The sequence below is a fragment of the Anabrus simplex genome, chromosome 2, assembly GCF_040414725.1.
Source record: "Anabrus simplex isolate iqAnaSimp1 chromosome 2, ASM4041472v1, whole genome shotgun sequence".
Taxonomy (NCBI): Eukaryota; Metazoa; Arthropoda; class Insecta; order Orthoptera; family Tettigoniidae; genus Anabrus; species Anabrus simplex.
In genome coordinates, this window is record NC_090266.1 from 653,656,679 (window position 1) to 654,810,111 (window position 1,153,433).

A 1,153,433-nucleotide genomic window follows, 5' to 3' on the forward strand; every position below is an offset into this window, starting at 1 on the left:
GTAAGGTTTTGTAATATTGCCTTAAGCGGACAGTTAAAATTGGATGTATGTTGGAGAGCCTGTAAGCTCTTTTCTAAGTTTACTGTAATATTGAGGAGTGCCTCTGGAAGGCTGTAAATTTGTTGGAGCAAAGTGCTCTTGAATTGGGGAATTTCTGCCCTTGCCTAAATTATACCACTTTGAAATTGTAAATTTGTAAACTAGGGGCTTGAAGCCCAGAATCTGTAAAATTCACTCATCTTTGATTTTCCTAGTCTTTTTTCAAGATTGCTATTTTGTACCTGAGATTTCATTGTTATTTTACCTAGTGAAAATTTGTTAAGTTTGTTTGTTTAGCAAGAAATATAACCTTTATTTAAAGTTTTAATTCAAATTTCTGATATCATAGATAGACCCATTCAACACCCGCACTTTCTTTCACCCCTTTCTGCGATCCACCAAAACACGGTAACAAGTGGTAGCAGAGTGTGGTTGAATGGGTATAAATTAAGCCCCTTTTGACAGCTAAACATAGAATCCGCTCCGAACTCTAAGAATTTCCTCAGTCGCTGGGATTTTTTTTCTAAATTGTAGTTTACTATTATCATGTCTGGCCCTCGCCAAGTCCTCACTCCGGGGTACTTGCGCAAGGAGGAATTGATCTATGAGTTACTCATTAGGAAGGTCCAGTCTGGAGGCACGGTTGTGGCAGATAAAGAATCCCTAGAATTGCCTATTTGTATCCCAGTCTTTGGGGAAAAGGAAATTGATGAGGCTCTATCCACCATCACTGACACCACCACCAAGCTAGCATCTGTAGTGAGTTTTTTTGAAGTCAGTGATCCATCTGCTAACCAACTTAAAAGAGTACAGGCTAGACTGTTTCATTTTTATAACAGGGCTAGGGACCTATTGTCTCTAAAATTAAAAGATCAAGCTAAGGAGGCTAGTAATCTTGTTGAACATCTTTCAGAAATGTCAAATAGAGTTAATCAATTGTTGACTGGGGCAGCTGCTCCCAAAACCGACCAAGCCCCTGTGATAAACATAGCAAGTGAGGAGGATTGTTCCAAAATGGTAGAAAGCAGAAAACTGTGGCAACTCTACAAACATCAGTCCCATTGGAAACGGAGTCTGGTCATCCGAGACAAATTCCACCTTTTGTTTTGAACAATGCTGCGTTTGAGACCTCTCAACCCTCTATGCCGTCGCCTATTATGTCACTTGGGTTCAGTAGTTTGCCCCATCCATTGGCTATGTTGCTGAAGGGAATTTCAAAATTTTCAGTAAACTACACTTAATGACGTAATTTCTTTTCTAAGGTTCTTAGTTGAATTTCAAGATCACGCACTAGTGTTTTCCCTCTCTCACTCTCAAATTCTTCAAATTATGTACCCATATTCTGTTGGCATCCTATTGAACAAGATAGTCAAGGCTAGAGCTGATAGATCATCCATAGAAGATTTCCACGCCCACCTGTTGGCAAATTTCATTCCGGCTAGAGCAATGTCATCATTGATCCAAAAGTTCTATTTCAGGGTACAACGTCTGGACGAAAATCTTGCGGACTTCGTCTAAGATATCAAGTTTTATACCCGAGTGTTCGCTCTGCATTTTTCTGAAGACCAAATAGTGTAAACTATTGTGGAAGGTATCTCTCCACCTTATAGGTCTTATGTTTTGCGTTTCGTCTCCTAACCTTTTCAGAGTTAGAGGCTATGGCTGTTTCAGCCGAAGGAGTTAGGTATGCCGACACCTTACGAGTCGCTAAGGAGCACCCTCCGTCTTCTAATAGCCCTCGGCCTCCACCTCGCCGAACCTTCACCATTACATGTAATAAATATCATTTTTGGTCCGTATTGATGATATTAGATTGAAATAATAACATTAAGTTATTTATTAGACCACCTAATCAATACAAAATCGTCTTGGATGATTTACATAAATTTGTTAGCTAATAAATAACTTAATGTTATTATTTCAATTGAACCTTCACCACCCGTAAATGCTATGCTTGTGGGTCTATGGAACATTTGCGCAACAGGTGCCCATTGATAAAATCGAGTGGGACAAAGAATGGAGCAGGGTCATCTCAAGGATGTTTCAAATGTGGCTCGTTCACTCACCTCACCAAGAATTGCATTAATACCAATAGCACCCCCTCCTGCTCAACTTCTGGTGCAACCTCCGTGAATACCAATATTAGGAAGTGACTAGTGTCATCGGCTGAGTCTGTATGTTCATCTTCCCAAGGCTCAGCCCCTGTTGAACCTAGCGAAAGCTCAGGTGAGCGTAAAGGTTCCTCTAATCTATCGTTTGAAGGTCCTAAAGAATGCCTCAGAATTGCAGTGGAGACCCCCGCACTTGTACCATTTCTTAAAATTGAAGTGAATAGTGAACCTGTCACTGCTCTTTTAGACTCAAGGAGCGTGTGTTCCAAAATTTCGGTTGAATGGTATTCTAAATTAAAGACTGTTTGCAAGTTTCCTGACTATTGTTCGTCTTCTGTCCAATGCATTTCGGCTAACTCTTCTCCTTTAGAAATTTTGGGTTTCATCTTTGCTAAAATTTGTATTTCTAAATTCACCTGGAAAATAAAAATTGCTTGTGGCTAAACACATGTCTTGCCCTGTAATTTTGGGGGCTGATTTCATGTCTTTTACGGGTCTCGTGCTCGACATTCAGAGTAAGTCGTGCACCTTCAAATTTGCTAATAATTGCAAAATTCCTTTGTTAAAGTGTAACTTTGTTTCATGTTCATCTGTTTTTCCTACCCAGGATGAGATGTTGTTAGACCTTTGACATCTACCTGAGGAGCAGGTCGAAAGTATTCGTAAATTATGTCAGTCGTTTCCAGATGTATTTTCCGATACTCTTGGTGTTACTGACCTTATCGAATACAAGATTGAGGTTACGGATTCGATCCCAGTTAGGTTTCCACCTAAAATGAAGGCTTTTAAAGAGATCATTGACCAGATGTTAAAAGATGGTATTATTTGACCTTCTAAGTCGGCGTATTCATCACCCATTTTTCTTGTGCTGAAACCCCAAGGTGGCTTCAGGCCTGTGATTGATTACAGGGCTTTGAACCGTAAGGTGCTGTTACAATCTGTGCCCTTCCTGATCTTCACTCTTGTTTTTCATGGTTTCGGAAAGCCAAGTTCTTTACCATCTTAGACCTTAATCAGGCATACAACCAGATCCCTCTAGCTGAGGAATCGAAACATCTAACAGCTTTTGCCACGGATTGGAACTTGTATGAGTACAACCGCGTACCTTTCGGGCTCCCACGGGGGCAGCTGTTCTCACTAGACTGCTAGATAGGGTCTCCTCGGACATTAATTTGAATACCTGTATCACTATCTTGATGACGTTGTATTTTCTGAGACCTTTGAAGAGCACCTAAATCATCTAAAGGAGGTACTCAATCGCCTTCGTAAAGCTGGGTTGACTGTCAAATTATCCAAGGTAGCCTTTGCTAAACCTTCCATGTCATTTCTACGGCATGTTGTGTCGCCGATGGTGTTTCCATTGATCATTCCAGAACACAGGCCATCCGTGATTTTAAACCTCCTAAGGACATCAAAGGTATTGCCAGGTTAATAGGTATGGTGAATTTCTTCATGAAATTTATTCCTAACTTCGCCAACAGAGTGGCGCCCTTGAACTTACTCCGTAGGAAAGGTGTCAAATTTGAATGGGGGCCATCTCAACAAGTCGCTTTTGAAGATCTGAAATTAGCTCTTTGTAACGCCCCTGTCCTTGCAATGCCAGATGTTTCAAAGACATTCATTGTCCAAACTGACGTCTCATCATCGGCGGTGGCTGCTGTCCTTCAGGAAACGGAACTCAGAAGGCGACCCATAGCTTATGCTTCTAGGTCATTATTGGCTCAAGAGGCCAAATATTCTGTCTATGAACTTGAGGGTTTGGCAGTTTTATTTGCATCAGAGAAGTTCCGACTCTATCTGGAACATGTCAAGTTTGACCTAGAAACAGATAACCAAGGTTTAAGTTGGGTATTAGCTAGTCCTCGTCGTACTGGTCGTATAGCCCGCTGGGCAATCAGGCTTTCTGCTTTCCAATTTGATGTGAGGCATATCAGAGGATCTGAAAATGTTGTTGCGGATGGACTAAGCCGCATGTTTTCTCATGACGTGGAGACCACCGAAAAGAAAGATAGTTCTTCTCTTCCCACGCCCATACCTTCGGGCGTTAATGCCATTCTAACTGATGCCCCCATGTTGTTTCGGAATATTGAAAAATACCAATATAAAGATCCCGTGCTGGCTCCTATAATGGAAACCCTCTCTTCTAGGGAACATGTAGTCCCTTATGTGTTAAGAAACGGGGTTTTGTGTTGCCCGTCGAGGCATGATCAAATAATGAAAGTAGTGGTTCCAGCTGTGGTTGTGCCTATGATCTTCAAATACTATCATGAGACCCCATTAGGGGGGCATTTCGGCATCTTCAAAACTCGGGAAAAGATCCGAGAGATGTTCATTTGGAAAGGTATGGACGGCGAAATTTGAGAATTGGTAAAGGCTTGTAAATCCTGCTTGCTTAGTAAGCCCACCTTGTCTACTAAGCTAGGTTTATTGTCATCTCATCAAGCATCGCACCCCATGGAACGTCTATATATAGATTACGTCGGACCTTTCCCACAATCAAAGGGGAACACAAATAAATTTATTCTGGTGTGTGTAGATGGTGTCACTAGATTTTCCTGGTTAATCCCAACTAAGCTGGCTACCGCTCAGTCTACTATTTCTTGTAGCAATTGAGACTTTCACGACTGGCGTTACAAATCATGTCAGGATTTTCCGGGCTTGGTCCAGGAGCGAGTGAATGTCCCGACGTTTCACCGAAGACTGCGTTCAGCATTGTCAAGGGTTCCGACTGACTTCGATAGCAGCGAAGCTCTCAGCGGAATGAAGTGCTGTTGTAATTCCACCTACTTATATAGTGCAGGATACGGTACGCTGCTCGCCTATTGGCCGCTATGGTGGGGTGGCGGTCGCTGATTGGCTGTTCTTCGGCCAATGGTTGAAGCTTTAGGGAGCCCGATGTACACTGACCTGCCTTGGCGGAGACAGGCAGCTGATCACCCGTTGCTTTCTACTGGTCTGCCGCGGCTATCGTGTCCTTCAGGGTTAGAGCTTTCAAGACTGGAAACCAGGCTTTGTTTACCCGTTCAGATCCCTCCTTATGGTTGAAGCTGTTGGTGTGCTTTAGGATTTCAGTGGCTTCCCTCTGTAGCCGGGCGTGATAAGACACAGTAGTTGACAGTACTTCAGTGTTGCTGTACTGTATGTCATGGCCTGCTAGCAGCGAGTGTTCAGCGACTGATGATCTATCGGTCTGTCCCAGCCGGCTATGTCTGTTATGCACCTTCAGTCGTGTGGCGATGCTGCGTTTGGTAGTCCCTATGTATACCTGGCCGCAGCTGCACGGGATCTTGTAGAAACCTCCTGTGGAGAGAGGATGGCGCTTGTCTTTGGCAGACCTAAGCAGTTCCTGGAATTTTCTTCGTCGGCCTGTATATGGTTTTAACCCCATGGGACTCCAGTAGCCTCCCTATTCTGTCAGTTACTTTCTCGATATACGGCAGAAAGGCTTTAGCTGCCGTCCGCTCCTCTTCTTTTTTCTTGGATATTGGACGTCTGGGATGGAGTGCTTGCTGAATATCTTTGGAGCTGTACCCGTTAGTGAGTAGGGCCCTGTATCTGCTCTAATTGCGTTTCATCACGAAGATCATTCCAGGTGGGATACTTCCCTGCATTGGTTGGCTTTCGCTCTAAATTCGGCAGTTCATGAGTCACACAAGTTCACACCAGCATCTCTCATGTTTAAATTTGTTCCTAACACGCCGCTCTCTAATCCTTGGTCACTTAATGATATCTTACCAGAGACAATAGATCCCGATAAAATTAGAGATCTATGGAAGAAGGCTAAACATAATCTTAGGGTTTCCCATGAAAAGGTTAGGGAAAGATATGATCGTGGACGGAGGCCCACCAATTTAAAAGTCGAAGATCAGGTCATGGTAAAAAAAAAATTGTTCCTGCGGGCAAGCTTGCCCCCAGATTCCATGGGCCATGCATCATTCTTGATTTCTTAACGCCGGTTACATTATTAGTCAGTACCCAGCCTCAGAGAGGATCTTTAGGGTTCACCTCTCTCAGGTGAAACCTGTGTAATTTCGTTGCTGCTTACTTTAGCCATTTAAACTTGGCAGAAGTTGAATATTATGTTTCTTTGAATGTTGTTATTAATTGATTAGAGGCCTTCTGCCCCGCTTTGATGAATTTTGTATATTACCTGAAATGTACGATCTTCCCCTCTGATTATTTCTGCGGTCAATTCCCTGGTGGCCATTACCAAGCCCCCGTCTCCTGTATCTCCGCACTTTCGACACACACACTCCTTCTATATCACCCGCCCGTGTGCCTCACAACTAAAGATCGTACACTCAAGGCTGCAACAACACTTCTCTGTTGCCTAGATCTTACTGTTTCAGTACACCCTCAGCCGTCATGCTGCAACATCGGGCGAGAGATACCAGAGTGGAGAATGGGCCCACTTCGCTCTAGTGACGTCTCCTTCTCGACGGCGCGCTGGAGTCCGTCTTCCTGGCAAGGGCTGAAGTGCGGTATCTATACCGCCAACCCATCTGGGGACTGCACATATACGTCTAATCTGCGGCGACCTTCACCACGACTACCCCTCTCATAGTAGCAGGAGAGGTGTATCTGAGGGTATTGGGGGGGTCCGGGCGACCTCACCTGGGTATCGGCAGCGGCGGCAGGTCTTGCCGTCAATCTTAATCAGCATGTTATTAACTTCTATGATCACAAGGAGACTTTTAAGTCTGAATTTCAAATTTTCTAACAATCAACTTTCGGAAAAGACATTAAAAAAAAGAAAATTCTCTCAAGTTTCTTCTGTGTCACCCCAAGGAGGGACCTTTGGCGGGGGGGAGGTCTGTACCAGGAGATACACCTCAACTCCGCACATTCAAAAGATGCGCCTTAACAAACTCTATCTATCTAAACCAAGCGTGAAACTGCTAGTACATGAAGTTGGAACTTTAATCAGAAGATGTCACTACTGAAGTATTAAGTAATTGTGTTAATGTGAAGTTGCCTAAACTGACTGGATTTATTTGCTTGGTGTTTGTTTACTTCAAGAAGTTTAAACTTTCCTCCAATAAATGTTTTTTCAAGAACTCTGGTGCAAGCTTGAAGAACTTATAATTTAAAGAAGTTTGGTGCTTCTAGGTTTTCATAACTGAATCTATGTTCATTTATTTTCAGGTTGTCAACACTTCCCTTTCTTTCTGCCAGTTTTTTTAATGTGACCAATCACTAATTTTCTGTACTTAATTTTCAGCCTATCACAGGCTGCTTCTTGCTTTTTTGGGTGTAACTTTTGAATTAACCAATAAAATTGAGAGGGTGTGTCCGGATTAGTCCAGAATCCTATCGAACCTTCCCTTCGTGTATATTAACTGTGGTTTCTCTGGCTACCTTGTCATTTGATTTCCAAATTTCTAAGAGTGTGTGTTAAGACAGGAGGTGGGGCGCCTCATTCTTCACCAGGCAGTTCATCAGCCCAGGTAATGGCCATCAGTTTTATCTCTCTGTAGCCACCTCCACCGACTTAAGCGAGGGGAAGGTCCGAATTTCTAACTATGTAACCGTTCAATGTAAAGTTCTCCTTTTTCATGTAAAATTTCATAAGTTCTTAAAACTGTAAATCGGGGATAGAGAGTGCGTTACCCTCTCGAGTTCCCCTTCAACTTGGTTTGAGGTGATTACAACTTTGTAATTGTTTTTCTTTTCCGTAATGCATTAAATTAACCTTTACTCATGTCACCTCAGTAGCTTGGGATTAGCCCCTGGTCTCTGGGCCAAGAGCCCCGTTAGGATTTTATTCTTCATGATCTAGAAGTGCAAGTGTACGCCAATTAATTTTGTGTTTGGGCCAGTAATCTAACCTGTTCTTTTTCCATGAAGGCCCAGTAGGTTGGGTAATAAATACCCCTGTAAAAGTAATTTCAATTGTAAATTGGGCCTAGAGAGGCCAGATAGTGTAAGGTTTTTGTAATGTTGCCTTAAGCGGGCAGTTAAAATTGGATGTATGTTGGAGAGCCTGTAAGCTCTTTTCTAAGTTTACTGTAATATTGAGGAGTGCCTCTGGAAGGCTGTAAATTTGTTGGAGCAAAGTGCTCTTGAATTGGGGAATTTCTGCCCTTGCCTAAATTATACCACTTTGAAATTGTAAATTTGTAAACTAGGGGCTTGAAGCCCAGAATCTGTAAAATTCACTAATCTTTGATTTTCCTAGTCTTCTTTCAAGATTGCTATTTTGTACCTGAGATTTCATTGTTATTTTACCTAGTGAAAATTTGTTAAGTTTATTTTTTAGCAAGAAATATAACCTTTATTTAAAGTTTTAATTCAAATTTCTGATATCGTAGTTAGACCCATTCAACACCCGCACCTTCTTTCACCTCTTTCTGCGATCCACGAAAACACGGTAGCAATCACCAACATCATTTTTACTTCTAATTTCTCTTGTAAATTTAAGGATGAGAATGGAGATTTCACAAGACTATTCATAATAAAAGACAAGTTAATAATAATTTCCCTACGTACTATTCACTACGTTAAACACTACATACTAATCACTGTAAAACAAAAACTATCTAGAACTTATGCACTCCACTCCACAACTGCTAAAAGTGAACTCTAAACTAAAATTTGAAACGTGTTGAAAGCTTCATTCTGTGAATGGTCACAATAACATGTTACATGAGGTTTGAAGAATATAAGTGAGTTTGCAATAATATCGCCATAACACCCGCCGGTACAGCTTCGTCTATATTGTTCTTTTTTATTGCGGGCATGTCAAAGCTATCTCTTTGCTAGATATTTTCAAATGCATTGAAACTTTCCCTCCCTCAAAGGTGCACTAACCTTCAGAACAGTTACCAATACTCACTGTGGAGGACTGAGAGCGATTTAGCCCCTGTGTCAGGATAAACGTATGGAACATGTAATTCAATCATACTACCATTTTCTCATATCATTAATTACTACAGGACCGTGGTACTCGGATATAAATTTGGTCTCATTAAATTAATTATCTAAAATATGAAAAAGTGTAACATTTCTAAAACCTTATGTGCAAAAACCTGGTGGGGTTAAGCCCCTTTAGCCCTTACTGATGCACCGCCCCTGACAAATAGGTATAGTATACCCAGGTCAAAAGTGTTGAATTGACTCCTTAAAACCTTCATCTTTGGCAATGGTTTACGGCTTATCTTTGCATATCGTGTATGCTATGTTCCTGATAATTAGTTTTGATGTATTATCTCCTGGTTTAAATGTGGATTTACTGTCCAGAAAAGATGTAAGTGTTGGTTGACTCATGTTGGAATAGTATGATGATATTGACGACGATAACAAGGACAATGACTTTGAAATTGAGTGAATTGGCTCAGGTTCTGCTGCTGCTGCTGCTGATGATAATTCTTCTTCTTCTTCTCTTGTTACAGTTTAATCATCTGTTTTTTTTGTTTTTTTGTTTTTTTTGTTTTGTTTTTTTCTTGGAATGTGCAATAAAGAGGGTTTTATGAACTAAGATGACATGTTTTTCGAGTTTGTTCAAGTTGTGAGATTTTCCACCTCGTGATAAATTCTTTTTTATAAATGCAGTAAATGGCACAGTTATCACTCATTGGATCCAACTGAAAATACTTATAAACTTCTCTGATATCTGAAAAAAGGTAGACTGCGAAACGCACCAAGATTTTATATATGGAACTTGTTTTTTCCACATCCACAATAAGTGAAACAAAATAATGCTAAAAATTAGTGCAATATAATTTTCAAAAATATTGTCTTCAGTTTCTAATTCAACAGTATTTTATTGTCCTGGTACATATTACTTTTAAAGAAATTTGTAGTTGTGACTTACTGACACCAGACCATCGACGGAGATATCAGCAAGCAAAGTCTCTTTTACTCTGGGGGTTGGTGTTCTGGCTAAAAAACGCACCTAATTTCTTGCTACCTGCTATTTTAGTTGCTTATGAATGAACATGTGCTACTTGTGAAATAAACATTGTCTTAACAAAGCATCGAGTTCACAAACAGTAGTATTGTTCATTATCAATACCTCCCGGGTGTTGAGTATCGAAATTATCAAGAAACCGTCTCTACACACAATCTACCTATAAATTATTTTCAAAAATGTATACCTTGTTCAAAATATCCTATATTAACACAAAGTTATATAAGATTCCTTTGACATTTTTGATAATATGTCCCTTACACGTGATATCCACAAGAAATACGCAGTTCGCTTGCACAGGTATCTTTCATAATATTGAGTCACCAATATGGCTTACAAGTTTCAACGCAACATAGAATGTTCTGATTCTTTCTTTAAAATATTCTTTCTGTCATTCCCATTATTATTATTATTATTATTATTATTATTATTATTATTATTATTATTATTATTATTATTATTAATTATACTGACTCTCCTGTAATTTCCCTTCATATTTACATGTGTTCATATACTTGTTACTCCTATCACAGGCTTTATGCCCTGGAGGTCACGAATTCGAATCCTGTTCAAGCCCGTTCGCTCACTCCTTGATACTTTCAACATTAAAATCTTCATAACTGGTCCGTATTGAAAGGAGATAACATACAATAGAAGGACTGTGTTGGCCGAAGGCCCTGTCCTCCACGGACTGATGGTTAGACGGCCAGGGAGAATTGTTAATGGTGCTGGTAGACTTTGAGTAGAGCCACAAGTGTGTTAGCTGAAAGTGTTAGCAATTTCGGGTAATATTAGGCTCTCAGACAAAGTGTGATTCGTTAGTGAACGATCGCAGGCTTTTCCACACCAGTAGTCAATTCGGTGTTGGAACTTAATCAATATAAACCAGCTATTATTATTATTTATCGGGGAAGTTTTGCCTTGCCGTCGAAGTAATGGGTTCCAGAGTCCCCAGCGCACAAGAAAGAAGAAAAGAAGAGAGAAAGCCTCAGCTAGACGGAGATCGGATTCATCTCGTAGTTAATCATTCAACCAGTGAATATAAATATTCTTGTATAATATAAAGACTTGAAAGACGTACAGAAAGAGCTGAAGTTTGAAAAGAGATTTGAGATTTAAATGGTGTCAGAACTGTATATGATTGTATATGTAATTGTATATATTTATGTATAATCAAGGGTCTTAGAGTATAAGTGAAATTCAGTCTTTTCCAATCTGATTTTACGCTCCAAGTCCCCAGCCTGCCCTATCCGTAGGGTATGACAGGTGGAATTAAAAAATTTGGTTTCAGCTTGTTGCGTAATAATTCGCGATAAATCACTAAAAATCTGGTGTTCATGTGGTGTGCAGATATATAAGTTTAATTACGATCACCCTAAGCATTGCTTAGTGATTGAAAATATCATTGAATTGAATTGTAATTGTGCATGATTGCTGTTTCAGGTACATTGTGAGGAAGGCAACAGGAAAGGAAGGAGATGGAGTCACTTGGAGACGGAATTGGCAAAAGAAAGCAGTTATCGGGAGTAGTCAATCCAGCTCAAGGCCAGAGCCAATTTATAACGGAAGGGTCAAATAGGAGTGTAATGCATGAAACAAGCGGAGTGCTGCTTGGCCACTTTTTATCAATAACAGACGCTTTAAAACACTTAGGGGCTGAGTCTGATGGGTTAAACCCAGAGAGGTTACAGGAATATTGTGGAAACGTTGAAACGGTGATAGGGCTAGTTAGGCCGGAAGAGCACGAATTATTTTACAAATTAATACTCACATGAGTTGCTAGGGACGTGTGTAGTAAATTGTTGGTACGGGCCGATATAGAAACATGGGACAATATTAAAGAAGCATTAGAGGAATATTACTCCGAGAAACAAACAGTAGATTTTTATGCGTGCCAATTGTTTGCCGCAAGACAGGGCAAGGGCAAGAACATATCACAGTGGGCGCTCAGAATTGACCGTATGGGAACCAAACTGCAAAATGTAATGGTCCAAGGCGAGCCACTACTTGCCAGGGAACACCAGGCATGAGTGGTACGAAAGTTAGTAAAGGCCAGCTTCGTGCAAGGTATCAGAGATGAACGAATACAAGCTCTTATCAAGAGCCGGGACATGCAAATGTTAGAACATTCCGTCAATATCGCAAAAGAGGAAGAAATAGCAATAGTTTCGGCGCAAGCTAAACTGCAACTCGTGCCTCAAGATGCGAAGCCTACAGAAATTAGAATAAAGACGTACCCAAACAGACAGTTACCGCAAATAACCGGGCAAGCATGCAGTAAAGTATCAGGTAAAAGGGTGAACGTTAGAGTGGTCTGCTACAGTTGCAACTGTGAGGGGCATATAGCCAGGGATTTTTGAAAACAAGAATACCCCAAGTGATGTCCACCTACTTGCCAATATTGTCAGAAGGTGGGCCACGTAGAGAAAGACTGTAGAAAGAAATCTAGGAAGAAAATAGGTCTCGTGAAATTCATGTCTGTGCAATAATCTGATGCTATAACTGTGGCAGAATGGGGCACAAGCAATCCCACTGCTGCAAAAGACCGAAGCAATTAAGGGAAAGAAAATGCTTCATTTGCAGACGTAAGGGGCACTTACAGAGAACCTGTTGGTTCATAAAGGTCAAAGAAAGTAGTGCGACTGAAAATGGAAAATCTAAACCCCGGGAGTACAAGAAGAGGGACATGAAAGGGATAAACAATATGTAGATGGACCGAAACGATGTGCGAAGGGAAAAGGATCCCGTGATAAAGATTTAAACTAAGCAGGGACTGCCATAACGGGCCTAAGGGCGAGTCCCAGCGAAGAGAAGGCCCATGGAGGAGCGCAACCCAGGAAAGCACGGGAAAGTCGTGTAGTCCTTCGCAACATTAATAGAGACCAGTCGGTCAGAGAACGGGAACAATCACAAAGAGAACACGACAGAACGGGTTCAATATTGGTATAGGCTAAGGAGCGAGAAAAGCCCTTCAGATTTCTGGTAGATACAGGGGCTGACATTAGCTTAATTTGGGAGAAATGTGTACCGAAAAGAGATTCACTATCGTAAACCATTAGTAGAGCTCTCGGGTGTGACAGGAAGAACTTCACACACTAAGGGATGCATTGTATTACACATAGGGGATTCCTTCGCTGAATTTCATGTTTTCGGAGATGAATTTCGGCTTACATCAGATGGCCTCATAAGAAAAGACCTTATGTAAGAGAGCATAATTAATTACCGAGATGGGTACATAGAGATTTTCAATCGAAAGTACCTAATGGGCTTAAGTGTATGGGAGATATGTCAGATAAATGTGACTAATAGGGATAATTTGAGTGCATTAGAAGGCACCGTAGAAGTCGGAATACGAGGTCAGGAGAACATGCTTCAATTTCTACTAGATACCAGGAGTGAGTCCGACTCGTTGGCTGAATGGTCAGCGTACTGGCCTTCGGTTCAGAGGGTCCCGGGTTCGATTCCCGGTCGGGTCGGTGATTTTAACCTTCATTGGTTAATTCCAATGGCCCGGGGAATGGGTGTTTGTGCTGTCCCCAACATCCCTGCAACTCACACACCACACATAACACTATCCTCCACCCTCATCGGAGGGTCTGCCTTACAAGGGCTGCACTCGGCTAGAAATAGCCACACGAAATCATTATTATTATTATTATTATTATTATTATTATTATTATTATTATTATTATTATTATTATTATTATTATTATTACCAGGAGTGAAGCATCCCTCATAAAGAGGCAGGTGGTGCCAAGGGAAGCCATGATCATTAGGGAACATGCCCTCAAATTAAAGGACATAGGTTTGGAGAAAATCAGAACTAAGGGCACCGTAAGACTTCCAATAGGAGAGTCGAATGCAGATTTTCGCATAGTGGTGACGATGTAGAGCTCAAGTATGACAGAATTATAGGCAGAAATATACTCAAGGATAGTATAATAAACTTCAAAGAGGGATATGTCATACTAAAGGGCGAGCAACACCACATAACAATGAAAACCGCGTATGTCCATACAATCTGTCTCAAACTAGAACAGAGACGATTGTCGAGATGAGAACGGACAAAAGAGTGGATGAAGGTGTAATTGAAAAGAAAAAAATTCTGCCAGAATTATACATAGCGAGTTGTTTAACGAAGGCACGTGATTGCAAGGCAGTAGTGAGCGTGCTTAATACAAGAGATACCAAAGTAAATTTTGAAAGCCCCGTACTCCCTATAAAAGAGATCGAACCTGTGATGACATCAAAGCGAACTGAATGAAAGAAAGTGAACCAGATAACCCAAGTAAAACTTGAGAACAGAAAGTCTCGAGAACTAAGGGTGATAGACCAGTTAAGGGTTGACCATTTGGCACCCAAAGACCGAGAAGAGTTGTATGCTATTTGTGCGGCACATAATGACATTTTTCATCTAGAAGAGGATAAATTAACCTACACCGATGTGTTACAACACGAGATCCGAGTCGGGGAAAATCAACCTCCAATTAATGAGATACCTTACAGAATACCTCAGGCGCAAATGGAGGAGGTTCAGAGCCAACTTGACAAGATGTTAGAAGACGAAATAATCGAGCCTAGTACCAGTGCATGGTCTGCACCGTTATTAATAGTCCCCAAGAAAATGGATGCTTCAGGGAGGCAAAAATATCGCATTTGCATTGATTTTCAAAAACTCAATAAGGTGACGATAGGGACAGTATTCCCAATACCTCTCAAATTAGAGCTCTTATATACTTTAGGGAAAGCACAATACTTTTCTACTATGGACCTAGCATCAGGGTATCATCAAGTGTTAATAAGGCCAGAGGACCTGAAAAGACGGCATTCTCAGCCTTAGGGCGGCATTACGAGTATTTACGCATGCCCATGGGATTTTTTTTTTTTTGCTAGTTGTTTTACGTCGCACTGACACAGATTGGTTTTATGGCGACGATGGGATAGGAAAGGGCGAGGAGTGGGAAGGAAGCGGCCATTGCCTTAATTAAGGTACAACCCCAGCATTTGCCTGGTGTGAAAATGGGAAACCACGGAAAACCATCTTCAGGGCTGCCGACAGTGGGGTTCGAACCTACTATCTCCCGAATACTGGATACTGGCCGCACTTAAGCGACTGCAGCTATCGAGCTCGGTCCCATGGGATTTAAGGACGCGCCTAGTACGTTCATGAGGCTGATGACAACAGCAATGTCAGGCCTAAACGGTGTGATATGCCTGATCTACATGGATGATATTTTAACATTTGGAAGCTCCATTGAAGACCATAATCAGAAATTGCAGGAAGTTTTCCAGAGGCTCAGGGAACACCGGCTAAAATTACAGCTAGACAAGTGTGAATTTCTGTGAACAGAGGTGGCATTCCTAGGCCACATAATTACCGAGCACCGAGTGCAGCCATATGAGCGAAAGGTTGAGGCAGTAAGGAATTTTCCTGGGCCTACAACTATGAAACAATTGAAAGGATTTTTAGGCTTAAACGTGTATTATCGAGATTCATACTTGAGTAGAGTAAGATCGCGAAACCTCTGTATGAACTCCGGAAGAACAATGTCCCTTATGTATGGACAGGCAAGCAGGAGATGGCTTTCAACATATTGAAGCAGAAATTGACCGAAAAAAGCCATATTACAATACCCAGACTTCGAAAAGCCATTCATCCTAACTATGGATGCGAGTGGCAAGGCTCTTGGAACAGTGTTATCGTAGGGTGAGCTAGGGAAAGATTTACTAGTGGCATATGCGAGTAGGACTCTGAATAAAGCAGATAAAAAAACTACTTGGTGACGGAGAAAGAATTACAATCATATGGGGTGTGAAGTATTTTAGACCGTACTTATTCGGGCGGCACTTCACAGTAGTTATGGACCACAATCCACTGAAATGGGTATTTAATGTCTAAGACCCGTCATCCAGGCTGATCAAGTTCAGGCTAAAGTTAATTGAGTACGATTTTATGATCATAAATAAAATGGGTAAGACAAATAAGAATGCCGAGGCATTGAGCAGAATTCCCGCTGTGCCTACAGGAGCAGTGCAAATGGTGAGTTCAAATGGAATAAAAACCCAAGGGACAGCTGAGACAGGTGAAACCGAAAGAGTAAATAATGAGCGGAATGATCTTGTGGACGCAGAAGCAGAGTGGTCATGAAGGGAGGTACGAACCAAAGACTCTTAACTCCGAGGATGCAATAGCAGAGGAGAATGAGTCTGAGGAAGAAGAAAGTTCACCTGTTAATGAGTAAAAAGACCTAACTGAGGAAGAAAAGTTGGCAATACTACGTGATGCCCATACGTCCCTTGTAGGAGGACATCAAGGGATTACGAGAACACTAGCACGAATTAAAGATATAATACAGTGGCCAAATATGAAGAACGATGTAGAAGCGTTTACCCGCTCTTGTCCTTCGTGCAAGAAAAATAAAATTACGGGTCCAGAGGTTAGAGCACCGATGGTTGTAATGGACACACCCAGTACGGTATTTGAAAAGGTACCAATCAATGTCGTGAGTCCACTACCAGTCACGGCAGAGAAGGGAAACAGGTATATACTTACCTGCCAGGACCAATTTTCGAAATATTTAATTGCCAGTCCGATGGTCAATCAAGAAGCTGATACCGTGGCAAAAACATTGGTGATGAATGTAATCAGCATATTCGGGATTCCTAGTACGATTTTGACAGATATGGGGAGTAATTTCATGAGACAAACCTTTAAGAGTTTATGTAAAATTTTGAGAACAAAAAAGTCCATACAACGGTATTTAGGCCGCAATCCAATGGGAGTATAGAGCGATTACACCGCGTGATCATAGAATACTTGCGCCATTACATGTGTAAAGATCAGAATGATTGGGACGAATACTTACCAACAGCTACTTTTGTGTACAACACTTCGAAACATAGTAACACAGGGTTCACGCCATATGAATTAATATTGGGGTGAAAGGCTAATATACCGGGAATTTTACAGCCATTAAATGTGTAAAGATCAGAATGATTGGGACGAATACTTACCAACAGCTACTTTTGTGTACAACACTTCAAAACATAGTAACACAGGGTTCACGCCATATGAATTAATATTGGGGTGAAAGGCTAATATACCGGGAATTTTACAGAGAAAACCAAAAGCAACTTATAATGAGTACCAGGGTGTAATCGAAGGCCTGGCCCATAGATTACAGGAAAACCATGAAATCGCACAAAAGACTCTAAAGAGTAAAGAGAAAGAGAAACAGAGGTATGATAAGACACAACATGAGATAACCTTTCAGGTTGGCGACAAGATATTATTAAGAATTGAAACCTTGAGGTGAGGTAGATCAAAGAAGCTCAAAAAACCCTACAGAGGACCATACGAGATATAACGAATTGATGGTGTAAACTGTCTGCTCAAAATTAACAAGAAAGGCAAATTAAATCAAGGTGCATAAGAACAGGTTAAAGCTGTACATGTAAGGGGTTGAAGTATGAATCCAAGGGTTGGGAATTTGCTCCAATTTAGGCTGCGGTAGGTTACACTTCTCACTACTCCAACTGCGCTTCGGAAATAGCGATGACTGCTGGTAGGGTTAAATTGAAATACCCCGCCACGTCGCCTTCTATATTTCATGAGAAGGTTTTAGAGATTCAAACCTGGTTAACCAAGGGGCCAAGAAACAGTTGGTGGAGCGGAGCATGGTGTGTGCTATCGTAACACCTGTCAGAAAGGTTGTAGTTAGTGAGAGCCCCAACCTAGATGTCAATCTCACATATAGGGAAACAAACCAAGCGTGCGATCCCATAGAATAGAAGTGAATGGAGATATGTAATAATTTAACGTGTGCGTATACTGTATGTCCAGAGAAGCTCCAGCCTAATTAAAAGTGAAAAGTATAGTAATAATATGATGTGAGAGTAGGTTTACTGAATAAGGAACTACAATATTGAAAGGGTAAGTGAGTGACTGATTATTACCAGTCAAGACTAACATAACTGTACTTCAGTAGATAACGGGAGACCGTAGCCTGTGACAGGAGTTGTAAACACGGCAAGGCCTGCTGCTGATAAGAAAGTGAGTGGAACGAACTTGACCGCAACAGTTGCGCATATGGGAGTGAAATGACACGACGACCCAGCAGGGGTGTACTAGTTAGAACAGCGATATGAAATATCGCAAAACCACGTGCGGGATACAAACCCCGACATGGGAATCGTTTATTAGGGTATTACCATGTGCGTACCATATGACATGGTGAACATAACCCCCAGTAGAAGTGAGTTACTATTATAATGTTTGAAGTTCAGTGAAACATTTGTAATTGCAAATTATGCATAAATATAGTGCTCCTATAGGACAATACAATGGAAACTTTTCTTTACAGGTCATCCGTAAGGAAACAAGAAGTCATAAACTCCATTCAAGACCGAGCTCGATAGCTGCAGTCGCTTAAGTGCAGCCAGTATCCAGTATTCGGGGGATAGTAGGTTCGAACCCCACTATCGGCAGCCCTGAAGATGGTTTTCCATGGTTTCCCATTTTCATACCAGGCAAATGCTGAGGCTGTACCTCAATTAAGGCCATGGCCGCTTCCTTCCCACTCCTAGCCCTTTCCTGTCCCATAGTCGCCATAAGACCTATTTGTGTCGGTGCGATGTAAAGCAACTAGCAAAAAAAAAAAAAAAAAAACCTCCATTCAAGATGTATTGGATAATTTATGTAGTAATTATGGTGCATTGTTTGGGAAAAATAGTTGGGGAAGGATTGGATTTTTAGGTAACTCCTTACGAGAAAACTCCAGGGATATATTTCAAAGCTGAGGGAAATGTACAGTTGTCTACTACAGAGTGGAGATTGGTCACTTATGTTAACTTAAGTAAATTAGCAGAGGCATACACAGTAATTAGGAAGAATGTACAAAAGACTTAGGTGTTATCAACTACAGAGTGAGCTAAATTTTACCTGCCAACATGAAGTGCAGATGGAAGTTAATCATTTACAGAGGGTACAGGAATTACGAGATACTTTAAAACAGTTTACTAAATATACCGTAAAGAGAGGTCTATTTAATTTTATTGGCGCATTATCGAAAACGCTATTTGGGACGTTAGATAGTGATGATGTCAAGATGTATCAGAGTAAAATTTCGGAATTAGAGAGAGAACAGCTTTCAACACTTGAGCTTGCGAAGGAACAAATTATTGTCGTAAAATCCACAGTACAATCAATGAATAATACCTTGTATGATGTAACGGCAAACAAATTAAAACTAAATAAAAACTTAGAGCAAATAAAAGGATTTTTGGGAAACAAAACGAATCAGTAGAGACATGAGTTCACTCAATTAGATATCTAGAGTGCCATTAATCAACATTTAACTGAAATAGAGGATCTCATTTCGCAAGTATATGACCAGTATTAAGTGATATCATCTGGGATAATGTATGTACAGTTAGGGATAATTCATATGCAAATTATCAGCCCTTCTGAGATTTGGAAGCTTATAGGAAATCACAATATTAGTTGCCACAAGGGATGACCCTCCCATTAGAATTGGATATGGTTCGAGATTATTTCATTTACAAGATTGCAACTGTAAATGCATTCATAAACAAAAACATGCTGGTATGTGTAGTGATTATGCCTCTGAGCGACAAGAGAAACTTTCAATTGTATGAAATACTTCCTTTCCCCATGCTGACCAAAGGCAGTAATAATAATGTAAATAATGTAAAAGAATATGTTCATATCAGGGTAGAAAAAGACTTCATTATTATTGACTCAGAAAAGCAGTTGTATGCATATTTAACCAAAGAACACGTGAGAGACCGTAAACAGGTGGATGACATTCACAGAGTGTGTAAATCTATGTATGTGTTAAAACTGATGCACGGAGGAAAAGATTGTGTTTTAACTTTGCTAAAAGGGACAACAACAATACCAAAAGAATTAAAGTTAACCAGCTTGTATGGTTGCCTGTAAGTGACAATAAATATCTATATTTGACACCGGAACTTACAGAGGTAACCGTAGTTTGTGACGAAACACATAATGTAAACTTAGTAAATATAGGGATAATTACAGTGTATCAACCTTGCACCATTCACGGACCAAATAGTAAGATACGGTCCACAGGTAGTGTTAACACAACTTATAAAAAAAGATGTAATCCCAGATGTTTTATTAGAATATGAATGTTGTGAACTTCTTAATAGTGATATAAAATTGCAAGACTTACCTGAATTGAAAGAGGTGTCATTGCACAGTCTACTTACACATCTAGATGATGTTAAAGACGCAGGTGTCAGAATAGAGGATGTGGAAAATTTGGTGTTAGAAAAGGAAAATAAATTATATGGAAAACGGTTACATGCTGATGTAAATGTGTATAAAATCATAGTGTGGACAAGAGTTGCTTTAATAATTTTGTTGACATGTTGTAAATGCTGTCCATATTTTTTGGAAATATTTAAGAAAAAGAATTGCGATCATGCTCCTGGTTGTTGCACGAAAACTTACTATAAGCAGAAAATAATCAATTAGAATAGGGTTAGAGAAAAGTCATCAGATGATGACTTAGTGGTCCATTTTGAGAGACCAAGATTATCGGGTAGTCCACCTAGTATACGGGAATCAGAAGAAGCTAGTGTAGTTGAGATTGAAGTTACAGCAACAGTGCAAACACCCAGTAGCCTAAGATATAAAGAGAAGGGTAGAGTTTAAATGCCACTCAGGGGAGAAAATCCACATTCAATGAAGGTATGAGAAATAGAAGTGTCTGACAGAAGTGTTTGCATCAAGAGGACGCAAAGCACTTCTTCTCAGGCGGGGGAGGTGTCATGAACAGGGTTCGCGACACGCCTCTCGCGTATCAAAGAGTGAGCGAACGGACTCGAACACGATTCGAATCCACGACCTCCAGGGTATAAAGTCTGTGATATGAGGAGTAACAGGTATGTGAACACACGTAAATATGAAGGGAAATTACAGGCGAGTCTGTATAATTAATAATAATAATAATAATAATAATAATAATAATAATAATAATGGGAATGATAGAAAGAATATTTCAAAGAAACGATAAGAACATTCTATGTTGCATTGAAACTTGTAAGCCATAGTGGTGACTCAATATTACGAAAGATACTTGTGCAGCGAACTGCGTATTTCTTGTGGATATCACGTGTAAGGGACATACTGAAAGCCTCCAAAATATTCAAGAACGTCGTGTGTAATTGCAACGTGACAGGGAGGTCCCGTGCTAAGGAACCAATCAAAGAACAGTGAGACTGTGACGTGTACGAGTGACTAATGGTGGTGATGTATTGTTCAGTGGAGTGTTCTCGAAGGAATTGGAGAAGGTATATAAACTGATATCTCATAAACAACAAGGCTTTTTGGACTCTCAGCTTTACGACTGTGTTGGCCGAAGGCCCTGTCGCTCCACGGACTGATAGTTAGACAGCCAGGGAGAACTGTTAATGGTGCTGGTAGACTTTGAGTAGAGCCGCAAGTGTGGTAGCTAAAAGGTTAGGAATTTTGGGTAATATTAGGCTCTCAGACAAAGTGTGATTTGTTAGTGAACAATCACAGCATTTCCACACCAGTAGTCAATTAGGTGTTGGAACTTAATCAATATAAACCAGCTATTATTCTTATTTGGGTAAGTTTCGCCTTGCCGTCGAAGTAACGGGCTCCAGAGACCCCAGCGCACAAGAAAGAAGAGAGAAGACCTCAGCTAGACGGAGATCGGCTTAATCTCGTAGTTAAGTATTCAACCAGTGAATATAAATATTTTTGTATAATATGAAGACTTGAAAGACTTACAGAAAGATCTGAAGTTTGAAAAGAGATTTGAGATTTAAATGGTGTCAGAGTACATGGTGACAAGTGTATATCATTGTATATGTAATTGTATATATTTATGTATAATCAAGGGTCTTAGGGTATAAGTGAAATTCAATCTTTACCAATCTGATTATACGCTCCCAAGTCCCCAGCCTGCCCCCTCCGTAGGATATGACATCCTTGCCTATGATTAGTACCCACTATGTGAAGTTATTTAAATCTAAGAATTTCATTTTTGTCCGTATTGAACTGAGAATGGAAGATAGGAAAACTTAAAAGGGTCCACCTTTTCAATACAAAAATGTTATAGATTATTTATAACATATATTTGCACTTGGAACTAATTTCGACGCTGTTTGGCGTCATCATCAGCCAAAATGTGGGAAATAGGCTAGCATGTAGACATTTATATTACACAAGGCGTTACATTAAACAATACACATCTTACAAGGAGATAAAAACAGGGACGAATATAGAAACAAATGAATCGTTGAGAAAGCAAAAGTTATACATATTAAAAATAACGTTAACCACACATCTTGCAGTGCTGGCTCTTCAGAAGTGTGTGTGCGTGCGTTTTGTATTCAGGAATCATTCAAGGCAAATATTTTCGCACTGCAAGATGTGTGGTTAAGGTTATTTTTAATATGTATAACTTTTGCTTTCTCAACAATGAATTTGTTTCTACATTCGTCCCTGTTTTTATCTCCTCGTAAGATGTGTATTGTTTAATGTAACACCTTGTGTAAAAAATTGGGTTAAATGAAGAAGTTATATCATGTTCAAGATCATGCTTTCACGTCTCTGCACAATATTTAAAATGAAATTTACCGTTGGTCTTTATAGCTATTGTTGAGAGTGAAGGAGAATTTCCTGTTGTGTATATTTATCAGGAACTCGAGGGAGACTTCATTAGTTAGTCGGAACATAGAAAAAATGATGAACTCTTCTCAGAAGAACTCTTAAGATTTCACTTTACTTTTTCCTGCCTGCTGGCTCTTCAGAAATGTGTGCGCGTGTGTTTTGTATTCAGGAATCATTCAAGGCGAATATTTTCGCACTGCAAGATGTGTGGTTAAGGTTATTTTTAATATGTATAACTTTTGCTTTCTCAACGATTCATTTGTTTCTATATTCGTCCCTATTTTTATCTCCTTGTAAGATGTGTATTGTTTAATGTAACGCCTTGTGTAATATAAATGTCTACATGCTAGCCTATTTCCCACATTTTGGCTGATGATGACGCCAAACAGCGTCGAAACTAGTTCCAAGTGCAAATATATGTTATAAATAATCTATAACATTTTTGTATTGAAAAGGTGGACCCTTTTAAGTTTTCCTATCTTCCACTATGTGAAGAACGCCACGGGATAGTACGAGTCCCTGTGGTTAGTACACTTATGTGAGGAACACCATAGGTTTGCATTGCCTGTAAATGGCACTGCAATGTGAGAAACACCATAGGTCTGTGTTACATGTGCGTATTACATTACCTGTGAGTAGTACCATAATGTGTTGAATACCGCGAGTCTACACTACTTTTGATTAGTACCGCAACATGACAAATACCATGGTTCTACTTTCTTAGCGATAAGTACCGTTGTGAGGGGTCAATGACTTGGATTTTGGACCCTTGTAGACTACAAGCATCATCGATTCAGTATTGTGCTTTAAAGCAGTCCCTTGGTCAGTAATACTATTGTTTAACGCTAGTTTCTGTGAATGTGGGGCGCAGCAGGTCGGATCCATTGATTGTTTTACATTCATATCCATCCATTCATTCTTCGTCCTCACATTTTGAATTCTGGTCAGTGGAGGATTTTGGACTTTTAAATTGTCATTACATTTCATCTCATTTCATACCATTAGCGGCCTGTGACCTAGATTTTTTTTGTATTGGCTTTACGTCGCCCTGACACATATAGGTCGTATGGCGATGATGGGATAGGAAAGCCCTAGGAGTTGGAAGGAAGCGGCCATGGCCTTAATTAAGGTACAGCCCCAGCATTTGCCAGGTGTGAAAATGAGAAACTACAGAAAACCATCTTCAGGGCTGCCGACAGTGGGATTCGAACCCACTATCTCCCGGATGCAAGCTCACTGCCGTGCACCTCTAACCGCACGGCCAACTCTCCCAGTGACCTAGATTTTAGGCCCTTTTAAACAACAAGCATCATCATCATCATCATCATCATCATCTGCAAATCACTTGGTCACTTGCTCACTCTCTCCCTACCGGAGCTAACGCTTGCTACTCATGAACTGTCAGTGATATGCTGTACCCTTGTATACATGTGGTTGCCTCGGCTGGTGAGCTGAATACTTGTGGTAGGGTACAAGAGAATTATCTTTCTTATTCTACAAATAAAAGTGATGTGGCCTGCCTTACTACAATAATGTATTCAAAATGTTTGAAAGATTGATCAAATCTTGAAATTACAAGTTGAATTTGTACAGTGAAGTTGTAAGAATAACATTTATGTTGCAAGGGATTCCATCTGATATATTCTAACTTATAGTTTTTTCCTGTCGAATCATGGGATTCATGAGCTGTTAACAACCGAGTTTGAATTACGAATGTAATCCACAGGTAAGGAAAATAGCATACAACAACCTTAATAATCCCCCTTCTGAGTAAATGAACACTTTTTAGTTGTTGAATTTTTCTCTGAAAATATAATTCTGAATGAGAATAGCTGTTACGTTAATTCTACTTTGGCATTGTGTCCTAATAACATGACTAGTAACTCATAAGTGGATTTAATGACACAAGAACCAAAAATATGCTTAACCAATGAGAAAGAAACAGCAACAAACAATACAGATATGAACAAAATTAACCCACAATGGCCTCAAGAGACACAAATTTAAAAATATAATATAAGCAATAAACTGTATTCTTGATTAAGGTTACATGTGGTTAGATCATTATTTTACATCTCACTAGTTTTCTGACCTTTATTCCTCATTATTAATTTTACTATCCCTACTGGGCCCCAAAGTGAAAATAATCTAGCAGAACCTATCCAAGCATCATTGCTGCAGTAAACAGTAATATAACTCAACTCCTCTCAAACAATGTAACACTTGTTAACTGCTTCAATCAACACCCTATATAACCAGGTGAACACATATTTTTTTAAAATTCAAAAACCTCTAGCTTCTTTTAACCTTAATGAATCACTCCTCTTTTAAAAATAAAGCCAAAAACATTCTATCGTAACCAAGAAAAATACTAACACCAGAAATGCAAAAATATAAAATTACATAACTAGCTTATACATCTACCGTATTTGCCCAAGTAATTTTTTCACTTTCTTGACCAAACATTTTGTTCTAAGATAGAGCTGCGTAAATGACGCAGACTTTTTCTCAAAGGTTTGAAGTTATACTGAAATTGCAGATAAAATCAAAATCATCACGATAGCTGTGAAAATACAATTTTGTATGAATGGAACATTTATTTACAGATTAGACAAATATGAACAAAAAAACATTTTTATCAAAACATCACATGCCGTACGTATTTATGTTAGGCTGTCCGTTTCCCATCACTGCAATATTATATACACCAAAAATAACAAAAAGAAAGTTCTCAAATTGATATGCTTTTAGTTTACTGGTAGGTGTACAGCTTTATAGCACTTGTTTCAAATAGGTGACCGGCGAAAAAAATAGGCCTAGTGTGGATTCCTTCGCAGTGCATCTTACACTCCTATGGAACAGCCTACACATCTGTAATGATATGATAGTACATACTTTAAAATTATGAACACCGCAAAAAAAATGCAAGTCACATGATGATAATAAGGTTTGCTGAACAAACATACCCTTATACATTTCATCGTTGCTCTGTGATGATGAGTTGTCACATTCAGAATAGTGGGAATTTTTGTCCTTCCCTAAGTCATCATCTTCAAAACCATCCAACGAGTTGGATATTTCCATTTTTATGAAGCTCTTCATAACCATTTCTCACAAAATTAAATTCCACCTTCCTACTATCCACTGGCACATCTATTTCTAAAGAAAGTCGCTGAATCTTGCCACTTGGAGTGAATGTGTGATCGTCTGCTGCCATCCATTCCATACAGAAACGGTGAATATGATCCTTATACTGTTTCTTAACACACTACTACACAGAACAACAAATTGCAGTATTCACCTGCGGTAACTGCCCGCAAGCTTGTTCTGTATAAGCGCAGGCACTGAGATCAGAATGCAGGTTCACTCAAGGTCGGACCAGACTACAGCTGGTTGTAACGACAGGGGGTGACATCATTGCCTGCAGAACTCGGGCTAAGACGTGGAATATTACTTCAGGCAGCAATAATGAAGCTGGCAAAATAAAACTCCTAATAATTACTAATCAAACCGGGGGGGGGGGGGGGGGGGGGGGCGAAAATTATGTGATTGTGAAAATGATGAAGGCAAATTTGGGATACCAGGGGGTGGTTCATGAAGACTTTACAACAACAGCTGTTCAGGGATGACTTATGCCTAATGGGGCCTATCATTGAAGTAGATGGGTTCTCATACCTCAAATGCATTTCACAAATGGTCTTCAACATTATTACTCTTCCTTGTTAAGAACATTTTTATCAATGTTGTCCTTATTCGAAAGCTATCATCAACCCTAACTTCACTGGGGTGGCGTTACTACGGTACATGGATAACATTATAATAATAATGGCGTATGGCTTTTAGTGCCGGGAATGTCTGAGGACAAGTTTGGCTCGCCAAGTGCAGGTCTTTTGATTTGACACCCGTAGGCGACCTGCACGCTGTGATGAGGATGAAATGATGATGAAGACGACGACATACACCCAGCCCCAGTGCCAGCGAAATTAACCAATTTAGGTTAAAATTCCCGACCCTGCCGGGAATCGAACCCGGGCCCCTGTGACCAAAGGCCAGCATACTAACCATTTAGCCATGGAGCCGGACATCGATAACATTACTACCTCTGGTATCAAACTCTATCCTGTTTCAGCTTCTGTTATGGTCATGGGATATAACTGATAACATAAATGTAGGCATTATTTTATTGCATTAGTATACAGTACATCATGACCATAAATTTCAACACTTTGATTGGGAATTACTACTCGCACAACTTTTAATGATAGATGGACACCCTAGTGCTGAATCGGTAGACCTTGGCAATCTTCGAGATTCGTATTGGTAACCTTTAAACATAAACTATGAATCGATTATGCATCACCGTGAGACATCTTGTGTACACTTTACATACTGTTGTTGTTTACACAACAAAGCCAACATATAGGTTAGGAGTGAACATGAGTGCGGAAAATCCAAGTACATCACAGGAACCACCTGGAAGCCAGAAGTACCCAAGGCGATTACCATGGGCAAATGAATTCCCATAATTTTGAGGAATGGTTCAAAAAATCTGTGCTCCCTAATTTACCTCCTGCATCTGTGGTAGTGTTGGATAATGCACCATATCATTCTCGACAGGTGGATAAAATACCACCGAGGTATGATACACAAGTGACAGTGGCCCAGTGGCTACAGGGGAGAGGCATTTTCTGTGACGCAAATCAAAGGAAAGAGGCCCTGTATAGATTAGGTCAGGAAAAGAGGCTTCCTGATACAATTTATGCTGTTGACGTCATGGCTGCTGAAAAAGGTCACATCGTCCTTTGTCTTCCCCCATACAACATTGATCTGAATGCCATTGAATTAGCATGGGCAAAAGTAAAACGCGAATTCAAAGGACGCAGTATTGCGGGAGTCATGTCAGCAGTTAACCTACGATGACTGACCATCGAGGCATTCCACTCAGTATCTGCCACAGATTAGGAAGGGTACTGCAGAAAAGAGAAAGAACTGGAAGAAGACTACTGGAGGCACGACGGTGTCATGGAAATAACAATGGATGAGATTATAATTAATAGCACTACAGAGAGTAATGCCGATTTTGAAAGTGATTTGTCTTGAGAATTCATGTCAATAAAGTTGTAGCAAATACATATCGATCGATCATACTATCGACTCAATTCAGATTTCATTTCCATTCAGTTGGCAGTATCCTGGATCCGGGCTAGCTCCCTCCTTACTCCTCACCCTCCTACAAAGAACTATCACTAAATGTTGCGTGAGTAGTACTTAATCAAATCTCACCTGAATTCAGTCTACAGTAAACACATGCCCCTACTTCACACATTACAGGTCAGAACACTATTCAACTCTAAAAGTCGGACACAAGTTCCTCCAGAACTGGGAAATATCCTGTTTCACTCACAATTCCTATCTCACAAATAATCAGCAACTAATATATCTTACCCAGGCTGACTTAACATTGGGAGGGTTGCACTCCCACAACACACATCTCCAAAAATACTGGGACAACTACTCTTTTGCACACATTTCTTCCAACATCAGAAATCATGCTGTTTCATTCAGCTTAAATAAAACTTCATATCACAAGTAGGGAGCATCAATACCAAAGTTTATGAATCGCCATCAGTGAAAAGAATGGAACTTTTAATAATATTCCAGAAAGATAATAAGAATCGATTACTCACAATTTATGTGGGCAAATATGGGCTAGTCAGTTAAGCAACATATCATATCCTATCATAATAAATAAGTGCCCAACCCAGAAAAGGTCAGTAACATACAACATAAAGAAGAAATCCCACATACAGGGTGGTCGGAAACAATATTAATTTATTAATTAATACATCCATAACAGGGTATATCCCCAATTACAATGGATGGTACAAAATACATTCAATATATAAATGTTACCTATATGTACAAAATAATATATAACAATTAAAAAACCAAGATTGCCTTGACTAAATTAAGAATAATTTTAACATATTTTCAATAAAACATACAAACATATAAAGTATTAAAGTTAAGGAAGATAAAACAAATAAGCAGAGAAAAAAAATATTCAAAAGAACGGCAAATACACGAACACATATACATTTGAAAAATAATAGTGGCATTACATACATCATATTTCAGTGCTGAATTTTCTCCAATATGAACAATATGAACGAGGCATATGCGCAGTAGAGGATTGGTCATGCTGATAAATTATTTGAAAGAAATAATTTGATATCTCGCACTGTTGTAATTTTATCAGCTGCTCAATTTAGCCTAACAGGTCACTTCTCGGGTTAACTCAAATGAGCTTTGTGTGGCGGTGTTGCTAAATCTGTTCGTTACTTAAGAAGCCAATATAAATCAACACCGTTGGTTTCAGCCAGTGTCATCGTAGCGTAATTGCGTTGGCACAATCCTGTCAGCTCGGAGGTCTATATTCCAACCCCTCCCCTGGCAAAGTTTAATTCTTCGACTTGTGCTCTCATGCCTTTGTTAAGTTACGTCACTACCTTGCAAGAACATTAATATTTTGGAGTTATGAAACAGCATCAATTACAAACTTTTACCATACGCCCATAACCATAAAATAGGCCCTATAACCAGTTTTGTAACAAATAGCATGAATTACAAACTTTCATGAGGTGCCCTTAACCTTAAACTAGGGCTAATGATGAGATTAATGACAACAACTGCTGTCACAAATTTGGATCCATCAGATCAGTCAAAATAGATTTCAGAAGAATTAACCTGTTAGAATTCAGGATCAACAAAGCTAAACATACAAAATGAATAGAATAGAAACATTAATTTTCACAAACACAAACAGTTCTTTGTGCTCGACAACATAGACTACAAAATGAAGGGTTAGTCCCCAAAATACACACTATAAGTATGAGGTACCAATGAAATTCACAACTTCAAAAATTTAAATACAATTGGCCCATGAATAGAGGTTAGTGATGGGCAACGCTCTCGCTTGAGACTCTCGAGGCTGACTACACAGATCTCGAGACTCTCACAAGAACCTCGAGACCGATTCTCCTGTGCTGCGACTTGTGCTACTTTCCAGTAACTATGAGTGTATGCTTGATAGTACACTGAGTGGCCAAAAGTCACAGAAGGGGTGTCCCATTAGAAAATGTGCCGTGTGTGACCCCTCAGCGTTACGGCTAGCTGCGGCGTAGCTGAGCAGTCTGTCACAGACACCATTGTCGTGAAGATGGCAACAAGTCATGAGTTAACCGACTTTGAACGTGGGACAATGATTGGCACACGGTGCATGGGTCATAACATTGCAGATATTACAGGTGAATTCAGGTTTCCGAGGTCAACAGTGTCGAGGATGGATCTTCAATATTGAAGAGAGAATGTTACCACCTGCATAAACCCCAGCACGGGAAGACCAGAGGTGTTTAACAAACTGACATCATGTCGTCTCTGCAGAACCATACTGGGCGCTCAACAGGTTACTGTGAGTCAGATCACCTCCCAGTTGAATGTTGGGAGTCAGGAACCCATTTGTACCAGAACTGCAAGGAGGCAACTGTACTGCATAGGCTTCACCAGCCGACGACCATCTTGTGTCCCTTTGCTGACATGTCGACACATAGCTCAACGACGTGCATGGGCCCGCGAACATCAGCAATCCACCATAGAACAGTGGCGGCATGTGGTATGATCCAATGAATCCCGGTTCCAGTTGTGTTGAGCTGATGGGCCCATGAGAGTGTGGCATATGCCCCATGAAGGTTATATCCAGGCGGGAGCTGGCTCAGGTCTGGGCAGCGTTCTCATGGTCGCAATTAGGTTCCATTGTCCAGCTGCAGGGAACGCTGACAGGTGCACTTTATGTGAACATTCTTTCAGACCATTTGCATCCCTTTCTTGCCCTAGAGTACCGTGATGGAGATGCCATGTTTCAACAAGACAATGCGCCGCTCTGTGGTGGCATGCAGGTGGTTGGAGGAGCACTCCAGTGAAGTTACGACCATGGATTGGCCTTCCAGATCCCCCGATCTTAATCCAGTCGCTCATTTATAGGATGCTGTCGATGCTGATGAACGCTCCATGAACCCCGCACCAACTACACAAAACCAACTGTGGGTAGCAGTGCAAGATGCGTGGTTCCAGATCCCTCCAGAAGGATTCCAACACCTTGTAGAGTTGATGCCTCGCCGTATTGCTGCCGTTTTGAGGGCTCGCAGAGGAGCAACTAGTTATTGACATCACATTCAGTATCTTCCCACGACTTTTGGCCATTCAGTGTATATCAGTAGTTATTGCGTGAAATAACGTTCAGAAGCCTGGAAAAGTACTGCATGTTCAACTATGAACACCTTAATACCATCAACGAAAGTGAAAACAGAATGTCATTATCTTAAACTGTTCGTGACTTATTTGAGGTGGACATCTTAGATGAATAACCCTGCATAATTTGTGAATAACTGTCGATACGAGGTACACCTACCTGGATACTAAGAGTCGTGCATTATTCGAACGTGAGACGTGACAAGATGCACTTTGCTGCATATGCAACCACCATTACACATGAGTGGAATGGGTAATCTAAAATGCCTGAGTTTGCTCCATTTCTTTCGGCAATGCTCTCAGGACCGATTCTCCAGTGCTGCGATCTGTGTGACGTCCCAGTAATTATTAGTGTAAGCTTCATAGTATACCATCAGCATTCTCATAATGGAAATGTATGTGCTGATAAATTTTGTCAAAAGCCTAGAAAAGTACTGCATAATCAATTATGAACCCCTTAACACCATTAACAAAAATGAAAACACATTTGTCAGTGTCTTAAACAGTTCACGAGTTATTTGAGGTTGGACATCTTAGCTGAATAACCCTGTATAATTTGTGAATAACTTTAGATATGTTGTATACCTACCTGGATACCTCGCAATTGTTGTCGACAGGATAGCTTCTTGTGATCAAGGCCGGGCCAGAGGTGTTTTCTATGATGATTCCCCTTCAGCAATATTATGTATATTATGTATTTCTGCTGATGTATTTTACTTCTTTTGAATAAACCACAGCAGGCTGTGCTATGTTTCATCTCTTCAAAATAATTTACATCCACGACTTACGTTGGATTTCGGATATCGTCTAACAGTTGTCACGTACAATTAGACACAATTACACATTGCACCGACATATACCAAAGTACCTAATTATGATGCAAATACTCTATAACATTGTGAGGAATTATTTCCTTCATGACCAAAATATTGGTAAACACAGTAGTTATATGATATTTAATGTGGGATCTGATAACGATGTATACCTACCTGTCAAAAGAATTGGAGCAAACTCAGGTGTTTTTGATTACACACTCCACTCAGGCAGGCATCAATTTTTGGAAATTAGACAAAGTCTCTCATAGTGCATTGGCACTGCAGGTGGGTCCAAGTAGCCTGCATAGTGGCCTCCACGGTATGCACTAGCCATGCGCCTTGGTAGGTGTGCTTTTTACCAACTGATGAGCCCAACTTAGCACACTGGGGCAAAACACTGGTAACCAGGAATGAGTTAGCTGGGAAATTTACAATGTCCAATAACGGACCAACTATATTGGTACTAGTCGCTTGTTGACACATATTTTGTGGAATGGAGAAGGCCAGTGGTTGGCTATTCGCATACTCGGAATAAACAACATTCAACTCCATCTACCTGTAGGCCTACGACACGCTGGGACAACGTTCTTGAGATCTCTCGAAATTTCTCGCAAGAAACAGTTCCTGCACTAGTCTCAGGAAATCTCAAGTCCCCGTCTCAGACTGACCATCATTAATAGAGGCATAATTTTCCTTTGTTGAATTGAATATACAAGAGAGTATTAAGAAAACAACTTTTGTCGCCATAAGACGTCTGTGAGACGTAAAGCAAATTGTAAAAAACAAAATAAAATACCATACTTGAAAGGACAGCACATCATATAGAACTGGCAAATGTGCCAAAAACAGTAGATGCAATCATTATTAATGAAAATGAAAAAAACCAGTAAACAGAACTGTCCACATCAGAACCATGACAGATGTTACATCTAGTTGAACAAACCTAACAAATTTCAATAAATAGTCCCGTAATGCAAAAATATGAAGAAGTACATTACAGATTCAAGACACTAGTTGGCGATTCAGAACACGCGCAATAATACAACAGTTCGAAAGGCATTGAAAAGCAAAATAAAGGAAGAGTATGAAAATGTAAGAATAGAAATTCAAAGATGTACCGTTTGGTCCCGGAGCATATGTTCCTCTCATATGAAGTGAAAGCAGATAGAAAATGTGGTGAAGCAACGAGACTCAAAAATAGCCTAAAGTTGAAGTACCACCTTCAAAACGCTAATGTAAAATAAAGAAAAGTCTCTCCCCCTACCTTTGAATATTCATACAGCATAGAAGTCATGGTGGTGCAGGATATTTCTGGAAAAGACCAACATGATGAAGGCTAAAGCACTATAGCTCTCTCCTCTCGAAGCATAACGGTATCAGAGACTATGAGCAGGAGAAGGAAACTGGTATGTTTACAATTTCCCCAAAGAGGAAATATGACGTCTCAGTTGGGGCAAGAGCGGGGGAGAGAGCATTCTGGAAACCAGTAGAATGAAGATGATGATGCAATAGCGTCCATCAATGGGGATTGATGTGTGCTAGTAGAGTCTAGGCCGTGATGCAGAAAGTATGAAGAAATTTCCAGAAACAAAATTTATAGAAGAATAGTGGCGGAAGGTAAGGATAATGTTACAAGACCTATCTGTGTCCGTGCAACATAAAGTAAATTTAATAAAATAAAAAACCTCCATCTGGAGATATGAGTTTAGGCCTAATGAATGGATTTTTCCAGGTATTGAAAACTGATGTTCACTATCTAGAGGGCTATTTAAGGAACATAACCTTAGGCGGTCAAGTGCTTGAACCTTTTTAAGCAACTTCAATTCCATTTCCAGCAACTGCACGGTTCTACACTACTCGTCTCTTCCAACTAGGCAGCGTTCCATCATACATCAATGTAATTTTTTCAAAAATATGAGAGTTCTAAAATGGTATTTTTGCTTTGAATTAAACAATATAAATATTCTAATTAAATACAAATTTTTAACATTGTGTGGTATGGGAATGTCAGGAGATTGTGCAAAATGTTTGAATATTTCACAAATTCAGATTCAAAATGTTTGAATTAACCAAGTTCCACTATATATAAAATTTGATAATTTGTTTTTCAGTAATGGAAATTGTGCAAAATTGGCTGAGGTTTCAGTGGCCAACCCTTCATTTTTAAGTGTACAATCTGAAGTTCCCTGGAAAAATAACAGTTTTTATAGAACTGATGATTTCTTTGTCATTATCTAATTTTCTACAAGTGGTTCCAAAACCCTCTGCTACATATTGTGTAGCATCTGGTTTCATCACTACTTGTGCAATAGTGGAAAAATCGTCAGTTTCAAGTTATACCCTTTCAACATGCTGTTAAGTTGGAAGCATGATGTTACTACAAGCTTTGTTGTTACGAACTTACCTTTGCTATATAAAACTTAATATACAAATCAATATATTACCATGTCTGCTAGGGGACGTCCCCACAGATGTGCGGCACTTCCTATTCACAATCCACCGCTCTCAGTCCACTTGCTGCAGCGTATTCTAACACACTCAACTTAAAGGATGCCAGAAGCTTGAAGGCAGAAGGCATTGAGAGAAGTAGGATAGGGGAGGAGAGGGAGTAGCACAGGTGGTGCTGAAGCGTGAGTAAATAGGAAGTGCAGCCGTCATTATTGATGTAATCAGAGAGACATTGATGTAACCGGAGAGACAAATTATTGGGAGCAAAGAAAATTCTAATTACTTTTGCAGTGTGAAGAATGGAAAATACAAAAATGTTCTGGAGTGGGTTAGGGAAGTTAGGGACAATAGCAATGCTGTAAATCGTGAAATGATGCAGTTTAAACCACTTGAAATTGCACAAAGTCTTGGTATAGTGCAGAAAGATTTTAAAGCAAGTAGAGCTTTGTCAGAATGCTTTATGCAGAGCAATGGACTAAGTTTGCGGAGAAGGATATCACTGTGGCAGCGGCTTCTATCTGATGATACCAACAAAATGATTTAATTTCACTGCTTTATCATAATTTTTTTATTTTCCTGTTCCATGTTGATGATTTCCTCATTTCAATGAAGTTCCATTAAAGCAGGCATCGTCAATCGAGAGCAAAATGCCTTCGGAGCCAGCTTGCTCCCCGCTCTCGAAGAACGAGAGCAGCTTAGCAAGCAAGTAGGGGAAGTGCATGATGTAGTATGTAGTGCAGGCCAGTGGCACAAAGGTATAACACATCTTTCTGGGCAGGTTAGATTACGACACGAAACGCGTGAACTCAATGTGAGGTGACGGTAGTGTGTTTCCGTCTTTATCCTCATACCACACGACGTTTAATTCTAGTTGGTTAATGTTGCATTTACTATGGAAGATAGTTCAGCACAGTGTAGGCCATCGACGCCAACAAGTTTTAAACCTTCGTGGGAAGAAGAGTAGGTATTTAATTGTTCAGAAAAATAACATAGCAAAATGTTTAACATGTAATAAAATATTGAATCACATTAAAAAACATTAGAAGGATATAAAGAGGTTTTAATGTCACTACGTGACGATTTTGAGAGTAGGTTTCACGATATTCAGTCATTAGAAAAGTATCTGCAGGTGTTCACTATCCCCTTCTCACTGCATGTCCAAACTGTTAGACCAGAACTGCAGCTAGAGCTGATTGACTTACAATGCGATACTCAATTGAAAGATAGGTTTGCAAACACAAACGGTTTGAATGAATTGTATGTTCGTTTTCCACGGGAGAAATTTCTGAGATTGTACACATTTAATGCTCATATTGTAAGTTTATTCGGATCAACTTATTTATGTGAACATGTGTTTTCATTAATGAAGATTTGTATGTTAATGAGAGTGCAAAGAATATGTACAAATCACATAAATTGTATTTTCTTTCGGTAAATGTACGTGTCCCAAAGCCTCAGTTAATCGTGAAAATGTATTTATTCAGGAAATATTGCACACTGCTGCATATTTCCTTTGTCAATGAATAATTTTCTAGTCCTGTTATACTCTGTAATCTGTGTCCTGTTCGTCTCACATGATCCATGCCCAAATTATTATTATTATTATTATTATTATTATTATTATTATTATTATTATTATTATTATTAAAGCTGTTGTTCATATGGTAACTTTTCCAAGCGGCAAGAGCAGTACGACCATGGTATGCAACCCGCCTGTCCGCTGCTCTCTTGTCACGTGACAGACAGCTGTCCCGAACAGAGCAAGTAACACCGGCTCCCTGGAGCAACTACGTGATGACGTCTGCCTTAAAGGATGTTCCTCCTAATCAACACTATGTAAGTTGTATTAAATAGCCTATTTCAACACCCAACACCCACCCTGTTTCAACAGACTATTTAATACAACTGATGTAGTGTTGATTAGGAGGAACATCCATTAAGGGACCTTCATTGAAATTTCACTGCTTTGTCGCAAGACTTCCAACATCGCAATGTCGAGCAGCCTTGAACTCCGTGCTGTGCTGTGCGGCTGTGGCGCATTGTTCAGTTGTATGACCAGTCAGCTGTGATATTGAAGGAAGGAGCTGATATAAAACCGTTTAAAGGTGCTGATACCACTTTTTGTGCTGTGCTGTGCTGTGCTGTGCTGTGCGGCTGTGGCGCAGTGTTCAGTTGTATGACCAGTCAGCTGTGATACTGAAGGAAGGAGCTGATATAAAACCGTTTAAAGGTGCTGATACCACTTTTTGCATAAATAAATTATAGATTTAAGTAACTGTTTGGTGTGTTGATTTAAAGATGTTCCTTTTTCTGCTTCTAAACAATGCCAACCTAACCTATATTATTTTAAATTTTCATCTATTATACTTCACCAATTTTTGAAGTTAAAAATTAGGAAGAGGAGTGTTACAGGTGAGTAAATATGGTAATTATCGATTATGTTTGCATTCATCCAAGACTTCATCCATTGAATTTTCTTTTTTACGTGGAACTTCCAATGATTAATCCTATATTTGTTCTTCCTGCTGAAGGAACTGCTGATCAAGCTACTTATTAAAGGCTGTGTTATCTAGGAATTCATTTACTGTATCTTCAATGTGTGTACATTAATTCAACAATTGCCTTTGAGTGCCTGCCTTCAGCATTTTGTTTTTGGGTTTCCAGTTCCTTTGGCTTAAAATTGTCATTCAACAATCCCCTTTACCTAACTCCATAATGTTTCAGATGGATGAATTACTTAATTTTGCACTAAATGTATTTTCCCTTGCATTGTTATCTTTGAAAAACACGTAAGAAATAATTGGCTTATTATGCTATTCTCTGCTTCTCAATTCATGCCAGTTTACATTTTGAGTTAACATGTGTTAGAATTATAACCTGAGGTTTTTAGTAAGTCAGCACTTGATAAAGTTCCATATTATATTGAACATTCAGTAACATAAAACTAATATGAGAATTCTTATTAGATGGAAATCAGTCTTAAAATAAATTAAGGCAATTTTTAAGACCTGACAAGGAACTAAAATGATTGACTCAAAAGAATGTAAGAGATCAAATTATAAGCACTTCAATGAGAAGGGCATCTAATATAGGATGTGAACTACAGTTTCACATTAAGGGTGGGTTACATCTTTTGATAGGTTCCGAGAAGTTAATTCAAATATTAGTTATAAAATAATTTGTTTGATTTTATTATTTAATAATATTTACAGTATCATTAGAATGGGATAATCTGTTGTTTAAATTGAAAACGCTTTCAATTGTCAAAATAACTTAAAACTGTAGAGATGTGTCAAAACCAAATGTTCTTGATACCTTCATATTTTTCAAGCAATTTACAATTTGTTATTGTGAGAGTATCCATTCTACAGCTTTAATACTAGTGTTTGTTAGGGCAGTAGCCCCAGTTTATTCAGAATCTGTCACAGAGCATCAGCCTCCAGATCTCAGGATAGCAGGTTTGAACCCAACAGAAGTAGTAGGATTCTGGAACAAACCTTCATTTTATACTAAAATTGGGGGGGGGGGGGGGGGGGGTCAGTACGCAGAGAATTTTTCAAGTGACCAGACAGCAAGTGCAACATTTTAGTTAATGGTAAAACCCACATTTCGGCACCACCTTTGCCTTGGCCTTTGCTACTCTCTCCCCCCCATCCTACTTCTCTCAATGCCCTTCCATCTTCCGGCATCCTTTAAGTTGAGTTTGTTAGAATATGCTTCACCAAGTGGACTGAGAGCAGCGTATGATGCCATATAATGTTGGCATGTAAAAGATCTCTGGTCACACATTTGTTGTGTACCCAACAAAATTCATTAAAAACTTAGCCATGGACACACAAGAGAGATTAGGTTTAGTCTGCCATCTAGTAGGCCTAGAGTTAAATGGAACATCGAAATTGACAAGCAGGCAGCCAGAAAGCAACAAATTAAAAGAATGCCTGCACCCCACCCAGCGGCCCCGGGTTCGATTCCCGGTCGGGTTACTGGTTTTAAATTTTAAATGATTGATATCCCTGGCCTGGGGACTGGGTGTTTGTGTCATCCTTAACATTCCTTTCCTCACATTCAACACTCGACACTTCCGCAATTCCACTTACACGCAGGTTCCTAACCTATGGTGAAAATAGCTGCAAAAGATCTACAGAGGTCGACGCCACGAACAAATATCATTTAAAAAGAAAATGCCTGCACACACTGTAGCTGAGGCCATATTATTATTATTATTATTATTATTATTATTATTATTATTATTTAATGAAGTGTGAAACCAGTTTATTAAGACTTATTCTTCAATAAAGTCAGCCGAGCAGTCTAGGCAGTTGTATCATTCTCTAGAAGTACCGTATTTCTATGTTTGCGATGTTGTGTATACCATATCACCATTTTGGCTTTGCTTACTCATTTTGTTAACGACTACCTGCCTCCACTCAGCCTTTGAATTGAAAATTAGAAGCTGCTTTAACATAGTATATACAACACAGAATCTGAATTTTTAATGCTTTCAAAATGATATTAAAACACAAGGTTTTCATTCAAGGCATCAAACATGGAAATCAGTTCAGTGGTTATTGCACAATTTATATTTATTTAATGAAACTAAGAATGAGCATTCTCCCAAGGCAGTACAATGTACTAAACACCCACAGTCTTGTATTTCTTACAGAATTATATGTAAGGTTTGACAATGCAATGTAATTTTTAAATTAAGCTACTAAATAAAACTTTGTTACCTGTTGGCTACATTAAAATAAATTGTGCAATTATGTATTTTGTTTACCACTATCTTTCCACAAGGTGCAAAATATTTCACATATTTAAATCCTAATTTAACTGACTTTTATAAGTTTTGTCCATTCTCACTCTTACGGGTTAAGTGTACTTCTGTTTCCGTCACATGCAAGTCCTGCTGTGTTAATCAGACTCTCATAGAAGACTGTTGCTGGTGGTACACAAATATTTCACAGCTTATTTTCCCAGAAGAGGAAGTTAATTGCTTTGGAAATATTGTATTTGTTTTCACTAATCAAAACCACTTGAAAGAGGAGGTAACAAATCATCCTAGAGGTAAGTAGCCATTTTTTAATGGGATGTGTTAACTGACTATGAATTTGATAAGCCCTTATTTACTTGCATAATGTTGCTGTAACTTTTAACGGGTAGTTTTTGTGGGTCCCTTGAATGGGTCATCTAAAATAAAATAAATTATTTACTAAACAATTTTTCTTAGCAAGTACATACTGAACCCATGACCTTTGTGCCCTAAGAACATTATGCATAAATTAACAATCATTTAAAAGTTGGATTCTTGATAGCATGGATTTGACACGTGACGAGGGGGTGATTACCTTCGGTCCCACGCTCTGGGGTACATGACGTCAGCTACACGTGTCGACGGCGGAAGAATCTCAAGTCATTTTTGTGAACTATTTCAAAGCGCGTGTACATGGCGTGATCCAAGCCAAGTCAAAAAAATATAGTGCCTATCAAAGGAGGTCAATCATCTCACAAATCGAACCCGTATACATTTTAAATGTCCATGAACACTACCGCCAGAAATGTAGCAAGCATGTAGTCACTTTCAAAACTCTTGAAATTACAGTTTAGGTAAGTCAGAAAATTTATAGAAATTTTCTTGGCGGCAAAGGGAGATATCCGAAGAGAGGGGGTAACTGCTATAAATATGAAGGGACACCATGACGAAGTCTCCTTCTCCGGCATTTGTGATACAAAGCGGACGAAAAATTGTTGAGCTGCTCTGCGAAATCAAACAACGAAAGTAGACTGAGTTCAACTGCAGATTTCAGCCAGTGTGGCTAGGTCTTGAGTCCATGAGGAGATAGTTTTCTTGAGTGAAATAATTGTACCAGATAGGACGGTCAAAGTACTGAATAAATTCTAATGTGATTAAGTAATTCGTGTGCGGAAATAATTATAGTCCATCGTGTGCGCTCAGCAAACAAGTGAAGGGTATTTTCTTTTTTTTTTATGCTTTATTCCAGGAAACCTGAAGAAACATAATGGTTTGTAAAGCCATGAATGTAAGAATGGCTAAATAAAATGCCAGGGTTGCAGGTGAGCCCTATGACGAACACTGGTGTGACTACATGAGGTAGGTGACTTTCCATCTTACTACCTCTTATATCTTGTCTCATGATCTCTAAAAGTGTATTTGAATGGGGATATACGACGCAGTGGTCACCCCTACTAAGTTTTGTAAATGTGAGAGTACGACTAAAAGAGTCATTTGTTTTATTTTCCACTTGGATAAAAATTTGAAGTCTTGCGAGTGCCGTATAATGTTGTAAAAGTTATTGAATAGGGTTTCGAAGTGATATCACGTCCAATGTAGATCGTCATCCGTGTGAGTGTACTGCCTATATTTTGTGATGCCAAATTAAGATGTTCAGTCGACGTAAATTTTTCCTGTCTGCAATTTGAGTTAATAATGTAGAAATCCATGGTCACTCATTTTCAATCAAGTGGAAGCGCGCTGTCGGGTGAGAACCTAGGGTGATGAATTTGGTCACGGAGAGAAACGTTTTTCTAGGCCCATTTTAAACTGTGTCTGACTGACAATAAAAGATCTAGTAGAATGTTTCAGTCATTTTCTCGTAAAAATCAAGTTATTAAATACGATATCCTTTATGCGAAGTTATTCATGATTAATGCATTGTGCGATATTAGACGTCGAGATTTGTAGTGAGGATTTTATTCCAGTTCTTTGTCGATGATAATTGTGGAGCTGGGAAACAGAGGTTAGTTTTGTTGATATGAGATTTGTGAATCAGGTTGGACCTGTCATTGAAGCCGGGACATGGAAGCCCGAGGAATGTTTTGAGTTGAGATGAGATGTGCGAATCAGGTTAGAGTCCTGTCAATGAAGCCGGGACACGATAGCCCGAGGTACATTTTATAATGTTGGGAATGGAAAGAAATACATAGAAATCCATAGCGGTATTAATTGGCGACACGTATAATTAGTGTGGGCATCTTGAAGCATAATCTGTGCATTTTGTTGGTTAGAATATCGTATTTGTTTAATTATGTCGGTGGAGTTTAAAAGGGAGCAGTTTGAGAAGTCAGTCAGGTAGAACGAACCGGGTGTTTCACATCACTGACAAGCGAACTTGGGGGTGAGAGGCCTCAGCTGATAGGGGGAAAACAGCGGGGATATAACGGGACATGCGTGGAATTGAGATTGTACTGTATTCTCGGCCGGGGAAAACGTTAAAATGCTGGATTTAGTTGAAATTCATAGCCGGTAATGATCTGAGTATTGTGAAATACTGTAAAATTTGTTTAATTGGGGACATAATGAACATTTGAAACCATGAACTTCGAGTATAAGGAACAGAGTAACCAAATTCAGGGTTGTCCAAAATATAGAGCGATGGTCGTGATGATTGGTTTGTCTGTGAGGGGTGTGCAAAATTCATAAATGGTAATGACGAGATATGACATCGTAATTATATGGCGAGTTGTTTGGTTTGTACGTAGATTATTAGGATATCCAAGTGTTAATAACGGTTAGGACTAGATTAGATTTTAAAGTGTGAAATCATGAGACAAGATATATAACTGGACATGAATTATGTAACAATTCTTTTCCAGCCAGACAAACATCACAAGATTGAATTCACATCACAGCTGCGTAGGAATTTGTGAAGAAACCAGAGTCCGCGGAGATAAAATTTACTGTTCTTTAACATTTCGTTAAATCATTTAAATTTATTTAATTATTAAATTCAGTGAAACCGCATTTGAAATAACGTTAATCAAGCGAATAACTTGGAGATGCATTCTGGAAATTTTAGTTTGTTTTTCTGGGGGAATATTTAAATATAAAGTAACGATTAAAGGGACATATCCGAAGGAAATGGATTTTACTGCCACAAAGTTTGTGAGCATTGCTATTGTTGTAATTATTGAACTTTGATTGATTGTAAAGTGGAAACTTTGGTCATCAACCGATGTAACTTAATTGTGTTTAGCCTTCAGCCTAGAAACTTGGATGGTCAGGGGGTCATCAACCTCAGTGACTTGGATTAGGGCCATATGCCATTGTAGCATCATTTCTTTGCGGTCATCATCCACAATGACTTTAAAGTAACTTAGAAGATTAGATGTCAGTCCATGACATAGACGCAGGTCACATCGATTCAATTAAGGGTCCATGTCGTAGAACCACTGTGTGGCACACACCGATTGGGCGGCCTTAATTATACCCAGAGTCCAGAGTTCGTGTTACGAGGGCTGGACCATAACAAATCACTATGATGGTACATGTGGTCTCACATGGAAGCCGAATTTAAGGATTTCCAGACTTTCCTTTCTTAAATGATTAATAATTGAGACAATGGTTTCTAGTAAGAATGCCCATCAGGCAGTTATGTTAAAGTCTCACACCAGTGTTTTGTCCCTTATGTAAATGATTGTGGTGTCCAGTGGACACAATTGACTTCTATGACACCGTTGACATATCAGATTGCTTCAGAATTTTCCCGAATAAATAGGAATCTTTTAAATAGACCTTTCATTCCAGTAGATAGATTAGAATTACTGAACCCTACCTTTACCTCAGCAAGTGACGAAGAACCCGATACAACCCAAGAGACAGATCTCATGAACTTTGCTGATAGGTAAGAAAGGTAGGTATCCCTCTATATGGACCTAAAGGGTTCAATACATACATACATACATACATACATACATACATACATACATACATACATACATACATTACATACATATCCCACGTCGTTCCATCTTAAGCGATGGGTCGGCAAACGAGGCTTCTCCACCAGTTGCGGTCCCTGAACTTCTCTCCTTCTTCAATGCTTTCCAGAGTATGTCCTCTCTGTTGAATGTCAATCTTCACCATGTCCTTGTACCCGAGTCTTGGTCGCCCTCTTGGTCTTTTGTCTTCAAGTTTTAGATCGTATGTAATCGTAAGTATGTAATTGTAATCTATATTTTTCCTGAAGATCTGAAAACCTAATGTTAAAAATGTTACCTCATGATTTATAGATGTAGGACCTTCCTATTGATTAGCAATTTCCAGCAATCTGTTTTCAGGATCATTGAGAGTACTCAGACTGCAAAAAACTTGTCTTTTTAAATGGGGATCCAGCACGTTGTAATCTTTTCTTACACTTGCCTAAAGCCATTTGACTAACTGTTAGAATACTTTATTGTCAAATCTAAGACCAGTACATTGTTCAGTGAATCTCTGGACTCTCAATAGTTATTCACTCCTTTCAAATCTTCCAATGTGCACGCTTTCCAAAATAGCTGCTACACTATGTCAGCATCTTTCCTTGTTCATTCCTGTTGCCTCCATTCCAGTGTGTCTCTAACCTCATATCACTACTTGATAGTTCATTGAATTCTCTTTTCATGTCTCACTTCATGGACTGACTAAATCCCTTCTAACATTATACTCAAGAAATTATTATGTCCAGAGAGTTTGGGATTCTTGTTTATTTCATCGTGTACATAGCATATACTGAAGGGTATGCTCAGTTTTATGCAACTTAACAAAATGAGAAAGGAAGCGGTGGTCCAGCAGTCCAAATTTGAATTAAGAGAATATGTTTTTTACTTTTACTTCTCACCGGGTGTAATCTGAAAATTGGTCAATACCGACAACTAATGTCAGACTTTGCTGAAAGCCTGCAATCTAATATTTTGCAACTTGAAAAGGGGTGCAGCAAATGTGGTTTGAAAATGAACATTTCCAAGACTTAAGTGATGTCAGTTGGGAAGAAAACTAAGAGAACTGAATGTCAGGTCAGGAATGCCAAACTCGAACAGGTGGATCATTTCAAGTATTTAGGATTTATATACTTGCAGGATTGTAGTATAGTAAGCGAGAATGAATCAAGGTGCAGCAATGCTAATGCAGTAAGCTCACAGTTGAGATCTGTTAGAATGTTGTGATTTTCTCATAAAAATAAATATCTCGTATTAGTTATAAGAAAAAAACATTGAGGTTATGTGTCAGTAACTCAGGTAAATTGAGTCGAGTGGTTTATCTTGGTTTGCTTTGTTCTTTGAACGTTTAAGCTGCTTGGTGTGTGTGATGCTCAGTGGTAGTCAATAGCTCGTAATAAAAGGATGTGTGTGAGGAAACTAGTGTTTCTATGGTAACATTTGCTTACCTAATCCGGTGTAACAAGCAGAAATGAAGATATATCAGCAGGTTATGGGCCCAGAGCTCCAGAGCACCAAAACGCTGCAGTACATTCCAGACAATATAAGTTGAAATGGAGTAACGAGAATTAACGGACGAAGCAAGTTGTGACATTATTGGCAGGAAAAATGGCAACCTCGTGGACCGGTGAAGAAACACTGAATAGGAATGTAGCTAAGCTTACAGTGGAGAACTATTTTTCTTGGGCATTGAAGGTGAAACAAGAGCTGCTGTTGAAAGATGTATGGGAATCAGTAATAGGATATGAGGATACGCCAGGGGGTCAACTGTCTCAGAAACAAGACGGTGTGCGCAAAACAATGTGATTGCGTCAGCGGTTATTTTCAAATATGTCGGAGAAAATTTTGAAAGTGACATTGCAGATATTGAATCAGCGAAAAAGGCATGGGAAAAACTGGACGAGTTGTGCAATGACGGAGGGCTAGTGAATGGTGCTATGACCCTGAAACAGTGATCTCATTTTGTGAAGCCCAAGGAGATGAGTGTTCAAGAATACTTTGCAAAAATAAATCAACTGTGGAGGGGAACAAATAAAGCCGGATATGATTTCACAGATCAACAAGTTGGAGGAATGATCATTAGAAATCTTACAGAGGAATATGCAGTTTGTATACAAATCTTGGAAGCTGATTTGACGAAACTGACCATCTCGAAGGTGAAGGCGAGATTACTCATTGAGGAAAGCAGAAGGAAACTTCAGCAAAATGGAGGAAAGCTTACGACACTGGAAAACGTGAGGAGGATGAATCTCAAGCCATGGTTGTTCACAGAAGCGATACATCAAGAAAAAAGATGTGGGACAAGGAAAACAGTATAGTTGCTACAATTGTGGTAAACAGGGACATGTATCTACATATTGTCACAATAGTACCCAAAAGTGCTTCAATTGTGGTAAGTCAGGACATTATTCTAAAGTATGTCCAACAATGAAGAGTGATGAATCATTACAGGAGAGCAAATCGGTGAATGTGAGTGGAAAAGTGGTAAGCTCAGAAATTATACATGTAGTAGATAAAGCAATGAGCATGGTGGTTTCTGTAGGAACTAAGAAAATTAGAGATTGGTTGTTCTCCAACAGAGGAGATGTTTATAGACATATCAACAAATGTAATTGGAAATGTAGAAATAGGAGGTAACAGTAAGCTGGAATGTAAAAATGTCAACAGGATGGACAGTTACATTTACAGACGTGTTGTATGTGCCAAACTTAGGTGCAAATTTAATATATGTTGGTAAGTTAACCAGCAAAGGTTTCAAAGTAGGATTTGCAGGTGAGAAATCAGTGGTTGTAAATAAGAATGGAGATGAAACATTGTTTGTTGCAAACAGGAGGAATGATGTGTATGTAGTACAGATAGAGGAGAGAAATGATATTGTAGCTGTGAGTGATTGTGACCAAATAATACATCAAGAATGTAATAACAATGTAGCATTTAAATGTGTTGGAGAGGGTAGGTTGTGGCGTGAGAGATACGGACATGCACATTCTGAAGCTTTGTTTAAATTGCCTATGTTAGATTTGAAAAGAAGTAATGATATTAATACTTGTTCTGTATCCATTCAGGGGAAACTAAGTAACAAGGGAGTACCTAAGTCTTGTGAGCGTAAGAGGGAAAAACCACTTGATGTTGTGCACACTGATATAATTGGAAAAATTAGTTCACCATCACTTGGGAAAGTTTAATATGTTGTAACTATGATTGATGAATACTCCAGATATAATGTGGCTGTATGTGTGAAAAATAAGGATGAAGTGTTGGAGGTGTTTAATAGGTATCAGACAAAGGCAGAAATGTTACATGGTGTAGAAATTAATGTAGTGCAATCTGACAACGGTACAGAGTATACATGTAGCGTGTTTCAAGCACAATTGCAAAAATGTGGTATTACTCATAGGAGGTCTGTACCACACACTCCACAACAAAATGGATTAGCAGAGAGGCAGAATAGAACGATGTGTGATACTGTTAGATGTCTATTGATCCAGTCTGGGTTACCAAAAGAATCTTGTGGAGAAGAAGTAATGACTGCTGCGTTTTTAAGAAATATGTACCCATCCTCAGCAATAAATGTTCAGATACCGTATGAACTGTGGTTTAATAGGAAGTTGCATGAGGAAGTATTTGGATGTCAGGCGTGGGCTGTGAGAGCAGACAGCAGGAAGTTAGACCCCAGATCAGTGTCATGCGTTATGATAAGGTACGAGGCAGGTACTAAAGATGGATATAGATTATGGAGGCTTGAAAGGAAAAAAGCAATAGTGAGGAGAATTGTGGTATTTGAGGAGCAGATATTTCTCTTTAAGGGGAAAAGTCCTGGAATTGGTATCAACGAAAAGCTGAATGTACCAAAGGCAGAGGGTAGTGAAACATATTTTGACATACTGTGCACTGAAGATCCAGAGATAAAATTAGGGACTGAGTTAGACACAGGGGAGGATGGAGTGGAAACATTGGCTGTTGAGTCAACAACCAGGGAGGAACAACTAGAGGTTGAGTCTATAGCAATACAAGAGCCAGGGAATAGTCTGAGAAGGTCAATAAGACAGAAGAAAGGTAAGACTTGTGCAGATTGTAAGGCAGTAATGGAAGTTAGACATGGGAGTGTAGTGGAACCTAGAACAGTTGAGGAGGCTATGTCAAGCCAAGAGTCTGACAACTGGATGGAAGCCATGAAAGTGGAGATCAATGAGATGAGAAAGAAGGATGTTTGGGAAATTGTAAAACGACCAGAAAAAGATAATTACTTCTAAGTGGGTGTTTTCATTGAAATATGACAGTGAGGGTAACATTCAGAAATAAAAGGCCAGGTTGGTTGCCCAAGGTTTTAAGAGACAGATGAACCTTAGTTATGATGAAACATTTAGTCCTGTTATAAAGAGGAAAACAATGAGACTGTTAATAGGTATTGCAGTACGTAAAGGTTGGACGGTAGAACATCTATATGTAACTAGTGCTTACTTAAATAGTGAAATCAGTTGTACTGTATACATGGAACAACCAGAATTGTTCGTAGAAAAAGATATCCAAAATTATGTATGTAAATTGGAGAATAGCATCTATGGACTACCTAATTCGATTAAAGACTGGAATGCTTGTGTTGATGTTATAATTAGAAGACTAGATTTTAAGAGATGTGTCAAAGAACCATGTGTGTATGTAAAGGAGTGTTGTATTATTGGCTTGTATGTTGACGATATAATAGTAATAGGTGACAAAGAGGTTGTTAAGTTGGTTAAAATAAGGTTGGCAGATGAGTGAGAGGTTAAAGATTTAGGGAAAGCAACAAACTTACTGTCAAAAAAATAGAAAAGGAATTCATTGAGTTTGTATATGTAGCATCAGAGAGAAATGTTGCAGACTTGTTCACAAAGAATTTACCAAGCAACAAGCTTACAAGTTTTTTAGGATTGCAATGAGAGGATAATTGATTGAAGTGTTTTTTGAGAAAAGGGGGAGTGTTGGAATGTTGTGATTTTCTCATAAAAATAAAATGTCATGTATTATATCTTGTATTAGTTATAAGAAAACAACATTGAGGTTATGTGTCGGTAACTCAGGTAAATTGAGTCAAGTGGTTTATCTTGGTTTACTTTGTTCTTTGAACATTTAAACTGCTCAGTGTGTGTGATGCTCAGTGGTAGTCAACAGTTCGTAATAAGAAGGATGTGTGTGAGGAAGCTGGTGTTTCTATGGTATAATTTGCTTACCTAAACCGGTGTAACGAGCAGAAATGAAGATATATCAGCACGATCAACTGTATTCTGTAAGAAAGATGTCAGCTCTTGGACAAAACTATCCTTACACGTGTCTGTTTTCAGACTGACTTTGCTATCCAGGAGTTAAAGCTGTTTGGATTCAGGATATCTTCTTTGTAAGTTAGCGGCAACAGATAGGAAAGTACTGAGAATGACTGATGGTATAAATAGATGGGAACAATGGCAGGAGGGTACTCAGAATGAAGATATAAAGGCCAAGTTAGGAATGAACTTGGATGAAGTGATGGACATAAACCGTCTTCGGTGGTGGGGTCTTCTCAGACAAATGGAGGAAGGTAGGTTATGTAGGAAAATAATGGACTTGGTCATGGATGGTAAGAGGAGTAGAGGGGGACCAAGGCAACGATGGTTGGAATCAGTTTCTAATAATTGAACAATAAGAGGAATGGAACTTTAAAAAAATGCCAAAGAGCTAGTTAGAAATGGACGACTGTGAAGGCATTTAGTTACTTCAATGAGGGAGTCTTTCAATGCTGAAATGCATAATGGTTTTTAATGAATATACATGCACATATAATTCTCATAGTATGTTCCTTTCACTGGCTCCCAATAAACAAATGGTTCCTATTGCTCAACCTAGTATCCAGTATTCGGGAGATAGTAGGTTCGAACCCCACTATCGGCAGCCCTGAAAATGGTTCTCCGCGGTTTCCCATTTTCACACCAGGCAAATGCTGGGGCTGTACCTTAATTAAGGCCACAGCCGCTTCCTTCCCACTCCTAGCCCTTCCTTGTCCCATTGTCGCCATAAGACCTATCTGTGTCGGTGCAACGTAAAGCAACTAGCAATAATAATTGCTCAACCATGTTACATATGGTGTGTTGAAACCACTAATTGTATAACATAATGGTAACTTTATGTTTGATTAAGCAAAACATTGGTTATATTAACTGAAATGTTTTTAGGCAGATTTGGTTCTTTTTATTGAATTTTAAAACTTTGGTGAATGTGTCAGTATGATCCAGTTAGCCAGGTACTTTATGGCAAACAGATTATATACAGTTAATGAATGGGTAGGCAGGAAGTTTTACTGTACAGTTTCTTGTAGAGTAGTTCCAAATGTCGAGTTTTCTTGGTTGCAAAATGGTCCTTCACTAGTTTGTCACTCATCAATTTGTTCACAAGCTTATTCTCAGTAGAAATGGTACTAAGACTACTGAGTCCTTCATAGTTCATTGTATTATGCAAGTATGTTTTTTATCTTCTTCAGAGTACTCATACTCCTTTCAGGGGAAGCCATGGTCACAGGAAATGGTAGTATTAAACAAATCAATTTTGACACTTCCACATACACTGGATCAAGGTCATTGAGGACAGTATAATGTAAAAGTTCTTGAAGGGAAACTGATTTCTATATTGGAATAAATGTTTATAAATTCATTTTCCAACTTTTCTCTATTAAAAAAATGGGTATATGTTCATAAGATTGTTCACTTTAATAGCAGGGAAGCTGTCTTTGTAAACTATCAAGTGAGGTGGATCCAACAACTCAATAAATTGGATGCTTTCAAAATCGTCAAACCATATTTCCATTTGCATAATTAAGGTTCAAGAAATTCATATGTTAAAATTTTGAGTGTTTGGTATGTCCTGTCATCTACATTTACCATGTTTTCTGATCCCATGTCCTTGGGGATACCAGCAGTTTTCCTAATTTTACTATTGCACAGAATTACATCCGATGTGATTTTATGTTGCAGTAGAGCTAGGAATGGTCTGTATTAATGGTACTAAGACTGCTGAGTCTTTCAATGTTCATTGTATTACGCAAGTATGATTTTTATCCTCTTCAGAGTGCTCATACTCCTTTCAGAGGAAGCCATTGTCACAGGAAGTGGTAGTATTAAACAAATCAATTTTGACACCTCCACATACACTGGATCGAGGTCACCGAGGACAGAGTACCTGAATGAACTGGGCCTTCTTGAGTATGTTAAGCAACCCAACAGCAGAATTGTATGACTCACTGTCCCAACCCTCATCATTTTCTGCAATGGCTTCAAAAATCTGTCTTAGATCATCATAGTGTGAAAATATTGTGTGGACTGCTCTGAAATGAAAGCTCCAGTGGATAGTGCATGATTGTTGAAGTCTGAATCTCTTGTGTACCAGGGGTACAGTATCTAGTTTTAAATATTTATAATAATAATAGTGTTATTTGCTTTCTGTTCCACTAACCACTTTTATGGTTTTCGGAGACACCGAGGTGCCAGAATTTAGTCCCAGAGGAGTTCTTTTACATGGCACTAAATCTACCAACACGAGGCTGACATATTTAAGCACCTTAAAATATCACCAGACTGAGTCAGGATCAAACCTGCCAAGTTGGGGTCAGAAGACCAGCACCTCAACCATCTGAGCCACTCAGTCCGGCGTTGAATATTTCATGAGCTGTTCTCTACTGCGTCCATCTCTGCTAAAGATTCTGAACTTTGAGATATTGTCATAGTGTTTTCTTCTATGGTTAGATGGCTCTGCCGTCAATATATGAGACTAATCCTAAAAGAATGTTTGTATCTAGATGCTGGTAAACTGTTTTGCATGCTGTTGTTATTGTTTCTATTTTCTAAGATGACAATTCTTTCTTTATCTCCTGTAATTCTACCTGCCTATTGCAAGCTAGTATGCAATTTTTTTTTACCAATCATGGTCCTTCTTAGTTAAGAGATGCCATCCAATTTAGTCCTTGGATTGTAATCATCCAGATCTTTCAGGCTCGCTCTCTCTCTCTCTCTCTCTCTCTCTCTCTTTATAATCTGAGGCATTTTCGCTCTCAGCATCTTGCATTACTGTGTGATTGTGTGCGCATATCGGCTGAAGAGAGAGAGAGTTCCCTTCCGGGACATCTTGCAGGCAGGGTTTTAATAATAATAATGTTATTGGCTTTAAAACCCACTAACTTCTTTTATGGTTTTTGGAGATGCCAATTTATTACATGTAACTAATCTCATTATTAGACCCGTATTGAACTATGCTATGAAATACTAACAATTTGTTGGTTATTTTGATCCACCTTTTCAATACAAATTACAGTTTGTGTTGCTAAGTTGTAATGTTACAACACTAATTTACCGGGACATGTTTCGCTTTTATTCACAAGCATCATCCGCCTATACAGTCTTTGGCTGAGATTTGTTGACGATACATTTGTAATAACAGACAACCGAAAAAATAACAGCGAAAAAATCCTTGAATTTTTAAACAACATCGATAGATACGTAAAATTTACCAAAGAAGACGAAAAAAACAACTCATTGAATTATCTAGATGTTACTGTAACACGCTTAAAATCCAAATTTGATTATCAGATATACAGAAAACCAACACACACGCCAATAACAATAAGAAATGACTCACTCCACCCCAAATCCCACAAACAAGCAACCTTTTTCAGTATGGTCTACAAAGCCTACCACGAATTTTACAAAAGAAATAAATTTTATAAAAGAACTAGCACTAGCCAATGGATATAAAGTAGACATAGTAAATCGAATCATCAACAAAGTAAAGCTCAAAATAGCCACAAACCTCACACCAGAAAAGACTAAAAAATCTAAATACGCAACCTTCACTTACACCAGTTCAAAGATTCACCAAATAGCAAACCCACTCAAAGAACGGGATATGCAAATAGCCTTTAAAACATATAACACTAACAAAAACTTATTTTTTAATCATAACACAGTAAATGCCTACAATAACAAATTTCAAGACTCCAGAATATACAGACTAACATGCGCACAGTGTAAATCTTCATATGTTGGCCAAACTGGATGCAGTTTCCTAACCAGATACATGGAACACTTTAACGCCTTAAAACACAATAAATACTCCGCAATGAGTAATCATATGAAAGAAACCGGCCATCATTACACCTCAATAGACAAAGACCTTACAATAATCAAAAGAATCGAAAAGGGGAAGCTAATGACAGAATTCGAAAACATATATATTTATTTGGATCAATACTTTAATAAAGGAAAAACTTGAATGACGCGGTCGAAATAAAAAGTCCGTTAATAGAGCAGTTGCCAACATTATTACGAAATCTCAAATCAGATAAAAGCAAATTCTTTAAAATATTCAATCTAAATACACTCACAACTGAAACCATTTCGGCAACGCAAAAAAGTCCCCCTCCACATAACACGCCAAAGCTTAATGCCCCGCCTGCAGGATCGTCCTCTACCCCCACCTTGACAACAGATAAGAATTCCCTACCACATAGCACGTCAATAGCAAACGCCCCGCCCAACATCTCTTCTCCTCAACCCCCTACCCGCCCTTCACAACAGCTCTTTCAGACGTACAACACAAGGAGTAGAGCCACAACAGACAATAGTCACAGTAACGCAATAAGGTCCACAAGATTCTGTAGCAGCAGACAAAGGGGTAAGTGATAATGCAACATCAACACTCACATTACAAGCACAACACACACAATATTACTTAAGTTCATTTCCATTTGTTCCAGATGCTTCTTCCATTCTATAAATCGAAAGAAACATAATCAGATACTCAAAATTTGGATTGAAGCCCCTTTTAACTATAATTTACATCAAAACAATCAACTTCCAACGGAGAGTCTGGTCGCTACAAACAAGAATTAAATATGTCAATACTTCCTCTGATCAAATTGCCAAACTGCAGCAGCAAGCCTCATCAAATCTAGAAGCCGTTTTCCAACGAACCCGAGACTTCAATTCTAGATTATCATCATGACTAATCACGCATAATGCAAAATTACAGTCTTTTTAAATAACATTATTTAGAGAGCACAATTCTTAACTAAAATTCTCAATACTGAAATGTTACTGTATTCTAGAAACCAACGCACTTCAGAAACATTTATGACTCAAATTTTAATGCCAAATTATAGTTGAATCAATTTTATTTTAACATTGCAAACAATTTTTAGCCAAATTTTCAAATTGTAAAAACTGTGTTTTGGACGTCAATGTGTTTTAGAATTAAGAGTTACTCCATTTTAACATTGCAAATCATATTGTCATAATTTTTAATGTGTATATTATTCTTGTGTTTTAAATATTGTTATCACTGAAATTAGATTTACATTCAATGTAATGAAATTTGTAACAACAATCCAAATATGACAAACCTTGAGGCAATTGTATAGGCTGATGATGCTTGTGAATAAAAGCGAAACATGTCCCGGTAAATTAGTGTTGTAACATTACAACTTAGCAACACAAACTGTAATTTGTATTGAAAAGGTGGATCAAAATAACCAACAAATTGTTAGTATATCGTAGATGCCAATTTGCCGGAATTTAGTCCCACAGGAGTTCTATTACATGCCATTAGATCTGCCAGCACAAGGCAGACATATTTGAGCACCTTCAAACACTGGACTGAGCCAGGATCGAATCTGCCAAGTTGTGGTCAGAAGATCAGCGCCTCAACCGTCTGAGCTATTCAGCCTGGCGGCAGAGGTTTCGGTCTGAAGCAAGTTCCATCTAATAAGGTATGGTGGAGTAAATTAATCTAAATGCGTGTGAAGATTTTAGCAGCTTTTTTAAAAATGCAACTGTTAGGGCTTTCCTGTTCTCATCATGATGTTCTGACGTAAATGATTATCCCCTTATGGAAAGTTGGATGAAGGTAAGGTATCCTCCCACTCATTCAGAATTGAGTGACTGAGTTTTTTAAGTCTAAAAATTGAATTACCATGTTTTGGCCTTAAATGTTTCTCCCACTTGCAAGGAAACATCGGCCAAGTATATGTCACTGATCGCGATGAAACTTAGAAAACACATTGAGGTACACGTTAAAAAGATGTCAGCATAAATTTTGGGTGCTGACATTCATTATGGCATTAACTAAGGGGCCTAAAATTTGCGACATTTCATGTTCTGCTCAAATAGCGATGAATACCTGCTGGCCAATGCTTAGCCGGCACACTGACTGCCTTGTGCCACACCTCTCCACCTCCTCCCCTCTTTCTGATTCGCCACCGCACGTTTCCCTTCTCCCCGCGCCTACCCATCTGCACAGCTGTCGAAGAGAACCGGTGGTACACTTTGCATACTCTATCTGCCTTCCTCATATCTCTCCTTTGTAATTTCCACATTGTATTAGTCAGATTACATTTTCTGAAATGTTTATTAAACCGTTTGCGATGATTCTTTAAGCGCAATGTCATTGAGCATGTCAAAAATTATTTTTTATCTACAAGCAAATCATGGAAGTCACGGTGAAGAAGGTCCGCTAAACTTTCGGGAGCTGCAGCTTTATGACATGACTGAGAGTGAGTGTTTTACAAGTTGCTTTATATCGCACCGACACAGATATATCTTATGGCGATGATGGAATGGGAAATGGTCAGGAGTGGGAAGGAAGCCTTAATTAAGGTACAGCCCCAGCATTTGCCTGGTGTGAAAATGGGAAACCATGGAAAACCATCTTCAGGGCTGCCGACAGTGGGTTTCAAACCCTCTATCTCCCGAATACTGGATATTGGCCGCACTTAAGCGACTGCAGCTATCGAACTCGGTGAGGGTGAGTGTTATGTAGTTAACTGTTTTCAAATAGATTTTGACGCTCATGGGGTGATGTCACACTGCGTGACATAGGCCGTAATAACGCAGATTGAAGCGTGGTCTTTTGCGCAGCATGTGAAATTTTAGGTTTTAGTTTTCAGCACTAGACCGTCTGATATATTGATACCGATTATCCTCTTGTTTTTTTTAAACAAACATTTGTGTTCTCCGTTGTTTCAGTCAATAAATATACATATAACAAAATGTATTTTAATTGTTTTTATTTTGTTTTTCAGAGCTTATAAGTTACTGTCTTGAAGGTGACAGTCTCTGTTTGGAGGATGTTACAAGTCTGATGTACAGGTCTGATCAGTCGGAGGAACACGAAAAGGATATTGAATATAGCGAGCCAGAACCGGGACAAAGTCAAGACAGTGCCAGTTTGATGGACACCGCAGACTTACAGTATAAAACAAGAGCAGTCAACTACTGGAGGAGTGGAAAACGGAAAAATCTTAAATTTGCAAATGTGCAAAAGAAATTCTGTTACACAGCCCATCACGTTTTTAACAGCGACCAAAGTGGCTTTAATTTGGAAATATACACTGGCAGAACGTTAACGCGCCGAGGAGAAAAGTAGATTAGCATGGTGGTCCAATCAATTCCCTCTACTACGCACAGCTACACGATTATGCCCACCATGTCAGCAGAAGCTGAGCTACATCCCAAAAAATTACGGTTGTGACAACAACGAAAAATCTTGATAGGGATGCTGACATTAAGGTGGAAGCCAAAATGTATGTGGAAAACATATGAGAAGAAAAATACAGTTACACAGCCCATCACATGTTTTTAACAGCGACCAAAGTGGCTTTAATTTGGAAATATACACTGGCAGAACGTTTACGGGCTGAGGAGAAAAGTAGATTAGCATAGTGGTCCAATCAGTTCCCTCTACTACGCACAGCTACACGATTATGCCTACCATGTCAGCAGAAGTTGAGCTACTCTCCCTGTTGCTAATAGTTTTAAAGGATATAAATGGTGTTTTTGTTTCCCTTGTTAAGAAAAGAATATTTTCACACGAAAGTATTAATGTCATATGCACCATGTCTGGAAAGATGGGCAAAGCAAAAGTTCAGAGCTGGCATAATGACATCTTGAAACCAAGTTTATCCGATGGACAAAACATTTTATTGTTAGATTCTTTCTCTGGCCTCAATGCGCTTGTTCATGGCATGGAAGTAGAAGTTATGACGATTCCAGCCGGTGCTACAGCAGTTCGTCAGCCATTTGACATGTATGGATTTCAGATTTGGAAAACGTATAAAAGACGAATGTATTCCGGGCTGCGACTTATGAATTCCGGTATCGTGCTGCACCACCGTAACACCATCTTAAAGTTGCAATCACTGTTACATTTCCAGCTGACCCCCCCCATGGCACTACAGCCCTTAAAGGGCCTTGGCCTACCAAGCGACCGCTGCTCAGACAAAAGGTATGCAGATTACGAGGTGTCGTGTGGTCAGCACGACGAATCCTCTCGGCTGTTATTCTTGGCTTTCTAGACTGGGGCCGTTATCTCACCATCAGATAGCTCCTCGATTGTAATGACATAGGCTGAGTGGACCTCGAGATAGCCCTCAGGTCCAGGTAAAAATCCCTGACCTGGCCGGGAATCGAACCCGGGACCTCCGGGTAAGAGGCAGGCACGCTACCCCTACATCACGGTGTCAGCGGACATCTCCTCGATTCAAAAACGTGTGGAAGTACTCGTGGTACTGCAGTGGATACCGTGATGATCATCCTGGACAATTTGAACAGATGACGACCACCACTATTGTAAAACATACGTCCCATGATAAAAGTATGGTGCCTGTTGTTAATTGTATTTTGTTTGTTTTCTTTTCACTGTTTTTTAGTGTTTCGAATAGACCAAAGATTGTTTTTGTTTACTATCAGTTATTGACGGGAAGTTTGCCCGATGTAATGTATACGAAGTCATTTATTGTGTCGCCTTGTAATTGGTTGTTGTTGTTGTTGTTGTTGTTGTTGTACCAGTTCATACAATAGCCATTTAAATTTTTGCGTATGTAACTACCATTGTACCCAGATGAATGCAGTGTGATACTTTAATATCAGTACTTGTTGAATACATAGACCTTCGTCAGCTATAATGCAGAAGTACCGGTAAAGTAAGACTACAGGTCTGCCTGTGATTACTGTATATCTACTACAGATATAAATGCACATCTTTTTTATTTTTCAAGGCTCTTCTTATTACGTCAAAAAGTTATCTATGCATTAAATTGATTTATATTCGACAACCATTGCTGAAATTGAAATGTGTTGTGTTTGTCACTGCAAAACATACATACAAAACTATACATTCATTGAGATCCTCTACCCGGCCACGATAATTTCTTTAAATAAAAATATATTTAACGTTGTTTAAAGGTGGGTGATTTAATTTAATTAATTTCATATGTATGTCCACTTTAAAGGACACTACCGACAGCTTAAGGCGTTTTTTTTTAGAATGACACGCCCCCTCACACACAAGTGATATCAAAATGGTGTCCGGCTAGTGACACCATGGGAAGGCGTATCACAACAAGGAAGCAACAAAATCAAAATGCTACCAAAACACAGGAAAAAATTTAAAATAAATGTGGAAGAGTGAAATTTTTACACAAGGGACCCATTTCCCAAGGATCAACAAGGGAACCAGGACAAGCATCTGCAAGAAAAATTTATACACCCTTTTCAAAAAAAAAAAAAACTACTATAATTAATTCTAAAACTATACAAAACTTTACATCTTTAGCAGGAAATACATTTGTGAAATAAAATCAATTTTATCTAGTAATAAGAAAATGAAATTAGAAATTTAAGCAAATAAAACAATTAAATCATCTTTTGGTTAAATATAAGAGCCTTTAAATTAAAATAATAATTTTACAAATCCTAAGGTGAGGTTTTTAGCAATTAAATATAATATCTCTTAATTAAAATAAATAAAGAAATAATCTTGAGGTAAATACGACTAGTTCGATGTTTAAGAAAATATAATCTTTTACCGAAATACTGATCCTAGAGACCTAAGAAAGGAGCTCCTTGAATAAACCTAGAAAGGAGCTCCTTGAATAAACCTAAAATGTACCATATAATATGCTATCTACACTTAAAATAAATACATTGTCTAAGGACCATTCTTAATGGAGCGTTCACTACACCGAACATGTAGCAGAAGAAGATAAATACAAACGCGCCGCACGAAAGGAATCACCAAGACGTATCTGACGAAAAATATCAGTCACATAGCATACTGCAGAAATAGAACCATAGAACCATATAGCATAGTAAAATTAAACACCACCAAAATAAAACCACCAACAGAAAGAAACAAGAAGTCATCGTTCATATGCCGTACACTTCAAGAGAGAACCAGACAGGTAAAACCAAAATGTTAGTAATCACATACTCAAATACACACTCGTAAGAGAGCAACAACAATTGAGATCCGTACACAACGGCATCCAGAGGCAGACTCCACACGCGATAAGATAATAATAATAATAATAATAACAATACAACAGTTACGTAATGACCAGGAAAAGATAAGGGCAGATAATGAACAATGGCAGAGCAGACACGGTTCGAGGTGATAAGGCTACTCGATAATGTAAGAATGATGACACAAACGTTATTAAAGCCCTCCATTAACAATGTCCTTACATTCTACAGAAACACTACACGTAAAATGAACAATACCGAACTTTACTGTCACCAAATAGCCCAAAATATAACAATCTATCTTAAATTACTTTTAATAATAATTATTACTTTGGAAAATTAGTGTCAACAGAGATTGCTCGGAGCACAATTCAAAATGTACAGTTACAGAGGAGAAACAAACCCGAATTAAAATAATTAAAATAAATAGAACACGATGTCACAATAAAATTTAACATAAAACACCGGCAGAATTTACAAGCATGGGCAGCAATAAATCAAATGAAAACACCAGCATGATGGGCACGTCACGAGAAGCACACCCACAAATTTAGCAGAAATAAAATAAATAATATGAAAATAAAATGGGGAAAAGACCAAAATACACCAAGAGTACAACGGACATCACAATGCACATACGATGGCTCCAAATAAAAGTCCCATGACGAAAATGAATGAATATGAATTACGCCATGCGTAAAATATGAACACCAAAACCCAGGCGCACACAGACTTAGAAAAAAAAAAAAATCACGAATAAATAAGATGCAGTACTTACATAAATGAAGAACACTAAATTACCAAATAATCCATAATGAACAGTGCTCCAAGCAACCACCCGTCACACAACAAAATTATACACTACATCCTTTTCATCAAATTAAAATATAACTACATATTTATATTCACAACTAATCCCTGAAGGGGATGCACCACAACACTTTATCCGATTCCTGTAGCCATGAAATTCATCTTGTGATATATAGTAGGCATCACAAAGCGTCTTACTCCAGTAAGTTCAAATAGCAGACAAGCAGACAGTCGTTTGCCGAGCGCTCAGCGCAACAGCCGACAGTTCAGAGAGTCAGGCGCTATCTGTCTAAGAACATTCAAACTCACCACAAGTTCCACTGCGCGCACATAGATGGCGTTAACGTACATGGTCCAACAACACATACGAAAAGTCCAAATATATTATGCCGATATACGAAGATGTACACCGTCAGATTTCAAGTTTATTTATTAATTATAACGCCTCAAGAAATAAATAATAATTTAAGCATAGGTCGGACGCGATACCCCATCCCACGTTTGACCACGCCGATGGTGCTTAACTCGGGGTTGTACCCATGAATGTGACAACTCATCGGAATTAGCAGGAATGAAAATATAAAATTTGAATAAAATATGGGTATATTAGTTTAGATTATTTATTATCATTATGTGTGAAACGGAATGATATTTAAAGGATTTCAATAATTATAGTACGAAAAGAAACAAAGTATAGTTTAGGTTATTTATTATCATTATGTGTGAAACAGAATGTTATTTAAAGGATTTCAATAGTTATAGTACGAAAAGAAGCAAAGTATAGCAGCCGGCAAGCGCGGGGAGAAGGGAAACGTGCGGCGGCGGAGCAGTTGGAGTGGGGAGGGGATGAGGTGCAGAGGTGTGTCTCCAGGCAGGCAGTGTGCCAGCTTAGCATTGGCCAGCAGGTATTCAACGCTGATCACGCGGAACTTGAAATTTCACAAATTTTAGGCCCCTTAGTTAACGCCCTAATGAATGTCGGCACCCAAAATTGACGCTGACATCCTTTTTATGTGTACCTCAATGTGTTTTGCAAGTTTCATCGCGATCGGCGACTTAACCATTGCCGATGTTCCCTTTTTAGTTACTCCCTAGTATGGGATTAGCCTCTGCTTCACGGGGCCATCAGCCCACTTATGATTGAAATATTTTCCTATTTTATTTTAGAGTGCTTGATTTCTGCCTCCTTAAAAATTAGTTATCGGCAATTGTAAAGATTCCCCTTTTTTTAAATTCTGTTCCTTGTGGCCAAGTACAGTAGTGCAGGACTATGGCCTCTGTATATAAGTTCTTGAAGGGTAACCTTTAGTAATAAGTAAGATCTGTGTGCTTCAACATAATTGTTGAATTTGTTATCATTCATGTAATTTGAAGGACTGTATCAATAGCCCATTATGGGGATGATATTGTAAAATATTGCCAAAAGGGTTATGTCCCTTAGTTGGAAATTGTATTAAGAGGTATCTTTCCAGAAATGTAAGGCTAGCTTTTATTTATCTTTTAGTGTAAAAGGGGTAATTTACTCCCTTGATTATGGTACAGTACCTGTTAGGAGATAATAGGTTCAAGTTGTACCTGTGGCAGAGCTACTTAGCTCTTATTTTGTTTTCTGGAACTGGCGAGCACTGTTGTAAAGGTTGATTGAGCAACTCAGTGCTTCTGAAAGTTGTTAACTTGTGGTTAAAGTTTTAGTAGAAAAGAAAGAAATAAAATTTCTCAAATTTTATTAGTTTAACTCATACTTTGAATCTGGCTTGTCTGCCAATTCAACCCAGATGCTTCCTATTCCTCTGTGAGCCACAGAAACATGGTAACTGGTGATAATAGAGCGTGGTTGAATGGGTGTGGACAAAACCCCTTTTGACTGTTTTCAACAAAAGTTAGAATTTGAACACTAGAATTTTCTGTTTTCCAAATTTTTCTAAAGTTTTGCCAATTTTCTATATTCATTGTGTCGAACACTGGAGAGGTTCTTGTACCTTGGTATCTACACAAGGAAGAGCACATTTACAAGCTATTAATTAGGAAGGTTCAGTTTGGTGGCACAGTTGCAACAGAGGCATCACGCCTAAAGGACTCATTAAATTTACCCATTTGTATTCCTGTTTATGGAGAAAAAGAAGTTGAGGAATCATTGTCCACAATCACCACCAATATTGCTGATCATGCATCTGTTGTTAGTTAGACATGTTCAGGCTAGGCTATTTCATTTTTACAATCGAATTGGGGATCTGTTGTCTCTTAAGCTTAACAAAGAACATTCTAGTATGGCTACCTCATTGTGTCATAATATCTCAGACCAATCTAATAAGGTGAATTAGTTGTTATCTGGATTCATTAGTGGAAAAAGTGATTATGTGGCCCCTTTAACTATTAGTATGGATGAGGACCACAATAAGTCATCGGATAGTGTGGAAATGACCGAACCACAGCGAGCTCTGGGCCCACCTAAACTGTTAGCTAATACCGCAGTTGAACAACAACATCTCTCCCCCCGTTTTTCATTAATAATGCTGTTATTAAGCCACCTAATCCTCCTTTGGCTGCTCCTATCTCTTTCCCATGATTTAGTAGTTTGCCACATCCTCTAGCTATGTTGCTGAGAGGTATTTCCAGGTTTTCGGTCAACTCGACCAATGATGTCATTGCATTCTTAAGATTCTTAGTAGAATTTCAAGATCATGCTCTTGTTTTGCTCTCTGTCACCTTCAGATCTTGCAAATCATATATCAATATACAGTGGTGTTTTGTCTGACAAGATTGTTGAAGCTATATCTGATAGGAGCTCCATTGAGACATTTCATTTTATTCCTTCTAGAGCTTTGTCTTCTCTTGTTCAAAAATTCTACTTTAGGGTTCAGAGGCTAAAAAATCTAGCTGATTTTATTCAGGGCATTAGGTTCTATGCCTGAGTTTTCGCCTTGCACTATTCTGAATGTCAGATGGTCCAGACCATAATAGAAGTCATTTCACCATGTTACCACTCTTACTTGTGTTTCGTTTCCGGTCCTCAAATATTTAGGGAACTTGAGGCTTTGTCTGTTTCTGCGGAGGGAGTGAAATACACAGTTACTGAGAATTGCACGTGATTCTCCACCTTCCTCAAATATTTCTTGGCCACCCCCGCGTAGAAACTTTGCCCTTCGTAAATGCTGTGTTTGCAGGTCTGCTGACCATTTAAGGAATAAGTGTCCATTGTTTCTTTCAAAGGTTCTAAAAATGAATCTTCTGCCTCTTCAGGCTGCTTTAAGTATGGGTCATTTATGCATGTAGCTAAGAATTTTAACTCCCCGAAAGCTGCTTCTTCTTGTTCAGCCCCTAGTAGTAACAGTAACAATGTATGACTAGGCTGTCTGGCTAAGTCTTCTTCCCAGTCTGTTTCTCCTGGCTCAGCCGAGTGTAAATCAAACTATCCGAGTTCAGGTATAGATGAGAAGACATCTCCTAAACTTATTCTTGATTGCCCTAGGGAATAAAAATCGCTGCTGATACTCCACGATTTGTGCCATTCCTTAAAGTCAAAATAAATAATGAAACTGTTACTGCCCTATTGGATTCTGGGAGTATAGTATCTATTATTTCAGCAGACTGGTATTCTAAGCTAAAGTCCGTCCGGCCTTGCGATGTAGGGGGCAACGTGTCCGCCTGTCACCCGGCGGCTCCGGGCTCGATTCCCGGTTGGGTCAGGGGATTTTAATTGTAAATGATTGATATCCCTGGCCTGGGGACTGTGTGTTTATGCCATCCTTAACGTTCCTGTCCTCACATTCAACACTCTACACTTCCGCAATTCCAATTACATGCAGGTTCATATCGTATGGTGCAAGTTGGGGCAAAAGATCTCTATAGGTCGATGCCCCGAACAAATAGCATTTAAGAAAAAAAGAAATTTTAAGTCCAGTTGTAAATTTGCTGACTATGTTTCTTCTGATTTAAATTGTGTTTCGGCTAACCCATCCTGCTTAGAAATTTTAGGATTTATCTTTGGGAAAAGGGGCTGCCTGGCCGAGGTGGTAAAGGCGTGCTCGGTTCGCTCGGAAGGACATGGGTTCGAATCCCCGTCAGGAAGTCGTAAAATTTAAGAAATAAGATTTCCACTTCCGGAGGTGCATATGGCCCTGAGGTTCACTCAGCCTACACCAAAGATGAGTACCAGGTAAATTTCTGGGGGCAAAGGCGGCCGGGCGTAGAGCTAACCACTCTACCCCATCACGTGCCGCGGTTAACAATGGTGGAAGCCCTTACCTTCCACTCCTCCAGGAGCCTTCACGGCCTGTATGGAGGTGACTTTGTCTTTTTATCTTTGGGAAAATACTTATTGCTAAATGTACATGGAATTTCATGTTGTATGTTACTAATCATTTTTTCATGCCCCATGATATTGGGTGCCAATTTTATGTCTCATTCTGGTCTCGTGCTTGATCTTCAAAGGAAATGATGCACTTTCAAATTTGATAATAAGCTCTATCTTGCTATTTTACCATGTAATTATGCATCTTGTTCTCGTGTCTTGCCACCTCAGAGTGATATGATGTTACACCTTCGTCATTTACCTGAGGATCAGGCCAATAATATTCAAGCATTATGTCAGTCATTTTCCGATGTATTTTCTAGAATGCTTAGTGTGACTGACATGACTGAATACAAGACTGAGGTTACGAATTTGATCCTTGTCAGATTCCCTTCTTATAGGTTGTCACCTCCTAAAATGAAAGATGTCAAGGAAATCATTGATAAGATGTTGAGTGATGGTATCATTCGCCCATCTACTTGAGCATATTCATCACCTATTTTTCTAGTGCCCAAACCACAGGGTGGTTTCAGGCCAGAATTTAATTATAGGGCTTTGAATCGTAAGGTCGTTCTTCAGTCAGTACCCTATTCCCGACTTACACTCATGTTTTTCTTGGTTTTGTAAGGATAAATTCTTCACGATCATGGATTTGAATCAAGCCTATAATCAGATATCCCTTGCTGAGAAATTGAAGCATTTAACCACCTTCGCTATGGATTGGAATCTCTATGAATTCAATCACATGCCCTTCGGGCTTCCTGTAGGAGCGGCGGTCCTTACTAGACTGCTAGAGAGAGTCTTCTCTGATATCAAATTCGACTATCTTTACCACTATTTAGATGACGTTGTTGTATTCTACCTTTGAAGAACACCTAGTCCATCTAGATGAAGTCCTCAAGCATCTTAGAAAAGCAGGGTTGACTGTCAAGTTGTCGAAGGTATGCTTTGCCAAACCACCATTGTCTTTCTTGGGGCATACAGTTTCCACCGATGGAGTTTCTATTGATCAGTCTAGGACTCGAGTGATTCGTGACTTTAAGTCACGTAAAGATGTCAAAGGTGTGGCCAGGTTCATAGAGATGATAATTTTTTTTTTAGGAAGTTTATTCCCACCTCGCTAACCGTGCAGCACCCTTGGATCTACTTTGCAGGAAAGATTTTAATGGGATCCTTCCCTACAAGTTGCTTTTGAGGATCTCAAGCTAGCCCTCTGTAATGTGCCTGTGTTGGCCATGCCGGATTTTTCTAGCAAGTTTATCGTTCAGACAGAAGCTTCTTCATCCGCTATCACAGCTATTCTTCTCCAAGGCTCTGAACTCGGAAGGCATCCTATTGCCTATGCGTCTTGTACTGCTTTTCGCTTTGGAAAAATCCTGCGTGTATTTAGAACATGTCAAATTCAAACTCGAGACTGGCAACCAAGCATTAAGTTGGGTCCATGCTAGACCTCGACGTACTGGTCAATATGCTCACTGGGCCATTCGAATCTCTGCATTCCAGTTCAGTGTACGACACATTCGTGGCTCAGAGAATGTGGTAGCCGATGGTATAAGTAGGATGTTTTCTGGGGATCCTGTTAGTTATTGTGATTTTGAGGTAAGTTCTCCACCTTCTCTTTCAATAAATGCTGGTGTCAGTGCCATTCTTAGTGATGCTCCAATTTTGTATTATGATACTGGTAAGTACCAACAAGAAGATTCTGTGCTGAGGAATGGGGTTTTGTGGTGTCCATCTTGACATGACCAAAAGATGAAAATTATTAATCCCTCCATTTTAGTGCCTATGGTTTTTAAGTATTACCATGAGACAACATTAGGTGGACACCTGGATATGTTTAAAACCAGAGAGAAAATAAGGGAACTATTTATTTGGAAAGTCATGGATGGTAAAATGAAGGAACTGATGAAGGCATGTAAAACCTGCCTGATTAGGAAGCCCCCATTAAATATCAAAGTTGGCCTCTTGTCATCCCATCAAGCTTCCCGCCGCATGGGAACATTCCCACAGTCAAAAGGGAACGGCAATAAATTTATTCTCGTGTATGTGGATGTGTTTACTTGCTTTTCATGCTTGTTTCTTACTAGGATTGTCACTACCCAAACAACTATTTCATGTCTTACTCGTATCTGTTCATAATTTAGCCCCTGCCAGTATATTTTTCTGATAATGCTCAAACTTTTACTTCCAATCTGTTTCACAAGTTTTGTTTTGATCTTTCCATTTCACATGTAACTCTTGCTGAGCATGTCAATCACAATCCTTGGCCAGTACCTATTTCCTTCCACCACAAAGACCATTCTTGTTGGGATACTTCCTTGCATTGGCTGTCCTTTGCTTTTAATTCTGCTGTACATGACTCACACAAGTTTTCACTCACTTCATTTATGTTTAAATTTGTTCCGAACACACCCTTGTCCAATTTGTGATCTGTCTACGAGACTTGTTTCTCATTGATCTTATATTCTCGTATGTCTGCCAATTTTTATTTTCTGTTTGGAAACCAAGGGCAGTGTATATCCTGTTATGTTTTCTGCTCAGTTTGATTGGTTCGTGTGTATGTATACATGTGTGGACACCTATTTTGTGTACAGATGGGCATTCTATATTTTGCTCGATTCCGACAACCTTCGGTGTTTTCTTGCTCGTCCACTCTGTACTATTCATGTCCACTCTTGGTGTGTGGTATGGATGTGTACAGATAATGAGGGTTTTGACTGCGTGGTACATTGTTACTGGTTTGGTGCACATTTTCCCTATTGGCCTGGTTCCGTGTTTGTTTTACCAGACCGGATTCATGAGCAAATTGATTGTTTTGATTATACTTGTGAACTATTACAACATGTGTTTTTCGGCTTGTCCCTCTGTCCTACGTTTCTGTGTGCTGGTCTCTATGTGTGTTCGTGTGAATAAGTTTGATACTTGGATCTACATTGGTTTTTTTTTTGGTTTTTTTGGGTGTCCAATTTCCAGTATCTTTTGTTATTTCATTCTTGTTTCTGGCTTCCCCAGCCATTCTCTCATTTTATTTTTGGCTCTGCCATCTTTTAACTTCATTTGTGTATTTTGAAGGTAACCATGGAAATTTCGTATTTGTTATGTTTTCTCCATGTATGTATTCTATGCATACTTCCTTGCCTCGCCCACCTGCCCTCACCTTACTTCTTATTTGATAATGTTTTCTTTGTGCCTGAAGGATATTAGATTTTCTTTCTTTGGGAATTGTTGTCGCCACAAAAAAAAATAATAAAAAAACAGGAGGTAATGTGGTAAAAAGGAGGAAGACACTTTGATTCGAGGTCACTTCACTGATCCAAAATATAATAGCGTAATACAGTAACTTAACCACCTACCCATCTGGGAGCAGTGTCTCTACATCTGGTCTGTGGCGACCATCACCATGGCTACCCCTCTCATGGTAGCGGAGAGGTGTATCTGAGGGTACTTGGGGGTCCAAGGGACCTCACCGGGTATCGGTGGCCGCTCTTGCCATCAAAACCTGAATGGTACATCTGCACTTGTAAGGCTGTAAGAAGACTTCAAGACTTGTTTTCGACATAATTTCTTAAAAATGAACTTTCATCAAGAAATTCTACCTGTGGAATCCAACTTTAAATTTTCTATTTCTAACAAGCTAAAATTCAAACTGTCACTGAGAGCAAGGACTTTTGGAGGGGGAGGTCTGTACCGGGAGGTACACCTGCCCCGTTCATTCAAAAGAAGCGCCTTGGAGAATTCCATCTGATATATGAAGTTTGCAATTACTAATACAAGTAGTTTGGACTTTTCTCTACAGATGTCTCTACAAAAAAACTGATGTTATGCCCTCTGGTGTGAAGAGGAATTTGAAGTTTGCAATAACTAATACAAGTAGTTTAGACTTTTCTCTACAGATGTCTACGAAAAAACTGATGTTGTGCCCTCTGGTGTGAAGAGGAATTATTAAAATGTTTAAGTTATTTTATTTTATTTTTAGATTTCGAGCTATTTGCTTTACGTCGCACCAACACAGATAGGTCTTATGGCGATGATGGGACAGGAAAAGCCTAAGAGTGGGAAGGAAGCGGCCGTGGCCTTATTTAATGTACAGCCCCAGCATTTGCATGGTGTGAAAATGGGAAACCATAGAAAACCATCTTCAGGGCTGCCGACAGTGGGGTACGAACCCACTATCTCCCGGATGCAAGCTCACAGCTGCGCGACCCTAACCGCATGGCCAACTCACCCGGTAATTTCTTTTTTTAAGGTTTACTACACTGAGTTGATTTTTCTTTGTTTTTGGTATGTTAAAGTTGATAACACTCCGATCTCTTCCCACCAATTTAAGATGTTGGCCCATAGAAAATTTTGTATTATTTATTTTTCAGCCAATCAAAAGAGGTCTAGTATTTATTTAATTACCCAATAACAATTGGGGGTGTGTCGGGCCTTAGCCCAGAGCTCTCTAGAACCTTCCTCTCGGGTATAAAAGCTGGCACATTTTCAATCAAGGGGTCTTATTCATCGCTCAGTCTAGTGTGTGTGTTTATAAAGGAGGCGGAGAGTCTCATCCATCACAGAGTAATCCATCAGTTCCAGGTAATGGCAGTCCTATCTAAGTGATAGTCTTTGAAAGCTAGCTTGAGGGGAAGGTTTCCAATCTTTACTAATGTAATTTAAATTTTCAATATATAACTTTCAAACAAGTCAATAGAACTTAGCTAAAATCAGGGAACAGAGAGTGTGATACCCTCTCGCATTCCCCATCAACTTGATTTTGAGGTGACTATGATTTTGTAACCTGTTTCAGTTTGAAATCTTTGTAATTTAAAAATTCCATCTAGTCACCTCGGTAGTTTAGGCTTAGCCTCCGTAACTTCCGAGCCAGAAGCCCAAATAAGGTTTTAATCTTCTAATTGCAAATTTCAAGCAGTGCAAGTGACCACCTCCATATCATTTCGATTTTTGGGCCAGTTTTCCTCAAAGGCCCAGTAAAATGGGTATTCGATACCCCTGTAAAATTCAATTTCATTCTTTTATGTTAAGACAGTGAATACTGTTTGAATTGTAAAATGTAGGTTGTGCCTTTGATAGGCCTGGACCTTTCTGGAACTAGGTTTCCGAGTGTAAAATTTTAAAAGAGCAAAGACGCTCCTTCTCTGTAATGGTTAAATGGTGCTTTCGGAAGGCCGGTGTGGTATAATGTTTGGAGAGTAGCTTCCTAGATCATTTTGTGGAGCAAAAGGGGCTCTTGAAACATTGTATATTTTGAATACTCTGTAAAAGAAATTGGGAGGTTCATCTCCTTGACTGTTTTTCTGGAGAGGAGCCACAGCACTCATGGAGAATGTATAATTAGGGAGTTTATAGCTCAAGGTTGTTGTTATTCGATATTCTAAAATTGTTACCCTATCTTATGAACTTTTGTACCTGAATTATAAAGTTTGTCTGAGAAAACCAAAAGATAACTTACTAGAAAAAAAATATAACACTAATTTTAAAGTTTTTAATTAATCTTTTGACTGTCTTAGATGGACCCATTCATGTCCGCACCTTCTTTCACCTCTGTCCACCACGGTAACCCCGGAACAATAATATTGGCTCTGGTATCAAGCTTCAACTGCAGAATGATGACCTCTTGCATGAACGCCATGTCCTCTGAAAGTAATTAGCAACATTTATCATTTGCCTGGTGATAGAAGCAAATATTCGGTTACAGAAAGGGGAGTTAGAGTTTGGAATAACTTACCAAGGGAGATGTTCAATAAATTTCCAATTTCTTTGAAATCATTTAAGAAGGGGCCTTGAAAGCAACAGATAGGGAATTTGCCACCTGGGCAACTGCCCTAAATACAGATGAGTATTGATTGATTGATTGATTGATTGATTGATTGATTGATTGATTGATTGATTGATTGATGGATTCAAAACATCGAAATTGGATGAAAATTCTCTCACCAAATTTTTGTCTTATTTTATTATAGTCCTGGACATTGTATGCAGCCTGAAGAAGCCCCATTTCTTGGAGTCTTCTCCAAGCACTTTGTTTTAGATGAAAAACAAAAAACAAAGGCAAATTCTTGCATGAGGAAATACACTCTTAACTGCTCAGATAATCTTATTTCAAAGTCAGAAATTATTACAAGACTGTTCTGGTCTATCCCATCCATAATTGGAGAATTGTTGCATGACAAACCTGTGGATAAGCTGGTATGATTCCTTTCTTTTATTCGGCTAGAAGAGTATACACAAAAACTAGGGCTTTGCCTGCATATTCATCATGAATAATAACGATATGTGGAGCTGTATGAAAAGTCCCGTCTATGTACCAGGTTGCAGAATGAGACAGTTTTCATAGGTGGGATTCGAAAGCAAATATTATAATTTAATCAAAATCATCTTATTAATCACTGACATGTTCACCAAAACTGTCAAAATTAAAAAACAGTTCACCACTTGTTATGCAGAATTCATGCAGTAAAGCATGGAGATCTGCTGATGATGTTGAGTTTGAGAGATTTTTCCTCTGGTATGTCTGATTCATGTTCCTTTTCAGAGACTTATGCAAAGGAAGGAATGGAAGTGCTCCTGATGGTAAACCCTCTAGCTTACGTTGGATTATTTGCGGTGGACTCACAAGAAGCTCGTTCTCTGCAGTTTTCTTTATGCTGATACAACACTGTAGGGCTTACACTTCTTCTTGTGATGTTCATGAGAAACAGCATTAAAAACCTGTACAATGTTAGCATCCAGTTCTGTCGTAATAGCCCAGTTTCTGCAATTTGGTTTTCTCCTGCAAACCCAATACAGTGTACTTCTGTTAGAATTTCTTGAGTACAAGTTGTATAGATATCCTCTCTAGACCAAAATCAATCCATTCCTTTCACTTTGGATTATTTCTCCGTGATCATCCATACGTTATGTACACTTACTAAATAAATTTAACATCAGTTCTGATTTATGAGTAACTTGAAATTTAAAACTCGATACTAAACATTACCATGGCAATGGGAATATTATTGAGCGAATGTTCCTAGGGTGGGGAAAAGAATGGAATGTGTTGGGTGACTTATCAATGGGCTAATATTCGTCAATGACTTTTATTGGGGTAATTAGTCTGGATGAATTTTCCCTTGTGTGAAAAATTAATGGATTAAAATTTACATACCCAATACTTTTTCATATTGAAATACCTACTTTGTGACATCAAAATTTCAATATAATTCTTTCATTTAGAGCACATATTTGAAAGTGAGCTCATTTTCAAACCAAAGTGTGTTATCCCTGAAAAATTTAATTCTAGTGAGTAGCTCGTATTGTAAGCCACAGTGTTCTAAACAACCAAAACTTTTATACGTTCTTGACAGGGCCTGGAATTCTGCTCAATGCTCTTAATTAGATATCTCTTGTGGGTGGGGGCAGAAGAAAAACACCCACGGTATCCCCTGCCTGTCGTAAGAAGTGACTAACAGGGACCCCAGGGCCTTTTAACTTGGGAGAATGGGTTGGTGTCCGCAGGGCCCTTACGTTTCCCACTTTCATCTATCCTATCCGATCTCACTTTGTCAACTCTTGTTCTTTTCTGACCCTGCTGGTATTAGGTTTCTGAGGCATAGGGAGATTTTCATTTCCACACCCTTTATGGCCCTTCCCTTTCTTTTGCCAATACTTCTTTTTTCGAGGTGTCGGACGTCTCCCATTTTTCCCTCGGATTAATGTTAATAGAAGATGGTTACCCAGTTGTACTCCCTTTTAAAACGGTGATCACAACCACTGCTCTTAATTAGATATCCTAATAAATAAAGAGAATTCTTTTCATTAGAGGCCATAGTTAGGCTTGTCATTTTGAAGTCTTGTGGTATTTTAAGCTCCTCCATTTCGTGGCGATATTCTGAAAATCGCTTTGCACAGTCTAGAATCTCCCTGTCATCCTTCTTATAGCTTCCTTTTCTTACATTATATACTGAGACAGCATATCAATTTCAAGTTCTGTTTGAACTTTAATGCTGTTAGAACTAGTTGCTTCGCTCTCATAAGACTAAAAATATTAGTAATAAGTCTTCAGTAAATCTTGATCCTAACACAATAACTCCAGTCTGAACAGGCTTCCAAACAGCATTTACTCCTCTTTTAAGAAAACAAAATATTTCAATGAACCGTTGCAGAAGGCCATGGTTTCATGATATGTAGCAGGATCATTTTTGCAGAAAGCCATTGTTTTACTATGAGAAGTCTGAACCACTTCTCAACTAAGTCTATAAACCATGCAGTTGTGTAATATCCTGATCGATTTGGTTCTTCTGCCAGGAATTACAGAGAACTGCTTACAGAGTGATTTACCACCTCGGTTTATGCTGACACCCTCATTTTCTTGAAATGTTGGGGATACAAACCAACTTGTCTAACTTTGGAAGCTAGCTTGAAATCAAATTTCTGCTGATATATCAGAAGTTCCTCTATATGGGACACCTTTATATGTATGGAGGAAGGGAAGATTCTGTAGAAATTTGCTGTGGGATTGTGATCACTTTATTACTACTAAGCATATCTTTAATTTTTTTGAATAGGTGAACTTCATCTGCTATGACATACACAAGAATGTTGGAAATAACTTAATGACTGCCTAGAATAAGGTAGGTCTATCTTGACCAAATAGCGGTTTCAGCAGAAAAATGTTGTATCATATATCATCCACCAAGTGCTGCTATCTTCTTATCAATATGCACACTACTTTAAGAGCTATAATGTTTTGATTTACTGTAGTTGTTGAGCCAAACAAACGCATATAGGACGTCTATGATTTGGGTGTGTCGCATAGTGTTATAAATGATGTAAATGGAAGAGAAAACATAAGATTAATATCATGCAATGGAAGGACAATGTACGTAGGGCACGTGAAAGAATATATATTTGGAAGAAAGGTGATATTAAATCAGATGTGCATCCTGAAAAGGTGAGTAGAAAACCTTTGTATGTCAATATAAAGAATGAACAGTGCAATAGTAGAATAACATATTGTGACAATATCTGCCCTTTTTTTTTTTTCGAACCCCACTGTCGGCAGCCCTGAAGATGGTTTCCTGTGGTTTCCCATTGTCGCACCAGGCAAATGCTGGGGCTGTACCTTAATTAAGGCCACGGCCGCTTCCTTCCTACTCCTATACCATCATTGCCATGAGACCTATCTGTGTCGGTGTGACGTAAAGCAGACGCGGAGCCACCACTCAGGAAAGACAAGTCAGGAGTAAAAGGCCAATCCCTCTCTAACATCTGTCTTAAGCCTCTGACCAGGATTACTTGATTCAAGAACTGGAAAAAATTCAAAGAAAAGCAGCTCGATTTGTTCTGGGTGATTTCCGACAAACAGTAGTGTTACAAAAATGTTGCAAAGTTTGGGCTGGGAAGACTTGGGAGAAAGAAGACGAGCTGCTCTACTAAGTGGTATGTTCCGAGCTGTCAGCGGAGAGATGGTGTGGAATGATATTAATAGACAAATAAATTTGAGTGGTGATTTTAAAAGTAGGAAAGATGACAATATGAAGGTAAAGTTGGAATTCAAGAGGAAAAATTGGGACAAATACTTGTTTATAGGAAGAGGAGTTAGGGATTGGAATAACTTACCAAGGGAGATGTTCTATAAATTTCCAATTTCTTTGAAATTATTTAAGAAAAGTCTAGGAAAACAACAGATAGGGTATCTGCCACTTGGGTGACTGCCATAAATGCAGATCAGTAGGGACTGATTTGAACCAAGAATGTTGGGAGCAGTTAGCTGTATCAGGTGTACTTTACAAAGGAAAAAATTAAAAGTATCCTCCTAAATCAATACATCACATAGTTCCATCATTAGATGGAGTAATAAAATTCAAACATGTTTTGACTCGTTTGAACCATCTTCAGTGAAATAAGGTGGGAAGGGGGTGTTTAAAGTAAATTTGCATAATACAAGCTAAAAATATGCCAAAAAGAATGAAGAAACAAATAAAAAAAAGAGACATGACGGAAATAAAAACAGCACATCATCATCATCTGATGGATCAACAAACAACTCACTGCGACAAAATTTAGTGAAAGACGGTTAATACAAAACATAATTAAATCTAAAAGGTGTGTTAAACCTAAGAAGAAAAGAAATCAAAAACAAATGATACAGACGGAAACAAACAGTAAGTGCACATAGCGAGGTTGCGAACCTCTTAGTCTAAAATTGTTTTCAGTTTTATAACAATTTAAAGCAGGATGAAATCACTGTGTCAAAAATTCAGGCCTACTGTCTGCGTTTGTAGAAACACCATCACCACGAATGGCTAAGAGGGGAGGGAAAAAGTTTGAGAAATCAAGCCTGAGAGGAGACAACGTACAGGCGAAATGCATTTGACAAGTGATGGAAAATGCCGATGGAATTTAAAATTTTAGAACAGTAGCATTCTCAATTTCTTCCCAATCTAGCGGTCCCGTTCTCGATTATTTTTTCACAGGGTTGGCTGGTTTGTTTGCCTTATTTTAAAAAGGTCGGGAGGGCCACGATAAAAATTGAGAAGCTGAGTTGGAGAAGATGACAGGTGCATGGTGAACTGTAAGATAGTGATGGGCAACGCTCTCGCTCGAGACTGACGTCACAGATCCCGAGACTCTCGCGAGAATCTCGAGACCGATTCTCCTGTACTGCGAGCTGTGCGACGTCCCAGTAACTACGAATGTAAACTGATAGTACCGTATATCATCAGCAGTTATTGCGTGAAATAACGTTCTCATAAGGAAACGTGTGAGCCAATAAATGTTGTCAAAAGGCTAGAAAAGTACTGCATGTTCAACAATGAACCCCTTAATACCATTAACGAAAGTGAAAACAGAATGTATCTTAAACTTAACGACTTATTTGGGGTGGACATCTTAGCTGACTAACCCTGCGTAATTTGTGAATAACTGTAGATAGGATGTACACCTACTTGCGTGCATTATTCGAACTTGAGACGGGGAAATAAGTGCTTTGCTACATATGCAACCACCACTACACATGAGTGGAACGTGTAATCTAAAATGCCCGAGTTTGTCATCATTCTTTCAGCAGGGGTGATGGGCAGCGCTCTCAAGACCGATTCTCGTGTGCTGCGAGTTGTACGACGTCCCAGTAACTACGTGTGTAAGCTTGATAGTTATCATCAGCACGTGTGTCACGATAATTTTTTTCAAAAGCCTAGGAAAGCACTACATGTTGAACTATGAGCTCCTTAATACCACTAATGAAAGCGAAGACAGAATACCAGTATCTTAAAATGTTCACGAGTTATTTCAGGTGGACTTCTTAGCTGAATAACCCGTATAATTTGTTCATAACTGTTATTAGGATGTACACCTATCTGGATGCCTCACAATTGTTGTCGACAGGATAGTTCTTGTGATACAGACCGGGCCGGAGGTGTTCTGTGACGATACCCCTTCATTGATATTATGTGTTTTTAAGTGCCGGATCATCCCAGAAGTATTTCTGCCGACATATTGTACTTCTTTTGAACAAACAACAGAGCGGGTTGTGCTATGTGGCATCTCCTCAAAATAACCGACATCTACAACTTACGTTTTGTTTCGGACATCACCTTAAAGTTGTCGCGAACAACTAGACACAATTACACATTGCACTGTCATATACCGAAGTATCTAATTATTATTATTAACAAATACTGTACATCGCAAATGGGAAATATCCTGGTGACAATGGTCACTTACAGTAGTGTAATAATAACCAGCATACTGATGTGGGCAAGTTTTCCTTCGTAAACAGGACCATACGGGATTGGAATAAATTATCTGCAGCAATCTTTGATAGGTTCCCTTCCGGTATCAAATCGTTTAAGAAGATGATTAGAGCTAGTGTAAAATGAAAAGTAAAAGCTGTAAACGACGTGCACTGAATTTGTAATTTTCTGATGAATTTAGAATGTTAAACTAGTAGTATTTCTTCTGATATTTTCTCTCCATGGAATTGCTTGTTGTACTCTAGTTGTTGTAGTTGTTGGGCAGTTATGTTTTAACTTTTCTTTAATATCACTTGTAGTGTTACGCTAATAGTAAGTTCAACCTATAGTAATCCAAGCCGTAGTGTTAAGTAACGGAAATACTTAAGTTGTCTGTGAATTTGTGTATAATGATGTTGTATTTAGAAGGTTAAACTAGTAGTTTTTCTTGTCATATTTTATTTCGTTGTTGTCATTATTGTTGTAAGGTAATGATGGTTTAACTTCACTTTATCACCACTTGCAATGTTAAGTTAGTATAAAGCTCAACCTATAGTATTGTAAGCCGTAGTGTTAAGCACTGAAATACTGAATATGTGTGTGATGATGTTGGATTTAGAATGTTAAACTAGTAGTACTTCTTGTCATATTTCCTTTCCATAGAGTTGCTTGTTGTTATTATTGTTGTTGTTGGGTAATTATGTTAACTTTACACATGACACGAATACTCTTTAACATTGTAAGGAATTATTTCTTTCGTCACCAGAATATCCGTAAACCCAAGCAGTGGTCATAATATGATATTGTATGTGGGGTCTGATAACGATGTACCTACTGTAAACCTACCTGTCGAAAGAATTGGAGCAAACTCAAGCATTTTAGATTACACATTTCGCCCGTACGTAATGGTGGTTGCATATTCAGCAGGGCGCATCTTGCCTCTATCGAGTTCGAATATAACATTTAATAATACACGCCTCTAGTGTCCAGGTAGGTGTACCTACAGTAGCCGTCAGTTTCTGTACTTAGCCAATTCATTCATGTAATTACCGCTGCATACAATGCCAGAATGCGTATCCTTTATAATTATGTTATACTGGGTCAAAAAAGACTTCGGTAGAAATGAAAGAAATGAATGCCCTAGTCGTTTGTTGTCACATATTTTTGGAATGGAAGAGGCCTCTGGTTTGCTATTCGCATACTTGACGCAAACAACATTCAGCTCGACTACCTGTAGGCCTACGATACGGTACATCTCCACGAGGCTTTTAACATTCAAGAGCTCTGGTTGGGGACACGACGACTGCTCTCCTCTGCTTCAACGCAACGCATATTTTTTCTTCGGCCGGGTGACTGCTCAACTTTACTTATCACCCTGCCGAGACAACAAAGCATATAGGCTGGCACCACGTAGGAGGTCGGCCTTCCCACAATGCTCTACACCTGCCTTGCCCGCAACGTTCCTCTCGTCTTCTCAGACCAAGATGTCCTCGCTGCTCTTCGTCCGGCGGGTGCCTATGGTGCCTGCCGGGTAGTCGACGACGAAGCTCAACCACTATCCGATGTACTTCTCTATTTATCCACTCCAGCCGACGTCTCTACCATCATCAAGAATGGCGCACGCATCCACAACCATCTCTATACAGTTGAACCTACTCCAGAGGATCTTTTGGCTGAGCTACCGGACACCGACGACCCTCCGCCTGGAACCATCGATCCGCCCGCTACGACCACACCACCTCCCTACTGCTCACCCCCGCCCCCTTTGTCCTTCCCTCCTGTTACCTCTGCCACTACTCTAACCACTGCTACCTCCACCATTACCACCTCAGTTCACACCTCCTCTTCCCTTCCTATCACTACTACTGTTACCACTCATCCTTCCCCTCTCATGACATTTCCTTTCCCCTTACCTCCCACCACTGACCCCACACACCCCCAGCGCTCATCACTTCCGTCATCTGAAGAGGGATATTCCCATCAAGATACTCCTGGCAACTTGGTACAGCCACCATTGGTCCCACCGCCTTCCACCAGCACTACCACCTTTAGCTGTGTCGTCTGCGGTGTGGAGCCCAGTCTTCCATCAGCATCTATCATCCAAACACTCCGCCAGACAGGGATACCAGTGCGCCGAGCCTTTCGGATCTATAACTCCGCTGGACCCACCTATCTCGTCCGCCTTCATCTGCCGACTGCTGAAGACGTTGAACGCCTCATCGCCACCGGGATCCACCTCAACGGCCGTCATCATCGCATAGAACCATCTCGCTCACCTCCACCACCTTCATCTCATCCCTCCACACCTCGAAGTAGTCCCCGGCCGGCCCCACCTCCCCAACCACCTCCTCCATCATTTCATCCTTATCTCTTCCCGCCCCCACCTCCTTACTTTCCCCCACCTCCCTCTTTTGATATCCTTCGCCTTCTTCTAACTTCGCTTGTTAGCTTCTCCTCCTTTTATAACACCCTTGCCCTTCATTTATTTTCCTCTCACCTTGTATAACCCCTCTCCTCTTTGTTCACAGCTCATTTTGACATAATCACAACTGTATTCTCACTTCAATAAAGAATAAATACTTAGGAATAGACGCAATTCCCCTCCCATCTCCTAACTTTCCACATCCTTTACCCACCTCCTTCTTCCATCACATCTCCCCAACCCGCCCGCATCTCTTGGCCAGAGAGAGGGCGACACCCTCTAGGTGGCCCGCCCCACCCCTTCAGGGTGGGGAATGAAAGCATTTAAGCAGCAGAAGCGATACGGTACTCGCCACACATTGCGGGGACAACGCTCTTGAGATCTCTCGAAATTTCTCGCGAGAAATAGTGCCTGCGCTAGTCTTGAGAAATCTCGAGAAATCTTGAGATCTCGTCTCAGACTGCCCATCACTACTGTAAGAGACCATAGTGGAAAACGTTAATGAAGTTCCATCTGTAATGGAAAAAATGAGGTTGTGTGAGAAACTTGGGCTGATAAGAAAAAAGTGTAAAATGGGTGTGTGAAGAAATCTTTAAACTTACGGTGTTTGTCCTCTCTAATTCTAGATTCTAATATCTTGTAATGTATCAGGTGTGTGCGTAAGTCTGTTCCAGTTTAACTAAGAGATGGCGCCATTGAACAGTAGGCAGCGTATGAATTTGACACATATGTTAGTTTGTTCGTCTGATATTAACCTACCAACACACACAAGTTGAGTTCGCCAAACACTAGCGTCTGTGTTATATCGTTCAGTGATCATGTCAATGTTTGTGCCTGAGAAAGAACATTTACGGCATGCATTGCTTTGGTTATTTAATCAAAAGAAAAAGGCTGTGGAAAGTCATCGATTAGAACATGTAAGACTTGGTTCTGACCATTTAAACGCGGTGATTTCAATGTGAAAGGCGGCGTGCTCTGGTAGACCACAAAAGTGTGAAGACGAACAATTGCCCAGTGAAACCGTTAATGCACAACGCTTTCGCCAACAAATGATAAATTTAAATCACGCATTGATCCAAAGACGGGCGGAATGGGTCAGAAGACATGGTAAAGTGACTTTGTCACATGATAATGCACCGTCTCACACAGCAAAACCAGTGAAAGACACCTTGAAATCACTTGGATGGGACATCCTTTCGCACCTGCCATATCCCCCCAACCTGGCGCCATCTATCACCTCTTCGCATCAATGGGGCATGCACTCGCAGAACAGCACTTCAGCAATTTCGAGGAAGTTGGAAAATAGTTCGATGAATGGTTTGCCGCAAATGACAAGCAGGTTTTTTTGGCATAGTATTCATAACTTACCCAAAAGATGGGCGAAGTGTGTAGAAGCCAATGGCCAATATTTTGAATAAACAAGAACTGAATTTCCCTTGAAAATGATGTGTTTTCTCTACCACAACCAGCAAAAACTTACGCATACACCAGGTATGCGAGGGCTGTAAATAAAGTAGTGGCAATATTCATAGAACGCAATGGTTAATGAACTAACATGTACAACTGCATTGCATTCTTTCAATCTAGTCACTTGCAGAGTCTATTACCTTTTGACTAATATTAGGAAGCCATTGGGGACCATTTGCAATGTGTTCTCTGTTTATGACAGCAACAGAGTGCCCTATTGTGTGGAGTACAGATGCCACGTTGGAATATCAGCAGCCTCAGAGGGCTTCTATCAACTCCAGAAACAGGTCGAAGTCACAAGGACTCATGTCTGGTGAGTACGGAGGGTGATCAAGACCTCCTAATGCCACCGTTGCAATAAGAGCTTGACATTGTTTGCAACATGACACGTGTTGTCATGCAACACAACAGGGCAATCATCTCACAATAAACATGGACGTTTGCACCGCATAGCCGGACGCAGATGTCGCTCAAGAAATCGGCAATAGTAGTCACTGATGACGGTTTGTCCCTCAGGCATAGTATGTGTAAGAATAACACCCTTGTAGTCGTACGCCACAATCTGCATAAGCTTCACCTGACTGGGTTCCTGTCAAACTTTCTGTAGACATGGCGAACCTGGGTGACGCCATTCATTCAGACTCGTAGGCTCATGCCCACATCTCATCAATGGCGACAGTACGCTGCAGAAATGCATCTCCTTCATTGTGGTATCTGTTGAGGTAGTTGCTAGCCAGTGCATATTGGTGCCATTTCTGTACATCGGTGAGTTGATGTGGAACCCAATGAGATACAATTTCCTCATATTAAGACATTTTGTCATTATGTTCCACACCGCTTGACGACTGAGACCAACCTCTACAGTTAATTCCCAGACAGTCCAGTGATGGTCTACGGAAACAAGACCACTCACGATGTCATTCTGATCTTGAAGAATGGATGGCGACCTTTGCGGTGCAAATCTGCAGTCTTGTTCCGACCTGCACGAAATGTCTTGATCCATCGTGCAACCGTCTTGCCACAGACTTCATTTAATCCTTGCAAACATTCTGATCCATTTTTGCCATGGGCAACCTCGATATGAATCTACGATCGCTGATCACCTTTGGAAAGCATGTTTTAGAGTGAGGAAATTGACACGCTTCACTTCAGTGCCATACAGCAATAATGCTCCCATCTACATGACCATCAAATGCAACCTACACATCAACAACAGCGTCACCTATTTGCACATGCGAGTGTCTGGACTATGTTGCTACTACTTCATTTACAGCCTTCATGTGCAAAAAGTATCCTACGTCAGAAAAAGAGGGATCTGGATGCTCACGAATGCCAGTAAGGGAGAAACGAATGAAGAAGCAGCCTGAGAGGGTACAAGCATGGTACTGCCCTGAATGCAAGAGTGATGCCGGAGCAGAGATACACATCGTTGGAGAAGAGTGTGTAGTTTTTAGTTGGTAAGAATACTATAAGCATGTGGAGTGTGAACCCTTCACAGTGTCTCATGCAATATTTTCCACACTCCCTTGTAAATAAACATTAAAAATTATTATTATTATATTTATTATTATTCATGAACTCTAATGTAACTATTATTAGGGATTAACCAGGAAATATGGACAGCACTTAGATTAGTTTGCCTTACAAGGCTTGTCTTCTCGATTGCCTTACAAAATTTTTCTACCATAAGTGTTGTTTAAAAACTCATTTTGTTCATATAGTGTGTGTTGATTTGCAGTAAGTTTTGTTCTTCCCAGTCCTGATACACTGTAATCTGCTGTACCAAATGCGAAGGTGATAATAATACTTTATTAATGGTAATACCAAATACAGTAGAGACAATACGCGACACTTTCAGATTTAGCCTTGTTAAAATGGGAGACAATTCGCAAGTGGCGCTCCTAGTGGCATAGCCTGAAAATTTGTGCTAAATTCAAGTATCAATGGAAATGTATATACAGAAATGGTTAAATAAATTACATCAAGAAAGAAAGTGTTGCTAAAATATTAACTTCAAAGTTGCTAAAGCAATTCTGGATACATGAATGAAGAATTATTTAACAGGTTAATATTTAAAGACTGAAATTAGACATATAATCAGGATGTGAAATGGACTGCTGTGAAAGGGCTTGATCTTTCATTTATGCATTACTTTCTTAGCTTTAGCATATCTGCCTGAACTTTCATGGCTGGATTTGTCTTTTTTTTCTCATTTAAAAGCATTGTACATCACATTAGGACACTTGTCAATAAAAATATCCGCACATTCCTTACAAACATGATTCAATGAATTTACATTTAAGAGCTGGACAATTTTCCTTTTAACTTGAATCCTACTAACAGAAAGAAAATCTATAAATTTAGCCGCAAAAACATTCAAAATTTCCCTATAAGCAATACTTGACATTACATTACGGTAAAGCAAATTTACATCATGATCACATTTCTTAAATCACCCATAGTTTCTTCAGTGCTTGACAATACATTACGGCATTCCAAATGGGGTGACTTGAAACACTACCAGCCACACACATATTCATATGCATTTTCCTGAATTAAATCCAAACCCACAGATCACACCTACAACAACACATTGGTATTGAAGGTTAACTGCTGCACAAACACAATAAAATAAGCTTATTATATTTTAAGCCTGTTAAAGTATGGGTCGCGCAGGTCAGAAGTTTAGGAAGTATGCCTTCTATAAAAATATCTTTGTAACTGGAAGAATATATATGCAAACACAGTATTTACTTACATTTTCTTGTCACGAGGGAAACAGCAGAAAGACCGAGAATCCTTCTGCACTTCATAGTTATTGCAGCCAAACGCAGCACATATCCTTCCACTCATATTGACAGGAGATATAAAGGAATGACACACAGTACTATTTACTGATGTCAACTTAATGCAAACACATAAATAACCCCAAAAACTTCACAAACAAATACACGTGCTCTTATGATAGAATCAGTAACTCTCAGGTCACTCCGCTAGACAGAGCTCTAATCGCTGTCCCTCGATATCTCGCAGGCTACTGTATTTGTTAATACCATTTTACACACAATAGAGAAAAATAAACAAGTATAAGATGTACTACTATCTGATATTGACAAATGCAGCAGACACCTGCAAATGTTATAAATACTCAGTGATGTATCAATATAGTCCTAATATTGTCTTATTTTGTAATACTTATTACTGTAAGTACAAAATAATAATGTTTTCATTCTCCTGAAAAACTGGAAAAAAGGACTTACATGGTTATTTTAGGTAGCCATACAATGAAAGGTATCACAGTGACGTTCTACTGTTATACCTACACTCCACCAAAAGTCCTTGATTTGGTGAGCCAACAGATTCAACTGTCAAAACATTGAGATCTTCTCAGGTTTTCTATATAATTTCAGAAATAATATTTCCATAAACAGCACCACAATAAGCAAGTGTTATTCATAATGCTTATGGACGAAATTGTGAAGAATACAAAGGTATAATGTGGGGACAGGGAGCTGAACATGATGCTATTTGCAGACAATATTGTTATGGGGAGAAAACAGAAAGGAAGTATGAGGGCAACTAGATATGTTGCATGAGGTTATAGAATGGATTGTAGATTATGGAATGAAAATCAGCACTGAAAAGAGTAAGGCAATGGTGTTGTCTAGAGGAGAATGGGACAAAACATTGAAAGTGTTGATAGCTTCAAGTATTTGAAAAGCAAACTGATGCAGGATGCAGGGTTGGACATGGAAATCAGCAAAAAGATTCAACATGGAAATGCAATCTACCAGTGTGTGAGAAACTTGGTGTGGAGGAAGTACCAATGAAGTGTGAAGAGGATGTCCGAGATGTACTACTGCTGAATGCTGACATATGCAGTGGAGACCTGGAGAGGTAGGAGAATAAAATCCAAGTCAGTGAAATTAGATTTTTAAGAAATATGATAGGAAGGACAAGAAAGGACAGAGTAAGAAACAATGACATTAAGAAGTAAATCAGAGTGCCTTACAAAGATTTACGACAGAATGGAGAGGAACAAACTTGGATTGTTTGGACATGTTTAAGAGGATAGAAGAGGGAAGGATGCCGAAGTGGATAATGGTGACCCAGATAGGAGGGAGGGCAAGAGGGGAACCTAGACTAAGATGGTTGAAAATGAAGAGGAATAGTACAATTAGAAGAAACTTGGATTGGAGCACAGTTACGTAGGAACAATAGTGGCTAGACAGAGGAAGATGGAACATTGCCATAAACATCCCAACCCGGCAGGAGCTGGATAAGGGAAATGGATGATGATGATGACAGCACCATTTGTGTCGTCCCCAGTGAAAAAATATGCAATTATCTGTTTCCATCTACTTGATTCTCCACACAATATGAAAAGTAATGCATGGGTAGCTTGCCCTACATGACCTGGTAAGCATTGCATGAATTGGTGTAATGAACATTTCATCCATTAGAAGAACAAATTCTCTTCAGTGGTAAAGAGATCTGTTTTTATTGTAATAAATTTCAAAATCCCATCCAAAGTGCCAGACTGAAATTGAATGGTTTGGAATTTCCCATGAAGAGTTCTCAAGAGATGTTTTTTTTGGTTTTTTTGCTAGTGGCTTTACATCACACTGACACAGATAGGTCTTATATGGGATAGGAAAGGGCTGGGAGTTGGAAGGAAGCGGCCGTGGCCTTAATTAAGGTACAGCCCCAGCATTTGCCTGGTGTGATAATGGGAAATGACGGAAAACAATCTTCAGGGCTGCCGACGGTGGGATTCGAACCCACTATCCCTCAGATGCAACCTCACAGCTGCGTGCCCCTAACCGCGTGGCCAACTCGCATGGTTTAAGAGATGTTCACAACCTGTAACTCCACAAGCAAAAGAGAATTTTTGCTGGTTGTATTTGACCAAAATTTCTTTCTACCACATAATTTGCTAATCTTATCACGATAAAATGCTTTTCTCAAGTTTATTTTTTTGTTGCCTGATATGTCCAAAATTTACAACATGTGTGTTTTAGTCTTCAATTCTGCCTTGCGAGTTTTCTTTGTAGGTTTTTATCTCTCTGATTTCTCATTCAAACATTTTTACTGTGTCATCATTTGATGAGGATGAAGGGGAGGGGCTGCAACTCTCGTAATCAGACTTACTCAGTGAAGATGTTTGGTTAGGATCTGTAACAGTATCTTCTGTAGCTGTTTCTGAAATGTCTACTGCATCATATATTTGCCTATCCTCTTCCACGTCTGCAGATTTCTTCTTTGTTAGACTAACTGGTTTCTGGGGATGGGGAAGTTTGCTTCTTTTTGGAGCATCATGATGGGACAAAACTGGGGGAACAGCATTATATTTTAGGACCCTTTCTCCATCCTTTCGTACCTTTCCCCACACGTGTGGTTGACAAAGTGTACCTAGAGCAGATTTCAAACTTCTTGATATATTGAGGGCGCCAATTGCGTGCGAATGCAAGCATGACATCATATTACAGAGCTGCTGTACCCTTCACAGCAGAACTGAAGTGTCATGCAGACAGCCTGTCTCGCTGCTTGTAAAACTAAGAACAAATACCGCAAGCACTCAGATAAATGTTCACTTTTGGGACTGAGAGTGGAACTGACACGGATGGGGACACTTTTATAAATATATAGGAACAAAAACCATATTTTTATGCTGAGTGGTTCGCATTTCATAGTTTGTTACTCATTTTCCAGGATTGTCCACAGATTGTTGCTGTCTTGAAATTCGTAGTGGATGGGCTTAAATATTGTCTCTTTTTCTTTTGTGAAGAGAAACATTTCATCAGAAAACCTTCTAATGTCTCATCAGAGTTTTTCTAAAGCTGATGACTAGCAACTTGATTGATTGATTGATTGATTGATTGATTGATTGAGATTGTTTTATATGTTACAAATGTGTCTGTAAATTGAACATGTCAATCACTACTGATCTGCATTTAGGACAGCTGCCCAGGTGGCAGATTCCCTATCCATTGTTTTCCTAGCCTTTTCTTAAATGATTGCAATGAATTTGGACATTTATTGAACACCTCCTTTGGTAATTTATTCCAATCCCTAACTCTCCTTCCTATGATAGAATATTTGCCCCAATCTGACCTCTTGAATTCCAACTTTATCTTCATATTGTGATCTTTCTTATTTTTAAAGACACACACAAATTTATTTGTCTAAAAATGTCATTCTACACCATCTCTCCACTGACAGCAACAAACATATCACTTACGGAAAAATATCTTCAAGAACATTGTTACTTGCAACTGATAACATATCACATAGTCCTGCAGCTCGTCTTCTTTCTCCCAAGTCTTCCCAGCCCAAATTCTGCAGCATTTTTGTAACGCTACTCTTTTGTCGGAAATCACCCAGAACAAATCGAGCTGTTTTTCTTTGAATTTTTTCCAGTTCTTGAATCAATTTATCCTGGTGAGCATCCCATACACTGGAACCATACTCTAGTTGGGTGTTACCAGAGACTTATATGCCCTCTCCTTTACATCCTTACTACAACCCTTAAATACCCTCATAACCATGTGCAGAGATCTGTACCCTTTATTTACAATCCCATTTATGTGATTACCCCAATGAAGCTCTTTCCTTATATTAAACACCTACGTACTTACAATGATCGCCAAGAGGAACTTACACCCCATCAACGCAGTAATTAAAACTGAGAGGACTTTTCCTATTTGTGAAATTCACAACCTGAATTTTAACCCTGTTTATCATCATACCATTGCCTACTGTCCATCTCACAACATTATCAAGATCATTTTGCAGTTACTCACAATCGTGCAACTTATTTATTAGTCTATACAGAATAACATCATCCGCAAAAAGCTTTATCTCTCATTTTACTTCTTTACTCATATCATTTATATATATATAAGAACACTAGCAAGATACCCGTGCTTCGCTACGGTATTATATTGCAATTTATAATCGGATGCTTAACCTTTTATATATAATCCGCAAAAATTCGCGATCTGACTTGTTTTCCGAGAGAATCCACCAAAATTCGCAATCTGACTCGTTTTCTGAGAGATTACGGCAAAGTTCTTCCCATTTTTCAATCTTTCTTTCCAGCAATCGTTTCATACTTGCCGGGCTAGGTCCAGGTATTCCACCATGTCAGTTGGGTCCCTAAGTCTTTGCCATCTTTTCCTATAAGCATTTTTAATATGGATCAAATCCTTGAGGAGATCCGACGTGGTGTCGTCTTGGGTGCCTTGGTGGTACTGAACCCACGGCTGGACTGCATTCATAGTCATTACCTGCCCAGGACACATTTCCAGCAACGTCCGCACATTTTGACGACGGTCCAAGATATTATTATTATTATTATTATTATTATTATTATTATTATTATTATTATTATTATTATTGTTCTGGACCCCACAGCAAGATGCAAGACAGCTACTTGGCGGTAAATTACATCTGCTGCCATTGTCATTGCTGAAAATGTGATCAGCACCATTGTCGTGGTTAGGCAAGTGCACGGGATTTCTGGCGATGCGAATGACATACTTCCATGCATTACTGATGTTACTATAGATGTGAACAATTCCTATCGTTTATTTCAAATGTGTTTATATTTTTATTTATATGCCAGGAGAATCTACTGTAATATAAGAACATTCTCCAAAGGAAAAGGTCTTGAAAATGAACCCAGGAAGATTAAAAATGATCGGTTTATGATCAGAATAAGTACACTGAAAATCCACAGCCTGTTTCCAGTCAATTAATTAACTGAACCAATTAATTGAAGGAACAAGAATCCACCTGATCGATACTTTCACTTTTATTTAGCCTCAGGCTATTTCAATAGACATTAGATTAAAAGTTCAGAACATGTTTCGAATGCATTGCATTCATCATCAGCTGCTTACATTTGGCAAAAGTAAAATTAGCTAAGAACAGTCTCACAATTTTCTTATAAAAACAAGTGTTAGTAGTGCATGTGTGAATGGATGTGGGGGTTAGAGGGGGGGATGCATTGAAGGCGATTGTTAGTTAAACTATGACTTATTATTAAAAATCTTAATGTTAAAAACACTGATGGACTAAAATATAGTTCACTATAAGTCTTGTGAATTTTCCATAAGTTCGTTGATTACTGAAGAACTTGTATGCACTATGTGAAGTATTTCTGTTGAGCTATTGGTAAAAAGTTTCCTTAAGAAGGCATCCGGTGTTTTCACGCCTCTTATCTCCTGTTGGGTGGGGAGGTGTGGTTTGTTTCGAATATGAAGTTTGCTATTTGTAGTTTGAATTGAAAAAAGTTGGATCGTCTGTATCACGACCCTTGTCTTGCGTGTTTGTTTAACTTCCCGAGCTACGGGAGTGGGTTTAATCCGGCTGCCTTCAACCTTGTATTGTAACTGTGCCAAATGTAAGCAGCTGATGATGAATGCAATGCATTCGAAACATGTTCTGAACTTTTAATCTAATGTCTATTGAAATAGCCTAAGGCTAAATAAAAGTGAAAGTATCGATCAGGTGGATTCTTGTTCCTTCAATTAATTGGATCATATAGTCGATACGGATATGAAGTGGATAGTATGTAACTGTTTCCAGTCATTCGACCAGGTCAGGAATGGAATGAATAAAGCCCCCCTCTAGTGGCGAGGGTAGGAATTGTGCCGGCTGCCATGGCCTGTCGCACTCTTTTGGGGCAATATTAATGAATGACAAATGAAATGAAATTTTATTGGAGAGTTTTGCCGGAATGAATGATGACAGGGAAAACCGGTACCCAGAGAAAAACCTGTCCCGCCTCCGCTTTGTCCAGCACAAATCTCGCATGGAGTGACCGGGATTTGAACCACGGAACCCAGCGGTGAGAGCCGGCGCGCTGCCGCGTGAGCAATGGAGGCTCCTTATAAGTACATTATGAATGGTAAAATAAATTGGTCTCACCTCTTTTTTCACCCCACCGCCGTTGATTTACCCCCCCCCCAAAAAAAAGGAGGCACGTTTCTTTTTGTTTAAAGGAGATTCCAAATACCAATGTTCACGTCTGTTACATTCAGTTTTGAGATATAAGAATCCCCATAAACATAATTACCTGTTTTTCACTCCTTTTCACACTACCCCTCTTAAGTGAATTTTCCAGCAAAAATACTTGTTTTTTTAATAGTAAAGGATATTCTAAATACCAATTATCACGACTCTAACATCTTCAGTTTTTGAGATATGTGTCCTCATGAAAGGAGTTTAACTCCTTTTCACTCCCTCCCCCCCACCCCCCCAAAAGTTTTTCTTTATTTTTAAAGGAGATCCCAATACCAATTTTCACGTCTGTAACAACTTTAGTTTTTATTAGATGTAAGTATCTTCATACAATTAATTCAATTCATTTTTCAATTCTCTCAACCCCCCCCCCCCCCCCCTTTCATTGGATTTTCCCACAATACGTGTTCCTTTACTTTTAAAGCAAATTTCAAATATCAATTTTTACATCTGTAACACTTTACGTTTCTGAGATATACTGCAGATATAATCTTTCTAAAAATTAACCCCAATTTGTCACTCCTGTTTAACCCCCATTAATTGGATTTTCCTAAAACAAAAAGTACGTGTTTATTTATTTTTAAAGGAGAACCCATATACCAATTATCAGGTCTGTAATATCTTCAGTTTCTGAGATACAAGTATCCACATTAAACGCATTCAACCCCTTATTCACCCTTTTTCACCCCTCCTATTGGGATTTTCAGAAAGAAAAAAAAAGAAAAAATACATGTTTCTTTATTTTTAAAGGAGATTCTAAATATCAATTTTTACATCTGTAAACCTTTAAAGTTTTGAGATATAGATACACTCATTTTCAAAATTCACCCCCATTATTTGGATTTTCCAAAAACAAAAAAATTGTGTTTCTTTATTTTTAAAGGAGATCCCAAATACCAATTTTCACGTCTGTGATATCTTCAGTTTCTGAAATATAAGTAGCCTCATTAAAGGCATTCAACCCCTTTTTCACCCTTTTCCACCCCTCCTATTGGGATTTTCCAAAAACAAAAAAATACATGTTTCTTTATTTTTAAAGGAGATTCTAAATGCCAATTTTTACATCTGTAAACCTTTAAAGTTTTGAGACATAGATACACTCATTTTAAAATTTAACCCCCTTAGCGAAGGAATATCCAAAAATCCACCCTTAGCGAGCACCTATGTGTTAGTATGAATCTATCCTCAAAATTTCATTTCTTTATGTCCAGTAATTTTGGCTCGGCAATGATGAATCAGTCAGTCAGTCAGGACAAGTTATTTTATATATATAGATAAAGGTCCAACAATAATGCCTAGAGGAATTACCCTCTTAATTATTACAGGGTCAGATAAAGCTTCGCCTACTCTAATTCTCTGAATTTTGTTTTCTAGCAATATAGCCACCGATTCAGTCACCCTATTGTCTAGTCCAATTGCACTAATTTTTGCCAGTAGTATCCCATGATCTACCCTGTCAAATGCCTTAGATAGATCAATTGCAATGCAGTTCACTTGACCTCCTGAATCCAAGATATCTGTTATACCTTTCTAGAATCCAAAAGTTGAGCTTCTATTCGCAAACATGTCTCATATAATCAGATTTGTTAAGAATGAAGCCATGTTTTCCAGTGTTAAATGCAATAAAAACTTCCCAGTCTGTCAAACACACAGCAATTACAATATAAATTATAACACTGTAAACATACCTGTAAAATACACACTAATATACAAAGAATGACATGGTTCATTCTACAAGAACATCCTCTGATTCTATCAAATCACTTTAAACATGCTTATATATCATTGAATATAAAGGAAGCAATAGAAATTTACATTGCAAAAAATGATAATGTAACTAATCTAAATGACCATACACATTTAAAAAATTCCTCCCACTTCGCCCTACTCACATTACATCTGTACAAAACTTTCTCATTAAATTAGCCTTTTTCTTAATAACAACTTTAATAGTTAGTCTAGTTCAATTCCCTACTTTATTAACCTAAAATTTTTAATTTGCATTCATCCATATTACATAAAAGTACATTATAACATGAAGTAGGTCAATAACCGTCTCTCCCCTCTCCAATGTTTATGGAAAATTCCACAGCGCTCCACTTGCTCCGCCCTACTCCCCCCTCCCCTCTCTACAGTACAGTGCACTCGCCTCTATCATCCAATAGGAGAGATCCACAACGCTCCACAAGGTCCCTCTCCGCGAGCAGTGTGCTTTGCCCAAAACTTTCCATGACCATTAGTGTGTATTTTACAGGTATGTTTATAGTGTTATAATTTTTATTGTAATTGCTGTATGTTTGACAGACTGGAAAGTTTTTATTGCATTCATATAATCAGTACGAATGTGTTCCCAAACCTTACATGTAACACATGTGAAACAGACTGGCCTGTGATTTTCAGCTTTATGATTATCATCTTTTCCTTTATACACAGGGTCTATTATAGCAACTCTCCATTCATTTGGTAAAGCTCCTTCATGCAAACAATAATCAAAAAAGAACTTCAGATAAGGTACTATATCCCAACCCATTGTCTTTAGTAAATTCCCAGAAATCTCATCAATTCCAGCTGCTTTTCTAGTTTTTAATTTTTGTATCTTATTGTAAATATCATTGTTATCATAAGTAAATTTGAATACTTCTTTAGTATTAGTCACCTACTCTATCTGGACATTATCCTTGTAACAAACAATCTTTACATTCTGCTGAATGAAGATCCTTTCATACACACTCCTCTTGTTCATTAATGAGTCCTGGAATGTCCTTCTTGGAACCTGTTTCTGCCTTAAAATACCTATTCATACCTTTCCATTTTTCACTAAAATTTGTATGACTGCCAATTATGCTTGCCATCATGTTATCCCTAACTGACTTCTTTGCTAGATTCAATTTTCTAGTAAATTCCTTCAATTTCTCCTTACCTCCAAAGCCATTTCTAACTCTATTCCTTTCCAACCTGCATCTCCTTCTTAATCTCTTTATTTCTCTGTTGTAATATAGTGGGCCTGTACCATCCCTTACCACCGTTACGGGTACAAACCTGTTTTCACATTCCTGAACAATTGCTTTAAACCCATCCCATAATATGCAATTTGATGCAAACTGAGCTCTTTCTCTCATATGGACACGGGACCGCTGCAGTTTAGCATAGTGGTTATCACACAATGTTGTATGTAAAGGTTGTATGATAGAGCACCAATCTACGCATGTGTACCTGGACTCGGTGTCACGCGCAGGCATTGCAGCGTATTACATTTATTTCTGTTTGAGGGTTTTGCATTTGCATTCGGGGCATTACCTTGATGTTATCCACAGGTTTAATTGTGAATATTGTAAGAATTTTTTGTTGACATTTAGGTAATGTAGGGAAATGGTAAGAGATGTTTAGAAGAATATGTATTTCTTTCAGGAAGCCACAGACAAGTGTGACGGTCACGCAAATGACCAATCAATGAAGTAAAATAAAACAGACCGAGTAAAATGTTTCCTTGTAATTAAATTTTAGAAAAATCATCGTTCTTTCCTTGAATGTTTTGCTTGTTGAGGATATGCATCTTAATTTAACATTGTACGTTTAATAATTAAATATTGTCAAGCGTAATGGTGATAGTTATTAATTTAAACCCAAGTGTCGAGTGGGTGTTAGCCTGAAAGTCATTTAATTTTATTTCTGTTGTGGAAGCCTCACTTCCCAGTGATTAACTTTTAGTTATTTTATTACAGTTGTCAAGAAATGTACTTGAGCATTTATTTAATAAATAATGCTTTTTTGTTTAACTTTTTTGAAATATTATGATGATGCATTAGATCAGGCATCGTCAATTGAGAGCGAAATGCCTTCAGAGCCAGTTTGCTCCCCGCTCTTGAGGAACGAGAGCAGCTTAGAGAGCAAGTAGGGGAAGAAGTAGGGGAAGTGCACGACGTAGAATGTACTGAAGGCCAGTGGCGCAAGTACAGTACGGCCACGGTATGCAACCCACCTGACTGCTGCTCTCTTGTCACGTGACAAACACCCGTCCCGAGCGGAGCAAGTAACACCAGCTCCCTAGAGCAACTATGTGATGACGTCTGCATTAGATTATTATTTGGGATCTTTAATCCAATAATCAGTTGATTACACTTATCCTTTGGCCATCAGCTCTGGTAACTTAAATTCAGTAATTGCGACAGGCGATCCACAAGGACATTGGAGGTCAATCTGATTTGATTAAAGGTTCACGTGACTCCCAATACAGTAGAACCTCGATAATTGGAAATCAGTTAATTCAAAATCCCGCCTAATTCGAAGAAGCTCTCGTTCCTGGAATCATGAGGTACAGTTTTGCATGTTATTTAAATTGTTAATTCGAAATATGAAGTGAAGACAATACACTTCCCTGTCTTAGTCCAGTTTGATTTCTAAACCAATCTGTTCTCCCTACTGGAGTCTGGACACAACTGAAACAATTCTTATACATTGCTTTCATTAGCTGCCTTGATTCCTTCAACATCCTTTTCTTTCCAGGGTTTCCCACACCTTTTCTATTAACACAATCGTATACCTTTTCTAGATCAAGGAATACCATCCCCAGATCTTTTCCATATTCCCACTGTTTTTCCATCAGTAATCTTATGGTAAATATAGGGTCTATCGTTGAACTGCCCTGTCGAAATCCATACTGCTCTTCTTCTAAATTTCTTTCCACCCTTCCTATGATAACCTCAAATTTTGTGCAGTGAACACATGACTTCTAGGCTATCAAGAGCTATAAATTGTACATGTAAACATTCTACACTATTCATTAACATACTTATGAATGTACTTTAGTTATACTGGTTATTATCGATGGAAGGCAGTACACTAATCATGTGCAATATTGAAGTTAGTGAGCGATCTTAACAATTAAAGAGAAAGTCTGGAGCTCGAGTCTTAGGAGCTATACTTTCCAGAATCATATGGAACAATCCACAGTTGTCAGTGGAATCCAACAGATCAACTTTCAGGTTGAAATCAATGTGTTTTTTAAAAAGTCAGATTCGTTCACGATGGTTCTTCCTTTTTCTCAGCCCTTCGAGCAATTATTTAAGGAGACATGGCCATGAGATTCTGAAATATTGAACACATTTTGATCAGTGTGTTCATCAATCCTGATGACTTAAAGAATTTAACTCTTCAATTATAAATATTTTTAATAAATAATATTTTAACCCTCTGCATGCCTTTAATTTAATTTCATGTAGATAGACTCTTAACTGTTTCCACAGTTATGTCAGCAAGTGATGAATAAACAGAAGAACCCCTGAGAAGGTAAGAGTACTCATAAATGCCACCAACATAGCCCAGGAAGTATTTTACAAGCTGACAGGCCACTCAAGGGTTCAATAGATGGTATAAATAACCTGAACTGTAAATTTGTAAATAAACACTTATTCTTGTTCGCATTCAATACCCGAAGACTCATGCGACCGGGACAGAAACAGAACACTCTTGCTACACTAACTGCCCTAGATCCAAGTATAATTTGTTGCAGTGAAATGTATCTCACTGGAGTGTTATCTTGAGGCATTACCGGACATATACCAGCTGTTAAAGACCGACTAAAACCTCGGGGGAGGTTCTAATTGCTGAGATGCCTGACCGCAATCCAACTTGCGCCCATCCACTGGAGACTGATGCTGAGACTGTGGAGTTTCAGGTGACGTGCAGTAACAGCAAATATCTTATAGGCTCAGTCTACCGTCCTCCGAAATTATCCCAGCTGATGAATGAAGAGCTAATTCTCTCCCTCAAAATTATGATGCTGTCTACACTGTTGTGATTTTAATCAACAAATTACATGGAATAGAAATGCTGCTCCTATCCCAAATAATCCCACGTCCAAAAACTTTCTCACAGGATTCTATGAACTCTTCCTTCATCAACTCATATTTGAACCTTTTTGAATCACCAAGACCTCCCATTTGACTCTTGATCATTAAATATCCAAGGTCGGCCACTGCGCTGTTCAATATGGGTGGTAATACCTCCCAAGAGGTATTTCCAATACACACGCGACCATCAATTGAGTAATGTCCCCACAACTTCGACAATGGATTGTTCCATTCTTCTGGCCTCTTTATCATGCTCCGTTCGAAAGATGATAATTCATGTAGCTTTCCCACAACCATCACTGAAGGTGTTTACACTCACTCCCAAGATGTCAGATCACACCTGATATAGGTCTGGGCACTTCCAAGACATCACGGAACAGTGACGCCACTGACTATTATCTTTAGTTACTGCTATCCCAAGATGTTTGACATGTCAGTGTGTATGACTTCACCTATTAATAAAAAAATCCTTGACAACTTCATTACGATTCAACCATCTTCTCTCCTTATGAACATCTCTATGAAGTAGGGAATTTTTTGCAGTTCTTCTGGAAAATTGATAAATGGTCTTACATTGATTATGAGTTGAGCCCGTCAGATGCTTCAATTTTAATGTATGATTTAATTCTAATGATTCATTCAAATTCTGCTGTTTTTTGACCTTGTTAAATTTTAAGCAGAACGTGAACAAAACCTTAATGTGTGTATCCATTACCAACATTACAGTTAAAAAAGCAGTTTAACAAGATATAGTCAAATATTATGTGTAATTTGAATATCTGAATGAATAGACATTGAAAATTTTAGTGTTTTGAAGTATAGTGTATGTGTGTGTATTTCATATAATTCCTTCTAGAGTGTTAAGAGTGCAGAAATGCCAACCTTTGAAGTGGGTTATCAGTAATCCCATTTTTAATTCGTGCACCGCCCTCCTCAAAACGTTTACGAGTCAAATCCAAAGCACCTCATTTGCCCTTTCCGACAGCAATTTATTGAAAGGTACCGTAAAGTGGGGTAACTTCGGCCATACAGGGTAACTTCGGCCACTGACGAATAGCAACACTTATTTTCTCCTGCCTCTTAAACTGAAAAAGGTAAACCACTTGCAACAACTGAAATGTACGTACGATAGAATGCTCTATCAACACTTGGTAGTCCAAAGAACATTGGCAGTCTCATTTTTGAGTCAATCCATTTTTTTCGCAGCCCCGACTATTGTCTTGTCTGGTAACAGCGGAAAACAAACTGTTCTCTAGCCCCAGCATTCGATTCTCCATTCCAGTGGTTTATGTGGTCGAAGTGTAAGTACGTCTGGTAACTGATCAACCTAATATGATGCATTTTATTCAAACAGGTTCTTCAGGGAATAGTTTTGTGATGAAAGTTGTCCACTTCCGGGGTAACTTCGGCCATGGCAAGAACGTACAGGAAAACATTACGCGGCCGCGAGGATTGTAATTACGAGCCTGTTTACTTCAAGAATGCTTTAGAAGAGATTAATAAAGCCACAATAACAGTAAACGGAGAAGTTTATCCCGACAGGGAGGAGAAAGACGGTTCCTATTTTCAATGATAAATAGACGGAAATCAGTTGACATGGACGAGGCGCAATTAAGAAATTGATTTACGGCCCAGATATTTTCTAATTTAGAAGACAGTGTACAATGAGAACAGTCTATATGATTGCTTCTTTTCCGATCTCCTTTTCCCCCCATACTATTGCGCTTTATTATTTTCGTACTTTTTATTTATTATCTTTTGTACCATTACGAATAATTACGCATTGCAACATGTAATTTGTAATACCATACAATGCTTGTATGCTTAGGCTAAATAAAATAGTTTCTTCTTTGTGAAAAATGTGAATTTGATCACTATACTTCTGTTTCACCACAAATCGTTTTAATTTGTTTGTAATTGTTGATACTGGGCTTTTTTCAGGTTTTAAAAAACATTCACAGTGGCCAAAGTAACGCTAAATCGAAGAAAACTTCGTTTTAAGAGATATTTTTATGGCGGCCGAAGTTACCCCAAAACATGGGGTAACTCCGGCCACTCTTTCTATAATTATAATTCATTACTGAATAACAATTAGAATTATGTTCATATTTAGAAATGAAGAACAAACATGGCAGAACTTATATTATATTTTTCAGAAAATTAGAGGGAATATTTCACATTTTAATTTTTAAAATATACGAGAAAGTGGCCGAAGTTACCCAGCTTTACGGTATATATCACATTACACAATAAAATTTGCTCATTACCTGTTAGTTCTGTGATAAAAAATCCTTTGCATCTTGTTTCACACCCAGCAGCTGCTTTTCAATGTAGGTTTTCTTGAAACATACTTCCCCCCGAGATTACATTTTCGTCTTCAGAACCATAAGCGATTCCAGTGTAGATGTACTTAATGTAGGCCTGAATTCTGTCTAAATTTTCCTAATAACACTGAAAACTCTTTCTGTGGGAGAGTTATTGTGAGGCACACTTCTTCTTCTTCTTCCTGATAGTTTCTGCTTATGCAGGTCGTTCATGAGGTACACTTAATACTGCAAATACAACATTACTTAAGATTTTATACTTAATTTGTCTACTTTCATTTTTACGCTCTGCAATGTTGCGCCAGTTCATATCAATGTTAGGTCCGTGTATAATATATTCAGGGAAATTAACATACTGGTAAAGTGCAAATTCCTCTTCGGGTTTGTCATGTTCACTTTCCTTGACCAAACTTGGGAATCTTCAAACAAAATATTCAAGAGATGAATAGGAAACCTTCATTTCGACAAAGACGTCTACAATTTCGGCATGATGAAGAAATTTATTATCAAGGGGAAATTTCCTGATAACGTAACTGCAAGCTGCCATATAAAACTCTCTTACAGAATTATAAAACATCTCTTCATCACAGTCATTATCTTTCAAGTATACCCTGGCTTTTGCTCCAATTACCAAGTCCTCATTGGCTTTCTGGTATTTCCTCTTCTTGAATTCAACACTCAAAAGAGAGGTAGATTCTGACTGAATAGAACATGTCTGAACAAATCTGACCAATAGGTCAGTTAAAAGACCAGTGAAGAATCGAGGTGGCAGTGAATGAGTACAAACGTGTCATCGATGTGTGCCAGTTCTTATCTAAATAAACATACTTCAAGTCCTTTCTCAATACAAATACTGGACTAAATGTGAGTATTACGACTCAGTGTAAACTTCGAGGACTGGACTCGACATAATTTTATTTAATTCGAGTGAAATTGATTATTTTCTGTTCTACGTGTAGAAAACCGTTAGGATATCAATAACCAACAGTTGAACATCGTAATTCAGGGAGGCTTCAAAGCCTTCCACCATCAAAGAAATGGCTTCTTACCAAGGAAATCAGTCCGTACATAACCTTACTGACAATTCTACCCATAATGTACTTAAGCTATCTCAGATAAGTTATGCTTCTGTAATGCAGTTAACACCAAAAAAACCAGGCTACCGGTATTATCATTGATGCTCACAACGGAATCCCAAAAAGAGACCACGTCCTTGCTGTAGAAGAAACAACACATCTAGCTAACATAAGTTATATATCTCGTATTTCAAACTCAAGAACTTGCATATTCCTATCGAACACAAAAATTGTTCAGGAATTGTCACTCAGTCACCCTGTAATTAGAATCAATAATATCGATCTCACTCTCAGACCGTTAATTGTCGCAAACAAGAGAGTGATATTATCCAATGTACGTCCTATTTTACCCAACACAGTCATTGAAGAACACTTACAACAACTGGGTATCAAACCAATGTCATCTATATCCAACCTAAAGGCTAGAATTAATATTCCGGGATTCACACACATTCTTAGCTTCCGCCGACAACTATATGTTAAACCTGACGATTTCAATAAACTACTGGTTGCACTACAAATGTATTTTGAAGGAACCAGTTATTAGATCTACACTTCATCAGACGTTCCCACCTGTTTTATTAGCAAAGAAGAAGGCCACCTGGCCCAAGTATGTCCCTCACTACGTGAGACTCTAGAAGAAAACAATCAGCCACCTAATCAACATTCAATATCCTCCAAGGAGGAGGACACCTCCAACCCAGCAAATGCAACTATGAATCCTCAGCCAACTACTGACCCTCAGCAAATTATTGAACATTCTAATGACACATCATCTTCCTCTAGAAACCTCCCTCAACAGGGCATCTCCTTGAACTTGAACACTTCAGTCCCAATATATGCTATTTGTTTTACGTCGCACAGACACAGACAGGTCTTTTGGCGACGATGGGATAGGAAAGGCCTAGAAAGTGGAAGGAAGCGGCCGTGGCCTTAAATAAGGTACAGCTCCGGCATTTGCCTGGTGTGAAAATGGAAAACCATCTTCAGGGTTGCCGACAGTGGGGCTCGAACCCACTATCTCCCGATTACTGGACACTGGCCGCACTTAAGCGACTGCAGCTATCGAGCTCGGTAGTCCCAATGTATGAAGCAAATAAAGAATCACTCATAACTAAACCTCAAGGAATAAAACAACCCTTCCTTTCAAGTGACTCTTCAAATAACACTTCCAAGGCTGATAATAATTCCTTCTTAGATGATTCTTCTATCTCGGGAGATGATAAAACAGATGATGAATTTCCTGTTATAGGATCACATAAAATCCAAGACATTAAACAGCCTAAGAAGAGACTTATGGTATTAAATATCCTCAGTCTTGAAGAACAACTACTTCCTGTTAAGGAAGTAATAGAAGCTAATCCCTCAAATTCTATTCTTAATTTCATACAACTCAAAAGTTTATTTGAAAATACTGAAGGAACATCAGCAACAAATATCTTACCTATTGCATTATCTTACACCTCCCATGTTGAAGATCTCATCTAGACCCTGCATAAACTATATCCCCGTTATAAGGACAAAAAAATTAAAAACCAGAGTACCAGACTTATTAAGAAACTACTTACTGTCATAAACGGAGAAAGCAATAGGCCTGCCCCAGATCAGACAATCCCAATAACTGATAAGGATCAAATCTAGTAAATGCATCTCTTAAAAGCCATCATGAATTCTTGGGTACTGCAGTGGAATATGAACGGATTTTACCCTCAATACGAATATCTACAACAACTTATTAATGAACACCAACCCAAAATAATTTGCTTACAAGAAACTAATTTTTGAGATAACTATGTAGCTAATATGAGACAATTCACAGCATATCACAAAAACCGCAACAATCCCATTCATGCAAGTGGAGGGGTTTCTACTTACATATGTGACAATGTTCCTCAAAAAGAAATACCACTAAAAACCAATATGGAAGCAGTAGCAGTTACAGTCTTTCTAACATTTTCCCTATGCATCTGCAATATTTATTTGCCCAGCAGCCAGAACATGGATTTAAATGAATTAGTAGATCTGCTAAACCAACTTCCTAAACCATTCCTCCTCTTAGGAGATTTTAACTCCCATAACACCCTATGGAACTGTCTCTACACTAATACAGGAGGAAGAATGATTAAATCATTGCTAGATTCAGAAAATTTGATCCTAATAGACTCGAACGGTCTTACTCATTATGATATCCAGCACGGAACTTTTAGTACTATAGATCTGTGCCTGAGCACTCCAGATGCAGCAACAGTATAATCATCATCAGCTAGCAAAATCCTTTTCGGAAGTGATCATTTTCCTACAACAAGCCCCACCCAAGTGTACACCCAAATAAATGGAATACTAAACATGCTAATTGGCAAGAATACAAAGAAAATATTAAGGCAGAGTTATATAGATTACCACCACCTACCCATTTCAAGAATTACAACATTGACTATATCGGAAGAGAATTCACCAATTTCATACTTAAAGCCACAGAAAATTCTGTTCCAAGGACCAACAATACAACTTACAGAAAATCAGTTCCTTGGTGGGATGATTCCTGTAAAGATGCAGTTAAAAAGAAAAACCAAGCATTCTACAAGTATAAACGTCATCCCATTGTACAACACAAATTACGGTTCCAAGAAAGTAGTGCTGCAGCCTGAAAAGTCATAAAAGAGAGTAAACAATCGTCTTGGCTGAAGTATGTGTCGTCTCTTTCTCATCAGACCCCACAAAACACAATTTGGGAACACCTACGAAAAATAAGAGGGTTTAAAAAACCCTCACATATCATAGGCCTCAATAAAACGACTGGATCAGTTACAACTACACATCACGATATTGCAAATGCACTAGCACAGAACTTTGCAAAAATTTCAAGTGATTCCAACTACGAACAAGAATTTTTATCCTCTCGTGAAGATTGTCCTGATTTACAGTCACACATCCATCTAAGTGCTGACCAATGCTACAACGATAATAAAAGTATTGCTTGAACTTAGTAGCTGTAGAAGTACAAGCCCAGGTCCTGGTGATATTATATATGACTTCTTGAAAGAACTTCCTCCTGAAGGTCAAGCATTCCTCACTGAAATATTTAATTTCATTTGGTCACAGAAAGTCTTCCTGTAGCTTGGAGGAAAGCTAAAATCCAATACCTAAGCCTGGCTGCAACCATATGTTACCAGATAAGTATCAACCAATAGCTCTAACCTGCACTATGTGCAAAATAATGGGAAAAATAATAAATAAAAGACTAAAATGGGTTCTAGAACAACAGAATTTCTTCACTGCAAAATAGTGTGGCTTCCGACAGTTTCCTTGAACAGCTGACACCTTAGTAGTATTAGAGTCAGAAATCCTGGATGCCTTTCATTACGGACAACATCTCCTTGCAGTCTGCCTAGATATTCATAAAGCGTATGATATAGTGTGGAAAACTCATGTTATTAAAACTCTGCTGCAACATAATATTAAGGGAAATATGATCAGTTTTATCTATAACCTCCTGCAAGACTGATGCATTCAAGTTCGAGCTAATGGTGTCCTGTCCCATGAAGTCAGTTTAGAAAATGGTGTCCCACAAGGCTCAGTTCTGAGTGTAACACTATTCTTAGTAGCTATAAATGGCATCACATCATGCGTTAACCCTCCTGTAAAGACCTGCCTCTTTGCTAAAGACATGACTATTTTTTGTAGAGGTCGCAACCTGTCAACCACCCAAAAAATTATACAAAATTCTCTTGAAGATGCCAAATGGGAAAAACACACAGGCTTTACCTTTTCTTCAACCAAAACTAAATGCATCTTATTTTCCAAACAAAAGAGAAGTAAACTATGGTAACACATTCAAACCACCCTTATCATTTAGTTAACCCAAGACCTTGACCCCTAACCGGTGCTATTGGAGCTATAACAACTACTATAGGAATAATTAAATGATTCCACCAATACGACTGCCCAGAATTGTACCTCAAGGGAAATTAAACTGAGATAGTAAATTAAATAAAAATATTAGGAATGACCTTTGACAGAAAATTAACATGGAACTCTCATCTAAAAACTGGAAAAAAAAAAAAAATTGCCTACATCGAATTAATGTACTCAAATCATTGGCAGCTAACAACTGGGGAGCAGATCTTCATGTATTAATGCGCACTTACAAATCTGTAATTTGCACCGAGCTGGATTATGGTTCTATGATATATAATTCAGCTACAGCATCCTCACTGAAAATCCTTGACCCGATTCAAAACATGTCTCTCAGGATTGCCTTGGGAGCATTCAAAACTAGCCTGATCTCAAGTTTATTAATAGAAGCTAATGAACCCATGCTTCGGACTCGCAGAAAACAACTATCAACTACGCAGTAAAGTTAGTGGCCTCTCCTCACTCCAGAGCACATGCTTATGTTTTCCCATGCTATCAGCCTCAATGCTATTCCTCGCAACAAAAGAGACATATACCCTTCCACATTAGGTTTACGCAATACTTACAGGAAATTAATTCTTCAATTCCCCCGATTGCTTCAAGAACTAAAAGAGGCATCACATTCCCTCCATGGAAAGCTGAACCACCACCAATAATATTAGATTTAAGTGAATTCAATAAAGAAACAACGGGCCGATGACCTTGATGTTAGGCCCCTTTAAACAACAAGCATCATCATCATCATGATCATAAAGAAACAACAGACACTACTGTATTTAAACAAATACTATTTGAAATATGTGAAAGTCTGCCCAGACACACTCCTATATACATTGATGGCTCAAAAACCGAATATGGTAGCGGCTGTGCTGCTGTCCACCCCGATCACACAATGAAGTATGCACTACATGCTCCATATTCACAAGTGAACTGTATGCTATCCTAAAAGCTATGGAATCCTAAAGAGTTCTCCCCAAAAAAGAACCTTTTTTAATCCTTAGTGATTCTTTATCAATAGTAAAACTCATTCAAAATGCATCATCCTCAAATACATTAGCCCAAGACATACTGCAGATTTACAATACCGGTACTGCGAAAAATAAAGGACAGCAAGTTACCATAATATGGATTCCCTCACATAAGGGAATAAAAGGCAATGATCAAGCTGACATATCAGCTAAAGAAGCAACTCGTCTTCCTGTACATGATCCAAACTTTCTAATTCCCCACACCGATGTTGCTCTTTTTCTTACTACAAAGATCCGCAAACAATGGTTAACTGAGTGGACATGGGAACAACCCACAAGACTCCATGATATCAGGCGTGGATCTACAGATAAATTTGATGTTTCATTCCTTCAGCGTCGAGAACAAGTGCTCATTACTATAATACGTATAGGCCATAGCAAACTGTCTCATGCACATATCTTCTCTAAGAAACCTCCACCAATATGTGACACCTGTCAAAAAAGAAAGACTGTTGACCACATTTTACTAGAATGCCATCTATACGATCAACAAAGACAATTGTGTAACTAAAAACCAGAATAATAGTGTATGTGACATCTTCAACAAAGACACTCAGTGTAAAAACATCATTAAGTTTTTTAGACAAACAAATCTATTCAATGACATGTTATCACTATCTGATCAATATGTACTGTTGTTAATTTTGCAATTGTAACTCTATGTAATCAATGTAATAATCCTGTATGTATAATTATGAATGTTGTGATATAACTTTCTAAGTTAAAGCAACAATAAATAAACTTATATATATTTAAAAAAAAAAGACCAGTAAGTTTCCTCCTAAGAAGATGCATGGCTGGAGCATCTTGTTCCAGAAATAAATTCACTGAGTTAAAGACAGGAAGTGTACTCTGAAGACAGCAGCATAACAGTTTTGTGTGTGGGTCTTGTATGAAAGATTTTACTGTTTTACAGTTTCAAACGCTTGGTGCTCTCATTTTTATGGTGGGGATCACTACAAAACATGAGTGTCAAAGCTTCCCACTGCTCAAGAACTCGATTAATAGACTGAAGAAGCGAGAGCCAACGGGTACTGACATATTTCAAACATTTGTGACCCTCTGTCCCACGAACAGCCTGATATACTTTAAATGTGTTTTGTCTTTTAGAACTCTTATCAAGATAGTAATATAACTGAACCAAAAAGTTCTCTACATTGAATGGTAATTGGGCTGCTGCTTTTTGTGCACAGATGTGTGGACGACATGAACAACCCAGGACATAAACAGAAGAATGCCTGTCCTTCATAAATTTGGAAACACCTTTATTTGCCCCTATCACTGTGTATGCATTGTCAGATGAAAAAGTAATGCAATTTTTCCATGGAATGTGTAAGGAATACAATTCACTATTAATAACAGAGAAAATTGCCTCGCCTGCATTGTCACTACTCTCTAACAATGACAACAGAAGCGTTGGTATTTGGCCTCCCTGAGCATTAAAGAAAGAGACAACTATAGGATAAAGTTTAACTGCATTTGAATCCGTACTACCATCAGTAGCCAAAGAAAAAGGCATTATTTGAAAAAGTTCACTTATTTCCTTTTTTGCCTCAGATGCCGTGTAATGAACTAAAGCAGAGGATTTAGTTCTAGCACAACCATTCTTCTGAGATATTTTAGAGTCGGGGAACATTGATCTAAATAAATTTCCAGTGTGGTCTGAAACTGATAATGGAATATTATGCTCCAAAAGAAATGATGAGAACAGCAATTCGGCATTTGTCACCGCAGTTTCATTACTTTTTACGAAGAACGATGAAACAGACTGGTTTTGTAATTTTGATTCACGGTATGTGTGATGTTTCTTGGATTCTATGCGTCTTCTGCAATCATCTCGTCCACCGTGAGCCACAGAGAAATCACACGAACACACACTGCAGAACACGTGGTTTTCACTAACACGTGAAGCAAGTAGGCACGGTCATTCGTTTGTGTAACCATCTCGATATTTCTGTAACACTGCTGTCTTCTTAAAAGAAGATGCAATTTGACAGTTGCTCTGCTTCATTTTACAAAACCAATCACTTCTTTTTAAATCAACGACTAGGATAATTAGAATTGAAACGCGCTAAATATACCACTCATGTCTACGCACACAACAAAGAGAGAGCAGAACGCACACACTGGAGAGCAGTGGAGCAAGGAATGGAGCCTACTTCACGCCCGACTTGATGCGTCATTCTATCTATGTAGCTGGCTGTGATTTCACAACGCTCATAGGAACAAAAGGAAGTGATGACCAATAACCACCAAATATGTTTAGTTGCCAACTTACAAACTTTGAAACATTGATGAAGTCTGACAACACATCCAAAATTGAAACCAAATGACACATCCAAACTGCTGCGGCAGACTTGGATTTTAAATTGAGACACACCAGATTGTTTTCTTTATTATTGAGTGTATGTGAGCACATGTTTTCCAATTGGATCATGGCAAAAGATGACCCAATGTATGTGGGTTCGAAACTAGTACCAATTATATAGGACACTATATTAAGCTAATGGTATTGAATAGGTGGAACCTTCTCTACCCTTTGATAGTCATTTAAATTTGATTAGTTTCTTTCCATATGTGATAAATAAATCCATAATTTTTCCATAATATCCATAAGCTTACTTTCCTGCACTGTATGTAATACCCTCACATCTTTCTCCATGTTTGTAAATTTATGGTTGTGCTCTTGCAAGTGTTCTCCCATTGCCAAAAACCTTCTATGCTTTACCGTGTTTACATGTTATTTATACCGTATCTCCAGGCTCCTTCCTGACTGTCCAATATTGATGTTCTACTGACAGGCATGTTGCCCGATGCTAAGGTCAAGGCCAATTATGTTTATGTATGGACAGCAGCATATTCCATAAATGAATTGGAATTTTCTCAGAGTAAACTAGAATATTCTATTAGGGGTGGATATTTAGACAGCCCTTCCTTTCTTATAGTTTAGGTTGGAGTGAAGAGCTACCACTCTAGGGAGTGTTCGAGGACAGATAGAAATACCAGCAACATTTAACTGACATAATCTCTGAATTGGAAGATTTTAGTAAAATTTTAAGAGACGCTAATTTTAATGAATTGATTATACCTTTAGAAAATAGACAAGGATGACATTTAAGAAGATTGTAAATAGAAGAGTGCAGTTTTAGTGTTCTTTTGTGGCATTTATGATGTATTTTATTTAGGACACATATTAGATATCAAGAAAGAGATGTTTAGAACTTTGGTGTTTGGTGTTTAATAATATGTAAAGAGACCCAAGAGATATTTGGTAGTGTGAAAAACCTGCTGAGGAAGAGGACAATGAAGTCCTCAAAACATGTACGGTGTATTAGGTGATAACAAACAATTAATTAAATAACTTTAGGTATTGAAAAGGCTGATTTTAAATATCAATGTGTATTTACTGGCATAGAGATTGTAGTCAATATGGACCATTATAAAAATCAAACCACAATATTTAAGTTAATAAACATACACACGTGCTGAAGAAGTATGAGAGTACGGAGAAGGGGTTCTAAAACGTAACGTAACGTTCCCCCGATTTTCTCCCATCACAAAGCCCCAAAAAGATGCCAGCTTCCCATTCCTGGAAACTAGTTAGTCCAACAAAGAAAAATGTGCAGACAAGGAAGACAATAGGCAATGTTCTGATGCAGTAGACATTTCAGAGACAGCTAGAAAAGATACTGCTACTGGTGGTAGGATATTCGTTTCACTTAACTGAAATCGATTAATTTAATTCAGTTCACTTTACTGAATCAATACAGTGATCTGATTTATGGCACATTAGAATCACCATTCCCATTACATCTGTATAGTCTGTACTGATAGCAGCAAAAACATTCAATGCTTGCTGCTGTCATCAAATCTTCATTCTGTGAATAGTTTTCCTATGCATTATCCAGCTTTAAGATTAAAGTTTCTCCTACAGCCACCTCTTCACATCAAGTTTTGATGTTCCAGAGCCTTTGCCCCCACAGTGACTACTCCATTAAATAATTATATAGAATTAGATGGAAAAAAAAAATATCTGTAGACACAGTCATCAGTGATCTGCATTTAGGGCTGTCGCCCAGGTGGCAGATTCCCTATCAATTGTTAGCCTAATCCTTGCTTAAATGATTTCAAAGAAGTTGGAAATTTTACTGTATTCACGTTTTCTGATTCAACAACTTTTTATTTAAGTTATTGAGTCAGCTCACTTACTCACTGTCCATGTACACTGGCAATCTCGTAGTTTGATTATTAAAGTCTTGTGCAATGATGCGATATATGAACTAAGAGAATACTGAGCAATTCTTCCTAATATAAAACATATAATTTTGAGTGGTCATGAGCATGTCTCATAGTCATAGGGTAGGCTAGAGAGCTGAGTTGAATTAATTATCGAATGTCGACTGCTTATAATACTAAGATTCATTAAACTAATAAATAGAATAACTTGATAGCTTACCTAATTACTAGCTACTTTGTAATTGTGTTTTGCTACCGTTTTAAAACTGCAAATAAATCGAAATATTTTAAACCTCTCTGTAAAAAGAGGAGTGAATTCAAATGAACAGAGAGCAACAATCCGTTAGGATTCGTTCAGAGAACCGTGGCTCTGCACATCTCACCCACAGCGGAAGCTCAGCCCACCCGTCAATGTCCAGTGTCTCACTAAGTTTACGAAAGGAGTATTTTTCTTACCCCACCTATTCAATACAATTAATACCACGGTTATGTGGTTAAATAAATATAGAAATGACTAAATTAAAAGGGACATGTTTCACCCTTCTTTTATTAGGCATCATCAGCCTTATTTAATCTTAAAACAATCATTGGTCAGAGGACATTATCATTTATAACTTATAAAAATTGAACTGTGATTTCTTAAAAGTAATGACACTGTGGAATAGTTGTTATAAAATAAAGATGTTGAGACATAACATATACAACACATGCTAAAATCACTTTAAACAATTTAAAATGTTTGTCTAAAAAGAAAAGAATTTTGTGTCATATTAATTCTAAAAACAAAACATGTCTGACACTGAAGTGGATCCTCTTCATAGGAAATTTGAACATACCCATCGCTTGGGGGTCAGATATCGAACCCAAGACTTCAATAGACAAGAACGGTATGACAATACGTAAAAACTGAGGTTGAATTCTGGTTTTTTATGAAAAACACAGGAGCATAAAAAATTTTGGCTGGAAAAAAGGAGAACGATTTAAAATTAAACTTTCCCTTTAAGCTTTATGGGCATTCGTCTGTCACATACCACACCTGTCAGCGAGTCATTTCATCAAGCCGACATCAATGTGATGCTTGACATTGTTTTAGATTGTGTCGGTGATAATGACAGAACTGAGATAATTGAAGCCGTCGGTCATTGTCAGTGATTCACAAGAAAGGAAGACAGTGTTGTGCAGGCCAAGCAACTCTGGCCCTGCAAAGTTGCAGAACATGTACTTTATTTTCTTGTGGCTTATTCCGAGTCTGTTTCTCACCAACAATGCTCTCCATTGTTTTAAAGCTGCCTTGACATCTCCATATATTTCATTGAACAGAACAATTATATCCACGTATAGCAAGATCTATGGTAGTTCTGCCATCAGCTGCTCTGTCAAGTAGTTAATGATAACGTTGAACAGGTCTGGACTTGATGTTGATCCCTGATCCACACAACTTCAATAGGAACTAGCTTTGACTTTGGTGGGAGGACAGCCATGTGTCCTAAGTCAGCCTCACATACTGCTCAGGGATTGTTTGGTGTCACAACGCTCTGCAGATTATTTCTCTGGGAACATGGTCAAAGGCTTTCTCCAGGTCGAAGAACACCATGTGTAGTTCCTTACATAGTTCTTGGTACTTCTCCGTCAAGATCTGCAGAGTCTAAATCGCTTTTGCACTACATAGTGTTTCACCATCAAGATCCGCAGTCTGAATCGCATCACTTGTTGACAAACCAGATGTGAAGACGCACTGATTCTGACGTATATTGATGGTATTCCTGATGGTATTTACAATGACATGCTCTCAAATTTTGAGTGTGTGTGAAATGAGTTTGATGCCTCTGTAGTTCCCACATTTTCAGACGTCTCCCTTTTGCTTGAAGATGGCCAAGAGGTAACTTCAACGAAACTATTCTCTCATGGGTGCACCAGTAGAGGTCTTATTAAACATCTTAGTCAACCAGACATTTCCTACTGCATCCAAGGACTTCTATAGCTCACAAGGGGAACCCACCAAGTGTAACAACCCAATTTCCCAGAAACTTTGCTCAGTGAAAGAGGGGTTAAAAGAAGCGAACACACGTTTTGGCTTATCCCTAGACACTCAACGATTTCTGAAAAAAATGATAATTGAAGTTTCCGACGTGCTTTATGTGCCTAGCAAGCGTAGCAAGGTCAACCAACGCAGTGGCTTTCACCGTGACCTCACTCTTTTGTGCCCAGTGTTCAAATCCTGATGAATTGTATTTTTTGTTTCATTTATTTACTTTTGTCCATTGACGATTACCACATGATGGTTTTGTTCAATGTGTTTTGAAATATCGTTGTCCTTTTTTCATCTATCAATGTTCTGTCTGGTATATGAATTTTAAAACATCAATCATTCTACACTCATTGCACAGTAAAGGGAAATCACGACTATACGCAATGCAATAAAATCCACGCATTGATTCATAATTAATTGGAAGCATCAATTTTTGGAAAAAATGATCCGTTATGCGTGGTTTGTCGCAAAATTATTGCCAACATGTAAAATCTTCAGTAATGTTGATGTTTCTTTCCTGAGTGACATTCCCACCCAGAAATGTAACTGTGGCAAACCTGCCTTCGCACGATGTTCGTGGTGTGCAAAATTTCTATGTTTTGATTGTATCGACAATCGGTATCATCCAAGGGAATGCACTGTAGCTCCCTCAAGCATTAATATAAAAATGAACTTACGAAATATTGTAATCCCTGAAAAATATCATATATACTGTGTATACACATAACACTTGTAAAATCCAGTTGTAATTTTACACTCTACATAACGCCCCTGTATCCACTAACGTGATAAGGAACATTCATGTAGTAATCGTCAATGGACATACGTAGATAAATGAAACAAAAAACAAACAATTCATTGGGATTTGAACATTGGGAGCAATAGTGTGAAACCGTGGTGACAGCCGCTGCACCACCACATCAGTTGAATTTGTTAAGCATTAATAGACACGTAAAGCACATCGGAAACTTCAACAGTAATTTTTTTTCAGAAAAGATAGAGTGTCTATGGATACACTGAAACATGTTTGCTTATTTCGACCCCTCTTTCACTGAGCAAAGTTTCTCGGAAATCGGGTTGTTACACTTGGCAGGTGGGGCAGATGATCCAGATGTTAGGCCCCTTCAAAAATCACGAAGCATCATTAGCATCATCATCACACTTGGCAGGTTACCCTTGTCAGCTGGGATGTCATCAGGCTGCACTACCCAGCCATTCTTCATCTTTGACATGGCTGCTTGGACTTCAGCTGGTGTGATCTTGGATACAGGTCCTTGAACAAGAAGCTGTGGAGTTGCCATGTACCTTGGAAATTGTTCATTGAGCAACTTGCTGGAATACTCCCTCCAGTGATTTTTTATGGTCTTGTCCTATGTGAAGAACTTCACTTTATTGTCACGGATATATTTGTTGGCGAGTATGGTGGCAACTTTGCAGATTTATTTCGCACCCTCTGGCATCTCCAGGTATTCGTAGAAGCCTTGCACTGCTTCTGCCTTTGCAAGTTTCTTAGTGGCCTTGTACCTCATCCTGAAGCATGGCCCAACCTAGCTCTTCCTATACTTCCACCACTCCTTGGAAGTGGTTTTCTGCTTTCCAAGTGCCCCTTGGACTTCATCTTTCTACTACTACATCTCCCTGGCAATCTGCAATTTTCAGTCTTGCTTTTGAGATCCCCAGATGCTGCCCCGCTTTCTCAGTGCAATAACTTTGGAAACGTTGCCATATATGGTCTGGACTGTCAAGTATTATTTCCCTCCAGATCATGGACAATGTAGGCTCAGATATGATTTATGAACGGCTGGGCTGTTTAAGTCTCATTTAGCCTAAGCCATTTGATCTTCTGTATGCAGATGACGTCATAGCTTTAACTCGCCAATCAGATGACTATGTAATGAGGTGAAAGGTTCATTTGGAATTATTTTACAATCAACTAAATGCTTGAGCAGGCCATGACTACAAAGGACATAACCGATCTTGGTTACATATGATGCATTCTTTCAGTCTGTTTTGAAAATGGGATTAGTTGGTGTTCGTCCTTCTTCAGGAAAGTGTTCACTATCGACACATTATATGCTGAAGTGAGCAGCAGGATTTCCTCTCCCTGGTCTTTTCTAGTTCCGAAACTGAAGTCTCCGTAACATTCAGGGTATTCCTTGGTGGTCTGTCTGACGTGGCCATTAAGGTCGCCCAGTGTGACAATATGCTCATCTGGTGGTAGCTGTTGCAACAGATCTTCATAGTCCTCTGCCTGAGATGTTGAACAGGGAATGAATATTTTGGGGAGAAGGCATGCAAAGGAACTGAGGTGATTTCTTAGAGAAAAGGTTAAGAAAGACAGATCTTTTTGTAATTTTGTAAGAACACATTTATATTATTTCCATTATCACAACACATATACTACTAATAAATTATATAACAAGCAGTATAGAACGCATGTACTAAGGGCAGTTAAGAACACCTTAATAATTACCATATTACAGAAATAATGATTTGTACAGTGTGACAGATTCAGAGATATGACAACAGAGGGAACATGAGTATTTACGACAGCATTTTTGCTCTCCAAGAGTAGCTTTACTTTCAAAGGCTTTCCACAAGGAGGTACTTTTTTTTTGTTTTTTTTTTTGTTATGACTCAACAACCAAAATAGTTTCTTTAAGTACTAAAATGATAACATAGAGCATATCATACAGTGACATGGAATGGTAGGTAATTAAGTGGAAAAGTAAATTTGTAGAGAGCCTGTGAAGTTGGCACTGACTTTTGCTGTTAAACAATGCAATTTATGTAGTCAATTTCCCATAATTACACATTACCAACAATATTGAATTCCACATACTTGCCAGAGTAGTATTAAAAAAAAATAGAATTCTTATGATCTGAACACATAAGAAACATTTAAGATAACAGTCTAACCCTTTAAAATGCAGTACAACAAGTCATGAATACACTGGGAACGAGTTTAATACCAACATTCCATGTAAGCTTGAGCTTAGATTCCGAGTAATTTACCTCTGACAAGGATTTGTATGCTTAGAAGTGAATTGGACGGTTCCCACTGCATATAGCTATTCCAGTTCATAAGGCAAATTGTAAATATGTTGGGGGTCTCAATATGAGATTCCTCCAAAATAAAACATTTGCACACCAGAAGTTAACAAGAGATTTCTTACAGGATGTCTAGAATGCATAGTGTGTCTAGGAATTATGACAGGTCTCTGCATAACAACACCAACTACAACTAATCAAAATTTTGAGCAATATCACTCAAGTAATATAAATTAACTCTATATGAGGAAACAAGAGAGAATATGAAAGTAGTTATTTGATGATGATGATGATGATAGATAAAAGTGGTGGTGATTTATGTGATATGGCTGAGGTAGTAATGAAACTAGTATGCAGATACTTGTCACAGATCATTTAGCAGTTCGTTTGAGATACAGCAAAATTTAAATCACCGTAACTATTCACAATAAACAACAAGAGTTATTAAGGAACTGGATAATATCAGCTAAACATAAAATATAAACATTAAAAATAGAGGAAACACAACATGACTATTTAACAACTGTAGTACTATGACAAGTATTATTTCATGTACCATGTATACCTTGTGTTTAAAATAGAATTTTAAAGCATATTTTACTAGTCAAAAACAACATAGAACATAAACTTCAGGCATAATTTACAAACTGTGCAGTGCATACACTCTGATTAAAAGGGACTTAAAAATTAGATAAAAACAACAAAACTATACATATACAACTTGACATTTAACATAGGCCCAATTTACCACATATACCTAAAAGATAGCCATTTTAAATACAAGGAAGTTATTTCGGATCCTATGAATGGGGCCCAATCACAAGCCAATTCTGTGGATGCATAATACAAAATACTTTCAAGAACTTCACAATCAAATCTTATGAAAATTACATCACTGTGTAAACATGCCAACAGTACATTACAAGCCAAATTTTCAGCCTCTTATACCCTGTGCAGTTTTTGTATAACATAATTTAGTGTAAGTTACATAAACAGAACACAGGCTGCTGGATACAATAACTAACATACCTGCTGTTCTTTAGATAATAGAAACTTCATTAACAGGACTGTATAAAAAAAAACTATGCAACCACATAATTCATTAGTAGATTCTTATAAAGTTAAATATAAATTTTTAGAATACAACAAACACTGGATTACAAGCACACCTCACTGTATGTAATCAATCAACCCTTTCTTTCCCACTACCATACAGTACATACACAATGCACATAGAGCTGCTGATGTATATGTTCCTATAAAGGTTCCAACTTTTGTCTTCTCCATTTAAAAAAGGAATCATTATCAGAAGCCACCAAAGCCAATGTCCATGCGATCCTGCTTTATTCGGTCTAATACATGGTTTGGAAGATAACTGGCTTGATGGTAACTGCTATTTGAATAAGGGGATGGATATGGATAATTGGGACTAGGCATGTGCAGGCTGTGTGTTGGTGTGTACTGAAAGCCTCCTCCAGTTGCTCCTGGATATGATGGTGCACCATGTGAGTACTGGCTGTATGGATATGGTAATGAAGAACTGCTCATACTCATACTACTCATTGGATTTGGTAAACCTACTGGAGAAGGTAGAGTCCCCATGGAACTTCCCATTCCACACGCTCGATCTATAATTCCCCCACTCATCCCACTCCCAAACATACCATTTGTTCCACTTACCATATGACTCGCCATAGGGTGAGAGGCTCCCATAAGATTAGGATAGGAGTTAACACTAGAGTTCATTGAAGCATAGTTGGAAGCTAAACTACTAACGGAGAATGAGCTTGACACTTGACCTCCAACATCATGATTTCCTGAAGCACTACTGTTTGCCAGTGAAGTAACAGAAAAGTTCATACTTGCACTACTATGATGTAAACTGTAGCTGTTAGAAGAACTTGCACTCGTGAAGTGTGGGCTGTAATTACCGGGAGGATTACTATTAGATCCACTGTAATGTTGTCCACTGGAGTAGCCCGTTATGTATGAGCCATCATCATTAAACTGACTAGGAGCAGCATGGCTGGAATCAAACTGTTCTTCTCCACTGTTACTGCCCACAGTACTATGAGCAGCCTCACCTTCAGCAATGCTTGGAATCTGATCCACTAAAGACTCCAATCCTGATAAGCTCTTGGAAGAAACATCTTGGGCAAGATTTCGTTTAGAATTATATTCAGGGGTAGATCCATGGGAATAACCGATAACTGAATGATTTTCTGCATTAGACTGAAAATTTCCAAAATTCTGGTAATTCAGATTAGGACCTTCATTTGATGGAGCTGGGCTAGAAAATCTACATTCATTAGGGTTCTGAGGGTTGTCAGAGTTTACTTCTTCTTTGGCAATCCTTGAGGAATTTTGGTGGCCATCATCAGTATCATCTGGCATGCTACTTGGGGGTTCAAAATCTGGAGGGCCTAAACTTGGAGAGGTAGGCGATGGTGAACCAAGATTATGTTCTGAGGAAATGGCTGCACTTATTTCAGATGACAGATCAGAATGAGTGAACGGCTGTGAGGTAGGTTGGGGGGATTGACTGAAATGCTGTGACTGAACAGGTGAGTGGTGATAGTTGTGGGGTTCAGGTGGAGAATGAGATGCATTTTGGGAATAAGTTTGTGACTGGCTATTGTATGAAGAAGTGAAGTTCTGCTGACCAAAGTTCGTTGGTGATTGAATAGGGGGAGAAAAACAATTTGATAATGGAGCAGAAGAATTTGTATGATCTGCAACTCCATTCGCAGGCAGAAGAACATCTTCTGTTTTAATTTTTTTGGGACGCCCTCTCTTTTTCTTAGGTAATTCACAATTATCGTGTTCCTTTTTTGGCATTTCAGTCCCCACTTTCTTAGTTTCAACACAATCTGATTTGATCTTCTTTGGCCTTCCCCTCTTTTTCTTTGCTGGTGGCTGATCTTCCTTTTTCACTATTGCATTGCTTAAGTCCGTTAATTCACCATTATTTGGAAGTCTTCCATAACCAATGAAGGAGTGCTCATCTTTGATTTCTTCTTTCAGTTCTGGCTCAAAGTAATTTTTCAACTTTGAATCTGAAAATACAACCTCTGTCTCATCCAAATCTGTGATCATTCCATTCAAATAATCCCGGAATTTCTTGAGGGCAGCATAAAATGGAACTTTGTCGGCTGCTCGAGGCAACTGTGCACAGCGGGCACTAGAAGAGGGCATAACCCACATATACTGAAAAAAGAAAGCAAAAAACAAACCCAAATATATTACATTTCATCATATCAAATAGTATACAACGAAATATGACCCTGAACATTATTGCATAGTGAAAGTCTGTTTGGAGCAAAATAGGAAACTGATATGGAGTAATTAATCAATTACTGTATGAAATAAAAACCAATTTTCTAAGAATATAAGTAGATATTTGTATGGTGAAGAGGCGATAGGAACTGTCTTTTCTTTACACTTTTGAAATATTAATTTGGTTTTAATTTACCATTACAAATGTGGTTTTCACTGAAAATTTTGCACAGTCAGGAGTGTCCAACGTCTTGCACAGCAACACATTATGGAATGGAAAAGGCATGTCCTGTGACATGTCCAGATATTTTTCACACACAATGATGTGTAGGTAGCTTTACTGTAATTGCATGCAGATATACATCATTATTAACCACGGAAGAAATTGGCCCTCCCGTGTGAACAAAGATACTGGCATGAAGTGTGGCACTTCCTAATATCCCACAACCCCTAGAACATGGCTTATAAAAAGGGGCATAAGCCCATAGCTTTGTCAGCTACTGACTGGTCCAATACTATCCACCTGGCTGCTTTGAAGCATTTAAATGTCAACAACAAAGACTGCATTGAACATTGTAAAGATACAAATACAGCACTTGCTCGCATGGCAATGTGTGGGAGAAGGCAGTAGTAAGTTGAATCCTGCACCACGAGCAGGTAACGACAGCACTGGACACTCAGTCAGGATCGCTGCATATGTCTCACATAGCAACACATTATGGAATGGAAATGGCATGTCCTGTGACATTTCCAGATGTTTTTTCACATACAGTGGTACACTCATTTGGTTATTTATAAAAATATTATAACTGGGAACTGAGGATTCTACAATGCAGGCTGATGGCATGCTCCCCAAGAGCTATGGGTGCCTTACTACAGCTGCTGCAGTCAAATTCTGTAATTGGCAATTTATTAAGGTTGAAGTTTTGAAAATATGATTGCCAAACTTACCATCTGCTTCCTAAAAACAAGACATACAGTTTCTTTGCAAGATTTTCAACAGGGACCAAAGCACCCAAATGGTACAGGAGAGAGTGATACACACACTGAATCCTACAACAACTTTAGTCATCATCTTGCCAGTCGCCTTTATGTTAGACATAAGTTTGAAGTCATATCAACCAAGTTGATATTGAACATCACATTGGTATAAACAGCTCTGGTAGTAATATAGTATGTAATTTCTTGTACAAATGCTTGTACTTACATTGGTGTTCATAACATCATTCTGCCAGGAAATATACTGTGAACTTGCATGTTACTTTATAAGGGTGTTTGAATAGGTGGTTATGCCAAGAGAGACATACATATACTGTAGTTTAAAAAAAAAATAATTTCACTCTGATGGGCGATGGATTACACGAATACAGAGCAAATTAGCTGGGGGTTTCGGTTGCGTAGCTGTAAGCTTGCATTCTAGTGATGTTGGGTTTGAAAAACCGTCAATCAGAAACTCTGAAGTGGGTTTTCCATGGTTACCCCATTTTCACACCAAACACCTTCAACACATCAGTGCAACATTAAACAAACTGGAAAACAATTAAGTTCACAGGAATAAGAACTACTTGGCAAGTTTTATGTTTGTATACCTGACAAATCACTATCCTTAGATAATGTAACTGACATTCCGTCACCATTATGCAACAATGTCTGCAGTTGAAACGTGACAGTGCCTTCATCAACATGCTGTCCCAGAAGGCTATCCAGTATAACACATGTAAGTGTATGCTGGAGCTGTGACATTCTAGTCATCATATAACGAGAGTTACACAACATTAAGTACCGGTAGCTAAATACACATCATATTTATCAGCCACACACAATATTTGTTGGCATACAAATAGATCTGTGCAGTGTACTGCTCAACTCGGTCACTGCCATATACAAACTAGGTCACCTGCCAAGCACATGCACATCATATCCTATTCTACTCTACAGGGCGGAGAAAAACTGTTTTTTTTTTTTTAGTTCAAGGAGTGTTAAAGGGTACAAATGCCCCAAAAAGAACTTCACCTTAACGCCAAATGATAGTGAACATTGATCAACTCCTGTGCAATAGGGCTCACTGTCTGCAACATACATGAAACAGTTCGACCCAGATGAGAGTGGACACCAGAGTTCGATGGAATTTTATAGGCGTTTTAAAGTCCTGTTCTACCAGCCCATCAAATAGGAGCTGACCGTCTTCTTGTCTGGAACGTATTAAAAGACAACGATCTTCATCCATACCATAACCAAAGAATGCAGGCACTGTTCCTGGGCGATTATCTATTGCGAGTTGCTTGTTGTGATTGGTTTTTGGCAGAAACAGATCAAAATCCTGCATTCCCAGGACATTAATTGGTTACTGGTGAGACATCGTTTACACAATGGCCACAATAATCAAACCTGGCCACACAAAAATCCACGCACTACATTCGTTCGTGGGCACCAGGAACATTTTGCAGTAAATTTGTGGAGAGGAGGATCTAGTCACACAGATCGTTGAGGCTGCACATCGTGCCTGAGAGAGGCTGAGTATTTTCCAAAGAATATGTAAATCAGGGTTGCAATGATATGAATTGTGCCAGCAAGTTGGAGGGAAACATTTCGAACATCTAATCTGGGGTACAGTAAGTTCATCTGTTTTCACAGTCTGCAGCTAAAATGTAAACAAAAAGCAAAGTGCGTGGCAAATTTACACTCCAGCACCTGGGAGGTTGGCAGCTGATCTTAAATCTTTTAGTGCCTGTAGCGTCGAAACTTATCACCACAGACATATGGCTCCTATGTTCACTGTAACACAAAGTTGTCCAGCACGTTTAAGTTCTACCTCTGGTGGAGATATGCTGAACTCTATGTTAAATAAGTAGTTTTGCTATTTGCTTTACGTCGCACCGACACAGATAGGTCTTATGGCGAATGGGAAGGAAAAGCCTGAGAGCAGGAAGGAAGTGGCCGTGGCCTTAATTAAGGTACAGCTCCAGCATTTGCCTGGTGTGAAAATGGGAAACCACGGAAAATCATTTTCAGGGCTGCCGACAGCGAGGTTCGAACCCACTATCTACCGGATGCAAGCTCATAGCTGCGCGACCCTAACCGCATGGCCAACTTGCCCAGTAATAAGTAGTTTTGAAGCCTACTTATAGACAGCACTATCAATTAAAAGGGTGCTACCTAGGAACCTATGTTGAAACTTTTGTTTACATTGATTCAGTATGAAATGTAATAGTTAGGGTTTGGCAACATATAATTTTTGTCACTTCTTAAGCATGTTTCTATTGTATTTTATTCTACCAATCATAACCCAATCTGCCCCTATATAAGGAAGAAGTTCTCAACTCACTTAAGGCAGCTGGCACGCTGGGGCAACAAGAAAGGTAGGTTTCTCATCCTAAACTATGTAGCTCTACAAGATTCTAGTGACTTGAGGAAAGATAACAGTATTCCCCTAGACTGTAAAGTTTAGGGTCATGCCATACTTCCGTTTTAATGTAGGAATTTTAGTAACTTAAAGGAACCTAAATGATACAGAAATAAATGAAGTTTCTCAAGCAGCAAAGGTAAATGACCCTAATGGGTAGGGACGGGAAAATTTCGCATTTTGAGATAGCCACAAATCTTAATGTAAATTTAGACTGAAAATGTACATAATGCAAAAATTAACAAATACACGTGTACATGAGATGTAGTGGGTAATTCATGATAAATGCATTTTTTAAAATACCAAAAACCAAGTTTAACGACAGAAAAATGTCCTAAACTTTATTTTCACCAATTTTTATCGATTAGTATTAATTCAATTGATCGATTAATAATCAATTTACACAACGGAAATAAGACATTCTATAGATTATTACCAATAAACAATATCTGCAAGATGGGAGACGTGTCATTTCTTCTTGAATTTCTGGTTTCATACAACTTCTCTGTCGATTATTACTGAAATACCCCAAATGGTTCATCGTGTGCGTTACTGTAGTCACGTCCTAGTTCGTGAACCATGGGCAACGGCTGAGTGGCCTATTAAGTGGTCCTGAGAGTCGGGATACCAGTTGCTATGGAATGGGAGTGGGCATCTCGGACATATTCTGAGTCATGGCCCTTGTTTTGCTCTGGTGGCTAGGACTATTCTATCCACCAGTGGTCTCTAACACATTAGAGGAGAGATCCTCACTTGGACTATGTGTAAGTAGGGTGGCATCCTGCTTCATGAATTTACCGAGCTCAAAACATTTTAAGCAAGCCTCAGACCTATGGGAGTAATGGAGTCCCACTCCCATTTGACAGGCGAAGAACTCCTTGGAAAAAACTTGGCGAACAAAATGGAATTTGATAGGGAGGTATCAATATTAACAGGGCTTATGGAAGAAAGAAAGTAGAACTGGCTGAGTCAGCAAAGAGGATGCATCTGGATGTGCTAGGAGTAACTGATATTCAGGTAAGGGGAGATACCGAGGAAGAGATAGGAGATTATAAAGTGTACTCAACGGGTGTTAGAATGGGAACGGCTCAGTATGGCGTAGGGCTGTTTATCAAGAACACCACTGCACGCAACACAGTTTCTGTTCAGCAGGTAAATAATCGAATGATGTGAGTAGATTTGGCAGTTGGAGGAATTAGGATGAGAATTGTCTCAGTGTATTCACCATGTGAGGGTGCACATGAGGATGAAGTTGACAAGTCTTATGAAGCATTGAGTGACATCGTAGTCAGGGTCAACAGCAAGGATAGGATAGTGCTAATGAGCGATTTCAATGCATGAGTTCGAAATAGAACTCAAGGATACGAAAGGGTGATTGGTAAATGTAGGGAAGATATGAAAGCTAATGGGAATGGGAAGCGTTTGCTGGACTTCTGTGCCAGTATGGGTTTAGCAGATACGAATACATTCTTCAAGCACAGGGCTATTCACCGCTACACACGGAAGGCTAGGGGTACCAGGTTCTAAACAGACTATATCTTAACAGACTTCGAATTCACGAAGTCTGTTAGGAATGTACGACTTTTCGATGATACAGACCATTATCTGATCTGTAGTGAACTAAGTATCTCTAGGCCTAGGGTAGAGAAAGTGAAATCTGTCTGCAAACGAATAAGGGTAGAAAATCTCCAGGATTAGGAAATTAGACAGAAGTACATGGATATGATTAGTGAGAAGTTTCAAAGAGTAGACAGTAAGCAGGTTCAGGATATAGAAAGTGAATGGGTGGCATACAGGGATGCTGTAGTAGAAACAGCAAGGGAATGCCTAGGAACAACTGTGTGTAAAGATGGGAAAAGGCAAACATCTTGGTGGAATGATGAAGTGAGAGCTGCTTGTAAACATAAAAAGAAGGCTTATCAGAAATGGCTCCAAACAAGGGCTGAGGCAGACAGGGATTTGCACTTAGATGAAAGGAAGAGAGCGAAACAAATAGTTGTTGAATCCAAAAAGAAGTCATGGGTAGATTTTGGTAATAACCTGGAAAGGCTAGGTCAAGCAGCACGGTAACCTTTCTGGACAGTAATAAAGAATCTTAGGAAGGGAGGGAAAAAGGAAATGAACAGTGTTTTGAGTAATTCAGGTGAACTCATAATAGATCCCAGGGAATCACTGGAGAGGTGGAGGGAATATTTTGAACATCTTCTCAATGTAAAAGGAAATCATCCTGGTGGTGTTGCAAACAGCCAAGCTCATGGGGAGGAGGAAAATGATGTTGGTGAAATTATGCTTGAGGAAGTGGAAATGATGGTAAAAAAAACTCCATTGTCATAAGGCAGCAGGAATAGATGAAATTAGACCTGAAATAGTGAAGTATAGTGGGAAGGCAGGGATGATATGGCTTCATAGAGTAGTAAAATTAGCGTGGAGTGTTGGTAAAGTATCTTCAGATTGGACAAAAGCAGTAATTGCACCTATCTATAAGCAAGGGAACAGGAAGGATTGCAACAACTATCGAGGTATCTCATTGATTAGTATACCAGGCAAAGTATTCACTGGCATCTTGGAAGGGAGGATGCGATCAGTCGTTGAGAGGAAGTTGGATGAAAACCAGTGTGGTATCAGACCACAGAGAGGCTGTCAGGATCAGATTTTCAGTATGCGCCAGTTAATTGAAAAATGCTACGAGAAGAATAGGCAGTGTTTATGTTTCGTAGATCTAGAGAAAGCATATGACAGGGTACCGAGGGAAAAGATGTTCACTATACTGGGGGACTATGGAATTAAAGGTAGATTATTAAAATCAATCAAAGGCATTTATGTTGACAATTGGGCTTCAGTGAGAATTGATGGTAGAATGAGTTCTTGGTTCAGGGTACTTACAGGGGTTAGACACGGCTGTAATCTTTCACCTTTGCTGTTCGTAGTTTATATGGATCATCTGCTGAAAGGTATAAAATGGCAGGGAGAGATTCAATTAGGTGGAAACGTAGTAAGCAGTTTGGCCTATGCTGACGACTTGGTCTTAATGGCAGACTGTGCCGAAAGCCTGCAGTATAGTATCTTGGAACTTGAAAATAGGTGCAATGAGTATGGTATGAAAATTAGCCACTCGAAGACTAAATTGATGTCAGTAGGTAAGAAATTCAACAGAATTGAATGTCAGATTGGTGATACAAAGCTAGAACAGGTCGATAATTTCAAGTATTTAGGTTGTGTGTTCTCCCAGGATGGTAATATAGTAAGATTGAATCAAGGTGTAGTAAAGTTAATGCAGTGAGCTCGCAGTTGCGATCAGCAGTATTCTGTAAGAAGGAAGTCAGCTCCTAGACGAAACTATCTTTACATCGGTCTGTTTTCAGACCAACTTTGCATTACGGGAGCGAAAGCTGGGTGGACTCAGGATATCTTATTCATAAGTTAGAAGTAACAGACATGAAAGAAGCAAGAATTATTGCTGGTACAAACAGGTGGGAACAATGGCAGGTGGGAACAATGGCAGGTGGGAACAATGGCCGGTGGGTACTCGGAATGAGATAAAGGCTAATTTAGGAATGAACTGGATGGATGAAGCTGTACGCATAAACCGGCTTCGGTGGTGGGGTCATGTGAGGCGAATGGAGGAGGATAGGTTACCTAGGAGAATAATGGACTCTGCTAGGGAGGGTAAGAGAAGTAGAGGGAGACCAAGGCGATTATGGTTAGACTCAGTTTCTAACAATTTAAAGATAAGAGGTATAGAACTAAATTAGGCCACAACACTAGTTGCAAATCGAGGATTGTGGCGACGTTTAGTAAATTCTCAGGGGCTTGCAGACTGAACTTTGAAAGGCATAAGAGTCTATAATGATTATGTATGTATGTATGTATGTATGTTTGTATGTATGTATGTATGTATGTATGTATGTATGTTTAAGATTTGTAAATCCTGATCTATTGTAGTAAATTTGTACCTGTTTCCTTCATGTGGTTACTCATCACAGAGAAATTATGTTTTTGGGCGTTATAATGTTCTGCATATCTAGTTGAGAAACAGCAGTCAGTTCGGCCAACATAAGAAAAATACATACTGAGCATCTGAGTCTATATATACCTGAGCTTGAATATTTATTATTAGTTGAATTAACAGAGTTATGATTAAAAAACAATTTTATGTGTGTTCTGCATTGTGTAGGCGATTTTTACCTCGTGTTTTTTTAAAGGATTGGTAATTTGATGGATTTTTGGGTTGGTAAATGTGAACTTTGACGATTTTGGTTTGTTGGGTTTTATTGAAGAAAGGTTTGTGGTTAATTTTAGTCTAACTGTATTAATGATTTTGTTGATCATATCTGGATTGAACCCGTTGAATCTGGCTATTTCTTTTATGAAATCTAATTCATTTTTTAAATTATTTGGTGAAAGAGGGATTTTTAATGCCCTGTATACTAAACTGTAATAAGTGGCTTGTTTATGGGAATTTGGATGCAATGAATAGTTTTTTATAGTTATTGGAGTAAAAGAAGGCTTGCAGTATATTTGGAAATCAAATTTGTTTACAACTCACGTGATTTTGATGTCTAGAAAATTGATTGAATTGTTGTTTACGTTTTCCTTTGTGAACTTTATATTATCTTCTAAATTATTTAGAAACATTAGGATGTTATCACTATTGTTAGGTTGTTTATCGATAATTGCTAATGTGTCGTCAACATAACGGAGCCATAAACTGAGTCCGTTAATGTTTTTACTATTTTGTTGTATTCTAGATTGTCCATGTAGATGTCTGCTAAAATGCCATAGATTGGGTCTCCCATAGCTGAGCCTTCTTATTTATATAGTTTGTTGTTGAATGTAAAGTAATTTTTGTGTAAAACAAAACTTAGTAACTTGATGAATTCGTCTATTTCAATTTTGCTTAATGCGCTGTGTTTGGAGAGGTTGTTTTTTATTATGGTGATAGTTTCATTGACACGTATATTTGAATTTTATCGCTATAAAGTGGTATGTTCTGAGCTGTCAGCGGAGAGATGGCGTGGAATGACATTAGTAGACAAATAAGTTTGAGTGGCGTCTTTAAAAGTAGGAACGATCACAATATGAAGATAAAGTTGGAATTCAAGACGACAAATTGGGGCAAATTTTCATTTATAGGAAGGGGAGTTAGGGATTGGAATAACTTACCAAAGGAGAAGTTCAATAAATTTCCAATTTCTTTGAAATCAATTAAGAAAAAGTTAGGAAAACAACAGATAGGAAATCTGCCATCTAGGCGACTGCCCTAAATGCAGATCAGTAATGACTGATTGACTTAAAGATTCTTGAGAGTTGCCCATTAGTATCCTGGTATATGGAAAGAAAGTGGTGACGCTCTATCCACAATCACTGCTAATATTACTGAACTTGCCTCTGTTCTCAGTTTTTTTGAAGTAGGTGAACCCTCCGGTAAACAACTTAAATGTATTTAAGCTAGGTTATTTCACTTTTACAATAGAGTGGGGGACCTATTGTCTCTGAAACTTACTAATGAACATTCTAGTACAGCTAACACTCTGGTCAAACATAGTTCTGAGTTAATCAATTGTTGTCCAGATCTGCTTGTGGAAAGAGTTACTCTCCTCCCCCATTAAATGTACACACAGAAGAGGACCCTAATAGGTCTTCTGAGAGTGGGAAATCAATTGAATCACAGTAAGCTTCTGCCCCATTCGAACAAGTCGTTTGTAATCCACATCATCTTCCTCCGTTTATTATCAGTAATGCCACTTTCGAACTTCCTTAACCTCCGGTGCCCTCTCCGGTTATATCACCAAGCTTCAGTAGTTTACCTCACTCTTTAGACATGTTGCTTACGGGCATTTTGAAATTTTCGGTTTATTCTACTAATGATGTGATAGCTTTTCTAAGACATCTTGTTGAATCTCAGGACCATGCCTTAGTGTTTGCCCTTTCACATTCACAGATTTTACAGATTATCTACCCCTACTCTGTTGGTGTCCTTCAGATAAGATCGTCCAGGCCATAACGGAAAGAAGTTCAAATCGAAACTTTTCAGCCTCATCTATTAACTAATTTTTTCCGTGCAAAAGCCTTGTCATCCTTAGTGCAAAAATACTACTTCTGAGGCCAAAGGCTAGATGAGAATCTAGCAGATTTCATTCAAGACATTAAATTCCACACCAGAGTATTTGCCTTACATTATTCTGAAGGCCAAATGGTACAGACCATTGTTGAAGAGATTTCTCCATCTTGCAGATCTTATTTTTGTTTTTGTTTTGCTGTCCTTCCGCAGTCATTTTCTGAACTCGAGGCTATGTCAGTGTCCACGGAAGGAGTTAGATACGCAGATTCTCTGCGAGTCGCTAGGGAACCACCACCGTCTTCTAATAGTTCTAGGCCACCACCTCGTCGAACCTTCTCTCCCCGCAAATGTTATGCGTGTGGATCGGCGGATCACCTTAGAAATAAGTATCCTCTTGTAAAAACGAATGGACCTACGAATGGAGCAGCGTTGTCTTATGTTTCAAATGTGGGTCGTTCTCACACCTCACTAAAAACTGTATCTCATCTAGTAGTACACCTTCTTGCTGTAGGTCTGGTTGTCAGATTGGTGATACAAAGCTAGAACAGGTCCATAATGTAGTAAGTGAGATTGAATCAAGGTGTAGTAAAGTTAAATCAGTGAGCTCACAGTTGCGATCAGCAGTATTCTGTAAGAAGGAAGTCAGCTCCTAGATGAAACTATCTTTACATCGGTCTCTTTTCAGACCAACTTTGCTTTATGGGAGCGAAAGCTGTGTGGACTCAGGATATCTTATTCATAAGTTAGAAGTAACAGACATGAAATAGCATGAATGATTGCTGGTACAAACAGATGGAAACAATGGCAGGAGGGTACTCGGAATGAGGAGATAAAGGCTAATTTAGGAATGAACTAGATGGATGAAGCTGTACGCATAAACATGCTTCGGCGGTGGGGTCTTGTGAGGCGAATGGAGGAGGATAGGTTACCTAGGAGAATAATGGACTCTGCTATGGAGGGTAAGAGAAGTAGAGGGAGACCAAGACGACGATGGTTAGACTTGGTTTCTAACAATTTAAAGATAAGGGGTATAGAACTAAATGACGCCACAACACTAGTTGCAAATCGAGGATTGTGGCGACGTATAGTAAATTCACAGAGGCTTACAGACTGAACGCTGAAAGGCATAACAGTCTATAATGATAATGTATGTATGTATGTTAAATGTGTTTTGGCGAATCCAGCCCCTCTAGAAATTTTAGGATTTATTCATGCTAAAATAAGTATTTCTAAATTTACATGGAAGTTTAAGTTGTTTGTTGACAACGTATGTAGGAAATGCAATGATGCGGAAGAACCAGCTGAACACATACTCTATGAATGTGAGGCGCTGGGAAAAATTAGAACCTCCACACTGGGATTACCTGGTGAAGAGAGAAGAAACATCCGAGAAGACAGAAGACCCAATAAGGAGGACCTGCAACTTTTTGAAGGGAGAAGGTATAACTAGGTGGGGATGAAGGAAAACACAAGGTAGTAAAAGAACTTCGAGGTCGACACTAAAAAGGAACTTTTATGAAGAAAGAAAAGAAGAAGAAGAAGTTGCTTGTTGCTAAACATTTGTCATGCCGTGGGATAATAGGGGCAGATTTCATCTCATATTCTGGTCTTGTACTCGATCTTCAAAGTAAATCCGGCACATTCAACATATCTACCTACCTACCTACCTACCTACATACAGGCATACATTATAATTATGGAAAGTTATGCCTTTCAGCGTTCAATCTGCAAGCCTCTCTGAATTTACTAAACGTCACCACAATCCTCTATTTGCAACTAGTGCTGTAGCCTCATTTACTTCTATACCTCGTATCTCTAAATTGATAGAAAATAAGTCTAACCATAGTCATCTTGGTCTCCCACTACTCCTCTTACCCTCCATAACAGAGTCAATTATTCTCCTAGGTAACCTATCCTCCTCCATTCGCCTCACATGACCCCACCACCGAAGCCGGTTTATGCGTACAGCTTCATCCATCGAGTTAATTCCTAAATTAGCCTTTATCTCCCCATTCCGAGTACCCTCCTGCCACTGTTCTCACCTGTTTGTATCAGCAATCATTCTCGCTACTTTCATGTCTGTTACTTCTAATTTATGAATAAAATACCCTATGTCCACCGAGCTTTCACTCCCGTAAAGCAAAGTTGGTATGGAAACAGACCGATGTAAAGATAGTTTCGTCCGCGAGCCGACTTCCTTCTTACAGAACACTGTTGATAGCAACTGCAAGCTCACTGCATTAGCTTTACTACACCCTGATTCAATCTCACTTGCAATATTACAACCTTGGGAGAACACACAACCTCAATACTCAAAACTGTCTACCTGTTCCAGATTTATATCACCAATCTGACATTGAATTCTGTTGAATTTCTTACCTACCGACATCAATTTAGTCTTCAAAAGGCTAATATTCACACCATACTCATTGCACCTATTTTCAAGTTCCAAGATATTAGACTGCAGGCTTTCGGCACAATCTGCCATTAAGACAAAGTCGTCAGCATAGGCCAGATAGCTTATTACATTTCCAACTAACTGAATCTCTTTCTGCCACTTTATACCTTTCAGCAGATGATCCATGTCAACTATGAACAGCCAAGGTGAAAGATTACAGCCTTGTCTAACCCCTGTAAGTATCCTGAACCAGGAACTCATTCTACCATCAATTCTCACTGCAGCCCAATAGTCAACATAAATGCTTTGATTGATTTCAATAATCTACCCTTAATTCCACAGTCCCCCAGTATGGCGAAAATCTTTTCCCTCGATACCCTGTCATGTGCTTTCTCTAGATCTACGAAACATAAACACAACTGTCTATTCCTCACGTAACAATTTTCAGTTACCTGGCACATCCTGAAAATCTCATCCTGAGAGCCCCTCTGTGGTCTGAAACCACATTGATTTCATCCAACTTCCTCTCAACCACTGACCACACCCTCCCTTCCAAGATGCCAGTGAATGCTTTGCCTGGTATACTAATCAATGAGATACCTCAATAGTTGTTGCAATCCTTCCTGTTCCCTTGCTTATAGATAGGTGCAATTACTGCTTTTGTCCAGTCTGAATGTACATTACCAACACTCCAGGCTAATCTTACTACTCTATGAAGCCATTTCATCCGTGCCTTCCCACTACACTTCACCATTTCAGGTTTAATTTAATCTATTCCTGCTGCTTTATGACAATGGAGTTTAATCACCATCCTTTCCACTTCCTCAAGAGTAAATTCACCAACATCATTTTCTTCCCCCCCATGAGCTTGGTTGTTCGCAACACCACTGGCAAGATTTCCTTTTACGTTCAGAAGGTTTTCAAAATATTCCCTCCACCTGTCCAGTGATCCCCTGGGATCTACTATGAGTTCACCTGAATTACCCAAAACACTGTTCATTTCCATTTTCCCTCCCTTCCTAATATTCTTTATTACTGTCCAGAAAGGTTTCCCTGCTGCTTGAACTAGCCTTTCCAGGTTATTACCAAAATTTTCGCACGACTTCTCTTTGGACTGAAGAACTAATTGTTTTGCTCTGTTTCTTCATCTACTTACAATTCCCTGTCTGCCTCGGCCCTTGTTTGGAGCTATTTCTGATAAGCCGCTTGTTATTTTTACAAGCTGCTCTCACTTCATAATTCCACCAAGATGTTCGCTTTTTCGCATCTTTACACACAGTCGTTCGTAGGCATTCCATTGCTGTTTCTACTACAGATCCCCGTATGCCACCCATTCTCTTTCTATATCCTGAACCTGCTTACTGCTCACTGTTTGAAACTTCTCACTAATCATATCCATGTACTTTTGTCTAATTTCCTCGTCTAGGAGATTTTCTACCCTTATTCATTTGCAGACAGATTTCACTTTCTCTACCCTAGGCCTAGAGATACTTAGTTCACTACAGATCATATAGTGGTCTGTATTATCGAAAAATCCCTGGAAAATCCGTACATTCCTAACAGACTTCCTGAATTCGAAGTTGGTTAAGATATAGTCTATTATGGATCTGGTACCCCTAGCCTCCTATGTGTAGCGGTGACTAGCCTTATGCTTGAAGAATGTATTCGTAACTGCTAAACCCATGCCAGCACAGAAGTCCAGCATACCCTTCCCATTCCCAGTAGCTTCCATATCTTCCCCACATTTACCAATCACCCTTTCGTATGCTTCAGTTCTAATTCCAACTCTCGCATTGAAATCGCCCATTAGCACTATCCTATCTTTGCTGTTGATCCTAACTATGATGTCACTCAATGCTTCATAAAACTTGTCAACTTCATCCTAATATGCACCCATACATGGTGAATACACTGACACAATTCTCATCCTAATTCCTCCAACTGCCTAATCTACCCGCATCATTCACTCATTTACATGCCTGACAGAAACTATGTTGCGTGCAATGGTATTCCTGATAAACAGTCCTACCCCATACTCTGCCTTGCCCTTTTTAACACCCGTCAAGTACACTTTATAATCTCCTATCTCTTCCTCGTTATCTCCCCTTACCTGAATATCACTTACTTTTAGTACATCCAGATGCATCCTCTTTGCTGACTCAGCCAGTTCTACTTTCTTTCTTCCATAAGCCCCATTAATATTGATAGCTCCCCATCGAATTTCATTTCGTTCACCAAGTTGTTTCCAAGGAGTCCGTCGCCTGTCAAATGAGAGTGGGTATCTGTTACTCCCATAGGTCCGAGGCTTGCTTAAATTGTTCTGAGCTAGGTAAGTTCATGAAGCAGGATGCTACCCTACTTAAACATAGTCCAAGTGAGGATTTCTCCTCTAACAGGTTAGGGACCACAGTGGATTGTATAGCCCTAGCCGCCTGAACACAAGGTGGATCATGACTCACAATATGTCTAAGATGCCCACTCCCATTCCATAGCAACTGGTGTCCCGACTCTCAGGACCACTTACTAGGCCACTCAACCGTTGCCTATGGTTCATGAACTAGGACGTGACTACAGTAACCCACACCACGGACCACCAAATTCAAGAGTAATTTCCATATAACCCTTTGAAATGTAGTTCTGCATCGTCTCCTACGATTTCGCCTACCCAAAGTGAGATCTTATTAGACCTTAGACATCTACCCGATGATCAGGCTGATAGTGTTAGTAAATTATGTCAGTCATTTCGCGATGTGTTTTCGGAAACTCCTCGCATCACTGATTTAATCGAATATAAGATTGAGTTGACAGATTCGGTTCCGGTAAGATTTCCTCCACACAGGGTATCTCTACCTGAAATGAAGGCCCTGAAAGAAATTATAGATCAAATGTTGAAGAATGGTATCATTTGGCCTTCAAAGTCAGCTTATTCATCACCCATTTTTCTAGTGCCAAAACCTCAAGGCGACTTTACGCCAGTAATTGATTACAGGCCGTTAAACAGTAAGATTGTATTACAAACAGTATCCCTTCCTAACTTGCATTCATGTTTTTCTTGGTTTCGTAAGGCTAAGTTCTTCGCCATCCTAGATCTTAATCAAGCATACAATCAGATACAAGCATGTAATCGGATACCTCTGGCAGAAGAATAGAAACATCTGACTGCTTTTGCTACCGACTGGAGCCTGTACGAATACAACCAGGTGCCTTTCGTACTCCCCACTGGCGCGGTTGTTCTTACTTTGCTGCTAGATAGGGTCTTCTCTGACATTAAATTTGAATATTTGTACCACTATCTAGATGATGATGTTATTTTCTCCGAGACCTTTGAAGAACACTTAGCTCATCTGGAGGAAGCTCTAAATCACCTTTGGAAGGCTGGGTTGACAGTCAAGTTGTCAAAGGTATCTAAACCATCTATGTCTTTCTTAGGGCATATTGTGTCACCTGACGGAATTTCAGTCTATCATTCCAGAACGCATGCTATCAGTAACTTTAAGCCTCCCAAAGATGTTAAAGGGGTTGCTAGATTCATCGGCATGGTGAATTTCTTTAGGAAATTTATCCCCAACTTCGCTAACAGGTTGGAACCCCTAAACCTCCTCCATAGGAAAGGTGTCAAGTTCGAATCGGGGCCATCACAGGAAGCTGCGTTTGAGGACTTGAAGTTAGCTCTCTGTAATGCCCCAGTCTTGGCAATGCCAGATTTCTCAAAGAAATTAATTGTACAGACAGATGCCTCGTCATCTGCGGTCACTGCAGTTCTTCAGGAATCTGAACTCGGAAGGTGGAAAATTGCCTACGCATCTAGGACCTTATCATTTCAAGAAGCCAAGTACTCTATATACGAGTTCGAAGGACTAGCCGCCCTGTTCGCCTTGAAAAAATTCCGTCTTATCTTGAACATGTTAAGTTTGAATTAGAGACAGACACTCAGGCACTGAGCTGGTTTTTAGGTAGGCTCCTTCATACAGGGTGAATCGCCCTTTGGGGTATTCTAATTTCTGCACTTCAATTTGACGTGCGACGCACTCGGGAATCTGAAAATGTTGTCACCAATGGATTAAGCCAAATGTTTTCTGGCGATTCAGATTTTGATGACCCGGAGGAAAGCCCTTCAACTTCTATTTCCATACCTCCTTGTGTAAATACCATTTTGACTGATGCTATTTCACAATATAGCAAAATATCTACGTGAAGATCTGGTGCTGGCTCCTATTATGGAAACCCTTTCTTCTGGGGAACATGTTGTCCCTTATGTTTTGAGGAATGGGGTTCTGTGTTGCCCTTCGAGGCACAACCAGAAGATGAAAATTGTGGTTCCAGCTGTTCTTGTGCCTATGATCTTCAAGTATTACCATGGGACCCCAGTAGGGAGACATCTCAGCATTTTCAAAACTAGAGAGAAGATGAGAGAAATGTTTATCTGGAAGAGTACGCAGGGCAAAAATAGGGAGATGTTTAAAGCGTGTAAATCTTGTTTGATTAGCAAGCCTACGTTGTCGACTGAGGTAGGGCTACAGTCATCACATCATCTATCTCACACTATGGAGCGATTATACATAGATTATGTCGGGCCTTTCCCTCAATCTAAGAGGAATGGGAACAAATTCATCCTTGTGTGTAGATTGTTTCACTCGGTTCTCATGGCTGTTTCCAACTAGGCTAGCCACCGCTCAATCCACAATTTCTAGCCTCAATACTATTTTTGCAACTTTTGGACCTTGTCAATATACTGTTTCTGATAACACCAAGGCGTTCACCTCTAATTTATTTCGTAAATTCTGTTTTGATATATCCATCTCACATGTCACAATGTCAGCTTACTACCCGAGTGGGTTAATCGCAATCTTCGATCTGCGCGGACTGCTTTCCACCACGAAGATCATTCTCGGTGGGACACTTCGTTGCACTGGTTATCATTTGCATTTAACTCGGCTGTTCACTAATCACACAAATTTTTGCCCGCATCTCTTATGTTCAAGTTCGCCCCCAACACTCCGTTGTCCAATTTGAGGTCGATCAACAAGCTTTTACCAGAGACAACAGACCCAGATAATTTCAGGGATCTGCGGAGAAAGGCCAAAAATAATCTTAAAGCCTCTCAGGAGGAAGTGGAAGAAAGATATGATCGTGGATGGAGACCCATCAATTTAAAAGTTGGAGATCAAGTCATGGCAAAAAATTTTGTTCCAGCAGGCAAGCTTGCCCCCAGATTTCACGGACCTTGCATTTCACCCTCTTGATGAGCAATCCTGAAACAGATAGAATTTTTCGTGTTCATCTGTCCCAAGTAAAACCTGTGTGAGCACTGCTGCTTTCCAGTATAGGGCACCAAGTGACGGCATTGCCAATTTAATTATATTTCTTTCCTTAGCATCTTAGAAATGAAACTTTTGCAAGAAAGTTTACGTAAGAAAGCCTTCTGCCGCTGTTGGTGGTAGAAATTTGTAGGTAATTAAGTTATGGTTAAGCTATTAAGGAAATCTTTTGTAAAAACCTTCCCTTCAATAATTTATTTTCCTGTCTGTCATTACCGCCCCTGCCTCCACACCTGAGCCAGAAATTCCGTCCACTCGTCCTACAAGCCGCCAAACTTAACGGCTCTGTATATAACATAGTCCATAAATCAATTACTGTCGCACAGAAATTAATTGTTACAGTGCCCTATTTTCATGTGAGGCCACGTCGCAACAGCTGGCGAGGGACGCCGGTGTGGGGTACGGGCCCGCCTCATTCCGGCCAAGTCTCCTTCTCGAAGGCCAACTTTGGCACGTTCATCACTGGGAATAGCTTGGACGATGAACTCCAACCGCCCACTCCATCATTGGCCAGAACTATGCTCCTTGGTCCTTAGTGACCGTCACCATGGCTACTCCTCTCAAGATATCGGGAGAGAGGTATCCGAGGGTACTTGGGGGGGGTCCAGGTCCGGCTCCATGGCTAAAGGGTTAGCGTACTGGCCTTTGGCCACAGGGGTCCCGGGTTCGATTCCCGGCAGGGTCGGGAATTTTTACCATAATTGGTTAATTCCGCTGGCACGGGGGCTGGGTGTATGAGTCGTCTTCATCATCATTTCATCCTCATCACGATGCGCAGGTCGCCTAGGGCGTCAAAAAAAGACCTGCATCTGGCAAGCCAAATTTGTCCTCGGACACTCCCGGCACTAAAAGCCATACGCCATTTCATTTCATTTCATTTCATTTGGGGTGTCCAGTGGACCTCATCCTGACATCGGCAGTGGCGTACGCTCTTGCCGTCAACCTTGGGCATAACTGACCGGACTTCTATGACTTCATAAACTACATCAAGATTCCTCTACTTCAAAAAACAATTGGAATAGACACTCCATCACGATACTTTTCAACTTTTCAAAATTTTCAAATATTCTTAACTGCCCGATTTCAAATCTGTTCAGACTGTGGTAAAACCTTAGGGGTTGGAGGTCTGAACCGGGATACCCCTTCTCCTTCCACTTGAACTGCGCGGCTTCTAGAAGGCCATCTGTGCTGTGAACTCTGAACTATGTATCTGAAGTTACTTGGACCTTTAATCTTTAGATGTGTCTACTATTGGCCTATTCCTTCTGGCGGGAGGACGGACAATTAAATTTTAAGTGAATATTCACTTTTTTAGGTTTGTAAACCTTAAGTGTTTGTAGATTGTTTTTTTTATGTGCTGAGATTGTCAGCACTACTAAGGCTTCCTTCTTCCTTAGGTTATGAACCAATCAGAAATTTCTGTGTATATTTTTCTAGCCAATTAAAATTGGGGGTGTGTACAGGCATTCTCTCTAGGTCAAGTGTTCTGGAACTTTCCCTTCCGAGTTGCTGCAAAAGCTGGGCGCTTCAGGGCCGTATTGTTATCTTCAACACTTCGGTCTAAGTGTGTGTACGGCATAATAGGAGGCAGGAGCAGCCTTGCCCTCATCGGAAGGTCCAACATCTCAAGGTAATGGCAGATATCTTTTAATATGTGATAGCTTCAGGCAGTTAGCTTGAGGGGAAGGCTTCAAACTTCTTTCTTGATGTAAAATTCTAAAGTTTAACATCATCCCTTAAATGTAAATTATCAGGCTATCTGAAGACTTTGTTCAAATCCCTGGTGGGAAATATGTAACTTAGGGAATAAAGAGTGTTTACCCTCTATTAAATTCCCATTCAATTTAGTATAGGGGCGACTATGATTTTCTATAACCCTAAAATCGACATAATTATTTTGGTATTTAATATTTTATCATCTAATCACCCGTCTGTAGTATAGGCTTAGCCTCTGCAACTACAGGCCATAAGCCCATGTAGGACTATTAGTGTCTTTCAAAAGGAGTGCAAGTGTTTCGCTTCCTAGCATTTTGTTCATGGCCAATCCTCTTAAACCTTTTCTTTTGTACTTCTAGGCCATTTAGAATGGGCACTCATTGCCCCTGTTAAATTGTCATTACTTATAGATGAGTGTGTAATAGACTGTTGAGCAGATATGGCAGTAAATACTGTTTTCGAAATTTATCTAGTGTAAAACTGGTAAGAAGAGTGTGCCTCTGAGAGGCTGGACTTTCATAAAATTTTGGAGCTCAATCTCATAGGATGTGAGTGAGTGGAGCAAATATGCTCTTTGAAATAGTGTACCTTTACAGCTACAAAGCTCATTCTTTGTAAATTATTGTGCCGATAATTTTCCCTATTGTACCTGATTTTTAGACTTATAGTCCAACCTTGTTATGTGAGTTGATGAGGTCTTGAAAATGTTATTTGTTGTTACTTATTCAGATTATCTATCAAATTTTAAAACCTGAAAACAAAAAAGAGAGAAATAACATTTCAGAATTTAGTGTTTTAAATTATGCTTTGATCTTTTCTCTATCCACCTATTCACCTCAGTAGCTTCTTACACCTCAGTAAACCAAAAAATATGGTAACAATCCTACTTCACACTTCATCATGTATCCCACAATCGTCCGAAGGTGAGATCCTAGATACCTGAAAGTTAAGGTCTTTGTTACGGTCTCTCCATCGACTTGAATTGAGCTGTTGCTTGGGATGGTTTCCAGGTATCCAGTCTTCTTTTTGTTCAGTCTAAAGACCGTATTGTGAGAGACGGCTGGTCCAATCTTCAACTTGATGCTGCAATCCACTTCTGGTGGTACCAGCAAATGAAAGATCATCTGCATACAAGAGAGTCCAAGGGACACTCCTCAGCCGGTCTCGTGTGATTGTGTCCATGATGAGGACAAAGAGCAACGGGGACAGTGCGGAGTCTTGGGTGTACACTGACTTTCATTGAAAAGCTCTCCGAGATGCAGACAGCGCAATGTACATAGCTTGTGGTGTCCGTGTATAGCATCTTGATCCAAATGATAACTATTCTGGTACACCATGGTCAAAAAGTGCATACCAGATCACACATTATGGAACACGACTGAAAGCCTTTTCAAGATCAAGGAAAGCAATCTGCAGAGGCTGTTTTTCCCTTCAGTGCTTTTCAATAAGCATTCTGGCAGAGAAGATGGCATTGGTTGTTACACCACCCTTGAGGAAGCCATACTGGTTGATGATACTAATGCTGACAATGTCACGATTGAGGATTCCCTCAAAGATCTTCATTGTTGCCATAGGAGGCGAATTGTATGGTAATTTTCACATTCTGCTGGGTCACCTTTTTGCTTAACCCTTTCCACTCTAATGTCGAGGTCTCCTCGACACGGGATATCTGTTTTACAAAGGAAAAATTAAATGTATCCTCCTAATTCAATACAAAACATAAATCCATCATTAGATGGAGCAATAAAATTCAAAGATGTTTCGACTAGTTTGAGCCATCTTCAGTCAAATGGGGGGTGAGGGGGGGGGAGGGTAAAGTAATGTACATAATACAAGCTAAAAATGTGCTAAAAACATAATGAAGGAACAAAGGAAAAACAAAAGAGACATGGCGGAAATATAAACAATAACAATATTTACATCACTAGATGGAGCAATAAATAACTCACTGAGACAAATTCAGTGAAAAGAGGTTAATATAAAGCATAACTGAATCCAAACTCTGTGCTAAATCTAAGAAGAAAAGAAAAGAAAAGAAATGTTACAGACAGAAACGAAACAATAAGTGCTAATAGTGAGGTTGCGGACCTCTGAGTCTAAATTTTTTTAGTTTGATAACAATTCAAAAACAAGACGAAATCATTGTGTTGAAAATTCAGGCTGACAGTGTGTCTCTGTAGAAACACCGTCACCATGAATGGCTAGGAGGGGAGCGAAGAAGCTTGAGAAACCAAGTTTGAGAGGAGACAACGTGCCAGGTGAAATGTATGTGGTAAGTGATGGAAAAACGCTGATAAATTTAAAATTTTAGAATAGCAGCATTCTCAATTTCTTCTCAATTTAGTGGTCCTGTTCTCGAAGATTGTTTCCAATGTTGGCTAGGTGTGTTTGCCTTATTTTAAATGGTCGGAAGGGCAGCGACAAAACTGAGAAGCTGTGTTAGAGAAGTAACAGGTGCATGGTAAACTGTAAGTGACCATAGTGGAAACCGGGGACAGGCCGGTTCAAGAGGACAACCACCTTTTAAGTACCATTGGAACTTCATTGACAGTTTCCACTATGGTCACTTACAGTTTACCATGCACCTGTTACTTCTCTAACACAACTTCTCAATTTTGTCGCTGCCCTCCCAACCATTTAAAATTAGGCAAACACACCTACCCAACATTGGAAACAATCTTCGAGAACGTGACCGCTAAACTGAGAAGAAATTGAGAATGCTGCTATTCTAAAATTTTAATTTCATAGGCGTTTTTCCATCACTTATTTGTGGTGATGGTGTTTCTACAAAGACAGACTGTCAGCCTGAATTTTCAACACAGTGATTTCATCTTGTTTTTGAATAGTTATCAAACTAAAAATTTTTAGACTTAAGAGGTCCGCAACCTCACTATTAGCACTTATTGTTTAGTTTCCGTCCGTATCATTTATTTTATTTTATTTCCTTCTTAGGTTTAGCACATTTTTTGGATTCAATTTTGTTTTACATTAACCTTTTTATCTGAATTTGTCTCAGCGAGTTATTTATTGCTTCATCTAGTGATGTAAATATTATTGTTTTTATTTCCAACATGTCTCTTTTGTTTTTCTTTAGTTCCTTCATTATGTTTTTAGCACATTTTTAGCTTGTATTATTTGGATTACTTTAACCACCCCTTTTTTCACTGAAGATGGCTCAAACGAGTCGAAACATCTTTGAATTTTATTGCTCCATCTAATGATGGATTTATGTTTTGTATTGAACTAGGAGGATACATTTAATTTTTCCTTTGTAAAGTGAAAACAATCAATACAGAATGATTCCAATATATTGTAAAAGGATATCTGACCGCTTGAAAACTCGAATGTCGAGCCATTTCGACAAATGCCTACGCAGAAAGGTAGCTGCATGTGTCCCGAACTCTCATGTCAAACTTCGGAACAGCTACGAGTAATCTTTCTCCAAGTATACAGCTAGATATTCCATGGAGTGTGTGTAGCCCAACTCTCACTGCATGCCAGTCCAGCTGTCATGGCATCAACAAATAGATCGTGTCAGTTAAGGAAGGATAAAAATACACGTATTCCCGATAGCAACATCGAGGATACAGTACTTAACAGTGACAGTAATTTATCAGACATTTCTGAGTTTAGTGTTGGTGAATCAAGAGTTGAACAATCCTCAAATGATGAAAGTGATATGGATACAAACGTTGATGCAAGTGCTATGCTATGGTAGAATGTTTCGAATGACGATGGCGGGCCAACTGAATATCCTTTCTCCAAACAAACAGGGTTAAGGGATGTCAATCTACCAGTTGATGCATGAGCACTATGATCATTTAAGCTTGCTTTTTAACAAAAATGTTATTGAGGGTATAGCCAATGAAACTGATAAATACACTGGGGAGAAAATTTGTAAAATGACTTCTACAATGAAGCCTCTGTCTACAGGGAGGAAAATGACAAAGGTGACATTAACTGAAATTTTAGTGTTTATTGGTGTTATTCTCAACATGGGACTTGTCAGTTTACCTAACTTACAAGACTACTTCTCCCAGCAATGGGTAACACATGTGCCATTTTTTTGTGAGATAGATTTATGCAGGTATACTAGATGTTGCATGAGAGTCCTAATACAAGAGATATTGAAAGTGATAATACCATTACTAGGACACAGAAAATCAGATACCTTCTGAAATACCAACAATCGTAGTTCCACAAATTTTTCGTACCTGGCAAAAATGTATCAGTAGATGAGTCTACTATTGGTTTCAAAGGGAAAATAAGTTTTCAAGACCTATAACCCCAAGAAACCGAACAAGTGGGGAATAAGAATTTTTGTTCTGGCTGATAGTGCTACTGGGTACATCCATTCTATAATTCCTTATTATGGAAAAGTTACTGCAGTTGTAAATAACCTAGATTATGCTAATAAACCGTCCACTACATTGACTTGACTGCAATTTAATGGACAGGCCAGCTGTTGCAGGGGAATCAGTGGAAGGTTACAGGGTTTTCACAGACAGATATTACACTAGCGTCAACTTGACCGAGGAACTTCTGAAACGGAAATGTCACCTTATTGGTACACTCATTCCTAGCAGGATAGGAAATCCACCAGATATAAGAAAGGGCCTGAAACAAAGTGGGTGAGATAAAGGGTTATCATGTAAGAGATGTTATGGTCTTAGGGTGGAAGGACAAGCATGTCGTTTTGATACTGTCTTCTTGTCATAACATGGGAACACAAATTGTGAGCTCGTATGGACAAGTAGGCCAACAAAAGGACACACCGAAGCCAATTGTTGTGTGCGAAGAATGCAAGGAAATGGGCGGGGTCAACTGGGCTGATCATTTTTCTGCTACTCGCTCTTTCATAAGAAAAAACTCTAAAAAGGTGGGGGGATTAGAAATAGCCGTTGTAAATTCATACATAATTTACTGCCAGAACATAAAGAAATATGGAGCTAAGCCCACGGACCATCTCAGATTCCGGAGGCAGCTGATTGGTGGTCATCGTGTTCCGATTAAACTGTCTCAATCATCAGCATTTGCCACAGACAAGGAAGCAGAAACACTTGATCGAAGACAAAACTTCCTTGACCAGTGGGCTAAGAACCAGAATAAGGGTTGTGCAGTGTGAAGCAACAGGAAAGTGAAAGGAATGTGCGTGTAACTACTTACTTTTGTGAAACGTGTTCAAGTAATCCGGCTTTGCACCCTGGTGTTTGTTTCAGAAGGTTCCACACACTGAAAAACTATAAAACTCAGTAAGACTTAAGCATAAATGTATTAATAAATTATTTACACTGTTTTGTGTGTTCGTAAGCAACAAACAAGTTTGATATATTTTTGACAGAAATGAACGCGAGTGGGCTGAAAATAAAATTTCTCAACCAGCAAGTGGAAAGGGTTAAAGATAAGGGCAGTGATGCTTGTAGCCCAATCACAGGGAACAGAGCCAGAGTCAACCAGAACAATGAAAAAGCTGGTCAACCAGTTGATTGCAGGTTCTTTTAATTCCTGCAACTTCCAGAAGTCTGTCGGAAGATCATCTGGTCCTGGCGCTTTTTGGGTCTTCATACTCGCGATGGCGCTGGTGACTTCCTCTGATGTGATGTGTAAGATAGGACCTGCTGTTACATTACTTTCTGGAATAGGAGGATGTGGGAACTCAATGTTGGAAATATCTTCAAAGTGTTGTTGCCAATGTTTGAGGATGTCCTATTTGTCCTGTAATCGCTGTCTGCATTTGCCTTTTATGCACAAATAGTGCTCAAGATCCTGTGCTGAATATGTTCTCACTTTGGGCAGCTAGAAGATAGTTTTCTCTCCTTCCTTTGAGTCCAGTGCTGTATACAGGTCATTACAGTGACTGCTCCTAGCTTCAGTGACAGCTTTCGTAGACTCACATTTGGCTATTACTGTACATATCTTCCCCTGTTCTCTGGAGTCCTTTGTCTGTATCACTGCATACTATTTGTCTAGTAAGGCAAAAAACACGCATGTCCTTGACAATGATCACCGAACTGTGCAGTCAATCTCTGGAAAGTTTTCGCCGCTGTAAATCCTTCACAGGCAAGACATTTTATAATTATGCATTACGAAGTGGAGGGGTGCACCTGTTGCTCTGACATCGTGAGCGTTACTGACAAAATGGCGGGAAATATGTAACAGCACACTCTTCCAACTCCTAACGGTCCTGCCTAAGCATATTAGAAGCAGGAGGCCAGTCCTACCAACCTGTTCCCACCTGTTTGTACCAGCAATCATTCTTGCTACTTGCTGGGATCTAACTTCCTTCTTACAGAATACTGTTGATTGCAACTGCAAGCTTACTGCATTAGCTTTAGTAAACCTTGATTCAATCTCACTTGCAATATTACCACCCTGGGAGAACACACAACCTAAATACTTGAAATTATCGACCTGTTCTAGCTTTTTATCTTTAATCTGACATTCAATTCTGTTGAATTGCTTACCTACCGACATCAACTTAGTCTTCAAAAGGCTAATTTTCGTACAATATTAATTGCATTCAAACCGGGCGAGTTAGCCGTGCGCGTAGAGGCGCGCGGCTGTGAGCTTGCATCCGGGAGATAGTAGGTTCGAATCCCACTATCGGCAGCCCTGAAAATGGTTTTCCGTGGTTTCCCATTTTCACACCAGGCAAATGCTGGGGCTGTACCTTAATTAAGGCCACGGCCGCTTCCTTCCAACTCCTAGGCCTTTCCTATCCCATCGTCGCCATAAGACCTATCTGTGTCGGTGCGACGTAAAGCCCATAGCAAAAAAAAAAAAATTGCATTCAAGTTCCACGATATTAGACTGCAGGCTTTCGGCACAATCTGCCATTAAGACCAAGACGTCAGCATAAGCCAGACTGCTTACTACATTTCCACTTAACTCAATCCCTCCCTGCCATTTTATACCTTTCAGCAGATGATCCATATAAACTACGAACAGCAAAGGTGAAGGATTACAGCCTTGTCTAACCCCTGTAAGTACCCTGAACCAAGAACTCATTCTACCATCAATTCTCACTGAAGCCCAATTGTCAACATAAATGCCTTTGATTGATTTTAATAATCTACATTTAATTCCATAGTCCCCCAGTATAGTGAACATCTTTTCCCTCGGTACCCTGTCATATGCTTTCTCTAGATCTACGAAACATAAACACAACTGCCTATTCCTCTCGTAGCATTTTTCAATTACCTGGAGCATACTGAATATCTGATCCTGACAGCCTCTCTGTGGTCTGAAACCACACTGGTTTTCATCCAACTTCCTCTCAACGACTGAACGCACCCTCCCTTTTAAGGTGCCAGTGAATACTTTGCCTGCTATACTAATCAGTGAGATACCTCGATAGTTGTTGCAATCCCTCCTGTTCCCTTGCTTATAGATAGGTGCAATTACTGCTTTTGTCCAATCTGAAGGTACCTTACCAACACTCTAGGCTCATCTTACTATTCTATGAAGCCATTTCATCCCTGCCTTCCCACTATACTTCACCATTTCTGATCTAATTTCATCTATTCCTGCTGCTTTATGATAACGGAGTTTATATAACATCCTTTCCACTTCCTCAAGTGTAATTTCACCAACATCATTTTCCTCCTCCCCATGAGTATGGCTGTTCCCAACACCACCAGGAAGACTTCCTTTTAGGTTGAGAAGATGTTCAAAATATTCCCCCCACCTCTCCAATGATTCCCTGGGATCTATTATGAGTTCTCCTGAATTACTCAAAACACTGTTCATTTCCTTTTTCCCTCCCTTTCTAAGATTCTTTATTACTGTCCAGAAACATTTCCCTGGTGCTTGACCTAGCCTTTCTACGGTATTACCAAAAACTTCCCACGACTTCTTTTTTAATTCAACAACTATTTGTTTCACTCTGTTTCATTCATCTACATACAAATCCCTGTCTGCCTGGGCCCTTGTTTGGAGCCATTTCTGATAAGCCTTCTTTTTAAGTTTACAAGCTGCTCTCACTTCATCATTCCACCAAGATGTTCGCTTTTTCCCATCTTTACACTCAGTTGTTCCTAGGCATTCCCTTGCTGTTTCCACTAGAGCATCCCTGTATGCCACCCATTCTCTGTCTATATCCAGAACCTGCTTACTGTCTACTGTACAAAACTTCTCACTAATCATATCCATGTACTTCTGCCTAATTTCCTCATCCTGGAGATTTTCTACCCTTATTTGTTTGCAGACAGATTTCACTTTCTCTACCCTAGGCCTAGAGATACTTAGTTCACTACAGATCAGATAGTGGTCTGTATCGTGAAAAATCCCCGGAAAACTTGTACATTCCTAACAGATTTCCTGAATTCAAAGTTGGTTGAGATATAGTCTATTATGGATCTGGTACCCCAACCTCCCATGTGTAGTGGTGAATAGCCTTATGCTTGAAGAATGTATTCGTAACTGCTAAACCTATACTAGCATAGAAGTCCAGCAAACGCTTCCCATTCGCATTAGCTTCCATAACTTCCCCATATTTAGCAATCACCCTTTCATGTCCTTCAGTTCTATTTCCAACTCTCGCAATGAAATCGCCCATTAGCACTATTCTATACTTGCTGTTGACCGTGACCACAATGTCACTCAATGCTTCATAAAACTTGTCAACATCATCCTCATGTGCACCCTTACATGGTGAACACACTGAGACAATTCTCATCCTAATTTCTCCAACTGCCAAATCTACCCACATCATTCACTCATTTATGTGCGTACAGAAACTACGATGCGTGCAATCGTATTCCTGATAAACAGCCCTACCCCATACTCTGCCATTCCCTTTCTAACAGCCATCAAGTACACTTTATAATCTCATCTCTCTTCCTTGTTATCTCCCCTTACCCGAATATCACTTACTCCTAGTACATCCAGATGCATCCTCTTTGCTGACTCAGCCAGTTCTACTTTCTTTCTTCCATAAGCCCCATTAATATTGATGGCTCCCCATCGAATTCCATTTCGTTTGCTGTTTCAAGGAGTCCCTTGCCTATTAAATAGGAGTGGGACTCCGTTACTCCCATAGGTCCGAGGCTTGCTTAAAATGTTCTGAGCTCGGTAAATTCATGAAGCAGGATGCTACCCTACTTACACATAGTCCAAATGAGGATATCTCCTCTAACGGGTTATGGACCACCGGTGGATTGTATAGTCCTAGCCGTCTGAGCACAAGGAGGACCATGATTCAGAATATATCTGAGATGCCCACTCCCATTCCATAGCAACTGGTATCCCGACTCTCAGGACCACTTACTAGGCCACTCAGCCGTTGCGTATGGTTCACGAACTAGGACGTGACTACAGTAGCCCACACCATGAACCACCCCACACCATGAACCACTGCCTATGGGAAAAAAACAACACCAAACTGTCTTCCTTCCAGCGCCATATAATTCGGTTGCAAAAGAAAAATTTGTATCTGCTTTCCCAAATTGGAAATGCAGATCAGGTGCCCATCTATTCTGAAATGCCATTGGCCAGTACTGTGAATGTTAAGGGGTCAAAAAGTGTTTCTATTAGAACGAGTGGTAATGAAAAACAGGGGTGTACTGTAATGTTATGTATACTTGCTATCGAACTAAACTTCTACCGTATGTTGTCTTGAAGAGAATGACGCATCCAAAGGAAAATCTACCTGCTGGTCTTATCGTCAGAACTCACGACTCTGGGTGGATGGAGAGTCAACTAGTGGAAGACTGGCTGAATTACGTTTGGCAACGTCGCCTGGTGCATTGCTTGGACAGAAAAGCTTGCTTGTTATGGACAGCTACTGCGGTCACACAACAGAAGCTGTGAAGAAGCAAACCAAGGACGCATAAACCATCTAACAATCACTGCAGCTGGATTGATGTCTATTTCACAGCCGTTGCATTTCTGTGTAAGCCATCTCTTCAAAGCAGCCTTGAAACAGCTGTATACCAAGTGGGAGGCAGCTGACAATCGTGCACTGACGCCAACTGGTCGTATTAAGCGCCTGGAAGTTTAACTGCTTTCTTCGTGGGTAAAGACGGTGTGGGATTGTATCTCAGTTGACCTCGTCCAAAAAAGTTTCCAGAAGTGCAGTATTTCTAATGCTATGGATGGCAGCGAAGACAACCTTGTGTGGGAAAGTGATGGTCAAAGTGATAGTGAAACCTCCCAAGTTGGTACTTTTGATGATGAATGAAGTGTTGACTATCGTTCTGTTATTGATAACTTTTTCTGTGTGTTTCAAGTAATTTATTGAGTATTATTTCAAGGACACCTAAAAATTGTCTGGAACTATTTTAAATTCATGAAACATATGTAGTGAAATGACATTCTTGTTCTGTAGCAAATATTGTAAATAAATTTGAGTGAAACTTTCTTAAAAATTTTGTCCTTTACAATATATATTCAGGGACGGGTGGTACTTGCATACCTGCCAACTTTACAAAACCAAAAATCAGGAGATTTTGATATGAAAATCAGGAAAATCAGGAGATACAATTGGTCAAACTGCTTATTCTACATGTCTTGCGCAATACAGTACTATGACATACTTATAACACTTATTGTCTCAAAGCCCGACGGTTGCTGTACGAGGCTACAAGGCTAACATTTACACATCTTTATTCCCTCACAGGAAGTTTGTGAGTGAGATGATCGGTCTCTGATAAGCCTACCAAAAATAGCACGAACTCATGCTCCACATGTGTGAATCAGTCATGCACTTAGATGCCATTACTTAGCAAATGCATAGATTAATATATTGCATCAAGCGCCTGCGCGATTATGTGAAGCGCAATGCTATTTGGATCAAATAACTAGCTGATGTATCCGTGCTTCGCTACGGAATTCTCAGAAACAATGTCCTTATAGTTTTTCCAACTGAAGTCAACATAAGTCATTACAATGACGCCAGAATGAATGCTGCGATTAAAAGCAATGTGTCATATGAAATATTCAATAAAATGAAAACAGCACATTTTCTCACTTTTAACGAAAAGTACTACGCTGTCGATCTAACAGTTCAAAGTTTCAGAGCTAGAATGACCAGGCTGCAGACAGCTGCGAACACTCCTGTGTAATTATTCCATTTAAGTGTGCACACTGCACATTCAGATCACTACCTCAGAGTAGGGATCGAATAGCTGGAATACTATGATGATCCAGTGTGTTACGTACCAGTAGTATCAGAGAATTTATGAACCAGAGGACTGGCATGCTAAAGAAGAGAGAGATCTAATTCCCCACTCCCCAGGTACTTACAGTCAATATTCTGTATCTACAGTATTCATACATGGATTAATGTGTAATATTTTTCATTGTAATCCATGTATGAATAGATAATGTTTCAGACATTCAACCTTAAGGTTACCTACAGGCTGATGATGCCCTTCACAAGGGGCAAAACATGTCCCTGAGAAGTGTATATATATAATTATGTAGATTTCATCCACGTAGCACGTGGCTTGTATTGAACAGGTGGTGATAATAGAATAAATTATTGTTATGATAATTTGCTTAAGTCAGTTTCAATATGGATCAATCATGAGAATTGTCTCTTGCGAAACTGAATAAGACATAAATAATTGGAAATTGTATTTTCTATAACTTTTGTTATGTAGTATTTTTCAATATGACGAGTAAGACGAGTAAGATAGGTAATAAAATTTTTTTAGGCCTTCCCCTAAACTACCATTTCACTCAGCGTGAATAAAGTTATTTATGGCCTACATTGTAGCGACTTATTCCACGACGTTATATACCGATTTTCATTAAATTCTCTTCAGCCGTTTTCTCGTGATGAGGGTGCGTGCGTGCGTACATACATACATACAGAAATTATGGAAAATTAGAACGTGCATTTTCCCTTGTTACTATGGCCATGACCAGTACGGAAACATTATTCTTTTTAAATTCTGGGCAATTTTATTTATATTGAGATAAATTAAAATTAGTCAGAATTGTCTCCAAATGGCTCCTAAAATCTCTAGAAAAGTCACTAGTCGTTATCATTGAAATTCTGTCACTAAATTACTAAGAAAGACTCAATATCTAGTGAGTAGTCTCTAGAATCGACCAAAGAGAATGGAATCGACTAGACTGATATGAACGAAAATGAACATAGCACGCGAGAACGAGAGATTGACAATCGATATACAGGTTTCAATAAAAAACATTATTTCGGTTGAAAGCGGCCAATGAGCAAAGGACTTCCGGCCACTGGCATGAAAAAGCTGAAATGGAGGGATTTGAAAACAAATGTTTGATGTTCACCAAAAAATAAGCTAAAATCGGGAGAAATAATAGAATAATTGGGAGGTGGGAAAAACTGTCGAAAATTGGGAGTCTCCCGCCTAAATCGGGAAAGTTGGCAAGTATGTACTTGGGATTATATGGTATACGTGCTTCAACTTGGCGCAGCCAGGGCAAGCGGACCCACACAACACTGTCCTCCTTGCTGGAGAACCACTGATAACCAGCAAGTTCAAATACCTTGGTCAGTCATCACAACTGATGGTAATATCAATGCAGATGTCAAGCACCTCATCAGTGTTGGCTGGATGAAATGGTGGTCTCTTACAAGTGTTCTATGTGATAAGCAGGTGCCAGTCAAATTAAAGGGCAAAGTGTACAAAACCACTATCCGGACTGCTCTCATGTACGGCTCCCAATGTTGGGAAAGGCAGAGAAATCATGACCACTGAATGCATGTCACAGAGATGTTGGGATGGTCAGCGGACATCGCTCTGCATGACAAAGTGTGGAATGAGCATGTGCGAGGATCCTTTAAAGTTGAGCCCATCTGCGACAGGACTGAGGAAAAACAGCTCCGCTGGTATGGTCACGCCAGAAGAAGAAATGAACACCATACAGTACAGGAAGCTCTTGCCATCGAAGAGCCAAAGAAAGGAAGAGGGCGTCAAGAACATCAGAAATGTTCTCTCAGAGTCAGACGAGCCGACCCTGAGCGAGCTTGGGAGTGCCCGTTTAATGGGTACGTATACGACCAGGAAAGAAGCTTCACGCTGCACTGACATAGGTAGGTCTTACGGCGGCGATGGGATAGGAAAGGGCTAGGACTGGGAAGGAAGCATCCTTAAGGTATCGCCCCAGCATTTGCCTTGTGTGAACATGGGAAACCATGGAAAACCATATTCAGGGCTGTCGACAGTGGGGTTCGAACCCATTATATACTGAATGCAAGCTCAGAGCTGCATGACCCTAACCACATGGACAACTTGGTCGGTCTTCATTTTATTCTGTTTAATCTCACAGAGTATATGTCTGCTAATTACGAAAGGTGATGGGGATAAATGATATGCTTATCAACATTCAAAAATGAAAAGGATACAGAATACTGTAAGAAAAAGTGGCTTTAGATATGCAAGAAACACAGACCCTACTAAAATTCAGTGATTTTCCAGATATCCCTAAGGCATGTGCGCTTCCATCAAGGTAAGCATATACATACATACATACATACATACATACATACATACATACATACATACATACATACATACATAACAGGAGTTATATTAAAATACAACATCGCTGAAAGCTGATGTTTTAATGATGGACAACTAATGAGGTCATGACAAAATGAACCCTGACAAGTAGGCACCTTTAAAAAAAAAGAAAGAAGCCATATAAAAATCGTATGTAGAGTGGAATAGGGTATAAACATCATCTCTATACATTTAGAAATATGTACATTTAATAATTCAGGTCTCATTTATATACTTACTGTATTTGTACCATCAACAAAGTCTGGCTGTCTTCCAAAACTGAAGTCCTTTTTTCCTGAGAATACTTCAAATATCAGTTTTCCATTAAATACAGCTATTTTGGGCTTGAATTTTTGAAGTTTCTCTAACAAAATTTGACTTCCTGAAAGTAAAAACAAAGCAGCTGTTATCTTCATTAAGTGCACTATGCTGGTTATTAAACATATAATATGAAATAAATTTCAGAAAGAAGAATGAACAGAGTGTATGTAGAATAGACTCAGGGATATTTTAATTTATATCATGTGCAGGCAACAAAGCATGCAACTGAGCACAGGCAGAGAAACTACATTCAATCTCAGATTAATTATTATCGATCTCAAAATAACTAATATCATAAAAGGCAAGGAAAAATACCTCACAATATCCCCCCCACCCCTTCCCCATTATGTCCTATTATTGTAACATGTTAAGAATAGGACTGAGCATTATGTTCTGGTACCTGTAATAGGTTACTAACCCAGTATTATTTTCTATTGCATTGTTGTCAAGATCTCAAAAATCTACCAGAATATCTGTTCAAGCAGTGATCTTTCACTGAGAAATTTGCCAAGCAAGAGGGATCATGGAAAAAGGAAAACTTGCACTAGAAAACTTTGTGTGCAAATTAAATAACAAATTATTTAGATATTATATGTCCTTCTGGTATCAAAGTTTGCAAACCTAGAGAGTTGGCTGGGTGGTATGGGTCTAAGCTTGCATTCACGAGATGGTGGCTTTGAACCCCTACTTTTATCAGCCCACAAGATGGTTTCCGTGGTTTCCCATTTTCACACCGGGCACATAAATTAAGGCTAAGCCCTTTTCTTTTCCTAATTCCTTCATTGAAAAAAAAAACCAAAAAAACAAAAACAAACAAACTTGTACGAGTTAGTGGGACATCAAACATAAGGCTAAGTTCACGGGAAATTAGAAAACATTTATAAAATAATTTGTGAACAAAGTTTCATTTATGTGACCTTTTAAAAGGCTATTGGTGAACACGGTGGAGGAATAGGCAAAAAAAAATTTTTAATCACTTACGAATTGGAACACAGGTTGAAATGAAACCGAGTTTTTGGACGAGGCAGTTATTATAAGAAGGTTCCCTTTAATTTTAAGGAGTGTTATAGCCGCTGTGGCTTAGGCGGCAGCACGCAGGCCTCTCACCGCTGGGTTCGGTGATTCAAATCCCGGTTGCTCCATATGAAATTTGTGCAGAGAAAAGCGGAGGCAGGACAGATTTTTCTCTGGAAACTCCGGTTTTCCCTGTCATATTTCATTCCAGCAACACTTTCCAATATCACTTGATTTTATCTGTCAGTCATTAATCATTGCCCCATAAGAGTGCAACAGGCTTCGTCAGCTGGCACAATTCCTATCCTCACCACTAGAAGAGGGCTTCATTCATTCCATTCCCATACCTGCCAACTTTCAAAAAGAGAAATCCAGAAGATCCTAAAGCAGAAAAATATTAACAACATGCGCATGCTTCGCAAGGACGGCAAGGGGGAGATTGCAAACAATACTAATACAAGTCAAATATATTTTATGATCACCCCTGAAATTAAATACTTACACAAAGTTACATCTTGATGAGTGCTTATCTGTTTTCACTTAACACTGCGAACTGTTCGCACAGTACACAAACAGTGTTGGAACTACCAGGCTCAGCTTTTGGGATCGTAAATGATGTTAAGTGAGTAGTTGGTGCACAATGAACATTAACAAGCACCTCATATGGAAGGAAACCAAGTAGTGGATCCCATTGCTCTAACAGCCTCTGCAGGCATCTTCTTAACGATAGCCATGTTGTGCAAATATGTTTCAGTATATTCTTCGCTTCCTTGTTGTGAAGCTCTTGGAATTTCTTAAGGCATTCCTTCCTCTAAGCCGGACCCACAGTGTGGTGGTAGCATACCTGCCTCTTAACCGGAGACCCCGGGTTCGATTCCCGGCCAGATCAGGGATTTTAACCTGCATCTGAGGGCTGGTCCGAAGTCCACTCGGTCTACGTGATTACAATTGAGGAGCTATCTGATGGTGAGATGGCGGCTCTGGTTTAGAAAGCCAAGAATAACGGCCAAGAGGATACGTTGAGCTGCCCACAGGATATGTCGTAATCTGCAGGCCTTCGGGCTGAGCAGCAGTCACTTGGTAGGCAATGGCCCTTCGGGGCTGTTGTGCCATGGGGTTTGGTATTCCTTCCTCTAACAACTCTCTTCTAAATGATAGAAGATGTCGACTAATAGTTCATCAACAGGAAAACTGCTTGCACCTTTCTCAGCAGCCAAGTTAATCAAATGGCATGAGCACCCAGTATGAAGACAGATGACTGTACTTCCCTTAAAACAGCAATAATTCCATTCTTATTTCCAATCATGACCGGAGCATTGTCACAACAGAATGCTACACAATTTTGAATTGGTATTTTGTAACACTCTAACTGTGAAATTACCAAATTACCAATATTACGTCCCATTGAATCACCCACCAAGGCTGGGACAGACAACACTGAGCTAACTATCTTTTCCCACTTTGCCATAAAACAGGTGATGACAATAGGGTAAAGCTTAGCATTACTACTTTATTGCTTCCATCCGTAGCTAAAGAAAATGTTTCATGTTGCATGTAACCAATGAGTTCACTTCTTGAATCCATAGCCATTTTGTTTAAAATGCGTGTGGTTTTCATACAACCACAGCCATATTTTCTTGCAATTTCTGAACCTGGAAACATTTACTTAAACAGAGCACCAGCATGATCGGCAGCAGCTAACGGGATATTATGTTCAATTAAAAATTGAGTGAACAAGGATTTTGCTCTTACTGTATCAAGGTTGGCTCCAGAAGAGGTAAAAAACAAATTAATTTTCTGACTGTCATCCTTAAATTTTGTATTGGAGATGTGTTTAACAGATTTAATGTGATTTACTAAGTCTGTTCTTCCTCTGTGAGAAATGTTTGTATCACATGAGCACATGGAACAGAATGTGAATGTTGTGCCTTTCCGTCATCGTATAAAACAAGGAAATTCAGCAGAACTCCCTAAAAGACTGATAATATTGTTTCTTAGTTGAACTCATTACAAACACCACCAAAAATACTAAATTATTTACAAATTCGTCACACAATGCCACGAGTTTCAGAACTACTGCCAATGTTACTCGCACCCACACACAAACAAAGCCTTTCAGCTGCTACAAAGCATGGTGCAGTTACTGAAGTTATTAGTCTATATATAAATTCACAGACTCCTACTTTTCACCGATTTATTTTCTTCAAAATCACACCCTGCTACTTGTTTGGGAACATTTCAGTGAATGAAGTAGCAGTAGAGGTCAAACAGGTGATAAAAGCACGGTGATAATCGATACATTTACCGCTCGAATTTCAAACACTGCATCTCGGATTACCAGCTACTATCAAAAATCAAACAAATCTGATTTGACTGCAGAAAGCGATAACAAGGGTGGATATTCAAAATCCATACAATAACATTGTTCATCCGTACAACCATTAAACACACTCAAAATCCGTACACTTTACAGAAAAACCGGAATACTTGGCAGGTATACATTCCTGACCCAGTTGAATGACTGGAAACAGGTTGAGGATTTTCAGGAGTGTTACTAATTTTGTGAGATTATCTCCTGGCAACATTAAAAAACTACCAGATTGGCAGGAAGATATTACAAAAAAAGAACTATAACGTATTCTGAGGATATACAGTATACTTCAAACATGTGAGAGAGATGTCTACTTAAGTGACATTTCATACCACTTGGTGACATTTCAGAAGAGGCCATCCTTCTAATACAGTTATATTGAACAGTTACAACACTGCTGATTTGAAAAATGTTAGTATGCTGTAAAATTTTAGTAGAAAATCAAAATTAGTAAAAGGTTATCAAGCCTTTTAAAATTGCCATCTTTTAACAGCAAGTAACAAAAGCAGAACTAATCCTTCAAACCAACTTTGGAATAATTTCATGGACATGTTGGTAAAGACTAGAATGGGACCATACAATCATTCTTCGAGCCTAACTTTTATTTGTTCTAGGCTGAGATATCATCAATGAACTACAGAAAATTTACAACTTACTTGTCACGAGTTCATGATGAAAGGAATGCAAAACTTCTCCCTTTTGTGGAGAGAATAAGAATGACCAACTTTATAAACAATGCCAAATTAAGCATACTTTTAAGAATGAAGATTGAATTAAGTGAATCCTACTATAGTGACATCAATCAAGAGTGATTAGGGAGATAGCAATTACATTTCATGATACCAAAGGGCTGCAAGTTGAATGGGCAAGGAAATTAATCCTTGAAGTGTTTCTGTTGATGCATGAGTTACTTTGCTAACCCTGATACCAACAGCAGAAGTTACATAGTTTTTTATATGAGTTCATCTACTAAGCATTAGAAAGCTTTCTGTTTGGTAACATGGACAATTCATAATGTATAAATGGCTTTCAGTGAGAAACACTATAAAAACACAGAATATCACACACTTGCAAAATACATTCAAACACAAGTAAAAGGTAGGGTTAAACACATACTTACACAATTGAAAAGTATGGTTAGACACATATGTATAACTACTTGACTATATATGATATTATAATAAGCAAGAGGAAATGACAGGTTTCATTTAAAACTCCTGGCATTGAATAAGGAAAAAAATCATCACTATGTTAGAAAATATCTACATAAATCGTAATTTCACCTTACCCGGACTTTCTTTTCAATTTCAGTATAAACAAAATATTTGTACTTTATAACATAAGGAAGTAAAATTAATGAACACTTCGAAACCGACTTTCAACCTATTAGGTCGTGTTACAAACATTTATTACGTGTGGAATAGATGTTAAGTACAGAACAAAAATGGCCACTGGTGTCTGATTGGTCATTTTTGTTCTGTACTTAACATCTATTCCACACGTACTAAATGTACGTAACACGACCTAATAGGTTGAAAGTCAGTTTCAATTACAATGCGGTCATGAAAATTCAATATTCGTTAATAAACACTCGTTTCAAAATTCCCCAATTGGCAGACTGATTGATGATAACCTGTCAAAATGTACAACATAAGAACTTTCAAAATCTGTGTAACTAATTTAACCATTCTGATTTGCTACTTATCTGTTCCAAACAGGATATTACTCTACATCCCTGAAAACTGTCTACACAGATGTCAAACCTTCAACTGATACTAGAGAGATTATTGCTTCTGATGCTCCACTTGCTATAATTGCAGCTACCTTATTTAAGGGACTTTGAAGATCATTACTTACAAAGACTATAAACCTGCATCATAGAAACTGTCTGATAACTGTTTTATTATGGGGTCGGTGGTAACTAGACTTGACCTGTTCATCTGCCATGAAAAAGTAAATTTTAGTGTCCACATAGAGTACTGCTGATGGTGGTCAGAAGGTAAGATTTTGTACAACACCTCTTTGTATCAAGACCAAGGAATATAAATCAGCTGTTGTGTTCCATTTCCACACAAGGAACAAAAACAACACCAGTTTTCAAATGCAATGGGACAGTAGATGATTAGAAAAATTGAAACAATTCCTTTACTGGAACTAGGTGAGTGGTTGCTGTTTAATCCTACCATTATAATACAGTTTATACACTATTATTTTCTTAACACAATTTCCACTAAGTATGGTTTTCAGCACATAACATTTTTATTGATTTGCATAATTTCAATCCATTTTTGGCAACAGTTACCAGTTTAAGGCCTATGAAACTTCCTTAAGCAAAAGCTAAATACATTTCTTTAAGAAATTCTCATCCGCACTGGGATTATCATATATCATTTCAAGCTCAGCTGAAAATATAAGAGGTTTCTCATCATCTTTAGTGTAAACATATGACTCAGCTGTCTCTGCTACAGAATATCCAGGAAATACTCAGCAGGATAGAAAATCCACCATGATCAATATTTTTAATAGTGACGATACAGAAATTTCATGAGACTGAAACATAGATTTACAATGTTCATTATCAGTATTGTCTTTTATAGTTCAGATCATTACAGTAAAGTGGGGAATTTCAGTGTTGTAGCTAAGTGTGCAACACCAATTTCAAGAATCTGTAGATTAGACTGAAGTAGAAAATGGAACTTGGTGCCATCTTTATTTACTTCACGAGTGATAGTTCCCTGTTGTGTAGTTGAACATTTCACTATGATCGTGTTAATTTCTTTCCCAGGCCCAAAATAAATTTGCACTGAGGGATACAGAAATAATTCCAGTACTGACAGATGGATTAATTTCAGACAATAACAAGTCTGCAGGATTGGACGAGTTCAGTGCAGATATGATCAAAACACTTGGCGAAGCTGGAATACAATGGTTCTACAGAGTACTAAATAAAATTTGGGAAGAAAATGAAGTCCCCAGTGACTGTAGGCAAGGAGTGATTATTCCACTATTTAAGAAAGGTGACCAAAAGAAGTGTAACAACTACAGAGGCGTAATCCTTCTATCTCATGGGTTAGAAACAGGTGAGACCATCCTGGAGAGAAAAATCAGAAAATTTGTTGAACCTAAATTTGAGGAAGAACAACATGAATTTAGAGCAGACAGATCAACGCTAGACCTAATTTTTTGACAAGAATGCTCTTTGAAAAATACTGCGACAAGAATAGAACAGTTATAGTTGTATTCTTGTATACTGAGAAGGCATATGATCATGTACCACGTAAGCACATATGGGAATGTCTGAGGCACAAGACGTGCCAGATGAGATTATAGCTCGAGCAAAACAACTATATCGAGAGACAAAGAGCTGTGTGCAGATTCAAGGAGGCAGGTCAAACTGTTTTGAAACCAAGAGTGGAGTCCAACAAGGAAGTTGTCTATCACCACTTCTCTTCATTACTATAATGGATGAGGTTATAAAAGCAGTGAAAATGAAGGATCAGACAACAAATGCACTTGTATTTGCTGATAATGTTATGCTATGGGGGGGGGGTAAATTAGATCTTTGGCAAGAAGAATTTGAAAGAACGGAAATGATCATCAGCCAAACTAAAACCGTCGGTTTAGTGATGAGTCGAAATACTGAAGCCGTCCACCTGCGAGTGCAAAATGAAGAAGTTGACATTATCAATAACTTCAAATACTTAGGGAGCTTTGTTTCTTCTGACAATACCATAAACCAAGAAATAGGCAATAGAATACAAGCTGCATCAAATTTCTACCACTTCGTCAATTACCTTGGGATGACTCATTACCCCAAGTTAGCAAGCTCACGCTGTACAAAACATATCTTGTACCAATTCTAGCATATGGATTTGAAGCAGCAACGTTGACTAGATCTGCACAGTCACCTACAAGCCACTGAAATCAAGTTCCTTTGGTCATGTCTCCAAAAGACAAGGAGAGACAAAATAAGGAATTAAAGTATTCGGCAACAACTTGGATTGGACAGAAGCCTGCTGGAAAACTTAGAATTAAGCAGATTACGATGGTATAGACATATGAGAAGGATGGCTCCAATTAGGACCCCAAGAGCATACTAGGAAAGGAATGTTGTTGGTAACAGGCCCAGAGGGAGGCCTTGTGATAGTTTGGAAAAGCAAATTTTCAAAGAACTTGCCAAACGTGATGTAAATTGGCAGCAAAAGGTAGAACATCAGCTATGGATGGACAGGACAAACTGGAAGAAGCTCGTAAATACCCGCACCCGGCTTGCTGGAGCGGAAAGTAGATGATGATGATGATGATGATGATGATGATGATGATGATGATGATGATGATGATGATGATGATGATGATGATAGGTTGGTAGCCACCGGGGCTGGCCACATACAAATTTTGTCCCATGCTTTAGGTATAATATTGTTTAAATACTGATCTGTTCGTTCCACAGTATGTGTCTATTGTTGTTAATCTGGTGCTGTTCGTAGTAACTGACATGAATTTTTGTGTACCAACTTTCTGTTGTAAGGGTCTAAAGTTCATAAACATAAACTTATTTAATTTGTGAGAATGTTTTCCAGTGTATAATTGAGTCTGCTGCTGCTGGTGAGGGTAGTTATACTGTTCAACTTTTCTTGAAAGTTATCCTACAGGAAAGCATAGCAGTACCAAATCCTCAAATAAATCTAAAAACCTGGTTCATAGCATCCTAAGAGCTGAACATTGGGGCTTTTCTTTTAAAGTGCAGGATTTTGGGTACCTTGCTATAGGATACCTGAACAAATGTGGGAAAAATGAAAGAAGACTTAACAAAATTCTTTCAGGTTTAGATTGGCCACTATCATTTCTTGAAAGGTATTCTGAAAGTCTATCGGACAGACTAACTAACCCCATGGCACTACAGCCCTGAAGGGCCCTGGACTACTACGTGACCCCTGCTCATCCCAAAGGCCTGCAGATTACGAGGTGTCGCATGGTCAGCACGACAAATCCTCTCGGCCGTTATTCTTGGCTTTCTAGACCGCGGCCGCTATCTCACTGTCAGATAGTTCCTCAATTTTAATCACGTTGGCTGAGTGGACCTCGAACCAGCCCACAGATCCAGGTAAAAATCCCTGATCTGGCCACGAATCGAACTCCGGGTAGGAGGCAGGCATGCTACCCCTACACCACGGGGCCAGCTCTATCAGACAGACTCAGTGGAAATATAAAGAAGTGTTGTGTCCAAATGAATAAAAGCAACTGCAGTGCAATACTTCACTAATTTACATAATACTATAAAAAATCTTCCATCATTCACCACCCTTTTGCACTCAGCCTATATGCAGGGGTTTGCTCGAAGCAGCTCAAAATAATTTTTTGTTATTTTGCAACCAAACTAAAAAAACAACATAAAACACGTAAACAGTTTAACACATATTTAAAAAATCACACTATTATAGGAAACTATGAGCATTTCAGAAATGAATATACCTCGGAAGTATCACTATTAGTCAAGTGTAAAAGAATTAAATTTTGAAAATAATTTTGGAAAATAAAAAATGATTTTCAATGACATAAATATCAGACATTAATTCATCTTTCTTCTTTACACTTAAACCTGGAAGAAAGAATAATTCTGAATAATTTAATATCAATATGACTCTGTGCAATTCATACATGAAGTATGACGCCAAGTTATCTGCTGTACACGTAACTGTAACTGATGTCAGGTTCTTCACAGTCCAATGCACAGGAAGCAGCTGTGACTGTGCCAAAATCTTCAGGAGTAAAATAGTCACTTCCCACGTAAAGGGAATCACTTTAGACAAAAAGAGTCACTATTATTGGCTAAATTATCTGAAAATAAAGGATATTGGGATCATTCAGCCTTGAACATGGCCCAGCCATTACGAGAAAAAGATAATGCAAGCACATGTAACAAAGGAGTAATGAGAAGATGTATAATTAAGGTTTGTGAAGTACAGCAAACACACGATATACCAACGAAAGAAAATAAACTCTTAAACTAAACTAATAGCAAGATCAAATTGTTGTATCATAAGACAACCAAAGACAGACCCATGCAATAACAACTTTGAACCACCACAAGATAAACAACATTCTTGGTTAACAGATTTCATTAGTCGAAAATAAAAATATTTTGTAGGGCCGGTGGATATATCAGTTGAGTAAAATGCAAATTCAATGCTTTAAGTTACTGTCGTAATCATCTGTTAGCATTTAACAGCCACACAAATGACCAAAATCCACAAGGGTAAAGTATTTCTGATCAGGGTCTTCCTCCACACAGCTCAGAAAATGTTTTTACATTAGTATAAGGATTGTCAGTCACAATTCTAATCACTTTTAATCCAGCATCTTCAACTTCTGCTACAACATCAAGGGACATTTCCTTTAATTCGATACTGATCATGTTATTTGTGAAGAAATAGTGCAATGGGATTATAAAATGGTTCACCAGAATATGAATATGATACAGGTTATTTTAGTTGCAAATTCATAGTTTTCTGAAGTCTGTAAATATCCACAGTCCCTATTACAGCATCATCTGATCCATCATAATGTGCATCAGGTCGCCATATCATCAATTATTAATGAACCAAATGTCTACTCATCTCTACCTAAGCTACGCAATTCAGGATTGATCTGCTAGTAGGGATAAGCGACAATCCATTTCGAACAAAATCATAAGGTGATGAAAGCTTCAACACACAGTATATAACAATAAATTTCACTCCAGGAATGTTTATTTTCCTCCTGTGCTTGCAACTGCTCTCTAAGGAATAATGCATTAATGTTATTTTCTATTTCAGCTTCTAATTTTTGTACGTTTATATACTTTCAATCCTTTCACCAGCCTCTTTATACTTAGTCTCAGCTCCTTCATCATGGCCCTCAATATCTTTATTTTACTCTTCAACCTGCAATTGCTTTATTTCAAGTAGACAATTTGTCCAGTTTTATAAACAAGGGCAGCTGACCAAAATTTCTTATAATCGTGCCTGTCATTTACAGATGTTGCTCTAACCTCAACCTCAGTGTCCTGATCTAGAATGGCTTCACTGTTGACATGACTTACTTTATAAATTACTGGATTACAGGTATTTTAGCTTTCCTACACGAGCTGTCTCTGAAGTTTAAGTACTATGTTTCACTTCAATGGTCTCCTTGGTGGGTCGAATTTTCTTTGCTTATATTTTGGATACTTAAGAATTACAGAAGAGATGTAGCCTATTTCAAGATCCTTATTTTAAATTCATCTCTATAAATGTCTTTTGTAAAATGCACACTGCAAACTACACCATGGTCCGATGGCTGCCAAAGTCCACCAGATTCTCCTCCTAAATTTAATTACAAGCTTATTATACAATAACGGTAACTCTAAAAATTTTGGATCATAATTAAATCTCGATACCATCAAACAATATCTACAAATACAGCATTGGCGATACGAGTAAAATACCCACCTTGGTGGGAAAGAACTTTCAACCATTTTTATCTCAAATCACTGTCGCAAGCATATTTGTGAAATAATGTTTTTCATTTTCCCTTGTTTACATTAACACAATGGAATACACGGTAGAATTTTCACTTTCCCTTGTTAACTCAAACAAAAGAGAACAAAACAATAAACCATTCCCGACAATGAACTTCAAAAAACATTACAAAATATGTAACATAATTCAAAGACAGTATAAATCCTCCAGCTAACCCATTCCTGGTTGAAAGCGCTCTGCCCCAGCGTGCCAAGTCGGGATCATCAGTTGTTAAATAGCACATCTACCAAGCGCATGGCTAGTGCATACCATGGAGGCAACTGCATAGGCTATCCGGAGCCACCGGCAGTGCCAATGCACCATGAGAGACCTTGTCTCATTACAAAAAACTGATGCCTGCTTTGAGGATTTATAATGTCCAATAATGGACCAACTATATTGTTGTTGTAAATTTGCTCATTGTAACAGGGGCCTAAGATGATTTACCGTAAGTTTAACTATGTGAATTTGCTCCCAAAACAAAACTAAACAAAACAAAAACTACAATCCTCATCTGATGATACCAATGAGTCTTGCCATTTATACTCAAATTATGTCTATAAAATTGACCAATCACAAATGTACAATACACTCACAATTTAGCTACACTCAGTTTTGATACACATATTTACTTATACCTCAAGGTAATTGTTCGATAGGCACTGCCTGATGCTAGTACAGGGCGCCAGGAAATGTTCTCCGCAGCGCCTACCTGCTGCTGCGCGAGGTGGCATCAGCAGTTAAGTTGGCAGCTGCTGACCCTTATATTATAAAAAACAACAAACAGTAAACTTTGTACAGACTTCAACACGTCTACACATAATTAATTATATTCACTTTAAGTTCATCAATCATTTTTCGTCTGTTAAAACCGTAGGCCTACCTGTTCCCGGTGCATCGTGAACTGAGCCACAAGAAATTTACTTATCAAATCCCGAACGGTATCCCGATTTGGACACTTTGAATTAGGAAACAGTGCCTGAAATTTCAGTTTTACATATTCTCTAAACTGATCGTCTTCGTGAAAAGCGTATTCCACCAAAAAAGCTCTCCCTTCAGTAGTAAACATTACCTACCGCTTGTATCCTGTTATACTATTCCAATAATCTATCTGAATGCTCGCTTAATGCAATACACAGTGACGATTTCGACAGCCCACAGCTCATACGTGGCCTTCCCTGTACTGCTATCCTGTTGACCTTGGCCTCTCGGTGAGCGAGAGTGACTTATGACACCGTGCTGCCAACAAAACTCCTAATGCTCGCTCATGCAGCAGCAGGTAGGAACTGCGGAGAACATTTCCTGGCGCCCGTTGGAATTCCACTTTATCTAGTAAGGATAAGTGCGATGACCTTCCATACACTTGGATGCCCCCTTCTTTGCAAAGGCCATCCCTAACCTCAATTACATACTTCCCCTTCACTGATGCTGAGTGTCCTCCCTACTTTCAACAACTATTTCCAAAGAACGGTCCAGCCCCTCACTTCGCTCTGAGACATTAATATACATGAATCACCTCCTTGGTTCACAGATGTATGTACAGAGTTCTGAAGGCCAGGCTTTAAAGTGATGATTTCGTATGGACAAGATTGCTGCCTCTTCCCAACCTCCTTTACATGCACAAAATAACACTATCAACATGGAATAAAGTTACCACCTATTATAACTAGATGTGGTACCAAAAAAAAAAAAAAAAAAAAAAAAAAAAAAAAAAAAAAAAAAAAAAAAAAAAAAGAATTCCAGTCACCTCACAACAGTATGTGAATCTATCCAAACAACTTCACAGTGTAGAACCAATGAACGACCTATGCCATAATTATACCATGCGGGACAGAAGTTAATAAACAACGGCCAAGTCCATGTCGAATCAATGAAAGAATGACCAAGCAATGAACACTTAGCCTACTGTTTCATCTAGCAAGAATCAGTTCTTTGCAAAATAACACATTAGCTCCAGATTACACATATAAACCACCACGCACAAGCGTTCTCCCTAGGACCTTTGTGACGGGCGCACCACCCTGCCTTTTTTACTGGCCGCCTGGCTAACATAACCTAGGAAATTGCTAGTTACATAATATTCATACATATTTGAATCACTGGGTGCTCCAATTTAAAATCTACATACTATAAAACTGTTTATTTACACAACAAATCTTTATTATCAGCAGCACAATTGCCTCAATTACATCAGAGTTTAAATGTTTAACTTGACAGTCACATAGTTTGGTGCTCGAGCAGTGTCTGAATTAACGCGGAATCGCCTGCGAGCATTCGATTCCACATGACGTTACAAACCCGCATGGCACTCCGCAACAACCGGGTGGTAAGCTCTGGTGTTACACGATTATGAACGAGCAGTAGTCGAACCCCCACTGTCGGCAACCCTGAAGATGGTTTCCTGTGGTTTCTCATCTTCACACCAGGCAAATGCTGGGGCTGTACCTTAATTAAGGCCACGGCCATTTCCTTCCCACTCCAAGCCCCTTCCTATCCCATCGTCGCCATAAGACCTAACCGTGCCGGTGCGACGTAAAGCAACTTCGGAAAACAAAAACAAAAGAAAAACACTAGAAGTTCAAAATACCCTGTTATGTCTTGTTTGTGATAATAACACTGAAATAGTTATATTTTGCAGTTAATGTTTACCTTTCTGAATATTATTGTTAATACCTTGAGGGGAATAAACTGAAATTTTAGCATATTCATTTTTAATCAAGTATTTTCTGCTCAGCTACTCATTTCTATCACCCAGCTGACGAAAATTTCTGGAGAGAACACTGACGCACTGTAAATTCTCCCAAAGAATGAACGAGCAAATAAACACCTTGTAGAGTCCTCCACACAATGAACACAGAAACTGACCTAGTAAAGACCTTGACCTTGTAATGAACTCTTAATGCTCTTGTAACGAAATTTGTTAACGTGCACACATGTATATATAGTTTTGCTCCTCTGTGGCATCTCCGAAACTTCACTGTTAGCAACGCACTCCCTTACACATCTCAAGTGTCTCTAGATCAACATAACCTCGTTCGACATTGGAGCCTCTGGATTGGCTACTGGGCAGTCGATACGAAAGTTAGCGCTCTCTCATGTCCATCCACACTGATGAATCACAATCTTCAGTCTATACTTCCCAAATGTATCCCGGGTTTTCAAGCCACTTTCAACTGACTTCAACCGTCTTTACCGATATAGCCACTGCTTCCCATGTTGCACAATTTTGAGTAATCTTCACTGCTATGCCAAATGAACAGACTATTAGCCAAACTGAAATTTATAGAAAATATGATATACATATTCAATATTCCCTAATTACTAATTATCCTCATAACACTAAACTAACATGGTATTCGCTACTTTATATTACAAATTATTTTACAAAAATTTCCTAACCTAAATTCGGGAGATCGTACTTGTTTTCAGTTACACAAGGAATGTTAGAAACGAAAGCGAGTTACTCCTTGTAGTTTCTACAATAATGATGCTCATGGTAGAAATGCTGAAAGCACAGAGCGGTTCTATACCAACCACACATAACAAAGCGAGGATGAGGGCAAATGGAACATTTTAAGTTACCGCTGTCAAAACAATATTGCACAAGATACTCAAAAGCTACCGGGTTTTTGGCCAAGTACTGGCTTCGGTACCAGGCGTATAGCAACAAGGGACAAAAACGATGAGACGAAGTTGGTTATATGTCATAGATTGAATCTGAAATGATATTGGCAAAATTCTGACACGAAATGGGTAATTTGTAACTTGAAGAAAATATAAATAATGAAATTGGGTGCCACCTGCAGAAGACTTACAGGAGCGGGAATGAACTCCTTCTCCCAAGGCAACAGTCATCAGGCTGATGAGGCTTCATTACCTTGCCTGCTACTATTTAACCCTGAAAATCAATTTGGGTAGCATGCCAACATTTTCCTTATTCCATCAATAAAAGATTTGCTATCAGTTTCACTACCAGAATTTACTCCTGAAACAACTCTGGACAATTGCAAGCAGGTTGATGACATGTACACGAACTTTTCCAAGTGCAGCATAATGCTCTTCTGACCAAGTTGTCAGAATATGGCATTCATGGAAGCTTGCTTGAATGGTTTAAATGCTATCTTTACGACAGGAGGTATTCAGTAAAATACGAGGGTATCATTTCTCGTCCTTATCAGCCCACGTCTGGCGTTCCACAAGGTTCACTACTGGGACCTTTGTGTTTCCTCCTATTTGTTAATGATCTGCCAACACAAATCCATTCGAGCAACTACCTCCTCTATGCTGATGACAAACTCTACAGGGTAATTGAAAAGATGAGTGACTGAACTGTTACAGTCTGATATAAATAATATTAGTGATTGGTGCAAAAAGTGGCATTTAACCCTAAATACTTCTAAGTGCAGTGCAATATCCTCTACAAGAAAATCGCAAGTCAGTGTATTCAATTATCATATAAAAGATCATGAAGTGAAGCGTGTTAATAAAATTAACGATCTTGGTATTATTTTTAGTAATCAAAATGGTCTATCTTTCAATGAGCATGTGTTAAATATCATTAACAAGGCATTTAAAATGTTAGGCTTCCTCAAAAGAAATTGCAAGAGTTTTAAATCTGTTGTCCCATTGTATAAGCGGGAAATACAGGGTTTTCAATCTAGTCTAGAGTACTGCTCTGAAGTGTGGATCTCCTCACAGCAATACTTAGTTAATGCCCTAGAGCGAGTAGATCAGTTTCTCAAACCAGATCAGTAAAAAGTGTTTGGGTATCAAGCTGTCATCGATAGATTATGATTTGTTTTGTACAAACATGTGCATTGAGTCTCTTAGAACTAAGCGCAGGTATGTCAACGCACGTTTCATACACAAATGTATCGGTAATTTCCTTGACTGTCCCAATTTACTCCAGTTGCTACCAATTCATGTTCCTTCCCACAACACCCGACAGGCTGTCACCTTTCACTTACCCAGGTGCAGAACGGAATCGCACAGGAATTCTTGGTTTATTCAGGCCATAAGATCCCTGAACGAAATTAGCGGGATGGTGGATATATTTCACTCGTCAGCTAGTGAAATTCGCAGACATCTTATGAACGCGTCATAAAAAGTGTGTTCCTTGTATCTTGTTCTGAGCATTTGATAAATGAAAGTTATAGTACTTCCTTCCTTCAGTCATTTCAAATGTAAAAACACTTTTTCTGTTTTCATGGTTTCTTTTCTTCCTAATGTGTTTTGTAAATATGTATATATTATATATTGCTTAGTTATAATTAGTAGTAGTAAGTGCTGTTAATATTGTTATTATTTGAATGTATTATATCATCTGTAATTGGAGAATTAATAACTGTGTTGATGATAAATAAACAAATCAAATCAAAATAAAACAAAACCTACACCAACAATAATCATCATGTGATGAGACCAATATAAACATCCACAAACAACATCTATACACCACAATTACACATAGTTCTGAAGGCCACACTTCAAATTGTAAGATGACTATCCATTAATGCTATCTTACATTAGTGCAATAGCATCATCACCGTGGAATCATTTTATCCTGAGTTGTAACTGTATGTTAAAACAAACCCCGTCACCTCACTATACTTTGTTAATTAAACAACTTCATCATGCAAGACAAATGCCACATCAAATCAATCAAAGAATGACCAAGCGTTGAACACTTGGCCTACAATTTCTTCTAGCAATAATCAGTTCTACACATAACATATTATCTACAGGTTACACCTATAAAACACTACTCACAGTGTGCATTTCCTAGGAGAGGAATAATCCAGTCTCACTTACAAAAGAACACTAAGTAGCATCTTCCACCCACTGCTCACCAGGAACTTGTAATTACCGAGTAATGCACTTGTCATGACTCCATGCTGGTACAGTAATGCAACCATAAAGAACTCGTACGGCAAAGACTTCATAATGGTAATCGTCATCAACAGCAATGGTCATGAACAGTCATAGTAATAAACTTGTTGCACACGCACACACGTATACATAGGCTTGTTCCAAGTGGTTGTCATGTCTGTTTAAGTCCACTGGAAGCAACACTCCAACTGCAATATCACAAGCGTCTCTTGGTCAACACAACCGAATTCGAAATCAGAATTTTCGGATTAGTTAACGAGCTGCCGATCCGCAAATAGTGATCTTGCACGTTCATCCACACTGATGAATTACCATCTTCAGCATGCACTTCCCAGTTGTATCCCGGGTTTCTAGACCATTTTTTGCAACACTTTTAACCAGCTTCAACGGCTTATACCGATACAGTCACCGTTTTCCTTGTTGCACAATCTTCACTACTAGGCCATGTGCACACTTACCCAAACATAAATTCCTACAAAATATGACGATGCACAAGTACAAATTCTTCTTACGTTATTATGTTCTTACATCTTATTTTTTTTTGCTAGGGGCTTTACGTCGCACCGACTCAGATAGGTCTTATGGCGACGATGGGATAGGAAAGGCCTAGGAGTTGGAAGGAAGCGGCCGTGGCCTTAATTAAGGTACACACCGAGCTCGATAGCTGAAGTCGCTTAAGTGCGGCCAGTATCCAGTATTCGGGAGATAGTAGGTTCGAACCCCACTGTCGGCAGCCCTGAAAATGGTTTTCCGTGGTTTCCCATTTTCACACCAGGCAAATGCTGGGGCTGTACCTTAATTAAGGCCACGGCCGCTTCCTTCCCACTCCTAGCCTTTTCCCGTCCCATCATCGCCATAAGACCTATCTGTGTCGATGCGACGTAAAGCAACTAGAAAAAAAATAAAATTAAGGTACAGCCCCAGCATTTGCCTGGTGTGAAAATGGGAAACCACGGAAAACCATTTTCAGGGCTGCCGATAGCATCTTAATTTAACAAACTCAAATGACATTCACTACTTTATAATATAAATTATTTTATGGAAATTTCCTAACCTAAAATCATACTTGTGTAAGGTTACAAATTTTCAAAATGATGTTCTCTGCACCAAAACGACATCCAAAAATCAATAATCGAACACTGTCAGATAATCTATATACAAAGACTTTCCATACTCTAATCTCATATATATCTAGTCATTGACAGTAAGCTGGGCATCAGGAGGGATCATCATGAGCTGTACGATGTGTAGATTTATGTCCAGAAAAGGAATCCAGAATGAGGGCAACCTTACGAGCCTATCTATTTTGCTTAAGTATGCCATTAAATCATTCGTTCACTTTTACAGATCTGATTTTTCCAGATTTAATGCAACAAACAAATATTTCCATGCAAAATCATGTTCTTTTCCACTGCCTTACCAAACATACCTTTTGACTCTCTCAAAGTGATGCATAAAGGCCCCATATGTTCGCCACTTGCTGTAACTCTCTGCATTATGCTGTAACAGTGTGGGGTAGACACCACATATTGCACTGCGGCAGTAACTGATTTGTCCCCTTCGAAAGTCAATTTGCTTTCCATATACATCTCAAGCCGAACCCACTCTGATCACTGTTACACACGTTTTCAGGGTGTACGACTCTATAACAGATTTAACTTCTTCTATGAATATTTCTGCTGCTGCCATGGTTTCTACTTCTTTGTTGGTCGTCTTATTCATCATTATAGGTGTTATTTTCCGCCGCACAATACCATTGCACTCTTAAAGTTACGTACTCACATGTGGCATGTTTTAAGCACCGTGCACTGTCCTTCACAAGCAACTTGCATAGCCTGCTGCTGGATGGTTACATTGTGAATTATTTCATTATTTTGATGGACAAAACTATTATTTTTTTTTTCCCTGACAGTAAGTGCCCTCAATTTGTTGTAGTGCATCCCACTCTCTTAAAAGCTTTTCCCACAAATATAAGCTTTTGATACAATGGAACTTTTCTTTCACTGTTGAAAATTAAAGCGGGCCCCGCTTACCACTTCTCCAATACTGATGAGCCTTCCTTTTATAGTCAATATCTATAAGTTCATCTTTGTGTTCCCTGGTTGCCTTTCACTTTCTATCAAATGTTTGTCATCAGAATCATTTGCTCCAGGATCACCATAACATATCACTTGAGGCAAAAGGGAGACACAACATTCTGCCTATGTAAATGTCATTTTTGAGGCAGCTTCTGATGACACTTGTAAATACCAGTACATAAAAAGTAAAACACAAGCTTTGAAACAGATACAAACCAGCAAATAAACAGACCCATTAACATACCATCAATAGCATCCAACACATCATGATAGGCTTAATATCACATGTTCCATATTTTTCTTCCAACGCAAAAATAACTTTGCCTATGTTGATTACCATTATACAATCACTCTTGTCCCATACAACGACAATAAGTATATGTCAGTGTGGCCTCAAATCAACTGTTGTACAGTGCGAATTGTGGGTAGGGTATGGAGTATCGGCCTTACGGCAAAAGAACCCAGCAGGCGGTGCAGTATTGCGCAGCTGAGCACGCTATTTCAAACATTCAAACTTTAACACTTTCTGTAGGTTGCATGAGTTAATTTCCGAAAAAAATATTTTGGCCATTAACTCTTGGCTCATTTAATGTGTGTGCAAAATATACTCAAGATCGGCAATTTCTTGGTATGTACCCTTCCCTTGTGAGAGTAATGTAAAGGTGATCTCAACTGGTGATGCCTCACGTTTCTGTACTGGGGCCTTACTTTTTCTTATCTTCATTAATGATATTGGTCACTTTAGGTTAAATCATCATCATCATCATCATCATCATCATCATCATCTGCAGTTTCCAGCTGTTGGCTGGATCTGCTTGGAACATAAGCCTCTCCATATCCTCTTGTCTTCCCACTACTTCTCCCTAGTCACTCTTGCCCAGTCCTCTCCTCTTCTCTATACACACTCTTCCACTCCTTTTATCCACCTGTCTCTTGGTCTTCCTTTTGGCCGTTTACCTGTTATCTCCATTTCGTGCATCCTCCTTGGTATCTTTCCCTCTGTCATTCTCTTCATGTGTCCATACCTTCTAAGTCTAGATGCCTCTATCTTATTCTGTAGTGACTCTTCTTTTACTGTATCTCGAACCTTCTCATTTCTCATCTTATCCCATCTTGTCACTCCTATCCTGCTTCTCAGAAATTTCATTTCACTTATCTGTATTCTATTCACGGCTCTCTGCCTCATTATCCAAGTCTCAGTTGCATACGTCAGAATAAGTATATAGTACATCCTATATAGGTTAAACGGAAGACTATTTTTGCTGACGACACTAATATTTTCTATACATGTTCTAACAATCATGAACTTGAACATTATATACAGCAGGATATTGCATTAATTAAAACATGGCTTAATTCTAACTGATTAACTATTAACCTGACAAAAACAAACATAATTTTTCACAAACCTTTATATGCATTAAATTTGGATATAAATATGTTTTTCTTCAATCACAGAGTAGTGAGAGTGCAGAATACTATATTCTTAGGACTGATTATAGATGAAAACTTATCGTGGAGTAATCAGGTGGGGACTATCTGTAATAAAATTATCCCTGTGATTGGTATCCTTAATAGATTGAGGCACAAATTCTCTCGTGGGTTGTTGAGGGGTGTTTACTATGCTCTTATCGAAGGCCACATCTCTTATATGATGCATGTCTGGGCATGTTGTAAAAATAATTATTTGGAAAGGTAGAGGTCCTTAAGAAGAGAGCACTGAAAATAATTTTTGAACTGCCTATTCTGACACCAATTAAAGATTTGTATAAGCATTGTAACGTATTATCACTACCAAATATCCGCATAAAGGCTTCTATAATTATGATTTATGAACTTCAAAACAAATTAGTCTGCTCAAACACATTGGTAATTACCAATTCACAGATTCATAATTATGAAATAAGAATTATTTAGTACATTCACTAGTCAGATTCATTCTACTGGTTATAGAAAAATACCATAGAGAATTTTGACCATAACTACGTGTAACTCACTCCCCCCCCCCCCCAAAATAAAAGGAAAATTACCAACTTTGTCTATTTTCAAGAGTAATGTATCTAAATATTTAAAGTAGTATGGTAATAATGTTCAGGAAGCTTATTCCTATCTTGTCTAATACATCACGTTACATTATATATTTACTTTATTTTGTAATTACAATGTGAAACATGGCCGTCATTGTAATTCATCTGTATTACACCAAGAAGAAAGGCTTAGGTGCCTGTGTTGAAATGAAACTTAAAAGATAAAAAAATTAAGGGCAGACTTAAGTGATTGGATATGGAGGTTGGTAACACAAAAGAAGCACTAATCATGTGGTATGGAGGAAGGCTATGCTTTAACATGCAATATTGCTGACGTATCACTGAGAATTTCCCAACTACATTATTTCATAAATTTCAACAATGCTCCTTATACAATTAAAAAAGGAGGGGCATCTCTACTCCTAAAGAAATAGATAGTCTTTGCACCTGCAAAAACCACTATGTTACTGGTAATATTGTGGGGGAAAGTTATAAAAAAACATTTAAATTACACACAGACTAACTAAAACAGAGTCAAGGAACAAAACGTAGTTAACAATAAAATTTTAAAAAAATTGAAAATTTGCTTTTATATATGGTAAAACAGTCCGCTATCCTTCATAAAACGGATGAAGAGATCTGCTGACTGCTCATCATCTCGTAGAATGAGGCACAAGGTACTCAGAAGTTTTAGACTACGGTGCAGATCGGAGGTCCACTAACTCCGTAAGGATGTGTACCACGGTAAGATGACCGCCGTAAGTATATACCCGTTGCGAGGTGGGGGGGGGGGGGGGGCTTCTCCCTTCAGTAAGTAGGAGTATGTTACTGTACCATGGCCAATCCGAAGAAGACATAATACCACAGCATCTCTCTGACAAACCAGAAGGGAAGTTTTCCATGCCTTCATAGTTTCTTATAATGTTCTCAGCTTATTTGGAAAAGGGATAGCCTGCCATTCCATCTCCCAATGGTACATAACCAAATGTCTCAGATGAGGCTGAATATCACTGGCTAGAACCTTGTAATACAACAGAGGGACCTGCCTCCTCGGCAGGCCTATCAGCTAACTCATTTCCTGCTACACACGTGGCGCAGGATCTACAAGAACGTGATTCTGGTGCTAGCACTCCATAACCCGGCCAACAGGTCCTGGATCCGCTGCACCAGAAGCTGCCAAGGTAAACGTGCATCAATAGATTGTAACGAGCTCAAGGAGTCAGTAGACAACAGAAAATGCCAGAATTCATTGGAGAGTGCATACTGCAGAGCTTCAAGTATAGCACAGAGCTCTGCTGTGTACACACTATAGGTTTCCAGTAGAGAAAAAAGAAACCCCTTATTTTCAACAATGAACGCATCACCTAATTTTGCTTCTGTCCTCGAACCATCTGTGTGAACAGCTACTGAATCCTGATACCAGACAACAACAGACAGAAAGAGCCTTTGATAAATGCAGGGGTCTGAGTTCACTTTTGGGCCAGTGTGCTGATCCAGGATCATCTCAGGTCATCGTATTAACCATGGGAGTACCTTACTTGGTCGTCTGACAAGACAAGCCTGAACTGAATGTACATAAACAATCTGCGACTACTATCCAAGTATATACCAACTGGCTGCATTGCTCGTGGATAAGCAGTGCAGAGCCGACTCTTCCCATTGTGAAATATGCAGGGATAGTTCTAGTGAAGTGGTATCTGTCACAAATTCGCAGCATAGAACAATAGCATTTGTTGGCGCCTCAGGTTTAGTGGTCGAAGGCTGGGTAGACTCCCACCTTCAAGCTTTTATTCTTTGCGGCCTTAGGTGCAGTGATCTACACAGGTGTTGAAACTAGGGATGAACCTGATAGACTGTGCTATCACGCTAAAGTTAGTGTTTTTGAATGAGCATTCATGAAGTTAATGGCGTGCTTTCTGGAAGAAGAGACCAACCAGGGTTTTGCTCTTCTGGATCATCTTCTCACTGAGATAGACTAGACAGTTTCTATCTCAAGGAGAGTGAAGGCTTGGGCAGTTAGAGCACTTGTTCAGTGGGGGGTGCACTCTTCTGGGCCTCTCTTACACGTGTACCACACACAGACCAATTCAAACGAGATACCATGTGTGTGAATCTTAGGCACTGATAGCACCACATGGAAAGTGGAATGTACGGACTCACATCGCACGATAAGTTATAACCTCAATTTTCTCTGGTAACACTGACAATTTGAAGGAGACAATGAAAGCACCTATGGCAACGTCTTCATCAATGACTTTGCGCATAATGCGCCAGATGCTTGTCACACCATGATGCTTCACGTCTTCCATCAACTCGTCGTCAGTGTTCAAGATGAGATCATGTTGAAAGATAACTCCACGAACCAGATTCACGGATTTGTGCTCTTTCCACTCTGACGGGGATTTCGCCAAAGTGGTCACAATTAAGCAACTGATCAGCCTGAACTACAGTCTTTAAGTCTTCAAGTTCGCCATAGGCAACTTCGAAGTGTCTACTAAACAAGATAAACTTCACCAGCTTAAAATCTTGCCCATATGTTCTGGAAGCAACCAGGAACCTAGGGAAGCTAGATCCCATGCTTTCACGCTGCGCTTGTTCCCAGGGGGTTGACCCTTTGAAGGAATCAAAATTTAAAGATTTGGGTGGCGCGGTCCACCCTGGGCAGAATCGAGGACCTTTGTTTCCTGCCATGCCCGACAACATCCTCACCGAACGCCATCTACTTAGATCAGGGGCTCTGTAGCCGAACCAAGCAGCCAAGGCAACACCCACTTGTTCGTAGCAGGAACTGCCTGGCATCCGATGTTGAACGATGCCTAGTCCGGACTGACTGAAGCTATGGGTACTAGGACTCCCTTCCTGAAATAACCTGCAATAGCATGTACCCCATAGTATTTACAAAGTGATAAGTATAGTTAAAAAAAAGTCCTTGTGGCATTCAGCTGTGCAGGGACCTACGTTGTCAGACAGATGCTACTGCTGAGTACATGGCAATCCCACCCGACGTTCTGGGTATACCGTCTGGGCTTTTGAGCATAATCGCACACGAACAGGCCCCTCCTCAAGCAGCACATACATCAAATTTTGATTCTGTCTAGAACTAACCCTGAAGAAAAATTGAAGATGAAGACAAGACTGGTGGCCACATCCCCTTTTTGTCATTTTCTATGACAGGAAGGTATTACCTGTGGATGTATTCAGCCCCTCTCATCCACACTGGGTACAATATATGGTACCAACGCCGCAATCCATTTGCATGCATAGATCGCCCCTTACGACAGGTAGGGGATACTGTGAGTTTATTTGTTATCTGTGTCCCCCATCCACAGGAGGTTGCTATTTGTTTAATGTCGCACCGACCCAAAGAGATTTTATGGTGACGAAGGATTAGCATAGGGCTAGGATTGAGTACAAAGTGACCATGGCCTTAATTAAGACAAAGAACCAGCATTTGCCTAGTGTGAAAATGGGAAACCAGGGAAAGCCATATTCAGGGCTGCCAACAGTGCAGCTTGAGCCTACCATGTCCCGAATGGAATCTCACAGCTATGTGACCCTAACCGCGTAGCCAACTTGCTCGGTTAATGGAATGATAAAGTACACCAAAAAGCAAATAAAATTTCTCCTTTCTACATAGATACACAGTATTAAGTGATCACCACGATCTACGCAGGAGAGTTTGATAAATGTTTTGGTCCACATTTGCAACAATACAAGAAATGATAATAAATTGACATAATAAATTATAAGAATGAATTGACATCAAGTAAGTGATATTACAAAAGTCTTGGGACTAGTTTCAGCCACCTAGTGGCCATCTTCAGCCAAACAAAAATTAAACCAATTATGTGATAATAAACATATGTATACCAGACAAAGACAGTGTTGTAGGAATAATTATAACATTAAAATATATATAATAACAAAAATTAAGGTTACGATTTTCTTGTCACAATATGATGTTCTTAAGCTGACTTAGGACCCCAGGCAAAGAAGCAAATCTGGAAATGATAGCCAATATCAGGAATAAATACACAGAAAAGAAATTAAAAAGGAGAAAAATTATTTATGAGACTCACCTCTAATGTCTGATGTAGAACTAGCACTGACTTGCTGGAGGAAGTAGGCAGGCCATGTAAACGAAGGAGTGGATAGGGAACAAGCACCGACTTGCTGTAGGAAGCAGGCAATGTGAACAAAGGAGTATATGGGGAGAGGAGGTAAACAAGGGAGGGGAAGGGGGTGAGGGAGGAAGGGGAGGAGAGAAAGGGTGTCTACGGTAGACCTGAAGGATGAGGAAAGAAATACTGCTGCTGAGAGGGGAATTTAAAGAGATTATAAAAGAAAGAATTCTTTTTATCTGAGGCATGATTACTAAAGATAGGAATTAAAAGGTCAAATAAAATGGTTGATTTATATGAAATTTCATTTAGACTGAGGTTAGGATTGAAAAACTGTTCCAGATGGATAAAACAATTTTCCGTAATAATGAGCAGGGAGCCTTTTTGTATAACTTTGGGGATTTTTCATGTCTTGGTTGATATTAGTGAACTTATGGTTAGTATCACCCATGTGCTGTCCCATGGCCGAAAATCTGTTATATTTCAGGGCGTTAACATACTCTAAGTATCTTGTATGGAAGCTCCTACCTGTTTGACCAATATAAGATACATTACAATTATTACAATTGAGTCTATAAACATCTGACTTGGTGAACTTATTGCTGATTGATAGAAGTGGTATTGTATAAAATATCTGTGTTTCTGTTACAAGTTTTGAAGGCTATTTTGACGTCATAACTTTTTAAATATGTTTGTGATTTGGTAGACTTCTTTATTATTAAATGTAAAAGAAGATAAAAAATTGTTGGGAGTTTTTCTTTTGTTAAGGTGGTTGAAGGTTGGTGTTTATGTTTATTAATGATTTTCTCTATAAAGGAGCTGTTGTAGCCATTAAATTTAGCTACACTGCGAATGGTGTTTAATTCATTTTTAACTTTTATTTTTAGACAGTGGGATGCTATAAGCGCAGTGTACCATACCATGGTATTCTCCACATTTATGGGCAAATGGAATCTTGATGGATTACGTTAGCAGTTAGCGTTAGTTTTCTAAAAACCTTATAGCTCAATGAACCAGGATGTCCGACAATCGTTAGATCTAAATGATCATCATCATCATCATCATCATCAATGTCCCACTCCAGTTGCCCGGGTATGGTTAACAAGCTTCCTCCACTCCTTCCTGCCCTTCCACTTTTCCTGCTCCATTACTTCCGCCACATCCAATCCACTTTCTCTAATGTCCTTCCAAATCTGATCCATCCACCTTCTTCTCGGTCTTCCAAATGGTCTCTTTCCCTAACTTCTCTTTCCAATACCCTTCTTGCTACCTGTTCCTCTCCCATTCTTTTTACATGTCCGAACCATCTCAGTCTTGCTTTCTGTATCTTCTGTACTAACAGTCTATATTTAGCCCTTCTCTGATTTTAATATTTTGAATTCCATCTCTTCTTGTCTTTTTAACCGATGTTCTTAAACATTTCATTTCTACAGCTTGGATCTTACTACCCTGTCTCTTATTAGTTACCAGCATTTCCAGTCCGTATGTTACAATTGGTATGAAACACTGTTTATATAATGTTAATTTTGTTCTCTTGGGTACTTTGTCATCCCATAAAAGCTCTCTGACTTGATGATAAAATGTTGTACCTTTACTTAGTCTGTTATTAATTTCAGTGTCGATTTCATTACTTCCATTAATAATGCTACCCAGATATGTAAACGGTTCTACATTTTCTAACCGTACTCTTCTATGTTCACTGGGCTTCTCCTTTTCTCTTTGCCACAGTGCATGACTACAGTTTTCTTTTTACTAATTACCATTCCAAACTCCCTTCAGATTTTAATTCCAAATATCCAGTCTCCTTTGTACTTCCTCTTCTCCCTTTCCCCAAATCACCACATCATCTGCAAATACCAAAGCATTCACTTCATCACTACTGATACTCTGTTTTACACGTTTTATGATTTCATCCATCAATATAATAAACAAAAATGGCAACAGTGCACTTTCTTGCTTGAGACCTTTTGTATAAAATGATTCAGAGTCACCACTCCCCACTTGTACACTGCTTTTACTCTCATGATACAACATTTTTATCTTGTTAATTAATCATTTTGGTACATTCCTTTTCAGTAGGCATTCCCATACATGTTTTCTCTTAACTGTATCATAACCCTTTTCCAAATCCAAAAATATGAACATGATTTCCTTGTTCCATTCCAGATGTTTTTCCATTATTGTTCGCACTGTAAATATCAAGTCTATTGTTGATCTATTTGGTCTAAAGCCATATTGTTCTTCTTCTGTGTTTCTATTATATCCCTCAGTCTTTTGTCTACAACTTTCTCCATTATATTTAGCCCATGTGATAATAGGGTTATACCTCTATAATATTCACATTTCTTCCTATTTCCTGTTTTGACAGTGGTACAATGCTTCCTTGTTGCCAATCTTCAGGTATCCTTTCATCCTTCCACATGGCATTGATAATTGAGTTTTTTATCATTTTCTGATTCTAGTATAAACTTGATATGTGGGTCAATGTGATTAACTTGTAACAGAAATACAGATATTTTACACAATACCAATTCTATTACCAAGTCAGATATTTATAGACTCAATTGTAGTAATTGTAACTCATCTTATGTCGGTCAAACAGGTAGGAGCTTCCATACAAGATACTTAGAGCATGTTAACACCCTGAAATAGAACAGATTTTCGCCCATTGGTGATACGAACCATAAGTACAATAATATCAACCAAGACATGAAAATTCACAAAGTTATACAAAAAGGCCCCCCCCTGCTCAATATTATGGAAAATTGTTTTATCCATCTGGAACAGTTTTTCAATCCTAACTTCAATCTAAATGAAATTTCAGAGAAATTGAACATTTTATTTGACCTTTTAATTCCTATCTTTCATAATCATGCCTCAAATAAAAATAATTCTTTCTTTTATAATCTCTTTAAATTTCCTTCTCAACACCAGTCTTTCTTTCCTCATCCTTCAGCCCCACCTTAAACATCCCTTCTCTCCTTCTCCCCTCCGTCCCTCTCTCTTGCTTACCTCCTCCCCTCCTCTCCCTATCTACTCCTTTGTTCACATTGCCTGCTTCCTCCAGCAGGTCAGTACTTGTTCTACATCAGACATTAGAGGTGAGTCTCATAAATAAGTTTTCTCCTTTTTAATTTCTTTCCTGTGTACTTACTCCTGATTCTGGCTATCACTTCCAGATTTGCTTCTTTGCCTGAGGTTCTAAGTCAACTTAAAGACATCATATTGTGACAAGAAGATCATAACCTTAATTTTTGTTGTTATATATATATTTTAATGTTATAATTATTCCTACAACACTGTCTTTGTCTGATATACATATGTTTTAGTTATCATATAATTTGTTTAATTTTTGTTTGGCCGAAGGTGGCCACTAGGTGGCTGAAACTAGTCCTAAGACTTAAGTAATATCATTTACTTGATATATTGTATTGAAAAGGTCAATTTATTCTTATAATTGCATTTCAATATGGGACAAAAATGAAATTTATAGTTTATAAATGCAAGAAATTACAAAACATTTCATTATAAAGGGAACAAATAAAATACCGAGATATATCTCACAATTCCTCTTACACTGCACACACAGAATACACTGTGCTTTGTCAGCTGATTGAAGTTAAAGAGTCATTGGAGCTCACTCAAAATGATTTTCATAAGAGAGAAAATAGTTTACTTTCTGTGGCACAAGCGATAGTATCAATGAAACACAAAGAAATTTGGGTCATACAAGATGCACGAGGAGGAGGATCTTTCGACTGAATGGCACAGAAGAATGTGAATATTTACACACATCAATATGGGTTTTTTTCAGTCAAGTTTGATCATTTTAAAACCCATAATCTTATAGACATTACAGTGCTGCCAGTTGCCTTAAAAAGAAAATCTGAAGTTAAAACTAAGTGCAATCTCGAATAATCGCTCTTGCTGAAACAGACTTATGAGTAGGGGTGGATGTTGTTGAAATGTCATCTTTCTTCCTTTTGCATTAGAGCGTTGCTCAGTAGGATAGAAATTAATTCTGAGACATAATGAAGGAAAACACAGTTTTATTTTGCATTCCTTGCTGATTTGGGATGATCGGTCATTATTTCATTTTTCAAGAGGGATTTAGGTCATTATAAAGCATTTAAGGATTTTTAGATTATTTTATTTTTTTAAAATTTAAGCATGTAATCTCTATTAGCTGTTACCCCCAGCTTCGTTCGTATGAATTTTGGTAATTTGACAAACGTAATCGTTCCTCGGTACTGCACTACGACATCTGAAAATCTCTAAAGTATAAGAAGATCACAAAAAAATGAATTTCTCTTACCCCAGAAACTCTTTGTAAACTACGTTTGTGGTATTGCCTTTTGGGGGCCAAGATGACCAGGTTACTGGCTGAGCTAACTCTGGAACATGCGACGTACATTTCTACGTGTGAGAAACAGTCCTTTCTCAAGCCAAAAAAAAAAAAGTGTTTATTTTTAAAGGAGATTCCAAATATCTATTTCCGTGTCCGTAATGCCTTCAGTTTTTGAGATATAAGTATCCCCAGAAAAGAATTCAAACCCTTAATCAGCCCTCCTCCAACCTAAGGGGATTTTCAGAAGTAAAAATTATACGTGTTCCTTTATTTTTAAAGGAGATTCCAAATACCAATTTTCACATCTGTAATATGTTCAGATTTTGAGATGCAAGTATCCTAATAAGAATATATATATATTTTTTTTTTGTGCTTTACGTTGGACCAACACAGTTAGGTCTTATGGTGAAGATGGGACAGGAAAGGCCTGGGAATGGGAAGGAAGTGACCGTGGCCTTAATTAAGGTACAGTCGCAGCATTTGCCTGGTGTGAAAATGGGAAATCACGGAAAACTATCTTCAGTGCTGCCGACAGTGGGGTTCGAACCCACTATCTCCCGGATGCGAGCTCACAGCTCCGCGCTACTAACTGCATGGCCAACTTGCCCGGTAGACAGAATTCAACTACTTTTTAATTTCTTTTCACCTCCGTTGATTGGCTTTCGCGAAAAAAAAAAAAAAAGAAAAAGCATGTTTGTTTATTTTTAAAGGAGATTCCAAATATCAATTTTCAGCCCTGTAATATTTTAAAAATTCGCCTGTGTTTTCAATTCTCTTCACCCCTAAGTGGATTTTCTGAAAACAAATAAAATAGGCGTCTCTTTATTTTCAAAGGAGATTCCAAGTACCATTTTTCACATCTCTAATGTCTTCAGTTTCTGAAATATATGTATCCTCATAATAGGAATTCAATCCCTTCTTCACATCTTTTCTACACCCCCCCCCCCTCCCAACCCCCTTAATTGGACTTTCTGGAAAGAAAAAAATACATGTTTATTTATTTTCGAAAAAGATTCCATATACCAATTTTAATGTTTGTAACATCTTCAGTTTTTAAGATATAAGTATCCTCATAGAAAGAATTCTACTCCTTCATTCACTTCTTTCCAACACTCCCTTAAGTGGATTTCCTGAAAACAAAAAATACATGCTTCCTTATTTGAAAAGAGATTCAAAATACCAATATTTTACACCTGTAACATGTTTTTATGATATACTAGCTTTAAAAATTCACTCAATTTTTACTTCTTTTAACCTCCCCCACCCCCCACCTTATGTGGATTTTCCAAAATCAGAAAATTTTATTTTTAAAGGAGATTCCAAACACCAAGTTTTATGCCTGTGACACATCAAGTTTTTGAGATATATTCATTTTAAAAATTCACCCGCTTTTTCACTTCTTTTCACCACCCTTGAGTGGATTTTCCGAAAAATAAATACGTGTTTATTTATTTGTATAGGACATTCAAGTACTGAATATTCAAGATAAACTTAAATATTATAGCCAAGTGGTCTGCCTATTCAAAACAATATATAATTTATTATTATTTAGTACATGTTTCATCCCCTAAGGGATGGGGATGGGGGTCATGGGGGATTCCATCGTTAGACATGTGGGGAAAGTTTGTGGAGGAAAGGGAATCAGGGTAGTGTGTTATCCAGGAATTAGGTTGAGGCAGATGTTGAGGAAAGTAGAAGAGAAGGAGGAGGGGAAGGAGAAGGTGGTAGTGTTTCACGTTGGTACCAACAACGTAAGGCAAGCTGATGTAAGTACCAACATAGTTGGAGATGTGTGGGATCTGGTAAATGCAGCACGGGTGAAGTTTAAGGAAGCGGAGATTATCAGTGGCATACTGTGTAGGAGGGATACTGACTGGAGGGTGATTAGGGATTTAAATGAGACTATGGAGTGGGTCTGTGGGAAACTGGGAGTGAAATTTCTAGATCCTAATGGGTGGGTAGGAGATAGGGATCTGCGCTCAGATGGCCTTCACTTAAACCGCAGTGGTACATATAAGTTAGGAAATTTGTTTGGAAGGGTTATAAGGAGGTACATTCAGGGAAACGGGGTGGTATAGGGAGCAGTGATAAGGGAACAGGGAACTGGAAATCAAGTAGGGATGACATAAAATGTTAGTGTCGAACTGTAGAAGTATTGTAAAGAAAGGAATAGAATTAAGTAATTTAATAGATATATACTTACCAGATATTGTAAAAGGAGTAGAATCATGGCTGAGAAATGATATAATGGATGCAGAAATTTTCTCATGGATCTGGAGTGTGTATCGTAGAGATAAGATAGGAATGGTGGGTGGGGGAGTATTCATTCTGGTGAAGGAAGAATTTGTAAGCTACGAAAAAGTTAAAGATGAAAAACATGAAATTTTAGGTGTAAGGCTCATTTCTAAATATAATAGGCAACTTGATATCTTTGGAGTGTAGAGACCGGGAAAGGGTAGCGCTGACAGAGATTCAGAATTATTTGATAAGATAATCAGCTATGTGGGAAACGACTTGGAAGGGATTGTGATTGTAGCGGGAGATCTGAATTTATAATACCAATATAAACGGTCCGTTATTGGACATTATAAATTTTCCAGCTAACTCATTCCTGGCTGCCAGCATTTCGCCCTCGTGTGCTAGGTTGGGCTCATCAGTTGGTACCCAGCACACCTACCAAGACGCTGGCTAGCACATGAGGCCGAAATGCTGGCAACCGGGAATGAGTTAGCTGGAAAATTTGTAATGTCCAATAACGGACCATTTATATTGGTATTATAAATTTACTCATTTGGGACAAATATTTCAGATTCCCTATGGGAATCAACATCTATATCTATATCAGATCTGAATTTACCGGGTGTCAATTGGGAAGGAAATACGAACGACACGAAGCATGACCAACAAATGGCATATAAGTTAATATGGGAAGGACAGCCGATTCAGGAAGTGATTGAACCAACTAGGGGGAAAATATCCTGGATGTGGTGCTGGTAAAACCAGATGAGGTCTATAGAGAAACCGAAGTAATAGATGGTATTAGTGATCATGAATCTGTTTTTGTCGTAGTTAAAAATAAATGTGATAGAAAGGAAGGTCATAAAAGTAGGACTATTAGGCAGTACCATATGGCTGATACAGCAGGCATGAGGCAGTTTCTAAAAAGTAACCATGCCCAGTGGATAACGGTAAATAAAAATTTAAACAGGTTCTGGATGGGTTTAAACCAATTGTTGAGGAATGTGAAAATAAGTTTGTACGTTTAAAGGTGGTAAGGAATGGTAAGGACCCACCTAATTATAATAGAGAAATAAAGAGATTATGAAGGAGGTGCAGACTGGAAAGAAATAGACTTAGAAATGGCTGCGGAAGTAAGGAGAAATTTAAAGAACTTACTAGGAAATTGAATCTAACAAAGAAGGCAGCTAAGGATAACATGATGGCAAGCATAATTGGCAGTCATACAAATTTTAGTGAAAAATGGAAGGGTATGTATAAATATTTTAAGGCAGAAACAGGTTCCAAGAAGGACATTCCAGGAATAATTAATGAAAAAGGGGACTGTGTATGTGAAGATCTTCAAAAGGAAGAAATATTCAGTCAGCAGTATGTAAAGATTGTTGGGTACAAGGATAATGTCCAGATAGAGGAGGAGACTAATGCTAAAGAAGTATTAAAATTTATATATGATAACAATGACATTTACTATAAGATACAAAAGTTGAAAACTAGAAAAGTGGCTGGAATTGATAAGATTTCTGGGGATACACTAAAGACAATGGGTTGGGATATAGTACCATATCTGAAGTACTTATTTGATTATTGTATGGTTGAAGGAGCTATCCCAAATGAATGGAGAGTTGCTATAGTAGCCCCTGTGTATAAAGGAAAGGGTGATAGACATAAAGCTGAAAATTACAGGCCAGTAAGTTTGACATGCATTGCATGTAAGCTTCGAGAAGGCATTCTTTCTGATTATATTAGACATGTTTGCGAAATTAATAACTGGTTCGATAGAAGGCAGTTCGGTTTTAGGAAAGGTTATTCCACTGAAGCTCAACTTGTAGGATTCCAGCAAGATATAGCAGATATCTTGGATTCAGGAGGACAAATGGACTGTATTGCAATTGACCTGTCTAAAGCATTTGATAGGGTAGACCATGGGAGACTACTGGCAAAAATGAGTGCAATTGGACTAAACAAAATAGTGACTGAATGGGTTGCTATATTTCTACAAAATAGATCTCAGAGAATTAGAGTAGGTGAAGCTTTATCTGACCCAGTAATAATTAAGAGGGGAATTCCTCATGGCAGTATTATTGGACCTTTATGTTTTCTTATATATATCAATGATATGAGTAAACAAGTAGAATCAGAGGTAAGGCTTCTTGCGGATGATGTAATTCTGTATAGAGTAATAAACAAGTTACAAGATTGTGAGCAAATGCAACATGACCTCAATGTTGTGAGATGGACAGCAGGCAATGGTATGTTGATAAACAGGGTTAAAAGTCAGGTTGTGAGTTTCACAAATAGGAAAAGTCCTATGAGTTTTAATTACTGCGTTGATGGGGTGAAAGTTCCTTTTAAGTATCTAGGTGTTAATATAAAGAAAGATCTTCATTGGGGTAATCACATAAATGGGACTGTAAATAAAGGGTACAGATCTCTGCACATGGTTATGAGGGTGTTTAGGAGTTGTAGTAAGGATGTAAAGGAGAGGGCATATATGTCTCAGGTAAGACCCGAACTAGAGTATGGTTCCAGTGTATGGGACCCTCACCAGGATTACCTGATTGAAAAAAAAAAAAAAAAAAAAAGCAGCTCAATTTGTTCTGGGTGATTTCCGACAAAAGAGTAGTGTTACAAAAGTGTTGCAAATTTTGGGCCGGGAAGAACTGGGAGAAAAAAGATGAGCTGCTCGACTATGTGGTATGTTCCAAGCTGTCAGTGGAGAGATGGCATGGAATGACATTAGTAGATGAATAGGTATGAGTGGCGTCTTTAAAAGTAGGAAAGGTCACAATATGAAGACAAAGCTGGAATTCAAGAGGACAAATTGGGGCAAAAAATCATTCATAGGAACAGGAGTTAGGGATTGGAATAACTTACCATGGGAGATGTTCAATATATTTCCAATTTCCTTGCAATCATTTAAGAAAAGGCTAGGAAAACAACAGATGGGGAATCTGCCACCTGGGCGACTGCCCTAAATGCAGATCAGTATTGATTGATTGGATTGATTGACTGACTGACATCATCAGCTATAATAAATTAACATATCAGAATACAAATTAAATATCATTAAAATTGGAAAGACATATTAAAATATTGATGTATGGTTACAACATTTAAAATAAGATCTTAGAAATTTTGTTAAAATTGTAAGTCATATGATCAATAAAAACAGTTGAATTGTCCATTATACTCTTGATAATATTCTTGGGAAATAACAGTTGCGCTTTATAAAATCTTAATGATCAATTGTTGTGAATAGCACACTTGATTTATATCTCTTGATGAAAGATTTGTTAGATCTTTGATATAAATTCCTTAGATAGTATATATATTGAATGTTTCAGAATTTGAAGTCAACTCGGGGCCATAGTGGTAAAGTTTTTTTGTAGTAATGGATATTAATTTATTCCTTTACCAGTACGGCCCCGAGTTGACTTTAAATTGTGAAACATTCAATATATATGTATTATCTAAGGAATGCATATCGAAGATCTAACAAATCTTTCATCAAGAGATATAAATCAAGTGTGCTATTCACAAGAATTAATCATTTAAGATTTTATAAAGCACAACTGTTATTCCCCAAGAATATTATCAAGAGTATAATGGACAATTCAACTGCTTTTATCGATCATATGACTTACAATTTTAAGAAAAATTCTAAGATCTTATTTTAAATGTCGTAACCATACATCAATATTTTAATGTGTCTTTCCACTTTTAATAATATCTATTTTGTATAGAGAAAGCATATGACGTACCGAGGGAAAGGATGTTCGCTGTACTGGGGGACTATGGAATTAAAGGTAGATTATTAAAATCAATCGAAGGCATTTATGTTGACAATTTGGCTTCAGTGAGAATTGATGGTAGACTGAGTTCTTGGTTCAGGGTACTTACAGGTGTTAGACAAGGCTGCTATCTTTCACCTTTGCTGTTCGTAGTTTATATGGATCATCTGCTGAAAGATATAAAATGGCAGGGAGGGATTCAGTTAGGTGGAAATGTAGTAAGCAGTCTGGCCTATGCTGACGACTTGGTCTTAATGGCAGATTTTGCCGAAAGCCTGCAGTCTAATATCTTGGAACTTGAAAAGAGGTGTAATGAGTATGGTATGAAAATTAGTCTCTCGAAAACTAAATTGATGTCAGTAGGTAAGAAATTCAACAGAATTGAATGTCAGATTGGTGATACAAAGCTAGAACAGGTCGATAATTTCAAGTATTTAGGTTGTGTGTTCTCCCAGGATGGTAATATAGTAAGCGAGATTGAATCAAGGTGTCGTAAAGCTAATGCAGTGAGCTCGCAGTTGCGATCATCAGTATTCTGTAAGAAGGAAGTCAGCTCCCAGACGAAACTATCTTTACATCAGTCCGTTTTCAGACCAACTTTGCTTTACGGGAGCGAAAGCTGGGTGGACTCAGGATATCTTATTCATAAGTTAGAAGTAACAGACATGAGAGTAGCAAGAACGATTTCTGGTATAAACAGGTGGGAACAATGGCAGGAGGGTACTCGGAATGAGGAGATAAAGGCAATTTAGGAATGAATTTGATAGAAGAAGCTGTACGCATAAACCAGCTTCGGTGGTGGAGTCATGTGAGGCGAATAGGTTACCTAGGAGAATAATGGACTCTGTTATGGAGGGTAAGAGAAGTAGAGGTAGATCAAGACAACGATGGTTAGACTCGGTTTCTAACGATTTAAAGATAAGAGGTATAGAACCAAATGAGGCCACAACACTAGTTGCAAATCAAGGATTGTGGCGACGTTTATTAAATGCACAGAGGCTTGCAGACTGAACGCTGAAAGGCATAACAGTCTATAATGATTATATATGTATGTATGTATGTTGTATTCTGATATATTAATGTTAATTTATTATAGCTGATGATGTCCCTTAGGGATCGAAACATGTACTAAAATATAATTAATTATATATTGTACTGAATAGGCGGACCACTTGGTTATAATATTTAAGTTTATCATGAATATTCACTGCTTGATTATAGTCAATACGGGATTAGTATTACTTGAAATGAAGCTGATAAAGCTTGTTACATGTAATGGAGATTCAATGTATCAATTTTTAAGGCTGTAACATCTTCAGTTTCTGGAGATATAAGTATTCACATAAAAAGGATTCAATCAGTTTTTCACTTATTTCTACCCCGCTTTATGTGGATTTTCCGGAACGAAAATTCACGTGTTTCTTTATTTTGAAAGGAGATTCCAATACCAATTTCCACATCGTTAAACTGTTAAGTTTTTGAGATACAGATTTACTGATTTTAAAAATTCATCCCCCTTTTCACCCCCTTAGGTATTGAATATCCAAAAATCCCTCCTTAGAGAGCACCTACATTGTAATATAAATGTATCCGAAAAATTTCATTCCTTTATGACCAATACTTTTGGCTTGGGGATGATGAGTCAGTCAGTCAGTCAGTCAGTCAGTCAGTCAGTCAGCCAGCCAGCCAGTACATGTTACTTTATATTTATATAGATTGCCAGGCTAATAAAAATCCACAAGTGGCAATATAAACAATTATTCATTTTTCTTACATGTGGTTAAATTTGCCAAACATCTTTCATGGCCAAGTCTTGCGTATTTGAGGTATGTGCAGAAACACACTACACAACTCTGATACTTTCTCTTAAAACATTTCCTAATGTGTCACAAATACCATCCTTCGCACCCATTCCTACAGCCAGTTACTCCTTCATACCTCAAGCCATGAACAAATGGAAAAGAGAAGGAATTGGGAACAATAGGTAACTTTCTGCTTTCGTACAGAATTATCCTCTGAAGTGCATACTATATTTCTGTGCAAAAAAAATGCCAAAAGTGAAACCACACCAAATTGTATTATCAAATCTGCTAGCGAATGAATTTGGAAAAGTGGTGTTTACAGCAGATGGGCATATTTTATTTTACAAATTGTGCAGTATTAAAGGGAGTGCAGAAAGTAAAATTTATTATACAGCAGCACATTAAACGAGAAAAGCATCCAAAATCTGTCACGAGTGCAAAGAACAACTATAGTTCCCAGGTTAGGTTCTTCAAGGGAAAATTGCTAGCACTACATCCAGCAAATCATTAGGTCCATATTATATACACTTCTAAGTAAATCAGGAGGAGATTATTTCTGTTAAAACAAAAGCTGTGCAGTGAACAGAACAGGGATATACTACTGTTCTTGTAAAACCATTGTTATACAGTCACCAGAACTGAGTTTGATAAACCATTTTAAAGTCATTTTCCCATAAATTTAAGAGCATTTTAATGATCATTTAGAGTGATTTTTTAGGTCAGCAAACATCCATTCTCTACTTATGAGTAACTATGCTCACCGGACAAAATTCTGTCACCCCTGGAAAAATCATTACAAGCATAATTTAATACCATGTAACTCTGCCTCTGGACTTCATTACCGCCTGGATTCGGTTAGGAAGCGAGTTCACAAGGTTGTGCAGGTATGTCGCATCCAGGTTAAGGCACTCGCTGAGGATTTGATGGCGCAATTCCACCAAATTGCGGGGATGCTGATGTCGGCATTTTACCTGCTGTTCCAACATGTCTCACAGATTTTCAATGGCGTTCAAGTCAGGTAATTTTGCAGGCCACTCAAAATATAATAGGTGGGGGAGTGATCATAAAACCTGTTACATACACGTCCAGCCCAATGTACTTTGCTGTTGTCATCTGGAAAAATCGGGGTATCAATAGCATACTCATCATGCAGGTTGACTGAATGTTAACACCTGACAATCCACATGTTCAAATAAACATGCTGGTTCATGTTAGTGGTCACCTCAGTGAGCGGGCCTTGATATGTAAAACAACTCCAAAACATCACAGATCCACCTCTGTTTGAACCTGACTTTGTACACATCCAGGATGAAACGCTTCGTTTGACCCTCAGTGCACTCAATGACGTGTCACTGGAATACAGGCAAAAATGTGATTCGTTAGACGAAATTACATTCTGCCAGTCAGCTACTGTCCATGTTCGATGATTTCTAGCCCATTGAAGAATCGCAGCTTTATGTGCCTGTGTGGGCAATGGCCTCTTGCGAGGTGACTGACTCCAAATGTTAATTGCATGCAGTTCCTGTAACAATGTTCTCTCGCTAACAGGTTGGGACGGAACTTCATTCACTGAATGCAGCAATTCCTGTTGGGTTTGGAAGCAATTTTGATCCACAAGCCATGAAACGAGCCTCTGATTCCTCTCAGTCAGGATACTTTTTTCCGACCACAATTCTGATGTCGGGTTTCGTGGCCACGTATAGTACACCACTGCTTGTATGGCCATGGGCACGGCCAAACACGATTGCCCCTTTTCGCCACTCTGTCACATCCTTGCATTTACCCATGCTGACGTACACTGTCCTCTTGAAACATCAATGTTTCACTGATTGCTACTGCCTTATGCTCATGTAGAGGCAGTGCATGTGCGGTTGAGCATGGGACTCCTTTGCAACGCCATCTGTACAGGCTTAATGGTCTGCTTATGCGTGCGCACTAGGGCGACAAATTTTTTGTCTGGTGAGCTTATCATCAATGCTAAGGCTGAAGCATTTCTTCTTTTTTGCCTGCAATTGTGGTACTGTCACATCAATTAAGAAAAGCGAAGGTAATACCACAAAGGAGAACAGTGTTGTTTGTAGGTAAGACAGAATCAGATTTATGTTTTTTGTTTTGTTTTGTTTGTGGATATATGAAAGCGCAAAAAGAAAAAATCCTACATGCCACAATGTCTCCCTCTCTCTCATTTTTATCCCAGCATTTGTAATTGAATGTTAACAGATGCTGTATAATTAACTTTATTTCTGAAATGGATACAATGGTGCTAAAGCCTGGTTGATGTCATGTATGATCTCCAAGTAACCTGCTTCTTTGCACACTGTGAAACAATGGTTGAAGCATGGCCAACACAAGTGGCCTGGCTTGATGGAGAGTTGCCAAGGGTTACTGGTCTTCTTTGCATCACTGTCAGTCATATGCTCATATTTATTAAGTGGTCTTTTATACACAGAGGTATGACAAAGGTTTCTGTTGAAGGATTATAGAAACATTTCTATAGTATCACCTTATTCATGAATACATCTCTCTGGTAATGATCTAATAGTAATTGCATGAAACAAATACATACTAATTTTCATGTGCAGTAGTAGTGTACTTACAGAAATTAAGAAAAGATTAAGAAAATACAGTAAAGAGTCCAGGAGTCACTAGTTATTATTACGGTGAAAAGTCAACTCAGAGATGTAGGCACACCCATGAAATGTTCATAAATTAATGTCTCCAGCGACAACCCACAGAATGCATGCACTTGAAGCATTGGTTCACTGCCATTCTACCGATGTACCTGGCTTTGTTCCTTTCAACAGACATTGGATCTATGCTTGATAGACTTCGAGTAAGTTTCATCGAGGTATACTCATTTATTCCTACTTTGGCATTTGAGAAAGGGCTCTACTATCATTGGTGTATTCCATTCTATCATAGCCCATGCAGTGAGGTAGTTCTTGGATTAAGACTGCACCACAGTACTGATCTGAAGTCTGGACATACCTCTCATCCCTGATACAGCAAGGAGCTGCAAACAGGACTGTGAAAATAAAATTAAAGGAGTACATGACTTAAAGGTATACAAAGATCATTTTAACATTTTCAAATCTCTATCCATATCAGTGTTTGTACGTCATGCATGCAGGCACTTTCTCTACCGAGAAATAATTATTTATATAATTTGGTGGTTTTTCAGCAATGAAATAGGATACTCATTCAGTGTTTTTCATATGAAGCCTGAAAATATGTGTCTAAGTCAACTAATTTTGAACAGTAGCTTGGAATTTTAACCCTTGAAAATATATTCATAGTTCTGGAGACTTGCATGATATTAAACTTTAATGGAAGCATTACAGAATATTGACAGAAAACCTAATCTATTTTCAACTAAGCAAGATTAATTTAGTCCCAATTCTCCAAGAATAAGGGAAAGATAGGTAATAGCGAAGTCTATATGAAATGACACCATGGTTAGCCGGTTCGAGTCCCCTAGGTTGAAATAAAAATTTCACCATCAGAATGTTGGCTGGCAGAGTAGGAGACTTGGTGCTATACAATTTATAATCACTAAATTGTGTGCCAAAAGTCTGGATTAAATTCCAAATCTCTCCCCAGTACTCATATGGAGTGAGGGCATACGATTATGATGATGGTGATGCGTCCGTCGGATGAAGACGTAAAGCCTTGGGCAGACCCCTTGGTGCTAGTCAACAGCAGTAGGCTATATGCCAGCACCAAGTTTCACCCTCTCCCTTCCTACTGTCATATATCACGTCATTCATTCCAACTCATTAACTCCTCTGATGAGGCTGAGATCAGGAAGGGCATCCAGTCGTAAAAACTCGCTACAAAGATTCACCTCGCTTCATACCCGACCCTGTAGAGAAACAGGACAAGGGTTGGATAAACATACAAGGGAGAGATAGATAATCTCCAGAAATCCAATGGTGCTATAGCCTTAATGGGTCTTCTGTCCGACTCGTCGGCTGAATGGTCAGCGGTACTGGCCTTCGGTTCAGAGGGTCCCGGGTTAGATTCCCGGCCGGGTCGGGGATTTTAACCTTCATTGGTTAATTCCAATGGCCCGGGGGCTGGGTGTTTGTGCTGTCCCCAACATCCCTGTAACTCACACACCACACACAACACTATCCTCCACCACAATAACACGCAGTTCCTACACATGGCAGATCCCGCCCACCCTCATCGGAGGGTCTGCCTTCAAAGGGCTGCACTCGGCTAGAAATTGCCACACGAAATTATTATTAATGGGTCTTCTTGGCATTCTAAGAGATTGATGCTCAGCCCGAAGCCCAGCGCCAGAGACCTAATGGGCCTTGGCATACCAAGCGAGTGATGTTCTGCCTGAAGGCCTGCAGATTACGAGGTGATGCATAGTCAGCACAGCAAATCCTCCAGGCAGTAATTCTTGACTTTCTAGATCGTGGCCACTATCTCGCCATCAGACTGCCCTGAATTGTTTTCACATAGGCCAAGTGGACTTCAAACCAGCCCTCGATTCCAGCTAAAAATTCCCAACCTGGCTGCGAATCAAAGCAGGGCCTCTGAGTAAGGGACAGGCTTACTACCCTTAGAGTACAAGGCCAGCTGTACTAAAATCCAGTACACAAGTTCATTAATAATATTTTGCACCAGAAAAAACAGATTCTACAAAATACAACTATTATTATTATCATCATCATCATCATCATCATCATCATCATCATCATCATCAGGGCTTGGTTTTTAATAGGTAAATACATATTTTAAACATTTTTCTAAATTTACATAAATTCCTTTTTTTCAGTTATTAGCACATAATATTTACATTTTTAAAATCAATACACTAGATCTTTAAGTTTATTGCATTTCTGTTTTGTGTTACTTAAACGGGGAAGAACCTGTTAGCTATCTAATCTTAATATAAACATCTGCTGCCCTAAATGCAGAGTGTATGTTATTTTATTTCTGCATACCAGCTTGCAGCTGTGTGTTTCTTATCTTATCCGTCGCACTCATCACAGAAGCCAGCGATTTTCTTGTCCATAGCCATATTGTACAACGTGTCTGACCTTCCTCCCAACTGCATGAGACCAGATCAGTATCATTCACATGTAGTTCATTTCTGGTGGTGTGAAGTGTGAGGCAATACTGCAATGCCTTAAGTAAAAACAACAACAAATCATTGTCTTCAGCAATATGTTGCAGAATTGAAGGATAATTTTAGTTCAGATGGATGTGTCCTGTTCTGCCAACCACGTGGGAAATCAATAAAGGCTGAACAGCGATCTCAAGTTTCACAACATCTGGAGGGCAAAAAAACATATCGCTGCAGTCTCATGCCAGATGAAGAAACAACCTCTAATTTGTGATGCAGTTCCAGGTTCTTCTGCAGCACCTGATACATTGCAGTTTATTGTGAAGATTTATGTAGGTCATTTGTGTCAGCTGACATATCTCTTTCCAAGGTAAATAATCCAGTGTTAAGGAAGTTTCTTTCCAAATACTCGCATCTTGACACTCCTGAAGAGTCAACGTTGAGAAAAAAAGTATCTTCCATTGTCTTATCAACAAACTCTACAACAAATTCATTCAGTGTGTAAAAATGAGAAACTTTGGGTTACGTTATATGAAACTTCAGACTCTTCTGGCAGGAATGTTGGGAATGTCTTGTTGGGGTATTAAAAAACGATTAAGTGATTTCGAAGAAATGTTTTCTGCTAACAAAGCACAAAATGACTACTGCAAACCATGTGATGGCTGCATGATTATTTAATAAAGCAATGCATATTTTGTGGACAGGTAGCCTTAAGTTTGACAATGTTTTATTCTTACTGACAGAAGTTGTAGCATATATGAAGAAGGCAGCAAGCAGCAGGTCTTGAGTGATCCTACAATGATCCATGTTAAATGCACTGTGCATGGTTTACACAGACTATGTGAAGAAATTAGAGCAGTATATCCTAATGCGGATAAATGTACTTCTAATGGGAAAAAAGTGTTCAATAAGTTGCCGAGAAGAATTCACGTATTCAAGACTAAAAATCCCAATGTACCACTGCCACCCACCCCAGTAATAATGCGGTGGGAATCTCGGCTCACTGCAGTCCAATATTTTTCAGATAATTTATCTTCTTGTACATGTTGAAAGGAACATGCTTCAGCTGTTGCCCTTCATTTTCCTAAGAATATCCTTCCTAATCTCATATTTGATAGTATTGTACACTTGGCAGTACTTTACTATTCTGTGTTCACCGAGAAAACTATTCCTGCTGTGAACATGAGCACGTGCCTGGGTTAACGTATATTGGTTGATGCATCGCAAAGAGAAACCTTTGAAAAGTGGTGAGAAGACAACTGTGTTGAATGTGTTTCAAAAATTTTGTGAGTAATATCCAACTATAGCTTTAAAGGATGTTGCTAAGTTGATAGCAGAATTCACTGTTGTTTTAGAGTGAAATATTTATTCCGTGCACAAAAAATTGTTAGCAACACCTGAGAAATCTAAGAAGTGTCAGAAACCTCTGTTGGAGATTCAGTGCGAAGAGTGTTAGCAGTGTTGTGTGGCGCAAAGTACATCAGTTTTTTGACAGAAAGAACCGCCAAGAGTGGTGAGGATTTCGTGAACAATGAATCCCGATCTTCCCAATTTTAAAAGTATAACATTTTACAAGCTTCTTTGGGAAAATAGTTTTGAATTCCTTATCGCTGTGTTTTAAACCTGATTGAGTTGGTGTGGAGCCAGGTAAAGGGAAATATTGTCCAGAATAATAAAAACCTTTGAACCTGCAGAAGTCAGGACATTAATTAATACTCTGGTGAGTGCAACAGCTGAAATATAGTGTTCCATTATTCATCACGTGTGGCAAAATAGCTGAGATTTTGGGAATCAGACGGTCTGTGCAATATGACCGTCGATTGTCTTGTCATTAATCCAAATGATATGAGCAGCAGTGATGAAGAGGAGAGAGATGAATCTGACATGGAAGGAGCGTGTCATCCTTATCAGATTCTGTTTAGGCAAAGTACTTTTTAAACTTTTTTAATATTGCCTTTTCTCATTTATAATTTCCCCCTCGTGAATTTAAATTAATTGCAATACTAGCTGTAGTACCTGTCGTTGACAGGACAATCACATAGATGTGCATGATTACACTTTTGTCCACCCTTCATATTTTCTCCCATATTTTGAGGCACATTAGTAGGCATACCTCTCCCTGTCAGAGGCTTGTCGTGACGTACTCGCTTCCTTGCTCTCTGTGACGCTTTACGCATTTGAATATTTTTGTGTTATTGCTGATCTTAATTTGATCTCTTTCTTTCCGTATAAGATAAAACTAAAAATTGGGTTAATGTTCAAAGAATACCGACAGATGTACAAGCTTTTAAAACACTGCCAGAATCATTGCCATAGAAACTCTCTTTAAAGTCTATAAAGTAACTTACTGGCTCTTCGACTTAAAATTTCACTAGACTGCGATCGATATTTCCCTTATTTTTGACTATATTGGAATAAATCAGAATTTAAAAAATCGCTATGAACTATTCTTGCATATTTTCGTAAGAGAGATACATTGAGTTTTATGCTTTAGGCTACTTCTGAAGCACCCCCTCCTGCTGAAATTTTTTGAACAACTTATAGCTAAGATCATACTCGACCTTATTCTAAACTGAGGTACCAAGTTTCATTAAAATCCACCCATCCATCTTCCTGTAACAGACACAAACATTAAACTGAACTTGCCATAGGTCTTTATAAAGATACCGGTATTCTTGTCAGAATACAATATTAACCGACTGGAATGTCACGCTTAAAAAATGCTATCATATGAAATGCTCGATCAAATGAAAAACGGCACAGTTTCTCACTTTTCACGAACTGTACTATTCTGGTGTTTTAACAATGCCACGTTCCAGAGCTGGAATGACCCAGCCAGACAGCAATGAACATTGCTCTGCCGTTTTCCATTTAATCTGCATACTCTTCATTCCTATCAATGCTTCATAGCAGGGATTGAATAGCTGGAATTCTATGATGGACCAGTGTGTCACATACCAGTAGTTATCATATCAAGAACCAGAGGTATGGCATGCTAAAAAAAGGAAAGTGATGTAACTCCCCAGCTACTTCCTCCCAATATCAGGCAGACTCTTCAAGTCAGCATGCAGCAGTAATGCCATCTATCGGAGTTGTGGCAGCAGACAAGACAAAGCACCTTAAACAATAGTCAATGTAATATTACTGTTAATCATTTTTATGGGCTTTTGATATTGTAGTTTTTTTTCCATCTCTGCGATGTTAGGGCGTCCAATGTAAAGGGAGTCCTTTCTTCTTTCATGACGTTCCTTCACAAATTTTTTCTCATTTTGCTAATCATCTGTACAATTTTCCTTATCGATACGGACTGATGACCATGCGGTTTATCACCTTAAGACAATCACGGCAAAAGACACCATAGCCACTTAACATGATAGAACACTATTTCCATGTCAGAAATGCTCAGCGTTGATACAGACTAAAGCAACAAAAGTCTAAATTCATGAATACCTGTTATCATAGCCTACGGTGACCAGACATCCCTTATTTTTCTGGATTGTCCCTTATTTCTCTAAAGTGTCCCATGGTCCAGCAAAAAATATACGAGACGGACATTGTCCTGTTTTTCATGAACCATCCCATATATTTTAAAATCCAGTGCTTCAACTTAATTTATCACAAAGCTATGATGTATATTTCTCATTGTGTAAAGTTATTACAGTTTGATTGGTTGGCACTAAATGTAACAAACCATTGAGACAGGCGCATATAAAATATAAAAATGGCAACTTATAATTCTGCATAGTAAACATTCTTTTGACATGAATAGGTCCTGGGGTCATTCACAAATTTCCTAATACACTATCTTCTAAAAGGCTTGACTTATATTAGAGACTAGAAAGATACCCGTGCTTCACTATGGTATTATACTGAAATTTATAATTGAATGCTTATTGCTTTATATACAATCCACCAAAATTCGCGATCTGATTGGTTTTTTTGAGAGAAACGCCAAAATTCGCAATCTGACTCGTTTTCTAATAGATTACGGCAAGTTTCCTCCTATTTTTAATCTTTCCTTCCAGTAATCGATTTTGTACTTCCCGGGTTAGGTCCAGGTATTCCACCCGGTCAGTTGGGTCCCTAAATCTTTGCCATTTTTCCTATAAGCATTTTAAATATGGATCAAATCCTTCAGGAGATCCGGCGTGGTGTCGTCTTGGGTGCCTTGGTGGTACTGAACCCGCGGCCGGACTGCATTCTTAGTCATTACTTGTCCAGGACCTGTTACCAGCACGGTCCGCACATTTGACGACGGTCCAGAAATTCTTCTTCTTCTTCTTATTATTATTATTATTATTAGGGTGGGTGATATCAATTGGATTTAGATTATTATTATTATTATTATTATTATTATTATTATTATTATTATTATGATAAGATGTTCTGGACCCCATAGCAAGATGCAAGACCGCTACTTGGTGGTAAATGACAGCTGCTGCCATTGTCATTGTTGACAATGTGACCAGCATCATTGTCGCGCGTAGGCAAGTGTGCTGGATTTCTGGCGATACGAATAACATACTCCCGTGCATTATTTACCTTATTATAGAGGTGAACAAATTGACGGGCAATCTCATTCCCATCGTTTATTTCAAATGTGTTTACATTTTTATTTACATGCCAGGAGAATCTACTGTAATCTAAGAACCTTCTCCGAAGGAAAAAATGGCTGTTGAAAACGAACCCAGGAGAGATTAAAAATGACCGGTTTGTGATCAGAATAAGTACATCGAAAATCTACAGCCTGTTTCCAGTCATTCGACAGGGTCAGGAATGGAATGAATAAAGCCCCATTTAGCGGCGACAATAGGAATTGTGCCAGCTGCCGAAGCACTCCTCTGGGGCAATGATTGATGAATGACAAATGAAATGAAATACTGGACAGTGTTGATGGAATGAATGATGACAGAGAAAACCAGAGTATCCGGAGAAAAACCTGTCCCGTCTCCGTTTTGTCCAGCACGAATGTCACGTGGAGTGACCGGGATTTGAACCACGGAACCCAGCTGTGAGAGGACGGCGAGCTGCCGCCTGAGCAACAGAGGCTCCTTATAAGTACATTATGAACAGTAAAATCAATTGGTCTCACCTCCTTTTAAACTCCACCACCGTTAAGTTTTGTAACCCCCCCCTCCCAAAATAATTAAAAGAAGGCGTGTTTCTTTATGTTTAAAGGAGATTCCAAACACCAATGTTCACGTCTATTACCTTCAGTTTTGAGATATAAGTATCCCCCCAAAAAAATTCACTTTTCTCACTTCCTTTCACACTCCTTCCCCCCTCCCCCTAAGTGAACTTTCCGGCAAGAATACTTGTTTCTTTAATAGTAAAGGATCTTCAAATACCGATTATCACGACTCTAACTTCTTCAGTTTTTGATTTGTGTGTCCTGATGCAAGGAATTCAACTCCTTTTCACTCCCGCCCCCCCAAGATGATTTCCCCTCAAAACGCGTTTTTCTTTGTTTTTAAGGGAGATCCAAATACAAATTTTCACGTCTGTAACAACTTTAGTTTTTGTTAGATGCAAGTATTCTCATACAATTAAGTCAATTTTTCAATTCTTTCACCTCCCCCCATCCTTCATTGGATTTTCCGAGAATACGTTGTGCCATTTCACTGCAATGTAAAGTTATGGACGGAACAAAAATGGAGTCTAAACCTCCAAGAATAATGAATATAAATGTATGGCGATATCATGAACTAAGATGACAATATCTTCATCAGACGCTTGTAAAAGGACTGAGGTGTAGAAGGCAGTGAAAAGGAACAAAGGGAGAGGATTGTTACGAACAATTATTGACAAAAAAAAAAAAAAAAACAAGTTGGAAGAGAACTACATTTCATCTCAATCGCATACGAAAAGCTATATCGTCGACCGTATAAAAGAAGATATCAGTATTAGATTTCTCCACTGGAAACAAGGAATAGACTTTGTTGACGGCTGCATTGTAGATTATTGGCAGAAGATATTATTTCGCTCTGCAAAATTTAAATACACCAAAAACCCAAAGATAGAAGTTACAGCAAGCATACGTCACAACAATCTTTTGCTGACGTATTACCCATTACCAACAGTCTTAAATAACCGAAGGAGTAGAACTTCGATCATAATCTTCAGAAGGGATATATAGACACAATTTGTTCATTTCGAGCATTTCAATCAATTACATTATCCCAGATTACCAGTTGTCTATAACATCAACTCTTCCAAGAAGAACGACCATTCTATATAAGCAAACAATAACCAAACCTAATTCTAAGATGATGATACCAATTAATACTGCATATTATTTTGTTCCAACTACTCAAGCTATGCACAAGATGTTCTAAGAAGATGGAAGGCGAAACTACCCAAATGAGCTCTGTAGGATGACGTCGCCAGCCATAAGATGACTAAAGCCCAGCTGAGAGGTGTCCGAGCCTTCCCAAATACATAGGGAATTGAGAGGAGGCGTGTCTGCATGTCCAGTCACCCGGACATAAACCAACTACAGGAGCTGCTGAATGAGATAAGTCCATTTTTTAAACTAATGTTTGAATAAGTAATATTTATTTCCGTAGTTATTAAACTACGGAGTTATTCCGTATGAAAGTAGTGAAAGGATGCAACTAGTGGATTACGAGTTAGGTTAAAGGTGGTCAGGTAATCTTCACATCCTAAACATCAAATCCATATGTAGGAAGTCAATCAGTGATAGAAAGCCTAAGTTCAAAATACTGTCAATGTAGTGTGAGAAAGGATTGTTTTCTTTAAGGTGTTGGTAAATTGTATACGACGTCAGAGTTGAACTTAGATATGTGTGTGTGATCGTTATGATCAAAGAATGGTGAGATAGAGGCCATCCGTAGGAAGTGCTTGCCAGATGAATACAGGTGATTACGTTAATTTGGAGTTATGACAGAACCAAAGCTATAATACAATGAGTAAGTCCACAAGCCATGGTAGAAGTGAGAAATACGTCGCGTGAGAGTAGGATGATATACATAAGGTAATTGAAATGTGATATTTTGCTTAAAGTATGAGATAGTAATTGATTAAAGAAAGTGATGATATGGGATTGATAATTAAGGATGGTAGTAGTTATTGTTTCTTCATGAGTACGATTATGGTTATGTTGTGGTGGACATAATGTGTTTCTTTTTTCAAGTTGAGCTTTACGGAGTGTTAGTGAATTCAGTGATTCATTTAATCATTCACCTACGAGTAAGCACAGATTAGGTTGGTATATGATTGGAATGACACATGTTTGTTGATAATTATACCTAAAAGCACCAATAGATTCCCAACTAGGAGGATAAGTTTTGAATGTGCTCACACCTTCATGGACACTTTCCAATTCTAAGATTATCATCATGTGAAATGAACTGTAGGGTTACTTCTTAGGCAATATCTAATATCACTGATGACTGACTGTAGGCATGTGAGTTATGAACTCGCAGTAGAATCTTCACACAAAGTAGACCACGCAAGCCAAATATGTTTTTGATGAAATTAGGATAGTATCCACTCGGAAATATAATGCAATCACATGAGCATTCATTTAGAGTCATGAATAAGCTCAAGTTAAGAGTAGTATACTTAAGATTACAAATACAATGTTGAACCATTTATGTGAAAGCATACATTAATTTACGAAAAAGGGACTTATCAATATTCATGCAGGGAGATCAAGAAGCATAAGCATAAACATAGACATTATATGGTACGTAATGCTTATCACCTGTTACTACACCATGAAGACATTTCTTCCCAAGTTAATCTAATTGTGTATTTCTAACACTATGAACTAAAAAGAAAGAGAATTATCTCATTTCAGTAGGTCAACAGAAATATGAACTGAAATAGAACAATTGATTTAAAGGTTTCATAAGGTCGAGTAGGAAGACTTCGATTCCAATCCATAAGATTTAATTCCAGATACAGAGATTATGTCCTGAATATTTTCGAAACTACCCTCAATCTGCAACTTTGTATATAGTGTAATATACTGTGAATATTGTTTTCCTCGTTAGATGCATCTAATAATTCTAATCTTATAATTCTAATCTAATGATAATATATTAGTAATTCTAATTGAATAATCCTAATTTAACAATATCCAATTGAACAATTTTACTTATTTTAAGGATCTTGTGCTAAATTTAATTCTTTACCCAATCTATTTTTCGATCATTCAATGATTAATTATTCAATGTACTACTGATTCAATACTCTCATCAACAAGTATTTTAATTTGAACGACAATTTTATTCATTGGACATTACTAATGTAAAACGTACTAACTATTTAAGTACTTGTGGTGAACATCACCTAACATTTTTGCCCGATACCAGCATTTGTTAAATTGTTTTCTGACCAGAAAGAAATATATTATAGGTCAATTGCTTGCAATAGAGGAGTTTTAAGATGGCAAATAGGCAAAGCATCAGATATTCTGACAGGAGATCAGGTATTTCAAGAGTTAAAACCTAATCCCATCGAGAACGAACCTTATACTTAGGTGAAGCCTACAATTTTTCGATTATCACTCAAAGGTGAAAGATATGATGTTTATATTATGGAATAAGTTGAGTATATAATAAAATGTGGTACATTAAAGCATCAATCCTTCTATTAATTTCTTTTTAGGATAGTGACTTAGACTTAAGTACTTATTTCAGGTTAACTTGGTAAGCCATAAGGAATTCTAGTCAGTAGCGTGTAGGAGACGTCCTTCGACGTAGATTAGAGGTTCCTTAAACATAATTTGACGTGCTTTCCTTGTCATTCGGAACTCATAGCCCATATAGATGTGTATAATAATCTAATAATCACGAATTTAGCTAGCCTGGATCTTGTGTGTCCTCTCCTGGACGCAGGGACGGCGCAACGTGTTTCTTTACTTTTAAAGCAGATCCCAGATATAAAATTTCACGTCTGTAACATCTTCATTTTTGAGATATCAGTAGCCTAATTAAAAGGATTCAACACCATTTTCAGTCACTTTTACCCCCCCCCCCCCCTTTCCACCCATGTGGTATTTCCGAAAACAAAAAATGCACGTTTCTTGATTTTTAATAGAGGTAAAAAATACAATTTTTTACTTCTGTAACATGTTAAGTTTTTTCAGATATACTGTAGGATTCTCATTTTAAACTTTCACCCCCTTTTTCTGTTCCCCTTAAGTGGCATTTCCAAAAACAATTCACCTATGTTTCTTTACATTTACAGGAGATTCCAAATACCACTTTTTATGTCTGTAACATTTTACATTTCTCAGGTATTCTGTAGATATAGTCTTTCAAAAAATTCACCCCAATTTGTCACTCCTGTTTAACCACCATTAATTGGATTTTCCAAAAACAAAAAAAATACGCGTTTCTTTATTTTTAAAGGAGATCCCATATACAAATTTTCAGTTCTGTAATATCTTCAGTTTCTGAGATATATGTATCCTCATTAACGGCATTCAACTCATTATTCACCCATTTTCACCCTTCCTATTGGGATGTTCCAAAAATCAAAAAATACGTGTTTCTTTATTTTTAATGAAGATTCTAGATACCAATTTTTACATCCGTAAACTTTCAAAGTTTTGAGATATAGATACACTCATTTTAAAAATTCACCCCCCCTTTTTCCCCCCTCCCATTAATTGGATTTTCCAAAAACAAAAAAAATACGTGTTCCTTTATTTTTAAAAGAGATCAAAAGTACCAATTTTCAGGTCTGTAATATGTTCAGTTTCTGAGATATAAGTACCGGTATCCTGATTAAAGGCATTCAACCCCCTTTTCAAGCTTTTTCACCCCTCCTATTGAGATTTTCCAAAAACAAAAAAATGTGTTTCCTTATTTTTAAAGATGATTCTAAATACCAATTTTTACATCTGTAAACTTTTAAAGTTTTGAGATATAGATACACTCATTTTAAAATTTCACCCCCCTTTTCACCCCCTTAGCAACGGAATATCCAAAAATCCTCTCTTAGCAAGCACCTACATGTTGATATGAATGTATCCCCAAAATTTCATTTCTTTCTGTCCAGTCGTTTTGGCTCGGCGATGATGAGTCAGTCAGTCAGTCAGTCAGTCAGTCAGTCAGTCAGTCAGTCAGTCAGTCAGTCAGTCAGTCAGTCAGTCAGTCAGTCAGTCAGGACAAGTTCTATTATATATATTGTACCGGGAAATGATTAGGGATCTGGGCATGAGAATCTTTACTTAGGGGTGGATGGCTCTTATGGAGCAGGTACAGAGAGGCGAACGCAGAGCAAAATAATAGTTGGGCTTAAAGCTCAATTTATTCACTATCATGTATTTATGGGCAATGTCTCCTACTGTATTATTTCTGCACCTTTTCACAATATATTTGTTTCATTGGTAAATTATTTATACATTAAAGCAAGTTATTTTACAAAATTTTCGTAATGCAATGTTTGCCTGATTTAAAAACATGATATCCACTAAAGATTGCCTTTATCTTGAGGTTTTGAAAATAATTTGTTTTTACATAAGTCACCATAAACTAACTGAAATGAATGTCTTTCACCAGAAGATCAAATTCCAAATTCCAAATACTGAATTGTTTCCCTACAGTCTTTTTAAATAATAAATTTCACTTGTTTCCTACAATCTTTTTGAATAATAAATATCACTTGCTTCCTACAGTCTTTTTAAATAATAAATATCACTTTAAAATATATACTCTTTCACTTTCAAAGTTTGTGAAGTTCTCCCTAAAAGTTTTTATACGTATGAAAAGTTTTACACTTCGAAAATAACGCAAACTAGAATTTAGTAAGAGTCTAGTTTCCAATGAGCGTTGTAATAATTGTTCATAAAGCTGCTAAACGAAGTCACTGGTTTTACTATTCAACTTGGCAAGAAGAAAGTTTGTTCTGTGGAATTTTTATGCACTTGTTTTGAAAGTGGTTTAAAATACACTTCATATCACCTGTTTTTACTGGAACTCAGGACTGGAATGTGGACAGCTGCTGGTCAGCGAACAGCAAGTTGTCACCATAGGCAGCCGGTGTCGTGAAGTCATCACCATAGCACCACACTCCATATCCCATGTTGATACTGCAGTTCCATTCCCTTGTTGACACGTCCCACGTCGACTCGAGATTCGGCTTGTGTAGCGGCAGGCAGATGTGATAATTACGAGAAATAGGCACTCGACAGGATTTCACGCGTCACTGTGTAGTGTAGTGAACACGAGAAAGTTCAACTGACTATGATTGCTTGGTAGTGTCCCATTCAAAATAAGTCGTATTTGCACTTCATAATTGTATGCACGGTATTTTGTTTTGTGCACTTGCTCACTGTTCGTAACACTAGCAGCAAAATTATGAAAGCTCATTTATCGGAATAACTGTTCAGAGGAAAAACACAGTTCCAATATAATCATTGGTATGACACACGAAGAAAAGGTATATTTACAACAGTAGAAGTGTTCTAAACACATGCATGTTTGTATGTTCAAACAGCTACAGTGTTTTGAAGAAGTCGTCTAATGTGGCACTGTCTTGTTCACCCGAGACAAATGCTTTAATGCTGTTTAGAGTTAATCACACTTGTATTAAATACCAATTTTTAAACACTTTCATTGCGTTACTTGCTTTAAAAGACTAAGTATTTATGTATTTCACTGGAAAATTGCGTTAATATGCACCCGCTTTTAAATTACAAATGTTCTAAGTTAAAGATAAATCTGGTGTGAGGTGCAAGTTCTACACACTCGCTTTTGACTGAGTTGAAGTTTAAATACATTATACCACAGTTTAAGTTACTGTCACACATTCTCGAAATAGTCCTAGTAGTTCGTGAAAACTAAGTTCGTATTTTAATTTTCGAAAAATTCGTAAGTCCAAAAGTAGCACTTTGAATACAAGTCTTTTGACGACAATTATGGCAGAGTTCTTACCGGCGAACCTCACTCGTGGCGGCTATGTTCGAACCTCGGCGTAGTTACTTGCGTACAACATCGTGTTGTTACTTCAGCTGCGAGTTATGAACCGACTTACTTGGCGAATCCCTGCCCTTTTATACCATTCCTTTCCATGCCATCACGCGCTGTACACATGATCGGCGCGTCATAGTAATGTCACTTCCTTGCATGAAGCTCGGGACGTAGTTACTCACACTCTCTCGAAAGTTCCAGCTGTGACTTTGTTTACTTCGCTGTACCTCACGCTGAAATAAATTATGTTCCAGACCGCTGGTGGTTCCTGGTACAATATAGATGTGTAAATCCTTGTTGAACTGACTTGAACTTTCTTTGCATTTATTATACATGATAAATGATTTTGTTTGTGACTGAATATGTCTCGAAAGCAAGATGAAACATGTATCACTAATATATTTTAATGTAGTCTTAGCAATAAAGACTATTTATGGTATTGTAAAGATGGAACATTTGTTGGAAGGCATTTCACAAGTTAATTGCATTTATTATCCCTATCCAATCCATATGCCTTTGCTGGCAGGACCTAGTGTTTACAGTGCACTATGTCTTCTGGTATGGGCTAGAGCAATTTTGTTACTTTCATTGATCTGTCTCTGTCTTATCCTTGGCTTAGACAAAATGAAAGTGACTGAGGTATGAGTCCCTGCTATGAATGGTGTGAAAATGTTGCTCATAGGGTCGGTTGGTGCATGCATTTCAGTGGGCTTGGCAGACTGACATGTAATAGCAACTTCTGGCTCGGTGAGGTAAGCAACGGGAAACTACCTCACTCCTCATTTCCCTAGTACGCTTCTTCAGTGATACCTAGGCCATCTATGACAGCTGATGGCAGAGCTGTTGAGGATCCCACCAGCCTTAGGGCTGAAGACTGAACATACACATACATCCAATCCATATTTAAGCAAAAATCTACCCCTTCCACCATTTCCAATTTTTGCATTCAATGACAGTGATGTCCTTGTTTGTCTCAATCAGTACTGGCAATTCTTAAATCTGATCATAACATTCTTCAAGCATATCAATATTCTTATCAGCTATTGGTGTATAGATCTGAGAATGTTAGTATTCCTTTCAATAAATTAAACTGCAACTGCAAGAAGAATAATAAGCAGATTTGAACAAGGCATGAAGCAGATGACAGAACTGTTCAAATTTAGAGTAACAATCAACCCTATATCAGGGCGATGATACGTGCCATTAATTTCCAAATAATGCATCATTTCATTTTCAAGGCAAGCAAATGCTGACTAGAGGAAAAGAATATGTACAAGGAGAAATATATTAAATGAGCTATAGATTTTGGAATAGAGGACAATTTCAAGAATGCAAGAAAGGACACACAATACAGGAGAAGGATACAACTTGAAAGAACAAGATTTGCTATGGCACTGGCTGTCATCCTCTGTGTGTATGGGAGGGGCATTTTGAGGGTTTCAGGGAGGGGAATTGCACCGGGAGGTACACTCCAACGCCGCGCATTTAAATCTAGCGCCTAAAAGAACTCCTCTATTGGTGAAACAGTGAAATTGAAACTATACCTACTTAAAACTTTACTTAGATGATGTCACTACAGAAATCTGATGTAATTTTGTTATTGTGAAGTTTCCTGAACTGTGTGAATCTCTACTTATTTTGTTTGCTATGCATCAAGAAGTTTGGACATTCTCTCATAGATGACACTACCAAAAAACTATGATCATGCACCCTGGTGTGAAGTGAAAGAACTTCTGATTTAAAGAAGTTTTGTATTCATAATTTTTTTTACTGATTGATGTTCATGGCTAGTTTTATCTGGAATGGCCTCGAACCTTCCCCGAGGGTTTATAAACTGCGGATTTTCATGTCTCTTGACCAATTGATCGTCATCTGACCTAGTGTGTGTGTGTGTGTGTGTGTCAAAGCAGGAGGCGGGCGGTCTCTTTCATCAGGCAGCAGTACTTCAACAAGGTGATGGCCAGATAACATATTTCTTTCTTTCTAACTCTGCAGTTTAACCCGAGGGAAAGGTCCGAAACTTTAACTATGTAATCAACTTTTCTAAAATGTAAATCTTCCTTCGGCTAATGTAAAAGCGTCGAAAAAACTTTTACTGTAAATCGGGGATAGAGAGTGACATACCCTCTCGAGCACCCCTTCATCTTGGTTTGAGGTGCCATGTTTTTGTAACCTTTCGTTTCTGCAATGTATTAAAGTTATTTCCACTCGTGCTACCTCAGTAGTTAGGGAATAGCCCGGTTCGTCGGCCCAGCGCCCTATAGGTTTTAAATTTCTTTTTGGAGCGCAGTCCTCGACACCATTCAAATTGTACTCGGGCCGTTTATTTCACCTGTTCTTTTTCACTAAGGCCCTGTAGGTTGGGTACTAGATACCTCTGTGTAATTAGATTTCTATGTGTACATAGTGCCTCGTAAGGCCAGAGAGTATTAGAGTTTCATGCTACGTCGCCTTGAGAAGGCGTGGAAAACTGAGAGCCTGTTTGCTCTTTTTGAAAGTTTTTGTAAGATTAATGAATGCCTCCTGAAGGCTAGATGTTGTACTTTTGGGAGCAAGTGCTCTTTGAATTAGGGGATTTCTGCCCCTCACTAAATAATACCTCTTCCTTTGTAAAATTATAAAACTAGGGGCTTGAAGCCCAGAATTTGTAAAAACCACTAATCTTGGACCTTCCTACTCTTGTTTCAAGATTGATTTGTACCTGATATGTTGTTAAGTTTGTTTTGGAAAAGAAATATAACCTTTTAAAGTTTTAAATTCAATTCTTGACATTGTAGTTAGACCCATTCACCCCAGCAACTTCTTTCATCTCTGCGTCCACGGGAAACCGAGAAACAGGAATGAAGGCCTATGTGTTGAATTTTATTAATATATTAATTTGTATTGGTCCACCTTGTCAATATTCACTAGTATAAACTAGTACAGTAGAACCTCGATAATTCAAAATCCTGCCTAATTCGAAGCTCTCGTTCCCGGAAACATGAGGTATGGTTTTACATGTTATTTAAATTGTTTAATTCGATATATGCAGAGATGCCAATTTTCAAGAAAGGCAATTCGTAATACAGCCTTTAGTGCGGCGGGGGGGGGGGGGGGGGGGGGGCGGCGGCCACAGAATTTTTCTTCTATGACCTTACTAACTTACATATCATTGAAAAATCAATGATCAACATACAATTCAATCAGATGTAACATATTTAAAGACTGGCATATAAAGAGTATATGATTCTTAACTGCTATAGTAACAGGTGATCTGCAGTACATATCTGAGTGGAACTATTTTTGGTTTATTACTAGCTTCACTAGTCACGGTAACGTCATCACACGTATTTTCCTGGACTAGAAATCTGTTCATTATTTCAAACCTTTCGCATTTCGTAACACACGATTAGCATATATCCTAGAAGAGAAATATATGTAAATTTGGCAACCAAAATCTTCAACAGTCACGCACACAGTATTCACCACTTTGCCGCCAAAACAAAGACAAAAGAACTCGCATACATGCATGGAAGTCTGATCATGTGGCGAACGAAGACAACTACTCCGCAAGATATACCACATCGTAGATGCCTATTTTTCCGGTACTGGAAGCATACTGCGTTCGGCGCGTGACAAGTTGAAATGTTCTTAAATGAGGGACAGGAAAGGGGTATAAATGATTACTGAGAAATCCGAAAATAATATTTTGATAATTCAAGCTGTAATAGCATTCCCTGTGTGTCCTTTTGATCACTTCATACACTTAGATTTAAAAATCAACAAAAAAATTGTAATTTGTGGTGTGCGATTCATAAAGGTGTAATTATGATGGACAATTTGTAATTATTAAGATTGAATCGTAATAGTTGGCAACTCTGTATACGGATAATTCGTAATTTGAAGAACAATGTTGGTCCTATTACCAAAATTCAGACTTTTAATTCAAAACTGCCTTTCCATTTAAAAAACAAAAAAGTATTTTACAGAGTAATTTAAATTAAAAGTTTATCCGCATCATGAAAGAATGCATCTCCCGGAACGTGCAGGGGTAGCTTTAGGCACTTTCGCCCACTTCGGTGTGTCTACAGTGTGCTTCATATTTTTAAGTTTGAGTGAAATCCTCATTCTTTTGTATTCAGCTTTTTAAGGAATGCAACAATATCACACAGTAGGTTGTGTGCGGAGAAGCAGAATCCGTGAACACTAGTGATGCCAACAGTTGGCGAAAAAGCGTGGCTCATATAATCAATTGGTATGCACCAAACAATATTGTCAATGTCAGTGAAACTGCATTGTTTCTCCTTTATGACGAGTCCAAACAGACTTATTTTTTAAAGGAGAGAAGTACCAGCTGGGAAATTGTACAATCATTTTACTGTGTTGTAATGCACATGGAAGCAAGACTTCCTCCCCTCGTCATAGCAATGTTCGATAAGCCAGGATGTTTTAATTGTGTCGGACACTTTCCGTGCAAGTACAAGGCATCTAAAAATTGCAAACTGTACACTAATCAAAGAAATGAAGCATTTGCACAGGACAGCCAGCATTATTTGTCCTTGTCTTTGAATCGTGTTTTTTCTTTTCTTTCACTGCGTGATGTTATGTTTGCCAGTGATTTATCCAAGTGCATTATTTGAATAATGTAAATGCACCTTGTTGGATACATTCTGGAAATGGTTTTTTCCATAGCATATGAAAGGCTTAAACTATGAATCAAGGTGACTGCATGCATTAACAGGCCTTGGAATACTTTGTGATGTGGCAAGTGTTGGCATTTCTGAATTACAAGAGAAATGCCATGGCAGGAAATTGTACAAGGATAGAGTCACTGTACCAAGTTGTAATGCAGACGGAAACGTGAGACTTCCTCCCCTCGTCGTAGGAAAGCTTGATAAGCCACGATATTTTAAGGGCATCAGATACTTTCCGTGCAAGTACAGGGCATCTAAAATTCATACAGTTAATCCAATGAATAAAGCACTTGCACAGGAGAGCCAGCATATATACTGTAGATTTCTCCCCATCTTTGAATCACATTTTTTTTTTCTTTCATTGGATGTGGTTATGTTTGTCAGCGAGTTATCCAAGTGCATTATTTGAATAGTGTAAATGCACCTTGTTGGATACATTTTGGAAATAGTTTTTTCCCCTGGCATTTGAAAAGTTCAAACTGTGAATCAAGGTTAACTGCAAGCAGTAACGTGTCTTTTTAGAATATTTTGTGACGCGGCAAAGGTTGGCATTTCTGAATTACAAATTGGCAGTTAATTCAAAATCACGTAATTCAAAGTCTGATTTTTGTGACTTCGAATTAACGAGGTTTTACTGCATATAGCTTTTGCGACCTGTAAATTTCCAACTTTTCCAATAACAATAACAAAATAGGGATAATAATTTGAATGAATATGCTGCAGAAGAAAACCTGCTGTTTAAACTAGCAGTCAAATACACGAACAAAAGAAAAAAGAAGAAATGAAGGGGGAGATAGCACACATCAACATTCCTGTTCTACACAGCATAGGCTTCCCCTCATTACTCCCTCACTTCTCCTGGTCGCACATAATTCCACTTATCAGCCTGTTGCATCTGCCTCATAATGTATAACAGCTGCCTCACACCAATGTAAGCTTTTGCTCACTATATGCCTGTGCATTATCATGTAAAGTTTCAGTAGGATTATCATCATTTCATTTTCATCACCCCTTTTTGTAGATATTGAAGAAACGCACATAACTTGGCAGACATATCTTTTGTAGTTAAATCGTTGGCTGTTATAACTACAGACATACACACATTAGACGATTTCTCATTGGAACGCCCCATTCAACAAGGATTTGACGCCCTAAAGGGGCAGTGTAAATCACATCAAGAGACATAAAGACATAAAAAAGTTTAAAAAAATTATTTATGCACAAACTTGAAATATTGTTGTAGAGTATTAATATTATGACAACTGTTTAAGGACAAGCAAGAATGAAAAGGTTTGGAACTCCATTATTTTTAGTTTATTTTAAGTAGAAGTAATAATTTTATAATGAAGGGTTTTAGAAATGCTAAGTGTATATTTGTGGCTGATGAAGAGAATTGCAGCGTTCTTGAAACATGTACTGCATATAATTATATAAATAATAAATATAAGTATTGACAAGACAGACCAATACAAAATAATATGTTTGTAGCAGACAATACAGACCAATTTGACCAAATATGGTCAAAATCATAAATTTTGAATTTTATCAGGCGTATTAATTTCAATACATCGAGTACCGGCCTGTAATGGATACAGCCATTACAATCTCTCACAACTTATCTGTTGACAGAATGACATAATGACCATGATGGTAAGGTGGTAAAGTTTCACAAACCGTGTGTGTTTGCACAATCTTTCTTGAAGGCTATTGATTCTGGGCTAATCTACCAATATTGTGATGCCTTGTATTTAATTAATGCGATGGTATGTATCAGTGACCAGTATGGGCTGGAACTACAAGGTAGCATAGGAGCAGTGACTGATGAGACAAGAAGAGCTGTTATATAATACATGCATTACTGATGAAGTGTACTAGCACGGTACCAATGAATTATCAAACTGAACCATGTCAGTGACTTGGTATTTCTTTGCTTACATGTTTTGACATCATAAGTTTCAAAAGTGGAAAGTAGGATGATGACTAACTTCAATTTGGATTTACATACCCCATCATAAAGAGAGAGCAAGGCGACCTTGTGTCATTTTAGCAAGGTCTTTACAAATTATTCTAGGAAACCAGCGAGAATGAAAGATCATAATTTCAGACATTTCAACCTCAATAAAAAGACAATAACAAAAGCCTTTTTTTAATATCATGGGAATACTCCCATATAACTAAGGCCGGATCCAACAGGGGCATTTCAAGGAAGGAAACACAAGTTACTGAAGCTTCTTATGATTGACCCTAGAAATATCCAAAGCAAACCACACATAACTGGAGAACATTTGTACTTTGAAAATTGTGTTTGGAAATTGAGTGGAGAAAATACTTGTAGTTCCACTACCAAATATACTGAAAAAAAACACCAATCAAATTTCTATTTTAAACTGGTGATTTATTTTAGGTTCTCATCAACTTTGAGAGACTACATACTTTTTAAGGTCTAATACAATGACTTAGTAATTTTGAAACCTGAAAATGAGTAAGTTTTCTCTGAACTGCTCCAGAAAGACAGAATTAACACATAATTGATATGTACATCTCTAGCTGCTTATGTCCGACTCGTTGGCTGAATGGTCAGCGTACTGACCTTCGGTTCAGAGGGTCCCGGGTTCGATTCCCGGCCGGGTCGGGGATTTTAATCGCTTCTGATTAATTCTTCTGGCTCGGGGACTGGGCGTTTGTGTCCATCCCAACACTCTCCTCTTCATATTCACACAACACACTACACTACCAACCACCACAGAAACACGCAATAGTGATTACATCCCTCCATATAGGGTTGGCGTCAGGAAGAGCATCCGGCCGCAAAACAGGGCCAAATCCACATGTGCGACACAGATCGCACCCGCGACCCCAGAGGTGTGGGAAAAGCGGTAGGAAAAAGAAGAAAGCAGAAGATCTCTAGCTGCTTATGGGTAATCACAAAATGTCCATCAACTGTAATCACGTCTTCTAACTTCTCAGGCATGCTTCTGATTAACATTGCAGAAATTTCATCCTCTATAAGAAGACAAGAATGAAAGCTTCTTTCAACACCATGGGAATGCTCTTATAGAACTGAGGTTGGATTCAACAGGGGCATTTCGAGCAACCACAAACAAGAGCCACTTGCAGTAGTTCCACTCCCACATACATTGAACAATACAAAAAAACACCAAGGGTTATGAATTTCATGTTGTTGGTCCGTACTGAACTGAGATAGCATATGAATAATAACACAGTAAAGGTTTCCACCTATTCAATACTAAATAGTGTTATTATTCATATACAAAAAAAAAAAAAAACACATCAATCAATCAATCAATCAATCAATCAATCAATCAATCAATCAATCAATCAATCAATTGATTGATTAGAAAGAGTCATCTTTTTATTCATTTTCAGGTTCCAAAATTACTAAATCATGGTATTTAAATAAACTATGCCCCAATCTTTTTTGAAGAGCCTCCTGCAGGTCCTGCAGGGTGTCCAAATAATTCTGGTAGAACCGTCATCATAATTTATTCCATATTTACTCTATGGGAATGAGATGTGGACTATGAGCAGGCAGTTTCATCCAAGTAGGCAAGCATTACCAGAGAACCTTGAAAACACCTGAAAAGAGTTCCAGAGATACGACGTGTTCACCTGAGGATGAACACTGGGAAGTACCAATTATTCCAGCATGAGGTACGCTACCTAAGCCACACTGTCAGTGGAGGGAGTAGCTACCCAACCAGAAAAGTTAGAAGCTGTTAGAAACTGACCTGCGTGGAGAGACAAGTTGAGTTGAGGAGTTTTCCTGGCTTATGTACCAATTACAGAAGGTTCATTGCCAGCTTCGCCAACATCTCAAAGCCACTTGCGCAGCTCATTGAGGAGAAGAGGAATTTCTGAATGTCACCAGAGGCAGAGGCCGCATTCAGGTCACTCAAAAAGTCCCGGTGCTCAGCACCTGTCTTGGGTTATCCCAAGCTTGCGTCATCGACTGGGGTGCTGTCACAGTCCAGGACGGACGGGATAAGGTGATAGTGTACTATGGCAAGATGTTATCCAAAGCCAAAAGGAACAGTGTGATCCCCCGTGAACTACCGGCCATGGTGAAGACACAGGAGCACTTCCACAGATACCTGTATGGTCAGCAGTTCCACCAGTACACAGACCATTCTGCCTTGACATGGCTCCTAAATTTTAAAAATCTAGTAGAACAGACTGCTTGGTGTGTGCAACACCTGCAGGAATATGACATCACTGCCGAACATAGACAGGGAAGGAAAAAATGTACATACAGACACACATCGAGTCAGACCATGCCCTGAGAACTGCACCCACCATCCGAATGTTGAGTCAGGCTGGTACAATGGACATCTGAGCCACAGAAGGCTGGGATTGCACAACCCTGAGGAAGGAGCAGCTTGCAGATGACGATGTTAGACAGATCCTATGGGAAATTTAATTTGGACAGTGACCATCATGGAAGTACATCGATGGGCATAACCCAACCTACAAGGCCCAGAGGACTCAATGGGGGTCTCTAAATGTCAAATATCATTGCTCAGTTCATAATTACCAGAAACAGAGGGAAGTAAGTAGTGGCTGAATTACACGGGCACATCACTACAAGCCACCTTTGGGTCAATAAAACCTTGGATTGGGTCTGGCAACACTACAACTGGGTAGTCCTGCAGACAGACGTCAACAGATGGTGCCATATATGTGATATGTGCCATGAGCCAAGGCCCTCATGCACAGAGTAGGGGCCAGATGCAGTAGTACAATGTCTGAACGCACTTCAAGTAGCCATTCACAGTGCCAGATCATTCCCCGAATCAGATGCAGAAAATCGCTTCCTGATTCTATACATGAATTATTTCATTAAATGGCCTGAGGTATACACCATCCCCAATGAGGAAGCATCAATAGTGGCTGATGACCTAGTGAAGAACTCCTCCTGTCACTTTGGTGTTCCTAGAGAGCTGCACAGCAAGCAGGGCAGGAACTTCGAGTCAATGTTAATGTAGGAAATTCTGTACCATCTCAGTGTACACAAGACCAGAACGACACCTCCTTACCTACAGTCAGATGGCATGGTAGAACAGCTTGTGAAGACTGTCGAGCAGCATTTGAGGAAGGTAGTGTCAGCCCGCCAGAAGGGCTGGAATGAGACGATGCCCTTCTTCCCATTAGCTGTTTACTGTGCATCCACATGAGAGGTAAGGCATGACACACGCCAATATGGTCTCGGAAAGAGAGGTACGTCTGCCATGCGACTTAATTTTTGGGACGGCACTGGAGCAAGAACTGGTGACAGGCTAGGTGTAGGAACATGTGGACTGTTTCCACGACATCTACATACGAGAGTGCCCGAGAACACCTGAAGGTAGCTAGCGACAGGATGAAGGTACAGTATGAAATGCAAATGAACTCAGCAGTATTCCAGGAGTGTGACTGAGTGTCACTATACCAGCCTGTATGGACAAAGGAGAAGTTGCCTAAGCTCCACTAGCTGTGGGAAAGTCTCAATATCATTATCACCAGGATTAACGACAGGAAGTCCTGCAACTAGCTGAATCTTCCAAAGCAAGGGAGGAACACAAACATACTAAAATTTGTAATTTTATTGAGGCCTTTAATGAGTATGAGATGTGTAAAAAGGAAAATGGCAAAATTTATTATTACTTTGTCAGAGAGAGAGAGAGAGAGAGAGAGAGAGAGAGAGAGCGAGAGAGAGAGAGAGCGAGAGAGAGAGAGAGAGAGAGAGAGAGAGAGAGAGAGAGAGAGAGAGAGAGAGAGTGTGTGTGTGCGCGCACGCGTGTGGAACCAGCAGCGAGCAAAATACCGCTAGCTAATTGTTGAGGTTCACAATAAGAAAGGAACACAAATATAGTAAAATGTATAATTTTGTTGAAGGCCTCTAATGAGCATGAGGATGTGTAAATAGGAAAATTGCAATGCTTCAAAAAAAATTATTATTATTTTGTCCAGTTCTCACTGCAGCAAGAAATGACCAAATACAACAAAAATTATACAGTATATTTTAGCACTGGAAAAATGAATTAACAAGCTATCCAAACTTCAAAGATAGGGAGTTAAGTTTAGAGCAAAATCCAGTAAAACTGGGAGTTGAAAAATGTCTGATGTTTGTCAGGATAAAGTTCATGTCATTCATGAGCCAACCTGTGCTGTATGTTCACAGGTAACCACCAATGACAAGATTTAATCCAGCCAATTCGAAAATCACCTCCAAAAATAATATCAGTCAGTCACAACAACATTCATTCATTTCACTCTATTATAGTGACTTTTCAATGGTTGGCTTACCAAAACACAGTGATACTGACCTATAGGCATCTTAGATATGAATGAATCTGTCTGCCTTAGTAAGACAAGATTATTATTGCAGCATTCAAAATACATTCTCAGCAATGAATGAAAGTAGAGAACTGTGAGACGGAAAAATCCCACCTGATATTTCCATTTCCCTATATGAAAAACATGATTATAAGTAGCTAAATAAATAATCATGACATGGATACAGCTGAAGTGATGGTAACAGTACAAGAGTTAACATAAAATAATCTGAATTCATTCCTTGGTAAGCTACTGAATACCACATTATCAGCATTACCTACATGTGAGACTACGAATTAAATGTGAAATAAATTTAAATGTAAACATAAATAAAATTCCCCCCCGTTTATATTACATTCAGCAGCGTAAATCTAGCTATTTTGGTTTCATACAAAGAAGTGCTACAGGATAAAGGGCACTGATTACTGCAAGCAACATCACACCCATACACCCAAACAAACCTTCTTTAATCTCTTTTCTAGTCAAATCTGCACTGCCTTTAGTAGCTCTTGCGACCATGTTAGTGAATCCTATGCCAACCTGCAACAGCTTGTAGTCATCATCTGCTGTCATAGGCTCCGGTGTAAGACCTGATAAGTACAAGCATTTCCCTGCAAAAAACAAGAAAGATAGCATAGTATTATGCACCATATTTAATCATAATGCTTTTAATATTACAGAAAATAACACGTGACCCCATGTACATGCAAATGAATAACAAAATAAACAGACCCTGCAGTGAATGGGAAATAATAATAATAATAATAATAATAATAATAATAATAATAATAATAATAATAATAATAATAATAATAGTTTAATGCCTACTAGCAACTTCTGCAATTTTTGGAGACATCAGGGTGCCACAATTTTGTCCCCCAGTAGTTCTTTAATGTGTCAGAAATCTCCTGGAACAAGGTCGGCATATTTGAGCAAGTATACAAGTACCATGGACTGAGCCAGAATCAAACCCACTAACTTGGACTCAGGATGCCAGATGAATGCTGTTATCTTGCACAAAATAAACATGTACCCTACTGATCTTCTGCATACTATAGAATCAAATAATGACCTTAGAGGAGGCAGGGCACTGGTGCTAAAAAAAAAACCTCTCAGGATGCCAGACAATCCTTGTCATCTGACAAACACACAGACATGAACCCCAGCAGCTATTTAAGAGCTATTCAACTAGAAACCTGAAATCTTCTCTTCATATTCTCCAACTAAATCAGTGTTTCAAAATGTCATTATCTTCCTTCTTTATAATAATGCCGATAATGTTCTTCTGTTTCAGGAAACACATACTGTAGATGGGAACTAACTACACTCTGGGGGGAAAATTCCTGGATACACATGTATTGGAGCAGTTTATCATCAGTAATACGGTTTAGCTACATATGTGTGAAGCGGAATACAGAACTCTGTTGATATTTCCACTATTAACATTCAGATCATCACTATTGAAATTAATGATATCAGACCGAGAGAGTTGACTGTACGGTTAGGGACGCGCAACTCTAAGCTTGCATTCGTGCGATAGTGGGTTCGAGCACTGTTGACAGCTCTGAAGATGATTTTCCATGGTTTCCCCATTTTCACACCAGGCAAATACTGGGGCTGTACCTTTATTAAGGACATAGCCATTTTCTTCCCACTCCTAACCCATTAATCTCCCATCGTCACCATAAGACCTGTCTGTGCCGGCGTGACATAAAGCCAATTGCAAAGAAAAAAATATATCAGAGTTGTAAATATCCACAAACCACAACTCCCTGAGCTATTTCAGTCCTGGACATGCAAAATGACCCTGCAATGTACGCAGGTGACTTCAAGAGCCACCACAATTTCTGGAAATACGATTGTATTGATGCTTGTGGGGAGTAACGTGTCGAACAGGTGGACGAAAACAACATACATCTGATCTTTGATACAAACTAGAAAGGAACTTTTTGATCTGTAAAATGAAAAATCCACAGTCTGTTTCCAGTCATTCGACCGGGTCAGAAATGGAATGAATGAAGCCCCCATCTAGCGGCAAGGATAGGAACTGTGCTGGCTGCTGAAGCCTGTCGCATACCTCTGGGGCAATGATTAATGAATGACAGATGAAATGAAATGATATTGAAGAATTTTGCTGGAATCAAAGATGACAGGGAAAACCGGAGTACCCAGGGAATAAACCTGGCCCACCTCTGCTTTGTCCAGCACAAATCTCGCAAGGAGTGGCCGGGATTTGAACCACGGAACCCAGCGGTGAAAGGCCAGCATGCTGCCGCCTGAGCCACGGAGGCTTTCTGATCTGTAAAATGGAAAAAATAAAATAGAAAATACAACCCTTTGTAGCTGAAGAAACAGAGTTCATCTCTCTGTGTCTATGAAAGTTCTGTTGAATTTTCCATCCGAACAGCAAAGACCAGTCTTACTAGAGGGCGTCTAACAATATAACAACCAAAATTCTTGACATTTTTTCGACCTTTTCTTAAAATCAATCCCTATATTCGTATAATTGAACGTTAGCAATTAAGAAAATATTTTAATTTAATGAAAAACTCTCCCAAAATGCTGGTTTTGTACTTAACACGAGCAGCAGACATGCTCTGATTAATTAACACATGTAAAAACTAATGCTTCTGACTTGATCTTTGATGAGAAATGGCCACATTACTTTAATATTTTTGGAAAATCACGCACGCACACGCACTCTCTCTTTTTTTTTTTTTTTTTTTTTTTCAATGCCATAATCTCTGAGTCAGTAGTTTAAATGGCTTAATTATTTTTAAAACCATTTAATAATCCCTTTCCTTCTATCTAAGGTCTTCAGGTTATATGCTATCTTCTGTTGTTCATTTTGCTTTTCATCCAGTTATTACATTGTTTCTTTCCAGTAGTTGTTCAAATTCTTCTCAACATTTAAGAAAAGCTGTATGCATCGGTTTCCTGTAGATTTTATATTTGGAGGCAAATGGGAGTCTGGTAATAGTTAAGTCTAAAAAGTTGAGGGCCTTATTGATTTTGGATTCTATAGTGAACTTAATATTCGTATCGATGTCATTGAGGTGTGCTAGGGTGGTAAATGCATCGGTCGACAAACTTGACCATATCGGTCCTTAATTGGTCCGTACTGACTCGTAATAACAATAACGTACAACGGGTGATTATAATATACAACAATGACCATATTCAGTGCAACAAACGGTTATAACTTCCAAGGATGTCAAATTGGACGTAAGATAATAGCTTCATAGTGACAACCAGCTAGTGGATCCATCCAGGGTGATGATACACGTTGTATGAGTGCAAAGGACAGGAGGAGTGAGTGGACGATTCAAGAGTGTTATTAAAATGTTCCATGCCTTACGTGTCGGGTTACAACAGGCATTATTATACAAAAATGCAAAGTGTACATATAGTATCTAGAGTTGAGGTTAGAAAGGACAATGCTTAATGTTAATGTGATAAGATGTTATAGCTCGAGACTTAGGTAAGGTAGATTTTAATGTAAATACGCTGACAAAGGGAGTTAAGGCTCCCGAAACATGTACGTATAAATTATTCAAATATTAAAATATATTGATAGGGCAGACCAAACAATCACCCGATGTACGTTATTGTTAAATGCATCAGTGTCGCGTTGATCCATGATGATAAACATATCATCTACAAACCTGGACCATGAGACTATATTGTTAAATTTCTTATCTTTTTCTATTTTAGTGTACTCTAAGAAATCAAGATATATATTGGCTAGAATGCCGGATGCCGGCGAACCCATGGCTAGTTCATCCTGTTTGTATATTACCTTGTTGAACATGAAATAATTATTGTTAGTTAAAAGTTTCAATATGGGCATGAAATCCGCTATTTCAAGTTGGCTGAGCTGGCTATAAGATCGTAGGTTTTTTGAAATAATTGGTATAACTTCTTCCGGTTTAATATTTGTGTACATGTTGGTAATGTCAAAGGAATGCATGGTATGGCATGGTTGTAATTTAAAGTTGTTTTAACGTTGGATTAATTCAAGGGTGTTTTTAATTCCATTTGCCTGGAAAGTGTAATGCTTGCTCAGAAACTGTTGAATAAATTGAGCTGTTTTGTAAAGTGGACTCGGTCTGAAATTTACTATGGGGCGTATGGGGATTCCATCTTTATGAATTTTAGGTTGCGCTTTAACAGTTGGCAAGCTAGGGTTCATATTAATCAATTTGTTCTTTTCACTGTCCGTTAGTAAAAAATTTGTATTTTTAAGTATCTGTTTTAATTGTCTTTGAATGGACTGGGTAGGATCTTTGTCTATAACTGTGAAGGATTTGTCTGTGAAAAAGATTTTTGTTTTTTCGATATAGTCTGCTTGGTCCATTACAACAGTAGCGTTCCCTTTGTCTGCTTTGGTAATAATGGTTTCTGAATTTCTAATTTTGTCTTTGAGTTGAAGAATCTTTTTTCTGTCTGTAAGTTGTGTGGAAGTTATAAGGTGTGTTGGTGTACTGAAAATATTTATTTGTTTTTTAGTCTCATGTCTGGTTTCATCCTGGATATTATATATATTTAACATCACCAGGTGATAGAAATGCACAGATCTCTACATAGATCAATTTTACCTTTCGTTCTGAACTTTATTATGATGTGCATAAGAGAGTTTTATACGGTCAAATGTTTTATGTTGTGACGCAATTTTGAATTGCTAGACTTTTAGAAGGTTTATTTGTGTGTGTGTGTATGTATATATATATATGTAATTTACTCAATGTCCTTGTTTGCTTAACCTTAGGCTGATGATGGCATATAAAAAATGCCAAAACCAGTACCTAAAAATTAATAATAAAATGTGACATTTTAATTTATATCACATTTGAAGTTGTATTGCACAGGTGGAAAATCCTATACCTTTATCTTTGAATGTAAAAGTTCAACTGCGTACAAGTTCAAATATGTAAGTATTTTCAAAATCGGACAGTTACTTTTAGAGATATCAATAAGAACAGCACGAGCGGTTTTGCATGCCGCATCAGACAGTGTGAAGTCGGGCAAGGACATATTGACGTGCAAGCAGGTTCTTGGGTGTGCTTCCAGCCATAGAATGGATACCAGCAATGCAAGCACATTGTACACATCGTACACATGTGATGGGTTTGCAAAGTGCGAACGACAGGCGAACTCATGACAGGACAGGGAGGTGTGATGTTTTTAAAAGGAATAAAATAATTACTTTGACTGCAGAGGAACATAACGAAAGCTATAATTGTCACTGGTTTGAGTGTACAGTACATCAGGCACGACTTCATAATATGATCTGTAGAGCTGCAGAACCACCAGAATGAAAGATACACTGCGATTAGCGATCCCATCCTTTATATTCAGTGTTATCGAGCCAAAGATTGATACCCATTCAGACTCTGTTGATCTGGCAACCTCGTTCAGATCTGTGAACGACAGAATATTAGGACACAACACTTAACAACAGCTTTTTTCCGATAGGTGGCTAAGAGTCGCCCATAAGGTTCTGTATGAACTGCACGCCTTGCAGCACGGCTGGCCTATTGGAGCTGTGTCACTGAGACCATGGAGTTAGTAAATAATACTAGAGGCAGCACCAGCACCACCGCCTCTGAGACAATCACAAATGCAAAACGTTGAAACCTCAGCTGTTTGGCAAAAAGCTCGCTCTGCTGTACACATCAATGCTAATAGAGAATTTTTAAAAGTGTATGGACATATATGATTTAAAATTCTTACATGTCAACATTCTCAGAGACTACAGTATACTTGTGATGCTACTGTCCAGCAGAAAGAAAGCCCAAAAAGCTTAAACACAGGAGAAATGCATGATAAAGGACAGTGTTCAGTTGCAATTAAGTCACACAATATCTATGTATTGTTCATGTTAATTCTTCACACAACGTATTTTAAGATATGGGGTACATATATTTCTCCAATTTTTGTGTAAATTGCCGGGACTATAGGCATAAATCTATCCAACGGCCAAAAACATTCTCTCTCGTACGAAGCAAATGAGCGAGTGTTTAGACCTAAAAACCTTGGCGAGTTCATGTGGCTATGTAGACAAATTATTGCCATCGCTGTTTTTTTAAACAGATATATTTTACTAACACTATGGCTGAGACATCCCAATTCTTGGAATCGTTGACACTTCCTCACCAAACACGGTTGAAAATCACACTATCACCTCTCTTGGACTATCACCCTCTTCGAGTCGACCTTGTCTTGCTGGGTGTGAAAGGAAAGATCTGGCTTGACGACTTGTATTGAAATATTACCACTCCGGGTTGGCACTGTGACCGAGAATTATTTCAAGAGTTTAAACCTCCTCTCAACAAAGGCTTCAATAGACAGTCTTTCAGTCGTCGTAATACAGCTGGCAAGATGAGACAAGCCATAAAATGAATTGCATCAGTAACTGAATTCTACAAGTAATCATGAATATGTTTTGTCCGTAATATTAGTGAATTCGAAGTTAGGTAGTAATGTAAATGAAAACAAGAACGTTAATACCATCAGATGTTGTTTCTTCTCCATTAAGACAGCCCATTCCCAATGATGTATGCAGGTCTCGGAACCTCTGTAAATACGAGTGTGTCGATAGTACACAATTTTTTTTCGATAAGCGGAAAGGCTTTTGTTTGTAACTTTTTAACTGTTGTATTTTGTACAAGTCAGTTCTTTATGTTGATGTCTCTCGAAATCGCGGTCTTACAATTTGAGATGTATGTTTACATTGAGATGTGTGTTTACCTGTATATTTTCTGTACATTTTCGGGAACTTTAAGGCTGATAGAACATGGGGTAAGGCGTTTCTGCAGAGTTGGAGGACGTATGCACAAGAGCTTAGTTGGCACTTCTTGTATGCAATACGAACTTAGATTTGTCTATTACAATGGACTGGGCGCCACAGAGCAAAACCTCCAACATAATTCAGCACAAGCCGCCACTGCAGTACGTACTACTGTATGAATTGAGAAATTAACATAATACAGGACACCGGAAGAGCTCCTTCTAGAAAAGAAAATGAATAATGTCCGAATAATCTCCCTTCCCCATTGTGTGTCCGCCGTAATATTCGTGAATATTGTATGCAGGTCTCAGAACCTCTGTAAATACGAGGTGTGTCGATACTAAATAATATTTTTTTACGATAAGCGGAAAGGCTTTTGTTTGTAACTTTTTAACCCAGGGTATGTTACGGTACATCACATTATGTGTACAATAGTTTACAGTACATGCCTGGTATCCATTATGTGGCTAGAATCAACGCCAGGAAACAGCTTGCGTGCCAATACGTCCTTGGCCCACCATACGCTGTCTGATGCGGCATGCAAAGGTCACATGCATTCTTATTGATATCTCCATAAAGTAGCTGTCCAATTTTGAAAATACTTAGATATTTGAAATTGTACGCAGTTGAACTTTTAGACCAGCTGTATACACTCCTGCCATTCCATTTAAGAATACGGAGTTAGTATCAACATCTCTGTTATTAATCACCTCATGAGAATAAGTAGCACATTATTTTACAAGACCCTGGGTATGATTTACGAATATGAAAACAATTACATGTTCTCATTTTTGGTCCATATTGAAAATTTATAGTTCATAAAACAATAAAGGTGTTTTATAATCCACCTATTCAATACTTCTATTTTCACTTATAGTGGTTACATAAACAGACTATCAGTTAAATGGGATATGCTTCGCCCACAATTTAGGTCATCTTCAGCCTAAAAACAATCTTCGAGAGTACATCTAATATTAAATATGGAAGCTAAAAGTTTAGCCAGTTATTAAAATTCAGGATATAAAAATGTGAAAAATGATACATTATACAAACATGTTAATGGAAACACAGTCAATGATTAAACTATGATCTTGTCGGAGACTAAAACTTCTTCCATTAAAATTCCAATTAAATTAGTTCAGAGTGATAACAACATAATGCCAACGACAGGAGGGCGTGAACACAAGCACAAACAAGAATGTCATAAAAACAACATGTTCAAGGCTGCTAAAGAAATTCGTGAGCATAAGGTGAAACAGAAGCAACAGTTGAGATATTGTAGAAGTAGCCTTTAGCACCGGTAGGCAATACTATTGGCTGAAACCTTGTCAGGAAATGTCAGAGGATACTGAAAAATGTTCTCTGTAAGAGAAGGAAAGAATGAATTAAGAAATTGAACGCAAGGAGAGAAATTCAGCTTACATAATTTGGAACGGATGAGGACTTACATGTTAGTTGAAAGTTGTTATTTGTTAACTACTGTTGTGTTGGTAGCTGCCCTTCTGTTGGCTCTGAGTCTCATATTATAACTGTGCTGCAGAGGCAGCAGTGAATTCGGAGGGGAAGGAATAGGGGAGTGTGGAAGGGAGGAGGATGGGTGGACTTAACTGTGACGAGGCTGACAAAGGGCCGGAGTCATCCGTTTTGCTGGAAGTAGGCCTAATATCTGTAGGTATGGGTGGAGTTTTAGAGTATGAAGAATTAAATATATTAGGTATCCTAAATTTATTTGAACTAACTGTATTTAATAATTTCGGCGTTAATTCATGTAACATGCTTTTACTGTCCGTGATTTCATTAAGACTTTGTTCCTCATTATATGTCTGATCTAAATAGATATATAAACTTTCTAGTTCGTTCAACATTCTCCCTTTTTCTATGTTTCTAATTATCGCTAGGTCTTTCTCTATGGATTCAAATTGGAGCCCAGTCTCCCGCATATGTAAACTCATCGCTGAGTATTTCCTATGTTTTTCCGCGTTAACATGTTCCATGTATCTTGTCATAAAGCTTCTCCCAGTCTGTCCAACATATGAAAAATTACACTGTGTACATTTGAGTCTGTATACTCCTGATCCCAAATAAAGATTTTTGTCATAATTAACTTTTTTATGATTGAAGAATATGGATTGGTTAGTATTAGTAGTTCTAAAAGCTATATTAAAAATATGTTTTTTGAGCACGTTAGTAATTCACATAAACAAGCATCTTTTCACAGTCTAATTTATAGAGCACTTAGAATCCCTCTATCTCCCAAGAATTTGAAGAAAGAATTGAATTATATTGGGTACCTCGCTAAACAGAATGGTTTTGAAATAGAAATGATCAATAAATTGATCAATAAAATTAAGAACAAGTTATCCACGAATCTGATACCAGAAAAAACAAAAAACTGAGTATGCTACATTCACTGTAGTTGATTTTAATTTTCTGTTGAATGGCATCCACCACTTTGTAGATAATGTCTACTTTTGTTTCCGTCTTGTCTTCCTCCACCCCATAAATAAATATGGATTTTTTCTTGCGGTCCTGGTTGCAGACTGCTATTTCTTTCTTCAAATTTACCAACTGCTCTTCCTTATTTTTTAATTCTTTCCTTAAGTAATGCCAGTTCTCTCTCGCTGTCTTCCATCATTGCCTTAGTATCTCTTGTGTATTCCTGAATCCACTGTCTTGTCTTTTCGTGCTCCTGGACTTGCTCCTGTAGCAATTTCCTTAGCTGCTCAAACAGGCATAACTCCTCTACTACCTCCTTTATTACCTTCCTTATAATTTGCTACTACTCTGTGGCACCGGATTTACCTCCACTCCTCCAATGACCACAGCACAGTAACCACCATTTCCGCAAGAAGCACCTTCTCCTTCATTGTTCTAGGTTGTTCTTAAGACTTCCTTTATTAATCCTACTAATGATTTGAAGATCATCTTTAATGTTAGTGAATTTGTGGCTTGCCTCTTTCATATGAGCTCCCATAGCAGAGAATCTCCCGTACTTCTCTGCATTAAAATGCTCTTGATATCTAATTGTAATTGTAAATTGTAAAGCTTTTTCCTGATTGTCCCACATACATTTTTTTTTTTAAACACTGATTGCACATCAACCTATAAATGCCTGACTCCTGAAATTCGTTGTCTGTAAGTTTAGTGACCTTGTTATGAATCTATGTTTCGTGTTGTTGTTAGTTGAGAATGCTACTTCGGTGTTGTGCTTCTTAAACATATTTGTTATTTCATAAATCCTGAGATTATTAAAGATGAATTTGACGTATCTCTTTGCTTTCTCCGATTCCTGGTTTAATTTTATTTGTCGTTGATATTTGCACTTAGTAATGATTTTGTTGATGAATTTCAGACTCTAACCATTAAAAAAAGGGCTTGCTGGCAAATGTAAGCGAGTTCCTTCTTCCAGTATTTTCCTGTTAATGGAATTTCAAAGGCCCCGTTGACGAAACTACAGTAAGCGGATTTCTTTTGTGAAAAAGGGTGCAAAGAGTCGCTTTGTATTGTGGTCGGTATATAAGTGGGTTTTCTGTGTATTCTAAAATGGACCCTGTTGTTTTCCAGAATTGTTTGAATCTCTAGAAAATTTACTACTACTACTACTACTACTACTACTACTACTACTACTACTACTACTACTACTGTGTATACCTTGGACGGAGCTGCTGGAGAGCCTGGATGACCTGAGGCAGGCAAGTCTCACTGCACCACTTCGCAGTATCTGTCCTTTGTGTTACTAGCACAACCCGAGTACTACCACAACTTTGACAACTACTACTACTACTACTGTGAATTTAATGTTTGGGTCTAAGTTATTTAAGGTATTTAAAATGTTGTGACTGTTGTTAAGTTCTTTATTTAATATGGCATAAGTATCATCAACATAGCGTAGCCAGAGATCTAGTCCTTTAATGTGGCCTATTTTTTGAGTGTGTTCTAAGTAATCGAGGTATATATTAGCTAAAATCCCTGAAGCCGGAGCTCCCATAGGGAGTCCATCTTGCTGATATATTCTATTGTTGAAAGAAAAGAAATTATGGTTCAGTACGAATTACAGGATAATCATAAAATTTTCCATTTCCTGTTTACTAATGTGTATGTGTTACAACAGATTCCTTTTTATAATCTTAATGGTGTCTTTTATGGGAATATTAACTAGTATACATATCTTTAATGTAAAAGGAGCTTGTTGCATGGGAAGAAGTTAATTTAATCAATCAATCAATCAATCAATCAATCAATCAATCACTACTAATCTGCATTTAGGGAAGTCGCTCACGTGGCAGATTTCCTACCTGCTGTTTTCCTAGCCTTTCCTTAAATGATCACAAAGAAATTGGAAAATTATTGAACATATCCCTTGGTAACTTATTCCAATCCCTAACTTCCTTTCCTATAAACAAATATTTGCTCCAATTTGTCCTCTTGAATTCCAACTTTATCTTCATATTGTGATCTTTCCTACTTTTAAAGACACCACTCAAACTTATTCCTCTACTGATGTCCTCCCACGCCATCTATCCACTGACAGCTCGGAACATACCGCTTATAAGTAACTATTCTCATTTTGGTTCCGTATTGAAGATGACATATATCACAAATATTATTATAATATTTATGGATCCACCTTTTCAATATAGTACAATACAATACAATACAATACAATACAATTCACTATTTCATGTGGTTAAAATTTATACATAATACATAAAAGTCATAGGTACATGTTTCACCCTTTTTTACGGTCATCATCAGCCTATATCAATCTTAAAAATTAATGGATACGTGATCTTTCTAATCTTATAAACTATAGAGTACAATGTTGGACAATGATCTAATAAAATGTTGTACTATAACATCTAAAACAGGTATTGCACAGAAAGTATGTTAAAAAATACTGTGAATTAACAGTTTTTAAAGATTATAACGTAGTTAATCATGAATATTTGAGCGTTTAAAACCAAAATGGATCCTCTTCTTCTACATCATTAGGACTGTGACCACCTTGAGTGTAAAAGCACAATCATCCAAGGGGAGATGTTTACTCCACTCCCATAGCATGAGTTCAAGTTTATAGTAAAATCAATGTCAGTTATTTAAAATAGAAGTGTGCACGTAACAAATGTATTAAAATATGTGAATGGGAATGGAGTAAACATCCCCCCTTGGATGATTGTGCTTCTACACTCAAGGTCGTCACAGTTCTAATGATGTATAAGAAGAGGATCCATTTTGGTTTTTTAAACGCTCAAATATTCATGATTAACTACATTATAATCTTTAAAAACTGTTAATTCACAGTATTTTTTAAACATACTTTCTGTGCAATACCCCTGTTTTAGATGTTATAGTACAACATTTTATTAGATCATTGTCCAACATTTTACTCTATAGTTTATAAGATTAGAAAGATCACGTATCCATTAATTTTTAAGATTGACATAGGCTGATGATGCCCGTAAAAAAAAGGGTGAAACATGCACCTATGACTTATGTCTGTCTGTCTGTCCGTCTGTCTGTCTATCTGTTAGGCCATCAGCCCAGAGGCTGGTTGGATCCTCAAATAGCACCACCAAAAGTTATGGGGTTACAAGGAAACCACACAAACCAATGGCAGCACCAAAATGAGGCGTACTAGGCAAGACGAGGAGTGAGGTAGTTTGCCATTGCTTTCCTCACAGGGTCAGAAAGTGCTATTGCAGCATGACTGACACTATGGGCAACACCTTTCATAACACTCAGATGCACTAGTCGTGCTCTTAATGTCATTACTCAGCACCACCCATACCCCAGCAGCTTCCATATTGTCACAGCCATGGATGAGACTGGGACTTCGGTGAAAGCTACACTTTACTCTGGCCTGTGCCAAGAGATGGATACAGAAGTACTGTATCCATCAGGAAATGGCTGCAGGCAAGACTTTTATGTATTATGTATAAATTTTAACTACATGAAATAGTGGATTGTATTGTATTGAAAAGGTGGATCTATAAATATAATATTAATATTTGTGAAATACATACCGCTTAATCGAGCAACTTGTCTCCTTTCTCCCAAGTCTCCCCAGCCCAAATTTTGCAACATTTTGGTAATGCTACTCTTTTGTCGGAAATCACCCAGAACAAATCGAGCTGCTTCTCTTCGGATTTTTTCCAGTTCTTGAATCAAGTAATCCTGGCGAGGGTCCCATACACTGGAACCATACTCTAGTTGGGGTCTTACCAGAGACTTATGTGCCCTCTCCTTTACATCCTTACTACAACCCCTAAATACCCTCATAACCATGTGCAGAGATCTGTACCCTTTATTAACAATCATATTTATGTGATTACCCCAATGAAGGTCTTTTCTTATATAAACACCTAGGTACTTACAATGATCCCCAAAAGGAACTTTCACCCTATCAACACAGTAATTAAAACTGAGAGGACTTTTCCTATTTGTGAAACTCTCAACCTGACTTTTAACCTCGTTTATCATCATACCATTGCCCACCGTCCATCTCACAACACTATCGAGGTCACCCTGCAGCCACTCACAATCTTGTAACTTATTTATTACTCTGTACAAAATAACATCATCTGCAAACAGCCTTATTTCTGATTCTACTTCTTTACAGATATCATTGATATATATAAGAAAACATAAAGGTCCAATAATACTGCCTTGAGGTATTCCCCTCTTAATTATTACAGGGTCAGATAAAGCTTCGCCTACTCTAATTCTCTGAGTTCTATTTTCTAGAAATATAGCCACCCATTCAGTCACTTTTTTTTCCAGTCCAATAGCACTCACTTTTGCAAGTAGTCTTCCATGATCTACCCTATCAAATGCCTTAGATAGGTCAATCGCAATACAGTCCATTTGACCTCCTGAATCCAGGATATCTGCTATATCTTGCTGAAATCCTACAAGCTGAGCTTCAGTGGAATAACCTTTCCTAAACCCAAACTGCCTTTCGTCAAACCAGTTATTAATTTTGTAAACATGTCTAATATAATCAGAAAGAATGCTTTCCCAAAGCTGACATGCAATGCATGTCAAACTGACTGGCCTGTAAGTTTCAGCTTTATGTCTATCACCCTTTTCTTTAAACACAGGGGCTACTATAGCAACTCTCCATTCATATGGTATAGCTCCTTCAACCAAACAATAATCAAATAAGTATTTCAGATATGGTACTATATCCCAACCCATTGCCTTTAGGATTTCCCCAGAAATCTTATCAATTCCAGCTGCTTTTCTAGTTTTCACCTTTTGTATCTTACTGTAAATGTCATTGTTATCATAGGTAAATTTCAATACTTCTTTAGTATTACTCACATCCCCTATCAGGACATTATCCTCGTAACTAACAATCTTTACATACTACTGACTGAATACTTCTGCCTTTTGAAGATCCTCGCATACAGTTCATTGATTCCTGGAATGTCCTTCTTTGAACCTGTTTCTGCCTTAAAGTACCTATACATACCCTTCCATTTTTCACTAAAATTTGTATGACCACCAATTATGCTTGCCATCATGTTATCCTTAGCTGACTTCTTTGCTAGGTTCAATTTCCTAGTAAGTTCCTTCAATTTCTCCTTACTTCCATAACCATTTCTAACTATTTCATTCCAGCCTGCACCTCCTTCTTAGTCTCTTTACTTCTCTGTTATAATATGGTGGATCTTTACCATTCCTTACCACCTTTAAAGGTAAAGTCTTTAACAACCTTGCAAAACTCCTTGGAGTTTTTTAATGATGTTTTGATGTAAAAGATGTAATTTTGAGTTAAAAACTTATGAATGAATTGAGAAGTTTTGTATGTGGGACTTTTCCAAAAGTTAATTACCGGTCTAATAAGTATATCCTTTTTGCTTCTGTATTTCTTGGTTGTTTAAGAGGAAGTTACTTTGTTTTAGTATCCCTTTCAAGTTCCTTTGTATTTTTAGAGTGGGGTCTTTCTCAATGACCTTAACTTTGTTGTTATTGAAAAAAGTTTGTTTTCCTAATGCATTCAGTTTTGTTTAGTATTACAACTGTTCCTCCTTTATCGGCTTTCGTTACGACTACATTACTTTGTCTAATTTTACGTTGAAGATCTCTATCTTTGAACTGTTGGAATTTGATTCTAATCCTTTAATTGCAGAGATAATTTTTTTTCCTACCTCGTATTTCAGATCATTTTGAATATCGATTGGTAGGTTCTGTATGGCCGTTTCCGTTTCTGCTAACATTTGTATTAGTTCTTGAATTTTATTGACACTATGCCAATTGTCTGGTGTTAGTGTCTGTGCCAAGTACACACAATTTACAAGGAACATAGGGACTTCACTGCAAACTGAATTAAACAATAGATCACTACATCTGATGAAAAGGAACACTTATTCAAGTTGTGAATGTCCCCTTCAAGCTAGATACAAAGGGCACTAGGAAAGTTTCGCAATGTGAGTGAACGCTTTAGACCTTTTCAAAATAATTTCCACCACACACAATACACTTCTCCATACGTCGAAACCAGTCACTGAACCAACTCTGCCACCTTTCTTCGGTTACATTTTCACACTCTTGATCCCATGCTGCCAGAAGCTCCTCGTCGGATGCAAAAAGACGCCCTTTCCAGCTTCAGGTTCACTTCTGGGAAGAGTGCGAAGTCACATGGGGCAAGATCAGGACTGTATGGAGGATGATCAAGCAGTCAACCCTGATCTGGCAAGAAAATACATTGTTACATTAGCATGATGTGCTGGAGCATTGTTGTGATGCAAGAACCAAGTACTGAGCCGTGACCTTGGACAGAGCTGCTTGAAAGCCTGGGTGACCTGAAGCAGACAAGTCTCACTGTACCATTTCGCAGTAACTGTCCTTTGTGTTACTAGCACAACCTGAGTCAGGATGCCCTGTTTAGTGAAGAATATTGCAATCATCCTTTTCTTCACTGACCCTGACTTTCGCACAGTCACAGGAGTAACCTCATCTTCAAACAGACACACCTTGTTCTGGGATTTTGTTGGGACATCGTAATAATAAAGCCAAGTTTCATCACCTGTAACGATGCTATTGACGTTACACAAAGTCCCATTTTCAAACTGTTTTAGCATTTTTTGGCACCATTTCACATGATAAGTGAATGGGGCACCCAAAGGGAGATGCTCGTGTAGAATTGAATGAATAGCTGCTGCAGGGATGTGGAGGGTATCTTCTACCTGCCGATATGTCAACCGCCTCTCTTGCTGCAACATTTTCCTCGCAGCTTTAATGTTTTCCTCAGTCACTGTATCAGCAGGTCGCCCAGAACGAGGGTCGTCTTCAACCCCAAAATTTCCCCTCTGGAACTCTTTGTACCAGCGGAAAACTGTTGTCCGAAGTGGACAGTCTTTCCCCAGCACAGGAGTCATTTCCTCCAGGCACTGGTCAACAGTTAGTCCACGAGCAAAATTGTAGCGGATAATTGCACGATATTCACCTTTAGACCATACTGAGATCTTAAATTGCTTTCAATCCCACTGCTTGGTAACAACTGGTGTGAAGGTCTTCTAGACCAGTTTTCACCCCTCTTTCTATCCCTCACCATAACAAGGGTGTCCAGCCAAATGTTTATGCGTATTACAAAACTTTCTTAGTGCCCTTTGTATAAACAATTACTCATGTTACTATTTAACAAGAAATAATTTATGAATCAAATGGCTCAACTATACAGATAAGGAATACAAACTCCCAGATCGACTCGAGAACACTTGGTTACTATAAGGACATTGACATAGTTCAACACCAATCACAACAGTTTTCATGTGTCATTTTGGTTTCAATTTTAAATGTGTATTCCAACTTTATCAATGTTTTAGACTTAGATTTCAAATTAAGACATTACGGTACAGGCAGCAGGCATCATGGGTATACAATGGCTGCACAGAGTACTAAATGCTGTATGGAGAGACAACAAAATACCTACAGATTGGAGCAAGGGCATTATAATTCCCCTGTTTAAGAAAGGCAGCAGACGGAAACCCACCAACTATAGAAGAATAACAATGCTGTCTCATGGGCTATATACATTCTAGAGAAGATCATAGATAGGAGATTGAGAATCATCACTGAACCACAGTTAGAGGAGGAACAATATGGGTTCAGAAGTAACAGATCAACAATGGATCTAATTTTTAGCACCCACTTGCTGATGGAAAAGTATTGGGAGAAAGGCAAGAACCTGCTCATTGTATTCCTGCATATAGAAAAGGCCTATGATAGTGTTATAACAGATAAGATATGGGAGTGCCTGAGGAAAAGAAATGTGCCTGAAGAACTGGTAAGGAAAATTCAGATGTTGTACAAAGACTGTACTAGCTGTGTACATATTAGGGAAGGTCTATCATCATGGTTTGAGACCAAGAGCGGTGTTCAGCAAGGAAGTGCACTGTCCCCACTAATGTTCATCACTGTTATGGACAATATAATGAAGAACGTCAAGGAGAAGTTAGGTGAACTGAATGGAGTGGCCTTTGCTGATGATATGATTTGGGGTAAAACAGAAGAGGAAGTACAGACCAGACTCAACGTATGGAAATCCCAGTTCCAGGGATATAACCTCAACATCAGCAAGACCAAGACAGTGGTGAAGGCAGTCAAGAGAGAAGGGTGTCCAGCAAATGTAAAACTAGGAGACCACCAGCTAGAGTGTATGGATAGTTTTCCTTACCTTGGAAGTGTAATCTCCAGTGATAATTTGGTCAGAAAGAAAATTACAAACTGAGTGCAAAAGGGATCAGAATTCTACCAACAAGTAAGAACACTTTTATGGGATGACATGATTCATAATCTGGCCAAACTGATGATGTTTGACAGTCATTTCATACCAATATTGACCTATGGTATTGAAGTGCGCATCCTCACAAAGTGATTCATGAAGACTGCAAGCATCAGAGATGAAATTTCTTAGATCCAATATCCAGAAGACCAAGATGGACAAGTTAAGAAATGAGGAGGTGAGAAAAGAAGCCAGAATGGAGACATCCCTATTAGACAGAATCAGCACATCCAGACTACGGTGGTATGGGCATGTGATGAGGATGGAGCCTACAAGAACAGCCAGAATAAATCTGGAAAGACAGGTGGAGGGGAAAAGACCTGCAGGAAGACCTAAAACATGATAGATGGACATGATCAAGGTTGATCTAGTTGCCAGATAATGGACAGTGGATGATGTTCTCCATGACAAGTTATAAACGGACAGGAAGAAGTGAAAGAGGCTCATTAACAGTACCTGGGAAACTGGAGTTGTACAATGATGATGATGATGATGATGATACACCAAATTGTATTCTTTATTACTGGTTGTATGTAAACATATGTTTCCAATTAGATCATGGCTGAAGATGACCCAATGTATGTAGGGTCGCAACTAATACCTATTATATAGGAGACTATATTAAGCTGATAGTACTGAATAGGTGGACCTTCCTCTATTTTATTTTATTTATTTATTATGGCTTCTTTCATGTGACGAAGTTAGGGCACACGGCCCTCTCTTATACTTAACCACAATACACCAAGTAATATTAAGGTTGCCTATTACTAATTATACTACTTATACTATTTCCTAAATTAAGCTTAAGTTACACACCCACACAATATGCAGCTCATTAGCTTATTAGCTCGTTACTTCAGTCCTCTTTTCTATCTCACACAGACACTTGCACACACACTTACAACGTACACACTTATCAACTACCCTTACGTTTACATTATATAAAACTAACAAACAATTTTTAATTTTACAATTACCAATCACACGCACACAATACACACTTCAATTGGTAACTCTCAACAGGAAGTCTCGGCAAGATATTTTAAATTTGAGGAAAGAGTCAATGCCCCTGACACTTACTGGCAGGGAATTCCAAAGCCTGGAACCGGTTACAATAAAAGATTTATTATACACAGAAGAGTGGTGAAAAGGAATAGCTAAAGTGGAGCCCGAGCGAGTGTTACGGTTATGGAAGGAAGAGAGGAAGTGAAGTTTAGATGAAATATACTGGGGGGAGTTACTATGCAGAAGTTTGTGTATTAAGACAAGTATATGATATTCACGTCTCTTATCAGGTTTTAACCAGTGCAGTGCTTGATAGTAAGGAGTAATATGCACATCATACCTTAGGTTAAAAATGAATTTAAGGCAACAATTCATAATACACTGCAGTTTCCTAGTTTGTTCTTTAGTAGTGTCTACCAAGATAACATCACAGTAGTCAAGGATAGGAAGAATTAGGGTCTGTGTTAATCTTTGCTGCATATTTAGTGGTATAATATCTTTATTTAATTACAATGGGTGTAGAGTAGCAAACGCCTTCTGACTTACGTTTTTGATATGCTCTGTCCAATTTAGAGTTTCAGTCATAGTCACCCCAAGATTTCTCACTGTTTTACTGTACGGGATTGTGCTATTATTTATTTGTAGAGGAGGAATGATCGAATCGATCTTGCGTAGGAGCTTCTGGGAACTGACAATGATAGCTTGCGATTTTGATGGATTTATGAGAAGTCTGTTTGTGAGAGCATATTCACTGAGTTTCTTCATGTCATCATTTATGCATTTTACTGCGTTTGGTAATTCGCTTAAGTTGCAACGGTAATAAATTTGGAGATCATCAGCATATAGGTGATAATTACACGTTTTTAGAGAAGATGAAATGTCATTGACATACAATGTAAAAAGCAACGGTCCTAAAATACTACCTTGTGGCGTGCCAACTTTCCTTGTGCGCCATTCTGAATTTCTTTCGTGAGTTATCACCCGCTGCCTCCGATCTTTCAAATATAACGTAAAAACGTCAGCACTAAAGGGTCAAACAAGTAAGATTCCATTTTCTTAATTATGAGCTGTAAGTCTATTGTATCAAATGCACCACTGAAATACAGTAGCGTTAGTACTGTAACTTGTCATTGTTCCATAGCTAGTCTGATGTCTTCTGTCACTTTAAGGAGGGCCGTGGCAGTGCTGTACCCTTTCTTAAAGCCCGATTGTAATGGGTCTTTCCAAAGTTTTAGAAAGCGTTGGAAGAATAGAAACTGGGCGATAGTCAGAGGTCAGTTTAGGATCGTTTATCTTGGGCACTGGGATGACATTAGCTTGTTTCCAGAGTGCAGGGAAAGTTCAATTTCTAAGACAGTAACTGAATATATGTGTGATAATCAGGAGGATAGCACCTATTATATTATGTATGAAATGCATAGGGATGTCGTCTACTCCTACTGCTTTAGATTTAATAGAGTATAGTACTTTTTAAATTTGGTTGCTAGTGACCTCTTGGAATGAAAATTGAGGACGATTAAGTGGAGGGATGGCTGGTTGATTCGTATTTAATTCTACCTGATTGATTGGTTTAAACGCGATTCGTTTTTCAGAGAAATATGTAATAAGCTCGTCTAGGGGAACAGTTGGTTCTCGTTGCTGTTGTTGGCCTTTTACAATACCAAGAGAGTGTAGTTCTTTCCAGGAATTCCTGGCATTCAGGTTACCTGAAAGACAGTTTAAGTACTAAAATTTCTGATTTCTTGCTTAATTCTGTTCCTAAGTACCCGATAGTTTTCAAAATTGGATTCGTTATGGGTACGTTTATACTGTCGGAACCTTGAATCACGACGAGCCATCAAATTCTTAATTTCGTCATTTAACCATGGGCAGGAGGGGGGGACTCACTTTTACTTGTCGTTTGGGAGCGTGTTTGTCGTATAGACTAGTAATGAGGGAATTTAGTTTGTCTATTTTTGCGTCAATATCGTCTAGTAGTAGAATAACATTCCAGGGTAGGTTGTAGGTGTCATACTTCAGTTGATCTAAATTAATATCTCTTATATTCCTACAAGTGGTGAACTTAGGTTTGTATTTGGGTATGCAAAGAGAATAGGATAAATAAACTAGGTAGTGTGTTGAGATCGATGGAACAGGAATTTGGCCGTGATTTAAGGCTTTCTGGGGATTGTTTGTTATAATTAGATCGATTAGTGAGTGTGAATTGTGATTATTGCTATATATATGGTTGGTAGGATTTAATGGGAGAATCGCAACGTTACAGGAAAATAGTATATCAAGTAGTTTGTCCTTCTGAGCTGATTCTTTCAGTAAGTTTATATTTAAGTCTCCTAATAGTACGATATGTTCGTAAGTTGGTACCAAGTTGAATAAACAAGCTTCCAGCTCCGTCATGTTCACTATATCTGGAGGTTTATAAACTACGGCGAAGAGGACTTTTGTCCCTTTAATGGTGATCTCCACGAACAAGAACTCTGGTACCCTACCCTTTGATAGTGATCAATTGCCAATGCGGACCATGACAAAATTCATAACTTATGAGTATTAGACCGTCTTCGCAAAGTAGACAATGGAAGATTGTGAAAGTACATTAATTACTAAGAAATTCCCCAGCAACATACACAAGCTTCACACAAGGGGAGAGAATAATACAATAATTCTGAAACCAACGACTAGGATATGTCTTAAAGGTAGTATCACTAGAAAATTGTGGGGGGGGACACACATTGAAGGTCCATACATTAATAGTTTGAGACGAAGCAGACTGAAGGTCTAGCTCAGTTTTTACTCAAAACACAAATGAAGTTAATACTGGAAGTAAGTAATTGCAAAGTAGTTTACAATGATTTGTCATGGAAAAGAGAGAAAGCCATACAACGGTTGGAAATACGAGACAATGCATAAACCAAATATAGAAGTGGATTTAAGACCTAGATTTTAACATGAATTTCTCATTAACCATAACACTAATAGTGTTTACACAGTTTTACATCAATATAAGAGTCCAGTTTACAAGTAAAATACATAAGCAAAGAGATGAGCACCTTCACAGAATAAACAAGTGAAAGATGCAGAAACTTCTGTCCAACAATCAGTGACCCGAGCATGAAGTTCAAAATGAGATGTGGTGAAGTTTCTATGAATACAGTGCCATTTCTAATGATGTTATTTGCTGGGCTATGGAACACCTAATGATACTGCACTATCCCATCGCCTGTGAAAATAAATTCACCTTTGAGAATGTTGAATTAAGGTAGAAAGCACTACCATGAGATGAACAGACAGAGTCAGTTAAATTCAAAGAAAATAGAGAGAGAACTTTAAATTAGAGTCAACAGTGACGTGGTAGTGACTAAATTCCCAGTAAAAGTAATAGTTAAAATTTCAGGACGAAGTCCCACTTTAAACTTAGCTGGCAAGGGATGCAATGTCTCGGTCCATGGCTCAGTATCAGAATGAATGATTAGCAAGGTGGGAGCCTCAAGGTGTATAACATTGACAAGGTAGCACAAGGAGAAGGCATATGTACAAAAAACAATCAGGACTGGTTGCATCATCGGAAATATCGACAGAAGAAAGCAGGCGACCAGGGAACTTAGCACAGGTGAGAGATGCATCCAGAATGTTCAATAGAAGGCGTAGTTTCGGGATGGGATAGCACGAATGCAGTTCATAGTAAAGCACACAGTGAGGTGAACACCATACTTTAGTTTCCACAGTAGATATTGCACAAGTTGAAGTAGTCGGGAGAGTCCATTATACACAAGATATCTGTTAATTCACCTAGCTGTATTATTCATCCGCAACAGTTTACTGAATGATAACCATGGGGTTGGTAGCAGAAGCTAATTTAACCCCACTCTTCTTGATATGAAAGCCCTTGCCTTATGCCCAAATGGTATATTTTTGGTTGAATTTGTGAAGATTAATAGTTGTCAGGAAATCTTTACTTAAAGAACTGAAAAAAAATTGAAAATTCCCATTATCATAGTCTATATCAGGGCCTCTCAAACGCCCAAAATCTCACGCGTGCAGATTGAGGGAGTTCCTGTGCACAGTGCATCGGTCCCATTCAGCTCGGCTCGGACCAACGCTTCGTCTTGGGCTAGTCGGCTAAGCTCGGCTCAACCCGACTCTGATTTGTAGCGCTACGGAGCAAGTGAGGAAGAGGGAGACAGGCGGAGCGAGCGAGACAGGCGTGGGGAAAGAGGGAGCCAGCGCTATTGCTCCAAATTGAGGAGTGGGAGTCTGCACTCTGGTCAACCAAGTGAAGTCGTCTTTTGCACCGTACACAGTGCACGCACCAGGTGCATGCACTCTGAGAGGCCCTGGTCTATATAGTAAAAGTATATGATATGAAAGATCAGGAATTGCATTATTTAAACCTTTGTTATGTAAAGACAACTATGTCCACTGGTGTAGGCTGGAACAAATTTGATAATTTTATTGACCTGACTTGGTCTCATTCTTGGCTCTGACATACGGAACTGACTGAGGTAGGATCAATGTTAAAAATGTCATTCCCTATTAGGCCCATCCATGTGATGAATGGTGTGAAAATATTGCTTATATGGTCAGTTGGTATCTACATTTAGGCAGACTTAACAGAATGATATGTAATAACACCCTGATGCAGTGAGGAAAGCCACAGCAGGAAACTACATCATTCCTCATTTCCTTTTACACCTCTTCGGCGACAACTAGGCTGTCTGTAACAGTTAATGCTGGAGTTTCTGGGGATTCAACCAGCCTTTAGGCCAAGGACTCAACGTATATACTTTTAACTGCCATGACTATTCCATCCCCAGCTTTCAAATTCTGGCTGTACTCTTCCTTTTGTCCCTTATCACCTTTGTAAGCTACAAATGGCATGTGGCTGGGCTTCTAGAAGCATGTTCTTGGCAAGATGGCCCTTGAACATTCACTTCTGCAGAAAGGTACCTGTTTATGGATGCATTTAAAAAATCTAATATTGAAACGAAAATTTAAAATTAATAAACTGCCTTTGTGATCTAGTGATCAGTGTGCTGCTTCTGAACCTAGAGGTCTCGAGTTCAATTCCCGGCAGGAGAGGGAATTGTTCATTGCAAAAAATCATTCTCTATCCTATGCAGCCAGGTAAATATGACAGTGGAAGTGAATGTGAGTGTGTTTCAAAGTCAATAAAAGGAAAATAAAAGTTAAGGAAGGAGCCCATCATTCAGCGAGTAACAATCAAACAATTCTAAAGTTGAAGATCAGAGAAGTTAAAGGGGTTATATAAATAAATAAATCTATATAAATAAACTGGGCTGAGTAACTCAAAAGGTAGAGGTGCTGACCTGAGGTCAAGTTGGAGGGTTCAATCCCAGCTCAGTCAGGTGGAATTTGAAGGTACTGAAATATGTCAGCCACGTGTCGGTAGATTTACCAGTATGTAAAAAAACTCCTGTGGGACAAAATTATAGCACCTCAGTTTCTCTGGAAACTGTAAAAGCAGTTGGAACGCAAAACCAATAACATGATTACTTCTTCTTCTTCTTCCTTTATGACCACATAGGATCACTTTAGTCAGTCCGTCCTTCAGGTCTCTTTGAAGGGACTGTTCGGGCTTTGCGGTCCTCCCAGTACTTCTTCAGACGCTCCGATCTTCGTGCCCTTTCCTCAGTTGAAAATATGCGTGTTGTTTGATTTGTTTTGTGTAAGGGTAAAGCAGAGGTTTGTATTCTTGAGTTTTGTATTCAATTTTATCTTATTTGTGGTGTCTTCTGTTTTAAGGCCTATTTCCTTCAGATCCTCTCTTACTTCTCTGATCCATTTACATCCTCTTGTGGTATTTTTTGAGACGAGATTGTGTTGTACTGGTTGTTTCAGAAGTCTTGAATCCTGCATCCTCATGATATGTCCAAATAAACACAGTCTCCTCTTAAGCATAGTACCTGTAATGGGTTCTAGCTCTTTGTACACGACTTTGTTAGGTATTAACCGCCACTGTCCATCTTTCTGGTATTTTTTGTTGATGCAGGTTCTTCCAATCCTCCTTTCAATTTTCTGAAGTCTGTTAGTCTTTGATTGTTTATTCAGGTAAACAAGTGTTTCTGCTGCATATGTAGATTCCGGTTTTATAACTGTGTAGTAGTGTTTAATTTTTGTATTTATTGATAGACATTTCTTTTTGTAGATATCCCATATTAATTTTTGTGCTTTAGTTAATCTATTTGTTCTTGTTTGGATTGAGATTTTTTCATTTAGGTTATGTGTTATTACTTCTCCAAGATATTTAAATTGAGTTACTATTTTGATTTTATTACCATTTATGGTAACTTCTTTTAGTTGTGTTGGTTTTTGGAGCATAATTTCCGTTTTTTCAAATGATATTTTGAGGCCAATTTTATTTGCAATGTTTTGAAGTTCTGATATCTGGGTTTTTGCTTCTTTTATGTCCACTGCTAGTAATGCTAAATCGTCAGCGAAACCCAGGCAATTTGTTTTGATTTTTTGGCCAATCTTTATTTTAGGGGGACGTTTCCTAAACCATTCCCTCATTACCATTTCTAGAGCACAATTAAATAATAGTGATGAGAGCCCATCTCCGGGCCGTAGTCCAGTTTTAATTTCGAATGTCTCTGATGTTTCACTCCTAAACTTCACTTTTGATTTGGTGTTGGTGGGAGTCAATTTTATCATGTTTATTAATTTGGGGTGTAGTCCAAGGTGTCTTAACATTTTAAACAGAGATTCTTTTATACTATAAAAATAAAATTATAATTTTGTCTGTATACTTCAGATTTTTGTCTCGTGCTGCATTTATATTTCAGATCAGGTATACAGAAGTCAAAAGTAGGTTTAGTTCAATTTCTGTCTCTCTGTCACATCATCACGAGAAAATGGCTCAAAATAATTTATCAAAACTCCATACTTAAGTTCAGGGATAGCCGGATTGTGCACTAGGCTACACATTGTTTCGATAGTAGGTTTATTTGCAGCAGGAAATTTAACATCATTACCATCCCAATGCCTTCACATGTTGGTAGAATGTATGTTTAATTTCAAAACACCCCACATAATTTTAGATACAGTACAAAAAACCCTAACAGTATTAAAGAGAACTAAAGCACACACTTGCTGCTTTAGATACTAAGATAAACTGAAGTCATCACAGAAGAGTATATGAGTATACATGTTTGGCACCAACGCCTTCGAGGAAGCCCACTGGTCTCATTTCGAGGGTGGGCTTGCAAGGTTGCAGGATGAGCGAGATCATGCCTCAAAGTCCTTTCAATTGCTTAGATGCTGCCTGGGAATGGAATGGCCGTGGAGATGAAAAGTACATATATATTTTAAATAGACTATTAATAATAATAATAATAATAATAATAATAATAATAATAATAATAATAATAATAATGGATTTACGGACCACTAACTTCTTTTATGGTTTTTGGAGATGCTGAGGTGCTGGAATTTAGTCCTGCACAAGAGATCTTTTATGTGTCAGTAAATCTACTGACATGTGGCTGACTTATTTTAGTACCTTCAAATACCACCGGACTGAGCCAGGATCGAACCTACCAGGTTGGGGCCAGAAGGCCAGCGCCCCAACCGTCTAAACTACTCGGCTCGACTAGATAGACTATTACTTGCCGAGATATTTTGAAGTCTGGCAAAATTGCAGTAATTGTAAGAATCTTAACTATTACTGGCAATACAAGTAAAAGTTATAAAAGGTAAAAACTGTTTTGCATAACTTTTGTAATGTGTAATTATTCAATACAATTAATAGTAATATATCTGAAAGTTAATTTTTGAGCCCTCCCACAACATTGCTATGCTGCTGTAAACTAATCAAATAATATACATGCCAGTGCACAACCTAGCTATCCCTCACCTTATATAAAGAGCTTTGAGAAATTCAGTCTAGCCGTTTTCCCATGATGTCCAAACAAATTTGGACGTCCGATTGGGTCGCGCCGAGGAATGGATCCTCTGGTTGGTTGACTGTGATGTCCCTGATCTTAGTTAGCTCTGGCTTTCTCATTCTCTAATGACTATCCATGATGATGGGTAAAAGGAATGATGATAGTCCATCAGATTGTTGGACAAAGAATCCAATATTTAATCTCAAAAGAATCTGATATTCTGCTCATGAATTTCACTTTTGATTTTGTGTCAGAGTGTGTTTGCTTGATAAGGCTGGGTCAGGTCCCTATTCTTCTAGGATGCTAAGCAGGGACTGTCGGTTGATTTGAGTCGTACGCCTTCTTAAGACGATGAACATGCAAATGATCAGACAGTTTCAGGTTGCCTTATATTTCAATGTTGTTTTTAAATTGAAGATCTGTGCAGTGCAGGAATGCCCTGGTTGGAAGCCTGCTTGGTACTAACCGATCTTATGTTTGAGCTGTTCTTGTGTCCTTTGGAGTGGACATACATGCTAAGGGAATCTAGCAGGTGACTGTTTGCCAAATGTCTATGATGACTTGTGTGAGTTCCTCTTGTGTGTTTGGTACTAGGTTCTTCAATAGTTCTGCAATGATGCCATATTCTCCAGATGTCCTGTTGTTTTTGAGTCTGTGGATGTGTCTGTGAATTTCACCTTTGTTGGGTGGTTGAGATCCTGGGTTTGTCATGTGGGAATCCCTCTGTGAAATCTCAATATTGGTTCTGGACAGATGAGTAGCTCAGAGAAGTATCGAGCTACCTTCCTGCAGTTATCTTGATTAGTCGGTGCAAGTTTACCATTGTGTTTTCTCAAGCAGAAGTTCTGTGGGGTGTGTCCTCGAATCTTTCTCGGTATCTGATCCCAATCACCTTCAGAATCTTAAATAGCTTGGTCCAATCAACATCATCGAATGCCTTTTCTAGATCTACGAATGCCACGTACGTGGGCTTGACCTTCTTGATTCGATCCTCTAAGATCAGACGTAAAGCCAGGATTGCTTCACGTGTTCCTACATTTCTTCTGAAGCCAAATTGATTGCTTCAGTTGAAGCTGTAGCATGAGTTCACCAGCACATTAAGAGTTTTCCAAAGTATCAATCACATTACAGTCAAATTCAAAATACCGACAGAATGTACTTAGGAACTAATATGAACATTAAACAAATGCATGAAGTATACTTGAAATTTGCTGCTGAAAGGAACGTTCCAGCTGTGTCAGAGGATAAATAGAGACGCATTTCCAGTGAAGATTACAATATCGGCTTCAAACTCCCTCCCTCAGATACCTGTAAGACGTGCGACCCCCTACAAGTGAAAACAGATCACGGTACCGAAGGAGAGGAAAAAATCTTCCAAGAGTGAATTTTATCTCCGATCTGCAGATGCAATGGGACCAAAGACGGCTGAACACTGTGAGTTAGCAAAAGAAAGTTCTTCAGTTCATGTTACATTTGTCGATTTAGAGTAGAGCTTACCAACACCTAAACTTACCTGTTCCCTAACATTTTATCTACGGAATTTGTGGACATACTATGTGGGAATTCATGACTATGGTAAAGATTTAGGTTGCATGTTTTTGTAGGATGAGAGTGTTGCAGGAAGAGGCAGTGATGAAACAGGCAGTGAAGTTCAAGTATCTCAGAACAAACACAGTTGATGCTAAAAACCTTGTGATTTTTTTGTGGTAACTGTGGAAGCCAGAACAAAAACTGGAATATAATGGCACTCTGGTATTATTTAATTCATACCAAATGATTTAATGAGATTGAAGACACCCCCTGTGGGGGGGGGGGGGAACGCAGACAAAGTATACACCCACGGTATCCCCTGCCTGTCATAGGAGGCGACTGAAAGGGGCAATACCTCCTGTCCGTCAGCACAGATGATGGACTTAGAACCATGAGACTACTTGCGATTAGTACCATTATGCGAGGAATACCATGGGTCTACATTACCAAGGAGCAGTACCATTATGTAAGGAAGACCACTGGCCTGGGCATTGCCTGTGATTAGTACCATCATGCGTACCCCATCGAGGCAGAGGAGCGGACACTCTGCTGCAAGATTAGGCTCCAACGTGAGAACATGCCGAGTACTGTGCTAGAATGTGTTGGTTTCACTGTGTTCAGAATGGGTCTGCGTTACCTTTGAGTAGTACCACTACATGAGGAACACCCTGGGTCTACGTTGCCTGCAATTAGTACCACTATGTGAGCAACACCATGGGTCTGCATTAATTGCGAGTAGTACCCTTACAGTGTGAGGAACACCATGGGTCTGTGTTACCTGCGAGTGATGCCATTATGTGTGACATACGTAGGTGGTTTGAAAAGTTCTCGGAATGTACTAGAATTTAAGTATCTTACCTTGGTGGAACTGCTTTTATTTTTCAACATAGTCTCCCTGTAGACTAATACATTTGATCCAGCGATGTTCCAATGCCTTGATCCCATCTCGAAAATGAGATTCCTCCAGGCCTGCAAAATACTTCTCCAATTCGGCTGTCAGTTCTTCCCTTGTAGAAAATCTCCGTCCACCGAGGAAAATTTTCAGCTTGGGTGCCAAATCAGGTGAATAAGGTGGATGTGGCAACAATTCTTACCCCAGTTCACGAAATTTTGCCATGGCAATAACACTTGTGTGCGGCGGAGCATTGTCCTGATGAAAGATGACCTTTTTCCTTGCCAAACCGGGCCTTGTTTCGTGTATCTTTTCCTGTAGTTGGTCTAGGAGGTTTGCATAGTATTGCCCCATAATTGTTTGGCCAGCAGGAAGATAATCTATCAGCAGAATGCCTTTTGCATCCCAGAAAACTGAGGCCAGAACGCACTGCCTTTGCTTTCTTTGGTGGTGGTGAATCAGCATGTTTCCACTGCTTTGACTGCTGTTTTGTCTCTGGGGTATAGTAGTGGACCCAAGTTTCATCTGTAGTCACAAACCGGCGCAAAAAATCTTGTTGGCTGCACTGAAAACGGGCCAGACTTTGTTCGGACATTTCCAATCTGGTGCGTTTATTGTCCAATGTCAAGAGCCGCGGTACCCATCTTGCGGATAATTTTTTCATACCCAATTCTTCGGTTAAAATATAATATACCCGTTCAGAAGACATCCCTACAGCTTCAGCAATCTCCCGCACTTTCAGTTCACGATCCTCCATGACCATTCTTTGCACTTTTGCGATAAATTCTGGGGTCGTAACACTTTTTGGCCGTCCACTACACAGATCATCATCCAAGCTCTCCCGACCAAATTTAAACTCGCTGGTCCACTTAGCAACAGTTGAAAATGAAGGAGCAGTCCCCCAGTGTGTTCTGAAAGTCGGCATGAATTTCCTTTGCTTTCATACCTTTCTTTACAAAGTATTTAATCACTGCTCGAATCTCAGTTTTTTTCCATTGTCACAAATCACTACGCGGGAACAACAAAGAGTTGTCACTACCACACTCCTACAGCTAGAGCACTGACACGCCACGTGTTCACTCACAAAGGATGTGTAATTATTGCGCGGGAACCTCGTTGCTCTAGCACTGACATCTAGCGGTGATTCCGAGAACTTTTCAAACCGTCCTCGTACCATGGGACATTACCTGTGATTAGTACCACCATGCGAGGAACACCATGAGACTATGTTACCTGCGATTAGTACCACTATAGGAGGAATACCATGATTCTACTTTACCAATCATTAGTACTATTATGAGGGGCCGGTGACCTGGATTTTGGACCCCTTTGGACAACAAGCATCATCTCAAAAAATAAGGCACTGATTCTTTGGATTTATAGTCATTTTTTCATCATCATTTGTTTTAGATACTAGTCAGGGGATACTTTTTGAAGTTTAATTTTGTTGCACTTCATACCATTAGGGGCCAATGACCTAGCTGTCAGGCCTCTTTAAACAACCAACATCATCATCATCGTCAAGATTGAACACTGGTTTTTAACATCTGGCCATACAATATTGCCATCAGAAAGAGACTATGCCAAAATTGGGAAGTACCAACTAAATCACCCGAATGTGTACGACGCTGCCGATTGGAAAAGTTTCTTTCAAGAATGTGGGGGAAAGAAGTAGTTCAGTGTAAAAGACATGAAAGAAGATGAATTTTATGACCTGGCTGCACTAAAAGTTGGACTCCTGAACACCAGGAAAAAAGCCTGTGAAGTGGCATGGAATTTTAATTCACAGATGTGTTGTTTCAAATTTGAAGTAACTAATCCATGGCTTATCAAACTAAAAACAAGAGTGAATATGGATTTTGGAGACAGTAATATACGAAAAAGAGGCAGCACCACAATGATGACCTTGAAACAAAAGTACAAAACTGTGCAAAAAGTAAAGGAAAACAAACTGCAAGAAGTATTAAAACTCCTGGACTTAAAATTAAGAAAATGTTGGGTGTCACTCTTTTGCCCCAACCCCTTCAATTGTTCTTTGATACATCTTCTCTTTGCCTGTCTAATTCATTTTGCAACTTGTTTTCTGGTCTTGAAAAAATGTTATCGATTCTCATGAGATTTTCTACTGTTGTATTTCTGGAAGGCTCTCTTCTATTCTTCCCGTTTTCTTTACATGCAAAGTCCGACCATGGCATTTCGCATTCTCCTTCAGCCGGATTAACTTTTGGCTTTCTGTATGATCTTGATGTGGAACTGGTTTCAGGTGTTGGTCTGTTCTTTTCCCCCATTTTCGTGTCGAATTTCTCTACATGCATTTTCTTGTGGTGGATTCTCTTTGAGGTGAACTTCACTTTGATGCATGTTAGACAGTGCTACAAATCAACACTATGGACTTGCACATTACGGACTTCTCTCCAAAAAGGGTATGTTATGACCACTTGATTGATCTGGCATTTGCCCATCAATTGTATTGGCGACCTCCAAGTCTTTTGTTTTCACAAAGTAGTCGATATGATTTTCAGTCAGTTCTGTTGGTACAGTTCAACGAGTCTCATGCTGTTCTTGTTGATGAATGTATGTGCTGGGAAAATCCCCTATGGTCTTTTCTTTTTCTTTTTTGGTGCTAATTTGCTTTACGTCGCACCAACACAGATAGGTCTTATGGCAACGATGGGACAGGAAAGGCCTAGGAATGGGAAGGAAGCGGCCATGGCCTTAATTAAGGTACAGTCCCAGCATTTAGCTGGTGTGAAAATGGGAAACCATGGAAAACCATCTTCAGGGGTGCCGACAGTAGGATTTGAACCCACTATCTCCTGGATGCAAGCTCACAGCTGTGTGCTCCTAAACGCACGGCCAACTCGCCCGGTAGTGTTCCTTTTCTCTGCCAATTTGTGCACTGAAGTCGCCTTGTAGAATCTTCGTGACTTCTCTCGGGACTGTCGTCATGACCTTCTTGAGGTGGGTCCAGAACTGTACAACCTTCTTCATGTCTCGGTTGTTGTCGATGTTCATGGGGGTGCGAGCATTAACCAGTGTGTGCTTTTTGTTTGCATACAGCACGCGCACTGTCATGAGCTTCTTGTTTATGGCTGTGACTTCAAACACCATACTCAAGAGTGGGATGATGTACCTTCCTACCTGCTTGTCTGTTTTGGTTTTGAAGATACGGCAGTTACCCTAGTCTAGTGTGTTATCTGTGAAACGTATATCCTGAAGGGATCATCTGTTGATCTAGTTCTGATTTTAGGATGTGTAGTTAGCCTGGTTGAATTAGGGTGCTGATGTACGTGGTTGTCTTTGGTAGTATTTTGCCAGAGAACTCCGACTTTCACTGAACACGATTGCCAAGGTCCCCCAGAATCCAAACGCCTGGTTGTCATCCTTTGATGGGTGGACTGGTTACCACCTGGGGTAATGTTGTCTTTGCTCTCACATGTCATACTTGCTTGTAATCAAAGATTGTCCAGTGTTTCCACTGGGAGTTTAGGACTAAGGACTGTTACTTTCTGAAACAAAGCATGCAGCTGTACCCACCGGGAAAAGAAGATGCTGACCAAATTGCCAGTGGCTCCCACTACAGATGTGTATTGGATTTTGTACCAAAGCCCTCTAAGCCACTTGGCCTCAGGGTTGGATTGCATTTGAGCCAGTTCTTCCGCCCTCTCTGATGTTGGAGGGGTCTTCTTCTGCCCTTGACGTCGTTAACTGTTTTCCTCTTTACCTGTCTGTACAGTATTTGTATTTATCTCCAAGTACCAGGCTGCCTCCTGAGCCATCTTGACCATACTGAAGTCCATTTTCTCCACCAGAGGTGCTGTTGAGATCTTCACTCATAACCCTGACCCATAACAATTATCTTTTGAGTTTACCTCCATAAAGATGTCAAAACTGAAGCTCATAATAGGGTGTGTATACCGTTCACCATTAGGAAAATTTCAGTTACCGGTATTTATTTTAAAAATTAGAATTATTATTGAGTAATTCAAGTAAAACGAGTTAAGATATAATTATTTGTGGGGATGTAAATGTTGGTTTCCCGAAATATGACAAAACTAGAGAATTACTAACACAACTGGTAAATTTATATGGTCTTAATCCCACAGTAAAAAAACCCTACAAGAATAACAAAATTTAGTAAACAACTTGATGCAAGTGTGTTAACAGGTATAACTTGAAAACATAGGTAACTAATGCAGATATCGAGCTCAAATTATTATTATTATTATTATTATTACTTGTATGTATGGCTATGAAGTGATGTATATCCAATTATTATTATTTACGTAGTTGAATGACCGTATTGTGTGTGAGGTTATGTCGTGAAACAGGCACTGTATATAAACATTTATATCAGTTCAGTTAATGTAAATACCTGTAAATTAATATTATAATTTATTCTTACCTGTATATATAAATTGTAATCCATAATTGTGAAACACAGTGTAACTTCCAGAATGGTATAGGTGACGAGAACGATCGAGAATATTCCAGCCATTGTAAACTGTGTATTATGCTATCGAGAATTTTCATGAAGATATATTTTGTAATGTAACTTTCTAGAAGCCTGGGCCAGGCACATACACTATGTGATGAAAAGTATCCGGATACCCCCAAAAACTTACGTTTTTCATCTTAGGTGCATTGTCCTGCCACCTACTGCCAGATACTCCACAGCAGCAACCTCAGTAGTCATTAAACATCGTGAGAGAGCAGAATGGGGCACTCCGCTGAACTCACGGACTTTGAACATGGTCAGATGATTGGGTGTCACTTGTGTCAGAAGTCTGTATGCGAGATTTCCACACTCCTAAACATCCCTAGGTCCACTGTTTCTGATGTGATAGTGAAGTGGAAACGTGAAGGGACACGTACAGCACGCAAGCGTACAGGCCGACCTCGTCTGTTGACTGACAGAACGCCGACAGTTGAAGAGGGTCGTCAAGTGTAATGGGCAGGCATCTATCCAGACCATCATACAGGAATTCCAAACTGCATCAGGATCCACTCCAAGTACTATGACAGTTCGGCGGGAGGTGAGAAAACTTGGATTTCATGGTCGAGCGGCTGCTCATAAACCGCACATCACGAGGGTCAATGCCAAACGACGCCTCACTTCGTGTAAGGAGCGTAAACATTGGACGATTGAACGGAGGAAAAACGTTCTGAGGAGTGATGAATCACGGTACACAAGTTACAAGTAACTAATCTCATTTTGTTCCGTATTGAAGATACAATAAGTAAAATTCTTTTAAGAATAAAATTACTGTGTCCACCTATTCAATACAATTATATTTTGTAGTCATTAAATCCTACATGAATTATAAACACTAGTTAGGATCATGTTTCGCCCTAATTTTGGGCATCTTCAGCCTAATACTAATCTTAAAGGTCAAGTCTTAAATCTATTAAACATTGGAACTTAATACTAAATACAATGGTCTTATGCTAAAAATATTTTTACAAAAGTTGATATTTACATAGTTTACAATATGTACATTAATTAAAAGCCAGAATTTGTGAACAAGGAAGCAACTAAATTATTTTATTTTACAATGACTAGATAACGTCCAAAATGTAATATGGATTTCTCCTACTGTATGGATGAAAGTTCATGCAAATGTGTTCATATTGACTAGATCACAGCGTGAATTGGGGTTTCATCAACTGTAGGCTATGGATGAACATTAGGTTGAAGGTTTTACAGTTGGTTCGTTCAAAGGACGCTATGGCCACCTATGTCGTAAGTATATTGTTACAAAACCGGAACTGTGGTATAAAGCCGATCATGTTGGGTTTGAATATTCCTTTAGAAAGAAGCATGGTAATATTTTATAGGTTAAATCATGTATGTTGGAAACACATTGTTGATATCATTCATTAGTGCTCATCTGAAAATTTTTTTTGGAATATTGTGCCATTCTTGTCAATTAATGTTCCCGTTGGTGCATTGTTTAATCTTGGGAGGAATCATTTACAGACAACTCATAATTGATAATAAGATAAATTCATGCTGGGAATCTCTGTTCCTAAATCATGTCACACTGGACGAGGTACGAAGAGTTATAAAGGAACTAAAGCCTAAGTTCTGTACTGGTATCAATGGCATCCCTGATGCAATTTTAAAGAAATGTACTGAAAGTATAATTTATCCATTAACACATAGCTCACTTCTTACTGGAACTTTCCCTGAAATATGAAAGCTCTCTAAAGCCATTCCTGAACACAAAAGAAGGGCCAAGTGATAAACTATATAACTATCAAGCAATTACTTTCCCAACTAGCATTTAAAAAATGTCCAACTCGTTGGCTGAATGGTCAGCGTACTGCTCTTCACTCAGAGGGTCCCGGGTTCGATTTCCGGCTGGGTCGGGGGCTGGGTGTTTGTGCTGTGCCTAACATCCCTGCAAATTGCACACCACACATAACAATATCCTCCACCACAATCACATGCAGTTACCTACACATGGCATATGCAACCCACCCTTATTGGAGGGTCTGCCTTACAAGGGCTGCACTCGGCTAGAAATAGCCACACAAAATTATTATTATTTTTATTATTATTATTTCAACAATAGTTGAAAAAATAATATAAAACAGCCTAGTAAGTTTTACAAATAGAAATAATGTACTATCAAATTCACAGCATAGATTCAGGACTGGGATGACAACACAGATGGCCATTTATGAATGCATTATTAACCCTCCAGTGCTCGTGTGGGGTACCTTTGGAAAACGGCTGCCGATTTTTTTCTGTCACAGACTGTACACTGGGCTGTTATGTACCTTTCAAGGACACTGCATGGTGCCTCCTGAGCTGTCTGTCATAAATCTTTGTGCATCAGTACATTTCTGGCAGCGACACAAAATTGACTAGGGTAACATATTGCCCCATGCGAGCACTGGCGGAAGTAAATTGGCAGACTCATGTTTTGTTAATTTTCATTCTTGCGTGTGTGTTTATTGTGAGAAAGACTAGTTACTTTAGTGTAGACGGAAAATATGAGTCGTGATATAGCCAGCAACATTAGCAAGGACCAGGAACAAATTCGTCAACTCCTTTCTGAATTATCTGACGAAGAATTAGTGGATTCAGAAGACGACGGTGAAGAGGACAACAAGGAAACATCAGAGCATGATTCACTCTCAGAACAGGATGTTAGTGACTTACCTGAAGAGGACTGTGCCAATACATCAGGGAGTGAAAATGACGATGCTTCAAACAGGCCCTGCCAAAACTACATACTGCCAAAACCACTGATGTGATTAAACGTAGCACCGTAGTGCCTCCTAGAAACACCAGTACTCGTGCTCATGACAGAGTTTCATTGTACTTGCCTGGTTCTAGGCTGAAAACAAGTGGCATTACGGATCCAATGACATTGTTTAATTTTTTTTTTAAAATGAAAGCATTAAACGAATAATAGTTTCTTCTACGAATATTTTTATACAAAGAATAGGAACAAATTTTTCACGAGACAGAGATGCCAAACCAACCTCAGAAGAGGAAGTAAGGGCCCTAATTGGTCTTCTCTTATTAGCTGGTGTAAACAAGTCAGGCTCTCAAAATATAGTTGATTTGTGGGAGACTAATGGGTTTGGTGTTGAGATTTTCCACACTACAATGTTTTACAACAGATTCCACTTCTCAGATTTAATGATGTCCGAGATTGAGATGATAGACGTCAAATTGACAAACTGGCTGCAATTAGGGAAATGTTGGAAATTTTTGTAGGAAACTGTAAATCGTGCTATTCAGTTGGGGAGTACATCACTACTGATGAGCAATTAGTGAAGTTTAGAGGACGCTGCCCATTCAGACAGTGCTTGACTAATAAGCCCGGAAAGTATGGCACAAAAGTATTCGCACTTGCTGATGCTCGAACATTCTATGTATTGAATATGGAAATATACTCAGGGAAACAGCCTGATGGCGCACATTTCAACTGTCCAACCGCCCTACAAATGTTGTCATGAGATTATTAGAGCTGCTATTTGGTACAGGTCGCAATTTTACATGTGACAATTGGCACACAAGCTTTCCACTGGCATCTGACCTTCTGCGAAAAGGAATAACCATTTGCAGAACCCTGAGGAAAAATAAGACAAATTCCACTTGATCTACTAAAGAAGGGGAAACCAGTAAAGAGTAGCAAGTCTGTATTTTGTGGTAACAGCACTCTTGTGGTATACACACTGAAGAAAAACATGGTGTTACTGCTGACGTTTCACGATGACCAAATAGATTATGGCACTGGAGACCAAATTAAGCAGATTATAAACACTTTCTACAATGTAACAAAGGGGGCCGTAGACACGGTGGATAAAAGAACGCAGCATATGATGTTGGAAGAAATATGAATCGTTGGCCATTGACACTATTTTTTCACCTCCTGAACATTGCTGGTATTAATAGCTATATTGTTTATGTTGGAAATAACCTCACAAATACTCTCCCGAGAAGAACATTTCGAAGATCAATTGCAATGGAACTAGTGAAATCTAGGATAGCTGTTAGAGCAGCACAAACAAGTTTGCCTCTTGCAGTATCAGAGTGAATGCCTTGCAAATGAGTTCAAATGGTAAGGAAGAAATTTCCCAGACCTCTCTTGAAGAGAAAAATACCAGGATCATCCGGATGATGTGCTGTATGTCCTAGAAGTCGGGATGGAAAACGCAGAAACTCTTATGTGCTGTGTGAAAAGTATGTATGCCAAAACCATTTCAGTACCGTGTGTGAAGAATGCCTCAACAAGAAAACCAAAAGTGACTGTACATCAGTGTTCAAATAGTAATGAAGTGCGATTGATTTTCATAGTTCTAGTTTTAAAGACTACATGAACTCAAGTGTTATCATGAACGAGATTTCTGCTTTGAAGTTATGCAAGATATCTATTTTCTGTATGGTGTATATATTAATGCCAATAATAGGAGTTATATTAATTGTGTTTTATTCATTTATAGGACCCTAAGTCAGGTGATTCATGAAAAGAGCATAATTGCACTTTTAAATTACAGTAAATATACAATAAAGAATGGGGTAATATTTTACCCTGCGCAAGCATTGGCATGAAAAAACTCTGTGCGAGTACTGGAGGGTTAAAACTAACTGACAACAAAGTAAATGTAACTGGCATATTCCTAGATTTGTCAAAGGCTTTTGACGTTGTAAGTTATAAAATCCTTCTTGCAAAACTCAATCAATATGGTATTAGGAGTGTGGCTAATAAATGGATTGAATCATTTAATAATGTTATTTGCTTTATGTGCCACTAACTACTTTTGCAGTTTTCGGAGATGCTGAGGTGCCAGAATTTAGTCCTGCAGGAGTTCCTTTTGTGCCAGTAAATCTGCTGACATGAGACTGACGTATCTGAGCACCTTCAAATATCACAGACTGAGCCAGGATAGAACCTGCCAAGTTGGGGTCAGAAGGCCAGAGCCTCAACTGTCTGAGCCACGAAGCCTGACTGATTGAATCATTTCTAGTTAGGCGGAAACAAATTGTGAGCTTGAAATACAATCGTGGTGGAAACACTCCACTTAATGAACAGTTATCTGACGAGGGTACCATCAAATTTGGAATTCCACAGGGGTCAGTCATGAGCCCTCCTCATTTTCTTCACTATATAAATGACATAATGCAGAATATTAATTCACGTTAGAAAATTTTGTTTGGGGATGATCTCACACATTTAATAAAAGGTAACACAAATGAGGGTCTGCAGAATATTGCTGATGCTGTTGCAGAACAATTATCTGAATGGTCTCGAAACAATAGTCTATTAATGAATTATGGAAAAATAGTATCACTTAATTTCCATACAACTCAGAACAGGAAACCTGCAACTCCAAATATAATTTTAAATGACCACCAAATAGTAAACAAGCTAGAAAGAAAATTTTTAGGAATTTGGATTCATAATGGTCTGAAGTGGAATGAATATATACTATATTTAAATTCAAAACTGAGTACAATATGTTTTGCTTTACATATTTTGAAATCTTGCACAAGCATGTTAACATTAAGAAATGCATACATTGCTTATTTCCATGCACACTTAAAAATATGAAGTAATATTTTGGGGTATGTTGCTACAAGGTTTAAGTACTTTCAAAATTCAAAACAGAGCACTAAGGATGATGGTGAATGTTGAAACTGGAGAATCTTGCAGGCCTCTATTTAAGACTTTAAACATCCTCCCATTACCCTGTATCTATATCTTTGAAAGTACTGCTTCCTTTTTTTTTTTTTTTTTTTGCACAGAATTTGTAAATAAAGACAGTTGCCTAAAAATGAATAGCTGTATTCATGACCATTACACAAGGCACAAACAAAACATTCATATATTACATGCAAATACACATATCAAAAAGGAACATTTCACATAGGAATATCTAAATAAGACGGATAAGATTAGACTATGAAATGTACGTACCGATTTGTTATGCGGGATTAAGGATTTATTTGTTTTGTATCATATAGCTTTAAGACTTTTCCATTATCAAAATGTACTTTGTATACATGTGTTTGATTTGATGGAAGAATAAATATACTGTACTATACTACTATAACAGATAGTATACACTGGGGCGGTTGTACTCCGAGACTCACAAGGGCAGGGTTGTCACTCCCTAAAATAGGGCTACCTCTGAAGAGGATCCTTATCTGTTACCTACAGAACACCCTATTTAATATATATCATACATTTAAAATTACAGTTTAATTTATGATGATCTGATCAGCTAAATCAATTTTTAAAGGTGAAAAATGTAATATAATATTGTAATGAATCACTATCTAGTCATAACTACAGGTTTAAGACCTGGCACAAACTGTTGAATTTGTTTACATCCAGTTTCCAAACAAACTGTGACAATTCCTATTGTAAGCAAATTATCATAAAATAATTTATTCCATCGTAACACCTATTCAATTTCAGCCACGTGCTACGTGGGTGAAATTTACATAATACTATGTACACTTCTTAGGAACATGTTTCGCCCCTTGTTAAGGGCATCATCAGCCTGTAGGTAACCTTAAGGTCAAAAGTCTGAATCATTAACCAATCATACAAGGAATATACTGAAAATATGTTACAGTGTATTCCTTGTATGATTGATTAGTAATAGGCATTTTACTACATTACAATTGTAGCATGTTAACTTAAGATGATTTTAAAGTGTAACATATTTCAAGTGTATTCCTTGTACGATTGGTTAATGATTCGGACTTTTGACCTTAAGGTTACCTACAGGCTGATGATGCCCTTAACAAGGGGCAAAACATGTTCCTAAGAAGTGTACATAGTATTATGTAAATTTCACCCACGTAGCATGTGGCATGTATTGAATAAGTGGTACGATAGAATAAATTATTTTGTGATAATTTGCTTATAGTCAGCTTCAATACCATGAGAACTGTCTCTTGCAATTCCTATTATCCAATTGTGGTGAATATTTGTATACAGTATCATACAAACTATTTCTCAAATAATTTTTATCAGTATTTATTCTTCATATATTGTACAATAATATTGTATATAGAGTTAATGCTACTAATGAATTACTCTAACAGTGCAACACTTGCCAGGGAATTAGCAACATAATCCTGTCACACCATGAAGAAAATGGATTGAATTGCGACTATTCTAAACCTTTTACAAAGCAAATAATTCAAATCTAAAGATATAAGTTAGTAATAAAAAAAAAAAAAAACACCCGCAACCTCTGTAAAATCATTGTAAATACACAACATGACACAAGAAGCAAAACCTGTTGAGAATAAATTAGCATAATTTAAAAAGGAACTCTCTGATGAAAAGGTAGAAGAGATACATATTTTGTCCCAATAAGTTACGAAAAGGAACGAACAAGTGCAAATCAAGTAGTCATTTTTTCCATATTTGACTTACTTCATCTAAATTATAGGTTAGGAATTAAAATAAAATTAGCTTACGACCAATTCAATTAAATATATTTATTTTCATATTAAAATATCAATTCATCAAAACATTTGGTTAATTATATTCAGTACAGCAGTAAACTGCAACATGAACTATATCACTGACATGATACTACTTACATTCTAAGGCCAAAAACATGCTGGAATTCCTCATCTCTCCTAAGCAGAACATACTGAAGCGTATTTTGTTACCTCACTTCCCACCGTTTAATGCACAGAGTAGTAATATCCAGTCACTGAGTGAGCTCCTTTCAGAGAACAGTAAAGGGGGCTGTACTAACGTAATATTGAGATGCTTACTGACACTGACAGTGATAGTGATTTATCTACAAGTAATGCAGTAATGTGGTGCTTATTTTCCAGTATGAGAAAAAAATATAGCATATATCCGGTCAATGAGGAACAAACTAAACAAGGAGAGTTCTGTAAATTGTAGCAATAGCTTAAAATATACCCGGGCAGATTTTATGAATATTTAAGAATGTCTCAATCGATGTTTAATTACATCTTAAACCTAATAGAACCTAGGAATCCCAAAAAGTGTACACTAACTTGTGATACCAAAGTGGCAGCAAGCTCTTCCCAACATTTATGTAGAACGTACAGTATCTATTATGATACGATTTGTGACGCTGGTCCCATACAGCAATATTTTGGAAAATTTCACTTATATTGCTCCTTATCCATGACGACAGGGCTATGAAACAATACGTCAGCACAAGCAACGATATCACAACAATGAGACATCACATAAAGGCGACAGTATGGTGACCTTGAGACAACTAATCACGACGCTAGTTGCAGGCAGCTGCAGCCTGAAATATCAAACCAATTTGATTCCCGGTAAACGGCGAGGTGTGCAGCTCCAACATGTTTTGAGTCATTTGCAACTGTTAGTTTGTTCCCTGATCGGCACACAGCGAGATGCGTGGTGAGATAACAACTCCAACATGTTTTTGGCCTAAGAAGGAAAAAACAGATCCACAAAATAATCTGAATAGACTTAGGTAATGTTGAGCTTAAATGCGAGTAGAAGAAGCACCCACTGTGAGATGCTCAAGCTAGGCAATAAGCCATTAATTTCCTAAAGTGTTTGTGACAGAGATCTATAGTATTTTCCTCTAAGCATAGCTTGGCCCCCTTCAAAATTGTCAGGCTATTCTGTTTCACAAGCCAGGTATTAAAATCGTGCAGTTCTCCCTCCTTATTCCCTTAATTCACCTATACTGCCAAGTTATGGCAAATTATAACTGCAGGATGAAACTAAGAAATAAATCTATGAAAGTTTTTTTTATTTTGCTATGGGCTTTACGTCGCAACGACACAGATAGGTCTTATGGTGACGATGGGATAGGAAAGGCCTAGGAGTTGGAAGGAAGCGGCCATGGCCTTAATTAAGGTACAGCCCCAGCATTTGCCTGGTGTGAAAATGGGAAACCACGGAAAACCATTTTCAGGGCTGCCGATAGTGGGATTCGAACCTACTATCTCCTGGATGCAAGCTCACAGCCGCGCGCCTCTACGCACACGGCCAACTCGCCCGGTAATCTATGAAAGGGGGCCAGTATATTTTTTAAAAGAAAAAATGAAATGGTGTATGGCTTTTAGTGCCGGGAGTGTCCAAGGACATGTTCGGCTCGCCAGGTGCAGGTCTTTTGATTTCATGCCTGTAGGCGACCTGCGCGTCATGATGAAGAGGAAATGATGATGAAGACGACACATACACCCAACCCTCATACCAGCGAAATTAACCAATGATGGTTAAAATTCCCGACCCTACCGGGAATCAAACCCGGGACCCCTGTGGCCAAAGGCCAGCACGCTAACCATTTAGCCATGGAGCCGGACTTTAAAAGATTGAAACATAGATAGGACTAATGATGGTATGATTGGCTGATTATGAAGACATTTTCTATTCAAAATTGGTCATAGAAGTATAATTCAGGTACTCAATGGCTTGAATTATGAACAAAAACCATTACTTTAAAATGGCCAGAATAGGAACAACATGCAACCACCAACAGGTCCACCACCATAAGCTATCATCAGCAGCTTCAGTACAAGTCTACAGTTACTAAATTCCTACTTGAATCTTTACAGAATGTACGTAGTACATAAGCATACACTGATACGTCTTCCTGTGTTGAAATTTTCATCCAATTATGGATGATCGAAGTCCTAACTTCCTTTTTTCCATTCAAAGAGTTCCAGACAAATAATAAATTCCAATGATTAGTTTCAAAATTAGTATGCTTCCGTGTCTAATGGCAGTAATTAGTATGGTATGCAAATTGGGTTAGGCCAGTGCAGCCAGGTTGTTAACCCTCAAGAACGGCACTCTGCATACTTTGTACACATGTAAGGAATAACTGTTTCCCTGCTACCAAAGTAAATATTTAAGAGCTAAATTACTGTTATATTAACTCATTGGGACTGAGCCACGGAACCATTCCGTGCTTCGTCTTGCTGGATCAAATGCCGGACCACGGAACTGTTCCGTTGTCTCACTTTAATACATAATTCAACTTTTCCTCAAGAGATGGCAGAGTGAGTTGCATTTGTGATTTGTCTAGGAACTCTTTCTTTGCAATGTTATATACTCTTTGCTAATATATATCAATAGTGTGTTTAGTAATATTAGTTTGAAGTGGGCTATCTCTAAACTTTCAGATTCGCTTGTAACCAAGATGGCTGCCAGTAAAGAACTGAAATTTACTGATATATAACCCCTTTTAGAATGTAATGATTAGGAATGTCATTTTTCAGTGAAATTAATAGTAATATTAGTAATAGTGTGAGCAATGCTCCTGAAGAACAGATAGCTGTGGAAATCGAAGAGGAAGTGCAAGGAGAAGACTTTGTTACAGCTCAACAGGTGGACTGAGTACGGACCCATGATGCTAATAAAATAATTTTTTTATAAATGTATTCCTTGTTCTGCAGTTTGTGGTATGAAAGCCATTTACTTTCATGTATTTTTAAATCTTAATGGCCTTGCAAATAAGAAATTTATGATGCGATTTGTGACGCTGGTCCCATACAGCAGTATTTTGGAAAATTTAACTTATATTGCTCCTTATCAGCACGAGCAGCGATATCACAACAGTGAGACATCACATAGAGGGGACAGTATGGTGACCTTGAGACAACTAATCACGACGCTAGTTCCAGGCAGCTGCAGACTGAAATATCAAACCAATTTTATTTCCGGTGAACGGCAATGTGTGCAGCTTCTACTGTAGAGCCCCAATGCAGTTTCAATCCAACAAATATGCAGGGCTCAATGGGGTTAACCAATAATAAAATCAACTTCGAATATATCACACTACTGTCGCGGCTGTCGACTTGTCTTACAAGAAAATCCTTCTCTTTCTTCTTCCATTGGCTTACCTTGTACGAGAAATGATTTGTGCACTGATTCCTGCTACATCCGTCAGAGCATAGTTGTCGTGCGAAAAATAGAACATGCACCTCCCACTCTGTCGACTCCTCGCTTAGTTGCATTGTAATCCAAGTTTATCCTTGGTTAATCTATATCTTCATCAACAGTTCCAGAATCATGCAAAGTTGAAAAAAGCAAAAATGCCTGCAACATCACTTTCTCACCCAGTGGTGAAACAATGGAAAACCACCTCATTCCTCATCATGCCTTGTACACCTCAAATATGGTGCCATCATCAGTTCTTGCAGTTTCTCTAAAACACCATGACATTTGGTGGTGCTATTTGGGATTCAACCGGGCTCCTAGCAGACAGAACATGAACCCACCTGACACATGTTATATAACGCTGCATTTGAAAAGTAACTAAACAGAAGTGAAGTAAATATGACTTGCACAACTGAGCATGTTGTGTACAGTAAGCGAACCTTTTCTTGATCCCCGAGCTCCATAGTGCTGAATGGGAAGTTGGAATCAAGAAAAGGTTTGCGCACTATACTTCATACACTAGGATAACACTATTGCTGTTTATTTCATTTCACCGCTGTTCACTTGGAGATATTAGACACACGCATCACTATGCACATTCTGATATTTTGTAACCAAGATATTCTTCTCCAAGCAACATTGCTCTTTCCTGGTATTTTTTCTTGAAGAACAGACTGTAGGAGATGGTATCAACTTCAATTCCTCACAATATAACCACAGGATAGAATCTTCCTTGCTTTCATAGTGGTCAATACTTTGTCTTTCTTCATTTTCTGGAGAATCTCAGCATTTGTGACATGGTCTGTCCACAGCACTCTTAATATCCCTCTGTACAACCACATCTAAAAATCCTACGATTGTTTACTTAATGACTCTGTCAGAGTGCATGTTTCAGCACCAGAGAAGAGAGTAGAGAGAACACAGCAGTCAAGAAGTCTGACCTTCAGTCATAGCTAACCCATGATTTTTAAACAGATTACTCATCTTAATGAAAATTGCCCTGGCTTTTCCAATTCAAGACCTCACCTCATCAGATGGATACCACTTGTCATTTATGGTGGTGCCAAGCTATGGGCACTTGTTCAATGAGATTCTGGTCTATCTTAATATGGCACTCAGGGACTCTGTTTTTACTAAGTATAATCATTTTTGTTATCTTTAATTTCTCCTTTTCCAACATTTAATTTTCCTTCATTATCTACCAACTCGTTTCCTGTCACCTCCTTAACTTTACAATGATCACTGAAACTGTCGTATCTCAACTGTAAGGTCTATTTCATTACATTCTTCCTGTATTTCTCTTTCCTTAGCTGCTCGTATCTCTTTCCTGATCTTGTTTATGTTCCTATATTCATCAGGGTTGTTGCTTGCCTTCCTCCTCTTGGCCGTCATTTCAAGGATCTCTTCTAGGTCGTACAGTGAAGAATCTGTTGCTTACTACAAATATCCATTCTCCTGCAAATGCGCTCAGTTGTTCACCTATCACCAAGTCCATAGTGACCTATAATGTTGCCTTTACATTATTTTTCTACCTTTGCATTAAAATCTCCCATGATTATTTTAGAATCTTTCTTTGATAGTTTCCAAACCCTTGTGATCCAGGAGTAAAACTCAGGAACTTATTCATCACTATGGGCTGTTGTTGGGGTATACAACTGGACAATGTTCAGTTGTGATGGTCTAGCATTTATTTGAAGCAACAACACTTTCTGAGACAGGTACAGAATTGGTGACATACTCTACAATTGTTTTGGATACTATAAATCCTACTCCAGACTGATATGGCCCATTTGATGTCCCTGAATAGTAAACTCTGTGTTCATTTATGTCACAAGAACCAGACACTTGCCATCACATTTCACTAACGCCCATGATCATATTATAACCGTTCATTGGCAAGCGAGTCAGCTGTTGAGCCATTGAAGGTTATGCTAAAGAAATGATTAACAGGAATTACTCAGAAATACGCCCAGTTGTGTCAAATACCTGGAATAACTCGCCCATTCAAACAGAAAATTGGATGGATATAAGATGAGGAACGAAATTCCAAAGCTCAGAACCCCGTGGTCACCGGACGCTTACAATCACGAAATATTATCTTATATGTGAGCAGAAGTTAGCAAAATAAGTTTACATTCTCTACAGCATTAAGAAGTAAATCGATCATATGATATTCAGGTCCAGCGATGACGCAGAGGAGGTCATGACTTGAAGCTACAGGTTAGATGATCAAGGAGGCGCTGAAGAGGATAGATCAATTACATACGTCATGAAGACAAACGGTGAAGTGTTCCTTTGTGCACCTTTCCAATCAGATGGGATGACGTTATCTTGGAATTCACTTTCTAACTGTTAAAATCAGATGGAAGAGAGGTTACAAGTCAGCGAGTTGAGCCTAACGTGAAATGCAGACCAATATTATTAGTATAACAATGTCAATGAACTTTTGTTTTTATGAACAATTGTATCGCAAAAAAAACTGAGATTGAAGGTTGAACTGATAGTAATTTGCATGTCTTTAAAGGGAACGTCTACATTAGTAGGACTTAAAAAGAAATATTACAGAACGTTGTAAAATATAGTATTACTGTATCGAATAGCGATCTGAGATTTTAATAATGAATAAGGCGAGTCTTCGAGAATAATTGTGAGATATTGTAAAATGCCTGTGTCACTGTGTTAATTTTGTTTTCCTAACTTTCAGGTCTATGGACTCAAAAATGTGTGAAGATTTTTCCAATGATGTAATGATGAAAGCGAATATGAAGGCTTAAACAACCCAATGTCCTAACAGGCCCGGAAGATGATGCCGAAATGAGGGCCAAAACTATTGATTAATGGAGCGACGGACTGAGAGCGGTGTCACATAATCTTCACCGATAAGTACCAAGATTTCATTTCTTTATCCTATCTTCTTGTAGTTGCACAGCGGTAGAGTAGAGTGTATTTTTCTTTCATGATGTAGTGACATAAATTTTAACAACTTGAGTGACCTAATGAGACTGTTACTAGTGCCCAATTACTTGTGATTACGGTTAAGTCTGATGTTATAATATTGAGATCATCTGACATACGCAAGATTTAGCTTGTAAATGCGTGTCTTACCGTGAGTCACCAGGAATTTCCTTCACGTTTTACGGTGAATGTAAGAAGGCATTGTCCTCAGTATTGAATCATACTAGTATCGCATAAATACTTCATGAGGTGATGTAATTTAATATTTATTTGTAGAAGGTCTTCTTGCATAATAATACCATGTGCGTTCATTGTGTAATCGCGAATATTTCGTGATATTAGTGTTGCGTTGATTGTGATACATTGGTGATGATGAAAATATTCTTCGGATAAATGCTTGTGAATTTTCTTGGGTAAGTAAAGTGTGAATATGTATGGTGTGCTTGAATAGGGTGAATAATAAGGACAGGGTCGTCGATAAAATGTTTTATGATGAATTAATGCTGTTATGGTAAAGTGGATCGTTGAGAAATAAACATAATGAGTGTGGTAAATAATTCTTCGAGATATCAATGAACTTACGATTAAGAAAAGGACTTAAGCGCTCGTCATACAAATTAGGAACCCAGAATAGGCAAGCGGTTATGTGTCATTATTTTCTACTGTGTAATATGCCCGAAGGTCAGGAGTAGGGATTGATGTATGGTCATCAAAACACTGTTTTCGCGACATGGTATGGTACAGATACCATTAATTTTGAAGGAATGGTCACTAACAAGAAGTCTTGAACATTTAATAAGGGTAATATGTGTATAGTAGAAGGTCATACCAATCAAATTATTGTCACCTGGTAGTAGGTTGTATTCTTGCGTAGTTGCTTATAGTATGTTTCTTGTAGATAGTGTGCTTTCAAGACTTTCTTTCAGGAGGACAGTGCTGGTGGAAGCAGATGCTGTTAATCATCTTTTTATTTCATTGATTATTTTGTATAAGCTAGATATTATATTTTTTTTAGGTGGCTGATGTGGATTCCTGGGACATGTTGTTGTTGATTGAATTATGTCATTATGAGATCCAATTATTACGTATTTTATACTGTATGATCGCACTTTATGGATAGTCATACTGACAACTGGTCACCATTAGGGAACTCAAGTTGGTCAGCAATTAGACAATTTATGAGATAACGGATGAAGTGTAGGGCATTGAAGATGCAATCTTGGATAATTTATGATAAAAGCAAGTGAAGTGAATTTGATGTTAAAATTTTATTCCATTCTTTTATTCATGGTGGGTGGACGATTAGTGACAATTAACAATGAACTGCCTTCAGCAAGTTCCGTATTCGTTTCCATCAAGTTGTGTTTCAGTTCAATTAAGATTTTTGATAATGATGAATTATAAATATTAGCCAACAGAGACTTTCATTTCGTTTATTTAGCTATTTTCCAATCATCATTTGATGTCTTTATCATTGTATTAACTTAAATTTGATTTCATTAAATTGGAAAAAATCTTTCCAAGAAACTAACATTCATCTTCTTATTTAAATGAGATATATGTAGCCTTGCATAGTCTAGTGGAATATTATTATTATGATCATAAGTATCTTGCGTCAAATGTTAGTCAAACTGCATAAATATTTGTTGAACGTCCATGCCCTAAGTGGAGACTTATGCGTCACCGCTGCTTTCTGGCCGAGGCTTATTACAACACCCACGAACCTTCAATATCCCCGGGCACTGGATGGGTGCGGGGGTCAAAGGGGTAGTATGTGGTCCTGTGGGTGCACTTCTTGCTGATGGGAGTGTACTAGCAAAACACAGGAAGTGCCATCTATTCCTACCAAGTCCGATACATGCACGTCCACGCCGTGGCCTCTGGGCAACGGGTACATTCTTTAAGGTACATGGCTAAGTCATGTAAGGGCAGAAAGCGAGTTCCCGACGCTTAAATGGGGACCAATCAGCTAAGGGAGACAACCCTAACAGAAAACATCGGTCCTCCAGGATTGCTGGGGGTTGGAGCAAGGCTAACAATCTCGCTCCGGAAAACCAACTGTTGCGAAGCCCCAGAATATGCCTCGGAATGGTGGATTTAATAGACGACGAGCTAAGCTAAAGGCAATGGACTACGCAATTGGTACATGGAATGTACGCACACTTCTACAAGCCGGAGCACTGAAAGTACTGATGCAGAAACTAGAAGTCAACAAAGTGGACATAGCAGCCATACAAGAAACTAGATGGTCAGGAAGGGATGAGATATGGGACACCAAAACCCACACAATATTCAGTAGTGGGAAGTCAAGGAATGCACAAGAAGGAGGAGTAGCATTTATAGTACGAAAACAAGCTAAAGATGATGTACTACAGTTTTTGGCAGTAAATGAAAGATTGGCAACATTGTGTGTTAAAATGCGATTCTACAACTTAACAATCGTAAATGTATATGCACCAACGGAAGACAAGGAACAGATAGTCATGGATCAGTTCTATGCTGAACTGGAACGAGTGCTAGATTCAATCCCATCGAACGATGCTAAGATGATAATAGGACACCTAAATGCACAAATTGGGAAGGAGGAGATATATCAAGGAATAATAGGGATCCATAGTTTACACAACACTACTAATGATAATGGACAGATTGCTTGACCTTGCTACCAGCAGAAACATGAAAGTGATGTCAACTTGTTTCCCTCATAAAGAGGTACACAAGCAAACATGGATATCGCCGGATGGAAAGACCTGTAATCAAATAGACCATGTAATAATGGAGAAAATATGGGCATCCAATATCATGGATGTCAGATCATTCAGAGGAACAAGTTGTGGCTCCGACCACTTTCTAGTTAAGGCAATCTTAAGGTGCCGCACAATGAAAACAAGAAAGGAAGGAATGAGTACGATAGAAAAGTACAATACTTGTGAACTGAAGAATAAGGAAGTATCAGAAAGATACGGGAAAAGAATGGCAGAAGTGCTGGTAGAGAAATATAATAAGGACCAAACAGCAACAGTCGAGACCAAATGGACTACTCTGAAGGAAAGCGTTAAGGCCGTGGCAAAGGACACACTAGACATTGTACCCAAAAGGAACACAAAGGAATGGTTTGATGAGGAATGCCAAAAAGCCATAGAAGAAAGAGATAAAGCATATAAAGCATACCTAGAGAGACCAACAAGGGTGAAGAAACAAGAGGTTGAAAACCAGAATAAAGAAGTAAGGAATGTATGTCGAAGAAAGAAGAGAAGAAAATTAAATGAGAAAATGGCTAGAATAGTGGAGGAATTTAAAGAAGATAATAGCTACATGGCTTACAGAGAAGTTAAGGAAGTGAAAGAAGGATTCAAGGCAAGAACAAACATGTGTAAGGACAGAAATGGACAGCTTTTGGGAGATAAAGAAGGGATCCAAGATAGATGGAAGGAATATTTCCAACACCTGCTGAACCCAGTAGAGATGAAAGGGAAAACACCAACTACCTCAAGGAATAATACTGAGAAAATGAATCAGAAGTCACAGCACCATCTATCGATGGAATCCCTGCAGAGTTGTGGAAATACGGAGGAACCACACTACAAGAAGCTATATATGATCTAATTGTGAGTGTGTGGAATACAGAAGAAATGCCTGAAGACTGGTGCAAAGGCATCATATGCCCAATATACAAGAAAGGGGATAAGTTGGTATGTAGCAATTATAGAGGGATCACACTGCTGTGTACAGTATATAAGCTGTTCACTTCCATTCTGAAGAAGAGACTAGAACCCCTGGTGGAAGAAATTCTAGGAGAATACCAGGCAGGGTTCCAGAAGGGAAGATCCACTATTGATCAGATATTTACTGTGAAACAAGTGTTGGAGAAGTGTTGGGAACGGGGCATAGATGTGGTACAGATGTTTATCGACTTTCAACAAGCATACGACTCTATTGACAGGAATAAATTAATGGAGATATTAAGAGATTTCAAGATACCAGAAAAGCTGGTGCGACTGGTGGAACTGACTATGAGAAATACGATGGTAGGAGTGAAAATTCAGACTGAAGTAGGCAGCTTCTTCGAAGTGAATCAGGGATTGAAGCAAGGAGATGGCTTAGCACCAATTCTATTTAACCTGGCACTAGAGTCAGTGATTAAAAGGTTAAGGGTGGACAACAGTGGAACACTTCTGTACAAAACAGCTCAACTAGTTGGATATGCTGATGACATAAATTTGATGGGAAGAACAACAAGGACAGTTAAAGAAGCATTTGAAGACTTGAGTAGAGAAGGCAAAGAGATTGGACTTAAGATCAATGAACAGAAGATGAAGGTAATGGTGTAGGCTTGGAGAAGGAAGTATACAAATGACCAACTTGTCCCTGAAGGACCCAAAGTGGAGGTGGTGGATGAATTTAAATATCTTGGTGTACATCTGAGCAACAAGAATGAGGAAATGGTGGAAATACAGGCAAGAATTCAAGCTGCCAACAGAGCATACCTTGCAGTACTACCACTTTTCAGAAGTAGAGATATAAATCAGAGCTTAAAAGTTATGCTATACAAAACCCTCATTCGCAGTATAGTGATGTATGGAAGTGATACGTGGACCTTCCCAAAGAAAGCCGTGGAGAAGATAGATTCCTTCGAAAGGAAAATCCTGAGGAGAATTTATGGACCCATATGCGTACAAGGGGAGTGGAGAATTAGATATAACAATGAACTATATTCCCTGTATGGGGAGGCACCCCTGTCGCATGCCATTCGAATGAAGAGACTTAAATGGGCAGGTCATCTCATTAGGATGGAAGAACACCGAATCCCAAAGAAGGTATTCTTAGGAGACTTTGGAGGAGGAAGGCCTGTGGGAAGGCCACGTAACAGATGGGAAGATGGTGTACATCAGGACGCAGCACATATCCTCAAGATCCGGAATTGGAGAGTAGCTGCACGAGATCGACAAGTTTGGTGGAGAGCAACTGGGGAGGCCATGACCCGAAAACGGGCCGTCCCGCCATAGGTAAGGTAAGGTAAGGTAAGGTAATGGACGGGTGCAATATCAATCAATCAATCAATCAATCAATCAATCAATCAATCAATCAATCAATACTGATCTGCATTTAGGGCAGTCACCCAGGTGGCAGAAATATAGGGAAAGATCTTCATTGGGGTATTGTAACCGTCCAGGCTTCTCCAGCCCTACTAATTTAATATAATATCATTTTACGCGATATCATTTGATATCAAGTTTATCCGCCATCGGCAATTACTTGTAATAACATATTTATTCAACGTCAATCATTTGTAATCAAGGCCTTTTGGAATCATATGGTATATATAATAACATCGTTTTTTATTTAAATTATTATATTATGTAGGATAGGAATTCATTATGTTGTAAATACGGTCAATATGTTGAGACATAGTTGTTTTCATTTCATCTCATGTTTGTGTACACGGAAAGTTATTCTTAAAGCTGGGATTTTGCGTGACTCATGGGTTTGGCGAAGGCAGTAAACAGCGACCCGTGCGCGAGGCTTGCATAGCAGCAGAGTACATCATCGCCACGCCTACTGGACTCGACAAGAGAGAAGAGAAGGGGAGATGATAATGCAATCTACGAATCAGATGTTTCGTTATATAGAGGTCTGAGATTAAGCTGTTACCAAGAGTGGGGGACCCTGGTGATATTATCAAGTGGGGAGCGAGATACTTACAGATACTCCATCACTACTACTTCTACTGTGAACATCTACTTTGAACGACGTGATTTGAGTTTTGAAACAGTGTGTGGTCGCTCCGCGACGTAGTTATTTTTGTACAATGTGTTGTCGCTTCGATACAGTACTCAGCTGCGGTAATGTTATCGGATCTACGCGAGACGAAACAAGCTTACGGCTTGTGTTATTTTCAATAAATTTTCTGGACGAAGAATTATGTTTAGTTCAAGTCTACGGAATTTGGTAAAAGTCTGTACCATATAAATAGTATAGCTCAGTTGGATTTAGATTTCTACTAATATGGAAAAATTCATATCTCTGAATTTTCTCCTCTTACGATCAACGCTGATCAGTTTTTACAAGTATAGGGCCAATGTCTAATTTAAAGACTAGGCAAGTAGGGAGTGTTAGTCCAGATAGCCCGTACCATATCAGAGAAGGAAGGAAGGATGTCCATGGAGCAAATTCTACATCGAGAAGAAGAGAACGAGTAACCACGGAAACCAGATGACTTCAACGGAAGCTGCAATTGGTGAGCTTCAATTAGATAAAGCAAGCAATATTAAATTCAGTAAAGTAAATTATAAATTCCTCCACGCTTTAAGGAAACTTTTCCGATTCATCTCATTTTTTTGTATAATAAATTCATTTGTATTTTATATTGCGTTAATTTTCTTTCTTAAGCGATACTTAATGGTTAATTATTTAAAATCCTACCCCTGTGATTTAAATATAAGTCTCTATGCTAGTAAATATAAATTTTGGTTTACAGTTTTGTTTAAAACTGTAACCCTGGCGCCCAAACATCACATAGAGAAATGGGAAACCATGGATTGTTAATTGTTTCTATTTGCGTGGCAATTTGCGGGCAAGCCACAAATAGGATGTTAGGAAAAACTTAAAACGGTCCACCTTTTCAATACAAAAATGTTATATTTATTTATAACATGTATTTGCACTTGGAACTAGTTTCGACGCTGTGTTTGCGTCATCATCAGCCAAAATGTGGGAAATAGGCAAGATGTAGGCATTTATATTACACAAGGCGTTACATTCTGTGTAATGCACTGTTTAATAAATGCTATATCCTTGCCTATTTTCCCAATTTTGATTTTTAAGCCCAAGTAATGATAGGCTAACGACTTTGCCTGGTTGGCTGCTTCATTTAAACATAGGAATTTCATTTTGTCCGTATTGAACTGAGAAAGGATGTTAGGAAAAACTTAAAACGGTCCACCTTTTCAATACAAAAATGTTATATTTATTTATAACATGTATTTGCACTTGGAACTAGTTTCGACGCTGTGTTTGCGTCATCATCAGCCAAAATGTGGGAAATAGGCAAGATGTAGGCATTTATATTACACAAGGCGTTACATTCTGTGTAATGCACTGTTTGATAAATGCTATATCCTTGCCTATTTTCCCAATTTTGATTTTTAAGCCCAAGTAATGATAGGCTAACGACTTTGCCTGGTTGGCTGCTTCATTTAAACATAGGAATTTCATTTTGTCCGTATTGAACTGAGAAAGGATGTTAGGAAAAACTTAAAACGGTCCACCTTTTCAATACAAAAATGTTATATTTATTTATAACATGTATTTGCACTTGGAACTAGTTTCGACGCTGTGTTTGCGTCATCATCAGCCAAAATGTGGGAAATAGGCAAGATGTAGGCATTTATATTACACAAGGCGTTACATTCTGTGTGTTGACGCAAACACAGCGTCGAAACTAGTTCCAAGTGCAAATACATGTTATAAATAAATATAACATTTTTGTATTGAAAAGGTGGACCGTTTTAAGTTTTTCCTAACATCCTTTCTCAGTTCAATACGGACAAAATGAAATTCCTATGTTTAAATATTAAAAAAAAAAAAAAAAAAAAAAAAAAACCACAAATAGTTTATTTGATATTCACGTGTCCCAAGATAATAACTTTCATCTCCCCAAGTGTCTTGACGAGAGGGAACAGTTACAGTATTCACATAAATGGGATTGTAAATAAAGGGTACAGATCTCTGCACATGGTTATGAGGGTGTTTAGGGCTTGTAGTAAGGATGTAAAGGATGGGGCATGTAAGTCTCTGGTAAGACCCCAACTAGCCATACCTTAAATGATTTCAAAGAAATTGGAAATTTATGGAACATCTCCCTCCCTTGGTAAGTTATTCCAATCTCTAACTCCCCTTCCTATAAATAAATATATGCCCCAATTTGTGCTCTTGAATTCCAACTTTATCTTCAATTGTGATCTTTCCTACTTTTAAAGATGCCACTTAAATTTATTCGTCTACTGACGACATTCCACGTCATCTCTCCACTGACAGCTCGGATCATACCACTTAGTCAAGCAGCTCGCCTTCTTTCTCTCGGTTCTTCCCAGCCCAAACTTTGCAACATTTTTGTAATGCTACTCTTTTGTCGGAAATCACCGAGAACAAATAAAGCTGCTTTTCTTTGGATTTTTTCCAGCTCTTGAATAAAGTAATCCTGGTGAGGGTCCCATACACTGGAACCATACTCTAGTTAGGGTCTTACCAGAGACTTATATGCCCTCTCCATCTTTACTACAACCCCTAAACACCCTCATAACCATGTGCAGAGATCTGTACCCTTTACTTACAATCCCATTTATGTGATTACTCCAATGAAGATCTTCCCTTATATTAACACCTAAGTACTTACAATGATCCCCGAAAGGAACTTTCACCCATCAATGCCGTAATTAAAACTGAGAGGACTTTTCCTATTTGTGAAACTCACAACCTGACTTTTAACCCCGTTTATCATCATACCGTTGCCTGCTGTCCATCTCACAATATTTTCGAGGTCACATTGCAGTTGCTCACAATCTTGTAACTTATTTATCACTCTATAGAGAATAACATCATCCGCAAAAAGCCTTACCTCCGATTCCACTCCTTTACTCATATCATTTATATATATAAGAAAACATAAAGGTCCGATAACACTGCCCTGAGGAACTCCCCTCTCAACTATTACAGGGTCAGACAAAGCTTCACCTACTCTAATTCTCCGAGATCTATTTTCTAGAAATATAGCAACCCATTCAGTCACACTTTTGTCTAGTCCAATTGCACTCATTTCTGCCAGTAGTCTCCCATGACCCACCCTATCAAATGCCTTAGACAGGTCAATCGTGATACAGTCCATTTGACCTCCTGAATCTAAGATATCTGCTATATCTTGCTGGAATCCTACAAGTTGAGCTTCAGTGGAATAACCTTTCCTAAAACCGAACTGCCTTCTATCGAACCAGTTATTAATTTCGCAAGCATGTCTAACATAATCAGAAAGAATGCCTTCTCAAAGCTTACATGCATTGCATGTCAAACTTACTGGCCTGTAATTTGCAGCTTTGTTTATCACCCTTTCGTTTATGCACAGGGGCTACTATAGTAACTCCATTCATTTGGTATAGCTCCTTCAACCAAAAAATAATCAAATACGTACTTCAGATATGGTACTATATCCCAACTCATTGTCTTTAGTATATTCCCAGAAATCTTATCAATTCCAGCCGCTTTTTGAGTTTTCAACTTTTGTATCTTATTGTAAATGTCATTGTTATCATATGTAAATTTTAATACTTCTTTAGCATTAGTCTCCTCCTCTATCTGGACATTATCCTTGTAACCAACAATCTTTACATACTGCTGACTGAATACTTCTTCCTTTTGAAGATCTTCACACACACAGTCCCCTTTTTCATTAATTATTCCTGGAATGTCCTCCTTGGAACCTGTTTCTGCCTTAAAATATTTATACATACCCTTCCATTTTTCACTAAAATTTGTATGACTGCCAATTATGCTTGCCATCATGTTATCCTTAGCTGCCTTCTTTGTTAGATTCAATTACCTAGTAAGTTCTTTAAATTTCTCCTTACTTCCGCAGCCATTTCTAAGTCTATTTCTTTCCAGTCTGCACCTCCTTCATAATCTCTTTATTTCTCTATTATAATAAGGTGGGTCCTTACCATTCCTTACCACCTTTAAACGTACAAACTTATTTTCACATTCCTCAACAATTGCTTTAAACCCATCCCAGAGACTCTCTACATTTTTATTTATCGATTCCCAACGATCATAGTTACATTTTACAAACTGCCTCATGCCTGCTTTATCAGCCATATGGTACTGCCTAATAGTCCTACTTTTAAGACCTTCCTTTCTATCACACTTATTTTTAACTACGACAAAAACAGCTTCATAATCACTAATGCCATCTATTACTTCGGTTTCTCTATAGAGCTCATCTGGTTTTACCAGCACCACATCCAGGATATTTTTCCCTCTAGTTGGTTCCATTACTTTCTGAATCAGCTGTCCTTCCCATATTGGCTTATTTGCCATTTGTTGGTCATGCTTCCTGTCATTCGCATTTCATTCCCAATTGACATTTGATAAATTCAAATCTCCTGCTACAATCACATTTCTTTCCATGTAGTTTCTCACATAGCTGATTATCTTATCAAATAATTCTGATCCGTGTCAGCGCTACCCTTTCCCGGTCTGTACACTCCAAAGACATCAAGTTGCCTTTTATTTTAGAGGTGAGCCTCACACCCAGAATTTCATGTTTTTCATCCTTAACCTTTTCGTAGCTTACAAATTCTTCTTTCACCAGAATGAATACTCCCCTCCTACCATTCCTATCCTATCTCTACGATACACTCTCCAGTTCCGTGAGAAAATTTCTGCATCCATTATATCATTTCTCAGCCATCATTCAACCCCTATTACAATATCTGGTAAATATATATCTATTAAATTACTTAATTAAATTCCTTTCTTTACAATACTTCTACAGTTCAACACTAACATTTTTATGTCATCCCTACTTGTATTCCAGATCTCTATACCCTTATCACAGCTCCTTAGACAACCACATTTCCCTGAATGTACATCCTTATTACCCTTCCAAACAAATTTCTTAACTGTGTTTTAAGTGAAGGCCATCTGAGCGCAGATCCCTATCTCTTACCCACCCATTAGAATCTAGAAATTTCACTCCCAGTTTCCCACAGACCCACTCCATAGTCTCATTTAAATCCCCAACACCCTCCAATCAGTATCCCTCCTACACAGGATTCCACTGATAATCTCCGCTTCCTTAAACTTCACTCGTGTTGCATTTACCAGATCCCACACATCCCCAACTATGTAGGTACTTATATCAGCTTGCCTTAATTTGTTGGTATCAACGTGAAACACTACCACCTTTTCCTTCCCCTCCTCCCTCTCGTCTACTTTCCTCAACATCTGCCTAAACCTAATTCCTGGATAACACTCTACCCTGGATCCCTTTCCTCCACACACTTTCCCCACATCTCTAACGATGGAACCCCCATGACCAGAGCCTCAGCCCTACCTATCTCATTTGATCCCCTCCCCTCCTGGTCAGCCCTATCTTTCCTGATAGCTGCAGAATCTACTTCCTCCTCCCTTTTCTCCTTCCCATGACCCTGTTCCACCCATCTTTTCCTGTCCTCTACTCTACATTTCCCTTTCCTATCGTTTCCCTTCCTCCTACTTCCACCCATATCAGCAACAGTTCGCTGTTATTCATCTTCCCTCCGTTGTTCTACCTGGAGTGATTCGTACTGATTACGCACAGACACCTGTCCTGAATTCTGATCCTGAATAGAGTCCTTAGCTTCAATCTCCTTCCCCCTAGAACATTAGACCACCTGTCTTCTACAACTCCCCCCTTTCCTTCCTCTCCCTCTTGTACACCTACTGTAACCTGTACATTGTTTGAGGGAGGCATATCTTCCTTCCTGTCTTCTGTGAGAATCCCAATTATCTCCCACAAACTCTCCAACTCCTCCCTCATACCCCTCAATGCCTCGCCACACCCACAGTTCCTACACTTGCACTCCTTGGCCATTCTTTACAGAAAAAATGAAAAGAAAAGGAAAAATAAAATAACTTATGTGCAAAGAAAAAATGAATGGAGGGATATATTGTCTGGGATAGTACTCAAAGATTACACTACAGTAAGGTAATTAATATACAACTACACTACAATACTACTTAGTCGAAGTCTACTTTTATCCTACAACACTCTAACAGGATAAAAACTCCTGTTAATAACTGAATACCGAAAGGAATACGCAAGAATTACACAATTCTAAACTGCAATTAAGCCTAACCTAATTACAACAACAGAATTTTAGTAAGAGAGTTTCTACGGATACCTCTACTATGTAGGATGCTAAATGGTTTATTTTGTCACCTATTCAATACATATAAATTTTACATTTAGGAATTTATTCTTAATTCCGCTTGAGACATGTTTTGCCCTTCATTGAGGGCATCATCCGTCAAAATTACCTCAAGGCAAAAATCAGCTACCTGATTAGTATTTAACATGCACAAATTAATATACATAACAATGGGAAAATTAAGTACGAGAAACTCTTTTACAATGGTGATGGTTAAACAATATAAGTTTAAAGAATAAGAAGTCGGCACCAATGCTTAAAATTACTGGGCAATTATAGCAGAGTTCAGCAGTGGTGCTCCGAAGAATAATTGATGCACTCGTAGGAAATTATAAATTTTAAAATTATTTACAGTATAACAGTCGGGGGGAAGGGTATAGTGCTCGGCGTCAATGTTTTTAACAAAAATTACTGCTAATGGTTGGTAACTATACAGTAAATTTACATTATCCAAATGAACAGTTGAGAGGAGTTTCCCCAGCTACATTAAAATCCTAAATTTTCTCTGAATTGAGGAGTCAGCTCAAAATTTAGGTGCCAGCATGAATCCCACCAACCTGATGCCAATGAACAATTGATTTGCGCTACTTAGGAGTAGTGAAGAATTGTGTCAAATTAGCCGGGTTTGATTGGTCATCACACTCGGGTTTCTTATTGTGTCTCATGTTGAAAGGCTAGCACAATACTGAACAGCCGCAATAACACACGATTCATGATTTACAGACCAAAGCCCTGCATTTATTAAAACTTGAATAATAACAAAGGACACACGTACAACCACTAACATGTAAACACAGTACCACAGATTCATTGTAGTTTTGACTACTTGTGACTATGAAGTAATTTGTTCTCAATTCTTACACCAAGGGCTCTGTTGCTGTAACAGACAAGGACCATCTGCATTATGCATGTTGACTATACACTATTGGTAGTGCAAAATCTCCCATGTATATACACACATCAGTGGTCATGTGCAGAGAAAATGCATATACAGTAAAACCTCCCTATAACGGACACCTTCGGGACCGAAAAAAATGTTTGTTATGAAGGGGTGTCCGCCCGCGAGAGGTTATGAAACCGTTGCCATTAAACATAAGTTGGAACACAATAACCCATGTATTGTATGTGTTAACAATTCTCGCAAATGTACCTTTAATTGTATACTGTATACAGTATTGTACAATATACTGCACTGTACTCACATGAGAAAGTTGTACATGGGCTGCTGCAGCTGCGATGCACTGTATTAAAGAGACAAAAACACTTTTATGGAAACCTCTATTGAGCACACTGTACACTATTACCGTTCACCATGTTAAAATTAAGAAGAACGTGTAAGTGTTTGAAACTTCAAATCAGCAATATCTAGCACAGTACAGTAAAACATTAGCACTTGAAAAAAATCCTTAATGTTTGTTTGTTTTGTCCATTTCGGTTTAGCAATGATGTTTTCACTATGTGCAATTAAATCCTGGGTCAAATTTACACTTTTTTCATCGTTTTGTTTATAATAAAATTCTTTCAGTCGCATAACAAAGCCGAGAGCCTCACTGTACGAGGTTATTGGCAGCTCATTCATTTCCATATTTTCTTCAAAGTCGTCATTAGCATCACCTTCACTCCCCCTTTCGTCAGAATCTTCATTTTTGTCCTTCCCTTGGATTGACTGAAGAATCGTTTTCGTGTCTCCACTCTCACACTTTGTTGGAATATCTGAATCAATTTCGATATAGGTGTTCACTTGTACACTGTAACCTGCTGCATTAATCAACTCTTGTGTTGTTTCCATGCTGTCAGGAAGGGTATCAGATTATATTTCGGGATGTCCACCACTAGCGGGAAACCCAGCTTTCAGAAAGCAGTTACGAATTGTTGAGGCCGTGACATTTTCCATGCATTGGTTATCCATGAAATTGCTTCGAGAACATTCAGCCCCTTTGTCAGTGTTTGAAGAGTTACTTCATTCCCGTTAAGTTCTGATACTATGTGCTTCACCACTAACTGTCTGTACATAACCTTGAAGTTCTGGGTCATTCCTTGGTCAAGCAGCTGAGAAACTGATGTTACATTTGGTGGGAGAAAGATGATCTTCACATTTTGCAACTTAATTGTATCCGGATGCGCAGCTGCATTATCGAGGAATAACAACACTTTTTGCTCCTGGCATATCATTTTTCTGTCCAATTGTCCTAGCCACTCTGTCATTATTTCTCTGGTCATCCATGCTTTCCTATTCGCTTTCTATTCAATGCCAAACTTCGTAACGTCCATATTTTAAAACACCTTGGTTTTGCAGCTTTTCCTATCACAAGGGGCTCCTCCCATTCTCCACTCATACTTGTACATAACAAGACCGTAAGATGTTCTTTCGCAACTTTTCCACCCGTACAACGATTTCCTTTGAAACACAAAGTTTTGTCGGGTAAAGCACGGAAAAATAATCAAAAATATTTTCCAGAGCATACCCGTCTATGGTTGAAGGTATTTTTTTCTTGCCAGTTTTCAACAATCTCCATCTTAACACTGGATGATTCTCCGCAAATCACTCTGAAGTTTATACCATGTCGCTTTCTGAATCTTTATAGGCTTTGAAATCTCCAATACCTAATTCTGCCGCGAATTCTAACACTTGTGCTTGTATCATTGGTCCTGACACAGGGACATTCAGACTTCTTATTTTAGCGAACCACTCTAGCGTTGCCTTGTCAATGAGAACTCCACTACCACTTTGAAACAGTTTAATGCGCTGTTCGTTGCCATTTAAATGCCATTCTTTCACTAGTTCCTCTTGCTTTTACACAATTTCAGCTGCCTGTGTCTTTCCAATCTTAAACACTTCGGACAGTTTACGCACACCACACTTCTCACGTTTATGATAGTCTATTATGCCTACCTTTTCTTTTGAAGTTAAAAACTTTCTCGGAGCCATGTTTACACCAACTTACTAACGTGAAATTGAACACATCAAAAGCCCACGAGTCAATGAAAAGTAACCTGACAGTGAAGGTACGAATTCCAGCGCTGTTGAGCATGTCAGATCACACAACTTCCGGAAGTTATGGCGTAGCTTAGTGTTGCCTTCCAAGAATGTGTACAGCCAGGATCAAAAGTTACGATGTCCGTGATTCTTGGAAGTACTGGCTGTGCAAAAAGTAAGCCAATACATACTGTACAGGACACAAATACAGATATTTTTGAAAAAGAAAGTGTCCGTTAGGAGAGGTTTAATTGGAGTTTCTCGTGGCTATGGTGTGTCCGTGTCTGTAATAAAGGGTGTCCCTATAAGAGGGGTAAATTACTCATACACAACATGGCATTTAATTACGGACCTAGAAAATCGTCCGCCAATGAGGGGTGTCCGCCGGTGAGAGGTGTCCGTTAAGACAGGTTTTACTGTATATTCTCTTTGGTCTCACAGTTATTTCTTTTTGAGAAAATCACAGCATGGTTTTATGTTTGTTCAGTGACATCACATCATAGGTCACAGGGATTTTGTTGCATATTGATGGGTAGTAGATGAAAGAATGAAAAATGGAAAACAGGCTTTTTTGTGGGGCGATAACTCAGGCGCCAGTGGCGAAAGCATGTTCGCCGTGGCGACCTAGCACCCAGGATTTCTGCACCCCTGACATACAGCATGTCCAAACATCACATTCGACAAGCTTTTGACTAGCCACATGAGGTTCAGATGGGCCGCATCAACAGACTAAGAGAAGAGAAGCAGGTTGGACGTTTCGGTGTACTGCTCGCTACTTGAACCTGTTTGACTACACTGGGAATCGCTGTTGAACACAGTGGTAATAAGAAGGCGCACGCACAATGTTCCAGTGACAGGCATCATAATGTGATGTGCCATTTCCCATGATTCCTGCTCTCCACTTGTGGTAAATGAAGGAACCAGGATGGGGCATCAATAAATTCAGGAAACTGTGCAACTGGAAGTACTTCCCTTCCTGGTGCAGCACAACCACCCAATTTTCTAGAAAGATAATACCCAGCCTCAAACAGCATGGATATCTTTGGACTGCCCTTTTGATGTCAATATGCTTTCTTTGCCAGCAAGGTCTCCAGACTTCTCGCCTAAGAAAGTTTTACACTTTGAGCACTGTCATCTTTAAGCAAGGATCCTGGTTGTGAACTAGCACTTTTTTCTTGGTATTTTACAAATTACTACATAGCAGCCTAATAATTTCATACCTAATATTTATATCAAGTGAAGGTGCCAGTTGTCTACAGTAACAATACAGGACAGCCAATTAGATATCTGAAGCAATTTAATTATACAACGCACCTGTAAAAAAACAAAAATTGTAGGGAAGACAGTGTACAGTGAAGTTATACCTATAAAGTTGTAGAAATAATATCAAAAACTCGTAAAATAACTATCTATCACTTCAGAAAAACAATTATTTCATTAAAAAATACAGAAGATACTAATTTATGCATCGTCTGATTTTCTATAATAATCCTGAAAACAATGGTTTGCACATAGTCTAACATTGCATTCCTTGCACCACAATCTACTCTCTTTTCAGTTCTTGGTCCTGCACATACTTACCAGATATTGTAATAGGAGTTGAATCATGGCTGAGAAATTACATAATGGACGCAGAAATTTTCTCACCGAACTGGTGTGTGTAATTTACAATAACAAAGTTTTATTATGACCCACCTATTCAATACATTATACAACTATAGAGAAAGACCTAAAAATTATCAAGAAGACAGTTAAGGGAAAATTAATGACAGAATTAGAAAATATCTATATCCATTTAGACCAGTATTTCAATAAAGAAAAAAATTTAAATGAAAAAATCAAAATAAGAAATCCTTTACACGAACAATCACCTAAACTTTTAGAAATGCTTAATCTACAAAAAAGTAACTTTGCCACAGTTTTCATTCCCAAAACAACTAATAATCACGGAACATTAAAGAACACAACCCCTCCCTGTGCCCCTATTAGATATTCCCCTTCCAAAACCACACCCACAAACATTTCTCCTCCTACCCCTACTTCCTCCCCTCAACTCCCACCACCTCACTCTTACAACACAAGGAGTAGACACAGAACAACAGGCAATCACCACACAACCTCGGATAACACAAAACTGAAAAAAAGCAATTGGAGTGGTAAGTGAAGTTTCTAGAAGTACACTCTTAACTTCCGATTACTTACAAGATTCCTTTTCTTGTTACAGACATACAACAAGATAAACTACCTAACAACTTTTAACTACGATTGTCGATTTATGTCCCTTTCAATCATGCCTTATTAAATACATTATTTCATGTACCGTCACTGACGTCAACAAGAGTGTATTTATTCAACAGCATTCGCCGAGGTCAAATGACAACAAGCATTCAATTTCATGAAGACCAACATTCATCCTGGCACAAGTTCAATTATCAAATTGACGAAATCTTTGAATCTTTATAGACTCTTATCCTCAAGGGATAAAAAACTTTTTTTACAAGATTTCATTGCAAAGAAAATCTTCAAATTTAGCTCTTAAGTTTGATTGTCACATCTTTCTAAGATTTTAGACATGCTACATGTTTTAAATATTTTAGAACAACTCATTCTTCCACAATTTTAATGTATCTTTCCTATTAAGCCTATGTTATTAAGGCATGTCTCCAAAGATTCTGTATTTTATGATATTCTAGTAGTGCAAGTTTAAGTTTGAGAAAAATGGTTTAATAGTTTCATTATTTACGAACATAACCATTCTTCGAGATTCAGATTTGGCTGATGATGCTCTGTAAGGGAACGAAACATGCCAAAATATAATGTACTGAACAGGTGGATCATATAAAATTTTGTTATTGTAAATTAACAGATTTCAATATGGATTAAAACATGAGATTAGTCACTTGCACTGGAGTGTGTATCTTAGAGATAGAATAGGAATGGTAGGAGGGGGAGTATTCATTCTGGTGAAAGAAAAATTTGTCAGCTACGAAAAAGTTAAAGATGAGAAACATGAAATTCTAGATGAAAGGCTCATTTCTAAAGATAATAGGCAACTTTATGTCTTTGGAGTGTACAGATCGGGAAAGGGTAGCGCTGATGCTAATTCAGAATTATTTGATAAGATAATCAGCTTTGTGGGAAACGGTATGGAAAGGAATGTGATTGTAGCAGGAGATCTCAATTTACCAAATGTCAATTCGGAAGGTAATGCAAACAGCAGGAAACATGACCAACAAATGGCAAATAACTTAATATGGGATGGGCATCAGATTCAGAAAGTGATGGAACCAACTAGAGGGAAGAATATTCTGGATGTGGTGCTCGTAAAACCAAACGAGCTGCATAAATAAAGAAACCGAAGTAACAGATGGTATTAGTGATCACAAAGCTGTATTTGTCGTAGTTAAAAATAAATGTGATAGAAAGGAAGGCCTTAAAAGTAGGACTATTAGGCATTCCCATATGGCTGATAAAACAGGCATGAGGGAGTTTTAAAGAAGTAACTATGGTTGGTGGAAAACTGTAAATAAAAATGTAAACAGATTCTGGGATGGGTTTAAAGCAATTGTTGAGGAATGTGAAAACAGGTTTGTACTTTTGAAGGTGGTAAGGATTGGCAAGATCCACCTTACTATAACAGAGAAGTAAAGAGACTAAGGAGGAGGTGCAGACTGGATAGAAAGAGAGTTAGAAATGGCTGTGGAAGTTAGGAGAAATTGAGGTAACTTACTAGGAAATTGAATCTACCCATGAAGTCTGGTAAGGATAACATGATGGCAAGAATAATTGGCAGTCATACAAATTATAGTGAAGAATGGAAGGGTATGTATAGGTACTTTAAGGTAGAAACAGGTTCCAAGGACATTCCAGGAATCATTAATGAACAAGGGGAGTGTGTATGCGAGGATCATCTAAACAAAGAAGTATTCAGTCAGCAGTATGTAAAGATTGTTGGTTACAGAGGTAATGTCCAGTTAGAGGAGGTCACTGATATTAAAGAAGTATTAAAATTTACCTATGATAACATTTATAGTAAGGTACAAAATTTGAAAACTAGAAAAGCAGCTGGAATTGATAAGATTTTGGGGGATATATTAAAGACAATGGGTTGGGATATAGTACCATATCTTAAGTACTTATTTCATTATTGTTTGCAAGAAGGAATGGTTCATGTTTGTGGGTTACTGTAGTCATGTCCTAGTTCGTGAACCATGGGCAACGGCTGAGTGGCCTAGTAAGTGGTCCTGAGAGTCAGGATACCAGTTGCTATGGAATGGGAGTGAGCATCTCGGACATATTCTGAGTCATGGCCCTCCTTGTGCTCAGGCGGCTAGGACTATACAATTCACTGGTGGTCCATAACCCGTTAGAGGAGAGATCCTCACTTGGACTATGTGCAAGTAGGGCAGCATCCTGCTTCATGAATTTACCGAGCTCAGAACACTTTAAGCAAGCGTCGGACCTATGGGAGTAACGGAGTCCCACTCCCATTTGACAGGCGAGGGACTCCTTGGAAACAACTTGGCGAACAAAATGGAATTCGATGGGGAGCTATCAATATTAATAGGGCTTATGGAAGAAAGAAAGTAGAACTGGCTGAGCCAGCAAGGAGGATGCATTTGGATGTGCTAGGAGTAAGTGATATTCGGGTAAAGGGAGATAACGAGGAAGAGATAGGAGATTACAAAGTGTACTTGACAGGTGTTAGAAAGGGAAGGGCAGAGTCTTGGGTAGGGTTCCTTATCAGGAATACCATTGCACGCAACATAGTTTCTATTAGGCAGGTAAATGAGCGAATGATGTGGGTAGATTTTCAGTTGGAGGAATTAGGCCTAGAATTGTTTCTGTGTATTCACCATGTGAGAGTGCAGATGAGGATGATGTTGACAAGTTTTATGAAGCATTGAGTGACATCATGGTCAGGGTCAACAGCAAGGATAGAATAGTGCTAATGGGCGATTTCAATGTGAGAGTTGGGAATAGAACTGAAGGATACGAAAGGGTGATTGGTAAATGTAGGGAAGATATGGAAGCTAATGGGAATGGGAAGCATTTGCTGGACTTCTGTGCTAGTATGGGTTTAGCTGTTATGAACACATTCTTGAAGCGTACGGCTATTTACAGCTACACATGGGAGGCTAGGGGTACCAAATCCATAATAGACTATATCTTAACAGACCTCGAATTCAGGAAATCTGTTAGGAATGTACGAGTTTTCCGTGGATTTTTCGATGATACAGACCACTATCTGATCTGTAGTGAACGGAGAATCTCTAGGCCTAGGGTAGAGAAAGTAAATCAGTCTGCAAACGAATAAGGGTAGAAAATCTCCAGGATGAGAAAATTAGACAGAAGTACATGGATATGATCAGTGAGAAGTTTCAAACAGTAGACAGTAAGCAGGTTCAGGATATAAAAAGTGAATGGGTGGCATACAGGAATGCTGTAGTAGCAACAGCAAGGGAGTGCCTAGGAACAACTGTGTGTAAAGATGGGAAAAGGCGAACATCTTGGTGGAATGATGAATTGAGGGCAGCTTGTAAACGTACAAAGAAGGCTTATCAGAAATGGCTCCAAACAAGGGCCGAGGCAGACAGGGATTTGTACGCAGATGAAAGAAACACAGCAAAACAAATAATTGTTGAATCCAAAAAGAAGTCGTGGGAAGATTTTGGTAACAACCTGGAAAGGATAGGTCAAACAGCAGGGAAACCTTTCCGGACAGTAATAAAGAATCTTAGGAAGGGAGGGAAAAAGGAAATGAACAGTGTTTTGAGTAATTCAGGCGAAATCATAATTGATCCCAGGGAATGCCTGGAGAGGTGGAGGGAATATTTTGAACATCATCTCAATGTAAAAGGAAATCATCCTGGTGGTGTTGTGAATGGCCAAGCTCATGGGGAGGAGGAAAATTTTGGTGAAATTATGCTTGAGGAAGTGGAAAGGATGGTAAATAAACGCCATTGCCATAAAGCAGCAGGAATAGATGAAATTAGACCTGAAATGGTGAAGTATAGTGGGAAGGCAGGGAAGAAATGGCTTCATAGAATAGTAAAATTAGCATGGAGTGTTGGTAAGGTACCTTCAGATTGGACAAAAGCAGTAATTGCACCTATCTATAAGCAAGAGAACAGGAAGGATTGCAACAACTATCGAGGTATCTCATTGATTAGTATACCAGGCAAAGTATTCACTGGCATCTTGGAAGGGAGGGTGCGATCAGTCGTTGAGAGGAAGTTGGATGAAACCCAGTGTGGTTTCAGACCACAGAGAGGCTGTCCAGATCAGATTTTCACTATGCGCAGGTAATTGAAAAATGCTACGAGAGGAATAGGCAGTTGTGTTTATGTTTCGTAGATCTAGAGAAAGCATATGACAGGGTACCGTAGGAAAAGATGTTCGCCATACTGGGGGACTATGGAATTAAAGGTAGATTATTAATCTCAATCAAAGGTATTTATGTTGACAATTGGACTTCAGTGAGAATTGATGGTAGAATGAGTTCTTGGTTCAGGGTACTTACAGGGGTTAGGCAAGGCTGTAATCTTTCACCTTTGCTGTTCGTAGTTTACATGGATCATCTGCGGAAAGGTATAAAATGGCAGGGAGGGATTCAGTTAGGTGGAAATGTAATAAGCAGTCTGGCCTACGCTGACGACTTGGTCTTAATGGCAGATTGTGCCAAAAGCCTGCAGTGTAATATCTTGGAACTTGAAAATAGGTGCAATGAGTATGGTATGAAAATTAGCCTTTCGAAGACTAAATTGATGTCAGTAGATAAGAAATTCAACAGAATTGAATGTCAGATTGGTGATACAAAGCTGGAACAGGTCGATAATTTCAAGTATTTAGGTTGTGTGTTCTCCCAGGATGGTAATATAGTAAGTGAGATTGAATCTAGGTGTCGTAAAGCTAAAGCAGTGAGCTCGCAGCTGCGATCAACAGCATTCCGTAAGAAGGAAGTCGGCTCCCAGACGAAACTATCTTTACATCGGTCTGTTTTCAGACCGACTTTGCTTTATGGGAGCGAAAGCTGGGTGGACTCAGGATATCTTATTCATAAGTTAGAAGTAACAGACATGAAAGTAGCAAGAATGATTGCTGGTACAACAGGTGGGAACAATGGCAGGATGGTACTCGGAATTAGGAGGTAAAGGCTAATTTAGGAATGAGCTCGATGGATGAAGCTGTACTCATAAACAGGCTTCGGTGGTGGGGTCATGTGAGGCGAATGAAGGAGGATAGGTTACCTAGGAGAATAATGGACTCTGCTATGGAGGGTAAGAGAAGTAGAGGTAGACCAAGACGACGATGGTTAAACTCGGTTTCTAATGATTTAATGATAAGAGGTATAGAACTAAATGAGGCCACAACACTAGTTGCAAATTGAGGATTGTGGAGAAGTTTATAAATTCACAGAGGCTTGCAGACTGAACGCTGAAAGGCATTACAGTCTATAATGATAATGTATGTATGTTGCAAGAAGGAGTTATACCAAATGAATGGAGAGTTGCTATAATAGCCCCTGTGCATAAAGGAAAGGATGATAAACAAAGCTGCAAATTACAGGCCAGTAGGTTTGACACGCATTGCATGCAAGCTTTGGGAAGGCATTCTTTCTGACTATATTAGACATGTTAGTGAAATTAATAACTGGTTCAATAGAAAGCAATTCAGGTTTAGGAAAGATTATTCCACTGAAGATCAACTTGAAAGGATTCCAGCAAGATATGGCAGATATATTGGATTCAGGAGATCATTGACCTGTCTAAAGCATTTGATAGGGTGGATCATGGAAGACTACTGGCAAAAATAAGTGGAATAGGACTTGACAAAAGAGTGACTGAATGGGTGGCTATATTTCTACTATAGAGCTCAGAGAATTAGAGTTTGCGAAGCTTTTTCTGACCATGTAATAATTAAGAGGGGAATTCCTGGACCTTTATGTTTTCATATATATATAAATGATATGAGTAAAGCAATGGAACCAGAGATAAGGCTTTTTGCAAATTATGTTATTCTGTATACAGTAATAAATAAGTTACAAGATTGTGAGCAACTGCAAAATGACTTCAACAATGTTGTGAGATTAACAGTATGCAATGGCATGATGATAAACGGAGTTAAAAGTCAGGTTGTGAGTTTAACAAAGAGGAAAAGTTCTCTGAGTTTTAATTACTGTGTTGATAGGGGTGAAAATTCCTTGAAAGATTGTAGGTACCTATGGGGTTAATATACGGAAAGATCTTCATTGGGGCAATCACATAAATGGGATTGTAAATAAAGGTACAAATCTGTGCACTTGGTTATGAGGGTGTTTAGGGGTTGTAGTAAGGATTTCAAGGAGAGGGCACAGAATTCTCTGGTAAGACCCCAACCAGAGTATGGTTCAAGTGTATGGGACCCTCACCACCAGGATTACTTGATTCAAGAACTGGAAAACATCTAAAGAAAACAGCTCGATTTGTTCTGGGTGATTTCCGACAAAAGAGTAGCGTTACAAAAATGTTGCAAAGCTTGGGCTGGGAAGACTTGGGGGAAAGGAGACAAGCTGGTTGACTAAACGGTATAGACTATCTTAAAACATCAATTTTATTAAAATGTTCAACTTATTCAATACATTACATTCGTCTGAATGCTTATGACTTATACATTACAATCAAAAATCGGGACATGTTTCGCTCTTAGTTGCGGGCATCATTATTACATGTAAGCGGTATGTTCCGAGCTGTCAGTGGAGAGATGGCGTGGAATGACATGATTAGGCGAATAAGTTTGAGTGATGTCTTTAAAAGCAGGAAAGATCACAATATGAAGATAAAGCTGGAATTCAAGAAGACAAATTAGGAGAATACTTGTTTATTAGAAGGGGAGTTAGGGACTGGAATAAATTAACAAGGGAGATGTTCAATAAATTTCCAATTTCTTTGCAATTATTTAAAAGGCTAGGAAAACAACAGTTAGGGAATCTGCCACATGGGCGACTGCCCTAAATGCAGATCAGGAGCGACTGATATGCATTTGTGTTCGGCTTTATATTTTTCATCCCTCTCCACTACTAATCGAGTAGGGCTAGATGCTGACTGTATGGTAGGTAGTCGTGGTTGGTAGTCTGTTTCTGAACAGTTGTCATTGTCAGATGAAGTAGCAGACATCTGCAGTGCCAGTGATAGGTCAGTTTGTGTTTCTTTATCTCTATGAAAGGATGAGATATTTTCTATAAAATAATTTTTACTATTCGTGGCTGGAATAAAATAAAGGAGCTAAAATCCAATAGGAAAAAATGACATAATAAATGAAAATCTAACCGGAACTATTACTTGATATGTTGTTATCTGGTTCACAGGAAGGGTCCTCATCTATGTTAATATCTGAACCTGCTTCCCCCATGAAATACCCAAAATATCACTATCGTTGCGTCAGCGTGATGACATGTTTACATAACTGACAGTGTTTTCTAATGCACTGAACAAAGAGCACTTTTGTATAGGTCACGTGAAGGAGAATGGCTTCCCAACTATCAGTATTTCTACACTGAAGACTGACCATCCCAATAACTGCCGTATTCTAATAGACACTAAATGAACTATAACAATACAGCTGTGAACAGGAATTGTATAACTTTCACGTAACTGTATTTAAACGAAATGTAAATTTGGGCCCAGAAACACCCTTATTCCATATGCGTGCCCTACACTTCGTGGAAGGACAGAGCACCTGTACCATGTACGGGCAGAGTGCGCTAAGTGTTAAGACCAGATTAGACGGCAACTTCAAACAGCAACAACTACAACAGGTTTGAAGGATCAGTTGCGCCAATTGTGGCAGAATCTTCCTTGAGAGGACATTTGATGACTAAATGCCTCCATGCCTGTCCATATCACTGACCATCACCATCCTATGTGTGGTCCAACACTGTACTAGGTGTATCCAGCAAGTGTGTGTTTCCCTGCAATGAATGCTTCATGTGGTACAATATTCTTAAGTTTTCTTTATCCCACCATATACTGTGCCTGCATCTACTTACATGCCCCTGCAATGACTCCTTCATTGCGCACAATTTCTTTTGCCAATGAGTGTATAGTGAAATTTCCCAATAGCAGACACCTTTGAGGATGAAAAACCAGGAATGGGAGGACAAGCTGACAGCTACTTACTGTATTTATGGAAATGTATTTTAAATATTCATGAAATACAAGACAGGGAAGTTTCACTATAATGCTACACCTTTTTTGTGAGTTCAAATACTGTATCTACAATACAATAGTACAGTAAATGGTGTGCATAAAAATCACTAGGCAAACTTAAGGAATTACTCAATTTTGGTCTGCTTAGCATTGATAATGCTAATTACTTTCTCCATGTGCATTTCAAGGTCAATTGAAATTTATAATATGTCTGTGTCATCTTCATTTAAGAAATAGCGCTTCAGCTATCTTACTCCTTCAGCAGTTTGTTTTGCATGTTGCATGTTGAAATGCCGGGGGGGCGACGACGACGACAGTCTTGCCGTTTTGTCCATCTTTGTGAGGAATCTTCAGGATCTTCAATATCATCACATGGGACAGATTTCTGTTCTGCTCGTGCAGCAGCAACAAGGTCTCGTACACAAGGTGATTGGTCTTTGGTTTGCAATATTTCATCGAGTGCATAGTCGCCTGCAGACTGGCCCAACATCGTCAATAATTGAGAGAGTTCCCTTCTCCATCATCATCACTTGTGACCTTGGTATATAATTCCACATCAGGTGTATGACTTTCATGAAAGGGTGCCGCACTGTTTGTGGCATGATTTGCCTCATTGATGATTTTGCCTACATCACTGCATCCAGCAGGTTAATTGTTTATCCCGGTTCACCTGCCAATACTGCATGATTTATTTTGGATAGAATGTGGCCTAAAAGTGCCCTGATCCAATGGTTGACAGGCTGTGGTCCTGTTTGGTGGGAGGAAAACCACCTTAATGTTGGATATTTTAACATTTGGGTGTGAAGAAGATGCACTGTCCATTAAAAATATCACGTTCTTCTACCCGTATAAAAATCAATCTGCAGTGATAAGAATCGAGGGCTTTGAAAAAGAAGCAGCAATCCAGAAAGGAGTGAGACAAGGCTGCAGTTTTGTCTCCCCTCCTTTTCAATGTTTATATAGAACAGGCAGTAAAGGAAATCAAAGAGGAATTTGGAAAGGGAATCACAGTCCAAGGAGAGGAAATAAAAACCTTGAGATTTGCCGATGATACTGTTATTTTAACTAAGACTGCAGAAGATCTCGAGAAGTTGCTGAATGGTATGGACGAAGTCTTGGGTAAGGAGTACAAGATGAATTTTTTTTTTTTTGCTAGTGGCTTAACGTCGCACCGACACGGATAGGTCTTATGGCGACAATGGGATGTGAAAGGCCTAGGAGTTGGAAGGAAGCAGCCGTGGCCTTAATTAAGGTACAGCCCCAGCATTTGCCTGGTGTGAAAATGGGAAGCCACGGAAAACAATCTTCATGGCTGCCGACAGTGGGATTCAAACCCACTATCTCCCGGATGCAAGCTCACAGCCGCGTACCCTTAACCGCATGGTCACTCGCCCGGTATGAAAATAAATAAGTCCAAGACAAAAATAATGGAGTGCAGTTGAACAAAGGCAGGTGATGCAGGTAATATTGCATTAGGAAATGAAGTCTTAAAGGAAGTAGATGAATTTTGTTACTTGGGTAGTGAAATAACTAAGAATGGCAGAAGTAAGGAGGACATAAAATGCAGACTAGCACAAGCAAGGAAGAGATTTCATAAGAAATATACTCACTTCAAACACTGATATAGGAATTAGGAAGATGTTTCTGAAGACTTTCATCTGGAGTGTGGCATTGTACGGAAGTGAAACATGGACGATCACTAGCTCAGAAAGAAAGAGAATAGAAGCTTTTGAAATGTGGTGTTACAGAGGAATGCTGAAGGTGAGATGGATAAATCGAATCGCAAATGAAGAGATACTGAATCGAATTGGTGAGAAGAGATTGATTTGGCTAAATTTGACAAGAAGAAGGAATAGAATGATAGGACACACCCAGGACTTGTTCAGTCGGTTTTTGAAGGAAGTGTAGGTGGTAGGAACGGTAGGGGTAGATCAAGGTAAGAATATGACAAGCAGACTAGAGATGATGTAGGATGTGATAGTTATGTAGAAATGAAAAGATTAGCACAAGATAGGGTGGCGTGGTGGGCTGCATCAAACCAGTCTATGACTGTTAACTCAAACAACAATTTGAACCTTTAAACCAAGATGCACAATGTTTTTACATATGTAAATCAAACTCCAGTTGGTGTATATCACTCAAAGTTTCACGTTTTCATTCATAACAAGGATATACATTGGAACCTTGGATTGCGAGCATAATTCAGTCCGGCAACATGCTTTTGATCCAAAGCGCTCGTATATCAAAGCAAGTTTTCCCATAAGAAACAACTGAAATGCGGATGATTCGTCCACAACACAAAAATATTTATTCACATACCATTTCTGAAACAAAATATAACTTAATAAACAAATTACAATTCATTTTACCTTACAATAGATTCATTGTTGGTGTGAGGGAGACGAGAGATGACATGAGAAGAGTTACTGTGTAGCACGAATTTTACTAACGGAATCACTGCTAGCTCTTGGCTCACTGGAATTGTGTTCTTTTCGTGCAACATTAATGAGAACCTGTCCAATGACTGTTGCTTTTGCCTCTTTTTGAGGATTTAATGAAAATGTGACATTGCATTGTCACTGAACTGATTCATCGCTTGCACTACTACAGCCTTATTTGCATGGTGTTTTTCTACAAAATTTTGCATCGTTTCCCACGTTTTGCACTTCTCCCTAATCTCAGTTGAAGTGGGAGATACCACTGACTTTTCCTCCTCCTTTTCCCCTCGCGAGATGTCATCCATAACCTCCTCCTGTTGTTCGCGATGCAGGTCCATCAGTAATACCAATATAAATGGTCCGTTATTGGACATTATATATTTTCCAGCTAACTCATTCTTGGTTGCCAGACGCTGACCATTTATATTGGTATTATAAATTTACTCATTCAGGACAAATATTTCTGATTCCCTATGGGAATCAACATCTATATCAGCAGGTCCATCAGTTCGTTGGTGGACAGTTCCTGGCTGTGTCCTTCCACCAGCTCTCGAATGTTCACATCATTCACCTCCAACCGCCCGCATAGTCTTCCCTAAGGACACAATTTCATCAACAATCTGCGGCTCATTTTCACCAACAATCCCCTCAAAGTCATGTCCAAGAACACAGTCAGGCCACAGTTTTCCCCAAGCGGAAGTGAGAGCTCTCTTGGTGACTCCATCTCAGGCTTTATCGATGATCTTCAGGCAGTTCCCGATGGGAAAATGATTTCTCCCGAACTCTCCGAGGTAAGGTTTGGTCCTTCGGTCACTTCGAAGCATTGCTGAAATAGTGCTTTGGTGTATAGCTTCTTGAAGTTCGAAATGACTTGCTGATCCATAGGCTGGAGTAGTGGACTAGTGTTGGGAGGAAGGAACTTAACCTTAACGAACTTGAATTCCTCCAGTAAGTCGTCCTCAAGGCCTGGAGGATGAGCAGGAGCATTGTCCTTAACCAGCAAGACTTTGAGTGGCAGATTATTTTCTGAAAGGTATTTCTTCACTACAGGATCAAAGACCTCGTTCATCCATTCAACAAAGGCACAGGGGAGAGGAAAACGTAGGCACACGTGACGTTCGTATTGTGGAACCTCACTCGTTTATCAAGTTATAATTTATTTAACATGTTTGCTCGTCTTACAAAACACTCGTAGACCATGTTACTCGCATTCCGAGGTTTCACTGTATTGAACATTTAATGTGTACGTTGGGTATTCAGCCCGAAGGCTGGTTTGGTCCTCCACAGTTCCGCCAACAGCTGTCATCGATAGCCTAGGCGTCAATGAAGAGGCATACTAGAGAAATGAGGATTGAGGTAGTTTCCCATTGCTTTTCTCACTGAGCCAGAAGTTCCTATTACATATCAATCAGCCAAGCCCATTGAAATGCACCAACCGATCTTATGAGAGATATTTTCACACCATTCATAACAGGGACTGGCTGCATAAGGAATGGTATTACTAGCATCGCTCATACCTCGGTGACCTTCATTTTGTGAAAGCCAACGATGAGACAGACAGGTCAATGAAAGTAACAAATTTATTCTAGCCCTTACCAGAAGACATTGTGCACTGTAAACACTACATCTCGCCAGCAAAGGCATACATTTAATGTATCATGTGTTAAATGCAATCGTAACCTTAAGACAAGGTTTCATCCAGAACCAGGATGCAATGAACTCTTTTAAGTAAGTTTTTTAAGTTTTATTTTACAAGGACATATTGTACTTCTAATGTCTTTTGTATTAATAATAATTGTGATTGAAATTTTTAAATAAGTGTTTTGTGTGTATTTATGATGTTTATATTTTCAAATTTCTTATATGTTTTACTGAGGATGGCATGATATGTACTGAAACAAGTCTAAAGTAAAACTTTTTAAATATATATATAGGTGCTGATTACGTAGAACATCTTTTCCAATTTATTTTAAGTGTTGTCAATATCAGCACGGAAATGAAAATAATTATGAATCACAACATAGTCTACATTCTTTGAAAGAGATCCCAATAAGTTAATGACATGGGTGTCACTGAATCCATTATGTGGTTAAAAGCAACTGAAGTCAATGAAAGAAATAATGAATGTCACAGTTTTAAAATCTGAAAATACTGAATCTGACCCCTACTCTCTGTAGCTAAATTTAAGATTAAGCCTGAAATACAAAAGTATAACAGACACATTAAGATCCCGAAATAAAATACTAATGAATTGGAGGGGGTGTATTAAAAGCAGAATTTCAAAACTAAGACTTTTAAACTTGGGATGATCTGAAAAACGGCATCATCAAAGCAGCAATCAAAATGGCACCACCAACTAAATGGAAAAATCAGACATGTTGGAATGATCGATGCAATGAGGTTCTACAAGAAAGACAGAAGGCATGAGAAAAATGGAATGCAAATAAGAGTCAGGAAAACAGAGACAATCTAGTAGAAAAAAAAAAAACAGAGAAGCAACTAGAACTTTTAAGAAAGAGAAAGGTGTTCATTGTGAATGAACTGCATCAACTCAATGAAGACTTTAACAAGAATTCTACCAATTGTTCAAGAAACAAATGACCAAATTTACAAAACCAACTTTACAACTTGTAAATCCAAAAACAAACCAATCAGCTCACTCTAAGCAGGAAAACTGCAATATAATGGCAGAATGTTTTGAAGATTTACATAATTGTCAAAACCTGGAATCCAAATTAACCTTCAGTAAAAATTATACCCATAAAAGAAGAACCTACATCCCCAGATTTAGAAGAAATTAAAGAAATTATATGCTCCTTGAAAAAAATAATTTGGCTGCAGGTGAGGACGGAATTAAGGCAGAGTTGTGGAAAGCCACCTGCATGTCATAAGACTATCCACAGCAAGGCCTTCCATTGTTGGAAATACACGTTTAGTACCGGAACTGTTGTCACAGCTGTTGTCGGTCCAAGCCTCGAAGATAGCCTTCCTACCTTAAATAACGCCCCCGATTTGAGTTCTACCCACATCGAGCTTGGCCACAAGATAACAAACACTTCATTTTTCTTTTTTGGGGACCTTCATTACCTCCATTTTATTGTGGAGTGTAAGGAGCTTGCATTTTTGAGACATATTTTGCAATTTACTGTAGCACAAAACATGGTAATGGCCACCAATAACAATGCACTTACTGTAGGTACTCTACCGCCAGTACAGTAATGATAAGAAATATATCACTGCCAGGCATACAGATAACGTGCACCTGGCAGCCAGGGGAAGGGCAGGTAGCCACGTGTTTACTTACAGCGCGCTCTCGGAGGGCTGTCCAATGGACTACAGTGCAGTCCTATGTCGGCCAGGACTTTACAACTTACTTGCCTCGCTGTTTTAAGCTACTAACCACTGTTCACACTGTTTTAAAGCTCTTATTTTCGTACTTAGTGTCCATTAACAAATGTCTGCGTCCATTGTTAGGAATGTCATGTATTAAAAATTTATTTTCCCATAAGAATCCAGGTTACTCTGTCGGGGACTTCAATACTGTCTGATAATGTAGGTTTCAATGCATATGAATACCTCTTTCAGCTATTACATTTCATTTTTGCATATACTGCTAAAAAGCTAGTAAAAATGTGAAAATCACTGCAATATTACTTGCTGATTTGTTGGTTCTTTGTTTCTTGAAGAGCAGAGATAAAGTGGCCTCAACCATAACCTTTCCCCTTGGTGAGCTTTGATGTTACAGTTAACGGAGTGCCTGGTCAAGTAGTAAGAGGGACCCTCAATGGAAGTGGTGTTTGCAAATTCCACTCGGCCAAGATACAGAAGTTACCAATTCTACCTTGTTCTTTCTTTTTTCTTTCTCTCTAGCTGACTCTTTCTTGAAACACAGATATATATGCCCGGATTTAGGGTACTTATGCCCTAGGGAGAGCCAATTTTGGTATCCTGTCATACTCTTATGACAGAAGCCTACAGGATATTAATAAAAATAAATATTTAACAATTAATGGCATTTGTAACGTTAGATTATGAAGCAAGTTGTTCAAAACAGGTCTTGGTAAAATAATACATTATTAGTCTATATAAAACCATTAATTAGAACTTGATTTTTTTAAATGTTTGGCACCACCGAACCCTTCTGGATTTTTTTGCGAACTGTAGATCTACTTAATTGTTCTATTCTTGCTATCACAGTACTCTGTAACTGAACCTTTACCGACCCTATTTCTTACTATATAATTGTTTTGCATACTCATGGACATTACATACAGGTGGCTGTGATGCTTAGTTGAGGGTTCCTACGAAGCAAGTTAAAATGGGAAGGAACATTGCTAGTTGCTTTACGTCGCACTGACACGGATAGGTCTTATGGCGACGATGGGACAGGGAAGGGCTAGGAGTGGGAAGGAAGCGGCCGTGGCCTTAATTAAGGTACAGCCCCAGCATTTGCCTGGCGTGAAAATGAGAAATCACGGAAAACCATTTTCAGGGCTTCCGACAGTGGGGTTCGAACCTACTATCTCCCGAATACTGGATACTGGCCGCACTTAAGCGACTGCAGCTATCAAGCTCGGTGGGAAGGAACAAATCCTGTATACTGGTACTTTGAATAACAGAACACCGAACGCATCCAGATGCATAATGAACAACTGCTTGCATGTTGTGATGGTTTGTACATTAATAATAATAATAATAATAATAATAATAATAATAATAATGCAGGTTTACTCTGCTATGCTTTGGGAAAATCTATGCTCTGTTGTATCTAGAATGGATAATTGCTGAGAATACAATACAGTAAAATCTTGTATTGCGAGTAACTTGGTGTGCCCGTGTTCTGCAAGACAAGCAAAAATTTTATATGAATTCTAACTTCATAAACGAGTAAGGTTTTGCACTAAGAGTAGTGCTGATCTGTCTACCGAGCTTTTATATGAATTCTAACTTCATAAACGAGTAAGGTTTTGCACTAAGAGTAGTGCTGATCTGTCTACCGAGCGTCTGCTGAGTTGAGCTCATATAGTCAACATCCATACGACGATATATGTACTCTGCTGTAAACAAGCAATCTCCATACAAGCCACAAAGGTTCTGAGAGGGTTGAAAGGTAAAGGCTTCCGTAACCTCGGCACTTGGTGCAGTAAAGTGGTTAGCACTACATCCAGCCGAATTGGCCCCCAGGAAATTAACCTGGTACTAATTTTTGGTATAGGAAGAATGAACCTCAGGGCCATGTATATCTCCAGAAGAGGAAATATTATTTCTTAAAATTTTCCACTTCCAGTTGGGGAATGGAACCCACGTCCTTCCATGTGAACCGAGCAGGCCTTAACCACCTTGGCCAGGCAGCCCATCTACTGCATTGTAATCGTGTGCGCATAAAGTTATTTGTGTCGAAATGTAGTGACTGTTATTAAGTAGCGTAACTTTACTATAGCAAGGGGTCCCAAGAAGAACACACTTGAAGAGGAAGGCAGTCAGAAGGAAGAGGCGATTACAGTGGTAGTTAAGAAGGAAATCGTCGAGCAGTACGAACAGGGTGTGCGTGTGCCCGATATCGCTAGATGTTACTGAAAGTCTACATCAACTTATTTCACTATATTAAAGAACTAGCAATTACTTGTGGCTTTGCTCGCGTGGATTTCGTAATTTGATCAGAGTAATCGTTCCTCAGCATTGTACTAAGAGACTATACGAAAATTCCTAAAGTAAAAAATCTCATCCAAAAATTGAATTTCATTTACCCCTGAAATTCTTTGTAAACCATGTGTGTGGTATTACCTTTTGGGGCGAAGATGACCAGGCGACATAGAACTGTACGTGCGAGAAACAGTCTTCACTCAAGTCGTAAAATAAATACATGTTTCTATATTTTTAAAGGAGATTCCAAATACCTATTCCCACATCTGTAACATATTCCGTTTTTGAGATATACATAAGTATCCCCATAAAAAGAATTCAACTTCTTGATCAGTCCTTCCCCTTTTCCGAAAACAAAAATACATGTTTCCTTATTTTTAAAGGAGATTCCAAATATCAATGTTTACGTCTGTAACATTTTCAGTTTTTAAGATATGAGTACCCTCATAAAAAATAATTCAACTATTTTTCACTACTTTTCACCCCCTGTTAAGTGCCCTCTCCGAAAACAAAAAGGAACAGGTTCCTGTATTTTTAAAGGACTTTCCAAATACCAAGTTTCTAGTCTCTAGCATGTTAAGTTTTTGACATATAATGTAAAATGAAATGGCGTATGGCTTTTAGTGCTGGGAGATCCCAGGAAGGGTTCGGCTTCCCAGGTGCAGGTCTTTTGATTTGGCTCCCGTAGGCGACCTACGCGTCGTGATGAGGATGAAATGATGATGAAGGCAACATATAGCCTACACCCAGCCCCCGTGCCAGGGAAATTAACCAATGATGGTTAAAATTCTGTCCCTGCCGGGAATCGAATCCGGGACCCCCGTGACAAAAGGCCAGCACGCTAACCATTTAGCCATGGAGCCGGACGACATATAATGTAGATATTCCGGTACTTGTTTTAAAAATTTACCCGCATTTCCAATTCTTTTCAGCCCTTCAATTGGATATTCCGAAAGCAAAAACAACATGTGTTTCGTTATTTTTAAAGGATATACAAATACCAGTTTTCAGGTCTGTACGTCCGTAACACCTTCAGTTTTTGAGCTAAATGTATAATCGTAAGAATTATTCAACTTCTTCTTCCTCACTCCTTTCCACCCCTCTCTCGCCTTAAGTGGACTTTCGGAAAACAAAAAATACGCATTTCCTTATTTTGAAAGGAAATTCAAAATACCAACTTTCACGTCTGTAACAGATTCAGTCTTTAAGATAAAGTATCATCATAAACATATATCACTTCTTTATTTACTTCTTTTCAACCCCACACCCCTTACGTTGATTTTCCGAAAAAAATGTGTGTTTCTTTATTTTTAAAGGAAATTCCAAGGTACTAATTTTCACGCCTGTAACATCTTCAGTTGTGGAGATATAATTATAGTCATGAAAGTAATTCAACTCCTTTTTCACCCCCTTCTTACCCGTTAAGTTGACTCCCCCTCCCCAAAAGTGCATGTTTCTTTATTTTTAAATGAGATTCCAAATATGAATGTTCACGTCTTTAACATTTTTAGATGAAAAGAAATGGCATATGGCTTTTAGTGCCGGGAGATCCCAAGACGGGTTCGGCTCCCCAGGTGCAGGTCTTTTGATTCGACTCCCGTAGGCGACCTGCGCGTCGTGATGAGGATGAAATGATGATGAAGACAACACATACACCCAGCCCCCGTGCCAGGGAAATTAACCAATGATGGTTAACATTTCCGACCATGCCGGGAATCGAACCCATGACCCTTGTGACTAAAGGCCAGCCTGCTAACCATTTAACCACGGAACCGGACAAAATTTTTAATTTTTTGAGATATAAGTATCCTCACACAGAGAATTCAACTAATTTTTCAATTCATTCACCCCCTTAAGTGGATTTTCCATAGACAAAAGTACACGTGTTTCTTTACTTTGAAAGAAGATTCCAAAATATGAAAGTTCATGCCTTTAAAACCTTCAGTTTTTATGATGTAAGTATCCTCATAAAAATAATTCAACTCCTTTTTCATCCCAGCCCGTTAAGTTGATTCCCACCTCCCCAAACAAATGCGTGTTAATTTACTTTTTAAGGTGATTCCAAGTAAAAAATTTCACGTATGCAACCTTAAGTTTTTGAGATATAAGTTTCTCCATAAAAAGAATTAAATTTTTCTCACTTCCTTTCACCCTCACCCTTAAGTGAATTTTCCGCAAACCAAAAACCTTGTTTCTTTGTTTATAAAGGAGCTTCCAAATGCCAATTATCACGACTGTAACATCTTCAGTTTTGAGATATATGTACCCTCATAAAATGAATTAAACTCCTTTTTCACGGCCCCCACCCCAAGTTGATTCCCCTCCCCATTTCCCAAAGGCAAAAGATTACGTGTTTCTTTACTTTGAAAGAAAGTTCCAGGTGCAAATTTTCATATCTGTAACATCTTCAGATTTTGAGATATAAGTATCCTCATGAAAAGAATTCAACTCCTTTATCACTCCTCCCCGCCCGTTAAGTTGGTTTCCACCACCCAAAAAAATGCGTGTTTCTTTATTTTTAAAGGAGATTCCAAATACCTATTTCCACGCCAGTAACCTTCAGTTTTGAGATATAAGTTACTCCAGAAAAGTATTCAATATTTTTACTTCCTTTCACACTCCTCACTCAAGCGAATTTTCCAAAAACAAACAGTACTCGTTTCTTTAAAAGAGCTTCCAAATACCAGTTATCACTTCTGTAACATCTTCAGTTTTTGAGAAATATGTATCCTCGTAAAAGAAATTCATCTCTGTTTTCATCCCTCCCCCCTTCCATGTTGATTCTCCCACCGAATGCGTATTTGTTTATCTTTAAAGGAGATTCCATATACAATTTTCACGTTTGTAACATCTTTAGATTTTTGGTATATATGTACAATCTTTTACAAATAATTCAACTAATTTTTTAATCCTTCCCCCCCCCCGTTAAAGGTTGTTTCCGAAAACCAAATAATGCACGTTTCCTTATTTTTAAAGGAGGTTCCAAATACCAAGTTTCACGTCTGCAACATGTTAAGTTCTTCAGATATACTGTAGATACGCTAATTTTAAAATTCACCCCCATTTTCAGTTCTCCTTAAGTGGATTTTCCGAATAAAATATTTATGTTTCTTTACATTTACAGGAAATTCCAAATACCAGTTTTCAAATCTGTAATATTTTACGTGTCTGAGATAATTTTCAGATATAGTCTTTTTTTAAATTCACCCCATTTGTCACTCCTGTTCACCCCTTATTCATCGGATTATCCAAAAATACGCGTTTCTTTAATTTCAAAGGAGATTCCAAATTTCAATTTTCATGTCTGTAACGTCTTCAGTTTTTGAGATATAAGTCTCCTCATAAAAGGTGATAAAACCCTTTTCCCCTCTTTTCATCCCCGTTAATGGGACTTTCCAAAAACAAAAAAACAAAATTGTGTTTATTTTTAAAGTAGATTCTAAATAACAATTTTTACGTCTGTAAACTTTTAAGTTTTTGAGATATAGTTATCGTCATTTTAAGAATTCACCCCCTTAGCGACAGAATATCCAAAAATCCTCTCTTAGCGAGCACCTACATATTAATATGAATGTATCTCCAAAATTTCATTTCATTATGTCCAGTAGTTTTGGCACGGCGGTCGGTCGGTCGGTCGGTCGGTCAGTCAGTCAGTCAGTCAGTCAGGACAAGTTATTTTATATATATAGATAACTAATGCATCTGAATGCAGCAAAAGGAGTCATGAGAGTATCAAGGCAATGGCCACATGTTCTAGATGATGTAGGAAAGTTGCTTCTCGTGTGGATCATTTTAAATCAATATTTAACTTTGGGTTGTGGAACAAATCATTTGTGTGTCAGTTATACCTCATTGGAAAATTTGCTTTAATATACGAGTGCTTTGGATTACAAGCACGTTTACAAAACAAATTATGTTCACAATCCAAGGCTATACTGTAATATTAATGCGAGCCTTATACAAACTAATTTATTTGTAGGGAAATCATGGGAGGAATTGGAAATACATTTGAGCAGCACGACAATTCCATCAACACTAGCAAGTGTTGAAAGACTATCGTCAATAAAGTACATACACAGCCTGACAATAAAAAACTGAAGCACCCAGAAGAAATGTTCGGATGTCAATGTAACTTCGTACGCATACACACCACAGCGGGTATGTAAATGAGTTGCAATTCTCTGTGACAGGTAGAATGGCCACCAGAGTGCATTAGTGTTGTTCATGTTTAGTGTTGTTACCTGGTCTGGTAGGGTATATAAGAGGCACAAGAACCATAAGATGTTGAGTGATCACTGTGAAGGGCATAGAGATGCCAAGTACTCGTGTGAGGCAGCATTATCACCACCTCACTGAGTTTGAAAGGGGCCTCATTGTGGGGTCTCCATTTGGCTGGCTTGGTTGAATTGTGCAATACTCAGATTTGTGGGGCATTTGGATGTGACAGTGGCCCGATATTGGATTCCACGGGAATGTGACGACAGGCATACTTGTCGTCAAGGTTCTGGTCGATCATGTCTGACCACTACAAGGGAGGATTGCTGTATTGTGAACCATGCACATGGTAATCCCTTCACATCTGCCCCTGCCATCAAAGAACAAGTAATGGACTTCCTGCAACATTCTGTTTCATCTCGCACCATTGGTTAGAGACTAGCAGCAGCCGGACTCTGAAATTACTGTACCATGGCATAGGCTGCCGTTAACACCACAACACAAATGGCTGCGTCTGGAGGGGTGCAGTGACCGGGAAGCATGGACTGCTGATGAATGGCGTCACACTGTGTTCAACGATGAATCACGGATATGCACTAACTCGGATGACCATCAGTTTTATGACATTTCCCAAGTGAATCAGTGCATGCATCCAGACCAGAGGGGGTGCAATGTCATACTGACATGTGGGCTCGTACAGCCAAGTTTGTTACAAATATGACTTTATGTAATCACTGAAATAACATCATATACCCTCTCAACACATGAAGTTTCATTTGGTTTCCTCCTCTCATTATGTGTGCTTCAAGTTTCTTGCCAGACAGTATACTTTCTCCTCATCGTTGCAACTTACAAAGTGACATAATAAACATATCTTGTTCATCATGACTAATGCACAGTAAGCATTGTTGTCTGGTTATCATAGCACTCCAGAATACATGCACACTAGAGATGTGCAGTAAGCGGTCTCAGGCTCGGCTGGGCTCGTACATGCGTCTGCCAGATAAGCTGGGCTTGCATCGTGCGACAGTACTGCAGAGCGAGGCTGGGCTTGTTACGTCACGAGAACTAGATCAAGGCAGCTCGGCTAACAGGGCTTGGTTTTACCTTTGCAGGCTGGGCTTGCTTGGGCTGGCGTGCCAACCAGGCTGGCGTGCCAACCAGGCTGGCTGAGCGGCCGATTACTAGCGTGATGTGTTCACTAACAGTTTACACCTCTCCCTTCTGAGTTAAGAAACACATTCGGTATTGTTTTGTTAATAATGTGGTTGTAATAATCAAGAGTGACCACCGCCGAATTCTTAGGATAGCCTTCTAGCTCCTGGTCCACATCCAGATGTGATTCCTGGTACTAGATGACGGAACCAAAGGAGCAAGTTTTGTATTATTTGAGAGGTACTAGAAAGTATGTCAAGTCACTCACGAGTTATTTAGTGATTGCTTCCAGTTTATTTCTAACATTTTCTACTTTCTCCTTTTTTTGCCTGTAGTTGCAGTCAATAGGACCTCAATCATTTTACTGTACTGGTTATGTACAGATTTTACCATGATCAGTTCACTATTCCATTTTGCTTCTACATCCTGTTACACAGTATGCTCGACATGACTAACTAAACCTGTACATTAGAAATACACTAAGCCCCAGTTTCCTGTGTTTAATTACTGTATGTATTGTACATCCTGCGGCTAAGAATTAAGAAAATCATCTACAAATGTGTGCCGCAAAACTGTATTTAAACAATGCCCTACATAAGGTGTTCGTGTAAAGCCTTTACGAACCATTAAGGCCTTCCTAATATTTGCACCTTGATTAGTTACAAACGTAACTGTTCGTAAATCTGACAACTGAATTCCTAACACAGCACATTGGGTGGTAAATTCTTTCATGATGTGTTCACCAGACTTCAGAGTATTGGGGAATAGGCAGGTTAAAAGAATTCAGTTTTTAATTGCTCACCCATTAATGAATGTACTGAACTGTAAGGGAAATAAAATTATTATTTTTGCAATCATCCGTCTGCACGTCTGTACCTGCAGCACAAGAATAACACTTCAGTGCATCATGAACGTCTGGTACTATAATAGAGCGACGAATATCATTGGCCACTTCATGACTTTGCCGGGAAACAGTCATCCGGTCCGGTACCAGCTCAGACGCATTTACTTTACCAAAGTAATTTCCTACATTAATTCTTGTGCTACCATTTGAAACCCTGTACCAGACAACACAAAGTACGTAGGTCTAAGGCATAAATTTTAACACAAGCCTCTGTTATTTTATGTTCTGTAGAGCTACGAATAACTTGACTGCATGAAGCACTCATCTGACTCGAAAGAAAACGAGTGCAATTATGCCTTGCTAACGTGCTGGGATTTGAGATTTGTAAGAGGCACTGTTCTAATTTGGATTGCACACATTCTGTTTTCTGTCTCTTGTCATCAATAACAACATAAAATCGTTCCCATACTTCACTCTTCCCAGCACTATTTTATTTTAATGCATTCGAATGATTTATTATTTTACTCTCGACTTAGAGTGTCCATGTTCGAGCATTTTACCGCACTGAACTGAATACAGGTGTTCTGGATTCATCATTGATGTGGCCCTAGATCTTTGAGCTTGTCATGACGTGGCCTTGTAAACAGCTGGGTTTGCTCACTACCTAGCGCGAACACTAGGAAGCTTATGCTGGCCAGCCGTTAACAGCATTGCATCATGTTCAGGCTGGTGCCTGGAGATAAAGGCAATTTCCTCGGCTTGAACTGGGCTTGTTCTCTTATATAATGCATACAACAAGCACTGCCATCCCGATATGGTTGTGAAGGCATAAGAAACAAATGAAAACAGAGTCACCAGGCCTTTCCACTTATAATTAAACATTTATTTTCATTATTTAGTATTCAAGATTTAAAAAAAAAAAGTTAGTGTTTTGTTTTTGACTCTGTATGACTAGGCTCACTAGTGTGACCTATGCTGGTGAACTTTTACTCTGGAATCTCTCTCTTTGTAATGTATATTCTAATGTATGAATTCAATCGTCGATAATGTATTTCTTTAAGATTATGTTTGCCTGCAGCTTTTACAGGTAATGAAACCTTAATATACCAGTGTGAAAATACCAGTATTGGACGTATTTTACTTGGAATAATAATGGTTTCCATCATTATGGTTATATATGGGTACAGGAAAGGGGGAATTTGATGATTATGATGATGATGATGGGTACAGGTATTTTGTAATAATGGTATTCTATCAAAACCTCAATTATTCTGGTATTCAGTCTCTGCTTTCACTTACAGATATAAAATGCCATGGAGTTTTAATTGCAGAGAAATGTGGCGACTAGTTTGGCCGATGCTGACGACTTTGTCTTAATGGCATAATGTGCTAAATACTTGCAGTATCTTGGAACCTGAAAAGTTGTGCAGCGAGTATGATATAAAAATCAGTATAATAAATGATGTTATTTGTTTTACTTCCACCTTCTTTGAAAACAAAAAAGATTTTGGAGACACTGAGGTGCCGAATTTCATCCCGCAGGAGTTCTTTTACATGCCAGTAAGTCTACAGACATGAGGGTGGTGTATTTGAGCATTTTCAAATACCACAAGACTGAGCCAGAATTGAATCTGCCAGGTTGGAGTCCGAAGGCCAGCGCTTTACCATCTGAGCTAATTGGCATGGCAAGAAAAAAAAAAACACAACAGTATTTATAAGACTGAACTAATGTCAAATAAATTATAATGTCAATTGGGGAAAACTAAGAGCACTGGGGTTGTGAAATAAGAAGAGATAGATCATTTAAAGTACCTAGGATGCATATTCTCCCCGGATACACAAGTGAAATCAAATGATGGTGTAGTAAAGTTAAAGCAAGCAAGCTTGCAGCTGTGATCAAGAGTATTCCGTGCAAGACAAGTGGGTTCTTGGATGCAATTATCTTCACACAGTACTGTTTTCAGCCCAACTTTGTTGCACAATAGAGAAGGCTGAGTGGACTCAAGATATTCAAACAACAGAAAAAACAGATATGCAAGTAGCATGAACGACTGCTTGTACAAATAGGTGAGCATAATGTCAAGAAAACATTCACAATGAGGAGATAAATGCTAAGCAACGAAGAACTCAAATAGATGAAGCTGCACATATGAACCAGCTTTGGTGGTGAAAGGAAGATAGGTTACATGGGAGAATAATGGACTTGATCACGGAGGGTAGGAGAATCTGCTTTACATCACACTGACAGAGAGGTAGGTCTTGTGGTGATGATGGAATAGAAAGCGACTAAGAACAGGAAGAAAGTGCACGTGGCCTTAACCAAGGTGTGAAAACGGGAAATCATGAAAAACCCTTTTCAGGACTGCTGACAGTAGGGTTTGAACCCACTATCTCCCGAATGAAAGCTGACACCTACGTAACTCAAACCACACAGCCACTCGGTGTAGACAGAGAGCAAGGCGGCGATGTTTAGACCAAGTTTATAATGATTAAAGATATGAGGTGTGCAACTGAATGAGGTTACAGAGCTAGTTACAGAAAGAGGCTTGTGGAGACACTTAATTACTTCACAGAGGCTTGCAGAATGAATGGCAAAAACCAAAACAATCTACAATGAAGACATATGTTTGTGTAATGACAAAACAACAATAATGGTGATTCAATAATAATATTATTTTATTATTATTAATAATAATAATAAAATAACGAAAAATGAATGAAAACCTACAACCCGTTTTCCAGTCATTGGGTGGTGTGAATAAAAATGAGTCAAAGCAAGTGAGCATGTGCTCGCTGAGTGTCTGAGTGTCTCCCTGCCGATGAGCTTCCACTCCACATTTGCGGTGAATAAAAATTTAGAGCGGAAGCACAGCAAAAACTCGAGTGTCTGAGCAGCGACTCAGCGTCACTGATCAAGGTCGTGCACGTGCCATGTATATAACACTTCAATGACTTCCGGATAGTTCAATGCTCAACATGGCAGAAGACAATGTGGAATTCCAATCCGCTTTTATCTCCATTTTAAAGGAACATACAATTCTGTTTTCAAAGTCGCAGTTACCGGATAAGAAACACATGAAAACAAGTACAATAAATGCAGTTCAGTGTGAACTACTTGCTGAATTTAGCTAAAACATTTCTGTCCAACAACTGTTGGTAAAAAATTGCAAAATATGAAAAGAAGACTGAAATGAAAATCCACAGCCTGTTTCCAGTCATTCGACCGGGTCAGGAATGGAATGAATGAAGCCCCATCTAGAGGCGAGGATATACAGTGTTCTCCCCAGAAAGTTTCATCAGCTGGGTGGCAGAAACAAGTAGCCGGGCGCGGAATACTACGTAAAAAATGAATAACATAAAAATTTCAATTTATTCCCCTCAGGGCATTAACAATAATAACATGGTCTCAGCTACCATGTGCGAACATTTTAATTTGACACCATTTGGCTGCTTGCTGTCAATTTTGATGTTCCATTTTACTCTAGGCCTACTAGATGTCAGAGTAAACGGAATCTCTCTTAGGCATCTAAGGCTAAGTTTTAGTGAATTTTGTCATGCAAAACAAACAGCAATGCTGACATCGTACGACATGCAGTATCACCCTTACAAAATCCGACTACCTCTCCCAGGTTCAAACCCGCTATCTCTACCACTGATCCACAGATGGCGTTAACAGTAATATCATACAGGAAAACAATTTTAGTGCTATTATCAAGAATAAGATGTTCTAGTGTTCTACTGCTCGTTCATAATGAACCACCAGGGCTTACCATACGGGTTTGTGATGTCATGAGGAATCTAGTGCTATCGTGCGATTCCACGTTAATGCAGAAACAGTTGGTGCACGACACTACATTACGGTTAAACTAAACATTTAAACTCTGCTCAAACTGATGCAATTATGCTAACAATAATGTAGATTTATCATTTAAATAAACAGTTTTACAGTATTTACATTTTAATTTGGAGCACGCAATGATTTGCAAATGTATTAATATTACGTAAACCGAGCTCGATAGCTGCAGTCGCTTAAGTGCGGCCAGTATCCAGTATTCGGGAGACAGTAGGTTCGAACCCCACTGTCGGCAGCCCTTAAAATGGTTTTCCGTGGTTTCCCATTTTCACACCAGGCAAATGCTGGGGCTGTACCTTAATTAAGGCCACGGCCGCTTCCTTCCCACTCCTAGCCCTTTTCTGTCCCATCGTCGCCATAAGACCTATCTGTGTCGGTGCGACGTAAAACAACTAGCCAAAAAAAAACAATAAAATTACGTAACGACATGTATCTAGGTTATGTTAGCCGGGCGGTCTGTAAAAATGGTTCGGTGGTGTGCCCACTAAAATGGTCCTAGGGAGAACACTGATATGAATTGTGCCGACTGCTGAAGCCTGTCACACTCCTCTGGGGCAATGATTAACGAATGACAGATGAAGTGAAATGATACTGGAGTGTGTAGCTGGAATGAAATATGAAGGGGAAAACCGGAATACCCGGAGAAAAACCTGTCCCGCCTCCGCTTTGTCCAGCACAAATCTCACATGGAGTGACCGGGATTTGAACCACGGAACCCAGCGGTGAGAAGCCAGCATGCTGCCGCCTGAGCCACAGAGGCTCCCCAAGACTGAAATATAAAGTAGAATTAAAGTGTACTGGAAACAAACCCATATCACTAAAATAATGGGAGAAGCGGCTGATGAATCTGACGCAGGGGGAGAATAAACCTACCATCGGCCGTCTGAAAGGTAGGAAATCACAGCCTGGAAATTACGACATTAATAAATTGAGGAAAATGGTATAACGTAAATAACAAAAATGAATTATTATGAAAATAGTATATGGACAATTGAATGTATTTTTAAGGAGCCGGATCTGCAGGAGTTGTCTGTCATCCCTTTGACTTACAACAGATGCGTCATAACTCTGCAAACATCGGAGTTCCTCCAAATTTGGGAGTCATGGACAGAGTCATCTACAATGGTTGAACTCTTCCTTGCCTGGCCTGTGCTAGGGATGCCTTTTCTGTAAATGTACTAATTCCAATGAACATGTGGCTTCTTAATTTGTACACGAGTACAGTCTACAGCTCTGACAGCATACGGGAAGTTAAAACGTTCTTGTCACTTAGCCTGTGCTTCCTGCATCTAAGCAAAATTTGTTGGAATTTTATCTAAGAATCTGCTTTCATTTCTATGCATGTCAAAAGCTGCAAAAATGTTCTTGACACAGTGCACCGAGATGTCTTCACCAACTCCAGTCAGAAACCTAGGGTCACCAACATAATGCAAGATTCATTTTTTATATGTTTGTTAGTGCACCAGCTCTTGTTTCTTTGGAGTGACCAAGGAAATGCTTCGCTAACCATTCAGCATGCTCCTTACTGGACCTATATAACACTTTGTAATTAAGTTGAGATGATTCTCTGCAAGGTTTATGTAATTTTCTTTTCCGATTAATCACCATAAACTGCCGTGCTGTTGAACTTGACACCATGATTTGGAGTCACCTACAGAATTAGCTCAAGGAAAATCCGGCTCCATTGCTAAATGGTTAGCGCGCTGGCCTTTGGTCACAGGGGTCCCGGGTTCGATTCCCAGCAGGGTCAGAAATTTTAACCATCATTGGTTAATTTCCCTGGCACGCGGGCTGGGTGTATGTGTTGCTTTCATCATCATTTCATCCTCATCACGATGCGCAGGATGCCTACGGGAGTCAAATCAAAAGACCTGCACCTGGCGAGCCAAACCCGTCCTGGGATCTCCCGGCACTATAAGCCATACACCATTTCATTTAGCTCAAGGAAACATGAGCAGGCGCTTACTGGAATGAGTGCCTGCTTTATCTTAATTCACCAGAAATCTGGATCTCCCACTCTGCTACTCAGGCAACTGGAGTGTGTGCTCAAAGTCACAGGTCTGCTGTGAGTGACTGCCACTAACCGGCAGTTTTTATTCACCTCATTGCGAGTGCCTGCTCTAAATTTGCGAGTAAAGAGTGCGTGCTCATTTTTATTCACACCACCCATTGAGCAGGCCAGTGATGGAATGAATGAAGCCCCCATCCTGCGGCGAGGATAGGAATTGTGCCGGTTGCCGAAGCCTGTCACACTCCTCCCGGACAATGATTAATGACTGACAGATGAAATGAAATGATACTAGTGTGTTGCTGGAATGAAAGATGACAGGGAAAACCAGAGTGCCCAGACGAAAACCTGTCCTGTCTCCGCTTTCTCCAGCACAAATCTCACATGGAGTGACCGGGATTTGAACCACGGAACCCAGTAGTGAGAGGCCGACGTGCTGCCGCCTGAGCCATGGAGGCTTGTTATTAATAAAATACTAAAATAAAAATAATAATTAAAAAATAACAAAAACAACAAAGTAATACCACTGATCCTTTCACGACCCATATAGACATGATGTAGGCTTTTTGAACTTACACTGTGTCAAGAAAATAAGATGAAATTCTTTCGTTCTGCAGAGAAGTAATAATTTGTCTAAAAAATGACAAATGTGTATGAAATACACTTTTCAAACATAAGGTTGTAGATTTCCTCCATAAAACTATGGACACGAAGTGAACAAATCCACCCTATCAGAAAATGTTAATAGTTTTAAAATTCAAAATTTGACCAGAATTTCTCTTATTAGATCAATGTACATTAGTTAAAAAGGAGAACACAATATTGTTTACTACATGTTCTTATTCAAGGCACTGATCATATGTTAGAATGTTGATATTTCAATTATAATTATACAGTGCGATTCAGCAGCCCAACTAATGTGTGCATGCTTATAGGGGTGCTATTCCCCTGCAGGTATGCTGTATAGTACTAATGTTCAGTGAGCATATATTGCACAAGATTCTGAACCCTAGCCGAAATGTTATATCATCCGTTCGCAAAACATGACGCCTTGAAATCATGTAGCAACATCCTTCTACCATGTAACTATGTTAATGCGTTGTGCCACGTGACCGGGTGTAACGAAGAGGGGAATCAATGAATGAAACTAGGTAACAGTGCAGTAATTAATGTCTTAAACACCGAACCGGATGACATGTTCTCTGCTCTCGATGTACTTCCAGGATGTTACCAGCAGTGTAGCATAGCGGATGTAGTTAGGCGTTCGCCTAGCAATCGACAGAATGTGCCAGTGGTGGTTTGAATCCTGCATCGTTCAAATGTTTTTTCATTGGTATGATGTTTGAATATGTAAACACAGGCCCATGTTTGCCACATTCAAACAGTAGAATGACACTATTATTCATCTTGTGCCTTGCCATACTCCGCTGGTTACGGCCTAAATGTACTGTAATCTCTGCTGTCATTCGGCATGTTTTCCACAGAGGAATACATTGACATGCTCCTCATTTATGGGGGAAGTAAGTCAAAACGCGTGCGAGGCACTATGACTGTACCAGGAACGGTATCCTGACAGGCAACACCCAGCTGCTACGACATTCCGCCGTGTTGAAAGACGCCTGAGGACAACTGGCGTGATTTCTAACCAACCACCAGTCCACCATAGGCCTGTTAGATCGGGTGAAACAGAAGAGGCAGTTCTGGAGGCAGGTCGTAATAATCCACAGATCAGTACAAGGGCGATTGCACGACAGGTGAACACCAGCCAGCTGTCCGTCTGGCGAATACTGCATGAACATAAATTTCACCCATACCATCTTAAGCTACACCAAGAGCTCTATGGGCAGGATTTCAAAGCTCAAATGGAGTTCTGTCTGTGGCTATTACAGTAGGCAGGCTGGGCAATGATGAAGTGTTCGTATCGCATTTCTTGTTCTCGGACAAATCGTGCTTCCACAACAATGGGAACGTCAATCACCACAATATGCACTATTGGAGTCCGGACAATCCTCGCTGCGTGCGACAGGCGGTTCATCAAGTACGATGGGTTGTGAATGTTTGGTGTGGATTCATGGGGGATCGCCTGATTGGACCTTACTTCTTTGAGGGCCATTGGACAGACCCACACTACCTGCACTTTCTACGTCAGAAACTCCCACTGCTGCTGGAGAATGTACCCTTGCACGATCATTTGACGATGTGGTTGCAACAGGATGGAGCTCCACCACATTCGACTTTGCCCATTCGTAACCATCTGAACGAGGAACTGTCAGGGAAATGGATAGGATGAGGAGGCCGTTTCTGGGCCTGCCACATCATCAGATTTAATGTCGTTAGACTTCTTGTGGGGACATTTGAAGAATGTCGTTTACACTCAAGCGCCGGAAAACCCTGACCAGTTTCGGGTGCTCATAACGGAAGCCTGCCAAGCAATTACACCTGGAATGCTTCAGCATGCAAGACGATCTATTGAACACCGGGCCTGAATGTGCATAAACCAAAACAGTCATCACATCGAGCATTTGATGCGATAAAACACTGTCAGTACAGTTGTGTTCCTGTTATTTCTGATCTGTATATGTCCGGCTCGCTAACTAATCGGCCCTTCTTAGGGCCACAAACACATTCATTCACAAACAGTTGGCTTGAAGGTTCTTATTTAACTTACATTGCGTGCGTTAAGCATTAAACAAATATTTAAAAAATTTGTAATCATTGCACCGGACTCAACCTCCCACCTGACATGCAAGCCCGCTCCGCTACGCCTTTAACAACTACATTACGGTCCCGTACGGCACACTGGGCAGCTTATAGCAAGTATTAGGTTTACTGCGGTCACAATATCAATTTAGTGTTTCGCCGGTGTGTCAGGTTCAGATGATCTAGAAGGCACACGCATGTCTTCCAGGGTTTAATATGAATATAACATTACGGAGTCCTATCACAGTGAGGCGGTAAATACCAAGATATCCGGTTGTGTTGTCTGAGCATACCGGCAGGGCAGATGTTTTCGGAATGGAATGAATATTGTGGATTGCATGAAACTACATTGGAAGGGGTGGCTGAATCACGCTGTATATATCAACTTAACCTTATTGGGATTCCACATCACAGTAGCATATATCAAACTTTCTTTTGCTGGAGAAAAGATTTGAGTGGAAAACAATCTGTCAACATCATCCATCTGGATGAAGTAATATAGTCAAATGTAAACTAGCTGACCATGACATAATGTTGACAAGCTGTGAGAGTTGCTAAGGTGTTTTACATGAATGGAAAAAAACATGCTTCACCTCATCTTAAAAGGTACTGCATAATCTTCTAAATTTCAAGGATCATTATGCTAAATATATATATATATATAGTAATGAAGACTAGAATTAACACAACCAATGCATCTGTTATCTCAGAAAACTTTACACCTTCTATGAAAGCACGTATTTAAGTTACATTGCGTTACCCTTCCATCATCATCTTCATCAACTAAAGCACTGATAAAGAGGATGGATTTAAGCAATGGAACAGTTGATTATATTCTTTTTGTTGATACATTCCTTTTCTAGAGGTCACATATGAAGTACAACATAATCCAGAATATTACCCTGCCTGTGTCGTGTTTTTTGGTTTTGGCTACTCTAAGGTACAATGGTAAGCTACAGGTTCAGCTTCACTACAAAAAAATCCATAGAAGGTGTTGTAGAACCTTGCTGTTTACACTCCATACAGTTAAATCCAATTATCCCATTTCCTAGTAAGATGACAAGCAACATACAACCAAGTCTGTGTAATGTCAAGGTCCTAGACAGGCTTGCAGTGTTCTCAAATTTATGACAAACCACAAGGCACAAGGAATTGAACTGAGTGCGATTAGAAAAGTCAATCACCACTCTGCAAAGAACATTAGGAACAAGAGTGGAAGAATACCTCAAAATTGCCTTCCTTTACTTTTGAGTGTCCTGGATGGATGTATTAGCCACAGAGAAAGTCATACTCACTAATAAAGTACCAGTGCTCAATACAGACTTTCACTCACACAGGATGTTTCTATCTTGTATCAAGATACCCTACACTGTCACTACTGGCTTAATTGGAGCTACTATGGTGTCAGTATGATGTAGGTCACCCTATGCACTAACAGAGCCTCTACCCTTCTATGAATAATTTCACCAAATTTCAGTACATATCTGCAGGTATTTTTTCCATTCCTCCTGTAATATGGCATAGAGTTCTGTAGCTGTCCAAGTCTGGCTGCAAATCGGCGCTGTAACTCATCCCAGAGATGCTCAATTAGGGTTACATCAATGCTTTGGTCTCCATGGCTAAATGGTTAGCGTGCTGGCCTTTGGCCACAGGGGTCTGGGTTCGATTCCCGGCAAGGTCGGGAATTTTAACCTTAATTGGTAATTTCGCTGGCACGGGGGCTGGGTGTATGTGTCGTCTTCATCATCATTTCATCCTCATCACGACGCGCAGGTCACCTACGGGAGTCACATCAAAAGAACTGCATCTGGCAAGCCGAACTTGTCCTCGTACACTCCCGGCACTAAAAGCCATACTCCATTTCATTTTCAAGGCTTTGGGTGGCCACTTGATTTCATCATTCCCATTTTGATAAATGGCCTTCAGTTTATAAACGGGTGCACCGTCATGTTGAAAATAAAAGGGGCCAGTAAAAAATTGTTGCCACAGGATGGGTATATTGCTCAATAGGCTTTGGTATTCATGGTTTGATGAACTAAGACCAGTAGACCAAGAATAAACCATGAAAATCAGGCCAACACCACAATCCATCCTCTAGCAAATTTCACAGTGAGAATACTTCAGTAAATAACACCCACCTGGCATTTGCCAGGTATGTACACATCCATGGAGCTCCCACAACATGTACAGTGATTTGTCACTCCATTGTTCTCGAGTCCACAAGCGACATGTTTGGCACCACAGTAATTGACTGAGTATTCAGTTTAATGATCCTTGGTTTATGTGCTGCAACTCACCTGTGGAATTCAAATGCAAAAACCTTCCAACAAATTATACAAGTAGCAGCATAACTTTCAGATGCCAACAGAACGTCTGTGACCATGGTTTCTACTGAAGCTTGCCAGTTTGGCATGCAACACATCGAAGACATTGACTTCTGTTAATTGTTCCGGCTTCCCTGATTAAGATAGGGGTTTTATAACTCCCCTTGCATTTCCATTTTACCACTCACTGTTGAACATTGAATCTGATAATTGCCAGAAATCTCATGGATAGAATGACCAGACTGGTGGACACTGAAAATGACGCCCCTTTTAGCCTCACTGAGCTCTTGCCATATGTGCATTTCAACATCTGCAGCTAGTAAATGTATCTACAAAGTGCTCACAGCCTTACATAGGCTCGCAAAATATTTGAGTGATATATGGGATTATGGGATCAGTCTGATGATTATGATGACGACGACGATGATCCTTTCCTTGAAAGACTTCTACTTATAAAAAATGCATATATGGAAACAAAACCCTAAACAACAGGGGTCTGCCTTTCACTGTACAAAAAAAATTAGCACACCTAATTTCAGTTTCAAATTTACAATGCACATGCTCTTTCTACTGTGCTCTTGAAGTGGAATTTAGACTTTTTCACTACTGCCTGCATTGCCAAAACTGGCTTGAAAGAAATTACTGGCCATCCTGTCAATGTAGAACATAAGAATTTCTATTTTGGAAATAAGCTAACTTCAGGAATTGTTTCGGACTGAACTGTTTCTCATTATCTTAAAATGTGAATTCCTACACCCAACATCTCAATAAACAATGGAGCACATCCAGTTCATGCTTAACAGTCAGCATGCAGATGAAAACATTTTTCTATCCAAGATAGACTATTTAAAAAAAAAAAAAAAAACATCCATAGGACATATACATTCTCAACATAGCTGACAGATAAATATAACAGAATATATCATAGTTAAAACACACACACATACACGCAAGCTTGAATTATGTCAGTCAAAATTTCTTATGCACGCTAGACACACCAGCAACCAAAGAATAAAGGGAATGTTGCTAATTCTCTGGCTAGCAAGAGAATATTAGTATGATAACGGACACAAAAACTATTGATTAATAAAGAAATGACAATAACAAAGAGAAGAGAAAGAGGAGAAGTTTCTTACAGAAATGGTTGCCTGGTCCTGCATAGTGGTGCCCCTTATAGGCTGCAAACAGCCCAGGGTTGATTCCGATCTGTATCAAGGGAAAAGGTTTAGTACAATACAGTAAGTATGATATTTCAATATGAAGAAGAAACATTATTTAACAATAGATCCATCATACCATTCTCAAGAGTGTAAATTTAACTAAACATTAAATGAATAAATGGATATAGCAGTGAATACAGACATAATTATTCAAAATTAATGTCATTTTTAGAAAGTCACCATGGCAGAATTGAAAGAGAAACCAAGTAACAATACTTTCTTCATGACTTACTCAATGGGGGGCTGTTAATCACATTGTTTTACCACTTAAAACAACAATCATCATTCACCATCACTGAATTATGCAATGAAAACAGTTGCACACACACCATGCTTTTCCTAAATAATATCTCTTTCCCTTTCTTCAAGGGCACTAAATGTGATGACTCTAATGCATTCCTAGTTCCAAAATTTCAATAGAAATGTCCACAATTTGAGTTTGACATTCTGTTGATTAGTTAAGTTATTACAGATGTGGTTTGCAAACAATTTAAGGGTCGCCTTCCAATCTGCACATGAACATTCAATGTATCAATACAATGACATTACTTACAAGGGAGATGTAAAATATTTATGAGTTTATTGAAGGACTTACACTAATTCCCTAAAGGAATAAGTAATGGTTCTTATTTTTAATGAATCCTTATACCCTACAAATATTTAAATTTGTCTGTCATCCAGCCCACCAACATACCCACTGTATCTTGAATGGAATGGTCACCAACTAATGGCCATGCAAATGTCACCTCTTGCAGCAGATTAGTTTTACACATACCTATGTCGCTTACCATATTCCTCTGATGACTTAATCTAAGAATTTCCTTCCATGGTCAATTTGAGGAGGGATGTGTGGTGCTTCATATAATGCATTAAGGTTGTAAACCTGAAAAGCTATTTCCTAGTTTAGAGAAGTTTGAAAATCATTCAATTTCCTAAAATTGAAGTGCAAATGGCAGTTTCCTTCCCCCTTCAACTGGCAGTGCTTGAAAAGAGAAAAGTTATACCTGGAGTATTTTAAAAAATGTGTATTCGTCCAAACTTATTTTGATACTAACAGCCCTGTCTCTTCTGTGGTTATAAGTTTAAATTATTACAATAATATACTGAATAGGGACAATGTTAAATATTCCAACAATGGGCAATAGTGAACTGTAGTCATCATTTGAAAGGCAATATGATAAAGCTGTGGTGTGACATTGGTATATGTTTAATGCAGCACAGGACAATTCAATGAAATGTGATGTTAGTGGAGGAAATTTATTTTGTGTGACGCGAGGAAAGCGCTCATGGCAAGTTGGTGGAGTCAAGTCAACGCTGTCTGACACGAGTTAAGTCAAGGATATTTGCAGGTAGAGTGTGTTGTTCTAGATCAGTAGTATTCAAACTTTTTGCCTGTTGTACCAATCGAATTTCTTTACCTTCGTATCCCCCAAGTACAAGTATATTGCAACTATACCAGGAATAACAAATGATTGTTGCTGGAAGCCAAATAATATTAACTATAATCATCAACATCATCATCTGCAGCTTATCCCACTTGTGCAGGGTCCCTGCAGACACTAATGTGCACGAAAGATTTTTAAATTTATTTACAATTTGATTTACGTGGCACTGACACAAATCGGTTTTATGGTGACGACGGGATAGGAAAGGGCTACGAGTGGGAAGGAATGAGTTAATTAAGATACAGCCCCAGCATTTTCCTTGTGTGTAAAGCTGAAACCATGGAAAACTATCTTCAGGGCTGCGAACAGTGGGGTTCTAACCAACTATGTCCCGAATGCAAGCTGACAGTTATGTGATCCAAGCTGCGCAGCCACTTGCTCGCTGCTGGAAGAGCCATGGCTGCAAAAGTCGCATGTCCGTTCTGACACGATGGGATATTCAACTAAAAATCCCACTCCAGCAACACTGGTAATCAAACTATGGTTGCTGGGATGACAGGCAAACAGCTAAGCCACCACACCATCCTGTTCCCCAATAATAACTAAAATATATTGTATAAATATAATCTCTGGGCATAGGAAACCTCAGTAACTACTTCGGAGTAAACTTTACAGAAGAAGCCCCAAAATGAGCAGTGGCCGAAGAACTATTCCTGCCATTTTCAGTGCTTAATGATAGCCCAATTTTTGACCATTGGATTCTGCTGTTCTCTTCTAAGGCAACACGGAAAGCCTTCACAAAGCAGATGGAGCAATATGTTTTTCTCACGAGTGGAATTACGAGAATTTCATTGCCTAGCAACGGTATATATACAAGTATTATTATTAATAATAATAATAATGCATAATTACTATTGTACTGTGTACATTGATACTGATTGATACTGATGAAAAATTGATTTGAATGAGTGGATTTCAAAACAAAAGTGAAAAAAAAAAAAAAAAAAGAACAATGCAGCGTAAGCAGGAATTTTTACATACGGTACCTAATCAATGGGAAGGATGGGCTTGTTTCTTTGAAGCTAGAAGTTGGGCGAATGCTGGTGACTACAAGGATGAGGCCTGGTTCTGGATTCAAGCAATTCTTGTGTTTGGTTTCTATAGGTGTTAGCACTGAGAAGCCTTTTTCAGATAGATACGATGACAGAAATGGAAGAAGTTTGGAAATAGCAACGTCACTCACTCAGTACTTTGAATTCTTTGCGTGCCCAAGTCCAAAAGTCACCGATTGACTTGTCTTCTTGACATCAATGAACTGTGAACAGATATTTCAATTAAATCCTTTTTTAGGTTTGAGTGGAAGTTCAGATGACTGAACTGCCTTTGTATCGAAAGGGTTTGCTCCCAATTGTCTGTTTCGTTTTTGGACTCATTCTATGGAAGGTATTTCAGAAATGCTTTACCGAGTTTGATCAAATGGCATTTTATAATTCCAGCCACAATATCACTAATTCATGAAAAGTCTGAAATATGGCAAAATGTCCATCTTTAATACATTTAATCCAAAACAAAAATCTACTGTGGAAACTTGTAACCTTGTCCTGTGTCTTGAATACATGTTTATCAAACCCTTGTAGTTGGGCATTCAGCTCATTGGGTTTGATGTATATGTCTGCCAGATAAACAATTGGCAGAGCCAGCCACTACTTTTGAAATATTTCACCAAATCAGAATGCATTTGTGAAACAAAGCACTGTGTATTGTGTGCCTGAACTTGCTATGGCATTTATAAGAGGGTTTCCTAGATTTCACAAGAGTCGTTTCCTATGTTTAGAAATACCGCTAACGGGTCGGTACGAGATTGCTCCTTGCAGTGAGTGGATTTGTGACAGCAAAACCGCAAGTGGTTCACGTGATATTTTTTCAACACGTATTGATGACGATAAATGAATGCAGTATTTGGAACAATGCGAAGTTAACGCAGATGATTTATTGGATAGTGATAGCAAATTTAGTTCAGAGAGTAGCGACGAAATTATACCAGACACGCCCCGCGGGATCACTGCAGTTAAAGAACAGAAGTTTATTTGTTTCTAATGGCACTAAAGCTACTGTGAATATGGTGGTAGACAGGGAGGTGAGAAGAGTAATGGAGTGGCCCTTCACCATAGCTAGACTGTGGAGAAAGTGTGCCCACTTCACAGGGTGGGGAAGCCTTTCGAGCCCACGCCCATTAGGCACAACCATGCGCTACTGAATGAGGGAGAATGCGGTTAAAACTAACTGTATTTTCTTCCTATTCAAGCACAAGACACCTAATTATAATATACTACACTGTACACAAAATAATAACATATAAAACTACATTTTATCAAACTAAAGCCACTCACAGATAACAAATTGGCAAGAACAAGCATTGCAATCACAGTCCAAATGTGAGTATTACTGTCCTTTGAATCTGCGTAACTTTGATGAAATGTTGTCTAATTTTTGTTCCCTGGATCTTGTCATTTTGTGCTCTGAATATGTGTCTTAGTCGAATGTTGAAATACAGGTGGCATTTTAGCCTAATCAGATAGAGGATATGATTGTCTTCTACAGACTGTTCAACACAATGTTCTGTCAACTCACTGAAGACAGATTCATGCAAAAAGTCTTAACACTTGCGACATCGTAAAGTCCAGCGTATTTCCCGTCACTCTATTAGCAAAATTTTGTACTTCCCTTATCCTTTTTTCAGCTCGCTTGCACACACTAATTATGTCTTTTGATGGGAATACCAAACCACCTTTATTCTTAATCCTCATTCGGTGACAGTTAACACTCAAATTTTCAACTTCTCTCAAACAACTAATGCATTGCTCACATGCTATTTTCTGCTCAATCTGAAGCACAACTAAACCAGCAATGTGTTTCACAACCTCAGATGAAAACTCACTGATATCACTTCCGGAAAGTTCCTCGAGATAATGACTCGATTCATTGTCATTTTCCATGCCAAATTCTTCGTTGTCAAAGCACGGAGTCGAAAAATTTATTCCCTCGACCAGGTCCTTCTTCACAGTGAAAGTCAAAATAGGGATGTCCTCTAGGGCTAGGCAAATCGATCCTCTTGGTGCATGGATTTGTTTATGAATCAGTATTTTCTTGAAAGCTGAAATGAACTGTTTAGCTGTAGGGTTGTTGTTGCATCCGAATCGAGAACGGAGGTATTAAAAAAATTTCAATATGACCTTGACTCACTTTATAAAATGGCAGATACTTGAGCAGTTGTTTCGAGATGACCAGATAACCGTACATCTCATTAGCGCTCTGCATACACACTCTGAAGCCAAGAAATCATGCTTTTTGGCCACCGGAGCAAATAAGAGACTCAGACGCATCTCTCAGGTTACTGATATAGTGAATTTTTTTTTTTTTTTTTTTGTGCGCAATTTGTTTTACGTCACACCGACACAGACAGGTCTTATGGCGACGATGGGACAGGAAGGAGTTAGGAGTGGGAAGGAAGCAGCCGTGGCCTTAATTAGGTACAGCCCCAGCATTTGCCTATTGTGAAAATGGGAAACCATCTTCAGGGCTGCCGATAGTGGGGCTCGAACCCACTATCTCCTGAATACTGGATACTGGCCGCAATTAAGCGACTGCAGCTATCAAGCTCGGTGATATAGTGAACAAAAAACTCTTAATTCTGTTGCGTTGCTTGAGTTCATCACCTGTTTGGAATACTTTTGTAGGATACTCCCGAGAGTTCAAAATGCTGAACAATGTATTAATAATTTAAGAAAAATGATCATCCCCTTTACATTCTCAAAACCTTCAATATTTGTTTCTAGACAGAATTGCAGGGCATCTGCGATGGATGCACTGAGCAACAAGCTTTACATTCATCTTCTGCAATTTGTAGTTGACGTGAGCTCACCCAAGTTTTTAGCTAAATTCAGTCCTTCATTCTCTTGTAGCTTCTGCAGAAGTATGATGTAGTTCCGAGACATAACTTTTCCATCCTTGTCATACAGAATTTTCTTGTCACCCAGTGTATTTCGAACTAGTTTAAGCATGTGGCATGGATCTAGGAAAAAACGAATCGGAGATTTTGTCACAGGATGAGGAAAAGATGACAATAAACCATCATGCTTGATATTGCAACCTAACTAATTAGCCATCCTTATATTACTCACTAATCCATCACATCAGTGACACTACAGTAACCTTGACATTATTCAAACTTCACAAGCATTGCACAACTAAAGAAGTAACCAACAGGCACACACCGATGCATATTTATGGCAACAACCATAAAAACATATGCCTTTTTTGCCACCTGTTTATCATCACATTTTGCTACAGGCCCAGAGTTGACGTATCCTGTGGTGTTTCGTCTATCCCACTCAACACACTTCCTAATTGCCATCTCAACAATCAGAGAACTTAAGATAGGAAAATTCCCGTTAGCCTTTTCTTTCAAAGCGGAAAGTGCTTCCGTGCAGAATCCTGGAGATGGATCTACAGATGTGTACCATTTAGCAAGAGTTCTAGGGTGGGGTGAGCAAGTATTGAACATACTTCTGATATAAGAATATGCCTTAGGGGAGTAGAAGTCTAATGTCAATGCAAATAACCTTTGCCTTTAACACACTGTTTCACAAATAAATCCTTATAAACGCCTGAAATATCAGTAAGCTGAATAGTGCACTCATTTGTAATTAAACTTTTTGATTTCAGGTCGTGAAATAAAGTTTTCATAGTTGTCGCCTTCTTTTTCAGCCTAGCATTCCTTCTTCGTAAATTTTTAATGATCATTCTCGTATGTCTCAACGAAGCCCTCATTTTCCTAATTATCAATTTCAACTTCTCTTCTTTCTTTCGACACTCAGCATGTTCAAAGTTTTCTCAATTTTCTCCATCCGGGGATTGAACACCCTGAACGAACAAATGAGAATATAATTAATTTAAATGGGGACTACCGAATTATGATAGCACTATATTGTGTTCAAACCTCTTCCTGTAATAAAATAGGAAATGTTCTTACCTTTTGCACCTGAACAGTATTAATGGCACTGATAGCCCCCTTCAATACGATATTAAGGTACTTGGCTCGAGAATGTCAACATCTCTGGGTCGTGGTTCTTTTTCTGCAAACCATTATCATTTGGATTATCATCCAAATGGAAAAATAAAGCATATCAGTAATTATTTTATAGAATTATATTTAGAAATACATTATGTACCATTATGAATATACTTTTGAATCGTAAATGATTTTTTTTGAAGTCGATATTGAGAGAGAAAATGCCAAAATGTTTTTCTCTTCCTAAAAATAAACGTTGACAACTATAATATCAACAATAAAATGTTTTTGATTATATTACTCTGAATCAGTTGTTGATTCTATGTAGTGGACATGTAGAAAATATTTTGCCGGTATATGCCATAAACCGGTAGATATACGCCAATTTAAAAATACATGTATTTTCACTAAAAACGGCCTGGCACTTTACAGTAGTAGAGTGAAGATGGAGCTCTGACCTCTTCCAGCTGATGGTGAGCGGCCAACCAGATCAGCCCCTGGCTCCAAGAGCTTTAAAGCTTGCAACTTAATAAAATGTACCATTTTCATGGCAGAGTCCAAAGTTTCATGTACTGTAACTCTGAAGTCATTTTCTTAGCAACCAAACATTGTCTACTGATGATACACTGGAGCCATCTAATTTTAGAATTAACTTTGCAGATATGCGCAACACCACCATTATTTCAACTCGTCATTGAGCCTGTCCCATCAGTACGAGTAGAAATACTGACACACCATAGACACACAATGTCTAATTCAATTTTATGAACTTGTTGGGTATATTAAAGATTTCTTCTTCTGTTGTATGGGCAGAAATATTTTTACATCCACGGATATTATGAACAATGCCTTTCTCGGCATCAACATAATGGACATACGAAACCAATTGGGCATCATTTGTAATGTCTGCAGACTTTTCAATTTAGATGGAAAACTGTCAGTCAAATTTAATTCAATCAATCAATCAATCAATCAATCAATCAATCAATCAATCAATCAATCAATCAATCAATCAATCAATCAATCAATCGATACCGATCTGCATTTAGGGTAGCAGTTGCCCAGGTGGCAGATACCCTATCTGTTGTTTTCCTAGCCTTTCTTAAATGATGTCAAAGAAATTGGAAATTTATTGAACATCTCCCTAGGTAAGTTATTCCAATCCCTAACTCCCCTACCTCTAAACAAATATTTGCCCCAATTTGTCCCCTTAAATGTCAACTTTATCATCATACTGTGATCATTCCTACTTTTAACGACAAAACTCAATTTTATTTGTCTATTACTGTCATTCCACGCTATCTCTCCGCTGACAGCTCGGAATATACCGCTTAGTCGAGCAGCTCGTCTTCTTTCTCCCAAGTCTTCCCAGCCCAAACAGTGCTACATCTTTGTTGGAAATCACCCAGAACAAATCGAGCAGCTTTTCTTTGAATTTTTTTCCAGTTCTTGAATCAAATAATCCTGGTGAGGGTCCTATCCACTGGAACCATACTCTAGTTTCAATTTTACAATTTTGCTTTATGTTGCACCGACGCAGATAGGTCTCATGGCGATGACGGGATAGAGATGGCCTAGGAGTGGGAAGGAGCCGGCCGTGGTCTTAAGGTACAGCCACAGCATTTGCCTGGTGTGCAAATGGGAAACCACGGAAAACCACCTTCAGGGCTGCCGACAGTAGGGTTTGAATCCACTATCTCCCGGATACAAGCTCACAGCTGCATGGCCCTCACCACAAGGCCAACTCGCCTGGTATACTCTAGTTGGGGTCTTACCAGAGACTTGCATGCATTCTCGTTTACATCCTTACTACAACCCCTAAACACACTCATAACCATGTGCAGAAATCTGTCCCATTTATGTGATTTCCCCAATGAAGATCTTTGCTTATATTAACACATAAGTACTTACAGAGATCACCATAAATAACTTTCACACCATCAACACAGTAATTAAAACTGAGAGGATTTTTCCTGTTTGTGAGACTCACAAACTGACTTTTAAACCCTGCTTATCATCATACCATTACCTACTGTCCATCTCACAACATTATCAAGGTCCCACTGCTGCTGGAGAATGTACCCTTGCACGATCATTTGACGATGTGGTTGCAACAGGATGGAGCTCCACCACATTCGACTTTGCCCATTCGTAACCATCTGAACGAGGAACTATCAGGGAAATGGATAGGACGAGGAGGCCATTTCTGAGCCTGCCACATCACTGGATTTAATGCCATTAGACTTCTTGTGGGGACATTTGAAGAACGTCGTTTACACTCAAGTGCCGGAAAACCCTGACCAGTTCCGGGTGCTCATCACGGAAGCCTGCCAAGCAATTACACCTGGAATGCTAACTAACTAGTGGCCAGGCTGGGCAGCCGCTGTAGCCTGTCTGGTATTGAATCTGTGTGTTACGCTTTGTGCAGGGACTTCGTCAGATGCACATAGGGTACTCTTAGCAGAAATGTATGGAATGGATTTCTTAATTGTAAGCGACTGGACTTTCTTAGTACCGGTACCTAATACTTCTAGAAAATAAGTTATTTGAACAAATAATGGATTTCTATTTTCAAGGACACCATTCAAATTGAAGTTACTGTTGTTAAATTGATCCAGAAAATGTACAAATTTCCCATGAGGTTCATAAGATTACCTTTATTGACCCTCTATAAGATGGTCATATCTTGGTTAAATGAAACAAAAGAATGACTGGTTTCACTCATATGACTGCTCATTGAAGAAAATTTTCGTTTTTTTTAATTTATTTTTTTTAGCATTAATATTCCTCTAGGTACCAAATCGTGAAGCTACAGCGTGTCTGACCAACACAAGTAGCTTCACATTGGTTACAGGCAAACCTATAAATACTTCAGACAGAGAATTGATCTTTTTTGGAGTTGACAGAGCTATGTTGATTTGTATTACTGGTTGAAAAGGTCACTTGAAAATCATATTTTTAAAACAAGTCTGTTATTTTATAAATACTGTATCAGGATTATTAAATGTAATAATAATGTTATTGACTTTAAGGGGGCTGATACACCTGGAATGCATGCATTTTGTAAATTACTCTACATCTTTGGAACCATAACAGGGATAAGAATTAAACTTTGTACACTTAGAGTACAAATGCTGGGCTTTTATTAGATGTATAGGGTTTTAAAATTAATTATACACAAGTGTAATAAAATTTGCAGATTAAAATATTTAAAAAAATATTTCTTGAATGTTACAAAAAAACAACATTTCTTGAAAACTATCAATGTGATTGGCATAAACTATTTTTTCCTTAAAGACAACACTAAATTACCCAGGATAGACCTCTATTAACTTAGTTGAAGAATAAGTTACGCTTTTATAGGTATTTAATTTGAATATTTAAAAAAGTTAAGAATTTCACATGATGTTTTAGATGCACTGAGCATATTTTTTCAAAGAACTTCAATAATTGAGGTTCATTCTCTATAACTTAGTTCTAACAAAGGGAATTCCAGATTTCATGCATTTTGGACCATTAGTTCTTGAATTAGTGCATTTTTTTAAGTAAAAAAGCTAAACTTTTGGGAAAATGGCTCTAAACATAGTATATACATTTCCACTTGCACATAACACTAGAAGGCACCTGCTGCATATTTAGTGCCCTCTATCTCCATGTTCTTGCCATGTTCTTCTATCCTCAGCCTCCTCCTTGTCCTTTGTCCCTCCTTTGAAGTCTCTCAAAGCCGTTTTTCAGCAAATTTGACCCGAAGAACATCTCATTCAGAGATGTTGCACATTTCCCAACTTCCATGCCTACACATTCTAGCACTTCCAGTTTACTTTTATTACCATCATTAAAAGAAGACACAGCTTCAGCATCTGCAATTTTCACAACTATCCTCCCTGAATTTGAGTTTTTAGGGCAAACAGTTCATACTTTGTTGTTAAAGGACGCATTGCCATCTTGAGTTTGACTTTTCAGACATCTCCTTAGGAGGTCAGTGGCAGCAAGGTCTTGGAATTTTGGGTTAATTGTCTTCATTACAGCCATTGGAATAGGGTAAGGGGTGTTTCTAATCCTTCTCAGTTCTACTTCCCAGGGCTTGATGCCACCCACACCATGATCCTGAACTTTTCGGACAACATTAATTTTGAGGGTCAATGTCAGTAGAGACTTCATGGAAACATTTAGACCATATAGCCTTCCTCATGTCTTCCAAGTTGACTTTATTTTCCCTTATGGAATTGCCATAATAACACTGCAGCTTGTCGATGATAGCATCAGTGAGACGACTCGCACCACCAACACCCTTACCATCTTCTAATTTTATGCCAGCCACTTTCTTCGTCTTTTGTCTGAGTCTTACAAACTTGACACAATTCAAAACAAAACCTTGTGGTTAGGTTACAGGCACAGAATAACAAAGCAAGACAAGTCCAGTCTATCATTTCCGGTTCAAAGGATAATTATTAAATGGTCCTGATGCCTTCCCAAAACAGTGAAAATTGGTGGAACGCACAAATGCCACGCCCACACAGCTGACAGTTCAGTACATGCATGAATTTAAATCAAAATATCTTTGTCAAAATTGGAAATTTCACTAAAAATCTTCAAATTTAGGTAAAGAAATGTGTACTCTTCCATTCAAGATCAAAAACAAAAAATTTAAAAAATTTGTATTTCCAGGTGTATCAGCCCCCTTAAGTTCCACTAACTACTTTTTTGGTTTTTGGAGTCACCAAGGTGCCGGAAATTTTGTCCTGCAGGAGTTCCTTTACATGCCATTAAATGTACTGACACAAGGCTGACGTATTTGAGCACATTCAAATACCACCAGACTGAGCTAGGATCTAACCTGCCAACTTAGGGTCAGAAGGCCAGCGCCTCAACCATCTGAGCCACTTAGCCGGATGATTAATAAAAGTTGCAAAGTTAGTATTTTACGTGACTGTGGAGCCAATTTGGAACATTGTTTTTAAACTATTTTTTTCCAATTATTTTATTAATAGTATTGATATTAAACCCATTCAAAAGAGCTAACTTCTGTATGAACTGTAATTCCTCCTGCAATGCACGATAGATATAACTATAATACACTGCTCTTTCTTGCATACAAGGGTGTAGGGAATAATTTTTAATAGTAATATGTGATGACGTTGGTCTTCTAAAAGACTTTAAGAGAAACTATTTTTTCTCTCTATTGACAGCAACATCAAAAAATTAATGGATTTATCTTCCATCATAAATTTTATATTAGGATCTAGGGAATTAAGGAAGTCTAGAATATTAGAACTATTATTAAGCTGTTGATCTATTATTATAAACGTGTTGTCCATGTAATGAATACAAAATTCTAAACGTTGAATTTTTCCTATGATTTTAGTTAGTGTGCTCCAAATGATTGAGGAAAATTTTGCAATGATTTTCCCCATTGCAAGGCGTTTTTGTTTATAAATTTTCTGAGTGAAGGTAAAATGATTATTATCGAGTACGAACTCAAGATTACCAATAAAGTCGTTAATTTCTGGACCGCTGAGATGACCTTGAGAAACCAAATTACTTCTAATAATATTCAGTTTGATGGTGATGATGCTTGTTGTTTAAAGTAGCCTAACATCTAGGTCATTGGCCCCTAATGGTACGAAATGAGACAAAATGAAATGACAAATTAAAAGCCCAAAAACATCCAATGACCACAATTAAAAACGTGAGGACGAAGAATGAACGGATGGATGGATGTGAATTTGAAACGATCAGTGGAACCGACCCACATGCATAGAAGCTGGCGTAGAACAATAGTATTACTGACCAAGGGACTGCTTCTATAGCACAATACTGAATCAATGATACTTGTAGTCGAAAGGGGTCCAAAATCCAAGTCAGCGGCCCTTCATAATAGTACTTATCGCTAGGAAAGTAGAACCATGGTATTTGTCATGTTGCGGTACTAATCAAAAGTAGCGTAGACTCGCGGTATTCCACACAATATGGTACTACTCACAGGTAATGAAATTCGCAAATGTATTACAGACCTACGCTGTTTCGCACATTGCAGCACCATTTACAGGTAATGCAAACCTATGGTGTTTATCACATAAGGGTACTAACCACAGGGACTCGTACTATCCCGTGGTGTTCCTCATATAACGAGTACTAATCATAGGTAAGCCAAAACCGTGGGTTCCCTCATCCCATGGTGTCGCTCATATAGTGCTACTAATCACAGGTTCTGTAAAAGCTGTCGTGCTCTCGTTTGCTACTAATCACAAACATAGTGGTACTACACGCAAGTAAAAGCAACCCATGGTGTTTCCCATGTGGTGATACTAATCACAAGTAGTTTCATGGTTCTAATTTGATCACCCCTTGGTCATCCCTTTCAGTTGCCTCTTACAACAGGCAAGGGATACCATGGGTGAATTCTTCGTCCGCGTCCCCCACCTACAGAGGGTTGTGTGTTTGGTCCACGAGAGGTATTTTATTTCTCTCTAGTCCGTCGGCAAGCTGGTGGGAGTATCACCTCTCCTCCTGCTACGCCAGCGTATTAGTTTCGTGGTATTCACAGCTTCTTTAATAGGAATATCAGAGTACATATCCTTTATATAAAATGAACAAACATGAGGTGTTACATTGAAATTTCTTAATTTCTCGCAAAGCTATATATAGAGCTCTTAATAGTAGACTTGTTGTGAAATAAGTAGTGTTTTGTAAGAATGTTATGGGGATACATTACCGTAAGAGTTCAATATGTCGGTATTTTCAACCTTGAAGAATTCTCGCCACTTCAATCAGGATTAATTAAACTTATGAACAATGTATTTTATATTAATATTTTATATTAATCATAAGAAGCACAAATTTTACTTTAAAGAGAAGATTTTAAAGTGTGATTATTGCAACTTAAGGGAACAGTGCATGCTTTTTTTTTTTCTTTCTTCCTATTTTTAAGACCAATTTTACGACTCAGATTTTGTTCTAAGCTTCTTTTAAAATATACTCAATGCATACTCATTAGTTTGATTCTAGGACTTAAAAAGTTGTAACTATACTAGATCTGTTATGTTTATTTTAATTTAAACTGTATGAAGCAGCTGAAGATGTCTCCTAGGAGATGAAACATGTACGGTACTGCATATAATTTTTAAAATAATTGCCAAGAGTGTATTCATTGGGTGGAACTCCCCAAATCTCTATATATTCTGAATATTCAAAGTCAATAGGGAACAACAATGGAATGTATAACTTGCATACCACATAGTCTAGTATCTCATCTCCTTACTCCCAAGTCTTCCCAGCCCAAAATTTGCAACATTTTCGTAACAAAATTCCTTTCTTGGAAATCACCCAGAACAAATTGTACTGCTTTCCTTTGAATTTTCTAAAGCTCTCGTATCAAGTAGTCCTGGCGAGGGTCCAATACACTGCAGCCATACTGTAACTGTGGTCTTACCAGAGACATTTGCCCTCTCCTTTACGTCCTTACTACAACCCCTGAATACTCTCGTAACCATGTGAGGAGATCTGCAACTTTTTTTAACCACCTTATTAATAGGATTACCCCAATGAAGATCATTCCTTACATTAACACCTAGGTACTTGCATTGTTCCCCATGATGTACTATCACCCCATGAACACACTGAGAGGACTTTTTCTCTTGGTGAAACTTACAACTTGACTTTTCATGCCATTTACATACACATCATTGTCTGCTGTCCATCCTGCAAGATTGTTTAATTCCCCCTGCAGTTGCTCATAATCCTGCAATTCATTCACTACTTTATATAGTATAACATCATCTGCAAAAAGCCTTATCTCTGATTCCCGTTTTTTTTTTCCTACTTGCTTTACGTCGCACCGACACAGATATGTCTTATGGCGACGATGGAATAGGAAAGGCCTAGGAAGTGGAAGGAGGTGGCCTTAATTAAGGTACAGCCCCGGCATTTGCCTGGTGTGAAAATGGGAAACCATGGAAAACCATCTTCAGGGCTGCCGGCAGTGGGGCTCGAACCCACTATCTCCCGATTACTGGATACTGGCCGCACTTAAGCAACTGCAGCTATCGAGCTTGGTGGTTCCAGTTCTTGACTTGTATCAATTATATATACGGTGTATAAGAAAACAAAGTTTCAATAATACTGCCTTGATGAATTCCCCCCTTAATGATTACAGACCGTGCGGTTAGGGGCATGCAGCTGTGAGCCTGCATCCGGGAGACAGTGGGTTCAAATTCCACTGTCGGCAGCCCTGAAGATGGTTTTTCATGGTTTCCGACTTTCATACCAGGCAAATGCTGGGGCTGTACCTTAACTAAGGCCACCACTGCTTCCTTCCCACTCCTAGAACTTTCCTAACCCATCATTGCCATAAGACCTATTCAGTCACTATTTTGTCCAGTACAATTACACTCATTTTTTCCAATAGTCTCCCATCATCTACCCTGTCAAATACCTTAGATAGGTCAATCACAATATCAATCAATCAATCAATCAATCAATCAATCAATCAATCAATCAATCAATCAATCAATCAATCAATCAATCAATCAATCACTACTGATCTGCATTTAGGGCAGTCGCCCAGGTGGCAGATTCCCTATCTGTTGTTTTCCTAGCCTTCTCTTAAATGATTGCACAGAAATTGGAAATTTATTGAATATCTCCCTTGGTATGTTATTCCAATCTTCCTATAAACAAATATTTGCCCCAATTTGTCCTCTTGAATTCCAACTTTATCTTCATATTGTATCTTTCCTACTTTTAAAGACACCACTCAAACTTATTCGTCTACTGATGTCCTCCCACGCCATCTCTCCACTGACAGCTCGGAACATACCACTTATTACAAGTTGTCCATTTCATGACCGTATCGATGTTTAATCAAGAAGTAAGTATAAATAACCACCTTACTTCTTTACATACCACTTAGTCGAGCAGCTCGTCTCCTTTCTCCCAAGTCTTCCCAGCCCAAACTTTGCAACATTTTTGTAACGCTACTCATTTGTCGGAAATCGCCCAGAACAAATCGAGCTGCTTTTCTTTGGATTTTTTCCAGTTCTTGAATAAAGTAATCCTGGTGAAGGTCCCATACACTGCAACCATACTCTAGTTGGGGTCTCACCAGAGACAAATATGCTCTCTCCTTTAAATCCTTACTACAACCCCCAAATACCCTCATAACCATGTGCAGAAACCTGTACAGTCCCTTCGACCTCCTGAATCTAAGATAACTGCTATATCTTGCTGGAATCCTTCAAGATGAGCTTCAGTGGAATAACCTTTCCTAAATCCAAACTGGCTTCTATCGAACCAGTTAATAATTTCGCAAACATGGGAAGGGATATGAGTTTTGTTTAGAAGTAGTTAGATGAACTCATAGTAGATCCTTCAGAAGCACCAGAGAGAGGAAGATAATTATGCAAACCTGCTTGACGTAAAACTAAAATTTCTTTCTGGGTGTTTTTATGATATAATTTACCAATATGGGAATAGTAATGGAATCAGAACCATGGCTTAAGGAGAAAAATAAAACCAGGTGGCATAAAGCTGCGAGAAAGGATAAGTTTCTACCAGAAATGGTGAGGTATAATGGCAAGAATGGAATATAAGGGCTTCTTAAAGTAGTGGACTTAGCACAGGATTTGAGCAAGGTACAAGTCATCAACAAAACTAAAATAGTAACTGCATCAATTTACTATCAAGGAAATGATACTGAGTGCAAGCAAAACCTTTCACTCTATTAGTTTCCATAAATCATAAACATAAAAGTTTTAGTTTGTAGGATGGAATTCAGTTAGGAGGAAGTCTTCCCAACAATCTGACATAGCCAATGACCAATGGCAGAGAGCACATAAGACAAAATATGTAATAGGACCCAATGGAGTATTTGAAGTACTTGGATTGTATAATGTCATAGGTTACATGTAATTAATCTCATAATAGAACCGTATTGAGGACAATATATTAAAATTATAAAATCCTTTTAATAACAACCTACTCAATACATTATATTACTCATTGAATTATAAAATAATCATGAGGTGTCTTAAGACAGGATTTTAATCTTAAAATATGTAATTCCCTTTGCCTGGGGTCTGGGTGTGTCTGCAGTCCTCAAGACTCCTGCAACTCCCACACCAGATGAAACACTGTCCACATGCACACACACCTCTACCTGTTTCAATACTGAAGAGCGATTCTTATCAATGTTGTCACGTAATTACCTCTTTCACAAACAGGGAGATGCAATAAACTATGAACCGAACAGCACTCACTACTATCTGAGAGTAACATATAGTGGTAATGACAACTATACTAGTTTCCTTAACAATTTCAAAAGGTTTTACTTACCAACTTGGCAGGTGCAGGTGCTGAAACCTGCCATCATTGACATCCAGACAGTTTTGGCAACTTAAAAAAAACATCCATCACTCACTATACTTCACATTGAGTAATGCCAGCAATTTATTGGCAGATATTAAGTTCCATTTCTACTTAAAGGCTATGAGGGTCTCTCTCTATGTTAATTTTAAATTTTCCTCAGAGATAAAAGGAATGAGGGAGCCACAAACCTTTACTAATAACTGTCATTATAAAACATTCTTTCAATTTCCCTCATGGAAATATTCGCTGTTTGAACTGTGGCAATACCTTGTTGAAAAATATTTAATGAAATCATGTTCCGTGCAAGTTAATTCTCTTTTTCTAATTAAAAAAATGGGGGTGGTGCAACACTATTTTGAAAAAATTTGGTTATACACCAAGGGTACCTCATGAATGATATCAGGTTTAGTAGTACTTCAATAACAAATATTCTGTGTTCACACATAACTATGAAGGTGGAACCAGGCCATGTCAAAGACAAATATTAAATAATGGATCTACTTCTCCATTGTAAACACTATTCAGACTCCCCTTACAAAAAGTGCATCTATGTACAGCATCACCATGATGAACAGCATGGGCCACAGGTATTTTACAATATAATAGTTCCTTACACAGAGCTATAAGAAATACATATTTGTTGTGAAAGACATCGATTACTTTTTTTTTTTTTTAAAGGAATTCCCTGAACGATGACATCTAGTGTTTCTTCAGTGAGAAACCTAAACCATCCATTAGATTTCTTAGACTGAACATTAACCATGGCCAGAAATTGATTATAAACATAACACTTTGTAGTACAGCCTGGAAATTTTACAGCCGGGAATCTTTCTGAGAATCGTCTTTGACCCTGATGAATTCACTCAGTTAACATATGCGAATCATAAACACGTCGTGCAGTAGAAAACATAGCCTGAGCCGTATTCCACTTCGCAATTAAATACAGAACAAAACACAGAACTGATCTCTTACTGCTTTCAGATCCACATCAACAGTGAACAGCCATCATGACTTTATGCCCGTCACCAGCTGGATGTACATGCACTCAGCGGAAAAATTCAACCACTACATGTTACAAATTTCAAGTTTGGTCCATATTGAAATGTACATCAGTTTTAAGATATTATCAAAATTTATTAGGATCAACCTATTCAATAAAATTGAGTTTCCAAAGTTAGGATAATTGATAATATCTTAAAACTGATGTACATTTCAATACAGACCAAACATGAAATTTGTAACATGTAATGGTTGAATAGGTTGATCCTAATAAATTCCGATAATATCTTAAAACTAAAATTCAACCAGCTGGTTAAAGTTTGTTACATCTCTCTGTATTTGACACACACACACTCTCTCTCTCTCTCTCTCTCTCTCTCTCTCTCTCTCTCTCTCTCTCAACCTCTGCCACAATCCTCTATTTGTAATTAGTTCTGTGGCCTCAATTAGTTCCATATCTCTTATCTCGAAATCCTTAGAAACTGAGTCTAATCATCGCTCTCTTCGTCTCCCTCTTACCATCCATAACAGAGTCCCTTATTCTCCTACGTAACCTATCATCCTCCATTCACCTCACATGACCCCTCTACCAAAGCTGGTTTATGCGTACAGCTTCATCGATAGAGTTAATTCCTAACTTAGCCTTTATCCCCTCATTCTGAGTACTCTCCTGCCATTGTTCACACTTGTTTGTATCAACAATCATTCTCACTACTTCATGTCTGTTACTTCTGATTTATGAATAACCTGAGTTGGTCCAAAAACAGACCAGTGTAAAGATGTTTTTGTCCGGGAGCCGACTTCCTTCTTATTGAATGCTGTTGATTGCAACTGCGAGCTCAATGTATTAGCTTTAATGCACCTTGATTCAATCTCACTTACTATACTACCATCCAGGGAGAAAAACACATCTTCAATAGTTGGAATGATCTACCTGTTCCAGCCTTGTATTCCCAACGTGACATACAATTCTCTTTACATTTCTTACCTACTGATATCAATTTAGTTTTGGAAAGGTGTAATTTTCATATCGTACTCATTGTAGGCCTACCCATTTTCCAGTTACAAGATATTAGACTGTAGGCTTTTGACACAATCTGCCATTAAGACCAAGTTGTTGGCATAAGCCAAACTGATTAGTACATTTTCACCTAACTGAATCCCTCCTTGTCACTTAATATCTTTCAGTAGATGATCTATGTAAACTATGAACAACTTAAGTGAAAGATTACAGCCTTGTCTAACCCCTGTAAACACCTTGAACCAAGAACTCATTCTACCATCAATTCTCACAGCAGTCCAATTGTCAACATAAATGCCTTTGATTGCTTTTAATGATCTACACTTAATCCTCTACTCTCCCACTATGTCGAACATGTTTTCCCTTGATTCTCTGTCATATGCCTTCTTTAGATCTACAAAATGTAAACATAACTGTATATTCCACTCGTAGCAGTTTTCAGTTACCTGCGCATTTGAAAATCTGATCCTCACAATCCCTCTGTGGTCTGAAGCCACACTGGTTTTCATGCAACTTACTCCACCACTGATCACACCCTCCCCTCAAAAATGCCAGTGAGCACCTTGCCTTGTACACTGATCAATGAAATGCCTCGACAGTTGTTGCAATCCTCACTGTACCCTCGGATATAGATAAGTGCAATTACTGCTTTAATCAAATTACTAGGTATCTTAATAACATTCGACACTAATTTTATTACTCTATGAAGCCATTCCATCCCTGCCCTCCCAATATATTTCACCATATCAGCTCTAATTTCATCTATTCCTCATGTTTTATGACAATGGAGTTTATTTACCATCACTTCCACTTTCTCAAGCATAATTTCATCAGTATCACTGTCCTCTTCCCCATGAGCTAGGTTGTTTATGATGTCGCCAGGAAGATTTCCTTTTACGTTGAGAAGATTTTAAAAATATTCCTCCCACCTCTCCAGTGATTCCCTGGGATATACGAGTTAATATGATTTACCCAAAGCAATATTCAATTACTTTTCCCTGCCCTTTCTAAGATTCTGTATTACTGTCCAGAGAGGCTTCCCTGCTGCGTGACCTAGTCTTTCCAGGTCAATACCAAAATCTTCCCACGATTACTTCCAGGGTACACCACTATTTGCTTTGCTCTCTTTCTTTCATCTACATACAATTTTCCCTGCCTGCATTAGTCCTTGTTGAGCCATTTCTGTTTTGCCTTCTTTTTACATTTACGAGTTACTCTCACTTCATCATTCCCCCAAGATGTTAGCTTTCTCCCATCTTTTCTACTACAGCATCCCTGTATGCCAACCATTCTCTTTCTGTATCATGAATCTGCTTACTGTCCACTGTTTGGAACTTTTCACTTATATCCATGTACTACTGTCTAATTTCCTCGTCCTGGAGACTTTCTATCCTTATTGAACACCAGACAGATTTCACTTTCTCTATCCTAGACCAAGAAATACTTAATTCACTACAGATCAGGTAGTGGTCTATAACATTGAAATATCCCCGAAAACCTGCCCATTCCTAATAAATTTCCTGAATTCAAAACAGGTTAAGATATAGGCCAGGGCACGATAAATCCAGGGCGCCAGGGTGCCATGGTACCTAAAATTCTTCTTTGGCATCATCCTTTTCGAGCCGAGTATAATGTCCTTCTTAATGTATTTAATTCCCAGTTTGGAGTTGCTGAACTATTGCAAAGCACATGTAATAATACACAACCACTTGACACTCCATACGATTTATCAAACTCTGTTGAACAAGATAATGAGGGGATTTTGTTAAGTATGGGCGATTTCTATTACTACCATGTTTTTTTTTTTTTTTCAGAAGACTAGACGCCAGTATGTTAACAATGCGAGTACTAGGAAAATTACCTGGCTCCTAGGTTTAAGTGCTGGCTCCTAGATTTAAAAACATTTGTCATGACCTGATATAGTCTATTACAGATCTGGTGTTCCTACCCTCCCATGTATAACGGTGAATGTATTGAAGAATGTATTAGTAACTGCTAATCCCATACTTGGACAATAGTCCAGCAAGTGTGTATTAGCTTCCATATCCTTCTCATCCATCAGTTCTATTTCCAACTCTTGCATTTAAATCACCCATTAGCACTATCCTATTTTTGCTGTTGACCCTGACTATGATAAAACTTGTCAACTTACTCCTCATCTGCACCCTCACATGGTGAATACATTGAGACAATTCTCCTCCTAATTCCTCCAACTGACAAATCTACCCACATCATTCACTCATTTATGTGCCTAAGAGAAACTATGTCGCGTGCATTAACATTCCTGATGAACAGTCCTACTCCACACTCTGGCCTTCCTTTTTTAACACCCATCAAGAACACTTTATAATCTCCTATCTCTTCCTCTTACCTTAATATCAATAACTTCTAACACATCGAGATGCGCCCCCTTTGTCGAGTTCACAATTTCTAGTTTCTTCCTTCCATAAGCCCCATTAATATTGATCATTAATATTGTTAGCTCCTCATCGAATTCCATTTTGCTCGCCAAGTTGATTCCAAGGATTCCCTCGCCTGTCCAATGGAAGTGGGACTCCATTACTCCCTTAGGTCTGAGGGTTGTTGAAGATGTTCTGAGCATGCTCTGTGAAAATTCTGAGAAGCAGGATGCTACCCTATTTACAAACAGTCCCAGTGAGTGATCTCTCCCCTAACAGGTTACAGACCACAAGTGTATTGTATAGTCCTAGCCACCTGAGCACATGGAGGGCCACGACTCAGAATATGTCCGAGATGCCCACTCCCATTCCATAGCAACTGGTATCCTGACTCAGGACCATTTACTAGGCCACTAAGCCATTGTTCATGGTTCACAAACTAGGACGTGACTACAGTAACCCATGCCATGAACCACCTGACAATGTACTATAAATTATGAAGCGAGTTAATTGAAGTGGTTTTATACCAGATAAACAACAGCTTTATGTACGGGATAAGATATTTCTATTACCACTCGAGTCTTCAAGTTGACTTTGCTGAATAGGAATGCCATCATTGTAAATGTCAAAAAACTTTTTAAAAGCTTTCTTAATGCACTGGCATTCTTCACAAATACACTGTGCTACCGTACATGTTCAGACCTCAGCGAAATTACACTACTTAAGCTTGTAAAAAGAGTTCACAGAAGTCCCACTTTACAATAAGAATACCATTTAAAATTGAAAGATAAAGGTATCACATAACCAAAAATGGTTAAATTATATAAAGGCTAAAATATATTTACAACTGTGGCCGAGAAGGCCATTTTTGGAATTGTATCCCCATGGGGAGTACATATTTTTGGAAACTGAGAATTTACTTCACATTTAATAGGTTAATAATCCTTATTTGCTAACACTGTGGGACCACGTAGTTGGTCTGCCACGGCTAAGCAGTCTTGGAGGGGAGTGCAAAACTGATGAGCCCTAATGGCATGTCTGGGCGAAACTGTGCAAACGCACATGGCCTAACCACCCAAAAGCTGGTTCTATTCCCATGATTTTTAGTTTGGTGGCCGTGAAAGCCATTTTTGGAATTGTATCTTCATCAGAGTTCATTTAAAAAACTGAGAATTCACTTCTCCTTTAGCAGGTTAGCAAGCCCTATTTGCTAACACGGCAGGACCATGCAGTTGGTCTGCCACTGCTAATCAGAGTTTTGGAGGGGCATGCCAATTCAACTGATAAGCCCAAATGGCATGTATGGGTGAAACTCTGCACACGCACACGGTCTAACCACCCAAAAGGTGGTTCTATTCCCGTGATTTAAAAAAAAGTCTTTACTGTTCAAAAGTCTTTCGGTGACTGTAAAATAAGGCACAAACTTGGATTCTTCCTAAAATAGGTCATGATGTTTAATTAGAGTTTGGCACAGCAGACCCTCTACAGCAAGACATGGATAAACCAACTTAAGCCAGCGAGGATAAATGTTCTTTTAATAGCTTAACTTTTAACAACCTGGCTTGAGCATGATTTCACACAATTTCCCACACAGCTTAAGTCAAGATTTTCTCCAAACTCAAAAAATGGTATTATAACATCTAAATCAACATGATCTATTTTAAGAAGAGCCCACATTTGTGCCTTATTTTACGGTCACCAAAGACTTTTAAACAACAAGGACTTGATATTTTACCCTGTATACACTGGCAGAAAAAAATTCCAAACACCATGAAATAAGGAATGTTGAATATGGAAATTTTGGCAATATATCTGCCAAGGTAACATATTATATCGATTAAAGGTACAAGACTACAGGTTAATATATGCGCGAGATAAACCATTGCAAATGTGCCAGGCTGGTCCATTAATAACCAGTGTAACCGCCTGACTGTTGAATGAACAGCAAACAGGCATGCATTGTGTTGTACAGGTGCCAGATGTCAGCTTGTGGGATGGAGTTCCATGCCTCTTGCACTTGGTCGGTCAATACAGGGATGGTTAATGCCGGTTGCGGATGATGCTGGAATTGTCGTCCAATGATGTCCCATACATGCTCGATTGGGGACAGATTGGGGGATCGAGCAGGCCAAGGCAACATGTCGAAACTTTGCAGAAAACGGGTTACAACAGCGGCATGGGGACGTGCATTATCCTGTTGAAAGACATCCCCAGGAATGCTGTTCATGAATGGCAGCACAACAGGTTGAATCACCAGACATACGTACACATCTGCAGTCAGGGTACGTGGGATAACCACGACAGTGCTCCTGCTGTCATAGGAAATTGCTCCCCAGACCAGAACTCCAAGTGTAGGTCCAGTGAGTCAATGCTGCAGACAGGTGGAATGCAGGCACTCACCTGGCCTCCTCCTAATCAAGACACGGCCATCACTGGCACCAAGGCAGAACCGGCTTTCATTGGAAAACGGAACGGACCTCCACTCCATCCTTTATTGAGTTCTCGCTTGACACCACCGAAGTCCCAGACGGCAGTGGTTTGGGGTAAGTGAAATGCATGCCACAGGGTGTCTGGCTTGGAGCTGTCCTTCAAGTGACCTATTTCGAACAGTTTGTTCAGTCACTGTGGTGCCAACTGCCACTCGAATTGCTGCTGCAGACGCAGTCTGCAGCGCCATAGCCATACGCAAATATAGTGGTCCTTCCTTTCAGTGGTGCCACAGGGACGTCAGGAGCCTGGTCTTCTTGCGACCTTACCTTCTCATGACCAGTGCTGCCAGATTGCATGCACAGTGGAGACATTCCTGCCAAGTAGTTCTGTAATAGCTCAGAAGGAATATCCACTTTCACGTAGCCCTATTATACGGCCTCGTTCAACTGCAGTGAGCTGCTGATACTGGCCTCTTCGTCGTCGTAAAGGCATTCTTGATCCACTCACAGTCACTCTGTCCAATTTTCACAGCTAACTAACGCTCTCACACAGTACAGCCTGTATTTAAACAAACCTGATGTGCAAAGTTATGGGGCCGCTACTAGCACAACACTAATGTGATTCGTGGGAAATTTGAATCAACGACATCTTTCAAATGTATAAACATGCCTACCAACATTCATTAATCTAGCACAATCCCTTTTTGGTGTTTGGATAGTTTTCTTTTCTGCCAGTGTAGAATTTTACCCATTTCTTGTTATGTGATACCTTTACCTTTTAGTTTTAATTGGTATTTAAGCCATAGCTGATGATGTCCATGACAGAAGGACGAAACATGTACTAGTTGATTTTAATTAAATTGGTATTTGTATTGTAAGGAGGGACTCCTGTGAACTCCTTTATAAGCTTTACAGTGACAATACAGAAACATAATGAAGTTTATAGTTATGAAGTTAAACTGACAAGACGAATGCAGTGGAAGTATAAAAAAACAAATATACACTTAAGAATTAAGCCCAAAAACAGCCACATAGAGCCCTATAAAATTTATTCATGATGCAACCATACATACGAGATGTGAGGTGGTCCAGGCAAAACCTCCGGATGGATAGAACATCAGCCAAACTAGAACATTAAATATCTATGTGCTTCACAGTCCATATACTGATAACACTTTCAAGATGGTGTCTCTACCTCATGCAACTTTTTACCATTCACACAGTAGCATAATTCAGGAGCTTCTGTTTCTTTTAGTATTTTATTTAGTGGAAATAGTGCGAATATCACTTGCTGGAACCTTGTAAGGTAACAGGGACAGAGTAACTGCCTCCTTGGCAGCCTTATCTGTTAACTCATTTCCCTCTACACACATGTGGCTGGCGCCGGCATCCGGACACCCAGCCAGCAGGTCCTGGATCCGCTGCACTAGAGGGTGCCGAGGGAAACGGTTATCAATAGACTGTAGCGAGCTCAAGGAGTCAGTACACAGAAGAAAGTGCCTGCGTTCATTGGATAGTGCATACCGCAGAGCTTCACAGATAGCATAGAGCTCTGCTGTGTACACACTAGAGGTTTCCGGGAGAGCAAAAAAAAACCTATCAGTGTCGACAATGAATGCACAGCCTACTTTAGTGTCTGTTCTCAAGTCATCCGTGTAAACAACGACTGAACCTGGATACCGGCCAACAACGGACAGAAAGAGCCTGCGATATATCGAAGGGTCCGTGCCTTCCTTTGGGCCAGTGTGTAGATCCAGGATTATTTCAGGTCGTCGTACTACCCACGCAGGTAACCCACTGGGTTGTCTGACAAGGCAAGGAACCGAAGGTACGTGAAACAATCTGTGATTGCTATCCAAGCGTATTCCAACTGGCCGCGTTGCTCGAGGACAAGCAGCATACAGCCGACGGTGTCCATTGTTAAATATGTAACGATAGCTTGGGTGAAGTGGCATCTGTCGCAACTTTGCAGCATACTACAGAAGGAACTGCTGGCGCCTCAGGTGTAAAGGTGGCACACCAGATTCAGCGAACAGGCTAGCAATGGGGCTTGTTCGAAAAGCTCCCGTCGCCAACCTAAACCCGCTGCAGTGAATGCTGTTCAGTCTCGCAAGAACGCTTGGTCTTGCTGAGCCATATGCTGCACTGCCATAGTCTAACCTGGATAAAATAAGTGCCCTATAGAATCGTACGAGCACCGTGCGGTCAGTTCCCCAATTAGTGCTGCTCAGAAACTTCAAGAGATTAAGCCTCTTGATGCATTGCACTTTTAGCTGCCGAGCGTGTGGCTCCCACAATAATGTACTATCGAAAAGGAGCCCAAGAAGTCTGTAAGTATCAACTACAGGAATAGCGACATTTCCTAAATAAAGTTCAGAAGGAGGGCGAAGAGTGCGTTGGCAACAAAAGTGGACTACAGAGGTGGAAAACCGAAAGCCATGTTCGAAGGTCCACTGCTCCACTCTCCTAATAGCTTGCTGTAATTGTCGCTCTGCGACTGCCATATTACGCGAGCTATAGTGCAGAGCAAAATCGTCCACATACAACGTTGGTATTACAGCTGAACCAGCAGCAGCAACAATTCCGTTTATGGCAATCACGAACTGAGTGACACTAAGAACCGATCCCTTTGGGACTCCATTTTCCTGAACGTGGTATTGTGAATATATCCTCCCTACTCGGACACGGAATAGACGGAGGGACAAAACATTCGCAATAAATACCTGCAAGTGACCTCGGAATCTCCACTGATGCAGGACTGAAAGGATACCATATCGCCAAATGGTGTCATAGGCCTTTTCTAAGTCAAAGAAAACAGCTACCAAATGCTGTTTTGGAGAAACGCATCCTGGATAGAGCTCTCCAGGCATACTAAGTGGTCAGTGGTTGAGCGAGCGGCTCAGAAACCACACTGGTACTCGGACAAGAGTCCTTGGTTTCTCCAGACAACACACAAGTCGGCAATTTACCATCCTCTCAAATAGTTTACACAGGCAGTTTGTAAGACAGATCGGTCTGTAATTTCCTGCATACTTAGGATCTTTGTCAGGCTTAAGGACAGGAATGACTATGCCCTCTCACCACTGAGAAGGAAAGTCACCCTCTATCCAGATTCGATTGAACACACGAAGGAGATATAGTAGACTATCCTCACTAAGTTGTTTCAACATCTGATTATGGATATTGTCTGGTCCAGGAGATGTGTCCTTGCAAAGCGCTAAGGCGCTGAGGAGTTTCCACTCCGGAAAGGGTAGGTTGTAGTCCTCTGAAGCTTGAGTGGCAAAACTAAGGTGATGACGTTCTGCCTCCTGCTTCAGAGTGAGGATATCACGATGGTAATTCCCGGAGCCAGATACATCCGTGAAATGACTAACTAGATGGTTAGCAATCTAGAGTGGTTCAGTGACGACACTACCTGCAATGGAAATTCCCAGTACAGAAGATGATCCTTGGATATCGGTACCCGAAATACGTCTAAGATTAGTCCGCACTTGAGGAAGCTTTCTTACTTTGGCGAATAAGAATACGCACCTTTGCACGGAGTTTTTTAAATGTTACCAATTTGACCACAGTAGGCTGCCTACGATAACATTTATGAGCGTTAATGTGTTCATTGAAAGCTGCTGCAATTTCGACGTTCCACCAAGGAACGAGTTTTTGGCGAGGAGTCCCTGAGAAGGAGGGAATGGACCTCTCCGCAACAGCAAGAATATCTTGGGTGATGTAAGTTATTTCCTTGCCGATGGTCCGCCTGGTATCATCACTAAAGACAGCTAATGATGTGTACTTTGGTCAATCAGCATATTTAAGAATCCATCAAGGAGAAGCCTCGACGGATTTTTGTTTCAACAAAGTAAGGATGATGAGAAAATGGTCACTGTCACAGAGAGCATCGTGTGTGTTCCACCGAAACAGCGGAACCAACTTTTGGCCGCATAGTCTTACGTCTATGCGAGAATATGTGCCGTAAAGTACACTAAAGTGAGTTGGTTCCTCTGTGTTCAAAATACATAAATCTGTTACCAATGTTTCCAGTTCTCTCCCCCGGGGGCCAGGCGTCTCAGAGCCCCATATGGGGTGATGGGCGTTAAAATCGCCCAACAAGAGGAAGGGAGGTGGAAGCTGATCTATGAGATCAGCGACATCATTTATGCTGAGAGGCTGGCCGGGTGGAAAATAAACGTTACCCGCTGTTGCTATGACAGGCAGTGGTACCCGCAACGCAACTGCTTCCAGTGAGGTCGTTAGAGGAACCTCTTCGCTATAGGCCTAGGTATCAAAACGAACAAAAATACCCACGCCACCAGACGCCCACTGAGCTTAATATCGTTCTGTTGAATATAGTCTGAAATTTCTGAAGACCGTATGATGACCTGGTCTGAAGTTTGTCTCCTGAATACAGACTATACTGCTGCGTAATCACTAATGAGCTGATGCGACTCAGCAAGATGCCTGTCATAACCGTAACAATTCCACTGTAACAGTGCCATAGTGGGGACTACAAAAGGAGTGTTAGATTATGAGTGACAAGATGCTCGTGAACCTAAACACTCGACGTCCATCCCGTCATCAACAGACAGCGGGTTTGATGCCGAGAAATTTGACACTTTCCGGGGGGGGAGGAGTTCCCCTACGAGGGGAGCACGCAGGTTGTTTTGGAGCAGTAGTACCTGCTGGCGCATATTCATATCCTCCAGATGGAGGGCATGATTTCCCTTTCGCAGGGGAAGTAGGAACGCCCAGTAGGGGCGTTCTTCTTCGCCGCCTTCTTTTCGAGTTTAGACGGGCTGGGAGATGATTTCCCAGCCTTGGTCCACGATGCGCCTCCACTAGCTGAAGCACGCCTTTCGCCGACCTCTTAGGGGGGGGGGGGGGGGGAGACTTGGCCTTCCCCTCTTGCTGTGCCGGCTTAGAACTGCCAGCCGGCACAGAATTCTGGTTGGTCGAAGGTGGGGTGATCCCCCCCCCCCCCTTGAGCTTTTACTCTTTGCAACGGTGCTCTGAGGAGCAACAATCGCCTTGGGCACAGCGATCATCACGAGTAACAATGTCGTAAAAGACGAACCCGGGAGACTCTGAGCTATCATGCTGTAGTCGACTGTACGGGCAGGTGTATTCGTGGAATTAAACTTATGGCATGCTTCCTGGTAGGAAAGACCATCCAGGGTTTGATCTCCTGGATCTTCTTCTCACTCAGATATGTCGGACAATTCCGATCCAGAGGAGAATGAAGACGAGAGCAGTTACTGCACTTGTACGGAGTTGTGCACTCCTCCACGCCGTGAGCTACTCTTCCATATGTACCACACACAGATGGATTCGAACAACAAGATACCATATGTCCGAATCTCTGGGATTGATAGCATCGCATAGAAGGCGGGATGTACAGCCTCACACTGCAACGATAAGTTGTTACCTTGACTTTCTCTGGTAACACTGATAACATGAAAGAGACAACGACGGCACCAGTGGCAACATCTTCACCGTGAAAGGTGACTCCGCGAACCAGACCTGTACATTCTAGACCAACTTGTAAAGAAAAATGATAACCTTAATGAGGCTGTAGAATATAAAAATCCATTATATTATCAAATTCTAGTATATTTGAAAATGCTTGAGAAGGATCACGAAAAAAGAATTGGAATTTCTCCACCTACAGATAGCCCTACAACTTATTCCTCCTCAGTTGAAGCTATAGGTGACAGCAAGGAAGTTCTTGACACACCTATTTCCCCCGCTCCTCCACCTCCTCAGGTGCAAGAGCAAGGAAGAACGCATCATCAATATTACACCCGGCGCAAAACTGTGAAAGAATGACAGGAGTTACTGTTCCAAAGGAAAGCAGGCTTAATAAGATTTGACAACTAGGAATTAGTTATATTTTCATCTACATTAATAGTAAGAGCCACACTGTGATATCAGGATTTCTTCATTTCGATAATTACTTATAAATTGTATAATCTTTAATTTATAAATTGATCTTTTTTCATGAATTATTAAGAAAAGAATATTTATTAGGACAATTTCTCTATGAATATTGTACAAGTGTTTCCTTGACGACTGCTTTCTATTGTAGAAATAATTTATATATTTTCTCTTGAGTTATTTGTTTGTTTTAATCTTGTCAATCTTATGTTCATTTTAAGGACACTTCCTCTAAAGCATTACTTTGTCAATTTTATATATTTTTCATCTAAACAGTGTTATGTGGCTGAAGATGTTGATAATATACGAAACATGTACCACTTTTGACCATTAAAAATTGCCTTAAGCAATCATTGTATCGACTAGGCGGAAAATAAATAAATACTTAATTGTGAATCTATTGAAGTGCGATACGGACCATGAAGCTGATTTTATGTAATAATATGAGTATGTCGGAGTATTTTTAAACATAGGCATTTGCCTAGTCAATTTAATCGATCTCCAATCTTATGAATATTTAGTCCTGTATGAAATGAACTTAGTTGAACAATTGTAAAATAGTCAGTATTATAGTCGTTTTAACAATAATTTACACTAAATAGAGAGATACGTGTTGATAGTTCAATAAAACAAATAACTAGCCAAAATAAAACATTAGTAAACAAGGTTTAACGTGCTTATCTGCGCTGTTGATTGTCTAATGCGGCAGGTAACAGTAGTTCTTGCATTGTTACAGTGCGTATTATGTTAGAATGATGTGAAGTAGCTCATAAGCAAAACTCTTAAACACATTAAAACATTAAAATCACTGTAATGTGCATTGGACGTAAACTTCAATTGACAGTCCAAAGTAGTAAGTGACAGACACTTTCTTATGTTGTTTGCAAGTTATGAGCTTAAATTATTATAATCATTGAATATTACTCAACCACTTCCCAATTTAGTATTTGTAACTTGTGGATAGTCCTATTTGTTTGACGTTGACTAATGTTCTAGAAATTGTTCACTTTTTGAATCCAAGGTCGTTAATGGTGGCTCTTTCCTTTCTTATGATGGTGAATATTGCTGTGGGGTGGTTGAGATGTTTGCTGTTTGGCTGTCTGTCGCGTATTCTGTCTGTATGTCGACACAGCGTCGATACTACACTACAAGTAGGAACTTCAAACAGACTAACGCTGCAGATACATTAGGACATACATTACATCTTAAGAATAAATTGACTACATTGTTTACTACGGACATCCACGTCTACAGGAGGCATTTTCTGGTTACACAAAATTGTCGTCCAGCCTACCTTCTTTTATTTGATATTTTAGCAGCGTTTTATGGCAAATTCTTCGATGTTTTTTAGCACTTCAAGACATACCACGATTTTTATCCAACTTTCCAAGACGTCTTAAACTATACTGCCTTCAATTCAACTACTTATTTCCATCCTTATTTTAAATATTGGCCTCAAACATGAGCATACTATTCTTTTAACCGTCTTGTTCTTATCCTGTTGACGCCTTATGTTTTATATTCTGTTTTCTTAATGTAATATATATTGTTCAAGCTTTTCATCAAAAAGATCCATTTCAATGTCAGACATGGATTACTTTTTAAAAACAATGTGTGACAATTACTTTTAGACGAACATTTCAATTTTTCAAAATGATTTTAATATAAGTTCTGTTTTATTCAATATTTTTGTACTGTAAACATTTTGCATTCACAGTATTAACACTGGTAAATATTCATCAATACGTTTTACGTAAGTTATTATGACTCCTTAGACCATATGTGTTTTAAGATTGATTGAGGCTGATGATGCCCAATAAATAGTGGGCGAAACATGTACCCTTTATATTTCTGATAATTTCCCTGTGTATTTAACCACACTATAGTGGAATAAATTGTACTGAATAAGAGGTATTAAAATTACTCCTTGTATAAACTTTGTGATTAAATTCTGATCACCCGCTACAATAACGTTCCTTTCTGTGTCATGCCCCACTCTAGACCTCAATTTTAGAGTTGGGTGGAATGTAAACTTCATTGTCAGATATGATTCTGATTCAAAACCACTTAACAGAATCAATATTAATATCAATTCTACTTGTTTTAAGATTGCAACTGAAAGCTATTAATACCGTATCAATACCCTTCCTCCCCTACTACGTGCACGGAAAACATAGAGATTATCAGAAATTTTTCTATCACACACAGAAGAATTTCACCAAGTTTCTGATAAGCATATCATGCTGTACTCAGAAGCAAGGGTGCTAGTGTGGTTGTTTGTTAGTTTAGTATTAAGGCGCCTCACAGTCCGACAGATAATGAAATTGTATTCTCAGAAGACGTCTATTTTACACAAGGGAATTCACATCATCCAATGCTATTAATATATGTACATAATTATCGGACTCCTTTATTCTTATGTGAATACCATAATCTACCCATCTACCCAATCTACTTGTCTTACACAGGCAAATATATGTTGCTATTTCTGGAGAGACTTTGGTTGTTCTTTTCATCTTATGTTTATGAAAACATTGGTTTCTATTGCTGCGCCTGACAAACTTATCTATTAGGGTCACTTCACACTAGGCGACGGGAATCAGCAACAGAGTAGCTTGGGTGAATTCTGTATCGCTGTGCGGTAGCCGGCCGTTACTCAGCCGCTTTTCCCGGCCTAGTGACAGTTTTTATAATGTGTTCTCAGGCAGAGGAAAGAAAGAAGGAAAGCTTCTTAGTTTTCATTCACATCCTATGTTGAAAGATCCTTTGGAAAAAGGACTTTTCTATAAACTATCCAATGATTGTGATGATGGACCAAGCTTTTTAGTTACCGGTACATCATTTTTCTCTGCGGACTACTGAGAAGACGGTACTATAGAGTTGTTAGTAAACACAGCCACATTTTGAAAATTATTGGTTGATTCCCTTCAACCCTCATTTTAAAAGTAAAATCAAGAACGCTCGTAACAAGGTGCCTTAAATATTGTACTCTCCACAACTTAATAATAAAAAAAATAGTGCCTGACCTTGTATTGGCAAAATCTCCATTATCTACTTATTCTGTCGGGCCTTTTCCCAATCAATCGAGGTCGGCACCTTATGTGGATCTGACCCAATTTTACGAAGGGATGTATTCACTATTGCGTGTATCTGTGATGGTTGGTAGTGTGGTATGTTGTGTGTACAGACAAACAAAAGCACCCAGTCCCTGAGGCAGTGGCATTAACCATACGAGATCAAAATCTCCGACTGCCCACATAGCTATCATCTTGCGTTCGGGAGATAGTAAGTTCGAACGACCGTCGGCAGTCCTGAAGATTGTTTTCCGTGGTTTTCCATTTTCACACCAGACAAATGCTGGGGCTGTACTTTAATTAAGGACAAGGTTGCTTACTTCGTACTCTTATCCTTTTCCTACACTCTCGTCACTATAAGGCGTATCTTTTTCAGTGCTACCTAAAGCAAATTGTAAAAAATGAAACATCATTTTGTTCGGAAATAGAACGCGGGACCCTCTGGACCAAAGGACGCTGTGCTGAGCATATAACCAAACAAGATGGACAGCAAAGTTTCAATTATATTGAACATTTAATAAAAGTGTGCTGCTTATATATGTAATACTTTAATTACAATGCTTGTTTCTTTCCTGGGATGTTCTTTCTTTAAAGTCGCTGAAAAACTGTGTAATTACTTCATAGTATGCATTTCTCTTTTAAACTTCATTACTATAGTCTACTCGTCACAGTTTAAGTTCCAGATGGATGCTACTCAGTTTGTATAATTAGTGAATGTAATATATTTATTTAGTACAGTTTATAATATTTTGAAACGGAATATGAAACGGGAAGGAACTTGAAATGCACAATGACACTGAAGGGTGTTTTGAATGGAACGCAAAGAGGACGAGTAGCTGGGCTACACAGTCGCCTAGTGTGAAGACTCCATTACAAAAAATAGAGAGAGGGTTCACCAGCTGTCACCAGCTGGCGTTACGGAATCTGCCCGCAGACCAATCAGGTAGCCCAATTTCTGGGGGCTTTAAAATACTGGGACACCCTCTCTCCAGGGGTCATATATATATGGAGGGCCCTTGCCCTGGGTTATGGATGAAGACCTCAATGGCATCTATGGCGGAGAAGATGGACTTCGGTACGGTGGAGATGGCGGAAGGAGTAAACCCGTAGTGCCTGTACACCGGAGGAGCGCCTACAAAAGGTGTCTGACTCCATGTTAGAGGCAGCCTCATTTGAACCTGGCAGAAGGTAATAAAATGCCTTTGGGAGTGGTGAACCTATCGTACAGACAGCCTATAAAATGAGTGCAAGTGAATTGAGGCCTCTGAAAATGCCAGGGTGTCACCCTGAACTGACACGCAGTTCCCGGTGCTCTGGGGAACTGTGAGAAGTGGGCTACCAGACATCACAAGAATAGGTATCATCAATGTCATGACTTTGAATGGCAAGGTAGAAGAACTGATAGAGTATATGGAGAAGAAAGACATAGTAATGATTGGAATAAGCGAGACAAACTGGAAGGGGAAAGGTCAAAAAGAATTGAAGAAAGGGTATAGATTATATTGGAGTGGAGGAAAGATGGCAACAAATGGTGTTGGTGTTCTTTTGAGAGAAGACCTAGCGCAAAATGTGGGCAAAATTGACCAGATCAGTGACAGGATAATTAAAGTTAGACTTGGGCTTGAGAGTGAAATCAAGGATTTTATACAGGTTTATGCACCTCAATCAGGGAATAGAGATGAATGTTTCGAAGAGTTCCTAGAAGAACTGGAAAGCTGTAGTGAAGACAAAGAGTTTATAATAATGGGAGACATGAATGCACATATTGGAACACACAGAAAGGGAAAAGAAGAGATAATTGGCCCCTATAGTTATGGAAACCAAGAAGAAGAAGAATAAGAAGAAGAAGAAGAAAAAGAAGAAAATAATAATAATAATAATAATAATAATAATAATAATAATAATAATAATAATAATATGATGATGATGATTATTTGGTGATAGATTTTTGTAGAAGGAATGGATTAATTGATGCCAATACGTGGTTTAGAAAAAAGAACTCGCAAAAAATAACTAGATATGGTTGGGGAGATAGAAAGACAAAGACAATGATTGATCTTATTCTGGTGGAGAAGGAGAAACGTACACAACTGGAAGATGTGACAGCAATGCCAAGACCAGATTTCGAAGGAGACCATAAAGTGGTGTTAGCCAAATTAAGACTTGGTAAAATAACAAAGTTAATAGAAAAAAGGAAAAGAAAAATAAAGGGATGGAAGTTAAAAGAGAAGGAAATAAGGGAAAGTTTCAAGAGGATCTGAAGAAAGAAATTCCCAAAGACGACTTAAACAGTGTGGAAGAGGAATGGACATGTTTTAGAAATAGATTTGTAAAGTGTGCAGTAAACACCTGTGGAAGACTATCAGGACTCCTCGGTGGAACAGCAGGGTAAAGGAAGTAGTTAGAGCGAAACAAATGGCTTGGAGGAAGTGGACAGGCAGCAATAGTACAGAGAATTGGCAGAAATATAAAGAAGCCAAAAAGGTATGTAAGAAAATAGTACAAGAAAAGAAACAGAAGAGCTGGGAAAGTTTCACAGAAACTTTTCAGGAGGATATAAAGGGAAGTAAAAAGATTTTGTATGGTTTGGTGAAGAATAGTTTACGAAATAGGGAAGTTACAAAATTGGTTAAAAGTGAAACAGGCAGATATTGACGCAAAGAGATGACATACTAAAAAGATGGGAAGAACACTTCTCAGAATTGCTAAATATCACACACAGTGAACTGGTAGATGAAAAGGAGCAACTAGAAACAATGGGGAAAGAAGAAGAACAAGAAAAGAAGATATCGATGTTAGAAATAAAGGAAGCCATACAAAAGATGAAGAGCGGTAAAGCAGCAGGAGTGGATGAGGTAACTACGAAAATGATAAAAGCAGCAGGGCTACAGTGGCTGTATAGATTATTTAGAGTAATCTGGAGTAAGAAAGATATCCCAGAAGAGTGGAGAAAGGGTTTAATTATCCCGATATTTTAAAAAAAGGTGATAAAAAGGAATGCAATAACTACAGAGGGATCACCCTTTTTGCCGTGTAGCTAAGATATTTGAGAGAGTACTGGAAGGAAGACTGAGGAGGAAGCTAGAAGGAGAAATGGAAGAAGAACAGTATGGTTTTAGGAAAGACAGGTCAACGCTTGACCTGATCTTTACATTAAGACATTTGATGGAGAAAAGATGGGAGTTTGGAAAAGACATAGTGATGACATTTATTGACATTGAGAAGGCTTATGACAGTGTGCCCATTGGTATGGGACACATTAAGGAAAAAACAAGTTAACAGAGTGGAAGTGCAAATGATAAAAGCTATGTACAAAAATTGTGTTAGTAGTGTGAAGACTAGTATAGGAATAACAAAATGGTTTAAAGTTGAAAATAGTCTCCGACAGGGAAGTGTACTATCCCCCATACTATTCATCATAGTCATGGATGAAATTCATAACAACATTAAACAGAGACTGGGAAGGCAGGCAACAAAAGCTATGTTGTTTGCAGATGATACAGTGATATGGGGCGAGGATGAAACGGAAGTGCAAAAACAAGTAGATGTCTATAATCAATGTTAGAAACATTTGGGATGAAAGTAAGCCCAGAGAAAGGTAAAACAATAGTGATGACAAGGGGAAGGAAGGAAGGAAGGAAGGAAGGAAGGAAGGAAGGAAGGAAGGAAGGAAGGAAGGAAAAGATAAAACTGAATGGTAAAATTCTGAAAGTGGTGAAAAGTTTCAAGTACTTGGGAAGTGTGATCACAGAAGATGGAAAGATTCCATAGGAAATTGGAAAAGAAACACAAGCAAACAGCTTCTACCAGAGTGTAAGGGGTATTTTGTGGAACCAACATGTCCCGAAGAAATGTAAGAAAGTATTATATTCAACCTATTATGAACCCATACTAACCTATGCAGCTGGATCGTGGACTACAACAAAATTAGAGGAGAGTAGAATACAGGCAGCGGAGATGAAATTCCTAAGAGGTATCGAAAGCAAGACCAGAAAGGTTAGAATTAGAAATGAATAGATGGAAAAGGACATAAATCTTGAAACTTCAAGACAGGATAGAAACAACAAAGCTTAAGTGGTATGGGCATATGATGAGAATGGGAGAAGAGTGTGTGTCAAAAAAAAGCTTTTTCAGAGAAATTAACAGGAAAGTGACCATGAGGAAGACCCTGAAAGAGGTGGACAGATTCGTTGTGGGAGTGCACAGAGAGGAGGGGAGCAAAACCAGAAGATGTACTTAAAAAAGAAGTGTGAAGGAGAGACAGGAAGCGATGGAGGTCCTTGATTCACAACCAGACCTGGGAAGCTGGAAACGGGAAATGAAGATGATGATGATGTAGTAAAACCATATTGCGCAACGATTTAAGGTAATTCAATTTTTTTTTTCCCCTTATATAAGGATGTGTGTAAGTAACTGTTTTACTGAATTTTGAAAATGCAAAATTTTGAGCAAATTTAGAGGAAAAAAAATTATCACTCAGAACAATCACTCCATGATTCACCTGACATAGGAAGGGGTGAAATGCTTCCTAAATAATTCAGTTTTAACTCTTACATAGAAAACCACACTATACTACTGAACACTAACAGTTCACGATTAAAGGTAACCTTCTGAACTGCAAGAATATATGGAACAACCCTTTTAGAATTACTTAGTACACAGTGCCGTGGAACAACTGTTACCGTTTGGTCAATGGTTGTACTACAGGTGATTATTCATATACTTCATTTTTCAGAACATTTTGGCAGCACTGTGCAAGGTGTCACACAAGTTTTTGGATACAGCTGAAAATACTACCTAGTGCATAAAATGTGACAAAAACTAACAAATATACCCCAAATTCCGTTTCTAAAAGCTGCTTTTGGTAAGACGGACAGGTTCTATCTTCCGATACAGCAATGGTCATTAAAAATTGTAAAAAGAAAAAACAATGAAATGCAAAACACTACCACATTCATTATATTTTTGTGCTACCTGTTAAATGGTGCAAAAACACATGTAAGTTTTCATTGATGCTAGGAAAGAAAAAAAATGCTAGGACTGGGAAGGTAATGAACATGACATAATTCAGGTACAGCCCTGGCATGAAAATGGAAATCATGAAATAACAAAAAAATGTCTTCAGGGTAGCAACTCTACATCTCCTGGATACAAGTTTAAACCTACCCCTTTCATACTGATAAACAATAACTTGATCAGTTGTTCTGGGCACCTACTTTACATTTATTTTAAACCTTGCATGCTGCACTGCTTTACATTTTTCAAAAAGTTGAAGTTCGCCATTATTTTGTGAGAAACCTTTATAATTTAAGTGAAATTTGTTACAGTACTGGTATGCCTGAATAAGGATCTTCCCTTTAGGCAGCATTTTACTTCATCAACAGATATTTTGATGAAATAATGAATGTTTTGTTAAACAACAGCTCATGAGTAGAGTTTTGGAAAACAAAGTTGATACAGAACATTGTATGCAATGGTATGTTGTCTGTTTATTTTTGAAGGTTAAATTCGTATATAGTTCCATTAAAATTTTGATGAAAGGAGAAGGAACTAGTGAAACCAGCTTTACCATTACAGGAACTAAGTGAAGTGTTTGTCTATCGTAAGCGTTGGCCTTAAACAGGCTGTAGTATAAAGGACTAGAGCAAGCAATTTTTAAAGAAATTATAATAACCACCATTGATACAGCTAGAGCAGTTCTTTATGGAATGGAGGGAAAAGGAATTCCTTAAAATTAAACAAAACTTTTAGGACTTATAACTCACATAAGTCAATACAAACACAAATGTAATAGACAAACTGGTTATGCAAATCAAAAATCAAGAAAATACAAAATACTAAACTAGGAGTGAAAACATGCTAGAATACTCAAAATGGCAAGCAATAAGAAAATAAGTAAAATAATCAAGAGTATTGACAGGCAAATCATAAATTCTTCAGGCTGATTACAGTGAAATGAAATGGCGTGTGGCTTTTAGTGTCGGGAGTGTCTGAGGACAAGTTCGGCTCGCCAGATTCAGGTCTTTTGATTTGACTCCCGTAGGCGACCTGCGTGCCATGATGATGATGATGAAGACAACACATACACTCAGCACCTGGGCCAGCGAAATTAACCAATTAAGGTTAAAATTCCCGACCCTGCTGGGAATTGAACCCAGGACCCCTGTGGCCAAAGGCCAGCATGCTAACCATTTAGCCATGGAGCCGGACGCTGATTACAGTACTTCTTAGTGAGATTGTCTGGGAATGACTGTGCCTACACTGTAGTTATTATTAATCTACAGCCTGTTTCTAGTCATTCGAACAGGTCAGTAATGGATGAAGCCCCCATCGAGCGGTGAGGGTAGGAACTGTGCCAGCTGCTGAAGCCTGTCACACTCCTCTGGGGTGACTGACAAATGAAATGAAATGATATTGGAGAGTGTTACTTGAATGAGAGATGGCAGGGAAAACCAGAGTACCCAGAGGAAAACCTGCCGTGCCTCTGTTTCGTCCAGCACAAATCTCACATGGAGCGACCAGGATTTGAACCACAAAACCCAGCAGCGAGAGGCCAGCGCGCGCTGCCACCTGAGCCACGAAGGACCCATGAAACTCTAGTTAACTGAACTAATCAATACAGTATGTTATATTTTGGTAGGTCGCAAAAAAGATAAATTAACCTGTACCTCACTTGGTTAAGGCATACAGGTATTCAATTCAAGAATATCACTTAATAATTTACATTAAAGATGAACATTTTCCAACTTTCATATTAAGGAAGGTTGTTACTATTATTTACATAACTGTAGGTTCGGTTCTGGGGCTATTTCAGCTTAACACATTTCCAAATGGATCCTGCAAGAACTAACCAAGGTATAGTCATTTCAACAATTGAATGAAAATAGAGCTGAAACAATTCAAAATGAGAATTAAAGAGTAATGACTCTTAGAGAAACTTGTTTGTTTAACACAAATCTTTCATTACACGATTCCCAGAAAGATTTGCACTCTAAGATATCAAGAGCATCCCTCTGTGAGAATCATATCTAGGAGTGAATTTTGAGTGGGTTACCATATTGAACGCTCCAGCTTCAATGATTGATCTAAGATACAAGTTAGAATCTCAGTCATTCTCACCTCTTTTGCACACCAATAAAACATTCTGAATTCTCAATACTTCAAATTGTCCATCTCTATATACCAGTTTCAAACAATTCCCACTGAGCAAATTCCTGTACAATTTCTTGAAGATTCCGAGAAGCACCCTGAAAGAAATTGGGTAAGTTCCTGCTGATAAGCCAGGCAGCATGCTGTACAGTCCTAGGAAATTCAAGAGACTAGGATTATTCCATTCATGTTGGGGGCAGCACTTCTCAACACATCAATGCCCTTAGTATACCATTTAATTCCAGAGATCCTCGCATACTAAATAAAAGTGAACCCAAAGAAGAAAGCCTGAACTATTTGAAAAGGCTTAATCTAACACCAGATGGCAGCATGTTGAGAAAAAAGGACTTTTTTTTAGACACTCAGAAAATAAGAAATATGAGAGAAGTCAAATTTAATAAGTGGTGTAACATCCCACGTTCTTTCTGTCAACACCCTCTAGCCAATCACTGGGTTAGTTGCTTTCAAGGATTATCCTGTAGCGAATGGCACGATGCCTTGAAAATGACAGGTATCCTAATAGCCATACGAGCTATTCCATGCAGGAACCTCGACAATAACTGTTGTTGATGCTCCCACAATGAAGTAGAAACCCATACTCACATCCTTGGTTACTGTTCTCATGGCGAAGCCCTAAGAAATATGTTGTTGTTTTAGTCATCAGTCTATAGGCTGGTTTGATGCAGCCCTCCATGCCACCTTAACATGTGTTAAACTTCTCATTTCTACATAACTGCTGCATCCTACGTCTGCTCTAATCTGTCATCTTCATACCTTGGTCTACCCCTACCATTCTTACCGCTTACACTTCCCTCAAAATCCAACTGCACAAGTCCTGCATGTCTTAAGAAGTGTCCTATCATTCTATCTCCTCTTCTCATCAAATTTAGCCAAATCGACCTCTCACCAAGTCAATTCAGTATCTCTTCATTCGTGACTCAATCTATCCATCTCACCTTCAGCATTCTTCTGTAACACCACATTTCAAAAGTTTCTATCCTCTTTCTTTCTGAGCTAGTTATCGTCCATGTTTCACTTCCATACAATGCCACGCTCCAGACGAAAGTCTTCAAAAACATCTTTCTATTTCCTGCATCAATGTTCCAAGTGAGCAAATTTTTTTTCTCAAGAGAGGCCTTCCTTGCTTGCACTAGTCCTCATTTTATGTCTTCCTTACTTCTGCCACCGTCAGTTAATTTACTACCCAAATAACAATATTCATCTACTTCCTTTACGACTTCATTTCCTAATCTAATATTTCCTGCATCACCTGACTTTGTTCGACTCCACTCCATCACTTTTGTTTCGGACTTATTAATTTCATCTTGTACTCCTTACCCAAGACTGTGTCTATACCATTAAGCAATTTCTCCAGATCTTCTGCAGTCTCAGGTAAAATAATATCATCAGCAAATCTCAGGGTTTTGATTTCCTCTCCTTGGATTGTGATTCTCTTTGCAATTTCCTCTTTGATTCCCTTTACTGCCTATTCTATGTAAAAAGTGAAAAGGAGGGGGGGGGGAAACTGCAACCTTGCCTCACTCCCTTCCGGATTGCTGCTGCTTTTTCAAAGCACTCAATTCTTATCACTGCAGACTGATTTTTATACAGATTGAAGATAATTCTTCGTTCTCGGTACCTGACCCCAATCATCTTCAGAATCTCGAATATCTTGGTCCAATCAACATTATCGAATCCCTTTTCAAGATCTACGAATACCATGTATGTGAGCTTGTCCTTCTTAATTCGATCCTCTACAATCAGACAAAGTCAGGATTGCTTCACGTGTTCCTACATTTCTTCTGAAGCCAAACTGATCTCCTCCCAACTCAGTTTCAACTTGTCTTTCCATTCCTCTGTAAATAATGAATGTTAAAATTTTGCAGGCATGAGATACTAAACTAATGGTGCAGTAGTTTTCACACTTGTCGGCACCGGATTTCTTGGGAATAGGTATGTCAACATTCTGCTGAAAATCGGATGGCACTTCTCCTGTCTCATACATCTTACATACTGAATGGAATAACCTTGCCATGCTGGTTTCTCCTAGGCAGTCAGTAATTCAAAGGGAATGTCATCAATTCCAGGTGCCTTGTTCCTATTTAGGTCTCTGAAAGCTCTGTCAAATTCTGACCTCAAAACTGGGTCTCCCATTTCATCTGCATCAAGAGCATTTTCTTTTTCCAGAACCATATTATCTACGTCTTTACCTCGATACAGCTGTTTGATATGTTCCTGCCACCTTTCTGCCTTGTCTTCTTTCCCAAGAAGTGGTTTTCCATCTCATCTCTTACACCTGGGTTTCCTTTCTCCAAAAGTTTCCTTGATTTTCCTGTATGCAGCATCCATCTTTCCTAGGACCATACAACCTTCAACATCCTTGCACTTCTCCTTCAGCCATTCTTCCTTAGCTATTTTTGCACTTTCTATCCACTTCATTCTTTAATCACCTGAATTCCTTTCTGCCCTCTTCATTTTATGCATTCTTGTACTTTTGCCTTTCATCAATCAAGACTAGTATCTCTTTCAGTTACACATTGATCCTAAGTTGATCTTTCGTTTCTTCCTAACATTTCTTCAGCAGCCCAAGAGACCTCATTCTTCCTCTATTGTGTTTCGTTCAGCCTTTTCATTTAGTCCTTATTCAACATGTTCCTTGAAACATTCAAAGAAAAGAGTGTAGGGGACTATGTGTAGATCCCACCTCATTGCATTCCTTCCTTTCTTCAATTTCTTCAACTTCAGATGACATTTCATGACCAACAAGTTGTGGTCCGAATCCACGTCTGCTCCTGGGAAAGCTTTGCAATCCAACACCTGGTTTCTGAATCTCTGCCTAATCATAATGAAGACTATTCAATGCCTTCCACTGTCTCCAGGTCTCGTCCACGTATACAGACGTTCTGTGGTGTTTGAACCAAGTATTAACGAGGACTAAATTTTGATTGGTGCAGAATTCAACCAACCTACTTCCTCTGTAATTCCTTTGTCCCAATCCGAATTCTCCTACTGTATTATTACCTTCTCTTCCTTGGCCTACCACTGCATTCTAGTCTCCCATCACAATGAGATTCTTGTCACCTTTTATATATTGAATTAAATCTTTTATCTCTTCATATATTCTTTCGATTTCATCATCATGTGCTGAACCTAGTAGGCATGTAGACCTGCACTATTGTGGTGGGCATTGGTTTGGTGTCTATCTTGGCGACAATAATTCTTTCACTATGCTGGTCGTAGTAGCTTACCCACTGTCCTATTTTCTTAATCATTATTAAACCAACTCCTGCACATCTCCTGTTTGATTCTGCTCTTCCTGCCAACGTACTTCACTTGTTCCAAATACATATAACTTTAGTCTATAAATCTCCCTTTTCAGATTCTCTAACATACCGCAATGATTCACACTTTGAACATTCCACGCTGTGACTCGCAGAACGTCGGTATACATCTTTCTGATGATTGCCCCCTCTCGTGTAGTCCCCACCTGGAGATCTGAATGGGGGACTATTTTACCTCCAGAAATTTTACCCAGGAGGAAGCCATCATCAGTACATCATTCATACAGATAGAGCTGCATGTCCTCGAGAGTTAGTTACAGCTTTAGTTTCCCGTTGCTTTCAGCCGTGTAGCAGTATCAACACAGCTAAGCAATGTTGAGTGTTATTACAAGGCCACATCAGTCAATCATCCAGCCTGCCGCCCTTGCAACTTCCAAAAGGCTGCTTTTCGATGAATTATTCGTTAGTCTGGTCTCTCGACAGATACCCATCTGATACAGTTGCACCTGCAGCTCGGCTATCTGCTTCATTGGGGCATGCAAGCCACCCAACCGTGGCAAAGTCATGTGTTTTGAATAAATATAAGGCACCATAAAATACAATCCGCCACTGTTCAAACGTTAAGGAACTGGCTTGACAGTCTTCTGAGGAGGTTCGTGGTCTCTCCGTTACAGGCAGCACCTGTCGGATTGACATAGTAGCCTTCAAAGACCATCAATGGGGCTTTATAATTGATCTAACGATCATGTTTGAAACTTATGAAACAACCCCATGAGATTCACGAAGAAAATAAAGCAGCATATGAACCAACCATCCCATTCTATCAACAAGAGTACCGGTAGGATAATATTGATGTCATTGGGTTAATGAATGGCACTAGAGAAAGTATTCCTCTCCTTTACATCAAGTTCTGCAAGTCGTTTAAACTCGATCAGACAAAACTAAACCTTGAAATAATCAATCCAAATCCTGAAGAACCATATCTCCACAACTTTTTTTAACAGAAACATATATGCTGCCATATTAATCATTATGTAATCAACGCCTCAAAATTATTTTTATATTTTCTTGTTTTACTGTATGATTTGTCCTCACACTGAGCTCAATATCCGCAGTTGCTTAAGTGCGGCCAGTATGCAGTATTCGGGAGATAGTGGGTTCGAACCCCACTGTTGGCAGCCCTGAAGATGGTTTTCCATGGTTTCCCATTTTCACACCAGGCACACTGTACCTTAATTCAGGCCACGGCCACTTCCTTCCCACTCCTAGCCCTTTCCTGTCCCATTGTCGCCATAAGACCTATCTGTGTTGGTGTGACGTAAAAAAAAAAAAGCCCTCGGGGGCAATCTTCAGTCTGGGAAAGTTAAAAATAAATAAATAAATAAATATGAGAAGAAAATTATAAAGAGACATAACAACACCAAAGCAACAATGGTATACAATATCTGAGCAAAATATGTTTTAAACTATATTTGGTCAATGTTCTAAGTATTTCAAGAAACACCGATAAAGGTAATATATGATGATTACTTACTATTACTATATCTAAGTTTAGAGCTAAATGGTCCGGTAGTGTTCGTTTTGATACTTCTTCTTCAGGCATTCCATTAAACCGATCATGCTTTTTCCTCTCCTTAAATACTGGCATGAATTTGTCATCTTTTAGCTTCTTTTTCACCACTGGATCACCATTAATCAGGTTTTCTGTGTTTTCTAACCTAAGAATAAAAATCAGTACATTAATACAATGTGAAAATGAATCTCTTTAAAAGTGACATGAACACTCAATCTAGAATGATTATGACGTGAAATGTCCATCAGATACTGAGAAGAATTCAGAAATTTTTGAAGACAAGACTTTGAGATGTCCATTCTACTCATTCCAATGGCAGGAAACAAGGAAGTGAGCACATTCCCCCAGCAAGTTCTAGTTTATTGACGTACAAAATAACAACAAAATCACCAGTAAAATTTGACTGGAACCTTAAGATAAATCACAATAGGATAAGTGGTTTAAGGAGAATCCTGAAAATTCCAATGTGTACTAAAGAGACTAGTAAGAAAAGAGACAAATAAGATTAAATGGTAAATATCTTACACCTTCTATTCTATACAATACTGGTTGCAAATGGCATTCACTAATCACAAAGAAATGCGTCTCAATTTTTACTCAGATGAACTGAGGGCTCAGATGGTAAAACACTGGCTTTCTGATCCCAAGTTGGAAGGTTCCATCCCGGCTCAGTCTGGTGGTATTTGAAGGTGCTCAAATATGTCAAACTCACTTTATTACAAGTAATGAACTTCGTTCCAGTTTCATATTGACTTTAAATATCTAAGATAAAATTCTAAAAGAATTTAATTGTATGAAGTCCACCTGTTCAATACGCATTTGCCATTTGATAAAATGGTCTGTCTAAAAAGCTACATAGAACATGTTTCAACCTAGCCTAGAGGTCTCCATCAGCTAAAATAACACGTGTTAGATTAGATGGTACATTTATTACACCATCTATTCTATACAATACTAGTTGCACATGTGTTATTTTAGCTGATGATGACCTCTAGGCTAGGCCGAAACATGCCCTATGTAGCTTTTTAGACAGACCATTTATCAAATGTCAAACGTGTATTGAACATGTGGACTTTATACAATTAAATTCTTTTAGAATTTTATCTTAGAAACTCACATTGGCAGATTCACTGGCATGTAAAAGAACTTCTGCAGGGTAACATTTTGGCATTATGTTGTTTTCAAAAACCATAAAAGTTAGGGAGATATGAAACCAACATTATTATTCCTCTGAAACACAATACACTTCCTGATACAAAATGTAACAATAAAAATCATTATTCTGACATTTCTTGAAATGTTATGGATTTGGCCCTGGAAAAAAAAAAAAAAAAAAAAAACCCTCTTTAACATGCTAGTAAATCTGCTGGTCTTTTAAAATGCTGATAAAATGTATAATGATTCAATCCCACAATTTTACCAATAGAGGGCAAGTACCTAATCACTTGTACTGTACCCTGACAGGCTTGTGTGTCATAATTTGATCTACCATAGGAATATTATATTGTAACTCTAGGCTGGCACAGAGTTTCCTTACAGGCCATTCAGCTACGGATGAGATGTAGAATAATGGGGCCAGGACAAAGACTACAGAGACAGACTTGCATCTCCATGGGCAGTAAAGGAGTTCTGTTCTGTAACAAAAGATATATGTGGAAATTCTGATGAGAGAAACATCATCTCCTTAAGGAGCTTATGTCAAACAGGCCTTAAGCCTACATCACAGGAAGTTGCACAGCCAGTTAACAGTGGATGGAAAAAGGCACAGAAACTGCAGCATCGCTTAACCCCTCTTGTATGCTAGGACTATCAATAACCGAAGTGAATGATAACCACAGGCCTAGGAGCATGCCGTCACAGGTGGTAACACCCTTTGAAAGGGAGATATTCAAACTCCCACCAACTTCAAGAACCAATAAGAAAATTCTATTTGCACTATCAGATATTCACAGTAATGTCACCTTAAATTCAGCAAGGGCACAATCCAGCTAACTTCACTATTAATGAAAAATGAAGTATGCTGATCACAGAGTCATGACAGTTGGAATTTTTTCACAAGTACATTCTCATAAAAGACTCCAATAACTTTCACAATTTAACATACCAATTTCTGAGAATTCAACCCTAGCTACCTTTCGATTGGCTGGAAGCGAAGGATGCCAGGAAAGAAGACGATTTTCCCGCAAAAGATCAAGGACAAGAATTTCATTACGTTTGATCCAATGATCGACTCCAGATCAAACTCCACACATCCGGACAAATTAATGTCTCAAATTAGTGTGCCACTTTTGGTCGTCAAGCTCAGTGTGCAACCATCAATATGGGAGAAGTACATAATTTTTTTTTTCTCTCTCTCTCTCTCTCTCTCTCTCTCTCTCTAACATGACATAGGTTAACCTGGAGATGCTGCTGGAATATTATATAAAGAGACCTTTGGGTCCAACGAAGTGCTAACAGTATTCTGAGTAACAATGAACAATACAGTTATTCAACACCAGCTACAATTTACTAGCAGATGCCAGGCGCGGTAACAGCACAGGCAATGTACGTGACTCAGTCTGCATTCACTCATTGTAATTAGATGCTACACTTGCACATACTGTGATAGGGACAGGCATATACAGGGTGAAGCGAAATTCGCGCACTCAGGCGTCGCAGTGAGACTCCTCACTTGCCAGCAATAAAAAAGTCTCTCACAAAAGTTCGTCCTGCGAGTGTATCTGGCAGAAAAAGGACATTGAAGAGTGGCAATCTCGCAACACTGTAACCACATGAAGGGTAACTACCTCTGTCAGCACAAATTAGTCGTGCTGTACAGTTGGTGCAGTGGATAGAGTTTTGGGTTAGCATGCAGGAGGTCGAGGGTTCGATCCTGGGTTGAGGCGTAGGTTTTTTATTTCGTAAATGTAGTCCAGTCTGCCTCTGTGGTGTAGTGGTTAGTGTGATTAGCTGCTACCCACGGAGGCCCGGGTTCGATTCCCGGCTCTGCCACGAAATTTGAAAAGTGGTACGAGGGCTGGAACGGGGTCAACTCAGCCTTGGGAGGTCAAATGAGTAGAGGTGGGTTCGATTCCCACCTCAGCCATCCTGGAAGTGGTTTTCCATCGTTTCCCACTTTTCCTCCAGGCAAATACTGGGATGGTACGTAACTTAATGCCACGGCCGCTTCCTTCCCTCTTCCTTGTCTATTCCTTCCAATCTTCCCATCCCCCCGCAAGGCCCCTTTTCAGCATAGCAGGTGAGGCTGCCTGGGCGAGGTACTGGTCATCCTCCCCAGTTGTATCACCCGACCCAGTGTCGGGAGCTCCAGGACACTGCCCTCGAGGCGGTAGAGGTTTGATCCCTCGCTGAGTCAGAGGGTAAAACCAACCCTGGAGGGTAAACAGATTAAGAAAGGAAGAAAGAAATGTAGTCCAGTTAGTACGGTATCTGGCATCATAATCGTCAACAGCAATTGCAGCAGGTCCTCTAGAAACCATTTGCACTTACATACTACGATCCTAGAAATGGACGAACAATCGGTTTCATTGGTCAGCTTTGAAAGACGCCCTTTCCACGTCGTTGGTGTGAATTTATTCGCTGTTGATGATTAAGATGCCACATACCATACCACCTGGACTAATTTACGAAATAAAAAAACATACGTCTCAACCCAGGATCGAACCCTCGACCTCCTGCATGCTAACCCAAAACTTTCTCCAATGCACCAACTGTACAGCACGAATAGCATGTGCTGACAGGCAGTTACCCTACATGTGGTTATAGTGTTGCCAGATTGCCACTCTTCAACGTCCTTTTTCTGCCGGATATACTCGCAGGACGAACTTTTGTGAAAGACATTTTTTTTATTGCCGCTGTGTGAGGAGTCGCGCTGCGAAGCCAGAGTGCACGAATTTCACTTCACCCTGTATAACAGACAGACAATAATAAAAGACTGGTTCTGTGAATCACAAAGTTTACACAAATAGTAATTTTAATACCACCTATTCAATACAATTTATTCCACTATTGTGTGGTCAAATACACATAGAAATTACCAGAATATTAAAGGTACATGTTCCGGCACCATTTATTGGGCATCATCAGCCTCGTTCAATCTTAAAACACACACTGGTCTGAGGAATCTTAACAATTTACGATTTTTGTCTCGCCCTTCACCGAGCAGTCCAGTGCAGTAAGGTAATGGCTGCTATTTAATAAGTAGGTGATAGCTTCTGAGGGCTAGCTCGAGGGGAAGGTTTCCTGTCTTTAATTATGTAACCTTTAATTTCCAATCTTCAATAATGTAAACTTCATCTTCAAATGAAAATCTCAAAACTAGCCTAGAAACTCAGCCGAAAGTTGGGAATAGAGTGTGACACCCTTTTGACTTCCATATCAACTTGTATTTGAGGTAACTATGTTTTTGTAACCGTTTTCTATCTGTAGCCATGTAACTTAAATTTTCTCCATCTAGTCACCTCAGTAGAATAGTATTAGAATAGGATTAGCCTCTGTAACTTCAGGCCAAAAGCCCAAATAGGGTTTTAATCTTGTGTGAAAATTTCAAGGAGAACAAGTGTCTGCCTCCACATCATTTTGATTTATGGGCCAGTAACTTTAACCTGTGTTTTTTTTCTTCCCACAAAGGCCCGGTAGAACGAGTTTGATACTCCTGTAAAACATAGTTATTTCTGTTAAGTGGTTAGACCATGAGAATTTAAGACAGTGAATTCTGTTTGTGTTGTAAAATGTAGGTTGTTCCTTGAGAGGCCTGACAGTGTAAATTTTCGTGAGCAAATATGCTCTTGGTTGTTGAAGGTTGCCGTGAGAATGCAGCAAAGGTATAAGCTTTGGAGCGTAGTCTCCTAGATATTCAGAGAGAGACGCTCTTTCTATTTTTTGTAGAAGTGTTATTAAAACTCTGTAAAGGAAAGTGGGAGACCTTTCTCCTTGACTCTTGAGTGTACGGAGCAATGATGCTCAAATAACATTTGTAAAATCGGGAGCTTCAAGCTTAGAGGATTAATTGACAAATTTTGTTGATTTTCTGATTTCTCCTACTTTGTATTTAAACTACTGTACCTGAAATCTTGTTCCGTTACTGAGCGACTTGTATTGTTAATATCTGGCATTTTAAAAAAAAGATAGTAGAAAAGAAATTAACTTTAATTTTAAATCTTTTAATTAATCTTCGGATTGTAGTAAATAGACCCATTCATGCCTGCACCTTCTTTCACCTCTGCCCACCACAAAATACCGTAAATAGTGGTAGCAGAGTGTGGTTGATAGGGTCTAGATAAAGCCCCTTTTCATGGCTAAACATAGAAATCTACATCGTACTCTAAAAATCTTCTGGGTTGCTGGTAATTTTCAAAATTGTTAAATTTTTCTATCATCATACCTGGTCCTTGTGAAGTACTTGCACCCGGGTACTTGCAAAAGGAGGAATTAATCTATGAGCTCCTAATTAGGAAGGTCCAATCTGGAGGCACGGTTGTGGCAGATACTGCCAATCTTAAGGAATCTTTAGAACTTCCTATTTGTATCCCGGTATTTGGGGAGAAAGAAACTGATGAGGCTCTATCCACTATCACAGATAATACCACCGAGCTAGCTTTTGAAGTACGCGATCCATATGCTAATCAACTTAAGAGTTCAAGCTAAACTGTTTCATTTCTATAGTAGGGCTAGGGACCTATTGTCTCTAAATTTGAAGGAGGATCATGCTAGGGAAGCAAGTAATCTATTGGAACACCTCTCCGATTTATCGAATAGAGTTAGTAAGTTGTTTTCCGGGACCGCTACTCCTAAAAGCGACCAGGTTCCTATAGTAAATTTGTGTATGGAGGAAGAATCTAGTAGAGTGATTGAGAGTAGGAAACCTGTTGCTACTTAACAAACATCTGCCCCATCGGAAACAGCGTCTGATCATCCAAGACAACTTCCACCGTTCTTTATGACTAATGCAGTGTTCAAACCTTCTCAACCCTCAATGCCGTCACCTATTATGTCGCCCGGCTTCAGTAACTTGCCCCACCACTTAGCCATGTTGCTCAAAGGTATATCCAAGTTCTCCATTAACTCAACTAACGAAGTTATTTCGTTTTCAAGATCTTTAGTTGAATTCCAAGACCATGCTTTAGTGTTCGCTCTCTCTCACTCCCAAGTACTCCAAATAATTTCCCCTATTCTGTAGGTGTCCTCTCGGACAAAATTCTAAAAGCAATAGCTGATAGATCTTTGATAGAAGACATCCACGCCCACCTCCTGGCTAACTTTATTCCGGCTAGAGCTCTGTCATCTATAATTCAGAAGTACTATCTTAGAGTACAGAGGTTGGATGAAAACCTGGCATATTTTATTCAAGATATAATGTTTTATACAAGTGTATTTGCCCTTCATTTTCCAGAAGACCAAATTGTGCAGATGATTGTAGAAGGAATCTCTCTGCTCTATAGGTCATACGTATGTTTTGCATCTCTGCCTCAAACCTTCTAAGAACTCGTGGCAATGGCAGTAGCAGCCGAAGGCGTGAGGTATGCTGACACCTTACGAGTCGCCAGGGAGCCCCCTCCGTTATCTAACAGTGCTCGGCCTCCACCTCGTCGAACATTTCCCCACACACAAGTGTTATGCATGCGGGTCAACTAAACACCTTAGGTATAAGTGTCTCTTGGTCAAATCAAGCGGAACTAGGAACAGAGCTGGTCCATCCCAGGGTTGCTTCAAGTGCGGGTCATTTTCCCATTCTGCTAAGAATTGCTCTTCAAGTAACAGCACACCATCTTGTTCAACTTCTGGTGCTGCCTCCATTACTACAAGTGATAGAAAGTGACTAGTGTCACCGACTGAGTCACAATGTTCACCTTTCAGAGGCTCAGCCACTGTTAGATTAAGCAATGAATTTTGAAAGGATAAAACTTCATCTAATTTATCATTTGAAGGCCCTAGGGAATGCCTCAGAATTGCGGCAGAGACCCCAGGATTCGTGCCATTCCTGAAAATTGGAGTAAATAACGAACCAGTCACGGCTCTATTAGACTCAGGAAGCGCGAGTTCCATTATTTCCGAAGGGTGGTATTCCAAATTAAAAGCTTGTTGTAAATTTCCGGACTTATGTTTCTCTTCCATTAAATGTGTTATGGCAAACTTGTTACCATTGAAAATCTTAGCCTTCCTTTTTGCTAAAGTTCACATTTCAAAGTTTACCTGGAAAGTGAAGCTGTTTGTAGCTAAACAATTGTCTTACCGCGTAATATTGGGGGCTGATTTTATGTCTCATACAGGTCTTGTGCTCGACATTCAGAGCAAGTCGTGCACTTTCAAGTTTGCTATTAACTGTAATATTCCCCTTTTGAAATGAAATTCTGTGTCACTTTCATCTATTTCCTCTAGCAAGAGTGAGATGTCGTTAGATATTAGGCATCTACCTGAGGATCAGGCTGAAAGTATTAAAAGGTTGTGTCAGTCTTTCCCTGACCTATTTTCAGGTACCCTTGACGTCATGGACCTTATTGAATATAAGATTGAACTGACTGACTCTATTCCAGTTAGGTTTCCTCCTTACAGACTATAGCCACCTAAAATGAAGGCTCTTAAGGAAATCATAGATCAGATGTTAATGGATGGTATCATTCAACATTCCAAGTCGGAGTATTCATCGCCCATTTCTCTGGTATCGAAACCACAAAGTGGTTTCAGGCCTGTGATTGATTACAGGGCTTTGAACCGGCTTTGCCCCTTCTGGATCTTCATTCTTGTTTTTCATGGTTTCGCAAGGCTAAGTTCTTTACCATTTTAGACCTTAACCAGGCATATAAGCAAATTCCTCTAGTGGAAGAATCCAAACATCTAAGGGCTTTCGCCACTGAGTGGAATCTGTATGAATACAACCACGTGACTTCCCGGCTGCCCACGGGTGCAGCTGTTCTTACTAGACTGCTGGATAGCGTCTTCTCCGACATCAAATTCGATTATTTGTATCATTACCTTGATGATGTCGTCGTGTTTTCAGAGACCTTCGAAGAGCACTTAGATCACCTGAAGGAAGTCCTCAATCGTCTTCGGAAGGCTCGGTTGACTGTTAAATTATCTAAGGCACCTTTTGCTAAGCCTTCTGTTGTTCTTAGTGCATATTGTGTCGCCCGATGGTGTTTTCTATTGACTATTCCAGAACACAGGCAATCCGTGAATTCAAGCCTCCTAAGGACATCAAAGGATTCGCTAGATTCATAGGCATGGTGAATTTCTTCACGAAATGTTTTCCACTCTTTGCTAACAGGGCGGCGCCCCTGAACCTACTGCATAGGAAAGGCATCAAATTTGAATGGGGGCCGTCGCAGCAAACCACTTTTGAAGACCTTAAATTAGCTCTTTGTAACACCCCTGTATTAGCTATGCCTGATTTTTCTAAGAAATTCATTGTCCAAACTAATGCCTCTTCATCTGCTGTTGCTGCGGTCCTTCTTCAGGAAACGGAACTCGGAAGGCGGAACATCGCCTATGCGTCTAGGACTATATCGCCTCAAGAAACCAAGTATTCTATCTACGAACTAGAGGGTTTGGCAGTCTTGTTTGCTCTGGAGAAGTTCCACCTTTATCTGGAACATGTCAAATTCGAATTAGAGACAATCAAGCCTTAAGTTGGGTTTTAGCTAGGACTCGTCGTACAGGACGTATTGCCCGTTGGGCTATCAGGATTTCAGCATTTCAATTTAATGTATGACACATTAGAGGATCAGAAAATGTAGTTGCTGATGGACTCAGCCATATGTTTTCTAGTGGTGTTGAGACCAGTGAACAGGAAGATGGTTCTTCTCTTCCCACGCTCATACCTTCTAGTATTAATGCTATTTTGACGGATGCCCCTACACTATTCTGTGATAATGAGAAATATCAATGAGAAGATCCAGTGGGAAACCGTTTCTTCTGGGAACATGTTGTCCCTTATGTGTTGAAGAACGGGGTTTTGTGATGCCTTTCGAGGTATGATCTGAAGCTGAAAGTAGTGGTTCAAGCCGTTCTTGTGCCAATGACTTCAAATACTATCATGAGACCCCATTACGGGGGCATCTAGGCATCTTCAAAACCAGCGAAAAAATCCGAGAGATGTTTATTTGGAAGAGTACGGACGGTGAAATCAGAGAAATGTTTAAAGCTTGTAAATCTTGCTTGCTTAGTAAGCCCACCATGTCTACTAAGCTAGGGCTAATGTCATCGCACCAGGCATCCCGCCCCATGGAGCGGTTATACACAGACTACGTCGGACCCTTCCCCCAATCAAAGGGGAATGGGAATAAATTCATTCTTGTATGCGCAGACGGCTTCACTAGATTTTCATTGTTGTTTCCGACTAAGCTGGTTACCGCTCAGTCTACAATTTCTTGTCTTAATACTATCGTTGCTTTTTTTGGCCCCTGTCAATATATAGTTCTGATAATGCAAGGGCTCTCACATCTAACTTATTCCGAAAATTCTGTTTCGACCTGTCCATATCACAGGTAACAACTTTCGCTTATTACCTTCAACCATCTCTGGCTGGGCGGGTCAATCGCAACCTTCGATCTGCGGTGATCGCTTTTCATCGCGAAGATCATTCCCGGTGGGATACTTCTCTGCATTGGTTATCCCTTGCTTTAAAATCGGCTTTACATGAGTCCCACAAGTTCACTCCTGCCTCTCTCATGTTCAAATTTGTTCCCAACATGCCACTGTCTAATCTTTGGTCACTCAACGACATGTTACCGGAGAAAACAGATCCTGATAATATCAGAGACCTATGGAAGAAGGCGAGAAGTAAGCTTAAAGCTTCTCATTAAAAGGTTAGAGAGAGATATGATCGTGGATGGTGGCCCACCAATTTAAAGGTTGGAGATCAAGTTATGGTTAAGAATTTTGTTCCTGCAGGCAAGCTTGCCCCCAGATTTAATGGGCCATGTATTATTTTGGACTTCCTAACTCCTGTTACTCTTCTGGTCAGCAACCCAGCCACTGAGAGGATATTTAGGGCTCACCTTTCTCAAATAGAACCCATATAATCTTTTGTTTTTCAGTATGGGTCACAAAGTTATGGCAGCAAGGAATAAGTTATTTCTTTTGGTTGCAGTTCAGTAAACAAATTGTTTTTAATCAGGTTGTAAGTTATATGGGAAGGCCTCCTGCCCTGCCCATATCCACTTAAAAGCTATATTTATTGTGTACTTAACCCTGTACAACCTTTCCCCTCTAGTAAGGTTTACCTTATTCCGTCACCTGGCCGCCATTAACTTATCCCCTGCCTCCAACACCAAGCCTGCAATCACACACTCTTCCTCTATGCAGCCAGCCTCATCCAAAACTGCAGCTTAGAAAAACAAACAACTCTCACTCTCCACAAATCAATCTCTGTCGCCAAGTAAATTCCTGTTTCAGTGCCCTCTCTGACATCGGCAGCCGAGTCGTTACATCTGGCAAGCGATGCTGGTGTGGGGTAAGGGCCTACTTTGCTCTGGCCCAGTCTCCTTCATAACGGCGTGCTGGAGCACCATCCTTTCCGGCGAGGGCCTACCCATCTTGGAGCAGTATCTTTATATCTGGTCTGCGGCGACCATCACCATGCCTACCCCTCTCATGGTAGCGGAAGAGGTGCATCTTAGGGTACTTGGGGGAGGGGTTGGAAGTACGCCACCCTGGTATTGGCGACGACGGCTGATCTTGCAGTCAACCTTGAACTTTATATCCCAGACTTCTACGACTCCAGGAAGACTTCAAGATAGGTTATAAGTTAAAATTTTCTTCTAAAGGAACTTTCTCAAGAAAATGTCTGAAAAATGTTTTTTCCTAACAAACAAATTTCAATTTTTCACCGTGAGGAGAGATATAAAGGGGGGGGGGGGGGGGGAGGTCTGTACCGCGAGGGTACACTCGCCCCGTTTATTCAAATGAAGCGCTTGAAAAACGACATCTTCAATATAAACTTGCAATTACTTTGGCAAGAAGTTTGGACTTTTCCTCACAGATGTCTCTACAAACAAAACATATGTTATGCCCTCTAGTGTGAAAAGCAACTACTAAAAATTCTAAAGTAATTTGTTATTTTAAGGTTTTCTAAACTGAGTTGATTTGCCTTTGTTTTTTGGTGTATCACAGTTGTCAACAATTCGATTCTTTCCGCCAACTTCAAAATTAACCAACAAGAAATTTTGTGTGTGTATTTTTCCACCAATCAGCATTTTATTCTACATATTTAATTATCCAATAAAAAAAGTGAGGGGGTGTCGGGCCTTAGTCCAGATCTCTCTCGAACCTTTCTCTCGGGTATAAAAGCTGGCAATTTTTTGAGCCACCTTGTCTTCTCAGTCGTCCAGTTAACTGAATGTGTGCTAATAGTGGAGGCGTCTCGCCCTTCATCGAGCAGTCCAGCACAGTAAGGTAATGGCAGCCATTTATTAACTAGGTGATAGCCTCCGAAAGCTAGCTCAAGGGGAAGGTTCCTATCTTTAATTACGTAACCTTCAATTTCCAATCTTCAATAATGTAAACTTCATCTTCAAATGTAAATCTCAAAACTAGCTTAGAAACTCAGCCGAAAGTCAGGAATAGAGAGTGTGACACCCTCTCGACTTCCCTATCAACTTGTATTTGAGGTAACTATGTTTTTGTAACCGTTTTCTATCTCTAAATTTTCTCCATCTAGTCACCTCAGTAGAATACTATTAGCCTCTGAAACTTCGGGCCAAAAGCCCAAATAGGGTTTTAGTCTTGTGTGCAAATTTCAAGGAGAGCAAGTGTCTGCCTCTGCATCATTTTGATTTTTGGGCCAGTAACTTTAACCTGCGTTTTGTTTCTTCCCACAAAGGCCTGGTAGAATGAGTATTCAATACTCCTGCAAAACGTAGTTATTTCTGTTAAGTGGTTAGACCATGAGAATTTAAGACAGTGAATTCTGTTTGTATTGTAAAATGTAGGTTGTGCCTTGAGAGGCCTGACAGTGTAAATTTTCGTGAGCAAATATGTTCTAATTGGAGCGTAGTCTCCTAGATATTCATAGAGCATGGACGCTCTTTCTATTTTTTGTAGAAGTGTTATTAAAACACTGTAAAGGAAAGTGGGAGATCTGTCTCCTTGACTCTTGAGTGTACAGAGCAAGGATGCTCAAATAACATTTGTAAAATTGGGAGCTTCAAGTTCAGAGGATTAATTGACAAAAATTTTGTTGATTTTCTGATTTCTCCTACTTTGTATTTAAACTACTGTACCTGAAATCTTGTTCCGTTGCTGAGCGACCTGTTTTGTTAATATTTGGCATTTAAAAAAGGAAAAAAGAGAGGAGAGAAGATATATAACTTTAATTTTAAAGCATTTAATTGAACTTTTGATTGTAGTAAATAGACCCATACATGCCCGCACCTTCTTTCACCTCTGTCCACCACAAAACACGGTAACAATAATAATCAAAACAATAATAATAATAATAATAATAATAATAATAATAATAATAATAATAATAATAATAATAATAGCCATTATCCTGATGCCCCTCAGCAGGATAGTAGTGAAGGGGAAAAGCTGAACTTCCTCCAAGTAGAGGACAGTATATGAGGACGGTTTGAAAAGTTCTCGGAATCACCGCTAGATGTCAGTGCTAGAGCAACGAGGTTCCCGCGCAATAATCACACATCCTTTGTGAGTGAACACGTGGTGCGTCAGTGCTCTAGCTGCAGGAGTGTGGTAGTGACGACTCTTTGTTGTTGTTCCCGTGTAGTGATTTGTGACAATGGAAAAAACTGAGATTCAAACAGTGATTAAATACATTGTAAAGAAAGGTATGAAAGCAAAGGAAATTCATGCCGACTTTCAGAACACACTGGGGGACTCTGCTCCTTCATTTTCAACTGTTGCTAAGTGGACCAGCAAGTTTAAATATGGTCGGGAGAGCTTGGATGATGATCCGCGTAGTGGACGGCCAAAAAGTGTTACGACCCCAGAATTTATCGCAAAAGTGCCTAAAATGGTCATGGAGGATCGTCGACTGAAAGTGCGGGAAATTGCTGAAGCTGTAGGGATGTCTTCTGGATGGGTATATTATATTTGAACCGAAGAATTGGGTATGAAAAAATTATCCGCAAGATGGGTGCCGCGGCTCTTGACATTGGACAATAAACGCACCAGATTGGAAATGTCCGAACAAAGTCTGGTTTTCAGTGCAACCAACAAGATTTTTTGCGCAAGTTTGTGACTACAGATGAAACTTGGGTCCACTACTATACCCCAGAGACAAAACAGCAGTCAAAGCAGTGGAAACATGCTGATTCACCACCACCAAAGAAAGCAAAGGCAGTGCGTTCGGCCGGAAAGGTCAAAACTTTTGCAGTGTATCAACCCTTGTATTGAGAATAGAAATACAATCTCTTGATCTACTTGGGGAGGCTGTTCAACTCTAAATTCCGTGCAGTCAATAATGACTCGACAATTACCGTAATTTCTTTTAAATGCTGGAGACATTGTTTCTTGAACACTTTCCTTACTAGGCCAGAATATGAAATGTTTCGTAAGCAGTGCAAGTTGCATAAGCACGGTCGTAAAAATACGTGAAATTGTTGTCTTGTGAACACTCTCAAAGCAGAATAGGACAGTCCGATTTTCATTTTCATTAGGAAAATGAATAATCTGGTTTATTTACATAATTTTAAAACATTACAGTTTGGTAATAACGCAAGGCAAAGACGTTGAAGTTCACACCTGTCAAATCATGCATTTGTGTATTGTTCCTTATGGAACTGTAGCCTTGGAAACCTGGACCCTTGATGTCTGCATAATCGTCTTCCGTTCCACACATTTTATCATGTTTTGTAATGTCCCCTCCCAGACTGAAATTAAGTGGAATACATGCTTGTGTATTTACGTCGGTTTCATTTTTTGAACAAGAAAACTTGAAGTCTGAACAATGAAATTCAGATGCAGTTACGTTACTTGGGAAAACTGTACTTGAAAATTTTCCGTCTGATTCTTCCTTTTTTAATCGCTTGAGTTGTCAGTGAAAGCGCTGTAAGCTGGATCCCGGCGACACATTCCTCTTCTTGGATTCATCCGGAAATATTGTCGGAACATAGGCTGGACTTAGTGGGTGTCCAGATCTTTTGTTTCCGATGAAATGTGCACTACAGATTCTTGAGGTTGTCAAAGTGATCCATCAGTGCTAAAAATTAAATTAAATCGGATCAAGTGAACTTATTGCAAACATGTGCAGTACGTATGTGTAGGCCTACTTACTTTGTTCGGTTAACTCCTTGTATTATCCATCGCCTCCTTCGGTCCACATCTATCGCTTGTTTTGGAAAACAATAAATTTGTACTTCACTTCCCGTATTGGATCATCTGACAACACAACAATTGCGTTTACTTGATCTCCTTTTCTCTGCCATTATCATCTGAGTGACTACACGCTCAGTCATAACAGAACAGCTACTGCGAGTTTGGAGTCTGCCTCACGTGTTGTTCTCTGCCCGGCCGCTAGAGCGACGCGCACGGTGACTATAGTGATTTGTGAATTTCACATGAGGTGTTCGGATATAATGTAAATTTGAGAAAAGTAAAATGCAAGGTTTATTTTTGTTGCTGTGTACCACATGATAATAGCACACTAACTGGAGCAAAGATTTTGTTTTGTTTTGAAATTAAGTAAAATGGTATTCATTTAAGGAATGAACAGGTGTATGATAGGGCCTAGACTGACCGTTACGAACATTTTTATGCTGTATAATGAGGGACTGATTAGCTCCCTCTTCCATGTTATTAGTGATGATGTCAGACGAAGGTGGGGAACAATCCCACCATGGACATGTGAAAGGAACTCGCTTAAGATGACTTAATGTGAGCTTCAACTCTTAATAATAAATACGTCCCATTAACTACGGTTTTGGTTTTGGAGATGCCGAGGTGCCAGAATTTAGTCCCACACGAGTTCTTTAACGCGCCAGTCAATCTACCAACACGAGGCTGACGTATTTGAGCACTTTCATATACCACCGGACTGAGCCAGGATCGAACCTGCCAAGTTGGAATCGGAACCCAGTGCCTCAAACCATCTGAGCCACTCAGCCTGGTGCTCGAACTCTTAGCAGTATTCAATTATATGAGAAGTTTGACAGTAGCAGTCAGGAATCAACTGAGCTATTCTAGCAGTTTAGTGTTTCGTTGAGCTCGGTAGAGCAATTGCTTGACAAATCTAATGTTTCGTTAGAACGGTGCAAGCCTACTATTTCGTTGGAGCAGAGGTTAGATAAAATGTAGGCTGTGTGTGACAGTAATAAACAGGAATTAACAGAGTGGATAAGACAATATCAGAGTTGAGTGGAAGAAAGGCTAGACCAGGTACAGTAGGCATGGCATAACACCTGTGATGATTTAAAGGGACACTTCAATTCTCGCCTAGTCAGTGTTACGGAAAATGTTGATCAGGTCAGGGCCGAAGCTCTGGCTGACCATACTGAAATCAAGGACACACTCGTGGCCAGCGTAAGTGAAATGATGACCCAGATTTTGGTCGACCGCGAGGGCATGAAGGCGTAAATTGAGAGCATTCAGGATGATAGTCGAAAGGGACGAGATGTGGTTCAAAGCCAAATAGAGGCCCAAACTGTCCAAACTAATGATCAGGTGGTTTAGGTCGGCAAGCATATGGAAACATTACGGGAATATGGCGAACATATTTGTACGACGGTTTCGGTCTTATGGACAGACTTAGAGGCCATTAAGTCCAGCAAGGTCACCACAGCTGTATAACCTAAACCTTGTATGTGAGGACCTTGGCCATACGCTCGAAGTTTGCGAGGGTCTGAATGACAAGAAGGAAAAGGTGACCGAAGTGCCAGAGGAATGAGATAGGCATACCAAGGAAATGGAGAGGAACACAGCTGAAAAATTAGAAGACAAATTTCTTAAACCATTATGGTCTATTTTGGTCCGTATTGATCTAATAAACTTCACCTGTGATATATCAGAGTGGAGATATGTGTCTGCCTTGTCAATACTAATAAAAAAATATTTAATACATATCAATGAATCTATCGTAAATGTTTCAAATGTGTAGTGGTGTATGATAGACTGATATGTATTAAATTATTTTTTTTATTAGTATTGACAGGGCAGACCCATAACATCACCTGTGATGTTTCAGTGTTGTGCTTATTAAGTAAATTAGAAGACTGCGTGGAACGGCACTTCAAAACCAAGTTTATAGTGGACATGATCGCAGTCAAGCTGAATGAACTTAGGAGGGAGCTAGAGTTGTTAAAGGCTCAGGGAGACCAACCAGGATTGAGATGTGATTTCAACCTGAAGTTTGAGACCCTAGCGAACCAGAGGGGGAACAGATCAAAAGAGATGTTGCCAGCTAACTTGACGAGATCAAAATTTGATATAGCAGACGGGTCATCCTCTTCATCGAACCCTATCCCAACCCCAGTGTTCAACGTCATCAAGATGTCAGACAATAACCTCATAAGTTCGATGCCCGGTGCCAGATCACTCCAAAGTGGTTCATTCGGCGGATCTTCAACTACATACAGGAGAACAGAATTCTGGCAGAGTGACAGCTGCGAATAGTGGAGAAATACTAGGTGGAGTGCCTGCGGTATGGTTTTGGGCCTCCTTGTACAAGTTTGACAATTTTATGGGGTTCCGCCAAGCCTTTCTGCAAAAAAATACTGGAGCATGTAGGTCCACCACAACCTCAGGCTGAAACTTTACTCCAAACAATACTCGACGACCTCTCCTACTTAATATTCAGAGTATTTCACGGCACGATTCCAAAAGAAGCACAAGCCCAAAAATCTGGTCTCTAAGACTAAACTCATCAGCGCTATAGGCAAACAGTTACTATTCGAGATACAAGGTATGATGAGAGTCTCCAACATACACACGGCGGTACAAGCGAAGACTCTTTTGTGGAAGTCGAAACATACAATCCATTATTCAAATCATAATACACTCCAGTTTCATAGAGCCACAGGTTAACATCCTGGAAATGGATGCAGATACAAGAACAAACTCTATCAAAGATCAGGGCACAAATGCAAGTTCCAAACCCAAGAGATCATATGATTTTGGATGGCAGCACAGGCAGTGGAATAACAGAGGGGCTTACCTGGAAGACAACAGGCAACCACACCAGGGAATATTCCAAAGAGCAAGGGGATACCATGGTTATGGAAGAGCCAGAATGGAAGGCAGGCCACACACTGGTAGATGGAAGACCCAACATAGAGGAGTCCAGTAAGATCTAGAAGAGTGGCATGAGGAGAGAGAATACCTCACAGAAATGGAAGAAAATATGGTAAAAGGCCATCCAGAGTGATGACAGTGAAGAGGGCACTTCCGGCATGCAAAGTTTTCCATTGCAGCCCTCACAGATGAGTAGCCGTACGAAACAGAATGCATCCCAGTTTGAAACTGAATGGGCACTCTGGTCTATAAGGAAGACACAAAATTTTAGAATAAGATGAGGGGGGAGAAGAACAGGAAGGAGATGGAAGTGAAGAAGAGGAGTGGAAGAACGAGGACACGACGAGGAATGTTATGGAAAATAAGAAGAGAACTCACCATTGGAGGTTAAGCCATGCCCAGGATGTGAGAAACCAGACAGTGAAGTTCTAAGAGTCATTAACTTTATCTGACAGAAGAAGAATGAGGAAGGAAACCAGGAAGCAAAATAAACTTCTTCAGGAAAATATTAATTGCATCAAGGACGTAAAGGACGCTATGAATAAAATTTTAAGGCAAGAATGATATGCACATATGTAAAACTTTCATGTTTCCATAAAATGTTTAAACTGAGTGAGCGAAACAATGCACTCTACAGCCAATGCTTAAGTGTCATAATTTGATCTACTATAGGAATATTATACTATGATTCTAGGCTAGCATACAGTTTCATTACAGGCTGTTCAGCTACGGTTGAGACGTAGAAAGATGGGGCCAGGGCAAAGGCTACGGATACAGACTTGCGTCTCCACGTGCAATAAAGTCGCGTTCTGTAACAAAAGACATGTGAGGAAATTCTGGCGAGAGGAACATAATCTTCGTAAGGAGCTTATGTCTGACAGGCCTTGAGCCGACATCACAGGAAGCTGCACAGCCACTTAAGTGTAGGCAGCACAAGGCACAGAAAATCCAGCGTCTCTCAACCCCTTTTGAATGCTAGGACTACCAAGAACCAAGGTGAATGGCCGCCACAGGCATGTTGTTGCTAAGGTGATAACACCCTTAGGCCCATATTCAACAATGTGCATAAAAGCTTTTGGTTTAGAGCTAAGAAAACTGCAATAACAGTTAAATTTGTATTCACCAACAACATTATCTGAGATAATGGGTATTATTATGGTTTTAAATTTTACTGGAGAATGGTTGGCCGGTAAAGTAGGAAATCTAAGATAATAACTTTTCAACATGGCAGCTTGTAGACAGCTGGAACATTTAACCGACAGAGGAAATCACAGCAATAAGGAATATGGCCAAGATTGTGTAATAAAACGTCCTAGATGGATAAAAAAAGAACGCGCTACATACTCTGAGGACTACGATGACACTGATTATGAAACAAGTTTTAGGGAGTCTAAAGCGTCAACGCTGTCAAAAATTGAACATAACCTGGAATTCCCAACAAGTAGATTAATTCTCCATTATAGCTATATCTTGTATGGTACATGATTAGATGATTTTTTAAAATGAAGAACTAAGGAATACTGCCTTATTTTTAAAAATGAAATATCCAATGTGAAAGCTATAATTTTTCTTATTTTCTATGATGTTAATGCTTTCTGCCACCGAATTCAGTAACAATTTCTTTACTTGGAATGTCATATTAGGTTTCTTTGTTTCTGCAAACACACACTGTAATTAAAAACTTGCATTTCGATCAGGGTGGCAGCACGTAGTCATTTGCTTTCCGTGCAACAGTATGAAAAATTAAAGTTCAAATTCAGATTGAAATGAAAACAGAGTTTTGGTAAACCGAGATAATAAATGATGTGGAATACAGAAGTGAGATTTATCCGTTCAAACTAACAAGAAGGTAATAATTTATTCAATTAAATAACACGATATGCCTGTAAACTTCGATTTAAAAAGAAGTTAAAGAAAATACATGGTATTTCACTGGATAATTACTCAGCAGCCTTTGGATTGTTGACGATTGTTGCTGCATTCCAACGAGATCAAAGAGAATATTGTTACCAAGTAATCAAATACATGAACCAGCTGATTACTGTATTCCCATAATTTGTAGACTTTGCACCTTCATTTATTCATCGAGTAAAAGATAAAAATCAAATTGCAGTTTTAGTACCCGGTGTAGTTTTAACAGAAATTATTGTAGACAACTTCTTATTTTTCAGCATTTAAGGACACTTTTACTCTCTGTCCCGCATAGTAGGGAAAATAATAGTAATCCACCAGTGGTAAAAACCATATAACCACATTTCAGTTGGGAACTGTAGTGTAAATATGGTACATTTAGATAGTATCTTGCCTGCTATATTCGTGTGTATCTTTCATGTGTATCTATTAGAGCATAGTAGGATAAAACAGTACTAATAATTACCCGTCTGTCCGACACGTTGGCTGAACGGTCAGCGTACTTGCCTTCAGTTCAGAGGGTCCCGGGTTCGACTCCCGGCTGGGTCGGGGATTTTACCTTAATTGGTTAATTTCAATGGCAGGGGGGCTGGGTGTATGCGTTGTCTTCATCATCATTTCACCCTCATCACGACGCGCAGGTCGCCTACGGAGGTCAAATAGAAAGACTTGCACCTGGCGAGCTGAACCCATCCTGGGATATCCCGGCACTAAAAGCCATACGACATTTCATTACCTGTCTGCGCATTTACTTTCATTGGTAACCTTTAAGTAGTTCTTGCGAATTACAAATAGTACGAAGTATCTGTAGAAAATGTCTTACTAGAATTCTGTTGTAATTAGGACAGGTTTAACTGCAGTTTAGAATTGTGTAATTCTTGTGTATTCCTTTCGGTACTCAGTAAATAACGGCAGTTTCTATCCTGTTAGTCGGGCTGAGTGGCTCAGACGGTAGAGGTGCTGGCCTTCTGACCCCAACTTGGCAGGTTCGATCCTGGCTCACTCCGGTGGTATTTGAAGGTGCTCAAATACGTCAGCCTCGTGTCGGTAGATTTACTGGCACGTAAAAGAACTCCTGCATGACAAAATTCTGGCACCTCGGCGTCTCCGAAAACCGTAAAAGAGTAGGTAGTGGGACGTAAAACACATAACATTATTATTATTCTATCCTGTTAGGGTGTCGTAGGATAATAATATAGTACGACTAAGTAGTAATGTAGTGTAGTAGTATATTAATTACGTTATTGTTGTGTGATCTTTGTGTACTGTCCTAGACAGTATTTCTTTCCTTACATTTTGCCGTAAAGAATGACTAAGAAGTGCAAGTGTAGGAACTGTGAACATGGTCAGACGTTAACGAGTATAAGGGAGGAGTTGGAGAGTTTGAGGGAGATAATTAGGATTCTCTCAGAAGACAGAGAGGATGACAGGAAGGAAGGTAAGCGTCCCTCAAAGAATGTACAGGATTCAGTAGGTGTAAAAGAGAGATGGGAAGGAAAAGGGGGAATTGTAGAAGACATGTGGTTGAATGTTCTAAGGGAAAGAAGATTGCAGGTTAAGCGCTCTATTCAGGATCAGAATTCAGGACAGGTGTCTGTGAAAAATCGGTACGAGTCACTGCAGGTAGAACAACAGAAGCATGATGAGGAACAGGGAACTGTTGCTGAGAAGTGTGAAAGTAGGAGGAAAGGAAAAGGTAGAAAAGAAAAATATCGAGTAGAGAATAGGAAAAGACAGGTGGAACAGAGTCATAGGTAGGAAAAAGGGAGGAGGAAGTAGCTTCTGCAGCTGTCAGGAAAGATAGGGCTGACCAAGACACTGGGCGAGTTGGCCATGCGGTTAGGGGCGCGCAGCTGTAAGCTTGCATCCAGGAGATAATGGGTTCGAACCACACTGTCGGCAGCCCTGAAGATGGTTTTCAGTGGTTTCCCATTTTTACACCAGGCAAATGCTGGGGCTGTACCTTAATTAAGGCCAGGGCTGCTTCCTTCCTAATCCTAGGCCTTTCCTAACCCATTGTCGCCATAAGACCTATCTGTGTCTGTGCAATGTAAAGCAAATAGGCGACCAAGGCAACTGCACAATGACCTCGATAATGTTGTGAACTGGACAATAGGCAATGGTGTGATGATAAACGGGAACCGATTTTTAATTTTACATAAGACAAGTGTTAAATTGGCCTCATTTAAGCGGGCACCTCGAACTCCGGACAGTGGACATCGCCATTTGTCCCATCCACTTGACTTAAGCGGACACTTCACACATTGCAGGACAATTTATTACGCCGGATCATCCCTTCTTTTAAAACCATTCTTCAGACATAAGTAAATCCCTTTTGAATGTTTGTACTATTTTGAGTGCAAGGGGAGAGAAGGTTCATCGGAATGCAGTTCTACCTAGTGGTGTATAAGCCTATTCTGAGAATTCTAACTGCCCAGAAATGCTGCCAGAGACTGCTGACTCACAAGTTACCTGGGGATTTTCTCCCCGTCTTGCATCATTCTATTCATAACTTGGATTGTCGCTGATAAGGTTCAGATCAGGTAGTCAACTTGAGAAGGAAAAGACAGTACAGGCGCTAATTAGTGAGACAGAAATACCGTAGCATTTCAGTTGTCTGTTAAACATGAGTAACAAGGGACGAACGTGTTTAGATCTCGAGGCAAGAAGAAATATGATTATAGAAAGTGACAAGGGACTTTCAGTGAGAAAGCTTGCCGAAAAATTCAACTGCGGGAAAACTCAAGTAAACACTATTGTGAAGAACAGAACTGAAATTTTAAAGGAGTGGGAGGAAAATAGGAATCAAGGAGCGAAAAGAAAGTTGGAGTCAGTTTTTTTCAGAAGTGAACGTTGTGGTATATGAGTGGTTCAAGTGTGCTTGAGTGAAGAATCTGTGTGTGAGGGGAACAATGTTACAAGAAAAAGCTCGAGAAATCGCAAATAATCTGAAAGTTGAGAATTTTGTAGCTAGCAATGGTTGGTTAGATTGTTTTAGAAAACGTCATAACGTTAGTTTCAAAACAGTCTGTGGAGAAGGTGGTGATGTGTCTGCGACTGAAGTAGCGGATTGGAAAGATAGGTTACCAGACATTTTGAAGTTACGAACTGAAAGACATTTTGAATGTTGATGAAACCGGTCTGTTCTTTAGGGCGATCCCGAAGAAAGTTGCCGACTGGAAGTTGCAAGGGTGGGAAAATGTCAAAAGAAAGAACCACCATCATATTTTGTTGTAACGCACTTGATGAAAAGGAAAATCCTCTAATAATCTGTAAATCCTTGAGACCCAGGCGCTTTAAAAATATGGACTTAACTCTTGTTCCTTCCACCCAATACCACTTCTCATCTTCAGCCATTGGATCAAAGAATCATTCAAGCATTCAAAGCAGACTATCGTAAGAGGATTTTACGGTCGTTAGTGGTAAACATGGATGAAGCAGACTCAGCTTTTGATTTGATGAAGAAGATCAATGTCTGCGATGCAGTTTCGTGGACAAAGGCAGCCTGGAATGCAGTCAGAGAAACCACAATCGGGAAATGCTTTGCAAAATGCGGCATTGCTACATTTGAAGAACAAGCAGAGGTAGAGGTTCGAAATGAATATGATGAACTTCGGACTTTAGCAACGACAGCTGGATTGACGTACGATGTTGAAGCCGAAGAAGAGAATATTCCTTGCTGGCAGTCCCGACTCCAGGACGCATTTTACGGTAAGCTTTCTGTGTTATCAAGTTATACAGTAATTGTGTGTTGTACGTGTCGTAAGGTCCATGTTTGTTTGCACCTCAACTCCTCATTCATTTTCTTCTCGTGATAGACTGCTTTTAATTCTTTTAAGCTAAATTTTCAGCTTTAATTCAATTCGCTCCACTTCATAGCAGCCTTCATTAGTCGTATAAAAGGACCATTTTGAGTGAAACTTGTTATCGTTTTACAGAGCCTAAATCAAGAACGAAAAGTGAGGATGACAGTGAGGCAGAAGAACAAGAAGTTCTGTCAATGAAGCAGGGACTAAATATGCTTAAACAGATAAAGAATTTGTGTGTCACGTTGGACCGCGAGTATGGCAGAACACTATGGAACCATTTAAGAGACTTTATTCCGTTTTCAAAAACAGTTACAAAAACATGTGCTAAATTTACACAGACGAAGCTTCACGATTACTTCACAAAGCTGTAATGTTTGTAAATGATGTAAAATAACTTACAATAACTCTCTATCAAATACTAACACAGAAATGACTTACAGTAGAATAATAAAAATAAAGATATGTATGCTTATATTTAAGGTGCATGTTCTTCGCCATTAAAATGTTCAATTATTTTTACTTGTGTTAGCGGACACCTCTCGTAATGGACATTTTCCCTCGGAAAAGACAGTGTCCGCAGAAGGGAGGTTATATATTTTGTATGTTTTCCACATTGCAATTAATTGTACAGTATCTAAAAAAAAAATTTTTTTTAAATAATAAAATGAGAGTACGGTATTGTATAAGTTCCTTGCAGATATTCTGTTCTCAGAAATAACTGAACCTCTACAGAAAATGTTTGTTTTGAGTGTCCACATGATTTGTATCTACATGGGAGGTGAACTGTATTTCAATAATTAAACTAAGTCTGATAAAATACTAATTACAAGGAACATAAAGGGTCTCTCGTATAAACTAAGACTGCTGAAGCGGCGTTTTTACTCTCGGATACGTAACCTGCAGTATAGGACGCGCACACGTAGTAATTGACCTTGCAAACAGCCTGCATGTGTTTAACCTGGCAAGCATCAGTTGCAAGTCTGAATCTCAGCTGTTAACATGGTGAGACAGTTATCATTGCAACACCGTATTTTCGTATGTAAAAGTTCTGGTTTCATCTTAGTGGTCGTGTGAACAGTCATAATTCTTGCTACTGGCCGGCAGAAAGTCCTAATCGTGTTTATGAAGTCCCTCATTATGTTGTGAAGATTGGGGTTTTGTGTGGTGTTAGTATAAGATGAATAATTGGGCCTATGTTTCTTTCTTTCTTTTTTCTTTTCTTCTTTCCGAGAAAGCAGTAAATGCAGAGAGGTACCAAGATGACATCTGGATGCCATTCTTCCAACAGCTAACAGAAGAAGAAAAATTGTGTGGGTTGTTTCAACAAGATTCAGACCCTGCTTATAGAGCCTCTGCTCGGAAGTGTTTGCTGATAGAGTGATCAGTGCTGGTCTATTTCCCCCTCATTCTCCAGATCTAATAGTGTGTGATTTTTACTTGTGGGGTGAACTGAAAGATAAAGTGTATCGAACAAATCCTCACACATTGGAGGGAACTGAAAGAAAACATTACGAATGAAATCAGAAACATTACATTGGCAGAACTTACTCGTATCAGCCAGAACATCGTTAGCAGATACGCCTGTATGGCCGGGCGCACATTGAGAAGCAGTTGGCCGCAGAGCAGGGAAGAGCAGAGCAGGACAGCGCGAAGCTTACGAAACTGCGAAGTGGACGTGAGCGCACATTGCCACGCAGGGTCTCGTCGGTTTTCAGAAATAACATTTTTTCTTTAGACTCTGTGATATTGGGGCATCCAGTATAAAGAGGCTCTTTTTTTCTTTTTCTTCAAGCATTCGCATTTTTTCTCATTTTGATAGTCACCTTCACAATTTCCCTTGTGCTGATGGCAACGCGGTTATTCACCTTAAGACAATCGCAATAAAAACAACCACCTTAGCCAGTTTACAAGACTGAACAATATTTCTATGTTAGCGATGTTCGGCGTTCATATGGACTAAGAAAAAAATCTAAATTCAGGATTATTTTTTATATTTTTCACGTCGCACCGACACAGATATGTCTTATGGCAACGATGGAATAGGAAAGGGCTAGGACTGCGAAGGAAGCGACCGTGGCCTTAATTAAGGTACAGCTCCCCCAGCATTTGCCTGGTGTGAAAATGGGAAACAACGGAAATCCATCTTCAGGGTTGCCGACAGTGGGTTTCAAACCCACCATCTCCCAAATGCAAGCTCATAGCAAGGCGATCCTAACCGCACGACCAACTTGCCTGGTAAATTCATTAATAGGATCAGAGTGGGGGAGAGGGAGAAAATATGTATTTACAAATGTACTGCTAGATTTTCATCTAGTTGCCACAAGACACAAGATACTAAAATCAATCAACATTGACAATCTGTTGTGAACGCGTTTGCATTTATATTTGACAAGACATGATAAATTATTTTCCGCACTTATATCTTCACATGAATGTGATGATGGATGACAGCGACGGAGTCGGCGATGATGCTCTACATAATCAGCATTAGATCTTTGTCTTAAATACACCATGTTGCGAGAACTTGGGTCACGGATTGTTTCATAGATATTTGAGGATTACATTAAATTTTTTTTTTGCTGTTTGTTTAACGTCGCACTAACACATCGAAGGTTTTCGGCGACGGAAGGGTGGGAGATTGGGAAGGGTGGGAGATTGGGAAGGTAGCGGCCGTGGCCTTCATTAAGGTACAGCCCCAGCATTTGCCTAGTAAGAAAATGGGGAAACCACGGAAAACCATCTTCAGGGCTGCCGACAGTGGGGTTCGAATCCACTATCTCCCGAATGCAAGCTCACAGTTGCAGGACCCTAACCGCACGGCCACTTGCTCCGTGGATTACATTTTAGGCCTTCCTCTAAACTACCTTATTACCCAGCGTGAATAAAATGATTTATAGCCTAGAATGTAGTGCCTTATTCCCCGAATTTACAAACCGATTTTCATTAAATTCTGTTCAGCCATTATCTCACGATGCATGTATATACATACGTACATACTGCTTTGCAGTCCACATGATGCACATAGTACCTACAAAACATGGTGAGACCGAACGGCTGTGGTAATTTTCTCCTCCATTTCTTAACTAACTACGCGACACGTGTGCAGGAAACTGTGTTTCGAAAACTGCACGTGGTAGGCGGAAGTAGGTGCAGAACCGGCCTGCTCTGCTCTGTCCTGTCCTGTCTGTCAACTTGCGATGGTGCAACGATTTGTGTGGATTACAAAAATCTGCTCTGCGCTGCGCTGCTTTAGCTGCTTCTCCTGCGTCCCAATGTGCGCCCGGCCTATAACCCAGGAAGGACGATACTTCCAGCATTTTTTATATGGTAAGATTTCATGCAAGAATGTATATACGCTCAAAGCAGGGAGGCTGCGCGCGATATAAGTTTGGCTGAGGAAGCTGCAGTAGCACAGAGTACAAACACCGTACGTTCGGTCTTAGTTTACATGACAGACTCTGTACAACGCATCGATTCCCTCCCTACATACTTCTGTGTAGCTAATTTAAGTACATTTGTTGTTTTTAAATAATAGGAAATGGTCTAAATATAGCTGCCCCTTTATTTAAGGCATGACTGATTATGAGCGTATATGTGTGCACGCGTATGTATTGTACTCAAACCGAAGGTGATTGGATCCTCAAAAGCATCACCATCAGCTGTCGGAGATGGCTACACTTCACTGAAGGTGACCAGCAGAGAAATGACAAGCGAGGTAGACTTCTGTTGCTTTCCTCTCTGTGCCATACATATTTATACACCCTATGGGCAGCACTTTCACACCATTTGCAACAGGGACTGACTGCGTGTATGGTTATTAGTAGCGTTGCATAGTGTTTCACGAAGCGTTATAAAATTTAAAACAAAATATGCTCCAAATGAATCATAGGGTGGGAAGATAGGACTTCTAAGTTTCTAAACAAGTGTTCCTTTACAAGGAACTAACAGCCATCTCTATTTTGTATTGGCATATATCTTCTAACTATAAGATGAAAACCAAGTTTGTTTGTCATGCAAATGTACAAGCTTACACTGATCAGTAACAAAATTTACACCAGAGTGCATGAGGCACTGGGATGGGCCATAGAAATTATTATACTGTCTGAAACTCAAATTTAAATTCATTGCTGTAATGGGGTACAAAATCCATAACATAGACAAAATATCAAAATTTTCATAGAAGGAGCAGACACAGCTTATTTTACGTCCCTCATAGCAAGAAACAATACTCTATATAAATCCCTACAGGACTCCAAATACATTTTAAGGCCATAAAATCAATGGTTTCCAAGATATTTATAAAAAAATAAAAAAAAACCTCCCTGCTCTTGGAAACTGATCAAAGAAATGCTAACTGTAAACATCATAATAACAGCTCAAGATGTCCCATTCAACTTTCCCTCTAGCTCTGTAAGAGGCAGTACCCAAAAGTAGCAGGGTTAACTTTAACGACTGTGTATTTTATGGTGCAATCTTGTAACGTCTTCAAAGAAAGTTTATATAAGTTTCCAAGGCATACTTTACAATAAAATTTCGCTCTAAGATACAATTTACCAATTCATTCTCTGGAAAATCTACCTCAATTCCATAAATGAGTATGGAATGATCACTTTCAGGTGAGAATTACTTGCTTCAATCATATGTACAAAGGCAGTGCCTTTATAATGTATTTTCTTGACTGTTTATCCCAAGCAGCACAGACTTTTAGTTGTAGATCAGCAGTCTGTTCTGATGATGAAGATGATGCTGTTCGTTGTTTAAAGGGGCCTTATATCTACGTAATCAGCCTATAATAGTACTGTAAATAGGGTAATTTCAGCCATCCAGGGTAAATTCAGCCAGTGTTGAATGGCAACACTGATTTTCTCCTGCCCCCTATACTATAAAAGAATCACTTGCAGCAAAATACATGCACAATAGAATGCTCTATCAACACTAGCTAGTTCAAAGAATATAGGTGTGCTCATTGTCGGGTCAACCGATTTGTTTCGCAGCACCGACTATTGTCTTGATGGGTAACATTGGAAAACAAACTGTTCTTCAGCCCCAGCATTTCATTCTCTACTCCAGCGGTTTATGGTGTTTGAAAGTAAGTACGTCTGGTAACTAACTCAACTTTATCACAAAACCATTCCATGAAAAACCTATTTGAATAAAATGCATCAAAGTTGTCTTCTTCCAGGGTAACTTCGGCCATGCCAAAAAGATACAAGAAAGTTTTAGGCAGTCACGAGTATTGCAATTATAGTCCCCTTTACTTCAAATATGCATTTGAAGAAATAAAGAAAGGCACAATATCGGTTCGGCAAGCCTCCGAGAAATATGCTGTCCGTGATCACCCTGCAAGACAAGCTGAACAAGAAGCATACGGGAAAAATAGGACACCCTTGCATTCTTTCAGCTGAGGTTTGCTCTGATCCTGACCTTTTTAATGGGTGCACCGCCCGGCTAAAATAACCTAGATGTGTGCTAGTTACATAATATGAACACATACTTGAGTCATTGGTTGTTTTGAATTAAAATATAAATACTGTGAAACTGTTTATTTAAATGATAAAAATTCATTGTTGTTAGCATAATTACATTGGAGTTTAAGTGTTTTGCTTCGCTAACATGTAGCGTTGTGCGTGAGCGGCTCTAGGATCAGCGTGGAATCGCATGCGAGCACTCGCCTCGATTCCGCGTGACGTCACAAACCCGCACGGCGCTCCAGAGCAACGGAATGGCCAAGCCCGATGATACGCGATTATGAACGAGCGGTAGAACACTAGAAATTCAAAATTCTCTGCTAATACTTGAATTAATAACAATTATATCAAATTCCATTCAATACAAATGGAAGAAATACACCGTATAATATTGGCCAGGATCGTTAGAGACCGTTATAAGAACGAGATAGTGATATATTAGTAGCGTTCTAAAACACAAAATTCTAACTACATTCTCTCAATATAGAAATACATTTACGAATCAATTGGAGAGGATTGTCTGTTGCAGCAGAATTATTAAAGTCTTGCATCCCAATGTGATGCTTGGTACCGGCATCCTTCCAGTCACCTTGGTGAAGTCATTAACAGAGTTATACTGATGATGATAATGTTGTCTTTACGCACCAGTAACTACTTCGGACGGTTTTCGGAGACGCCTAGGTGCTGGAATTGTGTCCCTCAGGAGTACTTTTACGTGCCAGTAAATCTACCGTGGCTGACATATTTGAGCACATTCAAATACTACCGGACTGAGTCAGGATCGAACCTGCCAATTTCGGGTCAGATGGCCAGCTCCTCAACCGTCTGAGCCACTCAGCCGCGCAACAATATCATCAGCAGCTACAGAGAAATTAGTTACATTCAGTCCTTCAATACGTAACTTCATGAAGTGGTAAGGCAAATACCACACTAATGTTTGAGATTGCAAATATGTTGGTAAATGTCTGCCTAGTCAATACTATTTATTATTTACCTTTCACCTTAACATCTAGTACATGTTTCGAGAATATTTATGCATTCTCTTCCTCAGCTAGTGGATTAAAATTCAGTATACAATAAGACCTGATAAAATATTTTATTATAATATTGAAATTATAAATATTTTATCAGGTCTTATTGTCTTTCTTTTTTCAAAATTCTTCAGTCAGGATGGCTGGTTTAACTGAATTCCAGAATATCATGGACAGCCCTTAAATTAAACTAAAAATGGCCAGTGATACTAGATGGTTGTGTCATGACTCTGTTGTACAGTCTCTAAGAAGATCCATGGTGAGTGTTGTTGCTGCACTTGAAAGAGAGGCCACTGAAAGGAATGATATTACAGCTGAAGTGCACATTGTCTAGAGCTTGGCAAACTTGAGATATTGTCTTGACAGAAATTGAGCCAATCTTAGAAGCCACAAAACTCAGCATCTTACAATTGAAAGACATTCCAGGAAATAATTTTCAAAGTCTCATTCACCATCTTGCTGGTGAATGGCCAGACTTCCACATCACTTATTCATATGTCGATGTTGTGACCTTCAAGACAACAATTTATGACAAGTACATAAATACTGTTATCCAATATCTAGAACACAGATTTCTGGATGTGCCCATCATATCCTGTTTTTCAAGAGTGTTTAATGCAAAAAGTCAAGATCAGAATGAAGTTTCTGAGTTGCTTCTTGATTTCTACTCTAAAATGGGAAGACCTCCAGTCATAAATTACAATAGCGCTAAACTGGAATGGTCTGTTGCATCAAAAATGTTCCAAGGAGAGTCCTACATTGGATGAACACCTAAACAAATAATGAAGAAGTTTGAAACAACATGCGAGCTTAAGGAATCTTTTCCAAATTTAGCAAGACTAACTGCTATTGGACTGTCCATACCTGTGAGCACAGCTGAATGTGAAAGGGGATTTTTGGCTTTGAAGAGAGTTAAAACCTGTTTGAGGACTCGTACGAAGCAGAGCACACTCAACAATTTGATGGTGAATTCAATTGAAGGGCCAGACTCAACAGAATTCAATTTTGTAAGAGCTGCAAACAACTGGGCCTCAAAGAAGAAAAGAAGAATTAACATATAAAACGTCATGCTAAAAGTAAATTTCAATTTTTTATTGTAGAAAAAGATATATCTTACTTGTCTTGTTCGTGATAACAGTGAAATCAATTTTGCAGTTAATGTTTACCTTTCTGATATTATTGTTAATCCAAGCACTGAAATTTTATCATTCATTTTTGAAGTAGTATTCCCCCCCCCCGGCTACTTATTCCTGCCACTCGGTTGACAAAAAATTTCTGGGGAGAACACTGGAGGTATTGTTAACGGAGATTTTTTATTTTCGTATTATCTCTGGCGTTTGTTCTCAGAAAGAAACCGACCTCATCCATGGACTTACATGTGCTATATGGAGATATCCGTTAACACCTGGAGACATCAGAATTGTGGTGAAGGATTATCTAGACAGAGAAGGGAAAAACGATTCCCATCTTCAAGGATAATGTGCCTGGAGTAGACTGGCTAAGAAGTTTTCTTGATGGCATCGAGATTTATAGTTTTGCTTTGTGGAAAATAAATGGGCTAGAGCCTCAGTAGGATCAGTAGAAATTGGCGAATACTTCGACAACTTAGAAACATCACTGGACCGAATTCCTCCAGAAAACGTTGTAAACTACGATGATGCTAATTTTGTAGATGATCTGGGTAAAGTTAAAGCGATACTAAAAAGTGGAAGTAAACACCCTGAGAGAATTACTGACTCATCAAAGAGTGAAACTTCTCACATGTTAGCAGCGACAGGCTCAGGAGAGTTGTTGCCTCCATGTGTGCTCTATCGAGCCAAATATTTGTACTTGGGCTGGAAGGAAGGTGGTGTAACTGGTCCACATTAGAATACAAATGAAAGTGATTGGTTTGATATGACCATTTTCGAAGAATGGTATTCTACAATTTGTCTGCTATATCTCAAGAAGTTACCTGTTAAAAATGTAATAATGGGTGACAACCTGTCCAGCCATCTATCGCTGGAAGTGATCAGACAGTGTGAGAACAATAATATATTGTTTGTCCAGCCATCAAATTCAACTCATCTAACAAAGCCATTGGATGTTGCACTTTTCTGTCCACTTAAAATGTCTTGGAGGGAACAACTGAACAATTGGAAGAATAAAAATAGAGGAACCCTACCTAAAAAGAATTTCCCAGAGTTTTCAAGGCAGCCCTGGAGGTTATAGAGGATGAAAGGTTGAAAATTAGCCTGATATCTGGTTTCAAAGCTTCAGGACTGTCCTCTAGATAGAGATGCTGTCGGTAAAAGACTTCCTGACTTTAACGAAAATCAAAGTTTGGAAAAGTCATGGAGCGAATCATTCACAAATTTCCTGAAGACGTCTCTATTAGGAGAGAAGAATAATAATTCAAGACTCAAAGGAAAACGACTGAATTTGAGGCCTGGATGAAGTGTAACCACAAACCACACATCACAGCAACCTTGAGATGAACAGGAACAGCTTGAAGGAAATGATGAACTTTGCTGCCAAGGAGAGGGAATTTCAACTGAAGGGAGGATGTCAAGTTTGAAAATGCAAGCAGATATGACTGATAAATATGAAGTAGGAAACTTTATACTTATAAAATTTTCCAAGGACAAAATTCAGCGATTTTATGTCAGAAGTTAAAGAAAGTGGAGAGTGCTTGGTAGTGAGGTTTTTGAGGAATAAAGCTGGAAAGGATATGTTCTTCACTTTCCCAGTTATTGATGATGAGTGTGAAGTCCAGAAAGATTATTCTGCAAGGAAATTGGAAGTTTGCGACCCAGTCTGACGTGGGCAATACAAATTCAAGAGCTTGACAGCCCAGAAAATTTTTAATGCAGAAGTCAGTGTATTGTGAGGACAATCTAAGAGTTTTTTTTTCTTTTTTCACTTGTTTTTCTCTTCTAAAATTGGACTCAAGAGAATATGATTTTGCTATCTCGATTATCTTTCAATCCGTTAAAAATAGTTATGTAATATAATACATATTTTTTATATCACTCAATGCTTGTAGGCTTAAGTTAACTAAACTTGTTTCTTTTGGGGAAAATGACAGTTGTTTGGAAATATCTTTTAAATTTGATCACTATACGTCTGTTTTACCACTAATCATTTCTATTTGTTTGCCTATTATTGATACTGGGCATTCTAGAAGTTTTTAATAACATTCACGGTGGCCAAAATTCAGCCGCTTTTTGATAATCATAAGTCATTACTGAATAACAATTACTATTATGTATATATATAACAATGAAGAACAAACATGGCAGAAATTGTATTTTTTCCCCCCCAGAAAATTAGAGGAAATATTCCATGTTTACATTTTAAAAATACGTTTTACGGTATGAAATGAAATTAAATAAACATTAACACTCTCTAGAATTTAAAAATAGTAATGAAGATGAAAATGATTATGAATTTAAAATAATCAGTGAATCTAATTTGCAACACCGTATTTTCTCATAAAATTCTTTAAAACAGACTACAAGGTACTGGTACTAAAATGAAATAAGGCATTGTCTTTGAAATGAAATCATATTTCATTATAATTAAAAGTTTTATAAATGGATTAAAAATCCAGGAGGACAGATGAAAACAGAGTTAAGAGAATTAAAAAACTGTTAAGAATAAAATAACAATTAAAAACAAATAGAAAATTCATATTTGAACTCTGAAAAACAGGCTGCTCTCTCTCATAAAACGGGTGATGAGGTCTGATGACTTCTCATCTTGTATAATGAGGCAGATGGTACTAAGAAGTTTAAGATAATGGCGCAGATCAGCCAGGTCCACGCACTCCGTAAGGATGTGTAATACGGTCAGATGACCGCCGCAAGTACACATCAGGGGGGCTTCTCCCTTCAGTAAGTAGGAGAGTATCACTATACCACGGCCGATCCGAAGACGACATAATACCAGTGCTTATCTCCTAGAAACCTAAAGGGAAGTCTTCCATATCTTCGTAGTTTCTTTTATCGCTCTCAGCTTATTTGAAAGAGGAGTGGCCTGCCACTCCAGGTTCCGATGAGACATGACCAAATATCCCAGCTGAGAATGAACGTCACTGCCTGGAACCCTGTAAGGCAACGGGGCCAATGTGACCACCTCCTTGGCAGCCCTATCAGTTAACTCATTACCTGGAACACCCACGTAGCTCGGGGTCAAAGAAATGTGATTCTGGTGCTAACCCTCCAATACCCAGCCAGCCTGGATCCCCTGCACAAGGGGCTGCTGCAGGAAACATGCATCACTAGACTGTAACGAGCTCAAGGAGTCAGAATACAGTAGAATTTGCGCACATTCACTGGACAGCACATACTGCAGCAGAGCTTCACAGACAGCATAAAGCTCTGCTGTGTACACGCCGCAGGTTTCAGTAGAGGAAAAAGAAACCTTATATTATAGAAAATTAAACGCACAAGTTACATTCACTTCTGCCTGTGAACCATCTGTGTAAATAATTATTGAATCTGGATACCGGCTAACGGGAGGAAGAATCTCCGATAAATGGAGGGTCCGTGTGCACATAGAGGATGATTTCAGGTCGTATTAACCATGGAAGTACCTTTCTTGGACACCTAACAAGACAAGGAACTAAAGGTATATGAAACTATCACAGCTATCCAAGCATAAATCAACCAGATGCATTGCTCATGGATAAGCAGCAAAGAGAGGACGGTTTCCACAGTGGAATATGCAGGGATAGCTTAGATGAAGTGGCATCTGTCGAAAATTTGCAACATAGGACAACAGCGTTTGCTGGTACCTCAGGTGCAAAGATTTAACGAGAAGGCTACCATTGTGGCTTGTAAAAAATGCTCCCATTGCCAACCTAACTCTACTGTGGTGGATTGTATTCAGTTTCATAAGAATGCTTTGTTTTGCTGATCCATATGTTGCACTGCCGTAGTCTAATCTCGATAAAATATGTGCCCTATAAAAGCGTAGGAGTACCGTGTGGTCTGGCCCCCAATGGTGCCCCTTACGAAACTTCAGAATATTCAGTTCCTTAGCGCATTTGATTTTTAATTGACGCATGTGCAGCTCCCATGGTAATTTACTATCTTAAAAAAGGAGCCCTAGAAATCAGCAAGTGTCAACTATTGGAAGAGCAACCCCAAGCTAAATTTAAAAAAGGATGGGCATGAAGAGTGAGTGTCCGGCAAAAGTAGACAACAGAGATTTTATTGACTGAAAACCGAAAGCCATGTTCTAACGTCCACTGCTTCAATCTCCTAATAACTAACTGTAGTTGTCACTCTGTGGCTGCCATATTCTGTGAGCTATAATGTAGAGCAAAATTGTTTACATATAATAACGGACCAGCAGCAGCAATAATACCATTTATGGCAACTGCAAACAGAGGGACGCTGAGTACCGATCCCCATAGGACTCCATTTTCTTGAACATGATATTGCAAACATGCCTGCCTACTCGGACACTGGAGGACTAAAAATTTGCAATAAAAACCAGCAATTATCTCAGAATTTCCACTGATGCAGGGTTGAAAGGATGTTATATCGCCATGTGGTGTCATAGGCCTTTTCCAAATTGAAGAAGACAGCCACAAACTGCTGTTTTCAGAAAAATATAGAACTCTCCGGGGCATACCAAGTGGTCAGTGGTGGAGCGAGCAGCTCGAAAACCACACAGGTACTCAGACGAAAGTTCTTTTTTCTCTGAACACCACACAAGTCGTAGATTCACCACGCTCTCAAACAATTTACACAGACCATTAGTACGAAGACAGGTCAGTAACTTCCTGCATGTAGCAGGTCTTGAGGAGCAGGATTACTATCCCCTCTACTGCTGTGATGGAAACTCACTCTCTATCCAAATATGGTTGAACACCCCAAGGAGATATAATAAGCTATTCTGATCAAGGTGCTTGAACATCTGGTTATGGGCATTATCCAGTCTGGGAGCCATGTCCTTACAAAGCACCAAAGCGCTGCAGAGTTCCCACTCCATGAAGGGCACGCTTTAATCCTCTGAAGCCTGAGTGGCAAAACTTAGGTGAAGGCGTTCTACAGTACATACTGCTTCAAAGCCAGGAAATCAGGATGGTAATTCCCAGAAAGAGACATATCTGCAATTTGAGTTGTTAGATGGTTCGAAACCGTGGGTGGGTCAGTGACTGTACAACCTGGAATAGTTTAAAGTTGTAAGTATTGTAAAGGTGGAACTTTTAAAACGCGAGAGGTCGCGCCCGTTTTAGAACGCGAGAGGTCGCGCAAAGGCAAATTGCTCACGCTTAATATTTTAATGAGCTGCTATTTTCCTTTTGCAGTGAATGCTCTGATAAAAATATAAATAATGTACCCTGTATAACTGCCTTTCAAATAGTACTAACATAATTACCCAGTAACAATATTTTCTCAATGTAAAAATTTTTTTTTTTTTTTTGCAAAATCTGGTAAAATTACGTGGGTTTTTAAAGAGCAAAAGAGGTCACACTTGAGCAAATTGCCTCAATGTTTGCAGTTGTACATTTCAATGAATGATTTAGTCACAATTTAAGATAAAACTACAGCACCACACTTCACTGAAAGCCACCATAAACCTCATGAACTTTACTTAAGAAACTTTCTTGGAAATGCAGTCATGTAAGAATGCACTATGTGACGGGTCGCAGGAAGGCAATTCGTCGTGTGTCAAAGATTAGTCCACATCTGACATGACGGCATATGTGACATTAATGATACACATCTTTCCCATGAAGCTTTATTACTCCGTCGAATAGGAACTTTCGCCTTAGCACCGAGTTCGGTAAAAGTTATCACATTGGCCCCTATAGGCTGCCTCGATAAAGTTTATGAGCGTGGCGTCTCTTTAACAGCTGCTACAATTTGTTCATTCAACCAATTAACGACTTTCCGTCAAGGAGTCAGAAAAGAAGATGGACTAGACTCCCCAGCAGCAGCAAGAATAACTTGTGTGATATGGGTTATATCACCTACGTTCTGGCTACTCAGATTGTTGAAGAAAAACTGTTTCTGGAGATACCAAGGTGCTGGAATTTTGTCCCCAAAAAATTTCTTTTATATGCCAGAAAGTCTACCGACAAGAGGCCGACATATTTGAGCACCTTCAAATACCACCGCACTGAGCCAGGATCAAACCTGCCAAGTTGGGGTCAGAAGGCCAGCACCTACACCGTTTGAGCCACTCAGCCTGGCTTCGCCAATCTGCAAGTTTAAAAAATGTAAGAATAATGAGGAAATGGTCGCTGTCGCAGAAGTCATCATGTACACCCCACAGAAGCAGGGGAACGAGCGCACAGCTGCACAGACTAACATCAATGCATGAGAAGGTACTGTGCGCTACGCTGAAATGTGTTTGTTACCCTGTGTTCAAAAGTCACAGATCCAGCTCTTCTATGAACTTCCCTAACTCCCTTCCTCCGAGGTAAGGCATTTGAGAGTCCCATAATGGGTGACGGGCACTAAAATCATCCAATAAGAGGAAAGGAGGTGGGAGCTGATCTATAGAGGAAAGGAGGTGGGAGCTGATCTACAAGGTCAATTATCAATATTAACAATATTAAGATGGCCATCTGAGAAATAAACACTGCAAACTGTACTTTATGACAGGCAATGAAGCACGCACCGCTACTGTCTCCAGCTAGGTTCTTATTTGAACCGCTTCACTGTAGGTGTCTGAACGAGTAGAAATTCCAACACCACTGGAAGCTCGGAAAGAATAATCCTGTTCCGCCGAGTATAGTCTAAAATTCCTCAGGACCATATGATGACCAGATCTGAGATTGGTTGTTTAAAGACTATGTTTGCTGCAACCTGACTGATTAACTGGTACAGCTCAGTAACATGCCTGTCATAAACACTAAAATTCCACTGCAACTGTGCCATGGTGTGGAATTTTTAAAAAGGTACTTAGGTTTTAAGCAGTGAGATGCTTTTTAACCTAAACACCAACATCTACATCCAAAACTCAATGTCCATCCCCTCATCAGCGGACGACGTGATCAGCACCGAGTACTTCGACACATTTCGGCCACGGGGTTTCCTCTTATGAGGGAAGTGCTCAGACCTCACTCTAGATGGATCTGCTGGCGTCGATGTACACCCTCCAGATGGAGGGCATGATTACCCTTCTGCAGAATGGGTGGGGGTTGCCTGATAAAGGCTCCCGGTATTGGCACCTCATGTTCTTATTTACACATGCTGGGAAAACGATTTACAACCTTGGTCGATGATGCTGCCTCCACCAGCATGGGTGCGGCATTTGCCGACCTCTTGGGGGAGGGGTCTTCCTCACCTGTTCTGCTGACTTAGGTTCCTTAGCTACCACAGGCTACTTGGGGGTCAAAGGCTGGGATCAACTGCCGCATCAGGCGTAGCAAGCTTCATAGAATGTGTTAATGGAATAAACAAAGAACTTGACAGACTCTGTGCTACAACACTACAATCTATCTACTTTGTGGGGGCATTGAAGGAATTGAACTTACGGTGCTCTTCCTTGTATGAAAGACCATCTCCTAGATCTTCTTCCCACTGAGACAGGGCAGTTTCTACCTTGAGGAGAATGAAGACCAGGGCAGTTGGTGCACAGGTTTGGTGGTATGCACTGTTCCACACCACAAGCATCTTTTCCACATGTACCACAGAGACTTATTCGTACGAGATAACATGTGTCAAAAACTTTGGCAGTTATAGCACCACATGGAAGACAGGATATATGACTTCACATCGCAATGATAGGTTACCTTGACTTTCTCTCGTAACACTAACAGCTTAAAGGAGACAATGAAATCAGCAGTGGTAATGTCTTTACTGTTGACTTTGCATGTACGCTCAACGTGTGACATGCCCCGGTACTTCATGTCTTCCATCAGCTCATTGTTAAGTGTTCATGATCAAGTCATGGTGAAATATGACTCTGTGAACCCGATTCAAGGTTTTGTCCTCTTCCACTTTGACGGGGATATCACCAACGTGGTCGCACTTGAGCAACTGATCAGCTCGAGCTGCAGTGTGCATCTTCATTAACAAGCTACCGTTGCTAGTTTGCTTTAAGTCTTTAAGTTCGCTATAGACACCTTCGAGGTGTCTATTAAACAAAATAGACTTCATCAGCTTGAAATCTTGTCCAGCGGTTCTGGTAGCAACCAGGAACCCAGGGAAGCTGGATCCCATGCTATCACATTATGCTTGTTCCCAGGGTGTTGTCCCCCTGAGGGAATCAAAAGCTGAAGACTTTGCTGCCACCCTGGACAGGCTTTTGATGCATGTTTCCGGCCATGTTTAAGAGAGTGGTAACATTGGCAAAATAAATAAAAATAAAATGATAATAATATGCTCTGGCATATGACTGAGCGGGGACCTGTGTTGTGAGGCAGATATTAATGCTCGGTACATGGAGCTCCCACCCAACGGGTCTGGGCTTTCAAGCATAGTCCCACATATACGAGGCAATTCTCCAAGCAGTATGTATATCAAATTTTGATTGCACTACAACCAACCCTCAAGAAATAAAAATAAGGGACCAATAGCAACAAGAAACTTTTAGTCTCCTTCTAGGAAAGGCAGGGACTGCCTGTGGATGTATTCAGACCCTCCCATTCACAGGCGATACAATTCATAGTTTCCATCCATTTCTGTGCCTAGGTTACCCCTTTTAGTTGCCACTTATGACAGGCAGGGTATATCGTGGGTTTATTTTTCATCTGTGCCCCAGCACCCACGGGAGGTAGTCTGCTCTGAATCTTTCACCTTAAATTCATCATTAGGGGAAATAAGAATTACATTCTTAGTAGTATAAATATAGCTCTTGATTTACCTCTGTAGTGGCTTGTAAGAATCACTCTTTTCTGTGTACTGGTGCAAAATGGTGGGATAGGTCCGTCGTGTTGGATTTCTGAAATCAACTTTTGTTAGGATGGCTGTCCTTTCCACAGTCAATATATTAGGAATTTCAGGATAAACGAAGCTGAATGTCCACAACAAGGATGTAGAAAGCTTACTTTAATCTCATCTGGATCTTCATCCACAATTAGAACACAACCTACCCACCAGTGACCATCACATATGCTTGTGACAAACCCTGTTATATTAGAAAACTCTGGTTCATTTTGTCATGTTGTGAGTGATTCCACTTTCCACTTCATCAGAATTTGAGAAAATTTTCACTATGGTGGTATTAAGGCCAGCTGGTATAATACAGTATAGCTTTTGTGTACCTGGAATTGAATGAAACTTTTCAGAACACTTATGGCAGAAGGAATCCTCTTCATCATGTTCAGTGTTTGTGATAAGAGTAAGGTGGGGTAATTGTAAATTCAGGTTAAGTGTAAATGAGGTCATAATTTTCCATCCATAAATCTATTCTTTAACTTGCCCTTCATAACTTTCAATCAATGAGCATCAAGACAATCCATTTTCATTTAAGTCATTGGTGAGTTGGAAAAAAATTCTGAAAATCTTTGTTTAATAAAGTTACTAGGTTGCAGGAAAAGCAGAATAACTGAAGGCTGAATTTGAAAGAGTACGACAAAAGAGATTTTCAAGGCAAGATAAACTTCATATCGTCACTTTAGTACTACAACTAGTCAACACATTTTTTTTTTTAAGTTTTGAGTTATGCACTTCGCACTTTGCTGCTTGAAGGATTCTGTCTGTGATATAACGGGTTATCTCACAGAATGTATTGTCATGCTACATGTGGGTATCAAGCTACTTTAGTTGTGCAAGTAATGTCGGTGAGAACAATGAGATGTCTACATTACCATTCCCTGTTGATAATGGACATGGTTTTCAACTACTGGCATACACTGTTTGTAGCTGGCTGTGTTCAGTGAACACATATCAAATAAAATCAAAATCAAATCAAAATCTCTTTATTTGCAAATGCGGTGTCTACCTCGGTGGCAAATGGTACACTAAAATACATTATTGTCAAGCACTAAATATTAAATTAACAAGAAGAAAATTTTCCTATAATACTATATTATACAATTTACGCTAACAATGTTTTCTATTAAACACACAGCTCATCCTTAATAAATTTATACTGTTTACAAAATTCTACTTATAATATCTCCTGTACTACTTACAAATATAGTGAACTGGTATACAGTATGTGGAATTACTTCAAATGATACTATACAACTGGTATAAGATTAATATTTACATTGCATTTATTTACTTATTTACTATTTTTTTTACCCGTTCTGAAACCTAAGTAGCATAACGACCTGCTGCGTCTTAACCAGAGCCCCTTTTGCCACCACTTTTCAGAGTTCCTGAAGGGCCTTCACAGCTACCGTAGCAGTCCCAGGGCCCTCAAAGTCCCCACTGTACTTCACCCCTACAGGCAGTCCCCTACTTTGGCTGTCCAAACTCCTTAGACCAGGGGATGGAATTAATTTATTCACACACATTCTTTTATTTTCAATAACCTGCACTGGTCGAATGGCCTCTAACACTTCATTTATTTTCTCTGTTGCTGTTTATTCTCTTCTAGAATATCTGTACAGATTTTGGAAAAGGATCAAACACTACCCCTGGTAAACTGTTCCACTCCTTCACACCCTTCCCAATGAATAAAAATTTACCCCAATCGCTTCTGCTAAAATTCCTTCTAATTTTATATTTGTGGTCAGTCCTGCCGATATAATTATTTTCCAACTAAAGCCTCTCACAGATATCTCCCCATGCTTCTTCTCTTGTATAGGCTCTATATAATCCTATAAGTCTAGTTTTCCCCCTTCTCTTACTTAAAGTTTCCCACCCAAGTTCCTTTAACATTTCTGATACACTACTCTTTCTCCTGAAATCCCCTGTTACAAATCTTGCTGCTTTCCTCTGCACACTATTTCTTTTATTGGGTATTCTTGGTGAGGATCCCAAACACTGTTTGCATATTCCAATAATGGACGAACCATACTCGAGTAACTTTTTTCTTTTAATTCTTTGTTGCATCCTTTAAGTAGCCTCATTATGACATGTAACGAACTGTATGCTTTCCCAACAATGTCATCAACATGACCCTTCCAGTGCAAATTACTGTATGTGTTTTCAATGAGTCTTGTATTGTAATTTTGGGTTCCAGGGGGAAGATGATGCTTGAAGCTGTTCTTTGTAGTTTAGCTACCAGATACTGGTGGGTAATAAATTAATTTCTCACAAGCATTAGCAAGTGTTCTGGAGGAATGTTCTGCAAATTATTTCATTTACTGTTACCTGTTTTATAAAAATTACAAGTTTCTAATTTCATACTTTTAATAAAAATAATGAATAGCTCCCAAATCATATTAAAAACTCCTATTTCGTGCAGGTTCCATGAGTTAGTTAGCCTATGTATTCAGAGGACTCCCCCAGACTGATGTTACCGTTATATCGCATACCAATGACAATCGTGGGCCCTCAATGTCAAACATCAAGTCTTTGTAAAAATTTGCTCAGCCTATATCAAAATAAAAGTATGATGTTCTCGTTTCTTTGTTCAAGTCAGTTCCTCTAACTCTAGCTCCAGCGTACAAGGTGATAGAGACCGAACATCATCTAACAGTAAGAAAATAAAATAACTTTTCCATGAATTATTTATGATAACATTTTGTAAAATGTTCATGAAATGCATTTAAGGGAACCAAGTATGAAAGATGTTTGCATTTTTCTACGAATGTTGAGTCAGTTTCTATTTTTATGGAAAATAAATATATGTTTAATATTATGTGCATTGCATTAAAAAATCAGAAGTAGGTAACTCAACACCTCATAAATTTTAAACCAATGCAAGAAATAGATACCCTATTTTTAATTTATAAAAAGCATTTTTGCAACAGCACTCTGATAACACCACAAAATATAGCATGTTTTACACCAATTCTATGTATTACTTCTGATTTCTTACCAGGTATTGGTCTGTAGCAGAGCATTAGGGTTCAAGGAAATTATCAAGTCTGTTTTTCTACAATAATGCTATTGTTACATTACCTAATTGTAGTATTAACGTGATATTATGTAATATTAATAGATTCAAACAATTATTATTGAGGTTGTCGTTTAATTTTACCCCAAATAAAATTGCTAATGGTGTAATTGTAAATATACATTTGGGGCAATTGTAAATACTGTTAAAATTAGTGATTAGACATAGTTACATTGACTGAATTATGTTCATTTACACTGAGTGATTTATATCCATTTACATATGAACTGATGTAAAGAATATTAATTTAATCTTTAAATGTTCAAGATACCCAGAAATTATGTACACAAAAGATGATGTACCGAATCCAGCAGGATCAGGAAAAGCACGGTATTCCCGAAAGTGTAATTTTTCCAGAATGAAGGAGAGAAAGGTTTCACTTGATCACACTGGGGTGGGTCGACCTACAGCACTCCCAAAGTCAGTGGAGGATGATCTTGCAAGCTGTATCAAGTCCAGGGCAAGAATGAGATATCCTTGCTGTTAAGGATGACATTAATATTGTAGCAGAATACGTGAAGGTAAATGATTTACATACTCAACTTTTAAAACTGGAATTCAAGCCAATTATTGGTACCATTATTTAATGCACCAGGATAGATCTCTTACTTTAAAAAATGCCAGAACATTAGCAGGAATTAAGAAAGCAAGAAAACCAGGGACAACTATGATTTTTATGAAACTTCATAATCTTTAACAAAATGCAATTTAACACCTGGAAGCATGTTTTCTTTTTAATTGTGATGAGAGTGGCTCCTCTTCTGATCATACATACATACATACATACATACATACATACTCATTATAGACTGTTATGCCTTTCAGCATTCAGTCTGCAAGCCTCTGAGAATTTACTAAACGTCGCCACAATCCTCGATTTGCAACTAGTGTTGTGGCCTCATTTAGTTCTATACCTCCTATCTTTAAATCGTTAGAAACCGAGTCTAACCATCGTCGTCTTGGTCTTCCTCTACTTCTCTTACCCTCCATAGCAGAGTCCATTATTCTCCTAGGTAACCTATCCTCCTCCATTCGCCTCACATGACCCCACCACCGAAGCCGGTTTATGCGTACAGCTTCAACCATCAAGTTCATTCTTAAATTAGCCTTTATCACCTCAGTCCAAGTACCCACCTGCCATTGTTCCCACCTGTTTTATACCAGCAATCATTCTTGCTACTTTCATATCTGTTACTTCTAACTTATGAATAAGATTTTTTTTTCTAGTTGCTTTACGTCGCACCGACACAGATAGGTCTTATGGCGACGATGGGACGGTAAAGGGCTAGGAGTGGGAAGGAAGCTGCCGTGGCATTAATTAAGGTACAGCCCCAGCATTTGCCTGGTGTGAAAATGGGAAACCACGGAAAACCATTTTCAGGGCTGCCGACAGAGGGGTTCGAACCTACTATCTCCCGAATACTGGATACTGGCCACATTTAAGCGACTTCAGCTATCGAGCTCGGTAATAATATATCCTGAGAACACCCAGCTTTTGCTTCCGTAAAGCAAAGTTGGTCTGAAAACAGACCGATGTAAAGATAGTTTCGTCTGGGAGCTGATAACTTGAAAACTATTGGAGAAAAGGGAAAATATCTTGCAAAAGTTGCTGGAGGATCTGGTAGGGAATCCGTAACTGTTCTGGTAGCTGTCTCTGTCTACCACCATTAATTGTCATAAAGGTATTGGTGTTCAAGCAAGGTGGGTATCGAACAAAGTATACCCAGGCATACTCTACCACTTCACAAAAACGCTGCATGGAAGAGCCTCAATTTTTTGAATGGCTCGACACCTTATTCATTCCCCATGTTCAGAAACAAAGACAGTCAAAACAAATACCAACCAAACTGCTCTGTGATAACGATAACAGCCACATAAGTTGTACAATTGTCACTGCAGCTATTGAAAACAATGTATTGAAAATAATGTTCAATTAATGAAACTAGAAGGTCATTTAACAGACAAATTAGAGCCATTTCATAAATGTGTTTTTGTAACCGGAAAAATTACTGGGAAAAACAGCTGGTTAATTTTAGCAAGAAACAGGTTGTCATGACACAGGGCAATTGCTGCTGAAGAGTAACTTTGCTGAGCAGTTAGGGCAAACCTAGAGAGACTCAAAGAGGAAAAAAAAAAAAAAAAAGGATTTTTTCAATGGCAAAATTTCCTGAGAGTGAATTTCATCCCCTTGATCTATGAAAGTATAAGCAGGGGAAAGACTGCAATTTTGACTCAAAGCACTCCAAATGCGTAAGATTTATCTTGTCAGGCGAGCTCCTCAAAACACAATATTACCATAACATTGCCAGTTTTCACCACTACCACGGTAGACCTGCACCTGACCTCTTGGCTACACATTTCCATCTGATTTACATGACTTGGCATCGGATGGAAATTTCCACTGTTCACCTATTTACAAATTATGTACCATAATATATGACAATATAAACAATTCGTTGGTTTATAACAATTCAGCTGAACCCACGATTGATGACAACGGGCAAAACATAACATTGGTGTTACCAACATGACAACCCTATGGCTAATTACAATGAATAACTTCAAACTATTTCTGATTCAATCTCGCTTCATGCAAATTTAATTTATTGGATATCATACCAATATATAACCAATCTAATCTCAGAAATGTTGAGTCCTACAAACAATGTGCTATTATTTCAATATTTGACCATTAGAACAAGTCTCTCCGAATGTACATATGCCATGATCGTATTTTATGTTTCATAGCCATATCAACAGCTGATATTTTACCAATATGTTCTCTGACATGTTTTGGAATATGTTACCATGTTTACAGCTGACCAACAACAATAATTCAAAATGTATATATAACATATTATGTGCTTTTCCCTTTTGGTTCTAGGTTAAGTTCAACGCCTGATGATGACCCAACTGTCAGGTCGAAACTAGTCCCATTTGTACATATATGTATATAATACAATAGTTTGTATAACAATTTGGTATGGATTAGGTGGAACTAAAACCCTTGCCACAGTAATTAATAATGTAGTATGTTTTACGTTCCATCAACTACTTTTATGGTTTCTAGAGATGCCGAAGAGCAGGAATTTTGTCCCACGGAAGTTCTTTTATGGACCAGTGTATCTTCCGACACGAGGCTGATTATTTTAGCACTTTCAAATACCACTGGACTGAGTCAGGATCGAACCTGCCAACTTGGGCTGAGAAAGCCATAGCCTGAGTCACTCACCCCAGCGAGTGATAATTGTTTGAAATGTTCTATCTATACATATCCATATTTTGTAAGTTTTCTCATCAATTCTATTTGTATCAAATATTTATTCACTCAAATAGATGTACCAGGGTAGCCCTCAAACGAGGAGAGGCAACACCCTGGATTAGGAGGGTTACAAACATTTACAGAGGTGTGTCTTTGTAAGTGTTGAATGGAAAATCTTCAATTCACAACTCATTAATGAGGTTGTAAATAAAGGTTAGAGATCTCTTCATTTGGTTATGAGGGGTTATATATATTTTTTTAATGATATTTGTTCGTGGCGTCAACCTCTAGAGATCTTTTGCCACTACTTGCACCATATGATATGAACCTGCCTGTAATTAGAATTGCAGAAGTGTGGAGTGTTGAATGTGAGGAAAGGAACGTTAAGGACGACACGAACCCCTGACCCGGCCGGGAATCGAACCCAGGGCCGTAGGGAGACAGGCGGATGCGTTGCCCCTACACCGAGGGGCCTGACATGAGGGTTTATAGTATGGATGTAAAGAAAAGTGTGTGTAAACCTGGGAAGACTTGGGAGTACTGAGGTGAGCTACTGGACTAAGCAGTTATGTTCCAGGATGTCTGTGCAGAGATGGCATGGAATGACATTAGTATATGAATAAGCATGAGTGAAATGTTTAGAGGTAGGAAAGATCTCTATATGAAGATAAAGTTTGAATTTAAGAAGACAGATTATGCCACATATTCATTTATAGGAAGAGGGATTGAAATAATTTATCAAGGAAAATATCAGGTAAATTTCCAAGTTCTTTGATATCATGTAAGAAAAGACTAGGTAAGCAACTGATAGGGTATCTTCCACCTGGGCAACAGCCCTACATGCAGATCAATGATGATTGATGGCATTATAGCACATCAAGATGTCCATACCAAACCAAGAACAGGAGAAGCCGATGAAGTTCGTGCTCTAGGTGTTGTTGCTGTAATCCTACATACTGGTTCTCGTAATATTGCAAAATGAACTTATTGAAGTCCAAGCAGCGTAATTTGGGTATTTCATCATAAGAATTTTACCTTTTTCTTAGATCACTATCAGGAACTACATTGATCCTTCGTGATGGAAATTACTATATGATCTAGTCAATTTCTATATGTGGTTTTCATTTGAGAATTAGCTGCAGTATAACTCATTCACGGGTGCAATAATTTTCACAAATGACAGGAGCGAACGTATGGAACATTCATTGATGGTCAGTAGAAAATCCTCACTTTCTACATCAGGCAGAGCAGCAGCAAAAGGTGGCACTCATTTCCTTGCATTGCAATGCATTTCACTCATTCTGCAGTTATAAGTAGAGTAACACTTTATCAAATGTTTAATGGATGTTGCATTGGACACGGCGGATGTACATTGGCCAGCCCAATGAGATAACTTTTAAACCTCTTTTTGGGAAGCAAGTTGTAGGATGATGTCCATTGTGATGTGCTACAACACCAGAGGATACGAGTATAAACAGGACATTGCAGCAGCCTGCAGTAGGATTTCTCCACAGATATTACACTATGTTAACCAGTTATGACATAGGGAAGTAAAAGAATGTATACCACTTTGAACACATCGTTGTTGCACCTGCGGAAACCACTATGTGAAATATTTCAGCTTAGAACTTTGCCCAGAAAGGTTCTGTAATTTAGGGTTCAATATTGTGCAAGTAATATCAAATAATTCTCGCTCTTGATGAGATGTGTGTTGTGGGTCAGTATTTCTCCCACAATGTTATTACACAGCAGTTTTTGCAGTGTAATGATGATAAAGCACTGTCCTAAACTGTCAGGGAATTCAATAATGAATTTGTAAATTTTTCCAACTATAAAAATTTGTATGCTAGAGATTCCAAGAATTACAATAGTAATTGGTAAAATAACCTCATAAATATAGCTGATAATAGTAATCTCATTAACAATAACTGCTCTTATTTCACTCTTGGTATTGTCTTTTAATACAGCAGGAAACCTAGAAGCTCATCTTAATCTCTGAGATTCAAAATAACACTGCAATAAATTTGGAAGCAATTAATGGAAGACAAAAAAGCCAATGCAATCATTCATGCTCTTTTTCCCCTTCATTCAATTTCACAAAAAATGAATAGGTGATTTTAAAAAACACAAACAACAACATAGTGTTGCCGTTGTTTCTTCCTTTGATTGTTAAAAGGTTTGTATTCACTAATTGCACAAGTCACTGTCCTCAATTTCTTCCAGTGAAAGCAAAGTTTCTTGTCAATAAATATTTGTGTGTTTATGGTGAAATAGTTAATTGACTGCTCTGGTATTTTAAGAAGTATGATCTTATGGAATTAATGGACAGATGGAAGGAATATTTTTTTTAATCTCTTCTCAATGTTAACGGAATCTTTCTGAGAGCAATGATGGCAATACAATTACAGTTGAAGTGGAGTGAATGGTGAATGAGATACTGTATCATAAAGCAGCAGGAATAGATGGAATTACACCTGAAGTGGTGAAATATAATGGAAAGGAATGAAATAGCTTCGTAGAGTAATATGATCAGTGTAGTATTTGAGTAAGGTACCTTCCAAATGGACAAAAGCTGTAATTATTGCAGCTATCTGTAAACAAGGGAACAGGAAGGATTGGAAACACTATCAAAAGTGTTTGTAAGCATTTATATAAACAGTGTGTGATCAATGATGGGAGAGTAAATTCGATCATAACCAATGTGACTTCAGACAACACAGGTGCTTTTATGACCAGATTTTCAGTATGTGTTAAGTAACTGAAGAATGCTACAACGGGAACAGGCTTTTATGCTTATGTTTCATAGATCTAGACATGTTGCAGAGTACTAAGGAAAAATATGTTGGCCATCCTGAGGGATTATGGCATCAGATGTGTATTATTAAAGGCAATCAAAGGCATTTATATTGATCAGATCAGAGTAGGAATTGATGGCAGAACGAGTTCATGGTTAGAGGGGTTAGACAAGGCTGAAATCTTTTCACCCTCATTTTTCGTAGTTTATATGGATCATCTACTGAAAGGAATAAAATGGCAGGGAGGGATTGAGCTAGGTGGAAATGTAGTCAACAATCTGGCCTATGACGATACTTGGTTGTAATGGCAGACTGTCCTGAAAGGTTGCAGTCTAATATCTTAAATCTTGAAGAGGTGCAGGAGGTAAGGTCTGACAATTAGCATTTCCAAGACTAAAATGATGACAGCTGGGAAGAAACACAAGATTGGATTTCGGGTAGGAAATACAAAACTCAAAACACCTAGAGCATTTCATGTACTAAGGATGTGTGATCTCCCCGGATGGTAATATAGAAAGTGAAATCAAAACAAGGTGTAAGAAGGTCAATGCAGTGAGCGCACAGTATTCTGTAAGAAAGAATCAAGTTCTCGGACAAAATTATCTTTACATATATTTGTTTTCAGACCTACCTTGCTGTACAGAAGTGAAAGTCAGGTGGACTCAGGACATCTAATTCATAAGCTGAAAGTTCCGGACACCAAGGTAGGAAGAACGATTGCTGGTACAAACACGTGGGAGTAGGGTACTTGGAATTAGTGGTGGGACATTCAATTAATTTGATTCCGTACATGTTACTGAATCGATGGTGATCTGATTCACGGCACATTAGAGTCACCGCTCCTACTGCATCTGTGTAGTATGTATACTACGCGAACCTTTTCTTGATCCCAAGTTCCCATTCAGCACTATGGAGCTCAGGGATCAAGAAAAGGTTCACGTACCATACTGGTAAGACAGCAGCAACAGCATTCAGTGCTCGCTGCTGCCATCTGGCTTCATACTATGAACTCCTTTCTTAAAAAAAAACAAAACATGCTAGTCACTCTAATACACTGAAGGTTTCCGGCGACGCAGGATGGGAAAGGTCTGGGATTAGGAAGGTAGCAGCCATGGCCTTAATTAAGGTACAGTCCCAGCATTTCCTGGTGTGAAAATGGGGAAACTACAGAAAACTATCCTAACAGCTGCCGACGGTGGGATTCGAACCCACCATCCCCTGAATGCAAGCGCATAGGTATTCGATACTAACCCCACGTCCAACTCGCTCAGTCATTTTTGAAAATATGCATTTTTCTGTCAGCAGAGTATTTTTTTTAAATCGCATATTTTGTATAGGGGTTTTTCTCCGGGTACTCCGGTTTTCCCCGTCATCTTTCATTCCATTAGCATTTTGTAGCATTTATCAGTCATTAATATAACCTTGGGAGTGGCGACCCCATCGTAATAATAGCCTATATAGTTCATTCATTACATCCCTGCCCCAGTCAAAGACGGGAAAACAAGTTGTAGGTTTTTATTTTCATTTGTATAGGCTACCCGAGATGTACAGTAGCCCACTGGTTTTCTGATTCAACATACTGTTGGTTAAGTTATTGCGCCAGTTGGCTCACTTACTGTCCACATACGATTGAAGTCTTGTGCAACGATGTGACATACGAACTGAGAGAATACTGAGCCGTTCTTCCCAATATAAAACAGGTACTTCTGAGTGGTCATGAGCATGACTCATAGTCATAGAACAGGCTAGAGTTGAGTTTAATTTATTGTCAAATGTCAACTAAGTTATAATACTAAGATTCATTAAACTAATAAAGAGTATAACCTAATAGCCTACCTACTTTCTAGCTACTTCAGAATTATGTTTTGGCTACCTTTTTAACACTGCAAATAAATCCATCTATTATTTAAACCTCCCTGTAAGAAGAGGACAGTGAATACAAGTGGGTACTATTTTCAAATGAGCTGAGTTCGAGACTCCATTATAGCATACGATTCTTTCAGTGTACCATGGCTCTGTATATATTACTTCAGAGGAAGTTCGGCTTCCCGTCATTGTCCAGTGTACCGATAATGTACCGTATGTGTGTTGTGTTTCACTGATCCGTGACTGCGTACGATTCTTTAGGTGTGCCATGGCTCACTGTATGTCTCGCTGCAGCGGAAGCTCGGCTCTCCGCCAGTGTCCAGTGTGCCGATAAGAAGCCGTGTGCATCTTGTGTCTCACCGAGCAACGCTTGCCCACGATTCTTTCAGTGTGTCATGATTCACTGTCTCGCTGCAGCAGAAGCTCAGCTCCCCGCCAACATCCAGTGTCCCGCTAGTGAGCCGCGAGTGCGCCACACTGCTCAGCACTGTCCGCTGGGAGTAAGCCGATTTAAACCTAGGAACTTCATTTTGGTCCGTATTGAACTGAGAAAAGGATGATAGGAAAACTTAAAATGGTAAGCTGAATCGTGTGCTGTGAGCTCGCCATTCGTGTGAATCGATTCACTCGGACACTTGAATGAATCGATACAATGCTTTGAATCATGCATTCAGAAGCCAACACTACTTGGAATGAGGGTGCAAGTGGTTAGAAATTAACTTTATGGTCGAAGCTTTGCATATAAAAGTGAGGATTATTGTGAGGTGAATGGGGGGATGATAGGTTACCTAGGAGACTAAGAAAATTATGGTTACACTCCTTTCTTAATTATTTGAAGATAGTGGTGTAGATTTGCCCTTGCTGGCGGGACCTAGTGTTTACAGTGCACTATGTCTTCTGGTATGGGCTAGAGCAATCTTGTTACTTTCATTGATCTGTCTCAGCTTTATCCTTGGCTTTGACAAAATGAAAGTGACTGAGGTATGAGTGATGCTAGTAATGCCATTCCTTCTGCAGCCAGTCCCTGCTATGAATGGTGTGAAAATATTGCTCATAGGGTCGGTTGGTGCATGCATTTCAGTGGGCTTGGCAGACTGATATGTAATAGCAACTTCTGGCTCAGTGAGGAAAGCAACGGGAAACTACCTCACTCCTCATTTCCCTAGTACGCCTCTTCAGTGATGCCTAGGCCATCTATGACAGCTGATGGCGGAGCTGTTGAGGATCCAACCAGCCTTCGGGCTGAGGACTAAACATACACATACAGTGGTGTAGAACTAACTGAGGCCACAGAACTAGTAGCAAATACACAATTGTAGAAGTGCATAGTTAATTCACAGAGGCTTGCAGATTGAATGCTGAAAGGCATAAGTGTTAACAGCCTACCCTGAATATGTACTACAACATATGTTCGTTGAAAGATTTGTCTCAACTCAAAAGATGCAGTTAATACAGTGAGTGCATAGTATGCTTCAAATGTCGTTACTTGGCTTCACCCATATCTCAGCAGTATCCACATTGTCACACCCATAAAGGAGCCTGGGACTTACATTTTGCTCTTGCCTGTGAGAGCTTACTTTAACTGTATTTAAAATAAACATATTTTGGCTCCTGCAATTTTATATTAACTACAGAGAGCCCGACACTAGTTATAAAAAAGAAAGAGCCAACTCCTGTCCATATATCAAGGTTTTAAGAAAGTTGAATTTACGAGCATTGATATATTCTATATGCGCTCTAGTGTGATAAAGTACAACAGTGAATTGCCTTCAGACACAAAATATATCAATTACCATGTTTTTAGACATGCTGATCACGAAAATAACATTAGTTTTTTCGTATCACCTAACATTGTTCAGATATTTGTATCGCACCTTATAGCGGGACTGTTACCTTCCTCGGGACCGGAAGGCGCTATTGTCTCCCTCTCTGGGCAACTTTCTTATTACACCTCTTGGTTTTATTACTCTAAAGGAATGTTAAACCACCCAGTTGCCTATTCCGTTAATATGAAAGTAACATATGGAAACAATTCTGAAGGCTTTGAACTATACAGGACACGGGTGGTAGATTTTGCAGATCTAAAAGCGATACGTATGCAAACAGGAATGCAGCCAGGATTCACAAAATGTTGTTGTTTTCTCTGTGAGTTGGAGAGTTGAGAAGCATAACCATTATGAAATTAGAGAGTGGTCATCAAGAGAAAGAGTAGTATTAAGACAAACTGAAGTGGTAAAAACATGCCACTTGTTGATTTCGCTAAAATAATTTTTTCCCCTTTGCATATAAAACTGGGGCTGATGAAGAACTTAAAGGCGATAAGACATATAAGGAAGGGAATTGCAATATTTTAGGGGGAAATTTCAAAGGTTGAGTGAGGCAAAACTAAAGGAAGGTATCTTTATAAGGCCACAAATATGCTATCTTTTACGTGAATCTGTATTCGAGGGGACTCTAATTCCTGTTGAAAAAAAGCCTAACTTTCCTTTAAATCGGATTGTGTGAATTTTCTGGAAAACTATAGAGCAGACAATTACAGATATGGTGGAAGATTCGTTGAGGGCTTACAAGACACTGCGATGCAACATGTCCCTTAAGATTCACTTCCTCCATTCGCACTTCAATTTCTTTCCACCGAACCTTGGGGAGGTCAGTGATGACCATGGGAAAAGGTTCCATCAGGCAGCAAACTCGCATATTTTTATTTCTGAGAGCAAAAAAAAGTTTAAATTTGTTGTACTGTGTAATTTACAACAAAAACTTACTGTTGGACTTTTTATTATGGACAACTTGAGTGTAGGCGTTAATTACAAATGAACTGATAAACCCAATTTGAAATGAGTTTCACCAATATTTTCCTTGTTTAATTCTGCATTAGAGTGTGTAAGACAAACCGTTCATTAATTATTTTTTATTTGTGGCTATAGTAAATATTGTCTGGATTTTGGGCTGCTTCTCTAGGAACCGCTCACTTAAAAATATATACATGGAAAACTACATATTTGATGGTAATGAAATTTTTATATATTATAGCCATATGTATTTGTAGTGTAATATTCAAGTTACAACTTTTTTCAACCACCCCGAAAAAAGTTCTTATTTTTCTAAAGCAACTTTTTCTCAGCCCAGGATAAATGTACAAAAGGAAACTTGGGTTTGTTTTGAAGCACTTTATCAGAAACTACAACCACTGTAGCTGTACAGTGTGATACTGAATTTATAAAGTCATATTGAAGGAAGTTGTTTATGCGCTGGACCGTGCAATTAACAGCAGGCGGGGTGGTGAAACCGGCTGCAGGGTTGCCGCGTACACTCGCCCCGGCAGGTGTGAAATGGAAGGCTGGCTACCTCAATTTGTCCACATCAATTCAAGATGCTTCCAAGACCACCGTTGTCAGAGGTCAAACTTGCAATGGTTTTGAGTGCTCTTTGTTTCCTTCAAAGTGAGGTGGAAATGTAGGGGACACAGGTTCCCTGTGTACCAGAAGGTGGCAGATTGTCTTGGATTATCAATGTCGTCAGTGAAGAGAGAGGGAATCGCTTCAGAGGAGAATTATAGAAATATATAATCCAGGTCAAGAAAGAAGCAGTGTTCGAGGCTGGGGCATTCGAAAATCCAACTCGATTTTACTTTGGCCACAATATCAAGAGATATACGCAATTTTCTAAATAAATAAGGCATTCCCCACAGTTAAAAGCCTTCGCCTGAAATTGTTGGAATATACGGGGGATTTTACTGATATGCCAATTTATTTGCTTTTGAAATTTTATAAACAAGGTAAAAAAAAAAAAAAAAACATGCTAAGACTACCACTGGGAGAGAGATGGACTCTCTGAAAATGTATCTAATTTCCAGCCAGTCATAATCAACATGAATGATTCATCGGAAGACGGCGATTTTTCAGACAAAGAATACTGACAGAATTAAATATTGTAAACATATGTAAGTCTGCCTCTATGGTGTAGAGATAAGCGTGATTAGCTGTCAACCCCCTGAGGCCCGGGTTCGATTCTTGGCTTGCCATGAAATTTGAAACGTGGTACGAGGGCAGGAACGGGATCCACTCAGCCTTGGGAGGTCAGCTGAGTAGAGGTTGGTTCGATTCTGACATCGGCCATCCTTGAAGTGGTTTTCTGTGGTTTCCCACTTCTCCTAGAGGCAAATGTTGGCATGGTACCTAATTTAAGGCCAAGGCCGCTTCCCTCCCTCTTCCTATCACTTCTAATCTTCCCATCCCTCCACAAGGCCCCTGTTCAGCATAGCAGGTGAGGCTGCCTGGGTGAAGTATGGTCCATTTCACAGTTGTATCCCCTCACACTCCAGGACACTGCCCTTGAGGTGGTAGAGGTGGGATCCCTCCCTGAGTCGGGGGGAAAACCAACCCTGGAAAGAACATGGATTAAGAAAGAAATAAATAAATAAATAAAAATAACACTTGTAAAAATTGTACAGTGTGACATTTCTAAATTAGGAAGCCAACCACTCATAATCCTGCAATTTAACACCCAAAGTCCTCATGAGAAAAGCTGACTGGAAGTGGAATTTGTACGAGGAGGCTGAAAGTAAACAAAAGGCTGTGTTCGCTGCGCACTGTGTTTACTACTTAACGCGGCAATGCTGTACCAGATTTCACCACCCCGCCTGCTGTTAATTGCACGGTCCAGTGCACACACAACTTCCGATCTATAGTACTCTTCATATATTCAGTATCACACTGTATGGTTACAGTGGTTGTAGTTTACCACGACTGAGCGCTTCAAAACAAGCGCAAGTTTTCCTGTTGTACATATATCCTGGGCTGAGACAAAGTTGCTGTAGAAACATAACTTTCTTTGGGGTGATTAAAAAATTGTAACTTGACTATTACACTATGAATACATGTGGCTATGACATATAAAAATGTCATTACCATCAGATAAGTAGTCTTCCAAGTATATATTTTTAAGTGAGCGGTTCTTAGAGAAGAAGCCATAACCACAGACAATATTAATTACAACCACAAATAAAAAAATAATTAATGAACATCAAAATCAATTTGTTTCATACAATCCAATGCAGAATTAAACAAGGCAAATATTGGTAGAACTCATTTTGCAACAGACCTATTGGTTCGTTAGTAATTAAACCTTAAACTCGAATGTCCATAATAAAAAATCAGACAGTAGTGTTTTACTCGAATTATGTACTATATTGCTGTATCTAAAGCATTAACATCCTGATAATGATGATTATGAAACAGAAATAAGTTCATACAATTTAATAGAATAAGAACAAAAATTCTTCATTAATCAAATTTGAGTGATATTGCTAGAATGAAATGAAATGGTGTATGGCTTTTACTGCCGGGAGCGTCTGAGGACAAGTTTGGCTCGCCAGATGCAGGTCTTTCGATTTGACGCCCGTAGGAGACCTGCGTGTCGTGATGAGGATGAAATCGTGATGAAGACGACACATACACCCAGTCCCTGTGCCAGCAAAATTAACCAATTATGGTTAAAATTCCCGACCCTGCCGGGAATCGAACCCGGGACCCCTGTGACCAAAAGCCAGCATGCTAACCATTTAGCCACGGAGCCAGACTCTTGCTACAATAGCAGACAATAACTCTCAAACTTCTAACTCCAGACTTATACAAGTACCTTAACAAGTGTACGAGAGGGTGGATCAACCTAGAGCTAAAATTAGTACTGTGTATCTTACAATGATAATAGAAGTTATCCAGGCTTTTAGACCATGGTCCAAAAGGCTTCTATTGATCTTTCGTTGTCTTCAGATATGCAAGTACCCACAATTTGGCAACAATAATGAACACCACAGAAAATTGTTTATAATGTAGGATTTCAGCAAGATACAGCAGATATCCTGGATTCAGGAGGCCAAATGGACTGTATTGCGATTGACCTATCTAAGGCATTTGATAGGGTATCTCATGGAAGACTACTGGCAAAAATGAGTGCTATTGGACTAGAAAAAAGAGTGACTGAATGGGTGGCTATATTTCTAGAAAATAGAACTCAGAGAATTAGAGTAGGCAAAGCTTTATCTGACCCTGTAATAATTAAGAGGGGAATACCTCAAGGCAGTATTATTGGACATTTATGTTTTCTTATATATATCAATGATGCGTGTAAAGAAGTGGAATCAGAGATAAGGCTGTTTGCAGATGATGTTATTTTGTACAGAGTAATAATAAGTTACAAGATTGTGAGCGGCTGCAGGGTGACCTCGGTAGTGTTGTGAGATGGAACAGAAGCATATGGTGAAGTTGTAGAACACATTGAAGATATGAAGTTGTAGAATAGAAGTTGACGAACAGTTTTAAATTGGATCTCTATGGACCATCTCAATTTGAACTAATGCTCAAATGTTGCAAAAATGTGAGTTTGTTGATATTCTAGTTGAAAAGGCATATAACAGTGGAATCAATTGACGATGACGAAGATAACTTGAAACGTTATGAGTTAGAAGTATTTGCAACAGTAGACTTCTTACTACGTGTGTTCGTAGAGATCCAATTTAAAACTGTTCTTCAACTTCTATTCTACAACTTCATATCTTCAATGTGTTCTACAACTTCACCATATGCTTCTGACTTTCGTCTTTTATCTTCCAGATTATGATTAATTTCGGATCTCTCGACCAACCTTCGACTTTTATTCTCTCTTCTTTATTTTGAATATATACAATTTTTCGCCATCGTCTAATTGTAACTGCCAGACAGTCAACTTTATTTTTATAGCAATCTTACTACTTGTTGTATAACAGTGTGATGTTTTATCCATTGTACTTATTATAGCAGCCTTCTAATGTTAATTTTGTTAATACTTCCACCATTGTAAAATCATCACATTGTATATTTTTAAACCATCATTGTTATTTTTAATGTTATTTTACTTCAAATCTCTTCATGATTTTTAAAATTCATTTCATTATTACATGTTAATTAGATGCTTATTTTCAATCTAAGGTTATGACAATGGCTGATGATGCCTTCATACAAGGCGAAACATGTACCACTATTAGTTAACAGATCTACTGTATGTAAATCATCCAAGACTAGACTTTGTATTGATTAGGTGGTCTATTTAACAAATAACTTACTGTTATTATTCCAATTAAGTGGTATGTTCCGAGCTGTCAAGGGAGAGATGACGTGGAAGGACACCAGTAGACGAATAAGTTTGAGTGGTGTCTTTAAAAGTAGGAAAGATCACAATATGAAGATAAAGTTGGAATTCAAGACAAATATTTGTTTATAGGAAGCGGAGTTAGGGATTGGAAAAAGTTACCAAGGGAAATGTTCAATAATTTTCCAATTTCTTTGCGATCAATTAAAAAAAGGCTAGGAAAACAACAGATAGGGAATCTGCCACTTGGGTGACTGCCCTAAATGCAGATCAGTAGTGATTAATACTAAATGCTTGTTGTTTAACAGGGCCTAACATCTAGGTCATTGGCCCAAAGAAAACTATTATAATTGCCAGCGAGCTAATGCTTATAACAATGAGAGCCTCTGGAGACCACAGATCATTAAAAAGCCTGGGTGTAGCATTTGGCAAAACACTGGGAGCTATAACCTCACCCGACCCCTCGTAACCTATAGGTTACATATGTTCCCTACTTTTTCCTCCCCCAACCAAGCAATGCAGCCAACTGCTTGTACTTCACCATGCGCCTCATAGATGTCTCCAAGCGGCAGTCTTCGGAATCCACGGAATTTCTTCCCCTCATTGGCCTTGGCGTGAGTTTAGAAAATGGCTGCCACTAGTTGCACTAAATATTCATGCCAGAGGGAAAGTACGTAGATTTTTTTAAGTATTTTTATGCATGGGTTACCTCTGAATGTGCACCATCCGGAGTTTTAAATGTGTTACCTCTTTTTTAACTATTACTTCTGTTTTACATTGAAACCTATACACAGTGTGAAGGATTCAAATTAGTTGTAACCAATAGGTTGCAGTGGGCTCTGATTTATCTTGTAAATTTATTTCTTTCTTCCTTTCTTCTTCTTCTTAATTATTTCAGATTTGTGTGACACAGATACTGCAGAAGAGTTGCTTGACAATTCAGACAATTCAGAAATGTCTGGCCGATCGTTTGATGATGAGGTGGATAAATTCAGTGCCTTGCCACCAAATTCTGTGGTAGATGACTAAGAGGAAGCAGCTGTAGATTTAGAGGCGGGAAATGGTTGAGATTTATGGTTTTTGAGCCATTACCTCCAGCCCCAGAATTACTGGAAGAAGCAAACTATCCATCCCCTCCAAAGGTTTATGAGGTATATTGGCAATGACTTACTTATGATACTAGCTCATCAATCCTGACAATCAAGAAGAAGATGAGGATAAAACTTTATGTCAAAGGAGAAAAGCAGTTACGCCACTTTCTCACGTCAGCCTGAGAAAGGGAAAGGCAGAGTACATGCCTGAGTTCCCTGAAGGTAGATAGCCTTCCTGGTGCAGACTTCCTGGATGTGATAACCTGAAATTCCAGGCCAAATGCTCAACATGTCAAGTGTTCTTGTGTTTTAATGCAAATAGAAACTGCTTCGAACTGTTCCAAAATTTGTACTTCAGTGTCGTTCGGTGGTTTTCTCTGTTTTAACTGTTCATTTGACTATTTTTAAATACATTTTTAATTTGGATACATATACATTTGCACTTTAGTACTATGTCATATCACCACAATTTTCACTTCAAAAACTGAGATCTAGTGTAACCTATACGTTACATCGAAATTTCCCCACCATCCCATACGCGGGCTCAATTTTTATTTCCTTTGTTGTAAAATTGAAGTCCTTCTGCCTTGTAAACCATCACAATTCACCAAAATGAATATCCAGTTATTGCTGGGGTTTGAGGAGGATATACTCCAATTGGAACAAAGCTTACAAACCTCTGGAATAATAATAATAATAACAACAACAACAACAACAACAACAATAATAATAATAATAATAACAATAATTGCAACAGATGCAATTATATTATTATTAAGCTGTGAAAGCCTAATCTGTCATCGTAGTTTAATAACAATGTTAACATAGATGCTTTCACAGCCTGTACTTGTAGACATGATATGGGCTTTTGGGCTTATAATCTATCAACTGATACTTCTGTTTCCTAATTCTCCAGTGGCATAAGCCCAAAAGCCCATATCACGTCCACAATGTTAATAATGTTATTGGTTTTACGTCCCACTAACTACTTTTAACAGTTTTTGGAAACGATGAGGTGCTAGAATGTAGTCCCACAGGAGTTTTTTTATGTGCCAGTAAATCTACTGACATGAGGCTGACTTATATTGTGGTTAACATGGGCAAGTTGAGATTTAGTTTATGTTAGAAATTATCCAGATAATATTTACTGACAGAGTTTGCTCTCTGTAAAGTGAGATGGAATTTTCAGATCTATATTAAATATATTTACAGGTAAATGATTAAGGTTCATATGCAACAACAGGTTATACAGTTTGATGAAGTTAATCCTTTTCTTCAGTTTGTTACGTTCAATGGCTAGAGATGCAAATATTACTGATCTCTTTTACACAGAAAAATTGTACATTATTACTTTTTTAATGGAATCTAAATTCTATCCTACAAAAATATAAACATATTTAAAAAATTGAATGTGAACTTATGTCAATGTACACAGCTTGGAATATATAACATATGCCACTGAAAAATTAGAAAACTATGATGATGCTTGTTGTTTAATGGGGCCTAACATTGAGGTCATCGGCACCTGATGGTAGGAAATGAAATGACAATTTAAAAGTACAAAATTCATCCACCGATCAGAATTCAAAACGTGATGAAGAATGAATGAATGAATATGAATTTAAAACAATCAGCAGATCAGGCCCACAGTGCGTCACCTTCCCAGAAACTATATTACTGATCAAGTGACTACTTCCACAGCACAATCCTGAATCGATGATGCTCGCTGCCTAAAGGGGTTCAATATCCAGGTCAACGGTCCCTCATAATGGCACTTATCGCTAGTAGAGTAGAACCATGGTATTTCTCAAGTTGTGGTACTAATCAAAGGAAGTGTAAACTCACGGTGTTCCAAACATTATGGTACAACTCACAAGTATTGTACATCGTACAGGTAACAAGACCAATTGTGTTTCTCACATAATGGTGTCGCTTGTAGGCAACACAAACCCATGGTACACCTCACATAGTGGGCACAAATCACAGGGACCCGTACTATCCCAGGGTCTTCCTCACATAGTGGGTACAAATCACAGGCAACGCAGACCAATAGTGTCACTCATATAGTGATACTAATTACAGGCAGCGTAAGCCCGTGATATTCCGCATATAGTGGTACTAATCACAGGTACTGGAAACCTACAGTGAACAGCTCTCTGCATCTAATAATCACAAACCTATTGTGTGCCTAACATAGAGGTACTACTCTCAAGTAAAGGCGACCAATGGCTTTCTCCGCGTGATGGTACTAATCACAAGAAATTTCATGGTTCTAATTCAATCATCACTTGGTCACCCCTTTTAGTATCCTCTTACAACAGGCAAGGGATACTGTGGGTGTATTCTTTGTCTGCATCCCCAACCCACAGGGGGTAAATTAGGAAACGGAAGTATCAGTTGATGTTGGTAATTCCAAATGTTTCCTCTCATTTTTTCCAATCTCACTTCAGAAATGTAGTGTTATAATGCACATTTTACAACTCTAATCTCAGTTAATAACATATAATTAAAGGTAACGAAATAAATTATCCTACTAGACAGACTTCATGCACATTATGCATACTTGACTGACGAGCATACTCCTTGCCTATGAGTAACAGGTATGCCTTTATTGTCGTTAAGGGGGGACATCAATGAAATACAACAAAACATCAATTTTTTTATTCTCATATCTCGTTGCTTAGACTTTAGAGATTATATTTCCAAAGTTGGAAATGCGAATTAAGTATTAAGTAACTTACAGCTGTTGATGATGCACATAAGCGACGCCCAATTTTCACAATCTGCAGTCGTACCAGCTTGAGTCTTCTTGTATTTATTGCAATTTATCCTTGCATATTAGCAGAATTCTGTACTGGAAGGTGTAATAAAACTACAACGTGACTGGTAAAGTTCACAGCGACTATGTTTATGATTTAGAAGGCTGTGAAATTGGCGCGAGTATTGCTTTAGTTGACATCTCTGTGGTTGCCATGTATTGTTGATTGTTTATTTGAGCGGTGTTCATTGTAACAGCTAATATGCCTAGAAATAACAGAATTTTTAGAAAATACAAGAAACATCTGATCAATAATGTTCGGAGGACGAAATGTGAACGCGGCAAAAGTGACGTAAATAACATTGTGACTAGTATGTCCACACCTCCAAGTGCGCCTAAATCTAAGCTGAAGAAATGCTTGGAAAGTGACAAATTATTACAGTGATGAACTGGAGGAAGATTTAGATTCACTGATACCCAGTTACACAGTCTACCTGAACCAGTTTTATTACCAATAAAGCCGGTCTACCGAGCCCTTTTGAAATTCCGACCTTCTCCATCAATGTCTACATGGTAAAACACAAAAATCACAATAAATCCCTGAACTCAATGATCTGGATATATCCTAAAACCACCTCTTGCTCCTCCACCACTGTCAGAATGACCACAAATGATGCTGTTTTTGTCTACACTGATGGAAATGAACGAAGAATTAATACTATTCTAAATATGGGCTTAAAGTCTGGAGCCTGCACATGCTGCATTCTCAGAACTATCGACCATAAACGTGTTGCTGCAGCGAAAACTGTAAGTTCTGGCTGGAATGAAACAAAGAAGGTAACAGAAGAGGGGTGAAAAGAAAAGAGCAGAAGATAAGGAAGACAAAGACCAGAGTCCTGGAGCATATTAGCTCAATAAACAGAGTTTTATGAGTGACAAATTTTAATTGATGATTTTTGGCATTTCCATTTTTTCAACAAATGTTCCTTTTTTACCAACACTATGAAATTTTTTACACTTAATAAACTAATAAGAACACACATTTTACCGCAACAGAAATGGTATATTTGAAAAAAGCAACATTTTAAAAAGGTTTTTTTCACTAACTTTTTAATGCAAAATTTAATTTTTTTAATAAACATTGATATACAAAAAAATATCCTTGCACCTATTTGGTTAAACACTATTGGTGAGATTAAATTTCAATTTTCAGAAAATTTGATTTGAAGGTTTCTTGAAAAAAATTAAAATTTGGAATTTCAATATAAACTCAAAATTTTGAGATAGAAACCTGAAAATTGCACAACTTTTAGATAATTATACTAGTAATGCGCCTATCAATTTTCATGTGTATGTGAATTGTGGTATGGGAGATATATGGTATTTTCTGTACACATGCATATTGGATGACGTCCCCCCTTAAAAGTACAACATTGACCTACCGTGACTGTACTCGAATTATCTTTACTAAGACCAGTTCTGCATCTATCCATTAATTCCAGATTTGAAATCTATGTCATTAGGGCTAGTATTAGAGTATATTTGATGTCACTGAACTCATGAACAAACAGAAAATATTGAATATTTAATGTACAAATGTAATGTTTAAAGATATGAATCTTGGAGAAAATTTGCTGAAAACAAGCATGCATGCATGTATGTATTATATGTAAGGAACTTCATATTTGATTCATATTGACAATGTTTTACAAGAGTAAGAGGAAAATCATCCACCAATGTATTTTTGAATTGTACGGCGAAGGATGACCTCAGGAGAAGGTCAAAACCGGAACCATAAACATAAAAAGTTGTAATTTATAAGTCATTTCATTTGGTATTGTATTGAATGGTGGATGATTTCCCTCATACTCTCCTGTATGTATGCATGTATGCATCTGCTTTCCTCACCAAGCCAGGGGTACTATTACAGTATATGTGAGTTTAAGCTAACATGTTCTGACAATATTCTCTTGTTTTCTATGTATCGATAATCTCGAGGGATGTTTAATGTTCCTTGACTTGTTTACGCACCACTCATAAAAGCATGGCGTCAAAGTGTGATTGTGTAAGAGAGGAGGAGGAAATTAAAGAACTAATGAATACAGGAAATGTTGTAGAGCCTGTGCAGGACTGTCCTGGTCAACATTCCTTTCTTCCCAGTCACTATCAACATCATCACTATCGCTTGGTTAAGTAGTCACATTCCACACAGGTTAATTGTCTGAGGTGAAATCAGCACTTGATTCACCACCAAGATCGGAATCACAGTCCACGAAGTCCGAGAGGTCACCAATTTACTCGCCAATCATGAGCTGTAATAAGGCTGTTTATTTTCACTGTCGTCATTTAATTGTCTTTACTTGTGTGATTGCCATTGTTGGTGTATTTTTCAATATGCTAGATTTTAGAATTTTGGCTTTTTGACACCCGTGCCGATATTTTTAGAACAAACAAAATGCGTTTCTTGGTTCTTGTGTTATATTTGTGTGCCCTCCAGAGTTAATTTTCACTCCATTTGTAAGAGTGTCGTAATAGGAATAGGAATGGTTTAAATTTACGTGTCAGTTAGCACATTTATCTGGAAGTTTGGTTGAAAACGCGTACTACGACTTTTGTTTATGTGCAATCTGGGAGAATATTCTCAAGGTTAGCTATGCCGAAGTTGTAGAGGCAGTTAACGCTCTTACCTGGGACTTCGCTCCTATCGGGGACGCTACTGTAAAGAATCAAGATGGCTACACATAAAGATAAACCTACATCTGCATGATGTACGAAATTTGTTACAATGTAATCTATGTATATATTTATAAAGTATGGCATGCTTCCTGTCCAGGTATCACAGAATTCTTTAAAGATTTCCCAATCTAGCAAGTTGTTGCTACTGACTATATGAGTTATAGATAAGCAAGTCAATAGCAAGCAAGCTTCATGGTTAGCTGTGGTCGTTAGGGCTACTATGTGTTTCTTCGTGGGCTCGAGTCCGAATAGTGTAACATTTTTTTACCTTCTAAATGTTAGTTGGTAGGGTACTAGAGGTGATAGTACACATTTCCTAATCATTAGAATGCGTGCCAAAAGTGTGGGTTCTATTCCAAATATATCCGCGACGCACATATAGGGTAAAGGTATACGACATTGTTCATGGCGATTCGTCCGTCGAGTGAGGATGTTAAGGAGGTTATACTTCTTCGACTTCATAACAACTTGCTACTAAGTATTTACACTAAAGTGAGATAAATGCTTGCCAATAACTATTCTCATATTGTATTGAAAAGAAAGAAACTGACTACTTATTCAATGAGCAAGCAAGAAATTGAATTAATAATCAAATTAATGATCCTACGCTGCATCAGTGGCATTAATTACGAATATAAACTTTACTTTCGCCGTAACGTGCATCCTCGTAAATAGTACTAGACAAAAAATGTTAAATAACCTGAACCTTAACTTTTGCGTCCAGGTTACATTTTCAGTCCTTTTATTTTCTATAACAGTTTCGTTAACATTTCTTCATATGTGTAGATTTCAGTCCTAATTCTGTTCTTGACCTGAACTTCCACATTATAGCTCAATAAGAGTCCGATATTGGATTCGAGTAATACAATTTCAAAAAGAATAGAGCTAAACAAACTGAGAATACCAGGGAACACGTATACCACCGCGCTGAATTTCACTATATTTTCAGTAACCTTATTACCAACACAATAAAAATGTTACTACATCTTCCGCATTACAATACCGCCGTTAAAATACGTTGGTAATACGCAAGAAAATATTTAACTTCTAGTTTGCAAAACTGCAGCCTACGTATCTGGCTGTTTACCTGACAGTCATAGTACAGGCCCTTAATGGATTCATTAATAACATGAGAAATAAATTTCATCATGATCTGAAAGTTACAGGAGGCCGAGTATCTCCCGGTACAAGGAGACCACTTTCTACCAAATGCCAACGGCCTGCTAGGAGGGCGGATGAGCGGGCTGGAGTGAGAAACTGCTCTTAAAGACGGAAGAGCCACTAGATAGCCAACAGAATAGGAACGAGAAGGGAACAGGAAACCACTCCATTAAAGACCTGAATGGGTATCCCAAGCATCGGCTGGTTGAGAACCTTGGGGAGTGCACCCATGTTGAATAAGTGTACCTGCTAAAACTCAAGAAATACTTGGCTGATCGACCACCTGCTATACATTATAACCAGCAAATCCTATTCTAATAGGAGTGAGGGCAAGTACCTGGCACCTTAAAACTGGGACTACTCGGCTAAGGTATGGCAACCCTGACAGAAAAGTGTCTGGCCCTCCAGGTTGGGGGTTGCACGTAGGGTTAATGGCTCTACTGCATTCAAAAAAAAAAAAAAAAAAAAAAATGGTTGTTACGAATATCTCACATTTGCCTCGGATAACTAAGAATATATATCAAAATATGACATCCCTGCAATGGAAATCGGCTTTACGAATAGGAACTTGCAATGTAAGATCCGTGTATAAACCTGGATCCTTCAAAATCCTCAGTCAACAGCTGGAGAAGTATAGAGTGGGAATTGCTGCAATTCAAGAGACTAGATTATTAGGTAATGGTATATACAGGACATGGAGAAGTATACACTTCTTAAGAGTGGTAAAGAAACTGGACCCCACAAATTTGGTACTGCATTTTGTGTCCAAAATTCACTAGTATCGTCAGTGCTGTCCTTTGAACACGTGAATGAAAGACTATGCTATTTGAGGGTACATTCTAAATGGTTTAACATATCACTGGTGAGCTGCCATGCCCCCACAAGCGACACGGATGATCACGTTAAAGACTCCTTTTGATGATGATGATGATGCTTGTTGTTTAAAGGGGCCTAACATCGAGGTCATCGGCCCCTAATGGTACGAAATGAAATAACAAAAAATTCAAATTCATCCACTGACCAAAATAAAATTAAAAAATGTCATGAAGAATGAATGGATGGACATGAACCCTACAAAAAAACAGTGGATCAGACTCAAAAAGAATAGTTAATTTGAGTATTACTGACCAAGGGGCCATTTATTAAGCACAATGATGCTTGATGTCTGAAGGGGTGCTAAATTCACATCTACCGGGCGAGTTGGCCGTGCGCGTAGAGGCGCGCGGCTGTGAGCTTGCATTTGGGAGATAGTAGGTTCGAATCCCACTATCAGCAGCCCTGAAGATGGTTTTCCGTGGTTTCCCATTTTCACACCAGGCAAATGCTGGGGCTGTACCTTTGCTTCCTTCCAACTCCTAGGCCTTTCCTATCCCATCGTCGCCATAAGACCTATCTGTGTCGGTGCGACGTAAAGCCCCTAGCAAAAAAAAAAAAAAAAATCACATCTAAGGCCCCACAGAATGGTACATGTCGCGAGTAAAGTAGAACCATGGTATTTGTCTTTTTGGGGTACAGATCAAAAGTAGCGAAGACTCACGGTGGTCCACACAAGATAGTACTACTCACAAGTATTGCAATTCGTACAGGGAATGCAGACCTATGGTGTTGCTCACACAATGGTGCCACTCATAGCCAACGCAAACCGGTAAGGCTCCCCACCTAGGTGTACTAGTCATGGGCGCCGGTATTCCCGTGGTATTCCTAACATAGTGGGTACCAATCACAGGCAACGCTGACCCACGGTGCCGCTCATATAGCGGTACAACTCACAGGCTACGCCCAGACCCACGGTGTTGCTCACATGGGTACAAAGCACGGGTACTGGAATCCACCAGGCCAGGCTTTTTACTGCAACCAATCACAAACCTATTTCGTACCAATTTAGTGATACTACTCGCAAGTACATGCAACCCATGGTGTTCCCCGCATGATGGTACTAATCAAGAGTAGTTTCATGGTTCTAATTCAATCATCCCTTGGTCGCCCCTTACGACAGGCAGGGGATACCGCGGGTGTATTCTACATGTGCGTCCCCCACCCGCAGGGGGTAAAGACTCCTTTTATGAGGATTTGTTTGAACTGTGGAATAAATTACCCAAACATGATGTCAAAATGATTTTGGGTGATTTCATTGCAGAAGTTGGAAAGGAAGAAATTTTTGTGCCAAGAATAGGAAGGGAAAGTCTGCATGATGAAAGCAATGATAATGCCATTAGACTAATCAATTTCGCTACATCCACAAACATGAATGTGTGGAGTACCACTTTCCCACATAAACAAATAATAAGGAAACATGGTATTTGTGTGATGGTAAGACTGCCAATCAGATAGATCATGTACTAACAGATAACAGGCATAGGAGCTCCATAACATATCAGAGCTTACAGAGGAGGTGAGGTGATAACAATATGATAATTGCTTCAGTTAAAATTAAATTGAAAACCTCTTGTAAGTCACAGACTGAGGGAAGATGCAAAGTTGACACTGAGAAACTGAAGCAGGAGGATGAAAGATTAAAGTATAATGTGGAAATTGCAAACAGATTTGATACTCTGGGAGAAGATCCTACAGAAGACATTGATAACATTGATGAAACAAATGAAGACGTTTGTGAATGAATGTGGAATAACGAGAAACTAATCAAAACAGTAGCAAAGAAAGTGATACCAAAATGTGTTAGTAAGAAAAAGAAATGGTTCGATGAGGCATGTCAAGATGCAGTTAATGAAGTGGCAATATGGCGTAAGTAGCTGCAGTCTAATAAGAATGTAGATGTTGAACTATACAGAGAAAAACAGAAAGAATGTAGTAAATTAATTCATAGAAAGAAAAAAGTCTACCTCAGACGACAAATAGAATCAATCCAAGACAGCTACAGAAACAGTAACATCCGCCAAGATGTGGAATAACTGTCAACACAATGAAAAAAGTATTTCAACCAAGTTCGAGTATTATGAGAGATAAGTCTGGAAATTTAATTGTTGATCAGGACAAATTATTAAATTACTTTAAGCAATACTTCGATTCCTTGCTGAATTGTGATGATCCAGAAACCTGTATTGGTAAATCATTTAGTTCCCCATCAGAAGAACAAATACCAGAGCCATCATATCAAGAGTTATTACAAAGTATTATACGTTTAAAAAAACAAATAAAGTTTCAGGTAGTGACAACATTCCTGTTGAGCTTATTAAATACCGTGCAGAAAGATTACATAAATACATATGTCTCTCACAAGGCCAACACCTTGTCCACGTCGTGGAAGGTGGGCAACGGCATGAAGTAGGGGATTGCCTGTAGGGGTGATATACAGTGGGAAATGGGTGTGCCCCACGACCGCCACGGTAGCTGTGAAGGCGCTACAGAAACCCTGAAAAGTGACGCTAACGGGGGTCTGGTGAAGACCTCAACGGCAGCGACGGTGGAGAAGGAGTCCTTTGGTACGGCGAAGCTGGCGGAGGAGGCAGCCCTTCTTCTTGGGGATAAACAAAGAAGAAACCACTGCCTTGTGGTAAAGAGGGATCTTTAAAGGCTAAGGGAGATAACCTCTTCAGAAAAATCCTGCGGTCTAGCGCAGACAGGAGGGAGCCCCTCCACTTGACTTAGGGTTCTGTGGGCTAATGACTTGCACACCTGAATTAAACTCATTGCAGAAACCAGACGGAATTTATGCCAGCCGGATTTTATGGAGACGACTTTTGCAATGAAATACAGGACACAAATCGGATTCTGGAATGTGAAAACTATGTATGAAACTGGCAGACAGAGATGTAATGGCAGTAATGAAAACGTATAAACTGGAGATACTTGGGTTGAGTGAAGCAAGATGGACAGGCTACAGAGAGGTGAAGACAGAAGAGGGTGGTGTCTTCATTTACTCTAGAAGAGAAGAAAATGATCAGCATTCAAGTGGCGTGGATGTCTTATTCACAAAGAAAGCAAAAAAAATAGCATAATAGAATGGACCCCTGTATCACACAGGAATAAGAACCAAAGTTAGACCTGTGACCATAGTACAGTGTTACGCACCAACAGAGATAGCAGAAGAGGAAGAGAAGGAGTTTTATGATAGGCTGACATCAACACTGGCAGGGATAAAGAAGGACATTGTGGTATTGATGGGAGATCTAAATGCAAGAATCGGTTGTGAAAATGAAGGAAGAGAAATCATGGGTAGGCACACAATAGGAGAAGAAAATAATAATGGCCAGAGATTCATAGACCTATGCAGTAATTTTGGATTGGTTATAGGTGGATCATTGTTTCCACGTAAGAACTGCCACAAGATCTCCTGGGTGTCACCTGATCTCCGGACAGAAAACCAAACTGATCACTTGGCAATAAGTAAAAGATGGAGACATTCACTCCTGGATGTGAGGAATAAACGTGGAGCAGATGTATGGAGCGACCATCACTTTATGATTGCTGATATTAGATTGAAGGTGGCAGCACCAGTAAAACAGGCAGCAGTACAAATGAAACTTTTCAACTCCAGGAAATTTGGGAAACTTGAGGTGCAAAATTAATTTAAGATACATTTGAAGAACAGGTTTGAAGCCCTCGCCGAACAACCAGGTGAAGAGGTAAATACTAAATGGAACACAGTCAAGAAACTCTTTCATGACACATGTGAAGATATAGTGGGCTACAAAGAACCAGGGAGGAAAGAACGGATATCGGATGACACTTGGGAATCCCAAAAGCGAAGACAGTGCAAGGCACTCGTCAACACCAGTTGAACACGAAACCAGAAAGCAGTAGCAGTGGAAAAATACATGGAGGCCAACAAGGAGGTTAAGAAGAAAGGGAGGAGAGATAACCAAGTGTTTACAGACCAACTTGCAACACAAGCAGAAGAAGCAGCAAGAGTCGACAACAGCAAAGAAGTACAGGGTGCGGCAGAAATACCTGACGAATTTCCAACGTAAATAACTCAGAAACGCAACAAGCCATTTGAAGATTTATTTCACAGTTGGAAAGAGTACACAATAGGTTTTGAAAATAATGTCATCCAAATGCCTACCGTCCTGTTCGATGCACCACTGAAGACTCTCCCTGAAGTTCCGCATGACTCGCTTGAACATGTCTTGTGGTATTGCCTCCATTTCTTCATGGATGGCAGCTTTGATGTCATGTAGTGTTCGCGGCTTATGTCTGAAGACGCGATACTTCAAATATCCCCAGAGAAAGAAATCGCACGGGGCGAGGTGAGGGGAACAGGTTGGCCATGGAACGTCACCCCGTAAAGAGATGAGACGTCCTGGAAACATTTCTCTGAAGAGACCCATCGACACCCTGGCTGTGTGTGCAGTGGCACCATCTTGTTGGAACCACACAGCAGGATTCCGTAAGTCTGCGAGTGTCGGCTGCAGGAAGTTGCGTAACAGCCATACGTAATGACCCGATATTACTGTTACAGTTCTGTCCTCCTCTTCAAAAAAGTACGGGCCTACAATTCCGAAATCAGCGACAGCGCACCAAAGAGTAACGCTCGCTGTGGAGAGGTCGCTCATGGATCTGTTGAGGATTGGTTGCAGACCAATACCGAATATTTTGTTTATTAACGTAGCCTGACAAATGAAAGTGCGCTTCATCACTTGCCAGGACACTGGTGTCAGCTGCTACAGCTTCCAGGATAGTCTCACAACACGCTCTGTGGTTGGCCCAATCACGCTCACTGAGTTTCTGAACACCCACCATTTTGTGGTGTCTGTGTGTAAAATCCTCCTTACGGTGCAATCCGAGAGTCCCATAGCACGTGAATGCCTTCGCACCGAACGCTGAGGAGATTGCATAACGGCGTCTCACTGCGCGGACGGTCCCTGGTGTTCGGACGCTACGAGGCTGTGTTATTTACGTCTGAAATTTGTCAGGTATTTCTGCCGCACCCTGTATATGCCATTACGAGAAAGCTTTCTAGGAGGAACTTTTTAGGGCAGAAACCAGTCAGAGATGCGAATGGAGTAGCCTTGACATCTGAGACAACTGGAAAGATGGAGACATCACTTCATGGAAGTACTCAATAATCTTGGTGGGGAATCAAGAACTGAAGAAGTTGAAACCATTTTGGAGGATCCTGACATCTCGGTAGAACCACCAACACAACAAGAGATTGCACAAGCAGTGAAACAAATGAAGAGTGGCAAAGCACCAGGAGTAGATAACATTATCCCAGAAGCCCTACAGGTAGATCCAGATTTAATAGCAGAAATCATGGAGCCACTTCTAACATTAATATGAAACGAAGAACATCTTTCTGAGGAATGGAAGAAGGGTGTCCTCATCAAGATACCGAAGAAGGGTGAGCTCTCACACTGCAATAACTGGAGGGGAATAACGCTGCTCTCATATGGGGGAAAAGTGATGTCAAGAGTCATACTGAACAGAATAAGCCTAGCCATTGACAGGAGACTACGTCAAGAACAGGCAGGTTTCAGAGAAGGTCGGTCTACTGTGGATCAGATTAACACACTAAGACTAACCATTGAACAATCTGATAAGTATCAGATATCTCTGTATATACTTTTCTTTGATTTTGAAAAGGCCTTTGACTCTCAACCAGAGGAAAATGTGGAAGGCTAAGGAAAAGTTTGAAATTTCACAAAAGATAGTCCGCCTTACACAGGCAACGTATGATGGATATACCTGTCAAGTAGAACATAAAGGGAAGCTGTCTGAACCTTTTGCTGTAAAATCTGGAGTAAGACATGGATGTCTACTGTCGCCAATCTTGTTTATCATGACACTGGATTGTATGCTGAGTGAGACAACAAATAGAAAGCATGGCATTAAGTGGGGGTTACATGGAAATCAAAATGAATGACTTAAAAATAGAAGCTAAAGAAGTACGCTTAAAGATTAATATAAAAGGACTAAGGAAATGGGCATAAACCATAAACTTACGGAGTGAGCAAGTGTTTTGCATTCCCTAATAAAGTTTTATTTTGTAGCTTGACTCTAGATGGAATGGATATAGAAAGGGTAGAGGAATTTTGCTACTTAGGAAGCATGGTAAGCCAGGATGGAGGTGCTTTTAGAGATGGGGTAAGTCATATAAATAAAGCTGAAGGAGCTTTTGCACAGTTACGACCAATATGAAGATCCCCTCACATTCGTATAAAAACGAAGCTAAGGATATTCAACTCAAATGTTAAATCTGTATTACTGTATGGATGCGAGGCCTGGAAAGTGAATGAAGACATTACCGCAAGGTTACAGACTTTTATAAATCGGTGTTTGAGGTACATTGTGAGAATATGGCGGCCAAAGGCCTTTGGGAGGCCACAAGTCGAAGTACCATACAGGAACAGACAATGAGAAGAAAATGGAGATGGATTGGGCATACCCTGAAAAGACCACAAGAAAGTATCACAAGGCAGGCATTGAGTTGGAATCCACAAGGCAGTCGCAAGCAAGGCAGACCAAGGATTACCTGGAAGAGAACCCCAGACAAGGAGATTGCTGGAGGTAACAAGACATGGAGGGAGATGAAAGCATTGGCGGCAGATAGAACAAGCTGGAGAAATTTCGTCGAGGCCCTATGTTACACCTGGAATTAAAGGAAATAGGTCATGTCAAGTAAGTCAATGGCAGGAATCACTTATTGTCCCAATTCATAAAGGAGGAGATAAGGAAGAACTTCAAAATTATCGTGGCATATCTCTTGTCTACACGGCCTACAAAATTCAGTCTTTTATTCTTTTACAGCGTTTAAAACCATTTGCTGAAAATTTTATTGGGGACTATCAGAACGGTTTTCGTAGTAAGAGATCCACTACAGACAATATGGTTGCAATTAAGACTATTAATGATAACGTGTGGGAACACAAGGAGTCAGTTCATTATCTCTATACATAGATTTCTTCAAGGCATATGATTAAATCCATAGAGAAAGGCTGTGGAACATCATGATGATGTTTGGCTTCCCCATAAAATTAATTAACATGTGCAAACTGTGTATGGATGGTAATGTTGGCTGTGTTTTGCTCAAGGGCAGAAAATAAAGTTCCTTTCAGAATAAAACTGGTCTGAGACAAGGTGATGCACTATCTCTTCTTCTATTCAACAACGAACTGGAGAAGATTATCAGGAAATTAGCTGTTGTACCTGCTGGCATCATATTGGGGAGACAACATAAAGTCCTAGCAATATGCAGATGATATTGTTCTTATTGGCCACAATGAATTAGAGATTAGGCAGTTATTTGTGGAACTAGAGGAAAGAGCAGCAAAAATTGGCTTACGGGTATATGATAAAGAGGCAATACATGGTTGTACAGAGACCAAATCATGAGGAGGTTGACAGATTGCCTTTGAAGATTGGGAAATATATATTTAAAAGAGTAGGAGTTTAAATTCTTTGGTGTATTAATCGATGAACAAAACTGAAGGGAAAAGGAACACCAAGATAGAATTAAGAATGCAAACAAGGCATTTTACTCTATGAGCCCTTCATTAGGCTCCAAGTTTTTAACAAGGAATGCAAAAATGATTATCTACAATACAATTATTTGACCAGTACTTCTGTATGGTTCCGAGACAAGGAGTATTACCAAGAAAGAGCAGCAGTAGTTGCAAGTCTTTGAGAATAAACTTTATAGAAAACTATTTGGCCCATGGTTCGATCCTATCTCTCAAAGCTGGCAGGAAAGATCTAATTATGAGATTTACACCCTCTCTCAACAACACACTATAATTGGTGTGATAGAATCCAACAGACTGCGCTGGGCTAGACATGCAGGATAACAGAGCACCAGTAGATCTATACAAGCGATTTCTTAACCCGGCAACGCCGTGCGGTACCGTATAGTACCGGTGCGCCTTACTTCTGATTTTCTCATACTGATCCTTACTCGCGCCATAAATCTGGCAACTTCGCTGTACATTGTCAAGGAGATGCTCTCTACAATGCCTAAAATCAACAAAAGGTTTTATTTGAGTATTTGTTTGCTGCAACAACTGCTTGTAATTTGAGATCGCGTCGAGAGGAATAAAAATGACTGCCCGTCTAAAGTAAGTTGCTTTACTTTGTTTATAAATATTGACAATGCGATTTTGTATCATGTGGTTTATTGTCTTGAAATATAAGTCCATGAATTGAAATAACAAGCAATTGGTCAGCATTCCTGTGTTAGCTGTTATGACATAAATTATTCCGTTGGTACCGTATGGTACCGCACGGCGCTTACCATGCCTCTCTGTTTACTTTCTCCTCCTTACTTCTAAGGGTAACAATTCATACTCTAGTTGCAAATAATGATTTATGTGTGTCATAAAACTCTATAATTGTAGATTTTACTTTTAAAAATTAAACGGCATGACATACTGAACCACTGGAATCTAAGGTATTATCTGAGGAAGATGAAGGGGGTCTCGCAGATAACCTTACGGGAGGTCAATCACGGGCACCAGCAGAAATAGTGCTAAAGCAACAAATTCCGCACAGGAGTAGATAATCCATGTCCGATAATGATTCATGGCTCGGAAAGAGAGCGAAATCATCACCCCATCCACCAGGTACCTGGATGGCGTATGGCCCACTTTCACTCCAATTCCATAGTGCGAAATTTTCCACTTTTCGATATATGATGCCGACCGAAATATTTGAGGGTTTTCATTACGATGAAATTATGAATTTCTTCTGCTCAGAAGTCAACAACTACCGGTATATGCTTTTTACAAACGAAAAATAACCCCGAAGAAATGAAAATATTCATCGGCATTTTCTTTCTAAGTGGCTATGTGAAAGTACCACGATCAGAAAAGGGTAGGTGCAAAATATTTATTACGACATATATATTTGGGTGGTATTTTAAGGTAAATAAATGCAGTTGTTTACACTTCTTAGTGTATCTGACACCTTGAGATTCAATGGCGTACATCAATATATCGCTCCAACAAACCAAAGCCGGAGCTGTGCGGCGAACGAATGCGAATTCCGCGGCCGCACAGAATGCGTCACGTGTAGTGTGGGCGTTTGTGTAAACAGCATTTTGCCATTCTAAACTAGTGAAGAGTGGAAATAGGTGACTAAATAAGAAAAGCTGAAGTAATATTACTCGTATTTCCTAAAGATATGTCACGTCTGAGCTAATGTTATATTTCGGAATTCCCAAAGGGATATCACAAATAAACCTATAAACACCGTTTCTTCTTTTGTTTATTGCTCAGTAATTTCTAAGTGATATTCTGTAACAATATTAAGCATTCAGTTTCATGGTATTCTAAAGAGGTAACAATTTTTATGTTCCAACCAAAAGCTATGTCAAGCACCGTGCGGTACCGTACGGTACCAGGCCCTCATTTAAAAACCAACGATTCAATTTTTAGAAAAATGACTTTTAAATGTTCTCTGATATGTGAATGCTGGGAATATTAAATAAAAATTTAAAAAACGAAAATTGAAAACTCCGGCGTTCCCGGGTTAATGAGAAGACCCCGAAGCACCTGGAAGAAGGAGATCAACAAGGTATGCCGGGCCCTCCAAACTGATAACTGGGAAGAGCAGGCTCAAGATTCAAAAGGATGGAAGAGGATTGAGAGATCGGCATGGGAACTTCACGCCCCTCAAAAGCCTACGGAATGAGCAAGTGTTTTGTATTCCCTGATTAAGTTTTATTTTCATATCTTTAAAACCAGAGGAGTTACATTCTTTTTCCGGATGCCTACATTTTCCATTAAAAAAGCTAGGCAGTTTTGGACTACACATTTTCATTTTTGCCTGGCACTAAAAGGGTAAATACAGAAGATTTTTCAGATATGGGGACACAAAGGTCTTGGCATAACCAAAGCACATCAATGATGTACTGTATGAACACATTAAGTCTTTATTATCATGTTGGCACATCCATTACTCTTACAAGAAATGCCTAGTATTTCTTTCAGGAATACAGGAGGTTCTATACAAGCAGCTGACGGATAACTTATTACACATACGGACTCTGGTTTATTAGATGTGATGTTGCATTTTTAATTTTTTAGAATTACATCAACTCCTCTCCAAATTAGATCCATTTTGCTAATTTGTGGCACTTGCTAACATAATCTTTAGAATACCATGTTAATAAAGTTGTTATACCACAAAATTTACAATTAAAATTTTTTATTACCTGTAAAAAAAAAAGCAATATCAACTAACAGTGTCACACCGATTAACAGGACAGTTCTGAAGAACTAAAAGACATGCACTTTACCTAAGCAACCGAAGGCCAGTATCAATACAGAAAGGAGAAGGATGAAATGCATTGGGGGGGTCTCTTCCCGCATCGCGCTCACTTGTTTCTCTCCCTGGCCGCCTTCTGCGTGACGTCATGTGATATAAGACAGCGCTCTCCCGTCCTGCTGACACGTATTACCACTACAGTCTAAAATGGTCATAACTTCTGAACCATTCATACAAATAATTTCCTGACAAGGTTATTGTAATTCTTATAAAATACTGGAGGAGGTCAAACAATTTATTTTGATGAGGAACTCGATAATATCGAAATATTTATTTAATTTTAAGGAGTTATATTTTTCACTGCAGACTATAGCTTAAAATCGCTTCTAGAGGGCAGCCAGTTGGAAATAGGTCTGTGTCATCGCGGACATTTTTGTAGAGGTTTCTATGCTCGACAATTCGTACGCTTACACTTGGGGTCTGTCGTTGATGGTTAACACAGCGTAAGCCAAGAAAGCAAGTAACCAACCGACCGACATTTTTGTCTCTTTCTATGTATTTACTGTATATCGGATCAAGAATACATAATTTTATAGTGGTTCACTACGTGAACAGTGTTCGTGTTGTCAGTATCTGAAGTAGAACCACTGTACTGATTAAAATGCAGTCAACATATTATGGAAACTTGTGTGGCGCTATAAATTGTCGGCATGTAAAAGAGATCCTGTGGGACAAAATTACGGCACCTCGAGTCTCGGGAAACCGTAAACATTGTTAGTGAGACGTAACACAAATAACATTATTATTATTATTATTATTATTATTATTATTATTATTATTATTATTATTTTGCATATTATAAAGACAATAATGACAACAACCATCATAGCAAGTTAGTTTGCTACTGTGATGGCATAACAATACTTCCTCGTCAGCAATGCTTGGTTGTTGAAACACTTTGTAATAAACTCTAGAATATCTCCATTATTACAGCTCATACGGTAAAAAGGTTTCAGATATAAATGACTGAATGAAAATCATATTTTCTATAATTATTGTTATGTGCTAATAGCCAGGCTGAGTAGCAACTCAAATGCTAGAGCGCTGGCTTTCTTAGCCCAACTTGGCAGGCTCGATCCTGTCTCAGTCCGGTGGTGAAAGTGCTCAAATACATAGTTAGTGGAACGTAAAATCCAATAACATTAACATTATTATGTGCTAATAACTTATATTTCTGAATATATTTCGAAGCTCGTGAAATAACACAGTATGCGTGATCCAGTATTCAGTAAACATGAAGAAAGGGACAAAAATGTTGTGCGAGAAGAGACCTGTTACTGGATCTCTGTTATTTCAAAAGGGGGCTTCACACATCCCAGTCATGAGTGGTTAAAAAACATAGCCCAGTTCGAAATTTCATTTGGTGTGTTTCACGGTTCCTGATGCAAAAACGTAATGAAAACTCTTATTTCTATTATTAAGTCAAACTTTTCCAGTATTCCATGACAAAATAATTTGTCTCTATGTTAAGGACCAGGACTTTTATTAGGATATGGCATTTTAATGCAAAGAGCATTGTAAGAAAATATGCCAATAAGAAGACTAAGCTTTGGGCTGGTTCATCAAGTAATTAAGTCTCCTGACACGTACGTTTTAATAATTTAATATAATTCCATAAAGATGTCGATGATTTATATTTTCCTATGCCATTTGATATAAATATTTACTTCATCAGGAAATAAATTAATTATTTTGAGTTGCATGGCAATATTTTATTTCTTATCGTAACACAGTATATGTCATGTATTTGATAGATGATGTTCTACCTGCTCAGCATGTGACGAAATTTAACGCATTTTCACGTTTTTAAATCTATTGGAAGTGCCGATACTTATCGAATCAGACTAAACCAGACTATTATTTGATAAAAGATTGAGATGATGTTTCACAGGCACGAGAACTCACAGGCTTGCTGTACTGCGACTGTGTACCTTACTCACTATCGTTCATATCGCGTGACGTCATAGCGCTCCAGCCAATGGAAGCTTCAACCGCCGGAGTAGCCTACCTTTTATTCTACTTATCTTGGAAATGCATACCTTAGACCATGTTTGCAATTACTTCTTATGCTTCATTCTACTAAATTAGAACTGTAATTTCTTCTCTAATTATTTCATCTGGGTGCGAATGTTTACATTTGTGGTTAAACTAAACAGTTGATTATCCATATCAAAAGGTTTTGAGAGATTTTTTCAATGTGCGCTTAAAAACAAAATCAGTCAAACTAATAAAACTGCATTTTCCAATATTGTTACACACATCAATGAAGAATAGGATGATGATGATGATTGATTGTTGTTTTAAGGGTACAAACATCAAGGTTATCGGCCCATGAAGTGAAATTAATAATTAAAATTTCCCCACCGACTAAGATGAGAATGTAAAGATAAAAAAAAATAAACAGCCAGAGAGACTAACGACCAAAATGCCTTATTCTGACAAAAGCAAACAAAAAAAATGTATAAAATCATTAAAAGTTAATAAGGCACTGATTTATTAACATCTAAAATATAAGTATATAATCAAAATAATGATATAAGACATTTTTTTAAGAATGTTTATTATAAACACAACATTAAAAAGTTACAAACAGAATTAAAATTTGCTGTACTATTTAAGAGACAGAAAGTTAAAAAAATTAAGTTTAAAAACTGATATGAACTAAAATTCAATAAAGTAGACCATTATTCCTCATAAAGTAACCAATGAGGTCTACAGACTGCTCATCACCACAAAAAGCAAGTTCAAATTTCTTCGCAGATCAGCCAGATCCAAGCACTAAAGCCGTGCATAAGGACATGAAGACTCATTTGAAGTCATATATAAGAGAAGATCTTGCTCAATATTTTAATGCTCGTCGCTATAAGAGCTATCTGTGTCGGTGCGATGTAAAGTGGATTGTTTATATATATATATATATATATATATATATATATTGAAGTCTAGACTTGTTCAAAACTTCCTGTTCGAACAATATGGTTAAGGAGTATGTGAGACTACCAAACTTGAAAAGATGCTCAACTTCACTGAAAAGATAAATCTACTGAATTTTTCATACTGTCTGAGCACAATGAGCAGAATGAGTCCGGGCAAAATCGAGCAGCTCAGAAACTCTGAAATACAAGTGCCTCACTCGTTGGTACATTGTTGCCACATGCGTTTGTTCTCAGCACATCGTAATTGTACAGCCTCCTCCTTTTTGTCAACACTGCACGTAACACTTGTAACACACGTGAAGCAGAAACAAGACAACTCGCAGTTTGACCGCCCAGTGAGCGACTTAACAACTGAGTAGACTGGTATACTGAGCCTGTTATTGAGTTTACATTGGAACACACAGCTCACTGTTCAAATATTGCACACTTTAACAAGGAACAATGAGTCTGATTCTTGTTATTTTATGAGGCTCTCGCCTGTTCATTCAAGCAGCAGGCTAGCTCACTTACCAAACTAGCAGAGTAGTAGAGTGGAGAGAGATAACTGTGACTGAGCTCAGACTAGTTCACTACACAACTCCAACATGTACTACACGAGAAAGTGTATTACGGTCGGTTTACACTGAAGTACATCATCATGCTGGACTGATCCGCAGGCGACATCCCCACCGAAGTGAAAACTTCTATACCTCTGATTGTTAAATAGCTCTAGACTTGTCGGAGGTACGAATGGCTTGTCACTCTTCCTCCCAATGAGACATTAAAGTAAGTCTCAGCTGAGACCATGTACCATCAGCTGGAATCTCATAAGCTAACAGGCACAGTGTGACTGCCTGTCTTGCAACCTTATCAGCCAGTTTTCCACTACACACGAGGTTCACAAGTCATACAAACATAATGATAATGTTATTTGCTTTACAGCCCATTAACTTCTTTTACAGTTTTTGGAGATGCTAAGGTTCCAGAATTTAGTCCTGCAGGAGTTCTTTTACGTGCCAGTAAATCTAACAACATGAGGCTGACGTTCTTGAGCACTTTCAAATACCACTGGACTGAGGCAGGATCAAAGCCGGCCCCATGGCGTAGGGGTAGCGTGCCTGCCTCTTACCAGGAGGCCCCATGTTTGATCCTGGCCAGGTCAGGGATTTTTACCTGCATCTGAGGGCTAGTTCAAGGTCCACTCAACCTACGTGATTACAAATGAGGAGCTATCTGACAGAGAGATGGTGGCCCTGGTCCAGAAAGCCAAGAATAACGGCCGGGAGGATCCGTCGTGCTGACCACACGACACCTCGTAATCTGCAGGCCTTTAGGCTGAGCAGCGGTTGCTTGGTAGGCCATGGCCCTTCCAGGCTGTTGTGCCATGCGGTTTGGTTTGAGGTAGGACTGAACCTGCCAAGCTGGGATTAGAAAGCCAATGCCTCAACCATCTGAGCCACTCAGCCCGGCCCATACAAATGTAATTCTGATGGTCCTGTTAGATAACCCAGCCAGCAGGTCATGAATACACTGTATCAGAGGGCATGCGGGAAACATATCAATCGATTATCAACAACTCGAAGTTGTTATGCAGAATTTTCTTTCCAGAAAATGTAATTTTTCCACCTTTCAATAAACTGCTATTACATTTCAATCTTGTATTGTAGAAATATAAGATTTTTTTCTCATGATTAGAAATTTAAAGACAATACATTAAAAAAAATCATGTAATACATAACATACACATATTCACAATTCATCAAAGAAGTGTTTATTATTATTATTATTATTTTTTTTTTTTTTTTTACAATTAGCTTTACGTCGTACTGACACAGATAGGTCTTATGGCGACGATGGGATAGGAAAGGGCTAGGAGTGGGAAGTGGCCATGGCCTTAATAAAGCTAAAGTCCTAGCATTTGCCTGGTGTGAAAATGGGAAACCATTGAAAACTATCTTCACAGCTGCAGATAGCGGCGTTCGAACCCAGTATCTCCCGAATGCAAGCTCAAAGCTGTGTGCCCCTAACTGCATGGCCAAATTGCTCAGTACCAAGCAAGTGTTCTTATAAAAACATCGTAATTCACTTCAAAAGGCTGAAATAGCAAGTATTCTTCACGTTAAAATTTCGAAAATTAAAATTTTGTTCATGAACTGAAAGGATGCTGCAGAATTGTCTAGAATGTATTAGATGTTGTGGATCAAGAATGGATTTGTTCAAATGTCAATGACTGTAGAATTAAAATAAAAACAAAATAGCAACTGTGATGGACATTGTCAAAACGGAACAGAATGCATGTTGAAGAGTTGAATCTTGTAGGTTTTCATCAAATCCTATTAAACCTGGCCTTGTGATTGTCTAAAATGAAGGAAATTATGTAAATTAAAATGTTTTTAATGTCGGTGTGTCTAGGTTGGTGCAGCTGTTGTGTAAATTGAAGGTTGGAATTGGAACCACCACCACCACCACCACCACCACCACCACCACACAAAGGTGGAGGTTGTTGGCAGTGTGCTGGATGTTTCAGGAAGGTTGAAGGTTGTATTTTGTTTATAGATAATATTAAACATTTCCTGAAGTACATTGTTCCTACAGTTTATGAATCTTATAATGCTCTATACTAACATATATAATAAACAATAATCCCCTAAAAAGGAAAAAAAAATTAAAAATCCACATTAGTCAGTATAATAAAACACTTAAGAGATTATGTAAAAAAATATGCATGTTTTGGCCTTCATTAGGCCCCCTTCAGCTACATAATAAAATACTATGAATGGATAAAATGAGAAAACCAAATGATGTAAACTGAAAGTATTTAAAAAATTATCAAAACAAAGTTATGTTAACATATTCATCTTGATGCAAGGTGACTATTAAAAATTGGTATAATTAGTTTACAAAAAACATTTGCCTGGGCACTTAATCTAATATAATCATCACATGATTCTGAAGTTTGGCATGACGGTTCATTTATAACTTCTTGTCGACACAGAAAATGTATGATAAAGTGTGCACCACAGTTATACCAGTTAACTTCAATTAGCAAGTGTTATGGTCCTTTTAGGAGAATTCTACCTTTACAATACAATCATATTTATTCCCTTCAGAATACCATTAGCTTATTGGTACATGTTTTGTCCTCATGTGGATATCTTCAGCCACACTTCAAAACAAAAATAGAAGAGATATATATTTTTGTACTTTAAAAGACACTGGATAAGTTTTGTTAACTTGTCCTGTCTGTGTGCCGATTAAAGTATTAAACATTGTCACCTTGAATGTGCATTCATCTTGAGTTAAGATGTACTGTATAAGATTGTTATTAAGAACCCCATTATAACCACAATCTCCCATATCACACATATTAGTCATGAAAATACACTGGTGTTTAGTTGATAACACATAAAATACAAGTTGATTTAAGTTAAAATCTTCGTGTGTTTTACTGATGCCTGGAGTTGGTTTTAAAGGAAATAAACTGAACTGTCTTTTTGCTGAAGGCAGTAGTCCTGTTATATTGTGCTGTTCCTGAGGGAGAACTTCTCTTTAAAGTTTTTACAGACTGAAACCAAACCCAGCATTCAGTCTGTAAAAAACTTATGGTATGGTTAGTGTGATGATGATGATGATATATAATGTTATTTGCTTTACGCCCCACTAACTACTTTACAGATTTTGGAGGCACCGAGGTGCCAGAATTTAGTCCCGCAGGAGTTCCTTTACGTTCCAGTAAATCTACCGACACGAGGCTAATGTATTAGAGCATCTTCAAAATACCACCAGACGGAGCCAGGATCAAACCTGCCAAAGTTGGTGTCGGAAGGCCAGTGTCTCAACTGTCTGAGCCACTCAGCCCAGTGACAGTGGTAGAGATTATCAGATGATTTATGATACAGTGATTATTCTACTTCATTAGAGCTTCTCATTCTCATGTTCTAACAGTTATTTCTATTTCATCTAATAACAAATCAGATATCTGAATATTTAAATAATAATAATCAAGATGGCCTCCCACCTGCCCCAACAGTAACCACTAAATTCAGGTACTATTTAGTTCCTATTCGAGGCTGAGCCATGTTATTTTATCTACCTTCTACATAGGTGCAAACATTCTGAATACATTGCAGTATTCATTATCAAGGGGACTAACGCAGTCCTACTTGATCCGAGGTATTCAGTCTCCCCAGGCAGCTAAAATATAATGCTAGTTACTTTACGTTGCACCGACACAGATAGGTTTTTTTTTTATTTTGCTAGTTGCTTTACGTTGCACCGACACAGATAGGGCTTATGGCGACGATGGGATAGGAAAGGCCTAGGAGTTGGAAGGAAGCGGCCATGGCCTAAATTAAGGTACAGCCCCAGCATTTGCCTGGTGTGAAAATGGGAAACCACAGTAAACCATCTTCAGGGCTGCCAACAGTGGGATTCAAACCCACTATCTCCTGGATGCAAGCTTACAGCCGCGTGCCCCCTGACCTCACGGCCAACTCGCCCGGTACAGCTAAAATCATATATGAAGGTGGTCACTGTGCTTTGTCTTAAATAGTCCCCCCACCCCACCACGAAAGCCTCAGGAGCATCATTAAACACCTGGAACACACCTTTCGCTTGACGGTCAGCTCGGAGTTACTGGTACTCTTACTGTATGTAATTTGAGGGTTCGTCCTGTATTCTCATAGCCTGATCTGAATACTGGTAACCGAAAAAATAGGCATTCAAGAATTTGCAATTTTGTAGAGTTCCTCTAAATTCGCACTGTTCAAGTGTTTCTTAATTTCTATAGCCTCTCCGATTTTTCTTTCGAGATTCCAGGAACAGTTGCTAAAAGTCTTGGTTCCATCAAATGAAATTTTGTGGCTTGTTCCACAAGAATGCTCGACTACAATTGAAATTTCCAGGTGTTGGTACTTGGTATCACGGATATGCTCTTTAAGTCTGGTAAAAATTAGACTCTTCATTTCACCTATGTAGCAGATACTGCAACATCATTCAACGTGGTAGGTTCCATGGGCTTGAAGTTGCTAATTTTGATTATTCCATGGATAAAATGTAATTGTCTACACGGTCTTCGAATGGCGGACTCCAGTCCAGATCCCGATGCCTTTTTTCCCCAGACCTGCACTGTTTAAGTGATGACAAGAGTAGAGGGGGGGGGGGGGAATAAGGAAAAAGAATTACAGTTAAAAATTGTAAAAATATTCTAGAAAGTAATGTACATCAGAATAACTAATGAACTAATGTTTGATTTGTGGAAGATTTGCTTGGGTCAATTGTTAATGAATGCAGTCAAGCAGAAGACATAGTATCAGACATTATGCACCATCATGCCCAAGTATGATATGAAACGGGTAAATCTGTTATCGGTGGCAACAGATGATGCTTGTAGCATGGTGGGAGATAAGAGTGGCCTGGTACTTCATGTTCAAGATTTTTAAAAAAAATGTTACAATTACCACTCCATAATGCCCGGTTCCATGGCTAAATAGTTTGCATGCTGGCCTTTGGTCACAGGTTCGATTCCCGGCAGGGTCGGGAAATTTAACTACCATTGGTTAATTTCTCTGGCACTAGGGCTGGGTGTATGTGCCGTCTCCATCATCACTTCATCCTCATCATGATGCGCAGGTCGCCTACGGGAGTCAAATCGAAAGACCTGCACCTGGCGAGTCGAACATGTCCTAAGACACTCCCGGCACTAAAAGCCATACACCATTTCATTTCATTTCATTTCACTCCATAATTCACCTAACTGCATAGTGAAGCAAGATGTCACCTGAGTTGCATGGGAACCTACCTTGAGGAACTTGGTACTGTGCACACAAGATCTTTTGCTTCACAACATTGCTCACTAGCTTAGCAAAGCTAACACACTTTCCAGATTCCTTGAACAGAAAGATGAAATCAGAAGTTTTCTTGATGGGTGAGGCATTAAAGACAGTAACGAGGAATGTCAATTCATCAACTTCCTCAACGATGAACGATCAATACAACAAGTTGCTTTCTTGAGTGACATCTTTTACCACTTAACTATCTCATTACTGTTTTACAGGGACCAGAAAAATTGGTATATGAACTGGGTGATGCTGCACAAATCTTTCAAGCTAAGTTAGGTCTCTTTATTGAAAACCTGAAGGAAGGAAGAAAACAAATTTTCCCCAACTTTGTTTGGTGGTGCTGGTTTCCTACAAAAATTGTCAAATATTTTGTACCAATTGAAGAGCAAATCTGATGAATGATTCATGCAGTTCAACAAATTGGAGGATATTTAGCAGGCTGTGAAAGTACTCTTTTCCATCAATTGAGGAGATTGATGCACCAAAGCAACTGATCTGTGGAACTTTGACAAGGTAGAATTACATAATGAAGGGCTAAGAAAACTGAAGTGTCATTTTGGCTCCCCCTTGAGAGAGATTCATACAATAACTTGTGCAAGTTTTTGAAATATGAGCTGACAATGTTTGGATCAACATGTGTGTTAAAGTATGTTTCTGAACATGAATTTTGTAAAAAACAGTTCCACAATCAGAATAAATAGTGAACACTCGATGGATTGCTTAACCATTGCTGGAACTTCGTACACTTCAGACTCTGAAAAGATTTTACAAAACAAGACATACCACTTCTCTCACAGATGGGGTAGGATAGGTGAATTGTATATTTCATTAACTTTAAAATATCAATGATTTAACATTTTGTTTCTATGTGAATGTATTGTATGTAACCACTTAAGTGGTTGAATATAAAGTGCTAGGAAGTATTGCTAATCGATACTAATATACACTGTATCAACTCTTTTTGTTTAATTATTACACCGAGCAACCAATCACAGTAAGCATGACCGGGACCTGTCTTCACAACCAAATATTTGGACCCCAGAGCTCCCTTTATTGCAATATTACCATCAATCCAGATCCCACAGAAAGAAACTGAAGATTCCTGGTCTAGGATAATCTTTGTAGACTTTTAATGAGTTTGGTTTACTTATAGTATTTGAGTATTTTGTGTTCTTATTTTGTTGTTCAACCAGGATTCCTTTAAGCTGTACGGTAGAGACTCGTCAAATAACAAGACCTGCACCAGGTGAGTTGGACATGCCCTCAGATACTCCTGGCACTAAAGGCCATATGATAAATAAATAAATAAATAAATAAATAAATAAATAAATAAATAAATAAATAAAATTTAGTTAGACGTTAGGTTTTTTGATAGTGAACAAATTAATATTTTTATAAAATCGCCAAATTTGCTCCACATTATTACGAGGGCCATCCGGAAAGTAGTACCCGTTAGCGCCGCATGAAGCGCTGACGACTCGGGTAGCTGCCGGGCAAGGTCAGACCGCATCAGTGGCTTGTCTGCGTGCTCTGTGTGAGGTTGCGTGATGCTAGCATTGTCTGTGTTGTGTCTGTGATCGTTTAAAATGTTTAAACAAATTCAGAACCCTGCCAGTTGTGAAGTGAGGGCCGTGATTAAATTTCTTAATCCACGAAACGTTCGACCTTGTGATATTCATCGCCAATTAACGGAGGTGTATGGAGACAATGTGATACGAGTCATCTGTTCGGCGCTGGTGTCACAACTTCAACCTGGGGATGGGGAATACACACGACGAGGAGCGTTCAGAGAGACCATCTGTCATTACAGACCAACAGCTGAGCGCAGTAGACGAATGCGCGAGGAACGATCGGCGCGTCACAATTGATGAACTCTGTGAACATTTTCCTAATGTGTCTCGAACAATTGTTCATGAAATTGTCAAAGACCATCTGCATTACTAAAAAATCTGTGCAAGGTGGGTCCCCCTCGCCTGCTTACAGAGGAGCACAAAACCAAGCGTATGGCTGCAGCAATGACGTTTCTGGGACGTTATTCTGATGAAGGAGAGACTTTTTTTTGTTATTTGCTTTACGTCGCACCGACACAGATAGGTCTTATGGCGACGATGGGTCAGGAAGGGGCTAAGAGTGAGAAGGAAGCGGCCGTGGCCTTAATTAAGGTACAGCCCCAGCATTTGCCTGGTGTGAAAATGGGAAACCACGGAAAACCATTTTCAGGGCTGCCGACAGTGGGGTTCGAACCCACGATCTCCTGAATACTGGATACTGGCCGCACTTAAGCGACTGCAGCTATCGAGCTCGGTAAAGGAGACTCTTTCCTGACTCGCATCATTACTGGGGACGAAACATGGGTTTGTTATGCATCACCTGAGAGCAAACGACAGTCAATGGAGTGGCATCATGCTCATTCACCAACCAAACCAAAAAAATTCAAGACAGTTCAGTCCACCAGGAAACTCATAGCAACTGTTTTCTGGGATCGCCGAGGTGTACTGCTCATTGATTTTATGGCCTGTGGAGACGCAATTAATGCTAATGCGTATTGTGAAACATTAAAGAAATTACGGCGGGCAATACAAAATCGACGGCGAGGTCTATTGGCTACAGGCGTCATTCTCCTTCATGACAATGCCAGGCCTCATGCAGCTGCGGTAACAAAACAACTTCTGCAGCAATTCAAGTGGGAAACCTTCGACCATCCCCCGTACAGCCCGGACTTGGCCCCTTTGGATTTTCATCTTTACGAAGCTTAAAGACTTTCTGGCGGGAAAAATATTTGACAGCGATGAAGAACTTTAATGAGCCGTGACTACGTATCTCAATACATTGGCGGCGGCGGACTATGATGCTGGAATACAAAAACTCGTCCCACGTTATGACAAATGCCTAAATTTGCTTGGAGATTATGTGGAGAAGTAGTGTAAAGTATGCTTTTTCCAATAAAAATGTGTATGTTTGTTAATATTTACTCCTGTGTCTTTATTGCGCAAACGGGCACAACTTTCCGGGTGGCCTTCATATTTAATATCCCTCTCTATATCTAGCCTTGATATAATCACTGAGCACTCATGCAGACTCAGTCTCCCGCAGTACCCACACCTGTACAATACGAACAGACATGAAAGGAAGTTAAAAATTGCACTGCTTTCCTATTCTGGTCATGAAAGACACAGAAATCTCTCTATTTTTAAATTCTGGTTACAGTACAGACAAAACTCTTACTTTATTTACAGAGATTTCAATACAACTCTCTTTTAATAATATAACCACTTTTCACAACTTCAAGATATCTGCCAAAACAAGGACTCCAACCACCATCCCAAGCAGAAACGAACAGTAATTACGACACCGTTTGATCATGCCATGAGGTTGTGAATACAACTGCTACTGTAGGTAGACAGAACACAGTTTCATGATTCTAGAAGCGTACAGCTACAAAAGGAAATGAATCTTAAAAAGAATCTCACAGTTCAAACATCAAATAAAGGAAGATTTCAATCCACTGCTATCCAATCTGACCAGATTGGTAAAGTCCTCAGCACCATAGAGCCAATACCATTTTCATCATCACTATAAAAATAAGCTTATAGTTACATTTATCTAAAGATGCACGCAACTCTCTCCAGCTCTGGGGATTAACCACATTCCCTGTGGGAAAGTGTATATAGGAACTGTCAAGCACACTATAACATGGTAATAGAACGCAAGAGTCATTGTCATCTCAAATAAACAGAGAAATCCGCAGTGGCTCAGCATGCACTTGCTCATCTCAATAATAATATAAAATATGAGGAAATTGCTGTGCTGGTTATCGCCCATCAGCACACTGCTTGCTTTACACCAGGAGGCCATTGAAACAGAAGCATTCCGATATTTTCAGTCACAAGGAAGAAGGCCTGCACTTAAACAGTCTGGCTCCAAATACTCTTGACACAGGCAGCAGCTCCGCCTTGGTAAAATTTCTCCAGAATTCCGGACAGCAGTGAATAACAGTTCCTCCACCTATATAAGAAGAAATCAATTCCGTCTGACCGACAGACTGTCTTGACAAGGCCAGATGTACTGAAGGTGAAATATCCAGCACTCGTTGGCCTAATATCCCAGGGAAAAAACCATGTTTATTACAAAATTCCTTTTTTTCTTCACAATCAAAACTTTCACATCACAAACATTGAAAAGCCTGTGTTGCCTCCTCAAATTTCAATGACAGTTTGATGCCACATACTAGGTATCTGATAAAAAGTCCTGAAGAATGACTTTCCACTGTTCACTCGGAGTATACCTCTTCTATTCCAGGGAGTCGATGATGTGAAACATTTTGTGTAACCTTATCCCATAAATGATCTATAGAATTCAGGTTAGTGCTGCGGGTTGGCAAGTCCAAGGCTTGCATCTTGACTACCGCAAGAAAGGTACTCACATGGCTTGAATCATATAATCAATATAGAGCACAAGTATGAAGTTTCCTTTAACGGTGAAAAAAGCATCATGTGGTCTGCCAAAATCTCCTCTGTGCATCATTGAGCACTGATCCCTTTATCACTGACCATGGGGACACTGACTAGCTCAGCACATGTCTGAATACTGGTGCCTCCCTATGATATCATAGCCACCTATGCGTAAGTTGTCCAGAAGGAGAAAGAAGAATGTGAATTTTGCTCTCCTGGCCTCCTCGAAGTCCTTTCATGACCTCAGGCAGAAACAGCACTTATCTGTGAAAAGAAAAGATCCCTATCAATCCAGGATTAATGCTGTCTAGCAAACTCGAGTTGTGCTACCTTATAGTAGGGTTTCAGCTGTTGACTTGTAGCTGACCTTAAAAACAGACTGGCATCAACAGAACTTCGCCTGACAGTCATTTTACTATCACACATTCCTAATCATTCCATGGCAACTCCTATCATTGACTGCAGTTGCATGGGGTCTCAAAGGACTAGAGACAGTGATAAAATTACCAACACTGGTAGACTTAATCTTCCCACGGCGTGCTCTGGGGTCCTGATACAGTTAACACACTCATGTTCATAAAAAACAGGACACCTTGAAAGACTAGATATAGGAAGTTCATATTCACAGAACTTGTTCATTAGTATGTTCTGCAGAAAAGATTAGCATTTCAGTTACCTAGGTTCAGTATGTGTCCTGTTGCCTAGTAGGCACTGGGTCCTCCATGGGCACTGATAACTTGTTCCATGAGTGATGGCATCGACGCATATAAGGCGCGAATGGCGTCCTGGGGTATAGCCATCCAAGCTGTATTCACTTAGTTCCACAGTTCATCTTTGGTGGTTGACATTGGGTCACAGCGCCGCACTCGTCGTTTCACCATATCCCACACATTTTCGATAGGCGACTAGTCCGGTGATCAGGCGGGTCAGGGCGACAGTCTGACATCCTGTGATAACAAGAAGGCACGTGTTCGTGCAGCAACATGTGGCTGCGCATTGTCCTGCTGAAATATGGTGTCTGGGGTGCCGTGCAGAAAGGGTATGGCTGCAGGTCACAGGATGTCATTCACGTAGATCAAACTGGTCACAGCGCCCTGGACACGCACCAACTGGGATTTGTGGTTGTACCCAAATAGCACCCCACACCATAAGGCCTTGAGTTGGCGCTGTATGTCTTTCGCAAATGCAGTCCATGTGATGCCTCTCCCCCTGTCTGCGGTGAACCAAAATGCGGCCATCCTTTTCAAACAAACAGAACCTGGATTCGTCCGAAAAAACTATCTGCTGCCATTCCTGTCCCCAGTGACGTCGTTCCATACACCATTTCAGTCTAACATGTTTATTCACATGTCAATGGTAGGCGGAGAAGTGGACGACACGCCGGAAAGCCAGAACGTCATAAACAGTAACGGACTGACACTCCAGATAGTATGCCATGTGTTAAACTGTTCCAATGTTGCGCCAGAGACAAGGAGGACACAGATCTTTCCTGCAATGCCATTCGGATGAGGTGTCGATCTTCTTGGAAGGGAGGGGGGGGTTGGCCTGGGTGGTGCGACCAGACCCATCTCGCCGTGTTCTACGGCCTTCTGTGAACCATTCTGTACACACCCGTTGCACTGCCGACACACATTCTCCCACAGAAGCAGCAATTTCTCGGATAGATGCATCACATTCTCTCATGCCAATTAAGTGCCCTCTTTCAAACTCACTCATTTGACGGTGTAGTTCTCGCATACGTCTGTGAGGCATCCTGCATCTCTGTTCAAGTCCCACTGATCCATTACCTTTGGTTTATAGCGACAACAAGAGCCGCAGGCACATTTTACCAGCCGGGGGTGGTTCTCCGAGATATCGATATGGTCCCTGAACCTGAAGGCCAACATGGTCCAAATGTTAATAATTTCTTCAGAACATACTAATGCCATGTCCTGTGAATATGAACTTCCCATCTCTAGTCTTTCAAGGTGTTCTGGTGTATATGAATATGAGTGTACTTTCACCTATAACATTTTATCACATAATGGATATTTCCAATCAAAGCTCTGATCGCATTAGCCAAATAATGAAAATTGCACACACCATCCATTAACACATCTGTTCACGCAACATTTTCATGGCCTTAAAAATATCTTGAACTAGAAGAATGAACTTCTGAATAACATTTTTTAAAAGTGTACACAAACCCCAAAAAAGTACTAAATGTATATGCGATCTCAATATCCAGTAATAATACTTATATTTCTGTAAATAGACGTTAGTCGTATGAAACTGGTAAATCAGCTGTGCTGATAGAATGATAAGACATACAAGAGATAATGTTTTAGGATCCCATTTACTCTACTGAGAAGAAATATTTATAACACCACAATCATCGAATATCCTCAATACATTTTGCATATATGTACTGAAACTCTAATCCTGACAACCCTTTTTGCTCTAAACCATGTCAATTTCAATACCTCTTATTTTCTACTAAAGATTAAGCTATCATCCTTTTACAATGCATGCACAAATTTGTCATATTAGTAGCTGTTGAAGACCAGGTTTGAAAATTGGCAAACATTAGGTACATATCTCAACAGCTGACATTACATGTTGCACCATTTCCAGACTTTTCACCTGTTCCATGACTCCACAAGTTAATTTATATTTCTCTCTACTTCCTCACATGACTATTTCCATCACTGGTCTCATCGTCCTGAATTCTGAGATCCAAAATATTACCAATACAATTTCCTTTTATAGGAAATTGACTTTTCAAAATGTTACATCTCTCCAGGAATTCAGCAGAATCTAGAATGATTACATCAGATTTAACCAAAATTCTATCCATTTCTCTGTTCTAAAATTCTTTATTCCACAAGGAAAGATTTGCTGATGGCTGACCTTAATATTTCCTGGGTACTTCCAGTTTCCTCTTAGAGTCTACCATTATCTGTTTGGCTCTATTCCTTTTCCTTCCTTTTCTTCCTATACTTTTTTGTATGAAGCCATTTTCAAATGCACTCGGTGCTCACCTGACAAAAATTAAATAAAATTGCCATAGCCTGATGGATTTGTTTCTCTGCCATCTGATCGAATAAAATGGAACATCAAAACTGATATGCAGGAAGTCTAGATGGCATGAAATCAAAATGCCTTTACACAGCACTTCATTTTGTATTATTATTATTATTATTATTATTATTATTATTATTATTAATACTGTGAGGAGAGCTTTAAAAGGTCATTTTATTCAGATGATTACTAATTTTGTTCAAAAGTGTATTACATAGGCTTACAATGCTTCATCTGTTTAAATATAAATGTGATCTGATGTTTCATTGACATGCTTTAATTTTATACTTAATCATATAACCATATGCATAATGTAATGAGGAATGTTCTGAAAAGGAAACAAAAACTACTAGCAATGGACAAGAAATTAAGACTGGGATTATCAACCAAACAACTTGTGTCAGGATATTCATTGAAGCCCAATAAAAACTGTAATCACTGAAGTGGGGGGGGGGGGGGGGCGACTTCAACTGAAGTCTGAACAGAATAGCTGTAATTTAATCAAGGAACTGGAAAACAGCAATGGAGGTATGTACCGTACCTCAGAATTTTCCTCTAGTTGATATGGGAGTCAATGGTATTGACCACCACTGCGAGCATATTAACACAATGAACTATCCTGATAAATATTAACAGGTAGTTATACAAGTCACTAAATAATGACTGTATGAAGTTCTCTACACGTGGACAGATATTAACCTTCTTTTGATTATGAGATAGTATAAATACTGTACATTTGAAGAATTTACTTCTTTAGCTCTACTACATTTATCTGTTATTTAATTAAATTCATTAACTACATTCAAAAAGTATTCTTCAGTATCCATCCCTCTGTAATGTGAGTGAAATTTTACTTAAGATGATTTGCATGTTGCAATTTTTTTTTTTTAATTACAGCTGGTGCAGCGCTCTCATTTTACAAGGATACTTCACATCATTCAGCCACCGGTCAAATTCCGCTCTCCTGATGGTGCATCGTGCTTGAGGTGGGGAGTGTGTTCCATTACTACTGGCAAATCAAGACATTTAGCAACTACAGAGCAAAATAAGCCCACAAATTTAAATATTATTATTAAAAATACTGTACATTCATACAGGTTTATTCCACACCATTTATTTCAGATACTGCTGAAAGTGACCTCCCTCTGCAGTAAGATATGCCTCACATCGTTTAAATAAATTGTCACTTCCTGTAATTCTGCTTCAGTAATAGACTATATTGCACATGTTATTTTGCTCTATAGCACAGGTGTTACTTTGGAAAACTTTGCCCTTTAGGGTTCCTCAAAGAGAATCATTCATTACAATAAGTTAGGTCAGCTGATCTTGGAGGCCATAAACTTGTACTAATTATCTGGTCATCAAAAACTGTAGTAATATGTCTATAGAATTAAGAGAGGCATGGGCTGTGGCAGTGTCCTGTTGAAAATATCCATAATCCTTTTCTTCCTGAGTCAGTTCGCTTAAAAATGGATACAAAATTGTCCTCGCATACACACTTGAATTCATGTGCTCATTGAAAAATGTAGGCACAATTATCTGCCATACGCTTCCCGCACACCATATTCCTATTTTAATGGAATGCAATGCCACTTCGTGTACAATAAGCGGACTCTCAGTACGGTCCTCCACAATCAAACATTCTGAAAATTTACATGTGTAGAAAAGATGGAACCAAGACTCTTCAGACTAATATTTGCTTTGTACAACATAAGCCGATATTGTAGACTACCTAAGAGAAAATGAAGTGAAGGGTAGAATTTACTGTGATATAGTTAGTGAGAAACCTGGTTCAAGAGCAGAGAGTGAGAGAGTTCACAAAAGTTCCTTCTGGACTTCCAACATGTTCTGCTGACCCTTTCGGCAACCCTGGAAGTTTAGAGGCTTGCAGCAACGCTATTAACATCATGAACTGGAATGTTAAAGGATTAAGAGGTGCCCTGAATCTACTGACGAAGAACATAATAGTAAAGTATGATATCTGCGTATTGACAGAAACCTTCATCATAGAACATAATAGCATCATTATACCAGGATTTTACCACTACGAGGTAATAGCAAAAATGCCCAGAGGAAGAGGAAGACCATCAAGAGGTGTATCAGTATTGGTTAAACCCCATCTCACCTCCTGTAAACAGCTAATGGGAGAAGATGACATACTCGTCGTACGGACTAAGATTGGAGTAATCTTGGCAGCGTATTTCAACCCCGAATGCTCCGCAATGGATATTGTTGACAGTCTTGGCATAGCGTTGAACAAGATAAAAAGAGATGAGAGAATTATATTAGCAGGTGATCTAAACTGTGCCATAGATAAGCAAAAAGGGAAAACCGGAGAAGTTTTGGAGTTCCTACAATCACAAGGTCTAAAGCTGCTAAACCGACAATCCGACTGGAAGTATGTCTGTACAAACGCAGGGAGTACTATTGATCTCATCCTTACGAAGGGATTCAAGATAGTTGGCCCGGCTAAACCAGTTTGCTCAGAAGAACCAGTCATGAGAAAACACATCCCGGTCAGCGCAAATATCATCTCAAGTATAAGCGAGACTAAAGAAGAAATGAAAGCCAACACACTTGGCAAGAAAATCAACATTGAGAAAATAAAGGCCGAGGCTACTCAAAAACGATATATCGAGAACTTGATAGAGAATGAAAATTTAGATGAAGCAGCTCTCTCTAGAAAGACTCCTTAAGGCAGCGGTATTACCGTGATCTGAAAGGAAAGGAAAACCCTGGTTTGACAAAGAGTGTTACTTACAAAGAAAACAAATGATAGGGTCACTCCACAAGGCTAAGAATATAAAAACTACAGAAGTACTCGAGGAATATAGAGCCAAAAGAACGGTATACAAAAAGCTTTTGAAAAAGAAAATAAGTGACAACATCGAAAGAGAAAAACAGAAAATTATAGAGGAAGCCTAGAGGGATCCATATAAAGCACTATGCCCCAAAGAAAGAAGATTCAGCCAAACGTACCGATGGAAACTTGGGAGGAGCATCTGTGCAAGGTCATCTGCTCGAAGGAAACCAGGCCTCAGTTCAGACAGCCAGAGGTCTGTCATGAGCCCCAGCCTTTGACAACAGAAGAAATAAGTTGGGCGATCAGCAAAGCTAAGCAAAGCAGAGCTCCAGGTACAGATGGTATTAGGAATGAGCATATTCAAAAGACAATGACAGAAACTGTATCTATATGGACTGCTCTGCTTAACAAGTGTCTAGAACTAGGCAGAATACCAACACAATGGAAGAAATCCACAATAAAGCCTTTATACAAAGGTAAAGGAGACACAGACGACCCTAACTCCTACAGAGGAGTAGCCTTAGAGTCGACAGGCCTAAAATTGCTAACAAGAGTCCTGACCAAGCGAATAGACAGAATGATAGATCCATTGCTACCCGAGGAACAGTTTGGGTTTACAAAAGGAAGGTCCACTATCAAGGCTATGGAAAATCTGCTAGGGCACATCAAATCTACGTTGGAAACACCAGGAGGAAAACACTACGTGATATTTGTAGACTAATCGAAGGCTTTCGATTTAGTGAACAGGGAGATCTTTGTCAAGAAGCTGGAGAAATTGACCGGAAGATCTAACATGACAACGCTCATCAAATATATTAGCTGAAAATTATGTACAAATGGATGATGGGATAGGCGTATCAGAGTGGATACCACAGAAAACAGGGGTCTTCCAAGGAGATCCAGTGAGTCCAATCTTGTTTAACGCCTTCACATGCGATGTAGGGGTAAAGATAAAAGGAAGTACCAATGCGAAAATGTATATCTACGCGGATGACATGGCGATCACTTCAGAGAACATCGAACTGCAATAAGCTATGGACTTACTCGTGGAATGGGCAGAAGAAAATGAAATCTGTATAAACGAGGACAAAACAGAAATGATGATTTTCAGGAAGGGTCGTAAATTCGCAGAGGCTGACCAAATAATGTGTAGAGGATCGCGTCTAAGAAGAGTAAATCATTTCAAATATCTAGGTCTAACTCTGCAAACAAGTGGGCATTGCTTCCGAATACACATCAGATCCAGGATGGTTGCTGCGATCAGAGCAATGAACGACATAGGGAATATTACCCTTATTGCAGTAGAGACAGCTATGCAGCTATTTAAGGCAAAGGTAATACCGGTGCTGACATATGGTCTTGAACTCATAGGAGAGTACCTTACTTATAAACAACTGGAGGAACTGGAGAAAATCAAAGCTCGCTACCTCAAAAGGGTCCTGGGAGTATCAAAGACAACCCGATCGCTGTTGGTATATGAGCTAACGAGGGAAACGTACCCGATTGAGGACCTTCGGAATGAGCTGATACTGCCAGATAATACGGCATACGAGAAGCTTCTACAAGATCTGAAAGCCAAGAAAATGGAAATTTGTGATTCCTTCTACACTACCGAGGCCATGATGGACAGAAGGTGGATGGGTACAAATTACCAGCTGTGCCACATCGCTACAAGAATGGTGGTCCAAGGTTTCCATTTTAAGTTGTGCTAAGAGAAGAAATTCCATGACCCACGTGATCAGTGTGTGTGCAAGCTCTGTGGTATAATCTGCGGGCGATATCATATACAGAAATGCTCTGAGAGAAAGTGCTCAATTAGTGAATTTGTGAAAGCCTGATAGTGATCTCCGCCTGAACTAAGCAGGTGTGGACGTATATATGTCACTGTATTCTTGTTTTATGGCCAGTGGCTGCATTAAAACATTATTATTATTATTATTATTATTATTATTATTATTATTATTATTATTATTATTATTATTATTAAAATAAATAAAATCTCTGGATCCAAACTTCCATTGTAAACACTTTCAGAAAACCAAATACAGGACCTTATTCTTAGGGAAAAATCTGTCACAAAATCCTGCACAAATCTTATGCTACATGGTGGGCCCATTCCATGAATATATTCGTTTCCAGTGCTAGACAACTATGGGATTTTCTGGGACTCACTTCCAACTGCACCCAAATATCCCCAAGTTTATCTTCAGTCAAAACATGTCTTTTTTGTTACCTCTGTACATCACAAACTGAACCTGTAACCTTTTTCACAAACTCCGAAATACAAGATATTGTAGGAATGCTAGTCAGGATATTTACAAGCAAATCTCCAAACACATCTTCTTTAGCCATCTTTTATCAAGTAACATTCCGTCAAATAAATTTGCTGTTCAACCGAATACTTCATTTTTCCAACAACTTAACAAACAAGCACTATACACAATTAAACAAACAACAGTTGCACACATGTTCCAGTGCAATTCTGAGAAGCAAGTAACTGATGGGATGTTCTGTAGGTTAATATTTAGAAATTTCATGATCCGTATTGAAGTGGGATTACAATAATTGAAATTAAGAGGGTTCCTCCTATTCAATACAAAGATATTTATTAAAGTGAATGAATCGCATATCATACACATGAGGTACTAGTTTCAGCACCAAACTATGTGCCGTCATCAGCCAACAAATTCAGATTCACAATTAAGTATTTATTTTCCACCTAGTCGATACAATGATTGCTTAAGGCAATTTTTAATGGTCAAAAGTGGTACATGTTTCGTATATTATCAACATCTTCAGCCACATAACACTGTTTAGATGAAAAATGTATAAAATTGACAAAGTAATGCTTTAGAGGAAGTGTCCTTAAAATTAAAATTAAATTGTCAATCTTATGTTAATTTTAAGGACACTTCCTCTAAAGCATTACTTTGTCAATTTTATACATTTTTCATCTAAACAGTGTTATGTGGCTGAAGATGTTGATAATATACGAAACATGTACCACTTTTGACCATTAAAAATTGCCTTAAGCAATCATTGTATCGACTAGGTGGAAAATAAATACTTAATTGTGAATCTATTGAAGTGCGATACGGACCATGAAGCTGATTTTATGTAATCAGCCAACAAGTCAAATCGGGCAAACACAATATAACCTTAAAACAACTTTAAATACACTATAACACCTGTGTGGATGAATGTGAAATATAACTTTAAAGCAACTTTAAAACACACTATAACACTTGCACAGATGAATATGAAATAAAATATGGTACATGATGTTGCATTTCAGTTTAAAATCCGTTAAAATGATGACTCAGTTGTTGTATATCCATGGCGGTTTGCCCAGCTTGTATATGTCTTTAGTTTTTGTAAACTGTTAGGTTATGCTGCGGAGTTTCCAAATTGGGCAAAGATATTAGCTTCTTGAAGCAATGCATTATACACAATTTAACACCAAACTTTCTGAAAGGAACGATCAAAAAACATCGTTCCGCACCACATACTGTCCGAGCCCAACAAAAAACGAACATAATTTGGTTGAAACACGAACTTTGTTTTTTTATATAAGAAAAAAGTTTTTAAACAATCAACTTTACGAGACTCACCTTGAAGCAGCCAATCTGCTTCCTGGCATTCAATGGAATTTATTTCTAAATCAGGTTAATAAACTGTTTGACATACTCTCACAAAAACAGTTTACGTTAGAGAAGAAATTAGCTGCATTAAAAATGAACAGAAATGCATCAAAAACTCAGCCCAAAGAAACCAGTTAGCAGAGAAACTTAATCGAAAATTTCCATCCTCCTGTAGTCAATCTTTCAAACGTAATTTTAACATCGGAAGAAACCACCATTTTATCGAAGGGTCCGAAGCATAATTGGCCCAATATGAACAAGATAAACGCAGTCACTAATCGAGTCTGAAGCTACAATCAATAAAATGCCGCTAGAAGATCAAGATGAAATTAGATTTGAAATAAAAAGAAAATTAGATAAGATGTTCAGTTCTAATAACGTAAATAAAAGAAATCCTTCTATCAATTTTAGAGTTAATAATTTTACTTCCGAACATAAACAAATCGCGGAACTCAAAAAGAAAATTAAAAATAACGATCTAATTATCACAAAAGCGGATAAAGGAAATACTACAGTTATCATGGACTTAACTAATTACATATCTAAAACCAAAGAATTTTTTAACAACAGCACGTTTACAATAATCAATAAAGATCCTACACAGAAAATACAGCAACAATTAAAACAAACATTAAAGAATATATATTTTCTTTTTACAGATCAAGAAAAATCGAAACTATTAAATATGAATCCAGGTTTACCAACAGTTAAAGCCCCCCCTAAAATACATAAAACTGACGTTCCTATCTGGCCTATTATTAACTATAAACTCAGTCCTCTATATAAAATTGCGCAAATTGTTCAACGATTTTTAACTAAGAATTATCAATTTCTCCCTAAAAAATCCTTCAAAAACACCACCGAACTAATTGAAAAAATGAAGTCATTTAATGTACAACCCAACCATACACTTCATTCTTTTGACATAGTAAATATGTATCCAAGCATACCCACAACCAAACTTTCCTCCATTATTGAAAATAACGGAAACAGAGCTCTCTCAGCAAATTAGAAATACAAGATTTGATTTCTCTTCTGAAAATGGTCATCAACAATAATTTCTTTAAATTTGATGAAACCATCTATCAACAAAACTGACTGGCCGTGGGATCACCCGCATCAGGAATTCTAGCGGACATTTATTTAGACTTTCTGGAATAAACAAAAATAAATAGCAATACTTTTCCAAACATCCTCATGTGGGCCAGATATGTTGACGACACATTTGTTATAAAGGATGAAGAAATCAAGAATGTGACCTCTACCCTGCAAGAACTAAACAACATTGACTCCCACATCAAATTTACGCTTGAGTCCGAAAATAATAAAGTAATTAATTTTCTGGATTTAACTATTCTCAGAAATCCATCTGCTCTTTCATATAGAATTTTCAGAAAACAGACACAAACTGCCAATACTATTCGTCAAGATTCCATACACCCCCAAACACACAAAGTGCAGCGTATAATAGCATGGTTCAACGTGCATGCACGATACCTGTCTAAAAAAGACCTCAGTAACGAACTCAACACTATAAGAGCAATTGCCAAATTCAACGGTTACAGCAGATCATTTATAGAACAGATAATCAATAAATATAGACACCGGCCTAAGACTACTCTCAAAAAAGAAAAACATAAAACTACCGTTTCATCTACTTTTACATTCAACAACGGTATCCATCAAATCACCAATCTCTTTCGAAAACATAACGTAAAAATTTTCTTCAGAACTAATAATAGGACCTCAAAAATTATACATAATTAAACATCAGTCAACCCCTCTAACAAATTTTCCAAATCTGGAATCTATAGATTCAAGTGTATCGACTGCAGCGCCTCCTATGTGGGACAGACAGGACGCAACTTCACAACCAGATATTCAGAGCACGTCAACGCAGTAAGATATAACAAGTTTTCTGCTATAGGCCAACACATTCACGACTCCAATCACAAGTTTACTGATATAGAACATGATTTTGAGATAATTCAAATAGCAAACAAAGGGCCAATTATGAACGTTGTCGAAAATTGTTTCATCCATTGCGATCAATATTTCAACCCTACCTATAATTTAAATGAAATTTCCGAGAAATCTAATATTCTTTATGATCTCTTAATTAAATGGTTAAGAAATATTAGACCACCTAAAAACAACTCCATCTTTCAAACCATACGCAGTATACATCCACATCACTTACCCCCACTGCCACATCCTTCCGCTCTACCTTACATCCGTGACATTTGCTCCGCCTCTACCCCTCCCCTCTCCTCCCTTCCACCTCGCCCCTTAACCTTATGCTTGCATCCGATCAGTCCAGCTCCGTCCGCCGATCACTCAGGGGGCTCAAGGCGTCGTTTCTAGTATTCTCTCTGTTTTTCTAGACTTTTCTTTATAATCTTTACTTCCGATCTTTTGCCTAATTCGACTTTTAATTTCTTCTCCAGGTTCCAAAACCCATATTGAAGTGGGAATTAATTCTTTGGATTTAATCAAGTTGCACGTTTATGTTTATTTTTCGGAACCAAACTACAGAACACACAGTGTCAACTTCACACGACATTAAACTCCGCAGCATAACTTACCAGTTTACAAAAACTAAAAACATATACAAGCTGGACAAACCGCCATGAGTATACAACAACGGAGTCGTCATTTTAATGGATTTTAAACTGAAATGCAACATCATCATGTACCATATTTCATATTCATCTGTGCAAGTGTTATAGTGTGTTTTAAAGTCGTTTTAAAGTTATATTTCATATTCATCCACGCAGGTGTTATAGTGTATTTAACCCGCCATCGGTATCGTTGTTAGGTAGCACCTAACAAAAACATTCCTTATTAAGAAAAGTTTTTTGGTTTAAGACTCAAACTTTTCAAACTCCAGGTATTCTCAAATGAGTTTATGAGTCACATGTTTTCCTTCGTTACGCGATGATTCACTCACACGTGTCACATCGAGGAGTGGGGGAAGTGCGTTCTATCTGGAGTGTTAGTCCGCGCCTCGCTACGATACCGGTCGCGTCACAGGCAGTGTTAGGAGCATTCTAGCCTCGATACCGTTGGCGTCACAGTTTTTGCGCATTCCGTGCTGGTGTAATGTTTTAGTAAACAGTATCACAGTGAAGTTATAATTCTAATAGGCCTAGTGAATCTGTTATTTTGAGCTGGATTGAAGAATCTGGCCCTGGAAATCGTAAAGCCACATCTGTAGAGACGTGCTTTAGTCGATGTTCTGTCAACTGGTCTCAGAATTTCCATCAAAAATATCATTGGACAAGAACTTCCCGTCAGAAATGCGACACCAGCAGCCCCAGGTAAGTATTGCTAACAATTCTCACTTCTCCATTTTTACAAGTATCTAATTGAACACTTTGTAAAACTTGTTTATAATCATTACCAAAAAAAGCTATGGTGTTTACTGTACATATTTTCAGACGTTTCCGGGCGGAAACCAAGATGTGCCTACTCCCAGTTCGAAAAACCCGATTTACGTCAGCTCGCTGTGATGCGTGCAAACGCTCAACGTGCAAAGAGCACACTGGACTAACAAAAGTAATATGCAGTGAACGTTTTTCGCAAGAAGTTGAAAGAAATTAGTGAACAGGACAATGATACAAAATAATGAGGTCTACAAATCATGTTAACATTTGTTTTGTACTGTAATATGTATTTGTAATGCCAAGGATTTTTCTTACTTTTCATAATATTTAGCAATAGTTATGTAAATTTATATAAATAGTTAACATAAAACCAGTCTGTTAAAACAAAATTATAATTACCTTCTAAAAGAACGAAAACAGTGTACGAGTCGAAATTGTAGTAGCAAATATTTAGGTAATAAACAATTCTGGATATATACAAATATATACAAATATATACAATATATACAAATAACCAAATACTAGTATAATTTATTCAAATTGCCGAGAAGAGCTCGTATAAGAACTAAAATCATATACCAAGCCGATGTTAGGGAGCCCCTATACACGCTACCTCCCGCGTAAGTGCGGACAACGATACCGATGGCGGGTTAAAGTTCTTGAAGGTTATATTGTGTTTGCCCGATTTGACTTGTTGGCTGATGATGGCACATAGTTTGGTGCCAAAACTAGTACCTCATGTGAATGATATGCGATTCATTCACGTTAATAAATATCTTTGTATTGAATAGGAGGAACCCTCTTAATTTCAATTATTGTAATGTTCTGTACGATCAGGTGAGCGGATGTCAGCCTGCAGCTGAATAATGGAGAAGTTTCTTCGTAAAATGGGAGCACTGTATGTACTGCTATGTTTCACCGATATCACAACCTTTTGCTCAGTATGTCTCAAACTAAACATTAAAATAACTTTTAAGTTGGTCAAATCTTACAGCAGATTACTAAGGTAACGTCTTGAGCAACTCTGACATATTTGTTACCTATCTTATGACATATAGCATGTATTTGAAATGTTCGCTATCAACTGGAGGTAACTTACATCGTATCATGGATTCCAACCATATCTAACACATGTTTAGCATTTTAAACATGATTATCATGTACATTGGTAAAGATGCCAGTGTTATCAAGTAGTAGTTTGCTTGACAGAAATTCTTAACTCTATATCTTAAAGAATTTATTAAAATAATTCCATACTTAATCCATTAACAGCACAAAGTAGGTCCGCAGTTACAGGAAAATGTTGTTATAGTGATTAACGTAAAGTGAAAGGACAGCCACTCTCTTGTGGAACCCAAATCACACAAAAGTGATCTTTCATTTTTTTAAATCAGAAGTATTGGCCGGGATTTGAACAGCGGCTGCCTTGGTGAGAAGCCAGCAATGATGCTGCTTCACTACCACACGCCTAGATACTATCCTCATGACCAACACTAGCAACGTTCAACAGATCTCTACAAAAATGACACAGTTAATGAAAATCTTTAACAACTTACAACCTCAAGTGCAGCGATAAGTAGAGACGATAACCAACTGCAGAGGAAAAAAATCAACACACGTAAATTATTCCAATTTATTTATTTTTTTTTGCCATTGGCTTTACGTCGCACCGACACAGATAGGTCTTATATCGACGATGGGACAGGAAAGGGCTAGGACTGGGAAGGAAGCGGCTGTGGCCGTAATTAAGGTACAGCCCCAGCATTTGCCTGGTGTGAAAATGGGAAACCACGGAAAACCATTTTCAGGGCTGCCGACAGTGGGGTTCGAACCCACTATCTCCCGAATACTGAATACTGGCCGCACTTAAGCGACTGCAACTATCGAGCTCTGTGTTTCCACATTTAATGCAAGTAATTCCCACATCACTTTATACATCTTCACCACACCCTGTTACATGTAATGGGCACATTAAGGGATGCAATTCAACTTAGTACCAGGGTTGTTAGTACTATCCATACGAGACTCCAAATAGTTGCACGTTTTCATATTTAACTTCTGAGCAGTTCAGTCGGTTCCAGATATTCCTGATAGCTGCATAATTGAGTATGCGACATGTAATACTGTTTTAAAATACACGACATCTGTACCTGAGAGTTAAACTGATGTAAGTCACATTTTAGTCATTCTACAGGAGAGAGCAAAATCTTCAGTTGTAGAGCATTTTTGCTGCATTGTGACACAGGCAATGAATGTTCATCATGTCTCTTGATATATTTTGTGAATTTTGATCACTGAACACATTAATTAATTTAATTTACACATAAAATGGTTAGTTATTACTTTATGACCATAAAAATAAAATGACAGTGGACTTACGTTTATATGGCTCTAAGTTTATTTTGATACTCTGGACTTACAATGTTAAGTATTATGAAAACATTAAATAAATACAGTCTGGAATAACCAAATCCAAGCATTAATACTTAATAATATTTAACATTGTGATGAGCAGGTGCCTACATGGCTCAGATGGCAGCGCGCCATCACCTTCAATTTCACCTTCATGGGGTAGATTTCTGCAGTAGAGACAATAATTATCTGGAATCCACTGCAGAAGTGTCATTAAATCTTTATATTTCAACCCGATGATTTTATTTCATGTTGCCACTGAGGCTTGCACAGCCCGTACTTATAAACATGATATAGGCTTTTGGGCTTATGCTTATGCCCAAAAGCCTATATCATGATTTTTTTCAGGTTTTGTCTCAGTTGAATATTCAATGGCAAATATACCGGCTTCCGAATAATTCGCTGCATATGAACAGACTGAAATTCTTTCGTGAAGTTTGTTTTTTAAAATAGGATTGCAAATGCATCCTTTCCTTCTTGCAACCATTTCGAGAACTGGAAAAATTCCAAAGAAAAGCAGCTCAATTTGTTCTGGTTGATTTCAAACAAACGAGTAGCGTTATGAAAATGTTGCAAAGTTTGCAGTGGGAATACTTGGGAGAAAAGAGACGAGGTGCTTGACTAAGTGGTATGTATATCAAAAATGTTATAATAATTTTATACATCCACCTGTTCAATACAATATAATACAAACCACTATTTCATGTGGTTAAAATGTAAACATAATATTTAAAAGTCATACATACATACATACATACATACATACATACATACATGTTTCATTCGCCCTTTTTATGGGCATCATCAGCATATATCAATCTTAAAATTATTGGATATGGGATCTTTCTAATCTTATAAACTATAGAATAAAATGTTGAACAATGATCTCCTAAAATGTTATACTATAACATCTAAAATGATGACAATGCGCAGGAAGTATGTTAAAAACACTGTAAATTAACAATTCTGAAGATTATAACGTGGTTAATCTCAAATATTTTTTTTATTTTTTTTTTGCTAGTTGTTTTACGTCGCACCGACACACATAGGTCTTACGGCGACGATGGGACAGGAAAGGGCTAAGAGTGGGAAGGAAGCGCCGTGGCCTTAATTAAGGTACAGCCCCAGCATTTGCCTGGTGTGGATATGGGAAACCATGGAAAACCATTTTCAGGGCTGCCGACAGTGGGGTTCAAACCTACTATGTCCCGAATACTGGATACCGGCCGCAATTATGCGGCTGCAGCTATCGAGCTCGGTAATCTCAAATATTTGAGTGTTTAAAACCAAAATGGATCCTCTTCTTATACACCATTAGGATTATGACGCCTTCAGTGTGAAAGCACAATCATCCAAGGGGGATATTTATTCCACACCCGTAACATGAGTTCAAGATAGTAAAATCAATATCAAATATTTAAAATAGAAGTGCGAACGTATCAAGTGTGTTAAAATATATACGGTTGATTTATCAGAAAGTCATAGAAAAGAGATAGGCCTTCTTGTAGGAGACATTGCTAGTGATAAAATGTTGAGGTGTCAAAGCTAGCCGATGTCAATGTTTAGTTACCGTAAGCTAATACGGTAATCGATCGGATCCGAAAGACAGTCAAGTGGGTGTTATTATCCCTGCTGAAATATTTATTCTAAGAAATGATAGAGTTTTTCTTGAAACAAAATATTAAAGAGAGCTAGTTAAATGGCATTGTACACGAGACTTCCCATACATCAAAAATGCCTAAGGCGGTACGGTACTTACTCGTACGGTGCGTATTTAGTACGTCGGACTGTTCGGCAGCGCTAGCTTGACTGACCTTTCTACTTCTAGTATTATAACGATGTGGCTGAGTTGGTGAAGGACACGGAGGGTGGGGAAGGGTGGGCAGATCCTTGCGCGCAGGTGTTGTTGTTAGAGGGCTGTTAGGGGAAGGATGGACGGGCCTACATTTGGCGAGGTGGTGGGAGCTTTAGAGCAAAAAGGTCTAAATATCTGCAGGATTGTGTTGTGTTTCAAATTCACAATACATAATAACTTTGGAGTTAGCTCATATAAAGGATTTTTTGCCTCAGTGGCATCATTAAGACTGTGGTCTTTCTTATAGGCTTGGTCTAAAAAGATGTAAAGACGTTCTAATTCATTCACAAGTTTTCCTTTGCCTATACATTTTAGAATGGTGAGATCCTTTTCAATAGATGTAAACTGGTGTCCTGTTTCACTCATGTGTGAGCTCATCGCTGAATATTTGTTATGTTTGAAGGCATTGTAATGCTCCATATATCTCGTACAGAAGCTCCGTCCAGTTTGACCAACATAACTAAATCCACACTGAGCACAAGTTAGTCTGCAAATACCAGATATCGATACCAGGTATTGTGAATTCGAAACATAACACAATCCCGCAGATTTGTAGAACTTTTGCTTTAAAGCTCCCACCACCTCGCCAAATGTTAGGCCCGCCCATCCTGCCCCTAACAGCTCTCTAACAACAACACCTGCGCGCAAGGATCTGCCCACCCTTCCCCACCCTCCGTGTCCTTCACCAACTCAGCCACATCGTTATAATACTAGAAGTAGAAAGGTCAGTCAAGCTAGCACTGCCGAACAGTCCGACGTACTTAACACGCACCGTACGAGTAAGCACCGTACCGCCTTAGGCATTTTTCATGTATGGGAAGTCTCGTGTACAATACCACTTAACTAGCTCACTTTAATATTTTGTTTAAGGAAAAACTCGATCATTTCTTTGAATAAATATTTCAACAGGGATAATAACACCCGCTTGACTGTCTTTCGGATCCGATCGATTACCGTATTAGCATACGGTATCCAAACATTGACATCAGCTAGCTTTGACACCTCAACATTTTATCACTAGCAACGTCTCCTACAAGAAGGCCTATCTCTTTTCTATGACTTTCTGATAAATCAACCGTATATATTTTAACACACTTGATACGTTCGCACTTCTATTTTAAATATTTGACATTGATTTTACTATCTTGAACTCATGTTATGGGTGTGGAATAAATATCGCCCTTGAATGATTGTGCTTTCACACTCAAAGCGTCATAGTCCTAATGGTGTATAAGAAGAGGATCCATTTTGGTTTTAAACACTCAAATATTCGAGATTAACTACGTTATAATCTTCAAAATTGTTAATTTACAGTATTTTTAACATACTTTCTGCGCACTGTCATCATTTTGGATGTTATAGTATAACATTTTATGAGATCATTGTTCAAAATTTTATTCTATAGTTTATAAGATTAGAAAGATCCCATATCCAATAATTTCAAGATTGATATAGGCTGATGATGCCCATAAAACGGGTGAAACATGTACCTATGACTTAAATATTATGTATAAATTTTAACCACGTGAAATAGTGGATTGTATTGTATTGAAAAGGTGGATCTATAAATATTATTATATTTGTGATATACGTAATCTTCAATATGGAACCAAAATGAGAATAGTTACTTGTAAGTGTTATGTTCCGAACTGTCAGTGGGGAAATGGAGTGGAATGACATTAGTAGACAAATAAGTTTGAGTAGTGTTTTTAAAAGTACGAAAGATCACAATATGAAGATAAAGTTGGAATTGAAGAGGACAAATTAGGGTAAATATTAGTTTATAAGAAGGGGAGTTCGGGATTGGAATAACTTACCAAGCTAGGTGTTCACTAAATTTCCAAACTGTTTGTAATTATTTAAGAAAATGCTAGGTAAACAACAGATAGGGATTTGCCACCTGGGCAACTGCCCTAAATACAGATCAGTCGTGTCTGACTGAATATTTTGAAAGGCATCACCTTCAGTGTTCTTTTATTGTGATATGAATGGGGAGGCATGGCTGTCCATCAAAGAGCTGAAATTTCTCAAGTCTTCCAAATTCATATGCTTCACCCTCACAGGTTTCATCTGATTAAATTTTGAAATTAAATTCAAACAGGTCATTCCAGGTGAAGATTTTACTAGTTATCAGATTCATCTTGGCTCTCTTTATAATGCTGTGGTCCCCAACAACCTCCATACAAGTGTGACCTCTGTGAAAGAACTTATGGTTTTATGTCTTTGAGGCTGGGACTGCAGTGAGGAAGTCACAAGTAAATTAAGCAAGCCATAAGACTGCAGTTTTGTCCTGCACAGTTATCTATCCATACGGTTGGAACTTCTATTTTACAATTCATAACATACTATTTCGACCAAGTGAATCGAGAAGTGGCCATTTCATTACCTTACTACTCTGCTGTCACCTCATCCCAAAGTATTCAAAAAGACCCTTGAGAAGTCGAATCATGTACTGTATAGTTCAGTATCCAGAGCTTCCATAAGTAAGAACTCCGCGAGTTAGTCAAATACGATATTGGCAAATGTTTTTGGAGGTCGGCCATTATGGTTTTTACTGTGTACTGAGCACTGTGTTTTCCTTATCCTCAATTTTTAGATTGTATGTCAAAGATCCTTCTTCTGTGTGTTTATCATGCTTCTCCCTAATGGCTTTTGTTTTATTTTCTGTTGACACATTCTCTAGCTGGCATTTATATAGATCCAACATACAAGTATTTATTTCTGGATGGTAGAAACATATATTGAACTCTTCATTATATACACGCTTGAAAAGCCACTCTTCTGCTTTCTTTATTTCTGCTGCCATGCATTCTTCAACACACAATGAATACATTTTTGAAATGTTCAGATAATATCCCAATTGCTTGTCCTTTCTTGAAAATAGTGCCTTTCATATGAAGGATACTTCACGTGTTGTTTCCGTACATGTTCCGAAAAATTATCAGAATTTTTTAGTATATTTTACAGTAAAAATGGCTGGCCACTTGATAAGTAAAGCACTGATCATTTATAAAGTTTAAACATGTTCCTTGAGCTCTGACAGAGAACCACCACGGCATGGCAAGATTTTCTGCTGCCAGTTGTTCTTTTCTTCATGGGGCCTCTAAATTTTAGTTCCTAATTAGCATTGACCTCTAAGATCTTTTGCTACCATGTTTTTCCTTCATTCCCACCTAGATATACCTGCTCCCTTCACTAAGCTGCAGGTTGTTCTTATTGGGCCTTCTTGGATTTTTTTCTCTCTCTTCACCTGGTAGTCCTAGAGTGGAGAGTCTGATTCTACCCAGCGCCTCACATTCGAAAAGTATGTGTGTAACTGATTCCTCTGCTTCACTGCATTTCCTACGTATGTTGTCTCTTATTACTCCAATTTTATGTAGGTGTTTTTTCAGATGGCAGTGTCCTGTCAACAGTCCTACTACCCATCTTATATTTTCTCTGCTGAGTTTCAACAGTTCTTTAGTATGCTTCTTGTTTGGTCCTTTTAACAGTTCCTTTGCAAGCCTGCATCCTGGAGTATTTTTCCAGTTTTCCATTTGTTTCTTTTGTACCCATTTTCCTATGTAGTACCGGGCTTGTCCACAGGAAATCTCGCATACAGGTTCTGGGCCTACAAAATGTGTTTCTGCCCCTTTCCTGGCCAGTTTATCAGCCTTTTCATTTCCTTCTATACCTGCATGCCCTGGTACCCATATTATTTTGACAACGTTGTACTTTGAGAGCTTCAGGAGAAGTTAATGGCAATACCAGACAATTCTGGATATTATCCAGACTGCTTCCAGTGCCTTAATGGCCGCTAGGCTGTCCGTAAAAATGAAAATATTCTTATTCCTACAGTTCATTTTCAGATTTTCTTCAAGACATGTTGTGATAGCTATCATTCCTGCTTGAAAGGCTGTAGTGTGTCTGCCCAGGCTCATCTGGATTGATCTCTCATGTCTTCCTCCGTTGATCCCTCCTCCTGTGCCATCCACAGTCTTTCAGCCATCAGTCCACCACACTATATCTTCTTTTTTAGTATTCCATTTGTTGATATCCCAGTCTTCCATTTTTATTATCTGGGTCTCAAACGGTTTTTCAAAGTTGTACTTTGGTATCATGATTACAAGGCATGTGTAGAACCTCCTCTGTTATTACTCTGTTAATTTTACAGTGTCCTAGATTGGGTCTTTGTGCATTCCAGCACTCTGATTGTGCCAATCTATATGAACTCATTCTAGCCTGTCCTTTTGTGAAAATGCATAGTGATGGGAGGTCTAGTAAAGTATTCAAGGTTTCTGTTGGCATAGTTCTCATAGCTCCAGTTCTGGCTATGCATGCCATTCTCTGTAGGCTATCCAATCTACTGCCTACTTTTCCTTGACTTACTTTCTGCCACCAGATGATTGCAGCATAGGCCATCACAGTCTAATGATCATTGTGCATATCCACATTACCATTGATGGTCTTAGGCCCCATGTCCTCCCAACAGCTCTCTTACATGCATACAGCAAGTTCTTGGCCTGGGTTATGTTCCTTTCTATATGTGGAATCCAGGTTAGATTTTTATCTAACACTACACCTAGGTGCAGTGCCTGTTCTTCCATATATATATATATATATCTTGCCCAAAGAGCTTCAGTGATCTCTTTCCCTCTAATTTTCTCCTTCTTGTAAAAGGGACCAGAGTTATCTTGTTCGGGTTGATTGATAGTTGTTCTTCCAGAGACCAGTTCTCCACAAGTTGAGTGATCTTTGCATGAGGTCCTGCATAACACTCACCTTACCTCGTACCGCAATCACTAGGTCATCTGCGTATCCTTGTGCATAGAAACCCTGATCTTTCAGCATTGCTATGATTTTGTTCACCACGAGGTTCCACAGCAGAGGCGAAAGAAATCCTCCCTGAGCACAGCCTCAGGTGGCCCTAACCGTCGGCGTTTCTTCAGAGTTGCTTTTATCTTCCTTCCGTCTAACATGGATTTAATCCATTTGATGGCGGTTTTACTCACTTTGCTCTTTTCCAATGCTTTGATCATCGAGTCACAGGTTGTACAGCTGAAGACTACTTCTATATCTAGAAATGCCACCAGTACAATCTCTTTATATTCTAGGCTTCCTCCAGTTTACAAACCAACTGGTGGAGTGCTACTTCAGTGGATCTTCCAGGTCTATATGCAAACTGATTTTCATGTAACGTTGAGTTCGGTTGCACCATTCTTCTGATATATTTATCCAGAATTTTCTCCACTACTTTCAGCATTAAGGAGGTTAAACATAGTGGTCTGTATGCTTTGGCTTGGGCATAGTTTGCCCTTCCAGGTTTAGGTATGAATACTGTTTTAGTTTCAGACCATGATTTCGGCACATACCCTAAAGCTAGACTAGCTCTGAAGAAGTCCATCAGGGCTTTGATGAGTATCTCCCGTTCTTCCTGTAGGAGTATCGGAAGTATCTCATCTGGCCCCGGAGCCTTTATAGGGTGAAACGTGTCGATTGCTGCTGCCAGTTACTTAGTCCTTCTGACTAGGCTAATTTTCTTTCACAGATAGAGCTACTAACTTTTTACCCTCAACTTAATTCATGGTTTATAAGTATTGCACTTCACAGCCTGAGTCTTTAAAAGAATCATTAACAATGCCTATGTCTAAAGCAAGATATGCACAATGTGTCCCACAAGGACTTGAACAGATTATTTGATTGTTTGCTTAGAGTTAAAACAATGCATTTGGACACGCTTATAGATCCCTCAAATATTTTGAACCATTTTGTAATAACGTGACTTACATTTGTTTAGCTCCAAGATGCACTAGGACTTGCATCATTTTAAACTTGCCTATTTCCCTTTTAAATGAACTTTTGGACTTTATTTAATTTAGTTCTAATGCAAGAGACCAAAGGAACCTTGTTTTTCGAGTTTTCTCAGTTTCAGCAAACAATGAACTTATATTAGTCTAGCTCTCAGGTACAGATATATTGTGTGCCATTGTGATAATGGAATATATTAGAAAGAAGAGGTTATCCTAGACAAATAAAAAAAAAAGTACTGAATGGGACATATAACAGCACAACAATAATGATCAAAACTGGCTCGTAAATCTCCAACTTGCCAACTAAATGCTTCGTATAACCACTAACATAAGCGACCAGTTTGTTATACATGATGTTGATAAATTATAGCTAGCTGTACACACATTAAGTTTGATTTGTAAGGAATATAACATGAAATTATCTGCCAATATAAGAAAAGTTATGGCATTTACAAGAACAGAACATGCAAGATCCTAAATGGTTACACACAATAAAACCAGAGTCCAACTCAACAACTTCCGTTATTTAGAAAATCAAATAAGCTATTAAAATGACTATGATATGAACAATGAACTAAAAAAAATCCAATATATTTCAATGTATGCAGCATAATTAAAAATTAGAAAGACAAAATTAACATTCTATAAAAATCCATCTCTATGCCAGCAAAAGCCGAGTCCTCACAATAAGACAAAAGCAGAATCTAAGCATTCAAAATTACATTTTTCATAGTAGAGAAGAGATCTACAAGACTGGATAGGTTTAGGAACAGGGTCACCCTAAAAATAGGTATTACCACCAGAATAGACAATTATAGAATGAAATGGAAAGAAGAGTATACAGAATATCTGTAAGAATGCCACAAACAATCCTGTAGTGAAACAACGGGTAAGGGCCTTGGCCTGCCAAAATAACTGATGCCCACTTAGATGGCCTGCAGATACTGGAGTGCCATGTGGTCAGTGTGAAGATATCCTCAGTTATATTGCTTTGCTTTCTTGACTAGGATTCTTTTCTTTTTAGTTGCTTTATATCACACTGACACAGATAGTTCTTATGGCAACGATGACCAGGAAAGAATACCACACCAAGTAAAAAATATTAATGAAACTGTAGAAGTTTAGGAAGGCCCAAGAAGAGATGGGCAGAATAATGGTGCCAGAAGTAACAGAAGTTTTAACTACTTGCAAGGCAACATTTATCTGCATCTTTCAGTCAGTCATGATCAGTAGAAACTGTGTTCTTGTCATGTATTGAAAAAAAAAAAAAAAAGTGGGGACAGGGTTGCAGTGCACAAATGTGTGAAGTGTATGGAGAGAAGACTGTAGCTGAATTAATGGCAGGGCGATGATAGCAAAATCCAGACCCGAGGAGTTCAACTTACAAGAGACAATTCACTGTACCTTAAGAAATTCGTCAGTGGACAACTCTCTCATCAAAAGTACTCAACACTGTCAACTCAAAATTGATGTTTAGGAGTTAGGAAATACTTTGAAAATACTTTAACTAAGCATGAATAAATATGCTTTGATAGATGTTCAGGTTCTACATAAGGGAACAATTTCTCAGATTTGTACTCCAACTGTGGATGAAACAATATCAATCATTTTTGAAATAAAGGGTAAATGGAAAAGAAAGGCTGTCACCACTACTTTCAAGAACAATCAACCTTGGGGTCAGATTGCTGTAGCATCAAAATAAATCCTCTGTTTCTGGTGGGATTTCCATAATCAGGTGATCAAGTTGGATGTGTACTGCAGCCAATTAAAAGAAAATACATCGAAGACAAAACATGAAATAGCAAACAGGAAGGGTGATGAGTTCCACAAATCTTTGAAAAGTTGCAAAAGATTGGGTGGAACATCTAAACTCACCTAACCATGTCAACCATTCTTTTCTACTTGTTTCAGTCTCTCTCGAATTTTTCAACTGGAAAAGAACTGATGAGTTTTCAACATGGCCAATATATAGTTTGAAATCATCTTCGCTTTCAAGTCAGCCTTGTCTAAGAGGGTGAATTTTTAAAACTACCAACAACATGGATGAAGATCATGTCGAAAGAAATGGGGGATAATTTGATGAATAAGAAAGGGCCCCATAAATTTTAAAAATAAAGTTTTAATTTCTTTGCTCATTTACAAAATTCACACCTTTTAACACTTCCCCTTAAGTGGATTTTCAGAAAACAAATTATGCGCTCTCCTTTACTTTTACAGGAGATTCAATACATCAATTTTCACGTCTATAACATGTTACGTTATTGAGATGAAGGGTACCTGAAAAGCTATAATTACATGTACTACTATACTATAAAAATAAATGTGATAGAAAGGAAGGTCTTAAAAGTAGGACTGTTAGGCAGTACCATATGGCTGATAAAGCAGGTATGAGGCAGTTCCTAAAAAGTAACTATGATCGGTGGAAAACGGTAAATAAAAATGTAAACAGACTCTGGGATGGGTTTAAAGAAATTGTTGAGGAATGCGAAAACAGGTTTGTACCTTTAAGGGTGGTAAGGAATGGTAAAGACCCACCTTATTATAATAGAGAAATAAAGAGACTAAGAAGGAGGTGCAGACTGGAAAGAAATAGAGTTAGAAATGGCTGTGGAAGTAAGGAGAAATTGAAGGAACTTACTAGAAAATTGAATCTAGCAAAGAAGGCAGCTAAGGATAACATGATGGCAAGCATAATTGGCAGTCATACAAATTTTAGTGAAAAATGGAAGGGTATGTATAGGTATTTTAAGGCAGAAACAGGTTCCAAGAAGGACATTCCAGGAATAATTAATGAACAAGGGGAGTGTGCATGTGAGGATCTTCAAAAGGCAGAAGTATTCAGTCAGCAGTATGTAAAGATTGTTGGTTACAAGGATAATGTCGAGATAGAGGAAGAGACTAAGGCCAAAGAAGTAATAAAATTTACGTATGATAACAATGACATTTACAGTAAGATACAAAAGTTGAAAACTAGAACGGCTGGAATTGATCAGATTTCTGGGGATATACTAAAGACAATGGGTTGGGATATAGTACCATATCTGAAGTACTTATTTGATTATTGTTTGGCCGAAGGAGCTATACCAGATGAATGGAGAGTTGCTATAGTAGCCCCTGTGTATAAAGGAAAGGGTGATAGACATAAAGCTGAAAATTACAGGCCAGTAAGTTTGACATGCATTGTAGGTAAGCTTTGGGAAGGCATTCTTTCTGATTATATTAGACATGTTTGTGAAATTAATAACTGGTTCGATAGAAGGCAATTCGGTTTTAGGAAAGGTTATTCCACTGAAGCTCAACTTGTAGGATTCCAGCAAGATATAGCAGATATCTTGGATTCTGGAGGTCAAATGGACTGTATCGCGATTGACATGTCTAAAGCATTTGATAGGGTGGATCATGGGAGACTACTAGCAAAAATGAGTGCAATTGGACTAGACAAAAGAGTGACTGAATGGGTTGCTATATTTCTAGAAAATAGATCTCTTTATCGTCGCCATAAGACCTATCTGTGTCGGTGTGACGTAAAGCCCATAGCAAAAAAAAAAAAAAAAATTTAGATCTCAGAGAGTTAGAGTAGGTGAAGCTTTGTCTGACCCTGTAATAGTTGAGAGGGGAGTTCCTCAGGGCAGGATGATGTTATTCTCTATAGAGTGATAAATAAGTTACAAGATTGTGAGCAACTGCAACGTGACCTCGAAAATATTGTGAGACGGACAGCAGGCAATGGTATGTTGATAAACGGGGCTAAAAGTCAGGTTGTGAGTTTCACAAATAGGAAAAGTCCTCTCAGTTTTAATTACTGCGTTGATGGGGTGAAAGTTCCTTTTGGGGATCATTGTAAGTATCTAGGTGTTAATATAAGGAAAGATCTTCACTGGGGTAATCACATAAATGGGATTGTAAATAAAGGGTACCGATCTCTGCACATGGTTATGAGGGTATTTAGGGGTTGTAGTAAGGATGTAAAGGAGAGTGCATATAAGTCTCTGGTAAGACCCCAACTAGAGTATGGTTCCAGTGTATGGGACCCTCACCAGGATTACCCGATTCAAGAACTGGAAAAAATCCAAAGAAAAGCAGCTCGATTTGTTCTGGGTGATTTCCGACAAAAGAGTAGCGTTACAAAAATGTTGCAATGTTTGGGTTGGGAAGAATTGAGAGAAAGAAGAGCTGCTCGACTAAGTGGTATGTTCTGAGCTGTCAGCGGAGAGATGGCGTGGAATGACATTAGTAGACGAATAGGTTTGAATGGCGTCTATAAAAGTAGGAAAGATCACAATATGAAGATAAAGTTGGAATTCAAGAGGACAAACTGGGGCAAATATTCATTTATAGGAAGGGGAGTTAGGGATTGGAATAACTTACCAAGGGAGATGTTCAATAAATTTCCAATTTCTTTGAAATCATTTCGGAAAAGGCTAGGAAAGCACCAGATAGGGAATCTGCCACCTGGGCGACTGCCCTAAATGCAGATCAGTATTGATTGATTGATTGATATATAGCAGTACCATGAACACAAGGAATAACTAAACTGGTACACTCAATTTACAGACAGCTAAAACCTTTGCACACTGCAAAACATAAGAGTTACATATTTCCCACGTGCAATAACTGACTGAGAAGAGTGTGTTCTCTAATACAAGAACAACTGGCCAAACTCTTTCATTCACGACAATGAATAATAATAATAATAATAATAATAATAATAATGTTATTTGTTTTACGTCCCACTAACTACTTTTTCGTCTTCGGAGACGCCGAGGTGCCGGAATTTAGTCCCGCGGGAGTTCTTTTACGTGCCAGTAAATCTACCGACACGAGGCTGACGTATTTGAGCACCTTCAAATACCACCGGACTGAGCCAGGATCGAACCTGCCACGTTGGGGTCAGAAGGCCAGCGCCTTAACCGTCTGAGCCACTCAGCCCGGCAATGAATAATTTGCACTGAAGTTATTAAACTAACTGAAAGCGAAACTATTCATAGTGTGCTTTAAATCAATTAAAGTTTGTGTACAGAAACATCACAAATATTATAATAATAATAATTCTAAGTGTCCAAAAGTTGAGCATAATCACTAAACGAGGCCACACTGCCTGATAGGAATGTCCGACGGATTGCTGAACAAACGGAAGCTGACTCACACACTATGTCACACAACTTGTCAAAAAAAAAAAAAAAAAAACCTTTGACAACAACTAACAAAACTTGGCAATGTCTTCCACAACAAAATATGCTGTTAATAGGGTGTATGGTTACCCCTAACGGCCACACGTGCTTCACAGCGACGTGGCATGCTCTCTATCAGATGGTCCAAGAGTTCTAGTGGCAGTCGATCCCATTCCTCTGAAAGGGCAATGCGTAGGTCTTGGAGGGTCCTTGGTGGAGGCTGACGGGATGCAATTCGCCTCCCCAATGCATCCCAGGCATGTTCTATAGGATTCAGATCTGCAGACCTCAATGGCCAGTCCATGCGATGAATGTCTTCCCCAGCCAGACATACATCCACCAGAGCAGCGCGGTGCAGTCGGGCATTATCGTCCATTATGCGGAAGTCTGGACCAACTGCACCTCTTGAAGGGTAAAACATGTGGTCTCAGTACCTCATCCCTGTTTCTCCGAGCGTTAACAGTGTTCCTCGGACCACCTATGAAGATGTGCAGGTCCGTATGGCCATTCAACATGATGCCGCACCACACCATGACGCCAGCACGATCATACTGGTCCCGTTCCACGATGTTCTTGTGGTTGTATCGGCTACCTGGCTCTCTCTAGATTAGATTAATGTGCGATGGGAATCGTTCTACAAATTGAAGCGGGATTCATCTGTGAAGAGCACATGCCTCCATTCATTCATGGCCCAGTTTCGATGTGTCTGTGCTGGAGTGAGCGGAACGCACACCGCTGGACGTCAGGCAAACAGCCTGATGTTCTGAACCTCCGGTACACAGTTTGCCGGGAAACTGCAATCCCTGAGACGACTCCAAGCTCCGCCAACAATTGTCTTGCAGGTGCACTCCGATTTCGTCGGGCGGTTAAGGCCAGATATCGGTCCTGCTGTGAGGTGGTTACCCTTGTTCGACCTGGTACTGGCCTACAACTAACATCTCCTGTGTCTCGAAATCATCTCCAAAGCCTGGAAATGACACTTTGTAGCACATTCAAGGATACGGCAACTTCGGTCTGTGTCTGGCCCGCTTCCAGGCGGCCGAGTATTCTACCCTGCAAAACTGGGTCCAAATGGAGTCGTCGTGCCATTACGTTGTCACGTTCACCACGAGGCTAAACTCCGCACACTATAATAAGGCAAACACGACTGAGCGAATATGGAGCGCAGGCACTGTCTGTGTTTACCTTGCGGTTACGTCGTTAGTCAAAGCAGGGAACACTCCTTTCGCATACAGAGCGTACATGTAAGGTTGGTAGGTGCTTATGTCGTGCGATTTGCGGTCTATTTCCTGTTGCCCTGCTTACTCATAACTTATGCTTAACTTTTGGACACTAGTGTATTTTATTTATTGATATCCAAGTTAAAATGAATCTGTTTATACAATGAATATTTCTAGTTTGGAATACCTTTGCATGAGAATTTGTTCAGATGTCTTGACAAACAATATCATCAAGTACTATTGTTAAGATATTCTGAATGTTTGTATGTATAACCAGGCTTGTAAAATTGCACTTGCCCACTCGCCAGTAGAGTTTGTTTTTACCGAAAAAAGAAAAAGAATCACAAATCAAGTTGAGCAGAAGCACAGTTCACTACTTCAAGTGCAGCCTTGATAAGTCAAGAATGATGCATCAAGTGCCACATTCTGAATTTCTTGCATCTGCCTACAGCATTTTATGCCAACGAGGAAATTCTTCAGCTAGCACATTTTTTAATTGATTTTGATATAAATGAAGATTTTTTTTGCTATCAGAACGGCTTCAACTAAATAATATGCTTAAAGAACTGAAGATATCTTCAAAGGGATTAGGCGAGCAATTAAAAACTCTACACAAGTTTCCTGAGCGCTTAGGCAAGCTGAAGAAAGTATTTTATGGAGTCACGTGCATTGCAATAACAACAGTATTTGGTGAATGAGGAATCAGGTTCGTTAACAGGATAAAAAGGAAGCGGGACACTCCCTGGACATCACTACACTAGGACAGTGCCGTGTCAGCATGCCAGTGGCCACAAGACCAAACACTACAAATCTAGCTAGGCAAGGCCTAAGGGATATGTTGCAAAGTAATTTTTCATTTTTAAAATCTGCATTATTCTATCTACAACTTTATAATGGAACTAAAATAGAGCAAATTGGTCTAATAAATAATGGAGCAATGCAATACATTTTGGTTTATGCTGAACATTAACAAAATATTTTTTTGAGTCCTCTCTTCCCCCAGTGTTCTGGGGAGTGAGAAATATGAACTATTTTTGAGGCTGTGTATGCCTCTGGACACAGATTGATCAGCCTTGAAACAATGGATGCTTTTGTGGTCTCACTACCTCCAGCATAAGTTGGACACACTTCCCAAAAATCGAGTTGTGCTTAAGGATGGTCATTCCTAAATAAATGTTTCTCATCTTACCCCATCTGCAGTACTTTGAACATTTTCTGTTGATAAATGTGTGTGTCCAAAAATATACTAACTCTGTGTGCATGTGTGCTTAAGGGGAAGGGACGGTAGTCTCATGACCTCGGATATCATTTCCTCCCTTATTATATTATGCTTCAACCATGACTTCTGTCAGTGGGGGTTGGAAATATTATAAAGAGTTCCTTAACACTAGAACGAAAGCTATTTTCAACTACCTAGAACGATGGCAGTGGTCATTTTGACTGTGCTAAGAAAAAGTTATAATGCATGTAGCACAAAATTCAAATATCATGTTTACAATATTTATTAGGTTTCATAATATTTTTAGTGTTACTTCTGTTCTTTCATAACATTTCACAACAAATGCAACAATTTAGAACACTTTACAACTAGACATTTTGTAACTATGTAACATGGTATATTTGTGCTTTAGAGCAAAAGCATCATTTGTGTAATCAGTTATTGTTTGTAATTATCAATGACACACTTTCTGCAAGCATACAAATTAGGCCTACTGCTTGATTTTATAGTGACACATTTAATGCAATAAATTTTCTTGATTCAGCATTACCGAGCTCGATAGCTGTAGTCGCTTAAGTGTGGTCATATCCAGTAATCGGGAGATAGTGGGTTTGAGTCCCACTGTCGGCAGCCCTGAAGATGGTTTTCCGTGGTTTCCCATGTTCACACAAGGCAAATGCCGGGGCTGTACCTTAATTAAGGCCACGGCTGCTTCCTTCCAATTCCTAGGCCTTTCCTATCTCATCGTCGCCATAAGACCCATCTGTGTCGGCGCGACGAAAAAAAGCAAATAACAAAAAAAATGATTCATCATTCTTGGCATTTTCCACAGGCAGGGTTGTCAAATGAGTAACAAAAATCTGATGTTTTGTTAGAGCACATCAGCAATAATGATTTTTTCATTTTTTACCAGGGGTCTCTACCGCAGGGGAGGATTACTGGTCGCCTCTCGGTCAAACAAACAGTGTGGCTAAATTTAGCTCATTCAAGAGGTTCCTAATGAAGCATTTTTGAGAAGTTTCTGAAGAATTACAAGAACAAAACAAAATCCAGGAATTTATAGCTCCAAAATACAGTACATTGTATAAGATTTAAACAGGCCATCATCATTATGCTGACCGAGTCATGTACAGTACAAGCGGCTCATTTGGTCAAGAACATTCACTCCACACTTTATGGAGATGTATGGAGATAGCCAAGTTACCAAATGTTTTTTGTCAGCGTCATCTACTTCAACCTGCTTGTGCATAGTACTCAGAATGCAAACAATTTTTCTTCGTATGCACTTGTAAACAGCAAGAGATTTTTTGGCCATTCACCAATAGCTTTGACAAAAAGTATTCTCCACTTCTATCTTTGCAAATTGGCAAAAGATCTTGGAGATTTGGTCGCATGATACCAATGATATGTTTCCCTCTTGGTCAGCAGGCAGTCTGCTAGCTTCTGTGAACTAAACATTTAGTTTTTGTTTTCAAATGTCTGTGAAATATCTCCCCTTGTAGAGAAACGTATCTATGAGCTTCAAACCCTCATACTCGCCAAGTTGCATAATTCTGCCCTTACTTAATCTTTTCCCCAAGTACACAAAGCCAGTGAAGGATGATTTGGTTTCAAGATCTACAACCAACCAGTATTTCAATGTGAACTTATAAGGCTTATTCGCCAATGCGCTTTATATGGTAAGAGTTGTTCATCAGTTGTGATGTATTCACTGGCTGTGAAGCACAACTGAAAATTCTCAACAAAAGAAGAAAATAGCTCAAAAGCTGAGCAAATTCATCATGGATAAACTGAGTTGAATGTGTTGTTTTTCTGTCAAACTTTAGGATCATAAAAATTTCCTTGAAGCAGTCATGAGACATGGTTTCAGCAAATGCTGGAAGTCCGCATTCCTTTGAAAACATGTTGTTCACATGTAATGAAGAAAATGCATGGCTCCCCTTGCATACACTAAAGGAATAACAGCTACAAAAGGAACATCCCATGAATCTGACTCCAACTGTTTGAGAGTTTCTTCAACGGGGCACTTTTGAATATGTTTCAGCATGGAATCCAAAAACAGCTGCCACGATGAAGTCTCATTCCCTTCAATAGCTCTCCTTGGATATGGAATAGGGCCTTTCTTGTCCTTCATGATGTTTAGTACAACAAATCTACCTTTTACAGTACCAACTTGATTTAGTATTTTCTACTCAGATCCACCACAAGCACAAAGATTTGCTGCTGTTGGGGGCATTACACTGATTACACTAGCCAACATGATTTTGCGGTAAAATTGAAAATATGTCGTTCTTATGGAAATCGCTGCTCTGATTCCGAAAATGATGTTATTTTTTTCCTATCACGTCTAGTTTTGACGCAATTCGGTGTTTTATTATCTGCATGAATTCGTAAGATGTAATGTTGAGAGATGTTCTCGCGCAACATTTTTTAGAATACAACTATGTGTTTTGATTTGTTATTGTTTGCATTTTATTATAGGTTTATTGCTGTCTAAATTTTAATTCTGTAGTTGGGATTTCCTGGTAAATTCATAACAAACTCCCCCAGATACGCAATAGACTGCGAGGTATGTAGGATTGAAGATAAGACAGTTGAGAGTTTGTCTTTCAATTTGACCACTTGAATAATCAGACGTGTTAAAAGCCCCAGCCCTTATGCAATGTTTATGATGGACTGATAAAGCTGTTTCCTTTCAAAGATAACAGTCCGAAAGTATTATACTCAAGAAGATGAACTTGTATTTTGTACGGATGTTTCAAATCTTCTACGTCGATTGGGAGAGAAAGAGTATGATCCTAGTAACTGGCGTGTTTTTTATTGACTCTTCCAAAATAAGTTTAAAGGCTGTTTTGCTTCATAAAACAAATGTTCTGGCATCCGTCCACTTGCACACTCCACAAAAGTTGGTGCTTGAAAAAATTAAATATCATGAGCATGGGTGGCAAATATGCGGTGTTTTGAAGATCATTTGATTGTTGCTGGGACAACAAAAAGACTATACAAAATTTACCTGTTTCCTATGCGAATGGGATAGCAGGGCACGGGATAAACATTGGGATATAGTGAATTGGACAGAAGAAAACAACTGCAACCAGAATCCAAAAATGTCTTGAATGTAAGTCTTATTGAACATGAAAAAATTCTACTTCCACCCTTGCACATCAAATTTGGATTGATGAAACTGTATGTCGAGGCATTAGATAAAAGTAGCCTATGCTTCCAATATTTATCCACTAAATTCCCCTCATTATTAGATGCAAAAATCAAAGAAGGCGTATTTGATGTACCACAGATTCGTAAACAGATGAAGTATAAAATTTTCACAGACATGATGACGAAAATTGAGAAAGAGGCATGGAACGCATTCAAGGATGTAGTGACTAAATTCCTTGGCAACATTAAGGACCCTCACTACGAAGAAATTGTAAGGAAAATGTTGGTAAAGTTTAAGGAACTCGGTTGTAATATGAGCCTTAAGCTTCATTTCTTAGCTTTGCATCTGGATTATTTCCCTCTAAATTTAGGAGCTGTCAGTGAAGAACAAGGTGAAAGGTTTCACCAGGATCTCAAAGATGCAGAACGACGCTATCAGGGACGTTGGGATGTGAATATGATGGCCGATTACTGTTGGTCGATTGCACGAGACGACCCTTCTAGAGATCATTCAAGAACTTCAAAAACCCGGAAACTCCACGGAAAACGGGAAAAGACGGAGGTGTGAATCTAACTTGCACATAATGTAAGTAACAAAACTATGTATGTTTAACCAGGTATTTTTTATTCAAGGTATGGTTATATTAATTTAAAAGCAACTGTACAGTCGAAACTAAATAGGCGCTTTATGCATCAGTTTCACGAATTTCAATATACAGTACATTAAAAATATAATACATACTATCTACTTGCTTACAAAGCAGCATTTATGTGTATTCAATGCATGAAAAATATGATTATGTTTTGCAAGCTGAAATTTACATTAATACATCAAATTTAATCAATACTAAGTATCAAAAATTTTACGTAAGAACAAAATAATATTTTGTAAAATTGCCACCAAACCAGACGTGATTCGCCAAAACTAATTTCCTTCTCGCATTCTGCGTTAAGAAATTCATAAAACCCACCTAGTTTCGTTTTTAGCGCACAAAAAAAGTTTTATGTTGCAGGCTAGTGTTATCAGTCGCCAGGCATGAACTGGTGCCATCAAAATCCATTCCTTCCCCTGAAGGGCTGCTAATGTGTTCCTTGTTTCCAACAGGAACAACCAAGTCTGGATCACTGGAACCGCCACCATCACTAGAATTCTCAACGAGTTCCTCAAGAAAAGCAAGGCAATCGCCAATAGGTACTTGTACCTAGACATTTCAACAAATTCTTATACAACTAACTGCAGTTAAACAATGTCTGCTGAAAAGCGTAATGGTAGATGTTTATACTTGATACATGCAACACAGTGCACATGAGGAAAAGATACCGAGACAAATAATAAGAAGAAGAATGTTATTTGCTTTACGTCCCACTAACTACTTTTACGGTCTTCGGAGACGCCACTACGACAAATAAGCAACAACATTCAATAATCACCATCCAATGAAATGCATAAGAACAGATGTTCAAATTTGAAACACGATACTGATTTTACAGCAATATAAACATTTATTATATCCTCCTATTCAATACAGTTTTCATCTGCTCAGATTTAATTTTTTCTACCCAAACACGTTTCAACTCTATTAGTGTCATCCTCAGTGGGTTATTTTTTTTATTCATAACATTATAATATATTTCTATATCCACAGAGTACATTGCTAAAAATTTATAGTTCTTAACATTATCTAAATGATTACATCTTTGTGTAAGTTCAATATGGCATACTAGTAAATGTATAAGAATAAAACAGTGTTGCGAGTTATATCCTCTTGTCTATATGTAAATGACATCTTAAATTATGTCATAATGTCCATCTTCAATTCCTTCTGTGGTCAAGGTTAGACCTGTTAGATGTGTTGATCCACTGGATATAATTAATTTGTTGCAAAGGTAGGTCTTTATTGTTTGGTGTAGTTATTTGCTATATTGTAGTGTTAATTCCGATAAGTGGAACTGTCAACACGGCAATCGAGGACAAGACTTCTAAACCAGCAGATCCTAGATGGTTGTGGGTAACGAAAATATCACATGGAATCCATTTGACGATTGCACTTAACAGATTTAACACTACAACATAGCAACTAACTACAAAATAATAAAGACCAACATTTGCAACAAAATTATATCCAATGGATCAACACATCTAACATGTCATAACCTTGACCACAGAAGGAACTGAAGATGGACATTGTAACATACACTGAAATGTCATTTTACATATAGACAAGAGGCTATAGCTCACAACACTGTTTTATTCTCATACATCTACTAGTATGCCATATTGAACTTGCACGAAAATGAAATTATTTAGATAATTTTCACAACTATGAATTTTTAGCAATGTACTCTGTGGCTGTAGAAATATAATGTTTTAATTGAAAATAACTCACTGAGGATGACTCAAATGGAGTTGAAACACATTTGGGTAGAATAAAAATTAATCTCAGCAGATGAAAACTGTACTGAAGAGGAGGTTAATAAACATTTATATTACTGCAAAAGTTAACCTGAAGTTTATATAACCTGTAACATGATACTGCTAGTGTGAGGAATTAAAATTGAGAAAGTCAATAATGATGCTCCCCTTAGGGAGAACTTTATTGCAGTAATTTTGACAGCTCTCATCATTCCAAATAAAACATTGATTTATTTAGTTACAATGAAACTTACAAAAGAAATCATTGTGTGTGCTTAACAAACTCAAACTTGTGAAATGTCTTGAAACTTCAATGGGCTGGGATTACCCATTTAAGAACAATTGTATCTAGAATTAGCTTTGCGGTCAAAATGACTGCTCCCATCGTTCTGGTGTTAATACATCAATAAATCTGATGAGCAGTAATATACAGAGTGATTCCAAAAACAATGGCCACCACTTGGAAGCTGAAAGAATAACTACAAATAAACCATCAACTGGCTGGTTGCATTTGTTTATCTCTAAGTGAAGTTATTAACCAATTAGGATATCAAGGATACCTCACGTTATTCACGAACTTCACTATTCCAAATGTTGAAACATCCACCATAGATTCCTGAAGCCAGCTCCTGAAACATCAAAGCAAAAAAGAATCGCCCTGGAGATCACTTTTACTTGTATGATAATGGTGGAGAAGAAATGTAGTAGTCTAGTTTAGGAATACAGTGTGCTGGAGGCTATGGTCAGGTAGCAAGTGCCAAACACTGTAAGAAACTAAGACTATAGGTTCAGATTGTCTTTCCTGAAGGAGGATTTACTGAAACTGCTGCTTGGTCAGAGCTCTTTTTAGCAGGAAAGAAAGGAAACTTATTTTAGATCCTATTCTGAAATCTGCACATAGCGTTGTCGTATGACCATTGTCTATAGAATCACCCTGTATAGAACTGAAAAATGAGAAAAGTTATTCTAAAAGATAGAGAAATTACATATTTAGTTTATAAACACTTGCATTATTTCATTGACCTTGGTACAATATTGTAAGTGATCTATCATATCAATCACTATAAGGTAACCAATACTAAACCCTTCATGTAAAATCTCAAATTTTGATCTTTGCTGGCTCTTCTTCAGCAAGAATCTTCTCTAACACCAAAATCATGTACAGCAACTTAAATGTTAATATTGGAAAAAATGAAGTATTCACAGTACAAATTAGAGCTGACATTGCAAGCATTCAATTATGATCAGAGATGAAAATTAACTATCTTGGATTTTACTGAAGCGATCAATTTTCTCCTTAGTACCCTGTCGTTTTTACAGATCGCCCAGCTAACAAACCTAGTGCTTAGTTACATAATATTAATACACATTGAGTCATTGGGTGCTTCCTGTAAAACTATTTAAATAAATCTTAATTATTGTCTGCATAACTGCACCCGTAACATCAGAGTTTAAATGTTCAGCTTAATTATCATGTAATGTTGTGCACAAGTCGTGCCTCTATCAGCGTGGAGTTGCAAGTGAGCACTTTATTCTGCACGACGTCACAAAAGTTTATGGCAATCCACAGTAACAGAGTGGTAAACTCCGGTATTACGCTATTATGAACGAGCAGAACACTTTAATTTCAAAATAATCTGTTGTGTCTTATTCGTGATAATAACACTAAAATAATTCAATTTTGCAGTTAGTGTTTACCTGTCTGATACTACCATTAATGCCCTGAGGGGAATAAATTAAAATGTTATAATATTAACTTTTTACGTTGTAGTGCCTATTCCCCGCCCGGCTACTAATTCCTGCCACCTGGCTTACGAAATGTTGCATAAATCTGTACATCAAATATCTTTTGTTTAAAACAGGAAGCCAAAATAACAAGCACATTTTGTCAGTTACCAAGTTTCACAATCGAGTACCGCAAATATTACTCATAGTCATAATTTATGGATGCATCTTCTCTCACTGGTGCTTCAAATTTCAGCAGCAGAAACTCCTAGCATACTGGGGGGAGAATTATTACTTTGGCAGTCAGGATCAGTATCCTGAGTATTCCCAAGCTGTTCCGATATTTGCGGGGATGATAATACACTTTCCATGGTCTGTGGCAAGAAACTGCATTCATTTTACAATATTTACTAATAAATACAGCCAACAAACATTAAGGTTGCCAACACGACTCTTCAGATTTTATTTCAAATATGAATTACTATAGAGAAAACTTGCCTTTCTATTAACAGGGCTGTGATAACTTCCCGCACTCGCATACAGTTCGTCACGTCTCAACAATGAACTACACAGCCTGCCATGTGATATTGTTTACCATTTCCTGCTGACACCTAAGAATACCAGCCATGTGAAATTTCTTGCACATAGCAAGTATTGACTTACAGCTACCATGCAATGGCACATAGCAGGTATGGTTTGACTAGAAAATGCACGGAAATTAAAACCGACTGCACAAAACTAAAAGTCTATCCATGGTGGCGCCATCTATGAGACTGCGTATTTAATTGAAAACAGCTATTGTGCACATAGCAGGTATTGCATTTACACTGACGAATATTTTGTTTACGATGTCATATGAAAGTTATTTGTGGACAAAGTACTCAACACATGTGAGGATGTGTCACTATTTGAAATGATGTAATCCATATCACACCGAGTACCATTTTCTACGCCACCTTTATAAGGTAAAATAATTACATATATTAATTCAATGGTTCACTTGTACTTGAAACAAAAGTATTTCAACAGCCAGCACACGGAAGATACAGAGCCCTTACAGTTAATTTTCTCCATTAAGTATGCCAATTTTTATATACATACATAATCATTATAGACTGTTATGCCTTTCAGCGTTCAGTCTGCAAGCCTCTGAGAATTTACTAAACGTCGCCACAATCCTCGATTTGCAACTAGTGTTGTGGCCTCATTTAGTTCTATACCTCTTATATTTAAATTGTCAGAAACCGAGTCTAACCATCATCATCTTGGTCTACCTCTACTTCTCTTACCCTTCATAACAGAGTACATTATTCTCCTAGATAACCTATCCTCCTATATTCGCCTCACATGACCCCACCACCGAAGCCGGTTTATGCGTACAGCTTCATCCATCGAGTTCGTTCCTAAATTAGCCGTTATCTCCTCATTCTGAGTACCCCCTGCCATTGTTCCCACCTGTTGTACCAGCAATCATTCTTGCTACTTTCATGTCTGTTACTTCTAACTTATGAATAAGATATCCCGAGTCCCCCCCAGCTTTCGCTCCCGTAAAGCAAAGTTGGTCTGAAAACAGACCAATGTAAAGATAGTTTCGTCTGGGAGCTGACTTCCTTCTTACAGAACACTGTTGATCGTAACTGCGAGCTCACTGCATTACCTTTACGACACCTTGATTCAATCTCACTTACTATATTACCATCCTGGGAGAACACACAACCTAAATACTTGAAATTATCGACTTGTTCTAGCTTTGTATCACCAATCCGACATTCAATTCTGTTGAATTTCTTACCTACTGACATCAATTTAGTCTTTGAGAGACTAATTTTCATACCATACTCCTTGCACCTATTTTTAAGTTCCAAGATATTAGACTGCAGGCTTTCGGCACAATCTGCCATTAAGACCAAGTTGTCAGCACAGGCCAGACTGCTTACTACATTTCCACCTAACTGAATCCCTCCCTGCCATTTTATACCTTTCAGCAGATGATCCATGTAAACTACGAAAAGCAAAGGCGAAAGATTACAGCCTTGTCTAACCCCTGTAAATACCATGAACCAAGAACTCATTCTACCATCAATTCTCACTGAAGCCCAATTGTCAACATAAATGCCTTTGATTGATTTTAATAATCTACCTTTAATTCCATAGTTCCCCAGTATAGCGAACATCTTTTCCCTCGGTACCCTGTCATATGCTTTCTCTAAATCTACGAAACAAACACAACTGCCTATTCCTCTCATAGCATTTTTCAATTACCTGGCGCATACTGAAAATCTGATCCTGACAGCCTCTCTGTGGTATGAAAACACTGGTTTTCATCCAACTTCCTCTCAACGACTGATCGCATGCTCCCTTCCAAGATGCCAGTGAATACTTTGCCTGGTATACTAATCAATGAGATACCTCGATAGCTGTTGCAATCCTTCCTGTTCTCTTGCTTACAGATAGGTGCAGTTACTGCTTTTGTCCAATCTGAAGGTACCTTACCAACACTCCATGCTAATTTTACTATTTTATGAAGCCATTTCTTCCCTGCCTTCCCACTATACTTCACCATTTCAGGTCTAATTTCATCTATTCCTGCTGTTTTATGACAATGGAGTTTATTTACCATCCTTTCCACTTCCTCAAACTTAATTTCACCAACATCATTTTCCTCCTCCCCATGAGCTTGGTTGTTCACAACACCACCAGGATGATTTCCTTTTACATTGAGAAGATGTTCAAAATATTCCCTCCACCTCTCCAGTGACTCCCTGGGATCTATTATGAGTTCACATGAATTACTCAAAACACTGTTCATTTCCTTTTTCCCTCACTTCCTAAGAGTCTTTATTACTGTCCAGAAAGGTTTCCCTGCTGCTTGACCTAGCCTTTCCAGATTATTACAAAAATCTTCCCACGACTTCTTTTTGGATCCAACAACTATTTGTTTTGCTCTGTTTCTTTCATCTACATACAAATTTCTGTCTGCCTTGGCCCTTGTTTGGAGCCATTTCTGATAAGCCCGCCTTTTTACGTTTACAAGCTGCTCTCACTTCATCATTCCACCAAGATGTTCGCCTTTTCCCATCTTTACACACAGTCGTTCCTAGGCATTCCCTTGCTGTTTCTACTACAGCATCCCTGTATGCCACCCACTCTCTTTCTACATCCTGAGCCTGCTTACTGTCCACTGTTCAAAACTTCTCACTAATCATATCCAAGTACTTCTGTCTAATTTCCTCGTCTTAGAGATTTTCTACCCTTATTCGTTTGCAGACAGATTTCACTTTCTCTACCCTAGGCCTAGAGATACTTAGTTCACTACAGATCAGATAGTGGTCTGTATCATCGAAAAATCCGTGGAAAACTCGTACGTTCCTAACAGCTTTCCTGAATTCGAAGTCTGTTAAGATATAGTCTATTATGGACCTGGTACCCCTAGCCTTCCATGTGTAGCAGTGAATAGCCTTATGCTTGAAGAATGTATTTGTAACAGCTAAACCCATACTAGCACAGAAGTCCAGCAAATGCTTCCCATTCCCATTAGCTTCCATATCTTCCCCACATTTACCAATCACCCTTTCGTATCCTTCAGTTCTATTCCCAACTCTCGCATTGAAATCGCCCATTAGCACTATTCTATCCTTGCTGTTGACCCTGACCATGATGTCACTCAATGCTTCATAAAACTTGTCAACTTCATCCTCATCTGCACCCCCACATGGTGAATACACAGAGACAATTCTAGTCCTAATTCCTCCAACTGACAAATCTACCCACATCATTCGCTCATTTACGTGCCTAACAGAAACTATGTTGTGCGCAATGGTATTCCTGAATAAAGAGCCCTACCCCAGACTCTGCCCTTCCCTTTCTAACACCCGTGAAGTACACTTTATAATCTATCTCTTCCTCGTTATCTCCCCTTACCCAAATATCACTTACTGCTAGCACATCCAGATGCATCCTCTTTGCTGACTCAATCAGTTCTACTTTCTTCCATAAGCCCCATTAATATTCATAGCTCCCCATCAAATTCCATTTCGTTCACCAAGTTGTTTCCAAGGAGTCCCTTGCCTGTCAAATGGGAGTGGGACTCTGTTACTCCCATAGGTCCGAGGCTTGCTTAAAATGTTCTGAGCTCGGTAAATTTTTATAGCTGTTGGAAATCCTCAATTATCATACAACTCCAACATTGTTTGGTGTAAAACACAATTTTTAAAGTAGTCCAAATTTCTAGTACATTTCTGAACTGTGAGATGTCTCCCAGTGATCTAACATTATTTCTGCCCCCAGAAAGAATACTGGAAATGCTATGCACAGTTGCATGGCAAACTTGAGCAGTCAGCCCCGGGTTTGAGAAAAATTTGTGTTCTTGCACACTTTGGTATTTGAAAACTTCCTTGCACGCTATAAATTATATTTCTTGCCTGACTAGGTAAAACTTTACAAGTAATACCACTATCAAGCATTCCACTGCTACTCTGCTAAGAGACATTATAAATACAATTATGAATATGAATATTCACAGCATGTCTTAAACTTCCACCACACTAAGCTGCCCACTTGTACTGTATATTGCAGAGAGGGCTTCCCCAGTGAGCCTAAGTATTTCAGCACCTTATTATCTTTCTCGCTCATATGGGAGAAGCAGATACTGAAATTATCACTCTAGTTTAAGCACAGATGGTATCGTCCAAATGTCTGGTCATAGAAACACAAGGTTAGGGCGGACAGCTTTTTAGCTGTCGCATAGCAACTGAATTTGAAACTATTTTCATGCTTGGAAAGAAATAAACATATCGAACACAGCAAGCCAGCATGTTCATTTATTTACCTAGAACTATTCCATCGGCAGGCATACGTGGGCAAGTAAATCTGGCTTCTCCCTCATGTTCGTAACTGCTCTGTGTTTAGTGTAGTAGTTGTGAGTTGTGATAGTCAACAGACTTGGGTTCGAACCTCTCTGCCAGAAGTTGCTGTGTGAAGTGGCGATGGTGCATTCAAAGTAAAGTGAAAAGTGAGACTCTTCAATCAAGATTACGGAAGGATCGCCCATTCCACGCAAATGCCAGCAAGCTGCAGGTCTGCTACAAGGATAAGCAACTTTAGTAAATAGCCACGAATTAGTGAAGTGCGGTCACTCAGTGTAAAGTATAATTTTTTGGGCATTTACTAATTGGGTAATCCTAGATAATTAGTCCAATAAAACATTGTTTTATTCGTAACAAAAGTGGTGTCAGAAGACAGAATAGAACCCACGTGTGACAAATCGTTGTAGTCAGTATGAATCAGTGGATCAGGTTTTGACTGCTGTTGGGAGCATTCCAGAACACCTGCGTACAGCGAGCACACACACATCTTTAGGCTTCCTCACGGTAATTTACTGCACACCAATTGAGACAGAAGCCACATGAAAATGGAGGCTGGGTTATATGCGCTTTTCGAGATGATGATGAAGATGGAAGAAGGTGGAAGAAGGAGCAAGATCAAGTAGGATCACCTTGAGTTAAACTACATTATCCAACCAGAAACAGGAACATTGAAAGATGAACTAGAAGAAAGAATAAACACAGTTGATGAGAAAATACACAAGGTTGACCAAACATTTTACACTATTTGCCAGGACCTGCAGAGAGAAGTTGCCCAGATACGTGGTAATCTACAAGACGGAACTTACGCGGAGGAGCCAATGTCTGTAGTACGGAGTTTGACCAAGGTGATGCCACCAATGTTTGACGGAAGGTGCCATGGAGTATGTACTCGTGGCAGTTCATGGTGGCCTGTTCAGCTAACTAGGGAGCAAAGAAGACAAAGCTACAGCCCTCATTGTTGCTCTGAGAGATGACACTCTGACTGTCCTATAGGCAATGTCACAAGGTGCTCGGAGCAACTACACCACACTATCAGCCTACACTGACACTTGATACAGAGAACAACAGGCCTACCATGCACAGCTTCGGACCAGGACTCTGAGGAATACAGAGACACTCCAAGATTTTGAGATGGGTGTCGCCTGTCCTGTGTACCTGGCCTACCCAGAAGCAACAGAAGAGTGCCTTGAACAGCTAGGTAGGCAGATTTTCATAGATGGACTATGCAAGCCAGAAACCCAACAGGTCTCACCCGCTCTCAGTGACACATTGGAGGTTGATGCTGCGAAGCAGATATTTAGACTACAAACTAGGGTACATTGCCTGGAAGAGGAAGAAACCCCATGGGCACAGGAGGATAAGTTCTTAATCGACTTTCTCGAAGCCTTAGAAAGATTCTATAAAGCCAAGCGGAACTAAGTGAACAAGGCAATGGAACAGCGCTCCAACCAGCAGATGTCCTGAGCACATGCCATCTGGTGGAACTGTGCTAAGAAGAGCCATGTAATTCAAAACGGCGAAGACCGTCAAAGGCTAAAGCCTCCAGCAAACATGAGAATGGCCGAGAAGCACACCAGTAAAGGAAACTATAATTAGCCAGACCTATGGAGTGAAGGTTGGCTCAGGACAGTCAAGTCCCAGCAGCCCAGGTCCTTGAACGGAGACTACAATCCAACAGTAACAGCCTGATGGTAGGCTGAAATGTTTTCAGGATAGGGCGGCGCACACTGATCGATACACGAGCAAGGAGAACAATCATCAAGCCAAAAGTTGTATGGCAGTGGAGAATTTGCCATTTACAGGTGAAGCATAGCATGGCTACTGCCACAGGAGAGTTGACACCTGATCATAGCGAGATGGTGGTGGAATTCTCTGCAGCGCAGAGAACACAGAAACATGGATTTTTCTGGCAGTCATCGTGCATGACATAATCACTGGACTCTACTTCCTGAATGAGCATAAAATCGTCCTGGGCACGAGCTCCAACGTGCTTAAGTATAGGGATGAAGAAATTGCTACGCGACTGGCGCGGGAAGGCATTGCTTTACCTCAGCTGAAGCTGCAACATTAACCTCACCATCCCAGCTAGGACTAAGCACTGGGCATGGATGGAGCTGCTGGTGATTTAATGGCCATTGTGGAGTCCGAGTATCAAAACATGCAAACGAAGGGACTACAGATCACCAAGATACTGATCAGCACCTCTCATAAGATTTATATTTGACTGTCCAATTTGAACGATTATGACATCGCCATCCACCAAAGCATAACACTGAGTTTGTAGGCATTTTATATGGATTGCCTGCAGTGAAACCATCAAATCTGATCGCCCACTGCAAGCAGACATACGAGTGGGAGTAGGGAGATTCATTCCAGATGGCCTGCAGAAGGTGAATCCAGCGACAACCTAGGACGTGGCAATGAGAGGGGCTAAAACACTACTGCTGGAGTATCAGGATGTCTTTTCACTGGATAGCAATGACTTTGGCAGGATGAAACTCTTCTAAAAACAGATTGATGTGGGTGTCAGCACGCTGATGAAGGCTCGTTTCTGATGAGTTCCACTCACAAAGTAACATGAAGTGGACCAGATGCTTGAAGAAATGAAGGAGCAGCAAGTAACAGAAACCTCAGAAAGGCCTAGGAGCTCCCCAGGTAATGTTGGTAAAGAAGAAGGACGGCTCTACTTGGTTCTGTACCAATTGCAGCAGAGTGTATAACGTCCCGAAGAAAGATAGCTACCTGCTACCCCGGATTGAAGACACTCCGGACACGGTATCAGGGTCAAGGTGGTTCTCTAGGATGGATCTGAAGAGTGGCTACCGGTAAGTGGAGATTCATCCTCAAGACCAAGGGAAGACAGCATTCTGGATTGGACATTGTCTGAAGGATTGTGCACTGCTATGGCTACTCTGGAGAGGCTGATGGAGACTATGCTGAGGACTACACTGGAAGACGGGCTTGATCTCTCCAGATGACGTCATCGTCCTGGGAAGCAACTTTGAGAACTTGAAGGATATTTTTGGAAAACTGAAAGCAGTCCAGCTAAAGTTGAGCATGAAGAAATGACAGCTCTTCAAGGCGGAAGTAGAATACCTCTGTCATACTGTCTCAGACGAAGGAGTCTAGCACATGTATTATAGATAAGAAAGGTTCCACCTTATCAATACAAGTTTTATTTATATAAGATCCTACTTATACCGGTTTCGACTTTTTATACAGTCATCCTCAGCTGTACATTAGGACCTTCACATAGTCAAAGTTGGTTAATATGCCTTGCCTAGTAGAAAAGTCATAATGGAATGTGTCCAACGTTCAAATTGGGCATGTTTCAAAGTAAAAGCTGGCTATATGTACAATCTAAAAATGAGTGTGGGTGTATCTTTTAGGCCTAAAATTCGTGTGGATTAACTTATTTTAAAAGTACAGGTACATAAACACTTTAAAATATATAGTACATATTAAAATCACATATTTAAAATATACAGTTCATGATAAAATCCATTATAATGACTAGGAACACTTCATTAAAATGAGTTCAACATCTTGCGTTTGTCGATTTTCTTATTTTTATCCAATATAAATGGAAAATGTCCGTGCTTGTATTCATAGGCGGTGCTCTCTTGGGGTTCTGCTATATGTTAGGTTTATCCACTAGTATGATTAGTAGATTCTTCAGTTATTGATAAGTCTAATGTGTAACCAGAGGTAGATATGTGCAGCTGTGATTGAATGTTGCCTTAAAGTATTAAAATACAGTATGCTTTTGTGCATAAGTGTCGATTGCAGAATGGTGGCTCTTTTCTCGTCTATAATTGCTGATGTATGTCATTGCTGTCGTGGTTGGGCAGATAAATCTAACGCAACCTAGCTTTAAAGTTTGCTGGGCCTACTACCGTCGATTTTTCAGAGTTTTTGCCAATGTCGCCAAACCGTTTCATAACCTTACGGAAAATGACCATCGATTTACCTGGAAAGACTAATGCCAGAAAGCTTCCGAACACCTGAAGCATGCCGTGTGTGGAGCACCGGTATTGGCATAACCCAGAGCTGGAGCGAAATTTGACACATGGACAACAGCGAATTTGGCATTGGGGGCATACTGTCTCAGGTCATGTACAATGAAGAGTGGGTAGTGGCATACTTCAGTAATGTCCTCTCTAAACTGGAAAGAAATAACTGCTAACTATCGTGAAGACTATCAAGCATTTCCGTAAGTATTACAAGTTATGAACTTCATATTTGGTCCATATTGTCAACCTTAATGGGCTTGCTAAATTACAGGAAAGTCCCACCTATACAAGTTCACAATGCTTATTTTATGTATTACAAGAACATGTTTTGTTTTTTGTAGAGAACATCAGCTCAATCATTGATAAAGTTATAATCAAGGTACCATTGTAGGCAAGATATCTACTAAGTTAAAATATTCTAAAAATTAAAAATACCCAGCCTTACCATAAGTACTGTCCCAACTTTTGAGGGTGGCTGTACTTCTGCCCGAATGAGAGAGCGGCTACAAAACCGGTATCTGAGGCGTGAGTCATTGTTGGTTGAGCTGCAGAAGTATACAGTTGTCAGTTTGAAGTTTTCAAGATGGAATGGGGGGAGTATGAGAATCGTGTGACCATGATACCGTTACACAAGGTAGGGCAATCACCAGGGGAGATTTTCAAAACCCTCCAGAAGCTGAATATTAGTAAGAAATTTGTTTACCGCACTATAAATCGATTTGTTGAGGTTGGAACTGTGAGAGTTTGCCCGCGGCAAGCAAAACCACACACAGTACGAACGCCAGAACTCATCAAAGCAGTGGCGGCTCGTGTGCGACAAAATCCGGTAAGGAGAAAGTCAGTGATGGCTCGTGAGTACAGATATCAAAAATGTCTATGTCTCGCACGTTAAGCATTGACCTGGGACTCCATGCTTACAAACGACGCAAAGGACATCTCCTGACAAATGAACTGAAGTGCCAGAGGCTCCTAAAATCAAAGCGCTTACTTAAGTGTTACGCGGCTAATGGTCATAGTCGAATCCTGTTTACGGATGAAAAGATTTTCAGTGTTGAGGAGACTTTCAACGCCCAAAATGGTAGGGTATGTGCCCATTCCTCTACAGAAGCTGGTGAAAAGGCTCCAAGGATCCAGAGTGGTCATCATCCCTCATCAGTCAAGGTGTGGTAGGGTGTGTGCTTCGAGGGCACAACAGAGCTCCATTTCTGTCAAAAGGGAGTCAAAACTTCAGCTAAAGTGTACCCGGAGACAGTGCTTGAGGAACTGGTCAAGAATCTCAACAACACCCTCTTCCATGGATGGAACTGGAGCTTCCAGCAGGACTCAGCCCCAGCGCACAAGGCACGGGCAACCCAGCAGTGGTTGGAGGCAAATGTTCCCGATTTCATTTCCACTTCAGATTGGCCGTCTGCAAGTCCAGATTCAAACCCTTTGGGCTACAAATTGTGGTCCAAGCTTCAGGAGATGGCTTGCAAGAAAAGACAATGCAATAATGAAAGCTTAAAGCAGTCTCTTCGGAAGGCAGTTGCAGAATTTCCAGTTGATGTGTTGTGTAATGTCACTGATGAGTGGCCACAAAGGCCTAAGGCCTGTGTGCGTGCAAATGGTGGCTATTTTGTATAATTATTTGTGGTTATGGTTCATAATGTACCTATGTAACACTTGTTATTAGGATATTAATATATCTCTAACCATTTTGTGTCAATTTACTTAAACGTTTGGGACAGTATTTATGGTAAGACTAGGTATATTAAAATACATTCACAAGTTTGTATCGTTTTAAAATAACATCTTATAAGATTAGAGACGTTCCATTATTCAAGGAACAAGTGGTATATGGTGTGAAGTGTAGTATGAATGAAGTTCTCTTCAGAACTATACACTTAGTTTAAAACTTGTACAGGCATTCAGTAAAATAAGTAGAGTTACTATAATATGCTCTATGTTATGTAATGACATTGAATTAAGCCAAAGGATACACACCATGTCAACTGTTAATGAATAACACTTGAACTGGGGCTTTTCTTGTAGTCGCAAATTAAGGCCGGACTGGTAATATATAATAATAATAATAATAATAATAATAATAATAATAATAATACGAATATAGTACTACAGAAGCCGTTGTTCACGTAAACGTAAATTACACCATGGTAAATTACATGAAAACTAACCAACCCATTTAAGGAAGCTCATTAGACTATCCCAAAATAAGTCAAATTAAATAAAAAAAGAAAAGCAGTAACAACGGTAATACTGAAGGAAGCACTAAGATTACAACACAGCATATCATTGCTGTAGCAAAGGAGAGGAGTGTGGCATGGCAAAAGTAAGTCAACGGACTGCAGCCATTTTGGACAAAAACCAAGGACAAACGAATGATTTCCAGAAACATTGCAGTAAATGCTGGAGTAGAGACAAAGGAGGACATCATTAATGTAAGTTCCAGGTGTCAAGTTCTTAAGTATTAAACAGAGATAAACAAATATTCTAAATATTTTAATATGACTTGATAGAATTTGATTACCATATGTTCCTTCAAGAATGATTCCATGTCATCCCTTGTTTAATAGTGTGTATTTTTATTCCTTGTTCAATAACTTTTTTATTTATTTATATTATACAGATATGTTGTAGTGTAATATTTATAATTAACTTGCGTGCTCGACAGACACAAAAGCTTTTTAAGTTACATTTAACTGAGTTGACACTGGAATGTACGGCTTCCTTCTTAAGAGCACGTGTCTGTGAAGACCATAGTAAAATAATGCAAAATCACTATATTTGATAACATAATTTGGTCAGATACACTTGTTCTAGGTAGACAAAAATTATGTGCAATCAATGAACATTTTAGATTGTTGTTATATTATTAGTTATTGGTTGAAGTTCATGGTTAACTTTTTATGAGAGTTTATTTCTTGCGATGTTTTTTCTCAGTGGTGGTGTTGACCGGTCCAGCTCCACCGGGGTGAAAATCTTTTCAGGAGACGCGGCGGCCGTGGCTGCACGAACCACGACGCTCCCACTCTTCGAACGCAATGTCACGTTCAGTTTTAGCAACCGACCCTCAGCAGGCGTGGCCCGGGAACGGAATCCATGGACCGCAATGTGCATTCGAAATGTCGATGTTCATGTATCCTGCAGTTCACATGTCGACGCGCAATTTGCTGCGTTCTTCATCGACCTACGAGCCGAGTGATCCACCGTTCAGGGTTGGTTTTTTTTTTTCGTTTTTTGATCCTTCTCTCCACGGTGAGTGGAGGGGAAGCAATCATTTTCATGGGTTTCTCGTCACAGAGCTAAGAAGTGTTTCGAGCATGGGCGTTGCGTTCATTTAAAACCTGTCCACCGGGCCGAAGCCGCGACGAGTCGCCTCGTGTTATCCCCGCTCCACTGAGCGAGGGAGGTAGGTACCCAATGCCGAACGTCTGCACCGTAGGAGACGCGGTCCGCGACACTCCCGCTGTCGGCGACGGGCGGGGCCGCCGCTTACAGAGTACGTACAGGACTCGCCTGAGCTCGCAACAGCGGGCTCGGCAGGAGTCGCGCTCCTCGAGGGAGCCTCGCTGGAGGAGAGGACCGCGCGGGGCCGTCCGACGACTCCTTCTCGAAATGTTTTTTGATAAAACAATTTCGATAATGACCCTTCCGCAGGTTCACCTATGGAAACCTTGTTACGACTTTTACTTCCTCTAAATAATCAAGTTTGGCCATCTTTCCAGACACATCGGAAACTGTGCAAAGCAGATCCCGTGCACCGGTCCGAAGACCTCACTAAATCATTCAATCGGTAGTAGCGACGGGCGGTGTGAATCAAGGGCAGGGACTTAATCAACACGAGCTTATGACTCGCACTTACTGGGAATTCCTCGTTCATGGGGAACAATTGCAAGCCCCAATCCCTAGCACGGAGGTTCAACGGGTCGCCCGGTCCTTTCGGACTAGGAGGACACGCTGATTCCTTCAGTGTAGCGCGTGTGCGGCCCAGAACATCTAAGGGCATCACAGATCTGTTATTGCTGAATCTCTAAGAAGATGTGTTGTCGCCGGTAGCACAAACGGATACCGGATGCGCCTATTTAGCAGGCTAGAGCCTCGTTCGTTATCGGAATTAACCAGACAAATCGCTCCACCAACTGAGAACGGCCATGCACCACCATCCACCGAATCAAGAAAGAGCTCTCAATCTGTCAATCCTTCCGGTGTCCGGGCGTGGTGAGGTTTCCTGTGTTGAGTCAAATTACGGTACGCTACTTGCTTTACGTCGCACCGACACAGATAGGTCTTATGGCGACGATGGGACAGGGAAAGGCTAGGAGTGGGAAGGAAGCGGCCGTGGCCTTAATTAAGGTACAGCCCCAGCATTTGCCTGGTGTGAAAATGGGAAACCATGGAAAACCATTTTCAGGGCTGCCGACAGTGGGGTTCAAACCTATTATCTCCCGAATACTGGATACTGGCCGCACTTAAGCGACTGCAGCTATCGAGCTCGGTTGAGTCAAATTAAGCCGCAGGCTCCACTCCTGGTGGTGCACTTCCATCAGTTCCTTTAAGTTTCAGCTTTGCAACCATACTTCCCCCGGAACCCAAAAGCTTTGGTTTCCCGGGAGCTGCCCGCCGAGTCATCGGAGGAACTTCAGCGGATTGCTAGCTGGCATTGTTTATGGTTAGAACTAGGGCGGTATCTGATCGCCTTCGAACCTCTAATTTTCGTTCTTGATTAATGAGAACATACTTGGCAAATGCAAGACGACAAAATCACTCCAAGCTGTCGAAAGGGTAAACGCGGAAACTACGTGTGTGATATTAATGATATTTTTACAGGTGCTACCCACAGCATGTAGCTACAAAGTAGACTACATTCTTTTGAATATTTTATGGCCTATTTTTCACAAATAAAGAGCTACATTCATGATTGTATTCTAGTTTTCAGATAATTGCACACTAAAGCTGTGTGCCAAATTTCAGTGGTCTATCATTAACAGTTACCAAGATAGTAAAATAAATATTCTAAAAAATACAATTTTCCAGGAGAGCCATTCAAAGTAAAAATTTACATTTGTGATCAACCCGTACAGTTTCAGTGCATTCCAGGGGCCTATTCCACGAACGAACTTTGCAACTTTTCACTTTGCACTTTGCACTTTTCAGTTCAGATTTTGTTCCACCATCACTTTTCAGATTTAGCTTGCAAAGTGAAAAGTGAAAAGTGAAAAGTTAGGAATCTTTTCACTTTACAAGCCTGTTATGTTCCACCATTGGTACAGAAATGCAAAGTGCAAAGAAATAAAGTGAAAAGTTTTCATAAATCTTGCAAAGAGATGATTCCCTTTTCATATGTTAATTAACAAGTACTCTACATTAGTTTCTCGGCGGAGAATTTGGTTTAGTGATACAAACACGTTACGACGTGAGCTTTTGTTAGCATCAAGTGAGGAACAGTGATGAAGAATCCAATAATAGAACGTACAAAAAAATTATTAATTTTCATAACCTCACTTCGACGTAATAACGCGAGTGATTTCGTATTACCCCAACACAGGCTAACTATATTATTGAAATGATCGGACATTTATTGAAACATGCAACAAAAAGAAGTAAATTCCTTTCCGAAAAAGAACAAATTCGTATATGCTTACATTGGTTAGTAAATGTTGCCCAGCTGCACGGTGTAGCAGCAACGCATGGGACATCAAAATCAATTATTTGCGAACTGTTACCAAAGTCGGAGATGTTATAGTAAATGTAATATTTCCTAACAGTACGTTGGCCTGATAATCCACATAATATAGCGACAGGATTTCTAATGAAGGTTGAATTTCCTTCTGTGTGTGGATGTGTTGACGGTACTCTCGTTGACATTGATGTGTGTCATCATTTGAGAGGTTATATTTAAAGTTGTCAAAAAAGTATGTCACGTTTCTCCTTGACAACTTCCAGCACAGCCAGCTTCTTGTAATAACCTTTCTTTCCCATGATAAAAACTTTAATGGTACGACAGTTATACCGCCAAGTTCGCCGCGAAAAGTAAAGCATTAAAATCAGAGTATTAGGCCTATAAACTTTGCTCATGGAATAAACTCGATCGGATCACTCATTCGCAAAGACTTTTCACTTTGCGAAGAAATTGAAAAGTACAACCTAGTTCATGGTGGAACAGAAAGACTTTGCACTTTGCAAGAATTGAAAAGTGAAAAGTGCAAAGTTGAAAAGTTGCAAAGTTCGTTTGTGGAACAGGCCCCTGCTCCATATTTCTCATTATTTAGGACACACTCATCATCGTGCTGTCTTTTCCTATCCCTCCTCTTGGCTCTGGCTTCTTTAGAGCTTTCAAATACAGCCCTCTCAGCATCAATTACTCTACGGTGATCAATTGCAGGTAATGCTGAGGTCATATTTTCCCCTGGAGACATTCCTAAAGATTCCAGTACTTTACGTCAGCATGCAGCACCTGCATTGAAGCAGTTAACTGCATCCAATACACCCTTTTTTAGAGTAAGAAGACCTACAAATACACTTTTTGGCACATGTTCCAAAATGCAATGATGGAAACTCTCATTAGGGTTCTGTGTTCGTCCATGTAAACATTTTTCCAAGAGTTTTTTGTCACCAAGATCTCCATAAATAGGTTTTATGGCTTCAATACCAGCATAAGGTAATGAATGTTTATGAGAATAATCTTTACCTTCAGCGTTTGCTTTCTGGTACTCACACCAGGAGTCTGGATCTGGAGGACATAACACATGTTGTGGGTGGTCATCAGCTGATGCTTTGTGAAGTAAACTAGCCCACACAGATTTTCTCATAGCTTCCAAATTACCCTGGTTTCTCCTTATAGCTAAGCCATAGTACAGTTGTAATAAGTCTACTTCTGTATCAGCGAGACGGCCTCGTCCAGTTATCAATTTCCCATCTGATAGTTTTACACCCTTTAGATCTTTTCGAAGTTTACCTGAATATTTTCTGTAACTTGAAACACCCACCACTTTTACACGATTTACAGACTACACTCTTATTTCGGAGTTTAGAAAGAGCACTCAACTACTACACAACCAGATACAATATGATTTAGGCCTATATCAACACTTTCACAAGTCTCTTCTATGTAACAAAGCTTTTTCTTTGTTGCACTTGTAGGTGTCCTAACCTCATGTGATACCACGTGAGGTGAAGAAATCCTACCTGGTTCATTGTTTCGTTTCTTAGTGAATCGATTGCCGTAACACGTCTACCGGTACCAAATGCCTTCTTACCCGCATTATTACAGACCAACAAACATTCACACACGCTAAATGGATCTGAATAACGATGAGATGTTTACAAATAGAGAATTTCATGCACGCTACTAGCTTCTGTTTACAACCTAGCACGTTGCAGCTGGCAGGTTTAAGAGCAATCAGTTCTTACGCAGGGCAGCCAATCGATAAAATACAACTTACCGCTTTCCGATATCTTTACTGGTGGAAATGTTGAAATGCTTTCATATGTTTGACATTTATAGGGGCGTGGCTAGTTAGTGCAGACATTTTTAAAAGCAACATTTAGGACAAAATATGCTTGCTGACATATGCAAACTATATATATTCTGAAAGAGAGAACTCCAAATAATAATAATAATAATACATGAAAATAAAAAAATCAATTTTTGAAAATAATTCACACACACATGCCCTTAAAGAGTTTTTTCTTTGCATTTTCCTTCTCTTCTGATACTTCCAAGTAAATTATTCCCAATCATTTTCTAAACCTTTCATTTCCGCTCCAATAAATACAAATTGCTAGTGTTAAAATTATTGACATGCTTTTATGCACTGTAAGACTGCTGCTTAATGCTTACACATCCAAACTGTACATCCTGCACTGTCAGGAGGTGGTGATAATTTCTATCAGTTGAAAGTTTTCCCTTACAACCCCTGGACATGACACAGACCACAAAATTTTAGATTAAATATTCCTTTAATATCTGGCCAGTTTATTATTTCCTAGTACAGATGGAAACACCCTCCTACCTTATTTTCAAATTTTATTCCACTTGTCCTCTTCAAATAAAACAAACAGGAACAAATATTGAAATGTTGCTATAAATATTGCAAGTCAAATTAAGGTATACATTTAGAGTGGCTCAAAAAAGAAATAACGCAAGGTATTGTGCAAGTTTCTCACAAGCACATCTGCGCGTGCAGGAGAAAATCAAGTACAGATACCACATTCCCCAAAACAGTTTGGCTGTATGGCTAACGTTATGAGATTATTCTGGGCAATGGAATGACACAAGATAAGGAATTCAAGCTCACATTAGCTCCGTTATCCCTAACTTGATTTGCGCTCAACTCCTATTTAATTTCTGCACCATGGGCAGCAATAGGAAGTGAGAACATAAAACAATCCAACACAAAAAAATAATTCTGTATTTTACATGATAAATATTTACAGCCACAATGAATTAATGTTTAACCACAACTCAAGGAGTGGTTATATGGGAACTCATGTAAATCAGGATCATCATATTTCCTCTCACACCATACCCGCTGAGAAGCATTGCCACTTCACATTTCATTATCACATACACTATTTTCACTTATATTGTACATGAATAAATTGTTGAATTCTGTAGCTGATTCAATTCCACTGTCCTCTGTTGTACAATATCAAAATCAGTGACAGAAGGCTAACACATGTTTACAAACAAGACATGTCAAATTCTCATAACCATTTAAGAACAGTCAATACTAAGCCCTCAGCACTGCCGCAAACTGCCATAAAGCGGGGAGAGTGTTCTCACGAGTTCCACAAGATGGCTCTACAAGACAAACACAGAATAGTTGCTGAAAGTTCAAGCTGTGTTCATAGAGATTCAGGTTCAATATCGGAGCAGATGTCTAATATTTCAATCAAATATCATCAATATGGACCAAAAATGATATTTATTACATGTAATATTTCAATGTCGAGTCCCCCTCAACAAAGGTGTGCAAAGGGTTAATCTTGTAAATTAGGAAATATACCAGGCATTTGTAAGCCATCCAGGTTCAGTAGTATGATGCACAGCAGGCCACTACGTACCTGTGCCAAGTGGCACAGACATCGATTGCTGTCCAGAATTCTTTTATTTAATTTGCACATTATAAGACAAATTTTACCACTCACCCGATCGAAGTGTTTACTAGTTACTGTATTTCTCCGAATCCAAGATGACCCACACTTTTTCATTCAAAAAATTAAACCAGGCTTACAAAGTGCTTTGTGAAATAATTTTATTTACAACAAATTTAAAATTTAATTTGAGAAATAAAATTAACACACACACAAGTACAGAGGTGCCAACTTTTGAAGTGGGTTATCAGTAATCCCATTTTTAATTCGCGCACCCTCCCCCCCTCCCCGGTCAAAACGTTTACGAGTCAAATCCAAAGCATCCCGTTTGCCCTTTCCTACAGCAAATCTATTCTCAAGTATATAATATTACACAATAAATTTTGCTCGTTACCTGTTAGTTCTGCAATAAAAAATTCTTTGTAGCTTGTTTCGCACCCAGCAGCTGCTTTTCAGTGTAGGTTTTCTTGAAACACACTTCCCCCTGAGATGACATTTTCGTCTTAAGAACCATAAGCGATTCCAGTGTAAATGTACTTAATGTAGGCCTGAATTCTGTCTGATTTTTCCTAACAACACTGAAAACTCTTTCTGTGGGAGAGTTACTGTGAGGTACACTTATTACTGCAAATACATTACTTAAGGTTTTATACTTAATTTGTCCACTTTCAGTTTTAAGCTCTGCAGTGTTGCCCCAGTTCACATCAATGTTAGGTCCATGTACAATATATTCAGGGGAAGTATCACACTGGTAAACTGCAAAATCCTCTTCAAGTTTGTCACGCTTACTTTCCTTGATCAAACTTGGGCATTTTCAAACAAAATATTCAAGAGATGAATGGGAAACCTTCATTCTGAGAGAGATGTCTACAACTTTGCCATGATGAAGAAATTCATCATTAAGGGGAAACTTCCTGATGTAACTGTAAGCCTGATATATAAAATTCTCTTACAGAATTATAAAACATCTCTTCATCACAGTCATTATCCTTCAAGCATGCCCTGACTTTTGGTCCAATTACCAAGTCCTCATTGGCTTTCTGGTATTTCCTCCTCTTGAATTCAACACTCAAAATGCAGGTAGATTCTGACTGAATAGAATACGGCTGAACAAATCTGACCAATAGGTCATATAAAAGACCAGTAAGTTTCCTCCTAAGATGATGTATGGCTGGAGCATCTTGTTGCAGAAATAAATTCACTGAGTTAAAACAGGAAGTGTACTCTGAAGAAAGTAGCAAAACACTTTTGTGTGTGGGTTTGTATGAAAGATTTTACAGTTTCAAACTGATTCGTGCTCTCATTTTTATGGTGGGTATCACTACAAAACATGAGTGCCAAGCTTCCCAATGCTCAAGTACTCTATTAATAGACTGAAGAGAGCCAACAGGTACTGACATATTTCAAAATTTTGTGACCCTCTGTGCCAGAAACAGCCTGATATACTTTCAACTCTTTTTGTTTTGTTTTGTTTTGCTACTCGTTTCACGTCGCACCAACACAGGTAGGTCTTTTTTTTTTTTGCTAGGGGCTTAACGTTGCACCGACACAGATAGGTCTTATGGCGACGATGGGATAGGAAAGGCCTAGGAGTTGTAAGGAAGCGGCCGTGGCCTTAATTAAGGTACAGCCCCAGCATTTGCCTGGTGTGAAAATGGGAAACCACGGAAAACCATCTTCAGGGCTACCGACAGCGGGGTTTGAACCCACTATCTCCCGGATGCAAGCTCACAGCTGCGCTCTCCTAACCGCATGGCCAACTTAGCTGGTTTTGAAAACTATCAAGATAGTAATAAAACTAAACTAAAAGTTCTCTACATTGACTGGTAAATGGGCTGCTGCTTTTTGTGCACAGATGTGTATGAGATGACATGAACAACCCGGGACATAAACAAAAGAATGCCTGTCCTTAACATATTTGGCAACACCTTTATTTTCCCCTATCATTGTGTATGCATTGTCAGATGGAAAAGAAACGCAACTTTCTCATGGAATGGCTAAAGAAGACAATTCACTATTAAAAACAGAAAATTCCCCTCACCTGTATTGCCAGTACTCTCTAACAATGACAATAGAAGAGTTGATATTTGGCCTCTCTGAGCATTAAAGAAAGAGACAACTACAGGATAAAGTTTGACTGCATTTGAATCCGTAATACCACCAGTAGCCAAAGAAAAAGGCGTTATTTGCAAAAGTTCACTTATTTTCTTTTTTGCCACAGATGCCGTGTATTCAAGTAAAGCAGAGGTTTTAGTTCTTGCACAACCATATTTCTGAGATATTTTAGAGTTGGGGACCATTGATCTAAATAAATTTCCAGCGTGGTCTGAAAATGATAATGGAATATTATGCTCCAAAAGAAATGATGACAGCTCGATAGCTGCAGTCACTTAAGTGCGGCCAATATCCAGTAATCGGGAGATTGTGGGTTCGAGCCCCACTGTTGGCAGTCCTGAAGATGGTTTTCCGTGGTTTCCCATTTTCACACCAGGCAAATGTCGGGGCTGTACCTTAATTAAGGCCACGACTGCTTCCTTCCAATTCCTAGGCCTTTCCTATCCCATCATCGCCATGTGTCGGTGCGATGTGATGTGATGTGAAGCAACTTGTAAAACAATAAAAAGTATGACAGATGAAAGTAAGCAGGCTGGCACAAGTGGGTGGAAGCAATGCCAGAATTCCGCTAAGGGGCCTGTGGTAGCCAAGCTAGGCTCCGAAATTAAGAGGCACTGGTACACCTTTTAGTGGCCTCTTACGAGAGGCAAGAGATACTGTGGGTGTTAATTCTGCTGCATCTACCCACAGGGGTACTTTTCTGCACAGTGTGATTATTTCAATTAATATTATTAAACACTGTACATCTAGCTTAAATTGACACATTTCTGCAGTGTGTTGATTTCAATGAATGTCCAGTTCCACAGTTAAATGGTTTAGTGTGCTGGCTTCGGTCCAAGGTGTCCCGGGGTTCGATTCCCGGTTGGGTTGGGGATTTTAACCTTCATTGGTGAATTCCGATGGTTCAGGATCTGGGGGTGTGTGCCATCTTCAGCATTAGAATTCGTGATAAGTAGGGCTCCATTCTCACAGACGCGTAGGTTCCCTATTAGGCATCTAACTGCAAGACCTGCACCAGGCACCTTCCAAGGCCACACACCATTTATTTACTTCTTTCAATGAAATGTATTATTAAATACTCTACATCTAGCTTACTCGGACGTGTTTCTGTACAGCATTCTGATTTTAATTATTATTAAATACTGGTACTATACATATAGCATATATTGAAGTTTTTCTGTACAGTATGCAGTTTACAATTAATGTTACTAAATACTCAACTGGTACAAAGAAAGTAACATTAGTTGCATCCCATTTACCTAATCTCCTAGCCTCACACAAAATATGTGCAAAAAACAAAGTCATCTCCGTACAGGCCATGAAGGCCCTTAGAAGGGTGGAAGGTAAAAGCTTCCACTGACCGTAACCTCAGCACTTGATGGGGTAGATTGGTTAGGTCTATGCCCAGACGCCTTTGCCCCCAGGAATTAACCTGGTACTCAATTTTGGTGTAGGCTAAGTGAACCTCAGGGCCATATGCACCTACGGAAATGGAAATTTCGTTTCTTAAATTTTATGACTTCCTGAAGGGGATTCAAACCCACGGCCTTCCGGGCCAACCGAGCACACCTTTAATGCTTCGGCCGGGCAGCCTCTACACAAAATATGGGCACCAATTAAAACGAAGGTATAAACAATATATTTTGTACAGTCAAGTGCTCCGAACACAATTTTTATAAAATTTGTGTATGTACGTAATTTAGACCAGTGGTTCCCAACCTGGGGGCGATTGCCCCCAAGTGGGCAATTTGGGTTATCAGGGGGTAAATAAGTGGGGGCGATTTGTTGGTGATGAATATTCAAAGGGGGGAAAAATTAAAATAGTACTGTACAGTAGAAGTTGCTGGGCAGCACGAGTCACTGGCTATTCTCAGTTGACAAGTTCACTGCACTTACCCCTCTCCACAGTCCCCACATGTTGTTGCTCTGTGCAGCCGACTGGTGACAACCCCCTCCCGCCATCAAACACACTTGCCATTGATCTACATTCGTCTTCAGTCTTAACTAGACTATGTGTGCCTCACCATCAGTTTTTGTGCGTGTCTTTTCTGTTTTTGTGCGTTTGTTTTGAAGTGTAGAAGTTCATACATAATGGATTCAAAAAAGTAGTAGTGCCATCAATACTCAGCTGAGTATTTAAAATTCGGTTTTATTGCGTCACCGCAAAATGCGCAGTTTCCACATTGTCTTTTGTGCGATAAAACATTGACTAGTAATGAAACCATGAAGCCTTCGTGAATGAAAGATCATCTATCAAGACTACACAGTGATAAAGTGAGTAAAGAACTTGTTATTTTCAACACCTCAAAGCTAAAGCTGATAAACAGCCTAATGTGAGTGAATTATTTTCAAAAAAACGAGCAACCGATCTTGACAAAGGTATTCTTGCTTCTTACGAGGTGTCTTTATTGATCGCTAAATGTGGTAAACCTCACACAATTGACGAACCTCTTGTTTTACCGGCTATCAAAAAAATTGTTGAAATCATGCTAGGCGAGGGCCCTAGTAATCAGATAAGTCAATCGGTTCCTTTGAGCAACAATACTGTTTCCAGGTGAATTGACGAAATGGCCACGGACGTTGAATCCAAACTCACCAATTTGTTGAAAAAAAGTAAATTTGCATTGCAGATTGATGAATTAACTGATTGATAACAAAGCAATTTTATTAGCTTATGTGAGGTTTATCAATGAACAAAAGGACATTACCAAGGAAATAGTGTTTGCTAGAACTTTGATTACTAATACAAAGGGATCGTCGATTTTTAAAGTGGTACAAGATTATATTGATGAAAAAAAGATTCCCCTAACAAACGTGAGCACTTGCGCAACAGACGGTGCTCCTGCTGCCATGACAGGTCGTCCCAGCTTAAGAAAAGAGTGCCAGAGGTCATCACTATTCACTGTGTCATTCATCGTCAACACTTGGCTGCAAAAAAATTGAGTGGTGTCTTGCATGAAACCCCATAACTGATTATTACTGTAGTCAACAATATCAAAGCTAATTCCCTCAATGACCATCTGTGGCGACAACTTTGCCATGAAAATGGTGAGGAATTCGAACGCTTGCTTCTATATAAGGCCGTGACGTGGCTTTCGAAAGGAAGCTGTTTGCGCCATTTCTTAGAATTATAATTATTTGACATGGTTACCGAGTTTCTCGACACGCCTGATACTATTTTCGGTGAGAATTAGAAGCAACGCAAGTTGGAACATGCGTACCTTACAAATATTTTTTTAAAATGAAGGAATCAATATAAGGCTTCAAGGAAACAAGATGAATCTTATCAAGGCCAAAGGAATTACACTGACTGACAGAGCAAATGCAACACCAAGGAGGAGTGGTTCGAAAGGGATGAAAGTTGGGGAAAAAACAGAGTCGGCACGGAAGAATAATTGATGTTTATTTCAAACCGATATGCAGGTTACACAATGCGCACAGCATCGACTCAGTAGGATGTAGGACCACTGCGAGCGGCGATGCACGCAGAAACACGTCGAGGTACAGAGTCAATAAGAGTGCGGATGGTGTCCTGAGGGATGGTTCTCCATTCTCTGTCAACCATTTGCCACAGTTGGTCGTCCGTACGAGGCTGGGGCAGAGTTTGCAAACGGCGTCCAATGAGATCCCACACGTGTTCGATTGGTGAGAGATCCGGAGAGTACGCTGGCCATGGAAGTATCTGTACACCTCGTAGAGCCTGTTGGGAGATGCGAGCAGTGTGTGGGCGGGCATTATCCTGCTGAAACAGAGCATTGGGCAGCCCCTGAAGGTACGGGAGTGCCACTGGCCGCAGCACATGCTGCACGTAGCGGTGGGCATTTAACGTGCCTTGAATACGCACTAGAGGTGACGTGGAATCATACGCAATAGCGCCCCAAACCATGATGCCGCGTTGTCTAGCGGTAGGGCGCTCCACAGTTACTGCCGGATTTGACCTTTCTCCACGCCGACGCCACACTCGTCTGCGGCGACTATCACTGACAGAACAGAAGCGTGACTCATCGGAGAACACGACGTTCCGCCATTCCCTCATCCAAGTCGCTCTAGCCCGGCACCATGCCAGGCGTGCACGTCTATGCTCTGGAGTCAATGGTAGTCTTCTGAGCGGACGCCGGGAGTGCAGGCCTCCTTCAACCAATCGACGGGAAATTGTTCTGGTCGATATTGGAACAGCCAGGGTGTCTTGCACATGCTGAAGAATGGCGGTTGACGTGGCGTGCGGGGCTGCCACCGCTTGGCGGCGGATGCGCCGATCCTCGCGTGCTGACGTCACTCGGGCTGCGCCTGGACCCCTCGCACGTGCCACATGTCCCTGCGCCAACCATCTTCGCCACAGGCGCTGCACCGTGGACACATCCCCATGGGTATCGGCTGCGATTTGACGAAGCGACCAACCTGCCCTTCTCAGCCCGATCACCATACCCCTCGTAAAGTCGTCTGTCTGCTGGAAATGCCTCCGTTGACGCCGGCCTGGCATTCTTAGCTATACACGTGTCCTGTGGCACACGACAACACGTTCTACAATGACTGTCGGCTGAGAAATCACGGTACGAAGTGGGCCATTCGCCAACGCCGTGTCCCATTTATCGTTCGCTACGTGCGCAGCACAGCGGCGCATTTCACATCATGAGCATACGTCAGTGACGTCAGTCTACCCTGCAATTGGCATAAAGTTCTGACCACTCCTTCTTGGTGTTGCATTTGCTCTGTCAGTCAGTGTATTTCATCATTCATTGCCAATTTTGATATTCACAAGGTAAATATTAGCTGTAAAGAGCTGATTCAGTTTCCGACCCGTAAAAAGTGTTTCAGTGTCAGATAACGAGACTCCTGAACTCCCAGGAGACAAAATCCTAATTTTTACTGATACCTTGACCAGTTAAAAACTGACATGGAATCAAGATTTGAAGATTTGACCAAGCAACAAATTCCGGGTTGGATTCTGGATCCATTCTCGTTTGAAGCTGTGGATAAGTTTGATAACTCTTTGCAGATGGAGTTTCTAGATCTGAAGTATGACAGTGAGGCGAGAATCATTTTCAAGCAGAGCTGTTAGGAGTTAGCCTGGGTGAAGTTTATGGACACTTATCCACTACTGTGGGGAAAACTGAACAACCTGTCATCTCGTACCCGTCAACATATTTAGCTGAAAAAAGATTTAGCTCTGTTGTCCAGCTCCTCAAAAAAGTCTGACTCTTTGACTGAATGGTTAACATACTGGCCTTCGGTTCAGAAGGTCCCGAGATTGATTCCCGGCCAGGTCAGGGATTTTAATCGTTTCTGATTAATTATTCTGGCTCAGGGACTGTGTGTATGTATCCGTCCCAACACTCCCATCAACATATTCAGACAATATACAAAACTACCAACCACCACAGAAACACGCAATAGCGATTGCATCCCTCCATATAGGGTTGGAGTCAGGAAGGGCACCCGGCTGTAAAATAGGGCCAAATCCACATGTGCGATGCAGTTCGCACCCGCGACCCGACAGGTCTGGGAAAAAGAGGTAGCAAAAGAAGTAGTAGTCCAGCTCCTCACAAAAATAAAATGGACATTTGCCTCTAAGGACACTTGCACCTGAACTTGACGAACATAAAGCCAGATATTCAAGCTTTAACTGAAATCCCCCAAGCAAAGGCAGCCATTGAAAAGTCAAAATAAAACAATAAGAAAATTTTCAAACTTTCATTTATTTTTTCAAATTTTAACTATCAACTTTCTCAATTTTTCCAGATTCCAATTTAAAAATGAAAGCATGTACTCCCGTTTTTAAAATGTACGTCAATGATCTTAGTTAATTATTTCACTTCTTTGTTCTTGTCTGTAAAAATGTACTGTACATTTTAATTTTTTCTATATTTTATTGAAGAGTGACCGAAAAAACTGCTTTGGTTGCTTTTATATATGGTCATAAAATTGTTTAAAACAATAAAACTGCTTTATTACATACACTTTGCTACATATCAAAATAAGGCATATAATGAAAATGAAAAGGGAGCAAGAGGTGTTAGTCAACAACCAGAAAGTGGAGATGGGGCCCTTGTGTTCTTTGGACACATACCTCACAATTTCATCTTCAGCTTCTGTAAAGCGTCCCTGTTGCAGACCACTGAATGCAATTTTTTTGTACAGTGCGCATTTATTAAGCCATCTATCTTTGGCTTCACGCTAACGCCATACACTGGCTTTAGTTATGCTGTATTTCCTTGTGACTGCACAATTATCCTTCATTTCCAGTGTTTAATAACCATTAACTTAAAATTGGCATCATAATATAGACGAGAAGCCGTTGAGAATTTGTCAGCAATACATGTTCATGTGTCTGTACAATATGATGATCACGAAAATATTTCTGCTGTCTATAAAACAGTTAGGTTTACTAAGCGTTAGGTACAGTAGACGCATTATAACTCTGTCAATGAGTAACCATGCTCTTTCTTAAAAGTCCAACGGCCGCATCCTTGCTATTCGAATTCAAATGACATTTCCTACACAGTTGGGGCTCACAAGTACTGTACATTATGGTCGATCTTGCAATTAGCTCAAGAGAGTACACCTAATGTTTCGATGCCATCCTGCGGATTTGAGAAACATTTTTTTAAGAGGCTAGTAGAATGTCATAGTCTTCACTATTTCCTGAGAAACAGTAACATTACACAGAGAAACTGTACAATCGACTGCTGCGGATAGCGATGTGTAATAAAGATGCGGACGTTGAACGTCGTGTTTTATGTGTGCAGGTGGGGGTGAGTGAAGGGAAGCAGCGTGATTACCATGGTAGCTGCCAGTGGTGTTAATTACTGTTACATCGCAAATGCAAGACAACCTGTGATATTTCACATGAAATTCTCAGGGGGAAAATGTCAGATTAGGAGAAATATGGTAAATAGCTCATAATAAATCATAGGGGGGGGGGGGGAGGGTAGCAGTCTTTTGGAAAATGGAAGGACAGCAGTCAGAATTACTGACTGATATGGCCTTGTAATAATATTTAACATGGCTTAGCTCTGTTGGTACTGCTACACAGCTGACAGGAACGGGAAACTACAGCTGTAACTAACTCCCAAGGATATGCAACTCACTCTTTATGAATAAATAATGTATTGATGATGCTTGTTGTATAAAGGCGTCTAACATCTAAGGTCATCGGCCCATGTACTGATGATGCCTTCCTCCAGGGTAAAATATTCTGAAGGTAAAATAGTCCCCCATTTGGATCTCCGGGTGGGGACTACACGGGAGCGGGCAATCATAAGGAAAATTAATATTAACATTCTCCGAGTCGGAAAGTGGAATGTTAGAAGTTTGATTCGTTATGGTGGGTTAGAGAATCTGAAGAGGGAATTGGATAGACTAAAATTAGTAGAAGTTGTAAGTGAAGTGAACTGGCTGGAAGAGCAGGATTTTTGGTCAAGCAACTACAGAATTATCAACACAAAATAAAACATAGGAAATGCAGGAGTTGGTTCAATATGGAACAAGAAAATAAGACAGCAGGTATGCATGTACCAGCATAGAGAATGAATTATTGTTGTCAAGATCGACACCAAGCCAATGCCCACCACAATAGTCCAGGTCCATATGCCTACTACTTCAGCAGATGATGAAGAAATCAAAAGAATATATCAAGGGATAGAAGATATAATACAATATGTAAAAGGAGATGAGAATCTATTGGGATGGAAGACTGGAATGCAGTGGTAAGCCAAGGAAAAGAAGGTAATGCTGTACGAGATCTTGGACTAGGACGAAAGAATGAAGGAGGAAGTCGGCTGGTTGAATTCTGCATTGATCATAATTTAGTTGTTGCAAATACTTTGTTCAAACACCACAAACAATGGCTGTATATATGGACAAGACCTGAAGTCACAGCAAGGTACCAATCAACTTCATTATGATCAGGCAGATATTCAGAAACTAGGTGTTGGATTGCAAGACATTCCCAGGAGGAGGACATGGACCCTGACCACAACTTGGTGGTCATGAAATGTCATCTGAACTTGAAGAAATTGAAGAAAGGAAAGAATGCAAGAAGATAAGATTTAGGCAAGTTGAATGAAAAGTGTGAGGGACTGCTTCAAGGAACATACTGCTCAAGGACTAAATGAAATGTTTGAAAGAAACAATAGATGAAGAGTGGACAGTTGTGAAGAATGAGATCAGTAGGGCTACTGAAGAAAAGTTAAGAAGAAAAGAAAGATCACGTAAGAATCAGTGGATAATTCAGGAGATATTAGATCTGATTGATGAACAGCAAAAATACAATAACGCATAAAATGAGAAGAGCAGAAAATAATACAGGCAATTAAAGAATGAAGTAGATGAAAGTGCAGGTCAGCTGAGGAAGAATGGCTGAATGAGAAGTTCAAGGATATTGAATGTTTTATGGTTGTCGGAAAATTAGATACTGCATACAGGAAAATAGAGGAAACGTTAATGTATCCATAAAGATGCACATAAAATGCTGTCAGTTGGTACAGTTATTTATTCGCATCTATTTACAAATTAAACACGCACAACCTTATTCACTGCTGTCACTAGCAAAATACACACATCAACAAAGCCACCATTTTTAACAAATGCCTACCACTTCAACATGGAGACTGCACCCACTACATGTCAACCATAAACACGTGTTCACCAGTGAATCTCCTACTATACCTTAACTCTACTAAACAAAACTCGTAGTTTCCATAAGACCACCTCCTTATATATGTGCCAGGCCAGGCTTTTAGAAAGATACATTACCAAGATACCTTGTCAAAAATTCTACAGTGCCTAACAACATTATTATACTGTAATGTACAGAATATTCTACCATCATCCTGTGATGATGATGATGATGCTTGTTGTTTAAAGGGGCCTAGCATCTAAGGTCATCGGCCCCTACCATCATTTAGTGCATTTCTGGAAGTTACAGTTTGTTTCAAAATACTGCAGTGGATGACAAATTATACGTATAGGTAAGAATCAAATATTAATTTACAGGTATTTACATTAATTGAACTGATATAAATGTCTATATAATGTGCATGTTTCATGACATAACCTCACAAACAACGCAATCATATCGTATGTACATATGATGTAATAATAATACTAACTGGATGTAACACTTCATAGCCACACAAGTAATAATAATAATAATAATAATAATAATAATAATAATAATAATAATAATATAATTCGAGCTCGACACTTGCAATATTTACCCATGGGTGAGGGAATATTATTTTCACGTTATATCGGTTTATCACACTTGCGCCTTTGGAGGAAACAAAACTAGATGTATAAATATTAAGAGCTCAGATGAAAAACCACATGGAAAACAAGGCAGAAAGATGACACAAACATAATTAAACAATTGTATCAATGGAAAGAAGTAGATGATAAGGTTCTGGAACTAGAAGGGGCTGTTGATGCTGATGAACTGAGACACCCAATTTTGAGGTCAGAATTTGACAGAGCTTTGAGAGACATAAAGAAGAACAATGCACCTGGAATTGATAACATACCCTCCGAATTACTGACTGCCTTAAGAGAAACCAGCATGAGGAGGTTATTCCATTATGATACAGGAGAAGTACCATATGATTTTAGACAGAATGTTGTTATACCTACTACCAAGAAATCAGGTGCTGACAAGTGTGAAAACTTCTACACTATTAGTTTAGAAAACCTTGCTTGCAAAATTTTAACACATTATTTACAGAAGAATGGAAAGACAAGTTGAAGCCAAGCTAAGAGTTGGCTTCGTGCGAAATGTAGGAAAACGCAAAGCAATCCGAGGATTGAATTAAGAAAGATAATGTTTTATTATGTTCCACTAAAAAAATTTGCCCTGTTTTCAGACACACCGAGGTGCCAGAATTTTGTCCAGTAGGAGTTTTTACATGCCAGTAAATCTACCGACATGAAGCGGACATATCTGGGCATCTTCAAATACCACCAGACTGAGCCAGGATCGAACCTGCCAAGTTGGGGTCAGAAGGCCAGCGCCTCAACTGTCTGAGCCACTCAGCCCAGTCACATTAAGAAAGACAAGCCTCCATACATTGCATTCATAGATCTAGAAAAGGCATTTGATAGTGTTGACTGGACTAAGCTATTCGAGATCGTGAAGGTCTCTGGGATCAGATAGTGAGAAAGAATTATCTACAATCTGTACAAAAAATCAGCCTGCAGTGAGAAGAATCAGTGGCTGCAGTAGTATCTGGTATTAAACATGTACTGAAATGTGGCCCATGCTTTCTGGCTGCTATTTCAGATACAGAAATTTTGGAGCCCCATATCCCTAATTCTGTTGCGTGTTGTCTTTTTCTTTTCCCGATGAGCTCAATGAAATTATGGGATAAACTTGCAAACTCTTCAGAGGAAAGGTTTATGCAGTAGGCAGTTGGAAGCTGTTTAGGCTCTGATTCTTCCTCCTTAGTTATGCCAGGATTGTAAACTTTCCACGTACCCCTATGTATAGCCTTCTTTGAGACTTTGAATGCCATCTATGAATTCTATGTATCCTTCAAAAGTGATTGGGGTATTTTCAATTAGCTGAGCACATCTGTATTTGAAACTACTCCCAGTTAGCTTCACTGAAGTGGAATGGATTTGACTAGGCAAGTATAATGGGTGAAACTCAGAGCAATTTTACACATGATGTGGCAGTGTTGGTTGTGTAGGAAATAATCGCCCACTGTTTTGATAAAAGTTTTCAGGCTAGTGCTGATGAAAATGTTGTCCGGGCTGGTGTAACTGAACCAACGCCAGCTGGTAAAATGCTCGGACTGTCTGGAATTACACATTACATTCTCATCCTTAGCTTCGGTGCACTGCTCAACAGCTTTGGGCCAATTCCAGGCGTCGCATGTTTACATTTCTTTTTAGCAAATATATGAAACTTACCACCTAAACAAATTGAGATTTATGCCTAATAATGCCTAGATGATACATAATAACCCCCACAAAATTCATTATTATAAATCTGATGTATGCGATTTTATGAACTTTTAAACGTAGCGATCGGTATTTACATGGGACGGACTTTAAACTTCGCATACCTTTACGTTTATTCTAAATTCTGTGAATTGTGGTAACTTTTATTAGTAATGTTAATATATTGTTTACAAGAAGGACAAATGTACATTTTGTGAAAGAAACCACATGTGTAAGTTGCGTAATGTCTGAGTAATATATTTAAAAGCGATCATCGCGTGTTAACTTGACAGCGTCGCAGGATTACACACGCGAATCTGCGCTATGGCGACATGGCATGAGGGGCTAATAAATCTTTAACTCTGCATCAAATACGATCACTGAATGATAAAACGTATATTTAATATCGCAGCAAGTAATAATAGAGAAGGTGTGAGATGGCGCAGCGGTCGAACTGTTTGCATCCATCAAGACGGACTGGACTGGGTTCGAATCCCGATTAATGCATCTGTGATTTTCGACGTGAAAGTCACGTCCGGTGGTTCGGATTTCACATAAAATATGAGGTTCTGTCGCTTATGATAGTGTGATTATCGGTTACGTAAAACTACAAGCTTCCTTCCTCCCAATAATAATAATAATAATAATAATAATAATAATAATAATAATAATAATAATAATCTATATAACTACATATACTGGTACGGACATGTGGCCTAAGTAAAGTGTTTTTATGAATTGTCTCGCATTTATTTAACACTAATAACAGTGAATGTAAAATGAACTAAAATATTTAAAAATATCTGGACATTCAATGCTTACCAGTACGTAGCCTACAGTTTGAATGAAAGCTTGATCAGAAAAAAATATAAAATGAAAAAACAATTTATGTTCATTCTGCTTCTGGTAGACTCATCAAAATACCATTTCCCACGATTAAAACGAGGCACCGGTAATTTTCTTTCGATTTCACTTTCATTTTAAAAGCACTCTGTGGTTCACAAAACAGTTTAGCTTTGTCATGGCTCTTGCGAAAATCGGTTACAAAATAAACATCACTTTCAGCTATGGTACAAACATAATACTTGGAATGTTTCTTTCCGCTGTATTTTCCAAGGACGAAGTCTCCCACTTCAAAAGTCGTATCACATACCGAGCTCGATAGCTGCAGTCGCTTAAGTGCCGCCAGTATCCAGTATTCGGGAGATAGTGGGTTCGAACCCCACTGTCGGCAGCCCTGACGTTGGTTTTCCGTGGTTTCCCATTTTCACACCAGCAAATGATGGGGCTGTACCTTAATTCAGGCCACGGACGCTTCCTTCCCACTCCTAGCCCTTTCCTATCCCATCGTCGTCATAAGATCTATCTGTGTCGGTGCGATGTAAAGCAAATGGGGGGGGAAAAGAAATAGTCTTATCACGGGGTGTATTTTTGTCATCTGCTTCGATCTTGTAGTCTGAATGTAGAGTGTGTGTGGTAGTTGTTTCTGAATAATATTATTTTCTTGTCTGAACTACGTATTTGTTTAATTATGAAAATCATGTATTCCTGGTACTGCACAGACATCGGCGAAGCGGCTTTTCAGAAGGGGTTTACTCCTTTCAACATCTTCAGAAGGAACAAATATAACATTTGTGTACGCTGAATTTCTTTTTGCTACTTCCATGACATCGTGCACGTTTATAAGGTCCCTTTTTGCATGTAGAGCAACAGTCAAATTAAGTTTTAGTGTTCCGCCAACACCGTCGACAACACCTTTCCTGTGACCAGATGGAAAAAAAATTCCAAGTTACATTCATTCCAAAAGTTTTCTTAAAAAACATTAGGTTTGCGAACATGAACCTTTGCTTGAACTGGCTCGCCGCCCCGTCCGAGAAGATAAACACACTTGTTATTTCTGGTTGTTTTTCCTTGATGTCTCTTAATACTCTGCCTAAAAATTAGTGCGTGGCATATTTGTCATGCTCCACATGGTCAGACACAATCGCATATGAAGCGCGATTTCCTCCTGTAAATCACGCAACAGGAGTAAACATCGTAATTTGTTGGCAATGCCAATAACCCTGAATTTCATCTTGTGGAAGAATAGTGAAATTCTCCGCGAAATCCACTTGCGAAACCATTGAATTTTCAGTCGTTTGTTTTTTCTGTACATCGAACATTTTGCTTTGCATATTTTAATAAATGTGTGTTTCATAAACAAGGGGCGACGATGTCGTGGAAGTAGCAAAAAGAAATTCAGCATACACAAATGTTATATTTGTTCCTTCTGAAGATGTTGAAAGGAGTAAACTAGTTTATCAAAACACTCTTGAACTGTGCCAGATTCTTGAATTCGGGATACGTGATTTTCATCATCACTTTGCCACTGGTACCACTCAATTTCGTCTCCAGCATTCCTGCACACACGACTCCATGCAACGGGAAACTCCCCGGCCGCGCGCTCGCGAGAACATCGTAAACACGCGACGTATTTTACTATCAGCTTCGTATGAATCCATTTGAAATTTTAAACGAATGATATAGCAGTTTGAAAGGGTGTACAGTATTGGCTTTGCATACCAAATTTTATTTAAATTGAGCCATGCACTTTTCGTCCACAGTAACTTTTATACCTTTTTCGTCGCGTGTTTACACGGCCTGCAGCAGTAAATTTGTCGCCTTATTATACCTTATATAAACTGTCAATAACCTAAATTAGTACTTTACTATGAAGAGAAAGAGCATTAGAATTAACATTTACCATAATTATTTTGATACCTTTTTCATCATAAGAAACAGTAATTCCTAAAACATTGAGAAATATCAAATTAATTTAGACTGCACATAAAGGTTCAATTAACCACACTATTAAAAATTGGAAGACATCAATAAATGAATACATATCATAAAATTAATAAAATTTAATGCTATATCTATCATAAAAACCAATTGTTAAGTTTTATTTTAAACTTTACTTCTTTCCTTCTTTGGTTGACAATTCTCTGGAATCAGGCTCCGCTGTTTTCACCCACCTTGCTTCAATTGAAGTCACCTATAATAATAATAATAATAATAATAATAATAATAATAATAATAATAATAATAATTGAGTCCTGGTATTTTGGCACCAGAAGCTGGATGTAGGGAAGGAATTCCAACTTCTACTGCTATACAATGGGGCAAGATTTATCAGGAACAAGCTTGAGAAGCTGAGGCATTCTACAGGCCCTCTCTGCTAGAGAGCAAGATGAGGACCGCTCTACTAGAGAGGAGAAGATGAGGCCCTCCTGCACCACTAGGAGAGAACCCCTCCTCTCAGCCTGTTCACACAGGGCTTTTTCTTCCTTTCCTGGTGCGGTATGGACAGCATGTAACCAAAATTAGGGATGCGGGACTCCAAATTACGTCGCACTAGGAAGGTCCATTAGACCAAGGACCAAATAATTATGCATATGTCACAGGAATGCTGAACTTCAGCAATGAAATCACATTTCCCTGTGGAAACATGAAGTAGATCCGTGTATACGTTCAACCAAACGCCAGGTGTGATGCTGAATACGTTGCAACCTCTCATAGAAAGCGTCATTTAAGTGTTCATTGCTAGGGTTTGTTTACCTCACACAGTGCTGTGAGAATTCTGGGAACTGTGAATGCAGACATTTACTAACATCCTTTCTGAGTCTGCGGTTGATTCCAGCAATTGACATAATTTATCCCGAAGGACGGCGTGTTGGCTTCCAGCTGGATAATCACCCAGTTCATACATCAAAGGTAGTTCGTCAATGGTTTATTTTGCAGGCAAGAATCAAGGCAATATCTTGGCATCTGAATAGTTCTGGGCTGAATTCCACTGAGAATGTCTGGGGTCTAATGATGAGGACTCTGCCAAAAAGCCGTCGTTGCCTGAGCTCAATAGAAGAGCTGAGGACAATGGCACTCAACCTTTGGAAAGAATTGGCCCTTGTATCAGGATTTCTCCAGACCCTTGCTGCTTCTGTGCTCTATCGACTTCAAGTGATCGTTAGAGATGAGAATTATAGACACTGTCTGTTCGGTCATCAGCCCAGAGGCTGGTTGGATCCTCAAATAGCACCACCAAAGGTTATGCGGTTATAAGGAAACCCCAAAAACCAATGGCAGCCCAAAATGGGGCGTAGTAAAAACATTTAAAATAGGCGGGCATATAGGCTCTTAAATTAGCCAAAATAGGCATTTAAATAGGCACTAATGTGTAAAATAGGCAACAAAATAGGCATGAAAAATTACTTATAATTTAATAACACACTCAATTATTATAAAAGGAATTTACAAGCAACATTTCAATGTTTTCCGGTAACAATCTTGTTCTCCTCTCATGCACAATGTTTTTGTACGGAGAGAAAGATCTCTCAACATCACATGAAGTGACTGGACAAAACTTCAATGAAGTCACTTCATCTGGTTTGATTTCGCTGACAGCAGCTGCCTCCCCAGAGGTTCGGTCAAAACTTTTCCTGACTTCTTCCACAATCCTAAACGACTCCACCATGGGCATGCCACTCTTCTCCAACTTGGTGATTACCCCCGGCAATTTGAAGATGCTCCGGTTTATGCAGGGGCATAGCTCCCAACATTGCACTGCGTAGGTCTGTAGAAAATGGTTGTTGGTCGCTGCCCAAAGCGGATTGGTAGAAAGGCTGCGTTGATACAGATTTCTGTACTCGTATCAGATGTATCGCAGTATTTCTAAGTTGATCTATGAGGTATTTTTCTCACATTTGACCTGAAAAATAATAAAATTGACAAATTACATTGTCCTTATATTTTAAATTTCTACAGTTGGGCTAATTAGCAATAATGCTTAGTATGTATCATGCATTTGTTCCATTTAAAAAAAAGACTATTAGAGACGATATTTCTAGAAGTGCAAAAATTTAATGTAGGAACAAGAGAATTAGTAATTTACATGGAAATATGTCCTCAAGGATTTTCAGTTATAATTTAACAGTATCGTGTTGAGTTCACGGGGTGAAAAATATTATAAAAAATGCGTGAAACGATACCGGAGTAGTGTAGAGGAGAGATCTGTCCTTTATGCTTGCCAAGGACCCACCGAGCTGGCCCTTGCAGTATTCTTACTTATATAGAAAAATGAAAACTGAGACACTATTAATCTCAGATTTGTGAACATTTTATATGTTTCTATTCGCCGCGTTTGGTCAGCCAGGTCAGCTGTCTTGATGACTATTTTCTGTTGCCTGCAATACATCCTGCATCATGTGCCACAAGGCCGCCACCCTTGTTGAAAATTAAAAAAACACGTAATTTGAAATTGTTGAGACATGGGCCCATAACCTTATTTTTGTCACAATTTAGCAAGACTCTAGAGGGGATGCTAGAGACTTGTTAACCTGGGAGCTTACACCCCTCAGACTCTCTGTTTTCCCCTCCCCCAAAGCACAACGGTTACTAACCGGACCTCACCAATCCAGACCAACGGTCTTTTCGCTGGCCTGGTCTTGTAAAGATAGAATTGACAACCTTGTAAAACACGCTGTGGCATCGTCCTAGCCGGGTTACATTGGATCTGCAACATGTGTTTCGCGAAGGTTTAGCGGAAGTGTAATAGAATTCACGATTTTTTAAAGGGGAGTTTTAAAAATTGCATTTTAGGTGTAAATTTCTACTTTCACAGGAAATGAATCACAGTTCAAAATACCGATTTAATTTTCATCCTTTCTGTGACAAGAGACCACCGGAGTTCTAACTCCTGGTTCAGTAATTGAATGATTATTTACATTTTAGCAATATAAATGACTGAAAGTTCACGAATAATACAGCACTGCAACAAAAATATGCTACAATGAAATGCGATCATTGTTCTCAATCACTAAAAAAGATAAAAGGAACAAACTTACCTCCTTACAGCAAGCTTGACAGACTAAACTTCCATTCAAAGTGAAACTGGGATCCCCTGTGATCCACTGCTTCAGCCAGTAAGACAGACGATTTTTCTTTGGGCACTGCCGCAAACACACTTCTTATTCTTCCACTTCACAATAAATCACAACACGTTCTGAACATAAAGCGTACACGTACAACAGTTCGCATCGAAAGGGAGGTACAGGGCATATGGGTTGTGCAACATTGTTCGACGCTGACTGGTTCTCGCATAGGTCTCAGGAGGTTGGAGGGGTTGAAAGCTTAGAGGTCAAATTGTTCCTTGTTTCCCCTGATAGAAATTTTCCTAGAACTATTTCTGGTGACTTCTGAGAATTCCCATTTTTGTCAAGCACACTAGCTACAATATAATGAACTGGAAGAAAATTGGCTTTTTAAAGTACAGTGAAAAGGCATCAAATAGGCAATTATACTCCAAATAGGCATTTATAAGCACAATAAAACCAACAAAATATAGCTAAAAATACCCTAAAACGGATTTATATCGCAAAAGCCTACGTTTCTGAACACAGGAATAAATAGGCAAATTCCCGTCTCTAGTGATCATAGAGCACAAGGGTTGGGAGACCAGACTTTTTTCTTTTCAATACAATATATCAAGTTTATTTATAACTGCACTTCAATACAGAACAAAAATGAAATCTATAGCTTATAATAAATCAGTACAAGGAGAGAAAAAAATAAAATATGCTTGCTAAGAGGAACTGAACCTGCACACAGCTCCCGACTGCCACACTGTCAGTTCAACCCAATGGCTCTACCTGCCCAGCTAATACATGGCTCTCTAACTCACTTTGTTTCTTCTGACGTGTTCTCATTTGTTTTTATTTATAGCAAATGAAGTGAAGTCGAGTCTCACAACACATTTTTACTTTCATTCTTGTTTAGTTCTAGAGCCCTGGGCCAAAACTGTAAAGCAACTTTGTAATACAAACTTATAAACCCCGACACTACTGTAAAAGTTCTCGTGTAAACCAGCTGTTGGGACTTGGCCAAAACATTTACCAAGAGTGCACTCATTCTTCTTTTGAGCCACTGTATATTCCCATAATTAAATCATGTAGACTGATAGTGATCACAGCCATAGGACGTCCAGTTTTATGAGGAATTCCAAGCACAGGGATGAGACACTTCATTTCAGGAAAACTAATCGTATTAGAGAGAGGTGAGAAGCCAGTGACAAATGCAATCAGCCATTACTTCACTTTAGAAACGAAAGTTGATAGTCTACTACATCTTCCGAATACAGCTCAGACATAGCAGAAATGCTCCAACAGCCCAGAGCTAAGTAATTAACTAATTATGCAACAATCAGTCAGCTGTGTTGAAAATGTTCGATTTACAGAAATTGAGGAAATTTGAATGATATATTGTAATTAACCACGAACATAGCAAAAATTATACATTAAATCTGAATAGTCTCAGAACATGAATACTTTACTGCGAAAAAGAAGAAACTGTACAATATTAAGAGAGCACTTTGTCTTTCAAGACTTTGGTGAATAGATCTAGGGTTATCCTTAGTTACATGTAAAAATAATCAACAACTGATCAAGTTGCTGTTAAAATAATCTTCACTTATTTTAGAAAAGAAATAATAATAATAATAATAATAATAATAATAATAATAATAATAATAATAATAATAATAATAATAATAATAATGGTATTTGTTTTACGTCCCACTAACTACTTTTACGGTCTTCGGAGACGCCGAGGTGCCGGAATTTAGTCCCGCAGGAAGAAAAGAAATAAGGGTTTGAAAAAAAAGTAAATATATTGCTACACTAATTGCTGTACCTATAATGTAAAAGGATCACGCATACAAAATTAACAGATGAAATTCAGTTACAGGTGTTCTGTTCAGTAATATGGCATAAGGAAAATTATCTTTCTTACCCTCCTTCCAGAATGCTCTTTTTCTTTCGTCCACGTTTTTTAGGGATTGGCTGTAAAACAAGACCACGAGGTTGTGGTGGTGGTGTGGGATCATCATCTACGAAGCTGTAAGGATCTTCTGGAGGCTCACATTTAATATTAATGCCACCGCCAGCCTGAAGACTACTTAAAAACCTCTGACTTTCGCTTGCAGATCTTAATTCCAGGTCTCCACTTGTTTCATAACCATCATCATGTGGCTCCAACTTCATGGTCCCATCCAGAAAGGCAGACCTGCTTAAAGATGGAAAGAAAAAAAAAAAAAAAATATGTCAGCAGATCAGCAAAACAGTAACTACTACTACTACTACTACTACTACTACTACTACTACTACGCGAGAGAGAGAGAAATTGAATTTATTGATAATTCACATGCCACTGTGGCTGAAAAGCCCCTTTATGTAACATGTTCATATAATAATATACAGGTTTATGAACACACTAAATTATTAAACATTGAACTTAAAAATGAATTGAAGTACAGATACCAAATTCAGTAAAATCAAAACACACATTATACAGTGAGTAAGAAAATAGATCATTAAACCTATTAATTATTCTAGACCACAAGAATCTAAAACAAAAGCAGTGAGTAAAACATTTCTCAGAGAAATATACATCTTTCTGATTGATAGACACAAGATTGCATGATCTCAGCCCATTGCGTACTCCACCAGGAAGATGGATATTAAGGACTGCTTTAGTTGAGTACAGTTAGGCCCGGTTTCTTCAACGCATGTGTTAAATTAACCTGGCAACACCCCTGTGTTAAACCTCTTAACAGCTGCTAAAATTTCAAAATGGAGGCATGTAGAAGATGTAAGTTTGAAGCTTTACTGCTGTATGAAGACTATTTATAAACTGAAGAAGGCAAAGGATGACCCATACTAAAAAATAATGACCTTTTGGAGTTTTCAGAAGAAAGATTTCTAATTACCAAAGCCATAATGAACAAGGTACTAGACGATATAGAAAATAGGTTAGAGTTTCCAACAGACTGAAACTTATCAATCCCTCCAGTGCAGGAGTTCCTTATAGATTTTACAAGGATGGGTCAGACCCTGTGTCCAATCAATTTCAACTAGTTTAATGTACCTGTTGGGGGACACTCAACAGTAACTCGTGTATAAGGGTTTGAGTCAATACCGTACGCATTCGTTTTTGAAAAAAAAAAAAAAGAGAGAAAGGACAAATGTCATGAGGCAGGATCCGCTTTGGACAGCATGGAGGTGATAGAACATTAAAATGCGAACACATTTAACTTAAACTTGTCAGGTCCGCAACCTAATAATTTCCGAAAAAATTACGAATCCCCGATTCTAATGCATATATAACGCGTATATACTTGAAAAGTTGCAACTGAGACAAGTGGAGCAGTGGCCGAGTGGTCATCGTACTTGTCTACGAACCGCGACGACGAGAGTTAGACTCCCCCTTAGACATACTTTTTTTAAATACAAATTAAATTATTATTACAGGGAATGTGAAGGTAAAAATGCCAATAAAAGTAATAATCAAATTGCAGTGGAATATTATTTTCTACCTCAAATGAATATATACAGAGAAAGGGATCCAGCAGTAACTGTGAGAACGTTTAGGCCTATATTAATTTCAGGTAGAAAACAAAGTGTACCGGTATTGCAATTTGCGTATTATTTTTGTTTCAATTTTTAAATAACGTTCCCTGTAACGAGACTCGAACTCACGTCTATGACGTTCGCAGACAAGTACGATGACCACTATGCCACAACTTCCAAGTATATATGCTTTGCATTGGAATCGGGGATTCATCGATTTTTCAGAAGTGATTAGGTTGCGGACCTGACATGTTTAAATAAAATTTGTTTGCGTTTTAGTGTTCTATCACCTCCACTTCGTCGAAGTGGATTCTGAGTAATGACATCTGACCGAAACATTTTTCATGTAGGCCTAACTGTAGGGGCAAAAGATCTTCATAGGTCGACGCCCCGAACAAATAGCATTTTTAAAAAAAAAGAAAAAACGCCTAACTGTAGGCGACTATGTTCACGAGTGCAAGAAAAGAGTGTGTAGAATCCTGCAAAGAATTCCTGCTGCCATTGCAGCATTAACAAGGCACTACATTATTTTCCCTGCAATGAAAGAATGCCCAAAAATCATTCAAAACATATCAATTATCACATTAAGCTACCTCTGTGGATCAGCGGTAGAGAGTCTGCCTCCGGATCCCAAGATAGCGGGTTCAAACCCGGCAGAGGTAGTCGGATTTTTGAAGGGCGGAAAAAAGTCCATTCGGCACTCCATGTCGTACGATGTCGGCATGTAAAAGATCTCTGGTGACACATTTGGTGTTTACCCGACAAAATTCATTAAATCTCAGCCATAGACGCCCAAGAGAGTTTCGGTTTACTCGGTCTGCCATCTAGTGGGGGCCTAGAGTAAAACGGAACGTCGAAATTGACGAGCAGACAGCCAGATGGCGTCAAATTGAAATGTCTGCACACGGTAGCTGAGGCCATACGATTATTATTATTATTATTATTATTATTATTATTATTATTATTATTATTATTATTATTAATTATCACATTTTCCCAGTGACGTAGGAACTTTAGATTGCACTTCTACAAGAGTAGGCTATATCAAATGTTGTGATATAACAGTCCGTTATTTCATTTTTTAAGCACACTCGTATAATTTTAAATTAAAACTATAACAACATTTGTCTCCCATTCATCATAATAACTCTTTTGTTGCCTCTTACTTGACATGTTTACTTCTTAGCGGTCTCCGCTAACCATAACATATAATAATGTCAACAGTCTGTGTGACAAAATACTATTTCAACACGCCACTATGAGCGCTATATGTAAAGAGACAAAAGATGCTCACTGCCAAAACGCGTTCCGGAATCTTACGGAAATGTGTTCATTTGTCTTTAACAATTGTTTCGTAACAAATGTAGGAAATTTGTTCGTGAAACAGAGCACTTTTAAACGAAGTGTTAAATTAATAACAATTGTTAGTTAACATTTGTTGAGCAAAATTTAACATAGACTTGAAGAAACCGGGCCTTAGTGATATTTGTGAAACAGTGAAGATAAAAGGCGTTAAAGGTACGTGATGCTGTGCAAACAAAGGAGTTGTTTAATTTAGACGTACGATGCAGCAGAATGAAGGGTAGCCTTTGTAAATCTGTTAAATTCTTATGTACCAACTCCAAAGGTTTAAATGCTGTATTAAGGTAGAATGGGGTCATTAGATTGTGCGTAGCAACAGCTACCGAGATCTCACGATGTTCATGGAATTTCAACCATTGCAGCTCCATGTATAGTACGAGTTCATCACACCTGGCATTTGTTACGTACGAACACATGTGTTTTGTACCCAGGCCCAGGAGAGGTATCGGTGAGGAATCGGTATGAGTCACTGTAGATAGATCAGGAGAAGGAAAATGGAGATCAGGAAAGTATTACGGAGGTGGGGCGGTGCAAGAGGAAAGGGACCAATTTGAAAGTGAAACAGAACACAAGATAGGAAGACGGGGGTGGAACAGGATAGTGAGAGGGAGAAAAAGGAGAAGGAAGAGAGTTCTGCAGGCATCAGGACAATTAAGGGAGACCAGGAGTGGAGGGGATCTAATGAGGGTGGGGTTGAGGGTCTCGTCATGGGTGACTCAATTGTCAGGCATGTGGGGAAAGTATGTGGAGGAAAGAGAACCAGGGTGGTGTTATCAAGATATTATGTTAAGGCAGATGTTGAGGAAAATAGAAGGATGGGAGGAGAGTAAGGAGAAGGTGGTAATTTTCCATGTTGGTACCAACAACGTAATTACGGACTATGAATCTCATTGTTGAATATCCGTATTGACGGTTGAAGTTCTTAAAAAATTGTACAAAAACTGTGAGACTGCGGGAGCAAGTCAGTCGAAAGTTGGACTCCATAGTCAGAGAACACGGTTGATACATATAAGCCCATGTCAGAACACAACAACTAAGCCAACAGCATACAGATACTAGTTGAAACACACCAAAGGACAACAAAAAAATATCAGAAAGACTTCCAGCTCAAGACTATTTTAACGATCAACATTTCACAGCCTTTTAACTTTCATCATGGTTTTAAAAAACTTTTAAAATAACATTTCAGTTTGTGTGTTTTCGTATGTTTTTAATGCATCATACATGCCTTACTGAGGATGACACAATACCAGGTCGAAACATGTCTATTTATGTGTGAACATTAAGTCTTAATTGGACGTAAAAAATATATATAGTACTGACTAGAAGGATTAAAATAGATTTTGTACAATTTTGTAAGAAAAACCAACCATGTAAGGCAAGCAGAAATTGGTACTAACATAGCTCGAGATGTTTGGGAACTGGTTATGGCAGCACGGAAGAAGTTTAACCCCTTAACTGGGTTTGACAGCTGTCGCACGAGTATTGGGTTTGATGCCTTTATGCGTCTGCCTATTCTTAATCACTTCTGCCATCTACTATCTTAATTTAAAACTAATTCCATTCATATTAGATGTGATTATCGCTGTCCTATTCATTTTTATCCGGTCTCTAGCCAGTTGGGTAGTCCGACAGCTGTCTCGTGTTGGCTCAAGCGGTCCGTGCCAAATTCTTCGTAAAGAATTTATTTGTGCATATGTACATTGAAATTACTAAATTTGCGAGTTGTTGTCGTCGGCGTCGTTGTTGTTACGATACAGTTGTTCTGCGAACTCCATTATCCATTTCTGATAATTTTTTGTAAATTGGTCCGTGTATTGTAGTAAACTGTTCCGTGTGACGTGAACAAGGGTTGGTTAGGAGAGACGTTGAATTATCTGAGAAACCCACCAACCGGAAGTAGGAATCACTCAAGAAAACGTTGTGTTGTGTGCCTGTCAAACCAGAGGCGACGGGAAACTGTCTACTGCTGTGAGGACTGTGACGTGGCACTTTGTGCTTGCCCATGCTTCCGTATTCACCACACTGTGCGCAATTTTCGAATGACCTATAAAACCAGAAAGTATGTAGAACCTATTGATGCATATATGGAAACTTGAAAAATGTCATAATAATGAAAGGAATACTTTTTATATTCACTTTTGTATGAACACACTGCGTATATATGTACGGTATATATTTGCGGGTTTACAAGAAAAACAGTAATAACATAATGCTATTGAATTTCTACTATATCACTAATCATTCAAGTAAATCAAGTAAAATATATTTTTCTCTTGAGTATTTACATCTGCCGCACGCTACTGTGCTAGCGTGCCTGCCTCTAATCCGGAGGCCCCGGGTTCGATTCCCGACCAGGTCAGGGATTTTTACCTGGACCTGACGGCTGTTTCGAGTTCCACTCAGCCTACGTGATTAGAATTGACGAGCTATCTGATGGCGAGACAGTAGCCCCGGTCTAGAAAGCCAGGAATAACGGCCGAGAGGATTTGTCGCGCTGACCACACAACACCTCGTAATCTGCAGGCCTTCGGGCTGAGCAGTGGTCGCTTGGTAGGCCAAGGCCCTTCAAGGGCTGTTAGTGCCATGGGGGGGCACACTACTGTACCCATTCCAAAAGTGTACGTTGCGCTGAAGAATTACCCACTGGCTGGTTGGCGTTATGAAACTATTCCCCAGTGAAGGGGTTAGGGAAGCAGAGATTGTTATCAGTGGGATACTGTGAAGGAGGGATACTGAATGCAGGGTAGTTGGTGATTTAAATGAGACTATGGAATGGGTATGTGGGAAATTGGAAGTGAGATTTGCAGACCCTAATGGGTGGATACGAGATAGGAATCTACGCTCAGATGGCTTTAACTTGAACCGCAATGGCACATATAAGTTAGGAGGTTTGTTTGGAAGTCATAGAGAAGTTGATTCAGAGAAACGGGGTGGACCAGGGAGCGATGTGCTGACAGTACAGGAAGAATTAAGTCAAGTAAGGATGGCATAAAATTGTTGATGTTAAACTGTAAAAGTATTGTAAAGAAAGGAACAGAATTAATTTACGGATATATATTTACCAGATATTAGGCCTATAACAGGAACTGAATAGCGGCTGAGAAGTGATATTATCGATGTGGAAATTTTCTCACGGAACTGGAGTGTTGATCATAGAGACAGGTTAGGAACGATAGGGGGGAGGGGAGTATTTATACTGGTGAAAGAAGAAATTGTAAGCTATGAAAAAGTTTACGATGAGGAACATGAAATTCTAGGTGTAAGACACATCTCTGAAGACATTAGACAACTTTATGTTTTTGGGGTGTACAGACCTGGCTGATGATGAATTATTTGATAAGATAATCAGCTATGTAGGGAATGATACAGAGAAGAACGTTATTGTAGCAGGTGATCTGACCTTACCAATTGTTAACTGGGAAGGGAATGCGAAAGACAGAAAGAATGACCAACAAATGGTGAATAAGTTATTATTGGAAGGACAGATGAATCAGGAAGTGATGGAACCAACTAGAGGGAAAAATATTCTAGACGTGGTGCTGATAAACCCAGATGAACTTTATAGGGGAACTGAAGTGATAGATGGTATATGTGATCATGAAGCTGCCTTTGTCAGAGTTAAAAGTAAATATGTTAGAAGGGAATGTTGTAAAAGTAGGACTATTAGGCAATACCATATGGCTGATAAGAAGGGAATGGGGAAATTCTTTATATGCAATTACATCAATGAAAAATGTAAACAGTGTAAAAACAGATATGTACCTTAAAAGTGCTAAGGAATAGTAAGGACCCATTATATTCTAACAGGGAAATAAAGACGTAAAGAAGGAAGTGCAGGTTAGAAAGAAATAGAGTTAGGAATGGTTGCAGGAGTAAGGAGAGAGAAGGAACTCACAAGGAAATTGAATTCAGCCACAAAAAAAAAAAAAAGAGAGCAAAGGATAACATGATGAAAAATGAAAATCCACAGCCTGTTTCCAGTCATTCAACCGGGTCAGGAATGGAATGAAGAAGTCCCCTTCTAGCGGTGAGGAAGGAATTGTACTGGCTGCCGAGGCCTGTCACACTCCTCTGGGCACGATTCACCTTTTTAAGAGCATGGAAATTTTTTTAATTTCCCTATTAACAAGAGAGAAAGTTTATGTCCTCCAGATGCACTGGCGCATGCCATAATTGTAAAATGCAATCTTTACATCTTCTATAACCCCTTGACGATTCATCTAATTTAGATGCTAGTGTCTAGCATGCGATAAAACAGCCCAGCTCCATCAGCGTTATATATCTGATCTGGCGTTACGTTATCCGAGCATATAATGTCCTGAAATTCCTTCATGAAACTGTCAGCAGCGACTTTATCCCCTGAGAAACCTTCACCAGTCACTGAAAGCCGACATGCCATGACGAGCTTTCCACCTTTCCAACCAACCCTGCCTAGCTGTGAAGTTAGGATCTCCATTTGCTAGCTTGCTGTTTAAAATAAGTGCCTTTTCTTGTAAAATCGGCCCTGAAATCAGAATACCATTCTCTCCTTTTTCATTAAACCACATGAATAATGCCTCAACTAGAGACTAATTTCTAGCTTTCTTTACTATAACCTTTCAATGGTCTCTAGATCGAGTATGAAGGAGCCATTGAAAGTTATAATAAGAATAGATCAACAGAAACTGTGCAAAGTACACGTCCAGCAAGCATACGTCCAACTAGGTCCGTAAACCGGGATAACTCGCTCATTTAATGGGAATTTTTTTTTTTGCTAGGGGCTTAACATCGCACCGACACAGATAGGTCTTATGGCGATGATGGGATAGGAAAGGCCTAGGAGTTGGAAGGAAGCGGCCGTGGCCTTATAATGGGAAATTTAATGGAAATAAAATGAGGAGAAATTCATAAGCTCAGAACCCTGTGGTGTTCGGATAATTGAGTTAAGAAAGCATGAATTGGGATATGAATAGAGACCAGCAAATAAAAGATTACACCAACAGCTGAGAAGTCAAATCTTGTATATAACATTCAGGTCCAGGAACGTCACATGGCGGAGGCCATGGAATGGTTTTGAATAGTGCAAGTTTAATTATCAAGAAGGCGTATGTGGAGTAATGGATTGTATGCATTAAGAAGATGAATGAATAGCAGAATGTGTTCCTTTGCGTATTTCCTGAAATGAAGGGAGTGTCCGTGTTTGATAAAATGTTCCTCAAATGTCAAAAACAGATGGAAGGGAGATTACAGTACAGTAATTTTTATAGGAATCATGAAATGTGAACTGATGTATTATTGTAATATTATAAAAATAAGATTTTGTTTTTATGACAATGAATGATAAAATATCGAAAGAAGGTTGACTAAAAGAACAGCTCTGGTACACGTTGAGAGAAGGAATTGAGGAAATTATAAGGAATAGCAAGATATCATAAGATATTAAGAGTTCAATAATATATTGTGTAACATTAATACGCAAAAATAAGGTGTGTCGTAAACAAAACTGAGATACGTTAAGAATCTATTGCACTGTATTAATATTACTTGTACAAGTTTCAGACTGGAACCACGACGGACAGAGATGTGGGCTTAAATCAAGACTGGTGTCTTGATGGGTCCAAGTTCATGTGGAATTATCTAAGATGATATGGAAATGAATATCCATGGCTACAACCAATAAGATGAGAAGAAACACCAGAGTCGTCAACGATAAGTACCCAGGCATTGTCTATCCTTTATTCTATCTGTAGCAAGCTTATAGTAGTATTAGATTTTTTTAGATTTTGTTATCAAGGTGACTTAAATGGTATATAACTTGGGTAACCTAATGTGATCATCATTATGTATCTGTCAGAGTGTGGTAACCCGGTCATTGGTAAGAGTAGCAATTCAGATTGCTGTGAATATTCAGGTGATGAAGGCATACAATTGTGGAAATGTTTTATGGAATTTCCTGACACTGTCGGATGTTTGCAAGAGTCATGTTCGTAAATAAGGTAATATATTGAATGCTGCGTGTGTAATTCTAGTGAGTGATTATATGTAGTTAATGTGTCAGTGTAGAATCTTCTATAGGATGATTTATGCCGCGTAATAACTGGGTGAAGTGCGATTATGCTGTCAATTATGAAAGATGATTTTATATGCGAGTACTTATGAGGTTTTGGGATACATATGCTTTGTGTTTAGAATGATAGTGTAGGCATGGTGCACATTTGAGTTAAGGTATGGTAAATGATAGGGTTGTCGAGAATGTTGTTTGAGTCATCAGTCCATAGACTGGTTTGATGCAGCTCTCCATGCCACCCTATCCTGTGTTAACCTTTTCATTTCTACGTAACTATTGCATCCTACATCTGCTCTAATCTGCTTGTCATATTCATACCTTGGTCTACCCCTACCGTTCTTACCACCTACACTTCCTTCAAAAAAAAAAAAAAAAAACTGAACAAGTCCTGAGTGTCTTAAGATGTGTCCTATCATTCTAGCTCTTCTTCTCGTCAAATTTAGCCAAATTGATTTCCTCTCACCAATTCGATTCAGTATCTCTTCATTCGTGATTGGATCTATCCATCTCGCCTTCAGCATTCTTCTGTAACACCACATTTCAAAAGCTTCGATTCTCTTTCTTTCTGAGCTAGTTATCGTCCATGATTCACTTCCATACAATGCAACGCTCCACACGAAAGTCTTCAAAAACATCTTTCTAATTCAGATACCAATGTTTGAAGTGAGCAAATTTCTTTTCTTAAGAAAGCTCTTCCTTGCTTGTGCTAGTCTGCCTTTTATGTCCTCCTTACTTCTGCCATCGTTAGTTATTTTACTACCCAAGTAACAATATTCATCTACTTCCTTTAAGACTTCATTTCCTAATCTAATATTTCCTACATCACCTGCCTTCGTTCGACTGCACTCCATTACTTTTGTTTTGGACTTATTTATTTTCATCTTGTACTCCTTACCCAAGACTTCATCCATACCATTCAGCAACTTCGAGATCTTCTGTAGTGTCAGATAAAATAACAATATCATCGGCAAATCTCAAGGTTTTGATTTCCTCTCCTTGGACTGTGATTCCCTTTCCAAATTTCTCTTTGATTTCCTTCACTGCCTGTTCTATGTAAACACTGAAAAGGAGAGGGGACAAATTGCAGCCTTGCCTCACTCTTTTCTGGATTGCTGCTTCTTTTTCAAAGCCCTCGATTCTTATCACTGCAGATTGATTTTTATACAGATTGTAGATAATTCTTCGTTCTCGGTATCTGATCCCTATCATCTTCAGAATCATAAATAGCTTGGTCCAATCAACATTATCGAACGCCTTTTCTAGATCTACGAATGCCATGTACGTGGGCTTGTCCTTCTTGATTCAATCCTCTAAGATCAGACGTAAAGTCAGGATTGCTTCACGTGTTCCAACATTTTTTCTGAAGCCAAACTGATCTTCTCCCAACTCAGTTTCAACTTGTTTTCCCATTCTTCTGTAAATAATACGTGTTAAAATTTTGCACGCATGAGATACTAAACTAATGGTGCGGTAGTTTTCACACCTGTCAGCACCGGCTTTCTTGGGAATAGGTATAACAACATTCTGCCGAAAATCGGATGGGACTTCTCCTGTCTCATACATTTTGCACACTAAATTAAATAACCTTGCCATGCTGGTTTCTCCTAAGGCAGTCAGTAATTCAGAGGGAATATCATCAATTCCAGGTGCCTTGTTCCTATTTAGGTCACTCACAGCTCTGTCAAACTCTGACCTCAAAATTGGGTCTCCCTTTTCATCAGCATCAACAGCCTCTTCATGTTCCAGAACCAAATTATCTACATCTTTACCTTGATACAACTGTTGGATATGCTCCTGCCATCTTTCTGCTTTGTCTTCTTTCCCTAGAAGTGGCTTTCCATCTGAGCTCTTAATATTCATACACTTAGATTTCCTTTCTCCAAAGGTTTCCTTGATTTTCATGTATGCAGCATCTACCTTTCCCAGGACCATACAGACTTCGACATCCTTGCACTTCTCCTTCAGCCATTCTTCCTTAGCTACCTTGCACTTTCTATCCACTTGATTCTTTAATCGCCTGTATTCTTTTCTGCCCTCTTCATTTCTAGCGTTCTTGTATTTTCGTCGTTCATCAATCAGGTGTAGTATCTCCTGAGTTATCCACTGATCCTTAGTTGATCTTTTCTTCCTTCCTAACGTTTCTTCAGCAGCCCTACTGACTTCATTTTTCATGACTCTCCACTCTTCCTCTATAGTGTTTCCTTCAGCCTTTTCATTTAGTCCTTGTGCAACATGTTCCTTGAAACAATCCCTCAAACTCTTTTCTTTCAACTTGTCTGGATCCCATCTTTTTGCATTCTTTCCTTTCTTCAATTTCTTCAACTTCAAATGGCATTTCATGACCAACAAGTTGTGGTCAGAGTCCACGTCTGCTCCTGGGAAAGTTTTGCAATCCAACACCTGGTTTCTGAATCTCTGCCTAATCATAATGAAGTCTATTTGATACCTTCCAGTGTCTCCAGGTCTCGTCTACGTATACAGCCGTCGTTTGTGGTGTTTGAACCAAGTATTGGCAAGGACTAAATTATGATCAGTGCAGAATTCAATCAGCCGATTTCCTCTTTCGTTCCTTTGTCCCAATCCAAATTCTCCTACTGTACTACCTTCTCTTCCTTGGCCTACCACTGCATTCCAGTCTCCCATCACAATTAGATTCTCGTTACCTTTCACATATTGTATTAAATCTTCTATCTCCTCATATATTCTTTCGATTTCTTCATCATCCGCTGAACTAGTAGGCATATAGACCTGCACTACTGTGGTGGGCATTGGTTTGGTGTCGATCTTGACGACAATAATTCTTTCACTATGCTGGTCGTAGTAGCTTACCCGCTGCCCTACTTTCTTATTCATTATTAAAACAACTCCTGCATTTCCCCTGTTTGATTTTGTGTTGATAATTCGGTAGTCGCCTGACCAAAAATCTTGTTCTTCCTGCCAACGTACTTCACTTATACCAACTACATCTAACTTTAGCCTATCCATCTCCCTTTTCAGATTCTCTAACCTACCACAACGATTCAAACTTCTAACATTCCACGCTCCGACTCGCAGAATGTCAGTATCCATCTTCCTGATGATCGCCCCCTCTCGTGTAGTCCCCACCCGGAGATCCGAATGGGGGACTAGTTTACTTCCGGAATATTTTACCCGGGAGGAAGCCATCATCAGTACATCATTCATACAGAGAGAGCTGCATGTCCTCGGGAGGTAGTTACGGCTGTAGTTTTCCGTTGCTTTCAGCCGTGTAGCAGTATGAACACAGCTAAGCCACATTGAGTATTATTACAAGGCCGTATCAGTCAATCATCTAGACTGCCGCCCTTGTAACTACCGAAAGGCTGCTACCCCCCCTTTCGATGAACCATTCGTTAGTCTGGTCTCTCAACAGATACCCATCCAATATGGTTGCACCTGCGGCTCGAATATCTGCATCATTGGGACACGCAAGCCTCCCCACCGCGGCAAGGTCACATGGTTCGCAGAGGAGAATATTATGGTGATATAATGAGATTATTGTGATAATGTGGTTTGTTGAGATAGATACTACAGCAATGTAGTAAGTCTTTGAGAATGACAATGAACCTAGGTTGATGATGGTTTAAATAATATGTTCATCATGCAATGTTTAAAGGATTTGCGGATAAGCAAGCGATATGATGTCCTGATTGTATTTCAAAAGGTATCCCAGAGATTATAAATGTCGAGCGTGTAAGAAAATCATCGAAATATGAATTTATGGTACGGCAAGAAGGTAAGACGAGTGTATTAATGGATGAACTATTGAGAAGATCTTCCATAAAATGACATGAATAAACAATGAGATGTATGGTTTAAGAGGTTAATGTCATCTGTTGCGGTACGCTAGCATTCAGAGTAGTTGCTTGTAGTAATTGATTCCTTAGGCAGTAGTATTATTTACTGGAAATCTTTGGAGGAGAGCAGATGCTGCGAGGACATCCCAGTACTACCGTATACATTAATTATGTCAGTAGTTAGAAGTAGTTTATTCTAGGTACAGCAAAGCTGAATGTCCAGGTGTGTGCTGTTATTGATTTATTTACTGAATTTGTCCGGTCACTTTGGCTGATTAGCAGATGATTACATTATCATGTAATGTTAGGAAGACTGGATCATTGGGATATTCAAGTTGTACGTTAGATAGATAGATAGATAGATAGATAGATAGATAGACGATGGAAAACAGAATATGGGAGGACAAACCTTGGGCCAATAAGTGACATAAATGAACAAAGTGAATGTTATTACATACTATCCACTTCATTCCATATGAATATTGTAATCAAATAAGAATTAAATAAAAACTTTTCCACCTGATCGATACTTTTATTATTTAACCTCAGGCTAAATTATGTCATTAAAAAAACAAACTGCAGTACATGTTTCAACTGCTTGGCAATCATCATCAGCTGCTTATCTTATAGCTTAGGCGAAAGAATATAAAAACATTTGATAATTAAAATTTTTGGTAAAGAACACTTAATGGTGAGGGAGGGTAGGGGGAGGGGGATGTTAAAATTAGATGTACAAATTAAAAAAACTATTTCTAAACTAAACACTTCCTAAACTTCCTTCTATGGCACTACATTCTTTCTTCATTAGTTTCAGCTGTGTTTCACTCAATACACAGTTCACTTGTCTTGATTACGTGTCGTCCTTCATTTTTCTAGATCATTCTTATTGTCCGCTAGAAGAATGTGTGCTAACTATGGTCGAATTTGTTCAGTATTTCATTTAGACGGATAGTTTGAAGTACGATCTGTAACCAGCAGGAAAGAGATAATTATTAATTAAAAAGATTTTTGTTTAAGATTCTGTTATCCAAATGAATTGTACGTATTTGAAAAGAATTGTAAAGGCCGAAACTTACCCCTATTTAATTGTTCGTTGTGTAAATTTATTCTAAATCTTTAAAAGACTGGCACATTTGGTGTGACCTGAAACCGGCAGAAGAAAGTGTTGGTTATTTAAGAGAATCTGGAAACATGTTACTTGCACGGAGTTATTATGCCGTAAAGAAACTGTTTTTAAACTTACCCCTGTCCAATTTATTCTGGTTACGGAGTTTACTTGTTTATTTCCTTCTCTACCGTCTTCGACCTAGTGTAATAGCTGTGTGACAGGTGCATTTTACTGGCTTGGTTTGGAGGGGGAAGGTGAAGTGAGAGTGTGTTGTCATTTGTTGTCGAGTTAAGGGGATTGGTTTCTACTTGTGACGTAGCTGCTTTGTGATAGGTTCCTGCTTTCACTGGGCGTGTTCAATTGCTTTCTAATACTTCCATGTATCTTAAAATATGTTCAGATGAGGGGTTTCTTTTTTCGTTTCTTTCATTTAAATTTTTATCCTTATTTAACACTTTGTCCAGAAATATGTGTATACTTTCAAAACTATCCATTAGTCTTCCCTTACTTAGTCTTTTGATAATTACGAGATCCTGGTTGATGCTTGTAAATTTGTGTCCTGTCTCTCTCATATGTTTGCCTATTGCCGAAAACCTCCTGCGTCTCTCTGCATTAATATGCTCCTGATATCTTATTATGAAACTGCGCCCGGATTGCCCGACATATGTGGCCCGACACTGATTACATGTTAACTTATAAATTCCTGAGTTTTGGAACTTACTTTCATTATTCTCGTTGACCTTGCTATGATTAAAGAACCTGTGTCTCGTGTTGTTGTTCGTTGAGAATGCTATCTCAATGTCATGTTTCCTGAACAAGTTGGTGATTGTACAAATGTTTGGATTATTAAAAGTGAACCTCACCTATTTTTTGGTCCGTTTTGTTTGTTTAGTTAGACTCGTTTGCTGTTTATATTTGCGTTTAGTGATTAGCCCGTTGATCATTTTTAAATTAAAGCCGTTAAGGAGGGCTTGTTGTCGAATGAAATTAAGTTCTTTGTTCCTCTCTTTGTCGGTTAGCGGAATTTCAAAAGCTCTGTTAACAAAGCTATGATAGGCAGATTTTTTCTGTGATTCAGGAAGTAAGGAGTTGTTATGGATCGTGGTTGGAGTGAATGTTGGTTTTCTGTATATTCCAAAATAAAATTGGTTTCATTTCCTAGTTGTAGTTATGTCCAAAAAAATTGATTGAATTATTTTCCTCTTCTTCAATAGTAAATTGTATTTTGGGATCTAGGTTGTTCAGGGAGTTCAAAACACTAAGACTATCATTAAGGTCCTTGTTAATTATGGCATATGTGTCATCCACATAGCGTACCCACAGGTCTAACCCTTTGACATGGTTTACAATTTGGGTATGTTCAAGATGGTCTAGATATATATTGGCTAATATGCCCGAAGCTGGGGCTCCCATTGAAAGGCCTTCTTGTTGATAAATTTTATTATTAAATAAAAAATAGTTTTGGTTGAGTACAAATTTCAGTATTGTCATAAACTCTTCTACTTCGGGTTTGCTTATCCGTTTATTTTCTAATAAATTGGTCTTTATGATTTTGATTTTTTTTTTTTTTCTATGGGAATGTTAGTATACACATCCTGTATATCGAATGAGCATGTAACATGAGAGGGTTTAAGCTTGAATTCCTTGATTATCTTGCTAAAATCACTAGCATTTCTTACAGTTGTATCTGAATAGAATACATAATTTTTTGTTAAAAATTTGTGAATGTATTGAGGTGTTTTGTATGTGGGGGCTCTTACGAAAGTTTATTACTGGCCTAATGGGTATATCTTTTTATGTAACTTGGGCATGGCTCTTACTGTAGGCAATCCTGGGTTCATATTTATCATCTTTTGTATTTCTTGCTCGTTTAGGAGGAAGGTACTTTGCTTAAGAATTCCTTTTAGGTTTCTTTGAATTCGTGTGGTAGGATCTTTATTTACGACTTTAAATTTATTCTTATTGAAAAAAGTTTCTGTTTTTCCTATATAATCAGTTTTATTTAAAATGACTATTGTGTCTCCTTTGTCTGCTTTAGTTACGATTACATCATTTTGTTTAATTTTATTCTGAAGTTCCTTATTTACTCTAGTATTTTCCTGGTTTTTCCTTAACCCGTTAATAAGGGAAGGTATTTTTTTTCTTTATTTCGTATCTCATATCGTTCTGTACCTCAGTTGGAAGGGTTTGTATTGCTGCTTCGGTTTCAGCCAAGGTAAGTGTTAATTCCTTACTTTTGTTTAGAACGTGCCAGTTATAATTCGGACCCTTACTTAGTATCTGTAATTCTTGATTTGTATTTGATTACAATATCGATACGGAATGAAGTGGATAGTATGTAATACGAACGCCATCCAGGCAGGAAATATAGATAACACCTACCTCAAACTAAAGGTGAAAGTAGCAACAGCAAGTTAAACATTTTCCTTAGAGAATGTCTCAAAAACAATTTAATACCCAAATTTCTAAAAGGAACCCAAAAGAGAAAATGCTATTCAAAATTTCAGTCAGTAAAAAAGATAAACCAAAATTGGATAAAAAGGGAGATAAAATTCCTATATAGAAAGAAACAATTTCTTAATCAAGAATTATATACAACCCACCTTCAGGCTGCAGCAACGCTATTAGCGTTAGAATGGGACTCTTTTCTTAGACATAGCAGGGATAAAGTAGATAATTTAATGGAAAAGAAACTCATTACGATAAATAAGAAATTAAAATGATTTAAAAGAAGATAGGTTGGAAAAGGAGAATAAAATACAACATGAACTAACACCGGAACAAAACAAATACCCCCCCCCCGTTGAAAATCTCTCAAATACAGTTTTCACGAATCAAGAATTGCAGATACTAATTAAGGGTGCAAATTATAACTGGCACACTCTAAACAAAAGTAAGGAATTAACACTTACCTTGGCTGAAACCGAAGCAGCAATACAAACCCTTCCAACTGAGGTACAGAACGATATGAGATACGAAATAAAGAAAAAAAATACCTTCCCTTATTAACGGGTTAAAGAAAAACCAGGAAAATACTAGAGTAAATAAGGAACTTCAGAATAAAATTAAACAAAATGATGTAATCGTAACTAAAGCAGACAAAGGAGACACTATAGTCATTTTAAATAAAACTGATTATATAGAAAAAACAGAAACTTTTTTCAATAAGAATAAATTTAAAGTCGTAAATAAAGATCCTACTACACGAATTCAAAGAAACCTAAAAGGAATTCTTAAGCAAAGTACCTTCCTCCTAAACGAGCAAGAAATACAAAAGATGATAAATATGAACCCGGGATTGCCTACAGTAAGAGCCATGCCCAAGTTACATAAAAAGATATACCCATTAGGCCAGTAATAAACTTCCGTAAGAGCCCCCACATACAAAACATCTCAATACATTCACAAATTTTTAACAAAAAATTATGTATTCTATTCAGATACAACTGTAAGAAATGTTAGTGATTTTAGCAAGATAATCAAGGAATTCAAGCTTAAACCCTCTCATGTTACATGCTCATTCGATATAAAAGATGTGTATACTAACATTCCCACAGAAAAAAAGAAAAATCAAAATCATAAAGACCAATTTATTAGAAAATAAACGGATAAGCAAACCCGAAGTAGAAGAGTTTATGACAATACTGAAATTTGTTGTCAACCAAAACTATTTTTTATTTAATAATAAAATTTATCAACAAGAAGGCCTTCCAATGGGAGCCCCAGCTTCGGGCATATTAGCCAATATATATATAGACCATCTTGAACATACCCAAATTGTAAACCATGTCAAAGGGTTAGACCTGTGGGTACGCTATGTGGATAACACATATGCCATAATTAACAAGGACCTTAATGATAGTCTTAGTGTTTTGAACTCCCTGAACAACCTAGATCCCAAAATACAATTTACTATTGAAGAAGAGGAAAATAATTCAATCAATTTTTTGGACATAACTACAACTAGGAAATGAAACCAATTTTATTTTGGAATATACAGAAAACCAACATTCACTCCAACCACGATCCATAACAACTCCTTACATCCTGAATCACAGAAAAAATCTGCCTATCATAGCTTTGTTAATAGAGCTTTTGAAATTCTGCTAACCGACAAAGAGAGGAATAAAGAACTTAATTTCATTCGACAACAAGCCCTCCTTAACAGCTTTAATTTAAAAATGATCAACGGGCTAATCACTAAACGCAAATATAAACAGCAAACGAGTCTAACTAAACAAACAAAACGGACCAAAAAATAGGTGAGGTTCATTTTTAATAATCCGAACATTTATACAATCACCAACTTGTTCAGGAAACATGACAATGAGATAGTATTCTCAACAAACAACAACACGAGACACAGGTTCTTTAATCACAGCAAGGTCAACGAGAATAATTAAAATAAGTTCCAAAACTCAGGAATTTACAAGTTTTTTTTTTTTTTGCTAGGGGCTTTATGTCGCACCGACACAGATAGGTCTTATGGCGACGATGGGATAGGAAAGGCCTAGGAGTTAGAAGGAAGCGGCCGTGGCCTTAATTAAGGTACAGCCCAAGCATTTGCCTGATGTGAAAATGGGAAACCACGGAAAACCATCTTCAGGGCTGCCGATAGTGGGATTCGAACCTACTATCTCCCGGATGCAAGCTCACAGCCACGCGCCTCTACACGCACGGCCAACTCGCCCGGTAATTTACAAGTTAACATGTAATCAGTGTCGGGCCACATGTCGGGCAATCCGGGCGCAATTTCATAATAAGATATCAGGAGCATATTAATGCAGAGAGACACAGGAGGTTTTCGGCAATGGGCGAACATATGAGAGAGACAGGACACAAATTTTACAAGCATCAACCAGGATCTCGTAATTATCAAAAGACTAAGTAAGGGAAGACTAATGAATAGTTTTGATAGTATACACATATTTCTGGACAAAATGTTAAATAAGGATAAAAATTTAAATGAAAGAAACAAACAAAGAAACCCCTTATCTGAACATATTTTAAGATACATGGAAGTATTAGAAAGCAATCAAACACGCCCAGTGAAAGCAGGAACCTATCACAAAGCAGCTACGTCACAAATAGAAACCAATCCCCTTAACTCGACAACAAATAACACACTCTCACTTCCCCTTCCCCCTCCAAACCAAGCCAGTAAAACACACCTGTCACACAGCTATTACACTAGGTCGAAGACGGTACAGAAGGAAATAAACAAGTAAACTCCGTAACCAGAATAAATTGAACAGGGGTAAGTTTAAAAACAGTTTCTTTACGGCATAACAACTCCATGCAAGTAACATGTTTCCAGATTCTCTTAAATAACCAACACCTTCTTCTGCCGGTTTCAGGTCACACCAAATGTGCCAATCTTTTAAAGATTTAGAATAAATTTACACAACGAACAATTAAACAGGGGTAAGTTTCGGCCTTTACAATTCTTTTCAAATACGTACAATTCATTTGGATAACAGAATCTTAAACAAAATTTTTTAAAATTAATCATTATCTCTTTCCTGCCGGTTACAGGTCGTACTTCAAACTATCCGTCTAAGTGAAATACTGAACAAATTCGATCATAGTTAGCATAAATTCTTCTAGAGGACAATAAGAATGATCTAGAAAAATTAAGGACAACACATAATCAAGACAAGTGAACTGTGCATTGAGTGAAACACAGCTGAAACTAATGAAGAACGAATGTAGTGCCATAGAAGGAAGTTTAGGAAGTGTTTAGTTTAGAAATAGTTTTTTAATTTGTACATCTAATTTTAACATCCCCCACCCCCCCACCCTCACCATTAAGTGTTCTTTACCAAAAATTTTAATTATCAAATGTTTTTATATTCTTTCGCCTATGCTATAAGATAAGCAGCTGATGATGATTGCCAAGCAATTGAAACATGTACTGCAGTTTTTTTTTTTTTTTTAAATGACAATCTAGCCTAAGGTTAAATAATAAAAGTATCGGTCAGGTGGAAAAGTTTTTATTTAATTCTTATTTAAAGTGAATGTTTAAGGAATTAATTTTTATGATTGGCAGGTTTTCAAAGAACTGTTAAGTAATTCATTATTTTGTGGTCAAGATTTCAGAAATGTTGTGATGAATCTATTTATGGAATTTTAAAGAAATTAACGTCAGTTAAATGTTCATGATATGTTTGATGAAAACCAACAAAGGTTAAATGATATGATATTTCTTATTCTCAATCATGTTGTCTAGTTGAATGATTATTATTATTTTTATTATTATTATTATTATTATTATTATTATTATTTTCTTTCATATGAATGGTTAGTTAAAGGGGAATATACTTCCAAAATTATATTGCGATCTTCTCATTCCATAAATTTATGATTTAATAGCCTTATGTAGTTAGGATGCTTTTGCTGGCGAGATGTAGTGTTTACAGTGCACTATGTCTTCTGGTATGGGCTATATCAAATTTGTTACTTTCATTGACCTGTCTCAGTCTCATCCTTGGCTTTGACAATATGAAAGTGACTGAGGTATGAGTGATGCTAGTAATACTATTCCTGATGCAGCCAGTCCCTGTTATGAATGGTGTGAAACTATCGCTCACAGGATCGGTTGGTGCAAGCATTTCAGTGGGCTTGGCAGACTGATATGTAATAGCAACTGCTGGGTGATAAACTATAAACATAAATAAACTATAACATTTTTGTATTGAAAAGGTGGACCGTTTTAAGTTTTCCTATCATCCTTTCTCAGTTCAATACGGACAAAAATGAAATTCCTAGGTTTAAAAAAAAGCAACTGCTGGCTCGGTGAGGAAAGCAATGTGAAACTACCTCACTCCTCATTTCCCTAGTACGCCTCTTCAGTGATGCCTAAGCTATTTATAGCAGCTGTTGGCGGAGCTGCAGAGGATCAAACCAGCCTTCGGACTGAATACCCAACATACATACATACATGTAGTTAGGAGGGACGAAGAATTTACTCTGTGTATACGAGCCTGACGTTGAATAAGAAGGATATGACCTGTACTCGCCGAATGGCCATGCCCGTGAGTGGAATCTCTTGTAATCCATTGACACTAGGTGAGGTTTAATTGAAAACAATACATATTATTTCAAACCACCCACATCCACGAACGGTTATATTACTGTGGCACGATTCTCTAAACTATCTTTCGTCATTTTAAAGCAGAAGTCTTCAATTTCTTTTTGCTTTTTCTTCCAATCAGACACAGTTGAAGTCCCTACGCCATAGCCTACAGCAATCTTTTTCAAAAGTTCTCCTTTGTCCAGCCTGTTTAATGCTTCTAAATTTTCGTCCATGGAAACAACCACTTTCTTCCATTTCACGCTCACTGGAACAATACAATACTGCAGAGTAAAATACTGTAACTGTGTTAACCGTCAGCTACTTATGAGGTCTCTCACAGACTACTGGATATGACAACTCATTTCTTTCCTCTTTCATTGTCTTAAGCAATCACACAGTGGGTTATTATTGAGCAACGATGTGAACCCGAGATAACGTCTGCAGTAGCAGGCAAGTGTCATATTCTCCATGTCAGCATGACGGATGAAGTGACTAAACAATATTTACCGAGTTGCATAGCTCTGCGTGCTGAGACACATTACTAGCGCTTTGCATTAAGAAGAGAGTGGGTTCGAATCCCACCCCGGCCATCCTGGGAATGGTTTTCCTTGGTTTTCCCATTTTCAATTCCAGTGGGTGAATTACTTCCAATTCCTGTCCTTAACTATCCGTGGCGTAAAAGACATTCAAGAAGAGTCGACCCCATAAAAGAAATACTGTACAAGTAAAAATAATTTTTTTATTATTTTCAATCCAGATAAACCGGAGATCTGGATTAATGAGGGCCAGATAAATGAGGTTCTTATGTACTAAAATTTTGCAAACTTTGCGGTGGGAAGATCTGGGAGTAAGGAGACAATATCGAGAGTTATGACTGTTCACACAACCATTAAGATGAAACTGGCCTCAGCCGAAAAGAACACAAGCAGTGGGTCGAATAAACGATCATTCAACGATGCAAGATACCACTTTCAATATCTCACTCTTGTGGCTGGATCAAAGGTTTTAAACAATGGGCTCACGTAAACCTCTACGGTTTGATGTGTTGCTTCGTCTGCAGAATAAATTTCTTGTGCTAGTTTTGTGAGTGAACTATTCGGTGACAATTCACGATTCGCACCAATGTCATCTAGCTTCTTATCTGTTAAAACTGTGTGTGCACGCATGTTTTTTATTGAGCACTGAGCCAGTAGTTTCAAATTTATTTACAATTACATGAATCTGTGCTCATGAAACTGGCACTTCATGAGGAAATTGCTGAACAAATGCATCACATACCTGTAGAGCCGCGTTGTACTTAAAATAACTTTTACATACTAAAATACAGTCTTGCAATGGTAACTGTTTCATCATGTAAACAGCTGATATCCAGACTGGTTATTGATGCTAGGTCGAACACATGCATGCTCCTTGCAAGGTCAAGAACTATGTGTGCACCACCCGTACAGCTCCTTAGGTCTCAGAAAGTAGAAAAGCTGCTGGACAGTATGGGTTTATAACCGAGACCCTGTAATGTTGCAAAATTTTGGTGCATTTAGGGTCTTCAAGAGTATTAATAATAATAATAATAATAATAATAATAATAATAATAATAATAATAATAATAATAATAATAATAATAATAATGCTATTTGCCTTACGTCCCACTAACTACTTTTACGGTCTGCGGAGACGCCGAGGTGCCGGAATTTAGTCCTGCAGGAGTTCTTTTACGTGCCAGTAAATCTACCGACACAGGGCTGTCGTATTTGAGCACCTTCAAATACCACCGGACTGAGCTAGGATCGAACCTGCCAAGTTGGCGTTAGAAGGCCAGCTTCAAGAGTATTATCGGTACTCCAGTTTTTAATGTACAATAATTTCATGTGCTCACACACCAGGTACAGAAATATATTTGAGGAAAACTACTGGATAATGACCACATTATTTTTCTTCACAACAGGGGTGATCAGCATGCAAATCGTTTTTTTCACCTGGAATTCATATCATGATTTTCACATTTATTTCCATAATCTGTTCATTTTTTGGAACCACGTTGCCAGCCTTCACAAAACCACATATCAAATGCTCGGTCAAATGAAGAGTGGCAAAGATTCTCACTTTTCACCAACAGTAATACACTACCACCTACCAAAGCCGAGTTCCAGTGCTGGAATGACCTAAGGCCTGTTCCACGAACGAACTTTGCAACTTTTCAACTTTGTACTTTGCACTTTTCAATTCTTGCAAAGTGCAGTCTTTCTGTTCCAGCATGATCTAGGTATTACATTTCAATTTCTTCGCAAAGTGAAAAGTCTTTGCGTAAGAGTGATCGAATGAAGTATATTCCATGAACAAACTGTATAATACTCCACGATATTAATGCATCACTTTTCGCATTGAAGTTGGTGATATAGTTGTGATTAGGTTGTGATAGCTTGAAAGTTTATGATAATGAGAAAGAAAGATAACTATAAGAAGTTAGCTGTTCTAGAAGTTGTCAAGGAGAAACAAGATCTACTTTTTGGCAACTTCAAAAGTAATCTTTCGCATAATTATAAGAAGTCGATCTGGACAGAAGTCCTTAAGAAAGCTCAATCACTACAATTAGCTGGAGCTGAAAAATCTTGGATTTATGCAAGGGACAATCTATTTGGACTGTCGAAATGCTGTGCACTGGTAAGTAAATATTTAAGTTTCCACTATATTCTTTCATCGAGAATATATCGTTTAAATCAATTTATATAACCTCAATTAAAGGAGAACACAACACAGAAATCAAGTTGCCTCAGAATCGAAGATTATCAGACATTGTTCAACTATATATTTGCTTTTGCTGTGCGCCGCTCCGTAGGCCGGTGAACTACGGAAACACGAGTAGCTGTGACGTCACTGCGCTGTAAGCGCTGAGCGAGCCATCCAGTTGATTATTGCAGTACGTGCTCAGCCGCTCTTCCGTTTACTTGAAGTGTTGTTTATTATAATAGTGCGGTGACTGTTTGTCGAAACGCCTTCCTGTAGTGTGTACGGCTGTAACAACACAACGAGTAGAAACCGAAAGTGTAGAGAGAAAGAAATACATTTCCATATGTTTCCAAATCGAAGTAAGTCGCCTCGAAGGTTTAGCAGTTGGGTACAATTTTGCAAGAGGAAACACTTTTCTCCTGGTAAGGGAGCTACTGTGTGCTCAGTGAATTTTAAAAATACAGACGATGATGAAACGCAACTTTTGAAAATGAAGGTGATGCCTACGGAAAAGCTGCAAGGTCCGAAATTGAAGCCAGGGTCTGTTCCTTCAATAAGATGTCTGGCGTCGACAGATTGAGATACTTCTCAGGCAGGAATGCTAAGTCATATGGAAGCCGCTTCACAAAATACACTGTGGGAGTACTCGTCAGAAACTAAAAAGAGCAGGACGAAAAGGTATGAGGCTAAAAGACGAAGGGAGTTTGTTGACACAGTATTAAACGAAAGTGATAACGATAATAATGTACACGATGTTCAGAATGATATGAGTGAAAATATTTCACCAGACAGACACGAATGTAGTGTAGAAATACAGTGTGAGTTATGAAGAGAAATAGCTAGAAAATACTTCGACGTTGCAACTTCTGGCACAGCCTTGAACAGTGACGTAATGGGAGAACAGTTGAATGACAGTTTCTATGAACCAGATGAAAGTGACAGTGAAAGTTATATTAGTGATACTGATAACGAACACACTCAGGATGATGTACACATTACAGGTTCATAATTCTTTGTAGCGGGGACAAGTTTGCTCCAACTCTTTGAAATTTGTTACATTTGTAAAAGTAAAGTGAAAAACATTTCACATTACATTAAAGGGACTATGGTGTGCGTAAAATCACTTTGCGATTGTGGTAATAAAGTCCGTTGGTATTCTCAACCTATGGAAGGAAAGAAACCGGAAGCAAATGTCCTAATATCAGCAGCATTATTGTTGTCAGGCATTCTGTTTGAACCTTTTCGGACATTCTGCAAGTCCATTAACTTACATATGATGTCATGAACTGTATATGATAGAATTATTCATAGAGTAACTGGTCCGATAGTGGAGGGTGCTTGGGATCAAGAAAGGACTAATGTTATTGATTGTTTGAAAAGCAGTGCCAAACCCATTCGGTTAGCCGGAGATCGCCAGTACGATTCTCCCGGCTTTTCAGCCAAATATTTAGTGTATTCACTAATGGATATAAATACAGGCCGCATAGCTCATTTGGAACTTGTTCATAGAGTGATGGTGAAAGGTGATCTTGAAAGGGCTGCGTGTGAAATCGCAAAGAGGAAGATTGTACAGGAAGAAAATTGTAATATAAAACTCTTCCTTTCCGATAGACACAAAGGAGTAAGGTATTTACTGAGAACACAGTATCCTGATATTGAACACGAATTTGATGTTTGGCACATATCAAAAAGTCTAATGAAAAAGATGAAAGCTCTCGATAAAAATCATCCAGAAGTTCAAGCGTGGAAGGCCAGTATAAATAATCATTTATGGTGGGCAGCACAAACATGTAATGGAAACAGAGTTAATCGATAAATTAACGTCAATTTTGCATCACTTAAAAAAATGAGCATAAGTGGTTAGAAAAAGGTGAATGGAAATTCAAGTTCATATGAAGCCTTGAAGAAAATAGTTTTAGACAAATCGTTTTTAAAAGATGTGGAACAAATAGAACACGACGTTCACACCGGAAGCCTAGAAAGTTATCACAACCTTCGTTTGAAATACGCTCTTAAAATAGTTCATTTCTCGTACAGAGGTTTAAAGCTAAGGTCAGTGATTGCTGCATTGGACTACAATTGGAACATCAATAAATTGAAAGCTGGTATCAAAACTCAGTACTCAAAATCAACAGGAGCCTGGGTGATAAAACAGAAATATGAGGCGTCAAGCAATGGATGGAAGAAGGCAATAATGAACAAAATAAATCTCTTGCAAACTAACTATAGTAGAGCCTCACCTGAAGATCAAGCGATGGATCTGTCACTGCCTAAAAACATCGCCCCAATACCTCGACCTTCCAATGACGACCTGATCAAGGAGCACTTCTCACGATTTCACTTCAACAATAAATGAGGTACAGTACTTCATGTCAAAATAATACATTACCTATATTTATCATACAAACAAGCTTAGGAAACTTTTACATAATTCTACAATTTTAATTTCATTTTTTCATTTATAGCTTGAAGCCCACATAGGTGCCATCGGGTTCCGGAAATGTGTTCCTTATGGTATTGCCAACACATGATGGTATAACAACTCTGTTCTTTTTACCAATCGCAGTCCATGAATTTAACCACGAAGTGAACTCTTTGTAACAAATAAAACGCCAAGTTCTATTTGATGGATTTAAAGCTGTCAGTAAATGTTTCCTTGCCATGTTCTTTGTTTTTAAGCTCATGTTATGCCTTGTCATTGTCAATACTTCACTGTCTAAAATAAGCCTTGTAAACGAGGGATTTCTTGTTATACACATAAATTTCTCAGATTTCACTACTTTTACATTGTCTAATTCACAACAGCATACACTCTATTCATCCATATCCATGATGGCACACTCATTACATTTACACCAAATTCGCATGCCGGCACGGCCTGTAGTGTTCAGCATATCCATGTCAAGATCGCTATCTGAATGGACATCAGCAAACGTCGTTCGTTCTGGCTCGTACTGATACGGACGAATGATATTTACATCCATTATAAATAAAAATAAGCCCACTAACACTGACAACAGAAGAACACGGCAATAGCAGATGGAGTGCAGGAAAAGACCGAGCGAGTTTACTCCCAGCGTCAAGGCTGCCAGGTAGACTCTACAGCGCAGTGACGTCACGACCAATTACTACTTCCGCACGTAACTTGAAAATGGTTGGACATAGAGGCACCGGATTAACGGAATTGGTATTACATTCCGATAATACATATTTAGCAATGAATAATGAAATATGTGTTTTTGTGTTGTGTTCTCCTTTAAGTCAATACGACACGTTATTTGAATGTGTGATCTAGTAGTAATTGAATATATGTAATGATTTCATCTTATCCATACTGTTGTACCTCAAGGATTAAATTCTTGCTTTTAGGCAAAGAGAGAGAGAATGAAGAAGGCAGGGAGCAGAGGAGGGAAAGAAAAGAAGTTGGACAAGGTAGATGCTGCTATATTTGATATTCTGGAGAAAGATTCAGCCGTTTTAGACGGGTTGAATCTTCCGGAAAGCTAAATGGAAGAACAAGCAAGCCTACTGCCCACAACACCGACTCCTGCTGAACTTCCTGCAGGGGAGGAAAATACACCGAGAAGGAAGAAAAGGAAGCTGGTACATTCTCCACGTCCTTCCACTAAGTAAGGAAGACGACAACAACAACCACCAAACTGAGGCATAGAAATATACCACAGAAAATTACGATCCAAGTTGGAACGTGAGTTAGGGCTACCACCTTCAGAATTCACTAGTGATATTGCAGCTTATGCTTTGCAGGAAGAAATTGTACCGATATACACTACAAAAAATTGTGTAAACCTAGAGTGTATTACCAATGAAAGTGTTGACTAATAAGATAATTTGTAAATTAGGTTAATAATAAATCAATTTAACATGTTTTCTGTTGTTAGCTCAATGTAATATAGCCAGTAAATAAAAATAAATGTAAATAATGTAGAAACAGTTTTATTGTTCAGTTCAGTTAGCAAAATATCTCAACAACGAATTGAGTTTAGCAACAGTATCTAGATCGGGTGCCTCTCCTTCATTTTCTCTTCCAAACTTACGTGCAATATTATGTAATGCAATACATGCTAAGACCACCTTTCCCGCTTTTGTTGGACATTATCCTCAGTGATTTAGGCAGTGGGAACTTTCATTTAGAATTCCGATACTGTTTTCAACAATACACCGTGTTGATTCATATGCCTTGATAAATCGTTGTTCAACAGTATCGTCAGGATTTCTATTAAAAGTGGGCATTAGCCACTGTTAGTCCATACACACTGTCTACCTAATATAACTGCTCTTTGGAATGGCATCCAACATGAGTCAGAATGTCACACTGCCATGAGTTTCTTAGGACCCGGGAATCGTGCACACTACCTGGCCAGCTAGCATTAGCACGGTAGAAAGTCAAGTCTGCATTACTAATCACCATAATATTGAGAGAATGGTGCCCATGTCTATCAACATAAACCTCATCATGTTCAGTAGGAGCATCAATATTAACAAGAGTAACATCAGCACATCCACACATAGAAGGAAAGCCACCCTTCATTAGAAATTATGTCTCTATATTATGTGGCTTATCAGGCCAACGTACTTATGTTAGGAAATATTACATTTACTATAGCATCTACGACTTAAGCAACAATTCTACAAATAGTTGATTTTGATGTCCCATGCATTGCTGCTACACCATACAGCTGGGCACCATTTCCTAACATGTGTACACATATAAGAATTTGTTCTTCTTCAAAAAGGGATTGACTTCTTTTTTGTTGCAGGTTTCAATAAATGACCGGTCATTTCCAAGAATATAGTCAGTCTGTATTGGAGTAACATGAAAACACTTGCGAAATTCTGTCGAAGTGAAGTTATGAAAATTAATCCTGTCTTCGTACTTTCTCTTGTTGGATTCATCATCACTATCCTTACGTGATGATAACAAAAGCTTTCGTCGTTACATGTTATATCACTAAACCAAATTCTATGTCGAGAAACTAGTGTAGATACTTCTTAATTAACAGATGAAAAAGGAATCTGTCTCTTTGCAAGATTTCCAAAAACTTTTTGCTTCATTTCTTTTCAGTTTGCATTTCTGTATGAATGGAGGAACATACAGACTTGAAAAGTGAAAAATTCCACATTTTCACTTTTCAAAACAAATCTGAAAAGTAATGGTGGAACAAAATCTGAACCAAAAAGTGCTTAGTACAAAGTGAAAAGTTGCAAAGTTCATTCGTGGAACACCGAGCTCGATAGCTGCAGTCGCTTAAGTGCGGCCAGTATACAGTATTCGGGAGATAGTAGGTTCGAACCCCACTGTCGGCAGCCCTGAAAATGGTTTTCCGTGGTTTCCTATTTTCACACCAGGCAAATGCTGGAGCTGTACCTTAATTAAGGCCACGGCCGCTTCCTTCCCACTCCTAGCCCTTCCCTGTCCCATCGTCGCCGTAAGACCTACCTGTGTCGGTGCGACGTAAAACAACTAGCAAAAAATAAAAAAACAGAAAATAAAATAAAACATTCGTGGAACAGGGCCCTGTCTAAAGTTACAGGCAAGACTATTCTGCTGTATTCCATTCAGTGTGTATTTTCCCCATTCTTATTTGCACATCCATAACACAGACTGAACAGCTTGAATACAATAATGGACCAGTGTGCCAAGTACCAGTAATTATCCATATATGCAGTGCTTTTTTTGTGGCAGTATGCAATGGAACGCAGTACCACCAACTTTTCTCGAAAAAAAAAAAAAAAATTGGATATTATTCGGAATATTCCCATCACATTTCTTATGAAGTGTTAGCTTATGGCTTAAAATCAAGCTTGTATGTCCACATTTGTTACATTTCTATAGATACAATGCATACGAATACAACTGAAGTATCTGTAAACTGCTGTTTTTAAATTATCATTCCTGTCCTATTAAATATTTCGTATGTCAGTCCGGAGTTTTCTAGTTCTTCCATAATTTTGGCACCTGGAATACAATAGAGTTTCCTCACCCTTCTGCCAACGAACTGTTGTTGTGAAAGACAATCTAACGGTATCCATAGTGCCGTTAAAACCAACTTAGCAGCAAACAACCAGTAAATAGTTAACCATCATTGTTAATCTGGTTAATATGTTTAAATTTAACTGCTCTCATTGTTTTGAAATAATCTGTAAAATTTAAACACTTGTTTTGTGCTACCGAGGTAAGCGAGTTCATAGTTATTTAGTAGGAGGAAGAGGTGCACATGGTTCACAAGTTAGAGAAGTGAAATGAATAAAATAACCACCGCAATTATTTTGTACCAGTGTGCAATAAAAGAAAGCAAGACTATTTTGAACCCGTGAACAGTGAATCAAGTGAATTTCAAGAAAACATCACAAGTACCCATAGATTTCCTGCATTTCAAGAGGGAAACAATTCTGACTATAATGGGCCCAATTGTTGAACATTAACTTAAAAAAAAAAAAAACAACCATTTCTTCCAGAGAAACAAGTGGTTTTATGCAAAAAATAACATGCTAGGTTGTGAGGTGTACCAAGATTTTACATGTTTAGGACTAAAAAAACATACAGATGTGAAAATTTAGTCAGAGTAAGGCAGTAAGGAAGAGAAGCTGTTCATCTGAAGACATGAATAAAGTGAGAGATCCAGTTTATGAAGTAGTTCGGGTGTGTACTGCCACCTCTTTTCTTACAAAACAAGAAAATCACTGCATATACATACTACCAAGAGAAATAGGAAGATTAAAAAATAAGAAAGGACCGAGCAAGTTGGTCGTGCATGCGGTTACGGTCACACAGCTGTGAGCTTGCATTCGGGAGATAGCGGGTTCGAACCTCACTGTTGACAGCCCCGAAGATGGCTTTCCGTTGTTTCCCATTTTCATACCAGGCAAATGTTGGCTGTGGCTGTACCTTGATTGAGGCTACGATCGCATCCTTCCCACTCCTACCCCTTTCCTATCCCATACTCACCATAAGGTCCATCTGTGTCGGTGCAATGTAAAGCAAAGTGTAAATAAAAAATGTTGTCTAACTCCCCAGCTCCTTCCTACCTATATTCACAGAGGTTGATCTACTCGACAAGGTAACTCCCCTGGACCATGAATCGTGCAGATGTCCACTATCGACCCGCTTTGTTCCAAAGGATTCTTCCAAACGATTAACACTAAGAACAGTAGGTTACAGGAAATAAATTTTCAAATTATACATTTTTCCATCATAGAATCCGTTTGTAATGTGCATAAAATAGGGAATTTCATTTCCTCCTACACCTTTTACTATGTAGCATTTATCAATGGGACCAGTATTAACAGAGACATATGAGAACACATGCTTTGATGTTCCCCTAAACTACAATGTCAGCCTTCACCCTGACCTTAAATACCAATTTTTATACATACAGTACGTTGACACACACAACTCTATGTTGGATTAAGGATTAAAGTGTAGAAGTTTAATTAATAAGTCTGTTCAACTTTTAAATCCTTACATTATCTGAATTCAGACCGGCGTTAGCCAGGTCGGTTTCTTTCTTTATAGTGGATGAATATTTTAGTACGAAAGCAGTACCTAATGTGATCCCTTTACAGTGACCACTGGTTATTAGTACTAGCAGATTTGAAAGCCAAAAATACACACAAAGCTGCAAAAGATGAAGGTGTGGGGTCTTCAAGTAACAGACAACAGAACTGACTAATAGGACTAGATAAGAGGTCATTTGCCAAGAGATGAAGTTAAGACTGGGGATGAAGAGTGGACCCGACTGGAAACATCTTGGTACACGAAGCAATTGAAGTCTGTGGGAGACAAGTGTGAAAGCAAGGGAGACAGTATAATTTTGGTAGAATGAAAGAGCAGCCATAAAAGAAAGAGATGTATAACAGAAGGAGACGAAAGTAAAATGGTAACTTATAAGGGATGGGGCAAAGATTAAAGGCATTGAACAGGTGTACCAGGACAAAAAGTTAAAGGTCAAATGGATAGTCCAAAAGACTAAGAGTTGGGAGATTTTCTCACAGAAACTGGATGAAGATTGCATAGACAATATTAGTTGCTATACAGCATGGTCAAAGGAAAGAGGAAACTGATGGATACCATCAAGGCACTTGAAGATAAAAATGGTAATATATACAGAAAGGAATGTGAAAGCATAGAGGTCCTGAAGTATCATTTCATCCACCTGCTAAATAGATCAAGCGAAAAGAGAAACATAGAGCCATATGTGTAAGCCTGCTCAGAGGGGCCCCCTATTACCTGGACAGAAACAGAAGCAGCATTAAACCTCAAAGGGCAGAACTGAATATATTAAACTGTCAAGGAAAGATAAAGCGTAACCAGTACACGTGGTATTCAAAAAGCTAAACAGATGGCAGTAAATGACATCTTCAGCTCTGGCTGAATGAGGCATTCATGAACAGAGCGCTGTTATCACTTCCCTGGCTTATTACAAGGAGTGAGAAGAGATAGTCATTCTTTGTGCATGTGTCGCAAGTTCTGAAACTAGCTTTTTGTAAATTATAGTTCCTTTGCAACATGGCGAGTAAAAAGAGTCAGTAAGCACAAGATTTTTTTCAATTTTGCACTCCACAGTTGTAGATAAAGTGGTTTTTCATTTAATGAGTTGGAAGATGGAAATTTAACGGGCGAGTCTTCTGCGAACGAAATAGCTGATGAATGCACCAACATAATTTAGATTCAGGATCTTCATTGACCATTCCAATACATAACACAAATCAAGGACCAATTTTACCCTCATATTCTGACATGTTATTTTTCCACCATTGAAATTTTTAACATACGTAGGTCGAGTCATAAGTCATGGCAACTTATTTTTTTTCTCGTGAACAGGAGATAACACAGAAAGTCTAAGATGTGCATTTGGAAACGTACAGTATGTACTTGCATATGATGCCACTAGATGGTGTATGTAAACAACAGTGTGGGTCTAAGCATGCCCCCAAGTTCAGTGTGTGAGTGAGAGCGTCACAAAATGAAAGCCAACAAGCAGGAGCAGCGATCGTATATTAAAATTGCAGTTCTCCGCGGCAGCTCTGCACGCCAATGCCGTGCAGAGCTGCGGGAAGCATTAGATGTGCATGCCATGCCCTATAAAACAGTGGCGAGGTGGATGGAGACGTTCAAAAGAGAACACGACAGCTCACCCAGCAGCCATCGTTCAGCGTCGCTTACAATGCTGGGGATGGGAGGTTTTTCACACCTGCCTTATTCGCCTGATCTGGGCCCATGTGACTATGATCTAATTCCCAAAGTCAAAAAGCCATTACGTAGACAACGGTTTGCTAACAAAGAGAAAATCGTAACAGCATTTTGGAGAGAAGTGCCACACGTTAGCGATAGACATGCAGTGAATGGTATTCAGCGCCTGCCCCACCACTGGCAACGCAAAGTGGAAGCCTTGGGTGATTATTTCGAAGGTCTGTAACCAGTGGAGACCTCTCCTTTGTATGTGGTCTTGAGTATTTGCCGTCTATACCGTAATAAAACAATGTTTACCAATGGCCTGTGTTCTGTCACTTTCCTACGAGAATCTCCTAAAGTCAGAATTTGTCTTCAGGCACTATGCTTAAGTACACGCCCTATATTTCCAAATGCATATCTTAGATTTTCCGTGTTGTCTCCTGTTCGCGAGAAAAGAAATAGTTGCCGTGACTTATGACTCGACCCCCGTATTTCACCATGAAAGAGTAATTCGGGGAAGTAAATGGAAACAACAGACAACACTTCCTACTAAAAGATTTAGAACCAAAGATTAGTCACCTCCAAAGTTTTTTTTATATCAGGGCTCACTTCTTTTAGGAATGACCCTCATGCCATTTATGCGCTAACATGCTGCTGCAAAAAATTTCAATGATTTCCTATGCACCTCTGTGACAGAATACATCCAATTTTTGAAGTAAATCATTCACATATATTTGAATAAGTTTAAATTTGCCATATCTTTGATCCCCATACAGACAAAGAACACTTCAACTCGCAACGTGTTAAGAACTATGCCAAAAGAAAAATCGCCAGGAGTAGATGATGTGAAAACAGACACGACCACAGCAGAAGGGATACAGAGGGTCTGGAATAGCAACACAGAGTGCTTAATGCAGTGTAAAAGGTCAGCAAGGTACCAGCAGACTGGAACAAGGATGTTATCAGTCCTAAGTTCAAGAAAGGGAATAGGTAAAAATCCACGCACTATAGGTGGATGACACTCCTGTCACACGGGTTAAAAGTTTAGTGAAGATCATACAGCAGAGGCTGCAAATTATAATAGACCCAGAACTGGAAAACTAGCAGTATGGCTTCAGATGTAACAAAACAAATGTAGATTTTATATGTTGTGCCAGAATGCAAATTATTGGGAGAAAGGCCAGAACTTGATCGTGGTATTCCTGGGTATTGAAAAGACACGAGTGTTACAAGATCTGCTGGTGTTTGCAAAGGAGGTAGGTGTCTAAAGGAGTTGTGAGGGAAGTCCCGATGCTGTGCAAGGACTGTACCAGCTCCGAGAGGAGCACAGTCTTGATTTACAACCAACAGTGGCGTCCAGCAGGGCACTGCACTTTATCCACCGCTGTTTATCAGAATTATGGATGATATAATGAAAAGCATTAAGGAACTATCAGGTAAACTCCACACCATTGCCTTTGCTGATGACTATGTGATTTACAGGTACAAGCAATACTAGACACGTGGAAGGCCAAGTTTCACAAGCTCAACCTCAAGATCAGCAAAACTAAGATGGCAGTGATGGCAGTGAACAGACATGGGCGACCAACAAACATAAAACTAACAGACCACCAGATGGAGAGTATGGACAGTTTCACCAACTTTGGCAGTACAGTCTCCAGGGACAACTTAGCCACAGGAGAGATCACCAACAGAGTGCAACAAATTCCTCTTCTACCAACAAGTCAGGACCCTCTTTTGGTATTTAAGTTTCCAAAGAAAGCAAAATTAGCAATGTTGAACAGCAACTTCTTACCAATATTGACCTAAGGTATCGAAAATTGCACGCTCACAAAGAGGGACTCGCTGAGACTGCAGGTGATTTAGATGTCGATACCCATAGGGAACCTGAAATATTTGTCCCGAATAAGTAAATTTATAATACCAAAATAAATGGTCCATTATTGGACATTATAAATTTTCCAGCTAACTCATTCCTGGTTGCCAGCGTTTTGCCCCAGTGTGCTAAGTTGGGCTCATCAGCTGGCAAATAGCACACCCACCAAGATGCATGGCTAGTGCATTCCATGGAGGCCAGTGCGGTGTCAGAGATGAAGTTCCTGAGGTCCAGAATACTAGGATGGACAAGTTACGAAATTAGGTGGTGAGGCAGGAAGCTGGGATTAAGGTACCTCTACCAGACAGGCTCAGGATGTCCAGACTACGGTGGTTTGGACACTTCATGAGAAGGAGGAAAACAAGAACAGCTCAAGTGCACTTGGTAATATAAGTAGACGGAAAATGCCAGGTTGGAAGGTCAAGAACCTGGTGGATGGATATGGTCAAGACTAACACTGCAGACAGGGGAAGGACAACGGATGTCATGAAGAACAGGATATTTATGAATAGTGGAAGATGCTTATTAACAGTGCCCAGGAGACTGGAACTGTGAACCAATGATTATGATTGTACCATTTTCACATTTTTGCACCGAATTACAAGTTGAATTAACATTTAATTTGTTGCTGTTAAACTGACAGTAAGATAACCAAGTACAAAAGAGAAACAAGAGGAAAAGCACTGCGTCCATCTTCGCTGAGTGTTAAGAGTACCAGTTAGATCAGAGAGTATGGAAATATACATATTTTAGCCTTAAACCATTTAGTTTTCTCATCATGAATATAAAGATTCCAGTCTATGCAGTGTTTTAGTATTGTTTCAAAAACGAACAAAACTTAATACACTCTGACCCAACAATGAGGGTTGTGTGTGGAGGGTGTGTGCAGCCTTGTTTGTTGACATAACACAAAATGGATAAGGAATAGGCCTATAAAACTTATTTTTTATTGAATTTGTGTGTGTATTTGAGTCATCAGTCCATAGACTGGTTCAATGCAGCTCTCCAAGGCACCCAATCCTATGTTAAACTTTTCATTTCTACATAACTGCTGCATCCTACATCAGCTCTAATCTGCCTGTCATATTCATACCTTGGTCTACCCCTACCATTCCTACCCTCAACACTTCCCTCAAAACCAACTGAACAAGTCCCGGGTGTCTTAAGATATGTCCTATCATTCTATCTCTTCTTACCGTCAAATTTAGCCACAAAGATCTCCTCTCACAAATTCGATTAAATATCTCTTCATTTGTGATTTGATCTAACTATCTCACCTGCAGCATTCTTCTGTAACACTATATTTCAAAAGGTTCCATTCCCTTCCTTTCTGAGGAAGTTATCATCCATGTTTTACCTCCATACAATGAATGCAATGCTACAGACGAAATTCTTTAAAAAAGTCTAATTTGTATATCAAGGTTCAAAGTGAACAAAGTGATTCCTTGCTTGTCCTAGCCTGCAATTGATGCCCTCCTTACTTCTGTCATCATTAGCTACTTTACTGCCCAACTAACAATATTCATCTACTGTACTTCCTTTAAGACTTCATTTCCTAATCTAATATTTCCTGCAACACCTGACTTCGTACGACTGAACTCCATTACTTTTGTTTTGGACTGATTAATTTTCATCTTGTATTACTCACCCAAAACTCCGTCCGTACTATTCAGCAATTTCTCCAGACCTTCTGCAGTCTCAGATAAAATAACAATATAATCAGTAAATCTCAGGGTTTTGAATTTCCTCTCCATGGATTCTGATACCGTTCCGAAATTCCTCTTTTATTTCCTTTACTGCCTGTTCTATATAAACAATGAAAAGGAGGGGCAAAAACTGCAGCCTTGCCTCGCTCTTTTCTGGATTGCTGGTGCTTTTTTCAAAGCCCTAGATTCTAATCACTGCAGGCTGATTTTACCTTCAGAACCTCAAAGACCATGTCCAATCAACATTATCAAATGCCGTGTACGTCGGCTTGTCCTTCCTAATCCGATCCTCTAACATCAGATGTAAAGTCAGGATTGCTCCATGTGTTCCAACATTTCTTCTGAAGCTAAATTGATCTTCTCCCAACTCAGTTTCAACTTGTCTTTCCAGTCTTCTGTAAACATTACATGTAAAAATTTTGCAGTTGTGAGACACTGAACTAATGGAGCAGTAGTTTTCACACTTGTCAGCACCGGCTTTCTTGCAAGTAAGGGCCGGTTCTACCATCCGCTGGTAAAGTGGCTGGCAGCTGCCCGGGAGGTAAACTACCTGGGGGTGTAAAGCAGCTGGTACTTTGCGTTGAGTGCAACCACCTCCGCGCAAGCGCTGGGTAGCTACCAGGAGCTAGACACCGATATACGGAGTTGGCTAGACTGATTTTCAGGGACTTCTTGCTTTCGAGTGTGCTCCTATCTATCGTCAGATGTATGAAGCTCATTTCGATTGTCTTATTTTCCTGTGCTTGCATCTGTTGATCATCTTCAAAAAGCCTAATAAGGGGAGTCTTAAGAGTTATGGACAACGATTTATGTCAAGCTTTCGTGATTTTAATCTATGAGCTTCAAAATCAGTACCTAATTGGGATTAAAATCTCGAGATTACATTTTCTTATGCCAGTTATAACCTGTCATGTAAGGCAGCGTTTTTGGAAAGTATTCTCGTAGTAAAATGGTCAAGTCGCTTGCTCCGTAATAGAAGGTATGCAGGTTTTCATCGTATTTCTAATTTACATTTTTAAAAATTTTTCGTTCCATGCCGTTGTTCTTAACTCTTTTTCACGCGCTTCCATATACGTATAAACACCTTACGGACTTATTGCCTTTGAGCATTCTATCTGCAGGCTTATGTGAATTGATTAAGTATCTCCACGATGCTCTATTTGCAACTAGCTCTGTGACCTCGTTTAGTTCCACATGCCTCCATTTATTTATAATGCATTTCATTCTAATGTTTATGAAGATAAAGTTGGAAGGTACCGGACTGTTAAAGAACTAATCGGGGTAAATATCCATCATAGGAAGAGGCATTCGGGAATGGAATAGTTTCCAATTTCTTCGAAATAATTTACAAGAAGACTATGTAAACAACTGATGGGGAATCTGCTACCTGGGTGACAGTCCTATACGGTATGCTATATTAATCGTATCATCACTTTCTATAGCCTAAGTAGCACACATATAAAGCATGTTCCTAGTAGACATAATATTGTGATTATATATTTCAATGAAATGTGTTATTAACAAAAGAACGTATGAAAAGAGGCATACAGATTAATACAACGCTAATAATGAAAAAAAAAAAGGTTCGTCATAATGAAGACTCGAACCTGAAAAGCTCGTATTATGAGCTGTGCGCGTTAGCCATTACGCTACAAGGTACCTTAAGGTAATGTGGATACATAGCAACAACTTATACCTGGAGTTTGAAAACGGAAAAGTATAATATTAAATCTAATTTGAAATTATTTCCAAATAGGTTTCGATTTTATATCCTTTTAGAGTTTATTTGCGAAAGCTTGACGTGTAAAATGTGTTCCCTACACTATCAATGCGAGAGGCTGGTGTGACCGTTGCAACTCTAAGGAAGCATTAATGTTCAAAATCCTGCAATACAATATCGATCACTGTTACAGTATAATGCTTTTTTTCAGTACACTAAGCTAATTTCAGTTGTATGTCACCAGAAATACAGCTAATAATGTTCAGCTCTCAAAACTTGCCCGGCAGGTAAAGTCTTATCGGGTCCTCGAAGTGGCCAATAAATTACGCGCCGGGTAACGACGATTTATGCTGCCGATAGCGCTACCTGGGAGTGGTCGAACGGAAACATCCTTTTACGCGGAGGGCAAATTACGCGCTACTTTACCAGTAGGTGGTAGAACCGGCCCTAAGTATAACAACGTTCTGCTAAAAATTGGATGGCACTTCTCCTGTCTCATACATCTTACACACTAAATGAAATAACGTCACCATGGTGATTTCTCCTAAAGCAGTCGATAACTGAGAGGGAATGTCATAAATTCCAGTGCCTCATTCCTATTTATGTCTCTCATAGCTGTAAAATTCTGACCTCAAAATTGGGTCTCCCATTTTATCAGCATCTTCTTGTTCCAGAAACATATCATCTACATTTTTACCTTCATACAACTGTTGGATATACCTACCACAATGATTCAAACTTCTAACATTCCACGCTCCGACTCTCAGATTGTTGGTATCCATCTTTCTGGTGATTGCCCCCTCTCCTGTCGACTATTGTACCTCCGGAATACTTTACCCAAGAGCAAACCATAACCAGTACATCATTCATACAGTAAGAGCGGCAACACCTCGGGAGTTAGTTACGGCTGTAGTTTCCCGTTGCTTTCAGCTGTGTAGCAGTATGAACACAGCTAATCCATGCTGATTATTATGGCAAGGCCATATCAGTCAATCATCTAGACTACCGCCCTTCCAACTTCCATAATCTGCTACCCCCCTTTCGACGAATCATTCGTTGGTCTGGTCTCTCGACAGATACCCATCCAATATGGTTGCACCTGTGGCTCCGCTATCTGCTTCATTGGGGCGCGTAAACCTTCGCGCCGCGGCAAGGTCGCATGGTTTGCAGGGGAACTGAATTCATATGACAAACTAATGAGATATACGGGGTGTTCCCAAACATGTGAGAAGTATCGGGGAGGTGGATGGTGGAAAACTAATTTTTTTTTCCCACCCCGTATGTGCATATGTCCCAAGGTCAATCGTTTAAGAGATATGCCTGTTTTAGTTATTAACTGGAATGGGGGGATAGTTCTTATTTATCATTAAGTTTGGAGTTAGGCATGCTGTTATGGACATTGCAGTGCTTCACCAGCGTGTGTAACAAGTTTGCCATCGAATATGTGCAATTCATGGAGTGTTTGAATGAGTCTGACAATCAATGAGGTGATGTGTTCAAGCGTGTAAGCCATTGTACAAAAGAGTTGTTTATGTTGCACGTGGATATATTAATATTTCAAGGATGAAACAGAAGAAATATTCAGAATAAGGCTAACAGGTAGGCAAAATGAATTACTTAAAGCATTTATAGAGCAGAAAGACGGACTGAAGATGAGGAACTGGATTAGAAACTGGTAACAAGCATAAAATAATACAGAAACCTCTGTCAACATAAGTAGAGATCTTTTTTTTTTTTAAACCTAATGCTAACTGGAAGGGAAATGGGGGGAAAAAAACATGATCAACTGGCATGGAAGGAAGAATTTATGCAGAAAATTCAGGGTAGTACTTAAGATAATATTCTAAAGTTCTATTAGAAAACGTACATTTTCTGACACCGCCCAGCATGGTAGTTCTAGATGGCAGTGGCTATGGCAACCAGTACATCCCTCCTGTTTAACCCAACCGCAGCTAGACGCTCGCTCTCCCTTTTTCTATCTCCTCTGTCTTCAAGCTCCCTGAGACAGCCGGTTTGAGTTCCACACTGCCCATTAGTACACTGCAGCACAAGTGCCTTGGGAATATAACAGTGTCTGGTTTGAGTAGGAGCATCATTATTTATAGGGTGTTTTTGAAATCACTTACATGTTTATAGTGCTACTGTGTTCATGTTAATAAGTGTATCATTATAAAGACTGGCATTTTAGTATAGTGTAAATTTTAGTATTGTACAGTACAGCGTAATTTTTAACACCTTGTTATTTATTGAACTACAATGTTGCAAAAACTTACAATTGCCGCTAAACGGTAAAGAGGCCGACCAAGGATACATTCACCTCAAAAAAGAAGAAAGAAAGAAAAGGTAAGCATGAAGGGAAGGCATGGCTTAGATATGAGGGTTGGGCCAAAAGTCATTGCAACTATTTTTTTACTTGCAGATATGTGAGTGGATCACAAACGGCTATTTGTCGCGTGGAAGCTATGCAGGCATAGTGTCTATTCACAACAACAGATAGCTCTGTGATTGCGGTAGTAACACACAGAGCGCTGGCAAATCAGTTGTGTGGTGAGCGTTGTGAAAGATGGAAGTAACAGCGTGCATACATCAAAATAGCTGTTCTCCGAGGGGACGTGGGGGTAACGCTGGTTAATAGAGCAAACTTTCAGAATTGCTAGGCGGGCAATAATTCCATTGTGGAGATTTATCTCCCATATGCAGTTATCAGACTGTGCCTCTTATAAGGGCTTCTGATAAGTTCACTTGCATACACCCCAGCGTCATTGGGTAGGGTCTGACACATCCCACTCTGATTAGTCTAGTGTCAGACCTAAGACGAAACGCTGGTTAATAGAGCAAACGCCTGAAAAGCCTTACATCTGATATATTTTTGACTTCCTCTATTGGTGAAAAATATCTAATTCCCTCCATGGGAATTTAGAATTTTCCATTATATTGATGAATGCGCACTGCTCAACACGGGTTACTTCCATCTTGCACAACACTCTCTACACAATTGATTTCCCAGCACTCTCTGTGCTACTACCAGCATTCACAGAGTCATTTGTTGTTGGGAATAAATACTACGCCTGCATAGCTTCCACACGACAAATAGCAATTTGTGATCCACTCGCACATCTGCAAGAAAAAAATAGTTGCAGACTTTTGCCCCAACCCTTGTATAAACACATTTGCACTGGGGCCCATAAAAGTATCGGTGCATTATTGCAGATCACACTCGTTCTAAAACAAATGTCAGCTGAAGCCTTATATTTCAGACCAGTGGGTTATTAAACATTGTTTTCTGGTCACACTCTTCGACAATGAATTATTTGGAGGTTAAACGCTGTCATGTACTAGAGAATGATTGACCGCCATCTTGAATGTGACAACACTTCGATCGACAAGAGTCAAAATTCGAATGTGCAAGTTTCAACATACAACCCCCGCTGAAAGATATGGATGCCTGTCCACTTACTGGATTTTGTCTTCATTAGTTCGCTATTTCACAAGTTTTTCAATATTCATAACTGGGCTACCACAAGACAAATATGAACCATGCTAATCAACTTCACACAATTATGTTCCTAATGCCTAGGTAATGGTTCATGTTTGTGGGTTACTGTAGTCGCGTCCTAGTTCGTGAACCATGGGCAACAGCTGAGTGGCCTAGTAAGTGGTCCTGAGAGTCGGGATACCAGTTGCTATGGAATGGGAGTGGGCATCTCGGACATATTCTGAGTCGTGGTCCTCCTTGTGCTCAGGCGGTTAGGACTATACAATTCACCGGTGGTCCATAAGCCGTTAGAGGAGAGATCCTCACTTGGACTATGTGCAAGTAGGGCAGCATCCTGCTTCATGAATTTACCGAGCTCAGAACACTTTAAGCAAGCCTCGGACCTATGGGAGTAATGGAGTCCCACTCCCATTTGACAGGCGAGGGACTCCTTGGAAACAACTTGGTAAAACAAAATGGAATTTGATGGGGAGCTATCAATATTAATGGGGCTTATGGAAGAACGAAAGTAGAATTGGCTGAGTCAGCAAAGAGGATGCATCTGGATGTGCTAGGAGTAAGTGATATGCGGGTAAGGGGAGATAATGAGGAAGAGATAGGAGATTATAAAGTGTACTTGACGGGTGTTAGAAAGGGAAGCGCAGAGTCTGGGGTAGGGCTCCTTATCAGGAATACCATTGCACGCAACATAGTTTCTGTTAGGCACGTAAATGAGCAAATGATTTGGGTGGATTTGTCAGTGGGAGGAATTACGACAAGAATTGTGTCCGTGTATTCACCATGTGAGGGTGCAGATGAGGATGAAGTTGACAAGTTTTATGAAGCATTGAGTGACATCGTGGTCAGGGTCAACAGCAAGGATAGAATAGTGCTAATGGGCGATTTCAATGCGAGAGTTGGGAATAGAACTGAAGGATACAAAAGGGTGATTGGTAAATGTGGGGAAGATATGGAAGCTAATGGGAATGGGAAGCGTTTGCTGGACTTCTGTGCTAGTATGGGTTTAGCAGTTACGAATACATTCTTCAAGCATAAGGCTATTCACTGCTACACATGGAAGGCTAGGGGTACCAGATCCATAATAGACTATATCTTAACAGACTTTGAATTCAGGAAATCTGTTAGGAATGTACGAGTTTTTCGCAGATTTTTCGATGATACAGACCACTATCTGATCTGTAGTGAACTAAGTATCTCTAGGCCTAGGGTAGAGAAAGTGAAATCTGTCTGCAAACGAATAAGGGTAGAAAATCTCCAGGATGAGGAAATTAGACAGAAGTACATGGATATGATTAGTGAGAAGTTTCGAACAGTAGACTGTAAGCAGGTTCAGGATATAGAAAGAGAATGGGTGGCACACAGGGATACTCAAGGGAATGCCTAGGAACAGCTTTGTGTAAAGATGGGAAAAGGCGAACATCTTGGTGGAATGATGAAGTGAGAGCAGCCTGTAAACGTAAAAAGAAGGCTTATCAGAAATGGCTCCAAACAAGGGCCGAGGCAGACAGGGATCGGTATGTAGATGAAAGAAACAGAGCGAAACAAATAGTTGTTGAATCCAAAAAGAAGTCATGGGAAGATTTTGGTAATAACCTGGAAAGGCTAGGTCAAGCAGCAGGGAAACCTTTCTGGACAGTAATAAAGAATCTTAGGAAGGGAGGGAAAAAGGAAATGAACAGTGTTTTGAGTAATTCAGGTGAACGCATAATAGATCCCAGGGAATCACTGGAGAGGTGGAGGGAATATTTTGAACATCTTCTCAATGTAAAAGGAAATCATCATGGTGGTGTTGCAAACAGCCAAGCTCATGGGGAGGAGGAAAATGATGTTGGTGAAATTATGCTTGAGGAAGTGAAAAGGATAGTAAATAAACTCCATTGTCATAAGGCAGCAGGAATAGATGAAATTAGACCTGAAATGGTGAAGTATAGTGGGAAGGCAGGGATGAAATGGCTTCATAGAGTAGTAAAATTAGCGTGGAGTGTTGGTAAGGTACCTTCAGATTGGACAAAAGCAGTAATTGCACCTATCTATAAGCAAGAGAACAGCAAGGATTGCAACAACTATCGAGGTATCTCATTGATTAGTATACCAGGCAAAGTATTCAGTGGCATCTTGGAAGGGAGGGTGCGATCAGTCGTTGAGAGGAAGTTGGATGAAAACCAGTGTGGTTTCAGACCACAGAGAGGCTGTCAGAATCAGATTTTCAGTATGCGCCAGGTAATTGAAAAATGCTACGAGAGGAATAGGCAGTTGTATTTATGTTTCGTAGATCTAGAGAAAGCATATGACAGGGTACCAAGGGAAAAGATGTTCGCCATACTGGGGGACTATGGAATTAAAGGTAGATTATTAAAATCAATCAAAGGCATTTATGTTGACAATTGGGCTTCAGTGAGAATTGATGGTAGAATGAGTTCTTGGTTCAGGGTACTTACAGGGGTTAGGCAAGGCTGTAATCTTTCACGTTTGCTGTTCGTAGTTTACATGCATCATCTGCTGAAAGGTATAAAATGGCAGGGAGGGATTCAGTTAGGTGGAAATGTAGTAAGCAGTTTGGCCTATGCTGATGACTTGGTCTTAATGGCAGACTGTGCCGAAAGCTTGCAGTCTAATATCTTGGAACTTGAAAATTGGTGCAATGAGTATGGTATGAAAATTAGCCTCTCGAAGACTAAATTGATGTCAGTAGGTAAGAAATTCAACAAAATTGAATGTCAGATTGGTGATACAAAGCTAGAACAGGTCGATAATTTCAAGTATTTAGGTTGTGTGTTTTCCCAGGATGGTAATATAGTAAGTGAGATTGAATCAAGGTGTAGTAAAGCTAATGCAGTGAGCTCGCAGTTGCGGTCAGCAGTATTCTGTAAGAAGGAAGTCAGCTCCCAGACGAAACTATCTTTACATCGGTCTGTTTTCAGACGAACTTTGCTTTACGGGAGCGAAAGCTGGGTGGACTCAGGATAACTTATTCATAAGTTAGAAGTAACAGACATGAAAGTAGCAAGAATGATTGTTGGTACAAACAGGTGGGAACAAAGGCAGGATGGTACTCGGAATGAGGAGATAAAGGCTAATTTAGGAATGAACTCGATGGATGAAGCTGTATGCATAAACCGGCTTGGTGGTGGTGTCATGTGAGGCGAATGGAGGAGGATAGGTTACCTAGGAGAATGATGGACTCTGTTATGGAGGGTAAGAGATGTAGAGGGAGACCAAGACGACGATGGTTAGACTCAGTTTTTAACGATTTAAAGATAAGAGGTATAGAACTAAATGAGGCCACAACACTAGTTGCAAATCGAGGATTGTGGCGACGTTTAGTAAATTCTCAGAGGCTTGCAGACTGAACGCTGAAAGGCAAAACAGTCTATAATGATAATGTATGTATGTATGTATGTATGTTTGCGTAGGTAGTCTATCATGCAACAAATATTTGCTACCCTTAACTAAATCACTCAACACAGCGTAAATTTTTTACTTCTGTATGGAATGCAAAATACAAGCACAAACAGGCTTAGTGAGTTATTCAGCAATATCAATGAAAACTGGAGGAAAAAAACTGAACTTTCTTGAGGCTAACAGCTAGCTTCCCGAGGGTGTAATTAACTATTTAAAATTACAGTATTTGAAATGCTCAAAGTCGCTAACTAAAATAAAAATTATAGGAAAAAGCATAATTTTAAAAGTTCCAGTGTGCCATATTTATTCTCCCAGTGATGACAGTAACTGAATAAATATGGCACACTGGAACTTTTAAAATTATGCTTTTTCCTATAATTTTTATTTTAGTTAGCGACTTTGAGCATTTCAAATACTGTAATTTTAAATAGTTAATTACACCCTCGGGAAGCTAGCTGTTAGCCTCAAGAAAGTTCAGTTTTTTTCCTCCAGTTTTCATTGATATTGCTGAATAACTCACTAAGCCTGTTTGTGCTTGTATTTTGCATTCCATACAGAAGTAAAAAATTTACGCTGTGTTGAGTGATTTAGTTAAGGGTAGCAAATATTTGTTGCATGATAGACTACCTACGCAAACATACATACATACATACATACATTATCATTATAGACTGTTTTGCCTTTCAGCGTTCAGTCTGCAAGCCTCTGAGAATTTACTAAACGTCGCCACAATCCTCGATTTGCAACTAGTGTTGTGGCCTCATTTAGTTCTATACCTCTTATCTTTAAATCGTTAAAAACTGAGTCTAACCATCGTCGTCTTGGTCTCCCTCTACATCTCTTACCCTCCATAACAGAGTCCATCATTCTCCTAGGTAACCTATCCTCCTCCATTCGCCTCACATGACACCACCACCAAGCCGGTTTATGCATACAGCTTCATCCATCGAGTTCATTCCTAAATTAGCCTTTATCTCCTCATTCCGAGTACCATCCTGCCTTTGTTCCCACCTGTTTGTACCAACAATCATTCTTGCTACTTTCATGTCTGTTACTTCTAACTTATGAATAAGTTATCCTGAGTCCACCCAGCTTTCGCTCCCGTAAAGCAAAGTTCGTCTGAAAACAGACCGATGTAAAGATAGTTTCGTCTGGGAGCTGACTTCCTTCTTACAGAATACTGCTGACCGCAACTGCGAGCTCACTGCATTAGCTTTACTACACCTTGATTCAATCTCACTTACTATATTACCATCCTGGGAAAACACACAACCTAAATACTTGAAATTATCGACCTGTTCTAGCTTTGTATCACCAATCTGACATTCAATTTTGTTGAATTTCTTACCTACTGACATCAATTTAGTCTTCGAGAGGCTAATTTTCATACCATACTCATTGCACCAATTTTCAAGTTCCAAGATATTAGACTGCAAGCTTTCGGCACAGTCTGCCATTAAGACCAAGTCATCAGCATAGGCCAAACTGCTTACTACATTTCCACCTAACTGAATCCCTCCCTGCCATTTTATACCTTTCAGCAGATGATGCATGTAAACTACGAACAGCAAACGTGAAAGATTACAGCCTTGCCTAACCCCTGTAAGTACCCTGAACCAAGAACTCATTCTACCATCAATTCTCACTGAAGCCCAATTGTCAACATAAATGCCTTTGATTGATTTTAATAATCTACCTTTAATTCCATAGTCCCCCAGTATGGCGAACATCTTTTCCCTTGGTACCCTGTCATATGCTTTCTCTAGATCTACGAAACATAAATACAACTGCCTATTCCTCTCGTAGCATTTTTCAATTACCTGGCGCATACTGAAAATCTGATTCTGACAGCCTCTCTGTGGTCTGAAACCACACTGGTTTTCATCCAACTTCCTCTCAACGACTGATCGCACCCTCCCTTCCAAGATGCCACTGAATACTTTGCCTGGTATACTAATCAATGAGATACCTCGATAGTTGTTGCAATCCTTGCTGTTCTCTTGCTTATAGATAGGTGCAATTACTGCTTTTGTCCAATCTGAAGGTACCTTACCAACACTCCACGCTAATTTTACTACTCTATGAAGCCATTTCATCCCTGCCTTCCCACTATACTTCACCATTTCAGGTCTAATTTCATCTATTCCTGCTGCCTACAACCTGTTTTCCAGTCAGTGACCAGGTCAGGGATGGAATGAAGCCCCCATCTTGCGGCGAGGATAGGAATTGTGCCGGTTGCCGAGGACTGTCGCACTCCTCTGCAGCAATGATTAATGACTGACAGATGAAATGAAATTGTAGTGGAGAGTGTTGCTGGAATGAAAAATGACAGGGAAAACCGGAGTACCCGGAGAAAAACCTGTCCCGCCTCCGCTTTGTCCACAAATTTCACATGCAGTGACCGGGATTTGAACCACGGATCCCAGCGGTGAGAGGCCGACGCGCTACCGCCTGAGCCACTGATAGCAAATGAACGTCTATGCTAAAAAGCACAGATCAAAGTAATATCTTTTACTGCAATTTTACTGATTACTTTTGAAAAAGTAATTGTAATTCAATAAAATAATTGTCTGGTAACTGTACTTCAGCCCAGTTGCTTTTTATTGTACTTATCCCTTCACTGCCAATTTTATTAAATTTCTTTTGTTAGGTTCTGTAAAGTTATAATTTCGGGCTCTCTATCCGTGAGGATTGGAGCGTAAGCCATAGCAACTATATTTTTCCTCACATTTATGCAGTGCCACCATACAATGCATGACACATGGTGCATGGACACAACACAAGATGGCAGAGCATTGGACAGGTACCACGCACAGAACAATGATGAGTTGCAGTAGTGAGTTTGGCTCCATGCAGAATGGATGTTTTGTGGCAAAAACAGTGTGCCTACATAAACCCAACCATTTGCTGGGGTCACAATGCCAAAGAATGTCATAGAGAACTTGTGGAATATGTGGGAAGTAATGCCCTTTCCCAACGAAGCTGATGGTCGAAGTTTCCAACTTTGGTATCTTCTTGTAAATAATTAGCTCCCAAGTGGAAAAAGGTACGGGCGTTGAAGTCTCTACAAACGTATCTGTAAAAGTGGATTTCTAACTAAGCTGGATTATCCACATCTGAATGAATGCAAACGTGGCCAATAGCAGTTGCTACCTCATTAGAAATAAAGCCTGAAGTAAATGATAGCTTACTTTTAATATTATATATTGAAATTAGGTAAGGATGTGATACACCTTAAGATATGGCAGAGAACACTACTGTTTTCAGAAGATGTACACTATTTTCTCACGTCTAGTTAAATTTCGGGAAGGCTGTTCCCATGTAAATTTGTAGCGACGAGGTTTATTTCTCTACATGCGCTTGAAATATTGTTTCATGATACATATACGGTTAGGTTAGGTGATGCTGTTTGAAGAAGAAAACTGGAACGTTTGCCAGAGGGGCACCTGGAGTGACACTGTATTTTTTACAGAATGAAATTAAACACACACTTTCAAGTAGGATTTTTTTTTTTTTTTTTTTTTGCTTTACGTCGCACTGACACAGATAGATCTTATGACAATGATTGGGAAGGAAGTGGCCGTGGCCTTAATTAAGGTACAGCCCCAGTATGTAACGATCACTCACCTATTTTCGGCTGCCGTCATCTGGAACTCCACCTATGTTCATATACTCGCCGCTACTTTACTCATCTAACAGGCCTTGGACTTTCACTGCTGCCTCGCCGTGCATCCGTCCTAGTGAACTGCTCACTACACTTTGAGTCTCCACTGGATTACGTCACCCGTTGCGTCAGTGTCCGATATTTCTCGACGTTTTGTGTACTTTTTTCCTGAACTTTCTGCAGCGGTATAAAGGCTTCCCCCACATACTTGGTCTTCAGTCCAGCACTGACACCGAGTGTGGTCGGAGGGTCGTCTGAGGACTTCCCAGTATTTGCTGGGAAGCTCCACTTCTTTTATTTGCTGTATTGGGTGAGCAACAGTGTATTTATTTTATAATTACCACTATTATTCTTCTCCTATGGATTTTGGAGTTATCTTCATTGCTGTGGCCGGTTTTCTTTTAAGCTTGATATGAGTGATATTTCTCCTTAACAAATGAACATCGAGTAATATGCAATTTCAAGAGTTAGTGAGTGATTGAACTTGTGGCCTGGACGGTACAACTTATCACATAAAACTGTTCCTGCATTTGGCAACGTTTATACTCAGGCGACTCCCATTATTGTGATCCCCGTCCTTGGTCTTTCCTGTGCCTTTCTTCTCCCTTTGTTTACCTTTTTTGGAAATCTGTGTCAATATTCTCCAAGGCTTATAGGTTACCATGTTCATTTGATTAGTCACACATTAGAACTTGTAAATGGTCTAGGGATTCTATTCTAATGTACGTCATTCACGATGAGCGTTTTCTTTTATGTGCCAGATTACAAAATTTTGAGTTGTAAATTTGAAATCGATTTCCTCGTAGAAACAATATACTGTTTTGATTAACCTTTTTTCTTATTATTATTACATCCACCAACCTCCAATTGGTCCCAGCCCTTTTCTCCTTGAACGTCTTGTCAAAGAATCTTAATCAACTACTACGTTGTTGCTTTGTTTTTCTACGAATTGATAAATTTGTTTCTTTCTACATCCCCAACACGTCGCAAATATTTGCCTGGTGTGAAAACGGGAAACGACAGAAAATCATCTCCAGGGCTGCCGACAGTGGGGTTCGAACCCACTATCTCCCGGATGCAAGCTCACAGCTGCGCACCCCTAACCGCACGGCCAACTGGCCCGGGCTTTCAAGTGGTATCGGATTTCGAAAAATAACCGATGAGTAAGCCACAGTGTGGATATTGTCCGCAAAAACTCAAGTTTAGTACAAACTGACTGCCGTTTCATACCGATTTTAATGTGTATGGGGTTTTCCGACTTTTCGTAAAATCGGATATAACGACAATCCGTTACAGTGAGTAAATTTTTTGCCGTTATGAATTCTCACGTACTTCTTTGTTCACCATATTCACTCACTAAATCAGCTAGGTTTTCAAAATAAGAACCATCACTTTCGTCCACCCAAACATTGCCTTCAGCCGACAGACTTCAATGAGCCACATTATAACCCACGTGGGTGCATGAACTTGTGTTGTTATAAATGTTACTACAGCAGCTATGCTACACGGAAGCTAAAAACTAAAATGTGGGTGGAAACAACAACAATAAAGGTGCACTTTTAACTCCCTAATACATATAATTAAAGCCTCAAAATAAGAGTGGTAGCGGTAACACCTATAGCGCCATTACAAGATATGTTTTGGTTCATATAGCCGAGTGTCAGTCATTTGTTCCCAAAGAGACATGTGCAAGGAGATTGTTTCCATAGATGAAAATGTGTAAGGAGCATCTGTAAACTTCTAGGACTACAAGAAAAGACATCATGCTACCTGCTAACGGAGCAGTGATAATAAATGAGGAAATAAAAATGTGTCAAAGGACCGATTCCACCGCTACAGAAAGGGGAAAATAATCGATTCATCGATGCTTGACAGTTCTAGGGTTAACTTCTTCTAAAGAAAAATGCATATCTTATCAAGGTCAGTGCATGGAACTAATTTGAATCAATCACCACTGGTCCATTCCAGCTATGTATTTCTACACCATATGGTGTCACGGTACTCTTTCAAAATCACTGACTGGCCAGTGGTCATTCTCAAAAGTGTAAGCGCATCAAATATTGCTTATTCCTTGTTTATATAGAAATTATAATTCTATATATATAGTTGTACAAACAGCATTATGGTACTTTATGGAAAAATTCTGCTTTTACAACACAAATCTTTATGGACAGTCAAAATGGCAGTTGGGGAGAAGAATAAAGCTTTTAGAGGGTGGTTTCAACAGAGGACAATGGAGATAAGACAGGAATTTAAGAATAAAAAGGAAGAAGTTAAAAAGGTTGTAACAGAAAAGAAAAAATGGACAGCAAAGTGGACAAACATGATAGAAGAAGATAGTGAAGAAAATAGAAGTACTGTATGGAATGGTCAGGAGTAAGAGGAAAAGCACCGAAGATGTTATACATACATAATCATTATAGACTTTTATGCCTTTCAGCGTTCAGCCTGCAAACCTCTGTGAATTTACTAAACGTCGCCACAATCCTCGATTTGCAACTAGTGTTGTGGCCTCATTTAGTTCTGTACCTCTTATCTTTAAATCGTTGGAAACTGAGTCTAACCATCGTCGCCTTGGTCTACCTTTACTTCTCTTATCCTCCATAACAGAGTCCATTATTCTCCTAGGTAACCTATCCTCCTCCATTCGCCTCACATGACTCCCACCACCAAAGCCGGTTTATGCGTACAGCTTCATCCATCGAGTTCATTCCTAAATTAGCCTTTATCTCCTCATTCAGAGTACCCTCCTGCCATTGTTCCCACCTGTTTGTACCAGCAATCATTCTTACTACTTTCATGTCTGTTACTTCTAACTTATAAGATATCCTGAGTCCACCCAGCTTTCGCTCCCGTAAAGCAAAGTTGGTCTGAAAACAGACTGATGTAAAGATAGTTTCGTCTGGGAGCTAACCTCCTTACAGAATACTGTTGATCGCAACTGCGAGCTCACTGAATTAGCATTACGACACCTTGATTCAATCTCACTTACTATATTACCATCCTGGGAGAACACACAACCTAAATATTTGAAATCATCGACCTGTTCTAGCTTTGTATCACCAATCTGACATGCAAGCTCACTGCATTAGCATTACTACACCTTGATTCAATCTCACTTACTATATTACCATCCTGGGAGAACACACAACCTAAATACTTGAAATCATCAACCTGTTCTAGCTTTGTATCACCAAACTGACATTCAATTCTGTTGAATTTCTTACCTACTGACATGTCAGTGAGTGTTTTATTCCTTACATTCCCTTAAAAAACTCAGAGATTTACTCCCCCAAAATGTAAGAAAACTTGCTCATCCAAAGAATGGTAATGCCAATATTCGACTACTGTGACATAGTATACAGTAACATGAATGCCTAACTTTCCATCAAACTCCAAAAGGCACATAACACATGTGTTCGTTTTATTTCAGATATACCAAGGTTTAGCCATATTTCTGCCGCATTTGGTAGGCTTTCATGGCTACGCTTAAGAGAGTGACGAAATTTACCCACTCTTTCCCTGTTCCATCGTATACTGAACCTTAACACACCTGAATACCTTGCCACACAATTCCATTACCTAGCATCACCTTCTAGTATTCCTACCAGATCTTCATCCACCTCAGTACTAAGCATTCCCATTCACCGCTCAACTGGCTACAGTCGCCGCCAGCTGAAAATAGGAGCATGTCAAACCACCTCCGCATTAAGAAACTCTAACCTGGTTAATAAATAATAATCATTTCTTATAACATAGTAGGATTAGATCATAGCTAAGTTATTAGATCAATTAAAACATTTAATTGATACCTTAAGATATTAAATTGTAGATAATTTAGTGTATATTTAACTCTTCATGTAGGTGTATGTATGGTCGGACAGAATAGCAGGCTTCATAGCCTGAGTCCCGCCATATAAAACAAGATAGATAAATAAATAAATAAATAAATAAATAAATAAATAAATAAATAAATAAATAAACAAATAAATTTTGTCTTCGAGAGGCTAATTTTCATACCATACTCATTGCAACTATTTTCAAGTTCCAAGATATTAGACTGCAGGCTTTCGGCACAATTTGCCATTAAGACCAAGTCGTCAGCATAGGCCAGACTGCTTACTACAATTCCCCCTAACTGAATCCCTCCTTGCCATTTTATACATTTCAGCAAATGATCCATGTAAACTATGAACAGCAAGGGTGAAAGATTACAGCCTTGTCTAACCCCTGTAAGTACCATGAACCAAGAACTCATTCTACCATCAATTCTCACTGAAGCACAATTGTCAACATAAATGCCTTTGATTGATTTTAATAATCTACCTTTAATTCCATAGTCCCCCAGTATAGCGAACATCTTTTCCCTCGGTACCCTGTCATATGCTTTTTCTAGATCTACAAAACATGAACACAACTGCCTATTCCTCTCGTAGCATTTTTCAATTACCTGCCGCATACCGAAAATCTGATCCTGATAGCCCCTCTATGGTCTGAAACCACACTGGTTTTCATCCAACTTCCTCTCAATGACTGATCGCACCCTCCCTTCCAAGATGCCAGTGAATACTTTGTCTGGTATACTAATCAATTAAATACCTCGATAGTTGTTGCAATCCTTCCTGTTCCCTTGCTTATAGATAGGTGCAATTACCGCTTTTGTCCAATCTGAAGGTACCTTACCAACACTCCATGCTAATCTTACTACTCTATGAAGCCATTTCATCCCTGCCTTCCCACTTCTCTCCTCTAACGGGTTATGGACCACCGGTAATTTTATAGTCCTAGCCGCCTGAGCACAAGGAGGGCCATGACTCAGAATATGTCCGAGATTCCCACTCCCATTCCATAGCAACTGGTATCCCGATTCTCGGGACCACTTACTAGGCCACTCAGCCGTTGCCCATGGTTCACGAACAAGGACGTGACTACAGTAACCCACACCAAGAATGATAATGATAGATAAAAATGGAAATATAGTGCAGGAAAAACAGAAACTCAAAAGAATGCGGAAGGGGTATTTTGAAGACTTACTAAACCCAGAAGGATGCACTGAGGAGGAACGTAGAAGCAGGGAGGAAAGAAGAAACATGGAAAAAGAAAAAGACTTAACATGGGGAGAAGTGGAGGTAGCAATGGACAAGACAAAAGGAGGGAAAGCTCTAGGGTCAAGGTCATTCAAGGGAGGTCAAGACATGTATGTTACTTATGGAGCCACCATGTTGAGTCTTTAACTGAGCGCAACCAAAGACAAGTGTATTCAAATTTATAGGATTTAGGTACCAAACATTGACATAAGAAACAACTATTTTTCATGTAGAATTTAACTGGGCACCTGTTTTCCATATATATAAAACTGTGTAACTAGTATATGACAGGAATACATTCACAGCTATTTGATTAAGAATATCATTTATAGAACCAAAATTTAGTTTTTTGAGAAACAAGTATCAGCATAAATGCTCATATATACTCTTTTACTTCTATACAACTTTGTCTTACTGCATTTCTTATTAATATAATCTGTCAAAATGCGTAACCTTATTGACAGAAACACAGAAATCTGTACAGTACACCTGTTATGTTATGAATACATGAAATATGAACTTAAAGTATTTAACGACACTTGTAGTAAATTATCTTCAGCATTTCCTTTATTAAGAAAGTAGTTACAGGCACTGCGTTTCTAATTACTTCAGCATGTTCACAAACACTGAATGCCTCTTGAGTTGAGTGCATGAAATTATGTTTAATAACTGATGTTATCCATTCATGGGGTAAATTTCTTGGGTTCTAAGGCAAAACTACTCTTCACGTATACAACAAGAGTGATGTTCTTAGGTTCTCTACCTAGTTTATGGATAACCCATGCAGCTAAATAGTACAAAGTGTCAGTGGTGCTTTGTTTTAAGAGGATGTACAACTAGGCAACCATCCACCATTAACACTACAGGTAAAAAATTCAAGGATACGGCAATTTGAAAAATGAAGGTATCCACCAAAGAAATACAAAGCCATGAAGTTTGGGAAAATGAAAGACTCCCTAGGCTTTGCCTGCTCTAATACCAACAGGGTCATTAAAGAACACGAATTGACCAAGGGAGGTCGGGTAGGATAGAAAAAGTGAGGAGCCTGGCACAAGTAAGTGGAAGCAATGCCAGGACTCTACTGAGAGTCCCATAGTCGCAATCCACACTCCCTAGATGAGTCCCTGGGCCCCTTTTAGTAAACTCTTACGACAGTCAGGTGATACATTGGATGTATTCTACTGCCCCACAAAATGGTACAAAGCCGACATCTGTGTTATGTTTTCAACATAATTTGAAAACTGGTGATCATAATTTGTAGGGCTACAGTCTACAGTTGGCAAGAAAAATCTAACGGTAATATCATCATCATCGTCCATAAGAGGAAGAAGTAGACCGAGGAAATGGCTGTGCAGTTTGGCTCACATAGCTATCAACTTGCAATCGGGAGATGGTGGTTGGAATCCCACTGTTGGCAGCCCTGAAGATGGTTTACCGTGGCTTCCGATTTTCACACCAGGAAAATGCTGGCGCTGTTCCTTAAGGTCACAGCCACTTCCTTCCCATTCCTAGGCCTTTCGTATCCCATCATTGCCATAAGACCTATCTGTGTCGGTGCGACATAAAGAAGACTGTACAGAAGATGATTATCATTTGAATCACACCTCACTTTTATAGAAGTGGTATAACACTTGCAGTAGATAACTGCAAACCTGTTTGCATAGACTTTCATAATTTTTATCCCCTGAGGGTGGGGATGGTACACTTAACACCCACGCTATCTCCTGCCTGCCGTAAGAGGTGACTAAGAGGGGCTCAGTGTTTCTTAACATGGAAGTGTATATTGGTGATTACGGGGCCCTTAGCTGAGTCCTGGCTTTTTTCCCTTAGTGTACTTATACCAGGCTCCTTACTGTAATTTTTCATAAACGACCTCTCCGGCGTAGTTAACTCGGAAAAGAAAACATTAATATTATTATACCATTGCTTCTTCTAAAAAAAAAAAAAAAAAAAAAAAAAAAAAAAAAAAAAAAAAAAAAAACTTTGTTTGGAAGCTTTCCTAGAACAGTTTAAAGACTTGGGTGGATTAGGAACATTTTTGGGATGGAATTCCACTTGTGTTTCTGTCTATCTACCCTCCTCTGTTCAAACTGTGATTCATCAGAATATCAGAAGAAAATACATAATGGAACCCACAAATAACAAAAATCGTTCATATAAGCATATTATTCTTCAGGAATAATTTCTTTGTAATAACTTACTAACTTTGAACAAGGCAGAATTATAAGTAGGTTGCCATTTATCACACCTGTAATCTTGTACCGTATCCACTGAACTCATCACTCCTTATCACTGGAAAGCAAAACACTCTAATCCCACAGGTTGACTTATTCTGACAATTTTGTGTAGTGCAGTACCCCCATTTTCCTTAAAAGTGCAAATATATTTCATATTATGACATTGGGCTCACCCACATCATAACGATGCTTAAGATTCAATATGGCCGCTACCGCAAAGGACTGTGGTAGCGTGACCAGACCTTCCTAGACTGACCTTGTCTAGGGTTAGATGAAGTGAGTATTGAGATGGTGAAGGCAGCAGGAGAGGTAGGGAAACAGTAGCTTTATCATGTGTTGAGAGTAGTATGGAAGGAGAGGAAGACCCCTGAAGACTGGTGGAGCCGATGACCTTCGATGTTAGGCCCCATAAAACAGCAAGCATCAGCTGAAGGGTGGAAGAAGGGGATACCCATCTCCAAGAAGGGGAATAGGAAAGATTTTAAGAACTATAAGGGAGTCACATTGATATGTCACTGTGCAAAGGTGTTTGAGAAGATTCTGGAGAATAGAATCAGAAAGAGGGTGGAAGAGAAGTTAAAAGCAGTATGGCTTCAGAGCAGAAAGGTCCACAGTAGACCTTATATCAGCATTAAGATAGTTACAAGAGCATCATAAGTGGGTTAAAGATCTACTGATGTCCTGCTTGGACTTCGAGAAAACATATGATCATGTGTGCAGAAACAAGGTATGGGAAGCCTTAACATACGGGGTGTTGAGAAGCAGACAACAGAAAGAGCGAGGGAGATGTATCATGGGAGTGTCAGTTGTGTGAAAGGAGGAGGAGAGAGAACAGACTGTTTTGAGCAAAAATTGGATTAAGACAAGGTAGTGCTCTGTCATAATTGCTCTTCATTGTAGTAATGGGCGAGCTACTGAAAAAAGTGGCAAGGAAAATTGGTGAAGGAAAAATGAAAGTGATGATGTTTTTAGATGACTTGTTAGTCTGGGGAGAAAAGGAAGAGGATATCCAGGAACAGCTAGATGCATGGGAAGTGGAGATGAAACAATAAGGAATGAAATTTAATGCCAAAAAGGGCAAGATAGTGATCACAGCTAGAAAGGAGACACCTACGAGAGGGATAATGCTTGGAGGGGAACAGCTTAGGAAGATAAGAGTGTTTCAAGTACCAGGAAAGTATCATAGAGGAAAGTGAAAGAAATGATAAGGAAATAATGGAGTGTGGAAGACAAGCAGGATCATTCCTGGAAAGTGTCAGAAGCCTGGTTTGGAGCAAGGACGTCCCTCAGAGACAGGACACACTATATACCTGTTCTGATGTATGCAGCAGAAACTTGGGTACTGAGGCAGAGAGCCGTAACTAGGATACATGCAAGTGAAATGAAATTTCTGAGGAGCAGGATAGGAGTGACAAGAATGGATAAGATGAGAAACGAGAAGGTTAGAGATATAGTACAAGAAGACCCACTACTGAACAGGATAGAGGCATCTAGACTTAAATGGTATGGACACGTGAAGAGAATGACAGAGGAAAGGATACTGAGGAGGATTCATGAAATGGAGATAACAGGAAAATGACCAAGACACAGGTGGATAAAAGGAGTGGAAGAGTGTGTACAGAGAAGAGAGGACTAGGCAAGAGTGGCGAGGAAGAAGTAGTGCAAAAACAAGAGGAGATGGAGAGGCGTATGTTCCAAGCAGACCCAGCCAACAGCTGGGAACTGCATGATGATTATTATTATTCCTTAATAGAAAAACATTTCATCCGCATGGGGACATCTTCTGCCACAGTTGAAAGACAAAAATTAAACAGGGATATATTAATACACATTAAAAGACACTGGGTGATCATAATGACTTGTTCTATGTACCGATTACCAGGTGAGTTGGCCGTGCGGTTAGTGTCGCGCAGCTGTGAGCCTGCATCCGAGAGATAGTGGGTTCGAATCCCACTGTCGGCAGCCCTGAAGATGGTTTACTGTGGTTTCCCCATTTTCACACCAGGCAAATGCTGGGGCTGTACCTTAATTAAGGCCACGGCCGCTTCCTTCCAACTCCTAGGCCTTCCCTATCCCATCGTCGCCGTAAGACCTATCTGTGTCGGTGCGAAGTAAAGCCACTAGCTTATCTTTATTGTGCCGATTAGAAACATTAAATGTTGTCACATTTGCTATGAATGCAACGCAAGTTAAAATATGTAGAATTGGTCACAAACACCATTATGACATACAACCCTCACCTGTAAAAACTTGCATAAAAATGCACTGGTATTAACCACACAACTGCAACTTAGTATCAGTTAAAATTCTGATGTGTTCTTTCGATCTGAATTGAATGTTGAAGGGAAAAGTTCAATTTCCTTTTTTACTGTAGGCGTGGTTCTATTAAATTGTGATTCATGAGGAGGAACTTCTCTTAAAAGTACACAGGCCAAGTACTGGGCTTGGTTTGAAAAATGAAGTGGAAGGATTCTCTAAAGGAAGAAGCAACAGATAAAAGAAACAAAATTGAGAAAACCTTAAACCATAATAAAGGGAAAATACACTGACTTAGCAAATGTCATGGGATAGTCACCTAATAGCATGTGGGGCCTCCTCTGGCCCTGCGAACTGCAGTGAAATGCCGTAGAAGTGAGTCGACAAGTCCCTGGTAAGTCTCTGGACGCAGCTGACACCAAATCGTTTGCCGAGCGGCCGCCAATGCCGGTCTGTTTGTGGGTGCAGGATCCATGGCACGGAGCCTGCGTTCCAGGACATCCCAGATATGCTCGATAGGGTTCATATCGGGACTCCTGGGTAGCCATGGCAGTCGTTGGACATCCGCTGCATGTTCCTGGAACCACTCCCGGGCGATGTGGGAGCGATGTGGCGGCGCGTTATCATCTTGAAACATCGCAGAACCGTATGGGCGCTGGAAGGCCAAAAATGGGTGGAGATGGTCTCCGAGCAGCTCATCATACCGCGTTCCATTCAAAGTCTCTTCCAGAACAACTAGGGGGCCCATTCCATACCAGGAAAATGCACCCCAGACCATAACAGAGACACCAGCGCCCTGCACCACACCTTCGAGGCAGGCGGGATCCATCGCTTCATGTGGTCTGCGCCATACACGGTGCCTTCCATCAGCATGGTGCAGTTGAAATCGTGATTCGTCCGACAATATCACGTTATGCCATTGTTCCAGTGTCCATCCCCTGGTGACTGGCGACAAATGCACGTCGTCGTGCCTGATGACGTTGGGTTAACAGTGGCACCCATGTGCGGCGCCGGCTCAAATACCCCATAGAACCCATGTTCCTACGGATTGTCCACTGGGAGATGTGTCTAGCATGGCCTGTGTTGAATTGAGCCGTGATTCGTTGCACGGTTGCCTGTCTGTCACTACTGACAATCTGTCTCAGATGTCGCCGGTCACGGTCATCAAGGGTGGCTGGACGGCCGGTCATTCGTCTGTTGTGGACGGTGACACCCGTATTCAACCATTTACGATACACCCTGGACACGGTTGATCGTATGAAGCCGAATCCCCGCACCACGTCCGAAATCGCACTTCCCATTAGTCGGGTACCGACCACCATACCCCATTTGGACGGTGTCAGCTTACGACGACGTTCCATGTTACAGCTGTCACATGCACAGCCACTGCTCACAAGGTCTCCTATACAACTGCCGCTGGCACAGGGGGCGTGTGGTGCGCAGACAACACACCTGCGCATCAGTACTTTGCTATCCCATGACATTTGCTCAGTCAGTGTATATCCGAGTACTTACATCCTTGCCGGTCTTGTGTTATTATGATCAATCTGTGTGCTATCTTAAGCTGAACTGTGGGTAAACTGGCCATTTGCCTGAAGCAGTGAGTGTGTAAGGGAAGGGATGAGGGTGTTGACGGGAATGAGTGAGGAATGGGAACAAAATGTTGCCCTAAATGACTGACTGTGTTCCAAAGAATTCTTGAATAATTTCTTCAAAAAAGATGTTTATGTTTACAGGTATTTAATTTAAGTTGTACTTTGGATTACACATTTGGTCTATGTTGATCAATATGCTCTCAAAAATGTTTAAAAGATTACCTCTATTGGCTAATCGGAGAATTGATAAATCTTGATCAATTGAAGTAAATTAATGATTAAATTGAGGCATATGGCTACCATAGCTGAGAATTTACTGTATCTCTTGGCACTGATAAGCTTATTATACCAGATATGGAAGCTACGACCAGTTTGACCTATGTAACTGGCCTGGCATTGGGTGCATTTCAAGTTATACACTCCAGATCTTATGAATTTGTTATTGTTACTGCTATTCAAGCTATGAGGGTTGTAAACTAAATTAGTGTTATTGTTAATTGTTTTTAATGCTATGTTGATGTTCTGCTTTTTGAAGATATGCGTGACTGATGATGCTTGTTGTTTAAAGGTCATCGGCCGCTAATGGTACAAAATGAGACTAAATGTAATGACAATTTAAAAGCCCAAAACTCATCCACTGCCCAGAATTCAAAGCGTGATGAAGAATGAATGGACGAATATGAATTTAAAATAATCAGCAGATCCAACTTGCAACATTGAAAGTTAAAAATAATTTCAAAATTAATCCACTGACTAGAATGAAAAAAAAGAGACGAACAATGATTATCAACTAGCAATCAGTGGATTCGAGCCACAATGACCCACTACCTTCCCAGAAACTACCTTAAAACAATAGTATATACTGACCAACGGGCTACTTCCAAAAGCACAATCCTGAATCGATGATGCTTGTTGTCCAAACGGGTCCAAAATTCAGGTCAATGGCCCCTCACAAGGGTACTTATAACTATGAAAGTAATAACCAGAGGATTTCTCATGTAGCAGTACTAATCATGAGTAACGTAGACTTACGGTGTTCCACACATTGTGGTACTACTCACAGGTAATGTAATATGCACAGGTAACACAGACCTACAGTGTTTCTCACATTACGGCACCACTCATAGGCAACGCAAACCCATGTTGTTCGTCACATAGGTGTACTAATCACAGGGACTCTTACTATCCCGTGGTGTTCCTCACATAGTGTGTACTGATCCGATGCAAGGCAGACCCACAGTATTTCTCATATAGTGGTACTAACCACAGGCAACGCCCAGACCAACGGTGTTTCTCACAATGGTACTAATAACAGGCAATGTAAGCCCGTGATGTTCCGCATATAGTGGTATTAATCACGGGAACTGTAAAATCCATACTGATTCACACTTTGTTGTTACTAATCACAAACCTACTGTGTACCTAACATAGTGGTACTACTCGCAAGTAGAGGCTAACCATGGTGTTCCTCGCATGATGGTACTAATTACAAGTACAGTAGTCTCATGGTTCTAATTCAATCATCCCTTGGTCACCGTTACGACTGGCAGGGGATACTGTGAGTGTATTCTTTATCTGCGTCCCCCAATCGCAGGGGGTATATTCGTGATTTGGTAGATGCTTTCATTATTGAAAGTAAATGCGTAGCTTCCTTTTCTTTTCCTTTATTGGTTCTCTAAGTATATTTTTGATCTTATTAATAATTTTATCAAGAAAACTTTTAAACCCATTCCTACTCACTAGAAGATTAATAATTGTATTAAATTCTATTTTTGAGATTCTCGTCAGTGGAATATTAAAGGCACTATAAACTAAACTACAGTATAAAAGGAAGCTCTGTTCTGAGCATCAGGGTGTGATGAATCTTGTTTAACTGTATTAACAGTTTGCATGGGTTTTCTGAATGTCATAGGAAAGTTCCTCCTGATAAATTACAATTTAACAGAACCACAGCCTACAGCAGAAAAGGAGGTTGAACTTTTTCCTTCAAGGTTCAATTCAGAATGAACAAACACACTAAGATTTTAACTGATACTAAGTTGCAGTTATGTGCGGTTAACTAATACCAGTGTATTTCTATGCCTAAAGTTTTTACAAATTAAGGATGTATGACATGATGGTGTTTGTGACCCAATTCTATACATTTTTAACTGAAGTTGCAGGCATAGCAAAAGTGACGTTTAATGTTTTTAATTGGCACATGGACAGAAAAAGTCATTAGGATCACGCAGTGTCTTAATGTGTATTAATGTAATGTTGTTCCATTTTTGTCTTTCAACTGTGGCTAAAGATGTCCCCATAGGGATGAAAAATGTTCCAATAAGATAATGTTATTCTATTAAGGAATACAGATTTGTATTGTGAAGGCGGAATTTTTCCACAAAGTACCATAACGGTGTTAAGGTTGACAATACGGGCTTAATAGTGAAATTTGTTTCTTGTAATAGCTGTGCAAAACTATAAAGCATATATGTAATATTCTTGGTGGAAATGATATGAGACATGCCAAGAGGAGAATTAGCAGTGTGGATATTAGTGAATTACTAATGGATTCTGATGGAGAGGAAGATTAAGTACATATATCAGTGAATATAACAATAGCATACCTGTGAACTTTCCAAAACAAAAAATCACGAGATTTTGATATGAAAATCAGGAGATACAATTGGTCAAAACTCCTTATTCTACATGTATTGCGCAATACAGTACTACGATATATTTATAACACTTATTGTCCCAAAGCCTGACTGTTGCTATACGAGGCTACAAGGCTAAAAATTGCACATCTCCTTTCCCTCACAGGAAGTATGTGAGCGAGATGATCGGTTTCTGATAAGCCTACCGAAAATAGTATGAACTCATGCTCCACATGTGTGAATCAGTCAAGCTCTTGCCATTACTTAGCAAATGCATAGATTAATATATTGCATCAAGCACCTGCACGATTATGCAAAGCGCAATGCTATTTGGCTCAAATAACTAGCTGATGTACCCGTGCTTCACTACGGAATTCCCAGAAAGACTGTCCTTATAGTTTTCCCAACTGAAGTCAAAACAGATCATTACAATGACGCCCGTATGAATTTCGCGATTAAGAACAATGATGTCATATGAAATATTCGATAAAATGAAAAGCAACTCATTTTCTCACTTTTAGCGAAAAGTACTACGGTGTCAATATAACAGTTCAAAGTTTCAGAGCTAGAATGACCAGGCTGCAGAGAGCCGCGAACACTCCTGTGTAATTCTTCCGTTTAAGTGTGCAACACTGCTCATTCCAATCACTGCCTCAGAGTAGGGATCGAATAGCTGGAATACTATGATGACCCAGTGTGTTACATACCAGTAGTATCAGAAAATCTACGAACCAGAGGAATGGCATGCTAAAGAAGAGAGAGATCTAACTCGCCACTCCCCAGCTACTTCCCGCCAATATTCAGGCAGGCTGTTATACTCGATACGCAGCAGTAATCCCATCTATTGGAGATAAATGGCAGCGGAATACACAAAGCACATCACAACAAACAATGGTCAGTGTAATGTTATTGTTTTTTTTTTTTTTGCTTTACGTCGCACCGACACAGGTAGGTCTTATAGCGACGTAACATTATTGTTGATCAATTTTATGAGCTTCCTATATTGGAAGCCTTCACATTTAGTTTTCTTCCAAATTTGTGATATTAGAGCATCTAATGTAAAGTGAATCGTCCTTTCTTTCATGACTCCCTCTTGTGTTATTATTCAAGCGATCGTTCTTTCATGTTTTTTTTCTCATTCTTATAACATCTTCAAAATGTAATCACCATCACCACCAATATTATTATAGTTGGTACGGTAAAACTGAATAAGAAATAAATAATCGGAAATTGTATTCTCTATTTGTTATGTAGTACTTTTCAATATGGCCAGTAAGATAGGTAATTAAAAATTAAATTTTTGGCACCTTCCCCTAAACTACTATCTTGAACAGAGTGAATAAAATTATTTATAGCATAGACTGTAGTTCCTTATTCCCCGACTTAACATAAAATTCTATTCACCCATTTCCTCGTACCTCGGCGCTGATATGGACTTAGCAAAAAAAACCAAATTCATGAAAAGCCGATACGGTAAAATGTATAAAACATAAATGATAGGAAATTTAATAATATATAACTTTAGTTATGTAGTATTTATCGGTAGAGCCAATAATAACAAATATTTGAGAATTAAATCTTAGGCCTTCCCCTAAACTACCATTTCACTCAGCGCGAATAAAATTATTTATGGCCTAGATTGTAGCGATATTCCCTGACGTTATATACCGATTTTCATTAAATTCTCTTCAGCCGTTTTCTCGTGATGAGCGTGTGTACAGACAGAAATCACGGAAAATTAAAACGTGCATTTCCCCTTGAGCAATGTACAGACTCTTTGTTTTATTTATATTGAGATAAATTAAAATTAGTCAGAATTGTCTCCAAACGGCTCCTAAAACCTCTAGAAAAGTCACTAGTCGTTATCATTGAAATTCTGGCACTAAATTACTAAGAAAGACTCAATATCTAGTGACTAGTCTCTAAAATCGACCAAAGAGAATGGAATCGACTAGACTGATGTGAACGAACATGAGCATAGCATGCGAGAACGAGAGATTGACAATCGATATACACGTAGCGATATACAGGTTTCAATAAACATCGCACATTCGTGCACATTTCTCGCATTAATAAACGTCGATATTTCATTTGAAAGCAGCCAATGAGCGAAGGACTTCCAGACACTGGCATGTAAAAGCTGAAATGGCAGTTTTTGAAAACAAATGTTTGAAGTTTACCAAAAAATAAGCTAAAATCGGGAGAAATAATAGAATGATCGGAAGGTGGGAAGAACTGTCGAAAATCTGGGGTCTCCCGCCTAAATCGGGTAAGTTGACAGGTATGCAATAGTGATGAGGACTCCAGTGAGACCATGACGGATGGATCAAGTGATTGCAGGTTATAAATTTAATTTTCTTTGTCCGTATTGAAGATCTACTTGTGATACAAATTCTTATAATTTTGCTAATTACCATCTATTCAATACAATAAAAACGTAGTACAAACTTACATATTTATTAAGATGTTTATATGGTACATGTTTCGCACCTTTTTCGTGAGCATCATCAGCCAATAATACTAGGAGTGCAAACAGAACAACAAGTAGTTCTCAAGAGGCTAGGAGTAACACTAAACAATTACGCAGCAGAAAGAAAAATATACCAACAAGCCATTTTGGAACATACGAGAACATTTTAAATCCTATATCACATTAGAAAGTGTTTCATCAACAAGTTTGTTCACGAACAATATTCTCCTATTGACAATATAAAATTAATGCCAATACATTTGTATAAATGTTACTCCAGCAACGAGAACAAGTCAAATGTCCATAACATGGACAATTATCAACTGCAGAATATTGTCAATATAGTTAACGAAGTTTTAACGACAATCATACAAGTTAAGCAACATTGAATCAATACAATTAGCCAGATCTCAAAAGTTTTTTATTTTTTTAATAATTTTAAAGGATGTTCACCAGATGAGTTTCGTCAATAAAATGTTAGACTTAGATAGATTTTAGACAAATATGTTTTAACTTAAAGACATAATTTTATTGTTATATGACTTGTAAAATATTATAAGATTAGTCAATCAGTTTTATAGGCATAATCTTAATCCAAAAGAATTGTTTTATGACCTTATATAACCTTAAGTAAATAATAACTGGCTGATGATGCTCACGAAAAAAGGAGCAAAACATGTACCATATAAACATCTTAATAAATATGTAAGTTTGTACTACGTTTTTATTGTATTGAATAGGTGGTAATTAACAAAATTATAAGAATTTGTATCACAAGTGGATCAAGTGATGCGGATGACTATCAATGTGGACAATAATGACTGGGCTCCATCTGTAAGGGCAAAGAATTCCATTTATAAGCTGCCAGGAGCTTCAAAACCTTCACAATGATACTTCTACAAGCATGCCACAAGAATGTTACCGACTGTTCCTAACCGATTTTTTTTTTTTTTTTGGCTTTACGTTGCACCAACACAGATATGTCTTATGGCGACGATGGGATAGGAAAGGCCTAGGAAATGGAAGGAAGCGGCCGTAGCCTTAATTAAGGTACAGCCCCGGCATTTGCCTGGTGTGAAAGTGGGAAACCACGGAAAACCATCTTCAGGGCTGCCGACAGTGGGGCTCGAACCCACTATCTCCCGATTACTGTATACTAACAGATTAAGTTCTTGATTTTATGGTACTACAAAGTAATCTGAATGCTATTTATACACTAGTATTTATGCAGATTAACCAGTCTAGTCGTCTGAAGGAGTGGTCTGATACGACAAAGGAAGAACTAAAAGTTTTCAACCATTGTTAGATATCATGCGTAAGAACTTGACAAGCGTCAAAACTCCACCCGGAAAAAAAAAAAAAAAAGGGCAAATTATGGAAATATAACGCAAGAATCAAGGCCAACATGTTTCAGTGTCACTAAACACACTGACTATATTACTAGACATTCAAGTGTTTTTAAAATTTCTGTAGTAAATGATAAGCATTCAATTTCTTAGACATTTATGTTTTATACAATACATGATCAACATAATATGAAACTTGTAATTTTATGCAAGAAGGAAATGCCATTTAATCATCAGATTTAAAAGTCAACCATACATGGCATATTTAAATATTATCAATATCTGATGTTATATAAGACAAATTGTTATAATATTTTACCACATAACAATGCAAGATCCAAAGCAATAAGTGTTTTAGACTTTAAAGTACAATGATTAGACTTTAAAATATATTAGTGTGTTTATGTAAAATATTTTATAGAGATCAACCCGCATTTATATTTTGCCTAAAATAATATCACTCCAGCAATAAGGTATAAAGATGTAACATGATATTTTATTATAATTATCACGCAAGTTTTATTTATCAAATTTTACTGATAATCTATTCACGATTGTACATAAGTATAAAAGGGATTCGATTCAACAGAATAAGCAACAATACCTAAGATAAATGCTTAATCAACCCAAGGATGCATTCTGTCAGCCCAAGGGCATGTATATAATAGACAAAGTTTTGTAATTTTAATTTTTTAATTTTTAACACAACGCTTAGAAATTTGTAAGTTTTTAAGATAAGTTTTCAATGAAAATTAAGAAACAATATATCATGAAGGTCTTTCAGAGGTACAAGATAGAAATGCAAATGTGATTCTGATATGGCTGAAGATGACCTATGAAGGGTCGAAACCGGTCCTAGATTGTAATACTTTGCAAGAAAATAAATGTATTGATTACGTGGAATTTTTCTTTCCTTTTATGAAGATTGGTAAATGTCAATACGGAAAATGAAATTCATAAATCAAGAACCTAGTAGGTACCGTAAAACGGGGTAACTTCGGCCACTTTCTCGTATATTTTTAAAATTAAAATGTGAAATATTCCCTCTAATTTTCTGAAAAATATAAGTTCTGCCATGTTTGTTCTTCATTTCTAAATATGAAAATAATTCTAATTGTTATTCAGTAATGAATTATGATTATCGAAAGAGTGGCTGGAGGGTGTTTTGGGGTAACTTCGGCCGCCATAAAAATATCTCTTAAAACGAAGTTTTCTTCGATGTAGTGTTACTTCGGCCACTGTGAATGTTTTTTAAAAGCCTGCAAAAAGCCCAGTATCAACAATCACAAACAAATTAAAACGATTTGTGGTGAAACAGAAGTATAGTGATCAAATTCACATTTTTCACAAAGAAACTATTTTATTTAGCCTAAGTATGCAAGCATTGTATGATATTACAAATTACGTGTTGCATGGCGTAATTATTCGTAATAGTACAAAAGATCATAAATAAAAAGTACGAAAATCATAAAGCCCAATAGTATGGAGGGAAAAGGTGATCGGAAAAGAAGCAATCTTGTAGACTGTTCTCATAATACACCGTCTTCTAAATTAGAAAATATCTGGGCCGTTAATCAAGTTCTTAATTGCGCCTCGTCCATGTCAACTGATTTCCGTCTATTTATCATTGAAAATAGGAACCGTCTTTCTCCTCCCTGTCGGGATAAACTTCCCCGTTTATTGTTATTGTGGCGTTATTAATCTCTTCTAAAGCTTTCTTGAAGTAAACAGGCTCGTAATTACAAAACCCGCAGCCGCGTAATGTTTTCCTGTACGTTCTTGGCATGGCCGAAGTTACCCCGGAAGTGGACAACTTTCAGAGAACTATTCCCTGAAGAACCTATTTGAATAAAATGCATCAAATTAGGTTGATCAGTTACCAGACGTACTTACATTTTGACCCCATAAACCACTGGAATGGAGAATCGAATGCTGGGGCTAGAGAACAGTTTGTTTTCTGCTGTTACCAGATGAGACAATAGTCAGGGCTGCGAAATAAATGGATTGACTCAAAAATGAGACCGCCAATGTTCTTTGGACTACCGAGTGTTGATAGAGCATTCTATTGTATGTGCATTTCAGTTGTTGCAAGTGGTTTATCTTTTTCAGTTTAGAAGACAGGAGAAAATAAGTGTTGTATTCGTCAGTGGCCGAAGTTACCCTGTATGGCCGAAGTTACTCTGTATGGCCGAAGTTACCCCACTTTATGGTAATGAATGAATCAATGATTCTGGCAATTTATGCCTGGTAAGGCCACAGGTATAGTGTTAAAGAATTTTAGCCGTGCGACGACATGGACTATACGTAGAAAACAAAATTATACGCTGTTAAACGTACATTCGATTATCAAAATCCACTGAGCATGGCTACTCAAGTTGTGATGGAACTTATGGACTGGACAGTGGTCACTTTCTCTGCACCAACAATTACTACTTATCAAATGAGATACCTGAGGTGGTACTGGGCCACAAAGCACATTTTATTGGCACGGGTAGGAAAAAATCTAAAAGGTTTACCAAAGGATGTTGTAAATGTGAAGCTCAAAGAAGGGAGAAAATATCGCAATGGAGAATGCAGTAACTGTGATGAAGCAGAAAGATTAGCAGGACATGCTGGTTACGTAAGCCATTCTAATGATGTAATTGCTACAGCAAGAAGAACAGGAAACACAAAGATGTGGTGAAATCTTGTGCAACTTTCCAGCAAGAGCATCATTGGGAGTAAAGTACCAGAATCTAAGTAGTAACTGAAAATGATTTCTTGTCATTGCCTTACTAGTTACACTATTTGCATATACAGAAAACTGGCTCCAGAAATTCAATAATGAAGGCATTTGTAAGAGACCCATCCACAATCTCAAACTTATAAAAACTTTTAGTGCTTCCTTTGTAGTATCAGACCACTTCTTCAAACGACCAGATTGGTTAATCTGCATAGATACTAGTGTATAAATTGCATTCAGATTAGTTTGTAGTACAATCAAATCAAGAACTTAACCTGTTAGGAACAGTCAGTAAAATTTGTATGGTATGGTTGTAGAAGTATCGATTTCAAGGTTTAGAAGCTCCTGGTTTGTAAATGGAATATAATTCGGTGCCCTTACACATGGACCCCAGTCATTATTGACCACATGACTGTCATCTGCATCACTCGATCCATCCATCATACTCTCACTAGAGTTCTCATCACTATTGTTATATTCACTGTCATATGTACTTAAATCTTCCTCTCCATCAGAATGGAAACTGACTTTAAAACATGAAATTAATAAAATCAATTACTAAAAGTGACTAATGATTCAGAAATGAAACAAATGACTTTAAAAAATTAAAATTGCAATAATAACAAAATATATTCTAAAATTTCTGTAATCTGGAACCATCTTATAAATCTCACTATTGTCCCGTATTGGCATCAACTCAACTAAGGTTAGGTTGAAGGAAGAATCCCACCTTCCAATGCTTATTTGTTTTTTACTGCTAGTGTATGTACTTATAAAACATATTCCAGCTTAAAATCTAGGTACATTATTTTTTTAAAATAATTTTTCTTTCCTTTTGTTACAAGTTCTGTTCAACATCTTAAAACTTTATAACAAAAACTTAACTTGACCTTCAATTATTCTTAAGGATTTCCCCCCCCCCCCCCCCTGGTCATTGTATATTAAATTTTACATTTTAAAAATTTAAAGTCTATCCTCAAGATATTTAAAGTACATATTTCTCCAGCATTTTCAAGAAAGAAGATCCCTTTCATACAGATTTTATCTCAAGCTTGAACATTGACTTATTGAATATTTTGGCTCAACCTGAAAGAACATTTTATTTCATTTTCATCATCATCATCATCATCATCATCATCATCATCATCATCATCATAAGTGTTTTTATTTCATTTGTTCCGATTTTTGTACCCCCTTTTTTTTAGCTGAAGATGTTCCGCATTAGGAATAATACATGTACTTTTTTAAATAATGTAACTAGATTTTAAGCTGGAATATGTTTTATAATTACAGAGACTAGCAGTGAAAAACAAGTAAGTACTGGAAGACAGGATTTTTCCTTTAACCTAACCTTAATTGATTTGGAACAATATTTAGGATATATCACGTTGAGTGCTGAGCCAATGATAGTACCCCATTTCACTGGTGCCAGGCATGAATTTTAATAATATACTGCTGGGGCCAGAGCAGTTGTATGTGATGTAAGCTGTTTATATAACTTGGAATATATTTACAGTATATGAGGTACCAAGTAAACTATTTCATCATACCAAGGTCATATGTGATGCCTAATTGTGTCAATCAATTTTTATGAGACATAAAATGCAGTGATATCATAATGGTGTCACAATCATTTTGTTGTTTTGTTAAAGGTAAGGAATGAACAACACAAATTTTGAATAAGACAGCTTTATTTGATAATTCAAACTAAACTAATATTTATGAAATCCTTTTAAAATGAAAAAAAAAAAAAAAAAATTTATTGAATTTGAGTTTTCGATGTTGAATTTCACTGGGGCATTGAATAAGAGTGAATACCCAAACATCAGAATTTTCAGCATTCAGTTCAAAGTTTTCCAACGTACATACAAGAATGTGCTTGCAGACAATCGATGTTCCTTAGAATTTGAGAATCTTCAATGACCTTAAACTTAAATATTGAAATCTATTCGTATATACAATTTTTGTCCAGTGACATTTGATTGGCCAACAGCAAAGTTCTTCTTGTTCACATGATATGGGCTTTTGGGTTTATACCATGTCAAGAAAACAAGGTGCCGAAAACACGGCCATATCATGTCTACAATTACGGACCGTGAAAGCATCAATGTTTTTCTTGTTCTTTTCACATATTTTCTACTCAAAGAATTGCATAACATCCCAATGATGACTCCATTTAGATATTATTTGGCATGCAAAAGAAAGTATATAAAAAAGAGACTGAAATTTTGCTATTATTATTATTATTATTATTATTATTATTATCACAGTACTTGGTATATATTTATTAACCGTGTTCTACTGATCACAAGTGAAATGTAATAAAAAGTGCATATCTATTATTGAAGATAAATAGATGTTTTCCATCCTGTTTTGGGGTCTTTTTCTCATTCCAAATTTTAAGTTAATTTTAAGTTTTTTGCTCATTTTAAGTGTCATTTCTTGGCATTATTTAAGGTCATCTAAGTTTGGGCCCTGATAATAATAATAATAATAATAATAATAATAATAATAATAATAATAATTAGTGTTGTTGTTGTTGTTGTTGTTAAACCAAGCCACATGGCACATCAACCCCGAAGGGCCACAACCTACAAAGCGACCGCTGCTCAGCCCGAAGACCTGCACATTATGAGGTGTCATGTGGTCAGCACAACGAGTCATCTTGGCTGTTATTCTTGGCTATCTAGACCGGGACCGCTACCTCATTGTCAGATAGCCATCAATTGTAATCACGTAGGTTGAGTGGACCTTGAATCAGACCTCAGATACAAGTAAAAATCCCTGGCCTGGCTGGGAATCAAACCCGGGGCCTCCAGGTATTATTGTTGTTATTATTATTATTAGTGGTGGTTCATGGTGTGGGCTCCTGTAATGGTGTTCTAGTTCATAAAACATGGACAATGGCTGGGTGGCCACATAAGTGGTCCATAAAATCAGGATACTAGTCGCTACAGAATAGAAGGGAAAGGCATTTTGGACACATTCTGAGTCATAGCCCAATCCAACAGTGGTTCCCAAGCAGTTAGAACAAAATAATTCTCACTTAGACTAAATGTAAGGCTTAGCACTCTGTTCACAGAAATTTACAAATTTACCATCGGTATTCACAATGGTTTTAACAAACACAGGACCAATGGGAACACTTTCACAAGTCTTCAAAAAAACAGAAACAGAGAAAACTATAACCAACATCAAAAGTCAAGTGTTTTGTGCTTGAAACTACTTCCAACATTCATGAATGAAAAGTTAGCTGCAGTACCCAGTTGGAAGGAGAGCTGCATCTTACATTTAGTTACTTCTTGGCTTGCAAGAAATGTATATCAAAAAAGAAACTGAAATGTAGTTTCAAATGTCCTTGTAGCTATCATCATCGTGCGATATTTATAAATTGTTTTCAATCAATTAAAAGTTAAAATGTAATTTAGACAACATGCACATAATTATGAATAAATATCATAGCTGCCCAGACATATCAATTGCACAACAAGAAGAATGGGGAGCTATGAATATATAGAGAACAGTTAAACAAGGGCAATAGTAAAATCCTCATATTTTTAAAACTTGATTTCTGACTTAATATCAAGTGATAATTGGATAAGAAGATTACAAGTCCACAGGGCATATGTGTTTCAGCAAGTCAGCATTACGAGATTTATAAATAAACTTGTTATTCATCTGTATCCTTCCTCACCTTCGGATGTAATTATCAGTTTGGCCTATTTCTTCATCCATGTCAGGAGGGACTGCAATACTGCTGTAAGTAGAAATAATACAATTTTCTTGAAAAATATTGTGCATTTTAATGATCTGGTGTTCTGTGTATCATAAACATGTTAAGAAACCCAGGCACAAGCACTGAAAATGCAGGTGAAAGAAGGAAAGTGATTTAACTAAATTGGTCTCTGTGCATATCTTGTGGGAACAAATGTTTAAAAACATGCTCTAGTAAAGAATGCAGAGTGAAATTTGGTTTTGAAAGAGTGAAATTCTTATAGCTACAGCATACACTATGTAATTATGTCACCAATTGGTCAGGAGGTCAAAAATCAAACTTATCAGGCAGTCCCACTGGATTAAATTGTTAAGGTGTGCTGTGCTGTGGTATGATTAATCTTTGTTATTGCTCTGAAGACGATCCTGGTTGCAGATTTGAAATTCATCAGTGTATAATAATAATAATAATAATAATAATAACAATAATAATAATAACAACCTAATCCCCAAAATAATGTAATAGGAGAATCTACCTTGCACGCTGTTGCTTGCAGTTCCAATTTTCAGACAAATCAGCTAGCATGAAGTGCAATAAGTTTTATAAAAAGTTCAGGTGAAAATTAAGGTGGTCTCAATTAAATGCAGGTATAAAAATATTGTTACTTACAGCAATGTCTGCAGAAAACATAGCTAAGACCCTTAGGAATACATTGTTCCTGAGGAAATTATTAGCCTTTTACATAATACGCAAGAGGTATATAACTAAACGAGGCATGAGAACTAGTTACAAAGGATTGTGATGGCGTTTAGTAAATTCACAGAGGCTTGCAGATTGAACGCTGAAAGGCATAACGGTCTATAATGAAGATGGATGTATGTACATAATCTCTGTACCTATACTGACCTTGAAGAAGAAAAACTGGCTTATGGTTTTGCATAGATCCAAATCAGAACAGTGTGTTGTCTATGGCATACTATGTTCCTGACCTGAACATAACCTGAGACACTGAGTTTTATCCCTCAACACTTGCATCACGAATGTAGCACAAGAACCTGGCATGGCAATGCAGCATACTATTTGAGCAGCTATATGCTGTTGTACAAAATGCTTCTGGTACCAGAGTAGGCGAGATAAAACATAAAATCACTCTGAGAGAAACTGCATACTTCTACATAAGTCTGTACCTTTGCACAAATATTATTCTATGTCAATTTTCAGAATTTCTAAAATTTACATACTTTCACATAGGCAACAACACTTATTGGAAGTGTGGAGGATTTCTTTACACCCATCTCAATGTTGCCTTGAAGTTTAGCTCTGTTAACATTTGACAGACAATCCCTCAAACTACTTTTTCAGGACCTTTCCTTACCCTATCATGAAAAATGTACACGTCCAATCCTATCAATCTTCCTCAATTGCCTCTACTTTCTTCCTTTCAGAGCATCACTCTTATCTTCCTTTGCCTCAGTTCTCAAGAAATGAACCATGCTAATGAGACATGTTGTCAGTAACTAATCTGAGCAGTTTATATTGATCTTATGAGGACCATATCTAATCACCACTTAATGTCTTCACTACAGGCTTTATGAAATATGAAAGACATTAGTACAAGACTAAATCACAATATCAGAACAGCTGACCAAATCAGACATGGAAATTACAATACATGTCTATGATATAATGAACATCAGTCATGGAATCTACAAGATTCAACATCCTGCCCCCCTGCCCCCCCGGTATTTTTATACTATACTGACATGATTTTAACATCTGAACAAACAAAATATCTACCATAAAGGTCTCAAATAATACAGGACTCATTGGTTTGGTCAATACATCAACTAATTGCTTTTGTGTTTGAACATATTCTACTTCCCATGTATCATTTTCTTCCTCAATAGCTTTTTCCCAATGTTGTCTGTCTCTACAAAATTTAATATCGCCAAGTTGAGTGGCTCAGATGGTTGAGGCGCTGGCCTTCTGACCCCATCTCGACAGGTTTATTCCTGGCTCAGTCCGGTATTATCTGAAGGTGCTCAAATACGTCAGCCTCATGTCGGTAGATTTACTGGCACATAAACTCATGCGAGATAACATTCTGGTACTCTGAGTCTCAGAAAACCGTAAAAAGTAGTTAGTGGGGCGTAAAGCCAATAACATTATTATTATTATTATTATAAAAATCTCTCACACGCGCGCGCGAGTATGCCTGTGCGATGAGTTGTCTGTTATTTACAGAGCCAATACTGTAGCTAGTGACTGCCTTATTCATTACGGAGTGAGTAGTTTTGAAGAACCTGTAATGTGGAGGCATCAATGTACCATTATGGAGCAGACTACGAAGGCATTACAGAGTCATTACGAGTGTATTACAAGGTTATGACAAGTCATTCCCAGTGTGTAATCTGTGGAAGACGCTACATAGTGTTCATTTGTCAGTCATACTCCGGTTTATTCCTCTCAGAGATAATGCACAGTGTGTGAGGTGGTCTAGATGTGTAATATGGAGGTTGTGTGCTGTTGTGCACAGAAATGATTATGGCTAGATGAAAATGTAGACCATGATGATGATGATGATGCTTGTTGTTTAAAGGGGCCTAACATCGAAGGTCATCGGCCCCTAATGGAACGAGATGGACGAAATGGCATATGATAGTTAAAATTTAAAACGGAGCCACTGATTAGAGTTTTAAAAAATGCGATGAAAAATGAGTATGAAATTAAAACAATCAGTGGATCTAATTCGCAATGCCTTATTTGGGAATAAAATAAGAAAAATTACAGGAGATAATGGAATAAGGCATTGCCTGCTAGTACAGATATATATACATACTTTACATTAGACGTGAAAAGAACACATTAAAATACGCAACACAAACTAAAATGAAGTCAATAGGATGAGAGCGTAATTGACACAAAGATACAAGCACAAAGGACATCATTACATACGATAAAACAGACCACTATCCCTCATAAAGCGGATGACGAGGTCTGCTGACTGCACGTCATCACGCAGGATAAGGGAGATGGTATCCGGGAGGTTAAGACTACGGCGAAGATCAACCAGGTCCGTACACTCCGTAAGCATGTGTACCACGGTAAGATGGTCACCGCAGGTACACACCGGAGGAGGTTCTCCTTTCAAAAGATGCGAGTGAGTCACGATACCATGGCCGACCCGAAGACGACATAATATTACATGTAATAAATATCTATTAGCTAACAAATTTATGTAAATCATCCAAGACGATTTTGTATTGATTAGGTGGTCTAATAAATAACTTAATGTTATTATTTCAATCAACAGACGACATAATACCACGGCTTCCCGCCGCGAAGCCCGAAGGGAAGTCTTCCATACCTTCGTCGTTCCTTTTATCGCTCTCAACTTATTGGGAGGTGGAATGGCCTGCCACTCCATCTCCCAATGGGACATAACATGATGTCGCAGCTGGGAGCGAATATCACTTGCTGGAACCTTGAAAGGCAACGGGGGCAGTGTAACTGCCTCCTTGGCAGCCTGATCTGCTAACTCGTTTCCCTCTATGCCCATGTGGCTTGGGAGCCACAGAAACGTGATTCTGGTGCCGGCATCCCAACACCCGACCAGCAGGTCCTGGATCCGCTGCACCAGAGGGTGTTGAGGGAAACAGGTATCAATAGACTGAAGCGAACTCAAGGAGTCAGTACACACAAGAAAGCGTCGGCGCTCATTGTATAGTGCGTACCGCAGAGCTCTGCAGATAGCATAGAGCTCTGCCGTGTACACACTACAGGTTTCCGGGAGAGCAAAAAGAAACCGATCATTGTCGACAATGAACGCACAGCCCACCTTCGTATCTGTCCTTGAACCATCCGTGTAGACGACGACTGAACCTGGATAGCGGCCAACAACGGACAGGAAGAGCCTCCGATAAATCGAAGGGTCCGTGTTTTCCTTCGGGCCAGTGTGTAGGTCCAGGATTATTTCAGGACGTCGAACTACCCACGGAGGTGCCCCACTCGGTTGTCTGACAAGGCATGGAACCGAAGGTACGTTAAACAACCTGTAACTGCTCTCCAAGCGTATTCCAACCGGCCGCGTAGCTCGAGGACGGGCAGCGTACAGAAAATGGTTGCCATTGTTGAATACGCAAGGATAGCTGGGATGAAGTGGCATTTGTCGCAAATGAGCAGCATACGAAAGAAGCATTTGCTGGCGCCTCAGGTGTAAAGGCGGCACACCAGACTCAGCGAGCAGGCTAGCGATGGGGCTTGTACGAAAAGCTCCCGTCGCCAACCTAACCCCGGCGTGGTGGATGCTGTTCAGCTTCGCAAGAACGCTTGGTCTTGCGGAGCCATATGCTGCACTGCCGTAGTCTAACCTAGATAAAACGTGTGCCCTGTAGAATCGTAGGAGCACCGCACGGTCAGCTCCCCAATTAGTGCTGCTAAGAAATTTCAAGAGATTTAGCCTCTTGGTGCATTGCACTCTTAGCTCCCGCACGTGTGGCTCCCACGATAATTTACTGTCGAAAAGGAGCCCAAGAAATCGGTAAGTGTCAACCACGGGAAGAGCGACATTTCCTAGATAAAGTTCAGGATCTGGATGTAGAGTACGTTGACGGCAAAAGTGGACAACGGAGGTCTTTGCAGTAGAAAACCGAAAACCATGTTCAAAGGTCCACTGCTCCACCTTCCGGATAGCTTGCTGTAATTGTCGCTCTGCGACTGCCATACTGTGCGAGCTATAGTGAAGAGCAAAATCGTCCACATATAGCGACGGTATTACTGCGGGACCAGCAGCAGCAACAATACCGTTTATGGCAATCGCGAACAGAGTGACACTAAGAACCGATCCCTGTGGGACTCCATTTTCCTGAACGTGGTATTGCGAATATGTCCTCCCTACTCGGACACGGAATAGACGGAGGGACAAAAAATTCGCAATGAAAACCGGCAAGTTACCTCGGAATTTCCATTGATGCAGGACTGAAAGGATATCATATCGCCATGTGGTGTCGTAGGCCTTTTCTAAGTCAAAGAAAACAGCTACCAAATGCTGTTTGCGGAGAAACGCATCCTGGATAGAACTCTCCAGGCGTACCAAGTGGTCAGTGGTGGATCGAGCGGCTCGGAAACCACACTGGTACTCGGACAAGAGTCCTTGTTTCTCCAGACACCACACAAGGCGGCGATTTACCATCCTCTCAAACAGCTTACACAGGCAGCTGGTAAGACAAATAGGTCTATAACTCCCTGCATATTTAGGATCTTTGTCAGGCTTGAGGACAGGAATGACGATGCCCTCTCGCCACTGAGACGGATAGTCACCCTCCATCCAGATTCGGTTGAACACACGAAGGAGATAGAGAAGACTGTCCTCACTAAGGTGTTTCAACATCTGGTTATGGATATTGTCTGGTCCAGGAGACGTGTCCTTGCAAAGCGCTAATGCGCTACGGAGTTCCCACTCCGTAAAGGGCACGTTATAGTCCTCTGAAGCCTGAGTGGCAAAACTGAGATGACGACGTTCTGCCTCCCGCTTCAGAGGTAGGAAGTCACGATGGTAATTCCCGGAGCCAGACACGTCCGCGAAATGGCGAGCAAGATGGTTAGCAATCGAGAGTGGTTCAGTGACGATATTGCCTGCAATGGAAATTCCCGGTACCGAAGATGATCCATGAATACCCGAAATACGCCGAAGTTTAGTCCACACTTGAGATGATGGAGTGTGTGACGTCATAGACGACACATATCTCTCCCATGAAGCCTTCTTACTTTGGCGAATAAGAACCCGCGCCTTAGCGCGGAATTTCTTAAATGTTACCAAGTTGGCCGCAGTAGGCTGTCTACGGTAACGTTTATGAGCACGACGGCGTTCTTTGATAGCTGCTGCTATTTCCTCGTTCCACCAAGGAACGAGTTTTCGGCGAGGAGTCCCCGAGAAGAACGGAATGGACTCCTCAGCAGCAGCAAGAATAACTTTGGTGACATAAGTTATTTCCTCGCCGACGGTCCGCCTGATATCATCGTTAAAGACAGCTAGTGATGTGTACTTTGGCCAATCAGCGTGTTTAAGAATCCATCGAGGGGGAGCCTCGACGGATTTTTGGTTCATCAAAGTAAGAATGATGGGAAAATGGTCACTGTCACAAAGATCGTCGTGTGTGTTCCACCGAAACAGCGGAACCAACGTTCGGCTGCATAGACTTACGTCTATGCGAGAATATGTGCCGTAACGTACACTGAAGTGTGTTGGTTCCCCTGTGTTCAAAATACATAAATCCAGGTCTGTTACCAATGTTTCCAGCTCTCTTCCCCGGGGGCAAGGCGTCTCAGAGCCCCATATGGGGTGATGGGCGTTAAAATCGCCCAACAAGAGGAAGGGAGGTGGAAGCTGATCTAGAAGATCAGTGACATCATTAATGTTAAGAGGTAGCCCTGGCGGAAAATAGACATTACACACTGTTGTTATGACAGGCAGCGGAACGCGAACAGCTACAGCCTCCAGCGGGGTTCTTAGTGGAACCTCCTCGCTGTAGGTATCAGAACGGACAAAAATGCCAACGCCACCGGACGCCCGGTGAGCATAATGTCGTTCTGTCGAGTATAGTCGAAAATTTCGCAATACCGTATGATGATCTGGTCGGAAGTTTGTTTCCTGAATACAGACTATACTCGCCGAATACTCGCTAATGAGCTGGCGCAACTCAGCAAGATGCCTATCATAACCGTTACAATTCCATTGTAACAGTGCCATATTGTAAGTGTGGACTTCTGAGGATTAGGATAGGAGCAACGGAATGCTACCTAACCTAACCTACACTAACATCCCCATCCGAAGATGGAGATTCGTGCTCCATGTGCAGCTCCTCGTCATCAGACGAGGTGATGCAGGCCTTCAACTTCTTTGACGTAGTCCGGGTGCGGGGTTTCTGCCCACGAGGGGAGCGCGCAGGTTTCCCCGAAGGAAGAGCTGCTGACGCAGAATCAGGCCCTCCAGGTGGAGGGCGTGACACCCCATTTGTGGGAGATTTGGAAGAGCGCCTATTAAGGGCGTTCTTCTTCCCCGCCGTCGATTCTTGTTTAGACGGGCTGGGAGGGGAGTTCCCAGCCCTGGTCGACGATGCCGCCTCCGCCGGCTTAGGCGCGGCTTTCGCCGACCGTGTAGGGGAAGGAGACGTTGTCTTCTTCCCCTTCTGTGCCGGCGTAGGTTTCTTAGCCGGCACAGGCAGATTGGTGGTCGAAGGCCGGGATGGACCAGCCTTCGAGCTTGTTCTCTTTGCGGCGTTGCTGGCAGGAGCAACCGCCGCCTTGGGCGCAGCGATCTTCTGGACAGGTGTTGCAGGTGAAAATGAGGAACCTGGCAGGGACTGAGCTATCAAGCTGAAGTCAAGTGTCTTGGCCGGTGCATTCAGGGAATTAAACTTACGGCGCGCTTCCTGGTAGGAAAGACCATCCAGGGTCTTGATCTCCTGGATCTTCTTCTCACTCAGATAGGTCGGACAGTTCCGATCCCGAGGAGAATGAAGACCAGAGCAGTTAGTGCACTTGTACGGAGGCGTGCATTCCTCCGCGCCGTGAGCTACTTTCCCACATGTACCACACACTGACTGATTCGAACAACGAGATACCATGTGTCCGAATCTCTGGCATTGATAGCACCGCATAGGAGGCGGGATGTACGGCCTCACATCGCAACGATAGGTTGTCACCTTGACTTTCTCTGGCAACACTGACAATTTGAAGGAGACTATAAACGCACCCGTGGCAACGTCTTCACCGTTGACTTTGCGTGTGATACGCCGGACGTGGGTCACGCCGCGGTGCTTCATGTCTTCCATCAATTCATCGTCAGTGTTCAGGACGAGATCGCGGTGGAAAATCACTCCACGAACCAGATTCAAGGTTTTGTGCTCTTCCACTTTGACGGGGATGTCGCCAAAGTGATCGCACTTAAGCAACCGATCTGCTTGGAGCGCAGTGCTCGTCTTTAAAAGCAAACCACCATTGCGCATTTTCTTCAGGTCCTCCAGTTCACCGTAGACACCTTCAATGTGGCGACTAAAGAGAATCGATTTCACCAGCTTGAAGTCTTGCCCATCGGTCCTGGTAGCAACCAGGAACCTAGGGAAGCTGGAACCCAGACTAAGTCGCTGCGCTTGTTCCCAAGGGGTTGCCCCCCTTAGGGAATCAAAAGTTAAAGACTTGGGTAGCGAACTACCCGAGGTTGCTGGCGGAAGTTGTTTCGACGCCATCCCGAAAGTATCCTCCCCGAATGCCACCCACTCCGATCAGGGGTCTCTGTAGCCGAACCAAGCAGCCAAGGCAATACCCACCTGGTCATAGCAGGTATTGCCCGGGGTCCGATGTTGAACGATGCCTAATACGTGATGACTGAGGCAATGAGCACTAGGACTCCCTTCCTCCAGTCACCCGCAATAGCATGTACCCCATAGCGTATACAGAGCACTAAATATAGAAAAAATAAATAAAAATAATTAATAATAATATGTCCTTCTGGCATTCGGCTGTGCGGGGACCTGCGTTGTCAGGCGGATACCACTGCCCGGGTACATGACACTCCCACCCGCCGCGTCCTGGGTGGTTGCTGGCACGGGCTTTTGAGCGTAGTCGCACACATAGGAGCTCCATCGCCGGGCAGCACGCACATCAAAATTTTGAGTGGTCTACATCTGACCCTCGGAAAAATAATAAAAAATAAAGAGGGGACCACGGCCACATAACCCTTTTAGTCGCCTTCTACGACAGGCAGGGATTACCTATGGATGTATTCAGCCTCTCCCATCCACAGGAGGTCCAACACATTATACCAAACCACAATCCATGTCCGCGCCAAGGTCGCCCCTTTTTGTCGCCTCTTACGACAGGCAGGGGATACCGCGGGTGTATTCTACATGTGCGTCCCCCACCCGCAGGGGGTAGTGTGTTTGGTCCGCGAGAGGTATTTTATTTCCCTCAAGTCCGCCGGCAAGCCGGTTAGGACCCCCCTATCCGCCACCTGGGACGCGCCACGTGGGAGTATCACCTCTCCCCCTGCTACGCCTTCGTAGTAGGTTCGTGGAAAATGTAGACCAAGTGCTTATTACTTGTTTATTCATTGACTAATGCTACATGGTTGATGCTTTTTATTAACTCCACAGTAGCCATTTTACATTGTGAAGGCATATGGCTTAATTAACAGAGTGTACTAAGGTGACTGGCATTCCAAGGTGATCGTGCTATTTTTGTTCATGTCATACCTGTATGAAATCATCAATCTGAAGCGTGGCCTTCAGAACTATGTATATTTGTAGATTGTAGGTGGAAGGGTACATATGGGTACTTAAGTTAGTCTCATCACATGATGATTATATTATTGTCGGTATTCGTTTTGCTTTATTTTGTTTCAGGAGTAAATTCTAGTAGTGAAACATATAGCAAATATTTTATTGGTGAAGTAAGGAGAAACTTGACATGCTACCCAAATTTATTTTCAGGGTTAAGCAGCAATACCCCATCCCCCAATGAAGCAAGTTTGGAGCTTCGTCAGTCTGATGACCAAGAAAAGAATTAAGAATTAAGCAAATGTCATGGGATAGCGGAGCACTGATACGCAAGTTTGTTACCTGCGCACCACACGACCCCTGTGGCAGTGGTAGTTGTATAGGAGACCTTGTGAGCAGTGGCTGTGCATGTGACAGATGTAACATGGAACATCGTCGTGAGCTGACACTGTTCGAACGGGGTTTGGTGGCCGGTGCCCGACGGATAGGAAGTGCGATTTCGGAAGTGATGCGGGAATTCAGCTTCACACGATCAACCGTTTCCAGTGTGTATCGTGAATGGTTGAATGCGGGTGTCACCGTCCACAACAGACGAACGACCGGCCGTCCAGCCACCCTCGATAACCGTGACCGGCGACATCCGAGACGGATTGTCAATAGTGACAGACGGGCAACCATGCAACAAATCACGGCTCAATTCAACACAGGCCGTGCTAGACACGTCTCCCAGTGGACAATCCGTAGGAACATGGGTTCTATGGGGTATGGGAGCCGGCGCCGCACACGGGTGCCACTGTTAACCCAACGTCATTGGGCACGATGACGCGCATTTGTCGCAGGTCACCAGGGATGGATACTGGAACAATGGCGTAACGTGATATGGTTGGACGAATCACGATTTCAACTGCACCATGCTGATGGGAGGCACCGTGTATGGCGCAGACCACATGAAGTGATGGATCCTGCCTGCCTCAAAGGTGTGGTCCAGGGCGCTGGTGTGTCTGTTATGGTCTGGGGTGCATTTTCCTGGTATGGAATGGGCCCCCTAGTTGTTCTGGAAGAGACTTTGAATGGTACGCGGTATGTTGAGCTGCTCGGAGACCATCTCCACCCATTTTTTGCCTTCCAGCGCCCAGACGGTTCTGCGGTATTTCAAGATGATAACGCGCCGCCACATCGCTCCCACATCGCCCGGGAATGGTTCCAGGAACATGCAGCGGATGTCCAACGACTGCCATGGCCACCCAGGAGCCCCGAAATTAACCCTATCGAGCATATCTGGGATGTCCTGGAACGTAGGCTCCGTGCCATGGATTCTGCACCCACGAACAGACCAGCATTGGCAGCCACTCTGCAAACGATTTGGTGTCAGCTGCGTCCAGAGGACTACCAGGGACTTGTCGACTCACTTCCACGGCGTCTCACTGCAGTTCGCAGGGCCAGAAGAGGCCGCACACGCTATTAGGCGACTATCCCACGACATTTGCTAAGTCAGTGTAGGTATGTTATACATAATTATATTCTAACTAGTGTTTTCGACAAACTGAAAAGATTTTAAGTTACATTAACCAAGTCGACACCAACATGTATGACTCCCTTCTTAACAAGAACTAAAATCAGAAGCCACAAATATCGCAAACAGGTCCATGCTATAGGAGTTAGCTTATTCTTTGTGTAATTATAGAGATCTTCATTTAAATTATTTGTTGCACAAGACAGCAAAATATGACATTCTCTCACATAGCCACACATCTATCGCGTTACCGGCAGTGGTGCCGACTTTGGGAGGGCAAGGCATTTTCTGCCCCTCCAAAAATGATCTCGGGGAGGGGGGGGGGGGGGCAGAGTGCCATTTTGCCACCACCTTCCCCTCCCAAAAAATTCTCCTCCTAGATTTTAAGTCCCCTTAAAACTTGGAGTTTGGTAGTTTTCGGAGGCTGCTAAGGCATTAAATTTGGAGAAGGTGGTAGATGGTTTTATATCAAGAAATGAGATTAGAAAGCGGGCGTTCCTTCAGAACTACATTTCCGAATGGAGACTGTTCATGTGATATAGATGTTGATTCCCAAAGGGAATCAGAAGAAGAATGGTCCTTCTTCAAAGAAACCCTTTTTAAAAGAAGCCATGGAAATTTGTGGAAAAACAAGTGCCACACCAAAAGAGAAGGAAACACCTTGGTGGAATGACCAAGTGAAGACAGCAGTAAAAGATAAAAATATACTGAAAAGAAAATTAGACCTCGAAAAACAGAAAACAGATTATAGACGAAATGAATTACAAATTGAACATCTAGCACAGGAATACAGGAAAAAGAAACTGGCTGTAAAAAGACTGATCCAGGAAGAAAAGGAAAAGTGCTGGGATGACTTTACTACAAGGATAGAGGAAGACTGTCAAGGAAGTAGGAAACTACTATACAAAATATCAAACAGTAAAAGAAATGAATATATAAACATCCTTGCAATGGAAAGAGATGATGGTAGCTTAATACAAACAGAGAATGCATCAGGGATGAAATGAAGAAGTACTTCAACATGCTGTTAAATGGAGAGGGGGGCAACACCACCACCAATGACTGTAGTATAGGTGAGGCCAAAAACAACAAATACCCATTAGCATGGCTTGAGGAAAAAACAGCACTAAAGAGCATGCGAAATGGGAAGTCCCCAGGCTTTGATGATCTCAGCTCGGACATGATAAAGGCAGCTGGAATACCAGGCTTGAATTGGCCATATAGGGTGTTATCAGCGATTTGGGAAAGAAACAAAATCCCAGAAGATTGGAGTAAAGGAGTCATCATCCCACTGTTCAAAATGGGCAACCGATGGAAATGTGGAAATTACAGAGGCATTGCGCTGTTGTCACACACCCTGAAGCTGCTGGAAAAGATCATAGAAATGAGACTTAAGAAGATAGTGAAACCTTTGTTTGAGGAAGAACAACACAGGTTCAGGAAAAGTCGAAGTACTGTGGATCTTTGCAGTAAAAATGCTGACAGGAAAGTACTGGGAATACGGAAGAAATCTTGTGATTGCATTTGTGGACGCTGAGAAAGCATATGATAGTGTTCCTCGAAATAAGATATGGGAATGTCTGGAAGACCTAAAGGTTCCAAAGTACTTAGTTGACAAAGTCAAGATGCTATACCAGAAGTGCTACAGCTGTATCCAGATAGGCAAAGGACGATCAAAATTGTTTGAAACAAAGAGAGGTGTCCAACAAGGAAGTGCCTTATCACTCCTGCTCGTAATAGTAATGGACGCCCTGGTATTTGCTGATGATGTGCTTTTATGGGGAGAGACAGAAGCTGAAGTTCAGAAGAAACTTAAATGGAACAATACATTCAAAAATTTTTGGACTGAAGATGAGCAAAACAGACAGTGGAAATGACCATAAACAGGGAAGAAACAAGCTCAAATATATTTCTGGAAGGAGTAAAAATCGAATCAGCTTCCCACTTCAAGTACCTCAGAAGCACAATCTCGAAAGACAACACTGTTAGGCAGGAAATACTCAGCAGGACACAAAGCATCAAACTTCTACAGTCAAGTCAGAAATCTTCTCTGGGACTGCAAAATACCACAAAAAGCAAAAACAATCATGTACCACACTTACTTTGTACCAATCCTCATGTACATTTTAGAAACGTGTACCCTACTAAACAAAGACTTCAGTAGAATCCAAACAACTGAAATGAGATTCATTAGAACGATGAACCAAACTACCAGAAAGGACAACATCAGAAATGAAGTGAATAGGAAAGTTGCTGGTATCGAGGTTCTTATTACCAGTCTCGTAAAGAAACACAGACTTCAGTGGTATGGGCACATAATGAGAATGAACAGGGAAAGACCTGCCAGAAAATATTCTGACCTTAATCTCATAGGAAGAAGACCACAGGGAAGACCAAGAAAACGCTGGATAGAGACTGCAAGATCAGATGTGGAGGAGAGAGGACACGAATGGGAGGATGTACTGGAACAGAAGATGTATGAAGACAGGACATGGCGAGCGCTTGTACATCACACCCGGGAAACTGGAGTTGGGAAATGATGATGATAATATTTATTCAGAAAATGTAATGAAGCAAGTTCTTATTATTTTTTTTTTTTACTTGTGATTATTTTAGATAGCCTTGTATATATAACATTCCTTCAAAATAATTACTGTATTTATGAATCAAGTTCTATATTTTTATTTACTTGTGAATATTTTTGTAAACTCCATACCAAGACTCGTTCAAACAAGTAGTTGAGAAACAAGCTCTATTATTGTTCTGTTCTGTTTGTGAATACTGTTATTATATAGCAATTTTTGCATTAATAGTTGTTCCTCATTTCACATGTCTGTGTTCATGCTAATCATGCCCCCCCCCCCCATAATTACGCGAAGCCTGAGCACCTGGTTACTGGAGAAGAATATTTCTTCTTAGAATTTGCTTTACGTCGCACCGACACACACAGGCCTTGTGGCGTCAAAGGGGACGGAAGGTCCACCAATTTAATATCATTTGATTAAATACCAAATATCTTTTATAAAGGGACTAGTTTCGACCCTGTAAACTGGGTCATCTTCAGTCGTAATTACCAGTACATAACAGCACACAAAATCTCATACAACACATTCACCAAGAATGTGTTCTATGAGATTTTTATATGTTTTTATGTTATCATTTTCCCTCCGTATACAGTAGCAGTGTAATGCACTACTCTTCTTACAATTCATCAAAGATTTTCCATAAATACTGTACTGTAATGAGCGTGTAAATACAAGTCATCAAGAAATTTGTTGTGTTAGATGAATGTGCACAAAACAATGGTGATAGTACCTGTATACCATTGTGACAGTGTCTGTTATATTGTTGCTGTACCTTGCCAGGACTAGGGAGGGACATGCTACCTTGGACTCTGCCTACAGCAGTCGCTGCTATTTTAAGCCCTGCCCTTCGCTGCGTACCACCACTTAGAACAAGTCAGGAGTACATCTTTGTAACACCTCCCTGGGAACATCTCTTGACTATTAGAAACCCCTGAAGACCCAGAAATCTATAGAGTATTCCAGATGTGTCCTACTTTGGGACTGTTCTTGAAATGCCAAGCAAGTTCCAGATTGCTGCTTGCAGAGCAGTATTCAACAGTTCGAGCTTAACAAGAAGACATAATTCAGGTAAGATAAGTCTCTTTTCATTCAGAAATATAATTCTGCTTTCAACGGAACTCTTATAGACATTGTCATTGCTGACAAAGTACTTTAACTCAATTCAAAAGCTCACTTAACTAATATTCTGACGAACAATTATTAGCAGATTGAAAACTTTAAAAATTAACATTCTATAATACTTAAATATACAGACTTTTGGAAGATAGTGTGCTCTCGTAATATCGTGTGCTCTCACTTGTTGGAACTTTAGAACTTCAATTCAGGGCTTTATTTATAGTGAAGGCATACAATAAACTCTTAATTAGCAATATTCATATAAAGTGTATAATAAGTTATGTAAAATAGGACAATACTTAGAACTTTCTACCAGAAGATCAAATTTAATTTCAAGTGTTTTATATATGAATATAAATAGTTTGAGAATTTCACGAGAAGGAATTATAAAATTTACTTTGTTTAATTTACGTTGAAAACATACTCTGAAATCACAAATGATAATAGAAAGGACTTTAGTATTTTGTTAAAGTGGAAGATTAACTTACTTTCAACATGCTTTATTGTTTTACATCAAGAAAAACATGACGGACATAACTCGTTGAAAAGAACATTATTTCGATTTTATACGATCAACATAATTTTCAATATTTAGTTATAGGAATTGAAATATCTTTGATCATTACAATTCAGCAATATAATAGGATAAATTTTCATAGATTAAATGGAAGACAGTTATGATATCTATTATTTCGCCTTGCGATACTCTCTCTCTGTACCCTTTCCTAAGGACTAGGCACCCCTTAGAAAGACCTTATGCTCTTTGAATTTCAATTTTTCCTGCTACAATATATACTGTGCTAGATGGCCATGCGGTTAGAGTCGCGCAGCTGTGAGCTTGCATCCGGGAGATAGTGGGTTCGAATCCCACTGTCGGCAGCCCTGAAGATGGTTTTCCGTGGTTTCCCATTTTCACACCAGGCAAATGCTGGGGCTGTACCTTAATTAAGGCCACGGCCGCTTCCTTCCCACTCCTAGGCCTTACCTATCCCACCATCGCCATAAGACCTGTCTGTGTCGGTGCGTTGTAAAGCACATAGCGCAAAACAAAGAGTTAAAATAACATTAAAATACGCAACACGAACTAAAATAGAGTCAATGGGATAAAAGCACAGTCGACAAAAAATAAACTAAGACAAGAACAATATTACACAGGAGAAAAAAGACCAGTATCCCTCAAAACGAATGACGAAGTTTGCGGACTGCTCGTCATCGCGCAGCATGACGGAGATGGTATGCGGGAGTTTTAGACTACGGCACAGACCGACCCAGTCCACGCACTCCGTAAGGATGTGCACCACGGTAAGATGATCGCCGCAAGTACACACCGGAGGGGGGTTCTCCTTTCAACAGATAAGAGTGCATCGGGATACCAGGGCTGATCCGAAGACGACATAATACCACTGCTTCCCTCTGAGAAGCCCGAAGGAAGTCCTCCATACCTTCGTTGTATCTTTTATCGCCCTCAACTTATTTGGAAGACGAGAGGCCTGCCACTCCATCTCCCAAAAACCAAACCAAACCCCATGGCACTTAACGCCCTCAAAAGGGCTTTGGCCTGCCCAGCGACCGCTGCTCAGCCCGAAGGCCTGCAGATTATGAGGAGCCATGTGGTCAGCACGACGCATCCTCTCGGTCGTTATTCTGGGCTTTTGAGACCGGGGCCGCCATCTCGCCGTCAGATAGCTCCTCAATTCTAATCACGTAGACTGAGTGGAGCTCGAACCAGCCCTCAAGTCGAGAGAAAAATTCTTGACCTGTTCGGGAATCGAATCTGGGGCCTCCGGGCAAGAGGCCGGCATGCTACCCCTACACAACGGGGCTGACCACTCCATCTCCCAATGGAACATAACCAGATGTCTCAGATGAGAGCGAATATCACTTGCTGGAATATTGTAAGGCAACGGGGACAGTGTCACTGCCTCCTTGGCAGCCATATCTGTTAACTCGTTCCCCTCTACACCCATGTGGCTTGGGAGCCAAAGAAACGTGATTCTTGCGCTGGCATCCAAACACTCGGCCAGCAGGTCCTGATTCCGCAGCACCAGAGGGTGCCGAGGGAAACAGGTATCAATAGACTGTAGCGAGCTCAAGGAGTCAGTACACAGAAGAAAGTGTAGGCGCTCATTGGACAGTGCATACCGCAGAGCTTCACAGACAGCATAGAGTTCTGCTGTGTAGGGGAAGATCTGGCAGTACCGGACGGCGAGCAGTATTGGACAGTGTCACTTTCTGGGAATCTCCGCAAGATTGCGGCACCCTTCAGTAAGTGCTTACAAGCTTGTTGTGATGGAAGCGTGTGGTCGCCATTTTGAGGTGGTTACTTAAGAAGTGTACTTGTGGTGTGAAATTTCGTGATTTTGTTCTCAGTGTCACTGTACGAAGATAACTTTCTTGGCTAATAACGTCAGCATAGGTAAGTGCAATATCAATTAACATACGGTTCATCAATTACTATTGGTTAGTGCACAATTGAGTGGTATAATATCCCTGTGGCTTTAATACATTCTGTTTCCTGACGCATAAACTTTAAACGAATGGGCCGGGCAGTATCGGACAGACGATTGGCAGGCAGTATAGGACATGAAGCTTGTAAGTTTTCTCGCCGACTATAAGAATTTTCTATTTTGTTTCAGCTCAAAATGGAGAAGTAACATGGAAAATAGACAGAGGAAAATATGAAAATGACCATTAATGAAGTAAAAAGTGGAAACAGAAGTATCAGGGAAGCAAGTGAACTCTTTTCTGTTCCCAAAAGCACATTAGGCGACAGGGTAAAATTAATTTCTTCCGGAAATGAGCTTACTCTGAAACCTGACTTGGGTAAAGTCAAATCTACTTTTAATGAAGAACAGGAGGACACACCGTACACGCATGTCAAAATGCTGGACAACGAACTAATGCCTCTCAATAGAAGCAAATTTCTAAGATTAGCTTATCAATTTGCTGAACAATTACAAATTAATCACCAGTTCAATAAAGACAAGCGAATGGCTGGAAACGACTTTTACTACTCATTTATGAAGACACATCCCGACTCGAGTTTAAGGGTAATACTAAATTCCCATGAAGGGAATTGGATATTTTTCCACCAATAGAGCATATCAAAAATCTGATCAAAAATTGGATGTATGGCTTTTCAGGCGTTTGCTCTATTAACCAGCATTTCGTCTTAGGTCTGACACTAGACTCGTCGGAGTGGGATGTGTCAGACCCTACCCACTGATGCTGGGGTGTATGCAGGTGAACTTATCAGAAGCCTCTTATGTGGCACAGCCTGATAACTGCATACGGGAGATAAAACTCCACAATGGAATTAATGCCCGCCTAGCAATTCCAAATGGTAATACTAACGGTAATTGCTAGGCGGGCATTAATTCCATTGTGGAGTTTTATTTCCCGTATGCAGTTATCAGGCTGTGCCACATAAGAGGCTTCTGATAAGTTCACCTGCATATACCCCAGCATCAGTGGGTAGGGTCTGACACATCCCACTCTGACGAGTCTAGTGTCAGACCTAAGACGAAATGCTGGTTAATAGAGCAAACGCCTGAAAAGCCATACATCCAATTTTTGATCTGATTTTTGAGTTTAAGGTTCGCAGAATTCACGAGTTTGCAACGCGCTACCGGATTCAATGAACAGCAGGTGAAACGATTTTTCGACAAACTCGCTGAACTGATGGAAGAATATTCATTCAAACCATCGATGATTTTTAATGCTGATGAAACTGGGGTATCTGTAGTGCATGAAAATCAGTTGAAGGTCATTTCAGTGAAAGGTAAGAAACAAGTAGGAAAGTTGACTTCTGGCGGACAGGGAAAGAACGTCACCGTTCTGTTGTGCATTAATGCTTCGGGGGACCAGTTTGTTCCTCCCTTATTTGTTTTTCCACGGGTAAGAATAGACAGTCTCCCACGCTGGTATCTTCATCTTGTCGCGATGTGGGAGCTTGCGTGCCTAAGTGATCCTGAGAGCTATGCCGGCGGAAGCATAAGCTCCTGGTAGGGCCACATGTAAGGGCCACCCAAGCCGGACAGGTCAAAGGTGATAGGCCAGACTAAGAGGGATACCCTGGTCCTCCAAGTTGGGGGTTGATCATGGGGCTAACAACCCTATATCGGAAAAACAACTCGTTACGAAACTCACAGACAAGAATAGCCGGACTGATGATAATGGTAAACGACCCACGCGAGGAAATGGAAGATGCAAACAGAAATATGATATGTATGTAGCAACCTGGAATGTACGAACCCTGAATAAACCAGGAGCCCTAAACAATCTAAAACAAGAAATGGAGAAATATAATATTGGAATAGCAGCAATTCAGGAAGTCAGATGGAAAGGAAATGGTGTTTTTAGAAGTGGTAGATATACAGTTCTGCATAGTGGAGGAGCCAAAGGTACAATAGGTGGCACAGGCTTCCTAGTGGATGACAGATATAAGTCAGCAGTTTTGAATTTTAAACCTGTAAATGAAAGAATATGCACTCTAAGGATGAAGGCCCATTTTTTCAATATCACCCTTGTGTGTGTGTATGCACCTACAGAAGAGGGTGAGGATGAAGAGAAAGATATGTTCTATGGACAATTGGAACAAGAAATAGAATGCATCCCAAGACAAGATGTAAAAATCATACTTGGAGATTTCAACGCTCAAGTGGGTAAAGAAGAAGCCTATAGGGAGACAGTTGGGAAGGAAAGTTTGCATGATGAGTCAAATGATAATGGACAGAGGCTAATTGATTTTGCCATGGGAAACTCAATGGTGGTAAAGAGTACATGGTTTCAGAGAAAGAATATACGGAAAGCCACTTGGTGTTCACCAGATGGTGTCACCTTTAATCAAATAGACCATGTAGTAATTGATAGGAGACATGCATCTGACATACTACAAGTTGACAGTTGTAGGGGAGCTGATTGTGATTCGGACCATTACTTGGTACGGGTAAAATACAGGCAACGTATTGCAACTTACAGATCTGCTAAGAAAGGGAAAGCTCCAAGGTCTCAAAATTGAAAGATAAAGAAACTGCACAACTATATGAATGCAGGATGGAGAAGAAATTTGAGGCTAAACAACAAAGCTGGGCAGTGGAAAACATCGAAGGAAAGTGGATTTTATTGAGGGATGCATTGCAGGAAACTGCCGATGAAGTACTAGGAGTTGAGGTAAAGACCGAAAGGCAAGGATGGTTTGATGATGATTGCAGAAGAGCAGTTGAGGAAAGAAATGAAGCAAGGAAGAAAATGTTTAGCAGGAAAACAAGAACATACGTAGAAGAATTTAGGAAGAAGAGGAAAGAGGCAGACAGAATTTGTAGGAACAATATGATATGCAAGAAGTACGGAAGTTCTATGGGAAAATAAAGGACGTACAGAAAGGTTTTCAACCACATGCTGTATTCTGTAGAGATAAAGAAGGAAACATTATTGGGGGAAGAGACCGGATTCTTAACCGATGGGCGGAATACTTTAGTGAACTGTTGAATGTGGCTGCAGAGACGGTGAGATTGGAAGAAGTGGATGGGCAGGATCCTAGCCTAGATCTAAAACCAGTGCCTGTACCATCTATAGAAGAAGTGAGGACGGCAATTAAGTACTTGAAGAATAATAAGGCTCCAGGAAGTGATAACATTTCAGCTGAGATGATTAAATACGGGGGTGAGCAGTTGACGCAACTTGTTCACCAACTAATTGTGGAAGTTTGGGAAACAGAACAAATGCCAGAGCATTGGAGCTTAGCAATTATTTGCCCAATTCATAAGAAGAAAGATAAAGCAAATTGTGAAAATTATAGAGGTATATCTTTGCTTAGTGTGGTTTATAAGGTCTTAGCCAAGGTTTTGTCTATGAGACTCACTCCACTGGTTGAGCAGATACTAGGAGACTACCAAAGTGGCTTTCGACAGGGTAGATCAACAACAGATCACATCTTCACTGTCAGGCAAATAATGGAGAAATGCTATGAATATAATGTGGATGTGCATCAGCTGTTTGTGGACTTTCGGCAGGCTTATGATAGTGTGAAGAGAAGGAAACTGTATCAAACAATGATGGACATGGAGTTCCCAACTAAATTGATAAGACTGGTACAAATGACCCTAACAGGTACTAAATGCACGGTTATTTTTTTGCTAGTTGCTTTATGTCGCACCGACACAGATAGGTCTTATGGCGACGATGGGACAAGGAAGGGTTAGGAGTGGGAAGGAAGCGGCCGTGGCCTTAATTAAGGTACAGCCCCAGCATTAAATGCACGGTTAAAATAGAAGAAAATCTTACTAAAGAGTTTGAAGTAAACCAAGGTTTGCGGCAAGGGGATGTGTTATCTACCCTGCTCTTCAATGTGGTTTTGGAGCGTGTGATGAGAAAGGTGGAGGTCAGTAATCCAGGCGGTACGCTGTTCAACCGTGTAACACAGAATCTGGCTTATGCTGATGATGATGATATGCTGTCTAGAAGATTGAAAGACCTAGAGGAAGGACTGGATAGATTAGAAAAGGAAGGAGGTGAAATGGGCCTAAGAGTGAATAATGCCAAAACTCGTTACTTGTTTGCATCTAGGACGACCGTAGTAAGGGAAGACAAGTGCATAAAATTAAATGGGATTAACTACGAGAGATGTGAAAAGTTTAAGTATTTAGGAGTGCTGGTGACAAAAGATAATGACATGAAAGAGGAAATAAAAGCGAGGATTGCTGCGAGCAATAGGGCTTACTTAGCTTTATTGAAAGTGTTTAGATCACGCAGCCTTGGTAGAAGTTTAAAGTTGACAGTCTATCGAACAGTATTACGACCAGTGGTAACTTATGGCTCTGAAACATGGACAATGACCAAAGTAGATGAAGAACTGTTGAACAGATGGGAGAGAAAAATACTGAGAAAGATTTTTGGCCCGGTGAAGGAAGGGGAATTGTGGAGAATAAGGAAAAACAAGGAATTGGAAGAACTCTATGGACATCCAAGTATCGTAACCAAAATAAAAAGCAACAGATTAAGGTGGTTGGGACACGTGGAGAGAATGCCAGATAATAGGGCTGTCAAGAAGATCTATAAAGGAAATCCAGGTGGTAGAAGATGGAAAAGAAGACCCCGGAAAAGATGGCTGGATGATGTGGAGGAGGATTTAAGAAAGATGGGAATAAGAAGATGGAGGAGGCGTGCAGAAGATCGTGAAGATTGGGCTACAATCGTCAGAGAGGCCAAGGCCCTACAAGGGCTGTAGCGCCGAGAAGTAAGAATAGACAGTGAACTAACAAAAGATGCTCCCCAAGGTAGTGTGTTTGATGCGCAACAGAGTGGCTAGATCACGAAAGATGGATTCCTTAAGTGGATGAGAGCTTTTTCTGAAAGAGTGAATCCAAGTGAAGAGAACCTGGTGCTGTCGATTGTTGATGGCCACTGTAGTCATAAAGATTTAGAGGTGATATTGTTTGCTCGCTCCAGGAACATCCACATCTTGAGTCTTCCACCACACACTACCCACAGACTGCAGCCTCTGGATAAGGTTATTATGAAGCCCTTCAAAAATCTCGCCGAGAGACATTTCTGGGCTGGTAAATCCAGAAATGTCTCTCGGCGAGATTTTCAAATTACTGTACTTCCTCATCCACAAAGAGCACGCCTCATTGTATGCATTTTTGAAGGGCTAATTCACCTAATTCACAACATCTGTCCACTTCCAAGTGCTAAGAGTATAAATTTCAACATACGGAAACAGCGTGGGGACCAAAGTGAAATTCTCACTCCAAGCCCTTACAAACTCCTCCTCGAAGAAAGGCAACGAATAAAAGGTGCCCATTCAGTGCAGACGACCGTCAAGTCCAATATTAAATCCAGGAGAGAATTAAAAGGAAATATTCAGCGCAGTAAAACTTCAAGGAAAGCGCTGAAATTTCACACTGGAGACGACTAAACTGATTTCATCATCTGCGGGGAAAATTTCGCCGAGGACTGGATCAAGTGCAGTTTATGCAAGGGTTGGGCTCATGAAAAGTGAACAAATCTTGAAGGAAATGAACTTTATTATAAATGTAACAATATATAAGAAAGTAAGAACACTCCTTTGAAAGCAGACTGTCCGATACTGTACGCCATGTTTTAAATCTTTAAGATTGTTATGTTTCCTAAATTACTGAGAAATTGCTTTTGTTTAATGTTAGTATGTAAGAGTTCAACAGCAGTCATAAGGTGAATAATAAGGTTCCTGAAAATCTGTTATTTGTTTAATTTCACACTAGTCTACCTTTTTAACTCGAGCATTTGCTTAGGTGTCCGGTACTGCCAGACCTTCCCCTACACACTACAGGTTTCTGGGAGAGCAAAGAGAAACCTATCAGTGTCGACAGCGAACGCACAGCCCACTTTTAGTGTCTGTTCTTGAGCCATCCGTGTAAACGACGACTGAACCTGGATATCGGCCAACAACGGACAGAAAGAGCCTACAACAAATCGAAGGGTCCATGTTTTCCTTCAGGCCAGTGTGCAGATCCAGGATTATTTCAGGACGTTGTACTACCCATGGAAGTACGCCACTTGGTTGTCTGACAAGGCAAGGAACCGAAGGTACGTGAAACAATCTGTGAATGCTATCCACGCGTGTTCCAACCAGCCGCATTGCTCGAGGACAAGCAGCGTACAGTCGACAGTGTCCATTGTTGAATACGCAAGGATAGCTTGGGTGAAGTGGCATCTGTCGCAAATTTGCAGCATACGATAGAAGGAGCTGCTGGCACCTCGGGTGTAAAGGTGGCACACTAGATTCAGCAAGCAAGCTAGCCATGGGGCTTGTTCGAAAAGCTCCCCTCGCCAACCTAGCCCCGCTGTGGTGGATGCTGTTCAGTCTCGCAAGAACGCTTGGTCTTGCTGAGCCATATGCTGCACTGCCGTAGTCTAACCTGGATAAAATATGTGCCCTATAAAATCGTAGGAGCACCATGCGGTCAGTTCCCCAATTAGTGCTGCTAAGAAACTTCAAGAGATTAAGCCTCTTGGTGCATTGCACTTTTAGCTGCCGCACGTGTGGCTCCCACAATAATGTACTATCGAAAAGGAGCCCAAGAAATTGGTAAGTGTCAACTATAAGAATAGCGGCATTTCCTAAATAAACTTCAGGAGGAGGGTGAAGAGTACGTTGGCAACAAAAGTGGACAACAGAGGTCTTTGTGGCGGAAAACTGCAAGCCATGTTCAAAGGTCCACCGCTCCACTCTAATAGTTTGCTGTAATTGTCGCTCTGCGACTGCCATATTATGCGAGCTATAGTGCACAGTAAAATCGTCCACATACAGCGACGGTATTAACGCTGAACCAGCAGCAGCAACAATACCGTTTATGGCAATCGCGAACAGAGTGACACTAAGAACCGATCCCTGTGGGACTCCATTTTCCTGAATGTGGTATTGCGAATATGTCCTCCCTACTGGGACACGGAATAGACGGAGGGACAAAAAATTTGCAATAAATACCGGCAAGTGACCTTGGAATCTTCATTGATGCAGGACTGAAAGGATACCATATCACCATGTGGTGTCATAAGCCTTTTCTAAGTCAAAGAAAACAGCTACCAAATGCTGTTTGCAGAGAAATGCATCCTGGATAGAGCTCTCCAGGCGTACCAAGTGGTCGAACAAGCGGTTTGAAAACCACACTGGTACTTAGACAAGAGTCCTTGTTTCTCCAGACACCACACAAGTCGGCGATTTACCCTCGCCACCGAGACGGAAAATCACCCTCTAACCAGATTCGGTTGAACACACGAAGGAGATATAGTAGACTAACCTCACTAAGGTGTTTTAACATTTGGTTATGGATATTGTCTGGTCCAGAAGACGCATCCTTGCAAAGTGCTAAGGCACTGCGGAGTTCCCACTCCGTAAAGGGTAGGTTGCAGTCCTCTCGAGCTTGAGTGGCAAAACTAAGGTGATGACATTCTGCCTCCTGTTTCAGAGCGAGGAAATCACGATGGTAATTCCCGGAGCCAGATACATCCGCGAAATGACTAGCTAGATGGTTAGCAATCTAGAGTGGTTCAGTGACGACAATGCCCACAAGGAAATTGCTGGTACAGAAGAGGATGCTTGGATACCAGAACTACGTCGAAGTTTAGTCCACACTTGAGATGATGGAGTATGTGACATCATAGACAACACATATCTCCCCCACGAATCTTTCTTACTTTGGCGAATAAGAACTCACGCCTCAGCGCGGAGTTTTTTAAATGTTACCAAACTGACCACAGTAGGCTGTCTACGGTAATGTTTATGAGTGCAACAGCGTTCTTTGATAGCTGCTGCAATTTCGGCGTTCCACCAAGGAACGAGTTTTCACCGAGGAGTCCCTAAGAAGGAGGGATGGACTCCTCAGCAGCAGCAAGAATAACATGGGCGAAGTAAGTTATTTCCTCCCCGACGGTCCACCTGGTATCGTCATTACAGACAGCTAGTGATGTGTACTTTGGCCAAACAGTATGTTTAAGAATCCATCGAGGAGGAGCCTCGACAGATTTTTGTTAGTCAGCGGTAGAAGGCCAGCCACTCTGACATCCCTCTGGGAGCATCTGTTGACTATTAGGAACCTCTGGAGAGCCACGAGCCAAGAGTATTCCGGATGTGCCTTATTTTGGGACTGTTCTCAAACTGCTAAGCCTGACCAGCGAGTGTCTTTCTGGCTCAGTTTGAAGTCCTGAGAAACTGTCACTGTCACCATGGTGTACAGAGTACTGTGTGTGTAAAGCCATGAGCAATGTACAGTCAGAGACAGGGAAGGGGTTTTTGCTGTAGTTGTGAAGTGTGGCCAAGGGCAGTTCAGGTGCCGTGTCGTGTTGAACTGTGGAGATGGGTGTCTGCCGTGAAGGAAGTTCTGACGCAGTGCTGAGGTTGGTCAGTCTGCACTTGGTGAGCACTCCAGGGTGAATTTACTATTTTAACCATTACGGTTAATTTTTGGTTCGTACTGACATATCCAATAACACTGAAAAATCACTGGTAATGTTATATGTCTGCCTAGTCAATACTAAAAGCTATTTAGTCCATATCAATTAAAATGTTTTACTTGGTTCGAGAACAACATTCACTTTCTTCGTCAGCAACCAAGAAATCCACCAAATAATCTACAGACTTGATACAAAAACATAGTAACATTATAGATTAAAATACAACAATTCTCATCTAAGTAAAATTACATTAAAAACATCTCTTCTTAAAATGTTTCTAAAAACGATGTGCGCACAGATTTGCCTGGTGTGAAAATGGGAAGTCACAGAAAATCTTCAGGGCTGCCGACAGTGGGGTTCGATTCCACTAGCTCCCGAATGCAAGGTGACAGCTAAAAACCTTAGTTATAGAATGAAGTGCTACCAATAGAGTTGTTACTGCTTACCCTGTGGGCCCATGACATTAGTATTATGTGGGCGATGGTGGTGAAAAAGACTAAAATATCTTGCGCATATACAGTATGGTAACTATGACTGTTACAATATCCTACTACTCTTCCGAGCGGTAAATGAAGAAGAAATGGCATACTTGCACAGCTATCTAACACAGTTCACAACAAAAAGCAACAATACACAATGGATACTTCAAACTGCATGAGCTTAGCCTCAACATTTGCTATTCATTATCGGAGATTTTAACCGAGATAGCGAGTGGATTTGACTTGGCCATCTTTCACCAACTGCATCCCACAGCTGTTATCAGTGTGACTCCAGTGCTGACATTACAGGTATGTTCTAGTGTCGTTCATGTGGGAATTTATTAAACAGCACAGATGAGAAGGAAAGAAGAAGCATGTTGTATCCTTGAAAGTGAAAGCCAAAGCAATTAAACAGCTGGACCGGGCACAAAAAAATTTAAAATGTACCTAGTAACTTAGATGTCAGTGAAGTGACTGTGACATAATGTGTACCTGAGGCCATCTGTATCATCCGAGGTGCCATCGTTCCACATTACCTCACATAATAAGAGCTATACTGTATATTTTCTTTGGTTTCTATGGCGCATCATGCTCGATGTATTCTTGTTTTTGAAACTAATACACTGGAAACAAATACTGCATCCTTTTCTTTTTCCCCAGGAACCTCCGAGATTTTTTTTAAAACTTGCTTTACGTCGCAGTGACACAGATAGGTCTTGTGGCGACGATGGGATAGGAAAGGCCTAGGAGTGGGAAGGAAGCGGCCGTGACCTTAATTAAGGAACAGCCCCAGCATTCGCCTGGTGTGAAAATGGGAAACCAGGGAAAACCATCTTCAGGGCTGCCAACAGTGGGGCTCGAACCCACTATCTCCCGGATGCAAGCTCACAGCTGAGCGCTCCTAACCACACGACCAACTCGCCCGGTCTTCTGAGAAATACTACCAGACCCGCTGCTTTACCTTGGTAGCCATAAATGTGCACTAAAGATATTATACGAAGGCTGTTTTTTTTTCTTCAAATTCCGATAGGCCATAAATAATAGACATATTGAGATAACGAGATGACTATTATCAAAAGATTTGTACATTCATCTTGTTATCTCAATACGTCTATTATTTATGGCCTATCGGAACTTGGAAGGAAAAAAACCCTCGTATCAATACATTAGGTACAGGAGGGTGCAGATCTTTCCCATCTACCATAAACTGAAGGCTCAGGCTAGACAGTTGTTGCAATCATTCCCTTTCCCTTTGTTATAGAGAAGTGCAATAACTGCTTCCATCCAATCAGAAGGTACCCTACCTACATTCTACGCTAATCTTCATCACAATACTTCACCGTTTCAGGTCTAATTTCATGTATTCCTGCTGCTTTATGACAGTGGAGTTTATTTACCATCCTTTTCCCCTTATTCACACGTAATTTCACTGACATCAATGTCCTCATCCTGGTGAGCTCAGTTGATTGCGATGTCAACAGAAGGATTTCCTTTTACGTTGAGAAGACTTTCAAAATATTCCTTCCACCTGTCCAGTGATTCCCTGTGATCTACTATGAGTTCTCCTGACTTACCCCAAAACACTAATAAGTTCCTTTTTCCCCTCCCTTTCTAAAATTCTTTTTTAATGTCCAGGAAGGTTTCCCTGCCAACTTGACAAAGCCCCTCCAAATGATTGCCAAAATCATCCCACGGCTTCTTGGATTCATCATTACACACAGCTGTTCCTAAGCATTCCCTTGCTGTTTGTACTACAGCATCCCTCTATGTCATTCACTCTCTTACTTTCTACATCCTGAACATGCTCACTGTCTATTGTTTGGAACTTTCCACTAATGATAAGGTTCTCATTTCCTCGACCTGGAGATTTTCTACCCTTATTCACCTGCAAACAGGTTTCAGTTTCTTTATACTAGGCGCCTGGAACTACGTTGTTCACTACAGATCAGATAGGCGGTCTATATCGTCAGAAAATGCTGAGAACACCCAAACAGATTACCTAAATTCAACGCCTGTTATAGCTGCCTCTGTGGATCAGTGGTAGAGTGTCTACCTCCGGATCTCAAGATAGCGGGTTCAAACCTGGCAGAGGTAGTCGGATTTTTGAAGGGCGGAAAAAAGTCCATTCGACACTCCATGTCGTACGATGTCAGCACGTAAAAGATCTCTGGTGACACATTTAGTGTTTACCCGACAAAATTAATTAAAACTCAGCCATAGATGCCCAAGAGAGTTTTGGTTTACTCGGTCTGCCATCTAATGGGCCTAGAGTAAAACGGAACGTCGAAATTGACGAGCAGACAGCCAGATGGCATCAACTTGAAAGGTCTGCACACGGTAGCTGAGGCCATACGATTATTATTATCATTCTTCTTATTATTATTATTATTATTATTAACGCCTGTTATGATATAGGCCATTATGGGTCTGGTGCCCCTACCCTCCCTTAAGTAGCGGTGAATAGCCTTATGGTTGAAGAATGCATTCATAACTGCTAATCCCATAGAAGCACACAAGTTCAGTAAACTCTTCCCATTCCTATCAGCTTCCATATCTTCCCCATATTTACCCATTACCTTCTCATACCTTGCATTTCTATTTCCACTTCTCACATTGGAATCACCCATTAGCACTATCCTATGCCTGCTGTTGACCCTGACTACGATGTCACTCAGAGTTTCAAAAAACTTGTCAACTTCATCCTCATCTGCATCTCCACAGGGTGAATACACTGAGAACTTTCATAGTTTATAAATTTCTGATCCATGTTAATTTCCCAATTTTAGCAGAAAAGAACTTTTTAGGAATCCACCTAATCAACACTACATAACACTGTTCACAAAATCTTATCCAATCTCATTGAACTGGTACCAGTTTCTGTCACTGTGTGATCATCTTCAGCTATGTATGTAAAGTGAGTTAAAAAACTACTCATTACACACACAAATAATAATATGACATACAAAATCTAAGAATTTTGTGAACACTTTACAATGTCATCTTTAGTGCACATTGTGCTATCGTTGAAGCTTCTTGGAATTTGTCCTATGAATTATGAATTCACTTTAAAAAATCTAAAAAGCTCCGATTGTCTTTATAGACAAGCAATCTCACAGTTGTTTCAAAATTTTAATCAATATAAAAGTATGGCACATTCATGACTAAAACACAAACAAACCTGTTTACAATTACGTCGTTGGTGAATTACCAAATGATGTATTACATTTGGTCAGTCAAATGTACACTGAAAAATATTTCTGTTGACACCAATGACACTTGGTTGTTATGTTGAAGAAGAATGCTGGTGCAGCCTTCGCAAAATTTTTAGATTTTGTATGTCATACTCCTCCTCTGCGAACCATGTGACCTTGCCGCGGTTGGGAGGCTTGCGTGTCCCAATGATGCAGATAGCCGAGCCGCAGGTGCAACCATATCGGATGGTTATCTGTTGAGAGACCAGACTAACGAATGGTTCATCGAAAGGGGGGTAGCAGCCTTTCGGTAGTTGCAAGGGCGGCAGTCTAGATGATTGACTGATACGGCCTCGTAATAATACTCAACATGGCTTAGCTGTGTTGATACTGCTATACGGCTGAAAGCAACAGGAAACTACAGCCGTAACTAACTCCCGAGGACATGCAGCTCTTTCTGTATGAATGATGTACTGATGATGGCTTCCTCCCGGGTAAAATATTCCGGAAGTAAACTAGTCCCCCATTCGGATCTCCGGGTGGGGACTACACGGGAGGGGGTGATCATCAGGAAGATGGATACTGACATTCTGCGAGTCGGAGCGTGGAATGTTAGAAGTTTGAATCATTGTGGTAGGTTAGAGAATCTGAAAAGGGAGATGGATAGGCTAAAGTTAGATGTAGTTGGTATAAGTGAAGTACGTTGGCAGGAAGAACAAGATTTTTGGTCAGGCGACTACCGAATTATCAACACAAAATCAAACAGGGGAAATGCAGGAGTTGGTTTAATAATGAATAAGAAAGTAGGGCAGCGGGTAAGCTACTACGACCAGCATAGTGAAAGAATTATTGTCGTCAAGATAGACACCAAACCAATGCCCACCACAATAGTGCAGGTCTATATGCCTACTAGTTCAGCGGATGATGAAGAAATCGAAAGAATATATGAGGAGATAGAAGATTTAATACAATATGTGAAAGGTAACGAGAATCTAATTGTGATGGGAGACTGGAATGCAGTGGTAGGCCAAGGAAGAGAAGGTAGTATACAGTAGGAGAATTTGGATTGGGACAAAGGAACGAAAGAGGAAGTCGGCTGATTAAATTCTGCACTGATCATAATTTAGTCCTTGCCAATACTTGGTTCAAACACAAACGACGGCTGTATACATAGACGAGACCTGGAGACACTGGAAGGTATCAAATAGACTTCATTATGATCAGGCAGAGATTCAGAAACCAGGTGCTGGATTGCAAAACTTTCCCAGGAGCAGACGTGGACTGACCACAACTTGTTGGTCATGAAATGCCACCTGAAGTTGAAGAAATTGAAGAAAGGAAAGAATGCAAAAAGATGGGATCCAGACAAGTTGAAAGAAAAGAGTGTGAGGGACTGTTTCAAGGAACATGTTGCACAAGGACTAAATGAAAAGGCTGAAGGAAACACTATAGAGGAAGAGTGGAGAGTCATGAAAAATGAAGTCAGTAGGGCTGCTGAAGAAATGTTAGGAAGAAAAGATCAATTAAGGATCAGTGGATAACTCAGGAGATACTACACCTGATTGATGAACGACGAAAATACAAGAATGCTAGAAATGAAGAGGGCAGAAAAGAATACAGGCGATTAAAGAATCGAGTGGATAGAAAGTGCAAAGTAGCTAAGGAAGAATGGCTGAAGGAGAAGTGCAAGGATGTCGAAGTCTGTATGGTCCTGGGAAAGGTAGATGCTGCATACAGGAAAATCAAGGAAACCTTTGGAGAAAGGAAATCTAGGTGTATGAATATTAAGAGCTCAGATGGAAAGCCACTTCTAGGGAAAGAAGACAAAGCAGAAAGATGGCAGGAGCATATCCAACAGTTGTATCAAGGTAAAGATGTAGATAATTTGGTTCTGGAACATGAAGAGGCTGTTGATGCTGATGAAATGGAGACCCAATTTTGAGGTCAGAGTTTGACAGAGCTGTGAGTGACCTCAATAGGAACAAGGCACCTGGAATTGATGACATTCCCTCTGAATTACTGACTGCCTTAGGAGAAACCAGCATGGCAAGGTTATTTCATTTAGTGTGCAAGATGTATGAGACAGGAGAAGTCCCATCCGATTTTCGGAAGAAGGTTGTTACACCTATTCCCAAGAAAGCCGGTGCTGACAGGTGTGAAAACTACCGCACCATTAGTTTAGTATCTCATGCCTGCAAAATTTTAACACGTATTATTTACAGAAGAATGGAAAAACAAGTTGAAGCTGAGTTGGGAGAAGATCAATTTGGCTTCAGAAGAAATGTAGGAACACGTGAAGCAATCCCGACTTTAAGTCTGATCTTAGAGGATCGAATCAAGCAGGACAAGCCCAAGTACATGGCATTCGTAGATCTAGAAAAGGCATTTGATAATGTTGATTGGACCAAGCTATTTATGATTCTGAAGATGATAGGGATCAGATACCGCGAATGAAGAATTATCTACAATCTGTATAAAAATCAGTCTGCAGTGATAAGAATCAAGGGCTTTGAAAAAGAAGCAGCAATCCAGAAAGGAGTGAGGCAAGGCTGCAGTTTGTCCCCTCTCCTTTTCAATGTTTACATAGAACAGGCAGTAAAGGAGATCAAAGAGAAATTTGGATAGGGAATCACAGTCCAAGGAGAGGAAATCAAAACCTTGAGATTTGCCGATGATATTGTTATTTTATCTGAGACTGCAGAAGATCTCGAGAAGTTGCTTTATGGTATGGATGAAGTCTTGGGTAAGGAGTACAAGATGAAAATAAATAAGTCTAAAACAAAAGTAATGGAGTGCAGTCGAACGAAGGCAGGTGATGCAGGAAATATTAGATTAGGAAATGAAGTCTTAAAGGAAGTAGATGAATATTGTTACTTGGGTAGTAAAATAACTAACGATGGCAGAAGTAAGGAGGACATAAAATGCAGTCTAGCACAAGCAAGGAAGAGCTTTCTTAAGAAAATAAATTTGCTCACTTCAAACATTGATATCGGAATTAGAAAGATGTTTTTGAAGACTTTCGTGTGGAGCGTTGCATTGTATGGAAGTGAAACATGGACGATAACTAGCTCAGAAAGAAAGAGAATAGAAGCTTTTGAAATGTGGTGTTACAGAAGAATGCTGAAGGTGAGATGGATAGATCGAATCACGAATGAAGAGATACTGAATCGAATTGGTGAGAGGAGATCGATTTGGCTAAATTTGACGAGAAGAAGAGAAAGAATGATAGGACACATCTTAAGACACCCAGGACTTGTTCAGTTGGTTTTTGAAGGAAGTGTAGGTGGTAAGAACGGTAGGCATAGACCAAGGTATGAATATGACAAGCAGATTAGAGCAGACGTAGGATGCAATAGTTACGTAGAAGTGAAAAGGTTAGCACAGGATAGGGTGGCATGGAGTGCTGCATCAAACCAGTCTATGGACTGATGACTCAAACAACATGTCATGCTATTGTTTGTATGTGTTATGTTTGGTTTTTAAGTCACTTTACATAAGAAGCTGAAGATGGTCACATGGTGACTGACCGGGCGAGTCGAGGAGAGTGCAGCTGTGAGCTCGCATCCGGGAGATAGTGGGTTCGAATCCCACTGTCAGCAGCCCTGAAGATGGTTTTCCGTGGTTTCCCCATTATCACACCAGGCAAATGCTGGGGCTGTACCTCAATTAAGGCCACGGCAACTTCCTTCCCACACAAGGCCTTTCCTATCCCATTGTCGCTGTAAGACCTATCCTTTCCTACCTTTTCCCTATCCATGACAAGTCTACTAACCTTTTTATGTTTCCAAGAAATATTTTTATGAATAGCACATATTTTTGCAGTGGAATGGTACTAATTCAATGGAAAATTAACAATTTATCTACATAATGAAGTACAGTACTTTGCTGCAATCCAATGTTTCATTTTAACTACAAATGTCCTAATTTCTATGGATTTGCCATACATGTAGTTTCAGTGGACGAACATGTTATGTGTGAGTAGCACAGAAATGTGGACAGTATTAATGCCCAGTCCCAAACCCACTGGAATTGACCATCCCACAGCCCAACCAGGGTATCGAACTTGGACCACCTACCCCTCACACAAAGATTAACACGCTACTACTCAAGCTAAGGAAGTGGACATAAAATTACCCATAATTTACAACAAAATGAATGTAATATACAATAAAAAATGCAATAGCATTTCCAGAATTAGTGTCTTCATCACTAGGAGTACCTATACTGTCAGACTGTCATCTACCAGCAACTGTACCCAAGCACAGAGAAGGACCACTAACTGAAAGGATCCTAGTGCCTTTGTGGAGCACCAAACAGTTGACACGAACTAACATATCTCCTGTATGCAAACATAAAACCCATGAGGTTACAGCCAGGACTAGAAGGCTGACTTCACGTTGCATTATTTGTCCAAGTTTATTCAGTTAATGACTGATGGTGAGAGAAAGTGATATGAGGTATAAACATGAAATGAAGGTAATGACTTCAGAAAAAAAAAAAAAAAAAAAAAAAAAAAAACCTTTTAAAACAAGTGGCACAATGTTACAACAAAATATTTGATTAGTATTTTTGCTGAAAACCAATGAATGGTAAGTGCAATTGTTAGGAAAACAGCATTTTATAATTCATAAAACTCTAGACACAATATGTAGGCTACTCATCACAACAATATCCTGAATTAAATACATGATTGGTTACAATATATCCAGGATAAGTGGTTTCAAAAGGAAACCCTTTTATGGCATATCACAAATAATTGATGTAAGCTTCATCAATTGAAGAATATTTAACACATTCTACTACTCCATTATGTAATTTCTCTTATTTATTTACATATTTATTATTAAATACTAAGTCATTGTCTATGCTATATCTAAACTTTAGAAAGCATTACTATTCATATTAATTGCCTTAGGCCTTTCCTCAAATTCTGAAGTAAATTTATACTTAAAGCACTTGCCTTGCTGAACAAATTTTAAGGGTAGAAGTTTTTCCAGAATTCTTTTTTAGGAAGCACTGAAACTGAACGGCGTTCTTGTTCTTATAAATATGCTAAATAATCTCATGGTCGGCATTGTGGATATGATAAAATGAAGAGCATTCATTACCTTGGAGATTCTGCCATATTTATGAACACCACCAGCTGATTGAATTTGCCTTGCCAAAGCCCACTAAACATCTGTTCTCTCGAGCTACTTAAAGAATGAGGAAAAACCTAGGATTTTCAAACAATAGAGGAATACTTAATTTACTCTCAAAATCAGGAGATCTCTGATCAGCAGTGGGAGGAGTATAAGTCCAGGATCTGCTAAAGGTGCGTTTTCCAAGGTGCGATTGTAGCCGAAACGGCGATTGTAGCCGCACGGCGACAGCAATCTCCATCTCCGAGCATGCGCAGTTTCAATTTTGTCTGTGACTCGCGGCTATTGCGGCTTGAGCCGCCACACTGGTGCAGTGAGCAGTGCTGGCCGCCGCAGTCGCTGCAACGGAAGTGACTATTGCTCAACACCACCTCCGCAAGCATTCTCGTCTGTCAATCAAGGGCCGATAAAAGCCGAGCCGTGCACAGATGTAAACAGTCATGATATCTTGTCAAGATTACTGGGTATTATAGGAATGAATATACAGTGTAATATGTACTTTTAAATAATATGTAAATCCCACTCTGCGTTATCATTTTTATGCGTTTTTATTGATTCTTTCATTCCCTAGATTGAGTAGTAATACGCTAGACAATTTTGCAACTACATAAATTAAATTATATCCGCTTCCACGAAATTATACCGATGGAATGGTATGTCTAAGTATGTAAATAATTAATATATTGGTGCAATTAATGTTGTCACTCAATTAAGTTGCGGGTTTGTTAAACTTGAAGTTTACCGGGCGAGTTGACCATGCTGTTAGGGGCGTGCAGCTGTGAGCTTGCAACCGCGAGATAGTGGGATCGAATCCCACTATCGGCAGTCCTGAAGATAGTTTCCCATGGTTTTCCACTTTTACACCAGGCAAATGCTGGGGCTGTACCTTAATGAGGCCACGGCCGCTTCCATCTAACTCCTAGGCCTTTCCTATGCTATCGTCGCCATAAGACCTATCTGTGTGGTGCGACATAAAGCTACTAGTAAAAAAACTAGAAGTCTATTACGACCACAGATTTACTGATCGTTATGTCTTACTGTAAAAACACGTATTCAGCTGAGCTAAAAACTGTTAAAATAAGATTAAAATGTCCCTACCTGAGAGTGAGTGCAAGTTTTTCAGCTGGGCTGATGGGCTTCATGTACCGATTGCACAGGGTTTTCAAAATTTCACTTTTTATAAGTTCGAGAATATAACTAAACTAACACTTAGTCTGAAATACTTCCTCAACTTTGTCTCATCACTTAAAAGATGCCTGTTAATTAAAATGTTATAGCATCCTTCCTCATAGTGCAATGCAAATATACTGTTGACTTTCCTTCTTTTTGGGCCGAGATACCACATTAACAATATTTCTTCTTCCTTTCTTCTTTATCTCCTTCTTCTTCTTCCATTAAAATGTCAAGAAAAGCTCTGCCACTAACGAAATCGCCCGAGCTCTAGTCGATTTCTGACAGAATGAACTGCGCGACTGGCGGCTGGAATCGTGTCTAAGAAAACACCCCACGTGCCCGTCGCTTGCGGCTGCTGTCACCAACGTATATGGCGACCCCAGTCGTTGCGGCTCTGGCCGCCGTGGCAGCTACAGTCACACCTTGGAAAACCCACCTTAACACAGACTCCGCGGCTGTGAGCCATGTGTCTGTGCGATGTTTTGGGTGGTAGGTGGTAGAAGGTTGAGATTTATACTAATGGTGGATAATTCGAAAGGAGATTGACGACCTGGTATCTTTTGGTTGTTTGACACAACGTACAAATATAATATATAATATGAATGAAAACCTGCAACCCATCCTCCAGTCATTGACCGGGTCAGGGATGTAATGAATGAAGCATATATAGGCTGTTAGTACGATGGGGTTGCCACTCCTAAAGTGATATATTAATGACTGATAGATGCTATGAAATGAGAATGGAGAGTGTTGCTGGAATGAAAGATGACAGGGAAAACCGGAGTACCCGGAAAAAAACCTGTCCCGCCTCCGCTTTGTCCAGCACAAATCTCACATGGAGTGACCGGGATTTGAACCACGGTATCCAGCGGTGAGAGGCCGACGTACTGCCGTATGAGCCACGGAGGCTATAATATATAATAATATACCTATAATACATGACTACCGTAGACACCAAACCAATGATATAGACAGGTTAGGTTCGGATAGTGACAAGACCATTAGTCTGGATTGGTTAAGTTCAGCTAGTGAAAAGACCACTGGACTGGGGGCTCAAGCCAGCAGCCCTCTAGCACACCTGGGACAGTAATGGCCAGCGACACGACCATTGTAATCCACCGAAAACTACTGATAGTGACAGGTTAGGTTGTGATCCACCAAAAACCACTGATAGTCACAGGGTTCGGTTAGGTGAGACAGAATTTCTAACTGACGGACGGCTGTCATTGAATCCACTGTTTGTGACAATGACTGAATGCAAATAAACATAAGAACTGAATCAATTATTGGTCTATCAAGGTTTCATCTGGAAGATACAGAAGGAAATGGTAAACTAACACCACGTATATATACCTACTTTACAGCAATAAGTAAAACAGGATATTAATTTACTGTACTCGCTGTTCTTTAAAGAAAAGAATATCCCGTCAACTATAATGACAGTAAACTTGTTTTTTCACTATTATTGTGCAAAATAGGAACGAACTTACTATTCTTGCCTAGCACAGTATCCAGTCACACATACAGGAAGAACTCATGACGACGGGCAGGATGTGTAACCTCACCAAATATGTTCCAGACTATGTCTCCCTATTATAGGAGTATTGTGTCATGGTAACAAATTCATGACTTGGGTTTCATGTACCTTTAATAATATCTCAAATTTATGCTCAGGCGGCAACACGTCGGCCTCTCACCGCTGGATACTGTGGTTCAAATTCCGGTCACTCTATGTGAGGTTTGTGCTGGACAAAGCGGAGGCGGGACAGGTTTTTCTCCGGGTACTCCGGTTTTCCCTGTCATCTTTCATTCCAGCAACACACTCTATTAACATTTCATTTCATCTGTCAGTCATTTATCATTGCCCCAGAGGAGTGCAACAGGCTTCGGCAGCTGGCACATTTCCTGTCCTCGCCACTAGATGGGGGCTTCATTCCATTCCATTCCTGACCCGGTCGAATGACTGGAAACTGGCTGTGGATTGAATTCGTGTTGACAGAAATTCAGTTGCATACGACAGCGACACTTTTATTTTGGTAAATACGAATTATTTTACAATGCCATCTATATTAATGGTAATGTACCATGTGTCTTTACATGTCAAGTAACATATTAGCCAAGCTGTAAATCGAACAGACTACAGACATTGAGACTGGTGGTTTAAAGAGACCCGTCATGAAGAATTTATTATTTAAAGTTGTGCAAGATGAAAATATAGATATATACTGCTAAGAAGCAATACCTTTTAAGTAAATTCTTTGTGATTGTTATTACTTTTTTTCTGTCTTCTCATGTAAGAACAAGTGTTCTTCTAGATGGTGAACACCTCAAAACACAGAGAAAAATATTTTGTTTCAAACAGCTTAGTAAGTGGTATCTTGTAAGTATTCACGAGCACAAATACCTCTGAAGTCAACAGCAATAAATTGTATGTGCTGTATCAATGCAGATACATAAAAATACCTCATAAGACAGTTTTAGTGGTGCACTCTGTGGGGTTATACTCATGTATTGTTGTTGCGCTCTTACTACACACACTGCCGTTTCACTTAACTTTTGTTCCAGGTAGCTTTATAAAGTTATGAAACTGGTGCAGTATGGGCCTACATTTAAGATAATCCATAAGAATTAGTTGCACGTCAATAAATATTATTCACAGTTTAGATATGGTACCAGTACCTCATCATGTTATTTTTTAATATCGCTAATATCTGCATTGTTTATTTTTAAGATGGAATGGGATTCATCATTGCCGGAACTATCAGATGACGAGGAAATTGTCCATATTCTACCACAAAGCCAGCGGTCTCAATATTAAAGAATATCAGGGACTGGGATGAGACATTTCTAAGCTGGAGGCACTCTGAAGCAAAACAGAAACAATGGGTATATCATTAAACTCTGGGACAGATCTACAACAAGACTAGTTACATCCTCTCACTAGTGAACAAATTATACCTGTACTTAATGGAAATGAAGACTTGGTAATTGAAACGGTAGGGGTAGGAAATGATTGCCGCGCGACCAGAACTTTCAACGCACTCTTCCGCGTAAGTCAGGAGTGAACAGATCGAATGGGATTCGATCCAAGACCTCCAGGATAAAGAGTTCAGGACTTTACACGTATTCAGCATAATATATTGTAAGGGAAGTTAATATCGGTGTACCCAAGACTCCACTGCAGTGATACAGTGATTTCAGTGATATGGGTAATAATAATATAAAATCATTTGAGTATATTGAGATAAAACTTCAGACTGAAGCATTTGGTTGAGGCAGATCCCAGTAATGGGGCAGATGTGTATTTGCTAACTAAATAGATAAGACAACTTTCTGTCCCTTGGAACATTTCGGGGAGACTCCAATTAGGGTGGAATTTCGCAGTAAGCCACTTGACTCTGGTCACATAGGCCACAAGTGGCAAGAAGCAAGTGGAAGTCATGTGATAAGATAACTTGAAGCCAGAACACTCTGGGATGGAAGGGTAGGTACATGTGTACTGAGAAGTCTGCTTTGACCGAACCACCTCAGTGATAGGCAGGACAATAAAATGGAGCAGCAGCGACACTGCGGGGTCTTTCGTCTTTTGGTCCTTAGTATCTGGACTTTGGTCTTTGGGATAGGCCTATAGAGATACTTGGTTGGGCGGTCTTGGAGAGTTGGCCGTTAGTGACAGCGGCCAGTAGGCCCACAGCGTAGAGCACTAAGACAGTACGCTGGGAGTACAAAAGAGTCATTAAAGGGACTATATCCTCAGTCCACGAGTGTACAAAGTGTCGTTGCAGTTGAGAGTTTCCGAGTACAGTGCTCTATACTTTAATTTGGGAATCTTACCATCAAGTTAGTAGTGCGGTAAGACAGTAAGTGGGAGAATTCGCCCGAGAGTGATCTCATAGGCTAGAGAAAGAGTTCCATGTTTGAGCCCCGAGCACAACAAAGAAGAATCCTGAGGAATCCACCAGCAAGAGTCAAGAGAAAACAAAGAAGCCTTCGACATCCGAGCTAAGTATCTAATATTTAATAGACTCTAAAGACTAGACAGGAAACGTGTTGTAAAGTTAAAGATTAAAACATATGCTTTTAGGGGTTTCAAATACTCACGAACTGCAATTCAATTAGGCCTACAATTAAAGAGGTGGATAATCTTAAGACAGATGAGAAGCTATAAAGAGCTGTAAGGTGTTAATGTATGAATGGTATAACCTAGCTTTGATATTAATAAATTAGAGTAAGTTTTTCATTCCCTAGGATACGACATGATGTACCGAATGTAGATTCCAATTTCAAATTGGCAGAGTTTATTACTAGTCGAGAATGCCATGATGAGTGTGACATTGGCAAGGTCAACATCCATCAGGACAGTGATACAAACTAGCAAGTTAATCCACATACCAACACTCATTCTGATATTGAAAATACCCTAGTCGCTACTGAAAAAGATAATACAGATGATTCTCCTATCGACACTGACATTCAGAGTGACCAAATATTACCTCTTATTGGAATATCTTTCCTGTGGATGCCAGGAGAGCTGCATTCTAATTCATGGAAAGAATTGAGCATCAGTGAAAGGAAACTGTACATCAAGTCATTATTGGAGTATGTGCCAACAAAACAAAAGAGGGATGGTGCTGGTGATGGAAGACGAGGTACTTTGAAATAATTAAAATTGGAGAAGAACGACAATGTTTGGGCAAGAAAATATTACTACAAACATTATTTCTGAAGGAATGCTGTGAATGTAATTTGTCAGGATGGAATTTATGCTAAGAAATACACCACTAAGCATACTGGGAAGAAATCTCATTATGTGTATGCAGTTAGTTTCCTGAAGTACAACCCAACACTTCCAGCTCACTACTGCAGGAAGGACAGAACAAAGTTGCATCTTAAAATGGTTATTAATAGCAACCAATAGCAATTTGACATGTACAAAGAGAAGTGCAAATCCAACGGAAGGAAACCATAAAGCCTTCATACATTTTACATCCTAGCAGACCAAGAAAATACTGCTATCCACCAACTGAAAAAGGATCAGGGTGATGTGTGCTGTTATTACCAAGCAGGCAATTTAGGGAGAGAAGAGTGGAAAAAGCATATTTTTGAAAAGGAAGAGGGAAGAGATGAGAAAAGAACAGATAAGGAATTATGTCAAAGGCAATAATACGGAAGTGTATACAGCGAACCTACAGTCCACCAAACTGCATCAAAAGGCTAGTGCTTCTTGCTCGATTGACTATTTGAATAAAAATAGTATAGATGCCGAAACGAGTCATAATTTGGAGCGACAGCTATGGACATGAAAAGAAAAACACTGCGTGCAAATGCCTTACTCAAGTTTGAAGTAAAACATAACAATGAGATAGAGCACAAGTATTTGATAAAAAGGACACACTCATATGGAAGTGGACTCAGTCAATGATGTGATTAAACTCAAGCTACCGAGCTCGATAGCTGCAGTTGCTTAAGTGCAGCCAGTATCCAGTATTCGGGAGATAGTAGGTTCGAACCCCACTGTCGGCAGCCCTGAAAATGGTTTTCCGTGGTTTCTCATTTTCACACCAGGCAAATGCTGGAGCTGTACCTTAATTAAGGCCACGGCCGCTGCCTTCCAACTCCTAGCCCTTTCCCATCCCATCGTCGCCATAAGACCTATCTGTGTCGGTGCGACGTAAAGCAACTAGCAAAAACTCAAGCTAAGGAATAGACACATTCTCCTTCCATCAGATTGTACAGCCGTGACAAAAGAGGCCCAAAAGCAGCATTTCCATCTTGATGCAACATTTCTTTTATAGGATTTCATTTTGAAATACTCACATCAGAGCTTTCAAGATACTCTTGTATTCAACTTGGAATTTGTGTATCAACTCCCACTGTCAGAGACTTGATGGTTTTATATTTCAATCCCTAAATTTTTTTATTAACTCTGTGATCTGCAATGATGGCCAAAAAAACAAATCCATGAGCTACATTACAAACAAATTTATGAAAGCAGACTGAAAATTCCAAATATAAAATATCATCATCTTCAACAGCTTAAGGAAGTTTTGCCAAAAGATGTACATTCCTTCTAGGACAATTTAACACATTAGATTGGAGGAAGACTTGTACATTTATATCAGGTCATTTTTAACTAAGCAACGCTTCTCTTATTACGTACGAATTTTCCATATTCATAACCAAATATTATTTCAAGCAATTACTGTCCTTTTGGTGAAAATTAAATTACTATGCAGTATTTCAGTATTTATGTAGTAATTCCTAATTCTAAAAAACTCTCAAATCCATGTTTGATAAAATTATTTGCAATGATATCTCGTTAGTCCTTTTTTCCTTTGAAATATTTATTTCATAATCAAATATATTACGGAATAATTAATGGCCATAAAAGTTGCAGTAACGATATTAAATTCACCTTGTTGGGTGAAAATTCATGACTTAAGAATGTTTTTGATGATGATGATGCTTATTGTTTAAAGGGACCTAACATCTAAGTCATCCGCCCCTAACGGTAAGAAATATAACGACAATTTAAAAGTTCAAAATCATCCACTGACCACAATTTAAAAAATGTGATGAAGAATGAATGGATATGAATTTAAAACTATCAGTAGATCCAACCCAGAAACTATCATAACAATAGCATTACTGACCAACGGACTGCTTCTAAAGCACAATCCTGAATCGAGGATGCTTATTGACGAAAGGGGTCCAAAATCCAAGTCAACAGCCCCCCCATAATGGTACTTATCATTAGTAAAGTAGAACCATGGTATTTGTCATGTTCTGGTACTACTCACAAGTATTGTACGTCATGCAGGTAACACAGACCTATGGTGTTTCTCAGACAATGGTGCCATTCCTAGGCAATACAAACCCACAGTGTTCCTCACCTAGATGTACTAATCACGGGCATCGATATTCCTCATATAGTGTGTACTAATCACAGGCAACGCAGACCCATGGTGTCGCTCATATAGTGGTACTAACCACAGGCAACGCCCAGACCCGTAGTGTTTCTCACAATGAAACTAATCGCGGGTACTGGAAACCCACAGCGAACCACTCTCTGCTGCTACTAATCCCAAACCTATTTTGTACCTAACAGAGTGGTACTACCGGGCGAGTTGGCCGTGCGCGTAGAGGCGCGTGGCTGTGAGCTTGCATCCGGGAGATAGTAGGTTCGAATCCCACTATCGGCAGCCCTGAAAATGGTTTTCCGTGGTTTCCCATTTTCACACCAGGCAAATGCTGGGGCTGTACCTTAATTAAGGCCACGGCCGCTTCCTTCCAACTCCTAAGTCTTTCCTATCCCATCGTCGCCATAAGACATATCTGTGTCGGTGCGACGTAAAGCCCCTAGCAAAAAAAAACAGAGTGGTACTACTCGCAAGTAAAGGCGACCCATCGTGTTCCCTGCATGACGGTACTAATCACAAGTAGTCTCATGGTTCTAACACAATCATCCCTTGGTTGCCCCTTTTAGTTGCCTCTTACGACAGACAGGGGATACCATGGGTGTATTCATCTGCGTCCCCCACTCACAAAGGGTAAAGAATGGTTTTCGGCTCTCCTATAAAAAGTTATTTCTTCACTTGCGAGGTAATGCTTCTTAGCAGTCGATATGTAAATACATGGAAGATAGGATAAGAGGAGACAGGTGGAGTGAAGGCAGCAGTAGAAGGAAAGTAAATCTGTAAAACTATTCATTAATTTCAATTTGTTCTCACCCGAAAAACATACTATCCAGGCAGGTCCCGCAGGTGTGATGTCATAGATGTGCCCGCACATTCTGGCCTTGTTCCAAATTAAATAATAATATTACTGGTTTAACATCACCCCAACTAGCCTGCTTTTACAGTTTTCGGAGAAACTCATGTGCCAGAATTATATACTGCGAGAGTTCTTTTACGTACCAGTACATATAGCAACAGTAGGCTGACATATTTCAGTACCTTTAAATACCACCAGAATGAGCCAGGATCGAACCTGTCAACTTGGACTCGGAATGCCAGAGCTCTACAGTCACTTAACCAGGCGAATTAAATAAATTTTTTGTTTGGAGGTACACGAGAAGTTCACTGTGTTGCTGCAAGAGGTGGTGTATCTACTCTAGATGTAATTACTATCGAATGAAGACTGGGTGCAGAATAGTTTTTTTTTTCTTTTTAGGATTGGCTTTACATCACACCGACACAGATAGGTCTTATGGCAACGATGGAGTAGTATTTAGTACAAACATTAGATTTAAGGAGGGTCTTGAACAACTACGAAGAGCGAATTTGGAGAAGAACATTATTATTGAACCTACATTCAATTTTCTCACCTAAAATGAAAGTAGCCTATAGCATCAGTGTGGATAACGAGGTTGATGATGATGATGATGATGATGATGATGATGATGATGATGATGATGATGATGATAGGTGCCAGGGGAACAGTTCCAAAATTCTTGGTAGATACTGTACTTTCAAAATGTACAAAATTAACCTTAACTGAATAGTTGACATTGCTGTTACTACTTCGAAAGTTTCAGTAGCTCTGATTAGTAATTATTTACATCATTATTTCCATTAGTCACGATTGTACAGTACCTTCTAAATCACTTTAAATTTCAAAATATACTGTACCTAGCACTAACTTGTTCAGTTATGTTGTTATTTTACATTTGGCAACTTCTCAGAACAGAGTGTTGAATAAAGATTTCATACCCTCATCATAGTATGTTTTTACTGCATCATGTCATATTTATTCACACCCCCAAAAATTAAATACATTACAATCAATTGAACAATATATGCTAAGCAATCAGTTGCACTCAACAAAACACACATGCCCCTCGTCTTGTTCAATATTCTCAATTCCACCAATAGATCACACTCCTCATCCATCTCTATTCAGATCAGTAAGTCTCACACAGGAATCTCATCTATGCAAGGGAACAGTATGCATGGTTCCCGGACTGAATTATGCGCCTTCGTTCACCAGACTAATACATCCACCTTTCACACTTTCATGTTTGGCCTACCTTAAAACAGAACACATTCACAACTGTACATATTGTCATGTATGCTTAAAGAGAATTCAAGAAACCTCAAAAGTCAAATTTGAGTGATCTGATAACAAATGTAGGTCTCAGCTTGCTTCCCCAATTAAGTTGACTTACTTGAGGTAAATACCGGTAATTTCTTTTTCTCCTGGTCACAATTTATGATACTGAATTTAGCTTATGATGATATATAATTTGTTATACCCTCTGTCAAAATGACATATCTAACTTAAAAACCAGAATGCTCATCAAATATCTAAATGAAGAGGGTTGCACGCTAATTAACAACTGTAAAGAACACACACGTCACAATGGGTAAAGCACCATCGACCTGCTATTCCAAAACTTGTGGGTTGAGACGAAGGTAATGAAAATCCATAGTAACTCAACAACTTCACCTCTTCAAAAACACCAATGGGTAACTGCTACAGTGAGGGTGAATCTATGGAAGACAGTAGCCCAAACTCATTCTCAAAATTCAGCATTGCTTAAACAAAGATATTCTGATGGGGGCAAACCAAGAATTCATGGATATCAGCGCAGGACACAGAGATTGTCATTTAGATGAAACATTCCACAAGATACAGGAAAAAGTCCGCTAAGGTAAACATGATGCCAAGCATAACTGACAGTCATACAAATTTTACTGAATAATGAAGGGTTTGTATACATACTTTAAGGCAGAAACAGGTTCCAAACAGGATACTGCAGGAATAGTTCATGAACAACAGGATGTGTATATGTGACAATTTACAGAAGGTATAAGTATTCAAAACGTAAAGATTGTTGGTTACAAATATAATGTCCAGGTAGAGGAGATGACTAATACTAATAAGTATTGAAATTTATCTATGATAAGAAAGACATTTACAAGAAGATACAAAAGTTGAAAACTCTAAGAGCAGCTGGAATTGATAAGATTTCTGAGGATATACTAAAAAACAACGGGCTGGAATATAGTGCCATATCTGAAGTACTTCATTTGATTAATGTTTGCACGAAGGAGCTATACCGAAAGACTGGAGTGCTATGGTAGCCTGTGTGTATAGGCCTATAAAATAAGGTTATAAACATAAAGCCAATAATTACAGGCCAGTCACCTTGACATGTGTTGCATGTAAGCTTTGGGAAAGCATTCTTTCCGAGATTAGCCACGTCTGAGAAACTTTTTTTTTTCTATTTGTTTTACATCGCACAGACACAGATAGGTCTTATGGCGACAATGGGATAGGAAAGGGAAGGAAGGAAGTGGCTGTCGCCTTAATGAAGGTACAGTCCCAGCATTTGCCTGGTGTGAAAATGGGAAACCACGGAAAACCATCTTCAAGGCTGCCGACAGTGGGGTTTGAACCCACTATCTCCTGGATCCAAGCCCACAGCTGCACGCTCCTAACCACACGGCCAACTCGCCCGGTGTTTGAGAAACTACTAAATGGTTTGATAGAAGGCACTTCGGGTTTAGGAACAGTTATTCCACAGCTCAATTTTTAGGATTCCAGCAAGATAACTTATAGCTAATATTTTAGATTCAGGAGGCCAAATGGACTGTATCGCGATTGACCTATGTAAGGCTTATGATAGGGTAGATAGGAGACTACAAACAAAAATTAGTGCAACTGGACTAGAAAGAAGAGTGGTTAGGCAACCCTTAACACTGATGTAGGAAAATGGTGATGTATAAAGAGCTCTGAGACCATAAAGCAGTAAATCTGACCGAAGCCTAACTGGGCCCTGCCCGCAATTAGCGGAAGGAAGAAACAAAGGTTGAGAACACCTCCATATGTCGGCAATTGTCGCAAGAAGAAATCCCTTAAACCTGTGATTGTAGGTGGTCTAGTGCCTCAGGCCTATTGTATTACATAAACTATACCTTTCGTGTATACAGCTAAAAACCGTATCGACTTGCGTATTAGACCCCTTTTCCCCCCACTTTTACAGCAAAAAAAAAAGTAAAAGGTGGGGGGGGGGGGGTCCAATATGCGATAACCTCAAATTTTGTGCAGTGAACACATGACTTCCAGGCTATAAAGAGCTATAAATTGTACATGTAAACATTCCACACTGTTCTTTAACAAACCTATGAATGTATTTGAGTTATACTGGCTATTTTAGTTAGAAGGCAGTATTTCTAAATGTAAAAAGTCAACAAATGGCGAACACAACTTTTAGGCCTACATATAAAGTAAATATAATGGGGTTTTTTTGCTTTACGTTGCGCCGACACAGATAGGTCTTATGGCAACAACGGGACAGGAAAGGCCTAGGAATGGGAAGGAAGCGGCCGTGGCCTTAAGGTGTGAAAATGGGAAACCACGGAAAACCATCTTCAGGGCTGCCGACAGTGGGGTTCGAACCCACTATCTCCCAGGTGTGAGCTCAAAGCTGCGCGCCCCTAACCACACAGCCAACTCGCATGGTCATGATCTGTTTTAGTTACTCATAACGTCATTCGTTTAATCTCATTATGGGTAATTCATCTGATGAAGTCGACGACAGGAAGGGCATACGGTCGTAAAATCTCGCTACAGAGATTAGTCTCACTTCATACTTGACCCCGTAGGGAAAAGGGATACCGGTAAGGGTATCATATTATGCAATATTGATACAAAATAACTCAATAGCCAGTCATTTGTCTCCGTCAGTTGAGCAGTAGGTCTACAAAACAGTAAACCTGATCACTGCTTTCATTTTAATTGTCTTCCACCGCTAACTTCCCTGCTACCGGCGTGTCGTTATTCCAAGCGACATCTTCACTGCCATCTCGTCAGCCATGCACTGCAATCGAGACACAGAGCATTCGAGGTTCCGTCTTTTTGAACCTTTTAAAAATAGTTCTATTCCCGACTACAGAGTCCAAACTGTGTGTAGCTATTCCCAAATGGTTTCTGGAGATGGTCTCCGATATTCCCAACTAATGTATGTGTAGCAGAAGCCACTCCTTATGAATAAAGCCGTGTTATTGAAAGCGTGCCAAACGACCAGCTGATAACTAGCATATGTTACGAGTTGTATTTCCGAATATAATACACAGTGACTGGAAGCATTCTTTCGATAACTGCGGCTCTTGAAAGCCAGACCCTTACTTTTAAGAATATTTCATGCTTGTTCTCTTCATTTATCACTTCAGGATTTACCTAAACAGCTGTAAATGAGATAAGAGAGACCGCATTGTTTAGGTGTGGTATGGTATCGCCAGATAGTGCCAAAAGTTCCACGACAGAAAGAATAAAAATAAATAACAGGAAAGTTTGCCGCATTTTCTACAGGTGTGGTTTTAATGCGTTTTTTTTTATCATCATGTTTAATTTTGTAGGTTCGTTGTCTCCCATTTTTTATTTTATTTGTTTGGAGTCTCCAAAAATTGTTGAAAGTAAGTGGGAACATAAAAAAATAATCAATATTATCATTACTATTATTATTTGTTAGATACACTGGCGAGTAAAACAATTGTGACCGGATTGTTTTTATCACGTTTTAAACCTACTTCTCTCCCATAAACCTTATATTGGCGCAAGTTAGAAGATATTAAACGATCACTTTGATAATGATCTCGCCTGCCTACATTAATAGGCCTAGCAACAACTGTGAATATTTCTAAACTAAAGTAAACTTGTTTCCTCATCCCAAGTTGGTAAAGCTCTTTTTATTTCAGACAGGCCCCCAGTGGAAGGGAGTTGCATGTACCATTTTTCTGCAAATCAACCTTCCTGCCATTCGTAAATCTCTGGCAATAATAATAATAATAATAATAATAATAATAATAATAATTTTGTGTGGCTATTTCTAGCCAAGTGCAGCCCTTGTAAGGCAGACCCTCCAATGAGGGTGGGCGGCATCTGCCATGTGTAGGTAACTGCGTGTTATTGTGGTGGAGGATAGTATTATGTGTGGTGTGCGAGTTGCAGGGATGTTGGGGACAGCACAAACACGCAGCCCCCGGGCCATTGGAATTAACCAATGAAGGTTAAGATCCCCGACCTGGCCGGGAATCGAACCCGGGACCCTCTGAAGGCCAGTACGCTGACCATTCAGCCAACGAGTCGGACATCTCTGGCAATACGGTACCGGGAATCGAACTCAGGCTCCCAAAAACGGCAGCTAATTGTGCTAACCATTACGCTGGCAGACATTCTTAACTACAAAACACATATACACATGACTGATGCGTGCTTGCAAAGCACGAAACTATTCACCTATTTGCGCGACATCATCAGAGCAGCATAAGGCTTGTAGCCGCTTTGAAGCGGAATTGTTCTTCTCCGACAAATGATGTTGGGGGGTCTTGCATGCGAGATTTATTTTTTTCCTTTTCGTAAGTCTCAAAAGGCCAAGGGGGGTCTAATACACGAGTAAATACAGTAGTTACAATATTTGTGGATACAGATTAAGGAAGTGCGGATGCGTATAATATTTTCTATATCTGCACATGGCTCTAGGTACATCCCCTGTGGACTTACATAACGGCATCGCACTCGAGAATGCCGCCTTCAAATTATTCACAAAGATTCTTATAATATCAGACTAACTCAAACAGTGGATGATAGAATCCCTCAAGAACAATTTGGATTTAGGAAAGGGAGATATACACTACAAGCCATAGCCATCTTACTAGCAGACATCAAAGAAGCCTTGCAAGAACCGAAAGGCAAATAGTTTGCCATTTTCGTTGACTACCAGAAAGCATTCAACCTACTTGACAAAACAATACTGATTGCAAAATTGGAACCCATGCTCGGAAAAAGAGTACCAAACACAAATCATAAGTACAATATTGCAATACATCATCCTCCTCATCTTCCTTTCCCCTTATCCAGCTCCTGCCGGATCATTTATGGCATTTCTCCACCTTCCTCTCTCCTTCCACCGTTTCTCTTCCATCATTTTATCCCAGTCCAGGCTGCTTCTTCCACTGATCTTTGTTGAACCGATCCACCTTTTCTAAATCTTCCTCTTACTCTTTTTCCCCTCAAACTTCAACTCCATCATCTATTTTAGTATTCTTTACTCATCTATCCTCTTTATATGTCCAAACCATCTTAGCTTATTCAGACTTCCTTCCAAACATAATTTCTCATTCTGTTTTTCCTTGTCTTTCCTATCATACTCTTAGGTATTTAATTTCACTGACTTGAATTCTACTCTCAACCGTATTTGTCACTATTCAGGTCTTGGGTGCAAAATTCGCTAGTCTCCATGTCCAGCCCTGTTTGCACTAATCACTCCCTAGGTATTTTAAACTGTCCAAAATTTCAAGGCCTTGATTACCAATCTTCACGTCTTTGCCTTGTCTTTCTTTTCTTGATATCACCATCATCTTGCTTTTCTCTGCACTGATTTTCACACCATACTTTTCAAATTTCTCGTTCAGTGCATCATGTTGTTCTTGTACTTCTTTGCCGTTCGTTCCCAAGACCATAATAACATCTGCAAATAGTACTAACTTCACCTTATACTCCCATACGCTTCCCTTGTCTCCTTTACAATTTCATCCATAACCATTAGAAACAAAAGAGGTGACAGGACATTCCCGTCTCAGTCCGGTTTTATTTACAAACCATTTTGTCTTTTCAACCAGTCTGTACACTGCTAACACCGTAGTTGTACAGTACCACTTCGACAGTGTGTTTGTCCAATCTCTTTCTGACCATGGTTTCCCAAAACCTCTCCATGGGAACACTATTGTACGCCTTAGTTAGATATATGAATGTCATAACCAGATCTTTCCATATTCCCATTTCTTTTCTATTAATAGCCTCATGATGAAGACTGGGTCCACTGTAGCTCTTCCACTTCTAAAGCCATACTGTTCCTCTTGCAGCTTTCCTTCTATCTTTCCTCTCAATCACCTATCTAATATCCATTCCTATATTTTTACCACATGTGATAAAGCAATCTTACAGCAATACACGACAGCACAATCTTGTCGAGACCCATCCTACAATGAACAATGTACTTCAAGGCGATTCAATCTATTTAACACTGAACAGCAGACGTAATAGACATACCAGACAACCAGTCTTAAAAAAAAAAAGTATATGTAGCCTATGCTGAAAACATGGTTATTACAATGAGGAAGATAGAAGATGTCGAACAGGGCTGTTGATTTGGGCAGACTAAAAACAGTCTGGCAATTACTGAAAACTGTTCAGATAGGCTTCCGAAAAAGAGGAAGAGCCCGAGATAGCACATCTTTAAGTGTCACAAACACCTTTAAATATTTGAGGGTAACACTTCAGTCAACAGGGACCACTTAAACTTTTTTTTTGCTAGTGGCTTTACGTCGCACCGACACAGATAGGTCTTATGGTGACAATGGGATAGGAGAGGCTTAGGAGTGGAAAGGAAGCGGCCATGGCCTTAATTAAGTTACAGCTCCAACATTTGTCTGGTGTGAAATTGGAAAACCACGGAAAACCATCTTCAGGGCTGGCAGCAGTGGGGGTCGAACCCACTATCTACCAAATGCAAGTTCACAGCTGTATCATCCTAACCACAAGGCCAACTCGCTCAGTAGAGAGGAATCCTTTGATGCAACGAGAGCCATGGTAGACAGACGATTGATGGAAGCGAAGTCAGCAATTGACGAATGTAGTGACCAGACTAGCAGTGCACGGTTTCCAACACAAGATGTACGCTGTTGGTAACTTTTGTATAGTGTCTGGTAAGTGCATCTGCGGACTTTGCAGAAGGAACCATGATAAATATCATGTTCTGAACTGCAACAAATGTACTAAAGCCGTGACTGAACTCGGTCCGAAAGGCTAAAACATTTGTAGATGCACCCTTGCGTGCATGTTTTATAGTAGTTATAAAATTGTCATTTATTACATAAACTGAACCTCAACGGACTTGCCATAAGATACAGTATAGTTAAAAGTTATTACTGCACACAAAGATGATTTCTCAGAAGTCTGACACTCTTATGCTGTCTTGGCAATCACCGATTGAAATTTATTAATCTCTCACTCTTTTCCAATGCAGAAAAAAGTATCTAATTTATCCTTTTCTTATATAAGACTAAACTCTTTACCTTCCTATTTTAACGACCAACAAGTGAATTTCAACCCCTACCTCGCATCATATGGCACAGTTGAAACACATGATCGCAATGCAAGGTCAATCATTAGGTTAAAATAATTTTATTAGGAAATGTATACTGTTAGAGAATTAAACTGTCTTCAAAGGTTGATACACCACCAACCTTCACCAAGAAAATTGGTGCAGCAATAACTTTTTAGAGCCCCAATTCAAGTTTCAGTTCTGAAGTCTGCAACAGCTGGTTGGCATTGAAGAGTGTTTAAATATGAGAGATCAGAGATCTATGTCCATAGATTGACTGGCTACTTTGTCACTTCGTATGACTGATAACAACTGATACTATTTTCTCTTATTTGCAAAATGATGATAGCCTCCTACTCTGTTAAGCAAATATAAATATCTCTATGCAGTACTCAAGCATCTCCTAACCAAACAAGACATACAAACACTCCTGGCCTAATGGCTTGTATCCTTGGAGCATAAATCAAATAAGGAAATAATGGCTTTAGGGATTGGCTGGCAATATTTTTAAGGCTGTCACATTCCAAAACCACAAGAAAGGCAACAGAAGTTAATTCTACCACAAGTAATAACAAAGGAAGTTCCATCAATAATATTCTTTTCTATTAAAAAAAAAAAAAAAAAAAAAAAAAAAAAAAAAAAAAAAAAAAAAAAAAAACCTCAGTAAATATTAACAAAGCTATAATAAATTCAAATCTCAATTCAAAGAAAACTCTACACAAACTAATTACAGCAAATTAGCTTAAGGAAACAAAAAGTTTGCAATGAACTTTTACCCCAAACTCTTCATGAATAGTATGCACTTGATAAAAGCCTCTTTCCTGTCAAGATTTACTAGTTACAACAGTGCTGCAACTTAATAACTAGATGTCAACAGAACATACACCTGGTAGGATTAAATGTTCACTCTCCTCTTTTAAAATTTGATATCCCTCCCAATACCACTTACTATAACACATCTTATGTGAAGGCTTATGCTATCCATACACATACATGCTCATTTAATAAATAATTAACTTAGTAAGAACACAGCAACATTAATAGCTTTTCTGGATGGACCCTGCTCAAAGCCATCGTCGGAACGAACTATTTTCTGTAAACTATTCCAGAGTCTGTCAATGTTTACTCCAATAAAACTCTAAGCTACACTAGACTAGGCGCTGCACAGATCTGACCAGGGATGTATAACTTTGGAACTTCTTGTTAAGACTTCACAACATACATTGATTACAAAACTGCTATCAGAGGTGAATGAAATGTTTGAACTGTTGATAACTATCAACAGATAGTCATGTGTTTTATTCACCTATGCAATTTGTCTTACTGATCAACCCATATATTTACCCCCCATAGTACACAAATCTTCACTAGCCGTACAGAAGCTTCAGATGTAGACCCACAAAAGACCAAAACAAACATTAAACCATCACTGAACAACACACAGAAAAGAGATATAATTTGTATACAACTTTCTATAGTTGTTTACATTGTTGTTAAAAACATAAGTAAACAAATCACACCAATGACATTCACTACATGAGTACGGAAAACAAGTTTCCACTGAATAGGACATGGAAACTCCACAAAACACAAGAGATCCACATAACCACAATTGGAATTCTATCATTTGCACAAACGACAACGTCCAACGCAAACTCGTAGCATGATCAGAAGACATTCACCCATTCAACCGGACGTCCGAAGTGGTCTTACAATGTTTACTTGCGAATCTTAACGTAACTATTTAAATCTGAGGTAGCATCGTAATTGCACACATTTAAAACCAATCTGGAGCGCTAGACACAATGACGTACAAAAATAATTTAAAATCTTGCGATAGCACATCACAACCGGTGTAAAACTACCCTCAGTTCGAGGCAATTATTTACAAAATATGACATTCCACACTACTCACAATTTAAATCCCTGTGATTCAACACCAGACGCGTCTTGAGTTTCCATACTAGCGCCAAGGAGCGTAGCAGTTTCCCGAAAAAGAGTGGCCACCTGCATCGAGAGAAATGTAGTTTTCCACGCCGTAACACTAAAGAAGTTTAGTTAAGTTTATCCTCAGGAACATAACACCTATTCCAACTAATGGCTGTCCATTTAAATATGGCTAACCAAACGAGCATCGAAACCTCACCCTTTAAAAAAGAGTGAACTCCTCCGTGATTGGTTAACGGTTTGATGAGGAAAAATCAATAACATGCAGTGTGTTCCATTTTTGGGTAGCACTTCAATTTTCAAAACGGATGCAAAACAAAGATAAAAATAAAACATCTTCATAAAACGAAGTTCCTAAACGACAATAGAGAAAAAGAAAAAACAACAATAAATAGTTACGAGTAAAGGAATAGATAAAATTCAATAATAAAACGCTTCAATGTTACAGAATACCGGTACCTATCTTACATTAAGTACTTCAAGTTCAGTAATTTTCATCGTGTAGCACAAGAATACCTATTACCAGGTAAAATAACTCTTTGTTTCCTTTATGCCATTTCATATTCAAATTCGATACTGAAATATAAAAATGAAAATAATCATATTGTGGCGCAACAATGACACCTGGTGTCAAACATACGCTCTACACTAAAATGTTTGACTTACCAACAAAATTTTGCTAAATCGGATCTCCAAATACAAGGTGCACTACCATTACCAGCAGTATTCGGGCACAAACACAGTGACAGCTATGTCAACTAGGAGGAAAAACCAAGATGATATCACATCCACCAGTAAAAATCATCAAGGCAAATGCCATCTTGCTTTTGAAAAAGGCTAAATTGAATTTCGCTTTATATTAATGCAATGTTGGAACTTTATAAATTTAGAAAAGCATAAATTATGTTCCTTTATTTCTCAAACAAGTTTTCATTCTCGAAAAGCAGCAGAATATCTTCATATTATTTGTCCTTTGGAATAACTTTTGCATAATTCGCATATTTTGTTTAATAATAATAATAATAATAATAATAATAATAATAATAATAATAATAATAATAATAATAATAATAATAATAATAATAATAATAATAATAATAATCCGCGTACAAAATATTTCAACTAACCACTAGACGTGGATTTGTTGGAAATACTGTATAGGCAACTAACCATACAAGACCTAGGCCTATGCGTTTTCAGAAAATTTGCTCCATTTGCTGATTATGATACAGTGTGATATTACTTTAGTACCGGAATTGGTTCATTGTAAAACGTTTAATTATTAATCTTACTAAAACAAATTATATCAACCCTCATAAACCAAAATGAAAATGTTCTCTTGAAATCACACCCAAAATTTTTTACTGTAAAATTTCTAAATTACAAACTCCTCTGTTGGAGTTATCAAGATTAGGCAATCTTATAAATAAAGTTGTAGGGGGTCCGCTGTCTGTAATGCCATTCATTTCGCCATATTTTGATATAATTATCCGTTTTAGGTACACTCAAAATCGTACTAGTACCGTAGTTGCTAGATTTCGTGCCCGTTTGTTTGTTTCACCATCATGGGTAAACTGGGTAAACGGATGAATAGATCTCGACCTAGCTACATATTTAGAGTCTAGTCATCCAGAAGCAGATTTTAATATGCATATCATTTAAAAATTACTAAATAGATTGGGGGTTTCTGGGCAGACCAGAAGAGTTTTTTAAAATATTATCTTACACTATTGATTATATCACGATCAAATTTCATATGTAGAGTCTACACATCCGGGAGTAATTTCCGACATGTACATCATTTAAAAATCACTGAAGAGACTGGGTTTTTTAGGAAGACCAAAAGAGATTTTTTCAATTTTATTTTACATGATTGATTATATCTCAATCAAACTTCATATTTACAGTCTACTCATCCAGGAGCAGGTTTCGGTATGCATTTTATTTAAAAATAACTGAATAGACTAGCGGTTTATAGAAAGAACAAAGGAGTTTTTCAAATTTTCACTTACACTATTACACTGACTGACAGAGCAAATGCAACACCAAGAAGGAGTGGTCAGAACTTTATGCCAATTGCAGGGTAGACTGACGTCACTGAGGTATGCTCATGATGTGAAATGCGCCGCTGTGCTGCGCACGTAGCGAACGATAAATGGGACACGGCGTTGGCGAATGGCCCACTTCGTACCGTGATTTCTCAGCCGACAGTCATTGTAGAACGTGTTGTCGTGTGCCACAGGACACGTGTATAGCTAAGAATGCCAGGTCGCCGTCAACGGAGGCATTACCAGCAGACAGACGACTTTACGAGGGGTATGGTGATCGGGCTGAGAAGGGCAGGTAGGTCGCTTCGTCAAATCGCAGCCGATACCCATAGGGATGTGTCCACGGTGCAGCGCCTGTGGCGAAGATGGTTGGCGCAGGGACATGTGGCACGTGCGAGGGGTCCAGGCGCAGCCCGAGTGACGTCAGCACGCGAGGATCGGCGCATCCGCCGCCAAGCGGTGGCAGCCCCGCACGCCACGTCAACCGCCATTCTTCAGCATGTGCAAGACACCCTGGCTGTTCCAATATCGACCAGAACAATTTCCCGTCGATTGGTTGAAGGAGGCCTGCACTCCCGGCGACCGCTCAGAAGACTACCATTGACTCCACAGCATAGACGTGCACGCCTGGCATGGTGCCGGGCTAGAGCGACTTGGATGAGGGAATGGCGGAACGTCGTGTTCTCCGATGAGTCACGTTTCTGTTCTGTCAGTAATAGTCACCGCAGACGTGTGTGGCGTCGGCGTGGAGAAAGGTCAAATCCGGCAGTAACTGTGGAGCGCCCTACCGCTAGACAACGCGGCATTATGATTTGGGGCGCTATTGCGTATGATTCCACGTCACCTCTAGTGCGTATTCAAGGCACCTTAAATGCCCACCGCTACGTGCAGCATGTGCTGCGGCCGGTGGCACTCCCGTACCTTCAGGGGCTGCCCAATGCTCTGTTTCAGCAGGATAATACCCGCCCACACACTGCTCGCATCTCCCAACAGGCTCTACGAGGTGTACAGATGCTTCCATGGCCAGCGTACTCTCCGGATCTCTCACCAATCGAACACGTGTGGGATCTCATTGGACGCCGTTTGCAAACTCTCCCCCAGCCTCGTACGGACGACCAACTGTGGCAAATGGTTGACAGAGAATGGAGAACCATCCCTCAGGACACCATCCGCACTCTCATTGACTCTGTACCTCGACGTGTTTCTGCGTGCATCGCCGCTCGCGGTGGTCCTACATCCTAGTGAGTCGATGCCGTGCGCATTGTGTAACCTGCATATCGGTTTGAAATAAACATCAATTATTCTTCCGTGCCGACTCTGTTTTTTCCCCAACTTTCATCCCTTTCGAACCACTCCTCCTTGGTGTTGCATTTGCTCTGTCAGTCAGTGTATATATATCTCGATCTAAATTCAAATTTAGAGCCAACTTATCCAGGACCAGGTTTCGATATGAATATAATTCAAAAATCACGTAATGGACTGGTGGTTTATACGAAGACCAAAAGAGTTCTTTTTTTATTTTCTCCTACATTATAGAATATATCTTGATCAACTTCATATTTACACGCTACTCGTCTAGAAGCAGGTTTTGATATGCATATCACTTAAAAATCAATTAATAGACTGGACTTTTATAAGGAGAACAGAAGGGTTCTTTTTTCTCTTACAATAGGTATTGATTACATGTAAAATCTGTAGACTATGTGTGAAAGGCCCCTTCAATTTAAATCATTCTGGATATGCACATAATTTCATTTACTTTTCAAAAGACAGAGAAAATTACTATCTTCTTTGGGTTTCATACTCCACAGTCAGTGACGGACAACCTCGCAGACCTATAGTTATTTGAAAGATCCAAAATAGGAGAAAAAAAAGAATGCAGAATATTTCGTTCGGCTTGAAAATTAACCCCATCAAACGTAACTGAACATCGAGGAAACATAAGGTGTCTGTCTGTCGATCTGTCTATATGTATATTCTTAAAAGTGGAACATTTCTGGACTTATTTCAGCCAACTACGTATTTGAAAACTGCTCATTCAGGATTGTGTTAAAAACGGTAAACTCGTGTCCACATCTCGACGTGGTGCAGGCCTTTTCATGCACACCCCCAATGGAGGTGAGCTGCGTGTACGTTTTGAACCAAATACCAGCCCTCCTGCCATTCTTAAATTTCTGGCAGTACCGGGAATCGAACCCGGGCCCCGAGGACGGCTGCTAATAACACTAACCGTTACGCTACGGAGGCGGTCAGGATTGTGTTGTCAGGTGTATATGTCATGGTGATCACATGGTATGGTATGGTATGGTATGGTATGGTATGGTATGGTATGGTATGGTATGGTATGGTATGGTATGGTATGGTATGGTATGGTGTAGTATGGTAGAGATTTCAAACTTGGTACTAGAAGGTTATGCTCTTGCAAGTAAGTTTTGTAGAAAGAAAATGAAGTGTGGAGGGTCATGCACAATATAAGGGAATAATAATATCAAATGTAAGCAGTTGTGGATAAATTTGAATATCTGAATGTAGAGGAGCATTTCGAGGCTAGCTTTGTTTAACTATTGGATTATATGCATTTATAGAAATCCTTCTAGTAATGTTAAAAATTTTAGTGATAATATCGGAATTATTTTAGATGACCTACAGAATAAGAACAAGAAACTAATAATGATGGGCAACTTAAATGTAGATTTTTAGAGAATAATGCTGGGCGAGTTAAGCAAAGGCTAGAAATGTTGCTTTCTTTGTATGGTCTAAAGGCAGTTGTAAATCAACCAACTAGAATATCTGGGGATACCAAATCAGCAGTAGATCAAGCATGTTGAATGAGGAAATGTGGAATTACGAAATAGAAGAAGTTTCTGACACAGATTTTTCAGATCATTTTGCTCTAATTGTGCATCCAAACTTTAGGGTAATAGGAAACCGTAATTTAAAAAGTAACAATGTAATTTACAGGGAAATTAGAATGAGTAACAAGGAAAATATTCCATATTTTAACCAGTTATTGGCCAAGAAAACTTAGGAGAGTGATGTAACGTTAATAGTTTTGGGTATGGTGTCGTGTCTGGGTAGGGGATGTACACTCAGAATAATCTCGCAATACACCAGAGTGGAAATGGTAAGTCAAAATACCAACAAAACAAACACAATCATAGAAGAATATAGCTAAGTCATGAACTTGGACATTAGTCCGACAAACGCAGTAACATAAACACCAATCTATGCAAGTGATGGCATGCCACGAAAAAGATTTACAACTCTCCGGAAAAATCCATACATGCACAAGTACTCAGATTTCAATTTTCAAAGTGAAGGATTTCAGCAGAGCGCATAGGGAAGCATTTTACTGTGTCCATTTTTTCAGAGGAACCCGAGGTAAGTACAGATAATTAAAGGACATGGAAAATGCGCGTGATAAAAATCAGGGGAAAAAGAAGGAACAGTTTTTTCATAACAATAATATATTAGCACAAACACCAAGAAGGATTTTTACAAGCCAAAGAAAGTGAAACAGATAATAAAGAATCCAACAATATTTTAAAGATTAAATACTTCTGATTTTCCAAAATAAACATATGGGACGACCATTTAACAGCACTAATTTCAATTTAAAGAAAACAGTTACACTCGAGGCAAGATGAATTTTTACAATAATTTACATTGGGAGTATCCTACAAAACGGTAAACAGATATTACCCATTAATACGAAAATTTTAAGAAAGTTCGAAAGGCATTAGGCCACTGTACAATAGCAAAAGTAGAAGAAAAGATAAAACCCGGGACAGGAACGTGGGGAAAAATGGAAGGACGTGAAAGAGAACAGTACCTAAGGCTGGCAACAGGGATTAGGAAAAATAGAACCTACAAGCATTGACGGAATTCATATTTTCAAACAGAAGCTAGGCGTTAATAAAATTCCAATTAGTCCTATTCTTGCGTTTGTTCACCAAGTCTATTGGAATGCAGTGGTTCATATCACAGCAATCACTCGACGTAATTGAAAGTCAAATTTTGAAAAGAGATCGTAATGCAGTTGCAAGAAGAAACACCCCTGTCAACAGCTCAGACTAGCAATAATATTTGCGTGAACAGTCATTTGTAGCCAGCATGGCATGATTAAATCCGGAAGTGCAGCATTAAAAAGAAAGTGAAGTGTGGCAAGGGAAAATAAATTTATAGTTCGCTCACCCGTCCAGCAGTCCTTGAGCTTCAATCATGAACATTAAACACCATTTAAAAGAAAAACATTGCACACGGACCAGCCGCTAGCGTAAGTAAAATAAAGTCCTCCCTCCACACCAGTCGTCGTCTTCATCCAACTCGCCGATCAAGCCCAGAGCAGGCCTTATTTATATTCCGATGGAAAGGTCCAGAAAGGACGAGAGCAGACGGTACACATTGCACAGCGAGGCGGTGGGGGAAGAAAGGAGGGAGGGTAAGCAGAACGAACAGTACAAACTGGACGGGCGAAGAGAGAGCACACACACACACACACGCAGGTTAGTAGCAGCATTTCAAGCGTAGCAGACGTAGAATCACGTAGAATAGTTGAAGAATTTGGAGCACGTTATAGTGAATATAGAAATAACTCAACTAATGAGGCATTCAGTGAGTTTTTGGGGTTGTTCAACTATTATTATCAAGTGGCAATACCAGTCAAAATGGTAATTGTAAAGAATTATGGGAATGGGTGGATTACAACAGGAATTAGAGTAAACTGTTTCACCATAAACTCAGATGTACATGGGTATAATACTAGAAATAAACACGGTGTGCATACACGGTGATTGGGGCAAAAGGCATGGCAACTATTTCTTTCTTGTAGATATGTGAACGGATCACAAACGTATATGTGTCGTGCGGAAGTTCTGCAGGCATAGTGTTGTGGCGTTTTTTGCCTAATCAAGATAAATTTCATGTTCCCTGCATGGTATATTTTCCATTACTGCTGTTAGAAGAATCAAGACGATTTAAAATTAATGCCAACACTGCACCAAGAAGTCGATCGCATCAACCAAAGAGAACAAACAGAGTGACAAAAAGCAGTACTGGGAGGGATAGTGGGAGAGGTTTTCCGTGGTAGGTACCAACACAAAAAAGAACATATTACCATTCGATAGTTTTAGACAAACAACTGTATTGGAGCAGTAAAATTATGGCAGAATACACACTGATTAACATAGGAGAAAAATAGATCCGAAACAAACGCTGGACATGAATCACCAAAGCAATTTCTTTTGTACTTCCCTTAAGACGAAAGTTTACAATTCAAGAATAAGAAAGAGGTAAAAAGGAACTACAACGCAGGACTTTGTTACAGTTTTCAAATAATGTTCCATACACGATCATCTCAGATTGTATTCTTTCTAGAGAAATAATTAGAAAACTTTTGAAAGAGCAAATATTTTTATTATGATAATAATAATTGGAATAGTATGTTTTTGCACACTACACACAGAAGGACAATAGGTCCGAGAGAGATCCTGGACATGAATCAGCAAAGCGATACCCAAGCTTCCCTTAACAGAAGAAAGTAATCGGAAACTACCGCACAGGATTGTTTACAAGTTTACAAAAACATTTCATACATCAAGATCTCAGGATAATATTCGCTGTAAATTTCACCTATACAAGGGAACTACTACACAGGATTTAGTTACCATTTTCAAACAAAAAAAGGGATTCATACATAATCATCTCAGATGATTTTCTTCCTAGGGAAATAGACATAAAACTTTTGAAAAAGCAACTGTCCTTTTACTACGATGATTGTAATATTTTGCCATAATTACAAATCAAACACCTCCACGGCGTTATTTATAAAAACATAATGATCCTAGTGAAAGAGAAAGGGGAGGGAAAGGAGGAGGATCAAAACAGTAAGGACATGAAAGGAAGAGATGAAAAGAGGAATTCCGAGTGCGCGATACTGGAGAAAGCTCATCCGCCAGTTAGTGTCAAAATTTCAAAGCTTGAGAAAATTCTGTTGGCGATGTCCACCCTCAGTCCACATCAATTAATTTGCAGATTTTAAATAAAAGGTAATTTTGATAAGTAGAAAGTAGTAAGAATTTAGGCGTGAACCAAGGCCTTTGAAAATCAAGAGTGTATTAACACCCAACACGCCTGAATGGCTAAGTTAAAGTTTTCCAAATATTTGCATGTGAAGTGTTTTAGCTCACCCAAGTCCGACGATGTAAAGTTTTCCAGATGGACGGGAATTGAAACCGCATCGCACGGTAAGCCGAGCGAGGTCAGTGGCCCCTCCACACACACACACACACACACACACACACACACACACACACACACACACACACACACACACACACACACACACACGTAACACAAGTAGATGTCAGTCTGCCTAAGACGTCTTTTTACGGGGGCCCCCGTAGCCCGCTCCCCAGCCGTGATCATCGACTCAATCTACATGGCCTCCGACATGCTATTAACTTCTAAGAAAAAAGACATAGCAGGGAAGAGTGGGAAGTGATACAAGGAGTATCTGCCTGTTTCCGAGTTAGACTCGCTACCACGGCAAGAGTTTTTGTTAGGTAAGGTGGTGTTGAAGTATGGTATTAAAGGGTCAGGGAAAATCCACATAGGCAGAAAGGAGAAAGAGCCTACGTGTAAAACCTGACATCTTTTGATAGCACATGCAAGGATGTGGGCTGGAAAAGTCCAGAGGTTGTATTAGTTAGGAAGATGTGCCATGCAGTCATAACCATTTCCTTGCTATTGTTTGTTATTATGGGGATCAGTCCATCTTGTCACTGCCGGGTCAGCTCGGGTCCACTAGCGTCTGGGCCCTGGGCCACAGGTTCGCCCCTTTGCCCAGCAGCCAGTGGTCCCTGGTGCCAAGTTTCCGTTCGGAGAGGGGGATTAAAAGCCAAGCCTTACTTGGTCTTTTTGTTTCGCCTGGCGATGTCCCCCTGTGCGGTGTTGTTGGAACACACTTGTCACTGCAGATCTGCAACTATGCTAGGTTTATTTGAACAATATATATACAGGTGCTCCTTGGAGTGCCAACTTGCTTGCCTGCACTCACGTCCAGTGCTCTACCTAAATAATAGTGACATGAAACGAAATAAATAACTATATTAGTACTGCTGTCTTCGCTATAGGGCGCGGGCTGGTGTTCCACTCTCGTGTCTCTTTCGGGGGGCAGAGGCGGATTGATTCGTCCTTGGCCGTCTGGCTGCGTTGCCGTCGTCTTCTCATCGTGATGTGTTTCTTATCAACCTTTCCTCGCCTGGTCCCTGAGATAAAGACAGCTGTAAACAAAGGAGCATATTTACATAGGTACATGTTGTCTGCAGTGTGTGTTGTCTAGGTGTCAGCTTGGGGAGGAGCCAACTATCGGCACCTCGTCCCCCAGACCTCTGGCTGAACGGAATGTGTTTCAGTGTGGGGTACTTTTTGTAAAGGTCGACATCGTAGCGTTCTATCCCGCTTATTAGTGGGTTGATCTTATTACCCCATGACTTTGTGTACATTCTTAGTGTTTGTTTACGTATGTGGCGCGTAATCGAGCTGACTTTAGCAATATCGCGTAGTTGGCGTATTGGTGTGTCGAAAGGGAGCCTGGCCGCTGTTCGAATGCATTTACTTTGTATTCGTTCTAGCTTATCCAGGTTCGTCTTTGCAGTGAACCCCCACGCTGGGGCTCCGTACAAGGTTATTGGCCTAATTAAGGCCTTATACATGTTTATGGCTACGTTTGTGTTTATACTGGACTTTTTTCAGTATAGGGTATAGATTGCTGAGTCTAATGTGAGCTTTCCTTTGGATTTCTTTGATGTCGTGTAGCATGGTGAGCTTCCGGTCTAGGACTACTCCGAGGTATTTGGCTTTGTCATGCCATGCTATATCTTGAATGAAAAGCTTTAGCGGTTTTATGTTGACTGGTCTGCGTGTGCGTCTGTTCTTCCTTGTGAACAGCACGGCTTGGCACTTGTCAACATTGACTTTGATGCCCCATTTCGTTAGCCATGGCTCGAGAGTTCGTAGCGCTACTTGCAGCCTCTACCTAGTCCACGCTACTCGTGGGTGTTGGACTGTGATAGCTACCTTTGCCTCGGTTTACCTGGTGAAGGCAGGGTCAGATGGTGTTTCGTTCGGAGTGAATGCCGCTTCGATCGTGTCCGCTATGACTTCCGCGTGTCATGGGTGTAGAGGTGTGTCGTAGTGAGTTCCGTAGTGGGCATGTCATTTGTATATAGGACGAAGAGGATTGGGCCAATAAGGGACCCTTGGGCTACTCCCGCTCTAATCCTTCGCGTGCTTGACAGCGTGTTATGTACGTCAACTTGGAACTCTCGGCCCTCCAGATAGGATTTGATTAGCCTTATATAGCCTGGGTGGAATTCGAGGTCTATTAGTTTCGCTAGTAAGCTTTCGTGACAGACTTTATGAAAAGATTTCTGAATATCAAGGAAAACCGAACCTGTGTCCCTTCTTTTATTGAAAACTATGGTAGCTTGTTATATGAATCGCGTGAGCAGTTGTGGGGAAGAATGCCCGTTCCTGAAGCCAAATTGATCGTTGCGAATTATTCCTCTTTCCTTGATATGCCCTATTAACATTTTCAGTAGTATTTTCTCGAATACTTTACTGAGGGCGTCCAGGAGGATGCTAGGCCTGTAATTGTTAGGGTCTGACTTGTCTTTGGCTGGTTTTCCAAATACGAGTACCCTAGTGCTTTTCCGTTGTTCAGGGTAGTATTGTAGTCTGAGCATTGCATTGAAGATGCTGGTTAGTAGTGTTAGGTCTTTGTGTGATTTATAATATTCTGTATCTCGTCTGGGCCAGTCACCTTCTTGGGGTTAAGATGACCTATAATCCACTTAATTTCGTGTATATTTGTCCTCTTAACCTCCGGCTTAGGTGCGTTTTCGAGGAAGTCAGCTACGTTTGCCTCGGTTTACCTGGTGAAGGCAGGGTCAGATGGTGTTTCGTTCGGAGTGAATGCCGCTTCGATCGTGTCCGCTATGACTTCCGCTTTATCACGGTTCTCATATACCGGGCCGTTAGGTCCCTTAATAGTAGGGATGCTGTGTGTTTCACGAGTGAAGTGTCTCGCTAAGTTCCACACTGGTCTGGTGTTTGTGTCAAATAGGCGGAGTTTGTTGTTCCATTCTCGCGACCTGCATTCCTGTACTTTTGTTTGTATTTCTGTGTTAAGTTCATTTTTCATAATTCGGTCGTAGCTTCTATGTGTCGTGCCCAGTTGTTTCTGTGGGTGTTGCGCTTGCGTATTAATTCCTTAATGTGGGCTGGAATTTCGAACTGCGGGTATTATTTGTGTTTGCTTTCTGGTATGCTCGCTGCTGCGGCTACTTGAATTGTTTCTACTAGGGTTCTGACTGCTTCGTCAATTTGGGCTGTGCTGTCTAATAGTATGCCCTCGCTTCCCTATAGGAGTGTGTCTAGTTTGTGTTCGAATTTGCCCCATTTGGCTGCTTTATAGTTGCGCCTACGCTTGGGGTTGTTTTCATATTCCTCTGGGGTCGCATTTAGTGTAAATATCACTGGTTGATGCCTCGACCCAAGGTCGTTCACTATCGTTATGCTATGCCATTGAGGAAATGTCGCAGTAGGGCTATGTCTAGTATATCGTCGACCTGATCGTTTGGCGCTAGGAATGTAGGTTCGCTGAGGGGCTGTTACCACATAGTCCTGGGATAGCATGTGGTTGTAGAGCCTTGTGCCTTCTGAGTTAGGTCTCAGGCAGCTCCAGCTGGCGTGTTTCTAATTTACGTCTCTTCCTAGGATCGTGTTTCGATTTAGCCTGAGTACTGCGTCTATGTCTTGTGTGTTCAGGCTTTTAGGTCTGGAGTATGCCGCTATGACATTTATGAGTGTTCCTCGGACTGGCATGGCAAATCCACATGCCTCCAGTTCCACAAGCTCTGGTATGTCCACCTCCATATGTTTGATGTCTTTTCTTACCAGAACTGCCACCCCTCCAACTCCGTTGGCCTTATCGCTTCTGTGTATTTTGTAGCCTCTTATGTTGAACTTCTACCCCGGTGGGAGGGACGTCTCTGTTAGGAGTGCTACATGAATTGTGTTCGTGAGTAGGAAGGGTTCGAGTTCGTATTTTCTGGACCTAACTCCCTGGCAGTTCCATATTAGTACTCGAAGCCCTTGTGTGTTGTTGGTGTTGTTGTTATCGTTATTATTATTATTATTATTATTATTATTATTATTATTATTATTATTATTATTATTATTATTATTATTATTATTATTATTATTATTATTCTCGTTGGGTTGTTCAGCCATCTTGGGTTGAGAGTTCGCATATCACATTCGCCAGGTCCCTCAACCAGGGGAAGGACAGCAAGTTGGCTATCATAATTGCAGAAGTTATGATTGCAGTGAGGTTCAAGTTCGGGAAGATGGTTTTCAGGATTTCTTCTATCCTTTTCTTGAATGTTTTCCCTGCCGTGTCCCCCTCGGGCTGTTGTACCTGGTTTGGCGATTTGTGTGTTTGAGGCGAGATAGGTCTGGTTCTTGTGATGCTGGGGGCGGGCAATGGGGGCGGTGCCTCGGATGCTGTTTTGTTGGCGGCAGGTTTCCTGCGGGGGGTGGAGCTGGCCCGGGGTGGGCCCTGGGGCAGCTCGGGTGCAGCGTGCGTGGGCTTAACCTGCCTTGTAGTTTTTGGGGGTAGGGCCTTCTTCTTTGAGTTGTTCCTGGAGGTCTTACTTTGGACGGTGGTGGGGGGGTTGCTTGGGCTGAGGGCCCAGGGTTGTATGCACCCTCCGTCCTTGTGGGTTGCAAGTTAATTTTGCCTCCAACTGAAGGGTCTAATATGCCTGAATGGCCTTGTTTTCAGCCCTTTGTGCCTGGAGGGCCTGCAGGACCTGAAGGGTCCTTTCAGCCTGAGGGGCCTGTTTCTGCTTACGTGAAGCGCATGTGCCTGTCGGGCCTGCTTGGGCTTTAGGGTCGCCGCACTTGTCACCCTTTGGCCCTTGCCTTGATAAGCGGCTTTGTAGTCCCTGCTGCTGGGACATTCTCTAAAATTAGCCGCGTGTTTCCCCCCGCAGTTAGCGCACTTAGAGTACGCGGGGCCGCTGCCGTGGGAGCAGTCGCGAGACATGTGGGAGGCGGCGCATCTGCGGCATCTGGGATTTAGCTGGCAGGCCGCTCCTGAATGCCCATGCCTCTGACACTCTCCGCATTGGGGGCCAGTTGCTGGGGGGCGGTACGGCTCGACTGTCACCAGCATATTCGCCAGCATCCGCATTCTCCTCAGGTTGCCTGCTCCTGGGGTGTCTGCCACGGCAACTAGGAAGAGATAGCCTTTGGCTGGTCTATTTCCTGTTCGCATCCGGTGCACTGTAAGAGCGTTGATACCCTGGGCTTGCATGGCTAGCCCGATATCTCTCGGTTCATACGTGTTGTTGGGAGTTCTCACTACGAATCGTTCAACTGTAGCGGTGGGCAATATCTTTACAAATTTGATATAAGCCCTTTCAGCACTTGTATGGCGATTCCATAGCATTCGAAGCTAGATATATGTAGCCGGACTGCTTCGTGTGCATTTATTCTCGGCTTAGAGAAATAGTAATTTCTCTGCTCATGTGTCAGCCTTTTCAGAAGCTCCATTTCAATCTGTTTAGTATTGTTTGTGTAGGCCGTAAGGGGTGGAGGTTTTGACCCCTTACGGGTGGCTGGTTTTAATGAATGTGTTGGTTGATTTAGTTTCTGATGCGTCTGCCTCATGTTTGTGTTTGTTGGTGGCATAGTCGTGTCGTTTGTAGTGTCCGTGGAGCTATAGACCTGGATTCTCGGGTACCGACCCCTACTTTCTAAGCCTTGCGGCACAGGGGCTGGGGTTCCTTCCCTTTCCCCTTTCCCCTTTCCCCTTTCCCCTTTCCCCTCTTTCTCCCTTTGGCCACCCTGAATCCGTCACCCTGATTTCCAGGCTGGTTGGCTGGGATCACGGGTTAAGTCACACCTTGCTCTCCCTCCGTGCTTTCAGAGTAGGCCTCCTGGGATGAACTTGATAGGTTCATCACCAGTTTAGACTCGTCCGAGTCGGAGTCTGAGTTGCTGGCTTGCTTGGGGGAGGTTGTACTTGTGAAGGTGCCATTCGCCGAGTCCGGTTCTTTTTCCCCACGTTCCTTCCCCGGGGTTCCGCCTCTTCGCTTGGGCCTGCAGGACTGGGTCCCACTTTCCTGGCGTCTGGCTGTACGTCCACCAGGTTAGGTAGGAGGTGTTGGAATGCATTAGGGGAGAGGTGCTCTCCGTTTTGTGTTTGGCCTCTTGGGCCACCGGGCCGGCCGGCGCGCCGCCACCAGTTTTCGCCACGCCGGCCAACTGCTCTACTATACAGCGTTTCGCACGGGCCGGTACTGGTTGGACAGGGAGGTGCGAGCTTAAGCTCCGGTTAGCTGTCGAGGGGGTGTTTGTGTTAGTGTCAGTGGTCTGTATGCCAGTCATGTGTAGAATATAGTGTTTCGTGAGTGAAACACTATCTCTCACGTTAATTCCCTGCTCTACGGGATCAGTGTCCGGAGCGAGGGTCGTCTGTGGACTGTTGGGGCCGCGCGTGACAAGGCCAATTGTCCTAGCCTTAAGAAAGGCTGGCTTATTATTTCTGTAGCCACGGATATGTGGTGTCGAGATTGAGTCGCTGTGAGTACAGCGTCACCACAGTCGAGTAGAGACGTGAGGGGTTCTCTTTCTCCGCCGTTGAATTGGCGACCGCCTGTGACAACAGCGGCTCTTCCCTCTCGATCGCCTCTGAACGTTCTGGTTGCTCGGCGATTGTGTCTCTAATGGTCCCAGGCTCGAGGACAAATTGCTTTTTCCAATGCGATTTATTGCTCTCTTGGGAATTACGAGCCTGGTTCCGTGTGTGTTGGTGTGGGGACATTCTAATACGAGCTAGTGGGCGCGGGATGATCCGTTGTTAAGCGGGTCCCTGGAACACAGATTACCCTATCTAACCCTAGGTACCGAGAAGCGGTAACCAGTTGGGGGAGGTAGTGTAGTCTCTCGAAGTCTGGAAGGTCTCGGTGAGAGGAGAGGGACAGTGGAGCGATAGGCACGTGTGTTCTATCGCTAGAGCAGTCGAACTCGTCCTCCTGCCTAAGACGTTTTTTTAATTTTTTACTGGGGTCCCCCGTAGCCCGCTCCCCCGCCGTGACCATCGACTCAAACTACATGGCCTCCGACATGCTATTAATTTCTAAGAAGAAAGAGATAGCAGGGAAGTGTGGGAAGTGATACAAGGAGTATCTGCCGGTTTCCGAGTTAGACTCGCTACCACGGAAAGAGCTTGTGTTTGGTAAGGTGGTGTTGAAGTATGGTATTGAAGGGTCAGGGAAAAACCACATAGGCAGAAAGAGAAAGAGCCTACGTGTAAAACCTGACATCTTTTGATAGCACATGCAAGGATGTGGGCTGGAAAAGTCCAGAGGTTGTGTTAGTTATGAAGATGTGTCATGCAGTCATAACCATTTCCATGCCATTGTTTGTTATTATGGGAATCGGTCCAACTTGTCACTGCCGGGTCGGCTCGGGTCCACTAGCGTCTGGGCTCTGGGCCACAGGTTCGTCCCTTTGCCTAGCAGCCAGTGGTCCCTGGTGCCAAGTCTCCGCTTGGAGATGGGGATTAAGAGCCAAGCCTTACATGATGCAAGGGGCTGTCATCTTCTTCCGCCTGGCGATGTCCCTCTGTGCGGTGTTGTTGGAACACACTTGTCACTGCAGATCTGCAAATTTGCTAGGGTTATTAGAACAATAAATATATATGTATACAGGCTGTTAGGTGTATACCTGCAGATATTTCTTCTAGCAATAGAGAACGATGTGATGAATCACTATATATCAAACTTTTAGTAATCCTCGGAAGTTATCTTCGAGAGCAAAGATATACGATGTTTTAAGAATAGGTAGTTTGCCTTGTTCTTGTGAATGAATAGCTTCCCTTTGAGAACAGGCGAGCCACGCGCCATCCGTGCAAAACTGGTTTCTGTTTATGTTTACGAGGAAATTTACTACTGTAAAAGCTGAACGCTACCTATGCTATGCACGAGATGTTACGTAACATACTTGTCAAACTGGTTTTATGTTTAAGAGCAACTGAGCTACAATAACAGCTGAAGGTGGCTACTACAGTAGCGTATGCCATGTTACGTTACATTCTCGCCAAACTGGTTTCGTTGCTGTCAGTATTTAGTTTCCGTCTTAGGGGCTTCAGACAACCCTGGTCATCGGTTTCGGACCCTGGAGATGTACCGAATTCTTAGAGTTAATACTGGTTCATTTGCTGTTATGTCCTTTAGGGGATTGGGATATCTGTGGTCATCAGCCCCGTGGTCCAGTATGGAAATGACCTGAAAACCTGTATCGGTGCGGGACCTGTACGAGCGTGTGATATAATTATTGGTTGGGATAGGCGCGCCGGGACGTGAAATACGGTACGATCCCCATTGTTCATTGCGTAAAGGTAGAAGAAAGATGGCAGTTCTTTACGCCAAAGAAAGCAGTCATGGGATGCCCAAATGAGTAGCATCGGAATTGAATTATGGAAACACATCGAACATTAATTTCAAAGGAATAATGGACATGATATACAACTAAATAAATTAAACGTACCTACATTTCGTGCCTCCTTCCGGGCTGAGTGCCTCAGAAGGTTGAGTTGCAGGCCTTTTGACTCCAACTTCACAGGTTCGAAACTGGCCCAGTCCGCTGGTATTTGAAGGTGCTCAAATAGTGTACGTCAGCCTCGTGTCGGCAGATTTGCTGGTACATAAGAAGAACTCGTGCGGGACGAAATTCTGGCACCTCAGCGTCTCAGAAAACCGTAGAAGTAGTTAGTGGGACGTAAAGCACTTAACGTTATTGTTATTATTATTATTATTATTATTATTATTATTATTATTATTATTATTATTATTATCAGGACATTAAAAGCTGAAATACGTGGAAGAAAATACTAAAATATGCGTGGTTTAAGAGGAAACAAGATGAAAGTTATGTCACGTGAGTTAGCATCGGTCGCATTATTTACCTACAGAATACTATGCGTAAGACGAGAACCAGGTCAAGCTCGTGGGGATGAGGCAGCTGTAATCTCGTATTGTGTATAAACATCAAACATACACATCAACAAATCTAAGAAACATAAACAAGGTTACACGTTAGAGACATGTGCCTATTAACCTGAACGCCAGGCCGACGGTCGCTTTCATGAGTACAGATGAGTTATCAAATTATACTCGATCCATAGATGTCGAACGTATCTAAGAAGATTCCGCCACAACTATATTACATTTTACTATGATGGTGCCAATAACAAATCGCAGCAGCAATTGGCTTTACGTCGCACCTACACAGATAGGCCTTATGGCGACGATGGGACTGGAAAGGGCTAGAAGAAGGAAGGAAGCGGCCGTGACCTTAATTAAGGTACAGCCCCAGCATTTGCCTGTGTGAAAATGGGAAACCACGGAATACCATCTTGTGGGCTCCTGAGAGTGGGGTTCGAACCCACTATCTCCCGAATAATGGACACTGGCCACACTGAAATGAAATGTCGTATGGCTTTTAGTGCCGGGAGTGTCGGAGGACAAGTTCGGCTCGCCAGATACAGGTCTTTTGATTTGACTCCAGTAGGCGACCTGCGCGTCGTGATGAGTATGAAATGATGATGAAGATGGCACATACACCCAGTTCCCTTGCAAGCAAAATTAAGCAATTAAGGTTAAATTCCCGACCCTGCCGGGAATCAAACCCGGGACTCGTGTGACCATAGGCCAGCACGCTAACCATTTAGCCATGGAGCCGGACGTAAGCGACTGCAGCTATCGAGATCGGTAAATCGCAGCAGATTACGCTGCTGCGTGTTAAGATGATGTCGGTAGAATACAGTATACTTGTTAAGACATAAGGCTGCAGTAGAAGAAGAGGAAGAAGAAAGTAACGAGAGCCACATAGTTAAGCAGGACAGAGCCGAACAAAGCGCACATTAGTGACACAGACATAAGAGTGGCGTGGTCGTAGGAACTACAGTCGCATTAGTAACACTCTGTTGTAGAAAAATAATGAACTAATATCCAGTACGGGCTCCGTAATACAGGTAGACGGTAACAAGACTATCTCGAAAAGAAAAGCACCGATTTTAGAACGTACACGGAAACGCCTGTGAACAAAAAATGTACCTATGTTAAACATTACAGTACAACAGTTTAGAAAACAAAAACATGCAGATTGCCTTACAATAAAAGAAATTTTAAACTTTCTTTTGTAAATTAACAAAACAGTCTAGGCAACCTTCTTAAGTTAAATGTTAACTTTAGTTCCTATTTCAGTAATGATGAATATAAAACAATTATTTTATTAAATATTTATACGTGATGATGATGATGATGATGATGATGATGATGATGATTGCTGTCTTGTCATCGGCCCTTAAAAACGCAGTGTCCTCTGTTTTAACTCGTAGTGAATAAGAAACAAAATATAAATTGCTCGAAGCCTTTCCCGATAGATTCATGAAGGGCGACCCTTGTTCTTTTCTGCCACACGATACACTACCAGCATATCATGGTATTCGTGGTATTCATACAATGGCATTATTCAAAAACTACTACTGATGCTACTACTACGAAGTAACTCGCGTACTAGTGCGGACGATAATTCGCATCTCTGACACCTGTTATTCAGGTCAAGGTCAGGCAGACCGGTTTCATGTAGGGGCGGGGAACCCGTCCAACCACATCCCCGTCGCTAGGAACAGCAGACAACCGAACCGGCACGTGACAGGTCTAGTGCTTTTGTCGAACTGCTTACGTGGAATATTCTCTCACAGTGCGATTTCAATATCATGGTCTTTTGGGAGTCCAACTCGCCGTATGCAGAAACATCCCGTGTTGACGTGTACGTAAATAAAGTTTATTACGTCAAGGAAAGAATGCATGGGATAGGATTTCCAAGTGAGTAGTATCGGAATTGAAATGTCAAAACACATCGAACGTTTTACTTCATACCAGTAAGGGACATGTTATAAAAATAAATTAATTAAACATACCTTCCTTTCGTGCCTCCAACCGAAGAGAACATGTTTAAATGTAAATGAAAGCCTTCTAGCTTACTGCTGATTTTGCAGTGCCTATTAAACGTATCAAAATAAACGTTGCCAGGCTGAGTGGCTCAGACGGTTCAAGCACTGGTTTCATGAACTTAGCAGATTCGATCCTGGCTCAGTCCGCTGGTATTTGAAGGTGCTCGAATACGACCCCTTCTGATCGGTAGATTTACAGGCACGTTAAACTATACCTGTGGGCAAAATTCCGACACCGTGCGTCTCCATTGGCACATAAAGATTTATTATTATTATTATTATTATTATTATTATTATTATTATTATTATTATTATTATTATTATTATTGGGCGAGTTGGCCGTGCGATTAGGAACGCTCAGCTGTCAGCTTGCATCCGTCGAAAAGCCACTAACAATATTATTATAAAAAAAGTGTTAGTCCATTATTACACCGGGCGATTTGGCCGTGCACGTAGAGGAACGCGGCTGTGAGCTTGCATCCGGGAGATAGTAGGTTCGAATCCCACTGTCGGCAGCCCTGAAGATGGTTTTCCGCGGTATCCCAATTTCACACCAGGCAAATGCTGGGGCTGTACCTTAATTAAGGCCACGGCCGCTTCCTTCCAACTCCTAGGGCTTTCCTATCCCATCGTCGCCATAAGACCTATCTGTGTCGGTGCGACGTAAAGCCGCTAGCAAAAAAGTCTATTATTACCAACTATTATGAAAATAAAAGTTAATCGATCGACTCAAACTTCGTAGATCGTAATCTCTCAGGAAACACTAAAGAAAATAGTGAACTATTGACAGGTCCGAATTATTATTAATATTATAATTGCAGACAATTTCTTCGAAATTACCGAAACATGTACTTAAAATTGTTTTACGTCGCACCGACACAAATAGGTCTTACGGCGACGATGGGAGAGAAAAGGGATAGAAGTGGGAAGGAAGCTTTCGAAGTCTAAGAAAGGTACAGTCCCAGAATTTCCCTGATGTGAAAATGGGAAACAACGGAAAACCATCTTCCCGGCTGCCGACAGCGGAGTTCGAACTCACTATCACCAGAATACAAGCTCACAGCTGCGCGCCTCTAACCGCATGATCAACTTACAATAAGCTCCAATGCCGGTCTGAGTAGCTCGGACGATAGAGCGTTGGTCTTCTGATCTCACCTTGGCAGGTTCGATGGCGGCTCAGTTCGGTGGTATTTGAAGGTGCTGAAATACGCCAGTCTCCTGTCTGTAGATTGACTTGCATTTAAAAAAGTACTGCGGTAAAAAATTGTGGCACTTCAGCGTCTCCGAAAACCTGAAAATTAGTTAGTGGAACGTAAAGATATTAGTAGTAACATTATTATTACGGAAGTTTTAATTAAACGGGTCTGTTACATTGCCTTTGGGCTCTTACTGTCCGGTAATTAGCCTTCTGTCCACCTCTGTGGTATAGTGTTTAGTGTGATTAGCTGCCAACCCCAGGAGGCCCGTGTTCCATTTCCAGCTCCGCCACGAAATTTGAAAAGTGGTACGCGGGCTGGAACGGGGTCCACTAAGCCTCCGGAGGTAAAATGAGTAGAGGTGGTTCGAACCCCACCTCTGCCATCCTGAAAGGGTTTCCCGTAGTTCCCCACTACTCCAGGCAAATGCCGGGATAGTGCCTACTTAAGGCCACGGCCGCTTCCTTCCCTCTTCCTTGTCTATCCCTTCCAATCTCCCCATTCCCCCGCAAGGCCCCTGTTCAGCTTAGAAGGTGAGGCCGCCTGGGCTAGGTACTGGACATTCTCCCCAGTTGTATCGCCCGACCCAATGCCTCACCCTCCAGGACACTGCCCTTGAAGCGGTAGAGGTGGGATCCCTCGCTGAGTCCGAAGGAAACCAACCCTGGATGGTAAACAGATTAGGAAAAAGAAGAACAAGCCTTCAATTAGACATGCCCGGCGGCAATTCCACAGTAGACCGAGCTCGATAACTGCAGTCGCTTAGTTGCGGCCAGTATCCAGTATTCGGGAGATAGCAGGTTCGAACCCCACTGTCGGCGGCCCTGAAGATTCTTTTCCGTGGTTTCCCATTTTCACACCAGGCAAATGCTGGGGCTGTACCTTAATTGTGTCCACGGCCGCTTCCTTCCCACTCCTAGCCCTTCCTGTCCCATCGTCGCCATAAAACCTATCTGTGTCGGTGCGACATAAAGCAACTAGCAAAAAAATCACAGTAGCTATTTTTCCTTCGAGCAATGTTCACGCGTGGTTGCAACTACGGGTTTTGAAATCTGTCTCATTAATAACAATATGACTGAATACTTACAGCATTTTCTTTCATTGTCCACCGTCCTTTCATTGACCTGATAAATTTATGAATAAGCATAGACAACTCGCATTGTCTATTGTCAGAAATACATCGTAGACTGTCGCTTTAACAACACAGAAATGTTGCGCTCATTTTTCATTTACTTATTAACTATTTCCTTTCATTTTGTCAGCTTGCATCACTAAATAATGCCATTGATGTCTTATAAATCACGCACAACTACACAATACTTGATTCGCATATATGTGCTGGTACGTATCTTCGAGGTCACTGTAAGGTTTCTGTCTACATTTCACACAGAGTACCCTAGAACGGTTTTCGAGTACAGCAAGTGGCCTGGCACGTGAGTCATCCTCTCCTACTTGCCAAGCCTTTAGGGGAAGTGCACAACAACACGTGTTGTCCTGCGATAAGAAACAGGTTCAACAAGCCCTATAGTCTTCTACTTTACTTCCACTACGTGTGGACAGAATGACGTGACCGGCATATCCGCTACGGCCGTTCAAAACACATTAGGTCCTGAAATATTTGGCTCAGTTTCGGGCAAACTAATTGGACAAAGTAAAAAGAACATAGCATATATTGTGAGATGTATTTTTGTTTGCCGACTAGCTTAATATCTGCACGTATACCCCTAACACCCTATATATATATATATATATACAGGTGCCCCTTGGAGTGCCGACTTGCTTGTCTGCACCCGCGACCAGTGCTCTACCTAAATAATAGTGAAATGACACGAAATATATAACTATATTAGTACCGCTGTCTTCGTTATAGGGCGCGGGCTGGTGTTCCACTCCCGTGTCACTTTCGGGGGACAGAGGTGGATTGATTCGTCATTGGCCGTCTGGCTGCGTTGCCATCGTCTTCTCCTCGTGTTGTGTTGCTTATCAATCTTTCCTCGCCTGGTCCCTGGGATAAAGACAGCTGTAATCATAGGAACATATTTACATATTTACATAGGTACATGTTGTCTACAGTGTTTGGGTTTAAGTGTTGTCTAGGTGTCAGATTGAGGAGGAGCCAACTATCGGCTCTTCATCCCCCCAACCCTGTGGCTGAACAGAATGTGTTTCGGTGTGGGGTACTTTTTGTAAAGATCGACGTCGTAGCGTCCGATTCCGCTTATTCGCGGGTTGATCTTATTACCCCATGATTTTGTGTACATTCTTAGTGTTTGTTTACGTATGTGGCGCCTAATCGTGCTGACTTTAGCAATATCGCGTAGTTGGCGTATTGGTGTGTCGAAAGGCAGTCTGGCCGCTGCTCGAATGCATTTACTTTGTATTCCTTCTAGCTTGTCCAGGTTCGTCTTTGCAGTGAACCCCCACGCTGGGGCTGCGTACATGATTATTGGCCTAATTATGGCCTTATACATGTTTATGGCTACGTTTGTGTTTATACTGGACTTTTTTCAGTATAGGGTATAGATTGCTGAGTCTAATGTGAGCTTTCCTTTGGATATCTTTGATATGGTGTAGCATGGTGAGCTTTCGGTCTAGGACTACTCCTAGGTATTCGGCTTTGTCATGCCATGCTATATCTTGAATGAAAAGCTTTAGCGGTTTTATGTTGACTGTTCTACGTGTGCGCCTGTTCTTCCTCATGAACAGCACGGCTTGGCACTTGTCAACATTGGCCTTGATGCGCCATTTCGTTAGCCATGGCTCGAGAGTTCATAGTGCTATTTGGAGCCTCTTCCTAGTGCACGCTACTAGTGGGTGTTGGACTGTGATAGCAGTGACATCGCCATAGAGGTGTGTCGTAGTGAGTTCCGTAGTGGGCATGTCATTTGTACATAGGACGAAGAGGATTGGGCCAATAAGGGACCCTTGGGCAACGCCCGCTCTAATCCCACGCGTGCTTGACAGCGTGTTGTGTACGTCTACTTGGAACTCTCGGCCCTCCAGATAGGATTTGATTAGCCTTATATAGCCTGGTTGGAATTCGAGGTCCATTAGTTTCGCTAGTAGGCCTTCGTGCCATACTTTTTCAAAAGCTTTCTGTATATGAAGGAAAACCGAACCTGTGTCCCTTCGTTTGTTGAAAACTATGGTCACTTTTTATATGAATCGCGTGAGCAGTTGTGGGGCAGAATGTCCGTTCCTGAAGCCAAATTGCTCGTTGCGAATTATTCCTCTTTCCTTGATATGACCTATTAAATTTTTCATGGTATTTTCTCGAATACTTTACTGAGGGCGTCCAGAAGGCTGATGGGCCTGTAATTGTTAGGGTCTGACTTGTCTTTGCCTCGTTTTCCAAATACGAATATCCTAGCGCTTTTCCGTTGTTCAGGGTAGTATTGTAGTCTGAGCATTGCATTGAAGATGCTGGTTAGTAGTGTTAGGGCTTTGTGTGATTTATAATATTCTGTATCTCGTCTGGGCCAGTCACCTTCTTGGGGTTAAGATGACCTATAATCCACTTAATTTCGTGTATATTTGTCCTCTTAACCTCCGGCTTAGGTGCGTTTTCGAGGAAGTCAGCTACTTTTGCCTCGGATTGCCCGATGAAGGCAGGGTCAGATGGTATTTCGTTCGGGGTGAATGCCACCTCGATCGAGTCCGTTATGACTTCCGCTTTATCACGGTTCTCATATACCGGGCTGTTAGGTCCCTTGATAGTAGGGATGCTGTGTGTTTCACGAGTGAAGTGTCTCGCTAAGTTCCACACTGGTCTGGTGTTTGTGTCGAATAGACGGAGTTCATTGTTCCATTCTCGCGGTTTGCATTCCTGTAGTTTTGTTTGTATTTCTGTGTTGAGTTTATTTTTCGTAATTCGGTCGTAGCCTGTATGGTGTCTAGCCCAATTACGTCTGTGGCTATTGCGCTGGCGTATTAATTCCTTAATGTGGCCTGGTATTTCGAACTGTGGGTTTTGTTTGTGTTTGCTTTCTGGTATACTCACTGCTGCGGCTGCCTGTATTGCTTCTACTTGGGTATTAACCGCTTCGTCTATTTGGGCTGTGCTATCTAAAAGCAAACCTTCGCTTCCCTGTAGGAGTCGGTCTAGTTTGTGTTCGAATTTGCCCCATTTGGCTGCTTTATAGTTGAGCCTGCGCTTGGGGTTGTTTTCATATTTCTCTGGGGTCACATTTAGTGTAAATATCACTGGTTGATGCCTCGACCCTAGGTCGTTCACTACCGTTATGCTATGCCCTTGAGGAATATGTCGCAGTAGGGCGATGTCTAGTATATGGGAAACCTGACCGTTTGGCGCTAGGAACGTGGGTTCCCAGGGGGCTGTTACCACATAGTCCTGGGATAGCATGTGCTTGTACAGCCTTCTTCCTTCTGAGTTAGGTTTCAGGCAGCAAGACCTGGCGTGTTTTGAATTTAGGTCTCCTCCTAGGATCGTGTTTCGATTTAGCCTTAATACTGCTTCTATGTCGTGTGTGTTTAGGCTCTTCGGTCTGGAGTATGCCGCTATGACATTTATGAGTGTTCCTTGGACTGGCATGGCAATTCCGCATGCCTCCAGTTCGACAGTTCTGGTATGTCCACCGCCATATGTTTGATGTCTTTTCTTACCAGAACTGCCACCCCTCCCAACTCCGTTGGCCTTATCCCTTCTGTGTATTTTGTAGCCTCTTATGTTGAACTTCTTTCCCGGCGGGAGGAACGTTTCTGTTAGGAGTGCTACATGAATAGTGTTCGCGACTAGGAAGGGATCGAGTTCATATTTTCTGGACCTAACGCCCTGGCAGTTCCATATAAGTACTCGAAGCCCTTGCGTGCTGTTGGTGTTGTTATCGATATCGTTATTATTATTATTATTATTATTATTATTATTATTATTATTATTATTATTATTATTATTATTATTCTCGTTGGGCTGTTCATCCATCTTGGGTTAGGAGTTCGTATATCACATTCGCCAGGTCCCTCAGCCAGGGGATGGGCAGCAAGTTGGTTATCATAACTGCAGAGGTTATGATTGCAGTGAGGTTCAAGTTCGGGAAGATGGTTTTCAGGGTGTCTTCAATCCTTTCCTTGAATGTTCCGTGTCCCCATCGGGCTGTTGTACCTGGCTTGGTGATTTGTGTGTATGTGGTGTGATGGGTATGGTTGTTGTGGTGCTGGGGGCGGGCAATTGGGGCGGTGCCTCGGATGCTGGTTTGTTGGTGGCAGGTTGCCTGCGGGGGGTGGAGCTGGCCCGGGGTGGGCCCTGGGGCAGCTCGGGGGCAGCGTGCGTGGGCTTAGCCTGCCTTGTAGTTTTTGGGGTAGGGCCTTCTTCTTTGTGTTGTTCCTGGAGGTCTTACTTTGGACGGTGGTGGGGGGTGCTTGGGCTGAGGGCCCAGGGTTGTGTGTACCCTCCGTCCTTGGGGGTTGCAAGTTAGTTTTGCCTCCGCCTGAAGGGTCTAATATGCCTGAATGGCCTTGTTTACGGCCCTTTGTGCCTGAAGGGCGTGCAGGACCTGAAGGGTCCTTTTTGCCTGAGGGGCCTGTTTTCAGCTTGCGTGAAGCGCTTGTGCCTGACGGGCCTGCTTGGGCTTTAGGGTCGCCACGCTTGTCACCCTTTGGCCCTTTGCCTTGATAAGCAGCTTCGTAGTCCCTGCGGCTGGGACATTCTCTAACATTAGCCGCGTGTTTCCCTCCGCAGTTTGAGCACTTAGAGTACGCGGGGTCGCTGCCGTGGGGGCAGTCGCGAGACAGGTGGGAGGCGGCGCATCTGCGGTATCTATGATCCAGCTGGCAGGCCGCTCCTGAATGCCCATGCCTCTGACACACTCCGCATTGGGGGCCAGTGGCTGGTGGGGCGGTACGGCTCGACTGTCACCAGCATATTCGCCAGCATCCGCATTCGCCTCCGGTTGTCTGCTGCTGGAGTGTCCGCCACGGCAACTAGGAAGAGACAGCCTTTGGTTGTTCTGTTTCCTGTTCGCATCCGGTGCACTGTAAGAGCGTTTATACCCTGGGCTTGCATGGCTAGCCCGATATTTCCCGGCTCATATGTGTTGTTGGGCGTTCTCACTACGAATCGTTTAACTGTAGCGTTAGGCAATATCTTTACAAATTTGATATTAAGCCCTTTAAGCACTTGAATAGCGATTTCGTAGCTTTCGAAGCTAGACATAAGTAGCCGGACCGCTCCGTGCGCATTAATTCTCGGCTTACAGAAATAGTAATTTCTCTGCTCATGTGTCAGCTGTTAGAGAAGCTCAATTTCTATCTGCTTAATGCTGTTTGTGTAGACCGTAAGGGGTGGGGGTTTAGGCCCCTTACGGGTGGCTGGTTTAGATGAATGTGCTGTTTGAGGTAGATTCTACTGTGTCTGTCTCGTGTTTGTGTTTGTTGGTGGCATAGTCGTGTCGTTTGCAGTGTCCGTGGAGCTATCGGCCTGGGTTCTCGAGTTTCGACCCCTGCCTTTCTGAGCCTTGCGGCTCAGGGACTGGGGTTCTTTCCCTTTCCCTTTCCCCTCTTCCTCCCCTCGGCCTCCCTGAAACCGTCACCCTGATTTCCAGGCTGGGTGGCTGGGACCCCGGGTTCGATCACCCCTTGTTCGCGCTGTTCCTCTCCCTCCGAGCTTTCAGAGTCGGCCTCCTGGGTTGAACTTGATAGGTCCATCACCAGTTTAGCATCGTCCTAGTCGGAGTTGATGGCTTGCTTGGGGGGAGATTGGACTTTTGTTGGCGCCTTTCGACGAGTCCGGTTCTTTTTACCCACGTTCCTTCTCTGGGGGACCGCCTCTTCGCTCGGGCCTTCAGGACTGGGTCCCTCTTTCCCGGCGTCTGGCAGTACGACCACCAGGTTAGATAGGAGGGGTGGGTTGCATTGGGGGAGAGGTGCTCTCCGTTTTTTGTTTAGCCTCTTGGGCCACCGGGCCGGTCGGCGCGCCGCTCCTAGGTTTCGCCACGCTGACCGCCGGTTCTGCTATACAGCGTTCCGCGCGGGCCGGCACTGATTGGACTGGGAGGTGCGAGCCTAATCTCCGTTTAGCTGTCGAGGGGGTGCTTGTGTTAGTGTCAGTGCTCTGTATGACTGTCATGTGTAGAATTTAGTGTTTCGTGAGTGAAACACTATCTGTGACGTTAATTCCATGCTCTACGGGGTCAATGTCCGGAGCGAGGATCGTCTGTGGACTGTTGGGGCCGCGCGTGACAAGGCTACTTGTGCCAGCCTTAAGGCTGGCTGGCTTAATATTCCTGCCAGCGGCCGTTGCTGTGGGGCTGCCCTCAAACTGTAGCCAAGGATATGTGGTGTTGAGGTTGAAGCGCCGTGAGTACAGCGTCGCCACAGTCGAGTAGGAACGTGAGGGGCTCTCCTTCTCCGCCGTAGAAATGGCGACCGCCGGTTGGTCAAAGCGCTGTGCCAACAGCGGCTCTTCCCTCTCGGTCTCCTCTGGACGTTCTGGTTGCTCGGCGATTGTGTCTGTAATGGTTCCAGGCTCGCCGACAAATTGCTCTTTCTGATGCGATTTATTGCTCTTTTGGGAATTACGAGCCTGGTTCCGTGTGTGTTGGTGTGGGGTCATTCTAATACGAGCTAGTGGGCGCGGGATGATCCGTTGTTAAGCGGGTCCCTGGTCCACAGATTCCCTATCTAACCCTAGGTACCGAGGAGCGGTAACCGGCTGGGACAGGTGGTGTATCCACTCGAAGTTCTCTGAAGGTTTCGGCGAAAGGAGAGAGACAGCGGAGCGAGAGACACGTACGTCCTTCGGCTACTGCAGTCAGCTCGTCCTTAACAGATCAGTAGAGCTGCGAGTTCAGAGCTAGAATGTTGCCTAAGACTTTTTTTTATCGGGGGGGGGGGCGAAGCCCGCTCCCCCGCGTGACCATCGACTCAATCTACATGGCCTCCGACATGCTATTATTTCTAAGAAGAAGAAAGAGATAGCAGGGAGGAGTGGGAAGTGATACAAGGAGTATCTGCCGGTTTCCGAGTCAGACTCGCTACCACGTCAAGAGTTTGTGTTAGGTATATGGTGTTGAAGTATGGTATTGAAGGGTCAGGGAAAAATCACATAGGCAGAAAGAAGAAAGAGCCTACATGTAAAACCTGACATCTTGTGATAGCATATGCAAGGATGTGGGCTGGATAAATTCCAGAGTTTGTGTTAGTTAGGAATAGGTGTCATGCAATCATAACCATTTCCTTGCAATTTTCTGTTATTATGGGGATCTGTCCTTCTTGTCACTGCCGGGTCGGCTCGGGTCTGCTAGTGTCTGGGCTTTGGGCCACAGGTTCGTCCCATTGTCCAGCAGCCAGCAGTCCCTGGTGCCAAGTCTCCTTTTGGAGAGGGGGGAATTAGAGCCAAGCCTTGCATGCAAGGGGCTATCTTCTTCCTCCTGTCGATGTCCCTCTATGCGGTGTTGTTGGAACACACTTGTCACTGCAGATCTAAAACTAAGGTTATTTATAACATATGTATATACAAGTTCTCATTGGAGTGCCGGCTGTTTGCCTGCTCTCGTGTCCAGCGTTCAACCTAGATAGGAGTGAGATAACTTATTAAACTGATAGATATTAGTGCTGTTTATAGGGCGCGGGCTGGTATTCCTCTCCCATGTCTCTGTCGGGGGGCGGGGGTTGATTGATACGTCCTTGGCCGTCTGGTTGCGTTGCCGTCGTCTTCTTAGGTTGTACTTTTTGTCAATCTTCCCCGCCTGGTCCCTGGGTCTAGGACAGCTGAAACATATTTACATATTTACATAGGTGTCTGCAGTGTGTGGGTTTATGTGGTATATAGGTGTCAGCTTGGCGGGAGGGGGTTGGCTATCGGCCCCTCGCCCACCCAACCCTGTGGCTGAACAGAATGTGCTTCGGTGTAGGATACTTTTTGTACAGATCGATGTCGTAGCGTCCGATCCTGCTTATTAACGTGTTGATCTTATTACTGCATGACTTTCTGTACATGTTTAGTGTCTGTTTACGTATTTGGTGCCTTATTGAGCTGACTTTCGCAATACTGCGTAGTTGGCGTATTGGCGTGTCATAAGGGAGTCTGGACGCTGCTCGTAGGCATTTATTTTGTATTAATTCCAGCTTATCCAGGTTCGTCATTGCAGTGAACCCCCACGCTGGGGCTGCGTACATGATTATTGGTCTGATTAGGGCCTCTTACATGTTTATGGCTACTTCCGTGTTAATACTCGACTTTTTGTTCAGTATAGGATATAGCTGGCTAAGTCGTATGTGTGCTTTTGTTTGGATATCATTGATGTGGTGTAGCATGGTGAGCTTTCTGTCTAGGACTACTCCTAGGTATTTGACTTTGTCATGCCACACTATATCTTCGTTGAAAAGCTTTAGCGCTTTTATGTTAACTGGTCTGCGTGTGCGTCTGTTCTTCTTAGTGAACAGCACTGCTTGGCACTTGTCAACATTGACCTTGATGCGCCATTTCGTTAGCCAAGGCTCGAGAGTTCTTAGTGTTACTTGTAGGCCCTTTCGAGCGCACGCTAGCTGTGGATGTTGAACTGTGATAGCGGTGTCATCAGCGTAGAGGTGTATGGTAGTGAGATCTGTAGTAGGCATGTCGTTTGTATACAGGACGAAGAGGATTGGGCCGATAAGGGACCCTTGGGCTACACCCGCTCTAATCCTGCGTGTACTTGACAGCGTGTTGTGTACGTCTACTTTGAACTCTCGGCCCTCCAGATAAGATTTTATAAGTCTTATATAGCCTGGGTGGAATTCGTGGTCTATTAGTTTCGCTAGTAGGCCTTCGTGCCAGACTTTGTCAAATGCTTTCTGGATATCAAGGAAAACCGTTCCCGTGTCTCTTCGTTTGTTGAGACCTATGGTGGCTTGTACTATGAATCGAGTGAGCAGTTGTGGGGCAGAATGTCCGTTCCTAAAGCCAAACTGCTCGTTGCGAATTATACCTTTTTCCTTGATATGCCCTATTAACATTTCCAGTAGTATTTTCTCGAATACTTTACTGAGGGCGTCCAGAAGGCTGATGGGCCTGTAGTTGTTGGGGTCTGTTGTGCTTCCAGTATATAGCGGAAATGCTGGACAGCCTCGTACACAGCCAACAGTTCCCTGTAATAGGCCGGCCACATTGTTTGACGCGCTGAAAGCTTCTTACTGAAAAATGCTAGGGGCTGCCAATGGTGCCCAATTGTCTGCTGCAAACACGCTCCAACTTGAGTATTTGATGCATCGGTAAAGAGACCTAGAGGCGCATCTGGCAATGGATGAGCGAGTTGAGTGGTTTGCGCTAGGCTTTCTTTGCATTCGTGGAAAGCACGTTGCAATTCTGGAGTCCAGGGGACAGGTTTAGAACCCTTAAGCTTAGAATTGGCTAGGACGTTCACCAACGGCGCCTGCAATTCAGCCGCATGTGGTAGGAAACGTCTGTAGAAGTTGACCATGCCCAGGAACCGGCGGAGGCCCTGGACAGTCTTCGGTAGAGGGTATTCCAAGAGAGACTTGATTCTCTCTGGTGGAGGTTTTGTACCATCCTTTGAGAGCCGATAGCCCAAGAAGGTTACTTCACTTGCACCTAATACGCACTTGGATGGATTTATGACTACACCGTAATCAGCTAATCTCTGGAAAAGTATGCGGAGATGGTGCATATGCTCTTCAGCATCCCGTGAGAACACCAGGATATCGTCGATATACGGGAAACAGAAGTTTAAATCTCTAGTGACCTCATCCATAAAACGCTGGAAAGTCTGTCCAGCATTTCGTAACCCAAACGACATATAGGGAAATTCAAACAGCCCAAAAGGGGTTGTTATGGCTGTTTTGCAAATGTCGCTGGGGTGAATTGGAATCTGTTGGTAGGCCTTGATAAGGTCAAATGTACTGAAAATGGTTGACCCAGCAATGTTATGGCAAAAATCTCCTATGTGTCGTACCGGGTAGCGGTCGGGTATTGTTCTTGCATTCAGTGCCCGGTAATCGCCACATGGACGCCATGAGTTGTCCCGCTTAGGTGCAAGGTGCAAGGGTGAGGACCAGGGACTATTAGAAGGTCTCGCTGTACCACACCTTACCATGTCCTCGAATTCTTTCTTCGCTATCTGCAATTTTTGGGGTCCTAGACGACGAGGTCGACAAGAGACTGGTGGGCCTTCGGTTGTCCTAATGTGATGTACAGTATTGTGTTTAATATCACGTTGGATCCCAGGTGGGCGAGTAATGGACTGAAACTCAGCGAGCAACATGCTGAAAGGTGAGTCGGTGGATACTGCAGCAGTCTTTACGCTGGCCTGTTCGATAGAGGCTACAGATGCCTTAACGTGTAGGCCGGTGGTGCCGTCGAGGAGGCATCTGTTACGGCAGTCAGGGAGTAAGTTATAGTAAGCCAGAAAATCAGAACCAATGATGGCTGTGCTAACATCAGCAATGACAAATTGCCAACGAAAGTCACGACGTAAACCAAGGTTGAGGTTCATGTAAAGGCTACCATATGTCCTGATTGTACTACCGTTTGCAGCACTCAGCTCATACCCAGAAGCTTTGCAAGTGCTTCCCAGAAGCTTACGCGGGAAACAGCAAAGGTCAGATCCGGTGTCAATCAGAAATTTTGCTTTGGTATTCTGATCAAAAATAAATAGACGGCGGCCCGAAGTAGAACAGACAGTTGCCGTCTTCACTGGCTGTTCGTTCCGTTTTCCGCCTGCCAGGAGCAGGGACTAGTACATTTTACAGCTTTATCTTGGAACTTTTTGTGGTACCAACAAAGCCGGCTCTGTGGAGTAAGGGAACGGTCACGGCTTTTAGATCTCCTTTTACTGTGACTCCTGCCTCGGGGCTGGTTACGGGCCAGGGCATCGACTTTACGTGTCAATTCCTCCATCTGGGCAGCTAAGGTGTTCGGCGCAGCTGTAGCATGTACGGCCAAGTGGCTATATGGTGGTGTGACAGTAGGTGAGAGTTCCAAGATCTTGTCTGCAAGCTCTGCTATATCAGCTAGAGGCATTAACTGGGCCGCTAATATAGCCTGCAAGTGCTGGGGTAGTCGACGCATGAAAAGTTGTTTTAATATACTTTCGTCATGAAGTGAGCTACCGGCTAATGACTTTAAGTGACGTAAAAATTGTGATGGTTTCCTATCGCCGAGTTCTTCGTCACCAAGAAGTTGGCGAACTCGTTGCTCTTCGGATACGGAAAGACGACGAACTAGTTCAGATTTTAGTTTTTCGTAACGTCCTGTGGTAGGAGGGTTAATGACAATGTCTTCTACCTCGGCTATGACCTTGGTGTCAAGCTGTGAAATTACATTATCAAATTTAGTCTGGTCGGCCGTGATGCCTGCGAGCCTGAATTGAGTCTCAACCTGGGCGAACCAAACAGTTGGTCTGTCATACCAAAATGGTGGTAGCTTTGCAGAGATTTTGGCAACTTGGCCAACATTGCTAGATGTAGCATCGGTACCAGTAGACTCATGCTCCTGGAGCCGGGCTAGTAATGCTTCGTTCTGCTCTTGCAAAGGCTTCGTCAAAGCAATAAGTTGTTGGAGTTGGTTCTGCAAGTTGTTATTTTGTTCCTCCAAAGCTTTTAATCGATCCTCCGCCATAATCAAGATGGGTACACAATACAAGGGCAAGGAGAAAAAGAATTCTGGAAATACCGGACAAGGTGACAAAGAAGTAGTCAGAGGTACGATGTGTATTTGTGTGTGTAAGTGAATGAAGATGTGAGGATGAGCAACACAAGCACAAATTTACAAATGGTTTGAAACAATCTTATAGGTTAGCTGGAAAAGAAATATTATGCAGGTAGGCCTAGCATATGATAAGAGATTCACAAACATATAAACTATAAGTTAACAAAATAATCTTGCAGATGTTACACACTGATTTTGGTTATAAATGAAAATATTAAGCATAAACCGTGGGTTCCAATGTCCATTTTAAGTCTTGAGGAATGTCCATATAATGCAACTGTATGTTATACCTGTAATGTAACAACTTAGAAACCACTAAAAGGCACGATTACGATTTATATATATATATATAGTACAACAATTCAAGCAGTTGTAATGCATCAGAAGTAGGTTATTTTAAAGTAATTTTACTTGTTTGAACAGCAAATAAGGTAGGCCTATGTTGTGGAGTAGTCTGTATCTTAGGCCTTAATTATCAAAAAGAGAAAGAAAATTGCACAGAAGATTGCTGGATTACGTACATCAATTTAACACCAAGATTGTAACTATGGTTAGAAAACTAGGTACTGTCCATTGTAGGCCTATACATTTCTTTGTGATGTTCGTACAACTTCACAACGAATTTACGTTGTGAATAATTTGCAATATTCCGGAACAGTAAAACGTAGGTTATATACATACAAGTTTTTAGATGATATGTTGCGTTCTTGAAGAGTAGCAGATGCGGCGTAACAAAGAGAAGTGGCGTAAAGTTGCCGCGTGCGGACTGAAGCGATGCGTATCACCGACGGCCGTTAGGATTCTGGCGACTGTTTTTGTCGTTTGTCGAATTGGTTTCATACTCGGAAGAGGTGGTAGTTCCAATGAAGTAAACAGTCTAATGCCTCTTTGAAATAAAGTGTGGTAACATACCGTGATCTGTGGTGAAGCACGTGGTCCAAGATAGGTTATGGTATGAGCGTGTTCTCCATACTCGGGGTCACCATTTATGGAGTCTTGGTTGTAGGCGGCTCCATATCGTTCATAAATAAACCGGCCCTCATGGATAATAAGATTTATTTACACCACACACAGTTTTAGTACACCTTTGCATGTGAGGAGTTAGGTTACACTGATTACACCAACAAGACACAAACAGGCGTGATGCTCATGCTCACTCCACTCAGCCGAATAACGCTAGTTTAGCAAGCTATATCCTGATGCAATGTTGCATCGTGCACAAGGGTGTGTTCTGTATGTGGGGCGAGTTCATTCTTCCTGATGCCGCCACAAACTCTTTTATGTGCGCTGGAATCTCGAAAAGAGGGGATTCTCTGCGTTTGCTTAGCGGTATGCTCGCAGTTGTGGATGTTTGAATTGTTTCTACGAGGGTTTTGACTGCTTCGGCAATTTGGGCTGTGCTGTCTATTAGCATGCCTTCGCTTCCCTGTAGGAGTGCGTCTAGCTTGCGTTCGAATTTGCCCCAGTTGGCTGCTTTATAGTTGAGCCGGCGTCTGGGGTTTTTCTCACATTCCTCTGGGTTCGCATCTAGTGTAAATATCACTGGTTGGTGCCTCGACCCCAGGCCGTTCACTACCTTTATGCTATGCCTTTGAGGAATATGTCGCAATAGGGCTATGTCAAGTATGTCGGATACGTGATCGTTCGGTGCTAGGAACGTGGGCTCGCTTCGAGTTCATATTTCCTAGGCCTGACGCCCTGGCAGTTCCATATTAGAACTCGAAGCTCCTGCGTGTTGTTATTATTATTATTATTATCTTCGTTGGGTTGTTCAGCCATCCGGGGTTAGGAGTTCGGAGATTGCATTAGCCGTGTCCCTTAGCCAGGGGTAGGGGAGCATGTTGGCCATCATAACTACAGTGGTTATGGCTACCGAACGCCTTTACTGCCATGTTCCCCGCTGGCTTTTCTGCCTGTTCCTGTGTAGTTGGTGTGATTGTTGTGGTGAGAGGGGGGGGGGGGGCGAGGGCGGTGGCGGTGCGGATGCCGTCTGTCTATCGGCAGGTTGTCTGCGGGGGGTGGAGCTGGCCTGGGGCGGGCCTTCTAGCAGCTCGGGAAGTGCTGGCGTGGACTTAACCTTCCTTTGTTTGTTTACTTGGGGCTGGGCCTTCTTGTTGTTGTTGTTTGAGGTCTTAGCTCGGACGGTGGTGGGGGCTGGTTGGGCTGAGGGCCCGTAGTTGTGTTTACCTACCATCCGTACGGGTTTGAAATTTAAAATGCCTCCGCCTGGTGGGCGCTGCTTGTCTGAAGGACCTTGCTTTTGGCCCTTTGTGCCTGACGGATCTGCGAGACCTGAAGGGTCCTTTTTACCTGATGGGCCTGGGTTCTTTTTGCGTGAAGCGCCTGTGCCTGAGGGGCCTGCTTTTGCCTTAGGGTTGCCACGCTTATTACCTTTTGGCCCTTCGCCTTGATGAGCGGCTTCGTAGTCCTTGCGGCTAGGACAATCTTTAAAATTGGCTGCGTGTTTTCCCCCCTGCAGTTAGCGCACTTAGAGTACGCGGGGTCGTTGCCGTGGAGGCAGTCGCGGGACAAGTGGGAGGCGGCGCATCTGCGGCATCTGGACTCCAGTCGGCACGCCGCCCCTGGATGGCCATGCCTCTGACACACTCCACATTGGGGGCCAGTGGCTGGGGGGCGGTATGGCTCGACCGACACCAGCATGTTCGCGAGCATCCGCATTTTCTACAGATTGTCCGCGTCTGGGGTGTCCGCCACGGCAACTAGGAATAGGTTGCCCTTGGCTAGCCTGTTCCCTGCTCGCATCCGCACAACGGAGAATGCGCGGATATCCTGTGCTTTCAACGCAAGCTGGATTTCGTCCGCATTACTTCCTTTAACGGGGGTCCTCACTACGAACCACTTCATAGTGCTGTTGGGCAATACTCTTACAAAGTTAATATTTAGCACTTTTAGCACTCCTATAGAAGTTTCGTAGCTCTCAAAGCTTTGCATGTGGAGCCGGATCGCTTCATGCGCGTCAACTCTCGGCCTGGAGAAGTAATACTGTCTCTGGTCATGCGGCAGCCTTTTGAGGAGCTCCGTTTCGGGTGTCTTTGTGTTAGTTGTGTAGACCGTAAGGGGTGGGGTGCCTAAGACGGGCGAGGCAGTCCAATATATACACGCCCGGATGCGAAGACCAGTCTATTCTAGAAGGTTTAAGTGACGTTGCAGATGACGTAGGTGGTGTTAAGCAGACACAGGACGACAGTCAGTATGTTGAGATTTGCAGGAGCGGAAAGACGGGTGAGCACAAAGTAAGGTTAATCGAATGATACGTAGAGGTATAGATGATAAAAGCAGATAATAATAATAATAATAATAATAATAATAATAATAATAATAATAATAATAATAATAATAATAGAGAGCATATAGTCCAGTAGAAACGTAGATATTGCAGAGTATATGGAGACGTAGATGCGATGATATTTTCAGAAGCTTGTAGAAACGTAGATCGAGGGGTTATGGCAGGAGCATATTACATATACCTGCTACCGGGCGGAATCCCAAGGATGGGCGAAAGCAGGTCGGCGAAGCAGCAGCGATATCCTTGAGCGGCGCCTTCTCAAGAATCGATGATCGGCGACCAGAAGAAGCGCAGTACCGGAAAAAACAATGGAACAGCAGAAGTATGGAAAACAAAGAAGCAAGCAAAGCAGGGAAAATAGGAAGGGAAAGAGATATAGAAACGGCAAAGGGAAAGGGGAAAAAAGGGGAGGTAAAAAAAGAAAAACGGTCCGGACCGAATAAAAATACATTTAAGGTGACCAAATATAAAAATACAGGAAATTTCCCATGAAAATTTGAAAAATTAGAAAAGGGCGCCAAGTAAGGGCAATTATAATTCAAAAAGTGCTTGGGAGAGTCTGACATCAAGTCTCTGGGACTGGGTGAGCCAAAACGGGAAAACAAGTAGATAAATTTACAGAAATGTGGACCAGAGTAAACAGAGCAGAGAGAACGTAAACATCACTACCGTAAAATAAACTTGAAAGAAGTCTCCCTCAGTACCCAAGGATAGAAAAGAAAAGGAAGGAAAAATTCAAGAAGAACATTTCTTAAGTTCTTGTCCTGAGGGTTGGATGTAGACTGCAATTGAACAGTAAGCGAAGAAGGGAAAGCAAGAATTCGGTATGGGCCAATCCAAGGAGGGGAAAGCTTAGCCGAAATGTGATGTTGGGTAGAACTGATGGGATGGTTTTTGAACAAAACCTGATCAAAGATCTTAAAGTTGGGCGGGCGGTGACGGGAATTGCATGTTTTTTCGGTGAAGATCCCTGGCACGATTTAAATTACGAAGAGCTTCCTGTAATTGAGAGTCGGTAAGCAAAGAGGAGGGGTAAGCAAAAAAGAGGGCAAATTCGAATTTAAGTATGAAGATCTCTTCCCAAGAACAGTTTGGCGGGAGAAAAGGGTGGTAGAATCATTAACAGTAGCGTTTAAAGCTAAACAAAAGTAAGGGAGTTCGATATCCTATGACTTTTGATCTTGGGTATGAAAGACGGAAAGAAAATAATTAAGGTTCCGGTGGTAACGCTCAACAACATTTGCCTGATGGTGATAAAGTGAGTTACAAACTTTTTTGATTCCATAGAATAAACAAGTCATAAAAAACTTTTGAAGTAAAATAGCAGCATTATCAGAGACGAGAATTTTTGGAATGCCTATAAGAGGAAAAACTTGATTAGTTAGTAAATTAATAATAATCTGAGAAGAAATGTTACGTAATGGACGTACAACAAGACATTTTGAAAAACCATCCAATAAAGTAAATGTGTAGGAGTTTGATTTAGAAGATTTAACCAAATGACCGACAATGTCGATGTAGAATTTCTCGGCCGGGTAAGTAGAGTGAGAGGCAGCATATGCCCCAAAGGGTTGATGATTTGGGGGCTTGTGTTTTTGACATAGGTCGCAAGATCGGACCCAAGAGAAAACTTCCTTTCGCATTTGGGGCCAATAAAACTGAGAGGCTATGAGAGAATAAGATTTCGCCATACCAAAATGTCCACCAGTAGAGGACCCATGAAAATGTTGAAATATCATGGGACGTAATGTGGAAGGAAGAACCAAACGAGGAGAAGCCCGAGGGTAGGTTTGAAAACAATGAGTTGATTTACAATCCGAAAGGTTCCAGAATAATCATTAGAAGAAATTTCGTTTTATAATTGTTGACAGTATGGATCAAGGTTTTGATGGTTTGGCATGACTGAAAGGAGAAAGGAAAATTTATGAGAGAAGAAACAGAATTTACCGTAGCAACCGGAAGGTGGTTTATTTCGGAATCAGCAAGATGATGATCTTCAAAGAGGCGAGACAACGCATCTGCGACCGAATTTTGAAAACTAGAGGCAAATTTCGGGGAGAATTTGAAACCTGACAAACGAAGCAACCAACGACGCGTGCGTCCAATTTTCGGAGAATTATTAAGTAACCAAGAAATAGCTTGGTTGTCAGTGCTCACGTTGAACACTCGATGATCGAGATACTCCGCAAAATGTTCATTTGAGAGGATTATAGCAAGTGCTTCCCGTTCATAGACGGAATATTTACGTTCCGCAGGTGACAACAAGCGGCTAAAATAGGCAGTATGGCGGGTATCGCCCTGCACAGTTTGTTGCAAAACAGCGCCAATGGCGACATCGGAAGCATCCGTTGAAAGCTCAAATTTGATGCCAAAATCAGGAATTTGCAAAAAGAGGAGCTTGTGATAATTTGGCCTTTAAACAGGAAAAGGCATTTTGCTGTGATTCACCCCCGTGAAACTTTACGCCTTTGCGTTTCAATAAGTTAAGAGGTTCAGAAATATGGGAAAAATTAGGTACCTATATATTTTCCATAAAATCCCACCACACCAAGGAGAGAACGTAACTGCTTCAAGGTATTAGGGGGAGGTACGTTGTAAATTGCAGAAACCCTATCAGGATCGACCGCAACACCGTTAGAACTAAGAATATTTCCTAAAAACATAATCGAATTTTGAGCAATTAAGACCTTAGAAGGATTTACCGTTAAACCCACTGAACGAAGACGTATTAAGACTTCACGAACATGCTGTAGGTGAGTGGGGAGATCAGGGGAATAGTACAAAATATCGTCAATAAGTGGGAACAGTTATTGATATTTTATGTCAGAAAGAAGTGAATAAACCAAGCGTTGCATAATTTGAGAACCTAAATTGAGGTCAAAGGTAACTTTCTGAAACTGAAAAAGATCATTAGGAGTAATGAACGCAGTGTAACGGGAGCTAATTTCATCTAAGGGGATTTGATTGTACGCAGAATTAAGATCAAAAATGGAGTAATATTTGGCATTGGAAAAATGTTGGAAAGCGGATTGCAATTTGGGCATAGGATAGGAATCGTAGAGTATACGAGCATTTCATTTTCGATAATCCACAATGAATCTAGAAGATCCATCGGGCTTATCGACAATAAAGGGTGGAGAGGCATAATTAGAAGTAGAAGGAGTTATAGTTTTGTCTTGGAGCATTTTATCAACTAATTGATTTAAAATATTCATTCGAGGAGGGGTTAAAATTGGGCGATGTGCGAACAGGCGTAATATCGATTAAGTCAATATGAGCCTTGAAATTTTTACAGTACCAAGAACAGGAGTGATGACGTCGAAAAATTCGGTTAACAAAGAGGCAATTTGATCAGAATGAATGAAATTGATACTATGAGAGATCGATGAAGTCAAAGAAGGATAATCAGCAATATTAATTAATGGAATAACTGTTGAAGGAAAATGTAAAGAAACCGTAGAGTTCATTGAATCAAAAATAAGGCCAGTATGGGAGAAAAAATCATACCCTAAAATAATAGGGGTAGATAAGTCCGAAGCATCAAGAAAGGTAAACGGCCAGGAAAAATGTTGATTAGAAGCCGAAACACAACAGGCTGTAGAAAGAAAAATTGAAGATGAGAAAATACTTTTTTCAATGATTCAAAGAAAGAAAACTGATTAAGGGAACAGCAGCCCCTGAATCAAGAAGAGCGGCTGAAGGGACATTATTAATGGTCAAGACAATATGAGAAGTACAAATGACGAACCTTCAGTCAAAAGGGGTTGAGAATAAAATTTAAGTGCAAGAACGAACATTGGATACAAAGTTAGAGGGCAACTGAACAACAGAAGACAGATTTTTCCCATCATGACGCCTACTGTCTAACGACACGGGTGAGACACGTTTTCCGAATAGGGAGTAGCACAATTCCTAGAAATATGGCCCTTTCCTTTACAACGGAAGCAGATAATAGGAAAATGAGTGTTATCAGAAGAAACGGACGTAGAAGGTAAAGCTAAAGAAGGGGAAGGTGAAGTACGAGAATCTACAGGAGGTGGGATAGACGAGTAATAAGAAATATCTCCCAAAGAATTAATGGCGTGAAATTGAGCTAAATTATAAAGCTGAAGCATGGATGTAGGAGGACTTAAAGCGTTAAAGACCTGCCGAAACGAAGGAGTAGCGAAGAATTGGACAATAGAAATTAAGTCATTGACAGAATTACCGATGTTTAAAATATCACTGTAGGTTGTAATCGAATCAAGATAGTCATGAGCAGGTTCGGTGGGAAGTTGATGACGACGAATAAATTCAAGGCTAAGCTTACAACGTATTTCGTAAGGTAAGAAATAGTTATGTATGACATTACGAAGCTGATACCAATTTGAAAAGCTTAACATATTATCAACCCAAAATTTAGTGAAAAGCCAGTAGTTTTTGTGGGACAGTAATCCCATTAACTGAGGAAATGAAGCTAATTCGATGTTCAAAAATTTTCGAGCGGAAAAGAGCCACAAGGTCAAACTACGAGGATCAGTAGATTGTAATTTGGGTGCTTGATCAAAAGATTGTTTTATAATCTGTACATTCAAAGAGGTATCAATAGTATTGCATTGAGGTACTGAAGGGGGGGGGGATGAAAATGTTGATCGGGAGACTTAGAATGTTGTTGAGGCAATAGAGGGGGCTTGGTCTCAGAATCAGTCAGCAATTCGGGAGAGCGAACAGGAGAAGATAATGTTGGGGTGTCAGAAAAATAAATTAAATCACCAGTTGAAACATTAGGTAAAGACAGGTTTCGATATAATGGGGGTGGTGATAAATCACTATCCTCGTCCAAGGGAAAATTGTCCGAAAAGCAGGCCGTAATGTTGAGAGAACAACATCAACAAACGGACAAAATTCCAAAATATCTAAAGAAATATAATAACCAAAAATAACATCAGTTTGAAAAAGAAAGTGTAATTAGAGTGAGGAGAAAAATGTCTGCTACAATTTGTGGTGTATTTTGCCTAATCAAGATTCATGTTTCCTGCATGGTATATTTTCCATTACTGCTGTTAGAAGAATCAAGACGATTTAAAATTAATGCCAACACTGCACCAAGAAGTCGATCGCATCAACCAAAGAGAACAAACAGAGTGTCAAGAAGCAGTACTGGGGGGATAGTGGGAGAGGTTTTCCGTGGTAGGTACCAAAACAAAAAAGAACATATTACCATTCGATAGTTTTAGACAAACAACTGTATTGGAGCTGTAAAATTTTGGTAGAATACACACTGATTAACATAGGAGCAAAATAGGTCCGAAACAAACCCTGGACATGAATCACCAATTTCTTTCGTACTTCCCTTAAGACGAAAGTTAACAATTCACAAATAAGAAAGAGGTAAAAAGGAACTGCTACGCAGGACTTTGTTACAGTTTTCAAATAATGTTCCATACACGATCATCTCAGATTATATTCTTTCTAGAGAAATAATTAGAAAACTTTTGAAAGAGCAACAATTTTTATTATGATAATAATAATTGGAATAGTATGTTTTTGCACACTACACACAGAAGGACAATAGGTCCGAGAGAGATCCTGGACATGAATCAGCAAAGCGATACCCAAGCTTCCCTTAACAGGAAAAAAGTGATAGGAAACTACCGCACAGGATTGTTTACAATTTTACAAAAAAAATTCATACATCATGATCTCAGGATAATATTCGCTGTAGATTTCACCTATACAAGTGAACTACTGCACAGGATTTAGTTACAATTTTTTTAAAAAAAGGGATTCATACATAACCATCTCAGATGATTTTCTTCCTAGGGAAATAGACATAAAACTTTTGAAAAAGCAACTGTCCTTTTTCTACGATGATTATAATATTTGACCACAATTACAAATCAAACACCCCCAGGGCGATTTTGCAAAACCTTATGATCCTAGTGAAAGAGCGGAAAGACGGGTGAGCACAAAGTAAGGTTAATACAATGATACGTAGTGGTATAGATGACAAAAGCAGATAATAATAATAATAATAATAATAATAATAATAATAATAGTAATAGAGAGCATATAGTCCAGTAGAAACGTAGATATTGCAGAGTATATGGAGACGTAGATGCGATGATATTTCCAGAAGCTTGTAGAAACGTAGATCGAGGGTTTATGGCAGGAGCATGTTACAGTGTGTATGTAGAACAACAGATGGCCCTGTGATAGCTGGTAGTATCGCAGCGGGGGCTGTGAAATCAGTCAGTTCGTGAGTGTCGTGCGAGATGGAAGTAACCCGTGTTTGAGCAGCGCGCTTACATCAAAATAGCCGTTCTACGAGGGAGAAATGCGATGGAATGTCACGGTGAATTAGTGGAAGCCCTTGAGAAAAATGCCCTACCATATCGTAGCACGGTGGGTAGAAAAGTTTCAGCAAGGTCGTGTGTACAACAGTGATGGGAAAAGTTCGTGACTACCAGTCAGTGTGCGGACCGACGTGGCACGTGCCGCCATCGATCAGCTCCTGGATGAAGACAGATGGTGGACGCTACTGGAATTAGAGAGGGCAAGTGGCATCGAGAAAGGCACCGTCCACAGTATATTGCGTAATGAGCTGCAACTTCGCGCAATCGCATCGCGGTGGGTACCGCATGCACTGACGGAATTTCACAGGTGGTGGGCTATGCAATATGCTCCGACCACCTTGTACGCTGGCAACAGTACGGCTATCAATTCTTGTCACGAATAATCGCCATCGATGTTTTTTGGGCCAGGGCATACGAACCAGAACTGAAACGTCAGTCCGCGGAGTGGCGACATACTGGATCACCAAGGAGGCAGAAGGTCAGTCTGAATCCTTCCCCAGTCAAATTTATGGTGATCGTCGCGTATGACATCAGGAGTGTCATTATTTGCCACTTTGTTCCTCATGGCAGAACAGTGACCTCACAGTACTACAGGGAATTCCTTGTGCGAAAGGTGCGACGTGGCGTTCAGGAGAAACGTCCAGATCTTGTGGACAGTGCAATAATGCTGCACGACAATGCAAAACCACATAAAGCAAAGCTTGTAGGACAGCTACTGCGACGTTGGGGATGGGAAGAATTGGAGCACCCACCGTACTTTCCCGACATTTCGCCCTGTGTCTTTGATCTAATTCGAAAGATTAAGGAACCACTACGTGGTAGGCGGTTTGCAACACGAGAGGACATTGCTAATTCTGTGCGCCAACAGGTGCCCCGATTCACACATGATGCGGTAAATGCTGAGGCAGATGGTATTCACCGCCTCCCACATCGTTGGCAGCGTGGGGTGTCAGTAGGAGATAACTACCCTGAGGGTCTTTAGGCCCATGATTGTCATGTCAACTTTATGTGTACTGTGTTTTCATTCTTTTACAATGGGAAGGACATATTGCCCTGTATACTACCGTAATAAATTAGTGTGTTACGATATTTCAGTGCTATTCATCGTCCATACATGTAGTTAAAACCTTGTTCTTTCATCTGTATATGTCTCATTTTCCAACCGGACGGGTATCTTCAAGAAAAAAAATAGTTGCCATGACTTTTGCCCCAACCCTCGTAGAACCACACAAAACTAAGCTTTATGAATCAAGTTTGAGTTATGCAGAACATTTATTTAATAAATTGCCAGACTTCAGTAAGCATATAAAACCATATTCTAAATCTAGAAAACAATTATTCAAACTTGTTTCTAACCACTGTTTTTATTCTATTGACGAATACTTAGCTCTTGGAAAATAACTTATGCATCGCCTTTTTTAATCTGTGCTTCTTTACCACATTGTATATTTCCCTTTATTTCTCATGGCAGGCATGTTACTGTTTCTTCCTTTGTTACTGCAAATATGATTATTGACGTGTCCCATATCACTGTATGATAAGTTGGACGAAATAAAATACAATACAATACAATACGACACAATTTATAGGAAGTTTATTCTCAAATATTTTCGCGGACAATAGGTCAAACAATAGACGGCATGTGACAAACTTTAAGAATATGTTATTTCCGTTCTTTTTTGTACATTACTGGTACGTAGTTATCGTACGACGAACAATAACGCAGATGATTACGCAAAATTGGGGTTTTAGTCCAATTACCGTGGGATATTTCGTGCATGTCACTTCAAGGCGAGTAACGGGAAAAATTAAAGAGCCATGTTATTCTTTTCCATAGGGCAGATGTTAAGGGAGGTATCATCACTGTCGGAGTACCACGCCAGTGTTCAGAGATACAATATGTAACCTGACAACAACGGAGAATTTCACGTAACTTCGAACCAATAACTGTACCGTACAATAAATTCGGAAATCGTCCACATACTCCCTCGACATTGTTCAGCTTCATTGTATTTCACGTTACTGCCACGCGCTTTCGTTGGAAAATATCATTTTAAAATGTCGCACTAAACGTGCAAAAGAGCCATGTTACTTCGCATAAATTCCTGAAGGAAACACGTAATCCACTGAAAACTCCCGTACGAAGAATGGTACAAATGTTAGTACGTAATAAAATTACACCAGCTATTGGCGTTCTTAATAGACTGAAACACAAACCTATTCTCTTATTCAAAGTAATTTACTATATATGGTACCTACATATTTCAAATGTTGTTGGAAAGAGCTGCTGTATCTCAGACGGTTAAAATTCTACACAAGAGAGTATTAAATTTACTTTCGAAGCTACATATGTTGACGCCAACATTTCACCTGTACTAACGTTGTTATATTCTTCCACTTCAGCTGTGATGATCAGTAAACTGAAAATTAATTTATTTCACTTCAATACTTCATGTGAGACAAATTCTGACATTCATTCGTACAATTGTAATCTAACAGTTTCATGTCCGTATTGATACTTGGTATTCACAATCACAAAGAATGAGTACTGTCCACCAAATCAATACTTTATTATGTCTTGTTACTATGCAGTACCGGTTTCGACCTTCACAGAGGTCATCCTCATCTGGTCATGAGATCTAAAGCTAATTTAATATATCATTTAAAACATTACTAAGTCTAATGAAGAATGTCACATGATATGAGTGACAATATTAAAATATACAATATATAAAATATACAATGATATGATGTGTCTTCTGGTTTTAAAATAGCGTCGATATTCTATGACATGTATATGTTACATAAAATTCTGGTGTACTGTTCGTGAGTAATAGATAATTTGGTGAAATACAATTTCATAATATGGTATCTGTCAGGAGCAATTATGCTCTTATGAATGTAAGTTAACGTAGGGAAATTTCTGCCAATTTATTTGTGCCTAATTTAGGAGTTCTAAGTCCAATGCACTGTTGGAGCTGACGAGCTCTTTGTTAATATTTCAACCGCTCCTCGTTATATCGTTGAATTACTCTCTCAGAAATTTTTAATGGGAAAATGTAAAATGTTCCAAATTTGTTAAAGTAGAACAGCCATAATAATAATAATAATAATAATAATAATAATAATAATAATAATAATAATAATAATAATAATAATAATAATAATAATAATAATAATAATAATAATAATAATAATAATAATAATCATCATCATAATAATAAAAATCACGTGCCTTATCCAAACTTCGACGTTGGTGATCTATTCATTACACCCATCTTGGTCAGAAGTCAGTGATCAGGCATTCTATTTTGTAGTTTACCTGCAGTAGGGTAGTTCTTTTCGCTTCTCCTCTAGCTATCAGCACATGGGGTATCCATCCCAATGGTGATCACCTCAATGAGTCTTAACATCGGAGATCTCACGGGATTCGGTATTTCCACATGGCTACATACTTGAACATTATTCCTCATAGATCTATAAAACCGGGTAATGTGAAGATTTTAATGATGTCTGTTTCATATATTACAGTATATAGGGCTAATGAATAGGCCTACGTAGTGTCCATTACCTAAGTCATATAACAACATAAAGGGATGCTGGTGGACATTTGATGTAGCGTGAAATCGATCAATTCTTATAAATTATATATTCACCGAGCTCGATAGCTACAGTCACTTAAGTGCGACCAGTATCCAGTAATCGGGAGATAGTGGGTTCGATCCCCACTGTCGGCAGCCCTGAAGATGGTTTTCCGTGGTTTCCCATTTTCAAACCATGTAAATGCTGGGGCTGTACATTAATTAAGGCCACGGTCGTTTCCTTCCACTTCCTAGACCTTTCCTATCCCATCGTTGCCATGAGACATATCTGTGTCGGTGCGACGTAAAGCAAATAGCAAAATATATATATATTCCGTTGGATCCACCTGGGCCGTGGCTTGTTTAGGTGCAATATTTGTCAGATATGCTAGTAGAAGAATTAAGAAATAACCGAGCATCGTAATTAAGCTCATAAATGACTAGAGAATTAAACTAGTGATTTAAACTCATTTTGGGGGTACAGTATATTTATCGTAAACAAGTTTCAGTGTTAAGACAACAAATATATCTATAACATCGTATGTAAATATTTTACATTTTTGAAAATTTTGTGTAAATATAGACATGTGCAGAGTACAGCCATACGGATTTGGTACCATATGTAGTTGAGTTACTACAATTAAGTTATATCAATTTTATTTGTGCCTCTAGAGTTGTACGAATGAATTCACAATCACAAAAAATGGGTATCGTCCACCTAATCAATACTTTATTATGTCTTGTTACTATGCAGTACCGGTTTCGACATTCACAGAGGTCATCTTCAGCTGGTCATGAGATCTAAAGCTAACTTAATATATATTGTTGTTGTTTTCGTGTTTTCATTCCCCACCCAAAGGGCGGGGCGGGCCCCTTAGATCGTAACGCGATCGCTCGGGCCAAGAGAGGTGAAGATAACTTGAGATGGGATAAATGAAAAAGGTGGGTAAGCGATTTGACATATTGAAGGAGGAAGGGCTACGCTGCTGGTAATGAAAAGGATGGGCATTAGGCATGAAGTTTTAAGGAAGATGGGAAAAGTGAAGATTTACTCAAGAGTGGCGATTTGAAAGTCGTTGGGAAGGGTAAGGTGGTGAGTGTTGAGACGATGTGGTAAAGGACGGTTGTGAAGTATCTAAGATGTTCAAGAGTCGGCGGTGGGGGGAAAGAGATATTCAGATGGTGAGAAGATGGGCGGACGGAGTGTGTAGGTTGAAAGGAAGGATGATCTGGCCGGGGGTAACGATGTAGTGTAGCTATGGGATGTCTAGAGCGGGGAGAAGAACGAGAAGGTTCGACTTCATGAAGACGGCCGTAGAGGGTTGCACCGTTGGCTATGAGTTGGTCGACGGCTGCTGCAGTATATGGTTGAAGACGCACTAAGTACGTGGGGCCATAGGCGTTGAAGATGCGGGATGCCTTCCGGACTGGAATGCCGTGATGACGAAGGTGACGTTGAATTTCTGTTGCCGGAAGAAGAGGGTCGACACCCCGAACGACACAGCTGTAGACAGCAGTAGTGGATGAGGTTGACGGCGGTGATGACAGTTGGCTGGCAGCTGCTGCTGGTGCGGTTGTAGACAGTGCTGTTGATGTTGCATCAGTTGATGGTCTGAGTTGCTGTGAGTCGGACCGTTGAACATTGTGTTGAATTGGGGGACGAGGAAACGTCATGATAGGGAATTGATTAGACGGAATGGTAGTGGTGATAGGAACGGTAGAGACGGCGGAAACAAAGACGGTAGTGGTGATAGGTGCGGTGATAGTGGTGGTGGTAGCTGGAACGATGGAAGAAGAAGACGATGGCAACGGCGGTGTACCAGTTGTAGACAGAGCAGGCGCTGGGTCCATCAGCAGGGCGGGACGACGTGAAGTGTATATGTAGTTCGGTCTAGGGAAGTGCAGTGGTGATGCCATTTTCGAAGAGACCAGGTTGGATTGGATCGAGGACGTAAGTGAATATAGCCGACTTCCAATTGTGGTGTCAGGCTTTGTGCTTTGGGCTCGGCGAGGTGTGAGTTATAGATGAGGCGTCACCCCGGCCGAAAAAATACAGTATCGATGCGTTGTCCGCTTCAGAGGTGTTCGTTTTGAAGGGAAACCAGAGCTGCTTAATATATAATTTAAAAACATTACTAAATCTAATGAAGAATGTCACATGATATGAGTGGTAATATTAAAATATACAATATATAAAATATGTAATGATATGATGTGTCTTCTGGTTTAAAAAACAAGCGTCGATATTCTATGACATCTATATGTTACATAAAATCTGTTGTACTGTTCGTGAGTAATAGATAATTTGGTGAAATACATGGCTACATACTTGAACATTATTCCTTATAGATCTATAATACCGGGTAATGTGAAGAATTTTAATTACAGTATTTAGGGCTAATGAATAGGCCTACGTAGTGCCAATTATCTAAGTCATATAACAACATAAATACAATATTATGAAAGAGCGTAGTTTCTCCGAACAGGTAAAATTTATAGGAGTCTCAGCACCATAATACAAGAGGCTAGCGTTAATCAGAAAATCAGTTGCTTTACACCATCTTAGTTACACACAGCAATCCCTAGGGTGATCCACTTCATAGTGTTCATACACTGGTTGCCCCTTGGTGGGCTTAACTATTACAAAGTTCCACAATTAATTTAACCACTGTTCCCAAAGGGAACCAAAACGTAGAAGGGGTTACCCTAAGAATGGTATAGAATATGCAGGGGTATATTTAACCGTACTGCAAGGCCTCAGGAATAAATAGAAAATGTTACACACAACAAGCCATTAACAAAAGGCAAGGAGGAGAAACACCAGCACTAGAGCAGGAAGAGACAAGAACCTAAGTGGGCTTAAGGCCCAATGACACAGAGACTAATCCAGTACTAAAAAGGGTGTCTCAAGGGGTAGTGCTTAAAAGCCGAGACAAGATACCCAAAATTTAGAGGTTGAAAAGTTTAGTCAGCCAGATCCAATTTTGAAGGGGAGAAAACTGAGGGTCATCACTCGTCCTCCCTTACATTAAATATTTTCCCAGTAGGGAATAGAAATAGAGTCTGAAGACTGCACAGAAGGTCTTAAATTTCAACTCAAAAAGAAAATATTACATGTTAGATATTAAGAAAACTGCTGAAACATACCCCTCGAACCACCCGCCGGCACAATCACATGTTTCGATATATTATGTCATTACCTTATAGCATAAGGTCAAGTAATTAGTGACTTCGAGTCGGCCGCGCCCTAGACACTATACCTCTCCGGCCTCCGTCAAGTCGCACTCTCAAGAACTGGAGCAATACGGACAAGACGGCCCTGAAGAGCTCTCCTTAAATAGTTCCGTAGGGGAAAGTTCCAGATTAATTTAAAATAAAATACGTTGATAGGCTGAATTTCTATACACCCCCTCAGGTTTGATTGGCTAGAGAACATAGTTAAAAGGCTGTGATAGGCAGATTACAATAAAGGAGGATTCAGCTAAAGTGTTGACAACTTCGATACATTAAGAAACAATCCTCAGAAAAAAGGATCACCAACTACAAAAAAAATTTCTTCAGCAATTAGTTTGTATGAAGCCATTGGATGTCGCTAGCCAATAGATGGCAGAGCCATCTTACCGTCGAGAAGAAAGTTTTTAAAGTTTTTGAAAGTTCGTGTTCACTGACATAGATGACCAAAGAGAAGGCGCGCATCTTAAGTAGCCGGGGATGGTGTACCATGAAACAGATCTCAACACCCTAAGGTTTTACGAGGAATGAACATTTGTGAAATCTTGAAGCTCAATAGGATTTGGAAACGTTGAAATATTGAAATCTTTAGTATATCTTGGTTAAGACTCGTTTCTTTTTGGTTTGTGTGTTTGCTTGGTTGGTTGTTTTGGTTTCCTATAGAAGACTTGTGATGGTAAAAGCATCGAGGTAGTCCAGGGTTGACAGGGTTGACAGCAGATGTGGCCTTAGCGCCCGATGTCCGGATGTCCCAGGGTTGACAGGGTTGACAGCAGATGTGGCCTTAGCGCCCGATGTCCGGATGTGATGCTCGAAACCCTTGAGTACCATCAGATACCATCCTTCCAATACTGTGAGGCCTGAAGCCGAGGTAATGAGAGTCCCAGACCAAAGATCAGGGTCCCACCAAAGGATTGAGTGGGAGGTTGAGTACTTTATTCCAGACACTTCCCACGATGACAGGCCCAACTAAGGTCGAGTTTTTAGTCTTCGTTGGACCAAGATTGGCCCGAACCCCACGCCTGTATCTCTCCCAGGTTGACTGCTCGTGGCCTCAGGTGTAATGATGTGTACTGTAACATAAAAATATTCTGGCCAGAGTAAATGTCGTCCAAGGAAGTACAAATAGTATAGGTCTTGGCTGACGACATTGAAGGTGGGCAACACGGAGTTTCTGATTAAGTTTGGAGGCAGGGGCGGCTATGACAGAATACGTAGAAATAGTTGAAGGGAAGGTTTTAACAATTAAGTTTTACAGCAAGCATAATAAGTTAACATTTTGACTGCAACCTAACCATATGAATAGGTACTCGTTTATATACATATGGTCTGATGAACAACAAAGAGCAGAAGTTCCCCTTATCTTCATCTCATAATAGATAAGGGAATACGAGTTTTCCTAGTAATACATAAACTTACACTTATAAAATTACCTATGGAAAGAAATACAATGAATCCATTGGTTTAATAAATTGGTGGCATGTAAGCAACAGGGAGAAAGGCCATCACATAATCTTTGCTTGAGATAGGTGAACACGACAAGTCCTTTCAGCCTCCAGATTACTCACTAGAAGTATGACAGGAATGATAAAATCCATAATTATACAAGGTCCATGAAATCTGGGGGCAAGTTTGCCCGAGGGAACAAAATTTTTAACAATGAGTTAATCTCCACGTCGCACGTTCATACCTCGTTGTTACTCTCCCATGAGAGGCTTTAAGGTTATTCCTAGCTTTCTTCCATAAATCCCGGATATTCTCTGAATCAGTTGCCTCTGGTAAGAGCTCGTTATTAGACAATGGAGTGTTTGGAACCAACTTGAACATGCATGAAATTGGTGAGAACTTGTGGAACTCATGAACGGCAGAATTAAAAGCCGAAGATAACAAATGCAAGGCTGTATCCCAACGAGAATGTTCTTCGCGGTGGAAGGCAATAAGTGCTGATTGAAGATTCAGATTAAGACGCTCAGCCAGAAATGGTTTGGGGGGGGGGGTGTAATGTACTGAAGTTGTGACGTGTGAAATAGAGAGATAAAGAAAGAACTTACGTAATATGTTGGAAGTAAAAGCCTTAGTATAATCGGAAACTGACAAGGACTAAGTGATGCAAATACCGAATTTAGGCAAGAAATAGTAGTTTGTGCAGTGGCGAACCTAGTATCAAAGCCAATTCCAATCATTACTGACCGGCATTTAAGGCAGTCGCCTAGGTGCCAGATTTCCTATCTGTTGTTTCCCAGCTTTTCTTCAATGATTTCAGAGAAATTGTAAAATTATTGAACATCTCCCTTGGTAAGGTACTCAAATCCCTAACTCCCCTTCCTTTAAACGAAAACGTGCCCAAATTTGTCCCCTTGAATTCCAACTTAAACTTCATATTGTGATCTTTCTTACTTTTAAGGACACCACTCAAACTTATTCACCTACTAAAGCCATTCCACGCCTTCTCTCCACTGACAGCTCAGAACATACCACTTATACGAGCAACTCGTCTTCTTTCTCCCAAGTCTTCCCAGCCCAAATTTTGCAACATTTTTAACGCTACTCTTTTGTCGGAAATCACCTGGATCAATTCGAGCTGCTTTTGTTTGGATTTTCTTCCAGTTCTTGAATCAAATAATACTGGCGAGGGTCCCATGCACTGGAACCATACTATATTTGGGGTCTCACCAGAGACTTGTATGCCCTCTCCTTTACATCCTCACTACAATCCCTAAACACACTCATAAACATGTGCAGAGATCTGCACCCTTTATTTACAATCCCATTTATGCGATTACCCCAGTGAAGATATGTCCTTATACTAACACCTAGGTACTTACAGTGAACCCCTGTCTGTTAGGTCATCAGCCCAGAGGCTGGTTGGATCCTCAAATAGCACCACCAAAGGTTATGCTGTTATAAGGAAACCCCAAAAACCAATGGCAGCACCAAAATGAGGCGTACTAGGCAAGATGAGGAGAGAGGTAGTTTGCCATTGCTTTCCTCACTGGGTCAGAAAGTACTATTGCAGCACGACTGACCTTTGAGCAGCACCTTTCATAACACTCAGATGCACTAGTCATGCTCTGAATGTCATTACTCAGCACCAACCATACCCCAGCAACTTCCATATTGCCACAGCCATTGATGTTGATTGGGACTTCGGTGGAAGCTACACTTTACTCTGGGCTGTGCCAAGAGATGGATGCAAAAGTACTGTATCCATCAAAAAATGACAGCAGGCAGAAGTGAACCCCATAAGGAACATTCACATCATCAGCACAGTAATTAAAACTGAGAGGAATTTTCCTGACCTTTAACCCCGTTTATCAACCGTAACATTGCCTACTGTCCATCTCACAACATTATCGAGGTCACTTTCCTATTGCTCACAATATTTTAACTCTTTTATTACTCTACACAGAATAGCATCATCTGCAAAAAGCCTTATCTCTGATTCCAATTCTTTACTCATATTATTTATATCTATATTTAAGGAAACGTAAAGGTCCAATATTACTGCCTTGAGGAATTCCCCTCTTAATTATTACAGGGTCAGATAAAACTTCGCCTAGTATAATTCTCCGAGATCTATTTTCTAGAAATATAGCAAACCCATTGTGTCACTCTTACGTCTAGTCAGTAGTCTCCAATGATCCACTCTATCAAATTCTTTAGACAGGTCAATCGCATTACAGTCAATTTGACCTCCTGAATCTAGGATATGTGCTGTATCTTGCTGGAATCCAACAAGTTGAGCTTCAGTTGAATAATCTTTCCTCAACACGGACTGCCTTCTATCGAACCAGTTAATAATTTCGCAAACATATCTTATATAATCAGGAAGAATTCACTCCCAAATTTTACATGCAATGCATGCCAAACTGACAGGCCTGTAATTTTCAGCTTTAGGTCTGTCACCCATTATTTTGTACACAGGGACTACTATAGCAACTCTCCATTCATTTGGTATAGCTCCTTCATGCAAACAATAGTCAAATAAGTTCTTCAGATATGTTACTATATCCCAACCGATTATCTTTAGTATATCTCGAAAAATCACATCATTTCCAGCCGCTTTTCTAGTTTTCAAATTTTGTATCTTACTGTAAATGTCATTGTTATCATACGTAAAATTTAATACTTCTTTAGCATTAGTCACCTCCTCTATCAGGACATTATCCTTGTAACAAACAATCTCTACATATTGCTGACGGAACACTTCTGCCTTTTTAATATCCTGATATACCCATCCGTTGTTCATTAATGATTCATGGAATGCCCTTCTTGGAATCGGTTTCTGAATAAAAGTATCTATACATAAATTCCGTTCTAACTAAAATGGCGCAAATTGTTTGCCATCATGTTATCCTTAACTGACTTCTTTGCTAGATTCAATTTCCTAGTAAGTACCTTCAATTTCGCATCAAAAGTAAAGACCCGTACTCACATTCCCTAACAATTGCTTTAAACACATCCCAGAGTCTGCTTACATTTTATTTATCGTTTTTCACCGATTATAGTTACTTTTTAAAAACTCCCAATGCCTGCTTTATCAGCCATATGTTACTTCCTAATAGTCCTAATTTTAAGACACTCTTTCATCACATTCATTTTTGACTACGACAGAAGTGCTGCGTGATCACTAGTACCATCTATTGCATCGGTTTCTCTATAGAGCTCATCTGGTCTTACCAGCACAACGTCCAGTATATTATTTCCTCTAGTTGGCTCAATCACTTTCTGAATCAGCTGTCCTTCCCATATTAACTTTCAATTTGTTGGTCATGCTTCTTGTCGTTCGCATTACCTTCCCAATTGACATTTGGTAAATTGAGATCTCCCGCTATAATCACATTCCTTTCCATGTCGTTTCCTATATAGCTGATTATCTTATCAAATAATTCTGAACCAGCGTCAGCTCTACCTTTTCCCGTTCTGTACACTCCAAAGACATGCCTATTATCCTTAGAAATGAGCCCTACACCTAGAATTTCATATTTGGCATCTTAACTCTTTCGTAGCTTACAAATTCTTCTTTCACAGAATGAATACTCTCTCTCTTACAATTCTTATCCTATCTCTACGATACACCATCGAGTTCCGTGAGAAAATGTTTGCATCCATTATATCATTTCTCAGCCATGAATCATCTCCTATGACAATATCTGGTAAGTATATATATCTATTAAACTAATTAATTCTATTCCTTTCTTTACAATACTTCTACAGTTCAACATTAACAGTTTTATGGCATCTCTACTTGATTTCCAGATCCCGGTACCGCTATCACCGCTCCTTAGACCACACCGTTTCCCTGAATGTACCTTCCGATAACCATTCTAAACAAATATCCTAATTTATACGTACCCCTGCGGTTTAAGTTGAGGCCATCGCAGCGCAGATCCCTATCTCCTACCCACCCATTAGGATATAGAAATCTCACTCCCAGTTTCCCAAATACGCACTCCATTGTCTCATCTAAATCCCTAATCACCTTCCGGTCAGTATCCCTCCTACACAGTATTCCACTGATAACAAACTCCGCTTCTTTAAACTTCACCCGTGCTACATTTACCAGATCCCACACTCCTCAACTATGTTGGTACTTATACCTGCTTGTCTTACGTTGTTGTTGGTACCAACGTGAAACACTTACCCCGTCTCCTTCCCCCTTCGTTCTCTTCTACTTTTCTCAACATCTGCCTCAACCTAACTCCTAGATAACAATCTACCCTGGTTCCCTTTCCTCCACACAGTTTCCCCACATGTCTAACAATGGAATCCCCCATGACCAGAGCCTCAACCCTACCCAACACATTTGATCTACTGTCCTCTTAGTAATCCCTATCTATTCTGATAGTTAGAGATGCTACTTCCTCCTACCATTTCTCCCCATCCCATGACTCTGTTCCACCTTTTTTCCAATCCTCTACTCTACATTTCCATTTTCTACCTTTTCTCCTCCTCCTACTTTCACACATCGCAGCAATAGTTCCCTGTTCCTCATCTTCCTTCTGTTGTTCTACCTGAAGTGACTCGTACCGACTTATCACAGACAACTGTTCTGAAATTCTGATCTTGAATAGAGAACTTAGCCTGCAATCTCCTTCCCCTTAAAACATTCGACCACCTGTTCTCTACAATTCCACCTTCCCTTCCCATCCCTCTTTTATACTTACTGTATCCTGTACATTGTTTAAGGAGGACTACCTCCATTCCTCTCTTCTGAGAGAATTCTAATTATCTCCCTCATACTTTCCAACTCCTCCCTCATACTCCTTAATGCCTGGCCACACCCACAGTTTCTACACTGGCAATCCTTAGCCATTCTTTGCGGAAAAAGGAAAGGAAAAGGAAAATAACTTATTATGTGCAAAAATGAAAGGAAAGTAATATTTTTCAGGATAGTACCTAACGATCACACGACAATATACTACTACACTACGACACTATTTAGTCGTACTGTATTTTTATCCTGCAACACCCTAACAGGATGAAAACTGCCATTAATTACTAAATTCCGAAAAGAATACACATGCATTACATAATTCTTAACTGCAGTTAAACCTACCCTAATTACAACAACACAATTATAGTAGTACACTTTCTACAGATATTTCTACTATACTACACAAATATTGTACGTTAGAATAAGCACGCGAATTTGTAATAAGTTACTACATTACAATGGTGAAAACAAACGTGTGTTCTTGACATTTGTATGTTATACTTTGTCCATAAGCCGTAGGGTAATTGAACTTTGTATGAAGAAAACAAGTGAGACTGGACTGTATACTGGATAGGCCCTACGATAGCAGATATCAGAGACTGTCGGCGCACAATGTAACCCCCAAGAACAGAATAATCATGTAAAGACTCACACTGATTCGTTAGAGTCCCATTACTGCCCTTAAGACTCAAACAAGCTGTACTTGGCACCTGATTTGAATTTAACTCTAATGTATCGCATGTACAAGAACAATAATGAAACGAAAAGTCTACCGTAAAGTGGGGTGACTTTGAACATTTTAAAATTATTTTTGTAAATAAAACCAAAACTTCTCAAGATATTGACAATAGACTTTTTGGGAAGTTGCAAGAGGTGTTACTGAATGTGACAAAGCAAACTATATGTTTTTATCCCCCCCACTTTTTTTATTTTAAAATATTTTTGACTGTTCAATTTCACCCCATGGTTCGGGGTCACTTTGAACATAGAGACATTTGTCTACTCTGTGGAAGTCATACCATGTACTGGTCAATGACACCCCTATCATATGAAAGAGCATAGTATTTTGTATATAAATGTAGTTTTGAAAGTAACTTATTTTAAAAATTTGAGTATTATTTACGAGTTTTCTTTAACGACCTCAAATCTTTTCATACAATTATGGATAAATTTTGCTAATAATGGAAATGAGTGCTAACCTACTTATGAAATAAGAAAAGTATATAAAAACAGGCCTTTTGAAAACAAATTGAATGACATTAATCATAACAAACCATCAGCCATCACTGAACAGCTGATATGTCAGTGTCAAAGGACATCGGAACTGCTGTTCAAAGCTTGGTTCAAAGTCGCCCCTTAAAAGACAAGTCTTCATATTTTATTTTTTTACGTCACCAAAGAATAAATATAAAATGTTTTGCTTTCTGTAAATGTCCATTTAAGATATTTACCTTGCCCACAAAGACTCGTTTTGAATTCTGAAACATAAAATACTTCTAATATTAGGCAAATGTATTTGAGGTTAGAAAAAAGAACGACATTTCCAGAATGTATTTTATTTTCTGGAGTTGGTATACTACGTTATTTCATATCGACTGTTAAATCATCTGGAAGTATCGATTATTGGCGATTTTTAACGCTTGTAACTACAGTTACTTATCTACACAGTAGAGTGCAGCATTAAATTTAGAAAAACGCTAAATTACTGTTCAAAGTCACCTCGCCGTTCAAAGTCACCCCACTTTACGGTATCACATTTGTCTCACTATTTCTATATCGAAGTATTTTCAATTCATATGATCCAGCATTGTCCTATTATATTCCAAAGAAGGACCAATGCATTAAATGTAATGCTTATCAAGCAGCTAAGTGTAAAGTTCCCTTACAAGAAGAGTGAGCTAACCATAAGAAGAGAGAAACTCAGTCCATGCAAATGAAGGCCCAGGATAAGAAAAGCGCTATTGATGATGGAGGCATAACCTTCAAATCCATCACTTCGGATCTTCAAGCTATTTTAAAGTGTTCCGCATGCAGGAGACTGTGCTATTTATTACAAACGTACACTCAATGTTTACAATTTCACTATAATCGATGCTAGCAGAAAGGATGGTTTCTGCTACGCGTGGGACGAGTATAATGTAAGAAAAGGAAGCACAGAAATTGGAAGTTCCCCTTAAAGTATGTCTTCAGTTTACCTGACACTGTCACGCGCTTAACTGCATTCAGTAATAACTGCGGTGGACAAAACAGGAATCAATTCATCGCTGCCGGAGTGCTGTATGCTGTAAATAAAAAGATAAATTCGGAGACAATTGACATAAAATTTATGGAATCAGAAACTCTTATTTGGGAGTTGATTTTGAAATGGAAGAACATGAAAGTCTACGCTACTGGCGAATTGGCACTCTTGATCTCAGCAAAATTCCCCATACCAAGTAAAGGTAATACATTATGAAGACTTCTATGATCTCAGGGAATTGGTCGGGAAAGGAGTAAACACCGTCACTGCCACAGTTATTGGTGAAAAGGTTAACCGGCTGAAGATTAAATTGATCAAGTTGCAGAAGAGTAAACAAACCATTATTCAGTTCAAGCATGAACACTCAGAAGATTAATTGTATGGCATATATTTACGTATGCCAAGGAATAAGACAAAAATGCAGGAGAAAACTACAGGATTGGGCGAATGTTTCTCAGCCTTCATACAGCAGTAAGCTACCAGTGAGTCAACAGAAGAAGAAAGATCTCTTATCCTTGTTACAAAGCAGGGTAATCCCTCAAGAATATAGACATTTCATTGAAGACATTCCAACTGAAAAACAATTTGCAGAGGTTTCTGAAGACAAATATGAACAAAATGTAAGTGTAAGGTAATGCGTTTGAAAAAATGTGCATTAAAATTTTAATTACAGACTTCATAATTATTTTATCTCTATTTCCCTATTGCACACGTATAGTAAATGCATTTATTTCATGAAGCAAATGCGTTAAAGCAATCAAGACTATAACTTTAAGACATTATTGTATCCTGTACATTGTTATGATGTCACTGTTCTTGACAGAGAATTGACACCAATGAGTTTAAGGTTGCATTCCGATATTTACCCCCTTACATGATATGTTTCATTGTCGTGAAATACAGTTCTGAGACTGCAAATGCTTTTTTCTCAAAACGAAGAAATGTGTACTTAACACATGTATGCACTAAGCCATCGACATGTTAGATATTTAGAAAACTGATGAAACATTCTCCTCGAACTACTGTTCACTCAGGCATGATCATAAGTTTAGGTAAATTATGCCATTATCTTTTAGCGCTGGATCTTCCTCAAGTCGGCCGCGCCCTGCCCCATAGCCCCCTCTGATCTTGGTCAAGTCACACTCCGAAGAACTGGAGCAATTCACACAAGACGGCCCTAAATTGCTCTCCTTAAATAGTTCCTTAGGGGATGTTCCAGACTAATTTGAAGTACAATACGCTGATAGGCTGAATTTCCATACACACCCCCGGGTTTTATTGGCTAGAGAACATAGTTACAAGCATGTGATGTGCAGATTACAATAGAGGAGGAACAGGCTGAAATGTTGAAAACTTCGGTACTTTAAATAAGCAATCCCCAGAGAAAGAGGTTCACCAACTACAAAAATAAAATTTCTTCAGCAATTAATTTGTGTCTAGCCATTAGATGTCTCTAGCAAATAGATGGCAGGGCCATCTTACCGTCGAAGAAGAAACTTTTGAAAGTTTTTTAAAGATCTTGTTCACTGACATAGATGTCCATGGAATAGGCGCGCAGTTTAAATAGCCGGGGGAGGTGTAACCCTAATACAGTTATTTTTTTATTATTATTGTTAGTGGTAGCAATAGTAGTAGGATGAGGAAGAGTAGGAGTATTAGTAGTATTAATAGTAGTATTCACTAATGAAGTGTGTAAACGGGAATGTACAACGGTGTTTCATGTATAATATGCAGAGAAAACGAATGTTCGGAACGGTCATGATAAGCACCAGGATTTAAAGGTTGCGCATGTAAAGAATGTAGTCTCCGGTAGTTCAAAAACCCAGCGTGCAATAAAGCTGATTGTCCATGATTGACGATAATGCACAATATAAAAAGCCCATTCAGGTAGGTATATGTGGTTACTGTTCTGTTCAACAAACGAGCGAATTGGCCGTGCGGGTTGGGACGCGCAGCTGTGAGCTTGCATTCGGGAGATAGCGAGTTCAAACCCCACTGTTGTCAGTCCTGAAGGTGGATTCCGTGATTTCTCATTTTCCCATCACGCAAATTGAGCTGTACCTTTATTAATTACATGGCCGATCCCTTCCAACTGCTACCCCTATCCTAGCCCTTTCCTATCTCTTATTCGCCATACGACCTATCTGTGTCGAAGTGACGTAAAGACAGTGTTTTTGCTAGTGGCTTTACGTCGCACTGACACAGATAGGTCTTATGGCGACGAGAAGGCGGTTGTAAACAAAGATCTGTTTAATTACAAGGTGAGATATAGCATAACAATTATGAATAAAAAATTGGTGGCAAATCAATGGGAGAGATGTATTCTGAGTTACCTCTCATAATTACCCTTAAGCCAGCAGCTTTAAATGGGCCTAACCTTGTCAGTGCTCTTAATTATAGTCCACAGAATGAGTAACATCCCCTATACAGGGGTTCCCAAATTGTGCATTGCAACAATTACAAGGAAAACTATCATTGAATATTTTATTTGGCATTAAACTACATGTTCAATAGCCTTTGCCATAGTATATTAATATATACATATACAGATATTCTTCATAAAAACTAAACGAGCTTACTCAAATAATAAAAGTATTATTATATATACACTTCAAAAAACGTTATATGCCAATGGACACAATTCTGTATCAATATAAATGTATACTCTAAAAATTTACACAATTATATTCAAATAATGATGAAAACAATGGCAAACTACCTCAGACCTCTTCTTGCCTAGTACGCCTTACTTTCGTGCTGTCGTTGGTTTTGTGATTTTCCTATAGCTGCATAGCCTTTGGTGGTGCTATTTGAGGAAACCACCAGCCTGTGTGCTGATGCCTTAACAGACAGAATCAAGTAAATTGATAGATACGCGAGTAACAACAAATTAATTCTAATGATTTCTAAAAGAAAGTCCATCAGCAGTGCAGTGCTGCTGTTGTCCGTCCACGCTCTCAGTCAGCCCATCTCGGCTTTGAATCCAGTTAACATCTGGCAGACGTCTCCATCCAGTTCAATGCGTAGTGGCCATTCAAATTAAATGTGGCAAAAAAGAATGAAGTAAAAAAGTAAGCAACAGTTCAACTAATGAAGGGTAGGATACATGTTGTCCTCGCTGACCTCACTGGAGATATAATTTAAACTATATTAAAGAATGAAGTAGTTGGGATAATGATAATGGGAGATTTCAGTGCAAAGGTTGGTAAGCAAAATCCGGTGTACGATAAGAACATGAAGGAGATATTAATAGAGAGAAGTCATGATGAAGTATGTAACAAGAATAGAGAGAAGCTTTTAGAAATATGTGCAGTAGAGGATAAAAAAAAACCAAACCCCATGGCACTACAGCCCTTGAAGGGCCTTGGCCTACCAAGCGACCGCTGCTCAGCCCGAAGGCCTGCAGATTACGAGGTGTCGTGTGGTCAGCACGACGAATCCTCTCGGCCGTTTTCTTGGCTTTCTAGACCGGGCAGTAGAGGATATGTACGTACTAATGTTTGGTGGCTGAAGGATGAAACACAGAATTTTACTTATAATTTATTTTCAGAAAATAGTACTATATATCTAGCTATATCTTCTACAGAGGCGCTGAATTATGTTTAAAACATAAAGGTAAAAATACGCGCAGCATCTCATTATTTCCTTGTTGCCATTTAGTTGCAGATAAGTGAAAGAAAGCCAAAGGTGTAACAAAAGTTTACTAATGTACATAAACAGTTGGTAAGGTATACATGGAGAAATGAACACTAGGGGCGAATTTAGGGATAATTTCAGAGGAGAAAAGTTCGACATTTTGAAGATTGGGAAGTGAAAATATTACAAAGAATAATAACATTCAGGAAGCAATAAAAATGATGGATTGCAATATAGTAATAACTTGTAGCGAAATGGTGATATGAATGGAAAATAATCACACATTTGGTGTAACGAAGACTGTAAACAGATCTGAAGTGTTAGTGGCATTAAAGATATAGAAATGGGCGATCAAGGGAATTAAGGGTAGAAATCTGTAGGAATTAGACGGCATACAACGACATCCTAAATGAATGTAGAAAGAATTGCTTGTTCAAGTACAGTTGTTGATTAGATATCGTAATAAATCAAACAAAATATGGAACAGGATAAACAAATTTTATAAACATAAAAATAATGATAACAAAATAAGTGTTAGAATGTAGTACATTTTGTATCGAGAATGATCTGGTGCCGTGAATTTTGTGCGCCGAGTATGTTCTAGCACTTATGAGATAGTGGGACCGTCTGATGATGTATATATGTGTGTTTCTAGCACTTATGAGATCGTGGCGCCGTCTGATGATGTATATATGTGTGTGAGTACGAGAGTTTGTTGTTGGTCAGTTTTAAGCAAGAAGTCCATGTGTTAGAATTTTATATCAGGAAGCAGATGATAATATCAGAATGTCGAATCAGAAGAACACTACTAGAGTTCTGTGAAACTATCAAAAATTGGTCAATAATGAAAAGAATACTTGCGAAATAGGAATAAAATGCATGGTGTTGTGGCTAATTGGTATCTATAAAAAAGGTCACAAAGAGAGAGACATGAAGATAAATTATTTGTAATGTTGGGAAATAGAAGAGTGACAGACTAACTTAGGGTGAAATATACGGGCAGAAATTTCAAAACAAAATTTGAAATGCGTAAAGAACTGTATGCAGTTATAGTATCCTTAAACAAAGAGTGAATCTTACTGGGTAAGATAGGAGAATGTTTGCGATAGTAAAACTTATGTGGCAAAAGAGAATACAGGAAAAGAAAGTTAGCACTAATTCAACTACTGAAGGGTAGGGTGCATGCTGTTCTAGATTACATAACAACCTTATCGTCTAAGAAAAAAATGGCGAGCGGGTGTAAACAGTTATATAGCTTAATTTTCGTGTTTAATGCAGTAACAGATAAACAAATGGTGACAAGGAATATCACGCACGCATGTACGTTTTAAAATAAATTATTACTCTCTCCCCAGGTTCACGTGATTCGGAACTATGGGTTGGACGTATTCTATCCTAATAAATGGTATGAATAAACCCTGAGAACCGGTACTTTATACTCATACTGTATATTCATAATGTATACTCAAAAAAATCAGCACTTCGTAGGAGTATACCCTCAGTACAAATAGTATGTATACCATCTGGTGAAAATTCTGTTTTCCTTCGATAAAGTAGATACTCAAGGGCATCGCCATGTGTTCAATTGAACTCGAGTATAGTTGGGCCCCCGAGAGTTGAAGTCTGACATTTGAGTGGCGAAAGCAGTAACTACGAAGTAAGCTGCGTTGTCATATTTACCTCAATCTGCGGCATATCACTCTTACATACAATCAAATATGTTTGCCTAATGCAATTCAATAAACTTTGACCTGTTCCTCAGGTCGTGCTAATAATTTTGGCATTTAAGATAGAACACGTATTTGCCGATAAATAATTATTTCCCCCAGATCTTACAGTAATTAAACCATTCGATCATTGCGAAGAGACATTGACACTCTAACCCAAGCAACATATAAAATAATAAGCTACAAACTAACAAAAGCAACAAAAGCAAACCAAATTAAGTTCCTAGACGAACCGCTTTTACACAACTAAAGTGTTAAGTAACTTGTAAACACAAATTACATAACAAAAGAAAGGCAAAAGAAACAATAACATGAAACAAGAATTGAGCTCCTATTCGAAGAACAATAGCTTTGGCAACACGGCATAAAGAAAAGAAATACCTTTCGGAGATACAAAACAAGGAAGAATTGCACACCAGCCACACCATGGAAGGTTAATAGTAACCTTTCCATCCTGTTTAGGTCAGCGATTCCTGTCTATTCCATACCCCATTCCACGTCACCCGTCTGAGTAAGAAGCCACTCTCATTGAGCCCTATTACAATATGCTCGACCTGTTTGCTATCTCATTGCCGTGACCTATCCTACTGCCCCAGGCTTGCTGATACAAAAGCACCTCTTGTTCTGTGTGCTGAGTTTGTACCTTTCTAAGTTGCAACATTCTAACTTGCCACTCGAAATAATCATATTCAACTGTCTTACTCTTCTTAAACCGCACATTCACTTTGATAACACACAATTTTTAATCACACTCCACAAACCAACCAAATTTAACTCAACCATTCTTTACAAACTTCCTGTCCAATCTCGTATTAACTTAAATACACTCCACAACCTTCCATATTTACAATTCATATCTTAACAATCCTTCATTACACATTTTAATCACACTCCACAAACCTTCCAAATTTAGCTTCATCTCTCTTCACAATTCTCCAATCCAGTCTCATTTTACTCAAACACTTTTCTTTATTTGCAATCACTTTTTGCAAACCTTCTTGACCGTCCTTCATTATGTACAAACCCTAAGTCGACTACAATTTTAGACACACTCAACAAATATACATATATTTCACTTAAACACTCTTTAAAAATCTCCAATCCAATCTCATAATAACTTAATCATACTCTCTAGCCTTCCAAATTTACATTCCCTACCTCATCACTCTTCACAATTCTCCAATACAGTCTACTTTTACTCAACCGCCTTTCATTATTTACAATCACTCTCTACAAAACTACTTGACAGTCCTTCATTATCTGCAAACCCTATTTCCAATTTACAATTCAAATATACTTAACTATGTTCACACTTTACCTTCCAATCTAATTATGACTTTCTCCCTTATTTTTAATTCTCCTTACTATGGACCTCTCTCCTTCCACTACCTTACCCTCTTTCTTGACATTTTGGGGCGACATTTACCTTGCTTATCCTCCACACTTTTGGTTTTCAGTCCCCACAACTCCCTTAATCTCATACTTCTCCCTTTGCTCATAGATTCTCTTGCTTTAATCAGTAGTAGGTTTGGGCGTGTTCTAAAACAATGGGAGCTAAATCAGCATTTTCCCACGCGGTCATTGTCCCCGGCCAAGGTCATAGACCCTATGATGTCATGGCCACGTGACCATGACGTCACGACCACGTGGTTTTGTTTACAAACAAAAGCGCATGCTCTTAACAGCTGTCATCTTGACAGCCCCTAACCTCACTATTTTTGGTACGGAATTTGAATAAGAGAGAGTCGCTAACCTTACTGCTGCCATCTTGACAGGTCCTAACCTTACTTTATGGTTACGTAGGTGCGGAATTTGAATAAGTGACTGCTGTCAAGATGATATATACAATCTTGATGGGTCCTAACTTTACTTTTTGGCTGCGTGGGCGCGGAATTTGAACAAGAGAACGTGGCTAACCTCACAGCCGTCATCTTGACAGATCCTAACCACGTGCACTTGTTTTGGGCGGAATTTAAATAAGAGAACGTGGCTAACCTGACAGCCGTCATCTTGAGGGGACCTAACCACGTGCACTTGTTTTGCGCGGAATTTAAAAAGAGAACGTGGCTAAACTCACAGCCGTCATCTTGACAGGTCCTAACTACGTGCATTTTTTTGGCGCGGAATTTGAATAAGTGTGCATGCCTATCCTCTTTGCCGTTATATTGACAGGTACTAACCACGTGCACTTTGGCGGGGAATTTTGAAATGTGAACGATCCCTAACCTCACAGCTGTTATCTTGAAGGGACTTAGCCACGTGCTTTTGACAAGCGGAACTTTGAACGACCCTAACCTTGCTGCTGTTATATTTCCGGGACATAGCCACGTGCTCTTGATAATCGGACTTTTGAACGACACTAATCTCACTGCTGTCATCTTGACGGGCATAGCCAAGTGCTCGGAATTTTGAACAATCCCTAAACTCACTGCTTCATCTTGACAGGACTTCGCCACGTGCTTTTGTGAGGTGCGAAATTCACGACATTATCTTGGAGGGGCCTAACCCCAGTGGTGTCTAGTTTTATGACTACCTACCCTTCTCGACTATCTTGGAGCGACTTAACCTCAGGGGTCTCTAGTTTTAAGACTAGCTGTCCTTATCGATATGCACCCTTCCCGACACCATATTTGAGGGGCAAAGTATTTAAATTTTACGGCAAGATGCTTTTTCGGCTGCCCCTTCCCAACACCATCTTAGAGGGGCCTAACCTCTGTGGACTCTTGTTTTAAGGCTAGCTGCCATTCTCGACATGCCCCTTCATGACCATTTTGGAGGGATCTAATCTTACAGGTTGGCTAAATGCTCCTTTCCATTACAGCTGTTTTCTTGACAGGGTTTCTAAACTTAGAACTTGAACGTTATCAAATCAGCTAATTTAATGAAAAGTAATGTATATCTACATTTACGGTTTTGAACAAAGAAATTTATCATTTTATTAATACGATGGAAGAGGTACCTGTTATCAATCTCCCAGTCTAGTTTGCAAAGAATAATGGATGTGAGTATCAGATCAAATAATAAACACCTATTACCTCGTTTTGCTGCAAATACACTTACGTTATGTTATCAAACTGGTGAGCAAGGTGTATAGATACCCTCCTGTTCTTTTCACCACCTGTTAAGATATGACGCGTAAGTTTTCCTTGCCTCCTTTATTTTTCGTTAGATAAGAGGAGAGGAGGGTGTGGTAAGGAGAAGGTGTTACTTCTTTTACCTATTTTTATTTTTTTCACACATTCATGACAGGTTTTACTATATAATAACACTTATAATTAGATGGACAAAATAGGAGGAATAAATGTGTGATGTTAATGTATTATAGAAAAAATAAAACATCTTAGCATTTATTATTCATCATCATCATCATCATCATCGTCGTCATTATTGGTGATTTTTTAATATTGCAAACAAATATTATTATTTCTATTTGTATTTCTATCTGTATCTACATGCAAAATTGAAAGATCTGTAAACTGCTTCTTTGTAAATCCATAATGGAAATGATACATTTTTGTTTTGAGAAATCAAGTATGGCCATTCCCAAATAAATTGGTTTCGCATAAACTAGCTCCGTTTTTTTCATTTCGACAGTAATAAGGTCATAAATATCGAAATGTTTTAATATTCTGAAAATGTTTTACATATTCATTGTATATTCGAAAATAAACATAACTTTACATATTTAATATGTGAATGAAATTTAACATTATCGTCATAATTATTAGTGATTTTTTGAATATTGTAGACAAATATTATTATTACTATTTATGATTTTATATAAATATAGAAATGTTATAATTTTCTGAACAAGTTTTTACATGTTATTTTGAAAATAAATATAATGTTACATATGGAATATGTGAATGACATTTTACATCTTGAATATAGAATATGATTTCATAAAAATAGAGAAATGATATAATTTTCTGAAAATACCTTACCTATTCGTTATTTTTCGAAAATAAATACAATGTTACATTTTGAATACCATGTGAAGGGTATTTTACATTTTGAATACAGATATAAAAATATAACTTTAAAATGAATGATGTTATAATAATCTTTTCCCTTTCTACACGTAATTATTATATTTACAACAATGAAAGTTTCATGAATATTATTTACATAAAATTATGGCATAACAAACAGCTATATGTTCTTTTTGTTGTTCCCCCATGGTACACTCGCAAGACAATCACTATTCCACACACGTTTATTATCAAATGGAATTAATGAACATTTATTCTGCTCAATAGTAAAAAGATGATATCTGCATGATTCTATTCGTATCTGTCTACAAAAAGCAGCAATTTTAGATGTTATTATACACTGACTGACAGAGCAAATGCAACACCAAGAAGGAGTGGTCAGAACTTTATGCCAATTGCAGGGTAGACTGACGTCACTGAGGTATGCTCATGATGTGAAATGCGCCGCTGTGCTGCGCACGTAGCGAACGATAAATGGGACACGGCGTTGGCGAATGGCCCACTTCTTACCGTGATTTCTCAGCCGACAGTCATTGTAGAACGTGTTGTCGTGTGCCACAGGACACGTGTATAGCTAAGAATGCCAGGCCGCCGTCAACGGAGGCATTTCCAGCAGACAGACGACTTTACGTGGGGTATGGTGATCGGGCTGAGAAGGGCAGGTTGGTCGCTTCGTCAAATCGCAGCCGATACCCATAGGGATGTGTCCACGGTGCAGCGCCTGTGGCGAAGATGGTTGGCGCAGGGACATGAGGCACGAGCGAGGGGTCCAGGCGCAGCCCGAGTGACGTCAGCGTGCGTCTCAAAACTAAAATGTATTATTTTCATTATGGATTTACAAAGAAGCAGTTTACAGATCTTTCAATTTTGCATGTAGATACAGATGGTTTTATTTATAATATAGGGAATACAAATGTCTAAAATGTAATGCGAAACCATTCTGATTATTTCGACACTTCTTCCTTTCCAACACGTAATCAATTTTACATTAAACCACTTAATATGAAAGATGAATGTAGTATGAATATTATGACGGACTTTGTTGGCTTAGCACCAAAAATGTATGCATATAAGACATAAATTCACAATCTGTGAAAAAGGCCAAAGGTGTACGTTCTAGTGAAGTTAGTCATTTACATGTTCAACACTATCGTAATACACTGACTGACAGTGACAATGCAACACCAAGGAGGAGTGGTTCGAAAGGGATGAAGGTTGGGGAAAAAACAGAGTCGGCACGGAAGAATAATTGATGTTTATTTCAAACCGATATGCAGGTTACACAATGCGCACGGCATCGACTCAGTAGGATGTAGGACCACCGCGAGCGGCGATGCACGCAGAAACACGTCGAGGTACAGAGTCAATAAGAGTGCGGATGGTGTCCTGAGGGATGGTTCTCCATTCTCTGTCAACCATTTGCCACAGTTGGTCGTCCGTACGAGGCTGGGGCAGAGTTTGCAAACGGCGTCCAATGAGATCCCACACGTGTTCGATTGGTGAGAGATCCGGAGAGTACGCTGGCCACGGAAGCATCTGTACAAGTCGTAGAGCCTGTTGGGAGATGCGAGCAGTGTGTGGGCGGGCATTATCCTGCTGAAACAGAGCATTGGGCAGCCCCTGAAGGTACGGTATTGCCACCGGCCGCAGCACATGCTGCACGTAGCGGTGGGCATTTAACGTGCCTTGAATACGCACTAGAGGTGACGTGGAATCATACGCAATAGCGCCCCAAACCATGATGCTGCGTTGTCTAGCGGTAGGGCGCTCCACAGTTACTGCCGGATTTGACCTTTCTCCACGCCGACGCCACACTCGTCTGCGGTGACTATCACTGGCAGAACAGAAGCGTGACTCATCGGAGAACACGACGTTCCGCCATTCCCTCATCCAAGTCGCTCTAGCCCAGCACCATGCCAGGCGTGCACGTCTATGCTGTGGAGTCAATGGTAGTCTTCTGAGCGGACGCCGGGAGTGCAGGCCTCCTTCAACCAATCGACGGGAAATTGTTCTGGTCGATATTGGAACAGCCAGGGTGTCTTGCACATGCTGAAGAATGGCGGTTGACGTGGCGTGCGGGGCTGCCACCGCTTGGCGGCGGATGCGCCGATCCTCGCGTGCTGACGTCATTCGGGCTGCGCCTGGACCCCTCGCACGTGCCTCATGTCCCTGCGCCAACCATCTTCGCCACAGGCGCTGCACCGTGGACACATCCCTATGGGTATCGGCTGCGATTTGACGAAGCGACCAACCTGCCCTTCTCAGCCCGATCACCATACCCCTCGTAAAGTCGTCTGTCTGCTGGAAATGCCTCCGTTGACGGCGGCCTGGCATTCTTAGCTATACACGTGTCCTGTGGCACACGACAACACGTTCTACAATGACTGTCGGCTGAGAAATCACGGTACGAAGTGGGCCATTCGCCAACGCCGTGTCCCATTTATCGTTCGCTACGTGCGCAGCACAGCGGCGCATTTCACATCATGAGCATACCTCAGTGACGTCAGTCTACCCTGCAATTGGCATAAAGTTCTGACCACTCCTTCTTGGTGTTGCATTTGCTCCGTCAGTCAGTGTATTTCCATGTCTCTTTCCTCTCTTCCAGGTCTGTATGTTTCTATAATTCCCACCTCCTTCATATTATCACACACACATTTTATCCCTAATATTTCATAGCTTTCATCGGTAAACCATTCATGTGAACAATACGTTTCCTTCACCACAATAAGGCCCCCCTCCCTTTTTATCTCCTCGGTCTCTACGATAGACTGTGTACCCTTCTGGAAATACTTTTCTATTACCCACCCCTTCTCTCAACCACGATTCCACTCCTATCCCCACATCAATCTCATAAGATTCCATCAATGTACCGAATTTTACTTGTTTGTTGCAATTGGGTAACTAATCAGCTATGTGGGAAACGATAAGGAAAGGAACGTGATTGTTGTGGGTGATCTCAATTTACCAAGTGTCAATTGCGAAGGTAATGCGAACGACAGGAAGCATGACCAACAAATGGTAAATAAATTAGTATGGGAAGGGCACCTGATTCAGAAAGTGATGGAACCAACTAGAGGGAAGAATATTCTGGATGTGGTGCTGGTAAAACCAGAAGAGCTCTATAGAGAAACCGAAGTAATAGATGGTATTAGTGATCACGAAGCTGTTTTGGTGGTCATTAAAAATAAATGCGAAAGAAAGAAGATATTAAAATTAGGACTGTTAGGCAGTACCATATGGCTGATAAAACAGGCATGAGGCAGTTTCTAAAAAGTAACTATGATCGGTGGAAAACGGTAAATAAGAATGTAAACAGACACTGGGATGGGTTTAAAGCAATTGTTGAGGAATGTGAAAATAGGTTTGTACCTTTAAAGGTGGTAAGGAATGGTAAAGACCCACCTTATTATAATAGAGAAATAAAGAGACTAAGAAGGAGGTGCAGACTGGAAAGAAATAGAGTTAGAAATGGCTGTGGAAGTAAGGAGAAATTGAAGAAACTTACTAGAAAATTGAATCTAGCAAAGAAGGCAGCTAAGGATAACATGATTGCAAGCATAATTGGCAGTCATACAAATTTTAGTGAAAAATGGAAGAGTATAATATATAGGTACTTTAAGGTAGAAACAGGTTCCAAGAAGCACATTACCGGAATCATTAATTAACGAGGGGAGTGTGCATGCGAGGATCTTCAAAAGGCAGAAGTATTCAGTCAGCAGTATGTAAAGATCGTTGCTTATAAGGATAATGTCCAGATAGAGGAGGTGACTAATACTAAAGAAGTAATAAAATTTACCTATGTCGACAATGACAATTACAGTAAGACCCATATTGAAAATTAGAAAAGCAGCTGGAATTGATAAGGTTTCGGGGTATATACTAAAGACAACTGGTTGGGATATAGTACCATATCTGAAGTACATGTTTGATTATTGTTTGCATGAAGGAACTTTACCAAATGAATGGAGATTTGCTATGGTAGCCCCTGTATATAAGAGAGGGTGATAGACATAAAGCTGAAAATTGCAGGCCAGTCAGTTTGACATGCATTGCATGTAAGCTTTGGGAAAGTATTCTTTCTCATTGTATAAGACATGTGTGCGAAATTAGTAACTGGTTTGATAGAAGGCAGTTTGGGTTTAGGAAATGTTATTTCACTGAAGCCCAACTTGTAGGATTCCAACAAGGTATTGCAGATATCCTGGATTCAGAAAGTCAATTAGACTGTATCTCGATTGACCCGTCTAAGGCATTTGATAGGGTAAATAATGTGAGACTACTGGCAAAAATGAGTTCAATTGGACTTGACAAAAGAGTGACTGTTTCTATTTATTTATTTATTTATTTATTTATTTATTTATTTATTTATTTATTTATTTATTTATTTATTTATTTATTTATTTATTTATTTATTTATTTATTTATTTATTTATTTATTTATTTATTTATTTATTTATTCACGAAGCACAAGATACAGCTACACTGAACAAATTTCACTTGCACTGTCAACAGGCTATTTAACAAACGTAAACTTTCATAATAAAATATAACAAACATAACAAAATATAACAAGATCAGGTACACAGCCTACTAATAACAACTGTCCAAATCGAAAACCATGAGAATGTCCATGTTCATAGCCAAGTCGTCGTGGGTCAGGATGGCGGTATAATCCCTTCACATCAACTTATCTTTAAAAGAGACTATTTACACACCTCTCGAATACACTTTTATTTGATGCTATATCAAGCTCTTGTCTCCTATTAATATTGTTAAAGAGTGTTGGAAGGCGGATTAGGAAAGATCATTGAAATATTGAGTGCTGAGTGTGCGGAATGTGGAGAAGGTCTTTGGTTCTGGTGGAGCGGGAAAGAACACGGAGAGAGAAGAGTGAGACAAGATGTTCCGAGCGGTAATGCCCATTTAAGATCCCGTGGAGGAAACTCAGGTCAGCTACCTGTCGCCTGATGTGCAGCGGTGACATATAAATTGCCATTAATACCTGCTGCGTAGACAGATTTCTGACCTTGGGGTTTCTGTTCCTTACAATTGCAGCAAAGTAGGACACTGCTCTGTCTAACTGCTTAGTATTGGAGGGGGAGGCTGTTGTCCAAATAGGAGAGCAGTAGTTTAAGAGAGGTTGAATGATCGTGAGGAAGAAGTGACGAAGAGCAATGGGGTCAGAAATTTCTGTGAAGCGATAGAGAATACCTAGTAATTTCATAGCCTTGGTTGTATATGTTTCTATGTGGGTCTTAAATTGTAATGTTTTATCGAATATTACATCTTGTCGAGTAGGTAATATGATGTCGGTAGAGGAGATTTACGTAGTGTAATGGTCACGTGGCTGCATTTTTGTGGATTGGGGATAAGTTTCCAAGTACGGCACCAGTTCGAGAGGGCATTAAGTGAGGACTGTAGCAGAGCTGCATCTGCTGGATTCCTGATCTCCCTAGAAAATAGAACTCAAGGAATTTGAGTAGGTGAAGCTCTATCTGTCCCTGTAATAATTAAGAGGGGAATTCCTCAAGGCAGTATTATTGGACCTTTATGTTTTCTTATATATATCAATGATATGTGTAAAGAAGTGGATTCAGAGATAATGCTTTTTTCAGATGATGTTATTCTGTACAGAGTAATAAATAAGTTACAAGATTGTGAGCAACTGCAAAATGACCTCGACAATGTTGTGAGATGGACAGTAGGCAATGGTATGATGATAAACGGGGATAAAAGTTAGGTTGTGAGTTTCACAAATAGGAAAAGTTCTCTCAGGTTTAATTACCGCGTTTATGGGGTGGAAGTTCCCTTTGGGGACCATTGTAAATACCTAGGTATTAATATAAGGAAATATCTTCATTGTGGTAATCACATAAATATGATTGTAAATAAAGGGTACAGATCTCTGCACATAGTTATGAGGGTATTTAGAGGTTGTAGTAAGGATGTAAAGGAGAGAGCATATTCGTCTGTGGTGAGACCCCAGCTAGAGTATGGTTCCAGTGTATGGGACCCTCACCAGGATTATTTGATTCAGGAACTGGAAAAATCCAAAGAAAAGCAGCTCGATTTGTTCTGTGCGATTTCCGACAAAAAAGTAGCGTTACAAAAATGTTGCAAAATTTGGGCTGGGAAGACTTGGGAGAATTCCAAGGGAGATGTTCAATAAATTTCCAATTTCTGTGCAATCATTTAAGAAAAGCCTAGGGAAACAACAGATCAGGAATCTGCCACATGGGCGACTGCCCTAAATGCAGATCCGTAGTGATTGGTTGGTTGTGGGTCTCCCATGTTGTAGGCCTATTACGCGTCATAGGAAACTGAGTGAACTGGCTGTGCAGTACGATCACATTGCTGTGAGCTTGGTTTCAGGAGATGGGAGTTCGAACCCCACAGTCGGCAGGTCTGAAATTTCTTGTTTTTGTTTCCCTCATTTTAATTTCAGGCTAGAGCTGTGGCTGTAAACTTATTTACATTTTATGTCCTAGCCCTCTTTCCTATCCCATTCTTTCCTCACAACCTGTCTTCATCTGATTTAAGCCAATATATATGTAAAAATCTGGTAATGTTGTTTGACTCATTAGTGCTCCTGTACATTTCCTGGGTTTCTGTAATGTTGTAAGCTTGAGATACACTAACTTGTAAGGTGAAAATATGTTTAAAATTCCGCCCATCCCCTATTGCTTATTGAAGAAAGAAGAGATTATCCAAGCAAAAGGAAGGAAACCGGGCTGGTATTTGAAGATACTCAAATACATCAGTCTAATTTCCGTAAATTTACCGGCACGTAAAGAACTCTTGCAGGACTAAATTCCGGAAGTACAGATATGTCATATGTGGTAAGTCTTTGAACTTACAGAAATCGCAATGAATTATACAATCTACATCCTCTCTCCCTCCCCCTCCTTTTAAGAATACAGTTATAGTAATGCTTACATCAGAATAAAGGCAGGACATGTTTACAATTAATTTAAGCGAATAAAAGATGGTTCATGTTTGTGGGTTACTGTAGTCACGTCCTAGTTCGTGAACCATGGAAAACGGCTGGGTGGCCTAGTAAGTGGTCCTGAGAGTCGGGATACCAGTTGCTATGGAATGGGAGTGGGCATCTCGGACATATTCTGAGTCATGGCCCTCCTTGTGCTCACGCGGCTAGGACTATACAATTCACAGGTGGTCCATAACCCGTTAGAGGAGAGATCCTCACTTGGACTATGTGCAAGTAGGGTAGCATCCTGCTTCATGAATTGACCAAGCTCAGAGCATTTTAAGCAAGCCTCGGACCTATGGGAGTAATGGAGTCCCATTCCCGTTTGACAGGCGAGGGACTCCTTGGAAACAACTCGGCGAACGAAATGGGATTCGATGGGGAGCTATCAATATTAATGGGGCTTATGGAAGAAATAAGGTAGAACTGGCTGAGTCAGGAAAGAGGATGCATCTGGATGTGCTAGGAGTAAGTGATATTAGGGTAAGGGGAGATATTGAGGAAGAGGTTGGAGATTATTAAGTGTACTTGACGGGTGTTAGAAAGGGAAGGGCAGAGTATGGGGTAGGGCTCCTTATCAGGAATACCATTGCACGCAACATAGTTTCTGTTAGGCACGTAAATGAGCGAATGATGTGGGTAGATTTGTCAGATGGAGGAATTAGGACAAGAATTGTGTCCGTGTATTCAACATGTGAGGGTGTAGATGTTGATGAAGTTGACAAGATTTATGAAACATTGAGTGACATCGTGGTCAGGGTCAACGGCAAGGATAGAATAGTGCTAATGGGCGATTTCAATGCGAGAGTTGGGAATACAACTGAAGGATACGAAAGGGTGATTGGTAAATGTGGGGAAGATATGGAAGCAAATGCGAATGGGAAGCGTTTGCTGGACTTGTGTGCTAGTATGGGTTTAACTGTTACGAATACATTCTTCAAGCATAAGGCTATTCACCGCTAAACATGGGAGGCTAAGGGTACCTGATCCATAATAGACTATATCTTAACAGAATTTGAATTCAGGAAATCTGTTAGGAATGTACGAGTTTCTCGCGGATTTTTCGATGATACAGACCACTATCTGATCTGTAGTAAACTAAGTATCTCTAGGCCCAGGGTAGAGAAAGTGAAAGCTGTCTGAAAACGAATAAGGGTAGAAAATCTCCAGGACGAGGAAATTAGACAGACGTACATGGATATGATTAGTGAGAGGTTTCGAACAGTAGACAGTAAGCAGTTTCTGGATATAGAAGGTTAATGGGTGGCATACAGGGATGCTGTAGTAGAAACAGCAAGGGAATGCCTAGGAACAACTGTGTGTAAAGATGGGGAAAGGTGAACATCTTGGTGGACTGATGAAGTGAGAGCAGCCTGTAAACGTAAAAAGAAGGCTTATCAGAAATGGCTCCAAACAAGGGCCGAGGCAGACAGGGATTTGTACGTAGATGAAAGAAACAGAGCGAAACAAATAGTTGTTGAATCCAAAAAGAAGTCATGGGAAGATTTTTGTAATAACCCGGAAAGGCTAGGTCAAGCAGCAGGGAAACCATTTTGGACAGTAATAAATAATCTTAGGAAGGGAGAGAAAAAGGAAATGAACAGTATTTTGAGTAATTCAGGTGAACTCATAATAGATCTCAGGGAATCACTGGAGAGGCGGAGAGAATATTTTGAACATCTTCTCAATGTAAAAGGAAATCTTTCAGGTGGTGTTGCAAACAGCCAAGTTCATGGGGAAGAGAAAAATGATGTTGGTGAAATTATGCTTGTGGAAGTGGAGAGGGTGGTAAATAAACACCATTGTCATAAGGCAGCGGGAATATATGAAATTAGACCTGAAATGGTGAAGTATAGTGGGAAGGCAGGGATGAAATGGCTTCATAGAGTTGTAAAATCAGCGTGGACTGTTGGTAAGGTACCTTCAGATTGGACAAAAGCAGAAATTGCACCTATCTATAAGCAAGGGATCAGGAAGAATTGCAACAACTATCGAGGTATCTCATTGATTACTATACCAGGCAAAGTATTCACTGGCATATTCGAAGGGAGGGTGCGATCAGTCGTTGAGAGGAAGTTGGATGAAAACCAGTGTGGGTTCAGATCACAGAGAGGCTCTCAGGTTCCGCGTTTCAGTATGCGCCAGATAATTGAAAAACGCTACGAGGGGAATAGGCAGTTGTGTTTATGTTTCGTAGATCTAGAGAAAGCATATGACAGGGTACCGCGGGAAAAGATGTTCACTACACTGGGGGGCTATGGCATTAAATGTAGATTATTAAAATCAATCAAAGGCATTTATGTTGACAATTGGGCTTCAGTGGGAATTGATGGTAGAATGAGTTCTTTGTTCAGGGTACTTACAGGGGTATTTTCACACCAGGCAAATGCTGGGGCTGTACCTTAATTAAGGCCACGGCCGCTTCCTTCCAACTCCTAGGCCTTTCCTATCCCATCGTCGCCATAAGACCTATCTGTGTCGGTGCGACGTAAAAGCCCCTAGCAAAAAACTTACAGGGGTTAGACAAGGCTGCATTCTTTAACCTTTGCTGTTCGTAGTTTACATGGATCATCTGCTGAAAGGTATAAAATGGCAGGGATGGATTCAGTTTAGGTGGAAATGTAGTAAGCAGTTTGGGCTATGCTAACGACTTGGTCTTAATGGCAGATTTTGCCGAAAGCCTGCAATCTAATATCTTGGAACTTGAAAATAGGTGCAATGAGTACCGTATGGTATGAAAATTAGCCTCTCGAAAACTAAATTGATGTCAGTAGGTAAGGAATTCAACAGAATAGAATGTCGGATTGGTGATACAAAGCTAGAGCAGGTCAATCATTTCAAGTATTAGGTTGTGTATTCTCCCGGGATGGTAATATAGCAAGAGAAATTGAATCAAGGTGTAGTAAAGCTAATGCAGTGAGCTCTCAGTTGCGATCAGCAGTAATCTGTAAGAAGGAAGTCAGCTCCCAGCCGAAACTATCTTTACATCGGTCTGTTTTCAGACCAACTTTGCTTTACGGGAGCGAAAGCTGGATGGACTCAGGATATCTTATTCATAAGTTAGATGTAACAGACATGAAAGTAGCAATAATGATAGCTGGTACAAACAGGTGGGAACAATGGCAGGAGGGTATTCGGAATGAGGAGATAAAGGCTAATTTAGGAATGAACTCGATGGATGAAGCTGTACGCATAAACCGGCTTCGGTGGTGGGTCATGTGAGGCAAATGGAGGAGGTTTTATTACCTAGGAGATTAAGGGACTCTGCTATGGAGGTTAAGAGAAGTAGAGGGAGAGCAAGACAACGATGTTTAGACTCGGTTTCTAACGACTTAAATATAAGAGGTATAGAACTAAATGATGCCACAACACTAGTTGCAAATCGAGGATTGTTGCGACGTTTAGTAAATTCTCAGAAACTTGCAGACTGAACGCTGAAAGGCATAACAGTCTATAATGATAATGTATGTATGTATGAATGTATGTAAGGAAAGGATGTGTGACTAGCTGAGGTTGGCGGATTCGAGTCCGGCGGTATTTGAAAGTGCTCAAATACACCAGCCTCTTGTCTAGATCTACCGGTACATGAAAGAACTCTTGCCGGACGAAATACTGGCACATCGGCGTATATGAAAACCATAGAATTAGTTAGTAGAACTAGTAACATTGTTATTCTCAATTTCACAGTGAGTTTGAAAGCTGGCCTAATTTCCGTTCACGTAGCTTGGCACATTAGTGCTCCTATGTTTCCTGGGTAACCAGTCTGCAAGCTGAACTTATGCCTAATAATATCTCCTTTGCTGGTTAGTGTAGAGAGAAGGAAACGTCCGCGCAAAAGAAAGGAAAGGCATTAAGTAATGTCTGGAACTTTCGAGAATCACTCTGCAAAGACTTATTAAACAAATTGCATCATTCAATCCGCCCCTCTTTTCAAGAATATGGTTCTAATACGCCTACTGTACATCACCATAAAGACAGAGATATGCAACATTATTTTGAGGAAGTGTGTTTATTTCTTTAATTCCTCGTTGAGCGTGGAAACCGACTTAATTATGAATATCTTGATTTATTTCATTTTAAATTTTATCATTTACTAGGTTAGGGGAACATTCATTATCGATACATACATTGAAGTTACATTGTTATGGTGATATAATTATGTAACTAGGCAGGTTGGCAGCATTGATCAGCCATTGCAAAAATGAGAAAAAAAGAGAATCGGGCGCCGATATTTACTTTTTATTGTATGGCCTTACGTACCGATTACTATATAGTAGTGAATCAAAATCTTTTAAAAAAGATTATTGTCGCACTTAAGTTAGTAAACTGTCAACCTTTACCTTTCTGTCGAAATTCACTCAAAGAGCATCAAAAACTTACCATTTTGTAGCTTTTGTGTTCAGTTTTGATGTATATAACCCCAGGGTGCTATATCCCTCAACTAGGATACTTTCTGTTGTCTGTATTTTTGCCCTCCCCCACCCCGGCACTTCTAATCCCCACTCGCCCTACTGCGCACACTTTTAAATTCTAAGCAAAACACGCACTCCCTACTGAATTAGCCTAATATCGAACACAAAACACTGAATTCAGAATTGAACGTCACATCGCTAAAAAATTGTGTTAAAAACTTGTGTACTTATTACACATACAGCGACACAGTACCTATCTTGAACTTATCATAAATTGAAAAAATAAGTAAAAAGAATTTATTTATTCATGATTTTAAAAATCATCGCATGTGTGCGTACTATATTCGAGCCGCTTAAGAAATAAATATGCATCTGAAGATGGTGTTCGTACAGTACCAGGAGCGGAAGCGGTCGTATCTAATTACTGCAACGTCGCTAACTGCAAACGTACTTCATGCAATTCCATTCCGCCACCTTGATTCAATCTAACATGCTATACTAAATGTTGAGAGAGAATTCAGATTATTAAATCGTTCAAATATGTAAAACTTGATTGTACATCAAGGATAGTGCTAAGGTCTGTATTTCAGTGAAGAGCAAGACCTGCATGCAGGAGATTGTAGGTTCGAATCCAACTGTCGGCAGTTTTGAAAATTGTTTTCTGTACTTTCACATGCTTATTTGTGTGTAGGTAGTAAAATAGAGCAAAGGGTAGCCTATGCAACAGCCAGCCAGACAGCACCAAGCAAGTGCTGGTGCTGTAATTGAATTAAGACTACGGACTGCATGCAGGAAATACTGGGTTTGAACTCCTAGTGTCGATACCCTGTAGTTCTCTAAACTTAGTAGCTTATCTGGATACTTTTTCCTGTCATCTTTTATTCTACTCTACAGTATGATTTTATATTATCTGTCAATCAATAATCATCACCGTGGAAGGGCATAACTGGCTTCGGGACCAGGCAGAATTCCTACCTTCTCGGTTGGAAGGGGCTTCATTCTATTTCGAATCTGGTTAAGTGACTAGAAACAGGCTCTAGATTTGTATTTTACTTCTAACACATAAATCAGACATTCTGAGTTATTTAATAATAATAATAATAATAATAATAATAATAATAATAATAATAATAATAATAATAATAATAATAATAATAATTGTATTGGATTTTCGTCCAGCTAACTACATTTGACGGTTTCGGAGACGCCGTGGTGCCGGAATTTAGTCCCGCAGGTGTCCTTTACGATCCAGTAAATTTACCGACACAATGATGACGTATTTGAGCACCTTCAAATACTACCGGACTGAGCCAGGATCGAACCTGCAAAGTTTGCGACGGAAGGCCAGCGTCTCAACGGTCTGAGCCACTAAGCCTGGTAGGGTTAGGGAGGTGGTGGACAGTGTCTAATTACTAGATTGTGTGCCAAGAATCTTCGATTAAATTCTAGTCCTCTCCGCAGTGCTCATATCGAGTGAGGGTATATGACACTGCTGCTGGTGATTTGTCCGTCAGACGGCGACGTAAAGCCATGAGCAGACCTGTCGATGCTATTCGACAGTGGAAGTCTATGTGTCACCACCGGGTTTTACCCTCTCCCTTCCTACTATCATATATTATATAATTCATTTCATCTAATTAACTTCCCTGATGAGGTTGACGCCAGGAAGGGCATCTGGTTATAATAATCCGCTCCGACCGATTCATCTCACCGCAAACACGACACCGTGGAGAAACGGGACAAGAATGGACAAATAAACGTTTTAAATGATATATGTTAATTATTATTTAATTATGTTTCCGTTCTCACAGTATTGTAAGCGAGATTGTTTCAAGGAGCACCAGAGTACCCGCAGTGCACTGTGTGGAAGAGCACATCATCAAAGTGATATAAAACTTTCGTTTCCGCTCCTGTTGGCAAACAGCCTGTTGAGAAACAGAGGTATTAATTTCTTAAGACTACTAAATGCAGTCCATGCAAACATGCAAACATGTTTGTTCCCTTATTGTTTTTTACTTATAAGTATATATTGTGCCCACTGCATTTTCTGGCGTGTTATAGAATGGCGTCAAAGTAGATGTATAGCCCACACAAGTCAGAATTATATAAAGTGAACTATGATTTAAAAGTTCACAGGAGGCCAAGATCGAGAAGAGGGAGCACAACTCCGAAGGCTGTGAGTAAGGAACATTAAAGTATCAAGTGGATTGTTTAAAAAGAAACAAGATAATAACATTATTATATTATTCACACACATAATTAATTTGCCGAGATACTGGACGGACACTGGAGACATTAGCTATGTACGAAGAGAAGGAATTAAGCCAATTCCAAGTAAAAGACATCAGAATTACTTGTCTTGAGAGGAAGATACGGCGTAATTTAAATATTTAGCACATAAGAACGGAATTGGGACTTGAAATAAGAAGATTAAATTAAATAAACTAAGCAACTGGTCAGACAAGGACCGTAACGTAACGTCGAAGGCTCTTGAAGATAGAGATCGGAGGAAAGAAAATAGTCAAGAATTCTACCAAGAAAACTGAATTAAGAGAGTCAAAACATTAAAGAACGGAATTCTTATCTGAATTCTACATAAAGATCAAGGCCGAAATAATACTGGAAATATATTGAACCCAGTATTAAATATTTTGGGAATTGTCAGCTCAATAAGCAAGCATATCGGGAATATTTATGTTGAAATTAGCGGAAGAAAGAAGATGATGAACATGAGTTGCTGAATTCGCACTGGACCGACCTGGAGATGAGTATGTCACGGGCCAAACAACCAACCTGATGAAGGACTGGACTTCAGCTGATCCATGGTTTACAGCTGGCCAAGGAGAACAGCTGTAGCGCAGACAGCTACAAAATTGTCATAAGCCACGGTATGACAAGATAAGTTTACTAAATGTTATTCTGAAAGAAAATTTATGATCCAGTTATGCGAATATAGATTCAATGAAGTTTAATACGTCGTGGGAATTATCTTATATGAGAAGAGATTATGATATAAAGAAGGATGGTTATGTTGAGAAGTATTATTGAATGAATTGAACAATATGCAGAATATAATGGAGAAATGAGAAGGCATTGAAGTGAATTGTTATGAAATTAGATACAGTATAGAGGATATGTAATTATGAATGCTGAATACAAATATTCAACTTCTGGATCAGTTATATGAAGTGCATGAATAAATTAGTACATCGTGGGAATATTGTAAGATAAAGTAGGCATGGCTAGCCTAACCCAAACGCAGATGTCAAAGCAATTGATTCTTGCTACATTTAAAATAAGTTTGCGTTGTTAGGAAATATCCATATCGAATGTCATATAGAGGTAGTACACGGATTGAAAGATGAAATGTATATGTACCTGTGTTGAATTGTATTGACATCTGAGATAAGAATTGAGCTATCATACTAAGTTGAAAGGAGTTATTTAACACTTTAAGGCAAATGAGACTTCATTTAGAGTCAAATGAGGAATAAGAGGTCGAAATTATAATTAATTAAAAAGTAAAATAGTTAGAAATGACATTTAGATTTTTATTTTAGGAAGATGTAAGATGATTTTCAAGTGATTAAATATAGTATAACTAGGATGGTAGGTGCTAAGATTATAATGTCAGTAGGTATTAGTAACCTTAGCATGTTATTCAATTGAGATAAATAGTGATGAAGCAATGACAAATAAACGATTTGCCGTTCGAAAACTTAAAGATAAACATTCAGATATGAGAAATATGTGTCATTTTAAACAGTCATATGGTTGATATTAAAACTGATTATTATTTAAACATGTGATGAACTAAGGAAAATACTGTATTTAAATATCAAATAGTGGTTGAAGATGAGGTGTTAGCTCATATCAAGATTGAGAATGAATAATTTTAATCAGCGCTGATGAAATGTAATCATTGGATAATTTTTATTTTTATTTTTTAATTTTTGGAACAAATATTTCAATTAATTACTTTCTCTTTCTTATGCATTATATTAAGTTAATAAACTTGTTGATTTAGATTTTATATGTGTGATTAATTAATTCGTAGGGTGTTACTATAGGATAATTTAGTCTTAAGTGGATTTTTGGATTTTAGATATTATGTACGTTGGGACAGTATGCGAAAGGATGATGACGTTCATCTGAAATTGAATTATGAGATATTGCTTTCGTATTTCTCTTTTGAATTCACGTAAAACTGGACTATTCGTAAGAAGAATTACCGTGAGAAGTGAAAGAGCAGTCGGGGTATTTTTATGTACGTCGTTGCTGGACGCGGGAAGGGCGCAATGCATTATGCTAATATGAGGTAAGGAATTAAGTACTAGACAGTAAAACGAAGTGTGTGTAGAATGAAACGCGTTCATGAAAGCGATACAAGTGTTATGCTTTCGTAAATGCGCCGTTTTCCGTTGATTTCTTCACTAGGTTACGACGTGTGTACAACATTAACCGTGTCCAGATTAAATTTGAGCTGTGTTGAGTTTTACGCTTCTGTAAATGCAGCGTTTAATATGTATATATAAAGTCTGTAGCGAGAGCTATCTTCGTTTTCTTCATTGAGCCGGAAGATGCTATTACATATAAGTGTGTTACGCCTACAGTGTCGTTACTCAATTTTTTATGGTAACGTGGCTAAGTCCAGCTGATTATGACATACTGCAATGCGTGCGTAGCTTTCAGCTACTGTTGCTTTCCTCAATAAGCTACGGGGTGGAGGACTATGGAGTGAAGTAATTTGCTTTATTTCTAAGTTTATATTATGTTAACTAAGGTAAGTGTGATGTGTATAATTACTTCAATATGATCGACGTTTATACACTATTTACAGTGATCGCAGTAAATTTAAGCAGTGTTATGTGTTACGCTTCTGTAAATGCAGCGATTAATTTATATATATTGCATTTAGTTGCATTTAGTGAGATATATCGTCGCTTTCCTTTCCGAGCCAGAATGTGATATTACATATCCATGTGTTAAGTCTACCGTGTTGTTTCTCAATTTTGTATAGTAACCTGACATACTGCAATGCGTGTGTAGCTTCAGCTACTCTTGCATCCCTCAGTAAACTAGGAGGTGGGAAACAAGGAGTGAAGTAGTTTTTCATTGCTTTCTTAGTGTGTATGTTAGGGCCGTACCTCGAACCAAACCCTAGATACATATAAAAAAAACCTGACCTGGCCGGGTTTCGATATACCCTGCCTGTTGTAAGAGGCGACTAAAAGAGGCCCAGCGGCTCTCAAATTGGAAGCCTAGATTGTAACCACGGGGCCCATAGCTGAGTCCTGGCATTGCTTCAAATTACTTCCGACATGCTTCTAACTTTCATCTATCCTATCCGACCTCCCTTGGTCAAATCTTGTTCTTTTCCCTTCCCGACGGTATCAGAGCAATCGTGGTCTAGGGAATCTTACATTTTTATTCCCTTCATGACCCTTGTCTTCATTTGGCCGATAAGTTCATTCTTCGAAATATCGGATCCCTTTTTCTCTCTCTGATTAATGTTTTATAGAGGATGGTTGCCTGTTTGTACTTCTCCTTAAAAAATAATCACCACCACAATTCTCAGCTGCTAGAGTTTCTGAAAATATGTCACCTAAATAGCTCGAGTATCAATTTCAACATTTCAAGCCCCGAGTTCATCACCCTTAGCTAACCTTGCTGATGCTGCTGTACGCATGGATTCGAGTGATACGAGTAGTAGGTTCGAATTCTACCGACGGCAGCTACTCAGTTTACTAGTAATATCTTGGTATGCATAATGCATATCTAGGGTAATAAAGAGCGAAGTAGTCTCCCGTTGCCTTTTTTGCAGAGTGTAAGGCAGTTCCTTGCTACTATTTTACTCGGCTAGAAGTTTCCCGTTGCTTTTCTCACCGAGCAAGAACACTTGATGTGCTGCGTTTGCTTTGTGGATTTTATTATTAACACAGAAACTAATTTTTGTTACTCATATAAAAAGTGCACTCAGGAAGGAGTAATGTAGTTTCCCGTTGCTTGCCTCACTGAGCCAGAAGTTGCTATTACGTATGAGAGGGGTGTAGCTACTGAAGTGCATGTATCTGTAAATTTATTTACATCATATCTGGTGTTAAATCCGATAGTTCCCCTCGGTTCATTACAAAATACATGTAGATTTATAATTTATGAGCAAAGTAGGTTAGCAACCAACAATACATGTTCTTTTATTGCTGGGAGCTTTACGTCGCACCGAAACAGATAGGTCTTATGGCGACGATGGGATAGTAAAAGCCTAGGATTTGGAAGGAAGCGGCCGTGGCCTTAATTAAGGTACAGCCCCAGCATTTTCCTGGTGTGAAGATGGGAAACCACGGAAAACCTTTTTCAGGCTGCCGATAGTGGGATTCGAACCTACTATCTCCCGGATGCAAGCTCACAGCCGCGCGCCTCTACACGCACAGCCAACTCGCCCGGTAATACATGTTCTGAACACAAAATGTAGGTTGTATATATTCAAAATTGACAGGCGTGCCGCCACCGTGTTCATTTCCGTTACCTGGTAGAGGATGTATGCTGTCAGTTCCCCCTCCACGCACACCTCTCTTCTCTTATAAACAGGGTAACATATCATCAGGGTATGCATGTGATTAAAATAATCAAAAAGCACGTGTCAATCATTTTGTTTGCATGTACTAACAAGCGGAAAACAGTGAACTATCTGCTAGCGCGCGATCTGTTACACAGTTTAATAAGTAGCTGTTAGGCAGCATTTCTTCTTAGCCACCTTTATGCCTCTAGCGGGATCTGAAAGTCATTTCTTTACATTAATTGACGAAGACGCCGCGAGAGCACACTGTTATGTCTCTAGCGGGATTTGATAGGTATTTGTTTACAGTAACTCACGAAATTCGCCGCAAGAGGGCACTTTTATGTCTTTAGCGGTATCTGATAATCATTGGTTTACAGTAACTTCGAAGTCGCCGCGAAAGCGCACTGATATGTCTCCCATCCTCACACAGTAAGTTGCCAAGTCACCGAGAGAGAAATGTGTTGCCGTGCAAGTGCACTAGAATTCCCCCACGCTCCACCTAAATCACCACCCGAAGCACCATGCTATAAATATTAATCCAGAGAGAGGTCGGGTGCCTGGGAGGAGCGGCTTGACTGTCGAAGTGAAAAGACGTACGTACCTCCCATTCGCACTCTCTCTCTCCATTCAACGTCTGCGGGTAGTTGTATGTGCTGCTCACCCTACTACGAGATCGTCGAGAATTTCGAGATGGACACACTCGTTCCAACCGGATACCGCTTCTCGGTGCCTAGGGTTAGACAGTGATTGCCCTTAGTCAGGGCCCCATTTGTATTGGACCAGTCCACGCTCCCTAATTCGCATTAACTATTCCCCAGAGTTTCACGCACGGGACCAGGCTCATTCTTTCCAGAGGACCAATAAAATTTCGAAAGAGAAAATTGTCAACGAGTCTGGGACACAGACATGCTACGAGCTTCGATATCTTCCAGAGACGACCCTAGGGCGGAGCAGCTTTTATCGCGGCACTCTAACCACCTAGTGGGCGTCATAACTCCGGCCGTGAAAGAAGCTCTGTTCTCACAGCACTCACACGATTAACAAGGACCCTAAGAACTGGTAGTTGCCCAGACCAGCGCCTCTACGCCCTTGTCAGAATGTCACTTCTCTCCCCCCCCCACTGGACATAACTCCCCGGTCAACAGGTCCACGAACGAGGCTCTAAAATTGAGAAAGGCCACTATACCAATTACTCACCCCAGTGCGCAGGGACACCGTTAAGCGCTGCACGTACAGATGGCCGTACTGTGACTCATACGGGCGCTACATTGCGAACATTGTGCGCACAAACGTAACTAACAGAGTTACAACCAATATAACACGAACAACCCACACCACAACTGTTCTCACAGCGCTCACACGATCAACAATGTCCCTATGAACTGGTAGTCACCCAGACCAGCGCTTTTACGCTCTTGTCGGAGTGTCACTTCCCTTCCCCCCACTGGACACAACTCTCCGTTCATCTGTGGTGTAATTTGTCAATGTGGGGTGCTAATAAAAATTATGTTCATACGAATGGCAAAAAGGACGAAAATCTTAGCATAGATAATAATAGGATGGTCGACCCACAACATCAAAGATCGTCAAAAGGTAATCATTAGGACACCATAAGCTAAAGGCAAACAAATGTTATTTCACTGGTGGTGACTTGTCGGACCACGGAAAGGCATGCGCTTAATGCCTCGTTGGGTCAAACCTAGTATATCAGACTTATTATTCATCAATCAGCAGAGCCAGTGGACGCCACGGCGGGCTAACCGAGAGGGGTGTCCGTGGTAAGTACAATGTTTCAAAAAAAAAGGGAGAAGGAAAAGGTAAAGAGTGAGAGAGAACGTACAACAAACCAAATGTAAAGAAGGAGAATTGATTTAAAATAAGTTGTATTTAAACTTCAAACGACTAGACTAGGCAGTGTATAACAAGCAAAGAATGGGAATTACAAACATTTAACAAGGGCTCAGCCCGTTTGACAACCAAAATACAATCAAGAATAATAATAATTAAGAATTCTTGGGAATAACGATTATGATTTTCAAGAAAAGCCCAAGACCAGAGTTCGACAAAAAAAAAAAAAAACAGAATCAGCACCTATATAAGTTCACAACCTTTTTTTAAAAAACACTTTAGTTAAGAAATAAAGGGGGGTATATTTGAAAAATAATGATTTAAGGCCACCCTTACAATCTTCATTTAAAACCCAAAGGAGGGCAAGAAATTTATAGCACGTTGGAAGACAAAAGTTTTTACAGCTCAATACCGGAAAAGAACAGCGAACAGTTCCGCTCTCTCCACTCGTGTTGTTTTCCAACTCAATGTCTGACCGCGGAAACTAAGGAATAGCTTGCTTATATAGGTGGTGAACAGATTCGAGAAGTTACTCGATGAAAAATACGTAGGTGTGACGTCACAACGAGGAAGCAGCAACAGTGCCGGAGAACAGGCCAGTTAGTGAACAGCTGCGCGAGCAAGCAGATGAATGCGACAGAAGACAGAAGGTAAGATGTAGTAGAGCGGTTGTAACACATCGCATCCACAACCGAGGCTCTAAAAGCGATAAAGGCCACTCTGCCGGCTACCCCCCCCCCCAGTGCGCAGGGACACCGTTAAGCGCAAATTAAGAGCAAATTTTCAATGAACCTGGAACCACACAGACATACTACGAGCTTCGAGATCTTCCAGAGATGACCGCTAGGGTGGAGCAGTTCAAGCGGTACCTAGCCGGTCGGCCAGCATTATAGCAGAGCCCCTAGCTATAAGTGCGCAGCACAGGGAAACCAGGACTGAGTGGGAAGTGGAATGGCAGAGCAAACGCGGACCGGTGCCGTGCCCTGAAGGGTCGGACCTATCCCAAAGGGACTCGCTTGAACCTACACGGAGTCCAACTCAGACAATTCGAGGCTGGTGATAGACGAGTCTCTCTTCACCCAGACCAAGGAGACGGCTGAGAAGTGGTTAGGGAGGGCTGCACCGGAGTTCAAAGCTCCTACCTCGCAGGCCACGGTCCACGAACCGGAGAGCTAGCAGGGGCCCTTTATAGAATTCAAGAACAGAAGGACACGGCAAAGGGAGGGTAAGTAAGATAAGAAAACCCTGCCTAACGATCACCCTAACGCCTCTGTCCTCTCTGACGGGTCACTCAACTCCACAATGCATAAACCCGAGAGGCACCACAAGTAAGTGTTAAGCCACCCTATCACAATATACTACTACCTACTGAAAATTGAATCCGAGCTGCTCAAGTCCCTCCCAAACAGCGAAAGGAATGATAATTTCTTAAAGCCTAGGAGGAATTCACACGAAGCTGTCCAGATGATACGGTACTCAGAAAACAGCTATCACCTGGGAACTATCACACTTGACGAGCTACAAGTACAATATGTATTGCTCAACTACGAGAGGATTGAGAGATGCGTACTCAGAACTCCCGTAAACAACTACAGGCTCAACGAGATTAGAGACGCCATCTTTGCAGAGAAAATCCCTGTCCTAGGTGTACAGCGGACGCGAACAAGGGAGGGGTGGAAACAAGCCCCACTATTCCTTGTAACACAGACGGACGAGTCGGGAGTGGAGAAGATGGATAGTCTGCACACTCTTCTAAGCATGGCTGTGAAGGTGGAGCCATACCGGCCTATAGCCACGTGCACCTAGTGCAGAATGTGCGAAAAGGTTCGGTCACTTCCAAGTAGTGTTGGCAACTGAATGCATGATTCGAAGCAGTGTATCGATTCACAGGAACAGCGAGCTCACGGCACACGATTCAGCTTACTCCCAGCGGACAGTGCTGAGTGGCGCACTCACTGGACGTTGACGGAGAGCCGAGCTTCCGCTGCAGCGAGACAGTGAATCATGGCACATCGAAAGAATCGTGAACGAGCGCGGCTCAGTGAGACACAAGATACACACGGCTCCTTATCGGCTCACTGGACACTGGCGAAGAGCCAAACTTCCGCTGCAGCGAGACATACAGTGAGCTATAGTACACTGAAGGAATCGTATGCTATAATGGACTCTCGAGCTCAGCTCATTTGAAAATAATACCCATTTGCATTCACTGTCCTCTTCTTACGGGGAGGTTTAAATAATAAATGAATTTATTTGCAGTATTAAAAAGGTGGTCAAAATATAATTCTGAAGTGGCTAGTAAGTAGGTAGGCCATTAGGTTATACTATTTATTAGTTTAATGAATCTTAGTATTATAACTTAGTTGACATTTGACAATTAAACTCGATTCTAGCCTGCCCTAAGACTATAAGTCATGCTCATGACCACTCAAAAGTATCTATTTTATATTGGGAAGAACGGCTCAGTATTCTCTCAGTTCATATGTCTCATCGTTGCACAAGACTTCAATCATATGTGGACAGACGCAATAACTTAACCAACAGTATGTTGAATCAGAAAACCAGCGGGCTACTGTACATCTCGGGTAGCCTATACAAAATACGACGATTTAAAAAATCCTCAGCTGATAGGAAATACATATTTTCAAAAATGACTGAGCGAGTTTTAGTGCGGTTAGTATCGCGCAGCTATGCGTTTGTATTCGGAAGATGGTGTGTTCGAATCCCACTCTCGGCAGCCCTGAAGATAGTTATACGTAGTTTCCCATTTTCACACCAGGAAATGCTGTGACTATACCTTAATTCAAGCCATGGCTGCTACCTTCCTAATCCTCACCTTTCCCACCCTGAGTCGCCGGAAACCTTCGATGTATTAGAGTGACAAGCATTTTTTTTCTAAGAAAGGATTTCATAGTATGAAGACCAGATGGCAGCTGCGAGCACTGAATGCTGTTGCTGCTGTCTTACCAGCACATACGGTACTACACAGATGCAGTAGGAGCGGTGACTAATGTGCCGTGAATCGGATCACTGTATCGATTCAGTAACGTGAATGGAATCAAATGAATCGATTCAGTAAAATGAATCGAATGTCCCATCACTACTTCCAAGTGGAGTGTAAGCTTAACCACAGGTTCAGGTGGTGAGCTGGGCCACACTCTAACCTTGACTGTCAGAACGGTGGTGACAGGGAATATGTTACATGTTGCAACTGCGAGGGGAAACACTCGGCCAGCTAGAGAGAATGCCTCGGCCGCAGGGAATACGAAAGCTCCCTCAGAGATAAGAGACCGGAAGGCGCTGGAAACAAACAGCGTGGCCACCCATATGTTCTAATACGTCCCTCGTTCAACATAGGCCCCTAGCCAACCAGGCCCATCAGGCAAACCTGGCCAACCAGGAAAGCTAGGCCCTGCTAAGGGAACAGGCCCCTCTGGCCGAGGCAAAACTCACACTAAACAAAGCCGGGAAAACAATCACTCTGAGGCTCAAATAAAACCGAGCCCCCCTCCGCAAGCCTCGGGAAACAGAACCCAAGACTCAACCAACAAAAGCAGGGCCAAACCCCAAACCAAACGCAACAAGAGGGTAACAAGGACCAAGCCCATGGGACCCGAGCAGGAACCAAGGGAAGAACCCGCCGTCTGCTCCACCCTTAGCAGTCAGCGCACGGTACCAATGCTCACGCATAAAGCACCCGCTTCCCAAACCGAGCCCACCAACAATAACACGATCCCAATCCCACCTCCCCAGCCAGAATCCCCACGCGATCCTCCAGGTCATATATTGAAGTCACTAGGTATAAATATGCCAATCAGCATCCTAATCCCCTAATCCCCACCATACTGTCCCCGTCAATTTTTCCGTGTAAATAATTGTGTGTCCATTACAGCTAAATATCAAAGAATGTATTTGAATTACGATTTCGCCTGATATTTTAGAGGTTGAGTAGACATCCCACTTTCCGCTCGACGATAGATTTAGGGCGATGCACGCAGAAACACGTCGAGGTACAGAGTCAATAAGAGTGCGGATGGTGTCCTGAGGGATGGTTCTCCATTCTCTGTCAACCATTTGCCACAGTTGATCGTCCGTACGAGGCTGGGGCAGAGTTTGCAAACGGCGTCCATGAGATCCCACACGTGTTCGATTGGTGAGAGATCCGGCGAGTACGCTGGCCACGGAAGCACATGCACACGTCGTAGAGCCTGTTGGGAGATGCGAGCAGTGTGTGGGCGGGCATTATCCTGCTGAAACAGAGCATTGGGCAGCCCCTGAAGGTACGGGAGTGCCACCGGCCGCAGCACATGCTGCACGTAGCGGTGGGCATTTAAGGTGCCTTGAATACGCACTAGAGGTGACGTGGAATCATACGCAATAGCGCCCCAAACCATGATGCCGCGTTGTCTAGCGGTAGGGCGCTCCACAGTTACTGCCGGATTTGACCTTTCTCCACGCCGACGCCACACTCGTATGCGATGACTATCACTGACAGAACAGAAGCGTGACTCATCGGAGAACACGACGTTCCGCCATTCCCTCATCCAAGTCGCTCTAGCCCGGCACCATGCCAGGCATGCACGTCTATGCTGTGGAGTCAATGGTAGTCTTCTGAGCGGTCGCCGGGAGTGCAGGCCTCCTTCAACCAATCGACGGGAAATTGTTCTGGTCGATATTGGAACAGCCAGGGTGTCTTGCACATGCTGAAGAATGGCGGTTGACGTGGCGTGCGGGGCTGCCACCGCTTGGCGGCGGATGCGCCGATCCTCGCGTGCTGACGTCACTCGGGCTGCGCCTGGACCCCTCGCACGTGCCACATGTCCCTGCGCCAACCATCTTCGCCACAGGCGCTGCACCGTGGACACATCCCTATGGGTATCGGCTGCGATTTGACGAAGCGACCAACCTGCCCTTCTCAGCCCGATCACCATACCCCTCGTAAAGTCGTCTGTCTGCTGGAAATGCCTCCGTTGACGGCGGCCTGGCATTCTTAGCTATACACGTGTCCTGTGGCACACGACAACACGTTCTACAATGACTGTCGGCTGAGAAATCACGGTACGAAGTGGGCCATTCGCCAACGCCGTGTCCCATTTATCGTTCGCTACGTGCGCAGCACAGCGGCGCATTTCACATCATGAGCATACCTCAGTGACGTCAGTCTACCCTGCAATTGGCATAAAGTTCTGACCACTCTTTCTTGGTGTTGCATTTGCTCTGTCAGTCAGTGTACATTTATTGAAATACAGAAGTGTAGTTGAAAATATTTCATCTGTGTAGTGTTGAAATAATGAGCTAAGGAACACGACAGACTGGAGCCTGACGGATTAGCTCGACACAACAACATTTAGCTACTTCACAGCAGGGGATCCCATTAGTGGTGACCAGGAAAAATACAAGTCCACAAATAAGTTTTGGTCAGAAAGAGAAGGGGGTAATTTGACACAAAGGAAGCTTGCAACATGAGTAGTGCGCTGGGATATTTTTGGCGGACGGAAATTTCCGTGACGTCATGGAAAAGTACAGTGGTTGTGAGGACATTCGCTAGCCTAGGTTATTGCAGGTGGAAATTTAAATCACGTGACCATTTGCAGGCCAATCGCTAAAAGTTGATGGAAGACTCAGGGATACCATCTTAAGGAATGATGGATGAGATATTCTAGTAACTTCAAAAGTAATCAGTAATAAATTATTGTGAGTACACGGAGCAATGTAATGAATTTATTAGATGTCGCGCATGGAAAAATAATCAATAATTATTTGCAAATTAAATAAATTGAAGGCTGGATTTCTTGGAAACCAGACAGCTTGAATGTCATTGGCTGGACGAAAACCACGTTGTAAGGGACGCTTCCAAAGGCGCGAAATATGAGGAGCTAAATCCACCCGTAGCTCCTAAATCTATGATCGCCAGGAGTTCATATTTAATCCAGCAAATAAGCTAGAGGAGTGGATTAATTTGATATAAATTTCAACGTCCATTTCGGAGTGCAAGTGCCGATATTAAAAATCCACCCCCTCCCTCATAGGTATGACGTCAATGAATCCACGAGGAAAAGCTTCATCCATATATACGGGACAAGGGATACTCGCCACCACACTTGAAATGAATCTCTGGAGCTGAACCGTCATTCGCAGCTGACTTCAAATCCGTCGGGTGTACCGTAACTCAACATTTAATGGCGCAAGCATCCGCCAGTACTTATAAAATGTGATCGCGCTCAAGCAACATAAACTGGAAGTAGTTAACTTAGGACAGTGTTTGCCAGTTATAAATATCATAGTGAAGTCAATTAATTGCATTGTAAGAGTGAGTAATATAAATTGCACCGCAATAAGTACGTAAATAACATACTGTGTGACGAACAGTACTTTGAGGGACTAATAGCCTGTATTTTGGAATATCGCACCGCTATCGTTAACACTTCAATAGGGCCGTATGAAACAGGCGTATCGCGTCGGACGACATAAATCGACATAAATTCGACACACCGTCGTACGTGTCCATGTCCATTGTGCGGAAATTGTACGAAGCTTAAAACAGTGTAAAATATTAAATTCTTGGGTCTAGGGTATTAATTTGTTTTATAGAAGTAAAGTTTTCAGTGTTAACATTGCCAATGGTGAAGTATTGTGATATTTAAGGTATTAGTGTAAAAATGGTAATGTGCCAGCAAATCATTTGTGGAACTACGCCATCAAGAATGGAGGAGTAATACGAAAGGAGCCTCTCATCTGCCAAGCTGCAATGGATTACCGATAACTAAGATAAGTACTAAAATGTAAATAATATTTGGGAAATGTTAGCGTGATTGGAAAAATGGGAATAATTTGATTAGACTTGGTTACCTTCTGTAACAAGATGAGTAGATTAACGAACCCATCCTAAATTTGTAGCACGGACAGTATTAAGTAATAACAATGTAAATAATCGGGTCTTTTTTGTATTCAGTTTGTTGTAGATGTAAATTTTGTAGATATAGGGTAGTACGTTAAGTCATGCATGCATTCATATTTTCTTTGTAGTCAAGAATATTTTCTTTACATTTGATTTTGTTATCATAGTCTAATAGACCCGATATGTGCTTTTCTGTTTGTCAGTTTGACGAGTTATGTAATGACATTGAAGGAAAGTCCAGCATTGTCATGCCAAAGTAAAGTTGTTAAATTTGTGAGAAGCGATATTATTAATAATAATAATTCATGAGATATTGGAAATTTTAGTGAGCCGTGCGTAATAATAAAATTTAAATGATCAGGTGTTGAGTTTATCGGGAATCATTTAATGACGGGATGTCGTTTTTAATTCGGAATCAAAGTGTGTGGTAATTTAACTTGATAAATTAATAATATTGAAATTTAAGATCGGTGCTAATAATCCGTACATGTTAATGAACGTGTGGTTTAAATTACGGTCCAATATATTTTTACGTATAAATGTCGTGTCTTAAAGTTGCAATTCATTAGCCGGAACACGTAGGACTAATATTACGAAACCATGATTGTCAAACTTTGGTAAATATAATTTCAAGGTGTTACGATTATTTGTGGAGAACGAACTAAGGCGTAGATCAAAATGAGATAGAAAAATGTTAAAGAATCTACAGTCAGATACTAAAAGGTCGTACGATATCAGAAGTGAATAAATAAGTCAGTTGATAATTCTGTGAGAAATAAATGAATCAAGGAATTTTGAGATAGAAAGGGATATAAATTCCGTACGAGAGACACTTAGGATATTGAAATGAGTGTAAAATATACGGGTAGTGTCACAGAGAAATACTGAGTTACGTAGCGGCTAGAATTCGAACCCGTGACAGCATGTACGAAATAAATAGACTGCACCGCTATTCGTCGAGATACTACGGATCTAAGGATAATGACAGTTCAGATTCCACATAAATGATCGGATATTGTAATCATTGTAATGACGAGTGATGACAATCATGATGGCGCGATGATAATAATAAATATTGCAGATAAAGGATTGGACCGCCTTAATTAATTGAGCGTTGATAAAGATGTTAAACGGGAATCTAAATGATAATATGCAACCGATAATAATAGTAACAATGTTAGGACGATGTCAAATCGTCGCGGTCAGATTAATAATAATTGTCATAATAATAACAGTAATGATGTCGTTCATTGATCAGTGAAATAATTGTAATTGCGACCGATATCCCAATGCATTTTTGGCGGAAGTGACCGGTTCATTAATAATAATAATAATCTTCAGTGACATTAATAATAATAATATCTTGGGTGACCGGTTCATTAATAATAATAATAACCTTGAGTGACATTAATAATAATAATAAAATCTGGAGTCACCTATTCATTAATAATACTAATAATCACCAGAGGGACATAATAATAATAATAATAATAATAATAATAATAATAATAATAATAATAATAATAATAATAATAATAATAATAATAATAATAATAATAACCATTTGTGTTTCCGTCCCGCATAATAATAACGATATTAATCAAACGTGACAGTTCCAGGAACCGTTGAGTATAATAATAATAATAATAATAATAATAATAATAATAATAATAATAATAATAATAATAATAATAATAATAATAATTTCAAGGATGATAATTTCGTGGATAAATGAATATTCTGACGATAGTGGATTAAATAAGTGGTGACAACATCCCTCTATTCGAGTAGTTTGAATAATATGAATAATAAATATTATAGTCATCTCTTACCTCGTTATTGTACGGTTTCCGCACGGGACGAGTTACAGTAATACTTAGTGTGTTTGTTTACGTTGCTTGTGATGCGAGGGGAGTTCATCGGCACGGTATTTCCCACCGCTTCTCGTTATCTCATCTGTGGCAGTAGTCTACTGAGGCTACTTTGTAACATTTCAGATCATGTGTAAATAAAATATAAATGCTAATTCAGTGGTATGGCATCAGCTGGACATCGTAAGATAGGAACTGTCCGCGTGATCCATTTTTCGTAATTCACGAGAAACATTACCCAGTCCGAGTACCGGTCTCGGAAAAATGTATATAGCCGGGGTACGTCATCTTAGTTAAATCGAGAAGCCGACCGTAACATGGGTTATGCTTGGGCTCCCGATAGAAGGAAGCTATATTCTTGAACAACGGTTCGATTCAAATGGAATCGATCCATAAGTTATACTCCACTTGTAATTTCTTTCAGAAGCAACCCAGCAACATATTGATACCACTTGCGGTATAGCAAGTGATTTATTTATGTAACATGTGTGGAAATTTAAATATCATTGCCAAATGTATCAAAGTTTCGTACGTGGGATGGCGTAATAAACTGCTCCTTCTGGCAATTATTTCAAAGGAAACCATTCTCATAATCTTTTTATTGTAGTTAGATGATACCCTTTTTAAAGTTAACAGTCACTTCCTAGTCCTATCATGGAGTCCTTAAATTCAAGTTTACAATCGAGCTTTCCCCATGTTAATTTTAAATTGCTCCATTCATTCCCGTGTTCTATTATGCCTCTATATTTATATATTTGATGACATAAATAACGAACCGACACCCCTGAGATAAATGCTAGTCTGGGACTCGGGAGGTGGACGGGTACAATATACATTGGTCAAACAAGGAGATCCTTCAAAATCAGATATAACGAACAGGTTAATGCTCTCAAATACAAAAGATCCTCAGCAATAGGACAGCATACATACGATTACAAACAAGCTTCTACGGCATCAACAATGATATAGACACAGTCGAAATGATGAATAAGTTCTTCTATTAGACCTAAGTTTTCGGACACTCCCGGCACTAAAAGCCATACGCCATTTCATTTGACTTAACGGTGCAATGTTTCATGCTTTTGGACAAATACTACAACCCTAATTTTAATCTTAATGACCTATCCCAAAAGCCTACTATTTTATTTGATATACTTATTTCAGTTATTAACAATCTTAAAATCCCAAAAGATCAATCAATATATAAAACAGTATGCAACACGCTGGCTTACTACCCCTACCGGAATCCACGCCCTCCGACTTGTGTTATCCTGTTACCGCGACCTCCCCTCCCCTATCTGACACGCCCCGATTCCCCCCTCAAGCTCACGGCTTGCTGCCTGACAATCTGCTCGGCAGTTCCTCTTTAACTCCTCGCCCGTGAACGTGGTGCTTGAGGTGAGTTTCCAACTTCTATTTGCCTAGCATTTATCTTGGTTGCTGTTTTCGTCACGCTAACAAGAAGTTCAAATTTTTCTTTTAGGTCCGTTTGATTCGAGATATTTCCAGATTCATGATTATCCACCTGAAAACAGTGTATTTTCACGAAATCTCGTTTGTCAACTTGCGGCCTCAATTTTACCTCACAATATCGAAATAATACTGAAGTATAGGACTAAAGCTATTGACACGCTACTAAGTCAAGTTGTTTCAGTGAATCCATGGAAGATATATACTCTTAAATCTTTTAATTTAACAACTAAACAATCTAAGCAATATAGATGGTCCGTTGATCACAATCCATGAGGAACTGTTTTTTACACAAGTTGGTCAATAAAATGGTCTTCTAACTTTTACACTGTATAACAATACATTACAACAAATTAGCTGGTGTGTATGCTTGCAAAGATCTCTCAGGACAGAATGTTTAAAAGGTTTTATATATCGACTCAAGGCCATTTGTATATTTTTTAACAGCTATTAAGTTATACGTGTAATTAAAAAGAAAATTTTATTCGAAACTTGGTGCTATAATTAATTTTATGCATAGTCACAAACATTTAACAACACCAGGAGAGATACATGTGCAGAACTGTATATAGAACATTTAATTTCATTTCTAGAACCATATAAGGAGGTATTTAGTCTATGTTTTTCAACTATTCAAATGTCTTATGATATGACGCAATTGTAAACAACAAATTTATTTTAGGAGTGTATGTACATACCTATATAGTAAATATTCTAATGTAACTAGTTAAATGTCCTTGTTGCTTAATCCTAGGTTGATGATGGCAAATAAAATTACCGAAACCGGTAGCAAATGACAATAAAAATGTGATGTTTTAATTAGTTCACATTTTTTGTAGTTTTGAACACGTGGAAAACCCTACCCTTTTCTTCATTTCATTTCATTTCAATATAGGCACCTGAGCCAAGGCTCTTCTTGGTGCAATACAAATAAATGACAATGGCAGCTATATTCACAATCTGATTACAAAATAAAATACAGTAAGTATATAATTTAACATGGTGTAAGAGATAAGATAGGACAAAGCTTCCTAACCATAATTACCATACTACTTCAGGTATTTAGTTAGATTACTTTTGAAGATAGATAAAGTTGGTAACATTTTTATATTTTTTGGAAGCGAGTTATACATAGTTATAGAAAAATGCCAAAGAGAGTTTTGACCATAACTAGTGGAGTGAATCTGATTGTAGTGAATATTATAAATAATTCTTGTTTCATAATTATGAATCTGTGAATTGGTAATTACTGATGTGTTTGAGCGGACTAATTTGTTTTGAATTTTATAGATCATAATTATAGAAGCCTTTATGCGGAGGTTTGGAAGTGATAATATATTACAATATTTATACTGTTTGTAAATTTGGGTTTCTCTCAAAGTATGCTGCTCACGACGTAGGTTTTGCTTGGGAATAACTGCCGTTCTACACAAAGGCTTTACTCGAGGTAGACGCATGTCGGCGTTGTCAACGCCACTATAATCATCGTGTAGATAGTGGAGTTGATTTTGAAGGTCCGAATCCAATGATTAGGGTATGCGAGCCGTGTAAGAAGGAATTTAGGAATGCATTTTTGAATAAAAAAAGTAAATAAAACAATATGATGTTCTACATATTATTAGACTAGCTTTGAATATAATAATTCTTCCAATCTTTCATGTATACACGTGAAGTTTTTTCACACCCGGCAAATGCTGAGGCTGTACCTTACCTGGGGCCCCACGGTCGCTTCCTTCCTGTGCCTTTTCTATCGCCACAAGTGCTATCAATGTCGGTGCGACGTAAAAAACAAATTGTACAAAAATGCGTTGACAATGCAATTATCTGACATTTAGATTTACGGCTGGATACCCTTTCTGACACCAATATAATAAATTGGAGAGCTAATCAAGATAAAACAAACGTTCATAAATAATAATAAGTTAGTGGGTAGAAAAAATTCTGTAAATAAAGCATTGTAAGAACTGACAACTTAGTTACACTCAGTAGAGTTCATCCCCACTCGTAGAGCGGGGGGGGGGGGGTGAAGCACTGTTAGCCTACTCGATCTTACATTAGCCTTCAGTAAGGAATCCAAAACAAGAAACAGAAAAGTTGTGGCACATTCCGCTCACGCAAGGCCTTGCTGCCCGTGGCTCTGCCGGGGGCCCCTGCAGTGGGAGCTGGCGCTTGCGCTTGCGCAGAAATAGAGGTGAGCTAGAATCCTTAAAACTTAACCTACTGTCTCCGTGACGATGATTATGTTGAATTTATACCAGAAAGTGTCGGATGTTGATGATATAAGTGACTTTAGACCTACGTTCCATAGAAGAATATTCAGGTCCATCGCTTTACTCTCGCAGGGTGTCCTTATACCTGCCTTACAAATATATGCCTGTTTCTTTTCTTCGAAATTGAAATGGCCGGATTGCAATTCCTTTTGGCCAGAAGTTGGAGTCCTGTAGGAAATCGTGAAATTAAAATCCGCCCCTGATTTGGAGGCTTTCTTTGTCTCTTTGTTTATAACGTTTCCCAATCGATATCTCCCTCAATACCGTTTGTCTAGAGAAATTTAATTATTGATTTTGGTTCTGTACAGCTATGCAGCCTTCCTATATAAATCCATGCTTTTCTCGTGGCTGCCTGTATATGCATATATATTTCTTGCTTTGATCTAACTGTTCTGTTCTCTCGTGAACGGCTATTTCTATATTCCCGTGCCTTTGTCCTTCTTCCCTGAGAGGTAGTCCATGGGCTAGAATAATCTTGAGCTTCCTCTCCTCGGTGCGCTCTTCGACATCTTTCTTTTCTGCTTCTGAAGTTCTGAATGGGTTGTTTCCTTCTTTCTTGCTGTTTTCTGCAGTATTTAATTCAAGACTTTCCTGTTGTTGAACTAGTGGAGGCTGCTGATCCGTCACGCTGTTTTTTGTTGTATGGGCGAGTGGTTTTTATTTTATTTTGGTGTGCTTTGTCAAGTGATATGGGTGATTTTTTCGATTGCGGTTTGTTAAATTGACCCATTTGCCAAGTATTTCCCTAATGTGTCCATTATCTCATCTCGGATTTTTCTTTCCAGACAGTTTTCCAAAAAGTCTATAATTACTTGTATTTTCCCGTCTAGTGTCTCTAGATATTGCTCATTTGTTAGATATTTCTTAAGCAATTGGGGCTTGCACTCACTGAAAAGCCAAGTTCACTTGCAGTTTCTCCGCTTATTAATACTAAACTCTCCCCCGAGTATGCCACAGAATTCTGAGTGCTGCCATCTCTTGCAATTCTTACAGTCCACTGCATTCTAGTTACTTCTAACTTGTTTGTGACAGACGTCGCACTCGTATAAACTGTAGAACAGGGTCTATATCGTTGCCCACGCTATAATACAAGGCCTAGAAATAGAGCCCGTAAAACGCTATAGAAGTGGTCACACTGCAGTTCATTGGCGTGCCGCTAGGATCGCTACCTTGCCCCCTGTTTACCAGGTTCGCGCCTTTAAACGTGTGTATTGAGTTGGTTGTGAATGTGTGTATTCTTGTGATAATAAGCACTTGCAGGTTCAATCATGGTTTATTGCTGTGTTCCTTATTGTCATTCACGACAAATTAAAGGTAGTGGAATTTCATTTCACAAGTCTCCAGTGAATAGTGCTTTAAAAGAACGGTGGCTTGTTGCTATATCTCGCAGAGGAGACAAGCCGGGATCTCTCTGGGTTCCTACAGAAAAATCGAGGGTGTGCAGTAAACACTTCAGAGAAGAAGACTTTAGTATAAGTACATCTAAAAAGGCGCTCCTGCCTGATAAAGTCCCTTCAGTTTTTACAGAGTTCCCCAAACACAAACAAGTCACTTTAAAATGTAGGAAAGCTCCTAAGAAAAGACAGCTTGAAAAAACGGACAGTGAAAATGAGTATATAAGAAATAAGAGAAAATGTGTGGAACAATCGGATTCTCCTGTGCCTGATAATACTGGAGAATCTGACCTGATAAATGTAGGCACCACAACAGTAGGTACACAGTTTTCTCCCGTCCTAAAATCAACAGTACCAAAATACATTACCAGGAAATTAAGGAAGGAGATCAGAAGAAATAGAAGGCACGTGACAATTATTAAGAAGTTGCGCGTAAAAATTCGTGACTTGGAAGCAGAACTTAGTAAGGTAAAGAAGGATCCCGGAAATCTTGCAAGTCGAGTTTCTAAAATTCAGAAGGAAGCTGAGGGAGGTAATATGAAAGCAAACTTTTTGTTAGAACAACTTCAGAGCTTTGGAAAAAAGAAATGTAAATACCAGGAGACTACAGTTAAAATTTGTGTGCTGTTATCTTCAAGGTCGCTAACTGGTTATCGGCTTCTCAGAACACTCGATATTTTGCATCTTCCTCATCCAAGAACGTTGAAATCGTATGTTGGATACTCAAAAGGGGAGACCGGCATAACTTCGCTAACTAAAGCCCGATTACTGGTAGAAAAACTGTCGTTAGTGGACGATAACGAAAAGGTTGGTTCCCTTATAATAGATGAAATTGTCCATAAAGCCGAAACTTATGAATGACAGGAAATTAGATATGTTTATTGGACTGAATGACATTGACAATGACGCTCTTGGAATCGAAGATAGGTTGGCCAATAAACTTCTCTGCATTTTGTTCAAGGGACTCTCTACATATTACCGAATACCGGTGTCTTTCTATTTCACCTCATCCATTACGGGCTCACAACTTGCAAAATTAACCTTGGATGCGTTAAATGCTGTTAAAGAGTGTGGTTTCAGAGTGATCAGAATTGTGACCGACAATTCTCAGGTAAATGTTTCGATGTTCGAAACATTATGTGGAGGAAGCATTACAGATGAGATACAACATCCAGCTGTTAAAACTAGGCCTCTGTTCCTACGTTTCCATCCCAGTCACGTCATAAAAAACGTGCGATCCCAACATTTGTCACGAGACTTTTTTGTAAACAATGCTATAGTGACCGGCGATCATTTGAGAGGTCTTTTCAAACTCCAGTTATGAAGCCGGTGAGGAAACTAACCAGAAAAGTAGTTTACCCTACAAATTTGGAGAAAACGAATGTAGCAAGAGCCAAAATTGTATTTTCCCCTGAAACAATCGCTGGTTTGAAGAGTATGGAGGTGGTTTGTCCCGAGAGCATTAAAGACAGGAACAGTTTAAAAGAAACAATTTCTTTCATGGAGCATTTTATGAAGTGGTTCGATGCCCATGATGTCTGCAACACCTCGTATGGGAAATATTCCAGGAATGAGAACAAACTGGCATTTTTCAGCATTGAAGATGAACGCCTCAGTTGGTTAATAAATGATTTCCTGTCATATATCAAGAACATTCAAATGCATCCAGAGAAAGAGAAAAGATTCACGAGGGAAACGTATCAGGCGTTGGTCTTGACTACCCAATCCACTGTGGTCTGCGTAAAATACCTCATAAGTATAAATTTCCATTATGTCTTGACGAGGAATCTAACAAGTGATGATATCGAGCTTTTCTATAGACACATTTGACGCAAGGTCATGCCTTAAAGCAATCGAAACAACGCTCCATACAGGAATTATTGCGGCATCAAAACATGGCAATGTTGAGCTGAGGGATGAAAATAAGATCCGCAATGTACGAACCAGTTTACCACAACCAAGAATGTGCCGGATGGATGAAAGGTATAGAAGGAATGAAAGTCGCGATGATGTGCAAATTCCGCAGCTTCCTGAACACGTAATGTCTATCAGTGCAAAACCCTTGCAAGGTAAATTACATCAGATCTGTGTGAACAATACTTTTTTATTTATGTGTTCGCTAGTACATAAATATGATTAATTTGTTTCAGATTCAACAGCTACAATACCTGGTATTTCTCTAGCTATGGTAGCAGGATACTTAGTGCGTGTGGCAGAAGAACAAACAGACTGTGAAGGCTGTTTGGAACATAACACTTCTCCAGCTAGTGAAAGTCCAACATTGTGTCTTATTCGCTTTCAAGATCGAGGAGCCCTCAGATACCCGAAATCATCGTTTGTGGCTCTTCTGCAGCGCATGACGGAATTTGTTACCTCTGCTGTGCAGTATTTACCCCGTCGACAGTTACTAAAAATGTGTACGTTTTTTCTGAAAACCGGGTTCATCAGTGAAATTAAGTGTAGAGAGTGTAAAGACGACAAACTACCTCTTTTTCTACTCCAAAAATTTCTGAGACCTCTATTAGACAACATTGCTTCGAGCCACTCAAGTAGAAGTGAGAAAGTTTTGAAACTCGATAAGAAGCCCCTGAGTAGGAAAGTTTTAAAACTGTAGACACCTACAATATTCAGCTCTCTTTATTTAGGATATAATTTACTTATAGACATACACGGCCATGCGAACACAAGGGGCAACAGCGCGATCCTAGTGGCTGAACGGTGAACTAAGGTGGCACCCGTTTTCATTAGTGCATTTCAAGGCCTTGTATTATAGCGTAGGCAACGGTCTATATACACAGGTTTGGTCACACTCCCAGAATTCTTTGCATCAGCATCCATAATGGGACCAAAGGCCTTCACTGTGTGTTATACAGTGCAGTGAGATTTAGTTGTCATGGGTTATTGTATCACTCCAATTTGTAGAAGTCATTCATGTAAAGGGACTAAGTTATTTAGATTCCCGAAAGATAAGAACAGGAGGACAATATGGGTTCAAAATTGCCGACGTGATATGTGGCAGCCCAAAGAACATTCGCAGCTGTGTGAGGTTAGTATAACCTTTGCTAGATAAAAATAAATAATCACCAAGTTTAATTATATTAACTTTTGTGGTATAGTTGTTAGTGTGATTATCTGCCACCCGTGGAGACCCGGTTTCCATTCCCGGCTCTGCCACAAAATTTGAAAAGTGGTACGAGCGCTGCAACGAAGTCCATTCAGCCTCGGGAGGTCAACTGAGTATGAAAGGTGTTCGATTCCCACCTCAGCCATCCTCGGGCTGGTTTTCCACTTCTCCTCCTGGCAAATGCCGAGATGGTACGTAACTTAAGGCCACTGCTGCTTCCTTTCCTCTCCCTTCCAATCTTACCATCCCCCACAAGGCCTCTGTTCAGCATAGCAGGTGAGGTCGCCTGGGCGAGGTACAGGTCCTCCTCCCCAGTTTTATCCACTGAAAGGCCTCTGTTCAGCAATACAGGTGAGGTCGCCTGGGCGAGGTACTGGCCCTCCTCCCCAGTTTTATCCCCTGACCCAAAGTGTCACTTTCGAGAATACTGGCTTTGAGGTGGGATTCCTCGCTGAGTCCGAGGGGAAAACCAACCCCAGACGGCAAACAGGTTAGGAGGAAAGAAAGTAAGTAATAATAAGGTAAAATTAGCATAACTTATTTATTATTATTATTATTGTTGTTGTTGTTATTATATAAAATGGTTATCACCGAGCAAGCGGCTGCGGATCTTGGGTTACGTAGTTATCAGTTTGCATTCGTGAGGTAGTGGGTTCGAACCACACTGTCGGCAGACATGAGGATGGCTCTGGGTGGTTTCCTTTTTTCACACCAGCCAAAATCTGGGGATGTATCTTAAAGCCACGGTCGTTTTCTTTCCACTCCTAGATCTTTCCTCTCCCATCGTCGCCGTAAGACCTATCTGTGTCAATGCGACGTAAAGCGAATTGTAATACAATGTATTACATTATGACAGTATACTCGTGTCGTCGTCCCGTGGCGGTGCGGATCCTTTTCTTTTTTTTTTTCAGGCACACCCGCAATATGTGTGAGCTGCATGTACCGTTTTGACCTCATACCATTGTTAAATTTCCGGCAGTAGTGGGAATCCATCCTGGGCTCCGAGGACGGCAGTTACACTACGAAGACTAATGTAAGCATTTTTCTGTTAATAGAAATGTAGCCTAAATTGCTGGCTTTAATATTTATTATAATAAGCCTAATGTTGTGTTAGGCCTTATCCTATATACACTTATTTAATTTTTACCGTTTACACTTCTTTGTTCATTATATTACTTTGTTCATGTTAAGATACCCTAAATTAGGCGTACTGGCTGAAAAATTGATGATAATTTTGTCATATAATCTGTTTTTTATGCCATTGCAACTGCTCAGAATATACGAAAACCGAGTGCAAAATATATACGGTAATTTGCACTATTTCACAATTCGCAGGTTATTGAAAAATTATGAATAACATGTAATTAAAGTCAAAAAACTAATTTTAACAGCTTTTTTGTTCTTAAATCAATTTTTAAATCCGAAACTGGCATGTGTCCTACACGGAAATCCTGTCCCAAAATGTCGGTTCCATATGTAACATGGCATAAATTTGAACAGACTAGGTGTCACTCCAAGATGCTTTCTTCCTTATACATGTTCTGTGTCAATGCGACGTAAAGCGAATTGTAATACAATGTATTACATTATGACAGTATACTCGTGTCGTCGTCCCGTGGCGGTGCGGATCCTTTTTTTTTTTTTTCAGGCACACCCGCAATATGAGCTGCATGTACCATTTTGACCTCATACCATTGTTCAATTTCCGGCAGTACTGGGAATCCATCCTGGGCTCCGAGGATGGCAGTTACACTACGAACATTCGTAACATCCGTGTCCGTGTCCTGACCTGTGTATATAGACCTATTTGTGTAAGGAACATGCATAAGTGTGAAAGCATCTTGGAGTGACACCTAGCCTGTTCAAATTTATGCCATAGGCTTTTATTTCTACCTTCATATCTTGAACGTAATGCTAAATATTCCGAGAGAAAGGTGGAAAATACCATTTGATACACCCAATAGTATTCTTTTTATTGTAGTTCATCTTCTGTCAAAGTTCCTAGCACTTTCTCTCTTTCTCTTTAATTTTCCCCTTTCTTCCTTCTTTTGAATCCCAAATAAATATCCGCAAGACAAGACAAGCCCTTTCTTCCTTTCAATTGTACTCTTTGATGTCATTTCCATCCGTCAGCTGGTTTGTAGTTTATTCCAAGGGAAGTGTAGGATAGTTGCTAGTGGCTGCTTATGTTGTGAAATTTTAGGTGGTATTTGTATCTTCTGAATTATTCGAAGATTATCTCATTCCTTAAAGACGACTTGTGTATGATAAACGAGAAAGTAATGGTCTTATGATTTTAGTCAGCACAGTCGGGAAAAGTTCAGGTTAGCGATTCCTGTTTTCTTTAGCTTAGTTTTTAATATTTAAAGATATGAGCTATTTTCCTGTACTGCAAGTGCGAGAATGACATTTTCTCTACAAGTCGTTTTATTATGACTATATGCTTGTCAGCTTGATATAGTACTGTATGCTAGCAAAGTTTGATTCGCAGTGTCTCCACAGGGACTTGCCACAAATATGGAAAGTTTTTCGACCAGTATTTGCTAACTTTTCAGTGTGTTCACTGACGGCAAATGTTTTGGTTACATAGTGGTATTTTTGCCTATCTGATATGAATATCGTACTGTTACATCAGTTCAATCGTGAGTTACACAATTGATAGCCGTAACGTTTAACTTTTGCTTGGACTTTGTCTTTCATACTGAATTCTCAGCTGTGCTTGCCATTTTTTATTCGAATGTGCCCATTCTTGTGTTGATTACGTGCGTTCCGTGTATGTCAAGACTCTGTTGTAAAGTAAATAACTAATTTGCATTGTGGTAATGGGAAAATTCTATATCATTAGTCCAGCCTTAACTTACAGAATGTATTGTATAACGTGTTAAGGAGTTTTAACTTGTGTGGAGTGGAAGCTGAAGTATTATCTGCGCACTTTTTAGTGATAGATTTACACCCTAGTGCTGAAGCGGTCGACTTTGGTTATCTTCGAGATTCGTATTGGCAACCTTTGAAACACAAACTAAGAATCGCTTATCATCGCTGTGCGCCATCTGGCGTACACTTTAAGTACTCGTACTGTTGTTGTTTACACAGCAAAGCCAAACTATAGAATTCATGCTAGGAACACGTTTCGCAACGGGAAATGTTATATAGTATTAAATATTGTGTGTGTGACACAGTTGTTTGTTTAAAATAATAAAGGTTTATAAAATTCATATTGATCGATCATATTATCGATTCAATTCAGATTTCATTTCCATTCAGTTGGCAGTAATAACGGAACCCTTCTTACTTCTCCAACGAGTACAAAAATCTATCACTAAAAAGTGCGCGGATAATACTGTGCTTACAAGTACGCTTTTGGTATGGTCGTTCATTTGTCACGAAGGTTGAGAAGTTACTTGTTGTGAATTTGTGATTATGAGTGGCATTTATCTTGTGTGTGTTGGACTCCTTGTCATTATTGCACTGATCAGGCTGATTTTTTTTCTTGTTTGTGTTACTTACACACAAGCAAAAGTGATTGGTTCTGTTGTATATATCCTTTGTCTTGTGTGGGCCAATATAAATTTCTGTCATTAGCTCCCCATAAATTTATTACCATTGTTGATTTGTTCCATTTTGAATGTCAAATCAGGTGGACTATTTTTGCTCATAACTCGGTCAAATAACACCATTCTTGTATTATTGATAGTTATTTATATTATTGTAACAATAATACTGTGTATGAAATAGGCCTATTCTTTCAGCAGCTTAGCTATCAAATTTGGAGGTCTGAGTGCTGAGATTGTTCCCGAAAAGAAATTTTTAATGTGCCAAGGTTGTGAAATAGATGTCATGTATTTATACTTCCTGACATGTGATGGGCTGAAAAAAATAGTCTTCAAGTACAAGCATGACTGAAAGAAATTGTGGAGAATTTCCTGGCTAGATAGTACACTAGCAGAAATGGAAAGTGTTGCAGTGTGAAGCACTTCTCATACATATGCCAAATTTTGTGGAGATGATCATCAAATGTGTATTAAATGATTGGAAGTTTGTTCCTTTCGGAAATGACCCATCCAAGATAATGGCCAATTTTAGTAAGACGTGTCACCACTTTGAGTACAAATAAGCTTTCGTATTTGTGATGGCACTGGATCAAAATTTTAGAATTTTATCTCTAACTTTCCGCCATGCCTGAAGCACATAGTATCTTTTCTCAAAGATTTGAGGCTGAAGGCTGGTATTACAAACACCCTCCCATGGCATCCCAAACATGCTGTATGGAAGACAAATCAGGTGAAACAAATGGAGTTGGCTATGCATTTTGTGCTATGTAGCTGTAAGCTTGTATTTAGGAGATTGTGGGTTCAAACCTCAGTCACCAGCCCTGAAGATGGTTTTCTGTGGTTTCCCATTGTTCACACGAGGTAAACGGTGGGGCTCTTACTTAGTTAATGCCATGGTTACTGCCTTCCCAGTCCTAGCCCATTCTGTCCCATTGTCACCATAAGGCTGTCCAAGTTTGTGCGATGCAAGGGGGTGGTGGGGAAAGTCGGTAGAGGCAGGCCAGTTTGGCATCTGTATATCCCTTACAGCTTCTCTGGTCTCATTCGCAGTGTGTGTTCCTGCAATATTGTGCTGGAACATGCCATTTTTTATGGTGGCCATAAAGGGTGTGACGAGAGCGTCTACCACTCTTTGCAAAAACTGGTGGACAGTCATAGTTTCCCGAACTAAAACCGAAACACATAGTGTCCACATTCTGGGAAGTCAGGGAAAAAATTTGGTCAGGAAATAGACAAAAAATCTGGAAAGTCAGGGAAATCTTCCCCAATGATGGTTTTGAGGGGATATTTTTAGGCTCTAGTCCAGGGCCTCTCAGAGTGCATGCGCCTGGTGCATGCACTGTGCACGGTGCTAAAGACAAGTTCGCTTGGTTGACCAGAGTGCAGACCCCCCCACTCCTCGATTTGGAGCAATAGCGCTTACTCTCTCTTTCCTCACGCATGTCTCGCTCGCTCCCCCTGTCTCCCTCTGCCACACTTGGTCTGTAGCGCTTCAAATCCAAGCTGAGTTGTGCCGAGTAGAGCAGAGCTTAGCCGAGTAGCCCAGAGGCGAAGCGTTGGTCCAAGCTGAGCCGAGCGGAACTGATGCACAGTGCACGGAGCTCTTGCGCCTCGATTTGCATGCGTGAGATTTTGGGCATTTGAGGGGCCCTGCTCTAGTGTGTTGAAACCCAGGCTATTGTGAAATTTCTTTTTCAGGTATTTTTCACAAGAAGTCCGTACCGGTCGAGTTGGCCGTGCGCGTAGAGGCGCGCGGCTGTAAGCTTGCATCCGGGAGATAGTAGGTTCGAATCCCACTATCGGCAGCCCTGAAGATGGTTTTCCGTGGTTTCCCATTTTCACACCAGGCAAATGCTGGGGCTGTACCTTAATTAAGGCCACGGCCGCTTCCTTCCAACTCCTAGGCCTTTCCCATCCCATCGTCGCCATAAGACCTATCTGTGTCGGTGCGACGTAAAGCCCCTAGAAAAAATAAAAAAAAATAAAAAAGAAGTCCGTAACAGTTCTACAATTTTTGTTGTGCCCTAGTGTAATTTCTTTCGACCATTTTTATGTTATTCTTTTTTAGTTCAGTTCTAGGATGCTTTTTTGAAACTCGTGACAGTGGCTAACAAGCAGTGTACATTTAACCCTCCAAGTGCTGATCGTTTCAGTCTTAAGTGCTGAGCATTCTTAATGCAGTGTGCAGATACATTTAAAAAGAATGATAAAAAATACAAATTGGTAACTACATATGACATATTATATATCAAGTTGTTCAGGAAGAATTGGAGAATAAGATAATTGTAGGTTGTTTTACTTACAAATATCCAGTAAAAGTATAATGGATGATTAGTCATAATTTTTTCTTTTTAAATCAAAAGGTATTCCAATTTTTGAGGTCGGTCACAGGCACTATTGTACGCACACTTTTTAGTGATAGATTTACACCCCAGTGCTGAATCGGTCGACCTGTTATCTTCAAGATTCCTATTGGCAACCTTTGAAACACAAACTAAGAATCGCTTGCGATAGCTGTGCGACATCTGGCGTACACTTTACGTACTCGTACTGTTGTTGTTTACACAGCAAAGCCAAACTATAGAATTCATGCTAGGAACAAGTTTCGCATCGAGAAATGTTATGTAATATATATTGTGTGTGACACAGTTGTTGGCGTAAGATAATAAAAGTTTAGAAAATTCATATCTATCGATCATATTATCGATTCAATTCAATTTCATTTCCATTCAGTTGGCAGTATTACCGCAACCGGCAGTGCTCCCTCCTTACTCCTCAAACCGGTACAAAAATCTATTTGCCAGGCTGAGTGGCTCAGACGGTTAAGGCGCTGGCCTTCTAACCCTAACTTGGCAGGCTCGATCCTGGCTCAGTCCGGTGGTATTTCAAGGTGCTCAAATACGACAGCCTTGTGTTGGTAGATTTACTGGCACGTAAAATAACTCCTGCGGGACTAAATTCTGGCACCTCGGCGTCTCCGAAGACCGTAAATGTAGTTAGTGGGACGTAAAACAAATAACATTAACATTATTATTATTATTATTATTATTATTATTAAAATTCTATCACTAAAAAGTGTGTGAATAATACATTATCTGAAATTAAATTCCAAGATATACAAAATGTGCCAAATTTCATTACAAGCACGACATATAATAACAAACTTTAATGAATTATAAAAAGGTCACAGGTAAAAAGACTCGGAGAGAGTCTGTTGTGGTGGGTCATTAGGTCTAGATGTGCCTGGTATGGTTAGCACGTTTGGGTTGTCTACATCACTACTTGACGCATCACTATAGTCGTGGTTATCTAAATTAGGGTCATATTCTTCCCCTCTTCCAGAAGGAAAGTCATCTAATGATAAATCATCAGAAAAATCATCTACATTACCAATGTAGTCTTCACTTTCATCACTCCCAAGCTCCTCAAATGCTTCTCTAATTGCACTTGAACCACTTAGTTCACTCATGTTTTTATTATAATGATCACTAAACTAAAATAAACCAATTAAAATAGAGTAAATCAGGCACACAGTTTTCACAAATTGGTTAGCAAACAATAATCTTCAAACGCTTGAAGCAGCTGGACATTTTGAGTAGACGTAAACAAAGACCAGTTCACAGGTGACAAAATCGCCACTTACTGCTTACCTTCCCCAACAAAAGACCAACTTGCACTGCCTACCAGATAGATAATTTCATTTCGCAACGAGAATATTCATAAAATCGATTGTTATACTGATTGTACGAATCGTCTCACTGCGAGATGATAGCACTTGAGCTGGGTTCTGAATCGTCTCACAGTGAGACGATAGCACTTGGAGGGTTAATAAACTTTCGCTAGCAGTAAAGTGTTTCCCGAACTGAGTGGTTGGTTGGACATATTGGTAAATGATGCAACTTCAGCATATTGTGAAGTGTGTTGTGAATCATTCAAACTTGGAAATATGGTAAACAAGCAGTCACTTCTCATGCTAAAGGACCTACTCATATAAAATACATGAAAGCTAAGTCTTCCCAGCCAACAGTATCTTTCTTTGCAAAGAATACCTCTACTTCATCTCCACTTGAAGATATGCAGCCAAGAGTTAGCACTACATCCACAGCTACAAAGGAATTAGTAGTGCCAGGAACATGTCAAAGGAGTTTAAAGACTTGCAGTGTGAATAAAGATATTATATCGGCTGAAGTCATGTGGGCTCCCCAGGTTGTCACTGGAAGGATGTTTCTCAACACTTGTGATGAAACTTCAGCAGCATTCAAAACAATGTTCTCAGACAGTAAAATTGCTCAAAACTCTACTATGGGTAAGACTAAGGCTACCTATGTTATAAATAATGGAATAGCCCCGTATTTTAAAGAAAGTCTGTGAAATGACTTAAAAGAGTGCTCTGAGTACGTTGTTTGCTTTGATGAATCATTAGCTCAAAAAACTTATTACCGCACTTAAATTGGTAAACACTCAACCTTTACCTCACTGTCAAAATTCACTCAGAGGGCACCAAAAGTTTACCATTTTGTAGCTTCTTTCTTAACATTTTATGTTTACCCCCCTCTCCGGCTGCTGTATCCCACAAACCTGGGTACTTTTTTTTCCCCTTCATTCTTTTGCCCCCCACTTGTAATTCCCAATCACTGCTACTGATGATGGAGAGTGCATAAATTCCAAATTCATATTTTTTTAGTTGTGCCGCTATTGCAGCCCACAACAGATATATTAATGTATCAGACTGGAAATATTTAATTACTAAAGACTAAAGCATAGGTTGAGGTATGCAAAGTTTGACACCAATTTGTCTGTTTAAGAGTCTGCTCAATTTTTTCTAGACAATGAATGTACTACTGTCAACTGGACCAGGACTAGATGTCACAACCTAGACCACAGGAGATAATGGGTAATCAAGAGTTCTGCTGAACAGTTCATCAAATACTTATACAAATACTTACCTTCCACTTAAAGATAATGTCTTAACTCTGCTATGCAATATCAAACAATGGTAATGTGAAGGAATATTCATTCATCTGCTTCCATAGACTGCATAATTACATATTATGAAATATGCCAACAGTACAGGAATTGTCACTTGATTCCTTAAAATTAACAATGATCTATGTCGGAGCCATCTACAGTTAAAGCCGGAAGGTATGCTTGGCAACGCTGTACCTACCTGTCAAGTGGAGGCCGTGAGAAAAGGGGGCGTGTAAGACTTTGAATTACTTCACCTGTGTTCACTACATTTAGACCATCACGGTAATTATGATAAATGCATACTCTTCGTAAAATGATACTAAGAAACACACACAAATCAGTAAATTAATTCACTGAAGTTAGAAATACACATTTTACGTTAAAAACAAAACTCTTTAAGAACAGTACTCACAAGCTCAATCACTTTGGAGCGTTGACAGCTTTCTCCGTTTAATGTTATTATCCTCACTGCTGATATAACTCTTGTTCTTCATCTGTTTTCTATAATTATTTAATATGACATGGGAAAACATAGACAATAAACAGTATCAGGCCGTTATTGCCGCGCCCACAATGACCATGTTCAAACCAGAACTATTGATTTTGATCTCTTCTTAAAGCAGCTCTGGATAGAGAGCAGAGAAATTCTTTGATTTTCACAATCCAGGTTGTCTTCCTTCTAGTCTTCAGATACCAACAAGGTAAATATTCCTGTCACTGTTACGCAAACGCATAACACAATCTGATGACACCACTAACCCACCTCTCTGAAGTTTGAACTCGGAGGTGATTGGAGGATGGGATCTCTGCAATGTCAATTGTTTATTCTCTCGATCAATTACTGTATTATGGAGAAATCAAATAGCTTTAACAAAAGCTTCTGCAGTTCCAGGACGTTTCTGTTGCTTTGTGCAATATTCTCATTGTGCGATACAATTCCGTAGTTGCATTCCACAGTTTTTCACGCCACCGACAGTTTCTTATTAAATAGCTCCTTTTCATCCAAATGTTTGGCCATGCAGTCAGGGGTGCCCTGCTGTGAGCTTGCATCCGGGAGATAGTGGGTTCGAATCTCGCTGTCGGCAGCCCTGAAGATGGTTCTCTGTGGTTTCCCATTTTCATACCAGGCAAATGCTGGCGCTGTACCTTAAGGCCATGGCTGCTTCCTTCCAACTCCTAGCCCTTTCCTATCCCATCATCACCATAAGACCTATCTGTGTCGATGCGACATAAAGCCACTAGCAAAAAAAAAGTTACCAGGTGATGGTAAAAGAAATGACATGTGTAGCTGTTGGTCTCAACTAAATGAATATTTATTAAATTATACAAGAGCCACTGCTAGTCGTGTTAGGTGTTGAATGTGTACGAAGAAATGTATTAAAAATTCTTGACAAACTCTTAGGCCAAAAACATGTTGGAGCCGTTCACCTCGCACCTGTAGCACAACATACTGAAGCATTTTCTCGCTATTTAATACATTGAGTAATAATATTTACTCAGACAGCAAAATATGAAACTGAAGCATATACAAAACAGAGTAATGGTGGAACTTTCTGGAGCTCAGTAATTTACAAATTAACGGAAAAGCTCGCACTAAATATCCCTGCTGAAGAATTTCTCCCACGTTAGAATATGAGAATTTGTTGAAACCATATGCTCCCAAACATTTGGGAAAATAATGGGACATGCATTAGGAAGAAGCTAATTAGTGTACTATCACAAATTGTATCCCCTGTTGAACAACGTGCGTCTGTGAAATGTTTTGTTCACACGACTGAATCCTTCCCAGGTTCCCCAGTTATCCCGTTTAAAGGAGAAATCCATTTTTGTTTTAATTACTCGTCTGAAGGAAATCTCAACGAGGTAACAAAACATTTTTTATGCTATAGTTGCTACGATACAAATTCAGTCTGTGCCTTCACAAATAATTATGTTATTGATTTAAACTCCCAGTAACAACTTTTACGGTGTTTGAGCGCTGCCAGGATGCCAGAATTTTGTCCCGTAGTAGTTCTTTTAGTGCCAGTAAATCTACCGACACAAGGCTAATGTACTTGAGCATCTTCAAATACCACCGGACTGAGTCAGGATTGAATCTGTCAAGCTGCTCAGCTCTGCTGCGCCTTCACATATTTCGATAATAGGTTCTACGTATGCTTATTCAATCACTTACCTTGTTAATTTACTCGAACATATCCGCGAAAAATAAAACTAAACACAAGACGAAGTTCTCTACACACAAAAATACATGGATAGCTCCCGCGCTTCCACCTTGGCCTCTTCTGCACGTTGCCAAACTTACATGACTCCGGCTTGTAACTGTAGTTGGCTATGTCTATGTACAATGATGAACAATTTTTAAATAAGTATCTTGACATTAGAACAGCATATATTAGTAGTAATTAATAATAATATTATTAGTTACAAGAAACAAAATAATATTCAGAATGTTTGAAAGTTAATAATAGCTCAATTACCAATAATCAATATTTACAAGAGAGAAAATAAACTATAAAGGAGGTATTGACAGTAAGTACATATCCAGTGACACATCACACATGTATTATAGCTATTTGCATGATATTAAGGTTTACAAGTTAATAATAGCATTATTACCAGCACTTCATGTATTCTTCGTTATTATAGAAAGTTACTCAGCAGATTTTTTAGGGCTGTGGTGAGTGAACTGAAGGGACTAATATCCTTATTTGGAAGCTTATTACCATTGTCCCAGTTAATCCGGTTTAACTCGGTCAGCGAAGATGAGGATCTCTAGGAGTGGACAGCTTGTGTGCCAACCCTATATTTGAGGACATAGTGACAGAATGAACAGGACATAAATAACTCACCAGTCAAATGGGTTTGCAATTTATGTATAGAATATCATGTGCGAGGACAAAGACTTCGCTCACTCCATGACAATCTAAAAACAAATAAGATAATCTAGATTACTTCGTGAAGTGGAAAGTGAAGTTTAAATAAATTAATATCCACGTTTGCGGAAGTAGATCAAAATGAACCTATAATTCTGTATTTTTGTTTTGACAATTCACTTTTAATAACTGTTTAGCTAAATTACTTTTTTTGTGTTTAATAGCTGAAGATGGCCTAATGACGAGTCGAAACCTGTACTGATGTTTTAGGTATTTTTATAATAGTAATTGGCAAGTATTGACTAGGTGGACCTTATTTTGAGTAGAAATTTTATATATTTATATACCTATAATTCTGACGAAATAAGACTAATCGTCACATCAACTTTTAATCTTGAGTGATGCTTGTAATAAACTTTCAGGCTTGCAACGAGTTCAAATATCCACTAAGATTGGATTGAGTTGAAATTAATGATTTTCCAATAAAATATTTACAACATTTTATTAATAACTTAATACAGAGGGCACTAGGAAAGTTTTGCAATATGCAAAAATGGTTGGCTGGACTCCCCTGTTATGGTGAGGGGTGAAAACTGGTCTAGAAGACAGCAAGGCGCAACCTTCACACCAGTTGTTACCAAGCAGTGGGATTGAAAGCAAGTTAAGATGTCGGTGTGGTCTAAAGGTTAATATTGCGCAATTATCCGCTTCAGTTTTGCTCGTGGATTAACTGTTGACCAGTGCCTGGAGGAAATTACTCCTGTGCTGGGGAAAAACTGTTCACATCGGACAACAGTTTTCCGCTGGTACAAAGAGTTCCAGGGGGGAAATTTTGGGGTTGAAGACTACCCTCGTTCTGGGCGACCATCTGAATCAGTGACTGAGGAAAACATTGAAGCTGTGAGGAAAATGTTGCAGCAAGAAAGGCGGTAGAAGAGACCCTTCACATCCCTGCACCAGCTATTCATTCAATTCTACATGACCATCTCCATGTTAGAAAGGTTTGATCCCTTTGGGTGCCCCATTCACTTTCAGAGGAACAAAGGGCACATCAAGTGAAATGGTGCTGAAAAATGCTAAAACAGTTCGAAAATGGAACCATGTAACGTCAATAGCATCATTACAGGTGATGAAACTTGGCTTTATTATTACAATGTCCGAACAAAATCCCAGAACAAGGTGTGGCTGTTTGAAGATAGGGTACTTCTGTGACTGTGCGAAAGTCAAGGTCGGTGAGAAAAAGGATGACTGCAGTATTCTTCACTAAACGCGGCATCCTGACTCGGGTTGTGCTAGAAACACAAAGGACAGTCACTGCGAAGTGGTACAGTGAGACTTGTCTGCATCAGGTCATCCAGGCTCTCAAGCAACTTCGTCCAAGGTCACGGCTCAACACTTGACTCTTGCTTCACAACAATGCTCCAGCACATCATGCTAATGTAACAATGGATTTTGTTGCCATATCAGGGTTGACTGCTTGATCACCCTCCATACAGTCCTGATCTTGCCCCATGTGACTTCGCACTCTTCCCAGAAATGAAGATGAAAGGGCAGCGTTTCGCATCCGACGAGGAGCTTCTGGCAGCATGGGATCAAGAGTGTGAAAATGTAACCGAAGAAAAGTGGCAGAGTTGATTCAGTGACTGGTTTTGACGTATGGAGAAGTGTATTGAGTGTGGTGGAAATTATTTTGAAAAGGTCTGAAGCGTTCACTCACATTGCAAAACTTTCCTAGTGCTCTTTGTAAATTACAAATTGATCTAAGTCTCACGAGGATCTCATTGAATATCAAATTTATTAGAGATACGTTCTTTGATTGCTGTTGTTTACTCAGTTGATCTATTCAAGACTTAAATTCATCTTAATCTGTCGTTAATGTAGTCATTTACAGCGTCATCTAAGTTTGTCAATAATCTTGACTATATCTTAATCGAGTTGCAATTAATCTTGTTAAATCAATATTTAGTACACTCATGAGTTTCAATTACTCCTTATCTGCATTGCCTTTGAATTGTATTTAGTTGTCTTTCTGTTAGATTGTACGAGGGCAGATCGGAAAGTAACACACTTTTTTTCCAAAAAGTTAATATGTACCAAAACAATACAAATCGCAAATGACCTTGCACCTACTTTTCTACATAGTCACAAAGTTTCTCATCACATTTCTCCCATCGTTTCAATATCCCCTGTTCGCAGAAGTCCGTTTGGTTGGAGTATAGCCATCTGCAGACAGCTGATTTCACTTCCGCATCTGTCGCATAGTGTTGGCTGGCCAGGAATATCTTCATTTGACAAAACAGATGAAAGTTTGACGGTGCAAGGTCCAGACTGTATGGTGGAGGCTGGAACACCTCCCACTCAAATTTGGCGAGTTTCTCACGAACAGGTGCAGCACCATGGGGAGGGGCATTGTCATTAACTTTGATACTGACATCATTTGTCACAAAGGGCACAACGCAATTTAACCAAAGTTTTAATGTAGGCTGCAACATTCACAGTGATGCCGTGTTCAGCAAAGTCCAACAACATACCAAACATCTCCCAGAACATTGTCATTACAAGCACTTTCGTAGCAGATTGAGTCACTTTGAATATTTTTTGTACTGGGGAACCAGCATGTTTCCATTCCATACAGGCCTGCTTGGTTTCGGGTGTGGAGTGGTATGTCCACAACTCGTCACCAGTGATGAGTCGTTCTGCGTTGTAATGCGTTAAGTGATCCATGCTTATCATTTGCTGGCCCATGTGGTTGTATGTCAGATTCTTAGGCACCCAGGGAGCACTAACTTCACGGAATTTCAACGTGTCGTGAACAATGTTGTACACCGCACAATAGGAAAGGTTGAACATCTACAATAAGGTTCGCAGGTACACACGCCGGTCGTTCAAAATTGCTGCCTCAAAGCCGTGGACATTCTGCCTAGTTGAAACTGTTACTGGTCGCTCTCGAAGCTGTTACCACTCGCCCGGAGCGTGGCGGATCACTAAGGTTCACACGGCCCTCTTGGAAGAATGCACACACCTAGAGACATAGCTACGGTCCTGACAGTCTTTTCCACACGCCGTGCATTTTCCTGTGAATTTCTCTCTGTGTATGCCCATTGGCTCACAAATATTGAACTATACTTTGCTGCTCTTCACACGTGGATGACATTAATATGCGTGCCGTGATTGTTTCGTAGTTCAGGCTTCTCTTCAAAAGTGGTGAGAAACATCTTCCCCAAAATTACCGTGCAGTCTCAATTACTCCTATATTATCGAAAATAATTGAATCGGTTATTTATAGTCAACTTAGTAACTACTGTACTTTTGAAAATCATGCGCTGTTGTCTGGTAATCAATATGGATTCCGACGGGCTAAAAGTACTACCTCTGCAGTTCTGGAAATTGTCAATCAAACTTCAACAGCCTTTGAAAATAGGAAAATGGTTTCTCTGGTTTTATGTGATTTGAGTAAAGCATTTGACTGTATAGATCATGACATTTTGTTGGGAAAACTTCAGTATTATGCCATAAATAGTCCTGCTTTGGATGTAATTAAGATGTATTTAAGTAACAGATGCCAGTTTGTTGCAATTAGAAATAGATATTCCACATTGAAAGATGTTATTACAGGCATTCCACAAGGGTCTGTACTTGGCCCATTTCTCTTTAATGTGGCTGTTAATGACCTACAACAAAATGTTATGTCACAATCAGTTGTATCATATGCAGATGACACAACAATAATCAACATGCATCAGGACGTATTAAATCTGCAAGAGATGTCGCAGGAAGCTCTTAGGACTGCAGTGAAATGGTTTTCATCTAATGAACTACTCTGCAACGAGAATAAAACCCAACATATTCTGTTAGGATTGTCCAGTAATATAGAAATTGTCAGTCAAGCTACTGGGTATTCATACTGATACCAAATTAAGCTGGGAAGTACATGTCAATCATGTCTGTAAAAAGGTATCACGGGTCTCATATCTTATGTGGAAATTGACGGAATTAGTAACAGCAGACTATTTGAGAATGGCATATTTTGGACTTTTCCAGTCCCATATTTCATATGGGTTGCTATTGTGGGGACATTCATCTTATGTCCATAATGTATTGCTAATACAGAAGAAGCTTGTTCGTATAATGTGTAAAGGTGCGTCCACACCAAGATGTTTTCGTTAACTTTGTTAATAAACATTGTTAATGAACAATGTTCATGAACATTTCTGTATGTTAATAAACAAAATAGCGTGTTCATTAACTTTTCGAGCATGTTGATAAACAAAATTTTTTTTTTTTGTGAATGAAACTTTTCATTATAATTTCGTGTTTTCGTTAACATTTCGGTTGGCACATGCGCAAAGACACAATTAGAACACGGAAATTCTTAGCGCGGAATACAATACTTTTTTTAATTTTTCGAAATCGACTTTTGAATTGCAAGCAACTCGTATACACCATACAAATACATAAGTGAAGTGTAGGAGTATTTCTCTTACACTCTTAGATGATCCTTGGTAGGAGTCACCAGTCGCTAGGAATCAAGTTATACTTAGCCTAACATTAATGTAGATGACATTCCGATAAATTTGTGTCATTTTTTGCAATTTCAGACCCATTACTGTCAACAAGAACAGAAAGTCTTGTGGGGACATTCTTAGAAAGTTTTGAAAGCCTGCTGCATCATGAATTGAAAGTTCTGACATAGGCCTAAGTGTCCTCTCCAAACTTGATTCTAAATGCTTTTCCAACATTTTTCTTTGCCACACTTTGCATCTGCGTTTTTCTCTAATTGCACTCATTAAAATAATGAAAGCTGCAGCTGTATTTTCTTCTTCCTATCCATTGTAACCTCACAAACAGATATTTTGGTGTGGACACAATGTTAAAGAAGTTTGTTAACAAAAGTTTATTTGGTGTGGGCACAATGTTAGAGGTTTGTTAAGAAAAGTTTATTAACATCTTGAGAAATGTTTCCGTTAACATTGTTTATTAACTTTGTTTCGTTAACAGAGTTTATTAATTTTGGTGTGGACTAACCATAAAGCTGGTTCTTCTGAGCACTGTCGTCCCCTTTTTATCAGTCTTAAAATATTAACAGTTATAAATCTACATATTTTTATCTCATTATTGTATGTTAAAAACCACCTGAATGAATTTACCATCAGGGAAAACATCCATCAACCCAATACTCATAATAAGGGTAATATTGATGTCCCAAGATATAGACTTGTGAAAACAGGCAACTCACATAAAGTAAATAGTATAATATTTGTTAATAAATTACCATTCTCTGCACAGGATGTGTCCATCAATAATTTCAAAAGAAAACTGTATAACTGTATGTCGGAAAATCCATTGTATGATGTAAAGGAATTTTTGTTGTTAAGAATGAAGCCATGTTTTCCAGTGTTGACTTAGTTAAATGTAACAAATGCTTTTCAGTCTGTCAAACACACAGCAAATACAATGTAAATTATAACACTATAAACATACCTGTAAAATACACACTAACATACAAAGAATGACATGTTTCGTTCTACAAGAACATCCTCAGATTCTATCAAATCACTTAAAAACAATCTTATATATGTACAGTATTGTTTTCGTAGCGTAAACTTGTCAGGACGTGTCCTGAAATAGTGTTTGGTGACAACGGACTTAACATCGGCAGTCTAGATAAGTACGTAAGTTTTCATTATATTAATACTTGTATATATTTTTATTTTTGTCATTGCTGTTTCATGTTATCACTAAACTCTCTATCATTGACAAGTTTATGCTACGTAAACAACACTGTACATATATAAGATTGTTTTTAAGTGATTTGATAGAATCTGAGGATGTTCTTGTAGAACGAAACATGCCATTCTTTGTATGTTAGTGTGTATTTTACAGGTATGTTTATAGTGTTATAATTTACATTGTATTTGCTGTGTGTTTGATAGACTGAAAAGCCTTTGTTACACGTACAAGGAATTCTTAGAAATGAAAACTGTTAATATTGACTTTCAATAACTGTATATAGATAGTAGAAATAATACTGTAGTATTGGATGAGAAAACCTATTTCATGTAAATGATCAGTGGTGAATAAATATTCTTATTCTAGTTAGAGCTGCACATGAAAACAAAATACCCTCTATAGAGCAAACTTCAAACTATATCGTCGTGAAATTTCAACATTCCAGCTGCAATACCAGGGGAGAAAAGAAATTGAGTTACTTTTCGATCTGCCCTCGTATTACAATCTTGCTATCTCGGATATTGCTCAAACTATAAAAGTTTAAATTAGGGAATTATCATTTTCCTTTAATTGGCACAATGTTCAAAATAAATAACAGTAACACTCTTTCCAAAGTAATCAAAGGCTTGTTCACTGCCAAAATGAAAACATCTATGGCAGAACACATGACAAATCAATTTCAAATATCACAAAAATACATTAATGTGGCACAAAATAACGAATCAGCAAGAAATATAGCACATAAAAATCAGTCGCACGCTTTTATGCTCTTCGTTATGCAGCCATGAATTTCTCTAAATTTATGATTTTTGAGTAAAAATGGCACACATTATCATTGTTGAACATAGATATACCTCTAATTAATAAACTATCTGTGGAGTGGTGACAGAATTGAATATAAGTCACTGGACAGATCTACTGTCATAAATTCAACAATGTCCCATGAAATCCATTTCGAAGAAAAGTTAGCTAAACTTCCGTTAAATATGCATTAGAATCCAAATATCATGAGGGTAGGATAGTGGCATAACATCTAACTAGTTGAGTGTGAATAAATACACATTTAATTTCACTTGAAGTTGCAATATGGTGATAATCATCACCATCACGTTGCATAAGTGCTCTTCCATTACAAATCCTACAGAGACATCAACTCCTAATGTTTATTCCACCAGCAAATATATCACAATTTAGAGCACACTTCACGTTTCAAATCTTTCCCTAAATGTCAGTTTTACCAGGCGAGTCGGCCGTGCGGTTAGGAGCGCGTAGTTGTGAGCTTGCATCCGGGAGATAGTGCGTTCGAATCCCACTGTCGGCAGCTCTGAAGATGGTTTTCCGTGGTTTCCCATTTTCACACCAAGAAAATGCTGGGGCTGTACCTTAAGGCCACGGCCGCTTCCTTCCCATCCCTAGTCCTTCCCTATCCCATCGTCGCCATAGGACCTATCTGAGTCAGTGCGACGAAAAGCGAAATAGCTAAATGTCATTTTAAACAGTCATCACCATTAAATTATCACATCTCGGTGATTACCTTTATTACTAAGCATTTAATATTATTTACCGCTCATCTGTCTGAAGAGGCGGCCGGAGCTGGAACGGCCGGCCACCAGCTCAGTAGTTGTTGTAACATGGGTCAAAAGTTTGTAAGAGTTTCTATAAAGAAACGGAACAAGGTAAAATTATTTTGTTTTTATAGCGTACGGTAGTCTGTGATACACTTCTCATTAGTGTAAAAGCATTTTAAAAAGAAATGCAAGTATAGTTATAAAATGGTATTTAAAACAACGAATCTCCATATGAAATTGAGCTCTGAACTGCGGTTTTCCTAAACTTGTTTTAAGTCAAGATGGTGTTCAAATTAGAAGCAAACTATACCGTAGGGAAGTTAATTTTTTTCTCTAAGCGGCTACTTTAACATACTTCAAAATTAGGGATTCTTTATATATTTAACCGTGATTTTAATAAAGCTCTGCTTATTGACTTCCGAGTGTCGGCCGAATTCTAGTCCTGGTAGTTCAGCCAGTTTCCGTCAGATGCCGCAGCGTCACAAAGTCTTGTCCTTGAAGAGGGATGATGACAGATTAGCTCTTACCCATGCAGGGATGTGGTGAGTGAGATCTTCAGCTGCTATCAGTTGCTTCCTCACCCTTGCTTCATAACAAGCGGCAGTGGACACGCTGACAATACTTCGTTACTCGCTAGTTGTGGTATGACCTTTCAATAGCACGTTATATTTTTTACCGAGTGCAATGGAATGGCAAAATGCTTGATTTGTAGTAAGACATTAAACTTTATTAACAATTTTAACACTGGGCGAGTTGGCCGTGCGGCTGTGTGCTTGCAAAAACTGTAATATAGGATAATATTTTTTGATTATTTCCACCTATTCAATACATTACAAGATGTTGGTATTTACTTTAAAACATTATTCAGATGAGACATGTTTCGTCTCCTACTGTGAGGCATCCTCAGTCATTATCAAAAACCTTATTATTTTACCAGGCATCTGGTTAAAGACATTCAAAAAATGTGTTTGATGATTATGAATCTACCAGTTTTTATGTATCAACTGATTGTATTATATATTCTCATTGAATTGATTTCATATGCCTTCCACTATGTATTAGACATCTATTAATGACTACGGCTTTAAGCCGTACAATCATACGACGTCCTAATCAACAAAGAACTACATATGTGTTTATCATTTTATTAGATCTTTAGTTATTTCATTGAACATTTTATATGTACTACCTATGAATCCACTAGTTTTTAGTATCAATTGAATGTAATGTATATTCTCATAGAACTGATATTTTATGCCTTCCACTATGTATTAGACATCTATTACTGACTACGGTTTCAAGCCACCTTCTTTTACTATAGTACAATCAAACAAGTCCTATTCAACAAAGAACTGCATATGTTTTTATCAATATATTAGATTTTTAGTTACTTCATGAACATGTTTATAACAAACGTAAATCTTACCTCTCTTATAATCATCAAACACATTTTTTGAATATCTTTAACCAGATGCCTGGTAAAATAATAAGGTTTTTGATAATGACTGAGGATGCCTCACAGTAGGAGGTGCAACATGTCTCATCTGAATAATGTTTTAAAGTAAATACCAACATCTTGTAATGTATTGAATAGGTGGAAATAATCAAAAAATATTATCCTATATTACAGTTTATGAAACTTTCATTACGGACGAAAAATGATTTTCATCACTTGTAATAATGTGTGCTTGCATCCGGGAGATAGTGGGTTCGAGCACTGAGGATGGTTTTACGTGGTTTCCCATTTTCACACCAGGCAAATGCTGTTGCTGTACCTTAATTAAGGCCGCGGCCGCTTCCTTTCAACTCCTAGGCCTTTCCTATCCCATCGTCGCCATAAAACCTATCTGTGTCGGTGCGACGTAAAACCACTAGCAAAAAATATTAACATTCATGGACATTATTCTTTAAAACACGGCGAAGAATATGACAAATATGTTGGTGAAGAACACCATGAAATTGCGAATGAACTTAAAACAGCTGCCTTATCTGGGGTAGATGTTACCTGACTTTAATGAATTGTCTTTGTTATATTAGTGACGCAATGATGCTTACTATTCAAAATAAGACAGTTAACTTATTTTTATTGGTCGGAGGTGAATCGTCAGTTCGAATAAGCTACAACATATCTTACTAAAAGAATGGCTAAATGGCGTAACGTTACAGAATGAGATGCAGTAATGGTTCAGAATCCGCATACTGAATAGTAGTTGCTAGTAGAATAAGAATAAATTGCTATAAATATACGTTGTTCCTCTTTCAGTTGTAGCCTATTATAATATGGGCAGTGGCGGTTCTAGATACTTAAAAACCGAGCTGGATAGCTGCAGTCGCTTAAGTGCGGCCAGTATTCAGTATTCGGGAAATAGTAGGTTCGAACCCCACTGTCGGCAGCCCTGAAGATGGTTTTCCGTGGTTTCCTATTTTCACACCAGGCAAATGCCGGGGCTGTACCTTAAGGCCACGGCCGCTTCCTTCCCACTCCTAGCCCTCCCCTCTCCCATCGTTGCCATAAGACCTATCTGTGTCGGTGCGACGAAAAGCAACTAGCAAAAAAAAAGGGGGGGGGGGGGGGGGCTGTTTGGAATTGAAAGTCTTGGTAACGGAATTCAAAAGAAAAGTAACCATGTTTATGAAAATACAATGGGCAACATTAGCACAACCATTAACATGTTTATTTCAAATACGTTATATCTGTAAATTATCAGTTTCTTTATTAATCAAGGAATTTTAAAATAATTAATTCACTAAAACTGAGCGCCCCCCCCGCCGCCAGTGCTAGAATCGCCTCTGGATATGGGTTTAAATCTACGTTTGTTACGGGGCAGACACACTCGTTGTGCTGCAGACGCTGCGCAGTGTACATAACCGTTGAGGGTTATTGAACTGAGAGGCTATGCCCGCTTAATAACATCAGGGCAAATAATCAGTTCCAACCACTAGAAACACAACATAAGAACTAAGCTTCCACATATCAACAAGCATCGGAAGATGGCACAGTCCGGCAATTTAATGAATACGACGAGTTTTTATCCAACACATGGCAAGTAATGCATCTGTGAAATGAACATTTTAACATTTTAGGACTTGATTCAGCTTTAATTTAACGATTTTAGGAATGTTGTTGAACTTGATTTTACGAATGTAAAAAAATTATAGCCATCACAGAATTTTGAGGACAACTCATGAGATTTTACGATTTCGACTCACAAGGGTTATCTTGCTTGTAACTTAGAGTTTTAAACTTACCATTAGATAGAAATTAAGGAGTTAAGTATATTAGTATGTTGTTTTGTATTGTTATATCTTCATGTTTTCTCTACTTATTGCGCAGCTGATGATGGTGCCTTAATAGAGCGCCGAAACTAGTACTGCAATAAAATATATGTTGTAAAAAGTCATCTAACAACAGTATATTTGTATTGAACAAAGTGGAACCTTAAAGATTTTTATTTTAATTGTGATCTGAGTTCAATACGGGCAAATAAGATGAAGTTCCTCATGTTTAATGAAGAAAATTGGTTCAAAACTTAACTTTCATCTACAATTTAAATAAACCACATGGCTTGCATAAATCAAAGTGTTTGTTACACTGCAAAACTCAAGTAGCAGTCTCAGTTTAGCTCTGTTCACATTATAGTAGACTCGTATGTTACCAGTATTTACCTGAATATCTCTCCAGTAATTTCCATTTTCTATCTTCCTTTCATGACAGCGACATGCGATATGGCTCAATAATTGCAGTAACTCCACATAATACATCTGCCTTTATTTCTTTCCTTGTGACGGGCGCTAGAATATGGAATGTTTCATCCCCTGAAATGAGAAATTGTTCTTCATTAATTACCTTCAAAAGACAGTCTTATGGATTTCCTCTTGAATACGTAGGCTATATTATACAGATGTGTGAATGTGCGAATGAATGTCGTAGTAAATAGTTCACCAATGCTTTTATAAATCACTGTTATGTTACATGAATTTCACATAGAGTAGTTAATATTGAATTAGTTATGCTCATTTTAGACTTAGGATATAGATTGTTTAGTTTTTAACTATATTAAGTTATGTATATATTTATTGTGTTGTATATTAAAGTTCCATTGCAGTATGTTTATTAACTGATTTTCAATTAAAGTACAATACATCACAATCCTTTGAATGGAGACATTAACTGAACGTAAAATATAATAGTCTTCGTACTGAAATCCATATAAGCTTACTTTCATTGACACAATGTTAACAGAAGAACCTAAAGAGCCGCTTGAATGGGAATGGTTAAGGTACTTGTTTTCTAGGTTTTTCGGTGAACTGCATTTACCACGACTTTTAGAGTGTAGAATAACTATCAGCTGTCACTGTATCACCAGTGTTGAACAAACAGGAAAACACAGTCAATATACTGTACACATGTACATAGTCCTGTGGACGATACTCCCACAAATACTTCAGAGGTCAGAGCTTGAAGTCACAGAGTTCTGGAGTGAAACTTCGTACAACTGCAACTCAGTCCCCTTGTCTGCCACCTTATTAAAAGACAGTAAATTGCTGTGCCCGGATTGCGGTGTTAGTGAGTCGTTGGACAGAGCAAGCCTGTCTGGACTGCCTCAGCGAAGTATTCTGCTTTTCCTGGCAGCTTGACTCCTCTATACTCGTGTGTGTGTGTGTGTGTGTATATACACACACACACACACACATGGATATCCACAATCACCTGACTGGCTCAGACACCATCTGCCTTCGATGTTCAAACTAGCACTACCACACCCTCCCCTCCTAAGTCCGAGGGTATGGCAAAAAACCGTTGCAGTCGTGGCTGCGGCGACGCTGTGGTAGGGCTGTAGTATCCAGTGGAACAGCGGCAGAGGGTGTCCCAGGGTCCGTGGGTTGAACAGACTCCTGAAATGAACACATCTCAATTAGTGCATCTAATGTGCGTTCCGCCACTGGAGAATGGGGAGGCTGTGGAACATCAATGTCCTCTCGACTATCATAGCGTTTGGAAATTCTAAGTTCCCATGGAGGGAATTAGATATTTGTCCACCAATAGAGCATATAAAAAATTAGATGTATGGCTTCTCAGGCGTTTGCTCTGTTAACCAGCGTTTCGTCTTAGGTCTGACACTAGACTCTTCAGAGTGGGATGTGTCAGACCTAAGACGAAACTCTGGTTAATAGAGCAAACGCCTGAAAAGCCATACATCTAATTTATCATAGCGTTTGCGAAGCTGGTCCTAGTGCCTGGCAACCATCCTTGTGGCCGTTCAAATCCGGTACAGCCGGGCTCCTGTGACAGTGTCAGTAATCTCTAGTGTCCATTTAGGGGAGGGCCGAAAAGTGCGGGCATAGACCGGCTCTCCTTTGCCAAATCTGCCCTTAGTGTCCATGCGTCTTTGCTGTCCAGGCTGTAGCAAAGAGAGTTAAGTGTGGTGAGAACGTCCATGTAGATTATATGCGGGACACTGTCCATCTGCACCTGGTAATGCTCGATATTTACTCAGTAACTTTAATAATGCCTGCTCTTTTGCAAACCAGTTTGACTTTTGACAAAATTGTGTTGATTAGCCTCCTAGTCAATACTAGAATATTTAGATCCAATTAAGATGAAATTTTACATAGACATGTTTTGACCTGGCATAGGGTCATCCTCAGTAAGATGTATATAATAAATTACACATTAGACACACAATATGAAATGCTTGTTAAAAAGTTTTGCCTTAAAAAACGTGATGAAAATAGTAAATACGAGGTGGTGATCGTTAAAATGGTTTTTGAGCTGGAGGTCTCTTTGTCTCAATATTTTCGTTTCCCCTGATGTAGTTCAGCTGAGATCTGTATGCTGTTGGCTTAATTATTATGTTCAGTCATAGACTGATATACATAAGTTGTGTCCAATGTTTTTAAATTCATTGTATATATCTTATTGAGGATGACCCTTTGCTGGGTTGAAACATGTCTGTGTAAACTTTCATCTTAATTGGATGTAAATACTCTAGTATTGACTACGAGGATAATCAACACAATTTTTTTCAGAAGTTCAACCGTCAATATGAATCTAACATGAGGTTTATAGTCTGTAATAAACCAGTGTGAACCATCTTCATAGGCCTTTTGAAAGCCTGGACCGGCTTCTCCATTAGGCCTAGGGTGAAAGGAGGGTGCCAGGATATGATGAATGCCATCAGTAGCACAGAAGTCTTGAAAGGTTGCAGAGGAACTGAGCCCGTTGTCAGACACCAGTGTTTGAGGCAAGCCTTCCATGGTAAAGATCTTCTGGAGAGCACAAATCGTGGCAGTGGATGATGACATCGGAACAATAAAAGGAAAACTAGGCAATGAATCGATCACATTGAATTCAAGAATGGTCTGGCAAAATCTGCATTGACCCATTCCCAAGGGTTGGCAGCCGATGGCCAGGATAACAAGTCCTTAGGTGGAGCTTTCTGATGTAGTTGGCAAGTGGTACAAGCTTTGATGAGGCGTTCAATATCGCTATCAATCCCTGGCCAATGGCAATGCTGTCTGGCTAGTTGTTTCGTCTGGGTAGCGCCCCAGTGACCATCATGCAGGAGAGTCAGAAAGTGCTTCTGGAGTGTACAAGGAATTATCGCACGGTTTGTATTTTCATTAGCGAGGAGGATTACCCCTGCTCTCACTGTAAGTCTGTCTTGAATCCTGTCAATTTGAGTGACGGTGGTCTTCACGGGCCATCCATTCCAAATAAAGGAGCATACTTGCGCCAGCGTCTGATCTTTATCTGTTTTTTTGGCCATCTGTTGGGCCGTGATGGGAAACCGGAAGACAGCATCGTCGAGGGCCACATCTAAATGGAGGCATTCTTGCTCCTGCTCATCAAAATACACTGGCGGAAAAAATATTTGAACACCAGGGAGTGTAGAATACGTAAGTTTTGGCAATATATTTGTCGAGGTAAGATATTTGATTAAAGGTACAAGACTACAAGTTAATATCTGCGCGAGAGAATCCATCGCAAATGTGCCATGCTAGCCTATTAATAACCAGTGTATTCGCCTGACTGTTGAATGCAGGCATGCAAACATGCATGCATTGTGTTGTACAGGTGTTGGATGTCAGTTTGTGGGATGGACTTCCATGCCTGTTGTACTTGGTCGGTCAATACAGGGACGGTTAATGCCGGTTGTGGACGATGCTGGAGTTGTCGTCCAATGATGTCCCGTATGTGCTCGATTGGCGACAGATGGGGGGATCGTGCGGGCCAAGGCAACATGTCGACACTCGGTAGAGCACGTTGGGTTACAACAGTGGCATGGGTGTGTGTATTATCCTGTTAGGAAACCACCCCGGGAATGTTGTTCATGAATGGCAGCACAACAGGTCGAATCACCAGACGGACGTACACATCTGCAGTCAGGGTGCGTGGGATAACCATGAGAGTGCTCCTGCTGTCATAGGAAATTGCTCCCCAGACCAGAACTCCTGATGTAGGTCCAGTGTGTTGATGCTGCAGACAGATGGAATGCAGGCGCTCACCTGGCCTCCTGCTAACCAACACATGGCCATCACTGGCACGAAGGCAGAACTGGCTTTCATTGGAAAACACAACAGACCTCCATTTCATACTCCAGTGAGCTCTCGTTTGACGCCGCTGAAGTCTCAGATGGCGGTGGTTTGGGGTAAGTGGAATGCACGCCGCAGGGCGTCAGGCTCGGAGCTATCCTTCAAGTAATGGAATTCAAACAGTTCGTTGTGTCACTGTGGTGCCAACTGCTGCTGGAATTGCTGTTGCAGGTGCAGTCTGCTGTGCCACAGCCATATGCCGAATACGGCGGTCCTCCCTCTCGGTGCCACGAGGACGTCCAGAGCCCGGTTTTCTTGTGAGCATATCTTCTCGTAACCACTGCTGCCAGCACACATGCCAACTTGTTCTGCAGTAGCGCGGAAGGAAAATCTGCCTTCACGTAGCCCTGTTATACGGCCTCATTCAACTGCAGTGAGCTGTTGATACTGGCCTCTTTGTCATCGTAAAAGCATTCTTGACCCACTCAGTCACTCCATCCAATACAGGTAACTAACTCTCTTGCACAGTACAGCCCGTATTTAAAGCAAACCTGATGTGCAATATCATGGCGCCACTACTAGCTCCACGCTAATGCTATTTGTGGGAAATTTGAATCACCGTAATCTTTCAAATGTATAAATGCCTACCATTTTTCGTTTATCTTGCTCAACCCCTCCTTGTGTTTGAACATTTTTTCCCCGCCAGTGTATTTGTCGGGGCTACAGGGTAGCCGGGAGAGAGCATCAGCGTTAGCATGTTGCCCTGTACTACGATAAATAATGTGATAAGTATATTCAAAAAGAAATAAAGACCAACGCTAAAGCTTCCTTAAGGTTTTGTCAGGAACTCGGCGCCCCGGATGCAACAACTGGACCAAAGGCTTGTGGTCCATGATGATCAGAAGTTTACGCCCATAGAGGTAGTTGTTGAACCTGCGAACCCCAAATACAATAGGTAAAGCTTCTATCTCAACCTGCAGATAATTTCATTGATACTTCTTCAATGACTTAAGAGGCAAATGCAATAGGTATTTCATTATCTCGATCGTCCTTCTGGGATATTACTCCTCCTAAGCCATTCTCAGAAGCATCAGTAGCTAAGATTATCTTGTCTGGCTGGAAATGAGCAAACTTGACTACACAAATTAAGGCGTCTTGAATCTGTTGCCAAGCTTTCTGACATTCGGGAGATGAAATAAACTTAGTCCTTCTCTTGCGCAAGGTGACAGGGGGGGGGGGGGGGGGCTGTTAGAGTAGCAAAATCGGGGATGAATTTGCTATAGTAATTAGCTTTACCCATAAAGGAAAGTAGTTGTTTCATGTTCTGTGGTCGTGGCATCTTGAGAATAGCCGTCAAATTGTCCTCAGTTGGGCAAATCCCATTCTTGTCTACCTTATGCCCTAAATACTGTATCTGAGGCTGAAAGAACTCTCATTTGGAGAACTTGGCTCATAACCCGTACTCGTGCAGCTTCTGTAGTAAGAGATCTAAATACTGCAAGTGCTGCTGACGACTGCTGCCGGTGATGATAATGTCATCCAAGAAATGGCAAAGCCTGGTACTTGTGTTGTAATCTGTTGGAGAAATCTCTGGAAAATTGCTGCAGAGGTGGCAATACCAGACGGGAGGCACTGAAATTGAAAGATGGCCAAGGGTGTATTCAGTGTGGCATATTGCCGAGACTCTTTATCCAGCAATTATTGTAAATAGGCGTCCTTCAATCCATCTTGGAAAAATAGGGCCGCCGGCCGACTTATGAAAACTATCGTCAGGGCAGGGAATAGGAAAACAATCTGTTTCCAACTAACTATTCAAGGTGCTCCTGAAATCATCACACAAACGCACCCCTCCATCAGGTTTCTTTTTTACGACAGAGGCATTGCCCATGGACTCGAGTTAACAGGTCGTACGATGCCCCCCGCCTTCCACCAATGTAATTCTTGAGTTACAGCATCACCAAGTGCCAAAGGAATAGGGCAGGCCTTACAGAAATGCGGGGTAGAGCCTTTTTTCAACTGAAGATGTGCCATAAAACATTTAGGAGTACCTAGACCATCAGAAAAGATGTCTGAGTATTCCGCAGTAAATGATCTAAGTTACTACCTAATACAAATTCAGAGACTAGGTTGACACCTACCCACGGTGGGTGGGGGATGCAGATGAAGAATACACCCATGGTATCCCCTGCCTGTCGTAAGAGACTACTAAAAGGGGCGACCAAGGTATGATGACATCAGAACCATTTGATTACTTGTGATTAGTACCATTACGTGCAGAACACCATGGGTCGACGTTACTTGCGACTAGTACCCCCTCGCGAGGTGGTACGTTATATAGGAGCAGTACCATTATGTGCGGAACATTATGGGTCTGTATTGCTTGTGAAAGAGGTCATGTGTGTTCCACTGGTTGGTTCCACTGTGTTCAGTATGGTCTGTGTTACCTGTGAGTAGTACCACTTTATATGCTACATCATGGGTCTACAATGCGTGCGGTTGGTACTACTACTGTAGAGTCTCGTTAATCCGAACTAATTGGGACCGGAGTCTGTTCGGATGATGACATTTTCGGATTAACCGGAAAATATTTTCTAATGTTATTGTTTTTACATCCCGCTAACTACTTTTACGGTTTCCGGAGATGCCTAGGTGCCGGGATTTTCTCCTGCGGGAGTTCTTTTACGTGCCAGTAAATCTACTTACACGAGGCTGACGTATTTGAGCACCTTCAAATACCACCGGACTGAGACAGGATCGAACCTGCCAAGTGGGGTCAGAAAGCCAGTGCTTCAACCGTCTGAGAAAATAGTTCCTACAGTACAGTACATACTGTAATTTGAAATGTCCATTCTTTAGCAGTTACATTAACAAAATACTGTATAAAATTACAGTAGGATAGTTAGGAACCCGTTGAGAGGAAAACGACTAAAACTAGGTTAAAACTTGTCTCCTAAAACTGCTAAAAGTAACGGGTTACACTTTTGCATTGTGCCCGGGATGCGAAGAGCTGCTTGTGATGTTTATTTTGTAGTTCTGCCGCTCTCTCCGTAGTAGCGCTGCAGAACGTGAACACGTGACTCACCGCAGCATGCCACACTTGTGAAGGTTTCTGGGTGATTCTGCTTCCTCAGTTAGCTCCTGGCTTTGTCTCAACAAACGAAAGCACAGGTTGTGTACTCTTAAAGAAAGCCTTGAAGTGCTGAAACGGTTGGATAAGTGTGACAGTGCATCAAAATTATCTGTCCAGTTTGGTGTTGGAAAAGCTACGATTTCCGACTGGAAGAGAAACCGTTCTAAAATCAGTTTTGTACAGCATCAGTTGATCAATCAATAGTGATCTGCAATTAGGGCAGTCGCCCATGTGGCAGATATCCTATCTGTTGTTTTCCTAGCCTTTTCTTAACCTTTTCATTGCTGAGATAAATTCTCTTTTTGTAAAAGCCCTGTGCTGAATTATTTTTAATCATTAACTTCAATGCATAAAAGTCGGAAATAAGATGGGGGAAAACCAGAGGGTTCTTGCCTGCTTGTCATATATTTTTATACTAAATATGGAAGGTCCTAAACTGATTTTTCTAACACAAAATTAGCTATATGTTGCACAGGAAATTCAAGGTTGTCCAACATAAAAGGCCAACAATTGAAGAAAAATCGAACTAATAATTAAAAATAACAGCAAAAAGCTCAACTTAAACATGTTTCAGTGGCTACAGGTGGTCCTAGCTGTCCACTTCCAAGCACCGATATATAACTAAACTGAAGACAATAACTTCAGGGGTGTCTAAAATGAGTAAATGTATCTAAATTTTACGGTAAAATATTATTCAAGATAAAACACTGCATTAAAAATTCCTATACATCTTGGCTTGATATCAAAATAAAAATGGTCCAGACCAGTTAATCAAGGGTTGTACAAAACTGGTCATTCCAAAACTGTGGGTAGCCTACATTTTTTTTCAAATCACATGTTTTCTTTGGAAGTGTTCATTCGCACAAAACAAGTTCATCTCCTTCAGTACCTTACTAGGGTATGGTAGTTTCTGAAGCAGGGGTGTACACAAGTGGTTGGACAACTTCTGTACTTTCATTATAATCGGTGTCGTCACTATCATCATTATTCTCGAAATCACTAAAATCGGAATATTCATCTTCCAATTCTAATATGGATAGCACTCTTACAACCTCGGATTCGGTAAGATCACGTGCTTTACTGGCGGCCGACATACTGTAGCTTACTCATCCCTGACGCGGGCCTCACTGCTAGCTTGCACGCCGGGCATACCGCAGAGCAGCGCGTAAAGCAGAGTGTCGTATTTATCTCAATAACTCGTGAATGAATCAACAGATTGTCATTTCATAAGCTCCTATCTACTGCAGAGAGATGAGTGTATCTGCCCACGGAGTTTGAATGACTTCTTATGTCAACATTGGGAGTATTGCGTTGATAAAGTCAGAAGAATGTCACGCTCACAATATTACGGGCGCAGCAGAGCAGCAATGAAAAGGTTAAATGATTTCAAAGAAATTGGAAATTTACTGAACATCGTTAACAGACGTTCTTAAATTGTGCCAAACATCAAGTGTTCAAATTTGATAAACTTGATGAAGCGCTTTATTTATGGTTTTCACAGGAGAGGCAAAAATGTACTCCGTTAAGTGGACCTCTTGTTCAAGAAAAGGTGTCAATTACATTATTGGATGGAGATGTTTCATTCACTGCCAGTACTGGATGGTTCGATAGATGGAAGAAAAGGCATGGAATACGTCAGTTAACAGTAACGGGGGAACAGTTATCAGGTGCTCATGCCGCTGCAAAAGATAGCATAAGGGAATTTAATGACTTGGTAGCATCAGGAAATTATTCACCGCAACAAGTGTATAACGCCGATGAAACGGGTTTAAATTCCAAGGCCCTTCCCAGTAAAAGCCTTGGGTCTGGAGAGGAGTTCGTGCACCTGGGTTTAACACGAGTAAGGAACGTGTTACTGATTTAGCATGTAGTAATGCTGTAGGAACAAATAAATTGCCCCTAATGGTTATTGGCAAAGCAGCAAAACCAAGGGTTTTTCAAAAGTGTAACATGAACACTCTTCCAGTTCACTACAAAAATCAAAGGAAGGCATGGATGGATGCACAACTTTTCAAGGAATGGTTTGAAAAACAGTTTGTTCCCTCTGTAAAAAGTTTTAGTGAAAAAATGTGGTTTGCCTTCTGGGGCATTGCTCTTAATTGACAATGCTCCATCACACCCAGCAGTGAGTGAATTAACTTGTGGTGAAATAAGAGCAATTTTCTTGCCTCCTAATGTTACGTTGATATTGCAGCCAATGGACCAGGATGTTCTGCAAAATGTAAAACTTGTGTATAAATGGAAACTTCTCAGGTACATGATTGAGAATGACAGTTCACTTACTATTCGTCAAAAACTGAAGAACTGAATATAAGGACGTGGTTTACTGGGAAACAGAGGCATGGGAGGGTGTCAGTGAGCAGATGAGGAAAACGTGGAATAAATTGTGGCAGAGTCTCACATTCATCGAGAGACATCTGAAAATGTCAATCTCCTTGAAATCGTTCAACAACTTCCTGGGTGTGAGGAAGCCAATGAAAATAACATTAGTGAGTGGAAGCTGACTGTTACCAATATAACAGACTAAGAAATTGTAGCTATGGTGGAGAAGGAATCTGGAGTTGATGAGGAACAGAGTGACGACAAAGAAGACCAAAATGTGTCCCATTCAGATGCCGGGGCCACCTTAGAGCTTGCCGTATGCTACGTCGAGCTCCCCTTTGTTGCTACACCCACTGATATGTTTGAGAGGCTGGTTTAACACTGCATCTTCGAGTAGGCTTCAATCACTATGGCAAAAGAAACTAACAGACTTTGTAAAGATAAACGACCAGTGATTGATGGTTTATGATGTGTAATTATGTTTACATTAAGTTATTCTAGTGAAGTATGACTACTTAAGTGCAAGTAAATCTTCATTCTATAATATGTTCTTTCATTTCAATAAGGAACATTTAAGAAAAAAATTGGATATTTCAGTTCTGATTAACCAGACTTTCGGATTAACGGGACTCTAGTGTATGTGTTAAACACCACACGTTTGGCTGACCCTCGTAATTAGTACCACTATGCGAGGAAAACCATGGGTCTGCGTTGCCAGAGAGTAGTGTTATTATGTAAGGAACACTGTGGGATTGTTGCCTGTGGGCGTTACCATAATGTGTGATGCACGGTGGGTCTGCATTGCCTATGATTAGTACCGCTGTGTGAGCCACCCCATGAGTATACATCACCTGTGATTAGTTCCACCAAGTGAGGACATCACGGGGATACCGGCGCCCGTGATTAGTACACCTAGGTGAGGAGCACCGTGGGTCTGCGTTGCTTGTGAGTGGTGTCCCCGTTTGAAACGCCATGGGTTTGTGCTACCTGTGAGTTGTGCCATTGTGTGTGACATATCATGGGTTTACATTACCTGCGATTAGTAGCACTGTAGGAGGAACATCATGGTTCAGTTTTACTAGTGATTAGTACCATTGTGAGGGGCCGGTGACCTGGATTTTGGACCCCTTTAGATGATAAGCATCATCCCAATAATTTAAGACATTGTGAATTGGGTCCACTGACTGTTTTCGTTTCACAATCATTTTCTCATCACCATTCATTTTGAAGTTTTTATGTGCATTTTTTTACATTTCATACCATTAGTGGCCGATGGCGTCGATGTTACACCCCTGTAAACAATCATCATCATCAGGTTGACACCATCATTAATTTCATAGAGGTTGAACAAGTCCATGCTTAGTATGTTAGTGGTGTGATATCTATTAACCACCAGTGCAAGTCGACAGTTCTCTAGATGCTGAGCTAGGGGGCCTTCATGTGGATCTTGCCTTTAATATCAGTCCGTTGTTTGTAAAAAGTGACTAGTTGAACATTGGTCTGGTCACACTGTGGGGCACCAATCTGGTGATACACTATAAGATTGATTAGAGACTGGAGATCCCGTACCAACTTCGAAAGAAACGTTATGTTGCTGCAGACACATTTGGAGCATGACTTTATTATTGTGATTCATGTTCATCAGGAGGTTGATTTGATTTTCTTAAATTGCTTGCAAAGCGCCAGGGCCTGTGGCTGTATACGGCTTTGACAAACTGACAATATGGTCAGTCTTTTTGCATTTAAAACACTTAGCCTGGAGAAATTTACAATTCCGGCGGTCAGGATACTTGCAACAACCCCCACATGATTTGGCCTGAGGTAGATCAGAACCTGTTGTCTTGGGCGGGTTAACTTCCTTCATTCTGTCCCTCCACAGACTGTGGTACTGTGCTGCAGTGGATTTAAATGCCTGGCCGTCTCTGTGCTGCGGGAGGAGTTCTGAGCGCAGTGTAAAAAAAAAAAAAAAAAAAAAAAAAAAAGAGTTGTTTGTGGTGTCGACTTAGAAATAGAGGATGTTTCTACAACAGTTGAGTGGTTCTGATGAAAGTTTGTTAGATTCACGTGGTGATTTGAGTGATGTGGTTGACATCGCCGTACGCGAAGTCCTCAGTTTGGAATCAGATACGATTGATAGTGCGCAGAAAGGCAATCTGCATGTCACGCCTAATACATTTCGGTGGGAAAACATGTCTAATAACGTGGGTCAAATAGAATAGTTTATAGTAGGGAACCCAGGACCTCAGAATGAAGCAGTTGGGGAATGTGATGGTGTGACTGTTTTTAAGACGTTCTTTACGGACGAGGTGGTGGACTAAGAGTTCGTGAAACAAATATATATGCTGAGCAAAGAATCCGATCTGGAGGCTTATTACCACTTCGTTCCAGAATGCGGGATTGGAAACCAGTCACAAAGGACGAGATATATGTTGCGATAGCTCTTTATATGCTAATGGCTATAATACAAAAGCCTACGCTACAAAGCTATTTTTCTAAAAGCTCTGTTCTGTCTACGCCAATTTTCGGGTCAGTTATATAATTGGATGTATCTGAATCAATTAGTAGTTTTATGCATTTCAACAACAGTGAGGCACTTGATACATGTCAGGGCTTCCAAACTTTTCAAAATTTATCATATTATGTCGTGTGCTACAAACAGAAAATTCGAAGAGGACAGTGTTTCAGTGTCCAGACTGAGAAGCGGGTCCCTGCGTTGAGGGACACTTCAAGACGTTCCACACCAAACTCAACTAGTAAGGAAAGATAGCATTGTATTTTCCAAAGGAGTGGAGTTTTCTAAACGTGCATGTGAAAGTCTTATTGAAATACGTAAAATAGTGCCAAAGATGTGTTGCGTTGAATAAAGCCTTGCACGAAACTGGGAAAGTTTAAACACCGTGCTCGCCCGGCCCCGCGGTGTAGGGGGCAACGCGTCTGCCTGTCATCCGGCGGCCCTGGGCTCAATTCCCGGCTGGGTTAGGGGTTTTTAATTGTAATTGATTAATATCCCTGGGGACTCCCAGTACCATACCTAGCATACACATCATGCAAAGCATTCTACAGGTGAAAACTGTATTTTGAGAAAAACTGTTACATTTTTTGCCAGTTTTCTTTAAAACTGTAAAAGGTTTTCATGACATGGAATGGCGAAGACTCAAACTTCTGTGTAACTTAATTTGCTAAGAAGACCCATAGGTAGCGCAAGAAGTGAAAACATAGAAATGCAATTTTTACACCACAGACACTTTTATTCTGCTCTGCTGTAAAATTTCCATTACTGACTTCGGGTCCTGTTTCACACAAAGAATCATAAGTTTCCTTTTTCAGGTAGTTTCCAAATATATTTATTCATACATTAGAACCTAACGGTTACAAATTAACTGAGTCATCTAAAAAGAAATGGCTTCAAATATCACCAAAGAAACCCACTTCATTGAAATCTTGCAAGATCTGCGTATGGTTATTAGTATAGCTGTCAGCTTAGTCGATTAATAGAACACAATAATAGATTAATCTAAAAATCCGATTAACCGATCAAAGTGCTTTAGCCAATAATCAGACTGATTATAATTTTAGTGTGGTGAAGGAACAGTAAAGGTTAAGGATTACAGCCTTGTCTAACAACTGTAAGTTCCTTGAACCAAGAACTCATTCTGTCAATACTCACTGCAGCATAATTTGTCAACATATATGCCTTTGACTGATTTTAATAATTTACCCTTAATCCCATAGTTCCCCAGTACGGTGAACATATTTGCCTTCGGTACTCTGTCATATGCCTTCTCGAGATCTACGAAATGATCATAACTGTCTGTCTATTCCTTTCGTAGCACTTTTCAATTACCTGCTGCATACTGAAAATCTGATCCTGACAGCCCCTCTGTGGTCTGAAACCATATTTTACGTTGAGAAGATTTTCCACCTCTCCAGCGATTCCCTGGGATCTATTATCAGTTCACCTGATTTACCCAAAACAGTATTCATTTTCTTTTTCCCTCCCTTCCTAAGATTCTTTATTACTGTCCGGATAGGTTTCCCAGCTGTTTGACCTAGCCTTCCCAAGTTATTACCAAAGTCATCCCAAAACTTCTTCTTGGATTCAACAACTACTTGTTTTGCTCTGTTTCTTTCCTCTACATACAATTCCCTGTCTGCATTAGTACTCATTTGGAATCATTTCTGATATGCCTTCTTGTTATGTTTAAAAGCTGCTCTCACTTTATCATTCCACCAAGATGTCCCCCCCCCCCCCCCCACACACACATCGTTGTTCCTGGACATTCCCTTGCTGTTTCTACTACAGCATCCCTGTATGAAACCCATTCTCTTTCTATATCCTAAACCTGCTTACTGTCCACTGTTTGGGACTTTTCACCAATCGTATCCGTGTATTTCTGTCTAATATGCTCGTTCTGGAGATTTTCTACCCTTATCCGCCTATAGACAGATTTCACTTTCTCTATCCTAGGCTTAGAGATAATTAGTTCACTACATATCAGAGAGTGGTCTGCATCATCAAAACATTCCGGGTATACCCTTAGTCCTGACAGATTCCCTGAATTCAAAGTCGGTTATGACAGTCTATTATGGATCTGGTGCCCCTCCCATGTGTAGTGGTGAATAGCCTTATGCTTGAAAAATGTATATTTAATTCCTAATCCCCTACTAGCACAGAAGTCCAGCAAACGCTTCCCATTCCTATTAGCTTCCATATCTTCCCCACATTTACCAATCACCCTTTCGTATCCTTCAGTTCGACTTCCAACTCTTGCATTGAAATCGCCCATAAGCACAATCTGCCATTAAGACCAGGTCGCCAGCATATGACAGACTGCTTACTACATTTTCACCTAACCAAATCTCTCCCAGCCACTTAACTTTCAGCAGATGATCCATATACACTATGAAGGAAAAATGACTTGTTTTGCGTGGCAAAAAACCCGTGTATTATACAGAGCAATTCAAAATGATGGACCAGATTTCACAAATTTATTCTATGAAATCTAATGAACATATACTGTGAGATATGCACAAAGAAAGGCACACTCTCAAAGTTTAGTTGAGTTTAGATTTCATCCCACGTGGTTGAATTTTCAGGCGTTACGAGCACCCAGGAAGAGATTAAAGAAAATGGCTGCGGCTGGGGAGCAGAAGTAGTTCTGTGTGCTTGGTTACAATGTAAACAAGCCTATGATTAGTGTTCAACGGCATTTCCGTACCAGGTATGGAAGAGACCCTCCTACTGGAAAAGCTATTCATGCGTGGTATGTAGAATTCAGGGACACGGGCTGCATCTGTACGCGAAAGTCGACTGTCCGTCCTTCAACCGGGGAAGAGACTGTGGAATGTGTTCACGCCAGTTTCGTGCGGAGTCTGCAAAAGTCCACCTACCAGGCATCAAGGCAACTTGAACTTCCACAGGCAACTGTTCGGTGCATTCTGCAGAAACATTTACGAATGAAACCGTACCATTTGCAACTCGTGCAGGCCTTAAAGGACACTGATTATGCTGTACAAGCGTCCTTCTGTGCTGATTTTCTCGCATTAATGGAAGAGGATGGGTTCTCCGAAAGGGTAATTTTCAGTGATGAAGCGACTTTTCACCTTTCCAGGACTGTGAACAGACACAACGTAAGGATCTGGGGAACTTCTAATCCCCATCAGGTTGTGGACCACCAACGTGATTCTCCCAAGGTGAATGTGTTTTGTACCATTTCCCATGAGAAGGTTTATGGACCCTTTTTCTTCATTGAACCTACTGTGACAGGAAATGTTTTTCTTGATATGCTGCAACAATGGCTCCTGCCACAGCTCGAAGAGGATAGTGCAGATTTCATCCTTCAACTAGATGGTACCCCTCCGCATTACCATGGCAACGTTCGGAGCCATCTCAGCGAGACATTGCCACAACATTGGATAGGTCGTGCATCTCAGGAGGATCAAACTCTCATTCGTTGGCCACCGTGTTCCCTTAACTTAACCCCATGTGATTTCTTCTTCTGGGGTTTTGTAAAGGATCATGTTTATGTATCACCTCTTCCACTAACACTGGACGACCTTCGTGCCCGCATCACAGCAGCCATCGCAGAGATTGGCCGCGACACACTACACAAGGTTTGGCAGGAGAGAGAGTATCGGCTTGATGTATGTCGTGTTACGCGAGGTGCTCACATAGAACACTTGTGATATAACTGAAAAAAACTTCGAGAATTTAGCGTTCTTAGCACGTCTCACATTACGATATGTTTATTAGATTTCACAGGATAAATTTATGAAATCTGGTCCATCATTTTGAATTGACCTGTATTATTTGTCATTTGGTGTGCTAGCTTCAGTTGGCTTACTCATTCTAATTTTATCAAAAATAAGGTTCCTAGAAGGAAACCATAATTTAATTTCATCGATTGCTAATGTTAAAACATTTAAGCTCTAGGGTTTTTCAGTTGTGAAATTACCAGCTTTTCACCCCAGTGTAGTAGTGGGCTCATCAGTTGAATTGCTATACCTTTCCAAGACACTGGCGTCTAGTGCGCCATTGAGACACCACTGCAAGCCTGTTATGTAGGACAATGCAGCGACTGTGCACTAGGGGAAGCATGTGCCTCTACTTGTATAAATGGGCATGCTGTCCATTGTTCAAAGTATAAAAATCAACTACTTAAAATCATTTTGCCTCCTTATTGTTGTCTTATTGCTTGTGGTCTATGGGTGTTGCTTTAGTACCCACTCTGCATGTTTGGAATTGTAAAAAATGTTTTAAGATACCTGAAGTAGCAGAGAAGAGAGATCCTTACTTAATGCTTGCCAGGGATGCAGCAGCCCATTCCAAGAAGTTTTCTTACTTATGTAGAAGAATCGGCTGAGAAAACAATTGGTTTTAAGAAAAATGTGAGGCAAGACTGGTCTGATGACAAAAAAGAGATTTTGTGTGTCATCAATGCTAAATGAGAAAGCCATCTATCCCTTCTTCAAGATCCATCTTCAGACGCAAAGAAAGTGCACTTTTTCAAACTCAAGCGTAAATGTCTGGGGCAAATAAGAGAGATGAAGTATTACTGGTGGCAGCAGAAAGTTCAGGAACTGCAAAGTATGGCTGATGCCCGAGACCTATGTAACTTCTATGCAGGAATAAAGGAGTTGTATGCCCCAACTTGCTCGTTCTCCAGGACACTGAAAGCTGCTGATAATGCTACCATTATTACTGATAGCCAAGAAATCCTAGAGTGTCGGAAAGAACGTTTCTTCACTCTTCTCAATCTGAGTCCAAATGCTGGTGAAGACTCTCGATGTGCCTCTACATCCCCAACAATCGTGGATGGCTCTTCCCAGTGTTCTCCCTAGGGCCCTACTGCTTTTCAGACCGCCCGGCTAACATAATCTAGATGTGTGCTAGTTACACAATATTAAAATTGTCAGCTTAATTGCACCTGTTACATCAGAGTTCAAATGTTTAGCTTGACTAGCGCGTAATATTGTGCACGAGCGGTGTCTGGATTAGCGTGGAATAGTCTGCGAGCACTCTATTCTGCATGACGTCACAAACCCATATGGCATTATATATACTGTACACAGCAACAGAGTGGTAGGCCTAAGCCCCCATGTTACATGATTATTAACGAGAAGTAGAACAAGAGAAGTTCAAAATACTGTTATGTCTTGTTTGTGATAATAATACAAAAACAGTTCAACTTTGCAGTTAATGTGTGATATTACTTTTTTCATATTTTTTTTTACATAGTAAATCATGGATTTACCTGGCTGACAAAAATTTCTGGGGAGAACACTGCCTCTTCCACAAACATTCAAGGAATTCAATGCTGCTCTCAGTAAACTGAAACCTGGCAAGGCTCCTGGCCCAGATAACATTCCTCTAGAACTGATTCAAAGTGGAGGCCTACCCCTAAAGACCAGACTTCATACTCTTATTCTCTTAATATGGGAAACCTGTGAAGTACCAGGTGACCTTAAAAAATGCCACTGTCGTTACTCTTTTCAAAAAAGGTCATCGTAATGTTTGTGGCAAATATCGCGGTATATCATTACTTTCTATAGCAGGTAAAATTCTTGCTAGAATTTTGCTGAATTGCCTGCATATTAGGTATTTCTGAGAGGATCCTACCCAAGTTGCAGTGTGGTTTTCAAATGTCCAGAGGCACAACAGATATGATCTTCTGTGCAAGGCAAGTCCAGTGGGGAAGGCCATCAACTCAGTCCCGAGACCAGCTATGTGGACAGTACTGAACACTTTGGCTGTCCACAGCATTTTGTAGATCTAGTCAAGGTTCTTCATGATAAGATGTCTGGGCAAGTCGTTAATCAAAACATTATCTCTGATCGATTTCCAATCACTCATGGTTTGAAACAAGGATGTGGGCTTGCTCTAACACTGCTCCTTACCTAGCTGCCATGCTATATGGAACATCTACAGACAATCAAGGTGTAAAAGTCAGATATCACTTTTATGGGGGACTGTTCATTCTGGCTAGACTTCACTCCCAATAGCTAACTAAGATTTCCTCCATTACGGAATTGCAATATGCAGATGACTGTGCCGCACCTGCTCTCAGATCTGAGGATATGCAACAGTCAGTTGTTTCAAGAGTGCTTGCGATTGTTTTAGTCTCTCCAGTAATATTCAGAAAATCGAAGTACTCTCACAGCCTGCACCTGGATCGAACCTCCCACCTTTCAATATCTCCATTGCAGATACTCCACTGGAGCAGGTTGACCACTTTTTATATTTAGGAAGTATTCTCTCAACAAATGCTAACTGCTCACAAGATGTTGAGGGAGTTGGTGATGCCCACTCAGCATTTGGACGTTTATCCTGTCGTGTCTTCATGAATAAGGACCATACAATGCATACAAAGATCACGGTTTACCATGCTGTTGTCATATCAACACTGCTTTACAGTTGTGAAACGTGGGCCCTCTGCAGTCAGGATATCAAAAAGCTAGAGCGCTTCCATCTGCCAAAACTTAGATTCATCTTGAACATCAAATGCGAAGACCGGCTCACCAAACTTGCAGTCCTTGAGAAAGCACATGCTATAAGCATTGTGGCTACCATCATTGGCCACAGTCTCAGATGGATAGGGCATGTCCCTTGCATGAATGAAACCAGACTTCCTTGTCAACTTCGGTATTGTGAACTCTGTTCCGGCACAAGAGCTCATGGAGCCCCCTTCAGGTGTTTCAAGGATCAGCTACAGCATATTATGAAAAGAGCTGGAATTAACACTTAATCCTGGGATACGCTTGCTGAGAATCGTGCACTATGGTGCCACACTATTTCTACATCAGTTTCGGTGTTTGAAGAGGAAACAGACATTTTTAATGTAACAAAATGAAATTTTTTTTTTAACTATTCAAATGAATAGACATAGTTTTTAAGCTGACCAACTATATAATCATCCGTTCTCATATCATTAACACACTAACCCCTACATTGTTTTTAATATCATTTAATTTAATTGGTATTTTAGTAGTTTTTAAGAGAATCAATGTACCTGCAAATTAATATGTTTAAAATCTTAGTAATTCACCTAAGCTTTAATAACAGCTGAGGATGTTCCTAAGTAGGAACGAAACATGTACTGTTGACAAATAAAAATTTGCTAAAAGGCGAATAAAAAAGTATCAAAATGGTGGAAGAATTTTAATATTGTAAATCTCAGTGATTAGATTTTGATATGGGAAATGAAGCTGATTACTTGCAAGCACGGAATCTCCATCAAGCTCAGTTCCGCCCTCCCCCAACCATTTCATGTGATCTGTGTGGACGTATGTTTCATGCCAAGATTGGGCTACTAAGTCATATGAAACATATTCACAAAGTTTTGTGAGTGTGAAAATGTAAACTGCTGAAGAATATTGTTTACTCGGATATGAGTTGCCGCCGCCAACGACGACAAGAAGAATCAAAAGTGAGACAGCATACAAGATTGTCCATACGAGTAATTGAATCATGTATTGTTAAAAGGGTGTAAGTCCATTGAACCTAGTTCCGAGAAAACTGAGAAAAAGTGTTTGTAACCTGCGTTATTGCATTACGGAAGCAAAAACCTTGTGTAATAAGTTTGGCTACTTCTGACCGACCTGTTTAACTCCAAAAATTGAATATAAAGTTCATTTTTTATGTTTTGTTATGTTTAAAGTGCATTGACATAAGTCTTTTTAGCAATTCATTTAGTTTTGCTTATTGCATTTGCATTTAAAAAGTGCCATTCTTTGAAAATTAGCCTTTATTTGGGATATTAAAGTATTTATTGGTAATAGTAGTACATAATGAGTTTTCATGATTAGAAACACAATCCATCTATGAAAATTAAAGAAAACCAAATTATTTTTGAAAGTATGAAGTTTATCTAAGCCAACAAGTGTACACATTATCACAAGCTGCGAGTCTACGCTACTTTTGATCAGTACCGCAACATGACAAATAGCATGGTTCTACTTTCCTAGCGATAAGTACCGTTATGAGGGGTCGTTGACCTGGATTTTGGACCCGTTTAGACTGCAAGCATCACAAGAGATAGAAAGAAATCAAGAAATATTTACATTAGCCAATTCTCCTTAATATCAGTACAGAATCTTTTTTAGTGTTACCCTTTTTATTCTTTTAAAATTGACCGTTAAAACCCTGGATAGTATAATCAGTAATCACCCTCATCCTCCAAACCATCCACAGTTCCATTTTAGAACATATATTTATAAAAATCTTCCATCTTACCCTGTAGAATGTATGATAGCTGCTCAATATTCAAGTTTTTAGTGTGGTACACTAAAGGATGTGTATAACCCAGAGGAACAGATTCATATATAAGTGAAAACTGCCCAAATGTGGATTTACACCCTTTTAGCAATCCACAATTCAGTTATCAAATGTTTCCTCTTTCCAGAAGGACTCTAATATATTCTGTGTGATAATAAGATTGAACTAATGTGGATGTAAATTGAGGTTAAGAGCAAGCAGTGGTTAAGTCGGAAATGACACTAGTTCGAAAGGCCTAATTATAGCATGCCTTCATCCAACTGTGGTAAAAATATGCATGGTAATAAGATTGGATGAATAGTGAATGAAAATTTGAAGTTGTGCAGTATAAGCAGTTGTCACAGCTTAGGATATAAAGTGATGACAATAGTTTTAGGCGTAAATATTTACACATTATTGTCTAACTCGTGCGCTAATATTGTTTATTCCACGAACCTACTATGCTGGCATAGCAGGCGGAGAGGTGATACTCCCGCGTGGTGCATCCCAGGTGACGCATAGGGGGGTCCTAACCGGCTTGCAGGCAAACTTAAGGGAAATAAAATACCTCTCGCGGATCAAACCCACACCCCCATGTTGGTGGGGGACGCAGACGTATACACATACGGTGTCGTTAGAGGCGACTAAATGGGGCAGCCAAGGGATGATCAAATTAGAATCATGAGATTACTTATCAGTACCATCAAGCAGGGAACACCATGGGTCGTTTTTACTTGCGCATAGTACCACTGTGTCAGGTACAAAATAGGTTTGCGATTAGTAACGACAGTGTGTGGCTCAGCATGCATTTGACAGTACCTGTGATTCATACCCCTATATGAGCGACACCATGGTTCTGCCTTGCCTATGCTTAGTACCCACTGTGTGAGGAACACCACAGGTTAGTGAGAGTCCCTTATGTGAGGAACGCCATAGGTTTGCGTTGCCTGTAAATAGCGCCGCAATGTGCGAAACACCGTAGGTCTGTGTTACATGTGCGCATTACATTACCTGTGAATAGTACTATAATGTGTGGAATACTGAGAGTCTACGCTACTTTTGATTAGTACCGCAACATGACAAATAGCATGGTTCTACTTTCCTAGCGATAAGTACCATTATGAGAGGCCATTGACCTGGATTTTGGACCCGTTTCGACCACAAGCATCATCCATTCAGTATTGTGCTTTAGAAGCAGCCCCTTGGCCAGTAATACTGTTGTTTAACGCTAGTTTCTGGGAATGTGGGGCATTGTGGGTCGATCCACCGATTGTTTTAACTTCATATTCATTCATTCTTCGTCCTCACGTTTTTGAATTCTGGTCATTGGAGGATTATGGATTTTTAAATTGTCATAACATTTCATCTAATTTCGTACCATTAGGGGCCGATGACCTAGATGTTAGGCCCCTTTAAACAACAAGCATCATCATCATCAATATTGTTTATTATGATGTTTGAGACGAAATGTTATGACAATCGAACTAACTGAATGAAAGCTGAGGTTGTGTAGTTAAACCCCCAAAATGGAGTGTGTAGTAAATACCAGTTTTGCACTGGTTGAAGATAAGTCATAAACTTCAAATTTAAAATAAAGGCATATGAAAAGTTTCTCTTACAACTGGCTTCCAGCTTAATTAAAAATGCTAAATTACTAAATATTATCAAGAAAGAAATTTGTAATAATAAGCAAATTCACTGGCACAGCAAGAACATCGTCGCACATAGAGAGCTATACCTGCATGTAGGGCGGATGTTAGCTAAATGAACCTAGCCATTGTTGTTCCCGCTGTTTACTTCAATGCACAAATATTAAGATTTGAAACAACTGCTTTTTGATGTAGAAAGAGAAGCTATACGGCATTAGATTATGTACATGTAACGTTGATGTGGAAATAAGATTAATTTATGCAAATGAATTATATGTAATACTTCATAAGAAAAGGTAGGCTGTTCCAACTCGTTTCCCAAGTTTTTTTGTTTGTCGTGTTTCCCAGTTCATTCGAGATAGTTACATAGTAATTTTCTAATAGAAGAGTCACTATACTGAGTGTCTTGCTTTTGAACTTAAAATGAGGATTTGAAAAACTTCCCGCTAAAGTGGAAAAGACATGAAAGCTAAATGCACATCATGCGGTTTGCAGAAATGCAGGGATTAGTTGCTGGAATAAAGATGCATATTTGGAAAGGTAACGGCATAAAAAAATAATCCAGGGAAAACGTGATACTGCAACATCTGGCAGTGAAGATAAAAATTCAATCACAGATCCAGTAGTTGCACTTTCAGCATCAAAACAAAATTAATAATTAGTTACAAATCAGCTATCTTCTGAGGGACCCTCTCTAAAAATTACGCAAAGTCAGATTAGTCACTTTGTTGTTCAAACTAGTGAAAAACAAAAAGAACTTAGCTAAATAGGTTACAAAATTCTGTTATGCTACAAACAGTTCTCTCCTAATCATTCAGAATTCAAGACTCTTAAAGTATGTTGCGATCTGCCTATACACCTGAGTCATCTGCTACAGTAGCTAGACCCTTGAATGAATTTATCAAAGTGTGTGAGAGAGAGAGAGAGAGAGAGAGAGAGTGTGTTTCAAGATTTTATTTAAAAATGCAGTATGTATGAGCTTAGATGGATGGTTAGTTGTGCATAATGAGCCCATTGAGTAACAGTGCCCAGTGAAAATGGGGATGTACATCTGTTCAACATAGCCAGTACATCTGGAGACACACACACACACACCTACTTCATGGAACTTGCAATAAATTCAGTGAAAAGTTGTGAGAACGAATTAAAGTATGTGAGAAGCTTCATTAGAGAGTGTAAGCAGTATGGCAAAAATGAGGAGTGCTTTGAAAGAATGGGAAGGTGTTGATGTAACTACATTAACTACATATGGTTGCTCTGCTCATAGTTTGAATCTTCTCTCTCAGGATCTTACCAAGGACACCTCAAACATAACAGAACACGTAGTAGAAATTGTGAAGTACATCTGCAATAATAATTCATTCATTCATTATCATTATAGACTGTTATGCCTTTCAGCGTTCAGTCTGCAAGCCTTTGTGAATTTACTAAACGTTGCCACAATCCTCGATTTGCAACTAGTGTTGTGGCCTCATTTAGTCTAATTTGCCAATGCAAAATTTAGGAGTGAAGGATGACAATCATTAATGCTACTTCAGGAAGTTTGATGGAATGCATTGTCTGACTGCCTTCAATCTTACATTAAAAACTGACCATTACTTGTGAAGATTTGTGAAGAAAATAGCCAGGATTCAAGATTCCATTAAGAGAAAGGTTAGTGACCTTCAAATAAAGTAAAATTCTAAATACTTTTTAAATCTGCTAAAACCAATTGCACTGGCTCTTGATGTAACCCAGAGAATTGACTGTGACATTGGACAAGCAGTGAGAGTGTGGAAAAAAATAATCCTAAAATATGACTTGGAGGAATTACAAGTGTTCAGAAAATCTGTAATTGACACAAAAACTAAGATGTTTGAAAAATGTTATCAAATATTGGCTACACCACATTTTCTGGCTTTCATTGTTCATTCAATATTAAACAACTCGGAACATGTTTTACATCCATGCAAGCATGAATGTGCCTTTCAATGTGCCCAGGAAAAATTTGCCTTGTAAATGTCAAGCAGAATCTTAACCCTTTATTCCAACAATGTTCACCGATGAAGTGGTACAATGTGGGTCCGCTTTGCAGTGGTGGAAATCTCAAGAAAATTTCATTGACAAGTTGGTAATGGACAAAGCTATGCAACTCTTAACAGCTAGAGCATCATCTGCAAGTGCAGAAGGTGTGTTTTCTTAGTTTAGTGTTGTTTATTCAAAATTGAGGAACAGACTTGGCTTAGATAAAACTTCCAAACTTGTGTTTTTGTATAAGCACTTAAAAAGTAAGTTATAAATTTGACTGAAGATGAACTAGTTTAGAAATGGGCTTGGTGTAAAGAATAGTTTCTAGTTTGTTTGTTTTTAATATATCATAGGTGTACACCAATTCAAAATATTGTTAAAACACACAATTGAGATTAATCATTATTCATCTTAGATAACAGTGATGCATACACATCTGAAATTAATATGAAATGATTTGTAAAAGTTTGTTCTGGTGTGGGTTACTGTAGTCAGTCCTAGTTCGTGAAGCATGGGCAATGGCTGAGTGGCCTAGTAAGGGGTCCTGAGAGTTGGGATACCAGTTGCTATGGAATGGGAGTGGGCATCTCGGACATATTCAGTCATGGCCCTCCTTGTGCTCAGGCGGCTAGGACTGTACAATCCACCGGTGGTCCATAACCCGCCAGAGGAGAGATCCTTGCTTGGACTATGTGCAAGTAGGGTATCATCCTGCTTCATGAATTTACCGAGCTCAGAACATTTTAAGCAAGTCTCGGGCCTATGGGAGTAACAGAGTCCCACTCTCATTTGACAGGCAAGGGACTGCTTGGAATCAACTTGGCGAACGAAATGGAATTCGATGGGGAGCTATCAATATTAATGGGGCTTATGGAAGAAACAAGAACTGGCTGTGTCAGCAAAGAGGATGCATCTGGATGTGCTAGGAGTAAGGGATATGCGGATAAGGGGAGATAACAAGGAAGAGATAGGAGATTATAAAGTGTCCTTGACGGGTGTTAGAAAGGGAAGGGCATTGAATTGACACAAAAACTAAGATGTTAGAAAAATATTATCAAACATTGGCTGCACCACATTTTCTGGCTTTCATTGTTCATTGAATATTAAACAACTCAGAACATGTTTTACATCCATCCAAGCATGAATGTGCCTTTCAATGTGCCCAGGAAAAAATTGCCTTGTAAATGTCGAGCAGAATCTTAACCCTTCATTCCAACAATGTTCACCGATGAAGGGGTAAGGCTTTTTATCTGGAATACCATTGCAAGCAACATAGTTTCTGTTAGGAACGTAAATGAGCGATTGATGTGGGTAGATTTGGCAGTTGGAGGAATTGGGACGAGAATGGTCTCGGTGTATACACAATGTGAGGGTGCAGATGAGAATGAAGTTGTCAAGTTTTATGAAGCATTGAGTGACGTAGTCAGGGTGAACAGCAAGGATAGGATAGTGCTAATGGGCGATTTCAATGCGAGAGTTGGAAATAGAACTGAAGGATACGAAATGGTGATTTCTAAATGTGGGAAAGGTATGGAAGCTAATGGGAATGGGAAGCATTTGCTGGAGTTCTGTGCTAGTATGGGTTTAGCAGTTACAAATACATTCTTCAAGCATAAGGCTATTTACTGCTACACATGGGTACCAGATCTGGAATAGACTATATCTTAACCGACTTCGAATTCAGGAAGTCAGTTGGGAATGTACAGGTTTTTCGGGGATTTTTCGATGATACAGACCACTATCTGATCTGTAGTGAACTAAGTATCTCTAGGCCTAGGGTAGAGAAAGTGAAATCTGTCTGCAAACGAATAAGGGTAGAAAATCTCCAGGACAAAGAAATTAGAAGTACATGGATACGATTAGTGAGAAGTTTTGAACAGTGGACAGTAAGCAGGTTAAGGATATAGAAAGAGAAGGGTGGCATACAGGGATGCTGTAGTAGAAACAGCAAGGGAATGCCTAGGAACAACTGTGTGTAAAGACGGGGGAAAAGCGAACATCTTGGTGGAATGATGAAGTGAGAGCAGTTTGTAAATGTAAAAGGAAGGCTTATCAGAAATGGTTCCAAACAAGGGCCGATGCAGACAGGAAATTGTATATAAATGAAAGAAACAGAGCGAAACAAATAGTTGTTGAATCCAAAAAGAAGTCGTGGGAAGATTTTGGTAATAACCTGGAAAGGCTAGGTCAAGCAGCAGGGAAACCTTTCTGGACAGTAGTAAAGAATCTTAGGAAGGGAGGGAAAAAGGAAATGAACAGTGTTTTGAGTAATTCAGGTGAACTCATAACACATCCCAGAGAATCACTGGACAGGTGGAGGGAATACTTTGAAAATCTTCTCATCATAAAAGGAAATCTTCATGGTGGTGTTGTGAACAAACAAGTTCATGGGGAGAAAGAAAAGGTTTTGCTTGAGGAAGTGGAAAGGATGTTAAATAAACTCCATTGTCATAAAGCAGCAGGAATAGATGAAATTAGACCTGAAATGGTGAAGTATAGTGGGAAGGCAGGGATGAAATTGCTTCATAGAGTAGTAAGATTAGCATGGAGTGTTGGTAAGGTACCTTCAGATTGGACAAAAGCAGTAATTGCTCTTATCTATAAGCAAGGGAACAGGAAGAATTGAAACAACTATCGAGGTATCTCATTGATTACTATACCAGGCAAAGTATTCACTGGCATCAGTAGTTGAGAGGAAGTTGGATGAAAACCAGTGTGGTTTTAGACCACAGAGGGGCTGTCAGGATCAGATTTTCAGTATGCGCCAGGTAATTGAAAAATGCTACGAAAGGAATAGCAGTTGTGTTCATGTTTCGTAGATCTAGAAAAAGCATACGACAGGGTACCCAGGGAAAAGATGTTCACCATACTGGGGGAATATGAAATTAAGGGTAGATTACTGAAATCAATCAAAGCCATTTATGTTGACAATTGGGCTTAAGTGAGAATTGATGGTAGAATGAGTTCTTGGTTCAGGGTACTTACAAGGGTTAGACAAGGCTGTAATCTTTCACCTTTGCTGTTCGTAGTTTACATGGATTATCTGCTGAATGGTATAAAGTGGCAGGGAGGGATTCAGTTAGGTGGAAATATAGTAAGCAGTCGGGCCTATGCTGACGACTTGGTCTTAATGGCAGATTGTGCCGAGAGGCTGCAGTCTAATATCCTAGAACATGAAAATAGGTGCAATGAGTATGGTATGAAAATTAGCCTCTCGAAGACTAAATTGATGTCAGTAGGTAAGCAACAGAATTGAATGTCAGATTGGTGATACATGCCTTTGCTGGCAGGACCTAGTGTTTAAAGTGCACTATGTCTTCTCGTATGGGCTAGAGCAATTTTGTTACTTTCATTGATCTGTCCCTGTCTTATCCCTGGCTTTGACAATATGAAAGTGACTGAGGTATGAGCGATGCTAATAATGCCATTCCTTCTGCAGCCAGTCCCTGCTATGAATGGTGTGAAAATGTTGCTCATAGGGTCGGTTGGTGCATGCATTTCAGTGGGCTTGACAGACTGATATGTAATAGCAACTTCTGACTCGGTGAGGAAAGCAACGGGAAACTACCTCACTCCTCATTTCCCTAGTACGCCTCTTCAGTGATGCCTAGGCCATCTATGACAGCTGATGGCAGAGCTGTTGAGGATCCCACCAGCCTTAGGGCTGAAGACTGTACATACATACATACATTGGTGATACAAAGCTAGAACTGGTCGATAATTTCAAGTATTTAGGTTGTGTGTTCTCCCAGGATGGTAATATAGTGAGATTGAATCAAGGTGTAGTAAAGGTAATGCAGTGAGCTCGCAGTTGCGAACAACAGTGTTCTGTAAGAAGGAAGTCAGCTCCCGGATGAAACTATCTTTTCATCGGTCTGTTTTTAGACCAACTTTGCTTTACGGGAGCGAAAGCTGGGTTGACTCAGGATATCTTATGAATAAGTTAGAAATAACAGACATGAATGTAGCGAGAATGATTGCTGGTACAAGCAGGTGGGAACAATGGCAGGAGGGTATTCAGAATGAGGAGATAAAGACTAAGTTGGGAATGAACTCGATGGATGAAGCTGTTCTTGTTGGGGGGTCATGCGAGGCGAATGGAGGAGGATAGGTTACCTATGAGAATAATGGATTCCGTCATGGAGGTTAGGAGGAGTAGAGGGAGACCGATACGGCGATGGTTAGACTCAGTTTCTAACGATTTAAAGATAAGAGGTGTAGAACTATATGAGGCCACAGCACTAGTTGCAAATAGAGGATTGTGGTGACGTTTATTAAATTCACAGAGGCTTGCAGACTGAACGCTGAAAAGGCATAATGGTTTATAACAATAATATGTGTATGTGTGATTTGTAAAAATATAAAATTGAAAAAAAAAATTATTTTAAATAAGAAAAGTCATTGATTTTTACTTTCGAAAATAGAAATTATAGTCTCCATGGCTCAGGCAGCAGCTCGCTGGCCTCTCACGGCTGGATTCCATGTTTGAGATCCCGGTCACTCCATGTGAGATTTGTGCTGGACAAAGCGGAGGTGTGACAGGTTTTTTCTCCAGGTACTCCGGTTTTCCCTGTCATATTATTCATTCCAGCAACACTCTCCAATATCATTACATTCGATCTTTCATTCATTAATCCTATCCGCAGAGGAGTGTGACAGCCGGCACAATTCCTACCCTTGCCGCTAGATGGGGGCTTCATTCATTGCATTCCTGACCCGGTCGAATGACTGGAAACAGGCTGTGGATTGTCATTTTCAAAATAATCATAAATTTTTTTGCCTTGTATTAAAGCAAGCTGATATTTTTCTTTCAGAAAGGTAAAAGCAATAATACCCCCTAATTGTTTTTTTGTAAAATCACAGTTATGACCATTGCTTTTACAAACTGTTGGAAAGGAAATACCGGGCAGGCTATTATAGTATATTTGCGGTCCTTTACAAAGCAGCCAGGCAGCGTTATGGGTGGAGTGGGGAAGGTACTCGAAGGGACTGTTGTTAATGAATTTCTAGGGCCCTGTTTCATAAAACATCGTTCAGTAATATTATTAGTAAGAAACCAATAATATTAACTAGTGATATTAGTATTATGTTTCATAGTTATTAGCTAATAATATTAGTAATTAGTTTGAGTCAAAATTATTAGTAGATACTCCTAATAATATTAGTAAATTGTTTCATTGACACCATTACTAATAAAAGTTAGTCATAATATTAGGTTTATTTCCCAGAGTGTATATTGACTCATTCATATAATTAGTGAGACCAAAGTGAGTGGTATTTTAATATTTTGGCATAAAATCGTGAAGATCACTGAAACAGTCGACTCTGATTCAAATAGTGATAAGGAACGAGTGAAGGTATTCACCGTACAATAAAGGTTATGTCAAAAACAGTCTTTACTGGCATGTAACAAACAAATGAATACAATGGGAGATAAGTTAGATACCAGAACTTTTGAGTATTTGCTTGATAGGATTGGTAATAGAACGTTCCACTGCAAGGAATGAAGCGTAACCTTAAAATAGCAGCTTTGCATTGCACTCTACTGGTTGGTAGTATCACAGTATTATTGTGTTTCTCTAATGCAGTTCTGCTCGGACACTCCAGGCATCCCTTAAAATCTTGGCTTATATCACCAGTAAACCGAGATGGTGGTGATAATTGTTTTAAGAGGAAGTAGGCTACAACTAGGCAATCATAATCTATAACAACACTAATCAGATAGAAAAATGGAAAGGATCCAACATTTTGAAACATGAAGGTATCTACCAAAGAAAGAGAAGGGCCATGAAGGGCTTGAAAATGAAAGACTCTCTTGGCCTCGCAACCTAATTCTGTCAGAGTCGGAAAAGAACAAGAGTTGAACAAGGGAGGTTGGAAAGGTAGATGAAAATGAGCCTGGCACAAGTAAGTTGAAGCAGTGGCAGGACTCGTCTCAGTGCCCCGTGTTCGCCAACCCACGCTCCCAAGTTGAGAGCCCTGGGACCCCTTTTAGTTGCCTCTTATGACAGGCAGGGGATACAGTGGCTGTTATTCTACAGGGGGGTAATAAACCATGATTTTGCTAGTTAATTTATTTTTTACTCATTTTACATTTTATGTTCTAATTGGACCACTCTAGTCAATTATATGAAGGATTTCTTGATTTCCTATCAGCCCAAAAAATTTTCATTCTGAGAGATGCTGCCTGCCTTTGTTCTGTTGAAAATACACTCCCATTAGACCTTATATTGATCTTGGTCTGTAGCCTGGTGTGTGTCGAAGTATCTTAATTTTTTCTGTTTTGTTTTTGAGGTCTATTGTTATTTGTAGTTATTTAATATCCTCCTTAATTTCAGTGATCCATTTAATCTTGGCCTTGCTATTCCATAATTTTTCAATTCTTCTGCTAATTCTGGTGTCAGGTGTTCTGATAAGATGTCCAAAGAATGATATACATTTTTTCCTAATTGTGCTCAATACTGGCTAAATTTCCTTATAAACTGTTTCATTTGATGCTATTCTTCATTGTCCATTAACTTGATACTGTTTATTTATGCATGTTCTAATTATTCTTCTTTCTGTCTTAAGTATTTTGTCTGCTTCAGCTGTATTAATAGTTTTAAAAATGGTTTCACTAGCATAAGTTATTTCTGGCTGTGTGACTGTTTTATAATGTCTTAATTTTGCTGCTATCTAGAAGATTTTTTTGATTGTAATGTAATTTGCTTTGTTTAATTTATTTATTCTGTTATGCCAAGCTGGTTTCTCATTAAGATTATAAGTTATGATTTCTCCTAAATACTTAAATTTATTAACAATTTTGATTTCTTGTCCATCAATTATTTTATTTACCAGTGGGGGATGTGTAAACATGACCTCAGTTTTTCAAAGGATGTTTGTAAGGCCTATTTTCTGTGCTATTTACTGCAGAGATTTAATTTGGTGTAGTTTTCTGAATATTGTTGGATAATAGAGCAAGGTCATCAGCAAATCCTCAACAGTTTAAACTTAAATTTTGTTTGAAGTTTCAACTTTTATGTTCTTTTGGTTGACCTTGTACCATTAATAATATAATTCATGAAGAATTACCCTTGATATCTGTTAACCATCTACAGTATATATTAATTTTTAAAATGAAAACTAAAGTCAGTCCGGCCATTCTATCCAGTCGATCTCCTTCATTTTTTTTTTAACTGAAAGGTATTCATGCAGAGATTTGTCATCAGGTACTATAAATCACTTAACTTCCGCCTTCCCCAAATTATTTGATTTTTTTCAATTTTTTTTGTCTCTCTGAAGCAATGATATCTTTGGTTCTAATTGAGGTACGGAGTTCATTTTGGCCTAAAAACACCCAGTGGATCAAGCGCTTTCTTTTGAGGTAATAACTACTTAAATTGGTAGATTCTGAGAAAAGTTATGAGTACATTTGTCTCTGTGACGAAGATCTTTGAAGGACTTTTTAACAGTTCGGCGCGTAGTGTTGTTCCAAGGAACGTTTAATTCAATTTCTTTGTGTGATGTATTTTCAAGTATTTTGTTGACATATTACAATCTATTACCACAGCAGATCATGTGTTTTATTTCATTAACTCGAAACTTTGCAAATATATCCGTGAGGACAGTAACGAACAACACCATACTTTGTACATTGCGGGCGGAGCCGGCGGGAAACTGCTAGTTTTCCTGATTTTTACAAAAAAAAACCCATGAAATTAAATGTCTGTGGTTTATTATGCTGACACTATCTGACTTTATAAACTGTATCATTATGCTCATCATTTTCATTAATGATACTGCATTCTAGAACACCCAAAAAATACCACAGAGAAAATGAGCATAAACTTACATAGTATTATTCATGATATCTTTTTACTCTTCGTCATGCAAGTGGCCCTGCTGTAAGTATCAGGTTAGCTTGAAGTTGAGAGGATTCCCGTGAAATGTTTTTAGATGATGGAGTCGACACTTTTGATTCCAGGCTTCATATGTAAAACTAGAGCATGTAGGTAGCCTCAAGCCACACAAGGTAGTGTAGAATTTCTTCAAAGTTGTGTTGGCAGTAGGTGACTTAATCTTTTTCAGATTTGGAGTTACATGTAACTTTTTTTTAGGTTATAATAAATGGTATTGAATATATATATTGCTCTTCAATACAGAATAATATGAAATTTGTTACCTATGATCCAGGCTTCAGTCATGTACAACCCTAGTTAAAATGATTGATAAGTACAATTTGCACCAAGTAAGAATGGCATAAATGAATATTTTTGATGTATTCGTCTTTCAAAAACAATAAAGCCGATCTTTAATCCTCCTATTGAATACATTAATTTCCACTTATAGTGGTTACATAAACATACTATCAGTTAAATGGGACATGTTTCGCCCTCAATTCAGGGCATCTTCAGCCTAAAAACAATCTTCAAAAGTACACCTTATATTAATATCCAAGCTAAAAGTTTAGCCAGTTACTAGAATTCTATATATAAAAATGTGAGAAGTGATACATTATACAAACATGTCGATGGAAACACTTCAATGATTAAACCATAAAAATATTTTGTCTGAGACTAAAACTTATTCTGTTACAAAATTTGTAATTAAAACGGTTCATTACATTTTTTTAAAGTGGAAAAACAGTGTGAGAATGATATGTCAACGACATGAGGGCGTGAAAAACGGCACTAAAATGAATGTCATAAAAACATCTTCAAGGCCGCTGATGAAATCATGAGCATAATGTGAAACTGAAGCATCAGTTGAATTATTGCAGAAGGGGCCTTTAGCACCGGTAGGCAATAAAATTGACTGAGACCATGTCAGGAAGTATCAGTAGATGTTGGAAAATCTTCTCTGTAAGAGAAGAGAAGGAAAGGAAAGATTAAGAAGTTGAACGCAAGGCGAGAATTCTGTTCACGATGTTAGGAACAGATGAGGACTTACATGTTTGTTGAAAGCTGTTAAATGCTATCTACTGTTGCGTTGGTAGCCGCCCTTCTGTTGGCTCTGAGTCTTGTGTTATAACTGTGCTGCAGAGGCGGTAGTGAACTCGGAGGGGAAGGAATAGGAGAGCGTGGAAGGGAGGAGAGGATGGGTGGAGTCAACTGTGATGAGGCTGACAAAGGGGCAGAGTTATCTGTTTTGCTGGAAGTAGGCCTAATATCTGTAGGTATGGGTGGAGTACTAGAGTATGTAGAATTAAATATATTAGGTATCCTAAATTTATTTGATCTAACTGTCTCTATTAATTTCGGCGTTAATTCATGTAACATGCTTTTTCAGTCCGTGATGTCATTAGGATTCTGTTCCTTATTATATGTCTGGTCTAAATAGATATATAAACTTTCTAATTCGTTCAACATTCTATCTTTTCCTATGTTTCTAATTATCGCTAGGTCTTTCTCTATGGATATATGTGGATATATGATAAGGAACAGAATCTTAATGACATCGCGGACAGAAAAAGTATGTTACATGAATTAACGCCGAAATTAATAGAGACGATTAGTTCAAATAAATTTGGGATACCTAATATATTTAATTCTACATACTCTAGTACTCTAGCCATACGTACGGATATTAGGCCTTCTTCCAGCAAAACAGATAACTCCGCCCCTTTGTCAGCCTCATCACAGTTGACTCCACCCATCCTCTCCTCCCTTCCACGCTCCCCTATTCCTTCCCCTCCGAGTTCACTACCGCCTCTGCAGCACAGTTATAACACGAGACTCAGAGCCAACAGAAGGGCGGCTACCAACGCAGCAGTAGATAGCAAATAACAGCTTTCAACAAACATGTAAGTCCTCAACTGTTCCTAACATTGTAAACAGAATTCTCGCCTTGCGTTCAACTTCTTAATCTTTCCTTCTCTTACAGAGAACATTTTCCAACATCTACCGACACTTCCTGACATGGTCTTGGTCAGTTTTATTGCCTACTGGTGCTAAAGGCCCCTTCTGCAATAATTCAACTGATGCTTCAGTTTCACATTATGCTCATGATTTCATCAGCGGCCTTGAAGATGTTTTTATGACATTCATTTTAGTGCTCGTTTTTCACGCCCTCATGTCGTTGACGTATCATTCTCACACTGTTTTTCCACTTAAAAAAATTTAATGAACCGTTTTAATTACAAATTTTGTAACAGAATAAGTTTTAGTCTCTGACAAAATATTTTTATGGTTTAATCATTGACAGTGTTTCCATCGACATGTTTGTATAATGTATCACTTCTCACATTTTGATATATATAGAATTTTAGTAACTGGCTAAACTTTTAGCTTGGATATTAATATAAGGTGTACTTTTGAAGATTGTGTTTAGGCTGAAGATGCCCTGAATTGAGGGCGAAACATGTCCCATTTAACTGATAGTATGTTTATGTAACCACTATAAGTGGAAATTAATGTATTGAATAGGTGCATTAAAGATCGCCTTTATTGTTTTTGAACTACAAATTTTCAATATGGACCAAAAATGAGATTTATAACGTAGTATTCGTCTTTGTTAGACTTTATCCTTACTTCCTGACTCAATGAGGTATTTAGGATATTGTTGTTATAACGGCAAGAAATGTTGAACAACGGCTGTATTTCACTCAACACTGATGTTGTTATAACAGTATGTTAGGCTGGTAATAATTTTGACTTGGCTAATCATCCTTACTCTTAATCATTACTTTATGAATATAGTCAACAAATAGAAATAATACCTAAAATCATGTGATTATTTCAGAGCATTGATGACCTCTGCAAGACAGTCAATCTAAACCAAAGAGCATCAAAAAGATCATCCTGAGCCTGACCGAATTGGCGTATCAGATCCTGTCCTTGCATCATCTTGGGTCACGAGATACCTGTAACCTCTGTTTACCATATCAGCCTCAAGCCATACAAGGTAATGTAGAATTTCTTCAAAATTATAGATAGTTACTTTTCCGCTGGCAGTAGGTGACTTAATCTGTTTCAGATTTGGAATCCTCACTTTTCCAGTGATGGGAGTACATATCTTCAAGAATTTTTATGGCTGAACTTCCACAGTGCTTAACACGGACATTTGCTTAAGATCAGACTTAAAAAAAAAAAAAAAAAAAAAAAAAAAAAAAAGATAATTGCATAATTGCATTATATTCCCTTTGTTAATATTTGCAGCTCTGGATTTGGGCAAACAGTTTAGTTGGTTGTGTGTCTATCAGTACTAGCAGCTATAATGTTGCTGTATTACTGACATCATAGGCTAAGCACTTCATTGTGCAGAGCAGCCATTAGTAGATCAATTACTTGACCCTAAAGTGCCTCAAGGTCATGGATGAGTAGTGTTCACACCTGTTAAGTTGTATAGCTTTCTGTTTTGAGGGAACCAGCTTCCTATTTCAGTTGCAAGGCAGGCTAATTCTTCATCTTTATAAGTATAGTTCTAGGAATAGCACTGCAAATTTCATACTTGTATGTCAACTAGTTCATCAAAAGAAAACTTGCTTAATCAGTCCACAGCATGGTCCAAGGCAGAAAGAATTGACAGAGTATTTAGAGCAGCTGCTTTGAGAGACCATTGGAGAGATGTGTAGGTCATGGTTTGTTGTATTAATTTTAAGAGATACAGTCTTTGTATAGTAGTCAATTTACTTTATTTTGTGATTCTTCACTTTAATTGTAATGCAGCACATTTCCATGCAGTGGAACGAAAATAATTATGGATACCCCCAATTGAGAGCAAAAATTGTTAGTAAGGTTGTAAACTGTTAAGTCTTCATGTTTTCAAAGGTCATAATCAATTATGAATCTTGTACAAGTACATCTATACCTAATGTACTAGGTGGTAAAAGTTAAACTTATACTAATTAACCAAATCTAGCCAGAGAATCATGCCAACGTTGGTTTGAAGAGATGAAGGGGATTTGCTATAAAATATGTGTTATTGATAAGTGTTATGACATGCCACTTAAAGTTATTAGTGAGTGAGTGTATGTGTTTTTTTAAGCTATATTTATTTATTGGTATTAACTAGTAGGATTGTGCATCCTATTTGTTGTTTGAGTCATCAGTCCATAGACTAGTTTGAACTAGCTCTTCATGCCACCTTTTCGTGTGCTAATCTTTTCATTTCTGCCTAACTACTACATCCTGCGTCTGCTCTAATCTGCTCGTCATATTGATACCTTGGTCTACCCCTGCCGTTCTTACTGCCTACACTTCCCTAAAAAACCAACTGAACAAGTCCTCTGTCTCTAAAGATGTCCTATGATTGTATCTCTTCTCGTCAAATTTAGCCAAATTCATCTTTCACCATTTCGATTTAGTATCTCTTCATTCGTGATTCGCTCTATCCATCTCGCCTTCAGCATTCTTCTGCAACACCATGTTTCAAAATCTTCTATTATCTTTCTTTCTGAGCTAGTTATCGTCCATGTTTCACTTCCATACAATGCCATGCTCGACATGAAAGTCTTCATAAACATCTCTCTAAACTTTTCCTTAATCATTGTTCAAAGTGAGCAAATTTCTCTTCTTAATAAGGCCTTCTTTGCTTGTGCTGGTCTGCATTTTATGTCCTCCTTACTTCTGCCATCGTTATTTTTCTAACCGTGTAACAATATTCATCTACTTCCTTTAAGACCTTATTTCCTAATGTAATATTTCCTGCATCACCAGACTTAGTTCAACTGTATTCCATTACTTTTGTTATGGACTTGTTTATTTTCATCTTGTAGTCCTTCTCCAGGATTCTGTCCATACCACTCAGACCATGCGAGTTGGTCGTGCGGTTAGGGTCGAGCAGCTGTGAGCTTTCATTCGGGAGATAGTGGGTTTGAACCCTACTGTCGACAGCCCTGAAGATGGTTTTCTGTGGTTTTCAATTTTCAGATCAGGCAAATGCCTGGGCTGTACCTTAAGGCTACGACCGCTTCCTTCCCACTTGTAGCTCTTTTCTATCGCATCATCACCATAAGACCTATCTTTGTCAGAGCGTCGTAAAGCAAATTGTAGAAGTCTACACATACCATTCAGCAATTTCTCTAGATCTTCTGCAGTCTCAGGTAAAATGACATAATAGGCAAATCTCAGGGTTATTTCCTCTTCTTGGATTGTGATTCCCTTTCCAAATTCCTCTTAGATTTCCTTTACTGCCTGTTCTGTATAAACTTTGAAAGGAAGGGGCACTAGCTGCAGCCTTGCCTCACTCCTTTCTGGATTACTGCTTCTTTTTCAAAGCCCTTGATTCTTATCACTGCAGACTGATCATTATACAGATTGTAGATAATTCTTCTTTCTCTGTATCTGATCCCGATCACTTTCAGAATCCCAAATACCTTGGTCCACTGAACATTACTGAATGCCTTTTCTAGATCTGCAGATCCCATGTACGTGGGCTTGTCCTTAATTCGGTCCTCTAATATCAGACATAAAGTCAGGATTGCTTCATGTGTTCCTACATTTCCCCTGAAGCCACATTGATCTTCTCCCAACTCATTTAATGTCCACTCCTGTAGTCTTTCCATTCTTCTCTAAATAATACGTGTTAAAATTTTGCACGCTTGAGATACTAAACTAATGGTTTGGTGGTTTTCGCACTTATCAGCACCGGCTTTCTTGGGAATAGGTGCAACAACATTCTGCCGAAAATCGGATGACATTTCTCCTGTATCATATATCTCATACACTAAGATGCTGGTTTCTTCTAAGGCAGTGAATAATTCACAGGGAATGTCATAAATTCCAGGTGCCTTGTTCCTATTTAGGTCTCTCAAAGCACTGTCGAATTCGGACCTCAAAATTGGGTCTTCCATTTCATCAGTATCAACAACCTCTTCTTGTTCCAGAACCATATCATCTGTCTTTATCTTGATAAACTGTTGGATATGTTCCTGCTATCTTTCTGGCTTTTCTTTCCAGAAGTGGTATTGCATCTGAGCTCTTATTACTCCTAGTTTTCCTTTCTCCAAAGGTTTCCTTCTTTTTCCTGTATGCAGTATCTTCTGTTCCTAGGACCATACAACCTTCAACATCCTTGCACTTCCCTTTCAGCCATTCTTCCTTAGCTGTCCTGCACTCTGTATCCACTTCATTCTTAAATTGGTGAATGGAATATTCACTCGCAAATGCACACTCCATATGATCCACTATCTAAAGTCTTAGCGGGCACCCCACAAGAAAGAGTATCCAACACTTGTAAACAATAAGGAACTGACAGGGTACATATACAAGCTTAGTTGAGGAAGTAAGACAGGCCTGAGGGATGCTGGGAGACAAGGTCCTGTGAATTAATAAGTCTCTCATTTGCTCACCATTTAGTTGTTGAACATAAAACTCCCCGATGTTCGGGAATAAGGAGCAGACGTGAGAAACACCAGGTGGAGCCCTCCAACCACACACCAGAGCTGAAAATAGATCGACCGAACGGCAGGTGGGTTGGGCTTATGTAGCAACGTTCATGGAACGCACTAGAACAAGGCAGAGACTTCTAAGTCTTCTGGAAGTTGCGCATGACAGCTGTGAAATAGGTGAAGGGCCACGGAGCAGGTGAGCGATTGGTGTGTGTACGAAGACGGTGAGTGGTGCTTGACCTGGGAAAGATCAGGTTGTGTCTGGCCAAATGCAGCGTTGAAGTAGTTGAGGAACAGTTTCCGAAAGTTTGATATACACAACTGTTATAAGTCTCTTGCTGGATTTGTGTGATGTTCTGTCATATCTTGATTCCTCCCCAGTAGATGCAGTCAGTGGTCTAGTTGCATTCTTTGCCTTAGTCACCTGAACTGCACCATCAATTCCTTGGTAAATTTCAGTGATAATGCATATTTGCCCTGTATGTTTGTATTTTGTATGTTTGATCATTTCCCACCATAAAGCTTTGGGTGCTTCTGGTGTTCAGCTGGAGTAACTAAGCTAAATACTACTTCATGAATTGCTGCTTTGAATTTAATCATATAGTCACTAGATAATGAAGTGGTCTGTTTACACCATTTACATTAGTTTGGTCCACATTAGGAAACTTAGAGGATGGCAGTTCTTGGGAAAGCCTAGATTTCAGCAATCTTGGTTGCTCAAGATTGTCATAATTGTAAGTCAGTGGTCCCTCTTTGGTAGGGCTTAACATTCATGTAATAGTTTTGATAGCTACCCATACTCTGGAGGACACCCTAAATTTCAAAGAAAGTGAAGTTTCGGAATTCCAGAATTCCCCTCCATGCAGCAGTAGGTTGTTTGTGCTTTGTTATTTTCCTTAGTGAAGCATCCCTTACAATTTCTTCCTAGTCCATTTTGGAGTAATAATTGAAGGTTCCTTGAAAATATGTTCCATTGTCAATGTACTCTGCTGGCACTCATCCCCTTCTGGCTATGGAGCACCATAGAGCTGCGAAAACACTGTTGTAGACAAAGAAATGACAAATTCCAAGTGCACTGCCATGTAATTGGTGAAGGTATAGATGACGGTACATTATTTGGACCCCTGATTAGTTATAAAGTGGACCTAGCAATTTGGCTCACAGTTTGAGTTATGTAGCTATGAGCTTGCTTTCGGGAGATGGTGGGTTTGAACCCCACTGTTGGCAGTTCCGGAGATGGTTTCCCGTGGTTTCCCATTTTCACACAAGGCAAATGCTGGGGCTGTACCTTAATTAAGGTCACAGTTGCATCCTTCCCATTTCTAGCCCTGTCCTCTCCCATGTCGTTATGAACCTCTCTGTGTTGGCCCATTGTAGAAGCAGATGGCAAATAGAGTAGTTATCGAGTGGGCTGCTAAATGTACTCCATTGCCCTCCTAAAGAGCACAACAATTAATTTGAACCCTATGCTGTGGAGTGTTAAGTTTTAACGGTTCATTTCTGTTGTAATACTTAAATCTCATATGTGAAGATAAATATTTCTTCACTGTTTTTCTTTCCTTCAGAATCCAAAACTCTGTCCTTAATCTACACAGAGTGGGGCCAGTGCCCTAGGTGTTAGGCCCCTTAAAACAACAATCATCATAATTTTCACAGTACAGTAAAACCTCTCTATAACAGATACCTTCGGGACCGAAAAAAAAATGTCCGTTATGAAGGGGTGTCTGCCCGAGAGAGGTTATGAAACTGGTACCATTAAACATAAGTTGGAATGCAATAACTCATGTATAGTATGTGTTAACAATTCTTGCAAATGTACCTTTAATTGTATACTCCATACAGTATTGTACAATATACTGCACTGTACTCACATGAGAAAGTTGTAGATGGGCTGCTGCAGCTGTGAGGTACTGTATTAGAGACAAAATAATTTCTATGGAAACCTCTGTTGAGCACACTGTACGCTATTACCGTTCACCATGTTAAAATTAAGAACATACGAGTTTTTGAAAATTTAAATCAGTATGTAGATGTAGCAATCTCTAGCACAGTACAGTAAAACATTAGCACTTGAAAAAATCCTTAATGTTCGTTTGTTTTGTCCATTTTGGTTTAGCAATGATGTTTTCACTATGTACAATTAAATCCTGGGTCAAATTTACACCTTTTTCATCGTTTTGTTTATAATAGAATTCTTTCAGTCGCTTAACAAAGCCGAGAGCCTCACTGTACGAGGTTATTGGCAGCACATTAATTTCCATATTTTCTTCAAAGTCGTCATTAGCATCACCTTCACTCCCGCTTTTGTCAGAATCTTCATTTTTGTCCCTTGGATTGACTGAAGAATGGTTTTCATGTCTCCACTCTCACACTCTGTTGGAATATCTGAATCAATTTCGATATAGGTGTTCACTTGTACACTGTAACCTGCTGCATTAATCAACTGTTGTGTGGTTTCCATGCTGTCAGGAAGGGTATCCGATTCTATTTTGGGATGTCCACCACTAGCGGGAAACCCAGCTTTCAGAAAGCAGTTACGAATTGTTGAGGCTGTAATGTTTTTCCATGCATTGGTTATCCACAAAATTGCTTGGGGAACATTCAGTCCCTTTGTTAGTGTTTGAAGGGTTACTTCATTCCCGTTAAGTTCTGATACTATGTGCTTCATCAATAACTGTCTGTACATAATCCTGAAGTTCTGGATCACTCCTTGGTCAAGCGGCTGAGAAACTGATGTTACATTTGGTGGGGAAAAGACTATCTTCACATTTTGAAACTTAATTGTATCCGGATGCAATGCTGCATTATCGAGGAATAATAACACTTTCGCTCCTGGCGTATCATTTTTCTGTCCAATTGTCCTAGCCACTCTGTCATTATTTCTCCGGTCATCCATGCTTTCCTATTCGCTTTCCATTCAGTGCCAAACTTTGTAACGTCCATATTCTTAAAACACCTTGGTTTTGCAGCTTTTCCTATCACAAGGGGCTCCTCCCGTTCTCCACTCATACTTGCACATAGCAAGACCGTAAGACATTCTTTTGCAACTTTTCCACCAGTACAACGATTTCCTTTGTAACACAAAGTTTCGTTGGGTAAAGCACGGAAAAATAATCCAGTTTCATCGGCATTCAAAATATTTTCCGGAGCATACCCGTCTGTGATTGAAGGTTTTTTTCTTGCCAGTTTTCAACAATCTCCATATTAACACTGGATGATTCTCCGCAAATCACTCTGAAGTTGATACCATGTCGCTTTCTGAATCTTTCTAGCCAGCCATTCGAGGCTTTGAAATCTCCAATACCTAATTCTGTCGCGAATTATAACACTTTTGCTTGTATCATTGGTCCTGACACAGGGACATTCTGACTTATTTTAGCAAACCACTCTAGCGTTGCCTTGTCAGTGAGAGCTCCACTACCACTTTGAAACAGTTTAATGCGCTGTTCGTTGCCATGTAAATGCCATTCTTTCACTAGTTCCCCTTGCTTTTTCACAATTTCAGCTGTGTATGTCTTTACAATCTTAAACACTTCGGACAGTTTACGCACACCACCCGTCTCACGTTTATGATAGTCTATTATGCCTACCTTTTCTTTTAAAATTAAAAACCTCCTCGGAGCCATGTTTACACCAACTTGCTAACGTAAAACTGAACACCTCAAAAGCCCACAAGTCAGTGAAAAGTAACCTGACAGTGAAGGTACGAATTCCAGCACTGTCAAGCATGTCAGATCATACAACTTCCGGAAATGATAGCGTAGCTTAGTGTTTCCTTCCAAGAATGTGTACAGCCTGGATCAAAAGTTACGGTGTCTGCGATTCTTGGAAGTACCGCCTGTGCAAAAAGTAAGCGAATATATATTGTACAGGTCACAAATATAGTATTTTTTGAAAAAGAAAATGTCTATTAGGAGAGATTTAATTGGAGTTTCTCGTGGTTATGGTGTGTCTGCGTCCGTAATAAAGGGTGTCCGTATAAGAGGGGTAAATTACTTATACACAACATGGCATTAATTACAGACCTAGAAAATCGTCCGCCAATGAGGGGTGTCCGCCGGTGAGAGGTGTCCGTTAAGGCAGGTTTTACTGTAGATTCACCAAGATGTTGCCCTATAAGATGCACTGCATGTATCATTTTGTGAATGAGGAAATACTTGCGAAAGGAGTATCACATATGTTGACCACCATGTTCCAAATGCCTTGTGTGACGCTGTGACAGCAACTTGGCCTGTCTCACATATAAGCATTTGTAGGCTGTCTGTAACATTCTCGTATGTCTTAAGTTTTGAAACGGGTATTCAAAATTAAATCTAAATCAGTATATAAGAAGGAAATAGATTAAGAAGGATGAAATATAATTGTGGGATGCATTTCATGTATAAAAATTCTTGTCTATATATTATGTAATCTCATTTGTTGATCTTTCTGAATGTCTCTTTCAGTTCTGTGATGAGTGATTACGAAGATGCCATCGATATTATTGATGAGCCTTCAGGTAGTGGAGAATTGCAGGGAATAAGACGTCGTCGAGTATGGGATCCTGATGGTGTCTCTCTCAGCTCTGAAGTGCCAGGTCTTAAGGAAGTCAATGACCTGCTTGAAGATGATGTCAGTGTTTTGTCTGAAGGTGATGATGGAGTGGGCTGTCCCCTGCCCAGTACACCTGAAGATGAGCATTTGCTTGACTGTGAGGTAAGGATATGTTTAGTTTTTTCGCATTACTTTTTATTAGCTATCATACCTGTCTTCGACTGGTCGGCTATGTAGGGGGGTTCATGTGAAATATTACTATGTTTGTCGGATTATAACTAACCAAGTCAGATGGTGTGGTTAAAAGCAATGCTAGCATATAAAATGCTTAATGGAAAGGAAAGTGGCACAGATTCTCACTTGTACAAAAAGTACTATGCTTGCGATCTACTTGTGCCAAATTTAAGTGCTGGAATGACCTCACACAGAATGTAAGATCACAACTTAAACATACACTAGGGAAGCTGACCCACACTAACGTTTTTGTAGTGAACGTGCCCCACAGGCATGATTTGAGTAGAGGCTCGTGTGTGAACATTGAAGTGGACAAGGTCAATACAGATATTGTTAAAATTTGTAAACATTTTCGGAATACTCAGGTTATTGAATGCAGCAGTTTTGAGAGATACTGTTATACAAAACATGGCCTCCATCTAAACAATTCAGGTAAACGAAAGCAAATATTGTTCTAGATTTTATTAATCTTAAGATATGTACTGTAAAACAGGCAACTCCCTTGAGTTATAATACTGACCAGGAAAACTAGTAGAAAGAGCCAGCTGTACTTCAAGCTGGCTCAGTCAACTAGAAAAAGAAACTCAGGATAGTAAGGACTTGCAACAGTCAAGTTTTAGGGAGGAAGGGGGTCTGAGATTGCTCTTGGTAAACTGTCAAAGTGTAGTAAATAAACAATTAAAATTCGGTACATTGATGGAATCTTATGAGACTGATGTGGTGATAGGAGTGGAATCGTGGTTGGAAGGAGGGGTGGGTAATAGAGAAGTATTTCCAGAAGGGTACACAGTCTATCGTAGAGACCGAGGAGATAAAAAGGGAGGGGGAGTGTTTATTCTGGTGAAGGAAACTTACTGTTCACATGAATGGTTTACCGATGAAAGGGATAAAATTAGTTTGTGATAATATGAGGGAGGTGGGAATTATAGGAACATACAGGCCTGGAAGAGAGGAGACATGAAAATATTTGAAAAAATAATAGATTATACTCATAAAAACAATAATAATGATATGGTAATAATTGGGGGAGATCTAAATTTGCCTGAAGTTGAATGGAAAGGAGCTGCAAGTGAAGCCCATGAACAGAAACTGGTAAATAAGTTAATTTGGGAGGGAGGATTTACACAAGTAGTACAAGAACCGACTCGTCTCAATAACTTACTAGATGTATTCTTGGTTAAACCATGGGAAATTGTTGATAAAACTGAGGTAATTGAAGGAATAGGAGACCATAAGGCTGTAATAATGGATGTAGGACTCGTACCAAAAAGGCTTAATAAGAGGGTTACACAAGACAAGAAATTGTACAGAAAAACTAAAGTTGATGAATTTGGGACTTACCTTAAATCACAATTCAGTTGTTGGATAAGTGAAGGGAGTAACGTGGATACACTTTGGGCTAAATTTAAAGGAATTATTTGGGAAGGAGAGAAGAGATTTGTACCTGTTAAGAAGGGTAAAATGACCTCAGACCCTGTTTATTATACAAGGGAAATAAGAAAATTAAAAAGAAAATGTAGAATAGTAAACAGGAAAATCAAAGAGGGTAGGGAGAGTAGAGAAACTAGAAAACAGCTAATGAGGGAACTGAATAGAGTGAAAAAGGAAGCAAAAGAGAATTATATGAATGGCATACTTCAAGAGGGTAATGACCACAAAGGGAAATGGAAAAAGCTGTATTCATATATCAGGAATCAAAAAGGAAAAGGAGTTCAAATTCCTACAATGGTGGGAGAAGGGGGTGAACACTATTTAACAGATACTGAGAAAGCAAACCTATTTAGTAGGGAATTTAGAGATTCAGTAGATGATTGTCAAGAGTTGGAAACCAAAACAGAAGATAGAGAGGGAGAGAGACAGAGGGAAACAAGAAGCTTCTCATTCACAAACGAAGATATTTTCAGAGAAATCCAACTGCTTCAGCAAGGAAAAGCTGGAGGAAGTGATCAAATTACTGGGGAGGTATTAAAGACAATGGGGTGGTACATAGTGCCTTATTTAAAATTTCTCTTTGACTATGTCATAAATAATAGTGTAATACCAAAGGAATGGAAGGAATCTATAATAATACCAATTTATAAAGGAAAGGGTGATAAAAGGAAACCAGAGAACTACAGACCAATCAGCCTGACCAGTATAGTTTGTAAAATTCTGGAGAGTTTAATATCGAAGTACATCAGAGGGATATGTGATGATAAAAATTGGTTCATGAGGAGCCAGTATGGATTTAGAAAGAAATTTTCTTGTGAGGCACAACTGGTGGGATTTCAGCAGGACATATCAGATCAGTTGGATTCAGGAGGTCAGTTAGATTGCATAGCCATAGATCTTTCCAAAGCCTTTGATAGAGTGGAACACGGAATATTATTAAAGAAATTGGAGGGAATAGGATTGGACGTAAGGGTTACACGTTGGATAAAAGCATTTCTAAATTCAAGGGTTCAGAAAGTCAAAGTAGGAAATAATGTATCGCAGGAAGAGAAAGTTTGGAAGGGAATTGCACAGGGTAATATAATCGGTCCGTTACTTTTCTTAATATACGCAAATGATTTAGGGAACAATATAACATCAAAAATAAGATTGTATGCAGATGACATAATTGTTTATAGAGAAATAAACAACATTGAGGATTGTTCAGAATTACAAAGGGACCTTGAAAGTATCCAACAATGGGTTGAAGAAAATAATATGAAGGTTAATGGAGGCAAATCAACTGTTACAACTTTTACAAACAGGAGCTTTAAAACTGAATTTGAATATACTTTGGATGAGGTAGTTATCCGAAAAGATGGCAAGTGCAAATACTTAGGTGTGAGATTTGAAAGTAATTTGCACTGGAAGGGTCATATTGATGACATTGTTGGGAAAGCATACAGATCATTACATGTCATAATGAGGCTACTTAAAGGATGCAACAAAGAATTAAAAGAAAAAAGTTACTTGAGTATGGTTCGTCCATTATTGGAATATGCAAACAGTGTTTGGGATCCTCACCAAGAATACCTAATAAAAGAAATAGATAGTGTGCAGAGGAAAGCAGCAAGATTTGTAACAGGGGATTTCAGGAGAAAGAGTAGTGTATCAGAAATGTTAAAGGAACTGGGGTGGGAAACTTTAAGTAAGAGAAGGGAGAAAACTAGACTTACAGGATTATATAGAGCCTATACAGGAGAAGAAGCATGGAGAGATATCCGTGAGAGGCTTCAGTTGGAAAATAATTATATCGGCAGGACTGACCACAAATATAAAATTAGAAGGAATTTTAGCAGAAGCGATTGGGGTAAATTTTCATTCATTGGGAAGGGTGTGAAGGAGTGGAACAGTTTACCAGGGGTAGTGTTTGATCCTTTTCCAAAATCTGTACAGATATTCAAGAAGAGAATAAACAGCAACAGAGAAAATAAATGAAGTGTTAGAGGGCATTCGACCGGTGCAGGTTATTGTAAATAAAAAAATGTGTGTGAATAAATTAATTCCATCCCCTGGTCTAAGGAGTTTGGACAGCCAAAGTAGGGGACTGCCTGTAGGGGTGAAGTACAGTGGGGACTTCGAGGGCCCTGGGACCGCTACGGTAGCTGTGAAGGCCCTTCAGGAACTCTGAAAAGTGGTGGCAAAAGGGGCTCTGGTTAAGACGCAGCAGGTCGTTATGCTACTTAGGATCCAGAACGGGTAAAAAAAAAAAAGTAAATAAATAAATGCAATGTAAATATTAATGTTATACCAGTTTTATAGTATCATTTGAAGCAATTCCACATACTGTATATCAGTTGACTATATTTGTAAGTAGTACAGGAGATATTATAATTAGAATTTTGTAAACAATATAAATTTATTAAGGATGAGCTGTGTGTTTAATAGAAAACATCGTTAGCGTAAATTGTATAATATTGTATTATAGGAAAAATTTTCTTCTCTTGTTAATTTAATATTTAGTGCTTGACAATAATGTATTTTAGTGTACCATTTGCCACCGAGGTAGACACCTCATTTGCAAATAAAGAGATTTTGATTTTTTGATTTGATTTTGATAAGACCTATCTGTGTTGGTGCGACCTAAAGCAACTAGCAAAAAAAAAAAAAATAATAATAATAACTTGTCATGCATTATTAAGTGAAAATGAAGAGCATGTGATTTGGTGATGGTATCTGTTCAGTTAGTGTAAAGATAGTGCTGAGCTTATAAAACTTTCAAACATACCTAGGAGGAAAAATTTCTACTTGCTTCATTCTAGACTGTAAGTCCAGCTACAGAACTTGAAAAGGTAAACACCTTATCAGCCACCTAAAGATGAAATAGAATTTTCAAAATGGGAAAAGGCGATTCTCAGGAAGGACAAAAATCTTTCTGATAGGTTATTTGTGCGATTCATCTTTTTTTGATGAATTTATATAATCGAGTGAGTTGGTTGTGTGGTTCAAGGAGCGCAGCTGTGATCTTGCATTCGGGAGATGGTGGGTTTGAACCCCACTGTCGGCAGCCCTGAAGATGGTTTTTTGTGGTTTCCCATTTTGACACCTGGCAAATGCTGGGGCTGTACCTTAAGGCCACGGCCGCTTCCTTCTCATTCCTAAGCCTTTCCTCTTGCATTGTCGCCATAAGACCTATCTGTGTCGGTGCGTCGTAAAGTAAGTAGAAAAAACAAAATTTACAGCGGATTCAGAATCATTTGTAATACAACACGAACAGGTAGAAATTCCTAAAGATAGATGGATACTGAAAACTGGCGCTGTCCCTCATATATTCTCCAATTAGCACATTATCTCTCAAAATAATTAAAGAAGCAAATATCACCCCATAAAAGGCAGCCTCCGAAGATGGAGAAAAGTTGAAGAAACAGATCACGCAGGCTCCCCGTGAATTAAATTTTTATGTTTGTTCCGAGTGTATCGTGTTCCCCGCTCACTACAGCTGGGAATTCTGGATGGAAGTCGTCCTACAAGCGAGAGAGGCTAGCGTGCGGTAGCGACTCCGTTAATCGGGATTCGGGACGAAAAAGTGAGTTTGTTCTTGCTTTGTTATTGTGTGGTTCGCGCGCTGTTAACATCGTTTCTGTGCGTAGTTTCGTTGTAGTCCACGTGTTCTGTGCTTTCCCCCCTGTCGAAGTCGTATGTTGATAATGTACGAGACATATTGATCTGTTTTGTATGCGGTAGTTTCGCGTATTTAAGTTGTGTCCATTCTTAGTTCATGATTTTAATGACTTGAATGTATTTCAGAGAGTTGTCTTGGTGACAGTTCATGGTATTTTTTCTTCACATTACGGCCACAAAACCTATAAAATTGAATTTCCTTTCATTTTACAATGTAATAAAGGAAACTGTTATGCATTTTCTTCCGTGTTCGTTACATTTTCCTGTACCCATTTTTGTTTTTTTAGTTTAAGGTTTTAAATTTAATGGTCAATTGCGAATTCGCATTGCAACAGTAGATATGTATGCCATTTATCTTGTCTTTTTTTTTCCTACTTAGACCGCGGCGCAATACACGTGATCAAATCCAAAACATAATATATCTTCCTATTTTTGATTCCTAAAAGTTGGCAGGTATGTACAATGAATGTATAATAATATTAATAATAATAATAAATCTAGAATTAAAAATTATATGAAAATATATTTACTCACATAATTAATTTGAAATCTGGCACTGCATGCTCGCTGCAAGTTAAGGAAAGTCTGGTGTGTAACTGTAACAGGCTACTCTTAACGCATCATCCAGGTGTGAGTCTGTCAGGCAGGATCAGTATTTGTTATTTATTATGTTCATAGTCGAAAACTCGACTTCACAAAGATAGGTTGAACCGAAACAAGATTGCACCTTCAGAGCAACACTGCGGGTAATGGGATATTTTTTACCGTCCACCAGAGTCCAGAAATTGCCACATGTTGCGTAGGAGGATTTCAAAGAAAGGTCTGACTGAAGGCTTAAAATTTCCATTTCTAATTCTTCAGGATTATAATTTTCGAATATTTCACATACCCTCCCTCCAAGCTCACAAATGTCAACAGAAGCGAAGGGATTATTGACAAACATGATCACTGGTTCAAGCATTGGAAACTGGCTAAATCTGCTACCAAATTTGGACCCAAGAGTTTCAGTTGGAGACAGTGCCGAACTTTGCGTGTGTTGTGTTACTATTCAGAAGATCGCGCCTTAATTCATATAAGTGACGGACCTTCTACTTCTTCTAGTTTTCAAGATTTAAAATCGCACAGTGCCAATCCCCATCATCTTATTTTGCCTCTTCAACAGTTTTTGTGAAAGATTCATTCTTTAATTTCTTATTTACCTATGCATTGTTTTTGCATTTTATTCAGCTGATGATGACCCAGATTGGGGTCGAAACCGGTACCGCTTCCGCTTATAATTAAATAGAAATGTAACTCTACATTTCTTATTTATTTGTGTTGAATAGGTTGAACTACGTTATTTGTTACTTCAATTTAATTGTAGTTCTACTTGAAGACAGAACGAGTTTCGTCAAATGTTCGTACTTGCAAAAAGTCTGCATTATCTCCAGGGATGTTTATTTTTTCAAGTGTATCGCCGAACAGGTTTTTGGCACTTCCGTCAGGGCATTGTCTAGTCACTGAGCTGTCACGCAGGAATTGAAACTGTTCCTTCTTAACACAGATCTACTATATTACCATATACGATTGTTATAGAGACCAGAACAGATCAAGAAGCAAATATTTAGGAATAACTTAAATATTATAATCAAGTGGGCTGCCTATTCAATACATGTGTAATTTATTACATCTAGTACATGTTTTGTCCCCTAAGAGACATCATCAGCTAGAATAAACCACGGTGATATATCAGAATACAAAAACTGCATTATCATATTGGAAAGACAAAATAAAAACACTTTTATATGCAAGGACATTTAAAACAAATCATTAGCAAACCTTGTTAAAGTTGCAAATCATATAGTCAATAAAACTGCTTGAATTGTTCATTAAACTCTTGATGATAAAGTTCATGGGAACTAACAGTTGTGTTCATAAAATCATAAAATGATCATTGTTGTTAATAAAAATCTTTGATTGTATTTGTCTTTCCAATCTGATATTGTAGTTTTTGTATTCTGATATGTTATTGTGGTTTATTTTAGCCGATGATCTCTTAAGGGACGAAACATGTGCTTGATGTAGTAAATGATATATGTATTGAATAGGCGGACAACTTAAATATAATTAAGTTATTCTTAAGTATTTGCTACTTGATTTTATAGTCAATACAGGTTTTTATCCAAACAGAAGCTGTTAAAGCTTGTTACATGTAACCAGAACAGATGTTGCTCCTTTCGTACATACACATGAGAGGTCTTGGGATTGCTTATTACTGTTTTGGTCCTAATATAAGACTGGGAATTTTACGTTTTTGTGTTCAAATGTCATAAAAATTGCAGTCGTTTTATTTGCACAACGTTGCATTTAAAAAGTTTGTATCATTTTCCATTAGTACTGACTAGTGCAGAGAGCGCGCTTTCCAGCTGAGTTCAAGGTCAAGAATAACCATAATTTCTGAAGTTTTGATGATATGTTTTCTTCTTTGCAATTTGATTGTGATTGGTGACTGGGAGAATCGACTATAATGCATTCAAGAACTTTTGAGAATCTATACTTACATTCGAAACCATATTCGACAGTTCAATATAACTTTTAAAAGTCAATGTAGGCCTAATTTAGACGGTATAAGATTTTGTGGTCAGTTTCTGGAAATCTTGTACTGCCTAAATTAGGCCTACATTGACTTTTAAAAGTTACGTTGAACTCGAGAATATGCTTTCGAATAGTGATGAGCGATGCCGTGATTTGTGAGTCACAGCGTGATTTGATATCATGATTTTCTGATATCAGTGATTTTTAGTCGTGACGTGATCACAATCACCGCATCGTCCGTGCTGCTTGTTATTTGTAGCTTGTGATAAAGAGAATGCCTTGTTATTGTGACTAGGCTATCTCTGTGTAAACATTTATAAGAAAATCAGCCACCTAAGGTTTTGCATTTAATAAACAGCCTACATTTTGGTTGCATTACAGACACGGTCGTTGCCAATTTACTTCTAGGTGTACAAACATAATCATTTTATTATTTACATTCGTTTTTTTGTAGACATGCCGAAGTTCACCGAATATGTCAAGGAAAAAATAGGATCAATATTGGCAACAGTCGTGTTTTATACTGTAACCGATTATTTGGTATGTGCTAGGAAATGAAATTCTACACATTTATCTGGCAGAAGTGAAAAATATAATGATGAATGACTATTCTCAGCCACCTAATGTAAGGTTACCGATACCAATGCACCTTTCCCTTGATACCAGTACCGGCAGTAATTTAGAAAAATGTATGGTATGGAAAGGCGTTGACCCAGCTGCGTGAGGGCAGTTGGGAAGCTACAATGAGCAGCGGTCTCAGAGGCACGGCAATACACTTGAGGGATGTGACGTGCTGACCACACGGCTATCTAATATCTGCAAGCCTAGAGCTGCGCAGCAGCTGTAAATGAAAGCCAAGACCTTTCGAGGCCTGGAGTGTTCTTGTTCTTAATTAACTTTAGAGTAATAGTGGTTTAAATGAAATAATTCAAAATTACAAATTTTATTCATTAGCTATTCCTTATCTTAGTCTGTAATTTTCATCACATTATTGTGTTTTAGATTTCACAAGAGCATGCTGATAGTGCGAGTCACAAAGCAAAATCAACCATGAAAAGTAACATTGGACAGACTTTGCTCACACAAAGTATACCTCACACAATCCACAGTAGTTTCTATGCTCATATGTTTAGAGCCCTAGTTGCTGAAAATATCCCCTGGAATTCTGTGCATAGTCATGTTTTCAGAGATTTGTTTACAGAAATACACCAACAACACATACTTTCAACATCTACATTAAAGAAAATCTACTTAGATATAGGAGGTAATTTTGCCAGTCACAGAGGATATTTGGGAGTCCTTACATAAGGTTGTATGTGGACAAAACCAGCAACTCTGTGGGCAGGTACATTGCTAATCTTATAGTAGGAAAACTGGAACCCAATTGGCATTTACTGCTCTCCTTTGTTCTAAGCAGCTTCAGAAAATAGAGCAAAGCATTGTGTACATCATCAACAAGGGGTTCCAGTTGTTGTATCCTGGGAGTGTTGATGATTATAAAGACCTTCTTGTCTCCAATGCTGCTTCCTACACGATTGCTACTCTACCTCTCGTTAAAACTTTCTACCCTTCTTTAATGTTCATGTTACTTGCATGGCCCATGCCTTGCACAGACTCACAGAAATAGTTAAGGCCAAGTTGCCTGCAGTAAATAATCTGATTTCAACAACGAAGAGAGTGTTCTGTAAGCTTCCATCAAGAATAGCAATCTTCTGAGAGAAATTCCCCTGTATTCTTTTCCACCACAGCCAATCATCAGCCGTTCGGGTTCCTCAATGGAAGCTGCCCTGTATTATATGGAACATCTGTGATGGACAATATGCCTTTAACAGACAACTCTGCATGTGTGTCGTATGGGCAAAGATCTGCTAAAGGATTATTCCAGTGTTCAGAGAGACATTGTATATATTCTGGCAAATTTTTCATTTCTTCCAGTCAATCCTTACAAAAATAGAAAAAAAAGTAGAGTCTCAAACATATATATTTTGTAATTGAGGAAGCTGAGAATATTATACAAAGTACTAGGGATAAAATAAGACAGGTGGGCTAGTGTGTTGCAGAAGAATCTAGGTAATTCAGTGCAGGAAAGGGTACATCAGGTAATGGATGGGGAAAAGTAGACCTACCTAGTGAAATTGAACTGAAAAATGTAGGTAAATTTTGCTATGCCCCTCCAACATTTGTGAGTGTAGAGCAGATTTTTTCTGCTTTTAAAATTGTTTTAACAGACAAAAGACGCAGCCTGACGGTGGAAAATTTGGAGAATATTATTGTTATGTACTGAAAAGTGCAGTAGGAATGTTCCTCACAAATACGCATACCAGTACTCATTACCAGTACAGCATTTAATTTAATTTTAGTACAGTACTGATGAAAATTTTTTTTTTCCTAATCTATAGCTGTTTGTAATAAACGCCTGTTTAATTATGCCTTCATTTTGCAACTATTCCTATTTAGAAAGGGTAGCCTATACCACATTACTGTACTTAACGTAAAAAAAAAAAAATGGCGCATTACAGTGTAGGTCTATATTGTCATATTTTAAAGTCTATTTTCTGCCTATTTGTAAAGCATATTTGAAGTGCCTATATTCTCTTTTAAAAACCTATTTCCTTGTTTAAAAGGCCATTTTAGGTGCCTAAAACTTTTTTTTAGAGTCTAAAATCCTAGATCTGTATCATCAGATACATGCCGATTGTTGACTACTGCTTTCTGGCAAAGCAAGTGAGAGGTGCTTGCATTCCAAATGTTTATTCAGATTTGAAGTACTTCTTTTTAGACAATTTCTGTTTGCACTTATTACATAATGTGAAATTTTCATCCACTTCTTTAAAGGACTGCTACAGGTCACCGTTCTTCCTTTTTCTAGAAAACGCCATTTCAGTCAACTTGCCTCCTAATACTGAGCTCCAGTGACAATATGCCCCCGGGCATTCCAAAATACAGGAGAAATGCATGTTTGTTACTATTCTAGGAGAGTCCCTTGTACCACGATTTTTTTGAACACGTGCTTATAAATAATACCACACTGCAAGTCAACTAACAATTTCCTGAAACTGATATTGCAAGCGATGCTGAGGATTATAAGTGTTTCAGTTGTTTATATATTCGGGAGGAATGTGCTCAATTCCTACAAATACATTATATACTGAACGATATGTTGACGTCCTTAAAAAACGAAATCAACAAATGTCCATACTGTTGGTAAACATGGCGATGCTGCTTCCTTGAACGCATCGCTTCGCGTGGATACCGTTGCAGCAGCACATGTCGTGATATCACGACTGATCACAACATCGATCACAGTCACAGTTTAGGTAGCAACATTCTAGTTCGGTATATGGAGTTAAGAGGGCGTACGGTGATCACTTGAAGTGAAATATTGAAATCACAGCTGATCACAGTGATAGCGTAGAAAGTAACAGTCGTTACTCATGATTTATTGATATCAGTGAAAAAATCGCAGTTCGTGAAATATCGCCCATCACTAGTTTCGAATGTAGGTATAGTTTCTCAAAAGTTCTTGAATGCATTATAGTCGATTCTCCCAGTCACCAATCACAATCAAATTGCAAAGAGGAAAACATATCGTCAAAACTTCAGAAATTATGGTTATTCGTGACCTTGAACTCAGCTGGAAAGCATGCTCTCTGCACTGGTCAGTACTAGTGGAAAATGATACAAACTTTTTAAATGCAACGTTGTGCAAATAAAACTACTGCAATTCTTATGACATTTGAACACAAAAACGTAAATGAGGCGGTCCGTTCCAAAACTCGTCTTATCCACCATAAGCGCTTTTTCAGGAAAAGCGAAAAACCTGTAATTTTTGTAATATCAGTCTCATTTGTTTAAATGTATCACGACGCGTTCAAGTCCAATGTCATAGGGTCGTCTTACTGAAGAATTATAAACATAATTAGTAGAACATCGATAAATTACATTTGTATTTTGGATAAGATGAGTTTTGGAGCATCCAAAAAAAATTAAAATATATTTCCTCACACAACTTATTTTAAAACAAGAAAAATGAAAGAATTGAGAATATAATGTTGTAATAAAACTCACCAGTACACTAATACACCTTTTTGCTATTAGTATAATGATATTCACTAATAAATTAAACACAGCAGTGTGATTTATCATATTTATATCCTATCCACAGTATTTGGAGAGAATTCTTCCTTTATAGGCTATACTGCACTCACAATAGAAGTAACTTGAACAAAAAAACATCACTTTGTTGTTAATCAAACTCTCAAATCTGTTCCCTCCTCTTGAGATCCATCACAAAGAACTTCTGTTTCTTCAACAAGATTGTTTTCGTCTACAGAAATTGAGGTGAACAGATTCTTATAAAAAGAAAGCAACTCATTCCTTTGCCAATCCATTTCAAAATGCTTTTCAAGCAAACTTTTTACGTCCTTTACGTTGGCGGGATTCAAGTTTACTCCTGGCAATAATTCAGGTGGCATTAACATATCTCGCAGGCTTTTTCAGTTTTTCATTACCGATTTTCCTAAACCGATGTCTGAGTTGTAATGAGGTTCTTCCCTAAGGGTGACATTTCCCAGTGAGTCTTTGCTAATAACAAATCGCTTCACTGAAGAAAATATAAAGTGCCAAGATGCATGTTTTTTCATCATACACTGACTGACAGAGCAAATGCAACACCAAGGAGGAGTGGTTCGAAAGGGATGAAAGTTGGGGAAAAAACAGATGGCACGGACGAATAATTGATGTTTATTTCAAACCGATATGCAGGTTACACAATGCGCACGGCATCGACTCAGTAGGATGTAGGACCACCGCGAGCGGCGATGCACGCAGAAACACGTCGAGGTACAGAGTCAATAAGAGTGCAGATGGTGTCCTGAGGGATGGTTCTCCATTCTCTGTCAACCATTTGCCACAGTTGGTCGTCCGTACGAGGCTGGGGCAGAGTTTGCAAACGGCGTCCAATGAGATCCCACACGTGTTCGATTGGTGAGAGATCCGGAGAGTACGCTGGCCACGGAAGCATCTGTACACCTCGTAGAGCCTGTTGGGAGATGCGAGCAGTGTGTGGGCGGGCATTATCCTGCTGAAACAGAGCATTGGGCAGCCCCTGAAGGTACGGGAGTGCCACCGGCCGCAGCACATGCTGCACGTAGCGGTGGGCATTTAACGTGCCTTGAATACGCACTAGAGGTGACGTGGAATCATACGCAATAGCGCCCCAAACCATGATGCCGCATTGTCTAGCGGTAGGGCGCTCCACAGTTACTGCCGGATTTGACCTTTCTCCACGCCGACGCCACACTCGTCTGCGGTGACTATCACTGACAGAACAGAAGCGTGACTCATCGGAGAACACGACGTTCTGCCATTCCCTCATCCAAGTCGCTCTAGCCCGGCACCATGCCAGGCGTGCACGTCTATGCTGTGGAGTCAATGGTAGTCTTCTGAGCGGACGCCGGGAGTGCAGGCCTCCTTCAACCAATCGACGGGAAATTGTTCTGGTCGATATTGGAACAGCCAGGGTGTCTTGCACATGCTGAAGAATGGCGGTTGACGTGGCGTGCGGGGCTGCCACCGATTGGCGGCGGATGCGCCGATCCTCGCGTGCTGACGTCACTCGGGCTGCGCCTGGACCCCTCGCACGTGCCACATGTCCCTGCGCCAACCATCTTCGCCACAGGCGCTGCACTGTGGCCACATCCCTATGGGTATCGGCTGCGATTTGACAAAGCGACCAACCTGCCCTTCTCAGCCCGATCACCATACCCCTCGTAAAGTCGTCTGTCTGCTGGAAATGCCTCCGTTGACGGCGGCCTGGCATTCTTAGCTATACACGTGTCCTGTGGCACACGACAACACGTTCTACAATGACTGTCGGCTGAGAAATCACGGTACGAAGTGGGCCATTCGCCAACGCCGTGTCCCATTTATCGTTCGCTACGTGCGCAGCACAGCGGCGCATTTCACATCATGAGCATACCTCAGTGACGTCAGTCTACCCTGCAATTGGCATAAAGTTCTGACCTCAGCATGTTTGCTAAAGATCTCTTCATATTCCGCTGGATTACAGATTATAGGGCATTTCCTTATCTCTCTCTCTCGACTTGAGCAAATACACTGTCAGGGGGCAGAAACGAGTGGCCTGTCATAGGAAAGACCAATTCAACACTTTCTATATTAGGTGGAGCTGTGTGTGTCAAGAAATATGAGCACATTGCAATCATTGTAGAGTTGCGGTTCTGTCCTCCGCAGCCATCCGCACAAAGTCGTATAGTTGTGAAGTTTGACAAATCAGTTTGTGATAACCGTTGGTAAACTGCAGATGATGTTTCATTAGACCCTTTCTTGAATTCATGCTCCATCCATGTGTATGTAAAAACATTCTCCTTTGTCAACTTGGCATGTGAGGTACCCCTCACAATGGTAAAATTATAGGTGTACAATTGGCAACTGTAATAGGCAATTTGATCTGAAACTTTTGGATTCACAAGATTCTTTTGGCAGTCAGATGAAAATATTGCCATGCTCTCACTTTCTTCTTGGAGCTTTTTCAAAAAGCTGGAGACTTTAGTTTGTGTACTCTAAGTTCCAAGATTAAATCATTCTTCAGTGATATGTTCGAACTTTCAAGTTTAATTTTCTCCTTGACCTCTATGCACTTTGAGCAAGCATCAGTAACTGGTGTTCCGAATCCTATGTTGTAGCAATGCATAAAAATTTCACGGAAGATCAACCGCTTCACCCTGAGTTCTTCAGGCGATTTGTTGTTATACAATTTGTAAAGCTTAGCGATGCTTAAATTTCCAGGTAGTTACTGTCTGACCAGTGACTTTCCGCGGCAATAGTGACTTTCACAACACTGCAAACTTTCAATGAAACATTTCACGGAGTGCCTCTTTTCAGTGTACTCTGCTTTGATCCTAGCTCCTTCCCTCTTTTCTGTTGGAAGTTTCCCTGTCCTCTGAACCCGATCTTTGCTGACATGCAATACATTCAAGGATGTCTTTTGACAGACCTGAATGTGAAACTGTTCTGTATTAGCAAGTTTTATATAGTACTGAACACTGACACCTTTTCTTGAACTTCCCTCCTTGACAGTTTTTGGGCTTCTCTGTACTCAGATACTTTAAAATGAATGTATCTTGTTACATTCATTAAAGTTTCCATGAAACTGCTGAATGTCAATCATCTGCAATTTAAGACATTTGAAGGTTTGACCATTGTGACTGCATTGTGGGTAGTTTGGAGGACTAGTAGGCCCATGCCTGCAATGAAAATGAATGATTTCTCATCAAGGTACTGTATATCACAAACTTGCTGATGTTCAAGATTTCATAATACAACAATATGCTACTTCACATTACAGTGAAACCTCCTTCCTTCCTCATACGTTTTATTGCTTAGTATGATAACATTTTCCGCGGCCCTGAAAGCATTCTTTGTCCATCCCTTGTGGAATGTGAACCTCCCTTGATCTCTTGTCTAGGCCACAGGACGGATGAAGTTTGCAAGATAACAAGCAGGTAGCTTGACCTTGAAGCTCGTCAAGTTTGTGAATACTATAACACCTTGTTCCTATGGGTTTGTGTAATCAGTGTTCTGACAAGAAAGTTGAGATATAGAAGAGAAATTGTTAAATCGTTAACTAATGAAGACAAAATTAAAATACTTCCAGTAGATTGTCCCCTGCAGAGACATGTTATGAGGTTTCACTGTATTTTAAAAGTAGCAGCTCTCAAGTAAACTATTAGGATGTAACATTTATAGCATACCTATCTCTTTTTTTTTTTTCCTTAGTTTTTCTCCATGAATCAGAATCACACTTCCTTCTTCTCCCTTTACCTTTCGCAACAAGAGCAATATTTTCCGTCATCTTTAATACACTCTGTTCACAGCACAAATCTGCAAGAAAGACTAACACAGTTCAAGAACAGCTCAAGGAGTGGAAAGACTGGCATAAAACGCGGGTAAATTGTAGCGTGAGTCACGTGCTGAAATTATCCCTTCCTATTGGTTGATTGTATAAGGCGAGTTTTAGAACGACAAGCGCCGTGGATAAGGCGAGTTATGGAACAATAGCCTAAGTTTGATGACAGATTTCTATGGGAAAGGGCGAGTTTTGGTGCTTAATTTTGTGATAGAACTATCAGAAACATCACCAAGAAGGCAATGCTACTTCTAACTTTTTTAATGGATAAGACGAGTTCTGGAACAGTCTGCCTCAATTAAGTTATTCTTAAGTATTTGCTACTTGATTTTATAGTCAATACAGGTTTTTATCCAAACAGAAGCTGTTAAAGCTTGTTACATGTAACCAGAACAGATGTTGCTCCTTTCGTACATAGACATGAGAGGTCTTGGGATTGCTTATTACTGTTTTGGTCCTAATATAAGACTGGGAATTTTATGTTTTTGTGTGTAAATGTCATACAAATTGCAGTCGTTTTATTTGCACAACGTTGCATTTAAAAAGTTTGTATCATTTTCCACTAGTACTGACTAGTGCAGAGAGCGCGCTTTCCAGCTGAGTTCAAGGTCACGAATAACCGTAATTTCTGAAGTTTTGATGATGTGTTTTCCTCTTTGCAATTTGATTGTGATTGGTGACTGGGAGAATTGACTATAATGCATTCAAGAACTTTTGAGAATCTATACTTGCATTCGAAACCATATTCTTGAGTTCAACATAACTTTTAAAAGTCAATGTAGGCCTAATTTAGGCGGTACAAGATTTCCAGAAACTGACCAAAAACAGTATACTGGTGACCAAATTACAATGCAAGATTTAAAAAAGAGATTTCGCCGTTATGTTGGGCGCTTTTGAACCTAATGTGCTTTATTTTATTAGATTAGAGAATTAATATCTACTTGTGGTCGATTGTTGTTTGGCTTGGCGTAATTCAATTTTTTGACGAGTTTGGCTGATCAAAATTGCTGAACTGAAGAAGTTTTTACAGGAAACTGACAGAAGTTTCCCTGGGAAAAGTGAATGTAAAGTGTAGAGATTTTAAACTCTTATAGCGGTAATTAATATTTGAAGCCGGCCCCACGGTCTATCTCACCTGCCTCTCGCCCAAAGGGCCCGGGTTCGATTCTAGGCCAGGTCAGGCATTTTTACCTGGATATGAGGGCTGATTCCAGGTCCACTCAGCTACGATTACCTTAATTAAGGAACTATCAAATGGTGAGATGGCGACCCCTGTCTAGATAGCCAAGAATTACGGTCAAGAGGATTTGTCACACTGACTGTGCGTCACCTCATAATCTGCAGGTCTTTGGGCTGAGCAACGGTTGTTTGGTAGACAAAGGAACATTGGGGCTGTGGTTTGGTTTGGTTTAGGAGTATTTGTAAGATAATAATTATACATATTTCATTTTAGGACGTTTAACCATATTGTTGATGGTTTCCATTCATTCCCTGATTTTCCTTTTTCCCATGTTGTACTTTTTTTTTTTTTTGTTCCCTCCACAAACAGAGAATCGAGGTTCTACTGGATATGGCATATCAGCAATTTGGCAACACAATCATATTTGCTTGTATATAAATAATGCTGATATACGTACGACGCATGGATGATCGGTAGTTTGACAACGTGGAAGCAAGACTGTGCACAATTTATACACCAGTGACATATTATTGGTCTCATTTGAAATACTTAAGGCTGTAAGTTATCGCTTATCAGGAATGCTGCCGGGAAATACTGGCATCGCATACACTTGTTTCCTCATACGGCTTTCAAAGCTTTGCAACCAGGGGTACACTGGTATCGGAACACGCAGGCAAACGGCAACAAAATGAGTAGTTGAGAATCTAATTCACAAAAATGAAAGTTAATGCAGTAGAACTTTGTAATGATGACATCCAAAGGACCTGAAAAATTGTTGTTATAAAAGAGTGTCGTAGTAACAAATTCATATTATCAGTTTACTGAGGTGGAAAATGAAAAATACAGTAACATAAACTTAATTAGGCTTATTTTAGATTTATGTATTCACTTTTACGCATACCACGAATGTAATGAAATACATGTACAATTATAAATACAGCATTCTGTATTAAAACTATTTGTCCAGTACTCACCAAACTTTTTTAGTTAGGAGTGAAGTATTGTCATTTTGCTGTGTTGTCTTCTACTTGTACAATACACACTTCCTAAATTACGTTCTATGTTCATTATTTCATTAATCATTTCAATGCTCCTTCCCCTAGCTTCATGTAACATGTTCACAATTCTAATGTGTTCTAAAACATCACTCACTGTAGGGACAGGCTCTTTGGTCATTTCTTCTTCTTTACCTGCCTCCACTTCATGGTCACTGTGACAGTTTTTCTTCACCTCACTTACAGTTTCATCTTCAATTTGCACTTTGGTTGTGACTAGGTTATCATCTATTGTTGCATATGTTTCATAGTCAAACTGATTGAGCATATCAAAGTTGGTTTCTCACAGAAATGCAGATAACTACAGATCATCACTTTCATCTAACGTATCTTCAATTTTGATGGCATTTATTTCCTCAGTTGATCAGCTTCTGGCATGGTGGAAACAGTTCCTGATAGTTTTGGTGGTGACCTGTTTCCATGCTTTTGTAATGCATCTGATCGCATCTATCAGTGTAATAGAATAATCCTGCTTTTTCTTGACGCATTCCTTCTTTTACAATGTTATGCAAAGAAATCCCAAATCAAGAAAATCAAACACAGGATTGGAACACTAAACATCCTTACACTGACAAGTAAATGTGAAGAACTGTTGGATTTGATGGAGAGGAGGAAACTTTGCATCCTTGGCATAAGTGAGACAAATTGGAAAGGCACAGGAGTAAAACAACTGAGGAAAGGATATAAAGTTCCACTGGATGGGCAACAAAACCGAAGCTAGGAATGGTGTAGGATTTGTATTGAGAGAAGATACAGATGCTGTAAGTGAAGTGATATGTGTGAATGACAGAATCATCAAACTGGATCTCTCCTTCAATAAGGAGTTAAGTCATACAGGTATATGCCCCACAGTCTGGTTGTGATGAAGAAAAGGAGCAATTTTGATCTGACCTGGAGGAAGCTACTGAAGGAGTGGAAAATGTATTAGTGATGGGTGATATGAATGCACAAGTGGGAACAGACAGACTTGGGTATGAAAATGTTGGGCCTGCATGGTTTTGGTACCAGGAACCAGGAAGGTGAACAACTTCTGGATTTTTGTATGAGAAATGGCTTAAAAATAAATAACACCTGGTTTCAAAAGCAATTATCTTACAAAATAACAAGCAAGGTATAGTTGGGATGGACAATCCCAATCCTTAATAGTTTACATAATAATCCTTAATACTTTACATAATATCTGATGGAAAAGCTGGTCAAACTATTTGTGATGTTAAGGTTGTGCCAAGTGAGAGCTTAGATAGTGACCACAGACTGATTCTTGCAATCATCAAAAAGGTAAAAATCCACACACCAAGGAAAACCAAAAATTAAAACCTGGGAACTAAAAAAAAAAAGTAGAAAACAAAATGATATATACAAAAAAAAGTGGCCTTCAAAATACCTGCAGACAGAACACGAGGAAATACAGAGTAGAACAGATTCAAAGAATGTCTTGTTGGAACTGCTGTAGAAAAATGTGGCAAAACTAATAGTAAAGGAAAGAAAAACTGCCTGGTGGAATGATGAAATAAAGAATGCAGTTCAGAGGAAAAATGAAGCAAGAAAGGCTCGAGATAAATTCAGAAAGAGGTGAAAAAGATGAATCAAAAATGAGTGAATTACAACAGACATACAGAGATTGTAGGCTGTGAGTTTCTGCTATTCTTAAATCTCTGGCAGTATGGTACTGGGAATCGATCTCAGGCCCCCCCCGCGAGAACTGCCGCTAACTGTGCTAACCATTATGCTGGCGGACATTCTTAACTACAAAAAACAGACATTTAGCATGACTGATGTGTGCTTTAATTGCGCAGGTCGGAAACAAGAGGGTATGTTATATTGCGCAAGTCAGTGTTGTTGATATCTGTACTTGTCAGAATTGACTTCAGAGATTCCGCTATTAAGTGTTGCAGTGTCACTTGCTAGTGTGTATAATTGTGTGTTGTCACTTAGTGACGATAAAGTAATTTATATAAGGAAGTGAACGTGTTCTCGTGTGATATTTTATTAAAACAATTCACCTATTTGTACGTCATCAGAGCTGCAGTAAGCCTATGCTACGGAGGTGACATTTCTTAACTACAAAACGGAGATCTACTGGATGAATTTGACACGTGTTTTCATTGCACGGGTCGTACGAACAAAAATATTCACAAATTTGTGAGCTGCAGTAAGGCTTGTACCCACTTCGAAGCGGAATAGTTGTTGTTCTCTGATGAATTATGTTGATGGATCTTGTATGCAAGATTTATTTTTTTAATTTTCTTTGTCCCATAAAGCCAGGGGGGGTCTAATACACAAGTAAATATGGTATGCACTCATACTGACCTATATGGCTGAGACCTGGACAATAAGTAAGGAGGAGAGTAGAATCCAAGCCATTGAAATGAAATACCTTAAGAAGTATTGATAGGAAAGACAGATTGAGGAATGAAGATGTGACAAAGAAGGTTGAAATGGAGAACCTAAATGCGCTAATTGATAGGAGTAAACTAAGATGGTTTGGACATAAGGGAATGGAGGACAAAGGAATACCAATAATAATTAAATTAATGTCTTAATGGTCCACCTTTTCAATACTATAATATGCAATATTTTTGAATTACATTACTAAACTAGGGACTAGTTTTGGCCTTGGCTGGCCATCTTCAGCCTTGATGTAATACATCTAATAACTAAACAGTTGTACAGACACACAATTGACATTACAACAAATGTAGAAATGTACCAAGGCAGACGATTGAGATGAAGTTTGAGGGAAAGAGAGCGAGAGGTAGACCTAGAACAAGGTGGATTGGTTCGATATAGAGAGGAGTGCAAGGATGAACTTGGTCTGGGTCAAAATGATGGAAGATGAATGGTGGAAGGAGAGAGAAAGGTGAAGTGCCATAAATGCCCTGACGCAGCAAGAGCTGGATGATGATGATGATGATGAGGAAGAGGATGATGTTGACTGCTACTTGAGTGCATGAAGCAAAGTCCTGGAACCCTTAAATTGATTGACCATTTCTTCTGATCTGAGCTAAACTTTTTTTTTTTTTTCTTCTGCCCAATTTGTTACCTTTTGGTTTATTCTTGCTTCTTATTAACCCTGTTGAAATCAGTTTTATGGCATCCTGGTTGCTTTTTATTTTTGTTATGATATATAGGTTTTTTTATTTTTTATATTTTCTTAAATACTCCAATTCTTTCCTTTCCATCCGGGAGATAGTAGGTTCGAATCCCACTATCGGCAGCCCTGAAGATGGTTTTCCGTGGTTTCCCATTTTCACACCAGGCAAATGCTGGGGCTGTACATTAATTAAGGCCACGGCCGCTTCCTTCCAACTCCTAGGCCTTTCCTATCCCATCGTTGCCATAAGACCTATCTGTGTCAGTGCGACGTAAAGCCCCTAGCAAAAAAAAAGGAAAAAATCTTTCCTTTCCCATGGGAGGGGTTCTCTTATCCTTCACTGTTTGGTGTTTGCCTTTTAAGAATTGTTATCCCATGTCCTTTCCTATATCCTTTTATTTTTACACAGTTGGTTAGGTTAATAGTGTAGATGGTTGGCTTGGTGTTCACTTCTTGTGCTGTCGTGACACACTTTGCATTTAAGAGAGTTAAATGTGAGAGAGGCATCAGTAAATTTACAAAAATTTTCTTCTTCTTGGTAGACATACATCAAAAAATACCTTAGAGGGCAAGTTTCCAACCTTCTGATGCCTCTTAAGTTGGATGGTGTGAAATATCCATGAGATGTAATTTGAATAAATGCTGTTATAGTGAGTCTGGATTTTAAAAAAAAACCCACTGTTTTTAAGCTCACAACTATTTGTCTACATTACTGCAGGAATGAGTAAAAAAAGGCATATTTGACACCATTCTCTTCTGGTTGCCATCAGTACACCAACATAGGTTTTACTGTATTACCTATTCCTTTGAATTCCTTTTAGTTTCCTTTAGAATGAATAGTTATTTCTAACTGCTAAATTCTATCGTGTTTCTTTTTCAGATGACAGAAGTGTTGAAGGCTGGAGTCCTGTCTGATGAAATAGATTTAGGTGCTTTAGCACACAATGCAGCTGAACAAGCAGAGGAGTTTGTACGCAAAGTTTGGGAAGCTTCATGGAAAGTTTGTCATTTTCGCAATCTACCACAATGGTTACAGGATAACGATTATCTCCATGCTGGCCATCGACCACCTCTTCCTAGTTTTTATGCCTGTTTCAAGAGCATCTTTAGGATTCACACAGAAACTGGAAACATTTGGACTCATTTATTAGGCAAGTTTGCTACTGTTAAAATATCGAAGTGTTCCAATTTCTATTTTGAGTTTGCTGTAAAGGATAGTTGATTGTGAAGAAATTTGACTCTTATGTTGATTTTTTCAATGAGCTAGAAGTAAATTGAAGATGAAGTTTCTAGTGAGTTAAAAGCTCTGCTTTGTAGATAATGCAGTTAATATTATCCTGTCAGAATCTTCTGTTATTCTGGGATGCTATGGGATAACAGAATTGGAATGAAAAGTTTTATTTTCAGTTTTTGTGTTATATACAGGGTGATTAGAATCAACAGAGTAAAAATTAGTCATTGTTGCAAGGGGATATAGTGAAGAACACATTAAACATACAGATTAGCCGCTGCGCATGTTAACATAGGTGGTCCATGAAGCTGGGGAGGCTAGAAATCTGATCAATATTCTTACGGAGTTTCCGTGGTTCAGAGAGAGGTGAAAGAAGGTGTGGGCCTGAATGAGTCTATCTACGATATAAAAATTAAAACTTTAAAATAAAGGTTATATTTCTTTTTTAAATCACAAACTTAACAAACTTTTCACTTTAAAATAAAGTTACAGGTACAAATAGCAGTTAGGAAATTACAACTGCTGAGCTCCAGCTCCAAATTTACAAGTTTTATAACTTTGCAAATATTGCGTTTATACGAGGAGAGAAATCTCTGAATTCAAGAGCACTTTGCTCCAACCGATACAGATTTTACTGCCTTCCAAAGGCACCCGTCAGTATTACAGCAAACTTAGAAAAGACCGAAGTCGATAGCTGCAGTCGCTTAAGTGCGGCCAGTATCCAGTATTCGGGAGATAGTAGGTTCGAACCCTACTATCGGCAGCCCTGAATATGGTTTTCTGTGGTTTCCCATTTTCTCACCAGGCAAATGCTGGGGCTGTACCTTAATTAAGGCCACGGCCGCTTCCATCCCACTCCTAGCGCTTTCCTGTCCCATCGTCGCCGTAAGACCTATCTGTGTCGGTGCGACGTAAAACAACTAGCAAACTTAGAAAAGAGCATACACGCTCTCCAACATTAACCAAGGTCACTGTGCTCCCAATTTCTTACAGCCTACTCAAGGCGTCATTGCACCAAAAATCTTACAAATTTCTGGCCTCTCTAGGCCCAACTTACACTTTTACAATTTTTATGTAGGGCTATCAATTACCCAAACTACTGGGCCTTTGTGGAAAGAAGAACAGGTTAAATTGCTGTCCCGAACACAAAATGAATGGAGGCGTACACTTGTGCTCCTAGAAAATTAAATATAAAACCCTAATTGGGCTCTTGGCCCCTTGATGCATAGGCTAATTCCAAGCTACTGGGGTGACTAGAATGAAGGTTAATTAAACGCTTTATAGAAAAGAGAAACGGTTACAAAATCGTCACCTCGAACTAAGTTGAAGGGTAACTTGAGAGGGTAACACACTCTCTATCCCTGATTTACAGTTTGCTAAGACTATGAAATTTTACACTAGCTGAAAGAAAATTTACATTTTAGAAACAGGTGGTTACATAGTTAGAAATTTGAACCTTCCCCTCATGTAAGTCTGCGGAGGTAGCTACAGAGAGATATTATTGGTGGCCATTACCTTGGCTGATGAACTGCCTGGCGAAGAATGAGGTGCCCTGCCTCCTGTCTTGACGCACACACACTCAGAAATTCGGCGATCAAAAGACAAGGTAGCCTCAAAAGCCGCAGTTTATATACCCAAGGGGACGGTTCGAGAGGGTTCTGGACTAAATCCGGACACACCCTCTCAGTTTTATTGGGTTAACCAAAAACCTACAAGAAGCCAGTGATTGGCTGAAAAATAATTACAGAAAATAGTGATTGGCCAGATTCAAAAACTGGCGGAATGGAAAGGAATTGTTGCAAACCTTGAAATAACAAAATAAATGAAAGTTAAATTGCTGATCATAATTGAGCTACCTGAATTTATTTAAAGTTCTCATTTGGAAGCAATACATTAATTTTCCTTATGGGAACTAAATTTTTTTAATATGAAATTGCTTGTACTGTTAATGTGTTATATTGAAGCTTATATAGGACTGTGATCAGAACAGGAGCCAGTATTGATGCACATTGTGGATAATTTATGTAACCTCCAGGGTATAAAGACTACAAGTAATAGTTATAATAATATTTGCTACCATTGTGTAACCACATAACTACACACCAACACAAATTAACGCAGAGAGACATGATAATAATATGTATGAAATTGAAACCATACGCACATTAAGCACAGAAAACAATAACAAACAGGTTAACCAACATGACGACTAAGAAAGGATAATTGGGAAGCGACTGGGAACCATATCCAGGCAGTGAAAGGTATTGGCAATGCTGAAGAAGCGAAATCAAAGGAGATTCTAATTCCATGTTTACTTAACGATTTATATTCAAATTAGAGCACAAATAATCAAACAAAATACCTTTAAAAATCGAAAATAGTTATTAAAAATAATTACAATTTACCCCGAGGGTAAAATTTTACTTATTTAGCTTTAGGTCTGAACATCTCACACAACGTTCCACTGTTCGTGGCAAAACATTTAAATCACATAATACTGATGAAAGAAAAGGAAAGTAATATGATACAGTCATGAGTATGTACATGTAAGAAAGGGAAACAACATATAAAATATATATATCCTAGTGCAGGGCACCTTTAGGAGGCAACCCCCTCAAGAACACTTCTGAGAAAGGGTGCCCATCCTAAATGGGAATACACTAAGATGAAACGGGATAAATGAGACAGTCCCAAGGGGAAATTTACATTTTACGATTACATCGAAAGGCGTTGAATATTTAATTTACAAAATCAAGAAATGAGAACTGTCTCTTAACACAACTCTGATATGACTTTCCGGTAGGCTAAGTCATTTTACTGAAATTTTGGTGATTGAAGGAAAAAATGGGTAAGCTCTGGCAAAAGAAATTGAACGGAACACTACATTCGAAGATAACCTGAAAGATGAAAAACAACTAAGTGCTTACCTGTTGGAGGGGCCAAGAAGACCCATCACCTGAAGAAGGCAACTTTTCCGATCTCTTCACAGTGTATATTTTATGTCCTTTCTCTTTCAGTGAACATTATGTGATTGTTTAAAAAAAAATTGTGCAGAAATTGGACTGCTGAACAAAGTGAATACATTTTATTTGGAGCGATGCTCCAAGTTAAGGGGGGGGGGGGGGGGGAGAGAATGTAGTGATTATTTAAAATTGATAGACTGGGGAATTTTATATCATGTATTTATTTAGTGGTTGTATTGTTTGTGTATGAATTTTGGAATTATTTAATTTTGATAGGGATTTAAGATGCTTTGGTTGTTGTGAAAAATTGAAGTAGATGTAATAATTAGGAAGCACCCTATACCACACGCACCATATCGGGATGGAATGTTTCCAGTTTCATCATATTGCATCAATTTCGAAGTTTCTGGATGCTACTCGATGTTTATCAGATTTTATTTCTGGGCCCCTATTGGTCATAAAATTGTGACTGGCGGACAAAGGAAAATACGGACGCTCATTGGTCGTTTTACTATTTCCTAATTTCGGAGGAGAGCTTGTGGGTTACGTGAAGCTCTGCTGAGCAGTCTTGTCTGTTTGACCAGTGAAGGGAAAGGTTGCCTTCTTCAAGTGATGGGTTTTCTTGGCCCCTCCAACAGGTAAGCACTTAGTTGTTTTTCATCTTTCAGGTTATCTTCAAATATAATGTTCCGTTTAATTTCTTTTGCCAGAGCTTACCCATTTTTTCCTTCAATCGCCAAAATTTCTGTAAAATGACTTAGCCTACTGGAAAGTCATATCAGAGTTGTGTTAACCCTCTTGGAGCCAAGAGCCGATCTGGTTGGCCGCTCCCCATCAGCTGGAAGAGGCCAGAGCTCCGCCTCCACTCTACTACTGTAAAGTGCCAGGCCGTTTTCAGTGGAAATACATGTATTTTTAAATTCGCGTATATCTACCGGTGTATAGCAAATACCGGCATGAAATTTTCTACATATTGAATACGGAGAATAAGAAACTAGTTTGGAGTGATATAAAGAGTCAGACGTTTTATTGTTGATTTATAGTTGTCGATAACGTTTATTTTTAGGAAGAGAGAAATATTTTCGCACTTTCTCTCTCAATATCTACTTTGAAAAAATAATTTACGATACAAAAGAATATACGTAATTATGTATAATGTATTTCTAAATACAATTCTATAGAATAACTAATTTGAACGAGAAAAATAAAAACATAAAAAATAAAAATTCAAACATATGTCACTAATAAAAACAAGACAATTTTACTCACCGATAAAATTCGCGTGTATGTATCGATGTTTGGCAAATTCTGACAACAAATTTTCTACGTGCGGACAACACAGTATTAAAATAATTCTGAATTATTAAATAAGTACAAAATAGTAGTTGATATTATAGTTTTTGTTTTCAGAGAAAATAGTTTCTCGTTTTCGGTTGTAGTATATATTAGAAAAATAATTTTACAATACAACAGAATTTACGAAATTAAGAAATGTATGGCACTAAATCCGTGATTTGCTTTGACCTACTAAGCGACCGCTGCTCAGTTCGGTACCTGCAGTTTACGAGGTGAATCATGGTCAGTGAGACAGATCCTCTCAGTAATTATTCTTGGTTTTCCAGATCGGGGTCCTCTCACCCTCAGATATCTCCTCAATTGCAATCACTTAGGGTCACTTAGATTGAGTGAACCTCGAACCAACCCTCAGGACCAGGCGAAAATTCTTGACCTGGGCGGGAATCGAACCCATGACCTCCGGGTGAGAGGCAGGCACGCTTCACTTGGCCCGCGGAGACCGGCATTTAGGTAATGATAGAGGACTATATGTGACTATAAGGTTTAGCAGAGAGTAAGTGAAAAGTAATTTGAAGTGTGATATGGGCGGAGAATCAGACGGTAGGGCATGTTTAGGTCCAAGAACTTCCTTGAAGGAGACAGGAGGTTGAGGAATGTTGTCGGGTTCATTGGGAAAAATTTCCACAAAATGTTCTCCAGAGACATCATCATCATCATCATCATCATATTCGTTATCACTAGTTTCATCTACCATCATATTCAGAGTAGCTTTTGTGCTGTTAGACACAATTAAACGTCTCTTCTATAGCTGTGGTGATTCCGCGGACGTGTCCGGTATAATTTCGTCGCTACTCTCTGAACTAAATTCCCTATCGCTATCCGATAAATCATCAGCGTTAACTTCGCACTGTTCTAAACACTGCATTAATTTATTGTCATCAATACCTGCTGAAAAATTATCACGTGAATAACATGCCATTTTCCTGTCACAAATCCACTCATTGCAAGGAGCAATCTGTTACTGACCGGTTAGCGGTATTTGTAAACACAGGAAATGACTCTTGTGAAAGGTATAAGACCCTCTTAGAACTGCCAAAGCAAGGCCAGACACACAATAACTTGTAGCCCCTTTACTACAGGTTGTAACAAAAGTATGCACTTCACTATAGGTTGCCTCAAAATTACGTATATCACAGAATTTTAAGCCGGCCGATGTAATCGGCTCTGGCAACTTCCGACTGGATTGTTAACGGCCGACCAGATCGGCTCTGGCAATTTAAAGGGCGGATGCTCGCACTACCGCCTGGCACCAAGAGAGTTAAGAGACAGTTCCCATTTCTTTTCTTGATTTTGTAAATTAAATATTCAACGCCTTTCGATGTAATCGTAAAATGTAAATTTCCCCTTGGGACTGTCTCATTTATCCAGTTTCATCTTAGTGTAGTCCCATTTAGGATGGGCACCCTTTCTCAGAAGTGTTTTTGAGGGGGTTGCCTCCTAAAGGTGCCCTGCACTAGGATATATTTATTTTATATGTTGTTTCCCTTTCTTACATGTACATACTCATGACTGTATCATATTACTTTCCTTTTCTTTCATCAGTATTATGTGATTTAAATGTTTTGCCACGAACAGTGGAACGTTGTGTGAATGTTCAGACCTAAAGCTAAATAAGTAAAATTTTACCCTCGGGGTAAATTGTAATTATTTTTAATAACCATTTTCGATTTTTAAAGGTATTTTGATTATTTGCGCTCTAATTTGAATATAAATCGTTAAGTAAACTTAAGGAATTAGAATCTCCTTTGATTTCACATCTTCAGCATTTCCAGTACTTTTCACCGCCTGGATATGGTTCCCAGTCGCTTCCCAATTATCCTTTCATAGTCATGTTGGTTAACCTGTTTGTTATTGTTTTCTGTGCTTAATGTGCGTATGGTTTCAATTTCATACATATTATTATCATGTCTCTCTGCGTTAATTTGTATTGGTGTGTAATTATGTGGTTGCACAATGGTAGCAAATATTATTATAACTATTACTTGAAGCCTTTATACCCTGGAGGTTACAATTTATACAGAGCTATTTTCTAGTGGCCCAGTTGAAAGTTATGAAAGTGAAATTCATTATGCCATCATGTTGTAATTAACTTACCTGGTAGATTCTAATCATCTTGTATAGTATATGACTAATAAATCTCTTTGAACAACTGAATTTGGCAAGTGCTAGCTTTCCCAGGTGTGATTTAACTCAGGTATGCCCAAACATTTAAAAAATAAAAATATAATTTTGTTACATAAATTTAACTATTGCATCCTAACTTGGGTAACTGTTAACTTTCAAGTTTTTGTTGTAGGGTAAATTTAGGAAATGGTGTCCTATAAAGAGGGCAGTGGGGAAATGGGGTGTGATTCCTTGCATTTTGTATATTCCATAGATGATTTCTTGTGGTGGATTCTACATCTGGTCTGTTTCCCTTGAGATTGTATGGTATGATCATGTACCTTGAATTCTCATTTTCAAGTGGAGATGGATGGCAGTGTTTCACTGGTGTTGTCCTTTTAGTGAATTCAAGGAGCTATAGCTACCCTTCTGTGAAAACCCAAGTGATCCTCTTTCCACTTAGGTTTTTGAAGCTGCCAGACTTTTGCTCACAAACGTCAATGTAATGGCAGATAAGTGCAAAGTGCCACTTGATATCATACGGATTGACATTTTGATCTCACCTGTAACCTCCATTCTTGAATTTGTAATCTTGATGAGACTGTGGAACAGCAATTCTTTCCCTCTTTGTTTGAAAATCTTCTCACACTTCTCAACAGGAAAACAGGTGATGCATTTGATGCAACTGGCACTACATTCATTCCATTTTGCAACAACAATGCTCTTGTAGCTGTTGTCTTGAAGTCGGAAGAGCCTCAGTCCTCTATTTGTAATCTTCTTTTCTTCTGATTGGACATTTGGAGATATGGTTCCCTCTTATGGTTCCAGTGCCTCTTTTTCCTCTCTTATTCAACCCTTCCAGAAGAGGAATAAATGAAAATTGTCAAAAAAAAAATATATGTATGCCCCTAAAGTTGCAAGAATATAAAAATATTGCAATACCACTGCAGGACCTAAAGTGAACTCTTTTTTCATACTGTAATGAGATTTTGCTCTGGGCACCTTTGTATGGTTCCATGTGGATTTCCTTTGTTGGTTGAACCTTGCCTTAGGCCTTGGTTGACAATGAACTTGCGTGAGTAATCTTGCTGTACCTTTACTTTACACTTGGTGTTGGTGTCATCCATACTAGTCTGATCTTCTTAAACACTCTGAGCTGGTCCAACATTTCGTACTAAAAGCTCCTCTTAATTCTATCATATGCTTTTTGAAAGTAGATGTACAGTTGCTGGACTGGTACATTAAATTCATTGCATTTCTCCAGGACACATTGAATAGTAAAGATTTGGTCTGTCTCTTGCAGCCCCGCTGAGATAATACTGGTGAGGAACTTGTAAGCCTATGCTAAGGAGAGAGATGGCTCTATAGTTGTCGCGCCTAAGATTCGAGCCCTACGTGTGCACTGGAAAGACTATGGCCACCTCCCACTTATCAGGCATCTTTCCTTCTCAAATTTTCATCACAGCATGGAGAAAGCTGCCACTTTTCTTCAAATGCTCTACCGTGATAAAATCCTCATCTGGTGCCTTGTTGTTCTTTAGCCGTTTGATGGCATCCTTTACTTCAGCCCTGGAGGGATCGTCACCCATAAGATCGGGCCCTCTCTGGTAGATGTCCTCATCCTGTTCGTCCTCACTCTCATTGAGTTCGTTTAAGATGCACTCAAAGTTTTCAGCCCACCTCCCCAGAATATGGCTTGCCTCAGTCACAAGGTTATCTTCTGAATCCTCGCACATGATTGTCTGTGCTTGGAAGCCTTTCTTCTCTCTTGAGTACATTCCTCTCGCATCTCTTAGCACATTCCTTGATGGTTTGGATCTTCTTCTTTTCCCACTGTCGTTTCTTCTTCTGGTATGTCTTCCTTGAAGCTCGCCGACAGGCAAAGAACACCTGCTTCATGCTCCTGGTTCCCCTCTGCAGTGTTTTTTTCCCCCTTGCCTCATTTTGCTTTGCCAGAGCTGCTTTACACTCCTCATCAAACCATCCTTCATTCCTTTGGCTTTTCTTCAATCCCAGGGGTTTTCCTGCAGCTGATAGTATGGACGTCTTGATAGTTTGCCAGACTTCAGAGTTTCCTTTCTCCAATAGTTCTTCGACAGCATTTTAATATTCTTCCACTTCCTTCCAACTCAGTTGGTCTGTATCATACCTCTTCTGCTTGATCCCTCTGGCGTTCTTTCATCGGCTAATCCTTTGTCTGTATTTCACTTGCACCATGTAGTGGTCTGTGTCTACGTCTGCCCCCCTACATACACGTACATCCAAAATGTCGCACGTCTTGTGTCTATCAGGACATAATCAATCTGATTCCGTGTGATCCAGCTGCTGAGCACCTCTTAGCTTTATGTATGTTCTTGTGGGCGAAAAAAGTGCTGCTGACAGCCATTCTTTTACCAGATGTGAAGTATATGTCTCATTCTATTATCATTGCTCTCATTGTATAGGCTTTCTCTCTTTACAAAGGTGAAAAAATGAGTGTATCCTCCTAATTCAATACATCATACATTCCATCATTAGACGGAGTAAACAAATTCAAACATGTTTCGGCTCGTTTGAGCCATCTTCGGTGAAAAATGAGGGAGGGGTCAGTTCAAATAATTTACATAATTCAAGTTTAAAAATGCCAAAAAAACAATGAAGGAACAAATGAAAAAACAAGAGAGCCTAGACAGAAACAAAATTGGCACAATATACAATATTTACATCATTATGTGGAACCAAAAACAACTCACTGCGACAAAATTCAATGGAACAGGCGTTAATACAAAACAAGAATTGAAACTAAAAAACTAAACCTAAGAAGAAAAATGAAAACAAATGATACAGATGGAACTGAACAATAAGTCCACATAGTGAAGTTGTGGACCTCATAGTTTAACAAAATATTGGTTTTGTAACAATAACAAAACACGTTGAAATCACTGTCGCATATTTAGGCAGAAAATCTATCTTTGTAGAAACCCATGACATCAAATTGGCTAGGAGGGGAGCGGGAACGAAAAAGTTTGAGAAACGAAGCCTGATATAACGTGCAGACCAAAAGCCTGTGACAAGGAAAAACATCGATGAAATTTAAAGCTTTAGCACAGCAGCATTTTCAATATCTTCTCAATTTAGCGGTCCCTTTCTTGATTATCATTTCATAATGTTGGCTGGTTGGTTTGCCTTATTATAAAAGGTCAGAAGGACCACGACATAAAATTGAGAAGCTGTGTTAGGGAGATGACGGATGCATGGTAAACTGTAAGTGACCTAGTGGAAACCCTCAATGAAGTTCCAATGGTGGGAGCTCCTTCCATCCTCGCAAACACAGCTGAACTAACAATAAACTTGATTGCGCGAACGAGACCATTACTTTGAGAAGGCCAGGCCATTTGAGAGGACAACCACCTGCTAAACACCATTGGAACTTCATTGAGGGTTTCCACCAAGTCCTTACAGTTTACCATGCATCTGTCATCTCCCTAACACAGCTTCTCAATTTTATGTCGCGGCCCTTCCGACCTTTTATAATAAGGCAAACCAACCGGCCAACATTATGAAACGATAATCGAGAAAGGGACCGCTAGATTGAGAAGATATTGAGAATGCTGCTGTTCTAAAGCTTTAAATTTCATCAGTGTTTTTCCTTGTCACAGGCTTTTCGCCTGCTCATTATATCAGGCTTCATTTCTCAAACTTTTTCGCTCCTGCTCCCCTCCTAGCCAATTTGATGTGATGGGTTTCTACAAAGATAGATTTCCTGCCTGAACTTTCGACAGTGATTTCAACCTGTTTTGTTATTGTTACAAAACCAATATTTCGTTAAACTATGAGGTCTGCAACTTCACTATGTGCACTTACTGTTCATTTCCATCTGTATCCTTTGTTTTCATTTCTTTTCTTAGGTTAACACAGTTTTTAGTTTCAACTATTGTTTTGTATTAACACCTGTTTCACTGAATTTTGTTGCAGTGAGTTGTTTTTTGCTCCACATAATGATGTAAACATTGAATATTGTGCTAATTTTGTTTCCGTCTAGGCTCTTTTGTTTTTTCATTTGTTCCTTCATTATGTTTTTTGTTTCTTTTGTTTTTTTGGCATTTTAAAACTTGTATTATGTAAATTATTTCAACCTCCGCCCCCCTCATTTTTCACTGAAGATGGCTCAAACGAGCCGAAACATGTTTGAATTTGTTTACTCCGTCTAATGATGGAATGTATGATGTATTGAATTAGGAGGATGCACGCATTTTTTCACCTTTGTAAAGTAAAAACCGTCAATAAGGAATGATTCTAATATCTTGTAATAGGCATTCTCTTTCAATTGTGGGTTGTAGGTAGACTTTCTTCCCCACCTTGGCTTTATAATCGTCCATGACCCCTCTGATGTCATGTGCCTGTGCTCATCAATCAATCAATCAATCGATCGATCACTACTGATCTGAATTTAGGGCAGTCACCCAGGTGGCAGATTCCCTATCTGTTGTTTTCCTAGCCTTTTCTTAAATGAAAGGAAAGAAACGGGAAATTTATTGCACATCTCCCTTGGTAAGTTATTCCAATTCCTAACTCCCCTCCCTATAAATGAATATTTGCCATAATTTGTCCTCCTGAATTCCAACTTTATCTTCATATTGTGATCATCCCTACTTTTAAAGACACCACTCTAACTTATTCGTCTACTGTTGTCATTCCACGCCATCTCTCCGCTGAAGCTCGGAACATACCACTTACATGTTACAAATCTCATGACTGGTCCATATTGAAGTGTACATTAATAAAATAATGATACAAAAGTTTGAGATCCAACTACTCAATTCACATTGGGTTCTTAAATTAAGATTTACATCTTGTCATACTAATTTAACGGGACAGGTTTCGCCCATTGTATGGGCATCATCAGCCGTAATCTCATGCCTAAAAGATAAAGATCACGATCCTGATTACTCTAGTCAAAATGTTACATAGAGAAATATGTGTGCTATAAAAATGAGGAAATTTGTTGCGAGTTCCTAAGTGAGAATTCACACAATTAAAACATGTTTAAAAATATGTACGAGAAAAATTATTAAATGTTAGTGCAATCTTACATTGAAATCTTTAAAACATATTTTAAAAAGCCAAACTGTCCTTATTTACATGAACAATAAGAAAGCCTATGGCTAAAATTATGCCCTTGAGATACAAGATAAAAATCTGAATGGAATCAGGTTAAAGGCAACCAAATTTGAAGTCATAGAATGGTTACAATGAACCTTAAGTGGCTTAATCATTTAAAGAAGACATTAAATATTCTTGTAGAAAGCTTGTAGTATTAGCATCGAATATACAGCTGTGTGACTGATGGAGTTATTAAACCCCTATTTGTGAGGTGAGTCCTCAGTCTTATTTTTGTTGAAAAAATGATGAAAGGTTCACGGCTGAGTGTTGCCGCGTGTCTTAACTAGCTGATGCGATTGTTTCCTCGTTGTGCTAATAGTCTAATGGGAACACTCATGCTTGATGTTGACTATAGCTTGAATTATGAGAACGACTATTGAGGGATGTGAGGTGAAGGATCTGTAATGAGAGCAGAGTAGAAAGAGTAAGTTAAAAGAAAAGACGGCTGTATTTGGCAAGAAACGCTGTGTATGCATTTACTTACTCTCTCGATTTTTGTGGTGTGAACTAGTTGCCTTTGCAGTGTCAGAACGAGTGACACTTGCATTTCTTGTATCTGTGTGTGATTGAGGGAGGGGGGTTGTGGTGAAGGAAAGGAGATGGGTGGAGCGTTAAGCTTACGCGCTGTTGATTGTGGGAGGTTAGTAGGGGCGGACATGGAGGGAGTTACCTTTAATGGAATGGTGGGAGCATTTATGGATGTTATTTTAAGATTTTTAAGAATTTTATTTTGATTTAAATTTAGTGATTGTAACAAGTTGGGTGAAATCTTGTATAAGGAGTTTTACTTCAATTAAGTTGTTGAGATTAATGTTTTTGCTATAGTATTGATCTAAATAAATATAAATGCTTTCTAATTCATTCATTAATTTCCCTTTGCCCACTCTCTTGATAATTGTGAGGTCTTATTCGATAGTTGTAAAATGATGCCCTGTATCTTTCATGTGGGAACTCATGGCTGAGAACTTGTGTTTATTGGCATTATAGTGCTCTTGATATCTTGTAAAGAAACTCCGGCCTGTTAGCCCAATATTCAAAAGGTCACATTGCGTGCATTTGAGTCTCTATATGCCTGAACTTGAATATATGCTACTGTTTGAGTTGAGTGTGTTGTGATTGAGGAACAGGTTGCATTTAGTGTTTGTTGTCCTAAAGGCAATGTTGATATTTTGCTTTTTTAAGGGATTTGTTACCTGGTAAATACTTGGATTATTGTAGGTGAAAGTGGCAAACTTAGATTTGTGGGTTTATCTAGGACGAGGTTTGTTGCTAATTTAAGTTTAATGTTGTTGATTATTCGGTTAACTATTTCTGTTTTAAAACTGTTAAGATTCAAGCTATAGCCAACATCAAGCATGAGCATTCCCATTAGACTATTAGCACAAGGAGAAAACAATCGCATCAGGTAGTAAAGACACACACGGCAACACTCAGCCGTGAACCTTTCATCATTTTTTCAACAAAAATAAGAACACTGTGGACTCACCTCACAAATATGGGTTTAATAACAACTCCATCAGTCACACATCTGTATACTCGATGCTAATACTACAAGCTTTCTACAAGAATATTTAATGTCTGCTTTAAATGATTAAGCCACTTAAGGTTCATTGTAACCATTCTACGACTTCAAATTTGGTTGCCTTTAACCAGATTCCATTCAGATTTTGATCTTGTACCTCAAGGCCATAATTTTAGCCATAGACTTTCTTATTGTTCATGTAAATAAGGACAGTTTGGCTTTTTAAAATGTGTTTTAAAGATTTCAATGTAAGATTACACCAACATTAATCATTTTCCTCATACATATTTTTAAACATGTTTTAATTGTCTAAACTGTCATTCAGGAACTCTCAACAAGTTTCCTCATTTTTATAACACATATGTTTCTCTATGTAACATTTTGACTTGAATTATCAGGATCGTGATCTTTATCTTTTAGGCATGAGATTACGGCTGATGATGCCCATGCAATGGGCGAAGCCTGTCCCGTTAAATTAGTATGACAAGATGTAAATCTTAATTTTTAAGAACCCAATGTGTATTGAATAGGTGGGTCTCAATAAACTTTTTCATCATTTTTGAATTAACATACCACTTAGTCAAGCAGCTTGTCTCCTTTCTCCCAAGTCCTTTCAGCCCAAACTTTGCAACATTTTTATAACACTACTCTTTTGTCGGAAATCACCCAAAACAAATCGAGCTGCTTTTCTTTGGATTTTGTCCAGTTCTTGAATAAAGTATTCCTGATGAGGGTCTCATACACTGGAACCATACTCTAGTTGGGGTCTTACCAGAGATGTATGCCCTCTCCTTTACATCCTGCACGAACCTACTACGCTGGCGTAGCAGGGGGAGAGGTGATACTCCCACTAGCGCGTCCTAGGTGGCGGATAGGGGTGTCCTAACCGGCTTGCCGGCGAACGTGAGGGAATTAAAATACCTCTCACAGACCAAACACAAAACCCCCCTGTGGGTGGGAGACGCAGACGAAGAATACACACTCGGTATCCCCTGCCTGTCGTAAGAGGTGACTAAAAGGGGCGACTGTATTAGAACCATGAAACTACTTGTGATTAGTACCACCACGCGGGGAACGCCACGGGTCGCTTTTACTTGTGTGTAGTACCACTATGTTAGTTACCAAATAGGTTTGTGATTAGTAGCAAAAGAGCGCGATGGCTTTTACAGTACCTGTGATTAGTGGAACTATCTGAGCAACAGCATGGGATGAGGGATCCCATGGTTATGGCTTGCCTATGAATAGTAACCACTATATGAGGAACGACACGGGGTAGTAAGAGTCCCTGTGGTTTGTACACTTCTGTTATGGGCACCATAGGTTTGCGTTGCCTGTAAATGGCGCCGCAATGTGCGAAACACCATGGGTCTGTATTACATGTGCGAATATCATTACCTGTGAGTAGTACCATAATGTGTGGAATATCGCGAGTCTACGCTACTTTTGATTAGTACTGCAACATGACGGACACAATGGTCCTACTTTCTTAGTGATAAGTACCATTATGAGGGACGGTTGACCTGGATTTTGGACCCCTTTAGACAACACGCATCCTCGATTCAGGATTGTGCTTTAGAAACGGTTCCTTGGTCAGTAATACTATTGTTTGTTAGTTTCTGGGTTGGATCCACTGATGGTTCTTAAAAAAAATTCATATACATTCATTGCATTTTTTATTCTGGTCAGTGGATGATTTTGAACTTTTAAATTATTACATTTCGTACCATTAGGGGCCAATGACCTAGATGTTAGGCCCCTTTAAACAACAAGCATCATCATCAACCCTCACATCCTTACTACAAACTCTCATAACCATGTGCAGAGATCTGTACCCTTTATCTACAATCATATTTATGTGATTACTCCCAATGAAGATCTTTCCTTATATTAACACCCAGGTACTTAACAATGATCCCCAAAAGGAATTTTCACCCCATCAATGCAGTAATTAAAACTGAGAGGACTTTTCCTATTTGTAAAACTCACATCCTTACTTTTAACCCCGTTTATCATCATATCATTGCCTACTGTTCATCTCACAACATTATCAAGGTCATTTTTAGGTTGCTCACAATCTTGTAATTTATTTATTACTCTGTACAGAATAAAATTGTCTGCAAAAAGCCTTATCTCTGATTTCACTTCTTTACACACATCATTGATATATATATATGTAACATAAAGGTCCAATAATACTACCTTTAGGAATTCCCCTCTTAATTATTACAGTGTCAGATAAAGCTTTGCCTACTCTAATTCTCTGAGATCTATTTACTAGAAATATAGCCACCCTTTCAGTCACTCTTTTTCCAAGTCCAATTGCACTCATTTTTGCCAGTAGTCTCCCATGATCTACCCTGTCAAATGGCTTAGATAGTTCAATCGCGATACAGTCCATTTGAACTCCTGAATCGAGGTTGTCTGCTATATATTGCTGGAATCCTACAGTTGAGCTTCAGTGGAATAACCTTTCCTAAACCCAAACTGCCTTCTATCAAATCAGTTATTAATTTTGCAAACATGTCTAATATAATCAGAAGAATGTTTTCCCAAAGTTTACATGCAATGCATGTCAAACTGACTGGCCTGTAATTTTCGGCTTTGTCTATCACCCTTTCCTATATACACAGGGGCTACTACAGCAACTCTCCATTCATTTGGTATAGCTCCTTCATGCAAACAATAATCAAAGTACTTCAGATATGGTAGTATATCCCAACTCATTGTCTTTAGTATATCCCCTGAAACCTTATCAATTCCAGTTGCTTTTCTAGTTTTCATCTTTTGTATCTTACTGTAAATGTCATTGTTGTCGTAGGTAAATTTGAATACTTCTTTAGTGTTAAGTCACCTCCTCTATCTGGACATCATCCATGTAACCAACATGCTTTACATACCGCTGACTGAACACTTCTGCATTTTGAAGATCCTCGCATACACACTCCCTTTGTTCATTAATGATTCCTGGAATGTCCTTCTTGAAACCTGTTTCTGCCTTAAAGTACCTTTACATACTCTTCCATTTTTCACTAAAATTTGTATGACTGCCAATTATGCTTGCCATCATGTTATCCTCAGCTGACTTCTTTGCTAGATTCAATTTCCTAGTTCCTTGGATTTCTCTGTACTTTCCCAGCCATTTCTAACTCTTTCTTTCCAACTTGCACCTCCTTCTTAGTCTCTTTACTTCTGTTATAATAAGTGGATCTTCACCATTCCTTACCACCTTTAAAGGTACAAACCTATTTTCACATTCCTCAACAATTGCTTTAAACCCATCCCAGGGTCTGTTTACATTTTTATTTACCGTTTTCCTCCGATCATAGTTACTTCTTAAAAACTCCCTCACGCCTATTTTATCAGCTATATGGTACTACCTAATAGTCCTTTCTTTCACATTTATTTTTAACCTCCACAAAAACAGCTTCATGATCACTAATACCATATATTACTTCAGTTCCTCTATAGAGCTCATCTGGTTTTACCAGCACCACATCCAGAATATTCTTCCCTCTAGTTGGTTCCGTCACTTTCTTGAGTCAGATGACCTTCCCATTGTAACTTATTTGCAATTTGTTGGCAATGCTTCGTGTCGTTCGCATTATCTTCCCAATTGACATTTGGTAAATTGAGATCACGCGCTGCAATCACGTTCCTTTCCTTATCGTTTCCCACATAGCTGATTATCTTATCAAATAATTCTAAATCAGCGTCAGCGCTACCCTTTCCCGGTCTGTACCCTCCGAAGAGATCACTCCAGTTTCATGAGAAAATTTCTGCATCCATTATATCATTTCTCAGCCATGATTCACCTGCTTTTACAATATCTGGTAAGTATATCTCTATTAAATTACTTAATTGTATTCCTTTTTTACATAACTGCTACAGTTCAACACTAATATTTTTTTGTCATCCCTACTTGACTTCCAGGTCTCTGTTCCCTTATCACCACTCCCTAGACCTCCCCGTTTCCCTGAATTTACCTCATTATAACCCTTCTGTACAAATTTCCTAACTTATATGTACCACTGCGGTTTAAGGGAAGGCCACCTGAGCACAGATTCCTATCTTCCACCCACCCATTACGATCTCGAAATCTCACTCCCAGTTTCCCACGTACCCACTCCGTCTCATTTAAATCCCTAATCACCTTCCAGTCAGTATCCCTCCTACACAGTATTCCACTGATAACAATCTCCACCCTTAAACTTCACCCGTGCTGCAATTATACCTGCTTGTATTACGTTGTTAGTACCAATATGAAACGCTACTACCTTCTCTTCTACTTTCCTCAACATCTCCCTTAACATAATTCCTGGATAACACTCTTCCCTTGTTCCCTTTCCTCCACATACTTTCCGCACATGTCTAACTATGGAATCTCCCATGACCAGAGCCTCAACCCTACCCACCTCATTCGATCTCTTTCCCTCCTGGTCAGTCCTATCTTTCCTGACATCTGCAGAAGCTACTGCCTCCTTCCTTTTCTCCATCCCATGACCCTGTTCCACCTGTCTTTTCTTATCCACTACACATTTCCCTTTCCTACCTTTTCCTTTTCTCCTACTTCCACACTTCTCAGCAACATTTCCCTGTTCCTCATTTTCCCTCGGTTGTCCTACCTGCAGTGACTTGTACCTATTTCTCACAGACACCTGTCCAGAATTCTGATCCTGAATGGAGCCCTTAACCTGCAATCTCCTTCCCTTTAAAACATTAGACCACCTGTCTTCTACAATTTCCCCCTTTCCTTCCCATCCCTCTTTTACACCTATTGTATCCTGTACATTGTTTGAGGGAGGCCTAATTTCTCTCCTGTCCTCTGAGAGAATCCTAATTATCTCCCTCAAACTCTCCAACTTCTCCCTCATACTCCTTAATGCCTGGCCACATCCACAGTTCCTACACTTGCCCACCTTAGCCATTCTTTATTGAATATTGAAAAGAAAAGGAAAAAAGGAAAACTTATTTTGTGCAAAATAAAAATGAAAGGAAAGAAATATTGTCTAAGATGGTTCACAAAGATCACAGGACAATAAGGTAATGAATATAGGCTACTACACTACTACAATAATACATATTTGTACAATTTCTTTTCCTACAACACCCTAACAGGATGAAAATTGCTGTTAATTACTGAAAACAGAAAATACACAAGAATTATACAATTCTAAACTGTCTACCCTAATTACTACAACAGAATTCTAGTAAGAGAGTTACTACAGATACCATAGATATTACAGATATTTCACAGTAATAGAATAAACACACTAATTTCTAATAAGATACTACAACACACTACAATAATTTTAAACTACATTCAGATGTATCCTAATTACAATAGATTATTACTAAGCACAAATAGAAATGAAAATTCCAATTAGGCCTAAAGTTAGAAATTAGCAAGAACTACTCGGGGATTACCAACAAAGTTAAACGCGTAGACAGATTAATATTAGTACTACATTATTCTACTATGCTCTAATAGCAATGGGACCTGCTGTTTGGTTAAATGCTAAAGTATCGAAAGGGTTACCGTACACAGATACGCACGAATATAACAGGCAAGATACTGTATCTATACTACAATTACAAAGACTTGAGCTGTTCATAGAAGCGGTCTTTATCTTCATAGGCGTTGTCTTCAGTGAGGGTATGGGCACATATAAACGTGATATTAAAGAACTTGCCACTGGACTAGTTGGCCGTGCGGTTAGGGGCGTGCAGCTGTGAGCTCGCATCCGGGAGATAGTGGGTTCGAACCCCACTGTCGGCAGCCCTGAAGATAGTTTTCTGTAGTTTCCTATTTTCACACCAGGCAAATGCTAGGGCTGTACCTTAATTAAGGCCATAGCCCCTTCCCATTCCTAGTCCTTTCCTGTCCCATCGTTGCCATAAGACCTCTCTGTGTCGGTGCGACGTAAAGCAAATATGGGGGGGAAAAACCCACCCTTGCCCTTCATTTGTAGCGAGCACATGCGCTCATTCTTTGGTGTAAATTTTGTCACTGCCCCTACCCACTCCTTCCTCACAACAAAACCAGTTCCACTTAGGCTCTTTGTGCCACCACTATAAAACAAAGTATAATTTCCTCTGATTATACTTCCGGTCTCCTTCCATCGTACTTCTTGGAGCACCATGAGTTAGGTGTTATACCTCTCAAATTCACTAGTTAAATTTGCATACTCCAATCTGGCGCAAACTGAGGACATTCCAGGTTCCAATCCAAAAATCATTTCCACGTCCAGGCAAAGGTGTAGTACGAAGTAAATTAGTCCGGCTTTTCTTCTTTGGTGCAGTTTTCGTAGCAAATATTTTTTCCATGGTAGAGTAGGTAGTACTATGCACAACCTTCTGGGGGGTTGCCCCTCACAGCTTTCTTGGATAGCTGCCCATTGATGTCAGCGTGGGTCCGTTAGCCTTCTGAAGATCCCTCTTCTCCCCTCATGGCAGCGGGTTCTTACCGTTTTACCTCGTCTGCTGGATGTCCCTTCTGCCACCTTCACCATACTGGACCACTGGTCCTCTGCCTTAGGTGCCGTTGAGAACTTTTCCCTCTTCCATTCTCATCCGGGCTTGGGACTGGCAATGGCTGAGTTGCAAGATAAGGAAGTGTCCTTTGAAAATGTAGCTTTTATGAGTGATGCTGCAATGTACATGACTTCATGCTTTCAGGCTGCCTATGTTTTTGCCAGAAAGTTCGGTCCACGTTCAGTGTTGGGAGCACAAACTAAATTTGGTTGGTATAGTTCTCAAAAAGTCTTCCATCTTTAAATGAGGTTGTGGTGTCAGTAGAGAATTTTTCTTAATGCAAGGGAGAGGCATTTTTTAAGCAATTTCTGCAGCTGAAAGGCTCCAAGGCAGGTCTATTCCCTCTCCCTGTTCCAAATAGGTGGAATGGTTGGTAGACAACTGGAAAGTTCTCTTTGAATTCCTTCAAACAGACCATGGGGAAGCTTTCACTGCTGCTTCTACACACATCTATACCTTGAATGAAAATGAACGGAAAATCGTTTATGCAGAGGCTATTTTTTGTTACGTCACTGTCTTCACTCCTCATGCCAGTGCTCACTTATTTTGAGACAAACTCTAAGCTATTTGCTGGGGAAGTTCACCTTAAGCTGAAAAACTTTAAGAAACGACAAGCAGTGGTTTTGGAGGGTACTTTGGTGATGTTCTAAATCAGAACATAAGTGATCTGAAAAGCCAGCACAAAGAGGGCTGTCATTGAAATGAAGAGTGCTGCAAGGCAAATGGAGGTTAAACTAGACTATTTAATGCAGGGAGATGAAATGAAAATACACAGCCTGTTTCCAGTCATTAGATCGGGCCAGGAATGGAATGAATGAACCCCCCGTCTAGCGGTGAGGAAGGAAATGTGCCGGCTGCCGAAGCCTGTCACATTCCTGGGGCAATGATAAATGACTGACAGATGAAATGAAATGTTAATGGAGAGTGTTACTGGAATGAAAGATGACAGGGGAAAAAACAGGAGTACCCGGAGAGAAAAACTGTCCCGCCTCAGTTTTGTCCAGCACAAATCTCACATAGTGACCGGGATTTGAACCATGGTATCCAGTGGCGAGAGGCCGGTGCGTTGCTGCCTGAGCCATGGAGGCTGCAATGCATGGAGATCCTGCTCGTAAACTTCTTCAACCAGTATCAGAACTGTTTAACCAACATAATTTGTTAGGCATTGATGCAGCATTAAGGTAGCAATAGTAAATCTTATGACCCTGACAGTAAAGGCGGAGGAAGTAGTAGATTTCATAGAGAAGGTGTAAATGATGGGGCTAAGTGAAGTGAAATGGAAAGGTAATGGAAGGAAGAAATTTAGGAAAGGATACACATTATACTGGAGTGGTGGCAAAGAGGCAATAAACGGAGTGGGGCTAATCATTTCAAAGCAATTGGAGGAGTATGTTGAAGTGGTAGAGTGTGTGTGACAGAATAATGATTAGACTAAAGATGATGAATGAAGTGGACTTCATACAGGTGTATGCACCACAGATGGGAAACAGGTAAGAAGATATTGAATTATTCTTGGAGAAAGTAGAAAGATAAATTTTAGGTGTGGAAGTGGTCATTATGGGAGATCTGTATGCACAGGTCGGAAACCAGACAAGGAAGGACCCTATGGATATGGGAAAAAGAATCTTCGAAGGAGAGGAACTAGTGGACTTCTGTGAAAGGAATGGACTTGTAGTGGGGAATACATGGTTTTGAAGGAAAAACAGCAGGAAGATTACAGGATATGGGTGGAGTGACAGAAGAATAAAATCAGTAATTGACTACTTTATGGTGGAAAGGACTAATTGCAGGAAGTTGATGGATGTGACAGCTTTACCAGGAGAAGCATTTGATGGGGACCAATGAGTTGTGCTGGCAAAATGACGGTTGGGAAAAATGGAAAAAAACTAAGACATAAGAGAAAGCAAAATAGAAGTATGGAAATTGAAAGGCAAAAGTGTACAGGAAGATTTTCAGGTGAGATTGAAGCAACAAATCCCAGTTACTGAAGTGGAAAATGTAGAAGAGGAGTGGGCCAATTTTAAAAAGGCATTTGTTAGTGCAGCAGAGAGTGCTTGTGGCAAGACATCTACAAGAGTGAAAGAAAAGGACACCGTGGTGAAATGAGGAAGTGAGGAAAGTGGTGAAAGAAAGGAAGACAGCCTGGCAAGAATGGAACCGAGATCAAACAGAAGAAAGCAAGAGGAATTATCTCAACAGTAAATGGAGATGTAAGAAGGTGGTAGGAGAAGAAAAGAAGTTGGGAAGGGTTTATACAAAAAGTGGAAGCGGATGTAAGTGGCAGTAAAAGGATGCTGTATGGACTTATTAGAAGTAAGAGGACAGAAAGAGTTAACCACAAAGCTAGTGAAAAAGGAAGATGAACGAAGATGAACACACCCAGAAGAGATAAAGAGAAGATGGAAGGAGTATTTTGAAAAGCTATTGAATTTGAGCAACTGTACAGGAGAGAGACAAGTAGAAGCAATACAGTGTGAGGACTCAACAACAGAGGATGATATAACAATGCAGGAGGTGGAGTTAGCGGTACAAAAGATGAAGATGGGAAAAGCAACAGGGATGGATGAAATCAGTGTGGAAATGATAAAGGCTGCTGGTCCTGTTGGTATGCAATTTTTGTACCGACTACTAAAGTGTACCTAGAAACACTAATGTGTACCAGAAGACTGGAAAAAATGGATAATACCAGTGTTTAGCCTTTTGATCAGTGAGGTTTTGGTGACTCACAGGCGACCAGGAGTGAGTTTTTTCTTGAAAATTTTGAATTCTTAATTTTAAATTATTTTAATTCTAACTTTTAAGTTAATAAATTTACATAATTTACACCTATGGTACATAACTGATACATTCAATTTAATTGAAATCAGTGGTGTAGTAAACATTTTTCTAAAAATATTGAAAGGAATAATAAAATTGTCAAAAATGTAATTACTCTCTATGTGATCAAGTTTGTACCATTTCCAACACGCTGACTTGATTTTACAACAGTTTTGCCCATCAGAATATCTTTAGGGTATGGTACTGACCCAGACAGTAGAGTTTTTCATCATGTTCAAGTTCCATATCCTTTCCAGTACAAATAATAAACAAAACAAAACAGTTGCCAGGAAAACATAGAGTCTCTAGGTTATGCCTTGCCACTTACGTAACTTCGACTTTTCCTTCACTTCTGTATTTTCCGTAATGAAAAAGTAGTATTTGTTCATTTCTGACACTATGTTCATAATATTACTATCGACAACTTCTTTGAAAATCGACACTTCAAGTCTTGAATTATTGTCACTATCATTCAAATGAAGATTATCAGTAACCCCTGAATTTGATGGATGAAAATGAGCAGAAGGCGTGGAAAGAAACCTGCCTACAGAACTCCACTTTCTTCCTTCGGTTTGAACAGCTGACAGCTTAGACTTCGTTGCGACAGCGGAGCGCTGCACTTCGTCCTCAATTTCAGTCTTGTCGTCTTCCGAAGAATAACCAATTTCACTCTCATCGGACACAGTACGATTGCTTACACTATCATAAATATCAATTTCGTCAGATCCCTCATTAGTCAAAATATTACTTATAACTTGCGGAGCAAGCTCGCATCCTCGATTCGATCCCGCCATTACAACGTGTATTCGTTTACTATCAGAGAATGGTTGTTTGTACGGAAACTAGAGATGGGGGGGAATGTGTATTGTCAAGGAATATTCATGCATTGCACTCACCGAAAAGAACAATAGAAAACAGTTCCCGGGTGTTGTAATGTATAGTACAATCGCGTAAGAATTTAGGTTACGTAACTACGGATGCTTCGACAGAACTTCATCACAGAGCATATAAGATGTGATAAAACGCGGAATAATATTCACTGAACATGTCAAACATCGACCAACTTTGTTCTAAAAACCCGCCAAAGACGATGTCACGAAACAATTTCAAACATTAAACATGAAACTTGAATAGACGGCGGTACTGTTAAGGCGCAAACTTCGAGGACGCAAATAGACGGCAGTACTCCCATGGGCCACGCGTGGCACTGCCGTAAATAGACAGCAGTACTGCTCATTGGGTTGAGAAAGGACACAAGAAAGTTTGTGGTGACTATAGAGGATGATATAGAGATATAACTAAGGAATCACACTTATATCACAGGTAGTTAAAATACTGGAAAGGATATTAGAAAGAAGAATGAGAAGAAAGATTGAAGGAGAGTTACAAGAGGAACTATATGGATTCAGGAGTGGAATATCAACAGTGGACCCAATCTTTAGCATGAGACAGCTGATGGAGAAGAACTGGAAATATGGAAAGGATCTGGTCATGACTTTCATAGATATAGAAAAGGCATAAGATAGTGTACCCAGAGAGAAGGTTTCGGAAACCATGGTTAAAAAGACTTGGACGAGAAATGTTAGAAATGGAGCAAGCAATGTACTTCAACTGTGTTAACAGAGTACTGACCCCAGTTGGGAAGACATAATGGTTTAGGAATAAGACTGGACTAAGACAGGGGAGTGTGCTGTCACCTCCTTTGTTTATTGTGGTCATAGACAAAATTGTAAAGGAAACAAAGGAAGCCTATGGAGATAAAGAGAAGAAGATACTGCTATTTGCAGATAAAGTTGTGATCTGGGGAAAGGACAGCAAAGAAGTGCAGCAACAACTAGATGTACTGAATGAAAAAATTGAGAATTATGGCATGAAAATCAGTACAGAGAATAGCAAGACTATGGTGATGTTGAGAGGGGAAAGGTAAGGAAAGGGCACTGTAAAAATTGGAAGTCAGAATCTGGAAATTGTGGACAGCTTTAAATACCCAGGAAGTAAATTAATGCAAAATGCTAGTGTGGACATGGAGATCAGCAGAAGGGAACAGCAGGGTAGCGCGTTCTACCGAAGTGTAAGAAAACTTGTTTGGAGCAAAGAAGTACCAAGGAAAAGTAAAGAGATTATGTACAAAATGTACTATGTACCCATACTGACGCATTTGAGACTTGGACTTTGACTAGCAGGCAAGAGTGTAGAATTCAAGCCAGTGAGATGAAATTCCTAAGAAGTATGATAGGAAAGACAAGGAAAGACAGCGTGAGAAATGAAGATGTTAGGAAGGAAGTTGGGATGGGAAAGTTAAATGAGAGAGTTGAAAAGAATAAACTAAGGTGGTTTGGACATGTAAAGAGGATGGAGGAGAATAGAATTCCAAGACAGATGCTGGTGGCAAAGTGCGAGGGCAAAAGAGCAAGTGGAAGACCTAGAATAAGGTGGATTGAATCAGTGAAGAGCGGCATAAGAAGACTAAATTTAGACTGGGACAAGATCATGGAAGAGGAATTGTGGAAGGAAAGAGGAAGATGAAGTACCATAAATACCCGGCCCGGCAGGAGCTGGATAAGGGAAAATGATGATGATGATTATGCAACTGAAAGCAGTTTGAAACATCTCTTTGATCAGGTGCCCCGAGCTTAAAGAATCTATCACGTGATGTAGCAGTTCATGCATACAGAGATCTGAAGGACATAGTTAAAAGTCCTGGACTTTCAGTGCGAGAATGTTAGCTGTCATTATGTGAAGATCAGTGATTTTGTGGATGGAGCACACCATGCTATATGGGTTCCAATTTCTTATGTTGACTGTGAACTTTTTTCTTTTCTTCAGTTCTCATGTGTGCTAACAAATAGAAGACCAAACGTTACATGACAAACTTAGAACTGTTGTCTGCGTACAACTTTGAATGTTAAATAATGTTAAGTATCTTAGAATTGTTGTCGATGTAAAACTTTGAATGTATAATTTTAAAAATTCAGGTTACTCAAGAAATTTTCATTTTCGCTCGAGAATTTTTATATTTTTTAACCAAGAATTTTAGCACCTTGTATTAAAGAATTTTGTCTGTCTCTACTCATCGGTATTAAATTGTTGTACGTAGTTTTTTCTTTATATTGAAGACACTTTGCTAATGCTCTGTGAAGAAATTACTTCAGCTAAACATACTTTTATTTTAGAGTTTCCGTATGGACACGCTAGGTGCTTATACTCAGAGATATTGATAGATCTTTTTTTTTTTTGTCACCAGGAGAGGATTTTCACTCTCTGAAACCTTGAATGTTATTTATAATTAGGACATTGATGAAGATGTACAAATGCAAGTGTAAAAGTTCCACCAATTCAATGCATCATATATTCCGATAAAATTATCTTTCAGCAAGTACTAGTACATAAGATGTCCAATTATTGGACATCTTCAGCTAATGCCATCAGTATTAAACCATTAACACTAAATAAAAAAAGAACAATGGAATTAAATCTATGGTAAACTAGTGTATGACTCATTAAAATCTAAAGCGAAACATCAAATTAAAATATGACTAGACAATGCATCTATCAATTTGATAGTTCACTTTAGATTTTAATGAGTCATACACTAGTTTCCCATAGGTTTTATGCCATTGTTCTTTTACTATTTAGTGTTAACAGTTTAATACTGATGGCATTAGCTGAAGATGTCCAATAATTGGACGAAACATGTACTAGTACTTGCTGTAAGATAATTTTATCTGAATATATGATATTGTATTGAATTGGTGGAACTTTTATATTTGCATTTGTACAGGTTTAATGATGTCAATATGGAACCAAAATGAAATTCTTAATATGTAAACTGATGAAGATGTTGATTATTTTCATAGAGCCCCCAGAACCAAGTATGGATACAGATGAGGATTTGGGGGATGAGGAGGGGGAGGGTAAGTTAAATTTCAAATGTAGGCCTACAATTTATTCTTAACATTTAATGATTCACCATGGCTATTTGTCATTTTATTTTTGCAGACTATTCGATAACCTAAAATGCAGGCAATTGCGGACTAACGCAGAAATTAATTTTTGAATGAGAGACTAGGAATCAGTGATGACTCATTGGTAAACCCACCGGTAAACAATAACCACCTGCAGTGAAGGAAATCAAAATCTCAAGAAACAAAAGGGTGGATTGCAGGGAGGGAGGGAGCAGTAGATGTCAAAATCGTAATATTTTATGGGGAAAAGGGGCAGATTTTGATTCAAAAGTAATCTTCTTTTCCAAATTCAGACTACTCTGGGTACAGAAATATCTCTAGTTAAAATTTTTGACCATTTTGACTATCAACTATTTTACTTTACAATGGCGAAAAATGAGAGTATGATGTATTGAATAGAAAGATATTCTCATTTTTCGCCATTGTAAAGTGAAAACCGTCAATACGGAATGATTCTAATATCTTGTAATATCAACTATTTGATCACTTAGTAGGAGAAACAAGGCAGTATGCTTTATTTCTGAAATGTGTCGATCCCAAGATAACTGCAGATGAAATACACTGTTTCATTGCTTTCTTATACAAGGGTTGGAATTTAATTAGCAGCAACACTGCTGTGGAGACGCTATGCAACGGAATCTAATATTGTCGCTGATAGCACACGGTTACATACCTACCTTACCTCAGAGCAAATGGACTCGCTCTTCCCACATCACCTGCGTGCGCACAAGTGAGTGAAACAGTCACGTGTGAGCTAGTGGTCTAACGTAACGTCAGTATGTTTTCCAAACAGGAACAACAGAGTTGGATCAAGATTGAATGTGCCAGAGGTCGTATAGCACAACATTGTCATCAAGGTCTTCAAGAGGCTTGCGGGGAATCTGCATTGCCTTACAGAACAGTGGCACGTTGGGTAAAAGCCTCAATGATGGTCGGCAAACTGTGGCGGACATTGATCGGGCAGGTCGTCCTACGAATGAAGAAGTGCATGCTCTTGCCGCGTTACTGGACAGTGATCAAAACCAGACTATTTGTGAGCATTCGCTTCAGAACTTTTGCAGAGATTCGACAGGCGGTAGACCGCTCCATTCGCACCATCAACAGAACAGGCTCTGCTAAAGGTATTCTAAGACTTCCACATCGCTGGTAACGGGTTATACACAACGTTGGTGACTACATTGAAGGACGGTAAAGGTTACTAACATGTAACTCTTTTGTATCTGTTGTAAATAAATAGTTGCCACTAATTAAGTTCCAACCTCTGCATGTTAGTGGTTATAATAGCCTTTCATCTAAATGGAATTATTGGGATGCTAACGACATGAAAATGCATTTATTTTGCAGGCCATGCAAAGAGATATGTTTCTGCAGATCTGCCGTTTTCTGCACTGTGCAGACGACACCAAAATGGACAAAAATGACAAGGCCTGGAAAATTTGTCCCTTGTTGGAAATGATGAAACAAAGGTGCATTGATAATTTTGGTCCTGAAGAATATCTGGCTTGCGATGATTGATCAGTATATGGTGCCTGAATACTAATGAAAGTTATTTAGTAAATTTTGATTTGTACCAAGGGAAAGGTCCTATGGGCTATGAAAAATTAGTTGACAAATCTAAGTTCCGTACTAGTGTTACTTGATGAATTGCCCGATTGAAAGAAAAATTTGAAGCACTTGCTTTACCTGGACAGCTTGTTTTCTGGTGCAGCACTCTTTTATCATTTCTAATTTTCTGTGGTACTCAGTCATAGGAACAGTTCAGGAATACAGATTTCCAAAAGAATGTCCCTTGGCCAATGAGCAGATCTTTCTGAAGAAAGAGCGAGGATATTTTGAAACGGCAATGGAGAAGAATGATGGTCATCTCTGTGTGAGGTGGATGGATAATGCTGCCGTTACCATGACTTCAAATTTTTGCGGCGCACATTAAATTACCCATGTTAAAAGGTTTGTTCAAAATAAAAGGAGAAACATAATTATTTCAAGACCAAAATTTATTCCGAAGTAAAATTCTTACATGGGCGGCACTGTTCATATGGTTCAGAACTAGAGTTTTTACCAGACTTGAATTCAAGAGAAAAAGTGGTAGTGGCCTCTAATTACACAAATGCTCGACATAGCCATTCAGAACAGTTGGATTTTTTACAACAAAAACAACAATCAGAAAATGTCCCAACTGGAATTCTGAAGTGAATTGACAAGTGTGTACCTTGACGTTTCGGGTAGTACAAAAGGTACGTGGAAAACTGTCAACTTTGCTGGTATCGTTCCATGATTATTGGATATCAAATTCTGTGAGGTATGACAGGGTGGACTGTTTTGTACAACACACATTAGACAAGAAGAAACGAAGATGTACTCACAAAACTTGTAAGTCAATAGTGATAACACAGTGTTCTAAGTGTGGCGTTTGTTTGTGCATTGACTGCTTCATTCTTTTTCATTCTCATTAATTAGTGCATAGTGCTAGACAAAATTGAGATAATTTGTACTTCTGGGCTCTGCTTCTGTCCATTGATTGTTTATAAAGTGCCTTAAATTTCCTACAGTCTTATTTGTAGTAGGCCTATTTCAATTACCAAAACAGAAACGGTGTAAATAAGTAATATTTCCTCCATATAATGAATAACACCATCTGCTTCACTCCAAGGTGCTGCCATATTTGTTTACGAATAACACATGGTGAGGTTCATTTTATTTTTCTTATTCTAGGAGGGATTTACCGTTTATGATATAAAAATGAAGTTTAGGTAGTTCCTGACATCTGTTGGTTACATTTTAAAACTTATAGAACAAACCTTGCTGGCTTGGTAACCGTAAATATGCATCTGTGTGTAGTCCGTGCGCGCGGACGGACGTGTCCAAAGTATGTCTGCACCTTTCACTCGCTGGACGGAACATTCTGCCAAAGTATGGCATGAGGTTAATCAGTTAAATTGAACACTATTGACTGCTACAGCAATGGTATTTTGACGTAGTCATATAGCCTGTTAAGTCCATTGTTTGTGGGATTGGTAACTAGGACACACTCGAGATGTATCTTTACACTCAAGTGTGTAAAATGCGATACATTGAAACTTTTGAAAAATAAATATTTGTTTTCTTGTAAACCATGGTTAATTTGCAGTGTGAATAATTGGGAATTGCTATTTTGCATCAGATTTGACATTGGTAATTAGAACTAAATGTAAACAAATCTTGGAAAGGAAAACTGTTGTGTTTTGAGGTATGGCAACAAATGCAGCTTACTTATGAATAGGGCTCGGATGTTTAAGACCTAAAAATAGCCCAAATAAGCAAGCAAATATGACCTCAAAAGTGACTAAATATGACTTAAAAATTACAAAATATGACCTGAAAGTGATTAATCTGAATATGTCCATTTTAAAAGAAATTTTAAATTGAAACGGCAATCCCTTTGATTCATATTTATTAACTAAATTCTTGAGTCTTACTTTCATATTAATTTTCTGAATATACATGTTTAGCGGTTATTCAGTCAATTGTCCTTAATTCACTTATCAAACATTTGTGAATACATACTTATAAAGTACTAATTTTGCTAAGATTATCAGATCACACAACATTTTAAAAGTCAAAACATGTGGTGGTTTGAAAGATAATAAAAACTAGAAATCAATCTATTTTTTTAAAAAATATTTTGGAACGTTTAAGCCTATATTCCATTAATATTACTTAAATGCGTTAGAGTTTAAATTGAGTACCACGAAACTAATTAAGTAGACTTCTTTCAATACATTATGGTAGGGCAGCAGGGAAAATAGTGCAAATTCACATATCTTTTTAGTTCTTCTCCGCGGGTGGAACTGAAGCGTATGACAAGATTCATCTTCAAAGCATCGGGCTGAAAGACCTCCGATTATCACTTAACACATTCTTGTAAGAAGAGGCTCCTTTTTACATCATAAGACGTTATTGGTGCATATTTAAATAATGTTACATCACTGCTGTCGAGTATGGAGTCATCTTAAACTGTACTGGCACCTTCTCCTCTAACAACATCATTTATCTTGTATGCACAGCAAAAACTGTTATTTCGATTAAGCATGTTTTGAAGTTTCCGTTTTACACTGCCGCCAGATATTCCATGTAATTGTTGTACTGAAAGTTCAACACTTCTAACAATTTCAATATTTGCATGAACTTCTAGGCTAGTAGCTTCTAAACGAGTAATTTCGCTCGATATAATTCCAAAGTTCGATTTAATAAATGCCAGACTTTCTGACAACTGTTGGAAAACAATTCCTGTGCAATCTTGATAGAAGAGGCAGAGTATTCCACTTGTATTAACTGCAGATGTGATACCGAGAAGCAGTTTTGTGAACATTAGTTCGCATTCGGTAAGTTGTGGATGATTTTGCAGAACTACAGCTGTCGTCAAACCGCCGAAATATAACAAAAATATGCATTTATATGACAATAAAAATCATTTAATTGTGACGATAATCGCCTGATTTGCACCAAAATCCAATCAGGCAAGGAAATAGGGACAAAGAAAAAACATGACTTTTCCTAAACATCCGAGCCCTACTTATGAAGTAACATACAAAAGGAAAGCAGGTACAAAGAATGATGCATTACTGATAGTTACTTGAGTAACAACTTTAAGTTGTGAAATATTTTTATTCATAATTTGGATGCATGAATCCTGCCTTCACAATTAACTTTATTCTTGTTAGCTATCCAAAAAGAGAGAGAGAGAGAGAGAGAGAGAGAGAGAGAGAGAGTGTGTGTGTGTGTGTGTGTGTGTGTGTGTGGGTGTGGGTGTGGGGTGTCTCCTGACTGGCATGAGTGATCTCCCCTTAAAATTTGTGCTTTCATACCTTAAATTCAGAACCTCTTTTTCACATTGTTTTATAGACAACATTGTTATTACATTTTCAAAGAATACAGACACCTAGCAGCAGCTACTTACATTCATTTGCACCTCAAATGCAATTTGAAATTTTATCCTAATTTTGGAGTAATGATGAAATCTCTCTAAATTTGTTTCAGTGATGCATTCAGATTTTTTGCTGTTACTGATAGCATATTTTGCAGATTGGAATAAATGGACTGGTAGTTCATAAAATAATGAAATTTCATTAACAAATCATGTTGTTTTTTGAGAGGATTATTTTATCAATAATTTTGTGCCTGAAGTGTGCTTTTGATTATATTACATACAGTTCAGTCATATTATTATGATCACCACCTACATTTGACATTGCAGAGCATGGCCCAAAAAAACATCAGTTTGTCAGCTGATGTGGTGGGTATTATAAACTATGTGATAGCCTGTCTGCACATATCACTTGTTGGTGTCATGGGTAAGAGGCAATTCATCTCATTTGGAAAACTGAATGATTATAGACTTTTGGACAGAAGATGGCAGCATTTCTGTAACCTATTTTGTGTACTGTTCTCATGTTGCTGTGATAAGTATTCACTGACTGGCCAAATGGAACCTTTGCAAATATCCAACATGGAAAGTCATGGAGAGGCTTTTGCCGTTGATGTGAGAGTGAATATTACTATGAAGGTCCATGGGAGCCAACTGATTCCAGAGAGTTGAGCAGTTTATTCACATTGGATGTGAACCTGGGGTCTAAAATGACACATCAGCAAAACCTGCAGTGTGTGGGGTTTGGAAGGTATCATAATCACTGCACCTTTACTAACAAACTGATGTTGATGGAAAAGGCTTTGATTTGCATAATAGTCTTGGAATTGGACCTTCACTGATTGATGGAGGGTTTTCTTCTCGCGTGAGTCTGATACTTCACTGGCATTCTCATTCGACTTGAGCCTAACTGAGCATCTCTTGGACCAGCTTGATCTTTGTGATCACTCTGCAGATCCTCCTTCACATTCTCTCAGTAGCTATGGATTTCACTGCAGACAACATGGCTACTGATAATTGTGGCAATCCACCAGAACCTTATTGAATAACTCCCTGTCTGTCTAGCTGCAGTTTATGCTGTTCACAGCAGTCACTCTGTGCTGAACTTAGCACTCTGCATAGCCATCTGACTCACTACTCACTGATGCTCTCCCAAATGACTTTAAGTTGACTTCTGCTCACTTGTGATTGACTACCTTCGTTTTCTATAAAGTCCAGCAGATGATTCTAGCAGTTTGCAGTTCCAGACCATTTTGGGTGGTTTCTCCATTCGTAGCCAGTTTCCAGCATCATCTAAGGAGCTTCCTTCTCACATTTCACAACAATTCATTGGGGCAGTTATTTTGCTCACTGCTATAGAACTGATGTCGTTGCTCCACCAGCATTGTAGCCTTACAACACTTCATTATACTCTTGGTCTTCATTGTCACAATGCTCCCTCCTTAAGGCTGCTCGTTGCAATTGGCTCCGCTATAAGGCACCAGCTGGTTTAGTTGGAAGACCATTGTTTTTGCTTGGGGAAGCTACTGGATTATTTGGACTATGTACTTCATCCTGGTCACACAGTGTAGGGTCTTCCCATGGTATTTGGAGGTTCAGCTACTTCCCCTTTGTATGTGTCGGTATAGCCACACTCTGTCATCTTCCCAGAATTCAGCAGAGTTCGCCTGCTGGTCATAGGAGACCTTCATCCAGTTGCTACCTACCTTCAGGTCCCGTCAGGCGTACTCTCGTGGATGTTGTTAAGTCCGTCCACCAGTTCAGACATGTAGCCTGTCACTGGTTGTTCTTGTTCCAGGGCTGTCCCAAACATTGGGTCACATGGCAGATATAGATCTCTTCCAAAGACCTTGTTAATGGGTGTCATACCTGTTGTCTCACAACTGGATGAATGATAGGTCATCAGGAAGAAGGGCATCCTCTCATTCCAATCCATCCAGTGCACAGACACCACCTCCCTCAGATGCTTGATGGTTTTCACAAATCTCACGTTAGTGCCATTCTGATTGTGGGTGGAGAGGTGTCGTTTGAGTCTTGGATACACTGTGGAGCTTCAGAACTTGCTTCATCGATATAGACTCAGAGTTCCAGCCCTGGTTGCTGTGAAGATCCCTGTGAACACCAGTGCAACAGAAGTAGGTTCTTCACTACGGCATTGGTGTAGATCTAAGGCCACTTGTTGAAACAGTCTGTGGCTAGAAGCAAGTACAGATTTCCGGTGTCCATTTTGCAAAATGGTCCAGTGATCATGATTGTGAACTTCTCGAAGTGTGCTCTGTTAAACTGCTGCATCTAGCACCTGTTGTACTTAGGGTTCAAAGACCTTGGCTCTCAGCACTGACGTCAAACATATAGCACTATCTTTCGACTTCTCTTCTCAGATGTACCCTGTAGTAGTGTTGCTGAACCCCAGTTTTAAGTTCTTATTGGCCCTGAGAGGGCCTCCAATGGTTTCTCCATGTAGCTATGCCACGACTTTGATTCTTTCCCCTGGGACCTTCTTGCCATTGGTTGAGTCTTGTACAGTATTATATGATGTAACTTTAAAGCTTTTCAGTCTTTAGAAAACACTAATTTAACTCCATATATCATTATAACATACTTTCAAAAAACTATTAAACAAAGAATGACTTGTTTCATTCTACAAGAGCATCCTCAGATTATGTTAAATTACTTTAAATCATGCACATGTATGCAAAATATTGTTTAGATTTCATAAACTGGTCAGTGATTTTGAATTGGTGATGTTATGAACAAGTGAGACAGATTGATTGATGTAGTCCTCTGTTACCTTAGTAACATCAAGAAAGTTTTCTGTACTTGTGTAAGCTGCTTATTAGTCTGTTACCTCCAACGACTGTGTTTGGACTAAAGCTGATTCCCTTGCAATAATCATATATCAAAGAAGTGTAGTTATCAAGCTGCTGCTTCAAATCCTAAGTGTTGGTCTGAAGAGAAGTTTAAATAAATATGTAACTAATTTATTTCCACTCACGTTGATTTACAAGAAAATTCAAACAACAATTTGCCTTTAAGAACTAAACCTGTGCTTCACAACGCAAATTGACAAAACTAGAAGAGAGATGATACAAGAATAGACAGGAGGGGGCTACCAAAACAAACTCTACAATAAGTGCTAACTGGGAAAATATCTATTGGATGTCTGATGAAAAATTGGACAAAGGCTGTAACATACCACATAGTGTAATACTTGGGAAGGATGATGAATTCAAAAACACAGGGACAGTACTTAACACACTTAGCAGCCATTAATTTTTCTTGTTGTAAATCTTTCACCAACACACGATATCAATGCGACAGATCGCAAGTTTTAATACTGTACGTATATTAATTTCTCCATTTATCAAGTCACGCGTACCTTTTTTTTTTTCCCTGAGTAAGTTATCTGTCTCTCCCTTATAAACACCTCGCCGGGGTGAGTGGCTCAGTTGGTTGAGGCGCTGGCCTTCTGACCCCAACATTGCAGGTTCGATCCTGGCTCAGTCCAGTGGTATTTGAAGGGGTTCAAATGCGTCAGCCTCGTGTCGGTACATTTACTGGCACATAAATTCTGGCATTTCTGTGCCTCTGAAAAAGGAAAAAGTAGTTAGTAGGATGTAAAGAGCCAATAACGTTGTTGTTGTTGTTGTTGTTGTAAACACCTCATTCTCGCCAGTTTGGGAACCACCAAGATTGTGGAAGCCTTATTGGCTGCTGTTGAGACCAGCCTAGTGAACATCACCAGTAATTCACAAAAGTTTTAAAATCACCCACTTGCTTCTTATCAGCTGTAGTTAATCTTGAGTTGTCAATTTGTGCATACACACTTTCTGTGTTACAAGGTCTTCAAAAGAAGCTAGACATTAAAGCCAAAGTATGTCAGAGATTCAAAAACATCAAATAGGTGGCTATGGACAGTGATAACCATGGCGAGGGAAGAAGACACTGTACCGCCATCTTGTATTTCTTTAATAAACTACACTTTAATCAGTAAAAACTCTCATGTGGTTTATGGAGCAAGATGACTCTTCATTCTCTGATATTTTATACTGCAAAGAAACAGAATGGAGACAAAAATCTGCACATATTAAAGTTCAGAAGAAAGATTTAAAAAGAATATAAAAATACAATAAGAACAAGTGGAATGGATAAATTGTCTTTTCTGGTTATTCGTACGTTCCTTCTCCTTCATTACAATGGACATATCGCACCCCCGATGGAAGACTGCTTCGAGTCAAAAAGTACAATTTTGCAGGAGAAGCATCTAAAGATTTTAAGCTAATAGGAAAAATAGAAATATTTACATAAAGTGAGAGTAACATATTACTAACTTCTAACATTGTGTAGTACTATACAATAACATTACAAAGTTCTTTCATGGATTACAATAATGTGCTTTAATAAAAAAGAATAATTTTGAGTTATGGCAGTTTTCTATTCAATATTTTTTTAAACGGTAATATTTATGGCAGGTATGGTTAAAACAATTTTTCATTATTTTGGTGATTATTTGCTAGTTTATTCTTCTCAATAAGTAATGTCACACAAATTAGAGCGTAAAATCAATGCAACTTGCTTTTGCAGTGGAAACGAAATTTTTTATAAACTAGCTGTATTGCGCAGTGGTTCACAATCTCCTCGTTTCATCTTCTATCAGATTTTCTGATGTAGATAGAACCAACTTAATGGCACTGTTTTCTGTAATGATGCTTCTGAAATACTGGTGGTACATAGACAGAATATGGTTCAAATCACATAAAGTTGCCAAATTTTTCTTCTTTGCTCCAGATATGCCAGGAGTAAATGGTGCAATCTTTCTTTGCTTGTGTCACCTTGATGTCAGTCCATACAATTTCATCTCCTTGTTCACATTTGTTGAAGTTGCTGCCTCTTTGACTAGCTAAAAGCTTCAAGTCAAAAAGTCATCTGTTTCCATCTGCTTGACTTTGTATGGATTTCCAGTCTTCTTAGCAGTTTGTATGATTGTTGCCCATTGTGCAAGAACATGAACAGGTACAGTTCTCAGAGCCCTTTTCTTCTGCTTTTCGATCACACTGAACTGAATCGCCTTCATTCTGTCCATGACAGGCTGAAAAACTGATGGGTTATAGAGGGAATGTTCAGTGTTTCATTCAACACAATCTGCAAATACAGTGAAGCTATAGGCCCTATATGTATTTTTATTCTGGCCACAGCAGTTATCAGAATAAAATATCACAGGCTTTTGTGTAAAATGTACTTTAAGAAATTCACCAACACAGGACCCTGTTTCATTGGAACCTCTTCTTCCTATGGTTTCATCCCAAACAAAACAGAAGCCATCAGAAGTTCCTGGGTCATATACCATGAAGATGTAAACAGACAGCCTTCTTTTGTAATAAAGGGAAGAAATTTACCCCTCAGGAGCATTTAGAACTGCTGTAACTGTACAAGAGGGTTACAGATTTCATTCAGCATTTATTATAATTATCATTAATTGACTCGATTCATTAAATTTTATATTCTGATTTTCATAATTTAGATTGTAGTATTATTTAGGTATCACGCATGTTATATCATCTAATCATTCGATAAGGGAATTCTGTTTGTAATTATTATGAATGTAAATAAGTGACATTTGTTGATTTGTAAAGTAAGTCATATGTTAACTTGAAACTGAAGGCATTGTAACTGACATTGTGCAACCAAGGCTATGTTTAACCAATGTTGCATTAGGCAAGAAAGTTTTCGTTGACACAGTTAGGTTGTAACCGTTCTTGTGCGTGAGGAAGCTTATTAAGCCACTTGACAAATTGTGTATCGTGTATGGCCATGTGGCTTTGAGCTTGCTTTCGTATTCGCTAGCTACAGTGTATCGGTGTGGAAAGGATGACTAGGTAGAAGGGAGAAGTGTGGACATGACGAGTTTATATAATTCGATATGAAGATTGTAGAATCGTCTAATATGAGTGGTACTGGGCGAGTTGGCCGTGTAGTTAGTCGCGCAGCTGTGAGCTTGCATCCGGGAGATAGTGGATTCGAATCCCACTGTCGGCAGCCCTGAAGATGGTTTTCCGTGGTTTCCCATTTTCACACCAGGCAAATGCTGGGGCTGTACCTTAAGGCCACGGCCGCTTCCTTCCCACTCCAGGCCTTCCCTATCCCATCATCGCCATAAAACCTATCTGTGTCAGTGCAACGTAAAGCACATAGCAAAAAAAATTAAATATGAGTGGTAATTTGTACTGATCTGATGGAAAAACAGCAGCATCTAATTGCGAGGTAGAATATCTTAATGCAAGTTTATTTCAGTATATTCACCAGAGGCTTGGTCCCATTGTCTGTAGATGTATAGGCAGTATATATCGACCTTAACCGATATATGCAGTTAAGTCACCAGTGTACTGTACTTTGAATTCTTTATTGAATTCTATTATGTAATTTGCGAACTTGGTTTGAGTACTGAATCGTATGTAGATACATTTCAGCATCAGACATGTTATGCATAAATAACATGAAGAAATTAATCAGCGGCGGTATCTAATTTAATTCGAGTAAAATGCCAGTAGCTTGTTAAATTTAGATCAGGTTCCTTTGTATGTAACAACAAATCTCACAGGGTATATTTTATATTATTCAATTAAAGTGCTGCAAGTTGATTGTGATGTATAGTCATGAGTTCAGTTTTCTTTTAATAATAGTAATTTCCAAGTACAATCCTCAATTGTGTAAATGCTACCACAATCTACATCTGTCATGATCGAGATTCCTGTATATTGCCAGGTCTGCGAGTTTATCACCCCACGCCTTGAGAATAATAAATATGAGGTACGCTCTCCAAATTTTGTTGCTTATTTACAGAGATTGGTGCTCAACTAATTGTGTTTGTGCCCATAAATAATGTGATTCTATACGAGAGAATAATTCACTGTGTCTTCTTATATCCTTCCGAATTTGATCATCCAATTTTTTATGCTTCCCATGCCTACCTCTCTTGTCACCCTCAGTTATACCACTAACAGTCTTGGTAATAGCTGACCAAACGATCTCCAATATCGAGAGTTGACATGAACATCCTCTTGCAAACTCTTACTTGTTCATTGTTATTTCAAAGGTAGTTTTTTTGTATTCGTTTTATGTCGCACCGGCACAGATAGGTCTTATGGTGACGATGGGACAAGAAAGGCCTAGGAATGGGAAGGAAGTGGCCGTGGCCTTAAGGTACAGCCCCAGCATTTGCCTGGTGTGAAAATGGGAAACCATGGAAAACCATCTCAAAATGGGAAACCATGGAAAACCATCTCCAGGGCTGCCGACAGTGGGTTGCATCTCCCGGATGCAAGCTCACAGCTGAGCGCTCCTAACCGCACGGCCAACTCGCCCGGTCGAAGGTAGTAGGCCATATTAAGTCCCCTAATACTATTCTGTACATTATATCTGTATGCAGGCCTAATTTTTTCAGTGCTGCTTGCTATAAACTGTCTCTGACTGGTGATGTCACTTAACTGCCAGAAGTTCTGTGATACACCTTTTGTCTTCCTCACACTAGATTTACATCGAAGTCGGCATTTATCACCGCAGGATGGTTTAAGTGTCCTAGCCGGTATGGGTTTACCTACACCATTGACAAATTCCTCCCCTGAATTTTTTTTTATTCAGAGCAATCCTTTTCCACTTCTTGATTTTGTGTTTACATTTCCTTGTTTTCTTTCCTGTAAACAATACACACATATTTGTAATGCTTGAAAATGTTTACAATATTGATTAATAACAATTGTATTAATAAAAATAGATTAACATGTAAATCAGTAGAGAATAAAGATTCACCTGCATATCTGACTTTCATCCTGTGATTCAGCATAATCAGTATGAGAGTTAGGTTCACGTACAGGACGCCAGGTTTTATCTTCATCAGAATCCTTCTTCTATTTCTTGTAATACATCGGTAAGTATTGGCTTAGTTGTACCTTGACATTCACAATCCATAACCTGAAATTAAGTTTTTTAATTGTTTTAATGCGACATAACGTAGTATTATTTTGTACATGAGACTGCCATAACATAAAGTAAAAAATTACTAATACTATTTTAGAGAACAAAATATGAAAGATATTCTGAATATACACCAAACATAACCAATATTCCATATTTGCTTACTTCAAACACAGGTTCTTTCAATATTCCAACACTTTCCTTGCTATTATTGCTGCTTCTTGCAACATTTGTTTCTTCAAGTGCCAATGCAACCATCGCAGCTCCTCCTGAAGACATTTAAAATCAAATTGCTTTTATACACCTCATGCAACAATCACAGCACAGCCATGTAAACAGTCAGCTGACTGAGCACCAAAACAATTTGTCTGCCACGTCTGGCTAAGAACACTGCCATATCTCGATGTAGCGGTTTTATCGCTGATGCGTATGAGAATAAAATGCCATAACTGAGATATCTGCACTTTTCTACTATTTCAGTTGTTAAAATGCTTTGAGAAGGTAAACTTAATTATGTGCCATAGAATTGGTATTGATAGGATCTTAGTTCTGGCAGTTTTACAGGACAGACTTGATCACAGGGATTTATAAGTAGTTGTGGCAGTCATGCACCGGGAGTGCGATATAAGGTTCTATTTTATACTTAATGTGAAGGAAAATGCGATGATACACCACGTAGCAAGACTCAATGGAGTGAGAAGAGTATTTACAACAGATTGCACATTGATGAAATTAAGTAACCAGTAAATAATCTGGCATGGTACCAGGCAACAGAAGTAGGTGAAATTAAGAGTCGAGTACAATAAAAAAATTCTCGACTTACGAGCTAATCTATACAAATAACATAATTATTGAAGAAGAATCCACCACCTCAGTAATTTATACTGCTTATTTCCAGCCTTTTTCTATGGGGGAAAGTGAAGATTTTTTATCTTTTGATACTAAATTTACTCAGTGTGTTCAGTCCGCGTCTTGGGTCGTTTAGCTGCAAGTTTGCATCCAGTAGATTGTGGGTCCAAACCCCATTGTCCACACCCGTAAACATGGTTTTCAGAGGTTCTTCATTCTCGCTCAAGGCTGTTCCCTAAATAAGGCTACAGTCACTTCTTTCCTAGTCCTGTCGTATCCAATCACCATAAGACCAGTTTGTTTTGGTGCAGTGTCTAACTACAGATCCTTTGACATCTAGGAGCTACCTAGCTGTCACTCACATTTTTAAAATGAAGATTTTGAAGTGTTACTTCTTGGAATGTAAACAGGCCATTGTATAAATTTCTTCAAATAGTTAATGTGAGTGACAAGGTGGTGAAAGGAGAGTGGGATTGAAGAAAGTGAGAAGAAGCTGTAGTGCTGCTATTTACATACATACTGATGTGTGGCTAGGTGTTGCATCAGTAGGTATAGCAACTGTTCCTCCCAAACCTCCAATTTGTATTATGTTATTTTTATATCCTAATATTCCATTCTAATACTACAGTGTTACAGATACATTTTAACATTATACAGGAAAGTAGCCATTTGTCCCATCCAAATGCCTCATTAACAAAACCTAAATTATTTCCCTGTTGTAAAAGTTTGCACTTGTCATAGTAAGCGAGCTGTCTCCACCTGCATGCACAGACACCACTACTCAGCTGCTGATGCGGTATACTAAAAGCGTTCAGTTGATGTCTAAGATATTTTTGTGCTATTATATTTGTGCCCCTGGTGTCACTTATGCTCAATTTCCCCTGTACAGATTTTTTCTTAGTGTACCTTGGTTTTTAAGTTTCATCCCAGATTCTTTATAAAAGATAGTGTTTATTTATTTTCCCTCTTCTAATTTTAATTTATCTTGAAGGTATCATCTTAAGTTTTCCTTATGTTAAAATAATCACTTTAGATTTTAGTATGATACTCTGTTTTTTCTTTCTTTCAGGTTGTGTGGCATTTATTGGTGTGGCTACATATTTTCTAACACGACCATCAGTTGAAATTCAACTTCAGGAGAAGCTAGTTTTTGCTGCATTCTTTGCTGGAGCAATTGTGTGTTTAGGCATGTCATTTGCATTCCACACTGTGCATTGCCACTCCGAATGTGTTGGGAAGCTGTTTAGCAAGTAAGACAATAACTCAGTCCTTTAAATTGTATGATCTGGAAGTTAATACATACAGTTAATATACACTAATTCTAATTTTGAGGGTGCATGTTGTGTAACAATTGTTATTCACCCTATGTTGTCATCGCTTTGAACTGCTGCTACTACACGCTGTCTCACTCCATGACTTACACCACTCCACATTCTCACGCTATGAATATCCAGCTGAATGCAGGGCCTACTTGCTACCTTTGGCCTTTCGGAAGTTACATCGCGTGCAACCATACAATATTCGAGAACTTTCAAATCTGTTTCCCCCATTCATTTCCATCCCTCCTTGACTGTAATACCTTGGATATTGATGCAAGTGTAATAGACTAATATAACTTGGAAACAATATCCTTTAACCCATGGGTGAATAATGGAAATATCGATGATGATGATGATTATTATTATTATTATTATTATTATTATTATTATTATTATTATTATTATTAGTATTATTATTGTTGTTTGTGAGGTATGGCTATGAAGTGTTTACATGTATTAGTATTATTTACGTAGCTGTATACGAACCTTACTTGGTATAATTGTGATTGTATTATTTGTGAGGTTATGTCATGAAACATCTGCTGTATACATATTAATGAGTTTATTTAATGTAAGAACACGTAATTGATAGTATATAATTTATTATCACCTGTGTATACTGTAGTCACGTCCTAGTTTGTGAATCATGGGCAACGGCTGAGTGGCCTAGTAATTGGCCCTGAGAACCGGGATACCAGTTGTTATGGAATGGGAGTGGGCATCTCGGACATATTCTGAGTCATGGCCCTTCTTGTGCTCAGGCGGCTAGGACTGTACAATCCACCGGTGGTCCATAACCCGTTAGTGGAGACACCCTCACTTGGACTATGTGTAAGTAGGGTAGCATCCTGCTTCAAGAATTTACAGAGCTGAGAACATTTTAAGCAAGCCTTGGACCTATGGGAGTAATGGAGTGCCACTCCCATTTGACAGGCGAGGGACTCCTTGGAAAGAACTTGGCGAACAAAATGGATTTCGATGGGGAGCTGTCAATATTAACTCATTGGGCCCGAGCCACGGTACCGTTCCGTGCTTGGTCTCGGTGGACCAAACGCCGGACCACGGAACTGTTCCGTTGTCTCATTTTACTACGTAATTCAACTTTTCCTCAAGAGATGGCAGAGTGAGTTGCATTTGTGATTTGTGTAGGGACTCTTTCTTTGCAATGTTATATGCTCTTTGCTAATATATATCGATAGTGTGCTTGGTAATATTAGTTTGAAGTGGGCTATCTCTAGCTTTGAGATTTGCTTGTAAACAAGATGGCTGCCAGTATAGAACTGATACTTACCGATATATAACCCCTTTTAGGACGTAATGATGATTAGGAATGAATTTTTTCAGTGAAATTAGTAGTAATATTAGTACTAGTGTGAGCAACGCTCCTGCAGAACAAATAGATGGGGAAATCGAAGAGGAAGTGCAAGGAGAAGATTGTGTTACAGCTCAGCAGGCGGACTGAACACGGTCCCGTGATGCTAATAAAATAAAATATTTTACAGTATTCCTTGTTCTGCAGTTTGTTGTATGAAAGCCTTTTGTTTTCATGTATATTTAAATCTTTAATGGTCTTGTAAGTAAGAAATTTCTCATGATATGAAGCGACACTATATTTCCTCCAAAATAATCCCAGCACCAATGCAGTTTCAATCCAACAAATATGCAGGGCTCAATGGGTTAATGGGGCTTATGAAAGAAGGAAAGTAGAACTGGCTGAGTCAGCAAGGAGGATGCATCTGGATGTGCTAGGAGTAGGTGATATTTGGGTAAGGGGAGATAATGAGGAAGGGATAGGAGATTATAAAGTGTACTTGACGGGTGTTAGAAAGGGAAGGGCAGAGTATGGGGTAGGGCTGTTTATCAGGAATACCATTGCACCCAACATAGTTTCTGTTAGGCACGTAAATGAGCGAATGATGTGGGTAGATTTGTCAGTTGGAGGAATTAGGACGAGAATTGTCTCAGTGTATTCACCATGTGAGGGTGCAGATGAGGATGAAGTTGACAAGTTTTATGAAGCATTGAGTGACATCGTGGTCAGGGTCAACAGCAAGGATAGAATAGTGCTAATGGGCGTTTTCAATGTGAGAGTTGGAAATAGAACTAAAGGATACGAAAGGGTGATTGGTAAATGTGGGAAAGATATGGAAGCTAATGGGAATGGGAAGCGTTTGCTGACTTCTGTGGTAGTATGGGTTTAGCAGTTACAAATACATTCTTCAAGCATAAGGCTATACACCGCTACATGTGGGAGGCTGGGGGTACCAGATCCATAAGACTATATCTTAACCGACTTCGAATACAGTAAATCTGTTAGGAGTGTATGAGTTTTCTAGGGATTTTTTGATGATACAGACCACTGTCTGATCTGTAGTGAACTAAGTATCTCTAGGCCTAGGGTAGAGAAAGTGGAATCTGTCTGCAAACGAATAAGGGTAGAAAATCTCCAGGATGAGGAAATTAGGCAGAAGTACATGGATATAATTAGTAAGAAGTTTTGAACAGTAGACAGTAAGCAGGTTCAGGATATAGAAAGAGAATGGGTGGCATACAGGGATGCTGTAGTAGAAGCAGCAAGGGAATGCCTAGGAACAGCTGTGTGTAAAGATGGGAAAAGGCAAACATCTTTGTAGAATGTTGAAGTGAGAACAGCTTGTAAATTTAAAAAGAAGGCTAATCAGAAATGGCTCCAAACAAGGGCCGATGCAGACAGGGATTTGTTCATAGATGAAAGAAACAGAGCAAAACAAATAGTTGTTGAATCCAAAACGAAGTCGTGGGAAGATTTTGGTAATAACCTGGAAAGGCTACGCCAAGCAGCAGGGAAGCCTTTCTGGACAGTAATAAAGAATCTTAGGAAGGGATTTAAAAAAGGAAATGATTAGTGTTTTGAGTAATTCAGGTGAACTCATAATATATCCCAGGGAATTAGTAGAGAGATGGAGGGAATATTTTGAACATCTGCTGTAGTAGAAGCAGCAAGGGAATACCTAGGAACAGCTGTGTGTAAAGATGGGAAAAGGCAAACATCTTTGTAGAATGTTGAAGTGAGAACAGCTTGTAAACTTAAAAAGAAGGCTAATCAGAAATGGCTCCAAACAAGGGCCGATGCAGACAGGGATTTGTTCATAGATGAAAGAAACAGAGCAAAACAAATAGTTGTTGAATCCAAAACGAAGTCGTGGGAAGATTTTGGTAATAACCTGGAAAGGCTACGCCAAGCAGCAGGGAAGCCTTTCTGGACAGTAATAAAGAATCTTAGGAAGGGATTTAAAAAAGGAAATGATTAGTGTTTTGAGTAATTCAGGTGAACTCATAATATATCCCAGGGAATTAGTAGAGAGATGGAGGGAATATTTTGAACATCTTTTCAACGTAAAAGGAAATCTTCCTGGTGGTGTTGCGAACAACCAAGCTCATGGGGAGGAGGAAGATTATGTTCGTGAAATTACGCTTGAGGATGTGATGTGTATTTTTGTGCAAAGGGCAGGTTTCATTTCTATTACAGCATAGTAGGACAAGTAGTACTAATATTAATCTGTATACTGTACGTGTTTAACTTTGTAGGTAATCTTTGAGTACCTACTGGTAGTTCTTGCGAATATCTAAATTTAGGCCTAATTGGAATTTTCATTCCTATTTGTGCTTAGTAAGAAGCTAGGATACGTCTGGACGTAGTTTTAACATGATTGTAGTGTAGTATAGTAACTTATTAGAAATTCGAGTGCCTACTATATATTTGAGTAGTTTTCTGGATTTCGAACTTTAATGGTAATTTTCTTTTCTGTTTTTGCTTGGAAATAACCTGTTGTAATTAGAATACGTCTGAACGTAGTTTAAAATTATTGCAGTGTATTGTAGTATCTGTACCTAGTCTGAACGTAGTTTAAAATTATTGTAGTGTATTATAGCATCTTATTAGAAAGTAGTGTGTTTATTCTATTACTGTGAAATATTTGTGTAGTGTAGTACCGTTTCTGTGGTATCTGTAGTAACTCTCTTACTAAAATTCTGTTGTAATTAGGGTAGACTTAACTGCAGTTAAGAATTGTGTAATTCTTGTGTATTATTCTCTGTTTCCAGTAATTAACAGCAATTTTCATCATGTTAGCATGTTGTAGGAATAAAAATAGTACAATTAAGTAGTATTGTAGTGTAGTAGTAGCCTATATTAAATAACTTACTGTCGTGTGTTCTTTGTAAACTAACCTAGACAATATTTCTTTCCTTTCATTTTTATTTTGCACAAAATAAGTTACCTTATTTTTCCTTTTCTTTTCATTATTTAGAAAAAAATGGCTAAGCAGTGCGAGTGTAGGAACTTTGGGTGTGGCCAGGCATTAAAAAGTATGAGGGAGGAGTTGGAGAGCTTGAGGGAGATAATTAGCATTCTCTCAGAGGACAGGAAGGAAAGTAGGCCTCCAAACAATGTACAGGATACAGTAGGTGTAATAGCGGGATTGGAAGGAAATGGGGGAATTGTGGAAGACAGGTGGTCTAATGTTTTAAGGGGAAGGAGATTGCAGGCTAAGGGCTCCATTCAGGATCAGAATTCAGGACAGGTGTCGATGAGAAATCGGTACGAGTCACTGCAGGTAGAACAACCGAGGGAAGATGAGGAACAGGGAACTGTTGCCGAAAAGTTGGGAAGTAGGAGAAAGGGAAGAGGTAGGAAAGGGAAATGTGGAGTAGTGGATAGGAAAGGACAAGTGGAACAGGGTCATGGGTTGGAGAAAAGGGAGGAGGAAGTAGCTTCTGCAGTTGTCAGGAAAGATAGGACTGACCAGGAGGGGAGGGGATCAAATGAGGCGGGTAGGGTCGTGCCTCTGGTCATGGGGGTTCTATTGTTATACATGTCGGGAAAGTGTGTGGAGGAAAGAGTACCAGGGTAGAGTGTTATCCAGGAATTAGGTTAAGGCAGATGTTGAGGAAAGTAGAAGAGGAGGAGGGAAAGGGGAAGGTGGTGGTGTTTCACGATGGTACTAACAACGTAAGACAAGCAGGTATAAGTACCAACATGGTTGGGGATGTGTGGGATCTGGTAAATGCAGCACGGATGAAGATTAAGGAAGCGGAGATAGTTATCAGTGGAATACTGTGTAGGAGGGATACTGACTGGAAGGTGATTGGGGATTTAAATGAGACTATGGAGTGGGTATGTGGGAAACTGGGAGTGAAATTTCTAGATCCTAATGGGTGGGTAGGAGATAGGGATCTGCACTCAGATAGCCTTCACTTGAACCGCAGTGGTACATGTGTTGAGTCATCAGTCCATAGACTGGTTTGATGCAGCTCTCCATGCCACCCTATCCTGTGCTAACCTTTTCATCCCTACGTAACTATTGCATCCTACATCTGCTCTAATCTGCTTGTCATATTCATACCTTGGTCTACCCCTACTGTTCCTACCACCTACACTTCCTTCAAAAACCAACTGCAAAAGTCCTGGGTGTGTTAAGATGTGTCCTATCATTCTATCTCTTCTTCTCGTCACATTTAGCCAAATCGATCTCCTCTCACCAATTCGATTCAGTATCTCTTCATTCGTTATTCGATCTATCCATCTCACCTTCAGCATTCTTCTGTAACACCACATTTCAAAAGCTTCTATTCTCTTTCTTTCTGAGCTAGTTATCGTCCATGTTTCACTTCCATACAATGCCACGCTCCACACGAAAGTCTTCAAAAACAACTTTCTAATTCCGATGTCAATGTTTGAAGTGAGCAAATTTCTTTTCTTAAGAAAGCTCTTCCTTGCTTGTGCTAGTCTGCATTTTATGTCCTCCTTACTTCTGCCATCGTTAGTTATTTAATAATAATAATGTTATTTGCTTTACGTCCCACTAACTACTTTTACGGTCTTCGGAGACCGTTAGTTATTTTACTACCCAAGTAGCAATATTCATCTACTTCCTTTAAGACTTCGTTTCCTAATCTAATATTTCCTACGCCACCTGCCTTCGTTCGACTGCACTCCATTACTTTTGTTTTGGACTTATTTATTTTCATCTTGTACTCCATACCCAAGACTTCATCCATACCATTCAGCAACTTCTCGAGATCTTCTGCAGTCTCAGATAAAATAACGATATCATCGGCAAATCTCAAGGTTTTGATTTCCTCACCTTGGATTGTGATTCCCTTTCCAAATTTCTCTTTGATTTCCTTTACTGCCTGTTCTATGTAAACATTGAAAAGGAGAGGGGACAAACTGCAGCCTTGCCTCACTCCTTTCTGGATTGCTGCTTCTTTTTCAAAGCCCTCGATTCTTATCACTGCAGACTGATTTTTATACAGTTTGTAGATAATTCTTCGTTCTCGATATCTGATCCCTATCATCTTCAGAATCATAAATAGCTTGGTCCAATCAACATTATCGAATGCCTTTTCTAGATCTACGAATGCCATGTACGTGGGCTTGTCCTTCTTGATTCGATCCTCTAAGATCAGACGTAAAGTCAGGATTGCTTCACGTGTTCCTACCTTTCTTCTGAAGCCAAATTGATCTTCTCCCAACTCAGCTTCAACTTGTTTTTCCATTCTTCTGTAAATAATACGTGTTAAAATTTTGCAGGCATGAGATACTAAACTAATGGTGCGGTAGTTTTCACACCTGTCAGCACCGGCTTTCTTGGGAATAGGTATAACAACATTCTGCCGAAAATCGGATGGGACTTCTCCTGTCTCATACATCTTGCACACTAAATGAAATAACCTTGCCATGCTGGTTTCTCCTAAGGCAGTCAGTAATTTAGAGGGAGTATCATCAATTGCAGGTGCCTTGTTCCTATTTAGGTCACTCACAGCTCTGTCAAACTCTGACCTCAAAATTGGGTCTCCCATTTCATCAGCATCAACAGCCTCTTCATGTTCAGTGGTACATATAAGTTAGGAAATTTGTTTGGAAAGGTTATAGGGAGGTACATTCAGGGAAACAGGGTGCACTAGGGAGCGGTGTTAAGGGAACAGGGAACTGGAAATCAAATAGGGATGACATAAAACTGTTAGTGCCCAACTGTAGAAGTACTGTAAAGAAAGGAATAGAATTAAGTAATTTAATAGATATATACTTACCAGATATTGTAATAGGAGTTAAATCATGGCTGAAAAATGATATAATGGATGCTGAAATTTTCTCACAGAACTGGAGGGTGTATCGTAGAGGTAGGATAAGAATGGTAGGAGGGGGGAGTATTCATTCTCGTGAAAGAAGCATTTGTAAGCTATGAAAAAGTTAAAGATGACAAGCACGAAATTCTAGGGGTAAGGCTCATTTCTAAAGATAATAGACAACTTGATGTCTTTGGAGTGTACAGACCAGGAAAGGGTAGCGCAGATGCTGATTCAGAATTATTTGATAAGATAATCAGCTATGTGGGAAACGATAAGGGAAGGAACGTGATCGTAGCGGGTGATCTCAATTTACCAAATGTCAATTGGGAAGGTAATGCGAATGATAGGAAGCATGAACAACAAATGGCAAATAAGTTAATTTGGGAAGGGCACCTGATTCAGAAAGTCATGGAACCAACTAGAGGGAAGAATATTCTGGATGTGGTGCTGGTAAAGCCAGATGAGCTCTATAGAGAAACCGAAGTAATAGATAGTATTAGTGATCACAACGCTGTTTTTGTGGTAATTAAAAATAAATGTGAAAGAAAGGGAGGTCCTTAAAGTAGGACTGTTAGGCAGTACCATATGGCTGATAAACAGGCATGAGGGAGTTTTTAATAAGTAACTATGATCGGTGGAAAACGGTAAATAAAAATGTAAACAGACTCTGGGATGGGGCCATTGTTTTCTTATATATATCAATGATATGTGTCAAGAAATGGAATCAGAGATAAGGCTTTTTGCAGATGATGTTATTCTGTAATAAATAAGTTACAAGATTGTTACAGGAATGTGAAAATAGGTTTGTACCTTTAAAGGTGGTAAGGAATGGTAAAGATCCACTATATTATAACAGGGAAGTAAAGAGTCTAAGAAGGAGGTGCAGGTTGGAAAGAAATAGTTAGAAATGGCTGTGGAAGTCAGGAGAAATTGAAGGAACTTACTAGGAAATTGAATCTAGCAAAGAAGTCAGCTAAGGATAACATGATGGTAAGCATAATTGGTGGCCACACTAATTTTAGTGAAAAATGGAAGAGTATGTATAGGTACTTTAAGGCAGAAACAGGTTCCAAGAAGGACATTGTAGGAATACTTAATGAACAAGGGGTGTGTGTATGCGAGGATCTTCAAAAGGCAGAAGTATTCAGTCAGCAGTATGCAAAGATTGTTGGTTACAAGGATAATGTCCATATAGAGGAGGTGACTAATACTAAAGAAGTATTAAAATTTACCTATGACAGCAATGACATTTACAGTAAGATACAAAAGTTGAAAACTAGGAAAGCAGCTGGAATTGATAAGATTTCTGGGGATATACTAAAGTCAATGGGTTGGGATATAGTACCATATCTGAATGTTTGATTATTGTTTGCATGAAGGAACTTTGCGAAATGGAGAGTTGCTATAGTAGCCCCTGTATATAAAGGAAAGGGTGATAGACATAAAGCTGAAAATGACAGGCCAGTCAGTTTGACATGCATTGTATGTAAGCTTTGGGAAAGCATTCTTTCTGATTATATTAGACATGTTTGCAAAATTAATAACTGGTTTGATAGAAGACAGTTTGGGTTTAGGAAAGGTTATTCCACTGAAGCTGAACTTGTAGGATTCCAGCAAGATATAGCAGATATCCTGGATTCAGGTCAATTGGACTGTATTGCAATTGACTTATCTAAGGCATTTGATATGGTAGATCATGGGAGACTACTGGCAAAAATGAGTGCAATTGGACTAGAAAGAAGAGTGACTGAATGGGTGGCTCTGTTTCTAGAAAATAGAACTCAGCGAATTACAGTAGGTGAAGCTTTATCTGTCCCTGTAAAAATTAAGAGGGGAATTCCTCAAGGCAGTATTATTGGACCTTTATGTTTTCTTATATATATCAATGATATGTGTAAAGAAATGGAATCAGAGATAAGGCTTTTTGCAGATGATGTTATTCTGTACAGAATAATAAATAAGTTACAAGATTGTGAGCAACTGCAAAATGACCTCGATAATGTTGAGATGGACAGTAGGCAATGGTATGATAAACGGGGATAAAAGTCAGGTTGTGAGTTTCACAAATAGGAAAAGTCCTCTCAGTTTTAATTACTGCATTGATGGGGTGAAATTTCCCTTTGGGGATCATTGTAAATACCCAGGTATTAATATAAGGAAAGATCTTCATTGGGGTAATCACATAAATGGGATTGTAAATAAAGGGTACAGATCTCTGCACATAGTTATGAGAGTATTTAGGGGTTGTAGTAAGGATGTAAAGGAGAGAGCATAATTGTCTCTGGTGAGACCCCAACTAGAGTATGGTTCCAGTGTATGGGACCCGTACCAGGATTACTTGATTCAGGAACTGGAAAAAATCCAAGGAAAAGCAGCTTGATTTGTTCTGGGCGATTTCCGGCAAAAGAGTAGCGTTACAAAAATGTTGCAAAGTTTGGGCTGGGAAGACTTGGGAGAAAGAAGACGAGCTGCTCGACTAAGTGGTATGTCTTTACAAAAAACAATATATGTATGAGTCTCCACCTTATCAATACAAATTTATTTTACATTAAGCAGGTAAATATAGTCAAGACTAGTTTCGACCCCTAGGGGGTCATCCTCAGTTGACATGCATTAAAAATATATTGTACACAAAAACATCACATGTAGTGGTAAAAGCTTAAATTAATTTGAACCGATCATTAATGTTGGTATGTCTGGTACATGATTGACTAGTGTGCATCATCCTTGAAGACACATATTACCTTACATGCTACTACCATCCAATTTTTAGGTTATACAATATGGAACACACATACATTTGTGCAACTCAACAGTGGCAAGTTCAACAATATACATTTAAAATTGGTTGATAAATTACACAAATTGGCTATTGACTAGTCGCATGAAAGTGCAGAACACTGGCTTGAACACTTCTGACTGGGATATCAATGCAACACCTTACTGGCACACATCCTATATGTTAAATTCAGTTTGTAAAACCCATTACTCCTGATTGAGTCTTAGTATAAAGTTAAAATTTTAAATAAAAATATTTGCTTAGTATAGGCATTAAAATGCTGTTAAAATGGACATATAGCCAAAAACAGTGGTATATGTATGCCACACATGTCTAGTTAAAAACACATTACATTAATGTTATTTATATGTGGTACAACATATACATTGATTTGGAATAAATGGGGTTGACGAATTTCTCACAACAGTCTTAGATATAGTGTTCCAACAAAATGGGTCCGTAAAAATATTTATATGTAAAAACAATTAGCATTTTAATAATCCGCTGCAGATCAGGTAATACTTAGTAATGTATCTGGAGATATTTTTAGGCAGCTACTAATGTTGGAGTTATTAGAAGTATTAATGGAGCATGTTTTCCATCCGTATGTCGCGATGTTTCTAGTTGGTGGCATTTGTCAAAATGTGTTGAAATTATGCGTCTTGATGCACGTTGATTTTGTCGTGGAAGCGTATATGTTGTAAAAACAAGGTACAGTATCTGGAAATAGAAATAATGAGTGTGATAATGTTGTGGTATGAAAGTGTAATAGTGAATCGTATGTCATTTTACTTACGTAAGGTGTTGGAACCGTGCGTTCTTTGTAGCTGCCTGTTGGGATCTGATACGTGTTGCTCTGAGATTGTAGTTAGCGGCGGTAGAGGGGAGGTTTGGGGGAATGGGTGGAGTGTTAGTGATGGGAGTGGGGTTAGAGGGGAGGGAGTCTTGGGGCGGTTGATTTGAACATATCGATTTTTGTTTGCTTATTCTTTTGATGTAGAAATCTTTTAATAAGGGAATTACTGCATGAAAAAACAACAGTAAGTGGTATGTTCCGAGCTGTCAGTGGAGAGATGGCGTTGGAGGACATCAGTAGATGAATAAGTTTGTATGGTGTCTTTAAAATTAGGAAAGATTACAATATGAAGATAAAGTTGGAATTCAAGAGGACAAATTGGGGCAAATATTCGTTTATGGGAAGGGGAGTTAGGGATTGGAATAACTTGCCAAGGGAGATGTTCAATAAATTTCCAATTTCTTTGCAATCATTTAAGAAAAGGCTAGGAAAACAACAGATAGGGTATCTGCCACCTGGGCGACTGACCTAAATGCAGATCAGTAGTGATTGGTTGATTGAAGTGGAAAGGATGGTAAATAAACTCCATTGTCATAAAGCAGCAGGAATAGATGAAATTAGACCTGAAATGGTGAAGTATAGTGGGAAGGCAGGGATGAAATGGCTTCATAGAGTAGTAAGATTAGCATGGAGTGTTGGTAAGGTACCTTCAGATTGGACAAAAGCAGTAATTGCACCTATCTATAAACAAGGGAACAGGAAGGATTGCAACAAGTATCGAGGTATCTCATTGATTAGTAGTCCGACTCGTTGGCTGAATGGTCAGCGAACTGGCCTTCGGTTCAGAGGGTCCCGGGTTCGATTCCCGGCCAGGTTGGGGATTTTAACCTTCATTGGTTAATTCCAATGGCCCGGGTGTTTGTGCTGTCCCCAACATCCCTGCAACTCACACACCACACAACACTATCCTCCACCACAATAACACGCAGTTACTTACACACGGCAGATGCCGCCCACCCTCAAATAGCCACATGAAATTATTATTATTGATTAGTATACCAGGCAAAGTATTCACTGGCATCTTGGAAGGGAGGGTGCGATCAGTCGTTGAGAGGAAGTTGGATGAAAACCAGTGTGGTTTCAGACCACAGAGATGCTGTCAGGATCAGATTTTCAGTATGCGCCAGGTAATTGAAAAATGCTACGAGAGGAATAGACAGTTGTGTTTGTGTTTCGTTGATCTAGAGAAAGCATATGATAGGGTACCGAGGGAAAAGATGTTTGCCATACTGGGGGAATGTGGAATTAAAAGTAAATTATTGAAAGCAATCAAAGGCATTTATGTTGATAATTGGGCTTCAGTGAGAATTGATGGTAGAATGAGTTCTTGGTTCAGGGTACTTACAGGGGTTAGACAAGGCTGTCATCTTTCACGTTTGCTGTTCGTAGTTTACATGGATCATATGCTGAAAGGTATAAAATGGCAGGGAGTGATTCAGTTAAGTGGAAATGTAGTAAGCAGTCTGGCCTATGCTGACGACTTGGTCTGAATGGCAGATTGTGCCGAAAGCCTGGAGTCTACTATCTTGGAAGTTGAAATTAGTGGAATGAGTATGGTATGAAAAGTAGCCTTTCGAAGACTAAATTGATGTCGGTAGGTATGAAATTGAACAGAATTGAATGTCAGATTGGTGATACAAAGCTAGAACAGGTCGATAATTTCATGTACCGTATTACGTGAATAATCCCCGCCACCGAATAAATCCTGCACCCTAACTTTAGGAAGGCTGATTTTGAAGAAAAAAAAAAAATGCCAACATTGACGCAAATAAAACCCGCACCCCAATTTCGTGCCTCAATTTTTAAAGAGTATGCGAGTATTATTCGTGTAAATACTGTATTTAGGTTGTGTGTTCTCCCAGGATGGTAATATAGTGAGATTGAATGAAGGTGTAGTAAAGCTAATGCACTGAGCTTGCAGTTGTGATCAACAGTATTCTGTAAGAAGGAAGTCAGTTCTCAGATGAAACAATCCTTACATCGGTCTGTTTTCAGACCAACTTTGCTTTACGGAACCAAAAGCTTTGTGGACTCAGGATATCTTATTCATAAGTTAGAAGTAACAGACATGAAAGTAGCGAGAATGATTGCTGGTACAAACAGGTGGGAACAACAGCAGGAGGGTACTCTGAATGAGGAGATAAAGGCTAATTTAGGAATGAACTCTATGCATGAAGCTGTACGCATAAACCGGCTTCGGTGGTGGGGTCATGCGAGGCGAATGGAGCAGGGTAGGTTACCTAGGAGAATAATGGACTCTGTTATGGAGGGTAAGAGAAGTAGAGGTAGACCAAGACGACGATGGTTAGACTCAGTTTCTAACGATTTAAAGATAAGAGGTATAGAATTAAATGAGGCCACAGCACTAGTTGCAAACAGAGGATTTTGGCGATGTTTAGTAAATTCACAGAGGCTTGCAGAATAAACGCTGAAGGGCATAACAGTCTATAATGATAATGTATGCATGTATGTATATATGATGTATAATCCAATGTAATATTGTGCAACACACTTAAGTCCAGCACAATACTGTGTGCAACCAGAATTATTTTATTTTTTTGCTAGTTGCTTTTAGTCGCACCGACACAGATAGGTCATATGGCGACGATGGGACAGGAAAGGCCTAGGATTGGGAAGGAAGTGGCCGTGGCCTTAATTAAGGTTTAGCCCCAGCATTTGCCTGGTGTGAAAATGGGAAATCACGGAAAAGTATCCTCAGGGCTGCCCACAGTGGGGTTCGAACCCAGCATCTTCCGGATGCGATCTCACAGCCTCCCGCTCTTAACTGCACGGCCAACAAGCCCGGTGCAACCAGAATTATGTAGAAAGTTGCTTACATCGTAAGTAGGCTATTGGGGACTCTTGAATTTACAAGAAAACATGTTATGCCATATTCTTCTAGAAGCCTGGCCAGGCAACGTGTATATAAAGAGGCAGTCTTGGAGAGAGTTGTTTTTGTTGAGACTTGTGTGGAAGTTGTGTTAGCCAAGTGTTTGAAGTCAAGTATGTGAATTTGTTACATTGCTATAACTGAGTGACATTCTACTGTAGCAGTCACATGTTTATGATGGCGGTTCATTAGTGCGTGCGTGTGGAAGATGTAAATATAATTTGTAAATAAACTAGTGTACACAACTGACAGCAATTTGGGTGTGTCTTTGTGAATACATCAATATTCTCTCGGCCAAACATTTAGTTCGTGTTTGACTACGGTCATTCAAGTGTCGAGATGGAGCCTGGTGTTTTAATTAGGGAGCTGGTTCTGCAGATTATCATAGTCACTCTTCTATGTGAGGTAAGAGGATGGAATGAGAACTTACATTTCAAAATGGGGGGCTTCCTGCTAAATTTTATCTTGCAATCTTGCCTTGCTATGGAACATAAATATAGACTTTCATGCACCAAAATTCAAATCTGAACAAAATAAGCATGCACTTAGCAAAAGAAGAAAGAAAGAAAGAAAGAAAGAAAGAAAGAAAGTGTTGTGGTCGTATCCTCTATTCTTTAAATTTGATCTTGCAGACTCCATTCACACATGTCATTTTCTATTTTGTAAATCACTAAAGGAAAGAATAGTTTTAAGATGTTGTTCCTTTTTAATCTGTGTAAAATTTCCCATGCAGGTGTTTGAACTATACATTCCGTTGAATTACTTGTCATCTGCAATGCATCTTGGGTTTTCAAATTGTAATGCCATAAACGAGAAATGCCCCAGTAGAAAAAACAGTTTTAGAATAAGTGGATAAAAATTCATTTGGAAAGCAATGTTCACTTTCCAATTATCGCCATAAGACCTATCTCTGTCCATGGGACGTAAAGCAACTTGTTAAAAAAAAAAAAAAAAAAAAAAAAAAATCTTGCAGAGAACTGTGTTTAGGTGCTGCAAATTATTTCTTGATCTTATCTAAATTAATTCACACTTTTTAAATTACAGTTTAGGCCTGATAATTTCATCTGATCTATCATTCTGAGAGAGTACGTTTAGGAACCCAAGTCTCTTCCCTTGCATAATATAGATCCACATTCCTTATTATAGAAAAGGAAAAAGAAAAGGAATATATATTGGTGTAACTAGTAGATTATTGTTAAAAATAGTTTAATGTTTGGTAGTTTGCTGTTAACTGGTTGAGGGGAAAATTCCTTTTTGATATCATGTAGGAAAATTACAAGTTGCTTTACTTCGCACTGGCACAGATAGATCTTATGACGACGATGGGACCTGAAAGGGCCATGAGTGGGAAGGAAGCGGCCGTGGCCTTGATTGAGGTACAGCCTCGGCATTTGCCTGGTGTGAAAATTTGAAACCACGGAAAATCATCTTCAGGGCTACTGACAGTCGAGTTCGAACCCACTGTCTCCCTAATACTGGATACTGGCCGCACTTTAGCGACTGCAGCTATCAAGCTCGGTCATGTAGGAAAAAGAAAGGTTCTTGTGTATATATGTAAAATAGTGTTTTGCGCTTTTGTATCAAGACCCCTTTTCTCAAAAATATTGTGGTTAAACTACTCTACAGATATCTTATGTTGCCATTGATGCTTTCACGGCCCATACTGATAGACATGATACTGTATAGGCTTTTGGGCGTATGCCGTGTCAAGAAAATAAGGTGAAATTCTTTGCGTTTTGCAGAGAACTGTCCTCTGCGTACTCAGAAGAAATCTCGATTGTTCATGAGAAAGGCTTCTTAAACAATGACTCTTTGAATTTAGACGTTTATAATAGAAGTGGAAATGGTACGTTCATTCGCTACCAGATGGCTCCCAGGACGTGGCACAACGCTAGCGTTCAAAGCAGAAGCTGACCGAACCATCAAAATCGGTCTAAGCGGTTCACATAAGGTGTGTACGTAACATATGACATAGACAGGTGTATGACATAGACACAAGCCTGGAATGAAACATCTGGTGAAGAGGAATGTATGAATTTGGAAAACACCGCAACGAAATAACAATAGTGAAGTGACAGGGAAGTGAACTACCTACGTAAATTCTTAATGGCTGGCAACCAGGTATTACTTAATTGATAGCCGGTGTCCCTGTTGAAATTGTTAGGATTTCTACATACTTCCACAGCTTCCCGTATAATCCTGGACCTGTAGTGTCTGTTGTGGGTAAGAGCTTGAGCATCTTGGAACATGACATCATGACCCGATGATAGAGAGTGCTCAGCTATTGCCGATTTGTCTGGTTGGTTGAGACGAATATTACGTTCATGTTCTTTGATACGGATACCATGGACCGGCATGTTTGGCCGATGTATACCTTACCGCAAGTACAGGGAATTTCGTATACCCCAGGATGTAAAAGTGGGGACAATTTGTCCTTGGTTTTACTCAGACTGTGGGCAATTTTAGTGGCGGTGCCAAACACGGTTTTTATATTGTTTTTGTGGAGGACCTTGGAAATTCGATCTCTGGTGTTGTGAATGTAAGGCAAGTAGGCAGTTCCCTTCACTTCTTCCTTCTTTGAGCTTTGCTTGGTCGTTTCTCTGGGATGCAGGTCTCTATGTATCTGCAAATCGCTGTAACCATTACCATTGAACGTGACTTTGAGCGTGTCCATCTCCACCTGGATATGTGATGGCTCACAAATTCGTCTTGCCCTCTTGGCGAGTTTGCAAGAAATCAGCTTCATTTTCCGTATCAAATTCTAATCACAGAGGCTTACAATAATTTGAAAATCATCCACCTTTTTGATACTTTTTATTTGCTTTTTAGCAAATTAATTAATTATAAACAGTACATGTTTCGTTCTTATTTGAGAACATCTTCAGCTGTTGTTTTGCTTTGGTGAATTACTTTTTTAAGTACATTATTTTCTGGTATCTTGTTCCTCTCAAAGACTATTTGAATATAAATTGAATTAAAATGAAATTAAAACAATGTGGTGGTTAAATGGGTGAAATGAGACAGGATGGATACATAGTTAGCCTACTTAAAAACTATATCTATTCATTTGAATATTTGCTGTTAAAAAGTTTCAAACTCTGTTACACTAAAATTATTCTGCTTGTCTTCCTGTTAAAAAGTTTTTGTTAAAATGTATGACTCCTTGTCACTGTTCTGAATATTGTTGAATGTTCACTTCTTTCTCTCCTTCCGAGTTGGAACCTTGAAGCTGATTGCCGTTCGTTAATTATAAAATGAGCTTCGTCACAATTTCTGAAATGAAATAAGAAAAATAGGGATTTGCTTTTATGACAAAAACGTGTGTCTTTACAAGGTAACTTAGTGTATAAAATGGTTCCATACCTTACTGTTGTTAAAATCCAATCCTACCGTGACCTTGGAGGAGCTGTGTTTGAAGCTGCTTTGCGTCTTGTATAATAATGTGTGTGTTCTGATGTTTGCTCCACCTTCTGGAATTGCAAGGCTGTGGAGAGGGGAGGATGCGCATTGCTTACTGTCACGGCTTCATCTTTAGAAGGGGTGGGGGTAGTGGATGTGCGAAATGGCGGAGGCTCATTCTTGTTCATCCTTTTATTGTCTGTGTTGTTTGTTTTGCCTAAAGTTTCAAGATTTGATAATATCCCTTCGAATAAAGGGTTGCTATTGTCAATTATATCATTCAGGTTATTGTCCTGATTACTTTTTTGTTCTAAATAAATATATCAATTTTCTAATGTATATAGAAGAGCTCCTTTGTTTATTTTACGCAATATAGTTAAATCCTGCTCCATAGTAAGATGTGAACTGATGTCCGGTTGTACTCGTGTGTTGGCCCACCGCGGAAATTTTTTTGTGCCTTTCAGCATTGACATATTCTAAGTATCCTACTGTTTACTTCTCGTGCAAGGATTTCTTGGAAAGATTGACGACAGTTTTACTAGCATCCAGGTTCGTGCGAGAGACCGCCTGTTTCTGAGCTAGACAGAGGAACTGTGATTTCTGTCTGAATGACACCTGGTTGAATATTCGTTCAGCCTGTATAGCAGTAATACAATCGAAAGTCAACCACAATTCCCGCAAGAGAGTGTTGCTTAACAGCTGGTGTAAACGAAACAACTCTCAGGAGACTGAATCCAGTTCCCTACGAGCGTTATGCACTCTATCACCTGAGCCTTGCTAGCGTGTTGATATATTCTCCTGGCCTTTGTTGTATTTAATGTGTGCTTCAGCTTCACACAGTTGGGAATGATATTATGGTCCCTACATTTCAGTAGAAAGCACAAGGAAGAAAGAACAGACTTCTTTCTCCTTAATTTGCTGAATTTTGAAGCCTTTTTAAAAGTATCCTCCCCAAAGAGGTTTTTAATGTTGCCATTGATACTTTCAGGGCTCGTACTTACAGACATGATACTGTATATGCTTTTGGGCGTATGCCGTGTCAAGAAAATAAGGTGAAATTCTTTGCGTTTCGCAGAGAACCGGTGCTCTGCGTACTCGGAAGAAATCTCGACTGTCCACGAGAAAGGCTTCTTAAACAATGACTCTTTGAATTTAGACGTTTATAATTGAAGTGGAAATGGTATGTTCATTCGCCACCAGATGGCTTCCAGGACGTGGCACAACGCTAGTGTTCGAAGCAGAAGCTGACCGAACCATCAAAATCAGTCTAAGTGGTTCATATAATGTGTGTACGTAACATATGACATAGACACAAGCCTGGAATGAAATATCTGGTGACGAGGAACGTCCGAATTTGGAAAACACTGAGACGAAATAACAATATTGAAGGGACAGGGAAGGGAACTACCTACGTAAATTCTTAATGGCTGGCAACCAGGGATAGCCGGTGTCCCTGTTGATATTGTTAGGATTTCTACGTATTTCCATAGCTTCCCGTATAATCCTGGACCTGTGATGTCTAGTTTTAAAAACATCTTATTACCAAGTTAAAAGGTACTGTGTTTTTAAAACTTGCGTCAGAGTATCAACATAGTAACACTGTAATCAAATGAATTAGTATATGATTGAACATCAAGAGCAGTGACATAACGAACTGGCGAACAATTTTAGACTTTTAAACTTCTCTTCCAAACATATTTTAATATTACAACGAATCATTGTAATTTGGAATTAGTCATTTGGAAGTAGTGTTTTAATATGTCATTTTTAAGGTTCTTCAGCAGCTGAAGATGACCCACATAGGGTCGAAACCGGTAATGCAATGTAAAACTATTTTTAGTACCGTATAATAAATAACGGTATTGATTAGGTGGAAAGTTTCATTCTTTGTACTTGTGATCATCTTCATTATAGATCGCACAATATGGCAGTCGCAGTGCGACAATTACAACAAGCTATTAGGAGAGTGGAACAGTGGATTTTAGAACATGGCTTTCGGATTTCAGCTGCAAAAGGCCTTTGTTGTACACTTTTGCTAGAAGCGCGCTCTTCACTCCCATCCTGAGCTTTCCGTAGGGAATGTCTCTCTTCCTGTAGATTACGCCGATTTCTTGGGCTCCTTTTCGCTAGCAAAATATTGTGGGGGCCACACGTGCGGCATTTAAAATTGCAATGCACTAAGAAGTTGAATATTTTGAAGTTTCTTAGCCGCACTACTTGGGGTGCTGACAGCACGGTGCTCCTACAATTTTATAGGGCTTATACAGTATGTGTCTCTGTTATTCGTACAGGCTTCAGTTTCTTATGAAGACTCGTATATTCACATTAACAATTGAAAAATTGAATTAAAACTTACTTTACGGGTAAAAACATAGTTTTTCAATGATAATTCGTTAGTGAAAACCATACTTATTTCCATACAGGCAAGAATATTTTATATGAATGTGCCGGCATCAACAAATGCGTGTACCAGTTGTATCCGTACACATGGACAGGATGATGCCCACTGTTTGTTTGTGGTGCACGGAAAAGTGTCAGTGACGGCATACAACTGGTCAAGTGCGTTACTCTCCTTCCGAGTGTATCTGTGGTGGACATGGGTACGAGTGCAGAGTAAAGTACGGAGCTTAAAAACACTGTACATAAACCGGCACTTAAAGGATTTTCATTACGAAAGATTGGGCAGCTAGTCAATAGAACACATTCTACGGTGCAATATGTGTTTGCAAAACTTAAATACAAAGGCACTGTTAAGAACAAGCCAAGGAAACCCAGGAGGAAGTGTTAAAGTGAAAGGGAAGAACGATTTGTTGTTCTGTTGATAAAGACAGATTCCAAATTAAGTGCACCATTATTGAGACAACTCACAGAGGAACGAACTGGAAAGAGTATCAGCAACTCCACCATCCGCCGGATCCTACATCGGCATGGGTACTATGGAAGAATCCCTCAGAAAAGGCCATATGCAAGTAGAAAAAACAGACGGCTTAGACTGGCATTTGCTAAAGAGCATATAAATGAGGAGAAAGAATTCTGGATAGATGTTATCTGGTCTGATAAGACAAAAAACCTTTCTTGGGTCAGATAGCATCCACAGAATATGGAGAAAAATTGGTACGGACAATGATGGGGCGAATACACTCCCAACCGTAAAATACGGTGGTGGGTCTGTAATGTTTTGGGGCTGTGTGTCAGCCAAAGATGTGTGTAACATACATTTCATCGACGGAATAAAGAACAAGGAGGGCTATAATGCAATCCCGTGGGCAAACGTGAAGCAGAGTGCTGAAAATGTGGTGATACCACCTGTTTATATATTCCAGCATAATAATCAACCAAAACACACTGCTGATATTAAAAAGACATGGTTGATCTGGAACATTCCTAAGCAGCTTAGAACACCTTCCCAGTCTCCGGATTAAAACCCCGTCGAACATCTTTGGGCTACGTTGAAGAGGAATCACCGTAGGCAACGTATGCATACGGAGGAGGAACTTAAAAGTGTGCTGCTTCAGGAATGGCAGAAAATCAGCCCCGAGATGTGCAAGAAATTAGTGTATTCTATGCGGCGACGATGTCAGGCAATTAAAAAGTCTTAGGAACATTCCAGTAGATACTAACATGTTCCAGGAACCCTTTATTTGTTTATTTCAAGTGTGCAGTTTGCTTGTACGAATAGGAATGATACAAAATTATGGGCGCGCTTTTCTTTATTAGAAACTGTATGTTTGGTTAACATGATTGCAGACAGATACAATAGATATGTTTGCTGAAGGCTTTGTTGAATGTATGTTGAGTGAGAAAAATCCTTTTCAGTTTATTATTTTCTGGCAGTACTTTGAAGTACTAAAACAAACAGCCCGTACGAATAAAATAGGTACATACTGTATTTTATCCAGGTTAGATTATGGCAGTGCAGCATATGGACCAGCAAGGTAAAGCGTCCTTGCAAAGCTGAATAGCATCCACCACAGCGGGTTTAAGTTGGCAACGGTAGCTTTTCATACAAGCCCCATTAGCTAGCCTACTCGCTGAATCTGGTGTGCCGCCTTTACACCTGAGGCGCCAGCAAATGCTTCTGTGCTATGCTGACCGGGTGAGTTAGCCGTGCAGTTAGGGGCGCGCAGCTGTGAGCTCGCATCCGAGAGATAGTGGGTTCGATTCCCACTGTCGGCAGCCCTGAAGATAGTTTTCCGTGGTTTCCCATTTCCACACCAGGCAAATGTTGGGGCTGTACCTTAATTAAGGCCACGGCCACTTCCTTCCTATTCCTAGGCCTTTCCTCTCCCATCGTCGCCATAAGACCTATCTGTGTCAGTGCGACGTAAAGAAAAAATCTATATATATAAAATAAGAGTTTTGTCTGTACATTGCTCGGAATTTGAAAAGAATGGTATTTCTGTATTGGTCATGTCCACAGTAACCAGGAAATGCACTTTTTACTTTTCCGTAATTTCTGTCTGTCTGAATGTATGTACACGCATCACTAGAAAACGGCCAAAGGGAATTCAGTGAAAATCGGTATGCAAAGCCGGGAAATAAGTCGCTACAATCTAGGCCGTAAATAATTTTATTCACGCTGATAGAAATGGTAGTTTAGGGGAAGGCCTAAAATTTAATTTTCAAATATTTGTGTTTTTAGTAGTCCTATCTTCATAAAAATTGGTATGCAAAGTCTAGGAATACGTCGCTACAATCTAACCTATGAATAATTTTATTCACGCTGAGTGATATGGTAGTTTAGGGGAAGGCCTAAAATATAATTTTTAAATATTTTCGTTATTAGTGGTCCTATTTCATTGAAAATTGGTATGCAAAGTCGGAAAATGAGCCACTACAATTTAAGCTATAAGTAATTCTATTTACGCTGAGTGAATGGTAGTTTAGGGGAAGGCCTAAATGTAATTCTCAAATATGTTATTATTAGTTGTCGTATCGATAAATACTGCATAACCAAAGTTATAGAGAATAAAATTTACGACCATTTATATCTTATACATTTTTACCGTACCGGCTACGATAACACAGATATTCATGAATTGGTATTTTTGTTGCTAAGTCCATATCAACGCCAAACCACGAGAAAATGTTTTAACAGAATTTAATGAAACTCGGTATATAGAGTCAGGGAATAAGAAACTAGAGTCTAAGCTATAAACAATTTTATTCATCGTGGATGAATTTGTAGTTTAGGGGAAGGTGCCTAAAATGTCATTTTTAAATACCAATGTTATTGGTCCTCTTGAAAAGTACTATCTATATATATAAAATAAGAGTTTTGTCTGTAAATTGCTCAGAATTTAAAAAGAATGGTATTTCTGTATCGGTCATGTCCATAGTAACAAGGAAATGCAATTTTTTCTTTTCCGTAATGTCTGTCTGTCTGTCTGTACACGCATCACGAGAAAACGACTGAAGAGAATTGATTAAAAATCGGTATGCAAAGTCGGGGAATAAGTTGCTACAATCTAGGCTATAAATTATTTTAATCACCCTGATAAAAATGGTAGTTTAGGGGAAGGCCTTAAATTTAATTCTCAAATATGTATGTTATTAGTGGTCGTATCTTAATGAAAACCGGTAAGCAAAGTTGGTGAATAAGTCACTATAATCCCTGGTATAAATAATTATTGTATTCACGCTGAGTGAAATGGTAGTTTAGGGAAAGCCTAAAATGTAATTTTCAAATATTTGTTATTGGTGGTCGTATCTTAATGTAAATCGGTATTCAGAGTCGCGAAATGCGTTGGTATTTCTAGGTGGTAAATAATTGTATTCACGCTGAGTGAAATGGTAGTTTAGCGGAAGGCCTAAAATTTAATTCTCAGATATTTGTTATTAGTGGTCGTATTTTAACTTTCGGTTGGCAAAGTCGGGGAATAAGTCGCTACAGTTTAGGCCATAAATAATTGTATTCAGGCTGAGAAAAGTGGTAGTTTACGGAAGGCCTAAAATTTACTTCTGAAATATTCATGTTATTAGTGGTCGCATCTATATAAATACTACATAGCTAAAGTTATACAGTATTAAATTTCCGATCCTTTACGTTTATTCATTGTTACCATACCGGCTATTATCACAGAGATATTCATGAATTTGGATTTTTCTTACCAAGTCCATATCAGCGCCAAGTCACAAGAAAATGTGTGAACAGAATTTAATGAAAATCGGTATGTAAAGTCGGAGAATAATGAACTACAGTCTATGCTATAAATAATTTTATAAGGCGCCCTAATATCACAAAGTCGAAAGAAAAGTAAATGTGAAGGCCTACAATATAGAAAACTCATAAAATTGATCAACAGTAACATTACATTGACCATTGTTTGTTGTGATGTGCTTTGTGTCTTCTGTTGCCACTCATCTCCGATAGATAGGTTTACTGCTGCGTGCCGAGTTTTTTTTAAAATATACCTTACGTTGCACCGACACAGATAGTCTTATGGTGACGATGGGGTAGGAAAGGGCTAGGGGTGTGAAGGAATCGGCCTTGGCCTTAATTAAGGTACAGCCAAAGCATTTGCCTGGTGTGAAAATGGGAAAGCACGGAATACCATCTTCAGGGCTGCTGACAGTGGGGATCGAATCCACTATTTCCTGGATACAAGCTCTCAGCTGCGCACCTCTAACAACACGGCCAACTCGCCCGGTCGTACCGAGTTTAACAGCCTGCCTGAATATTGATGGGAAGTAGCTGAGAGTTAGATAACCTTCTTCTTTAGCATGTCATTCCTCTGGTTCATAAATTTTCTGATACTACTGGTACGTAACATGCTGGTTCATCAAATCATTGCAGCTATTCAGTCCCTACAATGTTGCACTGATTGGAATGAGCAGAATGCATATTTAACGGAATAATATCAGGAGTGTTCACGGCTGTCTCCGGCCTGGTCATTCCACCTTTGGAACTTTGGACTGTTAGATCGGCACCTCAGTACTGTTCGTTAAAAGTGAGACAATGTGCGGTTTTTCATTTGATCGAGTATTTTATATAACATTGCTTTTAATCGCTACTTTCCTACTGACGTTTTTGTAATGACCTATATTGACTTCAGTTATGAAAACCACAAAGTCAGTCTTTCTGAAAATCCCGTAGCGAAGAACGGCTACATCAGCTAGTAAAAAAATAAAAGGAAGTCCTGTGCTGAAAATTTGTGACAGATGTCACTTCACCAAAGTTATCCTTGCGTATTCCACAATGGAGACAGTCGGCTGTAAGCTGCTTATCCTCGGGGAAGGCAGCCGGTTGGAATACACTTCGATAGCCATCACAGATTGTTTGATGTACCTTCGGTTCCCTGTCTGGTCAGACAACCAAGAAGTGGGGTACCTCCGTGGGTAATACGAGGACATGAAATAATCCTGCGTTTCCACAGTAGTCCGAAGGAAAACACGGTCCCCTCGATTTATCGGAGGCTCTTCCTGTCTGTTGTTGGCCAGTATCGAGATTGTCATCGTTTACATGGATGGTTTGAGGGCAGAAACAAATGTGGGCTGTGCGTTCATTGTCAACAATTGTTGGTTTCTTTTTTGCTCTCCTGGAAACCTGTAGCGTGTACAGAGCAGAGCTCTATGCTATCTGTGAAGCTCTGTGGTACGCGCTGTCCGATGAGTGCTGACCCTTTCTGCTGTGAACCGACTCCTTGAGCTCACTCTCGAGTACCATGTCCCTCATCCTGTGAGATGACGAGCAGTCAGCAGACCTCGTCATCAGTTTCATATGGGATAGTGCTTTGTTTTATCGCATATAAACGTAGTGTTTTATATTAGTATTTACATTATTGTTTTCTACGTTTTATTAAATTGACTGCTTTAGTTTCTGTTCGTATATTTTTATGTGATTTTTATAATGGTAATTTGCATGATATTATTATTACATTTTGAGGCACTGTCTTATTCTACCATAATCTATCTTCTATAATTTTATCGAAAATAAGGCATTGCAAATTAGGTCCACTGATAATTTAAACCTCGATCATTGTTCATCATTTGTTTTAAATTCTAGTAAGTGGATACATTTTAACATTTTAATCATATCATGTCGTCTATCTTGTACTATTAGGGGTTATTGATGACCTTAGATGTTAGGCCCCTTTAAACAACAATCATCATCATAATCATCACTATTATAATTTGAATTGTTTTGAAAACTATTTAGGGGTTGTGTAATGAGCTTTTAATGGGGTGGTTAGTTTTTCTTTAATTTTCCACTGCGTAATTTACGTTTATATGAACAGCTTTCCTGGAATTTTATTTGTAGTTGTTATAATATTATTATTATTATTATTATTATTATTATTATTATTATTATTATTATTATTATTACCGTATTTATCGCGTATATAGGCCACACTTGACTCAAAGTACGTAGCTTTGTTCAGCGAAATGTAGCAATGTTGTACATTCCTTGGAGTTCAGTGCTCACCTAACTGTATCAGGTACAATCAACTTACATCTCATTGTGTTTTAATTAATTAAAAAAAGTATAATACTGTTACCATAGGTTTTCTTTTTCAGGTAGTTCATAGATTTATTACTCATTAGTTTCGGCAGACTGAAGAACCTAGCACTTACAAAATTATCTTAGTAAAAACTGAAAAGAGACGGCTTCAAACTTTGATTTAAGAGTTCCCTCCACACCTTAAGCTGGCAAAAGGCAGGGTTTTTTTTTCCCTTGAGAACTCACTTCATAACTCAAACCTCAAGACACGTGCTACATACTGTCTGCAGAGTGAACTTTTTATCCGGAACACCAAGATAAATATTGATATAAGTTTGATATAATGATGCTTGTTGTTTAAAGGGGCCTAACATCTAAGGTCATCAGTGCAGCTTGATATAATTGATATAATATTGAACAGATGGAAGTCCTCTTTCGCCCGTGGAGGATAATTTCTTCATTGTTGACACCGAATATATCTAGTGGATATAACAAAACAAATCAGCGCTGTTTACACAACTTCTTGAAGCCATGGTTCTTACACTACTACACTTGAACAGTGCCAGGGCATCCACCCCATCACTGATGGGACACTCTTTCTTTTGTGTACAGAAGCAAAACATGGTTTATCTTTGATATCTAATAAGGTTGCTTCTAGCAGTGTTGTTAATTTACAATTCTGTCATCACTTTACCATTTTTGTTTGTTTCCTTTATCACTGTTGATGTGTACACCATCGACAATGTCTAGACATTCAATTATTTAAAATTGCTGGGAAGTGGATTGCATTTTTAAATTCCATATAAAAAGTTGGCTTTGGAACTTCCATTGTTAGATATACAGTAGAAATCTATGGAGAATGTGTAATCTGAGCATAAATGTGAAACAGGGACAGAAATCTGCAAGCCAGCTAGTTAATGTAGGAGAAAATTAATTTTTATTCTGAGTAAAAGATCAAGATTCAGAACTCTCTGTAGCTTGTTGTTGTAGTGACTACAAATTCACCTTTGCTTCTAATTTACAAAGCTCAGAGAGGCATTTTTCTTTTATTCCTCCCATGCAAAGGCAGTCCTCTGATCCCACTGTTCTTTCATTTTGTTGCTGTTTAAAGTATTGTTTTGTTTTCTGCAAGAAGTGGACATGTTTTTTGTGACATAAAAATTATGAGGACCAAGTATTTGTGTTGTACATCATGCAGTCTTGTCGGGTGGGAATTTTTACGAACAGACTGGGTGGCTATGGGAAGTCTACTTTTGCCTGCAGTGGCTAATTTATTTATGGGGCATTTTGGGGAGGCTATTGCTTCAGCGCCTGTCAAACCTATGATTTAGTGGAGGTATGTTGATAAATTTGGTCTGGACAGAAGGTCCTGAGAAACTTGATCTATTTCTAAACCACCTAAATCAGCAACATCTTTCAATTAAATTCACTATGCTATGGAGACTTGAGTTGGATGGATGCCTTCCTTTCTTGAATGTTCTAGTAAGAAAGAAACTGGACTGCTCCTTAGGACATACAGTCTATTGTAAGCCTACCAACACAAATCGCTATCTTCATGCAGAGTCTCACCACCACCATCCAGCACAAAAACAAGGCATTCTCATGACACTTACCAAGAGGGCAAAACGAATTTGTGAACCATCAAATATCCAGGAGGAGATGGACATACTCAGTCATGTTCAAGGGTAATGGTTACAGCAAAGTGCAGATTCATAGAGCCCTACACCCCAGAGGGGTGACCAAGCAAAGCCCACCTTACATTCACAACACCACAGATCAAATTGCCAAGAGTCTTTTCCAAACTTGTACGTTCCTCATCACCAGATGTTCCATTCCAGGCTTGTGTCAGTGTCATACTTCATAATGTGTGTACACCTGTTATGTGACCTCCTCCTCAAACCGATTCTGATAGTGCCGTCAGCTTCCGCATCAAATGCTAGCGCCGTACTGCGTACGGGGAGCCATCTGTTGATGAATTAACGTAGCACTTAAAATTCTATTACTAACGTCTAAATTGAAACTTTCATTCTCGGAGAAGTCCTCCTCATGAACAGTCAAGATTTTATTCAGAAGATGCAGAGCGGAGTTCTCAGCGAAATGTAAATAATTTCACCATATTTTCTTGAACCGGTATAAGCCCAAAAAGCCTATATCATGTCTATAAGTACGGGCCGTTAAAGCATCAATGGTAACAAGTATTTCCCTGTTCACAATGTTACGTTACTGCTAGCTTAATTGTAGTTGGGGCAGAACTTTCTTAGCCTAGTAATTATTTTCAGAATTTTTTGGAGATTTATGTCAATATCTGCCCAGATTTTTGTCATGTTTTACCTCTTTGTGATAATTATTATTTCCCGACCAGTGGTGCGCCCATCCTGCATGCAGGTACGACACAAAAATACTCTGACAGCTCGTTAATCTCTCAGGGTAAATCTTCATGAAATAACTTGGCTTAACGTGAATTCTGAAGAGAAATCCGACCTTCTGTGAAATTATTCAGTTCCGGATGAACGTCTCCATCCTACCGCATGTATCATCAACGCAAGTGCCATAAGAAATCGCAAAAATCAAGTTAAGACTAAGTTATCCTACGACAATTATCTATAAATCACTTGCCCACATATATAAGAATCTATAATAAGAAATTTATTAATCTAATTCAATTCAGAAGAAAAAAGAGAGTATTTTGTTCAGTAAATCATAAAATAAATTAACACTTTGCATGCATTTCATTTATGTCAGCGCTGGCTTAATAAAATTCAATTTCAATCCTGACATGAGCTAACATCTGTTTCACAATTTCATTTGATATGTAAGTATTAAGTTAATAGATCACATTATTTCAATAATAATCAAATTTAAAAGAATAACATCAATCATATCACTGATTAATATATCACATGATTCTTCTTTGAATGTTTTCTTTCAAGTCACGCAATCCAAATTGTTTTATGGATATCGCATCATCTTCGTTGTTTTCGTTGAATGACATGCTAAGGTTACTAATCCTTTTTGCCACTTATAATCTTGGCACCTGCTATCATAGTCTTCAGTATGTTTATGTATTTGTAAAATCAAGTATCTTTCAAAAATAAAAAGAATAATCCAAACCTCATTACTAGCTCTACTAGTTCTTAATTAGCCGTAATTTCATCCTCTGATTCCATGTTTGACTTTACATGAAGCCTTATTTTAATTGACAAATTAAGCTAAGTGACTCCTCAATTTTAATATGATAGCTCAATATTCTCTCAATTTGAATATGCTAGCTCAATATTCTCTGACGTCTATGTTACTCTACCCAGCTACACACACATCTCATCTTTCAATTCGTATATTACCTCTGTATGATATTTGCTATGGATATTTCCTTAAAACACAGCTTTATTTTAATATAACAGAAACCATCTGCTCTGATATACGTGTCTGGGTTTGCCATGCCTACCTTGTCTTCCAGTATTCCCTCGAAGTATTACTCATTCCATGTACTTGCTTCTCATAATTGATTCCTAACACTTCATTTCAATTCCTTCATATAACTCATTTACTTCTATATGTCGTGCAATTCAATCAATTATAAACATCAACATAACCATTTCTCTTCATATTATAACCTCTTCATATATAACACAATTCCTACAACATATTAAGCTTCATTGCATTTCTGTTCATTTCATTGGATCATAATTCTTCTCACAGAATAATATTTAACCTCTAGTATTTCATAATACCATTTCATGACGTGCCTTGACAAAGAATAACTCATATAATCTATACTCCCTTTCTGTATCATTTCATTATGACGCTTAATAAGCATGTTTGGTTTCCAAAACCATTTAAGAAATCTAATGAACGTAAATACTCTCATTCTGCTATGTGAAATCTACACTCATTCTCGCAAATAATCATAATTTCACTAGCCATTATAATACACTCAACATATGTATAATCACTTCTTCGAGATATATCGATTTTATCACAACTTAACCTTGTAAGATAAAATTCAAACATTGCACTTCACTGAGTCACTTGTTATCGTAAATACTTAAGTTACTATAAATTTCATGCGATTACTACATCTAACTTAAGTAAGAACCATTATTTAACAAACATAGCTTGTCATTCAGTGGGTATGGCGACTTTGTAGCTCTCAGCGCTACATCTGTTGTTCTTGGCCAGCTGGATCTATGGGTCAGCTGGAGTCCTCTAATTCATCAGGTTTGGTCGGCTGGCTGGATACATATTCACTGCCAGGTCAGTCCAGCTCGAAATGAGCAAGTCATAATCATCTTCTTTCTTGAGCTAGTGTTAACAAAATAATCCCAGCAAGTAAGAGTTCATTTTAGAGCTTCTTAAAATCAAAATATCTCGTCAGTACTAGTGTATTTTGCTTATTGATCTGACTTTTGCCAAATACTTGACACTTTTATCTTTGCCTTATTTTTTATATATAATTTTAAATGATAATTCAGTTCTCAAAGGCTTAAGAATCTCTTAATTTTGCTCCTTGGTAATGATTCTTGGTTATTTTTCTGTCCTCCAATCTCGACGTGTCATATCGCTCCTTGTCTGTCCAGTTGCTGTACGTATTTAATTCAGATTTCCTTATTTTACTCCGCAATTCCTTTCTTTTGCGCTGTATACTGTATATCACGCCGTATCTTTTCGTTTAGAACAATTATGATCTGATTATATCGTTTTTCTTGGCTAATATCTTCTTTTCCGACGCAGCTGAAATGATTCGTGTCCGTCCAGTATCTCGGCAGATCAATAATTTATTCGAGTAATAATATGTTAATATTTACTTGTTTCTTTTCAAACAGTCCACTTGATATTTTTATGTTCTCTACTCACAACCTTTGAAATTGTGCGCTCTTTACTCGGTCTTGGCCTCTTGTGAACGTTTAAACTATAGTTCACTTTTTATGTAATTGTGGCCTGTGTGGTCCATACCTCCACTTTGATGCCATTTTGGAACACGTCAGGAAAAGCAATGGGCACAGTGGTGATGTCGAAAATCTACATCCTGTTTCATCATTTGACCAGGTCAGATATGGAATTAATGAACCACTCATTTAGTGATGAGGATAGGAATTGTGCCGGCTGCTGTAGCCTGTCGCATACCTCTGGGGCAATGATTAATGACTGACAGATGAACGAAGTGATATTGGAGAGTGTTGCTGAAATGAAAGATGACGGGGAAAACTGGAGTACCCTGAGGAAAACCTGTCGTGCCTCCACTTAGTCCAGCACAAATCTCACATGGAGTGTCCAGGATTTGAATCACGGAACCCAGTGGTGAGAGGCCAGCGCGCTACCTATCATCTGAGCCACAGAGGCTTCTCAGTGGTGATTTTACTATGGAATATTTCCATAGTCTTTAAAAGTGTCAAAATAGTGCATCCTAGTACTGATGTTATGAAATTATATGGCCCTGCAGTAGGCTTAATCTAGGCTGTCTGCCTGTGGACTAGACTCAAACATTGGTTGTCAGGTCATGCGGTTAGCATGGCTGTTGCAATGCAGCTCAAGAAAGTGGATGTGATGGACTTTGCTCAAGTTGGGGAGATTACTTTAACCCTGGATAGGTTTGAGGATGGAGCCTTCCTGCTTTCTTTTGTCCAGAGGATAACCAGTTATTATTTCTCCAATTTCTCTGAAGGATGTGAGGCAGTTTAGTAACAACTTGGTTAGAGGTATACCCTGCTCACATTTCTGGCTTTCAAGTAAGTAACCTGACTAAGGGTAATTTTGATGTGTGAAATATTGTTAATGCGAGTGCTTTGTGTGAAATTCCTTGTGCAGTTTAACTGATTTTGGCCTCGATCTTTAAAAATGTGGAGCTCTATCATTACGGCACCCCTAGGGACACCTATGGGTTGCCATATTCGACCATTCTCTAAGGGATTGTAAGGATATGTTGCATGTCATGCTAATTGACTTGATTTCTATTTAATTTTTGTGATAACTATTTTCTTCGCCATGTTGTATATTGTTGATTGACGTCCTTTCTTTTAATCTTGTTTTTATTTAATCCTGATCATCTCTTATTTACTGATTAGTTTGTAACATTTATGTTCTTGGTTTTTCTTATGGATCAGGCTGAAGATTTTCGTGATTGATTTTTCCCTCATTTTAATGTTTTAATTGGGTTGTGCATGAACATCAAGACCTTGTGGTACTAGTTTCAACCTAGCAGTAAAGTCGTCTTCAGCCACTTAATCTTAAAATTGATAAACACATGACAAATTGTGTACAATAAAACAGGTATTGAGAGCTAGTCTTAAGAATTAAACATGGAGCATTAAAACATTTTTGCCTTTCCTTGTGAAGGACAATAGTTAATTGCAGTTCATCCAATTAAGATTATGTCCAGGTGACATGTCTTGAGGTGCTTAATTGTAGTAGTTACAAATCTAAATGTGATTTATCTTCAGCTAGCTTTCAGTACTTTGTTATATTGTATGTAATTTGTCATGAGTTTGTCAATTTTAAGGTTAAGTGGCTGAAAGTGACCTTATTGTTAGTTTGCAACTAGTGCAACGGTCTTGGTGTTCATATAATTACATAAATAATAAAAGTGTATTGAATAGGTGGTTCATCTTTTTATTTTGAATTGTGATTGTGCTTCAATACAGATCACATACATGCCAACTCTCCCAATTTAAGCGGGAGACTCCCGATTTTTCATCGTTCTTCCCGATCTCCCAATCGGTGGGACTGATCTCCTGATTTTCAGAGCAGTTTCAGTAATTTTCGTATTTCGAACTCCCGTGCGTTTCCTTGTCCTCTCGATATGTGGCCGAGTATTCTTAAGAACGCGCGGAAATAGACCCTAAATTCTACGGCAATGACGCCATGATCGATCGTAACTGGACCAAACAACTTCAAGAACAAAGGCATGTAATAACAAGATATGCAATACATGGCTTCCACCACAAAATATGCGCAAAGACAAAATTCCATAACTCAACAGGTGACTGTGTTTGTACACTGTGTAAGGAAGAGTGTGACCGCTACCATCTGCTAAAGTGCAAAATACAGCAAAATACATACAAATACAGAATACAGCAAAATGTAAATTAACGCAACAGACTTAATACCCATTTGAGTACTCCTAATAAATAAATAAATAAATAAATAAATAAATAAATAAATAAATAAATAAATAAATAAATATACCATGTATGTATGGCTGATCTGTAGTAGTTCTAATAATGACTACCAGATGGCAGTACGGGTCATGGTGGCCAGTCATGGGCTCCTCTTTTGTCTATAATACAGTCAAATGCACAAATAGTTTAATAATAGGAAGTGGAAGTCTCAAGCGAGTATCCTAACCTCAGAAGTAGCACACCATAGACGTCTACCCGGGGCAGAACCTCTGTTAGTGCTCGTGTTATGTCACGTAGTAGTGCTTCTTGGTTGTATGTCTTAATAATTGTTTTGGCAAAAATATGAAAATAAATATGATGCAGTGTTTAAAAGCGCTTGGAAGAGTTTCCGTGTTTGAGTGATTCCTGGAAGGGACCAACGTTCACATTCTGTACTATATGTAGGTGTGATTTTTCAGTTGTGCATGGTGGAAAGTGCGATATACTCAAACATATGCAAACGAGAAAACATAAGGATTGTGTCCATTGTGTAGAAAGGAACCAGAAACTAAACTTTTCATGTCGTTGCCATAAGACCTATCTGAGTCGGTGCGATGTAAAGCCACTAGCAAAAAAAAAAATTTTCATGTGAATACAAAGATGTAAATCCTGTGACGAATGCCGAGGCTTTATTTACGTCATTTATCGTAGAACATAACCTGCCTGTAAATTGTGCCGACCACACGAGACCTTTGTTTCGCAAAAATTTTTCTTGTTTCGGAGATCGCCAAACGATATTTGTTTGCTAGAACGAAAACAGCGGCTATCATTACACAAATGTGCATGGAGGAAAGGGTGAAAATTGTATCACATTTGCAGGTTAATGCATTTTCTGTTGCTGCTCATGGTAGCAATAAAAGTGACTTGAAAATATATCCTATTGTTGTAACATTTTTTAGGCCTGAACTCAATGAAATTCAGAGTTGTTTACTCGCTGTGCCTAATTTAGAATGGGATGCAACTGGAGCTAACATTGCCAATCTTTTGCTCTCAACTTTTCAGGAATTCTGCATTCCATTAAAAAACTGCCTAGTTCTTGGTGCTGATAATGCTCCAGTAATGGTAGGATTAAAGAATGGTGTGGCAGGATGTTTGAAGCGGGAATCGTAGGCTGCTCTTGTCACCTAATTAATCTTGCTGCAGAGAAGGGTGCGGCATGCTTGCCTGTAAATATAGGTGAAAGTATAATTGATATATTTTATTATCTGGAAAGGAGTGCAAAGAGGAAAGAAAAGTTAAGAGTATTTCAGACTTAACACAACACAGAGATCAGGAAAATTCTGAAGCCTGTGCCTGTAGCATGTATATCTAGGCCAAATGGAGTTGGTAATGTATTGAATTATAATGAATTAGTACATGTTCTGCCATCAGTGATGTAATACGCCACAATTCACTGCCAAATTTCTCCTGATTTTTTTACTTCTGAAAGTTGGCATCTCGGAGATCTGTATGAAAATGATTTCTTACGACTTCCAATTTGTAAGATATAAGAAATAAATTGACAAGAGGGTCCATCTTTTCAACAGTATATATCAAGTAAATAATATTACATCAGTCTTGGGACTAGTTTCAGCCACATAGTGGCCATCTTCAGCCAAATAAAAATTAAACAGATTATGTTATAACTAAAATATATGATGTATACTAGACAATGTTGCAGGAATAATTGTAACATTAAAATATATATAATAACAAAAATTGTGGTTATGATCTTGTCATATTATGATGTCTTTAAGTTGACTAGGACCTCGGGCAAAGAAGTAAATCTGGAAATGGTAGCCAGAATTGGGAATGAGTAAACATACAGGAAAGAAATTTTAAAAAGGAGAAAAAATAATTAAGACTCGCCTCTGTCTGATGTAGAACAATGGAGGAAGCAGGCAGGCCATGTAAACAAAGGAGTGGACAGGGAACAAGCACTGACTTGTTGTAGGAAGCAGGCAATGTAAACAAAAGAATGGATAGGGAGGGGAAAGGAAGGGGTGGGAGGGGTGGAGGAAAGAAGGGATGTCTAGGATGGGGCTGAAGGATGCAGAAAGAAAAACTGCTGCTGAGAAGGGGAATTTGTGTTAATTATGATGTACAGTTCTCTTTATTTTATGTTGCTGGTATTTCCATGTTTTTTTTTTTTTTTTTTTTAAAGGGTGCGAAAGATATGAGCTACCTTAATTGTGTTGAAATTCACTGTCCATGTGAATGCAAACAAGACCCCATTTATGATTTAATTTGCTCTTTTGATGCCTACATTATAATTGTGGCTTTTTATTTGTTCCTTTTGGGGGCTGTGTCCATTATGTTTTCTTGCTCACACTACCATTGTTTTCTTGTTCTTTGGTGGGTATGTAGGCAGATCTTGTGTTGTTGGGAGATGGGTCTACTGCTCAGTTCATTGGGTTTTGTTTCTGGTCGAGATGGTAATGGATGTAACATGGTGCTCCTAATTTATGGATTATTTGGTGATTTTGAGGCACTGTTTGTTCTGATTTTTATTTAATGTGGTATTTCATTGGTGGATTTTACTTTCCTCCTGATTTTCTTGGTAAGGTATTGAAACACAGTATATTGAAATACTGTATGCTATTTGTGCATCACGTGGATTGGGAAGATCAGCTACATTCTCCTTTTTATTTTACTCTCTACTGTGAATTCTACAAAAGGGATCCCTTATCAGATAAACATCTTAATGTATTTCCCTGTAATTAATTCATTTTAGTTCATTTTTTGACATTGCTGCCATGGCAAATCAGTAAATATTGGTACATTTTAAGGTTCAATTTGGAACCTTGCCGCTGTGGCCGTGCACTGCCACTGCTGTACGTTGCCATGGCGGCGGAAGTTCATTACCGCTCCACATGTATCCCTCTGGGATAAATTAGGAACTCCGCAACTGCTGCCAAAGCAGCGCCACGTTTGGAATGGGTCCGCGCCAGTAGCAGTCTGGCGGCTTGGTCGCGCGCCGCTGAACGGGTATTCATAATGTCTTTTTCACAGTCAGATGACTAAAAACTCGTGGAGCTTGTATGAAGGTACCCAGTTCTGTACGATGCAAAGGTGGCAGGTTATAAAGACGCAGTATTGCAAGACAATATTTGGAAGGAGATTAGACTCAAATCAAATGAACCCAGTAAGTTGAACATTTATTCTTTTATACATATGTTACTATTGTACACACTCAGTGATGCATTGTATTTCGTACACTGAGAACAAAGTGTACTTTGAACACAATCATTGGCAGACTCTTACTTTTAGTCAGTTCTGTTAACGATGTCATGTTGCCAAGGTACTTGCCCAACTGGACTTGAGAAATAGCTCTTGAATTTGTCCCTCACTTCGAAGCCACTAGTGTTTGCATATCCACCCCTTCGATGAAAAGGTATCATATTATCTGATGGGAGGTTAGCTGTATTAGATGTGACGTAATGCGGTTTACATTGATTTTCTAGGTACCCACCCCGTAATAAATTGTGCAAACAGCATGTGACAGATTCCCTGTCTGTTGTTTTCCTAGCCATTTCTTAAATGATTGCAAAGAAATTGGATATTTATTGAACATCTCCCTTGGTAAGTTATTCCAGTTCCTAACTCCCCTTCCTATAAACGAATATTTGCCCCAATTTGTCTTCTTGAATTCCAGCTTTATCGTCATATTGTGATCTTTACTACTTTTAAAGACACCACCCAAACTTATTCGTCTTCTGTCATTCCACCCCATGTCTCTACTGAGAGCTCGGAACATACCACTTAATGATATAGATGTTGATTCCCATAGGGAATCTGAAATATTCGTTCCGAATGAGTAAATTTATAATACCAATATAAATGGTCCGTTATTGGACATTATAAATTTTCCAGCTAACTCATTCCTGGCTGCCAGCGTTTCGCCCCCGTGTGCTAGGTTGGGCTCATCAGTTGGTACCTAGCAGCCCTGAAGATGGTTTTTTGTGGTTTCCGATTTTCACACCAGGCAAATGCTGGGGCTGTACCTTAAGGCCACGGTTGCTTCCTCCCCTTTTCTAGCCATTTCATATCACATCGTCGCCATAAGGACCTAAGTGTCTCACTGCAACGTACAGCAGATAGTAGGATCTCCTTTATTTTTCCTGACGGCTGTAGAACCTACTTCCTCCACCCTTTCCTCACACCCTCTGTGGGTGGGGGATGCAGACGAAGAATTTACCCACGGTATCCCCTGCCTGTCGTAAGAGGCGACTAAAAGAGGCGACCAAGGGATGATCAAATTAGAACCATGAAACTGCTTGTGATTAGTACCACCACGCGGGGAACACCATGGGTCGCTTTTACTTGCGCGTAGTACCACTATGTTAGGTACCAAATAGGTTTGTGATTAGTAGCAAACGAGAGCGCAGCGGCTTTTACAGTACCTGTGATTAGTAGCACTACATGAGTAATACCATAGGTTGAGGGAACCCATGGTTCTAGCTTGCCTATGATTAGTACCCACCATACGAGGAACACCACGGGATAGTACGAGTCCCTGTGGTTAGTAACCCTTATGTGATGAACACCGTAGGTTTGCGTTGCCTGTAAATGGCTCCGCAATGTGCGAAACAGTGTAGGTCTGTAATACATTTGCGAATTTCATTACCTGTGAGTAGTACCATAATGTGTGGAATACCGCGAGTCTACGCTACTCTAGTGATAAGTACCATTGTGAGGGGCCGCTGACTTGGATTTTGGACCCCTTTCGACTACAAGTATCATCGATTCAGTATTGTGCTATAGAACCAGTCCCTTGGTTAGTAATACTATTGTTTTGTGCCAGCTTCTGTGCATGTGAGGCACTGTGGATCGGTTCCACTGATCGTTTTAAATTCATATCCATCCATCCATTCATTCTTTGTCCTCACATTTTGAATTGTGGTCAGTGGATGCTTTTGGGTTTTTAATTTGTCATTTCATTTCGTCCCATTTTGTACCGTTAGGGGCTGATGACCTAGATGGTTGGCCCCTTTAAACAACAAGCATCATCAACCTTTCCTCCTTCCCATGACCTTGTTCCACCTCCCTTTTCCTATCCTCCTACTCTTCCCCCTCTTCAACAGTTCCCTGGCTCTCCCTTTGCTGTTCTACCTGTAATGACTCATACAAATTTCTCACAGATACCTGTCCTGAACTCGGCCCCTAATTGGAGCTATTTGCCCTCAGTTTCCTTCCCCTTAAAACATCACCACACCTGCCTTCTACAACTTTTACCTTTTCTTCCTATCCCTCTTGTACATCTATTTTATCCTGTACATTGTTTGAGGGAGATCTACCTTCTTTCCTGTCCTTTGTGAGAATCCTAATTATCTCCCTCTACTCTCCAACTCATCCCCCCTACTCCTCAACTCCTGTTCACACCCACAGTACCTACACCTGCATTCCTTAGCTATACTTTACGGTGAAATGAAAATTCAGAAAAAATATAACAACTTTTTCTTCGAAAAAAAAGTTGAAGGAAAGAAATGTCTAGGGTATTACAAAACACTCACACGACAGTAAAGTAAGCAGTATACTAATAAATTAACAACAGTACTACTTAGGCATGTTGTATTATTTTATCCTTCTAAGCCCTAACAGAAATGAAAATTGCCATTAATTACTGAATATCAAAAAGAATACACCAATATTACACAACAGTAAAGAATGCAAGGAAGATATAAAATAAGTACACTACAATTCTAAGCTGTATTTAAGAGTCTTAACTTAAACAGGTTAATGGAAATAAAGGAATGCTGTTATAACTAAATACGTAGACATAGTATTACAGCTGGTTATTATTGTTGTTGTTTATTATTATTATCATCATTATTATTCCTACTACGTGGGACAGAAATTAAAACTGCCTTTAAATGACAAAGAAAAGGTGGGGGGGGGAGGATATCAAATCATTTCTGAATAACTTCTCTCAACTCTATGCCATAGACTTGAAATGCAAATATCGGGAAATAGGAATTGGATTATTTACTTGACCATATGCTGATAATGGTATATTAGAATTCTGTGTTTAGCAATAATCACCAACAATACATAGGATTTACTATCTTGTCGGTGAAATAATGTATATTCTCTAGAATGCTTTATTTAAAAAAATTTACACGGCTGTTGTATTACATATTTCAAGAAATTATTACCTTCGTTAAAGGTGCTACCGTTTACAAAGTACCATGTCTAGTACCTGGGCCTATACGAATATAAAAACTGCGGAAGTTACAACTCCATGTAATAAACTATACAGGGTGAAGCGTAATTCGCGCACTCGGGCGTCGCAGCGCGACTCCTCACATGCCAGCAATAAAAAAATGTCTCTTACAAAATTTCGTCTTGCGAGTATATCCGGCAGAAAAACGACGTTGAAGAGTAGAAATCTGGCAACACTGTAACCACATGTATGGTAACTACCTCTGTCAACAGGAGTTAGTCGTACTGTACAGTTGGTGCAGTGGATAGAGTTTTGGGTTACCATGCAGGAGGTCGAGTGGTCGATCCTGGGTTCAGGCGTATGTTTTTTCTTTCGTAAATGTAGTCGAGGTGGTATGGTATCTGGCATCTTAATCGTCAACAGCGATTGCAGTGGGTCCTCTAGAAACCATTTGCACTTACATACTACGATCCTAGAAATGGACAAACAATCGTTTTCTTTGGTCAGCTTTGAAAGGCGCCCTTTCCACGTCGTGAGCGTGAATTTATTCGCACCATTTCATTTACTAGATGTGAAACCTGTTTGTTTCAGCTGTCTATTTCTTATTAGTCTAACCAGGTATTTGTTGTTTCAGCGTTATAAAATGTTGTAAATGTAGGATACATGTGACCTCAGAAACGGTGTCTTACTCTATTACAGTAGGTAATGTCAGATGGAAATTAGCAAATAAAAAATGCGCCTCAACCCAGGATCGAACCATCGACCTCCTGCATGCCAACCAAAACCTCTACCCACTGCACCAACTGTACAGCACGACAAGAATGTGCTGACAGCGATAGTTACCCTACATATGGTTACAGTGTTGCCAGATTGCTACTTTTCAACGTCCGTTTTCTACCGGATATACTCGCAAGACGAAATTTTGTAAGAGACATTTTTTTATTGCTGGCATGTGAGGAGTCGCGCTGCGATGCCCGAGTGCGCGAATTACGCTTCACCCTGTATAAGTATTCTACCAAGAACACTTGGATATTTAAACTAGAAAGCTGGAATATTATTCCCTATTTCCCCCAACCCAGATACAAAGCTATGTAAATCCTAATCAATGTAGCCTACAACACGTAATCCACTGAATGCCAATGGGACTACTCAATGTAAAATTTAAATAAATATTACTAGCCCTGATTATTACAAACACTAAAAAATACCAATATTTATTTCACTAAGTGGATGCACACACACACGCGCGCGCACGTACAGCCATCAAATTAGGTGGTTCAGAGGAATTTCACTGTTGCCAAGGTTATGCAGCGACTGGTGAAGTAATTTCTAATTGAAGAAATAATTTCGGAGTGCGAAGCACTTTGTTCTCTCCCAAGCTCCTGATGTTACCTCCAACAATGCTGCAAAACAAATTATACTACAAGCTTCAGGAAAGACTGTTGATTTCAGTGGTATAACTATTGTCCACATAAACCAATTAAAATAATTATTAAGAATAACAACCTGAACAAGTAAATACAAATCCGTAAAATCATGTATTGAAATTTTTAGTAAGTGGCCGTGTTTTTGTTTCTTCAGCCTAAAAATGTTGTGTGTTGGGGGGAAAATGTAGAAAATCGTCTAACTTAATGTTTTTATCTGAAACTTGTATCGATAGGTCTTTTAGTTTTCCTGGAAAATGGCTCAGAAAGTGGCCATATAAATGTTGCTAGCTGAAGTTGTTTGGGTCGCGCGTGCGCGCAGGACACGGGACACGGTAAATATTTTTGGATTAAGTATTAAATTGTATCAGTTTTAATAAATTATTTTTTTATGTTTTACAATATAACTTTAAATACTTCAGTACTATATATTGGAATGCGTAATATAAAAAAGAGAACTATTTTAAAGAATACGTGGACCTGGAGTGGATCGGCTTCAACTAGACAGCACTGCACGATCAGTGTTGCCAATCCAAACCCAGAGGTAAGAGACTCTCGACCATCTGTCGCTTTGCCCTTTCCGTATCTGACAACGGCGCAGTTTTCCTCACCCGCCTAAATCAGTAGTCGCAGGTTTAAGCAATTAACTTTTATTAATAGTTATAGGCTATAAATTTTATTTTTGTTCCGCATTGAAGTGCAATTCCAAGAAATAAATTGACAATAGGGTCCACTGTTTCAGTACAATACATCAAGTAAATGATATTACATCAGTGTTGGGACTAGTTTCAGCCACTTAGTGGCCATCTTCAGCCAAATAAAAATTAGATTATTTGATAACTAAAACATATGTATACCAGACAAAGGCAGTGTTACAGTAAAAATTATAACATTATAATACATAGAATAATAAAAATTATGGTTGTGATCTGCCTTCACTACCCCTAAAATTCAGTTCTAGATACTTTCTGTTCCAATAAAGAGTAACATAGCCCAAAGGTGATGGTGTATCATAATGCACTCAGCAAACAAGTTGTCTTAATATTTATTTTCTACTTTAGTATGTTTTGGAACATATCGTATTGTGTTGAATACTGATCACTTATATGTGGAGTAATTTTTATGTTATTTATCATGTGGCTTTTAGTGTCAAGTGTCTGAGGACATGTTCAGCTCTCTTAAAGTGCAGGTTTTTGACGCCCATGGGCTCCCTGTACCTTCGGGTGTGGGATTGCGATGAGTAAGGGGTGAATGTTGTTGAAATGTCATTTTTTTCTCGTTTGCATTAGAACATTGCTCAGTAGTATAGAAATTCTTTCTCCTATATAACTAAGGATAACAAGGTTTTTTTGCAGTTTTCATTGATTTTGGATTATCTTATTTCGTCTTTCAAGAGGGTTTTAGGTCAGTATGTAGCATATTGAAGCATTTTTTGCTCAAGAGCTTTTAAATTAAGCATGTATTCTTTGCCAGACTGCCACTAGTGACAATATTTTAAAAATGTACATTTTCCTCACATATGGTTAAATTTGCTGAATATCGTTCATGGCCAAGCAAGCTGACCAGCAATTGTTAGTGACTAAGAAAGTGTTAGAAAATAATAACTAAGTCTTGTGTATCTGAGATATGTGTAGAAACACATAACTGATAATTAAGAGGAACATGTCTCAAACACCAGCATTTTGCACCCACCCCTGCAGCCAGTCATTCACCTCCACGTACCTCAAGGCCAAGAATAAATGGAAAGGAGAAGGGATTGCAAACATGGTTAACTTATGGCTTCAGTACAGAATTATCCTCCCAAGGTCTGTGTAAGAAAAGTGTATTTTTACATCGGTTAGAGAATGAATCTGGAAAAGACGTGTGTACGTCAGATAATTGATAATCTTAACCATAATGGTCAGTAGTAAATTGATTAATATTGACAACCAATATATCACATTAAAAGGTCAATTAAATATGAATATCCACCTTGTCAACACTAGTATGAAATTACAATTTCAGTTACAGCGAACATGTTTCAAGAACCAAAGTTCTCTCCTTCAGCAGCTTAAACTACCATTACAAATCTCAGAACATTATATAGTAAACATTTCTTATAGTATTGGACATATGTTTAAATTATCTCAGTGAAGAAACAAAAGAGCTTTGAAATTGTTAGTGTTCTTTGGTTCTTTCTTTGGAAGATATTCATACAATCATTTTATTTATGAAAGGAAGATGCTAAAGATATCACAGTTTGAAAATTGGGCTTTTCAGAAAAGAATCTAAATCCATAAAAGTCTGTTCTCATATTAATAGGAATAAATGTGGTGTTTTATGTATTAAATGATTTTAATTTGAATGAACCATTAAATTCTCAAGAAGATGCATAGGGAAGAAAATAAAAGAAGTAGAAAGAAAGAGTAACATAACCAAAACTCCCCTCCAGTCTTATGCTACACATTTATAATTTCCTTGTCTTATCTTTGATGAACAAAGAATACATAACACCACATGTTTTTATTCCTATTAATATAACAGATTTCTGTGCATTTAGATTCTTTCCTGAAAAGTTCATTTTCAATTTATGATGTCTTTAGCATCTTCCTTTCATAAATAAAATGTTTGTATGAATATCTTCCAAAGAAAGAAGTAAAGAACACTTTACGTAATTTCAAAGCACATTTGTTTTTTCACTGAGATGATTGAAACATGATGTGTCCAGTACAATAAGAAATGTTTACTATATTATGTTCTGAGATTTGTAATAGTAATTTAAGCCATTGAAGGAGATAACTTTGGTTCTTGAAACATGTTCAGTGTACTGAAGTTCTAATTAATTTCATGTTAGTGTTGACAAGATGGGCATTCATATTTAATTGACCTTTTAATGTTACATTTTTACATCAGATGGAGTGTTTATATAGTAAATTGTGCAGTGTAAAGTGTGTGCAAAGGAAATTTATTGTACAGCAGCTCATTAAACAAGAAAAAAACATCTGAAATCTGTTGAGTGTGAAGAACAAAAAATTTTCCCAGGTTCTTCGGGGCAATTCAGCAAATAATTATGTCCATATTATATACATTTCCAAGTAAAAGCAAGAGCTGTGCAGTCAATAGAACAAGGATATATTACTTCAAAAACCATGGTTACACAATCTCCAGAATTCAGTTTGGTCAAATATTTTGAAGTCATTTTTTTACTTACTTTATAACCTTTTTATCATAAACTTGACAGCATTTTACTGATCATTTACCGTGATTTTTTTTTTTTTTAGGTCAACAACATCTGCCCTCTAGTGATCAGCTTCTCCTATTGATAACACCAAGGTGTCTGCTCAACTTAATGTCCTCATCCAATGGACAAATTCCCATCAACAGCAGTGTATGAACACTTTGAAATTTTATACCACACCTCTCCTACCCTGCTGGCCAACATTCTAATGGTAGAAATTTTTTCTACCAACAGGACTCAATGGTAGTCATCCTAATTTTAAAATGTTATTGATGAGATGTGAACGTGCACTAGGCATGGGTACTAGATACGTAGGTCAATCAAATATGAACAGGGCTTTTGTTCCTGAGCATCAACAGTTGGTAGGACCGGACCCGCGCTTCTAGTATGCTTGGTTGGGGCCATTAGCAGTGGAGAGAGCTGGCCGCTACGTACTTCCAACCACTTCGTCAGTGACGCTCGTGATGTCAGATCAACAGGTGCACCCCTCCATTGCGCAACGCATAATTATAAAATTTCTTGCTCGTGAAGAAGTTCAAGTAACAGAAATTTTTCAGAGATTGACTGCACAGTTCGGTGATCAAACATTGGCAAGGGCGTGAGTGTTCGCCTGGCATAAAGAGTTCAAGGAAAGATGAGAAGGTGTGGAAAATCAACAACATGATCGCTGTCCTCAGACCAGCATTACGGACGATAACATTTGTGCGGTTCGAGGCATTCTTGAAGACGATAGACTGGTGAGAGTGTCAGAAATTGTAAAACAGGTCGAAATAAGTTATGGGAGCTGTCAAGCGATCATCATAAACGACCTACAGTTCCGTAAAGTGTGTTCCAGATAGGTCCCTAACCTTTTGACCAAAAATCAGAAGTTGATGTTTGGAGGTCTGTTGGAGGCTTACAGCAAGGTTTGTGAAAGGTGATGATGCATTTTCGAGTCGGATTGTCACCTGCGACAAAATGTGGGTCCACCACTACACTCCTGAATCCAAGCAAGGCAGTAAGGAGTGGCGGAGGAAAGGGGAGGCAGCCCCAGTGAAAGCAAAGACTTGGCTGTCAGTTGGCAAGGTTTTTTCAACAGTTTTTTTTTTTTGACCATTGAGGCATGTTGCTCATTGACTTTTTTGCATGAGTGACGCACAATCGGTGCTACTTACTACTGCAAACAGTTGATCCAGGTGAGGGATGCATATTTCGCAAAAGACGGGACGAACCGATTCGACAGGTGATCCTTCTTACAGCCCGGACGTGTCGCCCTGCAGTTTCCATTTATTTGGACCGCTTAAAGAAGCTCTAGGAGGGCAATGATTTGAAGATGAGGGCATGGAGGAATTCGTGCACAGTTGGTTCCTGATGCATCCAACTTCATTCTACAATGCTGTGATTAAGAAACCTTCCTTCTTGCTGGGAAAAATGTATTTCTAAAGCGGGAAACTATGTGGAAAAATTGTAAATGCCTTTTGTTTTTCAATAAATGAATTTAAAAAGAAATTAAATCCCATTTATATGTGATTTGCCCTCGTATGTTCTGCATGTTTCCAATTTTTAAGATTCTTTTCTTTTATTGTCATAAAAGAAATCTCCATTGATCTGATCTTGTCTATAGTCTCTTAAGCTGTTTTTATGTCCACCTCCTTGGTGTAAAGATTAGCGCTCTTAGCTGCCATTCTTGGGGCACCGGGTTTGATTTCTGGTATCAGAAATTTAAGAATGGCAGGTATGTTGTTAAAATGGTAACTCACGTGCAGCTCGCCTCCATTGGGCTTGTGCCTGAAAAGAGCTTCTCCATCTTGTGACGTGGATACGTGTTTACTTTTTTGTTTTCACTGTTTTTATTGTGAGTTGCAATAGAGCCTCAGGCGGCAGCGTGCCGGCCTCTCGCCGCTAGATACCGTGGTTCATATCTCGGTCACTCCACGTGAGATTTGTGCTGGAAAAAGCGGAGGCGGGACAGGTTTTTCTCCAGGTACTCTGGTTTTCCCTGTCATCTTTCATTCCAACAACACTCTCCACTATAATTTCGTTCCATCTGTCCGTCATTAATCATTGCCCCAGAGGAGTGCGACAGGCCTCGGCAGCCGGTACAATTCATATCCTCTCCACAAGTTGAGAGCTTCATTCATCCCATCCCTCACACGGTCATTTACTTGAAAACAGGTTGTAGGTTTTCATGCTGCGAGTTGCAATATGCACTTAGTTATTAAGAATGTATTCCTCTTGAGGTTAGCAATTGTGAAATCATGCTAGTACTGGTAATGTGATTTGGGCATAGTTTTAAATTTTCACTAATATGTTTTCATTTTATTTTTCAGGCTTGATTACTGTGGCATTGCGATGCTAATCATGGGTTCGTTCGTACCATGGTTATATTATGGATTCTACTGTCAATTCCAGCCTAAACTGATCTACTTAAGTGTTGTTATATGTCTTGGAATATCTTCTATTGTTGTATCCCTGTGGGATAGATTCAGTGAACCTAAGTATCGGTCTTTAAGAGCAGGTAAGTGGTGGTATTTTATAGGATTTTGCTCGTGCTGTGCTCTATTATTTGTTCAGTTTTGTGGTTCACAAACTGTGAGTTTTAAGAGACTGATGCTCTAGGTTGTTAATGATACTCTCTCTCGTACTGCTCTTACTTTTGTCATGGTTGAGAGATAAAATTCTGGTATAAGTGGAGTCTTTCGATGCCTGATGAGATTGGTGCGACAGTGATAATGCGAAAAATGAGTGACACATTGAAGTGAGAATTATATCACAGTAACAGCCTACAGTAGTGGTACTTATCATAGCTTCATTACATCAGAAAACTGCACTTCCAGCCCGAGACAACATACCTACACGAGTGGGGGATTGATGCTACCACTAGACAGGCTTTGCTCTCACATGCAAAGAAATTACAACACAGGGTATTACTATAATTAATATTTAATGAATCTTACATTTGTAAGAGTTTGGCAAATCTAGTTAACTACAAATAGTTTCATAACATGGTTTCGAAGAAAAAGGAATAAGATTTAATTGATGTCAATTAAAATAGAAGTTAGATTAAAATGAGAAATAACGAGAATTAAAATCGGAAATCCTCCTTAACAAGGTCATAACTAGATAAAATCTAAGAAATAAACAAGCCCATGGAAAATAATTAAGATAATAATAAAAATAATAATACCTCAACATACAAAATAAACATTTTTGATAAATAATTTAGGAAAAGGAAGTTCTGTTATATTACCTTCAATGAAAACCTTACTAAACATCTATGAAACTAAAGAACCGGGGTTTGCTCACACTGACAGAAATAAAGAGGTAAAAGGACGAACAGTAACACCGGCAGAATACACTCCAAATCCCAGATGGAATGAAAATATTCAGTTTAAATGCACATCATAATTATCACCAATTAATCAAACATCCAAACACAGTCAATCAATTGCATATGAACCCTGTATGTGTCAAGCCCACACAAACTAACATGGAAGGGAACCAACGAAACACTGGACGAGTCAGAACACGCCCCTCAAGATAAGAACAATGGTAGTCATGCCAAGATTCCATTGTTAAGGTAATGCTAGTATGTACTAGTATGAACTTTACAATTTAATAAATTTAATAAATGAATACTTCATAACATGACAATAGGGTAAAAAAATTAAAAGGGGCTTCATAAATTAATAAAGTATGTATGATGAAACTGACTCAAAAGAAGCTAGTCAGGTGAGGTGCATGCAGATTTAAAAGTTAAGCGACCAAGCTCGATAGCTGCAGTCGCTTAAGTGCGGCCATTATCTAGCATTCGGGAGATAGTGGATTCGAACCCCACTGTCAGCAGCCCTGAAGATGGTTTTCCGTGCTTTCCCATTTTCAAACCAGGCAAATACTGGGGCTGTACCTTAATTAAGGCCACGGCCACTTCCTTCCTATTCCTAGGCCTTTCCTATCCCATCGTCGCCATAAGACCTGTCTGTGTCGGTGCGACGTACAAATAGAAAAAAGTTAAAGCGAAGTAAGGACTTCCATTTACAGTTATGCCAAAAATATTTTTAGGGTATGATACATATTATTTCAGTAATTGATAAGGCCAATAGAATAATTACCTAATCACCGAGATGGGCACAACATTACATATCGGAGCCAATCGTCCTCCAAAAATTAATAATAATAATAATAATAATAATAATAATAATAATAATAATAATAATAATAATAATAATAATAATAATAATAATAGACAGAACACGCTCTACAACAATGGTAGTTATTTTACGGGGTTTACATCTTAACATACCTTTAGAAGTTAAATTATTGACTTATCAGTCACACTGTAAAAACAACTTACACTATCTTACGGGATACTGCTTATTGAACACCTTAAGGCATGCAGCCATCTTTCTTTTTCTTTTGCTTGTAAGAATTGAATATCATACCTATTTTTTGATAGTCCAAACACTTAAGCTTCTATGCACACCAAAAAACAAAGAACAAAAAGAAAAGCACATGCACCAAAAGAGAACTTAATATTTAACTGGTGGGAACATATTTAAAATAATGGGAATTAACATAGTGACATATAGTTATGTTGTGATACATAGCTGGGCTAGAGTGCACAGCAGCATGACAATATTTGAGATGGAGATAAATTAAAGCCCAAAAATCACACCAGTGCATCACAGAAATAGCCTTAATTTAACTAGCCTGTATCTTGGCAAATGTATGCCCCAAACTCCATGCGTTTTAAGCCCAAAATCGACCTCCAGGCGACATGGCTTCCATCCTCGTCAAAGGTCGCTGGGATTCAGAGACAAGCCTGGTGTGCTAACGCTGCTGGTTGCATCACTGCGCACAACTCGCGTAACCTTGCACGTGTTGGAGGAAATAGTACACAGCGTATATCATGCTAATATAAAACTTTTGTTCTTGAAAAATAATGGCTTATAACATAAATATCATTCTTAATGAAATTAATTAGTCACCTTAATAATGGCTTAGACCTCCCCTTCTAAAAGCAAAACTAGGATGGAGGAAACTTATGCGACTGAAATGAGTAATCTTCAAGAGATGAATTGTAGTGTTTTCTAATAGAAACCAAACTTAATTATAAAATTACTTGTGTAGGTAATAAGTGTTAGTAGATTATAGATTTGGAAGCATGCATCTTATTGGTCCAAATCAGCACTCGCTCCTCGATATGGCATCTAACTGTAAGACAAGTTGCCAAGGAAAAACAATGATTGCACGGGCAGTACAGCCGTTGCACTGCAGTACATACAAGTTCTGTCACAGTTCATGTGCACATCACAGAAGTCCATGTTGATTCAGTTTCATTCATGTCAGCAGTTATCGTGTCCATCTGTGCAGCAGTCAGCTTGAAGTTGGATGTCCAGGAGGCTGCAATAGAATCACACGGCAACAGCAAAAGACCAGAAGAGGTTTAAAATTGAGGAGTGTCTGTTCAAAAAGAGCTATTTCATGATGCAAAAGTTATGCGAAAAGGCAAGAAACACATGATAATATGAACGTACCCATGATTGGGTATGATATAATTAACGTACCCATGATTGGGTATGGTATAATTTTCTAAGAATTACATCTTTCAGGTCTGCTTTGCACATGCCATTCGAAAGTATTCAACTACTGCTATGCATATGGACGAAATACTCAGTTGTAATAGGTACAATACCTAGTTTTAAATTTTATGCTGGTTTAATTTGGGAGAAGTGAACGCATGTAATACATTTGGCTTCATGATCACTGACCATCAAGGTGATGGTAAAAATAGCACGTTTTGAACACTCCTCAATTACAAGTTCAGTGGGGTTGCAAAACTTTATCATATTTTGGATTAAAATTATTTTCCATATGGAGGTCCATTCGACCTAAGACATTTTTTTGCATGGAATGTGACCCAACTATAATTACTAAACATGTAATGAGATGTTGGACACGGTATTGATATACAGGTTCACAATTATATGATTCCTTCCAGTTATGGTATCTATCTGGTGTATCATGAGTCCTGACCTTTCTCGATGTAATTGCCAGATGCACCAATTTTTAGAGAAAATACTGGATTCCAGTTTGCTGCTTACCATTGCTTTTAACAGTTAACTATTTCACATTGTTAGTATAGTATCAGACTTTGGATTAAACAACACATGATTTCACATCATTGAGGTTCTCACATTCAGTATTTCAGTTGTAATAGATACAACACCTAGTTTTAAATTTTATGGTGGTTTAATTTGGGAGAAGTGAACATGTGTAATGCATTTGGCTTCCTGTAGAGAATGGTGGCCTTACCTCCCTTACTACTGGGCTGAGTGGCTTAGATGGTCGAGGCACTGGCCTTCTGACCCCATCTTGGCAGGTTCGGTCCTGGCTCAGTCCGGTGGTATTTGGAGATGCTCAAATATGTAAGCGTCATATTTGTGGATTTACTGTCAATGTGAAAGAACTGCAGGACAAAATTCAAGCACCTCACTATCTTTGAAAACTGTCAAAAGTAGTTGGTGGGACATAAAACTATTCTTCTTCTTCTTATTATTACATCCCTTATTGTACTTGTCAGCTACATTCTTGTTAAAATGAAATGGCGTATGGCCTTCAGTGCCGGGTGTCTGGGGACAAGTTCGGCTCGCGAGGTGCAGGTCTTTTGAATTGACACCCGTAGGTGACCTGCGCGTTATGTGGAAGAAATGATGATGAAGACGACACATACACCCAGCCCCCGTACCAGTGAAATTAACCAATTATGGTTAAAATTCCCGACCCTGCCAGGAATCGAACCCGGGACCCCTGTGACCAAAGGTCAGCACGCTAACCATTTAGCCATGAGGCCAGACTACATTCTTGTAAGGCAAGCTAATCTTTTCTTAGCCTTTTTATCTGTATTCGCTTTATTTCTTTAGAATCTTTGTTCTTGGGAAGATGATCACCTATTTTCAACAGGTTACACATTGTAGAATATGGGGAGAATGTTAACATCAAGGTCGTGTGTGCATGTGCGACCTGTGAACAGCCGAGTTAAACACATTTTGCAACAAATGACAAGAAGAATGCCATGTAGAGTTATCGTGGAAAGCTATCAGAACAGCTTTTATGTTTCTATCTACCCTGTTTGGCAAACAATAGTCTGGAGTGATAAGCTGCAGTAGGTACTGTAACGTGCTACTGCCATAACCTCTCGATCGACGTTCTATGAGTTTCTGCAAACTTCGTCGCATGTACATCTCCACATACTCTACAATTTTATGTTTCTACAGGACTATACGCTATTATTATTATTATTATCTGATCTGCTTATCAATACTTCTTCCTATCATCGGAATTACCTTACTTTTTGCTCACCTGTCGTTACCCTCCGACATTTCTCGACACACTGACTGCTGTCTTTCTGTCTGCCTCGCACCTACTACGTCATCTGCCACGTCACATGATCTTTCTCGAATGAACTGGTCTTCGCTTCCGGGCGTGTATATATTGTACTGCTTGGCCCGTCTTGGGCAGACTGGCATCATCTTCTGTAAATAGCGCGCGCGCGCGCGTGTGTGTGTGTGTGTGTGTGTGTGTGTGTGTGTAGAGGGGGCTACGACTTCGCACGGCTTGCCATGTGCTGCCATTTTCTTCCCTACCAGCTGATGGAGTTGACTTGAAAAGGGCTTTGGTGAGCTAAACACATTTCTTTAAGTAAACTTGTTTAAAAATTCTAACTTGGCCTGTTTTGGCATTCTTGTGATGGCATGCTATGAAAATTTTCAAGGCCTTGTTTCGAGCCTGGCTCCTTGCCACCTTCAAACTTATTGAGATTATTTGTTTTTTAAGTGCTGTAATATTGGTGATGTGGACTGAGCCTGAACATCGTCAAACAGAACTTTCTCAAGCTTAGATGATTCCTGAAAAACATAAATTGGCAGACTGAAATTTCTCAACGATTACGCAGTCGGAGTTTCCATTCTTTTCATCCTCACTTATCCGTATTGTGCTGATCCTTCTTTTTACCCTACCCTTTTTTCCTTTATTCGGTGTATATGGTTTTTATATTAGAGCGCCCTGGAGGCGTCTTCGTTTGTTTTTTAATGTGGCCAAATAATTTTTTGATCTTCATAGTAAGAGTATACTTGTTCCTTCCAAAGTTGATCGGATGATGATGATAATAATAATAATAATAATAATAATAATAATAATAATAATAATAATAATAATAATAATAATAATAATAATAATAATAATAATAATAATAATATATTATATTATTATTATTATTATTATTATTTGTGTGTGTGTGTGTGTGTGTGTGTGTGTGACACCTCCCTTTTCAAAAAAAAAAAATTGAGATAACTTGTTTTGTGATCTAGTCCCCTTATATGGTTATCACTCACGCTAGGTGGAGTTATCTGAGATAGTGCTCAAAGTAACGATTTTGTAAATATTTTGCCCAACTTTTGTTGGGTTACTACTTTTTCCAATACTTTTCCTCCTAACGGCGATCCGAGCTATTTGCCTTTGTGATCAATGTCCGGGGTTTTGCTCGGGCTTATTCTCCTTGTTTAACAAGGTGTGTACTGTGATAAAACTTTTTACCCCAATTCTGTTCACAAAAAAAGGGAGTCTTTCTTTTAAAGAGTTTAGAAAATTCTAGTCAAGAAATGTATTATCTGATATATTTATCTGTATAACTATCGGAAAACAAAAAAAGATAGGTCCTGCATGGCAGTTCATTTTTAATCTCTTTGTATATTGGTCAATTCAATTCTCCAAAAAGGGTTAGCTTAATTATCTTCTTGTACTTTTTTGAGGATCTGTATTCTCCAAGTATGTCAGTGCGTACTGTATTCTCGTAATTGTTGCTGTTCCAATACACTTGGTCACTCTAAGAATTTCTTTGAAAAGGTGTTGTTGTTTTTTTTTTTATGTTGGTACCTACCACGGTAAACCTCTCCTATTATTCCCCCCCCCCCCCCCCCCCTCACCTCAGTACTGCTTCCAGCCACTCTGCTTTTTCTTGTTTTGTTGCCTATGCATAGATATCGTTTTGGCATTTTTACTTTTTTTATTTCTTACAACCGTGATGGAAAGATTTGTTGTGGAGAAAGCTCTCAAGATATCTTAACTATATTGCACAACCTACGTTACAGTACACAAGGTATTGACAGTTCAAAAAAGATTTTTTTTTTCTTAGGTTATGTATGAAAGACTTGGTTGTTATCCAAGAAATAAACTTCGGAGTTTCTAAACAAGACAATATTGAGTTCAAGCAATTCATGGTAGTCGGAACATCCTAGAGTGAGTTGGGGAAGATCCAGTTAAAGCAACCAAACCCAGCAACGCACACAAGTGCAAATTAGTGCCCTCTGCTTTCTTGTAGGTAAAGGCCTGATAAAATCAATGAACAGCCTCTCCATTGGTCATCTGGTTTGAGAGGATGCTAACAGAGGAGTACCCATGTTTATGGCAAGTTTGCTAAGGTCACGTGTTTCACAAGCCTTTACTATTTCTCTGATCTTTTCGTCCACATTTTTCCATATGAAGAAATGTCTTATTTACCTTGTCTTGAATACATCTTTATGACCACCAAGGGGTGTGTCATAATAATATTTAAATACCAAAGGAATTACGACTTGAGGACATGGAATATTCAACTGATCATTGTAGGATTTACAACATAGAATATTATTCATAATGAAATAGGTCTTGATGAGCTCACCAGATTTGATTTTATCAATGATGGGTTTCACTTCAGGATCAAAATGTTCATACTTGCTTATGCCGTGGTATAACAGCAGAAAATCAGTTAATGTGGCATTAACACAGGCAGAAGTGCACACACAAGTCTGGTTTGAATTTCTTCAGGATTATGAGTTTCGCTGAACATACGACTTGATCCATCTGCAGCTACATTATCCATAGCATGTATATGTCCAATCTGAAAATCAAAGCAGGATATACAGTTAGCCCAATATATGAACAGACTGGAACTGTGGGGCCTATTGAGTACCCATAGTGAAGCTTGATTGACTGTTTCTAACAGAAAGTGGAATTGCTGACATTTTAAATTCCTCAAGAGAAAAATTACTGCTAAACATTCCAGTTCATACACAGAGTACTTGGTTTCCAAAGAGTACCGAGCTTGATAGCTGCAGTCACTGAAGTGCAGCCAGTATCCAGTATTCGGGAGATAGAGAGTTCGAACCCCACTGTCGTCAACCCCGAAGATGGCTTTCCGTGGTTTCCCATTTTCACACCAGGGAAATCCTGGGGCTGTACCTTAATTAAGGCCACAGCCGCTTTCTTCCCACTCCTAGCTTCTTCCTGTCCCATCGTCGCCATAAGACCTATCTGTGTCGGTGCGACATAGAGCACATTGATTCCAAAGAGTTCAAGGCATGAGAAGCGTAGGCAACAGTTTCCTGGAAAAGTACACCCGCAATAATGGAACGAAGAAACTGTCTGAAAGTTAAATGGCTTGGCAAAATCTGGAATAGCCAAAACAGGAGCATTTGGACAGTTTTAATTTTTCAAAAGTTTCTCCTTGGTGTTGGTCCCAGACAAACCTTGCATTCTTACGCCTTTAATATTCAGTGGGGTGGCAATTTCTGCAAAATTAGGTACAAATTTACTGAACAAGTTGACCATGACAACAAAGCGGGTGCTACCTGTCTGATCCTGGGTTAGAGAGAAGTCTTCAATGGTTTAGGTTCGACTCCTATCGATGGCCACTCTTTCAGGAGATACAATATGCCCTAGAAAGGACCTTTAGGGTTGTGAAAGGAGACCTTGGCTAATTTAACAGTTAATCCAGGACACTGTAAACAAGTACATAAAACAATTCTGACAAAGTGGGCAATAAATATTTATCTTGACGAAACTTGGATAGATGGTAATTTAATGTTCGGGAAATGCTGGCAGAGTGAGGAACTTTTTGAAGTACAAGCTAACATGTATTCAAGCAATAGGGTAATAGTGATTCACGCGGGAGGTATAAACTGATTTCTAGAAAATTCTGTCTTCTAATTTGACCTGGAGAAGCTCGTCCATCTTGTAAACATGACAGAAATGATTTTATTTCCTTAAGGGAAATATCAGTAAAGGATATGGACTCACCAATATCCTTTTCTGTGTAATTGGGAACTGCCACAAGAAGATGAGCTGACTCCTTCGAAAGGATTTCTTTAGATAGTGCCAGTAGTGGACAGCTTCTTAATCTTCATCTGCCACGAACCTGCTACGCAGGCGTAGCAGGTGGGAGAGGCGATACTCCCACGTGGCGCGTCCCAGGTGGCGGATAGGGGGGTCCTAACCGGCTTGCCGGTGGACTTGAGGGAAATAAAATACCTCTCGCGGACCACACACACTACCCCCTGCAGGTGGGGGACGCACATGTAGAATACACCCGCGGTATCCCCTGCCTGTCATAAGAGGCGACTACAAGGGGCGACCAAGGGATGATTGAATTAGAACCATGAAACTACTCTTGATTCGTACCATCATGCGGGGAACACCATGGGTTGCATGTACTTGCGAGTAGTATCACTAAATTGGTACGAAATAGGTTTGTGATTAGTTGCAGTAAAAAGCCTGGCCTGGTGGATTCCAGTACCCGTGCGTTGTACCCATGTGGGCAACACCGCGGGTCTGGGCGTAGCCTGTGAGTTGTACCGCTATATGAGCGGCACCGTGGGTCAGCGTTGCCTGTGATTGGTACCCACTGTGTGAGGAACACCACGGGAATACCGGCGCCCGTGACTAGTACACCTAGGTGAGGAACCTTACCGGTTTGCATTGGCTATGTGTGGCGCCATTGTGTGAGAAACACCATAAGTCTGCGTTCCCTGTACGAATTGCAATACTTGTGAGTAGTACCATCTTGTGTGGACCACCGTGAGTCTTCGCTACTTTTGATCAGTACCCCAAAATGACAAATACCATGGTTCTACTTTACTCGCGACATGTACCACTCTGTGGGGCCTTAGACGTGAATTTAAACCCCTTCAGACATCAAGCATCATTGTGCTTTATAAATGGTCCCTTTGTCAGTAATACTCTAATTAACTACCTTCTTTTTGAGTCTGATCCACTGGTTTTTTTTTTTGTAGGGTTTATGTCCATCCATTCATTCTTCATGACATTTTTTATTTTATTTTGGTCAGTGGATGAATTTGACTTTTTTGTTATTTCATTTCGTACCATTAGGGGCGGATGACTCCTATGTTAGGCCCCTTTAAACAACAAGCATAATCATCATCATCATCATCATCATCATCAATCTTCATCTGATAGAGTAATTCCACCTTGGGCAACATCCGTGCATCTAGTACAGGTCGACCAGCCGTGATACATGAAAACACAACAAACAGAAAATATTTAGAAAAGTACAGGTTTTGTACAATTACCTTTCATAAGGTACCTTTGTTCATACTTCATTGCACAATCAGAGCAATGCATAAGACAAATCGATTATATAAGCTAGCAAAGGGAATTAGGACTCAACCTGATTTAAGACAAAGTTCAAGAAGTTCCAGAACAACATAATGCTTGCAGAATTCGAGGGTAAACAAAAAGTGTGAATAATATTTGCTGCTACCTCTACTACTGCGCCACAGTAACAGCCTAAAATAGCGATACTTACCATATCTTCAGTACATCAGGACGAGGTGATGCACGTCGAACATTTATCTCCATATTCGGTTGGATATATGAGTGTAGGTGAAGTAGCATCTCGCCGCTTATAACCTAAAACTCTAAACAAAGAAAAAAACAATGAATAAGAGTCAACACTATGTAACTGTGATGGTGAAATGGTAACGGTTATGACAAGCATCTTGCTGAGCTGCGCCAGCTAATTAGTCACTTCATGGCAGGTATATAGTAGCCTATGTATTCAAGAAACAAATCTCAGACCAGGTCACCATACGGTCTTTATAAATTTTAGACTATACTTGACAGAACAAGATTATGCCCATTAGGCTTTTGGTGGAGTTGGTATTTTTGTTCGCTCTGATACCTACAGCGAGGAGGTTCCACTGAGAACCCTGCTGGAAGCAGTTGCAGTACGCGTACCGCTGTGTGTCATAGCAACAGTGTGTGATGTTTATTTTCCACCAGTCCAGCCTCTTAACGTCAATGATGTAATTGATCTTCTAAATCAGCTCCCACATCCATTCCTCTTATTGGGCGGTATTAATGCCCACCAGCCTTTATGTGGCTCTACAATGCCTTGCCCCAGAGGAAGGGAGTTGGAATGATTAATAAGAGGGCTGGATTTATGCATTTTGAATACCTATCTCAGCGCAGCACAAGGTACTTGCTCTCGCATTGCCATTAGTGTCTACAGCTGAGCGCTTCTTTGCATGCTTCGGTGGAATGATCGCAATGACCTCTGTTGCAGTGACCCTTTCCCTATTATTCTTACTTTGTTGAAACAGAAATCCATCGAGGTTCCTCCCCGATGGATTATTAAACGTGCTGATTGGCCAAAGTTTACATCATTAGCTGTCTTTAATGGTGCAAATAGCCAGAGCGTAGATGACGATATACCTTATATCACAAGTTATTCTTGCTGCTGCTGAGGAGTCCATTCCACCCTTTCAGGGACTCCTCGACGAAAACTCGTTCCTTGGTAGAACAAAGAAATTTTAGCAGCTATAAAAGAACGATATTGGGCTCATAAGCGGTATTGTAGGCAATCTAATGTGGCCAACTCGGTAGAATTTTTTAAAAATCTGCGCTAGGGCGAGAGTTCTTATTTGACAGAGTAAGAAAGCTTCATGGGAAAGATGTGTCTTCTATGACTTCACGTTCACCGTCGTCTCAAGTATGGACTAAACTTCAACCTATTTCCTGAGTACAAGGACCATCCTCAGTACTGGGAATTTCTGTTGCAAGTAGTATTGTCACTGATCCACGTACAGTTGCTAATCACCTTGCAAATCTACCAGTGTGATTTCCTGGTGCTGAAGGGGGAGGCAGAACGTCATCTCAGTTTTGCCACCCAAGCTTCAGAGGACTATAACGTGCCCTTTACAGACTGGGTACTCTGTAGTGCCTTGGTGCTTTGCAAGGACCTGGTTTCCAGACCAGGTATTGTCAATTTACCAGATGTTGAAACACCTCAGCAAGGATAGCCTATATCTCCTTGGGGTGTTCAACTGAATCTGGATAGAGGGTGAGTTTCTGTCGCGGTGGTGAGAGGGAATAGTAATTTCTCTCCTCCAAGCTTGACAAAAATCCTAAGTATGCAAAAAGTTACAGACCTATTTCTCTTATTAACTGTCTGTGTAAACTATTTGAGAGGATGGTGAATCGCCGACTCTTGTAATGTTAAGAGAAAAGTCTATTTTGTTGCAAGTACCAATGTGGTTTTCGAGCAGCTCTCTCCACCACTGACCTCTGGTACGCGCTGTCTGACGAGCGCTGGCACTTTTCTGCTGTGTACGGACATCTTGAGCTCTCTACAATCTATTGGTATATGTTTTCCTCGGCACCCTCTGGTGCAGTGGATCCAGGATCTTCTGGCCGGGTTTTGGGATCCTAGCACCAGAATCACGTTTATGTGGCTCCCAAGCCACATGGGTGTTGCGGGATATGAGTTAGCTGATAGGGCTGTCAGGAGACCTCATCATCCGTTTTATGAGGGATAGTGGCCTGTTTTATCGTGTATAAAAATATAATTTCTATTAGTTTTTATTTTATTGGCTCCAAACAAGGGCCGCGGCAGAGCGAAACAAATAGTTGTTGAATCCAAAAAGAAGTCATGGGAAGATTTTGGTAATAACCTGGAAAGGGTAGGTCAGGCAGCAAGGAAACCTTTCTGGACAGTAATAAAGAATCTTTGGAAGGGAGGGAAAAAGGAAATGAACAGTGTTTCGAGTAATTCAGGTGAACTCATAATAGATCCCAGGTAATCGCTGGAGAGGTGGAAGGAATATTTTGAACATCTTCTCAATGTAAAAGGAAATCTTCCTGGTGGTGTTGCGAACAGCCAAGCTCATAGGGAGGAGGAAAATGATGTTGGTGAAATTACATTTGAGGAAATGGAAAGGATGGTAAATAACCTCCATTGTCCTAAAGCAGCAGGAATAGATGAAATTTGACCTGAAATGGTGAAGTATAGTGGGAAGGCAGGGATGAAATGGCTTCATAGAGTAGTAAGATTAGCATGGAGTGTTGGTAAGGTACCTTCAGATTGGACAAAAGCAGTAATTGCTCCTATCTATAAGCAAGGGAACAGGAAGAATTGAAACAACTATCGAGGTATCTCTTTGATTACTATACCAGGCAAAGTATTCGCTGGCATCTTGGAAGAGAGGGTGCGATCAGTAGTTGAGAGGAAGTTGGATGAAAACCAGTGTTGTTTCAGACCACAGAGAGGTTGTCAGGATGAGATTTTCGGTATGTGCTAGGTAATTGAGAAATGCTACGAGAGGAATAGGCAGTTGTGTTTGTTTCATAGATCTAGAGAAAGCATATGACAGGGTACCGAGGGAAAAGGTTTTCGTCGTACAGGGGGACTATGGAATTAAAGGTAGATTATTAAAATCAATCAAAGGCATTTATGTTGACAATTGGGCTTCAGTGAGAATTGATGGTAGAATGAGTTCTTGGTTCAGGGTACTTACAGGGGTTAGACAAGGCTGTAATCTTTCACGTTTGCTGTTCGTAGTTTACATGGATCATCTGCTGAAAGGTATAAAGTGGCAGGGAGGGATTCAGTTAGGTGGAAATGTAGTAAGCTGACGACTTGGTCTGAATGGCAGATTGTGCCGAAAGCCTGCAGTCTAATATCTTGGAACTTGAAAATAGGTGCAATGAGTATGGTATGAAAATAAGCCTTTCGAAGACTCAATTGATGTCAGAAGGTAAGAAATTCAACAGAATTGAATGTCTGATTGCTGATACAAAGCTAGAACAGGTCGATAATTTCAAGTATTTAGGTTGTGTGTTCTCCCAGGATGGTAATATAGTGAGATTGAATCAAGGTATAGTAAAGCTAATGCAGTGAGCTCGCAGTTGCGATCAACAGTATTCTGTAAGAAGGAAGTCAGCTCCCAGACGAAACTATCCTTACATCAGTCTATTTTCAGACCAACTTTGCTTTACGGGAGCGAAAGCTGGGTGGACTCAGGATATCGTATTCAGAAGTAACAGACATGAAAGTAGCGAGAATGATTGCTGGTACAAAAGGTGGGAACAATGACAGGAGGGTATTCGGAATGAGGAGATAAAGGCTAAGTTAATAATGAACTCGATGGATGAAGCTGTACGCATAAACCGACTTCGGTGGTGGGGTAATGTGAGGCGAATGAAGGAGGATAGGTTACCTAGGAAAATAATGGACTCTGTTATGGAGGGTAAGAGAAGTAGAGGTAGACCAAGACGACGATGGTTAGACTAAGTTTCTAACGATTTAAAGATAAGAGGTATTGAACTAAATGAGGCTACAGCACTAGTTGCAAGTAGAGGATTGTAGCAACGTTTTTTATGTTCACAGAGTCTTGCAGACTGAACGCTGAGAGGCATAACAGTCTTTAATGATTATGTATGTATGTAATGTAATATAATGTATTGTATGTATGTATGTATGTAATGTATTTATTATTAACTACCCTTTATTCCATTGACTCTGTTTTAGTTTGTGTTTGTGTATTTTAATGTGTTATTTTAACTTCTAACTTGAATGATACAATATATTACTGTACTTCAAGGCTATGCCTTATTCTGTTGTAATCAATATTTTCTATCATATCAGAAAATAAGGCATTGGGAATTAAATCCATGGATTATTTTGATTTCATAACTTTTTTTCATCATTAAAAAAATTCTATTCAGTGGATACGTTTTAAAATGTTCAGTATCATTGCATTTTGTTCCATCTCATACAGTTAGGGGTCGATGACCTAGATCTTAGGCCCCTTAAACAACATACTGCACCCGTCCACCTCCCGAGTCCCAGACTAGCATTTATCTCAGGGGTGTCGGTTCATTATTTAAATCATCAAATATAAATATAACGGCATAATAGAACACGGGGATGAACGGAGCAACTTAAAATTAAAAGGGGGAAGGCTCGATTGTAACTTGAATTTAAGGACTCCATGATAGGACTAGGAAGTGACTGTTACTTTAAAAAGGGCATCATCTAACTACAATAAAAAGATTATGAGAGTGGTTTCCTTTGAAATAATTTGCCAGAAGGAGCGGTTTATTACGCCATTTGACGTATAAAACTTTGATACACGTGGCAACAATATTTGAATTTACACACATGTTACATATATAAATCACTTGCCATACCGCAAGTGGTATCAATATCTTGCTGTGTTGCTTCTGAAATAAAATGACATTTTGGAGGTATAATTTACGGATCGATTCCATTTGAATCGAACCGTTACTCAAGGATATAGCTTCCTTCTATCGGGAGCCCGAGCATAACCCATGTTACGGTCGGCTTCCCGATTTAACTAAGATGATGTACTCCGGCTATATACATTTTTCCGAGACCGGTACTCGGATTGGGTAATGTTTCTCGTGAAGTGCGAAAACTGGATTCCACGGACAGTTCCTATCTTACGATATCCAGCTGATACCATACCAATGAATTAGCATTTACATTTTATTTACATGTGATCTGAATTGTCACCAGTTAGCCTCAGTAGACTACTGACACAGATGAGATAACGAGAAGCGGTGGGAAATACCGTGGCCATGGCCCCCCTCGCATCGCGAGCGAAGTAAACAAACACGCAAGTATGTAACATCGTCCCATACGAAACCGTACAAAAACGAGGCAACCAAATGATTCTAATATTATCACTCTCATTATTCAAACATACGAATAGAGGGATGTTGTCACCAAACAATTTAATCCACGATTTTATCATCCTCGAAATTATTATTATTATTATTATTATTATTATTATTATTATGCAACGGTTCCTGGCACTGTCACGTTTGATTAATATCATCATTATTATGCGGGATGCAAACACAAATGGTTATTACTGTTATTATTATTATATCCCTCTCGTGGTTATTATTATTATTAATTAATAGGTGACTCAAGATATTATTGTTATTCACGTCACTTAAGAGGTTATTATTATTAATGGACCGGTCACTTCCGCCAAATTATATATTAAGATATCGGTCGCAATTACAAATTAATTCACTGATCAACCAACGACATCATTACAGTTATTATTATGACAATTATTATTAATCTGACCGCGATGATTTAACATCGTCCTTACATTGTTATTATTATCGGTTGCATATCATCATTTAGATTCCCGTTTAACATCTTCATCAACGCTCATTTACTTAAGGCGGTCCAATCCTTTATCTGCAATATTTATTATTATTATTATCACGACCTCATGATTGTCCTCACTCGTTATTACAATGAATACAATATACGACCATTTCTGTGGAATCTGAACTCTCATTATCCTTAGATCCCTTGTATCTCAACGAATAACTGTGCAGTCTATTTATTTCGTACATGCTGTCACGGGTTCGAATTCTACCCGCTGCGTAACTCAGTATTTCTCTGTGACACTGCCCGTACATTTTACACTCATATCAATATCCTAAGTGTCTCTCGTACGGAATTTATTTTCCTCTCTATCTCAATATTCCTCGATTCATTTATTTATTCCTCACAGAATTATCAACTGACTTATTTATTCATTTCGGACATCGTACGACCTTTTATTATCTGACTGCAAATTCTTTCACATTTTCTATCTCATTTGGATCTATGCCTTAGTTCATTCTCCACAAATAATCGTAACATCTTGAAATTATATTTACCAAAATTTGACAATCATGGTCTCGTAATATTAGCACTACATGTTCCGGCTAATGAATCGCAACTTCAAAACGCGACATTTATACGTAAAAAAAATTGGACCGTAATTTAAACCACACGTTCATTAACATGTACGGATTATTAACACCGATCTACATTTCAATATTATTAATCGATCAAATTAAGTTATCACGCACTTTAATTCCAAATTAAAACGACCTCCCGTCATTAAATGATTCCCAATAAACTCAACACTTGATCACATAAATTATTATTATCTCCAAATCATATTTAAAAAAGAAATATCTTCTTTAAAAAAAATAGTTATATTATTTATTTATTATTATTATTAATATTTTAAAAAAATAATAATTTCGCCTGTAATACGGTAGTCCACTCTTATTATGTTTAACGCATAACCCCTTGTACAAAGTCGATTTATTCTGGCACTAAACACTCCAGATATGATTTACTTGGAAATATTATATTAATCGCATCTCACAAATTTAACAACTTCACTTTGAAAATATGACCATATTAATTTCAACAAAACACACTTGGTATGGCGAAGCTGGATTTTCCTTCCATGTCATTAAATGGCTCGTTAAAATGACAAAACATAAAAGCACATATCGGGTCTTATTTAACTAGCATAATCAAAATCAAATGTAAAGAAAATTATCGACTACAAAGAAACTATGAATGCATGCATGACTTAACGTACTACACTATATATACAAATTTACATCTCCAACAAACTGAATACATAAAAGACCCGATTATTTACATTATTATGATTTACTACTGTCCGTGCTACAAATTTAGGATGGGGTCGTTAAGCGACCCATCTTGTTACAGAAGGTAACCAAGTATAATCAAATTATTCCCATTTTTCCCATCACGATAACATTTCCCAAATATATTTTACAGTTTAGTACTCATCTTAGTTATCGGTATTCCATTGCAGCTTTGCAGACGAGAGGCTTCATTCGGCCCCTCTCTGCGTTTTACCCCTCCATCCTTGATGGCGTAGTTTCACAAAAGATTTCCTGGCACATTATCATTTTACACTCATATCTTGACTGCCACAAACCTTCACCATTTACAACGTTAACACAACAAATTTCTATCCTAGACCCAAGAATTTAATATATTTACACTATTTAATCTTCGTCCACCTACCGCACAATGGACCTGGACACGTACGACGAGGTGTCAACTATTTCGCCCGTCGCGATACGCCCGATTTATACGGCATTCTTGACGTGTTCATTACATCGGTTCGGTATAGCTAAGTACAGGCTACTACTTCCTTAAAGTACTGTTCGTCACACAGTCTATTATGTACGTACTTATGGTGATATATTTTATACTACTCTCTTGCAGGGTAATTACTTTACATCACTGATATTCACAAAGGACAAACACTGTCCTACGTTAACATTTTCTAATTCCTGATGCTTGAGCGCGATCACATTTTACAAACACCGGCGGATGCTCGCGCCATTAAATGACTGTACGTCCGTAGAATTCTAAGTTACCGGCGACCAACAGTTCAACTCCCGATATTCAATTCACGTGTGCTGGCGACCGTCAATTCAGCTCCAACGATCCAAGACAAGTGGCTGGCGACCGTTTTTTTTTTTTTTTTCTTTCTTTTTCTTCGGGGGGGCCCCCGAAGCCCGCTCCCCCCGCGTGACCAACGACTCAATCTACATGGCCTCCGACATGCTATTATTTCTAAGAAGAAGAAAGAGATAGCAGGGAAGAGTGGGAAGTGATACAAGGAGTATCTGCCGGTTTCCGAGTCAGACTCGCTACCACGGCAAAGTTTGTGTTGGTTGGATAGTGTTAAGGTATGGTATTGAAGGGTCAGGGAAAAACCACATAGGCAGAAAGAAGAAAGAGCCTACATGTAAAACCTGACATCTTGTGATAGCACATGCAAGGATGTGGGCTGGAAAAAGACCAGAGGTTGTGTTAGTTAGGAACAGGTAACATGCACAAAACATAAACCAATTCCTCGCCATTCCATCGCCTGGGGATCAGTCCGTCTGGGCACTGCTGGGACTAGCGCGGTCCTTGCCGGCTGCGGAGCCATGCGTCAAGTACCACTAGGGCCTGTCGCACGACTCCACCTCCTTGGGGTACCTCGTACCCAGTCTCCGATCCCGGAGAATGAGGCCAAGCCCGCCGAGGCGGGGGCCTCCTGGAATGGGGTGGGTCATGGCGCCGGGCCTCCCTCCTCTCTGCCCGCGCCATGGCCCTGTAGACTGGGCAACTGCGGTGGGAGGCCGGGTGGCCCCCCGCGCAGTTGGCGCACACTGGCGCCTCCTTAAGTGTTGCGCAGGCCGTGTAGTGGTGATCACCACCACAGCGGTTGCACTTCACTTGGAGTCCACAGCTAACTTGACGGTGGCCCCACCTCAGACAGCGGAAACACTGCAAGAGCTGCTGAGGGGGACGTTTGACTCTCACCTGACTGCCGCTACCCGCTGAGGTCCTCTCCTGATTGGCTCCTCGGTTGACTGCTGTCCTGGGAGCAGTCGTGGGTTGCGGCTTGGCGGTCCTCTCCTGGTGAGCCAGCGACGCCTTCTGCTTCCTGGTGCGGCGGCGTCGTCTTCTTCTTCTTCTGCCCGGGGGTTGCTTCTCGGCGGGGGAAGAGGCCTCGTCCTGGTGGCCCTCCTTCCGGCCTGGTGACCCCAGGGTAGCTGATGGTTCCGCTGCGTCGCCGTCTTCTTCCTTCTCCTGGCTGGCGGCGGCGGCGTCGGTCGCTGCTAACGCTTGACTGCGTTCCCTGTCCTGTGGGGCGCACATCGAGGTCTGCAGCTCGACAGACGTGCTGTCAGGCTGGGCCTGGACAGCAACCTCAGAACGCCAGGGGGCGTCCTCCTCCACAGAAGTCGCACAGTCGCGACGCCAGGGGGCGTCATGCCCCACCTCCGTGGTGGCGTCGCTGGTCGCCGGCTGGGTGGCCAGGACTAGGTCGGTATTAACCGCCCTATTCCTTAGCCTCCTCGGCGTCTCCCTGGTCTCCGTCGCGGCCCTGACTGCGCCGGTGTTCATCCCTGGCACTCCGTCCCTCCCTGGTAGACGGATGACCTGGAACAGAGAAGAAAGCTCCCTCTCTGCGTCGCGCATCCGCTCCTGGTCGTGATGCCTGATGATGAGGCCTCCTGGTAGGAAGCTCTCGACGGCCATGGTTGTCGAGATGATCCTGCCTCCTCGGCGAGGGCGCCGCATTCTGTCCAGGACGAGGCCCCGTTCAGAAGTTACAGGGCGCCCCGGCCTGTAGTACACGAGCAGCGCTTCGTGCGCCGGGTCGGTGTAGCCTTCGGAGAAGAAGAAGCCATTAGGGGGGTCACACCCGTCCCTGTAAGGCTCCGTCTCCACCTCGATCTCTGGGTCCTCCTGTGGCAGCTCCGGCTCGGGTGCCGGGGTCTCCGGCACAGGTTCCAGCGTCTGCGGCTCCGTGTTGCTCTCCGGTGTCGGTGTCATGCCGGTGAAGAGATCTCGGAGCAAGTGCCCGATCGCCACCGCCCGTTCCTGGGTCGTCATCGTATCCGCCTGGTTGTCCATCCTGGTCCTCCTGTAACAAACTCTGAAAGAGAAAGAGAGCGAGCACTGAGAAGTGCTCAGCTCAGACAATGCTCTTTCGAAGATGTACTAACAAGTACAGCTGCCTGACTAGTACTGGGAAAGTACAGAGCGCCTGGCAAGGAGAGAGAGAGCGAGCGGGAGGAACACGTCCTTCCACTACGGCTGTCGAACTCGTCCTCTCAATTCAGCTCCGTATATATGGATGAAGCCTTTTTCCCGCGGATTCGTTGACGTCATGCCCCTTAGGGAGGGGGTGGATTTTTAATATCGGTACTTGCACTCCGAATTGGAAGTTAAAATTTACATCAAATTAATCCACTCCGCTAGCATATCTGCTGGATAAAATATGAACTCCTGGTGATCACAGATTTAGGAGATATGGGTGGATTTCGCTCCTCACATTTCGCGCCTTTGTAAGCGTCCCTGACAACGTGGTCTTCTTTCAGCCAATGAGATTCAAGCTGTCCGGTTTCCAAGAAATCCAGCCTTCAATTTAATTAATTTGCCAATAAGTATTGATTATTTTTCCATGCGTGACATCTAATAAATTCATTACATCCATCCGCGTACTCATACTAATTTATTACTGAATACTTTTGTAGTTACGAAAATATCTCATCCATCATTCCTTAAGATGGTATCACTGAGTCTCCCATCAAATTTTTACTATTGGCCGGCAAGCGGTCACGTGATTTAAATCTCCACCTGCTCGAACTTAGGCTAGCGAACGTACACGTAGCCGCTGTAATTTTCCATGAGGTCATGGAATTTCCGTCCTACCAAAAATATCCCAAGGTCTTACTCATGTGGTGGGTTTTCTTTGTATGACTCTCCCCCTTCCTCTTTCTGACCAAGACTTATTTGTGGACTCTGTATTTCCTTGTACGCCAACTAATGATATTCCCTGCTGTGAAGTAGCTAAAAGTTGTCGTGTTGAGCTAATCCGTCAGGCTCCAGTCTGTCGTCCTTCCTTCGCTCTGATTTCGACATTACCTAAACGAAATATTTTCAAATACACTCCTCTGTATTTCAATAAATGTACCATATTATTTTACCGATCAAATCATGATTGATTATGGGCCTAAGTCACTCGGGTTCAATACATCATCTTCAGTAATTATTAGGCTTCCCGTTTTAATGCAAAGATCTTACTTGATTTTGAGCAGTTTCTAATTAGGTGTGATGCAGACAGTCAGACTCCTTGGCTGAATTGTCAGCGTTGGGGTCTTCGGTTCAACTCCCGGATAGGTCGGGGATTTTAATCGCGGCTGTTTTTGTCCCGACACTTTCCTCTTCATATTCAGACAACACACCACACTACCAACAACTACAGAAGCACACAGTAGTGATTACATCCCTCCACATGTGATTTATGTCAGGAAGGGCATCTGGCCTTAAAACAAAGTCAAATCCACATTTGTGAAACAGGCGCACCCACGACCCCACAGATGTGGGAAAAGCGGCAATAGTAGTAGTAGTGATGCAAATTAAGACAAAATTTTACAAAGATGATGTGGACTTGGATCACCTTTTGCTTCACAGAGAAATGTTTCACAAGTCGTTGCTGAGTGCAGGAAAAATAATTGATAACTTACAGGACATTGCCATTCACTTCAAGAAAGTAGTTCATCATAAGGATGTCCGGCTAAATGATTAGCGTTCTGGCGTTTGGTCCAGAGGGTCCTGGTTTCGATTCTCAGCCGGGTCGGGGACTGGGTCTCCGTGCTGTCTTCACCATTAGAGATCACCTTAGGTCAGGGATGGCAAACCTTTACCGACTAGCTTGTCAATTAAGGTCTTGTTTATTACCTTTTACTGTCTTGTGTTATATTCCTTTAAAAAATAATGAAACCCTACATTTGACTTCAATTAGGTACCAGATTGCATTAAGCGAGCAAGATGGCCGTGCGGTTAAGGACGCGTAGCTTGAGTTTGCATTCGGGAGATAGTGGGTTTGAACCCCACTGTCGGCAGCCCTAAACATCGTTTTCCGTCGTTTCCCATTTTCATAACGGGCAAATTCTGGGGTTGTACCTTAATTAAAGCCACGGCGGTTTCCTTCCCATTCCTAGCCCTTTTCCGTTCCATTGTCGCCATAAGACCTATTTGTGTCGGTGCGACGTAAAGCCAATTGAAAAAAAAAGTAGATTGCATTATATATAAATCCATTCGACTGAATATCTTATGACTTTATTTTGCAGACGTCACTGAAACATGTTTTTAAAACATAAATTTTTAAAAAGGTTAATTTTTGCTTTAACCCAATTCAATTTGTAAAAAATATGGCCATATAATTAATTGACACATACTCATTTATTAAAGTGTATTGTTAAAATATGCAATGTTGATAGATTTTCTACCTATTTATTACATGTTAAAACATTAAAATACGTTAGTATCTTGTGTGACGTGCCATACAAATCGTGTTCGCGTGTCACCTAATGGCATGCGTGTCATAGGTTCGCCATCCCTGCCTTAGGTAATGCCCCATCCTCACAGACATGCAGGCTGCCTATAGGTCTGCTGGAAAAGGACCTGCACCAGGCCTCTTTGGGGGCCATACTTTATTATTTGGCATCAGGATGTGGTGACCCCATCGCCCAGTGGGAAACCACTGCAGTTAGCCACCCGAGTATTGGCGGGCAAACCATAGTGATTTGAGTAATTTGCCCTCAACGCTGAACATCTGGGGAGACGCTACAGCAGCTCTAAAATGCTTGGCGACAGGCTATGTGACAAGCCGGCTGTAAAATCTCTGTCACAATCTCGTGGAATGATGTCTTTCGAATTTCTTCTTCTTTTCTTCATGGGGCCTCTAAATATTAGTTCCTAATTAGTGTCGACCTCTAAGATCTTTTGCTACCATGTTTTTCCTTCATTACCACTTAGATATACCTGCTCCCTTCACAAAGCTGCAGGTTGTTCTTATTGGGTCTTCTTGGATTTTTTCTCTCTCTTCACCTGGTAGTCCTAGAGTGGAGAGTCTGATTCTACCCAGCGCCTCACATTCGAAAAGTATGTGTTCAGCTGATTCCTCTGCTTCATTGCATTTCCTGCATATGTTATCTCTTATTACTCCAATTGTATGTGGGTGTTTTTTTTTTTTTTTCAGATGGCAGTGTCCTGTCAACAGTCCTACTACACATCTTATATTTTCTCTGCTGAGTTTCAACAGTTCTTTAGTATGCTTCTTGTTTGGTCCTTTTATTCCGTTCCTTTGCAAGCCTGCATCCTGGAGTATTTTTCCAGTTTTCCATTTGTTTCTTTTGTACCCATTTTCCTATGTAGTATCGGACTTGTCCATAGGAAATCCCGCATACAGGTTCTGGGCCTACAAAATGTGTTTCTGCCCCTTTCCTGGCCAGTTTATCTGCCTTTTCAATTCCTTCTATACCTGCATGCCCTGGTACCCATATTATTTTGACAATGTTGTAGTTTGAGAGCTTCAGGAGAAGTTAGTGGCAATACCAGACAATTCTAGATATTATCCGGACTGCCTCTAGTGCCTTAATGGCAGCTTGGCTGTCCGTAAAAATGAAAATGTTCTTATTTCTCTAGTTCATTTTCAGATTTTCTTCAAGACATATTGTAATAGCTATCATTTCAGCTTGAAAGACTGTAGTGTGTCTGCCCAGGCTCATCTGGATTGATCTCTCAGGTCTTCCCCTGTTGATCCCTCCTCCTGTGCCATCCACAGTCTATATCTTGCCCAAAGACCTTCAGTGATCTCTTTCCCTCTAATTTTCTCCTTCTTGTAAAAGGGACCAGAGTTATCTTGTTCGGGTTGACTGATAGTTGTTCTTCCCGACACTATCCACAAGGTTTGGGTGATCTTTGCATGAGGTCCTGGATTACACTCATCACCTTACCTTGTAGCACAATCACTAGGTCATCTGCGTATCCTTGTGTATAGAAACCCTGTTCGTTGAGCATAGCTATGATTTTGTTCATCACGAGGTTCCACAGATGAGGCAAAAGAACTCCTCCCTGAGCATAGCATCGGGTGGCCCTAACCGTCAGTGTTTCTTTAAACAGGGTTGCTTTTATCTTCTTTCCGTCTAACATGGATTTAATCCATTTGATGACGGTTTTACTCACCTTGCTCTTTTCCAGTGCTCTGATCATAGTCATAGGTTGTATTGCTGAAGGCTCCTTCTATATATAGAAATTCCGCTAGTGCAATTTCTTTATCTTCTAGGCTTTCCTCCAGTTTACAAATGAACTGGTGAAGTGCTACTTCAGTGTATTTGCCAGGTCTATATGCAAACTGATTTTCATGTAGCGTTAAGTTCAGTTGCACTGTTCTTCTGATATATTTATCAAGATTTTTCTGCATTGCTTTCAGCATGAAGGAGGTTAAACATAATGGTCTGTATGCTTTTTCTTGGGTGTAGTTTGCCCTTCCAGGTTAAGGTATGAATACTGCTTTAGCTTCAGATCATGATTTTGGCACGTACCCTAAAACTAGACTATCTGTGAAGAGGTCCATCAGGGCATTGATGAGTATCTCCCGTTCTTCCTGTAGGAGTATCGGAAGTATCTCATCTGGCTCCGGAACCTTTATAGGGTGAAACGTGTCGATTGCCCATTTTACATGGTTGTGTTTTATTATTCTGTTGGCACAGTTCCAATCTGCTCTTCGAGCTGCAGTCTCTGTTGCAACTGTTTCTTCTGTCATCTCCTCAGCCTCAGGTAAGTGACACGCCATTAGCATCTCCAGTGCATCCTTTCCCGCCTGAGTAAACGACCCATCTGGTTTCTCCAGTGTCCCCACCTGATTTATATGGGTTGCTTTAAGAACGTTTTGGAGCCTTGCTGTTTCAGTGTGTGATTCCACTTTCTCACAGAACAGTCTCAAGATTTTCTTTTTGCTTTCCGTATCTCTAGGTTATACTCAGTGAGTTTCCCGTGATATAAAACCCACATATCATTTCTAGATGATATTCTATACAACATCTTAACCTCTTTTTTCATTTTGGCTAGTTTGTGGTTCCACCACCTTACTTTTTGGGTGTTTTTCTTTTCTTTGAGAGGACAGTGGTCATGGAATGAGTCGTAATGGCCTCTTCTTATAGTTCCACTGCCTCATCCAATTCTTTTTGTCCTCTCACATTAGTTGGAATTTTTTGTACAGCCTTCGCTAGTACTTCTTTGTATCTATCCCATTTAGTTCTTTTTGGGTCTCTGTACATCTCAATCCCACATAGTCTCACATCTATAGCAATGTGGATGTGCTGGTGGTCTGCTAATGATGGTTCCTCCAGCATCTTCCAGACTTTAATAAAGTTTGCAATATGCATTGTGAATTTGCATCTGCTCCAAGGACTAGGTGTTCACCTTTCCTCTTTGCATTGCAAATTAGGTTCTCATCTTGTTCTGATGGGGGCAGATTAGTTGAGTCATATGGGAGGTATGCAGAGCCTACGGTTCTTTCTCTGGGACCTTCCCCATTTCCAAGTTTTATCTTGGCTGCCACTAAGTCCTTTGAACAATGTTACTGCAATAGGAGGCATTTTAGTTTCCTGCTCACAAGTAAAAATGTTCTAGGCATATTCGATGTAGTATCGTACATTAGCTTACCTCCAGATTCTGCCAGTCCTGCTACTCTGCCCGTAACTACCCATGGCTCTTGTATAAGAGCCACATCGATAACCTAAGACTTGAACTTCCTGACAAAATTGGCCACAGCTGATTTTTTATGTTGTAGGTTGGCCTGTAGAACTTTCAGTACCATCTTTGGCAAGGCAAGATTTTGTTTTCCCTTAATTACTTGAAATTAGATCTGCCCTCGTCCAGGCTTGGCCTTAAGGCCTCTCTTCTTGAGCTCTTCAAAATCTCTTTCATTAAAAGCCAAAACAATTGTCCTTCCTGTGTCATCAGTAGTTGTTGCACTCAGCACTCTCCACTCTTTTGTCGGAAGTTTGGTGTTATGCTGATGTATCCTGACAAGCACATCATCAACCTTCATCTTGTCAAATGGAGGAGGAAACTTGGTGATGACCTTTGTCGTATTCAGCACCTTCTTGGCTTCTGCCACCTCCAAATTCTCCCTGTTCCAAGGGTTGTAATTGGCCACTGTCGGTTCCAGCCAGCTTTTAGTTTCTGGATTTGCACAAATCGGTAATATTGCTCCACATTCCAGCGTTGGAGACTCTAGGAAGCTTGGAAGGCATCCATCTGACAATGGTTTCATTTGCGCTATCAGAGCAGATGAAAGTTCCTTCACGTCTTCCTCCTTCAGTTTCCCGTCTGGAAAGGTTTTAGGTATTATTGGTACCTTGATTGAAGTTAGTCTTTCCGAAAAGGACATGACCATCTCTTCTTTCTGTTTCTTGGTGGGTGGTTTTGTAGCTGAACTTTATGGCGTACTATCCCCCGACCTTGGCCTTTTGGGTGTTGTCGGAGGGATAGCCTCTCGCTGATCCCTGTTCCTTGGCTTCTTCTCCGTCCAAGTTCCAGCCGCCATTTTAGCTTCCTCGCTCTCTTCCTTTTCTTGTAATGTGCACTGTTGCAAGGTGGTCTGTCTATATGAAATCTTGAGTTCTGTCTCTACGGATGTTCCTGGTTTGCTTGTGGTAGCAGTCTGCTCTACTGGAACTTCTGTTGCCATTTCTTGTTTTGAGACGGTGACAGCCTGTCCAATTGGGACTTCTGTCTCCGTTTTTTCATCTTGGGCTTGCTCCCGGATATGCTCTACTGGAGCTTCCATGGCTTCCCTTGATGTCGAAGTTTCTGAAATTGGTTCTTTATAACCATCCATATTTCAATCAGTGATAGGGTTTTTGCCCCTTCTAGGGTCCTGAGCATTGTTCTCACCATCCGTGGTGAGGCATACAGCCAGACATTGTCCTCCTGCAACTCAGGCTCTCGGTAGGGGAGACCACGCCCCTCATTTGTCCATCCAGCGGTCCGCCCCTTGCCCGAACCTAGCCAAGTATGTCGCCCCTTCAGTAAGCCTACTCATGTGGTCTCCACTTGGCATTATCATGACTGAGTTCACAGCCATGACTTTCCCCCTAGGTTGGGATCACCCCTTTCCCAACCTGCGGCTCTTCCAGGCTACGTAGAGCAAAATGATGTATTGGTTCCAGCACCCCGCAGTGAGCCTTCACCTCAATCACCAGCCCCACTTCACCTGAACCACCGTTTCACCCATGCAGAGGAACCATGGATGCCTCTCTAGCATGTGTGTGCGAGGCCTCCACTTCCAAGCCTTGACTTGGCCTAGTAACAATGACAGTGCCTCAAGACATTTTCTGGTAATACCTGTTTTTGGTCCCCGAGAGGGTATTTTATTTCCCTCAGACCCTCCAAACATGTTTGGAGGGCCTCCCTATCTGCCTCCTGGGACGCGCCTGATAGGGGAACAAGTAAGAAAACCCCCACGGGTCTTTTGGATTTAGTACCAAAGCTAGGGCGTCCCCCCTAGGCGACGCGCGCTAGCAAGGTCTGTTCAACGTGAGAAGTATGCAAGGGTTACCATCGCACGGGTGGCGTCGGCTAAACAATTTAGCCCATACAACTCGTTTTGCTTCACTCAGCATCGGCAGGATGTCTGGGCGGTACAGCGAACTGTCAAAGGCTCATAGGTAATAAATTTCATACTAATCCATATTGAAGAGCAATATAGCGTAAAACGTTTCCACCTATTCAATACTGTTTGTTGTAACCTTAAAAAAGTTACATTTATTTGTTGAAACTAGTTTCGGTCTTACCAGAGACCCTCCAGTCAAAATCAATGTAAAGGCAAGACATAATTAAATAAATTAATGATATAAATATGAATAAATATATGAAGCAAGCATGAAATTCAAGACAAGTAAAGACTTTAAAAACATTCACCACAATCGCATATCATGCGCAAGCTCTTGGCTTTCCTCCAATTGGAAGACTGCACCTCACAGAAGTCCAGGTGCAACACCAAAATACCAACACTAGAGGAATAAGCAATTAAGCATGTAAACACCTGATCTATAGAATTTATTATTATTATTATTATTATTATTATTATTATTATTATTAAGTTGTGTTGTGTAAAATAGTTTTAAAATATATTTTAATATTTTTTTTTTTAATATGTTGGAAAACTGGTGTATCTGTGGATAATTAAAAGTGAAATTGGAAAATAAGGTTTTGTTAGTTTTTCTTCTTTAGTGAGAGTAGTGGAAGGTTGATGTCTGACTTTATTATTCCTTCTATGAAATATTTATTATATCCATTGGCCTTGGGTATGTTTCTGATGGTGTTTAATTCATGTGTAAAATCTTCTTTTTTGACATTGGGATATTGAATGCACGATGAACCCTGCTGTAGCATGCAGCGCATTTGTAGACTTGTGAATGTAAAGAGTCTTGGTGCATGGTGTTTATGGTTTGTGTAGGTTTTCTATCAATTTTGTAGCTAAGAGAATTGTGGTGTCTTGAGGTAGATAAGTCTAAAAAATTGATTGTATGTTCAGTTTCTGATTCTAGAGTGAATTTGATATATGGATCAAGTGTGTGTTAAGTTTGAAAGAGTGGTGGTAGCGTCGATTAAGTTCTCATCCATTATAATTAAAGTATCATTTACGTATCCGGCCCAAAATTGAATGTTGTTGAAAATATTAATGTTAAAAATTCTGGTATGTTCCAAATAATCAAGGTAGATTTCAGGCAAGATTCCAGAGGCCGATGATCCCATCGCTAGACCATTTTGTTGGTATATAGTGTTGTTAAAACTAAAATAATTGTTATTTAAAACAAATTTTAAAATAGAAGTAAATTCAAAAATTTTAAGTTTACGTAATTTACTGTACTTTGTCAAACTCTGTTGTATAATGGAACAAACTTCAGATATGGGGATGCTGGGGTACATGTTAACGATATCGAATGAATGGATGGAGTGGTTAGGTTTGATTTTAAGAAGGTTGATTTTGTCAACTAGTTCTTCAGTGTTTCTAATAGATTTGTTGGCTAGAAATGGTAATTTCTTTTTAAGAATCTCTGAATGAACTGTGATGTTTTATATAATGGACTGGGTCTGTAATTAACTATTGGTCTAATGGGGATGCCGGCTTTATGGCTTTTTTTTTAAAGTGCTCTGGCCGTGGGTAGGCCAGTATTCATGTTGATGAGAGAATTACATTCATTTTCTGTTAATATGCAAGATGAATTTTTTAGTATTTGTTTGAGTTGATTTTGGAGTTTGGTGGTGGAATCTTAATTGGGGTAAATGAACTATTACAAAAGAATTGTTCTGTTTTTTGATACCGATATATTCATGTTTGTTGATACTGACAGTAGAATTACTTTTATCTGTCTTAGATATGATGAGGTTATGATCGATAATTTTCTTTCTTATATTGTGAATTTGTGTATGTATGAAATTATCTTTATTAATGTGGTTATAAGTAAGATTAGTGGGAATATCATTATGTAATGGTTTAAGGAGGTTTTCTAATTTCTTCTTCGCTTCATATCTAACTTCGTCTTGGATACTGAGTGGTAGTTTATTGATGGCAAATTCAGTTTCTACTGTAGTGGTTATTACGTTGTCAATTATGTTAGGTTTAGGTCAATTCTCTTTTGGACCTCTGCTCAATATAAAAGTTTCAATATTGCCAAATACAACATTAGATAAGTTAGTAATTGGAGGATGGAAATTGGTAAGCTTGTTAGTGGTAGATGGATGTACTGTGCTAGAGTTAGAAGCAGGTATTGAGTTTTTCAGATTGAGTAACTTTTTCTCTAAAACTTGTTGTTTACGGGATAAAGTGATTTGCAATTTATATTCAGTGTGTGATTGAAAAAGATTCCATTGGGATTGAGATAGTAACTTGGTAGATTCTAGGTGAGATTCGTAGTTTATTATTAAGGAAAGATTTCTTCTTGTATAAGAACTTTATTTTTTATCCTCCATGTTTGTTTCTGCCATGTTGGAAACTAATGAACATCTCAACTCTTCCCCATCTACATCATTGTGCTCACACTTGTTTCAGCTGAGCTGAGTTCTAGAAGATTCCTCTAGTGATGATATTTTGGGGTTTCACCTGGTCTTCTGTGAGGTGCAGTCTTCCAATTGGAGGAAAGCTGAGAGCTTGCACAGGACATGTGATTGTGATGAGTGTTTTTAAAATCTTTACATGTCTTGAATTTCATGCTTGCTTCATATATATATCTTATTATTGTTTACGGGATAAAGTGATTTGCAATTTATATTCAATGTGTGATTGAAAAAGATTCCATTGGGATTGAGATAGTAACTTGGTAGATTCAAGGTGAGATTCATAGATTGGAGGGTTTCACGCAGGCCTCGCACCTAAGTGGATTGGTCCCCTCAAGGTGGATAAGCAGTTGGGCCATGGGGTCTACTTACTAAAGAACAACCCTCTTGTCAAGGTCCATGCATCGGAGTTGCGGGGAGTTACCCACCCGCTGCACATACAGAGTAAGCCTGGTACAGCCATGGGTCAGCCTGACACGGCACAATCTGGTCATTGTGAGGAGAATGCATCGACTATCATCGATGAAGAGGCTGGCAGCGAGGCAACCCCAATCCCTGACATGACACGATCCGGTCAAGAGGAGGAGAGTACATCCAGGGATATCGAGGAAGAGGGAAGATACAATCTACGTCCAAGATATAGTCGACGAGTGTGATAGACTGTGGTAATTGTTTCAGGTTATACGGGGGATTTTGACGCAAGTGTAATAAACTGATGTAACTTGAAAACAGTATTCTTTAATACATTGGTAAATAATGCAAGTATCGAGCTCAAATTATTATTATTATTATTATTATTATTATTATTATTATTATTATTATTATTATTATTATTATTATTTTAATTTTAAGGTTATGATTATTATGACTTGTGAGGTATGGCTATGAAGTGTTTAGTCCACTTATTAGTATTAGTGTCATTATTATTTACAGTCGTATTGTTTGTGAGGTTATGTCATGAAACATGTGCTGTGTGTATATATATGAAGGGTACACGGGAAGAAGCGGGAATGTCATATCTTCTACAAACTGAGAATTAAATTTGAAAGTTTCAACCTTTAATATTGTCTACAATAATACATGTACATAAAGTATTATATTATGTAATGTTAGCCTAATGTATTGGTATTGTAAATAGATAATAATGAAAATATATAATTAAGTTTTATAATTGAAAAAAAATGAAAATGAAGTAAATACACATTTATCACGAAAATAAAGGGGAATGTCAGTCTTTTGAACACATTATCACGGAAATAAAGGGGAATGTCACTTTTAACAAAACCTAACAAATAACCTTTCAGTTAATAGTGAGGAAATGTATCAATGAATGATCTTCCCTCTGGTGCACAAAATGATCTAAGGACGCGCAGATCAGAAAATTTTGCTGTAGAGATTGGATGTAAACCTGAAATAGAAATAAATTACATATTTAAAATCTTAATCTTGCCAGCATGTTCGCGAATATAGAGCAACTTCATATACACTAACTCTTGTCTTACATTCATAAGATGCCTCTGGAAGAACAAACTCACTAACTGGTGTTTCTGGGAAGTGTGGAGTTGATTTAGGAGCATTTACAACAGGTCATTCCCAATGGCCATTGTAACTGTCTGTGTATTCCATAAATCGTGGATGCTCAATGGAGATGACAAGTTCCCTTATAGGTCTTGTTTTAAAAGGGCAAACTTTTCTGTACAAGGGAATAAAGGACTTGGTCCACAGACGAATCATTGGTTGATCAACTTCGATTACATGGAAAGGGAAGGGCTTATTTCTGGCACCTTAAAATGATCCGCCCAGTCTTCTGGCATTTCAGCTGCAAATTTCTGATTAATTAGTGCCATATTTCTATCGCACTCTAAGTACGAGTGCCCACGAATTGGAAATACTATTTTTACAGACTCGAGGCGTTTGGCATGATGTACTATAAAGTGGAGAAATCTGAAAACAGTCCAGTTCTTGTTCTGTCCACATGCAGAATCACAGAAGATTGTCAAGCGTTTTATCTCGTCCCCAAGTTCACAAAATATAAAATGATGTAACACAGAACACACTTCATCTGCTGATTTATGTGCAACAGTATCTGGGTATGTATAGAATACCGAGTGTTCACTAGACCATCGCCCTCTACTATGACTGCGCTAATACGCCTTCTCATTCGCCCGGTCACACATGCAAACGAGCAAACACGGTGTAGTTACCAGTTCAGGCGCTTGGAGCGCTGAGAAGCTGGCATTAGTCTGCTCGACGAGACACGCTCAGTGATCATTGCTAAAAGTGCTGGTGTAATTTGAACCTGTATTTACCTTATTTGGCTTATTTCTTTGGTCGTGAACCGTTTTAATGTTTATGGACATAATATCTACTGCTGTGTGTCTTAATGAAAGGTGAAAAGCAGATCGGGAAGTGGGATTTCGTTTCATAAATTTTCTCTCAACGAGCAACGTCATCAATAGCTAAATGTTATTTCAAGAAAGGATTTCTCGCCGAATTTCAATTCGAAATCATTGAAACGATATGTTTGCCACACCGAATAAATCCACACTTTCACGCTACTTAGGAGATACGTATAAACTGCGAGACTGGAATAACACTCTTAGTAAAGGAACGCCTCTGAGCGGAAAGTCAGTGCCTAAATGAAGCAGAGAAATTGTGATTGTTGGTAGTCCACCGAACAGCAGATGTTGTATGACAAGAAACTCTACACCTCTTTCAACAGAGAGACGGTTCATTCCATGTTGAGTGAATGAAAGCTACTCAAGATGACTGTCATGCAAGCGAAAGTAGAAGTCGAATAACCCTAGTCAATAACCTTTTCTGTTTTATACGGCAATTTCTGCTGTGACTACAAAATAAACGTTACAGCAACATTCTTCTTTAAGAGGCTTTTAGGTACAGAGTTGCATAGTATAACACTCAAAACAATACAGGAAGTCGAAGCTTGCGGTTTTTTGTGTTGCGCGTTGAGTGACAATCACAAAACAAATGTTAGCATGATAAGAACAAATTCTTCAAAACACATTAAACCGAAGACTGTCATCCAGTTGATGGTAAAATGCCTCTTCTTGCTTTCGACAATGGCACATTCTGAAAAGTAAGAAATTCTTTACTCAAAAAATCCATGTTTGATGGTTCCCAGGATATAAATGGTGACTTCATCAAGAAACTGTATCAGATGCAATCAAATGAAACTGTGAAACCAGTTCATTTTTCTTGCATGCAAAGATATCGAGCCGTCTGTTTTTAAGAAAATGGAAGTGCGGCGCGCGAAAGATATTTTCGCGACTGGAGTAATAACAGCCCTAGAATATTTTAAAAAATGGTATACAGATATGCATGATTTTTTTAATGCAGGTACCACTGTCAAATACATGTTATCAATAAAAGAATGATTCGACATACTTGTCAGTAGCACAAATGTAGCAACATTGCAACCGGACAAGATGCCTGATTCTTTTGACAAGACCAAGGTGTTCAGCAGTGCTAATGGATTTGATTTATAAAAGAGGCTGAAACAGCAGGCTGCAGTACCCATCTGACTTGCCACTGTGGATTTTGAAGGTTATTAATGATTTTTTATTGAAAGCACAACCATTTGTGCATAAAAGTCCTGTTGCGACTATGAGCGACTATTTAGTGCCTGTGTTGCGTGATTTTCCTCACTTCAGTTGTCCTGAAATCGGACATTTATAGTTATTGAGTGAAGTTATTTGCGAGTGTGCTATTCCTATATTGTTAAATAATATAGCCACACAAATAACATAGATCTTTGAAAGATTTGAACGCGAGAACGCGGAACATTTAAACAGAAAAGTGTGTGAAATTATTTATTTTCTACAGTATTTACTACCTACAGTTAACATTATTTTGTACAGTTTTTCCTCTGCAGAGGGGTACGTTCTTCACTGAATTTCTTTATTAAGGTGTAAGGTGTGATTCAAATATGTTTATTGAGTGATTGGCTATATATTTGAACAGAAATATACAAAACGCTTAACGTGTGCTGTAATGAACAATCGTGTATCAATGCCAGCGAAGCAGCGCTCGGTGGTAAAAATGGGAACTAGGCAAGTATCGCTCATATTGCTGTATTGGGAAGGCGTATTAATGCAGACATAGTGGAGGGCGATGACTAGACAAAACATGTATATTGAAGGAGAACGGTGACAACTGTCTACGGTAATCACGTCGTTGGTGGATAAATTAGGTATGCATAAATTCTTTTGGAAATCCATCGCTATTGCCACATACCAAACTGACATTCCCCCTTTGTTTCTTGTTCTGTGGTGACATTCCCCTTTCATCAGTTGTACATGTATTCTTAAACTTGTTGTATTTCCATGACAATTCGCTTTACTTGCTTGTACATTGTCTTAAAATATTCTCCTGACCATAAAGTATATCTGGGTAGTGTTAATTCATTTTTTGTTTTACATTGACATTCCCCTTTTTTCCCTGTGTACCCTTCATATGTATAGTGTGTGTAATCCATTACAGTATTGTGCAACACATTGTAATATCCAGAATAACACTAGGTAAAATGAGAACTGTGTAGAACCTTCCTTCCAATTGTAACTCTGTGTGAAGCACTCTAGAATTTACTAGAAGATATGCTGTGACTTATCCTTCTAGAAGCCTGACCAGGTGACATACATAAGGAAGCGGTCTTGATGGTAGAGTGGAGTTATTGTTTAGTTGGAGTTGTTTTCGTGAGCACGTGTTGCGTTTAGGCCGACATGCTAATGTAAGCAGTCAGCAGTCAACTGTTTCAAGGTTGCAGCCTCCGTGTGCTTAGTGATAGGCAGTTGTTAAAATGGTGGTTTGTTGATGTGTGCGTTTTTTGTTTGTGATGGCAGTTGATTAGGTTATGTGCATGTTTAATGTGTAACTTGTAAATAACTAATTGTAAATAAAAATCCGTATATGCAAGTTGACAGCATTTTGGGTGCGTCGTTGTGGCTACATCAGTATATAACCAACATGAAGAGAAGCTGAAGTAGAAATTATCATGGCAGAGGTGGAACTGGGAATTAAAATAAGGAAAATCATGAAAGCTAAATGAATAGACAATAGAAGATATAATAAGAGGAGCGGAAACTTTGCCATTGCAGAATACATAGTGTCTTAAGATTTAGAGTCCCAAAAGATAGGCTTAAAGAATATTACGATATCTTCAGTATTTTCACAAAAGGCTGGGCGAAGTACGTTACACGGTAGAGCGCTGGCCTTCTGAGCCCAACTTGTAGGTTCGATTCTGGCTCAGTCCCGTGGTATTTGAAGGTGCTCGAATTTGTCAGCCTTGTGTTGGTAGATGTACAGGCATGTTAAAAATCTCCTCAGTGACAAAATTCTGGCACGTCAGGGTCTCCAAAAACTGTAAAAGTAGTGAGTGCGACTTAAAAGCATTATTTATTTATTTTCATGAGAGATTGTAAGGAAGTATGTAATAATTTTGGGGAAATTGCAGTTATGCCCCATGTAGTGAAAATAATGCAAAGAAGAGTTACAGAAAAGGTAACTACAAAGCCACCAGTTCAGGGGTTGTCTGATAATGTGACAAAATATGGAAAAGTCCTCTTAAGCAAGTAAGCAATCCAAGCTGCCTGAGCATATAGATGCCTGCTTATACTCTGTATCAACTGGTATTCCAAATTTTGAGGCCATTTACTTGACCACTAGCCATTTGTGTGTGTTTTACAAAGTGAGACACTGTTATGGGGAGGTACACCTTGAAACATCTTGTAAATCATCCTCGTAAGGAATTTTTAAACAGGGGTTTTAATAGCTGACATTCTCACTGTCTTTTCACCTAGACACCTGCAGTTCAAACCCCAGCCAATGCATGTAGATTTTTGAAATAACCTCTATTCCTGTGGTCTGCATTCCACTGGAGGTCCCATGGCTATAATCATGGTGCCAAACAGTCTCATGGAATGGCAAGCTTGTGAATTAAGTTTTATTTTTCACATTTATCAGTAGTTACTATTTTGCAGTGAGAATGATTGCCGGTTCAAATAGGGGAACAATGGCAGGAGGTGCTTGGAATGGGGATATAAAGGCTAAGTTAGGAATAAACTTCATGGATGAAGCTGTACATTGTAAGCTGGCTTCGGTGGTAGAGTCGTGCAAGTCGAATGGAGGAGGATAGGTTATATAGGAGAATAATGAATTGAATATATTTCTCGTAGTAAAAGAATTGTTTCACTATTTTACATAGCAAAAAGCTGGAACAACACTATTTGTGCATGAACTGAATATATTATTCATGACTACTGTACTGAAATGTACAAGCCAGTCCCAAAGGTAGGAATGTGTGTTGAGATAACAGTTGATCACAACATACAATACTGCATTCAACGTATATCAAAGTGTTTGGGTAATACGTCATCCAGTAGATTCCAATTAATCGCACTATGCCCTGCAGATGAATTCTTTGAAGGCCAGTTGAACTTCAAAGACATAATTGTGTTTAAAGGTGCATCCAAACCAAGATGTTTTCATCCACTTTTTTAATAAACACTATTAACCAGCATTATTAATTTTGCAAAAAAATTTTAGTGTGTTCGTAAACCTTTCGGCCACGTTTATAAACAAAATATTTTTAACTTTCGTGAGTGAAACTTTTAATTAACTTCACGTGTTTTCATTAACATTTGGGTTCGTACATCCACGAAGATGCAATTAGAGCATGCAAATTCATTTCACGGAATAAGATGCTTTCTCATTTCTTCTAAAATTCGGCTATAAAATCGAAAATGAAAATTCTAATATACAGTATTTTTAATTCTGTATTATATTCTTTTTGCTATGTTCTAATGTAGCTTCATTTCCAGCTTCTCTCCTCCCTGAATAACCTAACTTCCATAATCACTTGTATATCACCAAAATAATAGGGCAGGCCTACCATCTTAACTAGGTTAACTGAAGAATTTCTTTATTTCATACCTTTACCAATTCCTTGAGATTGTTTTATAAAGCTTCACACATCTCAGGCACAATAACTGAAAGTGCTTGTTTCAATACTCTAGGCGAATATATAAATGAAATATAGTAGTCACTAGTTGCTAGGAATCTTAGTTATGCCTATCCTGTCGTTAATGGAGGTGGCTCTCTAATAATCTCTTTCCATTTCTTGCAATTTCAGCCCCAGTTACTGTCAGCAAGAACTGAACATGTGGGGGCATTCTGAAAAAAGAAAAAAAAGTTTGAAAGCCTGTTGCATTATGAATTAAAAGTTCTAACATAAGTGTTCTCTTCAAACTTAATTCTAAATGCCTATCCAGTATTTTTCTTAGGCACACTTTGAGTCTGCGCTTGTTTCTAATTGTGGTCACTAAAATATTCTTCCCTATTCTATTGTATTGTAACCTCACAAACAGCTTTCTTGGTGTGGGCATACTGTTGAAGTTTATCAACTATGTTGAAAAATATTTTCGTTAACATTGTTCATTAACTTTGGTGTAGACTAGCAATAATACACCTTTCTGGAGAACACACATCAGAGTTTCAATCCCAAGGGTGGATTTGCGTTTGAATGCAGAGTCTTAACTCTTGCAGTTCAGTTGTTGAAATATGGTAGGCATAGACAAGGTATTCACATTATTTTAAAAGCCTGATTTTTCTAAATACAAGAGCTGATTCATACGTACTTCATTACAGACTGTTATGCCTTTTAGCATTTGGTCTGCAAGCCTCTGTGAATTAACTAACAATCCTCTATAAGCAACTAGAATCGTTCAAAGCAGTCTAATCATCATTGCTTTGGTCTGCCTCTACTTATCACTGGCCAAATCCCTTGTTACTAGTACGTAAACGAACCCCTCTTCTTCTACTTCTACTTCTTCTTCTTCATCCATTCCCTTTTCCAGATTCTCTCTGGATAGGGTAGTGTACCAAAGCCCTCCACCTTACTCGATCTTTCCACCATTTCTCTTTTAGTACTTTATTGCTATCGACTCCTCTATTTGCAATACAGTCCACAACAGATCTCCTCCATCTCATTCTCGGATGTCCCCTAGGCCTCTTTCCAGTCTCTCTATCCATGAATGTTCTCTTTGGTATTCTCTCTCCTGGCGTTCTCATCATGTGTCCAAACCATTTTAGCTTTCAATCTCTTCTTGAAGTTTACACACTCCCACGCTTCTCCTTATTTCCTCATTTCGTATTCTATCTCGTCTTGTCTTTCCCTGTATGCTCCTCAAGAACCTCATTTCAGCTGCTTGTATCTTACTTTGGTTCCGCTTAATTAACGTCCAGGCTGCTGGAGCATAGGTCAGTATAGGTTTGTAATAGGCCAAGTATAAAACCTTCTTGCACTTCATTGGCACATCTTTGTTCCATACAATGTTTCACACACTGGTAGAAACTTGCAGGCTGCTGTATTCTGAAATCAATTTCTCCATCCAAATTTCCATCTTGTGATATCACGCTGCCCAAATATTAAAAAATTTTCACTACTTCAAGAGGTTCATTTCCTATTTTTATCACTCCCCTGGATTTTCTGTTACCTCTTGTCATGACCAAAGTCTTTCTTTTTGCAGTACTAATCTTCATTCCAAAATTTATTATCTCCTCATTCCATAAATCAATTTGTCTGTACTTCCTCTTCATTATCTCCCCAAACTACGTCATCAGCAAAGAGCATAGACTTTATTTGCTCGTCCATCTTCTTCTCCTTGATATTATGTAGAATTCTATCCATGATCATAATGAAGATTAAGGGTGACATTACACTTCCCTGTCTTAAGCCTGTCTCAACTCTGAACCAGAATTCTAGCCACGATCATAATGAAGATTAAGGGTGACATTACACTTCCCTGTCTTAAGCCTGTCTCAACTCTGAACCATTCATTAAGCCTGTCTCAACTCTGAACCATTCAGTTTGATCCACTTTGGTTCTAACACAACTTTCGCAATTTTTATACAATGCTATTACCATCTGCATTGTTTCATTCCTAATCTGTGCCTCTGTCAATGTTTTCCATACCAAATTCCTTGGGACACTGTCATATGCCATTTCAGTATCTAGAAATATCACTACCATGTCCTTTCCATATTCCCAATACCTTTCCATCATTTGACGCAATGTAAATATTGGGTCAAATGTGGACCTGCCTCTTCCGAATCCATACTGGTGATCTGCCAATTTTTCCTCTACTCTGTCTCTTATTTGTCTATCCAAGATTCTTTCAAGGATCTTAGCTGTATGAGGTATCAGTGTCACTCCTCTGTAATTTTCACATTGCTTCCTGTCTCCTTTCTTGAAAATTGGTATAATGACCCCTTTTGTCCACTCTTTTAGAACAGTCTTTTCTCTCCATATCACTCTGAAGAGTCTATACAACCACTGTAGACCAACATCTCCTGCTGCTATTATCATTTCTATGGTGACCTCATCAATTCCAGCTACCTTGCCTCATTTCATTCTTTTAGTGGCCCACTGAATCTCTGCCATTGACACCTTGTTTTCCTTATCTTCCACCTGCACTAAATCTGGTTCTTTGATTTCTCCTTGTACCGAGGTATTTTGCACGTTGTAAAGCTGTTCAAAGTATTTTCCGCACCTCTGCAATATGTCCTGCTTCTTTGTCATCACTTCCTCCTGTTCATTTTTAATGTAGGTTAGCACCTGGGTTTTTCTTCTTTTTAACTCACTGTAATAACATCTTTGTTATTTTCCCCTGGTTGTATGTTCTTGCAGAGATTCAGTGAATGTTTGCCAGCATTTCTTTTTCTCTTCTCTTCTTGAACCACCTTGGAGCACTCCTTCTTGCAGTGCCTGTATTCTGTTTTGCATTCTGTTGTTCTGTTTCTCAGCCATCTTTCCAAGCTTGTTTCTTCCTTTTAACTATATCTTTTACCCTGTCATTCTACCAGAGCGTTTCTTGATCTTTCTTCCTTCCTGATACTCTTCCGCAGGTCTTTTCTGCAGCCTCGACCATGACTGTTTTAAAGTATGCCCATTCTTCTTCGACCCTTCCGATATCTTCCTTAGGTATACTCGTTTTAATGTGTGTCTGGAACTCTTCATTTATTTCCTTTTCCTGCAATTTCCACATTCTTAGCTTTCTGTGCCTAATCTGTCATCTTTAGTATCTTTCCCATCTTTAACTTAGCTATCACAACTCTGTGATCTCCTTCGAAAGATTCACTTGGGAGGGCTGTTACGTCTACCAACATTTTCCTGTTACCTTTCTCGACCAAAATGTAATCTATCAGAGTTTTGATTTTGTTATCCCAACTATATCTTATCTTCTGTTTTTCTTTTGTAACCATGTGTTACCAATAATCAGCTCATTTCTTCTACAAAAGTCTACCAGAATATCTCCAGCATTGTTTCTCTACCCATATCCAAATGGACATATATTCTCTTCATCTCCTTTTCTTTCCTGACCTACTTGGGCATTCATGTCTCCTATGATCACAACCTGTTTGTCCTGTATGTGGTCTTCCAGATATTCAAGGTATTCCTCTAGATCCGTATCTGTATTTCCTGTTTGTGGAGCATACCCTTGAATTATATCTGTAACACCAGTTTCAAGTCTCAGTCTGACCTTAATTAACCTGTCATTTATGTTTTCCACCAATTCTAGGTATTCCTTTAGGTCTTTTCTAATTGAGACCTACACCATTTTTGGCTTCTCTTCCTCCACTATAGTATAAGGTGTATCCTTTCTTTAGTTTCCTCTCACCTTTTCCTTTCCATTTGGTCTCGCTGATTCCCAGCAATGCTATATCTTTGTCAACCATAAAATCTACAATTTCTTCCACTTCCCCTGTCAGTGTCACTACATTGATGGTCGCTATCTTGATGTATTTGGTTGCTGGTTGCCCATTTCTCACATTTCTCCCAGCATCACAAGAATTGCACGTCTCTTGTGGGGAACGCCCTAGCGTTTTGCACGTCGCTTGTGGGGGAACGCCCTAGCATTTTCCGAGACTTAAGTACACTTGTCATCATATAGGCTTTTATTACGATGGGTTCGCCACTCCCAAAGGCATTTTAGAGCTACTGCCAGCCGAAACTTGTAGGCCGCTCCTAACATGGAGAACAGACGCCTTTTGTAGCCGCTCCTCTGGAGTACAAACGCTACAGCTGATGTGGGGTTTCAGTGGTATTTCCTCCACCAAGGGCCCATTTCCCTTCTATAAGGACTCCTCCGCCCTATGTAACTGCGAGTCAAAATTCTAACACCTCGATGTCTCAAAAAACCATGAAAGTATTTGGTGGAACGTAAAACCAATAACATATTACAGTGTAATCATAGTCTTGTTTCATACTTTCTCTCATGCTTGCGCCCTGTTGCAGGGTGAGACAGTCGTGCACGCGCGTTCTCTCTCTCTCTCTCTCTCTCTCTCTCTCTCTCCATATACTTACAGAATAACTATTTCTTTTTTTCAGGTGTGTTCATGGGGTTTGGGCTGAGTGGCGTTATACCTGCTGTCCATTATGCGATTTCAGAAGGCTGGTTCAATGCCATATCGCGGGCATCTCTTGGGTGGCTCATACTTATGGGCTGTCTCTATATTCTTGGAGCTATGTTTTATGCATTGAGGGTACCAGAGAGATTTTTTCCCGGCAAATGTGATATTTGGGTAAGTAGAATTCAGAACTGTATGGTTCTTGAAGCTTGAATTTCAAAAGGTATTAAGGTAGAGAAAATAACATGCATATAAAATAGAAATTTTCAGTTATCATTTTTAATATATTGTATTATTTCATACCTACTAATCGTCAACTAGTTTCTATATGATGGAAAGTTTGGCAGCTTATCTGTGGTCCAATCGATATTGTCTTAGTTTTTCAGACTTCCGGTGTTCTCAGTAATGGCTCCAACATCATATCTTCCTTTAGATCTCTTCCCTGTAATCTTTTTCCAAAACAGCACGATTTTCGGAGTTGCAACCTGATTTTATCACCATTCCAAAAAATTGGAATATTCTATGGTAGCAGATTGATAAGTTTTTCTATTTTCCTTAAATAATTTGTGTATTCATACGTTTTTCCATCTAAGAGATCTGCAACATTTTTCTGTACGCCAACATGTCAAAAGTGTCAGTCCTCACATGGTCTGTGGCTTTCATTGTTCGAGATTCTGCATTATATATTACCGAGCTCGATAGCTGCAGTCGCTTAAGTGCGGCCAGTATCCAGTAATCGGAAGATAGTGGGCTCGAGCCCCACTGTTGGCAGCTCTGAAGATGGTTTTCCGTGGTTTCCCATTTTCACACCAGGCAAATGCCGGGGCTGTACCTTAATTAAGGCCACGGTCGCTTCCTTCCAATTCCTAGGCCTTTCCTATCCCATTGTCGCCATAAGACATATCTGTCGGTGTGACGTAAAGCAAATAGCAGTAGCATTATATATTAAAGAAATCGTCCTCAAACGTCTCCATCAGACAGAGTACGGGATGCGTTTGGTAGGCCAGGAGGAAGAGAAGGAAGGGCAGAAGTTTTAGAAGAATGGGGGCTGATGTTTTAAGGAGAAGGAAATTGAGGGCTAGTGGAGCTAGCCAGGGGGAGAGTACATTAGAGGTATCGGTGGCAAATTGGTATTTAACCTTAAAATCAGTTCAGCAAGGCAAGTGCTTTGAGCAAAATAATTTAGTTCTGAGTTTCAGCTACGGGTGTGTTCAACAAGAGTTAGTTCTAATGTGTTCAGCACGTTGAAGGATGAGAAGTCACATGTTCCTAAACTTCAGATATGTCCAGTATTTAGTATTCACATATAAATAATGAAAAATATGTACAATAGAAGTCCGCTATAGTGAGAATTTAAAATTGTGAAAAATTCACTTGCTATAGCGGATTGTCCTTATACCGTCAAACGGGGTGATTTAGGACGGTTTTGAGGTTGTCTTAACTCGCGAAGGGGATCTTAAATTGTATTGTTTATCATCCTAATAATGAGGAATATATCCAATTAATGCAATACCCTACAAACGAAAAATATACGCCAACACAGGTTTCCCTGAGAAAACAAAATGTAGTGTCCGAATTCACCCCGTACTTCGGGGTGATTTCGGACGCACATGCATTTTAAACCGCTGTCTGAAGTTTCAAAATGTATTAGGTGATTTCGGACATAAATAGTCCTTTATTCAATTCCTCGTTCTTTTGCTTTAGTTTTGTGATATTTAAAGTGTTCTGAGGGTGTCCAAATATAACTAGCTGCTTAAAATCATTGTAATGATAAATGTAATGTGTTACTGATCGATCTTTCTTTTCTGACAAGGTAAATGTAAAGTTTTACAGTCTAAATTGAAATATTAATAGTTATAAACTGTACAGAGGTCTTACTGAGAAATCTTAATAATTTTTCTTACAAACAATACAAATCTCAGAGCAAAAAAATGGTCGATACAGTGAACATGTAGTTGGCACAGCCTATAAATCTAAAATACGTTTTCTTTGAAAATAAATAAAAATCCCTCTCTTCTCAACATGGACTGGAAGTATTTTCGAAATTTGTTCTTTAGCTATTATATCCTCAGCAGGGATGTTAGGGAACACAAACACTTTTCTGCTGTTTTTATATGGGCGCAAGATTTGACATCCACGTGCCTTGAACGAATATTTCAGGCCAGGCCAAAATACTGCCTGTATGCTCTTTGTTCCTCAACTTGTATTTATAATCTGCAACAAGGAAAGCCTCTTCTTGCAACACCAGAACGTCATTACATTCATTGTGTGCTTCATCGCATTTATTTTCACTGCTGCTGCCAGGGTCATCACCTGTTTCTGCACTGCTTTCATCTCTGTGGAAGTCACGGCCAAAAATCCACCTCCCAGGAAGAACATTTCATTTGCGGCAGCGGCGAGAAGTAGCAGGTTGTGTTGGGTTGGAGCATGGCCGGAGGGTGACGAGCTTCCTTGAGCATTTCCTTCTTCCTCATTTAGCATTGGTTGTCTTCCCATTTTTAGGATGTACATTCCGCACTTTATTTTGTAGGGTGGACCAAGGCATAGGCCTACCATAGAAATAAAATGCTTTCCTATAAGACAACTTGCCACTTTTAATATCACGTACGGCTTTTTGTAATAATTTTGGTTCGTAATTACCCCTCAAAGCAGCTTCTTTCTGCCTCTGAAAATTTCTAGGCATTGTCCGAAATCGCCCAGACTGCTTTCAGTTTTCAGTAAAATGTGCGTAAAACACTATTTTTCACTCAATTACACCAAAATTCCACAGCAACCGTTTATAAACACTTCAGTCAGTTGAACTCACAAAAACCGTAGTTATAATGCTTTCCTTCCGACCGCGATAATCGAAAGTATCCACTTAATGATAATGCATGAAATTTCAACATTGCCAGTGCACACGGGAAATTTTCCACAGTATGAAGTCGATTCGTAATAAAAAGCACAGAACGCGGGAAACATAACCTCAAGGTCAAACTAAAACGTGCGCGGAAGTGCAAAGCACCAGCGGCTCGTTGCTATGCAACAAAATATGGCAAATCTACCCTACTGTCCGAAATCGCCCCGTTTGACGGTACCAGTTTTTCCCCTAAATTTCAGAAAAGATGCACAAAAAACCAAATACCTCACCATGCAAGTATCATGGAAACATATCGTACATCCCGGCCAAATAATGTTATTTTCGCTATAAATTTATGAGGGAACAGCCTTTCTGAAATTTTACTCAAATTGGTAATAAACTAATCTCTGAAATCAGTGATGCATACTGTCATATCTTGAGATGCATCACATTTTTATTTATTTACTATCAACTGTCGGGCTGGGTGGCTCAGGCGGTTGAGGCGCTGGCCTTCCAACCCCAACTTGGTAGGTTTGATCCTAGCTCAGTCTGGTGGTATTTGAAGGTTCTGAAATATGTCAGCCTCGTTTCTGTGGATTTACTGGTATGTAAAAGAACTCCTGCAGGCCTAAATTTTGGCACCTTGGCGTCTCTGAAAACCGGTTAAGATAGTGGTACGTAAGGCCAATTACATAGTTATTACTAATATCCAAGCTAACGAAAGCTATCAGTCACGTTATTGACGCATTTATGAAGGAGGAGGAGGAGGAGGAGGAGGAGGAGGAGGAGGAGGAGGAGGAGGAGGAGGAGGAGGAGGAGGAGGAGGAGGAGAAGAAGAAGAAGAAGAAGAAGAAGAAGAAGAAGAAGAAGAAGAAGAAGAAGAAGAAGAAGAAGAAGAAGAAGAAGAAGAAGAAGAAGAAGAAGAAGAAGAAGAAGAAGAAGAAGAAGAAGAAGAAGAAGAAGAAGAAGAAGAAGAAGAATTATGAAAGAATGTTCTCTCTCGTTTAGGGTTTGAATATTTCTTTTCACCTGTCAACGGGGATTAACAATCGATAGCTCGCTAGTGCGGGTGGTGGACGTAGTGAGAAATCGATATGGGTGATCAATCGTGTTCATTTTAAATGTCCATGAACCTACTACGCTGGCGTAGGAGGGGGAGAGGTGACTCTCCCTCGTGGCACATCCCAGGTGGCAGATGGGGGGGGTCCTAACCAGCTTGGAGGAAAATAAAATACCTCTCGTGGACCAAACACACAACCCCCTGTGGGTGGGGGATGCAGATGAAGAATACACCCACATTATCCCCTGCATGTCGTAAGAGGTGACTAAAAGGGGCAACCAAGGGATGATTGTTTTAGAACCGTGAAACTACTTGTGATTAGTACCACCACGCGGGGGACACCATGAATCGCTTTTAATTGCGCGTAGTACCACTATGTTAGATACCAAATAGGTTTGTGATTAGTAGTAACACAGTGCGTTGCCAGCTTCTACAGTACCTGTGATTAGTACCACTTTAGGAGCGACACAATGGTTCTGGGTTGCCTACGATTAGTACCCACTACATGAGGAACACCACGGGATAGTGCGGGTCCCTGTGGTTGGTACACGTATGTGATGAACACCATAGGTTTGCGTTGCCTGTAAATGGCGCTGCAATGTGCGAAACACCGTTGGTCTATATTCCATGTGTGAATTTCATTACCTGTGAGTAGTACCATACTGTGTAGAATGCCTCGAGTCTATGCTACTTTTGATTATACTGCAACATGACCAAATACCATGATTCAACTTTCCTAGCGATAAGTACCATCATGAGGGGCCGATGACTTGGATTTTGAACCCCTTTAGACTAAAAGCATTATCGATTCAGTATTAGTAATATTATTGCTTCACGTCAGTTTCTGTGTAAGGCTGTGTAAGGCTTTTCAGGCGTTTGCTCTATTAACCAGAGTTTCATCTTAGGTCTGACACGCGACTCATCAGACGCTGGGGTGTATGCAGGTGAACTTATCAGAAGCCCTTATAAGAGGCACAGTCTGATAACTGCATACGGGAGATAAATCTCCACAATGGAATTATTGCCCGCCTATCTCCAGTTTCTGTGAATGCGAGACATTGCGGGTCAGATCCACTGATTGTTTTAAATTCATATCCATCCATTCATTCTTTGTCCTCACGTTTTGAATTCTGTTCAGTGGAGGATTTTGGACTTTTAATTTGTCATTCCATTTCGTCTCATTTCGCACCATTAGGGGCTGGTGAACTAGATGTCAGGCCCCTTTAAACAAGAAGCATCATCATCATCAATTTAAATGTAGCCTTAAGAAACACATGGCTAAAAATGCCTGTTGTACACAGTCGCATTTTTCTTTCAGATCAATTCTTCACCAGAAAAATTTCAAATCTTGTCAATGACTGTTCAACATTGCTGAAGGTTTGACAAGATTTGGAAAGATTTGGTAAGGTTTGATAGAATTTTGTGTTAATGTAGAGGAAAGTCAACCAGCAGTTGTGGTTCTTGGACTAGCAGTGTAATATATTCTTCGAGGGAAGAGATACGTGGAGTAAGGCTAATTTACATGGAAAATAGATCGTGATATTCTTCTACATAATTTTTGTAATGTATTTACTATCTTAACATCATTTGCAGAGGTTATGTTATATTGCATTTTTGCACATGATTTGAATAGAAAATGATGGCAGTGCAATGGAAATTCATATCTTATTGCATGAAAACATATTAGGAATTCAATAATATTGATAGTGTTATTTGCTTAACATCCTCCAGTATTGGGAGAATTCGCTACTAATAATAATATGCAAAGATTGTCATAAATCGAATATTACGGATGGTGTTTACTTATAGTTTATCGTACGGTAATAAATATAAAAACTGTCCACTTCCTAGAGAAATTTCTCTTCTATCTTCTCGTATGCTTCTGTATTATTCATTTTATTGTGGTACTCTACGGAGCTCCATGAATAAAGGCAGAGATGTGCTTCATACTTTAGCATTTAAATTACATGCAACATCCCCCGGTCATGAAGCCATTTTTGTTGTTTACATTCCTAGCAATCTCAGCATGCCTGGCAAAGTCTTTGATCGACAGAATATGAATTGAGTTTTAATACACAACTCTCTATTATACAAAATAAAATACACCAGCATAATTCAAACAAGGGACCACTTACCAAAACTGGTGAAAAGTGCAGTGATTAAAAATGTTTCACCGTACAAAATGAATGTTAAAACTATTACATTTGCATTTAAAGTTTCCATTCACAACACTAAATTTGAATACAGTAGTTACCTTACAGAGGTTTCAGGAAGGAGTACAAAGTCGCTTGCTTCAGTCTTGTGTTCCTTATCACAAAATTCTCCACTCGCTGGATAGCCACCAAATCGTCTAGTGATGTGTCATTTACTGCATAAAATGTTCTTAAAACATCTAAAGCACTCGTGACTGCAGACTATGTTGGTACGTCTGCGATGTTCCCGTCCTCCTCGCTCTCGTCAGATTCATCAAGCGAGTTAGTAGGTTCAACGAGTTCAAGAATTTCACTCTCATTCAGATCCCCACACACAGGCACACCTTCGTCAGCTTTTACCTAATAATCAAATTGACAGGTGACTTCCAGCTGGGAAGAGACACAATTCCCGCCATCTTGCACTTCGAGATAAGGAAGTTCCTCCTCAATAATTTTGCTTTCTGTTTCACTTCGTCAGAAGCCAGCATGTCTGAAACATGCAGAAATTGCAGCAGGAGATATGGTTTCTCACGACACTGCGATACCTCAGATAGCTTCCAGTACATTCCATTTCGGTACTCGTTTTACCTCAAGCCTACACATTAAGTTGACCATTATGCTACGAAAGCGGTGTTTAAGGAGTTTAAATATGCCCTGATCAAGTGGTAGTAGCACACTGGTACAATTTGGTGGTAGGAGTACCAACTGAATATTCTGTAGTTCAACATTTGGATGAGCAGGGCAATGGTTTATAAAAAGAACGACTTTTCTGTTTTTCATTCCTATTCTTGAATGCTTGAAGCCACTGCTTAAAAAGAGTCGGTGTCATCCATGCTTTTCTGTTCGCTTCATACATGCACAGAATGTTATGCATGCCTTTAAATGCTCGCGGGTTGGCTGACTTACTTAATTACAAGTGATTATTTTCATATTGACTGACTTGCCGATAATAAACCGTTTCAGTTTATCACTACCATCCATGTTGGAGCACAAAAGAATGGTTAGTCTTTCTTTACTGCGTTTTCCACGCTTGCAAGAATCCTGTAGGGTAATAAATTATAGAAAAGTGCAGATCCATCAGGGTTGTAGACATCTTTGGTCTTGTACCTTTTAAGAATTTCATGGAGAATTGGAAGCCAGTCATCGGCGGTTTTTTCATCCACACTTTCCGTTTTGCCTTTCATTGTGTGAAGTGAAATGCCTCATCTGGCTTTAAAGCAATAATACCAATATAAATGGTCCGTTATTGGACATTATAAATTTTCCAAGCTAACTCATTCCTGGTTGCCAGCGTTTTGCTTCCGTGTGCTAGGTTGGGCTCCTCAGTTGGTACCTAGCACACCTACCAAGACGCACGGCCAGTGCATACCGTGGAGGCCACTGGCAGTGCTAATACACTATGAGAGACTTTGTTTTATTACCAAAAATTGATGCTTGCTTGGCCATCAGATGATATAGATGTTGATTCCCAAAGAGAATCTGAAATATTGACAGATGACTTCCAGCTGAGAAGAGACACGATTCCTGCTATCTGGCACTTCGAGATAAGATATTTCCTTTCTTGTCTTTTAATGAGTAAGCAGATTTAATTATAGTGGAATATCCTTGATTTAATAAGAACAACTTAGAGTCCTGCTTCTGCTGATGATTGCAGGGGTATCCCTCCCCCCCAGTTCCTCACTGAAGATGGCTCAAACGAGTCAAAACATGTTTGAATTTGATTACTCCATCTAATGATGGAATATATGATGTATTGAATTAGGAGAATACACTTAATTTTTCCTTTGTAAAATGAGCTGTTTTTGTCGTGCACATAGGCCCTAAATATACGTCCTATTTCACCCATCGTCCTCTCAACCATATTGCTTTGTGGGCAACGTACAGCTGAAAAAATAGCTTTGAACTCCAGTTCATTCAGTTTGGTATTCCAGATCTTTGAAATAAACTGACTGCCATGATCAGATAATATTCTGAGGGGACATCAGAACTCAGGAATGTATCTGTCCATGACTTGAGACAACCTCGCCCCATGACTTTTGTCAGTGGATATAGTCGGCAGCGGTAACTCGATCCGAGTATATATAACTTCTTCCTGCATAAAGTGAGCAGTTCAACTCAGTTTATGGATGTGTTTGCGATGACTGAACAGACCAATCTTGGCACAAAACATACGCCCACACATATCACACTGAATGGATGGAGGAGGGCAGGGTTGTTATTGACGGAGCTTTCTTGCTTGTCGCTTGGCCTCTTAATGTCTGCAGCATTCTCTTTCGAACAAGTTGACAGAGGTGGATGTAGTGTTACGCCACAGTGAATGGTCCACAGCATATTCTTCCCTTGTCTGTACATTAATACCAGTTGCCTTCATGATGTGTTTCAGCTGGTCCTTAAAACACTTAAGAGGGGCTCCACGAGGTCTACTGCCATATCAAAGTTCACCATAAAGAATTTGGCAGGGAAGCCTGGTATCACTCATGCGGTGAACATTGCCTAACCATCTCAGTTGATGAGCGATGATTGTTGCCTCTGCTATTTAGCTGTGCTTTGTCGAGAACTGCAGTGTTGGTCGCACAGTCCTCCCACTTACTATTCAAGATGTATTTCATTTTTTTGTTTGTAGAAGCGCTCAAGTTTTTTTATATCATGGCGGTAATGTTGCAAGTTTCACAGCCATACAGTAGCGTGGAAATGACAACAGCTTTGGTCACCATGAGTTTGGTATGCAGTTTTAGGTCTTTATTCATGAAGACTGTGTGCATTAACCGTCCGAATGCTGCATGAGCAGCCCCAATTCTTTTGTCAACTTCTTGTTCACAGGTACACCGTTTAGAAAAGATGCTTCCAAGATATGAAAAGTGATCAACCTGCTCCAGTGTTGTCTAAATGGAGATACTGAACTCAGGAAGAGTTAATCCTGGGCAGGTTATGCAAGTACCTTCGCTTTTTTTTTTTTCATTAACGACAAGACCGAAGCGATCACATGCACTTTTAAAGCAGTTAACTGACTATTGTAGTTCTGCAGGTGTTAGGGCAGGAGATGCGGTGTCATCGGCATACTGCAGTTCTGTCACCCCGCTTTGTGAGCAAAGTCTTGCCAAATTGAAAAGGCCTCCATCAAAACAAAATTGAATCTCCATGCCTAAGTTGTTTGCAGATGATTCATGCAGCATGGCAGCCATGTACAGTTCAAAGAGTGTTGGAACAATCGCACAGCCTAGTTTCAATCCATGAGTGGTTGGGAACGAACCTGATACTGAGTTACCATGAAGAACCTGTCCAGACATGCCATCATGAAGAGCTTGAACCAATTCCACATAACATTCAGGACATCCACATAGATCTTAGTACTGAATCAAAGGCTTTTCCAGATCATAGGAAACTAAATACAGAGGCTGCTGTTGCTGTCTAGCACAGAAGATCATGTCTGTTGTGCCTCCGGAGGTTTGGAAACTACATTGAGACTCAGGCAAAATCCTCTCTGAGATAGCTTGGAGCCGGTTTAATAGAATTCTTGCGAAAATTTTACTTGCAATTGACGAAAGCGATATACCGCGGTAGTTCTCAAATACACTACGATCGCCTTGAAGATAGTGATGATGGTAGCATTATTCAAGTCGTCAGGTACTTCTTGAGTTACCCAAATTGAGAGGATGAGTGTGAAAAATCTAGTCTTCTAGGGTATACCTCCATTTTGTATCAGTTCCAGAGGGATGTTATCAGGACCAGGAGCCTTCTTGGTTTTAGTTGATTGAGTGCTTTGATGAAATCTCTGTATGTAGGTGAAACTGTCATCCATGGTTGTTGGGGCTGCTGAGGGACATTACGAAGAAAGTCCTCAGTGACATTGGAGACACGATTTAGAAGCGCAGAGAAATGTTCCTTCGAACGCTCTACAATTTCTCCGTTATTAAAGTGATGGAGATGGAAGTTTAGCTGGTCATGGGCATCAGATAGTCTTTGCAGTTCTTCAGCTTTTGTTGCCACCAGTTATTCTTCATTTCCCTAATTTGTGCCTGGCATTTTCCTTTAAGTTTCAAGAAATGTGATTTCTTCACATTGGAAGACGGATCTTGAGGGTAGGATAGATGGGCTTCCCATTTGGCATTGATCAGACAATCTCTTCATTATATTCATCAAACCAGTCTTGTCGTTTTTTCCTCATAAAACCAATTGTTTCCTTGGCTGACTCACTGATGACTTGCTGAAGTGTGGACCACTCCTGATTTGTACTCTCACTGCTGACTAGATGACTAGCCAGTTTGTTTGAGATTGGATTACAGTAATCTGTAGCAGTGGATTCAATTTGAAGTTTAGAAGTATTGAATTTCTTTCTGGGCAGTTTGTGGATGGATCTTTTTGGTTTGCGACAGATTAAGATTCTCAGCCGGCAAAATAGGACCTTATGATCTGTCCAGCAATCATCGATGTTTCTTGTGGTCCTTGTAACAAGGACATCTTTTTTATCACATTGCCTGGTGATGACTTAGTCAAGGATGTGCCAGTGCTTTGAGCGAGGATGCATCCAAGTTGTCTTGTAACGATTAGGCAGGCGGAACTGAGTATTAATCGTAGAGAGTTCATGTTCAGCACATAAACCAAGGAGCAGCAGACCATTGGCATTACAGTTGCCAAGTCCATGTTTTCCGATCACGTTGCTCCATAATTGGTGATCTTTACTAACTCTGGCGTTGAAATCGCCAAGTAGTAAGAGCTTGTCTCTTGGTGGTACTTTGCTGATGGTAGTGCTCAGCAGGTTGTAGAATTGGTCTTAGCTTCTACATCAGCATCCAAGGTGGGAGCATATGCAGAGATCCTCCACTGAATGAATGAATGAATGAATGAATGAATGAGTGAATGAACGAATGAATGAAGTTAGCTCCAGAGAGTGGGATTCGGAGAGTCATAATTCTTTCATTGACAGCGGTTGGAGTTTGCTGATAATCATTCACCAATGTGGTCTTCACAGCAAATTCAACACCATGAATGCGGTGTTCTCCCTCATATTTTCCCTTCCAGAAGATTGTGTAACCTGAGCTGAACTCTGTAAGTTTACGTTCGCTGGACAGTCTGGTTTCATTTACGGCAGCGATATCGGTGTTCATTTGTCCAAGCTCAGGGGTGACAAGCGCTGTTCTTCTCTCAGGTCAGTTATTCTCTTTCAAATCAAGTAGGGTTCGAACATTCCAGACTCCTATAATCAAAGTTTTGGTAATCGTAGTTTTTTGACCACATAAGGGGTGACCAGCTGGTTCCGGCCTCCCAGCCGGCTGAGTGTGTGACTACCGAAGTTTAGCCACAGTTTCTAGGGCTTTCCCCATTCAGGGTGGGCAGCGGTGATCTTAAATAGGCCTGCCCAAACACACGTGCAGGACCGAATTCCTGAGTAGTCACGGGGTCTTGGAAAGACGACCATCACACATCTGCAGACGACCATCGCACATCTGCTGCCAATGTGCAGGTCCGAACTAAAGGCTTCCAGTTTCAACCCATAAACCTGCCTCCACCATCCTTATCTCATCGCCGTTGGACTTGAGTTGAAGGGCGTGACAGTGGGAAAAAGTGCGACAAGCAGGATTTTGTTTAAGGTGGATCGCAGCTTGCAAGGAAGTGACCCACACACTATGATCTCTGAACTTTACCCTGTGGCACAAATGAAATGAGACGTGCAGTTTCTAGTACCACGATTGCAACGGACTGCCGCGGACTCGAAATACCATTGAGTTGCGCCTTCACAGCCAATCCGTCTGGCATGATCTTATGTGCCTCCACAGCCGTTGAGAACCACAAAATGGAGGTTCCTCCGTCTGTTCTGCCGTTGGGCCAAAAACACAGATGGGTTCCAGTGTCATTTCCTACACTGAGGAGACCATCACTCCACCCAGAGGGGCTCATCCGCCTGAAGCCATTGGCCCCTATGGGGGGTCGAATTATTTACCGCCGCTCGACACTCGGCGTTAGCAGTATTTACAGCTGGTTGCCAAGACAGCTAACCCTCCTTCTGTCCCATTCCAGACTTAGGAGCACATTAGCTTTGGACTTATGTAATGTGATGTTACACCGTTCGACATCACCCAGCTGTGAGAATCGCGAGCTGTTTGTTGCGCACATAGGCCCTAAGTATACGTCCTATTTCACGTATTGTCCTGTCAACAATATTGCTTTGTGGGCAACGTACAGCTGAAAAGATAATTGTGATCTCCAGTTCATTCAGTTTGATGTTCCAGATCTTTGAAACTCTAAAGAGACTGTATCTTCCTCCTTAGGGAGATACCTGCTGAGAAAGTCAGCATACACATTAGCTTTCCCTTTAAAATGACTTATGTTAAAATCATATTCACTTACTGCTAAAATCCAACAAGTCATTCTGTTACTAGTTAATTTGTATGTGTTTAAGAATTCCAAGGCCTGATGATCAGTCCATATCTCGAACTTATTACCCAAGACATATATTCTAAACTTACTTAATGAATACATGATTGCTAAAAATTCAATCTCTTTGATAGTGTATAGTTTCTCTGCTAAACTGAGCCCATGATTTGCCAAGGAAACAATACCTAGATTGCCATTATCTTCTCTGACAACGTCCAGCAACTCTCTTCTAAGAACCATCAGTCATGAGTATAAATTCATGATCTGGCACGGGATATCTCAACATAACTGCTTCATTAAACCAGTATTTCAACTTCTGGAAAGCCTCATTGTGTTCTTCCTTCCTCTTCCATTCTACACCTCCTTTCTGTTGAAAGCTCTTGAAAAGGCTCTAACAACTCTGAATATCTGCTGCCGGGCTGAGTGGCTCAGACGGTTGAGGCTCTGGCCTTCTGACCCCAACTTGGCAGGTTCGATCCTGGCTCAGCCCGGTGATATTAGAAGGTGCTCAAATGCATCAGCTTTGTGTCGGTAGATTTACTGGCATGTAAGAACTCCTGCGGGACAAAATTCCGGCACCTCGGCATCTCCGAAAACCTTAAAGAGTAGTTAGTGGGACGTAAAGCCAATAACATTATATTATTATGAATATCTGCCCACCAAACGTCAAAAATATTTACAAATTCCCGGAAGAGATTTCAATTGTTTAACATTACATGGAATATGAGAGTTTTATTTCTTATTAAACAGATTTATTATCCACCTAACCAGTACATTGACATAAACTGATTGTCATTTATCCATTTAGGGCTAGTTTCGACCACTAAACTGATCATCTTCAGCTGCTTCTCGTTCTTTTTTGACAAGGTCAAATCTAAGGAGGACATAGCAATCTTGAAGTGAAATAAAATTTCTTATTAAAAGGTCAAGTAGGACCATGAATCTTCAGAAGTTATAAACACACTTAGTCAAAACTAACACACATACAGTGGAATCATTCAGTACTGTGTGTAGTCTATGTATGGGTCTTCAGTCTTGAACAATTATTAATATAAAAATCAACACTAACATTTAATTGGTCCAGATATTAAAAAAGGGTGTAAAATATGGACATGCACGTGAAATTGATGATATTTACAGGTACAGTCCTCCAAGAAAAACTATACTGCTATTTTAAAATTAAGGGATATCTGAGCATCTTTCAGCATGTTGTGCAAAATGAAAATATTCAGAGTAGTGCATCCAACCTTTGTTACTTCTAAAATATATGTTATTCTGTTGTACTAATATAGTGCGTCTGTTTTAGTTTCAGAGTCATCAGATCTTTCACGTGTTGGTGATAGCTGCGGCCTTCGTACACTACCATGGCATCTCGGAAATGGCCATGTACAGGATGACTGTGGGTGAATGTACGACTCAAAATGCAGCTGCAATGGCTTTTTGATTTGACACTCTCTCCTACCAACATAATGAATTTTAAATAATGGGTGCTTGGAACTGAATAGCAATGGCAATTTTCTCCTCAGAGTACTTCATATGTTGTGTTTGAAAGAGAGGTCTTTGCAATAATTTTAGGCTTAAGGCATAATATCCATTACCAGTGAAAGCCATTCGTTCTCATGAACCTGGTTGCAAAGACAAGAATTAGACTTGGTATAATTTAGTCTCTTTCATTCAACTTCCTGTTTTGGTAAAAAATTGGTCTGATGTATACTATCCTTATCTTCTTGGAGACCTATTTAAACAATGTATTAAGTGGTTTAAAGCCTTTAAAGTAGGTATTTAATAAAATTGGTGAGGTACATGAAAATGAGAGTAGGAAATTTGCAATGTTATTAATAATCTGGAGGTTTGCTCTAAAATAAACATTTTAAACAAGTGGTGTGAAGGGAAATGGTAGGGAATTACAGTAAATCTTAGTATTTTATTATGACTCTGTAATGTAATAACAATGCAGTAATTTATTAGGATTTCAATAAGAATCATGTTTTACTGTTTAAGGTAATGTGTTAACCAAAACTCAACATTTCTTGGAGAGACAAGTAATGTGCTATTAAGCAACAGGTGGTATTGCAGTGTTGTTAATGGGCATTAAGACCATGGGTGCAAAAGTTTCTGTATTGATGTAGGCTACTTAATACTGTTAAGGTAATCTTTAGTCTCTTCTGTCTTTTGGAAAGGCTGGTTTCATCACAGTTTGTTCAGAAGTACATAACTAGATAAGAGATTACACATGCCCTTATTTATTATCCATTAATCTTATTTTCTAAGCAACTGTATTAAATACAAATTCTTTAATTATTATTCAGTTAAATGATTAATAAAATCAGTGGTACAAGGTTAACATGTGGAGAAATTGGTCCTTATTATTGTTCATAATTGCTACTTTATGCCACCACCTGTTGTAAAGATATCACACCGTGATGTATTTCAAGAAACAAAATAATTTCACATTTAAATGCCACATTGCTGAGCAATGTAAGTTTTCTTTTGAGAAATAAAAGGATATGAATGTAGATTAGACCTACAGCAAACCTAAGCTGACAGTACATGAAGGTTGACAAACTGTAAAAGAACTGCAGTTGTGAAGAAAATTAGAGCATTGTGCATTAGTTTAATTTTTCCATAATGTCAACTAATTTGCTTCTTTCACCATCAAATGAAGGGGAACTGTTAACAATTAAAATATTTGCACTTTTTTTTAAATTCACTTGATTATGTGTATGACTGTAAATTTCTCAGTATATTGCTGCACAATAAAAGGTGAAAGTTTACACAAAACAGCTTGTTTCAATTTAAACCGCTCAAATGTGATGTTCTTGAATCAGCATTTGAGATATGAAATCTTGTCTTTGCAGTTGGGCCAGTGTGTTTAAATTGTTAATTCATGTTGAAAATGATTTGCTTTTACTGCTAATGTTTGAAGAAAAGAACCAGAATTATTGCCTTGCAGTATAACAAAGTGACCAACATGTGAATTATAGTGTGGTGAATGGTGGACTTACTGAAGTAAGCTGAAATGTTCTATATTTTGTCACATCCAGTTTGATTTAATGTAGAAAAATGTATATTAAAATTATAATTGTTGATATTCTTTATTTTGAATTTCGGTGTTTCACAAGTGAATGACTGCAAATAAATTTGTACCTACGCATGTTAAATTGAGATGAGTCTCGGACAGTAAACCTAGTTTTTTTTTCATACCACCTTAATATTAACAATTTCTTATATTGGCATTAATTTGTTCATGGATTTTTCTAACTATTAACCCCTTGCTGACTTAGGAGTTTTAAATGGTTGCTTTTGCCCAGAACAGGGGAAATTTATAGACTCATCATTTTAATACAATGCAGCTGTCAAGATAAAGTACAATAACATACAACTTAGCCAATACATTATTTTCAGATTTTGAGGAAGCCTACTTCAAAATGTACAGATTATTATTCTGTACCTACGTCAAATAAACATGCAAGTCTGTACAGTGCACAGAAGCTGGCATTAGAGTCAAAAGGAAAACTTCGAGTTTATAAACATGGGTGAAATGGAGGATTTTAAAGTAGAAATACATAATAAGAAAAAATCATTACATAATCTTCCAATGTTTCTGGTGGTCAAGCTTTTGGTGGAGAGCAGAGGAAAAGTAGTCTGGAAATGAAATTACCTCTTAGGAGTTACTTAATTCCTTAATATTAGTTGATGTGGTTGCTTGGTGTAAGGAAGCTTATGAGTTTTTATCCTTCTTGCATGTCTTGTTCTCTCCTCTGTAAAAAAAAAAAAAAAAAAAAAAAATATGTTATGGGTACTAGAAGGTTGGACTAGGGTGAACAACTTCGTTACAGGCCATGGGCTGAAACAAAAGTACTTAATCTGTCATGTTCAGGACATTTGCCAGGAAACGCACATGATCTTGCCTACTATGTTATCGATTACATCCCACTGATGAAAACCTATGGCAACGTGAATGACCGGCAAGCAGTGCCACATGGCCTGTGGACTGTTGTAGCCAGCCATGTGTTGTTTGGCTTTTCTGTGCTTTGCTGTTGTAGACTGCTGGAGAAGTTTGATCTTCATGCTATCTGGCAGTTGTCGGGAAAGTGTATAGTTACTTGCCCAGTCGCCCGATGTCAGGGGCAATCCGTTAGAAGCTAAGGGTTCGAGTGACCTTCGCACTCATTTGCCAAATACCATAATTGCTGTTCACTGCCATTGTATTAGCACTTCTGTAGGTAGGCTTCAATGCATTGTGGTACCGTATTTCACAATGCATGAGAAACTGTATAGTGAGGATGAAGCTCCTAATTTCATATTGGCTAGTGACTTTGAAGAAAATGAAAACTGGAAAGATTTAATCCTGTCAACCGCTCCATCCAAATTCACGAATCTAAAAGGGGATAGGAAGCTTTGCATGAATGAAAATGACTAATACATGCACAAATATATTTGACTTACCTATATATATGTATTTAAGTCAACCTGTCTTGTCCTAACAACGTGGCATGGCCCACCACTGTAACCATTCTTACCCAAGGCCTCCCATCCGCTTTTGCTTCGTCAGTATGAAAAGACTAGAGAACATTGTGCTCAAGCTTCTTTTCCAGCAAGTAAATTACAATCTTGCAAAATGACCATAAAAATTCTTAGCACTATCTGACATTAAATCAGCCCCACAGAACTGTACTGTTAGAGAAAATACTGTTATTACTTAGCCTAGACATCCTGGGATATTGCTCTTTCGATGATTCAGTAAATCTTCTCTCCCCTTAACATTTTAAGTGCTGAGTTACCAGTTGACTGTTTGGTACTTCAATGCTGAGTTTTTTCATTCGTATGTACATTTTTTTGTAGAAGCCTCAATTTTTAACTTATCAGTGGGGTGATTAGCTTAACCCGTTAAGTGGGGAGGTCATAAACGAGGACTTCCTGCATAGTGGGGAATCATTTTCAGTAAAATTTTTCTTTAAAAAAGAAATAGTTTTTGCAAACCTACACCCGCTTAAATATTATATTATGTTAAAATTAGCATAAAATTATACGTTGCGGTGTGAATTGCGCTATTATTTACCATTAAAACGATTTTTCAATTCATCCAGTGTCAGTGCAAAAATTGCATATGTGCCATTTCATGTTTACTTCGATTCGGAGTATTATTTGTGTTGCTTACATTAATTCAACGTTGAAATACGTAACCCACAAACAAAAAAAGTATCATATACTCCATATAATACAGACACATTCACTCAAATATCACATTTTCCTGAAATAAAATAGAAAAATGTACTCACCACGTAGGCCTATAACTTGCCATTGAAGAGGGCAGCGAGTAATCCACGAGTTCATTCATCACAATTTTGTCACCACATTACACAAAATTACACTACACTGTTCAACACTATTTACACTCAATAGCTATAACAAATGACTGGAGAGAAAATTGAAAAGAACTATTTCAGGATGGTGACTGATAGTTGCCGGCATGCAGAATGTACAGCGGTCACCGAGTGTAGACTACGATCTTCTCAGATTCCCCGAGTATGGAACCTGAGACTCGCTGGCATATTTGCAATGCTCATACTTCAACTGTATGGTATAGCCTGAAGCAAGTAGAGGGGCACAAAGCGACATTGCATACTGCACAACAATACTGAGTGTCCCGCCGCTGGCCTTTCGCCACGCAAACAACGCATCTCTTATTTGCGTGCAGTCTTGATTTCGAGGCTGGATTGAAATCTGGAAAATGCCTTCCCGAGAATCGAGTTGACAAGTCAACGGGTGCGGGTCTCGCTGATCGAATTGGCAAGGCTGCGTTAGGGGTAGCGTTCGCATACTTTTGAAATAGTTTCTGAACAATTTGAATACGAAACTCCAGCTGAGTGAATTTACCGCCGTGTTTCTTGTATATCACAAGCATTGAACACTGTTATATCCAGTAGGTGTCTAAAAATATTGTGGTAATATTTCTTCATTCTTTTTCTCGCCATACTGTATGGCACGATACATTGGTCCGATAAGTCCACCCCTCCCATTGAGTCATTGTACTCAATACATACGACCGGCTTCTCTTTGGTTTCTCTTTTCTTGTTTAGAACAGTGCGCATTTCCGCGTCATGAATACTACTCAGCATGCAGACTTCTCTCTTGTCTTTCCACTTCAAGGCCATGAGTTTGTTTTTATAAGCAAAAGCCACCTCCCCTTTTTTCAGCTTTTTCCCCATGACGTCCTTCGGAAGATTTTTTCTGTTAGATTTTACAGTACCGACAGCGTCTGTCTGAAACTCATTGAGCTGATCGAAGAGTTCCGGGCTACTGTAATAATTGTCTAGAGCTATGAGATATCCCTTATTTAGAAGAGGTTCGGCTAGAGCAAACACTACTTTCGAGGGCTTGGTATACTGAGAAATATTTACCCCACAAACCTCATTTACTAGCTCAGTTTCCTTGCCTGTGTACCACAGGATATTCCACACATATCCTGTTTTAGCTTCACACAATTTAAAAGATTCCATCCCGAAACGAGCGTTCTTCTTCTTCTTCTTCTTCTTCTTCTTCGGAATATACATTTTCCACCCCAAGCGACCTTTCCAAAGGAGTAAACTTTCGTCAATTGATAGACGATCATCTGGTAAATAGGACATTTTAAATTTTGATACAAGAATGTCCACAACTGGCTTCACTTTGTAGAGTTTTGGGGATACTTGCCTATCGTAAGCCTCATTATCTGAGAAATATAAAAATTTCAGTAGAAGGAAAAAACGTTTCTCGGACATGGTCTCGTAAAACACGGGCGTAGCAAACAATCTATCACGTGAAAAATAATGAGATAGCTTCGGCTTTTGAATTATACCCTGAAGAAGGAAGATCCCAAATAAAAGTTTTATTTCTTCCTTGTTAGTAGGAACCCAATCCCTCTCCCTGCTTCTCCTTTTCATCTTAGCTGTTCCTATACTAGCTTGTATTGACTGCTGAGCGTACAGATTAGTTTGCTCTGCAATAAATTTGCATAGTTCATCGTCAATGAAATGCTCAAATATTTCGTCCGGTTCTTTTTTATTTAAAAGTTCGCCCTGAATTCCACTTTGATATGTAGCTGGAAATCGGGCTCTCCTACATCCCCTTACATCCCAGTCACTAGGCGGAGTAGGAGGCAAATCGCTCTCACTTTCTGACTCGCTACTCTCATCGGAGCTCGAACTCTACACCTGTCCACGGCATCTAGGCAACAGGCCTACTCCGACGGAAGCACTCGTGCTTGGAGCATCTAATAGCGGGATAGTTTCACCATTACTATCTAAACTAGAATCACTGCAACTATCTTCCTCACCGAGCTCGAGAATATCCCGTATATCATCACTCGGAAGATCTACAATTCTTTTGGACATGTTGACTACAAATATGAAACGCTACATGTAGAATTAAAACAATAAATCACAAGATAAATGTGTATACCAACAAAACAGCTTATGAGAGCTGAAAACATTCACACCTAGACACGAAATACTACGCTCCTCGCGGCACACTGACTGAGCTTCTCGCCAACCGCCACATAGGTTGTTCTTGCGCTACGCAGCTATGTAGCAGATAATAAGGGGATTTCTAGACGAGAACTGCTTAGATACACGAAGGTGAAAAAAATTCTGTCAGATGGCAGCACCTCTCGGAACATACGGAGAAAGTTTCAAACCTACTGCTTGTTTCGTAACGGAGATAAAAAATAAAAACTTGGCGCGCTTCACATGACGCGCGCCCACCATCGGGCTCGCTCCAGCCGCGTCACCTGAAGCGAGCCCCACTCTACGGGTTAAAATGTTTATAAATGTTGGTTGTTTATAAATCTAAATGCAAATGGAAAATCGTACTCTTATGTTCAATATTATTTTGAGAGAAAACAAAATTACACTTATGTGCCCATGCGTGCATTATCTTTATACAAAATAAAGAGCCCAAAATAATATTATTTCCAAAAATCTGTAGGCAACTAATACATGTAACTTCTTAGAAGTATATAAGTTGATATTTTAAAATACTTTCCAAACCTGGAATGTGGTGATAGTTAAATGTTTTCTACTGGTTCTTTGTGATGCCGATTTATTCAACTATCAGCACCAACTCCACTGGTACAAAAGTTTCTAAAAAAATCAATGATTTTCAGGTTGTCATCAAACACTACTTGGCCCTCAGAGCCTGTCACAGTTACCTGAAACTCTCGTGAGGAAAAGTAATCCATCCGCCACGAAATTAGTGATAAAATAGCTTTTTTACTCACCGTGTTTTTCTTCTTTCATTTAGGAGGCGGCTCTGTTTCTCTCTCACATACAATATTTTCAGCACTCTATCACCCTCACTTTCAAAATCACTTAACAATTCCTTAAAAATGATTATCTCCATCATCTCTTTCTGCTGTGGTTAGTAACTGAAAGATTCTGTGATCCGAAATAACATTGCTGCAAGAGCAACTAAATTGTTGTTCCGCCATGTTTGTTTACATCACAGATGAACTCCACAGACGTCTACAAAAAGCTCTGCAAGTTACTTCCCGAAGCTATAATCTCTGATCACTTAGTTCTACATAATGCCCAACAGAAGAGATCAAATTCGCACTCGAAAGTGAACCGGGAAACTAAAAAAAAAAATTAAATTCTCGCACACCGTCTATAGACGCACGTAGCACTGGTGGACCGGCCGCATCAGCCTGTCTATAGGCGGGCGTAGCACTCGTCGGGTTAAGCTTGCACATAATGAAATTAAAGGTCCATTTCACTTTGGAAAAACACAATCTTTTTCTCATTTCTACTAAGTGCGGACATGTGAATTTGGCAACAATGCACAGTAGAAGTTAGAGATGTATAAAGAAAAGAAAGATCTTTCAAAATAAATGTTACAGTAAATTTTATCGCTTACTTATGTGAGTTTTAGAGTGGAGCGGCAGTGAGTGTTAATGCGCTACAGCCATAGAGCTAGACTCTGCATTCGGGAGACAAGTAGGCTCAAACCCAAACATCGGCTGTTCTGAGAATGGTTTTCTCTGGTGTCCCATTCTCATTTCCAAGCAAATGCTCAGCCAGTTCTTATTCATAGGCCGTAGCAGATTCCTTCCACCTCCTTACACAATTTCATTCACAATAATTCATTTCATCTACATGAGCTCTTCAGGACGTCGTGGCTGTAAGAAAACATGCCATATAATCTTAACTCGTCACTGACCTCATATCAGGGAACGGGACTAAGGGGTAGACATACCTACATTTCTGTGGTTTTTGCGGTCTGCAAACTGAAATATTGAGTGTTAGTTTAAAAAGAATAGAGTGGACAGTGGGGTTTTTTCCATGGTTTCCTATTGTTACACCAAGCGGCCGGTACCTTAACCATGGACCTACTACACTGGCGTAGCAAGGGGAAAGGTGATACTCCCACGTGGCGCATCTCAGGTGGTGGATAGGGAGTTTTTTAGAAGAGAATAGAAAACTCTCATCTCCTACTTCCGGACCACCTGAAAGTAGGGAGAAAGCATTCATTTATTGCAATCCATTTATATGATACATGCATTAAATTATCCTTGTTGCAACTATTTGTCTCAATACATTAAATATTATACTTAAACCTAATAGTATTTATATATTATTACACTTTTTTTCTTTTGTCCTGGATGGTATACTATGTTACATATTCGAGGACAATGTGTATCCTATCCTTCAGTATTTTTGTTAGTGTTTCTCTTATTTTCTGTTGCCATTAGCTTTTTAAAATACAGTGCAATTCTTTGTACCTGGAATTGATAAGGTTTGTACCTTTAAAGGTGGTAAGGAATGGTCAAGATTCTCTATATTATAACAGAGCAGTAGAGACTAAGGAGGTGCAGGTTGGAAAGAAATAGTTAGAAATGGATGTGGAAGTAAGGAGAAATTGAAGAAACTTACTAGGAAATTGAATCTAGCAGAGAAGTCGGCTAAGGATTTTTTGTTTGTTTGTTATTTGCTTTATGTCACACCGACACAGGTAGGTCTTATGGCAACGATGGGGGCAGGAAGGGGCCAGGAGTGGGAAGGAAGTGGCCGTGGCCTTAATTAAGGTACAGCCCCAGCATTTGCCTGGTATGAAAATGGGAAACCACGGAAACCCATCTTGAGGGCTGCCGACAGTGGGGTTCGAACCCACGATCTCCTGAATACTGGATACTGGCTGCACTTAAGCAACTGCAGCTATCGAGCTTGGTCGGCTAAAGATAATGTGATGGCAAGCATAATTGGCGGTCATACAAATTTTAGTGAAAAATGGAAGAGTATGTGTAAGTGCTTTAGGGCAGAAACTGGTTCCAAGAAGGGTATTCTAGGAATCATCAATGAACAAGGGGAGTGTGTATGTGAGGATCTTAAAAGATAGAAGTATTCAGTCAGCAGTATGTAAAAATTGTTGGTTACAAGGATAATGGCCAGATAGAGGAGGTGACTAATACTAAAAAATGATTAAAATTTACCTACGACAATGACATTTACGGTAAGATACAAAAGTTGAAAACTAGAAAAGTTGCTGGAATTGGTAAGGTTTCGAGGGATATACTAAAGACAATGGGTTGGGATATAGTACCATATCTGAAGTACTTATTTGATTATTGTTTGCATGAAGGAGCTATACCAAATGAATGGAGTGTTGCTATAGTAGCCCCTGCGTATAAAGGAAAGGATGATAGACATAAAGCTGAAAATTACAGGCCAGTCAATTTGACATTCATTGCATGTAAGCTTTGGGAAAGCATTATTTCTGATTATATTAGACATGTTTGCAAAATTAACTGGTTTGATAGAAGGCAGTTTGGGTTTAGGAAAGGTTATTGCACTGAAGATCAACTTGTAGGATTCCAGCAAGATATAGCAGATATCATGGATTCAGGTCAAATGGACTGTATCGTGATTGATAGGGTAGATCATTGGAGAACACTGGAAAAAATGAGTGCAGTTGGACTAGACAAAAGATTGACTGAATGGGTTGCTATCTTGCTAGAAAATAGACCGCAGAGAATTAGAGTAGGTGAAGCTTTATCTGACCCTGTAATAATTAAGAGGGGAATTCCTCAAGGCAGTATTATTGGACCTTCGTTTTCTTATATCACCATTATCTAAAGGCTTTGCCTTGTCTCTGCAACCATGGATCTCTTCTCTCTGCGATCCTTTTCATTTCTCCATAACCTTGGCATTCCATCATCTCAACTACCTCTTCAATGATCTTCTTCAGTGGTTTCCCTCTGCCTTTCTTTCCCATCACCTTGCCTTCGAACAAGTTCTTTATGAAGTCATTATGCCGGAGAATGTGACAAAAAACTGACGCTTTTCTCCTTTTTATCGTTGTTATTAAATGTCTCTGGGTGTTTATTTCTCTAAGTATTGCTTCATTAGTTTTCTTCTCAATCCAGCTAGTTCTTGTCATCTTCCTCTGTAGCCACATTTCCACTGCCTCTAGTCGTTTCACGTCGTCCTTCAAGAGAGTCCATCCTTCACAGCCATATAGCAGCACACTCCAAATGAATGTTTTGATAAACCATTTCTTTTGTTCATTATCTAAGGATTTATTAATTAAGAGCTGCTTCTTCTCCTCAAAGGCTTTCTTACACAGGGAAATTATTCTTTTTACTTCCACAGTGCATCTATTGTCATCGGTAATAACTGATTCTAAGTAGCTGAACTTGTGAACCTGTTTTATTAAAATATTTCCAATTCTGAGATGTGCCTCTGGCTTCATTTTAGATTTGCTTACAACCATAACATTAGTTTTACTTACATTAATTTAAGTTGGATCTTTTAAGATGGATGTTAATTTGTTGAGCATGATCTGCGTGTTTTTCTCATTGTCAGCGAGAAGTGCAATATCGTCGGCAAATCTAATACAATGTACAGTTGTTCCATTTATTTTAATGCCAGGTGTCTTCGATTTAAACATTTTCATGGCCTCTTCAATGTACAAATTAAATAGAAATGGCAATAAGGAACACCCCTGTCTTACTCCTTTCCTGATCCTCACCTTGCATACTTTTTCATTACTTTCGACGTTTATTCTTTGATTGATCTAGAGGTTTAGTATTGCTTTTGTCTTTCCAGTCCAAATGAATATCCTTCATAATTTTGAACAGTCTTTTCCACTGTCAAAAGCTTTTTCCAGGTCTACAAAAGCTATATATGTATTTCTGTTAGGCTCTAGTCTTCTCTCCAAGATGATTTTAAGTGCTATAATAGCTTCTCTCATTCCTACTCCTTTCCTGAACCCAAACTGATCATCATATAGATTCTGCTCAATTTTCATTTTGATTCTGTTTTTTAATATGCATATGAATATTTTTGCTGCATGTGAAACAAGGCTTAGTATTCTGTAATTGGAGCATTCTCTTGAATCTCCTTTTCTGTGCAGAAGTACTGCTTTGCTTTCTACAAAATCCTGTGGCATATCTCCGTTTTCATAGCAGTACTGGGTGATTTTGAAGAGTTCATCCTTCAGCTTTTTTCCAGAGTTTTTCCACAATTCAGCAGGCAGTTTGTCTGGTCCAGGAGCCTTTTTCTTTTTCAGCTGTTGCAGTGCTGTTTGGAATTCACTTCTCATTATGGGAGGACCTAGTTCATCTTGTGAAACCTGCTCTTGTTTTATGATGTACTCATCTACATTGTCAATTTCTTCTCCATTATATAGATCCTCCAAATACTCTTTCCATATCTTCATTACCTCATCTTCTATTAACAGATTTCCTTCCTTATCTTTTATAACACTGGATTTCATTTTAGCCTTGAATTGTGTTCTTTTTTACTTGATTCTATGCTCTGTCAGCATTTCCGATTTTCATATCATATTCTGTGCTTTTACAAATGTCATCCATCCATTTTTCTTTTGCCTCTCGGCACTTCTGTGTAACTAAGTTTTTTAGTTTCTTATAGTTTATCATTCCTTCTGGAGTATTTTTCCGGTGTTCTTTATTTCTTTCCTGAATGAGATTTAGTATTTCTTCAGTCATCCAGTTCTTCCTGGGTTCAAGCTTCTTTTTTCTAGCACTTCATCTGCTGCCATTGTACGTGAAGCTTTGACAGCATCCCAATATGTTTTATTGTTGTTGTACATGATCGTGTCTGTCTTTTCTTCGAATGCTGCTTGTGTTAATGGATCATTTAACTTTTCTAGATTCCATTTCTTCCTTCTTGGGTTCCTTAACTTCTTATATATATATAAATGATATGAGTAAGGAAGTGGAATTAGAGATAAGGCTTTTTGCAGATGATGTTATTCTGTATAGTGTAATAAATAAGTTACAAGATTGTGAACAACTGCAAAATGACCTCGATAATGTTGTGAGATGGACAGCAGGCAATGGTATGATGATAAAAGGTGTTAAGTCAGGTTGTGCACGTCGTAAGAGGCAACTAAAAGGGGTAACCAAGGGATGATCAAATTAGAACCATGAAACTGGTTGTGATTAGTACCACCACACGGGGAACACCATGGGTTGCTTTTACTTGCGCGTAGTACCACTATGTTGTGTACCAAATAGGTTTGTGATTAGTAGCAACCGCGAGCACGACGGCTTTAACAGTACCTGTGATTCGTAGCACTATATGAGCGACACCATGGGATGAGGGAACCCATGGTTCTGACTTGTCTATGATTAGTACCCACTATATGAGGAACACCACGGGGTAGTAAGAGTCCCTGTGGTTAGTATACTTATGTGATGAACACCATAGGTTTGCGTTGCCTGTAAATGGCGCCGCAATGTGCGAAACAGCGTAGGTCTGTAATACATGTGCGAATTTCATCACCTGTGGGTAGTACCATAATGTGTGGAATACCGCGGGTCTACACTACTCTTGATTAGTACCACAACGTGACAAATACCCTGGTTCCACTTTCCTAGCGATAAGTACCATTGTGAGGGGCTGCTGACTTGGATTTTGAAACTCTTGACTAAGTTATCATAGATTCAGTATTGTGCTATAGAAGCAGTCCCTTTGTCAGTAATACTATTGTTTTACGTCAGCTTCTGTGCATGTGAGGCACTGTGGGTCGGTTCCACTGATAGTTTTAAATTCATATTAGTCCATCCATTCATTCTTTGTCCTCACGTTTTGAATTGTGGTCAGTGGATGTTTTTGAGCTTTTGTCATTTCATTTTGTCTCATTTCATAAAATTAGGGACCGATGACCTAGATGTTAGGCCCCTTTAAACAATAGTCATCATCATCATCACCATCATCATCATCAAGTCAGGTTGTGAGTTTCACAAATAGGAAAAGTCCTCTCAGTTTTAATTACTTCATTGATGGGGTGAAAAATTCCTTATATGGATCACTGTAAGTACCTAGGTGTTAATATAAGGAAAGATCTTCATTGGGGTAATCACATAAAGGTATTGTAAATAAAGTGTACAGATCTCTGCACATGGTTTTGAGGGTATTTACGGGTTGTAGTAGGGATGTAAAGGAAAGGGCATATAAGTCTCTGGTAAGACCCCAACTAGAGTATAGTTCCAGTGTATGGGACCCTCACCAGGATTACTTAATTCAAGAACTGGAAACAATCCAAAGAAAAGCAGCTCGATTTGTTCTGAGTGATTTCAGACAAAAGAGTAGCGTTACAAAAATGTTGCAAAATTTGGGCTGGGAGGACTTGGGAAAAAGGAGATGAGCTGCTTGACTATGTGGTTTGTTACAATTAACAAATCTCATGTCTGTTCCGTATTGAAGATAACAAGTAAAATTCTTTCAAGAATAAAATTTACTGTATCCACCTATTCAATACAATTCACAGTTGAATGGATGAAAACCATAACAGTATAAGTAGCATTTTGGTCATTCAGAGAAAAAGGCATTTAAACATCTTCAACACTCATATAAAGCATGCTATTTTTTAGTTATACCACCCATCACTAGAGCGCAGAATATTACTGCTATCACTTGTATCTCTTTGCTGGTGAAAGGATACATACTCCCGGAGTTACATCCTGGACTGAACTAATTTAAAAAAAAAATGTCACTTGTACTGTTATGGTTTTCATCCATTTAGTTTATAGTGATTAAATTCTATACGAATTGCATATACTTTTTAGGTACATGTTTCGCCCGTTTTGGGGATCTTCAGACTCGTGACAATCGTAAGGTCAAGTCCAAGGCCTTGTTTGAGGTAAACATTTGAACTTAACCCTTTGCAGTCCAATTTTCTGTCACATGTTCCAACAGTCTGGCACAAATTAATTTTGCACATTTTTAGCTAGTCAGATTAAACTAAGAACTTTTATTAGTAACTATAATTATATTATTATGATTATTATGTTCTATAAACATGAGTCTAGTGTGTTATTTAGAGCTTTACACAAAAGTCTAACGTCTCATTTGCCAGATATGAAAGATTTCTGGTCTAAAGAATTTGTTTTTCATGTGCCTTTCTTCAGTGAAACTTTCACTAGGAAACGTTTCTTACAAATATTTTGGATGCTCCATTTAACAAACACTCAAAATCAAGGTACCAGCCTTAGAACTAGAACTCAGAAATTCAGTAATTTTCTGGAATATGTTGACAGTAAATGTAGCAAATTTTTCATACCTGGGCCAAACTTCTCAATTGACGAATCTGTTGTTGGTTTCAGGGGAAGAATAACCTTTATAACCTACAATCCCAAGAAACCAACTAAGTGGGGGCTCCTTGTGCATGTTTTCGCGGACTCTCTTTGTAGATACAGTGTATCCTTCGTGCCTTACCACGAAAAATTGCGAACTGCAATGCTGGAGTTCACTACACATTCATCTTCACTTGACAGGTCTCTAAACTCTTCGTCCAATTCAAATAATCATCGTCACTGCTGTCTAAATAAACATGCATACGTAGTTCTTCTTCATTCATATATGCTGCTTTTATATTGCAAATTCAGCTGAGATAATTCGCATTGACAGATAAGAATGCCTAGTACAACACGTGTGCAGAACTACTCGATGTAAACACAGCTGACAGGCCGCGGCCGCAGGGAACCATGACGATACACGGCTACATATATCTCGTATTATTTCCATGGAGGTAACAGAATGGCTTCCTTTGTGCACAAACATTTGCTCTGGAAACTCCAGGGATATCGGTCGACCTCAATCAGGTCAAAGAACTTCAATAAATAACTTTCTCAAGTAGAACGAAACATAATGTCGAGGTTACCTCAACATTGGACCGGAAGAGGTTAATACTATACAAAACGATCTTATTCTAAAAAAATTTTTTGTGAAAAAGCTTTTCTTTAGATTCTGTCTATATGGGTTTGAAATGTAAACGTTGAATAAAACCAAAATTTGTGACATGAATACAATAAAAATTATCTACATCTAACTAAAATTGTCCAAAGCGAAAATTGGATCTTCTTCAATTATTTGATGAATCATTAGGTTAATAAAGTTTGTAATAAGTATGTTCATCCAAAGGTGCTTTTTGATCACCTATGTCATATGTTTGGCAGCAACAAACCGGAACTGTGGTATGTTGTCAATCATGAAAAGCTTGAATATCCCCTGTGGAAAGAAGCAAGGTTGGATGATGATATTTTTTAAGGAATTTAATATAATTATGGGTTAAACGTCATGTGTGTTGAAATTATGTTGACAGATATCCTTCATAGGCAACTGCTAATCTAACAAAATGCTTCCTGGATTTTTAATGCCGTTCTTATTAGACTACTGTTCTCTTTGATTTGTTGTTCTATCTTGGAATGGTTTATGAATATTGTCTAATTGAATAAGGAGCAAAAGAAATTTAGAATGACGAATGTTAGAGCCCGTGTTGATAATTATAAAGATTATAGTATAATACCCCATGATTGTGGTCAAACTTACTCATCCAGTGTGATGTTAGTTGGATCTACCTGTTCCGGTTGTGTCTGATCGACTAACCTTTCTACTTCTAGTGAAGTACTGATGCAGTACCTGACGCTCCTCCCCTCCGTTACTGCATCAGTACTTCACTAGAAGTAGAAAGGTTAGTCGATCAGATGCAACCGGAACAGGTGGATCCAACTAATATCAGACTGTCAGACTGGATGAGTAAGTTTGACCACAATTATGGGGTATTATACTATAATCTATATAAGTATCAACGGGGGTTCTAACATTTGTCATTCTAAATTTCTTTTATTTTTATTCAGTTACAGACAATATTCATTAACCATTCCAAGATAGAACAACGAATCAAAGAGAACAGTAGTCTAATAAGAATGGCATAAAAAATCCAGGAAGCATTTTGTTAGATTAGCAGTTGCCTATGAAGGATATTTGTCAACATAATTTCAACACACATGACGTTTAACCCATAATTATATTAAATTCCTTAAAAAATAATATCATCCAACCTTGCTTCTTTCCACAGGGGATATTCAAGCTTTTCATGATTGACAACATACCACAGTTCCGGTTTGTTGCTGCCAAACGTACGACATAGGTGATTAAAAAGCACCTTTGGATGAACATACTTATTACAAACTTTATTAACCTAATGATTCCTCAAATAATTGATAAAGATCCAATTTTCGCTTTGGACAATTTTAGTTAAATGTAGATAATTTTTATTGTATTCATGTCACAAATTTTGGTTTTATTCAACATACACTTTTTAAACCCATGTCATGTAAAGAGAAACGTTTTTACAAAAAAAATTGTAGAATAAGATCATTTTGTATAATATTAAGTTTAAATGTTTAACTCGAATAAGGCCTTGGACTTGACCTTAAGATTGTCAATAGGCTGAAGATGCCCAAAAAGGGCAAAACATTTACCTAAAAAGTGTATGTAATTCATGTAGAATTTAATCACTATAAACTGTGAATTGTATTGAATAGGTGGATACAGTAAATTTAATTCTTGAAAGAATTTTATTTATTTAAGTGGTATGTTCTGAGCTGTCAGTGGAGAGATGGTGTGGAATGACATCAGTAGACGAATAAGTTTGGGTGGTGTCTTCAAAAGTATGAAAGATCACAATATGAAGATAATGTTGGAATTCAAGAGGACAAACTGGGGCAAATATTCGTTTATAGGAAGGGGAGTTAGGGATTGGAATAACTTACCAAGGGAGGTGTTCAATAAATTTCCAATTTCTTTGCATTCATTTAAGAAAAGGCTAGGAAAACAGATAGGGAATCTGCCACCTGGACGACTGCACTAAATGCAGATCAGTAGTGATTGATTTGATCCATTCTTTGTTTAATAACTTAATAGTTGTGTGGAATTCTTTCTCTCTATTTTTTTTTCTCTTATTCACTACCCAGATATTCAATCCTAAGACAGTCAGTCTCCCTATATACTCTCAATAGCTGTGCCTTTTCCATTGTTTCTCCGCAGAATACGTGATTTCAGTCATGTTTCTCTCTTTGCCCTTACATTTTTATATACCCATCAGCCACTATGCCATTTGTCAGTAAAGGAAGTCAGTTTTACATTTTTTGGATAATTTTGTAAAATTCCAATGTTCTTCTAGTCTTACATTCTGCCGTAATCATCTGATTTTATCAATATCTTTCACTCTGATTGTTACTTTCTTGCTGTGTCTTATTTTCATTCCGAATCTCTCTTTCTCAGTAGCCTCCCATTCCTATTCTGTCGGGCATCCTTTTAACTGTCATTGGCTGGAATCATAATTTAAATGCTTCATCTGGTGTTTGTATGCTAAATTTAATATTTCTCTCCTATTTCCCGTTCTTAATCTTAATATTTTATTAATTTTTTAGCTATATCGGCTTGTATACTTAAATCATCACATAGCATTCTAACTCCACCATTAGCCATACATTCTGGTAGACCCATTATTATTTTTCAGAATTCATTTCTTATTACATCTACAGTAATTCTTTTCTGTAGACTTCAATGCCACGTATCTCTACCCATACAATGCTCTTGGTTTTACAAGTGTATTGAAAATATTTTTTACAGCTTATATTTAGCGTTTAGCATCTTCCTCTCCAAACATTTCGAGCTAGGTAGAGTGGCCATCCCTTCCATTTTAGGCCATCGTGTTTGTTTATTCCACATTCTGTTAGATGTTATAAATCCATAGTATTCTATTTTACTGACTATGATTTCAACACCTTTCTTTAATTTGCTTCCCTTTTTACATACAATTACTTTTATTTTCTTAATGTTAATTTTCAATTTTCATGTTCTGCAATATTTAGCAGTTTTCATAATACTGCTTTGCATACAGACTGCTGTTGGAGAGAGCAGAAGGATGTCGTCGGCAAAAATCAGGCCAGGAATTTCTTTATTGTTCAGACGGGCTTGTCCTATCCTTCTTCCCTTCATTATCCAAAACGTTGTTGCCTTATGAACAATGTTGCTTTAGGCCAATATTTGAATGTGTCTCTCCTACTGTTAAGTCTTTCTTTACTTTGATCGTAAATGTTGTTGTTTGAGTCATCAGTCCATAGACTGGTTTGATGCAGCTCTCCCATGCCACACTATCCTGTGCTAACCTCTTCATTTCTACATAATTGCTGCATCCTACGTCTGCTCTGATTTGCTTGTCATATTCATACCTTGGTCTACTCCTACCATTCTTATCCCCTACACTTCCCTCTAAAACCAACTGCACAAGTCCTGGTTGTCTTAAGATGTGTCCTATCATTCTATCTCTTCTTCTCGTCAAATTTAGCAACAACGTTCTCCTCTCACCAATTCAGTTCTCAGTCTCACCTTCAGCATTCTTTTGTAACACCACATTTCAAAAGCTTCTATTATCTTTCTGAGTGACTTACTATCCAAGTTTCACTTCCATACAATGCCATGCTCCAAACGAAAGTCTTCAAAAACATTTCTAATTCCTATATCAATGTTCAAAGTGAGCAAATTTGTTTTCATAAGAAAGGTCTCCCTTACTTGTGCTAGCTTGCATTTTATGTCATCCACTTCCTTTAAGACTTCATTTCCTAATCTAATATTTCCTGCATCACCTGACTTCATACAACTGCACTCCATTACATTTGTTTTGGTCTTTTTTATTTTCATCTTGTACTCCTCACCCTAGACTTTGTCCATACCATTCAGCAACTTCTCCAGATCTTCAGCAGTCTCGGATAAAATAACGATATCATCGGGAAATCTCAGGGTTTTGATTTCCCCTCCTTGGATTGTGATTCTCTTTCCAAATTCTTCTTTGATTTCCTTTACTGCCTGTTCTATATAAACATTGAAAAGGAGGGGGGATAAACTGCAGTCTTCCCTTACCCCTTTCTGGATTGATGCTTCTTTTTTCACAGCCCTTGATTCGTATCATTGGAGACTGACTTTTATATAGATTGTAGATAATTCTTCTTTTTCGGTACCCGATCCCGATCGCCTTCAGAATCAAAAATAGCTTGATCCAATTGACAGTATCAAATGCCTTTTCTAGATCTACAAACGCCATGTATGTGGGCTTGCCCTTCTTAATTCGATCCTCTAAGATCAGACGTAAAGTCAGGATTGCTTCACGTGTTCATACATTTCTTCTGAAGCCAAATTGATCTTCTTCCAACTCAGTTTCAACTTGTCTTTCCATTCTTCTGTAAATAATATGTGTTAGAAATTTTCAGGCATGAGATACTAAACTAATGGTGCAGTAGTTTTCGCACATGTCAACACCGGCTTTCTTGGGAATAGGCATAACATTCTGCTGAAAATCAGATGGCACTTCTCCTGTCTCATACACCTTACACACGAAATGGAATAACCTGCCATGCTGGTTTCTCCTAAAGCAGCCAGTAATTCAGAGAGAATGCCATCAATTCCAGGTGCTTTGCTCCTATTTAGGTCTCTCAAAGCTCTGTCGAATTCTGACCTCAAAATTGGGTCACCCATTTCATCAGCATCAACAGCCTCTTCTTGTTCCAGAACCATATCATCTATGTCCTTACCTTGATAGAACTGTTGGGTATGTTCCTGCCATCTTTCTGCCTTGTCTTCTTTCCCTAGAAGTGGTTTTCCATCTGAGCTCTTAATATTCATACACCTAGTTTTCCTTTCTCCAAAGGTTTCCTTTGTTTTCCTGTATGCAGCATTTACCTTTCCTAGGGCCATACAACCTTCAACATCCTTGAACTTCTCTTTCAGCCATTCTTCCTTAGCTGTCCTGTACTTTCTATCTACTTCAATTTTTATTCGCCTGTATTATTTTCTGATCCCTCCCTCCCTCCCCCCCCCCCCCCCTCATTTTTTTCATTCTTGTACTTTCATCGTTCGTCAGTCAGGTCTAGTATCTCTTGAGTTATCTACTGATTCTTAGTTGATCTTATCTTTCTTTCAAACATCTCTTCTGCAGCCCTACTGACCTCATTCTTAATGACTGTCCATTCTTCCTCTACTGTGTTTCCTTCAGCCTTTCCATTTAGTCCTTGTGCAACATGTTCCTTGAAACAATCCTTCACTCGCTTTTCTTTTAACTTGTCTAGATCCCGTCTCACTGGATTCCTTCCCTTCTTCAATTTCTTCAACTTCAGATGGCATTTCATGGCCAACAAGTTTTGATCAGAGTCCATGTCTACTCCTGGGAAAGTTTTGCAATCCAACATTTTTTTTCTGAATCTCTGCCTAATCATAATGAAGTCTATTTGATACCGTCCAGTGTCTCCAGGTCTCGTCCATGTATACAGCCGTTGGTTATGGTGTTTGAACCAAGTATTAGCAAGGACTAAATTGTGATTGGTGCAGAATTCAACTAGCAGACTTCCTCTTTCGTTCCTCCGTTCCAATCCAAATTCTCCTACTGCATTACCCTCTCTTCCTTGGCCTACCACTGCATTCCAGTCTCCCATCACAATTTGATTCTCACCACCTTTTACATACTGTATTAAATCTTCTATCTCTTCATGTACTCTTTCGATTTCCTCATCATCCGCTGAACTAGTAGGCATATAGACCTGTACCATTGTAGTAGGCATTTGTATGATGTCTAGACAACAATAATCCTTTCACTATGCTGGTCATAGTAGTTAACCGCTACACTATTTTCTTATTCATTATTAAACCAAATAATGCATTTCCCCTGGTTGATTTTGTGTTGGTTGTTCTGTAATCACCTGACCAAAAATCCTACTCTTCCTGCCAGCGTAATTCACTTATAGCAACTACATCTATCTTTAGTCTATCCATCTCCCTTTTCAGATTCTCTAACCTACCACAACGATTCAAACTTCTAATATTCCACGCTCCGACTCGCAAAATGTTAGTATCCATCTTCCTGATGATCGCCCCCTCTCATTTAGACCCCACCTGGAGATCTGAATGGGGGACTATATCACATCCGGAATATTTTACTCGGGAGGAAGCCATCATCAGTACATCATTCATACTGAGAGAGCTGCACCTTAGGAGTTGATTACGGCTGTAGTTTCCCGTTGCTTTCAGCCGTGCAGCAGTATCACCACAGCTAAGCCATGTTGAGTATTATTACAAGGTCATATCAGTTAATCATCTAGACTGCCACCCTTGTAACTTCCCATAGGCTGCTACCCCCCTTTTGATGAACCATTCATTAGCCTTGTCTCTCGACAGATACCCATCCAATGTGGTTGCAGCTGGGGCTTGGCTATCTGCTTCATTGGGACGCGCAAGTCTCCCCACCGTGGCAAGGTCACATGGTTCGCAGGGGAGGTGATCGTACCTATCACGACTGAATATACGAGGGTTGAGTCATAAGTCATGGCAACTATTTTTTTTTTCTCACGAACAGGAGACAACACGGAAAATCTGAGATATGCATTTGGAAATATAGGGCATGTACTTATGCATAGTGCCTGAAGACAAATTCTGACTTCAGGAGATTCTCGTAGGAAAGTGACAGAACACAGGCCATTGGTAAACATTGTTTTATTATGGTATAAACAGCAAATACACAAGACTACATACAAAGGACAGGTCTCCACTGGTTACAGACCTTCGAAATAATCGCTCAAGGTTTCCACTGTGCGTTTCCAGCAGTACATCTTTGTCCATGGACAGTGGACGGCCTGGGCAAGGCAAATCGGCAGTTGATACTCTACTCCGTTTGAACGTCTCCACCCACCTCGCCACTGTTCTATAGGGCATGACATGCACACCTAATGCTTCCTGCAGCTCTGGATGGCATTGGCGTGCATTTCTGCCACGGAGAACTGTTATTTTAATATACGATCATTGCTCCTGCTTGTTGACTTCCATTTTGTCACACACTGAACTTGGGGGCACGCTTAGACCCACACTGTTGTTTACATACACCATCTAGTGGCATCATACGCAAGTACATACCGTACGTTTCTAAATGCATATCTTAGATTTTCCGTGTTGTCTCCTGTTTGCGCAAGAAAAAATAGTTACCGTGACTTATGACTCAACCTATGTAGTTCTTCTATGGCATTAATCATTTTGACATTCCTATTCTAGCCACCTTCGCAGCAGCAGCAGCAGCCAGTCTGCTGACCAAATCAAAACCTTTCTCTGAGTCTATAGCTGTAATATACAGTGTGTTTGGAAAGTGTCTCCGCATTGACCATTGCTGGTGGTGATACTGAATATGTAGGCAATGCACAGTCTGACCCGAGTGGGATGCATTGCTGTTAAACTGAAGGTCGGGGGAGGTAGTCAGTAGCATGAGAGACTTTAGTTGCTTACTACAGAGGACTGAACGGTTATAGTGGAGTGTGTTTTCCAGGAAGGTGACAAATACACGGACGCAGTGAAAAGACTATTTCACGACCAGTTTCCTGACTCAGTTGTACTGCATTGTGTTGCTGAGCAAGGCTTAATAAGTAACTTTTGTTGCTACAGTGCCGTATTCAATGCTCCAAAGAGCGGTAAACAACCAGTTTTAACAGAAAAACTTCTGCAGATATTAGACAGGCTCCTCAGAAGTTCGTCTAAATTCATGCGGAAATTGGCAGAGCAGACTGACATCTCTCTCTAAACTACACATAGAGCAGAAAAAAGGAAATTAAATCTTTATTCATATAGTTGCTTGTTGACTGGGTAAATAAATGAAGACAGCACCTTGTAGCTTTCCATCCCTAAAGTGTTATTATCTAGTTACTAGGACTATCACACAGGATTACCAAGCTCACAACTTACACTCATAACACACAATTACACAGTACCCGCTCTCTCTTATTATCAGTGTTTATTTACATTAATACACACAGACTCCAATCACTTGCAGTAGAGACTTGCTCAGTCACACATTCCTCTTGCTGCCACTGTCACAGCCCATGCACGACAGTTTCGCCGCACAGGATGATGTTTGCTGTCCACCACATCACGTCGGAATGGGTCCACAGTTCAACAGAACACTGCTCCACAGACTGCCCCACTCAACTCTAGGCTGTCACTCACTCTCGGCTACTAGCTGGCAATTCCACCAATTAACGGAGCTCACACTGAGCTCACCCATTATTGTAGCACCCTTTGTTTTCCTTCGCTCACACTAAGTCCACACATTGACTGACCCAAATCCACACTTGTCTGTCGCCTTTTATACACGTGGCTGGCCCTTCGAGATACGTCAGCAACTCGAAGTTCATGGAAACCTCCAGATATGTAAATTCCTCGGCCCATGAGCTAGTCTTTTCCACGTCCCTCAAGATCACAGCAACGTAGCAGCCAATGATGGCACTTGCAGTTGTATCCAACCGATGGGCATCGGCCTTCCCCCACAACACTCTGACCTGGTGATGCCACACAAGTTACATACACTGGCTGCACCCAACGTTGGAGATTGAGAATGGTGGATGGAGGAGTCCCGCCTGTAACAATACAAATTTTCTGTTGTTGAGGAGTTGAAGTTGGCGGACACAGAGAAGTGGATTTTTTTAATTGTGAGTGGTTTCAGCGGTTTTTTAATCATGGAAAGGAAGTGTTACAACCCATTTTACCACTGAAGCCTGGTTTCTTTTAACTGGCTACATAAACAGTCAGTGTATCAGATTCTGGACATCTGAAAATCCACATGCAATTTGTGAAACACAACTTCGTTCTGAAAAGATTGGCTTATGGATTGAAATCTCATTTTCACGAATTATTGGGCTGATATTTTTTAACAGCACAGTAGATACAGAAGTTTACTCTAATGAAATCTTGCACCCTTTCATTATGAAACTGAATGAAACTGAAGTTACAGGCTCATTCATCCAACAAGACTAAGCCACAGCTCATACCTTCAATCGCTCCATGGTCGCTTAAGTGCGGCCAGTATCCAGTATTTGGGAGACAGTAGGTTCGAACCCCACTGTCGGCAGCCCTGAAGATGGTTTTCCGTGGTTTCCCATTTTCACACCAGGCAAATGCTGGGGCTGTACCTTAATTAAAGCCACGGCCGCTTCCTTCCCACTCCCAGCCCTTCCCTGTCCCATCGTCGCCATAAGACCTATCTGTGTCAGTGCGACGTAAAGCAACTAGCAAAAAAAAAAAAAATTTGCTCCATGCAATTTTTAAGTGATATATTTGGGGAATGAATAATTTCCTGAGGGCTCCAGCCACCATGTAGTCACAATTTCTCACCTGCTGATTGTTTTTTCTGGGATACTGCTAAGTCTTCAGTTTAATAGTCTATCCCCAGAACAAGTGAGGAATTAACAAATTTTGTACCGAGAGGCTTGTCCATGCGGTTAGGGTTGCACAGATGAGAACTTTTATTCAGGAGATAGCGAGTTTGAACCCCACTGTCAGCAGCCCTGAATGATTTTCTGGGGTTTTCCATTTTCACACCAGGCAAATGGTTGGGTCTGTACCTTAATTAAGCCACAGGTGCTTCCTTCCCACTCCTTGCCCTTTTTTATCTTATTGTCACAATAAGACCTATCTGTATTGGTGCGATGTAAAGCAAATTTATAAAAAAGTGAACTGTGTGCATAGTGAAACATTGGTGAAAGCTTTTTGGTTTTTTGCAAATGTATTGCTGCACTATGCTTGGAATTTCGATCTGCTGTGTTCATTATTGGCGTTGATAGGTCCATCCTTGTGTATTATGTTACTACAGAACTATTGTGTTTTTAATTTCTCGATTCACTGTGTTATGCAATTTCTCATGCTGTCCGCTTGCATCTGACCCTGAGCAGACATTTCTGTCACCCAAATTGTGCACTTGGAAAGGCCTCAGCTGCACTGCTCACTGCCTAGAGTCATTTCTAATGCACTGTATAATTTACCACCATTTCCCTTTGTGTGTATATCCATTATTGTTTTAATTATAAATATATTCTCTATGGTTCTTGTTCCTTTACCGACTCCTGACTGGTGCACTGAGAGTATAGAGTAAGTGTTTCCAGCAGTTATAAATATTTGCATTAGATCCTTCTCGCTTCCTTTTGTAGGATCCACCTACTATCAAAATATTTTGTTTAATATTTTAGTTATTATTCTCACCATCTGGTTGTTACATAACTCTTTCCAAAATTAATTCCACTAACAGCTCCTGATTTACCCCCCTTTCCTTTTTTTCAATATTTGTAATTCTTCATCTGTAGTTACTGGATTGTCTAGTACAGGCTAATGTTCTCCCTATGTCTAAATATACCAGAAAGAGATAAAGGTCTTTACCAGAAAAATTCTCCCTACCTCTTTTCTTTTTTGTTCTTATCCAAATTACTTTGTGTGATACTTCTAGCTCTACCTGATAACATAGTTTGTTTATAAACCCAGATATCCCTCCTGGGTAGTGCCCTTCACAAACTCTCCCCAGTTTTTATTCACTTTCCAATTAGCATTTCCTCAAAATACTCTTATCCACTCATCCTTGCTTAAGTTTGCTTTGTTACTACTTTTGTTTTCTTTACAAATTTTGTTTATTCTGTTCTCTATTTTCTTAGTTTAGTTTTCTTTACAATATCTATTTAATAATTATACTTCTTTGACCCGGGAGTTCTTTCTATTTTCACTCATTAAATATACTCCTTTCTTTTCTACAGAAATGTATTGTGTCATCAATGTTATTGATCTTTATAATATTTTCAATACCTAGCTAGAAAATATCAAATGTTTCTTTCCTAAATTAATCTTTGTTCCTCCCCCTATCTATACTTTATCAACTGTTCCTGTATATTCATAACCTGTTTTCTCTTTGGTTTTCCTTCACTTCTCTGTAATTGAATAACATCTGGGAAATTACCAGAAGCAGCCCTGTTCTTTGTCTTTAGCAGCAATAGATAAGCTATAATACTCCCTCCTGAATCAATTATATGTTAAAATCCCTGTTTCATCCCCACCCACCATTAATTAATCTCTGTATGTATAATTCTTCTACTGCACACATTTCCATTGTTGTTGCATTCTTTATCTGTACTTTTCTTTCCTTCTATTAATATTTCTGTAATTTACATAAGATTTTACCTCCACCCTTGCATTAAAATCTTCCATTATAATAATCCCCCCATATTTTCTTGTTTACTTCTACAATAATGACATCAGAGAAGTTACTCTCCTCGAAAGGAGGTCACGTTGGATGGTTAGCAGAAACCTTAAGTATGTTCTTCCCTCCCCTCCCCTCTCCTTTAAATTATTTTGATCCGAATTACTTAGAGGCGTGATTCCACTCGCTCTGCCTGATTACATAGTTCATCCTTTATAAACATGGAAATCCCTCCTGGGTAGGACCCTTTACAAACCTCTGTTTTGTTTCACTCCAGATGTTGTTATATGGAATTTGTAATTCACATTATACCAGTAGCCATGTTCCAATCAATCCCATAATCTCATTTCTCTGCATAGTTTACTCAATATGATTTTGATATTCATTTATCCTACAAGCCATCCTAGTTATTTGCTCGTGGGTATGCCTGCAATACTCACTGCCCTACCATGCGTGATCTGTGGTTTCTCTTAGATCCACGTGCCAAGCTAATTATTTTCTCCTCCATACCCCTATCTTCATGCATACACTTCATCCAGTTTTATAGCCCAAATGTGTTAAAAATTTAATGCTACCTTATTTATTTTTTCATATGTCTTCTTCCCTCCTGGAATCCGCCTATTCTTCATGTGCAGCTCGTCTGGCGTGTACATTTCTCGAATTCCTCGCAGTCATCGTTGCCTCTCCGCCTTGCTCCACAACTCATGCTGCCACCGATTCAGCGCTCCCTTGGTCGCCCGCCATGACACTGACCTCTCACGTTGCTGAAACATCTAGTGGTTGTTTCATATCCTGCAGCTGGTTAGCTGAGCATATTCTACTCCAGATGTCACAGACCACAAGACTTTCCTTCGGATAAAAGCCTTCAGCCCTGAGTTTCGTGTTCTGCTTAAATGGAATCGTAGCGTTCTAATGACTTTCATTTCTTCTGGATCCAGTTCTTAATCCATATTTAGTTACTTTTAGGAATCTCGAATTTTACAAATTTTACAAAATTCCGGCAATTTTAGGTTCAACACTATACATACTTCAACTAGTCTTCTATTTTTTTCCTCCATTCATAAAACACCATCAATGTCACACACTACACACGACTTTCACTTTCTCCATAATTAAGGAAGTTACTTTGTCGAGCATATCATTAAATTTCTCCTTACCCGAATTTTCCAGTCCATAAATGATATTTCTCCTATCTTACCTCTCTTGTTTTGGTTCCTTTCATTAAAGCTTCCTTACCCATTCTTCTAATTCCAAGATAGTCCAAGGGTTGGGTTTACTTCAGGATCACCGTGACCGATAGCACACGATAAACTTAATCGTAATTTTGTATTAACAATTTACAGTATATAGAAATTGGTAATATAATTGTCCACCTAGTCAATACAACTAATTTGCATAAAAAAATTAAATTGCCAAAATCGTAACACAGTTAGGACATGTTTTGGTCTCATTGGGCTATCTTCAGCTCCATTAAATGTTGAGATGAAATGCATATTTTTCTAAAACAAAAAAATGTCGCATGAGAATCTTTCAAAATGTTCTTTGTTTAAAAAGTCATGAGAGCTGAATAATAATAAGGTAACCTTAAAGCAATAGAGTAGGTGGTTTTTCTTGGAAAGGGGGGGGGGGGAGGCTTCGGTGGCCTCCTTACGGGTTGACCTTCCCTATTTGGATCGCAATTACAAAATCAAAGCTGTGAGATGTAATTTTGCATTTTTAAGTCCTAAAAAGCGCACCGTAGCGAAACAATAATGAATGCTGGGTGATGTAAAACGACAAGAGACTATGGCCGCCTCACCGGGCTGCCCTTCCCTATTTGGATCGCAATTACAAATCACATAAAGCTGGGAGGTGTAAAACTGCACTTTTGTCTTCAATCGAGACTAAAATAATGCATTTTAGAGAAAACAATAAAAATAGAAGATGGGAGGCGTAAAAACTGTAAGACTGCGAGACTGAAAAGGGTCATTTGGGCAAAACCAGAGAAATCGGCAAAAATTTACAGCAGCAGCAGCAGCAGCAGCGAAAAAACTTCATTGCATTTACAAAAATAGATGCAATATCACTTGAACGAGATGCGATTGATCAATCCATGAATTAAACGTAGAATTAAAGCCTAGCCATTTGGCATGAAGTCCATTACCACGTTCCTCAGCAATTCTTCTACGACATAATGCTTGGGATATTAAGTTTTACGAAGTTCTATATAAAATCCGCCCTCGATGGGCTGACCGCTGAGATCATTCAGTAAACAGGCTTGGTTAGTTTTACTTTTCTAATGCGAAATATGGCTGTGCTCCAGTCTGGTGTGTAGTCTTTATCGAAGATAGACTAATGTTTACTGCTGCGGTACCAAACGATTCCAACTGAGGTGCTCCCACGGCCCCGGCAGCAGCCTCGGTGCTGTGCTATAGCACCGTTGAGGTGAAGGGGGAAGGAGGGGAAGCGACAGAGGCAGAACCACAGGTCGTTAAGTCAGCGCGCAGCTTATGAAAACAATATTATTTATGACAGTTCTGTGAACACGTAAACACAATTTATTCTGTACATACTTTGGGTTTGCCTTCATGTACATTTAGCATTTAAGTCGATTGCTGACATCGTTTTGTGGCAACTAATTTACCAATAATGGGTACAATCGATTTGGCAGTACAGCCTCTAAGTCCGCATCAGACAGAAAAGTCCTAGTTCTCCATTTATTTAAATTCAGAATTGAAAACATCTGGTTTGTTTTTTTGCAATTTTCAGAGCAACAATAGCCCATAACATGCTCGAACTGCGCCTTCTAAAGTGTTGGGTTCAAGTATCTGTGCGACAGGGATATAAAATAATTAAAATAATTATCTTTGTGGGTTCTTTTTTGCAATAGGTCTTATGGCGATGATGGGATAGGAAAAGGCTAGGAATGGGAAGGAAGCGGCCGTGGCCTTAATTAAGGAACAGCCCCAGGATTTTCTTGGTTTGAAAATTGAAAACCATCTTCAGCGCTGCCGACAGTGGGGTTTGAACCCACTATTTCTCGGATGCAAGCTCACAGTCGAGCGCCCCTAACCGCGTCGCCAACTCACCCGGTGTGTTTTTTTCGCAGCACAACCTAAGTCTAATTCTAAACAGTCCTTAATAATACAAAACCAAAAACGAAAAACAAATCTCCTAAATTGCATGTAAAACAATATTACGTATCTCTGAAGAACTTAGCAATTCCGATTTTAACTTAGCAATGTGTTCGGTTCTTGCTGCGCCAACAGTGTCATCATAGGTGGAAACATATTTATTGTGGTAGTGTCGTAGCACGGTTGAAGACCTTACGCTTAAAATGGCATGACAAGTTAAACACTGAGCTTTCCCTTCGGTATTGAGAACAAAATATGAATCCACCCATGAAGGATTAAACGACATTTTTAACGAAGGTGTAACCAACTGCTCCACTGTCTGTTCTATCGAATAGATTCTACTGAGAATGACACACACACACACACACACACACACACACAGACACAGAGAATGAGAATGAATGTACTGTCTCTGTGTACGCGTGCACCGACCACTGCGTGGGTTAGGTGGGGAAGGAGGGGAACGGTGCTGCTGAGTGCAGCGCTGGTGCGCCCCAGCACTAAGTGCTCGAACTATACGAAATATGACGCAGTGGATCGACTGTTTTGATGGAATTAACAATACTATCCAACTGCGGGGTATTTTTCGTTACGAGTCGCGGTTTCGTGCCAGTGGTTGTATGTTCGGTGTCGTAACGCACCACTGGAGTTTCCAATAAATCGAGCCAGCGATATGATCCTCTGGCTGTCGATTCTCCACACATGTTCGTTTTTAAAGTTCAACTGAAACGTTCCACAACGCTAATTTCCAGATTCCTAAAAGTAAAATAATCACAAACACCGAGAGATTTTAGATAACTGGAAACGTCCTTGTTGAAAAACTCCTTGCATTGACCCGTTTGCAGTAGTTTGGGCTTGATCTCCGAATGATGCGTTTGAATGCCGCAGTTACAAGAGTAACCGATTTATTACGTAGCGGCTCCACAAAAGCAGTTTTCGAATAGATAGCTGTGGCAGTGAGCATATACTTGACTCTATCGTTGCTTTTGAGATCGGCTTACCAGAGATCGTCTACTCCGCGTGAAATAACTTAGCGACGCGAATAATTACGACGAGGTGGACTGTGTACTCATGGGCAATTGCTATTTTAATAGACGAAGACTTAGACGATGCCGGCAATGCGAAGTTCCTCTTCTATTCATAGAATTTCGTGTCCAGTATGTCCAGCCTGTTGAGGCGCTTTTAAGAGCCGGAGGAGTTTAACCAATTTATTAGAATTATTCCAACGAGAAACATCGACGATGGGTTTTAATGTCTTAGACTAAAAGTGATGTTAGAGGCTGAAGCTGTGCGTCGAACACACTGCGCCGTAGGACATAACTGTGCGATGATCTTTCTACATAACTCTTATTTGCAATGACCTGTTCCGAACGACTGTACATACGGCGGTAGGCATTCGTAGAGGTAAAATGGACTTGTACTCGATGAGATCATCTGTTTTGTAATCTTCGTTGTCTGGAGCTCTACAAATCAGAAACTCTCAAGCCCTGGTGTTGCTTTATACCGGTACTGAACGCCTTTCACGGTGATAGAATTATCGCTTAACTTGATATCCGAGTCACCAGTGCGAAAGCTCTTGTTCTCTTAGCGAATGCCATAGGTCGTATCAGTTGTTTTTTTATTTTGTAAAGAGTTGTTCCAGAAATGGCGAAGTTTTGGACGAAGCGGATGAACGAGTTTTTAGGCCTCAAAAAGTTGTCGTGATTTTGGGGTAAAGTAGACAAAATATTGTCATCGCTGGTTTAGACGCTGGCTTTCTGAGTCGAAGTTGATAGGTTCGAGCCTGGCTCAGTCCGGTGGTACTTGAAGATGCTCAAATATGTCAGCCTCTTGTGGCTAGATTTACCGGCAACATGAAAGAACTCCCGTGGGAAAAAATTCCGACACTTTAGCGCCTCCGAAAACCGTGTAAGTAGTTAGTGGGACGTAAAGCCATTATTATTATTATTATTATTATTATTATTGTACCGGGCGGTACACCCCTACGCCGCATTTTTAAATCTTGCGACAATAAAACCACCTCTACAGGAGAAACTCCGAACTTGGAACTTGACCTTCTAAAACTTTTCCTCAGAAAATATCACTACTGTAAGTTTTTTTATGGTGAAGTTTCCTGAACTGTGTGCAGTTCAACTTGTTTTGTTTTCCGTTCTTCAAGAAGTGTGGACATTCTCTCATAGATGTCTCTGCTAAAAAACTATGATCATGCACCCTGGTGCGAAGTCAAGGCACTTTTTTGAAGAAATTTTGTATTCATAAGTTTGTCCTTTACTAAATTATGTTCATTCATTTTTGGGTTGGCAGTATTGACCTTTTCTTTCCGCCAGTTTTGAATTCAGCCAATCCCTAATTTCTGTAATTAATTTTCAGCCTATCACAGGTTTCTTCTTCGATTTTGTGTGTAACTTTTCATTTACCAATAAAAGTGAGAGGGTGTGGCTTGTTTATTCATGGAAGGTCTCGAACTTTCCCCGAGGGTTTATAAACTGCGGATTTTCACGTCTCTTGGCCACTTGATCAACATGTAACTAAGTGTATATACGTGGAGCAGGAGGCGGGAGGCGCCTCTTTCATCAGGCAGCTACTCCTCAGCAAGGTAATGGCCGTTTAACATCTTATTTCTTGCTAGCTCAGCAGTTTAACCCGCGGGAAAGGTCCGAAACTTTAACATGTAACCAACTTCTATAAAATGTAAGTTCTAAAGGCTTATGTAAAAACTTTATAAAATCTGTAACTGTAATTCGGGGATAGAGAGTGATTTACCCTCTCGAGCTCCCCTTCATATTGGTTTGAGGTGACTACGTTTTGATAACTGATTTTCTTCTCTTCCTTAATGTTTTAAATATTCTTTCTTATACGAGTCACCTCCATAGTTTGAGAATAGCCCCTGTTTCATCGGCCTAGTGCCTTTTAGGTTTTAAGAAGCTACATAGAAGACTGCAAGTATCCGCCTCCTTCCTTCTTTGTTTGGGCCATTTATTTAACGGTTATTTCTTTTACTCGAAGGCCCTGTACTCCTGTTTCAATTTGTAAGCTGGGCCATGGAAGGCCAGAAAAAGTAAGATCTTTTTGGTATTGCCTTGTCTAGGCTGGAAAAGCTGAGAGCGTGTCTGCTCTTTTCAAGTATTGTAAAAGTGCCTCTAGGGGGCTTGATATTGTAAATTAGGGAGCAAGTGCTCCAGGTATTAGGGGATTTCTGCCCTTTTGTAAATTTATGCTCCTCTGTAAAGTTTGATTTGGAAGCTCAAAGATTGTAAAACTAGGGGCTGGTAGCCCAAGTGTGTTAAGGATTTGAAGTCTTGGATTTTTCTAAAGTCTTGTTTTTAATTTGCTGTGTAATTGTTATCTCACTAAGTGAGAATTTGTTAACTTGTTGCTTTTCGAAAATATAACCTTCCATTTCAGTTTAAATTCTTTCTTGACAAGTAGTTAGACTCATTCACCCCGGTACCTTCTTTCACCTCTGCTGATCCACCAAACCAAGGTAACAAGTGGTAGCAGAGCGTGGTTGAATGGGTCTCAATTAAGCCCCTTTTGACGGCTAAACATTCGTCTCGATTTGTACTCTAACAATTTTCTCAGTCGCTGGAATTTTCTTTCCTATTTTCTGAATTTGTAAAGTTTCTGTCATCATGTCCGGCCCTCGTGAAGTCCTCCATCCTAGCTACTTGCGCAAGGAGGAATTGATTTATGAATTAGCTATTAGAAATGTTCAATCTGGAGGCACGATTGCGGCCGATACTACCAAGCTTAAAGAATCCGTTGGATTGCCAATTAGTATCCCAACCTTTGGAGAGAAAGATATTGATGAGGCTCTCTGCACTATCACTGAAAACACCACTGAGCTAGCATCTGTAGTTAGTTTTTTTGAAGTAAGTGATCCATCGCCCGATCAACTTAAACGAGTGCAAACTAGACTGTTCCATTTTTACCATAGAGTTAGCCATCTATTGTTTCTTAAGTTAAACGAAGTTCAGGGTAAGGAGGCAAGTAATCTTGTTGAACACCTTTCTAAAATGTCCAGTAAAGTTAATCAATTGTTAACTGGGTCTGCAACTCCCAAAACCGACCTGCCCACTGTGGTAAACATAGCTAATGAGGAGGATTCTTCCAAGGGTGAAAAAGCTAGAAGATCGGTAGCTACTCAACAGACGTCTGCCCCATTGGGAAATGAGTCTGATCGTCGTACCTCAATCCCACTTTTCTTTTTGAGTAACGCTGTCTCTGAAGCCTCTTCACCCCCTAGGCCAGGGATGGCGAACCTTTTCCAGCTAGTGTGCCATTTTAAGCCTGGTTTATTATTCTCAACTGTTGACTGTGCCACTTGTTATTTTCCTTAAGGAATGGCTACAACCACCCTCCCCCTCCCCCGCCTTCTTAATTCCCAATGACGTTTAATAATGCGTTGTTTATTTAATATATATATCTTGTAAATACATTCGATTGCATGTTTCGTGGTTGTATTTTGCAAATACATCAAAAATACATTTTTAAGTATGTAAGTTTGGAGGATACTTAACATTACTTGTAAGAATATATATAATAAGCTCCCATTGTAACACACTTCGTCATTAAATATTATTAGATATAACAATTAAAAGTACTAATATTGCTAATGGACTTTAAGAGAAATATCGTTCTCACATTTAGTACCCATGTCTTGTATATTAAGTTCGTAAGTTCTTGTCTTCAATAACACACACGAAGTACTTAAGTCTGAACCAAGACGGCTTATAACTGTTGACTTCGCAATGTTCATTGTAAAAAATAGATGTTCGTAGGCATATGGTGACCCAAACAAAGTAAGTAATGCTGTAGCAAGTTTCTTCATCTGTGAAAACGTTTGTGAGCGGCTGTCCCATTGTTCACTGGCTTCTGTAGAAAGTATTCACCATCAACAGCACAGTCTATTTTCACTCATGCTTCACCAAGCTGTACGAATTTGCTCACCCATGTACTGCTTTCTTCACATTCAATCAATTCTAAATGGTCAGTAAAAAATTGACCTTAATGTCACTCATTTGTACAATGTTGTGTTTTGTAATAAAGTGCAATGTCTTCTTCAACTCTCGAAATTGGGAAAATCTCTTGGAAACTATTTGTTTTGAATTTTGTGAGACGCCCACACACTTCTTAAAATACTTTTTCTAACTTCAAAAGTTAATTGATTTGAAAAATTTGACATCAGTTCAACTTGTACTTTAACTGAAGTAAAGTACTTAAAATTCTTGGTTTCAACATCCCTGACGAATACACGTTATCTCTGGAATTATTTTATGATCTCAAACAATCTATCTGCAGTGTGTCCCTTTCCTTGGAGTTGATATCATTGTACACTGCTGTAAAATCACGGAGAAACATTCATTCGCACAGTCAAATAGGGTTCATGAGTTCTGGGAATTCTTCGTGCTTTTCTATCGTGAAGAAGCTAATTTCGTTCAAGAGCTCGACAAGCCTCTGGAGTACTTGTCCACGACTCAGCCAGCGAAAATTATTGTAGTGTACCTTATAAGTACGCCACAGTGAGATTCCACTTCGTGTAACATTTTCAAGAATTAGCGATTTTTAGAGCACGTGCAGGTATGAAGTTCACAATTTTAGTCACCACAGAGAGTACTCTTTCAAATGATTGCATACCTTCTTTCACACATAGGGCTTCCTAGTATAACATACGGTGGAACTGTAAAATAGGGTCTTTTTCTTTAAGGAATTTCACAAACCCATTATGAATAGCCACCATACTTGAGGCAATATCCTGTAAATCAAACCCCATTTTTAATACAAGTTCTTGCTTCACATCCTTCATTATATCTTTACGTATTGTCGTATTTCGTGAAACTCAACAATTTAACTAATTCCTCCCTCATCACATTTCCACAAGGAAATCAGACGAAAAGAGCAATCGTTTCTTGTAAGGTCACATCCGTGCTTTCATAAAGACATAGTGAATACATCTGGGAGTTATCCGAATCAGCTTTCAATTGCTCCGAAACATCTTCACTCATTCTTATTATTCTACCCCTGACAATATTTCGGCTGGCTGGCATTTCTTTAATTCTGTCAATTATTTGTTGTTTGTTAGGAAAGTCTTCAATAAATGTATCGGACATCAATAAGAAAGTCTCTTTCAAGAAATCATCGTCAGAAATCGGTTTCCCATGCTCTAATATGCAGTGAGACAAGCGCACTGATACTATTCCTTGGACTGCTATCTTCCTTCTTCATTTGGAATGGAATGAACATTTAAATTATTCGTCTCGAAATGGCGCTTTAGGCCTACATTAAATGTGGGAGACACAACGGTTTTCAAGCACAGGCAACAAAAAGCTTTATTGCTTCTTTCTATCACTCCGAATTCCCTCGTCCACTGTTCCTGAAGAATCTGGTCACTACCTTTGTTAAGTTCCTGTTTTTTCGGCACCGAAAACATGTTTGTGAGCTCCGTATACAAACGACATTCAATAAACAGTAACACGCAACGAATAATCACGCGCTACTGGCTACCGCACACAAGTCAAACTTCACTCACTGGCTGACTGACGGCCAGGTTTTCGATTATTTCTTACACGTCAAACACTATGACTATACGATCCATGAGATATGTATAGTCTGTAGAACAAGACGTATATAACAACTTTTAATATGTTCATGTGGCGTGCCACCGAAATCGTGTTCGCGTGTCACCTAGTGACACGCGTGGCATAGGTTCGCCATCCCTGCCCTAGGCCGTTACCTGTTATGTCTCCTGGCTTTAGTAGTTTGCCTCACCCTTTGGCTATGTTACTTAAAGGTATTTCTAAGTTTTCGATTAATTCCACCAATGACCTCATTGCATTCTTAAGGTTTTTGGTTGAATTCCAAGATCGCGCTCTTGTGTTTTCTCTTTCCCCGTGTCAAATTCTTCAAATTATTTACCCTTACTCCATAGGTGTCCTCTCAGACAAAATAGTAAGAGCAATTGCTGAGCAATCATCTATAGAAGACTTCCACGCCCATCTGCTAGCTAATTTCATTCCGGCCAGGGCAATGTCCTCTCTAATACAGAAGTACTATTACCGAGTACAGCGCCTGGATGAGAATCTTGCCGACTTCATACAAGACATTAAGTTCTACACAAGGGTATTTACTCTTCATTTCCCAGAAGACCAAATTCTGCAGGCCATTGTGGAAGGAATTTCACCACCCTACAGGTCATATTTGTGTTTTGCGTCGCGTCCGCAAACTTTTGCTGAGTTAGAAGCTATGGCTGTCTCAGCCGAAGGAGTTAGGTATGCCGACACATTACGTGTCGCTAAGGAGCCCCCTCCGTCCTCGAGTAATTTTCGGCCTCCACCTCGCCGAACCATCACAACCCGCAAATGTTATGCTTGTGGGTCGGCAGATCATCTCCGGAACAAGTGTCCTTAGATTAAATCCAGTGGGACAAAGAACGGAGCAGGGTCATCCCAAGGCTGTTTTAAATGTGGCTTGTTTTCTCATATTGCCAAGAATTGCCCGAATGCTAATAGCACCCCCTCCTGTTCAACTTCTGGTGCAACCTCCACCAACGTAAATAATTAAAAGTGACTAGTGGCATCGGCTGAGTCGGCGTGCTCGCCTTCTTCAGGCTCAGCCACTGTTAAACCCAGCGAATGCTCAGGGAAAAGTCAGGGCTATTCTAATTTATCATTCGAAAGTCCCAAAGAATGTCTTAGGATTGCGGCGGAGACCCCGCACTTGTACCTTTTCTGAAAATTGAGTTGAATAATGAACCGCTAACTGTTCTGTTAGACTCTGGGAGCGTTTGTTCCACTATTTCGGTGGAATGGTACTCTAAATTAAAGTCTGTCTGTAAATTTTCTGATTATTGTTCATCTTCGGTTCAATGCGTTTCGGCTAACTCTTCTCCATTAGAAATTTTAGGTTTCATCTTTGCCAAAATTAGGATTGCTAAATTTACTAGGAAAATTAAACTGTTTGCGGCTAAGCACTTGTCTTGCCCCATTATATTGGGAGCTGATTTCATGTCTCATACTGGTCTAGTGCTCGACATTCAGAGGAAGTCGTGCACTTTCAAATTTGCTAGTAATAGTAAAATCCCCTTACTAAAATGTAATGTAATTCTGTATCATGTTCATCTGTTTCGCCAACCCAGGATGAGATGTTGTTAGACCTTAGACATCTACCTGAGGAGCAGGCTGAGAGTATTCGTAAGTTGTGTCAGTCGTTTCCAGATGTTTTCTCCGATACTCTTGGTGTTACTGACCTTATCGAATACAAGATTGAGGTTACGGATTCGATCCCCGTTAGGTTTCCACCTTATAGGCTATCTCCTCCTAAAATGAAGGCTCTGAAGATCATAGATCAGATGTTGAAAGATGGTATAATTCGACCCTCCAAGTCGGTGTATTCATCGCCTACTTTTCTGGTTCCGAAACCCCAAGGTGGCTTCAGGCCTGTGATTGACTATAGGGCATTAAATCGGAAGGTGGTGTTACAATCTGTGCCCGTTCCCACCTTCACTCGTGTTTTTCTTGGTTTCGGAAAGCTTACCATCTTGCACCTTAATCAGGCATATAATCAAATCCCTCTAGCTGAGGAATCGAAACATCTAACAGCTTTTGCCACGGATTGGAACTTGTATGAGTACAACCGCGTGCCTTTCGGGCTACCCACGGGAGCAGCTGCGCTTACAAGACTGCTAGATACGGTCTTCTCCGACATGAAGTTTGAATACTTATACCATTATCTTGATGATGTCGTCGTATTTTCTGAGACCTTTGAAGAACATCTAGATCATCTGAAAGAGGTCCTTAATCGCCTTCGTAAGGCAGGGCTAACTGTGAAGTTGTCCAAGGTTGCTTTCGCTAAGCCTTCCATGTCCTTCCTAGGGCATATTGTGTCGCCCGATGTTGTTGCTGGTGATCATTCTAGAACACAGGCCATCCGTAATTTCAAACCTCCTAAGGACATCAAAGGTATTGCCAGGTTAATCGGCATGGTGAATTTCTTCAGGAAATTTATTCCTAACTTCACTAACAGAGCGGCGCCCTTGAACTTACTTCGTAGGAAAGGCGTCAAATTTGAGTGGGGGCCTTCTCAACAAGCCGCTTTCGAAGACCTGAAATTAGCCATTTATAATGCCCCTGTTCTTGCTATCCCGGATTTCTCGAAGAAATTCATCGTTCAAACCGACGCGTCGTCGTCGGCGGTGGCTGCTGTGCTTCTTCAAGAGACCGAACTCGGAAGGCGATCCATCGCCTACGCATCTAGGACACTATCGGCTCAAAAGCCAAGTATTCCATTTATGAACTTGAAGGTTTGGCAGTCTTATTTGCACTAGAGAAGTTCCGCCTCTATCTGGAACACGTCAAGTTTGACTTGGAAACTGATTACCAAGCCTTAAGTTGGGTCTTAGCTAGGCCGCATCGTACTGGTCGTATAGCCCGCTGGGCCATCAGGATTTCTGCCTTCCAGTTTGATGTTAAGCATATAAGAGGATCTGAAAATGTTGTGGCGGACGGACTAAGCCGTATGTTTTCCAATGATGTGGAGACCTCTGAACAGGAAGATAGTTCTCTTCCCGAGTCCATACCTCCTGGTGTAAATGCCATTCTAACTCTTGCCCCCATGTTGTTTAGGGATATTGAAAAATATCAACGTGAATATCCAGTGCTGGCTCCCATTATGGAAACCCTTTCTTCTGGGGAACATGTCGTCCCTTATGTGTTGAGGAATGGGGTATTATGTTGCCCGTCGAGGCATGATCAGAAGATTAAAGTTGTGGTTCCAGCTGTTCTTGTACCTATGATCTTCAAGTACTACCATGAGACCCCATTTGGGGGACATTTAGGCATCTTAAAAACTCGAGAAAAGATCCGAGAGGTGTTCATTTGGAAAGGTATGGACGGTAAAATCCGTGAATTGGTAAAGGCTTGTAAATCTTGTTTGCTTAGTAAGCCCACCTTGTCCATTAAGTTAGGTCTATTGTCTTCTCATGAAGCGTCGCGCCCCATGGAACGCCTCTATATCGACTACATAGGACCCTTCCCACAATCAAAGGGGAATGCCAACAAATTCATTCTCATGTGTGTAGATGGTTTCACAAGATTTTCCTGGTTATTTCCGACTAAGCTGGCTACCGATCAGTCCACCATTGCTTGTTTAAATACCATCTTTGCCTCTTTTGTTCTGTACCAATACTTGGTTTCTGATAATGCTAAAGCCTTTACCTCCAATCTCTTCCGTAAATTCTGTTTTGAGCTGTCTATATCACACGTAACTACTTCAGCGTATTATCCTCAACCATCTCTGGCTGAACGGGTCAATCGTGATCTGAGATCGGCGCTCATTGCGTTTCATCATGATGATCATTTCAAGTGGGACACATCCCTGCATTGGTTGACCTTCGCTTTAAATTCGGCGGTTTCATGAATCTCATGAATCTCACTCCTGCTTCCTTGATGTTTAAGTTTGTGCCTAACTCGCCGCTCTCTAACCTTTGGTCTCTTAGTGATATTCTACCAGAGACAATAGATCCCGATAATATCAGAGATCTATGGAAGAAGGCTAAAGCCAATCTTAAAGTTTCTCATGAAAAGGTTAGGGAAAGATTTGATCGTGGACGGAAACCCACCAATTTAAAAGTAGGAGATCAAGTTATGGTTAAAAACTTTATTCCCGCGGGCAAGCTTGCCCCAGGTTTCATGGGCCGTGCACCATTTTGGATTTCCTGACTCCAGTAACCTTGTTGGTGAGCAATCCAGCCACCGAGAGGATCTTTAGGGTGAATCTCTCTCAGGTAAAACCTGTGTAACTTAGCTTTCAACATTTAACAGCAACCTGAAGGTTATATTTTTGAGTGGCCTTCTGCCCCAATTATGGTATTTCTTATATTGTATGTACGATCCTCCCCTCTGGTTATCCTGCTGACAATTCCTTAGTGGCCATTACCAAGCCCCGTCTCCTGCAAATCCACACTAGTTACTAGTTGCTAATTGCTTTCCTCCACGCCGCTGACCCCTCAGCCTCACCAACAAAGATCGTACCCTAAAATCACAAGTCACCAACATCTCTGTCGCCAAGATCTTACTGTTTCAGTGCCCCGCAGCCGTTCATCGCCGTACCGCCACCGAGGTGGGGTACGGGCCCACTCCACTCCCGTGAGGTCTTCCTGTGTACGGCGCGCCGGAGTCCATCTCCCGGCAAAGGCTAAAGTGCGGAGCACCAACCGCCAACTCATCTGGGGACTGTACCTATATCTTTGATCTGCGGCGTCCTTCACCACGACTACCCCTCTCATAGTAGCGGGAGAGGTGTATCTGAGGGTACTTGAGGGGTCCGGGCGACCTCAACTGGATATCGGCAGCGGCGGCAGGTCTTGCCATCAAAATTAGCAGCATGTATTTCAAAGTATACAGCAACAAAGACTCTAAAAATGAAGGTCAACTAATTGCTACCCAACTACTACAAAAAGAAACTTAGAATTTTTTCTTCAAAGTTAAATAATAATAATTTTTTAAATTCTTCTGTGTCACCCCTTGGAAGGACATTTGGGGGGGGGGGGAGGTCTGTACCGGGCGGTACCCCTACGCCGCACTTTTAAATCTTGCGCCAATAAAACCTCTACAGGAGAAACTCCGAACTTGGAACTTGACCTTCTTAAACTTTTCCTCAGAAGATGTCACTACCGTAAGTTTTTTATGGCGAAGTTTCCTGAACTGTGTGCTGTTCGACTTGTTTTGTTTTCCGTTCTTCAAGAAGTGTGGACATTCTCTCATAGATGTCTCTGCTAAAAAGCTATGATCATGCATCCTGGTGCGAAGTCAAGGAACTTTTTTGAAGAAATTTTGTATTCATAAGTTTGTCCTTTACTAAATTATGTTCATTCATTTTTGGGTTGGCAATATTGACATTTTCTTTCCGCCAGTTTTGAATTCACCCAATCCCTAATTTCTGTAATTAATTTTCAGCCTATCACAGGTTTCTTCTTCGATTTTGTGTGTAACTTTTCATTTACCAATAAAAGTGAGAGGGTGTGGCTTGTTTATTCATGGAAGGTCTCGAACTTTCCCCGAGGGTTTATAAACTGCGGATTTTCACGTCTCTTGGCCACTTGATCAACATGTAACTAAGTGTGTATACGTAAAGCAGGAGGCGGGAGGCGCCTCTTTCATCAGGCAGCTACTCCTCAACAAGGTAATGGCCGTTTAACATCTTATTTCTTGCTAACTCAGCAGTTTAACCCGCGGGAAAGGTCCGAAACTTTAACATGTAACCAACTTCTATAAAATGTAAGTTCTAAAGGCTTATGTAAAAACTTTATAAAATCTGTAACTGTATTTCGGGGATAGAGAGTGATTTACCCTCTCGAGCTCCCCTTCATATTGGTTTGAGGTGACTACGTTTTGATAATTGATTTTCTTCTCTTCCTTAATGTTTTAAATTTCTTTCTTATACGAGTCACCTCCATAGTTTGAGAATAGCCCCTGTTTCATCGGCCCAGTGCCTTTTAGGTTTTAAGAAGCTACATAGAAGACTGCAAGTATCCGCCTCCTTCCTTCTTTTTCTGGGCCATTTACACTGACTGACAGAGCAAATGCAACACCAAGAAGGAGTGGTTCGAAAGGGATGAAAGTTGGGGAAAAAACAGAGACGGCACGGGCGAATAATTGATGTTTATTTCAAACCGATATGCAGGTTACACAATGCGCACGGCATCGACTCAGCAGGATGTAGGACCACCGCGAGCGGCGATGCACGCAGAAACACGTCGAGGTACAGAGTCAATGAGAGTGCGGATGGTGTCCTGAGGGATGGTTCTCCATTCTCTGTCAACCATTTGCCACAGTTGGTCGTCCGTACGAGGCTGGGGCAGAGTTTGCCTACGGCGTCCAATGAGATCCCACACGTGTTCGATTGGTGAGAGATCCGGAGAGTACGCTGGCCATGGAAGCATCTGTACACCTCGTAGAGCCTGTTGGGAGATGCGAGCAGTGTGTGGGCGGGTATTATCCTGCTGAAACAGAGCATTGGGCAGCCCCTGAAGGTACGGGAGTGCCACCGGCCGCAGCACATGCTGCACGTAGCGGTGGGCATTTAACGTGCCTTGAATACGCACTAGAGGTGACGTGGAATCATACGCAATAGCGCCCCAAACCATGATGCCGCGTTGTCTAGCGGTAGGGCGCTCCACAGTTACTGCCGGATTTGACCTTTCTCCATGCCGACGCCACACTCGTCTGCGGTGACTATCACTGACAGAACAGAAGCGTGACTCATCGGAGAACACGACGTTCCGCCATTCCCTCATCGAAGTCGCTCTAGCCCGGCACCATGCCAGGCGTGCACGTCTATGCTGTGGAGTCAATGGTAGTCTTCTGAGCGGACGCCGGGAGTGCAGGCCTCCTTCAACCAATCGACGGGAAATTGTTCTGGTCGATACTGGAACAGCCAGGGTGTCTTGCACATGCTGAAGAATGGCGGTTGACGTGGCGTGCGGGGCTGCCACCGCTTGGCGGCGGATGCGCCGATCCTCGCGTGCTGACGTCACTCGGGCTGCGCCTGGACCCCTCGCACGTGCCACATGTCCCTGCGACAACCATCTTCGCCACAGGCACTGCACCGTGGACACATCCCTATGAGTATCGGCTGCGATTTGACGAAGCGACCAACCTGCCCTTCTCAGCCCGATCACCATACCCCTCGTAAAGTCGTCTGTCTGCTGGAAATGCCTCCGTTGACGGCGGCCTGGCATTCTTAGCTATACACGTGTCCTGTGGCACACGACAACACGTTCTACAATGACTGTCGGCTGAGAAATCACGGTACGAAGTGGGCCATTCGCCAACGCCGTGTCCCATTTATCGTTCGCTACGTGCGCAGCACAGCGGCGCATTTCACATCATGAGCATACCTCAGTGACGTCAGTCTACCCTACAATTGGCATAAAGTTCTGACCACTCCTTCTTGGTGTTGCATTTGCTCTGTCAGTCAGTGTATTTAACGGTTATTTCTTTTACTCGAAGGCCCTGTAGGTTGGGTACGAGATACCCCTGTTTCAATTTGTAAGCTGGGCCATGGAAGGCCAGAAAGAGTAAGGCATTTTAGGTGCTGCCTTGACTAGGCTGGAAAAGCTGAGAGCGTGTCTGCTCTTTTCAAGTATTGTAAAAGTGCCTCTAGGGGGCTTGATATTGTAAATTAGGGAGCAAGTGCTCCAGGTATTAGGGGATTTCTGCCCTTTTGTAAATTTATGCTCCTCTGTAAAGTTTGATCTGGAAGCTCTAAGATTGTAAAACTAGGGGCTGGTCGCCCAAGTGTGTTAAGGATTTGAAGTCTTGGATTTTTCTAAAGTCTTGTTTTTAATATGCTATGTAATTGTTATCTCACTAAGTGAGAATTTGTTAACTTGTTGCTTTTCGAAAATATAACCTTCCATTTCAGTTTAAAGTCTTTCTTGACAAGTAGTTAGACCCATTCACCCCGGCACCTTCTTTCACCTCTGCTGATCCACCAAACCACGGTAACAATTATTATTATTATTATTATTATTATTGTACCGGGAGGTACACCTCCACTCCGCTAATTTAAAATGTGCGCCAGTTGAAACTCATCTGCTGGAGGAAGTCTGAACTTTATCTACGCTATTAATTCTTTACCTTCTCAGAAGATGTCACCACGTGGAAAATTTTGAGTTTTTGAACTGTGTCATTTTTGATGTGTTTTTGTTTCGCTTGAAGTAAGAAGTGTGAACTTTCTCTTCTAGAGGACACTACTGAAGATCAACAATAGTGCACCCTAGTGCGGAGTCAAAGAACTATTTTGTTGGAGAAATTTTTATTTCAAATGTTTGTTTCTTGCTAAATTTCTTTCTGTTATTGTTTAAGTTGGCTGTATACCCCTCTTTTCCCCCTTGTTTTAGATTTATCCAATCCCGAATTTCTTTTAGTAATTTCCGACCAATCCGATGTATCTTCCCCCATCTTGGATATGTTTCTGTACCCTAGCCAATAAAGTAATTGTGGGCGGGTGTTTTCATTCCCCTAACGCCTAGAAACTTCCGCGAGAGGATTTAAACTGCTGATTTTAGGGTCTCCGGGCAACTTCTGTTCCATCTTTCAGTGTATAAAGTACATAGCAGGAGGCGGGAAGCGCCTCTTTCCTCGGCAGCGGTCATCAATAAGGTAATGGCCGATTAATAAATTCTTTCTTTGCTAGCTCAGCAGTTTAACTCTCGGGGCGGGTGCGAAGCGTTCCACCATGTAACCTTTTCCTAAAATGTAACAATCTTTCTTCTATTCTCTTTTAAGCTACCTTCTGGGATAGAGAGTGCTAACCCTCTCGAGCTCCCACTCTTATTGTTTTGAGGTGAACTTATTTTCTCAACCTATTCTTCGTTAATGTAAAACAAATTGCTCTTTTCTAAAGTCACCTCGGTAGTATGGGATTAGCCCTTGCATTAGTGGCCTAGAGCCAGATTAGGTTTTTTTAAAAACAAGTGTATTAGGAGTGCAGATTGCCTCCTCTCAAATTGTTATTTTAGAGGTCATGTAATTGCCCCTTTTCATTTAATAGACCTCAGTAGGTTGGGTATTGTACCCCTGTGTCTATGTCCAGTGAGGACAACTTGAAGGTGGAGTTTGGTGTGGCCTGGGAGAGGCTTAAATTTTGAGAGCGAGTGGCTCTTTTGAAAATTAAGTGTTGTATGCCTCGTGGAGGCTTTTCTGTGTAATTTGGAGCAAGGGCTCCTAGGTATGAATGGGGTTTTCTGCCCCTCTGTTAAAACTCGTGTTTGGGGTAAAACTGAGCTGATTGCCCAAGCTGTGTAAAATCAGGGCGCGAAGCCCAATTCCTGTAAATATTGTAACTACCCTTTTTGACTTGCTACTTTGTACCTGCCATGCTTGTTATTTCTTGTTTTTGAAAAGAAAATATAACCTTGTTAAATTTTAAATTAATTTTGCTTTCGTAGCTGGAGACCTATTCACACCCGCACCTTCTTTCACCTCTACCTACCACGGAAAAACTCCGTAACAAGTGGTAGCAGAGCGTGGTTGAATGGGTCTCAATTTAGCCCCTTTTTACGGCTAAACATTGTTTGTTCCGAACTCTAACTATTTTCCCAGTTGCTGGAATTTTTTGAGTTTTTCAAAATTGTTCTGTCACCATGCCCGGCCCTCGCGATGTTCTCCATCTTAACTATTTGCGCAAGGAGGAGTTGATCTATGAATTGACTATTAGAAATGTACAATCTGGAGGCACGGTTGCAGTAGACACAAACAAGCTTAGAGAGTCCCTAGATTTGCCCATTTCCATCCCCAATTTGGGAGAGAAAGAAATTGACGACTCTCTTTCCACGATCACGGAGAATATTACTGGGCTAGCTTCTGTAGTTAGTTTTTTTGATGAAAATGATCCTTCTCCTAATCAAATTAAGCGTGTGCAAGCTAGGCTATATCATTTTTCGAATAGGGTTAACGATCTGTTGTCTCTAAAGTTGAATGTCGTTCAGAAGAAGGAAGCTAGTACGCTGCTTGAAAATATGTCTGAATTATCTAGCAAGGTCACTCAATTGTTAACAGGGGAGGTTCCTCCCAAAAGCGATCTACCCACCACAGTGAATGCAGGTAGTGAGGAAGCGCCTCCCAAGGGAGAAGTTAATAGGATAACCGTTGCTGCTCAAACTATCCCTGCCCCATTGGACAACGAATCTGAACGTCGTGCATCATTGAGTAACATCCGTTCTGAATTAACTTCCTTGCCATTGAAACCTTTACCTACTATGTCACCCGGGTTTAGCAGCTTGCCTCATCCATTGGCAATGTTGCTCAGAGGCATCTCTAGGTTTTCCGTTAATACCACCAGTGATGTAATTTCATTTTTAAGATTTCTAGTTGAATTTCAGGATCATGCCCTTGTGTTTTCTCTTTCTCCATGTCAAATTTTGCAAATTATCTATCCGTATGCTATTGGTATTCTCTCAGATAAAATCGTAAGAGCCATTGCCGAGCAATCATCTATTGAGGATTTCCATGCCCATTTGCTAGCTAACTTCATCCCGGCTAGGGCCAGGTCCTCCCTTATTCAGAAGTACTATTACCGTGTACAACGCTTGGATGAAAACTTGGCTGATTTCATACAGGACATTAAGTTTTATACTAGGGTGTTTGCTCTTCATTTCCCTGAGGATCAGATTGTACAAGCTATTGTGGAAGGGATTTCACCACCCTACAGGTCATATTTGTGTTTCGCGGCGTGCCCGCAAACTTTCTCTGAACTTGAAGCATTGGCCGTCTCAGCGGAAGGAGTTAGATACGCCGATTCTTTGCGTGTCGCGAAAGAACCCCCGCCTTCCTTTAGTAATACTCGGCCTCCACCTCGCCGACCAGTCAATCCCCGTAAATGTTATGCTTGCGGGTCGCCTGACCATCTGCGCAACAAGTGTCCACTGATCAAGTCAAGTGGGACAAGGAATGGAGCCGGGTCATCACAAGGCTGTTTTAAATGTGGGGCTTTCTCACATATCGCCAAGAATTGTCCCAATTCGAATAGCACCCCCTCCTGCTCAACTTCTGGTGCAAATTCCACCTATGCCAATAATAAAAAGTGACTAGTGGCTTCGGCTGAGTCGACTAATCCATCTTCCCGAGACTCAGCCCCTGGTAAACAGGTTGTAAATTCAGGGAACGAGCAATTTTCAAATTCATCTTTTGAAGGTCCCAAAGAGTGTCTTAGGATTGCGGCGGATACCCCCGCACCGGTCCCCTTTCTCAAAATTGAGTTAAATAACGAGCCTATAACAGCTCTCTTAGATTCAGGTAGTGTTTGTTCTATTATTTCGGCTGATTGGTATTCAAAATTGAAATCTGTTTGTAAACTTCCTAACTATTGTTTGTCGGCGATCCAATACGTTTCGGCTAATTCCTCTCCATTAGAAATTCTCGGTTCCTTATATGTCAAAATTCGTATTTTTAAATTCACATGGAAAGTTAAATTGTTTGTGGCCAAGCACTTGTCTTGCCCCATTATATTGGGAGCGGACTTTATTTCTCACACTGGTCTTGTGCTCGATCTTCAGAGTAGGTCTTGCACTCTCAAATTTGCCTCTAATTGTAATATCCCTCTATTAAAGTGTAATTCTGCATCATGTTCTTCTATTTCGCCTACCCAGGATGAGATGTTGTTAGACCTTAGGCATCTACCTGAGGAGCAGGCTGATAGTATTCGCAAATTGTGTCAGTCGTTTCCCGAGGTGTTCTCTGATACTCTTGGTGTTACTGACCTTATTGAATACAAAATTGAGGTCACGGATTCGATTCCTGTCCGTTTTCCACCTTATAGGCTATCTCCACCTAAAATGAAGGCTCTAAAAGAAATCATCGATCAGATGTTGAAGGACGGTATTATTAGGCCCTCGAAGTCAGCGTATTCTTCGCCTATTTTTTTAGTCCCGAAACCCCAAGGGGGCTTCAGGCCTGTCATTGATTACAGGGCTCTCAATCGGAAGGTGGTGTTACAATCTGTGCCCCTTCCCGACCTTCATTCTTGTTTTGCATGGTTTCGTAAGGCCAAGTTCTTTACTATCTTGGACTTGAATCAGGCCTATAATCAAATTCCCCTTGCCGAAGAGTCTAAACATCTTACAGCGTTTGCCACGGACTGGAATTTATACGAATACAACCGCGTGCCTTTCGGGCTCCCCACGGGAGCAGCTGTACTCACTAGGCTACTAGATAGGGTCTTCTCCGACATCAAATTTGAGTACTTATATCACTACTTGGACGATGTCGTCGTATTTTCAGAGACTTTTGAAGAACATCTAGATCATCTGCGAGAAGTTCTCGATCGCCTTCGTAAGGCTGGGTTAACTGTTAAGTTGTCCAAGGTTGCCTTTGCTAAGCCCTCTATGTCTTTCCTAGGGCATATTGTGTCACCTGATGGTGTAGCAGTCGATCATTCTAGAACACAGGCCATCCGTGATTTTAAACCTCCCAAAGACATTAAAGGTATCGCCAGGTTCATTGGTATGGTGAATTTCTTCAGGAAGTTTATTCCTAACTTCGCTAATAGAGCGGCGCCCTTAAACCTTCTTCGTAGGAAAGGCATCAAATTCGAGTGGGGACCTTCTCAACAAGCCGCTTTTGAAGACCTTAAATTAGCTCTTTGTAATGCCCCTGTACTTGCTATGCCTGATTTCTCGAAGAAATTCATTGTCCAAACCGACGCATCGTCGTCAGCGGTAGCTGCAGTCCTTCTTCAAGAGACTGAACTAGGGAGGTGCCCCATCGCCTATGCGTCTAGGACATTGTCGGCTCAAGAAGCCAAGTATTCCATCTATGAGCTCGAAGGTTTGGCAGTCTTATTCGCCTTAGAGAAGTTCCGTCTCTATCTGGAACATGTCAAATTCGACCTGGAGACAGATAATCAAGCCTTAAGCTGGGTCTTAGGTAGGCCGCGTCGTACTGGTCGTATAGCCCGCTGGGCCATCCGTATTTCTGCCTTCCAGTTTGATGTTAGACATATCAGAGGTACCGAAAATGTTGTTGCTGATGGACTCAGCCGTATGTTTTCTAACGACGTCGATACCCACGAACCGGTCGACAATTCATCACCTTCCGAGTCCATACTATCTAAGGTTAATGCCATCCTAACAGATGCTCCCATGCTCTTTAGGGATATCGAGAAATACCAACGTGAAGATCCGACGCTGGCTCCGATAATGGAAACCCTTTCTTCTGGGGAACATGTTGTCCCTTATGTTCTGAGGAATGGTGTTCTATGTTGCCCTTCGAGGCATGATAAGATGATGAAAGTTGTCGTTCCAGCTGTTCTTGTACCTATGATCTTCAAGTATTATCATGAGACCCCATTAGGAGGGCATCTTGGAATCTTTAAAACTCGTGAAAAGATTCGTGAAATGTTCATCTGGAAAGGTATGGACGGTGAAAGCCGTGAACTAGTAAAGGCTTGTAAATCCTGTTTGCTTAGTAAACCGACCATGTCCACCAAGGTAGGCCTCTTGTCTTCTCAGCAAGCGTCGCGCCCCATGGAACGCCTGTATATTGATTATGTAGGACCATTCCCCCAGTCAAAGGGTAATGCCAACAAGTTCATCCTTGTGTGTGTAGATGGTTTTACCAGATTTTCTTGGTTATTTCCGACTAAGCTGGCTACCGCTCAGTCTACCATTACTTGCTTAAATTCTATTTTTGCTTCTTTTGGTCCGTGCCAATATATTGTATCTGATAATGCGAATCTTTTACATCTAACTTATTTCGTAAATTCTGTTTTGACTTATCCATCTCTCATGTAACTACTTCTGCTTATTACCCTCAACCATCTCTGGCTGAACGGGTTAATCGTAATCTCAGGTCCGCACTTATTGCCTATCATCATGAAGATCATTCCAGGTGGGACACGTCCCTGCATTGGTTAGCTTTTGCTTTGAATTCGGCGGTTCATGAATCTCATAAGTTCACTCCAGCTTCCTTGATGTTCAAGTTTGTTCCCAACACGCCGCTCTCTAACCTTTGGTCTCTGAGTGACATTCTACCCGAGACAATAGATCCGGATAATATTAAAGATCTTTGGAAGAAGGCTAAAGCCAATCTTAAGGTATCTCATGAAAAGGTTAGAGAAAAGTATGATCGTGGACGGAGACCCACCACTTTGAAGGTAGGTGACCAGGTGATGGTCAAGAATTTTGTTCCCGCGGGCAAGCTTGCCCCCAGATTTCATGGGCCATGCATCATTCTCGATTTTCTTACGCCGGTTACATTGTTAGTGAGCAATCCAGCCACCGAGAGGATATTTAGGGTTCACTTGTCCCAGGTGAAACCGGTGTAAATATTGTGTCAACTTGCTTCATATAATTTGATAGGAATATGAAGGTTATATTTTTTTTGAGTTCCACTCTTAAGGCATTCTGCTCCTTCTATTTTATTTTATATGTAAGCATTTCTGTAAAACCTCCCCCGATTTGTTAAACTGCCATCCTGTCCTTGCCACGGCCATTACCACGCTCCCGTCTCCTGCTCCACTACACACAGTGGCTGGCTTAGATGAAATGCCATGGATATCTGCACGCCGCTGGCCCCTCAATCTCTCTACATGCCTGTGCCCTCAAAAGAAACATGATGGTCCAACACAATTCTGCCGCCTAGCTTAAATGTTTCAGTGCCCCCGCAGCCGCGCGGCGCTGTGCCGCGGCTGGGTTCGAGGACGGGCCCCCTCGGCCCCAGCGAGGACGACATGTGCACGGCGAGCCGGAGCTCTCCTCCCGGCCTAGGCTGATGTGCGGCGCACGTCCTGCTACTTGCCCGCAGCCTGTATTCCTTCACCGCGGGCGCGGCGTGTTTCAACACCACTGCTCCCCTCATAGTGCGGGCGAGCGGTATCTCAGGGTACTTGAGGGGTCCGAGCGGCCTCCTTTGGACGCAAGCTGCAACGGCCGGTCTGGCCATCCAACTTCATCAACCTCAACTACATGGACAGTTACGATAAGCAATGACTACACTCGGGAATTCAACAGCAATATTTGGTGGACATTGCAAAATTTTTCATCACTTTTAAGTATTAAAAGTCTATCTTCGGAATTCTACTTCTACAAACTTAAAAACTTTACTTCATCTGCAACAACAAAATTTTGAAACTAAATCAAACCAAATTAAGAAAATCTTATAAATTTTTTTTTTGGCAATTAATCTCCATATCTACATCAAAACTTGGACCTTGTTTTCAAACAATTTCATGTGTCACCCCGGGAGGAACTTTTTTGGGGGGGGGAGGTCTGTACCGGGAGGTACACCTCCACTCCGCTAATTTAAAATGTGCGCCAGTTGAAACTCCTCTGCTGGAGGAAGTCTGAACTTTATCTACGCTATTAATTCTTTACCTTCTCAGAAGATGTCACCACATGGAAAATTTTGAGTTTTTGAACTGTGTCATTTTTGATGTGTTTTTGTTTCGCTTGAAGTAAGAAGTGTGAACTTTCTCTTCTAGAGGACACTACTGAAGATCAACAATAGTGCACCCTAGTGCGGAGTCAAAGAACTATTTTGTTGGAGAAATTTTTATTTCAAATGTTTGTTTCTTGCTAAATTTCTTTCTGTTATTGTTTAAGTTGGCTGTATACCCCTCTTTTCCCCCTTGTTTTAGATTTATCCAATCCCGAATTTCTTTTAGTAATTTCCGACCAATCCGATGTATCTTCCCCCATCTTGGATATGTTTCTGTACCCTAGCCAATAAAGTAATTGTGGGCGGGTGTTTTCATTCCCCTAACGCCTAGAAACTTCCGCGAGAGGATTTAAACTGCTGATTTTAGGGTCTCCGGGCCACTTCTGTTCCATCTTTCAGTGTATAAAGTACATAGCAGGAGGCGGGAAGCGCCTCTTTCCTCGACAGCGGTCATCAATAAGGTAATGGCCGATTAATAAATTCTTTCTTTGCTAGCTCAGCAGTTTAACTCTCGGGGCGGGTGCGAAGCGTTCCACCATGTAACCTTTTCCTAAAATGTAACAATCTTTCTTCTATTCTCTTTTAAGCTACCTTCTGGGATAGAGAGTGCTAACCCTCTCGAGCTCCCACTCTTATTGTTTTGAGGTGAACTTATTTTCTCAACCTATTCTTCGTTAATGTAAAACAAATTGCTCTTTTCTAAAGTCACCTCGGTAGTATGGGATTAGCCCTTGCATTAGTGGCCTAGAGCCAGATTAGGTTTTTTTAAAAACAAGTGTATTAGGAGTGCAGATTGCCTCCTCTCAAATTGTTATTTTAGAGGTCATGTAATTGCCCCTTTTCATTTAATAGACCTCAGTAGGTTGGGTATTGTACCCCTGTGTCTATGTCCAGTGAGGACAACTTGAAGGTGGAGTTTGGTGTGGCCTGGGAGAGGCTTAAATTTTGAGAGCGAGTGGCTCTTTTGAAAATTAAGTGTTGTATGCCTCGTGGAGGCTTTTCTGTGTAATTTGGAGCAAGGGCTCCTAGGTATGAATGGGGTTTTCTGCCCCTCTGTTAAAACTCGTGTTTGGGGTAAAACTGAGCTGATTGCCCAAGCTGTGTAAAATCAGGGCGCGAAGCCCAATTCCTGTAAATATTGTAACTACCCTTTTTGACTTGCTACTTTGTACCTGCCATGCTTGTTATTTCTTGTTTTTGAAAAGAAAATATAACCTTGTTAAATTTTAAATTAATTTTGCTTTCGTAGCTGGAGACCTATTCACACCCGCACCTTCTTTCACCTCTACCTACCACGGAAAAACTCCGTAACAATTATTATTATTATTATTATTATTTTCGATGTTTTCTAAACGCGATTACAAGTGGAAATATAACATTCGATTGTAGTTTCTGCCTATTATGGAGTTTTTATTTAGATTTTCCTGAAATGCATGATTTGCTTAGAGATTTCAACTTGTAAAATGATCTCCGTTAATGGAAATGGAGAGTGATAATTTATACGATTGAAGGGAACTGAAAAATTCTTACAATAATTTTTACAATTTGTTTTACATCGCACCAACACAGATAGGCCTTATGGCGACGATGGGATAGGAAAGGACTAGGAGTGGGAGGTGCAACACCTCACTACACATTGCTACCGTAGACACACACACACACACTCTCAGTTACTCCCATAAATATTCGGCCACTCTGATTTTTGGTACACTTTTATTGGATAATTATTCTTACACTATAATGATAATGAATAATACAACGAAACATGTACGAAAATATAATACAACGTTATAGACACATTGTGATGTAAGTCAAACTCTTCTGGCAGTCATTAGTACGCCATCTGTCGTACATTTAAATATAAGCAATAATTCCAGTGCCGCCTCAAAAATATATTCGGCCACTGTACAAAAAGCAACATAAACTCGCATAATTCACAAGCCTGTTACGCATTTGTACTTTGTAGGTCCACCTTCATGTTTTATGACCTCTTCCAGTCGATTACGCATACTGGCGATAACTTTCTTGATATAATCAGGGCTTAATGCCGCCCATTCTTGTAGCAGTCTCCTCTTCAAGTCTGTGAGGGAACTTGTCGGCCGGAATTGCAGAGCTGCCTTCATTTGACTGCACACATTCTCGATGAGGTTCAGGTCGGGTGATTGTGGTGGAGTCTCCAAAACCTTCGGGCAGTTGTACAGCAGCCACTCCCTGACAAGTTACGACTTGTGCTTGGGGTCGTTATCTTGGTAGAATTTGAAGGTATGCTGTATACCAAGTTGTTCCGCAGATTATCGCAAATTGTTTTTGAGGATAGCCAAATAGCCCTCTTTTGTCAAAATATGTTCAGTGAAACTCAGTGCACCAACCTTGTTCGATGCAACGCATCCACACACCATTGCACTTCCTTCACCATGTTTTACCGTTGCTTGTAAATTGCTTGTTTTCAGTACCTCGTGACGTTTCCGTCACACCAGTTGCTTTCCATCGGACCCAAACACGTTGAACTTTGACTCATCAACAAATAACACATCCTCCCACCAAGCACTGGGTTTGGTTACGTAGGTTTTGCGAAATCTAACCGCTTCTTTTCATATACCGCGCTAATGAATGGTTTCCCCCTAGCTCTTTTCCCAAGTAACTCATTCCTTCGCAGTGTTCTTCGCATGGTTGCAGTACTCACTCTCTTTCTACACTCCTCTAAGACGGCTGCTACCACTTTCTGAGCACTAGGTTTTGGATTTCGTTTCCAATTCCGAAGCACAAACCCCTCCTGTCGTTCTGTCAGCCTTCTTGGTCTGCCTGTGTGAGGAACCGAATCAATTCCGTTTCATTTTTGAATCGTCTGATTATATCTCCAATTATTATTCTGCTATGTTAAGCATTTGCGATATCTTTCTATGCGATTTACCTCGAGCATGATGGAATATCACAAGCTGGCGTTCTTCAAACGTGGTATTGTGTTGTCTTTTCCACACTATTTGATACCTGACCGCAACACAACAGCTAATGACTTCGGCACGATGTGTCATGCGGCACCGCATTTCTGAACTGAAAGTTTTGCAACGCTATCTGCCCTATCTCTGTCAATGAACACAACGGCAATCCTGGCCTTTCCGGGTGACCGAATATTTTTGAGGCGTGTCATTTCACCCATGTGAACATTATCCTTTCTTTTACAGCATAATGTAAATGAATGCTCCCTGATTCCTCTTCGGCATAAGCAATCACATGTAGTTCCATTACTTACACACACTTGGTTTCACTGCCTGCTCATGGTTGCGTTATTATCATAACTTTTTCGCGGATATTATCAGTGGACGAATATTTATGGGAGTGACTGTACATCCGTCCTAATACACCGGCAGGTCCGTGGATACTTACCTACTTACCTCTGTATATAGGCCGTGGACGGGCTGGAACAGACTAAAACAGCCTGGAACTGGACTCGTGCGCAATCAGATCAATGGGGGAACAGGAATAGTATGAACCCAGACCCTTCCCAATAAATGAAAGAACGGGGTCGAAATATGGGGGTTTATTAACAAACATAAAGCAAGGTAAGGCAAATAAAATGAATAGCTTGAAACATTACACACAGAGATATGCGTTGAACACTTAACACGTAGGCTTAGCATCCAATGATATTAAGAGGCTCATCGAACACAAACAAAAATAGCCACACTCGCTTCTTATAATCCCAAATCTCATAACGTATAGTTGACTTGTCTCAAGTAATTTAAGATACGTGACGTACGACGCATCAATCGACGTAGCAAAATAATAAAAATGGACGTACCGGGTACTTCGAAAGAAATTCACACAACATCAAAGCAGTATGTACATCACGATCGCAAACAAATATGCCTCGCGTATCAGAACGAGCACCACAAGAGACGCGGCTCTACAACAATCCTCCATCTTGAACACACAACATCACAAGGAACAAAAAGTAAGATAAAGATGGTTACCATAGTTACGAGGCGGGATAAACAAAGCCAACAATGAAACAGATACATACCAGGAACACAACAAACGTAACTAAATAAATAGGCCAACAAATAGCCCAAAAACGAAAATAAAGAAAAATACAAGTAAAAATAAAAATAACACCGTGAGATGCGGGGAATATTATCAATCAATCAGGCAGGCAGAAAGCACAACCGTACACACGCATATACGAGTACCATACAGGCCAAGAAAATAAATGTGTCAAGGCACATTACGAATACAATCCGTATAGCATGACGTGTACTTTCATGGACTCATGAGCTCATATCAGATGCGCAAGGATAATAAAGGATCGCCGCATCGAGGCAAGGCATATCCCAACATAATTCGAAGCAACAACCATAACCAGCACGCCCACAACGTATCCATATCGCCTCGCCATGGACGAACATGAATACCAGTCATAGCGTAAAACACAGTATCACATATCAAAAGCTCAGCCATGAAAGAAATCGACGAGAAACAAAAATGGTACCGGTAGGTCTCAAAGCAGGTCACAGGCACACAAACCAATCATACAACAGACCAATATCATTCTCCGTCCTCGCGTGTTTATATAACAAGAAAATAGAGCACACAAAAAGTAAATGGAAACCTGCAGTAAATAGACACGTAAACTCTGCAGAATAAAATATAATTATAATGCCCATGCAACTACAGCAAACCAAGAATGACAATTACCTGCATTAGCCGGATAGAGTGCAGAAACTTTATGTAATCACAAAACAGCGACTTAAAGGGAGAGTCGGAAAATAGAATGGATAAATCCACGGCAGGAACAGCAAACGACACAAGTAAAATATCTCGCATCTCGGGATGCTCATTGTTTCACGAATCACCATGTTGGCTTCACCGTATAACGATCTTTCTTCAAAGAAGGCAAACACGAGACTGGCGACAGTGACGACACTCTGGCTGATGGCCGGAAGCGCTTTCTGTCAAGGAGTATATAAGTCATACGTCACGTCCGGGGAAAATATCGAAAACGATGTCGATGGCAGTCAAAGAGTACGGTAATTACCAAGAAGTGTGCCACCAAGGCAAGCATGGTGCGGCACAGAGGGAAGCGCCCTTGGGCTTAATTAAGGTACATCCCCAGCATTTGCCTGGCGCGAAAATTGGAAACCACGGAAAACCATCTTCGAGGCTGCCGACAGTGGGGCTTGAACCCACTGTTTCCCGAAAGCAAGCTTACAGCTGCGTGGCCCTAACCGCACGGCGGACTCGCTCGGTCAATAATTAATTATGCTTGTATATAGTCCTATATGACATTTAAGGGAATAATATTGACGAAAGTAAAGGACTCAGATGTTCACACGGTGTTGCACATTAGTCTCTAAATTTTAAAATATGGTAAGGTACGAATGGGGACTGTCACACGTATTCTACGAAGGGAAAGCACCACGCTGTATGTACAGAAAATATATTCAATAGCTTTTAATATATACAGAAAGTGAAAAACGGAGCAATATTCCAGGCTATCATGCACGCCTTTTCTTATTTTCTTTTTTGTACCAATTGGTTTTACGTCGCACCGACACACATGGATCTTACGGCGACTATGGGACAGGGAAGGGCTAGGAGTGGGAAGGAAACGACTGTGGCCTTAATTAAGGTACAGCCCCAGCATTTGCCTGGTGTAAAAATTGGAAACCATCCGACAGTGGTGTTCAAACATACCGTACTATCCTTTGAATTGAAGCTGATAGCCTGCAGCCACTCGCTCGATATCATGGATATTCGCTTTCAAAGGTATGGCCATTCAGTGAAAGGAAAATGTCATCCCTTATATTTCCTAAAACATTAATGCCAGTCTTCAAGGACAGATCCAAAGAATCTCATTCACGCCGACAGGGGAATCAGTCGCGAAGTCAGCTCAAGTAGGCCAATTCAACATGACAATAAGTGTCACGCAAAGTATTTTTTTCTGTTATTGACTTTACGTCGTACCGACACACACAGGTCTTATGGCGACGATGGGATAGGGAAGGACTAGGAGTTGGAAGGATGCGGCCGTGGCCTTAATTAAGGTACAGCCCCAGCATTTATTTGGTGTGAAAATGGAAAACCATCTTCAGGGCTGCCAACAGTGGGATTCGAACCCACTATCTGCCGGATGCAAGCTCACAGCTGCGCGCCCCTAACCGCACGGCCAACTCGTCCGTAAGTATTATTTTATACGCACGGAAATGAATTTCAAGGAAACATACCTGTGAAGTGATACGCCACTGTCCTTTATGAACCTCTCTATGCAACCATACGTTGCTCAGGAGACTGGCATTTTCCTTCAGAGAAGTATATACTTCAATTGATCGGGAAGCTCCAGTAGTGACAGTGCCAAACAATCCAGCTTTTGCCAAACAGCGCGTTCGTTCAACTTCGCACGCGACTGCTGCGCCAGTGCTAACCTCTAATGTATTATTTACTAAATGTATGGTTGTAGGGCTACAGCTAGACGTAGTGACGGGCAACGCTCTCGCTCGAGACTCTCGAGACTGACGTCGCAGATCTCGAGACTCTCGCGAGAATCCCGAGACCGATCCTCCTGTAGCGCAAGCTGTGCTACGTACCAGTAACTACGACTGTAAACTTGATAGTATATCATTGGCAGTTATTGCGTGAAACAACGTTCTCTTATGAAAACGTGTGAGCCAATACATTTTGTCAAAACCCTGGAAAAGTACTGCATGTTCAACTATGAACCCCTTAACCCGCGAGTGGTCGCTATATGAGATTTTCTCTCACATTATTTTTTATTGTGATATTACTTCACAGTGGTGAAAGCGAGGTGACTGTTCCCTCTTCTAGCCGAGTTTATAACTTTCGTGAGTAGAGCGATTCACATTTGAAGGGTAAGCAACCCCTCCCCTAGTCAGAACAAAGGTTCCTATGTGTCCGTGCGCGCTGCGTGAGAGTTTCTCTCATCGCGCGACTAATAACGTTGGTGTTATTTTGAAGTGGAGCGGGAAACATACTCCTGTACGCGTTAGTATTTGTATTATGAGCACTTCTTGTTTTTGAAAATGTTATTGTGTTCAGAAACCTTGCTTTGTAAGTAAATATTACTAGATATAATGCATGTGTAAGATTTTATTTTTTACAACTTCAAGACGGAAGTTATTTTTATGTACATTGCATATGTTATTTTAAGTAGTAATTTGTGTCTTTAATAAAAAGCTAATCATGTCCGGCTTCATGGATAAATGGTTAGCGTGCTGGCCTTTGGTCACAGAAGTCCCGGGTTCAATTCCCGGCGGGGTCGGGAATTTTAACCTTAATTGGTTAGTTTCGCTGACACGGGGGCTGGGTGTATGTGCCGTCTTCATCATCATTTCATCCTCATCATGACGCGCAGGTCACCTATGGCTGTCAAATCAAAAGACCTGCATCTGGCGAGCCGAACTTGTTCTCGGACACTCCCGGCGCTAAAAGCCATACGCCATCACTCTCTCCCTCACAGCTAATCATTTCATTTTCATCTAAAATATATAAGGTGAACTTGCGTTACATTTCAGTAGTAAATTCCAGCCTTACGCCCCACAAAATAGTGAAAAATATCATATTTATTTTAATGTGAGAGAAAGTCTCACGCGCGACCACCCACGTTACATTTCGGCGTGCGATCACTCGCGGGTTAATACCATTAACTAAAGTGGAAACAGAATGTCAGTATCTTAAACTGTTCACGACTTATTTGGGGTGGACATCTTAGTTGAATAACAATGCATAATTTGTGAATAACTGTAGACAGGATGGTACACCTACTTGGATTCTAGAGGCGTACATTATTCGAACCTGAGACGGGGAAGATGTGCTTTGCTACATACGCAACCCCCATTACACATGAGTGGAACGTGTAACAGGGGTGATGGGCAACGCTCTCGAGATCGATTCTCGTGTGCTGCGAGCTGTGAGACGTCCCAGTAACTACGAGTGTAAGCTTGAGAGTTATCATCAGCAGTTCTCACGTAGAAACGTGTGTGACGATAAATTTTGTCAAAATCCTATGAAAGCACTGCATGTTGAACTATGAGCTCCTTACCATTAACGAAAGTGAATACAGAATGCCAGTATCTTAAACTGTTCACGAGTTATGTTAGGTGGACTTCTTAGCTGAATAACCCGAATAATTTGTTAATAATTGCTATTAGGATGTAATCCTACCTGGATGCCTCACAATCGTTGTCGGCAGGGCAGTTTCTTGTGATTCAGACTGGGCCGGAAGTGTTCTGTGACGATTCCTCTTCATTGATATTATGCGTTTGTAAGTGCTGGATCATCCCAGAAGTATTTCTGCCGATGTATTTTACTTCTTTTGAATAAGCAACACAGTGTGCTGTGCTATGTGACATCTCTTAAAAATAACCGACATCCACGACTTACGTTGCGTTTCGGACATCGTCTTCAAATTGTCGCGTACAATTCGACACAGTTCACATTGCACCGTCATATATCGAAGTACGGTACCTACCTGATTATGACGCGAATACTCTATAGCAATTTAGATTCCACATTCCACTCATGCGTAATGGTGGTTGCATATGCAGCAAGGCGCATCTTGCCTCGTCTCGAGTTCGAATAATGCACGCCTCTAGTATCCAGTTACGTGTACCTACAGTAGCCGTCAGGTTCTGTGCTTAAACCACTTATTAGTGTACCTACCAGTGCATACAATGCCCGAATGCGTATCCTTTATACTTATGTTATACTGCGTCAATTAGACCTCGGTATAAATGAACGCCCTAGTCGCTTGTTGACACGTATTTACGAAAATGAGAAGATCCGTGGTTGGCTATTCGCATATTCGGAACAAACAACATTCAGCTCCGACTACCTGCAGGCCTACGACACGCTGCTCGCCACACATTGTGGGGACAACGCTCTCGAGATTTCTCGAAATTTCTCGCGAGAAATAATGCCTGCGCTAGTCTCGAGAAATCCCGAGAAATCTCGAGACCTCGTTTCAGACTGCCCATCACTAGTCTGAGACGAGGTCTCAAGATTTCTCGGGATTTCTCGAGACTAGCGCAGGCATTATTATTCGCGAGAAATTTCGAGAAATCTCGATAGCGTTGTCCCCACAATGTGTGGCGAGCAGCGTGTCGTAGGCCTGCAGGTACTCGGAGCTGAATGTTGTGTGCGCCGAGTACGCGAATAGCCAACCACGGGCCTTCTCCATTTCGTAAATACGTGTCAACAAGCGACTAGGGTGTTCATTTAAACCGAGGTCTATTTTGACGCAGTATAACATAATTATAAAGGATACGCATTCTGGCATTGTATGCACTGGTAGGTACACGAATGAGTGGTTTAAGTACGGAACCTGACGGCTTCTGTAGGTACACGTACCTGGATACCAGAGGCGTGCATTATTCGAACTCGAGACGAGGTAAGATGCGCCTTGCTGCATATGCAACCACCATTACGAAGGAGTGGAATGTGTAATCTAAAATGCTTCAGTTTGCTCCAACTATTTCGACAGATAGGTGTTCATCGTTATCAGACCCCACATTCAATATCACATTATGACCACTGCTTGTGTTTACCGATATTTTGGTGACGAAGGAAATAATTCCTTACAATGTTATAGAGTATTCGCGTCATATGTAAAGTTAGCATAATTACCGAACAACAAGAGTACAACAAGAAATTCCATGGAAAGGAAATATTACAAGAAGTACTACTAATTTAATATTCTAAATCCAGCATTATCATAAACAAATTCAGTATTTAGCAATCCCATGGAAAGAAAATATTACAAGAAGTACTACTAATTTAACGTTCTAAATCCAGCACCATCATAAACAAATTCAGTATTTCCAGTGCTTAACACTACAGCTTACAAAATACTATAGGTTGAACTTTCTACTAGCTTAACATTACAAGTGATAATAAGGTGAAGTTAAACCATCATTACCCTACAACTATAACAACAACGAAAGAAAATATGGCAAGAAATACTACTAGTTTAACTTTCTAAATCCAAAATTAATTCACACACAACTTAAGTATTTCCATTACTTAACACTATGGCTTACAATACTATAGGTTGAACTTCCTACTAGCTTAACACTACAAGTGATATTAAAGTTGAAACATTACTACCCAACAACTACAACAAGAGTACAACAAGCAGTTCCATGGAGAGAAGATATTAGAAGAAATACTACTAGTTTAACATACTAAATCCAGCAGAAAATCACAAATTCAGTGACCATCGTTTACAGCTTTATTTTTCATTTTACACTAGCACTAATCATCATAGGGGCTGCCTGGCCGAGGCGGTAAAGGCGTGCTCGGTTCACCCGGAAGGACGTGGGTTCGAATACCCGCCAGGAAGTTGTAAAATTTAAGAACCGAGATTTCCACTTGCGGAGGTGCACATGGCCCTGAGGTTCACTCAGCCTACACCAAAAATGAGTACCAGGTTAATTCCTGGGGGCAAAGGCGGCCGGGCATAGAGCTAACCACTCAACCCCATCAAGTGCAGAGGTTACTGATAGTGGAAGCCTTTACCTTCCACCCCTCCCAGGGCCTTCGTGGGCTGTATGGAGATGACTTTGCTTTTACTTTTACTAATCATCATCTTAAACGATTTGATACTGGAAGAGAATCTATCAAAGACTGCTGCAGGTAATTTATTCCAATCCCTTATGGTCTGTTTACGAAGGAAAACTTGCCTACATCACTATGCTGGTTATTATTACACTACTGTAGGCGACTATTGCCATCGAGATATTTCCCATTTGCGATGTATTTGTTAATAATAATAATTAGGTACTTCGGTATAGACAGTGCAGTCCGGCCCCGCGGTGTAGGGGCCAACGCGTCCGCCTGTCACCCGACGGCCCCGGGTTCGATTCCCGGTTGGGTCAGGGTTTTTTGATTGTAAATGATTAATATCCCTGGCTTGGGGACTGGGTGTTTGTGTCGTCCTTAACGCTCCTTTCCTCACATTCAGCACTCTACATTTCCTCCATTCCAATTGCACGCAGGTTCATATCACATGTTGCAAGTAGGGGCATAAAGTATCTTTAGGTCGACGCCCAGAAATAAAAAATGACAGTGCAATATGTAATTGTGTCTTGTTGTATGCGACAACCTGTAGACGATGTCCGAAATGAAACGTAAGTTGTGGATGTCGGTTATTTTGAAGAGATGCCACATAGCACAGCCCGCTGTGTTGTTTATTCCAAAGAAGTAAAATACGTCGGCAGAAATACTTCTGGGATGATCCGACACTTAAAAAAACATAATATAAATGAAGAGGAATAGTCACAGAACACCTCCGGCCCGGTCTGAATCACAAGAAGCTACCCTGCCGACAACGATTGTGAGGCATCCAGGTAGGTTTACATTCTAATAACAGTTACTAACAAATTATACCGGTTATTCAGCTAAGAAGTCCACCTGAAATAACTCGTGAACAGTTTACTGGCATTGTCTTCAATTTCGTTAATGGTATTAAGAAGCTCATAGTTCAACATGCATTGATTTCCTATGCTTTTGACAAAATTCATCGTCACACACGTTTCCATAGGAGAACTGTTGATGATAACTGTCAAGCTTACACTCGTAGTCACTGGGACGTCGCGTCGCACACCTCGCAGCACACGAGAATAAATCGGTCTCGAGAGCGTTGCCCATCACCCCTGCTGAAAGAATTGGAGTAAAGTCGGGCATTTTAGATTAACACGTTCCACTCATGTGCAATGGGGGTGGCATACGTAGCAAAGCACATCTTCCCCGTCTCAAGTTCGAATAATGCACGCCTCTAGTATCCAAGTAGGTGTACACTCTATCTACAGTTATTCACAAATTATGCAGGGTTATTCACCTAAGATGTCCACCCCAAATAAGTCGTGAACAGTTTAAGATACTGACATTCGGTTTTCACTTTCGTTAATGGTATTAAGGGTTTCATAGTTGAACATGCACTACTTCTCCAGGCTTTTGACAAAATGTATTGGCTCACACGTTTTTATATGAGAACGTTATTTCACTGAATAACTGCCAATGATATACTATCAAGTTTACAGTCGTAGTTACTGGTACGTCGCACAGCGTATACTACAGGAGGATCGGTCTCGAGATTCTCGCGAGAGTCTCGAGATCTGCGACGTCAGTCTCGAGAGTCTCGAGCGAGAGCGTTGCCCATCACTATCTCAGACTGCCCATCACTAGCCTAGACGTAGCTCAATGTTGTTTGTGCCGAGTATGTGAATAGCCAACCACGGGCCTTCTCCATACGTGTCAACAAGCGACTAGGGCGTCATTTCTTTCATTTCTACCGAGATCTATTTTGACACAGTACCGTATAAAATTATTATGAAGGATACACATTATAGCATTGTATGCAGCAGTAAATAGACGAATGAGTTGGATAAGTGCAGAAATCTACGGCTACTGTAGGTACACCTACCTATTTACTGGAGGCGTGCATTATTCGAACTCGAGACGGGTCAAGTTGCGACTCGCTGCATATGCAACCGCCATTACACGTGAGTGGAACGTATAATCTAAAATGCCTGCGCTCTCTCCAGTTCTTTCGACAGGTAGGTGTACGTCATCAGACCCTACATTCAATATCATATGGCCACTGCTTGTGTTTACCGATATTTTGATGACGAAGGAAATAATTCCTTACAATGCTAGAGTATTCCGTCATAATTAGGTACTTCGGTATGTGATGGTGCAATGTGTAATTTTGTCTAATTTTATGCGACAACTTAAAAACGATGTCCTAAACGCAACGTAAGTCGTGGATGTAGGTTATTTTGAAGAGATACCACATCGCGCAGCCCACTGTCTGTTTATTCCAAAGAAGTAAAATACGTCTGAAGAAATACTTCTGGGATGATCCGGCACTTAAAAGCACACAATACCGCTGAAGGGGAATCGCCCGGTCTGCATCACAAGAAGTTACCTTGTTGACAACAATTGTGAGGTATCCAGGTAGGTGTACATCCTATCTACAGTTATTATACCCGGTTATTCAGCTAAGATGTCCACTTCAAGTAACTCACGAACCGTTTAAAATACTGACATTCTGTTTTCACTTTCGTTAATGGTATTAAGCGTATCATAGTTAAACGTGCAGTACATCTCCAGGCTTTTGACAAAATTTATCGGCACACACGTTTTCTTATGAGAACGTTATTTACCGGGCGATTTGACCATGCGGTTAGGGATGCGCAGCTGTGAGCTCGCATCCGGGGGATAGTGGTTTCAAACCCCACTGTCGGCAGCCCTGAAGATGGTTTTCCGTGGGTTCCCATTTTCACACCAGGCAAGTGCTGGGGCTGTACCTTAATTAAGGCCACGGTCGCTTTTTTCCCACTCCTAGAACTTTCCCATCCCATCGTCACTATAAGACCTATCTGTGTCGGTGCGACGTACATCGGGGTTTTCCGGCGCTTGAGTGTAAACGACGTTCTTCAAACGTCCCCACAAGAAGAAGTCTAACGGCGTTAAATACGGTGGTCTGACGGGCCAAGAAACGGGGCCTCCTCGTCCTATCCATTTCCCTGGCAGTTCCTCATTCAGATGGTTACGAACGGGCAAAGTGGAATGTGGTGGAGCTCCATCCTGTTGCAACCACATAGTCAAACAAAAGTGCAAGGGCACGTCCTCCAGTAGCCGTGGAAGTTCCTGACGCAAAAATTGGAGGCAGCGTGGGCCCGTCTAATGGCCCTCAAAGAAATACGGTCCAATCAGGCTATCCCCCAAGATTCCACACCAAACATTCATTCTCCATCGTACTTGATGGGCCGCCTGTCGCACCCAGTGAGGATTGTCCGGACTTCAATAGTGCTTGTTGTGGCGATTGACGTTCCCATTATTGTGGAAGCGCGATTCCTCATAGAACAAGATATGAGATACGAATACTGCATCATTGTCCAGCCTGCCTAATAGCCACCGACAGAACTCCATTCGAGCTTCGAAATCCCGCCCATGGAGTTCTTGGTGTAGCTCAAGATGGTATGGGTGAAATTTATGTTCATGCAGTATTCGCAAGACGGACGGCTGGCTGGTGTTCACCTGTCGTGCAATCGCCCTTGTACTGATGTGTGTATTGTTACGAGCTGCCTCCAGAACGGCGTCTTCTGTTTCACCCGATGTAACAGGCCTAGGCCTATCACGGACTGCTGGCTGGTTGGAAATCACGCCCATTGCCCTTAGGCGTCCTTCCACACGGCGGAATGTCGTTGCAGCCGGGTGTCGCGTGTTGGGATACCGTTCCTGGTACAGACGTAGTGTCCTGCACGCGTTTTGTCTTGCTTCCCCATAAATGAGGAGCACGTCAACGTATTCCTCTGTGGAAAACATGCCGAATGGCAGCAGAGATTACAGTAATTCAGGCCCTAACCAGCGGAGTATACACAGGCCACAAGATGAATAACAGCGTCATTCTACTCTTTGAATGTGGCGAGCGTGGGCCTGTGTTTCCGTATTAAAATATCATACCACCGAGCTCGATAGCTGCAGTCGCTTAAGCGCGGCCAGTATCCAGTAATCGGGAGATCGTGGGTTCGAGCCCCACTGTCGGCAGCCCTGAAAATGGTTTTCCGTGGTTTCCCATTTTCACACCAGGCAAATGCCGGGGCTGTACCTTAATTAAGGCCACGGCCGCTTCCTTCCACTTCCTAGGCCTTTCCTATCCCATCGTCGCCATAAGACGTATCTGCGTCGGCGCGACGTAAAACAACTAGCATAATAAAATATCATACCGATGCAAAAATGTTACTTCGATGCAGGATTCGAACCGCTGCTGGCACATTCCGTCGATTGTTACGCGAACGCCTAACCACATCCGCTACACTACACTACTGGTAAACCGGGCGAGTTGGTCGTGCCGTTAGGGGCGCGTGGATGTGAGCTTGAATCCGGGAGATAGTGGGTTCGAGCCCCAATGTCGGCAACACTGAAGATGGTTTTCCGTGGTTTCCCATTTTCACACTAGGCAAATGATGGGACTGTACCATAATTAAGGCCACGACCACTTCTTTCCCACTCCTAGTCCTTTCCTATCCATTTGTCGCCATACCACTTATCTGTGTCGGTGCGACGTAAAGCCAATTGTAAAAGAAATGTACTGCTGGAGACATGCTGGTTGTACGACGAGAACAGAGTACATACGCCATCCGGTTCGGTGTTTAAGACATTAATTACTGCACTGTTACCTAGTTTTATCCAATGATTCACCTCTTCATTACACCCGGCCACGAGGTACAACACATTAACATAGTTACATGGTAAAAGGACGTTGCTACATGATTTCAAGGCGTCATGTTTTCCGATCGGATGATAGAACATTTCGCTAAGGTTCAGAATCGTGTGCGAAATGTGCTCACTGAACATTAGTACCATACAGTACGCCTGCAGGGGAATAGCACCCCTATTACCATGCGCACGTTAGTTGGGCTGCAGCAAACGATATTGAAAGGGGCTGTTGAATCACACTGTGTACCCTTCCTCCGCCGGGTACTGCCTGAAATGCACACTAGTATTTAAGCCCTACGATCCTACTCAACCTACCCCACTCCCGTTTCTTTCTGATTTCGCATCTTATTTTACGGAATGGGTAAATTCATTCTACAAATGAAGTTACACATTTTAAAATAACACCCAATGCAGTTTTTGCGGGTGTCTGAGTCCTGTTCAGTTTTATATCATATGTTCAATAATTTTACATGTCAAGAAACAATGCTTACTTGTATTAAACATCGTTGACGACCCCGTGTTTCAAAATACTGTACTGTTTTAGTTCTCCGAAACACCCTAGATTGTAGCAGTTACTAACAAAGTGCTCAGTGGACACCCAACGTTGTGGGTTTGGATACGGGCTGAGTTGAGCTGAATAGCTATTGGTTGTCGGCAAAAGAAATGCGCTAGGCAGCGCGAGTTCAAATATATAGCATTTGAAGTATCAATAGAAATACACTAATAGGAGCGGAAGGAAACGAATTTGGAGATGTAAGGGCAGGCTCAGCCTTACAGCCTTGAAGGGCGTCTCCTCCCTGTTAGTAGCTAATACTCTGCGTGCGCACTTGATGTTTTCTGGCGCCCTTTTCAGCGATATCAACAGTGTTGTACTTTCTCGACCTCCAAGTGGGATACGTTTATCGTAAGTTCCAAAAGGTAAAAGCGTTAAATAAAAAACATGTATCCCTTTGCGAAAATGTTCTTTCTTCTTTATCTGTTTACCCTCCAGGGTCAGCGAGGAATCCCACCGCGTCAAGGGTAGTGTCCTGGAGCTTCAGACTCTAGGTCGGGGGATACAACTGTGGAGGATGACCAGTACCTGGCCCAGGTGGCCTCACATGCTATGCTGAACAGGGGCCTTGTGGGGGGATGGGAAGATTGGAAGGGATAGACAAGGAGGAGCGAAGGAAGCGGTCGTGGCCTTAGGTTAGGTACCATCCCGGCATTTACCTGGTGGAGAAATGGGAAACCACGGAAAACCACTTCGAGGATGGCTGAGGTGGGAATCGAACCCACCTCTACTCAGTTGACCTCCCGAGGTTGAGTGGACCCCGTTCCAGCCCTCGTACCACTCTTCAAATTTCATGGCAGAGTCGGGAATCGAACCCGGGCCTCCGCGGGTGGCAGCTAATCACACTAACCACTATACCACAGAGGCGGACTGCGAAAATCTAATGATCATAAATATGTCTCCCGGTCATGGCTATCCATTAATGGCTGCTAACTTCAGATGGTAAGCAGCCATAAGACACAGTATGCACGTTTGCTAAGTAACATTGTCTGACCATCCATACCTTACATCACTAAACTAATTAATGTTATTTGCTTTACGTCCCACTAACTACATTTTCGGAGACGCCGAGGTGCCGGAATTTTGTCCCGCAGGAGTTCTTTCAGGTGCCTTTAAATCTACCGACACGAGGCTGACGTATTTGAGCACTTTCAAATACCACCGGACTGAGCCAGGATCGAACCTGCCAAGATGGAGCCAGAAGGCCAGCGCCTTAACCGTCTGAGCCACTCAGCCCGGCCCTTACATCACTGCCTGCACGGTTGCTATGATTACACTTCCGTCACGCATTTTGACAAGTCACGTTACACAAATTGTGGGATGATGCCCATCCATAAGACATATTTGTGGCAACATAGAAAGCAGAGATTAACGATCCTAACCAATCTTCCAATCTGTTTTCTACTGGGATTTGGAAGAGCATTTCCTCGATATCTAGCGAGAAACATGTGAACCGACTACATCTGCTCGTAACAATGCAAATAATACAGATATGTAGGCATCCCTACCAGTGAAAAAGTTCTACACTCTGACTTCTAGGACATTCAAGAAGATTTTTCAGAATTTTCTAGGAAGTATTAACGGGTCCACCTCGTCCAGAGCCTCAGTTTACAACTTTGCTTGTGGAGTTACAGTCAGTTTTTTTGAGTGGTTGTAGTGTTGCTCACTTACGATTTTCTCGGTCAAGACCACCAGTATGTTAGTGGATTCACTACGAATTTTAGACAATTAATTAGTGTTCAGATTTTTTTTGTCGGTTATAAGTAGGGCCTGGATGTTTGACATGTCATATTCTTCCTCTCTCCTTATATTGTATGATACTACAGTATATTTAGCGCATTTTGAATAAAATTAGAAGTTTTTATTGGTTATAAAGTAGCATATGTTAGCCTCATTTGAGATTTTCAACACATTTTATAATTAAGTAGTTTTAGTCAAATATTATTCATTTTTTGCTTTGCAGGTATCCTTAAACGGAATTTACAAATCCCTGAACTGTTGATTGTAATTTACGAGGTCAGAGCTCCTGTAAACGTCTAACACAAATCAGATAGGACATCTGAAGACCTGTAAACAGTTACTGTTACCAGAAAACTAGCGCGTTAGAAAGTCACAACACTCTCTAGGTCACAGTACGGTATTATTAGCTCAGTAGGCTTAAAATTGAGAATTCAAGTGTAAAGTTACGAGAATTTGTCCGTTAATTTGGAGAGAAATATTTTAGTACGGACGGCACCTTACTTCTCCGTAAACCGTGTGATGTTAACGTGGAAGCAAAAAATATGCTTTAATGTACAACACTGCAGCACAGCAAGTAACAAAAAACTGTTTGACTAGAAATGTTGCATCTAATAAACGCCAATAACTCCTGTTGTGAGAAGATGTCATCATCGGCCACTACAAGCAAAACGTCAGATTTAAAAAAGGGCCTATGTGAAATGAAAATGTCTGCTGATATACCGCTGGAGAAAATTAACAGCCAGCAATTCAGCCATTTTTTACAGAAGTACACCAATCTGCGCATTCTTCATGCAACCACACTCCGAATGAACTACGTAACGTCGTGTTACAAAGATATCCCGAATAGGATAATACGTATCTTCCGTTGCCGATAACAAGATCTGGTTTTCTCTGCAGGAAAGACATAGAGGTAAAGAAGTGGGCAGCATCTCATCATTTTCCAGTTGTTGTTGTTGTTGTTGTTGTTGTTGTTGTTGTTAAGTTGCACATTACTGAAAGAAAACCAAATGAAAAACAACAAGATACTAATGGAAAGATCAGCTGGTAAGGTTTAGATGGAGAGATGAAAAGGTAAATATCAATAGGGATTAGCAAGATAGATACATACATACATACATACATACGACCATTACCTGTAACTTATACAAAACCGATCTTCTGTTGAAAACTATAATCTCCAGTAAATCACGCTCTGCTTCAAATGTAGCAACCAGCGGTTATAAACATTAAAAATAAAATTAAAAATGAATACCTATAAAATAAAATGGAATAAAGGACAGCAAGGACAAGGTAATAGGAAACTCGTACCAAAATTAAGTTAAAGGATGACAATGAGGAAGCTAGGTGTAGGATCGACATTTTACTTTACTGGAGTGCTAACGAGATGGTCAGTTTTACACAAATTTATTAAATAAATAAACAAGGGGTAAAGGAAGAGCATACAGAAATAATTTTCAAGCAATACTTCGTAAACATTTAACCTTGGAATTTGTATACACATTAAGGATCGAAGCATGTACCTTTGCCGAGGTGTTTAACACTTATCGAACGCATGACTTCTGGGATACTTAATACTAAGGAGAACAAAAGGTTGAAATTCAATTTATATAAACGAGAATAGACACACCTTTACCAGAGATTCTCAAAATCTGGAAACAAACTCATCAAATCGTGATTACCTTAAATGCCGGACGCCTCGAATCGAATCATAGTAGAATATAAATGCAGTTGGTGAACGCGTGCTACGGTATGAACTTCTACTCCGTTTGAAACTGGGCTAACCCCATGCTACAGATAAGGTACAGAAAATGATATATTTGCAGTTACAGTTAAACAAAAGATATAAAGAGAAAGGTTGCCTTATCACACAATGATGATAAGATTGTAGCTTGGAAACAAACTCGCCATTACCCGAATAAGTAGCGGCTCTTGGCAGACGAGTAAACTCGTCTCTCGCGGCTTAGTTGATTAACAGCATTGTAATATTTTCTTGGATGTTCAACATTCGTAGCCAAAGGGTAGATCAACCATTCCGATCGAATCTTTGGTTCCGGAGCTCTAAGCACGAATAGTGAACTCACGATCTCGATACACTGAGGTTCGAATGTACTGTACCGTACATAGCCTGATTTTATAGCACATCAAAATGTTAACAGGGAATTCCTAAATGCAGGGGCGTAGCCAGGGGTGGGGTTTGGAACCCTGCCCCATGGGATTTTTGCAAAAGAAACAGACCATAAACAAGTGAAAGTCGACTCAATGGCTTGGCTTTTGAACGTTCACAGATACATAATTGTAAACCCAACAGATCTGTATAATTTATTTTCCAAGAAGCTCGCAAGTTCGATTTTATATTGTAATCTGAACATACCATTCGCTGTAAAACTATTCACCTTGGTCACTATGTTCTTGTTCTGTATTTTAATATACGAATTTGTGGTGTTCCGGTACTGCAATCTGAATATCAACATAATTCACTTGTATCAGTGTCCTTATAATGACAATCATGTATGTGCGCTTCACACACGCACACGCACCTTCATTATGTTTCGTCAATCATTTTTTAACTGTACCCCTCCCTCTCCATCGGTCGATCCTGGCTATGCTACTGTCTAAATGGTTTGAAGTGAAGTGAAGCGAAGTGGATTGGAGTGTAGGCCTACTCCGTAACTGCAAGGTCAAGCTTGAGGCTACCAATATTATCACAATCTGATTTAAGCTGAACCTCTCTCTCAAGATTAATACAGATTTTCTGAACGAACCTTGCAGATTATTTGCTCCATTACAAGCAAATCCATGCGTTAATTTCTAGAAAGCTCTTCAGTAATACATTGCTCACGAAAGTAGAAATTCTGTCAGCCGAGGATTCACCCGTCAGATACAACAACAACAACAACAACAACAACAACAATAATAATAATACCGGGCGAGTTGGCCGTGCGGTTAGGGGCGCGCGATTGTGAGCTTGCATCCGGGAAACAGTGGGTTCGAACCCCACTGTCGGCAGCCCTGAAGATGGTTTTCCGTGGTTTCCCATTTTCACACCAGGCATACCTTAACTAAGGCCACGGCCGCTTCCTTCCAACTTCTAGGCCTTACCTATCTGTGTTGGTGCGACGTAAAGCTACTAGCAAAATAATAATAATAATAATAATAATAATAATAATAATAATAATAATAATAATAATAATAATGATGAAAACCTGCAACCTGTGTTCCAGTCTTTGACCGGGTCAGGGATGTAATGAATGAACTATATATAGTCTATTATTACAATGGGGTCGCCACTCCCAAGGTTATTTATTAATGACCGATAAATGCTATGAAATGATAATGGAGAGTGTTGCTGGAATGAAAGATGACAGGGAAAACCGGAGTACCCGGAGAAAAACCTGTCCCGCCTCCGCTTTGTCCAGCACAAATCTCACATGGAGTGACCGGGGTATGAACCACGGTATCCAGCGGTGAGAGGCCGACGCGCTGCCGTCTGAGCCACAAAGGCTCTTAATAATAATAATATTGATAGTAATAATAATAATAATAATAATAATAATAATAATAATAATAATAATAATAATAATAATCGTATGATCTGAGCTATCGGGCGCAAGTATTTTTGCTTAATGCCATTTAAGCGACCTGTGTGTCAATTTTGACCTTATCATTTACTGTACGACTTCGTAGAGAAACTGGAATTCTATTGGGTGAACTATTGCTAATTTTTAATTAATTTTGTTGATAAACTATTGTACAGTGTAGTGGATGCTATTGTTTTAAAATTATTTTGTTATAATTTGCTTCACTTCGACACAGATAGGTCTTATGGGGACGATGTGATAGCAAGGGGCTATGAGTGGGAAGGAAACAGCGGTGGCCTTAATTAAGGTACAGCCCCAGCATTTGCCTGGATTGAAAATGGGAACCACGGAAAGCCATCTTCAGGGTTGCCAGCTGTGTGGTCCGAACCCACTATTTCCCAAATGCAGGCTCACAGTTTCTCAACCCTAAACTCACGACCAACTTGCTCGGTATTATTATTATTATTATTATTATTATTATTATTATTATTAATATTATTATTATTATTATTATTATTACACTGCCGGGAAAAGCACGCAACGTCCTTAAGCACAATGTCATTTTATTCACAAGCGACGTGACAGATAGTTCATCACTGCAGGAGTATATGATTAGACATCCAGACCAAATGAAACACACGTCACAGTAAAGGGTGCCCAAACAGCAGCATCAATACACAGTGTACAACTCTCTAGTGGCAATGCAGGCGAATATTCGTGGAAACAAACGATCATAACGGTGCCGAATGGCATCCTGAGATATATTGTCCCAGGCATCTTGCACCTTTTGATACAATTCGGGAATGGTTCTTGCAGGTTCTGGAGAACGCGTAAGTTCCTGCTTCATCATGTCCCATACGTGTTCAATTGGCGAGAGATCCGGTGATCTTGCTGGCCAGGACAGTTGTTGTACACCGCGTAGATCACGTTGCGTCGCAGCAACTGTATGTTGACGTGTATTGTCCTGCTGAAAAAGCACATCACCTTCCTATCGAAGAAATGGCAGTAGCACGGGGCAACAACCTGTGCAATGTAGCGGGCACTGATTACGTTAACCTGCAGAAACACCAACTGTGGCTGCGAGTTGTAGTAACTGATGGCCCTCCGCACCATGAAGCCTGGAGTGGGCGAAGGCACTCTGGAAAAGGCCGCTCACCAGGTCTAGACCGTACACGTGTACGTCCATCACTTGTATACAGACAGAATGTACTCTCATCACTGAAGACAACAGAGCGCCATTCCCCTCTCCGGTTGGCTGTTTCACGACACCAGAGTAGCCGTGCTTGGCGGTGGTGTCGTGTCAGTGCTAGTCTGGCCAAAGGCACACGTGATCGTAATTCTGCTGCAAGCTGACGGTTCCCAGTGGTCCTCGGTGACACAGCAGGTACAACGTGTGACCGGATTTCGTTCCTGAAGATGTTCGGTCGGCAACCGGTGCTTGCACAATGCTTCAATCTTCACGTTTTTCTGTACAGCGCGGAAGTATGGAGCCTGGTTCCACAGACCACTGCTGAAAGCAGCGACACACCACCGATACATTGTGCCCAACATGTACAGCAATACGTCGATACGTCCAACCAGCTTCCCGCAGGCCCACAGTGCGACCCCGTTCAACAGGTGCACGTACTTGTCGCCGGAGCGGGGCATGGTTTTATCCTAGAATGAACACTGTTCACCTCTAACCTCAGCACAGTTACAGAGTGCGCACAGACAGGCCTCCTGAGCGCCACCTGATTGCCGATGTCCGTGACAAATGAATCCCTCGGTATGCAGTTCTGTTGTCACTGAACAGAGTCCTTGAGGATATTGCATGTTTTTTTTTTTATCAGCAGTGTATCGTGCATTTTTCTTATCCAGGGACATTCGGTTAATATGAAAAGGAAAATAAGAATATTTATTTTACAATACTGTATTTTGATATGAGTAACTTACTTGTGCAAACTTTGTTACCTTCCTTTTTTTTGTAAGGTGATGATCAAAGTACCCTGGGCAAAAGTTATGGCAATAAAATTAAGAATACATTTCTTCGATCCCACATTTCTTGCTGTCAAGAACCGGTTAATCGTCCTTATTTCGCACGTGGACGCTCGATCATTTTAAACATTTCAATCACACAGGACAAAGCGCACAGTACTCTGCCAACGTGCCTATAAATAGTGTCTGGGTGCAAAGGATGCCGTGAATCAATGGGCTTGTGTAGAATTACGAACGCGCGGGTTTTCTAAACAGTCCTTATTTAAAAATAGTTTCCGTATACTATTGTTAGGCCTATTTGCTCAACGTCACTCAATTGCTCAATTTTAACAGACACGAGGCGTCGGAATTTTGTCCAACAGGAATTCGTTAACTTGGCCGAAGCCAACAAGATGGAACTGTCTCACGTAAACTTCCTCAAATACCACTGACGTTCTCACACCAGACAAATGCCAGGGATGTACCGTAATCAAGGCAATGGCCACTACTGTCTCAAGTCGCTGAGCATTTGTAAAATATGTTAGTGGGACAATAAACCGCTTGCAAAATAAAAGATAGTTGATGACGCGGGCTGAATGGTCAGCGTATTGGTGTTCAGCTCGATTCCCGACCGGCGCGGCGTATGTTAATTCCTTTGGCTCGGGACTGGATGTTCGAGCTCGTCTACATACGATACCGGTACACCACGTTATCAGCAACCACAGAAACACGCAGTAGGAAGCGCTCCCTGCCGTAAAACTGGGTCAAATCTACATCGTGTGCCGACCGCATTAGATTGGCAAATGGTCAGAGAAGAGACGAATATTTAATTTATAGATGACCGAGCGAGTTGGCCGTGCGGTTAGGGGCGCGTGGCTGTGAGCTTGCATTCGGGAGATAGTGGGTTCGAATCCCACTGTCGGCAGCCCTGAAGATGGTTTTCCGTGGTTTCCCATTTTCACACCAGGCAAACGCCAGGGCTGTACCTTAATTAAAGCCACGGCCACTTCCTTCCAACTCCCAGGCCTTTCCTATCCCGTCGTCGCCATAAGACCTATCTGTGTCGGTGCGACGTAAAGCCACTAGCAAATATATATATATATATACATAGATGACCACAAAGTTTCAGAGTTTACTTTGCTTTTGCCATAATTTAGGGTAGTTTTGTTATATGACACCAAAATTAGTGTCTGCTTGTAGTAACTACTATTCAACCTCCCTTCCTGTCACATCTCAGTAATATAGATCAGGTCTTCCTGCCTTCTTCTTCTTCTTCTTCTGCTGCTGCTTCTTGGATTTTGAATTAATTTATCCCATTTTTCCGACCGGATCCTTTTCCCGACGCCAACGCTATGTGGGGGATGTATTCAGTCTATGGCTTGTTTCTGTGGTGGCTTGTAGTGTGATATGCTGTAGGCCCTATATAAATGAAGATGTGTGTTAAGACGAACAAAATCACCCAGGCCCCAATCTAGAGGAATTAACCAGACAAAGTTACCATATTCGACCCACCGCGAATCGAACACGCTGCCTTCTGAACCGAATGCCATACGCAGACTTTTCAGCCAAGGAGCCGGTCTGCGCGCTTATCATACCCCTAGCTTAAAAAAAAAACATATTTGTTTGACCAGTCTCGTTTTCCAATTATCATCAGAAGCAACGTGTACAAGCTGAAGAATGAAGTTGTGACTGCTCACTATAACGCCCCTAGGACCTTCTGGAGACGGCTGTATTTTTACCTCCCCAGAAGCTACTACAAACAATATTTGGCAAGCATCCATGTTCAATTCTAGTCCTGGTCACGAGATGGCAGTCATGAGTGTTTGACGTCATTTTACGACTGGAAAAGAAAAGAAGAAAAAACAGGGCCTCGTGATTCTACTCGTGAAACATATCTCAAGTAAGAAATAAAACATAAGGCCCGACCAAACTATCGGTTAGAACAAAAATACAGTCATCAGACGCGGGAGTATATTTAGTGCGACGTGTGCCAGGAGCTGAGGCTATACCATACAAAATGTTTCGTTCATTCGTAGTTAGGCATTATATTTTATCACTTGTGTGTGCTCATGTGTGTAGTTTTTATTAGGGCGAGGACTTGAAGGAACGTATTATAGACAGTGTATCAGTTTTGACGTGCCATAACGTGCTTACTTCACCATGAATTCTGCTCAGATTTTCCTCAAATTGTTGTCAAAATACTCACGGTTCAAAAAGTCACCTCAGCCTTTTATTTTTGTGACGTATCTCCGTTGATGATTATTGTTTCAAGGGGGAATTATCTACCCCCCGCCCCCGTAAGCAATAATTGGTTACATTATCTCGTAACGAATTTGTGACATTATCCTATGATTAGGCCTACTTTAATTTATAATTTCTTGTCTTTCAATAATATTAATTTCTTCTGTTCAAACATCTCATCCTATACCGACATTGCTTAACTTATAATTCACGGCCCCATCGATGATTCATAATTATTTTATCATACTTGCACGTTAAAATTAGGAATGAACGTACACTCCGGCCATATATGTACCTTTTGTGAGAAAGGGGAGGTATCCGTATGCCCTTGTTACCTCCACTGCCTTGATAAAACAGGAATTTTGAGTATTGTTTATAATTAGAAGACAAATTTGGGTTAAAATGCAGATTTCTTGTAGTCTATTAAATCCCTTCGTTCTTTGGACCGTATTGATATGAATGCAAGCATTTTGCTTTAATAAGCAAAGATTGATTAAATAAATATTGCTAGATATCAAAAGAGGGCAATTGGCCTCTCATGCCCTATGAAATAAACAAAAGAGCTATTAAGTAACAGTGACATCTTCATATTACCACATTCACCCCCCCCCCCCCAACATCTCTCTCTCTCTCTCTCTCACACACACAATTTTAACCATTCGTTACATAATCGGATAGATATGCAGGTGGTTGTATCTGGCGTATAGGACGTTGTAGAGTCTCTGTGGCAGGTTCGTCTTGACTTTGCTCAGGACTACTCAGTCCTGCATTTCCTAACTGATGTGTTGTTTGAGGAGAGTGCTGTTGTTCAGGTCCCAATGACAGTTCTCCTCGTGAGGCCAGATGGAGTGTTGAGACAGTAGTTTCTCGACCATCTGAAAGTCTACTCTATGTTTGCTTCCATAAGCTCTACTTTTCCCACCAATGTACGGAGGTACTTATTCATCAGTACAGGTCCACCATTGGTTAATAATGTAGGTAAGGAACTCCCGCTGTATGATCTTCTAAGATGATGTAACACTTTTTCATGTGGGGTAGTGTTAGCTGAAGTGCATAGAAGGGAACGGATTTAGTGCACATCAGACCGTAAGACTTATTCCCATTGTTGAATGTTCATTTTTTTTTTATCTGAGCGCTAGTTGGACCGTCTTCTCAACTTGACCATTCGCTTCGAGATTATATAGAGTTTTTTTTGACGAGTTGCAATGTTTTCGGATGTTAAGAATGATACAAGATCACTTGACATAAATGAAGTATCTCGATCAGAGTGTATATCCGTCTTTTGGGCGACGGTGGAAATGGGAAAACACGGTAACCCATCTGCAGGGCTGCCGACGGTGAGATTCGAACCCACCATCTCCCGAATGCGAGCTCACAACTACGCGACTATAATCGCACGGCCAACTCGTTCGGTGGGATAGGTTTTAATGGATGACGGAAGCTGTTTTGTCGATGCTTTGGAAAAATCAGTTTCTAACCATGCGTACGCGAATACGTTTTCCGGAGATTGGGTTGAGTGCGAATTTCCGTGACACTGTGATATTATACTGCACAGATTTGACGTAGACTTGATCCAAGAGATTTTTTGCTAGTGGCTTTACGTCGCACTGACACAGATAGGTCTTATGGCGACGATGGGATAGGAAAGGCCTAGGAGTTGGAAGGAAGCGGCCGTGGCCTTAATTAAGGTATAGCCCCAGCATTTGCCTGGTATGAAAATGGGAAACCACGGAAAAGCATCTTCAGGGCTACCGACAGTGGGATTCGAACCCAGTATCTCCCGGGTGCAAGCTCACAGCCGCGCGCCTCTAACCGCACGGCCAACTCACCCGGTGGATCAGCCTTCCCTTCTTCGGTCGTTTAGTCTCAATTCTTGACCGAAGACTAGCACATGTTGAGCAGGCGCGCCGAAACCCATATTAAAGTATTTACAGAAAATTCTTCTAAAGTACTATACTGAACCATAGTTTGCGGGTATTTTTTGCTGAACATCTCATGCATCTTTGCAGTGGTAAGATAACTAAGGTACAGTCGTTCATAGTTCTTAGCTCTTGAGTGGCGAGTGGGATGAATTTGCCTATGTGGATTTTTACTCATTCTTATTTTCTCAGTAAATATTCCGGATATGCAGTCTCCTCTCTTTTGGGGGCGGTGTTTGTGGACTTTCCAGAATTTTCAAACATAAACGTTGCAGCCTGTCTCTTGCCACTTGAAGAATTGACGCAGAAGTTTTTCGACTGACTGGTGTGTTTTCAGTGACGCCTTCTCTTCCTCTTGGAAAAATTTAGGGCTTACTCCATACTGAATTTTCTTTCACTGTTCTCAGTGATTCGCTTCGGCGTTGAAACTTAGACATGTCGCAAGATGAAATTATTTTGTGCAAGTTGTGATATTTCCTTGCAGTAAGTTAAGCTCCATGAATTCTTCGGACGTCTTGATAACTCAGTTCTTTACTGCGGAATCTCTTTCCTTTGTGTCAACAGGTCGGAATTTTCGAAAGTCCTTTGTAAGAGTACCTGACGAAGAGAAAATCAAAGTTTGTATAGGTTATGTTTCCTACTTATTCATATCAGTGTTAGGCAACATTTAGTGTGATACACTACTTATTTTATTTTCTTACCTTTATCCTTCGCGACATTTCTTTTCTAGGTTTCTGGACTTAGTTTCCTGTTACGAGGAACGCCGGTCTCCTTGCAACCTCCTTTCGAGTTGGGACTTTCTGGGGTATTTATTTGCCTCCCCGGGATCAACGTCTATAACCTTTGCCTCGATGGCTACAAGTTCAATATTAGACTATTTGTACTTATTTCACTGCCACTGAGCTTCAATAACTAATACCACACACTTTAGTTAAGGTGAGCCGCAACATAGAATAATATAATAAACAACCGTTTGTTGATTATAGTCTGTACCAATACACAAGACGGTTAAAAGCAGTGTTGCCAATATAAGTCTATGAAAATCAGCCAAACAATAAATATAAACAAAACACTGTCTTCAGTGTAAAATTCTGAGATTTTAACAGATTTTGTATGTGTATCGCTCCGTGCGGCCCCGTTGCGATTGTGGTTTAGCTGGTTTAGCAAGTGGACAGGTTTTAACAGGTTTTGAAATTGTAGCCAGTGGAATTTTGACAGGTTTTGCCTGTGACGTGACTTTCTCATAGATTTTTCAAGCGATTGCGGCGGGTTACGCTAGTAAATTACTTCAGATCTTTGTAGACGACGCTGAGAACTTTCAAACGATCATAATACCCTGTAGTTGATTTTTAAAATGTCATTTAATAGGATTTTAAGCGCCCAACTCACATAAACTGAAAGTCCGGCTCCATGGCTAAATGTTTAGCGTGCTGACCTTTGGTCACAGGGGTCCTGTGTTCGATTTCCGGCAGAGTCGGGAATTTTAACCATCATTTGTTAATTTCTCTGGAACGGTGGCTGGGTGTATGTGTCGTCATCATCATCATTTCATCCTCATCACGACGCGCAGGTCGCCTACGGGTGTCAAATCGAAAGACCTGCACCTGGCGAGCCGAACATGTCCTCGGACACTCTTGGCACTAAAAGCCATACGCCATATAAACCGAATGGTACAGGAAAAGAAGGGGCTCATCAACATTTTTCTAACTTGTCAGTAGAGGCATTTTAAACTTCAGAATCTGGAAGAACCTGTTTATTTACCGATTTTAAAGTCCAGAAATTCACAATAATTGGTTCACTCATTGTAAATGTGTAACTTATATTAATTATGGAATTTCAACATACAATATGACAAACAAATAAATACAATATTTTCTGACTAGGTACTTACATGTGTAGGAAAAAAGGCTCAGTGCATTGAAGTAATATCTTAAGTCTCTGTGCTACTGTTTATTTTCATTATCGTTAGTAAAATAACAAGAGCAATATACAGGATGTATCAGAACTATACGGACAAAATATATAATTCCTAAAATCTGCATTGCCTTCTATATTTTTACGACGTGATTTAAGGGTAAGTCATATATAACGCTATTTTCAAATGAAAATACCGTTGTTTTCATGTTTGAAAGTAAGTTATGTATTTATAGTAAGACAAAGAAATGTATGTTCAGTCCTCAGCCCAAAGGCTGGTTGGATCGTCAACAGCTCCACCATTAGCTGCCATAGATGGCCTAGGCATCACTAAAGGGGAAATGAGGAGTGAGGTAGTTTCCGGTTGCTTTACCCTTTGAGCTACACGTAGCCATTACATATCAGTCTGCCAAGCCCACTGAAATGCATGCACCAACCGACCCTATGAGCAACATTTTCACACCATTCATAGCAGGGACTGGCTGCAGAAGGAAAGGCATTACTAGCATCGCTCATACCTCAGCCACTTTCATATTGTCAAAGCCAAGGATAAGACTGAGACAGATGAATGAAGGTAACAACATTGCTGTAGCTCATGCCAGAAGACATAGTGCACTGTAAACAGTAGGTCTTGCGAGCAAAGGCATGACAAAGAAGTACAGGTAATTAATATGTAATGCCGCCCGTATGAGCAGGGCAGTTTGATGGACCAAACATAGATTATATAGAAATATCCAGTATTTATAAAGAAACTTTCGTGTTTCTTATACATTGAGGAAACTTTTTTGGTGTTCCTTGTACAATGATGAAACATTTTTCATGTCGCTTATAACTTACAACGATGCAACTTCTTTCGTGTTCCTTAAACAATAATGAAATTTTCTCGTGTTTCCTAGACAGTGATGATCATTTTTCCTGTTGCTTATACAGTGTTCCTTTCGTATTCCTCATACAACGATGAAATATTTTTTGTGTACCATATGCAATAATGAAATATTTTTCTTGTTGCTTATACAGTGATTACTTTTGTGTGTGTTTCGTATACAATAATGAAACTTCTTTTGTATTCCTTATATAATACTGTTTTCCCTGTTGCTTATGCAGTGATTAAACTCTTTTCGTATTCCTTACACGATGATGAAACATTTTTCCTGTTGGTTATTTATTTGTTTTTAGAATTTGCTCTTTTTACGTCGCACCGACACAGAGGTCTTATGGCGACGATGGGATAGGAAAGGGCTAGGATTGGGAAGGAAGCAGCCATGGCCTTAATTAAGATACAACCCCAGCATTTGCCTGTTGTATAAATGAGAAACCATGGAAAACCATCTTCAGGGCTGCCGAGAGTGGGGTTAGAACCCACTTCCTCCCGCGTGCAAGCTCACAGCTACATGCCCCTAACCGCACGGCCAACTCGCCCGGTGCTTAAAGTGTGATGAAGCTGTTTTCGTGCTTCTTATGCAATGATGAAACATATTTCGTGTTCCTCGTACAATGATGAAACCTCTTTCTGTTCCTTATACAATGCTAAAACTTTATCGTGTTCCTTACTCAACGACGAAATGTATCTTCGTGTTGCTTATATAACGATGAAACTTTAAACAATTTGTTCACTCGTCACATTAACTACTTGAATAGGAAGCAACCTAATCTTCAGACGGATGGTTTCGAAATGGGGACTGTGATGACTTGAGTTTCAAACTGCGACTGTCTTGACCCTGATTGTGTGATTGGAGAGAGGGCCTTTGCTTTGCAATTTGGTTGTATGGCTGAGACGACAAAGTTTGTGGTGTTTATAAAATGAAAGCTTCTCACAGTGTGACATCGTCAAGTTGTATATTTCTACAAACAATGGGGTTCCGTTAATTAATTTTTCAGTGGGTATTTTTTGCTGTTTTGGAAATTCTCAGAATTCCATGCCTGTATTTTCCCCATAGCTGTAGAAACGGCCTTCGCTTCTGGGACGTTAGAAACGTTCGTTTACAGCCTTGAGTACGTAGTTAGTGAATGAATTCGATGTTTTTGGAGGCCTGAACAGATGAGTCTTCGGTGTATTCTGTTCGCTTACTGAGGGTACTTGAGCAGACTCATAGGCGGTGTTGCTCATTTCTGATTTTGATTGCTGTTTCAGTGACTAGAGCCTGTAATCACTTAAAAAGTGTTTTAAAATGCAGTACATATTTGTTTACTTTTGTTTTAGTTTCCACGTACAGAGAGGAGTAGAATACAATAGCACATGATTTTGAATACACAAGGAGCGTTGACGTAAACCGCATAAAAACCACCCGGAAATAGTGGTTCATACTTTTTTAAATCCCTGTAAGTAGGCTTATAGGTCCGGTATGGTACTAATATCTATCGCTGAAGCAAGATATAGATTCAATTTGTGTGGTTTTGGGACATTGGAAAAGTTTCCGATGAAGTCGTTTTTATATATTGTCGTTGTTATATATTCCTTTGGAGTAAAAAATCAATAGCCCGCGAATAACCTCTTTCATATTTGTTACGAAGACGAGACGTCAAGAACACGCCGAATAGTGCAAAATGCGTTTGGTATGTTGGTCGCGAGGTTTAAAATTTTCAGGTCTCATATCATTCTAGAACCAAAACATAACTACATTTGTCGTAACAGCTAGCTGCATATTGAATAAATAATTATGTGACGTCGACTTTGCCCAATTATTATGCTTCAACAGAATGTTATGAACGTAGAAATTTGGAAGGAGATTCGCTAACTCTAGTTCTCACAACAACAGATTCAATGATTTAACCTTTAAAAAGACGTCAGCATGGCCCCGGAACTGCAAAGCAAATAGGAAATTAAGGCGACACTCCGGAAAAATTGATATTTTGGTCATTTCGATGAAATTTTTTATGACTGAAATTGAAAGGAATGAGTTTCTTTTTTCTTGTCACGAAGTTATTCCGCTGAATGCAAACAATTTATCACTGTAATAATGCTCTGTTTGCCAATTGTAATTTTACATTTAAATCCCATTTTCTCCCATAATATTCTGTCAAATGTAACAAAATTTGTATGGTGTATGTATCACAGCAATATTAAGAAACCTGCCTATGGAATTTTTGATTGCAGAATTTTTTCAAGTAGTAGGGAGTTTTAAGTCCATAATTTTAGAACGTAAAAATTACACAAAATTAGTACGATATATCTCCTCATATAAATTGTGTACAGAAAAATCGATAAGTAGTGCTTTTAAAAGAAGTATTATCTACCTAATTACGAATTTACATCAACATGTTAATTAAATTTCATAAAAAATCGAATGAAAAATTCCAAAAGAAAATTATTTTTGAAAAACTATTAATTGTATATAAAAGAAATGTTCGTGATATCTCTACTTTTATGTAGGTGACATTCCCACAAAGTTTCGTGAAAATCCATGCGTTAGGTAAAAATACCTTTTTATTTCCGGTGTGTCGCCTTAATTCATGAACTAATTTTGTGAACGGAGGAAACGGCCCGTGGCCAGGGAATTTTGTACATTCACTGATTTACATGAATAAACAATATTTTTCATAAAGTACCATCTTTTAAAATCTTCACACCAAGCGAGTTGGCTACGCGGCTCGCGTCAAGTGATTGTGAGCTTACATTCGGGAGATGATGGGTTAAACAACACCGTCGGGAGGCCTGGAGATGGTTTTCCTTCTTTCCCATTTTCACACCGGGTAAATGTACTTTAATTCAAGCCACGTTTGATACGTTCCAATCCTAGTCCTTTCCCACACTTGGGTCGCCGAAAATCTTTTATGCGACGTTAAATCACTAACAAGGAAATCAAAACACACAAACAAACAAACAAACAAACAAACAAACAAACAAACAAACAAACAAACAAACAAACAAACAAACAAACAAACAAAATGTTTACGTCCTCTAGTGGCAGTACCGTACTGAAACAGGCAAATTAAACTTTGGCAGATGCACTGCTATAGTGTGATATCTTTTTATTGTTACTTCATTCATGGTGTGGCTATGAAATATTATCCAAATTTATCGAAATCAACAAAAAAGTAATCGTTTTTATGCACGTCTCTTCGCTCTTACCGGTTAGGAATTTGTTTATAACAATGATGAAAAAACTCATGACTAAATAAAATATGAATGTGAAATAACATTTGACCTCATTTTCAGTTTCATCCTCGAGCATGTTAGACGTAGAAGGTCTCAGGGGTCTTTTGGTCATATACAGGAGTAATGGCAAATTCTAGTGCCATCAGAACGCAGATAGTTCCGGACAGATTCCGCAACAACAATATGTTCAGCGAGTAGAGACAAAGCATAGCGGTGTGACCACATGGCTATGTCCGAATAAAAAAACATTAATCTCTTCCAAATATGTATTGCTCAATACATTCAATCATAGGGTAATCTCCTCTGGGGCAACGATCAATGAACAACAGATGCAATGAAATGATATTGGAGAGTGTTGCTGGAATGAAATCTGACAGGGAAAACCGGAGTACCCGGAGAAAAACCTGTCCTGCCTCCGCTTTGTCCAGCACAAATCTCACATGGAGTGACCGGGATTTGAACCACGGAACCCAGCGGTGAGAGACCGGCGCGCTCTCGCCTGAGCCACGGAAGCTCAAGCATATGCTGTATTTAAATAATAATAATAATAATAATAATAATAATAATAATAATAATAATAATAATAATAATAATAATAATAATAACAGCCTATCTGTTGGCCATGTTTGTTAAGGTATCAAGTCTACATTGTCTGACAGTGTGGTTAGCCGGTTCGAGTCCTGATGGGCGAAAAAACATGTCGCTATTGGAATGTTGGCCGGCAGGGTAGGATAGGTGATGGTATACAATTTCAAATCACTAGATTGTGTGCAAACGTCCTGGATTCAATTCCAAACCTCTCTGCACTGTTCATATGGAGTGAGGACATTTGACGCTGTTGACGCTGATTCGTTCATCGGACATGTCCCCTTAATCGTTACGTTAATAAGTTGAAATTTCCTAGCAAATAAAACTAAGATTTCTAGAATACATTTTCAAGTTAGTCACTTGATTTTAAACTAATTCTCAAAATACTGTTCCACTGAAGTTAATAAATTAATAAATGAAGTAACCGCATAATCCTAATTAACAACAAATTTATCCATCCCGGACGAAGTGGTTTCTTTAAACTCCCTAACTGTTTCAATTAAATTTTCGTTATCACTTGGACATGTTTACCAGAAACATTCCTTTGAAAAAAATATTGATTTACTATTGGTTTATGCTCATACTTTTCTTGTTCCGCAGCTGGAATACGAAACCATTTATTTATTTCATGTTGTCACTCAACAAGTTTACATAATAACGCAAATAATTATCATGAAACTAGCTTGGATAATCATAACCTTAAATCCTATAATCTGCATAAATTTACACACAACGCAAAATTAAACAACCCATGTCAGTTGCTTATAACGCCTACGGTTATCCCTTGGACTAATTCCGACACCTCCTTCGATAGGATTTCAGGCCGATGAGACTCAAGTGTCGCAATGCACCTCACCCAACTCTAAGGTGGATGGATTACAGCACCCCATGTGCTCCACAAGCATGACCTCATATTACATGAACCTACATTTGTGCCTTGGAAACCAACAACAACAACAACAGCATAACCATCCTTCACGAACTCTATGGATTGACATGCTATCGTGACATCCAAATAAAATAATCGCAAATCTTTGGACAACCCTCAACAACACGAAACCACATCACTGCGAATTCTCAAATATTGACACCCCTGAAAATGGTTATTCGCAACATAACGTAACATTGTGTCATTTCCGTCACACCGATAAGGAATTTCAAGTTCTCTACTAAACGACTCTCTTCTTAAATAATGAAATCTAATTACAAACATTTATTATAAATGACAAAATCTCAGTTACAATTTATTTCTGACAAAGAACTGGCTCGACCGCCAAAAAATACAGGTGGCTTTTTACCTGAAAAGAAGACCCCTCCTAGCTGTCTCTTAAAAACACCACACACGTTATCTTGAACTGTATCAAATGAAAACCTCGCCTCGCTGACAACTCGCGTGAAATACAATTCTTGATCAACATAGAATATGCGAAGAGATTTAATTTAAAACGTCGCTTGAAATATTCTTATCCACCACGGTCCTACGGTTTCACGTGGGATCCTAACTATGGAATGACCCTATTTCCATATCATTAAATTACACTAAATAAATCCTTGGGTTCCCTACAATGAAAATCCCGGCACAAAGTCTCTTCAAACCTACAGGATTTCAGCAACCTGATCCATATTCCTTCCTGTCTCTGCAAGACTTGAACCACTTGCTACCACAAATTCTGTACACGAAAATGCTATGGAATATCTCTCTTATGTGATCCACTGTGTTGTTACATAAAACAATCTATGGCAATATAACCATCTCTCCTCGCATATCTGAGTTTGACAACGCAATTCTTTCGAAACTGAAACTCACAACTTACAAAATTTTACCGTTATTTTCTCATCAATTCTACACAGATTTTAACAGACCTATGGAATAACACTTCCCTTCCACAAATCACACACCATTTTCACCTCGTGTCTTCCCTTGACAAATTTACAGCGCCGAACTAGGAGGGTGTGCTTTCAGCAACAGCTGGCATCTCATCATCACTACGCACTCGCTCTAAATGGTAAACCACGGATTACACTTAGAGGAATTTCATCTTTACACTGAACAGAATTTCGTGATAAGTTAATGTCTTAAGTTTGGCAAACAACAAATAAAGGAAATAAACGTACGGAAATGATACTTCGCTCTAGACATTATATTCGTTTGACAGCCATCAAATCTACTACTGTACAACATTTCACACGCTAGTTTCGCGGTTCTCCCGATTATCCAAGAAACATAACATGACATTTTGTCGTATTTCTGTGACATTTTCACGAAATAAAAGGGCGACCAAAATGCGTCACAGATACACAAATAAAATTGATGACAATGAAATAAACAAATGCACTTTTCAACAGGGTAGTTTACATACCTGAAGTCGTACGTGGCCTTGCATCATAACACGATCACCAGCCTCTCTCAATCCCTTATCTAGTCATCTCGGCAGATAGTGGCTTCACAAAACATAATCTTCCTTTCATTTTTATTTGATATCATTCACCTGAAAATAACGACATTATAAATAAATGCCCTTCACACGTGCTCTTCCTCGCGAACCGAACATGTTCGTCAAATCACCGATCCCCACAGGCAATAAAGTACAGCCATGATATTTTCTAATTCAACTGCAGGATTTCGGCATTATACTGACCGTCTGTTGCCTCGATGTGAATCTACATGACGGTTCCACATTTTGGAATTCCGTTAATTTGACTGCTAATTTATCTCCACTTAGAGATGACGTTAACAAAAATTTGTTCCGTCAAATTACTTCGTATCCCTGCACATTCTACACATGTGGTTGACGTACTTTCTGTAGCGTGAGAATGAGAATCACCCCACCTGTTCTGCACGTGCCGTCTCTGGTCAGAAATGAAAATGCAGCTAGGGCTCGTCATGACTTATAATTTATATGGGACCTCATGTAATGAATTTAGGACTGTGGCTCCTTATGACTCAAAGGTCATGGATTCATTACAAGCACACTTGACTTACGTGAACTGAGCGATTTGTGATTGGAAACCCACTGTTGTCGGCCCTGAAGATGGTTTTTCCGTGGTTTCCCGCTTTCACACCAGGGAATACTTCCATCCCTATTGTCGCCATAAGACCTGTCTGAGTCGTTGTGTCGTAAAACCAAAAAGAAGAAGAGGAAGAAGAAAATAAGAAGAATACATACATACATACATACATACATACATACATACATACATACATACATACATACATACATACATACATACATACATACATATCTTTATTACCCACCCTAGAATACACCATCGGCTTTACAGGTAATAAAGAAAGACAGAGCGAAACCCAAAAACAAAAAGAACAAACAAACAAACACTAGGCACTACATCTCTCCTAAAACTACTTAACTAAATTATTTACCTCTAAATCTACTCAGTGTCCTCCCACACGCACGCGGATAGCCGGCAAACGTGCAGGAAGCACCTCACTACAAATTACCCTATTTCCCTATTCCCCTATTCCTACCAACCACCTAGAAAAAAAATAGTAGACTGGTCTCTGCGTCAGCCCTGGTATGGAATACATGCCCACCAACCCGTTGATCGCAGGGACCAGCCTCGCCACGTGAGAACTGATCTTATTTCTTACCTACACCTGCTGACAATGTATTCCTTACCTACCATGTGTGACAAGCCAGCTTGGCGGAAACCAGACCCATCATATGGCTTGTCACACACTTCCGCTATATACGTCACACCTTCTCTGTTCATTGTCAGCTCACTACCTTCCCTCTTCTTTTCTTTTCTTGCCGTGCAGACATGCTAAGCCTAGCTTCTTTGGGTTGGGTCAAGCCCCAACCCCTCCCTCTTCCCTTGATACGTCACCTTCTCCTCTCTCGCACTATTCCCGCCCACTACATCTCACCTTCTTGAACTTAAGACTTAAACATCAACAATTTTTTTTTCACTTACACACAAACAGACAGTTTCCATTCCAAGTCCATCAGTTCACTCAGTCTTCACAATCTGCAACACCACACTTGCCTCAAACTGTTAGACTTAATTTTTATACTGCCAACATTTTCTCCTTAACTATAGTCCCCCTTAATCTATCTAAATTACTATTACACACACCATCTTTATCCTCCCTCCTCACACAAATACTTGTTGTTTTTTTACACCTCATATACACACAGACAAATAGTACTCCATTCCAAGTTCATTAGTTCGCTCAGCCATCTCACTACTTTTTTTTTTTTTACCTAAGCTTCATTACAACCATCCACGGTAAACTTAAACTATATAACAGCTTCTTAAATTTACACTACCCTCAAGCCAACTCAACCTCCCCTATTCTCAACTCTTACCTAATTTTCTCAGTCGTTCCATTGTTACCAACTCTTCTCTTAAACACCTCTGCTCTCATATTCCTCAAGTCATTAATCTATCACCTCCTCCCATCCTACTACTTCCCTATCTACTTCCCAACACCCTGCCCCAGGCGGATCACCTTTCCACAGGGCAAGGTGCTTACCCCCTTTCCCCTAACACTACAGCCCCCTTTTCTGATATCATCCCCTTCCCGCATCTGCTCAGGGCGGATATCCATTCCTCTGAGCAGAATGCCCTCCCCCTTCCTCCCTCGGCAAGAACCACATTATCTGCACATCCCCTGTTACTCCCTCAATTTCTTTATAAGTCTAGCCCTGGCCACATTTAAGAATTTCGCTATATTCGTTCAAAATAAGAAGAAGAACATGCAGCTATCTCACCGTCATCAATAGCTCCTGAATTCTTCTCACGTAAACTGTTTTGCCCCAGAATCAAACCTCAAATCGAAGCTAAAATAGGAACTTGGCTCGCGGGACAGCTCATTTCCCACTGCTTGTCAGTGTAATTCTGTGGCTTGGTTCTAAAAGGGCCAATGTCATTTTTTTTATCGAAATTGAAATATTAACTGATACAAACGCGTTGTATCCTGGTTTGCAACATGTTAAAAGAGCCAATGTCTCTGTTAAGTACTAAACGAACAGTTAACGTTTAATTAAATAAGCCTTTGCCAATAATGTTAGATTACCAATAAAGATTAGAGACCTGGCAGTTTTAAAAAATACGATAGAAAATATTAGCGTTTAATAAGGTGACTTACACAAAGAAAGTATAAAGTTATTTAAAGTTAATTGTTGAAAAAAATAATAGGAAAACTATAAGCAAAACTTCAGATGCTCATAGCTCAAAAACAGGTTTTTTGACATTGGTCCTTTTAGAACCAAGCCACAGAATTTAGTGCACTATTTTTCCTTATCCAGTTGTCTTAGCTTATGTAAGTTAGGAGAATATCGGTCAGCCGAAATGGCCCATTCCTTTCCGCTCCTTCATATACCCAAGTAACGACCACGTCCAATTTGCTGAACTTCGAGGATTTCACTTTGATTCAACACAAATACTCCATTGGTGAAGGGCATTGTTTTGAAGATTTCAGACATTGTTTACAAGAATAGGTACAACTGAAAACCAGTATTTGGATGCAATAGTGTGGAGCAGATCATCTCAGTAGGCGCCAAATGGGACTTATCCGGCCCGCAGAGGAATTTCTTCTGGCCCACCATGAAAATGTAAAAAAAAAATGAGAGAGATATCCATTTGAATGAGTCAAATATTACTCTCAGGTTTCTTACTCGACTATAGACATTACGCCTGATCTCATTTATGGGCATAAAGATAGGTTTACCGAGCTCGATAGTTGCAGTCGCTTAAGTGCGGCCCGTATCCAGTAATCGGGGGATAGTGGGTTCGAGCCCGACTGTCGGCAGCCGTGAAGATGGTTTTCCGTGGTTTCCCATTTTCACACCAGGCAAATGCCGGGGCTGTACCTTAATTAAGGCCACGGCCGATTCCTTCCCACTCCTAGGCTTTTCAAATCCCATCGTCGCCATAAGATCTACCTATGTCGGCGCGACTTAAGGCAAAATTGTAATGAAAAGAAAAGGCAAGAGTTACCTGATGAAAACTGATAAAATGCTATCTTCTTGCAATATTGGGCTCGGTCAGGGTGCGAAATCAGAAAGAAATGGCGAGGGCGGAAGAAGGACCATAGAGGTTAACTGCTAGTATTTATTTCAGGCAGAACCTGGCGAGGGAGGAGGTATATAGTTACCCTGTAAATAAATTACCCCTCCCCAGGAAAAATGTAAATTTTAAATCTTTTTGTTTGAATTTTGTTCTTATAACAAAAGTGATAAATGTTGGAAAGTTATTCCCGGGTTTCAGATGGACTTACCAGAGTGAAACATGAAAAAATTGGCTGCATTTGTGGAGTTACCACCCCTACGTTGCTTTATTGCTCAATGTCTGGCAGTCATTCCATTATTTCTATCTTACGTGCATTATTGCCGATGATTTTATGAAAATATGCACAGTAAAATCATTAATTTCAGTAACATGTGTGTTCTACATTTTCTTCAATATTTTACAATAAAAGAATCCCTCCACCGGCAATTTTGAGGTAAAATTGTCCCCCCTCCCCACGATTTCGCACCCTTGGCTCGGTGGCTCAGGCCTTCTGAGTCCTAGTTGGCGGGTCGATCTCGGCTCAATCCAGTTGTATTTGAAAGTGCTCAGATACACCAGTCTCGTGTCAGTAGAATTACCAGCTCGTAAAATAATTCCTGCGGGGAAAATTTCCGGCTCCTCGGCGTCTCCGAAAACCTTAAAAAGTAGTTAGTGAAACATAAATGTAATTATGTTGTTATTATAATGTACTCTCGTGTCCTCGGGGGCTAGATCTGGAGCAGCACTTTTCAGGCACATCCCCAGTTGAGGTGAGCTGCATGTACCTTTCTTTTTAAACCTTATACCAGTCCTCCTACTCTGACAGTACCAGGAATGGAGTCCAGTTTTCCTTAAAACGCTAATCGATGCACTACCGACGTTAACATTTTTGTAGTAGAATTTCGTCTGCTACTGCTTGCCTGGCACTGCCGTGTGTGAGAAACTGCATGTAATTAATTGTGGTGGACGCTACTGTTGTGTGTGGTGTGTGAGGTGGAGGGATGTTGAGGGTAGTGCAAATATGCAGCCACGAGCCAAGAGAATTAATAATTTAAAATTAAAATCCCCGATGCGGACGGGAATCGAATCCGGGATCCTCTAAAGAGAAGGGGCCATGCAGCGAAAGAGTCAGACATAACTGTAATTATTGCAATATGTACAGTACCCCTAGCGGTACCTCCTTTAATCGTTTATCATTGTTTTTTAATACTGCACTTCACTCTCGCCAGTTATGTAGACAATACGCATCATCGATCAATCAATCAATAATGATCTGCATTTATGGCAGTCGCCCAGGTGGCAGATCCCCTAGCTTTTGTTTTCCTAGCCGTTTCTTACAAGATTCCAAAGAAATTGGAAATTTATTGAACATCTTCCCTGGTAAGTTATTTCAATCTTTAACTCCTCTTCCGATAAACGAATATTTGACTCAATTTGTCCTCTTGAATTCCAACTTCATCTTCATATTGTGACCTTTCCTACTTTAAAAGACACCACTCAAACTTATTCGTCTACTGATGTCATTCCACGCCATCTCTCCACGAACAGCTCGGAACATATCACTTAGTCGAGCAGCTCGTCTTCTTTCTCCCAAGTCTTCCCAGCCGAAACTTTGCAACATTTTTGTAATGCTACTTTTTTGTTGGAAATCACCCAGAACAAATCGAGCTGCATTTCTTTGGATTTTGTCCAGTTCTTGAATCCAGTAATCCTGCTGAGGGTCCCATACACTGGAACCATACTCTAGTTGGGGTCTTACCAGAGACTTAAGTGCCCTCTCCGTTACATCTCTACCACAACCCCCAAATACCCTCATGTGCAGAGATGTGTACCCTTTATTTACAATCATATTTATGTGATTACTCCAATGAAGATCTTTCCTTAACACCTGGATACTTACAATGATCTCCAAAAGGAACTTTCACCCCATCAACGCAGTAATTAAAACTGAGAGGACTTTTCCTATTTATAAAACTCACAGCCTGTTTTTAACCCTGTTTATCATCATACCATTGCCTGCTGCCCATCTCACAACATTATCAAGGTCATTTTGCAGTTGCTCACTATCTTGTAAATTATTTATTACTAGCTGAAGTACCCGTGCTTCGCTACGGGATTCTCAGAAAGACTTGTGGTTTTCCTAACTGAAGTCAATTTAGGTCATTACAAAAACGTCAGTAGGAATGTAGCAATAAAAAGCAATTTTTTCATATAAAACACTCGATCAAGTGAAAGACCGCACATTTTCTCACTTTTAACGAACACCACTACAGTGCCGATCTAACAGTCCAAAGTTCCAGAGCTGGAATGACCAGGCCGCAGAGAGCCGCGAACACTCCTTTGCCCTTATTCCGTTAAATATGCACACTGCTCATTCCAATCAGTGCCTCAGAGTAGGGATGGAGTAGCTCGAATGCTATGATGAACCAGTGTGTTACGTACCAGTAATATCAGAAAATTTATGAACCAGAGGATTGGCATGCTAAATAAGAAAGTTATCTAACTCCCCAGCTACTTCCTGCCAATATTCAGGCAGGCTGTTACACTCGGTACGACCGGGCGAGTTGGCGTGTGCTTAGGGGCGCTCAGTTGTGAGCTTACATCCGGGAGATAGTGGATTCGAACCCCACTGTCGGCAGCCCAGAAGATGGTATTCCGTTGTTTCCATTTTTCACACCAGGCAAATGCTGGGGCTGCAAATAATTAATTAACGCCAAGGCCGCTTCCTTCACACTCATAGCCCTTTCCTATCCCATCGTCGCCATAAGACCTATCTTTTTCGGTGCAACGTAAAGCAGACTTTAAAAAATATACTGTACACAGCAGTAATCTTATCTATCTGAGATGAGTGGCAACAGAAGACACAAAGCACATCACAACAAACAATTTTATGAGCTTTCTATATTGTAGGCCTTCACATTTAATTTTCTTTCGACTCTGTGATATTAGAGCGCCTTAAAAATTATTTATAGCGTAGAATATAGTTCATTATTCTCCGAATTTACATACCGATTTTCATTCAAATCTGTTTACCAATCTTCTTGTGACCCGGCGCTGATATAGACTTAGTAACAAAAATCCAAATTCATGAATATCGCTGTTATCATAGCCAGTACGGTAACAGTGTATAAGACATAAATCATCGGAAATTTAATATTATAAACTTTAGTTATGTAGTATTTATGGATACGACCATTTCTCTCTGCGTGAATAAAATTATATATATCCTAGATTGTAGCGAAATATTCCCCGGCTTCGCCTACTGATTTTAATTAAGATACGCCCACTAATAACATAAATATTTGAGAATTAAATTGTTGGCCTTCCCCTAAGCTACCATTTCACTCAGTGTGAATATTGGCCAAGATTGTAGCGACTTATTTCCCGACTTTTCATACCGATTTTCATTAAATTTTCTTCAGTCGTTTTCTAGTGATGTGTACAGACAGACAGACAGACAGACAGACAGACAGACAGACAGACAGACAGACAGACAGACAGACAGACAGACAGACAGACAGACAGACAGACAGACAGACAGACAGACAGACAGACAGACAGACAGACAGACATTACGGAAAATTTAAAAAAATGCATTTTCTTGTTACTGTGGACATGGCTGATACAGAAATGCCATCCCTTTTAAATTATGAGCAATGTACAGACAAAACTCTTATTTTATATATATATAGACTACATACGGAATAACATCATCTGCAAAAAGCCATATCTGTGATTCCACTTCTTTACTCATATCATTTATATATACTGTATAAGAAAATATAAAGGTCCAATAATACTGCCTTGAGGAATTCCCCTCTTAATTTTTACAGGGTCAGATAAAGCTTCGTCTACTCTAATTCTCTGAGATATATTTTCTAGAAATATAGCAACTCATTCAGTCACTCTTTTGTCTAGTCCAACTGCACTCATTTTTGCCAGTAGTCTCCCATGATCTACCCTATCAAATGCCTTAGACAGGTCAATCGCAATACAGTCCATTTGACCTCCCGAATCCAAGATACCTGCTATATCTTGCTGGAATCCTGCAAGTCGAGCATTAATTTCATCAAAAATACTTAACATCTCTTCAACACGTACAAAATGTACGTAACACGACCTAATAGGTTGAAAGTGGATTCTGATTACGATGCGGTCGTGAAAAATCAATATTCATTAATTTAATGTTTAGTATCTAATTAAAGTGTAAATTGATCACCCCTCAAAAATTAATTTTGGATAATAAATATAATAAAGTTATTGGTTTTATGTCCCACTAACAACATTTATATGGTTTTCGGAGACGCCTAGATGCCGAAATTTTGTTCCACAGGAGTTCTTTTACGTTGCGGTAAATCTACCGACGTGAGCACCTTCAAATACCACTGGACTGAGCCAGGATAGAACTGCTAAGTTTGGGTACAGAAGTCCAGCGCTCCACCGCGTGAGCTACTCAACCCGGCTTTGGATATTTATCAAGGGGTCCATGTTGAAACAAATATTATAAGTATTTATGACAATTGTAATTTCAACGTTTGGATAAATGCATGAGGTTTGCTTAGTTTACTGTTTAAATGAGTAATAGACCATTCATTAGCTATTCGAGGAGTGCCAAGTCGTGATCGGTATGGAGGCTGGTCTTTCATCTGTTCATTCACAGTTTGATGTCTAGAAGACATTACATTCTATGTTACTATCATCTGTTCATTCACAGTTTGATGTCTATGTTGCTGGGAATCCGAAACTTGATTTATTCTGAATATCCCATGTTCAGTCACCGGGAGTGGAAGTGCAAAGCGCATGTTCACAATGAGCGGGAAGTGGGCTGCAGTCATGCCCTTCTTTTTTCTGTTGCATCATCAGGAGTAAAAGACGCCTGCGCAGAGGTGGTAGAACCATGTGCTCTTCCAGTGAGTACTACACATGCGCCTGGTAGCAAAAGGCTCCGCTTGTACGTATGCCGGGAGGTTCAACTTCAGTCGTGCGAACAGCCCAGTGGGGGGAAGGCGGCCGTCCTGCTCTTCTCTGTTAACTTGAGTTATTAGTGTGCCCTTGTCTTTTGCTCCATGCCGACAAGGGTGACATCTACATGGGGAAGAAGGGAAACAAACGAAAGACTCGCTGGAGAGTGCTTCCTATTGGTGGTAAGGGCAATTACAAGTTTTGTTAAGTTGATTCATTGTGAAGATAATTTTGATTCACTGTGGCCCACTATTTCATACAATGTTTTTGTGTTATACTCTTATAAAGCAATACTGATGCGATATTAAGCAACATTGATACCTGCAAAAGTTCTGCAGATATCTGAGTTTTATCTTGCGCCAATTCTGTTTTCCGTTAACAATTTTCTGTTTTGCTACCTTTATCCATGTTTAGTGAGCCGTAATATTGTAAGAGCGATGCGCGCCGGTAATGAATGGTCGTGATGCGTTACTGTTGATCATTTCGATTGATTATCAATATTCCGACAAGAGGGAGTGGAATGTGTGTTATTTAAGAGCGATCCTTGAGAGAGCTTCGCAATTGAGTTATGTAACACTCGTAAATTGAAGGCTGACGAAAAGACGACACACGCGCCTCTGTGAAGCATGTAACATTTTCGCTGTATTTCCGTCTGTTTGCCCTCTCGTGTGTTCAAGGTACGGATTAGAGTTACAATCATTGTGGACGGAAAACCCTGAGAGACGGGAAGCGAGGCTAGCAATTGTAACATACGTATATTGATCGCCTTCTCGGAGCCAAGAGGGGGGTAGCCAGAAGCACAAATAGTTACAAAGCGTTCGATGGAGAGTCTCGGTATGGTATCAGATGTATCTCATCCTTATTTGTTACTTCAGTTCCCTAATAATTAGACTTCGTGTTATTTTAAACGAAAAGTGTAATTATCCTGCAGGTTTAGATTTTTCAAATAAATTATTTCAGTTTCCTCCCCCCAAATATTTTCAGCTGTGAAATGGTACTTAATTCGCATACCAGGATATTAAGTTTCGTTCATGAAATAAAATATGGATTCATCTCAAATTGAAAAGAAAGGATATTGTAGAATCTCGTCGCATTTCATTGCGTGTCGTCTCCTGCCGAAGGGCCCACTTTCATGTGAAGTGATTGATGAAGCAGGACGCCTCTAATTTTAATACTGTATGTGAGAATACACAGAGACCATACAGTCATTATTATTATTATTATTATTATTATTATTATTATTATTATTATTATTATTATTATTATTATTTATGAGTTTTAACTATGTTTATCACACATAATGTTTTGACCAAGTAACTTTCCTTGTAGTTGGTAGTCAATCCGTACTTTCTGTCCTAAAATAAAATGAATGGTGACGAGTAACACGGTCTAAATTTTATAAGGGTACCTTTCTTTATACAGAGAAGAAGCGAAAAGAACTCAGGGTTTCTGACTTCCCGTAATGACCAACGAGAGCAGGTGTGGTGAGGTATTCTGTATTCGAATACTGTTATGTCGGATATTGTATAAGATTTAACATATTTTTACTCCCACTCGTTATAAATTCTGGGATTGTATTCATCAATGTGATACTTTTAGGTTGTGTTCTTTAGTTTACGCATTTATTAGAAAGGAACTCAGAGGAAGGGAGAAGAGGACTTATGTTTGGTTTAATAAGGGCGGTGTGCATTGATGGCCCAGTAATTAATACTCGCAGCAGGTGTGGTTTGGATGTGAGTCAGGAGCAAACTGTCCATGTTAAACGACTATCCGTGAGACACGAGATGCTTATATAAGAAGTACGCAGGCGCTCGCGTCCAAGGGTGTGTTTGGTGTATGCTTCTGTGTCTTCAGTCCCATTATGATTGATTCCTTGATTGGCCTCATTCAGCTTCATACTATGATCTAGTGCACGAACACTAAGTTAGTCGAAATAGGTTAGTTTCACACCTGCAGCCGAAACAAACAGATCAAATTTTTATTATTACCAGCCTTCGAGTTCTAGGTGTTGTTTAACCGAGCTTACCTTCAGTATAAATTCAACGGAGGGACAATACAGTGAAGATGTAAGATAAGATATCTGGTTATTTACCCTGGAATAAGGGTTATGAGAACAGTGTGGAAAGAACGGAGGAGGGAATAAAACTGCATTTCTCAATTAGAATGCATTTTGTGTTGTTTCCATATCCTGTTTTTCGGCACATTTCACTCATTTGAAGTCAGTCATTATACGTTCTTTACATGGGCGAACATGTTTAAATTGTTAAAAAGTTATCATCAGTTGAATCAGCTACCTGCTTGCAGACAAACCAAAGTCTAGCGAAAGATTTTCACCACAGATAAGTGTTCTGGAGAGTAAAATGAATATTTTCCACCGGAAAGCCTTAATGGTGTATTGTTGTTCCTATGATTAAATTCACTCAGCTACAACTGGGCTTGGTTGGCATACGATTCGTTTAGTACACACTACAAGTTATACTAACAGTTCCGAACACATACCGACTGCGCAGAAGGTCGATGGAAAAAGAGCATGGCTAGATGCACTCGGAGACTCCACGAAGCACCTTTCCCGCCCATAATTCCTTGCACCACTATGTAATGAGTAGGGCCCGGACTTTTTAAAAATGCATATGCGCATATGTAAATGCATATTTTGAACATTAGTGCATATTTTGAACCTTAGTGCATATACAGACATGTTTTTCTCTTATGTGTGATCAATTATCTAAGATCTCTGAACGAAATGTAAAATTTAATGAGCTCTGTATGTTGCACATCACTTGGCAACATAAAAAACCTTCCCTGATCAAGGAAAGTGCTTTCAGTGTCGCAATACAAGTAGGTAGATGGATAATGACGGTTTTCACAACAGCAGTTTCCTTCTTCTGACATTCCTTTCTCCTTTTCCTTATAGTAGTCTCCCATGGTTTGCTTAAACAAGTGCGTTCATCCGCAAACTTGCTCTTCGTCTATTGCAGTGCTTTACCAAATTTAACTGTAAAAATGCCTAAAGTCTTAAGTCTTTGCCAGAGAAATGTTCCGAGTAGTCAGTGCCGATGTGCAAGTATTGCCCAGTTACGTCCATCGACGTAGAACGATCAGTTTCAGCGTATACATTACTTCTGTCCGACAACAGTAAGTCATTGATTCCTGAAAACATTGAAAAACTGTTGAAACCTACTTCCATGCATCATCTTTCTAAGGAATAAAACTTGTTTACCAATTTGACACTGAGTTGAAATTAACTAATGCGTTTGATAATTGTATTTTGTTTTATTTTTACTGCATATTTCCGTGCATATTTTCAACATTTTTAGTGCATATGTGCGTGCATATTTTGGAGTTTTTAGTGCATATGAATCCAGGACCTAGTAATGAGTGCATGCAAAATGGAAGACATAATTTATGAAACTTTTTGATTAAAGCAAAATATTCAAACAGGTAGAGCCTGAACTATACTGAACTGTATGCTCCCTCGGGATTCTCCCGTTCTTGAATACTTATTAATTTATTCACAAGAAACAGATTAAAGCGGAAGCATCAGAGCACTGATATTACATTGCATGTAATAATAATATTAATAATAATAATAATAATAACGTGAAAAGAGGTGCAGCGAATATAATATAAAAATTGGCATTTCCAAGACTACAGTGATTTTTTTAGTAGTGGTTTAATTTCGCACTAACCCATGAAAGGTTTTCGGCGACACAAGGATAGAAAAGGTTAAGGCCGTGGCCTTAATTATGGTACAGCCCCACATTTGCATGGTGTGAAAATGGAAAACCACGGAAAACCATCATCAGGGTTTCTTACGGTGGGATTCCATTAAAGTGATTTCAGTAGGAAAGAAATACGAATACGAAACAAACAGGTGGATCATTTCAAGTATTTACGAAGCGTTTTCTGCCATAACACAATAAGTGAAATTAAATCAAGAAGCAACAAAGCTATTGCATTGAGCTCGTTATTTTAATAAAAGGTTTTCTGTAAGAAAGAAATGAGTTCTCGGACTAAACTATGGTGGATGGGAGTGAAAGCTGGGCGGACTCGGGATATCTTATTTATAAGTTAGAAGTAACAGACACAAATGTAGCTAGTATGGTTTGTGGTGGGAACAATGGCAGGATGGTACTCAAAATAAGGCGATGATGTTTAGTTAGGAATACTATTGGTGGGTGAAGCTGTACGCATAAACCGGCTTCGGTATTGGGACCATGCGAGGCGAATGGAGGATGATAGGTTACCTAGGAGAATAATGAACTTGACCATGGAGGGTAAGAAAAGTAGAAGGAGACCAACGTGACTATAGGTAAAACTCTTTTTTTATGATGATGATGATGATGCTTGTAGTTTTAAGGGGCCTAACATCGAAGGTCATCGGCCCAAACTTTCTTTTTAATTATTTAAATGCAAGAGTTGTGGTACTAAACGAGACCGCAAAGCTAGTTGCGTATAGAGGATTGTGGAGGGCTTTAGTAAATTCACAGAGGCTTACAGACTGAACGCTGAAAAGCATAACAATCGATAATGAAATATGTATGTATGTATGTATGTATGTATGTATGTATGTATGTATGTAACTGAGTTGGAATCTGAACAGCTCATTCAAAGAGACCTGGAATTGTTTTCCTTGAGACAACAAAATATGCTATCGCGGTAGTAGACAGTTCTCCCTGTTCCTTATGCATCTCTGTGAGCGGGGGCGATTGGTGATAAGGACTAGCACTTGGAGCTAAGCGTCCACAGACGGAGATAAGAGAGGTACGTTTGTACAAACCAGTTCCGTTCAAAATATATAGTTACGTGTTAATTCGTGTACCCACCTACACTTTCTAACTGACGTCTGCACGTGGTGCTCATGATTACCTGTGTACACGAGTAAACGTGTATACGGATAAGAGGATAATCAGTTCCTGAGTTACGTGTTTCCGTATGGAGATGTAAACGGTTCCACGGTTAGTTTCACACGTTTGGTCACGGTTTGTGAAACGTGTTTTCAATTTTAATGTGTATACTCGTCTCTCAATTATTGTGCACCTTTTTTCCGACATTTGTGTATGAACTTTGCTACTAACAAGGTTTGTAAACATCTGTAGTTGCTACAAAAATGAGAATCCATGTTGGTCTCATAATGCTTTAGTTAGAGGGATAAGTAACTCCAAATTAGGCTGTTAGTGTGGTAATCGCAGCAAACTGTTGAAGATCCGGGTTGAACTATCTATACGTTCGCAATATGCCAATTGATTTACATCATTAGGTACTTCTACGTAGTTTCTCTAGAGTGTATGTCATTAAATATACCAAATAATGTTTAACCCTCCAAAAGAACCTAGACCTATGCTATAATTTTACCTTCATGCCCATGGACAAATGTTGTTCTCCCTTGAAATACTGTGTCTGTTACAAAGTGTTTGAATTATCATACTAAAGTTAAGACTTACTGCGTTTCGCTCTTTACTGCAGTATTATAGCAATCGTTACATCAGAACGCGCTATAAACACATGCTGAAATTCCGTATACGTGAAGTGTATGCCTTGTACTCTCTAACATGTAATTCAACTCGCGTTCTCTTACAGTTCCTGTTTTACCCTTGCAATTCCCTAATTCAATAATAGAACGAGACAAAATAATTATTTGAACATCATTCACTGTGAAACTTCTTATTATAACCTTGAGATTAATTTATAACCTATGTATACAGTGATATTAGAGTTCGAAAACATTATAAATGACGAAATAGGCCTACAATGTGCCGTTTCTAAATTTTTATGAAGTGACAAGTATTTTAGATGAGAAAAGTAAAGCTCCTCGAAACCCACAGGTAAGTACACAGGCACGGGATACAACTTATTTTAGGGATATTTTTGTCATTTTTCTTATTTCAGTGTCACACACACACACACACACACGCGTCTTGTTAAAGGGATTTATTGAACACAGGTCAAAGCTGTGCATTGTTTTATTGTTGTTCTAATTCTGGGATAGTGTGGAGCGTGAATCTGCGAGTATGCACTGTTAATTTATTGTTTTGTTTTGGGCCACCGATTTAAGAGCCTGTCCGCCTCTCTGGTGTAGTGGTTAGTGTGATTAGCTGCCACCCCTGGAGGCCCGAGTTCAATTACCAGCTTTGCCACGAAATTTGAAAAGCGGTACAATGGCTGGAACGGGGTCCACTCAGCCTCGGGAGGTCAAGTGAGTAGAGGTGGGTTCGATTCCCACCTCGGCCATCCTGGAAGTGCCTTTCCGTGGTCTCCCATTTCTCCTCCAGGCAACTGCCAGGATGGTGCCTAACTTAAGGCCACGGCCGCTTCCTTCCCTCTTCCTTGTCTATCCCTTCCAATCTTCCCATCCCCCATAAGACCCCTGTTCAGCATAGCAGGTGAGGCCGCCTGGGTGAGGTACTGGTCACCCCCCCAGTTGTATCCCCGACCCAGAGTCTGAAGCTCCAGGACACTGCCCTTGAGGCGGTAGAGGTGGGATCCCTCGCTGAGTCCGAGGGAAAAACCTACCCTGGAGGGTAAACAGATAAAGAAGAAGCAGATATTTAATTTAAGTAAATTGAAAGGCACATGAAGCCTTACTTCATAAGATATAGGCTATGAGTCCATTTGTAAAGGATATCGCTGGCAATGTTACGTACTGCCGGGCTGAGTGGCCTCAGACGGTTAAGGCGCTGGCCTGATCCGAACTTGGCAGGTTAGATCCTGGCTAAGACCGGTGGTATTTGAAGGTGCTGAAATACGTCAGCCTCGTGTCGGTAGATTTACTGGCACGTAAAAGAACTCCTGCGGGACTAAATTCCGACACCTCGGCGTCTCCGAAAACCGTAAAAGTAAACCGTAAATATTACGTACTTAGAATATATATATTTTTTCCACAACTATTTACCTTTGTTCATTTAGGCTTCGATATAATAGGAAGTGCTTAATGTCTCTTCAGTCGCTGTTCATTCGAGGTGGTTCACCCAGACGGACGTCAGGTTGATTTCCTGTCAGGAAGTCAAACAATTTATAAACAGGACTTCTTCTTCTAGACCGAGCTAGTGGCTGCACGGTTTGGGTCGCGTTGCCGTCAACTTGCATTTCGGAGATAGTGGGTTCGAACCCCACTGTCCACAACCTGGGTGGCTTCTCATTTTTACATTAGGCAAATGCTGGGGCTATAAATTAATTAAGGCGACGGTCGCTTCCTTCCCTCTCCTAGCCTATCGTCGCCACAATAACCTAATATTACAAGCTGATAGCTACGCGACCCAAACCGTGCAGCCACCAGCTCGGTAAGCAGCGGTGTCAGATGGATAGAACAGATAAAGAGAGTAAAAATGAAGTGAGTAAGAGATTTGGCTAGTGTAAATATATTGGACCTAGCTCGATAGCTGCAGTCGCTTAATTGCGGCCAGTATCCAGTATTCGGGAGATAGTGGGTTCGAATCCCACTGTCGGCAGCCCTGAAGATGGTTTTCCGTGGTTTCCCATTTTCACACCAGGCAAATGCTGGGGCTGTACCTTAATTAAGGCCACGGTCGCTTCCTTTCCATTCCTAGCTCTTTCCTGCCCATCGTCGCCGTAAGACCTAGGCTATCTGTGTCGGTGCGACGTGAAGCAAGTTAAAAAATTATATTGGACAGAAAGGTGTTACTTTTTAAAAATGCTATTTGTTCGGGGCGTCGACGTAAAAGAACTTTTGCCCCTACTTGCACCATATGTGAGGAACCTGGGTGTATTTTGTAAATGGCGGAAGTGTATAGTGTTGAATATGAGGAAAGGAACGTTAAAGGACGACACAAACACCCAGTCAACGGGCCAGGGATATTAATCATTTACAATCAAAAACTCCTAACCCGGCCGGGAATCGAACCCGAGCCCGCCGGGTGACAGGCGGACGCGTTGCCCCCTACACCGCGGGACCGGATAGAAAAGGTGTTACACGTCGAATATAAAGTTCAGAAAAACGTTCACTAGTTAGAGCAGAGTAATTGTATGGGGCATTAATTTGGGTAGCAGATAGTGGTTAGTGTGATTAGCTGCCATCCCCGGAGGCCCGGGTTCGATTCCCGGCTCTGCCACGAAATTTGAAAAGTGGTACGAGGGCTGGAACGTGGTCCACTCAGCCTCGAGAGGTCAACTGAGCAGAGATGGGTTCGATTCCCACCTCAGCCATTCTGGAAGTAGTTTTCCCGTGGTTTCCCACTTCTCCTCCAGGCAAATGCCGGGATGGTACCTAACTTAATGCCACGGCCGCTTCCTTCCCTCTTCCTTGTCTATCCCTTCCAATCTTCCCATCCCCCCTCAACGTCCCTGTTCAGCATAGCATGTGAGGCTGCCTGAGCGAGGTACTGTCCATCCTCCCCATTTGTATCCCCGACCCAGAGTCTGAAGCTCCAGTACACTGCACTTGAGGCGGTAGAGGTGGGCTCCCTCGCTGAGTCCGAGGGAAAAACCAACCCTGGAGGGTAAGCATATAAAGAAGAAGAAGAAGAAGAAGAAGAAGAAGACGAAGAAGAAGAAGAAGATGATGATGATGATGATGACAGGATTGCCAAGCTTTGCTGCAAACATCTAGGTGAGAATAACGTGCAAATATATGAGTATACGCGTAGATATTGTTAAACAAATAGTTAAATATTGTTTGAAACTATAAACGGTAGCACGATAGGGAATTATTGTGATAGTGTATCGCTACGAAATGAAACATCAAAGTGAGGGCTACAGGGTGGATGCGGTGAAGCTATTTGACGAGATAGAAATGGAGCGAGGGTCTTGGTTTCGATTCTCGGCGGGGTGGGGGATTTTAAACTTTATTGGTTAATTTCAATGGCTCGGGGGCTGGATGTGTGTGCCATCTTCAGTATTAGAATGTCAGACTCATTGGCTGAATGGTCAGCGTACTAGCCTTCGGTTGAGAGGGTCCCGGGTTCGATTCTCGGCCGGGTCGGGGATTTTAACCTTCATTGGTTAATTCCAATGGCTCGGGGGTTGGTTGTTTGTGCTGTCCCCAACATCCTTGCAACTCACACACCACACATAACACTATCCTTCACCACAATAACATGCAGTTACCTACACATGGCAGATGCCGCCCACCCTCATCGGAGGGTCTGCCTTACAAGGGCTGCAACCGGCTAGAAATAGCCACGCGAAATTATTATTATTTGCATTAGAATTCGTCATAGGTAAGGCCTCATTCCCACAGACGTGCAGGTCTTCTATACGAAAAACTTGCACCAGGCCTCTTAGGAGGCCACACGCCGTTGACATTATTATTATTATTATTATTATTATTATTATTATTATTATTATTATTATTATTATTATTATTATTATTATTATTATTATTATTGTTGTTGTTGTTGTTATACTGGGAAAGACATTTATGGAGGGGTGACAGGAGATTGTCGAAAGAATGAAATTTAATAGCAGGAGTGCACTGGTAGAATTTTGTAAAATAAGCAACATATGGCAACAGAGATTGAAATATTAAACAAAAAGGGAAATGAGAGGGATAATTTGGTGGTTGATGGTAGTATATAAGAATAAAAGCATCAGACGAAAAATAAGGAAAATCAATGCATTTTGTGCAGACAAAGACACCTCCGTACAGGCCACGAAGGCCCTTGGAGGAGTGGAAGGTAAAGGCATATGATGGGGTAGAGTGGTTAGCTCTACACCCGGCCGCCTTTGCCCCCAGGATTTAACCTGGTACTTATTTTTGCCTGGTACTCATTTTTGGTGTAGGTTGAGTGAACCTCAGGGCCATATGCACCTCCGGAAGTGGAAATCTCGTTTCTTAAATTTTACGACTTCCTGGCGGGGATTCGAACCCACGTCCTTCCGGGAGAACCGAGCACGCCTTTACCACCTCGGCCAGGCAGCCCCTACTAAACAATCTACTGTAAAGAAACACAAAAAATCAGAGAAAAAGTACATTAGATGGGAAACAAATAGGTAAAACTGAAAATTAGCCTGAACTTCACACTGTTGTTGAAGTATTAAACAGGGAATGGAAGAAACCAGGATTATGTAATACCGGGTGTGCAAAATAAAACTGGCCGAATGATATTTACAATAGGACTGACACGGGATTGACCCTTGTTAATGAATATCACAGAAGATGCTGGAAATGGCCTCATCTGAAGAAATGATAAACTGAGCATCCAGAGGACCTGACTCCACTTCTGTCAGAAACCACCCGCAGTACTCAACACGCTTTAACGCATTCACAACAGCATATAGATACAGATACAGGTCCTTTTTGTAATGTTTCGACATAACAATCTCTTAATTCCCACTTGCACAGATGAAGGGCGTTGAGATTTCGTCGGAGTTCGTTACAGGCTTTCGTTCACTCGAGCAATGTTTTCTAGTGTTCGAACTCTTTTCGGATAGTTACGGATTACATTTCCTGCAGAGCCTCTTTCACAGCATTTTGCTACTAAGGTTTGCATTGCAGACTTTGCTGGAGGAGACTGAGCCAAAACACTTCCAGTCTTAATCACTTGCACGCAAACAATTCTGCACAGCTTCGCATAACGCTCGACAAAGAACATACGCTGTTTTATCGTGAGCATGCTTTCGCGTTGCATTCAAGTGGTCAGTAAACACGTCTGCTCCACTCACTCACTGACACGTAATAACACAGCGGGAGATACGAACGCGCACACATGTGACAGCAAGCGACTGGTGCATCGAAATCGCGGTTTCCAGCATTTCCTGTGATGGGCAGTTCTCCTGTTCATTAACATAGGTCAATTCCGCGTCGGTCATACAAATACTTTTTGGGCCAGTAGTATTTTGGCCACCCTGTATTATCGGAAGCAATCTAAAGAAGGTGAAAGCAGAGAAGCTACGTTTAGGTGGTGGTGATAGTAGTAGTAGTAGTAGTAGTAGTAGTAGTAGTATGCACGAAGTCCGGTTCCGCGGTGTAGAGAGCAATGCGTCAGCCTGTTCCCCGGCGGCCCCGAGTTCGATTCCTGGCCGGGTCAGGGTTTTTTAATTTAAATGACTCATATCCCTGGCCTGGGGAATGGGTATTTGTCTCGTTCTCAACGTTCCTTTCTTCACATTGAACATATTACACTTCCGCAATTTCCAAATACACGCACGTTCATAACATATGGTGCAAGTAGGGGCAAGGGATCTTTCTAGGTCGACGCCCCGAACGAATAGCATTAAAAAAATAGTATACACGAAGAGGTATCGTAGATAATTGAGCTTAAGTCTAGGAAATATTTCATAGGTCTGTGTTTGTCTAACTATTAAAGATACGCCCAAGTAGTGTTTACGCGGTATTTATTAGCAAATTATAGTTTAATTATTTCTTATAACATTTTGGTACTTTGCAAGTCCTTAGAGCCGGCCCCATGGTGTACGGGTAGCGTGCCTGTAGGGGCTGGGTAGCGCCCGGGTTGAAATCCCGGCGATTTTTTTTATTGCTATTTGCTTTACGTCGCACCGACACAGATAGGTCTTATGGCGACGATGGAATAGGAAAGGTCTAGAAATGGAAAGGAAGCGGCCGTGGCCTTAGTTAAGGTACAGCCCCAGTATTTGCCTGGTGTGAAAATGGGAAACCACGGAAAACCATCTTCACGGCTGCCGAGAGTGGGGTTCGAACCCACCATCTCCCGGATGCATCACAACTGCGCGCCCCTAACCGCACGGCCAACTTGCCTGGTTCAAATCCCGGACAGTTCAGGGCCTTTTACCTGGATCTGAGGGTTGGTTGGAAGTCCACTCAACCTATGTGATTATAATTGAGGAGCTGTCTGACGGTGAGATGGTGGCTCCGGTCTAGAAAGCCAACAATAACGACCGACGGGATTCGTCGTGCTGATCACACGACACCTCATAATCTGCAGGCCTTCGGGCTATATAGTGGTCGCTGGGTAGGCCATGGCCCTTCGGGGCTGTTGCGCCATGGGGGCGATGGCATGTCCTTACTATTTTGTATTATAAAAACCAACTGCGCGTATTAGTTTCGGTTTACTCGGTCTGCCATCTAGTGGGCCTAGAGTAAAACGGAACGTCTAAATTGACGAGCAGACAGCCAGACGGCGTCAAATTGAATTGTCTGCACACGGTAGCTGAGGCCATATTATTATTATTATTATTATTATTATTATTATTATTATTATTATTATTATTATTATTAACGACTACTCTCCCCAGTTGGTGGTCATCCGCGATTGGGAGGGAACAGTGTTCTATTCATTCATACTCTGATACCTGAGCAATAAGAAGCACTCAAATTCTGATTCTCTTACTACCCGGGTACACTTTCATTACAATTTTGACATTCTACGACCGAGCCGAGTTGGCTGGGTCATAAAGTTGTCAGCTTGCACTCGGGGAACAGTGGAGTCGAACCCCCACTGTCGGCAGCCCCGAAGATGGTTTGACGTGGGTTCCCATGTTCATACCAGACAAGAGAAATCCTCGGACGGCACCTTAATGAAGGCCACTGTCGCTTCATTCCCAGACTTGGCTCTTTCCTATCCTGTCGTCACTATGAGCCCTGTCTGTATCGGGGTGGAAAAAACAAATCTATACAGAGAACTACATTTAGCGAAAGAAAGATGAAGCAGAGAAGCAATTTCGCAAGGGGAAAGAGAATCAAATACATTGCCGGGAATACATGGAAGTAACTCGTCCTCAGGTACGACTGATACTACGTGAAATGAGTATGCGGGTACTCAGGTTTTCGGATATCCGTACCCGATGTAACAGGTAGGCCTACCCGTGTGTATTCGCATTGGGTGTCCGGAGTGACGGATACCCGGGTACTCACTTGCACGTGTCTCGTCATTAACCCCACTTGAGTGATGAAAAGTTCTTTTAATGAGCCAGTTCAGCTAATGACACAACTTTGTCGCATTTACGCACAGCTAAATACAAACTGTCTGCGCTGGGATTCAATCCCGTTACCTTGAGCACGGATGGCGACTGCCTCAATCAACTGCGCTTCGCAAGCGGTCAGTTTACACATCCTATACTACTTGGTACGGCATATCAGTTAGAAAAGCAGTTGAATCTGATGTGTCTTACAGAATTTATGATTCCACAATAATGGAGTCATGTTTTTCCGAATATCTGGAATAACATTGTAAATGTACTCTCCAAGCTCTGCACTCTGCTAGTTGTGCTGGTAGTGAACCAAGTGCGTCACAGTTTGTTTGACATGTTGATACTTCTCAACGAAGTTCAAGCCGACCGCTCAATTCATTCCTTACCGATAACCGCCTAAATGTTCAGCACCCTTTTCTTTGCATAAAATCGACAATAGTCGAGAGGTTGTAGCTATAGACTTAACAAAACCGACAATATTGACCTCTTCATTTAAGACTGTTTTCAGACAACGGACATTTTTCTTGAGATTAAACCACGTGCTGACTGCTGGAATGTACAAATTTAGAACGAAGAGTGACCTTTCTTCTTTCCTTTTTGGCACCACTCCTACTATGATTCCCAGACACTGCACGTGCTCCATCGGAACAAACATCATCAGTGTATCATTCATTTTCATAAACTGTTATCTTGCAAATATTACATTCAAAGTAGTTTGATAAAACATTGAGTCAGTGAACAACTACTCTACTTGTCTAACTTCTTAACATGGTGTGGGATGTGTTTATAATGCACTTAGACCCACCTAATTGGACACAGTACTTAATAGTCTTTCGTTTTTCAAGTTACTCTTCCTGCATGCTTGGATACACTGTCATTGGGTGTTACAGTTGTTGCAAATTGCTTTCTTCTTCCTCTTCTTTTGATTTTTTCCACACTTTAGTGGGGTCTTGGCTGCGAACAGTCGCACATATGGACATGGACCAGTTTCACGGCTGGTTACCTTCCCTGAGCCAACCCAATGGGGAGGGATGTATTCACTATAGCTTGTTCTCTTATGGGTGGTAGTGTGGTGTGTTGTATGTACACCGATGAGTCGTTACTTCGCTCGTGGGCTACAATAGTGGCACAACTAAAAATAGTAAGTTCTGAGATAAATGAGTTTAACGTTTCTGGCGGATCGCAGGGAATAATTAAATTCTTCTGCATCAGTAGTACAGCTTACAGTGTGTCACTATTGATGAATAAAATGCGCTACGCGACTGCCGAGCTCTGAGTACAAACTAAGAAGCACCAGTATTGCAGCTAATATGAACAACGAAGCAGAGAATGTAACAGCGGCACTTCTGCCATTTGTTGGCGGAATGTTGAACTACAAGGTATGCTGCTGTTGCTGCTGGAAGAAAGACCAGTGTGCAATGTTGGAGAATGCATTAACCCCAAATTCGTATTTTTTGAGTTTTGCCACTATTGCAGCCCACGAGCGATATTATGATCACTTAATTAATACCGTATAGGACCAACTTTTGCCCGTAGAACCACGGCCACTCGATGAGGCATGTATGAAACGAAGTGGCGGAAGGTATTCTGGGCCATCTGGTACCACAAGCGCAACAGCAGTTCCTCCAGTTGGCCTGCACTGCTGGGTGGTGGTGATATAGCATGAACCCGCTTCTCTAAGTCGAACCACACTTGCTCAATTGGGTTCATATCGGGGCTATTTGGGGGCCACGGCGTTAAGGCATTTTCACCATACGTTTATCGAACCAGTTCTTCACAATCCTGTCAGTGTGGCATATCGCATTGTCCTGTTGGAATTGGCCGTCACCTTCACAGCACACTGTTAACGTAAGCGGATGAACTCGGTTCCCAATAAGGTCCAGACACCGGATGGCTGTTAGGGATTGGTGTACCGGAATTATGGGCTCCAGCGTGTCCCATGAACACACCGCACAGATCGTCACGCCTCTTCCACCAGCCTGTCTCCGCCCTATCGTGCAACCATGTGCCAGATCCTACGATGAAAATCGGCGTACACGCGCTTGGCTGTCGACGTGATGAACCAAGAATGTGCATTCATCGGATCAGGCGACCTTTCTCCAATCATCCACAGTCCGGTGGTGATAATTTTGTGCCCACCTCATGCATTGCTTTCGGTGAGTGCAGTCAGCATTGGGCACGACTGGGTCGTCGGCTCCCCAGTCCCATGCGCAGCAATGTTCGATGAATCATGTACTGGGAAACATTGGCCTGATCAACACCCATCGGTAAACAACGACGTATCGTACAGTCGTGTGCTGACAGCGGTTCACTGATGCCAGATGGCAGCGGAGGCTATCGCGTATATTGTTCCGAACGACCACGAGGCTACAAAGTCAATAATAATAATTATAATAAAGCGTCCTTCAGAGGCAAGATTCAGATGAGCAGTAATTAGTTAATCAATTTATTTATTTTTTGGTCGGTATAAGTGATTTTCGTGCCAATTTTAACCAAAGTTATAACCATAGTTATAACCATACTGTACTTTCTCCGCAGACGGTTGTCTTGATAGAGCTGGTAGAGTTTTAATTTTGGGATTAGAGAAATATCGTATTTTTCATATCTGCTTGCTTGTGAGTGCCTGAAACGAATAATTTAGAAACAACAAAGCAATGCCTGATCGGACAATGAAGATCCATGGAGGAGTGGTAGGTAACCTGCTTCGACTATCTGTAACCTTGGCACTAAATCTTCTGCCTGTGTTTCCAGGAACCTGGTCCTCACTCATGTTGTAGGCTGACATGGTAAATGTTTGGGTTGGACGGGGCGAGTTGCAATGGAACAGGGTCGGATGATCAATTAAGAAAACATAAACTTAACGATAAGTCATGCTGCCGTAAAATAACATTTAGCAATTTGTTGCTACAGGTTTAATTGGAACGTGGGATATCGAAGGCATCGATTGGTATGCAACTTGACAGGATGTCGCTACACGCCTGCCATTGTTACATAAGGCGTCCACAGCGTGAAAAGTGACTTGTGCGGAACAGGAAGGCGGCAGTTTCCTCGTTTGTACATATAACATATTATATTTATATTTATAATGACTTAAAAATAACGAGCGCATGATATTCCTCGCATTTAATATTTTATAACACAATTTTAATTCTTACCAAAATACTAGCAGTTACCCGCGGCTTCGCTCGCATGGATTTTGTAAAATAATAAAAGTAATCGTTCCTCCGTACTGTACTAAGACGTTATCTGAAAATCCCTAATGTATAAACGTTCACCGACAAATTGGGTTTCATTTACCCCGCAAACTCCTTGTAAACTACGTTTGTGTTATTGCCTTTTGGGGCTAAGATGACCATGCAACATAGAACTGTATATATGAGAAACAGTCTTCTCTCAAATTGAAAAAAAAATGCTGATTTTTAAAGGAGATTCCAAATATATATCTCCAGGTCGTAACATTTTCAATTTTTGAGATAGGCTATAAGGATCCCCATAAAAATAATTTACCTCTTTATCAGTCTTTCCCATTTTCCGAAAACAGAAAGAAACACATCTTCCTTAACTCTTGAAGGAGATTCCAAATACTAATTTTCGTGTCTGTAACATCATCAGTTTGTGAGATATAATTATTCTCATTAAAAGTTATTCACTTCTTTTTTCACTTCTTTTCACCCCCGTTAAGTGCCTTTTCCGAAAAGAAAATGTACATGTTCCTGTATTTTTAAAGGGCTTTCCAAATACCAAGTTGCATGTCTGTAACGTGTTACAGTATGTTTTGACATATTCTGCAGATATACCAGTACTCATTTTCAAAATTCACCCACTTTTTCAATTCTTTTCAACACCTTAAGTGGATTTTCCGAAAACAAAACGTACGTGTTTTATTTTTAAAGGAGATTCAAAATACGGTACCAACTTTCACGTCTGTAACATCTTCAGTTTTTGAGATATAAGTATCCTCATAAAATGAATTCAAATTCTTTTGCCCTTTTTTCCACCCCCTCTCCCTTTGAGTGGACTTCCCGAAAATAAAAATATATTTGTTTTTTTATTTTTAAAGGAGATTCAAAATACCAAATTCCACGTCTGTAACATCTTCAGATTCTGAGGTATAAGTATCCTCTTAAACAGAATTCAACTCCTTCCTTACTTACTTTCACCCCTCCCCCCACCAAGTCGATTTCCCGAAAACAAAAATATACGTGTTTATTTTTAAAGGAGATTCCAAATACCAAGTTTCACGTCTGTATCAACTTTAGTTTTCATAAGGTATAAGTATCTTCATACAAATAATTCAATAAATTTTTCAATTCTTTCACCCCTTAATTGGATTTTCCGAAATCAAAGAAATATGTGTTACTTTACTTTTAAAGGGCTTTCCAAACACCAATTTTCATGTCTGCAACATCTATAGTTTTTTAGATATAAGTAGACTCATGCAAATAATTTAACTAATGTTTCAATTTTTTCACAGCCGCCTAAGTGGATTTTCCGAAAACAAAAAATATGCATTTCTTTATGTGATTCCAATCACCAATTTTTACGTCTGTAACGTCTTCAGTTTTTGAGATATCAGTATCCTAATACAAAGAATTCAGCCCACTTTTCAGTCCTTTCTACCCGCCCCTCCCCCCTCCCCCAACTGCTTTTTCCGAAAACAAAAAATACATGTTCCTTATTTTTGAAAGGGATTAAAAATACCAATTTTCACTTGAGTAACATGTTATGGTTTTGAGATATACTGTAGATATTCTCATTCTAAAAATTCATCCTCTTTTTTATGTTCCCCTTAAGTGGATTTTCCGAAAAAAATTATTTACGTCTCTTAACTTTTACAGGAGTACCAGTTTTCAAGTCGTTAACATGTGAAGTGCCTGAGATATATTGTAGTCCTAGATATAATTTTTTAAATTTCCACCCCGTTTGTGACACCCGTTCACCCCCCTATTTATTGGATTTTCAAAAACAAAAGAATGCGGGTTTCTTTATTTTTAAATGAGATTCTAAATACCAATTTTCATGTCTGTAACATCCTCAGTTTTTGAGAAATAAGTATCCTCATAAAAGGTATTCAGCCAATTTTCCCCCTTTTTCCAACCCCCTTAATGGGATTTTGCGAAAACATAAAAACACGTATTTCCTTATTTTTAAAGAAGATTCAAAATACCAAGTTTTACGTCTGTAAACTTTTAATTTTTTAAGATATAGATATCCTCTTCAAAATTCACCCCCCCCCCCCTTTGCACACCCATAGCAAAAAAAATACGTGTTTCTTTATTTTTAAAGGAGATTCTCAATACCAAATTTTACATCTGTAAACTTTAAAGTTTTGAGATAAAGATACTCTAATTTTAAAAATTTCTAAAATTCACTCCATTTGTCACTCCTGTTTAACCCCAGTTAATTGGATTATCCAAAAACAAAAAATACGTGTTTCTTTATTTTTAAAGGAGATTCTAAATACCAATTTTCAGGTCTGTAATATCTTCAGTTTCTGAGATATAAGTATCCTCCTTAAAGGCATTCAACCCATTTTTTACCTTTTTACACCACTCCTAGTCGGATTTTCCGAAAACAATAAAATACGCGTTTCTTTATTTTAATAGTAGAATCTAAATACCAGTTTTTACATCTGTAAAATTTTAAAGTTTCGAGATATAGATATACTCATTTTAAAAATTCACCCCCCTTTTCACCCCCTTAGCGACGAAATATCCAAAAATCCACCCTTAGCGAGCACCTACATTGCAATATAAAAGTATCCTCAAAATTTCATTCCTTTATATCCAGTAGTTTTGACTCGGCGATGATGAATCAGTCAGTCAGCCAGTCAGTCAGGACAAGTTATTTTATATATATAGACTAGCAAGATACCCGTGCTTCGCTACGGTATTATACTGAAATTTATAATTGAATGCTTATTGTTTTAGATATATAACCCGACGAAATTCGCGATCTGACTCGTTTTCTGCGAGAATCCACCAAAATTCCCGATCTGACTGGTTTTCTATTAGTTTACGGCTCGTTTCCTCCCATTTTTCAATCTTCCTTTCCAGCAATCGATTTCGTACTTCCCGGGCTAGGCTCAGGTATTCCTCCCGTTCAGATGGGTCCGTAAATCTTTGCCATTTTTTCCTATAATCATTTTTAATATGGATAAAATCCTTCAGGAGATCCGGCGTGGTGTCATATTGGGTGCCTTCGCGGCACTGATCCCGCGGCCGGACTGCATTCTTAGTCATTACCCGTCCAGGAGCCGTTTCCAGCGCGGTCCGCACATTTGACGACGGTCCGGATTATTATTATTATTATTATTATTATTATTATTATTACTATTATTATGTGTTGCTAGAATGGCTGATGACAGGGAAAACCGGAGTATCCGGAGAAAAACCTGTCCCGCCTCCGTTTTGTCCAGCACGAATGTCACATGGAGTGACCGGGATTTGAACCACGGAACCCAGCTGTGAGAGGCCGGCGCGCTGCCGCCTGAGCAACGGAGGATCCTTATAAGTACATTAATAACAGAAAAATCAATTGGTCTCACCTCCTTCTACACCACACCGCCGTTAAGTTTATTTACCGCCACCCCCCCCCCCCCCAAAAAAATTAAAAGAATGCTTGTTTCTTTATGTTTAAGGGAGATTCCAAACACCAATGTTCACGTCTATTACCTTCAGTTTTGAGATATAAGTATCCCAATAAAAATAATTTACTTTCTGCACTTCATATCACAATACTCCCCCCCCCCCCCAAGTGAATTTTCCCGCAAAAAATACTTGTTTCTTTAATAGTAAAGGAACTTCTTAAATACCAATGATCACGACTCTAACTTCTTCAGTTTTTGATTTATGTGTCCTCATGAAAGGAATTCAACTCCTTTACACTCCCGCCCTCCAAGATGGTTTCCCCACCAAAACGCGCTTTTCTTTGTTTTTAAAGGAGATCCAAATACGAATTTTCACGTCTGTAACAACTTTAGTTTTTATTAGATGTATGTATTCTCATACAATTAAGCCAATTAATTTTTCAATTCTTCCCCCCCCCCCCGCTTCATTGGATTTTCCGAGAATACGTGTTTCTTTACTTTTAAAGCAGATCGCAAATATCAAATTTCACGTCTGTAACGTCTTCATTTTTGTGATATCAGTAGCCTAATTAAAAGAATTCAACACCATTTTCAGTCACTTTTACCACCCCCCTCCACCCAAGTGGTATTTCCGAAAACTAAAAACACACGTTTCTTTATGTTTAATAGAGATAAACAATACCTTAACTTCTGTAACATGTTAAGTTTTTTTTAGATATACTGTAAAAATTCTCATTTTAAAATTTCACCCCTTTTGAGTTCCCCTTAAGTGGAGTTTCTAAAAACAAATCACCTATGTTTATTTACATTTACAGGAGATTCCAAACACCCACGTTTTACGTCTGTAACATTTTACGTTTCCAAGATATTCTGTAGATATAGTCTTTCAAAAAATTCACCCCAATTTGTCACTCCTGTTTAACCGCCATTAATTGGATTTCCCAAAAACTAAGAATTACGTGTTTCTTTATTTTTAAAGGAGATCCCATATACAAATTTTCAGTTCTGTAATATCTTTCGTTTCTGAGATATATGTATCCCCATTAAAGGCATTCAACCCATTTTTCACCCCTTTAACACCCCTCCCATTAGGATTTACAGGAAACAAAAAATATGTGTTCCTTTATTTTTAGAGGAGATTCTAACTACCAATTTTTACATCTGTAAATTTTAAAGTTTTAAGATGTAGACGCACTCATTTTAAAAAATTCACACCCCCGTTTCACCCCCCAATATTTGGATTTTCCAAAAACGAAAAAAATACGTGTTTCTTTACTTTTAAAGTAGATCCAAAATACCAATTTTCAGGTCTGTAATATCTTCAGGTTCTGAAATATAAGTAGCCTCATTAAAGGCATTCAACCCATTTTTCACCCTTTTACACCCTTCCTATTGGGATTTCCGAAAACAAAAGAATACGTGTTTCTTTATTTTTAAAGGAGATTCTAAATACCAATTTTTACATCTATAAACTTTAAAAGTTTTGAGATATAGATACACTCATTTTAAAAAATCACCCCCTTTTCACCCCCCCCCCATTAATTGGATTTTCCACAAACAAAAAAATACGTGTTTCTTTATTTTTAAAGGAGATCCCAAACACCAATTTTCAGGTCTGCAATATCTTCAGGTTCTGATATATAAGTACCGGTATCCTGATTATAGGCATTCAACCCATTTTCCCCCATTTTCAACCTTTTTCACCCCTCCTATTGGGATTTTCTGAAAACAAAAAAATGCGTGTTTCCTTATTTTTAAAGAAGATTCTAAATACACAATTTTCACATCTATAAACGTTTAAAGTTTTGAGATATAGATACACTCATTTTAAAATTTCATCCCCCATTTTCACCCCCCTTACCGAAGGAATATCCAAAAATCCTCTCTTAGCGAGCACCTACATCATAATGTGAATATATCCCCAAAATTTCATTTCTTTATGTCCAGTAGTTTTGGCTCGGCGATGATGAATCAGTCAGTCAGTCAGTCAGTCAGTCAGTCAGTCAGTCAGTCAGGACAAACTATTTTATATATATAGATAATTCGTCTCTCATGTAGACACACACCTTGTGGACACCCACAATAAGTATTAGGCCTATATCTGTAGGTTCACTTCTTTCTGAGACAAGTATACCTACCATGAACTTACACAGTACTTTCCTCAGGAGAACATCCGACATCTGCATGCCTCCATATGCGACCATATCGCCACTTATCTCCGTACTGCGGTTGGTCCAATACTTGCATTTTGCAAGTATTTTTTATTCTGCCATAATGCTTGGTGTGGTACAATATTTTGATATTTTCTTTATACTACAATGTTTTATGCCTGTACACACATACAGCCCCTGCAATGGCTTCTTTATGGTGGGCTATTTCCTTTGCGAATGAGTTTAATTAAGGATCACGATTTGACATTGGAAACTGAAGATTGGATCAGTAATCATGAAAATGGTGAACAATGTTCCCAACTTATATTTTCAAGATCCGCTAAATACTACGAAAAATCCGCTAAAATTCCGCCAAGAAATCCGATCTCAAATAATGCGCAATAAAATGAGCAATAATAATAATAATAATAATAATAATAATATTAACCTCCGAAGTAAAATTCATGGGAAATATATCTGAAAAATTTCAGATAAAAACCGGTGTCCGACAAGGAGATGGACTTTCCCCACTACTCTTTAACATAGCCCTGGACAAAATCATGAGAGAATGGGAACAAGCTCTAAAAGCTCAAGGAAATTGGCAACCATTAAGTATGACAAGAAGACATGTAAAAATCTCCTGTCTCGCTTTCGCAGATGATCTCGCGATCCTTGCAACAAACGAACAACAGGCAATCAGCCAAATCGAAACTCAAGAAATGCTCAGAAAAATTCGGCCTACAAATCTCCTTCTCAAAAACCAAGGTCATGTGCAACCACTGCAGCCTCCAGAATTTGAACACGAAATTTGGCATAATCGAAAAAGTAACTGAGTTCCGATATCTCGGAGAAATTATAGTACCAACAGGAAAAGAACAGAAGGCCCTCGAGGTCCGCATCCAGAAAATGAAGAGAGCCCTCGGCCGAACGCAAAACATTTACAACAAAAAATGCCTTTCAATCTTCACCAAAATTCGACATTACAACACTGTGATCAAACCTGAAATACTATACGCGAGTGAAACACTGGATCTCCACAGGAAAACAGTACTCGAAGACATCCTGAAAGAGGAACGTAAAATCATCAGAAAAATTCTCGGCCCAAAACTGACTGACGAAGGATATAGACTGCAATCTCGTACAAAAACCGAGGAGCTCTCAAAACTTGCGGCCGACATCAGAAAAAGACGCCTGAAATTTTACAGACACATCAAACGCCTTCCAGAAAACAGACTGACAAGAATCTTACTTGAGGCAACAGAAAACTTCAAAACAAATAGGTGGACAACGGAAATCCGCCAAGACCTGGAAAAATCAGGAATCAAAGTGGCCGACATCGCTAACCGAACCTGCTACAGAACGAAAATCAACAAGTGGGAAGTAGAGTCAGAGAGAAACCACAAGGAGAAGACAGGAGCTAAGTGGACAGAAGAACGAAGAACCACGATGAGAGAAAAACTGAAGGCTGCCTGGCAAAGAAGGAAATGCACAACTTCTAAGTGAGCTTTGCGTGATCAGTTTTCTGGTCTTTTTCGCATCTAATAATAATAATAATAATAATAATAATAATAATAATAATAATAATAATAATAATAATAATAATAGACTAATAATAATATAATAAATGTCTGCACTCACCTGATCTGTGAGTTTCACTGGGATTAACCCCCTGCCTGCGAGCCGGAGAGCTAAAACTTGTAGGCGTTTTAGTGCCGGGTGCAAACTAGGTGAATCCCCTAACTCAAGGGCCGCACACAAAACAAGCCAGTTCATTCAATGGTCTTCCTTCATAGCATAAATAGAAATGCTACTCTTTCATAGTTTCATTAGCTGTCGTCATTCGTGAACTAAGAGAAAAGTACCCTTTCCCCACGCATTACAAATTATGATACCCTGATCACATAACATCAAATCCAAATAGTTTCCCTCATGTGACTGCTAGCTCCTGACAAGAAATACGGAATAGCTTGGAGACAGACTGGAGTATAGATTTTTGAAAAACGCAAAATGGATAAAACACTAAATTCCGCTATAATAAATCTAGAATTCCGTCAAAAAATCCGCTGTCCGCTAAATGATATATTTCTCCGTCGGCAGGCTTCTAATTACGCCAAATTAAGCGGAAAATCCGCTACGTTGGCAACACCGATAGTGAAAGAATTGATATATATATATAAATATAAATAAATCCGCGCCTCTTGTAAACGTAACGCGGTGAGCGATTTACATGAATAACCTCCCAAAATTATACATCAAGCGCTCACGAAGACAAAATGTTGTAGTTTCTGATTTGTGTGTTCCAATTATTAAGTATTAATTGATTTGATGAGTTGAACGTTTACTTTTAAGACGAACACAAACACCCAGCCCCCGAGCCGGAGAAATTAAGCAGACGAAGTTAAAATCCCCGACCCAGCCGGGAATCGAACCTGGGACCCTAGTGACCGAAGGCCACCACGCTAACCATTTAGCTATGGAGCCGGACAAACATAACGTTCTCCTGACGAAAACGTTTAAGGGACGCAGTACCGTATGTTGGACAAGACGGTGCTTCCTTCCACCACGATCTTTATTTCAATGGTTCATTTAAATACTGCGCAACATATTTTACTGAACTATTTACTATAGGATGAAATGTTTTGGATAACGAGTACGATGTTCCTGTGTTATTCTTTTTGGCTAAAACAAAAACGTAGAAATCGTATGCAATAGGCCTACTACTTGACGTCATCTGAAAGTTGTTCTAACATGCTGTAAACTTCTCATGCCCATGCGCAAAACTGTTGTCCCGGGAAAATAATTTAGAACCTACTGAAACTCAGTCCGCCTCTGTGGTGTAGTGGTTAGCGTGATTAGCTGCCACCCCCGGAGGTCCGGGTTCGATTCCCAGCTCTGCCACGAAATTTGAAAAGTGGTACGAGGGCTGGAACGGGGTCCACTCAGCCTCGGGAGGTCAAATGAGTAGAGGTGGGTTCGATTCCCACCTCAGCCATCCTCGAAGTGGTTTTCCGTGGTTTCCCACTTCTCCTCCAGGCGAATGCCGGGATGGTACCTAACTTAAGGCCACGGCCACTTCCTTCCCTCTTCCTTGCCTATCCCATCCGATCTTCCCATCCCTCCACAAGGCCCCTGTTCAGCATAGCATGTGAAGCCGCCTGGGCGAGGTACTGGTCATTCTCCCCAGTTGTATCCCCCGACCGAGAGTCTGAAGCTCCAGGACACTGCCCTTGAGGCGGTAGAGGTGGGATCCCTCGCTGAGACCGAGGGAAAAACCGAACCTGGAGGGTAAACAGATGATGAATGAATGAATGAACCTACTGAAACTCTCGTATTCCGTGTTATTTGATGGCTGGTGCAGAAGGATTGTGGTAAAGACAAAGAATCTTCAGTGTGTTGGTGCGACGTTAAACCAATATAGCAAAATAAAGAAAGGAAAAATTAATAATACAAAGATCTTGAAAATGAGATTTTGACAACACGAACAGACTTTTGTGTTTTACAAACCTATTTAACTAACACCTACAGTATATGACTATCTAAAAATATTGGAGTTAAAATACTTCTGTAACGTTTGTAATGGGAGCTGAACTATTTAGTACGAAATATTCGTCATCTGTGCATAAACGTACAGTCGCGTATCGTATGGTCTCTGACGTAATGGATGTTTTGCCAACCTCTGCATTTATTTACTAAGAATTAGGAGGAGAAATACAGGTTATGCTAGAAAAGCATTATGGCGCAAAAGTACTACACCCCAGATTCTTTTTTAATTCCTAGTGGGCGAAGAAGCACCAAATTTGGTGCAAATACGTGCCCCCATTTCTGCAGTGCATACCAGCTAACTGCTCCGAGTCCTCCAGCTATTTTTCAGCAATTGAATATAACACGAGCGTTGATTTTATGGGAAAATGATTGGCCTCTTTCCATCACCCATGTTTCGCTGAATTATGTCTGCTCCAACCCAAACAGTTTCGGTGTGAGTGGACCCCATAGTCACGTGCTTCTCCAGATGTTAAGATATCCTTTGTGACATCTACATCCAGGCGGGATATTGAACCCGTGCTCTTCCCAGTGCGTAAATACATATCGCCGTGTGTCGATGTCACTTCAGATACTGCTGGCCCTAAGATATACCGAAGTACCGGAAATTTTGACCAGAATAGGTGTTCTTTAACGTACCAGTTAATCTGTCGACACGTGTGTTTCGTATTTAAACACTCGTATATTCCAACTGACTGTCTCAGGATTCCAGCACGAGCACATAACCAACTGAGCTGCTCTGCTGTTTGAACTGCCTGCGCTAATCATATGAACAAAGATGAAATGAAATGAAATGAAATGAAATGTCGTATGGCTTTTTAGTGCCTGGATATCCCAGGACGGGTTCGGCTCGCCAGGTGCAGGTCTTTTGATTTGACCCCCGTAGGCGACCTGCGCGTCGTGATGAGGATGAAATGATGATGAAGACAACACATACACCCAGCCCCTGTGCCATTGGAATTAACCAATTAAGGTTAAAATCCCCGACCCGGCCGGGAATCGAACCCGGGACCCTCTGAACCGAAGGCCAGTTCGCTGACCGTTCAGCCAACGAGTCGGACTGGACAAAGATAATAACAATTCACAGACATAGCACTCCCATTCGTCGGTGCAAGCCCTGGACCTCAAGAAAGAAACAAAAGAGGGCGCGAGCAGCGGAATACAACATAATGGAGTCCTGTCTACGGCCCGTAGGTACGTATACATATTTCTCTAGTAACGACGGAATTTCTTAATTTACCGCGGATTTTTCACTTTATTGGTGTAGAAACAATTATTATGTTCTATTTGGGACAAATATTACAGTGACATTTCGTCGATGCCTTTGATCTACATAACCGTGAGACCAATTGACAGCGTAGGCTTGCGGCCAGACACGGCCAGGCCGCTCGAGTCGATGCGCGTGTTGTCATCGTTGCCATGGTAACCAGTGAACCTCCTTTGCTAGCAGTCAAATTCAGCGGAGGCTACTCGCATTCTGGCCTCACAGGCCATGTGATGCTCGTGTGTTGAGAGCTGCTTGTATAGCTTCTTCAAAGCGTAAGCATGGACATTTCTGAGGTAAACTGTGGCTTTATTATTAGTTGTTAAACTCTGATTTGGTACAACTATTACGTATGTGTATTTAATTTTATTATCCTTAGCCTCCCCATCACACGAACCCAGGAGCCGTCACTGAGAGAAGTAATACTAAGGGCTACAGTGTTGTGTCTAAAAGGCAGCGACCCCGCCAGTTCCAGGGACCCGATAACTTCTACAAGAGCACTCGGGGGCCTTATTCCCATCGATATCTTCCGGCACGAGAATGAAGACACTCATTCGTCTGAAACGATAAACTTGTGTTTGTTGATATATTTGTGTCACTGTACCGTTTTTAAATGAACTTGGTCATGGACCGTAGACAACTGCTTGCCAAAGGATACCGACATTAATGTGTGAATATAACTGAGGTCTCGAACGAATATCATAAAATCATACAATCGTAAAGTCAAAAGCTGATGATGGGATAGAAGCATGGTCTTCGCGTTCATTTAATTTTGCTATAAAACCTGAATATCTTTCTGTATTATTGGATGAGAAGTGTCACGCTGTCAACAAAATGGCTTTGTTAACATTAATCTCTTGTTTTATGTGTTACTCAAGATTTGAAAGAACGTTAATGGCCACCAATTACGTTGAAGATTTACGGACCTTGTCTGGAAAACTACTACTGCCTGGTAATTTTGTTCAAGATTTACGGAGGACGAAGCCCTGACTAAGGGGTAGGATTTCGTTTGATCAAACTACAGTAGGGTACATTCTCGTGATGTAGGCTCATAAGGTAATCGTCCTAACTGGGCCATAGCTGTTGCAGTGGGCCTAAACAAAGATATACAAGGGTCGTTACGTCACTTTTTGCTACCATGCAGTAGATACCACTGGGTGATTTCTGACAACCAGAATGGTGCAAAATTTAGCCTGGGAAGACTCGATAGGAACGAGACGACCTGTTCGACTAAGTGGTATGTTCCCAGCTGCCAGTGGAGAGATGGCGTCAAATGGCATTAGTAGACGAATATATTTTTACGTCGCTCTAACACATTGAAAGGAATGGGAAATGGGTAGGGTTGGGAAGGAAGCGGCCATGGCCTTAATTAAGGTACTGGCTCAGCATTTATCTGGTGTGAAAATGGGAAAACAAGGAAAACCATCTTCAGAGCTGACGACGGTGGGATTCAAATCCACTGCCTTCCAAATGCAAGCTCACAGCTGCGCGATCCTAACTGCACGGCCAACTCGCTCGGTACGAATAAGCTTCAGTCGAGTGTGTAAAAATAGGCAAGATCGTAATATGGAGTTGTTGGAATTCAAGAAGCCAAATTGGGGCAAATATTCTTTTATAGGAAGAGGAATTAGGGACTGGAATAATTTACCAAGGGAAATGTTCGATGAATTTCCAACTTCTTTGAAATCGTTTAAGAAAATATTAGGTGGGCAACTGATAGGCAATCTGCCAACTGGGTGACAGCCATAAATGGAGATCATGGCGATTGATTGATGAATTGACTGAGATGTGGCTTTCTATTTCGAAAATCTCACGTGCATTGACAGAGAATTAGCGAGGAGGTAACGACGGTGTCACTGTGCTATCGGAGGGTATAGAGTTCATAGCTCTACAGGTGGCCACTTATTCTTTTTCACCTGAAATATCTTCTGACCACTTGACGATAGCGACAGGCTGCTTTCACCTTGTTGAATAACAATGAGGGGCACATGAAAGAACGTGCAATGTGTGTCCCGTGCTTAAAGGCAGCGATAATAAGTTGTTTTTATTTTATGGAACTATACCCATTTCTGTCGCATACAAACTATAGTTGGTCGTAGGCAGCCATATGTCAGTCAGACATGTTGCATTGGCGAAAGGAACGTTGAAGAGTGCACCTTTTCAAATTTGGTGCCATCAAGAGTTAGTAGCCCTAAGGTCAAGAAGACAAGGGTTACATATTACTCATACCTAGTGTAGATACTCACCGGGGAGAGTGTAGTAGCTCTAAGGTTGAGAAGACAAGGGTTACATATTACTCATACCTAGTGTAGATACTCACCGGGGAGAGTGTAGTACCCCTAAGGATAAGAAGACAAGGGCTACGTATGACTCATGCCTCGTGTAGATACTCACCGGGGAGAGTGTAGTAGCCCTAAGGTCAAGAAGACAAGGGTTACGTCTCATACCTCGTGTAGATACTCACCGGGAGAGTGTAGTACCCCTAAGGTCAAGAAGACAAGGGCTACGTATGACTCATGCCTCGTGTAGATACTCACCGGGGAGAGTGTAGTAGCCCTAAGGTCAAGAAGACAAGGGTTACGTCTCATACCTCGTGTAGATACTCACCGGGAGAGTGTAGTACCCCTAAGGTCAAGAAGACAAGGGTTACGTATGACTCATACCTCGTGTAGATACTCACTGGGAGAGTGTAGTAGCCCTAAGGTCAAGAAGACAAGGGTTACGTATGACTCATACCTCGTGTAGATACTCACCGGGAGAGTGTAGTAGCCCTAAGGTCAAGAAGACAAGGGCTAGGCATGACTCACACCTCGTGTAGATACTCACCGGGAGAGTGTAGTAGCCCTAAGGTCAAGAAGACAAGGGTTACGTATGACTCATACCTCGTGTAGATACTCACCGGGAGAGTGTAGTAGCCCTAAGGTCAAGAAGACAAGGGCTAGGCATGACTCATGCCTCGTGTAGATACTCACCGGGAGAGTGTAGTAGCCCTAAGGTCAAGAAGACAAGGGCTACGTATGACTCATGCCTCGTGTAGATACTCACCGGGAGAGTGTAGTAGCCCTAAGGTCAAGAAGACAAGGGCTACGTATGACTCATGCCTCGTGTAGATACTCACCGGGAGAGTGTAGTAGCCCTAAGGTCAAGAAGACAAGGGCTAGGCATGACTCACACCTCGTGTAGATACTCACTGGGAGAGTGTAGTAGCCCTAAGGTCAAGAAGACAAGGGCTAGGCATGACTCACACCTCGTGTAGATACTCACTGGGAGAGTGTAGTAGCCCTAAGGTCAAGAAGACAAGGGCTAGGCATGACTCACACCTCGTGTAGGTACTCACCGGGAGAGTGTAGTAGCCCTAAGGTCAAGAAGACAAGGGCTAGGCATGACTCACACCTCGTGTAGATACTCACTGGGAGAGTGTAGTAGCCCTAAGGTCAAGAAGACAAGGGCTAGGCATGACTCACACCTCGTGTAGATACTCACTGGGAGAGTGTAGTAGCCCTAAGGTCAAGAAGACAAGGGCTAGGCATGACTCACACCTCGTGTAGGTACTCACCGGGAGAGTGTAGTAGCCCTAAGGTCAAGAAGACAAGGGCTACGTATGACTCATGCCTCGTGTAGATACTCACCGGGAGAGTGTAGTACCCCTAAGGTCAAGAAGACAAGGGCTAGGCATGACTCACACCTCGTGTAGGTACTCACCGGGAGAGTGTAGTAGCCCTAAGGTCAAGAAGACAAGGGCTAGGCATGACTCACACCTCGTGTAGGTACTCACCGGGAGAGTGTAGTAGCCCTAAGGTCAAGAAGACAAGGGTTACGTATGACTCATACCTCGTGTAGATACTCACTGGGAGAGTGTAGTACCCCTAAGGTCAAGAAGACAAGGGCTAGGCATGACTCACACCTCGTGTAGGTACTCACTGGGAGAGTGTAGTAGCCCTAAGGTCAAGAAGACAAGGGCTAGGCATGACTCACACCTCGTGTAGGTACTCACTGGGAGAGTGTAGTAGCCCTAAGGTCAAGAAGACAAGGGCTAGGCATGACTCACACCTCGTGTAGGTACTCACTGGGAGAGTGTAGTAGCCCTAAGGTCAAGAAGACAAGGGCTAGGCATGACTCACACCTCGTGTAGGTACTCACCGGGAGAGTGTAGTAGCCCTAAGGTCAAGAAGACAAGGGTTACGTATGACTCATACCTCGTGTAGATACTCACTGGGAGAGTGTAGTAGCCCTAAGGTCAAGAAGACAAGGGCTAGGCATGACTCACACCTCGTGTAGGTACTCACCGGGAGAGTGTTACAGTGTCAGAAGCATCACCGTCTCGGTAACTTCCCCGTTGACATCGAACGTGAAGGTCGAATGTACACACCCCATATTTTGTTAGTTCTGAAAGACTGTATTGCTGCTGCACGTGCTGTAATAGCTCCAGTAACATTGCCAGTAAATCGGTGATGATGCACACGGAGGGGTGTTGCACTGCAAATGGTCATCCCTTGGAAACATACTCTAATGCAGTCATTATGCACCATGTGACTATATACCCGAAAACCCCACGGCACTTAACGCCCTTGAAAGGGCCTTGGCCTGCCCAGCGACCGCTGCTCAGCCCGAAGGCTTGCAGATTGCGAGGGGTCGTGTGGTCAGCACGACGCATCCTCTCGGCCGTTTATTCTGGGATTTCGAGACCGAGGCCGCCATCTCACCGTCAGATAGCTCCTCAATTCTAATCACGTAGGCTGAGTGGACCTCAAACCAGCCCTCAGGTCAAGAGAAAAATCCCTGACCTGGCCGGGAATCGAACGGGGCCTCCGGGCGAGAGACAGGCACGCTACCCCTACACCACGGGGCCGGCGTGACTGTGTCCGGACATTTGCGGTCACGGACAATTGCGGTCATCACAAAATCACGGACATTTGCGGTCACTGAGATAAACTTGTGCCAACTCACAGAAATTCCCCAGTTGTCACAGGACATTTGCGGTCACTGCAGCAGGGGATGGGCCTCATTAGCTTAATCTCCGGGTATCCCCGCTAACCTGCCTGAGCTATGTACTGCTCCCTCCTTGCAGATCAACATTATTTTTTCTGTCGCCGGCATTGTTTAAAGAATGATACCTTCAGACACACACAATTCTATATCGAAACTTCCTGGTGTAAGTATTTACTGCTGTGTGCTGTAAAGGATTTGACATTCACTAATAAGGCAACTGGTTATATGTACAGAAAGTATAGGGAAGGTCAACATGAAATCGTCACCTGGGTGTGTCTGGAGGCGAAGAACAAGTCATGTCATCCTTTTGGTAACATACAATTCTGTAGATGATAAATAAATATATTCTATTTCATATCCGGCCTCTCTTGATCAACTCTTGTTCTCTTCCGACCCCCACGGTACGATGTTTGCCAAGCCCAGGGAGTCTTACATTTTCACGTCCTTCGTGGCCTTTCCCTTCTTTTTCCCTAAAAGGGAGTCGGACCTATTCGAATTTTTCTGTTTATTTTTAAAGGAGGATGGTGGCACCGTTCTAATTTCTCACAAAAACAGTAATCACCACCATCACGAAAACGAAATCATCATTCAATCAATCAATCAATCAATCAATCAATCAATCAATCAATCAATCAATCACTACTGATCTGCATTTAGGGCAGTCGCCCAGGTGGCAGATTCCCTATCTGTTGTTTTCCTATCGCCGGCGGTGTGAACGGTGTTGTACACATGTTGACTTGGCCCTGTTTTTTGCCCGGATACCCTTCCTAATTTCAACCCTGTGTGGAGGGATGCATTCACTATGGCGATTTTCTGCTGTATTTGTTAGTGTAGTGCCTTAACCAGATGCAATTAAAATCCCCGATCCGTCCTGGAATCGAACCCAGAGCCTCTGATTCGAATACCTTGACGCCAATCATTTAGCTAATATAAAAACGAAATATGAGTCAAAAATTTGAAGTACACACAGAAAATAATAATTTTATTTGTAGGCCTAAAGATTTTGTTCCAAGGCTTTGTAATTTTTAACAAGCTCGTATATTTGATATTTAAACTCTAATACTCCACAAAGTGAATTTTTATATACAGACATCAGAAGCTAATTCAAAAAATAGGTTTCCTATTTATTTATCGTGGAATAATTGAAGGTAGGCCAAGGTAAAAAAAACACTGTTTTATTCCGCTCCAGTCCTTCATTTTTAGAAAAACAAATTAAAGTTAATTCATCGTTAAATAATTAAATGAATTTATTTATTTTATTTATTTATTTATTTATTTATTTATTTATTTATTTATTTATTTATTTACTGGCCTCCGTGGCTAGGTGGCAGCGCACCGGACTCTCACCGCTGGGTTCCGTGGTTCATATCCTGGTCACTCCATGTGAGATTTGTGCTGGGCAAAGTGGAGGCGGGACAGGTTTTTCTCCGGGCACTCCGGATTTCCCTGTCATGTTTCATTCTAGCAACACTCACCAATATCATTTCATTTCATCTGTCAGTCATTAATCGTTACCCCAGAGGAGTGAAACAGGCTTCGGCAGCCGGCACAATTCCTGTCCTCGCCGCTAGATGGGAGCTTCATTCATTCCATCCCTGACCCGGTCAAATGCCTGGAATCAGGCTGTGGATTTTCATTTATTTATTTACTGATTTATGTATTTATTTATTTCTGGTAGTCTAACGTCACGCTAACATATTTTTCGGAGAAAATGCGATGGGAAAGAATTAGACTCAGTGACTCACACGGTTGAGGCGCTGGTCTTCTGGTCACAACTGGCAGGTTCGATGCTGCCATCCCACGCTCCCAAGTTGTGAGCGCCCTGGGCCCCATTTAGTCGCCTCTTACGATAGGCAGGGTATACCGTGGATGTATTCTTCGTCTGCGTCCCCGACCCACAGGGGGGCACAACCTCCAAATTCGAGTACCGATACATACAATAATTTGTTCGACAGTAAATTACATGTTTTAAAATGCTGATTCCCGTCACACTTTATCCAGGCTTTAGACTGGCATAGTTATTGTACTGAAATAATTTTGGCGTGTTTAAAATCAGCTGAACTAAAGCTTCGTCAATTATTTTTGTCGCTTTTAGGTAAGCGTCGTTATAATTTACTTCCTTTGTACAAGATAATCATACTTAAGTCGCTTTTCAAGCTTAATGAGAAATTAAGGAAATACACAAACACACTCTCACTCGCACTCAATTAAAAATGTTGATCTGCAAGGAGCGAGCAGTTGCTCAGGCAGGTTAGCGGGGATACCCCGAGATTGAGCTAAATGGGAGCCATCCCCTGCTGCAGTGACCGCAAATGTCCTGTGACAACTGGGGAATTTCTGTGAGTGGGCACAAGTTTATCTCAGTGACCGCAAATGTCCGTGACCGCAATTGTCCGGCAACCGGCGTGACTATATACCGCACGGATATAATTATGTTTTTCTTGTACATAACATTAATAAAACAAGGATGTTGACCTTCATATCTTGAGACTTATTCGTGTATCCTGCATCAGAACTTATATGTTAGCTTAAAACGTTCTTAGAGGTGTAAAGTTCAATGAGCTACGCAACCTTCGCGTCTGATATCAACATTCTGAACTTTGAAAATATTTTTGCTATTCATTTTACGTCGCAGTGACACAGACAGGCCTTATGGCGACGATGGGATAAGACTTGGCCAGGAGTGGGAAGAAAGTGACCATGACCATAATTAAGATAGAGCCCAGCATTTGTAAGGTGTGAAAGTGGGAAACCACGGAACTCCACCTTCAGGACTGCTGAGAGTGGGGTTCGAGCCCGCTATCTCGGGAATGCGTGGTGAACTCAGTCGCTCGGTGAACGTTGAAGACATAGGGAGGGGGATGCTTCAGACTACTGCAGACGGTAACGCATGACAACCAGACCGACACATAAACTACGGCGTTGTTTGAGAGCTACGGGTGGTTGCGAAACGTATTGCTTTGAACCTGCTGTGGGTTTCGTCGAGATTTTCGCCCAGTACTTTGTAATTCTTCCTTGTTAGTGAGATGAGTCCCGAGTTGTCACGAGAAATGTTTAGTGAGATGAACTTCGATTGGGCACGAAATACGCTTAGAAAGATGAGTTACATTCGTTTGTGAGATGTGTACGGTGTGTACGAGTTCGTGCGTAGTTCACACCCCATGCTAACTCTCCCAGTATTCTTAGGTATGTAATGCTGGATAAACAGGGATTACTTGGACGTAAAGAACCTGCTATGTAAGTAGTCGCTTACTAAACATGTGCTCCTGGCCTTGTAGGAACCATACGAAAAGAATGCTGGCCACTAACTTCGGACATTCTTTGACATCGATGCCTTATGTAGAAAGTTGGAAGGAGAACCTTCCGTTTTGCCAGCCGTCGCAAGAATTAGTCGACTAGTTTCGGCTCGTTCTTCTTGTCGCTGCTTACACTGAGGCCAGTTATATCTCAATCCTCCAGAGCCTAACAACACTTGTTTTCTTTCAAAATTGCCGAACGAGTCGGTTACATGGTAGGGTCATGTAGCTAAGAGCATGCATTTGAGAGATGATCGGTCGAATAGCATCGTTAATAATAATAATAATAATAATAATAATAATAATAATAATAATAATAATAATAATAATAATAATAATAATAATAATAATAATAATAATTTCTTCTTCTTAATCTGATTACCCTCCAGGGTTGGTTTTTTCCTCGGACTCAGCGAGGGATCCCACCTCTACCGCCTCAAGGGCAGTGTCCTGGAGTGTGAGACGTTGGGTCTGGGGATACAACCGGAGAGAATGACCAGTACCTCGCCCAGGCGGTCTCACCTGCTATGCTGAACAGGGGCCTTGGTGGGGGATGGGAAGATTGGGAAGGGTAGGCAAGGAAAAGGGAAGGAAGCGGCCGTGGCCTTAAGTTAGGTACCATCCCGGCATTTGCCTGGAGGAGAAGTGGCAAACCACGGAAAACAACTTCCAGGATGGCTGAGGTGGGAATCGAATCCACTTCTACTCAGTTGGCCTCCTGAGGCTGAGTGGACCCCGTTCCAGCCCTCGTACCACTTTTCAAATTTCGTGGCAGAGCCGAGAATCTAACCCGGGCCTCTGGGGGTTGGCAGCTAATCACACTAACCACTACACCACAGAGGCAGACAATAATTTCGTGTGGCTATTTCTAGCCGGTTGCAACCCTTGTAAGGCAGACCCTCTGATGAGGATGGGAGCCATCTGCCATATGTAGGTAACTGCGTGTTATTGTAATACCATCGTTGGCAACCCTGAAGAAAGTATTCCATGGTTTCTAACTTTCACGCCAGGCAAATGTCGGGCCTGTGCCTCAGTTAAGGCAATAGCCGCTACTTTGCTAATACTAGTCCGTTCTCACCACATGTCTGTCTGTACGACGTTAAACCGCTATAAAAATACACTGTTGAAAAAGTAATAATAATAATGTTATTTACTTTACGTCCCTCTAACTTCCTTTTTTACGGTTTCCGGAGACGCCGAGGTGCTGGAATTTAGTCCCGCAAGAGATTTTTTACGTGCCAGTAGATCTACTGACACGAGGCTGACGTATTTGAGCACCTTCAAATACCACAGGACTGAGCCAGGATCTAACCTGCCAAGTTGGGTTCAGAAGGCCAGCGCCTCAACCGTCTGAGCCACTCAGTCCGGCTGTTGAAAAAGAAACACGCAACATCCTCAAGGACAAGGTTATTTAATTCACAAGCGATGTGAGAGGTGGTTCATCATTGCAGGAGTATATGATTCAAATTCTGACCTTACGAAACACACGTCACAGTGAAGGGTGCCCAAACTGTCGCATCAATACACAGAGTATCCCCCTGCCCCTCTGGCGGGAATGCAGGCGCGTATTCGCGCAAGCAAACGATCATAAAGTTGCCGAATGGCATCCTGCGATAGATTGTCCCAAGCATCTTGCACCTTTTGATGCAATTCGGCAATGATTCTTGCAGGCTCTGGAGAAAGCTTAAGTTCCCGCTTCATCATGTGCCATAAGTGTTCAATTGGCGAGAGATCCGATGATTTTGCTGGCCAGGGCAGTTGTTGTACACCACGTAGAGCACGTTGCGTCGCAGCAGCTGCATGTGGACGCACATTGTCCTGCTGAGAAAGCACATCACCTTCCTGTCGAAGAAAGGGAAGTAGCAGGGGAAGAACAACCTGTGCAACGTAGCGAGCTCCGATTACGTTACCCTGCAGAAACAACAAATGTGACTGCGAGCTGTAACTGATGCGCGCTCCCCCCACACACCCATACACCATGAAACCTGGGGTGGGACATGTGTCTCGTGGGTGAATGTACTCTGGAATAGGCCGCTCACCAGGTCTACACCGTACACGTGTACGTCCATCACTTGTATACAGACAGAATGTACTCTCGTCACTGAAGACAACAGAGCACCATTCCCCTCTCCAGTTGGCTCTTTCACGACACCAGAGTAGTCGTGCTTGGTGGTGGTGTCGTGGTGTCAGTGGTAGCCTGGCCAAAGGCACACGTGATCGTAATTCTGCTGCAAGCAGACGGTTCCCAATGATCCTTGATGACACAGCAGCTGTGCCATTTGACCGCATTTCGTTCTTGGATGATGTTCGGTCGGCCACCGCTGCTCTCATTATGCGTCGATTTTGACGTGCGTCTGTACTACGCGGACGTCCGGAGGCGTCCATCCAGCTTCCCGCAGGCTCCCAATGCGGCCCCGTTCAAATCGCTGCAATTGTTCAACATAAGCACGCACTGGTCGGCGGGGTATGCTTGTACCCTAGAATGAATGTTGCAAATACTATTTATCTCTAACCTCAGCACAGTTGCTACCTTCAGAGCCAAACAGAGTGCGCACGGACAGGCCTCCTGAGCTCCATCTGATCGCCGATATCCGTGACAAATGAATCACTAACTCAACAACCCTTAAGTATACACGTGTTATACCCTGGTGCCACTGAACATAGTCCTTGAGGATGCTGCATGTTTTTTTTTTTTTCGGCAGTGTAATTCAAGATTGGCTTGGCAGGACTTTTCTTCTTAGCTCTCACTGACGAACGTGTTGAACCAGACCGATTGCAATAAACTTAGTAGGATGAACGACTAACAAGGAGAGGCTAGACCCTGCATCCAAACGATTTCAACGAGCTTCAATGTACCTGTTGGAGGACACTCAATAGTAACACGTGTATGAGGGTTTATGTCAATACGCTTTTGTTTTCCAAAAAATTAAGGTCAAATGTCATGACGCAGGATTCGCTTCGGACGATGTGGAAGTGACAGAACACTAAAAGGTGAAACGATTCTACTTAAACATGTCAGCTCCGCAAGCTAATAATTTCCGAAAAATTGATGGACCTCCGATGCCAATGCAACGCGTATATACTTTGAGAGTTACACCGCAATCAACCGGAGCGGTGGCCGAGTGGACACCGTACTTGCCTGCAAATCTCGAAAACGTGAGTTCGAATCTCGTTGTCTTAACAAAGCTACAACCCCATCATTTGGAAAAAACACGGAAAACCTTTTCAGGGCTGCCGATAGTAGGGTTCGAACGCACCATATCCGGAGTGCAAATTCACAGCTTCGCGACTTGAACCGCGCGGTCAACTCGCTTGGTCTGACCAGTTGCACGCAACTTGCGTGCCTTATGGCTGTATTAAATAAATAGTCATGCTTTTACTCTTAAGTACACACTCTGAGTCCGTCAGGTTTAGTTCAGTACTTGCCTAGGTCGATGCCGTGTGCGACAACTCCGTGTCTTTGGCTACCAGCAGGTTATAGAACTGCAGGGCAAAATTCTGACACCCTAGCAAATGTTCTTCCTCACCTTTTCCGATTACTTGGGGCGTAATTCCGCATGGATTATGCCCAGTTTTAAGGGCGAATTCCTTTCCCGACGCCAGCCCTATGCCTTCTTCTACTTGGCCTTTTCCCCTATTTATTTGCCCAGTTTTACGGTCGGATGAGCTTTCCCACGCCAACCGTTTTTGGAGGGGTGTTTTCAATATTGCATGTTTCTCTGATGTTTGGTAGTGGGTTATGTTGTATGTAGATGAAGAGAAGTTTGTTAAGATGAACACAGACACCATATCCTCCAACCGTAGGATTTAACCATACGCAGTTAAAAACCGTGGCCCGGCCGGGAATCAAACCAAGGGTAATCTAATCCGAAGGCTAGTTCGGTAACAATTAAGCCAAGGAGACTGACACATTATGAAGTGATATATTCACTACTGAGTTTGTCCTATGTTGTATGTAAACGAAGATGTGTGATAGGACGACCAGAAACACCCAGCCTCGTAATCAGGGTGAAAGGGGTTGCTACACGCAACTAACCAGATATCTCTAATTCAACTGCTCGTCAGTGTACAGAGCAATGTCTCGCGTGAGATCTAGCGGAATGTTAAAAATTAGCTTATCAGAGGGGACAGGTCCTTCTAAAAAGCGTGTATTACAAAGAATAGCTGCAAGATCTCTTTCTCTAAGATCCCATAAAAGTTTGATGGTAGAGGGTTGTCGGAGAGAGGATACTCGGCTGAGTGGTCAGCGTAATGATCTTTCATTTAGAGGACTCAGGCTTCGATTGCCAACCGAGCCGGGGATTTCAGCTACGTTAATTCCTTTAGCTCTGTCCATCTCACAACATTATCGAGATCATTTTGCAGTTGCTCACAATCTTGTTACTTTTTTATTACTCTGTAGAGAATAACATCGCTGCAAAAAGCCTTATCTCTAATTCCACTTCTTTACACATATCTTCGATATATATAAGAAAACATAAAGGTCCAATAATACTGCCTTGAGGAATTCCCCTCTTAATTATTACAGGGACAGATAAAGCTTCGCCTACTCTAATTCTCTGAGTTCTATTTTCTAGAAACATAGCCACCCATTCAGTCACTCTTTTGTCAAGTCCAATTGCACTCATTTTTGACAGTAGTCTTCATGATACCCTATCAAATTCCTTAGATAGGTCAATCGCGATACAGTCCATTTGACCTCCTGAATCCACTGTATCTGGTATATCTTGCTGGAATCCTACAAGTTGAGCTTCAGTGGAATAACCTTTCCTAAACACAAACTACCTTCTATCAAACCAGTTATTAATTTAGCAAACATGTCTAATATAATCAGAAAGAATGCTTTCCCAAAGCTTACATGCAATGCATGTCAAACTGAATGGCCTGTAATTTTCAGCTTTATGTCTATCACCCTTTCCTTTATACACAGGGGGTTGCAATTCAATGGCAATGGATTATAACAAGGACTCCGCAAGATGCCGGAAGCGTGAGATGTCATACTGTTTCATAACCACTGCACATCCTCCCATAACGCACAGAGATTGTTCGGAGCAGGGTCAACGGCACGCATATACACGTGATGGCATATACATGTGATCTATAAGACTGAGGTCAGGTGAACTTAGGAGCCAGGCGAGCATCCTCATATCTATGGAATTTCCTTTAAAAATAAAGAAACATGTATTTTTGTTTCCGGAATATACGCTTAGATAGGGTGAGGGTGGGGTAAGGGCTGATCAAGGGGTTGAATTCTTTTTATGGGGATATTTATGGATATCTCAAAAACTGAGATGTTGAAGATGTGGGAATTGGTATTTGGAATCTCCTTTAAAAATAAAGAAACAAGTACTTATGTTTTCGACTTGAGAGAAGGCTTTTTCTCACATGTACAGTTCTGTGTCGCATGGTCATCTTAGCCCGAAAAGGTAATACCACAAACATGCTTTACAAAGATTTTCTGAAGTAAATGGAACTCAACTTTAAGAATTTTCAGATAATGTCATAGTACAATGCCGAGGAACGATTACTTTGATCAAATTACGATGTCCACGCGAGCGAAGCCGCGGATAGTTGCTAGTATGATATATTTTTCTACTTACTTTGGTCTTGAAGCGGTTTCTATACAAACAACACAATATCCTTACTACGTTGTTGAATAAAATAAGGCAATAAAGTAAATACGGAATTTTTTCCGTCGTGTGTGGTGTCAATACGGGACTACTCGCTAGACGTTGGCACAACACCTACGAGTCAATGGCGGGCTATTTGAACCGTGGGAAGTCGCACGGCCTCTCCTTCACCTTAATTTATTACGAGTAGAAGGCGACGGAAATTGTTGGGACTGCGAGCACGCAGCACCACCTTGGGAGCCTGTGAAAGTCTGTTCAGGTTCGGGTTCGACATCATACGTAAACAGCGGCCGGGCCGACTAGCTCGGGCGGAAGTGCGCTAGCCTTCTGAGCCCAACTTGGCAGGTTCCATCCTGTCTTAGTCCGGTCGTATTTGAAGGTTCTCAAGTACGTTAGCCTCGTGTCGGTAGATTTACTGGCACGTAAAAGAACTCCTGTGGTACAAAATTCCGGCACGTCGGCGTCTCTGAAAACCGCCATAAAGTAGTTGGTTGGACGTTAAAGCAATAACATTATTATTATTATTATTATTATTATTATTATTATTATTATTATTATTATTATTATTATTGCTGCTAAGGATCATCTTTCAATTAATGAACTCCATTACTGGATTTACGACTAGTGACGTCAGCTCTGTTGTTATATTTTCGAAAGTTTTTCGACGAGAGGTACACTCTTAGCTAACATTCATAGTGAAACAAGTTCGCCTAGTGTTTGTGGCACAGGATATTTCAGTGAGAGAGGTGCGGATACAGTATTAACGTTAAAAATGAATGTCGACTAGTGTTTGTACCTGACAAAACGTAGATTCCGGTTACAGTGGCTCATAAAAACAGACTGAATCAAGCTGAAGAGAATGCTACAATGAATGGTGAGCAGATATTTTATTGTCAAGTGATTAAGAGTGCTGGCAGCATTTGTCAGTTCTAAACTTTGTTTTACCACAGTGTAGGGGTTTGCTTTGTAGAATCCTACTCACTTGGTCCAGGTTCGATTCGCGACACTGCCAAAAATTTGATTGCATTGAGGGACTTGAACGGAGTGAACTGGGCCATCCTAGAAGTGGTTTTCTTAGGTTTCCCGTGTTCATTGCATTGTGGCCACGGCCAAGACCTTCCCAGTCCTAGTCCCAAAACGGACTCCCCCGCACAGTACATTACCACCACAAATTCTGAATTGATATATTGCCCCAGTTCCTCTCATTCAGGTTATATCCCTTCGAAAGATTCGTCTTCAGCAGTGATTGTAAGATATGTCATGTTATGAGGTTCTATCTTGGACCATTACAAAAGATTTTTGTTTAAGGTACACAATACTACCACCAGATATCATATGTTGTGTCTAGTTCAAATTGAAACAAGTGACTGGCTGTTTCAGCGCTCACTTTCTTTCCACAAAATTGCCGGATTGAATTTCGGCGCAGGTGGTTGACACACCCTTTATAGTAGATTCATTGGCACATTAAGGAACCCCGTTTAAGAGCAAAGTTCATGCATTTCGGCGTCTTGAAAATCCATAGCAGTTTCGTCATTAGCTTCTTGTTCTTCTGACAATATAGCAATCATCTCTAAAGCTGTGCCATTTCGTAATAAGCTTAAGAAATAACTGTTATGCGCTATGAATGTATAACAGTATTTTCTCTTATATTTTTTATTTCGAAAGACACTTGAAAGTCAAAAAAGTTGTTTCTCCTGTATTGTTATTTTTAATAATCCACTTACTTAATATAATCCTCTCCATTAGGTATACTCAAAGCATACAAAACCACTATTATTACTCTTTCACTTTAGACCTTAGGCCTTAATCCGCCATTGTTGTGATTACCGGTGTATTGTTCCTCCTCTCTGGAACCCTATTTATCAATAAAATAAAAATAAAAATAGCGGATTCGATCCCGTTGAGGTCGGTGACATTTCAGGATGTTTAAATGTGACAGCTTTGTGTCGTTGGCTTCCGACGTGTTAAATGAAATGAAATGGCGTATGGCTTTTAGTGCCGGGAGTGTCCGAGGACATGTTCGGCTCGCCAGGTGCAGGTCTTTCGATTTTACTCCCTTAGGCGACCTGCGCGTCATGATGAAGATGAAATGATGATGAAGACGACACATACACCCAGCCCCCATGCCAGAGAAATTAACCAATGATGGTTAAAATTCCCGACCTGCCGGGAATCGAACCCGGGACCCCTGTGACCAAAGGCTAGCACGCTAACCATTTAGCCATGGAGCCGAACGACGTGTTAATTAACTGCTGTGATACCTCGGTTTCTCTTAAAATATACTGGAATTGATGCGACTTTAAGCACTTTAAAATTATATTCATTATTATTATTATTATTATTATTATTATTATTATTATTATTATTATTATGTCTGACTCGTTGGCTGGATGGTCAGCGTACTGGCCTTCGGTTCAGAGGGTCCCGGGTTCGATTCCCGGCCGGTTCGGGGATTTTAACCTTCATTGGTTAATTCCAATGGCCCGGGGGCTGGGTGTTTGTGCTGTCCCCAAAATCCCTGCAACTCACACACCACACATAACACTATCCTCCACCACAATAACACGCAGTTACCTACACGTGGCAGATGCCTCCCACCCTCATCGGAGGGTCTGCCTTGCAAGGGCTGCGCTCGGCTAGAGATAGCCACACGAAATTATTATTATTATTATTATTATTATTATTATTATTATTATTATTATTATTATTATTATTATTATTATTATTATTATTATTAGCGTGTTTTTGTGAATCACAGAGGTGAAAGAAGGCGCGGGCAATAATGGGTGGATATGCGAAGATAGAAAGATTGAATTAGAACTTTAAAACTTTCAGTTTTATTTCCTTTCTTAACCTTTCTCTTTTTTCCTTTCACATCTTAATACTTCGCGAAGTAATTAACAATTAGTTACAAAAGTTAGTTCGTAAGCTTGAAAACACTTTCAGAGAGGACTAAAATTATCAGATAACAATTTTACAGCTGAGCTGGGAGCTCTCAATTACAATTTTTACCTGAGCACAACTGCTGCTTTCAATCAATAGTCAAAAAGACGGATCTCTCAATTTCATTTACACCATTAGTGAGAGCATCTTTGCTCTACAAATTTACACTTAAGAATCTATTTCCAAAAATTCACAATTTCCAGGCCTATCAATCTACATTTAACAAAATTAAATAGTATTCACTGTCTTAACTGCTCAACAGTCTGATATATTTAATACGAAATAAATATAGTTTAACAGGGGTAACAAGTACCCATTCTACAAGGCCTTTGGTAAATCAAAAGGTAATTTTACTGGCCCAAAAAACCAAAATGGCGAGGAGGCGAACTCTTGCACTCCTTAAAATTTACATTAAATGCATTAAACCCTATTTGGGTTCATGGCCCGGCATTACAGAGGCTAAGCCTGTACTATGGAGGTGACTAGATGGAGAAAAATATTAAAGTTACAGAAGTTACAAGATATAAAAGGTTAAAAAATCATAGCCACCTCAAAATCAAGTTGAGAGGGAATACGAGAGGGTACCTCACTCTCTGTTCCCTGATTTCGGTAAGTTCTTTCGACTTGTTTGAAATTTACATTTTAGAAAGTAAAGTTTCATTACTAAAGATTTGAAACCTTCCCCTCGAGTTAGCTTTGAAAGGCTACCACACTTTAAACTGGATCTGCCATTACCTTGAACTGGTGGATCTCCCGAAAATGGATGAGGCGGCTCCCGCCTCCGTTACGAACACACTCTAGACTGGAGCGATTGCGCTAAGACAACCTGGTTCGAAAGGTTCCAGCTTTTATAGCAGAGGGGAAGGTTCGAGAAAACTCTGGGTCAAGGGTCCAACACACCCCCAGTTCTCATTGGATAATCAAGTAGTAATAATAATAATAATAATAATAATAATAATAATAATAATAATAATAATAATAATAATAATAATAATAATAATAATAATAATAATAATAATGTTATTTGTTTTACGTCCCACTAACTACTTTTTAAGGTCTTCGGAGACGCCGAGGTGCCAAAATTTAGTCCCGCAGGAGTTCTTTTACGTGCCAGTAAATCTACCGACACGGGGCTGTCGTATTTGAGCACCTTCAAATACCACCGGACTGAGCCAGGATCGAACCTGCCAAGTTGGGGTTAGAAGGCCAGCGCCTTAACCGTCTGAGCCACTCAGCCCGGCAAGGGATAATCAAGTAAATATCAAAGTTTTGTTATTGGTGAATAAATAAATGTACAAACTTTCTGATTGGCTAACGCCTTAAGTTGGCGGAAAGAGACAGAAGTGTTGATAACTTTTGAACATCAAAAACAAACACTAAACATTCCAGTTCAGGAAACCTTTACATACAAAATTTATCTAGAATTTTAATAGTTCATCTTTACACTAGAGGGCACGACATAAGTTTATAGTAGCGACATCTGTTGAGAAATGTTCAAAGTTCTTGTACTAGTTGTTGCATGGTTGATATTTCAGATGCCATTTTCCAAGGCGCTTAATTTAAATGTGCGGGGCAGGTGTACCTCCGGTACAATTATTATTATTACTATTATTATTATTATTATTATTATTATTATTATTATTATTATTATTAAATGCCACCATCATAGACCGCTGCCAATCGTCCAACTACTTACTAATTTCAATTGTGTTTTTCTCTTTGAGCATGTGGTATTTATCAACAGCACACTGTCTGAATACAAACCTAATCCTTCAGCCAGTTGATATTACATAAGATGATCGCGTAGCCTTCGACTGACAAGTCACATAACATATAAATGATTGCTAGGAAAGGAGATTATACCAGCTTCAGAGGGACTTCCTGATCCTTTTTCGGACCAGCTTTATTTTGCCCACGCTGTATTATGTTCAATTAGGGAGTAATCGGCCTTGTGCACTTCCGTGCGTTAAACCGGTATTGTAATAATAATGTTGCTTCATTTGCTGTACACTGTATTTTAAAAGATCCCCGGAACGTTGTCCCACTGGTGTTTCTTAACCAACGAAACGATGAAGTTGTTGCTTTTAAACGCCCTCAGCAACCTCGACGGGGATCGAGAAGCAAGTAACAACGACAGCTCTGAGGTCAGCAGAGGGTTATTTCAGTTTGTAAATTTAATTACGGGATTCGGCAACTTAAACCATAGCTTCACTTTGTTAAGTAAATGGGGAAAAGCCTGGTTTATACCACTCTCAAGATAGTCACTGTCTGCAGTAATTTGAACCTTCAATATACGAATATTGTAGCCACTTAGTTCTATCATGAAGCATGAACAAGCGAATTAAGGCAGGAAGGTGGGGGACATTGGAATGCTCCCCGAGTAGATATGAAGTTATTATGAAATCCCCGTGAAGAACTGACTATACAAATATCATTTATGGATTAAAGATTGACAGTGTAGTGGCCTTCGTTTCAAAGGGCACCGGGTTCGATTCACTGCCGGGCCGTGGATTTTAACAATGTCTGGTCAATTCCCCTAGATCGGGGAGTGGATTTTTGTGTTCGTCTCAATAATACATCTTCATTTACACATAATGCATCTCGCAGAAGCACGCAATAGTGAGTGCGTCCCTCCACATTCGGCTGGAGGCAGGAAAGGCATCTGGCTGTAAAACTGAGCTTAATCCACACATACACTGCCTTCGTGATGTACAGGCCGTACTGTAGCGAGCGCGGGAAAGCAATCATCTGATCGTTAGGGGGGAACTTCAGCATGTGAGTTAGTTGAGTTACATGTCAATTCGTCGTAGTTTTATTGAAATTTTAAACGTTAGCCGCATGTTTACTCGGATATATACGAGACTGAGTCGTCATCGACTGCATTATTAAGTGAAAAGTCCTTAATTAGTGAAACAAACTTAGTGTGAGTGTGTATTCATGTGAGGCTAAAGGTTAAGCATATCGCTCTGTAGTGTCTTAATTTTGTAGTTTATTTGTGTAATGTTATATCCATAGTGTAACATTAATTGAGTTAGTGCATTCAGTGTTTTATTATCAACCACGATGTGTATGTAATTGAATTAGGTTTATCAGTGAGTGAAATCACCAGGCTAAGAGTTGCTGTTTGCCTGGTGCGAAGCCAATTGTAAACGAGGAGAGTATACTCCAGTATTTGTGTTTTCTTCTGATGAAGAAAGAGTTAGGTTATGGAAAAAGGCTATTCCTGGGAAGAAATAAATAGTTAATCACCACACAGTTGTGTGTATCAACCACTTTCCTGAAGACTAAATCATGAGGAAAATAAGAGTATCTCGCCCAGATGGTGAATTAAAACTTTTTATTAAGTCAAAAATATGGGTGACATTAAATGCATGTAATTAGACCTACGGCTTATTTAAATTCGGTGTATTTGAAATTTTAAGTCCAATATATGCATTTTAGAAATGTGTTGTGAAATAAGACTGCTGAGACTTTTCCTATCAAACTTCATATCATAGGCAATAAAACAGGGGCATTCCATGAAAACTGAATTTGAACACAATTGTATAGGCATTATTTGTTGTTTATTTGCTGGTACGTACAGGTTAGCTTACTCGCAATCTCTCTTGCAGGTACTGAATTGGTGGTACAGAAATAATTTACATTTGTAGTATATTGTATTGGTAATTGGTTGCATGTTTTCTATCAGTATGTATGATGTGAATGTTCCAGTTGACTAGAAAATGGACAGAAATCGCAAGAATATGTCTCAAAGTGTTAGCCTGTTGTCACGGAAACGAATGGATATACGCGAGAAATAGAACGTTACGGGGAAGGATGTGCACTGTACGGCAGAATTAACAAACATTTATGAATAGTTTTTGTTTTATAAGGTGTTAACAGTTTCTTAAGTAATTTAAACGAATGTGTTATTCAAGCGAAGCGGTTGCGAATGGCATTCAAGTCCCACCCAAAGCGTGACGTCATTAGAGCTGCAGTACGGCCTGTACATAACGAAGGCAGCGACACATAGTACCGACCCCGGGTAAATGGGATAAGGCCAGGAACAGGAGGAGTTGAGTTGACAATCTGTCATTAAGGTCGACGACCCACTGAATATTCTAGCAATTATACAGCTTAAGGAGAAAGTTCATTCATGCTGCGTAAGTTGTGCTCTAAGTAAATGTAAAGACATGGTAATAAATCCATGATAACACAGTCGCTGCTCTTGTACGCTAACGGAAGCCACTTTCCTTTCAACTCAGAAGATCCAAAACACCATTAATATGATGGATCACCCAGTAATAAATAAGGAAAAGCCCCTTCCTTGTACTCTGCTTTGAAGTATGATAGCTGTCTTGGCTGTTCTTATCACGCCGGGCTGAGTGGCTCAGACGGTTGAGGCGCTGACCTTCTGACCCCAACTTGACAGGTTCGATCCTGGCTCAGTCCGGTGGTATTTGAAGGTGCTCAAATATGTCGGCCTCGTGTCGGTAGATTTAGTGGCACGTAAAAGAATTCCTGCCGGACTAAATTTCGACACTGCGGCGTCTCCAAAAACCGTTGAAGTAGTCAGTGGAACGTAAAGCAAATAACATTATTATTATTATTATTATTATTATTATTATTATTATTATTATTATTATTATTATTATTTTGCTAGTTGCTTTACGTCGCACCGACACAGACAGGTCTTATGGCGACAATGGGAGAGGAAGGAGCTAGGAGTGGGAAGGAAGCGGCCGTGGCCTTAATTAGGTACAGCCTGGTGTGAAAATGGGAAACCACGGAAAACCATTTTCAGGGCTGCCGACAGTGGGGTTCGAACCCACTATCTCCCGAATACTGGATACTGGCCGCAATTAAGGATTATTATTATTATCATCACTCTGAATGTCTGCTGTAGAAGCATCCTCATGAGAATCGTACGAAGGGTAGTGGTCCCGTAATAAAAAGGTATTGTTTTTTTCTTTACCCCGTGCCAATTAATATTATCTCAAGGAATGAATTTATCTGTCGCAGGTCTTCGGTCCACGGAAGTCTGTTACGAGTGGGCCTTGGCTTACTTTACAGCCTATATTGTGGATCGTTAGAATATAGATCCAACATCGAAAATTCCACGAATTTTGAGAACTAGACATTCGAGTAAGAGTTTCTCGATTCCATTATGAAGTTAACAAAATATAATTTCTGAATCAGTTAGTGCAAGGCTAAGAGAGCCCAGAGTGCAAAGAGTAAACACGACAAATAGTCCCTGGAGCGCCATATTCTACGTAGGATGCTTACCTCCGCCGGAGATTACTACGCCGCGCCGATTGTGATGTTGCTTGCAGCTTCAAACAGCTTTTGTAAACAACATTCAGTGTCCCACTGTCTACAATGTGTGCACAAAGGACTATCACTTCATTGATTTCTGCATTGCTTAGGAATGTAGAGCATTCTGGAAAAATAAATAAAATAAATGCCCCATTATGTCGTTCTTGACATTCGCAGGCTTGCCCTGGCGCAGGATTTCGTCCTAACTCCTAATTTGTACTTGAAAGTGGTTGTATTTCGACCCTTATATGAGGTACTTCAATTTCTTCGCAACTTTTTGAATCACAAACACACAGATCTCAAGTTTGCAATAAAAATATGTCCAAATTTAGTTGATGAACGCACTGAATAACTTAATCAGTCACGAATCTGTGAAATGATGTCATCATCATCATCATCTGTTTACCCTCCAGGTTCGGTTTTTCCCTCGGACTCAGCGAGGGATCCCACCTCTACCGCCTCAAGGGCAGTGTCCTGGAGCTTCAGACTCTTGGTCGGGGGATACAACTGGGGAGAATGACCAGTACCTCGCCCAGGCGGCCTCACCTTCTATGCTGAACAGGGGCCTTGTGGAGGGATGGGAAGATTGGGAGGGATAGGCAAGGAAGCGGCCGTGGCCTTAAGTTAGGTACCATCCCGGCATTCGCCTGGAGGAGAAGTGGGAAACCACGGAAAACCACTTCCAGGATGGCTGAGTTGGGAATCGAACCCACCTCTACTCAGTTGACCTCCCGAGGCTGAGTGGACCCCGTTCCAGCCCTCGTACCACTTTTCAAATTTTGTGGCAGAGCCGGGAATCGAACCCGGGCCTCCGGGGGTGGCAGCTAATCACGCTAACCACTACACCACAGAGGCGGACTGTGACATGATGTACACAGGATAATTAATCATCATGTCCGAAGTCTCTAGTATACAGTAAATAACTCACTCAGATTTTTATAAAATTCAGATATTATATCCTCTTCATTATTTCGATTTGTTTTGTGACTTGACAGCTTCTCGTGTGGCGATAAGTGAGTAAACTCGCGTCCTCGTCCTGAGGTAGTGCAGCTCTTTGCAGGCACTGCACGTACCATTTAAACTCCATACCAGCCCTTAATTTTCTAAATGTATGGCAGTACCGGGATCGGAACCCATGCCCCTGAGGACACTATGATAGCGGGCTCGTGTGACAATAGATTGTGTGTTCTGCCGCAACATGTTTGTTATGAAGGTAAGTTTAACACGTACATGGACTTCTCACTAATAAGAAAACAGTATCGTTGGTTATAAATTACAGTTTTGGTTGCTGGAAATAATTAAATACGGTAAATAAAGTATTGAGAATGATTGCTGGTACGTACAGGTGGGAACAATGATCGGAAGGTGCTCGTAATGAGGATATAGAGTTAGGAATAAGAACGATGGATGAAGTTGTACGCATAAACCGGTTTCTCTGGTGGCGTCATGTGAGAGAAAGCGAAGTAGAGGGACACCAAAGCGACAATGGTTAGGATTGGTTATTAATGATTTGAAGATAACACGTGTGGAATTGTTGTGGAACTAAACAGGAACACAGAGCTAGTTGCAAATACAGGGTTGCTTTTTTTTTGCCATTTGCTTTACGTCGCACCGACACAGATAGGTCTTATGGCGACGATGGGATAGGAAAGGCCTAGGAATTGGAAGGAAGCGACCGTGGCCTTAATTAAGGTACAATCCCGGCATTTGCCTGGTGTGAAAATGGGAAACCACGGAAAACCATTTTCAGGGCTGCCGACAGTGGGGCTCGAACCCACTATCTCCCGATTACTGGATACTGGCCGCACTTAAGCGACTGCAGCTATCGAGCTCGGTAATACAGGGTTGTGGAGGAGCTGAATTGCAGACTCAACGCTGAATGACATATCAGTTTATAATTAAGATTAAATAAATACATAAATACATAAAATATCAGTTTGTTCTTCTTCCACCAACCCTGTGTGGAGTACGTATTCACTGTGGTGGTTGGTAGTGTGTACTGCGATAAACACAGTCAAAGAAATTAAGCAGATGCGGCCGGGGCTCTGTGAATGGACCATTCAGTCAAAGAGTCGGTCATCTCGTATTAATTTTTTAAACGGGAGAAACTGAATTTTATTGAACCGCCATTAAAAAGCCATGGGCCCTACAGCCTGGCCCAGGACCTCGCTGTATTGGTTTCTTCACTGCCTCTCAGAGAGCCCTTCAGTTGATCTCACGAGGCGGAGCCATTCCATTGCATGTAGCGTACGCAAAATATTTTACTGCCACAACAGTACAATAGAATGTTTGGTGTGTAAAGGTGCATTATAATGACTAGGCTTATTAATGTCATTAATATCATATTAACACAGCCCGTGTGTTTGTGAAGGACGTATTTTCTAAATTAATATTAATATAATTTAGCTAATTTTAAGTATTTATTTTCAACTTTAGCTCAGAATTCTGTTTTTTATTCCTTTTTTGCTACTGGTTTTAAGTCGCAGTAACTCATCGAAGGTTTTCAGCGACGGAAGGGTGGGAATCGGCTAGGGTTGGGAAGCTAACGGCCGCAGACTTAGTTAAACTTCAACCCCAGCATTTGCCTGCTGTGAAAATGGGAACCCATGGAAAATCATCTTCAGAGCTGCCGACGGGGGGAATTCGAATCCACAATTTCCCGAATGCAAATTCACAGCTGCGCGATTGTCACCGCATGGCCAACTCGCTTGGTCAGAATTAAAAAACTACTTAATTTAATTTTACAAAAAATATGATATTGTATCGTTGTGAAGTCAGTTCGGTGTCATTGACCTCGACATTGGATATCCATAGGCCAGTCACTGTCCTCAGCTCCGGAAAGAAACTTGATTTGGAAGTTGATAATAATAATAATAATAATAATAATAATAATAATAATAATAATAATAATAATAATAATAATAATAATAACAATAATAATAATAATATGAGCATTCAAGTCCTTTTTGCTGTTCAAAGTTTCCTTACTGTGTACAAGAGTTCTCTGTCATCTTGTAACATTTTTAGATGCACTGTCGTATTCCTTGATTTTTCTTCCGTTGTAAACACTTTCACAAGAATGAAATCAGAAAAAATGGATCTCTTCATTGATGAGAGAATTTTCTGATGGAAGATTTTTAATTTTGTTTACTTGCATCGACACAGATGGGTGTTATGGCGACGATGGGATAGGAAAGGGTTGGGAGTGAGAAGGAAGCCTTAATTAAGGTACAGTCCCAGCATTTGCCTGGTGTGAAAATGGGAAAACACGGAAAACCATCTTCAGGGCTGCTGACAATTGGATCGAACTCACCATCTCCCGAATGCAAGCTGATAGCTACGCGCGCCACTCTCTCGGTGCTGCTGGAAGTATGTTGTTTAATAGACTATAGGCTTCTCTCACATTGTCTCAGTTCAGATCGCGAGACATTTGGGAGAGCTGCAGTTCAATGTCCTGAACCAGTCCGTTAGAAAAATTCGGGATTTTTGCGTCCAGTTAAATTTTATTCGGACACCAGCACAAAATTCCTTTAAAAAATCGTTGTGGGTTAAACGGGATGTCAGGGATCCAGGTACGAGGCAGAGACCGCAGGGCTGACGGACCACTATTACACACAGCTGTCCACAGAAGAAGTGTGTTGTAGTTCCTGCAGAGATGTGTACCGACTCCATCGAAATGGGGCGGACGAGTCTCGCTGTGGCGGCAGCTTCTAGACTGTGGGAGGCGAAGGATCGATAAGGATGGGCCCGCCAGCCAGGGCACTGCCCATGGAGAAAAACTCTCTCTCCCTATTCAGAACGTTTAACTTTTAAATTAGGGATTGATCTTACAAATTGTCTGGGAATGTGATGTAATCTGAGAATTAGACTCGTGAAGACCAAACACTCCAGGTGTTACTACAAAGAAGTTATCCATTCACTTCTTCAGTACTTCCAGCCTTAAATATTTAATCTTCTATGATCGGCAGGCATGGCTCAAGACTTAACTTGGCACTCATTTCTGGGGTCAGCTGAGTGAACCTGAGGACCATATGCCGCTCCAGAAGTACAAGCCTTGTTTCAAGGCGTTTCACCTTCCTGAACCAAGCACATTAATTAATATTAAGCAGCCCTCAGTTACCTGTTATAGGCAAACTTATAACGTCGGTCCCTACTGGCAAGCACCTTTTAACAGACAGAAGTCATTTGTCCCAGATATTAACTGACGGCGTAAACCCGACAAAACTGCAGGCCCGAATGAAATGTGTCTATTTGAAACACACTATCGTTCGTATAGGTTATAAACTGTAGCTTACACCAAGGCATGCAGTTTTCATTTGAAACGAGCACCTGCTCCGTTAGAAATGGCAGAGTTCAGGACAGTAATATTTTTAAAATCTACTTTGATTTTGAGTGATGTGATATTTCATATAATTGTTTCCAGTGAATTGTTTCCAGTAGCAAACTAGGACCCCGCAGAGATTTGTCTGTAACATATATGAGAGGACCTGAGCACTTTATTTGGCATGTGAGTCGTGTATGATTGTTAAATGATCTGCAAACGTCGGAGTTGAGTTGACATATTTGGCTGAAGTGTGACTTCTGTGTATAGAAAGTGTGTTTTAAATGGTCCCTTGACGGACGGAGACCTAGGTCCCTTGACCTAGCCTTTCCAGGTTATTACCAAAATCTTCCCACGACTTCTTTTTGGATTCAACAACTATTTGTTTCGCTCTGTTTCGTTCATCTACGTACAAATCCCTGTCTGCCTCGGCCCTTGTTTGGAGCCATTTCTGATAAGCTTTCTTTTTACGTTTACAGGCTGCTCTCACTTCATCATTCCACCAAGATGTTCGCCTTTTCCCATCTTTACACACAGTTGTTCCTAGGCATTCCCTTGCTGTTTCTACTACAGCATCCCTGTATGCCCTCCCCCCCATTCTCTTTCTAAATCCTGAACCTGCTTACTGTCCACTGTTCGAAACTTCTCACTGATCATATCCTTGTACTTCTGTCTAATTTACTTGTCCTGGAGATTTTCCACCCTTATTCGTTTGTAGACAGATTTCACTTTCTCTACCCTCGGCCTAGAGATAGTTCACTACAGATCAGGTAGTGGTCTTTATCATCGAAAAATCCCCGGAAAACTCGTACATTCCTAACAAATTTCCTGAATTCGAAGTCGGTTAAGATATAGTCTATTATGGATCTGGTACCCCTAGCCTCCCATGTGTAGCGGTGAATAGCCTTCGCTTGTAGAATGTATTCGTAACTGCTAAACCCATACTAGCACAGAAGTCTAGCAAACGCTTCCCATTACCATTAGCTTCCATATCTTCCCCACATTTACCAATTATCCTTTCGTATCCTTCAGTTCTATTTCTAACTCTCGCATTGAAATCGCCCATTAGCACTATTCTATCCTTGCTGTTGACCCTGACCACGATGTCACTCAATGCTTCATAAAACTTGTCAATTTCGTCCTCATCTGCACCCTCACATGGTGAATACACTGAGACAATTCTCGTCCTAATTCCTTCAACTGCCAAATCTACCCACATCATTTGCTCATTTATGTGCCTAACAGAAACGATGTTGCGTGCAATGGTATTTCCGGTAAACAGTCCTACCCCAGACTCTACCCTTCCCTTTCTAACACCCGTCAAGTACACTTTATAATCTCCTATCTCTTCCTCGTTATCTCCCCTTACCCGAATATCACTTACTCCTAGCACATCCAGATGCATCCTCTTTGCTGACTCGGCCAGTTCTACTTTCTTTCTTCCATAAGCCCTCGCCTGTCAAATGGGAGTGGGCCTCCGTTACTCCCATTGGTCGGAGGCTTGCTTAAAATGTTCTGAGCTCGGTAAATTCATGAAGCAGGATGCTACCCTACTTGCACATAGTCCAAGTGAGGATCTCTCCTCTAACGGGTTAGGGACCACCGGTGAATTGTATAGTCCTAGTCGCTTGAGCACAAGGAGGGCCATGACTCAGAATATGTCCGAGATGCCCACCTCCATTCCATAGCAACTGGTGTCCCGACTGTCAGGACCACTTACCAGGCCACTCAGCCGTTGCCCATGGTTCACGAACTAGGACGTGACTACAGTAACCCACAAACATGAACCACGAAGTAAATAGCACGCGAGTAATAAATGCATTTCATAATTATACGTTTATAATACAGCATAATCATAATGTTTTTATATTTTAAAAAGGCAATAGATTGTTCAGAACCAATGTGAATCATTCTGTTAAATATCTGATAACGTGAACGCATTAATTACATTTTCAATTTTATGCTGCTTTTGAATTTGTGCAAGTAACATTAAGTATGTGCCTACCTCCTGGAACCGCCACTGCCAACAGAACTGCAATGTACATGGCGCAATGTTTGTAACTGCAGTTCGTTCTTGCGTCACACAGAAAGGTTTCACCACGTACCTTAATTTCGCAATAATGAATCATTATTGTATTCGTTGTGATTTTAAAATGTCTCATCATTTGAATAGGTTGTAATTTTGCTATGTACTTAATTGCAACACACGCAATCAAAATGATACTTAATCCACACAATGCACACTGGGCTTCCACAGACCCCACAGAGATTTTAACTTTTGGAGGGCATAGAATACATTTCGGTATTTGGTCTGTAATAAGAAGCGACTCAGTCCCCAGGGTCTCTCTTCTTGGTAGAGGTGACCACGGGACTGTTAGCTGAGTGTGTCATTGCTTCTACTTATTTATACTAGGTTACTCATTTTCATCTCCCCTATCCGACCTCCCTTGGTAAACTCAAAATCTTTTCCGACGTATTTTATTTTCAAATCTTTTATGGCCCTGTTTCTTATTTATTGTTCATACCTTCAATCGTCCTTCTCTCTTCTTCTTTTTCCTACCGCTGCTCCCACACCTGTGGGGCCGCGGGTGCGAACTGCGTCGCACATGTTGATTTTGTCCTGTTTTACGGCCAGATGCCCTTCCTGACGCCAACCCTATATGGAGGGATGTAATCACTATTGCGTGTTTCCATGGTGGTTGGTAGTGTAGTGTGTTGTGTGAATATGAAGAGGAGAGTTTTGGGACGGACACAAACACCCAGTCTCCGAGCCAGAAGAATTAATCAGAAGCGATTAAAATCCCCGACCCCGTCGGGAATCGAGCCCGGGACCCTCTGAACCGAAGGCCAGTACGCTGACCATTCAGCCAACGAGTCGGACCTTCCTTTTCTCTTCTCAGTAGTGTTAACTAGTTGCACTGTAATTCCCTTTTAAACAATAATCGCCACCACTAGCAAGCAAGTAACAGCGAGCGACTTGGAACATATTATTATAAATAAATAAATAAAGGCCCAAGAAATCCCAGTGTGCATTCCGTATCACCTGAAAACTGGAGTATTGTAGGAGGGTTAAACACGGTACGTCATAGGTTTTCGATGGGAAAGGACGGATTTGGAAGGAAGCAGCGGTGACATTAATTAAGGCGCCTGCTTGGTGTGAAATTGGGAAACCTTAGAAACCATATTCAGGGCCCCGGCGGTGATTCAAACCCACCACCTCCCGAATGCATGTTTATAGCTTGATGACCTGAACCGCGTGGACGACTCGCTCGGTCAGCGTCAGAATTTTTTTGCTAGTTGCTTTAAGTCGCATCGACACAGATAGTTCTTATGGCGACGATGGGGCAGGAAAGGCAAAGGAATGAGAAGGAAGCGGCCGTAGACTTAATTAAGGTACAGCCACAGCATTTGCCTGGTGTGAAAATGGAAAACCACGGAAAGCCATCTTCAGGGCTGCCGACAGTGGGGTTCGAACCCACTATCTCCCGGATGCGAGCTCACAGCTGCACGCTCCTAACTGCATGGCCAACTCGTCGTGCGTCAGAATTTGTTGCATATTGGCTTGGTGCTGGCAATACCGACTCTGAGTGTATACTGTCAGAAATTTCCTGTCTCAAGTAACGAGGTACGGTTCCTATTTCCAGTATATTGTTGATACAGATTATGGACATGGAAATTATTTGACCATGAGCCTCACGTTTACACATTATTATTGTTATTGTTATTATTATTATTATTATTATTATTATTATTATTATTATTATTATTATTATTATTCTTTCTTGACCTCTTCCCCAATTAATTGGGGTCTGCATTCGGTGTGGATTTGGCCCAGTCTTTCGGCCAGCCAATTCTATAGGCCTGTAGAGGGATGCACTCACTATTGTGTGTTTCTGTGGTCTCTGGTAGTGCGGTGTATTGTATGTAGGCCTACATGAACAGGAGTATATTAAAATGAACACAAACACCCAGTCTCCGAGGCAGATGAATTAACTATACCCGGCTGGGAATCGAACCCGGGGTGCTTCGAACCGAAGACCAGTACGCTGACCATTGAAACAAGAAGCCGGTTATATTATTATTATTATTATTATTATTATTATTATTATTATTATTATTATTATTATTATTATTATTATTATTATTATTATTATTCGCTGGGACCATCGAGGACTACGTTAAGTCTTTTTACATTTGGCAATGAACGTTGCTTTCTTTTGAGCCCAGAATTCCCTCATTGATTGTGAGTTGTTTGCGTTCCTGTGTCCAAGGGACAACATGTCTTCCTTTCGGTTGTTCGTGTCGGTTTAGCCCGTTCGTCACTATCATTCTTCGGAAGAGATCTGTGTCAAAAGCGTCTTCGGGTTTGATATTTGGCATTTGGAGGTCCTCTTTGGTGTTTCTCAACGAAGACATCGCGGTTTATTGTGTTTTGTACAAAAAGTGAATGATCTTTTTATTCAACCAATTTCCGTGGCTTTCCGTGGTTTCTCATTTTCACACCAGACAAATGGTGGGGCTGTACCTTACTTATGGCCACGGTCACTTCCTTCCCACTCCTATCCCTTTCTTATTCCATCGTCGCCAAACGACCTGTCTGTATCGGTGTGATGTAAAGCACATTGTTAAAAAATGCAGATTGCTTACTTAATTTTCCGTATTTTACTATATACTTCCTTGTTGGACCTATTATGGTGGATGCCTTTCTTTCAATTGGATCCCATGATTCCTGTATGGATTCTGCGTTCTTTTTTCTCCAGTTCTACGTAACTACTGGCTCCAGAACAGTATAGCAGTGACGTACCTTGGTGTTTTGGTAAAGGCATTTTTTCTTGTAGATTGTGCGTGACGTTTGGTAGGCTATCTCAAGTTTGCGTATTCGTTCCAGTCCACTTTTCGTGATTATCTCACCCAGGTACTGAAATGTTTCTACTCGGCTGATGTCCCGTATTTCGTCCGGACTTAAGGTCTTTGATGTTAGTCATTACTTCTGATTTTTTCAGACGATATCTGCAGAGTCCGCCTCTGTGGTGTAGTGGTTAGCGTGATTAGCTGCCACCCCCGGAGGTCCGGGTTCAATTCCCGGCTCTGCCACGAAATTTGAAAAGTGGTACGAGGGCTGGAACGAGGTCCACTCAGCCTCGGGAGGTCCACTGAGTAGAGGTGGGTTCGATTCCCACCTCAGCCATCCTGGAAGTGGTTTTCCGTGGTTTCCCACTTCTCCTCCAGGCAAATGCCGGGATGGTACCTAACTTAAGGCCACGGCCGCTTCCTTCCCTCTTCCTTGTCCCCATCCCCCGCAAGGCCCCTGTTCAGCATAGCAGGTGAGGCCGCCTGGGCGAGGTACTGGTCATTCTCCCCAGTTGTATCCCCCGACCAAGAGTCTGAAGCTCCAGAACACTGCCCTTGAGGCGGTATAGGTGGGATCCCTCGCTGAGTCCGAGGGAAAAACCGAACCTGGAGGGTAAACAGATGATGATGGTGATGATGATGATATCTGCAGACCAGTTTGTTCGGCAGTTTCTTTTAACAGTTCGATTTGAATCCTATCAATTTGACAGAATGGTGACATCATTGGAAAAAGCTAGACAGTCTACCATGATAACCTTGGATTTCGTTCGCATTATCAGTGGGCTATAGTCGGTTTCCATTAATCTCGTTCGCCAGGTCCTGATGATCTTCTCATGAACGCAGTTGAAAAACATCGGAGAGAGCCCATCGCCTTGTCTGACTCTTGTTTTGACCTCCAAGGTATCCGATTGACATTCTTGGAACTTTACCTTGGATTTCGTATCCGTCAGGGTGGTCCTAATTAATGTATCAGGTCAATTCGAAATTCATTAGGGTTGTTTAGCAGGAACTCGCGGTCTGTCGAGTCGTACGTTTTCTTGAAGTCCACAAATATTTACACGTACTGTTTGAACCTTAGAGTAAAATACGTGATGATCGTTTCGAGGTTGGGCCGATGTCCTAGCTGTTAGTCCCCTCTAAATAACAAACGTCATCAATATCGTTTGAGGTTATGGATCTGTTCGACTGTTGAGCGACTTTTCCTGAAGCCCCTTTGGCATTCACCAATTTGATGCTCGACTTCCAGGATAGCAGGTGAGAGGATATTTCTCTGTAGTTGTTGTTCCATGCTACCTTTCTTGTGCAACTGATGGGTCGGTGCCGTTTTCCAATCTTCGGATAGGGTTTCCTCAATCCAGAAATTTTTTTACTTGCTTTTGAAAGATTTCAACTGATTTTTCAGGGACATATTTTCCCAATTCTGCAACTGCTTCCCCAGGCGATATGTTGTTTTATGAGATGGCAGTGTGGCGCTTGATTTCATCTTTCTCTGGTGGTCTGGACTCTGGGCACTTGAATATGGGTTCCGTGGTCTGGATGGGGCTTTGGGATTTACCTCACTTTAATAGATTCTTCAATTAGTCTGCTAGAATGTTACAATTTTCTTCATTTGAAGTCTCCATTGTACCGTCCTTTCGCTCAAAGCTTAGCTGACGGCGGCTTATAGCCCATGAGTTTCCTTTTGAATTTGCTGTACTACTCTCCGGTTTCATTTTTCTTAAACTCCTGGTCCATTTTTTATAAGTGACATTTTGTTCTTAAGTTTGCCAGTTCTGATCACAACGCGCAGGTCGCCTACGCGAGTCAAATCAAAAGACCTCCACCCGGCGAGCCGAAGTCCTCGGACACATCCCGGCACTAAAAGGCATACGCCATTTCATTTTAGTTCTGATCACTGTAGCTGTTTGGACCCGTTGGAATTTTAGGTTTTCCAGTCGGTTTCCGATTCCGTCGAGTAGTTATGTTTCGTTGTATCAAGCCTTTCCTTGAGGACTGACTTGCAGATGTCATTCACCAGCCATGCTTTTCTTCTTTTTTCGATTTCTGCAATCTCTCTGGCGGCGTCAGTCAGACACATTTTGGTGTTGTTAAAGTCACAGTACCGAGCTCGATAGCTGCAGTCGCTTAAGTGCGGTCAGTATCCAGTATTCGGGAGAGAGTGGGTTCGAACCCCACTGTCGGCAGCCCTGAAGATGGTTTTCCGTGGTTTCCCATTTTCTTAATTAAGGCCACGGCCATTTCCTTCCCACTCCTAGCCCTTTCCTGTCCCATCGTCGACATAAGACCTATCTGTGTCGGTGCGACGTAAAGCAACTTGCAGTAAAGTCACAGTCGCTTGGTCTAGCCTTTTCCTGGAGATCGCGAACTGATCTATTTAGAACACTCCGATGGTTTGGGCGGTAGATCGTCATGTCGTCTGCTCTCTGGGTAGATGGCGATAGTGGATCGAAATGACATGCAGATTGTAATTTTCGCAATTGTAGACCAATTTGTTGCCGTTTTGGTTGGTCATTTTGTGGGAGGTTAATTTCCGGCCATTTTATTGTATTTTGTTCTCGACCGAATTGGGTGTTACGGTAACCCGTAAGACGTTTCACGTGGTATTTGGGAATTGTGTCTAGTTTTTCATCCAGTAGGCCCCAGACGTTATCCACTTAGTCTGGGTGAGACCTGTTTTTATAACTTGTGGGGGTATGTGCGTTATCTAAGGGTGTAGGTCTTGTTGGTGCATTTGATTGTTAAAATGGGTAATGTGTCATTCACACGTTTGCAGTATGTGACCGAACTAAGGAGTCTAGTTCTCAGGGCAAGCATCGCAGATCCATTCAGGATCGTTTTTGAGCTCTGCTCTTGAAGAAACGGTGGCCTCCGTGGCTCAGGCGGCAGCGGGCCGGCCTCTCACCGCTGGGTTCCGTAGTTCAAATCCCCGTCACTCCATGTGAGATTTGTGCTGGACAAAGTGGAGGTGGAAAGGTTTTACCCGCCTGGGATAACTTTCTTGAAAAGTTGTGCCATCTTGTTTCTTGACTTGAATGTGTTTTGGACGCGTACGTATCTGTGTTATAACTAGGGTTCTTAACCCTAGAGGTTGCCACAAAATATTTTCTGGCTTCTATATACTACCAAGTTTGTAAAAGCCTTGGAGTCCCACAACACTGATCAGTTTGTCGACTCAGCTTTCCACTGGGGTTGATTACCAATCTTCCACTGGGCTGCTCGACTAAACGGGGGCACCTCTTGTAGGTTACATGCTGGAGTTGGAGTGAAGGAGGCTAGTTGAATTCTCTTGCTGAATACAATATATTAATGTTGTAGATGTTTGCAATGACACATTTCACTCCCATTTTGCTAGTTGCTTTACGTCGCACCGACACAGATAGGTCTTATGGCGACGATGGGACAGGAAAGGTCTAGGAATGGGAAGGAAGCGGCCGTGGCCTTAATTAAGGTACAGCCCCAGCATTTGCCTAGTGTGAAAATGGGAAACGACGGAAAACCATCTTCAGGGCTGCCGATAGAGGAGTTCGAACCCACTATCTCCCGGATGCGAGCTCACAGCTGTGCGCTCCTAACCGCACGGCCAACTCGCCCGGTTCACTCCCATTTGCCAGTCACCATAACATCTCCCATGTCAGTTCGTGGAACCTATTATTATTATTATTATTATTATTAAAGAAAATCAGATCGCCATATAGATCGCACCCACACAGCTGTACTAGGCCCTTATGCCAGCGTTGTCTGAAAGCAGACACTGGTGAATTTCGCCCTCCCGAGCTCGAAGAGCAGTCTTTCCGTCATATAAGTTATAAGAAGGCAAAACACGATTTGCTTTTTATTACTGTTGTAATAATAATAAAAATACAGAGGTGATAAATTTATTTTTGTGTTTCGTTTTTCCTTGCTAAAGAGAATGGCGCTTGCTTTACTACTATTACTACTACTACTACTACTACTACTACTACTACTAATAATAATAATTCTTGCCGGGCTGAGTGGCTCAGATGGTTGAGGCGCTTGCCTTCTGACCCCAACTTGGCAGCTTCGATCCTGGCTCAGTCCGGTGGTATTTGAAGGTGCTCAAATACGTCAGCCCCGTGTCGGTAGATTTACTGGCACGTAAAAGAACTCCTGCTGGACAAAATTCCGGGACCTCGGCGTCTCCGAAAACCGTAAAAGTTGATAGTGGGACGTAAAGCAAATAACATTATTAATAATAATTCATATTTATTTATTTATTTGAATACAGCATATGCTTAAACAATTAATAATTTTTTTGTTTCCTTACATCCCATTAACGACTTTTTGATGGTTTTTGGAGACGTCGAGGTGCCGGAATTTTGTCCCGCAGGAGTTCCTTTACTTGACAGAAAATCTATTGAGACGAGGCTGACGTACTTGAGCACCTTCAAATACCACCTGCCAAGTTGGGCCCAGAAGGCCAGCGTCTCAACTTCCTGAGCCACTCACCCCAGTTATGCTTAAACATATCATATAGGCCTACTAGCTTGTATTCTGTCATCTCGTTATTCTATGATTGCCTTTATTGAATAGAGGCATTTGGGTGAGAGTATGCTTTGTCTCTATTCGCTGAACCTACTGTTGTTCCGTAATCTGTCCTGAACTTTTACGCTTGTCTTGTATGCGTTCTGGAGGTATTTCAGCTGAAACTGCCTTACGTGGAGCGGCAACAGAAGCAACAACAACACCAACAATCAGAAGACCGTACTGCATGTTAATTTCAGTTCTAGTAAGACAAACATACGTCATAAAGTATGTCATATGTTAAGAAGTTTGTTCATCACATTAGTTGGCTGCAAAGGGAGGTGGTCGGTAGTAACATCCAAGTCACGAACACTAGGAAGCGCAACGTCTTGTTTTCTTTCCGTTTAGACTCAGTATGTTTGTGGTCGGGCATAAAAGAACCACAAATTGCACAAACACATTTACGTAACTGGTAACAGGCTCACAAGCCGTACCAACGATGTCACGAAATGCATCCTTGTCTCGGCAAAATTCCCACGTCCAGCATTTTGTCGCACTGCTTTGAATACCCGTCCCAAGTTGGCAGGTACACCTGGCTGAACTTCCGCCAGTATTGAATATTTGCCTGCCACGCCCTCACCAATGTGGTGTTGATGTTGAGACTGGGAACATCTTGATTAATGAACCGGCCGTCGTGTTCGTAGGAGTCTTCTGACAACCCGTATTTACCGGGCGAGTTGCCCGTGCGGTTAGGAGCAGCGCGGCTGTGAGCTTGCATCCGGGAAATAGTGGGTTCGAATCCCACTGTCGGCAGCCCTGAGATGGTTTTCCGAGGTTTCCCATTTTCACACCAGGCAAATGCTGAGGCTGTACCTTAATTAAGGCCACGGCCGCTTCCTTCCAACTACTAGGACTTTCCATCCCGTCGTCGCCATAAGACCTATCTGTGTCAGTGCGACGTAAAGCCACTAGCAAAAAAGTATGTTTTAAGAGGAATGGTAGGCAGTACTATGGCCTATTTCATATAAACCTGTGTATAATCTGCAATATGTGTGTGTAATTATCGCCGTTTGTACAGTACGCATAAGAACAAGTTTACAAAAAATGTTAAAGACACCGAAATAACTTACTGAAGCACAGACCTACGTCCTTAGGAACATTGCTGAAATTTGACGTTCGGTATGGATGAATTACGGAGTCTAAGTAAACACTAGAAACGAATTGGTCGCTCACATTATGTACAGTTCTGCCGTCATAAAAGAACGCCAAGGCGACCTCTGACGAGTTACAAGTATTGTTGCCAAGGGAGCTGGAAAGTGCATTGTGGCTCAGACGGTTAAGGCGCTAGCCTTCTGACCCCAACTTGGCAGGTTCGATCCTGGCTCAGTCCGGTGGTATTTGAAGGTGCTCAAATACGACAGCCTCGTGTCAGTAGATTTACTGGCACGTAAAAGAACTCCCGCGGGACTAAATTCCGGCACCTCGGCGTATCCGAAGACCGTAAAAGTAGTTAGTGGGACGTGAAGCAAATAACATGATGAAAAGTGCACTGAAGTCAGTGGCGGGATATTTGAACATATGCTGTCCCAAATAACGTAGGTTTGTGGATCAGTGAATGCATAAGTCATTCTTGTGTCTAATAATTTTTGTAAGGTTGTTTATATGTATACCATAGAAACAGCCCTAATTCCACACACATTGCACATTGTACACAAGTTAATATGACCTTATATACTTGACACAGTCCTTACTACTGCCTCTCGAAATATTTACTACTCCTCCTGAAACACTCTATATCTGTAGTAGTAGAAGCCTGTGAGTGACTAGAACATAGTATCTCGACAATTTCCATGCAGATTAGTGGGTATCATATCGATTGTCACGGCACGGCTGGGGATCAAACATTAAGACAACTTCCTTTGCGGGAATAATAATAATAATAATAATAATAATAATAATAATAATAATAATAATAATAATTTCGTGTAACTATTTCTATCAGAGTGTAGCCCTTGTAAGGCAGACCCTCCGATGAGGGTGGGCAGCATCTGCCATGTGTAGGTAACTGCGTGTTGGTGTGGTGGAGGATAGTGTTATGTGTGGTGTGTGAGTTGCAGGTATGTTGGGGACAGCACAAACACCCAGCCCCAGGGCCATTGGAATTAACCAATGAAGGTTAAAATCCCCGACTCGGCCGGGAATCGAACCCGGGACCCTCTGAACCGAAGGCTAGTACGCTGACCATTCAGCCAACGAGTCGGACAATAATAATTATGATAATAATAGTCTAATAATAATAATAATAATAATAATAATAATAATAATAATAATAATAATAATAATAATAATAACAAAACGTCCTTTTAAGTTTCTGTACGTTACATACGCCGGTGTGTTCGAAGTTAGTCCCGCAGGAGTTCTCTACGCTACTGGAAGCCAATAACGTGGAGTTGTACAGTATTTAAACACCCTCAAATGCCTTCGAGATTATAGAGTTCTTAACAGTTGTTAAAAAGGGAAATGGAAAATGCGGGTAAGGACTGTTCATCAGGGATGTTATTGCACGCAACCTAGTTTCTGTTAAACACGGAAATGAGTGAATGATGTGGATAGATTTTCCAGTTGGAGGAATTAGGACGATAATTGTCTCATTGTGTTCACTATGTGAGGGCGCAGATAAGGATGATATTGTTTTAAGTATTTGCTTTATGTCGCACCGTCCCGCATAGGTCTTAAGGTGACGATGGGATAGGAAAGGGCTAGGAACGGGAAGGAAGCGGTCGTGGCCTTAATTAAGGTACAACCCCAACATTTGCCTGGTGTGAAAATGGGAAACATAAGAAAACTATCTTCAGGGCGAAGTTTTTTCCACACCCTGGTGGTGGGGTGGGGTCGCGGGTACGAAATGTGTCGCAAATATGGTCTGGGGTCTCTTTTGCTTCCGGATGATCTTCCCGACCTCAGCCCTGTGAGGAAGGATGTATTCACTATCGTGTGTTTCGTTGCTGGTTGGTAGTGTAATGTGCTGTGTGATGATACAAACACAAACACTCAATCTCCGACCCAGAGAAATTAACCAAACGCGCATAAAATCCACGATCAGGCGAGGAATCGAACCTAGGACTCTCGGAACCGAAGACAGTGTCGTTGTCCATCCAGTCATGGAATCGAAAGAAGATAAATCTGAGTACACTACCCTACAGGATGAGTAAAAAAATGGCTACACATTTGATCGCATCGTGTGATGTCAGCATTGTGGCTACGGGAAATGGGACAGTACCGTTGGAGAGGAAGTTTTCAAATTACATAATATCCCACAAAACCAGTCGTAGTTATTTTATTGTTTCAAACTACTCGCCATTTACATCCATTCATAACTGGCAACGCCTTGGAAGGTCACTTATAGCTTCACGATACATGACCACTGGAATAGCACGGAGTTCTTCCTCTGCCTGTCAGTGTCTTGTGGTTTCTAAGCCTTCTCCTTCAAATCCCACAACCAGTAGTCTCAGGCTATAAGAGTGAGCGAACGGGTAGGCCATTCTTTTGGTCGCCTTCTTCCTAATTACATATTTGGCAATTCGAGATTAAACATTTCCCTCGCCAGAATAGCATCGTGAGTGGTTGAATCTCCCTGTTGGAATTAATAGTGTTTCTGTTTGTCACATGTACCACTGGTACCACGAGTTCATGAAGGATTTCGCTTGAAAGTCACACGATATTTCGAAGGAAAAATCAGTCCGGTGGCTGAAGGCACCGTAATTACCTCTGTGAGTATGGGCACGTGTTACAACTGAGTAAGATGCAGTTTCTGCCACACAATGGATAAGAAAGTAGAACAACTCACACACACACTACACTTGTTACTAAATCCAATGGATTCTTATCAGTTTTACAGCATATTTTAGCAGGGTTCACGTGTCTTGCTTCTAACAACAGGCGGCGGTTTCCACGGCAAACATGGTCTACTGACTTGTGAAATGGAACTAGTTTTGGGCAACACTAGGTGTCATGTGATCTGCAGTATCAACATGCTCAATGAATGAGAATGTCTGATGTCCGCCCTAATTCTTCACGAATCCTAGGAATTGGCTGGCCTCCCTTAACATGAAAAGTGCATGTTTATGGCTTTTTATTTGCCTACTATTTAAAATCTCATTTACATAGATATATTTTCAGCAACACTAGGATAGGACACGACTGAGAAGATAGTTTCCGTGGCCTTCATTAAGGTACTGCCTGGGCATTCACCTGCTGCTTTGAAACTGAGGAATCACCGGGCGAGTTGGCCGCGCGGTTAGGGGCGCGCAGCTGTGACCTTGCATCCGGGGGATGGCGGGTTCAAAGCAAAGATGTACAAACTCCGCATTTAACTTGCCCATGCTTGCCTGGCTAGTCGCACGTACAGTTCGCGAAACTTTTAGTGATACATGGGCTCTCTAGTGCTGAATCGGTAGACCTCGGGGTTATCTTCGAAATTCGTATTGGCAACCTTTGGAACACAAACTATGAATCGATTATGGGACATCTTGCGTACACTTTACCTACTAGTACTATTGTTGTTTGCACAGCAAAGCCAAAATATAGAAATTTTGCTAGGAACAAGATTCGCATCGAGAAATGTTATATAATGTGTGTGTGACACAGTTGTTCGCTTAAGATAATAAAGGTTTAGAAAATACATATCGATCGATCATACTATCGATTCAATTCAGAATTCATTTCCATTCAGTTGGCAGTATTACCGGAACCGGAAGAGCTCCCTCCTTACTCCTCACCCCCGTAAAAATTGGTATCACTAAAAGTTTCGCGTACTGTAAAGAACAGTACAGGCAGGCTGCTGCACTCCTGGCCAGGTCAGTCTCAGCCCAACTTGGGCAGGCTACAGGTTAGCTTGCTTGCTTCTTCCTGCTGCGTTAATCCATGTTTGCTCGTTCATTGTGCAGATATGAGACTCGCGTGAATGTAGACAGGAAAGGGGTTGTTACATGCCAGAATTTATATAGGATTCGTCAACACAAATATTCTTTTATATGGTTATTTAGTATGATGTTAGTCATTACAAAGTTATGTTTAAATTTATTTTGTAATTCGGACGTTTTAGGTAACTAATAAACAAATAATATTTCTCTCTGTCAAAAATAGTTGCTTATTATAAGGTAGGTTCTCTGAACAAAATATTTTAATATTTAAATAAACATAATGGCAGTTGATGTAAATATGACCATAAATATAATGTATTATGGATTACTCAAGAAAATTAAAAGCGAATTTGTACATAATGTAGGTACAGGTCCAATATCATTTGGAGAGACCATCAACAAAGTTTCTTGGCTTGTGGATGGATGAATCATTAACCTGGGAAAAACAGAGTTTATAGGGATCAAGCTTAGTAGAATTTATTTCATGATAATATCTTTGAAAAATAGTTTTAATTTAGAGGTTTGCCGAATAATGTATTTTGCATATGTACGTCCTATACTAACCTATGGAATCATTTACTGGTGGAATTCACGATATAGAGAAGTCATCTTTAAGTTAAAGCACAGCAAAGTCACCTCCGTACAAGCCATGAAGGGCCTTGGAGGGGTGGAAGGTAAAGGATTCCACTATTGTTAACCTCGGCACGTGATGGGGTAGAGTGGTTAGCTGCCTTTGCCCCCAGGAATTAACCTGGTACTCTTTTTTGGTGGAGGCTGAGTGAACCTCAGAGCCATATGCACCTCCGGAAGTGGAAATCTCGTTTCTTAAATTTTACGACTTCCTGACGGGGATTCGAACCCACGTCCTTCCGGGCGAATCGAGCACGCCGTTACCGCCTCGGCCGGTGTCGGCAGGAGGACAAGCTGCAAGAAATACTTTAAACTTTATTTTATTTTACCATTGCCTAGCCCTTATATCTTCCATACACTTGTATATATGAAGGAGAATGTAAACATTTTCACCATAAACTCCGATGTACATAGGTATAATACTAGAAACAGACACAGTCTGCACGTAGAACCACACAAAACTAAGCTACAGTGACTCGCATTATTATTCGGACAGACATGATTTATTATAGTTTCCTTTGTATTAGTGCTTTCAGTAATAATAAAGCACTCATATAAATTAGGTACAAGTTTCTGTATGGAATAATAAAGCTAAACATCCATCATTCTTCTAATGAACACATTCAATGGAAATATAATAATTAAAAACAAAATCAAAATCAAAACCAATATTGCACAAAATTATTCGGACACTTGCCGTTTTACTTATGGTCCTAAGGGTTCAGTATCTGGTGGGCTTTCCTTTCATTATAATTACTTCCGTGAGTCGAGTTGGCATGCTGTCCACTAATTTCCGGATGTAATCGGGAGATATCTTCTGCCACTCTTCTTGAAGTCCATTTTTCAATTATTCTCTAGATGTGACTGTTGTTTTACTTATTTTTTATCCAGTTTGTCCCAAAGATTCTCAATCCCATTCAAGTCTGGTGATTGAGGGGGAGGATGAAGCACCTTTGCGCAATTAAACAATAACCACATCCTTACATTCCAGGCCATATGCTTTGGGTCGTTATCTTGATAAAAATTAAAATATTCACCAATCCCCATTTTTCGGCACTCTTTTTCATATTGTCCCTCAGTATTTTAAGGTATTGAAAGTGGTCCATTTTACCCTCAATAAAAACCAATTCACCATCTCCATTCGCCGACATGCGCCCCCACACCATTACATGTCCACCACCATGTTCCACAGTTGCTTTCAGATTTTTGTCTTGAAGCTCAATATTAGGACACCGCCAAACTGTTAACCTCCCATCAGATTGAAATATGTTAAATTTACTCTCGTCAGCAAATATAACGTCATTCCACCACTCATTGTCTTCTTTAACATGCTCTTTGGCAAACAGCATTCTCTTTCTTCGATTTACTTGATTTATGAGGGGCTTCTTTCTTGCAATATGGCCTTGAAAGTTACCTCTTCTGAGCACTCTACGTATTGTTTAGGGATGCACTTTCTTTCCGGTGTCTGCGGCAATATCCGTAGCGAGTTTTGGAGCACTTAACTTGGGTGCCTTTTTCATTTTTCTGATGATATAACACTCTTCCCTCACAGAAAAAAGTTCTTGGACGTCCCGTATGCGGTAGATGTTCAATCCTATCTTCCTCCCGGAATCTTGTGACAATATCAAAGACTGTACTTTTCTTCATTTGTAACATTTCAGCAATTTTACAACAACTTTTACCTTTAGCATGGTGAAAAATTACTAGCTGCCGCTGTTCGATTGTGCTCTCTCTTCCTCTGCGGCCCATTTTCACCTACGTTGTACACAGCACTCTAACACACTGAATGTTTACGTTCGCACTGTCCGAGGCTCTTTTACATACGACCTCTGCACGGCAACTGACTTTTGTCCGAATAATTTTGTTGAAGCACGTTAACTGCGTTCTGAGGTTCCGTGGTCACTGGTTCTCTCCTGTTTTCTAAAGGTACACATTTGAACGTCGTGTTGAAACTGTCAAACTGGGTTCTGTCAGAAACTAGTTTGAGTATGCGATATTTTATCTGAAATATAGGGCCAGTGTGTAGCAAAGACTATAATTACTAACGAGTCCGAATAATTATGTGAGTCACTGTATATGAATCAAGTTTGAGTTATGCAGGAGTACATTTATTTAATAAATTGCCAGACTACATTAAGCATATAAAAACACGTTCAAAATTTAAGAAAGAATTATTCAAATTTGTTTCTAACCATTGTTTTTAATCTATTGAACAATACTTAGCTCTTGAAAATTAACTTATGTATCACCTCTTTACCACACTGTATATTTCTCATGGCATGTATATTACTGTTTTATCCTTTGTTACTGTAAATATGATTATTGACGTGTCCCATATCACTGTATTATATTTAGTATATTTATATGTATATTTAGTTGGATGAAATACAATACAGTACAATACAATACAATACAATACAATACAATACAATACAATACAATACAATACAATAAATATCTTTAAAGAATATTATTTTTATAGATAACTTTTCTGAAATATATTTAATAATTTGGGAACCTCTTCCCCCTCATCTGTTTAGAAGTGTAATTTTGCCACTTGCTCTCTTAGAATGTGATCGCCTCATACTATACATACTGCATACCAATACTTAATGCATGACACATTATCCTTTGTATGTACGAGGTCATTAAGTCTTTGCACATCAAGACGGGAACGTTTTTCGCCGATTAATTTTCCCGAGCAGCCGAAGACTCTCTCGCTGGAGGTACTCGTAGCGGGTATGTTAAGCACTTTTCCCACCACCGCAGTATATTTTCGTCACTAATAAACTCTTCTTGCAAGTACCTACTGACCTCATCATGTATTGTTGGCGAAGTTTTCGCCCAATCCTCAAATTTCCCTTTCTTGCGTTGCACTCAATTTTCTTCATTTGAAAAAGATGGGACATCTTGTCTGTTTTGATTGGGTAGCTATCTGAAAATATATATGACCAAATTAATGATATTTTATGTTAATGTTAGAATATTAAAATATCTAATTTGCATACGCATAATAATAATAATAATAATAATAATAATAATAATAATAATAATAATAATAATAATAATAATAATAATGAAATAACCACAGAATATTACCTTCAGCACACATTTGTCGAGCTGCCTCAAAAACAGACATTTGCTCTTCTGAATTTAGTTTTTTAATGGGTGATATTTAGGCACACAAATTTTGTTTTGCTATTTTGCTTAACGTCGCACCGACACAGATATGTCTTATGGCGACGACGGGATAGGAAAGGTCTAGGAAGTGGAAGGAAGCGGCCGTGGCCTTAATTAAGGTACAGCCCCCGCATTTGCCTGGTGTGAAAATGGGAAACCACGGAAAACCATCTTCAGGGCTGCCGACAGTGGGACTCGAACCCACTATCCCCCGATTACTGGATACTGGCCGCACTTAAGCGACTGCCGCTATCGACTTCCATTTTCTGCTCCAGGAAGACACCACCGGTTTGTTTCAAAAGCTTCAGGTACTGAAAATTCATCTAAAATGAAAACATTTTTATATTTAAATATGAAGAGACTAGCATTAAAAGTTAAAAGAAATGAAATATTACCCTTCATCGTCATCCTGTAAGAGTACAATGGGCTTTTAAGGCATAAAACCATGGAAGGACCAGATGTAAAGTCGGCTCCTCATCACCCTCAAGATCAATTGTGGCTTCCTTAAATGGCTTAAGAAATGTTATATACCAGGCGAGTTGGCCGTGCGGTTAGGGGCACGCGGCTGTGAGCTTGCATGGTTGTTGCCTGGTGTGAAAATGGGAAACCACGGAAAACCATCTGCAGGGCTGTCGACAGTGGGGTTCGAACCCACTATCTCCCGGATGCGAGCTCACAGCTGACTTGCCTTCTCCAGGTAAGCTTACTATCGAGATGAAGTACTAATAGTTTCGCTGATGATTTTATTGGGAAGGAGAACGGACCGATGCGTATCGTGTGTGAAGTATATGGAATGCTTTTTCGACTAAAAATAACAGCAGTTGATTTCTCAGCAGATAAGTTTAGTCCTGTTTGTGCTGTCCATTGCGCTATGTGTGAAGCTGCCGTGTCTAGCCACATACATGTCAACCGGAAGCTAGTAGAGGCGGGGTAAATACATACATCATCCGCATATTGAAGCACTCTGATCGTAGGACCAAACATTTTATCCAGATCTGCCGTGTAGGTGGCATATAATAAAGGACTGAGAATATCACCCTGAGGAAGTCCATTCGTGACAATAAAAGGGCCATAAAAGGTATTGTCATGACGACGTAAATACACTGTTCTTGTGATCAGTGTTCCCAGAAATATATATATTGGGTAGGCCTAAAAGGCTGAGTTTGGATACTAGTACAGGGATTATCACACTATCGTAAGCCTTAGAAATATCCAAAAATATAGCTAATAAATACTGTTTGTTCAAGAAACTCCGTCCAATATCAATGGTTAATAGGCTGAGGTCTTCAAATGTACTTTTGGTTTTCCGGAATCCAAACAGCGTTGTTGAAAGGACTGCGTGATGTTCCATCCACCATTCAAGTCGAAGTTTCAAGATCCTTTCAAAAGTCTTAGCGATGCAGGATGATAGTACTATACGAAGGTAGGATGATGGATCGTTGGGATCCTTCCCTGGTTTCAATATTGGAACAATTATATGAGTAGTCCAATCTGTTGGAAAGTCACTTACCTTCATTATATCGTTGAAGAGCTGGAGAAGGACCTCTTTTTTGCTAGTTGCTTTACGTCGCACCGACACAGATAGGTCTTATGGTGACGATGGGACAGGGAAGGGCTAGGAGTGGAAGGAAATCGGCCGTGGTGTTAAGTAAGTTACAATCCCAGCATTTGCCTTGTGTCAAAATGGGAAACCACGGAAAACCATGAGAAGGATCTCTTTGGCACACCGAGGGAGGTTAGATATCATCACGTAATGGACCTGGAGCTGAGTTGGATGGTGCCTTCAAGACCAATTCTAATACACGGAATGTGAATGGTGATGTAAGAGGGCACGTATAGGACGCCGGATGGAGAAAGCACATTACCTGCTATTAATGGTCCTTGTAAAAGTACGGTATTAGTAAAGTGATGGCTGTCCATGAAGGGCAATATATAGAGACGATTGTAATGTTTCTGTTACGTCTGCGAACCGTAGCTGCCACTGCTTGAAGACTATCTATTTGTGTATTATCTATAACAGCTCCTGAATAGGGAATAGTACACATAATTAATAATGTTGATCCACCGTATCCGTCTTCGCGGTTATGGCAAAGTACATGGTAGCCTGGAAATGTAACTGTTGTTCGCTGTCGAAACCATGTCTCTGAGACAGCTGCGATTGAGATATTTTCAGTTTGTAATAACCGTTGTAAGGGTTTTTTATTCGCACTAGCAGACCGAGCGTCCCACTGAAGAATTTTAAACTCCTTCATTAGACGTGAAAAGACTCGCAATCATACAGTATATGAATAACAGTCGGACTGAAGACTGCTGGTGAGGACTGAACCTGGGTGATCAAGGGCATGATAAGGTTGAAAATCTTATCTATGATTGTATTGTTTCTAAGCGGTGTATTTGTCATCCTGCTATGTGGTTGAGGAGGATATGGATTATGGGATACAGGACTGTACGATAGAAGTTGAGGAATAAATAATCGTTCTGTGGCCGGAGGAAATTGAGGTTGATGAATTGGATGTGGGGTAGGTCTTGGTGACTTGTACAGACTGACAGGCTGGGCTTTTGGGAATCTGAATTCTGTGGCTGAATAAGTTGAAGAGGTGGTTGTTGTTGTCGTTACTGTTGCAGCGGCTGCTGCTGCTGCTGTATTTGTTGTATCTGAAGTGCTGGTGGGTGTTGGTGAGGAATATCCTCTTTGTGTTGTTGAAAATGAGGAATTTTGCTCACTGGAGGCGTTGACGAGGTAGTTTTTCCAATGGATGCCACATCTGATCGTACAGGGGCTGGTGGTAGTAGTGGGATTGCTGAGAGGGGAGGGAATTCTTGGTGGCATTGCCAGTTAAATGTGGGCTTATTTACAGCTGTCGCATATCTTCGGTTATTATATAAATTGAGCGCACTTTCTTGTGAAATGTTATTTTGAGCCATTAGATGTTTGATTTCGGTCCACTTTTTATATTGTGGACATTCTCGGTCGGTGGAGAGATGAGGTCCTCGACAGTGAACACAGACAGGGGTTACAGTTTCGGGACACGATCTTATATCGTGAGGGACACTATAGCGACTGCAACGTCGATCACTACGACATTGTGACGTAGAATGCTTGAACCGTAAACATCGTACACATTGTAATTCTGAAAGAACGTAAGGTTGAATGGCACAACGTGTGCCTACAATGTAAACATATGGTGGTAGGCACTGTGCTCGGAGCGTGATTAAGCAGACCGGTATTGGGCGGGAGTCCCCAGTCGATGGTTTCCTTGTATAGCGTTTAATGTTCACGATAAGGACTTCGCATTGAAATTCTTGTAAAAGGTCTTTTTCACTGAGTGAAATATCCACATCCTTAATAATTCCAATCCTATGAATAACACTGTGAGCGATATATATATATCAAGATAACTCTTTAAAAATGGGAGATTCTACTGGGTGATCAGCTATTAAACGTGATACAGTTTCCACACGTAATTTATTGCGTCCTGTTATTGAAATGTTTATGATGTTTTCTTTGGAACAAATACTTTCTTGTAATATTAGCCTGCCAATTGCCATTGGATGCAAATTACCCACAGTTTTCTCTGTTCCTTCTATAATTACAAAGAAAGGGCCATTATCAGTGTTAGAATAACGGTTATTTTGACTACGATGGGGTTTCAACTGGTTAAGCACATGGGGAACCTCACCTGACTGAATATTATTCCCACATTCCATTCGGTCTGTATTGGCAGGTTCCAAACTACCCATTTCAAGTATTACATCTGGGACTATCGCTAAATCTACTAATGATTTGTTGGCACGAAAACTTTTAGGTTGATGACACATTTGATCACATACTTCGGATGGAGAAAGCACATTACCTATTATTAATGGTCATGGGCGCCCGCAAGGGGGGCGCTTGCCACCCTGGAATTCTAAAAAGGTTGATGTTCAATTGTTTAATATCATAC

At 39.7% G+C, this 1,153,433-nt stretch overlaps 3 protein-coding genes and 1 non-coding gene across 13 annotated transcripts in view; 2 read left to right on the forward strand and 2 right to left on the reverse strand.

The window, feature by feature from the left end:
• Window positions 1-110,860: 110,860 nt before the first annotated feature.
• Tdg (Thymine DNA glycosylase) lies at window positions 110,861-649,158 on the reverse strand. Of its 6 annotated transcripts, none has more exons than XM_067141143.2 (9): window positions 648,827-649,158; window positions 595,375-595,434; window positions 522,526-522,798; window positions 482,516-482,584; window positions 356,206-356,389; window positions 311,490-311,559; window positions 213,260-213,409; window positions 147,469-147,611; window positions 110,861-114,774 (listed from the first exon to the last, which is right to left on the reverse strand). In XM_067141143.2, the coding sequence occupies exons 1-9, from the start codon at window positions 648,922-648,924 to the stop codon at window positions 112,873-112,875; spliced, it is 2,949 nt and encodes a 982-aa protein (XP_066997244.1). In that variant the 5' UTR covers window positions 648,925-649,158; the 3' UTR covers window positions 110,861-112,872. The 6 variants fall into 6 exon arrangements, with proteins under 6 accessions (XP_066997244.1, XP_066997243.1, XP_066997242.1 ...); XM_067141142.2 differs by having other exon boundaries at window positions 595,375-595,437; XM_067141141.2 differs by having other exon boundaries at window positions 522,526-522,801; window positions 595,375-595,437.
• LOC136865022 (5.8S ribosomal RNA) lies at window positions 495,623-495,776 on the reverse strand. Its single transcript, XR_010859421.2, has one exon. It is a non-coding gene; the product is annotated as a 5.8S ribosomal RNA (ribosomal RNA).
• Window positions 649,159-755,078: 105,920 nt separating the features above from the next.
• Window positions 755,079-984,551, forward strand: AdipoR (adiponectin receptor). 5 transcript variants are annotated; one of them, XM_067141149.2, is made up of 9 exons: window positions 755,079-755,278; window positions 761,332-761,399; window positions 809,761-809,922; window positions 817,795-818,044; window positions 839,918-840,188; window positions 881,460-881,640; window positions 927,433-927,620; window positions 968,908-969,101; window positions 982,697-984,551. In XM_067141149.2, exons 4-9 carry the CDS (start codon window positions 817,802-817,804, stop codon window positions 982,832-982,834), a joined length of 1,215 nt encoding a protein of 404 aa, XP_066997250.2. In that variant the 5' UTR covers window positions 755,079-755,278; window positions 761,332-761,399; window positions 809,761-809,922; window positions 817,795-817,801; the 3' UTR covers window positions 982,835-984,551. The 5 variants fall into 5 exon arrangements, with proteins under 5 accessions (XP_066997250.2, XP_066997249.2, XP_066997251.2 ...); XM_068226238.1 differs by lacking the exon at window positions 755,079-755,278 and adding an exon at window positions 755,701-755,750; XM_067141148.2 differs by lacking the exon at window positions 761,332-761,399.
• A 94,039-nt stretch (window positions 984,552-1,078,590) lies between these two features.
• The window catches only part of LOC136864323 (serine-rich adhesin for platelets), a 600,697-nt gene continuing 525,854 nt past the window's right edge, over window positions 1,078,591-1,153,433 (forward strand). Inside the window, exon 1 of the mRNA XM_067141153.2 lies at window positions 1,078,591-1,078,743. Within this exon, the coding sequence (XP_066997254.2) occupies window positions 1,078,689-1,078,743 (55 nt within the window). The 5' untranslated portion in view covers window positions 1,078,591-1,078,688. The remainder of the gene's footprint in view (window positions 1,078,744-1,153,433) is intronic.

Excerpts from the sequence above, each read along its gene's own strand:
- Tdg (XM_067141141.2), bottom strand. The coding sequence starts at position 648,924 with ATGCAGGTGGCCACTCTTTTTCGGGAAACTGCTACGCTCCTTGGCGCT. Across the intron at positions 522,802-595,374 it reads ACTGATAATTACATCCGAAG|CAGGTCTGCCTTTCTGGATG; the intron begins GTGAGGAAGGAT and ends TCCATCTTTAAG. Across the intron at positions 482,585-522,525 it reads AAGAGCATTCTGGAAGGAGG|GAGCTGGCTTCAGGAATCTA; the intron begins GTAAGAAAGATA and ends TTGATGTTTCAG.
- AdipoR (XM_067141149.2), top strand. The coding sequence starts at position 817,802 with ATGAGTGATTACGAAGATGCCATCGATATTATTGATGAGCCTTCAGGT. Across the intron at positions 818,045-839,917 it reads AGCATTTGCTTGACTGTGAG|ATGACAGAAGTGTTGAAGGC; the intron begins GTAAGGATATGT and ends TTTCTTTTTCAG. Across the intron at positions 927,621-968,907 it reads GTATCGGTCTTTAAGAGCAG|GTGTGTTCATGGGGTTTGGG; the intron begins GTAAGTGGTGGT and ends TCTTTTTTTCAG.